Source organism: Macaca fascicularis, chromosome 14 (genome assembly GCF_037993035.2).
Source record: "Macaca fascicularis isolate 582-1 chromosome 14, T2T-MFA8v1.1".
Lineage (NCBI taxonomy): Eukaryota > Metazoa > Chordata > Mammalia > Primates > Cercopithecidae > Macaca > Macaca fascicularis.
This window is the reverse complement of record NC_088388.1, coordinates 106,932,536-108,085,968: the sequence shown is the minus strand read 5'-3', so window position 1 is coordinate 108,085,968 and position 1,153,433 is coordinate 106,932,536. Positions and strand designations below refer to the sequence as shown.

The following is a 1,153,433-nucleotide window of genomic DNA, read 5'->3' as shown; positions in this document are numbered from 1 at the left end:
CACAAAGCTCTATTTTCTCAGAGCTTGGGACTTAGTGAATATTTATTGAAATGATGAATAAATTCTCATCTCTAACTACCTACTATAGGCCAAATACAATGCTAGGAACTTAATGAAAAGGTACATTGATTGATGCTTTAAAATCCAGATAATTTGAGGTTAATTTTCTGATCCCTTCCAAGTTCCTTAATACTATACCACCTAAGGAGCTTTATAGAGACTTAAAAAAAAAATGTTTCCCCAGGCCTTAGACCTCCAGGTACAATGGGAGAAGATTTGGGTTCTTATGCCAGTTTCGCTGCTAACTTGCCTTGAGCCAAGTCTAAGTCACAAAAACACTCAAACTCTCAGCTTCCTCTTCTGTCCTGTGGACTTAATCTTTCCTCTTTCATGAGACGGTGGGAGGAGTCAATGAACTAACACCTGTGAAATCACTTTGAAATATAGTCTCAGTGGTGACAAGCCAGCACTCAGCCGAGAGGGGGATTTCATTGGAATCAGGGTTTCTGATTCAGTCTGGCTTCCTCAGCCATTTCTACATCAATCAGCTGTCACTGCTCCTTCTCCTCAAACCACGTGAATTTTAAAAGGCAGCACAAGCTCATCTGGAATTCATACACCCCACCTTCAAACAGACAAGGACACTGTGAAATTGGAAACATAGGAAGATGGCAGGTGGCACTGCTCTCTCTGAAAAATGAGCACTGTAGAAACAGCTCTGCTTCTTCCCAGCATGCCTGATGGTGTGGGTGATTTGTGATGCTTTCCCTGAAAAACCCTCATCCCCATGAACACAGTTTAAAGATAGAAATCAATCTTACAATATGACAGGGAGAGAAAAATCTGTCAGGAAAAATGAAGAGGAGAAAAACCACCTCATTCTAGAATCCTTTCTACTAAATAAATGGATTCCAGAGAAGTAAGACTGGACCTATATTTTTCCCTCTTGCTTGCCATTTACCGAGCAGCTGCAAGAAGTGAGATTGAAAAGAGAGACGGTCTGGCCAGCCCCACCAGCTTTTTCATCACAATAATTTAGGCAGGATGCCAACCCTGGCATTTTGCACTAGGTCAGAGTTTGCCTATATACAACAAAGAACTAAAAACCCTACAGGATCATTTACAACGACACACTATGAAACATTGCTCATTACTACACAAAGGATCAGCTGTCGCCACACCTTGGGGTATTTGTGAACTTTAAAATAAAGCAGCACCACACAAGGTTTAATTTAACCCCTAGACCAAGATAAATTCTGCTTCCCAGATCCTACGAACCTGGAGAATAGCATCGCTATGAGGCATACTGAAGCCCATAGCTGCAAATCATCATAGAACTCATTGCAGGGAGCACCCAGCCAGTGTCAGGTTAAGGTAAGTTATCCAATCAGGCAGAAATCAGGAAGGGGTACTACATAAAGCCAGCAAAGTGGAGGGAAGGAGACAAAAGGTGTATAGTAAGGGAGTTAGAAAGGCACTTTCATGAAGAAAAGTCTAAAGTTGATTTCCACCAGAGCAAGTTTACTCACTGAACAGTCCTCTTGCTCTTTGCTTGCTAGAATATCCATACCCTCTTACAGTGTCCCCTTGCATTATGGAAAGTTTCAGAAAAGTTTCAAAAGCTGCCTGAGGAACAGCTGTCATTCCAAAGAGTGTCCAGGACCAGCGTTGCCTTCCGCCCTATCCTCTCCTTAAATCTCATCTCTGGCCCACTCCTGAGGAATCAAGTGGGCAAATGAGCTGCACTCTTTCCCAGTGCCCTTCTGGCCCTATCTGTGTCTCAGGAGCTTCTCTCCCAAAAAAAATCAATCTGCAGTTGGCCCGGGAGGAAGAGATAATGTGAGAGCTCACAGTGGGTCAGTGATTCAGTAAAAAGCCAGAGAGCTGTTGGCTGGGAAATGCCGGAGACATCTGGGCAGGAGCTGGAAAGCAAGCACACTGGGCTGTCTTCTCCTGATACACCTGTCTTCTGATACCAGATAGAGCCTCGCCCTGGGGAGTTGCCCAGCCATGTGTCCTATGTACCAAGAAGCCAAGGTACTAAGACTTGGGATTTTCTTACAATGCAGTCATGAAAGAGGGAGGCAGCTGAGACTGGTTGTGAAGAAGGAGCACATTGATGCAATGCTGTGGTGACTTGAGAAAAATCAGAGACATTGTAGAAGCCTTTTGGGACTCCCTGGCAACCACAGACAAAGTGCATCAGGCTCACAAAGAGACAGAAAACATGACATAAATACCTTCAATCTAAGACAATACCTATCCTGGCAAACTCCATCCTGGCCCCTTTAAGCTCTGCATTTCAATTCTCTAACTTCCAAGGTCAAAAACAAGTCAAGATAGCACAAATTGACTGTCTTCACTATAGTGATCCGCATCCTGTGGTGGCTCAATGCATATTAAAAGAATTGAATGTATCACTGCAAATAGTAATTCAGAAACTGGAGAGAGAAGTTTTTACATATAAAAAAGAGAAACCACGATTTCAGTCACAACCACCTTTTCCAAGTGCCTCTCCTGGTAATATAAGCAGGAACTCCAAGTAGCAATTAAATGTGTTATCTACGAGCTTCCAAGTCAAGAAGTCTTTTCAATAAGGTATGAAAGCCTACTTGAAATAATTTGAGATCCATCTCTGACACCAGTAAGCTTTGCATTTTAAAATTATTCTTCCCACAGTCCGCAGATATTCTTTAACCAACCCAAAGTCAAGTATATTACATTGTACATTTATGGGAAGAATCAAGATGGCTGAATAAGAAAACAATACACTCCCCAGAAGCTAGCAAAGGCAGCCATTAGACTCAATCGGGATTGTAGTAAAAAGGTGTCTAAGTGGAGACATTCAGTCCTAAAGGCCTTACTATAGAGGATAAAGAAGAAAACATAGAGTCAGACCCAGGCTTGACTTTCTGCACACTGTTAACAGCAAGGGGCAGTAACTCCTCATACCAACCCAAAGCCCTTTAGTTCTTAGGCTCACGTGTAGCAGGTTGAAGCCAAGTTGCCTGGAAGAAAAAACATAAGCTTTGGACCTTGCTTCAAACTCCAGCTCCATCTGTGAATAAGTTGCTTCCCTCTCTGAATCCATTCCCTTCTTTCACTAACAGGGTCAATGGCACTATTTCAAGGGCTCGGATGATGAATCGATGAGGGAAGTAAGTGTAAATCCCTTAGCACGATGTTTAGCACCTGTTCTCTCCCACACTTCAGGGCCGTACATAGGGAATGTAGATAAAGTTGTTGATATTTAGTGGGAAGAGTACTGGGTTAAGAATTAGTGACCTTGCTCTCAACTGGCTCTGGAAACTTGAAGAAGTCACCTCACTTCCCATCACATGCAAAATAAACTAAAGAATCTCAGAGATTATCCTCTGGCAATAAGGGAATTCGAATTCAAAGATATGAATAGATGAAGATGCTAGAAGTCATTGTATCTAGGGTTATACAGAGGTATCAGCCTTGGGATCTTCCAGAATTGCTGGACAGGGTTAGAATTTCTGACCATCTCAGGATCTGAAGAAGCTAGATCAAACAGGACTGCCTTGTATCATATCCAAAGGTGACTGGGAAGCAAGGAAGGGAGAAGAGGAGAATAGAGAGAATCCTCCTTCTCTGAGATTATGGCTGCAAATTTCAGGTGGAAGCTCTCTTCCAACCAAGATAGACTTGAAAGCATTGAGTTACTTTGACTCTAACTAGCTAATCTATCAGACTTTGTAATGAAGCACCTAGGTGTTCCCCACATGCCGTAGATAGGCAGGGTAGGAGCATCAGAGAAGGAAAGTAAAAAGCGGCAGCCAGCCTTGGAGTTGTGGCTTCCCACTCACCTGCAACACACACACACTTCTATGCCGCTTATGCCTGGGCAGGGATCCATGACCCTGATTCAATTGTTATATGTTTCTCTTCCCCATCAACCAACCTAAACCCTATCTAAAGCAGCAGTGTCTCATTTAGGACCAATGAGAGTGCTTGAGCAACTCACGCAGGCATGGGCACATGGGCCTAGCTGGGCTGACGGTGTCACAGTTTGTTCTTCAAAGTGACTGACTGGACCTCAATAAATGTCCCACAAAGAAAATATATTTAACATCATGGCACAAAAGAGAGAACTGACTTTGCCCTACACTTTGCACCTCTCCACACATAAATGCACACAAACACCTACCCATTGATCAACAGAAATATCATACTGGAACTATTCCAAAGAGTATCTGAAAAGTATTTTGTAAAATACTCCACAAAGAGACAGTTCTCGCCAGTCATCCTTGATGATCTCTCTCCCTAAAATAACTTCAACCCCAGCAGTCTCCCAGGAGCTGGTAGGCAGAGAGTGCCACAGTCGGCTCGATTTCCCCGGAGGCCCAGCCCATTTGATGCTGCACATATTTGCACTGCCTTCACTTTCACCATCCTTCACACCTGCTCTACCCCATCCATGTCTCTGTCCGGCCAGTTCCTACTCATTCTTGAATGTCAACATAAATGTCTCTTCCTTCACAAAGCCCTTGGTGAGTCCCCAGGTTGGTTTCAGTACCCTTGCTATGTGTGTCTTCACCTACATTGGCATTAGTTGACACCATTGCAGTTGTGCATTGACTTGCCTATCTTCACTAAACTGTGGGCTCCTTGAAGACAGAGAATATGTCTCCAGCACTTAACACGGTGTTGGCATATAGAAGTGCTCAATAATTATTTGTTTAATGAATGAGTGAATCTAAACCAGATTAATGGTTGGGATAAAAAACTACTCAGGTCTACTCAGGAACAAACCAATAAACCTGGAGAAAGGGAAGTGGAACTACCCAGGTGCAAGAAACAGGTACTCTCCCTAGAGTTCACAACGAGCCAGCTAGGTGACTGCAAGACCCAGAGATCGGTTCTGCTGAATATGCAATATCAGAGGGTAGAGGAAAGAGCAACAAAGCCAAACTAGCTGCTCCCTGTAAGAAAAGAGAGAAGAAAATCGCCACTTAAAGAACACCTATGGGTACCCCTTTTAAGCCAGAAAAGAGCTTACAAGGTATTATCACCTTCTCACAGACAAGAAAAATCATGCTCAGAGAGGTTAATAACATGTCAAGTAAATAGCAAAGTTGGTATTGGAACTTGGACCTGCTGATGCCAGAGTTCACACTGTATTTTACTCGACCTTATTGTTTCCGAATTTTCCACAGATTTGGATGTCCATTTCTACATTCTGGGCAATGAGATGGTAGGTAGAAAGCTGGGCACCTTGGAAGCCGTGGCATTTGACATGGAGTAGTGGCACTGAATTAGTGAGCAGATGAACAGGCATTCACTATGGTCTGCAAAGGGCTTGCATTGCCAAAGATCTTCTTGTCTTTGAAAACAGCTTCAAAGAAAAGAATAAAGTTCAGAGAAGGGAATGCAAAGGATAATGAGAAGAGAGGGGAGAGTCAAGAAAGCCTCCTCCAGATGGATGACGTATGAAAAAAATTAAATGAAAACATCACAGTAAACACCCAATCTCTCACTGAAAATGTGCAGCAAGACCATCTTTAACTGTCATTATCAGAAGAGACATATCACATAGTCTGAACATATGTCCCCACCAAATCTCATGTTGAAATGTAATCCCCAGTGTTGGAGGTGGGACCTGGTGGGAAGTGATGGGATTTCTCATGAATGGTTTAACACCATCCCCTTAGTGCTGTCCTCGTGATAATGAGTTTCTTCTCATGAGATCTGGCTGTTTAAAAGTGTGTGGTGACTCCCCCACATAGTCCCAGGTCTTTCTCTTGCTCCCACTCACACCATGTGACATTCTGGCTTTTTCTTTGCCTTCTGCCATGATTGGAAGCTTCCTGAGACCTCACCAGAAGCAGATGCTGGTGCTATGCTTTCTGTACAGCCTGTAGAACTGTGAGCCAATTAAAGCTCTTTTCTTTATGAATTACCCAGTCCCAGGTATTTCTTTATAGCAATGTAAGAACAGCCTAACCCAACATGAATCAGCTACGGGGCCTCAGCCAACTATCAGCACATAGCCTCCTGCCTCCAAAGGCAAAGGTACTGAGAGTTAAGAGAAAAGCTTAAAGGAAATGAAAATGCATCCAATTCCCCGTCAAATGAAAATGCTATGGGCCCAAGGCCAAAGAATATTCTTGGCCTGGATGGTGCTCACCACGCTAAATTTAGCCGATTGGTGAGCTTTTTTTAAGAAGCATCTTATTCAACCTTTTGCATGCCAGAGATTTACCTCCTAATGCACAGCTTGCTTCCCCCTGAAGCTGGAACACATTGTCCTTGGCTTTGTCATCTGTGGGAGAAGCAATGCCAACAAAAGCTCTGCTGTTATCACCTAGCTCTGCTTGTCCAAGCAGCGCCTGGATGAGGTTCTTTAATGGCACTGCCAAAAGGCTCTCTATCCTCAGTAATCCAGCCCACCTCCCCTGACCCTACCATCCCCATAACTAACCCCATCTTAATTCTTCTCAACAGAAATCCATTCTTCTGTGTTTATCACTCTAGCTGCAGAAATCAGCTTTTAAAGTGAGAAAACTTTAGGGAGAGTTTGCATGCCCATGAACATAACCAAAACCTGTGCCGATTCTAACACTGCTTGCTTCATTTGCTCCTGATAACACAGTACGGACTGAGAGGCAGCACGCAAGGCTGAAAAAGCATGAGACTTTAGAGTCAGACCTAGATTGACAGCCTCACTCTTTTTATCCAATCTTCAGCTTGCCTCATATGAAAAGGATTATGATATCTAGTTTTGCCCAATAAATGTAAACTAATAATATTTTAGGTGGTTATTAATCTTAGGGATTTTAGGATCAGAAGAACCAAGAGGTTACATGCACAGAGAACAGGGACTGGAGACAGTTTGGGAGCATTGGTGACTAAAGGTGATGTCAAGAGACAAGTGAAGCTACTGTCAGACTTACGGGAGTCAGAGTCAGGAAGCACAGAGGCCAGCAAAGAAAGTGAGGACAGGATAAGAAGATGCAGGCCCATCCAACTCACCTAGGGCAGTGACATATGAATAGTCATGTTTCAGGTCATCACGTGGTCACCTCTGAGTCCCTGGTAACTAAAATTCATTTGGCAATTGATAAATATTTATTAAGTGCAATTGTCTGCCAAGTTATGATCAAGAGAATAGGTTTAGAGCACTTAGGGTTATAGTAAGTTCCTTCCACACTTTGGGATAAGACAGGAAAATAGTCTAAGGCAAAAACTATTAAAACTCAACACACAATGGGTGGTAGTGGTCATTTGCAAAAGCAACCCACCCTAGTAAACAGTTAGTAAGTAATCCCAGAAAGGGAGAACAGAGCAAACAGAAAGAGAAATCTCTCACACACACACACACACACACACACACACACACACATACACACACACATTTATAAATCAAAAGGGCCCATTCCATTGAGTGTTCAGCACAACGAAATAAAAGTAATCTAATCTTTGGTACATTTTCATGACATTTCAGAGTACTAGGGCTGAAGAGCATACTCTAACCATCCTTAAAGCTTCCAATGGGAAAAATGCAGCAGCGTCTTCAAGTGAGGAAAACTAATTTCCAACCAAGAATTCTATACCTACGCAACCTATGATCAAAATGTAGGACAGAGGAAAGGTATTGTCAGAAAATGATGACATGAGATTAGGGAGTGGGGAGTAGTTGCTGGTTAAATGTTTGGATTTTCTTCTCAGGAAAGGGAAGCTACTAGAGGATTCTCATCAGAGAAGTGGCATGATCTGAATTATAGTCGATCTTACAGTCTATTTATCTGATATTAGTATAGTCACTCCATATCTCTTATGGTTAATATTTGCATGGTATGTCTTTTTCCATTCTTTTATTTTCAACCTGTTTATATCTTTGAATCTAAAGTAACTCCTGGGTCATGTTTTGTTTTTATCAAATCTGATAATCTCTTTCTTTTGATTAGATTAATATATTTATATTTAATATTATTGATACGATTGGAGTGCCAATTACCACTTTTGGTTTATACTTTCTACATGTCTCATGGCTACATTGCATATATGTTTCTAGATGTTACAAACCTAACAATGCACTGTAATTACTGCTTTTTACATAGTATGTATTTTATGAAATCTAAGAGAAGAAATGAGAACATGAACATATTTCTAGTTTTTTAAAAATATATGTGAACTTTCTTATTTGCCAATTGTGGTTATGTTCACTTCTTGTGGGTTTTAATTATCACCTTGTCGATTTTAATTATCATCCACTTCTTGTGGATGTCATTTCCTAATGCCAATTAGTATCCTTCTCACTCCTTCCTTTGTGGTGTTGTTATCAAATATATTATTTCTGTATATTATAGTTCCAATAATACAATTTTAGATACTGTTTTAAGTCAGAATAATTAATTTGTAATAACACTGTCTTTTATCATCACCCCCAGAATTACTGTTATCAGAGCTCTTTGTTTTTTCATGGAGATTCAAATGACTGGTGTCACTTCCTTTCATCCTGAAGAATTTCCCTTAGTATTTCTTATAAGGCAGCTGCTCTGACAGCAATAAATTCTCTCAATTTCTGTTTATCTGAGATTTTATTTCATCTTCATTTCTAAAAAACAGTTTCGCTGGACATGGGATTCTTGATTGATAGTTTTTCATGACGTTATTTTCTTTCAGCACTTTGAAAACATTGTCACACTGCCTTTTGACCTCCATTGTTTCTGATGTGATGTTCACTGTTAAGGTTATTACGGTTTTCTTTTACAAGAGATTTTCGTGCTGCTTTCAAAATTTTTCTGTCTGGATCTTTCGTTTTCAACATTTTAACTATGATGCCTCTGGGTATGGATTTCTTTGCCTTTGTCCTGCCTGGAGTTCATTCGGTCCTTGGTTGTGTATATTAGTGTTTATCAAATTTGGAAAGTTTTCAACGATGATTTCTTTGAATATTTTTCTACTCCTGTCTCTCTCTCCTCTCCTGGTATTACATGTATATTGGTGCACTAAATGGTATTTTGTATTTCTCTGAAACTTTTTCTTTTTTTCACTTTCTCAGAATGCATAATCTCTACTTTCTCTGGTTCCTTCATCCACTCAGCTCTTGTGTTGAGTCCCTCTAGTAAACATTTATTTTTGTTATTTTATTTATTGAAATATTTTATTTCAATTGTTGTACTTTTCAACTCCAGAATTTACATTTGATTCTTTAAAATTTGTTTTTTATAGCCTCTACTTGATAAGCCATTGTTATCATACCTTCCTCTAGATCTTTAAACATAGTTTCTTTCAGTTCTTTCATCATTTTTATAGTGGTTTCCTTGAAGTCTTTGTTGACTAAGTTCATCATCCGGGCCCCTTCAAAGACAGTTCTATTATTAACTTTTTTTTTTTTTCCCTGTGTCTGCATCACACTTTCCTTTTATGTTGTTGTTGGGGGGTTTTTTGCATATCTCTAGTTTTCTGTTGAAGATTGTACTTTTAGATAATATATTGTAGTAACTGGATACTGATCCCCACCCCCACCTTGGGGTATGTTATTGTTTGATCATTTTTTCTTTTTTGCTTTTCTTTTTAATTACACTTTAAGTTCTAGGGTACATGTGCACAACATGCAGGTTTGTTACATATGTATATATGTGCCATGTTGGTGTGATGCACCCATTATTCATCATTTATATTAGGTATTTCTCCTATTGCTATCCCTCCCCACTCCACGCACCCCACAAGAGGCCCTGGTGGGTGATGTTCCCCTTCCTATGTCCAAGTGTTCTCATTGTTCAATTCCCACATGTAAGTGAGAACATGCGGTGTTTGGTTTTTTGTCCTTGTAATAGTTTGCTGAGAATGATGGTTTCCAGCTTCATCCATGTCCCTACAAAGGACATGAACTCATCCTTTTTTATGGCTGCGTAGTATTCCGTGGTGTATATGTGCCACATTTTCTTTATACAGTCTATCATTCATGGACATTTGGGTTGGTTCCAAGTCTTTGCTATTGTGAATATCGCCACAATAAACATATGTATGCCTGTGTCTTTATAGCAGCATGATTTATAATCCTTTGGGTATATACCCAGTAATGGGATGGCTGGGTCAAATGGTATTTCTAGTTCTAGATCCTTGAGGAATCGCCACACTGTCTTCCATAATGGTTGAACTAGTTTACAGTCCCACCAACAGTGTAAAAGTGTTCCTATTTCTCCACATCCTCTTCAGCACCTGTTGTTTCCTGACTTTTTAATGATCGCCATTCTAACTGGTGTGAGATGGTATCTCGTTGAGATTTTGATTTGCATTTCTCTGATGACCAGTGATGATGAGCATTTTTTCATGTGTCTGTTGGTTGCATAAATGTCTTCTTTTGAGAAGTATCTGTTCATATCCTTTGCCCACTTTTTGATGGGTTTTTCTTGTAAATCTGTTTGAGTTCTTTGTAGGTTCTGGATATTAGCTCTTTGTCAGATGAGTAGATTGCAAAAATTTTCTCCCATTTTGTAGGTTGCCTGCTCACTCTGATGGTAGTTTCTTTTGCTGTGCAGAAGCTCTTTAGTTTAATTAGATCCCATTTATCTATTTTGGCTTTTGTTGCCATTGCTTTTGGTGTTTTAGTCATGAAGTCCTTGCCCATGCCTATGTCCTGAATGGTATTGCCTAGGTTTTCTTCTAGGGTTTTTATGGTTTTAGGTCTAACATTTAAGTCTTTAATCCATTTTGAATTAATTTTTGTATAAGGTGTAAGGAAGGGATCCAAGTTCAGCTTTCTACATATTGCTAGCCAGTTTTCCCAGCACCATTTATTAAATAGGGAATCCTTTCCCCATTTCTTGTTTCTCTCAGGTTTGTCAAAGATCAGATGGTTGTAGATGTGTGGTATTATTTCTAAGGACTCTGTTCTGTTCCATTGGTCTATATCTCTGTTTTGGTACCAGTACTATGCTGTTTGGGTTACTGTAGCATTGTAGTATAGTTTGAAGTCAGGTAGCGTGATGCCTCCAGCTTTGTTCTTTTGGCTTAGGATTGTTTTGGCAATGCAGGCTCTTTTTTGATGCCATATGAACTTTAAAGTAGTTTTTTCCAATTCTGTGAAGAAAGTCATTGGTAGCCTGATGGGGATGGCACTGAATCTATAAATTACCTTGGGCAGTATGGCCATTTTCATGATATTGATTCTTCCTATCCATGAGCATGGAATGTTCTTCCATTTGTTTTTGTCCTCTTTTATTTCATGGAGCAGTGCTTTGCAGTTCTCCTTGAAGAGGTCCTTTACATCCCTTGTAAGTTGGATTCCTAGGTATTTTATTCTCTTTGAAGCAATTGTGAATGGGAGTTCATTCATGATTTGGCTCTCTGTTATTGGTGTATAAGAATGCTTGTGATTTTTGCACATTGATTTTTGTATCCTGAGACTTTGCTGAAGTCGCTTATCAGCTTAAGGAGACTTTGGGCTGAGATGATGGGGTTTTCTAAATATACGATCATGTCATCTGCAAACAGGGACAATTTGACTTCCTCTTTTCCTAATTGAATACCCTTTCTTTCTTTCTCCTGCCTGATTGCCCTGGCCAGAACTTCCAACACTATGTTGAATAGGAGTGGTGAGAGAGGGCACCCCTGTCTTGTGCCAGTTTTCAAAGGTAATGCTTCCAGTTTTTGCCCATTCAGAATGATATTGGCTGTGGGTTTGTCATAAATAGTTCTTATGATTTTGAGATACATCCCATCAATACCTAATTTATTGAGAGTTTTTAGCATGAAGGGCTGTTAAATTTCATCAAAGGCCTTTTCTGCATCTATTGAGGTAATCATGTGGTTTTTTTGTCTTTGGTTCTGTTTATATGCTAGATTACATTTATTGATTTGAGAATATTGAACCAGCCTTGCATCCCAGGGATGAAGCCCACTTGATCATGGTAGGTAAGCTTTTTGATGTGCTGCTGGATTTGGCTTGCCAGTATTTTACTGAGGATTTTTGCATCGATGTTCATCAGGGATATTTGTCTAAAACTCTCTTTTTTTGTTATTGTGTCTCTGCCAGGATTTGATATTAGGATGATGCTGGCCTCATAAAATGAGTTAGGGAGGATTCACTCTTTTTCTACTGGTTGGAATAGTTTCAAAAGGAATGGTACCAGCTCCTCCTTGTACCTCTGGTAGAATTCAGCTGTGAATCCGTCTGGTCCTGGACTTTTTTTGGTTGGTAGGCTATTAATTATTGCCTCAGTTTCAGAGCCTGTTATTGGTCTATTCAGAGATTCAACTTCTTCCTGGTTTAGTCTTGGGAGGGGGTATGTGTCCAGGAATTTATTAATTTCTTCTAGATTTTCCAGCTTATTTGCATAGAGGTGTTTATAGTATTCTCTGATGGTAGTTTGTATTTCTGTGGGGTCAGTGGTGATATCCCCATTATCATTTTTTATTGTGTCTATTTGATTCTTCCCTCTTTTCTTATTAGTCTTGCTAGCAGTCTATCCATTTTGTTGATCCTTGCAAAAAAACAGCTCCTGGATTTATTGATTTTTTTAAGGGTTTTTTGTGTCTCTATCTCCTTCAGTTCTGCTCTGATCTTAGTTATTTCTTGCCTTCTGCTAGCTTTTGAATATGTTTGCTCTTGCTTCTCTAGTTTTCATTGTGATGTTAGGGTGTCAATTTTAGATCTTTCCTGCTTTCTCTTGTGGGGATTTAGTGCTATAAACTTCCATCTACACACTGCTTTAAATGTGTTCCAGAGATTCTGGTTTGTTGTGTCTGTTCTCGTTGGTTTCAAAGAACGTCTTTATTTCTGCCTTGACTTCGTTATGTACCCAGTAGTCATTCAGGAGCAGGTTGTTCAGTTTCCATGTAGTTGAACGGTTTTGAGAGAGTTTCTTAATCCTGAGTTCTAGTGTGATTGCATTGTGGTCTGAGAGACAGTCTGTTATAATTTCTGTTCTTTTACATTTGCTGAGGAGTGCTTTACTTCCAACTATGTGGTCAATTTTGGAATAAGTGTGATGTGGTGCTGAGAAGAATGTATATTCTGTTCATTTGGGGTGGAGAGTTCTATAGATGTCTATTAGGTCCGCTTGGTGCAGAGCTGAGTTCAATTCCTGGATATCCTTAACTTTCTGTCTCATTGATCTGTCTACTGTTGACAGTGGGGTGTTAAAGTCTCTCATTATTATTGTGTGGGAGTCTAAGTCTCTTTGTAGGTCTCTAAGGACTTGCTTTATGAATCTGGGTGCTCCTGTATTGGGTGCACATATATTTAGGTTAGCTCTTCTTGTTGAATTGATCCCTTTACCATTATGTAACGGCCTTCTTTGTCTCTTTTAATCTTTGTTGGTTTAAAGTCTGTTTTATCAGAGACTAGGATTGTTACCTACTCAAGCCTCAGCAATGGCAGGCACCCCTCCCCCAGCCTCACTGCCACCTTGCAGTTTGATCTCAGACTGCTGTGCTAGTGATGAACGAGGCTCCATGGGCATGGGACCCTCTGAACCAGGCTTGGGATATAATCTCCTGGTGTGCCATTTGCTAAGACCGTTGGAAAAGTGCCATATTAGGGTGGGAGTGACCCGATTTTCCAGGTGCCATCTGTCACAGCTTCCCTTGGCTAGGAAAGGGAATTCCCTGACCCCTTGCGCTTCCCAGGTGAGGCGATGCCTCGCCCTCCTTTGGCTTATGTTGGGTGGGCTACACCCATTGTTCTGCACCCACTGTCTGACAAGCCCAGTGAGATGAACCTGGTACCTCAGTTGGAAATGCAGAAATCACCCGTCTTCTGTGTCGCTCACACCAAGAGCTGTAGACTGGAGCTGTTCCTATTCGGCCATCTTGGAACTGCCTCTTTTTTGTTTTTTAGTGACTTGCCCAGACTAATTCTTGAAGCTCATTCCCCACAACACACACAGTTGCAGCCTCTAAGCTCCCTGCTTGGATTATTTGCCTTGCTTTCAACTTTCTCCCATTTTTAGGTGTCACCCTTGGATCAGTATAAACCCACTTTTTCGTCAAAAGTTGAGCTTAAGTCCCCCTAGTAAGTTAGATATGTGCTCTTTACCATTAAAAGTGTATGTGGCTGACAGATTGTTTTCACAGTTCAGAAGTTTGCAGTTTTGTCCCATGTTCAGCCAGGGGCTAGCAGCCCAAAGTTCCTTCACCATTCCCTCCTGAGCAGTCACAGCTTTGGGTATGCAGGCAGTCTTTCAGACTACCAGGGAAGACTATAATTTTATTTTGAAGTGTAGATTCCTAGGAGTCACCCCTGGTTCAGAGTAGCTTATTACATAATCACTGCTGGTTATGGGTTATGTTTAAATCACTTAACCCAATCAGGCTCCCACATTTTGCTGATGGATCTGTGTATGGCTTGGGTAATGCTTTCAGGTCTACTCCATATTCCACTTTGATTGCTCCTCAGTGGGTACAGGCACATGTGCACAATATTTTGGACCTCCAGGGATGTGACCCAGGAGGGTTCTCCTCTGTTATCTCCTTCTCTGCTAGTAGTATCACAGAACTACCAACCGCTCTTAATTGCTCGCTACCAAGATATTGTTTTCCACAGAACTTTTATGGGTGAACTTCTCCATACTTTGCTCCAAATAAAGTTAGTCCCCTCAAGCAGAGTTGTGGGTTAGCTGTCCTTAAATCCTGCCTCTTTTCCTAGGCAGAACATCTGTACCACTTTAGTGGAGCTGGGGAGAGGACGGTACCTCACTTCTCCTGGAGTGACACCATTGCTCTAGGAGTGGTGCATAGAGGAGGAGGGGTGGAGGGGAGTAGTCCCTCATCTTATAGGCTTTCACCTGCTGGGACGAAGCCTTCCTCCTACAAGCAGACTGGGGTGGGGGCACTTGGGCCTCCCGTATTCTTGGCCTACATTGCCTAGAACATAGCCCCTGCCCTATAAGTGGCAGCTGGGTGAGAGATGGTAGCACCAATCCTCTCAGCAGCACCTGTCTAAAATAGTGCTATATGACATGGACTGGGGGGGTGGAAGGCATGTAAGAGACACTGGCAGCCCAAGAATGCACCAATGGCCCTAAACTGGGAGCTGCAGGGAGAAAGCCTCCGTCTTCTTGGCTGTATCTGCCCAAAGCAGAGCACCCATAGTGGAGTTTCTGTCACATGGGGCTGGGAGAGGGGAGGATGGGCATAAGTTCTAGATTAAACATCACAGACTCTCACTGGTCTTATTGATATTTGGTAGATTTGCTTGAATATTTCTTTATTCATTGTGTGTTCTAAGGACAATTTCCAGAGATTTTAAGTGGCTTTTTGATATATGTAATTTGTATCAGTTACATGGTTCTTTTGCTGGGGAAAGGGTCCACTGAGCCCCTCCATACCACCACCCTGGTAGTCCCAATCCTGACTCATGTTTTAAAACAGTAATTTTCCCTGTTTTCTGAAAAGGAAGAGTAGAAGCAGTAAAGTTACATATTAAAATACCTATCACTATTATTTATCTACACAATGTCTTTAATACAGTCTGAAGCACAGTCGTGCTCACAAATGTCAGCTTCCGTTTCCGTTTCCATGCACTGGGGTCCTTCAAGAGAAGGACTGTTCCCCAGTGAGGGGGACCTAGGTGTTCTGAGATAGCCCCCCAAAATTTTTTCTGTGTTTCAAAATCAACTTCCATTTTCAACCAAGGTTTTCCAACCCCAAGACAGCCACCTGCCAACGCTCCTCAAAGTACCCTACTCCTCCTGTTAAGAGAGGCCCTTGAACTTCCTGATCAGGTCCTGACCCAGATTCCCACCTTCCTTCCCAGCTCAGAGTTTTCCCTCTTTGCTTCAGATTTCTCAGTCTCAATGCTCATCCTGTTTGCAGAAGCACCTGCCAGTTCCAGCTTAGGTTTTCCCACCTTGATACCTGCAACCTCCTCCTGTGATTATTGCTGACTCCTATAATCCTCATCTCATTTGCCCCACCCGCTGGTTCCCACCTCCTAATATGATCCATTCAATCAGCTGCCTCTGGGCCTGTCATCGGCTTTACCCTTGTCTTTCTGTTTCCACTTATCTCTGGCTCTATTTTCCCCAAGACACCTGAGCTAGCTCTTGACCCTGGTGTTCACTGGCTTTTGCTGCTGACCCACACACCTGAATTGTATTCGTTATTTATTCCTTCCTCCAACTTCCCTGACAGATTCTGCCTCAGTAACTTCTTAATAAGCCTTGAGTATCAAGCCTCTGCCTTCTTCCACAACCCAATCAACTCTAGATGTCTCACTTGGTTTCAGCTACTAGTTCCTGGTGCTCAGGAACCTCAGATCTACCATCCTGTTATCCTGTGCTTTTAATCTGGTCTTATCCTACTTATTTTACATCCAGGCTCTTTGTCCCAGTTGCTTGTCCTGCTGTCTATATTCCAAAGCCAAAAATGTACCTCCATATCTGTTTGCCCTAGTGCTGTATAATTAACACTTTGCCACTCTACCTAGCATTAAGTACCGCATACAGAATAACCCAAAACAAAGAGATCCTTACATCATATTGCTTCAAAATAAAAATATCTGGAAAAATATAGAATCAGACTATAAGGAAAACTCTTATCTAAAACAGTGCAAGCTCCATGAGAACAAGGATTTTATTTATCACTGTATACCCAGCACCTAAATCACAGTACATTCTCACTAAATGTAGAATGAATGAATGAGTAAAAACTAAGTTCAATGGAATTCAGCTATAATGATTGGAAATACATTTTTGCATGTGTATTCCAATTAGTCAAGACTGTTTGATATACTGGTTATGTTCATGTGTTGTCACACGTTATATGTAAGACATTTCTGTGATCTTAGCACCTTGGGATAATGCATTCATTTATTCATTCTCCAGCATCTACCCCCACCCCAATCTTTAAGGTTTTTGTTTTTTGCTTTGAATTCTACTCAAATTGTTTGACATCATGAAATTTTGTTCACCATGATAGAGGTAGTCCAACCCTGATCTTCAGTTCCCTACTTAGAACACCATGACTTTGTTGAACCCAAAGGCAAGATAGGAGGGGTTTGGATGGAGGCCAATTTCCTGTGAAAATGCTGGCACAGATAACAGGGTGGTTTAGGTGTTGGTCAGGTCTGAGGTTTTTTTTTTGTTTTTCGTTGTTTTTTTTTTTTGAGACCGTCTTTTTCTGTCGCCCAGGCTGGAGTGCAGTGGCATGATCTCAACTCACTACAACCTCTGCCTCCTGGATTCAAGCTGTTCTCCTACCTCAGCCTCCCAAGTAGCTGGGGTTATAGGCATACACCACACCTGGTTAACTTTTTTTTTTTTTTTTTGAGATGGATTGTCACTCTGTCGCCAAGCTGGAGTGCAGTGACATGATCTTGGCTCATGGCAACCTCCACCACCGACAGTTCAAGAGATTCTCCTGCCTCAGCCTCCTGAGTAACTGGAATTACAGGCACCTGCCATCGGGCCTGGCTAATCTTTGTATTTTTAGTAGAGTCAGGGTTCTACCATGTTGGCCAGGCTGGTCTTGAACTCTGACCTTGTGATCCACCTGCCTCGGCCTCCCAAAGTGCTGGGATTACAGGTGTGAGCTACCACGCCCTGCCAGGTCTGAGTTTTCATGTAAAGTATTTGTCTTGCTCTATTATTAGCTCCAACAGGAACAGATGCTACCTACTATTACATATTCTTCCCTCTACAGCCATGAACACCTATGTCATGTTCTCTACGCTCCTCCTGATGTGAGCAGGAATCTGCTTGATATTTCTCTGAATTTGTGATGCTTTTCATCAATTTTCATTCAAATGCAGAGCTTAAAGAAATGTAGCAAGCCTGAAAAAGTGGCAGAAATGATCCACTCTGTGTAAACACCATTAAAGAAGAAGAAAATATATTGTAGCCATTTTCACTTATTTTTAATTTCTGACCACTAGTGTAAGTAACTTCTATTTTCTCTACCGAAGATGAACAAAAATTGATTTATTTTAGCCTGGTCTGGTGGGAGACCAAAGTGCATCTCTTTAATAGGTCATATTATCATAATTTAAATTAATGTTCTTTTATGGGTTTAAAAGTGACCATTTTTATCCCTGGTGATCTTTGCAGTAACTTTTAAAAGGCTGAAATTTAGGATTTAGAAATCCCTAAGGAAAAAGGGTGCTAAGTTTAATTAATTTAAGTCACGTTTTTGGGTGTATGACATTTTTCAATTTTATTTCGGCCAAGAAAGACACCAAAGTCACAGGCGCTACCACCACTCATCAGACACTCTTGGTCCTGGGGTCCCTTCAGGTCTTTTGAGAAACTTTTCTTTATAAAATAATCTAAACAATAACAAGCAATTCCCACCGAGAGTACTTTTTATCTCTGTATCACATCAAAATAGCTAACACTTCACAATAATATAAGTAACTCCATGCTCAAACACATGGTGGGGGTGAGGAGGCGGGAGCTGGTAACATTTCTCCCACCTATCACCCCCCCTTACCTGGCTCAGTCTCTTACTTGCATCCATACTGTATAGCTATGACCAGGTGGAATTCTGGGTTTAAGTCTGCCTTACCCTGCTGTCTATGAATTCAAGGGTACCGAATAGTGGCCTTCCTGCTTGGCTTTGAAATGCATATATCGAAAGAGTTGCAATCCAGGAGGCCACCTAATATAATCTTCTTCCTCAGGTTCAAATCCATTATACAATTCCCCCACATTAAGGGGTCTTATGCACAAAACTCCTCTAATCAAAGGTAATTCCTTAGTAGCATTACTTAAGAATCACATAAACAATAAAAAATCAGAATAGCTTCCTCAAGGCCATAGTTTAAAAGCTTAAGAGTAGATCCCTTAGAATTCATATAATCACTAAGATGACCTGAATGAGCAACAGCTGAGTCTTCACTGAACTACAACCGTATTAACCACCAGGATTAGGAAAAAAAAAAAAAAAAGAGTCCTGACTTAGACCTAGCCCCCAGATAGGACGCAGAAATAAAATAGAAATCCTCAGCAGTGCAGGAAGTTTATATCATGGACGGGAAAGTACTGGGGCTGGTGCATAAATACATGTTTAGGCAGATTGCTCCTGAGTGGCAGGAAACAAGATGGTGTCTAAGTTAGGAGAACAAGGATAGGAAGAAAAGGAATCAGGCCAGATGGCAGAAATCTATGCCAGCCAGTCTGCAGCTCGAGGATAGATGTCTGAGATGAAACGGATTTCATGCTGAATCACATTCTCAACTAATTTATTGAGATGCTTAAGGAACCTGCCCTTTGAAAACTCTTTTACTCAGTTTGTATTTCCTTTCATTTCACTTCATGTTTTTAAGATCCAGTCTCCTGAAATCACTCAATATCCTATCCTGACATTCAATTTCCTAAATCTAACATCTGAAATAAGAAACAGGTGGGCTTAGATGGAGTATTCCATTACACCCACCCCTCGGTATTTCACATACTTCAAAAAACAGCTAAGTAAACTTTGTGCACCCTTTGGTTTCATAAACAGGGACTACAAATGATGCAAGCTGAACAAGCTCACTCTGGAGGTCAAATACTCCTCCGGTGTCTTTATGAAAATGAGACTCAAGAATTAGAATAAATGGGAAAGAAAGGATTCCTGACAGAAAGTTTCCCTTAAATATCAGTATTGAGCCAGGCAGTAGTTCCCAATGTGTTACAACCATTTGTGCAAGAAGAACTTTCTGCATAACCCTCAATTATAAAAGAGATAAAGGTTTGGATGCTCCAGTTGAAGTGACCCTGAGGAACCCTCAACTTCAGAGTCTGTCTCCCTTCATCATCTTCTCCCCACGGTTTCTTCCTTAGTAGCTGCGTCTGAGGTGTATCTGCAGAACCCAAGGGCTATAAAAAAATATGATTTGAAAAATACTGGCTAGTAGTTAAAAGTACAGGCTTTAGAATCAAGAAATCCTAGTTCCAAATCCCAACTCTCCCATTTATCACCTGCATGAATTTGTGCAAATTAACCTAAGCTTCCATTCCTCATCTATGAAATGCAGATAGTAATAGCAACCTCTAGGGCTGTTTTGGAGGTTATATAACAGAACGCATGTGAAATATTTAGCATTGCCTGGTCTATAATAAGAATTCAATAAATGTCAGACATTATTAAGATGACACATTCTAAAGAACTTTAAGAATTCTAATACAGAAATTTTTTAAAGTAGAGGTAACAGTGTAAACTGTTGCCCTTGAAATCTTCTAGAATATTTCCCCAGTTGTGTTCAGCAGAACATTATCCCCATGAAATATTTCATGAATATAAAGCCTGTGGTCAAATCTGTTAGGAAGATCTTATGTCTAGTAAAGCCTCCCAGAAATTCACAATGCATAATAAAGGCCCAATGTCTGGGGCAGAAGCCCATTAGTCACATGATAAATTTTCATCTTAGAAAGATCCCTCTTGCTGGAGAGGGGAGAATGGAATAGAGCAGACAGGACTAATGACAAGGACACTAGTTACGAAGCCATTGCGGTAATCCAGGGGAGAGGTAATGGTGGCCTGAACCAGGGATGAGTAAAGAAAATTGATCAAATTCAAGAGGGAGTAGGGGAGAGGGCAAGGAATATGACAGAGTCCACGATGAAACCCAGGCATCTGGCCTGGAAAATGCGATCAGTGGTGGTGTCATCAATGCAAATGAAATACAAGCGCAGGGCCAGATTGGGGACAGATGAGTTTCATTTTGCACTAATGAGTTTGAGATGCATATATGACACATATTTTTCATTGCAAGTTACAGAAACCTCATTCAAACTTAAAAGGGGCTATATTAACCGTAACTGGGAAAGAGAGGGGTGACTTGATCTTGGGAATAACTGGCACTGGGGACTTGAGCTTCTCTCAGAGCCACTCTTCTCTGCCTATTCCCTTGTATCTGCCTGTGCATTGGTTTCATTCTCTCCTCCTGGGGATGGGCTACAGCAGCTCTGATTTAAAGCTGAACAATCAGAGACAAAAAATAACTCTTTTCCACCAACTTGTTAGTAGAATATCATGGGTAAGGTCTTGGATTGTCTGGCATGGGTTAACATTCCCTACCCTGCATGGTCAAGGGCTGTGATTGGCATGGGAAAGAAGCAGTTTTCTCAAAGAACTGGTTCTATATCCAGTAGGAGAAATGAATTTAGAAAACGAAGAAGGCATTCACTATAGGATACCTATACATCACCCAAATGATACTATATAATAAGCAATTGAATTATAAGTTAATATTTAAACTTTTTGAAGGATATTTATCAAAATACTATCATCAAACACTCTGATACATGGTTCTATATTCTTTTATTATAAAAATTTTGATAATATTAAGAGAGTTCCTTGCCATTTACAAAACCCTTTCTCTCTCCCTCCCTGTAACCTTCAAAACAATGCATGAAAGAGGTATTACCAACCCTATTTTACAGGTGACATGGAGCTAAGACACAGAGAGGTTAAGTGACTTGTGGAGCCAGTACTTTGGAGTCCGAGTCTTTGGATATTAAATTTCATGTGTAGTGTGGCTACAAATTTAATGCACATCTTAACTCTGAGGTACAGGTCTAGTCTTGCTAGTACCTAGTCACTTTTCAGGGGGCTGAGTGTGGAATGAATGAGGAGAGAAGTGTAAGTCCCATTTGGTTAAAACTTAGCCCACACATATAATTTAAATACTTCTTTTAGGTAGGCTCTGTCTGTGGGGAAAATTAAAGTGTTCACTAGCTCTTCCTCCCCCATAAAATGTCACTTTATTACATGGAATAAAGTATGTGGTTCATAGCAGTGTTTGATTAAGGGGAGGACAGTGTCCTCTGGCTCTACTGGACACTGGGGCAACGTCACTTGTCCACCCTATGGCTGGTGTCTTCTTCTTTCTGCTTGGCAAGAGCCCTGTACCAACCTGATTAAGTACAGAACCCCTCAGCCCTCCCTGAGGCTAGAGAAGCCTTGAAGATCTGACTGCTCCTCCCATCTGCCTCAACCCGGAAAATATGCTCTGCAACCTTTTCTCAAAACCACTATTCCCTTTGATAAAGTCACTCCTATGGATAAATTCCCTAGCTGGACCCTCAGCTAAGTCTGATACTTGTCTATACCACAAGGGACTTAAGGAAGGCTTAGACAAACTGAAAATTCGAAACTTCTCAGCCTGACCATACAGCAACACCAAATTCTTTTTAGGTTTGGTGACATCTTCAGCTGGTATAGGCCAGCTGAATGGATGAGTTCCAACTAAGGAACACAGGTGGAAGAGCCCCCTTCCTCTGGGTTGCCCTCACTCCTCTAAAACTCATCCCCTTCTTGGCTTAAGCTCAGAGAAGAGAAAAATAGGGACATACAGCGATCGTACCTCTTTCCTACTCTACCTCTCCCCCATCCTCCCATATGCCCTGCACTGCGAGGGGTGGGGTTTTCACTAGTGCTTTTCAAAGTTCAGTGAACATCAGAATCACCCAAAAGGACTTGTTAAAAAGAAAAAGAAAAAAAAATAGATTGCTGAGCCCTATCTCCAGGGTTTCTGCTCTAGTAAGTCCGATGTGAAACCGGGGAATTTGCATTTCTAACAAGTTCCCAAGCCATACTGATACTGCTGGTCTGGGGACAACACTGAGAAGCGGTGCCACAGGTCATTCTTCCCCTCCAACCTGTGGCTAACTCATTGCAAACAAAGGGATGTTTTCTACAGCTTGAAAAAACCCTATGCTTTAAATCCTCTTGATTAAGGGTGCTCTCTTTCTCTTACATATGAGGAGAACTTTAAGCTATGGATCTTACAGGCTTAGTCCTTGATTTGTTAAATAGAACCTAGCTTAATTTCATAAATCTTTTCTGAAACTAAAATGCCTGGTTTTACTGCATCCTATTAAATATTTCATGTATCAGAAGCTGAACATTACTCTGTACATTCCTGTACATCTTTGCATTCCCGTATGACAATCCTAGCATACCTACAGATAGATGGACATCCTTAGCTGAGTGAGGAGCAAGTCACAGTCAGAAAGAAAAAAAAAGAAAAAAAATCACATTATTTTCAAAAATCTACCCCTAAGGTATATTTTTTGCCACTGGAATTGTAGAAAAATCCTTTCTTTCCAAACAAATTTTCTTCCTTCAATTATAGCTACATACTCATGGTGCCTCCTCTCTGGACACAGAAGCTGAATACTTAACTGGAGGTTCCTTTTTGTTGTTTCTTTTAGCTGATATTTTCTAGATAACTGTTTCTCTTAACCAACTTTTTAGTCCTCTTTATTCCCGGATTCTTCTTCTTTTGCATGCTTATACAATTTTTAAGAAAAAAACAAACGAAAAATTGGAAGGTTCCTGTGTCTTTTGTTACCTATCAACACAAGCACTATGAAAGTTTGTTTTGAAAAAGTCATCCTTTCTCAGCTGCCCTGGAGGGAAGGGAAAAGGTTTGTGTCCAAGTTTTATGAGAAAGAAGCAGGGCCCTAACCCAGAATTAGGTGGTGTCCAGGATAACTAAAGGAGAAGCCCTGTTCTCAAGTGGGAGGATGCAAAAACAGAAAGGGGTGTTTGGGGACTAATTGGGCAACTATCCTTCTCCCGACTAAAGCTCACTAAGGAGAGGGAGCAGGGATGGTGATCCTAATTTGGATAGCTTGAGGATTTCCTCCGTAAGTCCCTCTGTTCCCAAAGTGCTTATACAATTTTTTTTTCAGGTTGTCATTGGTCTCCAGATGTGCCCTTACAAAGGCCTATCCTCCTAGTAGGTATGCCACATCCAGAACAAGAGCATTTGGACAGGACAAAGGAGTAAAGGCAAGCATGGCTCATGAGTGCTACCCAGAATAGGTGAACCCAGGTTTGGGGTCCCCTGGAAGCCAGAAAACAGCATGAGGCTGTGGGAGAGCGGGGAAGAGCTAGAGCTAAAACTCCAAAAAGAGCAGAGGCAGGTATGGTATCCTCTACACTGGTAAGGCTCAGAAGCTGCTAAAATGGCAGCATCTCAGACTCCATTCACATCTGAGGGTCATAACCCTGGAGTTGTGCAGTGCACAACCTGGGCAGCCACATGCAACAGCCCCTGTCCTTTGAAGGCCAAAATAAATCACTAAAAGGAGGAGAAATTGAGTGCTCGTGGGTCTCAATCTCTCTCATTCTGTACAAAATGAAGCCTCCCTGAGAAAATATTAAATCACAAGAATTGCCAAGTTGGACGAAAACTGGCATGGTTTTCTTGAAAAGCCTTAATTTATGAGGTTAACTGCCAGAACTGCACACAGCCTTCAGGCTGAACAAGGACAAAAACATCCAGCCTTCAACTGCTGGCCTTGCTTACCTAAAGCTTTTAAAGAGAATCAAATAATAAGAGCCAAAGACCAGCAGGGGGAAGAATGTTTTTCCACTGAATCCTAGAAAGGGCTACAGTAGGAGAAGACCCCAGTTAGAGGAAACTGACACACCCTAGTATGTATCTGAGACAGCCTCCCTCCAGAGAGTTCTACAGCACCTCCCTCTTCTCCAGGAGGCCACTGAGCTCCCATCTGGGACCTGGGTGTCCTACTGCACTCCTCCAGTTGACTATTCTCTGTCCATGGAAGAACATCTGTGATTTTTTCACTGTGTTCAAAAACAATGCAGCAAAATTGTCATTAGCAGTTTATAGAAAGACAACTGTGTCAACAGGTCAACTTTCCCGACTGTGCTGTAAACTAGTACTAATTAGCCAGGTGACCTTAGGCAAGTCGCTTCTCTCTGGCCTCAGGCTGTTTACCTAAAGAATTGGGGATCAGACTTTGTACTATCTATAGATAGTCCAGCTCTAGCACTGCATTCTATGTAAGATTAGTCCAGCTCTAACACTGCATTCTATGTAAGATTCTCTATCGTTCTTTCCACATTTTTCCCACGCCTATACAAAACTTACCATTGCTCTTATTTGATGAGGGCAAGAGTCTTTGCAAAGGCAAACATAAGAAGGAAATCAGACAACCACTTCTGACATAGTCTCCTGTAGAATTTCTTTGTAAAGTTCACCCTCAGTGTCTTTCATTAAACATCAGGCACAAAACTGCATGTATAAAATTAAAGCAATCTACTGTCCAGCAATCTGTAAGCATCTTTTGAGCTGAAGCAATTTGTTGTTCCCCTTTTCTGTGCACAGTGAGACCTCTCTGAGCCTCTCTCAAAAGGCAGGCAATCAAAAGGCAGAAGTCTTATCTCACCTCACCCCACCAGGCATTGTGGCAACCCCTCCACCCATCATGTTCAAGCAGGAGTTAGCAAAGCTCCATCTACTCTTCTTCACCAGCACTTCAACCTAGGGGCAGGGTCTACTGCAGCTTGCCAAGTGGAATATGGACCAAGCCAGAGCAGAAAGACATTGTGCTTTCAGGTTCTGAGAAGACATGATGAACAATGAGAAGCCCTTTTGAGCGTCTCGGGCCCTACCTTTTAAGTTTCCATTCAGCCCGGGATGAATTCGAGCTGCTCCAGGAAGATATCTGTTCTTTCCATCTTCCTTCCTGGGCTCTTGTTTTCCTGGGAGTTGCTAAGGATGCTCATGAAATTCCCACCCCATCCCTGCGTTTTTTTGTGACAGCATCACTCTAATTCATTGAATAAGCTCTGTCACAAAGAATAACAGACAGCAAAAAAACAGATAACACATATTGATCAATTCCTATGTATTTCAGGTGCGTGCCTGGTACCTTCTCAAGTTATTCTCACAATAACCCTATCAGGTCAGTACTGCCTTAACTCCACTTTACAGAAATAACACCAGAAGCCACAGAAATTAATTCTCCCTCTTTCACACAGCTAATAAGCAGAATTGGGATTTGTCTTAGTCTATTTTTGCTGCCATAACAAAATACCTGAAGCTGGGTGATGTATAAAGAACAGAAATTTATTTCTTACAGTTCTGGAGGCTGGAAAGTTCAAAATCAAGGCACCAGCAAGTTGGGCGTTCAGTGAAGTCTGCTGTCTGCTTGAAACACAGAGCCTTGTTGCTGTGTCCTCTGGAGGGAAGGAACTCCGTGTTCTTACAGAAGGCAAAGGGTAAGTGAAGTGAGCAGCCCGTGAATGCTCTTTATATGAATGCCTTAATCTCATTCACCTGGAAGGAGCCCTCGTGTCTCTTACCTCTTAAAGGCCCCACCTGTTAAAATCATCAAATCAGCCATTAAGTTTCAACACCTGAGTTTTGGAAGGAACACATGTAAACCATAGCAGAATTAGAACCCAGGAAGTCTGAGGACACAGCCTGCATGCTCTACTTCTCTGCTACGCTGCGTAAGCCAGACCTTTCCCATGTCCCGGCTTCAACAACCTTTCCCCATAATTGGGGTTGCCTAAGGTTTGCCTACGGGCTTCAAAGAATCCAGACCCAACCTTGATCTCAGGGGTAGGTAGTAAAGGAATTATTTGTATGGCTCTGTATATATACACATAGTACCAAGATACCTTTCCTTGTGGCTCCAGCCTTGATTACATGCTCTAAATACACAGCTAAGTTCCTTACTTATTCCTGGGCCAGAGTCCCTGTTGTAAATTATTTATTACTTACATAGCCCTTAACTCATTCATTGCACAAATATTTTTGATTACGTATTACGTGCCAATCATGAAAAAGAAAAAATACAACCCATTAACAAATATGTTATATCCATTTTACAGATTGGAAAACAGAAATTTCCTGCCACCCCACATCTAGTAAACAGCAGATCTAGCATTTAATTCCAGGTCTTCCTCTTTAAGAAATTTGGACCTTGACTTATTCTTGCCACTCTTCTCCTTGACGCTTATATTGTTTTCCAAACAACCAATTCTCTAATTTTCTGACAGCAAATGAGTGTCCAAGTCATTTCTGACACTGACCATCTAGAGTTGGTGCAAACTCCACAAGTCTCCGTTCCACGAGATGCCAGCTGCAAAAGGAGTCCCCAAGATACCTGCCTCGGACCAGTCAATTACAAGTTCCAGGGTTCCCATGACCTGTCCTCAGGTCCAAGGATTTGCTAAAATGACTCAGAGAACTCAGGAAAACTCTATACTTATTATTTCAGTTTTCTTATAAAAGCTACAACTCAGAAACGACCAAATGGAAGAGACACATAAGGAAAGGTATGGGTTATGAAGGGAACGTGCAGAGCTTCCACGCCCTTGGCAGGTGCACCACTCCCCCGACATAACAGTGTGTTCATAAACCAAGAAGATCCCCCCTAGCCTTGTTGTTCAAAAGTTTTTTTATAAAGCCTTCCTTATGCTGACATGATTGATTGAACCATGGCACTGATGATTAAACTTAATCTCCAGCCCCCCTTTCCTCCCTAGAGGTTGAAGAGTGAGGCTGAAAATTCCAATCCTCTAATTACAATGTGTGGCCAGCCTCTCCCTTGAAACTATCTGAGGTGCCACCTTGAGTCTTCTCATTAGCATAAACTCAGATATGGCAAAAAGGGGTTCCTTAAGAATAACAAAAGACTGGCCGGGTACTGTGGCTCACACTTGTAATCCCAGCACTTTGGCAGGCCAAGGCAGGCGGATCACCTGAGGTCAGCAGTCCGAGACCAGCCTGGCCAACATGGTGAAACCCTGTCTCTACTAAAAATACAAAAATTAGCCAGGCATGATGGCACACACCTGTAATCCCAGCTACTCAGGAGGCTGAGGGAAGAGACTCGCTTAAACCGGGAGGCAGAGGTTGCAGTGAGCTGAGATCATGCCACTATACTCCACCTTGGGCAACAGCCATTTCAAAATAATAATAATAATAATAATAATAATAATAATGACAAAAGACAGTCCAGTCAGTTAGGAAATTCTCATTTCTAAAGCTCTATGCCAGGAACTGAAGGCAAAGACCAAATTTATATATCCTTAATTGTACCATAACCCTCCAGGAACCATAGCTAAGGACTGAAACTCTGTTACCTGCCACCAGACTCCTTTGAAGAGAACGACCTGCCTAGTGTCTGTGAATGCTTCCTGGCCTCCCCATCAGTGTGTTCTGCACACCGTCAGGGGGCAGCCTGTCTGCTTACCTGGAAACTCTCCCTTCCACTTGGTTCTGTCTACTGGACTAGTCTTGCCCCAGAACCCACAGGCAGCTATGCCCCCTACCTCCCCACCCACCCAAGCCTGTCTCATTCCAGGGAACTTGTCTCCATCCAGGACTCCCCCACCCAGGTCTGTGCCTATAGGAGTTAACTGTGTCATATTTTGCCAGAGATGAATGTGATCCAGACATGCCCAAAGGGCATTTGACTTTGTCAATTATGAACATGGCAGACCACAGACTTTGGCAATGAAAAGGTTAGAGAAAGAATTGGGTCAGTATAAATCACAGCAAGAAAAAAAATCTATAGAGTATTAGATTTGGAGAATATTACTATCCAGTATTATTAGAACACCTATCTGGCCATGCTAGCTAGGGCTGTATCAGTGTTTCCATTATAAATCCTATTTTCAAGGGTTTATGACTTGCTGTAAAAATTCAATTGAAGCTGAGAAGCAACATACTGAGTTTGCAGTGCAAGAAGCAGTTTGATTCAAAGAAAAGATTAAAAATTGGGGAGAAATAAACAGAAAAGAGAAAAAGGAAACATGTTGTCTAAAAAAGAGGAAAGCTACACAGCTGCCCTGCTCTTGTGCCCTCATGTGAATTAAAGATGATTTTGCTTTTAGATTTGAGTTTTCACAGGTTATTAACTCTTATGTGAGAAGAGGCCTATACAGATACTAAAGCCAAATGCATTTAGCAGCATGATGTTTTCTAGTTGGGAAAGGCGTGATAGTAGCAAAGGTAAAACCTTGTTCCACAGGGGGTCCTGCAGGGAACAGTGCTCTCCCATCCCAGACTGTATTCATGAAAACCCTCGAAGGATATATATTGAATCTTTCCTGGTTTAGTAAAAGCCAGATGTGATGGTTTCATTGATGTCAACTTAACTAAGGGATACCCAGAGAGCTTGTAAAACATTATTTCTAGGTGTGTCTATGAGGGTGTTTCTGGAAGATATTAGCATTTAAGTTGGTAGACTGAGTAAAGAAGATCCACCCTCACCAGTATGGATGGGTTCCATCAATTGAGGTGATGAGAACCCAAACAGAATAAAAAAGCAGAGGAAAGGGGAATTCACTCTCTTTCCTGAAGCTGGGACATCCATCTTCTGCCCTTGGACATCAGAGCTCCAGGCTCACTCCCTTTACCCTCCCCACACTGTTCTCAAGCTTTTGGCTTTGGACTGAGAGCTATACTATCTATCAGCTCCCTGATTCTCAGGCTTTTTGACCCAGAAAGAATTACTCCACCAGCTTCCCTGGTTCTCCAGCTTGCAGACAGCATATGGCGGGACTTCTCAGCCTCCATAGTAGTATGAGCCAATTCCTACCATAAGTCCCCTCTTAAATATCTATATATACCTTGTTGCTTCTGTTCCCTGGAGAACCCTGACTAGTACAGTAGGGCACAGGAGATGCTCAGTAAGTTTATACTCTCTGATGAGGAAAACATTAGTTCCTGAAAATAAACCAGTCATCTATGTCTCTCTCTCTCTCTCTCTTTCTCCCCCGCCCCCCCCCCCGGAGAGTACATTTTGAGGCAGGTGCTACAATTTGTCTACATCTGTGACTATTTATCCAGTTATCATTTCATTATAAAATAGCCCAGAAGATACTTTACCAGCATTACCCCTAACCCATACTTCCCAAGGAGAGAATGCTTCCGTTAGTTCAGAAATAGCATCTCCCAAATGTTGGAAGTGCATGCTTAGAATACACAGTTCACCGAAGCCTACCTTGCATATTTGATGATGGGTCTTTGGCCCCCTACCCCAATTTTCAATAAATAAATCTTGGGTTAGTTCAGGAGAGTAAGAAGAAGACAACATCCAGTCTTTGGGTCCAGACTTTCTCCATGGGAGGGAGTCCAGGGATGGCAATCTAATTGAAAGAAGAAAATATAAAACTTGTTTTGAAGCTGTGATTACAGCTGCTTAGATCATTTGATTGCTTAGAGGAGCTTTAAGGGAAAGCTGATAGAAATAATTAGGGGGACATTAATGCCTGTCCAATCTTTGTTGCCATTGCACAAGTGAGATTCTGTATTCAGGAGGATGATCTATCTGAAACTCATGGTTTAATCTCAAGTAGAAGGGCTGAATGAAAGGGAGATAGAATTTGTTTTTAAGTATCAGTGCAGTGCCAGACAGTATTCCAGTTGCTTTCTATATGTTATATCTTGTAAGCCTTATAAAAACCCCATGATATAGACATTAATATTCATGTCCATTTAAACAATGAGGAAATTAAGACTAACTCACCCAAGGTTAAGCCACAAAGTGGCAGAGGTAAGATTGAATCCACACCTTTCTCACTTCATAGCCTTTGATCTTTTCACATCAACTCCCAGCAATACTTGGATAAATTACAGAATGGAAATGAATTGGAGATGGTCTGAAAATTTCAAGCTTGATGTTATCTGGGATAGGACCGAGGAGAGGCCTGGTAATCATCTGCCCATAGGAAGGCTGGCTTTAATTATGCAAATTCCTCAAACCTAGAAAAGTAAGGTTAAATTCAGAAAATAAAAAGCTCCTAGGATTGTTTAAATTAAAGCATTTAACCATCTTGCTAATTTTATATGTGAGCAGTCTTACTATGAACTCTCAAAGTTAAGAGCTTCCCACTTTCAAAGGCAGTGTTGGTAATTAAGCTATTGTCTCCCAGCTCCCCACCCACCCTGCTATACTCTGCTTTGCGATGTGACTGGGAGCCTGCAAAGGACATCTCTGCTTTGCCAGCCAGCACCCTGTTAGGCTTTGCCAACCAGAGGTGCTAGGAGGAAACTGGGAGACTGCAAGGGGCCTTCTGCCTCCTTCCTGCCTACTTTCTGTTCCTGCAGCAGTACTTGGTTCCAATTTCAAATGTTTCCCCCCTCCCAGAACCAGCCTTATTGTACTCCCTCTGAGATACCGGGACCAGCCAGCTGTCTGGGGCCCCTTCTCCTAAATTGTAGATTCTTTATGTATATATAAAATTTAAGTTCTGGGGTACACGTGCAGAACATGCAGGTTTGTTACATAGGTATACAGTGCCATGGTGGTGTGCTGCATCCATCAACCCGTCATCTGCATTAGGTATTTCCTCTAATGCTACCCTCCCCTAGCTCCCCAACCCCCAACAAGCCCCGGTGTGTGATGTTCCCCTTGCTGCGTCCATGTGTTCTCATTGTTCAACTCCCACTTATGAGTGAGAACATGCGGTGTCTGGTTTTCTGTTCTTGTGATAGTTTGCTGAGAATGATGGTTTCCAGTGTCATCCATGTCACTCCAAAGGACACGAACTCATCCTTTCTTATGACTGCATAGTATACCATGGTGTATATGTGCCACATTTTCTTTATTCTATGAACCTCAACCCGTTACCTCTGTCCTCCCAGCTCCAGAGTCACCTATGTGACTTCTGTGTCCTCTTTGCCTTTAACTATTTAAATATCTGTTTAATATATTTCTTTTATTAAATTCTCTCTTAAAATAACTGGTGTGGTTTACTTTCCCGAATGGGCCTGACTGATACAAAGTCCCCTGGAGGAAGCTTCTTTAACCTTTTTCTGAAGTTTCAGTCTCCTTGTTGTCTGAAAATTCTTTTTTATACTGTGTCATATTAAAAATTAACCTATTCTGTCCCCAGTATTTACTTATTATTTAACTCGGAGCATGATAACTTTTCTAAGGCTCAATTTCAGTATCTCTAAATCTGGGGTATAATACCTACCCTTAAGTTATCATAGGGATTAAATTAATCTATGTGTAAATATCCAGCACAATGGCTGGTACATATAGATGCTTGTGGTGAATATATTTATGAGCACCTGAATCAAACCTTCTTTGAAGTTGATAACTGGTGATCTTCTCAGTGAAAATATAAAAAATAAAAAATAAAAAACAGGCTGGGCACAGTGGCTCATGCCTGTAATCCCAGCACTTTGGGAGGCTTAGGCAGGTGGATCACCTGAGGTCAGGAGTTCAAGACCAGCCTGGCCAACATGGCAAAACCCCATCTCTACTAAAAATACAAAAATTAGCCGGGCGTGGTGATGCATGCCTGTAATCCCAGCTACTCAGGAGGCTGAGGCAGGAGAATCACTTGAACTCAGGAGGCGGAGGTTGCAGTGAGCCAAGATTGCACCATTGCACTCCAGCCTGGGTGACAAGAGTGAAAATCCATCTCAAAAAAAAAGAATAAATTCTTTTTTCACTTGATGAATTTTAAGTTGGGTTTCTCCCCTTTTCAACCAAGAATTCTGGATAACATTGCCCTCAAATTAATGTTAATTAATTTAAAATCCAAGACCCATTAAAATTTTAGTTTCAATCTGTTCTGGCTTTAGTAGAGGTAGGGTATAGCTTACCACTGCCTTAACTAGAAAAACCAGGCATGTCGCAGAAAACTCTCAAATACCCTTCAACTATCTCTTCTTCAAGCTCAGTAATCCTAGTTGTTTCAACTTTTTGAAACACTGTTTGAAAAGTTCTTTTTGACTGCTATCTAAACCAGAACAGCACATCATGTTTTTTAAAATTTCTTGATGTAAGTCAAAGATATGAGATATGTAACTCCCCTCTCATATCGACAAAAGAAATGGCCAATGTGTCTAACCAGTGACATTTTGCCATCTCATCCAGTGGAGAGTAATGCAGAATAAACAGTCTGAAAATGAATCTTCTTGCACTTCATATCTCCTCACTCCTCTCTCATGATCACCTTGATGTTTCTTATGCATTATTAGTGAAGGACTAATCGCATTTTAATGTTGTAGACTGGAGTTTAATTGTTAGTATAAAATTTAATGGTCCTAAGTACAGGGAACTAATTGCCTCCATGAAAATTTGATGTGACTCTGTCAGGTGTCCATCTGGATACAAGAATACCCCTACGGCCGGTGAGTTCATCAGTTTGCTAATTTTCTACAAGGGATTGGATTTTATTAACTTTTCTTGCCTCCATGGCAAGCTTAATCACACAGAGATTGGCGTGAGGCTTGGGGTAACATAAACTACACCAAATGGGTGGAGTCTTTAGATGTGCTGCAACTGGAGGAAACCTGACAAAATGCTGATAGTGGCAATAGTAACAGCAACAGCCACCCATACAGGCAAATAAAAATAGATTCTTACTTTATGAACAGGAACCCCAGGCAAGTCTTTTAATATCTGTCCTCGGGTTTTTCATCTGTAAAAGGAAGTGATTGGAATAGATGTCTGAGGTCTTTTTCAGGACCAAAGTTTTGAGCTCTACATCCCAGAATGAGATTGGTTATTAAGTGATTTCACTCTATAAAAAAACATGGGGCCAGGCATGGTGGCTTACTCTTGTTATCCTAGCACTTTGGGAGGCTGAGGCGGGTAGATCGCCTGAGGTCAGGAGTTTGAGACCACCCTGGACAACGTGGTAAAACCCCTTCTCTACCAAAAATACAAAAAATTAGCTGGGCATAGTGGCGCATACCTGTAGTCCCAGCTACTGGAGAGGCTAAGGTAGAAGAATCGCTTGAACCTGGGAGGTGGAGGTCGCAGTGAACTGAGATCACTCCGTTATACTCCAGCCTGGGTGACAAGAACGAAACTCTGTCTCAAAAAAAAAAAAAAAAGACAAAGAAAGAAACATGGTAGAAACCATTATTCCCATTTTATACATTTTATAGTTATGTACATTTCAGCAGCAGCTCAAGGCATGACAGCCCAAACAAAAGAAAGATTTTCTTTATAAACCAGATAGTGCTGTATTCATATATCTATTCAGTCAGTCAGACCATAGTTACCAGGACTACTTTAGTGGAGAATGGTGCAGAATGTAATTCTAGAAACTCCTTACTAGAGACATAAAACCTGGAGGAACATTTCAGAATCTCATAGTTAACAGATACCAGCTGCTACAACAACAAAACAAATACTACATACCAATAACTTGTAGTCATCAAAATTAATAATAACTCATATCAAGATTCATATTACATCTTCCTATGCAATAAGTGAAATTACACATTTATAGGATACTTTCTTAGGCCAGAATTCAAGAATCTCCCAAGCTACAAGATCTGATATAAGGCCAGTTTATTTTGCAATCAACACCCTATGGAAATACTAGGAGGACAGAATGAAAGGAGGAGTGAATTTTGTGTTTATTAATTGGTGATATGATAGAGCTAAATGCAGAGCAATATTAAGGTGATACCAGCTGGGGTGTCAATCAATCATGGATACTAAGACATCAGTAGAAATTTACTTTTTTTCCATAGGTTATTGGAGCACAGGTGGTGTTTGGTTACATGAGTAAGTTCTTTAGTGGTGATTTGTGAGATTTTGGTGCACCCGTTACCTGAGCTTTATACACTGTACCCTATTTGTAGCCTTTTATCCCTTGGCCCTCTCCCACCCTTCCCCAAAGTCCATTGTATCATTCTTACACCTTTGCAAAAGACATGATTAGAAATTTAATGAAATGGAAAAACATGTATTTATAAGAACTCTTTTCAGGGTTCTTTTCTATGTGGTTGGAAAAAATATTTTTAAACACCACTTAGGGTTGGAATAAACCCCTCACCTGCCCCAGGAATATATTCAAGTAACATGAGATGGTACATTAATGAGCTGCTTTCTAAGAAGGGTGATTGTGTTAATACAGAATTTCTTTCTTCTAAGTTAGGTACACAAGTTTGGCGGGCGAGGCGGGGGGTGCAATTATGAATTACTTAGAGCAATAAGTAGAGCTCTTCACTCAGCATCCTTTCCCCCATGAGATAGGTTTTCAGCCTCTGATGAGCAAATGTTTAATGAACATCGGATTGATGGGATATAAAATTACGAGCATATTCCTGGGATGCATCCATGTTATAACCCAGCTCTTCCCACACACACGCTCTTCTCGGGCTTGAGAGAAGCAGAGTACACAGAGAAGGAATCCTACAAAATCTGATCCCAGGAAGCCAGGGAGACTCTTCCTCCTCCCATCACAGTGTTGTGCCCATCACAGTGTTGGACACTGGAGATGCAAAAAAATGAGAGCACACAGGCCCTCTCTGAACCTCCCTGCAAAGCACTTTCAGTGCATTGGCTGCTCTTCAGTAACAAAAAAAAACTGAATATGAATAGGTGTCAGCAGCGGTCCTGGACCTTAGTTTTAATTTCTCCCAAGATCTGCCTTTTCCTCTACATAAAATGCTCTTTCAGAATATACCAGAAGATCCCCAGGCCAAATGATTCCATTGTTCAACACACATTTATCATGCATCACTCTGCACTGGATATGGTAGCAGGTGCTGGAGACAGGATGAATAAGATAAAGCGCTTGCCCACGGGGAGCTCAAAGCCAGGAGCATCCTCAGACAACTCAGCCTTAAGTGTTGTGATGGAGGTAACCACAGAGATCCAGAGAGAGCAAAGATAAACACTCACAATCTGATTGCATTCAGAGATGATGACGATAAACGACGCTGTGCTAAATCCTCTACGTTCATTATTTCCTTTCATCCTCTCAGCAACCCTATGAAGTATTAATAACCCCATTTTATGAGTAATAATATGGAGAAACGTTTATCTTCTTGTTCATAGCAGCTGGTCAGAGGATTCTTCTGTGAAGAGGAAGCTGTCGGATAAGCCCACTCATCCAAATCGAGAAGAATCAGCCTCCATGACAGGGTACTGGGCTGGGCACTAGATTTCCTTCAGAGGAGCAAAGAGAGCTGCTTTACATAATAAAGAGGAAACAGCGGCTGTCAAGAAAATGGGGAAGAATGACTGGGAGACGTGTCAGCAGAAAAACAGAACTCCTGGCTAAGGTGTAGGAGGGGAGGAGGAAACAGAAGAAAAGGCAAGACTAAGAAAGATTTTCCTCTCGCCTGTAATCCCAGCACTTTGTGAGGCCGAGACGGGCTAATCAACTGAGGCTGGGAGTTTGAGACCAGCCTGGCCAACATGGAGAAACCCTGTCTCTACTAAAGATACAAAACTAGCCGGGCATGGTGGCACATGCCTGTAATCCCAGCTACTCAGGAGGCTGAGGCAGGAGAATTGCTTGAACCCGGAAGATGGAGGTTTCGGTGAGCTGAGATCATCCCATTGTACTCCAGCCTGAGCAACAAGAGCAAAACTCCATCTCAAAACAAAAACAAAAACAAACAAACAAAAACAAACAGATTTTCCGAAAGAAATCCTGTGTGCTGTGTGAGGGAAGCTTGCCCTGGAACCTTACAGATATTCAGCAAATATACTTGAATTTCTTATGGAAGACAGTGAAGAAGATGTATTTTGGCTCAAAGTTGACGAAGTGCTGGAACAGAGTCTGAATACGCTGATGAGGCCAAGGGCTGGTGTCTGTTTTAGAATAAAAATGGGGAAACCAAGATGAAAAGCGATTATGCTAAAAGCCTAGGCTCTGTTGCTTTTTGAGGTACAAAAATGTCTGTCGAGAGGCTGGAGAATTCTGTCTGCTTCTTAGGAATGTTGAGAGATGAAGACATAGTCTCTGGTGGAGAGCTGAAATAACCACCCTTGCCAAAGCATACATGGAGATCCAAAAGTCCTGACTTTCCAAAAATGAAAGATTTGGGAGTCAGAGGGCTAAAGATCATAGAAACAGACCACATGAGCAAAGCGTTGTTAGAAAGGAAGTATTGCTGGGGCCTTGTAAAAAGAAAAAAGAAAGAATGAAGACTCATGAGCCCAACACACTGAGTCTCTCTGGAGCAGAAATGATGAATCAAATCACCATGGAAAAGTGAAAAAAAACAAGAAGAGGGAGAAACAATGAAAAAGTATGGGGACGGTGGGCCAAGAACCTGAAATGAGATGACAGCTGAAATTCAGGCTGGGAAACGACGCTATTGAGCAGTAGAAAAGGAACTGTAAGAACCTGTTCTGCACCAATAGCTTGAACAATATCTTTTGTAAAAATCTGTAGGAGTGAGTTTTACTTCCAGGAAAGGATGTGACTTTGTGGCTAAGAGAAAAGAGAATTGTAAAGGGATGGAGGAGTTGACCAGGAAACCCCTGGCCTCTGCTTTCCTAGAAGTAGAAACATTTTTGTGGCATTTATGCTGAGAAATGAGGTTAGAGGAATTTGTTCAGTTTTCCCTAAAAGAAGCTCTCCTGTCTCACTCACTTTGGAGCAAAAAGGAAAGAAATGGGACAAATGTGGCATGTGGTCCCTCCCCCACATTTCCGCTGGACACCTTCCACCTCCTGGCTCTCCTGTGGCTAGCCTTGTTCTGGGTGCTCAGAATACTTATTTTCATTCCTCACTAATAATCAGGGCTGCATCCGGGTACATTTTTTCCCATACAAATGTAGATGCCTTCTCAGGTTTTTACAGCTTAAATCTGCAGTCTCTTTGAATACGACCTTTTCACTTCAGAAAGATTTTATTAATTTGCAACTCAGTGATGGTCTCCAGACCCTACGTTGCAATTAAAAGCATCAACTGTGTAATTTTAGAACTGTTCTTCGGTGCTCCCAAGACTTCAATATTGAAATGGTAGTTCATTGAACTTGAAGAAAACAAAGGCTCCGGCAGCCACGGTGTCAACAAATAAGTAATGGCCCTAGCTCACCAGAGAACTGAAACCCAAAGTGTGATTTTGAAAGCAGTAACTGACAGTCATGAAACAGCTGAATTACTTTATACTATAAAATGAAGACAGTCTACTCGTGAATCTGAAGGGAGTAATAAAAGAGTAGGGTTTATAAGTAATACATTATGTAGATTCATTTTAGAATGTGAATAGCAGAGATTGTTACTATGACGCATGCTCCAAACCAAGGCTTTTGCCATTGAATGAAGTAATTATCATTCATTAATCTTTGCAAGGATTATGAAAACGTGTTTATGATCAGGCTCCCAAGTATCTGTAGCCATGATTATAAGGATAGATTTGTCATTCCAAATAAGCAGATAATCTTCCTGTTTAATAAGCCTCTCTTCTTAGAGATTGAAATGCATTGTGGGAATCTCAAGCAAACGATGCTCCAAACACCATTTGTTAGTTCTAGGTTTATTCAATGTGATTAAACTTTAAAAAAGAATCATAATAAAGCACCTCTTCTACTTCATCCTTTTCCTCTCTCCCTTTGAACTTCTCACTCATTAATTTATTTCAAGCAACTTCAATAATGCCAAATACAGATCACAGAGTTATTTTTCCTCCTCATCTTTTTCGATATGATGAACAAGACCATTCAGCCTGCCGTGGCACACCGAGGAAGCAGATGGTACCACTCAGCAGTAGAAAGAAACAAGAACTTTGTGCCTAACAATCGTGGGTTTGAATCTCTATTCTATCCATTATTCCAGGCAAGTTATTTAACGTCTATCAGCCACACCTTTCTCACCTGTCAATGGTGTAGTGTGGTTTAAATGATTCAATGGATGCAAAGTGTGGATGCTTAATAATGGGAGCACCACCAGTCCAGATCATCTTACCTCTGTGTCTCCTGAAAGGTGACTAGGAGCAGCAAATAATAGAATGGACCTGTCCCTAGACCCACCTGTACCCCCTTGACAGCTACCACTCACACTAGAAGTCTGGTATGGCAAATGTATGGCCAGTGACCCAGCAAAGCATGCAGGAAATCTTTCTTTGGTACCTAATTCACAGAATTCTTATAGCACTCAAAATCTGTACCACTCAAAGTCTCTACACTCTGTTTTATATTATGGGTTCATCACTTTGTACACAAGTCTGATTTTTCCAGTGGTACTCCTGTTTCTAACAAGCATGGATTGCATCTTGCACTGTTTAATTCCTTAAGAAAACTAACATCCTACCAGCAAATTCAACCCATAAATATACATTTTTTTAAATTTTGAGACGGAGTCTTGCTCTGTTGCCCAGGCTGGAGTGCAGTGGTGCGATCTCAGCTCACTGCAAGCTCCGCCTCCCAGGTTCACGCCATTCTCCTGCCTCAGCCTCCCGAGTAGCTGGGACTACAGGCGCCCACCACCATGCCCAGCTAATTTTTTTTGTATTTTTAGTAGAGACGGGGTTTCACCATGTTAGCCAGGATGGTCTCGATCTCCTGACCTCGTGATCCACCCGCCTCGGCCTTCCAAAGTGCTGGGATTACAGGCGTGAGCCACCGCACCCGGTCAAATATACATTTTTTTATATAAGGTGTTCCTTTGTTTTTTTTTTAATGAGAAATTTGTTGTTGATTATTTAAGGTATTGGTCCTTCTCCTTTATTACAGACCAAATAACAGTGGCTTAACTGAGATAGATACTTAATTCTTTTTCAGTAAAGATCTGGACTGGTAGGCAATCCAGGAGTGTGAGCAACTCTGCTCTTATCTTGTTGCTACCAGCTGTCCCTGAAAGTGATGACCCTATCCATGTGGTTGAAACAGGCTCACCACCAGTAAGAAGGGGAGAAAGAGAAAAGAAATCCAAGGAGCTTCTTTTTAAGGACATGACAATGAACTTGCACACAGCTCTCACCTTCAACCTCCACTGAACAATACTTGGCCAATGGCCACATCTTGCTGCAAGGGAAGTGGAAAAATTGAATATTTAGCTGTGGAGCATAGAGAGAAGGGGAGGGCACATGTCTCACTAAAACTTGAAGGATCCATTATAAAGAGAAAGAAGGAAAGAGTGGGTTCTGGGCAAGAGCAATCCCTGCCACAGTAGCCACATTTGAAATCAGTCCTAGAATACTGGCTTCTAAAAGAAAGAAAGAGAGAGAGAGAAAGAGAGAAAGAGAGAAAGAAAGAAGAGAGAAAGAAGGAAAGAAAGAAAGAAAGAAAGAAAGAAAGAAAGAAAGAAAGAAAGAAAGAAAGAAAGAAAGAAAGAAAGAAAGAAAGAAAGAAAGACACAAAGAGAGAAAGAAAGAAAGAAAGACACAAGGAGAGAAAGAAAGAAAGAAAGAAAGAAAGAAAGAAAGAAAGAAAGAAAGAAAGAAAGAAAGAAAGAAAGAAAGAAAGAAAGAAAGGAAGGAAGGAAGGAAGGAAGGAAGGAAGGAAGGAAGGAAGGAAGGAAGGAAGGAAGGAAGGAAGGAAGGAAGGAAGGAAAGAAAAGAAAAGAAAGAAAGATCTGATAGCACAGGGCTCAGATTCCAGTGAAATAACAAGTAGGTGACTCTGAAGAACAGTTGCAACCTTTCTTTTTTTTTTTTATTTTCCTGTAGTCCCCATCAGGCCCTGATACCCATCTTACACATGTAGTCTCTGTTATTTATTCACATCATTTGTCTAGTCCCTGTGGGCACTGAGTTTGCACCTAATGTATCCAACATGGTGCTGGGCACACCTACTGTGCACTCACTGTGTACTAAGCACTTTTCCCACATCATTGCATTTTATCCTCACAGCAATTTTGCAAGGCAGCTTTCTTTACTCTGTGGTATAGCTGAGCAAACTAAGGCTTACAGAGGTTGAATAACTGCTAAGTTTATCTAGAAAGTGACAGATACAAAAAAAAAAATGTTAAGCTTTCTCATCTGACTCAAATGTCCATGCTGGGAAGTGGGTGGGCAAGGGATATCCAGAGAGAAATCTGGCACAGTTCAATTTATCATTTTCATTTTCTTTAGTGAAACAACTTTCTTCTTTCTTGCCCATGACATCTTTAATATGGACTCTCTTAACAAAAGAACAACTGCAGTATGTAATTTGAGTCATTAGAAAAGCACATCTTAAGACTGCTAGACAGAGTGAGAGTGGACTGGCTTGGCGTGGAAGACCTGGGGGAATTTCTCACCCCCTTAAGGGTCCTGGGGTTTCCCATGAGAGTCCAATAGAGTGTGCATCCCTAGTAGTCCCCAACCACACCCTATGCTGCCCTCTCTGATGCCTCCCCTGTCTTAGAATCCTCTCTGTATTTTTTTTTTTTTTAAAGACAGAGTCTCACTCTGTCACCCAGGCTGGAGTACAGTGGCACCATCTCTGCTCACTGCAATCTCCGCCTGCCAGATCCAAACGATTCTCCTGCCTCAGCCTCCCAGTAGCTGGTAGTACAGGTCCAGGCATCTATGCCCAGCTAATTTTTGTACTTTTAGTAGAGCTCGGATTTCGTCATGTTGGCCAGGCCTGTCTCAAACTCCTGATCTCAAGTGATCCGCCTTCCTTGGCCTCCCAAAGTGCTGGGTTTACAGATGTGAGCCACCACCTGGCCTGCTTTATCACTTTCTAGAGGCTTCCCTCTGACCCTTTGAGGCCCAAGTTCAACTCAGCCTCTTCCATGAGGTCATCCCCAACTAGGCTACCTCCTGTGGCCACCCCTAGATCTTACAACCATCAGTGCTCACTGTTGACCCTGAGCAGTATGTTCACACACATTCTTCCAATCTCCCAAGCCAGACAGCAAGCCTGCAGCACTAAACTCACTGCCCAACACAGAGCACATCTATGGTGACTGATTAATGTCATAGTGGATGTTTCTCATTTCAAAAAAACCGAATGGAAAAAAATTTATATTCTTGGTTTAGCACTTCCCATGTATATCCTTGAAACTGGCCATTTCTCCTTTTCAGCTGATAGCGTTATGGTCACTGTGAGGCGGGAAACAGTGTAAAAGGAGTAAAGAAAAGTTGCCTGAGAACTTTTAAGGATCAAGTCTTTGGTCTTGGCTCTCTTTCCATTCATTCATTCATTCATTCTACAAACATTATTGGCCATGTACCATGTGCCCTTGAAATGGGCACTAGAAACACAAAAATGAACAAGATGGGATTTTACCACCAAGAAGATCTCATTCTGGTTGGAGAAAGACATAAGAAAACAATGATTACATTACACAGCAAGGACTCTGTCAGACGACTTGAGCATGGGGAAGGAATGTCAAAGCCAAGCCATGGGAAAATGACTCTATTCTTCTGTGCCTTAGTTATCTCACACAGCAAGACAGAAATAACTGTTCTACCTTTGCGAGGCTTAATGCAATCAAAGGAAGCAAAACATTGGATGTGTAAGGTATCGTTATGGAAACTCAGTTTTGTTCTTCCATTGGTCTTGACAACCTTCATTAATCTTCTCACCCTTGTTTACCCAAAAAATAGTGACTCACAGTTACATAACAATTACCCAAAAAATAGTGATTCATATTACATAACAATTAGTGATAAAGTTAATTAGAATCCAGATTTCTTAACTCTTGTTTTTCAGCAATTGCTCACTGTTTAACACGAAAGATCACTTCAAATGAGAGATAAATGGAAGCAAAAGCTCATTGGGAATAGACTAAAAAACATATACATATGAAGGTCATCTGTTTCTTTTTAGATACTGAATTTGGGATAAGAGCACCTTGAGTCTGGGGCATGGGAGATTGGTCAGCAGTGGTGGCCCCAGTCATGGCAGGTGGCTTCTCACAGGACTGTGAGTCCCATGGAAGACATGGCAGGAGAGTTGGCAGGTGGAGAAGGATGAATCCTGACTCCTCTGTCTTTCTCTAAGTCAAGACAGTGGAGCATGTGTGCTTTATATCATGTGTTTTGTCATTTATTCCTTACAACAACGCAGTGAAATATGTTCCACTATTATCCTCATTTTACAGAGAAGGGAACTAATGGCATCGCCTTTTTTTTTTTTTTGGAAACAGAGTCTTGCTCTGTAGCCTAGGTTGGAGTGCAGTAGCACTCAGCTCACTGCAACCTCTGCCTCCCAGGTTCAAACCAGGTTCAAGCGATTCTCGCACCTCAGCCTCCTGAGTAGCTGGGATTTCAGGCATGCACCACCACGTCTGGCTAATTTTTTTTGTATTTTTAGTAGAGATGGGGTTTTGCCATGTTGGCCAGGCTGGTCTCGAACTCCTGGCCTCAAGTGATCTGCCCACCATGGCCTCCCAACGTGCTGGGATTACAGGTGTGAGCCACCGCCCTCAGCCTCTAACAACATCTTGATTAGAGAAAATCTTGGGCTAACTAACATGGTCACTGTTTGAGTCAACCTTCCAGCAAAAAGGGAGGGCAGGAGGGAATTATTCAGAGCAAAATTTCCACTGATTTTCTCCTCAAAATGTGGAATAAGAAGAAAACCCGGAGAAGAATGCCCGAAGCAGATGTAGTAGAAGCTTCCTCTCCCAAACATCCTCGGCAGCCAGCACCTCAGAGAGCAATCCAGCAATAACCGCAATTACCCAGCATCGCACCAGACACGTCAGGAAAACAGAAGCACAGGCCTGCCTCCCACCGCTCACAACTGGATCAGGGGAAAAAGGAAAACCATGGGGCCTTCGGGTGCCAATTATGCATTGTTGAACACGGAACACTAACAATGGCATTCACTCAAAACTCCAAAAGGCCCGTGAGTCAGTTCTGACAAGCATAACAAGTCCTGACTAAATACTTTAAGAAACTTTCTGATTTAAAACAAAATTATCATTTAAATCAAACTCGAGTATGGTTAATTGTTCTGTGACTCACTCAAAGAGTGCTTTGGGTGAATTTTACTTTACTTCTTTTCCCCTTCAGTAAGCTAAGAACCTTGATTCTATCAGTTGGAGCTTGTCACAGAGAGGGGCTTGATGGGGAAGGAAAATTAAGAATAATGGAGTAGTCAGAAGGGAGATACCCCAGTCCTAATCCTCCTTTTTAGGGAGGAAAACTGAAGATTCAACAATGCCTCCAGGTGAATGGTCTGATCCATCTTCTCTGTAATAAAAATGAGCTATGAAGAATTTCCCACTGGAACTATTGAGGGATATATCAGTTACCATTCTTGTGGGCAGCAGGCTAATCCTTCCAACTCTGATCATATTGAAGAGGTCATGTGTCCACGGTAGCCCTGTCTTCTTGTCAAACCATCTATATTGATACATGTAGCTATGTAGGGTCCCCCTCATCTGACTTACAGCCTGGAAGAAACAGAGGCCTGTGACCTCTCTTTCCTCAAGAGCAGCTCTTTCAATCAACAGACTTTCACTGAGCACCTACCTTGCACCAACTATTCTGAATTCAGAGTCCATCTCTTCTCTCTGGGAATGTACAGACTACCGAGACAGAATCACGGAAACAAAACTGGAATGAAATATGATTACTATAATAGAGGTAGGTACATGGAACCACAGGAAATAGAGAAAAAAACAAAGGTAACACCAAACAACTTGTAAGAACTGGGGACAGAAAGAGGGTCAGGGAAGGGTTATCAAATGAGTGACATTTGAACTAGGCAGTAAAGGGTAAGTAAGAGTTTTCCATATACTTACGTTTCCTGCTCATCTGTAAGATCTCTGAGGTAGGATCAGGTTTTCTTCAGAGCTGTATTTCTAGGCTGAGCACAGCGGCTCAAGCCTGTAATTCTAGCACTTTGGGAAGCTGAGGTGGGAGAATTGTTTGAGGCCAAGAGTTCAAGACCAACCTGGCCAACATAACAAAACACTATCTCTATTTTATGTATGTATGTATGTAGGTATTTGAGACAGAGCTTTACTCTTGCTGCCAGGCTGGAGTGCAGTGGCACAATCTCATCTCACTGTAACCTCCGCCTCCGGGGTTCAAGCTATTCTCCTGCCTCAGCCTCCCGAGTAGCTGGGATTACAGGCATCTGCCACCAAGCTGGCTAATTTTTTGTATTTTTAGTAGAGACGGGGTTTCACCATGTTGGCCAAGCTGGTCCTGAACGCCTCACCACAGGTGATACACCCGCCTCGGCCTCCCAAAGTGCTGGGATTACAAGGCATGAGTCACCACGCCTGGCCTCCCCATCTCTATTTATTTATTTATTTATTTATTTAAAGCTGTATTACTAGCAACTAGGACTTTTCCTGAGACAGGAAGGAAGGAGGGAAGGAGGGAAGGTGGGAGGGAGGGAGGAAGGGAAGGAGGGAAAGATATTCATTTCACAGGCATGGAAAAGGGGTATAGCAGACATCCTTTGACTTGCTCCACCCCTGTTCTCTGGAATCTGCCCGTCTTGCCCATAGGCATTGTATTAACAATATGTTTCATTTCTTCTGCTTGAACCTGGCCCCTGAACATGGTTGACCGCTCCAGAAACGGTCTGTCAACATGAAATAAACCAGAGTGCCTTGAGAATTTGACAGTAGAACACACACAAAAAAAAACCTTAGCCTCTGGATCACTGAATCTATAGCTGATAAACCTGGGAGCTGTGGGGAGTCCATGTCTTCTACCATGTGAGCAGGGAGCAAAGGAAGCCAATTTACGAAGAGCAAAGAATGAAGTGCATGTGCAGAGATGAGAACCAAGGAGAAATGAGAGATAGGAAATACAAACAAATTTCTACTGCCTCCCAGGTCCTAGTTCCTGATACCAGGTTATATTCCTGTTCTTAGGTTATTTATGAGTCTCCCCATTTTCTCAGTAAATTTTCTCTTTTTTATTTAAGTCAACTTTACTTGTTTTTTGACATTTGGAACCAAAAGCATTTTATGCGTCAAAAGTGAAGTTTGGGGTAGAGAGGATTCTAGGCAGAGGCTTAACATGAACAAATGCCCTGAGGTCTGAAAGGGCTTGGTTGTTTGAAGAATAGGGAAGAATTTGGTTCTCCATTAATCAAGACAAAGGAATGGGTCCTGGGATGCCAGAAAATCCCAAATAAAAAGGGACCAGTCATGCTGGAAACATCCACCTTTCTCTGAAAATTCCTACATTTGGAATGTGCCTAGGAATCACAGTCAAAAAGTCTGAGAAAGGTGTTCAAGTTCCATCAGCAAATGAGTACAGATAAAAATCTTACAAGGGCCTGCACTACATAGGCTTTGGAGACTAATGAAGTTCTAAAATTTGAAAAGGGTCAGCAGGATCAGAGAATGGATATTAGACCTGAGAAGAGACTCACACACTTAAAATAGGACAAGGTTTTGCTCACTTATAGTGAGATGCAATGATCACAGGCCCACGAATGCTTGAAGTCTACCTGCATGAGACATTCCATCTTATCTGACCATAGGATCACAAAGTCCCTGTGAATACTAATTAGAATTTACCTATATGCGCTCCTCCATTCTCCACACAAATGTTAATTTTCCATCATGCTCTTCTGTACCTCCTGAATCATGTTGAAAGTCATTACAATAGTTCCTGACACATTTTCAGCCTTTCATCTGCTATTAGGCAGAATCCCATGCACCAAGGTGCATGGGAAAACAAGTATCCTAATGTCCTTCTATCCATTCGTATTATAGAAACACAGTGTGGGCCAAGGACTACCAAGGACTTCCAGAAACCCCAACTTAGCATATCACATGTTAAACAGGTATGTAGGGTAGAGCTTATTAGCATTACAAATGGCATTGCAACATGAGTTTTCTCTTTCAAAAGATTGGTTTTCAAGGTTACTTTAACTTGCCTGCTTCTCCAGCAGTTAAAATATCATGTGATTTTTTTTCCAAACAGCATTTACACACACTCTCCCAGGAATTCTATTATTGTTATGGGATGGGTTTGACCTATATTGAACTTAAGATCTTTGGCAAAAGTAATTCCAAATCACAGCTCTGGAAAGTTTTTCAAGGAAGTCAAGAGTAGAAGTTGCTTTTTGCTGCATCAACACAAGAGGAGACGTGAATGAAGTAAGTCCCTCTTGGTTTTAATAATTCACGCTTGATGTTATCTGTGTCCATGTGACCATAGGCTTGGGTATCGAGCATGCACTCAACAACATCCTAGGCACATAAATAAACCATCTTCTGCTCTGAGTTCAGGAAACAGTTATTGATCTTTTCCTACCTGACTTTTCTGGAGATTTCCAAAACAGCTTGTCTTAAGAGAATTAAAGACTCAAGTATATTTCTTTTGTTCTTTGACCAATATAAAATCACCAACACCTTGCAAAAGATGAATTCTGACAGAGAAACATTAGCATTTGCTTTTGATGGCCAAAGCAACTGTCCTGGTAACTTAGCCTGGAAGTTAAGATACAAAAGGAAAAATTCAATCTCCTGGCCACCAAGGCCATTTTGCTCTGTCAAGAATCAGACTCTGAATTACAGCTCTGGGACCCTGATCAGCCGAAAATCAGGCCATATGATCTCCATGGATCTAATAGGACAAAGAGATACTGTGGTGCAGAAATTCTCCCTCTCCACATACTCAGTTGCCCATTTTGGATACTCAACTGAAAATCTAGATGTTAGCCCTAGCTCCAACAGGCTACGTGATCTCAGAAAAATCCTGTTGTTCCTTGGAGCTCAGTTTCTCCATCAGTCAGATATCAATGGTTGGTCAGCCATCAGGCATTTCCTTCCCCTTTGATCATATCCCACTACAGAGGCTACAAATGCTGATTCACACTTTCCTAGCCATCTTTGAGGCCAAGGTTCTGTGATACGTGTGGACAAGTCATCTGGGGGGATTCTATATGCATATCATCCTTGGAAAACAGTGACATAAGAGGAAACTACTCTCTCACCACCCGCAGATACTCTCTTGATTTCTCCTTTACACCTTTTCATGGAAGATAATGAAGCTTGAATGTTGCCACACACACACAATAGAAAAGAAAGACCGGAAGAACCTGCATTGTTGAGGCGGTATCACTGAGCCAATGAACTAGACTATAACCTCCTCCAGACTTCTTGTTAAGTAAATAACTCCTGTCCTTAGGATGTAAAATATGATTGGTGGGTTTTCTGTTATTCACAGCCAAAGTATTTCAACTGACACATACATCTATAAAATACGAGGGTCAGACTGGAGTCTCTAGGGTTCTTTCTAGCTGTAAAAGTTATTAGGTAATTTTTGTGTCGCTCCTTAGCACCATCAAAGTCTCTTCCCTTGGCTGGCTTGCTCATGAAGAGCAAGTAAAACCATGCAGTTCCCAAAGGTTGTTCTTCAAAATGATAAATTAATAACAATTGTGTTGCTTCCCCTATAAGAAAATGGAGCCTCTGACTCACCAGTGGTAGAGTATGATTTTGGCAGAGCATGACTTGGGCGGAGCAGTGAGCATGCACACTAAGCATCTCCAACCTGGCACATGATCAAGTGCATTGTTAAGACAATGTCACTGATCTTTAGAAAACGCAAATCAAAACCAAAATGAGATACCATCTCACGCCAGTCAGAATGACTATTATTAAAAAGTCAAAAAATAGCAGATGCTGGTGAGGTTGTGGAGAACAAGGAAGGCTTATACACTGTTAACGTAGTGTATAAGGCTTATACACTGTTAAAGACAGTTCCTGTCTTTATAAAGAAAGAACAGTTACTGTTCTATTATAAAGAAAGTTCCTGTATGTTCATCACAGCACTATTTGCAAGAGCAAAAACATGGAACCAACCTAAATGTCCATCAATGATAGACTGGATAAAGAAAATGTGGTACACATACACCATGGAATACTGTGCAGCTATAAAAAAGAACAAGATCATGTTCTTTGCATGGACATGCATGGAGCTGGAGGCCATTATCCTCAGCAAACTAACATAGGAACAGAAAACCAAATACTGCATGTTCTCCCTCATAAATGGGAGCTAAACGATGAGAACACATGGACACATATACAGGAACAATACACAATGGGGCCTGCTGGAGGATGGAGAGTGGGAGAAGGGAGAGGATCAGGAAAAATAACTAATGGGTACTAAACTTAATACCTGGTGATGAAATAATCTGTACAACAAACACCCATGACACAAGTTTACCTATATAATAAACCCGCACATGTACCCCTGAACTTAAAATAAAAGTTAAAAAAGGAAACAATGGAAATACTTGGGAGATTGGCCCATGGCAATAGGAAAGTGAGTAAATGTCTATTGGAATGTGATCTGAGGAGCATTGATAAAAAGGTTTTCAATACCAAGTAACTCTCTCATCCCCAGGAATTTCCACGCAATTTTCAGCATTTCTGTTGCCAGAATCTTCTTGAGACAAATTGAGAGAAGTAACCCATAAGCCAGAGAACGTTTAAGCCTTGAGGAAATGGAAGGCAGACCAGATGGATTTGGGGAAATTATTTAGGGTAGCAAAAAGACTATAGACTATAGAGTTATGGAGCTATGCTTGAGTCCTTGTTCTACCACCTAATACCAGTATATCTTGAAAAAGGCACTTGAGCCCTCTAAAAGTCATTTATAAAATGTTCTGCCCTGACTTCCTTTTCTCTTTGGCTGTTACAGAAGGCCAATAAGCATATAAGGAAAAAGCCTTTGAAAAGTGGAGTGATGGCTAGGTGTGAGAGACCTAATTCTTAATTATAAGGAGTAGGCAAAGTGCAGAGGGATGTCCACTGGGCACAAGAACCTGGGGGTCAGAGGGGCACAATGGAAGGCCAACAGCCACGACTCCACGAGTCAATCTGAGGCAGGCATTTCCTGGGTTGATTTTTCTCAGTTTCTAGCCATCTACCCTAGGCAGGGGTTAACGCCAGTTCCTGGCTTAAGCAGTGCCTTTCTTCAAACTAAGTATCTGACCACCTAGTAGTTGCCTTAACAGCTGCAGGTATTGGAAGTACCCACATCTCAGAGCTGCTTCCTCCTCCTACCTGGTTTGGGCTGTTTCCAAGGCATTTAATCTCCTCTAAGGATGTTGAATGCTCTAATCTTTCTTGTAGTCCTATAAGGGAGATTGAACTGTGCAACTAGGCGGAACAGAGAAAGAGGGCCAGGGTATGAGTGGGTAGACATTGAACACTTGTTAGAAGCTCAACTCAGCTACAAACCCAGCGTGCACAACAAGGCTTGCCACCTATTGGCTCGGGGCCTCAGTTTCCACATCTGCCCTCATAATAGGACCAATTATTACCTGTCCTGCTGGCCTCCCGGGAACACTGTGAAGTTAAAGTGAACTAATGGAGGGAAAGATGGCTTGAATACTGGAAAGCAAACAGATATGTTTCTGGGGCAGTGTGCAGTTGTGGGTAAAAGGTTGAGCTTTGAAGTCAGACACATTCAGCTTGTGCCCTAGTTGGTCACCCTAGCTGTATGATTTTGAGCAAGTTGCTCCGTCTTTTCAAATCTCCATTTATTGTCTTTAAAATAAGACCCTAACATTTACCATATAATCTGAATTAGTGGTTAAATTGAACAATATATTCCTGTCACTCATTAAGCAAATGTTTAATCAATGTCAGTAATAGTAGTATTTGTTGTTGTTGTTGTTATTACTATTAATCCCATTCCCTTGTCAGATCACAGGATTGAAACCCAGAGACAGCCTCTGCCTATGCCACCTCTCAACCTTACCTCAGTGTTTGTTCTACAATGTCACACAGGCACTGAAACCTCTATTGAGACTTACAGATGTGAAGATAAGTCCAGAGCTTTACACTTGATAAGACCCGCATCTCAGAGCCCCTTTCTGACCACCACTGTCCTGTCGGATCCTTTGCTGAGTGAGGTTTTACAGCAAATGTCTGTGCTCTGATGCAGAATGCAACCAGACAAAGCTCAACATTGTTCTTGCTAGGCTCCCTGCCATGGAGAATCCACACTGCAGTGCTGACGCAGCCTGGCAGAAGCACCTGGCAAAGCCCATCCAAGCTAAGCTTCACCCCCTCTGGTTCCACAGCCCCCACAGGGCGCCTGGCTTGTCCTTTCTGAGACCTCAGTCCCTGCCTCCATGTAGGAAGCCAGCACGCCAGCCACATCCAGACTTGTGCCCTACACAGCACCCCTTCTTAAGTGAGAGGCAGAAGCTGAGCGTTCTTCCACCCATTGCCATTCCAATGTGGTGGGCCAACAGCTGAGTTGAGGCCAAGCCTTACTGGGGCACCCGCAACCCCAAAGATAAATGTCCTTATCTTTAGACTTACCACATTGTATTTTTTTCATGTAATTACTTGTCTGTCTCTCCCACTAGATTGTGAACTCCTGGAACACAAGAGCCCCTTCATATTTATTTTTATATTTCTAGGCACTGACACTGACCACAAAAACTCTCAGTTACCATTAATTTACCGAAACTGTTGAACTGTCAAATGCTAAAATGCATGAGCACATTTTGGGGGCATGTCGATATAAGGAGAGTCCAACAAACTGCCCCTAAGCACTTTCAGATATGTGTTAGCCTATCACTAGGCACACTTCACTCACCTCACCAGAGGCCCCAGTACAAAGAAACAGTAAAAGAGCAAAAATGTAAACAAAAAAGTCCTCAGAGCAACTATCCCTTCTATCACATTACAAGCTCCCTGCTCACAACTGGCAAAGCTACCCAAGAACAACTCAACTTCCACCTTCTCGTGTCCACCTCTGAGCTCTGGGGCTATTGGAAATCTGGGCCATCACCAGTCATGGCCTCTAGTCACAACCAGCCCCTCAAATAGCACAGCCAGCCTTGATTATTTCCCTAGTGAGAGAAAGCTCTTCTCCAGGACCACTTCCCCACCCTTCTAACCCTCAAGACGTTACCTCTTATTTCACCAAGAAAATATACGCCACTGATGAGCACTCTCTCAACTTCATGCCAACATACCAACATTCCTTCCTATATACACACATTTTCTTTTTTCCTTCCCTCAAATTATAACAGATAAAGAATCCTCTCTCCCATCCAAAAATAAGCATTTCTAATTATTTGTAATCTATCTTTGAAACTTCAGTTTCTTTTCTGATGGATCCTTCCCAGTGGCGTGCAACCTCCTCAAGTCTCTTTTATAATTAACAAAAAATAAATAACAACAAAGACAAACCAACAAAAATATCCTTATTCACAGCAAAATTGAGTGCAAAGTACAAACAACAACAAACTTGTCATTTTGTCTTTGTTGACAACAACTTCTATTCACACAAAACCTACACATGGATGTTTATAGTAGTAGCTTTATTCATAATTGCCCAAACTTGGAAGCATCCAGGATGTCCCTCGTGAATGATTAAATAAACTGTGGTGCATCCATACAATAGAGTATTATTCAGTGCCAAAAATAAGTAAGCTATCAAGTCATGAAAAGACACAGAGAAACCCTAAATGCATATTACTAAGTGAAAGAAGCCAATCTGAAAAGGCTTTATGCTGTAAGATTGCAACGACATAAAATTCTGGAAAAGGCAAAACTATGGAGAAAGTAAAATGACCAGTAATTGTCAGGAGTAGAGGAACATGAGAGATGAATAGGCAGAAAGCAAAGGATTTTTGGAGCAGTGAAAAGTATTTCATATGACAGTATAATGATGGATATATGTCATTATACTTTTGTGCAAAGCCACAGAATGTACACCAAATGTGAGCCCTAATATAAACTATGGGCTTTGGGTCACATGATGTGGCAATGTAGGTTCCTCAATTGTAATTGATGTAACTAGTGGGGGATGTTGATAATGGGAGAGGCTGTGCATATGTAGGGGCTGGGAGTATATGAGAACTCTTTGTACTTTCCACTCCATTTTTCTGTGAACCTAAAACTACTCTAAAAAAACTAAAAAGGCTTTTAAAGCTAAGCACACACCACACACACACACACACACACACACACACACACACCCCCCACATGTATAATCCTCATTCAACCCTCAGGTCCAATTACCAGATAAGTTGGCATTAAAATAATTACAAAATATTACAGGTTACCCTATAAAAGAATAATTAAGAAGGCATGTTCATCATTCAGCCTTCCAAGAGCCAGGGCTCTCTGACAGTTATCTTTCATTATAAATGAACTGCTGATATACAGACATGGATCTTAGGCCATTTGTATTCATTAATCTGAGCCAGTGTCATAAGTCTGATTATCTTTTGTCTCACCCAAGAGTGAGCTTCTGGACATCCAAAACATAAGACCAAATGGTCATATAATCTAGATTTAATAGATTTTCTCTTAACTAAGCTGTATTTACTGAGTTGACAGTGCTCCAGCCCTCCGTAAAACATACAGACTGATGGCCACAGCACACTGAATGCTGTGGTTAAGCTGGTATCACAGTCTCTATTAACATACATTTCTCCCAGCTGAACTATATGATTAAAATCTAAACAGTTTATTTTATTTTATTGAGACAGGGGCTCACCCTGTATCCCAGGTTAGATTGCAATGGTGTGATCATAGCTCACTGCACCATCAACTTCTTGGGTTAATTTTTAATTTTCTTTAGAGACAGCATCTCTCTATGTTGCCAAGGCTGGTCATGAACTCCTGGTCTCAAGTAATTTTCCCACCTCGGCCTTCTGAAGTGCTAGGATTACAGGCATGAGTCACTGTGCCCAGCCATTTAAACAGTTTTAAAAACTCTTTACCTATTATAATTATGTAATTTAATTAAATATTTATATACTGATATGTATTACTTTATATAATATGTAGGTATACTTGTATATTAGAAACTGATTAAATATAAATATGGAGAGATTTGATTCGTTATCAATATAATTTGTTACCTACAAGAAAATATGATTTTTATTGCTTACAAAATATTATTTGTTGCCTAAAACAAACACACTTCACCTGTAAAGACAAACAAAGACTGAAAATAAAGAGATGAAAAAAGATATTCCATGCCAATGGAAACCAAAAAAGTGCAGGAGTAGCTATACTTATATCAGACAAAATAGATTTCAAGAAAAAAACTATGAGAAGAGACAAAGAAGGCCATCATATAATGATAAAGTGGTCAATTCAGCAAGAGGATATAACAATTGTAAATATATATGCATCCAACACTGGAGCACACAGATATATGAAGCAAAATTATTAGAGTTAGAGAGATAGACCCCAATAAAATAATAGCTGGAGACTTCAACACCCCATTTTCAGCACTGGACAGATCTTTCAGACAGAAAATGACAAAGAAACATTGGACTTAATCTGCACTATAGACCAAATGGACATGTGAGATATTTACAAAACATTTCATCCAACAGCTGCAGAATACACATTCTTCTCCATAGCACGTAGATCATTCTCAAGGATAGACCATATGTTAGGTCACCGAACAAGTCTTGAAACATTCAAAAACACTAAAATAATACCAAGCATTTTCTCTGACCACAATGAAATAAAACTAGAAATCAATAACAAGAGAAATTTTAGAAAGTATGCAAATACTCAGAAACATTCTTTCTTTTTTTTTTTTTTTTTTTTTTTTTTTTTTTTTTTTTGAGACGGAGCACCCGGGCGCGGTGGCTCACGCCTGTAATCCCAGCACTTTGGGAGGCCGAGGCGGGCGGATCACGAGGTCAGGAGATCGAGACCATCCTGGCTAACACGGTGAAACCCCGTCTCTACTAAAAATGCAAAAAAATTAGCCGGGCGAGGCGGCGGGCGCCTGTAGTCCCAGCTACTCGGGAGGCTGAGGCAGGAGAATGGCGTGAACCCGGGAGGCGGAGCTTGCAGTGAGCCGAGATCGCGCCACTGCACTCCAGCCTGGGCGACTAAGCGAGACTCTGTCTCAAAAAAAAAAAAGAAAAAAAAAAAAAAAAAAAAGAAAGTATGCAAATACATGGAAAGTAAAAAATATGCTCCTGAATGTCCAGTGGGTTAATGAAGAAATTATGAAAAAAAATACTGAAACAAATCACAGTGGAAACATAACATACCAAACCCGTGAGACACAGTAAATGCAGTAGTAAGGAGGAAGTTTATAGCTATAAGTGCCCACATAATAAAAAAAGAAGACAAACTTCAAATAACTAATCAGATGTGCCCATCATTTTTATTTGAAAAGCTCCAAATAATAATGATGCTTCTTAAATAACTAGAAAAGCAAAAACAAACCAAACCCAAAATTAGTAGAAGAAAAGAAAAAATAAAGATTAGAGCAGAAATAAATGAAATTGAAACAAAGAAAAGTATACAAAAGATTAATGAAATGAAACTTGGTTTTTTGAAAAGATAAACAAAATTGACAAAAATTTAGCCAGACTAAGAACAAAAAAGAGAAAATACATTAAATAAAATGAGAAATGAAAAAGAAATTCAAATGATTATTAGTGGCTACTATGAGCAACTATATGGAAATAAATTGTAAAATCTAGAAGAAATGAATAAATTCCTAAACATGCACAACCTGGCAAGATTGAATCAGGAGGAAACCCAAAGACTGAAGAGACCTGTAAGAAGTCACAGGATTGAAGTTGTAATAACAAGTCTCCTGGCAAAGAAAACACTGGGACTCAATGTCTTCACAGCTGAAACATACCAGATATTTAAATAAGAACTAATAGCAATCCTACTCAAACTGTTCTGACAAATAGAGGAGAATACTTCCAAACTTATTCTATGGGGCCAGTATTAACCAGATACCAAAACCAGACAAAGACAAATGAAAAAAAAAAAAAAAAAAAAAAAAAAACTACAGGCCAATATCTCTGATGACGATGCAAATATCCTCAACTAAATGCTAGCAAACTGAATTCAACAACACCTTAAAAAGATTATTTATCATGACCAAGTGTGATTTATCCTTGGGATGCAAGGATGGTTCAACATATGCAGATTAATCAATGTAATACATCATATCAACGGAATGAAGGACAAAAAAACCATATGATCATTTCAATTGATGCTGAAAAACCTCTTGGTAAAATTTAACATCTCTTCATCATAAAAACCCTAAAGAAACTGGGTATGCAAAAAACATACCTCAACATAATAAAAGCCATAGAAGACAGACCCACAGTTAGTATCATACTAAATAGGGAAAAACTGAAACACTTTCCTCTAAGATCCAGAACACAATAAGGATGCTCACTTTCTCCACTGTTATCCAATACAGCACCCGAAATCCTAGCTAGAGCCATCAGACAAGACAACAAATTAAAGGGCATCCAAATCAGAAAGGAAGAAGTCAAATCATCCTTGTTTGCAGATAATGTGATCTTATATTTGGAAAAGCCTAAAGACTCCACCAAAAAACCCTTAGAACTGATAAACAAATTTAGTAGTTACAGGATGAAAAAATCAACATACAAAATTAGTAGCATTTCTATATACCAACAGGGAATAATCTGAAAAAGAAATATAAAAAGTGACCCCATTTACAATAGCCACAAATAAAATTTACTAAATCAAAGAAGTAAAACATATCTACAATGAAAACTATAAAACATTGATGCAAGGAATTGAAGAGAGGACATCAAAAAAAGTAAATATATTCCATATTCATAGATTGGAAAAATCAATATTGTTAAAATGTCCATACTACTCAAAGCAATCTACAGTGTAATCCCTATCAAAATACCAATGACAAGCCAGGCACAGTGGCTCATCACTGTAATCCTAGCACTTTAGGAGACTGAGGCAGGCAGATCACTTGAGGTCAGGAGTTTGAGACCAGCCTGGCCAACATGGTGAAAACCCGTCTCTACTAAAAATACAAAAAAAAATTAGCCACGCTTGGTGGTGTGCACCTGTAGTCCAAGCTACTAGGGATGCTGAGGCAGGAGAATCGTTGAACCTGGGAGGCAGAGGTTGCAGTGAGATTGCAGAGGTTGCACTGCAGTCTGAGTGACAAAGCAAGATACAGTCTCAAAAAAAGAAAAAAAATACCGATGACATTCTTCACAGAAATAGAAAAAACATCCCTAATATTTATATGGAACTGCAAAAGTTCCAGAAGAAGAGACACAACTATTCTGAGTAAAAAGAACAAAACCGGAGGAATTACATTACCTGACTTCAAATTATAGTACAGAGCTATAGTAAACAAAACAGCATGTCATAAAAAACAGACGTATAGACCAATGGAACAGAATAGAGAACCCAGAAACAAATCCATCCATCTACAGTGAACTCATTTTCAACAAAGGTGCCAGGAACATACACTGGGGAAAGAACAGGCTCTTCAATAAATGGTGCTAGGAAAACTGGATATCCATATGCAGAAGAATTAAACTAGAACCCTATCTCTTGCCATATACAAAAATCAAATCAAAGTGGACTAAGAACTTAAATCTAAGACCTCAAACTATTAATCTACTAAAAGAAAACTTTGGGAAAGCTCTCCAGGACATTGGAGTGGGCAAAGATTTCTTGAGTAATACCCCACAAGGTAACCAAAGCAAAAATGGACAAACGGACTCACATCAAGTGAAAAAGCTTCTGCACAGCAAAAGAAACAATCAACAAAGTGAAGAGACAACCCACGGAATGGGGGAAAATATTGGCAAACTACCCATCTGACAAGGAATCGATAACCAGAATATAAGAGGAGCTCAAACAACTCTTACAGGAAAAAAAAAAAAAAAATCTAATAATCTGATTGTTAAATGATCAAAAGATCTAAATAGGTGTTTCTCAAAAGAAGTCATACAAAAGGCAAACAGGCATATGAAGAGGTTCTCAACTTCATGATCATCAGAGAAATGAAAATTAAAACTGCAATGAGATATCATCTCACTCCAGTTAATATAGATTATATCCAAACAACAGGGAATAACAAATGCCAGCAAAGATATAGAGAAAAGGAAACCTAGTACACTGTTGGTGGTAATGTATATTAGTACAACCACTATAGAGAACAGTATGGAGGTTCCTCAATAAAACAAAAAATAGAGCTACCATACAATCCAGAAATTCAACTTCTAGGTATATACCCAAAATAAAGGAAATCAATATATCAAACAAATATCTGCCCTCCCATATTTATTGCAGCACTATTCACAATCACCAAGATTTGGAAACAACCTAAGCATCCATCAGCAGATGAGTAGATAAAGAAAATATGGTACTTAGACACAATGGAGTATTATTCAGCCTTAAAAAAGAATGGCATTCTGTCATTTGCCACAACACAGATGGAACTGGAGGACATTATGTTAAGTGAAATAAGCCAGGCACAGAAAGACAAGCATCTCATGTTCTCACTTATTTGTGGGATCTAAAAACTAAAACAATTTAACTCATGGAGAGAGAGAGCCACAGAATGATTACCAGTGGCCGCAAAGGGTAGTGGTTGTTGTGGGGGAGTCAGAATAGTTAATAGGTACCAAAAAATAGTTAGAAAGAATTATTAAGACCTAGTATTTGATAGCACAACAGGTTGACTATAGTCAACAATAATCTAATGGTACATTTATATATTATAACTAAAAGTATAATTGAATTGCTTGTAACACAAAGGATAATGCTTGAGGTGATGGACACCCCATTTACCCTAATGTAATTTATTATGTATTGCATGCCTGTATCAAAATAGCTCATGTGCCCCCAAATTTATGTACTCAACAATGCATCCAAAAAAATTAAAAATATAAAAAAGATTGGGGGAGGAGGGTGTTATACAAATCTTGAAGTGTTCTACACTCAGATTGCTTCCTAGTGTTAAATTCTAATTCCATTTTACAGAAACTGAAACTGGAAGTCACAGATGGTGTACTGTGGATATGGTTATGCAAGAAATACAGTGCTAAACTCCACAGTGACGTACCCATACTCAAAGGCCATGATTTTGTGTCAAAAGATCAGCACATAAAGGCACATTTATCCAGACTGAGTTAAAATAAGATGTCTAGGGAACCGATGAATCATGTTTTATGCTTCTTCATTTTACTCAGTTTTTTCAATTAACCAATCAACTGCTGGTGATGATCACGTAGAATCAAAGGGCTTTTAGTATAGTACGGTGCTGGATTCTGCCCAGCTGCAGAAGGCCTCCCTCAGATAACACTACCATCTTCTCCAAATTCCTTCAGCTAGGTCAAGAGGGTTCTCATATTTAGATCCAGGCCTTTGGTTATGCCACAGCAATTAAGCTGTGTCAATTATGACATCAAGCAAATGTTCAATAAATGATTGCTAGAAAAACAAATTAATGAAAAATAACAGAATAAAGATGTGGCGCTTCTTCCAAAGTCCATCTCATCTAATCCCATATCACTAGCCTAAACTAGTTTTTTTTTTTTTTTTTTTTTTTTTTTTTTTTTTTTTTTTAATGTTAGTTCTTTCTTCGTAAAAACCCACTAGAGAAGAAACTAGTTAAGTAACTCATCCTTGCTTTGGAAATATAAGGATCTGTTTCTCGTCCTCTTACCTAATCTAAGTCATCTGTTCTAAAAGTAAGTTTATTTCTTGTCTGCTCTAAAAGACATAACACTGCTTATTGCTGAACCTACCTTGGTTCCCCCAAATCTTCCTAAATTACTTATTTAACACTTACCAATACCCATCGGGTGCGGACAGTGTGCCAGGAGCTGTGCTCAGTGCTGGGGACAGGTCAGGGAACAAAACAGACACCATCCCATTTCTTAAATGTCCTAGTCACAAAAGCTTTTTTAAAAAAAGAAAGTTGTTTTAGGTTATAAAACAACCAGTCCACAGATTAGGGTGCAAAATTTACGGAGTCTTTGCCCACGAGTTCCATGCAGAAACCAGAAAGTAATGCATCCTTTAATTTTGCACCCTAGTCCCCTCCCTGTCAGTAGGTTCCTCATTCCTCCTTCTATGTTTTAGCTTTTCTATAGCCAAGCTTCCAGAATCTTGTTTCTTCAATTCATTCATAGCCCGCTATAAATCTCTGGGCCTTTTTTGCCACATATGTGTCTGGTATATTTTGACATGGTTTGCACCTGGGAATAGATCTTAAAGATTTGTTTAACCATAAATGTTTCAGCCTTACTACTCTTCAGTGAGAAAGAAATCACTGAGTATTTTATTTTTCAGCTAAAAAATTAGCAAGCAAACCTAAAAATAACAAATAATTGTGTCTTATTCTGAGAATAGACAGGTTTCAGAAAATGCCAAGACCTAAACTTGTGTGAGTTTAAAGGTACTAGGAAAAAAAAAATACCTTGCTGAAAAAACCTACTGAGAGACAGAATAAAGCAGTAGAAAGAGACTAGTAGTCAAGACCTGAGTTCAATTTCAAGTTTTAACATGTGCTGATTGGATTTAAAAATGAACAAAATATAATCCCTGCCATCAATAGGCAGACATCTAACAGGGATGATAAACAGATGATTACACACAGTGAGATAAGTGCACTGATGGATATACTCACAGGCTTAGGGAGCACAGAGGATGGGAGACTGAGGGGAAGAGAGAAAAGGGAAGTGCTATGGTCTGAATGTTTGTGTCTCTCCCAAATTCATGTGTTGAATTCTAACCCCCAAGTTATAGCATTAGGAGGTGGAGCCTTTGAGAGATGATTTGGTCATGAAGGCACTGTTCAAGGGTTAGTGCCCATACACAAAAAGACCCCAAAGAGCTAGCTTGCCCCTTCTACCATGTGAGGACAACCACAAGAAGGTGCCATCTGTGAGAAAGTGGGCTGTCATCAGACATTGAATCTGTTTGCACCTTGATCTTGGACTTCCCCGCCTCCAGAACCATGACAAATAAATTTCTGTTTTTTTCATAAGCAACCCAGTTTATGGTATTTTGTTATAGCAGCCCAAGCAGACAAACACAAGAAGAAATGAGGAGGAGGGGGTACCTGAACTGAGTTTTAAAGTAAGATTCTAAATTAGCCGTGGGTAGAAGGGGCAGAAGAGCAATCTCAGCAGAGGGGACTGTCTGAGATTTTTCCAGATTGAAAGACTAAAAAGTTGGTTCGGTTAATAGGAATTTAATATAAAGATACACAAGATACACAAGGAAATAAGAGACAAGAAGCCATCTCTATATCAGAATAGTCACATCTCCTTTGGGATATTCAGGAATCAACACAATTCTTAGCATTCAGTTATCCTGGGTTCTCCAAGAAGTAGGTATATTGTCCCTGATTCTAGTGATCTGTCACACTGCTGATTAGCATCTCTCTCTCTCTCTGTCTGTCTCTCTCATCCTCTCTCTTTCCTCTGCTTTGCTATTTCCATGTTTCCAGTAAAAGATCCTTTCTTTGTTTTTGGGTCTCATTCCCTCTAACTTCTGTTTATTCATGGTATTTATTGCCACTGCGCTTCTGCCTACCATCTTTTCCTGGTATGTCTTGGCTTCTTCCGTCCTACTGTCTGTTGATTCTGTTCATTGCATTTGAATTCACCAAGAGAGGGAATCCACTGGCAAGGTCCATCCCGTATAGAGAAGCCCTGCTGAGCAGAGAGCTCTCATGCCAGGCTACCTCAAGGATGCTGGTCAGCGGTGTCTGTGTCACTTGATTCCTCCTGGTTGAGTTATCAACACTCAGAGCAGCGACATCACACAGTTTGAAACACCATAACCTATATAGAAGTGGTTTTGTTTTAGGAGCATCTTCTCCAGCACCCCAAGCAAAGGTACCAAGGTAGAAAAGAAGTTCTGCTTGGAACTGCAAGCTGCTTGGCCATGCTGAAAAGTAAAGAAGGAACAGGGTGTGTCTAGGGATGAGACTGACCAAGACCCTGGAGGGTTTTGTATTCAGGTTTAAGATGTAGCAGGCTTGAATTTCAGTCTATAAACTGAGATATATATTAGTGCCATATTTCTGCATATACTTTAAATCAGCTTAAATCCAATGCAGAGGTACCCTTTAACATAGTGGCAGAAAATTCCATCTCAGTTGTTACAGGTGGTGTGGAGAGCTTATCCCTTGGGGTTGTGCAAAGATCCCAGGGTTTTCTGCAGAACCAGTGCATCAAGGAAGCTCCCTTGAACTCTGGTCATTTGTCCACACAGGAAACCACTTAAACACCCAGTGTTTGCCACTGCCACCATTGTATCTGTGCAATGTAAAGGGCACAGGAGCCTCTGCCAAGTCTGTGACCATCAGTGGTCTGGTCAAGCCTTCCGGAGGACACTGAGCAGCCATTTGCCTTTGAAGCAGGAGGGCAGCCTTAGAGAAAGACAGCAGGGGTGGAAGATAAACCTCCACTCTCTTTTTTGCTGAAGGCTGACCCAGACCCTTAACCACCCAGGGCTAATGGAGCAAAAAAGTAGCTCAGCTCCTAAGTCCATGCTCACTACCCTCTTGCATACAGGAAGCCTTGCTACACGGATGATCTCTGCCCCGAACCCCAGCTCAGAGTGTGCTACCTCCGTGACCCTCACTGTCAGCCACACGTGGTTACAAAACAGAACCGAGGATTTTATAGAATCTGTCTGTCCCTCTGTAGAATTCATTTATGAAACAGCCTGGCTAAACATAACGAATCACAAGATAACACATCTAAAATGAGAACGCTGGGGGTTGAGAGCTGGCTATTCAGAAGGAAACGTAAGCAATGACAGGACAAAGAACATCACTTTCCCAGGAAGGTGCCGTGGCTGAAATGAGAATCCATCACTGACAGAGATGACATGGGGAGAAACAGAGAGTGACTGGCCAGGGGTAGGCATGAGCAAACAATGAGGCAGGAGTGTCTTTCAGGATTGATTTGACAGAAAAGGAGACAGCAGTATTTCAACCGGAGCTTTAGAGCAAATAGAAAATCAGATCTCTGACTGAAACAGTAGCAGAAGAAAATTTGTATTCAGAATACATTTTCTCCTTAAAGAAGAAAAAATATAGGGCCACAGAAAAAGGCTTTGCAAAAACAGGACAACAGTAAGTCACCACAGCCTCCTCCTCTTCCCCCCAAGGAAGGCCACGATTGCTGGAAGGGGATCTGATAACCTAAGACAAGGCCATGCTCTCATACTTCACCTGCTGTGGGATCTCCAGTCAAGTACTTCCAATCTCAGAGCCTCAGCACCCTACTCTATTGAATAAGGATAATAAGACCTGCCTCATAGGGTTGCTATAGTTATGAAAGTCCTCTGCAAATTCTAAAAAAGGCTGCTACATATTATTAATATTATTCCAACTCTGTGACATTCTAGAAAGGGCCACACTATGGAGACAGTGAAAAGATCAGTACTTGCCAAGGGTTAGTAGGGAGAAAGGATGAAGAGGTGAAGCACAGAGGATTGTTAGAGAAGTGAAACTATTCTATATACTATCATGGTGGACACCTGCCATTGTACGTTTATCAAAACCTGTAGAATGCACAATGCCAATACCGGGCCCTAACATAAATGATGGATTCTGGGTGATAATGATGTGTCAATGGAGGTTCACTGATTATAACAAATGTGGTAGGGGATACTGGTAATGGGGGAGGCTGTACACATGTGGAGTAGGGAATGTAAAAGTATATGGGAAATCTCTGTATTTGTAGCTCAATATTGCTGTGAATCTAAACCAGCTCTAAAAAAATTAACTTCATTAATTTTTTACAATTAAGCCTATTTTTTAAAAAATTACGTCTAAGCCAGTATCATCAGACTCATTCGCATGTTAGTGTGTAATGCTCTCTATGTGAATGCATTCATGTCTGACAGTCCCAGGGCTATCCCCACTGGCCCCCATTCCAACACTGCACAGCACCTAACAGGCTACAGACCACTTTCACATTCCTCCTCTTGTGGCTTCCCCAAGGCACACAGCCCTTAGCTGATTTAGGTGGAAGAAGGCGGCCTCAGTCAATTCCTGGTCTTATGGACTCAGGCCCCTGCTCCTTCTACCATGTTGTGTTTACAGGTTTCTGAGAGATGGATTATATCTATACCCAGCCTGGTGCCCACCACCTCCCTCCCCAATGTCTTCCAGAGCTGCCAGGATGTGCTGGCCCTTCCTTTGCTAACATGTCACCCTTTCCTGCCTCCTAGCCCCTACAACTTGCCACAAAGACCATGTACCCCTCCCTCCTATTTCCTCTGCCTATGCTCACAAATGTGTCCAAATGGGTCACACTCTACCCCATTCATATCAACCCATGGATTTCTGCCTTCAGCTCTTCAGAACCATCATCCTGTTATAAATTTACCTTTGGGAAAATTACTAGTAGCATCATTATTAAATATTTATTACATACTATGCACTTATATACATTTTCACATAGAATTCTCACTGTAGCCTTTTGATGTTGCATAGGTAATAACCAGTATCCCCAAAGTGAGGCTCAGAAGACTGAATCTCCAGTTTGTATTTAGAGGAGTCGAATTCAAACCAGATCAGTCTGACGTCAGAGTCTGTGTTACACTGGCTCTGACACCCCATCCTCAGAACTCTCTTAAATGACACATTGATCTTCTGACTCAACGTTCCTCCTAACCTTGAGCAGTGAAAGTGACTTCTCCTCATGCCCATTCTTCATTCTGAGCTAATCTTTAATCACTTTCCCTCAACAGATGAAGTGCAGGCCATCGGGCCACAGCTTCCCTCTGGTTTTCATCACGGCCCTTTCTCTATGATGCCCTCTATCATCATACCCAAGATTTCCAACATCCCTTCTTAAAATGCTTTTCATTCCTTAGCCTCTGAGTTTCTCTGCAAAGCTAGTGACCCCAGTCTCTACTCAGCCACAGGAAACTGCAGAGTAACAGGAATTCCATAGGTGTCTTCATGGATCCAAACAGCCGCAAAGCATCACACCATGTCTATAAACTGTCAGTGTCTCCATTCCTGGACCTTTACTCCACCTCTCTAGCCTCTTGTGATCTCCATTTCCCCACCTGAGTTAGCCTCCCAGTCCATCACCCCCTCTCAGGGACCATTTTCCCACATCTCACTTTAACAATGCACTCATTGCCATCCTAGAACCTCATTTGCCACCCAAATGTGATCCTTCCACAGCTAAACAATGCCCTCTATTTCTCAAGACTTTCTCCAGAAAATCTAGGTATCTTAAAATGTGGAAATAGAATGATAAAATAACCCTGAGCACCTTTCAACGTAAGATCAAATACAAACTACTAAGATCAAATACTAATCCTAGCAGGGCCCTCCCTCTTGCTAGAACTCTTTCATTCAGCTCCCTTGGCACTGTCTGTGAATGGCACTGCCCATAGCAGCCACTCTGTTTTCTTAGCCTTAATTCCAAATGTGCCACCTCACTTTCCATAGGTAATTTTACTTTCACTGTGAAGATTACACAATTATTGCAAATTCCCTCAGCTTTCCTAGCTCTCTTTAAAATATCTCCAGAACTTCTTTCCCTGTCATATCTGAGAAGTGTCCTGTTTTTCTGTCAAGACTAATACTTCTACCTGTTCTTGATCCCATTCACTCTTATCCCCTCCAGCATCTCATTCTTATGCCCAGTGCCATCTCCTCTCCCCTCTATCTGTGACCTCCCCCTCTCCCATCTCCCCCCACCTCCCATCTTCCCCTCTATCTCCTATCTCTACCCCTATCTCCCACATCCCCCTCTATCTCCCACCTCCCCTTCTATCTCATATTTCTAACCCTATCTCTCACCTCCCCGCATCTCCCATTTCTCCCTTCTATCTCCTATCTCTACCCTATCTTCCATCTCTCCCCCATCTCCTATCTCTACCCCTATCTCCCACCTCCCCTTCTGTTTCCCGCCTCTCGCCTCTATCTCCCACCTACCTCTCTATCTCCCACCTACCCCTCTATCTCCCACCTCCCCATCTATCTCCCACATCCCCCGTGTATCTCATATCTCTCCCTCTATCTCCCACTCTCCCCACCATCTCCCATGTCTCCCTTCTACATCCCTTCTCCTCCTCTAATTCCCATCTTGCCTGTCTCCCATCTATTTCATCTGTCTCCGATCTATCCTGATGTCTTTCCTTCCTCTGGCTTCTTGCGCTATGTTCATAAACAATGTGATCTCCCCATGCTAAATCAGTGATTCTGGCAGGGCCATCTGTGTATTCAGGAGTCATTACTGAACGCTATGAAGCAGGCTTTCTGTTTGGTGCTGATGAGACAAAGAGAAATGCGGAAACTTCCACTCCCAAGGAGTTCACACTCCAGGGGAGAAACAGATGCGTGAAGAGTGGGACCAATTCTAGGTAAATAGTAAGTACAGGATTATCAGGACAACAGTTGAAAGAGGTCTCCTCAAGACAGGGAGTATGCTCTCTATCAGTGTCAAAGGACTAGAAGACGGGGAACCACATTTTCAAGATTCACTTGCCATTAAGGTTATGAGGTCATATCCTAATCAAGCTCCTCACCTCCTCATTTCCAGATTACGGCAACATTCTCCTGGATAGTCTCATAGCTTCAAATCATCTTCCAATCCAAACTTCACACTGCTTCAAGGGTAAACATCACTTCATAACAGACACTTCAATGCTAAATATTATTCACTAGCACCAGGATACAAAAATAGCTCACCTGAACTGCACAACAATGGAACAAGCTTCTTGCAAAGTAGACAACTCTCGCCATTACTATTGTTACTACTTATTTCGTATTTACTCCATTACCTCTCATTACTCGTTATATTTCCATTTGTATATGACTCATTTTCTTTACTAAGTTGTAATTTCCATGAGGGAAACCCTGCAGATGCAGGAGTTCTGAATCTTTTTCCATTGAGTCATGCCATGTTTCAATTTCTTAGTAGGCAAGAAAAATAAAAGAAAAAAGAGTAAATCAAGATAAATATTTGCAGCATATATGACAAAAACAGTTCTTATGTATATTATATATAAAGTGTTCTTAGAAATCTCAAAGAAAATAAATGAACATGCCAATTTAAAAATGGTCAATGAACATGAATAGGCGTTGAAAAATGCTCATCGTCACTGGCCATCAGAGAAATGCAAATCAAAACCACAATGAGATACCATCTCACACCAGTTAGAATGGCGATCATTAAAAAGTCAGGAAACAACAGGTGCTGGAGAGGATGTGGAGAAACAGGAACAGTTTTACACTGTTGGTGGGACTGTAAACTAGTTCAACCTTTGCGGAAGACAGTGTGGCAATTCCTCAAGAATCTAGAACTAGAAATACCATTTGACCCAGCCATCCCATTACTGGGGATATACCCAAAGGATTATAAGACATGCTGCTATAAAGACACATGCACAGGTATGTTTTCTGTGGCACTATTCACAATAGCAAAGACTTGGAATCAACCCAAATGTCCATCAATGACAGACTGGATTAAGAAAATGTGGCACACATACACCATGGAATGTTATACAGCCATAAAAAAGGATGAGTTTGTGTCCTTTGTAGGGACATAGATGCAGCTGGAAACCATCATTCTTAGCAAACTATGGCAAGAACAGAAAACCAAACACCACATGTTCTCACTCATAGGTGGGAATTGAACAATGAAATCACTTGGACACAGGAAGGGGAACATCACACACCGGGGCCTATTGTGGGAAGAGGGGGGAGGGATAGCATTAGGAGATATACCTAATGTAAATGACGAGTTAATGGGTGCAGCACACAAACATAGCATATGTACACATATATAACAAACCTGCACGTTGCACACATGTACCCTAGAACTTAAAGTATAATTTAAAAAAAAAAAAAAATTCATTTGGGAAAAAAAAAAGAAGTTGGATGGAGTATTGAGTGGGACACTAAGCATCTAAGTCAATAAGCTAATGATAATTGTAATTATTCATTGGGTACAGTGTATGCTGCTTGGGTAATGGGTATACTAAAATCTCAGAAATCACCATTAAAGAACTTATCCATGTAACCACATAGCACCTGTTCCCCAAAAACTATTGAAATAAAAAATCATTATCAAAATTTAAAAAAAGAAATGCAAGTAACTAATACACATAATTTCTAAAATTATGTAAACTTACTAGTAATCAAATAATGTAAAAATTAAGTGTATTTTAAAAATTATATATTTTCTAACAATAGCTAATTTTTATTGAGTCTTTGCAACAAGCCAGATTCTCTTCTAAGAACTTGACATGAATTCATTCATTAATCTTCCCAATAAGCCTGTGAGGAAGTTACCATCACTATTCTCTAAATTTTACAGGGAATGAGGTACAGAGAGGTTAACTGACCTACCAGGGTCACGCAACTAGTCAGTGCTGAAGACACAATTTTAATTCAGATACTTGGACTCCAAAACCATGTTCTTGGCCACTCACTCTTCTAGCTCCTCTAGATGACTAAACAATTATTGGATGTTTTGTATGTGCCAGGTACAGTGCTAAATGTTGTGAATAAATTATCTTCTTTGACCCTTACAATAATCCTAGAGAGGATTTATTTTTTCTTTACTTAGCAGACTAAGAAATGCTAAGAGAAGCTAAGAAATTTGGACAAATTAACAGCTATTACAGTAAATGGTAGAAATGGGTTTGTTTGCACAAAAGTCTATACAAGATGTTTGCAACGGTTTGGGGAAATAGGCACTTTCATAAACTTGATGGAAAAGGTAAACAGTATAACCATTTTGAGAGGTAATGTGGCAAACATCCTTGGCTTTTTTAGTTTACCATTGTCTCATGTAGTTTTTTAAGCATATTGTTTTCTTTAGAAATCACCATGTATGATGATTCTCTGATAAAGATGTCTAATTAATATTATTTATATTTGAGACTAGAGAAATAGCTAATAGTATATTCTTATAAAGAAACACAATATGTTCATTAAAATGATGCTGTAGTCGAATATCTTTATGATATAAAAAAATGTTAATGATATGTTGCAAAGGGAGAAAGGTTAGATCACCAAACAGCAAATACCATATGACTGCATTTTTATTAAGAAATCATATAATATAAAAAGAGTTGAGTAGATAGCTAGATAGGTAGATGTCTAGCTAGTTAGACATTTAGATACACAGAGCTACCTAAACAGACAGCTACAGGCTAAAAGCTTTTTAATAGTAAGAAAATATTTAAACTGGCTGTCTCCATATAGTAGAATTTCAGTTATTTTTTCTTCTTTGGATTTTTCTGTATATTTTCAATGTTCTGTTTTTCCAGTTGTGACAAGGGGAAAAATGACAATTTCTGTATGTGGTTCCACAGAATAAACTAAAGAAGGTGTCTTGGAGCTTATAAAAGTAATATTTCTACCTAAAGTTCACAGACAATGTCAGTGGTTGTTGTGCTAAGACAGACAAAAGCCAAGAATAATTGTTAATATTTCCCATAAGCCAGTCACACAAAAGATCAGTCCTTCCTTACAAACCCAGTTAGAAAACTCTCTAGACTCTGGATCCCTTCTCACCAGGGAAGCCTAGACAATTCTCTCTTGCCCTAAAATACCGGGTTTTCATTTGATAGCATTCCCCATAGACCCCTCTCCCAGTCCTAATGGACCTTCTTGTCAGATGAGCCAGTTGCCTTAGTTAGAAATCTTGATTTGCAGGTTACAGAAACCAAATACTGCAGCATATGTCAAAATGACTTTATTAAGAAGGTAAAGGGTCATCTCTCACAGAACTCAAGTACAGGACGAGAATAGCCATGGGCAGCTTCTTCCTGAACACCAGCTTCATTCCCCTGTGTCTCCATAAATTGGCTCTCTCTGTTCCTCTACTCCATGGTAGAAGATAGCACCCACACCTCCTGAGTCCACAGCCTCAGGATCAGTTCCACAGACTCGCTGGAAAAAAGCCAACTGGCTCAATTTTGCTCAGGCATTCCTCTTTGACACTGCTAGGGTCAGCACACGACTTCCAAGGTACACCTGTGGGGTCAGCTTGTGACCTTGTGGAGGGAGGGTGGTGGTTCCTAGGAACAAGGGGTGGCTGCAAGCAGCAGACTCTTCAAGAGGTGTCATCTGCCAGCCCTGCCAGCCCTCTTGGCTGCACTGCCCTTTCAGTTGCGGTTAGGATCACACAGGTAGCATCCTGCAGCTCTCTCATTATGTCCAATCAGTGAATCCTGTCAGCAAACTCAACTGTAAGGGCAGGAACCAACCTTACCTCCTGCTTCTTCGATATCTTCCTCTGCACAGCACATTGGAGGCTTTGGATACTTATCTGATTGCCTCCAGGATGTGTCACCCTGCAGCATGAGCTAAGCACATGGCATAAACACTCCCAAACTAACTTTTAGGTGATGAAGCCAAACAAACAATTCTGCTCCAGAATCAGAACCAAGGATGAGGGTTGAGTTTTGAAATCTGTGTGGTTTTAAAGAGATATTTACATGGATATCAATTCTCTCTCTCTCTCTCTTTCTCTGTGTGTGTGTGTGTGTGTGTGTGTGTGTGTGTGTGTGTGTACATTTTCTCCTTTACGGCCAAAGTGAAGAGAAGGTAAACTAGAAATTGCCTCCATTTTCACAGTCCACTGTTTTCCATGCTGGAAATCTATAAAAGAAATTTTGGTCTGTGAAATAAAGTAGCAATGTTCACATAAGAATGCAAACAGAATAGAATTTAGAGCCCATCTCCTCAGGCCTACCTGATATCAAGCTCAGACACATTAAGATAATGCCATTTGGGATCTTGTTTTAATTGGATTTTCTAATCTTCCGTATATTCTAATGAGCTTGGGGGAAGGAAATCTTCAGTGTTTAGGATACAGCCTCTATCAAGAGGATCCAAGAGTTTTCTCTTTGGGCTGCCCTGTGTCGAGGAGTGAAGGTGAAGAGGGACTTAAATGTGAATCTCAGCCACCTATGTGATCTCCCAGCCTTCAGCCTTCAAGAGGTGCCTGTTCACATCTTTTATTTCCATCTCTAAGGAGCCATAAGTTACAAAAGAATGACCCAAAAGTCTTCAGCAAAATGTCTTTCTCAGAGAGCTTACTGTAGTTAATATGCTGCATTTGATAATAATTTAATAAGGATCTATAAATCCAGTCACAGCCAGAGGTCAGTGGGCTGCAGCCCAGAAGGGGAGAGGGCTCTGTTGACCATGGCCACCCAACAAAGGGCAAAATGCCTGGCCCCTCAGCCCAGACCAGATGGCCGGAGATGCCCAGCTCATCAGCAATACCACCTAGAAAAACAGAAGTGGACACAACAGTGAACACCTCTGACTATCTGTTAGTGCTAGGGCTGCCGTAAGAGTACCACAGACTGAGGAGTTATTTTGTTTTGTGTTTTGTTTTGTTTTTGAGACGGAGTTTTGCTCTTGTTGCTCAGGCTGGAGTGCAATGGCATGATCTTGGCTCACTACAACCTCCACCTCCCGGGTTCAAGTGATTCTCTTGCCTCAGCCTCCCAAGTAGCTGGGATTAGAGGCATGCACAACCACGCCCAGCTAATTTTGTATTTTTAGTAGAGATGGGGTTTCTCCATGTTGGTTAGGCTGGTCTTGAACTCCCAACCTCAGGTGATCCGCCTGCCTCAGCCTCCCAAAGTGCTGGAAATACAGGCATAAGCCACTGCTCCTGGCCCAGACCGAGTAGTTTAAACAACAGAAATTTATTTTCTCACAGTTCTGGAGGCTGAGACCAAGCTCTCGTTGTTGGCAGGGTGGATTTCTCTGGAAGCCTCTCTCCTTGGCTTGTAGATGGACACCTTCTTGCTGTGTCCTCACAGAGTCTTTCCTCTGTACATGTCCATGTCCAAATTTCTTCTTCTTATAAGGACACCAGGGTAAGGTTGGTGCCTGCCCTTATAGTTGAATTTGCTGACAGGACTCATTAGGACCTGCCTCGTGACCTCATTTCAATGTAATTACCTATTTAAAAACTCTATCTCCAAATACTGTCACATTCTGGTAATCTGGAGGTTAGGACTTCAACATATAAATTTGTTCAAACAATTCAGTCCATGAAACCATTCAGAAGAACAAGCTGGGAATACACATACTTTCTCTAAACCTCTCCGACCCTGCTGGGAAACCAGACCAGCACTGTTGTGACATGAGCAAGCTCTAGACAGATGGCCTAGACCCCAATACTACATGTCCAGATACAAGCTGTGAGACCTTAGGCAAGTGACTTGTCCTCTCTGGGCCACAGTTTCTCAGATGCAAAATGAGGATGATTATAATAGTGCCTAAGTCCTATGACATAGGATTGCAGTGACAAGGAAATTAGTTCCACACTCGAAGGGCTTAGAACAGCCCCTGACACAAAGAAAATGCTTAATAAATATTGGTGACTTTTATTATCAGTTGAGCCACCAGGCACCCTAGCTAATTACTAGCCCAGCCAGGGTGGAGATTTGCTATATCTACATCCACTGTACTGTTGAAGGTGCCCCCAATGAACCGTAACTGAGGCTACCCATGAACCCATAGTGAGTCTAGCCAAAACCTATTAGCCACAAATTGGGAAGCAAATATCCATCCACCTTCCAGAAGCCTCAGCCAGCTTACTCTTTCAACTTAAGTCCCTGAGCACTTAAGGCTTCTGCTTCAGTGAATGAATATGCATCCACTTCTAAGCCCCTTCGTATAGGCTGAACGGACAGGTGATGAATTTCTCCCTTTGTTTTATGTTTGTTTGTTTGTTTGTTGTTGTTGTTGTTTTTTTTAATTTTCACTAAAGACTACAGAGAAAGGCTTAAACTAATCCTGGGAAGACAAAAGTCTTCTTTTCCTAGTCTATTTAGTCTTGCCTATAGCTAATCAGCTTGTTTGTCGGAGCGGACCCTAGCTCTGCTACAAAAACACGACAAGGAGGAATGTATAAGCCCTAGCGACATTTTCACTTTGATGTACTGGGTGTTTGTAATTTGAGGGTGCCAGGCGTTCAGCTTTACAGGCACTACACCAGTGTCAATGGAATCCCTCACTTCCATCTCAGAAGTGGAGTGCCATCACTTACATCAACAGACTTTTTAAATTTTTATTTTTATTTATTTATTTAGGGGTACAAATGCAGGTTTCTTACATGCATATATTGCATCATGGTGAAGTCTGAGCTTTGAGTGTACCTGTCACCTGAATAGTGAACATTATATTCAATAGGTAACTTTTCAACCTTCCTCCCTCTCCCATCCTCCCACCTTTTGTAGTCTCCAATGGCTATTATTCTATTCTGTATATCCATGGGTACCCATTGTTTAACTCCCACTTTTAAGTGTGAACATGTGGTATTTGACTTCCCGGTTTTGAGTTATTTCACTGAGGATAGTGGCCTCCAGTTCCATCTCTGTTGCTGCAAAAGAAATTTTGTTTGTTTTTATGGCTGAGTAGTATTCCATGATGTGTGTGTGATATATCAGAATCTTCTTGACAAATCCTATTCAACCATCAGCATAATATTTTCTCTTACTGAAATTTTACATCTCCTTGCTTGAAGATGTAAGTAAGAATGCTTCATTAGTCATTGCCTGAGTTTCTTGACTGTCTTCCAACGCCCAGATTTTAAGTGTGTGTGTGTGTGTGTGTGTCTGTGTGTGTAAAATAGTCTGCAAATATTTTTTCCCATTCTTTAGGCCAGGGGTCCTTAACCCCTGGGCCATGGACCAGTACTGGTCTGTAGCCTGATAGGAGCCAGGCTGCACAGAAGAAGGTGAGCAGTGAGTGGGCGAGCGAAGAAGCTTCATCTGTATTTACAGCTGCTCTCCATTGCTTGCATTACCGCCTAAGCTCCACCTACTGTCACATCAGTGGTAGCATTAGATTCTCATAGGAGTGTGAGCCCTATTGTCAACCGTGCATGTGAGGGGTCTAGGTTGTGGGTTCCTTATGTGAATCTAATGCCTGATGATCTGAGGTGGAGCCAGGCAGTGATGCTAGCACTGAAGAGTGGCTGCAAATACAGATTAACATTAGCAGAGAGGTTTCACTGCACAGAGACCAGAATAAATCAATTGCTTGCAGACTCATATCAAAACCCTATCAATGAGCAGCAAGTGACAATTAAGCTGGATCTCCCTATTGTTTAAAATCCAAATGAATGGCAGTGATAAACCCAAAATTCAAAAGAACAGTTACTTCAAGGTAGAGATGGAGGCTTGGGGTGAAGAAAAAGAACATAGATTAAACTATATATATATATACACACACACACACATATATACACACATACATATATATATACACATACACACATATAGATATGTGTTTTGTTTAGGTTTTATGTTTTTGAGATGGAGTCTCACTCTGTCACCCAGGCTGGAGTGCCGTGGCGAGATTTCAGCTTACTGCAAGCTCCACCTCCCGGGTTCACACCATTCTCCCGCCTCAGCCTCCCGAGTAGCTGGGACTACAGGCGCCCGCCACCACGCCTGGCTAATTTTTTGTTTTTGTATTTTTAGTAGAGATGGGGTTTCACCGTGTTAGCCAGAATGGTCTCGATTTCCTGACCTCGTGATCCACTCGCCTCGGCCTCCCAATATGAAACTGTATTTTTAATGTTCTAGTTTTATAAGCTGAGTGTTGGGTTTATGGTGTTTATTACTATGTTTTATAGCAAATGTGTTACATATTTTATGTATCAAATATTACAAAATATAAAATAATTATAATTTTTAAGACTGGATTTTGATGTTTTTTCAGTGACAATTTTAACCATTTCATTTTTTAACTTTTTATAACATTTTACTTTTTGCTGCATTTCACACATATTTCAACAACCACTTTTATTCTTTCAAAAGGGGAACAAAGAATGCTTTATTGAAGCATAATGGTAATGTGCTCAATCCCTTTACCCAGGTATAAGAAAATGGATGTCAGTTTCTATGTCAGATCCATTTAACATCTTCAAGAGATTGTTTTTGCATTCCAGCCCAGGTGGTCATGGTGGCCCTAAAGATAGCAACACCTTGTACCTAAAAGCACAAATCCTAACAGGGCAATATTGTTGCAAGGTAATACTTTTCTCCAAGAAAGCAATGAAAGGTAGCATGGGTGAGTTAAGGAGCAACACTGCTATTCTCCTCAACTCAGTGGCATCTACTTGGTACCTACTGTGTGCCCAGCATTGTCATGGGCACTGAGGATGTAGTGATCACTAAAACAAAAACACACAGCCACTGATGGCAGGGGACTCACCTTCATTTTTCTGTAAGTTTCACTTTTTCAAATTTCCAACTTTTATTTTAAGTTCAGGGGTACATGTGCAGGATGTGCAGGTTTGTTACATAGGTAAACGTGTGCCATGGTGGTTTGCTGTACAGATCATCCCATCACCTAGGTATTAAGCCCAGCATCTGTTAGCTATTCTTCCTGATGCTCTCCCTTCCCCCATCCCTGACTCTCCAATAGGCCCCAGTGTGTGTTGTTCCCACATGTCCACGTGTTCTCATCATTCAGATCCAATTTATAAGTGAGAATATATGGTATTTGGTTTTCTGCTCCTGCATTAGTTTGCTGAGGATAATGGCTTCCAGCTCCACTCACATCCCTGCAAAAGACATGATCTCATTTCTTTTTATGGCTGCATAGTATTCCATGGTGTATATGTACCATATTTTCCTTATCCAGTCTATCACTGATGGGCATTTACATTGATTTTATGTCTTCAATATTGTGAATAGTGCTGCAATGAACATACCTGTACATGTATCTTTATAACAGAATGATTTCTATTCCTGTGGGTCTATACCCAGTAATGGGATTGCTGAGTCAAATGGTATTTCTGCCTCTAGGTCTTTGAAAAATCACCACACTGTCTTCCACAACGGTTGAACTAACTTACATACCAGTGTAAAAATGTTCCTTTTTCTCCACAACCTTGCCAGCATCTGTTGCTTTTTTTACTTTTTAATAATAGCCACTCTGACTGGTGTGAGATGCCATCTCATTGTGGTTTTGATTTGCATTTCTCTTATGATCAGTGATGTTGAGGTTTTTTTCATATGTTTCTTGGCCACATGTATGTCTTCTTTTGAGAAGTGCCTGTTCATGTCCTTTGTCCACTTTTTATTTTTTGAAAAGGAGTTTTGCTCTTGTTGCCCAAGCCAGAGTGCAATGGCGCAGTCTTGGCTCACTGCAACCTCTGCTCCCAGGTTCAAGTGATTCTCCTCCCTCAGCCTCCCAAGTAGCTGGGATTACAGGCATGTGCCCGGCTAATTTTTTGTATGTTTAGTAGAAACAGGGTTTCATCACGTTAGCCAGGCTGGTCTTGAACTCCTGACCTCAGATGACCCACCTGCCCGGCCTTCCAAAGTGCTGAGATTGCAGGCATGAGCCACTGCACCCGGCCCCATTTGCCCACTTTTTACTGGGGTTGTTTTTTTTGGGGGGGGGGATATTTGTTTAAGTTTCTTGTAGATACTGGATATTAGACCTTTGTCAGATGGATAGATTGCAAAAATTTTCTCCTATTCTGTGGGTTATCTATTCACTCTGATGATAGTTTCTTTTGCCGTGCAGAAGCTTTATTTAATTCATCCAATTTGTCAATGTTTGCTTTTGTTGCAATTGCCTTTGGCATCTTTGTCATGAAATCTTTGCCTATGCCTATATTCTTTATGGTATTGCCTAGATTTTCTTCTAGGGTATTTATAGTTTTGCATTTTACATTTAAGTCTTTAATCCATCTTGAGTTGATTTTTGTATATGGTGTAAGGAAGGGGTCCAGTTTCAATTTTCTGCATATGGCTCGCCAGTTCTCCCAGCACCATTTGTTGAATAGGGAATTCTTTCTTTGCTGCTTGTTTTTGTCAGATTTGTCAAAGATCAAACGGTTGTAGGTGTGTTGTCTTATTTTAGAGTTGTCTATTCTCTTCCATTGGACTCCTCTTCTTTTTAAAAAAAAATATGAAATGCTTCACAAATTTGTGTGGCATCCTTGCACAGAGGCCGTGGTAATCTTCTCTGTAGCATTCCAATTTTAGTGTATGTGCTAACAAAGCAAGCAAAGAACTCACGGTCTGATGTGGACAGGCCAAGTAAACTGAAGTGCAACAGTGTTAAAGAAACATGAGTAGCCCAGGTATGGGAGAAGTTTACTATAAGTTGTGGGGAGGGGGGTTGATGGTGAATTAGAAAAAGCTTCTAAAGGTAAAGGAAAAAAACAATCCAGAGAGAGGAGACAACATAGGTGAAGACATAGGATCTAAATATAGTATTACTAAATGGTATATTAAGTAGGTGCATTTAATTTTTAAACAGCCCCTAAATCCCATTTAAATGACATTTATGTCAGCATGGAAACAACAAGGGTGCCACTGGTACACCAGGAATTTTGAGAAATTTGTGAGTGTACTCACCAATGCTTCATTATGGGCTTTGGGTTGCTAGAACTGGGGATGCACAGGTTATATTTCAGATGATTTAAAATTTGCTCTACAAGACTTAACATCTAATCATAGCTGACTAGAATCAATATTTAAAATTATTTTACATCTCTTGAGCTTTCTGCAAATTAAAGGGGGAAAAAATTGGCTCTGAATTATTGGGGAATAAACACAAGTTGGAAATTGTTTAAAAAAAGGAATACAAAAACCCAGATCATTAGGACAGTCTCTGCAATCAAATCATCAACTCCCTCCATTGGAAGAGATGGCTTTGCAAGATCTTTGCTGTGGCCTTCCTTGCCCAAGCCTCCTCCATAGGCATAACCATTCTCAATTTCTATGAATCCTTTCAAAGAACTAGAGAGCTGTTTCTGTCAGATAGAGGCACACAGTATTATTACTGCAACAACCCAGTCAGAAGAAGGCTTTATAAATTACTCACTAGGCTGTGGGTGGGTTAAGAACTGATAGTCTGAGTTCCTAGACTTTCCTAACAGAAAATGGTCAACTGCAATTACTTGATTCTCCTTTCAAATGACTAATTCTCCTCTGGTTTCTTTTGGGTCTCTCCCATTTCCATTCTGGGTAGCAATCCCTGCTGGCAGAGATGGTAATTAGGTGTGATTTAAGTGTTGCATAATTTGTACAATGCTATAAAATGCCAGTGCAAAATCAAGAGAGTTTGGTCAAGAGGAAAATTTATTTTGGAAAAAAAGAAGAGAGGGGGAGCAGGTGGCACTAGGCCATCTGCTTCAGAAGGAATAATTATTAGGATTCTTGTTTTGCTGAGAACATTTTTAGAAAAAGCATTTGCAAGGGTTGCTGAAAAGTAGCATCAATTCTGAGAAGGGAGTAGGAAGAGACACAAAAGCCAAGCAGGCCAAACTGTCCAGACAAATCCAGGGCCAACTAAGCCAACCCTGCAAATGAGAACTTCCCAGAAACATCCAGTAGGAAGGAAATCCTGAAAGTAAAAAGTCATCATCAAAGTAGAAAGGATGATTTCAGCTCTGATATTGTCTTTTCATCCATTGATACTATCCAATGCCTTACATCTCCAGGAAGCAGAGTAACATGAAAAGAATTGTGGACCACAACGTTTTAAGGATGTCAGACTTTCTTCTTTCTCAATCTCTACTCCCTGATCATGTGGCCATTTCTTCATGCCTATACCCCTGTCAAGACAAAGGGCTTGGACATATAACTCCTCAGGTGTAAATACCCATGGAGAAAGAGACAAACTCTTACAGGTATCAAGGAAAGAAAAGGGAAGAGAGAAAGAGAGGAAGGGAGGACAAAAGGGTGAAAGACAGTGAGAGGGAGGGAAGCAGGTGAACAGAAAAAAGTGCAAAGAAGAGTATGCTGCTGGGCTCTAACTTTTAGAAGGTATTGATTTGTGAACAAGTACCATGAATTTGGGTTGCTAAAGATGAGAAGTGGTTTCTATAAAATTACCAATTCAAAGGAATTTGTGCTCTGTGATTTTTAATAAATATTGCACACATAATTTAATGCTTTAGTTTTAACAGTTTCTGTAATGTGAACTAAATTAGTCCATTTATTGCAATATTTGCCAGCATCTATTATAATCACTATAATTACTTTCATCTGTCTATTAAAGGACACTTTCTATTTCATATCATTATCCTTACACTGAAATAGCACAATACAAATTAGAAATTATATACAGACAAATCATAATTTCCTCCCAGAATTTAAGTTTCTCATGTGAACACTTCAGTGATAGATTTCAAGTTTGGTCAAAAGAACTTAAACTTAACTCATAATTGGTATAAAATGAGGTTTAATGGATAATATTGAATAGAGTAAAACCTCATGAATTTGGGGTTTTATAAATATATCTTTGTTACATTCATAAAAACATAGTTTTCTAATAACTTATTATTAGTAATTATCTTGTACCAAGAAGAAGCTTCTTAATGCTGTCTCTGAGAGTCTTGAGTGTTTCAAAAGCACTTAAAATTTTCTTATATGCACTGCAGGTTATACTGTCACCAGAGCATTCACTGCTTACTGTCTTTTGGAACTGAAAATAGAGTATTATATCTACCCTATCTATTACACCTGGAAAAATATGCTATACTAAAGGCGGTGTAATCTCCCCTTCCCCTACTTGAAAATACTCTTCTGAAAAGGTTACAGAGAAGGGTTAATTGAAAGAAAAAATATAATCATATCACATATGGTCCTGGTTCTTTGTATGTGTAGATCCCCCAAAAAGGAAGACCACAGAGAAGAGGAGTGAGTGAGAAGGTTCCAAGAACCAACTCTCCCTCCAAACTCACCAACCAAGTACCTAAACCCACATCAGCATAGAATAAAAAAGATTCAGGTCATCTTCTCACAAGAAACTTAGCTTTGCTTCTGAAGGAAAGCCATCTACAAGAAACCCCCATCTAAGATCTTGACTCATTGTTTCCTTGAAGCTATTTAAGTAGATATAGAGACAAATGCCTGTGTTCCCATTTGAGTCATTCCTTGTCCTTTCCTCCACTAGAAATACTCAAGGGACTTGAGCTCAGGGGTCAGTTTTCCAGAAGGAAAAATACCTCATTATGCCTGCCCCAGGCAAGCCTACCTTGAGAAGGAAAGAAAGGAGCTAACCTGATTATGGTGAGACTACACTGAGTAGTTGAACAAGGTGATCCCTAAGGCCCTACCAAAAACAATCAATCTTTTAGTTCTAGTTCAGTCTGTGTCTGATTTTATTGATACTTCTATATGTAAATAATGATATTTTACTAAATGGAAAACACAAACAGAAGTGATGCTTGTGAACTCAGTGCTGCCCTGGTATAAAAGAAAACACAACCAAACTCAGCTGACAACTGTCCACAGAGGCAGCATTTAAATTAGCCTGAGGCAGAGGGGAATCACCAATCACAGTGGTCCAAACTTGAGTTCCTGCAAGCCTTGCCACTGAGAGCTACAGTGCTCTGGGTGTACAAATAAATTTTAAAGGCAGTCTAGGCCACAAGGACTGCAACCCCTAGACAAGTCCTTCTGCTGAATTGGACCCAGAGACAATGGACAGATGGGGCAGGTGACCTACTGAGACACCAGCCAAGGTGACTGAGTGCTGGTATCACCCCTCCCCTAGCCCCAGGCTGTGCAGCTCACAACTCCAAAAGAGACCCCATTCCTTCATTTGAGGAGAGGAGAGGGAAGAATGGGGAGGGCTTTGTCTTGCACCTTGGATACCAGCTGAGCCACAACAGGATAAGGTACCAGTCAGAGTCACAAGGCCCCTTTACTAGGCTCTAGCTCCCAGATAGCATTTCTAGACACACCCTGGACCACAAGGGAACCTGTTGCCTTGAACAGAAGGACCTAGTCCTGGCAGGATTTATCATCTACTAACCAAAGAGCCCTTGGGCCCTGAATAATCAGCAGTGATACCCATGTACCACGTCAAGGGCCTTAGGTGAGATTCTGAAACTTGCTGGCTTCAAGTGAGACTCATAATATTCCCAGGTGTTGTGGTTACAAGGGTAAGATGCCCTCCACTTGAGAAAAGTGGAAGGAAAAGCAAAGGAACTTTGACTTTCACCTTAGGTACCAGCTCAGCCACTAGGGAATAGAGCACCAAGTGGCCTCTTAAGGTCCCCAGTTCCAGGGCTTGGCCCTTAGTCAGCATTTCTGGACTTGCCCTGGGCCGGAGGGGAGCCCAATGTCCTAAACAGTGAGTCCCAGGCCAGGCAACATTCACCACAAGCTGACTGAAGAGCCCACGTAAGGGAACATCAGTGGTAGTTTGGCAGTACTTTCTATGAACCTTTGTTGGCCATTGCCACAGGATGAGGCTCTTCTGCCTTTGGTAAAAGATGGAAAGATGGAAAGAGAGGGAAGGACTGCATCTTGTGGTTTGAGTGCCAGCTCAGCTGCTATGCAATAGAACACCAGGTAGACTTTCAAGGTTTTTGACTCTAGTCTCTGGTCTCAGATGGCACCCCTAGACATGCACAGGGTCTCGGAGAACTTGCCACCCTGAAGGGAAGGAAGTAGGCCTGGCAGGCTCTGCCACCTGCTGATGGTAGAGCCCCAGGGTCTTGAGCAAACATAGGCCATAGCCAGGGAGGGTTCCACCAGGTCTTGGGTGAGACCCAATTCTGTACTGGCTTCAGGTCTGACTCAACACAGTCCTAGGGGTGATGACCCCAGAGGTGCTTTTGTCACATTATTCCCAGCTCCAGGGGGCTCAGAACAGAGGAAAAAGACTCCATTCATTTGGGAGAAAGTATGGGAAGAAAACAAGGGTCTCTACCTGGTAATCCAGAGAATTATTGCAGATCTTATTCAAGACCATCAAGGCAGTACCTCTATGAGTCTGCAAGAACCACAGTACTACTGGGCTTGGGATACCCTCTAAAGCAAATATAGCTTAGATCACAACACGCAAGTCCTTTTGAATATCTAGAAAGCCTTCCTAAGAAGGATAAGTACAAACACCACCAGACAATGAAGACTACCATAAATACCTAATTCTTCAATGTCCAGACACTAAAGAACATCTACCAGCATCAAAACCGTCCAGAAAAACATGACCTCACCAAATTAACTAAATAAGGCACAAGGGATCCATCCCAGAGAAACAGAGATATGTGACCTTTCAGGCAGATAATTCAAAATAGTTGTGTCAAGGACACTCAAATAAATTAAGAATAACACAGACAAAGAATTCAGAATTCTATCAGATAAATTTAACAAAGAGATTTAAATAATTTTTAAAAATCAAGAAGAAACTGAAAAATGCAATTGGCATTCTGAAGAATGCATCAGAGTCTTTTAATAGCAGAATTGATCATGCAAAAGAAAGAATTGGTGAGGCTAAAGACAGGCTATTTAAAAATACACAGTCAGAAGAGACAAAAGAAAAACGAATAAAAATTATGAAGCACATCTAAATGATCTAAAAATAGCTTCAAAAGGGCAAATCTAAGAGTTATTGGCCTTAAAGAGAAGGTGGAGAAAGAGATAGGGATAGAAAGTTTATTCAAAGTGACAGTAACAAAGAACTTCCCAAACCTAGAAAAAAATATCAATATCCAAGTACAAGAAGGTTATAGAACACCAAGCAGATTTAACCCAAAGAGGACTACCTCAAGGCATTTAATAATCAAGCTTCCAAAGAACAAGGATAAAGACAGGATTCTAAAAGCAGCAAGAGAAAAGAAACAAATAGTATACAATGGAGCTCCAAAATGTCTGGCAGTAGACTTTTCAGTGAAAACCTTAGAGGCCAGGAAAGAGTGGCATGACATATTTAAAGTGCTGCAGAAAAAAATATTCTACCCTAGAATGGTATATCTGGAAAAAATATCCTTCAAACATGAAGGAGCAATAAAGACTTTCCCAGACAAACTAAAGCTGAGGGATTTCATCAACACCAGACCTGTCCTACAAGAAATGGTAAAGGAGTACTTAATCAGAAAGAAAATGATGTTTATGAGCAATATTATATCATCGGAAGACATAAAACTCACTGGTAATAGTAAGTACACCAAAAAAAAAAAAAACACCACAGAATATTATAACACTGTAACACGAATGTGTAACCTACTCTCATCTTAAGTGGAAAGACCAAATGATGAACCAATCAAAAATAATAACTACAACAACTTTTCAAGACAGAGAGAGACAACAAAAAGTTAAAAAGCAGGGGGACAAAGTTAAGGCATAGAGTATTAGTTTTCTTTTCACTTGTTCATTTGTTTGCTTATGTAAACAGTGCTAAGTTGTTATCAGCTTAAATACTGTATTATAAGATAGTATTTGCAAGCCTCGTGGTAACCTCAAACCAAAACACATGCAACAGATACACAAAAAATTAAAACTGAGAAACTAAATCTTATCACAAAGAAAAACTCCTTTGCTCAAAGGAAGACAGGAAAGAACGAAAGAAGGAAGAGAAGACCACACAACAACCAGAAAACAAGTAACAAAATGGCAGGGGTCAGTCTTTATTTATCAATAATAATATTGAATGTAGATGGACTAAACTGTCCAAGCAAAAGACACAGAGTGGCTCAATGGTGGGGAAAAGACCAGATTCAACGATCTGTTGCTTACAAGAAACATACTTAACCTATAAAGACACACACAGACTGAAAATAAAGAAATGAAAAGGCCGGGCACAGTGGCTCACACCTATAATCCCAGCACTTTGGGAGGCCGAGGCAGGTGGATCGTGAGGTCAGGAGTTGGAGACTGATCTGGCCAACATGGTGAAACCCTGTCTCTACTAAAATTACAAAAATTAACTGGGCATGGTAGTAGCACCTGTAATCCCAGCTACTCAGGAGGCTGACGCAGGAGAATTGCTTGAACCCAGGAGGTGGAGTTTGCAGTGAGCCAAGATCGTGCCATTGCACTCTAGCCTGGGCAACACAGCGAGGCTCTGTCTCAAAAAAAAAAAAAAAGAAAAAAAAAAAAAGATATTCCATGCCAATGAAAGCCAAAAGAGCAGGAGTAGGTACATTTACATCAGACAAAATAGATTTTAAGACGAAAACTATAAGAAAAGACAAAGAAGGTCATCTTATAACAATAAAGGAGTCAATTCACCAAGAGAATATAACAATTATAAATATATATGCACCCAACACCAGAGAACCTAGATATAAAAAGCAAAAATTATTAGAGCTAAAGAGATAGAACCCAATACAATAATAGCTGGAGACCTCCAAAACCAACTTTCAGCATTAGGTAGATCTTCCAGACAGAAAATGACAAAGAAACATCAGACTTACTCTGCACTATAGACCAAATAAATCTAATAGACATTTACAGACCATCTTACCCAATGGTTGCAGAATACACATTCTTTTCAGCAAATAGATTATTATCAAGAATAGACCACATGTTAGGTCACAGAACACATCTTTTAAAAATTCAGAAAAATTAAAATAATATCCAGTGTCTTCTCTGACCACAGTGGAATAGAACTCTTACTCAATAACAAGAGGAATTTTAGAAACTATGTAAATACAGGAACATTTAAAAAAATATGCTCCTGAATGACCAGTGAGTCAATGGAGAAATTATGAAAAAAATCTTAAACAAGTAATAATGGAAACACAACATACCAAAATCTATGGGATACAGCAAAAGCACTACTAAGGAGGAAGTTTGTAAGTGCCTACATGTAACAAGAAGAAAAACTTCAAACAAATAAACAACCTAATGATGCATCTTAAAGAACTAGAAAAGCAAAAGCAAAACAATACCAAAATTAGAAGAAAAGAAATAATAAAGAGCAGAGCAGAAATAAATGAAATTGAAATGAAAAAAAATATAAAAGATCAATGAAACAAAAAATGGTCTTTTGAAAAGATAAAATTGACAAATATTTAGTCAGACAAGCTAAAAGAGAGAGAGAAGATCCAAATAAATAAAATCAGTGACTTCAAAAAAAAGGAGACATTATGCTGACACTGCAGAAATTCAAAGGATCACTAGTGGTTTCTATGAGCAACTATATGCCAATAAATTGGAAAATCTAGAAAAAATTGACAAATTCCTAGACACCTACAACACACCAAGATTGAACCAAGAAGAAATCCAAAACCTGAACAGACTATTAACAAGTAGCAAGATCAAAGCCATAATAAAAAGTCTCACAGCAAAGAAAAGCCTAGGCCCTAGGATACAAATTCTACTCAAACTATTCCAAAAAAAACTGAAGAGGTGAGGAGGAGGGAATATTTCCAAACTCTTTTATGGGGCCAGTATTATCCTGCTACCAAATCCAAAGACACATCCAAAAAGGAAAACTACAGGCCAATATTGCTAATGAATATTGATACCAAAATTCTCAACAAAATACTAGCAAATTGACTTCAAGAATACATTAGAAAGGTGATTTATCATGGCCAAGCAGGATTTATGCCTGGGATGCAAGGATGATTCAACATATGCAAATCAATCAACGTGATACATTATATTAACCAGATGAAGAACAAAAACCATATGATCATTTAAATTGATGCTAAAATAGCATTTGATAAAATTTAACATCACTTCATGATTTAAAAAAAAACTGAATATAGAAGGAACATACCTCAACATAATAAAAGTCATATATGACAGACCCACATCTAGTATCATACTAAATGGGGAAAATCTAAAAACCTTTCCTCTAAGATTTAGAACAGGACAAGAATGCCCACTTTCACCAACGTTATTCAACATAGTACTAGAAGTTCTAACTAGAACAATCAAACAAGACAAAGAAATAAAGAGCATCAAAATTGAAAAGAAACAAGTCAAATTAGCCTTGTTTGCAGATGATATGAGCTTATGTTTGGAAAAACGTGAAGACTCCATCAAAAAACTATTAGAACTGATAAACAAGTTCAGTAAAGTCACAGGATAAAAAAATCAACATACTGGCCGGGCACAGTGGCTCATGCCTATAATCCCAGCACTTTGGGAAGCCACGGCTGATGGATTACTAGAGGTCAGGAGTTCAAGACCAGCCTGGCCAGCATGGTGAAATCCTGTCTCTACTAAAAATGCAAAATTAGTTGGGTGTGGTGGCATGCACCTGTAATTAATCCCAGCTACTCGGGAGGCCGAGGAAGGAGAATTGCTTGAACCCAGGAGGCGGAGGTTGCAGTGAGCCGAGATCATGCTATTGTAGTCTAGCCTGGGCAAAAAGAGTGAAACTCCATCTAAAAAATAATAATAATAAACATACAAAAATCAGTAGTATTTCTATGCATCAACAAGTAATAATCTGAAAAAGAAATTAAAGAAGTAATCTCATTTACAACAGCCACAAATAAAATTAAATATCTAGGAACTGACTTAAGCAAAGAAGTGAAATATTTCTACAATGAAAACTACAAAACACCGATGAAATAAATTGAAGACATGCAAAAAAGTGGAAAGATATTCCATGTTCATGGATTGAAATAATCAATATTGTTAAAATGTCCAGACTGGCTGGGTGCGGTGGCTCACACCTGTAATCCCAGCACTCTGGGAGGCTGAGGTGGGCAGATCATGAGGTCAGGGGATCGAGACCATCCTGGCTAACATGGTGAAACCCAGTCTGTACTAAAAATACAAAAAATTAGTTGGGCATGGTGGCATGCACCTGTAGTCCCAGTTACTTGGTAGGCTGAGGCAGGAGAATCACTTGAACCGTGAAAGTGGAGGTTGAAGCAAGCCAAGATCATGCCACTGCACTCTAGCCTGGGCAACAGAGTGAGACTCCATCTCAAAAAAAGAAAAGAAAAAAAAAATGTCCATACCAGCCAAAGCAGTCTACGGATTCAATGCGATCTCTGTCAAAATACCAATGGTATTCTTTACAAAAATAGAAAACAACAATCCAAAAAGTTATATGGAAACACAACCCATCCTAAGCAAAAAAAACAAAACTAGAGGCATCATATTACCTGATTTCAAATTATACTATAGAGCTATAGTAACCGAAAAAGCATGGTACTGGCATAAAAACAGACACATAGACAAATGGAACAGAATAGAGAATGCCAAACCAAATTTATGCATTTACAATGAACTCATTTTTGACAAACGTGCCAAGAAGATGCACTGGAGAAAGGACGGTCTCTTCAAATGGTGCTGGGAAAACTGGATATCCATATGCAGAAGAATGAAACTAGACCTCTATTCCTTGTGGTATATAAAAATCAAATCAAAGTTGCTTAAAAACTTAAATATAAGACCTGAAACTATGAAGCTACTAGAAGAAAATATTGGGGAAACACTTCGGCATATTGGTTTAGGCAAAGATTTCTTGAGTAAAACCTCAAAAGTACAGGCAACCATAGCAAAAATGGAAAAATGGGGTCATACCAAGTTAAAAAGTTTTTGCACGGAGAATGGCGTGAACCCGGAAGGCGGAGCTTGCAGTGAGCCGAGATGGCACCACTGTACTCCAACCTGGGAGACAGCGAGACTCCGTCTCAAAAAAAAAAAAAAGTTCCTTCACAGCAAAGGAAGCAATCAACAAAGTGAAGAGACAACCCACAGAATAGGAGGAAAATATTGGTAAACTACCTATTTAAAAAAGGATTAATAACCAGAATATACAAGGTACTCAAACAACTCTATAGGAAAAAAATCTAATAATCTAATTAAAACTTTGGCAAAAGATTTGAATAGACAGCTCTCAAAAGAAGACATACAATGCTAAACAGGTATATGAAAAGGTGCTCAACATCACTGAACATCAGAGAAATGCAAATTGAACCTATAATAACATGTCATCTTACCCCAGTTAAAATGGCTTTTATCCAAAAGACAGGCAATAACATATGCTGGCAAGGGTGTGGAGAAAAGGGAAGCCTCATACACTGTTGGTGGAAATGTAAATTAATGCAACCACTGTGGAGAACAGTTTGGAGGTTCCTCAAAAAACTAAAATTAGAACTACCAAATGATTCGCAACCCTACTGCAGGGTATATACCCAAAAGAAAGGAAGTCACTATATCGGAGAGATATCTGCACTCTCATGTTTGTTGCAGTAGTGTTCACAATAGTCAAGATTTGGAAACAACCTAAGAGTCCATCAACAGATGAATGGATAAAGAAAATGTGATACATATACGCAATATACTATTCCGCCATAAAAGAAAAAAATGAGATTCTGTCATTTGTCACAACATGGATGGAACTGGATGTCATTATGTGAAGTGAAATAAGCCAGGCACAGAAAGACAAACATCGCATATGCTCACTTTTTTGTGGGATCTAAAAATCAAAACAATTGAACTAAAAGAGATAGAGAGTAGAAGGATGATTACCAGAGGCTGGACAGGGTAGTGGGAGGGTGGGGAGATGGGGATGGTTAATGGGTACAAAAAATAATTAAAAAGAATGAATAAGACCTAGTATTTGATAGCACAACAGGGTGACTACAGACAATAATAATTTAATTGTACATTTTTAAATAACTAAAAGACTATAATTGCATTGTTAATAACACAAAAGATAAACGTTTGAAGGGACAGAGAGCTCATTTTACATGATGTGATTATTATGTACTCTATGCCTATTCCAGGCACGGTGGCTCACGCCTCTAATCCCAGCACTTTGGGAGGCCGAAGCGGGCAGATCACAAGGTCAGGAGATCGAGAGCATCCTGGCTAACATGGTCAAACCCCGTCTCTACTAAAAATACAAAAAACTAGCCGGGCATGGGGGCGGGTACCTGTAGTCCCTGCTACTCAGGAGGCTGAGGCAGGAGAATGGTGTGAACCTGGGAGGCGGAGCTTGCAGCGAGCTGAGATCGCAGCACTGCCACTACAACCTGGATGACATGGATGACAGAGCGAGACTCCGTCTCAAAAAAAAAAAAAAAAAAAAAAACCTCATCTAGCCCCATAAATATATACACTTATTATGTGCCCACAAAAATTAAAAGTTAAAGAGAAAGAGGTGATGCTTATCAGGTCAAGCCATGGAGTCACTAGAAGACTGCACCAACAGGGCAGAGCCATCACAACCTCTAGCTGTACTGAAAACTGTGGTCTTCAAGGTAAGGAAGACAGTTGGCCAACGTGTTCTTCAGTGCAATATAGTCAAGTGGAAAGGGCACCAGGCAGTCAGGAAAGCCAGGTGTCAATCTTGCTGAACTTTTAACTACCTGTGGGGCCAATACAACCTCTCTGAACATTTTGTATATGTCTTGCCTATAAAATGAAGGGGATGAATATCATGACTGCTACGTCCCTTGCAGCTCTAGGACCCTGTGATGTTCATAAAATGCTCCCTCAATAGAGGTGATAAGAAGATAATGTTATTTTTTTAAGCAAGAACTATACACCTAAATGTGGCATAATTTACTCCCAATTTTTGAAAGAAACAAACTCAATTTTTTAAAAGTTTGTCAGAAAAGATGGAAATTTAATTAAGTAAAGCGATTTCTTTACATATTCCAAATTCAAAATAAATGGTGTTCAGTCTGTTATGAGTGATTTTGAGAAATCTTACATGAACAACAATTTGGCTCTCAGCTGAAAAATCCTGGTGGCTTGTATTTCTGACTTGTATGAGCAATTAACATGCCTCTCAATGGACACGTGAGCAACAACTTGGGGCCACAAGTAATCAAGGAGTTCATTTTCATTTCCTGGAGCATGAAAGACAGAAACCGGGCGTTTCAGCAGAAGCTAGAAAATGGCAGAAGAGATGCTGATTGTGGTTTTAACTTTCTAATTTCATCTTCAAGTGCAGAATGTGCCCAGAAGCAACACCCAGCACAGAAACCTACAGCAAATGTCCGTAATTACTTCTTTCCCAGCCTCCTTGAAACATTAGCAATCTGGAGGCCAGGTCCATAAAACTGGCCAGAAATCACTCCAAATCAATTTCCTAATCGTTGTCTTGAGAAGCAGGCAGACGTTATGCCATAATGTGACTCCCCTAAATAATTATTCAATGAAATAGGGCTCCTGCCTCTGAAATCCTCTAGGACCAATGGGATTTCAGAGGCAGCAATGAAGCAAATATTTTGTTTCCCTTGGAATTCAAATCATGTGGTTCGCTCTGTTTCCCTGTTCTATATACCTAGATAGATGCTTATTGCTTTCTTCTAAGTTCTGAGACAGCCAAAATATAGAACAGTCTGCCTTATTATAATACTTCCATGTTTACAAACATATTTGCCAGGCTATGTTCCCAATCTGTAGCCTGAAAAATTGGATATCCTGACTACTGGACCTGCCATAATTTATCCTCTATACATTCACAAGCTCTTTCTTGCTCTCACTCTTCTCCAGGCTGGTACCAATCAAACAGTCTTGGCATTTCTTCAAATAAAATTTTAAAACCCCAAACCCCAAGTTGGTTTTGGTCAAAAGATTCTTTCAAATCCTAATCAAAAGCATTCAGAAAAATAAGAATTTATTTTGTCTCCAGAGGTCCATCTGAGATGTCAATTACTAGTATAGACGTAAACATATGGAGATTTGTCAAACATTGCAGTGGAAGGACAGGGTGGGGAGGCTGGAACACAAGGATGCAAGATAAAGAAGGGACAGAGAGAACAGCATGATACAACTTATCTTGGACAGAAGGAATTTGTTTAACCCTTTCAGTTTTCATAAAACATCATCCTTGGAACAAGATGACCAAGTGGGGAGAAAATCCAGCCACCGTCTGTGCGGACATCATACTCAGCAGAAGTCAAGCAAGAAATCCTACCTTGAGGGAAGCCAGTGCCCTCCTCAGACAGATGGAGTCTGCTGAATACCTGCAGGAAGATGTCTAAGTGATGCCCATTCAGACATCTTCATGCCACTACCTCCTCTTAAAAGGCCAGAAAGACCATTTTGCAGCTGCAAATGTTCCCACCCTAGACTCCCGGCAAGCAGTCGAGTGCTGGGCCAATTCACTAACAATGGAAAAGAAGCCACTTGACCTCTCTTCAGGACTTCCCTCCATCCCAGCAGCCCCCACCACACCTGCCCTTCCTGTAATTGCTCAGGGCAGGCAGCAGGTCATTACTGGAAGGGCAGATGTGCCTCCCCTCCTGACTAATTCAGGCAACATTTTCACACTGCTGAGCAACAATTCACAGCATGAATAAAATAAAAGAGGCAAAGAGATGGATTCTTTTACTGCAAGTGAATATGGAAATCTGCTCTGGTACTCTAAAGTTATAAAGATGCAGTGGAGACACTGGGTTCCCCTGAATTCACCAAGAAAACCTTGGCATCATATAAGTAGAGGAATGCAAAGACTCTTAAAGTTAATAGTTGCACTGGAACAACTCAGGAGGGTGTCCTCTAGTCTAGGGCATAGAATGAGGGAACCTTTCTAGGCCTTTTTAGTTTTCATAAACAACATTGTCAGACCCACTGTATTGGTGCCTTGATTATTTTAAAAATGTAATACAGAGTCCTCTTGTGTGCCAATCTGGCCTACTCACATCTGGTATATCTAACTCCATCATTAGTTTTAAAGCTGACCCCAAAAGAGCGTATGGTTGTGGTCAAGTGGCTTATCTTGTATGATGGACAAAACTCAGTGATGTTGGTCAGGAGTTGCCATGAAGTTGCCATCTCAACCAACGTCAATTTGGTCTTCCAATGAGGCTAGACCTGCAGAGTCAATGGCAGCCCCATTCATTGGCTTTTTTTCTCCTCTATTTCTTCTTCCTTTCTTAAAATTTTATTTTTAAAATTCCTTATACATGTATAAACATTTGTAATCAAATGTACAAATAGACCATATCAGACATCTTGGTTTTTTGTGTTGTTTTGCTCCCCTGCTCCCATTCATTCTTAAAGCTCCACTCACATGATGGCCCTGTTCCCCAGCAAGGAATCTTCTGGTGACAACCTAGCATGTGTCCTTCCTTATTTTTCCTTGTGTTCATATAATAATAAATACAAAAATATATATAAAATATACATATATCCAAGATATGGCAATGTTTTACAAAAATGGAATGATATTTTAAGCGCTTTGCATCTTGCTTTTCTTACTATAAACCAGCTCATGGAAGTCCCTCCAAGTAAAGCAATGGAGTTACAGGTTTTCATTTGGTTTTGCTTTTGCTTTTGCTTTTTTAATGCCTGCATAAGACATTAGGGTGTGAATGAAAATATAATAATTGACAAAACCACTCCCCTCCTGATAAACATTCACTTTGTTTCCCGTGTGTGTGTGTGTGTGTGTGTGTTTTATGTATATATTTTATACACACATATAAAAATCAAGAGAGAGAGAAAGAGAGATATTTATTATGTAAAATTGGAGGCTGAAAATTCCCAAGATCTGCAATCAGCAGGCTGGAGCCCCAGGAGAGCTGATGGCTTAAGTTCCAGTCCAAAAGCCAGAAGGCTCAAGACTCAACAAGACCCAGTTGTTCCATTCATGGCAGAAGAAAAGAAAAGAGTAATGTCCCAGCTCAGGGAAGTCAAGCAGAAGGAGGCCCCTCTTACTGGAGGAAGGGTCAGCATTGTTGTTCTAGTCCGAGTTTCAGTTGATTAGATGAGCCCCACCCACACTGTGGAGGGCAGCCTGCTTTACTCACTCTACTGATTCAAATTTTAATCTCATCCAGAAACACCCTCACGGACACACTCAGCATAATGTTTGACCAAATGTCTGGGCACCCTTTGGCCCAGTCACATTGACACATAAAATTACCCATCACAGTATCTCCACATATTAGTATTTTTGTCCTTACAGGATAAAGTCTGTCATGCTTAGCTCAGGCTACTATAACAAAATACCTTAAACTGGATGGCTGACAAACAGAAATTTATTTCTCACATTTCTAGAGACTGGGAAGTCCGAATTCAAGGTACCAGCAGATTCAGTATCTGGTTCATAGATGGCACCTTTTCATTGTATGCTCACATGATGGAAGGGGCAAGGCATCTTTCTGGGGCCTTTTTTATGAGGCACTAAACCCATTCATGAGGATTCTACCCCTTGATCTAATCACCTCCCAAAAGGTCTCACCTTCTAATACCATCACATTGATGAATAAGTTTGAACATATAAATGTGGGGGCATGACAAAACACACAGACCATATCAAAGTCATAGCAGTGGAATAGCGAACAGAAAGGAATGTGCAGTGTTAATTTTAATGGTGTTTGACAGTTTGATTTTCACAAAGACAAACGATTTATATTTCCACCAGCATTGTAGACGAGGACTCTTCTCCCCAAATACATGGAACCAACCCAAATGTCCATCAATGATAGACTGGATAAAGAAGATGTGGTACATATATACCACAGAATACTATGTAGCCATGAAAAGGAATGAGATCATGTCCTTTGCAGGGACATGGATGAAGCTGGAAGCCATCATCCTCAGCAAACTAACACAGGAACAGAAAACCAAATACTACATGTTCTCACTCATAAGTGGGAGGTGAACATTGAGAACACATGGACACAGGGAGGGGAACAACACTCACCAGGGCCTGTTGGGTGTTGGGAGTTGATGGTAGGGAACTTAGAGGACAGGTCAATAGGTACAGCAAACCACCATGGCACATGTATACCTATGTAACAGACCTGCACATTCTGCATGTGTATCCCTGATTTTCTTTTTTAGAAGAAATAAAGGCAAAAAAAAGAAAAAAGCAGGACTCTTCTCCATATTCCCACCAGCGATGAAAATTAATGCTATCTTAAATTTTGGCCTTTGATTTTTTTTTTCATATCTCACTGTTACTTAAAATTGGATTCCCTGAACACAAGTGACTTTTAATAGCTTTTCATAAGGCTTTGGCCATCTGGAGTTCTTCTTCTGCAAATAGTCTCTGCATTCCATTTGTCCATTTTTCCACTGGGTGGTTTGTCCCTTTTTGACAGTTGTAGAAGTTGTTTGTAAATTATTAGATGTATGGCTATTAATCCTGCTTTCCATTGATTTTTTTTCTGTGACTATCACGTCCTTGGTTTTCTTTCATTTTGTTTGGTAAAATCTTTTCTTTGGTTATGACCTCCCCTGCCATCAGATTGTACAGGTTAAATCCCAATTTGTTTTGCAAGATTTGTATTACCGTATGCTTATGAAAATAATCCAATTTTGCTTTGATCCAGATGGAGAACTAGGAATCCCAAGACCATATTATTAAATCCAGCCTTTTCCTACTGCAACACATTAAATTCTCACACAAATCAAGCTTTATTTATGGATTATCTATTCTGTTCCACTAATCTCTTTATTTTTCTTAGTGCCAGTATCATGTTGATATTATCTCATTGACTTAAAAGTGGATCATAATATCTGGTAAGTGAAGTCTCCCCTTCAGTTTTGTTTTGCACATTTCTCTTTGTTAGTCTAAAAAAAACTCACTCTTCCAAACAGATAGAAAATTACAGCTAGATAGGAGGAGTAAGTTTCAGCTTTCTATAGCACTACAGAGTGAGTAATAAACAATTTATTATATATTTTCATATAGCTAGAAGAGTGCATTTTGAATGTTCCCAACACAGACAAATGATAAATGTTTGAGGTGATGGATATACTAATTACCCTGATTTGAGCATTACACATTGTATACATACATGTACGGAAATATCACACTCTACCTGATAAATATGTATAATTATGTGTCAATTAAAATATTGAAAATTTAAAACAAAATGCTTCCTCCACATTACACTGTAAGATTGTCTAATTTCTAAGATAAAAACTCTGTTGGGATATTCACAGAAATTACCTAAAGTTTGTACATAAATTTTTGAAGAAATTACTTTTGTACTAAATGTTTTCCTTTGGAAAAAGAAAGTCTTTCCAAATGGTTAGATATTGTTGTGTGTCCCTCAATAAGGTTGTATCGTTTTCCTCAAATAAGTCTATGTCTTTCTTAATATAGTCATTTAGTACTTAAAGTTATAAATGAATTTTTTCCGTTTCTGACTGCTTGCTTACTTACTAAAAAAGACAAGTTTTGGTATTTGTATATGAATCTCATTCCAGCTACCTTACAAAATTATTTTACTAACTTGAGTAGCCTTTTTTAATATCTAAAAGTAGAGCCTTGGAGGCTTTGAAAGGTTAAAAAAAAAAGCATACTTCTTTTCTTGACTTATTTCATTCACTAGAACTCCAACACAATATTGTACAATGACAGTGAGAATATTCCTTTTCAGTGCCTGATTTTGACAGAAATAGATGTAGTGTTTTGTCACTTAAGGTAATATTTGCTGGTAGGTAGCATGACTGATCTTTATTATATTTAGGTTGTTTACTTCTATTCCTATATTACTTCACTGTCTTTTATAAGAATTTTATAAAATGCCTTTTCAAAATCTACTAATGTAATTTTGTAATTTTTCTCTTTCAATTAGCTCTTTTAATCTCTTTCCGTTTGTTCATTAGAGTTATACTGATACAGATATTTATATCCATCTTTTCTTGCATTTCTGAAATAAATCTTATTAGGTCACAGCATTCTTTTAAAACTCCACTAGATTCTATCTGCTATTTAGTTTATTTTTTGCATCAGTGCTCTTAAGTTAGATTGATTTATAGTTTTTAAATTTTCAATTATACTTTATTAGAGCTGAGTATTAAAATAAGATGGACTCTATTAAGTGAATTAACATCTTCATTTTTTCATGATCTAGAAAAGTTTATTTAACATTGCAACTATCTTTCTTTAACTATTACAGAAATCTGAGTTAAGAACCCGTTTAGTTTTGCGGCCTATTTTCATTGGAAATTCTTTCACCAAGTGTTGTTCTCCTCTCTGCTCTCTACTCTTCCAGCTCCAGGGTTCAGCTCAGTGGTTCAGGGTCTACAGAGAGCAAAGTTCTTTGCTCAATACTGTTTCCTCTCCACTTCAATTTCTTCCCAGTCTAGTTCATTTGCTATTTGTTTTGAGTCCTTTTCAAGTATTTTGCTGAGATAGTGAATGGGAGTGAAATATACGCTGGAGGATTGCATGTCTTCAAATCATGGTAGTTTTTTTTGCTTGTTTGTTTTGGGGCTGTTTTTTTTTGTTTTGTTTTGTTTGGTTTTTTTTGTTTTGTTTTTTTGGCCTTGATGGGAGAATATCTTGGCTGGACATTGGATTCTTAGGTTGTGTAGTTTCCGTAGATTTTGCTCCAGTATCTTCTAGCTTCCAGATGAGAAGTCTGATGCTAATCTTCCTCTTATTTCCTTATGAGTAATCTTTCTTCCTGTCTAAAAACTTATAGGATTTTCTCATTATACTTAGAATTCAGGAATTTTTAGCGGAGTATGTCGGGTCTCACTTTTTTCATCAACCTGACCTGGAACTTGGCTAGACCCTTCAATATACTGACTCAAGTCTTTTCAGAAATTTTTCTTCTATATTTAATTATTACCTCTTCTTTAGCTGTTTCTTTGTATCCTATTGTAAATCCTATTCATTCCAAGTTGTCCCCTGGTTCTATCCTCCCAGTCTCTCTCTCCTTTTTTCTCATGATTTTATCTGCTTTTTTCTCATGATTTTCATCTGATTTTGCTCTGTGCTTTGATCCTCTAAGCCACCAACATGGGTGGCCCTCAACAGTGACCATTAACTCCTTCAGTTACATCTACTAAATTGGTGAGGACTTTTCTTTCCTTTAGAAAGTCCTTTCGTAATGCACTTACATTTCTTTGGGTTTTCTTACTGCTTTTTTACTCATTTCCTCCAACAGCTCTGTTTTGCTGAGATTGTGTTCTGTTGGTTGTGACTCATCTTTCTCCAGCTGGTAGGATCTTTCAGATGCATGTTCTTTTTCTCTGTTGGCTCTGTGTGATCAGGTCTGGTTGACAGCAAACAGGACAGTCTCTTTCTCCAAGGGCTGGTAATACAAAAGCAGGCAGGTTGCAGGTCCTGCCAAGGCTGCAGGAGGAAAGTGCCCGGCACCCCAGGAGCCTCAAAGAGAGAGGCAGTTGGACTACTGCTCAGCTCTTTATTGGCCTCTTAGGCACCAGGGGGACCAGAAGTGTCCACAAGACTGATGTCATCCTTCTTCCTGAGGTACTAAGATCTCTCTGGGCCAAGCCATTTGCAGGATCAACTGCTTGCCAATTTCCATAGAACTCTGATGGTTGTCCCCACACTCTTACTAAATCTGTGTCTAGTTCTGATATAAAATTCCTGTCTAAATTCTCCAGAGCCTCCAGCCCCACCTGGTCCCAGCACTCACAGCTCCAGCTGCCAGTTAGTCTCAGAGATGCAGATAAATTGGAATTGGGAGTGTGATGAAATTAACGTATTTCCCGGTTAATAAAACACACACACAAAAAAAAAAAAAAAAGAAAAAAAAAATACTCTGCATGTCTCTCCTCCCCACTCAGTCTATTTCTAACAAGAAAATCACATGGGTGCCTGGTACACAGGCCTGCTAGAAATAAAAATTAAAAAAAAAAAAAAGGAGCAATCCAAATTAAGAAACAGTTTAAATGATATTTTTCTTCATTTCTGCAAGGCCTGTCCTGGTTCTGTGGAGGCCCACAGCATGTGGGTCAATTCTTATGTTCGCCACTGTGTTAATTAAAAACAGGAAACTGGGCTGAGAAGGTAGATCAGAGGGGAGGAGTTCTTTCCTCCCAGCTCTCACTTGGTCTTCATTTAATTCAGCTACAATGCCAAGAAAACTAAATATTACAAAGTAATAATCCTTGTGTGAGCACTAAGTTAGGAAATGAAGAAGAATATCACTGGCTCATGCCCTAATAAAGCCAAGCTATTGAAAAGGCTGAGAATTTATAGCAAATTCCCTTCTGAGGTGCTTAACGACCATTCTGCTTCTCTGTTTCCTTTTTACCAATGCTTGAAGTATGTTTGTGCAGCCTGCAGCTGCCCTGGACTCTCAGCCTACCTCACTTCACATCAAGCCCATTGGAAAACTGCAGGCTCCAGAAGTCTTTGGGAAGCAACAGTGGGCTCCAAAGAACAAACATAAATGGCACAGGTCCCTCAGGGCCCAGAGCGGGGAGAAAGCTCTGGACCAGGAGTCTGCCTAGGTCTCCTCACCTGTAGGGTGGAGGCCAAAACTCCTGCCTTCCAGGACTCTTGGAAGGTTAAAGGAAAATGCTTCATAAAGAGCCATGCAAAAGCAAAGTGATGGAAGCTGTTACCGTCACATCCTCATCCCAAAGGCTTTTGTGGGTCTTGCTTTCCAGGCCCATGCTTCTGCTCCATTCAAGCCTGACAAGTTTCAGAAAACACATTGCTTCACACCTCTATTTTTACAATCCCCATTAGCAACAAGAGGCATCAGAGTGATTAAGCCAGTGCTACTATTAACAGTCTCTCATTGATTTATGACAATGCAAACAGAAGCATCATATGGGTGTAGTTTAACTGGATACATTAACTGTGCAATAAAAGGTGTTATTTATCATTAATAAACTTAAATCAATCCTGACTCTGATAAAAACATAAGAATAAAAGATCTTAACAGGTTCAAGTATCTAGAAGGAAAGCATTGTTTTTTGTTTTACTTTTCTTCTCTGCTTTTGTCTTTCCTAATAAGGGTCTTCTCTCTAGTTCTTTTGGCAGGGAAATAGCAAGATTTTTCTTCACTAGAGCGCTCAGCAATTATAGGATGTGTTTGCCTTGACTTACTGCCCTCCCACTAATAACAGAGGGAGGCATCTTATCTCCAAAGGGCAAAAAGCAACTGAGAAATTCTGGAAGCATCACTAATCCCATAAACTGGCAATCCAGGGTAGTGGCTCAGAGACAGGCTTCCTTTTAGAGTCAGAAACATTTCAGTTCTAACTATATTCCTCCACTTGATCGCCTGAACTAGTCATTCAAAGATTTCTTCAGCCTCTTTTAGTTTCCGTTTTCTTGGCTTTGGAATATGAAGATGCTCTATAACTTATCAGTGAGGATAACATTAAGTAAGATAAGCATTTGAAAAGAAGCTATCCCAATAGCAAGTATGCTGTGATTTGATATTAGTTTTTGTTAATAAACACCATTTACTTCTACCCTAAAATGCCCACGTATTATTCAAAGAAAATAAAATGCTGATTTATCCAAAGCTAGGGTTAAAAATCTGGAGACTGTGGCTCGGATGAGTGATTCCCAAACCTGCCTGCTCATCGGAATTTTCTGACGAACTTAAATTGCAGAGGCCACATCCCCAGTGAATCAGAACCCCCTGGGGGAGGGGGTCATGGCAAGAAGCTGTGTCTATTAAAAGCTTCCCAGGTGATCTTGGGGAGCAGTTGTGTATGGGAACCAGTGGCTGAGACAATCAAGGCTCCAGAAAAATTAGTCCTGTTACATAAAAAGCAAAAGCTAAAAAAAAGAAAAATTGCATCCCAATTTCATTTCCAAATATGTCGCTAAGTTGCCTTTTAAGACACTATCTTGGAGAATGCCTTGTATGTGTGATTAAATGTGATAAATATAAATACATAAAGAAACAATATTCACAGAAGTAAAACACCAATGGCAGCCACCAAAGGTACACATTGCCATAAATGAGCTTCATGAAGCACAGACACATTGTCTGATGAAAAACATGAACCAAACCATCTTTTAGCTTTTACGTTACAATTGGTTAAAATTCAGTAAAGGGTCCTGAGGGCCACTGAAAACTCTTCCCTGATGATGTGGTCCAGAAAAGCCTACAGGAATTTGTGTAACATCTCAAGAAAGGGTGGTATATGGGAAGCACACATGGATGCCAGCTTACTTTATATTTGCCCTTAAGGCTGGTCCCTTCCTGTGTATGCCGCCTACCCAGTGGCCCAAGGCAAAAACCTGGCAACACCCCGGACTCCCCCTTTCCCCCCACTTGCCTCTCCTGCGCAGTGACCAATGCGTCCTCTCTATTTCACCTTCTAATCATCTTTCCTCTTGTCCCCCTCTACTGGACCACCACTGGTCCCAAAGAGGCTGTTATTTTCCCATCCTAGCCATTCCAGTGCCCTTGAAAGACAGGAATCTGCTTGGGACCAAGGTCCTAACAAAAATGCACTCAGGAACTCATGGATGCTGAAAGTGGACAATGCAATAGATGGGACAGGCAGATACAAAATTCTCTGGGCCTGATTTGAGACCCCTCAGAGAAGTCTATGTAGAGTCTCCTGGTCTAGAGAGTCTTGTGTGTTTTTATTGGACAAGTCATGGAAAGGGAGGGCCACCAACCCCAGGATCAAGGTCTCTAGCCAGAAGCTCTAAAAATTTCTATCCACAGAATAAAGAAAACACATTATAGGGTAATATAAGACAACAGGCAAGATCCGGGTCAGAGCAGGTATGGATTTGAGCTGCATTGCTGCTGCGTCATCTTAGACAAATTCATCTCTCTGAACCCCAGCTTCCCTATTTGAAAATGAGAATGACAGTGCCCATTTTACAGAGCTACTCTGAGAATTAAAAATATTTAAAAGTGCCCAACATGCAGCAATCACTCAATAAATTCTAGCTATTACTCTTATCAATAACTGGATGTATATGTATGTAAGTTTGCCTATTAGAAAGAAACTGAAAAGATATATTCTAAAGAGAACTATTCTTTACGGTTGCATCATCCTCATTTTTAATTTTCGATATTTTACGAATTTCCCCACAGCTTAAAAATCTAAGATTCTTCATCCTTTAATGACACAGTCTAAATCTAATGCCACTTTGATGACAGTAAGGCCATCAAAATGTGGAAGGGTGAGGGATGAGAGTGGAGAACAGAAATGGGTGAGAAAGGTACTTAAAATGAATGACTTCTGAAGCCTTATTACAACAAAGCCAATCACCAATGGCCTTGACCAAAAGGATAAAAGAGTACACATTCAAATACAAGATGCTATCACACTCACCTGTACAATCTACCCAGAATTGGGACACCCATTTGCAGCATGTGAACAAAGTATAATCTTAAATAAACCATGCATTAGTCTGTTTTCTTGCTGCTGATAAAGACATACCTGAAATTGTAATTTATAAAGAAAACGAGGTTTAATGGACTCACAGTTCCACGTGGCTGGGGAGGCCTCACAATCATGGCGGAAGGTGAAAGGCTCGTCTTACATGGCGGTGGCAAGAGAGAATGAGAACCAAGTGAAAGGGGTTTCCCCTGATAAAACCATCAGATCTCGTGAGACTTATTCACTACCATGAGAACAGTATGGGGGAAACAACTCCCATGATTCAATTATCTCCCACAGGTCCCTCCCATAACACATGGGAATTATGGGAGCTTCAATTCAAGATGAGATTTGGGTGGGGACACAGCCAAGCCATATCAAACTGTATGAAGGTAAATAAAGCCAGCTGCTAGAATGACAACCCCCAAATCTCAGTGGTGCCATTCTCTTATGCTCTGTTTCTTACAAGACAGGATCATCATTTCACAAGACAAGAACACATGGTCATGCAAAGACCCAGATGCCTTGCATCCTAGGACCCCATCCTCTTTGGAATCCTCTCCAGCCCACTGGGAAACTGGAGGAGAGAGAGACGATCAGAAATGGTAAGTTCTTATGGATCAGGGCTGGAAATAGGCCTCATCTCCTCTTCCACTCATATTGTATTGGGCTGAACTCAGTTAAGTGCCTCCTCACCTACTCCCGTAATAGCAATGACAGTTGGAAAATATAGTCCAGCCACAGCCCAGCAAGAAAAAGAGAGCACAAATACTGGTGAACCTCATGAGTCTCTCAGATTTTCCTAAAGCAAATACTGCATTCAGAGGATTTATGCACTGTGCGTTTTTTCCCAAAGACTGGGAAACCTGTTTAATTCTTAAGATCGTTTACTGATTCCAGGAGCGATTGGCTAATCAAGTCCTAGGGTCACTACAGGTGGCGTCTGGCCCTTCTTAGACTACCCTGAGTTCACTTTACCTGTCAGATGTCATGCAGACCCTACCACTTGAGCCACAGGGACACCAGTCAGGGCACTGTCGAAATTAGCAACCAAGCAAGATTTCCAGGAATGCAAAGTAACCCAACCGGGTTACAGCCTGGAAGCTGGAAGTCTGAGAAGAGACAGGGGTAAAGTCTGTCTGAGGTTTCCAAGGTACAGCTGTGGAGAAGCCTTTATAGCTCCCAGCCAGAGAACACCAGGTAACCACTACCCCATAGGCCATCTCAGCATGGCTGGCCAATTGACTTGCTTCTCAGTCCCATCCTGAAACAGCACTGTCTTTTCAGCTAATTGCTAATGCAGGGTAGTAAGGAAAGCTCAGGAAGAAGCCCTTGAGGAGAACTCCACATATAGTAGATAATAATATAATAGCTGATGTACCTCATGCCAGTCAGAATGGCAATTATTAAAAAGTCAGGAAACAATAGATGCTGGTGAGACTGGAGAAACAGGAACGCTTTTACACTGTTGGTGGGAGTGTAAATTAGTTCAACCATTGTGAAAGACAGTGTGGTGATTCCTCAAGGATCTAGAGCCAGAAATACCATTTGACCCAGCCATCCCATTACTGGGTATATACCCAAAGGATTATAAATCATTCTACTATAAAGACCCAGCCATCCCATTACTGGGTGTATACCCAAAGGATTATAAATCATTCTACTATAAAGACACATGCACACGTATGTTTATTGTGGCACTATTTACAATAGCAAAGACTTGGAACCAACCCAAATGCCCTGGATAAAGAAAATGTGGCACATATACACCATGGAATACTATGCAGCCATAAAAAAGGATGAGTTCATGTCCTTTGCAGGAACATGGATGAAGCTGGAAGCCATCACTCTCAGCAAACTAACACAGGAACAGAAAACCAAACACTGCATGTTCTCACTGATAAGTGGGAGTTGAACAATGAGAACACATGGACACAGGGAGGGGAACAACACACACCAGGGCCTGTTGAGTGGTGGAGGGCAAGGGGAGGGAAAGCATTAGGACAAATACCTAATGCATGTGGGGCTTAAAACCTAGATGACGGGTTGATGGGTGCAGCAAACCACCATGGCACATGTATACCTATGTAACAAACATGCACATTCTGCACATGTATCCTGGAACTTAAAGTAAGAACAAAAAGAGAAAGTCTTAAATAATAACAATAATAATAGCTGATGTATCAAAATTGGATTTTGTTCCCAGGTCCTGTCATAAGCAGCTTTACCTTGGCTTTCCTGTGTAATTCTCATAATCACCTTCTGAGGTGCGTTCTACTATTATGCCCAGTTTGTAGAGGAGGGGACCGACACTTGGCAAGGTTCAGTCACTTCACCAAGGCCTTTCAGAAAATAGAGGCAAAGCTGGGATTCAGTCTCCAAAGCTGAAGAATGGAGCTGCTACAATCTGCCCTCTGCAAAACTTCTGATAGGGCTTCTGGTTCTTGCTCTGCATTTAGCATGGGCAAGAACTGACCCTAAAGAGTGATTCTCCTAAAATAGGATGCAGTCCCTTCGCTTCTCCTCAGATGCTTTTCATCGTGGTGGGGAAGAGGGTCGGAGAGGGGCTGTTGCCTAGCAACATTGCATTTGCTGCCACACCCTTCCAACTCCCTCCTTGCAGATTCACAAATAACCTCTCTCCTCACATTATGGCAATCCTTGCCCCCTGACCCCTCAACATCCAGGAGGCAGAGTAAATACATGGCCATCTTCCCCATAGACACCTCTAGGCTAGGAGAGGCTAGGCTGCAAATCATCTACCACTTCAGAGACGGAAGGTGTAGAGGGTGCAGAACCTTACTTTCCCCATTGCAACCCTCTTGGGATGCTTTATGTAAATGTCTTCTGATTATAAAAGAATGAGGAGGGGAAGGGCTGATTCGTAGCCAGCCAGGTCTTCACAAAGCCCTGGGGCAGCCTGTACAGCCCCAGGCTACAAAGACTATCCCTGAGACCACCAGAGGTAAGACAGGCTCCAGAGATGTGCATGTGGGGAGGGGGAATGGATGTGTAAGCTCTACCCACAGGAAATTCAGGACCAATCCCCACAGAGCAAATGCCCCAAAATCTATAATGCAGGTGCAAGAAACCTGCCGAATGCTTTTCGATCAGAATAAAACAGATTTCTTTTTCTGCTTTTTCTTACCAAGTGACTCCTAGAGTTGGGTCACGGTGTCCCCGTCCTCCCAGCAAGCACCACGTGGGTAAGCGCTTCCGCACGACCTTGTTAGGATCTGAATTGAACACGCTCTGTCCACGTAATACCTAATGCAGTGCTCAGCGCAGGCAGATGCTTAGAAATTACTTTCAAATGAGCATTTTACAGATGACCTCTCTTCTCTCTCTGCAAGCCATGTTGAAATAAAGAAGACAATGATAATGGTAATACGCAGGAACTTTGTTAGAGCACTATTTGTTCTCTTGAGGCTCTATCCTGGGTCCTTTTCAAAGGGATTTGGTTATTAAAATACCTCAAAGATGTATTACAAGGCAGTTTCACCAAAAAGACAGTGGGGATATATCAAAACTTTTTTAAAAACTAAATACCCTGCCGTACCTCCATCCTTCAGGAGTTAGAAGGGGGAGGCACTGGGATGAGGAGAGGAGGAGGCGGATCACACTTTATGACCTTCCCAATAGTTTACCTATGCATGGAAGAGGGACAGGGGAGGGAATCTGATTTCCTCAATTCACTGAAGCAGCTTCCTGTAGCTATATCAAGTCCCCCAAATTTCCAATCGTGATGGAGACATTGGGACTAAAACACAACCCTTTATTCTTTCAGTGTGAATTAAATGCCTTAACATACCAGATACTCTGCTGTGCAACAGGGATACAGTCATGAAAAAGACCAGCCTTCTTGGAGTTCCTAGTCCAATAGGGGAAGCAGACGAACAGGAGTCTCGTGGCGATGTGAGTAGGGGGTGAAGGAGCATCTCGCACACTCCCCAATATCAGATACCTCCTGGCCTCACCTCACATCCTCTAGGCTTAACTTTTACCCCAGCAGCTCTTCCACGGATGCATCCTGAAAGCCGCTCCACATGGCTCTCACTCTCTGTCCCGGAGATTCTCTGCAGTCACTTGGGATACCAGCAGGAGCCACTGGCTATTCACACGGGTGCAATCTGGAAGAGCAATACTCCTTGGTGCACTGACAATGGAGAGCAGGAGCCAATGCTTTTCTTTGAGGTACCTTAGGCAGACAGTTCTGAGGTCCATTTATACAGCTTGTTATGCATTGAATCATGTTCCCAAAAAAGATGCTGAAGCCCTAACTCCCATTACCTGTGAATGTGACCTTACATGGAAATAGGATCTTTGCAGATGATCAAGTTCAAGGTGGGTCCTATTCCAATATGACTGGTGTCGTTTTAGAAAGGGGAAATTTGAAGATAGACTTGCAGATAGGGAGAACATCAAGTCAAGATGAAGGCAGCAATCAGAGTGATGTGCCTGCAAGCCAGGGAACATCAAAGAGGGTCAGCAAACCTCCAGAAGCTAGGCAAGTAGCATAGAAGAGATTCTCCCTAACAGCCCTCAGAATGAACCAACCTTGCCAACACCTTGATCTGGGATTTTTAGAACCCTGAGACAATACACTTCTGTTGTTTCAGTCACCCAGTTTGTGGTACTTCGTTATAGCAGCCCTAGCAAACTCATACACAACTCCTCAGAATTCCCAGTGAGGTGCTTCCTCTGTTTCTCGCAATGAGGTCCAGCTTGGTAGCCCATGCTTGTGATGGCTTCACTTCAATCCCTGCTTCCATTTTCCCAGCAACCTTTGCATAGTCCCTTGGATCTCAAAATTAAGTCCTCTAATTAAAGCCCCTGCACCAAACCCTTGACTTTGCTTTCTAATGGGAAAAGCCAGGCTATGGCACCCACCTTTGGAAGACAGTCAGCCATCAATCTAGGTCCCTGAGTGGCTACATGGAGGAGAGACCTTGGACTGTTATGTGAGTGAGAAACAAGCTAATCTAGAGTTCACTCTAGATTAGCTTGATAGGGAGGAGCCGCTTAGCCTACTCTGAGTCACACAGGGTGAGCCCCCTCAGGGCCTGGCTCTGACAGACACATCCTCTCTAGTACAGGGGTGTAATCAAGCCCATGATGGTGCTATTAGGAGAAATTAACAAGGTGTTGGGGCAAAAAGTCACCAGTAACAATGCTCACTTCCACGTCTTCCCAATGCAGACCTTCTTCACTGCCTTTATTTAATCAAGTACAGGGGTAGAGTCTCTTTGTGGAGGCCCCCTTGTTGGCTTCCTGGAGAATCCCACCACCTGTCCTTCCCTTCCTCATCCTACCTCACCCCCACCCATCTATTCCTCCTGGGTCGGGGGCTGCTGGGTTAATCAGATACATTGCTTAACCACTCCAGCTACTTCCTAAGAGGTATTCCAGAAGAAATAAAAGAAAATCCTTTATATGCTAAAAAGGTGCTACTGGAAAGTATTTATTATATTATTAAAATGTCTATGTTTGTATCTTGACTCCTGCACTAGACTGTAAACTCTTAGTGTCACCAAATGTGGGGAAATCTTTCTTGCATTGTATAAAGTAGGAACTGAATAAATATTTTAAAACTGGGAAGGCACGGTGGCTCACACCTGTAATCCCAGCACTCTGGGATGCCCAGACAGGAGGATCACTTGAGGCCAGGAGTTCAAGACCAGCCCGGGCAACATAGCGAAACCCCATCTCTAAGTTAAAATGAATAAAAATAAATAAATATATAATTTGAAAAAGAATTTATTCTCCTCACACTTAAATTTAATATTCCCTAGTCACTCCCTTTTATCAAGTATTATCCCAAATATGGTAGTAAAAGAGCAAAATTCAGCATTTTTCCAAGATAATTTTTTTACATATTTACAAATGACTGGTTTTAATGCCATGGTTTGAAATGAGCATGTCTGTGTAGAGAACTGGGAAAGTCCTTCCCCGCGGCCTTGCCTCTGACCACGCGCACGAGTGGTGAGCTACTCCTGCTCACCTCCCAGAGCGCCCTGTATGCACACGATAATCAAGCTGCATTCGTCCATCTGGCACTCAAGGACTTGGAAAGGGAGCCAGAAAACATAAAGGCAAATCTCTTTCCACAAAGCTTCCCACCTGCAGAAGAGCTGTGATAACACTCCTATTTTTAGCACAGAATAATCACATCAGGTGCTTAGTGAGGGGCTGGGGGAAAGGGCTGGAATGAACCAGAAGTTCTGCACACACTCACTCTGCCTCTGTGCTGTGGACACCCTCCAAAATGTGCTTGCTGCCAGTGGCATTTAAAAATCATAGAGTAAGGCTGGGCACGGTGGCCCACGCCTGTAATCCCAGCACTTTGGGAGGCTGAGGTGGGTGGATCACGAGGTCAGGAGTTCAAGACTAGCCTGGCTAAGATGGTGAAATCCTGTCTCTACTAAAAATACAAAAAAATTTAGCCAGGCATGGTGGTGGGCACGTATAATCTCAGTTACACAGGAGGCTGAGGTAGAGAACTGCTTGAACCCAGGAGGCAAAGGTTGCAGTGAGCAGAGATTGCACCACTGTACTCCAGCCTGGGCAACAGAGTGAGACTCTGTCTGGAAAAAAAAAAAAATCATAGAGTGTGTTCGAGACACTAGCAGCACAGAATACTAAATACTACAAACAATTTAACTCTGTGGGCAATTATTTGCTCAGGATTTGTGTGTGCCTGCAAATATTTGGGCAAGGTCTGAATAGCAGAGGCATGGAGAGGTGAGGAGTGGTGGAGGGAAGCCAGCCTTACATTTCCCTACTAAGGCCTGGTGAGGTCTGTCAGCAGCATTTAGAAACCAGCCTCCAGGGGAAGTGGGTCTGCCCTAGTTTCCAGCATCCTGGAAAGCTCCAAGTCTTCCCAATGATACCAGGAAAGCAAATTAGGCAGAGAAAGTGGTGATTCAGTGGCTGGTACAACACTGGGTAGGTCCTGATGCCTAGGAAACTGGAACAGAGTCTAAGTCAGTGCAGTTCAGCTACAATAAACCAATCAGAGTTACAACTTACGAGCACCTAGTGGGTTTTCATTTGTTTGTTGTTTTGTCTTTTTTTTTTTTTCTTTTTGAGACAGGGTCTTGCTCTGCCACCCAGGCTGGAGCGCAGTGGCACAATCGTAGCTCACTGCAGCCTCTATCTCCTGGGCTTAAGTGATCCTCCAGGCTCAGCCTCCCAAGTAGCTAGGACCATAGGCTCAGGGCACCACACCCAGATAATTTTTTTAAAATTTTTTTTAAGAGATGAGATCTGTCTGCGTTGCTCAGGTTGGTCTTGAACTCCTGGCCTCAAGCAATCCTCCTGTCTCGGCCTCCCAGAGTGCTGAGATGACAGTACCTTTACAGTAAGGTGTTTACTGGGCCTTTCCAAACTTGTGGATGGAGGTGCCCATTCCCACGTGAACTGCACAGGAGCGTCACCGATCAGGAACTGTCTCCTTTGGATCCAAAGCCCAGAGGAGTTTTCCAGTTGTTACACAAGTCTCAGTTTTAACCACTTTTGAGAAATACCACACAAATTCTGCTCTGAACCTCTTGCCAATAAAAAAATAAATTATTATCCCCAGCAGCAATCCTGTGGCTATAAGCCACAATAAAATTATGAAATATATCAATGAAGGTGCTAACACACTATCCAATGAAGAATGCTCTCAGCTCATCAGATGCAGTAAAATCGATCCACTGGCATGATGTGAGCACTTGATCAATTTATTTCATTGACAAAGGGATCAATATGCCGATTTTTTACGGTATTAATCATTAGGTGAATTGTATTCGTTCTGCAAAAACCCTTTATACACTTAGTAAAAGGGTTTTCTCTCTCAAAACTGTCGCTGTGAGGCTTTTTTCTCTGCAGATTTGGCATTTCAGCACTCAGGCCCATCTATGGACTGAGGACCGCGAACACAAAGCAATCCCAGTCTCGGGTGGCAGGCATAAGAGGCAGAGGCTTTATTTTTCCAGGGGTGTGATGATCTCACGCAATGCTAAAAAAGCGGTGGAAATCTGGAGGCAGAACGAGCATTCACTGTCAAGCCCGGGACCAGACAGAAAACACGTGGCTTTCTTCCCCCACCCTCACTTTCCCCAACACTCTGGTACCCTGGTGTCTCCCGGTCTAGTGCCATAAAGCTCTCTTCTGAGTTTGGTAGGTGACTGAATGACCAGAGCCCCAGGAAGCAGGAAGCAGGGAAAGAGCAACAGAGATCGCACCTGAGAGCCTGAGGCCCTGCTAGGACAGGCAGGAATATCATTGCACCAGAGTCCTTCCAAGAGCAGACTGGTTTAAAGGAAAAGTTAACAGGTGAGCTGAGGTCTGAAGCATCCGTTTAAAAAAAAATACAATAAGCCACCAAAACTTGCAGTACCGAGTCAGCCCTAGGGAAATGGCTCAGAAGGAAAAAGCTACAAGTATTATCAGAGACTGTCATCAACTGGGAATTGACATTCCTCAACTCAGGAGGCACCTACTGCAGAGATGGCAGCTGACTCCCAGTGATGCCAGCAGGCTCTTCACATCTGCGCTGGCAATAAAAGGCAATGCAAGGAAAGCATGTGCGATCAAAGCATGGAAACACAAGAATATCTTTCTGATGTCTGTCCAGAGATTATTCTCCTGCCAAGGGCCATTTTTACCAAAAGGGAAGCACACCAGGGCCATCCTGATGTGTGTTTGTCATGGACACCTTGCTGGACACAGGATGTAGGACTCCAGGATAGGAAATCAGGGCAGGGTACGAGCAGAGTACGTTGTGCAACAGGGAGACAACAGTGAAAAAGACCAGCACAAACATCGTGTCTTGGAACTCAGTCCCAGGTGGACACAGCTGGGACCTCTTAACATGAAGTGGGAGCGATTCAGAGTGATTGGGGAAATGCAAGGCCAGAAGAAGCTAGTCCTAAAAGGAGGTGTCCTAAGTGAGGAACGGGCTCTTCTCAGAGGCCCTGGAATGATTGCTACTGAGGAGCAGGAGGAGGGTACGGAAGGACGACAGTCAATATTTTGTCAGTTACCCAGCGTTGTCCTGGTAAATTTAAATACCCACCTTCCTTCTCTGCTCCCACCTCCACCAGAGCTCCTAGTCCAGTTGCTCAGAACACTGACAGATGACCCAGTGGCACTGCTCCTCTGACACTGCAGACCCAGTGTGTGCAGGCACATGTCCACAACAGCTCTTTAGGGGGCAAAAATGTATATACATGTATATGTCCATTCATTTCTTATAAATGTAGATATAAAAGGCGTAAAACACACAAGTGACAACTAATAATAACATTTATAATACTCTCTATTGTACATTTCATATAACTGATTCTTCTAGAATGCTTTCGTCAACTTTGCCAAAGTCTTCTAATTGACTGAAGAGCTGTCTGAGGACCACCACCCGATGGGGCAACATTCAGACAAAGGAGCAGGTGGGCAGAAATTTCAGAGTTACCAAGAATTTGTCTGGCCAAGAATTACTTTGAATATGATAGTCAAAAGTTGCTGCTCCTACCCCAGCAGCGCTGCTCTTGCGCACATCTGTGTACAACACACACACACACACACACACACACACACACTCTCCCTGCCATCCGGAACAGCCTCACTTTTCTATTCTCCAGCCAGCAAATTCCTGAGCCATGGTGTTAAACGTGGAGTTACCATATGACCCAGCAATTCCACTCAAGGGAAATGAAAATGTAGGTCCACACAAAAACTTGTAGATGAATGTTTATAGCAGCATTATTTATAATAGCCAAAAAGTGGAAACAAGTCGAATGTCCATCAACTGAAAAACAAATAAACATGATGTGGTATATCCATATAATGGAATATAATTTGGAAATAAAACGGAATGAAGCACTGATACATGTTACAGCACGGATGAACTTGGAAAACCTTCTGCTAACTGAAAGAAACCAGACCCAGAAGGCCACATATTGAATAATTCCATTTATGGAAACCCAGAGACAGAAAGTAGACTAGTGTTTGCCTCAGGCTGGGAAGGTTGAAGGAGAAATGGGATGTAACTGCTAACAGATATGAGGTTTCTTTTGAAGATGATGAAAATGTTTGAAAATTGATTATGGTGATGTCTGCACAACTCCGTAATATACTAAAAACCACTGGGAAGGACACTTTAAAATGGTAAATTATATGATATGTTAATTATATCTCAATAAAGCTGTTTTTCAAAATTTCTAAGCCATGGCAAAAAAGCTGGTTGACGTCTTATTTCCTGTGAACGTACTTCCATTGCTAATGGTTGAAGAAGAGCTTTATGAAATGTCTTGACCTCATTTTCAGATTGGATTCCCACAACTACCCTGTGAGGCCAGCAGAGACGAGATTGTGTTTATTTATAAAAGGCTGAGGTTCAATCTGTTAGGTGACTTGCTTAGGGTCACACAGCAGATTTAGAATGGAAGTTGGTCTTAGCATTTTCTACAACTTATGCCGACACAGTTCAACTAACTGCAAACTAAAGAGAGGGTAATTACCCTACAAGTGAGTCACATGGTAAGGCTAGGAGTTCAGGCGGGTTACAGAACTAGACCAGGGGTGCGAAGGCCCTGCTGAAAGTCCTCCCTATAAGGCTGAAGAACAGGAGAGCTGAGGTGCTGATTCACAGAATGAGGCCCTAAGAGTGGGTGAGATCAGGGCTCCGTAGGCTGAACGTCAGGCACACCTAATTGATTCAGGTGTCCACCCAGTTAATACTTAATGGGCATCTACTGTGACCTAGGCCCCAGGGATTCAAAAGAGAACAAAGTCCTCACTGTCATGGCTTTCAGGGTAGAAAAGGACAGACGATCCTATGACCAACTAATTATGATTGTGATAAGGGCTCCAAGAGGGGAAACAAAAATGCCAAGAGTATATAACGGGACATGGCCTGCTTCAGACCAAAGACAAATTGGGAAGAGAAAATCCAATATTTTGCCAGATTCTATCTTACCAATTCTAAGTATGTCTTTTCCTTGCAAAGTCAAACCAAATAACCTGTTTCTGGTTTTTTGTTTTTGTTTTTGTTTTTTCACATTGAGCATATGATATTCACTCCTCTGCTCTCAGGTTTTCACAGAAGATGAAACATCTATAAACACTTCAAACCACTTAAGAAGTCCCAGGAAGGGAAATTTGATCTTTCTTTTTGCCTTTTTACTTGCTTTTTCCCAGAGAAAATCAGGTTTATCTGATTAGCAAAACTGGTGAAAGGCTGATACCCACTGGGCCCATTTACAGTGGGCAGGCCCACGCACTGTAACACAATTATGGGCCGATCACTCACCTCTCACTCTTATGGGCCCCTGGGCTCTAGAGGCCTGGGCTCTCCTTGTTAAGCAGAACCAGAGAGTGCCTGCCTATTATGCCAAGCCCAATCTCTACTCTGTGTTCCAGTTTCTTTATCTGAGGCTGGGTGAGTGTTCCAATTACCCATGAGTAATAAACTATGCTAAAGCTTAGTAGCTCACAAGAACAGTTATTTCATAACATATTACAATTTTGCAGGTCAAGAATCTGGGATGAACTCAACTGAGCAATTCTTCTGCACTGCATGACATTGACTGGTGTTACTTCATGGTGTTTGGCTAGTGGCTGGGTCAGGTTACAGGGGAGGTGGGTCAGACAGCTTCACTAGTATGCCTGGCACCATGGCAAGGACGGCTGGAAGGCTGGGCTCAGGTGGGCGCCTCTTCCTCTCCATGGAGTCTCAGGTCTACTGTGTGGTTTCCCAGCAGGGAAGTTGGACTTCTCACCTGCCCGTCTGAGTTCTAATAGTGAGTAGTCCAAAAAAACAGAAAAATAAGTCACTAGGAAACTGCCACAATGTTACTTCTACCCATATACTATTGATCAAAGCAGCCAAAGATCCCGTCCTGATCAAGAGTGGGGGACATAGACTACTTGCAATGGGAGGAGGGTAAAAGATATGAAGCTATCTTTATCTACCATAATGGGTAGGTCTGATTTTGAGGTGGGGGAAGATAGAGAAAGCTCTATTTGGCCTCGAGCCTACACAGTTTTCTGGAGAGCCCTTACTTTGGTAAATAAAGGTGCCCTGTTGGACCCCTGCTTAACTCAGTTCTTTGTGTTTACTTTCTATAAGTCAGAACCCTGGAGAGTAAAAGGAATGACTGTCCACCCAGACCTAGGATAGCCTGGGTTTACAGAAGCTAAAAATCCTAAGAAACCAGGGCAGGCTAATAGAGTGAGAACTCCAGAGAACACTTACAATTTCTTCTAACCTCTTTTTTTGCTGCCAGCATGAAACTCAGACTCAGACTTGGTGTGCTCAGCAGTTGCTATCCTGTGACCTGTGGGGTAGGCTGGGACTGGAAATGAAAGACTACAAATAATGCTTTTGGAGTTCTTCTCCAGTCGTTCCATTAGAAATGGGCCTTGTGGGGCCTAGAGGTGTAATTCCTGGGATCTAACAGCTGTGGCCTCTGCATTGCTTGGCATCTTGCACCACCTTTTCTGGAGCAAACAATCTCACAGCAGACCTGGTGTGCTGACCCTGGGGATCGTGTGCCATCGGAATCACAGATGGCTCTCAGGCAGCAGAACCCTGCACTGGCACATGCAAACCTGACGCTGAGATGCACATGCGTGTTTAATCAGCCTTGTGCCTCATCTCGGTAAGGAGCCCTGTAGCCCTCATCAAGGCCATGTTTCTGGGAGCATGGATGTGGAATGTTGCATAAACAATGCACAGAGGCAAGGGCACGCCTGATTAAAGCAGCAGGGATCGGTGCTGAAGATCTAGGACATCTTATTTCCCATCCCAAATCCAAGTGAATGATGCCACCAACAATAAAGGTAACAACAACCACTGCTCTAAATATTTAAGTATGTAAACTCACTTAATCCCCAAAATAATCCTGTGAGGTAGGATGCCCATTAACTGCATCATACAGGTAAGAAATCCAAGCACATAGCAATTGAATAATTTGCTCAAGGTCACCTAGAAAGTAGGTGGAGGAGGAGGGCTCTTGAAATCCAGAGCCCACGCCCTTAGTCACCCTGTCTTTATCCTGGTTAACCTCAACAACATAGCTGTGGACTGTGTCCTTAAAATCAGGAGAGTGAGGCCGGGCATGGTGGCCCACACCCATAATCCCAACACTGGGAGGCCGAGGCAGGTGGATCACCTGAGCTCAGGAGTTTGAGACCAGCTGGGCCAACATGGTGAAACCCTGTTTCTACTAAAAATACAAAAATTAGCCAGGCATGGTGGTGGGCACCTGTAATCCTAGCTACTTGGGAGGTTGAGGCATAAGAATTGCTTGAACTCGGGAGGCAGAGGTTGCAGTGAGCCAAGATCATGCCACTGCACCCCAGCCTGGGCAACAGAGTGAGACTTTGTTTCAAAAAAAAAAAAAAAGGCCAGGCATGGTGGCTCACGCCTGTAATCCCAGCACTTTGGGAGGTCGAGGTGGGCGGATCACGAGGTCAGGGGATCCAGACCATCCTGGCTAACTCGGTGAAACCCTGTCTCTACTAAAAACTTCAAAAAATTAGCCGGGCACGGTGGTGGACGCCTGTGGTCCCAGCTACTTGGGAGGCTGAGACAGGAGAATGGCGTGAACCCGGGAGGCGGAGTTTGCAGTGAGCTGAGATTGCGCCACTGCACTCCAGCCTGGGCAACAGAGCAAGACTCCATCTCAAAAAAAAAAAAAAAGAAAAAAGAAAAATCAGGAGAGTGAAGCAGGACTTCGACTTCTGGGTTTCTCAGCTCCTCTGGTGTGTTGGTTTGCTAGGGCTTCCATAATCAACTGCCACAGATGAGGTGACTTAAAATAGTAGAAACGTATCCCCTCCGGTTTCCAGCGGCTACACATCCAAGGCGAAGCATCAGCAGGGCCGGGCTCCCTCCGAAGGCTCTAAGGGAGGATTCCTTTTCGCCTCTTGCTAGTTCTGGTGATTGGCAGCAATCTTTGGCTTTCTTAGCTTGTAGAGGCATTGCTCCAATCGCGGCTTCCACCTTCACAGGACCATCTTCCCTGTGTCTGTGTCCTCTGTGTATGTCTCTGCTTCTCTTTTCCTCTTCCTGTAAGGAAAGCAGTCATTGGATTTGGGGCCCGCTCTATTCCAGAATTACCTCATCTTAACTAATTTACCAGAAGATTCTATTTCCAAATAAGGGCACACTCTGAGGTTCAGGGATGAGAAATTCTGGGGGATACAATTCGAACCAGTATATTTGGGGACAAAAATGGGGCCATTCCACTGCAAAGAGGCAAGGACATCTTGATTTGGACTCAACTCTACCTTCCCTGAAATTAAAACGGCTGGTCCATTTGCCCAGCTTATCTTTCTCTGCGGTCTCTAAGCTCTTTTAGAGTTTGTATGTCATCTGTGGTAAGAACCCCAGCATTTAGGTAAGAACCCTGGCTCACTTGTGAGGTCTGCTTGTCTCTACGCTTCCCATTGGTGGGGCAGTATCCCATGTTTTCTGCCTCTCATGACAGCTTGCATAGCCTGTATTCACACAGGTCACAAAATGGTCTTTCCAAAGCACAGTCTGAATGCATCATTTTCTAAAGGCTAAAATCTTTCCCAAACCCTCACCCCTCCGAGGAGCTCAGCCTGGCATGCAGTCTCCGTGACAATGTGGAATAGCCCCGTGCTCACAAGCATGAGCTCCGGAGTCAGACTGCCTTGGCTCAGAATCCTGGCTCTGCCACTTGTAAGCTGAGATTATATGGGCAATGCACTTAAGCAGTGCCTGGCACATAAGAAGTGCCTGCTAAATGTTGGCGATCATTATTATCATCACTGCTTTCCAGCCTGGGTTCCCGATCCACATTAGCTCCTCGCTACTGCCCAAACACACATTTTTCAAGCTCCCGTTCTTCACTTTTCTAGAATGCCCTTTTTCCTCTCTTTCCACTGGAAATTCAAATTTATTGTTTTAAGCCCAGTTCAAATTTGCCCTTTCAGTGATGCCTTCTCCCACCTGACCTGAGCAAACTGTTGCTTTCTCCTCTGTGCTCCCACACACCCTGACCTTTCCATCCTCCCTCTCTGTATCGCCTGCCCCTCTTGTCCCCAAAAGCATCCAGCACCGTGGCAGGCACATCGGTAAGCTGTCAGAAGCTATTTATTAAATGGATGTACAAAATGCTGAATATTGGACATTTTTTTCAGCCTTTCCGCTCTAGTCTCTCACCCTTACAGACTCACCACTGTCCTTCAGTCCGCCTCCCGACCCACAGCCCCTCCAGGCTCATTTATAAATAGGAAATGACATCTGCATACAAATATATCCCAGAGGCCAGGAATGCTCTGAAGACAAGGTCAGACACACTTGTTTTTTTCACCTTCTGAAACATCTGATTCCTACCTATTTTAGCTTCAGTATCTAAAACTCAGGCGTCTCCCTCAAGGTCAGTGAAGGTTTTGCCCACCTTTTCACACCCTTCATGGAAAGCCTCTCTCCTTTGGCTGGTAGCCCTTCCCCAGGATAACTCCCATCTGGTTCTAACGCGCACCATCTGAAATGATTACACCACGCCTGAAGAACCCAGTGCTTTATTTCTTCACCCATTCAACACAGACTCCAACAAGACAGACAGATTTGGAACCTCTGAGTTCTCTATTGTCAAATGAAGACGGTGTTATCCCATGAGGAGCTGCATGTTTTGTAGGCCTTATGAACATGCAAGGGGTATGGAAATGTACAGCACAGGTGTGTTCCCCAGTCTGAGGGGAGACAGGAAGTCCCCGTGTGGAAGTGATGTTTACTCAAATATCTTGAAGGATGAGGAGGAGTTATCCAGGAGAAGAGCTCGGGGAAGACTGCTCAAGGTAACCCCGAGGCAGGAGTGAAAGATTCTTTATACCCAAGAGCTGAGACAGCTAACATGGCTGGAGAACAGTAAGCCATCGGGCTGCTGAAGGAGGCAGAGGCCCTATTACAGAGGACAGCATGACTCGAGGGAAAGCTCTTCAACCTTATCCAAACAACAGAGAGCCTCTAAAGGGCTGGAAGCAGAGAAGGGAGCTGCTTCGATTTGGTTTAGAAGGTTCATCTGGCTGTGGACTGGATAATAGGTTGGGGATGGTGAGGTGATGAGTTAGGAGGCTGCCGCCGAAATCCAGGCTCCTCCTAATGATGTCGTATTAACTTGAACTCTGACACTCTTCCCTGAGTGGGAGAGAAAGTGGAGATGCCGGCACATCAGGAGTATGAACAGAAGTGCTCAGCCCACCAGCACATCATCCATCCATGCACTGGGGACCATCATCTGATGCATCAAACGGGTCTTCCTGGTTGAAAGTTGCTGAGAGTGGCTGCCATTCTTCACCTCCTCTCTCTGCTCTGCTTCCTCGTCCCACTGCTTGCTGTGTCTCCACTTGGCTCTTACAACACCAGCAGTGGAGGACACTGGTAGTCCACCAAAATCCGCTCTTCCCTTTTTCCATAGGAGTGGAATCAAAGTCAGGCTCAAAGTCAGGCATGAGGCTGCCCAGCCATGCTACATTTGCCAGCTTAGCTTCTGTTACAGTTAGGTGAGGTCGTGGATGAAGCTCTTACCAGTGGGATGTGTTGTAACCAGGACCACTTGCAGCCTGCAGCTCCAGCAGTGTGCCCTGACCTCCTCCATACTCTCTTCCCACATGTGGCTGTGACTCAGCCTTGGCCATCCAGGCAGTGAATGGCAGAGTGCTGGAGAAGGGCAGAGCCTTGAGATGGAAGCAATCTAGTCCTCTAGCAAGTGGACAATACTGCCCATGGTCCAGGAATGCTTATCTAAGACATGCAAGACAAACTCCTTTCCTCTTTATCCCACCAAATTTGGGGTCTTTTTGTAAGAGCAGCTTAGCTCACACTCATGTGCTGACCTCCCTTCTGTCCAACTCTTCTAACACAGGAACTCACACTTCTGGTCACAACACTTCTTGCTTTTCACAAATTATCACTAAGCAGTTTGGTTTTCTTTTCTCCCCTTTTTAAAAAGGAAAAACAAACAAAAACATTGTAGATACCAGAGGGAAGATACAAAATGCAGACAGGCAAGAAAAATGATGCATAATCTCATGAAAATATGCAATTATTTAATGGCTCATTCTGTGTTATTATATTTGTGATCTCTTTTAATGTAAGAATATAGTAAACATCTTCATGGGTTTTTTTTGAGACTGAGTCTCGCTCTGTTGCCCAGGCTGGAGTGCAGTGGTACGATCTCAGCTCACTGAAATATCCACCTCCTGGGGTCAAGTGATTCTCCTGCCTCAGCCTCCCAAGTAGCTGGGACTACAGGCATGCACCCCCACACCGAGCTAATTTTTGTATTTTTGGTAGAGACGGGGTTTCACCATGTTGGTCAAGATGGTCTCAATCTCTTGACCGCATGATCTGCCTGCCTCAGCCTCCCAAAGTGCTGGGATTACAGGCCTGAGCCACCAGGTCTGGCCAGTGAACATTTTTTCATATCAAGAAATACCTTTTTACAACAGAATTTTTCGTTTTTAATTTTTTTTTTTTTTTTTTTTTTTTTGAGACGGAGTCTTGCTCTGTCACCCAGGCTGGAGTGCAGTGGCCGGATCTCAGCTCACTGCAAGCTCCGCCTCCCGGGTTTACGCCGTTCTCCTGCCTCAGCCTCCCGAGTAGCTGGGACTACAGGCGCCGGCAACCTCGCCCGGCTAGTTTTTTTGCATTTTTTAGTAGAGACGGGGTTTCACCGTGTTAGCCGGGATCGTCTCTCGATCTCCTGGCCTCGTGATCCGCCCGTCTCGGCCTCCCAAAGTGCTGGGATTACAGGCTTGAGCCACCGCGCCCGGCCCGTTTTTAAATTTTTAAATTTTTTATTTTTAGATGTGACTTTTTAAAATTGAAAACGAAAAATGCCCTCAAATCTTTGAAGTCCTATTGGATTGGGATAAGTAGAGACAATGAACAAATATTTTGAGTAAAACAAACCTGATACAAGTCATGGCAAGTAAGGAATGTCCCAAAGAGGATTTTCCAGAGTTAAAATACATTCCAAGGCCAGCCATCTTGTCCTTCACTTAGACCCATGCTTCATCCTGGCCTTTGATTTGTAAATTTGCTTTGTTTCTGATTTACCATAAACTGGAAAAAAATAGAAATAAGTCTTTTAAATAATCTTTTTGTTATTTTCACTTTATTTTCTCCCTTTATATATATTTTTTTACCTTTTTAAATAATTTCAACTTTTATTTTAGATTCAGGGGACATCTGTGCAGGTTCATTACCTGGATATACTGTGTGATGCTGAGGTTTAGGGTACACATGACCCCATCACCCAGGTACTGAGCATAGCACTCAGTATTTGAGCCCTCTCCTCGGGCCCCCTCCCTTTTCTAGTGGTCCTCAGTTTCTATTGTTCCCATCTTTATGTCCGTAAGTACCCAGTGTTTAGCTTCCACTTATAAGTGAGGACTTGCAGTATTTGGTTTTCTGTTCCTGAGTTAATTCGCTTAAGACAATGGCCTCCAGCTGTATTCATGTTGCTGCAAAAGATATACTTTCATTCTTTCTCATGGCTGCATAGTATTACGTGGTGTATATGTACCATGTTTTTTAATCCAGTCCACTGTTGATGGACACCTAGGTTGATCCCATGTCTTTTTTTTTTTTTTTTTTTTTTTTTTTTTGAGATAGAGTCTTGTTCTGTCACCCAGGCTGGAGTACAGTGGCACGATCTTGGTTCACTGCAACCTCTACCTCCTGGGTCCAAGCAATTCTCCTGTGTCAGCTTCCTGAGTAGCTGGTATTACAGATGTGAGCCACTATACCCGACAGATTCCATGTGCTTGCTATTGTGAATAGCACTATGATGAACATACATGTGCATGTGTCTTTTGGTAGAATAATTTATTTTTCTTTGGGTACATATCCAGGAATGACATGCTTGTTCTGTCACCCAGGCTGGAGTACAGTGGCACGATCTTGGTTCACTGCAACCTCTACCTCCTGGGTCCAAGCAATTCTCCTGTGTCAGCTTCCTGAGTAGCTGGTATTACAGATGTGAGCCACTATACCCGACAGATTCCATGTGCTTGCTATTGTGAATAGCACTATGATGAACATACATGTGCATGTGTCTTTTGGTAGAATAATTTATTTTTCTTTGGGTACATATCCAGGAATGACATGGCTGGGTCAAATGGTAGCTCTGTTTTAACTTCTTTGAGAAATCTCCAAACTGCTATCCACGGCAGCTGAACTAATTTACTTTCTGGCAACAGTGCATAAGCATTCTCTTTTCTCTGCAGCCTCGCCAGCATCTGTTGTTTTTTTTTGGCTTTTTAGTAATAGCCATTCTGACTGCTGTGAGATGGTATCTGAGTGTGGTTTTCATTTGCATCACTCTGATGATTAGTAATGTGGAGTATTTTTTTATATGTTTGTTGGCTGCTTGTATTCTTCTTCCGAGAAGTGTCTGTTTATGTCCTTTTTTACAACAGAATTTTTAATGGATGCGTAGTATTCCACTGAGTCTACCATAATTGACTCATTCACTCTCCAACTGTTGGAAATGTATGTCATTTCCAGTTTGTTTGTTTGTTTTATTCTAAACAACTCTAAAATGAAGATCCTTCAATATCCTTTATTATTTCCTTAGCATAAATTGCTGAAAGTAAAATTGCTGTATAACAGAGACACAAAATTCACAGCTTTTGATGTATACTGCCAGCTTGTCCTCGAGAAACAGTAAACCAATTTAAGGCAGGTTGGTTTTCTAATGACTGCTATGTACTGTGTATTTGGGCAAACAGAAAACAAACAAGAAGTCCCTCAAGCCTCACACGCCCCTCCCTTGCACTTGTAACCATACCATCTTCTTGGGCAGGCGCTGAGCCTCCTGCCTCCCAGGTGCCCAGGCAGCAATTCTGCGAATGCAGCTTGCTGTCCCTCATATGGAATAAAGATTGGAGGCCAGGTGTGGTGGCTCACGCCTATAATCCCAGCACTTTGGGAGACCGAGGCGGGTGGATCACGAGGTCAGGAGTTTGACACCAGAGTGGCCAACATGGTGAAATCCCCGTCTCTACTAAAAATACAAAAGTTAACTGCGTATAGTGGCAGGTGTCTGTAATCCCAGCTATTCGGCAGGCTGAGGCAGGAGAATCCTTGAACCTGGGAAGCGAAAGTTGCAGTGAGCCGAGATCGTGCCATTGCACTCCAGCCTGGGTGACAGGGCGAGACTCTGTCTGAAACAAACAAACAAAAAAAGATATGTAAGGCAAGAAAAAAAACGTAATTTCTGCTATTTTTATTAAGGGCAGCTTCTTGAGGCTCTCCGAACAGGGCTAATTTCCATTTTCTGAGACCTCAATAACCCTCTCTCTCCACAGGAAAAAAAAAAATCAAAATATAAATTCCTTAGTGAACTCCTCTCTGATCTCCGCAAAGATTTAATGGCAGAGTGGAAGCAAAGTCTTAAGGTACTTCAACAGCTTAACCACATAGCATACCTATGCGTTTGCCGCACATGAGGCAGGGCTGCAACTGTGTCTGTCCAAGTAAACACAGCGGCGCCCCTTGATAATATCCCTTGTTGGCTTTCCTTTTCTCCAAAGTCACAAAGTCGAATCAAAACAACTCTACCAACGCCTTAAGATCCTAATGGGCTTCTTCATTTAGGATACCTTCGTGAAGATTTTCTGCACTTGCTTTTTCTTTGAGCGATCTAAGCCGCAAGCATTCTGAAGCCCGGAGATCAGGGTTTCGAATGTTAAGTCTATTCTTGACATCTTCTCCTCTTTCTTTTCCTACTCCTCTTTTTAATGATGGACCCACAGATTCTTAATATTTCTTCCAAGTTCCTTAGCCTCCCCAGAAGCCATGCTTAAGATCTTACAGTGGCTGTTATTTGGGAGATGGTCAGAGGAAGGGCTGCGGTACACTGACAGCGTGGTACATATGCTCACCTGGCCGACTTCATTTCCTTGCCTGTATATCGAAGGCATCCAGGCCTCCTTCTGTCCTGTGTGCCCATGGGTGTATCACAAAGACAGGCATTGCAGTGAGAGCCATTTCCAGCCGATCTTCACAGTTGCTTCAATAATGTTGAAAGGTGTTTACTTTATTCAGCTGGGGGCACAGCTAAGACTCGATCGTCATGGACCGTCATGGGCCCTGGAGAACATAGATGTTACACTGGGGGCAGCAGTTCTAGTATTTTTAGATTAGAAGGGGAAAACATGAAAGGGAAAATGTGATTCTTACAGTGTGAGGCTTTAGGTGAGATGCAATACTGAGCTGTGGCTTCTGTCTACCTCTAGCATGTGCGCGCTAGTGGTTCCTCAAAATCCCAGCTTAGATGTGGCCTGCTGCGGCAACTCTGGTGTCTCTTCAATGCCACAAACTTCTGGCTCTGACAGCCACTCCCAGCTCCGCTGCTGCGACTCTGCAGCACCTAATTTAAACTCCCTTGAATTTCAGTGAGCAGGAGACTCTCACCGACCCAGTTTATTTTTTGCTCTCTTGTGTATCAAGTCAGAGTTTGTCGGCTCAAGGTTGGGCCTCACCGTGGTCTGGTCAGCTGGGGCCATGAAGTATAAGGGAGAAGAGGTTCCTATTAGGCCAACCCTTGCATGTGGCAGGGAGGTGGGAGGGGTCTCCTTACTTAGAAGGTACTTGTGGTGCCAGAAAGGCCTCCATCTATGAATTCATATTCTAGCAGGCAGGAGAGGAAGAGAAATTTGAATAACGCAGACAGCCCATGCTGAAGCCGGATCCACCCCACACGAGTTCTCTTTGTCAGGTGTGGGAGGCACATGAAAGAAGAGGGGTAGAAGGAGATGCGTTTTAAAGAGACAAGAGCCTTCTCCAAGGCAGAGATTCCTCCCTGAGTCTCAGAAACCTTAACGGCGCCTGGACTATCTACACACTGAAGTGCCTGCTCAACTGAAAAGCCAGGAAGCAAACGCAGGCTCCCCACGGGGAATCTCCAGACACAAAGGGATCCCTCCTCTCACTCGTCCCTGCATTGTCTTCCAGAACATCCGGAGGTGTGTGCCTGGGAGGAGGGCAGAGCTGAACATGACTCACCTGAAGAGCTGGGTGGCAAGGCTTCTGTGCAGGCAGCAGTTTTCATTCCCATGGAGTGCTCACTCTTGAGGAGGCAACTGGAAACCCTCCTCCTCCTCTTCCTCATCCCTTTGGTGCCTTCTTTGCAGAGAAGCAGCTTACAGCTCCCTCTGAATGGTGGGGGCCAAGCTGATTTGCCCTTGTACTTATGGGAGCTCTGGGACAACGAGCTGGCTCCAAAGCTTAAGGAATCATCAGCAGTTGAGGCTCAAAATCCTTCCTGAGTAGCCAGACTGTCTGCTAGATGCCTCAGCACACTGGGAGTGATGCTGAGCTGCAGGCAGTTCTGAGGTTTAAGGCCCAGGTGGCTGTCTGGTCCTTGCGGACTCTTCCAGGCCATCCTTTTTTTCACCAAATAGTACACACTGGGCATGGTCTGTGTCATCATCAAGGGGAGCACACCCTCGCCCAATGGCTAGGAACCCTGCATTTCCATCATTACGCCTCCCAAGGTGAATCAAGGCCTGCAAACGTAGCTCTCAGAGTCCCACAGCTCCATGCCCCAAGCAGAGACCTTCCTGCACTGTGGTCAGCCATCGGTTGCTCCACCGACCACAGAGACCTTCAGCTGAGGCTGTGCAGGGAAGAGGCTGTGGTGAGGAGGCCAAGCTGTGGACTTAGCCCAGATTCAAATCCTGGCTCTGTGACTTACTTACCTCTGTGAAGTCACTTACCTCTCAGCCTGTTTCCTTACCTGTAGGATTGGGTAAAACACCATCCCTTCAGAATTAAAGGATTAAATTCTACCTAGATTAAAGGAGATAATGGGTGCAAATGGCTTCACACAGATAGTGCTTGGTGTAGTTAGGCAGAACCAGTAGCTCTCATTGATCATTCATTTATTCACACGCACACATTATCATAGGCACTTTCCATGTGGCAGGCACTGGGCTAGGTGCCAGAATGTGGAGAAATCAGACAAATAAACAGTTACTTTTACTGCAGCACACAGAAGCACTGAGTGTTGTGCAAATATATGGAAAAGAGTTCTAACTCAGGTTGGGGGAGGAAATCAAGGAATACTTCCAAGAGGAGGTGGCAGCAGTGAGCCAGGAAAAGAGGGGTGATGGGAGAAAAGGGTGTCCTTGGCAGAGGCAGCAGCACGTTCCAAAGCCCAGGGGGTTATGAGAGAGTCTCCTGTGCTGGGACCCACAAGGCCACAGTCGTGGCTGCTACCTAACACCACGGGAGTCAGTTGTTTTCTCTGTGAATTTGAAGGCCGGCAATGTATCTGTGCATATGATTTCTGATATCAACACACATATAATGCTATTAGGTTCAAATGCTTCCAAGCCAGTGCCTCACAGAGAAAACACTTGCTGACAGTGAACATCTGTGGCCTAGAGGAATCCAGTGCTGGTGATGGGGCTGTGGTTTTAAATTTAATAACATTTTTACTCACTCGAGGATAGTTTCTGTTCAGCCCTGCGGCCCTCAGAGCCAGGCTAATTTGCACACAGCAGAGACACCCAGATTTGTTTTTACCCGGAGCAGGAGATAATAAATAGGTGAGGACGAAAATTCTCATTGGATAAAGGTAGTTCTACTGCAGGTGAAAATAAAAGTAAAAATCCTCATGAACTACCCAGTCTCATGTGTTACCAAGTGGTACCTCCAGCTGGGGCATTCCAGTCATTCAGGATAACAGACAGGCTGATGTTTCAATGACTCATCTTTGCAACAGCAGGGTCAAGACCAGAGGTTAAGAGACACGTTTTAATTTAATAAACCATCTGTAGGAAATGCAAGGTTTTCAGTTTACTGTCTTTGGCTTCCCTATCTAAATACATTTACATTAAGGTCTAGCACATCTCTAATTAAAATCTAAATTGTATTCCAGACTCACCTCCAAAGAATGGCCTTGAGTTCTGCGAAGACCTGGCCCACGGACTTGTGAGTTCACATTTGAAAGCTCTTTAATTCTTCCCTCCCCTGTACACCATTTTCCATTTTTCACCTGGCTGGCAGTAACCTTGCTATGAATATAACTAGGGCTCATTTCTCCTCCCAGCAGATATAACTGCCACTTCATAAAAATAGTCAGAAATCTTCAAATGATTCATCTCATCAGCAGCATAACAATAGCTTAGAAATATACTAGATTTTCAGACATAGCTCTTACATGTCAGAGAACGGGGAGAGAAAAATGCACCGTAAAGCCAATTAAGTCTACTTATAGAATACTAACTCCAGGCTCCACGGTCCACCCAGCAGTTCTCAACCCCAGCTGCACATTAAGATCACCAAGGAAAGATTCAACTACACAAAAGAGATGGAATGACTAAAAACAATGAATTCTCCAGAATGATTTAGAACGATCCACCAAGTGCAACTGACACCGTTTGAATAAGGTCTGTAGATGAGTGAATGGTATTGTATCAATGTTAATATCCTGGCTTGGATAGCTGCGCTGTGGTTATGTAAGATGTTAACATTTGGAAAAACTGGGGGAAGGATACACAGGACTGCTTTGTACTATTTCACATCTTTTTTTGGAAGTCTGAAATTATTTCAAATGAAAAGTTAAAAAAAAATTTTAAAGAAAGTAACTGGGAAAAAAAAATACCCAGGAAGCCTTTAAAACATACCAGTGCCTAGGCCCCATCTCAGACCAATTAAATGGAATCATTGTGTACAGAGCCTGGGTTGCAGTATTTTTAAAACCTGTCCGGTGATTTTAATGTGTAGCTAGAATTGAAAACACAGTTAGGGGCGGGTGAAGTGATTCTGATTCCAGTTTTCCCAGTTGTGTCACCCCCTGCTCCATGACTTCAGGCAGGTCATTGAACCTTGCTAAGCCTCAGTGGTCTTATCTGTTAAATGGGGAGACTAAGCTGTAGCGGAGTATATTGACAGTGTGACAGTGGAGGGAAAGTGCAGATAGAAAAGGCTTTATACAGTTTCAAGAACTGTGGAAACGGAGGTGTCGGTGAGTCATTTCCTCTAAAGAGAAGCATCAATACTTAAGAGCCCCAGTACCTTTAGAATGCAATGACATGTGCCAGGTGCGGTGGCTCATGCCTGTAATCACAGCACTTTGGAAGGCCGAGGTGGGTGGATCACGAGGTCAAGAGATTGAGACCATCCTGGCCAACATGGTGAAACCCCATCTCTACTAAAAATGCAAAATTTAGCCAGGCATGGTGGCGCGTGCCTTAGTCCCAGCTACTCAAGAGGTTGAGGCGGGAGAATCACTTGAACCCGGGAGGCGGAGGTTGCAGTGAGCTGAGATTGTGCCATTACACTTCAGCCTGGTGACAGAGTGAGACGCCATCTAAAATAAAAAAAGAATGCAATGACATGCCAGTACATTAATAGGGGTAGCCTAGTGGTCAAAAAGCAGGCATTTCCATTATAACCAGGGCTTCCTTTCCATTGGTCACCTCAACCCAACCTTGCCTTGCATCTCTTTTTTTTTTTTGAGACAGAATTTCCCTCTTTTGCCCAGGCTGGAGTGCAATGGCGTGATCTCGGCTCACCACAACCTCCACCTCCTGGGTTCAAGCGATTCTCCTGCCTCAGCCTCCCAAGTAGCTGGGATTACAGGCATGCACCACCATGCCTGGCTAATTTTTGTATTTTTAGTAGAGACGGGGTTTCTCTATGTTGGTCAGGCTTGTCTCGAACTCTCGACCTCAGGTGATCCACTCACCACGGCCTCCCAAAATGTTGGGATTACAGGCGTAAGCCACCGTGCCTGGCCCTTGCCTTGCATCTCCACAGTGACAAGGACATTTGTGCTTGGACCACACACCATCAGATTTCACTACCTAGGTTTTTCATTTTCTATGTGGGCTTATGACCTAAAGGATAGGTGATGATCTCTATTTATTAAAAGAACTATCTTCTATTTGTTCTTGTAACCACTCCATCTATAATAACGGTTCTTAAATGGTAGCATGCACTAGAATCACCTGAAGGGTTGTGAAAATATATATTGCACAGAAATGTTCATAGCAGCAATATTCCTACTATGGTTTGAATGCCCCTCCAAAATTCATGTTGAAACTTAATCCTCAAGGTGGCAGTATTGAGAGGTGGGGCCTTGGAGAGGTGATTGAATCATAAAGGCCTCGCCCTCATGAATGTGTTAATCCATTCATGGATTAATGGTTTGATGAAATAATAGATTATCCAGGGAGGGAGACTGGTGGCTGTACAAGAAGAGGAAGGAAGACCTGAGATAGCAGTTAGCGTGCTCAGCCCCCTTGCCTGCACTATCTCAGGACTCTTCAAACTATCCCTAAGCACAAGAAGGCTCTCACCAGATGCGCCCCCCAACCCCAACCTTAGACTTTTCTGCCTCCATAACTGTAAGAAACAAATTCCTTTTCTTTATAAACTACCCAGTTTCAGGTATTCTGATAAAAGCAACAGAAAATGGACTAAGACAATTCCTAACAGACAAAAAGTAGAAAAACCCCAAGTGTCCACCAACTCATGAATATATAAACAAAGTGTGGTATATCCAAATAATGGAATATGATTTGGCCATAAAAAGGAATGAAGTACAAATGCCTCCTGTAACATGAATAAGCCTTGAAAACATTATGTTCAGTGAAAAAAGCCACACACAAAAGGTCTATAATATAGTTTTCTTTTCTTCTTCTTTTTTTCTATTTCTTCCTGGTTCAGTCTTGGGAGGTTATGTGAAAAGGAAATTTACCTATTTCCTCTAGATTTTCTTATTTATTTATTTTATTTTACTTTAAGTTCTGGGATACATGTGCAGAACGTGCAGGTTTGTTACACAGGTATACATGTGCCATGGTTGTTTGCTGCACCTATCAATCTTCATCTAGGTTTTAAGCCCCACATGCATTAGGTATTTGTCCTAATGCTATCCCTCCTCTTGCCCCCCAACCCCCGACAGGCCCCGGTGTGTGATGTTCCCCTCCCTGTGTCCATGTGTTCTTATTGTTCAGCTCCCACTTATGAGAACATGCAGTGCTTGGTTTTCTGTTCCTGTGTTGGTTTGCTGAGAATGATGGTTTCCAGCTTCATCCATATCCCCACAAAGGACATGAACTCATCCTTTTTTATGGCTGTGTAGTATTCCAGGGTGTATATGTGTCACAGTTTCTTTATCCAATCTACCATTGATGGGCATTCGGGTTGGTTCCATGACTTTGCTATTATAAATACTGCTGCCATAAACATACATGTGCATGTGTCTTTAGTAGAATGATTTATAATCCTTTGGGTATATACCCAGTAATGGAATGGCTGGGTCAAATGGTATTTCTGGTTCTAGATCCTTGAAGAATCACCACACTGTCTTCCACAATGGTTGAACTAATTTACACCCCCACTAAAAGTGTAAAAGCGTTCCCATTTCTCCACATCCTCTCCAGCATCTGTTGTTTCCTGACTTTTAAATGATCGCCATTCTAACTGGTGTGAGATGGTATCTCATTGTGGTTTTGATTTGCATTTCTCTAATGACCAGTGATGTTGAGCTTTTTTTCACATTTGTTGGCCACATAAATGTCTTCTTTTGAGAAGTATCTGTTCATATCCTTCACCCTCTTTTGATGGGGTTGGTTTTTTGGTCTAAATTTGTTTAAGTTCCTTGTAGATTCTGGATATTAGACCTTTGTCAGATGGATAGATTGCAAACATTTTCCCCATTCTGTAGGTTGTCTGTTCACTCTGATGATAGATTCTTTTGCTGTGCAGGTATTTTCCTATTTATACAAAATGTCCAGAATAGGTAAATCCACAGAGGCAGAAAGTACATTCGTGACTGCTAGGGCTAGGGAACATGGTGGGAGAGGAGGGGATACCTAAAGAGTACAGGGTTTCCTTATGAGGTAATGAAAATGTTTTAAAATGATTGTGTTGATAATTGCATGAATCTCTGAATACACTAAAAACCATTTAGCTATACACTTTAAATGAGTTCATTGTATGGTATGTGAATTACATATCAATAAACCTGCCAAAATATATTAAAAAGTGTATCCACTTCTCAAAAAGAAACCCCACACATTTCTGGGCCCTAACTCCAGAATTTCTGACACAAGCGTATCTAGGATAGAACCCACGAATTCACATTTCTAACAAGTTTCCAGGTGACACTGACGCTGCTGGTTCTGAGGCCCACACTACAAGAACCACGGATCTACAGTATTCTCAGTCTGATTGCCTAATAAAATGCAGGAGGGCTCTGTGCATGTCTTCTGGGTCTTTGGAGATCTGCATTCCCCTTTTTGTTTTCTTTTCTTTTCTTTTCTTTCTTATACTGGGATGGTCACAGCATGAGGAAGTGAAGTCTTCTGATTTATCTCTTGTAAGAGCAGTGGACGCCCAATGCAACACAGGTTGCAATATCCCTGAACACAGGTTCTACGCTGGTGAGTGGCTTTCTCAGGGTGTTGAAAATAATTCCTTGTGGCATTTGATGTGACTGGCTTGGATGCAAAAAGTATCCAAGAGTCTTTTCTAAACCTTCATCTTGACTGTAATTTAGAGTTAACTTATTCTTTAACTGAGGGGGCCTCATTAGGTATCTTGCCTCACAATCTTTAATACTGTTATAATATGCACATTTATTATCCCACAATTTCCCTTCTACAAATGTATTCTGAAGGAAGTAAGAAGGATGTGTGCAAAGATTTAACTGTAAGGACATTCATCATAAATGCATTCAATAGCAAAAATTTAGAAACCACCTAAATGTTCAATCATAAGAGATTAAATAAAATATGATGCATCTGTTGCATGTCATTTTCTGAATAAACCTTTTATTTTAGAACCACTTTAGATGCACAGAATCACTGTGAAGCCAGCATAGAGTTTCCATATACCCACACCCAATTCTCCTATTATTAACACCTTACACTAGTATGGTATATTTGGCACAATTAATGAACCAATACTGATTAAATTATGATGAACTAAAATGCATACTTTATTCAGATTTTCTTACTTTTTACCAAATGTCTTATTTGTCCCCTAAACTCCTCTTGACTGCGACCGTTTCTCAGATTTTCCTTGTTTTCAATGATCTTGAGAGTTTGCGAAAGCACCAGTCAGGGATTTTGTAGAATGTCTCTCCACTTGGATTTGTCCGATGTTTTTCTCATGATTAAACTGGGGTTATGTATTCTGGGAGAAAGACCACAGAGGGAAAGAGTCATTCTTTTCTTCTTTTCTTTTTTTGTTTTTTTGTTTTGTTTTGTATTTTTTGAGACGGAGTCTTGCTCTGTCCCCCAGGCTGTAGTGCAGTGGCGCGATCTCGGCTCACTGCAAGCTCCGCTTCCCGGGTTCACACCATTCTCCTGCCTCAGCCTCCCGAGTAGCTGGGACTGCAGGCGCCCACCACCACGCCCGGCTAATTTTTTGTGGTTTTAGTAGAGACGGGGTTTCACCGTGTTAGCCAGGATGGTCTCGATCTCCTGACCTCATGATCCGCCCGCCTCAGCCTCCCAAAGTGCTGGGATTACAGGCATGAACCACCGCACCTGGCCTAAAGTGCCATTCTTATCACCTCATATCAAAGATACACACTATCAATATGACTTTTCACTGCTAATGTCGACTTTGATCACTTGGCAGAGTTACTGTTTTTCAGGTGTTTCCACTGTAAATTTATTCTCTTTTTTGCTCTTTTCCTACTATATTCTTTGGAGGAAAGTCACTATGCACAGCCCACACTGTAGGAGTGGGAGTTTATGTTTCATCCCCTTAAGGACAAGACAACTACATGAATTATTGTGAATTCTTCTGCACAAGAGACTTGTCTCTACTCCCACAATTATTTATGTATTCAGTCATTTATATCAGCATGGACTCACGAAAACTTATTTTGCATGTTGGGTTATAAGTCAATACTACTTTATTTTGTTGCTCAAATTCTTTCATCTTTGGCCACTAGTTCTTTCACTTGGCTCCTGTACTCTTTGGCATATTCTCACACTGTGAGTTTTGTGTGTGTTTCATACTCTCTTACTTTTGGGCAATACAAGATGCTCCAGGCTCATCTTATATATTTCTTTTCTTTTCCTTTCTTTCTTTCTTTTTTTTTTTTTTTAAAGAGAGAGGGTCTTGCTCTGTTGCCCACGTTGGAGTGCAGCAGTGGCAAGATCATAGCTCACTGTTAACCTTGAACTCCTGGGCTCAAGAGATCCTCCCACCTCCGTTTCCTGAGTAGCTGGGACTACAGGTGTGCACCACCACAGCCGGAAAATTTATAAAAACTTTTTGTAGAGATGAGACTTCATTAGGTTGCTCAGGCTGGTCTCTAACTCCTGGCCTCAAACCATCCTCCCACCATAGCCTCCCAAAGTGCTGGGATTACAGGTATGAGCCACCATGCCCAGCCTCATCTTGTATATTTCTTCCCACAGTTATAGAATCGGCCGTTTCTCCAATTTTTTTCCTTTGTTTGGAGAATGGTATCAGATATTGGAAACCAAGATCTGGGCACTAGGTGTGCTCATTGCTTGTATGTCATATTCAGTGAAATTTTAGTATGTCATTGAAAATTGTGTTGTAAAAAGATACTTAATGTCTACCAAATATTTAGAGAAATATGTAATTTATAAAATAGTATAATCTCATAAATTATTTCATATATAGAGAAGAAAATACACGAAAATACTAACAATGGTTATCTGTAGACATTCAATGATAGGTAACTGTATTAGGTTGGTTTTGCATTGCTATAAAGCAATACCTGGCCAGGTGTGGTGGCTCATGGCTGTAATTCCAACACTTTGGGAGGCCAAGGTTGGAGAATCCCTTGAGCCCAGGAGTTTGAGACCAGCCTGGGCAACATGGCAAAACTCTGTCTCTAAATAACAACAACAACAATAATAATAAAAGAAATGCCTGATTGGATAATTTATAAGAAAAGGGGTTTTATTGGCTTATGGTTCTGCAGGATATACAGGAAGGGTAGCAGCATCTGCTTCTGGGCAGGCCTCAGGAAGCTTCCAATCATGATGGAAGGCAAAGTGGGAGCAGGCACATCGCACAGTGAAAGCACGAGCAAGAGAGAGAGAAAGTGCCACACACTTTGAAACAGCCAAATCTCAAGAGAATTCACTTACTATCGCGAGGACAGCACCAAGAGGTTGGTGCCAAACCATTCATGAGAAACTGCCCCCATGATCTAATCACCTCCCAACTGGCCCAACCTCCAACATTGGGGATTACATTTCAACATGAGATTTGGGTGGGGACACAGATCCCATCTATATCAGTAACTTATTTTCTTTGTTTTGCATAACTACAATTTTAAAGTTTCTAAAACATACATGCATTCATTAATAATATGAAAAGAAAATGAGCTTAGGAAGCTCCTGTGATTGACCCAAAGTCACAGAGGTTCTATTGGTAGAGCTAGGATCAGAGTCTGAAGTTGGAAGACTCCACTCCAGCCTTACTCCCACAGCACGAGGCCCATCATGTATCCCAAAGGGTGTCACTGGCACTCTGAGGGAGTTGGGTTAAGACCTCTGACATCCCTTACCACTGAGAAGATGATGGTATAATCCCCCCTCCCTAAATAAATAAAAACAGTACTAAATTATAAAACACAAAATGTATATGAATGTCAAAATTAAAAGATCTTTCCAAATTTTTTAAATTGCAAAATGCAAGCAACATCTATTGAACCTCAATCTTTCACACTTTTAAAAACTGTTGTGGCTTGGTTAGATAAGCATAATGAAGTAATCGTGCTGCCTGGGACACAGCAGTGCAGGGCTGGTCCCCCAGTTCTACCAGCCACGCTCCTGATTTCCACAGATGCCAGGGACCATGCACAGCACCTCCCACCTACAGAGAAAAGCTAGGCCCTAGGTAGTCAGACCAATACGAGTTGCATTATTTTTGGGAAGGGCTGGAGATAATCCAGTTTCCTGCAGAATTCAGATGGAAGGTCTCTAAAGATGCTTCTCCAAGGTCCATGACTGTAGGGTTCTTGTTAATGCAAAGAATGATAAAACCTTTTCATTAATTTTATAGCTAAAAATCACACTGGCTATTCCATTGTACCTATTAGACCAGTTAAAATGAATAAAGTAACATACCCCTACACTGGAGTAGAAGTAAGCCTTCTAGCTATTGATTCATTTATTGGCAATGTAGAGTAAGGTATCTTGCAAGAGTTTATGGAGTAGTTAATTTATATGCTTGTTTGTTTGTTTACAAATACATACATCCATACAAGAATGTATATGGCAGCTTTATTCGTAATAGCCCCAACCTGGAAACAATGCAAATGCCTGTCAACAGGAAAATGAAAAACAAATTGTGGTAGAACGATTCTCTTTTAGTTATCTATTGCTACATAATAAACTACAGTAAAATTTAAAGGCTTACATAATAATTTGCTTTTTCTCACAATTCTGTGGGCTTGGTTGTATTGAGCTGGGCAGTTTTTCTGTTCCACGTGGTGTTGACCATGGTTATGCATATGGCTACATTCAGCCAAGAGTTTGGCTGGGCCATGTCTGGCATCTCAGCTGGGTGACTGGAATGTCTGGTAGCTGGGTGAGCCGCTCCCTCCACATGGTCTTCCGTGGTTCTGTAGTCTAGCTGAATTTCAAGAGCAGCCAATGTCTTATTACCAATAACTTTTTCTTGAGCACTTACTATAACCCAGACACATCATTATATTGCTTTGTTTAATCTTCAAAAAAGTGACTGGAGGTGCACATAATTATTATGCTTTACGGTAGACTAATATGAAGCTCAGAAACAACAAATGTCAAATCTAAGTTCAACAGCTAATTAAGTGTCAGGGACCAATTAACCAGGAGTAAGAGATAGAGTTGGAGCTCCAATTTCTATCTGTCCCATTGCAACGGGAGTAACAATACTGCCAATATACAATTGGTCAGTGGCTTAGGGTAGCACTAATTTGATTTCCAAGCAAGACAGCAGCTCCCAAAACAAAGAGACAAATATGTCCTGGGTATCTTCATGCTCAGTAAACTCAACACATCCCCTAGGATTAGTTAGGGTCCTTGCTGCTCTATGGCTGTGCAAAGCCCATCTCAATGGGGCATTTGCCACTTTCTACACTCAGCCAAGGGCTTTACCTTCCAAGCTCAACCTTTTTCTTCCTCTAGCTGAGTATTAGGCAATGGCTGTCTTGGGTAAACTTTAGTGTGAATGACTAAAAGTCTCAGTCCTGCCAGGCTTATATGCTTTTTAAAAGAAAATCTTATGAACCCCAAATGGATGTATAATTAGTCAGATGTATCTGTTCATTCAAACAATGCTTGTTGTGTGTTCACTATGTGCCTTTTACTATTCTAGGAGCTGGGATACAGCCATGACAAAGATGATACTCTCTGGCCTCAATCAAGGAGCTTACTTTGTTTGGCAGGGGTAGGAGAGGAGAGTAGCATGAAGATGGACAAAAACAATGTCAGGCAGTGGTTAAGTGATAAGTACGTGGTTAGGATGGAGTATGCCTGGGTGGTTTAGAGGGTGCTATTTTCCATGGACTGGTCAGAGAAGGCATCTCATGAGGTGACACTTGAGCCATTCAGGCACCTGAGAGTCAAGAACTTCAGGCAGAAAAAATGCCAGAGTCCGATGGCTGGGTGCAGTGGCTCACACCTGTAATCCCAGCACTTTGGGAGACCGAGGTTCATGGATCACCTGAGGTCAGGAGTTCGAGATCAGCCTGGCCAACATGGTGAAACCCCATCTCTACTAAAAATACAAAAAGCTTATCCAACACGATCAAGTTGGCTTCATCTCTGGGATGCAAGGCTGGTTCAACATATGCAAATCAATAAACATAATCCACCACTTAAACAGAACCAATGACAAAAACCATATGATTGTCTCAATAGATGCAGAAAAGGCCTTCAACAAAATTCAACAGCCTTCATGCTAAAAACTCTCAATAAACTAGGTATTGATGGAACATATCTCAAAATAATAAGAGCTATTTATGACAAACCCACAGCCAATATCATATTGAATGGGCAAAAACTGGAAGCATTCCCTTTGAAAATTGGCACAAGACAAGGATGCCCTCTCTCAACACTCCTATTCAACACAGTACTGGAAGTTCTGGCTAAGGCAATCAGGCAACAGAAAGAAATAAAGGTATTCACATAGCAAGAGAGGAAGTCAAATCATCTCTGTTTGCAGATGCCATGATTGCATATTTAGAAAACCCCATCATCTCAGTCCAAAATCTCCTCAAGCTGATAAGCAACTTGAGCAAAGTCTCAGGATACAGAATCAATGTGCAAACATCACAAGCATTCCTTGTGACACCAGTAATACACCAATAATAGACAAACAGCCAAATCATGAGTGAACTCCCATTCACAATTGTTACCAGGAGAATAAAATACCTAGGAATACAACTTACAAAGGATGTGAAGGACCTCTTCAAGGAGAACTACAAACCACTGCTCGAGGAAATACGAGAGGACACAAACAAATGGAAAAATACTCCATGCTCATGGATAGGAAGATCAATATCATGAAAATGGCCAGACTCCCCAAAGTAATTTATAGATTCATTGCCATCCCCATGAAGCCATCATTGACTTTCTTCACAGAATTAGAAAAAAAGAACTTTAAATTTCATATGGAACCAAAAAAGAGCCCACATAGCCAAGACAATCCTAAGCAAAAAGAAAAAAGCTGGAGGCATCATGCTACCTGACTTCAATCTATAATGCAAGGCAAATACAAGTAACCAAAACAGCATGGTACTGGTACCAAAACAGAGATATAGACCAATGGAACAGAACAGAGGCCTCAGAAGTAACACCACACATCTACAACCATCTGGTCTTTGACAAACCTGACAAAAACAAGCAATGGGGAAAGGATTCCCTATTTAATAAATGGTGTTGGGAAAACTGGCTAGCCATATGCAGAAAACTGAAACTGGACCCCTTCCTTACACCTTATACAAAAATTAACTCAAGATGGATTAGAGACTTAAGCATAAGACCTAAAACAATAAAAACCCTAGAAGAAAACCTAGGCAATACCATTCAGGACACAGGCATGGGTGAAGACTTCATGACTAAAACATCAAAAGCAATGGCAACAAAAGCCAAAACTGACACAATTGGGATCTAATTAAACTAAAGAGCTTCTGCACAGCAAAATAAACTATAATCAGAGTGAACAGGCAACCTACAGAATAGGAGATAATTTTTGCAATTTATCCATCTGACAAAGGGCTAATATCCAGAATCTACAAAGAACTTAAACAAATTTACAAGAAAAAAAAATCTCATCAAAAAGTGGGCAGAGGATATGAACAGACACTTCTCAAAAGAAGACATTTATGTAGCCAACAAACATAAGAAAAAAAAAGTTCATCATCACTGGTCATCAGAGAAATGCAAATCAAGACCACAATGAGATACCATCTCACCCCAGTTTGAATGATGATCATTAAAAAGTCAGGAAACAACAGATGCTGGAGAGGATATGGAGAAATAGGAACACTTTTACACTGTTGGTGGGACTGTAAACTAGTTCAACCATTGTGGAAGACACTGTGGCAATTCCTCAAGATGTAGAAGATGAAATACCATTTGACCCAGCAATCCCATTACTGGGTATATACCCAAAGGAATGTAAACCATTCTCTGTAAAGACACATGCACATGTATGTTGATTGTGGCACTGTTCACAATAGCAAAGACTTGGAACCAACCCAAGTGCCCATCAGTGATAGACTGGATAAAGAAAATGTGGCACATATACACCATGGAATACTATGCAGCCATATAAAAGCATGAGTTCATGTCTTTGCAGGGACATGGATGAAGCTAGAAACCATCATTCTCAGCAAACTAACACAGGAACAGAAAAGCAAGCACTGCATGTTCTCACTCATAAGTGGGAGTTGAACAATGAGAACACATGGACACAGGGAGAGGGACCTGGGACCTGTTGTGGGGTGGGGGACTAGGGGAGGGATAGCATTAGGAGAAATACCTAATGTAGATGATGGGTTGATGGGTGCAGCAAACCACCATGGCACGTGTATACCTATGTAACAAACTTGCATGTTCTGCACATGTACCCCAGAACTTAAAATATAATAATAATAATAATAATAAGCACAAAAATTAGCTGGGTGTGGGGGTGGGCGCCTGTAATCCCAGCTACTCGGGAGGCTGAGGCAGAAGAATCGCTTGAACCCGGGAGGCAAATGTTGCGGTGAGCTAAGATCGTGCCACTGCACTCCAGCCTGGCCAACAAGAGTGGACTATGTCTCCAAAAAAAAGAAAAAAAAACAACAAAAAACAAACAACAACAACAACAAAAGCAGAGTCCAGTGTAACTAGAATGGTGTAAAAAAGTAGTAGATGAGGTTAGAGTTAAAACAAAATATATGGCCTTGTAGGTTATGGAAAAGGCACTCGATTTTACAATAGTCCCCACATATCCATAGGTGTATATGTTCCAAGACCCCCAGTGGATGCCTGAAACCACAGATAGTAACAAACCCAATTGCTGTCAATTGGAAAACATGTCTGTTCATGTCCTCCACCCATAAATGTAATGCCTTTCCATCTTAACTAAGCGCATATCACACACTGTGGCTGTAACTTGTGCAGTTTGAAATGTAACACCAAATCTAGCACGCATTTGTTTTTCCTTCTTCACAGTTTCACAAATAGAAGAATCACTGTTACTGTCCATCTTAGCCAACTTAGCATACTATTTTTTTCTCCTTCCTTATTAAGCCAAGAGCTTTCACCTTTTCACTTAAAGGTGGCTTCTCTTTGGCATATCCGAATTGGCAGCATCACGACTCTTCTGCTCTGGGGCCATTATACAGTAAAACAAGGTGACTTGAACACAAGCACTGTGATATCTTGACAGTAGATTTGATAACCGAGATGGGTGACTAATGGGTGAATAGTGCAGGAAGTGTGGATCCGCTAGACAAGGAATGATTCACATCACAGACAGAATGGGGCAGGAAGGGGCTAGATTTCATCACACTACTCAAAATGGTACACATTTAAAACTTCTGAATTTCTTACTTCTGAAATTTTCCATTTAATATTTTCAGACCACAGGTAACTGCAGGTAAGCAAAACCTTGGAAAGCAAAACTGCAGATAAAGAGGGACTACTGTATTTGAAGTGAGATAGGAAACCCATAGTTTTTAGCAGAGTCATCATACAATGCAGTTGATGATTTAAAAGGATCATTTTGACTGCTGTGTGAGGGAAAGGGTAGAAACAGGTAGACCAGTTAAGAGGTTATTGCAAAAGTCCAGGGAATCGTGGCGTGGAATAGAGTAGAAACTGCCATGGAAATGGTGTTAAAAAGTTGGCTTTTGAATGTATTTCAAAAGAAGAGCTGGTGGGATTTGCTAATAAATTGGATGGAAGATGGAAGAGACAAGTCAAGAATGTCTCCAAGTTTTTGGCCTGACAAACCAAAACGGTGGAGATGAAATTTACTGAGATGGGAAAGAAAAAGGAGGGGAAGACTGGGGGGTGAAATTAGGAGTTCATTTTGGAACATATTAAGTATGAGACGCCCACTAAACATCCAGGTAGACATGTTGAACATGAATCTGGAAAGCAAAGATGTTCATCTACAGACAGAAATTTGAGAGTGATCAGTGTATACATGCAATTTTATGCCATGAGACTAGATGAGATCATTCAGGGAGGGAATTTATTAGGTTGGTGCAAAAGGAATTGCGGTTTCTGTACTGTTGGAATTTGCCATTTGATACTGAAATAAATGTGGTTATGTTATACATCATTTTAATGGGCATTTCTTGTTTTTTTTGTTTTTTGTTTTTTGTTTTTTTTTTTTGCTAAGGACTTATTTCTTGCTGTTTATGTTTATTTTAGACTTTGGAAATGATGTTAGACAAAAGGCAAATGCAAGTGATTTTCTTATTCAAATTCAAAATGGGTCATAAAGGAGTAGAGACAACTTGCAACATCAACAATGCATTTGGCCCAGGAACTGCTAACAAACCTACAGTGCAATGGTGGTTCAATAAGTTTTGCAAAGCAGATGAGAGCCTTGAAATGAGGAGCATAGTAGCCAGCCGTCGGAAGTTAACAATGACTAATTGAGAGCAATCATCAAAGCTGATCCTCTTACATGAGAAGTTGCCAAAGAACTCAACACTGATCATTCTAAATTAAAAGCTCAACATTGACCATTCTAAATTTTAAAAAAAATCGCATCTTCTCTTATTCTACACACCAACAATAAACCATTTCTCAATCAGATTGTGACGTGCGACAAAAAGTGGATTTTATATGCCAACTGGCGACAACCAGCTCAATGGTTGGATGGAGAAGAAGCTCTAAAGCACTTCCCAAAGCCAAACTTGCACCAAAAAAGGTCTTGGTCACTGTTTGGTGGTCTGCTGCCAGTCTGATCCAATAGAGCTTTCTGAATCCCGGCAAAAATCATTATATCTGAGAAGTAAGTATGCTCAACAAATTGATGAGATACACCAAAAACTGCAATGCTTGCAGCCGGCATTGGTCAACAGAAAGGGCCCAGTTCTCCACGACAACACTGGACCGCACATCGCACAACCAATGCTTCAAAAATTGAACGAACTGGGCTATAAAGTTTTGCCTCATCCGCCACATTCACCTGACCTCTCATCAACCAACTACCACTTCTTCAAGCATATCGACAGCTTTTTGCAGAGAAAACCTTTTCACAACCAGCAGGATGCAGACAGTGCAATCAAAGAGTTCATTGAAGCCTTAGTACGGGTTTTACGCTATAGGAAAAAACAAACTTATTTCTCATTGGCAAAAATATGTTGATTTTAATTGTTCCTATTTTGATTAATAAAGATGTGTTTGAGCCTAGTTATAATGATGTAACATTCATGGTCTGAAAGTACAATTACTTCTGCACCAACCTGAAGGCCCCTAATGTTTAGAAGTCAAGAACATGAGGAACAACCAGAAAAGGAGAGTGAAAAGTAGTAGTAAGGACACACACACACACACAAACACATACACAGAGAGAGAGAAAGAGAGAGAGAGAGAGAGAGATCTGAAAGCTAAGCACAAAAGCATTTCGAGAAGGTAGGAACATCACTTGTACTGGAAGGTTGATTAGGATGAGCCCCAAGAACTGTTTTTGGATATAGCAAGATGGAAGCTGGTAGTGAGTTGACAAGAGTTGTTTCCGTGGAGTGACAGAAACAAAAATTTAATTAAAACACTTTAAAAGAGATGGGAGAGCTGCCAGCACCCATCTTCCCACTGCAACCTGAAGGTGTGACACTCAGAAATGCTCCAAGGACTCTTCGTGCTGGAGAAAACATCTAACGTCACAGGTGGGCTCTCCAAGGAGGAGCACTGGAAGACTTTCAGCATTCCAGTGATGAAGACCATCAATCACATTGAGGAAGAACAGATTGCTGGTGCTGGCCATGAGGCTTGCTTCAGTGAAAGCCCCACACAACGATGTGGGGTACGGTTTGGAGACCAAAGGAAGTGCTTCCTAGAGAAGTCAGCAGCACAGTATGGTTCACAAACACACCTGCTAAGGTGGCATCATGTCTAGCGGTGGCAGGCTACTCTGTGGGCACCCTGGCTGCATGCTCTATGCAGTGCCTGCCCGGTGCACAGTAGGTGCTGAGGGGATAAAGTCTATGAGGGACCCCACTCCCACAAACGACTTCACCTATTTATGCCCTACACCTCTCCTGTGCCAGTTTCTCCTGTCTTCTCCCACACACACTTTTCTACCTTGCGTTGTGTCCTGGAAGACTACAAATCACATCTACAGGCCACCTGCCCTCTGGTTTTGGGTCAAGTATGACCAATGCGGACCCCAGGCAGAAGTCTAGAAAGAAGGAAAGCGAGGTCAGGGTATGTATTCTGTGGTTTCTTCCCTGTGGTCACCTCAGCCTGACAGCTCATGTCAACTGAAGGTCATGAATCAGGTGTTTATGTTCTCTCTCCATCCGGATTCTGATAGCTAAACACTCTCTCTCATCCCCTCAGGGGCGAGGGATGGTAACACTTCTATTCCTAGCTTCAGGGCAGACAATGCTTTGTGGTTTCCTTACCCTGCCCTTCTTATGCAAATAATTATTTTATTAAACCCCCTTAGAAGTATCCTAATTTTTGTGTGCCATCTGTTTCCCGAACTCAGATAGAATCTGTATCTGTGAATAATGACATTAATAACTCTCTGAATTCCACTAGAACCTTGCTACTCAAATATGCCAGCAGCATCACCATCTCCTGGGAGTTTGTTAGAAATGCACAATCTCAGGCCCCACCCCAAAGTACCGAATCAGAGTGTGCATGCACTTTAAAAAGAGTAATGAGGCTGGCTGCGACGGCTCACACCTGTAATCCCAGCACTTTGGGAGGCTGAGGCGGGCAGATTGCCTGAGCTCAGGAGTTCGAGACCAGCCTGGGCAACATGGTGAAACCCCATCTCTACTAAAATACAAAAAAATTAGCTGGGTGTGGTAGCGGGAGCCTGTAGTCCCAGCTACTCAGGAGGCTGAGGCAGGAGAATTGTTTACACCCGGGAGGCGGAGGTTGCAGTGAGCTGAGATCGTGCCACTGTGCTCCAGGCTGGGTGACAGAGCGAGACGCCATCTCATAGATAGATAGATAGATAGATAGATAGATAGATAGATAGATAGATAATAGATAGATAGATAGATGATAGATAGATAGATAGATGATAGATAGATAGATAGATAGATAGATAGATAGATAGATAGATGATAGATAGATAGATGATAGATAGATGATAGATAGATGATAGATAGATAGATAGATGAGAGATAAATAGATGATAGATGATAGATAGATAGATAGATAGATAGATGATAGATAGATAGATGATAGATAGATAGATAGATGATAGATAGATAGATAGATGATAGATAGATAGATGATAGGTAGATGATAGATAGATGATAGACAGATAGATGATAGATAGATAGATGATAGATAGATAGATAGATAGATAGATAGGTAGATAGATAGATGATAGATAGATAGATGATAGATAGATGATAGATAGATAGATGATAGATAGATAGATAGATAGATAGATGATAGATAGATAGATGATAGATAGATAGATGATAGATAGATAGATAGATAGATAGATGATAGATAGATAGATGATAGATAGATAGATAGATGATAGATAGATAGATGATAGATAGATAGATAGATAGATGATAGATAGATAGATAGATGATAGATAATGATAGATGATAGATAGATAGATGATAGATAGTTAGATGATAGATAGATAGATGATAGATAGATGATAGATAGATGATAGATAGATAGATAGATGATAGATAGATGATAGATAGATGATAGATAGATAGATGATAGATAGATAGATAGATGATAGATAGATAGATGATAGATAGATAGATAGATAGATAGATAGATAGATAGATGATAGATAGATAGACAGATAGACAGATAGGGAGTAATGAGCCTTGCTTCAGTGAAAACCCCATCACCACGATGTGGGGGAATGGCCTGGAGGCCAAAGGAAGTGCTTCCTAGAGAAGTCAGCAACAAAGGACGGTTCACAAACACACCTGCTAAGTTTGGTGATTCCTGTACACGTTAAAATTTAAATAGATCCTGAAAGCTGAAGTTGAAGCACTGAGGTTGACACTCTGGGCTATACAGAGAAAGCAGTGTCAGATGGTGGTTAAGAACACCTTGTAGGCAGACTGCCAAGGTATAAGTCCTAACCTGGCCCTTACTCCAGCCAAAGTGCCTTACTTCTCTATGCCTCAGTCTCCTCAATTGTAAAATGAGTGAAATCAGAGTGGCTGGGAGAATTACATTAAATAGTGCAGGTAAAATAATTCAAAGAACAATGCACGCAGTCACGGACTCAATAAAGGTTAACTCTAAAAAAAAAAAAAAAAAAAAAAATCTAAGAAGCACGGCATTGAAGTATTCTGAGTGTTATTGAAGCTCTTTAGGTACAAAAAACCCAAAGACTCACTAAGCCTAGCTCAGGCAGGACAACGGGGTCTTACGCCTCAGGCAGAGGAGACAGACTTACACAGCAATCCAAGAAGAAGACCCATGAAAAGGTGAAGCCTCATGGAGACAAGAACCAGGGGGTCAGCTTGGATCTGGGAGTCTTCCCCAGACGGCCCTGACCAGGACTCACGACTCTGTGCATTGCTTCTGCTCCTATGACCAGTTGGGTCCCTCACCACTTGCTCTTGTCTTTTTGCCAGCTCTTTTTCACCTGTAGTTTTGTTGTTTTTTTTTTTTTTTTGTCTTTTTTTTTTTTTTTCCTTTTTGTGGAGAACGGCGTCTCGCTATATTACCCAGGCAGGTCTCGAACTCCTGGGCTCAAGCTATGCTCCCACCTCTGCCTCCCTGAGAGCTGGGATTACAGGCGTGAGCCACCACGCCTGGCCTCACCTGTAGTTTTAACTAACTTCTAATTTGAGTTCTTTTTGCCTATCACATGCTCCCTGGTCTGTCTCATAACCTTCCAATTTTGCTCACTACCTAAATTTCAGTTTCTGAGAGTAAAAGTCATTCACTCAATTCATCCCTGTTTGGGCAGAGCTTTTGGCACCAGCCTCCCTCACAGGCTAATGGGTTAGAATTTCTGAGTCAGCAGGCACTAGGTAATACAGTATAAAACATTTCTGCCCTGGGCTGTCGGCTCAGCAGGGGCTGTGGAAGAAAATCACACTGTGATTACATGTCTAGTTAAAATGGTCTTAAAAGACATGAAACAGGGTTTGAAATCTGGGTTGCAGGCTCTTTCCCCTTCACCTATACCACCATCTCCCATCCTCCCTCCTTCCCCCCACTTCCTACGAACACCTGCACCCTCTGGCAGTTGAGGTGACTTTTCATGTTCAGCATATTTCAAATGTTGTGTAACAAAATTAATTACATTTAATTAAACTTAACAATTTTGTACAGCCCCAAACAAATCTAAAATGCCATGTTAAGCTTATGAGATGGCAGCCCTCCAAAGGGTTCTGCTGCTGGGAGAATCCATCAGAGGCTTATGTAATTTTAGGGATCATTTTACATGAGTCTGATGAAAGGCCCCTTAGCCTTCATTAAGCATCAAACAAGAATTATTGTCTGGGTCCTAGACCAAGCAACTACCTATGTCCTCCCTCCTTCCTGCATTCCAGCAAGAATTCCCTCACTCAAACCACAATCTTCCTCTTTCCGTCTGCTCTTTTCAAGGTGCACTCAAATCATGAGATTGCTTCTCTCTTTCCCCCCACTACACAGCAGCAAGGGAGGGAACTGTATCTCTTACGAGCACAGGGCCTGGTATATGGGAGTTGCTGAATTTATTAACATTTGTCGAATGAATGACTGCTCTTGCTCATTGGTTATGTGTTTCTCCCACCTCGTGTATGAGTCAGGCTTTACTGTAATAAACCCCCAGGTCTCAGCGGATTTCTTGTTCTGCAGGATTGAAAGGTGGCTGTAGGTCTGCTTCACCTGCCTTCTCACCTTGGGCCCAGACTGAGGAGTGTCTTTTCTCTGGTTCATGCTGATCTGAAGGTGTAAGGCAGGACTGATGGAAACATCAATGCAGCTTCAAAGCTCTGCGTGTGACCAGCCCACAGTCACTTCTTCTGCGTACTATGGGCTAAAAGCAGGTCACATGACCAAGCCCAATATTGGTGGGCTGTTAAGAATATGTTCCCCAAGGGAGGGAGGGAGCCAGAGTGAGTATCTGCTGCACAAAATACAATCCATCATGCATTGTTACATGAGTTTTCTACCAGCGCTTCTCTGATGCATTAACTAGTTTTCAAAATTGGCAAAGTAAAAGCCCCTATGACACATATATTAGGATCCATTCAGTTCCAGGGACAGAAATACAAGCCAAAATATTTTATGCAAAAGAGAAATGTACTTATTCATGACATAACCGCGAAGTCCACGAAATAGATTCGGGTGAAGCCCAGGGGTTTGATGTCATCAGGGCTTTTTCTTCATCTCATTACTCTGCTCGCCTCAGTGTGTTGGTCTTATTCTCCCCACTCTCTCAGAGGCAGCCCGAGGCCTTATGTCTACATCCTTCCTTCATAGTAACTCCCCATGTGTACAGAATTTCTTCTCACTTGCAGGGAAGGAGTCTAATTGTCCCCACCTGGGTATTACAGCTGCACCAATCTCTGTCTCTAGGAGACGGGTTCTGATGGCTGGCCAGATTTTAACCAGGTACCCACCCCTGATGTCAGAGAAAACAGGGTCTATTACTAAACATTCACACATGGTACAAATGACAGGGAGCCAAAACAGTAGCTAATTTAGCCCACTTACAAACATATTTGTTACCCAAGTTTTCTATTAGCACTGTTCTGATCTTTAGAATTCGTTTTCAAAAATCTGCACACTAAAATCCCCTACAACGTACACATTTGTCAGGATCCATTCAGTTCCAGCGACAGAATACAACTCAAACTAGTCTATGAACCAAAGGCCTTGCAATATGTTTATTCAATGTTTATATATAGGGAGTAAACTGCCTTAATTCCTTACTTGGGTCAGGAAAAACAATCTGAAACCTTACAGGGTAAATTCAACAGTAAACCTTCAGTTTACATACTCTTACACTTTATGTCTTTTGAAAATATTTAAGGCCAAGAGATCCTGTATCAGAAACTTTTTTTTTTGAGACAGGGTCTCACTCTGTCACCCAGGCTGGAGCACAGTGATGCCATCACAGCTCACTGCAGCCTCGACCTCCTGGGCCCAAGCGATCCTCACAGCTCACTACAGCCTCCCAATTAGCTAAGGCCACAGGTATACACCACGACACCCAGCTAATTTGTTAATTATTTGTAGAGACAAGATCTCACAAAGTTGCCCAGGCATGTCTCAAACTCCTGGCCTCAAGCGATCCTCCTGCCTCAGCCTCCCAGAGATGGGATCCCAAAGGCTTGAACCACCATGCCCGGCCAGAAACTAATTTTAAAAATCTACCCAGGTTGTTGTCCACTGAATTCCTTTCCCATCTACTTTTCCCTTTCTTCTCTATACAGCCATTTCGTCCAGTTCTCATTTCTATCATTCTATATCCTTCCTACGAGAAGTGATAGGGGAATGTGCTACAAAAGATCTTTAAAAATTGAGCTGATTTTATGTCTGCTCATTAATTCACTAAGCAACCAGAGGGCAGTTGCTGTGTTTGGCTCTGGGGATGAAACATGGCCCTTTTGCTCTTTCAAGAAACTTGTCATTATAAAAGGGGCAACAGACATATAAACAAATGTCTGTAACATCGCACGATAGGCACTGTAATAGAAGGAACAGCTGGAGAGAAGTGTGCCGAGATCCACGTGCTGTGAAGAGAATTCTGAGCACCAGGGGAAGGCTGGGTGGGAGAAATGTGAGAGCAGAGGCAGTGGCCAGGCAGGAGATGTTGCAGGGGTCTCAGCAGCACATGATGGGAGAATGAACTCTGACTGAAGGCAGCAGCTGTGAGAATAGAGAAGAAACAATGGATAAGAAAGTTGTGGCCGGGCATGACGGCTCACGCCTGTAATCCCAGCACTTTGGGAGGCTGAGGCAGGCAGATCACCTGAGGTCAGGAGTTCAAGACTAGCCTGACCAACATGGTGAAACCCTGTCTCTGCTAAAAATACAAAAAATTAGCCAGGCATGGTGGTGGGCGCCTGTAATTCCAGCTACTCAGGAGGCTGAGGCAGGAGAATCGCTTCAACCCAGGAGGTAGAGGCTGCAGTGAGCTGAGATCACGCCATTGTACTCCAGCCTGGGCGACAAGAGCAGAACTCTGTCTCAACAACAACAAAAAGAAAGTTGTTACAGAAGAGGCATCAAAAGAACTAGTAAAGCAAAGAGTGGGAAGAGGGAGAAGATGAAGTGTCGCCTGATTTCATTGTGATAGTGAAATGATGTTGGTGCTGGCTCACAAGGATACCAAACAAAAAAAGAAAAGAAACTTTTCTGAGACAAACGCGGACTTAGGCTGAGTTGAAAAGGTTTGAGATATCCAGGTGTTAATGCCATCATTTCTCTTCCTTGTAATTTTATTTGCACCTGTTACTGAAAATATTTGTGCATGGAGTGGGAAAATAGGAAAGGGACGGAATCATGAGAAGGTAGCAGATCTATAAGATCAGTTTCATGTCAAGACTCATTTCTTTACCATATTCTTTCCCCTTGAAGAATCTGAGTTATCTGTAACAAAAAAGAGGCTCTGCCTTGTTTTGCATCGTACTCATTACCAGGAGCTGGGTCTGGGTGGGGCTCTGCGGTAGTGCTGACTGGAGCACTTGCAGAGGACCTGCAGCTACTACATGCGCAGTAAGAGGCCATGTTTTAGTCAGTCTTCGTATTTAGAACTTCTGTGAATTTTATAAACGATCACTAGCAAACCTGCAAGTGTTAAGTTAAATGATATCCTTGAGAAGGCTAACTTAAGAACATGACAAATTCACTGTTTCAGGAATTGGCCAAGCACTTTAACCTTAAGAACCTTCCTTTGAGAGTTCTCTTACGTTACTGGACATAATGTAAACATTAATACTTTCTTTTATAGGAAACATGTTTATTATTGATTATCTCAATTCAAAAATATTCTTTCTCAGGGCTGGTCCATCATGCTCAGTCTCTTTGCAAATATTAAATACACCGAAATCATGAGCAATTTTAACAGTAACATAGAAACTTCTGTACAGTAAGCAAGACAGGAATTTCCAACAATGACACAAGAGCTCCAGAACTTGCCAGTAAAACAAAGGCAGCATTTCCAATGACAAGGCATAGGAACCCATGGATAAAAATCTAACGGAACACATGCTGGAAACTGGGGTCAGGAAATGGTATCATCCACCCTCGATCTGAGTATGCTCAGTGATGGCACAAAGCTTATCCTGTGAGAGGCACTTGGAGATACGATCGCTTCTATCCAGAAATGTGCCCTTTGGGAATGGAGCATATGATACCTAAGTGCCCCCAAATCAACTGTGTTTCAACTTCTTGCCTATACAATCATAACCAAGGTTTCAAGGAGAAGGCAGGCGCAGGAAGTATTTAGCTTTGACTTCTTAGCAGATGTAACACCAGCTCTTCATCCTCCGCTAAAGACAGGCCAGTATCCAAAGGCTCTAACGTGTCCCACTTGGCCTTCTTTCGGTTACGACTTGATGGTCCCACGTCTTCCACGTCACTGTTGTTCCTCTTCTTCATTCCCTGCTGCTTCTTGGTATCACTGGTGAGAAGAAATCCAAAGATTTACTTTAGACTCAGTATGAAATCAAACATTTAAAATAGGACAAAATTACAGAGAGTTGGTAAAGTGATATTATTCAAGAATGAAGGAAACCATGGCAACATCAAGATATCTGTATAATTAGTAAGTACCTTCCCATCAGTAGATAGGTCCTACCATGCACCAAGCACGTGCAAGGTACTTTGTTCACACTGGGTATTCCAATCTTCACAATCATTCTAGGAAGTTACAGCTGTATCAGCGACAATTTGAGGACACGGAGAGGCACCACAGGTATGTCTGGCTCCAGTGTGTGCTTGTCCTGCCATGTCAAACTACCTCTACTGAAAGTCAGGTTATCTTTAGGTAACAGTGTGCAAGCTAACAGCTATCTGGACAACAGGTGCTGCTTCTAATATCTGTTGCATTAAGCTGTGATCTAGAGATCATGCATAAAATAGAACCTGAGATGTTAAACTACAGATTACTTAAGACGTCAAATAAATTTCCTCCATTTAAAAATCTGTATCAAAGACACACACATAGCCTTAAGAAAGCAAACATTATTGCAGTATTTTGTACATACCCAAGACATAGACTATAAAAACAAAGCTAATTTCTGAAAGTAGAGGAAATCACTTGATATGCTAAAAATAGAAGAAAAAGCAAAACATTCTCCTCCAAGCATTTTGAGATATTAGCTGTTCCAAGATGACCCAATTATTGGATATACGATTAAAACAAAATAAAAAGTCCATCTATTGGCAGTAGCAACCATGAATACAAGGCTTCCTCAGGGTCTGGCACTGCGCTACATACCTTACATAGATTATGTCATTGATATTCATGGTAACCCTCAGTGTGGAGTGCATGAGTCTCGTTCTGCAATGAGGTTAAGAGAGGTTAAATGACTGGACCAAGATTACACCCATGGGATTCAAACCCAGGTATGAATGATACTGAACCCAGCCCCAAAGGCAGGCTTTTGAAAGCAATTAGAGTTGACTCAATCAACATTTAAATACCAGGAACTGTGGAAAGAGCACTGGTTTGGCATCAACACAGTCAGACCTTTAATTAACACTTCTAACCCTCAGTTTTATTTGTAAAGACAGGTATTATGTAATTTATTTAAAATTGTGAGAATTAAATGAACTTATATAAATGAGAACACACAGTAGTGCTCAATACATGTTAACTTTCTGTCTATAAACTACTTCCTTTTAAATTCTCACATTCACTATATCTAATCAGCAAAAAAAAAAAAAAAAAAAAAAATCACAGAAATATTACATTATATCCCAAGCACATGACGTGTTCTGAAAGAGAACAAACTGCTCCACTTCCAATGGCCTGGATTACTCTTTAAGAAGACAGCCTGGATATCAAAGTGAATGCACCTAATCAGCACATCCATTTATGACCAGCTTGATGCAAACCTGGAAATCATTCCTCCATTTTCCTCCCAGAAGTGTCCAATGCTCTGACTCAGCCATTCTCTTTCACCATTGGAGGAAAGACAAACTAGATGGCACTATGAGGTTATTTAAAGCCACAAATTACTGTATTTTAAAAGAGTGCCTGGAGAGATGAACATGAAAGAGTTCCCTGTGATACAAATTCAGTCAGCAAATAATTAAAATAATTCTTAGTGAAAAGGGGCCTTAAAAAAAAGTATTGAGCCCTAATCTTATGAGTATGGCCAGTCCTGTGACAATACCACAGGGTTATAGTGCCAGGATTTATCTGGTTCAAGGGAATACTGATTTTTGCTCTACCTATACGTCAAGTGCATCTCAGGTCAGCTCATCAGAAATGGCCTGATTAGTGAGCTGTCTATTGCATCCTCTGTTAATGTGCTCCTGCACATTACATGCGCTGCAGGAAATAGGTGGTTTGGATAATAAAAGGTGGAAAATTATGTAGTCCAAGTATTTTCACAATAGGCAGCTTTGCTGCTTTGTGGATCACTTCAAATTCTAGGAAGGCCCTTTATACTACTTTCTATAGCAAATGAGCAGCAATCTGTATAATAAATTAATTATTAAACAACAGTATAGGTATTCTACAGATAAATTACCAAAAGGGGGATACTGTAATAAACCTAGAAAGTAATTAGGAAGCAGAAAGCAAACTATAGCCACTATCTGGTCTCTTCAGAAAAGGCCTCTTCCAAATGGAGTGGCACTAGAGGACTCCCTTTCATTTACAACCTAATGAATCAGGCAGGCAGTGGGGTTCTGACCCCATCTAGCTAATGTTCACCTGGAGCTCACTGGATCCAATTAGGGACAGGGACTTCTTTCTGATGGGTTAACAATCTAATATACGTAATAGAGAATTCTAGTTTCTTGATTTTTAAATATTTTCTGCAAGTTCTGGGAGGGGCTCTTGCATCTTTCTATCATGAGTTCTGTTAGGAGCCATGGTGGCAGCACATCATTGGTGCCATGTATCAAACAGATAGTAAAACATTCTGAAGATAACAGGTCCACTGAAATAATGAAAATGCAATAGAGGTTGAAAAAGGAGTGAAATCAGTGTTCTCCACTAAGCCGAGGGAGGTAAGGAGGTCCCTGAGATGACTGACAACGAGTGGGTGGCCTGCAAAACTGGGGCGAGTCCAAGTCTGAGCTCCACATTTTATCTTCATGTCAGCACTTCTGTGGGACTTAGACTCTTGCCACAATCTTTAAATGTTCAAGGCAAGGGTCAAAAGCAAACATATCACTGCTCAGCATTAAGACAGTGCAACATAATGGATAAAGCACATCTTAAAAAGCCAAAGCATCGCTTAACTCAGCACACCAAAAGCCCCACTACTGCTATAAAAATCAAAAGTAGAGTTAAAGAATTCAGAGATGTCAGTCTTTCAATAATCCAAATAACAAAGACTTTATTAGTAATGTCTGGTGTGCCATTTAAAGGACGTATCATACAACAGAGAAAAAAATCATCATATAATATGTAATCTGAACAGATGATGACAGGGAAATTTGATTTTGAAATTTTTGTGAAAATGGATACACAAAAGCTTGTCTGGATAACCAAAGTAACCATCTGAGCCAAACAACTCACTCATTGCTAATAATTAAGCAAACAAGATACAACATTGGAATGTGAATTCAATTTTAAAATCTTTATTTGTAATTGAGTTTTAAACGGAATATAACTTTCTGAATTTCTAAATTTTCTGAAACCAAACATCAGAATACTCGGAGAAAATGAACTTATTTTTCAATAGGGCTGATTTCCTGGTTTCAACATTTTAACTTTTTTAGACACTTGTAGGTTACATCATCACCCCGGAATAACAGGGTTAATTTCACAAGAAACAAAAGAGCTGGAAGAAAACCTGAAGTTAGCATGTTCAGGTCAGCTTTCCTCCCAGTCCCTCACTCCTCAGGCACGGCCCTCACTCGCGAGCTCGGCAGACACTTGGGCATTTCCACCAGTGTTTGCTGCAAATGTGGTGCCTCCCTCTTCTGGGTCTTCCTTTGTCCTTCAAGACCCATCTCCAATTCCTTATCTCCCATGAAAGGTACAAATCTGCCTATTAAAAGTGATCTCTTTCTTCTGAATTGGAAAAGCGCCAATTAACTATTAGTTAACTTTCAATAATCCAAATAATAAAGACTTTATTAGTAATGTCTGGTATGCCATTTAAAGGACGTATCATACAACAGAGAAAAAAAATCATCATGTAATATGTAATCTGAACAGATGATGACAGAGTAGGTATGCTACGTAATCTTTGTTCCTGTTGATAACCTGATCTCCAACTTAGGGTCCCTGTGTCTATGGGAAAAGGTGAGACTGCTTAGGTCAAGATATATGAATCATGGGTTATTTTCTATATATATATATATAATTATTTTTTTTTAATCTGAAATTGTGTGCCAAAGACTAAGTTGTGGGATTTGTTTGCTTTTGGCTAGAATTATATTAACTGGGCTTTGTAAATGCTCAATACTTCAGATACTTGGATGAACTGGAAATTACATCTTTGTTAATGAAACAAATGCGAAATATTAACTTTCTTGAGAGATAAAAATCTTTTAACACATGGGACCACTATGGTTGAAAACAGATGATGACAGGGAAATTCTATTTTGATGATTTTGAAATTTTTTGTGAAAATGGTTATACAAAAGCTTGTCTTGTGATGACGAAAAGGTTGGGAGTCATCATTCCAGGATAGAAAATGGTGCTCCATGGATCATATGGAGAAACCTGTGAGAATTCCTGATAATTTTACTTTTCAGTCTTACATATCAGCCTTCTTAGGAAGCCATTCAATAATGGTTTCCATGACCACTCTCCCCTCAGGACAATACAAAAAAATTAAGAACCAGTCATCTTAAATAAAAGTTCTTGCTGAAATATCATTTATAAAACCTTCATGTATAACATTTCTCTTTTGAGCCCATTGTAAGCACGCTTAGGGAAGCAGTCTCCGTCAAGCACAGCTTGGCTCTTGTCTTTTTCATAAAAATTTCAGTGGTTCTCTAGAAAGATTATTAGTATAATCTTTAAGGAGCCTCATGATCTGGTATATGCCTGCCTCTGTAAGCTGTTTGGCATTAGTCCCCCTTAATATAAAAGAGCCCCTGTTCTTTGGGGCTCCTTTCTATTCCCTGAATATGCCCTAGCTTCTCAGTTTCTTTTATCTCGATATGGAATTTCCTTTTCTGTTTTCTAACTATCTAAACCTCCCTTATCCTTCAAAAGCCAGTTCAAATAATACCTCTTCCTCAAGGATTCCACCTTGTGCATTGTAATTTGGTATAGATTTCTTCTTCTGCCTACTAAATGGGTAGCTTTTTGAGGTCTGGGGCTCCTTGTCTTCATTTCTGAAGATGACTTAAAGAATTCGTTCAGTAAAGGTCCATTCATCTGAACAGTAAAAATAATGACAGTTAGGGTTGTTCGAAGCCCCAAGGATTACCATCACTGCAACAAAAAAGGCAACATTTCAATGGATTTTGCTTCTAATTCAACTTCCAGCAGAGTTAACAGAGGAGAGTGTCACGTGTGGGAGCACCCCCCAGAACACTCAATCCAGTCTGTGGGTGCACAGGCTCCTGTCTGCTGACTAATCCTCCGTTTTTAATATCACAAGTTCCGGTGTTCTAAATTTTGGCTTTGCATGTTTTAAAAAATTATATAAGTGGCCAAATTATGGCTAAACCCAGTAACTTGTTTTTTCAAACACAACTTCTGCTGAGTTAACGCCCTGTCAATGGACAGTTTAAATTTTACCACTACTGCAACTTCCATGAGATGTAATCAGCAATCATCTAAATTTAAAGTACTTAAAGGTTGACTACAACCTCCCTGATTGTACCTTCCCAGTTTCCTCTTCCTCTATCCATTACATAAATGTTCATTTCCCCAGGTTCCATCCTTGGGCCTCAACTGTCCTCATCTTACATATTCATTCTGGGTATTCTCATGCAGTTCAGTGTTTCCACAGTCTTCCACAATGCTAATGACTTAAAAATGTGCATCTTTAGCTTAGGGTTTTTTCCAGACCACCAGATCAGCATATTCAACCAACTCCTGGATGTTTCTACCTGCACCTCAAACTAAACATACTTCATCACATGTTTTCCCCAAATCTGTTCTTCCTGTATTTATTTCCCTTCTAAGTGAAAAGGACTACTCCCCCACTGAAAACCTGGAAGTCATCCTTGAGCTACCTTCTCCTTTATAACCTTAATTTAATTGATCCTCTCTCAAATCCATCTATGTTTTCTAGGGCTTCTGCAACCATCCTCACTCATTGACCTCCTTCCAGCTCTGGGAAGCCTTCCCTGACCCACCCCCATGTGAGTTAAGTGCCTTCTTAGGGTTACCCTAACATTGTGATTACTTCCATCGCACCATCTGAAATGCCTTATGGCAACTGTCTATGTGTTTATCTTCTATTACATTACAAGTTCCCTAAGGACAAAAACTTTGTCTTGTTTTTTGCAGCCACACTGCCTTGGTACCCAAGGGCTTAATACATGTTTCTTGAAGAAAGGAATAAACCCCCTGGGCCGAGCTTCTGTCCTGCGTAGTATCTGACTGGCCCACTGTATGTCATATAGGGTCAGAAAGAATAATCCCCAACTAAAACCACATTCTTATCTTCTTTGCAGCATACATGATTCATTTTAAGCCAGTATGTAAGTAGACATTTAAATCTGCATTGTATTTTTTCTCTAAACACTGTATCATTAATTCCAAAGAAATTGAAGAGATCAAAGCCACAGTGAAAATTAACACACTAATGGTGGAAGGGAAATTATACTGTAAAAAAGTACCACCCAATAACTTCAGACTCACAATGAGAAATGAGACAATACTTTTAAGATTATAAAAAGATCAAAACTTGGCATGTCACTTCAACAAAAATGAGTAATTTTGATGTTCTTTGCAATAAAATCTAACTATTATCCTTTTAAAAATGTGTGATCACATCAAAATCTTAACCCTCAATGAAGTACTGACAAACACACTCTCTTTTGACCAAACTTGAGTCTGGCTCTTCTAAGTCCTCTTTCTGACTGGGCTTTGTCTTTAGTCCAGGTCTGCCAACTTAGTCCAGTTTAACAAGAATCCTGCTGAGTCAGTGTAACAAAAATCTCTCACCCTTAATATCTGGTCAAATTTCCCATCCCCCATGCTTGCCTTCAGTAACAATCCTGTGGAATCTGTTTAGCCAGAATCCTCCAAACCCTTGATGTTCCTTCTTAATAACTTTCCATGAATGATCCCTCCCTGTAAATCTCTGTAACTCTCACTCGTCCTAGTTGTACTCTCAGTTGAGCTCAGTCTCTCACCCCTACTAAAAAACCCCATTGCAGTGGCCCCTACCCCTTGAATAAAGTTTGACTTACTATTCTTTAGTAAGTGTCATGAATTTTTTTCTTTAACAGCATGTAGCACAGTCAACAAATGACTATGACTTCAAGACAAAGGTATCAGGTTCCATAAGACCTGCAATAACAGTGGGATCTCCCCTCACTTTCCTGGACGTTAGACTCAGGGTGGTTTGCCACCAGCAGATACAATATTTCAACAGAGTATAATAAGCAAATACAGCACTTGTCAAAAACATTAAAAGTTAAAATTGAAGTTGCTTTCATTTTTATCACAAGAGTACTACCTAATGTTGATGGGAAACTAGACCAAAAAGCAAATTCTCAACTTATATCTTTTGTTTTCTTTTGAAGAGAAAGACCTTTAGAAAAAAACAAACAAGAAACATTGGTATCCAGGAAAGAAACAAAGTGGATGAAGATTATATGAAGCCACTAGCTACTCTAAATGAAGTACTTCCCTGATTGTTGAGAACTACATACTGGGTTCTTAGAGAAAGTGGAAACCATCTTGTTCATTAGGGTCAATGGAGAATGGAAGAGGATCCTCAAAGACTGGAGACTGGCAAAATGGTTCCCATTTTATTATTATTTCTTTTTAGAGATGGGGGGTCTTGCTATGTCGCCCAAGCTAGCGTTGAACTGAGCTAACACAATCCTCCTGCCTCAACCTCCCTGGGACTAAAGGCGTATCCACCATGCTCAACCTGGTTCTCATTTTCAAAGAGAAGGAGAAGGTAAATTTTGCAAAGTATATAAAGCTTTCAACAGGACTTTAAAGTGGATTACCAACTTTAAAAAGGAAAGGCTGGTCAGCGAACTATACCTGTGGGCCAAATTTCACACAGTGCCTGTTTTATACATCAAGTTTTACTGATGATGCAGCCTCACCCACTTGTTTATGTATTGTCTACAGTTGCTTTACCACTGTACCGGCAGAGGTGAGTATCCCTCAAAGTGTAAAATGATTACTATCTGGCCCTTTACAGAAAAAAGGATAGATCCCTTTTTTATATTTTACACACTGATGACATATGTGCAAAACAAACAAAACCAAAAACCAGACTCCTGGTTCTAGTAGCTTTTGTTGGCTCACTAAAAACAATTCCTATAAGACTAACCTTACTGCTTTGAGAGGGTTATTTGACTGGTAAAGCAGGAAAATGAATGCTTTTAGGCTTCAGCAAGGCACAGAACACACCATAACCTTGTGGATAACATTGAGACACAGGATCTGAAGACAAAATTAAGAGGAAGCGTAACTAGGTGATTAAGAAGAATCTTTAGTTTCCTAAAAGGTTTATTGTTAAAGGTATTTTATAACATCTAGTTCATGGTGCCTGGATCTTACTGTAACTTCGTCCTATCAAGTTTAACTCAGTATATTTGGAAGACACTGTGACCATGGAACCTTTTTTCCCCTTAACTTTACAGGTAAGTTCTCTGAAATATACACATGGCATAATGTAAAAAATATCTACTTTTCCCCCTTCCTTGTTTAATGTTGTAACGACTGCTTTTACAAATCAGTTACTTAACAATGATTCAAGTACTGTTATTAAATACGTCATTTCCAAAATTCTGGCACAGAGGAAAAGAAAATGGCTTTGGAGACAGTCTGACCCAATTTAAACCCTAGCAGTTGCCTAAAACTTGGGAAAACTGCTGAACGTCACGCAGTGCCAATTTTTATGTTTGCAAATGTGACTAATATCTACCTCATAGAGAGATTAAATAAGTGATATATGTATAGTGAATGCATTATAAATGTTAACTATGGCTTCTCCAACTCCCCATGGTAGGCATGATCTTACTTTTCTGTTGATGTTAACTGGATTATATTGGTCTTTACCAGGTAAGGTGAGAAAGCCTTTTAACTTGAGATGTCCCCCCACCCCCTGAGACAGGGTCTTGCTTAGCCCAGGCTGGAGTACAGTGGCACTATCATGGCTCATGAGAGAACTCCTGGGGAGCTGGGACACTCAGGAAGGGATTCTGAATGGGGTAGGGGTCTGGGACAAATTCTAGGAGGGAAGAGAGGTCCTGGGTCCCTGTTAGGTTAAGGCCCTCAGCAAGCAACAATAGTCTTTGATGCGTTTATTAAAATTAAGTATATTATTATTAGCCTTATCTCAGGTAAATCTTCACTTTGAGAGGCTGAGAAGACAGTTCTTCAAAGGGCAAGCCTGTTCGTAAGGAAGGGCTACGCTAAGCTAGAATTTCATGTTTGGCAGAATAGTACTTAATCCAGCATATAACCAAAATCTGAAAAGACAAAGTCTATTATTACCACAGTCTACTATATTTTAAAAATTAAAAACAGCTTTAAACTACAGAAGTTATTATGAAATGGTTAAATTCCAAAAGACTGACAATACAAGATGCTGGTGGGGCTGTGGAGCAAAAAGAGCTCTCGTTCATTGCTGGTAGGAATGCAAAATGATGCAGCCACTTCGGAAGAGAGTTTAGCAGTTTCTTATAAAACTAAATATACTCCCTACCATGTGATCCAGCTGTCGTGCCCTTTGATATTTACCCAAAGGAGCTGAAAACTTATTACCACACAAAAACCTGCTCATGAATATTTATAGCAGCTTTATTCATAATTGCCAAAATGTGGAAGCAGCCAAGATGTCTTTCAATAGATGAACAAACTGCGATACATCCATACAATGGAATATTATTCAGTGATAAAAAGAAATGAGCTATCAAGCCACAAAAAGATATAGCGGAACCTTAAAAATATATTGCTAAGTGAAAGAAGCCAATCTGAAAAGGCTGCATATACGATTCCACCCATATGGCATTTCAGAAAAGGCAAAACTGTGAATACAATAAAAAGACCAGTGGTTGCAAGGGATTCGGAAAGAGAAGGATAAACAGGTGGAGCACAAGGGATTTTGAGAGCAATGAGCTATTCTGTGTGATACTATAATGATGGACACATGACATTATACATCTGTCAAAACCCATAAAATATACAACACCAAAAGTGAACTCTAATTTGAACTATAGACATTAGTTAATAATAATGTATCACTATTAGTTCATCCATTGTAACAAATACACCACACTAATGCAAGATGTTACTGATCGGGGAAACTGCAGAGGTAGTGAGGGGAAATATGAAAACTCTATTTTTTATTCCATGTTTACTGTAAAAACTAAAACAGCTAGGAAGAAAGTCAAGAAAAAAAAGTATAGTTTAAAATAGGTAGTATACCCCCCAATACATTATAACTTAATTAAATTAAGCATAAAAACACATCAGAGTTTTCTCTTTTTATCCCCAAAGAATTACATGTCCCTTAATACATCACCTGAGTTACCTTTCCCATCCTCATTTAGAGTACTCAGACCATCTCAATTTCACTTTTCTGTTCTTATGAGAATTTCAATGTTGGCTCACTCCTTTCTAATGAGTTGCCACTGTATGGACTAGAATAGCAACTGTTTCTTATACTCATCACCTTCCATGAAGTCAGTACCACAATCAGGACAGACACATGGGTAGAATGATGATGAGGTGAAAAGCAGCCAAGGAATCTCCTAACAGGAATACACAGAATTGTACAGTCATGATGATGCTATTAGGGTAAATATTTAAATAATAATTGTCTACGCAAACCATGATTAGAACACTAGGATAAATATGAATCATTCCTTCTTCCCAGAGGTAGCTTTCAATAATTAGTCAGGTCTCGCCTCAGAGAGGGTTCTTCCTAACCATCTTGGCTAAAGCGAACTCTCCCAATTCCTCCCTCACCGGTTATTGTTTTCAAGGCCCTGTCACCACCTCTTATCTGGTTTTTGCTTACTTCCTTATGGTCCACCTCTCCTGCTGGAGTGTACGCTCTATGAGGGGCTGGGGTCCAGTACCTCTTCTTTATTGCTCTCTGCCAGTCACATGGTAAACTAGCAGTTTATCAAATGCCTAAATCATGGGACTGTCGAAGGAGAACAGACAGGTAAGGACAGTCCTACACTCCAATTTGGTAACATGGACTCTCTATCCACATTTTGAATAGGCTATGTTACATGACATTATTGTCACTACATCATTAATTTCAACCAGGCTGTAGGATATTTTTGCAAACTGTTTTGAATATAGGGCCTAGTGCTATCTGGGGACTTAATAAACGACTTCAATGAGGAAGACAGTGAAAAGTAGATACCCTAGAGGGCATTAAGTTTTATTCCTATCAATGTATATACTCATGTACTAACTCCTACCAGTTTCGCTTTTAGTAATTAAAATAATTACTACATATTAATGACCCTATTCAATGTCATACTTCACTTTCTTTTTACCCTTGTTAGATCTTTACAGTAACTTTGCAAGGCAAAAAATATCTTCCTTTGACTGATGACAAAAGCTGGGTCACACAGGTTAAGTAACTTGTCAAAGGTCCACAACTTGTGAAAGAAAGATTCAAACTCAGGTCTCTCTGATCCCCAAACCTGCAGTTTTCCCCACAAAGCCAAGTAGCCTGCCTTTGTTCTAACAGTCTTAATTTCATAAAACTACTTTCCCTGTCACAAAGTTGATAATAATACTGCATGTAGATCAATATTCTAAAACTACAAGCAGTGGCGTATGTGGGCAAGGCATTCAGTCTCTTGGTGCACAGAACCTCACGTAATTCGTATCTCACACCTGCTAGAGCAACTATTTTTGTAAAATGGATGCTTCTGAGAACACTCTGCCAGGATCAGGCATAGTTTAAATTCCTATGTATTGACAGAGAAAGGCATAAGGAGAGAGACTGACTCACTGATATATTATTCCAAGTAGCGGAAACTCCTAGGGCTTGTTCCACTTGAATTTTAAATTCCCTTTCTGGCTCTTAGGACACTTTAGCTAATAAACTTACAAGTGTGGGAAAGAGTGGGGCAAATGACATATTATCACAAGAAGAGCAAGGTAATCATTGGTACCTGCCATGAATAGGAAGACCACTCACTGGTAAACAGCATACTTTAAATAAATGATGTGTGAATTAAATCCAAAGAAAACAAGTCAGAATGTCCTTTGTAACCCAGAAACCACACTTCCTGGGCTGCGAAGACACAGTAATCAGAACCACTACACCAAACTTCAAGAATGTTCCCGCCAGGTGCAGGGCTCACGCCTGTAATCCCAGCACTTTGGGAGGCCAAGGCAGGCAGATTGCCTGAGGTCAAGAGTTCAATACCGGCCTGGCTAGCATGGTGAAACCCTTTCTCTACTAAAAATACAAAAAAATTAGACGGGCTTGGTGTTGTGCACCTGTAGTCCCAGCTATCGGGAGGCTGAGGCAGGAGAATTGCTTCAACCCAGGAGACGGAGGTTGCAGTGAGCTGAGACCGCGCCACTGCACTCCAGCCTGGGCGACAGAGTGAGACTCCATCGGAAAAAAAAAAAAAAAAGTTCCAAGTGCTGTCCGATAGGCTATGGCCAAGGCAACATAGAAGAAAAACATCTTCTGGGAAAATCTGTCAACTTCTCTCCTACTGGATGCAATGCCTTATAGAAACCCAACGTAGTGGAGTGAGCACTAAACTTCCAAGGATGCTGGGGCAGACAGTTCCAATAATTAAGTTATAAAACGGCAACTGAAATTATGGGGGATTCTGTAAACCTGACTGGAAAAGAGACTGTGCAGCCAGAAAGTGGCATAAGACTCATTTTAGAGCTCATAACTTCTGTGGCAACTGCATTTCTTCATGTACAATTAGGGGTGCGCAAGTTCGTATGTGTTAAATTACAGAATAGGGGATTGACACCACTGTACAGCCTATTCAAAAATTTCACAAAAGCAAGGACAAGGGGCTGCTAGAAGAAAGCACACTCCTTTTATTAGACAGTCTGAGCAGCTTTTCAACTTCTTGCTTTTTCTTCTCTTTCTTTTGGAATGCAAACTTTATCAGGTGAAACCACAGACTGATACAGCTGCAAGGAAGCTGAGGGTGGGTGTCCAGAGGTGGAGAACAGTGAACATGCCCTTACACAGAAACCCTGGGTGTCCTTTTACAACATGCAGCTAAACTGGCTGTGCAAAGCTACTGGGAGAACCAAGAGTTTAGTGCCCGAGAGCCCAGTTTTGGACATTTAATTGTATAAAACTCTCCTTCTTGCATTCATATCCATAAATGTAGCTTGGATTTTTTTCCTAAATAATTTAAACCTAATAAATGAGCTTGTGATCATTTAAAACATACTCAGAAACCTTTATACCTATCCTAAAGTATTGGCACTTTGGTATTCAAAAATGTTGTGCCAGAGACTTTTCTCCTTACCATAAATTTTAATTTATGAGTCCATGCAACGGTCCTAATGAAGATTAATTATTGCAGTACATTCCATAAAATGTGCTCAGCTTTCTCCTGTCAGCAAAGGCTACCACATGTAGAATTGGTAGTGAAAATATATCACATCCTTAATGTCTCTTTTCTAGCTGCTCAGTACTAAAAACAAATTTGTAAAAACAATTTCATCTAAGAAAAGATTGATGGGCTCAGACTTCATTATAAACATAACTGCAAAAGGAGAGGAAAAAACTGGTCCTCTTGGATCAGAATTCTAATAATCAGAAAAGGCTGGGGGTGGTGAGGAAGAACGAGAAGGCAGAAGATTGCACATCACACCACTACTTCACATATGTGTTTCCATCTGTAAAATATCTACGACGCCATTTAGGACCGGCAAAAAGTTTTTGGCCCCACTCTATTGTTCTGGTCATAAATCCAGCAGTTAACTGCACAGGAGTGTCTATGCTACATGCACGCCCACGCCATCATTTCGCATGCAATCTCAAGATTTCCCCAAAGCTCATCCAGAGTCCAGGTTAAGAATCCCTGCTCCACAGCAGTTTAGAAGGTACAATTATGTCTCTTCTCCCAGATTAAAAAAAAATTAAACATCATACAAGTTGAGTTTATGCTATGCATTTTTCTCACGGCTAATCTGCATGTAGAACATTTTGTGCTCCCCAGAAACACATCTCATCTGCTTCTCTCTCAATCTACTTTCCCTGATTAGTTTTCAATATCCAAGATCATCACCTACCCAGGCATGTCCCTAACATTCCAGCTATCTGGCAAAATGAAGTTTTACAGTTTAGTCTCACTCTTCATCAGTCCTTCAAGTGACTTCAAAGGAGACAAAACCCAGTCTTCAACAAGGCTGCCCACTAAAACATTACTTATAATTACAAAATAAAATCAAATCACACAAGAACCCAAAACCTAAGCAACCTTTAAAAAATTTATTAACAATTTTAAAAAATTACTTACAATAACAAAAATTAAAACCCATTAAAATTACTTGTAATAACAAAATAAAACCAAACAAGAACCAAAAACCTAAGCATAGGTGAAATAAAATCAAACAAGAACCAAAAACCTAAGCATGGATACAATCTAAAAATTTTAAAAGGGAGGTGGGCAAGGAAATTATGGTGTAACCAAGGGATGGAAAGTTTGCAGTCATTAGGCACGAGTGCATTCTATGTGAATGCAATGTGAAATGACTAAAAGAAACATCCTAAGAAGTCATTCACAAAGGTTTTTTCGGTGAAAACAAAGTTGCAGCGCACCAGAGTTAGGGCACCTGCCAGAGAACCCTACTAGCAAGGGTGGTTCATCTTAGCCTCATGCCATCCTGAGCTATTCGTCCTTCTGAAAAAATGACAGGCTCCCAACTGTCCTGAATTATATAATGGTTGATTAAATGGTAGAGTAGAAAGCACAGGGCAAAAACAGTAACAGTAAAAGAGTAGCTTCTTAAACTCCCAATTTCTCACACTATGTCTTCCCCATCTTAACTCAGCCCTCACCCCAGAAAATAACATCCTCCTTGCCCAGTGTGTAGCAACCTTTCTCTAAAAGTCCGAAGACAAATATTGCCTTTCCCACCCCCACCCCAACAATCTGCCTCGGGAGTTTCTCCAAATAGTGTTCTTATTTTCAAATGTTTGACAAGTAAGAAATGATTAAGATTTTCTCTTGAAAGTTGCTCGGCATGTGAGAATGGGGCATATACTCCTGAAGTTGAAAAGAGTAAGAGGAAAGAATGGCAGGCACACAATAAATTCACTACATAATTAAGCTGAGCCAACTTCTTTCTACATCTGCTACACACAATGAGACTCAATCAAGTAGAGGTTCAAGTAATTGGAAACCGTAGTGAATAGTATTTTTTTAAACAATCATCTAGACTAAGAAAAAGCTCTTTTAGCTCCAGCCAAAAACAAGGAAATGAAAATGGCTTCTGAGAACTTTGTTTTCCAAGTGAAAAGCCTCCCACAAATTATGAAGCCGACTGTAAAATCTTAGAATAGGTACTGAGCAAAACTTATTTAAGAGATGTCACAGAACTCAATACTAGGAGAAACCACAGAGGTTAAAGTAGTTCATCTACTTCATGTAAGAGATCATTTTTAAAGACAGGCAATTTCACTCAAAAGATAGACAAATGAATATGGAACAGATTTTCAGAAACAAAACAAAAACCCAAATAAAAGAACAAACATGCAGACCAAAAACCTTGATTAGTCTTTTGATTCAGAGGTGTGTAAAAATAGGTTGAAAGAACCACCTAATTATATTTAGACGTGGAATCGTTTACTCTGTACAGGAAAAGGTATCAATCCATATAGAAGTTATCATATCTAAATGATGACAATGGCCTCAGTACAAACTACAGATGTAATTGGTCTTATGCTACCTAGAATAATCTACCAAATACCCTACACCATGTAAGAATTCTTGATAAAGCCACCTGCCTTAAAGAACGTAGGCTGCAAAGCAAAGATTGATATAAGGTACCAAGAGTCTAGTCACCACCTTTTCTTTTTCCTTTTTTTGTTTGAAAAAGGTTAAGATTATAAATATTAAAACCTTAATTTGACTGGATAATGAATATCTGGAACATCTAGCTGTTTCTTTTTCATTGTATTTAATACTTTGCAAATTTTCACACCATTAACAATTCACACGAAGATGGCCAAAAACCAAACATGATAAATGCTACTAGATATACAAAAATTAATCTTATATGTTCCGAGTCAAGTCTCTCAGCCTGTGAAGCACAGCTGTGAGAAGCAATTTTATTGAAAGAAGAGTTTTAAATGGAATATGATTCAAGACACTCATCTCACTTTAGAGGCCACACTTTTTAGAAGTGCAATTTACCCTCCCCTCTGCTCAGTTAACACTTACACCTAAGTCTGATTCAGTGTAGACATCACTGCCTTCAGGAAGCTCTTTCTGATCCACCAGGCCTAGACTGGACCCATCACTTATGTGGTCTCCATGTTCATTCCCTACCTACTCCATTCCCTCCGCCTCCCCCAGTGCACAAACCACAAACTAATCCATCACACTGCTGTGTAATTGCTTACTTAGCTACCTGTAACCTCCATGGAACAAAAAGCTTTGTGAAAGCAGGAAAGACACTTTTCCTGTTTAATGTTTTATCCTCTGTATCCATGCCTGGCCCATGACAGGCACTAAAACATTTTTAGTTGAAAGAATGGATGGAAGAAATGTTATAATCCAGAGACTAACAGATCAAGTGGGTATTCTTAACTCTTAAGTAAAATATGATTTAAATAATGCAGAAGATTCTTACTCTATTCCTTGGCACCCCATATAGAAGCTTTTAAAAATATTTTTATTTTGAACGTGATGTAACTTTATCGCATGGACAATTTGAAATGAAAAATCATTCACAAGCCCAAAGGCAATTACAGTATCTGAAGTCTTCGTTCCTAAAAAGGTACAAAACTCTTGCAAAACTTACTGGAGGAAAGAACACAGGATTCTGTGCAGTTCCCAGCAGACCAATAAATTCAATGAATGTCACAAAGCCCACTGAAACAGAAAGCTGGGTTTCCTACTAAGCTGTTTTGTCTACAACTGCAACAACAACAACAACAAATCCTAACATCTATTAATTCTACCTGTGTTAACTCCACATTTTCGAAGAAAGAATGAGAGGTGAAAGCCAGAGTAAAATGCAGCCTAGACCAATGTGTAAGACGGATAAAGATGAGCAAAAAAGCCAGAGAACATCAAAGCAAGCTCTCGCTTCTACACCTGTTGTCAAAAATAGCACATGAAAGCCTAGATCCTTAAATGGAGTTTGGACATCTGGCCCCAACTACTTCTGTACTACGGGTAGATTAGCTGGTCCCCTGTTTCACAGTTCTGTTTTTGAGGATAAATAAACTATTCATGGTAGCATTCTTAAAGCTCATCAAAAGAAACCCAAAGTCATATAATTTTCATTGTCCCTGAAACCCTATTATAAGCAAGATCTCTTTTGGTAATGCTAACTAAACTGAGTTGAATCCACATCAGAACTCTTTCGAAATCTCAGTGCTGGAGATAATAATTCTGATAATCCTAGAGGGTCGAAGGTAGTTTAAACTCTATTGCAGCTATGCACTGAACTGAGAAAGAAGGCAGAAGTACAAACTCTTTAAAATCCTGTCAGACCTCCCTGAGGGGGAACTATTGACCCCAGATTCTGTCATTCTCCACTAAATCTGGCTCCCCATTGCCTAGTTCCAACTGACAGTGTCTTTTCCACATGGAGCAACAAAAGTGTTACTCATGCTGAATAGTTCTGCGTGTCAATAAAGTGAAGGAAAAAGAAACACCCATAGAAAACTTTCAAAGAAACTAGCTCATGCTACTTAATTTGGGACTAATATCTACTTTCTAATTGGTCTATCTAGTCCCCTAAGAGTGAACTCATCTCTGAAAATGCTAAGTGTATGGCCAGAGAATAACCTACTGAGAGATGTGATGATGTCTAAGAGGTCAGAGTACTAGTCATTGCCTTAATTACTGAGTAGAGGGTTAGAGACTGCATAGCAAGTAAAACCTGTGAACCTATCAGGAGGACCCACTAAAGCTGACATCACAAGATCTTAGCACATAGTCATACAGCTTATGAGAAGCAAAGAAAAAGAAGGTGTAGCCAAACTAGAAGAATACAGAAAAACTGTACTGGTGCTACTATGCAAATAGTAATAGCAACAGCAATTACTACTGTCAAAATTCTAGTATATACAATCTTCCAAATACATTTTCTTTATCCAAAACAATTTTGGTTTTAGTTTACATACATCTTGATTCACTGCCATTGAGGTAAAGAAACCACAGAAAACAGAGAAAAATGGAAATTAAAGCATAAATAGAAATTACAGACATAGGTTACTACTTACAATTTATTCCAAATCCTGCCTGCTAGTACAGGAATGGCAAATAGGTTTTACCTTCTGTATCAGTTCCAATTGATTGATAGAGACTGTGCTGAGGACTGCTTAGGCCAAATGGAACTGAATAGAGAAATAGCCTACTCTGAATGAAGGACAGGGGAAATTAAGCACCAGTAATATGTATCTGCCATCTGGGGTCTAGTCCAGTTTCTCAACTGTGGGCAATTTTGCTTCCTCAGAGATACCTGACAATGTCTAAAGATATTTTTAGTTGTGCCAAATGGTATTGTTAGAGGCCAGGGATGATGCTAAACAGCCTATACCCTTCCCCAAACAAAAAATTATCTGAGCCGGAATATCAATAATGCTGAGGGTGGGAAACCATGGTTTAGTGAAGTCTATGTTATGGTTAGTCCATGGAACCAGGTCTTTAATCAAATGACATTATCCTGAGCTACTTCTCTCAACACCAGGATGATTCTATACACCTAACTGAGATTCTAGAACTAGGGAATCAGTTTAATTAACAAAGATCACATTGGTCTGTCCCTAAATTTTATTGTGACCACAGACAAGTTATTTTAGCCCTTAAAGCCTTGGTTTTTTCATCTAAAAGGAGGCTATAAGATTAGACAATGTCTGTGTTCACAGGCCAAAACAAAAAACCTGCTAGGAAGCCCTTATATACACTACAGGAATAAAATCCCTCATCAGTAATCAAGCCCTTGCTGATATCCTCCTCTTCAACAAAAGACAATTTTTTGTCAGCTTAAAACAAGTTAACCAATCCCAGTCTCCACTAATGCAGACTTGTTAGCTGTGCCTGAAATTAAAACTGCTGTAATTTTCATATAATGCTTAAATACTTTCCATCTGAACCCTTGTCTTTAAGTTAAGATGCTTTGTCATCTCTCAAGGTACTCCTACCTTCTTGTTCATCACCAGTACACTATATGAACTCGGCTTCTTCCAACTCTCCATCTATGTTCTGTCATCTCTTGTATCATTCAACCTATTAATATTAGGACCAATGATATAGCCTCTTACAACTACATTTCTTTTTTAACCCTGTAAATCTCCTTCATCAATCAATTAATCAATTCAAATATGTCAAGGCATTCTCTGTGCCATGACATTAATATTAGGGGTGGGAAGTGAGGCTAGAGCAGTTAAGTGTTGGTACAAAAAAAATATGTAAAGACAATTTCTAGGTACAAAACATTTACAGCTAATTAACAGGATGAAATACATAAGCTACTAGAGAACAAGTTATATTAACTAGGTGGTAGCACGGAAATGTCACTATAAGGGCAAGAAATGACAGAAGAATGAAAATGAAATGCCTGCTGTACACAGATGAAAGATGACCCAGAAACTATCATTAAAAATGTTAGGGAGAAAATCCATATAAGTCAAATGCAGAAGGATTGCTGACATCCTACCAAAGGTTTCAAAGGTTGACTCTATCTTTTAAAGGTATATTAGACAGATACGCAAAATACGGCTGCAGAACTGTAAGAACCAATTAATGCTCCTTCCAGAGAATCAAGTTACATGGAAACACTTGGAAGATAATGACTAAAAGTCATGTATGTTACATTAAATCACATCTACCAAAATACAGACCCAATAAACCCTTCTAAAAGAGGTACATTTATATAAGAACCCAAGGGGCAGCAAACCTGACCCCACTGGGGTTCATCTAGGTCTCAGACACATACACCAAGGAACTCAGTGTGTACATTTACTCTTAGAGGTCAATTTTCAATGATTAGGAATATGCCCAGAACCTAAATTATTTAATCCTTATGGCACAAACATTTATATATTTTTGTAAATTCTAATCAAATTCTTTTCATCTGTGGTGCCTCTTGTGGTAGTAAAGCAAACATGTCTACTACCTAGAGCCTACACATGCTGTATAAAGCTAATATGTTCAACCACCTAGTTGTCCAACAGCAAATGGAAGTTTCTGGCATCACCTCAGAAGACTGCATTTGGATAAGTGAATTTTCTCTATTAAAAAATAATTCATGTTTAAATATGCATGAGACTCAAATGAAGAGTAACTCTGTCTCCCCACAGCATTTTCACCTAAGAAAATCTTTAAGACTTTTTCATAATGTTCTTGTTTAAAACAAATTATAACTCCCTATGGTCTATTTCTCCAACTCCAAACTCCCTGTGCTAGCACTTCAAGGGTTCCATCAAGCTTCCTCTTTTCTTCCATCATATTAATTCTATCTGTTGTCATTAGTACCTCCCTTCCGTAAAGAAGCTCACTGGTTTAGATCGAGCATGAGGTTTAACATTCTCAACTTTTAAATCAATAGACTCTTAACGTAATCTAATACATAGTACTCTGAAAACAAATGCTAAGCAAGTCATACTATTATTCAATTCTTCACATTTCATTTGTTTCTGGCAATGGTAGCAAACAAATAATCCATAGATTTTAAAGTGAAGGAATTTGTCAAAGGTTGTTTCTGTACAGGTTTTCCATTATTTTATTTATTAAAAACCATTTTTTTTGGTAGATTCAGGGTCTCACTTTGTTGATTAGGCTGGTCTCAAACTCCTGGCTACAAGCAATCCTCCCACATCAGCCTCCCAAAGTGTTGGGATTACAGGCATAAGCCATGGTGCCCAGCCCCTCCAGTATTTTATTTGTTATTTAATTCCATATAAAAGAATATGGAAGAATGATGTCCCCTTCTTAAAATTCAAGGACAATTTTTAGCAGTATCTTTAATAGCGTTCTTTGACAATGAAAAAAAATAAAACCCTAACGCTTTTTGCAGAGAACATATCTTAGTGCATCAAATACTTAGGCATAAAGGACTCAGAGAAAGATAAGGAAAAAAAAAAAAGGAAAAACACAACTCATGTATCACACACATCCATTAATAAGGATTATAAAAATGATCAACAAGGCACTAACATGATCAGAAAAGCGTATTTCTAGAACAATCTGCAACAAAATGAGTAAAAAAATAGCAGCAGGATTTCCAGGAATATAAGTAAAGGTATATTTAAAAAAAAAAAGAAAAAAGAAAAAAAGCAACAAACATCTCGGAGTAGAACTCTTAGTAATGTCTTTTGGTGGATTCATTAGAAGACTCATGTGAGTATTGAGGATGCATTTCATACCAATGGTAAAAACATACCTAATTTTATTTTCCATATCTTCACTATCTGAATCTTCAGAGCTTCTGTACTTATCTGGATCTGGGAGCGTGCTTGGATCAAATCCATCATCATCATCATCACTCCAATCCAGAAAGGCTTCCTCTTCATCTTTGGCCTAAAAAATAATAATAACGGAAATTGTAGTTGAAGAAGTCAGTTGATAAATAATCAGGTTTTATTTCCAGACCCAAATGGATACCCCTCTAATTGACATCCTCAGATTAGAAGTTTTCTATTCTGGTGAAGGCAAGCGACTTTCAGAACCACAACCATTTGCAAAGAGAATGAAAATCCTTATCATTTCAAAAATAAAATAAAATAAGATTCAGAAAGCAAATCACTAATCAGTCCTTTAAATACAATACAGGAGAAAATTGTCTATTTTATTATTTCCATGTAATTCAACTCAATTATCAAAGAAATAAAAGCCAAGTGCTGTGGCGTGCTCCTGTCATCCCAGCTACTCAGGAGGAGGAGGCAAGGGCCTTGCTTGAGCCCAGGAGTTTGAGGCGGCAGTACACAATGATCACGCCTGTGAATAGTCACTGCACACAAGCCTGGAAAACATCTCTAAAATAAAATAAAAATAAACATAAAGAAACAGCATATAAAGTTGTTTTAGTGCTCCTGTCCACACATCTAAGTTTCAAAACTACCAAAAATATTAGGTGAAAATATAAAAGACCAGAAGCAAGAGTACAGTAACATTTGTCTGATTTTACGACCACAAAAGTATAAGTCTTAAAAAACTATCAGATCTATTAACTGGGCAGGGTAGCATGTGTCTGTAGTCCTAGCTACTCCAGGGGCTGAGGCGGGAAGATCTCATGTGCCAGATGGCTGAGGCTAGAGTGAGCCATGATTGCACCACCGCACGCCAGCTTGGGTGATGAGCGAGATCTCATCTCTTAAAAACAAAACAACAACAATCATCAGATGTGTACAAGTGTATTTATAGTGATGGGTCTTCTAAATTCAAATGCAAGTGCAAAGTCACTAAGAACAATGGGAAAAGGGGAGGAACACCAAGAAATGGGAAAAGCAATAGTGCATGGGAGGGAATGTATGGAAGTTGAGATCTTTTCAGTTTCATGCAAGCAGGTAGGTAAGGGGGCTTTTTTTGTTTTTAATTTTTGGTGGTTATTTTTGTCAAAAAACAAAATAATGCAAAATTAAATGTATTATACATTTATGTTATGAACATCACATAACAAATTTATTTCTGGTAGACTGGTTTTGTCAACTACTAGATAAACCAAAACTAGCAGTGGCACATGCATTTAACAGAAAATTTTAAGTAGGACTAAAAAAATTTCAGGGTTTCTTTCAGTTACCATCTTTACAATACTTCTTCATACCAAATGATACAAACTTCAATGATTCTTTGATTCCTTTGATTTCCAATGATTAATGCTCGTTCCCAGAAATTGAATAACAATTCAGAATAGCATAATAATACTAATTCAAAGTAATAAAAATTTACTTTCAAATGGACACAATGCTATTTTGGATTTTGTTTAATGTGTCTCTTGTAATTGACAACATCTAGGCCTTGCTATTTCCTGACCTACAAAATGATTGCAATGTTGATGCTATACCGTATTGTCTGCGCTGCATTACAGTCAATTCATGACAATGACCAATAAAATGTATAATACCTATATTATGGAAAGCATGATGTGACTAATACCTTTAATTTATTAACAAACAAACAAAACCACTATCATTTACAACACAAGTCACTAAGTTAAAAATATCACCATAATGAAAACATTCTGAAGTACAATGTCTTTTTAGCAAAGTCTAAAAGTATGTACTTTCTAGCCATATACGGTAAGTAAATGGACATTCTTAGCTGCTCTGTCTCTTTGATTTCATGAATCATTTAAGAGATAATTTACAAAAATGGGACTGTGAAAGGGAAACAGGGACGGCAAAGTCACTAAGCAAGAGGGAAGTCAAGCTAGGGACTGTGTCAGGCAAACCTGTCTCCCATTTTATTCCTAAATAAGATAGCTACAAAAGCTACATACCTCCCTTGCCATTTGCCCACAAGGATATTCCTTGTGAACAAAGGACAGACAGAACTCAGTCATCCCTCTGCTCATGTGAGACAAATGCTTCTCTGATTGCTTCCTCTGCCCTATTGTTTCACTGAGCCAGACTAAGGCGTGAATGATTCCTCTACCTCCGCCTCACATGTGATTTGTGTATTTAGTAAGAGGCTAACCAGAGACTCAAAAGAATGCAACTGTTTATCTCTTAGCTACCTATGACCTGGAAGTTCCTTCCCTGCTTCGAGTTGACCTGCCTTTCTAGACTGAACCGATGTACATCTTACAGATACTAATTGATGTCTCACGTCTCCCTAAAATGTACAAGCTGTGCCTCTACCACCTTGGCCGCATGTCCTCAGGACCTCCTGAGGCTGTGTCATGGGTGTGTCCTTTAATCTTGGCAAAATAAACTTTCTAAATTGGTTAAGATTTGTCTCAGATATTTTGGACTGACAGAACCATCCTCGTTTTTACCTCCTTTTGACTTATTTTCGTGAGTCAGACAAATATTCTCTGACATATCTATTACCTCACAACTGTCCAAAAGAGCGGGACAACTCGAAGCAGGGAGGGGGGTTTCAGGTCATAGGTAGATAAGAGACAAACGATTGCATTCTTTTGAGTCTCTGATTAGCCTCTTACTAAATACACAATTTACATGTGAGGTGGAGGTAGAGGAAAAGTCGCTTGTGCCTTAGTCTGGCTCAGTGAAACAACAGGGCAGAGGAAACACTCAGAGAAGCATTTGTCTCACATGAGCAGAGGGATGACTCTGAGTTCTGTCTGTCCTTTGTCCACAGGAATATCCTGTGGGCAAATTGTGAGGAGGGCATGTAGCTTTTTTAACTTTGTAGCTATCTAATATAGGAATCAAAGAGAAGACAAGTTTGCCTGACACAGTTCCCAGTCATGTCAGTGTGTTAGGACACCATGGCTGGAAACTCACTGCTGTAAGCAAGGGAAAACCATTTAAGTATTTTAGCAGGAAACTAAATTAGTACCTTAGAAATGCAGCAATAGAAAGGGTGGTTGGAAGGTATAACATTTGAAGGAAGGATATAAGTTTTAAAACTGTAATAATTAACAAAGGAAGTAGCAGTGGAGATGAAGGTGGAGGATCGGTATGAGAGATATTAATGAAGGAGAATCAACTAGACTCTGTGGATTACAGGGGTATTACAATGGACAATGTTTGCACCTCTCTTCATTCATATGTCCATACCCTAATCCCAATGCGATGGTCATGAGGGTGCAGCCCTCATGCATGGAATTAGCACCCTCAAAAGAAGGAACTAGAGCGCTAGCTAACTCCCCTTCCACCATGTGAGGACACAGTGGGAAGCCATCTACAAATCAGTAAACAGGCCCTCATGAGATACTAAATCTACTGGCACCTTGATACTGAACTTTCCAGCCTCTAGAACTCTGAGCAATGTGTGTTGCTTAAATTACTAGTCTATGGAATTTGCTACAGCAGCCCAAAGTGACTGAGACAGGTACATAATATATTTAAGAGAATTAGTATATACAGAAGCATAGTCGTACACATCAGACCTCTGTTAAATACAGAAACAAAGAAGACAGCAGTTTAATAAACACTGAGAGGATACCTTACAAAACATGCTATGGTCTGAAGTTTGTGTCCCCCGCAAAAATTCATGTGTTGAAACCTAACCCCCAAGGCAATAGTATTAACAGGCAAAGCTTTTTGGGAGGCCGGGACAGATGGATTGCTTGAGCTCAGAAGTTCTAGACCAGCCTGGACAACATGGTGAAACCCCATCTCTACAAAAAAATTAGCCAGGCATGGTGGCACGCTCCTATAGTTACCTGCTACTTGGGAGGCTGAGATGGGAGAACAGCTTGAGCCCAAGAGGCAAAGGCTGCAGTGAGCCAAGATAACGCCACTGCACTCCAGTGGGTGATAGGATGACAGAGCTAGCTAGCCCTGTCTTAGGAGGGAAAAAAAAAAAAAAAGTTGGAGGGCGGGGGAGCTTAGGTCCTAACAGTAGAGCCTATCTGAATGGGATTAGTGCCCTTATAAGAGGCCTGAGGAACCTTGCTCAGTCCCGCTATGAAGCAGAGAACAAGCCCTTACCAGACCCTGAATCTGTTGGCACCTTGATCTTTGACTTCCCACCTTCTAGAACTGTGAGCAGTTAATTTCTGTTGTTTATAAATTACCCCCAATCTAAGGTATTTTGCTATAACTGCACAAATGGATTAAGAGGGAGATGTCTTCATTCAACAAATCTTTATTAAGCACCTATTACCTATAGCAGACACACTTTTAGGTTCTGGAGATGCTGCAGTGAAGAAAATAATGTCCCTGACCTGATAACAAAATGAGCTGTTCTCAAACAGTTACCCACATAAGTATGAAAATGAAAGCCAGGTTCTGCTATTTCTGGGGAGCAGTCAATCAAGAGTGAATCAACTCCACAAAGCCCTGCTAAATGTCTAACATTTGATACAGACAGAAAGCAGTTTTCACCTTATGGATCCCCTAACATGTGGCTGACTGATTATGCATTCTGGCTGTCAACATGCTTCTTTTTCTTCATATTTCCAGGTTGAAAGTTGCCACCACTACCCCCTCACCGACTAGTTCTCCCATCTTTCTCCACCCTTCCAGCCTGCTCAAAACAAGAATCCCCTATCATCCTCAGACACAGACACACACACACTCCTCAAAGCCCTGGGCAGAGAGAGGGGGAGCATTTCACCCACATGAAGAGATCAGTGTCACCTCTATAACTGGCAGTTTCCGAAACACAGTTTAAGAACCCCTGAGGAAATTATTTCACCTAAAATAGGAATGACTTTTCTTAAAACAGTTAGTTGGAAAACTCATTTACAAGTAGGGCAGGTGAAAATGTCCCAAAACAGAAATGTTACCTGACTGGTTATTTTGGTTTTGGTTCTGATAATGGCAAGAAACACAAACAAGATGTGGCAGTCTCCTACAACAAACGTACAAAGTGCTTTAACACAGATTATCTTACTTGATCTTCAAAGCCTATGAAGTAGGTCAAAAAGATTTATTGTTCCCATTTTTGAAATTACAAAACTGTGCTTCAGATGACTAAATTACTTACTGAGGTCACACAAACCTGGACATACACAAGGAGTTTTCTCCTACATCACCCTGAATCTCAATTCTCACCATTAAAGCTTTGGATGTGCTTGCACAGTGTTTTTTTCAGTATCAAGCGTATTTTATAAGCTTTGTAAAACATGCAGGTGCTTCCTATGATACCTTACATGTGGTAATCTCCACTTTCCTTATCCTTGGCTCCCAAGCCTCCTTTTGGCTTTTGTTTTGCCTAGAATATTGCACCAGCTGCCTAATGGGTCTTCCTGCAAGTATTCTTTCCCCAATTCTGATCACTCCAATTCTGTGTTGTAATTAGAATTTTGAAATAGATTTCAAATCTGACATGTGATAATATAAGACACCGGTTTACACACATGTACTTTCAGGTCCTGGCACTAGTCAAGCCTCTTTCCACCTCCAGTCTTCGTGCATGCTACTTCTCTCCTGGAACACCCTCTGCTGCTTCTTGCCTGTTGTGGTGCCTTCTAACATCAAACGCATGGTGCCTCTTCACACCAATCCAACAGCTACCAACAGGTGCCCAAAAATACAACTCAATTCTGTCAGTAACCATGCAGAGTGTCTTAACACAGATCCCACAGGTCAAGGGTTCAGTCCCACAAGACTGTCCACACTTCAGACAACCGTGGCCAGTAGACTACAAATTCAGGGGTTCCCACAGGCCCATCTCAGGTTCCATAATTCTCTACAGCTTTTCACAGAACTCAGGAAAGTGTTTTACTTAATGATTGCCCATTTATTATGAAGGCCTAAACTCAGAAACAGCCAGAGGAAGAGGCACAGGACAAGGGAAGGGGTGGGAATGAGGCACAGGACAAGGGAAGGGGTGGGAGTGAGGCACAGGACAAGGGAAGGGGTGGGAGTGAGGCACAGGACAAGGGAAGGGGTAGGAGTGAGGCACAGGACAAGGGAAGGGGTGGGAGTGAGGCACAGGACAAGGGAAGGGGTAGGAGTGAGGCACAGGACAAGGGAAGGGGTGGGAGTGAGGCACAGGACAAGGGAGTGAGGCACAGGACAGGGGAAGGGGTATGAGTGAGACACAAAACTTCCATGCCCTTCCTGGGTGGGCCACCGTCCCAGCACATGAATGTGTCTGCCCATGCAGAAGCTCTCTGAACTCACTGTTCAAGGGCTTTTATAATTCAATCTCCAGCCACCCTTCCCTTCCGAGGAGGATGGGGAAATAGGGCTAAAAGCCCCAACCTCTAATCAACTGTTTGGTCTTTCTGGTAACCAGCCTGTACCCTGAAGCTATCTAGAGACACCACCCTAAGCCACCTCATTAGTATAAACGCCAAGTGCTGAAAGGACTTCTTAAGAATAACCAGAGACACTCCTGTCACTCAGGAAATCCCAGGGGCTTAAGGGAGTTCTATGCCAGGAACCAGGGACAAAGACCAAACATGCTTCTTTATACTATACCTGATAACACAAGTCATCAAGTATTTCTAAGCATCGCTTCTTCAGTAAAACTTGTAAAAAGCATCTGTTTCATAGGACGACTGTGCAGGTGAAATGAAACAACATAGGTAAAGCACTTAAGAGTACCTGGCACACAGTAAGACCCTAAAATATGCTACATAATAACACACTTTTCATTTCCATTCCCCCAGAACTCAGCAAAGTACGTGGTAATGTCTGTCGTCTGACGCCAAATATAAATGGGACACAGGAGTAAAAACATATTTAATGTATTAGAGACCCACTGCCTGATTTTTTAAACAAATTTCCTGATTAATCTGTTGCCCTAGTCATGCTAGGCTGTCAGTGATTATCAGTGAGAAAATGTATTAAAAGCCTAAATACAGAGAATTATCTTTATTACATTCCTACATGCCATACAGCATTTATAAAAACAAAATAACCTTTAAGAAATGAATTTAAATTTTAGTTATTTAATTCCATCTAGGACTTAAAGTCTTCCCATATTGTATGAATTAAAAGCAAAATGTCAACTTTGAAATTTCACAAAGAGGAAAAATTCCAAAATTTATTATAAACTATTTTTTATTCCAACGAGGAATGTAAAGATTAAAAAGAAAATTTTAGAGAAAAGTGAGGCAATCAAAACACACTTTGTTCCACTAAAAAAACTTCAAAACAACTTTCTAAGAATGCATTAACTCTTCACAGTTTTTAAATTTAAGATAAAAAATGATTGCTAGGGATAAATGACCATCCTCAGTAGTTAAAGAGAGACTGATTTTGAGATTTCCCCAAGCTATAAATCCTAGGCACTAAACTATTTACAGAAGAAATTAAAAATTTTTCTGAATTATGAACACAAAAAGGTTAGTGATGTTATTAAATGCATCACTGAAAGTGAGTATGTATTTACTAAGGCAGATGTGCAGAATAGGAAACATAAGAGCAACTGACAGTGCTGAGAAATTATGGTTCCCACACCATAATGTTAAATTTTAACACCCTGACCCCATTACCTTTTAATAATAATGTTGTAACACTAACAAAAATATTTCACAATAATTTCAGTTTATCTGCCTCCTAGAAATTTATTCTACAATGGTGATTTGGGTTACAGCATAATACTGATTTACATACTTCATCTTTGGTATATGACCAAATGTGTATGTACTGGGTGCACCTCTAATATATGCTGGCTTAATTGTACTTTAAAACCCCAACCTTGATCCCCTACAATTATGGGGATCTTGCTCAGAAACATCTCTGCCCTTCCTAACAGCCAGCATTAATGTATACAATTGACACAGCAAATGAGAGGAAGGCAACACATTTCAGATCTGGCCGCCTAACCATATAGAAATCTGAGGGGATGAGAGGCAATGGGAATTCGAGACCAGCCTGGCCAACATGGTGAAACCCTGTCTCTACTAAAAATACAAAAATTAGCCGGGCATGGTAGTGGACACCTGTAATCCCACCTATTCGGGAGACTGAGGCAGGAGAATCACTTGATCCTGAGAGGTGGAGGTTGCAGTGAGCTGAGATCGCGCCACTGTACTCCAACCTGGAGGACAGAGCGAGACATCGTCTCAAAAAAGGAAAAACAGGAAAAAAAAAAAAAAAAAAAAAAAAAGAGGCAATGGAGGATGCTGGGGAATGATAAAAGCCATATTGAGGAACAAGCAGGTAAATTCAGATAAATGCCACCTCAGTACAGAATTGGTCCCTTCAATAAAGTAGCACTTACACAATTTCCTCTCAATACTTTTATTTTTTTTCTCATCATTCTAAAACAATGGGAATATCTGACTGAAGGACTATGAGGAAGTGATATAAATAATGCATGCAGTGAATAAAGTTAAGAATGGCAGGCAAAGGGCTGGCACATGAATATGCAAAGCCCTAAAGAGCATATTCCAAAATTGGACGGCTCTTCAGAACTTGGAATATTCATTTAACAACTGTTTACTGCACACTTCCTGGGTGCTGAGCATTGGTATAAAAGAAGAATGTAATCTGAGACACAGCACGCCAGTAAAGGACTCTGATTCAGCATTTTAACCTTAAGACTTTTAGCAAAATGAGATTTTTTTCTAAGGCTGCTTTGCACAAAATTCATTCTTCTTCCTAAATTGCTTACTCACTTGCTATCTTAATATACGAATATTCTACTGAGCCCAACAGGATACTGATGATATTACAATTTCATAATGCCCTATTAAATAATGGTGCATCTTATTGATCATCTTTATTTCTTGTCTTTTCTGAGAAATGTTACACTAAATAAGATATTAAGTAAAAGAAAAATTGCAAGTCCAGTTCACTATTTTTCTTACAATAATAAACACTATAATAGGAGATGAGTCACAAAACACTAATTTGACTTCGGCTCCACTAATGGCTAGTTGTGTGTCCTTAGGCCATTAACTCAGGAAGCTTCTGCTTCCTCATCAGTTTAATCTGAACACTGACATCTACCATTCAAGGTTGTTATGAGCACTGGAAGAGAAATGCATGTGATGATGCCTATACTAACATTTACCATCAACCCACGTGTGCACACTGGGAAAAGACTTTCCAGCAGTTTGGCAGTCATATCCTTAAGGACCCTCCTGCTTTCTCTAAATTCTAAACATAAGCAGAAATGTGAAATATTTACATCATCTAAGGAAGCAGTGTATCATACTAGAAAAATATACAATACTATACACAAAAGAATATAATTGAAACTAAATAAATGATTAAGGCTCAAAGGAGTACCAATGTTAGAATGAACTACAGTTTTTTTTTGTTGTTGTTGTTGTTGTTGTTTTGAGATGGAGTCTAGTCTCATTCTGTTGCCCAGGCTGGAGTGCAGTGGCAAGATCTCGGCTCACTGCAAGCTCCGCCTCCTAGGTTCACACCATTCTCCTGCCTCAGCCTCCTGAGTAGCTGGGACTACAGGCACCTGCCATGATGCTGGGCTAATTTTTTTTTTTTTTTTGTATTTTTGGTAGAGACGGGGTTTCACTGTGTTAGCCAGGATGGTCTCGATCTCCTGACCTCGTGATCCGCCCGCCTCAGCCTCCCAAAGTGCTGGGATTACAGGCATGAGCCACTGCGTCCGGCCCAGAATGAACTACAGTTCTTGAGGAAGATAAATAAAAGTAATACATGCTAAACCAGGTATTAATAGTAAATAGTTTGATGACTAAAATATTACTCAATTAAAAAAAAGGAATATATACAAAACCATGGATGTTATGATTTGGATCTGTGTCCCCACTCAAATCTCATGTTGAATTGTAATCCCCGATGCTGGAGGTGGAGCCTGTGGGAGGTAATTGGATATCACAGGGTAGATTTCTCATGAATGGTTTAGTACCATCCCCTTGGTTCTGTCTTTGCAGTATCTCGTGGTTTAGAAGTTATGTGTCACTCCATCCCCCTTCTCTTACTTCTGCTCCATGCCTTCTGCCATGAGTGGAAGCTTCTTGAGACCTCCCCAGAAGCCTCTATGCTTCCTGTATAGCCTGCAGAACCATGGGACAATTACCCAGTCTCAGGTAATTCTTTATAGTAATGCAAGAACAGCCTAATATAGTGGATGAATCTCAAATGCACCTTGCTAAACCCAAAAAAGCCAGACCCCAAAGGCTACATATTAGATGACTCAATTGATAAGAAATTCCAGAAAAGGCACACTTATTGGTACAGAAAACAGATCAGTAGGAGGCAGCAAGAGGGCATTCTTGAGGTGATGAAACTACGTCGCATCTTTGATTATGATGGATACATCACTATGCATTTGTCAAAACCCATAGAAGTGAACCACAGTGAATTGTACTGCATGTAAATTAAAAAAAAAAAGGACTCCCCCACAGAATAATATTTTAATGACATTTAAGTGTTCACAGTGGGTTAGAATATAAAGAATGTACTATAAAAAACATATATAGAGGAAACTTCAGGTGGTGGGACTGGGTCACAGGATTTCCCCCTGCCTCCTTTTAAACAATCTAATAGTATCTTACAATAAATAACATTTTTGAAATTAAAGAGATGAAATTGTTTTAAAACTCTAAAAGATCTTGGTATAGAATATATTGTAACAGGTTCAGGAGAGCTTTAGATTAGAAGTTCTTCACCTGGGGTTCCTGGAAGCCACAAAACCACTGAAACAATATGAAAAATATATAGTAAATATACATAACACATTTTGTGGGGAGAGTAGAGCCATAACTTTCAGAGTTCATGGGCAGCCCGCAACTCCCAGTTACTACTGCCCGGGGCTGAACTGATAATAACAACATAGGTCTCAAATTAGACTATCTTGAACTTTAAAGGTCATTCATCACTGAAAGCCTTGAACATGTTTTAGGTTTCAGCTGCCTGGTGACACATGCCAATCTCAGGCTGCTCAGAAGCAGAAAAACAGAACAAAAGCATAAATGCTACATTTTTTAAAGGCAAGAGTTAATAACATTTCAATAATTCAGAAAATAGCCATGGAGTCAGTGGGCTCGTGTATCTCTCTGGCACATGGCTACATTTTCAATCTTTGGCCAAAACTGTCGTATCTCAGGGGAAAAGAAAAACCCTGACGGAGCTAGTTGAGATCTATTTTCACATAAATAAACAGAGGAGATGGATTTTCAGTCAAGTGCATGTTTGGTTTACTACATTCTTCATTGGTTGTTCCATCAATTTATCATCACTTCTCCAAGTCGGAACCCAGACCATTTCTCTCAGTGAGCTATTGAAAAACTACTCTTTGCAGGTACTAAAACTGACTTATATTTGGTGAAAAATAAATAGCAATTTGAAATCAGAAATGAATTGAATGAATTCAGGTTTTGACAAATGCATATGAATGAATCCAGCAGAATGTGAAAATCCATTAACCATGCGCATTCAAAAAGGCAGAAACACTAAATAGTGGGGAAAACATTCCTACAAATGTAAAAATTACCAACTATGACACACCATCTTGCCAAAAAAGTGTCACCTTGATACCCCTGAATGAAATGTCATGGAATGAACATTTCCAGCCAAAAACCATTGTTTTCCTTTAGCATTTTATAAAGAGGCCTCAGTCACTTCTGCTGAAACCACCCTGCTCTGACACCCTGCTCTAATACAGTAGGGTCATTTCCAACTCATTGGTTTTAAATAAAATGTCCATTTATAAAAAGAAAAATCAGAGAAAAAATATTTTTTTCTCTCCCAATTTCCAATATTATAACACCAATGACTCAAGGAAAGTGGAATCAAACAAGGAACTTAATTAAAGAGTACTTTGCTTTGGAAAACAGGAAATCTTCAAAAAGATAATCATAAAGTTATCATACAACACAGCAACTACAATCCTAGGTATATACCCAAGAGAACTTAATACATATCCACAGGAAAACTTGCACATAAATGTTCATAGCAACAACATTTATAACAGTCAGAAAGTGGAAACAATGTAAATGTCTTATAAATGGTAACTGGATAAATAAAATGTGGGCTACTCATAGGATGGAATAAAACTGTCTCTTGGTATCTGTGGGGGATTGGTTCCAGGACCCTTTATAGTCATTCCTCAGTATCCATGGTTGGTTAGAATCAAACAAAATCCATGGGTGCTGAAGTCCCTGATATGAAATGGTATAGTATTTGCATATAACCTATGCATATCCTCCCATACACTTTAAATCATCTCTAGATTACTAATACCTAATATAATGTATTATAAGTGCTATGTAAACAGTTCTTTTACTGTATTGTTTAGGAAATAATGACAAGAAAAAGTCTGTGCATGTTCAGTACAGATGCAATGTTTTTTCAACTATTTTTCATTCATGTTTGTTTGAATCCATGGATGAGGGACTCACAGATATGGAAAGCCAACTGTACTGTCAATGAAAGAAAGGAAGTCCTGGTATAGGCTACAACATGGATGAACCTTGAAATCATTATGATAGGTGAAAGAAGCCCATCGCAAAGGACGACATATTGCATTAATCCACTTATATGGAATGTCCAGAATAGACAGATCATGGAGACAGAAGGTAGTTTAGTAGTTGCCAAGGATGGGGGAAAAGGGAATGAAATGGAGCTAAAGGGTACTAGGTTCCTTTTGGGGGTGTCAAAATGTCTGAAATTAGATAGTGGTGCTGGTGGTTGCACAACATTACGAATATTAAAAGCCACAGTATTGTATTTCTTCAAAAGGGTCTGCAGGGCCAAGTTTTTCTGTGGACATGTATTCAATTCTCTTGGTATATAGCTGGGATTGTAGTTGCTGGGTTGTATGGTAACTACGACTAACTTTTTGAAGACTGCCTGTTTTCCAAAGCAATCTTTAATTTTATAGTACATAAATTATCACTATTTTAAAAATAAAAAAATTAAAGGTTATTTTGATTTTCAATGTAAAGGTGCAAAACTTTTTTACATTCTACTTAACAAATAGAAATGATTATTTAATAATGTAAAAATTCCCTTTAATTTCTCTAAAATGGTCAATCCAGTTATTCAATAAGAGTAAAATTAGAAAGGAAAGGAAGACGAAGAGATAGCATCTTAACGTCAGCTAAAAAACGCCAGCAGACTCAATACACTCAGGAACACTTTCTGATTTCAAATCCCATCGTTGCCAGAGAGGTTTAAACAGATTATACTCACTTAGAGTTCAAACAGTGAATATTCAATGAGAGAAAAAAAAAATCCTTAACTTTTTAGCTTAAAACAGGGTAAAGGCCACAACCATAGAAAGTGTTAATATTCCCATTACAGAAATTCAGATTTGAAAACTGAGATTTAAAGGGGCCAAATAACTTTCTCAATGACATAGTTTAGATTATAGAGTGGGAAAGAAATTCCAGTATGTTTGACTCCAAAGTCCACCCTCTTCTCATTAGGTCATGAAGAACCAACTTCACTCTTGAGAAATCCAAAGATATGTTAGCCCAGGATTCTGGGTCCAGTTATTGTTATGGCTCGAACATAGCTTGTAGGCATGAAGTTTTGTGCCCTACGCCTCTCGCCACAAGCATTACTGCACACATTGAACTCCTGATTTATGTTGCTGTTTAGATAAATTCTGTAGCCTCAAAAGAAATATTTCATGAGTTAGAGCCCTGTGTGCCAATCAACCTCCAGTAAATTCTTTGTTAGAGACTATTCCTGACGCCGGTGGTCTCATGAAAACTGGTCATGTAAGTAACAGAGCTTAAGAGAAGAATTAGGACACACTAAGAAATCTGACACTAAGAAAATCTGATGTTATGTCTGAGTAGCATCTTTCTACACAAAGAACAATACAGTCCTTTCATTATTCTGTCAAATATTAATGAAGTTATCCACAAGTTCTACTGGCTGTTTAAGATTATTATTTCATAAATGCCCACAGACAGTTTTGCTCTAGTTCTTTCAGAATCCAACATTACCTAGTATATTTTAAGACATTTAATACATTTCCATAATGACTTTTTTAATACCCTAGATATCGAAATCCCTGTAGATAAGATAGTTGGTAAAACATTTTGGTTATTCCTAATGAAATATTTGTGCCTTTCAGATATTTGTGCTGGCTGGCCTATCTTTCCTCTTGTTTATAATTCTGGTAAGAGCCACAGAGGAAAAATTTCTTATAGAGAAGTTGCTTATTAGCAAGTAAAATATTTAAGGCTACAGCATGTTTATGAGCTTGCAGTTTATTTGGAGCAAAGGGATGTTTTCTGAAGTCTTTATTTGTAGGCACATTCCAACATAACCCCAGAATGTCCACAAAACTAAAAATTCTGTACTCTAGGATGCAGGGTAAAACGTCTCAGAAGACATATGTAGGCTCATATATACTGCTTACAGTTTTAGTCCTGGTAATAAATTCTATAATGAAAAGTTAGCTACACATACGGAAGCTAAAGTTTAAATCATGTAAATATCTTTTAACATAAATTTTAACTCAGAAAGAACAATGTGCTTATTGTCTCACTTGGTTCAGAAATCTAGGACTACGATTAGCTTGTGCATTAAATTCATGCAACAAATATTTAGTGAGTGCTTACTATGCATGATGTACACATGGTAAGGGACTTTGGGGAATACAAAGAAAAACCAGATCTGTTCCATGCTCTGAAAGTGCTTCCAGACAAACACAGTCAACAACACAGGGGCATGTATTATTCTAAAATGAGGGAGGGAGTGATACACGAATTACAGGAGAAACTACATAATTACAGTGCTAGTAAGGCTAGGCCAACAGAAGGCTAGATCTGGCACTCGGACAAGGCGGTGGTGGTGGCAGATATTAAGGAAGACTTCATGAAGGAGATGCCATTTCAGTTATGCTCAGGATAAACGAGGAAGGGAACATGTAGAGGTGATGAGGAGGGCATTTAGGTGATGGTACAGTATAAACAAAGACACAGGACACGAACTGTGTAGACACATACAAGGTAGATACTAGAAACAATTAGTAGAGGTACCAAGTCCTCCTCCTTTCCAGCAGAGACAGTCCCTTGCCAGAGTACACAACTTGGGAAGCAGGATTTCAACCCCCACAGACTCTCTCCACAAGGTATAATTCCACTGCTAACCTGATGACCGTATGGGGCAAACCTGGGCATGTATGGGAAGAACATACAGGGCAGAGGTAGTTACTTCTGCTAAATCTTGGGTCTACCACTCCGGTTGTGCAACTTTAAGTAAATCAAGCTTACCGTACCAGAGATTCATTATTTGGAATAAAATGGTATTAATAACTAACTAATGACTCTAAAGCCTAATGAGAAAATAAATATAAAGTGTCTTATACTAAGCTTGGCTAATGCAGGCACTCAATCAGTGACAGCAGTAGCCACTGTTTGTGTTAGCAGAAGGAAAGCAGAGGACTTTAAGTATTCTAGAAAGGTGGACTGGACATAGAATTCTGAGCTGACGTATCTTTGGATTTCTTAGTAGTCAAAATATCTGTAGTAGGGAGCCATTATTTTAGCTAGGTGTGTTAGGCCATTCTTGTACTGCTATAAAGAAATACCTGAGACTGGGTAATTTATCAGAAAATAGGTTTAATTGGCTCACAGTTCTGCAGGCTATATAGGAAGCATCGCACTGGTATCTACTCAGCTTCTGGTGAGGCCTCAGGAAGCTTACTATCTCAGTGGAAGGTAAAGGGAGAGCCAGTATCTCACATGATAAGAACAGGAGCGAGGGGAGGAGGGAAATATCAAACTTTTTTTTTTTGAGATGGAGTTTCGCTCTTGCTGTGCAGGCTGGAGAGCAGTGCCACAACTTCAGCTGACTGCAATCTCTGCCTCCGGGGTTCAAGCGATTCTCTTGTCTCAGCCTCCCAAGTAACTGGGATTACAGGCATGTGTCATCACACCCAGCTAATTTTTTGTATTTAGTAGAGATGAGGTTTCACCATCTCAAGAGTTTCACATCTCGAACTCCTGACCTCAGGTGATCCACCCACCTCAGCATCCCAAAGTGCTGGGATTACAGGCGTGAGTCACAGCACCTGTCATGGTACCACACATTTTTAAACAGCCAGGTCCCATGAGAACTCACTCACTATTGCGAGGACAGCACCAAGCCATGAGGGATCTGCCTCTGCAACCCAAACACCTCCCACCAGCCCCCACCTCTAACATTGGGGATTACAATTCAATATGAGATGTGGTGGGGACAGACATTCAAACTATATCAACAGGTAAAGGGCAAGTTTAGGATGACAAAATAATTCTAACATTGTTGTGCATGTCTTTATGTTGATACAAAGGTACCAACATCATAGGAAAGGACTTCTGTGTATTCTATTGTCTTTTTCTATTTTATTTTCTTTTTACCAAAAAAAAAAAAAAAAAAAAAAAAGGTAGCTGTGCATGCTTTTAAGTGTTCCTAATGTGAAAATATAAACAGGTGGCAACACCACATATCTCCTTCTTTTTCTGTTTATTTTGAAATGCAAAAGTATGGGAACCAGCATATTCAACACACTCCTGAGATCTCTGTAATTGGTTTTAAAATCTTCAGGCATCATAAATTTCATCCCAAGATTATAATGTTAAGAAATACCACTTGGAAAAGTCAAAATAATTTATAACTTAACACGGGGGGCAAGGAGGTAAGAAAAAAGAAAAACCCAATAAAGATAGTTCCAGAACTACTGCAGAGAAAAGGGATTGACATAGACCAGTGCATTTGTATGATGAGAAACTAGAGGCAGTTGAAAAGTGAGAAAGAATAAAATAGAGATTGAGAGATACCCAGAGACAGGAAGTTGCAGTTGAAATTCTGAACTTTCTTGTGTTCAATGGGCATTTGAAAATACTAGGATTTCTGGTGCTTGCTTGAAGAGATTAATACACACAGTTCATATTTTGAATGACTCCCATGTAAATGTGTGTACATTAATAAACTGGCATGCCGTTTCTTCTAGTAATCTGCCTTTTGTCGGCTGACTTTCAGCAAACCTTCAGAAGGCAAAGGGGAAGTTCTCTATTTGCCCCTATGCTTTTGGCACCGCGAGCAGGATATCAAAGCCCCTCTGCTCTTCTGGAAGCCACATTCAGGGGAACCTAGAGCCTGACAAGCTAGCAAGAGTGTTAAGTATTCCTTACCAGTTAGGCTCCCAGTCTCTGTATATGGAATCTGGTTGAGTGGATGGGAAAAATCTCACTTGTCTTTTTTTTTTTTCCCCTCTGCAAAATTTTGATTAATGGGGGAAAATTATTGGTATGACTTGACTTAGGTGTAGAAATTCTGGTGTATTTTCAACATGAATATTCATATTGTCTGATCCTTTTCCTCCCAGAAATTACCTTTATTCTGCTGCCTCTGTCTTGCTGTGTCATTTGTTATAAAGGGTCCCTCTCATCTTATTTTACATCCTTGAGAGCTTGCTTTGGGACCAAACAGGAATACCTGCTCCTGGTTTCCACCATCTAGGGGACATGATTTTTGGGTCATGTCTGGTGGCCAGCCTGAAAAGACTGGGAACCCTGAGACATGTAACATATTAAGCAGCATAGTCTTTGTTCTGAATGTGCCAAGATCTCAGGGGAGTTTGTCTTAAGTCCCATCCATAGTGGCCTTTTGTCATCTTGATTCTTGATGTCTGGTTAGTCCTGGGAAAGTCCAATCCCAGGAGGGCCTACCCAGTGTCATGGATTAATGGGTCTGTGATGGGCAGCCCCTCACAAATTTGTGGGATACTGGAGGCATTCTATGTACAAATGCCATCCTTGACTTCTGTGGCAACAAGAGTTTTTTTCTTTCTTAACCTATTTCGGGGAATGAACTTTTTGAAGGATCATGGGAACTATCTCTTCTATACCCTCTCTAGGAACAGCTTTTGCTTATATGGTAAAATTTTATTCTAAACCTAGAAAATTACTTCGTAGGCTTTCCATGAAGACGCTTATTGGATTGAGTTGATACTAGAATAATACACCATCAGAAATCCTAATTGTCAGTGGCTAGAAGATGGTTCCTTTGAATCAGAAAGACTTTTGTATTTGAAAAAGACTTCGGATAACTCAAATTCTAAGCAGTTGCCTTATTTGTATTTATGGGAGGATCAAACTGAAAGAAAGACATACATTAGTGTCATGGTTAGCCTTAGATTGTCTCTTAAAAAAAAAAAAAAGCAGAAATCAGATTTAAAACAAAGTTAAAATCCTTTGTACGTTCAAACTGCCTGCCTCGGGTCCCCTGCGAGATTTGCAAAGAAGGCCCCTCCATCTTGTAGTCTAGTAGTTAAAATTCCACACTCTCACCTTGGCAGCCTAGAAGTTTGATTCCCTGCCAAGGAACCAGCCCCTTGGAGATGTAAATCCTTTAACACAAAAGGGGAAAGAAAAAAGAAACATTTATTTTTAAAATGGGTTTGATATTTGTATGACTCAACTTTTTGGGTACCCATTTGTTACTGATCCTTTTCCCTTCCGTGGACAGTTTTTGATTTCCTATCTCACTGTCTCCTTTAATCCTCCATCCATGGGGCACACAGTTGTCAGGCCTTTGTGTGTAGACAGTCAGCTGGGAAGCTGAGACCCTAGAGAATACTGCCAAGCAGAAACATGGGCTGTCCCCTGCTTGCAGCTAGTGAAACTTTGCTTTCTTTGAACTGTCTTTGGGAGTGGTCCTGGATCTTGTGAGGCCTGCTTTCCGCCTCTTTGGAGATAATTTGCACTTCCTTGGTTAAGTCATAAAAGGCTTATTGTTTTTGGTCTTCAATCACTTGGACGGTACCTTCAGTTTAAAGAAGTTAAAAAGCCAGGAATGTTAGCTGTTTCTCTCAGCTAAAGTCTAAAAAGAAATTTTTTAAAAAATTTAAAAATTTAAAAAGAAATTTTTTTAAAAGTTTTCGAAAGAGCTCTATGGTCAAAAGTCAGCTTAATTAAAAGCTGATATTTGGATTATCATTTTTTCTTCTTTAAAAAAAAAAAAAGTCTTTCTACTTTTTATCTGTTGGATCCTATTTCTCTACAGGGATTTTTTTTTTTCCCCAGTCAACTGAAACACTTAGTTTCTCAGTCTTCTAGTCAAGGTCAGACAATGTCACTATCATGTAAGGATTATACGTGTACCAAGCATTCCGTACAAGCAAGGCACTCAATAAAGATTACCTTTCCTTCCTATCAGAGAAGCAACTACGATATGAGGACAGATGTATGATACCAAACTGGCTTGAATTCCTCTAAATATGTATCAGTTACAGAAGGATTATGATTTCAAACAGAACTCAGTGAATATTCTGGTAAAAACCAGGAATGCTCTTGCTTTAACAATAAAATCTAGATTGTTTTCTACTACAGTACCAATCAGACAATTTCCCACTCTAAAACATGTATGGGTTAGCATCCTGAGCTAAAGGAGACTGGCAACTAAACAGATACCAGTATATGCATTTATTATCACTCATATTAACACACCACAATGTGCCTAAACCAATTCCTTCCACAATAAGCCCAGAGAGTACAGTTAAAACATGCATTGGCAGGAAGAAAAAAAATATGTATGTGAAGGACTACTGCTTTAAAAAAAAAATCACCAGTTCTAAATACCATCAAGGGGCTGCAGACATCTGTAACGCTGGATTCACAAGCATGCTTGTTCATTTGTTTCGTCTTTTAAATATACCAGTGTCCACTGTCAGTACTCTTTAGAATATATAAATAACTAACAAGAATTGCTCTATAACAATTCACAGTAGCTGTATGTAAGTAACAATTCTTAAGCCTATGATCTCAGATGGATAATATAGTCATGGCAAAGTGGAATATCCTACTAAAGTTACTTTCAATTAATTTGCATCTTAAAGTTCTGAGTCACTTCCTCTGAATGATTAAATTTGGGTGGCATGATGTATACAAACATTCCAGTCCTGCTCGGTAAATAGCAAATTGCCACAAAGAAGAAGTTGATATAACTTTCTTTTTGGCATAAATGGTTTATTTCAAATCACAAACTATCACCACAAAGGAAGAAAACAATTCAGTATTCTGGGCAGCAGGCTGATAACTTTTCATTAGTCTGAAAACACTTTCCTGAATTTTCTCAAAGCAGGACAATTGGAACAAAAGCCTCATATACGGTTGGTATCTGGGCATCTATGCTATGAAAATAGGATTTGTGATCTTTCCTCTGCTACTAGCTCTATATTAATCAGAACTACTGAACTTTGGGTTAAAATTCCCCAAATATTTTTGGTGACAATTACTAAAGACTAGTGCTGCAACATTATTATTAAGTAAACTTGTATTATTAGTTACATCTTTCAAAAATCCCAGGAAAGATAGAGAAGGTATTAATTTTATAAGATGTTAAAATCAATATTGACGTATTACTGAAATATAGAAATATAAGTCCTTTATGGTCTGAAAACTAAATTGGGCTCTAGTCATGATATAATATGCCACAAAAGGAAACCTAGTGACTCCTTAATATCTGCTAGGAAGTAACACTCAGATTTTAGGAAAAGATCACTTAATAAGAGACTAATGAGTTTTTTTTTTTTTACTGAGTTTATACCCAAAGGAGACCTGGATATAATACAAGGGAACTAATAACTCAGAAAAAACAAATCACACCTTAAGTACAAGCAAAAAAAGAAATCACTTATCCAGTGATGATATGTAATGCTCTGGCAAAGTTTCCTAAAGAATTTAAGAGAACATTTAAACCTTTTAAAACAGAGCTAATTTTACTGTCCAAGCATTTGTAAGATTGGTCCCAGTATGCGCTTTTGTTAATTACCCAGGTCAAAGCTTGTCTCTATAAATCACTGCAGATATTTCAAACCTGGCTGAACTTAAATTACAAGTTACCTAAAATTCCATCTTTTTATTTTGAAATTGTCCAAAGTAGTTATGATCTAAAATATAGGCCAGAGCAAATGCCAACTACAAATCCAATTTTCTACAAAAGTTTCTACTTAGGTTATGTGAGAAATTTCCATTTTAAAAAAAGGGAAGAAAGCAATCACTTGTAATATTCTTTCCAGCAGTAAAGGAAGCTTTTCCTCTTCAAAAATGAGAACGAATTACAAAATGCCCCTCAGTGCCCTCAAAATTTCATAATAACTATTTTATTGAAAAGTCACATAGTTGTCCTTTACTGAAGGCTTTAATTTTTTATGCCAAAGTGTTTTACAAAAGAGCATAAAAGAGTATGCCCATATGAGCAAAATACCATTTTTAAAGAAGTTTTGCATTTTGAATTCTATTGACTTTGTTATTTTCCCATGACACTTTGGCAACAGAAGAATTAAGTTTGTATTTACAAAAATTAAAGAAATGGCTCTAAGATACGCCATGATAATTTTCTTAAATCTGCTCCATTATTTACTTTAGGCTTCTACTTTCAAATTTAAATCATCCAAATTACACATTAAAATTAGTCGTGATCTGTAGCACATAATAAGCAATGGCTTATAATCAGGAAAAAGACTGATAACTCACTTTAAATTGTATAAATACATCTTTTAATACTCCACTGAAGAATCTCCATCTCAAGTGTATTAGAAAGGATGAACATTTTAGTATCAATTTCCTACATCTTTACCCACCTTCACCTTAAAGACAATGAGAATGCATGAAGATATTTCTTTTTCCTTTTTTTTTTTTTTTTTTTTTTTTTTTGAGACGGAGTCTCACTCTGTCACCCAGGCTGGAGTGCAGTGGCGCGATCTCGGCTCACTGCAAGCTCCGCCTCCTGGGTTCACGCCATTCTCCTGCCTCAGCCTCCCGAGTAGCTGGGACTACAGGCGCCCACAACCGCGCCCAGCTAATTTTTTGTATTTTTAGTAGAGACGGGGTTTCACCGTGGTCTCGATCTCCTGACCTTGTGATCCGCCCGCCTCGGCCTCCCAAAGTGCTGGGATTACAGGCGTGAGCCACCGCGCCCGGCCTGCATGAAGATATTTCAATTGCACTATTTCCTAATTCTTAGTCTTCCTGTTATCTGAAAACTAAGTGCCAATCTACTATCTCCACTGCTAAAACATGCCAAGTGTATTATTCTCATGCTCTCGCCTTTTTAAATCAAGAAAAGCAATTAACTAGTTCATAATTAACATCCGATCATTAGATTTTCATAAAATTCACTTGTGCAGTGAAAACCTTCAAGTGCTGAAATTCTCTATTCCATCTCTTTACAGTTTACTGCACAGTCATTTATAAGTGGACTTCAATAGGAGAACATTTAATATAATCAATTTTCCATTCAGCAAGACAAAATCAAAGAAAAATACTTTGTTTGCACAGGAGACATATACTTTGGGGAGATGAATACTTGGGAATCATAGCTAACTTATCCACTGCATACATTTGCATGAAATTTCTATTTTCTATTACTTTCCCTGGGGAAAAAAATAACCTAATCTTGCGTATCAATCTCTAATATTCTGTTTAGCAATCAATGCCCCCCTAGTAAGGGACTGACAAAAAGAATTTACATACATCATTGAGGTGCTGGACTAAGATTGAATCACCTATCCATATGTAATTATTTAAAGATAAATAGTTGAGACTACAATCTCTGGTGATGACATATTTGAAAGACGGTTTATTTTGTGCATTTTTAAAGGTACTTTTTCCCTCCAAAAAAATAAGGAAAATAAACTGCTAAAAGGAAAACAGAAACATGGTGCAAAATTATGAGAAGGAACAATATCATTATTTATGGGTTAACATTTAAAAGTTAACAATGTCTAGCACATTTTTAATGAATGAAAAAATGAATGAATGAAAATGTGTTAGAATTTCACATTTTACAGATAAGAAAATTATAGGATGAGTAGACAAATATGGTAGTAGAACTAGAACCCAAATCTTTTGGTTTTAATATAAAATTATTTTTTAATAAAATTAATACAAAATTATTTCCACAAAAGATAATTTATCCAAATATCCCTTACCATCCATAATCTGCACTACCAAGTCAATGATGTGAATAATCTTCAAATCAATCCTAAACTATCACTATATTAAGAAGCTACTATACATGTTAATGAACTCTCATGTGCACTTCATCTTTTCCTTCCTTTCTTCAACAAGTATTTATTGATCATCTGCTATATGTCAGTTTAGTAGATGAAAGACTTTCTATAGAGTAAAATATCTGTTAATAGAACTACTATATTAGCATACACATACACACAAAATAAATTAAGAGGAAAGTGAAGATTTCACATATAAGATTTTAAACAGTCTTAAGGATGAGTTGGAACTTATAGGGCAAAGGGAAAGATGGAGAGGCAGGAAGGAACAGGGAGTGTTCAGTACAGCAACACTGAAGGATAGGTGAGAATAGTGGTAAGGGCCAGTTGTACAGGTGCTAAGGAAATTTGCACTAAATTCTGAGTCCAAGGTTATTAACCTTTTAGAAGTAAGAACGTCCTTCGTCATTAAAAAAATGGTATAGATCCCTCAATCCCCATCTCATCCCAAATGATAATTGTACTTCTGTTATCTGAGAACATATACAGTGACAAAAACTATTATGAATTTAGAAACCCCTTTTTAAACTATAGTTTTCACTAGTTCTATTAATAACAGTACTCACATATTTTCAAATTAATAATATATATGTAGGCTAATTATTTGAGGTATGTCTTTAAAAAATGCTGATTGTATGGACATTACTACAGGATAATGCAAATGAAGAAAAACACCAACAAATGAGGTTAAAAATATTAATGGCAAAGAATATGAAATCACATGTCTCAGTCCATTTATGATGCTATAAACGAGTACTTCAGACTGGGTAACTTCTAAAGAAAAATGGTTTATTTGGTTCACAATTCTGTTGGCTGGAAGACTGGGCATCTAGTGAGAGCCTCAGACTGCTTCCAAAGGGGAAGGGGATCAAGCTTGTGCAGAGATCACATGGTAAGAGAAGAGGCAAGAGAAAGAGGGAGGGAGGTGCCAGCTCTTATCACCAGCTCTCTTGACAACTAATAGAGCAAGAACTCAGAACTCACTCGTTACCACAAGGATGGCACCAAGCCTTTCATGAGGGATCCACTCCCAAGACCCAAACACCTCTCATGAGGCCTCACTTCCAACACTGTGGGGATCAAATTTCAACATGAGGTTTGAAGGGTCAAATATCCAAACTACAGCAACATCTGTTCTGACTACTACAGAAAGCGTAAGACAATGCGGCATATTCCCAGACTCATGTGCAGGCTTCCCAGGTCTCTCTCAGCCTTCTGGTTGGAGACATTGAGAAGCTATTGATAATACTTGAACAAATTGAGGATATTTGCTGCTAGGTCTGAGAAACTCATCTTTGCTAATTTTAGGGGGATTTTTATACCACCCTGTTAGCTCTTCTCTCTTCTCGGTGCCCTCTCCACCAAGTGTTCTGGAGAATTCTGGCTCCATGCCTGCTGCTCACAAATTCAAGTAGCACAATCCTGACTGTAAATTATGACAACAATGGGTGATCAGACAGCCAATTTTATAGGTGTAGCATACTTTAGAGGACAGGGTTGGTGCTTACCTGAGATTCATTCCTGAACCACAGTATGTAATATAATGTTAACAGTAATGGCATTATGATGGGGACTGATTTACAACTATACTTTGAGGCAAGAAAGTGCAGAATTGCAACACTTTTCTGAGAAGTCTACTTTTTCTTTGGATATTGGTTATCCACAGAGTCATATGTAATTTGAGAAGGTCCACGATGGAAAGTTCCAATTATTAAAAGAATGTGTTGTTCATTCATAATGCTTTCTGCACATGCAAGAGTCAACTGGACAGACAGACTGACTTATCTGCCAGCCAATCATGATTTCATTGGCTAGGTTATAACCTCAGCCCTGCAGAGCGCCTGTGAAGGGCTCAGGACAGTGAAACATGATCTTTCAAGGGCCTGGAAGTAAGTTGGGAGCACAGGCACCATTGCAGGATGATGAGAATGAAGGAAAAACCAACAGATTAGTTTTTAAAAATGTAAAAATTCCTCAAAATGCTTAAAATCTTTTTGAGAATGCTGGCCTAAAATATAATTCCTGACTGTCACCAAAATGCTTAATGAAGACCCCACACTGCTGCACAATCGGTGTAACTGCTATAGGGGTCACAGGAGTTCCACAAGGGCTTCATAAAAGGCAGGACACAGATTTGAGACAAAATTTTAAAACTAAGTGGCAGATGGAAAGACAGTCAGTAGACACACACAGAAATGGCCTCGAACGCAGAGGAGAGCAGGGAGAAAGGCTGCATGCACTAGAGCAAGAGACTCTAGGAGGGGAAGTAGAAAATCAGGTCACATCTAGCAGTTCAGAGCTAAACTTTAACCTCAGCTGCTGCAGGCATGGCATGTACAGGTGGGATTTCCTCCTTAGTCTCAACCTTCAGCTCTTTATTTCAGTATTTCCACGGTTCCTCCCTCATTTCTAAATATATTTACCCATTATTTTATTATAAGTGTTCTCACATGCTCCCCCAATTCTCTGTGGAGTAGAACTCAGTGTAATAAACAGGTAAATTTCTGGCAGGATTGTAGGGTAAGGTCATATTATGTTGAAAAAAGTAGTTTAATGAATGAGGAGCTCTCCACGGGTTTCTGAGCCTACCCATAAACAGGGTAGAGGCTTTTTCTTTTTTAAGTGGCATTTGAAAAACTCATTCCAGCAGCAAGCAGCATGTTGAAGCAATGGGGGAAAAAGAGGGTGTTGCAGCACTATAGGAAGCAGGTGACACTCAGAGGACTTGAGAGCAAAGTAGCAGCTCTAGAATAGCTGAGGGCATCTGCAACATACCATTGATAAATCCTACTACACAGGCACCATTTGTTATTCCCAAGAAGTTACTAGGGGGCAGAAGTCTCTCTCTCAGCTACGATTGGGAGTTATGGTTTATCATAGATGAATTCTTCAACTAATAGCCTACTTACAGGCTATTACCATCTAGGCACAGAATGTGGGCTCCATATTACATATTTTTTCCTCATTTTTACAATTGATCATGAATATCCAAGACATTTCTGTGAAACTACATTTATCCTTATAGGAGACACCGTAAAACTACCAAATACTCAGAATAGTGAAATTCTCAGGTTTTGAAAGCCTTTGCCTAAGGCAATCCATGGATCTATACCATAACAAATACCCAAGATCTACTGGTTTATTCTGTATTATCTGGTCATATATCAAGTTCTATATGCTTTTTATCTTTATAAGGATATTCAACACACATTTTTTGAATCTCTGCTACAAAAGAAATGAAATTCCTTAACCTGTTTAAGTACTGAAAACTATTAAAGAATTGGTATGTTATGCGTTGCATTTTCTTTATAATGCTTCAAAGTGCCAGACCAATCATTTATACTTATCATGTGGCTACTCAAGCCAAACTTCAAAGTGAAAACATTTTCTCATTCTCATGCTTGTTTTTCATTCTTGGCTCTGTCTTCTAAAACTGTGAGTTTGCTTTATAATTCTGGTTTACTTGTCTCATAGCAACCATAAAAGCACACAGGTAAATGGCTATTCTATGATTAAATAACCTTTTTAAAGTTTCTCCATATATTGCTGTAATTCAACTTATAATGTGAGCTACAGAATTTGACATTTGTTATGGTCATCCGTACTTTGGCACAAGTTTTTTTCGGTAACATTTTGTTTATTTAATGAAAAGCAATCTGAAGCAAAACAAACTGCTGACTTTTGATATTAGTGGGAACACAGATGATAATTTTATTTTGTACCTTTTCAATTAGTTTTAAAGGTTTTATTTATTTTATTTATTTATTTATTTTGAGATGGCGTTTCACTCTTTTCACCCAGGCTGGAGTGCAATGGCGTGATCTCGGCTCACTGCAACCTATGCCTCCTGGGTTCAAGCGATTCTCGTGCCTCAGCCTCCCAAGTAGCTGGAATTATAGGTGCCCACCACCATGCCTGGCTAATTTTTTGTATTTTTAGTACAGACGGGGTTTCACCGTGTTAGCCAGGATGGTCTTGATCTCTTGACCTTGGGATCCGCCCACCTCAGCCTCCCAAAGTGCTGGGATTACAGGTGTGAGTCACTGCACCCAGCCTTTAAAGGTTTTATTATTTAAAATTTCAAAAACCTTAAATATCAACAAAAAAGAATAATGTTTAAAAGAATAATATCTTTCATCCATTGTGAGAATCCCTCACTAAAGTTTTATACAGTGACAGTACTTCTAGCTCATAAATAAAATAAAATTTCCATTATTCAAACACAATGAACTGGAATCTTCAATTAAGTTAAAATTTGGGGACATTAAAATTTTAGATGAAAGAAGCAATATGTGTTATGAATCACTACAGATTTCAGCTTTATTCTCTTCTGATTATGACATCTACAAATTATGTAATAATAAAAGCTGAAAAGGATAACCTGGAAACACTGTAAGATCCTGAAATAAGAATTCTGACACCTGTATAACCAATACAGTTTACAAAGCACTTTAACTAAATTGACTCTTAATTCTCAAACAAACCTATTTGATGGGCCTTTATTTCTATTTTATAGAAAAGGAAACTAGGGCTCAGATATTAAATACCTTGGCCATGCTGTTGGTAAATGGGCAAGGTCTGAACTAGAATCAAGTCTTCTAGCTACAAACTATGTTCTTATCACTCAATCATACCACTTTGTATCGCAGAAAACTAGATTTCAACCATGGAGATGAACACCAGGGTCTATTGGTTAGCTTTCAAAAAGTTTTGTTTTTTTTTTAAACAATGGAATTTGATAAATCTTGTCAGACACATCAATATGTATATCCCACGTCTAGTCTATTACCAGTGCAGCAGCACATCCACGCAGCATCCTTGGTAAAATGCTTTAGTTTAAGCCAACCTCATCAAATTAGGACAGGACATAGGAATTCTGCAGCATAATCCCTAGTCAAAAATACAAGTACAACTGTAGTCTTTCAGGGGTCTGTGTGTGCGGGGAAGTTAGGCAGGGAATATATAGAAATAGTCAAGACAAGTAACATTAACAACTATATCTGACTATAGGAAGCAAATGGCATATGACCTTTACAACCAGAAGAGAGTGTATTTTGCTTACTTAGATCATCACTGGGCTTCTGTATAGTAAAGAAAGAAGTTTAGAGGACTCTTTGGCCAACATAACTACAATGCTAATAGAAGGGGGGAATATATATTGAGTAAGTATAAGTATTAAGAGAATTGGAGCCACCCATGGTATGTGCAGACATGCTACCAATAAATTCATGTTAGAATACTACTGCCACCCCTTATTCAAATTTAGTTTGACATTCAATACAGAGAGGTTTTTTTTTTTTTTTTTTTTTTTAAGACGAAGTCTTGCTCTGTGGCCCACGTTGGAGTGCAGAGGCGTGATCTCAGATCACTGCAACCTCTGCCCCTCCAGGTTTAAGCAATTCTCTGCCTCAGCCTCTGGAGTAGCTGGGATTACAGGCGCGTGCCACCACGCCCAGCTAATTTTTTTGTATTTTTAGTAGAGACGGGGTTTCACCATCTTGACCAAGCTGGTCTACAGAGAGGTTTTTTTTTTTGTTTTTTTTTTACGGTTTATGGCCTACAGAAAAATAATATAAATGGTTTGATATCTTTATTATCTCAATCATTATTCCTCTCCTAAGAAGACTTGTCTATGAAGTGAATAGCAGGCTATTAAAATCCGTAAGTCATCGAACCTAAAAAATAAGGTTCATAAGCATTAAGAACACTACCTCAGACAAGTAATATCCATTTTCTCTGATTGAAAACACTATAAAAACCAAGGGCAATTTAGTAACTAGAAAGTTAAGGGGGAAAAAAAGCAGCTTTTTTTTTTTTTTTGACATAGAGTCTTGCTCTGTCACCCAGGCTGGAGCGTAGGGGTGTGATCGCGGCTCACCACAATCTCTACCTCGCACATTAAAGCGATTTTCCTGCCTCAGCCTTCCTGAGGACTAGCTGGGACTACAGGCACCCACTACCACGACCAGCTAATTTTTTGTATTTTTAGTGGAGAGGAAGTTTCACCGTGTTGGCCAGGCTGGTCTGGAACTCCTGTCATCAAGTGAACCACCCACCTCAGCCTCCCAAAGTGCTGGGATTATAGGAATGAGCCACTGCACCTGACCAAAAGCTGTATTTCTAACTAGTGGTGTTTTTTTATTTTTATTTATGTTTTACTTTTTAGCAGACTATGAGTTTCAGGTTAGTGCGGGTTTATTCTTACATCAAGAGAATTAACTAGCAATCTGCTCAGAGCATTAACAAACTTGCTGTACCACGGTTTTTTTTTTTTTTTTTTAAAAGGAAAAAAAAAATCAATGACAAAGCTAGAACAAAGGAAAAATAAAAACAACTCTTTCCCAAGCAACTAATTTTCTACATACAGACAAATATAAAAGAAAAATACACCTCTAAGATTTTTTTAAAAAAGAATGCTTAGTTTTCTGTTTGGGAAATAAGTACTTATTTCTAGATATCAATTAATTATCTCTATTCTATTATTCATTAATAGCCTTGACTATCACATTGGATAAAGGACAATATTACATGATACCTAAATGGGCTGTGTACAACATGGCAATAAATATTGCCATTCAGAAGACTGAAATTATAGATAAACACCCCAATTTTCCTTTTCTCTATTAAAAATATTCTAATTTGTAGGTATTTCCAAACTCTACAACATGGAAGTAATGAGCTAATTATTCCATTTCTAGTGTTTTCATATAATACGCCATTTTCCAAGAGTTACATATTTAGTTGCAGAAGAATACAGAAGGATGGTGACTAAGGCAGCCCAGAAGATAAAATACAGAAATGTTTCATTACAATAAAGCAATGGTCATAAAAGTAACAGATAATCTACAAATGTCCGGAACAGCACATGAATTTTCACCTGATGAAACCAGTTTTGAATGAGATTAGCAATGGGTGAGATCAGTCATGAACGAGATTAGTTTTATATGACTCATGGAATAACGTTTGCTGGAAAACGACACAAGAACACAGATTCAAACTTAACTTGGTGGTTAAATAACTGAAAAATGCTGTTTATCTTGAAGAAGCATCTTTCTTATCTGCTGCCTAGTGGTTTTGATTTGTTTCATTCCAAATAAATCAAAGCTACTTTGTTTCTGGTATCTCATATCCTGAATTTGACTGATAAGTAAAGCAATGTTATAGACAGCATTCAAATGAGGATGGATTTTCAACGGCAAAATGCAAAAGGACTTTCAGAGGAACTCAGATTTCCAGGGGGTACAGGAGGCTTTTTACATTCTATTATCCAAAAACCTGGTATAAAGAATGAATTTTCACAGGCCACTGACAATGACCTATGAAAAAAACAATGCATTTTCACATAATTTTTCAGAGGAAGAAGACAGACTGTAGAGCTAAAAGCTCTGAGTTTGAACCTTAGATCTGATACTTCTTTAAGTATTTTACCTAATCTTTCTGAGTCTATCTTCTCATCTACAAACGGGGATTTAACAACCTGCTTTTTAGAGTTTTGAAGCTTAAATATCTTTCACAGGGCCTGGCAAATACAAGAAATTAACAAATGCTACTTCCCACCTACAGAAGCCAACAAGTGATATGCACAGATATCAGAGGAGAATGAATCATATACCCTTCCTCTTATCCCCTCCCCTTCTCAAAATAAAATGCCAAAAACGTGGTATTACACATGAGTAAATTAATTTTTAGTTCACTGAAAGCTATTCCCAGTGCTGTATCTTCACTTGAATTTTGCCTTCTTCCCTTGACATGTCCAAATCCAATTATTCCTTTATGGATCAGCTCAAGTCTCAGTTTCCCAATAAAATCTTTTCCCTTAATTCTCTACATCTCTATGTGTAATAAATACAAGATTTTCTACCTCAAAGTGACTTATCTGAATGTCTGATTATTCATAAATTTTGGCCCCAGAGGTTGCCCTTGGGAGCATTACACTTGTTACCATGTACATCCCTAAATTTTTCCATGCTGTTAGTTTTAACTCAATTTAAAAGCATTTATCTTACTACCTGCAAAGCAGAGTATGGGAAAATGGGGGCAGAGGCAGGGGAAACTTAATAAGCCATTAAAATTGTGAAAATGGGCCGGATGCAGTGGCTCACACCTGTAATCCCACTTTGGGAGGCGGAAGAGGGTGGATCACCCGAGCTCAGGAATTCGAGACCAGCCTGGCCAACATGGTGAAATCCTGTCCCTACTAAAAATATAAAAATTAACCAGGCGCGGTGGCGGGCACCTGTAATCCCAGCTACTCGAGAGGCTGAGGCAGGAGAATTGCTTGAACCCAGGAGGCGGAGGTTGCAGTGAGTTGAGATCGTGCCACCACCCTCCAGCCTGGATGAGAGCACGAGACTCCATCTCAAAAAAAAAAAAAAAAAAAAGTGAAAATGGATGGAGATGGAATCATGGAAGGCCAATGATATCACACTGTGAGGTTACATGTATTGTATTTACTGTGCAATGAGGAGCTACTAGAGGTACCAGGAGAATAACAAGATTAAATATGAGTTTGAGAAAAAACTGGTAGTGACAAAGGGGACATTAAGATACACTGAAGGCCATTTGGAAGCTTACTGTCATTAGTCACATTAACAAACAAATGAAGAAATCAACAATAACAAAAACAATGTGACAAAGAGTATTAAACTAAAGCAGTGGAAATTAGAATGTCTGTAAATGGAATTTGGACATAAAAAAGGAGGGAGGGGGAAGACTCAAAAAAGCTTGATCCATGTTTTTGGTAATTTCATTAAATTTCACAAAATCATGGTGGAAAGACCACCTGTAAGGGAAAAATGAGTCATATTATAAATATGTTTAATGTGTGAAGCTTATCAAAACATGTTTGTGCAGAAGTTGAGAAAGACACTCGAAAGAAAGGTGGGGCTGCATTCGTAAGACTTGGAAGTCAGGTTTGAAGAGATCATAATTGAAGTTAAGGGGGGAAATCTTTTAAAAGTACAATAAGAAGTAAAGAAGTGTGATGGCAAATTTTGTTCAATTCTCAAGCAGCAAAAGAGAAAACAAAACATTACATAACTGAACCAGTAAGATCAATAATTCTGAAATGGGTGGGGATAGAGAGTTAGAGAAACTGAGGAAGAAGAGTTTCATAAAAGAGGAGAATGTAGAGTAGGATAAAAGCTGAGATACGATCCAGTGCTGTGATTTCTGAGTTACAGAAGAGCAGAAAGAGCAGAGACGAATGAAGACAGGGACCTACACCAAGGCTGGAAAAATATTAATTAGAAGGTAATTGGTAGGTAGCCATCAATAGTTATCGGGGGAGGGGAAGAGGTAGAAGGCAAGAAGCGAAGGAGGGACAAGGAGGGAAGTGGGCAGAGAGGACGGTCCATATGTAGACTGGGGGAGAACAAGCTTTCTAGAATAGGGATCATCAAGTGTGAAGGCCCAGAGGTAGCCAAGTACCTGGTATGTTAAAGGAAGGTGTGTGCCTAATCAACCCCTGGTGAGAAATGATGGTATATACCATGATGGAGAAGACTTGGAGAGGTACTGATTTAGCAGAAATCAGGATGAAGATATGTAAATAAAAAATTTGTCTAGTTGTGAAAAATTTGAAATGCCTAATAGACACCCAAGTGAAAATATTAAGTAGGCAGTTAAATGCATGAACCAGGGCTTAGGAGAGAGGTCACAGCTAGAGATATAAATTTAGGGTTCATCAACATTGGAAAGGTATTTAAAGGCTAAAAATGGATGAGATCATCCAGGAGCAAGTGAAGACAGAGAGCAAAAGAAGTCCAAGGACTAAACTCAGAAGCATTCCAACAACTGCGAGTCTGGAATTAGAAGAGAAGTTAGGAAACAAGACGGAAAAATAGTTCCCAGGGAGGTAAATGGAAAATCAGGAGAACTTTATATCCTCAAGTTTACTGAAGAAGGGCTTCAAGGAGAGAACGGACAACTGTGTCAAAGGCTGAGAGGTCCAGTAAAATAAAGACAGAATTGATCACTTTATTTGCTAAGACAGAAGTTGCTGCTGATTATGAAAAGACAGGTTTTGGTGAAGTGGAGGTATAACATGCTGAGTACGTAGCCTGATGAGAGATGAGGAAGTGGTAATAACAGCATACAGAATTCTGTGGCATTTGACTATAAAGGTAAATCAATGTGACACAACTGAGGATGAACGCAGACTCTAGAAAGAGACTTCCTCCCCTTATTAGATAACACGTTTGCATACTAATAAGAAGATCTGGTAAAGAGGGAGAAATTGCTAAAACAGAAAAGACGTGGTATAATCCTGCAACAAAGTCCCCAAGGAGAAACAAGAGGATGGGATCCAGCAACCAAGTAGAGAGGCTGGCCTTAAATTGGAGTTGGGACGATTCGTTCGTGGTAACAGATGGAAAGGCACAGATGCAGGAAAGAATATGATATAACAAAAAATAATATCTTGAATTACTACTGTTTTCTCAGTAGTAATTTCAGAGATTCTGTCAGTGATTGCTTCAAAGCAATCATCACAGGTAATACGGTCTACTGAAAATAGGACGAGCCAGGAAGTGGGTTCTAGATCTGGTTCTGCCAGTTTGCCACCTAGCACTTTGGGAGGCCGAGGCAGGTGGATCACGAGGTCAGGAGATCGAGACCATCCTGGCTAACACAGTGAAACACCGTCTCTACTAAAAAATACAAAAAGTTAGCCGGGCATGGTGACGGGCTCCTGTAGTCCCAGCTACTCGGGAGGCTGAGGCAGGAGAATCACCTGAAGCCGGGAGGCGGAGGTTGCAGTGAGCCGAGATTGCGCCACTGCACTCCAGCCTGGGTGACAGAGCCAGACTCTGTCTCAAAATAAATAAATAAATAAATAAATAAATAAATAAATAAATAAATAAATAACACCAGTCAAGTCTCTCAAGTTTTAGTGAAAATTAGTACACAGTGTCCTTAAGCAGAGAAAACATGTCAAGGGAGGGGAGAAAAAACTCATAACATATCCCTTTCCTGTTCCTTTAAAGCCAACACTTAATGATTTTAATGATAATGATTATTTGAAATGGCAGGAGCGAAAAAAGAGGAACGAATGGACAAAGACATTATTGAACAACAGAACTTTGGATACCGAAGCAACATTTTAAGAATAAATGAGGAAATGTTGATGACCCAGAGATTTTAAATGATTTGCTTAGGGTCATATCATTGGCCCCAAAAAAGCAAAAAAGCATAGTATGGTGTATAGTTTATGTCCTTTCTTCAAAGAGCATTTTCGCACATTACTGAAAAGCACTTCTCTGTAATTTCCTAAAGTACTAACAGAAATAGAAACAAAAGTTAACACAGACAAGAAACTCGTTAAGTCTCACTTCCCATCCATCAATGAAAAGAAATAAATTTGACTCTCTATGTACATATAATAACTTAAGAGCATGTTTCAAATTATCTTATTATCTACACAATAGAGGATTAACTGCTTACATTATAGATGTCACCATGAAATTGTTATGGGGTTTTAAAATATGTTTCTTCACAAGGTGGAATTAAACACACAAGTCTCCTTTAGTCAGACTGCTGAGCTCATTTCAGCCCAACATTCATTGATGAGGTGCTCAATCTTTTCTAACCACTGCCTCCATTTCTGAGACAGATGAGGAATTAAAGCATGAATAAAGCAGTCTGGGATCATAACATGAATGGAAGGCCCTGGCGTCGAGAGTTATCTTTTCAAATGAGCACAGAAAATGTGAATGCTTCTGCCTATTCCCATATGTAAAGGAGTGGGGGCATATTTTGAGCAAACACCATTTCATGTAGGTTTTATGGTATAGGAAAGCAAGAAAATGACTTCAGAGAATTCTTAAGTTACTTGGAGTGATTATTTAATCTATTTTATGGAGGATGGGATGCTTTTCTCATTTTCTTTTTTCCCCACAGTTCATAATTACTTCATGGTAAAGCAACTCTGATGCTATTCACTTCTCCAATAGGAAGTAAACAGAGTTTAAAAATACTAAAGTATTTAGACTTGACAATTCAACTATTTGTTAGTGAATCTCCTACTGGTTTGCTCTTGAAGGATATTCTACCATAGGATAAAACAACACTGGTCAGCACCATACAGAGTGGTGGCAAAAAAATTTTTTTTTAATTAAATAACATTTGGGAACTCTATGTAGACTATTTATCTAAAATATGTCCCTTATTATCAAAAAGGACTACTGTATACAGATACTCCTTGACTTACAAAGGGGTTGCATCCTGATAAACCTATCATAAGTTGAAAATGCATTTAACACACCTAACCTACCAAACATCATACTTAGCCCACCTTACCTTAAACATGTGTAGAATGCTTACATTAGCCTATCATTGAGCAAAATCATCTAACATAAAGCCTATTTTATAATAAAGTGTTGAATAGCTCATGTAATTCATTGAATACTGTACTGAAAGTGAAAAACAGAAGGGTTGTATGGGTACTCAAAGCATGGCTTTTACAGAATGTGGATCACTTTCACACCATCATAAAGTTAGAAAATTCTAAGTCAAACCATCTTTAAGTTGGGAACCATGTATATACTACTGAATTGAAAGGATTAACACTCCCCAAACCATAATCCTGTTATGAAATAGAGAGACCTTGTTTTGTAAGGCTTATTTTTCCAGATTGCTTTACCTCAAATAGCAGGCTTGCCATTATGATCACACTGTGCTTACGCATCTTTAATTTACATCCAGGACTTACACATCGCTAAGTTGATCTATGAGAAAAACTTGCACAAAGGCAATCATCCTATGGAGGGCAGTCATAAAACTTAACAGCCTCCCCATCTTGGGGGGGAAGGGGAATATTACCATTAAGCTACAAGCTTTTGACTATTTACAAAGGTTTCTAGAGGATAAAATACTGAATCCTTTTGATACTGTAAAATGTTGTGCTCACAATGCATGTGAAGCATTGAGAAACGGTTTAAAGAGTATTTTAAAAATGATTAAGTTTTAAACACAATACGTATGGTTTAGTTCAGAGAAAGCAAAAATATGCATAAGAGTCTGTCTATAAATATGTGGTACTCATAAAAATAAGGCTTTTTTCAGGCCAGTCAAAAGGGAGAACAACGTAAAAATGCCTTAAGCTACAAAATAAAAAATTCAATGTCAATAGCAGAAAGACTTCAAAACAGCACAGAAGAAAGCTTTTCTAGAAATACAGCTTTAAGTACCACTTGGTAATAATAGCTTTGATTACATAGTTAAGGAAATAGAAAATTCCACATCTGTCTAAAGTCTGGGCCAGATGACCCGGATTATGTTACTTTCCTGTTTAAAAGCTCCTTGAGGTTCCCTGTTAACTATAGAGCAACCCTGGGGTATATGATGTTACTTCCTTTTGCCAAAGTGCCTACGTTTTCCTTGTTCACATCAACTCCTACAATTTTTTTCAATACCCAGCTAAAATGAGACTGTCATTTGAATATATCTGCTATCATATTTACGAGATTATACTCTGATAATCTGTTTACAGAGTGGGCTTTAAGCACTAGAAAGTGGGCCCTTCAGAGATTAAGGTGATGTCTAATTGATTTTTACATATTCAACCATAATGCAACGCCGTTATGGATTAAATTTTCAGTACTCCACTCCCACCACCAAATTAACTTATTGAAACCCTAACCCCCAATGTGGCTGTATTTGGAGACAGGGCCTTTAAGGAGATAATAAGGTTATAAGGGTAGGACCCTAATCCTATAGGCTTAGTACACTTAGAAGAAGAGGAAGACACACCAGATCAGTATCATTCTCCCCCGCTCCCGCCCCTCACCCTGCAAGCACAAAGGAAAGGCCATGTCAGGACACAGCAAGAGGGTGACCAGGAAGACAGTCCTCCTCAGAAACCAACCTTGACAGCACCTTGAACTTGGACTTCTGGCTTACAAAACTGTGAGAAAATAAATGTGTTATTTAAGCCATCCAGTCTGAAGTATTTTGTTATGACAACCTGAACTGACCAATACAAATGCTAAGAAAGTATTTTGTCAAGTGGAGTGTTATTCAAAGCTAGTCTTCAAGAATCCACAAGTTAGGAAATTGCCTTCAGTTACTAGCAAAATTTTTTTAACATCATGTCTTAAAGCTGAAAAAATATGCAATTATATCTATAAAAACCTGGTCTTGATAGGTGTAAGAAGCAACAGAACATTTTGATATGGCCACCTTGTAAAAAGGGACATTCTGACAAGGCTCGTTTAAAGAAGCCATGTCACAATAACCCCATTAGAATGTAAAATTCATTTTTTTTATTAGTAAAATTTTGCGCACAGATAGCACTCTTATTCTATTTCTAATGTCACCTATCCAGAGCTGGTGAGAGTCATCCGATTAGGGCCAAGGTTACTTACTTTATTGAAGTAACTTGGTAACAACTACAGGTGAAATAAAGGACCTTTGTCTTTTTGGGCCTTCAGCATTGCCCCTGTATCAAAATAGCCAAGCCAAATACTATAACCATGTGTTACTAAGTGCTCCCAAATCTGCTACAAATCTTACCCATGATATTTTATCAGTGGGAGCAATGTAGAAATTAACATTTTAGGAAAATTATATTACTACTTATAGTAATTCCACTACAGAAATTTGAAGAAGGATCTAAACTACAGTATATGCTATTTATATAAAAAGGAAGCTACCTGTTTATCTTTGTAAGGATACAACTAATCTTATTCCTACAAGTAATGAATCCAAATGTTTAGAAGACAGAAAATTTCGGCTGGACGCGGCAGCTCACGCCTGTAATCTCAGCACATTGGGAGGCCGACGTGGGCGGATCACGAGGTCAGAAGATTGAGACCATCCTGGCTAACATGGTGAAAAACCCTGTCTCTACTAACATACAAAAAAAATTAGCCAGGTGTGGTGGCGTGCACCTGTAGTCCCAGCTACCTGGAATGCTGGGGCAGGGGAATCACTTTGATCCCGGGAGGCGAGGGTTGCAGTGAGCTGAGATCGCACCACTGCACTCTAGCCTAGCAACAAAGCAAGACTCCGTCTCCAAAAAAAAAAAAAAAGAGAGAGAGAGACTTAGAAAATTTTCACAGTAAAAAAAGCATTCTATCCTCAATTCTAGTTAGTGCCAAACATGGAACACTATGGAAGTTAACAAAAGCAAAAGTATTTCAGTTGCATTTAGCGGCTATTCACTACCATAGGTCACTAAATTACAGTTTAGCAGTTAAATAATTTTTGTAAGTTCACATACATAGTAAGTTTTCAAACTGAGATTAAAAAAAAAGAAAAACTATGTTCATCTCTAATGCACAAGTTCTTTGCACTAACATATAGCTTTGACAACCAAATGACAAAGGAAGGCAAGTATTTACCACAGCAGTTCATGTTGGAATAAATCTAAGAAGTCTTTAATATAGAGAATCCCATGATAACATGTCAAATAATGACCCTCATCAGAAAGAACCAAGTGAAACATTATAGGAAGTCTTTGTCACAAGACTTGATGGGTTATTGTGGCAGAAACAAGGAGAATTATTTTTAAATAATCATAATTTAATTTCAAAAGGAAAATTAAATTGCCACATTAGGGAAAGAAAACAAGAAAAGAAAACCAATACAAAAACTATAATTCAGTGGAAATAACAGTAGCTGGCCAAAAGAAATGAGTGAAAAAAGACATGAAAACTTTCTGTTGCTGTAGTGATGGTGTGGTATATACATCTATATTCACAAATAAACTTTTGACATGTAATCTCCAGTTCACTGAGGCAACTCGTTCTTCACAAGAGGATGCTTCAGTGCATCTCAGCTGAGTTGCCTTTTGTTCCAGGGAGAAACAGATGAACAAACAAAAATTTTGGTCCAATCTATCTTTTCTTTATAAAAACCTTTCCATATTTGGAAATGGAAAGTCATTACATTGAAACATCTTGTCCTGTATACAAATCCAATATGCCTATCTTTGTGTAACATTCAATGACAATCAAATATGGTATTTTGTCATGGAAAATATTTTCAAATAAGTAGATGAAAAAACAGCTTTCCTTTAAAGCTTCCTTCATCTGAAAGAAAAGGAAGGAGGGAGGGAAAAAGAAATCACTAAGGTACAAACAGAAGCAAGATAAAGAAAAGGAAAAAGACACATTTGCTAGCCCCATCCAGCTGTGCCTTAATAAGCCTTCTTGATGTAAACTTATTTTCCTCAGGCTAGACTGTTTCACTTCAAATGATGAGATAAACTCTGCCAGATTTGGAAAGCTACAACAAATGGCAAAGCAAATGGGAACTGTGCTTTTCTACCTACTCCTTACCAAGACAAAATTCTCCACGCCAGGGAGCTATACAAGTGTCTTCCACAGGATTCCCATAGTGAAGTCTGTATCTACTCAGGTCCACAAGTTTAGACTAGGAAATATATATCTTTTACACATCAAATGTAAACAATGCAAACTTATCTTCAAAAGGCACCCCCCATCCTCACAATAAGTCTCTAACAGAAGCTTGATTTGTACAAATATTTTAGAAATTCAATGAAGTTCTTTACAGCAACTATGCTGTAACAATAGGCTTCTAAGTGTGATTGAGATTTGGATATAACACTTCTGGAATCTCATTTGGTCATTAAAATGAAAAAGTAAAAATACTTTTTCTATAACCAAAAGTATTACATAAATTTAAAGAACTATAAATATACACAACTTACTAGGCTTTTTACTTTCCCAGAATAATGTCTACATCATGGAAAATAAAAGACAAACAGTGCTGATAACTTTCAAAGAATCATAAATATGAAGCAACCACAGATTTTATATTCAAGTTTGCACCAAGATTTAATCTGAAAACATTATTTTGAAAAGTTAAATATAGTATATAAAAACAGCCACAAGACAACCAGAACTTCATCCACTTACGCTTTTCACAATGGGGGCTATATATTCAGAGTTTTGAATTTTCCAGAATATTTATGATTGTTTATGAAGACAATATGCCAAGCTTTCGCCTTCTGTTCTCAGTGTTTACAGCCATCTCTTCAAAGAACCCAAGAATTAGCAAAGGTTCGGGAGGTCAACTGGACTAACCACTATCAAACCAAGAATTTCCTTTATAAGGGAGGTTTTCGACTTTTATTTGGACACAGCTAGTAGTGATGGCGAGACAACACTGAAATCTCTCTAAAAACTTCAAGGAAAGCTGCCACATTTTAACACCCATATGTTGGTCTTTGATATGACTTCTACAATAATCAAAAAAAGGATGCGATTTCTCTCTTCTAGAAAAGTGGGGTAAGAGAGGGAACTAATTTGTGGACAAGTCTGTAAGTGCCGTGTACTAACAGGTGCTGCACAAGTGTTATCTCACTTACTTTTTTTTTTTTTTTTTTTAGCAACTTTAGAGTTTAGGTACTAATATAGCTTGACTTTACAAAGGAAAAAACTTAGGCTCAGAGAGTTTAAGAAACTTGTTCAAGATCACACAGCTAGTAAATAAACTGGGTTTTAATCCAGGTCTGTGTGTCTCAAAAGTCAATGTTTTCCCTTCCTAAGTATTTTCTGGGCGAAACTAATTAAATATCCATAGTTCCTCTGTAACTGTGGATATAGTTATATACAGTATGTTCCTCATACCTCATGGCTCCAAAGGCCCCTCGCCATTTTGTCTGCTGATGTGGCATAGAGGGAAAAAAGGTATGAAGTCTGAGGTTTTTCGTGGTACGTAACTTATGTACAACTTCAGATGAGTCATTTAACCTGTCTGACCTTCAGGCTCCTCATTTGATGACAGAAAATAACAAATGTCAGATATAACATAGTAACAGGAAGGTACTCCCAATGGACCTAAAAATGAGTGAAAAAAAGACTATTGTGTAAGAGTCAAACCACAAAAATCAACATCAAATCAGGAATACACAAATAATTATTAGATTCAAACTATCATGTGATATTACTGTTTTTATCAAGAGTCAATTATCAGTATTTTTTTTAAAGATTCAACCTAATATTTTTTAAAGATTCAACCTACTACTTTTCAAAGATTCAACCTAACATTCTCGGAGAATATATAATATTCTCCAAGGTTCTATTTTCTTTACGTGCAAACCTGGAAGAACGTCACATGCTCTAGTGTACATAACAGCCTTAGTCACTCTAAGTTAGGTTCCCACGGTCTTATAAGGTAGGCAACATCTGTATGAAAATAAACAGTAAAACCCACAGATACTTCCCGGAGATTCATTATTTGGCCTTTCCAACCTCACTGACTATCTCCACTTCCTGCTAATACAACAGTAACCACCTCCTTGCAAACGGCAGCAGTAAGAAGCTAACCAATAGGACCGCAAAACGTGGAAGTGCTTCATGAACTGGGAAGCCAAAGCCGACGTTAGTTATTATATTGGATGATAGTTTTATATTCTTCCTGTGGAAACAAAGATCCTCTCTTTTTCTAACTGCTCTCCTGGACACCTGGTCATTTGTTGTGGATGAATATTAGTACATTACAGGCACTATTCTTCATCCGTGCACTTAACACATCAGCAGCCACAAAAGGCATTCTGATGAGAGCTTAAAAATTGCAACAACAAATCTCTTGCTGAGAGACCCTTCTAAGTTTACAACCCCTGAAACTGTTCTTCTATAATGACAGAAAAAAGGCTACAGGGAGTTCTAAAAATGGGATTAGAAGTACCTGCAATTTTTCACAAGCTTGTGACCCATCAAACCTGGTTTCTACCAGGATCTGCACTTTCAAATCATGACTCATTAAGTTCTCAATGTAGACAAAGGGCTAAGATACAAGAAGTCTAATTTTAAAAATACGTGTATTAGAACTTTGGAAATGTGTGTGTCAGACAACCAGCACAGATTGACTAAACTCAGCCAGTCTCTTTTCCTTTAAATCAGAATTAAAATGTCATACACAGTAATGCAGGCTCCATAGAAACTTTATGGTTCTATGGTTTCTTGGGTTAGGGTTATTTCTTCAAATAGGCAAAACCTCCTCCTGGCTCCATAATCCCATTTTATTGGTTGTTTAACTTTAGTTGTGGTAACTTTACATGCATTACTTCATTTAATTCCCCCAAACAGTGCTATGAAATAGGTACTATTTTTACCTTCATTATATAAATGGGGAAATTGCACAATGGGTTTAAATAACTTGCACAAGAATTCAAACCCAGACACTCTGATTCCAGAGCCTCTTTTTCGCCAATAAAGGAACTCAGCTGAAGTACTGCAGCATTTCACTAATTCAAACCCCGTTATTCTGGCATTGACAGTTTAAAAAAAAAACAAGTCTGGCTGAAATGAGCTTTTGAGATGTCAAGTAAGGCTGGATTTGTCAGGAGGTTAGAAAGGTTTTAGAGCTACTGAAGAGATAAAACTATTCTCAAGGACCTTCAAATATCTCAGAGCACCCACTCTAAAAGCAACTGTCACTTGTAATCCCAGCATTTTGGGAGACTGAGGTGGGAGGATGGTTTAAAGCCAAATGTTCAAGAACAGACTGGGCAACAAATCAAGACCCCCCATCTTAAAAAAAAAAATAAAATAAAAATGTTTAAAAAGCAACTGTCATGCTAACAGATAGCTCTCTGCTAAATAGTATGTTATTTTCTGCTTCTGATTACTTTCCAATGTAGAGTAATCAACAGAATTATGAGTTTCTGAGTGTCTTGAAAGGTCTTGGGATCTGTTTCATCCAAACTCCCACTAAGGGCAGAAATGCCTTGCTTCAATGAAAATGGCATCTAAAGAAGAGACAGTGTGCAGCACACTTCCCTCATGAGGGGGGCTCATTCTGTTTCTCAACAGCTCTAACTGTCATGCAGTTTTTCCACTAAGCAACTTTTAAAAAAAAAATTTATTTTAAGCAAATTTCAATCTTCATCACATACAGTCTTTTTTTTCCTATAAGTCCAGTCATCTTGGGTGAACCACTGATTTTACTGCATATCTTGAGCTATAAAACACTGCAGAGTTATTGTTTTTCCTGCTTTTATGAAAACATCACACAAAGCAATATACCCTCTGACTCTCAGCAATCTTGCAGATTAAATAGAATGCATCTTCTCTTAGGTCAAGTAGGTAGCTACTTGGTTAGCTACAACATCTAACAGAAATAGACCCTTTGCAATTATTTGAATGAAACAAGTTCATGTACTGTTTGATCCAATTTAGTCCAATACCTACAAGAATGGAAGATTAATAGAGTAATTTACTTGGGATTAGTGATTTACAGTCTGTGCTGTAATAAAACTATAATGATCTATAATCTATACTTTCTCATAAATAGCTTTGTATTGCAAATAAAACATTTGAGGGATGTTCTGGTTCAAGCAAAATGCCTAGACAGTGTACATGTATGTCGGAGGGCCTTAAGTCTGAATTCTCCTTCTTGGACAATCAGTCATTCAATCTCTCCGGGAAGAGGTTTTATGAAAGAAATTTGAGATTCTTTACAAGGAAAAAAGAGAAGATGCAAACCACAAAAGAATTTGTCCAAAAGAAGGTGTTCTCAGAAAGATAAAAGTTTTCTTGCTTGGGACAGGCAGGACAATGTTATAAGACAAAGATAACCATAGATTATCAGGGGAAAACAATCCTATAATGGCTTACTCCTATAATAAATGGGTTGTTTAGTCATTCAAAAACATCTTTCTCTGAACTATCAGGCATAACACATCTGTAGATCTAAAGCTGAGAGTGAAAAGGAAAAAAGAAAAATATTATAGTTTTTGTTCCCAAGGGGACAGAGGCAACATACTCATTTTTGATAAATATGCTACTCATGGACAACGTGTCAAGTTTTTCTCAAACTTGACCTTCAGACAATTAAGACATCCTTGTCTACCTACTTGGAAAAACAATATATCATGACTCAATTTTTTACTCTAACAAAAGGGTCACTTAGTCCATACTTAAATATCATATTACCCTAACACAAGATGACAATACAAAATTTGCTGATCTTGCACTGATTCATGTGAGAGTCATAAAGAATTGTGTGAGCACTCAGGATGATTTAAATATGAATTATGCCCATTATGTTTATTCCATAAACACTCACAGATTTTATTCCAGGCCTCCTCCTGAGCAGTGGCTCCTGATCTCAAGTCACAACACAGCCCATATTTAATGAGGGTAATTCCCAGTTTTCAGAAGCCTTTATAATATGAGAGCAGAAGAGGTGGGAGGAGTGGGAAAGTGAGAGAATGGAAGGGAAGGAGAATGACCATAAGAGAAAGGGAAATGGGAGGGAGGGGAAATGGAAATTAGCATCCGTATTTTTAAGAAAACATATTTGTATCTGCCCCAAAAAATACTGCTATAGAGAAATACTATCAAATATTTTCACAAATTCAAACACACACATCCCACTGGGTGCCACAATTAACTTACAAACTCTTCTAAAACAAACGATACTAGTGCCAGAAATAATAGAAGTCAGTTGAGAAGCTAGTACACTGAACCAAAATGGACTCCTATTTTTGCTGTTAAAACAAGTTTGTTTTGCAAACCAAAGCTGTCTAAATTTGGGGAGAATATTATCTCAAAGTATCCCTGATTTTGTGGAACTTAAAATACTTTTTATAAACTACGCCCGCATCCTTCCATCCCCTACACAAACTTATATAAGTGCTAATTTCAAGGGAATGAGGGCTGTTTTCTTAAGTATTTTATGCTTGTATCAATTTGCTTTTCTCTGAAATAGCCAAACACAGTAGAAAATGCTTGTTTTATAGACACGAAAATAGAACACAATGATCTTAAAGGATATTCAGTGCAAATAACCACTTAATGGAAAATTAATTATGTAAAATTGACTTTGAGTACAATCAGTCATCAATCTCTTTTATGCATTCGTGATTTATCTTGATATAATATTGTACCAGTGTTTGGTATCCACAGAAACATTTGAGAAGATGAGTTTAAAAACATACAGAACAAAAGTAAGAATCAAGATTACTGCAAGATCGTTAACTCTTAGGGCAAATTCAGAATGTTACAATGAATGTCATTTTAGTAAATTGCTACTAGCAATGCAATCATTTGTTAACTTAAATTTCTTAGTACCTCACTAAAACTCCTTTATACATAAACAAGGGGGAGACATTCACCCTATCAAAGCTTAATTATTATTATTATTTTTTTTTTTGAGGTGGCCCAGGCTGGAGTGCAATGGCATGAACTTGGCTCACCACAACCTCCGCCTCCCAGGTTCAAGCGATTCTCCTGCCTCAACCTCCCAAGTAGCTGGGATTACAGGCATGTGCCACCACGCCTGGCTAGTTTTGTATTTTTAGTAGAGATAGGGTTTGTCCATGTTGGTCAGACTGGTCTCAAACTCCCAACCTCAGGTGATCCGCCTGCCTCGGCCTCCCAAAATGCTGGGATTAGAGGTGTGAGCCACTGCACCCGGCCCAAAGCTCAATGTTTTAAATTAGTGGGACGGTTAAGGAGGAGGATGGAGTTGGGGTGTAGGCAAATGGATGGTACAGAGGAAGCAGAGCTAAAATTTGTTTTTAATTCTAGAGCAGTGGAAGGAAAAGATTTTTTTTTTCTCAGTGCTAGGGTGACCAGTAGAGTATGCTGGAAAGAAAGGGGGATGAATAAAATGCAAGGAGGCATTACATTATAATTCAAATTTTTCTACCAGCAGGAGTTTATGTGTTCTGGAGTTCCAAGCCCCCACCAGAGGGCAGGATGCCCGTTCCCATAGAAGCTGAAGGCATCTTTGAGTTACAATTAAGGTGATCACACCTGGGTTTGCCCAGGACAGTTATTTTGGTAGAATTAGTCACTGCAACCCCTTTCACTCACCAAAGTATCCTGTTGTATGATACTTTATATGGGCATCCTAAGTGATAACAGAAATCAACCACAGTATAGAACATCTTTTCTATGGGGGAAAAAATGTTCCAGTTTACATATGAACTCCGAGACAAAGTGTATAGTTAGAGATTGTCCATGTGTGCTAATATCTATCTGGGTCCAGTTAACACTGCTTTCTAGCCCTCCCCCTCTTTATTTTGTTTTACTGTTCTGCCTCTGAAAGGATTCTGAAACATCCCTAGAGTTATTATGCCTTTCAATAAACAGTATGCTATAATTCTTCAATTTTGACACTATTTTGGAAGTGTCACAATGAAAACAAGAAACTGTATTAAAGAGTTACTGCTTCTTTCACTCGATAAATACTCAGTACCTACTGTTTGCTCGTATCAGGCTAGGCACTGGTGATTCAGCAGTGAACAAAACAAAGTCCCTGTCCTGAGTTTCCTATTCTAGTGATGGTAAAAACAAGCAACAACAAACTAGTATGTATTTATATATTGCCTGGTAGAAAGGAGTACTATGGAGAAAAATAAATCAGGGTAAGAGAATACAGGATAAGAGGAGGTTGCTATTTTGCATCAGGAAATCAGTGAATGCTTCTCTAGTAAAGTTATGTTTTAGCAGAAATCTGGAGACAGTAAGGAAACAAATAACAAAGCTATCTGGTGACACCAAGAGCAAAGGCCAGAATCTGCTTGGTGCATTTGAGGAGTAATTAGACAGTCTGAAGTTACGCAAGTTAGTGACAGAACAATGGGAAATAAGACCAGAGAAGGAGCTGGAAGCTAGATCATATGTGAACTTTGTAGCTTTTGTGACAAATTAGACAGGGAAACTCTTAAAGGATGGGGTTCTGAGCAGAAGAATTATAAAATGCGACTTACTTTTAAAGGCTCATTCTGGCTACTATAATTAAGAATAAACTGGGGATAGGAGAGTGGGAGGATAAGAGAAAGAAGACTAGCAGACTAGTTAGAAGACTGCTACAATTAGTAATTCATGTTACAGATTATGGTGACTTGGATGATAGACATAGCAGGAGTGTTAAAAAGTGGTTAAACTCTGGATCTATTTTTAATAGTTTTTATTTTTAAATAATTGTAGATTTACAAGAAACTTTCAAAGGTAATACAGAATTCCCATATACCCCCTTATGCAGGTTTCTCCTATTGTAATTTTATAGTCTATTTCTCCCAACCAAGAAACTAACACTGGTATATTACTATTAACTAAACTCTAGATGCTATGTGGACTTCACCAAATTTTCTCATCTACTTTTAAGATACAGTCAAATAGGATTTGCAAATAAATTGTGGTGCAGTATAATAATGAAAGAAGTGAAGGCTATCTCTAGGGTTTCTCCTGAGCAAGTGAAAGAATGAAGTAAGTTCTTCAATTTCAGCCTTCTCCTAATTCATATTCACATTTTACCATAATTTTCTATAATGAAAGTAAAAATCTCTACTGCCAAAATTGCAGTTAAAATCTTAAAAAATGAACACATTGCAGAAAGCAATGAGTCAGTATTGATATACTGACTCATAAAATAAAAGTTTGAACATATCAAACTTTTCTTGTTAAAAAAACAAAAATTCTTTTGGCAAAATTATAGGACATCACAAAAGCACAAAAATAAGATTTTAAAGTTTACTTGTAAACATGAATAATCCACAGTCTGCTCAGACTGAAATTTACAGCAAGACTTACTCATTGAATGAATTTTAGAAGGGTAAGAAATTCCCCAAAAATAAAATGTTAAAGAAAACTTATCAATAAAATGCAGAACAATCTGCATCAAAATGGAAGACTCGGTCACATCTGTAACAATTCACACTTGACAAAAGACCTGCTGACATGTCTTATTCCAAATGATATGCTTCTAAAGTTCAAATATCAGTATTTTTAGATTTCAACGTTAAACAATGAAAAATGCTTTCTCAATTCAGCTTCTTTCAAAGAGAAGATGAGTGATGAAAACGATCATAGGCCATGACAGAGCATAATGGCAATTTTATGCCCTGGCCTTGCCGGGTAAATGGGCTGGAATTTTACAAGATAACTTTAAAAAAAAAAAAAAAAAAACTGGTTTAAAAATTAAAGAATCAGAGTTTAGAATGCATGTGCATGGCTTTTAATACACAAGAAAATTCATCAAGCAATTATTTGGGTTTTCCTTTAATTCTTCATCTAACTTCTCCCCCTTCCATGTCCATCCTTATCACTATTTCCTGCCCAGGTTTTTGAAAAGGAGAGTTTACCTTAGCTTTTTCTCCTACTCACTGTCAGGCAGTCACGGGAGAAAAAAAAGGAAAAAAAAGAGCTTAATTCTTAATTGTGGCTGGGGATTTACCTCTTTGACCCTCAGTTTTTTCATCTGTATAAATGCAATAGATAGTTCCTCTCACCTTCATCTCAAGATTATTATGGGTAATGAATTAAGTAACATATGTGAAAGTTATTTACAAACTGTTAAGGAGCTCTGCTAGGGTATTATTGACATATTACAGTACTGGCACAAAGACATAGTTATGTTAGCAACCTGACACAAATTCTTCAAGGACTTTTGTTGCCTAGATCAGAGAACATTGGCACTGGAGAACATTTGGAATATAACCACAACATACCCCTCTAGCTTTGCCTCTCCATAAAATAATCCACTTTCAACTAATATTAGACCAGCGTCATTAAACTCATTAGAGTATCAACTCAGTGTATCATGAAGCCATCAGCAGATTGTGACCATCATTTTATAAAAAGAAAATAGAATGAAATAGAAAATTTTGAGCACGTGGCACATAGTAAGGGTATGTTATCATTTTGTGAAATTTTTCTTTTAATGTTGTGTGTACATGTTACCAGGAAGTGATGAAAAATGTATTTCTTACTCTAAAGTGTAGCCCCTCCGCCCCCAAAATGTGGAAATCCCTACACTGAACTCCCTACTCTTCCACAGCCATACCTTCACGGTCTTCAATCGTCCAGCCATACTGATAACGTTCCTTGCACCCAGAATGCCCTTCTACCTAAGCTTTCTGGATCTCCTTTCCTTATCTGAAAAATGGAGGTAACACAAACAGCATTTCACAATGCTGCTATGAAAGTCCTTTGTTATTAGGTATTAAATGACATAAGGCCCCCCAAAATTTTTTTCTGCCCCTTCTTTCCTGACTGCAAATCTCCATGACAAGGTAAAGAAATATAGTCAGTAGTCTTAAGAACTGGAGGCAAAAGAAAAATGAATCTGGTTCAGTATATGCAAAGCTATAATATCTAGAAAACTAGGAGTTTCCTCAAGCTACCATTCAAATGAAAGAGATCTTTAAGTCAGAGATCTTAAGTCAGGAGGGCTGCCTGAAGACAGATCACTAACTTATTATTTCCTTGATGTCGGAGGAAAAGCATTATAATCATCAGTGTTATAACAAAGTAGTGCCCTCTGGGTCCAGAGAGATTTCTGGGGACTCTGTGCCCCTACTACTGTGTTGTAAAGTCATGATATCTATTTCGTTAATAATTTTCCTATACATTTTCCTTGCTGCCCGTTATCATGTTTCACTTTCTGATAAGGGACTGGCCTTTAACAGACTACATGTTCTAATTTGCTATTTATCTTCTGCAGTGTTATAACTCACAAAACCACGTATGTTAGGACCGACTAAAATGAAAATTAGTGTGTATGGGTGTGGGCCTTGCCTGGAGGCAGAATGAATGTACTCCATACACACAGGTGTCATCACTTCTATGTTGACTGACAGAGGCATTTTGTTCACTTCCAGGTTCTTGACTATGGTAGTTAATTTTCAAAACAGTGTTATATTTTATCATGGATGAGACTAGATCTCAGTTTTTAAAATTATTGGCCTAAATTGAACAACCAAAATTTCCCAAGGTAGAGTGTCAAATAAAGTTCTGGCTTGCTCTTCAAACTTCAAACTTTCTACTCAAACTAGTGAATAAATGCATATGTGCGTGAACATACATTCCTACTTCTCTCAAGTCTTCAGTGACTACTGCTTACTCCATATACCTCAAACTACTTACTATAATTCTTAATATTCAAAGCCCTCTATTTTAACTTGTACTGCTCCACTTTAAGAATCTCTACTTTTCAGGTAAAATTCTGCTGGTAATAACTTGTGACTTAATATTTCCTTTTGTTTGATGTTAACCTAGCACATTTGATCCCACTTATTGTTACTATAATATTTCCATGGTTCATTACTATGAAAGAACTTTCACGAACACTCATCTTGATTTATGCTTCAAGGCCTGACTCAAATGCCCTCCCTGGGATGCTTTCTTTTGTGAATCCTACAAGTCAAAAATAGTCTCTCCAATGTCTGAACTGTCTTTATACCAGTCACAAGTGGTGCTTCTATAACGATGTCCATTATTTTATCTTTTACTGACCTGCCTTACAGAACAGAAGCTAAATGTTAAGATTTTGGAGTCGGTCACTTACTAAATGTCAGTCCTTGAGTAAATTTAACTTACTTAAGCCTCAGGTCCCTCATCTGTCAAAATGTGTTGATAATACCTACATGTGAGGACTAAATGACATGCCTTAGCACAGTGTATGGTACGCAATAGTTCAATACTGGCAGCTATTAAAAATTGTCCTCTGTTATAGATCTTAGTTCTTCCTAAAGCATTCAGCACATGATAAGCGCCAAGTTTTGGAAACCTCATCTCTCCGAATATCTCCATGTTCCAGTCAGTTACTGATATTTTACAGGTATACTTATTGAATAAAATGCCCTTTCCACCTATTCACAGTCCTGCCCAGGACTTAACATCTCAACTACTGAAATGGTCTCCTATCTGACTTTCCCAGCTGCTCCAGCCCTCCCCATCAAATCACACAGTGCAAACAAAATTGATCTTATTAACATAAAAATAATACTCTCATTGCCAAATCCTATGTTTGTTTACAGTTCTCAACCTACTTCATCTCCTTGTGGCACTCCTGTCCAAGTCCTCCTTTAAATTCTCTTTTCATACTTCCCTGAAAAATATACCAGTTTTCCCAGCTGCTTTTCATCTGCCTGTTCCTTAACTGTTGCTATTCTCCAGGATTTGTGACCTGGCTCTTTCTCTCATTCACTCTCCAGAGTCCAACTACCAAACTGGAATTCGGAATCCACTACACACAAGGAGGTATGCAACCTTCTATACTAAAATTTCTTCTTCTGTTAAATGGGGATAACATTATTACCTATAACTTCAAGAGCTGAAGTTTGTACACTTAAAATACATTACTTAAACTCTCCCTGGAGTTAGCACTTAGAATACTACCCGACACAGGCCAGGCGTGGTGGCTCACACCTGTAATCCCTGCACTTTGGGAGGCCGACGCGGGTGGATCACAAGGTCAGGAGATCGAGACCATCCTGGCTAACACAGTGAAATCCTGTCTCTACTAAAATATACAAAAAATTAGCCGGGCATGGTGGCGGGTGCCTGTGGTCCCAGCTACTTGGGAGACTGAGGCAGGAGAATGGCATGAACCCAGGAGGTGGAGCTTTCAGTGAACCAAGATCGCACCACTGCACTCCAGCCTGGGTGACAGAGCAAGACTCTGTCTCCCAAAAAAAAAAAGAATGCTACGCAACACATGGAAAATACCAAAGAGATGTTTCATTATTTTTTTTCCTTTGGATTTAATCATTACATATGTAGACAATTCCCAAAACTTCTCTATCATAGTATTAATTACATTGCTCTACTTACAAATTTCCTCCATTAGACTGTGGGTTCCTTAGAGCAGGCTAATTCTATCGTGGCATTATGAGGGGTAACACATAGTAGGGTACTCAAGAAATGTGTGTATGTGTGTGGAGAAAACAAATGAATCCTTCTAGGGTCATCCTACCACTTATACTGCATTCCCCCACCAAAATCTCAATGCATCCCGCACACTCTCCTGAGTCAGCCCAAATCTTCAACTTGGTGTTCAAGATCCTCTATGATTCACCAATTTCTCTAGCTCCAGCTCCTGTTATTCCTCTTGAGTGCCAGTAAAAAAAAAAAAAATGATAAGACCCTCCCCAATCTTACACTTTCCAAAAGCCCCAAGGAGACCAATCAAATCCTTTCTACTGAAATGGTTAGTCTCCTGCTGTATTTCAACCACTGGTAAACATACTATTCAGAATAAGTGACACACCTCAAAAATATTACATGGGAAGGTTAGAAAGGATACAAAAATGATAGATCATCACCTCCTGAAAAACAGAAATCAGAATTGTAGAGCTGAAAGGATATATAGTCCTGAACACTTCAAGCAGCATAGTTAAGAGATTTTTCTTAAGACCACACAGTGATCTACTGCTACCACCAGGATTAGAAATCAGAGTCCCAGACTGTCCGACCCTCTATGTCAGCACTGGTTCCACCTAACGCACCAGGGCCACTCTCTCCCAGTGTGGTCACTTGAAGCATTCTCGCCTTCTTCCAACACTGAGCTAAACACAACAAGATTTACATGTATACCCACCAAGGAGAAACCAAATCCTGCTGCCCCTTGTGTTTTACAAGGCTCTTGGCAATGTATCTCTCATATTCTGATGCCCTTATATCCCAGCATTGGTTTTAGATGGTGTCGAAAAGAGTTCGGGCTAAGAACAACAGGTGCCAGACTGCCTGCAATCAGGCACACTGAAGGACAACTAGAGCCTGGTCATGCTGAGTTTGTAAATAATTTAAGAGACTGGGCTTACATTTACCCTCGTATCTTCTAGTAGACATTCTGCCATGGGGGTGTAGCCAAACCAAAAATGGAAAAGGTCTAGCACCTCAGGGTTGTAAGAAGTATACAAGTTGCCAGGCATGGTGGCTCACACCTGTAATCCCAGTACTTTGGAAGGCTGAGGCAAGAGGATCACTCAAGTCCAGCCTGGGCAAAACAGAGAGATCTCATCTCTACAAAAAAATAAACAAAATTAACCAGGTGTGGTGGCATGTATCTGTGGTTCCAGCTACTCAGGAGGCTGAGATAGGAGAATCACTTGAGCCCAGGAAGTGAAGGCTGCAGTGAGCCGAGATCACGCCACTGCACTCCAGCCTGGGCAACAAAGTAAGACCCTGTTACCAAAAAAAAAAAGTATAGAAGTTGATTCTATATATGAATATAGACCACTGGTTCTTAATGGGGTGGTAGTAGTATCTTAATTATACATATATACTGCATGAACACACGTAAATAAGTCCCCTACCCCAGTGATTCTGATGGGAGAAGGGTGAGGACAGAGGAAGCTAGATATGTGCATTGTGAGACATCTTTCAGTGATTCCCAGCCCTGATTGAACCACTGGTTCAGATCCTAAGTATCTGAGAATGAACCTGCCTAAAAAGGCAACATATACTAATGCTGATTAATCATGGCTCACATTTTTTAATGTGATTCATAGCTCACAAAGTTCTTACACATGTATTATCTTCACAAGAACCCTGGAAGGTTGGCAATGCAGGTAACACCACTACTGTTATTCTAAAGAGGAAACTGAGGCTCGGAGGGAACATGACTGCCTTGGATTCCAAAGCTTACTGGCAAGAACTGAATTTGGACCTCCTATGTCTCAAACCTAATGCTCTTTTAGGAGAGCTCTAACAACCTGGCAGTAAATGATAAAGGCTGAATGAATTGAAGCCCAAAATCTGATCTAGCATTACTGATGAACTCACAATATGGATTAGAGTCCCATTCATTCTCATTTTTCTCTTCTGCTTAGAGAGGACAATATTTTTTTTTTCCTTCTCTCACTTTCTGTTGTCCTCAAAGCACCAACCACAAAAACATCATGTACTACTAGCTCTACTGAGTGGGGCAAAAATCTTATGGTTGGATGGATGCCAGGAGGCTGGGATCAATAGCAGTCGAGTTTAGAATTCAGACATGTACGACTCATGTTAAAAGCAATTAAATGAGGCTGAAGCCTTCCAATAATATACTTTCCAAAGAAAGCTGTGCTAATATAAATAAATGGATGAGCTTGAGAATATATATCATTTTCAACTGAAGGAAGTGAGATAATTTTATGAAATAAAAATCAAATGTGTCTGTAGTAAGAGGGAAAACTAATGTACACAGCTGAAAATCAAGATAGGTAAAATAAAACAATTGGTCTTAATTCTAGCAGTAATCATCTTATAATCCAAAGACAGATAAGCAATAGAATTCTTGATAAAAGAACTTTTAGATCATGTATATACCATTTCTGCAGCATTTTCCAAGCTTAACATTTTATCTGGAATCTTATAAAAGATTTATTCCCTCAAGTAAAGACAAAAGTGAGCCTACATGAACAAAAAGTGCCTACTTCCCCCTTAATAATATCATAAACTCTTAGTACCAGACCAGACAGAGTCCAAGTACATTACAGATACTAAGTACCTTTACTCTGTAGATGGTGAAAGCAAAGAAATAAATATTTAATTCACATAAGATGTACATGGAAAAATAAATAAGGTACATTACAGATACTAAGTACCTTTAGCCTGTAGATGGTGAAAGGAAAGAAATAAACATTTAATTCACATAAGGTGCACATGGAAAAATAAAAAATAACCAGAATCTATGGTAAGAATGAGGTAAGTCAAATGACTATGCCTCCTCATGGGAAAATAGTCACTTCTTTATCAGATGATCTTTCAGGCTTTGTATGTTTCTGAATTTCTATGGTCAGTTACTATTCATCTATTTCAATTTATAAAGTTACAGTAGTCACATATAATGATCTCTCAGACCAATGTCCCTTTCATCACCCTTGTGTTCCTTTATTCTAAATAAATGCCAATTCAACAGCTCTTAGTGTCCTATCAGACAGCATGAAGAGTAGAGATCTCCAGAACATTCCAAGGCCACCACATCACCTCATAAGTTTAGAGCAAAAACTAAAACTCACTGGGATGTGGAGGAGGTTAAATGTCTCTGAACAGCATAATGATGACCACACTCCTCCTTATTTAAAAAATACAATTTTTTCATTTTAATTTACACCAGAGTCAAAATAAAGCTCATTTTCTCATTTAGGGGAAATTGTTTTTTAAGTTTTAGGAGGTCAAACACCACACTTCTTGGAACAAGGGGATTTTAAAAGAAATGTGTATTTGAAGAATATGAATTATTAATTGTCTTTCATAGCTTTCATAAAACATGAATGACTCCAGGGACTAACGCTCCTAATGCTTCTAGAATTACAAGAGTTATCCATAATATATTATTTTCCTGAATCTACAGATTAAAATATCTAGGCTGAAAGCATATAAAGAGATCTCATCTTCCCCTACCATTTTTAAAAAGTAATCTTTGCCCAGGCTCAGTGGCTCATGCCTATAATTCTAGCACATTGGGAGGCCAAGGTGGGAGGATCACTTGGTGTCAGGAGTTCATGACCAGCCTAGTCAACATAGAGATCCTGTTTCTACCAAAAATAAAAATAAAAAATTAGCCAGATTTGGTGGTACATTCTTGTAGTCCTCGCTACTCAGGAGGCTAAGGCGGGAGGATTGCTGGAGCCCAGGAGGTCAAGTTTACAGTGAGCTATGATAGTGCCACTATACCACAACCTGGGCGACAGAGTGAGAGCTTGTTGATTAGATTGATGAAAGAGAGAGTGAGAGAGAGAGACAGAGAGAGACAGAGAGAGACAGAGAGAGAGAGAGAGAGAGAGAGAGAGAGAGAGAGATGGGGTTTATTAGAGATGTGGTTTCACCATGTTGCCCAGGCTGGTCTCAAACTCCTGAGCTTTAATTGAAGTATGGCATACCTCCAAAAAAGTGCACAAACCATAGGCTTATAGCTTGCTGAATTTTCATAAAGTAAATATACCCCATGTAACTACCACCCAGATTAAGAAATTAGAACACTCTCAAGTTCTTTAGGAGCCCCCCTTCATGCTCCTTCCCAGTAATCACTCCCTCTTCTCCTCAAAGGTAAACTCTAACCCCAAATATTAGTTTTGCTTTTACAAAAAAACCTTTATGTAAATAGAGTATCATAGTATTTACTCTCCTGTCTGGCATCTTTTGCTCAATACCATGTTTCCGAAATTTGTCCGTTATTGGATGTAGCAGTAATTCCTTCATAGCTATATAACAATTCGTCATATGACTATGCCACAATTTATCTACCCTACAATTTAGGTTATTTCTAATCTTTGACAGTGATACTTAGTGCTGCTGTGAGAAACACACTCACCCGTCCAAACCCAAAGAATGGACTTAGAGGCACAAAGAATAGCAAAAGTGAGACTTTAATAATGGTCTTACAAGATCAGATGTCTGGTAGGCAGGCACGTCCTGGGCAGTCACAACAGGTAATTTATCTGGGTAGGAAGCATCCAGCAAGGGAGAAAGATGTAGCCTGAGAGACTAGGCCAGTCTCTCCTTTACACGTTTTTCTGCCTGCTTTATATTCGCTGGCAGCTGATTAGATTGCGCCCACGAGATTAAGGGTGGATCTGCCTTCCCTAGTCCACTGACTCAAACATTAATCTCTCTTGGTAACACCCTCACAGACACACCCAGGATCAGTACTTTGTATCCTTCAATCCAATCAAGTTGACAAGCAGTATCAACTAGCACAGTAGGAAACTTAGGTCTGTTCTTCTTCTGTGTTCCATCTCTGTTATTTCCTTTTCCTACTGACTTTTTTCTCCTTTAAGATATGGAAGAAATGGAGCCTTCCCTGCCATTTAAGAAATAGTGGTGGCCGGGCACAGTGGATGATGCCTGCAATCCCAGCACTCTGAGAGGCCAACGTGGGCAGATCACTTGAGGTCAGGAGTTCAAGACCACCCTGGCCATCACAGCAAAACCCCGTCTGTACTAAAAATAGAAAAAGTAGCTGGGCAAGGTGGCATGTGCCTGTAGTCCCAGCTACTTGGGACAGTAAGGCACAAGAATCACTCCAGCCTGGGAGGCGGAGGTGGCAGTAAGCTGAAGTCACGCCACTGCACTCCAGCCTGGGTGATGAAGTGAGACTCTGTCTCCCAAAAAAAAAGAAAAAAGAGAAAAAAAGTGGCATCCTCCTCCTCCTCCTCCTCCTCCTCTGCCCCATCTTCCCCCTCTTTTCTTCCTCCCTATGACTGACTGTCTTCAATTTTGACTAAGTGTTAAGAGTATGGTTGTTTCTGCTTACATACCATATGGCAGTGCTCTCAATCTTTTTCAGTAGAGGAAGACGTTTAACATCAAACTATTTACAAGATGATAATTCTACAGTGATATATGTCATTTAAGAAAACACAAGACAGAAAATTACTCTGAATTTAGCAAAACAAACAAGTTCATATTTTGTTAATCTTAATATAGCCTTTACATACTTTTAAGGAATGATAATATATATGTATGGTATAGATAACTTATTCACTGTAGAGTCAATGCTGAGAATTTTAGAAATTCCTAGTAATAACATGGAAAACCCACACAGATTCTTGTACCATAGGCTGAGAATTACTAAAAGCAAGTCTTACAATAGTTCTCTAGCCCTGCCTTTATTTCTTCACATAAGCAACAGGATTCTGAGTTATGAAGCAAAATATTAGGAAGAAGAAGAAAGGAGGAAAGAATCTACATGTTTTTTCCAACTTTGAGACTTTTGTGTACTATATCAGAAATTATGATGATATAATCTTACAACAGCCAGTAATGACTACTAACAGTCAAAAGAATTCCCATCATTTAGACCATTAATGAATGCTAATACATACAAAAATATAGGCAAATGATTGTAAGTATCAGTCTCCACAATCATGATGGTCACATCCACACATACCCACATACACAGTTCTCTACATAGTAGAGCATGTAACCAGTGGAATAACAGACTCAGCCACATAATGAAACTGACCACAATGATTCAAATACAGTTAATTTGTTCTGCTAGATGTGCCTATAAATCCCTAACTCAAGTATATAAATGTCAAATTATCTCTAACTTGACACAAGCTGAATAAACCATGATGAAGTATAAAGGGCATCACCTGGATTGATTTACTGTTTAGGCCGTTTCATTGGAAAGGATCTAAATGACCACCCAACTGAGCAGACTATTAATAATACAACTATTTTCTACAACATAAACAAAGGGATATATACACACATAGCCCTTTTTTTCTAACACCTTACTCAAATTTATTATGAATCTGTTTTCCTCAAGTTTTATCTGGTTAGTACATTTTGCAAGTTTAATAAAAGAAACAGTACTCTGACTCTAACACCAAACATTAGTTCTCTAAGAAGTATTAGAATAAACACATTCTGACAAAGTCATTAAAATTCTGCCTTAAATGAATCTCGTATAATACTCCAAGTGTAACAACAACAGGTTTGACTTGTTTCCTGAAAAATTTCCTCTTATTCTCAGAATTAATGGCTGCCCTGAACAGGTTTAAGATCATCCTTAACACCCACTGCACAGTCAAGGAGTGCAATCCGACCTGGATCTGAGTGCTAGCTCTCCTACAATCTAATTACATTTGAATAAGGTCACAATTATTCAGGCTACTCACGTTCAATGGCATCAAATGCAACATTCACCATGATACTGTCAACGAAGAAATTTTAGCAGGACCCACTTTTTCGGTCAATCAACAGATATTTATGAGCAAGGAATTGCATTACAGAGTGAAGTCACAACTTCCATGAACATTCAGTTCCAAAGTTGACAGGCAAGGTGAAAAATCAACATATCAAATTACCCTAGACTATCCCTTTTACCACCCAGAGTACATATGTATTGCATATGGAATATACTCAGTTTTCCATATGCAACTTGAGGAGTTCGAAGTTAGATAAAAGGAAGGAAGAAAGGCAAAATCAATATGCACGTCTTAGGACAACTCATCTTTTAAGAATTCATTAAATTCTTCGCAAATAGGACATGTGTAAAGTCTTCTAATGGAATTCTGATTGCCTATAGAGTTTACTACATTGTTTTAATATTAAGAATCTATCATCTTAATACAAATTCATGGATTTGTTTAACACAAGATGGGGTAGAAGGGAAGTAGCAACTTGGAAAGGGCTGAGTGTGTTAGATACATCCAGTCTGCAGAATGGGAATTTACTGTATAGCATTAACATGTAAAATGTTAACTTTAAGAATGAATATAGTTGCATTTCACTGCTTCAGATATCTACAGAGCATTTATTATGTGCCAACCATGAAAAAAATTCAGCTGCTGCTCTCAAGGAGTTTATAGCCTAGTGATGAGAGACAATCACCAAGTAACACAGCAGAATGATGTACACGAAGTCCGGTGGTCCGGAAAGGAAGAATTTCCCGAGTCGGCCTGAAGGAGGCAGAAAAGGCTTCAAAACGGAAACAGTTCAGAAGAAAAAGCAATGAAGGAGAAGATATCCTAGGCAGAGGGAAAATGCGTATACAATTTAAAAATCAATAAGATACGAGAATATGGTATGTTTAACTGGTCTTCATGGGCTGGAAGTAATGGTAAACGTTTCCTAATATTTCATCCGTAAGAAAAAAATTAAGCTGCTGGGATTCCAGTGAGATTTTATAGTAACTAATAGGAGATGCACAATAATCTGTATCTGCCTACGGTTCTGTTCTATTTCTTAATGTTCTGTTTCCTAATGTAGCCACTTGTAAAAGAGAACTAATTGTGGATAAGGAGAGCAATTTCAGGAGAAGAAATATTTACTTGCAACTTCTGCTTCAGCTTTTAAGACTCTCGAATGCGAATATTCTTGACTACCTCGGAAATGACCTATGGCCCTAATGCTTCAGAGTCAAGGCTTCAGAGTCATATAAAGCAGATTTGCATCCCGGCTCTGCCATTTCCTAGCTGGATATTCTTGGGAAAGTTACTTCAACTTCCTAAGCTTCAATTTCCTCATCTACAAAATAAAAGGTAAAACATGAGTGACCTCAGCCCTGTTTACGAGGAGATGGCCAACTATGAGCCAGAAAGCCTGCCCTCAGCCGACAAGCACTGTGATGAGCGATAGGAATACAAAGGAAAATAAGAGCCAGAGCCAGAGCCAAAGACAGAGAGAAGTGCAACCACATCAGCGCTGTAATGATTGGAGGTGCTCTACACAGGGGACCACGGGAGTAGTTCCAAAAGCAGGAGCCCGTAGGATGTGAGAGAGTCAGAAAAACCTTCATGAAAGGGGTAACCTTTTCCACATGCTGACAAGAGGCCCAGAAAGATAAATGGCATGTCCCCAGCCACCCAGAAACTGTAAGACATAGCCTGCTTTTTAGACCTCAGCCCAGAGTTCTTTCCTTACTAAAGGTATTTGCTATTAGTAATTTTCTACGACTAGTTGTTAGACCATGGATCATGGATGACATTTGTTTTTGCATAGAAAAAGAAAAAAAAAGCAACATACAGAAAGAGCATAGGACAATAAACAACAACAGGGAATGAAGATTCAGGAGACCTGAGGGCATATACCAGTTCTGCCACCAAAGAAGCTGTGACATCAGGCAAGTCATTCACTTGCTTTCAGCCCTTATTTGGGTACTTTAAAAGTATTAGCTATGTATGTATACATTTAAGGAAAACAGTATTTCAAACAAAATCTTCCCTGGAAGCTCAAAATGTAAAGAGGAAAACAAAGTTGAGCTGGTCTGGATGAGGACTAAATGGAACCCTAGAGCCCTGCCCAAATAACTCACGCGGGGGTGGTGGGGGGTGGAGAGCAGAGTCCATAGGTCTCTCAATATAATACTGAAAACCACTGGAGTAGATCAGTGGCTGCCACACTCGCTCTTCAATTTCATGGATCAGAAAAAGCTCAAAAAAGATTTTAAAGGGGTGAAATGGGTTTTTACTTTGCCAAATAATAAGACTTTTTAAAAATTATCAGTATTATTTCCTAAATGAAAGGATATTTTAACACCGAAAAAGTAGGAAGAACAAAATATCAAACGAATAAAGTTAGCTTTGCTTTATGAAACTACTGTTCGGTCAGAGAAAAAGTCATTGAAGACCAGTAGATTAGAGAGTCAATCCAGGGCATCTCTCAAGTCTATTAGAGTTTTTCAAGTTTTTTTTTTTTTTTTTTTTTGGTGTTTTGTGGGGTTTTTTTGGTCTGTTTGTTTGTTTTGTTTTGTTTGAGACAGCGTCTCACTCTGTCACCCAGGCTGGACTGCAGTGGCATGATCTCAGCTCACTGCAGCCTCCACCTCCCAGGTTAAAATGATTCTCCCACCTCAGCCTCCCAAGTATGCTGGGATTACAGACGCATACCACCACGCCCGGCTAATCTCTGTATTTTTAGTAGAGATAGGGTTTTGCCATGATGGCCAGGCTGGTCTTGAACCCCTCACCTCAGGTGATCCACCCGTCTCGGCCTCCCAAAGTGCTGGGATTACAGGCATGAGCCACTACACCCAGCCTAGAGTTTTAAAATTAAATAACTACTACTTCTTCAGACCTCCTATTCTGAGAGCTCTAACTTCAACACTACTTTTCTGTTAGTACAGAGATTACTTTAGGTATTCAAGAAACTGTTACCTAAAACCACTATTTGTTAAGTATAAATAAAAACACAATACAAACCAGAAAATAAAAACAAGTGAAAATGTACAACGTCTATAAAACTTCAACCTCGAAATGTATGGCATCATATTAATTTTCCCCACACCTAAAAACTACGAACTATAATCATCATTTTTAATACAGTCAAAGCAACTTTTAACTATTTTAAGTATTTTGAGTTCTTTCCTACTCTTTGCTCCTTCATAGTCAGTGTTCAATTTCATCAGACTCAGACTTTTGTTTAATAAATCACACTTTTGGCCAGGTGCGGTGGCTCATGTCTGTAATCCCGGCACTTTAGGAGGCCGAGGCGGGTGGATCACGGGGTCAGGTGATCAAGACCATCCTGGCTAACACGGTGAAACTCTGTCTCTACTAAAAATACAAAAACTTAGCTGGGCATGGTGGCGGGCGCCTGTAGTCCCAGCTACTCGGGAGGCTGAGGCAGGAGAATCGCTTGAACCTGGGAGGCGGAGGTTGCAGTGAGCCAAGATCGCACCACTGCACTCCAGCCTGGGTGACAGAGCAAGACTCCATCTTAATAAATAAACAAACAAACAAACAAACAAATAAAAATCACACTTTCTTTTCAAAAGTAGCACAGTACTGAGATATTTCTGAGGATCTATTTCCCCAAGTTTTGGCACTGTTGTTCCTTTTCCTTACATTTCTACAAAATCATTCCAGCGACCAAGGACTCCTACTGGCACTTGCGACCCTCAAAGCAAAAGGAAATTTAGCTAGATAATGAGGTAAAGCTGTATTCCAGGATTATGTAACCTCCCTGAACCCAAAAAGCAATGTGGTCTATTGATCACTGCTACAAGTATTTTTCTGGATCTTAGTTTAAAATCTCTAGGTCATAAGAATATACGACATCTTGTTAGCTAAAGTAAAAACAATTCTGTTGTGCAGTTCAAAGATTTCTCTGCTAAAGAAAGTTTTGATACCCAAAAGACCTATATTTCCCAAACCACTATTAGGTACCCAGCAAACCTTTGTAACAGTTTCAGCTCCGTATTTATCTTCCATTTCCAATTCTGCACATAACATAATCTAGGCAGAACTTAGGTCTATCTTTTAACAAAAAGTCGTATCAGATTCCTGAGAGGTCCATTCCAACTTTAGTTTATCCTACTCACACTTTAAAGCAATTTTTCTTAGAAATACTTTCAATATGCCAGAGAAGAGATTACCAGTAATCATCATTTCTAAAATTGAAAATTTACATTATCATTAAGTTTTCTCTTTTCTGAGAAATAAAGATAATTCCATTAAACTTCACTCAAACACTCCCCCCCACCACACACACACACACACACACACACACACACACACACAAATACTGTGTCCTTTATATCCTTCCTTGCATAATAAAATGATGTTTGCTGCACAAAACACAAAACAAGGTAGAAAGACAGCTATGTGAGTCCTCCCTTTCTTACACTTTCAGTTTCTACGCAGTGATTGCTTAAAATAGCTATAAACAGCTATGACTACATTTCCTGGTAAATTAAGTCTGCAAGTACCACCTTCTTTGACCATTAAAATACCTTCTGGATATCTTGTAGGTTCAGGGATCAAAGGGATGCTCTAGCTGGAATCTGACTGAAGTGATTCAGAAGGCAACATCCTAAGTAACACAATGATTAGGTTTACATAAGAGGATCAACGAGAAGACAAAGTTTACTCAAAAACTAAGTCACATCTGTCATTTGAAGCACACACACTGAGAGAAACCTGATAATTTACATCATATTTCTCCTTACATATCACAGAAATTTGTGCCATCGTCCCTTTACCAAATGTTTCCAAATAATATCTTCTGGGTCTGCTTCCAAAAGGCACCTCAAAAGCCATGAGAGCCTTCATCCCCTGTCACTTTCATTTGAAAGGAAGCTAGGTGCAAAAGGTTGGTTTGAGCTCATTCCTTGGGCTCTGTCAGTCAGCCTGAACCTGTCATTGCTGGCAGTCCTCAGTGTCTTAAGGAATGTTTGAGTCCTGGCTGCAAACCAGCCACTGATCCCTCTGGTAATATCACTCTTACAAAAGGGCTGCCATCTCTGAGCACTCAGACAAGTGCTGTGAAATGGAGGTAGCTAAACTATTCAGAGCAATAATAAAACACAGCCTCTGTCTATTTAAAGCTCCTGGCTGAGCTGTAAAGCCATGTCAGCTCTTCTTTCTGTTCTTAGTCCGATCCTTAGTGGTTATACAGAAATGAGACCTTCTCTTGACAAGAAAAATCTTCTTCCTTTTTTAGATGTCAGGAAATAAACACACAGGACAAACACGGAAGGGGAGTGGGAAATGGAAGGGAGAGTCTGGCGTAAGGAGTTCACTTCAGAGATCAGTCCCCAGTGAAAATGCCTGATTCTCACGACTTTACCATTTTTTCATTTCCCCAGCAGACACAGTATTAAAACCAAATATACACATCAATTTATGGGGGAATAAAAGAAGAGGTTTCCAGGAGGATAGCTCAAGGGTGAGAGCAATTTCTTACAGCTTAAACCACCATGGAAAAAAAAAAAATTGAGCATACACCATCAGTAAGTATAAAAAATAAACCATATTTAGTGATATATACAAATATGCATGAATAAAAACAAAGGAAATACAGTAACAGGGCTTTCTTTGGCTCTAGATTATATCTTTCATCGTACATTTATACATGCAGAAATGAGAGCTTCTTAGTGAAATAAAATAGGTTTATTTTTATGCTGAACATGCAATATTCATAGATATCAAATGCTTTTATTAGATTTAAGATTTTCTTCTTAAATTTCAATCCTTCCCACCACAGCCTCTGAGATCTAGTGTCCCTGCCATGGTGGTTCATGCCTGCACTTTAAAGCATACGCAGAAGCCACCACCTTAGTTAGCAGTCAGGCTGCACACACTGGAGCTCTCGTTTTCGGGCACCTTTGAAGACAGAGTGATATTTAATACTGAATATAAGCAGTCTTTTCATCTTACACTGTAGAATAATTGCTTCCCACTTCAGAACTATAGCATGAGTTATCATCTCTGACTTGCTCTCTAAGTGCTATGGCCAGCATGGAAAAAAAAAATGACAAAGAATATTAAGGGCCTCCTCAAGGGAGTTGGAGCTGTGCTAACTGCCAAGAGGAAATCATGGCTAGTCAGAAACTGCACAATGAGATACAGCATGAGAAATGACATACGTTTTTGGGCCCTAGTTCTAGGAAATCATTTCTACTAAATGTCCTCAGAATGCAGAAGCTGAACACTTCTCAGTGACAAACACATTATATAAAAATCATAGCTGCATGTGGACGGTGTTTATAATTATACATACATACTTGAGGAAAACTGTACATATGTATTTGCTGAAAAGTATCAGCTACAGACTATAGTAAAAGTGGGAGATACAGAATGCTTTTCTCCTAGATTCTAAGAGCTGAACTGATGCTTTCAGAGTTACCTGTTATCAGGTTGGGTTCACACGGGCTGTCTACCTGAACATGATACAGATGAAAATTCTATCAGGCCTGGCCCACAGAGTCAACTGCCTTTTGTATTTAATAGACACAAAATATAATGGGAAAAAGTGGTGGAGTAAACGAGGCAAACTCAGTAACAAATTATCTTAGGTATTTTTCAGCCTGCACCAGAGAGGAAACAGATGAATACAAGAAAGTGAATAGAAGGCCCCATGGGCTTGACTACAACTAGAATATCATGATATACAAATGATATATAAAATCCATACTGAAAAGAAGAGGATTTAAATTCCATTTTAACATTACAAGCATTGTTCTTGCCAAAATATAAAATGCTTTTATCAATTCTACCTTAATAGAGCTTGGAAAAACAAATGTATATAAACCCTTACCTTTGCTTGCCTCTTGTTGGCTTCTCTTCTGGCTTCCCTTTCTTTCAGTCTTTTCTCCTGGAGACAAGGAAGAGGAGAAAAATTAGCAGCATATAATTGGGTATAAAACAGAGTACATATTCATTACAGTTTTATTCCCTAAAGCTAACTAATATGTGACATTCATTTTTCAACAAATATTTACTGACTATGGGATTGGCACAGGTATTCATGAATCATTAAGAATGTGTCAGACAGATCTGAAATCAAATCCCAGTTCTATCACTTACTCTGGCTATGCAATGGTTAGTACTGACTTTCAAATAAAACACACACAAACAGGACAGGTAAAACATAATGTACGATTATACAAGAGACACATCCTAGTGATTACTTGGAGGTTCTAGAAACCAAGTTCAGTGGAAGGAAATGCAAAGGAGAAAAAATAAAAACTCAGAAAGCTTTTGGCTTGCTTATTATCAAAGAGCTTCTTTAGAAAATGACCGAACTCAAACCTGGGTCTTCATGTGCCAAATCTAGTGCTTTTTTGCGATACATTCTAATAAAAATAAAAATGTTAATATTTGGGGGTTAAACATTAACAGATGTGACTTTGAAAACAGAAGAAAATAATAACTAGTATTATTTTAGCAAGCAGCCAATTAATGCAATAGTGATTATCAAACTTTATCCCTGAATTGGTTCTCTAATGAGATTATAAGAGATGTTCTGCCACTAAATTAGAATAATCTCAATGCTTCCCCAAGTTGTGGGGAAAAATGATGGCAGTTTCTAAACAATTTGTTCCTAAATTAAGTTGGCACCAATCACAGGCTTTCTTTGAGCATTAGTAGACTACAAAATACATGAAAGAAGCAAAACAAGATTAAAGAAAAAATGTGATATAACTGATCATAATTAACACTTCATTTGAGCTGGCTTTAGCTTGTGGATACACGTATTTGTAACTTTATCTCCCTTCTCTTCCCACCCCACCCTCCATGCAGAGTTTTCCTGTGTTAGACATTCATGTTATTCTACGAAGACTGCACAGTGACTTGAGTGTTTTGCTGCTTACACTAATGTTAAGACTATAGCTCTATAAATTATCAAGTAACTGCAGAGAGGAATAAAATTGTACTTTCATAAAAATTTATTTGTCCATTAGCACATTACTATGCTATTTTCTTACCAACAGAAATAGCTCAGAATTATTAAGTATCAACAATGTGCTAGGCATTTCATATAATAATTTGATTTTTTTATCTTTTTAAACCTATGTAACAGAACTTATAAGGTATTACTATTCCCATTCTGTAGATGAAAAATGGAAGATCAAAGTAACTAAGTAACTTGACTGATGTCACACATAGTAAGTGATGGACTTGGGATTAAACTAGGCCTGCAGAGCCGAAGTTCTCACTCCCTCAAATCTAGCACATCACTACACTTCATACTCCTCCACTGGAATACTGACTTCACTTTGTAGGTTCGTACGTAGTATTTGTATCCGTATCAGCATGTTTTAGACAAATGTTGCCACTTCCTTTATCATTATAAATAGTCCGCTACCATACAGGTCTTTTCATCCTGATAGCATTTTTTATTTTCCTGACAGCATTTTATAGACATTAATTAATTTTTTTCAGTCTTCTGCGCAGAAGAAACAGGTAACTGATCACATTTAAAAGCCATACAAATTTTTGTTGTAATTATTCAACAACTAGTCTTCTTTCAACACATCAGCGTCTGAAAATGGCACTTCAAAGTTGCAAAGAATAAATTCGATATATTCACATCAGAAAAATCCTTTCTACTCAAGCAAACATAACCATGCTGAGGTTTTCCATTTAGTCATTTTAATCATAGCAGAAAAAAATGGACAATTTTCTACTTTTACTGAATTCCAATATTAATTCATTATAGTCACTAAAAGATATTTTAAATTTCAGCTTTAAATTGGCTATCAGAATTTATATGTGCATGCAAATAAGATAATTTTCCCTTTTAAATTTTCTACCAAAATTTTCAGACAGATGAGATATCCAAAGACTTTTACAATATGAAGCAAATGTTACCAAGATATGAAACAAATGCACTAATGACAAATTTTTAATACTGAGTAAAACTAAAAGAAAATAATTTGAAGTGAATCATTAGAAAATGTTTCTTTCTTATCTGAAAAAGCTTTATTAGTACCCTGTCTGAAAAGAGCCAAGAGTAAACATCGAGAGAGAAGCAAAAGAACTGAAAGTAGATATGTCATAATTCAAAACTTAGAAAATGAATATATTCTTTGTGGGGGTAAGAAAAAAATATTTTAAAGACAGTTTATGACATATGACAAAACATAAAGATAAAAGGCTGGAATACAGTCACTTCAAGAGAAAAGTATAAGTGAATTTCATTAGATTCGGTAACTGAAGTCCTCCTCCCCTTTTCATTAAGTGTGGCTCAAATGTTTTAAATCCTTTATTTTTCCTATTTTGTTTTTGAGGACATCCTGGTACCAAAAACTATTTTATGCTACAAAAAAGAAAGGCAAAATGTTATCTTTAGTTCTGCCATGCGACAAATGATTAAGTATAAGGGGAGCATGAAATTCAATAATGAAAATCAAATTCACAAGGGACAGAAAAACAGAAAATCAAATTTCAAGGTATAAAATACTCCCTTTATAGATATTATATTTCTTTTGGATTCTCACACACTATAGGTCCTTAGCTTCCAGAAAAGAAAGTACCATGAAATATGAATTTCATGAGCAGTCAGGACTACGAATTTAAACTTTTTCATTCTAGGGTGATACTTGAAAATTTGTAATTTGAAAGTAAGACTCATTTTTGGAGGTTATGGAAGTATAATCCATTTGCATGACTCTCGGGCAAGTGTCAGTTTGGTAAGGAACTGAGTCCCCAGCTACCACATAAGGAAGAAGGGGACATGTATCTTTACTTCAGTATTATAATAACCTATTTTTCAAAAAAGAAAACTGGCTTAACAAAAGTGAACAAAAGAAAGATCATGAGAATTGTTAAGTCCCAAAGATATCCCCTGCCTCTAAGAACAAAATTCCAGTAAACCTAAATCCTTGCCAGGAACTTAACACGACAAGGTTCTCTGATCTGTTACCTATTTTACAGAGTTTTGCTTGAACGACATTAAAAAGTGGACTTCTATGAATAAATCTGTAACAACTATAACAAGGATATGAAAACAGAATGAGAAAAACAAATTGATGTGGAAACACTGAATTCACTAGTTAAATCCTTTGAATATTTACCCAACCACATGGTAGGCTCTGGATACATATAATGGGCAAAACAGATATAGACCATTGCCCTTTGCAGTTTATAACTTAATCCTATCAGACTCCCTGATTCCACTGGCAGCAAACTGCTCCCTGCTCCTCAACCCCAATCTCTAACTACTCACCATCAACCTAATACCCAACCCACCTCTCCAACACCATATAGTTTAAAAAAAAAAAAAAAAAAAAAAAAAAACAAAGAAAGCATGAAAATAATCAGATTTATGTAATTCTGAATATTTGTCTCATTTTTGATGCTGGATATAGAGCCCAAACACCAAGATATTGAGCTAAATGTCACTAGATGGTATAAGCTTGTGAGAGTAAGAACAGAAACCTCCCCAGGCAGACATCTCCAAATGGTAGGCAAAGATTCTGTAGTAACAGGTTGGCTTCCATTTTAATAATAAACCTGGTTGTGACAGTAGAAGGGCTGAAACTAGAAGGAAAAAGGGTTGTAATGAAAAGGATCTTGTATTCTCTTCTATAAATAAGCTTCATTCACAACATCCATTTTAGAATTAGGCACCAGATGCTGAGTCCCTTGTCCTCAAGATGACACTTCTGATCTTAGTAAAATTTCGTAAGGACCATGTGAGCCAGACCAGTCTCTGGTTCTCTTTCTTTAGACTCTTAAATGGCCATAGCTATGGAAAAATGGATTCGGGCACTAGTGTATGTACACATACAGCTATACAATGAACATTCAGGAAAAAGTGGTATTAGTATAGAGTCTTAAACTATACTACTAACCACAACATTAATTTATTCTTATTCTTTTTTTTTTTTTGAGACGGAGTCTCGCTCTGTTTCCCAGGTTGGAGTGCAGTGGCAGGATCTCGACTCACTGCAAGCTCCGCCTCCTGGGTTTATGCCATTCTCCTGCCTCAGCCTCCTGAGTAGCTAGGATTACAGGTGCCTGCCACCATGCCCAGCTAATTTTTGTGTTTTTAGTAGAGACAGGGTTTCACCTTGTTAGCCAGGATGGTCCCAATCTCCTGACCTCGTGATCTACCCGCCTCGGCCTCCCAAAGTGCTGGGATTACAGGCGTGAGCCACCACGCTCAGCCTTAATTTATTTTTAATTTATTAGAGATCAATGACCTTGTTCTGGAAACATGAAAAATTTCCATTATTTGTCATTTCTTCTTCAATACCCTCTACTCTTATGATCATCCTCCACCTTTTACCTCATTGCTTCAGAGTTACTCTGCTATAAAAGAATGTCTGATGGCTTGACATAGGTAGCAACACAGCTGAACAGTTAAAAAGCATAAAGTCTGAACAGTAACAAAGACTTTGGTAAGAGTCCCAGGACTGCTGTTTGCAAGCTGCAGGGTTCTGGACACATTACCTGACCCTTCTAAGTCTTAGTTTTATAATCTGTAAAATGCTAGCTCACTGATTTCAGAAGTTAATTATTAGCATATAATATGATGGTACATGTAAACTTACTGCAGGGTCCAGTTAAGTAAGTGTTACTTGTTACTGTTAATATTCTTGTGGCTACTATTCCTCAGATGCCTGATTACAGTTTCCCTCTTTCTTGACTATCACACAAATTTATGGTTAAGTCAACTGGATTCCATGCCAACTTAATTATGTGTCAACAACAATAAAACAAGATAGATTTTCTAAAGTCTTCCTTTAATACTTTCCTAACTTTCTAACATTCAAGCTGGTAGTAAATGGAACATAGAGTAATGCTGTACCATCTCGGGAAGCAGTCCAGAGCCACATCTTGACATGTTTATGTTATCTAAATTCATAATCCGATATAGATAAAGCACTAGAATTTCAAGGGAATGAAAGAGCTTCATAATGAATTGTTTTTCTCTATTCTCAGCTGTGATAGCAAATATTATCACCTGAACTACAAGTCATCTTTCAGAACTAAGAATGATGACACAACACAGAGCAGGTTTTCACTCCATTAAAGTAAAAATCATTCAAAAATAGGATCCATGGCCTATCTTTCAACAGTTCAGACTCAATTATTAAAAAACACATTGGCCGGGCACGGTGGCTCACGCCTGTAATCCCAGCACTTTGAAAGGCCGAGTTGGGCGGATCATGAGGTCAGGAAATCGAGACCAGCCTGACTAACACAGTAAAACCCCGTCTCTACTAAAACTACAAAAAATTAGCCGGGCATGGTAGCGGGTGCCTGTAGTCCCAGCTACTCGGGAGGCTAAGGCAGGAGAATGGCATGAACCCGGGAGGCTGAGCTTGCAGTGAGCCAAGATCGTGCCACTGCACTACTGCCTGGGTGACAGAGCTAGACTCTGTCTCAAAAATAAAAAAGAAAAAGAAAAAAAAAAAAAACATTGCTTTCATGTGAGAGTAGCATTTTGTCTTTACAGTTTACTAGTTTACTAATGGTTTCATATGCAAAAGTTACAGCTTTTGCTATTTTTATTTCCAATGATTGGTTTCAAGAGGTTCTAAAGAGAAAATAAAAATAACAGACATATTTAAGCACAGCTACCTATAAGTGCCAGACAAAGCTGAATGGCGGGGTGGTCTCAGATGAAAGCAGTGCTTAAAGGCTAAAACGACAACTCATGAAGAGCAACTAAAGCTGCTAAATGACCCAAGGCAGTTACAGAAGGGTCCCTGAAGTCCAGAGTAGCCGCTGTGCATTTCGGCAAGCAGGCAGCTTGAATTCTACTCCCAGTGATGCCATGAAACTATATAGTTTGGTTTGATTTGTTTTGTACTTTAAACCAGTTAGGATCTTTAGATCTCTTATATACAAGGGAATTGAAATTCGTATGTCAAATAGATGTCTACACTCTCACATTTATTGCAACATTATTCACAATAGTCAAGGTATGGAAAAACTGAAGTGGCCATCAACAAACAATGGATTAAGTAAATGTGCTGTACAGATGTACAATGGAATACTATTCAGCCTTAAGGAAAACACAGAATTCTGTCATTTGCAACAAGAAGACTTTTAGAAAAGGGAAATAAGCCAGGCAGAGAGGTAAATATCGCACCATCTCACTTATCTGTGGAATCTAATTCATAGAAGTAGACTTCATAAGAGCTCACAGAAGTAGAGCGTAGAGTGGTGGTTACCAAAGGACTGGGTGGAAGGGGTGCAGGGGAGATGAGCAAAGGGAAGATGTTGGTTATAGTGTACAAAGTTTCCATCTGACAGGAGGAAAAAGTTCTGGTGATCTATTGCACAGCTTAGTGACCAAGTTAACAATAATGTATTGTGTATTTCAAAATAGCTAAAATAGTGGATTTTAAATGTTGTCACCACAAAGTAATGATAAATATTTGAAGTGATGGTTATGTTAATTAGCCTAATTTGATTACTGCACAATATATACCTGTAATGAAACATCTCATTGTACCCCATACATACAATTATGTGTCAATTAAAAATAACATAAAACTTTAAAATAAAAAATAGATGTAAAAAATCTTTATAACTCAGTTTTCTAAATCTTTAAAACAAAGATTTACTTGAATCATTAGAAATTATATAGCTTTCAGAATCTGGTAGATGAAAATATGATTCAAAGACAGGTGTAATAGTATGAGGGAAAAACAAGTAGGACAAAATGAGTAGCTGAGTCCTACTATACTAACACTGAGTGCATATGCAAAGCTGTGATTCAAGGCTGTTAACTTTTAAATGCAAGAGCAAACAACTACTTCCAAACAGAATCATTAAGACTAAATTCACTTACATATTAAATATCCTATACTTTAAACCAAAAATATAACATTTTGAACACACTGAAAAAAAATGCCAAGGCTTACAAAATCTTCTACAACTGATACACATTAAAAGAAATGTATTAAATACAGAAGCATGTGACAGGTTTTGTGAAGTTTTTTTCACATGCAAAATCCATTCAGGTACAACCCTTATTCGTAACTTTGGGTCAAAAGTTTCTTCACCTTCTTCTATCTTTCTGAAGTAAAGCTTCCCCTAGACCCTGTTGTTAGTATTGTCAATATTCTTTAGGGACATATAGTTCTTCTCAATATACTTTCACAAAAGTAAAAATTATGAGTGACAGCCTCAAAGGGAAATAGAATTATATTTGCCCAAGGCAAAATTCTACACTAAAAGAACTAAGAAGCGTTATTATAGTAGTAGTATACTCAGGAAAAAAATGTGACTTCAAAAACCAACAATATGTTCAAGTAAAGCAATTAATTAAAGCACAGTAATTTGTGCAGGATTAATAATATATTTAGTTTTTAAAGTTTTAATGGTTACTGGAAATATGTAAAGAAGAAAGTCTTTTTTTTTTTTTTTTTGAGACAGAGTCTCGTTCTGTCACCCAGGCGGGAGTGCAGTGGCGCGATCTTGGCTCACTGCGAGCTCCACCTACCAGGTTCACGCCATTCTCCTGCCTCAGCCTCCTGACTAGCTGGGACTACCGGTGCCCGCCACCACGCCTGGCTTTTTTTTTTTTTCTTCTGTATTTTTTAGTAGAGATGGTGTTTCACCGTGTTAGCCAGGATGGTCTAGATTCCTGACCTCATGATCCACCCGCCTCAGCCTCCCAAAACACTGGGATTACAGGCATGAGCCACCACGTCCGGCAAGAAGAAAGTCTTTTCATAAAGTAAAGCAAGCAACCTGACTTGTCAGGGAGAAAAAAATTACAAATTAAAATTCTATTTTCCAAACAGTAAAGGATGATTTTATTCCCACGTCTTAACTAGATCTACGGAGCCAGAGATCTCACTGACATCTGGCATTAAGTCCCACTCCTACTCCCTGATTTTTCAGATTAGGAAAGCAAAGTCCCAATCAGTGACTAGTAATCCAAGCTGGACTGGGTATAAACTGTAATTACTGCACCAACGTAGTCATTCCACACTCAAGTACAGGTTATTCCGCAATACAGCACAGTATTCTTCCCAAACATCACTGCTTCACTGTCCCAAATGTGAAGATGTGCCACTTAAGAAAATATTCCGTATTTCCCGGGTAGAAATCTACTCCATAACAGCTTGGTGCATAAATGATGGGAGTACCTATATTGTGTCTTATGTATGCTATTGCAGTAAACATGCTAATGCTACAGTACTCACAAATGCAAAGTTTTCTCTACTTTAATACACACAAATACATGTATGTGTTTGCCAATGAAAATACTACAAAATCAATCATGTGAGCATCAGGTAACATTTATATTAAAGTTGAAGAGAGAGAACTATTCTAGTTATTTCTTTGTGCTTTTTTTTCCAGGTAAGATTTTCAAAATCCTATTTGGAAGGCATGTCTTGTACAGAATACACATATTTTACATAAAATAGAACGTTGTCACTTTTTTAAAAAAATACTGTGACTCTTGTAGTCACAGAAGTATTGACTTCAAAACCAGCTGTATGTAAAGTTCAGGTGATTTCTCTCACAACTTTGTCAGCTCAAAACTGTTCTGTTCAGCCTTGCTATGAGATAGTCACGGAGACAGTCTAAAAAATCACATGCTATGTTCTAATAATGATGCAAAGAAAATGATTTACAAGCTCAAAACTAATTGAAAATGGAAAAGTGTATGATACACCTTTCACATAAGAAAAGAAAAAAATACGTATTCCTACTTATTTCTATTTGCATAAGGAAAGTGAAAGGACAAGTTTAAAATTAAAAGTAGTTAGCTATAAGGGTGTAGGTATGAATAAGATTAGGCAGAAGCATGAATTCTCAATGTGTGTGTGTGTGTGTATATATATATATGTATTTTTTTTTTGGAGATGAGTCTCACTCCTGTTGCCCAGGCTGAAGTGCAGTGGCACGACCTTGGCTCACTGCAACCTCCACCTCCCAGGTTCAAGCGATTCTCCTGCCTCAGCCTCCTGAGTAGCTGGGATTAGAGGTGTGTGCCACCATGCCCAGCTAATTTTTGTATTTTTAGTAGACGGGGTTTCATTATCTTGGTCAGGCTGGTCTTGAACTCCCGACCTCATGATCCACCCACCTTGGCCTCCCAAAGTGCTGGGATTACAGGCGTGAGCCACCACGCCCAGCAATGTGCAATTTTTTATCTTGATTTTTGAGTCATGTGATTATTCATGCCAAAACATTTTATGGAAAAAAAAAAAAAGGATGTGCAAGCAGCTTTTGTGAAGTAACAGCATGTCCACAGTTAACTAAGACTTAATTATAATCTTCCTGAAGATGGAGGGACCCATGTACATATGTTAGTTTTTTCTTATTTTTCTTTTTTAAAGAGACAGAGTCTTGCTATATTGCCTTTTATTAATGAGTGGCTATTCACAGGTGCAGTTATAGGACACAGCCTCAGGTTCCTGGGCTCAAGTTATCCTTCTGCCTCAGCCTCTTAAGTAGCCAGAACTACAGGTGTGAACTGCTGCACCCACTCAGCAGCACCGGGATATTTTAAATATTCTATGTTCACAGCCTATGGCAGAGCCTAGCAAACAAACACTGTATAAAACAAGTACAATCTGCCAATTTGAAATTAACTTTCTAAAGGTTTCCAGAACAATATTCAGTGATCTGGTATAGTAATAACTTCCACATGGGAGAAAAGAGATGGCAAGGAAGGGGAAGGGGGTGAACTTTATTTTATGTAAATCCTTCATATTTCTTTTACTGCTGGCTACAACTTAGAAATACAGTACATTCTTGCTCAGTTGTCCCCTGGATAAATAAGTAGACTGCAAGCTGAAACGTGACAAGCTCCTGATACTCTTAATAGTAAAGATTTTAACAAATTGCTAATAATGTCAAATTTCAATTTAAGTACTGCACTAAGAGTAGCAATGCAAGAAATGTTTAGTTCTCTCATTAACATAAATATCCAACAATTGTAACCAGTATATTTCAGGTTCATTTGTTCTCCATATTTTTGGAACGTTTTTCTCAACATTCATTTTCCATCCCTAAAGCTATCTCCAATATCTACTTTTTCATCAAATGCTACTCTGAAGCTACATCAAATATTAAAATAAAGAAATGAGAACTGCTGTTCTATTTTTATAAAAAAGTGTGTACTGGTCCATGAAAGGTCAAATAGGAGTGAAAAGCTCTAAGAATCCTTCTCAGAATGTACTTAACAATGTCCACATCCAAAGGTATTTTGTTCTTAATACAAAATTTAATATTATAGCAGTGCTTCTCGGGTGTTTCTCACTGCATTACCTTGAAATCACTGCGTCAAAAGGGTGCTAAAGAAAGTTCTTTTAAAAATGTAAATCTACTTTATTTCGTTAATTCATTTTTTATCTAGTGAAATGTTCACTTCCAGGGAATGAAGTAGTATAACGGCATAACAATATCATGTGTGACCACTACATCAAGGATGACAGAAAACTGCCAAGTTCAAGGCCACAAGGGCACATGCTAATTTTTATAGAAGTGTTACAAAGTCTCCAGTTTTAATACAATAAATTTAACATATTATCAAGTAATTGATATGGAAAGAAATTTATCAAGTTGAATCTGGAAACACCATCAGTCTTTTCCAATGGTTGAATGGTGAAACAAACCTCAGTACATCCATACCATGGGACACTACTTAGTAATAAAAGGAAGAAAGCATTGATGCACACGACTTGGCTGTATCTCCATAGAATAATGCTGAGTGAAAAAAGCCAATTCCAAAAAGCTACATACTGCATAGTTTTATATAAAACATTCTGGTAATGACAAAATTATTGAAATGGAGAGCTTGGGATATCTCTATCAACTACAAGTGAAACTACAATTATCTCAAAATAAAAACTGTAATAACAACAACAAATCCACTAATACTATTTAGATCACCTCAGACCGAAGACAGATTTAAGTGGCATTCTCAGAAACCAGTCAATATACAGACTCCCCCAGCAGAGGAACAAATGAACAGAAAAAAGAAGAGAGTAGCCACAGAAAAAAAAGTGTCAGAGAAAACAATGAAGAAAATAATATACTTATTAATGAATAGCTAATGAATATTTAGATATACTTAGGGACATTAAATTTCACTCAGTATGAATTCAAGATGGAAAGCTTACCCGATGCTTTGCCTTAATCTTCTTTCTATATTCTTCTTTGTCAAATTTGTCCTCTTCCTCAAGTCTTTCCTTTGCTTTATCTAAGTTGATACCACCGGTGTCATCATCTTCCTCAGCATCCTTGATGGCAGATTTCTGCATCTGTGGCCACTGCTGAACCAACTACAGGCAGAAAAAAGGTCAGTGTCAGCAAGAAGTAGGGGACACCCCAGAAAAGCACTTCATTTTGTCTGATGATTCCGAAAAGGTGCAGACACCCACTTTCTGCCTTACAATCTGTATTCTTAAATCTTTTAACCAACTTCAAGCCACAGAAGAGACCGCCCTAGTCAGAGTAAAGTAACACTGCCAAACCCAATGAGAACAGGATTAAAAGAAAATTTCACCAAATAATTTGGAGAAGACAGTCACAGACTAGTGATGCTCCAGCATCTTCCCAAACAGCATTCTTAGTATCCTATTCTCCACACAACTCAGCTCAAAATTATCTGCACACAGCAGGAGTCGGGCTGAGTAGTCAGGCTGTACCTCCTTTGGGCTTCCATGGCACCCAGTGTGTTACTCTCACACAAAGTTCATTGCACCGCATTGTTTTACGATCCTGTTTCTCTCACTAGCATTAATCTCCTTGAGGGCAGTTGTATGTGTTGTTTACTTATCCTTGGAGCCCAACATAGTATCTGGCACGTATTAAACAGGTGCTCAAAATGGATCAATGAATCACATATCAACTGACAATACATATAATGACTGAAATAACTAACTGAAAAGGAGAAAAACAGTTTGGGTTTCACAGGCTTGCTCAAACCCACATGATTTTACACAAACAGTTTAGGGTAAGGAACAAGGTGACCTAGAAGATGGGGCACTGATCTGGGAATGAGGGGACCTGGCTAAATGTCCTGGCTTTTTCATTACTACATAATGCTAAATAAATTAATCTCCAGATATCTATGTCCCTTCCGGAAAAATAGAGGTTTATTTAACTCAGTAATTTCTAAGTCTAACACCACAAAACTCTATAGACAATTCAGACAAAAATAACTCTTATTTTAACTAATAATTAGTTGCCCGAAAGATTTAAATAACTGCCATTGTTTTGAAAGACTGCTAATTAACCTGCCAACAAATGGAAACTGCAAGCACACACATCGCAGGTTTTATTGTCTCCTCTCTCCTCTGTGGCCACCATAACCATTCTTCAAGATGAGATTCCTACGGAGTCTCAACCTTTAGCAACCAATGGGATTGATAAATATCACTGAGCAGCCATGCTAGCAGTCACTGACCCTAAAGAGGCAATGTGAGGGATCAGTTGTAATAGTATGAATATCATGATACTTGGCTCCTCATCCCCACTGCAATCAGAGGGCAAAAAGTTTATCCTTCTATGAGCTAGAAAAAAAAAAAACAGTGGCATTTCTTTCAGAGCATTAAGTCAGAAGTTTCAGTATGGCTCACATCCACAAACATCTCCTATTAGCACTAAGCACACACTGAAACATTTTATACTTGAGGATTTACATTCGTTTTGGAGCTAAGTGGCATAATTTGTGCAGTTAAACTTAGTAGCATACTAAGGAACCTCATTACGCCAACAGCACTCATCTCATTTTACAGTGAACATCAGATGTCATATGACTATTCTAGTTTAGTCTGTTTCTCAGGTGCTGACCTCTTTTTCGTAATTTCATAAAGACTCATTATCTGTCATTTAGATAAGCTTCCTCTTCAACTTCCACCACCTTTGAATGACACACTATTTTGTTACTTTTCATGTGATTTATATGCCCCAAAATAACATCCAAAACTTTAACTTCAAAATTAAAAGGAAACATACTCCATTGGGGAGAGGTTGCTTAGCAGTCTTTATGTTAGTGACGATGAATATATAATGTGCTATATTAGTTAATATGAAAAGCTGTTCTTTTATTGAAATAGATGTTTCATTCAATCAATAAATTTTTCTGAGGGTTTATTACATTAGGTATCTTTCTAGGTGCTGGGGATAGACTAGTGAACAAAATCAACAAAATACCTTCCTCGCAAGAAGAAATGGAGTGGAAACTGACAATAGTCAAATATAGACTGAAGTCATAAAGTAAGTGCTGTGAAGAAAAGTGAGGCAAGGTGAGAGAAATGAGGTTATGATGGAGGTAGGGTGCTCTGTGCTACATGAGGATAGTCAGGAAAACCTGGGCTGGTGAGAATGAGGCCATGAGATGATATTCAAAAGACCCTACCTACTATAACCACTCCTCAGGTAAGTCACTTGACATACTGGCTCTATTTCATCATTTTAAAATGAAGACAACAGTTATGTAATAGCATGAACTTTCATGAGTAATCTGTGAGTGGTAGCCCCTTCCCTAGACTATGGGTATGTATTTACAATATGGCTTAGGGAAAGTTGAGATTAAACAAGGCACCTCTGTGTCTTAGGTTACTTTATAAAGCAAAGAATTCCCTCCCATAGCCAGCCCAGCAAGATATATACAAGTACAGCATTTAAAATGGAGGACGTGCAAAGCAGAGGCCTGAGTGAAGCAAAAGCAGCTGTGGTACGTAGCTGTATTAGTATTCTCATGTCTGTTCCATAGAACATAATGTTCAATACCATGAAGAGAAAACCTTAGCTTTAATAAAAACATAATTTAGAAAGTTCAAAATCAACTCTGTGTCAGTATTACCAAGAAGTATCTCGGTTCATTGCCAGTAAGGCATCCTTGTTCACAGCAGTAGAGCTGATGTACAGCCTACAGTAACAGTGAAAGGAACGGCCCAGCATGCTGTAGAGAAACATTTACTCTATCATTAATGAGTGGTAAGTAAGCAAGAGAGCCAATCTCTCCTAATACTCCAAATGTACCTCAGAAACGAAATACTTCTAAAATCTTACCTCCCCTTCATCAGTAAATGTTATCTTCTTATTCACTTTGAAATTTCTCTTCATTACTTTTTTTGCTTCTGCAACTTTGGTCACTTTTTTCTTGATGCTGGATTTAGAAGGTTCTTTCTTCTGTGTAAGAACATAACAAAAAACACAGATGATTAGGGAAATGGTTGCTCTACATTAACAATCCAACTCTGGCAATATACTTTTCAAAACTGGGTGCATTTATTACTCATTGGCTAATGAGAAGCGTTAAAAACACTGTCCAGGAATAACATTATTTGGCTTATTAACTATGAACTCCTCCTAAAACCTAAAAGTTTAAACACGAATAGGAGGGCTAGTAGACGAATAACATTTACATTTTCTCTATTACTAGAACTGTGCTATTTGATAATATTTAAGGACTAAAAATTACATAAAGTAATACATGAGCATAAGATAAATAAAGCTATCTTCCAGTCAAAATTTCATACATATCTTAAAATGTGAAGTTGCAAACTTAAGTTCTTAGAGTAGGAAAATGTATACTTGGAAAGCAAAATGATTGCAATACATTGTTTGCAACCAACATTCCTCCTCCAATTATAGTAATTTACCATAGGAACACAGTAAAATATCTGATGACAATTAAACTGTGTCCAGGCCGAGCATGGTGGCTCATGCCTGTAATCCCAGCACTTTGGGAGGTCGAGGCGAGTGGATCACCTGAGGTCATGAGTTCGAGACCAGCCTGGCCAACATGGTGAAACCCCACCTCTACTAAAAATACAAAAATTAGCTGGGCATAGTGGCGGGCACCTGTAATCCCAGCTACTCAGGAGGCTGAGGCAGGGGAATCACTTGAACCCAGGAGGCAGAGGCTGCAGTGAGCTAAGATCACACCATCGCATTCCAGCCTGGGGACAGAGCGAGACTTTGTCTCAAAGGAAAAAAAAAAAAAAGCTGTGTCCAAAGGTGAGATGGAGGCAACACTTAACAGGATGTGTTGATTAGGACCTAGCTTACAACCTAAAACCACTATAGCAAGATACTAAAAATTCAAAGCCACTGCTTACTTATGCTAAGTGAACGGTGAGCGGACCCTCTGAGACCCTTGGAGAGGTCATAGCATAACCTGCTTTGATGAGAAAGTGACAAGACACAACCCGTGTCTAAGGATTTGGATTATCCTCCTCAAATTAGAGCTAGTATTACTATTGGTGGTACTTAACCCAATGCAGCTTCCATTAGACAGAATAAGAAGTCTTTGGTGCAGTAGTTAAGAACGAAAATGTATTTGAGCTCAAGCTCTATCACTGATACGCTATATGAGAGTAAGTTACCATTACCGAACCTCTGGGTTTAGATGTAAGTTGAAGACAACAATAGCATCTATCTCATACGGTTATTGGGAGGATTGAAAAGTAAATGTAAAACATATGAAAAAGTATTCAATAAATCTCAAATACAACTTTTACATGTTGATTTTGTGCTACACAGAGAGATCACGCCAAGTGCATAAAGGCTGGCTTTGCAAAATACCAGACTTGCAGTCTCCCTAGTTGATTGATTTTTAACTCTGTACTATAGGGAATCACACAAGGAAAAAAGAGGAGGGACCAATCTAGAACATTATCTATAATTACCAGAAGTTTTGGGAAGCAGTGCATTGGTTACAACTGCTACATTATGGTAATAAGTACACACAAAAAAGGCAAATCTTTTAGTAGGAGATACTAACAATGATGAATACATAAATGCTTAAAAATAAACCACCAAGGCCGGGTGCAGTGAATCACACCTATAATCCCAGCACTTTGGCAGGCAGAGGTGGACAGATCACTTGAGGTCAGGAGTTCAAGACCAGCCCAGCCAACACAGCAAAACCCTGAGTCTACTAAAAATACAAAAAAAATTAGCTGGGCATGGTGGCACACCCCTGAAATCCCAGCTACTCAGGAGGCCGAAGCATGAGAATCACTTAAACCTGAGAGGTGGAGGTTGAAGCGAGCCGAGATTGTGCCAGTGCACTCCAGCCTAGGCAACAGAACAAGACTGTCTCAATAAATAAATAAGCAAAAAAAAAAACCCCATGCAATTAAAAATAACAAATCCACTAAAATAAAGGCCTGTGCCAAGTTATCAACGTATTATATTTTTAGATAATGGTCATAGTTATGAAAATCTGCTAGTGCATCTGCAAAAATATTATGATTTAACTACAAGAAAGTTGTTTTGACAATGATGGTTCTACTACATGGGTATTACTAAAACACTGACTTTGTATTTCCGGTTCAACATGAAAGTCATAGTATCTAGTTACATTTATTTCTCAGACTACAAATTACATCATTTTATAAGTTACCGCCATCTTCAACCCATATAAAGCTAATGAAAAGATCAATTGCCTCTGAGGTAGCTTTTATTATATCAGAGACACTTCGTATGCTATAATTGAGGCAGGAGAATAGGGTCTGGAGGCAGGAAACTTAAGGCTAATTCCTGCTGAATCAAGAAAAACACCAAGGTCTGGAGGCAGGGAACCTGAGGCCGGTTCTCCTACTTCCCATAGCTGGATCAAAAGGAAAACACCTGGGTCTGGGGGCAGGGACTGTAAGGCCAATTAACACAAACTTCCTAAAGCTAAACCAAAAGGAAAACCCCCATCTCCCAACATGGAGTAACAAAGGATCAAAGGCTACGCTCCCTACAATCCCCCCACCCCCATCACACCTCAGATGGAAAGGAAAATACCCTGGATCGGCCAACCAGGGACCATCCCTTCACCTGCACATGGTGCCAATTCACCTCAGCCTTTAATTAGGCTTGGACCAAATCCTTCATCCAGATAAGGGGTAACTGATAGGAACCTCAAAAGAAGTACTTAAAACTCAGAAAACTTTGTAACAGGACTTTGAGCCACTTGCTCAGGCCCACTTCCACCCCGTAGAGCGCTTTCTCGCCTTAATAAATTCCTGCTTTTGCTGCTTCTTTCCTGTGTTTCACTCCTTTGTTATTTTGTGCATTTTGTCCAATTTGTTCAAAATGCCAAGAACCTGGACAACTTACTCAAGGCCCTCCTTCCAGTAATATAATCACTATATACACATCACAAGACTTCTATGAAAACAGATTAAGTTTTAGATTTCTTCTTCCCACTGGATATTCTCCACTTCCTCCACCTCCCAGGGGTCCGTGACTCCACAAATATCACCAACTGGTGACAAAAGGCTCTAAATTGCTGTGCCTACCCTCTCTCCACCACTATGCTTATTCTAAGATGTGTGACTATTGTTCTTCCTCAGTTAATATAATCTTCATTTCCTTATCTCACTTCAGAGAGTAACTGAGTAAGTTGTGTGGTAGTAAAACATCTAATAAGCTTGTTCACCTAAAAAATAACCTGTAGGACCCCTGTGAACACAAGGGATTAATAAGACCCCCACTTCTGTCAGCCTAGTCAGTATTCCTACACCTCCTTTTCCTCACAAAGGCTTAGAGACCACCATCAACACAACCACCAGGGCTGGTGACTTTGTTACTGACTCCTACTGCATCTTCTTTGTTTTAGGGCTGGGACAATTCTTAAGGACCTTGGATCTCTCATCAGACCTCATCTAAAGACAGAGGCAATGCTGATCAAACAGTATAAACTTAAGGGATCATTGTAATATAAACATAACATAGTAAATTATAATCACATAAACCAGTAAACAAAAAGTACTAGGAAAGAACCTGAGTAAACTTTCTGGGGTGATGGCAATGGTCTAGATCTTGGTAAGTTTGAGTTACACAGGTGTATATATTTGTCAAAATTCATCAAATGTTACATGTAAGATTTGTGTATTTTATTGTATATACATTTCTATCTCAAAAAAGAGTACTGTAAACAATATTGAACTGTAGTTAATGCCATACAAGCTGAAGTATATGGAGGAAAGTGTAATGATGTTGGCAACTTACTCAAATGCACTAAATAAAAAAGGATGGATAGATAGATGGATAGTTATGTGATAAAGAAAATATGGTAGATAGGTGCCTAATGCCTGTAACCAGCATTTGGGGAGGCCAAGGCAGGAGAATCTCTTGAGCCCAGGAGTTCAGGACCAGTCTGGGCAACTTGGTGGCACTCTGTCTTTACTAAAAATTAAAAAAAAAAAAAAAAAAAAATTAGCCAGGGTTGGTGGCACAGGCCTGTAGTCTTAGCTACTCAAGAGGCTAAGGTAGGAGGATCACTTGAGCCCAGGAGGTCAAGACTACAGTGAGCTATGATCACCCCACTGCAATCTAGCTTGGATCAAAGAGCAAGGTACTGTTTCAAAAAAGCAAAGAAAGAGAGAAGTATGGTCAAAGGCTAACTGTAGAATATGAATGGTGGAATGCTGGGCGTTTGGATGTCCAAAAGTATTACTTCTTACAACTTTTCTGTACGTTTGAAAATGTTCATAAAACACAATAGCCCAGTCTAGAAACAACGGGGGAAAAAATCAGAAAAATGTTACCAAAAATTGTCAATGGAATAAAGGTCAGAAAAAACAATCCTGCAGAGTGGATCCTTAAGTGAGGTGGGTCAAGTTGAAGAGCTTTAGGGAAATCCATGAAACCACTAAAATTACATGACAAAATGTAGAAGCATTTGCATCTCTGCCTTCTATGGTTTACATTGGTTTCTGAAAGAGTTCTGTGTCCTGCCCCCTTGAAAAAGTAAAACTTTTAGTTTGTTTTAGGGAAGTCACTGGAAGAAGGAACAGAAATGCCCACGTGGGTGAGAAGAGGCTTGTTTATCATATTTTCCTGTTAGGCTCTGGCTTTGCTCTGATACTCTAGAATTATTCTTCACCCATTCAAAGATGCTGTGAATGTCAATGCCATCCAAGGCATCATAGTACATAGTGAGGATGCAGCAGTGCAAGAGGGGTGGACTCCCAGCCTTCACAGAGCCCAACTCTCTCTATGGAAAAAGATATTAAACAACTAGAACAAAACATTAATTACAAATATAAGATCTTAGAAAAAATATATGGAATAAATCAATATGACCACCCTAGGTAGTCACGGGTGATGAAAGCAGGTCAAGGAACTTCCTTTCAAGGAAGAGATGTTTGAATTGAGTGGCAAATACTAACACACTGTGGCAGTGCCAGCACATCAGTGATGTGCTAAACACCTGTGCTGTCCACTGATGGTGTATTTTACACATGGCTGACAAGACAGTCTTAGTTCCACGGCATTCTTTTTAATATTAACTTTAGCAGGTAATACATGCACATGTATTCTGTAAATTGTACTTAAGTTAAAAGGTTGTTTTTCATGTCCTCTTCAGCAACCTCAGTTTCTCTCCTAAGGATCAAGTGCTGTTAGCAGCTTCTGTATCCTTCCAGAGAGATTCCACTCACATTCAAGTACAAAGGAAAAACATGAAGTTACTAAAAGAATTACCTCCCGCAATTAAAAGCCTTGATTTTATCTATTCTTACACATGCTTTTATATATCCAGATTAAGTTTCTAAAAGTGAAAGTGCTCAAAGAGTATGTATAGTTAAATTCTGAAATACATTTCCAAATAACCCTCCCAAAGTTATACAAACTTACAATCCCACCAAAAATTTATAAGGAATTGATTTACCGCATCTGCAGCTAAGCATATTATTACACTTTATGTTGCCAGTCAACTAGGTGAAACAGAGTACCTCGGGGAAGTTTTAAGTTGCAGTTGTATTATTTTACGTATGACAGAACATCTTTTCAAAGGCATTATTTTTCTGTGCACCATTTGTATTATCTGCCAGTATTTCTAATGAATTCCTGGCATTTAATTTATCAAGTTGTGAAATCTCTTCATTCGTTAACAATGCTTCAGTAGTTTTCCACATCTCATCATTTATATTTAGACTTTTGCCATACAAGGTAATCTTGTTATTTTGCTATGATTTGGTTTTTGTGAAGGTGACGTGTTTAATTTTTTACATAATCAATTTTAGTAAATGTTTTCTGGGTGTGTACTAAACTTTATAGTTTTCCAACTAGAAGAATTTTTAAAAATAAATTTAACTTCTTAAAATGCAGATTTTACTTTTTTAGAATTTAAAAAAATGGCTCTTGGACAAGAAATAAAGTGTTAATACTTTTTATACTTCTATTCATTAAGAAAAATATAAAATATATCTACTGTTAGGTAGGAGTTATATTTTTTGACAAGATTTTGTATTATCGGTACAAGAACAAAATTTATAGCAGCCCTAAGAAATACAGTGAAACATTAGCTGACAATATGTAAAACATCAAAACATGACTTTCATTTATATTTGCACCTCTTCTACAACATGTATGCTAGACTTTAAACAGCTAAAAGGAAAGTATCATAAAATACAAAATTGATAGTTACTCTCAATGTCCTGTGATCGGTGTAGAAAGTTACTAGAAATAATCTGGAAGATAAAAGAACTACTGCCACCACCACCAGTCACAAAACCAATAATGGTTCTTATCATAAAGACCATGTTAGCTAACACTGGCTACAAGAAAATTCAAAATATAATCAATGAAAAAAAAGCTACTTTAATACAAGCATTACTACTACATATCCTACAAAAGAAAATAAAACTATTGTTAAAAAATGGTATTTTAAATGAAAAGCAAAAATCACAGGAAAATAAAAGTTAGAATTAAAGACAGTCCAAAGAAATGCAATTTTTATGTTTTCTTAAAGTTGCTCCCATTTGGGCCAACTAATAATTTATAATGAAAACCATTATATCTAAAAGTGAAGTAAACCAACAAAATAAATAACAGTCAACACTGGAGGAGACCTTTAAGATTACCTATTATAGCTGAAGCCACTCCTATGAAAGATAAGAGCATTTCTTTTTCTTTTTTCTTTTTCTTTTTTGAGACAGAGTCTCACTCTGACACCAGGCTGGGGTGCAGTGGGGTGATCTCAGCTCACTGCAACCCCCACTTCCCGGGCGATTCTCCTGCCTCAGCCTCACGAGTAGCTGGGACTACAGGCGCATGCCACCACGCCCGGCTAATTTTTTATTTTTTGTAGAGATCGGGTTTCACCATGTTGGCCAGGATGGTCTCAATCTCTTGACCTCGTGATCCGCCCACCTCGGCATCCCAAAGTGCTGGCATTACAGGCCTGAGCCACCATGCCCGGCCCGATAAGAGCATTTCTTAAGATTAATAAACACTGTTTCCCAAAAGTCCAAACATATTTAAGTATACACACTTCTATTGGCTAAATAACCAAACTCTAATAGAACTTGTTTATGATTTAAAAAAGAAAAAGCAAGCCCACCTGCTATCAAAGCATAATGCCTCAGTCATCCTAAATCAAATGAATTACAGTAATTCAAATATTCTCTAACTTTATGGTATAAATTAAGAACATACTATTTGATATTTTGTTTTAAAGTCATCTACAAAATCTTTTCTTAATAAACTATAAACAGAACCAAAAACAAAAATCACATGATTATCTCAATAGATGCAGAAAAAGCATTTGACAAAAATCCATCATCTCTTTATGATTAAAACCCTCAGCAAAGCCAGCATAGAAGGGACATACCTTAACATAATAAAAGCCGTCTACAACAAATCCACAGCCAACATTATACTAAACAGAGAAAGTTGAAAGCATTCCCCCTGAGAACTGGAACAAGACAAGGATGACCACTTTCACCACTTCTATTCAACATAGTACTGGAAGTCTTAGCCAGAGCAATGAGACGAGAGAAAGAAAGAAAGAGCATTCAAATCAGTAAGGAGTAAATCAAACTGTCGCTGTTTGCCGATGATATGATTGTATACCTAGAAAACCCTAAAGACTCATCCAAAAAGTTCCCAGAACTGGTAAATGAATTCAGCAAATTTTCAGGATACAAAATTAAAGTCCACAAATCAGTAGCACTGCTATACACCAACAGCGACCAAGCCAAGAATCAAATCAAAAACTCAACCTCTTTCACAATAGCTGCAAAAACATAAAATAAAATACTTAGAAATATACCTAACCAAGGATGTGAAAAACCACAAGGAAAACTACAAAACACTGCTGCTGAAAGAAATCACAGATGACACAAACAAATGGAAATACATTCCATGCTCATAAATGGGTAGAATCAATATTTTGAAAACGACCATACTGTCAAAAACAATCTACAAATTCAGTGCACTTCCCATCAAAATACTACCATAATTATTCATGGAGCTAGAAAAAAAAATCCTAAAATTAATACGGAACCAAAAAAGAGCCTGTGTGGCCAGAGCAAGACTAAGCAAAAAGAACAGGTCTGGAGGCATCACATTATTCAACTTCAAACTATACTATAAGGCCATATTCACCAAAATAGCATGGCACTGGTATAAAAATAGGCACATAGACCAATTAAACAGAATAGAGAACCCAGAAATAAAGCCAAGTACTTACAAAGGTAACAAACATAAAGCGAGGAAAGCACACCCTATTCGACAAATAGTGCTGGTAAAACTGGCAAGCCACATGTAGGAGAATGAAACTGGATTCTCATATGTCACCTTATACAAAAATCAACTCAAGATGGATCAGAGACTTTAACCTAAGACCTGAAACCATAAAGATTCTAGAACATCAGAAAAACCCTTCTAGACATGGCTTAGGTGAAGACTTTATGACCAACAAAAGCAAATGCAACAAAAACAAAGATAAATAGATAGGACTTAATTACACTAAAAAGCTTCTGCACAGCAAAAGAAATCAGCAGAGTTAAGAGACAACCCACAGAGTGGAAGGAAATCTTCACAATCTATATATCTGACAAAGACTAATATCCAGAATCTACAAAGAACTCAAACAAATCAGCAAGAAAAAAAAAATCCCATCAAAAAGTTAAGGACATGAATAGCTAATTCTCAAAAGAAGATATACAAATGGCCAATAAGCATGTGGAAAAATGCTCAGCATCACTAACTATCAGAGAAATCCAAATCAAAACCACAATGCAATACCACCTCACTCCTGCAACAATGGCCATAATCAAAAAATAAAAAATAATAGATGTTGGCATGGATGCAGTGAAAAGGGAATGCTTTTACAGGGCTGGTGGGAATGTAAACTAGTACAACCACTACAGAAAACAGTGTGGAGATTTCTTAAAGAACTAAAAGTAGATCCATTTGATGTACTTTTTATCCAGATGATTTTATCCAGCAATCCCACTACTAGGTATCTACCCAAAGGAAAAGAAGTCATTACACGAAAAAGATACTTGCACACGCATGCTTATAGCAGCACAATTTGCAACTGCAAAAACATGGAACCAACCCAAACACCCCCCAATCGATGAGTGGACAAAGAAGCCACTAAGCCAGGCACAGTGGCTCACGCCTGTAATCCCAGCACTTTGGGAGGCCAAGGCAGGTGGATCACCTGACGTCAGGAGTTCAAGACCAGCCTGACCAACAACATGAAACCTCGTCTCTACTAAAAATACAAAAATTAGCCAGGCATGGTGACAGGCACCTGTAGTCCCAGCTACTCAGAAGGCTGAGACAACAGAATTGCTTAAACCCAGAGGCGCAGGTTGCAGCGAGACAGGATCACACCACTGCACTCCAGCCTGGGCGACGGAGCTATAGTCTTAAAATTAAACTGTAGTCTTAAAATTAAGACCCACCTACAGAGTTTCGGATCTGAAAAATGAAAAGTTCTGAAGATTGGTTGTACATCAATGTGAATATACTTAACACAACTGAACTGTACATTTTAAAATGGTTAAAATAGTAAATTTTATGTTATGTGTCTTCTACCACAAATAAAAATGAAATTTTAAAATTAAGAGCCAATGAAAATACAGCAACTTAAAATGTTATTACAGAAAGAAAGTTTGTCTTTTCAGAATTCCTACACAAATATTAATTTGCTAAGACAAACATACCTGCTATAGCAATAGTCCTAAAATTACACAACACTAAAGGAGAAGAAGTTTTGGCTGGAGGATGGGGAGCAGGGTGGGCAATGCAAGGGAAGGGTAGCAAGGGAAGTTGAAAGCATTCCCCCTGAGGATTGGAACAAGATAAGGATGTCCACTTTCACCACTTCTATTCAACATAGTACTGGAAGTCTTAGCCAGAGCAATGAGATGAGAGAAAGAAATAAAGGGCATCCAAATCAGTAAAGAGTAAATCAAACTGTTGTTCCTTTGCTAGACACAAGGAGGATTAAAGGCCCACAATAGAAATCAACTAAAATTATATGAAACAAGAATACTTATAAATTATGAATTGTGGAAATAATTTATAATGGTTTAAGAAATCTCATAGGATTTTTCTTCTAAAAAAATCCATATTTATCAATCTTATGTTTTAAGATTTAATAGAAGGCACATATAGTAAACCTTGACCATATGCATAAGTTTGAGAATGTGGAAATTAAGAGAAAAATGAAAATCAGATCTGCCTCCACCACCCAACTGTTACTGTAATTTCTTGAGTGAACGGCTACTGCATTAGCCTGTCACACAGACTCTCTGCGTTCACTCTCACCCCCATTATAGTAAGCCCTGTGGTAATCACTTGTTTACTTCTGTGCTTTTTCCTAACAGATTGTAATTCCCAAGAGGGTTAAGACCATTTTTATTCTATTTATATCCCCAATGTATCACAGATAGGCCAGCATATAGGAAATATTCAATAACGACTGAAATAAGAATTAGTGAATAAACTACATATGGACTACTTCATTTACCGTTCAGAACAACTGTGAGTCACATCTTGTTCCTACAAATTTTTAATTAGAAAACTAAAGCTTAATTCAGCAATTTGTTCAAGGTTATATAACTTCAAAGTATTTGACTCTGTTCATATGCTACAATGCATAGTTTCATTTCTGTTCAAACTGCCTTAGAAGACTGTAGCATCATAATTTGACTCAATATTTGCCTTTCAAATTTCTATCAATTTAAGAATGTTTGAGAATTGCTAATTTGAGAAACTCCCATAGCTTTTTTCAACTTTAAATCCATGACCCACTATGAAAGATTTTCAGAGAGCAGAGCATGGCAGCTGAAAGCCAATGAGTTAGAACTTGAGTGTTCCGGATCAAGGGCCTCTCAATGACGTTGGAGGACACAAAATGGAAGATGCGTGTGGATGTGATCTCCTCCTTACAGAGCTTCCTCATCTATGCGGCCCTGCTGCAAGTCACCGCTTTTATCTTAAAGAAATTGGGCAGCATATGAAAATTGGGCATCACATGTGACTGCCAGATATGAAGAACTTGGTTAGAGTTTCTACTCCCACCTGCAAATAAAGAGGCCCAGAAAGGTGTAAGAGACTCTTCAATTCAATGGACATAAAAATTCTACTTGTTAAGAACAAGTTTGGCTCTGGTAACTGAGGTCCATAGCTAAAATATAAAACTATTTGGGAAGTACGAAAAGATGTCTCATGGTCATGGTGTGCCCTTAGGCCTGTGATATTCAGCCTTTTGTGAATGTTAGAATAATAGTAAACAATGTCACGCTCCATTTTCTGGCAAGTATTAATTATAAGGGAATTATGTCCCTATGACAGCTATGTCTGTTTACCCTTATACTTCTATCTACAGTGTATTTGTGAACAGTCCCTTAGTTACACTGTATGAAAGTCAGCACACAACCACAATGACATTTAAGCACAGGACCATTCATCTATGTTTTTAATAAATGTACCAATTAAAAAAAAAGATTTTCAGACTTTATACATAGCTTGATTAGTTTTAAAAATAATTGTTTTCACATCCAAAAACCTTTTTAAATACTAAATATACTATTTCAAACTATAAGACCCCAATCCTAATTCTCTTCTGATAAGAATCACAGCTATTATGAAATTAATTTATATGAAATACTTGACTCTTCATCTTGACACTTCATGAATTATATCTAGAAAATCATTTAGAAATGCTTCCAAATGTGTATATCCTATAGATAATTCATATTTACTCCAAAGTCCTACAGATGACTGCCTATATTTCCTATCAAAGTTACTCATTTGTCAAGGCTTGATTGGTCCTGATTATATTAAGACAAACTACCAGTAAATGTTAATCTTTTTTCTGCATGATTAATAAGGCCATGCACTACTATTTTCCTTGTGGTTTATAAATTGCAATTCTAATCTACAATGTGATGAAAGAATACAATGATATATTGAGCAACAATGACAACTATTTACTACTAAATATCCATGATTCATTTTTAAGTGATCTTAACAGGTGAACATGAATGAGAACAGATGATTATGTCTTGCTTGTTTCCTCCCCACCCCAGACCAATACTACATGGATATGCAGTGATCTTGGTTTTGTTCAAACTTCCTTCTGGTTAAGGAGGACCATAAGGCAAAACCTCTACTGATACTGCCAATATGAACATTCTATACAATGTTTTTTTGATTGCTACATTCCTCCTTCAGGATTTCTGGTGCCTCCTTCAGGTTTAACTTCGAATACTTTTCCAGAAACTGCTTTTTAACCTAACAAACTCTTCCCGAGCATGTGTACCTGTCACCTTAACTAATATCTTAAGGAAAAAAACTTTCAAATATATCCCCTATACAGTTTCTTTCCCCTCCACTGTTTCTCTCATTTTCCAGATATACATTCCCCAAAACCCCCATTCCAATGCCTACAACATACCTGTCTTCCTTTCCTCAATTTCTTGTTAGAATTAACATAAGTTTCTTAATTTTAAAACACCTCTTTATAGCATTTTGGCCTAATAATTATTTAAATTTTTCACTGTGCCTACAATTAGTCTAAATAACATGTAAATTTCTGTTCTTGACCCAAGCCCTATCTGACTTTCCTTTCATGCCATTTTCCTTACTTAAGCCTCATTCCCAACTAAGTCTCATTCCCAGTCAAGTTTTATGATCATGTTCATTTATTTACTGTCTTAAATGATTCCTTCTACCTCTTTGAACATTTACAGTGTTACAATATTTAAGGGAAAATCCCATAATTTCCTATTTACTACCTTAGGACATTTTCTTTGGTTTGTTTAAATTGTTCAGGCCATTTACTGTTCTGTTTTGCTGGCTGGGAAATATGTATTTGCTCTACACCATGACCCTTGAAAAAAAACAAAGCCACTATAGTGACAAAAAATCTCAGATATTTCCTGCTGTTTAACAAAATTATGAAACCACTCATATTTTGCTGTAGGAATCCAATTTTTAACCTGCCACTTTTAATAAATATTTCCATATTAGGAAGCAAGCAGCTGGAAGCAATTTAGAGAAACGGTGCCTGATACATTTTTCCCCTCTCCTTTTAGATTTCAAGAACGACAGTATTGATTTCATTTTTAATTTGTGTCCAAATTGGCTATATAAATTTCTCATCTCTCACAGCTTTTGGAATTCTTCTAGAACTCAGAAATTTTATAAGCCACATAGCAAAAAATAAAAATAAAAAATAAAAAGCAGTAACATTAAAAGGAAAGGTAACTTGTGTCACATGGTCATTTAGCTAACAGGGTTAAGGGAAACTGACCACATAGGGGAGGCAACAAGGCGATAATGAACTAAGTTAAAAGTCCCAGGACGGGACAGGTGCGGTGGCTCACGCCTGTAATCCCAGCACTTTGCAAGGCCAAGGCGGGTGGATCACTTGAGGTCAGGAGTTCGAGACCAGCCTGGCCAACACAGTGAAACCTCATCTCTACTAAAAACACAAAAATTAGTCATGCATGGTGGTGAGCACCTGCAATCCCAGCTACTGGGAAGGCTGAGGCAGGAGAATCACTTGAACCTGGCAGGCAGAGGTTGCAGTGAACCTAGTTGCACCATTGCACTCCAGCCTGGGACACTGAGAAGACCCTGTTTCAAAAAAGAGTCCTGGGACAGAAATCATGAAACTATTTCAAACAATATGACACTATGATATACTTCTCTTACGGGAGTGTCTCAGCTATCTACACTTCTACCACCTTCCTTCCAAGTGATACCAGAGACTCAGCAAGAATGTGCCAGTAGCTAATTTAATCAGAATTTGTTTGAACAAAATGGGAGAGCATCAAAATAACATTCAAGATGTTTCACTGTACATTTGACTGAGAATTCCACAATTGGCTCCAACACCTATAAGAAAAGCGTATTACTTGATGGTCTGGCTAGTGTGGCTTAAAGCAGAGTTTCTGTAAATTCATTCATCATTAAAGTCTAAACAAACAAATGCCATATAACACTAGCTATTCAGTGAACCATCAATTTTTACAAGTATACAAAAACACACACATGCATGTGCATCTATACTATCTATAACCCTGTTAGCCAAATCATAGAGAATCTCTCTATGATTTAAAGCCTTCACAAAGAACTACAATAATGGAAGAAAGATATATGCTAAATTCAAACTGGGTTTGGTACCTGGTTGCCATTTGTTGGTACCATTTTTAACACAGTATTTTAAGACATTTAAGAGATGTTAAAGCTGTCCTCTTGGCCGCCCAAAAGGAGATCATCACTGTTACGTCTGACATTTTTCTATAATGACTTATGTTATTAAATCCCAATACACACATGGGCTGTATGTTAACAGCAAGTGAAACAAGTATCACTGCCACAGCCAAGCTATGTTCACAACTACCATGTGCAGTAAAGTTTCCAAGTTCTACCTTGTATTGTATACAAATATTAGCTAAGCAGACAGTACCAAGTGAAAAGTCAAAGGCTAGCCTATGTGTACTATGTTTCAACAAAAAAGTGCCCGGATGATGTCCAATATTATTCAAAATTGGATATTCTTACACATACCGTTTGTAAAACTGTGGTGTGCAAAGCCACATAGTGGTGATTAAAAAAAAAAAATACTGGAATCATTACAGAACTTGGAAGGATAAAAGGACCCTCCAGGATCACCTAGAGAAACACCACCTACCCACTCCCAATCCCTGGAAAGTCAAGAGAGAAGAATTTCAAGATCACATAGACAGTATCAGCAAAGTCAGGGCTAGAACCCCAAACCCTCCAAAAACCTAGTCTGTGCTCCTACCCTGACACTGTATGTAAGAGTATCTTATATTTCATCTTAGCCAAATGGCCAAGAAGCAATATATAACAGTATCTCCAATGGAAACACCTTAGAGCTAGACCTTCCTCTGTGAATCACAGTTTTCCTAAGCAATACTGAGAGACCTCATAAAATAAGAAGAGTAGATTGACAGCAAATGTTCTCTTTAAAATGAAAAGAATCCTTGAAGGAATTCATTTTTAAAAGTGTAATTTTCAAGACAGCGGGACATTCCGCTTCACAGAGGGAACCTTCATAGTGCTAGTGATGGAAGAGAATTAAATATGGGTGATGTTGAGAAAGGCAAGAAGATTTTTGTTCAGAAGTGTGCCCAGGCCTACACGGTGGAAAAGAGAGGCCAGCACAAAACTGGGCCTAATCTCCATAGTCTCTTCGGGTGGAAGACAGGTGAAGCTGTTGGATTCTCTTACACAGACACCAATAAGAACAAAGGCATCACCTGGGGAAAGGATACACTGATGCACTATTTGGAGACTCCCAAGAACAACATCCCGGGAACAAAAATTATCTTTGCCGGCATTAAAGAAGAAGGCAGAAAGGGCAGACTTGATAACTAATCTCAAAAACGCTACTAATGAGTAATAATTGGCCACTGCCTTATTTATTACAAAACAGAAATGTCTCATGACTTTTTTATGTGTACCATAATTTAATAGATCTCATATACCAGAATTCAGATAATCAATGACAGAATATTTTGTTCGGCAGTCCTGATTTAAAACTAAGACTGGCTTGTGGTTAAATGAATATGTCTGGTTTTTTGAATTTTAATAGTAATTAATTCAGTAAATGCTAACACTATTTACCCATTCTAAAGATATGATTCGATTTCGTTAGTAATGTTCAACTTCTCACAAAGATGAATGCCATCTTAAAACTTAATAGAGATTGGTTTTATATTTAGATTTATATAATGGTTATGTGAATATATTGAAATACTGGGGAAATTCCTTCACACTGTCTCAGAACCAAGCAAGATTCATCTGTGTTTCATGTTCATTTGCCTCTTAAAGGCAAGAGTTGAAGATAAGGTAGCAATGTCTACTTTATATTTTTGGCCTTAACTATGCCAATCTAATTAGATTCCTTGTATCTAAAATGATTCTTTTTACTTATTGAAAGGCATTTTAGTGTGGTTTATGTGTAATATCAAATAAAGATAACTTAACACTTCTCACATTTTTTAAAAAGCGTTTTCTTTTGTTCCTAAAAGGACCATCAAAATGACTAAACCTGACCTCTAATTTCTTCTCTCTCAAAAGTAGAGCATATGACAGAAAGAAAAAATACTCTATCCCTCAATGCTCTGCACTACTTTACAATTTCCATCTGTCCCATTAGCAATTAATCATTAAAAAAAAGTTTGACAGCCATTTAAAGTTGTTAGCAGATTTTTGCTTATTAGTTTTTTTCCTATCTCCTACCTTAGAATGAGTCCCCGCTTATTCGTTAGTAAATCATCACACTAAAATGCAGTATTTTCAGAAATATAACCTCCAATAAAAACAAGTGTAAATCAATTCGCAAATACTAATTTTAATAAAATTTTTACTAGTCCCCAAACTCCATGCTGCATAATCAGCGTTTTAAAAATCATTCTCCTTCCTACCATCCCAGAGAGACTAGAAAATTTAAGACCTATCGGCCAGGCACGGTGGCTCACGCCTGTAAACCCAGCACCCTGGGAGGCCGAGGCGACCGGATCACAAGTTCAAGAGATCAAGACCATCCTGGCTAAGACGGTGAAACCCCGTCTCTACTAAAAATACAAAAAACTACCCGAGCGAGGTGGCGGGCACCTGTAGTCCCAAGCTACTCGGGAGGCTGAGGCAGGAGAATGGCGTAAACCCGGGAGGCGGAGCTTGCAGTGAGCTGAGATCTGGCCACTGCACTCCAGCCTGGGCGACAGAGCGAGACTCCGTCTCAAAAAAAAAAAAAAAAAAGAAAGAAAGAAAAGAAAAGAAAATTAAAACCTATCAATATGTTTGAAATTCTTCCCCTAACAGCAAATTTATGTGAAGATTCACCACTGAATATCTTAAGATATTTGAGACTTCTTATCACCTTCTATCCTCAGCCCTTTGTTGATGTTTCTCATGATATTTCTTACACTCTACTTGTGTTTTTAAAACCTTCTTTTACTTCATCCCTCTGAAACACCCAACTCCCTGAGGGAATGAGCTTTGTCATACTCATCTTGTAATGCCTTGAGCAAGCACACACACCACGCTTAAACAAATCAATAATTATTTCTGGAACTGAGTTGAGCTTGGGCTAATCAAGATCAATTTTCTTTGAGAATAACACTCAAAGACTCTGAAATGCATTCTACTGTTACCTATTCTGATACCAGTTTGCTTAAATAGCATAGAAATAAGCATATTTCACATTTAACTTGACATTTATTTGTTGAGAAAACGGATTCACAGGCTCTAGGCAATCAAGTCTGATGTGAGAAGCAGACCTGTCTGAAAACACCGGGAGTCACTGTGGGCAGCCTAGACCATGAGCTGGAATCACTCCATCCTCCTCTTTCCCAGCCAGTGAGGCTGCAACCACGCTCGACTTCTGACAGGACCATGGCTTCCTCCCTCAGCAAGGCAGACCCAACTTCCCATGAACCTCAAAGTCTCCACAAGCCTGACAGCTTAATTTCTCAGATGACTGCAGGCATCCACAAGTATAGTGTCTGGTTTGTAGGATTACACACTGATATGTTTGATCGGCCACTTATTCTAAAAGAAGGGAGAACAATAAGGGAAGGGATATCTCAAGTGGAACGAAAATCTATGCTGTGTCTAGCAGATTGGCAACACTCTGGGAACCTGCTATGTGGAATAAGAGGGAAACAGGGAAACCACCTCCTTCCCCTACTTCATCCTGGCTTTGTACACATTCCCTTTTCCCAACAAAGTGTATTCCTTAATCCATGCCATATGCCATTGTGGAATTTCTCCGGATTTATGATGACAAGTGCCAATCCAGATGGGACCTACCTGACAAATCTAAACCTTTCAGAGTTTAGTGAACAGTAGTTAATAACAGATGCCACGTGCCAAACACCATGCTAGAAGTTTCGTATTTCATTTACTCAGCACAACCATCCTTTTGAGGAACTGCCTGTATTTTACAGATGATGAAATAATTATTCAGCTAAAAAGACAGAAGCATGCTCTAAACTCAGGTTTATCAAACTTCAAAATTTATCTTCTTGAGCTTTGAAGCTGTACTCTTCTCAGGCCTCCACAATACCACTGACGGAAATAAACTTTAGGAACACTGCTTGTAGGAAGATTAAGTCTACTCCCTAAATGTTGAACCCTATAATCTCCCTCAGAAATAGGCGTACAGTTTCTACTTGAACAAACCCTTTGACAGAAAATCCACTAAATAAAACATGTTGTACTGGGACACCAATTCCTATTCTTCTTGTATATTTTTTTAAATAACTGTATCAACGGAAAACTACTGTTTTTACTTTTTTGAAAAAATGTGTCATTTCCAAATGAAACAGGCAATTTATATTGGTCAAAATGCCAATCTAAATGTTTTCTTCAAGTTCTAATATTACCCTCAAGAGGGCAATGCTGGTACTGAAAGCAAAGACTAATTGCATTTTCTTCTGTTACTCTAGGAATAAGACAATAGTAATTACAGGTAGAGGTAAAATAAAGCTGGGGGGAAAAAACAGGAAAGGTAATACGAGTTCTGTGACAAGCTTCAGTGATAACTATGGGCCAAAAGATAACATGTATAGAACAAAACAGATATGGAAAAGGACAGCTGTACAGAGCTAAGACAGTTATAGTGATTAAAAAGAGACAATGTGAAAACAAAGTCAGAAGAAAGGAAGGAACAAGGAAGAGCCAAAACTCTATGAAAACAATCTCCTCTCATGTGTTGCAAAAACATCGCACCATACTGCCAAGTCACTCTCCCCACCAACAGAACCCCAAACTATCAACTTTAAATTGGGAAAATAGAATAATTACACCAACAATGGTAAACTTTGAGAATTTCTTAAACAGATACTAACAAGATGCAAAAAATTGCCATCCATCTCCCAAATATATTCTCTTGTACACCAAAAGAATGTCTGAGATACAAAACTACAAGTGATAAGTCCCCCAAAAAGGGGCATACTGGAACATAAAATCAATCTTTGGCATTCACTGTGGTCATTTCCAAGTTAGTATGTTATTCCTAACCAGTACCGTTCACAGCATATTCTACACTGTTTCTTCTCCAAGCACTTTGGTTATTTGCACCATACAATAATTTAAAGGATTCAGCTGACTCACTAATAAATGAAACATTAAATAACTTAATGATGATCCTAATAAACGATTTTCCTCAACCAATTTTGAATACATTCAACTTCAATCAAATGAAGTAAACAGGTTGACTAAAATTTTCTAGTAAAATGCAATTAATACTCTACTATTAAGATTCCTGGAGTTACATTATGAAACTCACTCATAATTTGCCTCATTCCAAACCTAAGAGGTTAAATGTCAAAACTTCCTAATAAAGACCACAAACTACCAAATAAGAGCATGGTCACAATAGTTACTGTGGTCAGCTATTTGAGAACCTCCAGGAAGCCTCATTTGACTAAAGCACGCTATATAGTTAATTTTCAACTTGCTTTGGAATGAGCCTCACATTTTAGGAATAATTAATAAACTGCCTCTCACTGTTCTGTCACTAGAAAAAGACCTTCACCTTGATAATGGTGTTGAAATAAACTCTACCTTACTCAGAAGCATGCATGTCCATTGGTGAGGGTAGGGGACACTGACAGGAGGAAATAGGAATGTGTGTGAATATCTAATCAGTTTCCAGAGTTGCTTCCTTCAGTTTACTTTAAAGACAGGTATTAAAACACTGCTGTATAAAATTCACTATTTTGCATTTCACAGGACAGTTGTTGAAATAAGAAAAGCTGTGCCTCTCCAAAGTAGCAGAATGTTGTCTCCTTATAGACAAGATGTTCTTTTTGTTTTCACAGTCAAGACTTCAGAGGCAAATGCCTGATCCACATTTAAGAACTATGTAAAATCTTGTATGAGCTGCATATTAAGTTTCCCACCAGTCATTCCTATTCTATCTGTACTTTACATGCCCTGCTGTTTTCTATTTTAATACATTTTAAAGCACTTTATAAGCTACTTCAAATTCCTTGTAGGATTAGGAGGGATAAAATACGAACTACAAAGAATAAAGGAAGCTCGGTCATTTATTCAACGAACACTGGCTATCTACTCTACTCTAAGTACCATTCTAGGCACCTGGGGTACAGCAGAGTTTGCATTCTAGTGAGAAGACAGACAAATATGCACATATGTCAAGGAGTTTTTAAGTGTTAGAGACAACGGTAAGGCGCTAGGGAGTAACTGGGCAGAAGGTAACGATTTTAGAAATATAGGGAAGGCCTTTCTAAAGAAGGTGCAAAGATCTAAAAGAAATGAAAGATGAACTCATGCAATGATCTAGATAAAGAGTTCTAGGTGGAGAAAACAGTAATGCAAAGGCCCATAAATGGAAATTAGTTTGTTGTTTTCAAGAAACAAAAAATTCAGGATGACTGGACTAGAGTGAGCAGGGTGGAAGGCGTTAAGAGAAAAAGACACACAGGAAGATTCTGTATTATATAAGGCCTCATAAGACAGAGTCAGGAGGTAGATTTCACCCTGAATGTGAAAGAAAGAATACAGCAAGTCCTCACTTGACACTGTTTATGTTGATAAGTTCTTGGAAACTGCAAATTTAAGTGAAACAACTACTGTATAACAAAACCAATTTTGCCATATTGATACAAACCAGAGTTCATTTCCTAAGACATAAAGAATACCATTTTTCTTAAAGTCAGAGTTTCCAGTAACCCATTTATGACGTTAAGTGACGACTTTACTGTGCGCATTTTGACTGAGATACATGATATAATCTTGTTTATTTTGGAAGGTGGGGGTTGCCTGCTATGAAGATTTAATAGGACCAAGGAAAGTGAAAAAGAAAACCAATTAGAAGGTTATTTTATTGGCCAGACGTGGTGGCTCACGCCTGTAATCCCAGCACTTTAGGAGGCTGAGACGAGTGGATGACCTGAGGTCAGGAGTACGAGATCAGCCTGGCCAACATGGTGAAAACTTGTCTCTACTAAAAAATACAAAAATTAGCTGAGCCTGGTGGTGGGCGCCTGTAATCTCAGCTACCTGGGAGGCTAAGGCACGACAATCACTTGAGCTTAGGAGGCAGAGGTTGCAGTGAGCCAAGATCGTGCCACTGTACTCCAGCCTGGGTGACAGAGCGAGACGAAAGAAAAGAAAGGAAAGGAAGGAAAGGAAGGAAAGGAAGGAAAGGAAGGAAAGGAAGGAAAGGAAGGAAAGGAAGGAAAGGAAGGAAAGGAAGGAAGGAAGGAAGGAAGGAAGGAAGGAAGGAAGGAAGGAAGGAAAGAAAGAAAGAAAGAAAGAAAGAAAGAAAGAAAGAAAGAAAGAAAGAAAGAAAGAAAGAAAAACAAGGAAGGAAGGAAAGAAAGAAAGAAAGAAGGAAAGAAGGAAGGAAGGAAGGAAAGAAAGAAAGAAGGAAGGAAAGAAGGAAGGAAGGAAGGAAAGAAAGAAAGAAAAAGAAAGAAAGAGAGAAAGAGAGAAAGAGAGAAAGAAACAAGGAAGGAAGGAAGGAAGGAAGGAAGGAAAGAAGGAAGGAAGGAAAGAAGGAAGGAAAGAAGGAAAGAAAGAAAGAAAAAGAAAGAAAGAAAGAAAGAAAGAAAGAAAGAAAGAAAGAAAGAAAGAAAAGAAAAGAAAAGAAAGAGAGAGAGAGAAAGAAAGAAAGGTTATTTTATTGGTCTACACACAAGATAGAGTGTTTGAATTAGGGCAGTAAGTGAACGATGTGGTAGAGACTGGATATATTTTCAAGTACACTAGACTCCTTAAAGGGATAGATCTGGGAGATAAAAGACTTAGAGAAAACTCATGGGTTCTTGGTCTGAGTCTGAGTGAATGAATAAATGGTGTTAAACATCCAAGAGATATTAAATAACTGGTTAAAAGAAGTTTACAAAAGCAGAACAGGCTCAGGACATATACTTGGATTAGCATATGATTTTTAAAGAAAAGGTCTTACTAAATTTGCCTAGGAAGCATATGTAGATGGAGATTAGAATATAAGGCAAAGCTTTGGGGGTATTCCCCATCATTTAAAGATGGGAAAAGAAGGAGGAACCAGCAAATACAACCAAGAAAGAGCAACCAGTGAAAACTGGAACAAATTCAGGAAAAGTGTGATGTGCCAAAAGCTAAGGGAAGAGGGCAATTCCAAAAAAAAAAGAAAGTATGTTGCTAGGATGTTAAGATGAGTCCTAATAATTGATACTTGAGTTTAGCAAAATGCGAACTGTTCCAGACCATAGCAAGAAAAGTTTCAACAGACTGGCAGGGACAAAAACCTGATGTGAATAGATTCAAAAGAAAATGTAAGATAAGGTAGTGAAAACTATTTAAGCTACTCATTAAAGGAATTCTCTTCCTCATCCTCTGACTTTCATGATGAAGGTCCAGATTTCAATCTAGTGTTATTGAGTCTAAAATTTAGCTATATAATGGGTTACTTTAATATACTAGAATGAATATCTAGTCATCAATTTTTACATTTTCCAGAAAATTAAGGATTATAAAGAATTCTTATCACAGTATATATTAGGAAAAAAATCAAAAGGAATCCAAAAGCATTTTAATAAGCATTCTCTGAATAAAATGTTATATATCCATTCATACAATGGGACACACGACAGCATTAAATTTAAGCTCTTAAGTATGATATTATAGAAGTATACAGCTGACCCTTGAACCATATGGTTTTGACCTTCGAGGGTCCACTCAGACACAGATTGTTTCCAACCAAATCATACGGAATTTGCAGGATGTGAAACCTGTGTATACAGGTCAACCTTTCACTTACATCAGGTTCTCAGCGCTGACTGGACTGCGGAGCTTGAGTGTGCACAGATTTGGAACCAACCCCCTGCATATGCCAAGGGATAACTGTATTTACTCACTAGACAGCTTTCCCTAGTATTGATAATTTTTTTTTTAAAGGCCACAAATCATAATATCATGTCTGCTCTGTAACTTAAAATGTGTTGGGTAAAGGAGTATGTATGTTTGTATACATAGGGAAAAAAGACCCAGAAGTATATAAACTAAAAGGTAATGTTACATCAAAGTATATGAGAGGAATATGCTTGATTTTTGTTTTCTTTGTATTTATTTTTCAAATTTTCAGCAGAAGAGTAAATGAATGGCAACAATTACTATTCATAATAAGATTTGCTGATAAAAATGTTAAAAATAAAGAACATTCCTACTTATACTTCTAGATTAGCTCTAATGTCAATAAAATAAGACTTTCCTGATTCCACTTTTCTGCCTTATCTCTAACAAGCTGGGCAATGAGCCCTCGTCTATGCTCCCGAGACTGTATCATTAAACTGTCAGTTTCTTAGGATTTATAATCCACTAGATTATTTAATCAATGGCACTAAACATGAGTAATTTGTGGATATTCAGATAAATATTAGCTGATTTCACTTATTCCTATAACAAATATATTGATGTATTATAATCTTCCCCCTAATGATTATTAACTTAATTACAAAGGATCATTTTTCTTTTTAAACTGACATTTGAATATAGAGTCATTCCGAAAGTTTGACTGATTTTTTTTGTTACTCTAAGATTCAAGATTTTAAGCTCAAGATTGTATGAAGCAGAAAATCTCTGATGCTATATTAGTTTTTATATAATGCATTTTACATTTTTATTGCATTCAATCTCCTATGGTAATCTATGATACATAAAAAAGATACGGATACTGGTATGACGGCTTGTCATCCAAAACTGCTAGAGATCAGAGCTGAGAGTGAATTCTCTAAACCTGGGGCTTATCATGCTGTAAAGCTGTAAAATAATAATCACATTTGATTTAGGACCTAAAGTAAAAATCAACATTTCACAAATTATGTTAATTAAAAATGAAAAATGCCATGGTTACAAATAGAGACTAATAAAGGGGAAGAAAAATTCACCCTTTAGACTGCAAATAATCTTTATACAAAAAATTAAAACTGGACAAGGCCATGTTTCATTTACAATACAAAGACCTACCATCTCTTAGTCTATGCCTATACCATCTGACTAGCTAGAGAAATGTAACCTTTCTGGAACACATATTACTCTATACTTCCCGATAAAGCTTTGGGTGGAAGGTAAAGAATAGGGAGAAGGAGACGAAAAAACATCCAGAATCAACCCTTACGGTGGACTGCCCAAATTTACACCACCAGAAGTCTCCAAGTCAAGAAACAAACATAAAAACAGTTTAAGTTCAGAATTTCAGCAAACTCTGATGAGAAATAAGTATGAGTAACACTCTAATACATTTAAACATTATAAACAAACATATACAGATCAATGAAACAGAAAGACCAAAAACAGACCCAAAATACATAAGGTTTTCAGATAAAGTTGACAGGTTAAATCAGTAGAAAAGATTGACTAATGAGCAATATTGGAATAATTCGGTAGTTATATAGAAAAAAATAAAGCTGGATCCACACTTCACATCTTGCAACAGAATTTCAAATGAATCAAAAGCTTAGATGCAAAATATTAAACCATAAAAGTACTAGAATTCTCCCAGGGTTTATTCTTTTATAATATTAGAGTAGTGAAGGCGCTGTTCAACTTTAACATGAAATTTAGAACACACACAAGACAAAATTGGCAAATTCACCAACATAAAAAGTTTAAAAACATGACACAAAACAAATGACAATCTGAAAAACAAAACAAAATCAAGTAATTTGTATGTCCTCAGATTGGAAGCAAAAGATAAATTTTCACAATACAGAGAGCAAATAAAGAGTAAGAAAATTAAGATCGTCAGCCCAATTGGGTAAAAGATATGGACAGTTCCCAGAACAGTCAATATAAATAGCTCACTCATAAAATAAGACATGCAAAGGTAAACTTCACTAAGATAAGAATTCCTTCTTAACCAGAAAAGATAAAGTATTTGAAAAGATGCTGTGTTTGAAGAAAAAGTGGCATCAGATATTGAGTAGAAATGTGAATTAGTGCAACTAACAGTATCTACCGACATTCAAAATTTACATACCCTTTGACTTAGTCATTTCACTTCTAGGAATTTATTCTATAGGTATTTTTCTTAAACAAATATGTGCTCTTAATTTTTTTCAACATCAGAAAGAAAGTATATTTAGTATTTGTTTCCGTTTTCAAAAACATACATCATGAATTTTGTACCAATTTAGGAGCAACTTGGTACAAATCTGTTCATAAACAGTAAATGTTCGTGGCTTTTTTTCTTTTTGAGACGGAGTCACTCTGTCATCCAGGCTGGAGCGCAGTGGCATGATCTCTGCTCACTGCAACCTCCGCCTACTGGGTTCAAGAGACTCTCCTGCCTCAGCCTCCTGAGTAACTGGGATTACAGACATGAGCCACCACGCCCAGCTAATTCTTGTACTTTCAGTAAAGATGGGGTTTCACCATGTTGGCCAGGCTAGTCTCGAACTCTGGACTTCACGTGATCCACCCACCACAGCCTCCCAAAGAGCTGGCTTACAGGCGTGAGCCACCGCACCAAGCCGATGGCATTTTTTTTATGGCTGCTTTTTTACAATTTCAGAAATCTCCATTTTACATCTTTTAGCACATGCTAAAATCAATCTAGTCAACAGTTACGGAAGAACATATATAAGTTGATAAAGAGTAATAATATCTAAGAACTACAAAATTGCAATTCAGTGTTTACTACTATAGCTTAAATATATTAGTGCAGGCAGAGACGTGACATGTCTAATTGATCAGAAATCTATGAAATACTAATACTCTCCTTCAATTGCACGTTGTTGAGAGATATAATACCATAAAAAATACACAGAATGAAAAAAGTCAACTGAAAACAAAGGCAGTTAATTAACTGACTACATATGTCAATTGTAGCAAGATTCACTGGTGCTGTGTGGCAAAAATTAAGCTTATTTCAAAGGCATAGTATTCAGTGTATTCATGATTTAACAAATCCAAGGAGTTAACTAGATTTTCTAAAAATGTCTTAGTTATTGATTTTGTTGTCTATTCCACAAATAGCATTTAGTTTGCTGGGCAGAGTCTCTAACAACAGCTATATGGAAATTAATGAGCAGGCTGGCTGCAGGCTATCAAAGCAAAGTGATCTATACTTTTCCTAGAAGAAAATCAGGAACATAGTAACATGCTTATATCTAACTAGTACCAGGATTTAAAAAAAAAAAAAAAATTCAAGTGAACATTAACAAAAAAGATCAAGATCTTCTACATATGTATAATTGCAATACATATAAGAAAAATATAACAAGTGTCTAGCAATAATTAATGCCTATCATGCCTAACTACTCAGCTCTCTTCCCCCCCAATATTTATAATTAATTCCCCTTTCCTGTGTTTCCCTTTTATTATCATCCTTTGATCTATTTGTCCCAACTAACCAAAATTCAGTAGAATCACTTATCATTTCTAGAGTATAAAGCAATGGGAAACTGGTAGGCAGTTAATGACAAAATATTAATTGTACATAGAGTCACAGTCATAGTTTGGAAGATTCTTTCCTACTCTCTGAAAAGGCAAGCATGTTAGGTGATCACTTTTAAACAAATCTCTCTAAGGTTATATAACATTATGTTCAACAAGTTTTCTGAGTTTTTTTGTTTGTTTGTTTTGAGAAAAAGATACTATACAAATGGTTACATTAAAAAATATTATTTAAATTTAATTATGTGTGATATGCCAGATCACGGCAGAGGATGGTGAATAACTTTTTAATTTGTTTCCTTTTCAAAAATAAATCCTGAGAGATGGGAGTAAGATGAGAGAAAGTTCAGAGAAGAGGTATCATGAAGGCTGTTTTCCTGGAGTATCCTTCCTTACTTGTACCCCAATATCCTTTTACAAGTCCAGTTCAAGTTTCACCTATTTCATGAAGGCATTCTTTTGCCCATTCCAATATGCTGACCTTGGATCAATTCCTACCATATAATTTAGCCCTTAACTTTGCAGGTCTTATCACATTTCCTAATTTTTATACATACCATATATCTCCATAAGGTGACGACTGAATGTACATACAGCCGAAGTCATTACTGTCATCCCCAATATACACACACACTGTACTGGGTACACTGCTGAGTACAAAATGATGGTCAATGTATACTCATACCGTGTATCAAGTGGTCAGCTACGACTGATTCAACAAAATCTAGTGATCTCCTACAAGGGATCACTATGGAAGGTTAACAAAACAAACATCTCCCTTGGAGAGTTTATATTCCACTGGAGATAGGCAAGGAAAAATGGTAAGAATGTTTAAGTGCTATGACAGTAAGTATACAGCAGAGCAAAGAAGAATGGTGATTGTGTGGTGTGTGTCTAGGGGAGATGGAAAACGGGTTGGAGGTGAGGTTGGAAGATTCTTTCCTATTCACCGAAAAGGCAACATGCTGGGTGCTCACTTTTAAACAAATCTCTCTAAGGTAATAACATTACGTTCAATGAGTTTTCTGGGTTTTTCGGAGAAAAAGAGGGTTAAAATTCCTAGGATTTCTAGTTGTGTGTGTGTGTGTGTGTGTGCGCGCACGCGCGCGCGCGCGCGCACACACGCACTTATCACTGACATGTGGGACTAATCCAAAACAAATCACAGGTTCCATGGAACCATAAACATTTATATTTTTGATAAAGCTTGGCTATTTAATCCAGCACCCTCATTTTAGAGATGTGAACCCAATCAATAGGTTGTAAATAAATTTCGCACCACTTTCAACACTGTCACTACTTGTCAACCTCTTCCCCTCATCTTTCTCTCTCACACACACACCACCCCCCACCCCGAGTCCTCCAAACCAAATTTGTAATCTATAAATACAATTGGGTGAAGCATCTCCTATTCTTCTCCACACAGATTGTCATCACGGCTCTCATGAAACATAGTAAGATCAAATAACACCTAATTAAAAAAAAAAAAAAACAATAGGTTCAAAAGGAAGACTGTAAAAACGAACCATCTTTATCCACCCCTCCTGGGGCCCAGCATTCAGGCTAATATAATTTGCAAGTTCCACTGCATTACAAATACAACAGATGTATATAGATTAGGAAGGAAAACAAATAGCCAGTCCTAATTAACTTTCTCCTTCTCCATGCCCATACAACTTTGAACACTCATTATATTATATCTTGCAGTGAAATTGTGCATCTGTTCAGATGGAATTCAGCCTTAACTCATGCTCCCCAACAAGTACTTTCCACATTAAGAACACTCAAACATTTATGAATGACCTAAGAAACTATGTATTCTAAGCTGCAAAAACTTCTAACAGTAACCATACATAACAGAAGGGTTGCAGATAATGTTGATGGTAGCTTTTTAAAAAATCTTCATGTATTTTTTATATATTCTTCAAAGCTCATTATTGGTGTATAAAAACCTATCAATTTTTGACATGCCTGCTATACCAAAGATAAGACTAAACCAAAAGGGTAGAACAAATAGATGCAAAAGAGATTTGTTGATTCATTTTGTGAGTGACTACTATGTATGCCAAGCACCATGCCAGACACTGCTGCATATCCAGTGGCTCATAATACTGTGGAGGATACATGCATTAGAATGTGAGCTCCATGAAGGCAGACGTCATCAAGTCTGTGTCTCCAGCCCTTACACATTGCTTGGTATGAGCAGGTAGCTCAATATTTTCTGAATGAATCAAGCAAATTGAGAGACAGCTCCTCCACACCCCACTCTTACATTCTTACCTTCACCTTTACTGGTATTCACTCCTATTCTTTAATTTTGTTCCTTCCCTTCCCTTTCTTATCCGAAGACTATTAATACCACTGAAATTGAGAGTGTTTCACACGTGCAGAAAGGCTTTACAGAGCACAGCTTGTTCTCTGTTTCCTGTTTTCACTGTCAGGATACGTATGCTTAAAAAGTCAACCAACACACAAGGAGGGAAGGGGCAGAGTCCCTAACACCACATTCCCTTTATTACCTTATCATCCAAGCCAAACTACCTCTGAGAGTCTACCTAAAATGTCTCGCATTTTACCGTCTTATTCACCTCTCAATCCAGTGCGATATGGTTTCTGATCCCCACTACTCCACTGAATCAGTGTAATGGCCTACTAAATGTTTGAGTGAATGCATGAAGGACATTTGAACCGGGTGTTAACAGTTATATAAGAGCTTGCATTCTCCATTATTTTAATAGATCGACTAATATATCACTCAAAATTGCCCCAAATAATTATTTTAAGATCAGTGCTAGTAAAAACTAGCATTTCCTGAGGGAAAAAAAAAAGTTATTTTCCACTATTACAGTTAGAATGAAGTCAAAACCTTTGCCTTCCTTTTCAATTTGGACATCAAGAATACTACAGACAAATTTCTAAATACTATGTTCAATTATAAAAACTACATACATGCCCTAATTGCAAGCACATGAACGTTCTTTGTGTGTGTATACATTCTTGCCCTTGCCTTCATATTCAATGAAATGTATTTTCACTATACCAGATTTTCACTTTTCACATTTTTGCCATTTTGTTACTTTTTTTTTTTTTCTTCTTTTTTTTTTTAAGGTGGGCCACCTCAAATCCTTTGCTGGTGAGAGACATGAGCATGGCTGACAGGATGACTGGCTGGGTAGATGAGTAAATCTTTTTCAAAATGTAGCCTGTTGCTTTGCCAAATAGCACATTATCACTGGGATACCAAATGAAGATGGAAACAACCTTAAGGAGTACTGATCACTTATTTTCTGATTTGCAAAACTGGATTTACATACTCCCACGACAGGACATTTCACCCTTATTTCTACAATGTGGATAAAGGATCTCAAAGGCCAACATCTTTATGGTACTTAAAATTGCTCTGATCTGGTAGCCCAAACTATGTCTAATCATCCTAAAAGTAAGTATTATTCTATTATCAACAAATCCATAAATAAATGTATAAAAGCTACTATTATCCAATATTTGCCCCCCCCAAAACAAATCAATCCTAACCTGCTCAGCATTTTTTGACTTAGAAGTCCAATTACACAGGTAGTCTACATATTACATTCCCAAAGTATCCCCCAACACATGGTTTTCAACAATAGTCACTAGAAGAAAAATTTGTTAAGAAACTCTACATACTCCCATCATTGAAACATTTCTCTTGCTATGCTTTCTCCTTCCCACTTTAACTAAGCTTTTTGTAAAAATAGTCTTCTCCCCTCACTCAAACTAATTAAAATTTCTTCTCATCACTCTATGAAATTAGTCTTTGACCATACTCAAATACATGAGGATGTATCAGAAGGATATTTGTAACTAAAATTTTCTTACCTGACGTATCTACGGCTTCGCACTGTGCCTCAATGCTTCATCCATGGGTTTTCAGAACATGACTTTTGTAATTTACCTTTCACTTTGCCAGTAACTATGGATCCATTTCTTTTCCTTCATACTATTCCTACTAAAAACCCTGTATTTTGTATTTCAGAAGGTACTATTTCCAGCCTTCTCGCCCTACATTCTACTTTTGTAGAAGATATTTTTATATGACCTCACCTATTACCTACACAAATTACTCTCAAATCCCAAACTCTCTAGTGTTCCAGACCCAGAAAAGTCCAGCTGCCTAACAAGCATTTTCACCTAGATGCCTAGAAGGCATGTCAACCTTACCAAAATATGGAACTCATTATTTTCTCCATAAATATCCTGATATGATTTTTCCGTTCACCACAGTCTGCTACTTTCATTCACATGTTTATTAGACATCTATCACATATGAGGCATTGTCACCACATCTAGTCAATTCATTTTCTTATCTCTCAAAACTTCCCCTCACAACCCACCACCTAACATCAGTCTCAAATCAATCCTTCTTAACCAATACAAAAAGAGTCCTCCAGTACTCTCTAACCTGGTTTCCTCTTCCTCTCAAGTCTCTCTCACCTGGCTTCACATTGCTACCAGTCACAGCTTAAAATATAACTTTGAACATGTAACATCCTTCCTTATGTTTGCCTGTCACTAAGCAATAAAACCCAAGCTCTTCATAAGGTTTGACCCCAGCTTACGTTTTCCACTTCAATGACTTCCACTATACTCTACAAATCTTTAATTCTCAGACTCAGGTCCAAAACTTAGGAGGCATGCTGGATTCTTCTCTTTCCCTCATCATTTAATTCATTAGGAAATCCTATCAATTCTATCTCAGAAATGTATTTCTGTTACATCCCAGTATCCAGTACCCCAGTCCAAGCTACTGCTTGCCTAACCTAGGACACCTGCTTCTCTTATCCCCAACAGCAGCCAGGGTAAACAGACCAAGATCATATCTTTAACCTGTTCAGAATCCTTCAACTGCTTCCCAAATTAGAGTAAAACACAAACTCCTTACAATAGGCACACAGCCTCATCACTGCTTACCTCTCCAACCTCATCTGACGTATCTATTGCTTCGCACTGTGCCTCAGTGCTTCATCCATGGGGTTTTCAGAACATGACACTTTTCTAATTTACCTTTCACCTTGCCAGTAACTATGGATCCATTTCTTTTCCTTCATACTAGTCCTACTAAAAACCCTATTATTTTGTATTTCAGAAGGTACTATTTCCATACTCATCACTGTCTCTAATCTCTTCACATTGGCCTTCTATTGCTAGATCATACCAATTTGTCTCCCACTGTAAGGCCTTCCCACAGTCTTCCCTCTGTTTAGAATTCTTGCCCACCTCTTAGATGGCTAGCTCCTCCCTAGGCTTCAGTTGGTTCCTTCCCAGTCTTCAGGCCTCAGATCCAATGTGCCCTCTGAGAGAGGTCTTTGCTGGCCACCACATTTAAAGGATCCTCTCCACCACAGTTTGTCTTAGTTACAGCACTCTGTTTATTTCCTTCACACTGCTCACTGTACTGTGGTTTACCTGATTTACTTACTTATTTACTATTTGTGTGTATGCGGCTAACATGGAGCTGCCTTGACGACTACTGTGTGGATTACCCTCATTCTCTGGCTCTATAGCAGAGGGTGTGGCACATAATAAAAGCTCAATGTCGTTCACTACCTGAATGACTGTATGGATATCCTATGTACCAAACAGAATGCCATGAAGTTCGCCATACACACCACACTCTCATGTCTCTATCACAGTATCGAAAATACTTCTAAGGGAAAAGACGTATCTGTTAAAGTCCCTTCCATCCTACTTTTTGTTGTTTTTGTTGCTCTTAATAGAAAAGTTTAGGCCGGGCACGGTAGCTCACACCTGTAATCTCAGCACACTAGGAGGCCAAAGCGGGTAGATCACCTGAGGTCAGGAGTTCAAGACCAGCCTGGCCAACATGGAGAAACCACGTCTCTACCAAAAATAAAAAAATTAGCTGGGCGTGGTGGTGGACGCCTGTAATTCCAGCTACTTGGAAGGCTGAGGCAGGAGAATCGCTTGAACCTGGGAGGCAGAGGCTGTAGTGAGCCAAGATCACACCATTGTACTTCAGCCTGGGCAACAAGAACGAAATTCCGTCTCAAAAAAAAAAAAGGAAAAAAAAGTTTAAAATGTGTAAACAATTTTTAGGAAGATTATGGTTTCTTATAAAAACTTAACATTCGAAAAGATCTGAGTATCAAGGTTTTTCTTCCTTCATTATTAAATAAGTACATTTATTTCAGGAATATAAGTAAATTTAACCCAGAAGTATTTAAAATTAAAGCATCTGTCAACTGTTGTTCATACTGGCATCAACAAACCAAGGATGTAGACACAAGACCCCAAGAAATTTGATATCTCTGATTTTAACCTATATCCAAAATTAAAGGTCACTCCTTTAGGTTGTTAAATTTGTGGTATCAACTCACCAATGTAACACAAGGCCTAGTATTAAGTAGGGGAAAAAATAAAAAATGAAAATGTTCAATGGAAATAAGCAAATAGTCTTGACAAATTCAAGTTAAACTTATTGTGAAATTTAAAAATATCATGTTGCTAAGAATGTATAAATCTGAAAAAATAATTATCTTCTGTATATGCTTATTCTTTTATTGAGACTTTTATTCTAACCAGAAATTTATCTTTGTACCACTTGCTACTTTAAACAAAAGCAACGATATGAATAATTTTATGAAAATCTTAATGAATAGTGGTGAAGAAAGTTCTGGCTTCCACTGTGGAGGCTCAAACATGTGGTTCTGTCTCACAGAGTGGCAGGGCACAGAAACTGCTGAGTCTCATGAGATAGACCTCATTCTTGGCATGTACACAATCCAGTCAAAATAGCAGCCATGCTGTAACATACTGTTCAATCTAGTCCTCGCATGAACACAATATACAAGCAATAAAATATACCATTTGTAATCACTTGAAGTTTATCTACCATCCATTTATTTCCATCTTGCCTATGGGAGAATGACCCTGAGGTGATGCCCAGCCCCTAGGATCCTGTCTCCTTGTGCTAATGCCCTTGTGTAATCACCTCATCCTCGGTGTGGGCAGGACCTATAACTATCTTCTAATAAACAGAATATGGTCATGGTGACTGGATGTCACTCCCACAATTAAGTAACATTATATGGAAAGGTGATTAATATATAATACCTCCTCTTCTATATTCCAACACATTGAAGATTAGGGCTTCAACATAAGAATTGGTGCAGGGGGACATTCAGTCCATAGCAAGTGGCCTCCAGCCAACAGCCAGCAAAAAGTGAAGCCATCAGTCATACAGCTGTCAAAAACAAAAATGCATTCTGCCAATGATATGAATGAGCTTGAAAGCGGATTCTGCTCCAGTCAAGTTCCTAGATGAGAAAGCAAACTGGCCAACACTTAACTGCAGCCCTGTGAGACCCTCAGCAGAGGTCCCAGCTAAGCTGGGACCAGACTTCTGATCCAAAGAAAACAAGAGATAATAAACACGTGTTTTCAGTTGAAAATTTTATGGTAACTTTTTTTGGAGGGTTCTTTTGTTTTTTTGGTTTTTTTGTTTGTCTGTTTTGAGACAGGGTCTCACTCTGTCACCCAGACTGGAATGCAGTGGTGCAATCGGCTCACTGCAGCCTCAACCTCCCAAGCTCAAGAAATCATCTCATCTCAGCCTCCCAAAGTAGCTGGGAACACATGCAAACACCATCATACCTGGCTAATTTTTTTTTATTGTTTTGTACAGATGGGTTTCAATATGTTGACCAGGCTGACCGCAAACCACCCCTATGCTCAAGCAATCCTCCCACCTCAGCTTCTCAAAGTGCTAGTATTACAGGCACCAGCCAACATGCCTGGCCTTTTGGTAACTGTTTGCACAATAGGTTATTAGTAAGTTGACTAGGAACTGCTCTCTAGTTTGATTTGTTATTTTTTTGTTGGACTGATGTACAGTGCCCTCAATAAATGCTTATTGAATTAACTACAAGAACCAGGTCTTTCTAGCCACTTACTTACATTTCAAACCTATGATAACAAAACAAGCAAAACTAAAAATAAGAGAACAACTAGAAACTGCCCTGGAAACAGGCCTATTTCAGCAGTGCCTTACTCTAAAAGGGATGAGAGAACCCAAAAGTGAAGAAATGTCAAAGAAATGGGATTGTTTCATGTAACCCTCATAGGACAGCAAAAGGAAAACAGTCCAGAGGCAACCAAAGGTACTCATTTCCAACACATGAGCATTTGCTTTATTTTTCAGATTCCTTTACCTACAGATTACTTTATAAACAATAGATTAAAAAGTGTTTTCTGATAAAATACCAGAAATTGACTTATCTAAAAAAAAGAACAAAAATTACACATTAAGTATATTTTACATGAATTCAATTCAATTTATATAGATATGTCTCAGAGATATAATGAAGAAAAACAGCAATGATCAGGAAGAACAAAGGTTTTTTGTTGTTTTTTTTTAAACAGAGTTTCGCTCTTGTTGCCCAGGCTATAGTGCAATGGCACGATCTCGGCTCACTGCAACCTCTGCCTCCCAGGTTCAAGCGATTCTCCTGCCTCAGCCTCCTAAGTAGCTGGGATTATAGGCCACGCCCGGCTAATTTTTTGTATTTTTAGTAGAGACAGGGTTTCTCCATGTTGGTCAGGCTAGTCGCAAACTCTCAACCACAGGTGATCCAACCACCTCGGCCTCCCAAAGTGCTGGGGTTACAGGCGTGAGCCACTGCACCCAGCCTGAAAAAACAAAGATTAAGGTTCCAAGGTTCTAAAAAAAATACTGCTGTTAAGTAATATTGTTCACCTGGGTGGAAATGACCCTGAGTAACAAAGGTAGCAGCAAGCTTGCAATATTGAATAAAGTCTGATATATTGAAAGAATGCTGCTGGCAAAGGATCATTAATTTGAAAAGTATGAAAAAAAGAAATTGTGAAATAAGCAGCCAAAAAAACAAAACAAAACAAAACAAAAGCTGCTGGAGACAGCATGTATCTGTAATTGTAGAGTATAAGGTCTGCAGAATACATTCAACTCCAATTGCCTTCTCTGGGAACTATGCTTTTTCCTTGTTCCTACATTGGATTTAGAAAATGGTGACTGCAAACATTTAGCTTTATAGATTGCTTGGACTGATAGTTCTTCAGAGTTGTATCTACACCCAAGTCTGGGAGATTGGTATAATTAAATTTACTTTCTATATGTAAAATTGGTTCTGGTCAAATCTACAAAGATAAATTCATGAAACAGGTATCATGGGTTAGGATATTTTCATTCAGAAATTCACTATGTTAACAGGAGGGATGGCGGATTTTCACCAAAGCATACATAGGAAAAAAATAAGAGTACATACCTGTCTTTTTCCATGCAATGGAAACAACTCACTCTGGGAAACTTTTTTGTTTTGGGAGGGTTTGTTTGTTTTGGATAACTTAGTCTCAGAGAAAAGTTTCAGAAAATTACAAAAGAACAGCAACTTATTGTAAACATGACAGAGCCAGAAAAGAGAAATGATATACATCTGAGGGAAAATAATAGGCTGCTATTGTAACCATAAATTTTGTCAAAGATATCAGACGCCTCACCTTTCTTATGCATAAACGAAAGACTAATAAAAACATAAATGATTGCTTCAAAGAAAAATTCCAACCACCTGACATATTTTCAGTCAGTTTTTGTTGGATTTCATACATTTTCAGTTACATAAACTCACTCTTAAAGGTTAAGCATCCCAAATCCCAAATCCAAAAGTCTCCAAAACGTGCAGGATACTTGAAGGAAATGCTCATTGGTGCATTTCAGATTTCAGATTTTTGGATTCTGGATGGTGAACTGGTAAATATAATGGAAATATTCCAAAATCAAAAAATCCAAAACCCAAAGCACTTGTGGTCCCATGCACATTAGATAAGGTTTAATCAACCTGTACATCCTGTTCCAGACGTACTCCTGAGTTTTCTGGACAAAGTAGTGATGGATTCCACCTGATCAGCCACAAGACACACACACACACACACACACACACACACACACACACACACACACACACACAGACACCACTCACTTTCTCTCCCCCTCCCTCTTCCTCCCCCTTCTCCTCCTTTTTAAAAAAAAAAAAAAATTACAAATAGGCTTACTGGAACAGTGCTATGTTGAGAATTTCTATACTTTTCTTTTTCCAGTGTTGTATTTTAAAAAGGAGCTTCCTTTGAATTAATAGTTATCCCTAAAGAAGATACTCAAGATAATCATTCTATTAATTGTGGTGAAAGACAGTTAATAGCTGATAGTATATACCTCGATTAAGAGCATAGATTTTGGTGTTTAAAAAAAAAAAAAAATCTGGATTTGAATTCTAACTTTACTATTTACTAGTTTTTATTTAGCACAGTGTCTAGCACACAAAACCATCCCCAAATTCTTTATGAAGAACAGGGGAAGAGGTCACTGCTTTCTGGGGACAGATGCATTATAAAGTGGTGAAAAGAAAGGAGGAAGGAATTGGGGAGATACGAGGTTAGGAAATTTGCTTATGATCAGGATATAGCACATAGTGTAGTCAGGATTCACAGGTCTTCTGACCTCTCATCTTGCAGACTTTTCTTTACACACGACAAGCTACTTACAACCTTGGAACAGTTTAACATTTCACAAGTTCAGAACTTTGAAAACATGTTTCCAAAACATACTCAAAAGTACACAGATACCATCTCAAGCATTAAGGAGGAGAGAAAGACAAGCCAACAGAATAGAAAACTACTAGCTGATTCTATGACAGTTTACAAAATATCAAACCTGTTGTTTCTCTTCACAGGTTAGGCAGGTAAGGAGATATAATGATAAATTTTTTTGTTGTATTCTAATATTGTTAGAATACTACAGTCCAGCTAAGTATTTTCTTGACAAAACTGAAACAATCATATTCTTGCATTCGGAACACCCATTCTAACACTCCAAAGCACACACTCTAACTACAGGGCCTCTTCTATGAAGACAAGATACACTATCCTCATCCTCCCGAGTCTGAGAATGAGGAAATTGTATCTGAGTAGTCTGGTTCTGCCAATTTAAAGAGTCACCTCTTTGTGAATTTACGCATATATTAATACTTAACAAAATGGCAGATAACAAACAACAACCAATATGCATTTCCATCTCTACATACTGGAAAGATAGGAATACAAGAAGAATGGAGAAAATTCTTCATCACCTAGGCAAACAATCATTTGTAGATCAAACACTCAAAGGATAAGTGAAAATCATAATATATAGTGAAAATCATCAACTAAGAAAATGGAAATGGATATCTATAAAGGCAATAACATATTATTCAAATAAATAGTTCAACAATACGTGTGCCCAATGAAATTAAGCAAAAGCATCATCTCACACAGTTTCCCATATTGATTGTCAATTAATCAACGAGTTTGACTTACAAATGTGGCACTGGAGGTTCCAAAAGTTCATAGCAATAGGTTGTCATTAGGAGCTTTAACTCTGTTCTAGGCAGGTAAAGCACCTACACAGGTAACAAGAAACAAGTGCTGGAGTGTGATAGATACACAGCCAACTGGAGAACAAGGCAGTATATGTTAAGATGTTCATTTTAAGGAAGAACATAATGTAAAAATAAGTTAGGAAAGGAAATGAAGCTGGGAGCAGTGGCACGCACGCCTGTAATCCCAGCTGCTCGGGAGGCTGAAGTGGGAGAATCATGTAAGCCCAGGAAGTGGAGGCTGCAGTGAGCTTTGGAGGCTGCAGTGAGCTATGATGGTGCCACTGCAGTTCAGCCTGGGTAAGAGCGAGAGACAGACTCCATCTCTTAACAACAACAAAAAAAGGGAAATGAACAACTTGAACTATAGTCATGCTGAACTAGTTTTAGGAAGTCAGCATAATCTATTCCACTAATATTTACTGAACATCAACTCTGTTTCAGGCACGGTACTGAATCCTGGGATATAAGAATAAATGAGACAAAGTTCTACAGATGCCCAGTCTGATGGAAAAGTTGATACTACAAACAAATAGTTACAATAAAACAAATGTTCCAGAGGAGGATGAAATCTCTGCAAGGTCAAAAGAAGGAAACACTCAGACTAGACCTTTCTCAATGGGGAGTCTGCAAGAAAATGAACACTTAATGCCCTAAAGCATGCACTGAAGGTCATGAATTAACTTCTTTCACATCTAGAATGTTAATATTCATGTACCAACCTTGGGAAAACTAAGAAAATAGTCACTCAAATAATCATTGTCTGAGTGAGGTTCAGATGAAGAACCTGGCAGACAAAGGTTGCAATCAACTAGTCAGATTCCACTCAAAGAAACAAGAACATGGTATTCCAGGGAGAGAGAATATTTGTTACGTTAGGACAAGGCCAAAATATACATGCCACGTCTGGAAAATTATCGTCATTTGATGGGGATGCAGGGAGGGGTGAAAGTGAGTGAGGAGTCAATTAGAATCTGGTGAAAGAGAGAATAAGAAATTTAGTTTTCAATCAGATCATAAAGCACGCTAAGGACTTCGGAATTCACATTTAGGAAAAAGGAGAATACTCTGTGTATGTGAAGTGATCAGAGTTCTTCTAAAGAACTTCTTTGGATGGTTCAGATCACAAAAGCCAAGACCTAACCCCTTCAGGAGACTATCATATCTACCACTCAGGAAACAGAAAAATAAGTGTTCCATCCAAATTAGAGCCTCGATTTTATTACATTAAAAAAGCTTCATTAAATAATCAAAGTAAACTTTGTCATTCACATTTCTATCAATAATTAACAGAACTCCAAAAAAATACACATTTTTCATATTGACTGGTTTATCACGATTTCAAAAAATATTTACATTACAGTTTTAACAGGCTTTCGGTGAAAAGATAGATATCATGAAGACTGTAAAGAAAAAAAATGATTCCAAAAATAAGTTATTGAATCACCATGCAAAGTTAAAACTTAAGAAGCCCCAAAACCTTTTCTCCCCTACCCTACCTGCAACCTGCAGTAATCCTTCTCAGACACCAAATACACTAACATCCTCAACCCTCTTCCCTTAAAAACAAAAAGCAAAAGCAAACAAACAAAACCGCTCTTAAAAAGAGATTTGATATTCAACCTTAAAAAGGGAAGAAATTCCAATACATGCTACAACAGGGAGAATATGATGCTAAGCGAAACAAGCCAGTCACAAAAAGACAAATACTGTACGATTCCATTTTATATGTGGTATCTAGAGTAGCCAAATTCATAGCAACAGAAAGCAGAATAGTGGCTGCCAAGGACTGACAGGAGGAGAAAATCAGGAATTACAGAGTTACTGTTTAAAACGTACAGAGTTGCAGTTTTGCAAGATAAAAAAATTTCTGGAGATTGGTTGTACAACAATATGAATATATTTACCTATCGAACCACACACTTAAAGACAGTTAACATGGTAAATTTTACATTACATGTGTTTGACAAAACTTAAAAAGATCAGAAAACTTCATTGAAATTGAAATGATGAATAACTGAGGATGAGCACATGTCCCAAGAAGATAAAACCAAAAGAACGTTTATTGAAGACTAAGAGGTTAAAGTTCTTTCTTCTGTAAGCATTGAATGTTTAGGGGCAAAATGATACAATCAAAATGCTCATTAAGGAAGATTACTGTGAGAGCAATACATGAAAATAGATGGAAGTGAGAGCGGAAGACAGGGAGTCAAGTGACAGTTTTAGAAAAATGGAAAAACATAAGAGAATTAAAAGGTTGAGTTCAAAGAGGAGACTGCGGTTTCTAGCATGGGTAAGAGGAAGGATGCAGCCTGCACTCTGCTCCCTTGGGATCATTTTTGAGGAATGGCTGAACAAGCAGACAAAGGGGTAACAAACTGTACAAGGTGCAGAATGAGGCCCAGCTTACTGCTCTTCAGCCCCCAGGCCATTTGTCAGAAATCAAAGAATTGTTTTATTTATTTATACCTTTCCTCATCTGGGAAAGATTTGAAAAGGTCAGCAAATAACCACTTTTGTGTTACTTGCTGTTGGTCAAGCACAATAGAAGTATTTACACTCCCTGGAAATTTAGCTGCTGCGATAAAGACATGGCTCTCCTTACAAATTATATGATAGATGCAATTCTGAAAGATTTTAAAATGAAATTATAACTCTGGTCATATGCTGAAGGTACTAAGTAAGCCCTCTTTACTAGATAGAGCTCTATCTCCTAGAGTGAGTCTTTTTGTAATACAAATCATTTATTGGCCGGGCACAGTGGCTCATGCCTGTAATCCCAGCACTCTGGGAGGCCAAGATGGGCAGATCACGAGGTCAGGAAATCGAGACCATCCTAGCTATCACGGTGAAACTCTGTCTCTACTAAAAGTACAAAAAATTAGCCAGGTGTGGTGGTGGGTGCCTGTAGTCCCAGCTACTTGGGAGGCTGAGGCAGGAGAAAGCCGTGAACCCGGGAGGCAGAGCTTGCAGTGAGCCGAGATTGCGCCACTGCACTCCAGCCTGGGTGACAGAGCGACTCTGTCTCAAAAAAAAAAAAAAAAAAAAAAATCCATTTTGTTATATCTTAGGGTGGATTCCTCTGCATTCATCTCTACTGCAGCTTGGGAGAAAGATTTGGAGTAAGGCTAAAAGAATGCCCTAAATCAGATGAAAGTATTGTCTTACTCCATTTTACGCTGCCATAATTGAATACCACAGACTAATGTATAAAGAACAAAAGTTGAGGCTGGGCACGGTGGTTCATGCCTGCAATCCCAGCACTTTGGGAGGCCAAGGCGGATGGATCACAAGGTCAAGAGATCAAGACCATCCCCAACAATGGTGAAACCTCGTCTCTACTAAAAATACAAAAATTAGCTGGGTATGCTGGAACGCACCTGTAGTCCCAGCTACTCAGGAGGCTGAGGCAGGAGAATCACTTGAACCCGGGAGGCGGAGGCTGCAGTGAGCTGAGATTGTGCCACTGCACTCCAGCCTGGCAACAGGGCGAGACACTGTCTCAATTTAAAAAAAAAAAAAAAAGGAAAAAAGAAAAAAAAAGAAGAAGAGGAGGAAGAGGAGGAACAGGAAGAGGAGAAGGAGGAGGAGGGGGGAGGAGGAGGAGGTAGAAGAGGAAGAGGAGGAGGAAGAAGAGGGGCAGGAGGAAGAAGAGGAGGAGGAAGGGGGAGGAGGAGGAGGAAGAGGAGGAAGAACAACAACAACAACAAACAACAAGAACAACAACAGTAGTTTATTTCCTCACACTTCCAGAGACTGGGAAGTACAAGATTAAGGTGCCAATATCTGATGAGGGCCTTCTTGCTGCATTATAACATGGTGAAAGGCATCACACAGGTGAAAGAGAAAGCAAGAAGAGGCCAAACGTGTCCTTTTACAGGAAACCCACTCACACAATAGTAGCATTAATCCATTCATGTGGGCGGTGCTCCCATCACTGAAACACCTCTTAAAGGTCCCACCTCCAACCCTTCCCTCCACATCAGAGATCAAGTCTCCAACACAAGAACTTTGGAGGACACATTCAAACAAAAGCATGCATTAAAAAGGCTATGCTCTCTTTACATACCAAAGGAAATAAGACCAGAATTCACTTCAAGTATATTAAGAATGTGAATAAAGTTCAAATATTTATACAACATTATAAAGACAGCTTTTAGATTAAAAAGGCAAGATTTGTCATCCCAGATAATAAAAATCTTTCTGTGCCATTTTAGCTATCGAATTCTATAGGGGATAGACATAAGAATAAATCAACTTCTGGTAGTTTCTTACTGAGTACAATTTAATTCAAGACTCAGTGGAAGAAAAATAATAACAAATTTGTCCCCAAAAGCATATGTCTGCTGGAAGATGAAGGGATAAAACACAAGCATACAGTCAATTAGAACACAAGAGTTCTGTCATCACAGAACAAAAATGTAACACAGAAGACCAATGAAGCCACAATTGGCTCTGTGAAATGTCAGTAAACTGAGGTCTTTTCTTCTGAATCAGGAAAAAAGACAACAAAGACAATTAGCAATATCGGGGCGGGGGGGAGAGAGAGAGAATCACCACAGATCATACAGGCATTAAAAGCATATTATAGGAACACTATTAACAGCTTCATATCAACAAATTTGGTGATTTAGATGGAATGAACAAATTCATTGAAAGGTATAAACTACTGAATGTTGTTTAAAAAGAAACTGAACACTTCTATACTTATTAGAAAAAAATCAATTTGTTATTTAAAAACCCTCCTACAAGTGTTAACTAGTTCAATCATTGTGGAAGACAGTGTGGCAATTCCTCAAGGAACTACAACTAGAAATACCATTTGACCCAGCCATCCCATTACTGGGGATATTTACCCAAAGGATTACAAATCATGCTACTATAAAGACACATGCACACGTATGCTTATTGCAGCACAATTCACAATAGTAAAGATGTGAAACCAACCCAAATGTCCATCAATGATAGACTGGATTAAGAAAATGTGGCACATATACACCATGTAATATTATGCAGCCATAAAAAGGATGAGTTCATGTCCTTTGTAGGGACATGGATGAAGCTGGAAACCAACATTCTGAGCAAACTATCGCAAGCACAGAAAACCAAACACCGTATGTTCTCGCTAACAGGTGGGAAATGAACAATGAGAACACTTGGACACAGGGCAGGGAACATCACACACTGGGCCTGTTGTGGGGTGGGGGGTTGGGGGAGGGATAGCATTAAGAGAAATACCTAATGTAAATGATGAGTTAATGGGTGCAGCACACCAACATGGCACATGTATACATATGTAACAAACATGCACATTGTGCACATGTACCCTAGAACTTAAAGTATAATAAAAAAAAAAAAAAAGCAAAATAAAAATAAAAAACCCTCCCACAAAAAAAAAAAAAAAAAAAAAAAATCGGGCCCAGACAATTTGGAAAAAAAAAAAAAAGAATACCACTACACTAACTTTTGTAAAACACAGAAGCAGGAATACCTCCCAAATCATTCTGAGTCAAACATTACCAAGAACAAAACCAGACAAAGACATTACAAAAAAAGAGAAAACTAGGCCAGGTGCAGTGTGGCTCACACCTGTAAATCCTAGCACTTTGGGAGGCCAAGGTGCGCAGATCACTTGAGGCCAGGAGTTCAAGACCAGCCTGACCAACATGGTGAAATCCTACCTCTACTAAAAATACAAAAATTAATCAGACATGGTGGCACATGCCTGTAATCCCAGTTACTGGGGAGGCTAAGGCAGGAGAATCACTTGAACCCGGGAGGCGGAGGTTACAGTGAGCAGAGATGGTGCCACTGCACTCCAGCCTGGGCGACAGAGTAAGACCCTGTCTCAAAAAAAAAAGAGAAAACTATAAAGGAATGGTTTCACAAACATAGGTGTAGAAGTCCTTAAAATATCTGCGAAGTGAACCAAGCTACATATAAAAAGAATCATGGTCAAGAGGGGTACATGCCAGGAAAGAAAAGTTGGTTTAACATTCAAAAACCAGAAAACACCATTAACTACATTAACAAACTCCCCACTAAAAATAAAGGATTGTCTTAATAAATGTAAAAAAGGCATTTGACAAAATTCAACACCCATTCGTGATTTTAAAAAAACTGAACAGAAGGAAATGGAACTTACTCAACTTGATAAAGGACACCTCCAAAATTCTACATGTAACATCCTAGGTAACACTGAGATACTCAGTACTCTAAGATGAGAAAAAAGGCTGTTGCCATTTCTAGTCAACATTGTATTAGAGGTCTTAGTGCAATAGGGCAAGAAAAAGAAACAAAAGGCATAGAGATTGGTAAGGATGACCAAAAACTATCCTTATTCAAAGATTACATAACTGTCAATTTGAAAATTCTTTAAAAACCTACAAAAAAGCTACTAAAGCTAGTATGGAGATCTCTCCAAAAACACTAAAAATAGAACTGCTACATGATCCAGCAATCCCACTAGTAGGTATTCATCCAAAGAAAAAGAAATTAGTTTATCAAAGGGAAAAGTGCACTCCAGTGTTTATTGCAGCAAGCACTATTCACAATAGCAAAGATATGGACTCAATCTATGTGTCTATCAAGGGATGAATGGATGAAGAATATGCGGTATACACAATGGAATTATTAGTACTATCCAGTCATTTAAAAAATGAAATCATATCATTTGCAGAAACATGGATGGAACTGGAGGTCATTATGCTAAGTGGCATAAACTAGGCACAGAAAGACAAATATCCCATGTTCTCACTCGTGTGAGAGTAAAAAAAACACTTATCTCACGGAGGTAAAAAATAGAATGACAGTTATCAGAAGCAGCTGGGAAGGGTGTCTGTGAGGAGAGAGGGAGATAAAGAGAGGTTGGTTAATGGGTGCAAACATATGGTTAGACAGAAGGAATAAGATAAACGTACTGTTGGAAGAAATAAGTTCTAATGACTAGAAATACCATCTGACCCAGCCATCCCATTACTGGGTATATACCCAAAGGATTATAAATCATTCTGCTATAAAGACACATGCACACATATGTTTACTGCAGCACTATTCACAATAGCAAAGACTTGGAACTAACCTAAATGTCCATCAATGATAGACTGGATTAAGAAAATGTAGCACATATACACCATGGAATACTATGCAGCCATAAAAAAGGATGGGTTCATGTCCTTTGTAGGGACATGGATGCAGCTGGAAACCATCATTCTCAGCAAACTATCGCGAGAACAGAAAACCAAACACCACATGTTCTCACTCATAGGTGGGAACTGAACAATGAGATCACTTGGACACAGGAAGGGGAACATCACACACCGGGGCCTGTTGCGGGGAGTGGGGAGGGGGGAGGGAATGCATTAGGAGATATACCTAATGCAAATGACGAGCTAATGGGTGCAGCACACCAACATGGCACATGTATACATATGTAACAAACCTGCACGTTGTGCACATGTACCCTAGAACGTAAAGTATAATAAAAAAATAAAATAAAATAAATAAGTTCTAATGTTTGATAGCAGAGTAGGGTGATTATAGTTAACAAGAATGTATCGTGTATTTCAAAATAGGTCACAAGATACAAGGTTAGTATACACATATCATGTTTTTATTTCCATATAGAAGCAATACACAGTTGGAAACTTGTTTTGTTTTGTTTTGTTTTTGAGACAGTCTCACTCTGTCGCCCAGGCTGGAGTAAAGTGGCACGATCTCGGCTTATTACAAGCTCCACCTCCTGGGCTCACACCGTTCTCCTGCCTCAGCCTCCCAAGTAGCTGGGACTACAGGCGCCTGCCACCACGTCGGGCTAATTTTTTGTATTTTTAGTAGAGAAGGGGTTTTACCGTGTTAGCCAGGATGGTCTCAATCTCCTGACCTCGTGATCTGCCCACCTCGGCCTCCCAAAGTGCTGGGATTACAGGCATGAGCCACTGCGCCTGAACACCATTTATAACAGGATGAAAAATATGAGTTAATTCCAGCACACTTGAAATTTACCTGAAATGTTTTTGGTGAAGTAAAGGTGTACCTACTTGGCACTAGACCCCTGGGTCAAGTCGTGAAATATATTCCTTAATAGTGTTGCTTTGTACTAATATATCCAAGGCGAGTTTTAGGGCAGTTTGTACCAGCTTGTCAGCAACGTTTACCGATAAAAGTGAGGATTTGCTGATTTGCATCTGATCTCATTGAAATCTACCAGAGGGCTGTACCACTGGGACTCATTATGTGAAAGAATATGCCTATTTGGTCAACAGGGTATAATGAGTCCCAGCTTTGAATCCATTTTGCACTTCCAGGTTCTGTGCACATATCAGTGGATTGTCACCTGAGAGAAAAAGAGTGGCTGCATGGCCAACAAAGAGAATAATTAGAGGTCATGCTCAGTCCCTCTAGACCCCTTGCTATTAGGGAGCCTTTGCCTATGACGCATATCTTTAATGCTCTAATCCTGTTGCTGTATTGCATCCTTTTCCTATAATAAGCCATCGACTTCTAGACATGGTCATTTTGGATCTTTTGAGTTTTCTTTAGTAACTGAATCCCACTGGTTGCCAATTAAATTTAACAAACTCTGTACATGACACATACAATGAAAACAACTAAACACTGCTTTGAAAAACTTTTAAAACCACCCAAATGAATGGAAATATAGGATCAGCAAACAGTATTTTCAAGATGTCAGCAACTTGATCAATATTATTAATTCCCCAAGAATTCTAGCACTTTTCATAGTAAGTAAAGGTTTATTACAAAATGTATATGGAAGTGAAAAGAACCTAGAATAACCAGAACAACTTTGTAAAAAAAAAAAAAAGACCAAACGTTGAAGGACATACACTGATTTCAAGACTGATTATAAAGCTACAGTAATCAAGAGAGTATCAGCATAAGGATAGACAGATAATCAAATGAATAGGATATATACTCCAGGAAGAGAAGTGTATTCATATGAATATGAATATGAAGTGTGGGTGGGTGGGAAGTGCCTTAAGGTAAATTGTAAGAGTCAAAAAAAAAAAAAACTAACTAAAAACTAAAAGAGAGACTAAGTATGAGAGAAATGTCTTGGCCACAAATGCATGCATCTGAGTACACCTACATCCACTGGAACAAGGTGATACCATTAAATGAGACAAAGTTCAAGAGGGACAATAAATTCTTTTTGGCACATGTTAGTGAAGGGAGAATGCATCTGAAAACAGAAAACGAGAGAGGAGAAAGTCACAACAGAGAGCATATTTGATATAATTTGTGAAGAACGGAATCAATTTTGGTAAAGAGTTGGCTACAATCCACCTGAGACAAGGCAATATAGATTATATTTACCTTAAATATTATCATTTATCTGCACATAAAGTGACTGAAAAGTATGCTTTAATACCCCTGCTTCCTTCCTGCCCAAAATATTCTCTTTGTAGTTCATTGGGTTAATAAAACCACTTATCCAGAGATTTGCCTCTCAAGTGAGGGAGCAGAAACCATTTACATAGTTCTTTTTTAAGTAATAACAGTGAACATACGTGAAGTCAAAGAATAAGTGAAATTTTTTAAAACTTTACATCATCTGGAGTAGGGCAGATACTTTTGGTTGAATTTCTCTCCCTTATTTCTTGCTACAAGAACTGATTTATTTCGTTACCAAATGACCATGTGCTTTAGGGGGGCTAGGTTTATAATCCCCTGAGTGGCTCTTAGTTGATGTAACTCAGTGTTCTCAATCCTAGCTAGTTGCACAATAAAACCACCTGGGAACTTTGAAAAGACTAATGCCTGGTCCCCCTCCCCAGCTATTCTGATTTAATTGGTTTGGAGTTATAGGGTCTTTTAATCAAGAGGGGACAAGTCTGAGGACAAAAGCCAAATCAATGATGAACTAAGATTGTCAGAGCAGAAAGATGGATAAAACCTTGATCTTGACAATGTTATTGAGTTAACTGGCCCTAGAATTTCCTTTCATCCAGGTTTCTCATTATGTAAATAATAAAGTTTTCCTGGTTCTTTAAGCCACCTATGGTTGTTTTTTGTTACCTGCAGTGAAAAACATCCTACATGTTATCCCTGTCAATACAATTTTTGGGATATAAGTTTGGCTTTATAAACAAGTAGAATTTGAGTCATTCTGCTGACAAAGGACAAGCCAATTTTACATGAGCCAGCCAAGAATGATGTCACTTTACTGCATACGGAAATAATTTTCCACAGCTTATACAATATATCTAATTTTGAATATGGACAGATAGGCAGGTATCACGTACCTACTCAATTGCCTCTCAAGATAGCTGCAGACTTTTCTTTGAAACTGAATGATGCAGAGTATATACAATAATATCTTATGTGCACGTCTTTCAAAAGTTTTTAAAGATCTATTTCCTAGATAGATTAGTCCGAAATAAATAAGGACATTCCCAAAAACCAAAATGAAACAAATAGGTGACATCTCCTCCTTTGTCTCACTCATCAATTCTATACTTAAACATAGTAAAAGCCACTGCCACCAATCCTCTGCTGCCGGGGCACACTATTCATCTCTGGCTCTGATGGTGTGACAAGAACAGGAAGTACCTGATTTAAAGGATTCTGCACCCAGATTCAATTCTAAGTCAATTATTTAGAACTTCCTTTGGTCTCAAAGGAATGAGGACAGCTTGTCACATCAAAATCTAACCTCTGAGGGCCGGGCTCACAGACCGGCAGGGGAGTGGGGTGTGTCTCACTCAACAGGGCCAGCCCAGAAAGGGTACGCCTATCTGTCCCTGCCTGAGAGAGCCCCATGGACCAGAACATCTAATAAAGGAAATGCGGGCATGGAGCCAGTGATTGGACAGGACCCCTCCATGACCTAGAAGTGGACCAGGTGAAGGGGTCATCTCTCTCTCCCACCTCCAGACACTAACTGCCAACAGAACCAAAATACAAAAGAGCTGTAGGGCTAAGTAAGAGCCTATCTGCTGACCAACACTCTTAAGCACCACCTACTGGACTGCAGCCCAAAATATACCACCAAAACATTTTGCCAGTATACAACATCAGCGAAAACTTTTAAAAATCTAGCTACAGGGCAGGGCGCCCCAGCTCACGTCTGTAATCCCAGCACTTTGGGAGACCAAGGCGGGTGGATCACCTGAGGTCGGGAGTTCGAGACCAGCCTGACCAACATGGAGAAACCCCACCTCTACTAAAAATACAAAATTAGCCAGGCGTGGTGACACACACCTGTAATCCCAGCTACTCAGGAGGCTGAGGCAGGAGAAATGCTTGAACCTGGGAGGTGGAGGTTGCAGTGAGCTGAGATCGCACCACTGCACTCCAGCCTGGGCAACAAGAGCAAAACTCCATTTCAAAAAAAAAAAAAAAAAAATCTAGCTACAAATAAATATTCTCTACAGAGTCATGGCCCTCTGTAAACACCCAGAAACAAAGCCAACTACCTATACCCAACTTACATCACAGTTAAAGGAACACTAGCCCTCACACACAAGAAAGAATCAGCACAAGAACTCTGGCAACTCAAAAAGCCAGTGTGTTCCCTTATCTCCAAAAGAACACACTAGTCCCCCAGAAATGGTTCTTAACCACATTGAGATGAATGAAATAACAGACACAGAATTCAGAATCTGGATGGCAAGGAAGCTCATCAAGATGCAGGAGAAAGTTGAAACCCAATCCAAGGAATCCCGTAAAATAATCCAGAAGCTTGAAAGACAAAATAGCCATTTTAAGAACCAAACTGAACTTCTGGAAGGGAAAAATTTACTTCAAGAATTTCATAATACAATCAAAAGTATTAACAGCAGAATAGAACATGCCGAGGAAAGAATCTGAGCTTTAAGACCAATTTCTCAAATCAACTTAGACAAACATAAAAAGAATTAAAAAAAAAAACAAAACACCTCTGAGTAATATGGGATTATGTGAACAGACCATGTTTACAGCTCATTGGCATTCTTGAAAGAGAAGGAGAGAGTGTAAGCAACTTGGAAAACATATTTGAGAATATATTCTATGAAAATCTCCCCAATCCTGCTACAGAGGAAGACATACAAATTCACAAACAAACAGAGAACCCATGCGAGATACTATACAACATGATCATTCCAAGGCACACAGTCATCAGATTCTCCAAGGTCAATGCAAAAGAAAAAACCTTAAAGGCAGCTAGAGAGAAAGGTCAGGTCACCTGCAGAGGGAATGCCATCAGGTTAGCAGCAGACCTCTCAGAAGAAACCTTACAAGCCAGAAGAGATTGGAGGCCCATTTTCAGCATTCTTACAGAAAATAAATTACAACCAAGAACCTCATATCCCACCAATCTAAGCTCTCTAAGTTAAGGCGAAATAAAATGCTTCTCAGACAGGTAAGCACTAAGGGAATGCATTACCACACCAGCCTTACAAGAGGTCCTAAAGGGAGTGCTCAACATTCAAACAGAAGTTTAAAACCTGCTACCACTAAAACACACACAAGCACGTAGCTCACAGACAATATAAAGCAATTGCACAACCAACTCTACAAAACAAACAGCCAACAACATAAAGACAGGATCAAAATCTCATACATCGTACTAATCTTGAATGTAAATGTTCTAAATACCCCCACTTAAAAGGCACAGAATGGCAAGATGAATAAAAAGGCAAGACCCAACTGTCTGGTGCCTTCAACAGATGCATCTCACATGTAATGACACAAACAGGCTGAAAGTAAAAACAAAGACCTACCATGCAAATGGAAAACAAAGAGCAGGAGTAGCTAGTCCTGTATCAGATAAAACAGATTTTAAACCAACAACAATCAGGGAGAACAAAGAAGGGCATTACATAACGATAAAGGTTTCTATTCAACAAGACTTAACTATCCTAAACATATACACACCCAACACTGGAGCACCCAGATTCATAAAACAAGTTGTTCCTGACCTATGAAAAGATTTACACCGCCATTATTACATAACAGTAGTGGGAGAGTTCAACACCCCACTGACAGCATTAGACAGATCACTGAAGCAAAAAACTAACAAATTCTGGACTTAAACTCAATACTTGAACAACTGAACCTAACAGACATCTACAGAATACTCCACCTAACCACCATAGAATATACAGTGCTCTCATGTGCACACACAACATATTCAAAGATCAACCACATGCTGAGTCTTAAAGCAAGTCTCAGTAAATTTAAAAAAAAAAAAAATTGAAATAATTCCAAACACACTCTCAGACCACAGTGCAATAAAAACAGAAAACAATATCAAGAAAATTTCTAAAAAATAACACAAAAACATAGAAATTAAACAACTTGCTTCTGAATTAACAATTGTTCATTAGATTGTTTGGGTGAGGGAGAAAGGACAAGATGGAGGAAAGTGAACAAGGAGGCGCAATCCTTGTTGCTTCCGGGTTCTTCCTCACCAACTTTCCCGCTCGCAGGAAAATGCAGCCCGCGCCCAGGAAGATGCAGATCAACCGAGCATGCGCCAGGTGACATCAATCCGAAGAGATCGAAACTTACCTGGCCACGCCTACGGAGATGCCCCTATCACGCCCTTATCCCACCCACTGCCCTCCCCCTTCCAGTACCAATGCATAAAAGTCCGCCGGCTCAGCGGCGTGACTTCTTCGGCCCCCGCATTCGTGGACCGGAGAACCTCACCCGAGAGCGCAGGCGCGACTTCCCTGGCCCCTCACACCTGAGGACCAGAGTGTGACCACACTCACCCGAGAGTGTGCGCGTATTTGCAATAAAAGACTGCCACTTTCTTATGTACTTCGGCCTCATGTTTAATTATTTAGCTCTCCTAAATTAAATTAAACAAAACAAAACATAGATGAACAATGAAATCAGGACAGAAATCAAAATTCTTTGCAATTAACAAAAGCAGAGACACAACTTATGAAAATCTTTGGGAGGCAGCTGAAGTGATGTTAAGAGGAAAGTTTACAGCACTAAATGCCTTCATCAAGAGGTTGGAAAGATCTCAAGAATCTAACATCACACCTAGAGGAACTAAAAAACAAAACAAAACAAAACAAAAATTCAACTCTAAAGCTGGTAGAAGAAATAACTAAAATCAAGTAAGAATTGAATAAAATTGAGACCCAATTAACAAAAAAGAGAAGATCCAAATAAGCACAATCGGAAGTGACAAAGATGATATTACAACCTATCCCACAGAAATATAAAAGATCAGAGACGATTATGAACACCTTTATACACAGAGAAATTAGAAAATCTAGAGGAAATGGGTAAGTTTCTGGAAACACAAAACCTCAAGATTGAACCAGGAAGAAAGTACAGCTTTCAAGTTCAGAAATTGAATCACTGATTAAAAACCCACCAAGCCAAAAAAGCCCCAGACCAGATGGATTCACACCTGAATTCTATCAGACGTACAAAAAGGAAGTGACATCAGTCCTACAAAAAGGAAGTGACATCGGTCCTACTGAATTCCAAGAAAATCAAGGAGGAAGGGCTTCTCCTTAACTCATTCTACAAACCCAGCATCATCTTGATACCAAAATCTAGCAGACATACAACAACAATAATAACAAACTAAAAAATTTAAAAAAATTTTTAAAAAGCTTCAGGCCAATATTTCTGATGAACATAGAAGCAAAAATCCTCAAAATCATCAACAAAATACCAGCAAATCAAATCTAACAGCACATCAAAGAGTTCACTCACCACGATAAAATAGGCTTTATTCCTGGGAGGTAAGGCTGATTCAACATATACAAATCAATAAATGTGATTCACCATGTAAACAGAATCAAAAGCAAAAACCATAAGATCATTTCAATAGATGCAGAAACACCCTTTGATAAAATCCAACATCCATTTGTGATAACATTACTCAACTTCAAACTATACTATAAGGCTACAGTAGTCAAAACAGCATGGTACTGGTACAAAAGAGACACACAGACCAATGAAACAGAACAGAGAACCCAGAAATAAACCCACACACCTACAACCATCTGATTTTGAACAAAATTGACAAGAATAAACAATGGGGAAAGGGCTCCTTATTCAATAAATGGTACCAGAATAACTAGCTAGCCATATGCAGAAGAATGAAACTGGACCCCTCATCGTATACAAAAATTAACTCAAGATGGATTACAGATTTAAATGTAAGACCTCAAACTATAAAAATCCTAGACGATAACCTAGAAAATACCCTGCTTGACACTGGCTTTGGCAAAGAATTTGTGGCTAAGTCCCCAAAAGCAATTGTAACAAAAACAAAAATGGATAAATGGGACCTAATTAAACGAAAGAACTTCTGCACACCAAAAGAAATTCCCAACAGAGTAAACAGCCTACAGAATCGGAGAAAAAAATATTTGCAAATATTTTGACATTTGACAAAAGTCTAATATCCAGAATCTGCAACGAACTTAAAACAACAAGCAAAAAACAAACAATACAATTAAAATATGGGCAAAGACCTATTCTGGAGACTAAGGCAGGAGGATCACTTAAGCCTGGGATGTCAAGGTTGCAGTGAGCTGAGATCACACCACTGCACTCCAGCCTGGGCAACAAAGCAAGACCTTGTCTCAAAAACAAGCGGGTGTTCAGGAGGGCAAAGAAATTGTAAATCAAAACCACAATGAGATACCATCTCACACCAATCACAATGGAGGTTACTAAAAAGTCAAAAAAAATTAACAGATCTTGTAGAGATTTTCAAGGAAAGGGAATGCTGTTGGTAGGATGGCAAACTAGTTCAGCCACTTCGGAAAGCAGTTTGGATATTTCTCAAAGAACTTAGAACTACCACTCAACCCAGCAATCCTACTACTGAGTATATACTCAAAGGAAAATAATTTACAGTATCAAAAACATACATGTACTTGTATATTCACTGTGATGTTATTCACAATAGTAAAAACATGGAGTCAACCTAGATGCCCTTCAATGATGGACTGGATAAATAAAATGTGGAACATATACACTACAGAATATAATGCAGCCTTAAAAAAAAAAAAAGGTGGCCAGGCGCGGTGGCTCAAGCCTGTAATCCCAGCACTTTGGGAGGCCAAGACGGGCGGATCACTAGGTCAGGAAATCGAGACCATCCTGGCTAACACGGTGAAACCCTGTCTCTACTAAAAAATACAAAAAACTAGCCGGGCGTGGTGGTGGGCGCCTGTAGTCCCAGCTACTCGGGAGGCTGAGACAGGAGAATGGCGTAAACCCAGGAGGCGGAGCTTGCAGTGAGCCGAGATCCGGCCACTGCACTCCAGCCTGGGCGACCGAGCGAGGCTCCGTCTCAAAAAAAAAAAAAAAAAAAAAAAAAGTATGTCCTTTGCTGCAATGTGGATAGGCCGTTATCCTATGCGAATTAATGCAAGAACAGAAAACAAAATTCTGCATATTCTTACTTCTAAATGGGAATGAAAACGTTGAATACACATAGACATAAAGATGAGAACAACAGACACTGGGGACTACTAAATGGGGGGAGAGAGGAAAACAGGTGTGCACTTATTGGGTACTATGCTCACTATCTGACAGGATCATTTGTACCCCAAGCCTTAGTCATGCAATACATCCATGTAACAAACCTGCACATGTATCCTTTAATCTGTAACAAAAGTTGAAATTATAAAAAGTAAGAATAAGCATGATTGAGATTGCTATTAAAAAGCTCATCTCTGTCCCATACTCTGGATTTAACCCCTCCCACATCCTCCTGAACCCCACTCTCTTCAAGGGCTTCTTCCCTTAGGCTATATACATGTTCATATCTCCCAGTTCTTACATCCAGAATAAGACTGCACCATATATATATTCCTGTCCTGCCAGCTACAAGCCTCCACTATCCACCCTGCTGCCTTTTACAGCCAGCCTTCTTGAAGTGTGGCCCACTCATCCTCTCTTCTATTCCTTTATCAACCCTCTTCAATATGGCTCTCCACCTCTACCACTTGAATAAAACCTTCTGGTAAAGATCACCAATTATTCCCTCATTGCTAAAACTAATGGCCCATTTTAAGTCTTCATATTTCTTTCTTGATTACTGTTAAGATTCCATTAAAGCTAAATTCTACATTAGGCGCTTGATGTATAAAGATGATTAAAACAGTCTCAGATCTTTAAAAAGCTCACAGTCTAATAGGAGAAATAGTCACAGAAACAATTCTAATATTGTGGTAAGTTCAGAAACAGACACCTATACATGACAAAGAGAAATCATAGGGAGTGGGCACTAGGAAATGGTTTCAAAGAGGCGATGAATAATCTGAGTTTTACAGGTTTAACGGGAAGGCATAACATTGTAAGCAAAGAAAGAAAAGATACTCCAGACAAAGCATATATGGGTGAAGAATAGAGAAATGACCCAAACTCAGACCATGTCAGTGAGCACTGAGGGGAGGGGAGGGGATGGACTGCAGAGAAGTTAACCTGTCAAGCCTAACTTGATACAATTGACTACTCTTTCTTGATTCAGTCTCTGACTTTCCTCCTACTCTTCTTTCTTATTGGATTCTATTTATACTCCCAAGAGTCTTGCTCCCAATCCTCCTCACACTCTAAATACTCTTGATTTGACTGAAGCTTACTACTGGTTAGTAATATGGTAGACACTGCAAACATGGTCACTATAAAGGGAAGATAAAAAGGAACATACTCATTTGTAACTTTACTGATAGTACCTGTGAGCAAAAAGAAATATTTATTTCTCTCCACAGGACCTGCCAAGCTAATTGCTAAGTATTACACAAATTAACATTAAAAAACAGCCACTATAAGGATATGGTAGATGAGTATTGTCTAAGGTGCATTCCAACAGATTCTAAGGTGCATTCCAACAGATTACTAAAATGTATTTTAAGTGCAGCTTACAATGTGGTGACAGAAGCAAGCAGAAAGGGATCTGGAAGAAATGAGAATGCAGACTCTAAAGTGATGAAGAAATAGTCTAGAATTTAATTGCAGCTGAGGAAAACCTATCATAGGGATTCTAACCATACCCAGAGATATTCAAGGATGATAGCTAAATGAATTGATAGAAGAAACTGAGGCTGTGTTTTCTCTGAAGAATACAGGGTCCTCTATTTCCAAATTCAATTCTGAAAATACTCTGCAGAATTGCCTGTGGGAACTACAATTCATAAGCAGAAACCTAAGAAAAGAGATGGTTTCTAAGGCAACCAAGGCCTATAGCATATACAATCTGACATATCAAAGTCATCACCTGAGCATGTCAGAAATTAATTGGAAGAACAGATATGTTGTAACCGTGCCCTAGGGCTGCAAGCCTTTAAACAAATGAACACCATGCTCTGCATTAGCTGAATTTGCAAGCAGCCTTCTCAAGGAGAAAATTTACTTCTGTGGAGGTGAAAGGTGAATATCCCAGAAGAATCTCTTCCAACGGCTGTGCTCTTAACTCCCAATGGCCAAAGGAAACAAAGTCCTTACTTACAATGTTACAGAAGCATTTTTAACACTTTTAAAGTGAAATTCAAAATAGAGCAATTCAGTTGTCCTATTCATTATCTTGCTAATTTTATTTCTAGCAGAAAAACAAAACAAAACCAAAACTGCAAATTGTTCCTTCAAGAAAGGAAACAATGGGGGTGGGAGGGCGATTCTTTGGTTTACAGTTTTAACTACACTTTTTAGAACCTCTGATAACCAAAGCTCAGCCTTTTAGTTTCTTTTAAAAAGGCATTTCAACTATTAATTGGTAGAACCATTTTGAAAAACAAAACAAAACCTCTTTCTTCTTTGACCTTCTGTGGTTAAGAAGAGAGAAACGAAGGGGTTGATAGGAATGGAGCTAATCCCTTCGTATAGTTCAATATTATGAATACTATTTGGCATATATAACAAACAATTATGTTATAAAACTACTGTGTAAAAGCTACCATTCAACCCAGCAATCCCATTACTGGGTATATACCCGGAGGAAAATAGATCATCATCCCAAAAAGACACATGCACTGAAATATTCAATGCCAAGCTATTCATGATAGCATAGACATGAAATCAACCCAGGTCCCATCAATGGTATACCAGATAAAGAAAATATGGTACATATACACCATGAAATATGACACAACCATAAAAAAGAATGAAACATGTCCTTTATAGCGACATGGATGGAGCTGGAGGCCATAAACCTAAGTGAAATAACACAGCAACAAAAAACCAAATACCACATGTTCTCACTTATAAGTGGGAGCTAAACACTGAGCACACATGGACATAAATGGGAATAAGAGACACTGCAGATGACTAGAAAGCGGAAGGAAGGAAAAGGGTGTGGGCTGAAAAACCACCTCTTGGGTACTATGCTCACTAAAAGGTCCAATATATATCCATGTAGCAATCATATACGTGTATCCCCTGTATCTAAAATAAAAGCTGAAATTTAAAAAACTACTGCATAAAGTTTTTTTCATTTAGTCCAATTCCACTAAACGAGCTTGTAAGTAAATCAGCTGTCACCACATTGTAAGTTGCATTTAAGATTCATTCCTCTTGAGAATTTCACTTAATAGGCTTATGTAAATTAAGTACCTTTATTTACTACCCCATCCAAATAAAAAGAACAAGTTGTCAATAACAGAAACATTCTGCAACAATATAACCTAAGCATCTACATTAATAAAGTGCTTAAGTGGAATACTAAGAACCTATTATTTCAATGTGTTGTTATAAAATAGCATCCTTTAGGACACAAAGACAAGTATATTTATAGAGGATGTGGTACACTAGGAAAGTTACAATCCAATTAGCACTTGAAAAGGACCTCCAGTATAGAATTCTTCGAACTCTGGATTATTCAAATGATGGCTATACTGGAAACAAACTAGGCAAAGGTGTTTTCTGGCCTAAACAGACAGACTACACCTATACGGAAGCACAGAGAAGAAAAAAAGTCCAAAAACTACCCCTCTAAAGTCATCTCAAAAGGATTTCCTTTAGACGTGCAAACTCGATAATTAATAATAATTACAAACCTTTTGGAGCTCTGATCTGACTCAACAACTGATATGTAAATATTAAACTCTGTTCCTTCCTCTTTAACTTCAGTCAACCTATCCTGTGCTCTATTTGTAGCCATCTCCGTTTCATTAGTTATTCAGAAGATCTATTTAAAGAAAGCAACCCAACCATAAATTGGCATTTTACTTTTGGAAAGCAAGGTGGCAAAACACATCGATAGCTATGGTCCTTATCTTCATCTCCTCGTCTACCATTAAATGTCCATTTCTTTGCCAATGCTTTCTAAAAATTGTATAGTTTAATCCTTGATCAACCATGAAGGATAGATTTTCTTATCCTTTCCCATAAGGAGAAAATGGGGCTAAAATAGGTTAACTAACTTGCCACAGTCTCACGGACAGTTAAGTAGCATACCGGAAGGCAAAATACTAACACATCTCACTCCAAAGGCTTTGTTATTTTCTCTAATCCCTTTAACTCAGGAATTTTGTTCCAGTTTACCTCCAAGTAAATGAAACAAAAGAGCCAAAAAAAAAAAAAAACTTTCAAGGATCTCTCTGCAACTTTTTTGCAGCAAAATTCAGAAACAATCAAACAGCTAAGATTAGGAAAATGGTACTCCAAAACAATAAAATGTTACGCAACTAACATGAAGCTCACGTAAATAATTTCTAAGTGAAAAAGGAACCCTTGGCCAGGCATGAGTGGCTCACACCTGTAATCCCAGCACTTTGGAAGGCCCAGGTGGGTGGATCACCTGAAGTCAGGAGTTCGAGACCAGCTTGGCCAACATGGTGAAACCCCGTCTCCACTAAAAGTACAAAACTTAGCTGGATGTGGTGGCACGTGCCTGTAATCCCAGCTACTCGGGAGGCTGGAATTCGCTTGAATCCGGGAGGCAGAGGTTGCAATGAGCTGAGATGGTGTCACTGCAGTCCAGCCTGGGTGACAGAGCAAGACCACATCAAAAAAAGAAAGAAAGAAAAAGAAAAAGAAAAGAGGAAAAAGAAAAAAGAACCCTCAAATTACATGGAGACAGAGTTCTAGCTCCAGTAATGGCAGGATAATTTATATGAAACATTCTCATAGCAACAATTACAAATCCAACAAAGAATATATAAAACTACTATTTGAAGGACTAGAGAATAAGCAAAATCAGGCAGAAACTGAAGGACAGCCTTACGAAAGAAGAAAATCATGCTGCAGGAAATCCTTGTTATGTTAGTTTTCTGTTGCTGCATAACAAATTACCACAAGCCTAGCCACTTAATATCCATTTATTCACTCCCAATTCTCTAAGTCAGAAAGCTGGCATAGCATGGCCAAGTTCTGTGCTCAGGGTTATCACAAGTCTGAAATCAAAATGTCAGCTGAGCCAAGTCCTCTCCTGGAAGCTCTGGAGAACACTTGACTTCCAAGCTCATTCAGGCTGTTGGCAGAATCCACTTCCTTTCCAGTTTTAGGACTGAAGTCTCCATTTTCTTGCTGGCTGTCAGCCAGGGACCTCTCTCAGTTTCTTTAGACCACCTTCTCACAAAGTCCCCGGCAACAACACGCCAAATCTTCCTTGTGCCTCAAATTTGAGCTCCTCTTCTGCCACCAGCCACAGAAAACCCTCAGATTTTTTAAAGGATCTCATGTGAGTGTTGGGCCCAGCAAAATAATGCCCCATCTTAACGTCAACTAATTATTTAACATACTCATGGGAGTAATATTATATTTACTGGTGCCAAAGATTAGGATACAGAATCTTGGGGGGCCATTTTTGGAATTCTATGTACCGTACCCACTTTTTCCCTGAGGACACTCCCATGCTACCTGGTTTGGACTGCTAGCACTGAAACAGAAAGTCACTATCTATTAGTCTAAAGAGTCAGAACATGCACCACAGGCCCAGAGAATCTAGAAATTACGAATCCCAAAACAGAGTGAGCCACAGAAAGGGTAGCTCAGATATCTGTATAACCCGCCTCAAATTCTTGGCTGACAGCTGAAATGCACATACAAGTGGCAAAACTCCAAGGTGGCTCAGATAGAAATAATAGTTGGAAGAAAGAGCAGAAAAGAGATTTCGGCTGACCCTCACTGACAGGAAGACAAAGTTTGGAGTCTGAGTTCCACCAAATTAGAAGAGCTTTGATGGCACCTTGGATTTTCCACTGAAATCCCAGAAAGTTTCCAGGACTGATGAGTGTTCCTCAAAACTAATGGTGAAACCACAACACATCTGGAAATAACCCAAATGTCCATATACAAGTGAACAGCTAAACATACTGCTGTATATTCAAACGACAGGATACAACGCAGCATCAGAAATGAAGTACCTACTGATACATCCAACATAATGAATTTTTTAAACACTACGTTGAACTAAAAAAACCACACATAAAAATAATACATGTTGTATGATTATATGGAGTTATTAAACAGGCAAAGCTAAGCTATGGTCAATGAAATAATAGTCACATAGAAGGAGGACATGGGGCTGGAAAGGGCACAGAAACTTGCTTAAAATCTGTGGCTATGCTGCATGTAAAGTATGCTTTAAAATGTAAAAAATAAAAATTTAACTTATTGTACTAATAATATGCAGATTTATGCTGAGAAAGTAACAAAAAAATAGAGAAAAAGTATCTGAAGTAACTTTTTTTTTGATATCATAGTTATATCTAAATTTTAAATAGTATTGAGGAAGGAAAGTGAGAAAGTCCACGCATTCCCTGTTCTCACATGCTACCTGAGCTAACCAGCATAGTTAGGCATTGCTTTGAGATGATGCAATTAATCAAATAGACACTTAGGTTTCCATAACTTGACTCAGATACCAAGGCTTAGCATAAATTCTTCCTTTCTATTCTTTTCAGGTAGCTCGTCACCAGCTCCTGAATTGAACAGCCGGGTATGTCACTCATTTTTTTTTTTTTTTAATACATTCACTCAATTGTCAAATAACTGTGTGCTTTCTTGTGAAGGTCAAAGTCTTCATAGATCCTTCTGCCAATGTAAACCTGACACATTTAAAAGTCAGTATGCAGAGCAAAATCTATTTGAGATTAACATTTTTTCAATTCCATTTAATTTCCCATGACAAGTCATCCTGATATTCACAATGCTTCCTTCATTTCACTAATGAGCTAAAGACAGCTTTCACATTTATTTCACTTCTTTCAGAATAGGATGCATTTGGCAATACCAACCATTTAAACAAGCAAATGTCTAATTCTGAATGGGTTTTGAAAATGTTTCACCATGGCCTGTGTCACTCATAAACCTAGTTGGTGGTGATTCCTTTCAACAAGAGCACAGACTGGTAAGAAAAGTTGTTACAAATTACCAAAGGGCAATATGCTGCCAGCCACCCAGTCATATAAACTGATATGTCTTCTGGTTCCAGCAAGTTAGAAACTCATTAAAAGCAGAGACAGGAATTTCTTAACAATGAGCAGTATGTGATTTTTGCTGGAGAGGAGAGAGGCTGCATGTGTGCCCAAATCCATCCTCAACGCATACCAGAGAACGGTATGCAACAGCATATTTAACAGCCTGTATTTCTCCACCATACAGGCTATCAAAAGTAAAGCTGAAAAGTCCTCTTGGCTGGGGAAAACACAGAATACAGCATAAGAAAGACTATAGGGTTACAGGTTTGGAGGGGATAAAAGAAATGCCAAACAGTGTTCTCTAAAGTATTCTAGTACAGGTTCCAGGAATTGGAAGGAAAGAAAAAAAAGATACCTCAGGTATGTTTCAAAACCAAGGGCTAAATCAAGGCAGGTATTTCCAGCTAAAAATAGCGTACTGAGTATACCCAACTCTACTTCCTCCAGCAAGGGATAAATTTTAAACCATGCAAGAAATAATTTAAGTATAAGCCTCCAAGGACCAAAAGATAACAGCAAACAGATGTTAACAAAATGGTATACTGCATTAAGAGGATGAACAATGGTAAATAACTCAGCAGTGTAAAGAAAATTGCAACCTAAGTGCCTGCCAAGGGCAATGCCCACAAGATGCCAGCCTAGTCGCACTGCCAATGAACAAATGATTCTCACTTTCCAACGTACAATAAACCAAGGCAAAACTTACTTCCTTATTGTAAACAGAATACAGCAACAATTCAGTTACTCCACATTTCCTTACTGGAAAGTAAGACAACAAGCCTGATTTCTCTTTCTGGTTGTCTACTGCTTACACAGTACTAGTTTGGGAATAGTTCGCTTTTGTTGTTGAAGTTTGTCCCAAGAACACTTTGCTCTAGTCACCAAGTGATTTCATGTATGCAGCCTTGCAGCTATGACACACTTCCTAGCTCACCATTCTTCGTGTGTCTCTGGGAACCAGTATTTTCTATCTCATCTAATACAAGCAAGACATCTTTTATGTTTCTCTGGACCCAATATTCATCTTCCTACTAGCAGTTGAAGGGCTAGGTCTCCCTTCTCAGCACTATGGTACACTTCGAAGCAATTAAATGAGTTTTTTTAAAACATTAGTAAGTTTTACATTCCTTTTTATAGGGAACTCTAAGATACAAATTAAATGCCCTTACTATATTTTGTCCTCAATTTGGCTGTAGACTAATGCCAACCCTTAAATATCTGTGGAAATTAAAATTTATCAATACAGTTCTGCAATGATAGAATCCGATTCCAGGAAGAGCTGACAACTAGATAACTAAGTAAAAGGTGCATTTGAGTATGTTGCATGTGCCCACGTCTGTACACACAGTGGGAAGCAGAAAACGGACAGAAAAGGCTCATGGATTTCCTAGACATCATTTGGTAGAAGAATAGAACAATAAATAAAAAAATTTATTATTCTCAAGAGAGAATCATGGCAGTTAAAGAACACAGGTAGATAGGCAGACATCACCAAAAGACAAGACATCAACAGTAAGTGCAGCCACCTTGACAGGTAAATCTCTAAAATCAATAGCCAATTGGCTAAGTAAGCAGAAAACAAAGTTAAGGTTGAGTTTGCTTTCTGTCACTTAAAAGATCTACTCTTACATGTAGATTTTACTCGAATGATGAGAGAAACCATTCTTACTCCTCACTTATGCCAGTATCATAAGTTCATAACAATAAGTAACAAGCTCTAATTCAACAAATATCATATGTATTAACAAAAGGAACTCTGCTACATTTTATATCTGAGTTGGCAGTGAGAAAGTAGTTACTATATCCTGTATTCCAAAGAGTCTCAAAGAAGAAAGTTCATTTTCTATTCAGGTTCTTCAAATACCCTTTTAAGAAGTCTGCGTGGTCAAAACTATGTTCACAATAATACCAACGTTTTACCATACTGACATTTTCAATTATGATACAAAAGCAATCTTGGGTTAAACTGCTGGTACCTTAACAACAATCCCTAACCTTTTTGGCACCAGGGACTATTTTCGTGGAAGACAATGTCTCCACAGAGAGGGGATGGTCAGAGTCTCATAAGGATATACAACCTAGATCCCCCACATGTGTAGTTCACAACAGGGATCAAGCGCCTATGAGAATCTAATGCCACTGCTGATCTGACAAGAGGCAGAGCTCAGGCAGTAATGCTCGCTCACCCGTCTGCCGCTCACCTCCTGCTGTGTGGCCTGGTTCCTAACAGGCCACAGACCTGTAGGCTGCCATGAGAAATTCCCACAAACTTCATGGCTTTTCAACGGCATTTATTTTGAGTTCTAGAACCCAGAAGCCCAAAATCCAACTATCACTAGCAAAGCCACAGTCCTTGCCAAAGGCTATTAGGGGAGAACCAATTCCTTCCCTCTTTCAGCTTTTGGTGGCTCCAGACATTCCTTGGTTTGTACCCACATCACTTCAATCTCTGCCCCCATGATCGCACTGCCTCCTCTTCTTCTGTGTCTTCTCCCCTTCGGCCTCTGTGTCTTCCCTGTGTGTCTCTCTCCCATCATGACACTTGTCATTAGATTTAGAGCCTACCTAATATAATCCAAAATCACCTCCTCATCTCAAGATTTTTAATTATGTCTGCAACAACCCTTTTTCCAATTAAGGTAATATTCGTAGGTTGCGATGATTAGGGCATGGATGTATCTTTTGCGGGAGACATTATTCAACCCACCACTAGTCTTTTTAACACTCTGTGTGACCACCTGGCAACTACACATAAAGCACTTCTGCTGCATAGTGAAGTTTAATAGTTACCTTGAGGAAAAACACTTGAGGAAAAACAAGATCAACTACAATCTTTTTGCTGGGCACCATCTTTACATGCAAGAACAATGAACAAACTACAATGAAAAAAACAAAGCAGCCTAAAGGCTACAAAACCAGTTCCATTAGCAAAGCCCTGATGTTGCTAAGACCTGACCCTCACAGCAAAGACTTGATGTCCTCCTGTTAGAAGAACATCAACATCAGACAAGACTACTGACCATGATGGATCAAGACAAAAACAAGCAAACATGTCAACATTGCCCAAACCACAAAAATAACCAAATATCCACCTTTCCTAGCTAATAATAACGACCACAACTTCCGTACCAATTAAAGCTATAGCCTCCATTTATTCCTTTCTCCTGAAATACAAGACTCATTAAGATAAACAATAAGAGAACCATCCCACTGATTCCGTAACATCTAATCCAGAACAAACTCTCCTTCTCATAACCCTCCATCAAGTTAAAAAGTTTCTGCATGGCAAAGGAAACAATCAATAAAGAGACACCCCACAGAATGGGAGAAAACATCAGCAAACTGCCCATCTGACAAAGGATTAATAACCAGAATATAAAAGGAGCTCAAGAATGCTATAGGAAAAAAATCTAATAATCTGATCAAAATATGAGCAAAAGAGTTAAATAGACATTTCTCAAAAGAAGACATGCAAATGGAAAACAGGCATATGAAAAGGTGCTCAACATCACTAATCATCCGAGAAATACTAATCAAAACTACAATGAGCTATCATCTCACCCCAGTTAAAATGGCTTTTATCCAAACAACAGGCAATAGCAAATGCTGATTAGGATGTGGAGAAAAGGGAACCCTTGTACACTGTTGGTGGGAATGTAAATTAGCACAACCACTATGGACAACACTTTGGAAACTCCACAAAAAAAAACAAAAACAGAGCTACCATATGATCCAGCAATCCCACTGTTTTGGGTATACACCCCAAGGAAAGGAAATACATCAAAGAGATATCTGCACTCCCAATGGTTGTTGCAACACTGTTTACGATAGCTAAGATCTGGAAGCAACCTAAGTGCCCATTAACAGATGAATGGATTTTTTAAAAAATGAGGTACATATGCACAATGGAGTACTAGTGAGACATAAAAAAAAATGATATCCAGTCATTTGTCACAACATGGATGGAACCGGAAGATCATTATGTTAAGTGAAATAAGCCAGGCACAGAAAGACAAACATTGCATGTTCTCACTTATTTGCGGGATCTAAAACTCAAAACAATTGAACTCATGGACATAGAGACTAGAAGGATGGTTACCAGAGATTGGGAAGGGTGGGGGGGGGTGGTTGGTGCGGGGGTGGGAGGTGGGATGGTTAATGAATACAAAAAAAAAAGTAGTTAGAATGAGTAAGACTTACTATTTGATAGCATAATAGGGTAATTACAGTCAATAGTAATTGTACATTTTTAGATAACTTAAAGTATGTAATCAAATTGTCTGTAACTCAAAGGATAAATGCTTCAGGGACTAGATAGCCCATTCTCCATAATATGTCAATTTCACATTACATGCCTGTATCAAAACATCTCATGTACCCCACAAATATATGCACCTATGTACCACAAAAATTCAAATGAATGAATGAATAAATAAAAACACTCCTCCTTTTCCCACCACATATCTGTGTGAGGCCAGATTTTCTTAATACCTTTCAAAGAAACATGTTGCAACAGATTGAACTCTGAAGCTGTTATTAGAATCCTGCTGTTTTCAACTCTTCAGCCAGACGTTAAAGAGATTTGCAAAACTAATGCTGTAACTTTCTCACTAAATTTTTTTGAGACAGTTATTTTTCATTAACTGTTTTATGCTAGCATGTTATGAGTTCATTATTTAAATTAACAAATATTGAATAAACATCTCAATGTTAATGTCTAATATAGTAAATATCAATAGGTAAAACATACAGAAACAAAAGCTCTTTGGGACCCCTCAATAATTTGAGAGTTTACAGGGTTATTGAGACTAAAAAGTGTAAGCAAATGAAAAACAGGACCTGGAGGGACATGTTTTCAAACTAGACCACACAAAATTCCCACAGTGGGAAGCAGTCTAAGGATGAGTTCATAACCTAAAATTACACACAAAAAAACGTTAACAACCCATCATTGTGAAAGTCAAAACACAGGAGTTTATACTTCCAAGACATTTAGAAAACAGAATTATGTGACAGATACTACAAAATAAGTTTAACATTTACTAAACATATAAGAATAAATCAGAATCCAAAAATGAGATAGTACTTTTTTTTAAGAGCAGATTAGAAAAAGAATCAAATATAACTTACTGCAAGAAAAATGGGCGGCATTGAAATTTAAACACCAATGGTTGGGTTAAAACCATAAATCAGATACAGAAAAAGACATCAGAGATGAACTAGAAGAGGAATCTGAGCAATTAAACAGAAGAAAGCAGAGAAATAAAGGAATAAAAAATACGAAAAAGAGATTACACAACATCAACAAAATAAAAGGCAACATACCAAGTTCAAGTCGTGAAGGGAAAAAAAAAAGTTGATAATTTTCCAGTACTGATGAAAGAGGTGAATCCTCAGACACAAGAAATATGAATCCCAATCAGTGACTATGCATACAAAATTTTAAATGCAATCAGAAATTCAAATTACTTCAGGAGAATGACAATTAGACGAGTCCAAGCTACGGCATATGCCAGAAGACAATGGAATGATATTTTCAGATTAACAAAGATAACTGTCATACCCAATCAACATTTCAGAGCAAAACAAAAACAAAGCATACCCTCACTGAAGTAACTACTAAAATATGGTATTTTAAAATACCATATTAAAAATCAAAACGCCATTTTTAAAATGAGGCAAAAAAAGATGAGCAAATAGTAAATGTATAGCTGTATTTTTATAAAATATATATTTTATAAGCATTGCTATCTGAGGAGGAGGATAACAACTAATGTTGGAAGTACTTTAAAAAATGAAACCAAAATATTGAATGCAGTAACATTTGAGTTGGAAAAGTGAATAGTGTTCCAAGTGTCTTAAATTGTACTTGAGGTAGAAATATTGCTTAATCTTAGACTTTGTGACCTCAAGTATGCTCTTATTACATCAAAGATAACCACAAAATTTGGATGTTTAAGATAACCAGACCACAAGACAAAATACGCTGCAATATGCAGAAAGCCAACAAATAAGTCAGGATACCAATATAAACTCTTCTGTTTCACCAACTCCCACTCTTCCTCAGGATACTTCTCATATTGTATATAATAACAAATGTCCACTTGACATGACACAAGAGTGACAGTGTTAACCCAACTAATAAACAAGAGAAAACCTTTTCTCCTCTCAAGACAAATGTATAGATAGAAAAATCGAATTCTTTCTTTTATCCCAAAGGAACATCCTGCTCCTCGCTTTGGAAGCCACAGATACACAGCTGACCCTTTAACAACGCAGGGTTTAGAGGCGCTGACCACCATCATGGACAGGCAGTCAAAAATCCACATGTTGACTCTCCAGAAACTTAACCACTAATAGCTTACTGTTGACTGGAAGTCTTATCAATAACAAACAGATTAACACATATTTTGTTACATGTATTATATATCACATTCTTACCATAAAGTAAGCTAGAGAAAAGAAAATGTTATTAAGAAAGTCATATGGAAGAGAAAATATACTTACTATTCACCAAGTGGAAGTGGATCATTATAAAGGTCTTCATCCTGGTTGTCTTCACACTGAGTAGGCTGAACAGAAGGAGGAGGAAGAACAGGTCTGTCTCAGGGTAGGAGAGGCAGAAGAAGTGGAGGAGGTGGAAGGGGAGGCAGGAGAGGCAGGCACACTTGGGGTTACTTTTATTGGAAAAAAAAAAATCCACATTTAAGTGGACTCTCACGGTTCAAACCTATGTTATTCAAGAGTCAACTATATATGCCCAGGATTGTTTTTTTTTTTTTTTTTTTTTTTGAGACGGAGTCTTGCTCTGTCGCCCGGGCTGGAGTGCAGTGGCCGGATCTCAGCTCACTGCAAGCTCCGCCTCCCGGGTTTAGGCCATTCTCCTGCCTCAGCCTCCGGAGTAGCTGGGACTACAGGCGCCCGCCACCTCGCCCGGCTAGTTTTTTGTATTTTTAGTAGAGACGGGGTTTCACGGTGTTAGCCAGGATGGTCTCGATCTCCTGACCTCGTGATCCGCCCGTCTCGGCCTCCCAAAGTGCTAGGATTACAGGCTTGAGCCACCGCGCCCGGCCATTTGCCCAGGATTGTATAGGCAGTTCGTCATATAAAACAACTCTTAATGTACTAAATCATGAGTTAATTCAGCAAGGAAAAAGCTAAGTAAAGGGTATTTGTAACAGGATGAATAAAGGACAAGTGATAAAATAGCAGAGTTTAAGTAGGAAAACTAAAAACAGTTTGAAATTTGCAGTTGTGAACTGCTAGGGCATAAAGCACATCTCTCTGGGACTGACTCCTAAAAAGTAAGAGGAGACAACCTTTTTTTTTTTTTTTTTTTTTTTTTTGAGACGGAATCTCACTGTGTCTCCCAGGCTGGAGTGCAGTGGCGTGATCTCGGCTCACTGCAAGCTCTGCCTCCCGGGTTCACACCATTCTCCCGCCTCAGCCTCCCAAGTAGCTGGGACTACAGGCGCCGGCCACCACGCCCGGCTAGTTTTTTGTATTTTTAATAGAGACGGGGTTTCACCATGTTAGCCAGGATAGTCTCGATCTCCTGACCTCGTGATCCACCCGCCTCGGCCTCCCAAAGTGCTGGGATTACAGGTTTGAGCCACCGCGCCCGGCCAAGGAGACAACCTTATCTCCACTGTAGGTGCTAATGCTGCCAGTGGATCTCAGTGAAGGCAGTCTAATCTTTTCCACCTTCCTCTCCTCATAGTAATCAACGTCTTATACTCATTGCATGTTATCAAGTCTCCAATGCCTGAATACCTTTATTGGAATTGGAAAGGAGACAGGGTTTTATTGTTTGGTCCCAGAGGAACATGAAATCTGACTTCTACTTCATTGGAGAAAATGAATTTCCTTAGCACAGATGCACTTTTATACTGCCTTTTCTCCAAAAGCATCTCAGTATAAAACAAGTAATCCTGAACCTGACTTACAATAATCAGTAAGGTAAGTCCAGAGATGAATTGTTTACTGGCAGCTGAAATCATATGAAGATGCCAAAGATAACTGGCGATATGTATGATGAGACCCACATCGCTTAGTGCCTACTACTGCTTTTTCTTTTGATTCTCCAATATAAGAGCTGAAACAGCTGGTATCCCAAAAGTGGAAGAGTCCCTTGCCCCAACAACCACTTAAAAGACATCAATTAGCATCTATTACTTAATAAAAAGGGCTCTCAAAATAATTAAGTTTTCCATACTCTTAAAGCCAACCTGAAAGTTTTTAATCAACAAGCCACCTAAAGTCCTGATGGCTGCACACCAGTCCAGCCAGTTAATTACTCTACCAATCCTGTGTAACAGTACTCAGTCACTCAGTCAGCCCTTCAAATACTCAAGGCATGTTAACTATGTACCAGGCACTGTGCAGGAAATACTGTGACGAAATGATGATCCTTCCTAATATGACACAGCACTTTCCCGGCTTATTACAACTTAATCTCAAAAACCGCAACATTCATTAAACTACAATTTTTTCCATATCGTTTTGTTAAAAATTTTATGGATCACAAATAAAACTCACTCCCAAGTTACTACATCACAAGTTTACTCCAAAGCTAAATAGTAACAATGAGAAAACAAAACATGTCACATAGTGCGTGTTCCATAAATGTTTGCTAGTCATCAAGATAATAAAAGATCTAAAGAATACAGCATTTACAATGGTTTTCAAGCAAGAGTCTCCAAAGTCACCAGGGCAGAGAGTTTAAATACATAGGCATGCACTTGAGTGAAGTAAAGAATTTTAAAAATCCTTTGCTACCTTATTCTCATGATGACAAGACAGAAACAAAGTTACAGATAAGATACTACAAAGGAAGAACTGGGAATACCTAACAGTCGATATGACACAAAATGAATTGTATAACCACAGGTTAATTTAGTTCTTTCTGAGGAAAACTGCTGGATTCTGTGAGGGATATAAAAGCAAACAAAAAAATTATGCTTTCATTAGGGTATCATACAGTGAAGGAGAGAGAATACAAAAACAGAAACAGGCCGGGCGTGGTGGCTCACGCCTGTAATCCCAGCACTTTGGGAGGCCAAGGCGGGCGGATCACGAGGTCAGGAGATCGAGATCATAATGGTGAACACGGTCAAACCTCATCTCTACTAAAAATACAAAAAAATTAGCCGGGCGTGGTGGCGAGCACCTGTAGTCCCAGCTACCCGGGAGGCTGGAGAATGGCGTGAACCTGGGAGGCGGAGCTTGCAGTGAGCCGAGATTGCACCACTGCACTCCAGCCTGGGAAACAGAGCGAGACTCCGACTTCAAAAAAAAAAAAAAAAAAAAAAAAACAGAAACAAAGGAAAATATAATTAGAACTATAAATGTAGAAGCCTGTAGATAATACGGGAAATCTACCAAAATCAAAATCTTTTTTAGAAGTAAAACAGTATCAATAACATTTAAATAAGGCTTTGCAGAAATTAGGAACACAAGTGTGGATAACCTTGGTCACTGAATTTTGTAGGCAGCTATGATTCAATACTTCAAATGAATGAGAAACTATTTAAATTTCCTTAAAACATGTCCAAATTCAACAACAATTTAAGGTTCTTTACAGCAACATCTAACCTAATCTTCTATTTCATTTAATACTTTCTCACTTCACCAAGTAATATGCAAAACACACAGTGAAGAACTAAATGATTGTTGAATTGCTGCACTGGCTTAACAGAAAATCTCATTTATTTCAATGCAGATAAAAAAATCATTTTGTGATGGTCCTGTGATAAAAAGTGCATGAGCAAGTGTCAAACACCATGGTTAGCCACGTGTTTTTGCAAGGCAGAAGTAAAGTGACACATATTAAATACAGGCTAACTCTTGGATTTCATATGAGGTTGTCAAATTTCTCAAACTGCAGTCAAAATATTTTATTGCATTTTGGCAGCTGAAGTGAAACTAGGGCTACAAATATTTTTCTGGGCCAAATTTAAAGACGGAGCACCTAATTTACCTTAAAACTAATAGTCTCTTGTCATCTAGTCTTAAGTAATGTTTCTGAAAGAGCTGTAAGTAATCTTCTAAAACTACTATAGTACGTGAAATTTTAAGGTTAATGCTTTTTCTTATCCCTATTCAAATACTATGATTAATTTTATATAGGTTAAAGAATCCAAGGGAGGGACAGGATGGGGATTTAGAATAAACTGAAGGAGCCTACTTTTTAAATTTAGCCCCACTACCACTGCTGTGACACCTCCATCATATTTTAAGCAAATAATAGACTGTCGTATTTGTTCCCTCAGAGTTAGGGTACAAACCTGCTTTAGGGAATTGGCAAAATAATGTTACTGTAGATTACTCTGCCTCTCTCTGAGGTCTATAAAGAAATTTGGCTTCTTCAGTATATTATTTAATAGAAAGGTCTATTAAAATCTTGCACAAAAGTTAATATCTTAGTTAAAACAAAGAAATAAATTTTAAATTGCCATCAATGTAAATTTGTTTTCATTTGCATGACCTAGTAGTCTTATATAAGAGAACATACTTTTGAAGAACAGGTTTTTTCATTCCGAAGTTTTAATTTTATGTCATAATTTATTCTAGAATCAGTGCAGATGACAATTCAAGTCATTGTATTCAAATAGTTATTTTATGATCAGTTTTCAAATCTTTATAGATTTTTAAGAGACAAAATCGAAACACATTCCATGCTAAACCTCATTCCATCTCAAATTATACTGATTACTTATATTCACAGTATCAGGGTAGATATTTTGTTCTTCCCCGCCCTTGAGAAGGAGTTCTGCTCTTGTTGCCCAGGCTGGAGTGCAGTGACACCATCCCAGCTCACTGCAGCCTCCACCTCCTGGATTCAAGAGATTTCCCTGTCTCAGCCTCCCAAGTAGCTGGGATTACAGGCATCCACCACCACACTTCACTAAATTTTTGTATTTTTAGCAGAGACGGGGTTTCACCATGTTGGCCAGGCTGATCTCAAACTCCTGACCTTAGGTGATCCACCCGCCTCGGCCTCCCAAAGTGCTGGGATTATGGGCTAGAGTCACTGCACCCAGCTTGGTATTTTGTTCTTAAGTGTTTTTTTTTTGTTTATCCTTTAAAGGTCCTCCTAGTTTACAATGCCCAGTTGCAAACAGTGAAAGTGATGTGCCTCAGAGAGAATTTTATAAAAAATAACCTCAAGATGTTATTATCCCCAACATCAAAATTAACTAACAACATCTGTCACCATTTCTTTCACTCTTCATCATGTGCTCTATGTGGCTAAACCCAAAATTAACTGGAAGATGTTACATTCCTTTTATGTCATGTTTAATGACTCCATGCAAGGAAGCTTTTAAAAAAATAAAATAAAATTGAAGGAAGCAAACTTCATTTTGCTGCTATCTAACACAATATATACTGCCAGTAAAAGTAAGTTACAAAGATTTTCCATTCAGGTTTGCCTCAAAAAACAAATGGCCTATTTCTACAATTCTCATTATTTTATTCACTTGGCCAATCACATAATGAAAGCTCTATATTTGGAACAGCTAACCTCTGTCAATCTGTATTTTCTGTAAATAATTTGAAACCTGTTAGAACACAGCTTATTCTCTTTGAATATCAGCTATCCTTACATAAAAATTTTAAGCTTGAACTATTTAATGCATTATTATTAGATACGGAATGTTTATTAGGAATAAAAACTCTTTGCTTTTTGTTACACATAAATTTTGAGCAGAATCAAATTCTCTCCAACTTAACCCCCAATTAAAATAGCATCTATTACCCAATGAGTCACAATTCAATTTAAAGATTCAATTAAGAAAGTCCACTTTTCTTTCACCAAATGAGTTTAGTTATATCACAGTACAACTATAAAACGCTCCTGAAATAAAAAGCTTTCTAGCCCATTTTAAAAGGAAGCCCAGTAAATTCAACACTGGAAAAAGCCTGGTGCTAACTGATATAGTAAATAATATATATGCATTCTGAAATGTTAAGTATCCCCCCCACATCTCTGGCCACAGATCTCCTGTGGATTATTCAGACTTATTTGTTATTGGCATATTGTTTCTAGTAATAGAACGCCTTTTGGATAGGGTTTTTTAATGTTTATGTTACTATGGATTCTTATTAAACCAAGAGGAGAGAGACAGTAAAAATAAGCCCAAGTGAGGATGACCTTCAGGAAGGCTTATGAAATTAAGACAGCAATGGCATCCTCCTACATTAGAGGAGCTATCAGCTTCTCAATATTACTGCTACAGTGCACAGTCTGATCTGGCCACAGTGGAATGTGAAACCAGAGGAAGAAAATGCACCAGACCCTTCTCTGCCTCTATTAAGTGAGCATCTATTCTGCCAAGGACACCCAGCTTCCCCTCTGTGGGGAGGTATGTGCTGTAGTGAAGCCTGCTCGAGGATCAATGAGAACAGGGAGTAGCAACAAGTTACAAGAGAAGAGGATCTATATGTTCCATCATCACTTTGTGGCTGCAATTTCTTTAGGGCAAAATAGGGAAACTCAAAGACGCTCTGACTAAAGGGAATCAAAGAGTTCTACATAGAGCGAAGGAAAGCCAGCACAGCCTATGGGCAACATTTTAAGAAATGCTCAGAACAATATTATTGTTCAAGAAAGGAAAGAAGGAAAGGAGTATTCACTGTCAGCCAAATAGACAAGCACTCTCCATGGGGACGTGGAAGAAAAATATTGTAAGTGTGAGGGTAAAAATGTATATAATTTTTACATAGATGAAAAAACTTTGAGAGCGTGATCTAGACTTAACTTTTGCCTTCCCCTAACTTTAATCAGGATCATTTACTTAGCCCCAATGAGATCCACCTTGCCTACACAATTAAGATGTTTGGAGAACCTCTGTCTCACAGGATCTTCAATATCAAGTTCCCCCTTCAACTACAAGATAGCTTCTAGTTGCCTAGTAAGTTATGTTTGGCTTTCAGGAACTCCTTCTTAGGTTTTTGGTCTCTACTGCCTAGTTTTTAAACCTGGGTTGCTGATCTGTACTGATAATGCCCAATTACCATCATTTCAGAGCTATCAACAGTGGAAAAGGATTTATTTATTATCCTGTAATCCCTGGTTTGTGTGCTTTGTTTTCATAAGCAAAACACAAATGAGCCACACCATTTACCTGACAGTACACTGGTCCTAAATGGGAAAGTAACTCAAAGAGGAATAACTGCCTATTTCCTCAAATATGTTACCTACATAGGGGCCGCTTACCTGTTTCTGCCTCGCTAGTAGATGCCTGTTTTGTCAACGCTGTATTTGAGCATTTCATTCAATAACACAGGAATCATATCAATCCATAAAGAATAAAAATACCGCCAAGGCATCAGAATTTTAGAGCAAGGAAGGGAGTTAAGAGATCCTAGTTCAACCTCCTCCTGTCAGCTATCAGATCAAAATAGAAATTAAAAGTTTAGAAGCTTAAATAGCAATTTGATCAAGGTCTAAACAATAAATGTCAACTGTACTCATTTTTAATGAGGACAGTAACTCAAACTTTGATTTTTCATATTTATATTAGTGCAGGAATTATATAAATTTACTTAATGATTTATTATAACTATGCCTTATTTTCCAGTCTTAGTACATCTCCCATGGCAGTAATATATGTTCTTCCACATAATGTACACTACAGGAAATTAAGTATACAGTATAGCTCTCCATGCTACCAGTAAGTTTTACTTCTTATGATGACCCAAATGGCAGAGGCCAAAAGATATGTAAGTTGGAGTAGAAACACCATCATTAGGGATGCTGAAAAGTCTTACAAGGAAAACAAATTCAAATTTATAACTGACACTTTTTATGTAATCCTTGTGTCCGTAATACAGTGATCCCCACATGTTTTTCTGAGCTGCCCAGCTAACAAAGGAGTTCTAATCAGTAATCACTGAGGACAACACAATGATAGGAAAACCGTCTCACCAGGCCAGAAGCAACTGCATACTAAACCAAAGGAATGTCATAGTAGAGAAGATTTGAAGTGTAAAGTCTTTAAAAGCCATTTAGAAAGTCCTGAATCAAAGAGGACCACAAATAGTTACTGCCACACAAAACGAACTGTCTCATAGACGACAAGAAAAAAAATTGAGAGGCTCTGCCTCTAGACTGCTATTGTTCTCCAAAAGGAAAAACACAATCCTATAATTTCATAACATTTAAAACAGAGGCAGGCTTCCTGTACTTCCCAGCTTTGGTACTCAACCGAGTTGAAAAAGATCCGCTCGTGCCCTGGTTCTCATTTTTAATGGATGCTGCACTGTTGCTGTTAGGAAAAGAAAAGGCAGAACACTAACCAGGTCCTTGCAGGTTATAACACACTCCGTAATAAAAGCAGAAGTGAGGAGAACTCGAAAATTATTTTCATTTTATTCCTTATATTTGTACTATAATGTAGGCTGCAGTTACAGTATTATATGTTAGGTTAAATTTTGTTACACTGTTAGAATTCCAATAGGTGTGCTTAGTGACTGAATTACTGTATTTATTCAGTATTCTGAAACCTTTGAAAATTTTTTACATCACTTCAGTGAAGATATAAGTGAACAGCCCTGCCAATCAGAGAAAGAATACATGGTAATGACTAACATCAAACTCAGAACTCCTTTTTGAGAACAGCATAAACAGTTTTCCCATTTCTAAACTCCAGGCTTTTACTTCAACAGGTCACTCATCTCTAAGTTACTGAGATACAAAACAGGATAAGGTAACTGTCTTTCCTATACAGGCCCTGAAGCCCAATTTTTTGGGGAAAAAAAAAACGTGTTATGTTGTACATGAACGTTACATTCATGTGTACATAAAAACACATTAAATCCCAGTATGATCTTATATCTTTCCAAATAAAAACATATTTACATATATATTTAAAAACAAAATAGCAAGGAAATTATTCACCAAATGAGGCAGCTCCTAAGTTGCCCAAATAAAATTACCATACATAATTCTGAAGGATCAATGTTGAGAATGTTCCCGTAAGAACTAATATGAAAGCATGCATGAGTTTGAACAGGTTTGGGTTTTGTAAACATATCAGATGTAGAGGTAATTCTTAAAAATATAAAAAGTGGAAAAGAATTTAATATTTCCATGTCCTTCCGTGCCTCCTCCTTAGTCCTCATGTGGCCACCCATAACCATGCTACCTCATACACACACTAACCCACCAAGGAATCTAGGAAACTATGCCAATTTTCTGTAGAGATATATATTTTGTTAAGACAAATAACATTCATCAAAATTCAATCCAATATACAAAATAACACTCAAGCATACTGAATGCTAAGAGGTGGAGAAAATCAACCCACATACACCATACAGAAAACACTAACAAAAAGGAAAAGATGTAAGTGAATGTTCCAAATTCGAAGAAAATGAGAAACAGAGGAATTGATAGGAGTACCCTTCACTAACAAACACAATTTATGTCTAACTCTTATAGTGTGAGATTCTTCTTTTTTTTAAACATGGATCAATGCAGGCAATTTCTTAAGACATATCAAAACCGTTTCTTTCACAAATTCAACACAATGAAGTAGGTAAGAAAAACACATTCCACACAAAAATACCTCCTTTAGCAGAGCATGGATGGCCATAAAATTCCCTCTTTACTGGGTAATTTTATACTACTACTAAATATTCCTGATAAAATATACCTGGGGAGGCAGCATCTTAAAACAAAAATCTATTGCCACATCCTACTCTGAGTTATTGGATTAAAGGAATGCACAGCAAATCTAGTCGTGATATATTATCCATGAAAAAAAAGTGATGCAGCGCTATGAGACACAAAACCAAATTCTGCCATTTTAGCATTTGTCAAGTTCAGAGTCTTTAAAAGCCCTGGAACAGATGTAGTGTCAAGAAGTCTCAATAGTTGGCTATAAGAACTTCTTAATTTTGCATTTCTATGATAATCTTAAAATCCATATGCACATTCTAGATCAAGTAAATGACTATCTTACAACCATATCTACCACCTGAGCTCAGTGGAGCATTGAAAACTACACTAATACCAAGCAGCACCCCTGGAGCTGTATGAGCGACGATTAGCGCAAGTTCAAATGGAGGAGGAACACTGAATCGTCACACAAACCAGTGGAGTGCCCACATGGCCAGCTAAAAACAGCATCATCCATCTCATAAATAAATGCGATTTATTTGAAGTTTATTGGTATTTAGCTTTGTTATTTTGTTTTGGTCATATAGGTATATGAGAGCTGTAAGTAAAAGAAACTTAAGCACGGTTTTATGTTGTTATAATCAAATAATTAAAAATAATTAAATAGCATCTGAGATAAATGGGTTAATTATTAAATTATCCATTTCTAATTTCCCTTATTAGCCATACTAGTGCCAACTTCTACTAGTGCGGAACGCAGAATATCGATCATATGGATTGTACTATAATAGCACTGCTATAGGTGGTCTATTCATTGGCATAGATACAAAAGCAAATAACAAGGACTACTTCCCACTTTCCTTTTGGCCACCCTAAAGGCAGCTTAGAGGCATCATTATGACTTAACTAGAGCAACTGAATGGAGCTTTATCATCAGTTACTGTAGCAGCCAGAAAAATGACCCCAAAAAATGTGCACATGCGAATCCCGGCATCCTGTGAATATGTCAGGTTACATGGCAAAAAAGAATTAAGGCAGCTAATCAGCTAACCTTAAAGTAAGGAGACTGTCCTGGATCATCCAGATGAGTCCAATGAATCAAAAATCAAAAGGATCCTTAAAAGTGGAAACAGGAGGCAGAAGGGGGAGGTCACAGTGATGTGATGCAAGAACAACTTGGCACTTGACCCACTGTTGCTGGTTTTGAAGATACAGAAAGAGGCCAATGTGGGTGGTTTCTGGAAAAAGACAAGGAAAGGGTTATACCCCTAGAGCCGCCAAGAAAGGGACACAGCACTATTGACCCCTTGCTTTTACTCCAGAGAGATTCATCTGAGACTACTAACCTTCAGAACTCTAAGATAGCTTTGTGTTGCCTTAAGCCACTAAGTGTATTACAGCAGCCACAGAAAACTAATACAATTCCTCTATTATTCCATTTTCTCCATGATAGAGATCCCCTTGTCCTAACATTTTACCTAGGCCAGAAGTTTCCCTGTTAAGTTTATTTCACTATTTGGTATGTATTTCCTGTGAGCTACTTCAAATCTCGTATAGACTGAGATGGTAAAAATTCTAAAAATAAATGATAGAAGCATCTGTCAAACATCCTGAATACCCAATGAGCATGAACCTGTAGTAGAAGATGATGAGAATACAAAAAGTATAACCTATAGCTTCACCCCTCACTTATCACCATGAACCTAAGTCTCTGCCACAAATGTCTCTTGGAGGACATTTGAAAAAGCTGAGCAGGGGAATGACTAGTTAGGAGGGTTAAGAACAGTGAAGACAATGCTGCCACTACAGCGTAAAAGAAGCACCCAAATGAGGTTGCTGGAGCAGTAGGCAGCCCAATCATAAGCACAGGGAAGTTTGACAGTCAAATTAATTCTGGTTTAAAGTTTGCCAGGTTGATGAACTGGAAAGAAAGGAATGCAATTACATTCAAGGTAATGATAAAACCAAAACAAAAAAGGAAAAGGTTGAAGAGATAGATCACAGAGTCAATAGTAAAAACAGAAGGCAATAACTGAGATTGACAGATGGTAAGATGATGAACCGAAGGTCAAGGAAAAGCCAGAAAACAAGTACAGGGAGAATAACAGATTATAAGGGTCAGAAGATTAAGAAATTAGGGTCAGAGGGAACAAAAGTTTTCAAGAGGACAACCAACAAGTAGTTCTGGAAAAAGGTAGTCGAAGGGTTTGATCACATCTAAGCATAATCACAAGACTATGGAGAAATGCTTGATTATTAAGGTGGCTTAATTTTTAAGGCTGACACCAAGGAAGTTAACTGTGCTTTTATAGGAAATCCCTTGGGAACACTCCTGGCCACAGTGCTTCTAGCTATTGCAACCTAGGAACCTTGATAAGTATGGAAATTATAATAAATAAAAGTATGACATGTGCACACAACGGTCTCCAAATCCCATAAGTAGTCTCCAAAACTAGAAAAATATGGTTAACAGTAAATATTTTTAACTGGATAATTACGCAAAATTAAAATCAATAGGTGTAGCTTATGTTACACAGACAGATACACAAAAGTTGACAACAGAGTTTTCATAAGTCAGAAATTTTGAAACGCAACGTGAATCTTGGAAAAGAGAACAAACATTTCTTGTAGAGAGAGAGGAAATAAGGAAGAAGACCGAGGTGAAGGAGATTACAGACAGGTTGATGATTTGGTTTGAGGAATTATTTGTGGGGAGAGAAAGGAGACTTCTGCTGTGAATAGGTTGCTAAAATTGTGCCTGTGATACCCAATGAACCCCAGACCAAAGGCTCCAGAAGGTCATCCAGTTTCCCCATACAGCACCTTCCTCAGCAGCTTTGCCCTCTGTCCACTCCACAGCAAGAACCTATTAAACGGAAAAATTTAACACAGACTCAGACTACAATCATCTGTTCTGGGTTTACTGCATTTGTTTTTCAGATCTTTCCCAGGTCAGGAGAGATTGTGTGTCAGGATGTCTGAGGAATTATAAAAGAAATAATTCTACCCAAATAACTTTATAATGTATTAGCCTTCAATTAAAACCAAAAGGATGTGATAACAAGACATGACTCGATGTTGACTGTAATTTACTAAAACGTAAGAACTGTATTGTATTCACCATAGGACTAGCCAAAAGCCTAATGGGCATCATGAACCATCAAGGAACACAGACAGATGTTCTGAAACATGAGAATACTGCCTTATTTGCTTTAGTCAGGCAGCAATGAAGAGGACTTTTGAAAGAAGCCAACCTAAAATCTGCAGAAAATTATTCACAGCTCTAGCACACTTTCAGCTTTAACAGCTGACCCACAAAGACATTACAGAAACAAAGTTACTAACTAGTTTAGTACTATATAAACCAAAGGTTAGGTAAAGTCTATAATATCTTAAATCAACAGACAAATTCAACTACACGCAGCAACCTAAAAGCTAAATAAATAGCTAAGTGGAGTAAATTAATTTGAGTGAAAATAGAGGGTCAATTTAAATTTAGCTCTGATCTATTCAGTGGTCTTATTCTCTAGGCAACTATAAATTTAAACTCCATTACGTTTGCAATCTGAGTAAAGCCAAGAATGCCATTTGATCACAGTGAGCTTGACATCCAAATGTATGTGGTCTCGCAGCACTGGTAAATTCTTTTCCATATAAGACTCATACAGGACACCACAAGCAATCTAATGACAACCTCGAGCTGAATTTCACTAAATCAATGTATGAAAAATAAATACAAATATACCAGCAAAAATCACATTTGATAAAGTTTACTGCAAACTAACATTCCTATGGTTTGAACAAACATCTTTTAAAAAGAAAACTGTAAGAGCACTAACAAAATCAGTATAGCCAAAAGCTAAGCATAAGGAAAGATTCAGCTGCTGACATGACACATGACTTTGGAATAGTTCCTTTTACCTTTTCCTTTACAAAAAAAGAAAGAGAGAGAGAGAGAGAGAGAGAGAGAGAGAGAGAGAAAGGCTCAAGTGAAAACAGCCAATACTTAATTGTTGAGCATCTGTTATGTATTAAACACTTCACTTTAACTCTCAGAACAACTTTTTGGGCAAGTACTATTATTAGCCCTATTTTCCAGAAGAGGAAAACTAAAGTAAGAAGTAATATTTCCCAAGTTACACAGTTTACAAATGGCTGAGGCAAGGTTTGAACTCTAAGTTTTACTCCAGAGCCAATGTTGTGAACCATTTCACTATATTGTCTCATAAAAGCTTCTCCGTGTAATCATCTGAAAAGCATCTAACTGGGAAAAGAGAAAGAACCATCCATAAAATATCTGTAAGCTCAAAAGCCTCAGAGGTACACAATTCTTTTTCTATAAAGGGCTAGACGGTTCAATATTTTAGGCTTTATGGCCCACATGGTCTATCACAACTACTCGATCCTGTGGTTGTAGCCTGAAAGCAACCCCAAACAAATGACTATGTCTGTGTTCCAATAAAACTTTATTTACAACACAGGCAATAGGCCAGATTTGTCTCAGGGGCCTAGTTTGCCAAACCCCGGGCCACCTCATAACCAAAAAGATATTTTAAAAGTTTGAGTACACAATAAAATTCATGACTCTCATAAGTTAGAGAAAAAATCATGCAGCTATAAAAAGTAACTTCAAGGATTTTCTCCAGGGCAAATGCTTTTATTTGCAGGAAGCATTTGTGTTTTTGCTTATGTTATTAGAATGCACTGCTTTCGTGTTAACAGCACGTTCTCTCTTTGAGGCTCTCATGGACACCTCTAGGTTTTTCTAAGTCCCCAGGGAAAGCAACACCTCCCGCCAAGAACAAGCCTTACAAAACCACAGCAGTTTGCACCATAATTGCTACACAGCCTACATTCATTCCTGTCCCACATTTATTCCCCATTGACAGCATCTGTTGTGTCAGGGTCGGGGGCCATGACATTCAGTCAACAAAATCAGGTTTCCTCAAATAGTGAAGGCAGGAAATATAAGAGAGCTCACTTGAGTTAGCATATTCAAATTAAGCAGATGTAAATGTAACAGTCTGAAAATCCAACCTTTTCTGATGTTCTGACTTTCTGGTTTTAACTGTTATGCTCCTGGTCGCCCATCCAGTTAAGTACAAAGGATAGAACAGTGAAAAAGGTTTGCTCTCTGTTCTCATAGATTTCCCAGGCTAACCGAAGTTATGAACAAGAAAACAGAATCTTTGTTCCTTCTATTACCCATAGATGCTAAATGTGCAGTGTGTCTTGAATTACCATTCTTCCTCTCATATACCTAACGCTATACTCTAATTTTGACCCTTACCCATCTATTTCATTTCCAGGTGCTTTTAATCACTTATATCTTTTCGTAGGAACATTTTAAATATGCACCCAATGTATGCTTTTATTTATAATAAATGAATCTGAGTATACATAAAATCAAGTATACACAGAAAAATATGAAGGATTAAACAAAAACAAGTTCTAATATTTTCTTCCTATACCCCAATGGATTAAACTCATTCCACCTGAAAACTCTATTATGGCAGTAGGTTCTAAACGTGACACTACCAACATAAACCTTAAAAATTAAGTGCTGCCCTCAAACATATTAATGAATAAATACTATGAGGACACTGATGAGGAAATAATTCACGCTACTTAGACAACCCAGATGGAGGCCAAGCAAAGCTCATATTAAAGGCTAGGCCTTTGGAATCTATACTGTATACCAGAAACAGTAAATGACTCACTTAAATGAATCATTCAGCTAAACGATTCACTTCAGACAACACAGCAGTATCAAATCTGAACAGAAAACCAGGCCATTATAGAAAGCCTATTACTTTGTTGCAACATAAATCAGCATCAAAACTAACTGTCAGAAAAATTCTTTAATTATGAGGTGATATCAACACTAAATGCAAAAGATAAATCAGGAAATTATTACCTTGGATTCACTTTTTTAAAGAGAAAAGACAGCCAATAATAATAAATGTAATATATGTTACTTTATATATACACACTCAACCCTGTATTCAGCACTTCACATTCCTAAGGCATCTCAAGAAAAGCCTAAGAAATTTTAAATTGATGAAGCCTCTCAATACTACTAAAGCAAGTACCACGTGGCTCAGAATAGCACCAAATTAAAAATGAAACTCACTCATCTAATAAAATTTCACTAAAAATGTCTAGATCCATTTCAGAATACTTTTGCTTATTTGCCATTGTGTCCAATACTTGCAATTTTTCATGATGCTTTACAATTACCAAATGAAAATACACCACAAGAACTGTATGCCATAAATGCTTGCTTTAGTTTCCTATTTTGTTCTGAACCAGGAATTCGTGAAGAAAGAATCTTTTCCATTCATGATACATAAAATGTGTAACCCACGAAAACATGATGGACAGAGGGAGAATGGTCATTGGGGAGTACCTTTAATGCTTGTCAAAATTTTTTGTTTCATAAATTCTTGTAAACAACATACGTACATGATATGTACCATGCTGTTGCTTCTTTTCGTAAACATTTATCAACATTGGAATGGATGACTCCATTCTGTAGATTTGTCTGTATGTTTATAAACAACCTGTATTTTAGAAGGACTGTTATTTATTTTAATCTAAAGCTAAGCAAATGTGAAATCACAAAACAGTGGTTATTTTTAAAGTAGTTTTAATCCAACCAAGGATAAGCATTCAAGTAATTATGTAAGGTTTGCGCCTTAGGATTAAGACACAAGTTTTTAATGAGCACTCAGTCTTGCTGTTAGTTCATCTGTAGAAAACAATTAAACACACATTTGGTTTGCAGAAATTTTATGCATTATAGAGCTCACCCTTCTGAAATAAAGACTCCTACTAGTCACTGGTAATAGATACAAAGCACATTTCCAATTTATGATAAAGACTGGTACATTTTCCAACATTACAGCTTGGCTAGCAGAATTCAATTCAGCAAACATTTATTTAGCACATATTACATGCTAGGCTCCAAAGGAGAAGAATGAAGCTCAAATGACATTCACTGTCTAGTAGTGGCTCGAAATCTAGCATCAAATCTCCTAGAATATTAATCTCCTAAGAATATAAAATCGAATCACTTTATATTCCTTTATCCCCTAAGGTGTTAAAATCTAAGGTGTTCACAGTGGCAAAAATGGTAGGCTATGTTTATGGTTTGCTGTTGGAAAAATCCAACTTTAAAGGTATATGTAACATGAATATGACAAATACAAACCACCTCAAATAAATACCACTGTGATTATTCCACAATAAATCACTACCACATGGCATGTGGTAATCCAATCTGGCTGTTAGACCAGAACAACAAAATTGTTCCAACTGATTCATGACATTCATCAGCTACCTACTCAGAACAGACATCCATAAGTACACAAAGATGGATCCATAATAGTGATGCGAAACATGCATCACTGGTTATCAGATAAAACACTATTGCATGTTCTTGCTATTAGGTGACAGTTGCGAATTTAATCAAGGCTCTACCTGAATTACTTGGTGAACCACCTCCACCCAATTCATCCCACAGGAAAGAAAGTGAAAAGAACATCAAAAAATGCAAGTAGCAACCCAAAACACTGCATACACTGACAGAAGCACTAGGACACCATTTGTTTTCTCTATCTTGTGTTAAGCATCAGAAGCAAGAGGAGCCCGGTAGGTTTTACCTCAGATTAAACTTGGAGGACCCCTCACAAATGCTCTAACACCTCCACAGAAAAGCCAGTATCTATGGTCAAACTACCATGACCATCCTCAAGACATAACTTCACGACGTCAGTACCTTGTTCTTACCACATGCCCCATTCTTCACAATCCATATAATTCTGAGGCGTCTTCCTTCTCCACCTACCCCATGGAGAGAGAGCTCTAGAACCAAAAATGGATAACACTGATTGGAAACTTCACCATATATTAAGACCTGGCTGACATGGTGGAGAGAACTCTAGCTTTGGAGTAAAATATTGCTAATTCCCATCTTGGCTCAAAACTGTATTTTCACTGGTTTCTTAATCTCTTTAAAGCCTTCCGGTGGCCCCAGTAGCACCCACTACCAGCTTACTTAGTACTAAATAAGCAGGTGTGATTTAGACTGAAGGACAGTTATATAGCTGACTTAAACCAAATATTGACTTGCCAAATGTAGTAACAGAAAGATAATGGGAGATGTGAATCTCAAGTTTTCTACTAACCAGTTATCAGATTATTGAACTACTCACACAATTATGCTGTACATCAATTTCCCTTTTGTATGTACAGAGGTTTCCCCTAACTCACTATCTTTCACTCTCACCCTCTTCCTCTTGTCATAGGCCCCCTTCGGCAGTCTGATAATGCCTCTTCTCAGAGTAATGCTTCAAATGCATAAAATATACACTGGATTAGTTGGTACCACATTTATGGACCCCTCCCACTCGACTTTCATAATATATTAACTGCAGATTAAGAGCTTTTATCATGGAAGGAATTGAATTAGATGGACTCTTCTACTTAGTCTTTGATTCCAAACTCATGGAAAGTTTCATTTGATTGTAACGAAATCTTGCAAATAAAGTAAAAATTATTTGCTTTATAACTTATTGTGATTCTTTAGATACCTATACCTACTCTATCCCCAAACCCTTAATTTTTTATGTTAAAGTACATGGTCTGTGATAGGTTTACTTACATATTTACTTATAAATGTTGAGACATTTATACCAGGCAATGAATATGTTTAACTCTTCTGAGCATCTATGTGATCAAAATACAATGCTAGAGATACTAGGAATAAAAAGCAACAAAATAAAAAGTCCTGTCTTTTATGGAAATTTAAAACATAATTAGGGGCCAGGAGTTGAGACTCATGCTGTAATCCCAGCATTTTGGGAAGCCAAGGCAGGAGGGTCACTTGAGGCCAGCAGTTGGAGACTAGCATGGGCAACATGGTGAAAGCCTATCTCTTAAAAAAAAAAAAAAATTAACCAGGTGTGGTGATGCACATGTATTATAGTTCTAGCTACTCAGGAGGCTGAAGTGGAAGGACCACTTGAGCCCAGGAGCTTGAGGCTTCAGTGAACTATAACTGCACCACTGTACTCTAGCCTCCTAGGCAACAGTGAGACCCTGTCTCAAAAAAAGGAAAAAATTTAAACATATAATATACATATGAAATATATATGAAATTCATATATATAAGAAAAATCTATCTAATTCAATTCCTACCATAACAAAAGCTCTTAATCTGCAGTTAATATATTATGAAAGTTGAGTGGGAGAAGTTCATAAATGTGGTACCAACTAATCCAATGTATATATCACACATTAGAAACATTTCTCTGAGAAGGGCCCTATAGACATTATCAGACTGCTGAAGGGGGTCTGTGACAAGAGGAAGAGGGTGAGAGTAAAAGAGTTGGGGGAACCTCTGTACAAAAGGGAAATTGATTTATAGCGTAATTGTGTGAGTAGTTCAATGACCTAATAACTAGTTAGTAGATAACTTAAGATTCACATTTCCCATTATCTTTCTATTATTACATTTGGCAAGTGAATCTTCAGTTTAAGTCAACTATATAACTGTCTTTCCGTTTAGATCACACCTGCCTATTTAGTACTAAATAAGCTGGTAGTGGGTAATACAGCATCACTAACTGCTAAATATACTAAAATAAAAAATCTTTGATGTGAGCTTTCCTGATTGTTTCCCAAAGAAGAAAACAATGACACTCTCCAACAACCAGTTTCTCAAATGAAATCTTTCATAACAGAATCTTAATATGGCTTCTTATTTCCATCAACTACAACATTCATTTTGTTCCTTGCAGCTCCAGCTCAAAGGACAACCACGACATTCAAAGCAATAGCTGTACTTTATACAGATTTTGCAATTTAATTTTAGCTTTGATCATACTTGATTCTAATCATTTTCTTCCTTAGAAAAGGAGATTACAAACCCAAGACAAAAATCATTTTTACGGAGTACTTACAGGATTGCTCATCAAACTAGAAGTGCCAAAAAATTACATGTAAAATTTCAGTAAAATACAATTCTTAAACACTTGTTTTACCTAAGTTTCTTAAACAACAAAACAAAAAGCTTTGCAACAAGAGGATAAATGGCCATTTTAATAATGTTTGTAAATAATTCTACTTAAATCAAAATAAACAGCTAGTTAAAATTCTGCACTCTTTAAATGATCATTAAATACTTAATTTTGATATGACTTCTTTCATGACAAATTATTCAACTTCACTGACAAATTTTACACATTAAATGTGATTCATCCAACTTATGTCTTACAGATGCTATATTTATTGACATTTACAGAAAAACTCACAGCAATGACACCTCTAAGAAGCGTCAGGAGAGAAAGCCAAGCAATTAAAGGAAGTGTTTAATAGGAAAGTTGTATGACTTCTTTCAAGCATAACAAAAAAAGGATCAGCTCCTTGACCTTTAAGTATCGAAAGAACTTTAAATTTAGACCTGATAAAACATACCATCTTGTCAGTAAGCTAATAACCTTGAACAGTGAAATAAATGTTAGTACTATCCCACTCCTTGAAAAACATTCCCATCGATAACAGTGTAAACACCTATTTGGGAGAATTATAGTACCATGTACCAAATTCCTATTTCACAAATGGAGCATAATGATGAATTTTTATTTCCATCGCCACTCTACACTTCAAAAATAGAGATGCCTTCAAAAATCTAGACATGCGGCCGGGCACGGTGACTCATACCTGTAATCCCAGCACTTTGGGAGTCCGAGGCGGGCGGATAACAAGGTCAGGAGATTGAGATTATCAAAGAAAAAAATATATATATATAAAAATATATATATCTAGACATGGTCGTCTAGATATTTACGGCTGTCAGTAATTCATATCCAGCCCACTCTCTATTCTACTTCTCCAGTATTTAAAAATGAGTTTAGGCCAGGTGTGGTGGCTCATGCCTATAATCTTGGCACTTTGGGAGGCCAACGCAGGAGGATTTAAAAAAATAAAAGTTTTAAAATTTAAAAATAGTAAATTAAAACATTTAAAAAAACATTAGGCAGGCACGATAGTGTGTACCTATAGTCCCAGCTGCCTGGGAAGTTGAGGCAGGGGGATCACTTGAGCTCAGTTCATGGCTGCAGTGAGCTATGATTGTGCCACCATACTCTAGCCTAAGTGACAGCACAAGACTCCATTTCTTAAGAAAAAAAAATTAATGAGTATAAGAGCTGACCAAAAACAGGTAAGTGGCAAGAACACTATCTTCAGACCCTAATTTCCCAATATTTAGGGTCTCCCTAGATGTCTTACTGATTTCTATTTTAATTCGGTTGTAATCAGTACATTCTGTCTTCAACCCTTATTTCATGACCCAGTATATGGTGCATTATGAACATACCACGTGAACTAACGAATGAATATTCCGCAGTTGTTGGATATGGTGTTCTACAATAACATTTTGGCCAGGATGGTTGATAGTGTTGTCCAGATTTCCAATGTCTCTATGTCCACTGATTTTTTATCTAATTGTTCCATCATTTGCTGACAAAGGAGAGTTAAAGTCCCCTATAATAATTTGGAGCTACCCTTCTCTGGCACTTTCTCTCGTTCAGAAGCCTCCCCTCATTCTCTGATAGACGTGATCGCCCTAGCTTCCTATCTCTAGGGTCCCCATACCAGAAAGACTGCATACTTTCTGTAGCAGCTTTCCACCATGTGAAACTGTGGTCCATCCTTAGGACAGGTTGCTAAAACAGAAAATCCTCCCTGTGCCAATTTTTTCTTGTGAGTTTCAAGTTCCTTCTAAAATCTGCTTAGTTTTGCTCACACTCTAGAGTACTTAGATTTTATATTGTGTCCAAAGTTTGTAATTATTTTTTGCAGATACCTCAGTCTATTAGCTTATTTTAACATATCAAAAGTCCCTACACAGATAAATTTTTTTCCACTCTTACTGTATATGTGTGTGTCTGTCTCTATCTGACATACTGTACCTAGGAAGACAAGGATCTATAAAAAATTTGATAAACATGGTACCAACAAGAACAATTTCATGAATCGGTAACTTCAGGGTCATAATGTATCCAGCAAGAGGAAGGTCATTAATAGTAGTGGTTAAATGTTTATTTAAATAAGACTATTTCAGTAGCTATGCTGGAGGATGGATTTAAGAAAGAAGATCAGTTAGGGCACTAATTTAACAATCCAAAGGACAGACTAGGAATAGGAGGCATAAAAGAATGGGGATTAGGCCAGAGAAATCAGCAGTATACAGGTAAGTAAACAAGTTCCACGGAAATTAAGGGGACTGTCAAGGGAGAAGCCACATTTTGCTCCCACAATCTGCAGTCTGAAAATACTAAGGCATTAACTCTTCTCTCCATGTTTCTTACATTCACTGCTATCACCTCAGTCTACCCTACAGAAATGGAAAATAAGCAATGATCATGTCAAAACTCTTCCATCCCATGCTAAAATCACTGCAGTCTGGCCAATTGAGCCAAACTGAATGTCTCATTTAATAATATAAAAGTTCTACTTCTATATTATTAAATATCACTACCAACTGATCAGTTAAGCATATGGTAGGACAACTATCTGCTATCCCTAATTTACATATTGACCAAACTAATCTACCTTAATTTATTGCACATATCATCACACTAAACAAAAAAAATTTTAAGTGATCCCTGCTTATACTGTCAAGCTCAAATTCATATACTGGGACTCTTAATCTAGCACAACCCACATTCAAATTCAGCTATTCTCTTATATATATGTTCAGACCCCTTTACATATATGTTCACAATTCCACCCAGTCCCTTCTTACAATGTGACATATACATTTCTATCTGCAAGCCTTTGTTTACATTATCCCCTTGCTAAAAAGCCCTTATAACTACAATTCTTGGCTAAGTTCTTTTCTTCAAGATTCAAATCTTATCCTCATAGCCCCTTGCATTACCTTCCTCCAAAATATTTCTATAGCAAACCAAGCTAACAGATATTATCTTTAAGGCTGATGCTTTCTATACCCAACCAACCCACAAACAACATGAGAATAAAGCCCTTATTGATCAGTAGGGAAAGGCAAATCAGAAACATAAAGATACTATTTCCTATCTAGTGAGATGGCTGTAATCAAAGAGACGGATAATGAGTGACAGTGAGGATGTGGAAGAATTGGAACACTCATACCCTGCTAGTGGGAAATGTAAAATGGTACAGCCATTTTGGAAACAGTCTGATAGTTCTTCCAAAATATAGACATACAGTTCAAGTTTTACCATTTGACCCAGTAACTGCACTCCTAGGTATATATACTCAAAAGAAATGAATAATTATGTCCACTGAGGAATTTGTATATCAATATTTGTAGCAGTATTATTCAAAATTGCCAAAAAGATAGAAACAATCCAAATGTCCATCAACTGATGAATCGATAAACAGAAGTGATATATCCATACAATCGAATATTATTCAGCCATAAAAAGAAATGAAGGCCGGGCGCAGTGGCTCAAGCCTGTAATCCCAGCACTTTGGGAGGCCGAGACGGGCGGATCACGAGGTCAGGAGATCGAGACCATCCTGGCTAACACGGCGAAACCCCATCTCTACTAAAAAATACAAAAAACTAGTTGGGCAAGGTGGCAGGCGCCTGTAGTCCCAGCTACTCGGGAGACTGAGGCAGGAGAATGGCATAAACCCGGGAGGTGGAGCTTGCAGTGAGCTGAGATCCGGCCACTGCACTCCAGCCTGGGCGACAGAGTGAGACTCTGTCTCAAAAAAAAAAAAAAAAAAAAAGAAATGAAATACTGATACATGCAACAACATGACACTTAAAAAAAAAATGCTAAGTGAAAGAATCCAGTCACAAAAGACACTTATTGTGATTCCATATGAAGTCATTCCATATGAAATGTCCAGAATAAGTAAATCTATATAGAGAGAAAATAGATCAGTGGTTACTTATGTCTAAAGGGAATGGAAGAAAACAAGTGAATTTCCTTCACTTGTTTCATTAGCCCTCATTATTTACTTATGTCTAGAATAAGTAAATCTATAGAGACAGAAAATAGCAGTTATTTATGTCTGAAGGGAACGAAGGGTTGTGAGGTAATAGCTTAAAGGGTGTAGAGTTTCTTTTTGGAAGTGATAAAAAACATTCTAAAACTGATCATGGTAATGGCTGAACAAGTTTGTGAACATACTACAAACTATTAAATTACATACCTTAAATGACTAAATTGTATGATAGAAATTACATCTCAAGAAAGTTATTACCAAAAGGAACAAGACACACAAAAAGAAAAAAAATGGAATAACATGATGCATTCATTTTCAACATATCTAACCCTATGTCCTATCAGGTCCTCAAGGTCTAGAACACTTCAATATCTGAATAATTTACTTTCTTCTTGCCAATAAAAATTCAAACTATTAAGGCTAGTTAAAATGTTTAGTATCTAAGACTTCAGAGAATTAATTATAAAAAGGAAGACTCACTTTTAGAAGTCATGCTTTAAGATGGATCTGTATTAACTTTCATTTACTTAAGGTCATGATCAGATTTATATTTAAATGGCACTAAGTGGTCACAGTAGTAACACTGGATAATATTAAAATGTAAAATAGAAATTTTCCAGCCAGACGTGGTGGCTCATGCCTGTAATCTTAATACTTTGGAAGGCCAAGGCGAATTGCTTGATCCTAGGAGTTTGAGACCAGCCTGGGCAACATGGCAAAATCCCATCTCTGCCAAAAAATACAAAAATTAGCTGAGCAGGGTGGCAAGCACCTATAGTCCTAGCTACTTGGAAGGATCACCTGAGACTGAGGAGGTCGAGGCTGCAGTGAGCCATGATCGTGCCACTGCACTCCAGCCTGGGTGACAGAGTAAGACGTATGGAAAGGAAGAAAAGGAAGGAAAGAGAGGAAGGGAGGGAAAGGAAGGGAAGGGAGAAGGAAAGGAAGAAGGGAAGGAAGAAGGGAAGGGAAGGAAAAAGGGAAGGGAAGGAAGAAGGGAAGGAAGAAGGGAAGGGAAGGAAGAAGGGAAGGGAAGGAAAAAGGGAAGGGAAGGAAGGGAAGGGAAGGGAACAGGAAGGGGAAGGGAACGGGAAGGGAAGGGAAGGGAAGGGAAGGGAAGGGAAGGGAATGGGAAGGGGAACAGGAAGGGGAACGGGAAGAAAAGGAAAGGAAAAAAGAAATTTTCCTTCGCTTGTTTCACTAGCCCTTGCTATTTCCTACAGAGCTCTTCTACCCTTCCAAAATTGGCCACAACACACTTTGTGCTCTTATATCCTCTTTCCCTCTTTCTTCACCTATGACATCTAATACAGCCTTAGACACTTACTAAATCTCCACTACTCCAGAAAGATCTCCCAAGACTCTAGCCCCAAAGTTCAAACTTCTAGGCCAAATTAAAAATATTTCATTACTGCAGGTAAATAGTTTACATTGTCTTTCTTACACTGCTATCTTATATCATTTCACTTAACATTTCCACATAAATGTCCCGTGTCACTATGTAAGTTTATTGAAGGCTGACAAGTCTAACTTTTTCATATTTGGGACAGTAATATATCCATAATAAATGAGTAAAAGAACACTTGGTTAACTATTGGGGATTAAGAGGGGACATGGCAGAGGGTATTTAAGGTCAACCAACACTCCCAAATGCTCAGGCTAACCCACTCTGCATAAAGGCTTAATAGTATTTTTAATTCTTTCATCGATAGACTTTTGGGTGTCTACACTACGGACTTTTCACTGGAAGAATAAACGAGTCCCTGAACTGGCTATGGATTGTTGTTTTTTGTTTTTTAACAGAGATCTCAACAGACTATGAATAAAGTTGGTGCTCTAAGTAGTCCAGCAGAATCTTTCAACCTGAGAAACCAGGGACATAAATGGCCTCATTAAATAATCATTTTTAGGCATCTGCTAAGGTTTTACATTTCATACAACGTATGCAACTCAATATATGGATACCATGGAAGAAATGCTTCCTGTGACGAGACTACCCTCTCTCTCAACTTACAATGAGGGATTCCTAGAAAACTATATAAAGCCACTCATATTAACGATATTAATGGGAATATAAACATAAATGAGTTGTAGGTCTGAATTTGAAAAAGCTTATGAATCATTTTTCTCTGTTATACTGCTAAGTACACTGTTGGCAAGAACATATAAACCCAGCACAGATGTGAACACATAGGCCTGCCAAAAAGCCTACTTTCATTTCTAGTTAAAAATAACTATATAATTTTGATTACTAAATTTACTTAAACGTCTCAAAAGGAACACAAGTATTACCTGGCAGTTTTTATATTGCTTCTCCAAGATTCTCATTTATGGGGACAACAGGGCTCAAGTGGCATTGCGTGTGTGTAGGAGCACTTGTGCTGGCACTGAAAATGGGACACCTGCTTCCATTTGCCACTCCCTCTACCAAGGTTATTTTCAAGCTGAAGAAGTACACAGCCATAGAAAAAGGTCTTGCAAAGTCTTCTGGCAATGGTAATTAGCATGCACACCCTTTATCTTACCCTACGCAAAACCATATAAACACTTAGGTCCAAAATCTAAGTGTGGGACAGCACTGGGATCTCACTGATCTCTACAGTGAACTCACTCTAAAATAAAATTACTAATAGTTCAATACAGAAGTTAATTTTTCCAAGCATATTTAAAAGAAGGTGGAACTTCCAGTAGTATGTTGAATAGGAGTGGTGAGGGAGAGCATCCTTGTCTTACTCAAGTTTAAGGGGAACGCGTCCAGCCTTTGTCCATTCAGTATGGTATCAGTGGTGGGTTCTTCAAAGCTTGCTCTTATTATTTTGAAGTATGTTCCTTAAATGCCTAGTTTGAGGATTTTTAACATCAAGAGATGTTGAATTTTATTGAAAGCCTTTTCTGAATATATTGAGATAACCATGTGGTTTTTGCTTTTAGTTCTGATTATATGATGGGTAACATTTATTGATTAGCATATGTTGAACCAACCTTGCATCCCAGGGATAAAGCCTACTTGATAGTGGCAGATTTGCTTTTGGATGTGCCACTGGATTCAGTTTGCTAGTATATTGTTGAGGATTTTTACATCTACGTTCATCAAGGATATTGACTTGAGGTTTTCTTTTTGTTGTGTCTCAACCAGCTCTTGGTATCAGGATGATACTGGCCTCATGAATTAAGGAGGAAGTCTCTTCTCCTCCATTTTTTGGAATAGTTTCAGCAAGAATGGTAACAGCTTTTCTTCATACATCAAGTAGAATTTGGCTGTGAATTCATCGGGTACTGGGCTTTTTCTGGTTGGTAGGCTTTTTATTAGTGATTCAATTTCAGAACTCATTATTGGTCTCCTCAGGGATTCAATTTCTTCCTGGTTCGATACCAGGAGGATGTATGTTTCCAGGAATTTATCCATTTCTTCTAGGTTTTCTAGTTTGTGTGCACAGAGGTGTACATAATAGTCTAAGGGTTTTTTGAATCTCTGTAGGATCAGTGGTAACATTCTCCGTCATTGCTGATTGTGTTTATTTGTATCTTCTCTCTTTTTTATTAGTCTAACTAGTGGTCTATCAATCTAGTCAGTTCTTTCAAAAAAGCAACCCCTGGATTTACTGATCTTTTGCTTTTGTTGTTGTTGTTTTTTGAAACGGAATTTCACTCTGTCACCCAGGCTGGAGTGCAATGGTGCGATCTTAGCTCACTTTAACCTCCACCTCCTAAGTTCAAGTGATTCTTCTGCCTCAGCCTCCTGAGTAGCTGAGGTTACAGGTGCACATCACCACACCCAGCTAATTTTTGTATTTTTAGTAGAGACAGGGTTTCACCATGTTGGTCAGGCTGGTCTCGAACTCCTGACCTCATGATCCGCCTGTCTTGGCCTCCCAACGTGCTGGGATTACAGGCGTGAGCCACCGTGCTTGGCTTTTTTTTTTTTTTGGAAACAGAGTCTCACTTTGTTGCCCAGGCTGGAGTGCAGTGATGCAATCTCTGCTCACTGCAACCTCCACCTCCCAGGTTCAAGTAATTTTTCTGCCTCAGTCTCCCAAGTAGCTGAGATTACAGGCACGCACCACCACACCCAGCTAATGTTTTATATTTTTAGTAGAAACAGGATTTCACCACTTTTGGCCAGCCTAGTTTTGAACTCCTGATCTCAGGCAATCCACCCACCTCGGCCTCCCAAAGTGCTGGGATTACAGGCAGGAGCCACTGCACTCAGCCTGTATGGTTTTTTTGTGTCTCAATTTCCTTCAGTTCTGCTCTAATTTTATTTTTTGTCTTCTTCTTCTAGCTTTGGGGTTGGTTTGCTCTTGGTTTTGTTCCTCTAGTTGTGATGACTAGGTTACTAATTTGATATCTTTCCAGCTCTTTGAAGTCCTGGCCAGAGCAATCAGTCAAGAGAAAGAATAAAAGGTACCCAAATAGGAAGACAGGAAGTCAAACTATCCCTGTTTGCAGATGACATGATTCGATACCTAGAAAATCCCATAGTCTTTGTCCAAAAGCTCCTTGATCTGATTAACTTCCACAAAGTTTTGGGATACAAAAATCAATCTATAAAAACTAGTAGCATTCCTATACGCCAACAATAACCAAGCTGAGAATCAAATCAAGAATGCAAGCCCGTTCAAAACAGCCATAAAAATAAAATACCTAGGAATACAGCTAACCAGGGAGATGGAATATCTCCCCAAAGAGAAATACAAAACACTGGTCAAAGAAATCACAGAGGACACAAATAAATGGAAAAACATTCTATCCCCACAGATAGGAAGACTGAACATTAACATGGCCAGACTGCCCAAAACAATTTACAGATTCAATGCTATTCCTAACTAAACAACCATTAATATTCTTAACAGAATTAGAAAAAACTAATTTAAAATTCATATGGAACCAAAAAAATAACCCAAATAGACAAGGCAATCCTAAGCAAAAAGAATAAAGTAGGAGGCATCATCTAACATCAAACTATACTACAAGGCTACAGTGACCAAAACAGCATGGTACTAGTACCAAAACAGATGCATAGGCTCATGGAACAGAATACAGATCCCAAAAATAAGGCCACACACCTACAACCATCTGATCTTTGACAAAGTTGACAAAAACAATGAATGGGGAAAGGATTCTCTATTCAATAAATGGTACTGAGATAACTGACTAGCCATATGCAAAAGACTGAAACTGGACCCCCTTCCTTACACCATAAAGAGAAATCAACTCAAGATAGACTAATGACTTAAATGTAAAACCTGAAACTATGAAAACCCTGGAAGATAACCAAAACATTAACAAGCCATGCATCCAACAATTGTCTAATATTCAGAATTTATAAGGAATTTAAATCAACAAGCAAAAACCAACTCCGTTACAAAGTGGGCAAAGGACATGACCAGACATTTTTCAAAAAGACATAGTGTGGCCAAAAAGCATATGAAAAAATGCTCAACATCCCTAATCATTAGAGAAATGCAAATCAAAACCACAATAAGATAGCATCTCGCACAGTCTAAATGGAGATTAAAATGTCAAAAAAATAACAGTCACTGACAAAGTTGTGGTGAAAAGTTATATACTGCTGGTGGGAATGTAAATTACTTCAGCTACTGTGAAAAGCAGTTTGGCTATTTCTCAAAGAACTCAAGGCAAAATTACCATTCAACCCAGCAATCCCATTATTGGGTATATGCCCAAAGGAATATAAATATTATAGCCTAAAGACACATACATACATATGTTCACTGTGGCACTATTGACAACAGCAAAGACATGGAATCAATCTAAATGCTCATCAGTGGTAGACTGGATAAAGAACATGTGGTATATATACACAATGGAATACTATGTAGCCATAAAATAAGAAAGAAATCACGTCCCTTGTAGCAACATGGATGGAGCTAAAGGCCATTATCCTAAGCAAACTAACATAGGAACAGTAAACCAAATACCACATGTTCTCACTTTTAAGTGCAAGTTAAACATCACTGAGTACGTATGACCATGAAGGGAACAAGAGACACAGGGGCCTACTTGAGGGTAGAGACAGGAAGGTGGGTGAGGGTAAAAAAAAACAAAAAAACAAAAAAACTACCTATCGGGTACTATGCTTATCACCTGGTGATGAAATAATCTGTACACTAAACCCCCATAACATGCAATTTACCTATGTAACAAATCTGCACATATACCACTAAACTCAAATTTTTTCAAAAAAAGAAGGTGGGTAGCCAAAACTTCTCATGAAAACAAAACAAGACAAAACAAAAGAAAACCCTAAAACCTAAAATTTAAGATGACATAAGAGGACCATACAAAGAAAACAGGTCCTAGAGATCAAAGCAATCTGAAAAGAAAGGGATGGTGGGTGGATTAATTTAGGTTTAGGAATGATTTCACACAAGATACTTACTCGGCATCTGACCAGCTTTTCAAAACGAACACAGGAGTCTATCTAAGATTAACCCATTCAGAAAACTAATATTTACTAATCCTTTATATTCCTGATACTTTTTCTACCTGATGGTACAGACTCAAATTGGGGTAAGGAATCTGAATACGCAAAGATAAAAGAAGAACCAGACTTGCATTGAAAAACTTCTAATCATTTACTCGTTCATTACACTCAATGGCCAGCTACTAAGAAGGTATTATAATGACAGGCAAACCTGACAGATAACCCAAAAATTAATAATATATATTCCTTACCTTCATGAAGGTATATAGTATAGTGGGGAAAACAGGTATGACAGCAGTATGCTGAGTGCTTTAACAGCAGTGAGTGCTTTAACAGCAGTAAGCACAGATTGTTCAGAAAGCACACTTTGGAGTACTTAGCCCCAGAAAAGTTAACTGCCCACTAATTTAGGGTCTTATAAAACAAAAGCAATGACTTTCACATGGAGGAATCTGTGTCTCTCTGGAATTCATGTTGATCATTTCAAGTAACTTTTCTCATTTGGGAGAAGCCGATAAAAACAGAAAAATGGAAAGAGTTTTGCTACATTTTGCTACTACCTAGCTTTGAGAAGCCATCATCCATGGGCCCCTCATGTTTCTGTACATCTTGTGTCAGCAACTTTTCCACACTATTTTATGGATGTCTGGATAGCATACAGCCTTAGGAGAGACAAACAGTGTCTCCCTGTGGGGGGAGGTGGGCAGATTGTTTCCTGACCAGAATAAAGACAGCTTCTCCCTCAGGGGCCAAAGTTGTCCAGGTTTGCTAGCAGCCTTTTAGTAACAATAGGGGTCTCCTAAGCTTGAGCTTGTACACCTAGAACATAAACCCACTCTGTGGAGAGCACCAACCCAGGCCTGTCTCCATGTGGCCCCTGTGGGACTTGATGGGCAGGGGAACCAATGCAAACTTGAAGCTTATACTGCCTGCTGTGCCATGAGTTGTCCAGCAACATAAGAAAGTGTGGCAGGCTAATACGTGAACCTGCAAGTAGGGTAGAATCTCAGACTCTTCATAATTCTTGAAACCTAGAGAATCTCTTTCGTCAGTAAATAAATCAGAAAAGCCAAAGAAACCTGAAATTTCTGTCATAAAACAGAGGTGATGGGGCTTGAGGTAGGCAGGGAAAAGGAGTAACTTGGTATGCTATACCTAATCAATTAATTACAAACTCATTACAAGTCTGGTTAGTTAAGCTGGTGCTAGTAGACACGCTGGAAACTAGAGAGGTAGGCTCCAGGATATTGACAGCATATTCTTGCACAATAAAATACCTCTTCTTCCCTCCTTTTTATGAAAGAGAGAGGATTAGAAATAAGTATTTCTAAAAAGATTCAATAACCAATAGTTTATTCAAGCTATTAAATAAAATGGCTCAATAGCTACTAAAACATGTATTAGTAAGTACAGTAAAATTCAGCCAACCTAAAAAACCCTTAATAGGAAATAGTAAAAAGAAAATAAGACTCACTGAAAGCCAGATTTTCATAGATTCCTTTAAAAAAAAAAAAGAGTTCAGTCTCAGAAGATTTGAGTGAGGAGTACAAATACAGCGCTTTAATAGTAATTTACCTACTCTTCGACTTGCAAAATCCTACTTTATGAATATGTCAGCAAGTAAAAGACAGTTCAGATAGATGAAAAGATGCGATGAAAACAAAACAATGCTGATCCAAACCACAGGAGAGAGCATTATTTAGCAGGTTCGTGCTAAGTGTTTTTGGAATATGCAACCATTTCCTACATCAAACATTTTGAAATTAGTGTGCCTTCCAAAATTAGGTATCACAGCAAGGAAGAAAACATTCCTCTGCTTTGTTCCTTTCCATGACAAAAATCAGTACATATGAAAATGCATGCAGGTAGAAGAATTATGCTAATCATGATCATCCAAAGATATAATAGGAAATATGTCTTTTTAATTTTAAAAACAAACTTGGATGAGAATTATTAGGTGTAGGCATGCCTTATGGTTGTCACTGAGAAACTGATTCACTGAGTCTAGCAATGAGAGAGGTAGAGAGAGAACAGACCAACAGGAAGGAAAATGGCACGAAGACAGATCATCCCTGAAAATATTAGCTTCGTCCTAATTTACGTATGTTTCCAAAAGTTGCAATAAGTGATATCTATTTCATGCACATTAATGCCAGGAAATTTCTTCTTAGATAGTCCAGGGACATTTACAGTGCCCAGTTTACTAAGGCACTTGTTTCTAGAGCCTAGAATTTATGCACCATAAGAATCACCACCATGTTGGCCTTATTAGAACTGTAACAAAATATCACTGTTTTCAATCATTTGTTATGCCAAATAAAAACGAGCAGATTCTCTGCCCAACAGTATATCAAGACCGTCTGTCACCTCTATTCTAACAGCCAGCAGGCAAGCTAAAAGAAGAAGTCAAAAACAGCAACAGCCTTCTGGAGGGGAAAAAATGTCCAGAGATTGATGATCTGCTACCTGCTTAATAGAGAGAAACTTTTTTGTCCTATGGCAAAACACTCCTAGCTTGAAAAATAAGTTTTAAAAATTTGGTTTATTAAAACAAAAACCATAGATGTTTCTGATCATAATGTGTTGAGGAAGAACTACATTTTATTATTTTGATACTAGGGATGAAAGTGCTGCCAATGAATGCTGTGGAAGAGGCTCAACTGAAGAAAAGGACTCTATGCTACAAACAAGCATTAAGTGCCTAACATGTGAAAGATGCTGCAGCGAATGCTGAAAAAAAGCAAGAAATGCTACCTGATTCAAAGAGATTACTTACTTCATACTTCATTACACACTTCATTATATCTTACTACACACTTCATTATATAGACAATGTGTCTACAGATGCCTATATATTAATTCTTCTTCTTAATCTTCCTTCCCTTTAGGGGTAGAAGGTGGACAATTCAACTAGAGAACCTGCCTTAGTCTGCTTTGTGCTGCTACAACAAAATACCTGCAACAGTGTAATTTATAAAAAAGAGAGATTTCTCAAAGTTCTGGAGGCCGGGAAGTCCAAGACCAGGGCACCAGCATTTGGCATCTGGTAGGAGCCTTCTTGCTGCATCCTCACATGGCAGAAGGCAGAGGATAAGAGGGAAATACACACCTCACACATGCACAAACACCCCACAACACTGTATAATTTTAGGGCAATACAAACAGAAGAAACAAACAAAAGAATACAGAATGAGGTTTTATTATTAAAACATAAAAATAAAACAATCTGACCTAGAGGGAGACAAAGGAAGAAGCAAAAAGGGGAAAAGAAGAAGAAGAATAAGAAGAAGAGGAAGAAGAGGAAGAAGAAGAAAAAGGAGGAGGAGGAGGAGGAGGAGGACGGCAGCAGCAGCAGCAGCAGCAGCAGCAGCAACAACAAGGGAAGCAAAGGGGTTCATTTTTCATTATTCTCATAATTTAACTTTAATATATTTTACAAAGTCATAGATCTGTGATTGCTTCAAAATTAAAACATTAACCCTTCAGCAAAGATGGCTTGAGAAACACTGCCCTAAAGACTTAAGATTTAGATCATGAAATCTGTATGCTAATCTTATACTTATTTTATAAGTAAGTTTATATTTATACTTCACTTTCACTAAACAATAGGCATTTCTTAATATATAGACATCCCTGTTCCAATTAACGTGCTAACACCAGGTTCAAAGAAGGTCTGAATTATCTTCACATTCCCCCTAGAGTGCCTAGCTCTCAGTGTTCAGTTAACCAAGTGGCAGCTTACACATATGCTCAGAGAACCAGTAAAGCTGGAATATCTTTTTTTTTAATGTTCTTGAAATAATTTATTTCAACAAAAGCAGTGAAGTAGCCATCATGGAGAAAAGAACTTCAGGACTTTCTTACTGTTTTCAAGTTTCATACTGTTTTCATTTCAAATTACCTATGGGGGAGGAGGAACAATAATCTTTTCAATGCTTAAAACCTCTACAGGTCATGATCCAGCAATGATGGAAGAGTGCCTTATACACCCTCCATGGTGACTACCTCTGACCATTCTATTTGAAATTGCAGCGTGCCACCTGCCTTCCCTCATCTCTTCATCTTGCCCCTACCATAGCACACATATTCATTTTTTGCCCATCCCACCTGTTAATGCACAGGGAATACTGTTTGTCTTGCCAACAGCTCTCAATGCCTAGCACACAGCAGGTGTTCAAATATTTGCTGAATAAATTTTTCTAAAAACTTCATGAAGCCTTCACTTAATAAGCCAGCATTTCACCTAAAATGTACACTTTTATAGTAAAGAACAAAGCTTCGCATCAAAGCAAAAGTGATTTAATTCTACCTGTCACCAACAGATGGCACTAGCCTCAGATGTTGCCTTGGACTTGAAGCTGTGTTTCAAGATATGCATCGAAAAGAACAAAGTCAAAACAAAAATGCTTTGACAATTTAAAAATGTTGAAAAGAAACGTGAAAGTTGAATGCAGTGCCATCACAAAGATAGTCCTCCCATTAACAAGTTCAGGTACAGATACACACACTGACTGCTTAGAGACTTAAAAAGTGGTCTTATGAACAGCATTTCTGGAAACTAATCTGCCATATTAGCAGTGTTGTACAGTTATATTTATGAGAGCCATATAAACAAGCAATTGTTTATGAATTTGAAAACTCCTTATTTCTAATCATTTAACAATCAAGTTCAAGGGCAATTCACATGACCTTCAAGAACAACCTGTGTCCTATTTCACATTTCTTTCATTACCTGTATGACTACCTTAAAATAAAGATAAATACGTCCTGTAAAAGTAGCTGTTGAAACTTCAACCACAAAAGTAGATTCAAAAATTCAGGGTCAGCAGATGCTATGAATATTGAGTATTGTATAAAAGGAGGAGATAAAGGAAAACAAGTCAATATTTGATATAATGATCCAGCATGTTACAGAATAAACATCAAGCCAAAACCAGCTTTAAGCTTTTCACTGAAAATTTACATCCTCAGGAAGTCATCTGCATACCAAACTCAAATAGGAAAAAAAATATATAAAGCAACTCAATATATGCATCTAAGCTTCATGTTACACAATAACTACTCCTTTTGAATTGGAACAAAGCTTAGAATACAAAAAAAAGAATTAAGCACAGGATGCAAAAAAAAACAGAAAGACACCTATAAGACAAATGAGCATGTATACCAAACTATCTCAGCTGGCAACATTTGAGATCATCCTACCATTGTTTCACTTCATGGTAGCAAAAACTCGGGGTACAGTAGTCTTGACTTTAGAGTTCTTCCTTCTGTTTAAGTCAACTGAACATTATATAAGGCCCCTGAACATAAATCACCAGGTATGGAAGAGAGAGAAATTAAGAGTCATGTGGCTACATTATGAAATGCCACGAAAAAAAAAAAAAAATACTAGCAAAATAGACAATTGGAATCCAGAGGTCAGTGTGTTGAAGAAGTAAAGGATGGTTTCAAAGAAGCGACAAGATAAGCACTGAATCTTGAAAGATGTGAAATGCTGGAGTGGGAAGAAAATAATCCAGGAAGGAATCCTTCACTGTTTAAGTGGAAACTGGGAAGAATGGTCTCACAGGACAATAGGATAGGGGCTAGCTTACAAAACCCAACTGCAAGCGTGAACTAAAGGGTAGCACGGAAGGTAAACCACTTGAAAAAAATACTAATTTGACCAAGGTTCACAGGAAGATGACTCAGAAAACACTGAGAACGAATTATGAAGCTTATACCCCCCAGCCAAGAATGAGGTAATAAGAATCTGGGGGCAGAATGGCAGTGCAAGTAGGAAGTGAAAATGGAACACTAAAAGCCACCACTAAATGTAGAAATGACAGGAATCAAAGCAAGCACAATTATACTGAGGCAAGTCAGAGGGGCCTAAGTACAGACTCCAGTTCTAGCACTTCACTAACTATGGAACATTAGGCAAGGAAGTAAGTGAACCTGTCAAAGCCTGCGTCTGAACTTGTAAAATGACAACACTACACACAAAGCTGTGGTAAGAATTTAAATAAATGAGATATGATAGTCAAAGTGCATGGTAAGTTATAAAAAAAATTGATAGACGTTAATCTTTTTCCAGCACTTATTTTACAAATACATAGTCTAAGCTCCTAAAAGTCACTAAGTACCTAACACAGTCCCTGGCATCTATTAGGTAATTGCTGCTGAAAGGAGAAAAAAAGAAAAATGGGAAAAAGAGAAAAAGTGAAGAGACAAGAGGCAGAAAAATCCTAGCTCCCACATAGCAGAAGCTTGATTTGGAACTTGGAATCTTTTTCTAAGAGTATACTTACAAGCTTCAAAGTTAGCTAATCTGTGTTTTAACACCAACAGTGAGTTCTTACGGTACTAAAAAAAGAAAAAGCTACTTAAAAAAAAAGTAGGATTAAATCAATGTAAACAGGATCTGGAATCAACTCTAAGGCACAAAGTATAATCTATGGGTATCATTCAAATCTTAATTAAAACTGACCTATGTTTACTGTTAAGAAAGCTTTAAAAGGACATTTGTTGAGCTAAAATGGAATCTACCCAGTCTCATTTCTAAAAAGGTTTAAATTGAAAAAGAAAAGAAAGCATATGCTTAGAGATTTCATGTTCACATTTAAGGAAATAAATGTTCCAAAAATAAATTTTAATTTAATCATTTTAGTTATATGTTCATGCTCTTCTCTAACACTGTCTCCCTGGAGGTCAACTTTCTAACACACAACAAGACAATCGGCCAAAACAAGGCTCTTCCCTATGGCGGGAGGTCAGTCAGCCGTCTCTTACCGCCTTTGTGCCTGATCACTCCACCTGCACTCTCTCCTGCACATGTCTTATTGCTTCATCACTCGTGGCACCCTCTCCACGGCTAAGAAAATCTTATTGTCCTTCACTGCATTGATCTCATCAAACAGAAAAGGATTGTGACAAGGCAGCACCTGGCACTCAATGCCTCTCGTCTCCATTCACACCAAAGTCTAAAGGCAAACATTCATTTTATACTCCAAGTGTGTGCACACAATGAGTAGCCCAAAATTATTTACAATACTGTCAATTACACTGACATTACCCAATTACAGAAGGCAAACTACACACAAATAATGGTAGGCATGATAGGAGAGAAAGAAAATGTGACTTGGCATCACAAACAGGTTTCACTGCTAACTTCACCACTGTGACCTTGGACAAGTCACTTAAAAGCTTTCCTTTCCTCCCCCGAAATTTTAAATAATAGCTACCTTTCTTGTCATGAGGAAAAATGAGAACTTATGCAGAAAGTGTTCAGTATATGGTAAAATGCCAAATAAATAATTATGGTTTTAATTATAATGATATGATTATTAGACATATTCCATACAATCTACAATTCAATGGGTTCCTACTGGCTCCAAGTTTCAATGTGGTTCTTGTACAAATCTCCTTTTTCCAGAAAGATAAGAAAGGAAGAAAAAGATAATCAAGATAAAGAGAATAAGTTATAAGTAACAAAGCCAGTTCACTCCTGTGTCTGGTATGGTGTCTACAAAGACAATTCTAAAACATGAGCAACAAAAATTTCAACAAAGTCAGCAGTGTCTGGAAAAGTGCTTAGTCTTCCCACAGGGAATATAGTTAGTTATATGTGCAAATGATAGTATTATTCCCACTTTATGTATAGTTTGATTTCTCTGTATCTGGTATATCCTTAAAAACAGGTAATAAAGGAAAAAAGTAGCCTCCAGTGACTGATGGACGCATATAACACTAAAACATAAAATGCAAAAGTAAAGGATAAAATGGAAAGCCAGGCTGGGTGCAGTGACTTATACCTATAATCCCACAACTTTGAGAGGCTGGGGCAGGAGGATGGTTTGAGTCCAGGAATTCAGGATCACTTGAGCCCATAAGGTCGAGGCTGCAGCAAGCCATGATGACACCATTGCACTCTCCAGTCTGGGTGACAGAGAGAGACTCTGTCTCAAAAAAAAAAAAAGGAAATCCAATTGAGATCATGGATGCAGAGTCACATTTAAAACCAGTTGCTTAAAAACATGGAGAAGAATCAAAAGATATTAATATGAGTGAAAATAAGTATTAATTTTTAAAATTCAAAAGTAGGTAGCAGGTGAAGTTAAGGCTAGGAGAGGTAGTTCAAAAAAGGGCTGGGTGCGGTGGCTCACGCCTGTAATCCTAGCATTTTGAGAAGCTGAGACAGGTGGATCACCTGAGATCAGGAGTTTGAGGCCAGTCTAGCCAACATGGTGAAACCCTGTCTCAACTAAAAATACAAAAATTAGCCACCTGTAATCTCAGCTACTCCAGAGGCTGAGGCAGGAGAATCACTTGAGCCTGGGAGGCGGAGTTTGCAGTGAGCCAAGATGGACCACTGCACTCCAGCCTGGGTGACACAGCGAGACTCCATCTCAAAGAAAGAAAGAAAAGGCAATTAGCCTTTCTATTTCAACTGGAGAACCACGAACTTCAACTCTACTGTTTGTGCACAGTACTAGGGAATGCACAGGAAGAAACAGCAAAACATTCCTGGTTTAGCATCAAAAATCCTATCAACTGCCCCAAAATGTTCCTCATATTCAACAGACATGACATAATACTTTAAATTTATTACAGTAAAAAAAAAAAAACATGCAAGTACATGTGTACTTTAAAGATAGAACTTCTTACAGTATAATGCAAATGTAGTCTTAGTAAACAGAATTTTACAACACTATAATTAGATACTACCACTTACTATCTAAATTAAATTATAAAGCTCGGCCTACATAAGTATATCGTTTAGAGTCAAGTTTTTTATGCTCACATTTATAGAAAGTTCAACAATACCTTTTGAACCATTGTAAGTCAATGAGGTGAACTTCACAAAATACAGGTTTTCCAAAAATAAACCCTAACTATGAGTTCTATATAAGTCACAGCAAACAAAACCAAAGTGAAGGAATAAGAAATTCAGTAAATTCACTCCCTCATTCACAAAGTATTTGTGAAATTTGCACTAGTCATTGTACCAGGCCCTGGACACACACTGATCAGTAAGACAGTATTTTCCTTTTGTTTGACTGCCCTGGATTATGTTTTCCCAGGAAGACAACTCCCTACCACTGAGACATATGTTAGGGGAGCACGAGTTGTCACTTTTCTACAAGCCTCTCAGTTATAAGGGAAAATCTGTCTAGGTCGTCCTCGTTGAGAAATCTCTAAGATGTGAAGCTGAACCCAGAGCTACACATACAGCTAATCTTATCAAAATGTTTAGAAGTAAAGCAATCTGAAGGAAATTCAGGACCACAGAATTTACTGACTGAAATACATCCTACTGTTCATACCAAGAATAAGAGTGGAGAACGACTATTGTTTTCCTGGTAAAATTATAATGGAGGCAGAAGAGCATTAGCCATGGAAGACAAGCTTTTACTCTGAATTGCCAAAGTGGAACTTTCATGCCCACTTGAATTGATCCATTAGTTCTAATACCATGAAGAAGTTCTTCATGGTAACAAGTTCTTCTTCTCCATGAAGAAGTTCTTCATGGTATTAGAACTAATGGATCCAGAATCTAGATCTTACAATCCACTATTAGAGGAAACTGTGATTGACAGGGGAAAGAAACAGACTTTAGAAGAATGTTTCCAGATGTTCAGAATAATTCATCAGCTTACTAGTAGTTGGGAAGGTATTTTAATGGTCACAAGAGATATTAAAGAATGTGCAGACCAAATCTTCTCTCTGGTGTACATTAATGCTGTGCCTTGTGTTGTTTTAGAGACAGGGTCTCTCTCTGTTGCTCAGGCTGGAGTGTTGTGACTCAATCGTGACTTGCTGTAGCCCTGGACTCCTGGGCTCAAGCGGTCCTCCTACCTCGGGGAGATTACAGGTGTGAGCCACTATGCGTGGCCTGATGTACAGTATTAACAAGTGAGTTATTCTTAATTACAAAGTGGAAAATCCAGTCAGGTATTACCTGTTTAATGCAGGGGAAAAAAAAGGCCTGCAATAATTTCTTTTGTTCTTCCTTGTTTCGTTTTTTTCACTCTGAGAAAAGGATATTTGCTCTGTCGAGCTGCACTGTCACAAGCAGAGACTGATTACTGCTCCCCCCATCAAGGGCACTTGTGAGACAATGGTACTAGGTGGATGCAGAATCATATTTTATGGTAGTTACTGAAATGTGGGTTATTCAATCACTCCTCAGGGACTGACAGTTTATCAGGCCAGGAGCAAGCTGTGATGTGGCAAAACCTCTCTGGATGGAGATGAACAGATCTGATTATGGTCTGGAGGAATCTGTGACCCTCCTTCATTGAGAGCGGCATCAGGAGGTACTATGTAGTGTCACTGGGGCCCTCTTAGAATCTTGTTGGTAACCCAAAGAGACCTAGGTCATCTTGTGCCCTAATATGTGTAAGCTCGGTAATCATTTGGGGGTAAAATTTTTGAAACAATTATTGTAAAGTAAGTGTTTACATGAGATAAGGAGAAGACTCCTATCTTGTATTTTTGAACTGTAGAATCAGTTCCATGTTATGCTGGTGACAGTAGTGAAAGTGAAGGAGAGAAGAAACCTGTCAATTAGAAGAACTCTTTAAACAGAGATTCAAAGAAAGGATATTAACCTAAGTATCCAACAGCAGGGGAATGGTTAAATAAAGGTTAATGGCATATTAGACAACCATTAAAAATATTTGTGAAGAAAACTTTAATGACATGGGGAAATATATATACCTAGAAGCATCTTTTATTTAAAAATGGATATATGAGCAGGGCACAGTGGCTTACTGCCTGTAATCTCACACTATGGGAGGCCAAGGTGAGAGGATCACTTGAGGCCAAGAGTTTGAGACCATCCTGGGCAACACAGCAAGATCCCATCTCTATTAAAAAATTTTTAAAACTTATCCAGGTATGGTAACATACACCTGTAGTCCCAGCTCCTCACAAGGCTAGGGCAGAAGGATTGCTTGGGCCCAGGAGTTTGTGGTTACAGTGAACCACGATCATGCCACTGCCTTCCAGCCTGTGTGACAGAGTGAGACCCTATTTCTTAAAAAAAAAAAAAAAAAATGAACAAATGTGTATATGTACACTTAAAAAAGCAAAGACAGTTGTTATCTCTAGGTGGTGAAATTACAGGTTATTTTTATTTGTAATTTACTGTGTTTTACTAGAGATTTTTCACCAAAAGTAAGCATTTTATAATCTGGGTAAAAGGGTATTTTATAGGAAATTTTTCTTGAAACCACTCTTGCAGAGTCCCCCGCCCTGCCCCTCGAGAACAGGGCACTCAACCTTGGAAGAACATCATCTCTGGTGCCCTGGATGTGAGAAATACTAAGTCTGAGCAGGATTGAGAGGAAAGGAACCTAAGTTAGGAAAAGGGCTTGTTGTTTTCTAAGAATGAGCATTTGAAATTTTTAGAGCAATTTTCCAAAGTAATTTCATGTCTCTTGAATTTAAAAATATTTTTCAAATGGGCTTGTATACTGTGTGTGCTTTTAGGGTTTTTTTTTTTTTTTTTTTCATTTTTCTAGGACTTTTTCCCCCCAATTTAATAAAATTTGCATTTACTAAAATGTACCCATAAGGGTCATGATTTCACTCATCTTTAACCATGCCCTTGTCACAGCATAAAATGAAAATGTAGTTGTTCAAATAGGAACGCTAAAGTTGAAGGATGAAATAGTTGATCTCTTCACATATATTTTCTATGTGTCCTTTCTAGGAATGACTAAAAAGACTTAATGTGGAAACTATACTTGAAAGTATAAAACAGTGCAAACAAGAAAACTTAGACACTGACGTTAGGTAAGGAGACTGTACCTTAGTTAACATTTAAAAGAAACCAGAATGAATTGTTACTGTTTTGATCATGGATGTAATGGATATTTTAAAATTAGCTATTAATTGATTTCTAAAATAAAATCAAGAACCCTCCTGTTTAAAGTGAGAATACAATTCTGAATTTATTCATATGGCAATAAAATTCTGAGTATTTTTACTTGAGTAAAAAAAAAGACAATATTTCAAGGAATTTGGAACAAAGTAGAGAAGGCAGGCAAATGAACAACTGTGTGTGACAGGGGACACAAAGGAAAGTTAAAAGCCAGAGGCAGTAACTTTACCATTTGAGGGCATCTTACAAATCAACAGGAAACAGACTAATATCGTAACAGGGAAAAATATGTATGAACTATATATACACAAATTAAGAAAGAAATTTTAACTGTCTAAATAATTGTTAATATTAATATAAATTATTCATATACATATTAGAATCAAAAAGAGATTCAAACAATACAGACACTAGTAGGACAACGATCAACATGACCTCTATGCTGGCAAAATATACAAAAAGCTTTCAAAATGTGTCATATTCCCAGTCATCACAAAAAAAGAAAACTGCAAACCAGTATCCCTCACAACAACAGAAAGATCCTTAACAAAAATACTAGCAAATAGAATCCTATAATATAAAGAAATATTGCTTAAATGGAGTTTTCAAAGGAATTTAAATTTGATTCAACATGTAGCAGGGGAAATCAATATACCATAATCAAAAGGCTAAAAACCACCACGTCATCACCTTAATGTTTACAAAAAAAGCATCTGGCACAAGTCACAATTCATTTTATCATAAAAACACTAAGTCAGCTAGGAATAGATGGAAGCTTCTTAACCTCATAGGTATTTACAAAAAAACCCACAGCTAACATCAGATGTAATGGTAAAAGACTGAATGCTTCCCCCTCAGTAAGATCAGGAACAACACAGCAATATCTACTTTTACCACTTCTATTCTACAGATCCTACACTCGGTATAATCAAGCAAAAGGAAAAGAAATAAGAAATACAAGGCGCACAGATGATAAAGGAAGAAATGAAACCATCTTTATTCACAAATCTCATCATCAGCTACACAAAAAAATCCAAAGAAACTCCCAAAAAGCCACAGAAACTAATAGGTCAGTTTAGAATGATCAGTCTACAAAAACAAACTATTTCTATATACTGGCAACATATAATTGGAAATTGAAATTTTTAAAATACCATTTATAATAGCATTAAAAAATATCAAATAGTAAGAGATGACTCTAACAAAATATGTGCACATTACATGTGCTTAAAGTTATAAAGCAATGCTAAAAAGACACTAAAGAAGGCCTAAATAAAAAGGTATTGTTACAACGTCAATTCTCTCCAGTTAGATTTACAGATTCAATGCAACCTCAGTGAAGTCATTGGCAAGCTTTTTATATGAAGTAACTAGCTAATCCAAAAACTTATATGAAAATGCAATGGTCCAAAAATAACCAAAGCAATTTTAAGAAAATATATATCAGTTGACAGACTCACAGATCTAAGACTTACTATAAAACTACACTAATCAAGATTGGTGTTATTGGTCAAAGGACAGACCTATAGAATAGGAGTCCACAAAGAGACCCACACATATATGGTCAACTGACTTTCAAAGAGTCAAGGTAGTTCAACAGAAAAAGCATAGTTTTTTCCAAACAAATGGTACTGAATCAGTTGGATACCCACACGCAAAAGAAGTGTACCTTGACCCTTACTTAGCATTATATACAAAAATTAAGGCAAAGTGGATCCTAGCCCTAAATATAAGTGCTAAAACTGTAAAACCTCTAGATGAAAACACAGGAGAAAATCTGTGACTTTAGGTCAATCACAGATTTATCAGATATGATGCTATATAAATTACCTAAAATGTGATAAATCAGACTTCAAAATTTAAGATACCTGCTCTTTGCCAGACACTTAAAATAAAAACAAGCCATAGATTGGGAGAAAGTATTAGCAAAATATATCTGATTAAGGATATGTATTCAGAATATATAGACAACTCTTAGAATTTACTAAGGCAACACTATTTCAAAAGAGAGACAAAAGACTTGAAGACATTTCACCAAAGAAGATATATGAATGGCAAATAAGCACATGTAGAGATGTTCAGTCATTAGGGAAATGCAAATTAAAACTGCAGTAAGGTATCACTACATGTCTACTAGAATGGCTAAAATTAAAAAGACTGACAATACCATGTGCTGGCACGATGGGAGGCAACTCGAACTCCTATCCACTGCTGGCAGGAACATAAACTGGAAGAGCTGATTTGGAAAACAACTGGGGAGTTTCTCAAAGTTAAATATACACTTAACATATGTTCCCAGTAACTCTATTCCTGGAAAATAACCCCACTTGTTTTCCCGAGAAATGAGAAAATTATTTACATAAAAATATATATTTTTATAATGACTTTTGTCATAATCACCAAAAACTGGAAACAACCAATGCCAATTTAAAGCTGAAGAAAACCTATCGTACATCCATACAATGAAATACTCAGCAAGTAAAAGGAACAAACTACTGATACATGCAGTAACATTAAGCTAAATGAAAAAAGCCAGACACAAAAGGCTAAATACTGTATTATCCTATTTATATATCGTTCTGAAAAATGCAACACTACAGGGGTAGAAATCAGATCAGTGGTTGCCAGAGGCTGAGTGAAGGGTAAAGTAATTGCAATGGGAATAAGAAATATTTTGGAGTGATGACGCTGTTCTATTCTTAATTGTGGTAATTACACAACACCATACATTTGCCAAAACTCAAACTGTAAATATTAAAGAGTTAGGATAATTTAGATAAGTGATATACAGTAAAACTTTTTTAAAAGTTTAAAAAGTTATTTTGCTATATACATTTTTCAAATGCCAGATGAGCTATTAGTACTTAGACACATGTCCTACTTATGTGAACTCATGGTATTATAAAATTATATCATTCCTTCTCATCTTAACTTGATGCTTTGGTTATGTTCATGATTCTTAGAAAGTGGTATACATAATAGTTAATACAGTGGCTAAATTATTTAAAACAAAAATCTAATTTCTTGTATTTAACTTTGCTGATACTTATTACAGACTTAAAATGATCTAATTTAAAGCAGGATGAGACAGTACAGGATTATTGGACGACAGCAATGAGAATTAAAGTCAAAATACCTATGTTCGAATTCCAGCTTTGCCATTTACTACTTGTGTGCCTCACTACTGTATATTGTTTCTGTGCCACAGTTTTTTTTTTCCGTCACCTGTATAATGAGATAGTAGTAACGACCTCTGCAGTTATTTCAAGCACTAAATGAGGTAATGCTTAGAAAATGACTAACACATAACACATATAAAGTGTTCAATAAGTACATTTTCTAGGTTTTTAATTTTTAGTTACTTAAACACTTTTCTAAGTTTCAGTCAAAATCTATTATGTATTTCCTACTGTGAGTCTTGAAATTTTATTCAACATTGTATAAAGAGTAAGAATCAAGCTCATTTTTTACTCAATTCCCTTTTAAAAAGATGATCAAGACTAAAGGCATAGAAAGTAGAAAGGGGAATAAGAGAGAAGGGGAAACCCATTTACTGTGCACCTACAAAAGCATCCTAAAAAACAAGTGCTTTATCTAAATGGATTATTTCTTTTGTTCCTCCTAGAATACGGCTACAGAGAAACAAAGGATTTACATGAAAATTTTTCATAAACATTCATAACTAGCCTTTAAAAAAGAACTGTTCAATTTCTATTTAAGATACTGGCTTGGTTCCCATAAACAAATGTCACATTAAGAGTAAAACTTATGTTTAGAAAGATTTAAATAATTACAACTGTTCCTTATAATTTACTCAGAAAGTAGTATCTTAAGAATTATAACGAAGGATCCTCATGCCATAAACCAAGAAACTTCATTGCCTTCCTTTGAGACGTAATCGGGACTTTGGCAGCTTTTAAAACACAGCATCAGAAAACCAGTAAATAAGATTAAAGTTGTTAACCTCTTAGAGCTCCCAAAGTTATGAAAAATATGAAAAATTCACTGGCACTTACTCTGTGCTTAAATATGGGGGAAAGGAGGAAGAGTTCATTGCAAAGAAACCCGGCCTCAGTTTCTCTTAGTTTTCACTTTCTCTCAGTCCCCAAAAGGCAACAATAAGCACACAGTAAGACAATGTAATAGAAGACCCTCCATTGGGAATAAACTTACCTGTAATGTTTTCTCCTCTTTAAGGTCCAATCCAAACACATTGTGCCGTTTCACCTTCAAGAAATCAGCATCTTCTTCCTCCTCATCTCTGTCCAGGAACTGCGTAGGAACTTCCTTGATCTTCTGTGCTTCACTGGTGTTAGGAAGAGATGGAGCTTGAGATCCTTTTGCTTTTGCCAGCTTCTCTTCCATTTCTTCTTCATTGTCTTCCTCTTCGTCCTGTTCTTCATCATCAGTATCATTATCCAGTCTGTGCTCTGTCCCTTCGAGTCTTTTTCCACCTTTCTGAAGGATGGACATTTTCTCATTGAAGTAGGCTCTAAATTCTTCCACTTCGTCATTGGTGAGGGAGGGAGCCCTTGGCTCCATTACTTTATCAGCTTGGCTCATTACCAATTCTTTGGTGGGTTGTTTCTGCATTTTCTGAAGAAATCTTATGCGTGGTGCCACAGCAAGACCAAGAGACCTTAAATATGGAAAAATGTGAAAACAGTCATCTCAACACTGATGATATGTTTATAGGTATCATAGAAGAGTTTCTCAAGAGCAGAGATTTCTAGAGCTTTTTTAAAGAAAATGTTCCTGTGAGATACAAGTCAATACTAACAGGTTAGTTGATACAAAAAGTAAGGCAAAATACACTGAACACCTGTCAGAAAACATTTTAGACACTGTTTTTTCTTTAAGAGGGTAACATGGAATAAGACAAAGAGCACTGAACCAGAAACAAGATAACAGTTCAAGTACTAGACCCGCCAATTTCCAATTCAACTCTCTTAGCTTCAACTTCCTTATAACATGGAAATAACAGTACCTGCCAGGCCTAACTCACATTTGCTGTAAAGATCCAATTAACTAACTACATGAAAGTACCTCATAAAATGTTAAGCACTAAATAAACCAGAGAAGACATGACCATGAAAGGACAAAACACAATTCTCTACAGAGAAAGAACTAGAGTGTGGTCCCCATCTCCCTTCCTGAAACAGAATATGGCACAATCATTGCTATAAAAATGGATTTTATAAACCAAACACCAAAAAAAGAAATTAAAAAATCTTGTTTTCTCCATCAATGATCAATATTCAATTTAATATCATGTCTTTCCCAGCTTGGATCAAAGCTAATAGCTTTCATTAAGTTCTCACTGATCGATGAAAAACAAAATCTTAGATTTTATCAAGGATTGCTCTGAATAAACAGTAACATCATAACATGAATCCACTGCTCTTTTCCTATCTGACATGGTTCAAAGAAACTGAGAGATGTAATGTTGAGAAGCATGGATTCAAAAATAAGACTGCTGAGGTTCAAAATCTGGCTTCCACTTACTAGCTGTGAGATCTCAGGAATATGATTTAATCTTTCTATACCAGAGCTTTCCCATTTGCAAAACAGGATGCTAAGAGTACCTACCTCACAGGGTTGTTGTAAGAATAAATTAGTTGACAGATGTGATGCACTTAAAACTAGTGCCTGGCATATAGGCAACTAATGAAAACTTGATGTCATCACCGTCACCACTGTTAGGGTTAGGATCATGAACTCATCCAGATAATTTCTCTCAATGTATTGCACTTACATTTTTATGTCTCTCTCAGCTACTAAAACAGAGTTTCTTGAAGGTAGCAGTACCTCTTACACATCTACAATTCTACAATTTAACATCTAGTACAATGATTTGCACATATTAGGTATTCAAAACATGTTTCTTTAGTAAAACTTTAAAACCTTTAACATATCTTAAATAGCACTGCTTTAGGTATCAAAGGCTTCTAAAGGAAATTACACACCTCAAGGAAACTACACAGCTAACTATCTACAAAAAGTAAAATACCAAATTCAACTATACTAAAATCTGTTCTCAAAGTTAATTTTCTGCCTTCTCTAAGCACCACAAAAAGCAAAAGTCATCAACTACCAATAGATAAAATTTACTGGAATCTATTCCAACAAACGGTCCCCTAAATATGGCCTACACTATTAAAGACCTGTGCCTTTCCTATCTGCTAATATCCCAGGTAGGTCAAGTCAGAAAACCAGGACAAAAATTCACAGGGAGCCAAAAGTCAGCTAATAACCTAAGCTACAGATCATATTCAGAAATAATAAAACTAGGAACTGGTATATAAACATGAGCAAACAACAACATGTTATCCATGGCACGTGGTTTTCCATCTATCACTTAAATGGAAAGCTGGCAGCCCTACACTGCTATAAAGCAATTTAAAAGGTTCAAAAATGTAATAACTGACATATTACCTGTTATGGTAAACATACAGTCTAACAAAGAATAGAAAACAGCAGCTCACTCAGATATATGTTGTAGTTAGACTCAGTTTAAAGGTAAAGACACTCAAATTCCTAAGAGCAAGTCAAACATACAGACCTTGCCTTGTAATCACATATTTCACCATAGTCTGTGAAATTTCATGCTGATATTCAAAGTATGATTATCTCAAAGGTGCTTCCGTAAGATTATGTCAATGTTTTTACCACTCCCACAGGTAGGAGCCCACTGAAGAATAAACATTCCTCCTTTATAGGTCAAAAGGTTAAAACAAAACAAAACAAAACAAAAAACCTGGCCAGGCGCAGTGGCTCATACCTGTAATGCCAGCACTTTGGAAGGCTGAGGTGGGGGGATCACTTGAGCCCAGGAGTTTGAAACCAGCCTGGGCAACATGGCGAAACCCTGTCTCTACGAAAAATACAAAAAGACTACCCAGACATGGTAGTATACACCTGTAATCCCAGCTACTCAGGAGGCTGAGATGAGAGGATCCCCCAAGCCTGGGATGTCAAGGATACAGTGAGCCATGATCACACCACTGCACTACGGCCTGGGTGACAGAGTAAGACCTTGTCTCATCCCCCAAAAAAAGCCCTCAAATACTAAGCCAAAACAAAACCAACCATTCTGTTTCATACAATAGTGACCTCAGTTACCAAAAAAGGGGCATCTTGCCATAGTAACCGTTAGTACCTGTAAGAAACACCAAGATAGGAGGAATATTCAGGTAGTAAGCAATAGAGGAAAATAACCTAACTTAAGAAGAATCAGCAAAGAGACTCACATCCAAAGCACAAAATGTCTATGGTAATCCAGGCAAGGGTTTCACAGAACAAGAGAACTACAGAAGACACAAAGATTTCAAAGAATGCTTATTGGTTGCTCTCCATCTCCTTTGAGATCAAACTATAGGAAAGAGCCAATGTCACTTTAAGGAACTGATACTTACAAATAACAAACTGCTCCCTGATAATAAGAACTGAACGCTGAACTAATTTTCTGCCAAGCTGATTTGTTCTTTTCCACTGCGAATCTTTAACAAACAGATTCGTTTAACATAAGGCAGAGTGGTTTAAACTAAGAATCTCAGAGAACCAGGTTTCAAACAAATTCTTTCTGGCCGGGTGTGGTGCCTTACGCCTGTAATCCTAGCACTTCAAGAAGTTGAGGTGGGTGGATTGCTTGAGCCCAGGAGTTTGAGACCAGCCTGGGCAACATAGTAAGATCCCATCTCTAAATTAATTAATTAATTAATTCCCTCTAACTTTGAGGATTCACTATTACAACTATATTATGAATACTTACAGGGCATATTCAGGTATAGGTAACTTGCTCACATCAAATACTTCTTTATCCTTCATTAGATATACCGATCGTATATAGGAGACAAAACACTGTAAATTAAGAGTTTGAAAAGTACAATATAATAGCAATTAAAAATGAGTTTAGACTAAAATATAAGAAAATTAACCAATGGGATAAATTCAGTAGTACTGAAAAACCACAAAACAGTTCAGTATATCTCCATTCCATACACACATGAAAACCTACTTTTTAGAATTGTAATATTAGAAAAAAACTTTGCATTTGGTTTCATAAAGCCAACCTAACCCAGAATATCTTCTTTCCAAAAAGCTACTCTAAAAGTTAGTATAATTCCATTACAATAAGGTCCACCATTGGGAAAATATAGGCTTTGGAATAATATAGATTTGGAATCTATTCAGAGCTCAAATTCTTACTGAGCAAATTTCTTGTTTCTCTCCATGTCAGTATCCTCATCTATCAAAAAAGAGATACATTACCTTCTACTTAGAGTGTTATGAGGATAAAATTAGAAAAATGCACGTAGATACCTAGCATATCTTCTAGAATATAGTAACAAGTGCTAGTTATGGATAATTTTTTTATTGTTGTGTCAAAGGTAAGTTTTTCAATGAAATAAAATTTTACATATTGAGATTTAATAAAACCATGTCAGGAAAAACTTTATTGCTAAAGCTTTTCCTTTTTATGATTTCAAGTAATTCATCTTAACTTGGAATATTTTCTTCTGTTCCTGTTTAAAAAAAAAAAAAAAAAAAAAACTATCTTCATACTAGAGTTACAAAACCAGAATATAAACAGGGTCCTGATCCTTTATCAGTTCGTCAAATAAACAGGTAACAAAACACAACTAGGTAATATTTTATTTTTAAGTTGACTTTAGTAAAGTATATTTAGTTCCTGTTTGCATACTTCCTAAACTTCACATTTTACCTAGCTTTACAATAATCCTTTCTACCCAACTAATCTCCAAACCATTTTCTATCTCCATGGGCATAAAAAACAATGAATGACACCAGTTTAAAAATAATTTTTCCCCTACAATCATCTACAAGCAACCACCTCAGTTGCTTATCACTTTTATTCTATCCAGATTATAATCAAAACCTAGAAAATCACTTCTATGAAACTAGATAGCTTGCTGCTGCTGGCAACACAGTTAGCCATTCTGTTAAACCATGCGTGACAACCAATAAACTACATCATTTATTTCAACGTGCTTTTCTATAATCAGTGTTCTGGAAGACTCATCTATTGTATGCACAAACCAGTGAAAAAACATCTTTCCAATGTTTCATATTTTCTGATAGATAACTGAATGACCTCCTAGGCCTGCAGTAAGTCATGACATACCAAAATTAATCTAATATTTTTAAATGTGTGTACTACTTCCAAAGCTCCTAGAAGATTTTAACTGCAAGTTTGAAGAATGTTTGCTAGAAAAAACATGCACACGTTTGCATGCCCAAAATTTTTAAGAAAAATGAATATTAACAATTTGTTCGAAGATCCTTTAATGAAAAGGTTCTCAGGTAAAGTAAGCTTACAGAAGTCTAACTTGGTATAGCTTACAATTGATGCTCTCATATTTTGGAATGAATTTCTACTGATATAACACAGTAGGTCTCAAGAAAGCTAGAAGAGACCTGGATTTTGGTCTGTTACCCTAGACAATTTTTTTTTTTTTTTTAAGACAGAAACTCACTCTGTAGCCCAGGCTGCAGTGCAATGGCACAATCTCGGCTCACTACAACCTCTGCTTCCAGGGTTCAAGCAATTGTCATGCCTCAGCCACCCAAGTAGCTGGGATTACAGGCCTTCACCACTACACCCAGCTAATTTTCTTGTTGTTTTTTTTAGTAGAGACAGGGTTTCACCATGTTGGCCTGGCTGGTCTCAAACTCCTGGCCTCAAGTGATCCACCCATCTCAGCCTCCCAAAGTGCTGGGATTATAGGCGTGAGCCACCGCACCTAGTCATCCTAGACATTTTTTAATTTTCAAGCTAGCATTTATCCATCTGTACAGTCAAATCAATACCACCTACCTCATTGGTTGTCAGAAAGACTAGGTAACAATGCATGTAAAACAGTTTTGTCATAACTAAGTACCTGGCACACAGTAAGCACTCAAATTTTAGCCTCATCATTAATGTTATTCTAAGCACACCAATGATAATTTGCTAAAATATAAAATAAGTTAGCAAAAAATTTAAGATCTCTTCTTTAAATAAAACTTACTTCTGGCTGGGCGCAGTGGCTCATGCTTGTAATACCAGCACTTTGGGAGGCCAAGGCAGGCAGATCACTTGAGGCCAAGAGTTTTGAGACCAGCCTGGCCAACACGGTGAAACCCCGTCTCTACTAAAAATACAAAAAATTAGCCAGGCATGGTGGCAGGTGCCTGTAATCCCAGCTACTCAGGAGGCTGAGGCAGGAGAATCACCTGAACCCAGGAGGCGGAGGTTGCAGTGAGCCGAAATCGTGCCATTGCACTCCAGCCTGGGCAACAAAAGCAAAACTCTGTATCAAACACAAACAAACTTACTTCTTTGCCAGGAATAACAAGTTTCAAAACCATCACATAAAAGCCTAACTATTGAACGTTTTTCTGCTCAGGCTACTCTATCAACTTAGGGTGAGCTTTCTATAACTCTTCTTTATTTTCTTCCTCCCACCTCATCTATCTGCTGAAATAGAATCCAACCTCTGAGTTCCTACTCTCTGGCTCATTGTTGATATGCTATGGGAGATGCAAAGATCTTGTAAATGCAATAAATAGCAGTAAACGACAGGTAAAAATGATAGGGACTCAAATATCTGTTAATTCAAAGATTAGATAGATTGGAAAGCACAATGAAAAGTAACTTCACATCTTCCTTTACCAAAGAATCTACTGTGGGATATTCTAAAAAACTTTAAAAAAAAACAAAAAAAAAGTTTAACTAAAATAGATTTCTCACCACAAGTATGTGAGGTAATACCTACTCTAGTTAGCTTCATTTAGCAATTACACAATGTATATTTGTTTCAAAATATGTTACATACCAGAAATATGATTTATCAATTAAGAAAAATAAAACTAAATATTGACTTCTTTATGTATCTGCTAATCAAGATCTTTAAGTCCAGAGACGTAATTGGGGAACATAAGTCATATTCATAGGTTAAAATCTCATTCCTAAAGATAATTTCGCTAGAGTTCTATGCTTTCTAGAAATTCAGTCTAATGTAGGAAGATATTAATCTCACAGTCAAGAAAGTACAATCAGGAGTTACAGCAATTTTACAAAAGAAATAAAACTTAATAATGTTATCAAGTATTAGAAATCAGGCCACTGTGCATCCAAAAAATCACATTTGAGAGGATTTTCCATATGTCTTTGACAAAACTAAAGATGATTTTTCCCAATCTATACATAAAAAATATTTTTCAAAATTCTGAAGAATAAGCTAGACTGGCCAGGCATAGTGGCTCATGCCTGTAATCCTAGCACTTTGGGAGGCCGAGGCGGGTGGATCACCTGAGTTCAGAAATTCCAGATCACTCTGGGCAACATGGAGAAACCCTGTCTCTACTAAAATACAAAAAAGTAGCCAGGTGTGGTGGTGGCACACACCTGTAGTCCCAGCTACTCAGGAGGCTGAGGCACAAGAATCACTTGAGCCTAGGAGGCAGAGGTTGTAGTGAGCTGAGATCATGCCACTGCACTCCAGCTTGGGCTACAGAGTGAGACTAAGTCTCCAAAAAAAAACAAAAAAATTATATATATATATATATATATAAAAGCTAGACTTATCTATCAGCAAATTACACTGCTTGAATATCTGAAGCATAAACATGCAACCTAGAAGTAGCAGAAAATGATAAACTTCATGGTTTTTCCATTCAATGAAAGTATCCAATTGAAAAATGACTTACCCGTTGAGCTCTTTCTTTTAAATCTTGATCTTGAGCTAGAAAAGACTCCAATTTTTTCTGGACATCTATAAGTTTTTCTGGATTGATTCTTTGTAACAAAAAGATAAAGATTAAAATAAGACATCTATAAGTTTTTCTGGATTGATTCTTTGTAACAAAAAGATGAAAGTTAAAATAAGATATCTCAAAGTTGGAGACTAAAAACAGTAGGCAGCATTTTCCTATTTTCCTCAGTATTTTTAAATGTATAACTATTTCTCATCTATGAATCAGATTAGATGGAAATTAAACTAGACACAAGTTTGACACTCTTAACTACTATGAGTAACACAGGAGAAAAGAAATGACATGTCAGACAGTTTCTCTAAACATCCCATGCTGAGTGAGATACTTGGATTAACAACACAGTTAGCATTGGCTACTTAACAGATAGAAAGTAGTCTCCCATGAGAGATCCATTCTATATGAAATGGAATAAATGAAATCTAATTTTTTTAAGAGGTCTCACTCTGTTCCCTCAGTGAGGGTGGAGTGTAGTGGTGAAATCATAGCTCACTGTAATCTTGAACTCCTGGACTCAAATGACCCTCCCCCATCTCAGCTTCTCAAGTAGCTGGACTATAGGCTTGCACCAACATGCCTGGCTAGTCTGTTTGTTTGTTTTTTCTTTTGTAGAGACAGGGTCTCACTGTTTTGCCCTGGCTGGTCTAGAACTCCCGGCCTCAAGCAATCCTTCTGCCTTGGATTCCCAAAGTGCTGAGTTACAGGTGTGAGCCACCATGCCTAGCCCTAATGTCATTTTTATAAATATTTCTGTTTCAGTCAAATATCATAAAATCAATTTCAAGTAATAAACAAGTAGCCAAAGACTGCAGTGATTTCCTTATTTAGAAATTAGGCATACTATAACAGAGATGATATTTAACTCTGCCCAGAGAAGCTACAGGAAAAGGAAAAAAAATGTTACAGAGGTCTAGGCTTCACAAGAGACCTCACTGTTTCCCTGATTTTAGGCTGAACCACATTGTTCAGGCCAGGATGGTGATAGGTGGTGGTAGGTAAGATTGTGTATGGTTTTTTTTGTTGTTTTCTTTTGTTTTTTGAGACAGAGTCTGGCTCTGTTGCCCAGGCTGGAGTGCAGTGGTGCCATCTCAGCTCACTGCAAGCTCCGCCTCCCAGATTCACACCATTCTTCAGCCTCCCGGGTAGCTGGGACTACAGGCACCCGCCACCACGCCCAGCTAATTTTTTTGTATTTTTAGTAGAGACGAGGTTTGACCGTGTTCACCAGGATGGTCTCGATCTCCTGACCTCGTGATCCACCCGCCTCAGCCTCCCAAAGTGCTGGGATTACAGGCGTGAGCCACCGTGCCCAGCCATGACTGTTTTTACTTATTTTTATTATAAAAAATTTCAAAATACACAAAAGAAAAGGTAGAGACTTTCACTCAGCTTCAACAATTACCAAGTCACAGTCAATTTTGTCTCTTCTACATCCTCAACACTCCTCCCTGAATCTAACCGCTCTCCAAATTATTTTTAGGCAAATCAAGCCAGGGTGTTTCAACAGCCCCAATACAAGTAAGATTCTGATGGATTCCACTGATGCTGAATGTACACATCCTTAGACACAGGACAGCACAACTCTCTGAGATGGATAGACAACCCCAAAAGTAATTCCATACAAGAGGTTTAATTCTTTCAATCAGCAGTGCTCCTGAAGTTAACAAGTTCTCCATCTCATTTTCTCCACTAATAGTCTTCAGAAAAGGCCATTTAAGACTTAAAAAAAAAAAAAGAGTCAGACTTCTGATATTCAGTACCCTATGGATGGAGCTTGGAAGTCATCACTCTATCATAACAACAAGTAAAAAGTTGAACAGACTGGAAAAAAAAGAAATCAACAACTCTTCTTTTATCCATGATAAAGATGGAGGACACAGGACAAACCAGAGTCCCCTACACAGGAAAGAGAGAGGTGAGTACAGGGAGTCACCGCTTACCTCAGCTGAGTCATGAGCAGAAACAACAGGGGGAGCCAGTGCCTGGGTGGGAGACCCTCAACTGTAATTGATAAAACCTGCTGGAGGCTCGGTGTGGACAAGTCTGAGAAGTAAAAACTCCAGGAGGACCCATTCATAGGGCAGCCCCACACACATGAGTTTTACCCCAGGAGCTCAACCAAGTTCTCATGGTAAATGTCAGAAAAATTCCCTCATGCTTTCAGCAAAACAAGGGGAAAACGAACCACTTTGAAATATGCCTGAGCACTCTGCTCTTAACTAGTTTCTCCTGAGGGTGGGCCTTGTTAACGAGAGCCAAGCTTCCTAGGGTTTTATCTGAGCCTAACTGACCTTGGGGGAGGGAAATGCCCAACTCTAGCCATCCTTTCCCACTTAAGTTGGGGCAGTGGGAAGGCAGAGACTGAAAAGAATTTGTAAAGTTCACAGTCCTGAGGCATAGGCTCACTAAAAGACTGAGACCTACTATAGGTCTTAGGAATGCTTCCCCCACAGTCCCCACCACCTCACACCTTACCACCACAGCACTAACATCACTAAAGGCCTATTTACAGCAATTCTTTTTATAATACCTGGTACATCATATCTATCATGAAAAAAATTACAAGGCATACTAAAAGCAAGAAACATAATTTGAAGAGACAGAGGAAGCATCATAACCAGACATGGCAGGGATGTTGGAAGTATTAGGCCAGAAATGTAATTTAAAATAACAGTGACTCATATGCTAAGGATTCTAACAGATAAAACAGGCAGCATGCACAGATGAGAAACATAATCAGAGAGATGGAAATCCTAAGAAAGAACCAAAAAGAAATGCGAGAGAACAAAAAGAACTGCAACAGAAATGACTAATACCTTTGATAGGTTTATTACTAGATTGGACACAGCTGAGGAAAGAATCTCTGAACTTGATAAAAACCTCCAAACCTGACTGAAAACAACACAACAGAACTTCAAGGACTATGGAACAACCACAAAAAGTGAACATATGCATGATGGGAATATCAGAAAGAGAAGAGAAACAGAAGCAATGCTTCAAACAGTAATGACTCAGAATTTCCCCCAAATTAATGTCAGACACCAAACCACAGATCCAAGAGCTCAGAAAGCTCCAAGCAGGATAAATGCCCAAGTGAGAGGGGGAGAGACAGAGGGAAAAAGAGAGAGACTGAGACTATACCTAGGCATATCATTGTCAAACTACAGAAAATTAAGTATGTTTTTAATCCTGAAAGAAGTGGGCGGGGGGCACCTTACCTATAGAGGAACAAAGACAAGAATTACACCTGATTTCTCAGATACCATGCAAGCAAGGAGAGAGTAGAATGAAATATTTAAAGTGCTGAGAGAGAAAAACCACCAGCCTAGAACTCTGTACCCCAAAAAATTATCCTTCAAAAGTGAAAGAGAAACACTTTTTCAGACAAACAAAATTTGACAAAATTTATTTCCAGTAGAATTGCCTTGCAAAATATGTTTAAAAGTTATTTAGAGAGAAAAAAAATAACGTAAGTCAGAAACTCAGATCTTCATAACAAAGGAAGAGCACATCAAAGGAGTAAATGATGGTAAAAAAAAAATTTTCTTATTCTTAATCTAAGTTTTTTCAAATTAATAGCCCCAGCATGTTTAATTATGTATATTTACATGTATACGCTTATGTATGCTTTACATAAGTGAAATGAATGACATCAATGATACAAGGGACAGGAGGGATAAATCAGAATTATAAGGTACTCACACTACCTGTGAAGTGCTGTAGCATTATGTCATTATTTCAAAATGGGCTTGGATTACTTGTAAACATATATTGCAAAAACATTAGAGCAATCACTAAAAAAAAAGTGAAAACGAAAAAACACAAACTGGTATGCTAAGGAGAAAAAACAATCATTAAAATGCTCAGAATCACAAGAGGCAGAAAGAGAGGAGACGAAAGAATAACAGGGCAACAAACAAAAAACAGTAACAGATACATTAGATATTCATCCAACTATATCAATAATCACTTTCAACATCAATAGCCTAAATGCATCAGTTAAAAGAGATGTTGTCAGAGTGGATCAAAAAACAACACCCAACTATATGTCGTCTACAATAAACCAACTTTCACTATAAAGACACATAAATTAATAAAAGTGGTTTGATAAAAATATCTCATGCTAACACTAATCAAAAGAAAGCAAAAACAGCTATATTAATGTCAGAGCAGACTTCCAAGCAAGAAACTTCTCAGGGAAAAATGGCATGACATAATGATAAAGAAGTCAATTCTCCAAAAAGGCTACAATCCTTAATGTACAGGCTCCTAACAATAGAGCATCAAACTATGTGAGACAAATACTGATAAAATTGCAACCAGAAAGATGAATCCACTGTTATAATTAGAGACTTCAACACCCTTCTATCAGGAATAGACAAATCCAGCAGGCAGAAAGTGTCAGTAAGAACACAGCTGAACTCAACAATACCATCAATCAACTGGACACAACAGACATCTAGAGACTACTTTATCCAACAACATAATACACATCTTCTCAAGCTCACAGGGAACATTCATCAAAATAAAACACATTCTGGGCCATAAAACATATCTTAACAAAATTAAAAGAATATAAATCATACAATATCTGCTTTCACATCACAATGGAATTAAACTAGAAATAACAGAGGCCAGAGGCAATGGCTCACACCTGTATTCTCAGTACTTTGGGAGGCTGAAGTGGGCAGATCACCTGGGGTCAGGAGTTCGAAACCAGCCTGGCCAACATGGCGAAACCCCATCTCTACTAAAAATACAAAAATTAGCTGGGCGTGGTGGCCCATGTCTGTAATCCCAGCTACACGGGAGGCTGAGGCAGGAGAACCACTTGAACCCAGGAAGTGGAGGTTGCAGTGAGCCAAGATTGTGCCACTGCACTCCAGCCTGGGTGACACAGCCAGATTCTGTCATAACATAACATAACATAACATAACATAACATAACATAACATAACATAGAAATAGCAGAAAGGTAACTGGAAAATTCTAAAATACATGGAGATTAAACATACCTCTAAATAACACAAGTCAAAACAAAGTATTTTAAAATTTCTCTTGAATTAAATAAAAATGAAAATAACTTAGCAAAATTTGTGGAATGCAACAAGAGCAGTACTTAAGAGGGAAATTTATAGCACTGAATGCATATACAGTCATGGGCCACATGATGTGTCAGTCAGTGATGGACTGCATATACAACAGTGGTCTCTTAAGACTGTAATGATGGCCAGAAGCAATGGCTCACACCTGTAATTCTAGCACTTTGGGAGGCCGAGGCAGGAAGACTGCTTGAGCTCAGGAGTTCGAGATCTGCCTCAGCAACATAGGGAGACCTTGTCTCTACTAACAATAAAACAAATTAGCCAGGCATGGTGGCACAGGCTACTCAGGAGGCTCACTTAAGCCTGGGAGACTGAGGCTGCAGTGTGCCAGTGAAGCTGAAAAATTTCTATCACCTAGTGATGTCACAGCCATCCTAACACTATGGGGCAATACATTATTCACATGTTTATGGTGATGCTGGTGTAGGCAAACACACTGCACTGCCAGATATATAAAAGTATGGCACTTACAATTACACATGGTACATAATACTTGAAAATGATAACACAACTATTACTGATTTATTCACTATACTTTTTACTATTTTACAGTATTTTCCTTCTACTTATAAAAACACCCTCAGGCAGGTCCTTCAGGAAGTACTGCAGAAGGAGGCATTGTTATCATAAATGATGACAGCTCCATGTGTGTTATTGGCCCTGAAAGCCTTCTAGTGGGGCGATGTGAAAATGCAAGACAGTGATATGAATGATCCTGACCCTGTGTAGGCCTAGGCTCATGTGTCTGTGTCTCCATTTTTAACAAAATGTTTTAAGGCAAAACAAATATTTTTAACCAAAAAAAAGCTTGTAGAGTAAGGATATAAAGAAAATATTTTTGTATAGCTGTATAATGTGGGCTTTTAAGCTAAGTGTAATTACAAAAGAATCAAGAAGCTAAAAGTTTGTAAAATAAAAAAAGTTACAGCAAGCTAAGGTTACTGAAGAAAAAAAGTTTAGTGTAGCCTACGTGTACGGTGTTTACCAAGTCTACAGTTGTATACAGTAATGTGCTAACTCTTCACATTCACGCACCACTCACTGACACCCAGAGCAACTTCCAGTCCTGCAAGCACTGTGGTAAGTGCCCTATGCAGGTATGCTTTTTATCTTTTAAACTGTATTTTTACTGTGCCTTTTCTATGTTTAGACATGCTTAGATACACACCTACCATTGTGTTAAATTGCCCACAGTATTCAGTGTACAGCATGTACAGTATTAATGCTGTACAGGTTTGTAGCCTAAATGCAATAGGCTATACCATATAGCCTAGGTATGTAGTAAGCTATACCATCTAGGTTTGTGTAAGTGTAGTCTATGATGTTTATACAAGGATAAAATTAATGATCCCTTTCTCAAACTTATTCCCATAATTAAGCAACATATGACTATATTAGAAAGAAAGTACCTAAAAATAAATCATCTACAGTTCCAACTTGGGAAACAGAAAAGGGGTAAATTAAATCAAAAGCAAGCAGAAGAAATAAGAACTAGAGTAGAAATGACTGAAATTAAAAACAGGAAATCAATAGGGGGGAAAAAATTAAATCACGAGCTTGTCCTTTAAAAAGAATAAACAACTAAAAGAAGTCATAAGCCTATAACCATACTAAGAAAACAAAAGGACACAAGTTATTATTGGAAATGAGAAGGAATAGCATTACAAATCCCATGGACATTAAAAGCATAAAAAGATTATGAACACCTCTATGCCCACATATTTGATAACCTAGATGAAATGGACCAATTCCTTGAATGACAAAATCTTACAAGAAGTAAACTCTCTCAATAGGCTACTATCTATTAAAGAAATTGTATCAATAATTTATAACCTTCCAAAACAGAAATCACCAAGCCCAGATGGGCTCACCCATAAATTCTACCAAACATTTAAGAAAGAAATACCAATTTCCTATAATCTCTTTCAGAAGACAGAGTCAAAGGGAATACTTCCTAACTCATTCTATGAGGCCAATATCACTTTAATACCAAAACCAGACACAGACATTACAGGGGAGAAAAAACTACAGACCAGTATCACTCATAATGATAGATGCAAAAGTCCTCAACAAATACAAAAAAACCTACTGCTAATATCATACTTCATGGTGAGAAACTGGAAGCTCTCCTGCTAAGATCAAGATGTCCCCTCTCACCACTGCTGTCCAACATCATTCTAGAAGTCCTAATTAATGCAATAAGACAAGAAAACGAAATAAAAGGCATACTGATTAGGAAAGAAATAAAACTGGCTTTGTTCACAGATGCATGATCATCTACGTAGGAAATCGAAAAGAATGGACAAAGAAACTAGACTAATAAGCAATTATAGCAAGACTACAAGATTGAAGATTAATATACAAAAGTTAATTACTTTCCTGTTTTTATCACAAATGAAAAAGGGAACATCACTACTAATCCCACAGACATCAAAAGGATAAAAAGACTACTATGAACAAATTTGGGAGGCCAAGACAGGCAGATTGCTTGAGGCCAGGAGTTCAAGACCAGTCTGGCCAACATGGCAAGACCCCATTTCTACTAAAAATACAAAATTTAGCCAGGCATGGTGGCACACGCCTGTAGTTCTAGCTTCTTGGGAGGCTGAGGCATGAGAATTGCCTGAACACAGGAGGTAGCGGTTGCAGTGAGCCAAGATTGCAAGACTGCACTCCAGCCTGAGCAACAGAGCAAGACTCTGTCAAAAAAAAAAAAAAAGAAAGAAAGAAAAGAAAGAAACTATGAACACCAATTTACCAGCAATAAATAAGTGGAATTTGAAACCAAAAGCAATACTATTTACATTATTAGCACTCCCAAAAATGAAACACTTAGGTATAAATCTAACAAAATATTAGCAAATTGAATCCAACAAGGTACAGAAATAATTATACATCATAACCAAGTGACATTTATCCCAGGAATGCAAGGCTAGTTTAACATTTAAAAAAAAAAAAAAGACCTTAATGTACTCCATCACATCACCAGGCTAAAAAAGAAGAAAAAAAAAAATCGCATGATCTCATCAGATTAAAATTTTCTTTTTTTTTTTTTTTTTTTTTTAAACAAAATCCAATATCCACTCATGATCTTTTTTTTTTTTTTAACTCAGTAAACTAGGAATAGAGGACAATTTCCTCACCTTGATAAAGAATTCATCTACAAATGCTGGCAAGAATGTGGAGCAACAGGAACTCTCATTCATCGCTGGCAGGAATTCAAAATGGTGTCACCACTTTGGAAGACAGTTTGGCAGTTTCTTAGAAAACGAAACATATTCTTACCATCTGGCCCAGCAATCATGCTCCTTGGTAATATCTATCCAAAGGAATTGAAAACTTATGTCTACACAAAAACCTTCACATGGATGTTTATAGCAGCTTTACTCATAACTGCCAGAACTTGGAAGCAATTATGATGTCCTTCAGGGTCGGGCATGGTGGCTCACGCCTGTAATCCCAATACTTTGGGAGGCCAAGGAGGGTGGATCACGAGGTCAGGAGATCGAGACCATCCTGGCTGACATGGTGAGACCTCATCTCTACTAAAAATACTAAAAATTAGCCAGGCGTGGTGGTGGGCGCCTATAGTCCCAGCTACTCGGGAGGCTGAGGCAGGAGAATGGTGTGAACCCGGGCGGTGGAGCTTGCAGTGAGCCGAGATCATGCCACTGCACTCCAGTCTGGGCGTCTCAAAAAAAAAAAAAAAAGATGTCCTTCAGACCTTTGAAAGTTGAACGTTAATCCAATATCCACTAGCTATAAGACTTAAGCAGGATTAAGGGAACTGCTGACAAGAATCTAATTGTGGCTTTTTGGTTTTAATATTACTGATGTGATCTTACATATTTTTATTAAGGGAATGAAAAGATCTTTTCTCTTCCTGATCTATCTTTAACCCTGTATTTAGTAACCTATAAATGACATTCTTTATATAGCACCTTATTCTCCCTGACCCATCAGAATTCAGACAACTTACTAGCTTTTATGGCAATCTGGTTATCTGCATAAAATCAATACAAATCTGTCCTTTTTATAACCAGGCTATAGTTGGTTATATAAACAAGGTCAAAACAAAACAACCTTAAATGCATACTACTAAGTGAAAGAAGCCAATATGAAAAGGCTAGGTACCGTATAATTCCAACTATAATATATGACATTCTGGAAAGAAACCTATGGAGACACTAAAAAGATCAGTAGTTGTCAGAGGTTCAGGGGGAGGGGAGAGGAATAAACAGGTAGAGCACAGGATTTTTAGAGCAGTGAAAATGCCGTATGATATTAAAATGGCAGATATGCATCATTACACATTTGTGCAAGCACACAGAGTGGACACCACCAAGAATGAACCCTAGTGTAAACTATGGACTTTGGTGAAAAACGTCAACATAGGTTCATCAATTGTAGCAGGTGTACTCTGGTGGGGGATGTTGATAATGGCAGAGGCTGTGCATGTTCGGGGAATGGGCTATATGAGAACTCTATCTTCCTCTCAATTTTCCTGTGAACCTAAAACTGTTCTAAAAAGAGCCTTTTGATAAAAGTCAAACCAGGCAGTTGAATAAATTAGGGGGAGGAGGGAATTAGGTGCACATAATTAAGCATAACAATTTCATGCCTTCATTTTCCTAAAAACATAAAGACAACAAGTAGGTCTTACTTGATTTCCTTCACAGGTACTTTCTTCTGAAGAAGCTGCTGCACCATAGCTTTTTCTGAGGGAAGCAAAATTAATAAAGCTTCACCATCCTCTTTGTACCTAAACAAAAAGAAACAAAAACTTTAACACATCAATGTAATCTGCATTTTACATTGTAACAGTGTGATGAATAGATAAACATGGAAACCAGTTCATCTAATCATTAAATATCAGAGACTGGCTTTTAATCTCTAATAAGAGAAAACTAGGACTCTCAACACCTCATATCATTTTCATCACTAGTTATCATTCCTAATGACTTTCAGGCTGTTCCATAGAAGATGATCTAAATTCTAAGAAATAAATCAATTAAAGAGATTTTCTTAAATAGCTCTCTATCCACGTAACAAGGAGACAATTTCTCACTCAAGCCACTAGAGGATCACAATAAAGTTAATCTCTGAATAAATATGGCACCCAATATATACTTTAAAAAAAAAATCAATTCCTTTTCCTGGGGGTTTTATTTACACCTTGGAAGTAAAATTGTCCTGAAGCATTAGTTATAAGAAATAGATCTGTTCGGCCAGGCGCGGTGGCTCGTGCATGTAATTCCAGCACTTTTGGGAAGCCGAGGCAGGTAGATAACCCAAGGTCAGGAGTTTGAGATCAGCATGGCCAACGTGGTGAAACCCCGTGTCTACTAAAAATGCAAAAATTGGCTGGGCGTGGTGGCGGGTGCCTGTAATCCCAGCTACTAGGGAGGCTGAGGTAGGAGAATTGCTTGAACCCAGGAGATGCAGGTTGCAGTGTGCTGAGATGACGCCACTGCACTCCAGCCTGGGCAACAGAGCAAGACTCCGTCTCAAAAAAAAAAAAGAGAGAAAGAGAGAAAGAGAGAGAGAAAGAGAGAAAGCAAGAAAGTGAGGAAGGAAGGAAGGAAGGAAGGAAGGAAGGAAGGAAGGAGGGAGGGAGGGAGGGAGGGAGGGAGGGAGGGAGGGAGGGAGGGAGGGAGGGAGGGAGGGAAGGAAGGAAGGAAGGAAGGAAGGAAGGAAGGAAGGAAGGAAGGAAGGAAGGAAGGAAGGAAGGAAGGAAGGAAGGAAGGAAGGGTTCTGTTCAAGTAAAACACTTGGCTCCAATCCATGTTACTTCTCTTCCCTCACCTAGTAAAATCTTATTCCACGCTGCATCTTCAGAAATTTGTACTGACATGGGCCACAAAACATCCTGTAGTTACTAAGCTTCTTGTGCTACTTGCATACAGATTTTCCCAATACCTTCATGTCAGCCATTACATACAAGCAGTAAAACACAGAACACAATTGGATACTTGGAGAAATTTTTTAAATAAAAAGAAGAAAAAATCTCAAAACACTCTCACCAGGATTCATACTGTACAATGTGAGGAGCAAATAAACCTTTTACTGAGAAACTTTGTTGTGGGCATAAACTGTAAAGAACATAAAGAAACAGAAGATGAAAATCCCTGTCTCCAGTGATCTAATGTTCCTGTTAACTATAAAAAACAAACACACAGGCAAGAGAATCAAGAGAACAGTCACAAAACAGTAAATAAGTAGGTGCAAAAGGACAACCATAGGCAATAAACCACCAACTCAGAAAGGAAAAGAGGCCACTCGGGGTTAGCCAGAGAAAAACAAAAATATGTCACAGAATATGAAATGAAATTTCAGGTGGGCCTTGAAGATGGAAAAGAATTTAAAGCTGTCCCCCTAGGCAGTACTGGACTAAACCATCCATGCAGCCAGAAGTCATTAGCATCTAAAGTAGTGAAGAGAATAAGGTACAGCAAAGGAGGAGAATGGCATAAACAAGGGAGTGGAAGCCAGAAAATACAAGGAAAATGTATTCCACTGAAGCCCAGGGTACACAAACAGCAGGAAGGACTGCTAGAAAGGTACATTAGAGCCTGTTTTTAGAGGCCCCAGAATGTGTCTGCATACAGAGACTGAATACCACCAATATGTAAGTAGAATTTTATCATCAAATTCTGGAAGGAAAAACTGGCTTTGACATACTGAGAGGTGGCACTGCCTGGAGAAACTAACATCTAAACTGAGACCTAAAGAATAATTAGGAATTAATCCGACATGAGGGGAAGGGATATAGATGGGGTAATCGAGTTTTCCATGGGCTAAGGCACCATTTGAGAGCCCATTGGATACTTTCATCTTCTTCATGTCTACTTGCTTTTCTAGTCAACAGAGGGGACAGAGTGACGCTGAACATACAATTTACTACTTTCACCAATTATCTGTTTAGAACTGAAAGACTAGTACCAAATACCTTCCTCATAGTATTTTAACACAGAATAATATGACTCACTTCATCTTTGTTCACTAAAAAAAATTATGAATTTAAAGCAGATCCCTAAGCAGTATGGGACCAGACCATGTGTGAAGGCAGCATTTATTACTACATAAAGCAGTGAGGTGACACACTGAGCAGACAAGATAACGGACAGACATCATGTCTGAAGCTCCCAGACTCCACCAAGGAAAGATTACAGGTCCAAAGAGGACAGGAATCAGTTAATGCTGACTCCTAAGCAGTATACTTCCAAAATGCCCTTGAGGCAGCCAGACTCTTGAGGTTAAGCGAATTACCTCCAGAAGTAGAAAGGCTTATTCTGTCTGGAACCATTAGGAAGGAGGAGAACAGTGGGTTGAGGGCTACGCAACAGTCAACCCTTTTAATACTCTATATTCAAGTTCAGGGATGGCAAGATGAAATAAAAAGGCCCACAAATCTACATAGGGCAAGAACTGTGGCAAAGAGGTAAGAGAACCTAGGAGATCAAAAAGGCATTCACTCAATGTTCTCTCATGTTCCAACTGACTCCTAGAAAGGAATAATAAGGCTAGTCATACCTCTGTTCATCTCATCTACTCATTCCCAGGGAGAACCGGGGAAGATGAGTCAGGACTAAAGTCACAAAGGGCCCATGATCAAACCTTTTAAAGCCTCAGCTAACAGAATATATGTAGAAGGCTACACAAGGTTAAGACAAATAGCAACAGCAGAATTTTAGAAGAAAAAGACTCCCAATGGAAAATGGAAAATACCCAAAGTCAAATCCATAAGGCAAGCACCCATTAAAAAGATCATTGGCCATTTTACCTATTTTACATTACACACATCTTTTCCCTGAAACAACATAAACCACAAGTTATCTCCCACATGCTAATACCAAAAGTTCCCCAGTAAGCTTTTATTCTAGAATAAAAGCACTTTTTAAAAGAAGGCATAAGTACATTTCACTTTTTAAAAAATGCTTGCTAGAATACAGTCTATTTACCCATGAGCGAGCTTTTAGATTTCAAAAGCAATATTCAAGGCCCAAGGCTAAATACATAAGAAATAAGTGTTCTTCACAAGATCTACACTTTACGACAGGCGCGGTGGCTCACGCCTGTAATCCAGCATTTTGGGCAGCTGAGGCAGGTAGATCACAAGGCCAAGAGATCGAGATCATCCTGGCCAACATGGTGAAACCTCGACTCTACTAAAAATACAAAAATTAGCTGCACATGGTGGCACACGCCTGTAGTCCCAGCTACTGGAGAGGCTGAGGCAGGAGAATCATTTGCACCCAGGAGGCAGAGGTTGCAGTGAGCAGAGATCACGCCACTACACTCCAGCCTGCAAACAGAGCGAGACTCCGTTTCAAAAAAAAAAAAAAAAAAAGATCTACACTTCAAAACTACATTTAGACGTATTTGTTTTCAAAACATATTTATTTCAAATTGATAAATTGTATTTATCATGTACAACATGATGTCTTAGAGTATATACACATTGTGGAATAGTTAAGTCTAGCTAATTAAAATATGTATCACCTCACAGTTATCATTTTTGTGTCGAGAACATTTAACACCCACTGTCAGCATTTTTCAAGAATACAATACAGTATTATTAACTAGTCACCATGACAAATTATTTTAAGAGACAGTCTAGCCACCTGATAAAAAGCATCTGAAACAAAATTTCATTTTCGCCATCAGTATCAATACTATACTGAATTTATGCAGCTCTTCCAAATTTATGAATTTTTTTGGATTAATATATAAACTTGCAGGTCTTAAAAGCAAGCAACCAGCAGGAAGTTGCAACACAAAATAGTATTCCTGAGAGCCCAGGAGGTTGGCCTAAAATCAGCTACTTACTAAATATCAGAGACTTTAAACTTCTAAATCCACCACTTTTTCAGTTACATCAGGATTCCCTCCAGAAACAAGAATACTCAACAGATTGGTCATGATTGTCTAGCTGATATCAGGAAGCTTTTCTCCACATCCTGCAGCTCACTAGTATTTCTAGTTAAAACAGGAATCCAGACCATCGGTTTGGGTGTACAAGGTAATTCTTCCACTGAAATAACCTTCAAACAAACTAGAGCCAGAGGCAGGAAAAAAGCCCTGCCATTCTGGCAATAATTTGCCTTCTACCCATGAACCAATAATCTTTAACTACTCAAATTCAGATTCTCCAACACATCAACTCCATTCCAGTTGGGTCTTTAATTGTCCCTTAAACTTTGCTCATTCATCCTTTCCACTATCGTCCTACCATGGTCTGTGATATGCCATTCACAGCTGCCTAGCCACCCTCAGTTCTCTTAGCCTGGTTCTCCATGTTACAAGTCAGGTTACAGAAAGTTTATTTATAACAATCCCATTTTTGTAACTAGAAAAAATATACACACACGTACAAGAAAAAAACATTTCTAAGTAGTCAATTTAGGTGACTTTGTTTTGTCATTATAGTCTAGAATCTGTTTAGTGAATAAGCATTATTTTTGTAATACAAGTTATTAAAAATAAGTTTTTTAAAAAACAATGCTTTTAAGACCTACATCTTTTGTTTCACTCTTACCTCATTTAACATACATCCTAGTACTACCAATATTAGTATATTTCCTTATCTTGATTATTAAATTTGAGGACATGTATACATTTGTCATGTGTCCCTAACACATGCACAACAAATATTTGGTGAGTGAACACTAAAAGCTTTATCAGCAGATAAAACTCTAGACTTGGCCAGGCACGGTGGCTCATGCCTGTAACCCTAGCACTTTGGGATATCAGGCAGATGGATCACTGGTCAGGAGTTTAAGTCCAACCTGGCCAACATGGTAAAACCCCATCTCTACTAAAAGTACAAAAATTAGCCAGGTGTGGTGGTGTACCCTGTAGTTCTAGCTACTCGGGAGGCTGAGACAAGAGAATCACTTGAACCCAGGAGGCGGAGGTTGCAGTGAGCCGAGATCACGCCACTGCACTCCAGCCTGGGCAACAGAGCGAGACTCAGTCACCAAAAAAAAAAAAAAAAACACCAGATTTAGTCAAAAGAACTGGGTTCTAGTCCTGTTATACTATTAGCTGTGTAACTTCAGATAAAATAAATTACTATTTACTACATTTTCTTATTTCTACATTATACAGTTGACTGATTTATGTCCCTTTAGGATCTAAAATTACAACTCTGACTACTGATTTGCTAGCTACTGCTCACAATACAATCATCAAGAGGTGGAGAAAGGGAGACATTTGTTGGTTACACTCTACTATTGCAGAGTCCTCTCTTTTTCCTGCCCTGTATCTCCTTCTATTCTCCCTGTACCTCAGCCTTACCTGTGACAACCATTCCCAAGATTTCATGTCACTGGGGGAGAACAGTACAGTCTGTTATGCACATGCAGAAAGACAGCCATAAGGGATCTGAGTCCAACTGTTCTGTTCCTCCTGCACAACATGGTACAAAGGAGAGCTTATTCCAGGAAAAAGGTTATCTCTGACTTACAGAATGTCTGAAGATTCTACACTAGATTTAAAAAAGGAAAAAAGAACAGGTTTGGAAATATTCTGGGGAAAAGAAAGTCATCTGCACCTTAAGATCTCAAATAACACACAGGTATACCATGTCAGGCCCAACAGTGACAAATGAAGTTCACCGTAAGTAATTAGAAAGAAACCAAGCTGGCTAATACATATTGCATGGAAAGCTTCTAGCAAACTGATTAAGAACAAGGATTTATGGGGTTCACAGAGAAAGGGTAGAAATCATTAAATTCTATCAACTTTGTCTCCAGAAAAGATTTTTTTTTTTTTTTTACAAAAAAAGGCTAAATTGTAACAGATTAAGAATAAAAAGAAACCTCAAATGAAAGTGGTACTGATACTACCTAAAATTATCCTTCCAGGAAATAACAGAGTTAGATACGATTAACCCCATTTTACCAGAGAACAAGCCTCGGCTTAGAGAAGTTAAAGACTTGTCCAAGGGAACATGGTCAATAGGTGACAAAGTCAAATTCAAACCTCAGATTCCTGATTTTCTAAAGGCAGTGATGGAACAACTAACTACAGGATGTCTATCTCTCATAGTCCAAAGAAAGAAAACGCATACACTCTTAGTTTGTCTTCATGACCGCGAATGTCAACAAATTTCAAGACATCTACCTTTCTTCTCCCAGTAACTGGCTCCCATGCATTCTAGAAGCCCCGCATGGGAGCAGCAGGGCTGCTCCATTAGACATAATCCATTAGATGTAAACAGCTGGATCAGGGCACAACTGGCAAGAATGAGTTCTAGAGTCAGAAAGACCTAAGCATAAATCCCAGGCCTGGTACTTACTAAACTGAGAAATCGTAGACATAATCTACCTTAAAGTCTCTGAGAAAGAGTTTCCTAATACGAGAACCTCCTTCATGAGTTGTTCGATGAGCTAAATGAGTTCATTCATACAAATATGTATTGAGTTTGGGAAGTAAAAGGCTAAACCACAGTCTACTCGTTCTCTGTGTAGTACAGGGGTGGGAGGTAGGAAAGAGGATGCCCTGCGCTCTCTACACCCCAATAAAAGTGATATGGTCAAATCTCCTAGAAAACATATTAATGACAGATCTCCAGGGAAACAAACATTTGCTAGGTGAGAGTTCTCACCTATGAGAGGCTTTTAATAGGATGTACCATGGTTGTTCACAATTTATGGATTTGAAAGTATGCTTCTCTGGTGGGCTTTGTAAACAAGTATACAAATAGTCCATCTATGCAAGTGTCCATCTAAGCTACACATTATTTAGAGTCTTCTATGTTAACATGGGCCACAGCTTGCCCTAATTTGGCAAGAAAATAACCAGGGAGCTATAATAGAGATCCCACACCTCTTCCTATTTCACCTCTACCTCAGGATTGCTTTTATCCTTGTAATCAGTGGTAAAATTCAATGTTGGGTGTGGTAGGCAGCTTATAGAACAACTCCCAATAATCTGCACCTCCTGGTACTGACACCCTTGTGTAGTTCCCCAACAAGGAACAGAACTGACATGCAACCACCAGGATGTTACATGAAAGACGGACTGCGACTTCCAAGTCTAGGTCATGAAAGACATTACTGCTTTATCTTCCTCTCCCTCAGCTATCATCTGCCCTCTCTGATGAGGTCAGTTACCATGCTGTGGCTATCCTGTGAAGAAGACCACATGAAAAGGAACTGAGAGATGCCTCTGACCAACAGCCAAGGAGGAAATGAATCTGGAAACAACTATGTGAATAAATCTGAGAATGAATGCAACCCTAGTTGAACCTTAAACGACCATGTGACACCTTCATTACAGCCTTGTGATAGACTGAGAGCCAGAGGACCCAGACGAACCACACTGGCTGGGTTCCTGACCCACAGAAGCTGCAAGATAATAAATGGTTATTGCAATAATAAATGGTTACTGCTTTAAGTCACCAAGCCATGGGTCAATTTGTTACACAACAATAAATTAACATATTAGGATAATTAACATATTAGGTAAGATGTGATTCGTGAGTCTGAATCACTATCTCAAATGTCTAACTACATGTCAGGTCCTGTTCTAAGCACTTAGGGTATATCAGTACACTAGACAAACATTGCTGCCTTTATGGTACTTACAATCAAGGTGAAAAGCAATGTAAAAATATACTAAGTAAATACTCTAGTATATTTGAAGGTGATAAAGGACTTTGGAAAAAGGAATGTCGAGCAGGGTGAAAAGGAGTGGTAGGGGAGGGTAAGGAAGACAGGCATGTGGATATTGAGGAAAATGCATTCCAGCAGAAAAGACAGAGCACCAGTATAAAGGCCCTACCGGCAAAAGCATGCCTGGCACATACAAGAAACAGCAAGACCAGTATGGAGCACAGAGAACAAGGGGAGAATACCAGGAAACTGGAGGGAAAGGGATTACTAGTTTAGGCCCGGGGGTCATTGGCTTTCACTCTGAGTGAAATGGTATGCCATCAGAGGAGTGATATAATCCGACTTATGTTTTAGAAGGAACACTCTGCCTGCTGTATTGAGTAGACAGGAGAATAAAGTGGGGGCACCCCTACTCCCAAGGGGTACCTGGGAAATAGACTCCTAAGAAATATTCCCAAGGGATGCCTGGGAAACAGGCTCCTAAGAAATATAAGCCCTCCTTATCTACTGCTACAGCCATACTGGCTATACTCTCCCCCAGCTCCTCACTGCTTCCAGATGCAAAATAAATTTGCTGTGACCTTTTATGTAACCTTTAAATCTTAGATACCAACAAAGGTAGAAGGTCATGTAAAGAAGCATCAGCCACTATCTACGAGGAGCAGACTGTAGACCTTCACAAATGTAAGCTAAAGGAATGAAAGAAATCATTTTCACTAACAAAGATTGCTTCTATCTTATATCTAAGGTACACATGGTAACCCTTGGAAAGTAAATGCTCATGAAAACTGTCTTTTTACCTTTATTATTTCAATTCACAAACCAATTAAAGAGCCTATTAAAAAAATTATCATTAGCTATTCCATAAAGTACCAGTATTCTCCCACAACCAGCCATGAACTCTTCACAAGTTATTACAGATTTTAACTAGTGGCCATCTTCCTCTTTTCTAAGATCTAAGCTGCTACTGGTGAGTGTGCAATGCTAAGGTCTGGCCTCTGCTGTCCCCTAGTGGAATCACATTCTGCTCCTTATGTTACAAAATTTCTGAGCACCACAAAACCTAGCCAGGCAAATAAGGCTAAATTAGAATATTGCTGAAATTATTTTATCTTCCACTATTCTGGGGAAAAAAAAAAATAGTTATATATGAATGCCCATCTTCTACCCACAACCCTTCCCCACCCTCCCCAAATAAAAACATTTTTTTTAATTGAGAATACCTGATGCCTATTTTCCGTTTCCAAATATTTTCTACTTTCAACTGGACATTTTTATAAAAACTGGAATAGCTTGGTTTTGTACCAAAAAAACTATAAGCCCTAAAGAGAATTGCTTTTTAAAGTGGTAGAATGTATCACAGGATACAGCATTATAAAACTATATTCATATATCTGGGTTCACTTATCTCTAAAGGAGACCATTTTGTTAAAAGGGGTGTGATGGTTAAGGAAAATGCAGGGAAATTTCTCAACTGCTACAGATCAAAAGGAATTTAGAAAGGTAAAATTAATTAATACAGAATTAGGTACTTCAAGGCAAAAGTACCCAAATCACTTTTTTAGCTAAAATAAGAAAAAGAAAACAAAAGATTCCCCAAATCTCAGCTATTTTGCTAATGATTTTGTTTTCCTATGTCGATATATTATAGTTCAATTCCAAAAGCAAACACTATCTGGCAACTTGGTTTTAATTACAGCCAAATACACAGGATTTTAATAAGATTCAAATTTTAATTTAGCCTTTATTCAATTCAATTATTCAGTCTCATGGCCCACAAAACTTTCTAATTATCTTTAAGCCCATTATTGGCAACTTTTAAACTGCCAGGAAAAAAAAAAAAAAAAAAGCATTATATATGCTAAACCTTTCCACTAACTATACATCTAAAATAGTCAAGTAAAAATATTTTTAATTGGTTACAAAAGGTCAAACAGGCTTGTGCTTTAAAAGTTAATGACCACATTAAAAATTACATTACAACATTTTTTTCAGATTAGTATTCTCTCTCTTCAGACACAATAATGTGATGTTGTTCTAACTCCTCTTCATCTCCACAGTCATTAAGACCCAATTTAATGTTCACCACGGCATGTTCAACTACATAAAATTTTCATCAACTTCTCTAGGTACCAAGAACCTTGAAATATTCTCCCCTCTAGAATCTTTTCCTGATTTATATTGACATATCCAATAATCTTCATATAGGGAGAATTTTACTGCTAAATGTATTCTATTTAGGAATCAGTCTGCCCTGTCCCCAACAATACCACTGGGACATCTAAAAAGTATGTAATACATATCAAAATAATCACATTAAAGAATATATTATATTAAAGATATCAAAAAGGAAAAGAAAATATAAAAATAAAAAGCTCCCACACCCCTGGCCCAATGCACTTGTGAGACACCATATCCAACCTTGCCTATCCAGAGGCCCACAGGAGCACAGAATGCAGATATGTGCACAGGTACACGTACCAATTTACACAACTACACATTTACTGAGGAGAATTACACTGTGGAGAAGGTCATTCCACCGACCACCACTGATGACTTCCCAAAATACTCACTATGAATGACAATCAAAACATGTACTCGCCAGGCACAGTGGCTCACACCTGTAATCCCAACACTTTGGGAGGCTGAGGCGGGCAGATCACTTGAGGTCAGGAGTTCAAGACCAACCTGGCCAACATGGTGAAACGCCATCTCCACTAAAAATACAAAAATTAGGCAGGTGTGGTGGCAGGTGCCTACAGTCCCAGCTACTTGGGAGGAGGCTGAGGCAGGAGAATCACTTGAACCCTGGAGGCGGAGGTTGCAGTGAGCTGAGATCGCACCACTGCACTCCAGCCTGGGTGACAGAGCGAGACTCTGTCTCAAAAAAACAAAACAAAAACGATGTACTTAATACATTAAAGATCAATGAGGCACCAACTACCCCCTCATAAAAATGGAGAAGAGAACAGGCAACTATTCTACCCATGTCCCATTTTACTTAGTTCCAATAAGAAAAAAAATTCTAAAAGCAAGTTTGTCCAAATGTACAATGACATCATATACAAAATCCAATCCTAACTGTATTGCTTGTTTAAAACTACATCATCAATTGCAATTAAGACTTACTTTTGAACCCGCTAATACATAAATCCTATTTTTCTCAGCAAACTATTGCAAGAACAGAAAACCAAACACCGCATGTTCTCACTCATAGGTGGGAATTGAACAATGAGATCACTTGGACACAGGGAGGGGAGCATCACACACTGGGGCCTGTTGTGGGGAGCAGGGAGGGGGGAGGGATAGCATTAGGAGATATACCTAATGTAAATGACGAGTTAATGGGTGCAGCACACCAACATGGCACATGTATACATATGTAACAAACCTGCACGTTGTGCACATGTACCCTAGAACCTAAAGTATTAAAAAAAAAAAATCCTATTTTTAAATAGTCTTTCACTATTATACTGTTCTCTCCCTTCTTTCATGCTGGTGAAAAGAAGCACATTTAATTTGAGTGCATTTTTATTATAAACCATGTTTAAAGATGGCCCACAGAATAAACATGAATAAATAAAAAAATAAAAAATAAAAAAAACAAATACTCAAACATTCAAACACCTTATGAAAATTAAATCGAATTTTAAAAAGATCTATTTCTTGCTAGGCTATAAAAAGACATAAAAAACCTTCACTTCAGCTGAAACAAAATGTGACCACATAAAAACAAAAAAATTGTTTCTTCAAAGCTTCAAAAAATATAAATGCATAGAAATCTAAAAGAACTAAACTCCAAGGGGACTTCCTAGGTAAACAAGGGATACAGCACACTTTCATACCTGGGGCCACTTGCTGAAGTGGGCACGGGGCAGGTGGTAAAGCAAGCCTGCCAGACAGGACAGTCTGTGCTAGGGCCTAAAGATCCTGACATCCCTGGGAAAGCTTTGAGAAGAGTTTGTGGCTTGAAATTGGAAGCAACCGTTGGTCTAGTTAGACCAATCCTGGAATCCATATGATAAACACCCAATCATCCAGTTTTGATAAGAAAACAGAACAAAAATGTAAAACCGAAGAAACAGTCCATCTGTGGCTAACCACAATTAATCATAATCTAAACAGCATAATAAAGTAAATTCCAATTCTTAAACACTACAAACATCAACAAGACAAATGTATATTGAAGCTTTATTCATCTCTATTGTCTTAAGATCCATTTCTGGATGTGGAACTACTAAGACAAAAAGAACAACTCTAAGGTTGTTGGTAAGTATTACCATATGCTATCTAGAAAAATGTTAACCATTTACAATTCTACCAAGAACATATACCTCCCAGCTTCGCTGCTACAGCTTAATAGCAATGACAGATTGTGTAATCCTTTTTGATTCATTCAGATCCCTTTCTATGCCACTTAATTCCAAATGACTGACTTTACTATGTTTTGTTGTTTTTGAGACAGAGCATCACTCTGTCGCCCAGCCTGGAAAGCAGTGGTGCGATCTCAGCTCACTGCAACCTCCGCCTCCCGGGTTCAAGTGATTCTCCTGCCTCAGTCTCCCGAGTAGCTGGGACTACAGGCGCGCACAACCACTCCCGGCTGATTTTTTTGCATTTTTAGTAGAGACAGGGTTTCACCATGTTTCTCAGGCTAGTCTTGAACTCCTGACCTCATGATCTGCCCACCTCGGCCTCCCAAAGGACTGGGATTACAGGTGTGAGCCACAGTGCCCAGCCTACTAAGTTCTTTTCTAGACAGTTCCTCATACCCTTGAGCAAACATAGGATATTTTGGGGGGAAAGTGGGGAGTATAGGAAAGAGGACAGAGAGGGAGTGGTCTTCAGCAATGTCTCTATTTCCAGAACTAGGAAGAAAGGAAAAAGAGGTATCTATGATTCCAAACCACTTAGCCTCTTCTTAGCCTATACTTTAGAAGGTAAGAGCACAAGATCTAGACTAGATGAGCCAGACTGCCTGGGTTCAAATCTCGGCTCTGTGGATCTTTGAACAAATTGTTTAACTGCTCAAAGATCCAGTTTCCTCATCTGAAAATAGGGATTTAATAATACAGTAAGTAGTCCCCCCCAACCCCGTATCTGTGGTTTTGCTTTCTATGGTTTCAGTTACCCACAGTTAACCAGGCCCAAAAAATATTAAATGGAAAATTCAAGAAATAAACAATTCATAAGTTTTAAATTGCTCACCCTTCTGAGTAGCCTGATAAAATGTCACACCATCCACTATGTCCTGCCTATGATGTGAATCATCCCTTTGTCCAGCATATGCACGCTCAAGACCCCGCTTGTTAGTTACTTAACTGTCTCAGTTACTAGATTGAAAAAACATAGCATATATTGGGCTTGGTACTGAGTTTTCAGGCATACACTGGGACCTTGGAACACAACCCCTGAGGATAAGTGAAGACTACTGCAGTCCTAGACCTAACTGACAGGTCATTAGGATTCAATGAGATGACTTTCAGTGAGCAGTTTTGCTGAAAAGTAAAGTACAAGAAAGTTAAAACAAACTAAAATAAGATTTTTATGGATTTTTTGCAGCACTAATCAAGTCTTAGTCATTAAGATTTACAGTAGCTATCAAGTTGCTATCAACTCACACCATGAAATGCCAAATCAGCACTTACTTACCTGAACTGCTTTCTTCGTTTATCTGCAGTTGGGAAAGCAGTTTTGTTATTTAGATAGCAGCAAAAGAAAAGAAATTAGTCAGTACACCTACCTGGCAGTTCTACCTGCTCTGTGAATATATGTGTTGGCATCCTCAGGACAATCAAACTGAAGAACCCAATTCACGGCTGGGAAATCTATAGAGAAGGGATGTGAAGTTAAGAAACTGGTTACAAGATCTGCCCTGCTGCACTATTTTTATTTTACAATATTGCTTGCCAGGACTTTTCATCACATCAAACTGATGGATATCATCTATGAACTCTATTAAAAGTAAAATTAATTGCATGAACCAAGAGATAGTAAACATTTCTCTTGACAAAATGAACTAAAATTAATGACCGTTTGAATATGTAGATTACTTCGTATCTGACACAGAAGAGACAGATTGCTTTGTGTCGGACAAATAGTGAAATACCCTAATATTTAATAACCTGAAAGCACGACTTCTCATGGGGACATGGACAAAGCTGGAAACCATCATTCTCAGCAAACTAACAGGAACAGAAACCCAAACACCGCACGTTCTCACTCATAAGTGGGAGCTGAACAATGGACACAGGGAGAGGAACATCACATATCAGGGCCTGTCGGGAGGTAGGAGATTAGAGGAGGGACAGCATTAGGAGAAATACCTAATGTAGATGATGGGTTGATGGATGCAGCAAACCACCATGGCACATGTATACCTATGTAACAAACCTGCACGTTCTGTACATATACCCCACAACTTAAAGTACAATAAAAAATAAAGTAAAATAAAAACTAATCAGGCATGGTGGTACATGCCTGTAGTCCCAGCTGCTGGAGAAGCTGAGGTGGGAGTATCACTTGAGCCTGGTAGATCAAGGTTGCAGTGAGCTATGATCATGCTACTGTACTCCAGCCTAAACTAATAAACATGACATCTGACATACGCTTTAGAGAACTCCAAGAGGGACAGGAGGAGGATTATGAAAAAGATAATTGTTAAAGTTGGGTATATGAGGGTAGATTAAACATATTCAGCTTTTGTGTATGCTTCAAATTTGCTATAATTAACAATACAATAAAATTAAGTGACTGAAGGATGCGAATTATCACCTATTTATTCTCACGCTTTGTTCCTATGTCTAGTTTCCCTCTCTAATTACGTCCATCCCCATCCATTCCCACAAAGCCAGGAGTTGTATAATCAACAAAGCAGCTTTTTGAAAATAAATTTAAATGCATTAAATGTAGTGATTTATCAGGTAAAAATTAGAATGGTGAAAACATGGATTTCACTGATTTTTCTTGTTGAATGAGTTCAGTATCTATAAACAAGTTTCCAATTTTCAAAGAAACAAGAATTGTTTTCATATCTTTAAACTTTTAATCTCTTCGATTTTGTAGGTTCCTCAGTATTCTATGGTGTGATTATCATGAAACAGTAAGAGTAAAAAAGATACAAATACTATGGAAATTTTCACTGATACATCCTTAATGTTAGTCAATTGCTACCAATTTACTACTTACTTTTCTCTTACAAAATAAGAAAAGAAACTCAAGTATTTGAGTCTATCAGATTTCCCAAAATACACTTTATAAGCAAATTACATTTCCCATGATCACAGAAATTTCATGGTAGGAAGTTTTCTTACCCAACCCCCTGGCTGCAATATCAGTAGCAAAGAGTACCGCAGCTCTCTTACGGACAAACTCATTATAGACTTCCATTCTTCTCATTTGCTGCTGTCGACCATGGAGGGCAAGGATAGAAATACCAGGACGTAGCCGGCAAAACACTCGGTACAGATATTGGACCTGGGGCATCAACAGAAGAATAAGTTTGCTTATGGCAGATGACAGCAATAAAGCTTAGAAGACGGACAGCAAAAATGTATTAAGCAGCACGAATTTTACCAATTAAAAAAATGTTCAAATATAGAGCAGAAAAAGAGAAATGTAGTTTAGAGTTGTGGTCTGCAAAGATTTTTGCTCATGTATTTCCTTTGATTTTCAAAAAAATGCTCTTCTTATATTTTTGTATTGGTATCTGAAATCTTTCAAAATTTCAATCATAGCAAAGAACACAATTTCTGGTAAATACTGATGTTTTAAAATAAACACTTATCTCTTATGAATGTATCCCACAGATTCTCATCAGCAGAGCAATGTGATACCCAATTTCAACCAAGTAAAAAATGTGAACTCTTCTTTAATTTTAAGAAATTTGATTTCCTTCCCTCCTTTAATTCACATTTCTATTCCCTAACGTCACAGAATTGCATCTTAAGTTTGAAGCTTGAAAGCCTTTTATTGATCATGTTATCATACCTCATTTCCTACAAAAGAAAAAGCTTATTTTAATTTCCTGTGGCCATAGGCTGACTGAACTTTCCTCTCAGACTCAGCAATTATTAAAATAATCAATAGTACAGAACTGATCAAACCAAGAAATATGTTGGGATTTGATTTAAAAAACTGTTAGACATAAATAAAAACACTGTAAATATATCTCAATGTATGGGACTATATAGAGTTAATTGTTTTGGTTCTCTTTATGTACCCATAAACAGATACTATGGATTGTTAGACTGAAAAGAGTTCAACATTATTTTATTTTCTCTAACATGGGGGTTAAAATCTGTTCACATAAATAAAACTCAAAGGAAGTTTAATTCTGAGCTCCTAGAAAACAGGCCAAAACTCATAATGCATTATTCCAAATAATTTTTGGCGATCTATTCGCTCAGTTAAAGAGAAAGATAAAGTCTCTCTTCAATTTTGCTGAAAATAAAGAATGGGAAACCAAGTGAATTGCAAAATGACTTGTTACCCAATCACTAGTCATTTACTTTCTCAAATGCAATTCACTACTTGCCAGGGAGGTTCTGATTCTGGGACAGTATCAGGCAAGGATTAGAGACAGCTGGACTTAGGCCTTTCTTTTGTCAAGATGTAAAAACAGCTTCTCCAAGAAGACACCAAATGGCAGATGATGCTGGTGCAGCAGAAGGGTCCACAGGACCGGGAATGGGAAACCACAGAGGCCTCGGCAGAGGCTTCAGCAACAGCACCTGCAACCAAGGCCACTGGCAAAGCCAAGGAAGGGATGCCAGTCACTAAGCTGTGCTGTCTGGTCAAGGACATGAAGACCAAGTCCCTGGAGGAGATCTCTCTCTTCTCCTGCCCATCAAGGAGTCTTAGGTCATTGACATTTTCCTGGGGGCATCTCTCAAGAATGAGGTTTCAAAGATTATATGGTGCAAACGCGACCCACACTGGCCAATGCACTGGGTTCAAGGCATGTTGCCATTGGGGACTACAATGGCCACACTGATATGGGTATCAGGTGCTCCAAGGAGGTAGCCACTGCCATTTGAGAGGCCATCATCCTGGCCAAGCTCTCCACTGTCCTTGTGCCGAGAGGTTACTGGAGGAAGAAAATCAGCAAGCCCACCAGCCCTTGCAAAGTGACAGACCTCTGTGGCTCTATACTGGTGAGCCTTGTCCCCACCTCAGGAGGCACTGGCATCATCGCGGCCCCTTGCCCAAGAAGCCACTGCTGATGGTGGGTACTGACAATTGCTATACCTCGACCAGGGGCTGCAGTGCCACCTTGGGCAACTATGCCAAGGCTACCTTTGATGCCATCTCCTAAAGAGTAGAAACTTTAAACAGAACTTTAAATAGAACTTTCAGAATCATTTCCTAGTATCTAGATACAAAAACCAACTAAGTCTTCTTTAAGAGATGTGAAGTTTATGATTTTGTGGTTGGCTACTGCTCAGGACACACTTCCAAGTTACCTTGAGGAATGCTCCCAGGATCTGGGAAGCTTTGAAAATCTAAGATAGGTCCTTAAAAAACTGAAGTCTTTTTTTTTTTTTTTAAGACAGGGTCTTGCCATCTTGCCCAGGCTAGTCTTCAACTTCTAGACTCAAGCAGTCCTCCCACCTCAGCCTCTTAAAGTGCTGGGATTACAGGCGTGAGCCACCGCACCAAGGCTAAAGTCATCCTTTACATGTTAAAATAAGGTTCAGTAGACAACAGCATCAGATCACCACTTAATTTCCCATAAGCTAGAGAGAAACTCATCTACATATTTATTATGGAAAATTATTGCAAAAGCTGTAAATTTAGAATTGATCTACTACATTCCCTAGAAGTCATCTGGAATCTGAAATATAGTACAGGAGAAGTGGCACACGCACGCACGCACGCATGCACGCATGCACGAAGATGGTGGTCCCTTCTCCTCAAGAGAGGAGACGAAGTTCTCTTAGACATCTCTGAAATCCTCATTCTTTATTCCTAGCACAGGGCTAGTGTTCAAGCAAGAAGTGTTTATTAACTAAGATATAAACAAAACACTTCAGAAGGTTAGAGGAGGGAGCAACTGATTCTTTCAAAAGGGAGTGTCAGAAAGGGACTTTCAGGTATGACATTTGAACTTAGCCTCAAAATAATTATTTCCCCAGATTTAGGTGAAGGGATGCAGGGAGGCCATTCCAGACAGATCAGCATAAACAAAGATATAAGGCATGGAAATAAATGATATATTCATTCCCATATTCCTGGAGGGTAAGGGAGGTATCAGATTATAAAGACCTCTGCTTAGCCTGGCTAACAACTATTCATTCTACTAATATTTATTGAGGACTACATTTCCAGTATTGTTAGCACTTAACAGAATGCCTAAGAAAAGACACAGTTTCTGCCGTTGTGGAGTTGAAAGTCTCAACCACAGATTCCTTTACCACAAGGACACTAAAGATCCCTCACCACACCTAGCACTGTACTTCTCGTACAATACAATAATTTGTCTAATTGATTTGCCATTTCAAAAGTGACATTCAACATACGTTCAGAAAGAAAACTGAACAGCCAATACCTCTTTGCAACTGGAAAAAAATACAATGCTCTTCTTCTTCAGATGGCTTCTCAAAAAGGAATACAGCACACTTATTTTTTGCTGCAGCTCACAGACTATGTAGTTCTGTTCCAAAGTGGCAGGGGTGCTTGTGGAATTAAGGAAAAGAAAGACATTAAAATATGTCATGTAGGTAACTGAAATCCAGACCAAAAAAGGAAACAAGTTTTAATAGTGGCACATCTCTCAAGCAAATTTCCTACACACATACACTAAAAAAACAGTAATTTTTCTCTATTGTCCCTTGGGATATGAATTCAACACATCACTTTAAAACACATTCAAAATCCCTTGTAAATCAATGTCAAACAAAGCACAACACGAACAGTGATTACCTCTAAAAATGCGGGGTCAAGGATTAACTAAGAAGAGGCTTAAGAGAACTTGCTGGGCTGATTAGTATTCCACATCTCATTAGGGCTTTAGATTACTGAGATATACACATTCATCAAAGTCAACTGTATACTTAAAATTTTCATATTTCATTGTATACAAATTTTATACCAAAAGAAAGAAATCTGTACAAATATTAAATTCTCATTAGTAATAGGTGTGAAGTATTTAGAGAGAATACAGATATCTGCAATTTACCCTGAAATCCATCAAAACTAAAATGGGTTAATACAGAGTTAGAAGGGATGGATGAAAGCAAGTAAATGGATGCTATCATTAGGTAGTATCTAGGTGTTTGTTATAAGGTATTTATTGTAAAAGTCTTTCAATTTACCATATGTTTGAAATTTCATTATAAAATCTTGGAGAAAAATATACATGCATTTACTCTTTGAACTAATAAATCTACTTTATTCCAACATTACTCTGGCTTTAAACACACACACATATATACACACATACAAACATATGGCATTATTTATAAAGCAAAAAATGATCAAAATCAACCTAAATGTCCATCAGTAGGGACTTGCAGTATGAACGATTACACAGCCACATTAATTATAATGTAACTGTAAAAAAGGAACGAAGAAACTATCCATATATTGCTGTGGAGTGATGTCTAGGATACACTGTTAAGGAAAGAGGCAAGTGGCGGAATAGTACAGATAGTTTGGTACCATTTATCAGGGGGCTATACATTATATATGCATATTCATGCCCACCCATGTGTGTGTTTACAGTGAAAGAAAAAAGGAGGGGGGACAGACAAACCAAAAAATACAAGTCAATTGGTTTTAGATATGACAAAGTTATGATCCATAAAGGGAAGAATTGATAAGCTGGACTTCATTAAAATTAAATGTTTCTGATCTGTGAAACACACTATCAAAAGAATCAGAAGATAAGCCACAGAATGGGAGAAAAATATTTGCAAAAAAATCTGATAAAGGACTGTTCTCCAAAATATACAAAGAACTCTTAAAATTCAACAATAAGAACAGAAACACCCAATTTTAAAAGGGGGAAGGAGGTCAAAGATCTTAACAGACACCTCTCCAAAGAGGATATGTAAATAAAAAATAAGCATATGAAAAGATACCATACCAACTTGGGCAAAATGGCGAAACCCCGGCTCTACAAAAGAATACAAAAGTTAGCTGGACAGGGTGGCATGCGCCTATAGTCCCAGCTACCTGAGAGGCTGAAGCAGCAGGATCATTTCAGCCCAGGAGTCTGAGGCTGCAGAGGGCCATGATCATGCTACACTGCACTCTAGCCTGGGTGACAGAGTAAGACCCTGTCTCCAAAAAAAAAAAAATTTAAAGATGATCCACATCATATGTCAACAGGGAAAAGTTAATTAAAATAATGATATGTCACTTCACACTTATTAGATGGCCAAAATCCAGAACAGTGACAACACCAAATGCTGGCAAGGATGTGGAGCCACAGGAACTGTCCTTCATTGCTGGTGGAAATGCAAAACGATACTGCCATTTTGGAAGACAGTATAGCAGTCTCTTAAAACCAAACATACTTTTAATACCTGGCCCAACAATCATGTTCCTTGGTATTTACCGAAAAGAGTTGAAAACATATGTCTATACAAAGATCTGCAAAAGGATGTTTATTGCAGCTTTATTCATAATCGCCAAAACTTGAAGGCCATCAAGATGTCCTTCAAAGTGAATAGAAAAATAAACTGTGGTACATCCAGACAATGGAATATTATTCAGTGCTAAAATGAAATGAGCTATCACTCCATGAAAAGACATGGAGGAACCTTAAATGCATAATATTAAGTGAAAGCAACCAATACGAAAAGGCTACATACTGTATGGTTCCAACTATATGACATTCTGAAAAGACGACACTATGGAGACAGTAAAAAGATCAGCAGCTGTCAGGGGAGATGAATAAATAAACAGGCAAAACACCAAGGATTTTCAGGGCAGAGAATATACTGTGAAATATTGTAACAGTAGATACATGTTTTTATAAATTTGTCCAAATTAATGGGATGTACCACACCAAGAGTGAACCCTAAAGTAATAGACTTTGGGTGATAAGGATGCATCAACATAGGTTCATCCATCGTAGCAAATGCACCACCATTCTAGCGAGAGTGTTGATAATGGCAGAGGCTGCATGGGGACAGCAGGTATATGGCAAATCCCTGTATCTTCCTCTCATTGTTGAGGTTAACCTAAAACTGCTCTAAAAAAACAGTCTTTAAATAAGAAATAGGCCATATCTATAGGGAATTATGGGAAACAGAATGCAGTTATACAAAAGAGCAAAATGAAACAAGCCCAAATATATATCAAGTTGACGACTTAATGACAAAGGAATTATTTCAAAGGAAATGCCTTTGAAGGAATGTGATTCCCACATCTTTTCTGGGATATCTAAGGAAAAAAAGAGAAATGCAAAGGAATCTTAAACTTTTATAAGTAATCATATTGTCAGTAATAATATTGGTATTAGCCTGAAACTATTTTAGATATACTGACTTACAGATGAAACAAAAGTCTTTAGGAATTAATGTTTGGCAGAAGAGAAAAGAGACACATATTTTTTAAATGAGGCTTAATAAAAACCTTGTAATCCTAAATTTAATTTGTAATTATCAGCTGAACTCTTTTAAAAAGGCCTGTCCACTGTAAGGCTTAACACAATGACCATGCCCATTAGCACTCAGACTATGGTCTTTATATACTGGATCCTGCTAGAAGGATTTTATAAGAACTGGAAATATATAAGATAAACTTAGAACACCAGAAAGCAAAAAGTTCACCAAAGATTACTAAAATGTATCTACAGAATCGAGATATTAACTTGAAGCAACTACTAGCGAAGTTTGGGATGACACAAGATGAATATTAAATATAAAAATTTTTATTGATTCAAGGACATAAAAAGATGTTTAAATCTGAGTTAAGTATCATTAATTCATCATTAATTACTAAAATTTTTTTAGTACATTTAGTTCATTTTTAGTACACACAACCCCCACCCCCAACCAAAAAACAAACACTGCTTACCTTCAGAAAATACTAGGGAACCAACTCACTGGTGTTAAAGCAGATAAAGGGAGTAAAGCATACATTCTAATATTCTGGCTTTCCTGTAAGAACTGTACCTCAGATAATCACACAGTTCATGTGAAAGCTGTTTGATATGAAATTATTTAAACTAATGAAGAAATAATACAATTAAAATATCACAATTTTGCAAACCCTGATGAAATAACGGAGCTAGGCAATAATTTCTATCAGCTGCTAAACTTACAAGACTAAGAAGCTGCTGGTATCAGATTAACCCTTTGGTCTAGAATAGCAACTATAAAAGCATGAATAAATACAAAACAAAACAAAAAGACTGACAGCACCTGAGAGCAACCAAGGCAGGTAGGACTTGAGGTGCTAAAGGAGAAAATGGAAATGCCCTGAGCCAAGCCCTCTGTTAACAACCTCACTTTTCTCCCCAAAAGCATCTGCTGATTGCAAGACAGGAAACAAGGTAGCAGCCTTAAGTCTAAACATGTCAGTCCCAGGTCCCAGAGAGAATGAAAACTGAATCTAAAATTTTTCATACAATTTACCCTTGAGGAGCATGCTAACCCCTAAACTGAGTGTACATAAGGCATGATGAGGAAAAACAAGCAAAAAGCAACCAACTGGGAAACTATAGAACTGAGCAGACATTCCGGCAGGGTCACAATGCTATGAGGTTCACAACTTGCCAAGACAGACGGGCCCTGGTAGATACCTCAGTCTTTTGGTTGAGACCCTAAGAAAGGCTATTCCCCATCTGTGAGGGTTATACCCCAAGTCTCAGGACAAACCAGAAACAGGATAACCCCAGAGTCTAATTGCCAGGCTAGACCAGATCAAGACAGCCTGACCTTAAGACATTTGCTAGCCGAAAAAAAGAAAAAATTACCTTCAAAAGAACAAGAGAACTGTCAGATGACTTTAACAGAAATAATGGAACCGGGAGTACAACAAAGATGTCTTTGAAGAGGGAAAAAAAAAATGCCAAGATAGGCTTCAAAAAAAATGAAGATGAAATAAAGAGGTTTTCAGAAAGGTCAAAACGCTGTTCACTAACAAGTATGCACTAAAGGAAATTATTTGAGCAAAACAAAAATTCTCAGGTGGAAGTATGACAATACAAGAAGAAGAATCAGGTAAGTCTAAATAAATACTGATGTTGCAAACTGATAATAGTGGCTTATGGGGCTTAAGATACATGTGGAATTAAAATACTTAACAATGAAGACACAAAGGTAGGAAGAAGTAAAGGGACCTAAATAATAATTAAATTAACTGTCAAAAGCAATTATCATACCAGATTAAAAATATGCTACTCACAAAGACAAACCTAAAAACATAGGGTGTAAACAATGTAGAAAGTAAAAGGATGGGAAAGGATTCGCCATGCAAATGTTAACTAAAAGAAAATTGCTATATATAGACTAATATCAAACTAGACTTAAAGTTGGCCAGGCGCAGTAGCTGGGAAGCCGAAGCAAGTGGATCACCCGGGGTTAGGAGTTCGAGACCAGCCTGGCCAACATGGTTAAACCCTGACTCTACTCAAAATATAAAAATTAGGTGGGCACGGTGGTGAGCACCTGTAATCCCAGCTGTTTGGGAAGCTGAGGCAGGAAAATTGCTTGAACCTGAGAGGCAGAGGCTGCAGTGACCCAAGATCACGCCACTGCACTCCAGCCTGGGCAACAGAGAGAGACTCCATCAAAAGAGGGAGGGAGGGAGGGAGGGAGGGAGGGAGAGAGGGAGGGAGGGAGGGAAGGAGGAAGGAAGGAAGGAAGGAAGGAAGGAAGGAAGGAAGGAAGGAAGGAAGGAAGGAAGGAAGGAGAAAAAAAATAGACTTAAAGGCAAAAAAGAATTAGTAAAGATAAAAAGAAACATTTTATAAAATAAAAAAAACACTGGGAGTAGGGAAGTGTTTTGCTACTCATATTACAAATAAATAATTTATTTAAAGGGCTCCTCCAAGCCAATAAGAAAAAGGCAAAAAAACAAATCCAAAAAAGACACACTGTACACAGAAAATAAGCACACACACACAAAAAAAAAAGAAGCATTTCATAATGATTAATGTTTCAAATTGACAATGCAATACTTAATTTGTATATACCTAATAACATAAACTCATGATAGATCTCAAATTTGAAGATTTTCATAATCCACCATAGAATTCAACTGGTCACTGAAAAACAGCAAATCGCTATGGCCCAAAGGCATATTCTCTCAAAAATAAGATCATTGGACATACCAGTTGTCTATATATAACAACATAATGAAAACACTAGTATACTTTTTCTAAAGTATGCTCTGGCTTACAACTTCGGAAAGATCTGATTTTTCTTTAGTTGTTGGGTCCTTCACAATTTGAGAGTAGATACTCTCTAACAATTTAAAATGTTCTGGAATATAATCTCTCATGGTGTATGAACCACACTGATAAGCTACTAAAGGGGAAAAGCTAACATTGATATTAGACAAAATTCCTAAGAGCATCTGCTTTTTTGTTTCCTATAAATTTGGAATATTAGAAAACCACAGCCATTATCATATAATCTGAGGTTTTATAAATTATGTCAATACGTGTCTGCCTTCCAAAATTTTTTCTGAAAATTTTGTCTACCACACTTTTATAAGTGATGGGACTGGGTTTCAAAAATCATTTGTGAAATAATATCAAAGTCTTTGTTGTTTTTTTCTAAAACTTTATAATTTACAGAAAATAACCAACTCTTACCTACAGAAATTGGCAATAGGAAATAATAGGTACAAATTAACTTGCATAAATTATGAAAGGTCTTAGAGACATCTAATGATTAAAAAATTTGTCTGATGAATATTAAAAATAAGCTGGAGGCAAATAGCAAAAAAAGAAAAGTGAAAAATCCTAGACAGGCAGTCTTTATATTTTCAAGTTAATTGTTAATTGTCACAAAAATTTTCATAGCTATCTCAACACTTTAGGAGATCAATGTCTACTCGAAAGTAAGCCAAGGGAAAAAGCTATACCTCACGTATCTTACTATTCCATTCCCAAGTTCTTGAAAGTCAAAGATACCAGTACTCAGATTCCCCAAGATAACCTAGAAGCAAAGAATCTGGCTTCTCTCTTCTCAGGCTTTTAAAATCCTAGACATCTATTACACAAGGTCAAGATGGGCCTGAATACTCATATTTTCTCTATTTAAGGAATTTCCAGATAACACAATTCATTTTCCAAACCTATTTCTTTTTAGGCTAACATTTCAGAGCAAGAAGAAATAAAAAATTTAAGATATAAATAATAGTAGTTGAATTTACATTGCTATCTTCAACAAAGAATCCAACTTATATTCACTGGAAAACATTTCTCCTGGAAGTCTGCAGTGATTCATACCAAATACATATGCTTCCAATTGTCATATAAAAATACAACTTAAAACATATTCCAGCTGGGCACAGTGGCTCATGCCTGAGTGTAATCTCAACACTTTGGGAGGTCAAAGTGGGATGATTGCTTGAACTCAGGAATTTGCTCAGCCTGGGCAATGTAGTAAGACTTCAACTCTACAAAAAATTTTAAAATTAGCCAGGCATGGTGGTATGCCCCACTTGTCCCAGCTACTCAGGAAGCTGAAGCAGGAGGATCATTTGAGCCCAGGAGGTCAAGGTTACAGTGAGCTACAATCAAACAACTGCACTCCAGCCTGGGCGACAGAATGAGCAAGACCCTGTCTCAAAAAAATAGATAAATAAAAATTTCCCCAACTACCTGTATATCACAAACATACCTACTTTACATATTTCACTGTAACACACATACTTTACGCTCTATTTTTTAGTGAGACCAAGACAAAAACAATAGTTGCTAGAATTTTAGACAGAACGGTATTTTGCTAAATACTAATGTGCTTGATAAAATGTGTTCCATAACACATTAGTACTGCATAATCCTGCTAAAAAGGATGATTCCGTACGCAAATAATTTTGGTAAATGTAGCAAGCTACAACCACCTTCCACTGCTTTGAACAATCACAATGTCCATGAAAATATTAAAGGTTCTGAGAAATAGAAACAAAACCGTTTCACTTTGACTCACCATTTGCTATCTCATCCCTTCTCTGTTTATGGAGAGGTAGTGTTGGTAAACGGTAAAATACCTCTTAACATCTATGGAAAAACATTTGTTCCCCTCCCAGACCACATTTTGGGAAATGCTACATTCGAGTACCCTGACATTTAAAGATATATCAAGAATTTGGGTAATTTTAACTGGTATATTTACTATGCTTTGCATAACCAATAACGCATAGAATGTCTTAATTCCCAGAAAACAGATATTTAAAAAATCAAATCCCTAAACTAAAAAAGAAAAAAACATTTATCTTGATTGAATCAAAGAGTACATACCTATATTTTGCTTTTTCATGAACCCAGACATACTCAGGGTCTTTCAAACTCAAGCGTGCAAGGTCCTTTACAGATTTAGTTTGTGTTGCTGAGAAAAGTAAAGTCTGACGTTTCTTGGGGAGATTTTCAATAATGGCATTCATGGTATCAGCAAAGCCCATGTCCAAGATTCTATCTGCTTCGTCAAGAACTGAAAAAGGAAAATGCAAGTTGAATTATCATATTTAAAATACACATTAGGCTAAACACAATGGGGTATCCTGGATTGGATCCTAAAACAGAAAAAGAACATTAGCAGAAAAACTGGTAAAACGTGAATAAAGTCTGGAATTTATATGATGTATCAATATTAGCCTTAGTTTTGATCAAAGTACCATGTCACATAAGACATTAACACAAAGGGAAGGCCGGGCACAGTGGCTCAGGCCTGTAATCCCAGCACTTTGGGAGGCCAAGGTAGGTGGATTATGAAGTCAAGAGATCGAGACCATCCTGGCCAACATTGTGAAACCTAGTCTCTACTAAAAATACAAAAATTAGCTGGGCGTTGTGGTGCACACCTGTAGTCCCAGCTATCAGGAGGCTGAGGCAGGACAATCACTTGAACCCGTGAGCCGAGATCGTGCCACTGTACTCCAGTCTGGCAACAGAGCGAGACTCTGTCTCAAAACAAACAAACAAACAAACAAACAAACAAAAACATTAGGGGAAACCAGGGGAAGGATAATGCAGGAACTCTCCACTGCAACTTTCCTATAAATCAAAAACATTCAAAGATAAAGTTGATTTAAAAATACACATTAGGTAGTATTCCCAAGCCAAAAAGAAAAAGTTCATTTAAAAAAATGCCAACTTGCCGGGCGCGGTGGCTCACGCCTGTAATCCCAGCACTTTGGGAGGCCGAGGCGGGCGGATCACAAGGTCAGGAGATCGAGACCACGGTGAAACCCCGTCTATACTAAAAATACAAAAAATTAGCCGGGCGCGGTGGCGGGCGCCTGTAGTCCCAGCTACTCCGGAGGCTGAGGCAGGAGAATGGCATGAACCCGGGAGGCGGAGCTTGCAGTGAGCCGAGATCGCGCCACTGCACTCCAGCCTGGGCGACAGAGCGAGACTCCGTCTCAAAAAAAAAAAAATGCCAACTTGACCTTTCAAGTTATTAGAAGCAGGTGTTAAAAATCTTGGCACGGTCTAATACTAATGTGCCTAATTTCACATATAAAAGTACATATATTCTTCTGATTTTTTTAAATCTAGTTATACTTTCTGGGTTTAGAGCCCAAATGCCAAAATGTGTCAGTAATTTTTAAGTTTGTTTTGAATCATAACATTTATCCAACATAAAATTTCTATCATTAAAATGTATAAGGGCTCTCTCCTAAGTCTGAGCCTTTTTTTTAAATCAGAAATTCATTTGACTCACCTAACATTTGGAGATCAGTAGCATGAAAAGATACTGTTTCATCCATGTGTTGAAGAAGTCGACCTGGTGTGCACACGAGTATATTTATGTTGTTGATCCTCTCAGCTTCGTGTTTCAGATCCTGAAAGCAGTTATTTATTTTGATTACAGAGACACATCACTCTCAGCAGCCTCTGTACCAAAGCTATAAAAGCCACCTGCATGTGCCATTTCATCACAGCATTTTAGATACTCTTGGAAATAAACTAACTTTTCCCTTGTATTTCTGCAGCATATCCACATTTCTGGGCTAAATTAAAAAAAAGTCTTTACGGGAAGACATAAGGAGCTCAGAGTTCTAAATTCTTATTCATACCCAGGATTTTGAGGCTAAGAAAAAAAATAATCAAATGAATACTCCAAATCAGGATTTCCTATTTGGATCAGCACTGACATAAACTGGAATCACTCTCATTCTTTAATTCAGGACCCAGGGACACTGAACAGACTCTGACACCACTCCAGGACTGGACTTTGTGAACTGAAAAAGGCCGAGGTTCTCTCCTTGATACAAGAACCACTTCTCACAGTCCTGAAGGCTGGGGGAAAAAACAGAATGTTGCCCATTGTTAAACTTGGGCAACAGGTACATGAGGGTTTGTGATGCTATTCTTTCTTCTTTTGTGCACATTTGCATAAAAACTCAAGTATTTATCCCCACAGTCTAGAGGAGATTCTAGCAGATACAGGCATTCTAGATGTGCTGTACAAAAGAACAAAAGTGAGCAGCAGGTCTTAAATATTCCTCCAAACAATCTACCTTCCTTTCTTCTGCTGCTGGTGTAGCAATGCTCTGAATTATTCAACCTCTTAGATAGATACCTTATTAAAAGGTACTAGTTCATATATGGAAATATCTTTCCCAATGAATATCAACAATTAACTTTACAGGATTAGAGTAAATATGTCTTAGACAGGCTAATCAATTCAGATTCCCCGACAAAAAAAATGGACTTTCTGGGCCTGCAAAATTGGCAACCAGATCGCAGATAGCAGTGACCATACCAAGGTGCTACTACCCCATGAGGCCCTGGTCTAGGAGGTCAGTCTGTTTAGAGGAAGTCTCTGCTGCCTCCCTGTCAACAGTCACAGTACTTCAGTATAAGTTACAGAAGGAAAGGAAGGACATAGACAAAAGGACGAACCTTTCCACCAATGATGAGACCAGCTGAGAAGTCATGATTCTTTCCTACTTTTCGGAGAACCTCAAAGGTCTGATAGGCCAGTTCTCTCGTAGGTGATATTATGAGAACTCCCAGCCCATCGGTTGAGGTCCACTGCAGACGATATAAGGCTTCCAGCACCTCAAAAAGACAGCAAATTGATGTTCAGTAAGTCATCAGAAGTCAGCTTTTTGGCCTGCATCTCAACCTTGCCCCTCCAAATCAAAGGGATCTTCCAAGCAGAAGGCATACCACTCCAGTTTTATCCAGCCCAAAGTAAATGATTTTGTTTATCTTCCATCAGAACCATCCACCCCCAACTCAGACAAAAGGGAAAAGAAACCCCATGGTAGCTCAGCTGCTGCCAGAGCCACGCCATCAGGAAACTGGCTATCAGTGAAAGGTATGTGCAACCCACAGACCTTTACAACACACTTAAGAATATATTTATCATTTTCAAAATAACCACACTAAAACTTTTGGATGGGCGCAGTGGCTCCCGCCCATAATCCTAGCACTTTGGAGGTCGAGGTGGGTACATCACTTGAGGTCAGTTCAAGACCAGCCTGGCCAACATCATGAAACCCCATATCCACTAAAAATACAAAAATCAGCTTGGCGTGGTAGTCCGCATCTGTAATCCCAGCTACTTGGGAGGCTGAGGCAGAAAGAATCACATGAACCTGGGAGGCAGAGGTTGCAGTGAGCCGAGATTGCACCACTGCACTCCAGCCTGGGCAACACGGCATGACTTCATCTCAAAAAATAAAAATAAAAATAAGTAAATAAATTTTCATCCATGCAGCTGCTGTAGTTATACAGTAACTGAATTCTCTAGCTATAGACAGACACTAGGATTTAAGAGAAAAGTGGTTTTTGCAATATTTGGAACAAAAACTAAAATGAGATTTTTCTGGGTCATTTTATAGGAATGAAAGATTAGGAGACCAACATAACAGAGATGGAAGTGAATGCCTAAGAAGCTCTACTGTTTTGCTGCCATAAAAGACCGATAGCAATGTCCCAGAAAATTCTCAACAAACGCCTAAAGCTCCTTAAACTGAGCATACTTGAGCTTTATCCTAAACAAAGTGGCAAGTATAAATGCCACTGGCAGGCTCACAACGGTGAGAGCAGAAACTGTCTTCCGAGAGTCCTACTGCAGCGCAGAACCACTCTAACCTGCCATACTGGAGCACCCCACTTCCATCAAGAATGTAATGACTTGTCAAAGCACAATAGTTCATTCATTAAGTTATTGAGTGCCTGCCGCATGCAAGGTACTGTGCTAGGACCTGGGGAAAATGGGGAGAACAAGACACACATGGCTCCTGTTTGATGAAGCTTGCATTCTAGCCAATCTATTATGAAATCTAACATACAAATCTCTTTATATAATTCGCATCTGGGCACAGAATGTTATAAAATTGTGTAACAGACAGTCTAACCCAATGACAATGTACTTACTGGAACAAGGAAAGCCAAAGTCTTGCCAGATCCAGTTTTGGCTGCTCCAAGTACATCTTTACCTTGCAAAGCCAATCCAATGGTCTGCTTCTGTATCTCAGTTACCAAACGGTACTGAGCTTCTTGCAAACCTGGCAACATGGAGGGAAGGATTATACTTTAGAAAATCCCTGTAGAATGGTGTTATAGGCTAAGTGAATTGTGTCCCCCAAAATTCCTATGTTGAAGCCCTAATGCCCCATACCTCAGAACATGACTATATTTGGAGACAGGGCCTTTAAAGAGGTGATTAAGTTAGAGCCTCATGGGGTGGACTCTGATCCAATATAAACGGTGTCTTTATGGGAAGAAGCTTGAACAGAGACATGAAGAGTCCACATGCACAGAGGGAAAACCAAGCGAAGAGGAGACAAGTTATTCTATGATCCACCTGTTCCACTTCTGGGTATAATCCAAAGGATATATTAATAAAACCAGTACTTTGAAAAGTATTTGTGCTCCCTAGCTCATTGCAGCATTATTCACAGAACCCAAGATATGAAATCAACCTAAGTGTCCATGAATGAGTAAAGAAAATGTGATATATGCTATATACATACACACACACACATACACACACACAAATGGAGTATGACTCAGCCTTTAAAAAGGAAATCCTGTTATTTACAACATGGATGAACCTGGAGGACCTTATGCTAACTGAAATAAACCAGGCACAGCAATAAAGATACCATATAATCTCACTTATATGTAGAATCTAAAAAAGACAAATTCATAAGAGCAGAGGGTAGAATGGTAGCTACCAGAAGCTGGTAAGGAGAGTGGGAAGATGTTCATCATAGGATACAAAATTTCAGTTAGGAGGAAGAAGTTCAAGAGATCTATCGTAGGCTGGGGGTGGTGGCTCACGCCTATAATCCCAGCACTTTGGGAGGCCAAGGCAGGCAGATTGCTTAAAGCTCAGGAGTTTAAGACCAGCCTGGGCAACATGGCAAAACCCTATCTCTACAAAAAATTTTTAAATATTAGCCAGGCATGGTGGCACGTGCCTGTGGTCCCAATTACTCATGAGGCTGAGGTGGGAGGATCACTTGAGCCCAGAAGGCTGAGGCTGCAGTGAGCTAAGATCACACAACTGCACTGCACCCTGGGTGACAGCGCAAGACCCTGTCTTCAAAAAAAAAAGAGAGAGAGAGATTATATATCATGGTGGCTATAATTACAACATACTGAAAAAAGAAAAATTACTAAGTAGATTTTAAGAGTTCTAACCACAAAAGGATGAGGTAATATTAGCACATACATAATTGGCTTGATTTAGCCATTCCACGTATGTATATGTATATGAAATATACATATTTCAAAGCATGTCAGACACTGTGAATATATATAATTTTTTTTTGAGACAGTCTCTCACTCTGTCGCCCAGGCTGGAGTACAGTGGCACAAACCTGCCTCCCAGGTTCAAGCAATTCCCCTGCCTCAGCCTGTAGCTGGGATTACAGGTGCCCGCCACCACACCCAGCTAATTTTTGTATTTTTAGTAGAGATGGGTTTCCCCATGTTGGCCAGGATGGTCTCGAACTCCTGACCCTGTGATCCACCCGCCTCGGCCTTCCAAAGTGCTGGAATTACAGGCATGAGCCACCGCACCTGGCCAAATATATACAATTTTTATTTATCCAAAAATAAAAAGGCAGCAAGAGCGCAGCCATCCGCAAGCCAAGGAGGCCTGGAACAAATCCTTCCCTTATTTTGCCTTAAGAGGAAACCAATGCTGCCAACACCTTGATCCCCAACTTCCAACTTCCAGAACTGTGAGAAAATCAGTCTCTGTTAAGACACCCAGTCTGATACTTTGTCATCTCAGCCCTAGCAAACAGATACAAAGGGTGTCCCGTCTTGGTTTGTTCCCTTGCTTATTTTAACTAACACAATTAGATTTCATTTTATTCAGAGGCTGCTGGAATCTCGTTTTTCTTTTCATCAGTCCAGAAAGAAAGAGAATAACATAGTGTTAAAACTTGAATATTGCTTATTTTCATTGATTTTCATGGTATCAAAATTTGCCAAAATAAGATTTTTCAAGCTAAACTCTCTAAATCTTCTCCCATTTATCAAAAATGCCAAGAAATCCAATAACACATCCCACGATCACCATATACCTACCTTTCAGTGTTTTTTTGGACAAGGGAAAATCTGAAAATCTTGTAATTTCATTTACATTTATCTGGAAAAAAAAGAAAAAGGAATCTGGGTAATTCATTTGTTTCATAACACAGCCATTTTTTCTCCACATTGTACTGCCTAGCTCATCCTTGGTAATGCAGGGTTGAATTCAATCATCACTTCTAATTAAAAGCCATCATTCCTTCTGAAAGGAAATATGACCTGAAGAGGCTATCCCTGAATCGAATATACATTTGTAAGCATTTCAATTGGTAAGGAAAAAAAGGTCACCCAATACACACAGACGCACACACAGCACACATATTACTACCCAACCTCCAAAATGTTGAACATAGTAAAGCATCAACCACATCAATTTTAGGAAGAAAATATACTTCCTATCATCCCTCAAGGGATATCAATTTAAGAAATAAGGACAAAATTACTACAAACCACAGATCACAATGAAAATAGTTCTATACACACAATTTGGAAAAAAGAGTGAAATAAGTTGGAGAAATATTTCTTGTTAGCACAATCCTTTCAAAGTTTTAACCATAAATCAGTGGACTATGAAATCCAACCTGATAACTATTCATTTTGGGGTTATTGAAGGAGTATTATTTTAAAATAATCGGGGGAAATGTCTGTCATGCTTTGAAGCCACAATAAGTAACATTTTGCTCTCTAACTTTACATTATTCAAATATTCATTACTGACGTTCTTTATTAGCACAAACCCAATTTTCTGAATTTCAGCTGCGCAGGAGAATTATTTTATTACAGATGCTGAAGGCAGGAACTACTGCTCATTTCTGGAAATATGCTGCCAAATTATTCATGATTTGCAAAAGGAAAAAGCTGCATTTATATGGTTAATTTATTTAAATTACACTCTAGGCAGTAAAGGGATGACAGTTGTATTTCATTTTACAATCTACACATCTTTTCTATGATTCTTAACATAGCCCAAGCAGGATTTACTATGTGCCCTCAAATGCTGAAAATACAAATATTAAAACATTGTCTTAATCCCTACAAATCATTTCAGATATCACTGGAAAGGAGGCAGAATCAGTGTACCAGCATTACAAGAATGGTTTACTCAAATAACATACTGTCCCAGCAAGGAACCTCAATTAGAAGATAATCTTCCAAACAAGGCATTAAAAGTAGGTGTGGTCCACCCTTGCATTCGTGGTATTGTCAGCTAAAAAACTGTTTTCAAAGGGAATGGAATGCCTACAGAAGGAGGCAGGCTGCCAACACACTCTTCAATCCCCAGCAAGAGACACAGTACGGGCAAAGTGAGCTCCTCAAACAAAACATTGCACAGCACATCTGTCTTCCTAAAGTCAGTTAACCTCCTGGAGGGAATGAAACTTCTCCAGCACTCTTCCATCAAGCATTACAATAGAAAACTATATAACTTGTTTGTTTGTTTGTTTGTTTGTTTTTCAGATGGAGTCTCGCTCTGTCGCCCAGGCTGGAGTGCAGTGGCGCAAACTTGGCTCACTGCAAGCTCCGCCTCACGGGTTCACGCCATTCTCCTGCCTCAGCCTCCAGAGTAGCTGGGACTACAGGCGCCCGCCACCACACCCGGCTAATTTTTTTGTATTTTTAGTACAGTCGGGGTTTCACCGTGTTAGCCAGGATGGTCTTGATTTCCTGACCTCATGATCCGCTCGCCTCGGCCTCCCAAAGTGCTGGGATTTCAGGCGCCATATTCTTTAAAAGAAGACAAAGAAAAGGAAATTTTGATTCTGCTGATGTTCTAAAATAGGGCCCAGCAAACTACAGCCTACAGGCCAAATCCAATTTGCTGCCTATTTTAGTAAGTAAAGTTTTATTGGAGCACAGCTACAATAATTCATTTACTTATTGTCTATGTAGTTGTTGCAGAGACTGTATGGACCACAAAGCCTAACACAGACTATCCAGCCCTTTACAGAAAAAGAGTTTGCTGACCCTGCTCTAGATATTGTTATATTCCAAGGACTACATAGCAGCCACAGCAGGAGATGGCTATGGTTCCTACAAACAAAATAACCCAGCCTGGCACGGTGGCTCACACCTGTAATCCCAACACTTTGGGAGGCTAAGGCAGGCGGATCACCTGGGGTCAGGAGTTCAAGACCAGCCTGGCCAACATGGCAAAACCCTAAAAATATCTCTAAATTTTTAAACGTCTCTACTAAAATTACAAAAATTAGCCAGGCGCAGTAGTGCACGCCTGTAATCCCAGCTACTTGGGAGACTGAGGCAGGAGAATCGCTTGAACCTGAGAGGCGGAGGTTGCGGTGAGCAGAGACAGTGCCACTGTATGCCTGGGCCACAGAGCGAGACTCCACCTCAGAAAAATAACTCTTTTCCCCTTGCCTCTATCCCTTTCTTAGGGGGGAAAAAAATCCCTTCCATCTCCATAATACTCATACTCAGTCTACAAATCTGTCTCGCTATTCTTCTGAATTCAGTGAAGAGATATTTCAGGGATGGTCTTTATTAAAGGCTTCCCACGGCTATTGGAAAAGTTGGAAAGGGGAGAAGGAGAAAAGGGTGACATCTGACCATCCTCTTATACTTCTCACAACTCTCTAGTAATGCCTATTTCTCGCTAAAGTGAATAATGCCTGATGAAAAAAGCATTGAAACTTCCTAGAATGCGCCACCTACTGCAGTCAAGAACAGCAAACTGCCTCAACTACACCAGACAAAATTCTGATTAAAAAAAAAATCAGGATTTGAACGCAGTTTCTATACAGTACAGCTGATTAGTCTAAATGAATCCCAGGTGCAAAGAGTCCTCCAGCAATAGTGAAAACAGCTGCTGAACTAACACAGCTAGCTCAACATTTCTGAGCTTCAATCCCTAGTTTTCCAGCAGCCCCTCCAATACACACTACCCCTTAGAAATACACCACCCTCCTGCTGTGAGAAGTATAGATGACTGACAATGCCAGCTGGGCCTCCTCTAGACTCACCATGAAAAAGCCATGCTTCCCCCCGGGCTGCTCCTAGTCAATGGCGGGGCTCAGCAGTGCTACTGCAGGCCCAGGGATTCCTCTGATGGACAACTTTGGATCAGTGACTCCCCATCAGACTGGCTGAAGGTTTACTTGGAACTGTGCTGCAGTCTGAGACTCTTCCTACCTGCTTCTCCTTCCATCCTTCTCTCCTTTCCCTCCCTCCTCCTGTTCCCTCTCCCTCAGCCTTCACAGACATTCCCCCTCCTGCACCTGCAACCCTTAAAGCTCCAGTTCACCCAGTCCCATTTTGTCATCTGCCTCTCAAAGGACCCAAGACCTAGACTCTACCAATAGTCTCCAACCTGATCTCTTACCCTCCAACCTTTACAGCTCGGATATATTCTCTATACAGAGTCCCGCAACATACTTCCCATGGCTTCCAGATTGAGCGTGGCCTCTGTATAAAGTTCCTACTGTTACTGTAATAAATTACCACAAACAGTGGCTTAAACCAACGCAAAGAGATTACCTTCGAGCTCTGGAGGTCAAAAGTCCACAATGGGTTTCGCTTGGCTAAAATCAAGGTGTCAGCAGGGTTGCATTTATTTTCTGATGACTCTAGGGGAGAGTCCATTTCCCCGCCTTTTCCAGCTTCTAGAGGCTGCCCACATTCCTAGGTGGTGACCCTCTTCTGTCTTTAAAGTCAGCAACAGACTCCAAGTCTTTTTCACATCACGTCACTCCGACACTGACTCTTCTGCCTCCCTCTTCCACACCTAAGGACACCTGTGATTACCTTGGGCCCACCCAATCCAGGATAATCACCCTACTTTCAGGTCAGCTGATTAGCAACCTTAATTACCCCTTGCCATCTAACATATTCACAGGTGCCAGGTATTAGGATGTGAACACTTTCGGAAGCCATTATACTGCCTGCTGCAGCCTCCAATGTCATCACAGTCCAACCTCCTTCTCGAACCCATCTGAAGCCAACTCAGGAATGCATGCAACACTCCAAGGAGCATTTCCTCCCTCAAAGAATGCCACGCATTTTCACCTCTCTGTATTTCCCCGTGTTCCCTCCACCTAGAACATCCTTGCCCATCTTTTCTATCTGATGAACTCTGATTTTTAAAAAAGCTTAGCTCCATTCTTGGCAACTGTAAATCACTGGACAGTTTGTACACTGCACAATGAAATCTGCTACGAATAAGATGCAGGGCTTGAAATCCAGACCACACCAGCTCCCCAAGCCAGGCCTGAGGTTGCAACCACTAGGAAGAAGGGTAGCATACCCAGAGGAAGCCTGTTTTTTGTAATGCATCTGACCAGCAGGAGCTCAGTACAGGATAACTCAACTTCCCCTAATTACACCATCCTCTAACTCCACAGCACTGAGGTACACGTTACAAAGGATTATAACATTTTATACATACTAATATAACATGTGTCACACTATATCAACCCCTCACACTATAGCAAACCCAGGTTCCCTAGGGACTTGGGCATGTATTTTTTACCTATATACTCACACCCGCCTAGACAAGTGCCTGTCAAATTGTTTCAAAAGGTTTCAGAATCAAATTGTTCAGTAGTTCACCAGTGAGGCTACTGAGCACCACCTGTGTACCATGGCCATGTAGTAAGTTTTATGTACAATGCTACCACCGGAGGAGCCACAGAGTGAAGGCCTGCACCTTGGTTACCTAGAGAATGATAAACCTGCTATTCAAATAATTATATCCTAGTATTGCTAACCTTGACAATTGATTTCACACTGCATTTATTTCTCAACCAAATCTTGAGAAAATATTTCTAAAATTAAAGAAGTAAAACAGAACAATGCTTAGTTGGGGGGAAAGCTGCTCCTTCAACAGTGAAATAAATGGGATTTAAATAAATGCAACACAGTAAAGCATAGTGGTTTGCTGCACTGGTATCAGACGACCTGGGTTAGAACGCCTTTTTCACTTCTCAGCTGTTTAACCTTACACAAATCATTTAACCTTGCTGTGCCTTAAAGTTGTCTCACCTGTATAATGGGAACAATTTCACAGGGTTATTTGTGGTTAGTATACGGAAAGCCAGCACGCATAAGTTTGATGAATGTTCACAATTACTACTGAAACAAGAAACAAAAAAAGAATAATCCAATGCTGCCAACCAGAGCAAAGCTGCCTGGGAAAGGTCTAGTCTTACAGCAAACAACATCTAAACACTGACTGAGCACCTACTCAAGGACAAACACTGTGCTTTCAGACTCTGGGGAGTGCAAAGATGAGCACATCACTGGTTGCTGATCTTGAAAGGTTCATGGTCTAGTAAGAGAGTTTTTTTTAAAAAGTTAATGAAGTTATTGCAAAGGCGGTGCAATGTCATTCTTCTGTATTCACAGACAGAAGTGAAACATTCTCCTACTGACCCCGAAGTAAGTTGACATGTTGTGATGTTGTAAGTCTATGGCAAAACCTATGTGGCAAAGGACTCTCAAAAGCTGGAAGTGTCCCCAAGCCAATGACCAGTAAGAAAACAGAAACCTAAATCCTATAACCACATGACGAGGAATTCTGCTAACAACCTATGGTATCTGGAATTAGATCTTTCCCTGGTTATGCCTTTGATGAGAACACAGCTCAGCCAATCTTAATCTTAATTGCAGCCTTGTCAAGCTGTGAACAGAGGACCCAGCTAAGCCATGCCCATACCCCTGACACACATAAACTGTGAGATAATATGTGTATGTTGTTTTAAGCCACTAAGCTTGTGATAATTTGTTACATAGTAATAGTAAATTAATTCTGAAATAATAGACACAAAATTTGGAGTAATTAATACCTCTGGGGGAAGGAGATGTAATTAATGGCATCACAGTGTGGACTTCAAAGTTGTTGTTAATATGTGCTTTCTTCTTTTTATATCTTCATATTTTCTCTTGCAAAGAATATGTTGTTAGATATTTTAAATAAAATCTTAGAGTCTCTCACTTTAATTGGCCAGATTAATCCATTTATATTTATTGCAATTTCTATTATTTTAGGACCTAACACTACTATCATTTAAAAGTATTTTTTCATTTTTTATACTTTCCTTGCATTTCTTTTCTTCATTTATACTTTCTACTGTATATATTTAGTGTTCTTATTCTGTTTATATAACATTTTTCTCCATTTGCTCTTATAATAGACTTAAGACCCATTTAAATTGCTTTGCCTAATTAACAAGTACTATAGCATTCTGGCGTATTCCTATGTACTCCCCTTGTCTATTACATTAATTTTGTCTGTAATTTTATTTTGAGTTCTAAAATTTCCCCAGAGCTGAGGCAGGAATCCAGCTGCCTATGCTGGTTTGCCATTTTGTTGGGATAAGAAACATTTCATTGTAATATTTAGTTGTCTATTTCTTCAGCTATTTGACAGGCACATAATTGTTTTATCAGCCTTTAAGTGTCACATGTATATCATAGTATTTTGTATGAATCATTTATTTCATTAATATTTTAAATAAAAAAGTATCTGGCAAAAAAAAAAAAAAGTTAAAGAAGCCAATCATCGCAGACAGTTGATAAATGTTGTCATAAAGGTTTCTACAAAATGCTACAGATGCACAGTAGCCCTAACTCAGCCAGGGGAGGTGATGAAGACGGGTTTGCACTAAATCTTGAAGGAGGAGTACCTGTCCTTAGAGTGGGCAGACGCGTCCGCTCACTGCACGCAGTGGAAACGTCAAGTACCAGGATGAGAAGCACAAGAAGCATGGACAACTCACAAAACTGCAAGCTGTTCCTTCATATATGCCTATCATGTACCGCTTGGTGTATACACATTATCTCATTTGGGCCTTACAACACTCTGGGTGGCTAATAACTTCTGTTTTTTGAAAGAAGAAACTGAGACTTAGAGGGGTGAAGAAACCTGACTAGCCAATACTCGAAGAGAGTGAGATTTAAACCAGGTCAGCCTGACCACAAATAACTTACTCTTCAGCAGACTAAAGAGTTGTATTTCTTGTTGACACACTGAATTTGACAATTTTTCTAAAAGTAACTGTGAACCAAGGAAGGGTTCTAATCAGGAGTAAAATGATTAGATCTTCATCTTGGAAGGAATCATTCTGGCAGAAGTATAGAGGATAAATCAGAAAGGTTTAAGGCCCAGGGGCCAAATCCTATCAGCCACCTGTTTCACTAATTAAAGTTTTACTGAAAAACAACACCCATTCATTTAAGTATTTCTATGACAGCTTTTGTATTACAAGGGCACAATTGAGTAAGTAGTTCTACCCTTATGATTACAAAGCTGAAAACATTCACTATCATTTACAGACAAAGCTTGCTGATCCCTGTCGAAAGCAAAATTTACTATAGTAATCCAGACAAGAGATGATGGGGGCTGAAGACAAGGCAGTAGGGATGAAGCAGCATTTGAAAAATTTAAGCAGAACAAATCACCAGTGTGACGGACTGGTTATAAGAGTAGGTAAGAGAGAAGTACCTAAGACTGCTCCTAGGTTTCTAGCTCTATGGTCTGCTGAGATGGTGGAGCTAGGATATGATAGGCTAAAAATGATCCCAATTTATGTCCATGTATTAACCTCTGGAAGGTATGAATGTTACCTTATATGGCAAAAGTGACTTTTCAGATGTGATTAAAGATCTTGAGATGGGGTGATTATCCTGGATTATGTGTGTAGGCCCTAAACGCAATCACAAGCGTCCTTATAACAGAGGAACACAGGTAGACTGACACAGGAGAAGGCAGAGACTGGAATTATGCAGCCACAAGCCAAGGAATGCCAGCATCCACCAGAAACTACAAGAGGCAAGAAACAGAGTCTCCCCTAGAACCTCTGGAGGGAGCATGTCCCAGCTGACACCCTGATTTTGGCCCAGTGAAACTGACTTCAGATGTGTGGCCTCTGGAACTGTGATACAGTAAGTCTCTGTTGTTGTTGGGTTTTGTTTTTTTTTGGTTTTGAGACAGAGTCTCACTCATGTCACCCCAGCTGGAGTGTAATGGCGCGATCTCAGCTCACTGCAACCTCCACTTCTCGGGTTCAAGCGATTCTCTTGCCTCAGCCTCCTGAGTAGCTAGGATTACAGGCGCCTGCCACTACGCCTGGCTAATTTTTTTGTATTTTTAGTAGAGACGGGGTTTCACCATGTTGGTCAGGCTGGTCTCGAACTCCTGACCTCAAGATCTCTGTTGTTTTAAGCCACCAAGTTTGCGGTAATTTGTTACAATGGCAACTTTAATTCCAAGAATGTTCCATCTATTAAATCCCTGATTGTACTGCACTAGAAAGGGGCTGAGAAGCTGAATGATGTGGGTGAAGGCCAACAAACATGGGATTTAGAGAAAGGGAAAAAAGGAATTGACAGACCTGTGGAGCCTGGAGTTTGGGGAAGAAGTCAGGAGGTCAAAGTGATCGTTACAGGTATACTCATCTGGGAACAACAGCTACAATATGAGGATGATATGTGACAGAAACATACCAGTGATCCAGCTTTTCTAGGCCAATTCTTGGATACGGACATGAAGCCTGTGGAGAAATGAGGTGGGCACAGGAAGGAGCATAGATGATGTTGAGGCATGCAGTCTGGCTTCATGGTTAAAAGCAAAGGCTTTGGGATTAGAAAGACATGGATCTAGCTTCCAATTCCACACCACCTACTAAGCGTGAGAGATTCGGACAAGTTTCATTCCTCTTAGAACCTCAATTCTCCTACCTATTAAGTAGGATTATTAATATCCATACCTCAGATCAAGTCAAACAATTACTGTAAGCACATGGTGACTGCTTTAAAATGCAGGTGTCATTATTACCATTATTGTCATCAGTATTATTACTATGGATATGACTGTAGCTATTACAGGATTAGTCTCCCTACCCTTAGGTACCGCCGCATTTCTATCATTTTTTTAGGAACAGTGTGGCAAGCAGAAGAGTGGCCAGGACGGTGCAGAGGTTTGAGCTGTGGCACCCGGCGTGACCTCCCATTCCCGGCAGGGTCCCGGTGACAGATCCGCCGCCTCCATTCTGCAACCCCTCGCCGCAGTGACACGCCGCCCAGCTGCTGGCCGGCCCGAGCCCCCTCCCCAGCGCCGGCCTCACCTTGTCATAGTTCTGCATGAGGCGGCTGATACCCTCGCGCTCGACTTGCCATTCGGGTTTCTTCAGTTGCTTCCTCAACTGCTTCTTTTTGTTCTGCCTGTGGCTGTGTTTTTTCTTCCAGCGATTGAAGCTCCGCACCGGGTCGGGTCGGGCTCCCGAACCCGGAGAGTCGGCAGTTTTCCCCATTGCGGCGGTGGCGGCAAAATCTCGGTTCACCCGCAGACACGAGACACCTAGGACCAGGATCGCGGAAACAGCATGGGGAAAATGCACAGAGGCGCATGCGCGAACCCAAAAGCCCGCCCCCGAGCTTTTGAAACCGGGGCACGCGCCAACGACGTCAATGAAAAGGAGGGTTGTGACTGGCGAATTGGCTCCTGCAGGGAGGAGCAGTCTGGGGAAAACGGGGCGGACTGAGCGACGCCGGGAGCACGCAGGCTCTTTAAAAAGACGCATGCGCACTGTTGTTGTTACTATGGTGACGTCATACGCTGACCCTTTAAGGGGTGTTCACACATTTACTCCAGGTTCAACTTTGCGAAGCGTTCCTGAGTGTGTGTGTACCCACGTACAAACTGAATGAAAATTTTGACCCTCGTTTTGCACATTTCGGACCAACGAGTCAAAAGATTTGCCCAAAAGTAAACAGCTAATAACCTCTGATTTCCATCCACGGCGTTTGTACTTCCTCAGGAATAAAAATAAATATTCTACATTCTTCTAATGCCCCTCTAGGTTTTCCTTTTCCTCTGGACCCCTCAGACTCTAGCTGCAACAGCAAGGAAACTGGAACGGAATCAAACTGAATTTACCTTAAAATGCTATTATGGAGACAAAATGATAACTAACGTAAAGAAGTAGGTAATAGAGGCCGGGCACAGTGGCTCACACCTGTAATTCCAGCAATTTGGGAGGTCGAGATGAGTGGATCACCTGAGGTCAGGAGTTCGAGACTAGCCTGGCCAATATGGTGAAACCTTGTCTCTACTAAAAATATAAAAATTAGCCAGGCATCGTGGCACACACCTATAATCCCAGCTGCTCTGGAGACTGAGGCAGGAGAATCGCTTGAACCCTGGGGCGGAGGTTATAGTGAGCCAGGATCACCCCACTTCACTACAGCCTGGGCCAAAGAGTGAAACTCCATCAAAAAAAAAAAAAAGGAGGTAATAGAAAAGTTATTGCAAGTTGGCCATTTAAGTGAACTGGCTTTCAATGAATTGAGTTTTTTTGACACATTTACCTACAGCCTCCAGGAAAACACCAGATGGGGTGGGAGAGCTCAGTTGTGGCAAAGGAAATTGGAAAATTGAGTTCAAAGTTCACAGGCAGAATTTTGGGCCCTCAAATTCCCTTTCCAACCCCACATATCCAGATCACTACTCTCAACTCTATGTCCATCCTCCAAACAGGGCATGGCTTACCGGAAGGGAGTGAGGACAGGAGGTGAACTAGTGAATTTCCACACTCAGGGACACTAGATGTGGTAGACAGTAAAGCTCAATAAGGAGCGATTATATAAAAGTATATATACATCCTCAAAAAATTAAAAACAGAACTCTACACCAGCATTTTCACTTCTGGGTGTGTGTAGCCAAAATAAAAGAAAGCAGGGTCTCAGATATTTGCACACCGTGTTCACCACAGCACTATTCACAATCGCTAAAAGATGGAAGCAGCCCAAGTGTCTGTCAACTGATAAATGAGTAAACAAAACATAATAAATACATAAAATGGAATATTATTCAGCCTTCAAAAAGAAGGAATTTCTGACACATGCCACAACGTGGATAAACCTTAAGAATATTAAGCTAAGTGAAATAAGCCAGTCACAAAAGGACAAATACTATATATGGTTCTATTTACGTGAGGTACTTAGAGTTGTCAAAATGATAGAGAAAGTAAAATGGTGGTTGCCAGGGACTCAGGGAGAGGCCAATGCGGGGGTTACTGTTTAATCAGTACAGAGTTCCAGTTTGGCAAGATGAAAAGAGTTCTGCCAATTGGTTGCACAACAATGAGAATGTATTTAATGCAACTGAATTGTATACTTACAAATGGCTAAAGTGATAAATTTTATGTAATGCGTACTTTACTACATATGTATACCACATATGCATACTCACAGAACAATAAGGTCCTCAGCTATAACTCACTTTTTTCCTAAAACTGTAGGAATCAGGCATGTATGCACCCCAGGCAAGAAACTGGAAGGTTCAACTCTAGGAAAACTGAATGCCCAAGAGAAAGATCTCAATATAATAACCTCTAGGAAGCAGGCATGGTGGCTCACAGCTATAATATCAGCACTTTCCAAGGCCAAGGTGGGAGGATTGCTTGAGCCTGGAAGTTCAAGACCAGCCTGGGCAACATAGTGAGACCTTGTCGGTACCAAAATTCAAAAAAATTAGCGAAGCTCGGTGGCACACACCTTAGTCCCAGAAACTAGGGGGCCGAGGCAGGAAGATCACCTGAGCCTACAGAAGTCAAGGCCGCAGTGAGTCCTGATACTGCCACTGCACTCCAGCCTGGGTGACAGAGCCAGACTCTGTCTCAAAAAAAAAAAAAAAAAAAAAGAGTAAAAGAAAAAAGACATTTTGGCAGTTGTCAAATAAATGGCAAGTCACTAACCACCCCCTTGCTCTTTAGTGAAACTTATCAGTTAATAAGCCCTCCATTCACTCATTTCTAATCAGCCTTATTCTTAAATGCAAGAGAATAACCAAAGACCAACAAATATTTTAGGAAATCCTTTAACTTAAAAGTTTTAAGCCAAAACTAGTAAATAATGCAGAAAGCAAAATAAGCCTTCAAAAAAATCGTTATCAATATTCTTAGCAAAATAAAGCCTCATATCCAAGAAATAAGAACAGGGAATACTCAGAGAACAAAACAAAATTCTTCATAGAAGTCATTTTGTGTGTTACATAAATCAAATTGTTAACATAAAATAGTGGAAAATGCAAATTTTAGTCACAAGAACTCAATATCACATTCCAAAGTCATTAGGATTTAATAATTTGTGATGAAAATAGTTAATATATTGATCACTTAAAATGACAGCTTTATGATGGTTTCTATGCTTAGTTGCTCCAATACCTTGTTTTCTGTAGAAATGACTCCTAGATAGGCTTCCAATTGTGATACTGAGGACATTAAATATGTTTTAACACGTTTTAAGACTCTATATTCTCCACTGCCAACCAATATTCACAAAGATCCTAAAGAACTTAAAAAAAAAAAATTTGGAAATGTGCCTGGTAACTACTGCTATTAATACAAATAGAGGCAATACTCCAGTAGCGGAGGGAGAGTCCATACTAAAATTTAGGGAGAAAATGTAATATTTGGCCAGGCGTAGTGAGTTATGCTTGTAATCCCAGCACTTTGGGAGGCGAAGGCAGGTGGATCACCTGAGGTCAGGAGTTCAAGACCACCAGCCTGGCCAACATAGTGAAACCCCGTCTCTACTAAAAATACAAAAATTAGCCACGTGTGATGGCACGTGCCTGTAATCCTAGCTACACAGGAGGCTGAGGCAAGAAAATCGCTTGAACCCGAGAAGTGGAGGTTGCAGTGAGCCGAGATCGCACCATTGCACTCCAGCCTGGGCGACAAGAGACTCCATCTCAAAAAAAAAAAAAAAAGTAATACTTGTAGTTCATCATACATTGATACCCCATCTAATATTATCCATCGCTTAGTTTCTATTTGTAAGTTTGCAACAGTTTATCATCATAATTATTCAAATTGCATGTCTCAAAAACTCTGAAAAGATCATTACATTCTTTCAGTACTTTAAAACTTTTTTAAAAGATTATCTGATTTAGCAAGATAATAATGGTAGTGATGAGCACAATCATTGCCCGGATCTCAGTTTATAAAGACCATTTTTTTCCACTCAAATGATCTAGAGCTCTTTGAAGAAACAGCTAATTCCAGGGCTGACACAAAGAAAGTACAAGATAAGCTGGAATATCTTGAAGTGCCAGAAAATAAAGAAATGCTCAAAGAATTATGGAATGGAAGGCACAGTTCTATTTCTTGACCTAGGTGATAGGTATGAGGATATATGCCTAATAATAGTTCAGTAGATTCTACACTTGTTTTACGTAGCTTTTTATAGTGGAAAAAACAAAACAGAATATGTAACCCCAAAATATGCCTCTTTGATAAAAAATTATTTTTTAGCTAAAGACAATTAAGAAGCAACAAACACAGGAAGAGCTCTTCCTATCCTCCCACTTTGCTTAAACAGAGGATATAAATTGCCCTTTACTGGAAACAATTCTAGTTGTCATAGCAGCCCAGAGACAGCACCAGAGGAATCTGCAAACTAATCTTACTCCATTAGTTTCTTTGCATACATTTACCTTCCACGGTTTCCCACATTTGGAAGCCCAAAACTGTTTTCCTTTTTCCTGTCATTTCTCTACAAGTGCATTGTCCTTTGTTGAAGCTGTTATATAAGCCAGAGTTCTCAGCCACTGCTTTGAGTTACTTTCCATTAAAGTTACTCTCATGTGATGTACACTGCACACATTAATAAACTTGTTCATTTTGCTCTTTTTAATCTGTCTTTTGTCACTGGGTTCTGTTCTAACTACAATTTTATGAGGTTCAAGGAAAAATCATATTCCCCCCCCCCCCCGCCAATAATAGGAAAATAAGGCCTCATATCCAAGAAGTAAGAACAGGGAATACTCAGAGAACAAAACAAAATTCTTCATAAAAGTCATTTTGTTTGCTATATAAATCAAATTGTTAATATAAAATAGTGGAAAATTCAAATTTTAGTCACAAGAACTCTATATCACATTCCAAAGTCATTAGGTGTATTTTTTTTAATAAAAATGATTTAAAATATAAAATGTTTACAACAAAAAGTCATGCCAAATTGGTACTGAGCAAATACATTTAAATATTGATGTTTTCAAAAATATAACTTTGACTAGCATTTTACATATTATCTAGACAATTTATCTGTTAAAATATCAATAATTTATAAAAGAACATTGTTTACTGCCTCTAATTGAGTATTAGTAGCAGGATAGCCTCAACTGGACTTCTATATCATGTATTTTACAAGGGTTTCAAAATTAACCTGAGTAAATGTCCGTTTCAATGTTTCAACAATGTTCCAACAGCTAAAAGGTAATTGTATAATTCTTGGATTATACAAAATTTTCAATAGTTTAAAAACTGTCAGGCGGTGCTCACACCTGTAATCCCAACACTTTGGGAGGCTAAGGCAGAAGGATTGTTCAGGCCAGGAGTTCAAGAGCTGCCTGAGCTCTTGAACTCCTGGCCTGAACCCATCTCTACAAAAAAAATTTAAAAATTAGGCCAGGCGTGGTGGCTCACACCTGTAATCCCAGCAGTTTGGGAGGCCAAGGCAGGTGGATCATCTGAGGTCGGGAGTTCGAGAACAGCCTGACCAACATGGAGAAACCCCGTCTCTACTAAAAATACAAAATTAGCTGGGCATGATGGCACATGCCTGTAATCCCAGCTACTTGTGAGGCTGAGGCAGGAGAATAGCTTGAACTCGGGAGGCGGAGGTTGCGTTGAGCCATGATTGCGCCATTCTACTCCAGGCTGGGCAACAGGAGTGAAACTCCATCTCAAAAACAAAAAAGAATTTTAAAAAATTTGCCAGGTGTGGTGATGCACACCTGTAGTCTTAGCTACTCAGGAGGCTAAGGTGAGAGGATCACTTGAGCTGAGAAGTTCAAGGTTATAGTGAGCTATGATAGAACTACTGCACTCCAGCCTGGGTGACAGAGGGAAACGCTGTCTCAAAAGAAAGTTTACAAAAAGAGTTTCACCTTTTTTTTTTTTTTTTTTACCATGAAGTTTAAAGAATGCACAACGAGTATGGAGTGCTCTGTAATACTTGTTGGAAATCTTCCTGTCGAAATCAATGTTTTCTTTATGTACATAAATTGTGGTACTGTCATATCTCTGACCTTCACATTTTTAATAGTAATTATATTATTATTATTACCAGAACCAGATTTCAGTTTCCTAGATATCAATGAACAAGAAGGGACTTTATTTTTTTAAGGGAAGATTATTTTCAGTTTGCCATAACATCCTTTACCTCAAAACTGTAGCATTTCAAACTTCAGTCAGGTTATTTCTTTTCACTGTCACAATTTTTACGCTGCTATAAGAAACTTTTTTGGCATTTACTTTGAATTCAGGCTTTGGTTAATCTCTTACTGCTTTTACTTTTATGGAGAAGTAACTGAACCAAGATGGTGGTGACATGCTTTCAAGACGTTACAAGAACAGAAATACATGGTACCAGATCAAAAGATCTCCTTCCCCTCACATTATTTTGGTTTCTAGTCTGTGTTTATAAGTAATCTATTAAATATGCAGATCAGATGATTCCACAGTTATGTCATCTGCTAGCAAAATCTATATTCACATATAGAAACACAGGATTTTAGAAGTCTATAAATCTAACACAATTGTTATTTGTTCTATCTGGGATCTATACATGTTGTAACTAAAGTAACTGGACAATATTTAGAATTCTTGCTTTATTTAAATAATAAAATGATTTTATTCAATATGATAGTGTTAACTATTTGGTTTTATATTTTATCTTCTAAATATAAACTCTATTTCACAGCACCAATAACTACACATACTATACTTTTCAAATCAGCTTTTATCTTTGAATACTTAACACTTTGCTGATGTGCTTTTTCATTTTCTTTATGGTTTCTAAGAAGAGGTAATATATGCCAGTCTTTTCATCCATTTGCATAATAGCGTTGATATTTTTCATCTCCAGACAGTTTTTAATAAAGGCAGACTCCTTCAAGGTACAATCAAGTAACCAGAATCTAGTAACTTTTTCCTGTTTGAAATAGTTTGTGTTTAAAAGCTTCCAAAAGCTTCCACCTGTGCTCTTCTTTTTAAAGAGTTTTCTTTTTTCTTTTTCTTTTCTTTTTTTTTGCTTGTGATAGTTTCCAACAAGAATGACCCATGTTTTAACATTCAGGTTACCTGGCCATATACCCAAACTGAGAAAATGTTATACAAATGTATATCCTATTTATTTCTCTTCTAATTTTTGTTTAAATTAATCTCTTGTGGTTGACATGAAGGTAAAAAGTAAATTCCCATCCTGCTCTCAATTCTATGTTCTAATGAAACTAGTATCTTTCTCTTTTTTTCCTCAGCATTATCTACATTTGTGTTGAAAAAAATATATTCAATTATCTCAAGAATATTATTTTGTTCCTCTATAATGGCTTGCTTTTTTCTGTTTTCTGATTCTATTAATGTTTAAATTTTTTTCTGATGTCTAGTAAGAAATTATATAATAGCTTAGTATTTTATCTCAGAATTTATACAGATTTAAAGCACTATAAATGAAAAAAAGCTGTCAAATTTTAACAGTGTTTTTCACTGCTTCACTGTGAGCATAGAAAGCTTTTAAAAAATAGTACTTCCCGAACCTTAGCCAAAAATATTCCAATTCTGTAAGTACGAAATAAGAACCAGGCAATTCTGTTTCATAGGGACCTCTAGTCTAGTAAATTATAATTAATCATAATAATTGAAGCTGATTATAATTAATTATGTAATTTGAATCAGTTCAAGATGAATACCACCAAAATTAAGCCATAATAAAACTATGAAAATTAACATCCAGAGGGAAAATAGCAATAAATAAAGTTTCCACATGCCATTGATTCATCGTTGCTGTTGTTGTTGTTGTTGTTTGAGATAGGGCCTCACCCAGGCAGGAGTGCAGTGACACAATCAGGGCTCACTGAAGCCTTGAACTCCTGGGCTCAGGCCATCCTCCCGCCTCAGTCCCCCGAGGAGCTGGGACCACGGGCACATGCCACCATGCGTGGCTAATTTTTTATATTTTTAGTAGAGACAGAGTTTTGCCATGGTACCCAGGCTGGTCTCGAACTCCTGGACTCACGCGATCTGCCTACTTCAGCCTTCCAAAGTTCTGGGATTACAGGTGTCAGCCACTGCACCCTGCCTGCCCTTGATTCATATTTGAACCCTAGATAATTATAAGATGCTTAATAAAATCAGCTCTACTCATCAATGTTATCAATACAACTTACTGTGGCACTCACACATAAGGATTACTGAGATGCTTAACAAAACCATCTCTACTCATCAATGTTGTCAATAAAAATTACTGTGGTTATCACACATAAGGATTCTCATACTGTGGTTCACTAGTAAAAATCCTTGAAGACTCATGCCCTAATCACTTGTCTAAGATAAACTTAATTTCTACCACTATTTACACTTAGTGAGAAATTGGAACTTCTAGATAGTTATTTTTGGTCTGTCACGGGCCAGCAGGTGGCAGGGTAGGATTAAGTGCTAGCTTTCCCTTGGGATTGGACTGAATTTGGCCTGGGTTTTTATAGTCACTCAGTAATTTGGTGTACTGGTAAGTTTGTCTGCCTTATTAAAACACTGAGTTTTCAAGACATGCTTTATTTACAATTAATACTCCCAAAATTCTATTTTTAATTCATTCTTCCAACGATTCTTTTTAATTAACAGGAAGTAATTGCTAACATTTGTTGAGCACCTAATAAGTGCTATTTCTAACTTCATTACATACATTCTCTCTAAACCTCACACAACTCATTTTCCAGATGAGAAAACTGAAGGCAAGAAAGATTAAATAATATGCCCAGGGTCATATGTGACCTAATACTTGGTATCATTGGTATTCTCTCCCAGTTTGTGGCACCGCAAAACATGTAATTTTGATTTATTTCATCATGGAAAGACTTCCAACTCTCCTGTTCTAAAAAGAATTAGGATCTTCATAAATAGCAGTTTATTGTCTACTAAGGCCAATCTTACAGAGTTCAGTTATTCGAGTTAACCTTGAATCTAATTGTTCACTGCCTATGTACAATTTCCATATATTTCTCTGTCTTACACAGTGTTAAAGCAAACTAAATATGGCCTGAGAAGGACTCTGTATTTCGATATTTGAGTTCTTGTGGATGAACTGTAACCTAGTTTTATAGGTAGACAAGATCGAAAATCTAATTTAGGAGTATGCACCTGTAACAGTAACTGAGTCTTGGCCAATCACGCATAGACTCCTAAGTGTTCAAACTGTGTTCAAATAAGGCAAACACCAACCTGTAACCAATTCAGCTGTTTCTGTACCCCACTTCTGATTTCTGTATGTCACTTCCCTTTTTTAAATCTATAAATTTGTTCTGACCACGAGGCATCCCCGGAGTCTCTCTGAATCTGCTGTGATTCTGGGGGCTGCCCAACTTGCAAAGCATTCATTGCTCAATTAAACTCCTTTCAATTTAATTCAGCTGAAGTTTTTCTTTTTCTTTTTCATTCTTTCTTTCTTTTTTTTTTTTTTTTTTTTTTGAGACAAAGTCGCTCTGCTCACTCTGTCGCCCAGGCTGGAGTGCAGTGGCACGATCTTGGTTCACTGCAACATCTGCCTCCCGGGTCCAAGCAATTTTCCTCCCTCAGTCTCCCCAGTAGCTGGGATTACAGGTGCCCGCCACCAATCACAGCTAAGTTTTGTATTTTTAGTAGAGACAGGGTTTTGCTATGTTGGCCAGGCTGGTCTCAAATTCCTGACCTCAAGTGATCTGCCCACCTCGGCCTCCCGAAGTGCTGGGATTACACGCATGAGCCACCGTGCCTGACCAAGTTTTTCTTTTAACCAATTGATTCAATAAGAAAATCTTTACTAAAAGATTTCCAGTTTCAGCTCTAACAAGTAAAGAGCTTGAATGTTGTCACTCCCATTTTTACAATAAGAAAAATCTGGACAAAGTGAAAATCAATGACTTTTCTTGAACCCACCAGAGAACTGAGTTTTCAGGGCAAACTGCTACACTGAAGTCTGGAGGGAAAGGTTAACTTAGAGACTTACAGCTGGAATCTGCCCTTCAAGAGAAGAAGTTGCTGAAACCATAAACTGGTAGGAACACTTACATGGTGCTTTTGATGAATTGCTGGAGGCTGAGTACAGACTAGCATGAGAGTGGGGGCCTGTCCCACCAAATTCTCAAGGTAAAGATCTAAGAAAGTTGCTCTTATGGCTCTGGTAGGGATGAAGGGTAAAGTAATTGTGAAATAGGCCCAAAGCACTCTCCATATCAAAGGAAGTCCTGCTCTCCAGGGAAAGCAACTTCACCAGAGCCTTGTGCCAGAGTCACAAGGAAAGGGCTTTCTTCTCACTCCAGCCCCTGTCTTCCCATCTCACCTATGGCAGAGGGAAAGTTACATAAGAAGAAATACTTATGAAGGTCACAGGCCAGACACGTAGACCCAGTGAAAGATAGAGATTGGGAAGATTATAAACAGCTCCCTCTCCTCTATGTCTCACCACCACTCCAGCAAGGCTCCACTATACTCATATATTATAATAAAATAATATTATATATATTAGTACTAATTTTCTTTAGAGACAGAATCTTACTCTGTCACCCAGGCTGGAGTGCAGTGGCCCAATCTCAGCTCACTGCAACCTCCACTTCCCGGGTTCAAACGATTTTCATGCCTCAGCCTCCCTAGCAGCTGGGGATTACAGATACATGCCACCATGCCCAGCTTTTTTGTTTTGTTTTGTTTTGTATTTTTAATAGAGACAGGGTTTTACCATGTTGGCCAGGCTGGTCTCGAACTCCTTGCCTCAAGTGATCTGCCCACGTTGACCTCCCAAAGTGCTGGGATTACAAGCATGAGCCACCATGCTCCAACTTACTGTACTATAATAGTAGTGAAGTATAACTTAAAAAGCTGCAAGACGCAGACCTTTTCTAAAGAGAAGAACTTAGGGAAGCCCAAAATCAACAGAAGAGACAAAGCTGAGAACACTAGAGGAATTTGAAGCCTCTGGAATCTACAGCTACAGCAAACATTAAACAAAGCTCAACTCCAGCAAGATTAACATCAATCCTCACACATTTACTGTAGAGCTTTCCACAAAAAAATTCAAGGCATGTCAAAAGATATTACAAGAAATGTCTGAAGAGATAAGACAAGCATCAGAACCAGACTCAGATGTGAAAAAAATGTTGGAATTATGAGACAGGGACTTTAAAATAACTATGGCCAATATGTTAAAGACTTTAATGGGGGAAAAAAAGACAATATGCAAGAACAGGTGAAGAAGATAAGCAGAGAAATTGAAATGTCAGATACCAAAAATACTGTAACAGAAATAAAGAAAGCCTTTGTTGGGCTTGCCAGTGTACTTGACACTGTCAAGTCAAGTTAAGAATGTATTAACTTGAAGACAGATCAATACAAACTTCCCAAGCTGGACTGAATAGAGAAAAAAAGAGGAAAATCTGCAGAGGCCAAGTACTGTCAAAAATATAACTTATGTATAATTGGAAAACCAGAAAGAGAAGAAAGAGAGAAGGGAACGGAAGCAATATTTGAAGCAATAATGACTACAAACTTTCCAAAATTAATGACAGACTCCAAACTACACATCATGGAAGTCCAGAGAACACCAAGCAGAATAAATACCAAAAACCAACAAAGCAAACAAACACACTACATGTAGGTACATGATATTTAAACTACAGAAAATTACAGACAAATTAAATCTCGAAAGAGGTCAGAGGAAATATTAAAACGTACCTATTGAGGAACAAGGCTAAGAATGACAGCTTCTCATCAGAGACCTGACAAGCACAAAGAAAATGGAGTGAAATACTTAAAATGTGATATTAAAAACGCGCGTGCACACGCACACACATACACCTCTTAAAACTCAGTGATAAGAAACCAAACCCAATATGAAAATGGGCAAATCAGGAGTTTGAGAGACCAGCTTGGGCAACAATCGAGACCCCATCTCTACTAAAAAGTAAAATTTAAAAATTAGCCCAGTGTGGTGATACGTGCCTATAGTCCCGACTACTCAAGAGGTTGAGGCTGGAGGATTCCTTGAGCCCAGGAAGTCAAAGCTACAGTGAGCCATGATGACATCACTGCACTCCAGCCTGGGCTACAGAGCAAGACCCTGTTTCAAAAGTAAAAATAAAATAAAAATAATAAATAAAATTAAAATGAGCAAAAGGTGTTCACAGACACCTCATGAAAGGAGACATACAGATACCAAAAAGCATATGAAAAGATGCCCAAACTATTAATCATTAAGGAATTGCGAATTAAAACAACAATGAGATTCTACAGTACACCTATTAGAATGGCCAAAATTCAGAACACTGACACCACCAAAGACTTCATATTGGGTGAGATGTTTAAGTTTGCCCTCATTTTTCTGTTTTATAGCAAAAGGTACATTTCTTTTTTAAACTTTTCTTCAACATCTTTATTCTTTCTTTTTTTTTTTTCTTTCTTTTTTTTTTTTTAGACTTTAAATTCTGGGATACATGTGCAGAACATGCAGGTTTATTACACAGGTATACACGTGCCATGGTGGTTTGCTGCACTCATCGACCCGTCACCTACATTAGGTATTTCTCCTAATGCTATCCCTCCACTAGCCCCCAACCCACCGACAGGCTCCAGCAAAAGGTACATTTCTAACATTCAAGTGAATTGGTGCAATGTGTATATTAAGCTTTTTTGTTTGTTTTTGGTTTTTGGTAGAGACGAGAGTCTCCTCACGTTGCCCAGGCTGGTCACAAACAATCCTCCCACCTCAGCCTCACAAAGTACTAGAATTACAGGCATGAGCAATGACTTCTGGCCTAAATCAAGATATTAATATTATCAATTAAAACTGTCATTTATGCAGCTTATATATATATATATATTTTTTTTTTTTTTTAATAAAGACAAGGTCTCACTCTGTTGCCCAGACTGGAGTGGAGTAGTGCAATCATGGCTCACTGCAGCCTCGATCTCCTGGGCTCAAGTGATCCTCCCACCTCAGCCTCCTGAGCTGCTAGGACCACAGGTGTGCATTACCATGCATGTCTAATTTAAAAAAAAAAAATTGTAAATACAGGGTCTCACTATGTTGCCTAAGCTTGTCTCTTTTTTTCTTTTTCTTTTCCTTTTTTTTGTAGAGACAGGGTCTCTCTATGTTGCCTGGGCTGGTCTTAAACTCGTGACCTCAAACAATCCTTCCACCTCAGCCTCCCAAAGTGCTGGGATTGCAGGCATGAGCCACCATGCCTGGCTTTTATTTTATTTGGTAAAAAGAAGCCAGTGTAGCTGATGCATTGGTTCAGGGCCTATAGGCTGTGAGATGCCTACACACCTGTGTCTAGGTAGGAGGTTGCCAGCAAAGGTTTTTCAACTATCTCCTTTTCTCAGTGCTTCTCCTCCCTTCAAGACTGCATTCCCAGAAAAGAGGGAACTGAAAAAAGGAGATGGGAAGCATAGACAGGGAAAAGAAAGCAAGGGAAGAGTCAAGTTGGTAGAGCTGCATGCTCTCTTCAAACTCTTGTGTATTATCCTGTCTACGATGGAGGAGGCGCAAACTCAACTCCTCAGCTGCCTTGGTTCTAAGGAAGGTCCTAAGGTAGCATTCAGGGCAAGGGAAACAGCTGTGTATGGAAGCATCAGCTTTCTATTGCTTCTGTATTCTCAATCTCAGCAGAGAGAGGAAAGTTGCCCTTTCACATTCCCCTCCTCTCTCAACGAAGCAAAGCAAAACAAAACTTTTTTTTTTTTTTTTGAGACAGAGTCTCACTCTGTGGCCCAGGCTGGAGTGCAGTGGCGTGATCTCCGCTCACTGCAAGCTCCGCCTCCCGGGTTCATGCACTTCTCCTGCCTCAGCCTCCCGAGTAGCTGGGACTACAGGCACCCGCCACCACACCTGGTTAATTTTTTTCTATTTTCAGTAGAGACGGCGTTTCACCGTGTCAGCCAGGATGGTCTCGATCTCCTGACCTCGTGATCCGCCCGCCTTGGGGTCCCAAAGTGTTGGGATTACAGGCGTGAGCCACAGAGCCCCGCCAATTCTTTGTAACTTAATCAGGATCACGTGGGTCCGGGAGGTTGCGGTTGCAGTGAGTTATGATGGTGCCACTGCACTACAGCCTGGGTGACCAAGCAAAAACCTGGATCATGTCAGTGCACTGCAGCCTGGGCGACAGAGAGAGACTCTGTCTAAAAAAAAAAAAAAAAAAATCTGAGTATGTACCACCTGTAGTACAAGTGTACAGAATGGCTCCCACTCATGTATACTTTGTCACCACAAGGAATAGTAGAATAGTCTAGAGGATGAACTAGCTTCTGCCACTAGAAATCTATACCCAAGATACTCTCATTGGTGGAAGAGATCAACCACAGGAAATGTTAAGAGTGTATCCAAGGTGCTTTCCTAGGAGTTAGAGACTAGTATAATTTCATTTGACAGTTGACCTGAGTTAATGTTCTGCTCTTTTGTTCAATGTTTGCAAGACCTTGGCTAAGCACTTAACTTCTTTGTATCTCATAGGAATCAAAGAAATTACTGAGCAGTGCAGACATGCAAACTTATGCCATCATGCATCTTTGCATTTGGAATGAGTCCTTTTCCTATGCAGATTATAAAACATTTAGTCTCAGAGATCCTATGAGAGTATTATTATCTTGAGGCATTTAGTGTAATTTACTGATGTACATGCAAATTCTCATACAGATGTTTAAAATAAATGTTTCATTTTAGAAGAGTTTTAGTTATACAGAATTTTTGTAAAGATAGCACACACAGTTCCTATATGCCCCACAGTTTCCTGTATTATTAATATCTAATGGTATATTTGTCACAATTACTGAATCCGTATTGATGTCTTATTATTAACTGAAGCGAGGACTTGATTTGAATTTCTTCGATGTATGCCTAATGCCTAATGTTGCAGAATCCCATCTAGCATATCACATTTTATTCAGTTGTCATGTCTTCCTATGTTCCTTTGTCTATAACAGTATCTCACTATTTTTTTTTTTTTTTTTTTTTTGAGTCAGTGTCTTGCTTTGTCACCCAGGCTGGAGTATAGTGTGTAATCACTCCAGCCTTGACCACCTGTGCTCAAGAGATACTGCCACCTCAGCCTCTTGAGTTTCTGGAAACACAGGTGTATGCCACCATGCCTGGCTAATTCTTTTATATTTTATTTGTACAGACAGGATTTCCCTATGTTGTCAAGGCCGGCCTCAAACTCCTAGGCTCAAGCAATCCTCCCACCTTGGCCTCTCAAAGTGCTGGAATCACAGGCGTGAACCACTGTGCCCAGCCCTTTCCTTGTTTTTGATGACCTTGGCAGTTTTGAGGAGTACTGGTTAAATATTTAGTAGACTATCCTTTGATTAAGATTTTTCTGGGCCAGGCACGGTGGCTCACGCCTGTAATCCTAGCACTTTGGGAGGCCAAGGCGGGCGGATCACGAGGTCAGGAGATCAAGACCATCCTGGCTAACACGGTGAAACCCCGTCTCTACTAAAAATGCAAAAAATTAACCGGGCGTGGCGGTGGGCGCCTGTAGTCCCAGCTACTTGGGAGGCTGAGGCAGGAGAATGGTGTGAACCCTGGAGGTGGAGCCTGCAGTGAGTGGAGATCACGCCACTGTACTCCAACCTGGGCGACAGAGGGAGACTCCATCTCAAAAAAAAAAAAAAAAAAGATTTTTCTGCCATTTTCTCATGATTGGACTGGGATAATGTGGTTTGGGGAGAAAGATCAAAGAGGTAAAGTCATTTTTATCACATCATTTCAAGTCATTTTCACATCATCATATCAGCGTGACTTATCACGGTTGATATTGATCTGGGCTCCTTGGCTGAGGTAGCCTTTATTAGGTTTCTTCACTGTAAAGTAACTCTTTTTTTCTTTCTTTCCGTACTGTACTCTTTGCAAGGAAGTTACTATATTCAGCCCAGATTTAAGGAGCAGAGAGTTACACCCCATCTCATTAAGGGTGTCTATATAAATTATTTAAAATTCTGCTGCCATTTATTTATATCAGAATGGATCCATGGATATTTATTTTTGTCCTTTGAGTTACTAGCCAATAATAGTGATTGATTTTGTTACTCAAGTTTTTTCCAGCTCTAATTATTGGGAGCTCCTTCAGTTGACTCTTTCAGTTGAACCCCATCATTATGGGGTTTTTTCTTTTGCATTTCAAGAACTTACTTCCTGACCCTACAAGATGTTCCAGGGTCATTTTCCTGGTGCACTCCTATGTAACTGTCAATGAAATATAGGCCCTGGGGGAAGAAGAATCCATGTAGATCAAAAAGAGCTTGTCAAATTTAGGAAGCAAGATATGAAATTATTTAAGGATTAAAAATTAACAGAAAGGTAACCTTCCTATGATCACTTTAACTGATAAAGCCTTTGCTACGAACTGCCTCAGCCTGGACACAAACCGTTTATGACTGGAATCGAGCTAATATGTTCAAGTTAGAAAGTCAACAATTCCAAAGTGGAATTGGAACACTCTAATTCCACTATTTTAGTTATTTTAAAATATACAATATATTATTATTAACTATAGTCATCCTATTGTGCTACAAAATACTAGATCTTATGCATTTTATCTAACATATTTTTGTATCCATTAAACATCCCCACTTTATCTCCCTCTCCCTATTAGTCTTCCCAGCCTCTGGAACCCATCATTCTATTCACTGCCTTCATGTGATCAAATTTTTTATCTCCCATATATGAGTGAGAACATGTGATATTTGTATTTTTGTGCCTGGCTTGTTTCTCTTAACAAAAATAGCCTCCAGTTCCATCCATGTTGTTGCAAATGACAAGATTTTATTCTTTTTTATGGATGAATAATATTCCATTGTGTATTTATACCAGATTTTCTTTATCTATTCATCTATTGATGGACACTTAAGCTGATTCCATACCTTGGTTATTTTGAATAGTGCTGCAAATAAACACAGAAGTGTAGATATCTCTTTGATATACTGATTTCCTTTCTTTTAGATATATACGCAGCAGTGAGATTGCTGGATCATATGGTAGCTCCATTTTAGTTTTTTGAGGAGCCTCCTGCTGTTCCCCACAGTGCCTGTACTACATTCCCACCAATAGTGTATAAGTGTTCCCCTTTCTCCACATCCTTGCCAGCATCCGTTATTGCCTATCTTTTGGATAAAAGCCATCTTAACTGGGTGAGGTGATATCTCATTGTGGTTTTAAATTTGCATTTCTCTGATGATCGATGATGTTGAGCATTTTTCATATACCCATATACCTGTTGGCCATTCATATGTCTTCTTTAGAGAAATGTCTGTTCAGATCTTTTGCCCATTTTTCAATCAGATTATTTGATTATTTATTGTTGAGTTCTTTGAGCTCCTTATATATTCTGATTACTAATCTCTTGTCAGATGGGTAATTTGCAAACATTTTTTCAATTCAATGGGTTGTCTCTTCATTTTGTTGATTGTTTTCTTTGCTCTACAGAAGCTTTTTAGCTTGATGTGATCTCATCTGTTCATTTTTGCTTTGGTTGCCTGTGGTCTTTGAGGTCTTTGAGGTCTTACTCAAAAAATGTTTGCCCATACCAATATCCTGAAGTGTTTACCCAATATTTTCTTCTAGTAGCTTCATAGTTTCAGGTCTTACATTTAAGTTTTGAATTCATTTGGATTTGATTTTTGTATATGGCAAGAGATCAGGGTCTAGTTTCATTTTTCTGCATGTGGATATCCAGTTTTCCCAGTACCATTTATTAAAGAGACTGTCCCTTCTCCAGTGGATGTTCTTGGTACCTTCGTCAGAAATGAGTTCACTGTAAATGCACGAATTTATTTCAGGGTTCTCTATTCTGTCCCATTGGTCTATGTGTCTGTTTTGATGCCAGTACTGTGCTCTTTTGGTTACTATAGCTTTGTAGTATAATCTGTAGTCAGGTAATGTAATGCCTCCAATTTTGTTCTTTTTGCTCAGGATTGCTTTGACCATTCTGAGTCTTTTATCGTTCCATATGAGTTTTAGGATTATTTTTTCTATTTCTGTGAAGCATGTCATTAATATTTTTATAGAGATTATATTTTTATAATGATTGAATCTGTGGATTTCTTTGGGTAGTATGGGTATTTTAACAATATTAATTCTTCCAATCCATGAACATGGATATCTTTTCAGTTTTTTGAGTCCTCTTTATTTCATCAATTTTTTTTGTTTTGTTTTGTTTTTGTGTTTTGTTTTGTTTTGAGACAGAGTCTCGCTCAGTCACCGAGGCTGGAGTGCAATGGCATGATCTCAGCTCGCTGCAACCTCCACCTCCCAGGTCCAAGCAATTCTCCTGCCTCAGACTCCCAAGCAGCTGGGATTACATACGCCTGCCACCGCTAATTTTTTGTATTTTTAGTAGAGAAGGGGTTTCACCATGTTGGCCAGGCTGATCTCGAACTCCTGACTTCAGGTGACCCACCAGCCTCAGCCTTCCAAAGCGTTGGGATTACAGGCATGAGCCACCACACCCAGCCTCATCAATGTTTTATAGTTTCATTGTAGAGAGCTTTCAGTTCCTTGGTTAAGTTATTTCCTAGGTATTTTATATTCTTTGTAGGTGTTGTAAATGGGATTTTTTTTTTTTTGGTTTCTTTTTCATATTGTTCACAGTTGACATACAGAAATGCTACTGATTTTTCTATGTTGATTTTGTATCCTGCAACCTTACTGAATTTATCAGTTCTAATAGCTTTTTGGCAGAGTCTTTAGATTTTTCTAAATATAAGATAATATCACTTGCAAACAAGCATAATTTGGCTTCTTCCTTTCCAATTTCAATGCCTTTTATTCCTTTCTCTTGTCTAATTGCTCCAGCTAGGACTTCCAGTGCTAGGTTGAATAACAGTAGTCAACATGGGCATCCTTGTTTTGTTCCAGCTCTTAGAGGAAAGGCTTGCTGCTTTTCCCCATTCAGTATGATACTAACTTTGGTTATGTCACATACAGCTTTTATCATGTTGAGATATGTTCCTTCTAGGCCCGGTTTTTTGAGATTTTATCACAAAAGAATGTTGAATTTTATTGAATGCTTTTTCATCACCAACTGAAAATGACCGTATGTTTTTGTCCTTCATTCTATTGCTGTAATGTATCAAGTTTATGGATTTGCATAGGTTGACCCATTTTTGCATTTCTACAATGATTCCCACTTGATTATGATTAATTATCTTTTCATTTTTTATTTTTTTTTGAGACAGGGTCTCACTCTGTCACCCAGGCTAGAGTGCAGTAGCATGATCTCAGCTTACTGCAGCCTCAACTTGTCAGGCTCAAGCTATCCTCCCACCTCATCCTCCTGAGTAGCTGGAACTACAAGTGCCTACCATCACTCCTGGCTAATTTTTTGTATTTTTAGTGGAGAATGGGTTTCACCAAGTTGCCCAGGCTAGTCTTGAAAGCCTGGGCCTGAACAATATACCCACCTTAGCTCCCCAAAGTGCTGGGATTACAGGCGAGACCCACCGCACCTGGCCCAAATTATCTTCTTAATGCGTTGTTGAGTTTGGTTTGCCAGTTTTTTTGTTGAGGGTTTTTGCATCTATGTTTATCAGAAATGTTGGCCTATAGTTTTATTTAATTTTTTTTTTAGAGATAAGATCTCACTCTGTTACCAAGCTGGAGTGTGGTGATGCAATCATAGCTCACCGCATCCTTGAAGTCCTGGGCTCAAGTGATTGATCTGATTTTTATTGTCTTCTACTAATGTTGGGTTTGTTTTGCTGTTGCTTTTCTAGTTTTTTAAGATGCATCATTGGTTGTTTATTTGAAGTTTTTCTACTTTTCTGATATAGAACTTTATTGCTATAAACTTCCCTCTTAGTACTACAATACTTTTGCATATCCCATAGGTTTTGGTATATTATGTTTCTGTTTTTATTTGTTTCAAGAAATTTTTAAATTTCTTTCTTAATTTCTTCATTGACTCAATGGTCACTCAGGAGCATATTTTTTAATTTCCATGTGTTTGTATCGTTTCCAAAGTTCTTCTGCTTATTAATTCCTAGTTCTATTCCATTGTGATCAGAAAAGATACTCAATATGATTTCAATATTTTTGAATTTTTAAAGACTTGTTTTGTGGCCTAATATATGTTCTATACCTGAGAATGTTCCATGTGCTGAGGAGAATGTGTATTCTTTAGCTGTTGGATGGAATGTCCTGTAAATGTCTATTAGCTCCATTTGGTCTGTACTGCAGACTAAGTTCAATGTTTCTTCATGGATTTTCTGTCTAAAAGACCTGTCCAATGCTGAAAATGTGATGTTGAGGCCTCCAACTACTATTGTATTGGGTTCTATCTCTCTCTTTAACTCTAATAATATTTGCATTATATATCTAGGTGCTTCAGTGTTGGATGTAGGTATATTTACAATAGTTATAGTCTCTTGCAGAACTGACCCCTTTATCACAATATAATGACCTTCTTTGTCTCTTTTTACAGTTTTTATCTTGAAATCCATTTTTTATCTGATATAAGTATAGCTACTCCTGCCTCCTGCTCCTTTTTTGTTTTGTTTTGTTTTGTTTTGTTTTGTTTTTGGATACAGGGTCTCCCTCTGTTACCCAGGCTGGGGTGCAGCGATGTGATCATAGCTCACTGTAATCTCAAATCTCAAACTCCTGAACTCAAGTGATCTTCTTACCTCAGCCTCCCAAGTAGCTAGGACTGCAGGTGCATGCCACCACACTCAGCTAATTTTTAAATTTTTGTAGAGATGAGGATCTTGCTATGTTGCCCAACTGGTCTTGAACTCCTGGCCTCAAGCAATTCTCCTACCTCAGCTTCCCAAAGTGCTGGGATTACAGGTTTGAGTCACCATGCCTGGCTCTTGCTCTTTTTTTGTTTTCATTTGCATGGAATATCTTTTTCCATTTCTTTATTTTCAGTCTATGTGTGTCTTTATAGGTGACATAGGTTTCTTGTAGGCAGCATAAACTTGGATCCTTTTTTTTTTTTAAATCCATTTAGCCACTGTGTCTTTCGACTGGAGAATTTAGTCCAATTACGTTAAATGTTATTACTCACGGATAAGATTTACTACTGCCATTTTGTTATTTGTTTGCTGGTTGTTTTGTTGGTCCTCTCTTTCTTCCTTCATTCCTTCCCATTTTCCTTTGTATAAAAGTGGTTTTCTCTGAAGTATGTTTCAATTTCTTTTGAAAAAAATTTTGGGTATCTGTTGTAGATTTTTGATCTGTAGTTACCATAAAGCTTGCAAATAACATCTTGTAATCAATTATTTTAAACTGATGACAACTCTATTTACAAAAAAAAGAAAAATCTAAAAATCTCTACCTTTTAACTCCATCCTTTTCCCTTTTTGACTTTTTGTTTTTTCTATTTGTATATTTTAATACTATGTATCTATCAAAAAGTTGTTGTAGTTATTATTTTTGATAGGTCTTTTAGTCTTCCTACTCAAGATATGAGTGGTTTACACACCACAATTACAATGTTAGAGCACTCTGTGTCTGTCTGTGTACTTACTACTAGTAGTGAGTTTTACACCTTTAGGTAGTTTCTTATTATTCATTAATGTCCTTTTCTTTCAGACTGAGAAACTCTTTGGCATTTCTTGTAGGACAGGTCTGGTGTTGACCAAATTCCCCAGTTTTTGTTTGTCTGGAAAAGTCTTTATTTCTCCTTCATGTTTGAAGGACATTTTTGCTGGATATAATAGTCTATGATGGAATTTTTTTTTTCCTTCAGTACTTTGAATATGTCATTTCACTTTCTCCAGGCCTGAAAACTTTCCACTGAGAAATATGCTGTCAGACATATTGGAGTTCCTATATAAATTATTTGTTATTTTTCTCTTGCTGCTTTTTAGAATCCTTTTCTTATCCTTTACCTTTGAGAGTTTACTAAATGCCTTGAGATAGTCTTATTTAGATTGAATCTTCTCTCTGTTCTATGACCTTCCTGTACCTGGATATTGGTATTTCTCTAGGTTTAAAAGGTTTTCTGTTATTATTTGTTTGAATACACTTTCTACCTCGGTATCTCTCTTTACTTCCACTAAGACCAATAACTCTTAGATTTGCCTTTTTGAGGCCGTGTTCTAGATCTTGAAGGTGTGCTTCATTCTTTTTTATTTTTTTCTCCTCTATGTGTTTTCATATAGCCTGTTTCAAGCTCACCAATTCTTCCTGATCAATTCTGCTGTTGAGAGACTCTCATGCATTTTTCAGTTTGTCAACTGAATTTTTCAGCTCCTGAATTTCTGCTTGATTTTTTAAATTATTTCATTCTCTTTGTTAAATTTGTTCAATGGAATTCTGAATTCCTTATATGTGTTATCTTGAAGTTCACTGAGCTTTGTCAAGACAGCTATTTTGAATTCTGTTTGAAAGATCACATACCTCTATCATGCCAGTATTGGTGACTGGTGGCTTATTTAGTTCATTTGGTGAAGTCATGTTTTCCTGGATGTTCTTGATGCTTGTAAATGTTCATTAATGTCTGGCCATTGAAGAGTTAGGTATTTATTCCAGTCTTAGCAGCCTAGGCTTATCTGTGCCTGTTCTTGGGAAGGCTTTCCACATATTCAAAAGGAATTTATTATTGTGATCTAAGCCTGTGGTCACTGCAGCCATATCAGCACCAGGAGGCGCCTTAAGCACAGTAGCACTGCAACTGCTGCAGACTCCTAGAAGCACTGCCTTGATGGGCTTGGGTAAAATAAGGTATAATCCCTGGTTTACCAGGCAAAGATTTTTGCTTTCTTTCCTCTTTTTCCCCAATCAGGAATCTCTCTTTGCACTGTGCTGCCTGGATTTGGGGAGAGGTGACACAAGCATTCCCTTGGCCACCACAGCTGGCACTGTATTGGGTGACACCTGAAGCCAGTACAGTGCTGGGTCTCACCCAAGGCCCTTGGGACTACTGCCTGGCAAATGCTGATGTTTGTTTTTCAAGGTCCTAGGGCTCTTTAGTCAGCAGGTGGTGGATTCTGCCAGGATTCTTCCTTTTCTGGCCCAGGCTGGGTCTAAAAATGCCATCACGTCATCGTAGCTAAGGTTTCAAACTAGGGGCCTCAGGAATCTGCACCATGCTTCATTTTACTGTGGCTGAGCTGGAACCCAAGTTGCAAGACAAAGTCCTCTATACTCTTTCCTCTCCTTTCTCCAAGTAGAGGAACCTCTCCTCAAGCCGCACCATCTGGAGTAAGGGGAGGGATAAGGCAGGCACTACCTTGGCCACCACAACTGTTGTCTCACTGGGTCACATGAATCCCAAGTCTATTGGCTCTGAGCCTAGCCCAGCACTGTGGTTTGCCCAAGGGCTACAGTCCTTGTGACCTGACTGCCTCCCAAATTTATTCTGGGCCTCAGCCACCGGTGGTGGAGCTGGACGGGAACTCAGGATACTACAGCTGGGGCAGAGGACTCCCCTTTGGTCTAGAAAATCTCTCCTTGGGTGCCAGCGGAATTCTTCTCTGTGTTGTTTTCCACTGTGACAGGCAGCAAAGTCCCACACTCACTTTGCTCTCCCTCCCACAAGAGCACAAGTTCTCTCCCCATGCTCAGTGTAGTACTGCCAGGGGATCGAGGAGGGTAGTATAGGTAATGCGAGGCTGTCCCTCCTATCCTCTTCAATTCCTCTTTCCTTGATATAATGTTAAAACCAGGTACTGCCTTATGAAGGTGCTTTCTTACATGAATAGTTGTTCATTTGCTGGAGGGTTCTATCTGACCACCTTGCTCTGCCTCCTCCCCCCATATTCACCTTTAGAAATAATTGACTTTTTGCCGGGCGCGGTGGCTCAAGCCTGTAATCCCAGCATTTTGGGAGGCCGAGACGGGCGGATCACGAGGTCAGGAGATCGAGACCATCCTGGCTAACACGGTGAAACCTCGTCTCTACTAAAAAATACAAAAAACTAGTTGGGCGAGGTGGCGGGCGCCTGTAGTCCCAACTACTCGGGAGACTGAGGCAGGAGAATGGTGTAAACCCGGGAGGCGGAGCTTGCAGTGAGCTGAGATCCGGCCACTGCACTCCAGCCTCGGCGACAGAGCGAGACTGCGTCTCAAAAAAATAAATAAATAAAAATAAATAAATAAATAAATAAAAATAATTGACTTTTTAACACACTTTTGGAACAAATATTTTGGTAAGGAAAGCGTCTTTAATAAATTGATAGTGTAATACATTCGGTGTCACCGTGAAACTTCCTGGAGTATGTTACAGATTAAAAACACGGCAGAATTATAACCAGATATAGTGATTGAATGAATGCAAAATGATAATGGTTTTATATTTCCATATTATCAAGTGAAAAAGATGAATGTCCAGTCATACCTTCATTAATTGTTAAAATATTTGGAGTAATGTATATTTAGAAGAACAAATGAAAAGAAAGCTAGGTAGTTCCCACTAGGTTATTTAGGTAGATACATTATTCTTCAAAAATATAGCAAGTAAATTGAAAGCATTTCTTGCTTGGTTATCTATATATATATGTGTAGTGCTTCTGCCAGACCATTTAGCTGGCAAAGTCTTGTTCAGCACAAACACAAATCATTCATGGAAAAAACAAGCCAATTTGTTTGTATGCTAGAAGCCACTATCTCCCATGCTGATCTGGAAACAGAAAATGGTTTCAAAATTCTATCAGCAATAACAATCTAGTGTGTAATAACAAACATTCAGTAGATAGCAGAAGATACGGTTAATTGCTATCACATTTTGTTTTTGTTGGTTGGTTGGTTGGTTGGTTGGTTGGTTGGTTGGTTGGTTGGTTGGTTGGTTTTAGAGACTGGGTCTCACTCTGTCATCCAGGCTGGAGAACAACGGCATGATCATAGCTTACTTGAACTCCTGGGCTCAAGCGATCCTCCCATCTCAGTTTCCCAAGTAGCTGGGACTACAGACACATGCCACTACAGCCAGCTAATTTTTTAATTTATTTTTGTAGAGTCAGGGTCTTGCTATGTTGCCCAGGTTGGTCTCAAACTCCTGGCTTCAAGCAGTCCTCCCACCTTGACCTCCCAAAGTACTGGGAGGAATAGGCATGAGCCACCATGCCCAGCTGTTAATGCTATATTTGAAATTCTACTTGTACTTCTTATTATGTTCAAATTATGTCTTGAATTTAAAAATTTAAGTAACTAGAAACCTTGTAGTCATCAAGGAAAGCAATGCAGTAACAGAGGAGAAAATGATTTCTGGAAGCATGTGGTTTTCTAAATATGCAGATATTTACCACTGCAGGCCATAATACAGCTATGCATATTTTATTATTAACAAAGTATGCAGTGTATGCCTATAAACATTCACTTGGTATTTCCCAAGCATCTTGTTCATGATACCATTTGGTATTGTTATGGGATTCTTTCCATGCTTTTTCTTTCTAGAGAGATCATCCCTCCCCTCTGTGGAAACATAAGGGGTGGAGGAAAAGTCAAGTCCCCTGGCACTCTTCAGTTTAATAATTACAGCTTTGGCCATCCATGAGTGTAACTACCTCCCTCCAAGAAATAAGTCAGCACTCTATTGGGACAGCCTTGGGTCCAGCTGCAAGAAGTCACTGTTGAAGACATTATGCTATGTGAAAAAATAGCCAGTCACAAAAGACCACAAAGTGTATGATTCCATTCATATGAAATAACCAGAATATTCAAATGTACAGAAAACAGAAGGTGGATGAGTGGTTGCCTAGGGTGGTGGGAGAGGGTAGGGAGGCAGTGGAGAAAATGACTGCTAATGGGCGTGGGGTTTCTTTTGAGGATGAAAATGTCCTAAAACCATGGTGATGGTTCCATAGCTTTCTTTTTTTTAAATATTTTATTATTATTATTTTGCATAGCCTTTAAAATATACTGAAAACCATTGAATTGTACTGTTTTGTTTTGTTTTGTTTTGTTTTGTTTTGAGATAGGGTTTCACTTTGTTGCCCAGGCTGGAGTGCAGTGGCATGAACATGGCTCACTGCAGCCTCAACCTCCTGGGCTCAAGTGATCTGCCTGCCTCAGCCTCCCGAGTTCCTAGGACTACAAGTGTGCACCACCATGCCTAGATAATTTATAAATCTTCTGTAGAGGCAGGGTTTTGCCATGTTGCCCAGGCTGGTCTTGAACTCCTGGGCTCAAGCCACCCACCCACCTCGGCCTCACAAAGTGTTGGGATTACAGGTATGAGCCACAGTGCCTGGCCAAACTGTATATTTTTAAATGGGTAAATTGTTTGGTATGTGAATTGTATCTCAATAAAGCTGTTAAAAAAGAAACCATTGTCCCTACATCAGCCACTACCCTCAGAGTCACCCTATGTGTATATGTACTACAAATCTCCGTAATTATCAGGCTGTCCTCACAGGGTTAACAAGAATTCTGGACAGATATATAGTTACAATTAAGCAGCTATAATTAATCAGGCTGTGCTTTGCCCTCTTTCTTGTAACTGAAAGTAACATTAGATGCTGACTATTTGCATTCTCACTGTTCCTACAGTTAGGATCTCTGATGTTAGAATAATATGGCTTTTGCTTATGAATTGCTTAAGGTGTTTTTTAGATCCCAAATCCCAGGGAAACAGCTGATGCCAACCAGTTTAAAGACCCCCACAGAGGGACCAAATCAGCATGAGGAAACAGTTTCCTTATCTTCCTGTCCCATCACTTCACTCTGCGCTTTTCAACCAATCAACAATCTCCATGCTTTGGCCCACTCCAAAACCCTTGAAAACTCTTATCCCCAAACTCCAAGAGAGACAGAGAGGTTTCCTCCCATTTGCTCGTTCAGTGGCCCTATGTTACATCTCTTTCTCTGCTGCAACCTGGTATCTTGGTGCCAGTAGGTAAAGGACGCTGTAGGTAAAGGACCTACAGTTATAATCAGATACAATGACATTTTGTACTTTGAATTTCCTTGTGGGACCTCTGGTGGGCTATTCATCTTATGCTTGAAAAAACCTCTGAAATGGGTCATGGCCATACTATGTATTAGCCAAAATATTGCTCCCTAACCTTTTTCCTACCACCTCAGCTAGAGTTTGGACTTTGGCATTTATAAAACAAACTGGCACAATTTTGAGAGTGGAAGGGAGAGCTGTCAATAATTACTCTGACAAATAAACCATAAACTAGGACTGTCCTAAGAAAAATATTAGGACATAACTAGAGTTCAACAACAGTGGGTATACAATGAGCCTAGTAGCATGATGCCAAATAAGAAAATGTCAACAATATTTAAAAACCTAAAATTTGAACAATACAAATTCCCCTTCATTATCAAATTCCCAGCGTGACATTTAAATACAAAGAATGGCCAGGGGTGCAGTGGCTCACACTGTAATCCCAGCACTTTGGGAGGCTAAGGCAGGCAAATCACTTGAGGACAGGAGTTCGAGACCAACCTGGCCAATGTGGCGAAACCCTGTCTCTACTAAAAACAGAAAAGTCAGCTGGTCATGGTGGTGCATGCCTGTAATCCCAGCTACTCAAGAGGCAATTCACAAGAATTGCTTGAACCCAGGAGGCAGAGGTTGCAGTGATCTGAGATCACGCCACTACACTCCCGCCTGGGCAACTTTTTTGGAGACTCTGTCTCCAAAAAACCCCCAAATACAAATAATGAATCTCCTTCATCCTTTTAGCTAATGTACAAGATAGTAAAGCCCCCACAGTCTTAAAATTAAATCAAAATCCCAAAGCCCACTCTTTTCCAATTTTGTTTTACACGGGTTCCTATGGATGAACTGAACACAATTCTGTCCTAGGACAGCCCTAAAATGAATGCATCAGATGCCATCCCTTCTAGGCTACTCAAGGATCTCAATGCAGCCCAATAATTGTACACTTTCTCTCCTCCATCCCAATTTTATTTTATTATTTTATTTTATTTTTTGAGACAGGGTCTTGCTCTCTTGTCCAGGCTGGAGTGCAGTGGCACCATCTCGACTCACCACAACCTCCATCTCTTCAGCTCAAGCAATCCACCCATCTCAGCCTCCCAAGTAGCTGGGACCAAAGGTGTGCCTCACTACACCTGTCAAATTTTTGTATTTTCAGAAGAGATGAGGTTTTGACATGTTATCCTCATGTGATTCACCCACCTAAGCCTCCCAAAGTGCTAGGATTACAGGTGTAAGCCAGGATGCCCAGCACTTTTTTTTAATAGAAAAGAAAAACCAGAAACAAAAACTTCTCTTGATGAGCTATTATGCCATCTCTCTCCTCTCTGTCAATACAAAGAGTCAAACGCTGAAATATTTGATAAGATTTATTCTGAGCCAAACATGAATGACCAATGGCTTGTGATACAGCCCCAGGAGATCCTGAGAACATGTGCCCAGGGGTGGTATGGCTACAGCTTGATTTTATATATTTTAGGGAGACATAAGACATCAATCAATACATGTAAGAAGATGTACATTGGTTTGGTCCAGAAAGGCAGGACAACTTGAAGTAGGCAGGGGTTCCTGGTCATTCATAGGTGGATTCAAAGATTTCCTGATTGGCAATTGGTTAAAGGAGTTATTATCTAAAGACCTGGAATCAATAGAAAAGAACATCTGGGTTAAGATAAAGGGTTTTGGAGACCAAGGTTTTATCATGTAGATGAGGCCTCTAGGTAGCAGGTTTCAGAGCTCTTATCAGATCTAAAAAGGTGCCCGACTCTTAGTTGTCTCCTGGATCAGGGAAAAGACCTGGAAAGGAATGGAGTTTCTCCACAGAGTGTAGAGTTTTTCATTTTGGGGTAAAATGCTTCAATATTTATTTTTTTTTTTTTTTAATTTAATATTTTTTCTTTTTCCTTTTTTTTTTTTTTTTTGATACAGAATCTCACTCTGTCAACCAGGCCAGAGTACAGTGGCACCATCTCTGCTCACTGTAACCTCTGCCTCTGGGGTTCAAGCAATTCTCATGCCTCAGCCTCCCAAGTAGCTGGGATTACAGGCATGCACCACCACACCTGGCTAATTTTTGTATTTTTGGGTAGAGGCAGGGTTTCACCATGTTGCCTAGGCTGGTCTTGACCTCCTGACCTCAAGTGGTCTGCCTGCCTCAGCCTACCAAATTGCTGGGATTACAGGCATGAGCCACCACACCCAGCTAATGCTTCAATTTCTTCAAGGCCTGCTGTCTGTCACACGATGCTACACTAGAGTCAGGCTGGAATTTGGTGCCTCATTTCTACAAAAAGTCTATTTTTGTCATTCTTAAGAGCTCTGTTGTAATGTTAATGCTGGTGAGCTGTGTCTGAATTCCAAAGGGAGGAAGGTATAATGAGGCATGTCCAACCCCCACTTCCCATCATGGCCTGAACTAGCTTTTTAGGTTAACTTTGGAATGCCCTTGACTGGGAGGAGGGGTCCATTTGGTTGGTTGGGGAGGCTTAGAATTTTATTTTTGGTTTACGTCTTTACAGCAAACGTCCTTGAAAGTTCAGTCTGTACTTGGTGTCTTTAGTATCTCTTCCTGTTAGCTCTTGAATCCACTCTAATCAGGTTTTTGCTTCACCAATCCATCTAAATTGTTCTATCAAGGTTGTTTTAATGTCAAATTCAGGTGTCAATCCTAGCAGCATTATTTGACACTGTTGCTTTCTCTCTTCTCCTCCACTCTTTTCATTTGGCTCCAGGACACCACAATTGTTGGATTTTTTTTTTTTTTTAATCTCTCTTGCCACTCCTGAGTTTCCTTTTCTGGTTCCCTCTCAGGTCTGACCCCTGAATTTTGGAGTGATCCAAGTTTTTAGATCTTTCTTTCTTCTGTAGGGGCCAAGGAAAACTTTCATTTTGCCCTCTAGAGTTTCACTGAAAATTCCCGACACGAGGCAGAATAATAGGAGAAGCAGCATACAAATTTATTTAATGTGTATACATAAGAGCTTTCAGAATGAAGATCCAACCTCCCTGTCAGGTGCAGAAGCTTATACACTGAGGAAAGAAAAGAACTTTCATGAGAAGAACGAATGTGAGCTCTTTCAAATTATTAGGCCAATGGAAGCATTAAAATGAGACAGAAATCACACGCTACTCCCCTGTATGAGCTCCCTGTATTCATCTCTTGAAACTGCTTGCTATTGCCACAAATAGCTATCAATTAACCTAACAATGCCACACCAAATGCTATAATATAACCCACACCCTACAGCTTAACCACGTATAGCCTATCACTAATCAATACTATTTCTGAAAACCAATGAGAATTCCTGACAAACAACTTTACACCAGCTCACTCCCTGTCCCCATTTTTTGCCTTTAAAAATCACCTTGTAACTGCTATATAACTTATATACTGCTAGAGTGTATATTCAGGGCAACTTATGATCCTGGTTGGAATCTTCCACCTTGGCCCAAATAAATGCTCTACTTATATTAATTTTGCTTCAGCTTCTTCCTTTTACATCAACAATACCATCTTGAGGTTGCAGAAAGAATCAGGGCTTGGATCCTGGTAAAACAGGTTATGGGGTCGGGGAGGAAGAGAAAGTCTGTTGAGGAGCAATAAATTATTACCAGGGAGAATGAATGGATGTGAAACAGAGATTAGCTGGTAAATAATGGTCTCTTTGGAATCTGAATGAGTCTGAGAAACAGACATTATCTTGTGAAAGGGTGTGTTGAGGTGTGGTTACATTCTTGGTCTTTTTTCTGTAATAGATAACTAGAGATAGCAGGGAGGGGAAGAAAAAATAATCATTCTTCTTGTTGGGTCTGGATATTAGGCAGATAAACCATGTTTTGTTTATGCATTCATCATAAACATTCTGGTATAATGCTGGTATAAACATTCATGTACAAGTTTTTCTGGGGGCAAATGTTTTCATTTCTCTTGCATATTCTCTTAGCATCACAGTTTTTTGGAAACAAATGGAATAAGGTCATTCTCCTGCCTGAAATCTCCAGCTGGCTTCCTGTTGCAGTTATGAGAGTCCAAACTCTTTACCAAACCTTTCCAGATCTTTGTATTCTGGTCCTAGCTACATCTCCCATCTGATCTCCTAAGTCTCCCTGCTCACAATACTTCGCCACACTCTGATTTCTGCAAACAGCCAAGCTTGTTCTTGCCAGTGCAGTTTTGAACTTTCCCTTTCCCAAGATCTTCACGCGGCTGACTTGTTCTGATCAAACAGATCTCAGCCCAAAGATCACCACCTCCTTACTGTGGCCTTCCCTGACCTATGCATCTAATGTTGTCTGGTTACTCTTGGTAGTTAGAACACCTTTAATTATCTCAAATTATCTTTAGTATAGATTTTCTGCTTTTTTTTTTTATACCTTCTTGACTAAAATGTACGATCTGTGAGATGAGAAGTCTAGTTTTTCATCACTCCATTCCCAATACCTGTCTCAGTGTCTACCAAATCACTGTGGAGAAGGGGATAAATTACCTTGGCATTCATGTGACATTCTGTAAAGGTTATATAATGTCTATAATGCCTTCTCTTGTATTCATCTTTGTTTCAAAACATTATTCTAAACTTCTTGAGCCAGTCCTTCTTTTGTACTTCTTTTTTTTTTTTTTTTTTTTTTTTTTGAGATGGAGTCTCGCTCTGCCGCCCAGGCTGGAGTACAGTGGCTAGATCTCAGCTCACTGCAAGCCCCGCCTCCTGGGTTTAAGCCATTCTCCTGCCTCAGCCTCCCGAGTAGCTGGGACTACAGGCGCCCGCCACCGTGCCCGGCTAATTTATTGTATTTTTTAGTAGAGACGGGGTTTCACTGGGTTAGCCAGGATGGTCTCTATCTCCTGACCTCGTGATCCGCCCGTCTCGGCCTCCCAAAGTGCTGGGATTAAAGTCTTGAGCCACAGCGCCTGGCCCTCTTTTGTACTTCTTAATAATCCTCATTACCAAGCAGAAGAGGCACTCAATAGATTTCTTATGATTTCAGCATGTAGAAGTTGTTTATTCAATGTAAAGAAGCAGTTATTAGAAGTTTATGAAGTTCTAGTGAAATTTTATTGGTTTAATGCCTATATTTGTATAACCAATACTAATATTCAAAATTAGGGAACCTATTCTGGTTTCCTTGAAGCCATGTAAAGATTCATAGGTGAGGTGGAGAATCTTTTGACTTAACCTAGTTTGTATTATTATATTTATAAATACACCTTGACTTATTTGGGGCTTATTTACTCAATGAATGTTCCTACCATTTACGGAATAAAGGAGAAAGTCCTACCTGACTTTCTGTGATATTGTTCAAATATCTAAGCAGTCATACTTGGAATGCTCATGAAATGCAGTACACTGGCTGACAAATGGAGGTAGATGTAATGTGCAAGCATTTCCAGTAGCATCAAGATATCTGCTTTCATCTTTCATCATTAATTTATTCTTTTCTTTTCTTTTCTTCCTTTTTTTTCTCATAGAGATAGAGCCTTTCCCTGTCACCCAGACTGGAATGCAGTGTGCAATCGTAGCTCACTGTAACCTTGAGCTCCTGGGCTCAAGCAGTCCTCCCACCTTGGCCTCTCGAATAGCTAGCATTACAGGTGCATGCCAGCCACCACACCCAGCTAATTTTTTTTTTCTTTTTCTAAAGACGAGAGTTTCCCTACATTGCCCAGGCTGTTCTCAAACTCCTGGCCTCAAGTCATCCTCCGCCTTGGCCTCTCAAAGTGTTGTGGTTACAGGCATGAGAGATTGCTCCCAGCCCATCATTAGTTTCATTATGATAAAAACATCCACTAAAAATAACATTGTCCCAAGTAATTTTGTTATAGTTCCTCCTTTATTGTCAACATTAAATTAAATATATCTTGGATATTACTATTAATATACAAAATATCACAAAGTGTTTTCCTTTCAGTGAGTGAAAAATGAAAGGGAACATTGAAATAGGCTAGTCTTTGCCCAATCTTAGGGGTATTGTATTTGGTTATTAGATTTGCCTCAGTGACATTTGGAGGATTCCTGGGAGAGAGATGGCCCTACTCAAAGGCATACTGATTAGACAACAATAAATGCCATTTCAGCTTAATATAAGCCTGTGGAACACTTGATTGTTGTGGATAATCCAGCTCCTTTCATGAACAACTTCCACAATGTGTATTTTCAGTCATATTTTTGGAGAAAGCATTGTTTTTTTTTGTCACTTTCAGCTTCAGATTCTATCAAATTGGACAATGTCAGGTATTTTAGAACAATAAAAACTCTCGTGCACTATGTACCATATAAAATATACACCTTAATTGAATGCTGTAAACCTTTGTTGTCATCTGCATTCTTGTTAACATTTATCCCTGACCAGAATAAGTGAATGTAACCAACCAAATGCAGCAATACTTGTCTCTGTTTCTGAGACATAAATGATGTGATTTATTTACACTGGCTATCCTAACTGGCAACTAAATTCTGGTAGTTGAATATGGCCCTTTCATAAAAGATCAATTGAAAAAAAAACGAGATACCAGTGGTTAGATCTACCAGGGCCACTGTGGTCAAGAATCCTTATTTCCAACTCTGTTCTTCAGGTGGACAAGGAAGTAAGAGAGAGTGGAAACCAGTCTATCCATCAAGGCAAGTTGAATTAAGCACGCCCATCCCTATGTTTGGCAAAACTCTGAGCAACACCAATAGAATGTGCTTGAGAACTATGAGATGTTTAATTTAGGAGAGGTATCCAAGAAACAAATTATTGACTGGTTTCTTCAAGAAATATCAGTGGATCTTGAAATGCTGCTTGTCAGCATTCCATTCACATGCCTTCTTCTGGCATGAAAATATAGAAACTGAATTAGAGCTGCTAATCATTTCTGACTGGAGATGGAGGAAAAGTGTACAGGAGAAATCACTTATAATAAAAAGTCCATGATGTGCTAGGACTTGACAACTTGTGTAGTTCAGAATAGGCATGAACCAAGTTCCCATGAACATCTGAGCATTAAAAAAAAACACAGATAATGAGCAATGGTGGTTTTTTGAAGTATATTGTTTCTTCTATGTGCAGTTTCAATACTGGATTTGAATTACTGAACCTTAACTTTGATAGCATGTTATGAGTAAGGCTAGGAAAAGGGAAGCTTATTAAGATATCTGCGGGGCCGGGCGCGGTGGCTCAAGCCTGTAATCCCAGCACTTTGGGAGGCCGAGACGGGCGGATCACGAGGTCAGGAGATCGAGACCATCCTGGCTAACACAATGAAACCCCGTCTCCACTAAAAATACAAAAAAAATTAGCCGGGCGTGGTGGCGGCGCCTGTAGTCCCAGCTACTCGGGAGGCTGAGGCAGGAGAATGGCGGGAACCCGGGAGGCGGAGCTTGCAGTGAGCCGAGATCGCGCCACTGCACTCCAGCCTGGGCGACAGAGCGAGACTCTGCCTCAAAAAAAAAAAAAAAAAAAAAAGATATCTGCAAAAACAGATGGAACAAGCTTCTTGGACAAAATAGAAATGAGAGGCTCAAAAGCAAGTCTAATGGGTGAAAGGAAAACAGAACATAAAGCAATACCAGACAGGAGAATAGCTAAAGTAAAGCCTGAGTCAACTCACCAATAAGATCAAGTCAACAGGAAAAATTCAGCACTTTGATTGACCGGGATGTAAGTAAGTTTGGAGGGAGACTTAGTATCCATTTTTGTGGACTGTGTTGTGAAGAAAGTTGAAGTATCAATAACCTAGTTAAATGACTAATAAGTTAATGATAAAATATGTGAATTTAAGCCAAGATTCCTAAAATAGGGATTGGCCACATGGCATCACCCTCTCCAGGCGATCCTTTGCGGCTTTCCTGGAGGCTGGAACACATTGGCAGAAAACTGTAACAGGGGAAGAGAGAGTTATTAGTACAGGGACAACAGCCTATCCAAAGATCTGGTGGCTCAGGAAGGTGTGGCTCTGGGTCCTTTCCTAGTTTTCAATGGAAAGGACCATCCACCCCATAAGAAAAGGATTTGTCCTCTTTATCATACATACAAGTGGGTCTATTCTTAGAACGAGAAGCATAAAGCATACTTCTTGATTATTCACTCTCATTAAATCCCTCCCAAGTCCAACAGCCATGTCAAACATTACTGCATGTTGAATTTTACTTTTTTTTTTAAACAATTTGTCGCTCTGTCACCCAGGCTGGAGTGCAGTGGCACGATCACAGCTCACTGAAGCCTTGGCCTCCAGGGCTCAAGCAATCCTCCCACCTCCGCCTCCTGAGTAGCTGGGACTACAGGTGCATGCCACCACATCTGGCTGATTTTTGTGTTTTTTTGTGGAGATGGGGTTTTGCCATGTTGCCAGGCTGGTCTCAAACTCCTGAGCTCAAGCGATCTACCCTCCTCAGCCTCCCAAAGTGCTGGGATTACAGGCTTGGGCCACCACACCTGGCCTGAATTTCAATTTTAACTTTGTATTAATTGAGCAACTACTATATGCCAGATTTGTCCTACACACTGGGAATATAAAACTACAAAACAAAATCTCTGTCCATAAGGAGCTTGGTCTATAGGTTGAAAACTACATTAAATAATTTTAAAACTACATATTAAGGAATAAGCACAAGGGAACATAGAGGAGGAAAATCTAAATTATACTTGGAGGTTGATTATCAGAATGGGTCATGATAGAGCGGAATCTTAAAGTAGGAGATATCCTCCAAACTAACTAACGAAAAGAAGAAAAGACTAAGGAAATGGCATGTTCAAAACCATGGTAACAGGAAAGAAGGTGGTGAAAGAATTCTACTTCTTGCTATAATGAAGTTGCCTGAACATTCCAACCACTTCGACTTGAAAACAACCAGGGAAGTTGGGAGAGGGAAGATGAATATAGATAGATATAAATATAGGACAGCCTCCAACATAGTGAGATCTATATGAGGGGCTAAGACAAAAGTGAGAAGAGAAGCTCATTGATGTGAGCTCATTATTATATGTGCCATTATTTCCCTTGGGGCATGTGCTGATTTTTCAGCTTTTCAGGAGAGAGACTGAGAAGCTGGGCAGAAGGCTGCTACTAAGAGACAGAGAAACTAGCAGAGCTTCAAGCAATTTCATAAGGCTGAAGAGATAAAAACTGGAGTTCAGGCTTGCCAAAGCAGTCAGGACTTTAAGGGACCAACATCTCAGACAAAAGGAGAAGTGTGGAGAAGTGATGTTGACACTCAGCAAGAGGATCCCTTATGAATATCTTGCAATACGCCAAGAAACTAAGCAAAAAAACAGCTAAAAACTTTCAGCTGTCTGGGGGTAACTCTGAAGATTTCTGAAAGTACCAGCATGCGGAGTTTGAGTGCTACACAGCCAGGAACCATCCAGATGGGGACAAAAGTAGCAAAGGAAAATGACCAACCATAACACAGAACTATTCTAATGGAAAAATACTGCCACCAATGCCTGGCATTTTGACACTCATGATACAAAGACCACATGCCAGAAAATACACCGCAGCTGTTACCAGAAGAACCAGATGCTTTTGACACATTGTTTCAATAAGAACCAAACGCCTTGCCCAAGGTCACTTACCTCCTATTTCATGGGGGTGCATCTGGGAAAGGGAATGTATCCACATGTGGATATATGGGTGGATATGGTATCATATGTGGATCCCTTACTTCAGGGAAATCTGAGAAATGTTATTTTAGCTTTCTAACCTCTATAACATCCAAATGCAAACCAGAAGGGGATTGGCATGGATGTTGAGTGAGCTAAATTCCAGTACATCTCCAAAGCTCCAAACCATTAGAAGGCATAAAAGGGGTTCAAGAAAATCCAATCAAAAAATAGAATGCAGGAAATAAGGGAGGAAAGGTTTATAAGAAGAAAGGTAGGTTTCATTTTCCAGCATCATGGTCAAATACATGCCTAGAATAACCCTCCCACTGAAAACCAATAAAAAATAAGATATACGAAATATTTTTTTCAAAATGTATTTCAAAAGAAAATGAGGGAAATCTCCAAAAGCCAAAAATATATTGAAAGCAGGTATCTAGAAAGATAAGTTAATACTGATTTCTTTGAAAAAAGAACGCCCTGAGAACATCTATACATACCTGATAACCATCAACTTGCATTTTTATGACAATTTCAGTGGCTAACTCATTTTTAAAAAGTGATAATTACAAACTTTTAGTACTTAACTCCATAGTCTCAAATATATAAAGCAAATATTGAGAAGGAAAATTTAATGAATCCATGAACAAAATGGGAAATTTTATTTAACACAACACCCTTTCTAATTTATAGATCACTTAGGAAGAATAATAAGTACATACAAGATCTGAACAACACAATTAAGTACCTAAGACATAAATGTATAACATATTCCATATAACAATTGGACAATACTCATTATTTTCAAGCACAGAGAGAACACATATAGATGCTAAATATATGTCAAGTAAAAAAGTGAATTACAACAAATGCCAAATTATTTAGCATCATATATAACCTCTCCACAATGCAGCTGAATGAGAAATCAATGACGAACTAGGAAAGCTCCACAGGATTGAAAATTTTTAATGCACATTTTTAAAACAATCATGGGCTAAAAAGAAACCAAAATGGAATTACCTAAAAGATGATAAAGAAAACACTTGTATGACTCAGTTATAGAAATATTTAGAGGGACATTTATAGCCTTAAAATGCCTATATTTTAAATAAAGGTAGGAAAATTCATGACCAAAACATCCAAGTTAAAAAAAAAAAAAAGCTAGAAAATGAACAAAATAATAAATCCAAAGAAGGTGAAAAGAAGCAAGTAATAAGATGAAATTCAGTTAAACATAAATCAATGCTACATTATATAGAAGGTCAAAATAAAAGTCAAAAGTTGGTTAAGCCTTGTATCACAATGTAATATTCTTTATTTCTGAGAATGATTATTGCTTTTGTTGTTGTTGTTGTTGTTGTTTGTTTAGGGTTTATTTTTCCATCCTATTATTTCTAAACTTTCTGTGCCCTTATATTTTTGGTGTGTTTATTAGAAACTACACATAGCTAGAATTTGTTTATCAGTGCAACAATCTCTGTCTTATAACTGGAGAGTTTGGTTCATTTATGTTTACTTAATTATTAATTCACTTATTCCTTGTCTTCTTTGGGATTTTTATTTTCTTTTGGCCATTTTATTTTTCCCTTCAATAGTTTATGAGCTATACTTTCTATAATTATTCTCTTTCTAGATAACACTATCCTTACCCTCCTTTTTAAAAATATAAGGATCTTAAAATACCTGAGCCCTAATCATTCACCCCCCGACTTACATGCTATTATTGCCCAGGATGTTCATTTACATATAAAGTTATATATATATAATTATATCAATATATAAATTTTTTTTATATATAGTTATATATGTAAAGTTATATATATATAATTAATTAGACATTAAGTTTTTGTGTGATTAATGTTGGTTTACATTTCTTCATATATTTATCAGTATCTCTATTCACCACTTCTTCTTACTTCTCAGGCTTATTTCTGGCATCATTTTCTTTGACTTAAAAGACATCTTGCCAGGCTCAGTGGCTCACACCTATAATCCCAGCACTTTAGGAGGCCAAGGTGGGCGGATCACATGGTCAGGAGTTCGAGAACAGCCTGGCCAACATGGTGAAACCCTGTCTCTACTAAAACTACAAAAATTAGCCGGGTGTGGGGTGGGCGCCTGTACTCTCAGCTACTCGGCAGGCTGAGGCAGGAGAATCGCTTGAACCTGGGAGGTGGAGGTTGCAGTGAGCAGAGATTGTGCCACTGCACTCCAGCCTGGGCAATAAAGCGAGACTCAGTCTCAAAAAAAAAAAAAGACATCCTTTAGAATTTCTTCTGATTTCTAAACTCTGAGTGGTAAGCTCTCTATTTTGTTTGCCTGAAATATTTTAATTTGTTCTTGAAAAATAGTTTGGTGGATATGGAATTCTAGGTTGAAGGTAATTTTCTCTTATCACATTGAGAATATTATGCCATTGTTTTCTAGCTTTTCTTGTTGCTGACATTTTAACAGTCTTCTTTTGCAAGTCATCTGGCTTTTTTCCAGCTGCTTTTAGGATTTTCTAATTTTTTTTCTGTTATTTCACTCTCCGGTGTACAGTTGTGGGGAATTTTGGTATGCCCTGCTTTGGGTTAGCCAGCTTTCCTGGATCTGAGGTTTAGTATCTTTAAATAATTCTGGAAAATTGGCTGGGCACAATGGCTTATGACTGTAGTCCCAGCGCTTTGGAAGGCAGAATGATTGCTCAATCCCAGGAGTTCGAGACCAGTCTGAGCAATGTGGAGAGACTCTACTTCCACAAAAAACCTTTTAAAGTAGCTAGGTGTGGTGGTGATGGTAGGATCGGCCCATCTGAAGCATATGCTGTGAAGATGCCGGCTGCAGCGTGGGGTTGCATGGAGCCGGTGGGAACCCTGCCTGCTTCCAGTTGGTTGCAGCCTCCCAGTCATAGCTGCCCACCTGGGCATCCCTGCTCTCTCAGGGGCCTAGGAAGCTTCCCCTGCCCCCACAGGCTTGGAAGTGCCTGCTCCGGCTGCCTGGCCTCTCCCTGCTCCCACCACCCACTCCAATTTCAGAGCAAAGTTGAGGCCAAGCCCAGGTGCTGTCACGACCCAGCTGGGCATGCACACGCTCTGGGAGTGCTCACATGCCAGCCCCCTGCTGCCTCAGCCCCCTCCGGAATTTGGGCACTGAGGAGCATGGAAGGGAGCCCTAGGCAGTGCGGAGGGAGGCTTGGTGTGGCCCTGCAGGCGCCCCTCCACACAAACAGCCTGGGTGCCATGGAAGACATGATTGATGGTGGCAGGAGGCAGGCAGGCTCCTGGGCAGAAAGGGGTGGGTCCTGGTGAAGCACCACCTTCAAGTCAGGGACAGCCTGAGGCATGGGGGCCAGGCTGTCAGTTCTGGGTGGAGTCTACAGCCTGGAGTGAGAACTTATAGTGGTTTTTCTAGGCCCGCCCATGGCCACCCGTGGACCAATCAGCATGCACTTCCTCCCTTCTGAAGCCAATTAAAAACCCTACTCAGCCAGACTCACAGAGATGTTGGGCTGACCAGCTGTGAGAAGGAGCTACCCAATTCGTGTCTCCTCGACGGGTGGGACAACCTGCCTGCAGAAGGAAGCTACCCACGCTGGGTCTCCTTCCCACTGAGAGCTGGACACTGGTCAGGACAGCTTGCCAGAGCTGTTGTGTTGCTCAATGAAGTCCCTCTCTGCCTTGCTCACCCTCTAGTTGTCCACCCACCTCATTCTTCCTGGACACAGGACAAGAACCTGGGATGTGCCAAATGGCAGGATGGAAAGAGCTGTATGTAACACAAACAGGGCTGAACATGCCACTGCCACTCACCACTTTGTGGGTGATGAGAAGGAGAGAAGAGCTGTGGTCCTTCAGGGAGGCCAGACTTATGGGCTACCCAAGCCAGGGCTGTGACACCCTCTTTGGGGCTCTGTGCTTCCTGGTGTCTCCAAGCTTCCATGTACCACCACGTTCCCCTCATCCGAATGCAGGTTCCCATAGTGGAAGTTAGGTGCGGTACCTCTGGTCCAACCACAGCCTTGCATGGAGCCAGCATCTGTGCCAGCTCCTGAACCTGCCTGCCCTACTGCAGCAGCCTGTGTGCCTGGCGGTGCACAGTGGTTGGACTCCACGCTTGCTTGCCCTGGGCAGGAGTGAGACCTCGGCCAGTAGCATGAGCCAAACGCAGCCAGACCAAGTGGGCACAACGAGCCCAGAAGGCGTGAGCAATACTCAGGCAGACGGTGTCACCCACCACAGAGGTTTCTGGCTGGCTAAGTGAAACCCTCAGGGTCCTATGGCAGCGGTGTACACCTGTGGTCCCAGTTACTCAGGAGGTTGAGGCAGGAGAATCACTTGAGCCTGGGAGATCGAGGCTGCAGTGAGTCGTGTTTGTACCACTGCACTCCAGCCTGGGCCACAGAGTGAGACTCTGTCTCAAAAACATAATGATAACAATTCTAGAAAATTATCAGCCATTATCTTGGAATATTTGTGTTTTTTAAATGTATTATTATATCCTTTGAGAACTCTGGTTACATATATGCCAGACCTGGCTGTTCTGAAATGTCTTCATCACAATCTCACGCTTCTTTGGTTTTCTGGCTAGGCACAGAATTCTAGGTTGAAAATCACTTTCCTCAGAGATTTGAACGTATTGCTCAAATACATTCAACTCCATAGCATTTTACTTTCCAGTGTTGCCCTTAAGAAATATGATGTCATTTTATTCCCAATCCATTGTATATGATGTATTTCTCTTTATCTCTGTTTATTTACTTACTTATTTTATCCTAATCACCAAATTGGAAACATTCACAATAACGTGCCTTCATATGAATCTTCTGCATCAGTTGTGGTCACCCCCTTTAGTCAAGAAACTGTTGTCTTTCACTTGCAGAAAATTTTCTTATTTTGTTCCTTTGATCATTTCTTCACCTTCATTTGTATCTGTTCTCTTGTTCTGAAACTTTTATTGTTGAGTTTTGGATTGCAACATATCCTATGTATTTTTTTTAAATCTCTCCAGTTTTCTATCTGTTTGACTTTTTGTTCTAGCTTGTGAACAATTACTTCAACTTGACATTTCAAACCCCCTCCCCCAACACACACACACACACACACACACCAACCCTCTTCATGAACCCAGGTTTCACTCAGTCACCCAGGCTGGAGTGCAGTGGTGTGATCATAGCTCACTGCAACCTCGAACTCCTAAGCTCAAGCAGATCCTCCCGCTTCAGTCTTTCAAGTAGCTAGGACTACAGACATGTACCACCAAGCTCGGCTAATATATACATTTTTGTAGAGATGGGAGTCTTGCATATTGCCCAGGCTGGTCTCCAACTCCTAGTCTCAAGCAATCCTTCTGCCTCAGCCTCCCTAGTCTCTGGGATTATAGGAATGAGTCACCACACCTGGCTTCAACGCTTTATAGAATTGATTTTACATATCATTTTCCTAGGATTCTGTTTCTTCTGTTCTATACATATTTCTTTTTGTAGCCTCTTATTCCTGCTTCTTGGATGTACTTTGAAGATTTTTAAAGAGGATTTAATGTATACATCTATGCATATGTATATTTACATATATAAAACACAACATGTATATTTTATCCTTCTTCATTACATTTCCCTTTTTTGTCTATGATTGTTAAGATTTCTGTCTTTCTGGGCTGGGCACGAGGGCTCATGCCTGTCATCCCAGCACTTTGGGAGACTGAGGCGGGCAGATCACTTGAGGTCAGGAGTTTGAGACCAGCCTGGTCCCAACATGGTGAAACCCCATCTCTACTAAAAATACAGAAATTAGCACCTGTAACCCAAGCTATTCGAAAGGCTGAGGCAGGAGAAATTGCTTGAGCCCGGGAGACAGAGGTTGCAGTCAGCTGAGATCACGCCACTGCACTCCAGCCTGAGCAACAAAGCAAGACTCTGTCTCAAAAAAAAAAAAAAAAAAAAAGCTTTGGTTACAAGGTTTTCTCAAATTCAAAGTGTTTAGTGTTCTTTGGCTGTTTCTTCAGTTTTAAGAATAAGGCATCGAAAAGCTGATGTGATCCTGTGAGTCGTGGCTGTGATTTTCAACCAGTGGATTTTGCTATAGAGCAGAGTTGCTCAATAGAGGCGCTGTTGATGTTATGAACTAGATAACTCTTCGTTGTGGGAGGCTATCCAGTGCACTGTAAGATGTTTAGCAGTATCCCTGACCCCCACCCCTTAGATGATAGTAGCATCCCTCCTTTATTTGTAACTAAAAAATGTCACTAGGCATTGTCAGATGCCTAGTGGGAAGGAAGACCAAGTCGTCCCTATTGAGAACCACCATTCTAGTGTGATCTGGCTAAGATTTTGTTGGTGCTCCAAACAAGCATTTCAAACTGATCTTTTTTTTCTCATGGGGTCAATTTTCACTGCAAAAAATTATCCAGTGGCCTGCCTGGAGGTTATCATCTGGCCACCAGCATTCCCAGAGCAAGCTGGGAGTCTCGCCATTAGGTGTGAGGCTTTACACTTAGTTCCACCATCACCTTGCTCATTTTCTTTTTGTTCTTCTTTTTTGTTTTGAGAGACAGGGTCTTGCTCTGTCATCCAGGCTGGAGTGGAGTGGTATGATCATAACTCACCGCAGCCTGGAACTCCTGGGCTCAAGCAATCCTCCTGCCTTGGTCTCTCTCAAAGTGCTGGGATTACTGGGATGAGCCACTGCATGGGACCTCCTTGCTCATTTTCATTGCAGCTCATAACCCCACCCTCAGTCATGCCTGGTGCCATTCAGCCCAAAGTCTGGTTCTACTCCTGGAGAGCAATACAATTCCAGTCTTATGTCAGGATGGAGAAAACCATCTGATTCTAGCTCTGAAGAGTCAGAGAGTTGACCTAGTGATCTAATTGCTTCTTACATAGGCTTTCAACTAATCTTGTATGAACCTTATTTACATCATGATCTTAGTGATGCCCAGCACCTCCAATGCTAGGCTTTCTGAGGGTGGGGTTAGGAGATTACAGTAAGATGAACTTAGCAGAACCCAGAGAAAAGTAAGTTTTACTTTACTTTTAAGTAAAACTTACTTTTCTCTGGGTTCTGCTAAGTTCATCTACACTAGCTCATTTGCTTTCCAGCTTCCAAAGGTTTTTCTCCCCCATTTATTTTTTCTGTTTAATTTGTCCTTGTGGATTTTTGCCATGTTAAAGTCCTTACTGTAATCTTAGTGGTGTTTTAGAAGCAAGTAAAGGTAAAAGCATGTATTCAACCCACTCTTCAATAAGAACTCCTTTGCTGCGTGTTTTTGTTTGTTTGTTTGTTTGTTTGTTTTTGAGACGGAGTCTCACTCTGTCGCCCAGGCTGGAGTGCAGTGGTGCGATCTCAGCTCACTGCAAGCTCCGCCTCAAGGGTTCATGCCATTCTCTTGCCTCAGCCTCCCGAGTAGCTGGGACTACAGGCGCCTGCCACCACGCCCAGCTAATTTTTTGTATTTTTGGTAGAGACAGGGTTTCACCGTGTTAGCCAGGATGGTCTCGATCTCCTGACCTCGTGATCTGCCCACCTCGGCCTCCCAAAGTGCTGGGATTACAGGCATGAGCCACCAAGCCCAACCTGCTGCATGTTTTAATAAGACCCCTTGTAAGTTACTTTCTCTTGACTTTACCCCATTTACCCCCTAAGCAGGGCCATTGGAGAAGAAATTGTGGGCCTGGGATCTTTCTGATTACCTATAATACAGATGGTGATGACTTATCATCTCAATGCTATTGCTGCCGCTAATTTCTCCTACTTGTCTTCCTTTTTGTAAGAGAGAAACCATGACATTTATCTCACTGAATGTGTTTTATCAGATCAGGCCAGGAAGTCTCTGCTACGTCATAAAAAGTGGCCTTTTTAGGAAAAAAGCCCCTATAGAAACACTAAAGTATGCTCAATTGAGTAACCTACCTTTGAAAGCTTATCTAGATTCGGAGTGTTTCCAGTTCTACATACCGACAGAAGCATCCCATTACTCACTCTGAGTTAAAGTGAATCGCCAATTCCCCACCCAGTGTATCAAAACAAAAGTGACTTAACAAGAGAAGACAAGGAAAGGACAGAGAATAGACTGAAACCACAGAATCCACAGAATCTTACATGTAATTTAAATTGAAGTCTATGTCCTCTCTTGTTTAATGGAGGCAGAGATCTGGAAGTTGAGGTCCTTCCTTCCCAAACTGCTCAGATGAATCTAAAAGAATCAATCATTAAAAAGTGAGAGTTTCTGTTTAGCCAGGCAATAACTTCCCTACTGCTTAAGCACTGGTGTTTACAACATGATTGAACAGGGAGGACCTGGTAAATGAGCTCTCTGTGGGTGTGCATGCCAATATCAATGCTGCACCCAGAAAGCATGCTAGACGGAGTTATGTTGATTCTTGGAGAAGTTTGCCTTTAATAATAATGCCAATTGCACCACAGACACATCATCAACACACAAGCCCCACCTCAAATGAAAAAACTTTTTTTACAAAACAATGAACACATGTTGGCCTGTTTGATTGGGAAAAGCCTACACCCATGATGAAAAATGAGCCTGGTGCTAAGAAGAAATTAGAACAACCATGAGAGAAGAGGCCAAATGTTATTGAGCAGGTCTTTCAAATTGGTGGCCTTGAACCATTGGACACAGGACTTTAAAATTTTATATTTTTATTGCAGTGATAATCTAATGATATAATCATTACATCAAAAATATTTTGAAAATATTCATCAGGCTATTTCTTATTCCCTTCATTTACTATGTTTCACAGTACCCTACTATAATTCATGCTGAACCCGATGGTGCCCAGGGAAGAAGATACAAACCAGAAGGAAATTCCACAGAATGAAGAAGAGATGATAGAGGGCAAGTAACCATAAGAATAGAAAGGGACAGGCCAGGTGCAATGGCTCACGCCTGTCATCTCAGCACTTTGGGAGGTGGGAGAATTGCTTGAGCCCAGGAGTTTGAGACCAGCCTGGGCAACATCGTAAGATCCTGTCTCTACAAAAAAAAAAAAAAATTAAAAATAGAAAAAAATAAGAATAGAAGGGAACATAGAATCCCTTCTGGAATGGGGAAGAAATGAGGCAAGAAGTCAAAACCAGTGTCTTCCTTCTCCTTGATCACTTAACCCCTCTTTGCCTTCATCCTTCCCTTTCTGTTCAAATTGTTTCTGCCTAAAGCAAATCCTTCTGGAGCTCTTTTAGCAAGGAAATGTGAGTCATAAATCTTCTCTGTTTTGTCTTAAAATATTTTTATTTTGCCTTATTTTATTTCAACAATTGAATAATTTAGTTGGGGATAGAATTCTAAGTTGACAGTTTTGCAACTTTTACTCCATTGACTCTGAATTTGATAATTTCCGTTGAAAAGTCTATTGTCATTTTAACTAATGTTCTATTTTAGTTTAAATTTTAAAAATCTTTGGGTGTCTTAATATTTTCCTTTCATTTGAGGTATTCCATCATTAGTTATCCTGAAGATTCATGTCTTTCATTAATTTAAGAAAATTCTCAGACATTATCTTTTGAAATACTGCCTCTCCCACTCTTCATTCTCTCCTTTGGAAATTCCTATTAGATAGGCACTGGACATTTTTCTTCTTTCTTCCATATCTCTTAAACTATCTTTCATATTTTCCATTTCTCATGCTTTTGAGAGTCACATTTGTGTATATTTTCTTAGATCTGTATTTCAGGTCATGAATTGTCTATTTAAGGATTAGTGTAGCTATATTTTTTAATTTTAATTTTTAGACATTTCTTTTTTTAAAAAATAGGACTTTGATCTTATTTTCCTGTAATTCCTATTCTGTCTTATCTCTTGTTTTAAACATACTTATTTTATAGTGCTATAAGCTGAAGTGCTTGGGAGGGAGTATATAACTGCTGTTTGTTGAATCTGATAACTTCAACACATGGCAGATTATTTCCTCCTGTATTTTGTCATTTCACTGGGGATCATTTTTTCTATGTAGCCTTCGGTTTTGAAGTACCCTATAAAGTATCTTATTTGTTTGTTTATTTATTTATGTATATGGTTTGGCTGTGTCCCCACCCAAATCTCATCTTGAATTACAATACCCATTATCCCCACGTGTTGTGGGAGGGACCCAGTGGGAAGTGATTGGATCGTGGGGGCAGTTTCCCCCTTGCTGTTCTCATGATAGTGAGTTCTCACAAGATCTGATGGTTTTATAAGTGCCTGGCATTTTCCCCCTGCTAGCACTTCTCCCTCTTGCTGCCCTGTGAAGAAGATTCTTTCCTTTCCCTTTGCCTTCAGCCATGATTGTAAGTTTCCTGAGGCCTCCCAGGCAATGCAGAACTGGAAGTCAATTAAACCTCTTTCCTTTATAAATTACCCGGTCTTGGGCAGTTCTTTATAGCAGCATGAGAACAGAGTAATACATTTATTTTTTAATTTTTTACTTATTTATTGAGACAGAGTCTCACTCTGTCACCCAGACTGGAGTGCAGTAGTGCAATCTTGGCTCACTGCAACCTCTGCCTCCCAGGTTCAAGTGATTCTCATGCCTCAGCCGCCTGAGTAGCTGGGACTACAGACACACACCACCATGCCTGGCTAATTTTTTTTTATTTTATGCAGACAGGGTTTTGTCATGTTGGCCAGGTTGGTCTCAAACTCTTGGCTTCAAGCAATCCACCTGCCTTAGCCTCTGTCAGTGCTGGGATTACAGGCATGAGCCACCATGCCTGGCTTATTTGTTTATTTAATTTTTGCTTCTGGCAGACTGTCAGGTTGAGGTTTACATTAACTTTGTGACTTGGGGAGTTTCTGGACAATACAGGAAATTCCGAATCTGTCCATGGAGTACCTGGGGTTTTAATTTCTTGAAAGAGCTTATGTTGTTTTCTGCCCAAAGACCTAGGCATTGACATGTTTCCTTTGAGTCTCCCTGGGACAATGGAGAAGAGTTCTAGTCGTTTTTTCACACAGGTACATCTCTCTCAGTGTCCCTGCATAGGCTTAAGACCTATGGTCTTAAATAGCATTGTTAATTTCTAAGTCTAAAATCGCAGGGTCAGCCTGTGTGCTTACCACAAGGCTTTCACATCTTTTTTTTTCCGTTTCTGGTAGGGGAGTCTCCTTTCTCTATGTAGTTACATATAATTATACTGTATCTCTAAATAGTTACATTGCAGCCAGCATTTTGAGGTTTACAGGAGAAGATTCTGTGTTATCTTAGTCCTCTCTGTTGTTAGAACTACATGTTTAGCATTGAATCTTTAATTTCTTGGCAAGCATCTGTGGTTGCTTTTATGTCTTAATTTTAAAATGACAGTTACCTGTGTTCAAAGTAGTACTGGTGTTTAATTCTTTTACCAAAGTCAAACTTATTTCATTGAAGTGAAAATTCAAAATTAAAGGCAATTTCACAGGAAAAAACCTTTAGTTTTATAGAAAAGTTAACCCATTGAGACTTCCATTTGCTTGTATGAAAATGATATGATACAGTGGAATCATGAACTACTTTGATTGTTATAAATCAATGAGAAAAAATACAAGAAGAAAACGTAATGTATGAATGATGAGTTCAATCCAAGTGGAGGCATTAAGTGAGTGAAAGTTTTACAAGTAGGCAATAGAGATAACTGGTAGAAGAACTGAGTCATCACACAGCAAATACTATAAAAGGCATATTGTCATAAATGAGTAGATGGTTTACATAAATTTCACTTCTGTACACAGAAGTTCAACAGTTCATGACCATTACGTATAGTAGTAAGTATGCAATTTAAAAAATTCTGAAAACAGTGTGTTTTGTTCATTAGTGTTGCGTCAGGAGGATACAGTATTAAATTAAATATTTCATTAAAGTAAGCGATTGCTGATTTTTAAAAAAAAAACCTAGTTCAGGCCGGGCGCGGTGGCTCACGCCTGTAATCCCAGCACTTTGGGAGGCCGAGGCGGGCGGATCACGAGGTCAGGAGATCGAGACCATCCTGGTGAACATGGTGAAACCCCGTCTCTACTAAAAATGCAAAAAATTAGCCGGGCGAGGCGGCGGGCACCTGTACTCCCAGCTACTTGGGAGGCTGAGGCAGGAGAATGGCGTGAACCCGGGAGGCGGAGCTTGCAGTGAGCCGAGATCGCGCCACTGCACTCCAGCCTGGGCGACTAAGCGAGACTCTGTCTCAAAAAAAAAAAAAAAAAAAAAAACCTAGTTCATTGTTTTCTTTCAGCAACACTATACCCTCTATTTCATGACATACATATTGGTAAATAGATTTTCAGGTTATTTAGTTTTTTTTAAGTTTAAAAAAATTGTTGCTCATATAGTTTAATAAAAGCTACATGAATCAGAAGTCTGTACCTAATTTTTTGCTTGCACATATTAAGCAACATTTAAATTAAAACAATTCAAGTCATCATTAAAGATCCAAGTAAGAAACAGTGGTATATAAGGATTAAAAGGAAACTTCAGACAAGTTAAATTTGATGGAGTTTAATTGAGAAAAAAAAAAAAGGAAACAATTTGTGAATAGGGTAGCCTTCAGAATTACAGGAGATTCAGAGAGACTCCAGGGGTACATCGTAGTCAGAATAAATTTATAGATTAAAAAAAGTAAAGTGATGTACAAAGATTGGAAGTGAGGTACAGAAACAGTGAGATTGGTTACAGTTCGGTATTTGCCATATTTGAACACAGTTTGAACACTCAGCAGTCTATGAATGGTTGAAGTATGGCTGCTGGGATTGACCAACACTCAGCTATTGTTACAGGTGCATACTCCTAAGTTTAGTTTTCAATTTTTGTCTGCCTGTTAAGCTAGGTTATGGTTCTCCACAAGGACTCAAATATAGAAGGATGGAATCCTTCTCAGGCCATATTTAGTTCGCTTCAACATAAGATAAGACTCTAGGGCGGGAGACAGAATCCATGCACTGCAGCCCTGGATTTTCTATTAGGTTGAATGACATGAAATTGTCATATAACCTTTTTCAATTTTACCTACAAAAATTGCAATAATACATAATAGCTATGTAACCTTAAGTAAGAAATTTAACTTCTTTGAGTCTACCCTTTCTCATCTGTAAAATAGAGAAAAATAGTTCTGACCTATTAGAAAATGGTTGTTTATATATTAGAACAGGATTTATTTTACTTATCTAATAGATAGAGTTATTTTTTTTCCCCATGAGGATATGTTCCACAGAATCTGGTCTTTTATAATAAAAAAAATTACTCCATTTCCCCTGGGGGAGAAGAGGTGTCCTGCTTCCCCCAACCACTGGCAAGAGGGGAGAGGGGAACTAGCTGAAATAATTTTCCCAAGAAGAGTAGAAACTCCACCTCCTCCCCATCCTACCAGAAATCTCAAAGATGACCTTGCTGTGTTTGGAAACTTCCAATTTCCATTCCTATTCTTGACCCAATGTTAGACTAAAAGCTTCCAGCAAGGCCATAAATAACATAAATGAAGCCAAGATGGTTTCATGTTACAAGGTGCAAGAAGAGCAAGACATATTTCTACACAGAAAGGCTATAAAGATCCGGGACACTTTTGTCAAAATCCACATACAGTTGCCCCTTCAACAACAGGGGTTTGAACTACACTGATCCATTTATATGAGATTATTTTCAACCAAGAACAGACTGAAAATACAGTATTCCTGGGATGGGAAATCCTGATATACGCAAGGTAAACTTTTCATCTACGGGGGTTCTACAGGCTGGACTGCTAAACTTGAGTATGTGGGGATTAGGGATTTGCAGGGGTTCTGGGGCCAGTCCTCTGAGTATACAGAGGGATGGCAGTATTATTTTGGGTTGAAGAGAGTGAAGCTCATGATTGCAGTCACAAGACCAAATTAATTTTCAATAACAATGACTGTTAAACAATTCATCTATTTGTAGGATATTAATTTGGTGGACAAAAGGAAGACAACCAGTCTATACTCAATGAAAAACAAATATGTACAGATAAACAATAAGCCATCAGATTTGATTCCTAAAGAATGGATATAAAATGCCAGAATTTGAGGCAAAAAAAAAATCATAGATCTGCATAGATATGTAGACACAGAAGAGTTATACATAAATACATGGACATATATGTATAAAATGTATATAGCCTTTGACTTAGCAGACAGAGACAAAGAAAACGTTCGCAGACACACAATGATAGGAACAGTAAGGATTATCTTACAGATCATAAAAGCCATGTGAGGTTGACCAGTCATTTTTGGACAGCATCAGTATACATTTATATTAGTGGCCAGAGTGATACCAGATTTAATCTAACATTCCATGTATAAGGATAATCATCTCTCAACCACCAGCCTCAGGCAGTCATGAGAATTAGATAGTACGACATGACATTTCACAAGGGGCTGCTATAGACATGACTCATATTTACCAAAAGAATGACTACTGTTTGGGATGTTATCAATTTTATTTATATGGAGGGAGGGGGAAGGGAATAGGGGAAATAACGCAATATAGTTAGTTTTTTAAATTCATGTTTCTTTGTAAGGTTTCTGTATTTGATTCTGGGTAAAACTTGAGTTGTAGAAGTGAGATTTTCGGCTTTTCCAGAAACTCCAGTGAAAACTGGATGTGATTATTTTTCAGGCAGGGGACTATGCAATGTGAATCTTTTCTGTTCAGGATTTGTGTGTTTCAGGTGCTAAGTGGAAGCAGACCAAAATATTCTCAGAATGTTCTCCTAAGAACACTCTAGGAAAACAAATGTGTCTGGCAGAAATATTTCTTAATGGTTACCAGGACTCTTCCTCCTCAAAAATGCATCACAAATTCCACAAATGAGTATATGGGGGCATACACACCCCCATCCACCTAACTCTAATTCCTAAACAAATGCCTCTTTTTTTGTCTATTCAAACGTATCTGAATTTTTAAAAAAATGTTCTCTTGTGATTTCTTATTTTATTAGTAACTCTAACAAATATATACACTAAAATAAAAATGAAGTCTCATTATGCCACAGAAACTTACAAGAGGTAAGGAAAGGGATGGAGTGGTGTACACCTTGTGTACACCTAACGGTTTAGACTGTCTTTAAGCATCCCACATAAGTGGCTTAGGAAGCTTATGCTGCAGCTGACTTTCTTTTTTAATTCACTCAGAATTTTGCCACAAATTCATTCACTCTTTACTAATCAGATACAATTGCAAGCCACTTTTAACCTGCCTAGAACATCACTGGTGTGCATCTGGCGTTAACAGAAAATACAGAAAGGACATAGGAAGAAAAAAGTCTTGCCTCATGTGCACCTTTGCAAAAGATGACTAAGCTTTTCATGCCCACAAACAGCATCTGCATCTAGTAGGCTAACAAGGCAGTAGCCAACAGGTAAATCTTCCGCCTCTTTCTGAACCGATGCAGTACCCTTAGTCATCCTCCTTCCCTTCCCCTTCCTTCCCTCTTCCCTTCACCTCCCCTTGTACCCAGACATGATGTTCCATTAACAAATAATGCTCTTAGAGCATTGAGGGGAAGGCACTGGACAAGGAGAACAAGACTTTGCCTTCTTTCTCATTCACGGTTTTAGTGGAATCTGTTTGTTACCACACTAAGCCCTGCTTATAAAGGAAAACATTGTGCATCATGAAAAATTTGAGGGATGTAGACTGGATCTTGGGTCTCAGCTCTGTTGCCCAGGCTGGAGTGCAGGGGCTCCCAGTCATAGTTCACAGCAGCCTCGAACTCCTGGGCTCAAACAGTTCCACCCTCCCTCCTTATCCTCTCACTCTCCACAACACACACTGTTAGCTGAGACTACAGGCTCTGGCAGCCACCACACTTGGCTAATTACACCAGATCTTAGCGTTCAGAAACTCCAAAGTAGCTCTTGGTGATAGCCTCAGGCCCTGGGAACTGTCTTAGGATTTCCTATCTCAAAAAGAGAAAATAATTGGGTTTAGTTCAGTTCTTGTCTCTATTTAAGAGGGGCTTGATTAACACTAAAAACCTGAAGATTAAACCTTTTATCCTGGCCCATTTTTTCAGCTGTTCCCTTACATTTTCTACTCCTCTGCCAGGTTGCAAAGTTTTAAAAGACCATGGACTACTATACTGAGCATTACACTGAGTAGCTGCTCATCTAATATTTAAGGAATAGGATGGAATTACGCTGTCCCTAATTCAGGCTCCTGGCTCAGTACACCATCCACTGCTCCGGAATGTGATCACCCTATTGCAGTGTCATGGTGATGTTGACCACAACAAAAAGGAAGCAATGTCTCAGGAGAAACCAGGAGGCTCTTTCTAGTTAGTCAACGCACGGAAGACAAGGTGATTCACGTAATTCCAATGAGGTAATCATAAGACAATAGGATTTGAAATCAAGCAGGAATTATGAGTCATAACAGTCACGTTTTCAATTGGAATATCCAGTTTATTTTACTTCTCAGGGCAGCATACCTACGTATAGACAAAAGCAAAGGGCCCAAATTATTTGCTTTTTGTTTATTTGTTTGTTTTGAGACGGAATCTCACTCCATCGCCCAGGCTGGAATGCGATGGCTCGATCTCAGCTCACTGCAACCTCTGCCACCCTGGTTCAAGGGATTCTCCTGCCTCAGCCTCCCCAGTAGCTGGGATTACAGGCTCCTGCCACCGTGCTTGGCTAATTTTTGTATTTTTAGTAAGGACAGCGTTTCACTGTCTTGGCCAGGCTAGTCTTGAACTCCTGACCTCATGATCCACCCGCCTTGGACTCCCAAAGTGCTGGGATTACAAGCGTGAGCCACCACGCCTGGCCTGTTTGTTTGTTTTTTGGGGTTTTGTTTTTTGAGACAGGGTCTCACTCTGTCACCCAAGCTGGAGTGCAGCGGCCTGATTTTGGCTCACTGCAACCTCTGCCTCCCAGGTTCAAGCTGTCCTCCCACCTTATCCTCCCAAGTAACTGGGACCACAGGTGTGCACCACCACGCCTGGTTAATTTTCATATTTTTAGTAGAGATGGGGTTTCGCCATATTGCCCAGACTGGTCTTGAACTCCTGGGCTCAAGGGATCCACCCGTCTTGGTCTCCAAAAGTGCTGGGATTACCGGTGTAAGCCGCCAAGCCCGGCTATTTGCTTTTTAAAATTTATGTACTCTTGGGCCGGGAGCGGTTGCTCACGCCTGTAATCCCAGTACTTTGGGAGGCCGAGGCAGGTGGATCATGAGGGCAGGAGATCGAGACCATCCTGGCTAACACGGTGAAACCTCGTCTCTACTAAAAATACAAAAAATTAGTCGGGCGTGGTGGCGGGCACCTGTAGTCCCAGCTACTCGGGAGGCTGAGGCCGGAGAATGGCGTGCACCCGGGAGGCGGAGCTTGCAGTGAGCTGAGATCCGGCCACTGCACTCCAGCCTGGGCGACTGAGAGAGACTCTGTCTCAAAAAAAAAAAAACAAAACAAAACAAAACAAAAAAACCAAAAAAATTAGCCAGGCGTGGTGGCGGGCACCTGTAGTCCCAGCTACTCGGGAGGCTGAGGCAGGAGAATGGCATGAATGCAGGAGGCGGAGCTTGCAGTGAGCCGAGATCCCGCCACTGCACTCCAGCCTGGGCGACAGAGCGAGACTCTGTCTCAAAAAAAAAAAAAAAAAAAAAAAAAATTAAATACTCTTTATGCACAAATATATTTTAGTTTTATGACCATGGAAGAAATGTCATAAGTATTTTCTCTCACTTCATACATATTTTGTATACATTACTAGGAGTTATATTTATTCCCAAATTAAATATTCTCTCAAATAACTTGTCCTAAATTATTGTGAATAGCTATTGGAAGTGAGGATGAGAGAAAAAAGTTTTCCCCTGGGAAAGCCTCTCCTAACACAATCAGCATGACAGTTGCTCTTGAGATAACGTAAATTCTGTTATCTCGTAAGCAATATAATTGACTAGATAGTAGCAACAAGGAAAAACCCGTTTAAATTTTTTAGAAAAGATAAAAAGAAAAAAAAGAGCTTCAAATCACGGGAAAAAAAAAAAACAAAAAACTTCAGTGTTTTGTTTTTTGTTTTTTGTTTTTGAGGCAGAGTCTCACTCTGTCACCCAGGCTGGAGTGCAGTGGGGTGATCTCGGCTCACTGCAACCTCTGCCTCCTGGGTTCAAGCAATTCTCTGCCTCAGCTTCCCGAGTAGCAGGGATTACAGATGCCCGCCACCACACCTGGCTGATTTTTTGTATTTTTATTAGAGACGGAGTTTCACCATCTTGTCCAGGATGGTCTTGAACTCCTGACCTCATGATCCACCCGCCTTGGCCTCCCAAAGTGCTGAGATTACAGACGTGAACCACCGCACCTGGCTTAGTTTTTTTAAAAAAGAAAAGCTTAAAACCTTATTAATATGGCACTGTGATTGATAAGCAAAGCATTTTGCCTGGACTTTGGTAAGAAAGAAATAGGGCACTTGTCCATTTCAGTCCTTTTCAACCTTTTTATGTAGAGAGTAGCACAACTAAGTTTTCTCTACTAGCTAATATCTTTAGCAATTTTGGCTTCCCACAAGGTGTCTTCCACACAAGGGATGTCCAGGATATAGTTGACGCATGAATAAGTGAATGAAGTAATGCATTTCTCAACTTTGACATGCTGGGCTAAGGGGAGGCCCTTCACATAAACTTCTTGAACTGCCTTGACACTATCCTTAATACTTCTTTCAGGAGCACCTTCTTCTCATGCCACTTGTTGACCTGGAGAGTTACCAAATAACCAATACTTGTATATACATCTCTATAAGTGTGGCCCAGACTAGACTATTGGATGGTACTCTGGCCATTTTTTTCAGAGCTTCCTGCTCTGTAATGATCTGAGTAGAGTAAGAATAGAGCATAAAACATAATTTCTTCCCCCATTATTAACGGCTATAATGTCTTTTACCAATTTTAATTTAGTCATCACATAGTGACTGATTGATACGCATTATAAGCGGAAACTTAAAAATCATGACTCATCAGCACAAGTAGGCTCTACATGTTCTGCCTGTTCAGTACAATAATAATTCATTTGGCGTGTCTCACTGAGCATTAACACAATAATGAAATCTGACTGTATAACAGCTTCTTAAATTTTACTACTTATATAAGTAAACTGTGTATGATCATCTTAATCTTGTTATTTGTGTACTTTTTTTTAAAGTTTGTTTTGTTTTGTTTTGAGACAGGGTCTCGCTGTGTCACCTAGCCTTGACCTCCCAGACTTAAGTGATCCTCCTGTCACAGCCTCATGAGTAGCTGGGAGTAGCTGGTACAACAGGCACACACCATCATGCCCAGCTAATTTTTAAAAATTTCTTGTAGAGACAGGGTCTCCCTGTGTTGCCTACGCTGGTCTTAAACTCTCAGGCTCAACGGATCCTCCTGCCTCAGACTTCCAAAGTGCTGGGATTACAGGCGTGAGCCACCATGCCCAACCTAAAAGTACTTCCCAATCTAGAAGTACAAAGGATTTTGAAGTTTAATCTGATAATAACTTATACAAGAATGAATAGCTTGACTTCTCTGAAATAGAAACTCACAAACACTTCTGACTTCTCTAAAATATGAACTCACCTGCTGCTATGTGACCCTGGGGTTAGGAACCCTGCTTTAAAGGTTCAGTGGACATCTCCAATGCTTCTAATCAGAGCACAGCGTGAAATTGCTCCTTTGTCAATGGAAGCAGGGATACTGAGAAACCTAATGCAGCATTAATACTCACATAAGGCCAGGCACAGTGGCTCATGCCTGTAATCCTAGCACTCTGGAGGCTGAAGTGGGCAGATTGCCTGAGCCCAGTAGTTTGAGACCAGCCTGAGCAACATCGCGAAACCCCGTCTCTACTAAAAATACAAAAAATTAACCAAGCGTGGTGGCGTGCACCTGTAATCCCAGCTACACAGGAGGGCACTAGAATCACCTGAACCCGAGAGGCGGAGGTTGCAGTAAGCCGAGATTGCACTACTGCACTCCAGCCTGGGTGACAGAGCGAGACTGTCTCCAAAAAATAAAAGTTAAAAAAAAACAAAAACAAAAACAACTCACATGAGTATCACTGTGGAGTTAGTAACAGGATAATTTTATGTCTGGCTGTGGTTGCCTGAGAAGAACCTGCCATGCTATTTAACACCAAACACTACAACATAAAATAAGTATATGTATAGGAAAAAAATTTGCATTTAATTCTTCCTTGCCAGACACATGTAACTTTGGTTCAGTAGCATTTAATAATGATAAGTTAATACATTTTATTGCTTTTGCATATTGGGGAGGTAAATCCACACTGACAGTCAAAAGAACTGTGTCCCAGTTTTGCCACTTACTGGCAGTTGTCCTTAGATGAATTATCTAAATACTGTGACTCTGTTTCCTCGTGTGTGTGTGTGTGTGTGTGTGTTTTGAGACGGAGTCTTGCTCTGTCACCCAGGCTGGAGTGCAATGGCGCCATCTCGGCTCACTGCGACCTCTGCCTCCTGCGTTCAAGAGGTTCTCCTGCCTCAGCCTCCCTAGTAACTGGGATTACAGGCGCACACCACCATGGCCAGCTAATTTTTGCATTTTTAGTAGAGACGGGATTTCGCCATGTTAGCCAGACAGGTCTCAAACTTCTGACCTCAAGTGATCCATCCACCTCGGCCTCCCAACGTACTGAGATTCCAGGCATGAGCCACCATGCCTGGCCTAACTGAAGCTTAGTAAATGTTGATTCCTTCTTTCAAATTTCAAAATGTTTGGACGAGCTCCCGTAAAATAGAAACAAAGAGTTAAATTTTGCTTCCACAAAGTCAAAAGTCTTATTAATAAATTTAGGCCGGGCGTGGTGGCTCAAGCCTGTAATCCCAGCACTTTGGGAGGCCGAGACGGGTGGATCACGAGGTCAGGAGATCGAGACCATCCTGGCTAACATGGTGAAACCCCATCTCTACTAAAAAATACAAAAAACTAGCCGGGCGAGGTGGCAGGCGCCTGTAGTCCCAGCTACTCGGGAGGCTGAGGCAGGAGAATGGCGTGAACCCGGGAGGCGGAGCTTGCAGTGAGCCAAGATCCGGCCACTGCACTCCAGCCTGGGCGACAGAGGGAGACTCCGTCTCAAAAAAAATATAAATAAATAAATAAATTTATTGAGTTCATGTATCACATTGTAAAAGAACTTAGGAAGATTAAAACAACATTAGTTAGTTCTCATTCTAGATCCACAAAATGTTAGTGAAAATAAACAGAGTAGTCTGTGATTTTTAATAAAAATTCAGTAGAGGCTCAATACAATGCAGTGGAAAATAAGCACAGGTTTTGGAGTATGGGAGACATAGGGTCACATCCTAGTTCTGCCACTTCATAGTTTTGTGACCTTGCACAAGATTATATCGTTAAGGCTCATTTTCTTTATGGACAGGAAGGGGAGAATACCATATTTCAATGAATCTAATAATCCATATATTGTAAGACTCATTGTTCTTTCATGTACAAGTAAAAAAACACTGCCATTAAGACACAATGCTTTCTTGTAATGTAGAATTTTCATTTCATACTTATTGAAAGAGCTCTTTCAATACATTTAGACAGGTTTTAATCATATGTCACCCTAATGCAGAGATAAAAATAAAAATCTTAGCAAAATAAATTACTTAATGTATTATTCCTCAAATACAACATAGTAAGACTCTTTTCTTTTATTTTAAAACAGAGTCTCGCTCTGTCGCCCAAGCTGGAGTGCAGTGGCGCCATCTCAGTTCACTGCAACCTCTGCCTCCTGGGTTCAAGCAGTTCTCCTGCCTCAGCCTCCCCAGGTAGCTGGGACTACAGGCGCACGCCACCACACCTGGCTAATTTTTGTATTTTTAGTAGAGACGGAGTTTCACCATGTTGGCCAGGCTGGTCTCGAACTCCTGACCTCAGGTGATCTGCCCGGTAAGACTTTTCTGAATTGCTGTTGACTCACGGTCACCGATGTACCCACTTTTCTATATAATATTGGCTTCTATGCTATCAATAACATTTATGATGCTTAGTTCCTACAAGACAACCCTACAATTGCCTCCAAGATTTTCCTCCAAGCCATACTTCGATGCTGCTACTTTCATGCCACAAAAAGTGACAACCAAATTTGCTGATGAGCGGGCAGTGACAATCAGTGTATAGCTGCTGTCTTGTGGACAGTGACTATGGGACATTATATGATCCGTCTTAGTTTCAGAGACATTCAGTGGTGGGAAAATGTGCTTCTTAGAGCTGTGAAATGTGGGTAATAATCTTCACAGAATATCTGCAGAGATTAATAAGAAAATACATTAAAAGGATTAATAATATAATTAATATAATAAATTGTAGCTATTATATTACAGGAAAGTGGGAGAATGCAGCACTTTTGATCTGTGACTCCTCACCATGTTCCTAGGATGGGCATAAATACTGAATTAAATTATTCAAAATCCTGGGTAGTCTGCTGTCCTGTTTGAGGCTTGGCATTTTGCACATGATGGATTTTTCAAGTCCGAAGCAAACATTGTCAAATAGAATATTCATTTTAGTTTCTTATCCCCTCACTCCAAAGAAAAAAAAAATGAAACAAAATGTTGTGGCTATTGTGGTAATCCATATCTTATAAAAGCATGGCGTGATCACCAGAGTATGACACTCTTTTCCTTTCTTCCCCTCCAATTCTGCGTTCTCCTGGGTACTTCCTGTCCACCACCACCATAGGGTCTGCAGATCCATTCCAAATAGCTACATTTAGAAAGGCAGGTCAGGCAAATGTTTGGCAGAGAAGTGTATCAATAAAAATATCAAAATCACTTTCAAGGGTAAATAAAAAATAGCTATAAGAATTACCTGGAATTTTATTATTTTACTCAGTTCTTCAATGAGGTCTGAAAATCAGCTTATCTAAAAAAGGGGCCGTGGCGGCTCACCTCCCTAATCCTAGCACTTTGTGAGGCCAAGGGCGGATTGCTTGAGTTCAGGAGTTCAAGACCAGCCTAGACAACATGGCAAAGCACCCTCTCTAAAAATAAAAAATAAAAAATAATTCGCTGGGCATGGTGGCACATGCCTGCCTGTAGTTCCAGCTTCTTGGGGGGCCAAGGTGGGAGAATCACTTGAGCCCAGGAGATTGAGGCTGCGGTGAACCTTGACTGTGCCACTGCACTCCAGCCTGGGTGACAGAGCAAGACCTTATCTAAAAAATCAATTAATTAATCAACTTAAAAAATTAAAAAGGAAGAAAATGGAGAGAAATAACCTTTTCTGCAGGGGAGCTTTTCTGTAGGGGAACCTGCAGAAAAAAAAGAGGCTGAGCCTCTTTTTTACCCTAGCTGCTCATGAGCCCACAGGCAATAGGTCCCCTTTATCTAAGACAGCACTTTCTGCAACTGCGGTCCGAAAATATAAAATGGAAACTTCGAGAAATAAACAATTCCTAAGTGTTAAATTGCACACTTTTCTGAGTAGCGTGATGAAATCTCACACCATCCTGCTCCATCCCACGCAGGATATGGATCCTCCCTTTGTCCAGTATATCCATCCTGTCTACATTCCCTGCACCTTAGTCACTTACCAGCTATCTTGATTATCAGAATGACGGTTGAGGCCTCACAGTGCTCGTGTTCAAGTCACCCTTGTTTTATTTCATAATGGCCCCAAAGTGCAACAGTACTGATGCTGGAAATTCAGACATGCCAAAGAGAAGTTGTAAAGTGCTTCCTTTAAGTGAAAGGGTGAGAGTTCTCAACTTAATAAGGAAAGAAAAAAATTCATCCAATGAGAGGGGTTGCTAAGATCAATGATAAAAACGAATCTTCTATCAGTGAAATTTTGAAGGAGAAAATAGAAATGTGTGCTAGTCTTGCTCTTACACCTCAGACTGCAAAAGTTATGGCCACAGTGCATAATAAATGCTGAATTAAGATGGAAAGGGCATTACATCTGTGGGTGGAAGACGTAAACAGAAACATGTTCCAGTTGATAGCAAAGGGAATGGGATGGGAGGTAGGGAATGACCAGGGTCACATATCAGGCTGATCAGGCAGAACAATATCAAATAGAACAAAGTTGCTCAACCTTACACCATTGACCTTTTGGACTGAATGATTCCTTATCTTCAGGGGCCATCCTGAGCATTGAAGGAGGTTTAGCAGGATCTCTGTTTTCTAAGAACTAGATGCCTGTAGTCACCCACCCCCTCTACCACCAATCCCTCCCCACCCCACCCCTGGAGTTGTGACAATCAAAAATGTCTAGGTCATGACCGAATGTCCCTACTGGGGTGGGTGTGAAGAGAAACTGCCCCTGCTTAAGAGCCACATACATAAGATAATATCGGCAAAGTTCATGTATCGTTGTGAGATACCAAGATCTCAAAAGGAGTTTGAGTATAGAGGACTAATTCAGGCAGGAATAATTCTCAAGGACGGTGGTTGCTGGAATCAGCCTTCAGCCCTGGGCTTGCTTCCTCTTCTTTCTTTCTCTTCTTTTTCCCTTCCTCTTTCTCCTCCTTTCTCTCTCTTCTTCCTCCCTCTCCTCCTCTTTCCTCTCTTTCTCCTCCCTCTCCTTTTCCTCCTTTTCTCCTCCCCCTTCTCTGTTCCCCCCACCGCCTCACAGGGAGAATTTGACTTTGTCTTTTGTTTTGTTTTGTTTTTTGAGACAGGATCTTGCTCTGTCACCCGGACATGATCATGGCTCACTGTAACCTCCAATTCCTAGGCTCATGTGATCCTCCTGCCTCAGCCTCCCAACTAGCTGGGTTTACAGGTGCAAGGCACCGCACTGGGCCCGAGGATGTGACTTTGTCTTGCGGAGAGCAGCTCTCTAAGACAGAAGTCTTTGCAATCTCTGCTTGAGCAATTTTCTTTTTTCTTTTCTTTTTCTTTTTTTTTTGAGACGGAGTTTCGCTCTGTGGCCCAGGCTGGAGTGCAGTGGCGCGGTCTCGGCTCACTGCAAGCTCCGCCTCCTGGGTTCACGCCATTCTCCTGCCTCAGCCTCCTGAGTAGCTGGGATTACAGGCGCCCGCCACGGCGCGCCCGGCTAATTTTTTGTATTTTTAGTAGAGACGGGGTTTCACCGTGGTCTCCATCTCCTGACCTTGTGATCCGCCCTCCTCGGCCTCCCAAAGTGCTGGGATTACAGGCATGAGCCACCGCGCCCGGCCTTGCTTGAGTAATTTTCTACACCACCAAATAGGTATTAGCCCAATTCCCTTAGCTTCTGGGAAGGAGCTGCAGAGAGGCATGGAAAACTTCCTTCCTATACTCAGCAAATACACATTCAACAACACATGGAGGAACATTTAGGGAGAGCTAAGTTTAATAGTTGTGGGTGGCTATTTAAAAATAGAGACAGGTTCTCACTCTGTTGCTCAGGCTGGAGCACAGTGGTGCGATCATAGCTCACTGTTACCTCGAACTCCTGGTTTCAAGCGATCCTCCCTCCTAAGCTTCCCAAAGCACTGGAACTGCAGTTCCAGTGGTGGAACTGGAATGGTGGCTCATGCCTGTAATCCCAGCACTTTGGAAGGGCAAGGCAGGCAGATCGCTAGAGCCCAGGAGTTCAAGACCAGCCTGGGTAACATGGTGAAATCCTGTCTCTACTAAAAATACAAAACTTAGCCTGGTGTGGTGGCACATGCCTGTAATCCCAGCACTAGGGAGGCTGAGGCAGGAGAATTGCTTGAACCGGGGAGGCAGAGGTTGCAGTGAGCTGAGATCACACCACTGCACTCCAGCCTGGGCGACAGAGCGAGGCTCCATCTTAAAAAAAAAAAAAAAAAAAAAATTAGTTGTGTATTTAAAGCTTCTTCTATTTCCAGAATATTCGCTTGTCCTGAATGTCCATTTTGACAATTTGGTAATCACAAAAACACCTTTATTTTGTACTATACTATTGTGAGGTAATGAGCCTCAAATCTTTAGGAAAGTAAAATTTGAAAACCAAAAAACTTGTGTCTACAAACCTTCTCATGCATATGCATTGTCAGACAGTACTTGTTGAAAATGCAGATTCCTGGTACTACTAATGAGTTTGATTCAGTAGGTCTGGGTGGACCCAGGAATTTGCATTTTTAACAAGCAACCCAGGTGATTCTGATCCTCAGATAATCTTTTGAGAAATACTAGTGTTCAAAGGATATACAATGTAAGGATATACTGAGATTAGTTAGAAATGTATGATTTAGTCTAAGAGAAGGCATTTGGCAGGTACTTGGGCCCTTGTTTGATGCAACTCCGGGTGGAGGTTTGAAAGATTAGTGAAGGGGAGGGATTCCTGCATGTATAAATCACTGTGTGAGGAAAGTGGATAATTGCTTGGCGTTTAGGCAATTATACATGCAGATTAGAAAAGCACATATATATAAGCCAGACAAAACAAAGACAATGGTTAGTACATCGTAGAGCCACCATGCCAGTCACATCATCATTTCCAACCACCCAGATGTAAGTACTAGCAATGACATGGTTTCTAATTGTTTGATGCTCTGATAGTTATGTATTGATGCAAAAATGTTTTGTTTGGAGGATATTTTTACCTTGAATGAGGAAAAATTATGATTAATTCTTTTCTAGTTGACTCCATATGCATCCCACACTAAAAATAATAAGACGTTTAATAAACATAGGCCTAAGTCAGTTTGAAAAATAATTCTTATTCTCGATGTTAATATTGCGTACTCCCAGTATTGTATTCTAGAATTATTTCTGTCTTTCAGCTACTTCAGCTTTTCAAGGCATGAGTGAAAAGCAGAAAGAGAAATGAAGCTCTTCTTCTCTTTTTCTAACAGATACTAGCTAGTGATATTTTTCATTAGTGATTTTTATGTGTATGTTGTATCAGTCTATTGCCTGGAACAGCTGATGTACTTCTGTTTGTTCTCGGATTCATATTTCAAAAGATTTCCTGAGACAGAGGTTCTTAGACCTCCTACTTCTCTTGAGTCTTGGTTTGAGGACTCTTAGGTGGTCACAATGAAAAGTCCATCGTTTAAGATCTTTGTAGTCTGAGAAGGTAAATGGAAATGTTTTCAATGGTTTACAAATTTTTAAAAATCTGTAAGTGGTATGACAAAATTGAACCTGGACCAGAGTGTAATTAAGATATGGTTCCTTGGTTCCTGCTTTAGAGTTTTTGCTTAGCTAGTGGGAAAAGGTATGTAAACAAAAAGTGCCATAAAGAGTTCTAGGTGCTATGAAAAAAGCCTGTATGAGGAGAGGAGGCTTGAGGGAAGGTGTCGTCAGGCAGGGGTGAATCATAAGGGGAAGGGTTGGGAAAAGCTTCTTGCACAAAGTGAGACTTGAGCCGAGTCCTCAGTATGAACCTGTCTTTAAAGGGCTTATTATAAAATCAAGGAGTTTGCAAGCTCATTAGAGAACCCAAATTTAAAATCCATTTTTTTAAAAAAGGTGAGTAAGTTGATATTAAATTGTGTGGGGCTGGTTAGTAGGTGAAAAACTTTCGGAAAAGTAAGGCAGGGGGGTTGGAGCAGGTACAGAGGGCTTTGTAAGGGAAGTAAAGCTGAGTCAAGCCTTAGAATGGGTAAGAAAGAGATAAGTGGAGTGGAGATTGGGGAGCAGAAGGTGGGGAAAGAGTCTGAGCAAAGACAGGGTTCACGAGGAGGAAACCAGCTGTCTGAGCAAGCATGCCTGACAGGGACTGGTGTGGGAGGTTTAACAAGGTCACACCATGACTGGCTTTAGAGCCAGGCAGTTTGGAGATGTGATGTAGAAAGGTGTTGGTGAGGCTGGGCGCAGTGGCTCACACCTGCAGTTCCAGTGCTTTGGGAAGCTTAGGAGGGAGGATCGCTTGAAACCAGGAGTTCGAGGTAACAGTGAGCTATGATCGCACCACTGTGCTCCAGCCTGAGCAACAGAGTGAGAACCTGTCTCTATTTTTAAAAAAAGAAGAAGATGATGGTGAGATCTCACAAATTCCTGATTAGGGAAGTCATATAGCAGAACATAGGCTGAAAGAAATATTTCCGAAAAACAAGTCTGCTTTCCATTTCAAACAATGGACTAGGGAGGCCGAGATGGGCGGATCACAAGGTCAGGAGATCGAGACCATCCTGGCTAACACGGTGAAACCCCGTCTCTACTAAAAAATACAAAAAACTAGCCGGGCGAGGTAGCGGGCGCCTGTAGTCCCAGCTACTCAGGAGGCTGAGGCAGGAGAATGGCGTGAACCCGGGAGGCGGAGCTTGCAGTGAGCTGAGATCCGGCCACTGCACTCCAGACTGGGCAACAGAGCGAGACTCCGTCTCAAAAAAAAAAAACAAAAAACAAAAAACCAAAAAAACAATGGACTAAAAAGGGCTGAGACTGGAGGCTGGAGGCCAGCACAGAGGCTGCTGCAATCCTGCCTCACAGAATTGGCAGGGAGGTTCTGCAGTCCTGCCTCTGCTGCTGAATTATTACATTTGTATTTCTCGTCATCCTTTTCAGAATGATTCATCATATATGCCCACTATACAGTAGGCATGGCAAGCACATTAAGCATCAGAGTAGCTTTTCAAAGGATGCAGAGTTAGCAATGAGTTGAGTACATCCCACAACCTAGGTTCTCTGAATCCAAACTGCTCTAACGCAAAGTTTCTTGGCCTCAGCACTGCTGACATTTTGGACCACATAATTCTTTGCTGGGCATAGGAGGGGGGCTGTCCTGTACAACGTAGGATGTTTAGCAGCATCTCTGCCCTCTACCCTATAGATGCTGGTATCACTTCTCTTCCCACAGGTAACAGTGAAAAATGTCTCTAGACATTGGCAAATGACCCCAAGGGACAAAATCAGCCTCAGTTGAGAACAACTACTCTATTATATCAACAGTATAATTTTTATAAGAATCACATCTCCTATGTTGGACCTAGGCAGCTATTTTCCGTGGCTTTCACTTGTAACCCCAAGCCAGCACTGCTCAGACACTCAGTCTTTGGAGGATGAGAAGAGCCCCAGCAGCAGGGTCACTGCTTTTGTGATCAATTCTTTCTGGAAATGATGGGCTAAAATCCAATAGCAGGGAAAGGGTCTGCACCTTGAGGCACCCTTTCAAGGTGCTGCACCATCACACCCCGTTTCTACCTAGAACTTTGGGGATCATTGGTTTGATACTCTTGTCCCAGAATTTTTTTTCTATTGGCTAAGAACGCATCCCAATCCCAGTGATCTTGTTCTTAGAGAATCTCCCTCCTGTCCACTCATCTCTTTTTTTTTTTTTTTTTGAGGCGGAGTCTCGCTCTGTCACCCAGGCTGGAGTGCAGTGGCCGGATCTCAGCTCACTGCAAGCTCCGCCTCCCGGGTTTACACCATTCTCCTGCCTCAGTCTCCCGAGTAGTTGGGACTACAGGCGCCTGCCACCTTGCCCAGCTAGTTTTTTTGTATTTTTTAGTAGAGACGGGGTTTCACCGTGTTAGCCAGGATGGTCTCCATCTCCTGACCTCGTGATCCACCCACCTTGGCCTCCCAAAGTGCTGGGATTACAGGCTTGAGCCACCGCACCCAGCCTTCCACTCACCTCTTACTTCTCTTACTTAGTCTCAGTCCCTTCTAAGTTAATCCCATCCGATTCATCTCCACCCAACCAAGCCTATTTCTCTATTTACCTATTTTATGGTGACTGAAACACTTATTAATTTAACTAAAATTTCCTGTACACTTACAGACCTTTATGTGAGTGTTCCTTTCCCGTTTAACCTAAAACTGATTTCATCCTCATAACCTGAATTTCCTTCTTGACCACAGGTAGTAGCCACTTCTTGTGTTGCCTTCTTCCCTTTGACCCTGGGGTCTCAGGACCCTCAGGCATTGGCATTCTCCTTGGCCTTAACACCTACTTCCGTACCACTTTTCTGCCTGTCTTAGTGTCATATTCGTTAAAAGTCATCTCCACATTCCCCTTGACATCCCATCTTGTCATCTATAAACCAGAACACTTACTTACAGAAAAGGAGTAAGACTCAGGCCTCCTAACTGTGAACATCTTCTCTCTGAGTTCTAATTTGCAATAATAATACACATAAAACAAATGCAGACATTACCAAGAGGCTGAGTAGGGTAATCAGGGTAGGATGAAATAAAAGGAAATAGTTTTCTTTTAATTGGTAAAAATACTCAGCCTTCCTCCCCCGCCCCAGCCCCCACCGCCGCCTTTCTTTTGAGACAGGGTCTTGCTGTGTAACCCAGGCTGGAATGCAGTGGCACAATCTTGGCTCACTGCAGCCTTTGACTGCCTGGGCTCCAGTGATCCTCCACCTCAGCCACCTGAGTAGCTGGGACTACAGGCACACACTGCCACGCCCAGCTAATTTTTTTTTTTTTTTTTTCTGTAGAGATGGGGTTTCACCATGGTGCCCAGGCTGGTCTCAAACTCCTGGGCTCAAGTAATTCTCCCACCTCGGCCTCTCAAAGATTATAGGCGGGAACCACTGCACAAGGCCTATTCAGCCCTTTCTTCAATTAAATGTAGCAAAACCAACTGTCTGCCCTTAAAAAATATGAAACAGATCTACTACCATCAGATCTTCTTTTCTGACCTGACCACTAGATCCATTTCTAACAAATATCAACTCGTGAGTAACAGCCTGTTCTACTTCCTCATCATTCCAGAATCCCAGCCATCTTTTCCTGGAGATCTCTGAAATCTGTTTGCTCCTCCTGGAAACAGCCTTTCTCTCCTCCAGGTCAATCCATAAGGAAGTCTTGCACCTTAGCATTGTTAGGTAGTTGTTAGGAACTGCTCTCTGCCCACAGGTGGAGGCCATATGCATTCCAGCATTCAGAGTCACATGGAGCAAATGGGCTCTCCCATACAGAACAGAGTCATGTGGAGCAAATGGGCTATCCCACACAGAACAGAGGGGTTGTATCTTGCCAGTGTTTACAGCCTCTTTGGCTTAATGCTGTCCTACTAAATTTAACTTCACATTTTGAGAAGCTTGAGTTAATAACGGCATTAAGCTTAATGCACTGAGCTTATATTTGGACTATCCCCTAGCTTACTGCAGTGAGGATGGGGAGGTTCACAATGTTATCAACATGGATAAAAGTAGTGAAATATGATTTAAAAAAAATTTTTTTAAGAAACAGATTCTCACTATGTTGCTCAGGCTGGCCTCCAACTCCTGGCCTCAAGCAATTCTCCTGCCTCAGTCTCCTGAGTCGCTAGGATTACAGATATAAGCCACCATGCCTGCTGTGAAATATGATTTAAAAATTGTTTTTATTAAAGTGAAGTTCACGTAACATAAAATTAATCATTTTAAAATGAACAAACCAACGGCATTTAGCACATTCACAGTGTTGTACAACTAGCACCTCTATCTAGTTCCAAAATATTTTCAGCAATCCGAAAGGCAACCCTATTGTAGTAGTCTGTTCTCACACTGCTATAAAGAACTACCCGAGACTGGGTAATTTATAAAGGAAAGAGGTTTAATTGACTCACCGTTCCACATGGCTGGGGAGGCCTCAGGAAACTCACAGTCATGGCAGAAGACAAAGCGAAAAGAGAGGTGTTTTTCACATGGTGGCAGGAGAGAGAAGAGCAAGCAGGGGAAATGCCAGGCGCTTTTAAAACCATCACATCTTGCGAGAATTCACTCACTATCACGAGAACAGTATGGAGGAAATCTCCCCCGTGATCCAATCACCTCCCACCGGGTCTTGCCCTTAATACGTGGGGATTATGGGGATTACGATTCGCGACAAGATTTGGGTTGGGACACAGAGCCACACTATATCACCTGTATCTATTGAAATATGATTTTTAAACCAACCTGAGAAAGTATTATGATTTGCATAGTATTTGCAGTAAGGATTGGGTTTCTATTTTCCTTTCTCATCCTACTGACCCCTTATAATCTGCTTTATGTTAAAGACAGTTTTAGATGGGTGCAGTGATGGCTCATGCCAGTAGTCCCAGTCACTTGGGGGCTAGCATGGCAGACTCGCTTGAGCCCCTGGAGTCAAGGCTGCAGTGAGCTGCCATCTGGCCACTGTACTGCAGCCTGGAAAACAGAATGAGACCTCATCTCCAAAAAAAAAAAAAAAAAAGACAATTTTAGTGGGAGTCCCAGGCGGACAGTGAGTTACATGGGAGAAACCCCTCTGGCCCAAGTTATTTGCCTTTCTGGAAAATTGCTGGATAACATAAATCTACATTGGATACACCCCTCAAAAAGAGGGGTGTAGGAGATGGGGGCAAATAACCACTGAAAGCTATCAAAGAAGGAATTTGGAGGCAATTAAACTGAAAAGAGAAATTAGAATAGAGAGGTAAAGAACAGCTGTAGAACAGTCTCTGGCACACAGCAGGTGCCTAATAAATATCTGTTGAATGATGGAATGAACAAAAATAACCCTAAATGAAGTAGTGAAAATAACCCAGAATAAATGAATGGATGGCTGCATTGCAAATGGATGCAGGATACAGTAGTGTTTCAAGGGAACAATTTGATAAGCCATGAGGGGAAGCACATTAAATTGTTCCCATGTCATTGCAGTTGGACCAGTCTTAAAAGCAAATAGGAAAGAGATGTAAAGAGTCTATCATTTCAGGGCAGGCACGGTGGCTCTTGCCTATTATCATAGTATTTTGGGAGGCTGAGGTGGGTGGATTGCTTCACCCAGGAGTTCAAGACCAGCCTGGCCAACATGGTGAAACCCATTCTCTACAAAAAATATGAAAATTAGCCGAGCCTGGTGGCTCACACCTGTAGACCCAGTTACTCGGGAGTCTGAGGTGGGAGGATAGCTTGAGCCCAAGAAGTGGAGGTTGCAGTGAGCTGAAATTGCACCACTGCACTCCAGCCTGGATGAGAGAGTCAGACCCTGTAGAAAAAAATAAAAATGAAAAAAGAAAGAAGGAAGGAAAGAAGGAAGGAAGGAAGGAAGGAAGGAAGGAAGGAAGGAAGGAAGGAAGGAAGGAAGGAAGGAGAGAGAGAAGGAAAGAAAGAAAGAAAGAAAGAAAGAAAGAAAGAAAGAAAGAAAGAAAGAAAGAAAGAAAGAAAGAAAGGAAGAAAGAGAAAAGAAAGAAAGAAAGGGAGTCTATCATTTCATATTCAAATATTTACAATATAGGGGAAATGATCAAAGTTTTCATAGATTTTACTATTTGTTATATTTAAATACTTAACTTTGAAACTACACCTTGAAAGGAAAAATATTGATTGGATTCCAGTACTTAAGGTTTTAACAAAAAGGCCAGAAGTAGAAGGGCATCTATTATTATATAAATTATTGTTTACAAGCTTGGATTGTACCTAGTGTGGTTGTAAATTTATGTGACCATTTCTTAGTCAGTCTTGGAAATACTATTTCTATTTGTATTTCTTTATATGTTAAGTGCATTTTCTCTCCTCTGACTATTAACTGAAGTATGCTATTAATTTGAAAGTTTATCTAGTCAGCTCCTTAATCAGGAGAATGTCTAATATGATACATACCATCATGTGACTATGGGTATTAAAACATAGAGTTAATTAAAGCACTGGCATATTTTGATCTACACAATAATTAGTTTAATAGGATTTAGCAAGACCCAGATATTACTCTATTCCAAGAGGGTTGACATTTCTGCTCAATTAGTACTCAAGTTAGACATTCTAACTCAGGACCACAAGCATATATGGCAAATTTCACTCCAGTGGGAATATTCTATTACCCGCAGGAAGTCCCTGTATGGTGAACAATTCTTGTTGATCCATGGGCTCTGCTGCAGGACTCAGCCTGCTTCTTAAGGCATGGCAACAACTTCTTTGTGTTCTTTCAACAGCTTGTATTTAGAAACTTACGTGTCATTATCCTGTTTGAAGGCATTGAATAACATTGTACTTGTCATTGAACTTGTCACTTGACAATAAACACTTGACCATGTGAGACAACAAAGATAACCAGGAAAACAATTGTGTGTGGTGGAAAAAGGGATGGCTAGAATCCTAAAATCTGTGTGGTTAATGTATTGTTTGAAGTGTGCCCCATATATGAGAACAAATGACTAGTACAGGAAATGAAGAACCAAAAAGTACTTAAAATACATTTAAATTAAAATTAAGGTTAATTTCTGAAGGCCTTCATTGGTTAGTTAACTCAGTTAGCTCTGCTTAAAGTCTTCCACCCAGACACTAGTAGGTCCTGATAATGAATTTAAAAACAAGAAATGAAATTATCAAATTCTATTTAGTGGAAATTTGCCTTTTTAAATCACAATACGAGTTTTGGAGAACTATCATCCCCATGCTGTGCCAGTCACATTAAACTGTTAACAATTTTGTTTCTAGTTTAAAACCCAGGTACTTGAATCAAAATGAGAAAAAAATCCAAATATATTAATAAACGTTTTAAAATGCACGGAGACAAAAAAGAAACTTCAGATTTAGTTGGAGCCACCATTTGATTAGATGTGAGTGGTATATTAAGCAATTGCAATGATCCATCTAATAAAAGGTTGCAAAGAGACTGCAGCATACCAGTATTTAGGCTGTTGATGGAGAAAGGAAAACTTAACTTTCAATCTCACTCCTTTCATTCCAAGTGGACATTTCTTTGAAGTTTAGAAGATGCTGGGTTCAGTCTCCCATATTTGAATTTTCTTCCACTCTCTGTCCCCTTTTCCCCCATCTCCATGCAATATAGAAGGGAAAGTATAGGAAAGGGCCCTCTCTTCTCACCTTCCTTGTAGATTCCAAGTTACCCAGATTGCAATCTCCTGGACTTAAAGAGTAAAATCAAGTTCAATGGATTAGTATTACAGAAGCAAACAAATGTAGGTCTTTGCTTATGAAGAAGTGAGTTACTGAAAACTTTTAAAAATCTATTGAGAGCAGGCATGGCGTTCCTTCTCTCGGGTCACAGTAGTTATTCAAGGCTGCACGCCATCAGCATTGTCAGTGCTCTCGCTTACCCTGCTTTCTTTACTGAAGAGAAGCCTCCCCAACAACCAAAAAAACAGGTTTCTTTTCCAGGTGTCACTTGATGTCTGCACAAGGATTGTTATTGAAAGGGCACTTCTTCTAAACAGAAAGGCAACCACATGGAAGTACGTAGAATTGCTATAAGGAAAAATATTCAAAGAGTGAATACCATAAAATGCCGGAACTGGTTATTGAGGTAACATAAAAACAGTCAACAATCTTATTTCTGTAAAGCAAAAGTTCTCAAAGAACCTTCAGAACTGAAGGTTCTTTTTTTTAAATCCAGTTAGGTTGTGAAATCTACAGAGGTCTTTCATAATAATATTAAAAGCCTTCATCAAAATATGCACACTGTGATTACAACTGTGCTATGAGTAAGCATTTGTATATATGTGTATACACAATTGTGATTTATAGCTATAGCTTTATACACACACACACACGTGAGAAAGAACTTTAGAATGATATTCAAATATGGAAGCAGTCCTTGAATTAGGATGGTTGGATTACAAAATATCTTTTGTTTTTCTTTTAGCATGTTGGTGTCATCGTGCTACATTTTCAATTTAAAACAATTTAATCCTTATGTCATATACAATGTGAGGTGAGTTCTGCCCAGAGAAAAGAGTTCCTCTAGTTTGGAGGCAGGGAGAGAAGAGATGACATCTGGAAATTTATTTTATTATCCCAGAAGCCAGCCAGGTGTGAGGTAGAAACTGGGCAGAATCCCACTGACCACCTAGCTGGGAAGATCTCTCTCTCTCTCTCTCCATCTCTCTTTTTCCGGAGGGCTTACCATATGCTACACACTTCCCAGACACTAGCACATTTAATTGCACAACGTTATGAGGTGGAAGGAGGTGAGATGGCTACCCAAGGTCACACATCTAATAAATAGTGTAGCCAGAACTTGAACCAAGGACTACTGACTCCAAGCCCACGTCCTTTGGATGGAATCTAACCTCCCTTGCTTGGCCTAGCTCCCTTATGTTATCAGGCCCACACTTACTTCTCCAACCTCGTTTTTTATGTCCCTCTTCCGGGCCTTTACCATGGTCCGGAGACATTAGCCCAGAGCCTGCAAATCTCTCTCCTGCCTCAGTATCTTGGCACTCGCCTCTGCTTGGAAAGCCCTTCTCCTGTGTCTTAGCAAAGCTGGATCCTTGACATGCTTCAGGTCACCGCTTATGTGTCACCTCAGGGTAGCCTTCCCAACCACCCCATGTAAGAGTATCCCCTCCTCTTCAAACTTACTCGCCACCGTATCACTCTGTTAATTTCCTTCGTAGCGTTTATCACACTTGGTAAATCCTTTTATTTATTTACTAATGTATTATCTGTCTCTTTCCAAGGGAGTGCAAACTCCCTGAAGACAGAGACCTGTTTACCTTGATGCCTGTGTGTTTCCAGCACCCGGCACAGGGCCTGAGATACAGCAGGTTAAACAAACACTGCATGCCCATAACCACCAAGCCCACTATCTGGGGCAAGGAGCCCTGTGGAGTATTTCTTAGATGAAGATGAAATAAGTTCAAAAGAACTTAGAAATAGCACGCACATCTACTTTCTACCCACATTTTATTCAACCAATTTGAGGACATTTGTACCCGTAAGTTCTTCACATGTCTGGCTTCTTACCCTTCAGGTTTTAGCTCATATGACATCTCATCATGCGGGTCAGTCTCCAGACTGACCACTCTGGCTGGAGCCCTCCCTGCATCCCTCCCATCCTCCACCCTGTTTACTTGGTTCACAGCACTTATCACACTCTAAATTTATGTTTGTTTATTTATTTATTTATTTACTTCTATCCATTAGAAGGTAATGTTTTGAGCGCATGAACATCTTGTCTACACAGTTCCTAGAACATTTCCCAACAGATAGTAGACATTCCGTAAATAGTTGTCGAATGAAGCCACACATGGCCACTAATTTGTACTCCCTTTTTAGTTCTAATAATTTTTTTTAACAGATTTCTTTGGTCTTTTTCCTAAGTAGATAATTATCACCTATGATCAATTTTCTCTTTTCTAAGAGTTACATCACATTGTTTTTTTTTCTTCCCTATTGTATCAACTAGAACTACCAGAACAATATTAGACAATATAGGGAATAGCAGGTGCCTTTGATGATTGTTACTTCAGAGACTCACCATTAATTGTAATACTGGTGTTGTCTGGGACAGACATTCCTTGCCACATCAAGGAAAAATCCTTTCTAAAGAATTACCAAGTAATTTTAAATTTAGCTCAATTTAGTTTAGTCCTAACGAAAAGCAACCTTGAATGTTATCAGAGAACTTTTGATAATAATGTGTTATTACTTTGATCTAATAATAAAGCAAACTATGTTAATATTTAAATCACCTGAGGTCAGGAGTTCAAGATCAGGCTGTAAAACACATGGTAAAACACATTCTTTAATAAAAATACAAAAATTAGCTGGGTGTGGTGGTGTGTGCCTGTAATCCCAACTAATTGGGAGGCTGAGGAAGGAGAATCATTTGAACCCCAGAGGCAGAGGTTGCAGTGAGCTGAGATTGAGCCACAGCACTCCAGCCTGGCCAACAGAGTGAGACTCCATCTCAAGAAAAATAAAAATAAAAATAAAAAATCAGACATTCAAGCAAGTGATGTGATCAGCGTGTCTCTTGGCTTGGTGATTGTCAAGGAAGGAAAAAACTAAGCCCTCTGGCGGGGATTTGGCCAACAGACTAGAGAGGGTAGGAGACTATGGGAGATTTCTAAAGATTATTGCTTTCTATCCAGCTGTGACTATTAAAAACCAAACTGATGAGTATCTATTTAGCTGAGAGCCTGGGCAAAAGGTTGCCAGGATTACAGATACTAAGATTGAAAATGGCTGCTTGCCACTGGCTAAATAAGCCCATAAAACAAACCTTTGGAGAATTCTTTTAATTGTAAGAGCATTGTGTTTAAAACTCCACAAAAACAATTCTGTATGGTTTCCAGGCCAGTCCCCAATGCCTTGTAAATTTCTCAATATAAAAGTTTCTCAATGGTATGCCCCATTGTGCCACAACCCAGGGCTGAAGCATGTTTTGGTGCTGATGTCTGATGAGGTTGGACATTCAAAGTTCTCAACTCAGCTTCTGCTCCTCATCCTTCCTTTGCTATCTCAGGGTTTTGGCAACCATTTTTAAGCAGATAACTTCCCAATCTACTTCTCCATCCCTGTTTCAAGAATTCGAGTCCCACATTTCTCATTTTAAATTGCCATGTGGATGAATTGTAGATACCTCAAACTGCTTGTGTCAAAAACTGAAAAACTGATTTCTGGACAAACCTTGTGCTTCTCATACTATCAAATAGACTAGTCTCCTTTTAGACACCTCTCTTGAGATCTTGCGTCATCTTTGTGTCTCTTTCTTAATCCTCTTGTTTAATGAGTTACCAAATCCAGCCAATATTTTTGGAATTCCACCCTTTTTCTACTCTCACTTACATTGCCTTTGATTGGGTCCTCTTTCCCTTTCTCCTGCATCAGCATTCCAACACAATGGTTTCCTTGATGCCATCTTCACTCTACTCTTCTTGTCTATTGCTATCAGAGTAATATGCCCAAAGTTCAATTTTTTTTTTCTTTTTTTTGAGACAGAGTCTTACTATGTTGCCCAGGCTGGAGTGCATTGGTGCAATCTCAGCTCACTGCAACCTCTTCCTCCCGAGTTCAAGCGATTCTCCTGCCTCAGCATCCCGAGTAGCTGGGACTACAGGCGTGCATGCCGGGCTAATTTTTTGTATTTTCAGTAGAGGCGGGGTTTCACTATGTTAGCCAGGATGGTCTCGATCTCCTGACCTTGTGATCTGCCTGCCTCTGCCTCCCAAAGTGCTGGGACTACAGATGTGAGCCACCGCGCCCGGCCCTGAGTTCAATTTTAACTGCATCATTGTCACCCTCAAAACCTGTATGAGCTCCTCAGTGCTTACACAATGAAGTCTAGAATTGCATGGCATTCATAGTCAGAGCTCAGCCTGACTACATTTCAGCTCACTGTGCTCTGAGCACTAGCCCAGTGTTTCTAAACCCCTTTCTCATTACTCTCCCCACAATGAACCTTTTTAGACCTTTTTTCACAATCACCTCCCTTGTGCAATGTTAATACTACAGATACACTGTATATCTGTGTATTATGTGTAGATTTGTGCTTTCTACATAAAAAGAGGAAGATTTTACCCCCGTGGAGACTACATGCTCTGCCAAAACAGATCATGTACCAATCCCAGAACATGCTCCAGTATTTTCTAGCTTCCAAGCTTTTGTTCAGTCTGGCCATTAGAGAGGTTGAGGGAATATGAGAAAATTCCTAGACTGTACTTCTGCTATTCAGCATGCTAATCCCCTTGCCTAGAATAGACTCACACATCTCCTCCCACCACCCCCTATTTCTTCCTCTTGAAATCTGACTCTTCATGCAGCAACCTAAATACTGTATCCTCTCTCCATCCACTCAGTTGCCACTTACTTTTCTGTGTGCTCATGGAATTTTCTTTATTCCTCTGTTATGTTCTTTGTTACATAGTCATCTTTCTATTTGTGTTTCTCTCCCACTGGATTACAAACTTTCTAAAGACAAGAACTGTGTTGTTCACAGTGTATGATGCCTTCATGTAATAGGCACCAGGATATGTTGGTTGAAATCAGTTCACTGATATACTGGAAACAGTGTAAAATCCCACCAGTGACCATATGGAAAAGTCCCACGTGTATGCTAAATAAATGAACACACTAGAAAAATTGGGAGCCATATACAAGACATACTCCCAAAACATGATCACTAATACAGACACTGTTTATAAAGGAGTTCTGTGTTGTGTACACCATAGGTGAACAAAATTGGTTCCTGGTTCACACAAATAACAGACACCCACAGAAAGTTGTCTGAATGGCTAGCTGCCTAGGCATGTTTTAAATAATGATGATCAAGTGGGGGTAACCCAGAGACCAAAACACAAGTGGCAATTTTTGATATCATGTTCTTATAAAGATACAGAATTTTAATTGGGTTTATGTGCCATGAAAAGAAATGATACATGCAGATGTACATTTTATATGTTAGTAATCATCACCGTCTTCAAAATGACCAAATTAAGGCTATGGGACAGAAAAGTCAATCTGACAGTTATTTTTGTGTAGGAAGTGAAGCCAAGATAAAAACATGTTTTCTGTAAAAGCCTTGATAATTTAAAAAAATGTATATATGTGAATATCTTTATAAATTTCCATTATTCTTCATTGTATTGTGGAACAACTGACTTTCTAGGAAAGCTATTTCCGTGGCTTCATAGGATTACCAGAGGATTAGGTATTTTTAAATGGCACGTGCATTACTTCTCTGAGTTTATTAAGATGGTAATAAAATCTTACAGAAAACTTCTAACAGGTGTTTTCTACCGTCCTTTGCTTCTGGGCTGTCTTCTCCTAAAATACCATAAACTGTTTTGTTTGTTTGTTTGTTTCTAAAGTCTGAGAATGACTTTTGTGGGACAGTGGAGGTGGGGGGTGTCTACGGGATGAGAAGCTTGGCAAATAATTCGTTTCCAAGGATACATAATTTCCGCCCTTCAGCCAGGTTCATCCACAGTCAGTAGTGTAATTGAGTTTAGTTCTTCCTGGTCTTTCAAACGAAGTAACCCTTTTGCCAGTTACAAACCCTACTTGCAATTCTATTTTCTATGGGCTCTTAATTATTGAAAGAGAGGATTAGTCATGAATCTCCTTCTTTTTCACTCCTTTGCTAGTCAAGCTCAAGTTCTGCGAGCAAACAGCAACAGCAAAAGCAAACACTTTGGCGCCAACACTTAGCCTTGCCTCACTTTAGAGGCAGAATTATATAGGCTTGTTTGCTTAACAACTCAGATAGGGGGCGGGGAGGGTGACGGGAGGGAACGAGGGAGGGATCGAAGGAGGGGACGAGGGAGGGGACGAGGGAGGGGACGAGGGAGGGGACGAGGGAGGGCCCGCCCCCCTTGGAACAGGATTGGTTCCCTCACTCCCTTTAGACGTTCACTTTGCATCTCGGTTGGACAGGTTGAGAAACATGTCATTAAGGTGTTGTCAATATGAGCCCTTTAGGTGTGGGCGTTCCCTAGGTTTGTGGTTTTAGACTTTCAAAGGGACGGACTTATTATTGGCTGTGGGATCAAGTTAGTGAAACTGGTCTTGTATATGTTGAAAAATGCCTTCCTAACAGGAGGCGCCAAGGAGCTTAAGTGTAACTCACACACAGTAAAGAAAATGACGAAAGTTCCTCCGGGGTTTGATTTCAGTTTCTTAAATGACGAAGAGGCCAGGAAGATCCTTCAGGTGCTGGAAAGAAATGAGGAGCTACGGAGGGCCGAGAAGGACAGGATCAGGTACAGAGCAAATTCATTTCTCTTGTGCTGGGCCTGGGTCCAGCAGGGGCCAGGGATCCGCGGGGAAGGCGCGGAGCTCGCGCGGGGCACCTGCCCGGGGGTGCTTCGGGCGGCTGCTGCGGAGGCTGCGGAGGCTGCGGGTTGGGAAGAGAAAACCGCGCCGAGTTGCCCTCTAAAGGACTTTGGGATGACTAGTTGGTACCCTCTCCATCCATCGCATACCAGACGGGCTCGGCTGCGGGTCTGGGGTCGCGCAGGGTGGGGGTCCGTGCGCTGCGGGGGCCGCGCAGCCACGCTGTGGTGTGCCGGGTGTCTGCTGGGCCATCGCGGGGCGTGGGCCGTTCCAGGCAATGAAATGCGGCGGGGGCGCGATCTGGAGCGGAATCCTGGCTGCTGCTCACTCCGCGGCCTGCGCGCACCCACGTGCTCCCACGGGTCCGACAGAACTTCCACCCTCGCCTAACACAGTTTTCCCTCGGCACCAGAGGCGAATCTCCCCACCCCACGGGGGCAGTCAGCGAAGCCTGGGAGAGCCGGCACCTCACGGGAGGCGAAAGGTCCCCACCCCAAGGGTAGGAACTCGAGGAATTTGTCAAATAGAGACTTATGTGGGCGAATGGGACTTGGACACACGGGGTTGGCTGGAATGGTTGGGTCTCCTTGTGCGTGGTGCCGTGGGGAGGGAGATTCTGCGAAATTTCATCCTTGACCTTACTATGCACTGTTGTAGGTGAGGGATTGGTTACTAAAGAATGAAATCCAGAGACACAGATAATGACCTGGGATGTAAATTAACCAGTTTTTCTGCTGGGGAATGTAAAGGGACTCTCGCCAATGTTGGAATATACCCATGTAAGTCTTTCTCTAGATAACTGTGGAAGGGAATTCAGGACATCACTCTCAGGTCACACTGTGTGCCATTGATTGGAATTTAGCAAGTCGTTTTGTTTTATGATCAACTGCTTGCTAATGTGAGTTCCAGGTTCCCAATTATTTCTAGATATCCCCACCTGCCTGTCCCCCACAGCTGACAAAAGAAACCCTCCAAGGACCCTCTTCAAATTGGAAAATCTAGTTAGTCTTTATAGAAATACCTAGAATATACTAAGCCCCATGCCCTAACTTCACCCTTCTCCCCTAAACATGACTCTTTGGGGGATGAAGGAATATTTGAAGTTGGTGAATGTGGATTTCATACCATCAATCTCTGCCTTGAGAAAAAGTGGCTTTATCATTCCCCTCCCCTGAACAGTGTAGAAAGTGTGTCTTCATGAGAACAGTATGCCGCACCACACACCCCCACGTGCATGTACCTACTCATGTGCACATGCACCGCACACAGGCACACCCAACTCTCGGAAGAAGAACTTCTGAACTGCACGGAATTTCAATGCATACTCCAAAGGCACTAAGAAACTGCGGTTATTCTCAGTGTGTCTTACTGGAAGTGTTTCTTGTCTCTGAAGAGGATGGGGCTTCTTAAGTGATCCATTGTGTATTGGGGGAAATTGAGGGGAGAATTAGAAAATAAGGAGAGAAGCTTTCATTTAAGATGTTATCTTGGCTTTTTATTTTTGACCTGATGCTTGCCTTTGTTGTGTTTTCTCTATTGCAACTCATGACGCCCACTTCGGTTGACTTTAGAGGCAACTGGATCTCCACATAGATCTATTCAAAGCACATGTATCTACACAAAGCCATTGGGCTGGGCATTAGAAGGAAAGTCAAAACACACTTTCTAATTTCATGGCACTCATATCCTAATGGAAGCATCAACAGAAAAAGCCATAATGCTAAGACAAAATCAATACTGTATTATACTAATTATTAAAAATATTTAATTGCCCAAACAATTTGAAAAATGTCACCATTAAAATACAAAAATCATTTAAGGAAAGTAGATGTGTGGACCAAATACCCAAGGCAATGATTTCTAGTACTGTCTTTTCCTTTGATTAATTCCCCACTACCACTATCAAATACCCGTGTCTGGCTTGCGGTCTCCATGGGATTGTTCTGCTTACCCACTTCAGGCTCACATGTATTAATTTCAGTAGCAGATATTGGCATTCAGAAAGTTCCTGAGACAACATGTCAACTTGGCTGCCTCTTCTGCTCATTTTCTTGATACGTGTGATCATATTTCCAAATCAAAAATCAGGACACATGACTTACAACTCAAGAGTATAATTTCATTCTGTTCTGGCTTGGCATATAGGAACAACAACAAAAAAGGAATGCTTCGACAGGCCTGTCTGAGAGACTCAGGGAAGCCTTTTTACTATATTGAGAAAGAGCTTCAAGACCTCTTGACTAGAACAATAAGGGTCCAAATGGGGAAGTTTAGAAAGTTAGCAGGTTGGGGAATGGCTGATGAGTTCATTCATATCTATGATAGGCTTGAGGTATCTACAAGACAACTAAGAAGAAATACAGGTACCCTATAGTTAGCAATATAGAACTACAGTGTTGGGGCTGGGCCCGGTGGCTCATGCCTGTAATCTCAGTGCTTTGGGAGACTGAGGCAAAAGGATCGCTTGAGGCCAAGAGTTTGAGACCAGCCTGGCCAACACAGCCAGACCCTGTCTCTGCAACAAAAATTAAAAATAAATTTAGCCTGACATTGCTGCACATACTTGTAGTCCTAGCTACTCAGGAGGCTGAGGTGGGAGGATCCCTTGAGCCCAAGAGTTCAAGGCTGCAGTGAGCTATGATCGTTCCACTCCAACCACAGTGACACAGTGGAGACTCTGTCTTTAAAAATAAAATAAATAAAACAATTAAAAAAAAAAAAAAAAAAAGAACTACAGTGTCATGCAGGGCCAGAGATATTCTGAGATGGATGTGAGGGTAGTTGAGTTCATCATGCAGAAGGCAGCAGCCTCACCCACAGAGAAATCCCTGAACACATAGAACTTTTTCCTGATCTGCCTCATCTGTACCAGACCTCTATGGCTCCAACTTACCAGGAAAGTATTTGCATTAAGTAGAACAGTTAATGTTCTAATATATAGTTTATTCAAATTTTTAAGAAAAACACCAAGATTCAAACTGATAAATAGGCAAAAGATAGAAATAAATCATTCACACCAGAAGATATCCAAACAGTAAACATAACAGATGGGAAAATGTCCACCCTCACAGTAGTAAATGAAAATTGAAGTAACCTTGAGATAGCATGCTGCCCCTTTAAAAATAACAGAAAAAAAAGTCTGTGAGGGTTAGAATGAAATTGATAGATTCTTCACATTGTTAGTGACATTGTAAGTTGGGTTACAAGCCTTTTGGTGAGCATTATGGCAATATCTATCAAGATATGTCTTATGCTTGACCCAATGGTCCAATTCTTGGATATTTCTCATTAGTAGGAGATTAAGCTGGAGGAGATGGCCACACCAATATATATTAAGTGCTGCCTTTTTATGTAATAATAGTAATTATTGTGGTAATAATGACAGCTAACATTTATTAGGCCCTTACTGTATACTAGACACTGTACTAAACATGTTATACAGATTTAATTAATCCTCTCAATAACCTCATCAGGTATACACTTTAATTCTCATTTCACAGAGAAGGAAACAATTGAAAAAGATTGAGTATTTTGTCCAACTTAAGCAGCAAAGCCAGAATTTAAAATCCAGATCTATCTCAAAACTACTTTACCCATCAAGATTAGATAATCCTCACAACCATTTCTTGGGGTATTATTAATGGCTTTTTAAAGAAGAAAAACTGAAATTTAGCAACGTTAAGGAACTTGCCTAAGGTCACACAGCTCATAAATGTCAGAGACAGAATTTGAACCTAAATGTATCTGGCATCAGAACCAGATGTTACAGTGCCTGGTGTAATCAAGTTTTTAAATGGCATGTTTAGATTTAGATCATTTTTTGCTCTGTGGCAAGATTGCAGCCCGGGAGGGTTTTCCAGAATTTAGTTATTTCTGATTGATTTACAGTAATATCCTTGAGCTGTGGCACAGTTCTGAACGGGGCTGTATATGTCAAAGTCATGAAGTGTTCTATAGCTGGTGGCAGCTGCCACATCAGGCAGACATTAAAAGCCAGATACACAAGCCTCCTGCCTCCCCTACACATTCTGCCTGCCCCCTCCTCTCCCAGCCTGTGAAATCTGCCTCTGGCTAAGGGGCAGAGTTTCTAGAGACATTGGATGTCTACTGATTGGGCTTTTACTGTGTGCCGGACACTGGGTTGGCCCTGAGAATACAGTGGAAAATAAAACACAGATTCTGCCCCAAATGACATCAGTCTACGAAAGGTTTCCATTGGTGATAGAATGTGTCAGATGAAGTGTTCATATAACTGTAGCTCATCCTTAAGCAGTCCTATGTGGCCTGGAAAAGGGACAAGAACAATGCCTGGAAGTCACAAGTGTGCTCAAGAGGCTTGAGCAAGTTCTGATACATAACAAGGTATCAGATTAACACACTGCGGATCTCTGAGCTGTCTGCACTTTCCAGTGGCATCCAATTTAGTTAATTGCTTTAAACTGAAGGAGAACTTTCTCTCAGATACATTCTCCTGTCTAGTTACTCCCGTGGATTTGTCCCCATAGGCAACACACACAGAACTACTATAATAATATCGTTCCATATCCCAATGCCAAGGAGCAGGGTTTTTTTTTAAGCTCAGTGATATTATCACTCCTTTAGCTTATACAGTCTTTCATATTTGTTTTTTTATCCTCATCCTCAACCTGATAAAGCAAATACTATTATCTTCTTTTTCAAAAGCTAATAAAACAACTGTAATAATAGCTAACATTTGTTGAGTACTGACCCATGCAAGCTCTTTGTGTGCACTATCTCATTTAATTCTTACAACAACTGATGAGTTCAGGGATATCTTTATCTCCATTCGACAGAGGAAGCTTAGAGAGGATAAAGGGAGTGTCCGATCTGGGAACTCCATCTGTACATAATCACTGTGCCGTGCTGCCTCCTACAGTACCAAAAAGTTGAAGCAGCTTTCCTCACCTGGCACATCTAGCTCATAACAGAACCAAGACTGGCATCTATCCACTTTAAAACTCTTGCTATTTTATCTCCACTCACCATAAAAATAAAAAACACACAATTCTATGCCCAGCTAAAAGTTGGAGATGTTATTACTAAGGAAAACGGCATAATGGATATGGGAGGATAACTAGTACCATCTGCTTATATAGAAAAATTGCTGGCAACCGTTTATGTTAAAAAATGCATATATGTGTTCTGTAAGGACGGACTTTATACTGTTAAAATGATTATCTTTGGGGAATGACATTTAAAGGGACTTTCACCCTTTTACTACTGTTTTATTTTTGAGTTATCATATGTTATTTAAAATAGGCCAGGCACTGTGGCCTGTAATCCCAGCACTTTGGGAGGCCGAGGTGGGTGGATCGACTGAGGTCAGGAGTTCAAGACCAGCCTAGCGAACACGGTGAAACCCCATCTTTACTAAAAATACACAAATTAGCCTGGCGTGGTGGCTGGCACCTGTAAGCCCAGCTACCTCGGAGGCTGAGAGAGAAGAATCGCTTGAACTCGGGAGGTGGAGGTTGCGGTGAGCCAAGACTGCGCCGTTGTACTCCAGCTTGGGTAACGAGCAAAACTCTGTCTCAAAATAAATAAATAAATAGAACTGTTTCTTTGGATAATAAATATGGAATGTTTGACTATTTTTTACTTTCATACATGTTTTTTTATGAAGGTAAAATAGTTTTTTAAAATGTCTTTTAAAAAATAAATAACTTTTACTGGTAAATTTCTTTTTTAAAATGTCTAAATGTTTTTCTGCCCTTGTCCTTTTCTTTACAATGTTAATGTGTGAACAGGTAAGTTGGTATATGGTAAGTTGTACATCAACCTTGATTCCTTGTGGTCAAGGATTATTTCAGGGATGGAGAGCCTCACACACTTAGGTACTCAATACCTAGTCAGATGGAACTTAACTTACTGCTATAGGAAATACAAACTAAGGGAAAGAAAGATCTGAGGAAACCAGGTGAAGGGCGAAAGAAGGTCAGGTGAAGGTTAGTCAGAAAATACTTTCATTCCTCATTAGCACAGATGGTCTTAAACCTAAGAACCACATGAAGGTCAAAAGGAGGTCAGGTTAGGTTCAGTAAGAAAATGCTTTCCTTCCCGGTTAGCATAGCAGTGTCTTAAAACTGAGAAGAAGGTGGCTAAGAACTAAGGAGGGCTAGCTAGGGCATGATCTGTCATAAACGTGGGTGGATTCTCTCCTTCACCTTCATTCAGGTCGGTTTTTCTGTAGTGAGTTATTCCCCAGGCTGTGAGATTTGAGAGCTATAGGCTCATCGCCCTCTCCTTCTCAGGATGTTTCTTTATTGACATTGCCAATGGCCCTATTAAAAGGCCATACTTCAAATATTAACAGATCACAGGAGCCAGCTTCCTCATTCCATGGTGTGTTAGGCTTTCTAGATGAAAGAGGAAATGGGAGATGACAGTGACCAAATTCCCTGCACCCCAACATAGACTTGTGTTTTTTTATATTGATCAAGCTTGCCTTGGTTTTAACTTTGAGACGATGCATTTAACAGCAATTGAGGGAGGAAAGGGGTGGGGGAGGGAGTAACTTATCCTGGCAACCACTATTTTGTTCTTCATCACTACAGTTTTATTTTTTAAAGAACGTTATATAAATGGAAGCACAGAATACGTAACCTTTTGAGAATGGCTTCTTTAACTCATTAAAATGAGGGTCACACAGGTTGTTGTATGTATAAATGATTCATTCTCGTCAGGCAAGTTCGCTCACGCCTGTAATCCCAGCACTTCGGGAGGCCGAGGTAGGAGGTTTCGCCGTGCTGGCCAGGTCGAGACTAGCCTGGCCAACATGGCAAAACTCTGTCTCTACTAAAAATACAAAAATTAGCCAGGCATGGTGGCGCGCATCTGTGGTCCCAGCTACTCGGGAAGCTGAGGCAAGAGAATCACTTCAGCCCAGGAGGTGGAGGTTGCAGTGAACCAAGATTGTGGCACTGCACTCCAGTCTGGGTGACAGAGCAAGACTTCATCTCAAAATAAATAAATGAACAAATAAATAAATAATTCATTCCTTTATATTGCTGAGTAGTATTTAGTATTTCATTACATAGATTACTACAGTTCGTTTATCCTTTCACCCACCGAAGAACACTTGTATTGTTTACACATTTTAATGATAATGAATAATGCTGCTATCAACATCCATGTGCAGGCTTTTGTGTAAACATGATTTTTATTAGTAGTGGAACTGCTGGATCATATTCTTGAATTTGCAAGAAACTGCCAAACTGTTTTCTCCACAGCTGTACCATTCTGCATTCCTACCAACAGTATATGAGTTCCAATCTCTGTCTTTGTCATTCAGGCTACTACAACAAAATACCTTAGACAAGGTAATTTATAAACAGCAGAAATCTATTGCTCATAGTTCTAGACCCTGGGAAATCCAAGATCAAGGCACTGGTAGATTCTGTGTTTGGTGAAGTCCCCCTCCTCATAGAGGGTGCCTTCTCTGTGTCCTCACATGGTAGAAGGGGCAAAAAGGCTTTTTCTCAGGCCTCGTGTAAAAGGGCACTGATCCAGTCATGAGAGAGGAGCCCTTTCAACCTAATCACCTCCCAAAGGCCCCATCCCTTACTACCATCACCTTGAGGGGTAGGGTTCAACATGTGAATTTTGGGGGGACACATACTTTCAGACAAGAGCACAGTAGTTCTTCAGTCTTGCCAGCATTTGGTATTTTCAATTTTTTTTTTATTTTAACCATTCTAATAGGTATCTCCTCATGGATCTCCTCATGTTTCAATTTGCATTTCCCTAGTGACTAATGATGGTAAACATCTTTTTAAGTGCTTACTTGCCTTCCATATATTCTCTTTGGTGAAGTATCTGTTAAAGTCTTTTGAAGAGTTTTTAATTGGGTTATTTGTTTTCTGATTGATAAATTTTGAGAATTCTTTGTATATTCTAGACACAGGTCTCCTGTTGAACACCAAGTTTGTAAACATTTTCTTCCCATCTGTAGCTTGTCTGAACTTTCTTCCTGTGTCTTTGCAGAGTACAAGTTACCCAGTTTGATGAAATCCAACGTATCAAACTTTTTTCTTTTATGAATCATGCTTTTCGTAGCATTCTAAGAATACTCTGCCTCAGCCCAGATTACAGACATTTTCTCCTATGATTTCTTTTTGAAGTTTTATAGTCTTATGTCTTACACTGACGCATTTTGAAATAAGATTTATGTAGAGTGTGAGGCTTAGATTGAGGCTTATTTTTGCATATTAATGCCCAATTATCCCAACACCATTGTTGAAAGACTGTCCTTCATTAAATTGCCTTTGCACCTTTGTAAAAAATTTGCTATATTTTTGGAGTCCCTTTCTGGATCTGCTCTTTTCCATTGATCTCTATGTCTTTTCCTTCACAAATACTATGGTATCTTGATTACTGTGGCTTTATAGTAGGTCTTAACATCAAGCAGTATGCTTCCTCCATTTTTTTTGTTTTTTTGTTTTGTTTTGTTTTTGTTTTTGTTCTTTTGAGACAGGGTCTCTCTTTTTCACCCAAGCTGGAGTGCAGTGGCACAATCTCGGCTCAATGCAACCTGTACCTCCTGGGTTCAAACTATTCTCATGCCTCAACCTCCTGAGTAGTTGGGATTACAGGCGTGTGCCACCACACCTAGCTAATTTTTTTATTTTTATTTTTAGTAGAGACAAGGTTTCGCCATGTTGGCCAGGCTGGTGTCAAACTCCTGACCTCAGGTGATCGTGCCCATCTTGGTCTCCCAAAGTGCTGGGATTACAGGCGTGAGCCACTATGCCCAGTCAGAATGAATTATTTACACATACAACAACCGTGTGACTCTCAAAGGTGTTTTACTGAGTTAAAGAAGCCATTCAATTTATTCTTTGTTTTTAAAACTATTTTGTCTATATCGTTCCTTTGCTTTTCCATATAAATTTTTATATTTAAATTTAAAATTGTTCATTGCTAGTATAGAGAAACACAATTGATGTTTGGTATTGATCTTGTACCCTACCACTTAGCTAAGCTTACTTATTGGCTCTAGGATGTTCTTTTTTGCGGGGGAGTTTTTTTGGTGATTCTTTACATGGCCAATCATGTTACCTGTAAATGGAGATGGTTTTATTTCTTCCTTTCCAATACGTATGCCTTTTATTTCTTTTTCTTGCCTAATATTGACTGGGACTTCAAGCATGATGTTGAACAGGAGTATTGAGATTGTACTTCCTTGCTTTGTTGCTGAGCACTGCCTTTCACTATGAATTATGATGTTAGCTATGATTTTTTTTGTAGATGACTATTTTATTTTGTTGTTGTTGTTAATTTTTTTTTTTTTTTTTAATAGAGACGGGGTTTTGCTATGTTGGCCATAGTAGTTTCTATCTCCTGGGCTCAAGTGATCCACCCGCCTCGGCCTCCCAAAGTGTTGGGATTACAGGCATAAGCCACCATGCCCAGCCTGTAGATGACTTTTATCTGGTTCTGTTTCTTGCTTGCTGAGAGTTTTTATCATGAACGTATCTTTAATTTTATTAAATGCTTTTTCTGCATCAACTTATATGACCATGTGGCTTTTTCTTCTATAGACTATTGATATACTTATTTATTTTATTATTATTTTTTTGAGACGGAGTCTCACTCTGTCACCCAGGCTGGAGTGCAGTGGCACAATCTCGGCTCATTGCACTTGGGTTCACGCCATTCTCCTGCCTCAGCCTCCCAAGTAGTTGGGACTATAGGCGCCCGCCACCACACCCGGCTAATTTTTTGTATTTTTAGTAGAGACGGGGTTTCACCGTGTTAGCCAGGATGGTTTCCATCTCCTGACCTCGTGATCTGCCCGCCTCAGCCTCCCAAAGTGCTGGGATCACAGGTGTGAGCCACTGCGCCCGACGATATACTTATTAACAGTAATTGATTTTAGAATATCAAACCAGCCTTACTGTTGTGGGTTGAACTGTCCTCCAAAAAATTTAAAAAAAAAAAAAGGAAAAAAAACTATGTTAGAGTCCTAATTGCCAATACTCAGAATGTGATCTTACTTAGAAATAGCGTCTTTACAGAGATAATCAAGTTAAAATGAGGTGATTAGGATGGGCCCTATTCTAATATGAATGATGTGCTTATACAAAGTGGAAAATTTGGACGCAAAGACAGACAAGCATGCAGGGAGAATGCTTTGTGCAGACAGGAGTTAGGCTGCCACAAGGCAAGGAACTACTTCAGAAGCTAGGAGAGACGCCTGGAACAAACCCTTCCTTAGTGCCCCCAGAGGGAGCATGGCCCTGCCAGCACCTTGATCTCTAGCCTCCAGGACTGTGACACGTGTCGTGCAAGTCGCTCAATGTACCGTACTTTATTATGGTAGCCCAAGAAAACGAATCCACTTATATTCTCAAGAAAATCCCACTTGGTCATCATGTGCTATTGTTTTTATATGATTTCACTACATTTGCTAATATTGAGGGTTTTTAAAAATCTGGGTTCATGAGAGATACTGATATATAGTTTTCTGGGTTTTTATCCTTTTTCTTTTTTTTTTTTCTTTGGAACAGGGTCTCATTCTGTCACCCAGGCTGGAGTGCAGTGGCGTGATCTCAGCCCACTGCAACCTCCACCTTCCAGACCTGAGTAATCCTCCCACCCCAGCCTCCCTAAGTAGCTGGGACTACAGGCATGTGCCACCACGCCCAGCTAACTATTTTGTATTTTTAGTGGAGACAGGGTTTCACCACGTTGTCCAGGCTGATCTTGAATTCTTGGGTTCAAGCGATTCCCCTGCCTCAGCCTCTCAAAGTGTAATCCCAAAGTGCTGGGATTACAGCCATAAGCCACCATGCTCAGCCTTTATACTATTTTGTGTGGTTTTGGTGTCAGTAATTCTAGCCTTATAAAATGACTTAGGAAATGTTTTCTATTTTCTGGAAGAGATTATATAGCCTTGGCATTGCTTCTTCCTTAAAAGTTTGGTAAAATGAAACAATGAACCATCTGGAATGGGAAGTTTCTTTTTTGAAAGGTTTTAAACTATGAATTCAATTTCTTTGACAGATATAGAGCTTTTTCAGCTATTTCATCATGAGTGAGTTTGACAGTGTGTGTTTTTTGAGAAATTGATCTATTCTAAGTTGTCAGGTTTATATGCATAAAGTTATTTATAATATTCATTTATTATCCTCTTAATGTGTGAAGATTATGTAGGAATAGCCCCTCTTTCATTCCTGATATTGATAATTTGTGTCCTTTTCCTATTTTTCTTTTTTAGTCACAATAAAAGTTTATCAAATTTATTGATCTTTTCAGAGGACCTGCTTTTTGTCTTACTTTGATTTTTCTTTATTGTTTTTCTGTTTCAATTTAATTGTTTTCTGCTCTGATACCATTGCCTGCTTTATGTTTATTTTGCTATTTTTTTTCTCATTTCTTACGGTGAAAACTTAGATTATTGATTGAAGACCTTTCTTCTCTTCTAGTATAAGCATTTTTTGGTTTTTACATGGTTTTTGGGTTTTACATTATTTTAATTTTAATTAACAAATAATAATTGTACATATTCATGAAGTATATGGTGATCTTTTGATACGTATACTAGATAGTGATTAGATCTGGATAACTAGCATATTCATAATCTCAAACATTTATCATTTCCTTGTGTTGGGGGCATTCAATATCCTCTCTTCTAGCTATTTGAAACTATATATATGTATGTGTATATATATACACGTATATACATATATATATATATATATATTTTTTTTTTTTTTTTAAGATAGAATCTTGCTCTGTTGCCCAGGCTGGAGTGCAGTGGCACAATCTGGGCTCACTGCAACCTCCACCTCCTGGCCTCAAGCAATCCTTCTACCTCAGCCTCCCTAGTAGCTGGGACTACAGGCACTCACCACCACGCCTGGCTAATTGTTCTATTTTTTGTAAAGACAAGGTTTCGCCATGTTGCCTAGGCTCTCAAACTCCTGAGCTCAACTGATCTGCCTCAGCCTCCCAAAGTGCTGGGATGACAGGCATGAGCTACCATGCCCAGCCATATTAATGTTTTTAAATACCTATAGTAATCCTACAGTGCTATAGAACAGTAAAACTTATTCCTCCTGTCTAGCTGGAATTTTATATCCTTCAACAAATCTCTCTCTCTCCTTCCTTTCCCCATTCCCAGCCTCTAATATCTTCTATTCTACTTTTTACTTCTATGACGTCAACTCTTTTTAGCCTCCACTTATGAGTGAGAATGTGTGGTGTTTAACTTTGTGTTCTTGGTTTATTTCACTTAACATGTATACATGTATATACACACATATATGTATATATTATATACATATATACACGTATATATCTATGTACACCTATATAATATATACATATGTGTGTATATTATATGTATATATTATATATATACAGATATGTTATATATATATAATTTTTTGAGACAGTCTCACTCTGTCATCCAGGCAGGAGTGTTGTGGTGAGATCTCAGCTCACTGCAACCTCCACCTCCTGGGTTCAAGCAATTCTCATGCCTCAGCCTCCTGGGTAGCTGGGATTACAGGTGTATGCCACCACGCCCATCTAATTTTTATATTTTTGGTAGAGATGGGATTTCACCATGTTGGCCACGATGGTCTTGAACTCCTGACCTCAGGTGGCCTTGGCTTCCCAAAGTGCTGGAATTATAGGCATGAGCCACCATGCCCTGCCTGCTTCTTGTATTTTGAAGCTTTGTTGTTAAGCGCATTTATATTTAGGATTGATATGTCTTCTTGGTGAATTGACACTCATCATTATGTAATGTTCCTCTTTATACCTTGTAATATGCTTTGCTTTGAGGTCTACTTTGTCTGGTATTAGTATAACTATTCCATCTTTCTTTTGATTAGCATTTGCATGAAACACTTTTTCTCATCATTTTTACTTTTAACATACCTATATTACTATATATACCTATATTACTTATTTGAATTTAACTTATGGTAGGCTGCATTTAGTTGGGTCATTTTAAAAATTCATTCTGAGTGGGGCCCAGTGGATCATGCCTGTATTTCCAGCACTCTGGGAGGCTGAGGCAGACTGATCACTTGAGGTCAGGAGTTCAAGACCAGCCTGGGGAACATGGTGAAACCCCGTCTCCACCAAAAAATACAAAAATTAGCCAGGCATGGTATCAGGTGCCTGTATCCCCAGCTATCGGGAGGCTGAGGCAAGAGAATTGCTTCAACCCAGGAGGCGGAGGTTGCAGTGAGCCAAGATCATGCCACCATACTCCAGCCTGGTCAACAGAGCCAGACTCCATTTACAAAAAAAAAAAAAAAATTATTCTGATAATTTCCACCTGTTTCATGTGTTTATTTGAATCACTTTTATTTAATGTAATTATTGATATGTTTGGGGTTAAATCTACCATTTTATTTGTTTTCTGTTTGTTTCCTCTTTTTCCATTATACTCTCTCTCCCTTTTCTGCCTTCTTTTTGGTTATTTGCAACATTTTCAATATTCTATTTTAATATACGTATTGTAATTTTTATTATCTAAACTTCTCTCTTTTTTGTGGTTATGCTAGGGATACGTACATATCTCTTCATAGGCTACTTAGAATCACTATTTTACCCTTTAAGTGAAATGTAGAAGACTTACCACCACATAAGCCACTTTCCCTCTCTGCTTTATATTGTAGTTGTTTTATGTGTTAGAACTACATACATTGAAAAATCCCATCAAATAATGTTACAATTTTTGCTTTTAATCATCAGACATATTTTAAAGAACTCAAGAAGAGAGCAGTCTATTATATTTACTCAGTTTTACCATTTCTATTGCTCTTTTTCCATTCCAGATGATCCAAGTTTCCTTCTTGTATAATTTCCCCTCCATCTGAAGAACTTCCTTTAGCAATTATTTTATACCAAGTCTGCTGGCAATAAAGTCTCTATTTTCCTTTATCTGACAATATCTTTTTTTCATCTTCATTCCTGAATAATATTTTCATCGAATATAGAATCTAGGGTTGATGGCTCTTTTCTTTTAGCACTGTGTGGCATTGCTTTCATGTGTTCCTCTATCTGCGCAATTTTCCCAGTACTTTCTGGTTCCCTGGAGCTCCCCCTTTCAGTCATCTGTCCTCTACTGGAAGGGCAGAAAGAGAAAAAAAAAGCAAAAGACCTTTGCCACATCCCCTTGGGACCACAGCTATTCTAATTTGAAGGGAAGATTCCCTTCCCTGAGAGTTTTAGTGTGTATGGGCCCCAGCTACCACTGCTGTTGCTGCCAGAAAATCCTTTTCCTCCTCCTCAAGCCTGAACTAGAGGGCTTTTCCTAGAACTCTCTCCATTCACACCAATGCTCTCCTTCTGGTTTTGCACTACCCTGAGTCCAAACTAGGGTATAGTGGAGGAGAGGGAAAAAAGTAAATTCACAGCAGGTTCAGTGGTATTTTGCATTCTGTCACAATTTGCCTACTACTATTTACTTATCAGATATCTGTTCTGTGCCTTGTGACCAGGTTCTATGGCTACATCTGCTAGGAGAGACAGGGTGAAAGCACTTACTCTATCGTACCTGGAAGCAGAACTCCCCATATTCACTTTTTTTTTTTTACTTCCAAACTAATTGTATAAGGCCAACATTACCCTCATACCAAAACCAGACAAAGACACAGTGAAGAAAGAAAACTATAAGCCAATAACTAATAAATATCAATGCAAAAATAACAAAATACTAGCAAACTGAATTCAACAACACGTTAGACTGCTCATTCATTATGATCAGGTGGGATACTTCCCTGGGATGCAAAGATAGTTCAACATATGCAAGTTAATAAACATGATGTATCACATTAGTAGAATCAAGGGCATCAACCATATGATCATTTAAATAGATGTCAAAAAAGCATTCATTAAAATTCAACATCCTTTCATTACAAAAAAAAAAAAGAACTCTCAACAAACTGCATGTAGAAGGAGCATACCTCAAAACAATCAAAGCAATATAGGACAGACCCACAGCTAGCATCATACTGAGTGGGAGAAAACTGAAAGCCTTTCCTCTAAGATCTGGAACAAGACAAGGATACCCCTTTCACTACTTTTAGTTCAACAGAATACTGGAAGTCCGAGCTAGAGCAAGTAGGCAAGAGAAAGAAAGAAAGGGCATCCAAATTGGAAAGAAAGAAATCATTGTTCTTGTTTTCAGACAAGACAATCTTATATTTAACACAAAAAACCTAAAGACTCTGCAAAACTGTTAGAACTGATAAATGAATTCAGTCAAGTTACAGGACACAAAATCACCGTACAAAAATCATTTCTATATGCCAACATTAAACAATCTTAAAAGAATCTCATTTACAATAACTAGAAATAAAGGAATTTTTACTTAACCAAAGAACTGAAAGATCTCTACAATAAAAACCATAAAACGCTGATGCTAGAAAGTGAAGAGGACATAAACAAATGGAAAGGCTACCTATGCTCATGGATTGGAAGAATTAAGATTGTTTAAATATCCATACTACCCAAAGTGATCTATAGAATCAATGCAATCCCTATTAAAATATCAATGAAATTCTTCACAGAAATAGAAAAACAACCCTAAAATGTAGATGGAACCACAAAAGACCCAGAATAGACAAATCAATCCTGAGCAAAAAGAGCGAAGCTGACTTCAAAATATACTACAAAGGAGCGGTAACTAAAATAACATGATACTGGCATGAAAACAGACACGTAGACCAATGGAACAGAATAGAAAATTCAGAAATAAATCCACATTGGCCAGGCGCGGTGGCTCACGCCTGTAATCCCAACACTTTGGGAGGCCGAGACGGGCGGATGACGAGGTCAGGAGATCAAGGGTGAAACTCCGTCTCTACGAAAAATAAAAAATACTAGCCGGGCGTGGTGGCGGGCGCCTGTAGTCCCAGCTACTGGGAGGCTGAGGCAGGAGAATGGCGTGAACCCGGGAGGCGGAGCTTGCAGTGAGCTGAGATCCGGCCACTGCACTCCAGCCTGGGTGACAGAGCCAGATTCCGTCTCAAAAAAAAGAAAGAGAGAGAGAGAGAGAGAGAGAGAAAGAAATGCACATTTACAGCCAACTCATTTTCAACAAAGGTGCTGAGAATATACAATGGGGAAAGGACCCCTCTTCAATGAATGGTGCTGGGAAGGAAAACTGAATATCCATATGCGGAAGAATGAAAGTAGACCCCTATTTCTCACTATATACAAAAATCAAATCAAAGTGGATTAAAGACTTAAATCTAAGACTTCAAACTATGAAACTACTAGAAGAAAACATAGGAGAGATGCTCCAGGACATTGGTCTGGGCAAATATTGAGTAACACGTCAAAAGGACAGGCAACCAAAGCAAAAATTGACAAATGTGATTATATCAAACTAAAAAGCTTCTCCACAGCAAAGAAACAATCAACATCATGAAGAGACAACCTACAGAATAGGAGAAAATATTTGCAAACTATTCATCCAACAGAGGTTAATAACCAGAATATGCAAGGAACTCAAGCAACTCAATAGCAAAAAAAAAAAAAAAAAAAATCAAATTTTAAAATGGACGAAAGATCTGAATAGACACTTCTCAAAAAAATACATACAAGTGGCCAATAGGTATACGAAAAAATGCTAAACATCACTAATCATCAGGGAAATGCAAATCAAAACTGCAATGAAATATCATTTCACCCGTTAAAATGGCTATTATCAAAAAGACAGAAAAGAACAAGATGGTGATGAGAATGTAAATTAGTACAACCACTATGGATAACAGTTTGGAGGTTCCTCAAAAAACTACGAATAGAACTACCATATAATCCAGCAATCCCATTGCTAGGTATATATTCAAAAGAAAAGAAATCAGTGTATCAAAGAGATCTCTACACTTCCATGTTTATTGCAGCACTATTCACAATAGCCAAGATACAGATCAACCCTACGTGTTCATGAATGGATGAATGGATGAGGAAAATGCAGTGTATATATACATAATGGAATATTATTCAGCCATAGAAAAGGAGTTAAATTCTATAATTTGCAACAACATAGATGGAACTGGAAGATATTATATTAAGTGAAATAAACCTAGTACAGAAATACAAATATCACATATTCTTACCTATATGCGAGAGCTAAAAGAATTAGTCATATGGAGGTATTGAATAGAAGGATGATTACAAGAAGCTGGGAAAGGTAGTGGAGAAGGGAGGATGAAGAGGACTTGGCTACAAAATACAGTTAAATACAAAAAACTTGGCACAAAAATACAGTTAAATACAAAGAATAATATCTAGTGTTAACTAGAGTTAATAATTTCTTGTACATTTCAAAATAACTAGAAGTAAAGATCTGGAATGTTTCTAACACAAAGAAATGATGAATGCTTGAGGCGATGGATATCTTACTCATATTTGATCATTACACATTGTATTCTTATATTAAATATCACATGTATCCCATAAATATGTACAACTACTATATATCCATAAAAATTAGAAACAAATTCAAAAAAGAATGAAAAATAAAATTTTATTGAAGTTAAATTAATATAACATAAAACTATCCACTTTAAAGCTAACAATTCTTTGGCATTTTGTGCATTAACGATGTTGTACAATCACCCCCTCTACCTAGTACCAAAACATTTTCATCACCCCAAAATAGAACCCATTAAACAATTACTCTTCATTCCCACCTCCCCTCAACTGCTAGCAACCATGGATTTACCTATCCTGGATATTTCATGTGAATGGAATTATATAATTTTTATCTGTCTTCTTTTACTTAGCGTTAATGTTTTTGAGGTTCATCCACCTTATAACATATATCAATACTTTATTCCTTTTCTTGATTGAATAATAGTCTATTGTATGCATATGCCACAATTTATTTATCTGTTCATCCATTGATAGACATTTGAGTTGTTTCCATATTTTGGTTGTGGTGAATAATGCTGCTATGAACAATTGTCTTAGAAGTATTTGTTTGAGTACCTGTTCTCAGTTCTTCAGAGTATATAGCTAGGAATGGAATTACTGGAACATATGGTAATTCTATGTTTATCTTTTTGAGGAACTGTCAAACTGTTATCCCCACATCATTTTATTTTATTTTATTTTATTTTATTTTATTGATTGATTGATATGGAGTCTCACTCTGTCACCCAGACTGGAGTGCAGTGGCATGATCTCGGCTCACTGCAACCTCTGCCTCCCATGTTCAAACAATTCTCCTGTCTCAGCCTCCCGAGTAGCTGGAACTACAGGCATGTGCCACCACACCTGGCTAATTTTTGTATTTTTAGTAGAAATGGGGTTTTGCCATGTTGGTCAGGCTGTTCTTGAACTCCTGACCTAAAGTGATCTGTCCGCCTCGGCCTCCCAAAGTGCTGGGATTACAGGTGTGAGCTACTGCGCCCAGCCTTCCCCTACATCATTTTTAACACAGTTGTGGTCTTATGTATTTTTGTTATTTATGAACATCATAACATAAAAATAACCCTTTCATATTAAAGACTCCGAGTCAACATAACTTTTGTGGTTGTATGCTATTCTACTGAATATATTCTATAATTTAGTTAACATTCCAATGTTTTAGTCACTTTAGTGTTTTCTTATTCTATTTGTTTCTTATTGCTACATTAAGTAACACTGGCAAGCCTTTATGCTTACATTCTTAATTCAATTTAAATCATCTCAAGGGAAAATTCCAAAAAGTAGCATAGATGTTTTCTAAGTTCTCATTACATGTTACCAAACTGCTTTCCAAAGTGTTCTACCAAATTGCACCTTCACTGGCAGTGCACGAAGGCCTTTGTTTTAACGTATCCTTTCTATCCCTGGATGGTGGTATTACTTTTTAAAAATCTTTGCCAATTTTGTGGAAAAAAAATTATGCTTCATCTAATTTCTAATGCTGTGACTATAATGAACTTAAACTGTTTTCATATGTTTACTATTCACATTTCTTGATTTGTGAATTGTCTCTTCACATCACTGCCCATTTATATATCAAGATCTGTATCCAGAATGCTTCTGCTCACAAATAATAGAAAATCTAACCATGACTTTAACAAATTGGGGGTACATTTTTCTGACATAACAGTACATCTGGAAGTAGGCAGCTGCTAGCTGGTTTAGTGGTTTAAGGATGTCAGGATGGCGTCTTTGTAACGCAGAATGGCTGCAACTGCTCCAGGCATCACATTCATATTCAAGGCAGAAAGGAAAAGGAAAGAGTGGAAACAACTGCTTCTTTTGGGTATATATCCAAGAAAAGAGTCCTTTTTATCATGGAAGCAAAGGCCTTCTCTGATGCCTTCGAGTGAATTTCTACCTTATATTTCCTTGACCAGAACCATGTCGTATGGCCATCCTTAGCTGCAAGGAAATTAGGAAAGCAAGAAATGGGATTGAAATATTAGAGTTTGACCAATCATGATCCATCCCCTGGGACTGAACACTCTGATGTTGACAACAAAATCAGAAAGGAGGGGAGTTGAGGGAAATGCATTCTAGAAGGCACTCAACACTGTTTAACATGGCTTGGTGTGATTTGAGTCTTATTGATTTATATATTTCACTAGACATTAAAGAAACTGACTTGTCCCATGTATTTCCCAGGTTTCAATTTGCGGGTAGCTTCTCTTTATCTGAAAATAGATTTTTTCTCAGTTTTATGTAACCAAATGTACCTCTTCTCTTTTTAAATTTCTTTTTTTTTTTTTTTTTTTTTGAGACGGTCTTGCTCTGTCACCCAGGTTGCAGTGCAGTGGTTCAACGTGCCCTGTAACTCCTAGACTCAAGTGATCTCCCACCTCAACCTCCTGAGTAGCTGGGACTATGAACGTGCACCACCACACTCAGCTAATTTTTTAAAAATCTTTTTGTAAAGACAGGGTCTCACTATGTTGCCTACATTGATCTCAAACTCCTGGTCTCAAGTGATCTTCCTGCCTCACCTTTTGCTTTTAAGATGAGAATACTCTTCTCATCTAGAGATTAGAGTAATATTCACTTCTAGTCTTAATTTTTTAATGTAATTTTTAAATTTACCTGACATATATTTTGTCTATAAGGTAGGATTATATAAATTTATTTTTTCCAAATAGTTGGCAAATTGTCATAGTACCATTGATTTCCATCTCCTTCTGAGGCCCTTGATAATTCCCTTTAGGGAAAAGACTGTAGCAACCAAATAACAACGACAAATAGTTGATGAAGTGAAATGCTATAGCACCAGGTTCTGTAAAATCTAAGAAGGAAATCATAGGGAAAAACACAGCTTTTATACAGAGAAGTGTGATTGTTGTTATACCTCTACCACGTACATAGTTAATTACTTCTGTTTCAGTTTTTTCCTCTTCCCATTTTCTATGTCAGATGGCAAACCCAACCAAGGGTAGACCATTCATCATGAGGTCTCCATCAAGTGGCCTGATTGCCATTTAGATCTGGTTGTTTTGCTGGTCAAATCAGTACCCTGGTAGGGTGGTATACTCTTTCTTTCTTTCTTCCTTCCTTTCTTTCTTTTTCTTTTTCTTTCTTTTCTTTCTTTTTCTTTCTTTCTCTTTCTTTCTTTCTCTCTCTGTCTCTCTTTCTTTTTCTTTTTTTCAAAAATTTTTTGAGACAAGTTCTCTCTATATTATTCAGACTGGTCTCAAACTCCTGGGCTCAAGCAATCCTTCCTCGTCCTCCCAGATTGCTAGGATTACAGATGCGAGCAGCCCATTTTTTAAGTTATAACAAAATTAATTTACTTCAAAAATTACTTAATCGCAAAGATAAATGACTAACAGAATTACTAGACAAAGGCCTGGGGGCGGTGGCTCATGCCTGTCATCCCAGCACTTTGGGAGGCCGAAGCGAGTGGATCACCTGAGGTCAGGAGTTCAAGACCAGCCTGGCCAACATGGTGAAATCCCGTCTCTACTAAAAATACAAAAATTATCTGGGCATAGCAGCGGGTGCCTGTAACCCCAGGTATTCAGGAGGCTGAGGCAGGAGAATCACTTAAACCGGGGAGGCGAAGGTTGCAGTGAGCTGAGATCACGCCATTGCACTGCAGCCTGGGCAACAAGGAGTGAAACTCTGTCTCAAAATAAATAAGTCAATAAATAAAAATAAAAATTGCTAGATAAGAAAGCAAACAAAATAAGAACCTCACATGTTGTGAATCTAATGTTTCCACTCACGGGGGCACTGGTAAGGATCCTTAGGAGATCATTATCTGCACATCAGTCAGGATCCAACTAGGAAAACAGAAAGTAGTGTGCTCACTTGGTTCCACAGAGATAAAAAGAAGCAGAGAAACCAATCAGGGGACAGTGAGTAAACGTGTGGAGTACTTTGCCGCTTTAAAACTGCTTGGCAGGATCAAAGGGTTCTTCTGCCCCTGGAGCTATCTAGGCAACTGTAAAGAATCACTTTTTACTTTTAGTTGCTTTGGTTTTGCTTCACTGCCCACGTGGTGTGGGTTATGCATAAACACAAATGCGGTCGTGCCCACAAGCTGGTTAGATCCTGGCCTGGTGAACGGCTTATTTGAACCCCACTGTAGTTGGTCACATTGGCTCTACTTGAGCAGTTATGTTCAATGCCTGTTGTAAACATTGCTGTCAGGTATTTTATGTGTGGGTCCCTTCTTCAGATGTCAAAAAGGTATAGGAAAATGACTTTTGGGATTGTACGTATTTGAGGGGAGGTCTCGGTTGCTGACTGAATTACTACATTTGCACTCAAGCTTGCCCTTGGGAGCTCCCCTTCAGCATTACCGGGGCCAAGTGAGAGCTCTGTTTGCTCAAAGTTGTCCTCTAAGTAGTAGGTATTAAGGGCTTCCTGCCTCAGAGTAGAAAAAGCTCTTCACTCCTCAGAGCAGAAAAAGCAGGGGGATTCTGACAATGGCCTTCTCCATGGGGAGTACATCAGGGAGGGTCTGTACCCTTCTCTGCACTCTCTGGTCTGTTTCTCAGTGTCTCTTCCTCCTTAAGGACATCAGTTTCTCCCCTATTCTCAGCAACCCCCCCTCCTCACCCCACCAAAATTCATTCTTAGTTGTAGGTTATGGTATAGCACTGGCTCCACAGTAGGTAACTGGAAAGGCCAATAAATTAGGTCATGTCTATCCGGTTGTGTAATTGCTTTGCCTCTGCCATCCAGGCAAGTCTTTAAAAGGTTTATGAGTAACACACTCCCTCCAGGGTAGCTGTCTCCACCTTCAAAGCCACACCAGGCCTCACCCTCAGCCAGCTCTACCCAGCTCTTTGTACTCCCGGTTCCACTGAGCTCAGGCTCCAGCTTCTTCCTTAGACTTCCTTTCGTTTTCCCCATGTGTCAACTTATAACACCTTATCCTGGGCCTTCTAGAGCCTTAAGGAGAGTTCACAGTCACAAAACAATATAGAAATGTAAATTTTTTCTTAAAAACAACTTGCACGTGTCTAAAACCCACCTCACAAATATTGTAAATGCCACAACTTCCAAAAAGTTCTCCAAAACAACAATGACAGTTTTATCATTAAAGTGATAATACTTTTTAGTGGCTCATGCCAGTGATCTCAACACTTTGGGAGGTCAAGCTAGGAGGATCACTTGAAGCCAGGAGTTCAAGACCAGCCTGAGCAATGTAGTGAGACCCCATCTCTGCAGAATAATTTAGAAATTAGCCAGGCATGGTGGCACATGCCTATAGTCCCAGCTATTTGAGAGGCTGAGGTGGGAGAATCGCTTGAGCACGGGAGTTTGAAATTGCAGTGAGCTGACCACGCCACTGCACTGCAGCCTGGGCAACAGAGTGAGATCTTATCTCTAAAAAATAAAAAAATAGTCTGGGCACAGTGGCTCACACCTGTAATCTCAGCACTTTAGGAGGCCGAAGCTGGAAACTCACTTAAGGTCAGGAGTTTGAGAGCAGCCTGGCCAACATAATGAAACCCCATCTCTACTAAAAATACAAAACTTAGCCGGGCATAGTGGCGTGTGCCTGTGATCCCAGCTACTCGTGATGCTGAGGCAGGAGAATCGCTTGAACCCAGGAGGCGGAGGTTGCAGTGAGCCACGATTGCACCACTGCACTCCAGCCTGGGAGACAGAGTGAGACTCCATCTTAAGAAAAATGAAAATAAAAAATGCTATTCTGTTCTCAGCTTACCTGAACTTCATCTCTGAGGTGCTGCAGACACTCACAGGTGGCAGTCTCCTAAAGCTGGAAGATCCCACACCTCCAGGGGCCTGGGCCATTTCGGGAGGCAGGCCAGGCCCTGGTTAGTCTCTTGGCTCAGACCTGCTTTCCTTTCTGGAAGGTGGACAGTCATCTGGAGGTTTTGACTGTAGATCAACCATCAGCATTAAGCATTGGGAGTAGCGCAATTTTGCCTTTTTTCTTGGATCTGCCAGGTATGATAAACTCCTCCATTTGCAGCATTGAGGCAGTTGTCTTTGGAACCTGTCACTGTCCCAAGACCCTCCTGCCAGTGCCTCACAGCATCAGGAGCCAGAGGTCGAGGGACCTCCGTTTTCCTCCATAAAATGACAGCCCCATAGATTGTTTTTCCATGTCGTGATTCAGTGACACTTCTGTTCAACAGCACTAATTTACTTAGCGGATATATTTGAGATCCTACTGTGAACCTGGTACCGGAGATATATAAATGTTCTCTGTAACCTTTCAATGCCGTGAAGGAGGTGGGTTTAAAAACACTACTTGCAGGCCAGGCGCAGTGGCTCACACCTATAATCGCAGCATTTTGGGAGGCCGAAGTGGGTGGATCACGAGGTCAGGAGTTTGAGACTAGCGTGGCCAACGTGGTGAAACCCCCGTCTCTACTCAAAATACAAAAATTAGCCAGGCATAGTGGCATGTGCCTGCAATCCCAGCTACTCGGGAGGCTGAAGAAGGAGAATCACTTGAACCCAGGAGATGGAGGTTGCAGTGAGCGAGATCACACCATTGCGCTCCAACTTGGGTGACAGAGAGAGGCTCCATCTTCAAAAAATAAAAAATAAGAAAATAATAAATAAATAAATAAATAAAAACAGTACATCCACTATAACGTGACAAATGATAAGATAGTCACACAGAGGGCCGCAGAGGTCATTTAACCTCATGGGAAGTCTCAGAGAAGACTTGCTGGAGGAGGTGATGCCTGAACTGAGTCTTGAAGGAGATGAGAGGTGAATAAATGTGAAGTGAACAGCACGTGGAGTGAACAACATTAGGCAAGCCCATAAAGATGTGAAAGACTACAGGGAGATGCAGACACCATCAGCAGTGAATGTCACCAGAATGCAACGTGAGAGGCAGCCACAGGCAAGAGAGTGAGCTGGGGGCGGCAGGGTGGAACGTGGACCCGTGTGCCGAGCCAAGGCCCCTGAGCTTGACAAAACTGGAGGGGAAGAGGAGCCACTGAAATGTTTAGAGCCACTGAATAACAAGGTCAAATTAGGTGGATAGCTATGGGTGGCAAGTGAAGCCTGGATTAGGGGAGAATTGTGTTTAGGGGCCTCCATTAGGGACGAAGAGAAGGCAAGTGATTTAAGAAATACTGGGAAAGTGGAATTAGCAGGGCGTGGTGGCTGACTGGCCGCAGGAGGAAGGAGGAAGGAGAGTTCATATGAACTCAGGTTTCTGGCTTTGACGAGTTGATGGCATTTGACCTACTGCTGAAACGAGTGGGTCCAAATGGATTCTATACTTTGTGATTCCAGGGTAAGGTAATATATCTGAATACTAAAGGACATCAATTCTTCAATCAACTCTGAAATATTTAAAGCCATATCTCTTGTTATACATTATTTCTCAGCGATTGAGGTCAAATTTTAGGCCTGTGACCAACATTGGGGGTTGAGGGGAGGTGTGGACAGATTTCAAAGCAGAATTCTGGCCAAGGGAGCTTGGAACTTGTGCCTCGGCTCCAGATGGCCCAGTGAAGGACTTCTGGGAGAGAAGCTGAGAGCAGCCACCTGACAGGAGAGGAGGGAACCAATTGGCTCTCAGGAGCCACCACACCAGTCAGCCACGGTGAGCAGCCTGCCAGGCAGCAGGTGCCTAGCACGCCAGAGGAACCCGCGCGCGCGGTCATTTCCTCCCCTGCAGCTTTGGACTTCAGTCAGGAGCTTTCTCTCTCCTATTCTAAGCAAAAATGGTTAAGGCCAACTGATTATTGAGACCCCCTCCCCCCGCTCAAAAAAAAGTAAGACACTTTATTTCAGTAACTGCTTCTCCTCCCTGAAGCAGCGACAAGCTGGCTTTCAACGGCGCTCTCCCCTTTGGTATGGGGTCAGCAGAAGGGTGTTTCGTCTTCAGCGAGTGGGAAACCCCCTGTCTTCAGTGTGTTCTGCCCACGGGGATGGGGCACTGTGGATTTTGGTTTTGAAGCTTGTCCAGAGTCACTCAAGAGAGACAAAGCTGCCATTCTACTGTGTGCTACCCAACACCCACCAGGTAAGCTACTGAGCAACAGGATGAAGCCCCTGGAAGATTGCTTGGCTTTGGTATTCCAGAATTTGCTTAAATGTGTGGAACACACACCCCTGAGTTTAAAGCAGTGAGGCTGAGAAGAATATCTTCAGCAGGCACAAGGATAAAGGAAAGAGATACCCGTTCCCAGTTTATCATGATGTTTGTTTGCTTAACTAAGTCCCATTTAACATTTGGGGGATCGAGATTTGTGATGTTTTCATTTTTCTTGGAGAAATCCTTGACGAATATTTTGAAGGCCTAATATTTATGTGGGCTATGAAATCTGCTACGGTAAATGCAAAGTGTGGGACTCAAGAAATGTATAATCTGTTTGGGAGGACAGAACACAAGAATTCAAACAAGAATATAAGGCTACGCATGACTAAGTACTTAATGGGCGGCATGGACAGCAGTGAGGTAGGGTTTTGGAGAAGAGAAAGATGGATGGGAGCTAACATTATTAGGCAAAACTTCAAAGAGGCTGGCCTTGAAGTGGCAGGTGGATAAGTGGGAGATAGATAAAGGAGAATGACTCCCAATTATGGCTTAATACTTCCATTAAACCAATTCTACATAACATATTTATTGAGCTATAATCAGGAGTTGGAATACGTAAATCTTCAATTCAGAAACACTGTTCATATCAATATTGGAAATTAAAGTCCGAAAGAAGAAGGCTGATGTTTATTTACTCAGAGTAACCGCAGGCTTGTCAGATTTCGTCACACCTGACTTCTTTCTCTTCCCCTCCTTAGCAATCTGTTCACCATCAGTAACTTCTACTAAAGGTTCACTAATTTTTAACAACCTTGCACATAGAGTGAGATTTAAGTTAATTGTTTTTGTTTTAAAATTCTGTAAATGTCAAATAGAAGAGAAGCACGAAATCATTTCTGATAAAAATAGAAGTTAAATCTGTGTTAAAGGGTTTTGTGGTCCCTTTCTCCCTAGCTGTGGCTCTCGGCTGAATAGGTTGCATCAGGCAGTGATCACGCAGTGTGTTGGTGCTGTCTGTGTTGAGTGACTGGCAAAAGACCACAAAAAGAAATCTTTAGTTTTCCCTCCAAGTCTCATTCTTTACGTGGGAGCATGGGAAGCCTCCAGAAGACTTGCATGATCCTAGTCTTGAGTCTTCTTCTGTGCATCTATCAAGGAAAATGAGAGAATTTCAGAGCAGCTGGAATTATTTATTTATTTATTTTGGAGATGGGGTTTTGCCATGTTGCCCAGGCTATTCTTGAACTCCTGGGCTCAGGCAAGCCTCCCACCTCGGCCTCCCAAAGTGCTAGAATTATAGGCATGAGCCACCATGCTCAGCCTGAAATTCTTATTTATAAGCCAGTGACACAAGACTGTAATAAAACTATTAATAGATAATAATCGACCTCATCATTTGGTCATTTTCTCTTGATGCAAGGCCAGCAAATAAAAATTTTTGTATCCACTTAAAACAAATAAAACAAAAACAAAGCTTCCTTCGCTCAAAAGGTCACTCAGAAGGAAAGTCTGCGATGAAAGCCTTCACCCATTGATTCCCGCCCACCCCCTTCCATGCACACCTTACCTACTTTCCATATTATTCACTCATTCACCGGGGAATGAGCATCACTCTTGATGAACAATAATGGATTCAGACCCAGCCTTAGTGGAGTTTATTCCCCAGCAAGTCTAGTTCCGATTGTCTTTTAAGGCCTGTCTTCGTGAATGCTTTCCCAGCCCTTAGCTAGAATTAATCTTACCCTTCTTCATAACGCTAAAGCAAGAATCTTGATTTTCTATTAATATTATATTATCAACCATGTCCTGTGTTATATCATAGCTACTTTGTACATATCTTTTTCCACCAATAGATCTTGAATTTCCTAATGTCTTCACATCATCCTTACACATTTAAAGCTCATTATGGTTGAACAGGATCTTTTTTCCTCACTTGAAAAAGCATTTTTCAACCCTTTAGCTAAGTGCCAGCACAAGTTAGACTGTGTGACAAAGATATGTAGAAAGGGCATTGTAAACAAAAGAAAAAGTTGGAAAATTGCCCAGAGAGCATGGCAAAGTGCTTGGAATGGTTGGCACCCAGGGTTTACATGACGGAGTAATGGGAAACAAGTCCGGATAGGTAAGCATGAGGCTGGTAATAAAGAACTGAGCTTTACAGATGAGGAAGATGAGACACATAGATGTTATTTGATCAGCCCAAATAATGAAGGAATTAGAACCCCTCACCTGATTATCCTCACCATCCAGGCCCAGCACCCTCATGTAAGCTCGGACAGTAATTTTATGCTACCATGCCAATCCAGGGCAATTGGCTGGGAAAAGATGAAGGTAGTGACAGAGAGTGTCTATGACACTAATGTCTGTGTGGTTGGGCCACATTATTCCTCTCTTTGTAGTGATCATGCCACTTGAAGAAAGGCAGAACAATAGGAAGCAAACAACCGAGAAGCTTAGGTGTATTGAAGACAACATTCAGCACTGATCTGTGGCATGCTGTAGTGGCCAGTCTGAGTCCCAAGTTAGTGTGATATAGACCTGGCCTATAAATTACACTCTGAAGCAAATGCCAAGAGTTGCCAATTTTGCCATTTGCTTGTCTCTTTACCTTGAATTTCATAGAACCAATATTTTAAATGGTACCTGGGCCAAAATAATCAGCAAAGGTGTTGAGCAGATAAGTTATCAAAAACTACAGGCCGGGCGTAGTGGCTTGTGCTTGTAATCCCGGCATTTTTGGAGGCTGAGGTGGATGGATCACTTGAGGTCAGGAGATCGAGATCAGCCTGGCCAACATGGTGAAACCCTGACTCTACTAAAAATACAAAAAAATTAGCTGGACATGGTGGTAGGTGCCTGTGATCCCAGCTACTCGGGAGGCCGAGGCAGAATAGCTTCAACTGGGGAGGTGGAGGTTGCAGTGAGCCAAGATCTCGCCACTGCACTCCAGCCTGGGTGAGACAGAGCGGGAAAAAAAAAAAAAAAAAGCTACACATATCCTATAAACAAAATTAATGTTCAACCTCTCTAGTAATCAAAGAAATAGGAAAAAAGAAAAAAAAAGAAAAATTTTTTTGGCCTATCAAAAAGAATAGACATAACTAATATTGGGAAAGACATGGGGAAATGGACATTCATACACGGGAAAATTTGATACAACCTCTCTCCAGGGTAATTCGGTGTGATATATTTCATAAGTCATTAAAACATGTTCATCCTTTGGCCTGGCAATTCCACATCAAGGAAATTAATTCTACGGAATTAATCAGGGATGGACACAATGCTAGTTTTGAACTGGGTTTATTTCAACATTATGACTCTAAAAACTTAGAAATAACTCCAATGAGAGGGAAGTAGGATCATAGGTTGCAGGATAGATATGCAGTGGTAGAATATTGACACAGCACAGCATTCTTAATGTAATGCTAAGTGGCAAACAGACTACACAACAGCATGCATAGGGTAAAAGCATTTTTTGAAAATGCAGGCATACATAACTGACATGTGAAGCAAGTAGGAATCATGGAATATAACCAGAAAGCATCTTTAGTTTTGCCTCCTACTATCCCTTTATTTATTTTTTATTTTTTTAGACAGAGTCTTGCTCTGTCATCCAGACTGGAGCATAGTGGCACCATCTCAGCTCACTGCAACCTCTGCCTCCTGGGTTCAAGCGATTCTCCTGCCTCAGCCTCCTGAGTAGCTGCGATTATAGATGCACACCACCATGCCCAGCTAATTTTTTTGTATTTTTAGTAGAGACAGGGTTTCACCATATTGGCCAGGCCTATCTCAAACTCCTGACCTCAAGTGATCCATCCGCCTCAGCTCAAAGTTCTAGGATTACAGGTGTGAGCCACCGTGTGCAGCCGTCTCCTACTGTCCCTTTGAATGCCACTGGATAAAAACAAAGGCAGTCCCTTGACTTTTCCGGTCACTTTAAGACACAAACACAGTCACAATTCAATGATAATTAGAACATCTGGTCCTAGATTAATCCCAGTTTTATTCAGAGGAGCAGCCCTTCACACAGCCACCGCTTTCTGCAGAGCAACGCCTAGGACAGTGAAGAGGATTTGATCCTTTTCCCTTTCCCTATCAGCCTCTGCCTCTCCACCCTTTCAATAGTTTTTGTGTGTTTGTGTGTGTTTTTGTTTTTGTTTTTTTTCTGTTCCAGGGTTGAAGCGGAGGGTGGCTGGGAGGCAGGTTTGAGTTTGAATGGAAGGCACATGCAGAAAAGCTGTTACTTGACTAGAATGGTTGTGAGGTGGCATCACACTCTCTGGGTAGGGCAGATGTTTAAATCTGCCTCTTCTCTTGTGTGCTCATCTGGGGTTTGCTGAGATGGCCCGTGGGCCGGCGCTGTTCCCCAGTAGCTCTTTCCTTGCAGATGATGTGCTCTCCCCTGCTCTGTGCTAAGAATCCAGGGATTCACCCACAACCTCTTTCTACTCAGGTTTCTTCACCCCTGGAGCCAACTCTAGCAGACATGAACTAAGAGAACCCCATGCCTCCTCAGCCTCTCCTGGGGCCCACATTTTCTCCATGGGACACACTCACACCGTGGTTGCCTGAGAAACCCTGGAAATGAGGACTGATTGACAGCTGAGCTATGCACTTCATTCTGCAGTCAAAGCAACTGGCAGGCCCCAGTTTCTCCAACTCAGACTTCTCAGGCAGGAGGCAGATACCAGTTTACCTCTTCTCCAAACCACAAGGGACATAATTAAGCTCTTCCAGTCGTACCGTTTAAGCTCCCTGGCTCTAGAGAAAGCCTCCTCACAAATCCTCTCTCTGTCTTCACTCTTCCAAGTCAATGCATGTAAGGGGACTTAAAACCCTAGGTAGAGAGATATGGCTTTTGTTTGTTTTTAAAAATCCCACAAAGCAAGTTCTCCTGATTGGTCTTCTCACAGCTCCCTTAGATGTCTTGAATCTCTTGCTTTCATGCTTTAGCTAAAACTGAGAGAGTCCTAGTCCTGTTACCACTGCTTTAAAACACATGGATGAACATATGTACACACACAGCAGTACATCTGACTGTGGTAAATAAATGAGTGATTTCTTTTATTCAAGTTTTTGTTTGTTTGTTTATTTGTTTGTTTGTTTTAATGGAGACAGGATCTCGCCATGTTGCCCAGGCTGGCCTTGAACTCCTGGGCTCACTTGATTCTCCTGCCTCGGCCTCCCAAAGTGTTGGGATTAAAGGTGTGAGCCACCATGCCCGGCCTCTTCAAGTTTTTTCTTTAATTTCCAAGTCTTTTGCATTGAATGTAATTTTACTTTCTTTTTTTGAAAGAGTCTTGCTCTGCCACCAAGGCTGGAGTGCGGTGGTGCGATCTCAGCTCACTACAACCTCTCCCTCCCAGATTCAAGCAATTCTCCCACCTCAGCCTCCCTAGTAGCTGGGACTACAGGTATACACCACCATACCCAGCTAATTTTTGTGTGTGTGTATATATATATATATATATATATATATATATATATTTTTTTTTTTTTTTAGTAGAGAACGGGTTTCTCCATGTTGGCTAGGCTGGTCTCAAACTCCTGACCTCAAGTGATTCACCGCCTCGACCTCCTAAAGTGCTGCAATTATAGGCATACGCCACCCAGCCCAGCCTGATGTAATTTTACTTTCATAATTACAAACAAACAAACAAAAATCAACATAGAAAAAATTGTATAATGTCAAAGCAAAGTCAGTTTTATTGGCATTTGAAATTTCCTGTCCCAATCAATGCTGGAGAATTCCTCTGTGAACAAATTCCTACATGCTGCTTATGGCTGGATGTTTTCATTATGTTCTTTCAGGTGACAAGGAACATAGAGCAGTTTCCTCAAGGGATGGGTGGCACTTTATTGTCAGGATCTAATGGAGAAGTAAGGAAACACAGGAAGTGGCCTCAGCCCTGCACGGCCAGTCCTCAGGAACTGGAATGTTGATCAGAATACTGCAGCACTCTGGTGCCCATCAATCAACCAGGCTGGTAACCACAGGCTTGTGGCCCGGCTTCTCTGTGCTGCTTCTCCCTACTCACTTCCATTGCCAGGGCTGATTTCCTTCTTGCAAGTTTCCTCTCTGCCCCAAAGCTTCTTCCTGTTCAAGACTCTGGTGCCTCATGGTTTCTATTCATGGTACTGCTCAACACCTTCTCACTACGTGTCTCTCAGCCACGTCACTTTGGTTTCTCTTTCTTGTCGTTATGATTTTAAGACATGCCAAGAGGAAAGACGTTATTAAGTTGTTAATCACTCTCCAAAATAGAGCAAATAGAATTTTCTGGGCAGCATTCTTGCTCATGTTTAGCTTGTGGGTCAAGCATGAATCTCTGGTTCAGGTGATTCGGGCAGGAATGCAAAAAATGTTGGATCCCATGAGGCGAAGCACAGGAACCACCCATGACTGCTTTACTACGAGTGGGACAGAATCCCAACACGTCATGGGATACCCGTATGCTAGAAAAGTGGTCCACATCTTTCAGACAGATCTACCACCGTGCTTAATTCATTACTTTGGTGGCTTGATTGACTGCTATTTTTGGGTGTTGCAAAGAGAATAGAGATGCCAGAATGATTTAAAACAAAACAAAACAAGACGGAGGGAATCAGATATCCAGATTTCTTTTTCTACGCCAATAACATCAAAGGGATTCAAAGCTAAATAGATGATGTATTTTTAAATCTAAGGTCATTATTAATAAATAATAGGCTACACCCATATATATATATACCAAATAAACAGTTCTTTTCTTCTATAAAGCACACCTGGCACTACTGCTTCTTTGCGTTGACATGTCTTTTCATTTTTGTGAAATAAGTTGATTGTTTACAGACTGAGTTCAATTATTTTGTACCTATTCTTGATGCACTGAGACACATTTATTTAAAGTACATAATGTCCACCAATGTTAGTTGTATTATCATTGATATTATGTAACAAAGCTTCTTTTAGGCCTTTTCTCCAAAGACTCATTGAGATTTCATGATAAATTATTTAATACATGATAGGGAATGATCACAAACTTTATTATTGAGATTGAGAAAGAGGAATTTAGATACTAGAATTTGAGAGTTAAAATGATAGTGAATAATAAGAATATGTAACAATGACGTTACCAGAAAAATATCTTTTACACAAAATCAAACTTCCGTAAATAAGTTACATAATTTGGAGTAGTCACATGCATTTGTACTGCTAGCCGTATTTCATTTTACCCCCAAGTACAGATTTTGTTACAGAATTATTCCAGGAGTGGTTCGCAGGAGTATGTCTTGGTAAATAAATGTAACTACATCTACAGACAAAACGAGGTCTTCTGGATGAGATAATACCATATGAAAACAATATGTGTGTTTTGAATCACCGAGGCAGAATAATCATTCTAATGATAACATTTAGTGCAAGGATTCAAGAGGAAACGCTCAAAGTTAACGCCCTTTGGCGTGTAATTCTGCAGTAATTTCTGATGAGGTGGCGTGGTTTGTCAGGTCAGTTGGTTTATCAGTAGATGGATAAAAAGGGTTTAAATGCCACACTCATCTTTGTAAGGCGGGGTTTATTTGCCAGAGAGGACTTGGAAAAGGCAGCAACCATGTGGAAAAGGGTTATTTCAAAAGTTAACTCTTTTTGAAAATAAGTACACTGCAATCCAAACCAATGAGCTTTAACTGATGTCAGCAACAAGCTTCCTTTGACCCAGTGAGTGAATCCTGAAGCAGATGTGGTTTGCGAGTCATGGACTCTCCGAACCTCCACTATCCCTAATGGGAACCAAGAGCTGTAGATTCATGGTGCTGACATTTAGGAAACCTCCAGGCATTTCCTCTGAATTCTGCATCTTAACACAAAGACTGAATAGCTATTTGAGATCTATCGTTCTTTCGTCTGATTTGCATATTTGACCAGTGTGTGTGGGTGGGGTGGGAAGGAGGATAGTGAGAGTCTCATATTGCAACATTAAATTCCTTAAAGCAAGGTCCAGAATGTGGGATTTGAGCTGGTTTCCCAACACCCTTAAAACTGCGCGATACAAAGGGTGAATTCAGTTGAATGCAATAATAGTGGATTTTAATTACAGTATGAGAAGTGAAAGTAATGTCATCTTGTCACCTTTTTGCTTAGACACAGAAGGAATCTATAGGAGCATCACTTTCCTTCAACTTTATGAAAGAGCGTAGGCTGCTCTTTCTGTCTTCTATTCCTGGCAAGACAGATTCCAAGAATAAGAATTAAATTGCCTGAATATGAGGGGGAAAAAAACATGCTCTGCATTCTTATTAATGAAAATGAAGGAGAGATGCATATTCATGTGTACCATTCTATCTTGTTACCTAACTCTACATAACTAGCAGTGCAGAGGATGTGGTCAGAATTTAGGATGTAGTTGTCTTTGGAAAGAAGCCATGAACAATATAATGAACAAATTCAAGACGTTGAGATCATACACTCTGTCTATGGATGAAAACCTTCATGGTTCTAACGTGCCTTGCAGCTGTGCTAGCATACCAGACTTGCGAGAGGCATTTATGTCCCCATTCTGCAGCTCTGAACAGCTTCCTTGCACTTTCAGAATCCTGACACTCAACTTGCCATTAACCCTTGCCCTACAAGTTTCAGTGGAAGATGTCTGAGCATCTTTATAAAGGGGAATAAGACGGATGTAAAAGCTAGTTTTTCATTCTCTAGTATTCATTTTTTCGGTTATTCAACAAATATTTCTTCCCTGCTTGCTGTGTGTTCAGGAAATCGACACGACTTGGGGAGCTGACAATACAGTGATGAGACAACCAACACACACACAAAAAAGTACAGACACTTAACAGAGGAGGTTTATTCTAGGCATGGGTTGAATAAATCAGGCTCCTGGAAATAACTGTTCTTACTCAATGATTATCGTCATGCTGGTGGGGTGAGGGGGGTCTGAGCTGGGTAGAAGCTTAATTCTTTCACTCACCACTTTACAACCTCTGGCAAGTGTTTTCACCTTTCATGGTTTCAGCTCCTTTTACTGTAAAATGAGTAATACCCGCTTCATCAGATTCCTGTGGTGATTACATGAAATAATCTAGGTGGAAGCGCCCAGCATCATAGCCGTCACATAAAGTGTGTTTACCAATGTAAACTTTCCGTCTCAGGAAACAATATGCATTTACGGTGTGCAGGTTCCCATCACCTTCAGCAGCAGCATGAAGGTACTGGAAATGACACCAAATATTGCCTTCATTTTCCATAAAGTTATTGTCAGTTGGGATCTGGAATCATGTGTCCTTTTCTGGTCGTTTCATTTTAATCACGTAATGCATCCAGACAGGAATAGCAGAAAGTTCAAAGGAAGTGAAAGAAAGGACAGTAGATGCAAGAGGACAATATACCAGACTGGGACTTCCCAGGCTGAAATACAGAGGCCCAAGGGAGACAGAGTTAGAAACTATGAGATCTGAGCCAAACACGGACTTGTTGACCACATTCTTAAATAGTGGAGCATACCCTTTGCAACCATAGCAAAAGTGTACTTAGAATCACAAAAAGTGGGAAGTCTGGTGCAGTGGCGTGTGCCTGTAGTCCCAGCTACTTGGGAGGCTGAGGCAGAAGGATAGCCTGACCTTGGAGGTTCAAGGTCAGCCAGGGCAACAGAGGCACTGTCTCTAAAAAAACAAAGTTTAAAAAGTGGGGGCTGGGCACAGTGGCTCACACCCATAATCCAAGCACTCTGAGAGTCTGAGGCAGGGGGATCTCTTGAGGTCAGGAGTTCAAGACCAGCCTGGACAACATGATGAAACCCCATCTCTATTAAAAATACAAAAATTAGCTGGATGTGGTGGTGGGCACCTGTAATCCCAGCTACTCAGGAGGCCAAAGCAGGAGAATTGCTTGAGCCTGGGAGGCAGAGGTTGCAGTGAGCTGAGATTATGCCACTGCACCCCAGCCTGGGTGACAGAGTGAGACTCCATCTTAAAAAATAAAAAAATTATAAGTGAGAAGGCATCCTTGATAGCCTCTAGTTCAACCCCCTAATTTTGTGGGTGAAGAAATGCAGGTCCAGGGAAAAGAGAGTTTCCAAAACTCATATTCATTCACTAGTTCACCAACGGCTGAGTCCCTACCCTATGTCCGACATCTTTCCAGAAAACAAGGCAGGCAAGGTCCTCATGCTTGTAGATTATATTTTAATGGGGTACAAGAGATATAATCAATAAGAAAGTAAATAAGTGAAGAAGATAATTTCAAAAGAAGATTAACAAGATTAAGAAAAGTAAACAAGGGCCAGGTGCAGCGGCTCATGCCTGTAATCCCAGCACTTTGGGAGGCTGAGGAGAATGAATCACTTGAGGTCAGGAGTTCAAGACCAGCCTGGCCAACATGACAAAACCTCATCTCCACTAAAATTACAAAATAATTAGCCTGACATGGTGGCAGGCACCTGTAATCCCAGCTATGCTAGGGAGGCTGAGACACGAGAATTTCCTGAACCCAGGAGGCAGAGGTTGCAGTGAGCCGAGATCTTGATTTAGTTTTCTTTTCTTAATCTTGTTAATCTTCTTTTGAGTTTTCTTCACTTATTTACTTTCTTATTGATTATATCTCGTGTACCCCATTAAAATATAATCTACAAGCATGTCTCGTTTTCTGGAAACACTCCAGCCTGGGCGACAGAGCAAGACTCCATCTTAAAACAAGCAAACAAACAAACAAACAAAAGAAAAGTAAAGTAAACCAAGTAACTTGATAGAAAGCAGCTGAATATGGGAGAAGGAATAATCTATTTTGGAGAGCCAGGGAGGCCTCTGTAAAGATGTGACATTTTAGCTAAGACCTAAATGGCACAAAGGCATAGCCACGTCACAAACTAGGGAAGAGCATTTCAGGTAGAGGGAACAAGTCTGAAGCCCAGTGGGAGCCAGCTTGGCCTGTTAGAGGGAAAAAGGAAGCCAAATGCTGAGTGGAGAGGAAAGAGGAGTGATTAAAAGTGGTAGAAAAGGCAGAAGGTCAGACACTATGTAGCCTTGAAGACCACAGAGTTTAACATTGTATTCTAAGCGTGATGAGAAGCTGCTGGAGGGATTTAAGCAGGGGATGGCATGACATATCTTACATTTACAAAACATCATGTTCAATAACATTGATGGGGGCCAGGCCTGATGGCTCATGCCTGTAATCCCAGCACTTTGGGAGGCCAAGGCAGGCAGATCACTTGAGGCCAGGAGTTCGAGACCAGCCTGGTCAACATGGCAAAACCCCATCTCTAATAAAAATATAAAATTAGCTGGGCTTGGTTGCGCATGCCTACTGTAATCCCAGCTACTCGGGAGGCTGAGGGAGGAGAATCGCTTGAACCTGGGAGGCAGAGGTTGCAGTGAGCCAAGATTGTGCCACTGCATTCCAGTCTAGGTGACAGAGCAAGACTCCATCTCAAAACAAACAAACAAAAACAAAACAAAACAAAAATAAAATTGATGGGATGCCACTGATTTGTACTGACCTTCTCCCGTACTGGGTCCCAGGAGATCAAACCAAAATGGAAACACTCTTAAGTGCCACATGATCAAACTGAAACTTAAAAAACAAAAACAGGCAAATCCCCAAATAGTCCAGATTTTCCAAAAAAAAAAAAAAAAGAACACCAGCAGATTCACAACTAATCACAAAGGGCCCACCCAACGCCCACATGATAAGGAAGGTTTCCCTGCTTTAACCCTTACAAGGAAAGTAATCTGAAGTAGCCTGATGTTAATCAGTCCACTTTTTTGTATTATGCTGTTGTATTGTTCCTGTTCAAGCTGTCTTGTAAAAACCCATTGTTCTTCCAGGCAAGATGCTACTCAATTCATGAATCACTAATAAATGCCAATTAGATCTTTAAAACTCATTTTGTTGAAATTTTGTTCTTTGGCCATCGCTCTTGCTCCTGCATGGAGCCTGGATGGAAGGGGAGCCACAGTGGAAGCAAGGAGACAGATTGGGGCTTGTATTAGTCCCTTCTCATGCTGCTATGAAGGCATACCAGAGACTGGGTGATTTATAAAGGAAAGAGATTTGATTGACTCACAGTTACGCATGGCTGGGGAGGCCTCAGGAAACTTACAAATATAGCGGAAGGGAAAGCAAACACATCCTTTTTCACATGGCGGCAGGAGAGAGAAGTGCCCAGTGAAGTGGGGTAAACCCCTTATAAAACCATAAGGTCTCCTGAGAACTCATTCACTATCGTGAGAACAGCATAGGGGAACCGCCCCCATGATCTAATCACCTCCCACAAGGTCCCTCCCCCAATACGTGGGGATTAGAATTCAGAATACAATTCAAGATGAGATTTTGGGTGGGGACACAACCAAACCATATCAGGGCTCCTGCAGACATCCAGGTGAAAGATGGTGGTGGCTTGGCCAGGGAGGTGGCTATGGAGATACTTGCTAGACTGCAGGCTCCAGAAAGGTGAGAATCTTTGTCTCTTTGGACACTAATGTATTCCAAGCTGCTCGAACAGTGTATGATATATAGTAAATGCTCAATAAATTTTAGTTGAATCAATAGATGGTTATTTTCTGAAATTAGAGTCCAGGTTTAAGATAAATAAAAGTATAAGCTGTTCACGTATGCTCGAATAGTATGCCTTATTCAGATGTGGAATAGTATGTGCTTTTAGACATTTTAATAAAGTACATGCAATATTCTTGCAGTTGTGTGGCCCAAACCGTGGCATCAGACAATGCATTCAGTGCAGTGTGAGAGTGAGCCTGGTGACAACAGGCAGTGAGCCTTGCCCAGTGCACTCCTCTTGTCTTGAGCTTGCCATCTAAGCTGTGTTTATGAACATCTGCACTGCAGTTTGTTTTCTCATGATCATGCGTTGATTTAAGTACAACATAGAAAACTGGGAGTAGATCTGTTGGGCCTTTGCCAAATAGCTGATGTTTTTGAGTTTCTTTACAGGATAAGGAAACCTGAGGATGATTCCCTCTCTTTTTTGTGGGGGGAGACAGGGTCTCACTCTGTCACCCAAGGCTGGAGTGCAGTGGCATGATCTTGGCTCACTGCAACCTCTGCCTCTTGGCTTCAAGTGATTCTCCTGCCTCAGCCAGCCAAGTACCAGGGACTACAGGAGCGTGCTACCACACCTGGCTAATTTTTTTGTATCTTTAGTAGATACGGGGTTTCACCATGTTGGCCAAGCTGGTCTCAAACTCCTGACATCAAGTGATCCACCCACTTTGGCCTCCCTAAGTGCTGGGATTACAGGCCTGAGCCACTGTGCCCAGCCATGATTCTCTTTACTACCATAGACCTCATTAGTGTTGGGAGTGGTGATACATAATTCCCACCCTCCAACCCCATTATCCCTCCACCATCTTTACCACCCATCCTGCATATTTCACAGGTCACAATGACAGTGTTTCATTTGTTCCAGGCACAGCTGTACGGGCCTTACATACATTAACTCCAGTAATCCTCACACAAGCTCCAGGAGATATTACTCTTATCCCCACTTTACAAATGTGCAAACTGAGGCACAGAGAGGTTAAAATCACACCCAGTTAATAAAGATCAGGGTGGCTGGGCATGGTGGCTCACATCTGTAATCCCAGCACTTTGGGAGGCTGAGGTGGGAGGACCACTTGAGGTCAGGAGTTCAAGACCAGCCTGGCCAACATGGCAAAACACCATCTCTACAAAAATTAACTGGGCGTGCATGCCTGTAATCCCAGCTACTCAGGAGGCTGAGGCAGGAGAATCACTTGAACCCAGGAGGCAGAGGTTGCAGTGAGCTGAGATCATACCACTGCATTCTAGCCTGTGCAACAGAGTGAGACCCTGTCTCAAAAAAAAAAAAAAAAAAAAAGTCAGGAGCCACATTCATCCCAGGAAGTCTGATTTCAATTTAGCCTCTCAGTATTTTAATTTCTTCACTGGTAAAATAGGGATATTATCTACCTTCACAAGGGTTCTTGTGAAGTTTAAATTAGTTAGTATGTGTAACATGCCTGGCCCAGGGCAAGCACTGTGTGACTGCTAGCTATGATTAGCTTTCCAGTATTATTCCTATGGAAAAATTGCTTTTTACGTACACGATTTTATGTATAGGATCACATCTTGCACTTATGTCAAATATCAAGTGAACTGGTTCACAATGATGGCAAAATAAGTTGGTAGAACTCATTTATTATCCCCTAGATGGAGCAAATATATATTGATCTACCAGGAGTCTGGGACCATGCTAGGCCCTGGGGATACCAAAACAAATGAGACACAACACCTGTCCTCAAGGAGCTGATGGCCTGGTGACACAACCAAATAGGCACATGACAAGTAATTAAATGTGATTTGGTAAATACAGAAGTGACAGTGGGTGATTTCCTAGCTGGCTCAGGTAAAAGGTATAAATTCAAAAAGGGATCACGTAAACCTAGGAAGACAGAAGAGCTCTGATGAGCTACAAGAGGGACTGTCACTTAAACCCTAAGTCTGACCTCAGGGTGGACAGCTAGTCCTTTCTACAGCGCCTTCTTGAGGGTGACTGTTGGTCAAGGGCGACTATTGGTGAGAGACTAATCACTGTGCTCTGAACCAGAAAGGAATTACACATCCTTATTGCTACTTAGATAACTTATCTTTTCTTTCTGTTGTGAGTTTCTAGATGTTTTGTAAAAAGAAACATCCGGCCGGGCGCGGTGGCTGAAGCCTGTAATCCCAGCACTTTGGGAGGCCGAGACGGGCGGATCATGAGGTTAGGAGACTGAGACCATCCTGGCTAACACAGTGAAACCCCGTCTCTACTAAAAAAAAATACAAAAAACTAGCCGGGCGAGGTGGCGGGCACCTGTAGTCCCAGCTACTCGGGAGGCTGAGGCAGGAGAATGGCGCAAACCCGGGAGGCGGAGCTTGCAGTGAGCTGAGATCCGGCCACTGCACTCCAGCCTGGGTGACAAAGCGAGACTCCGTCTCAACAAAAAAAAAAAAAAAAAAAAAAAAAAAAAAAAAAGAAAGAAAGAAAGAAACATCCAGAAAGATTGCAATGGTCAATTTATTGTATTTTTTTTTTTTTTTTTTTTTTAGATAGAGTCTCACTCTGTCGCCCAAGCTGGAGTGCAGTGGCACAATCTCAGCTCACTGCAACCTCTGCCTCCCCAGTTCAAGCAATTTTCCTGCCTCAGCCTCCCCAGGTAGCTGGGATTACAGGCACCCGCCATTACACTGGCTAATTTTTTTGTATGTTTTATAGAGACGGGGTTTCACCATGTTGGCCAGGCTGATTTCAAACTCCTGTCCTCAAGTGATCTGCTCACCTCGGCCTCCCAAAGTGCTGGGATTACAGGCATGAGCCACTCACTGCACCTGGCCTTTTTTGTTCTTTTCTTTCACCCAGGCTGGAGTGCAGTGGCACGATCTCAGCTCACTGCAGCCTTGACCTCCTGAGCTCAGATTCTTCCACCTCAGTCTCTTGAATAGCAGGGATTACAGGCACGCACTAGCATGCCCAGCTAGTTTTGTTCGTTTGTTTGGGGTTTTTTGTAGAGACAGAGTCTCAGTACCTTGCTGGTCTCAAACTCCTGGGCTCAAGCAGTCCTCCCGCCTTGGGTTCCCAAAGGCGCTGGAATTACAGACATGAGCTACCATACAATGGTCAATTTTTGAAATACAGAAAATATTGCTTTTTATCCTAGAGTAGGCAGTCTCTATCACAGCCATTCATGGAGTTGAAGTGGGCTTTATTATCCAGCCTGGCTTAAAAGCTGGTGCCATTATTTCGTTGCCTCTCTTTGAGTCCTAAAGGCTGCTGCTGTTACTGTTGTTACTGCTTGCTTGCTTTATAAAGTTGACCACTTTTCCTTATCTGAGCTTCCCTTCCTTCAGACTTCCGTGTATGATTTAACTTTACACTTATGAAAAGAACAATTTGCTTGCTTGCTTTTTCTAATTCTTGCCCCTCCCTGAGTCTTGGCCATGGGCTGAACCAAAGAACAGGTTCTGATGTCAGGGACAAAGGCTCTCAAATAACAATCTTTTCAGAAGATCAACAGGGAGAGAGACCAGGCCCCGGATGATGAAGCTGCTGGTGCAGCCACTGAGCCACAAGGCTTTCTCTTCCTTCACTCTGCCTCTTTCTGACAGGGACTGCACAACAGTTGTTCTAAAGCTTTCCCTGGAGGGTGAGCGGTAAGAAACCTGTTACCTAGAGGTATCACCTTTCTGAAGTAGGAGAACAGAAAGCCACACTCTCCCCAGGTGGTGAGTCTCTTGGGGCTTCAGGGTTTTGAAAAGGCTCTTGCTTGGACATCCTGATCCATCCTCCATGATGACGCTGGCCCGACGTTTAAGCTCTGACTCGGGATACAGTTCCTGCCCCATCCTCTCCATTTGTGCTTTTCTGTGTGTCATGGTTGCTGGGCAATAGGACAAAATTATGTTTGGATTCCTGCGTGGGAGGAAAACTTTAAAGCTGCTTTGATCTGCAAATCAAGGGACAAATTCACTTTCACAGGATTTGGTGTAATTGGAAACTTTATTCTGGGGTTGGCTGATGGCTGAACTTGTAGGAGATCAAGGGACTATTTGGCAAGACGTCCTTGAAGGCTGGAGTGGAGGGTTGATAGAGATTGGGGTGCTTAGCTGCCTGGAAGGAAAACAAGGTGTAACAAGATGGTCAGGTCAGCGAAGATCAGCGAAGATGTAAAAGAAAAAAAAAGATGTGTGTACGGAAGCAAGGGAGTAAGAAAAGTGAAAGAGAAATGTCGGAGATGTCAGAGAAGAGATAAAAACAGAAGTGAGAACATCAAAAAGAGGAATGGATGCCCTTGGCAAGAGGAGCTGATAAAGGGAACTATTTTGAGAAACATTTGAGATTTTTCTGACAAGAAAATGGAAGCTATTCCTGGCTCAGGGAATTGTTTGTTTTCAAAACTTGCATAACTGCTCTCTCTTCAGTCATATCTGAATTCTCGTTACTGCCTGTTTAATTGGCAAAGTCACTGTAAGTTTATATCAATTACATTGTTTATTAGTGGGATTAATAATGCCCACAGACAACGAGATACACGGTTAGGAGAACATGGGTTTTAGACTCAGAGGCGTGTGGGTTCACGTCTCAGTTCGGCAGCTCCAGCAGAACTGCCACGTTCTCTCTGTAAATGAGGATGATGCTGGAGCCGTGTTAGGGTGAGGACTGGCAATAAGGACTGCAAAATCCAGCAGGTGGCAAGAGCTCAATTCGTATCATCGGTTATTATTTTTTATTGGTATTATTTCACCCGAAGACAGGGTGTTTGGCCAGATTATATCTGGAGACCTCTTTCGGCTTTATGAGATTTCTCAATGATTTGGATGTGATATAGGAATGTTGAGGTTTTTCTGATCATAGATTTTAGAATGGGAGATATCTTCAAGATAACCTCATCTGTATGCATGTTTTTTTCAATTTATACATAACGAACCGCCCCAAAATTTATTTTTATTTTCATTTATTTGTTTTTTTGAGATGAACTCTCACTCTGTTCCCCAGGCTGGAGTGCAGTTGCACAGTCTTGGCTCACTGCAACCTCACCTCCCGGGTTCAAGCAATTCTCCTGCCTCAGCCTCCCGAGGAGCTGGGATTACAAGAGTGCAACACCACGCCCGGCTAATTTCTGTATTTTTAGTAGAGACAGGGTTTCTCCATGTTAGCTAGGTTGGTCTCAAACTCCTGGCCTCAAGTCATCTGCCTGTCTCGGCCTCCCAAAGTAGTGCTGGTATTTCAGGTGTGAGCCACCGCTCCCGGTCTCACCCCAAAATTTAAAGGCTTAAAACTACTTCTGTTTATTAGCTTAGCATTCTATGGGCTAGCCATTTGGGCTGGACTCAGCTAGGTGGGTTGCCCGGGATCACACATTGGGCACCACTATGACAGCCTGGCTGGATCCGGATGGTCTAAGATGACTTCACCCACGTGTTGGGTAGTTAGCAATGGCTCTCTGCTGGGCCTTTTTCTGTGCACGGTCTCATCTTCAAGGAGACCAACCCAAGCTTCCTTATACAGAAGTCTCAAGGTCTCAAGAGGAAGAGAGCAGAAGCTGTAAGATACATGGAGGCCTGGATTCAGAAATCTCAGTTTCACTTCCACCATGTTCTATTGGTTTTAGCAAGTGCGAGTCTGGCCCAGATTCCAGGAGGAGGTGAAGGGAGGTGCCTCTTAACAGCAGTTGTCCTGGGTCAGTCTCACTTCAAAGGCCAGAACTCTTTCTGTTTTGCTTCCTTGGTAATAGTAAACACAATGCCATCACTGACTACCCGAACCTTGAATTTTCTGGCTGTTGACTGTACCTGTTCATCCACTTTCCTGACAACGACTAAGAAAGAGGTTAAAGAGACCTTGCCTCAGCCGGGTGCAGTGGCTCACGCCTGTAATCCCAGCACTTTGGGAGGCCGAGGCGGGTGGATCATGAGGTCAGGAGATCGAGACCATCCTGGCTAACACGGTGAAACCACGTCTCTACTAAAAATACAAAAATTAACCAGGCGAGGTGGTGGGGCCTGTAGTCTCAGCTACTCGGGAAGCTGAGGCAGGAGAATGGCGTGAACCCAGGAGGCAGAGCTTGCAGTGAGCCGAGATTGCGCCACTGCACAACAGCCTGGGCGACAAAGCGAGACTCCATTGCCAAGGAGTGTACCTCCAGGAATGATAGGAATTGTGGAGGAATTCTTTGCAAACAATCTACCCATCATTTATTCCTCTTCAACAAGTGGGGAAAGAAAAACCAAGAAAGTTAAATATTTGGCCAAGATCACCCAGCTAGAATCTGACACTACTCGTGGGCTCTGTCTCCTATCTGACAGTAACTCAAGAATGGGCCAGGGAGGGTTTCATTAACAAGGAGCAGACAAGAGGGGCCAACGAATTACTTAAAACAACGACTGGGAGATAAACGGACAGCTATCATTTACTGAGCATGTTCTAAATGGTTAGTACACAATTAATTTGTCATGGAGAAAAGATGGGCACAAACCCTTGCTCAGAATAAAGACTAACAAAAGTGACAAGCAAATGTCAGCAAGGACTAAGCTGGGAAAGACAGAGAGGAGGGGGAGGTGGGTGTCATAACTCAAGGCTGGAAATAAAGGAAAAATAAGTTTAACTCAGGAATAGGAATATAAGAGGAGTGGCGTATTCATGAGGTGCTAAGGTGAAATCCAAGGCAGCATTTCGCAGACAGATTCATGTGAATGAAGAAAGGACATTTTGACTTGGAGCAGAGGGCTGGGCCTCTGGCCCAGCAAGAAAAGACCTGATTTAATTTAATCAAGTTGATCAGCCTCAGGGTAAAACAAATTAGAAGTGTAGACAACAGTTCCTTGTGATATGTTGAGTCAAGCTGGACTAATTAAGCAGGCAAGCTGTGTATTAGTAATTTCACTGTATGTATGTCATTCTCAACCCTGAGGTTCTCATTGGCATAAAGTGGACTGTACGTCCCAATTGGCGCTGAATATATAACAAGCCCACATGGAAGAGGAAGAGCCTTGTGCAGGCTGGTTATGAAGTTGGTTGAATTCTGTTTAGAAACAAATGTTATCTTTGTCAAACTGGGACTAGCGGGAATGGAAAGTACGGTCCTCAAGATTCATGTCACCGCATTTCCACTTTATGTTTAGATTTTTTTCTTACTTGCTAATGTCGAGCTTATTTGATGGTTTTTTTAAGTAAATGAACGAATCTAGACCACTGATTTTATAATTGTTGTGCTCTTTTTAGTACCAGAAGCTCAGTAAACCATTGTAAATGTACAAACTATACTTCCTGGGGATCTTGGGTGCGTAGGGTTAAGAAGATGAATTACAGGTACCCAGAGAGTTTGAGTTTAGACTTTTATGTCATATTTTCTCTTCCTGGGTCACCCTTACATCAAAGGCCAAAACTATTTCTGTGTTGCTTCCTTGGTAATAGTAAACATGATGCCATTATTGACTACCTGAACCTTGAATATCCTGGCTGACGACTGTACCTGTTAATCACTTTCCTGACAGCCATCCCTAGAGTCATCCTTGAAATATTTCTGCTTCAAAAATATTTGAATTTCTTCAAAATCTTGCCCCTTTCATGTATCTGCATGCCACTACTGTCTGAATTTCATTTCTCACTATCTTCAGGAAACAAATACTAGCATAAACGTATCTACGGATTATTTATATTTTACTTCCAACAGCCCTAACCAGAGTAGGGTTTGTATAGCTCAACATTCAAAATTTAATCAAAATGAAAGTCAATCTCATTACAATAAGACGATGATCAAAAACAGGAAAAGAAAGTCAAAAACTTTCTTATTTAAAACACATAAGAAAAATGAGCTTTTTAAAATTAAACATTTCTTATTCCAATAAAGAACTCTGAGACACTGAGCTTTTTTCTTTTTTTAGAAGATGGAGTCTCACTCTGTCACCCAGGCTGGAGTGCAGTGGTGCAATCTTGGCTCACTGCAACCTCCCTCTCCTGTGTTTAAGTGATTCTCCTGCCTCAGCCTCCTGAGTAGCTGGGATTACAGGCGCCCACCACCAAGCCTGGCTAATTTTGTATTTTTAGTAGAGACGGGGTTTTGCCATGTTGGCCAGGCTGGTCTTGAACTCCTGACCTCAGTGATCCACCTGCCTCAGCCTCCCAAAGTGCTGGGATTACAGGCGTGAGCCACCACACCCGGCTAAGACACTGATTTATAAATTGACAAAATATACAATTGCCAAATCACAAAGTATAATTACTAAACAGACCTAAAGGAAGAGTTCAAGCCTTCCTATTATCAAAGAAATGTAACATATTTTATTAAACAAAGAAAAGAAAGATTCTTAAAAAGAAAAATAATTACTAACAATTATAAATAGTACCACCAAAATATTAAATTAGAAAAATAAAAATACTTGAAATAGTACCTTGTCTTCTAAGGATGCCTAGTGGCAGACTTGTACTTTGCTGGCATAAATGATATTGGTGTAGCTATTTTGGTAGTATGTATAAAGAATGACAAAAAGGGCTGGGGTCTGTTGTTCATGCCTGTAATCCCAGCACTTTGGGATGCCAAGGTGGGAGGATCAATTGAGGCCAAGAGTGAGAGACCAGCCTGGGCAACAGAGTGAGAGCTCTATCTCTACAAAAAACTATAATATTAGCTGGGCATAGCAGCGTGCACCTGTAGTCCTAGTTACTCAAGAGGTTGAGGCAAGAGAGTCATTTGAGCCCAGGAGTTCGAGGTTGCAGTGAGCTGTGATGGCACCACTGCACTCCAGCCAGGACAACAGAGTGAGACCCTGTCTCTAGAAAAAATAAAATTTAACTTTAAAAAAAAATCACAAAAATGTTTTGACTCTTTGGCCCAATCATTCTACTTTCGTGTCTGACAGACACTATACAAATAGAAAATGCACAATAATATTTATTACAGCAATATTTATAAAGAAAATTCTCAATGTCCTGGATGAGGAGAATAATAAATAAAGGATGGAAAACACACTAGCTTGAATATTATGCAAATACTTAATGATTGCTCTGAAGATGAGTGATGTTAAAGGTGTTATTTAGGTTTCGGTAATGTTAAGTTTTTGCAGTGTTAACTTTTGGGTTTTTAAAGATTATATATGCATGATATCTGTAAGTGGCATCTTCTTTTTTTTTTTTTTGAGACAGAGTCTTATTCTGTCATCCAGGCTGGAGTGCAGTGGTGCGATCTCAGCTCACTGCAAGCTCCACCTCCTGGGTTCACGCCATTCTCCTGCCTCAGCCTCCCAAGTAGCTGGGACTACAGGTGCCTGCCACCACATCCAGCTAATTTTTTTCTTTTTTTTTTTTTTTTTTTTTTTTTTTTAGTAGAGATGGGGTTTCACCATGTTAGCCAGGCTGGTCTCGATCTCCTGACCTCGTGATCCACCCGCTTCGGTCTCCCAAAGTGCTGGGATTACAGGCGTGAGCCACCGTGCCTGGCTTGTGAGTGGCATCTTCTATGCACTTCTGTAAATCAGAAGTCTAGGACTCTTCCTTGATGTGTCTCTACCCCTACTCCCCAAAACGCCATTACTTGGGAATCACTTTTCACCTTAAGTCACCCTGAACACAAAGTCTCCAGCTTCCCCACTACCATCCTGGTCCAAGCAAGCACCTCTTTCTTTTAGATCCTACAAGTATCCCGACTGGTCTCCTGCCCTCCACTGGAATCTACTCTCTACCTGCAGCTAGGATGATCTTTCAAAAATGCAAATCCAATGTGTCTTGCCCCTGCTGAGCCATCAATCATTGTTGCATGACCAAACACCAAACCGCAGAACCTTACCCCTAATGCTATGTTATCTAACAGCTGCCTGTCTTTCTGTTTACTTGGGCTTCCTCTCTGTCCCCGCACTCCAGCTACACAGGCCTTACTTCAATTCCTTACTTCTTCTCTGGGTGCACTTGTTGCTCTACAGAGTCTACCCCTCTGCCTGGAAAGCTCTCTCCCAGACCCTTCTGCCATGACCCTTTGGCCTCATCCTTCGTCCTTCATTCTTCCAGCCCGATGTCATCTCAGGGAAATCTTCACTGGTGGTGCCTTAGCCCAGGTCCTTGTTATGTGCTCTCTTAGCAACTATTTACTGGTTTTTGTTTTGTTTTGTTTTGTTTTTTCAAGGCAGAGTCTCGCTGTGTCACCCAGGCTGGAGTGCAGTAGTACGATCTCGGCTCACTGCATCCTCCACCTCCCGAGTTCAAGCGATTCTCCTGCCTCACCCTCCTGAGTAGCTGAGACTACAGGCGTGTGCCACCACACCCAGCTCACTTTTTGTATTTTTAGTAAAGATGGGGTTTCACCATGTTAGCCAGGATGGTCTCAATCTTCTAACCTCATGATCCACCTGCCTTGGCCTCCCAATGTACTGGGATTACAGGCGTAAGCCACTGTGCCCGGCCTATTTACTATTTTTTTAGACCAGATCTCACTCTTTTGCCCAGGCTGAGTGCAGTGGTGTGATCCTAGGTCACTGAGCCTCCAGCTCCTGGGTTCAAGGGATCATCCTGCCTCCGCCTCCTGAACAGCTGAGACTACAGGAGCACACCACTACACCTGGCTAATTTTTAAATTTTTTGTAGAAATGGGTTTCCGCTATGTTGGCCAGGCTGGTCTCTCACTCCTGGCCTCAAGTGATCCTCCCACCTTATTTCCCAAAGCACTGGGATTACAGACAAGAGCAACCACACCCACCCCTATTTACTTTTTTATTGTTTCCCCCTGACACACACCCCCACTCCAGCAGAATTTAAATCCCATGAAGGCAGGGACTTGTTCACTGTTCTTTGCCCAGGGTTCAAATGTGTGTTGAGTGAATAAGTCATATTTACCACTATTTGTTACCTTATGTCAATATTGTTATTGGATTCATATCTGTCTCTCCCACTAGACTGTAATCTCTCTAGGGTGGGAGCTCACCACTGTATGCCACCATTGTATGCCAGCATTTGCACCATAGGAGGCCTTCCACAAACCTATATTGAATATTATATATATATCTCAGCATCCCAAGTAGCTGGGACCACAGGTGCAAGCAACCACACCTGGCTAACTTTTAAACTTTTTGTAGAGACAGAGTCTCACCATGTTGCCCAGGCTGGTCTTGAATTCCTGGACTCAAGCAATCCACCTCCCTTGGCCTCCCAAAGTGCTGGGATTACTGGTGTGAGCTACCGCGCCCAGCCTGGATATATTTTATCTCAATTGTGTTAGAAATGCAGCAGAAAAATCACACCGAAAAAGTAATATTGACTGTGTTCAGATTATGACAATATTACTGATTTCTTTCTGTCTCCAGAAAAAAAAATTGATGGAAAAGTGAAAACACAAATAAAAGTTCACAATTAAACAAAAAGAAGAAATAGCTCCATATATTGTAGATATTGTATAATAAAAAAATAAAATGAAAAATAATAAGCTAAAAATAGAAATGATACCTATAATTAATCTACTCTAAAACATCAGGTGTTTTCAACTTTTTTTTTTCAGTGTGCCCAAAAGGGGAATCATTTTTACATAGCTATAATCATAGATAAATGTTGTATTTTCATTTTCCTGCTTCATGTTATGTCATGTGCATTTTCCCAGGATTCTATGTTGTCTACATAATTATTGTTAACAACTCAGTTGCTCAGTTAAATTAATGTTCTTGGGGTGGGGTTATTGCTGTAAGATAAATTTCCTGGTGTGGATTTCAAAGTGTATGAGTACTTTCAGGGAAATACAGATTTCTGGCTTCACTGGCCAGAAGACAGAAAAGAAGCAGGCAGTGGTGGGTATGTACACAACCGTGGAAGGAAAGCTTGAGGTACGATTAAGTGAACTGTGATTACTTTTAAAAGAGAGTCAGGGCTCGGCATGGTGGCTCATGCTTGTAATCTCAACAGTTTGAGAGGCTGAAGCGGGAGGATCGCTTGAGGCCAGGAGTTCAAGGCAAGCCTGGGCAACAGAGTGAGATTCTGTCTCTACAAAAATCAGTCAGGGACGGTGGTCCCAGCTAAGGAAGGAGACCGCTACTACTCCTGCTGCCCTCCTCCCCCCACCTTGCCTAGTTCACAAGACAGGAGGAAAGAGAGAAAGCAAAAAGTTAGAAAGAAACAAAAGTAAGATAAATAGCCAGACAACCTTGGCACCACCATCCGGCCCTAGGAGTTAAAAAAAAGTAATAATAATAACATCAACCCCGACCTAAACTACTTGTGTTATCTGTAAATTCCAGACACTGTATGAAAAAAACCTTGTAAAACTTTTTCTGTTAGCTGATGCATGTAGCCCCCAGTCACGTTTCCCACACTTGCTCGATTTATCACGACCCTTTCACATGGACCCCTTAAAGTTGTAAGCCTTTAAAAAGGCCAAGAATTTCTTTTTCGGGGAGCTCGGCTCTTAAGACGCGAGTCTGCCGACACTCCCGGCAGAATAAAAACCTCTTCTTTCTTTAATCCGGTGTCTGAGGAGTTTTGTCTGCAGCTCGTCCTGCTACACAGCTACTGGGGAGGTTGAGGCCAGAGGATCACTTGAGCCTAGGAGGTCAAGGCTTCAGTGATCTATATCGCACCACTGCACTCCAGCCTGGGCAACAGAGTGAGACGTTGTCTCTAGAAATAAATGCAGAAATAAAGAAAATGTGTAAAAAGAAAGTCAATATTACACCAAGCCCGTATGGGGGAAAATGTTGTTTATATGAAACATTTCTAAGTCAAGTAGCTTGACTGTCTCCTGAAATGAGACCGATGTTTTCAGAAACAGAGAAAGGTGGTGCCAGCTTTTGGGGAACTGACAATTAGGGAGGGCTCCAAGGAAGGAGAGGTCGGGTACAAATGTGGGTCATTAGTAAGTGAGGTGTTCATAAGTTAGAGGCAGCCAATATTGGTTAGAAGCAGATACTTAGGATCTCTTAGTCTGCTCTGTTAGTAAATGAAGTAGCAATAGAGACAGGAGTACCAGGCATCAGAGGGAGGAAATGGCAAAAAATTTGCATTGAGGCACCAATGCAAATTCTGTAAGTTGAACATGTTGATTGCTGTCTAGTGCTTTGCAAAATGCAAGTCTGGGCAGGGTGACCTCTGGCTCCTTTCTCGAATATTTTATAAAATAGCAGTATCATAGCCCCAAGCAGGAGCCTGAGTTGCAGCCATCTCAGTTCATTGCCTTTTAACTCCAGATTTGCCACGTCGCAAATATCTTGCTCTTCAGTTCCTTAGCAATACAAAGACCCTAACACTGTGCTTTACAGCAGACCCTGGATAAAGGATAACAGCTGCTGAGCCACACGGAATACTTTTCAAAGCAGCAGAATCTCCCAAGGTTGGAACCCAACAACTTGCCTAACTTTTTCATTAGTGCTATCTAAAAGCAACCACTCTATAAGTCTTGTCATCATGTTCTTCAGACTCCACTTTCTGTTCATTTTGCCTCCGTCCAGGAACATCTCCCTCTGAATTAGGGACCTCTCATTTCCAAACAGTTCTAGAGTCTTCCTTAAATAGAGCAAAATGATCTACTTTGAAAAAAGTATTAATAAATCACAACAACTGGTGATTTAATTAAGAACTTAAAGCAGCATTTTCATTTGAAAGAGAATTGGGCAGGAAAGGGGAGGAGAGAAGAAAAAAAAGTAATAGGATTTCAGGCCACATGTTCTGACAATATGGGGCAGACATATTTGTGTGCCGCATGGCTTTTCTGTCCATCTCAAATTACCCCACTACCTTTGCATTAGACTTGTGCTCACTCATGGGCTTTTGTGTTTTTGTGTGTAAAGAACTTCATTATCTAAGACCATTATATTCGGCAGGGTGCGGTGGTTCACGCCTGTAATCCCAGCACTTTGGGAGGCAGAGGCAGGGGTGATCATTTGTGGTCAGGAGTTCAAGACCAGCCTGGTCAACATGGCAAAACCCCGTCTCTACTAAAAATACAGAAATTAGCCAGGCGTGGTGGCGGGCGCCTGTAATCCCAGCTATTCAGGAGTCTGAGGCAGGAGAATCACTTGAACCCGGGAGGCAGAGGTTGCAGTGAGCCAAGATTACACCACTGCGCTCCAGCCTGGGTGACAGAGAGAGACTCTGTCTCAAAAAATAATAATCATAATAACAAGAGTGTTACATTCAATAATTTCTTTTCTGCATGTTAGCTTTTATCTTTGACCACTGGATGGACAAGCAAGTATCCTATTTGTTACATTCACTGTTGAATCCATTGCCTACCTGGGGCCTCATAAACACTAAATTGATTAACATTGCTCAATAAACATTTAATGAATTAACAAGTGAATGAATGAGTAATCAAAATGAGAATATTCTAGTTTCTGCATGTCATTAGAACATCTATCATTCAATTGCATTATTAGGTCAGGTTTTAGCACATTGCTTAATCCAGGTTGTCCTCATCAGCCTGATGATTAGTTTAACTACTGGCAAAAACTTTTACTTTGCCATCATGTTTACAAAGAATACTAAAAAAGAAAAAAAAAGAATATACCTAAAATACATTCAGTGTTGAAAGGGAAATTCTGATTAGAGCCATTTTTTTTCTAGACTCATAGATTATGCTGCTCCTCCATTAGGTAAAGTTTAGCCCATCACATGAATTGGCATTAGATGTGAATGAATTTAAAGAGTGCATTGAGGCTGGACCAGGTGGCTCACTCCTGTAATCCCAGCACTTTGGGAGGCTGAGGCATGCAGATCACTTGAGCTCAGGAGTTCGAGACCAGCCTGGGCAACATGGTGAAACCCTATGTCTACTAAAAATAGAAAAAATTAGCTGGTCATGGTGGTATGCGTCTGTGGTCTCAGCTACTTGGGAAGCTGAGGTGAGAGGATCACTTGAGCCCAGGAGGTGGAGGTTGCAGTGAGATGAGGTTGTGCCACTGTACTCCAGCCTGGTGACAGAGTGAGACCCCCATCTCAAAAAAAAAAAGTACATTGATTTAAGGATGAGCTTGATGTTAAGAAAATAAATAAAGACTGCGCTAATGTTTTTATTTTATTTCAGCAAACTTCAGAAGACAAAGAGGGATATCAGATGGCTTCAGGGAGTGACTGGTGAATGGTTTGAAGAAATTCAAAGAAAAAAGTTTTGCAACGAAACAGATGTTAGCCAGATGTTAAAACAACCACTTACATACAGGCTAAGGAAGGAGATGGCAAAAAATGGTAAGAAAAAGACTTTAGATTTAAAGTTGGTTTCTTTTTTTCTGTGGCATAGTATTGTAGATAATGGCCCAGTGGATCTCCAATGTAACCAATCCATGTTTAGAAATATTTTAAAGTCGTAAGCCACAAAAGTTTATAATACAATATACACTTAAAAAAAAGTGAACTGAAATTTTACTGTAATAATGTCTTGGGGTTTTTTGTTTTTTGTTTTTGTTTTTTTGAATCGGACAAGATAGCATAGTGGGTAGGAATATAGACTGTGATGTCAACAGAGGCCTGGATTCCAATCTACTCTGTCTCTATTCATGTGAGTCTGTTCAAGTCATTTACTCTCTGTAAACCTCAGTTTCCTCATCTTTAAATGGATACAATGATACCTACACCTCATAAGGTGGTTATGAGAATTAAGTAAAATTATGTGTATAGTGTATTAAGCTGGGCGGGGGCAGTGGCTCACAATTGCAATCCCAGCACTTTGGGAGGCTGAGGCAGGAGGTGGCAGGTGCCTGGAGTTTGAGACCAGCCCGGGCCACATGGTGAAACCTCATTTCTACAGAAAAATACAAAAATTAGCTGGACGTAGTGGTGCCCACCTATAGCCCCAGCTACTCTGGAGGCTGAGGCGGGAGGATTAGTTAAGCCTAGGAGGCAGAGGTTGCAGTGAGCTGAGATCATGCCACTGCACTCCGGCCTAGGCAACAGAGTAAGACTGCACCTCAAAAAATAAATAAATAAATAATAAAATACTAAGCTGGAACAGGGTAAGCACTTAAATAAATGGGATGACTATGATGAAGGGGGAGGAAGAAAAAGCGGAGGGGTGGAGGAAAGGAGAATCAGAGATCAGAGAAGGGAGGGAAGGTGGTGGAGGAGCTGCCACACTTCTGGAACTTTGGTAAACTCTATGAATGAGTTCTAATAAATGCCTTCTATATAGAAAAAAAGAACACTTGCTTTCACAGGGCTATTGCGAAGATAACCAAAGTGCACTAGAAACTATAAAATACTAAAATAAAGTATCTTTTTACTGGCGCAGAGTCACATTGACTACTTTTTTGCATGTTATTAACATTAGTAACATCATGAAACATGTAAAAATAATTCTAAACTTCTATATTGATAATATCTTGCAACTCTCATAATAAACATATCTGTGTTTATTACATATCTGAACTCACAGTTCAGATTTTTTAGATCACCCCCATACATACCCTCTTGACTTTTCCCTTGTCCTAAATTCTCCTAATATTTATAAAGTCAGCATGTCCAAAATCATTATAATATCATGGATTTTTTAAAATTTTATTTATTTATTTATTTTGAGATGGAGTCTCACTCTGTCACCCAGGCTGGAGTGTAGTGGCGCCATCTTGGCTCATTGCAACCTCCACCTCCCAGGTTCAAGCGATTCTCCTACTCAGCTTCCTGAGTAGCTGGGATTATAGGTGTGCGCCACAACGCCTGGCTAATTTTTTTGTATTTTTAGTAGAGATGGGGTTTCTCCATGTTGGCCAGGCTGGTCTCGAACTCTTGACCTCAGGTGATCCGCCCATCTCAGCCTCCCAAAGTACTGGGATTACAGGCGTGAGCCACTGTGCCTGGCCAATATTATGGATTTTGTATATGTTGATGTTGCCTTTGAATTTGTAATACCCGTATATTATCTATACATATATATTATACATAAACAGGTTGAATATCCGTTATCTGACATGTTTGGGACCAGAAGTATTTCTGATTTCAGATCTTTTTGGATTTTGAAATATTTGCATTATATAAACTGAAAAGTTGAGCATCCCAAATCCAAAAATCCCTAATCTGAAAGGCTCCAGTGAGCATTTTCTTTGAGCATCATGTTGGTGCTCAAATTCTTTTGGATTTTGGAGGAATTTTGGATTTCAAGTTTTTTGGGTTTAGGATGCTCACCCTGTATATGTTACATGCAAACACATATATAAACCATGTATGTAGCAAATACATATCCACAGAGATAGATTTTGGAAACGAATGAAGAACAATCTAAATGACTTAATTTCCTTTTCCTCTACTTTCTTCAGTATAAGAAGTTACGTAGTATGTGTCTATCACCATTGTTATAAGGTACTGAAATAAAAACTTCTGAAGGACAGCATGGTTAAGCAACATGAGAATTGAATGGGGTCCCTGACTTCCTAGCTTGGGTGAGAGGAAGAACACTGCAGGGAATTTGATTCACAGTACACGTGGAAACGTTCCCTACTATTTGAGTTTTCTGTACGCGGCAGAACCATCAGAGGGGCAGGAGAGAGGTGGTTCTGACTCCCTTAGTCCCTGAGGTCTTCATGTGAGGTTGCCTGCCCTGTCTCTAGTCTGCATAGAGGGAGAAAGTGACGTAAGAGCAGAGGCTTCATTCTTTCAAGTATATTTACTTGGAAATAATTGATGTAAAATTTTTACAATTTTTTTTTTTTTTTAGATCCAATAGAATTACCTACATCAAGATCTAAAAATGTAACTAATCAAAAGAAGCCAACACCTTTTTCTTCCCGGATGAGCTTCAGGTCGTCATTTGCTTCCCTGTTCTCATTCAGGAAATCTGGAAAGGAGACTTCAAAGCTTCCATCGCTGGGACAGAAAGGGTGAGTTAAACTCAGGTCATGTTACGGCCCATTTGTTATCCGATATCAGAGGCCAGCAGCCTGTTTTGTGTTCAAAGTGTTTAATGTTTGTTCTTAGAATTTCAATTCAATTGGTATTCATAACAAAGGAAATGGGACTTAGCTTGCATAGTGATGAAGTTCTTAGGAAACCATGAAATTTGGCTCACCTGAAATCCAACTTCTAACGAACTACAGCGTGCATTGGTGGTGCATTTGGTGAGTGATGGGTTAAATATTGGGAAATAGTGATTGCCAGTTTTTCCACTGCTCCAAGAGTCTGGCCTATGCCCTGGCCAGGAAGATATATTTAAATAAAAACTATTCCTTCTTTGCAGAGTATGTGTCCTGGTCACGTCCTGGTCATAAGGAGAGTTGGGGTATAAAGACTAGGTGAGCGAAAATGTGAGACAAAGAGACTAGAGATAAACAGAATTCTAAAGCAGAGGGAGGAAATGTGATTACTGTTACTAGAAATACTGTTCCCATGTGTTTGCTCAGAATGTATAAGGTGAGGGAAGAGAAGCTTTTGGAGCAGCGGAAACTTAGTTCCAGATGGTTCCCAGTTTAGAACTGTGCAAATCAGTTCACTTGACTCAGTATGTTGTTGGATTACTTTGTGAAAAACAAGCAAGGCTATGCTTAAGTGCAATCGAGCTGACTGCTAAATATTTTCGGCATGTCTTCCTGGTTGCAAAGCTTCCCACCCTCTTAAGGTGTTGGCTTGGCACGTGATGTGTTCCGTGTGCCGTCAAATCACACGGTGTGTTGCAGCACTAAATAAAAGGTGTTGGAGGTCACTGTTGCTGAGAAACAAGAGGCAGCAAGCAGCTGGTGGGTCGTGTGATGAGGCTGCTGGATTTAGCAGACCACTGTCCTCCCCTCTTGGGTGAATGGAGGGTTTTTCACTTCCAGCTTTCACCCGAGGCTGTTTTTGTCTGATGAAAAAAAGAGCTGACCACAATGTAGATTTATGTGACTGTAGCTACCAGAGTCACTAGCAAGGAAATACTCTTCAAATAGGTGAGTCGTTTCTCTTTGTAAAAATTTTTGAGAGACTAGTGATTCTCGCATTTGGGGGATTTAAAATTGAGAAAATGTTTCTTGCACAGTAAATATTTCTTTGAGGGAGAAAAAAATATTTCCACTGCACGGTATAGCTAGGATTTGTGATATCATTTGTATCTTAGGTGATTTTCTTTAAGGCAGAATGTTGTATAGCTGAACCATCTAATATTAGTAAACCGGGAAAAGTTGAGGAACCTGTTAATTCTATGGGCAAGTTATTTCCAAGCTCATATTGCAAATCATTGCAAAGGTGGATCAAAGAAGATATGGATCTATAATCTTCATTCTGGGTATCATGTTTTTTGGCTATAGACCAAACTGGAAAACATTAAAACTCTTGCAACATTCTGTTTAGCAAATGTTCTTCTTAGATATCGAAATACTTGCAGCTGTCTTTTAACAGGGAGAATTGAAACATAGACACAACATGCAGAAATAAAATAAATATGATCATTTAAGTATATTTATGTATGTTTAGTAGTTTTCAGAATTTGTCATCTTCAAATGCATTTTACTTTCAAAACATAAATGGAATATTTAACATTTATCTTATTGTTATTGATATTGATAAGTATTTATTATTTCTGCTGGTGCAGAATATAATTAAAGGCACTGGATTTTGCTCCTAAGAGGTTTCAGAAGATGAAATATAAAATCATGTTGTTTTTATTTTTAAATTTGAATGTGACCTAAATATTTGGATATGAATCCTATATGTGGGAGAAGAAGTGTTTATTAAAGGGGGCATTGTATTATGAGGAGGTAATATAAATCAGGTCATACATTATGAAGGGCTTATAATCTCAGGTAGAACCTAACTTTCTTTGGCAGTGTTGATCTGAAATAGAAAATCAATCTGCAAAATGGACTGTGATTCAGGAGCTCCTCCTTACCTACAAGCACCCTGGGAGGGACTGACAAATGGCCCAGGGACACACAGTCATCCTCTGCAGGCAGCAGTCAGGTTTCTACTTGCTGAAGCCATCAAGGGCTTGACTGGCACACTCAGTGCTCTGGAAAACAAATCAGTAAAGCAATTTAGAGGATCTTTTGCAAATCGGAGAAAAAGAATCAACACAAGGTGAAAGATAGCCTTCTGATCAGCACTTTAAAACGTGCTTATCAGAGACTTTTTTTTTCTCTTTTTTAAGCTTTGGTTCTAACTGAGAAATGCACTGGGTAATAGGCAGCCCTCCCCAGAAGAACATGGACTTCATCATTTCACCAGATTCACTTGTTCCCTTTAAGGCCTAGCCAATAATAGGATATGATATCTTCAAGCTCTGATTTCCTAATATCAGAGATAAAAAGCCATAGGAACACAGCGACTTGGTGAATTTGTAAAAAATGTAAAAAGAAAGGCCTGTCATGGCGGCTTATGCCTGTAATCCCGGCACTTGGGGAGGGCAAGGCGGAAGGATCACTTGAGCCCAGGAATTTTGAGACCAGCTTGAGCAACATGCTGAAACCCCATCTCTACCAAAAAGATAAATTATCTGGGCATGGTGGCGCAAGCCTGTAGTTCCAGCAACTTGGGAAGGTGAGGTAGGAGGATCACTTGAGCCTGGGAGGTGGAGGATACAGTGAGGCATAATCATGCCGCTGCACTCCTGCCTGCGTGACAGAGTAAAACTCTGTTTCAAAAAAAAAAAAAAGCAAAAAGATTGACCACTTCTGCCTCAGATACGATTTGCTCCTCTTCTCAAACATATACACTTCCCAAATTATCCCATTATGATTTTAATCCTATTCATAAATGATTGACCCCACTCCAACCCCAGGAAAAAAGAAAAATACTTTCCATTTCTGTTTTAATATATACATTCCTAGCCAATAAATCCAAGAAAAGTATACATATATACATGTAGCTTTCCCTCAACATCTTCCTGCAAGTCATGTTTCCACGGGTCTTGTTCTGGGGTATCTAGTGCATGTAACATGTGCTCAGCCCCTACCATAGAATTTCAGTAACTTTGTCATCTCACAAATGCCTTCCACAGGGCATCCAATGGTGTAAGTCATACATGCAGTCTTCTCAGCTGCCAAGCAGAATCTATAGTTGTTCCTTTCTTGTTCCAGACCCCCAATTATTCCAGTGATGCCCTCCCTACTACGAATAAGTGATGTGCATTGCCCTTCGGATGCAAAGAGCTTTGGGGGATCCACCTAGCTACTCTCAGGCATGTCCAAATTTTCCTGACCCATAGGGCGTACACAGCTCAGACAGTCCAGCTGCAAACTCTAGGTTACATAAGTAAAAAGGTCAAATTCTATTTTGGAAAACTAAAAGGGCAGATCATTTTTTTTTCCTGGTCTCTCTGTCTCTTGATCTCTCTCTCTGTTACCCCCCTTCTCTCCTCCTCCCTCCCTCCTCCTTCCAAATGCCCTACTGTGTACTCTTGCTTGTTGCTAGTTGAGTGCCTATGTCTGAGTTGGAAGACACAGGAATCTAAGACACCTAGATTGCAGGAGAAGTCAGAGAAAGCAAGCTCCTTCTTTGGAAATGCTCCTTCTGTGATTCCAGGCATGGTGTCCACAGATAAATGGCAGCATTGTGTGGCAAGAGGGAGAAACAAGACAAGGGCAGTGGTTTTGAGTGTTATCCCGGGTGGCTTATGGTTCCCAGCTGGTCTGATCGATCATTATTAGAATCTCATCAGCAATTGTTAAATGAAGACAGACAATCAGGCTCCAACCTGGTGCTTTTGAAGTAAGGCACAGGGAGCTTTACTTATTTATTTTTAATTCTCCAGAATATTTGGGTACTCATTCAAGTTCAGGAAGTGCTGCAGCTTAGCTTCCTCTCACTCTGGTAAGGGCTGTCAGAATTTTTGGCATGGGGGATAAAAGCCAGGTAATAGCTTCCCTTTCATGTATTTATCAAGCTTCTGTCCCCCTCTGGATCAGACCCTATGTTAAGTGCTGGAAATCAAACAGTGAAATGAAAGCAAAGTCCCGCCTGGAGGATTTTATATTCTAGTGGGGAACACCATATTGCTGCATAGGTCAGGCAGGCAGCATGCCACAGAACTTTAGGATGTGCCACTTGCATCATGACCGTCATGGATTTGTACATGTCTTATGGCAATTTCCAGCAAATGACAGGAAGGGGTCTTGAGAAAGGGGTGCCCTGTAGAATTCACACAGGGATGCCATGTGGCCTAGCTGCCTAAGTAACAGCTGGGTACAGTGACAATGACAGTAGAAGGTGGTGAGTGCTATGGTGACGCATGATGTTCCTGCCAGGAAACAATGTAGAAGTACTTAGCTCAGACTAGAGGATCAAGATCCCTTCCTGGAAGAGGACAGCTAATTTTTGAAAAACAAATAAGACTAAGCCAGGCAATTAAGAATCCAGACGCTGCACTTGGCCAAAGAAATGACATAAACCAAAGTGCAGAGAGTGGAGAAGGCAGGAATTCATCCAGGTCACTGAGGTTCAGTGACCCAGTACAAGGTGAGGGCTGATAAGCGATGGGGGAGGAGAGGTTGGCAGACGCCACAACACAGGGGCCTTATATGTGCACTGCCCCTAAGGAGCTTGGACTCATTCCTGCGGGCAGTGGGGAGAGCCATTAATACTTTTAAAATAATACCACTCTTCTCCTTGTTGTATACATATGACGGATAAAATTACCCAAAGCCAGCTCATCTGGACAAACCCTAACCTTTTGGCATATTTCCATGTGTGTACATGCATCCATTGACAGTTTTTAAACAGAGAAGTGACATAATTGGGTCTTCATTTTAGAGAGATTACTGTAGCCCAGTGGTTTTCAACCAAGCGTGATTTTGTCACCCAAAGGAATTTTGGCAATGTTTGAAAACATTTTTGGGTCAGAGGTGGTGGCTGCCTCTAATCTCAGCGCTTTGGGAGGCTGAGGCAGGAGGCTCACTTGAGGCCAGGAGTTTGAAATTAGCCTGGCCAACACAGTCAGGCTGCATCTCTACAAAACATTAAAAAATTAGCCAGGCATGGTGGCACACACCTGTAGTCCTAGCTACTTAGGAGGCTGAGGCAGCAGGATTGCTTAAGCCCAGAAGGTCAAGCTTCAGTGAACTTTGATTGTGCTGCTGCACTCCAGCCTGGGCAACAGAGCAAGACCCTATCTCAATAAAAAGAAAACATTTTTGTTTTCCACAACTGAAGAGGGGAGGGTGCAATTGGGATCCAGTGGGTAGAGGCCAGGGATGCTGCTAAACATCCTACAGTGCTCACAACAGATCACCACAACAAAGAAACGTCAACAGTGTAGAGACTGAAAATCTTTCTTCTAGCCGTATGCAAAGAATAGATTTGAGGGGGCAAAATTAGGGTCAGGGAGACCAAGTAGAGATTGCTGAGATAATGGTGGCCTAAACTAAGGTAGAGGCAAGAAGGAAAACAAAAGAATAGGCAGATTTATACAAGATTTAGAATGTAGGCCAGGCGAGGTGGCTCACGTCCGTAATCCCAGCACTTTGGGAAGCCGAGGCAGGTGGATCATGAGGTCAGGAGTTCACGACTAGTCTGGCCAACATGGTGAAACCCCGTCTCTACTAAAAATTAGACAAATTAGCCAGGTATGGTGGCGGGTGCCTGTAATCCCAGATACTTGGGAGGCTGAGGCAGGAGAATCGCTCGAACCCGGGAGGCAGAGGTTGCAGGGAGCTGAGATCGCACCACTGCACTCCAGCCTGAACGACAGAGCGAGACTCCATCTCAAAAAAAAAAAAAAATGTAGACTCATGAGAACCTAAGAAATGAATGTGGTGGGTAAGGAAGAGAGAGAAGTAGAGATGAACTGTCCACTCTGACTGAGGAAACTCCCTATGGCAGAACGGATCTAGGAAGGTGAGTTATGAGGCTGGAAAGTATGCAGGAACTAGATCATACAGGGCTTTATGAATGCAGAAAAAAATTTCAACTTTCACCTGAGAGCAAATGGAAGTCTGCAGAGAAGTGGCATGATTCAGTTTATATGGATCACTCTGAATAAAGCGTAGAGGATTGGTTGGATTGGGACAAAAACCTGGACACAAAGGACAGTTAAGAGGCTATTACAGCAAAAAAGCCAAAAGATGATAAATGTCTTAACTAGGGTAAAGTCAGGGAGATGTTAGAGATGTGGATGGGTTTGAGAGGGATTTCTGAGTTTGAATCAACAGAGTTTGTTGATTAGGTGGATAGGAAGGACTGCAATGGAAGGAGGACATAGATTCTGTTTTGGACAAGTAGGACAGTGGGTAAAGTGTGCCCCACCAACACTTGGGGGGAAATCACCCAGGGTTCCAGTTAGAAAAGGATATTCTTGAGCCCCACCCTACTCTATTGAGTGAGAATTTCTGAATGGTGTCTGTAAAGGTGTGGAAATGAGAGAATATTTAATGAAGGTGGAATTAATTTGACAAATCTAGAGTACAGGTACCTGTGGAAGAGTGGAATGTGAGCAGATGAGACTTGAAGGGCACTGGATTATCCAGGAGTGTTTGCCAGATTAAAGAAAAGCCTTATGTCATGTTAAGATTTTGATTTTTAAAATTTTCTTAATTTTTTGTATTTTTAGTAGAGACAGAGTTTCACCACGTTGGCCAGGCTGGTCTCAAACATCCGACCTCAAATGATTTGCCCACCTCAGCTGGGATTACAGGTGTGAGCCACTGCGCCTGGCCTCATGTTGAGATTTTGGATAATACTTTATTGTAAGATTTTTAGGCAGGGGATTGATAAGATCAAATTTGCATTTTAGACAGATCTTTCTATTGGTGGTGTGAAGGATGGAGAGGAGTCCAGAAGAAAAACTGTGAAAGTTGACGCTCAGGCAGAATGACTGGAGATGGAGAAATGGGGATATATGTGAAATATCTCAGGTACAGCATCAATAGGACTTGTGGGTAAATGCAGAAGACGAGGTAACTTAGTATCCCTTGAAATGACCAAGTCCAGGGGGCTTTTACCAGCATAGTTTTAATGATACCACTGTTGCTTTTATTGACTCTCCAAGTGGAAACTCTTCACATCAGAAACATAAATTAACTTGTGGGAAGGCCTGGGAGTGGGTGCAGAGACTCTGGGCCCCGAAAACTGCTGAGTCCTATACTCTTCTCCGCAAGTCCACAGGAGCACACGCAACCATGGCACTCTTAGGCAAGCATGTGTCCTTCCACTCGCTGCATGCCCTCACACTTGGTGGTAGCATCCCAACTGTGCTCCAGGCACCCTGTGGTCCTTTAGCTGCATCTCCCTCACACCTGCCATTCTCAGAAACCTGCTCCTGCTGCCCTCACTCCAAAGACTGTGGGGAAGCACCGTAAGGGCTGTAGCCCAGCAGGATTCCAGAAAGAACCTTCACAGTCTGGCATGTAGTCCTGGCTCCAGGCATATTGGATTACTTGCCAGTCCCCGACCTCCCTTGCAGTGCCCCCATCTCCAAGCTTTTGCTCAGGCTATTCTTTAGCCTCTTGTACTGCTTCCACTGCCATCTTCCTATTGCCTTCCCTGTTTGTCCCAGGAAGTGCTTGCTGGCTGGCCCCTCTGCATTTCCCATACATTTTACTTACACCTCTTCATCGTCCTTATCAAGTCTTGACTTAGGGTTTGGCTCTTTACACATCTGCTGTTTCCTAAAAGCTCTCAGAGAACAGGGTCCCTATCTGAGCCATATTTGTTTCCTCCAAAGAGCTCAACATAGTATGCAGAGTGTAGGAGGAAAACAGGCTCAATAAATGAGTATGGAAAAGAAGAATAAAAATAAAAGCAGTATTTAACTCCTAGATATTATTAGTAGATCCAGTATTTCAGAGTTATATGGAAAAATCCATAGTTTTCATTTCAATTTCTGCAAGACTCTGAGCTGAACTATAAAATGCATGTGGTTATCTTAAGGATATAAAATTATTTCGTCTCCCAGGTTTTATGTTCAACTTTTATGAACCATGAAGCAGCTAGAAGTTTGAATGGACAACTGTGCCTTGCCACTTTTAACTGATCTGGACCTAGAGACCCAGTTTCTTTAACTCTTGATCCCCATTACTGTTCTGTCAGTGGAGGAAAGGGCCTGATTTCATACGGAGCACTCAGTCATTATAGTCTATTAAATCTTTTTTTTTTTTTAAGACAGAGTTTTGCTCTTTTCACCCAGGCTGGAGTGCAATGGCGCAATCTCAGCTCACTGCAACCTCTGCCTCCCGGGTTCAAGCAATTCTCCTGCCTCAGCCTCCTGTGTAGCTGGGATTACAGGCATCTGCCACTACACCTGGCTAATTTTGTATTTTTAGTAGAGACAGGGTTTCTCCATGTTGGTCAGGCTGGTCTCGAACTCCTGGCCTCAAGTGATCCACCCACCTTGGCCTCCCAAAGTGCTCGATTATAGGCGGGAGCCACCACACCTAGACAGTCTATTAAATCTTGAATTCAGACAGAGAACCCCTTGGCATAAGACTATAGATTTAAAAGATTATGCCAGACACAGTGGCTCATGCCTGTAATCCCAGCACGTTGGGAGGCTGAGGTAGGAGGATGACCTGAGCCCAGGAGGTTGAGGCCGCAGTGTACTGAGATCACACCACTGCACTCCAGCCTGGGTGTCAGAGTGAGATCCTATCTCAAATAAATAAATAAAAGATTAAAATTTATCTCAGTTCTGGGCCTAGGTCTTAAATTTGTCACCTTCTCATTGAATTTGAGAAAGCAACACAAATATTAAAAGAATACTTGTTCACAATGAGAACACCTGGACACAGGAAGGGGAACATCACACACTGGGGCCTGTCGTGGGGTAGGGGGAGCTGGGAGGGATAGCATTAGGAGATATACCTAATGTAAATGATGAGTTAATGGGTGCAGCACACGAACATGGCACATGTATACATATGTAACAAACCTGCACGTTGTGCATGTGTACCCTAGAACTTAAAGTATAACAAAAAAAAGAAAAAAAAAAAAGAATACTTGTTCACTTCCAAAATGGTTTCCTAGTAAGTCAGGCATCTTTATAGAAGTCAACATCCTAAAGCAATGTTCATTGTTGTGGTGGTGGTTTTTTTCTCTTTTTTAGAAACAAAATTATCTTATGTACTGTTAAATCTGGTCATTACTTAATTGCTCTTTAAAATAAAAATGCAAAGAAACAGAAAATGTGTTTCCCATTAGGAAAAAAAGTCATCATGCTGTGCTGGGTAAGAAAGAGGGCTCTGACCAGGCACCATGGCTCATACCTCTAATCCCAGCACTTTGGGAGGCCGAGGCGGGCGGATCACCTGAGGTCAGGAGTTCGAGACCAGCCTGGCCAACATGATAAAACCCCATCTCTACTAAAAATACAAAAATTAGCCAGGCGTGGTGGTGGGCGCCTGTAATCCCAGCCACTCGGGAGGCTGAGGCAGGAGAATTGCTTGAACCCAGGAGGCAAAGGTTGCAGTGAGCCGAGATTGTGCCACTGCACTCCAGCCTGGGCGACAAAGAGCAAAACTACGTCTCAAAAAAGAAAAGGAAAGAAAGAGGGCTCTGGATCCAGACAGCCTTTGCCCAACTCCTAGCTCAGCAACTAACTGTGTATTCTGACTTCTCTGTACCTCCATCTTCTCATCTGTAAAATGGGAGTAGCCATAATGTCCATCTCAGGAGAGTGAAGTATCTAAATGAATTAACATGCACAAAGATCGAGCCTGACACAGAATAAACAGTGCAACAAACATAGCTATTATATTTTATGTGTTATGTTGTGCTCAAATGCAAATCCACTAATACGTAATTTTTTCTAGGCTACCTGAGGGACGAAGATGTAAAGCATTGATTCTATGTAATCATAGAAAACGGTTTCTATTTTTCTTCAATAATGCACTAACGAAGAAACGTCTTTCTATGGTGAATTAGAAATAGATCTTCTCAAGATATCAAAATCTAATGGCAAATGTGCTGTTGATTTTTCCTCCTGGTAAAAGTTAGGCCCTTCTTCAAAGAAATAATTTCAAATTATTTCCACAGATGCGACGGCCACGCAGGACCTCCCGTGCCTGTGAGGGGAGCTGCTGTGGTAAGTAACCAGATAACTACCGGTTACCCTAAGAAATTCAGAATTTATGTCATCCCAGGGTGGCTACCTATTTAAGTAGTATTCCCTTCGGCTCAGTTTTAAATTTATTTTAGAAGCTTGGATTTCTCCTCAAGAGTTCAAATTTTCCGAATTATATTTGGCTTCCAGTTGACTTTGGTACTGGAATTCCCCAGGAAGGAGTGAGGCCATCATGTTTCCACTCACGCCATCAGTGGCATCTCTGATATTTTTCCACGTGTTGCTCCCGTACAGCCCTAAGGGGTTGGGCAGAGGAGGCGGCCAGAGGAGGAGCCACAGCCACTTTTGCCAGCCAGGATGGGTCTGGACCAGACCCTTTCTGAGTGTGGTTATCATTTGTACTCAAAGAGGAAACCACTCATAGGTGAGATGCAGGAGCAAGTTTGCATGAGGGTTGACCCAGCAAGACGCTTCCTCAGAGGCTAAAATTTAAATTTGTCACCGTGTTCAGATGCTGATAAGATAAAGAAGCTTAAGAGTTCTGTTTCTGCTTTTTCATGGTCATAACTTTTGGTCTACACATGCCTGTGTCTTCCTGTGTAACTTGTATGGTTTGGAGCTAAAAGAAATGGAGAGTTTTGGAAGGCACCTTTAGGAAGGTTTTGAAAGTGTGCAGGAGGAAAGCAAATATATTTATCAGTGGATCAAAGCCTTAGTACTGGGACCTCCCTTTTTCTTTCTCTCTGTCTCTCTTTCTGCTCTCTCTCTGTCTCCCTCTCTCTTTGCAAAAAGCGTGAGGTAAAATTCTGGTGAGGAGGAGTGCATTAAACAGAGGTTTTTTTTTTTTTTTTTTTTTTTTTTTTTTGGAGACAGTTTCTTACTCTGTCACCCAGACTGGAGTGCAGTGGTACAATCTTGGCTCACTGTAACCTCTACCTCCAGGGTTCAAGCAATTCCCCTGCCTTAGCTTCCCAATTAGCTGGGATTGCAGGGCCACACCACCATGCCCAGCTATATTTTTAGTAGAGACAGCGTTTCACCATATTGGCCAGGCTGGTCTTGAACTCCTGGCCTCAAGTGATCCTCCTGCCTCAACCTCCCAAAGTGCTGGGATTACAGATGTGAGTCACTGTGCCCGTCTGGAAACAGAGGTTCTTTACACTACTTCTTTCTGGATAACACTGATCCCTATTTTTCTCCTGTATGTGCCTCAGCCCTAACCATGACACCAGCATTAAAAATTGCTACACTCTAATGGAGAACTTGCTGTCCTCCAGGCACTTGACATAGATCATTTCATTTAATCCCCAGAGAAACTCTATAAAATAGGTACTATTATTCTCCCCCATTTAAAGATGAGGAAATTGAGGTTTAAAGAGTTAAAGATCACACTCCAGGTCACCCTGGTAATAGACTCAGGATTAGAAAGCCTGGGTTTCTGGAACTCCACAGCGGGAAGTCAGTAATGCCAGCAGCTCCTCAGCTCTGATGCCCTATTTGCACATGGACCCCAGTTGCTCCCCACCTGCAGAGACTCTGCTTTAACTGAGCAGTGGACTGAAGTGGCGTGACCCCCCCATCCAGCTCTGCCCTCTGAGAGGACAGAGCCCTGCCCCAGGATGCTTCTGTACAGAATGCTTCTGTACTCTCGGTTCTCCTAGGGCAAGTGTTCAGATTGACCATCCTCTGCCGTTTGAGAGCCATGGGGTCTGAAGCAGAAAAGGCATGTAAAAGGAAAGGCAAACGCCTGGAAGAAGTGGAGCTAATTTGAAGTTTTGGTGACTTGAAAATCCAGTCTAGGGATTAATAGACATCTTACTTTGACAGTCCTGATTCCCACTTGCACGTAACCATTTCACTGCTTGGAGCATGTCAATCTAAAAGGCAAGAGCTAGGTGAATAAGTGAAATGGAACCCAGTGATTGTTGCTCCCCATGAATAGCTATTATGAAAAGGAAGAGAGAGGCTGGGAAGAGTGGCTCATGCCTATAATCCCAACACTTCGGGAGGCCAGGGTGGGAGGACTGCTTGAAGCCAGGAGTTTGAGATCAGCTTGGGCAACATAGTGAGACCCTGTCTCTACAAAAAAAAAAAAAAAAAAAAAGCTTTTAATTAGCTAGGTGTGGTGGCACACACTTGTAGTACCAGCTAATCAGGAAGCTGAGGTGGAAGGATCACTTGAGCCCAGGAGTTGGAGGCTGCAGTGAGCTACGGTTGCATCACTGTACTACAGCCTGGGCAACAGAGAGAGACCCTGTCTAAGGAAGAAAGAAAGAAGGAAAGAAGGAAAGAAGGAAGGAAGGAAGGAAGGAAGGAAGGAAAGAAAGAAAGAAAGAAAGAAAGAAAGAAAGAAAGAAAGAAAGAAAGAAAGAAAGAAAAGAGGGAGGGAGGGAGGGAAGGAAGGAAGGAGAGAGAGAAAATAATAAAAGGAAAAAATAATAAAAGTACTATCTCTAAATTTTTTAAGTACTATCTAAAATAAGGCTTCTACATGACATGTAGATTTCTCTTACTTACTCAAGGAAGTTCTAGCCCCTCAACCCCACAGAGAGCCGGAAATTGACCACTGATGCCATAGCAATTCTCCCCAAGATGTGAGGTGATGAGCATCTCATCACTTGGTTGGCAGCCTGGCAGTAGTGGTACAAGCAGATTCCACCATTTCATGGGAAGTTGTACTATATTATTAGATGATCTTCCACTTAAAAAAGAAGCTGCTACTTAAACATTTGCATAAGCTTAAAAGAAGCAAAAGAAACACAGAAATTTCAGAAAACATAGAAATTTTAGAGCTAGAGAAACACTTAGGGATCATCTAGCCCAGGGTTTCTCTCAACCTCAGCACCACTGACATTTTGGACTCCTGTGTATTGCAGGATGTTTAGGAGCATGCCTGGGCCACTTGACTACTCCTTATCCCTGAACAAACTCTGGCTACTGTCCAGTGATACTGCCAGCTCTGTACCCTTAGGAACACACCTCCAATGTGGCACTTCTTACACTGGGCTCTTTGTCCAGATTGGTGTGAGCTCCTCAGGCAGGGCCTGTGTATTAGTTTGAATTTATGCTGCTGATAAAGAGATATCCGAGACTGGGTAATTTAAAGAAAAAGGGGCTTAATGGACTCACAGTCCCATGTGGCTGGGGAGGCCTCACAATCATGGTGGAAGGTAAAAGTCACATGTTACATGGTGGCAGACAAGAGAGAATGAGAGCCAAGCTAAAGGGGAAGCCCCTTATAAAACCATCAGATCTCGTGAGACTTATTCACTACCACGAGAACAGTATGGGGGAAACCGCCCCCGTGATTCAGTCATCTCCCCCTGGGTCCCTCCCACAACACGTGGGAATTATAGGAGCTACAATTCAAGACAAGATTTGGTTGGTGACACAGCCAAACCATATCAGCCTGTGTATCCCCACTGCCTGGCGCAAACTGAGCACTCAGTAACTGAAAGAAGAAATGAATGAGTGGTTTTAAGCTGCAGCTACGTTGGTGGATATGACCTGTGCAGGAAAACAGACATGGAACAAATTCAGGAACACCTTGAAAAATTAATTTGTTGATTTTACCAAGGCATTTGATAGTATCAGTGAGTTTAGGCTTCAGCTCTGACAGCTGTTCCACAGGTTTGGCTGCCCTAAGAAGTTCTCAGGTACTCTAAGGCTACTCTATGACAGAGGTTTGTTTGTCCAGTCAGGTCAGAATGGCAGACAATATCAGTAGAGTGAATTGGAGTTGTGTAAAAGGCCTCATTTTGTTCAGCCTATTTTATGTACCATGTAACTGAGATCCTGAAAGCCAGCATTTTGTAACTGGTCTCTCATCCTGTGGGGTACTTTTCTACCTCATTTGGCTGCCAGCATCAACAGGAGTCCTCCAGGAAATTCTCTATAACCACAAAAGAATAGTAGCAGCAACAGTGAGGATTATTAAGTGCTAGACCTCGTTCTAAATGCATCACAGCTATTAATATTAATTCACCCAATTCTTACAGCAACCCTATGCAATGGGTATTGTTACTGTTGCTGTTATTTTCCTTTTACCAAGAAAGAAACGAAGGTACAATGGGATTAGATAACTTGCCCAAAGTCGTATAAATATTAATGGGCAGAGCCAGGACTGGAACCTATGTAGAGCTCATGTGCTTAACCACTATGCTGTCCTGCCTCCAACATGCTTTTCTGAAGCCTAATATTACAATTCTTCAGTGTCTCAATTTCTGTAATAATATATACTAGTCATCTTATATAATTAGTTTTCTTTATTTTTTGAGATGGAGTCTCACTCTGTCACCTAGGCTGGAGTGCAGTGCCACAATCTTAGCTTGCTGCAACATCTGCCCCCAGGGCTTAAGCGATCCTCCCACCTCAGCCTCCCAAGTAGCTGAGACCATAGACATGTGCCATCAAGCCTGCTAAGTTTTTGTATTTTTGGTAGAGACAGGGTTTCACCATGTTGCCCAGGATGGTCTTGAACTCTGGAGCTCAAGCGATCTGCCCACCTTGGCCTCCCAAAATGCTGAGATTACAGGCGTGAGCCACCACACCCAGCCTTATATAGTTAGTTTTCTACCTTGGTATATCATAAATCAGTTCATAACTATGTGCAAAGTATCATGCCATATACAATGAAAGGCATGGAATGTCTCAGACAAGGTTCCTTTCTTCAGAGAGTTTACCATCTAACTGAAGATATATACATTAGTGAAATAACAGCAAAAAAAAAAAAAAAAATGGAAAGAAGAGGCCTTGGGATCAGATCATATGAGTATGAGTAGCCAGTGCCACCATATAGATTATTAATGTGACTTCAGTAAGGCACTTACATGAGATACAGTTTCCTCATCTGAAAAAATGGGAATGATAATTCCTAGTTAATTCACAAATTTGTTATAAGGATTCAGTGAGAGAGGATAGTTTTAAGTATATTAAAAATAAATGAGTAATTTTGTTCAAATACAAGAAAGTTGGAGGCTGGGCTTGGTGGCTCATGCCTGTAATCCCAGCACTTTAGGATGCCAAGGTGAGAGAGGGTTGCTTGAGCCCAGGAATTTGAGACCAGCCTGGGCAACATAGCAACCCCATTTCTACAAAAAATTAAAAAATTAGTCAGGCGTGGTGGCACACATGTGTAGCCCCAGCTACTCAAGAGGCTGAAGTGGGAGGATTGCTTGAGCGGGGAGTTCGGGGTTACAGTGAGCTGTGATTGCACCACTGCACTCCACCCTGGGAGATGGAGCAAGTCCCTGTCTAAAAAAAAAAAAAAAAAAAAAAAAAAAATTGGAAAGGATTTTGACACAGTTGTGCTACAAAGAGGTGTTTGAACCTCCTCATCTTCTAGGCCAGGGATGGGAAATAGGCTTCACCTTTTATGACAACTCCAAAGCGTGGAGCATTATTTTGAGGGGGCTTCTAAGTCCAAAACTGAGCCCTGAGGAGGATCAGTCAGTGTCTGCTCTGGGCCCTGGAGAGATGTACTTCTCTTCTAGGTCATAAGAAACTTCAGGAGCCTCCCAGCAGCTCTATGGTCTGTGTTTGGCTTCAGAGAATGCGAGAATGCCTGCTACAGGGATGTAATGCCCTAATAAGCCAAGAGCTGCAAAACTTGATCATGAGTAGAATGAGGTATTTCAGCATTGGCTCTGGAATCTGACAGACTGGAAATGAACCTCCTCCCCCAACCAGTGTGACCAAAGGCAAATGACCTGACCTCTTGAAACCTCAGTTTTCTCAAAGTAGGAATAATAAGAATACCAACTCCACAGGGTAGTTAAAACTAAATGAACTGAAGTAACTCACATAAAGTCCTTAACACATTGCCTAGAATAATCAATGTTCAGTTGCTGCTGCTAACAACACATAGCTTAAATAAAAATTAGGAGTCTATAGGGTAGTGATAGTTTTCAATCTTTATGTCTGATACCTACTATTGACTAACAGTTCCTTTTGTTTTTTTTTAATCACTAACGTCACCCTTGCAGAGTTACAGTTGAGTGTAAATGAAACCTCAGTATTTTCTCTTGTTAGCTGTATAATTTACATCTCTGTGTGTTGAAAGCATCCTGAACATGTTGTTTGAGTAGGGTAGGTCTTGAAGTAGAGGGTCTGGGCGAAATAAAACCAGAGGAAATTACACTCAGGGTCTCTAGAAGGTAATAATTCTTCCCAACCTAGAGAGGGTCATCTCTTCACATGACCCCTCAGTTCATGTACTTTTCATTTCACTGTAAATTATCATTACAAAGGCATGTGATCCTGGGGGCCACAAGGAATGTACTGGTCTATATACACAGAGAAAAGATTGTTTGGATGTTAAATGGTCGAGAATGCCTGCTGTTCTCGTAATCAGATATATCTACTTTGCACCAACTACCAAAACTGAAGATTTGAGAAGAATGGATTTATAAGATCTGTAATGAATTGTTATATCACTAACAACAATTAGTGATGTAGGGTAACCTCTGAGTTGGACAGACAAAAGGGAACAATTTGATGTAGGGTAAAAAGAATTAACTTTAACTGATCTGATTTCTCAAATGATTAGTTTGAGGTTTTATTACCTCCAATCAGTATCCCATTATAATTGTGTTTTGCTTTTAACATTTGTTTACTTCCGAATTTTATGTAAGTATGCTAAATCATATTCAGTGACCAATAAGTTATCATGGGAGCACTCCTTTCTTATTAATAAATCTCCTTTGTGAGTGGTCAACCGTGGCTTGCTCATAGAACTGAAAACCATAGGTCAATGAAATTTGGGCAGGTTTCTGTAGGAAATAACTGACCTAGACCTTGAGAAAGAAAACAAGCAGGAGTGAAAACACAAGGTCGTGAGAAATGTAGGGGTTAAGAGAACCGGCACCGTGGAATCGGACAGACCTGTTATGGAGAAATTAAGAAGTTGGAGCTTTGGAAAGGATGGGCGTGTGGTCTTAGGCTTGAAAGATGAGATGAAATGATGAAATGTAGTGGTGAAGGTCAAATAGAAAGGGAAATTTTGAGGTGGGGGAGAGGGATTCAAGAGGCAAGGACTGGGTAGCAGAGTGAGCTGAAAATAAAGACTGTAAAGGGAAGTGGGTGAGTGTAGGATGAGTTAAAGTGCAGTCATGAGTGACAGAGCCAGTTTGACAAAGGAAATGCAAATGGAGTTTTGGCACAAGAAAGTGAAGGCTTGGGAGTGGATAATGTTCGCAAGGTTCTGAAGACAAAAGCTTGAAAGTAGGGCAGTGATTAGATTTTATGAAATTAAGATGAACATTTGTTAGTAAAAATAATAATAATAATAATAATAGCTGGGCGAGGTGGCTTACGCCTGTAATCCCAGCACTTTGCAGGGCTGAGGCAGGAGGATTGCCTGAGGTCAGGAGTTCAAGACCAGTCTGGCCAATATGGTGAAACCCCATCTCTACTAAAAATACCAAAAAATTAGCCAGGTGTAGTGGCGGGCGCCTGCAATCCAGCTACTCGGGAGGCTGAGGCAGGGGAATTGCTTGAACCAGGGAGGTGGAGGTTGCAGTGAGCCGAGGTTGCACCACTGCACTCCAGCCTGGGCGACAGAGCTAGACTCCACCTCGAAAAAAATAAATAAAATAAAAAATAATAATAAAGGAAAACAAATTTAGTTCTATATCATTCTCCTAAATCCTTTCATTGAAAACTAGCAATAGGTTTTCTTTTAAGCCATTTATTATTTATACAGTCATACCCTTGAGTGCCTTCGTTTCAGAACTACCAAATCAGCTCCTTATGGCCGTCTGAGGGATTCTACCATTCTAGATAGGCAGTCCACAACCTTTTTGGCACCAGGGACCCACTTCATGGAAAACAACTTTTCCACGGAAAGGGCTGGTAGATGGTTTGGGAATGAAACTTCCACCTCTGATCATCAGGCATTAGATTCTCATAAGGAGAGCACAACCTACATCCTTCACATGCGCAGTTCATAGTAGGGTTCGCCCTCCTGTGAGAATCTAAGGCCTAATCCCGGGGCTAAGCTGACTGGAAGTGGAGCTCAGGAGGTAATGCTCGCCCCTTACCCCACACTGTGCAGCCTGATTCCTAACAGGCCACAGATCAGTACCAGTCTGCGGCCCAGGGGTCAGGGACCTCTATTCTAGATGACCTCTAATGGAAACACATTTTTCCCCCTAAATCCTCAGGTTCACAATTTATTTTTATTTTTTATTTATTTTATTTTATTTCATATATTTTTTTGAGACAGAGTCTCCCTCTGTCTCTCAGCTTGGAGTACAGTGGTGTCATCTTAGCTCACTACAACCTCCACCTGCCCGGTTCAAGCGATTCTCCTGCCTCAGCCTCCCAGGTAGCTGGGATTACAGGCATCTGCCACCACGTCCAGCTAATTTTTGTATTTTTGTTTTCTTGTGGGGTTTCTTTTTTATTGTTTTTTGAGATGGAGTCTTGCTCTGTTGCCCAGGCTGGTGTGCAGTGGCGTGATTTTAGCTCACTACAACTTCCGCCTTCCAAGTTCAAGTGATTCTCCTGGCCCAGCTTCCGGAGTAGCTGGGATTATAGGCACTGGCCACCACATCCAGCTAATTTTTGTATTTTTAGTAGAGACAGGGGTTTCACCATGTTGGCCAGGCTGGTTTCGAACTCCTGGCCTCAAGTGATCTGCCCACCTTGGCCTCTCAAAGTGCTGGGATTACAGGCATGAGCCACCGCACGCGGCCAAGTTCACAAATCTTAAGGTCCACCAAGAGTTCTAGCTAACAGAGTCTTGAAAAAAACGTACATCGTTAGGAAATCCAAAATCCAAGCCATTGGAGCCATGGAGACAGCACTCCAAACTCGAGAGGGGTCAATTTCTTTCCTCTCTGCAAGAAACCCCCACTAAGATCTATGTAATGCTGTTACCGCACCCCACCACTTACCCAAAGTTAGCCTTTGGTTGGAAGGTTTCCTTAGTATTGTTCCTTCCGTGGTGGCCAGGAAGATGTTACCAGAAAAAGGTCTGGATCCAGAACCCCAAGAGAGGGTTCTTGGATCTCGCACAAGAAGGAATTCAGGGCGAGTCTGTAAAGTGAAAGCAAGTTTATTAAGAAAGTAAAGGAATAAAAGAATGGCTATCTCATAGACAGAGCAGCCCCGAGGGCTGCTGGTTGCCCATTTTTATGATTATTTCTTGATGATATTATGCTAAACAAGGGGTGGCTTATTCATTCCTCCCCTTTTTAGCCCATATAGGGTAACTTCCTGACATTGCCATGCCATTTGAAACTGTCATGGCGCTGGCGGGAGTGTAGCAGTGAGGACAACAGGAGAGGTCCCTCTTGTTGCCATCTTGGTATTTGGTGGGTTTTAGCCGGCTTCTTTAGTGCAACCTGTTTTATCAGCAAGATCTTTATGACCTGTACCTTGTGCCAACCTCCAGTCTCATCCTGTGACTTAGAATGCCTTAACCGGCTGGGAATGCAGCCCAGTAGGTCTCAGCCTTATTTTACCCAGCCCCTATTCGAAATGGAGTTGCCCTGATTCAAACACCTCTGACAGTGCTGTGTCAAGTTTGTAGGAAACTTTGGCAGAGAGAGGCTCAGTACCTTGCCTGAAGTCTCATCATTGAAAGAATTAATGTAGGTATAGAGAAGTTGCAGGTCAGTTACAAATGGCAAAAACAACACATTGTAAATTGAGAAATAAATATTAGAAAAATGGATTTGTAGTCCTTAGACTAATATTTTTAAGCTTGGGACAGTTTTGTGGGAGCGTGTGAGTATTTTGACTGGTGAAGGCTCAGAAATAATATTGTGTTCTCTACTTTAAAATTAGCAGACAAAAATATACAGTTCACCTCTGGAAAATCAACTAGTTGACAGTGCATTTGTCCCAAAGCCAGCAGTCATGAGGGAGGAGAGTGGCATGCCTCCGCCGTGGGATGCTTCACTGCTGGAGAATGAGTTTTTCCAAGGTAAGTTCATGCATTAAATTGCCTTTGCAACTACTGGTACTAAAGGAAGTAAACAATAACTAGTTTGTATTAAACTACTCAAAACATATCAAACGCTGTACTTTAATTTTTATGTCCTCCTGTTTAGCTTATTTGAAGAGGATGCTGACATGTTATTAACACAAGTATTAAGAACTTATGATTAAATATAATCTGAGCAAATATTCTCAAATCAAGGACTGATAAATATATGGAGTAGTAATAATGTTTAATATTTAACCACAGGGGTCAGGAGTTCGAGACCCCATCTCTACTGAAAATAATACAAAAATTAGCTAGGCATGGTGGCATGCACCTGTAATCTCAGCTACTCGGGAGGCTGAGGCAGGAGAATTGCTTGAACCTGGGAGGCAGAAGTTGCAGTGAACTGAGATCGTGCCACTGCATTCCAGCCTGGGTGAGAGAGCAAAACTCCATCTTGGAAAAAAAAAAAATTAACCTCAGGTAAAAAGGAAATATGTCTTTAGGAAATACATCTACAAAGTTTGCTGTTTAATAGACTTTTATTGTTCCAGATTAGGACCGAAATACACTGTGATAAAATCTAATTCATTAGACAATTAACCTTGTATGATGATAAAAACTGAAACAGGTTCCAAAAGCAGTGGCATTCCAAATGCACGTGTACCTTATCACTATCTGATCATAGTTCACTTTTACAAAGGTTATTCTGTATAAGCCTAACCATTTGAAAAGTTAACTCTGAACTCGCCACCAGCTTCACCTTGAGGAACTACATTTAGTTTGCAAAGGCAGTACCATCGCCTGGCCCCTATCGTGTGGTACAGCAGTCAGGAAGACAGTCAGCTGGACAGTCAACATAGGGGCTTTCTTCAGTCAGATGCATCCTGGCAGAGAACAGAGGAAAATCTTTGTTCCAAAAGAATGTTTTTTTGGAAGAGGAGAGCTACTGTTTATGGAATGAAAAAAGTAATAATAATGTGGCCTTTCTGAAAATAATGTAGAGAAGCAGAACAGGAATTGTTCTGATGTCAGGAGTGGTGAGTAAATAGCATTGTTAATCTGGGATTCTAAGTGGCTTTAATTTAAAATCCTGTCATGGGAATGTTAAGAGTGGTTACCTCTAGGTAGAATTCCTGGTGATTTACCTATATTGTTATACTTTTCTGTATTTTCTGTTGTAAATACATTCTGCTCTTGTAGTCAGCCAAGACTTTAAGGGGAAAGAAAAACATAAACAGCTTGAAAGGGAGAATGGACATCAAAGAGATTTTCATTATAATTTGTTTTAAAGATAGATTTTTATTCATTATGCAGTTTTGTTTTGTTTTGTTTTGTTTGCCCCACCTTATACCTCAGCATTGCTTATTTTATTGTGGCTATAGGGAACAAATTATTTCAGGTCCTAGGGAAAAATAAATATTTTTCACTAAAACATTGACAGATTTATTCCCTAAAGAATTCCTTAATTACATAACCTTAACGTTCAAGATCAGTTTTTCTTTTGGTTGTACAAACTTAATAACACCAACTTGCAAATAAAATAGGATAGGGAAAAATCCAGAACAGATTTTTTTAAATCCCTTTGGCATCTGCCCTAACATAATTGGCATGTTGTATGTACATTTCACCTATGTGTTCTCAGACACTTACATTTCCTGTCATTATACAGTTGAAATAAAATTTGTAATTTCTTCATATTTATTGAACATGAATATACTAAACTATAGCTATTATAGAGTAGGTCTTAGAGAGTCTACAAACCTCAAAAGATTATGATTCTATTCAAAGTCTAATGGGTTTTTATTGAGGAAAACATGTCAAGTACAATTAAATTGATACAATTCAAAGAAAAGCCAACTGTGTCACCAAAAGGTAACACAGGCTTGTCTGAGATCACAGAGGCTGTGGTCCTAGAGAGCAAGAGCCCTGGGTCTGGGCTTGGTCTAGGTCTTCAGTTATCATAAGGAGGCCCCTGGGCACTGACTTTGACATCACCCCCAACTTTGCTCCTGAGAGAAAAGTAATCATTATTTGACAACAGCAGCTTCACGTCTTTGTAAAACTATGAGCTCATCTCACAATAAAATCATCTGTATGGTTCATAAAGAGCAAAATATGAAAAGTGAGGGTTTTTTCCCTGGGTTTTTTTTTTTTTTTTTTTTTTGAGACAGAGTCTCGCTCTGTCGCCCAGGCTAGAGTGCAGTGGCACCATCTCGGTTCACTGCAAGCTCTGCCTCCCAGGTTCACACCATTCTCCTGCCTCAGCAGGAGAATTCTCAGCCTCCCAAGTAGCTGGGACTACAGGCGCCTGCCACCACACCCGGCTAATTTTTTGTATTTTTAGTAGAGACGGGGTTTCACCGTGTTAGCCAGGATGGTCTCGATCTCCTGACCTCGTGATCTGCCCGCTTTGGCCTCCCAAAGGGCTGGGATTACAGGCGTCAGCCACTGTGCCCGGCTAAAAAGTGAGCTTTTATGGCACAGAGGTTGCATTGCACAGTGGTCGTATGCATGGACACAGAGGTTGCATTGCACAGTGGTCTTATGCATGGACTCAGGAAACAGACGGTCTGGGTTCAAATCCCAGCGCTGTGTGATCTTAAGAATTTGCTTAATCTCTTCTTGCTTCCGTTTCCTCATTATAGAATAATAATAGTAATAGGACCAACCTTCTAAGGTGGTGTGAGGATTTAATGAGTTAATATATTAAGTGTTTAGGACTCTGCCTGACACGCAGAAAGTGCTGTTTTATAGGAGTGTTAACAGGTATTAATTTTTCCAGAAAAAAAAAAATCTACCATTGGTATATCATTTAATAATATTATCTGGCACTTTTAATTATATATATTGCTCGAATCCCCCATCCACCTAAGTATGTTCATAAATTAGGTGCTAAGCTTTTGGTGGTAATACTGTTTTACAGTACAACCTAGAAATCATATGCTACTTACAGAGGCTCGTTTCTATTATGATCCCAGGAGGTATACACAGCTGGAAATATTGTAGCAACCTAGTGACATGAAAGAAATGAAAAGACAAGGCTTAACAACACTAACAATTGTCTAGTTATTCAATGTCTGCATTATTAGTTCCCTTTTATTACTAGCCCATATCTTAGAAAAACTCAGTACGCTTTAGATACACTAAAAAAAACCATGATTAAAATTCATTGTTACAAGAATATAGTTCTATTTCCTTAGGGCGTTATGGAAAGTTCACTTTGAAAAAAAGTGATTTGAAAAAACAGGAAATAAATTTTCACTATAGTCTTGTAAAAGTCAGACTATCTTAAAAATATAATCAAAATTCATGTTATAACATTTATGATAATATGATAAAAAATAAAATTATAAATGATTATGTTTCTTGAAAAGGAGCCTTCAATAACTCAAATTATTATTACACTGTAAAAACATATACAAAAAAGTTGATTCACATTCTCTTTTCAGTTTTAGATGACCTGGATAGCAAATTGGCTCAGGAACAGTCTGCAAGCTCAGTGAATACCAGAACACCCCTCAACTATGGATCAAGGACACAGTTCAGTCACTTTTATTCCAGTGGTAGCAGACATGGTAATATCACAGAAAGGCACAAAAAACACTATAATGAAACTTCCAATATGTCTATCTATGATATCCTAAGACCAGGAACTCCTAGGGAAGGTTATAAAACCTTTTCTCCTAGGACAAGGACAATTTATGATATGTACAGGACAAGGGAGCCCAGAGTCTTTAAAGAAGATTATGTGCAAAAGAATACTTTTGGAAGTACTTCGCTGTGTTTTGACAGCAGACAACGGTCGGCCTTACCAGCCACAGGGCATTTCACAGCAAGAAGCTTACATTTTCCAGCCACAGCTCAGAACAAGAGTGGGTTTATACCACCAAGGCACCAGCAGAGTCCAAAGAGAACTCCTTTATCATCCATCATATGGAACAGATCGGATTCCTCTAGAGATAGGGAGAACCAGGAAGAGTTCCTGAGGGCACCATCACCAATGGAAATTGATCCTGCTGACAAGTATGTGTATCCCAGGGGTTTTCAGGAGAATAGGAGATATGAATCGTACCATTCACAGAATGTTTACCAACGTGTTAGTTTAAATGTTCCCATGGAGAATGCAATGAGTCCTGACACTTTTGAGAACTCAGAGAATATGCCATTCTACCATCAAAGCAACCCATTTGCCAGGTCTTTCTTCAGCAATACCTTTGGACGAAGCGGAGAACAGAGGAGATTTGGACAAAGTCCTTTTTGGAGCCAACAGAAAGGACATTCTTTCTGGTCTGACTTTCATCAAAGCAGGCAATCATTCAGTTCTTCTGACAGAGACTTTGAAATGATTTCCATGGAAGCAAATAGTGCATCAGCCATTCATGGCCATAGTGTTTCTTCTGAACACTGGGAATCATTTTCTTCTGGTTATGGAACAGATGTTTCCAGAGTCCCAGAAGAGCCACATCCCTGGCAGTTTGATTTTCAGACATCCACACTGGAGAGCATGGCGGTATCACATGGTAATGAGACCAAATTGACTTCTCATTTTGGCACACCAAATGTTTGCTCCATGACTGGTTCAAGCTATCACGTCAAATCCGGTGAGTTGGTAAGCCAACAGGACAGTTCTCCCGTAGAAGTACATATAAACAAAGAAGCTTCCTCATTTGGAATTGCTCAGCCTCTAGCATCCTCATTCAAAACTTCCTTTCCCCAGACTTCTGATGACAGAAGGAATCCTCAGAGTCCCAACTTGCAGAATCCCACAGTCACTTTGCAGAAAATTATTCCTAATAAGCCTGCATCTCATCCAATGAGAAGCCATACAGAAGTCACTGTGACCAACAGCAATTCAATTGACTCTCTGCCTCTTGCCAAAAGCCAGCCCATTATCTTGGTCACAGAAGTGAATAATGAGAAAGACTTAAATGAATCTATTTCAGAAGAAGACAAACAGCTAAGCAAGATGGACCAGACAAACAAGGTAGGTGAAGTACCCCAACCTGTTTCACAGAGAGGGATCTTAAACTCTTTACCTGATTTTCAAAATCCTTTCTCCCAGGACTCAGCCAAGAGCAACAGATTTGGTTTTAGTGCATCTACCACAATAAGTTCAAAAAAGTCACCCAGAGTCTTTTCCAGGAAAGATACCTCCAAAATGTATACACCACACAAAGATAAATCCAATGACATTAAACAAGATAAGAGGTTTACTGAGAACAGAAAACTTGGCTCAACGGCTTCCCTTCCTTTCATTCAGGAACACAGAACACCACCATCTTTCCCCAGGACAGACCAAGGTTGTCACCAGGAATTAACTGTAAGTAATGAAGATATTTCAAGCATTATTACAACCAACCACTGGAGCTCTGCACCAACTGATATTCAAAATGCACAGTCTCCAGAAAAGCCTGTTATTTTAGATACTGAGGGAGAACAGTGTGCCACAATTCATTCTACCAACTGCGGCAAGTTGACTGCTGGCCACAAGACCTTGTGTGATTCTTTAGATCTGTCATCAGCTGCACTACCAGATTCCTCACCATCAAATAATTCTTCCCTTGATGCTCCTGTGGTTCCATCTACTACAGTGTTCTCCAGGAGAAGTCCTTCAGACAAAGATCCATCGCTAGGAGAAAGAGAAGAAAAAGACAATGCTGGGAAGAACCAAAAGAATCAGTTTATTTTAAGCCACTCAGAAAACCAAGAGAGAAATGATAGTCATGTGCCTACACATGATGAAGTGGTTGATGTCAAATGCCATTCACACTCTCCTTTTAGGAATGAAAGAGGAAAAGGAAAAATAAGGCATCATATATCCTGTATTGAAAAGTTAAGCAAAACAGAAAGTATATCAGTACCCACCAGTGATCACAGGAGCCTCATTGAAGCAAATCAAAGCAATTCCAAAGTTTCTGAGCTTGACACAATTTATTGTACCTTGCCAAGAAAATCAAACAGTTTTCTCGTACATGGCAGGCAGTCAGGAAGTAAAATAATGGCTGCTTCACTGAGGAATGGGCCACCTCCCTTCCAAATCAAAAATAATGTGGAAGATGCAATGGGGAACCATACATTAAACAAATTTAGTCCCAGTTCTCCTGAGTCAGCGAATGAATGTTCCAAAGTCATTTCAGACGCAGCCCTGGAAGCACCTGAAGCCACAGAGAGAATGACAAATGTAAAAAGCAGTGGCTCTACTTCTATTAGAAAAGGACCCCTTCCATTCCTCATTAACAGGGCTACGTCGTCTCCCTCAGGGGAGCCACATGCCTCAACTGGAAGAGAAGAAAGAAAAAAGCCATTGACCTCAGGCACGGATGCTTCTGAGCTAATGCCAAGGGCTTGGGAGAGAATCATTAGCCCTGTGGAAAGTGACTCATCTGTTAGAGATTGTTCTTTAACCAAACAACACCACCGAAAGGAAAACTCCCAAGAATGCACTGAGAAAGAGGGTAAAATGGCTGCCTCCAGGAGAAGTGTACTTGCCCTTTCAAATGAAGACCCTTTACCTTTTTGTTCAGACTTGTCAGGTAAAGAACGTGGGAAAACATTACATAAAGTTAAGACAACTAGTACATTTTCTGTTTCTGGTGATGACGACAATGTAAAATGTCTGGAAGTGGTCTCAATATATTATACTCTACCGAGGAAACCCAGCAAAAAATTCTGTAACCTCCTTCAACAGTATGCACAAAATACTAATTCACTTACAGAATCACCTCAAGTGGAGACTGAAACATTTCCTAATGCTTTAGAAAAAGACGAACAGAATTATTTTACACGAGAGCAGTCAGGAACACCGTCATGTGAAAATCTAAAGATGTCAGTCAACTCTGATCAGACGCTCACCTCTGAAAATATGACTGCCTTCCGATTATCAAATAGGGGGCCCCTAGTGCCTACATTACAGGAAATGGCTTCTGTTGAGGCAGCTGTTTCTCTTCCTGAAGAGGAATCTAAAGCTAGAGAGATTTTTTCAGATAATTTAGCTAAAGCACCTCTAGGTGATTCAGAAAACAAGAAAGAAAAAGGTAAAAAACTGCAAAGTGAAACCCTGCATACTTTATTGATGCCTCAGAGAAAAAATGTTTCCGAAGAAAAATCTGAAAATTGTCAACAATCCATTAATTCAAGTAACAGTGGTCCCTCTAGTCTTCCAGCTCTTTCAGAAGTTAATATTGGAAATTCCCAAGCCAGAAGAAATTCTTGGGAGTGTACAGGGAGTGGTAGAGCCATTCCTTTTACTGGAAGTGGGAAGTGTCCTCAGAAAGATCACACATCCACAACTGTAGGTGATGGCTCCAGTGGATCACAGCCTAGGGAAGGCAGAGGGGACATCGGAACCAACTGCCAAAAAATGACTAATAAAACACTTTCTCACTCAGAGAGTCAAGTCTTTGCTCTTACTCCAGCATTGCATAAACTACAGCTTGGTGAGGAGACTCAGTCAGATGAACTAAATTTAGAGAGTCTGCAGTCTGAACCCAGAGAATTACCTCAAAGAAGTCAGGAGGCAAATATGACAGAGAGCAGGAAGGCTGAAGATGAAATGCAGAAATCAGCTTGGGATCAACCTTCACTTCCTGAAGGAAACAATAAAAATAAAACCAACTCTGATGACCTAGTAAAGGGGGAAAATAGATCTTCAGTTAAACACAGATTGGCAGTCATGTCTAAAGCAAACAGAAAATTCCCAGCTAAAGATGTAAGCCCCAGAAGACATGTAGCTACTATCTTCCCCCAAAGTGGAAGCAGATCTGGCTTTGACCATTTATCTCTTGGCACAGTGGAGTGCAACCCACTGTTCCCTGAGCCTACTCCAAAATCTGCAGAGTCCATAGGCGAAAGCAGGTTGAGTGAGGATGGAAAGCATGTGAAGAAATCTGAGAACCCTATCCCCATTACTGTACTACCCAACAGAGAACCCTCTACACATATCAGCAACCAGAAGTCTAACAGCATTTCACAACGACATCAGAACGAGTTTAAAAATGTCTCAGAATCACCATCAAAGCATGAGATTTCTAAAGATGTCACAGTAGCTGAGAATTTAGAAAGAGAATCAGGAGCCCCATCCCCCATCACATTCACCAGCCTCAGGGAAGCAGAATTCTCTGACGATCAGAGGAGGCTGAGCCCTCCTTTTCCACTGGAGCCTGCACAGAAATCTAGAGTAAGCATCCCACTGGCCAGTTTGCGGCGGCAACAAAGGAGTGCTTCATCTCTGGAGTGGGAACCTGAGCCACACCTCTATCGTTCAAAGAGTTTAAAAAGCATTAATGTGCATGGCGATCTACTACGAAAAAGTCATCCTCCAAAAGTCAGAGAGCGCCATTTTTCTGAAAGCACGTCTATTGACAATGCCCTGAGTCGACTGACACTTGGAAATGAATTCTCTGTCAACAATGGGTACAGTCGAAGATTCAGATCTTTTTCTGAACTCCCCTCCTACGATGGAAATGAAAGTTGGGCTTATCGCAGCGGTACAAAAACAGGTCCCAGGTCTGCAACATCTATATACAGACCTATCGACTATGGGATCTTTGGGAAAGAACAACAATTAGCTTTCTTAGAGAATGTAAAGAGGTCACTTACACAAGGAAGATTATGGAAACCAAGTTTTCTTAAGAACCCTGGCTTCCTAAAAGATGATTTGAGGAACCCTCCCAACCCCTCAGAGTCGTCAAGCTCAAATTCTCCCAGTAGTCAGATGCCAGAAGATGGCTTATCTCCAAGTGAACCGCTTAATATCTATGAGGATGACCCAGTGGACTCAGATTGTGACACAGACACAACCACAGATGATGAATACTACCTGGATGAAAATGACAAAGAGTCAGAACTGTGAGGCTTTTTCATTAAAATGCTTTACCTTTTTCACCAAAAGCTTATAATGGAACTGAGGTGTATGTGTGCATGTACATGGGAGGATAAAAGATCTAGTCTGGGCAGTGTCTGCTCTGAAATGTCCCACATCTCCTTTTTTTCCTCCACACCCTATATAGATACTTCCTGAATGTTAGAACAATGAATTCTTGTTTTGGGATAGTCTCTGCTATTTTCTCTCTCTGTAAATGTTCTTAGCCTGCCTTTCTACCACTCCCACTTAATCCCTAATTCACTGTCTGATTTGGGCTTTCTGCTTTACTTCCCTCCTAACATTTTTCATCTTTAATTGTGATTTACAACCCTAATATCCCAGGCACACATACAAAACTTACTAATTACCCCGCAGAACTGTGAAACTCTGTATGGCTTCTTCCAGTCCACACCCTATACTCATGACATTAAATAAAAGGTAGGGATGATAACAGTGGGGTAAATATTATCATCCTGTTTGACTCATGAACATTTATGAAGTTTAAGGTGATGATCTTCTCTTTCAAACAAAGATAAAGGAATTTTTTTTTTAACCTGAGAAACTGCAAAAAGGAAAAAAAAAAAAAGATAAAAGAATTTTCCAAATACATCCTGTTATATCCGTAGTGGAGCCTGGGAGGCACATGGTCAAAGCATATGTTGAGGTTATAGATGAAGATCTGAATCCCTACCCTAGTAAGCCAATAGAAGGTTAGCACTTCTAGAAATTCCTCTGAAACTGTGGGGCACTGGCTGGATTATTAAGGGCTTTTAGTCAAGCCAAGGACTTAGGCCAGGCAACCTGGCCATACAGAGAGTTGCCTGGTCACAGAATTTCTGCATATGAAGAGAACATAGCTGAGGAGCAGAGAGAGGAAACAGGCATCCCTTCATGGGACCGACTTGTCTTTACTGCAGCTCTCTCAGCAACTGGCTTTTTCCATTTCCTCAGAACTATCCATTTTCACATTTTCTTTTGTTGCTGTTCTTGTTTTGTTTTGTTTTGTTTTTGTTTTTGTTTTTTGGAGATGGAGACTTGCTCTGTTACCCAGGCTGGAGTGCAGTGGCATGATCTCGGCTCACTGCAACCTCCGCCTCCTGGGTTCAAGCGATTCTCCTGCCTCAGCCTCCTGGGTAGCTGGAATCACAGGCACACCCAGGCGCATGCCACCACGCCCAGCTAATATTTTTGTGTTTTAGTAGAGATGGGGTTTCACCGTGTTGCCCAGGCTGGTCTCGAACTCCTGAGCTCAGGCAATCTGCCTGCCTCAGCCTCCCAAAGTGCTAGGATTAGAGATGTGAACCACCATGCCCAGGTTTGGTTTTTTTGTTTGTTTGTTTATTTTTTGAGATGGAATCTTGTTCTTGTTGCTCAGGCTAGAGTGCAATGGTATGATCTCAGCTCACTGCAACCTCCTCCTCCCAAGTTCAAGCAATTATCCTGCTTCAGCCTCCTGAGTAGCTGGGACTACAGGCACCTGCCACCACACCTGGCTAATTTTTTTTTTTTTTGGTATTTTTAGTAGAGATGGAGTTTCACCGTGTTGACCAGGCTGGTCTCAAATCCTGACCTCGGGTGATCTGCCCACCTCGGCCTCCCAGAGTGCTGGGATTATGGCCATGAGCCACCGTGCCTGGCCCACATTTTCTTTAATTGCAAGGTAGACCACTTCTTTTCAGGTGGGACATTTTAGTCCCAAATATCAAGTGGGAACCTTGGCCAAGTCCCTCAAATGCCATCAAGTCAGATCTGATACCCTGGAATTCAGTCTTCACTGCAGGATCATTTACCAAACCCTTGGGAAATTCTAAGGCAGGGCTCCTAAGGGCCTGTCACTATGATTCTCTCAATAATTTATCTAGAGTAAACCACTTATGATACCCACTGATATTTTGACTTTCCTAACTCTTTAGTTGCCACGCAGAACCTTGGGGAATTTTTCTTCTAATTCAGGATAAAAACCAATAGATGGCAGTGAAGATAATCTGCTTTAACTACAGAGAGCATGCATTCCTGGATCTCAATACTATGATAGTCAACATGAATGGATTTTATCTTGTTTGGTTTATATTTGCTTCGTGACCTAATCTCATTTTCCATTTTTTATACCTAGTCCGTTTCTTCGTTATAAACTAAGAATAATGATAGGTGTTGGTGAAGTGTATAGAGATCTGGAACTGATAGAGATTTAAGAAAGAACTATATTATTATTATCCTTCTAACCATTCCCTTACCTAGACACAAAATGCCTGGGTTAGTTTACATGGTTCCCATGCAACTCAAAGCTAATGAGCATGAGGTAACTGACATGAAAGCTATTCCCTAAATCTGTCAACTATTTTAAACTTCAAGGTCTGACCAATCCTGAGCTCAAAAAGCTCAAAAATCAAATATTGTGAACTTTTCAATGCAAATTTGTATGGCAAAGAATAAATAACACTTTATTTCTTGTTTAATATATGTTTGTAAATTCTGCCTTTCCTCTTTTTCTATTTATCTGATTATTATTATTATTATTTTCTTTGAAATGGAGTCTCATTCTGTCACACAGGCTGGGGTGCAATGGTACGATCTCGGCTCACTGCAACCTCCACCTCCTGGGTTCAAGTGATTCTCCTGCCTCAGCCTCCCGAGTAGCTGGGATTACAGGCGCCCACCATCGCGCCTGGCTAATTTTTGCATTTTTAGTAGAGACAGGGTTTCGCCATGTTGGCCGGGCTGGTTTCGAACTCCTGACCTCAGGTGATCTGCCCGACTCAGCCTCCCAAGCTGCTGGGATTACAGGCATGAGCCACCTTGCCCAGCCTATTTATCTGATTATGTAAATAAAATGTTTATAAACCATGACCTACATTTTCTATGCAATTTTAAGATACTCAGAGTTAGTATTTTAATATTGAGTTTCTTGATTTTTTTAATGATCAGCTTTCAAATTATATTTCAGTATACACTCTGAGTCTACGTGTATGCTACAAAAGGTGAAATGAAGTTAGCTTATTTTTCAGTGAGTTTAGGCTATATTAAGAGTTAGGTTAGTTAGGTAAGGGTGAAACTGCTTTGGGGCCCAGACTGCACTGGAATCTACTATTTAAATTTAAAGGTAATTGATGGCCAGTGTTCAGTTGCACTATTTGTAACGTTTGCATGTTGGTCTGGCTCAAGTATCAGAAAAACACAAAATTCATGAAAATAGCACCTTTTATAATTTTATGCTTTTATAAAGCACTTCGTTAAAGAAGTATAGCAAATTTCTATGTATTTTAACATATAAGTCGCTGCATTTTAATGTTCATTTTTGGTATAGCTATGGTAACTTATAATAGTCATTTTTATATTCATAACTTGTTTTCTGAAAGATATAATCATTGTTAAAAGATACATTCATGTAAATGGAGTAAATCATGGGGGAATCAATCCTAATAAGTACCTTATAAATTATAAACTTATTTATATACTAGATTTCTATAACCATAAATTTTATACTGTAAAGTCCATTTAAAATAGGGTTTAATTAGGTTATTTTAATTTTTAGAGACTCCCCTCTAAATAATTTACTCTTACATTGTAAATAGATTGATGCCAACAAAATTCCTAGAGACTCCCCTCTAAATAATTTACTCTTACATTGTAAATACATTGATGCCAACAAAATTCCAATTGCTACTAACAAAGGTTTGGTTGGTGATAAGCTAATAAAAGCTACTTTGTATAGGAGGTAAATATGTGTACTGGAGGGGGTAAAAATCCACTTAGGTTATGGCAAAGATGGGAATCAAACTGGAAAACTCATAGCTCCATAAAATTAATATTCTTTGTTAAGTGCCAGAGGGTTTAAGAGAACTTCTTGCTAAGAGTTTATTGATAATAATAATGCTTCAGAATATCCCATTTAAATGTACAGTGTAAATATGTAAAATATTTTACTTCCCAGGCAAGTTTGTGAATGTATTGCCACTTAGTGGCTCTTTGTGACTGGTGATTCTGTATATCTGAAACAAATAAGCTGCAAGCACTTTTGTTAAAACTTTGTCAAATAATCCTATTATGTACTTGTTCTCAGACCTGTTCTCTGGGTATGAAATGTGTTACAAGACAAGGTGCAAATTTGAAACAATGCCTGTATTGAAATAAATGATTTAAACAGATGCACTATTTGATTTGGTTTTTATTCACATCCTCAAATGAGTATTAATTTTTTTTTTTTCCCCGAGATGGAGTCTCGCTCTGTCACCCAGGCTGGATGTGGTGCATGCCACCATGCCCGGCTAATTTTTGTATTTTAGTAGAGGCGGGGTTTCACCATGTTGGCCAGGCTAGGCTGGTCTCAAACTCCTGAGCTCAGGTGATTTACCCACCTCGGTCTCCCAAAGTGCTGGGATTACAGGTGTGAGCCATAACACCCGGCCCCTCTTCCTTTATAAATGTGAGAATCTCCAGAAAGAAGCCTCAGACTTTCTTCATTCCTCTCCTATTATGCAACAAGGCAAAATCAGTGCAGTGGCCTGATTTTGGCTCACTGCAACCTCCGCCTCCGAGTTCGAGCAATTCTCCTGCCTAAACTTCCTGAGTAGCTGAGATTACAGACATGCACCACCATTCCCAGCTAATTTTTGGATTTTTAGTAGAGATGGAGTTTCACCATGTTGGTCAGGCTGGTCTTGAACTCCTGACCTTGTGATCCACCCACCTTGGCCTCCCAAAGTGCTGGGATTACAGGCATGAGCCACCACACCTGGCCCAAATGATTATTTTTAAGTGTGAAAGTTTCAGGAAAAATATAAAAGGTGGGGGGCTTGAGGGAGGCATGTTTTCAAACCAGTCTTTCTTATGGCTATTGAATGAGATCTGCCATATAGGTAGTTCTTAAAAAACAGTGGCTTGCTTCTTTCTTATTTGTACCCAAAAAGTAACAACCAACAGCAGGAAATCAATGTGCCTTGTTGCATAATAGGAGAGGAATGAAGAAAGTCTGAGGTTGCTTTCTGGAGATTCTCACATTTATAAAGGAAGAGGGGCCGGGTGTTATGGCTCACACCTGTAATCCCAGCACTTTGGGAGACCGAGGTGGGTAAATCACCTGAGCTCAGGAGTTTGAGACCAGCCTAGCCTGGCCAACATGGTGAAACCCCGCCTCTACTAAAATACAAAAATTAGCCGGGCATGGTGGCATGCACCTGTAGTCCCAGCTACTCAGAGGCCGACGCAGGAGAATCACTTGAACCTGTATGGCGGAGGTTGCAGTAAGCCAAGATCGCGTGGCTGCACTCCAGCCTAGGCAACAGAACAAGACTCTGTCTCGGGAAGAGGGAGCTACGTGGAGTTGGGTCATCCACTGTCCAGTAGCACTGATGAAAGATAAGCAGGTCTCTCTAGTTGATATAAGTCATGCAATGTGAATTCCTCCCGAGCAAATTAATAAATTTGTACTAATCTTTTACCTTTTCTGGAAAAGCAACCCAAAACCCTTTTTCTATCAGGGACAGGAGAGTGTCATCATCTTGAATATGGACAGCATTTTATTCAAAAAATTTTTGCTGTCTTTTATTAAAATTTAAAATACACTGGATCAGCTAGGACTTTTAGTGATAGACAATAGAATCCTCTCTAGCTGGTTCAAATAGAAAAACATCTATTGGAGGCTGGGCGCAGTGGCTCATGCCTGTAATCCCAGCACTTTCAGAGGCCAACGCAGGCAGATCACTCGAGGTTAGGAGTTCAAGACCAGGGACTGGCCAACACGGCAAAACCCCATCTCTACTAAAAATACAAAAATTAACCAGGTGTGGTAGTGGGTACCTGTAGTCCCAGCTACTGGGGAAGTTGAGGTACGAGAATGGCTTGAAACCAGGAGGCAGAGGCTGCAGTGAGCAGAGATCACGCCACTGCACTCCAGCCTGGATGACAGAGTGAGACTCCATCTCAAAAAAAAAAAAAAAAAAGCAAGAAAGAAAAGGAAAAGTTCTATTAAATTGTAAATTTTGCTCACAAACTCATTAATAGAGATAAGGAGATAGATTTTGAGCGGAAATTCCAGGACCAATTCTAAAATCCATGCCACAGAATTGGACCTGCCAAGGGAGCTGCTGTCTCTGTTATGACCAGGAAGACGCCGAATCAGGACATCGAGTGGGCCAATGTCCTGAATCACCACCTTCATTTGGTCCAGAAATTGCTCCTATAGAAATAAAAACACCAGTATGTATAGACTTGCATGTAGGATTTTTATTGCTACAAGGTTTGTTGTGGCAAAACCTGGAAACAAAGTTAATACCTGATTGAGAAATGACTGACGTAGAACACTTACATATGTAATATTGTAAAACCATTGAAAATTCCTCTCTGACTTTAGAAACTGTCTAATTTTCAATGTCACTAAGTTGACTTAGAAGAATTTCCATGAGGTACTGTTGAGGGAGAAAAGTAAAATTCCATGTTTGTAAAGCATTTACCAAGAAACCTGCATATGCATGTGTACACATGGAGGGACACACTGGTTATTAACATTGGTTGTTTTGTAGACAGGTGTTGGGGGAGAGGACGTTCAAGAACAGGAGAAAAGAGAGAGAAGTTTCTTTCCTCCAAAGAAGAAACTGTAAATATACACACATATATGAATATATATAGAGTATATAAATAAATGAGAATAGTTATTATTCATGTACTTAAGTGCAATGATTTATCGGGGGTATACAGATTGAAAACTAAGCATAAGTTTTTAAAGGATTTCTGTACAGGAGAGTATTTAATAAATTACTTTTCTTTCTTAAAAAAAGTGATCATCAGCTAGGCACAGAGGCTCATGCCCGTAATCCCAGCATTTTGGAAGCCCAAGGCAGGTGGATCACTTGAGGTCAGGAGTTCGAGACCAGCCTAGCCAACATGGTGAAAACCCATCTCTACTAAAAATAAAAAATTACGTGGCATCATGGCACACGCTTATAGTCCCAGCTACTCGGGAGAGGCTGAGGCAGGAGAATTGCTTGAACTCAGAAGGCGTTAAACCCAGGAGGCGGAGGTTGCAGTGAGCTGAGATTGTGCCACTGCACTCTAACCTGGGTTACAGGGTGAGACTCTGTCTCAAAAAAAAAAAAAAAAAAAAAAAAATCGATGATCATACTCGATTCTACAAAACATTGTGTTTTAATAATATAAATGCTAGCACTAAGTTTCCCTCTAGGCCCATGTTCTTCTCCCCAATCATCCTTTCTAGATTATGTCATCTTTCCGGTCTGGGAATTACAATTCCATTCTAGAAATGTTTTGGAGAGATGTGGTAGTACTAATATGATTGCCCAGTAGATCCTTTTTCTTTGCTCTGGAAACTGACATCCCCTCCCTTCAGGCCATATGTTGACTGTGGAAGACTCAATGTTCTTATTCAACCCTAAGAATCTGGGCACAATTGACTGTTTCAAGGTGGAATGTTTTGAAGGAAATTGGTTCTGGATGGAAGTTAATATTTAAACCAATTGTCTCACCATCTAAAATGTACCCTATAGACTGTAATACATGGAAGGGCAGGGACTGAGTTTATATCCCTAGCACCTTGCATAATGCATGACATAAAGTCATGATATAAAGTGTGTGTTGAATAAATATTGTTGATATTGTTAAAGTTTTGTGCATTTTATGGGATCTAATCTTGTCTAACCCTATGTAAGTTTTTTTATTCATTAGTGACATTGAAAATTAGACAATTTCCACAAAAATTAGCCAGGCTTGGTGGCTTGCACCTGTAGGCCCAGCTACTCAGGAGGCTGAGGCAGGAGAATCGCTTGAACCTGGGAGACAGAAGTTCAATGAGCCAAGATCGCACCATTGTACTCCAGCCTGCGTGACAGAGCGACAGTCTGTCAAAATACAATAAATGAATAAATAAAAATTAAAGGAAGAAAATCACACAATTTCTAAAGTGAAAGAGGAATTTATTATAAAGATGCAAGGATGTCTCAGAAACCAGAAACAGAGACGCTACTCATGAACTGTACCAGACTCTAGTGCACCACACATAATCCAGAAAGCTTTCTGTATTTCTCTTCTGTTTTCAGAATACGAGGGAAAAAAGTAGCAAAGGTTATAATGCTTCTGTTGGAGAGCAGTCAGTATATTAAAAATCTCCTAACCTTGATTTTAAACTCTCAGGGAAAGGGGATTAGTTCAGCATGAGTCAGTTTCCAAACGAGGAGCCAATGAACTGTAGCCATAGTTAAAGTTATGCTGTTACAAAGCCTCACTGTTAACCAGGTAGACTGTGGAGTAAAGAAAGAGGAGTTACCAGAAAAGGTGGAAATGTTATAAACTGAGTCGACAATAATTAGCTGTGAATTTTATGTGACATTAATGTAAAGATTCCAGGGGCCAGTGCAATTCACAGAAGTGTATTGAATCTAGACCTTCCAGAGTTACACACTGACTGTAATTCTATGTGTTTGAGATTAGAGTTCAATATGGAGATGAATGTGAAAGGGAATGAAAAACTTCTCGGAGTGTATCATTTACTTCAAAGTTTTATACATGATGTTCCTCCTATCCAGAATGCTCTCCTCCTTCTCTTTATGTGGCTGATTCCTATTTGACCTTCAAGGTTTGGCATAGATGTCATCTCTTTCAGAAGCCTCTCTTGGTTCTCCCAAGACTAGGCTAGCTGGCCTTCATATGTAGTGTATAAGTACACTGTACTATATTGGAAAAGGCTGTCTGCCGTGGCACTTGAACTTTTCTGATCATTCTTGCTTGGTATGCCAGGCTTTCTGCATGGACCTTGAACTTCTCTGGTCATTCTTGCTGGTCTGCCACTCTAATGTCCAGCTCTTTATCAGGCCATTTCTCTGGGCAGTGTTTGTAGCAAGCAACTTTGAGGGATGAGATGACATCTCCCCACCCACAAAGAGCAGGCTTAATTCCGTGTAGCCTAAAAGAGGCAAATTCCTTTAGCTCAGTGCTCCTGTCCTGTAATGCAGCCCACTTTAGGCATCCATCAGAGTCTGTGTGCATTGTCCCCACAAGGCTTGGGAGGCTTAGGAACAAAACGCAAACCGACATAAAGCTCTGGCTACTGCTTTTGCAGTGAATAATAAAGTTCTTTGATACAGGAGTGTTGTATCTTTTGACAGCATCCATGAAACAGTAACAGGCCAACTTGTTAGTTTTTAAGTGGGATAAAATCCTAGACCATGCAGTTCTTGAGGCCCATATTTTAGCACCTATAGGCTATTTACATTGCCTCTTTGCCTTTCTTCTCCACTAAACTACAGGCACTTTGAAGTCAAAATACAATATCTAAAATACGGTAGGCATTTAATAAATATGTGTTGAATGAATGAAATTTGATTAATGATAAAGAGTCTGGTCAAGGCACTGGTTGCTCTGAAGAGATATACTCTTTGGAGACAGGTTAAGATGAGAAAGCAAACAGGTTGGTGCAGGCTTAGTATTGCTAAACACGAGTGTGTTCAGGTACAATTATATGGCTTCCCTGACGTGTTCTCAAAAAAAAAAACAAAAAAAAAAAACAAAAAAAACACTAGGTGTTAACGCAAGTGTTATGTAATTTATTAGGCCATGTTTTACTATCATCCAGTACCAGCAAACCTCAGATTATTTCTCTGGAAACTGTTTTAAGTCAGATTTTGAAAGAGTGTGAGCAAAATGTGTTCCATACAATTTTTTTAAGTGATAGCTGGAACAGAGCAAAGCTATTTAAAGCAAGCAGACACCCCCACAAAATAAAATTTATCAATGAAAGTAATACCGAGTGTTGTTACACTTTAGCCCTAAAATTTATCAGCAACTGACTACCAGTTCCTGAAAATCTTTCCAAAGTACAAAGAACACCATCCACAACCACTGCTTAGCATTACTAAAATAGGTCAAGAGAACTGTGAAAATGTGGGAAAGATTTTGCCCTGGTAAAACTTGGTCATACCAAGAATGCTGAGTAGCACAATTAAAGCTGTGAGGTGGACAAAGGCTTGCCTAGTGCCTGGCTCTGATGTTTTGGGGATTAAGGACCCCCAAGAGGGTGCAGAAACCCTGTGTCCATTCTGGGGTGTGAGTTCCTTCTGGCTCATTCATCCAGAGGAAAATCTTTATTGTCTTTAAATAGATTCAGACCATAAGCGGGCAAAAAGGAGGAAAAATCGTTAACAAATTGGATCAAATGATCAAAAAAGAGAGGCAGACAGTGGCCTTGACAATCTCTTCCTGGATCCAGCGTTCATCTTCTGAGGAGTGGTGGAGGTGGCTGAGACCACCACCCCTTCTCCCACGTGGATTACAGAGGAACAGGAGGTTTCTGGCTTTGAGGTAAAGCTCACACACAGGCTCAAGGCAAGGCCTGGTCTTCTGCCACCCCAATGGCCAGCTCCTCACTCTGGGCTTGGCCCAAACTCCGTGGATGTTATGTAAACACCTGCTGGAAGAAGGGGAGTGCGGGAGGAAGCGGGGAAAGGGAGGAGTGGTGGGGATCACAGTTCTGTGAGGAAGGCTGCTGAGCAGAAAAGCAACAAAACAGGCCACAAGAGAACGGTGCTGCTGTGAACAGACGGCTGTGAGGGAGGGCGGAGCGGGGGGATCTGACCTTGGCTCTCATCTTGTAAACTCATTCCTTGGGAAAAGGCATTTCCCTAAACTACATCGATCTCGGGGCGGGACCCTTTCATCGTCCCACAACAATCACCACCGGGTCCTTTAAAAACACCAGAGCGGCGGACCCGGTGGCTCAGACCTGTAATCCCGGTACTTTGGGCGGCCGAGGCGGGCGGATTGCTTGAAACCAGGAGTTCAAGACCACCTGGGCAACATAGTGAGACCCCCGTCTCTACCCATAATAGTAATAGTAATAATAATAATAATAATAATAATAAATTAAATTAGCCAGCGTGGTGTCGTGTGCCTATAGTTGGTCCCAGCTACCCGGGAGGCTGAGGCGGGAGAATCTCTTGAGCCCAGAAGTTCCAGGCTGCAGTGAGCTGTGATCGCGCCACTGCACTCCAGCCTAGGCGACAGAGCCAGCCCGCTTGTCTGTACAAAAACAAAGAAAGAAAAGAGAAGGAAAAGAAGGAAGAAAAATAAGGAGAAAGACCACCGGAGGTCGAGGCCAGGCGTGCCCGAGGCCTTGGCAATCAACAGCGCACACTCGCAGCTCGGTCTCTGTGCGGGCCTCTCCACCCCTTTCCTCCACCGGGCCTATGGGGCTGCGGGGAGGAAGGGGCGCGCCCATCGCCGACCCCTGCAGGGCGCGCAGTGGGTGATTGGAGCCGGGGCCGGACAGAGGGCGGGAAAGGGAGCCTGCGCCGCAATCTTTCCCGCCCGAAAGACCCGCCCCTCGGTGGGCCCCAGTCCCCGCCCGGCCCGCGGCCCTCCCGGCCCCTCCTCGCCGCCGCGGAGCTGGACCACAGTTGTGCCCCGCCGACCATGCGCAGCCTCCCTTGGGCCCTGCTGCTGCAGCTGCGCCTCGCCCTGCTGGTGGCCGCGGGGGCCCCGGAGGTGCTGGTCAGCGCGCCGCGGAGCCTGGTGTGGGGGCCCGGGCTGCAGGCGGCCGTCGTCCTGCCGGTCCGCTATTTCTACCTGCAGGCGGTCAACTCGGAGGGCCAGAACCTCACTCGCTCGCCCCCAGGTAGTGTCCGGCCGCCGGCCTCCCTCGTCCCGCGGCCGGGTCCCCGCGCGTCCCCGCCGCCCGGGAGTCCGCCCGCGGCCTGCGTGGCGTCCCTCCTCGGCGTGTGTCGCTCCTTTTTGGGTCTGGTCAGCTCCTCTTCCCTTCTCCCGCCCGTAATCAAAGCGGGCAAAAATCACCACAAAAGTTTATGGAATGAATGAATGAACTTCAAGGGCGCTTCCGCATTTGATGTGCAGGGGTTGATGTTGCGAATGGACGGCGCCCGGGCGTTACGAGGAGTGTGCCGTGAGTCACACGTTGGCTTTCATCTCTGACTTAGCTGTCTGAACTGTGAGGGATTGCAGGGAGCGCTTTCCAGTGGTGAGTCATCAAGCCCACGGATCGCGTCGGATTACACGGTTTAGGCCTGATGGGTTTGGAGCAACGAACTCTTACGCAGAGGAAATGTCAGAGCCGTAGGAAGGAGGAGGGGTTTAAGTGTTAGTTTTTTGTTTCCTTTTTAGTTCTGAGTTCTTGAAAGCAGATTACAGAAACTAGGGAAACTCAGTAGAAATCATTCGGTTTTCCCTCCACCGAGGGTGAGATGGATCTCGTCCTGATTCCCTTTCTGCCCGGTCCTCCTCCCATGTTGTCCTTCACGTCTTACCTTTGCAACTTCTTAAAACTTGTCCTGCTGGTTTCACGCTGTTGCCAGTCAGGATTTGCTAATGTATGCCTAAGTTTAGGGCTCTGGCCAACTAGCTCCTTGTTTTATCAGCGAAGAGACAATTAGAATAACCCAGTGCCTCTGCCCCTGCTAGTCCTGCTGGGAACACAGCTGCCAGAAGTGTGTCCCAGCTTGTGAAAGGGGTAAGGGGGTCTTGACAGTTGGGCAAAGCAGAGAATTTAGGAGCCAAACATAATTCACTTTTAGATTTAATGATTTTTAAAATTTCATTCATTCAAGAAATACTTCTTTGATGTCTACTTCTGCGTTTGGTAATTCCACTGGGGATTTAAGGATGAAAATGCCTGCCCATCAGGGAACTTACAGTCTGTTGGTAAAAGACATGCAAATAACTGATCACTGTACAAGATAATTGAAGGTATGTACAGAGTGCAGGGGCAACATTGAAGCACTGCCAGAGACTGGAGAAGTCCAGGAAGGTTTCAGGAGCAGAGACTTGAAGGATGAGAAGGTTTGCTGTGGGCAGGCATGTGGGTGGACGCCCCGGCATGTGCAAAAGCACACAGGCGTAAGAGACCGTGGTGTTCGGGAAAATAAGGACTGTAATTTAATGATACTGAGCAGAAAAGGCTAGTTCATTGTAGCCACTGGTCTTCAAGCGTCTTGAATGCCAAGCAAATGACTTTATAACTGGATAAAAGAGAGCCACTGGAGAAATCTGCGCCGAGGCGAGAATCTGCCTCTCCCTTAACCAACTCAGGGGCTTGTGTTCTACATTTGATTCAGAACACCACTCCTGAAGTTGTCTTTGAGCATTGCTTTGATAACGTGTCTACCAGTTAGACCCTAAAGACTCAGACATCTGGTTTCATATGCATGATACGCATTTAGGGAAAATAATTCCGACTGTATTGACTGAAACGCATGTGTGTATATCAGGGTTTCGCAAACTTTTTCTTTAAAGGGCCAAATAGTAAATAATTTAGGCTTTGTAGGTGATATCATCTCTCACATTTATTCAGCTCTGCTTTGTAGCCATGGACCTATAACAAACCCGTTTATGTTACAATAAAACTTTTTATGGCTACTGAAATTTCAATTTCATATAATTTTCCATAAGTTACAGAATATTATTCTTTTGATTTTTCTCCAACCCTCCCCCTGCCGTTTTTTTTTTTTTTTTTTTTTTTTTTGGAGATGAAGTCTCGCTCTATCGCCCAGGCTGGAGTGCAGTGGCGTGATCTCTGCTCACTGCAAGCTCCGCCTCCTGGATTCATGCCATTCTCCTGCCTCAGCCTCCCCAGTAGCTGGGACTACAGGCGCCCGCCACCACACCTGGCTAATTTTTTGTATTTTTAGTAAAGACGGGGTTTCACCGTGTTAGCCAGGATGGTCTCAACCTGACCTCATGATCCACCCGCCTCAGCCTCCCAAAGTGCTGGGATTACAGGAGTGAGCCACCACACCCACCCCCCCCCCTTTTTTTTTTAAGAGATAGGGTCTCTGTCACCCAGGATGGAGTGCAGTGGTACAGTCATAGCTACTGCAGCCTCAAATTCCTGGGCTCAAGGGATCCTCTTGCCTCAGTCTCCCCAGATGCTGGGATTACAGGCATAATCCACCGTGCCCGTCCCCATTTTAAAAACATAAGAATCATTGTCAGCTTACAGGATTTACAAAAACAGGCAGTGAGCTGGATTAGCTATAGTTTGCCAACCTCTGATATATATTAAAGACTCTCAATTAAGATCCAAATGATACATGACTTAAAAGTTGTGTGTACATTTATATATACATATATATTATATATACACATAAATATATTATTTAAACAAATGAAAAACAGTTTACAAACAGTTTCTATTAAATATCTTAACAGAAGGAAAGTTACATTTATGTTTCTGCTTGGTTTACCCCTGCGATCTATGACTTTTCCTTTTTTTAGTCTTAGAAAGACTTCCCAGCCAGGGCAACATAGCAAGATTCCATCTCTACTGAAAATAAAAATTTAAGAAATTACCTACTTGGGAGGCTGAGGCAGGAGAATCAGTTGAGCCCAGGAGCTCAAGGTTTCAGAGCATTATGATTGTGCTGCTGCACTCCAGCCTGGGCGACAGAGCAAGACCCTTTCTCTAAATAAATAAATAAAATGAAGACTTTTCGGACAACCTTACTTTCATTCCTTTGGATTCCCTTTGTTTCCTTTCAGGCCTCTTGATTTCTGGCTTCCAATTAAAAAGCTGCCCTATAGTTTTGAAAACTCACCCAACTAGTTTCTTACATTTCTGCCACCAACATTCACTTCCAATTCCTGAGGTCTTTCCCTCTTCAAGAACCAATTGAATGCCTTGTAATCTCAGCACTTTGGGAGGCCAAGGCAGGTAGATTGCCTGAACTCAGAAGTTTGAGACCAGCCTGGGCAACCAAAAACATCCAAAATATCAGCCAGGCGTGGTGGTGCCCAGCTGTGGTCCCAGCTACTGGGGAGGCTGAGGTGGGAGGATGTCTTGAGCCTGGGAGGCCGAGGTTGCATTGAGCTGAGATTGCACCACTGCACTCCAACCTGGGTGACGGAGTGAGACCCCATCTCTCTCTCTCTCTCTCTCTCTCTCTGTCACACACACACACACACACACACACACAAACACACAAAAGAACTAAAAAGAATGAATTGGAAAAGAGGAAAATCTTCTCAAGCTATAGCCTGTTGTACACAACTAGAGAGTTTTCCTTATTATCACTCCCATTCAAAGTGTAGAATTTATCTGAATGCCACTATTATGCTACATATATCCAAGTACCCAGATAACAAAAATATTGTGAACTTCAGTGATCTCAAGCAGGACATCTCAAACTGGGGTTCACAGACTGAAATTACAAGGTCTTTGCCCTTGGATGGGGGAAGAAAAAAACCTGTATCTTTATTTTCAGTAAACTCTTACTTAAATTGAACATTTCCTTCAATTATGAATGTAGGCAGTACCTGTTGATACTGTTATATTCCCAGCCTCTAGCACAATGCCTGGCAGAGATGCTGAGTATTATAGATGAAAAGAAGGAAGGGGTGGAGGGAGGAATGATTGAAATATGTCAAGATGGAAGGATATAAATAGTTATTTTCTACTCAGTCTTCTGTCTTCATCAGTAATAATATCGTCATAAAACAATCTTACCTCCTGGTTGTGTAGCACTTTAGTGTTTTGTACTATGCCTTGCTTAATTTGTCCTCTAAAATAGTCTTGTAAGGTAGGAAGGATAGATATTACTGTCTTTACACATAAGAAACTGGGCTCAGTGAAGCTAAAATGCCTTGCCTGGTGGGCTCCACAGCGAATGTGTCAGAGCCAACGGAGGAACAGCCCTTTGAACTTCTACTTCATTGCTTTTTCTGTTTTATCACATCATCCTTAATATGATTGTCGTGCGTCAGTTTACAATAAGATGTTGGAGGGTGTTCATCGTTGGCAGCTAGCCAGATATTTTAGGAGGATTTCCATTTAGCCTCATTGTACAATACCTTGGCCTTCTGGGATTTTGTTTCCCTTGACCATGTGGGGTCAACAGTTTTGTTGCAGCTGTAGAGAGCCTTAATGAACTTCCTAAACAACAGAGGAGGAGATGACTCCAATGTATCCAAAGTGCCAGAAGTATTCCTCCAACTGTGACTGCTGCAAAGCTACATTCAAATATTGGCTCCTCTGCTCATTATGTATGTGACCTTGGGCAAGTTACTTTACTTCTTGGAGCATTGGTTTCTTGATTTATAAAATGGGAGTGACAGATACCTACCTCAAATTTCTTGTAGGAAATAAATGACACAGAAAATACGTATGAAAGTCTCAAGCCCATAAAAATACTAAGTTAATTTCTAAATATGCATTTGATTTCTTACCAAATCAAACATGTTCAAGATTTCGGATTCTAATGATGTAACACTTTGATACTACCAGCCTCCTTTTGTCTACATAGTCACTGCATTCTCATCCAGTCAGCTATTTTTCTTAAGTTTGAATTTATTGAGTAGAAAACTCAAGCTGAGCCTCAATTCTTTTTTTTTTTTTGAGACAGAGTCTAGCTCTGTTGTCCAGGCTGGAGTGCCATGGTGCAATCTCGGCTCACTGCAACCTCCGCCTCCTGGGTTCAAGTGAGTCTCCTGCCTCAGCCTCCTGAGTAGCTGGGATTACAGGTGTGTGCCACCATGCCCGCCTAATTTTTGCATTTTTAGTAGAGAAGGGGTTTCACCATGTTGGTAAGGCTGGTCTCAAACTCCTGACCTCGTGATCTGCCCACTTTGGCCTCCCAAAGTGCTGGAATTACAGGCGTGAGCCACCACGCCCAGCCACTGAGCCTCAATTCTATCCCACTATATTAGTCCCCAGAGCTAATGAGAATTTTCATTCCTTCCATTTGAAGCAATTAGAAATTTCACTCTTCTCATTTTCTCTTTTGTGAGGTTAGGATTCCTTATTTCTATTTCAGTCCTGATCAGTATTATCTTGCATTAATTCTAACATTAATTTCGTGTCAACAATGACACAGGCATGAAAGATTACTATAAAAAATAACTGAATATTTAAAATATATATTTCCAATGGCTATATTATAGTTGTATACATACATTTTGAAATGTGACTTTTAAATGGTATTTCAGCGACAAAAAATATTACAACTGGAAGCGACCATAATTATTTATCTAATACTTTCAATTTACAAATAATTGATGCATTTTGGAGCTAGTTGTTTTTTTCTGTATGTCTTTCCCAAAAGTCACAGTCAATAATATTCTTGTCTTATATCTGTTTTGTTTATTTAAAATAATAATGTATGGCGAATAAGACTGTTTGATCAGGAAATAAGAAAACCTTTTTGTACATTTCCAGTTTGGGGAGGGAGCAATGGAAATGGCTTTCCAATTCCCAGACTTTCCTGTCCAGATTTCAATCTGCTGCGCCATGTTGCCTTTCTGAAACCATGTGGGAAATAATGCAAAGCAATAATTTATGTGTTTCATTTATTCAGTTCAGGTAATTGGCCAACATTTCTAATAATTTCATATTAAATTATTACCACTTTATAGCATCTTCCATGTTTATTATACTTCATTTAGGTTAGCAGATTTCTTTCATAATTTTATCATACTTGTTTCATGGATCCTAAAATGTTTATGTTTGGTACTCAATTATTAATATTTAATAGCAAGATGTCAGATACCACATTGTTATTACTAAATTGAAGAGACTGAGAAACATTTCTGCGAACTCACAAGAAAAACCCTTAAAGATCAAAAGAAAGTAGATCTTATACTTACTAGATTTAGAAACTAAGAATTTCACAAACTTGTTTAGTAATCTCAAAAGATATATTTTAAATATTCTAAATTTTATAATATGATAGATGTGAAGTGAAAAACAACTTTGGTCACAATTTTCTGTTTGCTAGGACTGGGGATTTCAGAGGATTCATTACTTTTTTTAGCATTTCCCTTTGATATGGTGATCTAAATGGTATATCCACTGCACTCTCTGAAGGAAGAAGTTTCAAAGTTTATTCCTGGCCACAATAGCATTAATCACAGCAGTATCATTTCAAAGCCAAAATGTCAGCAAATAGGAAAGGGAAAGTTTGTTAAATAGGTATTATTTACCTAGAACAGAAACCCCACAAAACTTTAAAGGTGGAATGGATTATTACAGTGTAGCTGTTTCATTTCAAGCTGAGCAAACAGACTCAGAAGTAATCTCTAGTATTTGCAAAGATGTGTATGTGTGTGTTTGTGTGTGTGTATGTGTGTGAACTTGTACAAGAGTCTGGTAACTAGCTATAATCTCTCTCTACCTAAGGAAATGGGCTTAGAAGTACCACTTGAAATTTGGGCTTAATAAATGGGGAAATTTTCACAGAAATGAAGGTTATTAGACACTGAAATGGTATACAAAGAAAGCTTGTGTTTATTTTACAAGGAGAAAGTTCGATTACTATAGAAATCTGTCATGCTTAGAGTCCATGGGTTTTTAATTATCTGGGCTTTAATCCTACCCAAAGGAGGAAAGACTAAACAAGCAAAAAGTTTATTTTTTATTTGCTTTCAAAAAATGAATTGCTTTTGTTCATGCAGTAAATCAATGTTGAGTCTGATCCGTGGTTTGAATACATGAACCAGACCAAGCACTGTGGCTCGAGCCTGTAATCCCAACACTTTGGGAGGCTGAGGCAGTGGGAATTGCTTGAGGTCAGGAGTTTGAGATCAGCCTGGGCAACATAGCAAGACCCCCTCCAACCCATCCCGCCCCCCACCATCTCTACAAAAAATTAAACAAATTAGCTAGGCATGGTGGCACACTCCTGTAGTCCCACCTATGCATGGGGCTGGTGCAGGTTGAGGCAGGAGGTTCATGAGCCCAGGAGGCTGGAGCTGTAATGAGCTAGGATTGCACCTCTGCACTCCAGCCTGGGTGACAGAGCAAGACCCTGTCTCAAAAAAGAAAAAAAAAAAAAAAAAAAAAGAATGCATGAACCAGACATGATAGTTCCTGGCCTCAAAGATCTTCCAAAAGTAAATGATTTTTTTTAAACCACCAATGCTGCAGGAATAAGCAACATATTTAAGTTATCCAATAACACCTATCCAATAAAATTGTAAATCATAATCATGACATGGTAGAGTGGTTTATATTTCTTTTCCTTTTAGGTCAAACACCATTCAAAGTAGTAGTCAAATCTCTTTCACCCAAAGAGTTGGTCCGGATACATGTCCCTAAACCTTTGGACAGGAACGATGGAACATTTTTGATGAGATATCGGATGTATGAAACTGTCAATGAAGGGCTGAAGATAGAGGTTCTTTATGGTGATGAACATGTGGCTCAGTCTCCCTATATTTTGAAAGGTAAGGATTATTATATACTGCAAAGTCAGCCTTATGTATAGGTCCCATGCCTTTCAGAATGGCCTAAACCTGATGACCTCAAAGTCATGTGCATTGGAGTAAACATTGTATCCATACCTCCTGGAGCTCAATTTAAATTTTAAGGGAAAGAAAATTAAGTAAAGAGATTTAAATGATAAGAAATCTTGTGTATTAACACCCACGTAGTTACTATTTGCAAAACTCTTCATTCCGTTGTGTAGATCCGTATTTCCATCTAGTAACATTTGCCTTCTGCCTAAAGAATTTTTATTAATACTTATTTTACTGTGAGAATGCTGGTGATGAATTCTTCTGGCTTTTGAATGTCTAAAAAAACTTTATTTTGCCTTTTGTTTGTTTGATTTGTTTTTTGTTTACTTTGAGACAGGGTCTTGCTCTATGGCACAGGCTGGAGTACAGTGGCACAGTCAAAGCTCACTGCAGGCTGGGCGCAGTGGCTCCCACCTGTAATCCCAACACTTTGGGAGGCAGAGGCGGGTGGATGGCTTGAGCTTAGGAGTTCAAGACCAGCCTGGGCAACATGGTGAAACCCCGTCTCTACCGAAAATACAAAAATTAGCCAGGCATAATGGTGGCAGATGCTGAAGTCCCAGCTACTCGGGAGGCTGAGGCTGGAGAATCGCTTGAACCTGGGAGGTGGAGGTTGCAGTGAGCCAAGATCACGTCATTGCACTCCAGCCTGGGCAACAGAGCGAGACTCCCATCTCAAAAAAAAGCTCACTGCAACCTCAGACTGCTGGGCTAGGCTATGTGCAGTGGCTCACACCTATAATCCCAGCACTTTAGGAGGCCAAGGCCAGGGGATCACTTGAGCCCAGGAATTCAAGACCAGGCTAGGCCACATGGCAAAAACCTGTCTCTACAAAAAATTAGCTGGGTGTGGTGGTACATACCTGTAGTCCCAGCTACTCAAGGGGGCTGAGGTAAGAGGATCACCGGAGCCCAGGGAGGTTGAGGCTGCGGTAAGCTGTGATCGTGCCACTGCACTCCCGCCTGGGGGACAGAGTGAGACCCCCTGTCTCAAAAAAATATAAAACAGAAACAAAAACTGCTTAAAGCATACCTCCTACCTCAGCCTCTCGAGTAGCTAGGACTGCAGACACACACCACCATGCCCAGCTAATTAAAAAAATATTTTTTTGTTTCTCCAAAACATTTTTTTGTTTCTGCAGGGTCTTGTTATGTTACCTAGGCTGATCTCCAACTCCTGTGCTCAAGTGATCCTCCTGCCTCAGCTCCCCAAAGTGCTGGGATTACAGGCATGAGCCACCATGCCCGGCCTAGTTTGCCTTTGTTTTTGAAAGACATTGTCTCTAGTTATAGTTATAGGTTGAGGGGTTTTTTTTCTTTTGAGACTTTAAAGATGCGGTTCCACTGTCTTCTCACTTGCATTGCTTCTAACAATAAATCTAGCATTTTCCTTATCTTTGTTCATCTGTGTTGCTTTTAAGGTTTTTTCTTTATCAGTTCTTTTGAGAAGTTTGATTATTATGTGCCTTGGTGCAGTTTCCTTAATGTTTCCTGTGTTTTGGATTTGTGGAACTTCTTGGAATTTAAGTCATCCAAGTGATTTAAATTTCATCAAATTTAGAAAAATTATGGCCATGATTGCTTCAAATATGTTTTCTGTTCCATTCCACCTTACCTTCAAGGATACTAATTACCCATATATTGGGCTTGAAACTATCCTATGTTTCATCGATACTCTTTTCATTTTTTAAATTATTTTTTCTCTTTGTTTCATTTTGTATAGTTTCTATTACTGTCTCTAAATTCTATTATATTCTCTTCTGCAATGTACAATCTGTTGTCAATCCTATACAGTCTAGTTTTCACCTCTTGATGCTTTTTCATCTTCTTGAACTCGTTTCTGGGGTGCAGTTACATTACTGGGAAATAATTTAATCCTTCCAAGCTTTGCTTTTACAATTTGTTAGGTGGTGCTATTGCCATGTTTAGTCTAGGGCTAATTATTCCCGGCTACTGAGGCAATACCCTTCTGCATACTTTACCCAAGCCCTATGAATTAGAAGGCTTTCCAGTCTGGCTGGTACCCACTGGTAAGTACTGTTCCCTCTGATCATTTTGGATGGGTTCTTCCCCTGTCTTCCCCAAGAACATATGAACACTCAGGTGGCAAATATCTTAGATGTCCATTTCTCAGCCTGAAATCTGTTTTCATCCTTTGTCATTATCATTCTAAACGTTTAGATGTTATACCTAAATAATTAAACTGTATTATTTTTGGAACCAGTACAGGGGAAGAACTCATCCAACATGCACTGATCATATGCACTGATCATATGTTCTGCTTAATATGTGAAGAGGACCTCCTATAGATCTCTAATGTTCTCTCTGTGCAGTGCTTCCTTTTTAGATACTCTGTCCTACAAAGTCTAGAGCTGCCTTGGTCTTCCTGGACTGTCAGCACTGTCTCTTCAACTCCGTGAGGCTGCCTGCCTTTGCCTACAGGCCCCCTCCCTGCACTACAACCTCAAAGCTCCCTTAAGCAGTAGGCTGTAGGAATTATAGGGCTTACCTTATTTGTTCCCCATCTCTCAGACTCACTGTCCTTCATTGCCTAATACCTAGTGCCTTAAAAACTATTGTTTAAGGCCAAGTGTGGTGACTCACACCTGTAATCCCAGCACTTTGGGAGGCCGAGGCAGGCAGATCACTTGATATCAGGAGTTCAAGACCAACCTGGCCAATATGGCAAAACCCCATCTCTACTAAAAATACAAAAAATTAGCTGGGTGTGTTGGTGAGTGCTTGTAGTCCTAGCTATTCAGGAGGCCGAGGCAGGAGAATTACTTGAACCCAGGAGGCAGAGGTTACAGTGAGCCGAGATCACACCACGGCACTCCAGCCTAGGCACCACAGTGAGACTCCATCTCAAAAAAACAATAACAAAAACAACAAAAAATTATTGTTTCATATGTTTTGTGGGGGTATTTTCTGGTTGTTTCAGGTGGGATGGTACATCAGTCCCTGTTACTTGTTGTCAATGCAAAGAGTCAAATTTATGGCCAGGCACGGTGGCTCATGCCTGTAATCCCAGCACTTTGGGAGGCTGAGGCAGGTGGATCACTTGAGGTCAGAAGTTTGAGACCAGCCTGGCCAACATGGTGAAACCCTATCTCTAGTAAAAATACAAAAAGTAGCCAAACATGGTGGTGTGCACCTGTAATCCCAGTTACTCGGGAGGCTGAGGCAGGAGAATCGCTTGAGCCTGGGAGGTGGAGGTTGCAGTGAGCTGAGATCACACCACTACACTCCAGCCTGGGTGACTCTGCCAGTCTCAGCCAGAGTGGACTGTGTCCCCCTGCCACAAAAAAAAGAAAAAGAAAGAAAGAGAGGGAGGGAGGGAGGGAGAGAGAGAGAAAGAAAGAAAGGAGGGAGGAAGGAGGGGAGGAAGAAAAGAAAGAAAGGAAGAAAGAAAGAGAGAAAGAAAAGAGTCCAACTCTAAAATATTTGAAGAGATTTATTTTGAGCCAAATATTCAACTCAGTGAGACTACCTGGTTTTGCCTACAGTCTCCCACCCTGCACTACAGCCTCGAAGCTCCCTTAAGCAATAGGCTGTAGGAACTGTAGGGCTTACCTTATTGTTCCCCACCTCTCAGACTCAGTGACCAATGGCCCATGACACAACCCTCAGGACATCCTGAGAACATGTGCTTAAGGTGGTCAGGCTACAACTTGGTTTTATACATTTTAGGGAGACATAAGACATTAATCAATACATGTAAGATGTACATTGGTTTGGTCTGGAAAGGAGAGACAACTGGAAGGGGTGTGTGTGGTTGGGAGTGGTTGACGGTAGCTTCCAGGTCACAGGTAGATTCAAAGGTTTTCTGATTGGCAGTTGGTTGAAAAAATTAAGTTATTGTCTAAAGACTTAGAATCAATAGAAAGGAATGTCTGGGCTTATGATAAGGGTTTGTGGAAACCAAGATTTTATCATGCAGATGAGGCTTCCAGGTAGCAGGCTACAGAGAAGAGATTGCAAATGTTTCTTATTAGACTTAAAGAGTCAGTTCACCAAGGTCTGTGTTGATGTTAATGCTGGTCAGCTGGGCCTGAATTCCAAAAGGGAGGAGGGTATAATGAGGCATGCCTGTCTCCCCTTTCCCTTCATGGCCGAACTAGTTTTTCAGGTTAACTTTGGAATGCCCTTGGCCAAAAGGAGGGATCCATTTGGATGATCTAGGAGGCTTAGAATTTTATTTTTGGTCTACATAATGTCTAAAAATTAATACATTCTTTTTCTCCTTCCTAAAAGGTAAGTTGTTTTATGTTTGCCAGCCATTTATACCTTACTAGAAATGAATTTATCAGCTAAGTGACTGAGAGTAGGTTAGATTGGGAGAGGGCATATACTAAATTGTGTTATCCAAGGTGGTGTGAAAAGGAAAGTAAAAGTATAGGACTCTAACATAATCACGTACACCACTGATTTGACTAGGGCAGATTATCTCTGGATATTCTTAGAATTCACCAAGAAGCAGAGACAGAAGCGACTCCCTGTGCTGTGGTGCTTGCTAATGGAGTGCGGCCTTGTTCATGTTTTCCTTCCCTAGGACCAGTGTACCATGAGTACTGTGAGTGTCCGGAAGATCCTCAGGCCTGGCAGAAAACTCTTTCTTGTCCAACTAAGGAACCACAGATCGCAAAAGATTTTGCTTCCTTTCCCAGCATCAATCTCCAGCAAATGCTAAACGAAGTCCCCAAAAGGTTTGGGGATGAGAGAGGTGCCATTGTTCATTATACAATTCTTGATAACCATATTTACCGGAGATCTTTAGGGAAATACACAGACTTCAAGATGTTCTCTGATGAGATTTTGTTATCATTGACAAGAAAGGTAGGAGAATGAATGAATTGATAATACAGTTTAATTATTTGGGTATACACATTTAAATGTTTAGAATTATAATGACAAAGGATGAAACAGATTTTAGGCTGAGAAATGGGCATCTAAGATATTTGCAACCTGAGTGTTCGTATGTTCTCCACCTTTGTGGATCTCACTTTCCTGTAAGATTTAAAATTAAGTGGCTCGAGGCTGGACATGGTGGCTCATACCTGCAATCACAGCACTTTGGGAGGCTGAGGCGGGTGGATCACTGGAGGTCAGGAGTTCAAGACCAGCCTGGCCAACATGGCAAAACCCCATCTCTACTAAAAATACAAAAATTAGCTGGGCGTGGTGGTGGGCACCTGTAATCCCGGCTACTCAGGAGGCTGAGGTAGGAGAATCATTTGAACCTAGGAGGTGGAGGCTGCAGTGGGTCAAGATTGCGCCACAGCACTCCCACCTGCGTGACAGAGTGAGACTCCATCTCGAATAAATAAATATAATATAATAAACTAAAGTGGCTTGAGCCCCCATTCCAGGTAGGTATGCCGTACAGGACACTCCCAAGGTTTCTTTGAGCTTCCAGACATTTATAAAAAGGTTACTTCTTCTTCTTTTTTTTAATAGTCTATATTTACAGTATCCAAACAGAACTGTCTCTTATTTATTTATTTATTTTTTAAAATAGGGATGGGGTCTTGCTGTGTTGTGCAGGCTGGTCTCAAATTCTTGGGCTGAAGCCATCCTCCTGCCTCAGCCTTGGTCCTAGCTGGGACTATAGGCATGTACAACCATACCGAGAGGTCGCTTTAAATTCTCTGTTCCTGCTGAATACCACTCCTGTTTAGATTTCACCTTCTGCAGCTGTTTTCTTCTCTTCACCTCAAAATGACTTGAACGTAGAACACGTTTTCCTGGCTTTACCCTAAGCATACCTAGAAGATAGCGTGCATGGAACATTGTGTCAAAGCTTGGGGTACCAGCAACAGGTTGTTTTTTTTTCCACCAGTACATACTAAAAAACAAACAAAAATCCTGATATTTAAAAACAGACATCTCTGTACTCATCAGACTCTCAGTCATGCTTGCCTCTGGGAATTTCTCGTGGCTGTCCTTGACCTTAAGGTCTTAGCCTCTCACTAATGTGGTTAGGCCCCCTGTCTTTCAGGCTCTCCACATCCCCCAATAGCACCCCCTTATCTTACTATTCAACCTCTCTTTCCACATTTGCAGAACTCTAAATTCCTCTTAAGCAGAGCAACTTAAACTACCTTTTGTCCTTGTTTCTGATCATACAGGGTGAGGGATGGAGGTGGGCAATATTTATCTTTCTTACTCAGAGAGACCATCAAGGGAGCTTGTTTGTTTGTTTGTTTTGAGACGGAGTCTCTCTCTGTCACCCAGGCTGGAGTGCAGTGGCATGATCTCGGCTCACTGCAACCTCTGCCTCCTGGATTCAAGCAATTCTCCTGCCTCAGCCTCCCGAGTAGCTGGGATTATAGGCGTGCACCACCACTCCTGGCTAATTTTTGTATTTTTAGTAAAGGTGGGGTTTCACCATGTTGGTCAGGCTGGTCTCGAACTCTTGACCTCGTGGTCCGCCCACCTTGGCCTCCCAAAGTGCTAGGCGTGAGCCACTGCGCCCGGCCAAGGGATTTTTATAAACCAAAAACCAAAGCACAGTTTTCCTGATATGTTATACAGTTCCCCAAGTATGCTGACTGTGTGCCTGCAGTCAGTTCTTACTTTAAATAGCAGTCCCCAACCCCTCTGCCACCAGCCCACAATGTGAGGATACAAGCATATGATGGGCATCTGCTCCTAAAGGTAGTGCTCTCTTCCTGGGCTACAACTAGTCAACTGTGCCCTGTATTCTTGCCTCTTTAACCCATGTTGCTGGTTTCATAGCAGTAGATTTTAACCAGGGATGATTTTGCCCCTCAGAGGACATTTGCCAATGTCTAGAGACATTTTTGGTTGTCACAGCTCAGGGATTGCTATTATCATCTAGTGGATAAGCATCCTACAATGCAAAGGATAGCACCCCCCAACTCCATAGCAAAGAATCATCTAACCCCAAATGTCAATAATGTGAACTTGAGAAACCCTACTCCACAGTGAGTACTTCCAATGTGGAGTTTATTAATGAGTTTGTAAATAATAGCAGGGAGGCTGGGCACGGTGGCTCACACCTGTCATCCTAGCACTCTGGGAGGCCGAGGCAGGTAAATCATTTGAGGTCAGGAGTTTGAGACCAGCCTGGCCAACATGGTGAAACGCCATCTCTACTAAAAATACAAAAATTAGCCAGGCGTGGTGGCGCATGCCTATAATCCCAGCTACTCCGGAGGCTGAGGCACGAGAATCACTTGAACCTGAGAGGCAGAGGTTGTGGTGAGCCGAGATCGCACCACTGCACTCCAGCCTGGGTGGCAGAGCGAAACCCTGTCTCAAAATAATAATAATAATAATAATAATAATAATAATAATGATGATGATGACAGGGAAGCAAGAGGGTGAATATTCACATCTCTCACCCTTTCCTTTTGTTCTTTGCCCAGTGGCTGGGGAAGACATAAATCTAAGATAAATGAGACTCAGTCCTAGTCTTTGAGTAGCCCACTCTAGTGGAAATTTTTTGTTGTTGTTTGGAAGTGGGAGTGGGATGTGAATACAAACAAATGATCATATCCCAATATGATGATAGGCCTCAAGAAAAGTAAGTACCTCGGGTTTAAGTGCCGGAGGAGGGTGAGTCTTAGAAGAGGTGGTGTTAGATCTGGGCTTGAAGGATTAGAAAGGAGACTGCCAAGTTAAATAAGTAAAACATTCCAAATGAAGGGAATTACATGTTGAGGTGGATGGCATTTTCAGAGAGTAGCCTGAGGTTTCCTGGTATGTGGGCAGATGAAACATGAGGCTTATAGCCAAGCTGGAACAAGATAGTGAGGCCTTGAATGCCAGCCAGAGAGTTGAGATCTCGTGCCATAGGCTTAAGGTTCTGTTGAGCTTGGTAGTGACATTAACCAAGTTATTTTAGAAATGTTAGTTTTGGAATTAATTTTAGTTCTGGAAATCTGAGCAGCCCTGTGGAGAGCAGATTACAGTATGAAGAGGCCAGAATCAGAACACCTAGTAAGGAAGCTGTTGCAACGATCTAGGTAGGCAAGAAATGAGGGCCTAAACTGAGACATTGATCGTGGAGATGGAAACGGAGTGGCAGGTTCCAGAGGCAAGCGCATATGAGGTAAAGAGGGAGAACAGTGAAGGAAAACAAGGGTTTGGTTATAACTTTGTAGATTCTCTTAGGCAACTGGAAAAAAAGGTTCTCAAAGCTACTCATTCATACCTTTCTACACAATTTCCACTTCTCTAATACTACATTTTATTTTATTTCATTTTTTTGTTTGTTGTTTTTTTGTTGTTGTTTTTGTTGTCATTTTGAGAGGGAGTCTCACTCTGTTGCCAAGGCTGGAGTGCGGTGACATGATCTCGACTCACTGCAACCTCTACCTCCCAGGTTCAAGCGATTCTCCTGCCTCAGCCTCCCAAGTAGCTGGGATTACAGGTGTCTGCCACCAGTCTGGCTAATTTTTGTAATTTTAGTAGAGATGGGATTTCACCATGTTGGCCAGACTGTTCTCAGACTGCTGATCTCAAGTGATCCACCTGCCTCGACCTCCCAAAGTGCTGGGATTGCAGATGTGAGCCACCACGCCTGGCCTCAAACACCGAATTTTAAATACACCTCTGGACAGAGGTAGCTGACTCCTGGTTAAGTGAATTTGCCATGTAGGATCCTCACAGATGACAAATTGACAGGCATTCTTCTCTCTTCTCTTGCTGTTTTTGAATGGTTAGCCTGGTCAGAATATGTAAGAAAACCAAAGAACTATTGTATTTAGTACCAAAGACTGAGATCTTCCCAGCACTGATGTTTGTTTATATATTTATTTAGGTCCTTCTCCCAGATTTAGAATTTTATGTTAATCTTGGAGATTGGCCCTTGGAGCATCGAAAAGTCAATGGAACCCCCAGCCCCATACCTATCATTTCATGGTGTGGCTCTCTGGATTCAAGAGATGTTGTCCTCCCAACCTATGACATCACCCACTCCACGCTTGAAGCCATGCGGGGTGTTACAAATGATCTCCTCTCTATTCAGGGAAATACAGGTATTCAGGGAAATGCAAGGCTAATTAATGAAGAAAAAGCTTAGAGAGTGGGTTATACATATATGTTTGCATTCAGTAGCATATTAGAAAAAGTCTTTCTTGTATTCAAAATTCTGACCAACCTAGGGATTAAAGATTTGTGGATGTTACTCAGTTATTTAGTTTTTTCTGGTTACCCTATGTAAGAACAAAGACCTAGCTCACGTTTTATTGTGAAACACAGAAAATGGAAGAAACTAATGCCTTTGTGAGTGGGCCAAGTCACTGAATCTCTTTTTGCTTTGAACATGGTCCGACATTATTTCAGGTATTTCCTAGTATTATATAACAGAATATACCAATACTTGCATGAGCTTTCACTAGCAGACAAATAGATGAAATTAGAGCCTTCTTTTATATAATACAGCAAATAAAAGGACTATTTTTTTGAAAATCTAAACTTGAAAGTTCTTCTGGCAAATTGAGACTCAATCCCATATTTTATTTGAAATAGCATCTACTTTAGAAGATGAGTTGATGATAAAAGAGCTTTAACATCTTAAATGACAACAGTAGATTAAAGAGGATTATGCTTACCGTATTAAAATGTCAAATTCATAATCATAATTTTTTAATGGCTTCAAACTTGTAGGGCCTTCCTGGATCAACAAAACAGAGAGAGCTTTCTTCAGAGGTAGAGACAGCCGAGAGGAGAGGCTTCAGTTGGTACAGCTGTCCAAAGAAAATCCTCAGCTACTAGATGCAGGAATTACAGGATATTTCTTTTTCCAAGAGAAAGAAAAGGAGCTTGGAAAAGCCAAGTTGATGGGTTTCTTTGATTTCTTTAAGGTATGCATTTGAGTCTTCTTCTATGGATATGAAGTGATAAAATTTTGTATTAAAAGTCTACCAAAATAGGTGAGCTTCAGCAAATTTCTCCTGTCTTGTGAACTGACACACATGTTCACACTTTCTTAATAGATATCAGGAATTACAAAATTCATTGTGGTTTCCTTCTTTCATTGTTAAGTTTACCAAATAACTCAGAACTGTACTTAATTCTCAAAATATAGTACAAGGATTAACCTGGGATTTTGGTGTATTTATGTCATTTTTTTTCTTTTTTTCTTTTTTTTGTATTTGCTTTAATAAACTGGGAATTTATATACCTTTTACATAAAGTGATCTCAAATGTCTTTTGTAAATAGAAAAAGTATAAATTCCATATATGTAAAGTGGGAGTTGGGATTAGGGTTCAAGGCCTGCTTCTATCCTGCCTCTGCTACCAACTATGGGACCTTCCTGTCTTGGCACCTTGGTCTTTAAACCCATGTGATGCCTACCTACTCCTTCAGAACATTATCACGAGGCCCAGAGGAGAGATGTGAACAATGTGACAAAACCTGATGGGCTCAAAAACTCCTTGTACCAATTATCTGAGAAAAAATTATTTACCAAATCTGGGAGTGTGTCCTCTTCATCCCAGATAATGAGTAGAACAGGGGATTTGGACTCAGAGAATGAGGTTTATACATGTCTCTGAATACCAGTTTTCTCAATTGTAAAAACAAAAAGAAGGGGTTAATAATACCTGCTTCAGATTATTATAATTGAATGAGGTTTAATGCCTATGAAAACTGCATTTGAAATGGAAAACAAAGTATATTAACCCAACAAATATGCAGACAGCTTTCCTACTGTGTTGCCAGCATTGCCCAAGTCCTTAAACATCTCCAAGTTTCTGTCTCCTCAGCTCTGAAACTGTAAAGTAAAGACAATGCCTGCCTGTTTCACAGACTGCATATAAGGAACAGATGAAATAATGAATAAATGAAAGTGTTCGTTGTTATCAGTATTCAGCTTTAAAAATTTTGTAAATAGTTTTCCCGGCTGGGCGTAGTGGCTCATGGCTATAATCCCAGCACTTTGGGATGCTGAGGTGGGCAGATCATCTGAGGTCACGAGTTTGAGACCAGCCTGGCCAACATGGTGAAACCCTGTCTCTACTAAAAATAGGAAAAAAATTAGCTGGCTGCAATGGTGGGTGCCTGTAATCCCAGCTACTCAGGAGGCTGAGGCGCCAGAATTGTGTAAACCCAGGAGGCGGAGGTTGCAGTGAGCCAAGATCACACCACTACAGTCCAGCCTGGGTGACAGAGCAATACACTGTCTCAAAAAAAAAAAAAAAAAAAAACCTAATTAATTAAAATTTAAAAAGAAAAAATAGTTTTCCTACCTGAAATCCGGAAATCTGGATTCCATATTACAGAGACATGATTGAAATAGGTCTTCACTCCTTTTCCAAAAATTTTGCATCTTAGCTTTAAACAATATATTTCTTAAAATTAATCTGAGAAAGACTGCTTGTGATTTTTATACAAAGAGAAGATGTAAGTTATAAAATAAAACTTTTAAACACCAAAGTTGGAAAATAATTCCTCTGTAGTTGGTATTACGGTGTTGATGAGAAGCAGAAGTGAAGCAAATGACTACTGAAAGTTTGTTTATGTTTGTTTTTCATCTTCCAGTACAAGTATCAAGTAAATGTGGATGGGACCGTGGCTGCTTACAGATATCCGTATCTCATGCTGGGCGACAGTCTGGTTTTAAAGCAGGACTCGCCATATTATGAACATTTCTACATGGCACTAGAACCTTGGAAGCATTACGTTCCAATTAAAAGAAATCTGAGTGATTTATTAGAGAAAGTTAAATGGGCTAAGGTATGCTTCCAGCAATTTTTATTTCTTTAAGCAATAACAAATTTACCAGTGTTAGTTAGATGAGTTCCATCACAACACAATTTGATTTGACATAATGGAATGAAAAGAAATATTATTTTCTGAAATTGCTGTTCCCTTGAAATATCTAAAGAATCAGCATCAGAATCATTTTGCATACCCTCTATCAACATTTTTGAAGATTTTCAGAAGATTTGAAGTCCAGCCTTATATAAAATACAGATTTTCTAAATGCTATGTTTACACATACAAACAAGAGCATACAAAATGCAAATTACTGATTGAAAGACCAGAGTTAAGGTGCTTTATGAACAAGAAAACATCTCAGGCAATTACAGTACTCTTTTCTTATCCCCAGTTAGAAAAAAGGCACAAATTCTTAATGAATGTGTGTTATATAACGCAAAAATCACGTTTCCCATAAAATAGGAATTCCTTTTTTAAAAGTAAAAGTATTAAAAAAACTGTTGCATTTTATTATAAAACTACAAAAATGTACCCTTCCATTATGAGATTTTATACTAAGTTTCTAAGAAACAATATATGGTTATGGAAATAATCGGATGCCTGAGGCAGAATCACTTTTGTGACCCTTCGTAAAAGCCTCAGTTGCTCGCAAATGGCTTACCTGCAGACAGCATGGTAGAAGATTAACCATTTTCCAAAAGTATAATTAGGAATGCTGACTATTTCTGGTACTGAATGAACAGCCTGTGGGTACTAATGACTGAATTTTTTGGTTACAAAAGCAATACAGTCTTTTATAGCTACCATTTTATAACACAACTTTTTGGCTTTGACTGCATATTTGCATGGAGCTTTTAAAAGGTATTATAACATGAAAACGTATTCATTCTACTATCATGCAGAGAGGAAATAGGCTGGTGGGACAGATGAGGAAGCTGAAGAGTACTTCCTGGGTGGCCAGGAAAGTACCAAGATGGTCACAATAGGGGCTGCACGTGGGTTGTTGCACTGTGGGGAGGAGTGGTTTCCTCGTACTGTGGAAAAGGGGCCAAACATGTGATCATTTCTTTTAACAGAGATGTCTAGGAAAATACTCTCTTCCCGTAGCCTCATTATTTATTTATTTGTTAGTTTGTTTATTTATTTTTGAGACAGAGTCTCACTCTGTCACCCAGACTGGTATGCAGTGGCACGATCTCCACTCACTGCAACCTCCGCCTCCCGGGTTCAAGGAATCTCGTGCCTCAGCCTCCTAAGTAGCTAGGATTACAGGTGCCTGCCACCACACCCAGCTAATTTTTGTATTTTTAGTAGAGATGGGGTTTCACCATGTTGGCCAGACTGATCTTGAACTCCTGACTTTAAGTGATCCTCTAGCTTTGGGCCCCCAAAGTACTGGGATTACAGGCGTGAGCCACCGCACCTGGCCCCTGTAGCCTCATTCTTAAGTTATAATTCCATTATGTTCTGTCTTTCCCATGCTGTTCACTTTCAACCCCACATCTGTCCCACCTCACACTTAACCCTCTCTTTGTGGGTCTTAGTAGTAATTTTCATTCATTTTTTTTTTTTTTTTAACCTTTCAGGAAAATGATGAAGAAGCCAACAAGATTGCAAAAGAAGGACAGTTGATGGCTAGGGACCTACTACAGCCACACAGGCTTTACTGCTACTATTACCAAGTACTGCAGGTCAGTTCAGAGTGTCCGTCCACACTGCTGGGTCAGGTGTCCTCAGACTACCCGCTTGGCCTGTACACTTCCTGCCTGGCTTCCTGAAGGGCTCAGAGTCAGCCTATGGACCGGCTGGCTAAGCCAAGTCTCTTGCCTAGGGAAAGATAGTGCTAAGTCTTCATTTGGTGGCCCCCTTTTTTTGTTTTTTGTTTATATATTTTTTGGTTTTTTTGAGACAAAGTCTCACTCTGTCACCCAGGCTGGAGTGCGGTGTCTCAATCTCAGCTCACTGCAGCCTCTGCCTTCCAGGTTCAAGCAATTCTTGGGAGCCTCAGACTCCCAAGTAGCTGGAATTACAGGCACGCGATACCATGCCCAGCTAATTTTTGTATTTTTAGTAGAAACGGAGTTTCACCATGTTGACCAGGCTGGTCTTGAACTCCTGACCTCAGGTGATCTGCCTGTCTTGGCCTCCTGAAGTGCTGGGATACAGGTGTGAGCCACCATGCCCAGATGTGGCCTCCATATTTTCATCTTTATTCCATATTATGAAAAATGATGCTGGGAGCCCTCACAAATATAGATTAAATGCTTTATTGAATTCCTAGTGTAGGTGTTCTGGAACCTCAGAGAAAAACATTTTTCTTTATCTGGAAAACAAGACGGTTGGACTGGAGATCATTAACATCCCTTTTTAGTTAAAATGTGGCCTCCTTATTCTCCGTGATACTTAAGATTCATGCCTTTACAGTACAAGGCAGAATGCAAATATTTAGCTTGCTATAGCAAACAAACTAATGAAAAATATGTATAACAGTTCTAACACCTTAGGGCTGAATCCTGAATTACAGTGTTTACTGGGAATCCGAGGATTGGTCTTTTGAGTAACTACCTTAAGTTTTACTCAGAAAAATCTAGACAGGAAGGATTAAAAAAAGGAAATTATGTTCTTGTTTTTAACCTAAATTTATTTTCCTGTAGGCATAATAAAAGTAAATTTCCCTAGATGCTTGTGGATACTACCCTCTCATATTTTCATTTTCATAGAAAAATAAAAATGATAAGTTACACTATTTACTAGAAGCAGCCCTTCCTTCCCTTAAATTGGTCTGTCCCCTCTGTTGGTCTAGCTTTAATTGTTTTTTTTTTTTTTTTTTGAGACGGAGTCCCGCTCTGTCGCCCAGGCTGGAGTGCAGTGGCCGGATCTCAGCTCACTGCAAGCTCCGCTTCCCGGGTTCACGACATTCTCCGGCCTCAGCCTCCCGAGTAGCTGGGACTACAGGCGCCCGCCACCTCGCCCGGCTAGTTTTTTGTATTTCTTAATAGAGACGGGGTTTCACCGGGTTAGCCAGGATGGTCTCGATCTCCTGACCTCGTGATCCGCCCGTCTCGGCCTCCCAAAGTGCTGGGATTACAGGCTTGAGCCACCGTGCCCCGCCGACGGTGTCTCAAAAAACAAAACAAAACAAAACAAAACACCCAACTTCATTTATAGAAATATTTCACTCAGGGCCACAGTGGAGGAACACTCCACAGACCTGTTGCCATTCAAAAATGTGTGTGACTATAGGCCTAAAGGAAAGGATGTGTGAGACTGCCAACTTTTCAGATGGTTATCTTGTTTGTTTGCTGGCTTGAGTATTCAACAAAGTTAATTATTCATTAACAAGTGTAAGATAAATGCAAGCTGCTGTTTGTTTCAGGCCTTTTATAAGGTCTGTTGTTAAGCCCTTTTGTAGAGGCTTCCAACCAACACATGAAATTGTGGACTGGGGTTTCTTGCTAGATTATGAATTATCACTAGTGCCTGTGATAGCTAAAGTTAAAATGTAACTTTAGGACTGGAATAAACCAGACCTTTGGTTTTAGTCTGAAGACACAGAGCAACTAGAAAAGATGGCGTGACTGCGGATGGGAGTGGGTGGGGGAGTCAACAGAATGAAGTGTGAACTAACCTTTCAGTTCCCTTTAAACCCACATTTCAGAAATATGCCGAGCGCCAGTCCAGCAAACCCGAAGTACGTGATGGAATGGAACTTGTTCCTCAGCCAGAAGATAACACAGCCATCTGCCAGTGCCACAGGAAAAAGCCTTCGAAAGAAGAGCTTTGAGTCAGCCCAGATTCACACTCCTGTGTATCCTGGGTACATCTTTAAGGAAAGATCGAATCTAAGCTGTGAAGGACAGTACAGAAGACTTTACCAAATGGACTGGTTCTCCTGGTGGCTTTGTATATATAGATGGATGTAGCACTACTGGTTGAGTATCCCTTATCTGAAATGCTTAGGACCAGGAGTGTTCCAGGTTTCAGATTTTTTCAGATTTGGGGATATTTGCATATACATAATGAGATATCTTGGGGATGAGATCCAAGTCTAAACACAAAAGGCATTTATGTTTCATATATACCTTGTTCACATACCCTGAAGGGAATTTTATATAATATTTTTAACAATTTGTGCATGAAACAAAGTTTGTATACATTGAACTGTCAGAAAGCAAAGGTGTCACTATCTTAGCGACCCATGTGGTGTTGTCAGCACTCAAAAAGTTTTGGATTTTGGAGTATTTCAGATTTTGGATTTTTGAATGAGGGATGTTTGACCTGTATTTGAACAAGCATTACCAAATATCATTGGATATTAATATCTTGTGAGTAAAAACTGGTATTATCAGCATTATAGTTTCTCTGAAAAGAAAACTTGGGGATCATAGCAAATAGAGAGGCTTGCTAAAATATAAATCAGCCTCTGCAAAACTGTTTACATATTTATTAGTTTACATATTTTATTGGTTTATTTCTATCCCCGTTCACTTTTTCTCTTCCACTTCCAATTATGAAGAGAAAATATTTGTTCAGGGATTTTTCCCCCCGTCACTGCATAATTTCTCCTCTTACAAGCTGCTTTTCGCTTTCATTAATAACAGCTTCCTTTTAGAAGGTCTGATAAGGATATTTAAGGAAGAAGAGAATGACTCTGTTATTAAAGGTGGCATGGAGACTGTGGAGGGAATATTTTTTAAAGCACTACTCATATCCTTTAAACTAAATTTTGCCAAAGCCTGAGACAACATTAAGGAGAAATTGTGCCTTAAGGTAGTAATTCCAAATCTATCTGAGTTGTATACCCATCAAAGACAATAGAGTTATTAACATAGATGAATGTATGCTTTAGGCATCATTCATGATCTCTATATCGAATAGGTAAAAGATAACTGTAGTCAGGTGAAGGGTGTTCATTATTTTCAAGCTGAAAAGGGGATCCTTGAAAACACTGAAAACCTCTACAACAATCTTCAGGAAGCCTGCTATCTTGGGATTCACTAATAACAGGCCAACAACAAAGGCAAGCATCCATTCCTCGCTCCACCACTTTTCTATTTCAGTGGGTGTCATTGCTAAGATAAAGACTTTGGAAATTCCCTCTTTCTTTTAGGACAGGGTCAGGATTTAGGACTCATAGCCTGAAAGTTCATTACATACTCCTTGTAACCATCAGTCCAAGGTTCAGTTCACTAAAGCACATGCTCTAAAACAAGAGTTATCCTCATTCCCAATTTAAAAATATGTACTCATATCCCAATTTAAAAATATGCCAGTTGCAGTGGCTCATGCCTGTAATCCCAGCACTTTGGCAGGCCGAGGTGGATGGATCTTTTGAGGTCAGGAGTTTGAGACCAGCCTGGCCAACATGGTGAAACCCCATCTCTACTAAAAATACAAAAATTAGCTGGGCATGGTGGCATTTGCCTGTAATCCCAGCTACTCGGGAGGCTGAGGCAGGAGAATCGCTTGAACCTGGGAGGCGGAGATTGCAGTGAGCCGACATCACACCACTGCACTCCAGCCTGGGCGACAGTGAGACTCCATCTCAAAAACTACAACTAAAAATAAAATTATGTACTCTCCTAATTGAGATATTTACTTAATCTGGAAAACAATGTAACTATTTTTAAAGTGGTTACATCTATTCTTGCTGAAGAACAATAAACAGAATTTTTTGACTAAGCATAACCAAATTTCAGAACAATCTAATCAACACCAAGTATCCAAGGCAAACTCTAGTACCCATCCATTGTGCAAAACCACAAGCGCACAAGTATTAAATAAGAGCAGGCTGTCCTGAGACCATACCTAATGAATTTGTGTCTCAAATATTGTACACAGTGTTTTTGAGGCTTGTCAAAACTGGGATTGTGGCAAGAAAGGCTGCCTGCCTCATGCCGTTCTGCCTCGAATTCCAGGTGCTAATGGCTAATGGCATTTTAAACATCTTAAATTTTTAAAAATGTATATTGCCTCTGCCAAACAGGCCTAATAGTTAAAAGCAAGATGAGATAAATGGGGCAGCTTCAGTGAGTGGAACAGGAAGGATGTGCTTTAAAAAAAAGTGGAATCCCTCAAAAAATTCTACAGGAAGACAGCAGCCTTAATCTACATAATTCTTCATCTCACCAACTCAGCTGCAGCCTTTAAAGAGTTAGTGTTAATGGCTTTCTGGTTTGTAAACAAAAATGTATCTATGTGGTTGAAAGTTTGAGAGGAGATTCACCAATATCTGAGGAGAAGATGGAGTGAAGGGAATTTTTACTTTTTGCTTTATACCTTTCTATAATATTTAAATTTTTTTTACTTTAAGTATGGATCAAATTGCAAAACAAAGAAAAATACCAACCTTAGAAAAGACAATAAATGCACAAAAGATATAAATAGGAACAGAAAATATTTATATTTTTTTCCATTATGCTCTTTTAAAATCTATGTTTAGAACTTTTTATCTTGGGACTTATATGTATACTTTTTAAATAAAATAAATTTTCTAAATAAAAATTTGAAAAGGATACCTTCTGCTTTTTAAGAAAGAGGTTGTAACCACTTATAGCCCTGGTATTTCTATAACTGCATTGGTCTAATTTTGATTCTATTATGTCTTCATGAATAAATGAACCAAAATCACCACTCAGTCCCTAGAGGGCAGAAATCTGTAATAACATTAGAAGAAAGAAAAGGCCAGTCACAGTGGCTCATACCTCAGCACTTTGGGAGGCTAAGGCAGGAGGATCATTTGAACCCGGGAGTTTAAGACTAGCCCTGGCAACACAGTGAGACCTTCAACTCTACAAAAGAAAAAATTTAAAAATTAGTTGGACACGGTAGTGAACACCTGTAGTCCCAGCTACTTGGGAGGCTGGGGTGGGATGACTGCTTGAGCCCAGGAGTTTGAGATTACAGTGAGCTATGATCATGCCACTGCATTCCAGCCTGGGCAACAGAGCAAGATCCTGTCTTGAAACCACCTCTGCAAAAATTTTAAAGAGAAAATCATTGCAGTGAAAGAGATCTAACCTAACCAACTCCATCTTGCTTCTAACCTCCAAGCTGTCCTTGTTTATTCCTGGGCATAGGCCAATCTAACCTTGGGAGGACCTTAGTTTATAGTTTAACTTTGAAACAAAGATGATAACAGCACTTTCCCAAAAGAATCCCCCTTCATGCCTGGGGATTCGACTGCCTTTGCAGGACTAACAAATTAGCTACAACATAGAAATCATGATTTAGGAGTCATGCATCTGAAGGCTGCCAGATTCTGAACCTCCTCAAATTGCTCCTGGGGATAACATCACTATTGTAAAACCTAAAATCAGTGCTTGAGATATTTTGCAGACCCTGTACTCGATGATTCCACTAGCATCACTCAGATCAATAAACTGGCTCATCTGGTCTTGTGGCCCCAACCCAGGAACTGACAGCATAGGAGGACAGCTTCGACTCCCTTTGATTTCAACTCTAACCGAACTAATCAGCACCTCCCCACTTTCTGATCCTCTACCCACCAAATAATCCTTAAAAACCACACTCCCTGACATTTCGGGGAAACTGATTCGAGTAATAAAACTCTGGTCTCCCACACAGCCAACTCTGCAAGAATTAAACTCTCTATTGCAATTCCCCTGTCTTGATAAATTGGCTCTGTCTAGGCAGCAGGCAAGGAGAACTCATTGGATGGTTACAGTCTCAAAAAAAAAAAAAAAAAAAAGAAAAGAAAAAACATTTAAGCTTAGCACCATTATTTTTGTTGATGGCGAAAATACAACAAGGGGCAGGGCACGGTGGCTCACGCCTGTAATCCCAGCACTTGGGGAGGCTGAGGCGGGCGGATCACGAGGTCAGGAGATCAAGACCATACTGACTAACACAGTGAAACCCCGTCTCTGCTAAAAATACAAAAAAATTAGCCAGGCATCATGGAGGACACCGGTAGTCCCTGCTACTTGGGAGGCTGGGGCAGGCGAAGGGCGTAAACCCGGGAGGCGGAGCGTACAGTGAGCCGAGATCCCGCCACCATACTTCAGCCTGGGCAACAGAACCAGACGCCGTCCCAAAAAAATAAAAGAAAGAAAAAGAAAATACAACAAGGGTACACAGAAGACAAACAGTCCCCTGGCATAACAAGAGTCATTGTAGTGAAGAGGACAGATTTCTCAGCCAATAATTCGCTAAAGGTGCCAACTCCCTTCCCCTAGCCTCTTCAAACTGCTAAGCCTCAACAAAAGGATGGATGCCTGTTTGGAGGTCCCTCTGGCCTCCTTTAGGACCACTGCAGGACCTGTGCCTGCACCCACTCCTCATGTGTGACATTGTGGTTTTCTACTACATGACGTATTTTCCACAATTATAAAAGATTCCATGCTCACACCCAGGGGACAGCCTTGGAGTCCCCTGTTGTTGGAGTTTGTTCCAGTGCCAAAGCAGACAGGAAAGAAATGGCATATAATTGTGACTCTTCTCCCTCGGCACTACAAATATTTCCCCTTTCCTCATGCCAATTCATTTTTGTTTCTTTATCTCTTGTCTTTGCATAGTTTATAAAGAAAAATCTTTGCCTTGTAAGTGGAAAGCAAGAATATGAATTTCATAAATATGATATATTGTATAATAGTAGTAAGACAGAGAGAAAAAGAAGAGGAAGAGAATGAGTGGAGTGCAGAAGAGAGAAGGAAGGAAGGAACGATTTCTGTGATACCACCCAGAAGTTCTTCTGAATTCTGCTTCTTAGTAAACTGTTCCTAGATTTAAGCAGGTACATATAAATGAATAAACCTTACATTTGAGAGTTTCTAGTCTTAATGATCCCTTGTGGCTACTTTAAAGAAAGATACTTTTAAAGAACTGAACAATTTTTACATGTATTAGAGCAATAAGAAAATGTTCGACCCTATTACCTAGAAATTGCTGAATTCTTCTGGATCAGGTTAGAGGTAACGTAAGTATTCGATAGTAACTACTGTAAACACTTTTTAAAATAATTCAGATAAGCACTACATTAAAAATATGTAGAGTTTATTAGGTTGATGCCAAAGTAATCACGGTTTTCGCCATTATGTTTAATTATGTATGTTTAATGGCAAAAATCGCAATTACTTTTGCACCCACCTAATAAAAATAATATATAAACAGCAGTATACCTTAAATTTATTTTTATATTTCATCCTGTACATTTAGGAATTTTTGTTCTAAATTATCTACTGGCTTAGTTTTGTAGTTTTTTAATTGAAAATTTTTAAATTGTGGTAAAATATAAATTTATCATTCTAACTACTTTTAATTGTACAACTCAGTGGCCTTAAGTATATTCACATTGTTGTGTAATTTTGAATTTAATTTTCTTTTTTTTTTTTTAAGAGGGAATCTTGCTCTTGCCCAGGCTGAAGTGCAATGGCGCCATCTCTGCTCATTGCAACCTCCGCCTCCGGGGTTCTATCGATTCTCTTGCCTCAGCTTCCTGAGTAGCTGGGACTACAGGCGGCGCGCCAGCATGCCTGGCTAATTTTTGTATTTTTAGTAGAGAGGGGGTTTCACCATGTTGTCCAGGCTAGTCTCGAACTCCGGACCTCAAGTGATTCGCCCACCTCAGCCTCCCAAAGTGCTGGGATTACAGGTGTAAGCCACCGCACCTGGCCTGAATTTAAAAATTTTAACCCAGTTTCTATTAGATTGAAAATTAAGATATACTTAATGTTTCCATGACTATATTTTTACAGTTTATTGTTCATAACTACTGTGTATTAGTGCATCAAGGTAACTACATGAAGGGGAACTGAAGCTCACCCCTTGCTTATGATTGTGATTATTTTAAAGAACTCTGGAAGCTCGGTGAGTCACTGAATTAACCTACCAAGAATTTTTTCTGTACAAATGTTTTCATAATACAGGGAAATTTCTCTTCAGGTGTTTCTTTTCCCCCTTAAAAGTTTATCTTCCTTGGCCAGGCGCGGTGGCTCACGCCTGTAATCCCAGCACTTTGGGAGGCCGAGGAGGGTGGATCACGAGGTCAGGAGATCGAGACCATCCTGGCTAACACAGTGAAACCCCGTCTCTACTAAAAATACAAAAAATTAGCCTGGCGTGCCAGCGGGCGCCTGTAGTCCCAGCTACTTGGGAGGCTGAGGCAGGAGAAGAATGGCGTAAACCCGGGAGGTGGAGCTTGCAGTTAGCCGAGATGGCGCCACTGCACTCCAGCCTGGGAGACAGCGAGACTCTGTCTCAAAAAAAAAAAAAAAAAAGTTTATCTTCCTTACAAACTAATTATATTCCATGCCTGAACATAGGAGGAACGTAGCAAAACTGGGCAGTTCTGAACAAGATTTTTTTCACATTGCAATAATCTGTGACCAAGTAAAGCACTGCCAGAGTGTCAGAATCCGAATTCAAGCAAGTCAGACTTGCTTTAGATAAGCAGTGCTTGCATTATTTAAGGTCATTTGAAAACTCATTCAAGAGGTCGTCTGTTTTCACTTAAAACCAGTTTAGCTTCACCAGCTGAAGAGCTTACATTTAGAAATAACATTGGACTGCAAGTCACGTATTCTTTGACCTTGAGCAAGACCTTAAATAGGCTAATTAAATAGGCCGGGCGCGGTGGTTCACACCTGCAATCCCAGCACTTTGGGAGGCCAAGGCGGGAGGTGGGGTTGGGAGGATCGCTTGAGCTCAGGAGTTCAAGACTAGCCTGGGCAACATGGAGAAACCCTGTCGCCACTATTAATAAAAATAGAAAAAATGAGCCTGGCGTGGTGGTGCACTCCTGTGGTCCCAGCTACTCGGGAGGCCGACGTGGGAGAATCACCTGAGCCCAAGGAGTTCCAGGCTGCAGTGAGCCGAGATCACGCCACTGCACTCCAGCCTCGGCCACAGATTGGGACCCTATCTCAAAAAAAATTTTACAAAAATTAATTAAATAGAAAATATTTCATTATATTTCTCAACATCTTTAAGGTTCTTGGTTGAAATGACTGGGCTTCATTATATACCAAGCCCAACTTCGTAGACAATCACTTTGCTTTCCCTTGCAAAATCCTTTGCCTGAAAGCCATTGACAATCGAAAGTAGGCTTCTAATAGAACCAGCAGTCTTCATAGGCTTTTGGTCTAGATCCCCCGGACTTGGTCAGAGAGCCAGTAGAGGAAAGGCCGGGGAGGAGTGGCTGGGCCTAGAAGGCGGGGCTAGGAGGGCAATGGGGCGGGATAGAACGGATTGAGTTACGTCATTTCCGTCTGCGACGTTACCTAGGAGTCCAGCGGCTCCAGGGCCAGCAGCGATTGGTAGGTCAAGGGAAGTGTCCCTTCCCTCTCAGCCTGTACTACTATTCCGCTAGCCTTTGTGGCTTTTGTTTTGAGCCTTCGTTGTTTCAAGGCCCTAAAGAATCCACACCCTTGATATCCCTTCCCCACCCGCCTCCCTTAAGGATGTTTCATGCCTCTAAAGCCCCTCAGCGAGGCCTTCAGCTAGTTTACATCCTGCCTGGGAGTAACCCCTTCCTCAGAGCTTCCTTTCCTCGTCCTCGGTGAAGTTGCGTCGGGCTGGTTGACCAGCCCTTACCGCTCATTCTGCGCGTTCACAGACCCCCCACACCCCAATCCGCCGCAAAGATACTGCTCGGTCCACCTTCCCGCTGCCCGGGAAGTACACGTTAATCTTCCTTAGATTTTTCCTCATTTCTTTCCCTTCCCCCCTCCCATTGGTTTTACGTCTTTTCATTTTTTTTTAGAGATGGAAAAGGGATACGCGTTTTTAAAGAAGAGGTTAGTTGTTTTTCTTCTGCCCCCGGTATCAAGGACCACATGTGAAAAGGAAAAGCGAAATTACGAAACTTATAAAGGCCACGAGAATCATTTGTGTATTCAATAAATTTAGTAGAGGAAACAAAATAGGAAGTATATAGGTTCGAATCCAAGCAAAGTGAAGATTGTTTGCTGCTTTAAAAGTAAAACTAAGAATCCAAACACATCTTGTGGGCTTTTATCCGTGAAGCGTAAAAATAAATAAGTGAAAACATCTATTATGATAAAAATTTGTATTGATTAGGGATATAATAAGCTTGGAAGATCTTTATCTCTGAATCTACAAGTGCTACGTGGGTGTAATAAAATACTTCATTGCCTGAGCAGTTGTTTGATAGTACATTTTATTTGGTTAGGTTTTTTTGGTTGTTTCTGTTTTTGAGAAGGCATGCTGCTCTGTTGCCCAGGCTGAGTGCAGTGGCACAATCTGAGTTCACTGCAACCTCTGCCTCCCGGTTCAGGCTATTCTCCTGCCTCAGCCTCCCAAGTAGCTGTGACTACAGGCGTGCGCCACCACACCCGGCTAATTTTTGTATTTTTAGTAGAGACAGGGTTTCACCATATTGGCCAGGCTGGTCTCGAACCCCGTACTTTAGGTGATCCGCCCACCTCGGCCTCCCAAAGTGTTAGGATTACAGGCGTGAGCCACCAGACCCAGCCTGGTAGTACATTTTAGTATCTTGAAACTTACGAAGGGTTTTCACAATGGTTAATTTATTTGGAGCATCATAATAGCCATATAAAGTCGATCTTATTTCTTATCTAAAGCCAGCAACGGTCCCACCCTCCTTTCTGCTCCAGATGGTGTCCTCTTACACCTACTGAAAGGTTTTACCCTTTAACTTATCCCTTTCTTTGCCCCTTTAAGTTCTCCGTCCCTAACTACTGGATGGTACATTTTAACATGCTTTAGAATCTCTCGTGGTTTTTTTGTTTGTTTTATTTTTTTGTTTTGTTTTGTTTTGTTTTTAGAGCGAGTTGCACTCTTGTTGCCCAGGCTGGAAGAGTGGCATGATCTCGACTCACCACAACCTCCGCCTCCGGGGTTCAAGCGATTCTCCTGCCTAAGCCTTCCTGAGTAGCTGGGATTACAGGCATGCGCCACCATGCCCAGCTAATTTTGTATTTTTAATAGAGACGGGGTTTCTCCATGTTGGTCAGGCTGGTCTCAAACTCCCGACCTCAGATGATCCGCCGGCCTCGGCCTCCCAAAGTGCTGGGATTACAGGCATGAGTCACCGTGCCCGGCCTTTTTATTTTTCTTTTTTTTTAAAAAAAAAGCTTTAATCCATTCTCACTCTCTAGCTACACCCCATTTTTCTGCTCCCTTACAGCACCCCAAAGAATTACTACTGTACTTACTGTCTCAACTTTCCCACTTCCTCAACCCACCCCAAACTTCATTCCCTGCTTACTCTACTGAAACAGTGCCTGTACTGTCACTAGTGACTTTATCTGGCCAAATCTCCCTTTCTTTCCTCTGTATTTACTTGTCCTTGCAACAATATTTGACACAATTGAATATTTTCTTTCTGGAAATTGTGGAACTTCATTGTTAATTTCTGAATCATAATTTTGAATGCTGGAATATATTTTCTCAATATTTTGTGTATTCATAAACATATAATGGTGGCATTTATGACATAGTTTTTTTGGCAGCCTCTAAACACCTTTTAGCCTATGTCACTAGAGAAGCAGGAAGCAGGTGTATGCAGAAAGCCTGTGTGAAATTATTTAGATCAAAGTGTTCAATAAACTGGGTCAGAATTTTTAAGATCCAGTGTTAAATTTTCACCTACAAAATTGAGAATGTATTTGGGAAAATGACAAAATTGTGATGGATTAATGCTAATGCTATCATGTTAAATAACACACTACATTGATGACAGGTAAAAATCATACAATTTAGTTCTTGGAAAGAATATTAAAAGACCTGTTATCGTCCTAATATCTAATTTACGTTTAGTTTTTTACTTTTCTAAAATTTAGAGTCAAGCGTTCCCGTGGAATGTTTATGGGTATAAATTGGACACCATTTTTGAGGACAGTTTGGCAGTGTTAGGTTTTAATATGCATACTGTTTTATTTTTTATGAAGTTATATTGTGTATCTCTGAACTAAATGCACATTGTGGGAAAAAAACAACAGTGTAAAAGAGTATACTGGAACAAAAACATCTCTTCCCTTTCTGAACCCAGGCTGCTCAGTCCACAGGTCCCTTCCTAGAGACAGTCATTCTTAGTAATTTCTCATATCCCCTTCCAGAGACAGTCAATTCAAATGTATATGTGTGCCAGGCGCAGTGGCTCACACCTGTAATCCCAGCACTTTGGGAGGTGGGTGGATCATGAGGTCAAGAGATCGAGACCATTCTGGCCAACATGGTGAAACCCCATCTCTACTTAAAATACAAAAATTAACTGGGCACGGTGGCACACACCTGTAGTGCCAGGTACTCCAGAGGCTAAGGCGGGAGAATCACGTGACCCCGGGAGGCGGAGGTTGCAGGGAGCCAAAATCGCACCACTGCATTCCAGCCTGGCAACAGAGCGAGACTCCGTCTCAGAAAACAAACAAACAAAAAACAGAAATATATATGTGCCTACCTTTTGTCATAGCAATTCCACTTGTAAAAACTATCCTACAAAAATTGTTGCTGCTGAGTGCAATGGCTTATGCCTGTAATCCCAGCACTTTGGGAGGCCAAGGCGGGTGGATTGCCTGAGGCCAGCATTTCGAGACCAGCCTGGCCAACAGGGTGAAACTCTTGTCTCTACTAAAAATACAAACATTAGCTGGGCATGGTGGCACATACCTATAATCCCAGCTACTCAGGAGGCTAAGACATGAGAATCACTTGAACCCGGGAGGTGGAGGTTGCAGTGAGCTGAGATGATGTCTCTGCACTCCAGCCTGTGTGACAGAGCAAGACTCTGTCTCAAAAAAAAAAAAAAAAATTAACAAATCTTTTAGGCGTGAAATTTCCTTAATTTCATTTATGCCAACAGTTATTTGTCAATTAAGAGAATAATTGTACTTAAAATGCTATCTCAGTTTTCTAACTGGAATACTGCACATGAATAGTTTTTATTCTGGAAAAGTTTGTTATAATAATAGATATGATTTATTGTGATGGGTCAGAAACTATATTAAATGCTTTACCTGTGTTACCTGACTTAATCCTGACCATTCTATGAGTTAGGTACAATGAGTCCCCATATTTTACAGATGAGTAACTTGAAGTTTGAGTGAGTTAAGTAACTTTTGCAAAATCACACAGCTAAGGATGAGGTAGAATTTGTTAAGATTTAAACCCTGGTCTATCTTGCCTCAGAGCCCAAAGACTTAACCTCTCTTCCCCTTGCCTCCTATATTGTTAAGGCTATTTGTAGGGAAAGCAAAAAAGACATAAGTTTTTTTCATAGAGAACCTTCTCCTAACTCTTAAAAATGTCAATTTAAAAAACAATTTACCAAATTAGGAAGAAAACACCGTTAGTTTTAAGCATCTGAATAACTTTAAACATCAAAAGGGAAAAATGACAAATTGAGAAATATATAAATATATTTTTCTTTCATTTTTCTTATGAATGGCATATCCTTTTTAACAGTTTTCTGTTTAGCCTCTGTCTTTCTAAACATATTAGTAGATGTATGTTATGTGTTTAAATAGGTCCGGGCTTTGGGATTTGTAAATCCTTACATGTTTTGCATTTTACATGCACCAATTCAGAATTTAAATTTTTATTATTTTTAGAGACATGTTCTCATTTTGTGGCCCAGGCTGGCATGCAGTGGTGCAGTCATAGCTCACTGCAGCTTTGAACTCCTGGGCTCAAGCCATCCTCCTGTTTCAGCCTCCCAAGTAGCTAGGACTACAGTATGTGCCACCCTACCCAGCTTTTTGTTGTTGTTGTAGAGACAGGGGTCTTGCTATATTGCCCAGGCTGGTGTTAAACTCCTAGCCTCAAGCAATCCTCCTGCCTTGGCCTCCTAAAACCATGGAATTACAGGCATGAGTCACTGTATTCAGCCCAGAATTTTAAGCTTTTAAGCAAAATTTATTCACTTTGGACTATGATAAAGCATCTCAGAACTATATTGCTACTGTAAATGTAACGAGTGACATTATTCTGTGAAGTGTAATAACACTAAGTAAAAATCCATGTTTCTCCCTGTATTCAGTGCATAACCTTTTTTTTCCTTTTATATTTGACCATATTTTAGGTTAGGGACCTGTACAATTTTGTGGATGCAACTCTGTCTCTATGCACTTTAAGAAAGGTTTATTTGAAGTCATACAACAGTGCATGTAAAAGTCATGGACTTTGAAGATAAACTTGAATTCAGTAACTGGCTTAGTTATTCACTATTTGACCTTAGGCCTTAAAGCTTAGGCTCCTCATCTCTAACACAAGCATATTAGTGAAATCTGCTATGCAGGATTATTGCTGGAATTAGAAAAAATATACAAATTAGAACATATTAAATCACCAATAATTGCTGACCACTTTTGGCTGGGCGCAGTGGCTCATGCCTGTAATCCAAGCACTTTCAGAGGCAGAGGTGGGAGGATCACTTGAGTACAAGAATTCAAGACCAGCCTGGGAAACATAGCAAGAACCTGTCTCTACAAAAAATTTTAAAAATTAGCTAGGCATTGTAGTATGTGCCTGTAGTCCCAGCTACTCAGGACAGTGAGGCAGGAGGAGCGATTGAGCCTAAGAGATCAAGGCTACAGTGACCTATGATCCTGCCATGGCATTCTAGCCGAGGCAATAGAGAAAGACTCTGTCTCTTAAAAAATAAAAAGGTGACTATTTTTATTTTTATTATTTTGATATGAAATCTTAATTGTTTTATTTGTACAACTCTTTAATTTTCATTGAGTTCTAGTGGTAGTTTTATAATGGAGCATATAAAATAATTTTAGGCTGGGCACAGTGGCTCACACTTACAATCGCAACACTTTGGGAGGCCAAGCCAGGAGGTGTTTGACACCAGCCTGGACAACATAGCAAGACCCCATCTCTACAAAAACATAATAATTAAAAAAAGAAGGCCAGGTGTGGTGGTGCACGCCTACAGTCCCAGCTACTTAGGAAGTTAAGGTGAGAGGATCACTGAGCCCACCAGTTTGAGGCTGCAGTGAGCTATCGTCACAGCACTGCACTCCAGCCTGGGTGACAGAACAAGAATCTAAAATAGATAAATAAATAAAAATGTCTCTAAAAAAAAAACAAATAAAAATGAAAATAAATTAAAATTATTTTAAATGTACCCTTTTTGTTTTGCTCCTTTTCTTTTAGGAATTTCAAATGCCTTGGGAAGAGGAATTAGAAGTTTTAAAGCAGGATAAAGCTGCCAGAGTCATTCAGCAGGCCTGGAAAAGTTTCCTTGTGAGTTTATTTAGAAGTTTTATTGAGATATAATTTTTATGTCATGAAATTCAAAATGTACAGTTCGATACTTTTTTTTTTTTGAGACAGAATCTCACTCTGTTGCCTAGGCTGGAGTGCAGTGGCATGATCTCGGCTCACTGCAGCTTCTACCTCCCAGGTTCAAGCAATTCTCCCACCTCAGCCTCCCCAGTAGCTGGGATTATAGGCGCACCACCATGCCCGGCTAATTTTTGTATTTTTAGTAGAGATGGGGTTTCACCATGTTGGCCAGGCTGGTCCTGAACTCCTGACTTCAGGTGATCCACCCTTCTCGGCCTCCCAAAGTGCTGGGATTACAGGCATGCGCCACTGCATCCGGCCAGTTCAATGTTCAATACTTTTTATATAAAGTGTACAATTCAGTAGCTTTTAGAATACTTGCAGAATTGTGTGCCACTCTTCACTTTAAAAAGCAGACTTTTTGACTGGGCGTGGTGGCTCACACCTATAATCCCAGCACTTTGAGAGGCTGAGGCGGGTGGATCATCAGAGGTCAGGAGTTCGAGACCAGCCTGACCAACATGGAGATACCCTGTCTCAGCTAAAAATACAAAATTAGCTGGGCATGGTGGCGCATGCCTGTAATCCCAACTACTCGGGAGGCTGAGGCAGGAGAATCGCTTGAACCTGGGAGGTGGAGGTTGTGGTGAGCCTAGATCATGCCATCGCACTTCAGCCTGGGCAACAAAAACAACAAAAAAGCAGACTTTTTTTAACGTTTCAAAAAGTTACAATTATTTCATTAGCTGCACAAATGTTTATTGAGTTCCTGATCTGGGCTAGGCACTTTTATAATGGTTATCAATGAAAGTATCATTAAGAAGATTATTTGCCTTTCACCTCTAAACACTTTATTTCTTGACTGAGGAACCAGCATTGTGAGCAGATGTTAGGAATATAGCCACTCATTAAATATTTATTGAGTACTTATTCTCGAGGAGCTTAAAGTTTGTTAATAATACACTATATCCGGGTTAATGTTGTGGTCACTTGTTGTGCTTTTGTAAGGGTAGAGCTGGTCTTATAGGTGTAAGGAATATTCCAAGTTGAATTATCTGGTTGAGTGAGAGCCAAGAACTAGAATGACCTCACTCTTTTCTCTCTGATAGCAGCAAGACTCTGTGCCTGGTAATTTTATTTTTTTGAGACAGAGTCTGACTCTGTTGCCCAGGCTGGAGTGCAGTGGCCGGATCTCAGCTCACTGCAAGCTCCGCCTCACGGGTTCACGCCATTCTCCTGCCTCAGCCTCCCGAGTAGCTGGGACTACAGGCTCCCACCACCTCGCCCAGCTAGTGTTTTTGTATTTTTTTGGTAGAGACGGGGTTTCAGCGTGTTAACCAGGATGGTCTCGATCTCCTGATCTCGTGATCCGCCTGTCTTGGCCTCCTAAAGTGCTGGAATTACAGGCTTGAGCCACCGCGCCCGGCCTGTGCCTGGTAATTTTAACTGAAGAAATATGGCTCTGTTTGTAACACACACTGATACAAAGGTTTTATGGCTTACAAGACCACCTTTGTATCAGTTAATCACATTTTGTAAAGTTGCTTCATTATTTGCCTATACCAAGGCCATAAAACCTATGCTGGGGTGTAACTATGTTGATTTCTAACACTAAAATAATATGTATTTTTTAAAGATACAGGAATCTCACTACATTGCCCAGGATGGTCTCAAACTCCCGGGCTCAAGTGATCCTCCCACCTCAGCTTCCCAAGTAACTTGCCCTATAGCCGAGCACCATTATACCCAGCTAATCTTCTTTTAAAACTTATTCTTCCTTAGTTGGTTTTGATTGACATATACATCATCTAGGCTTAAGCTTTTCTATTGTTTGCAGCTATTTTCTCTCACATTCAACCAGCCACACACCTTTGACTAACTGTTGTGTTCCTGACATTGTGCTAGGCATTTTACAATATATCCTTGCCCTTAAAGGAGCTTTGGCAGAGAAGCCATGTAAATAGGTGTGTGTGTGTGTGTGTATAGACTGAGGACACATTTCACCTTGTGTCCCTCCAGAACCCCATTGAAATGACACTGTATAGAAGGTTAATCCATAACAAAGAGAGGGGGTTCATGAGCACAGAAAAATTTTATCTAATTTTTGGAAAACTAAAAATAGATGATAGCATCCTTTGGAAAAACTGTAGAAACACTTGCCTAGACACATTTCATAGGGGTTCCAATGAGGGAATTGGTTTGCCATTGGAACCCCAGAGAGGATATGAATTTGGAGTTAACAATTTAAAAGAGCTGGAAGGAGAAGGACTGAAGACAGGGGGTTTAATTGAAGGTCTGTACATGGAGCAGCTGTGCCAGTTGTCTCCAGTCTTTTGTAGACCAAGAGCTGCAGGTAGGTGGATGTTTACTGCTAGTCACAAATCTGCTTGTAGACAGATATATACTATTAGGCAAAAAAGACACAAACCCTGGAGGCTTATCTCTTTTTTAAAAAAAAAAAGAAAAATGAAAAATCAAATGAACTATCTGGAAAAGCTAGTTCTAGCATGGATTTGGCATTCCTCAGTGAAACCCTCTTAATTATGCCCTGTTGCCTGTTAATTTTGGTATTTGAGAGACACCCTGCTTAATAGCTGGCTACCCATTAAAGAAAGCCTGCTAATTGCTTATTCCACTCACATCATGAAGCCCCCAGGCAATTTTCCCACTCCTGAGTGAGAACACTGGGGAGACAGAATACTAACAAAAGATACTCGTACTAGCTCCTAGAAAAATTGACACAGACCTTCATTCTTAAGTATTAATGGACAACCAAGGTTCACTTTTAAGGAAAACCAATAATATCAAAACAGAAAGAAAGAAAAAAGAGATAGAACCCAAAAAAAATAAAAATAGTAATAAATTTAAGTTAGATCAGGATATTGAATGCCTCTAAGAGGGTTATATCCGGGAGGAAAATGGTACCCCATGCAATAGAAAGTATGACAGAGTCTGGATTTAGAAAAAAGAGATTAGAAACTCTGAAAAAGAGCTAACCGTGAAAGTCATGGTTCAGATATGACAGATTAAAATTGTTCTAAGATGTGAAGAGAATACATTTGCTTTTGATTCTAGACACAGCATCTTGATTCTAGATAGAGTCAAGTGGGTGACTTCTAAAAAAGGATGCATAGTTTTAGCACGTTGCTTGGCCGTAGAAGTGAATTATTTGCATAGTTATAGTAATGTAAATGTAGGAATTTTAAAAAATTAAATATTTTAATCTAACATGTACTTCTTTAATAAGTAATATAGAAGAATTTATGATGAAAAATAAATATTTAACCCCATTCTACTTTCTTTCACCCTCATACCCTAAAAGCAACCATTTTTAACTTTTTTTTTTTTTTTTTTGAGATGGAGTCTTGCTCTGCTGCCCAGGCTGGAGTGCAGTGGCTCAATCTTGGCTCACTGCAACCTCCGCCTACTGGGTTCAATCAGTTCTCTGCCTCAGCCTACTGAGTACCTGGGATTACAGGTGCCCACTACCATGCCCAGCTAATTTTTTGTATTTTTAATAGAGATGAGGTTTCACCATCTTGACCAGGCTGGTCTTGAACTCCTGACCTCATGATCCACCCACCTCAGCCTCCCAAAGTGCTGGGATTACAGGCATGAGCCACCTCACCTGGCCCATTTTTAACTATTTTTATTGTAGATCTTCTAGTAGTTACTTCCATGCTTCTAAATAATACGCATGTACAATTATCTTTTATTAACTTTAGAAGTAATCCGTTGGCTTTCTGCAAAGATAATTGAGAACTTAGGTTACTTACCCTCCACAGCCCTGCTTATCTCCCCTCCCAATATCATAATGTTATTTTTTAAATTCCTCTATTTTATTACCTTATTGGTTTAAAGAATATTTAAGTCTTAGTTATCTTGTTCCATCAGGCTGACATAGGCTCTCTTCACTCCACATTATATATGATGAGAACATAAGTATCCCTACCCTTTTCTTTACCTCTCCTCTCCATCTTCAAACCGCCAAGATCTATTACCTGTACTATTACGTTATAAGTATTCTCTGGAGGAGTTCGTATATCCTCAATGCAAGTCCTTTGTTAAATACTATATGTGTTGAATATCTTCTCCCAGGCTTGCCTCATTCCTCTAAGAAGTTCTTAATGAAAAGAAGTCTTTAATTTTAATAAAGTCCAGTTTGCGACTTTTTCTCTTTCTTTCCTTCTTTTCTTTCTTTTTTTTTCTTTCTTTGACAGGGTTTAACTCTTTTGCCCATGCTAGAGTGCAGTCGCGTGATCACAGGTCACTGTAACCTTGAACTCCTGGGCTCAAGCAATCCTCCCGCCTCAGCCTCCTGTTTGGACTACAGGTGTGCACTACCACGCCTGGCTAATTTTTAAATTTTCTGTAGAGACAGGGTCTCTCTATGTTGCCAAGGCTGGTGTTGAACTCCTGGCCTCAAGCAATCCTCCCACCTTGGCCTCCCAAAGTGCTGAAATTACAGATGTCAGCCACCATGTCCAGCCACCACTTTTTCTTCATGGTTAGTGCTTTCTGCATCCTGTTTAAGAAATGTTGTCTAACCTAGTCAGAAGATATTTTCCTTATGTTTGTCCTAGAGGCTTAATTGCTTTAGTTTCAGATTGAGATCTAGTATCCATCTCAAATTAATTTTTGTGTATACTCAGAGGTACAAAGTTCGTTTTTTTCTTATGGATATCCAACAGATCAAATACCTTTGATTGAAAATACCATCCTTTTCACAATAAATTGCTGTGGTGCCATTGTTTAAATCATGTAATCATATATGTAAAGTGTTTCTGTAGTGTCTATTCTGTTGCATTGGTCTATTTGTGTATATTTATTTATTTATTTTTTAAGACGGAGTCTCACCCTGTTGCCTAGGCTGGAGTATAGTGGCACAATCTCGGCTCACTGAAATCTCCATCTCTCAGGTTCAAGCAATTCTCCTGCCTCAGCCTCCCAAGTAGCTGGGACTACAGGCATGCGTCACCATGCCTGGGTACTTTCCGTACTTTTTGTAGATGGGATGTCTTGCCGTGTTGCCCAGGCTGGTCTCTAAGTCCTGAGCTCAAGTGATCTACCTGCCTTGGCCTCCCAAAGTGCTGGTATTACAGGCATGAGCCACCATACCTGGCCCATGTCTTTGGATCTTAAATTTCTCTCCATGAGGTTCTTTTTTTTTCTTTTTTTTTTTTTGAGCCGGAGTCTTGCTTTGTCACCCAGGCTGGAGTGCAGGGGCATGATCTTAGCTCACTGCAACCACTGCCTCCCAGGTTCAAGCAATTCTCCTGCCTCAGCCTCCCGAGTAGCTGGGATTACAGGCATGTGCCACCACACCTGGCTAATTTTTGTATTTTTAGTGGAGATGGGGTTTCACTATGTTGGTCAGGCTGGTCTTGAACTCCTAACCTCATGATCTGCCTGCCTTGACCTCCCAAAGTGCTGGGATTACAGGCATGAGCCACTGTGCCTGGCCTCTAATTGCTTTTTTATAAATTCCTTTGGATTTTCTTAGTCATGTTATCTTTGAATGATGACAGTTTTACTTTTCTTTTGTGAACATTATACCTTTGGTTTATAGAAACACCACTGATTTTTGTATGTTGAGTTTGTAACTTTACTAAATTTGCTTATCATTTTTAACAGTTTTTTGATAGAGTCTTTAAGGTCTTCTATATATAAGATCATGTGATCTGCAAGCAGAGACAATTTAACATCTTCCTTTTCCATTTGTATGTCATTTCTTTCTCTTGCCTAATTTCTCTGGCTGAGATTTCCAGTGCCATGTTGAGTACAAGTAGTAAGCAGAGGCATCCTTGTTCCTGATCTTAGAGAAGAAACTTTTAACTTTTCACCGTTGAGTATGATGTTAACTGTGGACTTGTCATATGTGACCTTTAAAGGTAAATTAAGGAATATATTGAGACAAACAAACTGGAGACATACCAAAACTTATGGGATGCAGCAAAGGCAATTCTAAAAGGCAATTTCATAGCAATAAATGCCTACATCACAAAACAAGAAAGATCTCAAACAACCTAATGTTACACTTCAAGGAACTAGAAACAGAAGAACAAACTAAGACCAAAGTTAGCAGAAGGAAGGAAATAAAGATTAGAGCAGAAATAATTGAAATAAAAACTTGAAAAACAATAGGAAAGATCAACAAAACTAAGAGTTGGGTTTTTGAAAAGATAAACAAAATTGGCAAATCTTTAACTAGACTAACTAATTTAAAAAAAGAAAATCAGGTGTGGTGGCACACGTCTGTAGTCCCAGCTACTTGGGAGGCTGAGGTAGAAAGATCACTTTAGCCCAAGAGTTTGAGTCCAGCCTTGGCAGCACAGTGAGACTACATCTCTAAAAATAAATAAATAAATAAAAATGTAAAAGTAGGCCTGGTGCAGTGGCTCACGCCTGTAATCCCAGCACTTTGGGAGGCTGAGTTGGGCAGATCACCTGAGGTCGGGAGTTTGAGACCAGCCTGACCAATATGGAGAAACCTCGTCTCAATTAAAAACACAAAATTAGCTGGGTGTGGTGGCACATGCCTGTCATGCCAACTACTCGGGAGGCTGAGGCAGGAGAATCGCTTGAACCTGGGAGGCGGAGGTTGCAGTGAGCTGAGATTGTGCCATTGCACCCCAGCCTGGGCAACAAGAGTGAATCTGTCTTAAAAACAAACAAACAAACAAAAACAAAAAAAGGAAAAGTTAAAAAAAAAAAAAGACTCAAAATCAGAAATGAAAGATGAGACATTACAACTGATACTACAGAAATACAAAGGATAGTAAGAAACTACTATGAACAATTATAAGCCAATAAATAGGATAACTTAGAAGAAATGGGAAAATTCTTAGATACATATAACCTCCCAAGATGGAATCATGAAGAAATAGAAAATATGAACAGACCAATAATGAGTAAGGAGATTGGATCAGTAATAAAAAACCTCCCATCAAAGAAAAGCCCAGGATGGCTTCACTGTTGAATTCACTGATGGCCTTACTATTGAATTCTACTAAACATTTAAAGAAGAAATAATAACCTGCCCTTTTCAAACTCTTTCAAAAAATTGAAGAGGAGAGCATACTTCTAACCTTATTTACAAAGCCAACATGACTTGGCTACTGAGGCCAGACAAGGATGCTATAATAAAATTACAGGCTAATACCCCTGATGAACATGGATGAATAGGATCTTTAACAAAATACTAGCAAACTGAATTTAACGGCACATTAAAATAATGATCAAGTGAGATTTATTCTTTGTGTGCAAGGTGGTTCAACATATACAAATCAATAAATGCGATGACCATATTAACAAAATAAAGGACAAAAACCATATGATCACTTCAATAGATATTTCGTATATTTTACAACACTTCTTGTCTGAAAGAACATTTTATTTTATATTGATATAGCTACCCTAGTGTCCTTTTGGTGAGTACATGACATCTTTTCTTATTCTTTTACTTTTCAGCTTTTTGTGCCCTTATATTTAAATTGTGTCTCTTGTAAACAAAATACAGTTGGATTTAATTTTCCATAATTCTAAATAATCTTTGTCTTTTAATTAGCATGTTTAGACCATTTGTATTTATTGTAATTACTGTATTCATTGGGCTTAAGGCTGCCATCTTGCTGTTTGTTTTCTACTTGTCTGATCTGTTCTTCCTGTATTTCCCCCTCCCTTTTCCCTTTCTTTGTAGTAATTAAATATTGTTAGTTTGTCATTATTTTCTTCTCTATTAACTTTGTAGTTATTTTGATTAAAGATGCCATAAGTTGTTTTCTATTTCTCCTATTGACAGCAGGTGGCAATATTTTCCTTTTCTTTTTTTAAATTATTTTATTTAAAAAAATTTTTTTTAAATTATACTTTAAGTTCTAGGGTCCTTATGCACAAAGTACAGGTTTTTGTTACATATGTGTACATGTGCCATATTGGTGTGCTGCACCCATTAAGTCGTAATTTACGTTAGGTATGTCTCCTAATGCTCTCCCTCCCCTCTCCCCCTACCCCATGACAGGCCCTGGTGTGTGATGTTCCCCACCCTGTGTCCAAGTGTTCTCATTGTTCAATTCCCACCTGTGAGTGAGAACATACAGTGTTTGGTTTCCTGTCCTTGCGATAGTTTGCTCAGAATGATGGTTTCCAGCTTCATCCATGTCCCTACAAAGGACATGAACTCATCCTTTCTTATGGCTGCATAGTATTCCATGGTGTATATGTGCCACATTTTCCTAATCCAGTCTACCATTCATGGACATTTGGATTGCTTCCAAGTCTTTGCTACTGTGAATAGTGCCACAGTAAACATAAGTGTGCATGTGTCTTTTTTTTTTTTTTTTTTTTTTTTTGAGATGGAGTCTTGCTCTGTCGCCCGGGCTGGAGTGCAGTGGCCGAATCTCAGCTCACTACAAGCTCTGCCTCCCAGATTTACGCCATTCTCCTGCCTCAGCCTCCCGAGTAGCTGGGACTACAGGCGCCTGCCACCTCGCCCGGCTAGTTTTTTGTATTTTTTAGTAGAGACGGGGTTTCACCGTGCTAGCCAGGATGGTCTCGATCTCCTGACCTCGTGATCCCTCCTGACCTCGTGATCCGCCCGTCTCGGCCTCCCAAAGTGCTGGGATTACAGGCTTGAGCCACCGCGCCCGGCCGCATGTGTCTTTATAGCAGCATGATTTATAATCCTTTGAGTAAATATACCCAGTAGTGGGATTGCTGGGTCAAATGGTATTTCTAGTTCTAGATCCTTGAGGAATCGCCACACTGTCTTCCACAATGGTTGAACTAGTTTACAGTCCCACCAACAGTGTAAAAGTGTTCCTATTTCTCCACATTCTTTCCAGCACCTATTTTCTGACTTTTTAATGATCGCCATTCTAACTGGTGTGAGATGGTATCTCATTGTGGTTTTGATTTGCATTTCTCTGATGGCCAGTGATGATGAGCATTTTTTCATGTGTCTGTTGGCTGCATAAATGTCTTCTTTTGATAAGTATCTGTTCATATCCTCCACCCACTTTTTGATGGGGTTGTTTGATTTTTTTTCTTGTAAATTTGTTTAAGTTCTTTGTGTAAGCCTTTGTCAGATGGGTAGATTGTAAAAATTTTCTCCCATTCTGTAGGTTGCCTGTTCGCTCTGATGGTAGTTTCTTTTGCTCTGCAGAAGCTCTTTAGTTTAATCCCATTTGTCAATTTTGGCTTCTGTTGCCATTGCTTTTGATGTTTTAGTCATGAAGTCTTTGCCCATGCCTATGTCCTGAATGGTATTGCCTAGGTTTTCTTCTAGGGTTTTTATGGTTTTAGGTCTAACATTTAAGTCTCTAATCCATCTTGAATTAATTTTTGTATAAGGTGTAAGGAAGGGATCCAATTTCAGCTTTCTACATATGGCTAGCCAGTTTTCCCAACACCATTTATTAAATAGGGAATCCTTTCCCCATTTCTTGTTTTTGTCAGGTTTGTCAAAGGTCAGATGGTTGTAGATATGTGGTATTATTTCTGAGGACTCTGTTCTTTTCCATTGGTCTATATCTCTGTTTTGGTATCAGTACTATGCTGTTTTGATTACTGTAGCCTTGTAGTATAGTTTGAAGTCAGGTAGCATGATGCCTCCAGCTTTATTCTTTTGGCTTAGGATTGTCTTGGCTATGTGGGCTCTTTTTTGGTTCCATGTGAACGTTAAAGTAGTTTTTTCCAATTCTGTGAAGAAAGTCTTTGGAAGCTTAATGGGGATGGCATTGAATCTATAAATTACCTTGGGCAGTATGATCATTTTCACGATATTGATTCTTCCTATCCATGAGCATGGAATGTTCTTCTATTTGTTTGTGTCCTCTTTTATTTAGTTGAACAGTGGTTTGTAGTTCTCCTTGAAGAGGTCCTTCACATCCCTTGTAAGTTGGATTCCTAGGTATTTTATTCTCTTTGAAGCAGTTGTGAATGGGAGATCACTCATGATTTGGCTGTTTGTCTGTTATTGGTGTATAGGACTGCTTGTGATTTTTGCACATTGATTTTGTATCCTGAGACTTTGCTGAAGTTGCTTATCAGCTTAAGGAGATTTGAGGCTGAGACAATGGGGTTTTCTAAATATACAATCATGTCATCTGCAAACAGAGACAATGTGACTTCCTCTCTTCCTGATCGAATACCCTTTATTTCTTTCTCCTGCTGATTGCCCTGGCCAGAACTTCTAATACTTTGTTGAATAGGAGTGGTGAGAGAGGGCATCCCTGTCTTGTGCCAGTTTTCATAGGGAATGCTTCCAGTTTTTGCCCATTCAGTATGATATTGGCTGTGGGTTTGTCATAAATAGCTCTTATTATTTTGAAATACGTCCCATCAATACCTAGTTTATTGAGAGTTGTTAGCATGAAGGGCTGTTGAATTTTGTCGAAGGCCTTTTCTGCATCTATTGAGATAATCATGTAGTTTTTGTCTTTGGTTCTGTTTATATGATGGATTACGTTTATTGATTTATGTGTATTGAACTAGCCTTGCATCCCAGGGATGAAGCCGACTTGATCGTGGTGGATAAGCTTTTTGATGTACTGTTGGATTCCGTTTGCCCGTATTTTATTGAGGATTTTTGCATCAATGTTCATCAGGGATATTGGTCTAAAATTCTCTTTTTTTGTTGTGTCTCTGCCAGGCTTTGGAATCAGAATGATGCTGGCCTCATAAAAATGAGTTAGAGAGGATTCCCTCTTTTTCTATTGATTGGAATAGTTTCAGAAGGAATGGTACCAGCTCTTTGTACCTCTGGTAGAATTTGGCTGTGCATCCATCTGGTCCTGGACTTTTTTTGGTTGGTAGGCTATTAATTATTGCCTCAAATTCAGAGCCTGTTATTGATCTATTCAGGGATTCATCTTCTTCATGGTTTAGTCTTGGGAGGGTATATGTGTCCTGGCATTTATCTGTTTCTTCTAGGTTTTCTAGTTTATTTGCATAGAGGTGTTTATAGTATTCTCTGATGGTAGTCTGTATTTCTGTGGGATCGGTGGTGATATCCCCTTTATCATTTTTTATTGCATCTATTTAATTCTTCTCTCTTTTCTTCTTTATTAGTCTTGCTAGCAGTCTATCAATTTTGTTGATCATTTCAAAAAACCAGCTCCTGGCTTCATTGATTTCTTTGAAGGGTTTTTTTTGTGTCTCTGTCTCCTTCAGTTCTGCTCCAATCTTGGTTATTTCTTGCCTTCTGCTAGCTTTTGAATGTGTTTGCTCTTGCTTCTCTAGTTCTTTTAATTGTGATGTTAGGATGTCAATTTTAGATCTTTCCTGCTTTCTCTTATGGGCACTTAGTGCTATAAATTTCCCTCTACACACTGCTTTAAATGTGTCCCAGAAATTCTGGTATGTTGTGTCTTTGTTCTCACTGGTTTCGAAGAACATCTTTATTTCTGCCTTCATTTTGTTATGTACCCAGTAGTCATTCAGGAGCAAGTTGTTCAGTTTCCATGTGGTTGAGCGGTTTTGAGGGAATTTCTTAATCCTGAGTTCTACTTTGATTGCACTGTGGTCTGAGAGACAGTTTGTTATAATTTCTGTTCTTTTACATTTGCTGAGGAGTGCTTTACTTCCAACTATGTGATCAGTTTTGGAATAAGTGTGATGTGGTGCTGAGAAGAATGTATATTCTGTTGATTTGGGGTGGAGAGTTCTGTAGATGTCTATTAGGTCCACTTGGTGCAGAGGTAAGTTCAGTTCCTGGATATCCTTGTTAACTTTCTGTCTTATTGATCTGTCTAATGTTGACAGTGGGGTGTTAAAGCCTCCCATTATGATTGTGTGGGAGTCTAGTCTCTGTAGGTCTCTAAGGACTTGCTTTATGAATCTGGGTGCTCCTGTATTGGGTGCATATATATTTAGGATAGTTAGCTCTTCTTGTTGAATTGATCCCTTTACCATTATGTAATGGCCTTCTTTGTCTGTTTTGACCTTTGTTGGTTTAAAGTCTGTTTTATCAGAGACTAGGATTGCAACCCCTGCTGTTTTTTGTTTGTTTGTTTGTTTGTTTGTTTTCCATTTGCTTGGTAGATCTTCCTTCAACCCTTTATTTTGAGCCTGTGTGTGTCTCTGCAGGTGAGATGGGTCTCCCGAATACGGCACACTGATGGGTCTTGACTCTTCATCCAATTTGCCAGTCTTGTCTTTTAATTGTAGCATTTAGCTCATTTACATTTAAGGTTAGTATTGTTATGTGTGAATTTGATCCTGTCATTATGATGTTAGCTGGTTATTTTGATCCTTAGTTGATGCACTTTCTTCCTAGCATTGATGGTCTTTACAATTTGGCTTGTTTTTGCAGTGGCTGGTACCGGTTGTTCTTTCCATGTTTAGTGCTTCCTTCAGGAGCTCTTGTAAGGCAGGCCTGGTGGTGACAAAATCTCTTAGCATTTGCTTGTCTGTAAAGGATTTTATTTCTCCTTTGGTTATGAAGCTTAGTTTGACTGGATATGAAATTCTGGGTGGAAAATTCTTTTCTTTAAGAATGTTGAATATTGGCCCCCACTCTCTTCTGGCTTGTAGAGTTTCTGCCGAGAGATCTGTTGTTAGTCTGATGGGTTTCCCTTAGTGGGTAACCTGACCTTTCTCTCTGGTTGCCCTTAATATTTTTTCCTGCCTTTCGACTTTGATGAATCTGACAATTATGCGTTTTAGAGTTGCTCTTCTCGAGGAGTATCTTTGTGACTTTCCTGAATTCGAATGTTAGCCTGTCTTGCTAGGTTGGGGAAGTTCTCCTGGATAATATTCTGACGAGTGTTTTCCAACTTGACTCCATTCTCCCCTTCACTTTCAGGTACACCAGTCAGACGTAGATTTGGTCTTTTCACATAGTCCCATATTTCTTGGAGGCTTTATTCATTTCTTTTTACTCTTTTTTCTCTAAACTTCTCTTCTTGCTTCATTTCATTCATTTGATCTTCAATCACTGATACCCTTTCTTCCACTTGATCAAATCGGCTACTGATGCATGTGCATGTGTCATGTAGTTCTCGTGCCATGGTTTTCAGCTCCATCAAGTCATTTAAGGTCTTCTCTACACTGTTTATTCTAGTTAGTCATTCGTCTCATCTTTTTTCAAGGTTTTTAGCTTCTTTGCAATGGGCTCAAACATCCTCCCTTAGCTCAGAGAAGTTTGTTATTACTGATCATCTGAAGCCTCCTTCTCTCAACTCATCAAAGTCATTCTCCATCCAGCTTTGTTCCATTGCTGGCAAGAAGCTGCGTTCCTTTGGAGGAGAAGAGGCATTCTGATTTTTAGAATTTTCAGCTTTTCTCCTCTAGTTTCTCCCCATCTTTGGTCTTTGATGATGGTGATGTACAGATGGGGTTTTGGTGTGGATGTCCCTTCTGTTTGTTAGTTTTCCTTCTAACAGTCAGGACCCTCAGCTGCAGGTCTGTTGGAGTTTGCTGGAAGTCCACTCCAGACCTTGTTTTCCTGGGTATCCCCAGCAGAGGCTGCAGAACAGCAAATATTGCAGAACGACAAATGTTGCTGCCTGATCCTTCCTCTAGAAGCTTCGTCTCAGAGGGGTACCTGGCTGTATGAGGTGTCAGTGGGCTCCTACTGGGAGGTGCCTCCCAATTAGGCTCCTCAGGGGTCAAGGACCCACTTGAGGAGGCAGTCTGTCCGTTCTCAGATCTCAAACTCCGTGCTGAGAGAACCACTACTCTCTTCAAAGCTGTCAGACAAGGACGTTTAAGTCTGCAGAAGTTTCTGCTGCCTTTTGTTCAGCCATGCCCTGCCCCCAGAGGTGGAGTCTAAAAAGGCAGGCAGGCCTCCTTGAGCTGTGATGGGCTCCACCCAGTTTAAGCTTCCCGCCACTTTGTTTACCTACTCAAGCCTCAGCAATGGCAGATTCCCCTCCCCCAGCCTCACTGCCGCCTTGCAGTTCAATCTCAGACTGCTGTGCTAGCAGTGAGTGAGGCTCCGTGGGTGTGTGACCCTCCGAGCCAGGTGCAGGATATAACCTCCTGGTGTGCCGTTTGCTAAGACTGTTGGAACAGCGCAGTATTAGGGTGGGAGTGTCCCAATTTTCCAGGTACCGTCTGTCATGGCTTCCCTTGGCTAGGAAAGGGAATTCCCTGACCCCTTGTGCTTCCCGGGTGAGGCGATGCCCTGCCCTCATGAGCTTTGGCTCATGCTCTGTGGGCTGCACCCACTCTCCGACAAGCCCCAGTGAGATGAACCCAGTACCTTAGTTGGAAATGGAGATATCACCTGTCTTCTGCATCGCTCACGCTGGGAGCTGTAGACTGTAGCTGTTCCTATTTGGCCATCTTGGAACCTCCTCTTCCTATCAGTCAATATTTTCCCTTTCATCTAGGCTATTTTAGTAGCTTGCTTTACCATTAAAACCAATAAAATAGGACATCACATTCTGGGACCTCTTAGTCTAGGTCATAAAACGCATTGCATTGTCCATGTCTGTGTCCTGAAATGTTCATTCTGAGTGAGAACAGCCACCATGTAATATTCCAGCCCACTTAACCAGATACATAAGTGAAAAGGCTGTTTTTTATATTCCATCCTCAATAAATGTAATAAGAGACCTAGCTGACAGCTAGAATTGAGGTCTCTGACATTGGGCCCCAGTTGAGCCATCTCAGCCATTTCTACTATTCAAGTCATCCCAGCTGAAGCCTCAGTCATTGTGGAGATGAGAAAAGACTTCTCTGCTATTCCTTACCAGAATTCATAACCCATAATTGTGAGCATAATAAAATGGTGGTTTTACTAAGTTTTGAGGTACTTTAATGCACAATAGTAGATGATTAGAACAGCTACATTTTCTTTTAGAGGGTTAAGCTAGAAAGGGCAAAGTTACAATATTTGCCCTTGATTAGTTAGTCTCTACCTTAAGTTGGTACTTTTACCCTTTTCAGAACAATGTAAGAATCTTGTAACATGTTAACTCACGTTAGCCCTTTCACCTTTTTCCTATTATTTCCAGATATTTAACTTACACTTCTGTTTTAAATACCAGAAGACATTATCATTCTTGTTTTAAACAGCCAGTATTCACTTTTTTATTGTAGTAAAATGTTAATAACATAAAATTTACCAGTTTAACTGTTTTTAGGTGTATAACTCAGTTACATTAAATACATTCATAATGTTGTGCACCCATCACCACTATCCATTTCCACAGCTTTTTCATAATCCCAAACAAAACCTCGTGTACCCATTAACCAAAAACTTCCTAACCACCAGACCCCATTTATCTCTATTCTACTTTGTGTCTCTGTGTCTTGTGTCCTATTTTAGGTACCTCATTTAAGTGGATTTGTTTTTTTGTACTGGCTTATTTTACTCAACATAACATTTTCAAGGTTCATCCAACTTATAGCATGTATCAGAATTTCATTCCTTCCTAAGGATGGATCATATTCCATTATATATCTATATGCTACATTGTATTTATCCATTCATCTGTTAATGGACATTTGGGTTATTTCCACTTTTTGGTTACTGTGAATAATGCTGCTAAGAAATTGATGTAGCCGGGTACGGTGGCTCACACCTGTAATCCCAGCACTTTGGGAGGCTGAGGCGGGTGGATCACAAGGTCAGAAGATCGAGACCATCCTGGCTAACATGCTGAAACCCTGTCTCTACCGAAAATACAAAAAATTAGCCGGGCATGGTGGTGGGCGCCTCGGGAGACTGAGGCAGGAGAATGGCGTGAATCCGGGAGGCAGAGCTTGCAGTGAGCTGAGATCACGCCACTGCACTCCATCCTGGGTGACAGAGGAAGACTCCGTCTCAAAAAAAAAATAGAAATTGATGTAAAGGTATCTGTTTGAGCCATTGCTTTCTTTTGGATATATGTCTGGAAGTGGAATTGCTGGATTATGTTGTAATTCTACGTTTGACTTTGTGAGGAACTGCCAAAGTTTACTACAGTGGCTGTACCATTTTACATTCCCACCAGCAATGCACAAGGTTTCCAATTTCTCTATATCCTTGCCAATACTTGTTATTTTCAAGTTTTTTGAAACTTGACACTAGCCATCCTAATGGATGTTAAGTGATATCTCATTGTGGTTTTGATTTACATTTCTCTTATGACTAGTGATATTGAGCATCTTTTCTGTCCTTATTGACCACTCGTAAGTCTTCTTTGGAGAAATATATATTCAAGACCTTTGCCCATTTTTACATTGAGTTGTTCTTTTGTTGTTGAGATGTAGGAGTTCTTTATTTTTCAAAGATCTGCTTTGCAAATATTTTCTCCCATTTTTGTGGATTGCCCTTTTACTGTCTTGATAGTGTCCTTTGATGAACAAAAAGTTTTAATTTTTTTTTGTTTTGTTTTTTTAGATGGAGTCTCACTCTGTCACCCAGGCTGGAGTGCAGTGGCACAGTCTCAGTTCACTGCAACTTCTGCTCCCTGGGTTCAAATGATTCTTCTGCCTCAGCCTCCCAAGTAGCTGTGACTACAGGCAACCACCACCATGCCTGACTAATTTTTGTATTTTAGTAGAAACAGGTTTCAGTATGTTGGCCAGACTGGTCTCAAACTCCTGACCTCAAGTGATCTGCCCACCTTGGCCTCCCAAAGTGCTGGGATTACAAGTGTGAGCCACTGCACCCAGTCTAATTTTTATATGGTCCATTTTATCTTTTTGTTCATTTTGTTTATTGTTTTGGTGTTATATCCAAGAAATCGTTACCAAATCCAATGTCAAGAAGCTTTTCCCCCACATTTTCTTCTAGGAGTTTTATGACTTTAACTCTTATATTTGGATCTTTGTGTTTTTTTTTTTTTTTTCCCAGACAGAGTCTTGCTTTGTTGCCCAAGCTGGAGTGCAATTGCTCAATCTCAGCTCAGTGCAAACTCCGCCTCCCAGGTTCAAGGGGTTATTTTGCCTCAGCCTACCGAGTAGCCAGTACTACAGGCATGCGCCACATGCCTGGCTAATTTTTGTATTTTTAGTGGAGACGGGGTTTCACCATTTTGGCCAGGCTGGTCTCAAACTACTGACCTTGAGTGATCTGCCCATCTCGGCCTCCCAAAGTGCTGAAATTATAGGTGTGAGCCACTGCGTGCCACCTAGATCTTTGATCCATTTTGACTTAATGTTGCATATGGTGTAAATTAAGGACCCAATTTCATTATTTTTCATGTGGGTATATAATTTTCGCAGATACATTTGTTGAAAATACTGTCCTCCTCATTTGATGGTTTTGAAACCCTTGTCAAAAATGAGTTGATGACATATATATGAGTCTATTTGGAGGCTCTCTGTGCTATTCCGTTGGCCTATATATCTGTCCTTATGCCAGTACCAAACTGTTTTGATTATTGTAGCTTTAGTAAGTTTTGAAATCAGAAAGTATGCCTCTTCCAACTCACACTTTTTCACTTATTTTATTCTTTTTCAAGACTGTTTGGCTATTCAGGGTCCCTTGCATTCCACATAGATTTTAGGATGGGCTTTTCTATTTTTTAAAAAAATGCCATTGGGATTTTGGACAGTGATAACATTGAATCTGTACATTGCTTTGGGTAATACTGTCATCTTAACAATACTAAGGTTTCCAATCCATGAATGTGGGGAGTCTTTCCATTTATTTTTATTTATATTTTCTTTAATTTCAATATCCCTTTTTTTTTTTAAGACTGAGTCTCGCTGTGTCACCAGGCTGGAGTACAGTGGTGCAATCTCAGCTCACTACAACCTCTGCCTCTGCCTCCCAGATTCAAGCAATTCTCCTGCCTCAGCTTCCCAAGTAGCTGGGATTACAGACACGTGCCATCATGCCCTGCTAATTTTTGTATGTTTAGTAGGGATGTGGTTTCACCATGTTGGCCAGGATGGTTTCAATCTTTTGACCTCATGATCTGCCCGCCTCAGCCTCCCAAAGTGCTGGGATTACAGGCGTGAGCCACTGCGCCCGGCCTTCAGTATCTATTTTTATCTATCCAGATACAAACCATTTCCAGAGCCCTTCATTTCTTCCTACAGCCTTCTTTGCTTCCTTATGGTATTAATTTTCTGCCAACTCAAGAATTCTCTGTAGTTTGTTTTTGTTTTTGAGAGGCAGGTTCTTGCTCTGTCACCCAGGCTGGAGTGCACTGGGGCAATCATAGCTCACTGCAGCCTTGAATTCATGAGCTCAAGTGATCCTCCTGCCTCAACCTACTGAGTAGCTAGGACTTCAGGTGTGCATCACCACACCTAGATAATTTTTAAAATTTTGTCCCCCTCCCCCCACTTTTTTTTTTTTTTTTTTTGGTAGTAATGGTTTCTTGCTATTTTGACCTGGTGGGTCTCAAACTCCTGGCCTCAAGTGATCTTCCCATGTCAGCCTCCCAAAGTTCTGGAATTATAGATGTGAGCCACCTATACACTCTGTAGTATTTCTTAGAAGATTTCTTAGATACCAGACCTCTTGTGAAAAATCCCTTCAGCTTTTGTTTGTCTAAAAACATATTTATTTCCTTTTTATTTTCAAAGAATATTATCACATTTCATAGAAATCTAGACTGGCATGTTACTGGGATTTTTTCCCCCCCTCAGCATTCAGATGGTATTCCATTCTATTCTGTCTCCCATAGTTTCTATTAATAAGTCAATAAATAGTGTTACTGTTTCTACTCTGAAAGTAATGTGGTATTTATTTTCTGGCTGCTTTTAAATTGCCTCTTTGTCTTTGGTTTTTAGCCGTTTGATTATGGTGTGTCTGTATGTCATTTTCTTTACATTTGTCCTTGTTTGGTCAAGTTGACAATAGAATAACCCAGCAGAGTCTACTCCTTGTCACGTTGGCATCCATACACATCCTTTTTAACCATATTTAACTTCCAAATAGAATCAAAACCGTGCTTCCACCTAACATTCCTCATATGGTCCAAAACATCTTCACAACCTTCCCAAAAGTACCTTTATCCATTTTTGGATCATTTTTATTCCTCTTTTTGCTGAACCATACTCTACCTATGATATCTTATACTTTAAATACCAGATGGAAGGTTAAGTACTTGTATTAATTTCCTAATGCTGCTGTAAAAATTGCCAAAAAGTTAGTCTTTAAACCACAAAAATGTATTACCTTACAGTTCTGGAGGTCAGAAGTCTGAAATGGGCTTCACTGGGCTAAAATCAAGGGTCAGCAGGGCTTGTGTTCTCTCTGGAGGCTCTAGGGAAGAATTTCCTGCCTTTTCCTCCTTCTAGAAGTTGCCCGTGTCCTTGGCTCATGGCGTCCTCCCTCCCTCCCTCCCTCCCTCTCTCCCTCCCTCCCTTCCTTTCCTTCCTTCCTTCCTTCCTTCCTTCCTTCCTTCCTTCCTTCCTTCCTTCCTTTCTTTCTTTCTCTTTCTTTCTTTCTCTTTCTTTCTTCTTTCTTTCTTTCTTTCTTTCTTTCTTTCTTTCTTTCTTTTCTTTCTTTCTTTCTTTCTTTCTTTCTTTCTTTCTTTCTTTCTTTCTTTCTTTCTTTCTTTCTTTCTTCCTTTCTTCCTTTCTTTCTCTCTTTCTCTCTCTCTTTCTCTCTCTCTTTCTCTCTCTCTCTTTTTTTTCATTTCTTTCTTTCCTTCCTTTCTTTTTTTTTCCTCCTAAAATCCTTTCCTGGAGCAACCCCTATTTTCAAAGCCAGCAATGACCTGTCAAGTCTTTCTCACATCACACCACTCTGTCGCTGACTCTTACATGTCCTTTATATGGACCCTTGCAATTACCTTGGGCCAATCAGGATAATTTCCCTGTGTCAAAGTCAGCTGATTAGCAACCTTAGTTCTATCTACAATCTTAATTCACCCTCTCCATGTAACAGCATATTTACAGTTCCAGATTACAGGGATTAGGTGTGAACATCTTTTGTTGGGGGGCATTATGCTGCCTACCACACTAATTAACACACTTTACATTTGTTTTAGGGGAATGGGAGCAGGAGAAAACAAAAGAAAAAAAAGGCTAATATTTATATGCAGATATATAGAAGAAATACTCATAGATACTACCTGTTTCTGCAACTAATTATGGGATTATAGCTGGTATTTTTAACTTTTTTCTTCCACTAGCTATTTCATATTCTCTCTTTTTTTCAGCAAGCACTTCAGCTGGTTGTGGTTCTTTGCTCAGGGGTGGAGGAAGGGAATGATGCAAAACTTCATTCCTAAAGGGGCTAGACCTATAATAATTCTGCCTGTGTGGGGTTGTTATAATTTTCCAATTAACTTTTCTTACGGAATATGGTATTACTAAAAAGCACCCCAAAAGTTCTCCTGAATTCTAGACATCTTCATACTATGAAGAAGCTCAAACTGAAGGTCTGTGTGGAAAGAGAGGCCCAGCTATCCTAGATATTCCAACAATTTCAGCTTAAGACCCTGATATGTGTGTGAGGCCATATTGATTAAATCACCCAACTCCAGCTGATCTGGCAGCTGACTAAGGCCACATGTATGAGTCCAACCAAGACCAGCAGAACTCCCCTGTCAACCCACAGAAAGAGAGAAATAAGAAATGGTTTTTGCTTTAAGCCACTAAGTTTTAGGGTGGTTTGTTATGTATTAGTAGACAACTGATATAGTAACCACCTATTTAGAAGATACTGTTCAGATTTTAAACCATAATAAATATTTCTTGATACCCAATTTGGAGTTTTATTTGGGGAAAATTATATCTTCCTTTCAGAAAGAATACTATTAGTATAGACATGGGCTGTACCATCTTCCATAGGCAGTTGTAGTGGGGCTTTAGATTGTTATATTGGTACTGTGGATTACTTAAATTTGAATTTATTTTATTTGATTTAACACAAACAAACTGGGAGTGGGGTATTTACCAAGGGTTATTAAAGCATTTTTAGGGAGCTAGGGTTTGAGGGGAGGGTTACCAAAGAAATAATTTTCCAAGATGGACTAATTGGTAGGGATTGTTTAGCTAAATTTGCACTAATGTGAAAAATAGATAAACACTCAATAAATATTAGTCGCTGTTACCATTACAGAATCCAGTAATAAATCAGTGGAATTACTATAGGAATAAGGAGGATTCTGCAATGGTAACAATGGCTAATATTTATTGAGTGTTTTCTTGTGTCAGAAAGCTTTAAGTGCTCTACAACTATTAATTCATTTATTTCTCACCAAAGCTGTATGAGATGGCTACTATGATTCCCACTTTATAGTTGAAGAAACTGAGTACAAAGAGGTTAAGCAACTTGTTGAGAGTCACAGCTGCTAAATACTAACAGCTGAACCCAGACAAGAGTATCCCATACTCAGTGTTCTTAATCCATAGTCCGTATTTTGTTTTTTTTCTAGATTACTCTGGAGAGTACACTGAGATGACTTTACCAAAGTTTGGGACATTACATTTATAGGTGGTAGTGATTCTATTACAAATTTAAGAATAAAACTCTGTGAGAATTATACTAATATTACTAGGGTTATCAAAGCAAACCCTGAGTGCATAATATTTCTAAAATCTGGTATGCATACATAAAATCTATTTTATGGTACTTTATTCATTTTTGCCCTAATTAGACAAAAAGCTAAGTAGAAATAGAAAATCCAGTTTTGATCATAAAATCTTATGTTTGAACCTTTAGAATGTTGCTATATTTCAACACTTTAAAAGTATGATTGATTTAAGAAGACAAGGAGAACCACGTCAGATTGTGAAATATATTAATCCCAAAGAGGTAAGGACATTACTTGTTGATACTGCATCCTATATTTTTCCTTAAAATGTGATTACTTTATCAATTCAGTGTGCTCATCGTATTTGTTTCTTTTTAAAACTGTTTTTAATAAGTATTACACATATGTTGAAAGTTCATAAAACATAAATATATAGCTCAATGAATCATCACAAAGCAAACACCTATGTAACCATCACCCAGATCAATGTTTTCATACTCCAAATCACTCCCTTCAGGTACCCTACAAATCACTGCCAACTCCCTTCTTCCTAAAGGTAACCACTATTTTATATTCTAACATAATACTTTAATTTTCTGTTTTTGAACTGTATATAAATAGAATCCTATACTATGCTTGGGGTATATATTTGTTCATCCAACAATACATTTACATAGCTAAAATTCATTCATTTTTAATTAATAGGCATTATTCACTTTTATGAATATATTGCTATTCATTCTACAGTTGATTGACCTTTGTATTTTTTCTAGTTTGGGGCTATTATAATAACTGTTTCTGGGAATTTTCATGTCTCCTCATGGATAAGTGTACACATTTTTTTTTTGTTTGTTTATACTACACCTAGAAATGGAATTGCTGAGCTACAAATTATGCTTATCACAACTCTGGGAGATAATGCCAGATTATTTCCCAAAGCTATTGTACTAATTTATATTTGCACTAGCAATCTTTGGTATTCTTAGTGCTTTACATTCTCACCAATACATAATATTGTCTGTTTGTAATTTGTATTTCCCTGATACTTTTGTGATGTGGAAAGTGCTTATTCAAGTCTCCTCTGTGTTGTGTGTGTGTGTGTGTGTGTGTGTGTGTGTGTGTGTGTGTGTATTCCCTATCCTTATGAGTTTTGGGGTTTTTTGTTTGTTTGTTTGTTTGTTTGTTTTTTAAGACAGGGTCTCACTCTGTCACCCAGGCTGGAGTGCAGTGGCACGATCAGGGCTCACTGCAGCCTCAACCTCCTGGACTCAAGCAATCCTCCTGCTTCAGCCCCATGAATAACTGGGACTATAGGCGCATGCCACCGTGTCCAGCTAATTTTTTGTATTTTCAGTAGAGACAGGGTTTTGCCATGTTGCTCAAGCTGGTCTCGAACTCCTGGACTCAAGTGATCTGCCCACCTTGGCCTCCCAAAGTGCTGGGATTACAGGCGTAAGCCACTGTACCCCTTATTGGTCTTTTAAAAATCAGTTCTTTGTATTTTTTTTTTAACTACTTCTTTTTTCTCAACTTATTTTTTGTGGTAAAGTACACATAATATAAAATTTACTATCTTAACCATTTTTAAGAATACAGTTCAGTGGTACTAAACACATTTATAATGTGTGTAACCATCACTAACCATCACCACCACCCATCTCCATAAATCTTTTCATCTTATAAAACAAAACTCTATCTTCATTAAACAGTAACTCCTAATTTTCCCTTCCACCTATCTCCCAGCAACTACCATTCTACCTTCTGTCGCTATGAATTTGACTAATTATCTTATAGGAGTAGAATTATGCAGTACTTGTCTTTTTGTGATTGGCTTATGTCACTTAGCACAGTGTCAAGATTCACCCATGTAATAGTTTATTGCAGGATTTCTTTCTTTTCTTAAGGCTGAATAATATTCCATTGTGTGTATATACTACATTGTACTCGTCCACTGATGGACACTTGGGTTGCTTCCATGTTTTAGCTATTATGAATAATGCTTCTATGAATGGTTATACAATTATCTCTTTGAGACCCTTCTTTTAATTCGTTTGTGTATATATCCAGAAGTGGAATTGCTGGATCATATGATAATTCCATTTTTAAGTTTTTTAGGAGCAACCTAAAAAGTTTTTTAGGAGTAACTGTTTTCCACAGTGGCTGTACCATTTTGTACTCTCACCAATAATGCACAAGGATTATATATTCTTTATAGAAGCCCTTTGTCCGTTATCTGTGTTACATGCATCTTTTTTTCACTCTATGACTTGTCACTCTCTTAATGGAGTCTTTCCTTTGATTTTTTATTATTAAAAATGTCAAATACATGCAAAAGGAGAAAGAGTAAAGTCAAAAGCCACCATGTACCCTGTACCCATCATCTAGCTTCAACAATTAGCGATTCATTGGCCGGGTGCAGTGGCTCAAGCCTGTAATCCCAGCACTTTGGGAGGCTGAGACGGGCGGATCACGAGGTCAGGAGATCGAGACCATCCTGGCTAACACGGTGAAACCCCGTCTCTACTAAAAAATACAAAAAATTAGCCGGGTGAGGTGGCGGGCGCCTATAGTCCCAGCTACTCGGGAGGCTGAGGCAGGAGAATGGCCTAAACCCGGGAGGCGGAGCTTGCAGTGAGCTGAGATCCGGCCACTGCACTCCAGCCTGGGGACAGAGCGAGACTCCGTCTCAAAAAAACAAAACAAAACAAAACAAAACAAAAAACAATTAGCGATTCATAACCAATCTTGTTTCATCTATACCTCTACCCACTTTCTACAACCTCTAGGTTATTTTGAAGCAGTGGTGTCTTTTGATGAACAAAGTTCTCAATTTTAATGTAGTTCAGTTTATCAATATTTTCCTATATGGTTGGTGCCTTTTTAATTTGTTTTTTTTTTTCTTTTTTCTTTTTCTTTTTTTGAGACAGGGTCTCGTTCTGTCTCCCAGGCTGGAGCACAGTGATGTGATCACAGTTCACTGCAGCCTCAACCTCCTGGGCCCAAGCGATCCTCCCACCTCAGCCTCACAAGTAGCTGGAGCAACAGGCATATGCCACCATGCCCAGCTAATTTTTTTCATTTTTTGTAGAGATGGGGTCTCCCTAGGATGCGCAGGCTGGTCTCAAACTCCGGGGCTCAAGCAATCCTTATGCCTTGGCCTCCCAATGTGCTGGGATAACAGGTGTGAACCACTACAGCAAGCTGGTGTTTTTTGTTTTGTTTTGTTTTTTGGTTTTTTGTTTGTTCATTTTTTAGTACTTTAAGTTCTGGGATACATGTGCAGAATGTGCAGGTTTGTTACATAGGTATACATGTATCATGGTGATTTGCTGCACCCATCAACCCGTCATCTACATTAGGTTTTCTCCTAATGCTATCCCTCCTCTAGCCCCCAACCCCTCTACAGGCCCTAGTATGTGATGTTCCCCTCCCTGTGTCCATGTGTTCTCATTGTTCAACTCCCACTTATGAGTGAGAACATGCGGTGTCTGGTTTTCTGCTCCTGTGTTAGTTTGCTGAGAATGATGGTTTCCAGCTTCATCCATGTCCCTGCAAAGGACATGAACACATCCTTTTTTATGGCTGCATGTATTCCATGGTGTATATGTGGCACATTTTCTTTATTCAGCCTATCACTGATGGGCACTTGAGTTGGTTCCAAGTTTTTGCTATTGTGAACAGTGCTCCAGTAAACATACGTGTGCATGTGTCTTTATAGTAGAATGATTTCTAATCCTTTGGGTATATTCCCAGTAATGGGATTGCTGGGTCAAATGGTACTTCTGGTTCTAGATCCTTGAGGAATTGTCACACTGTCTTCCACAATAGTAGAACTAATTTATACTCCCATCAACAGTGTAAAAGTGTTCCTGTTTCTCCACATCCTCTCCAGCATCTATTCTTTCCTGACTTTTTAATGATTGCCATTCTAACTGGTGTGAGATGGTATCTCATTTTGGGTTTGATTTGCATTTCTGTAATGAGCAGTGATGCTGAGCTTTTTAAAATATGTTTGTTGACCACATAATTGTCTTCTTTTGAGAAGCATCTGTTTATATCCTTCATCCCCTTTTTGATGAGGTTGTTTTTTTCTTGTAAATTTGTTTAAGTTCCTTATAGATTCTGGATATTAGCCCTTTGTCAGATGGATAGATTGCAAAAATTTTCTCCCATTCTGTAGGTTGCCTGTTCATTCTGACGGTAGTTTCTTTTGCTGTGCAGAAGCTCTTTAGTTTGATTAGATCCCATTTGTCACTTTCGGGTTTTGTTGCCATTGCTTTTAGTGTTTTAATCATGAAGTCTTTGCCCATGCCTAGGTCCTGATGGTATTGCCTAGGTTTTCTTCTAGGATTTTTATGGTTTTAGGTCTTAACGTTTAAGTCTTTAATCCATCTAGAGTTAATTTTTGTATAAGGTGTAAGGAAGGGGTCCAGTTTTAGTTTTCTGCATATGGCTAGCCATTTTTCCCAGCACTATTTGTTAAATAGGAAATCTTTTCCCCGTTGCTTGTTTTTGTCAGGTTTGTGAAAGATGAGATGGTGTCAAAGGTGTGCTTGTTTTGGTCAGGTTTGTCAAGGATGAGATGTGTGGTGGTATTTCTGAGGCCTCTGTTCTGTTCCATTGGTCTATATATCTGTTTTGGTACCAGTACCATGCTGTTTTGGTTACTGTAGCCTTGTAGTATAGTTTGAAGTCAGGTAGCATGATGCCTCTAACTTTATTCTTTTTGCTTAGGATTGTCTTGGCTATATGGGCTCTTTTTTGGTTCCATATGAAATTTAAAGTAGTTTTTTCTAATTCTGTGAAGAAAGTCAATGGTAGCTTGATGGGGATAGCATAGAATCTATAAATTACCTTGGGCAGTATGGCCATTTTCATGATATTGATTCTTCCTATCCATGAACATGGGATGTTTTTCCATTTGTTTGTGTCTTCTCTTATTTCCTTGAGCAGTGATTTGTAGTTCTCCTTGAAGAGGTCCTTCACATCCCTTGTGAGTTGTATTCCTAGGTATTTTATTCTTTTTGTAGCAGTTGTGAATGGGAGTTCACTCATGATTTGGGTCTCTGTTTGGCTATTATTGGTGTATAGGAGTGCACATTGATTTTGTATACTAAGACTTTGCTTAAGTTGCTTATCAGCTTAAGGAGATTTGGGGCTGAGACAATGGGGTTTTCTTAATATACAGTCATGTCATCTGCAAACAGAGACAATTTGACTTCCTCTCTACCTATTTGAATACCCTTTATTTTTTTCTCTTGCCTGATTGCTCTGGCCAGAACTTCCAATACTGTGTTGAAAAGGAGTGGTGAGAGAGGGCATCCTTATCTTATACCGGTTTTCAAAGGGAATACATCCAGATTTTGCCCATTCAGTATGATATTGGCTGTGGGTTTGTCATAAATAGCTCTTATTATTTTGAGATATGTTCCAAGAATACCTAGTTTATTGAAAGTTTTTAGCATGAAGGGGTGTTGAATTTTATCAAAGGCCTTTTCTGCATCTATTGAGATAATCACGTGGTTTTTGTCATTGGTTCTGTTTATGTGATGGATTACATTTATTCATTTGTGTATGTTGAACCAGCCTTGCATCCCAGGGATGAAGCCGACTTGATTGTGATGGATAATCTTTTTGATGTGCTGCTGGATTCGGTTTGCCAGTATTTTATGGAGGATTTTTGCATCGATGTTCATCAGGGATATTGGCCTGAAATTTTCTTTTTTTGTTGTGTCTTTGCCAGGTTTTGTTATCAGGATGATGCTGGCCTCATAAAATGAGTTAGGGAGTAGTCCTTTTTCTATTGTTTGGAATAATTTCAGAAGGAGTGGTACCAGCTCCTCTTTGTATCTCTGGTTGAATTCAGCTGTGAATCCATCTGGTCCTGTGATTTTTTTGGTTGGTAGCCTATTAATTACTGCCTCAATTTCAGAACTTGTTTTTGGTCTATTCAAGGATTCAACTTCTTCCTGGTTTAGTCTTGGGAGGGTGTATGTGTCCAGGAATTTATCCATTTCTTCTAGATTTTCTAGTTTATTTGCAAAGAGGTGTGTATAGTATTCTCTGATGGTAGTTTGTATTTCTCTGGGATCAGTGGTGATATCACCTTTTTTCATTTTTTATTGTATCTATTTGATTCTTCTCTCTTCTTTATTAGTCTGGCTAATGGTCTATTTTGTTAATCTTTTAAAAAAAAAAAAAAACAGCTCCTGGATTCACTGATTGTTTGAAGTCTTGTGTCTCTATCTCCTTCAGTTCTGCTCTGATCTTAGTTATTTCTTGTCTTCTGCTAGCTTTTGAATATGTTTGCTCTTGCTTCTCTAGTACTTTTAATTGCGATGTTAGGGTGTCGATTTTAGATCTTTCCCGCTTTCTCCTGTGGCTGTTTAGTGCTATAAATTTCCCTCTAAACACTGCTTTAGCTGTGTCCCAGGGATTCTGGTATGTTGTGTCTTTGTTCTCATTGGTTTCAAATAACTTATTTATTTCTGCCTTTGTTTCATTATTTATCCAGTAGTCATTCAGGAGCAGGTTGTTCAGTTTCCATGTAGTTGTGCAGTTTTGAGTGAGTTTTAAAATCCTGAGGTCTAATTTGATTGCAGTGTGGTCTGAGAGACTGTTAGGATTTCCGTTCTTTTGCGTTTGCTGAGGAGTGTTTTGCTTCCAATTAGGTGGTCGATTTAGAATAAGTGCGACGTGATGCTGAAAAGAATGTATCTTTTGTTGCTTTGGGGTGGAGAGTTCTGTAGATGTCTATTACGTCTGCTTGGTCTAGAGCTGAGTTCAAGTCCTGAATATCCTTGTTAATTTTCTGTCTCGTTGATCTGTCTAATATTGACAGTGGGGTGTTAAAGTCTCCCACTATTATTGTGTGGGAGTCTAAGTCTCTTTGTAGGTCTCTAAGAACTTGCTTTATGAATCTGAGTGCTCTTGTATTGGGTGCATATGTATTTAGGATAGTTAGCTGTTCTTGTTGCATTGATCCCTTTACCATTATGTAATGCCTTTCTTTGTCTTTTTTGATCTTTGTTGGTTTAAAGTCTGTTTTATCACAGACTAGGATTGCAACCTCTGCTTTTTTTTTTTTTTTTGGTTTCCATTTCCTTGGTAAATATTCCTCCATCCCTTTATTTTGAGCCTACCTGTGTCTTTGCATGTGAGATGGGTCTTCTGAATACAGCACGCCAGTGGGTTTTGACTCTCTCCAATTTGCGAGTCTGTGTCTTTTAATTGGAGCATTTAGCCCATTTACATTTAAGGTTAATATTGTTACTGTGTGAATTTGATCCTGTCATTATGATGCTAGCTGGTTATTTTGCCCATTAGTTGATGCAGTTTCTTCATAGTGTTGATGGTCTTTACAATTTGGTATGTTTTTGCAGTGGCTGGTACCAGCTTTTCCTTTCCATATTTAGTGCTTCCTTCAGGAGCTCTTGTAAGGCAGGCCTGATGGTGACAAAATCTCTCAGCATTTGCTTATCTATAAAGGATTTTATTTCTCCTGTGGTTATGAAGCTTAGTTTGGCTGGATATGAAATTCTGGGTGGAAAATTCTTTTCTTTAAGAGTGTTGAATATTGGCCCCCACTCTCTTCTGGTTTGTAAGGTTTCTGCAGAGTGATCTGCTGTTAGTCTGATGAACTTCCCTTTTTAGGTAACCCGACCTTTCTCTCTGGCTGCCCTTAACATTTTTTCCTTCATTTCAACCTTGGTGAATCTGATGTTTATATGTTTGGGGTTGCTCTTCCTGAGGAGTATCTTTGTGGTGTTCTCTGTATTTCCTGAATTTGAATGTTGGCCTGTCTTGCTAAGTTGGGGAAGTTCTCCTGAATAATACCCTGAAGAGTGTTTTCCAGCTTGGTTCCATTTTCCCCGTCACTTTCAGGTACATCAATCAAATGTAGGTTTGGTCTTTTCACATAGTCCCATATTTCTTGGAGGCTTTATTCATTCCTTTTCATTCTTTTTTCTCTAATCTTGTCTTCATGCTTTATTTCATTAAGTTGATCTTCAATCTCTGATACCGTTTCTTCCGCTTGATCAAGTCAGCTATTGATACTTGTGTATGCTTCATGAAGTTCTCGTGCTGTGTTTTTCAGCTCCATCAGGTCATTTATGTTCTTCTCTAAACTGGTTATTCTAGAGAGCAATTCCTATAACCTTTTTTAAAATGCTTAGCTTCCTTGCATGGGTTAGAACATGCTCCATTAGCTTGGAGGAGTTTGTTATTATCCACCTTCCAAAGCCTACTTCTGTCAATTCGTCAAAATCATTCTCCATCCAGTTTTGTTCCCTTGCTGGCGAGGAGTTGTGATACTTTGAAGGAGAAGAGGTGTTCTGGTTTTTGAAATTTTCAGCCATTTTGTGCTGGTTTTTCCTCATCTTTGTGGATTTATCTACCTCTGGTCTTTGATGTTGGTGACCTTCGAATGGGGTTTCTGTGTGGACATCCTTTTTGTTGGTGTTGATGCTGTTCCTTTCTGTTTGTTAGTTTTCCTTCTAACAGGCCTCTCTGCTGCAGGTCTGCTGGAGTTTGCTGGAGGTCCACTCCAGACCCTGTTTACCTGGGTATCACCAGTGGAGGCTGCAGAACAGCAAAGATTGCTGCCTGTTCCTTCCTCTGGAAGCTTTGTCCCAGAGGGGCACCTGCCAGATGCCATCCAGAGCTCTCCTGTATGAGGTGTCCGTCAACCCCTGCAAGGAGGTGTCTCCCAGTCAGGAGGCACGGCGGTCAGGGACCCACTTGAGGAGGCAGTCTGTCCTTTAGCAGAGCTTGAGCACTGTGCCGGGAGATCCTCTGCTCTCGTCAGAGCTGGCAGGCAGGGACGTTTAAGTCTGCTGAAGCTATACCAACAGCCATCCCTTTCCCCAGGTGCTCTGTCACAGAGAGATGGGAGTTTTATCTATAAGCCCCTGACTGGGACTGCTGCGTATCTTTCAGAGATGTCCTTCCCAGAGAGGAGGAATCTAGAGGCAGTCTGGCTACAGTGGCTTTTTGGCACTGTAGTGTGAGCTCTGCCCAATTCAGACTTCCTGGCAGCTTTGTTTACACTGTGAGGGGAAAACCACCTACTCAAGCATCAGTAATGGCAGACACCCCTCCCTCACCAAGCTTGAGCATCCCAGGTCGACTTCAGACTGCTGGACTGGCAGCGAGAATTTCAAGCCAGTGGATCTTAGTTTGCTAGGCTGTGTCTGGGTGGGATCCGCTGAGCTAGAGCGCTTGGCTCTGTGGCTTCAACCCCCTTTCCTGGGGACTGAATGGTTCTGTCTTGCTGGCATTCCAGGCACCACTGGGGTATGAAAAAAACTACAGCTAGCTTGGTGTCTGCCCAAAGGGCTGCCCAATTTTGTGCTTGAAACCCAGGGTCCTGTTGGCATAGGCACCCTAGGGAATCTCCTGGTATGCGGGTTGGGAGTATCGTGCGAAAAGCATAGTATCTGGCCAGAATGCACAGCTGCTGCTTTTTATAACCTTTTCCAACTCAAAGGTTATAAAAATATTCTATTATACAAGATTTATTGATTTGCCGTTTATACTTAGATCTACAGTCCACCTGGGATTGACTTTTGTGTATGGTGTGAGGTACAGGTCAACATTTTTTTTTTTTTTTGAGACAGAGTCTTGCTGTGTTGCCCAGGGTGGAGTCCCGTGGTGCTATCTCGGCTCACTGCAACCTCCACCTCCCACGTTCAGTGATTCTCCTGCCTCAGCCTCTCTAGTAGCTGGAACCACAGGTGCCCGGCACCACACCCGGCTAATTTTTTGTATTTTTAGTAAAGACAGGGTTTCACTGTGTTAGCCAGGATGGTCTCCATCTCCTGACCTTATGATCTGCCCACCTTGGCCTCCGAAAGTGCTGGGATTACAGGTGTGAGCCACCATGCCCGGCCCAGGTCAACATTCTCATTCTTCCATGCAGATATCCAAGTGATTAAACACTATTTATTGAAAATGCTATCCTGTCCCTACTGTTCTGCAGTGCCACCTTTAAAATAATTAAATCAGGTGGCCATTTATGTATTAGTCTGTTCCATTGGTCTATTTTTCTACTATTGTCGTAACTATTACAGCTTTATAGCAGTCCTATTAAATGATAGAGAAGACACCCAGTCTTACAATTCTTCTTCAAGAAAACACTCCAGGCTATTCTTGAATGCTTTTTATTTCCACATAAATCTTTGAATTAGCTTGTCTATTTCCACACCAAAATAAATCTGTTGGAGAAATGAAAATTGTAGAGTAAGGAGTTCTAAGAATAACTGTCGGCCGGTGCCATGGTTCACGCCTGTAATCCCAGCACTTTGGGCGGCTGAGTCGGGTGGATCACGAGGCCAGGAGTTCGACACCAGCCTGGCCAACATAGTGAACCATTTCTCTACTAAAAATACAAAAATTAGCCGGGCATGGTGGCATGTGCCTGTAGTCCCAGCTGCTCGGGAGGTTGAGGCAGGAGAATCGCTTGAACCAGGGAGGCAGATGTTGCAGCGAGCCGAGATTGTGCCACTGCACACCAACCTGGGTGACAGTGTGAGACTTCATCTCAAAAAAAAAAAAAAAAGAATAACTGTCAGAATCAACTTTATTGTAACTCTGGAGTCTAATTAAAAACTTAGAGCAACCGGAGGAGTGCTTTTAATGAAGAAAAAGGCTACTAAACTTTAAGAAAGCAGGGTGGTGTTTTTGCCTACCCATGAAACATCCCTTGTTCTCCAGCTTGGCAGCAGCCATAGAAACAAAGGCCCCTATTCCTGGTGTGGCTTACTGGGGCCAGAGTGCAAAATACAGAACGTGTTCTCAAAAATTGTGGTTATGTTTTTTTGTTTGTGTGTTTGTTTGTGTGTGTGTGTGTGTGTGTGTGTGTGTCTTTGTTTTTGAGATGGAGTCTTGCTCTGTCACCCAGACTGGAGTGCAGTGTTGCGATCTCGGCTCACTGCAACCTTCGCCTCCCAGATTCAAGCGATTCTCCTGCCTTAGCCTCCCAAGTAGCTGGGATTACAGGCGCCACCACCACACTCAGCTAATTTTTTTTGTATTTTTAGTAGAGACAGGGTTTCACCATGTTGGCCAGGCTGGTCTCGAACTCCTGACCTCAGGTGATCCACTCACCTCAGCCTCCCAAAGTTCTGGGATTACAGGTGTGAGCTATTGCACCTGGCCTGGTTGTGCATTTTGATCTGTCTGGCAGTTCCCTGAGGAACCTGCACAGAGGCTTGCCTTTATTTCACCCCTCTCCATGCCATCACAGGGATGGGCCAGCTTATGGGATTTAAAATCGTTTACAACCTGCAGCCACCTCAGGCAATAGATGGCAGACAAGGCAAGGACTGGCAAACCTAAAAATCTAGGTAGAATGAAGCTGAGGAGAAAGATACATGGGGATATCTGAACAAATAGAGATTATCAAAAAAGAGAAAGATGACTAGTGCTTGCCAGGTGTTGGGGGTAGAGTGAAGGAAGTGACTGCTTGATAGATATGGGGTTTCCTTTTGCAGTGATGAAAATATTGTGGAAGTAGTGGCTGTACAATAAGAAAGTACTAAATGTCACCATTGGTTAATTTATGTTGTGTGGATTTTTACCAAAATAAAACATATTTTTAAAGTCTGTTGGAATTTTGACCAGGTGCGGCGGCTCACACCTGTAATCCCAGCACTTTGGGAGGCTGAGACAGGAGGATCACTTGAGCTCAGAAGTTTGAGACCAGGGCAACATAGTGAGACCCCATCTCTACAAAAAAATAAAAAATTAAATTAAAAGTCTATTGAAATGTTGATTGGGATTGTATTGAATATTTAGCTCATTTTGAGGAAAACTGATACGACAATACTGAGAGCTCTAATTCATGAACATTTGTGGGAAATAGGGATAGGCTGCTTAGATCCCTCTTTAAGAAGGATTTACTACCCAATCTCAGGGACTGCAGTCCACAGACAGCCTCCAGCTGTGAGAATCTTCAGTGTCTACCCTAACTGCAAAGAACTGCCTGATGCTAGGTCAACCCTTTCCAGGGAATCCCACATCCAGTGACTGAGCAGAGGGTGGTGGGTGAGGAGATGGGTCTAGAAGCCATTGTGATGTGCATCAACTCTTTTGGCAGTATTCACTTTAGAGGTCCCAGCAGGATTGGCCCAGGCTTTGTGTGGCTTACATTGCAGTTCAAACTCTTTTTCTGCCTAGTTCTTCTTCCCTCCCCTTTCTTCCATAGGTATTGAGCCCTAATAAACCTGTGGCACTCAAACTTCATATAAGCATCTTCTTTTGGAAAACCTAATTTAAAATATTATTTAGTTCTTCTAAATTTTCTCTCAACAAATGCTTTATAGTTTTCTATAGAGAGGCCTTGCATCTCTTTTGTTAGGTTTATAACTTGCTTTTTAATGCTCCTATAAATGGTAATTACAAAATTTTTGTTTTCTTATTTTTGATGCTATTATGTAGAAAGACAATCAATTTTTGTATATTAGCTTTGTTCCCAACAACTTTGCAATCCTCATTTATTAATTCTAATAATGTGTACATTGATTATTTTGGATTTTCAATATAAACAATCATGACATCCTCAATGAGTTTGTTTTTCCCTTTTCAAGCACAATACATTTTATTTCTTTTGCTTGCCAATATACACTGGCTGGAGTCTTCAGTAATGGTGAATAGAAGTTATAACCACTGTCTTATTCTGGATTTCAGAGGGAAGGATCAATATTTCATCATTAAGTATGAGGTGTGCTATTTTTGTTTGTTTGTTATAGAATCCTTTTATCTGATTAAGGAAGTTTCCTTGTATTCCTGTTGAGCTAAAATAATTTTTTAATTTTGTTTTTAGAGGCCAGGTCTCACTCTGTTACCCAGACTGGAGTGCAGTGGTGCCATCATAGCTCACTACAGCCTCAACCTCGTGGGCTCAAGTGGTCCTTCCACCTCAGCCTCCCAGGTAACTGGGACCCCAGGTGTGGGCCACCATGCCCAACTAATTTTTTAAAAGTTTTTTTGTAGGGACAGAGTCTTCTTATGTTGCCCAGACTGGTCTCAAATTCTTGTCCTCAAGCAATCCTCCTGCCTTGCTTGGCCTTTGAAAGTGCTAGCATTATAGACGTGAGCCACCGTGCCCAGACAAGAGTTTTTTTAGAAATCCAAGAACAGATGCTAAATTTTATGAGACCTTTTTTGCTTTAATTAAGATACTATTTTTCTTTTGTTCTTATTTTTTGTTTGAATGTTAAATCTTCTTAGCATTCCTAGAATAGGTACATTTTGGTTATAATTATCTTATCCCTTTGAAATATCACTGAATTTAGGTTGCTAATATTTGGTATAAATATTTGCACCTGTGTTTCTGCAGCACATGTAATTTACTGTCTTTGTCAGATTTTGGTATCACATTTAACTGGCCTCCTAAGACAAACTGGGAATGTTTTTACTCTTTTTACTTTCTGAATTTCTTTTTCACATTGTTATTTTGTCCTTAAATGTACTTTGTAAGGATTTACTAATAAAGCCATCTGTGCCAGGAGTTTTCTCCATGAAAAGATTTTAAATTACAATTTAGAATTATAGTTCTATTTCTATTTTGTATTTCTTCTTGTGCTAGCTTTCATAAGTTATATTTTTCTAGGAAGTTTTCATATAAATTTTCAAATTTATTAGCTTAAAATTATTCATAATACCTCTTATGATCTTTCTAATGTCTTAGAATCTGTAATAGTTATCTTTATTTTATTCCTAGTATTGGTTATTTGCGTCTCCTCTTTTTATTCTTGAGCAGTCTCTTTGGAGTTTATTACTTTTGTTAGTCTTTTCCAAAAACAATTTTTAGCTTTGTTGTTTCTTTGTATTGTTCATTTGTGTCCTACCTCATCATTTTCTGCTGTTTATTATTTCCTTCTTTATATTTTCTTTGAATCTTGTTTGCTGTTGTTTTTCCAACTTTTTGAAATGGATGCTGAATTTACTGATTTGTAGCCTTTTCTGGTATATGTATTTAAGGACATAAATTTTTATCTAAGAATGGTTTTAGTTGCAGCTTACAAGTTTTGATATGTCATATTTTCATATCAAATTCAATTTAAAATATTTTAAAATTTCTACTTTATTTCAGTTATTTAGAATTGTACTTTTAAATTCCTGGACATTTGGAAATTAGCCAGTTATCTTTTTGTCCTCAGCCCTTATCTTGATTATGCTGTACTTTCAATCCTCTGTTAATTGTCTATTTTTAATAAATTTTTATCTGTACTTGAAAAGAATATATGTTTTCTAGTTATTGAGCATAGTATTGCATGGATGTCAGTTAGATCAAGTTTTTCAGTTATGTTGATCAAATCTTCTATAGCCTTACTGAATATTTTTGTCTAGTTATACTATCAGTTACTGAGAGATATGTATTAAAAGCTTGCACTATGACTGAATATATGTCTATTTTTCTGGTAGTTTATATATATTTGAGACCATGTTATTAAGTGAATACTTAAGGTTATCATATCTTTCTTGAATTGAACTTTTTATCATTATAAAGTGTATCCCTTAAGGTCTCAAATTTCTGGTATTAATACAACCACACCAACTGTCTCTTTTTTTTTTTTTAACAAATCAGAAAGTTTTATTGGCTGTAATATTGTGTTTCCTTTTTTTATTACCATACTTTAAGTTTTGGAATACATGTGCAGAATGTGCATGTTTGTTACATAGGTATACACATGCCATGGTGGTTTGCTGCACTCATCAACCTGTCATCTACATTAGGTATTTCTCCTAATGCTATCCCTCCCCTAGTCCTCCACCCCCCGACAGGCCCCGGAGTGTGATTTTCCCCTCCCTGTGTCCATGTGTTCGTTCTCACTGTTCAACTCCCATTATGAGTGAGAACATGTGCATACCAGCTGTCTCTTACTTGCATGGTATATCTTTCCTGTTATTTTACTTCCAACATTCTGAATATTTACATTTTTGCTGTGTCTTTTTGTAGGCAGCAGGGGTTTTGTTTGTTTGTTTGAGACAGAGTCTCATTCTGTTGCCCAGGTTAGAGTGAAGTGGCAGTATGTATCTCAGCTCACTGCAACCTCCACCTCCCGGGTTCAAGCATTTTTGTGCCCCAGCCTCCCCAGCAGTTGGAATTACAGGCATGCGCCACCACGCCCAGCTAATTTTTTGTATTTTTAGTAGAGATGGGGTTTTGCCATACTGCCCAGGCTGGTCTCAAACTCCTGAACTCAGGCAGTCCTCCCACCTCAGCCTCCCAAAGTGCTAGGATCACAGGCGTGAGCCTCTGTACCTGGCCTGGCAGCAGGTTGTTAGCTAACATTTTTTATCCAGTAAGATACTCTTTGTCTTTTGTCATAACATTTACTTCATTCACATGTAATGTAATTACTGATATTTGGGAATTTAAATCTACCCTGTTACTATTTACTCTCTTTATGTCTCAGACGTTCTACATTCTTTTTCAACATGTTATGGCCTTCTATGGGAATGAGTTTTTTTGTTTTATATTTTTCTCTATATATTATCATTCTTTTACACTTATTCAAGAGATTGCAACATGCATATTTGACTTATGAAATCATATATAGTTTTGCATTTTTATCTTCTCCCAGACAATGCACTTATTTCTCATTATCCCCTTTGACTTATATACTCTGGCTGTTATACTTTTAAATTCGCTATTGATGGATCTTATGGTAAGAGTACATTTAATTCAATAAGAAGCTGCCAAACTTTTTCCAAAGTTGCTGTGCCATTTTGCATTCCCACCAGCAAAGAATTACCGCTCCACATCCTTGCTAGCATCTAGTGTTGTCAGTATTTGAATTTGGTCCTTCTAACAGGTGTATAGAGGTATCTCATTGTTTTTGTTTTGTTGTTGTTGTTGTTTTGAGATGGAGTCTCTGTCTCCCAGGCTGGAGTGCAGTGGCACAATCTCGGCTCATTGCAACCTCTGCCTCCCAGATTCAAGTGATTCTCCTGCCTCAGTGTCCTGAGTAGCTGGTATTCACACCCCATCACACCCGTCTAATTTTTCATTTTTAGTAGAGACAGGGTTTCACCTGTTAGCCATGGCTGGTCTCAAACTCCTGACCTCAAGTGATCCACCTGCCTCAGCCTCTCAAAGTGCTGTGATTGCAGGCTTGAGCCACTATGCCAGGGCCCTCATTGTTGTTTTAATTTGTAATTCCCTAATGACATACAACGCTGACCATCTTTTCATATGCTTATGTGTCGTCTGTATATCTTCTCTAGTAAGATAGCTTTACAGGTCCTTTGCCCATTTTTAATTCAGATTGTTTGTTTTCTTATAGTGAAGGTTAAAGAGTTCTTTGTATATTTTAAATACCAGCCCTTTATCAGATATGTGTTTTGCAAGTATTTTCTTTCCAGTTTATGACTTGTCTTTTCATTATCTTAATGCCCTTCATTGAGTACAACTTTTTAATGAAGTCCATCCTATCTATTATGCTTTTGGTGTTATATCTAAAAAGTCATTACCAAAGCCAAGCTCACCTAGATTTCCTCCTGTGTTATCTTCTAAGAGTTATACAGTTTTGCATTTGATATTTAAGTTTTCATCCATTTTCAGTTACTGTTTTGTGAAAGGTGTAAGATCTTTGTCTAGATTTTTTTTTTTCTTGAACGTGGATTCCCACAATGTCCAAATGGTGTTCCAGCACCATTTGTTGAAGACTATTCTTTCTCCACTAAATTGCCTTTGCTCCTTTGTCGGAGAATAGTTAACTATGTTTGTGTGGGTCTGTTTCTGGGCTCTCTGTTCTGTTCCGTTGATTTATTTGTCTATTCTTTTACCAGTACCACACTGTCTTGATTATTGTTGTTTCATGGTAGGTCTTGAAGTTGGGTAGTGTCAATTCTCCAACTTTGTTGTTCACCTTCAATATTGTAGTGGCTATTCTGGGTCTTTTGCCTTTCCACTTAAAATTTATAATCAGTTTGTCCTTATACATAAAATAAGTTCCTGGGATTTTGATTGAGATTGCATCGAATCTATAGATCAAGAAAGAAGGGAAGAGCAGACATCTCGACAATATTGAGTCTTCCTATTCGGGTGTATGGAATCTCTCTCCATTCATTTAAATCTTTGATTTCCTTTATCACAGTCTTGTAGTTTCCCTCATATTGATTTTTATATATTTTGTTAGATTTATACCTAAGTATTTTACTTTTTTGGGTGCTGATATAAATGACATTGTGTTTTAAAATTTCAAATTCCGGTTGCTTATTGCTGGTTTATAATAAAGCCGTTGATTAGTGTATTAACCTTGTGATTCATTGGGATTTTTTAACATAGACGATCATGTCATCTGTGAACAAAGACAGTTCTTTTTCCCCCTTCTCAATCTGTATACTTTTCATTTTCCTTTCTTGTTTTATTGCATTAGCTAGGACTTCCAGTGTGATGTTGAATAGAAAAGGTGAGGGGACATCTTTGTAGGAAAACATTTAGTTTCTCACCATTAAGTATGATGTCAAGTGTATATTTCTTATAGATATTATTAAGTAGAGGAGGTTCCCCTCTAGTCGTAGTTTGCTAAAGTTTTTATCATGAATGGGTGTTGAATTTGTGCGAAAATTTGTTTATTATCCTTTTTAGTGTCCATGCAATCAGTAGTGATGACCTGTATTTTTCTTCTTTTTTTTCTTCACCATTTTCATTCTTGCCAAATTTTATTCCAAAAAAAAGGGGATGTGTGTGGAAGATTAAGATGTCCATGAAGAGTAACCCATCATCATGACAATAAAGTATTCAATTAGACAGAAATGACAAGGACCATTTCTGATGTTAGTAATGTGTAATATCTGTCTTTTTTTCTTAGTTACCCTAGCCAGGAGCTTACCAATTTTATTGATCTTTTCAAACCAGCTTTTTGTTTCTCTTCTCTCTAGATTTCTTGTTATCAATTTCATTGATTTCTGCTCTAATCTTTATTATTTATTTTCTTCTGCTTGCTTTGAATTTAATTTGCCTTGCTTTTCTAGTCCCTCAAGGCAGAACATTAGATTATTTCATTCAGATCTTTTTTGTTTTCTAATACACACATTCAGTACTATAAATTTTCCTGTAAGCTCTGTTTTTGCTGAATCCCTTAAATTTTAGTCAGTTATATTTTCATTTTCATTTATTTCAAAGTATTTTTAACTTCTCTTCAGGCTCTTTATTTGACCTACTTGTTATTTAGAAATGTGTTATTTAATTTTCAAGTTTTGGAGTTTTCCAGCTATCTCTCTGTTACTGATTTCTAGTTTAATACTATTGAGGTATGAGAGTATATTTTGTATGATTTCTATTCCTTTTAAATTTGTTAAGATAGGCCCATATATGACAAATCCACAGCTAATATTGGAACAGGGAAAAGTTGAAAGCACTTCCTGTAAGAACTAGAAAAAGACAAGGATGCTCATTATTACCACTCCTATTCAGGACAGTATTGAAGTCCTAGCCAGAGCAATCAGGCAAGAGAAGGAAATAAAAGGCATTCAAATGGGAAAATAAGAAGTCAGAGTCTCTTTTTTTTTACTGATGACATGATCTTATATATATATCAAATGTTCTGACATAGAAGTGGGTGCTAAAAATGTATACACATGAATGTAGAGAGTGGAGTGATAGACAATGGAGAGTTGGAATGATGAGCTGGTTGGAGGGAAGTGGAGGATGAGAAATTAGTTAATGGATACAATGTACATTAATTGGGTGATGGATACTCTAAAAGTCCTGACTTGACCACTCTGCATTCTATGTTTGTAACAAAATTGCACATGTACTGCATAAATTTGTACAAATAAAAAAATGTGTTAAGGTGTGTTTTATGGCCCAAAACGTGGTCTGTCTTGCCAAATAATTTGTCTGTGCTTGAGAAGAATATGTATTCTGTTGTTCGAAGAAGTGTTTTATAAATGTCAATTGGATCCAGTTAATTTATGCTGCTGTTCAGTTCAATTATGGCCTTACTGGTTTTCTGCCTTGCTGAATCTGTCAATTACCGATAGAGGGTTATTGAAATCTCCAATTATAATAGTAAATTACTATATTTTTTCTTGCAGTTTTATCAGTTTTTGCTTCACATATTTTGCTGCTTTGTTGTTAAGTACTTACATTATCATCATGTAATGCTCCATTTAGTCCTGACAATTTTCCTTGATCTGAATTTGGCCTTGCCTGAAATTAGTATAGCAGTTTGGTTTTCATTCTATTAGTATCATATGTCTTTCTTCTTTCTTCTTTCTTCCTCTTCGATAAAGCCTCACTCTGTTGTCCAGGTTGGAGTGCGGTGGTGTCATAATGGGTCACTGCAGCCCTTGACCTCCCAGGCTCAAGTGATCCTCCCGCCCCAGCCTCTGAAGTAGCTGGGACTACTAGTGCATGCCACCACACCCAGCTAATTTTAAATTTTTTTGTGTGGAGTCAGAGTCTCACTATATTGCCCAGGTTGGTCTTTGTTCTTTTCTTTGTTATTAATCTGTGTCTTTATATTTAAAGTGGGTTGCTTGTGGATAACATATAGTTGGGTCTTGATTTTTTATTCACTCTGACAGTCTCTGATATGCCCTTTTTAATTGGTATAGGTAGATCATTGACATTTAAAGTTGTTGATATAGTTCAATTGATATTTATTCTATTTGTAATTGTTTCCTGTTTGTTGCCATTTTTTTTTCTATATTCCTTTCTTTTTCTGCCTTCTCTGGTTTTAAGTGAGCATTTTATATGATTTCATGTGTATGTTTTACATGTAAATAGACTAAAGAACCCAAATGAAAGCAAAGGTTGTCAGACTGACAAAAACCCTATCTATTTATTATTTTTCAGGCATACTTTAAACAATAAGAATAGAAAACAATAAGAATAAGACAATGGAAAAATATACATCATGCAAACTTTAATTAAAAGAAAGTCAGACCAGGCACGGTGGCTCACGCCTATAATCCCAACACTTTGGGAGGTCGAGGTGGGTGGATAACTTGAGGTCAGGCATTCGAGACCAGCTTGGCCAACATGGTGAAACCCCGTTTCTACTAAAAATACAAAATTTAGTCAGGCAAAAGTTAGTCCCAGCTACTCGGGAAGCTGAGGCAGGAAAATCACTTGAACCCGGGAGGGGGAGGTTGCAGTGAGCTGAGATCACACCACTGCACTCCAGCCTGGATGACAGAGTGAGACTCCATCTCAAAAAAAAAAAAAAAGAAAGAAAATCAGTGTCATTATGTTAGTATTGGACAAATTAAGCTTTAAGGAATAAAGTTTGTGAGCTATAAAGAGGGCAGTTTCATAATGATAGAGTAAGTTCAACAGAAAAATATAAAAATTCTGTACTTATAAGACAAAAATTTACATAATTACCAGAAGAAATATAGTAATCATCAAGCATAGTCAAAGATTTTAACACAACTCTCTTGGTAACTGATAGAAACAAGCATGCAAAAAAATTTAGTACAGATATTGTAGATTTTAAATTCTTTACCTGATTGATATAGAGAGAGAACACTGTTACTACTTTTGCAACACTGCAAAATGTCTGAAGTTCTGCAAAAGTAATGTTGTTTTTAAGTGCATAGAAAATGTTTCCCATAATAGATCACATGCTTGGATTTAATGAAAGTGTCAACAAATTTCCAAGGTTTGAAATCACAGAGAATGTTTTCTAGTCTCAGTGGAATTAAACAAAAAATTAATGAGAGTACAGAAGTAGAAAACCACCACATTTTTGCGAATTAAGCACATGAGATTAAATAATCTATGGATTAAAAGAGAAAATTAGAATATATTTTATACTAAGTCATAATGAAAATATGACATCAAAACTTGTGGAATGTATCTAAAGTAGAGCTCAGACAGAAATTTATGCCTCTAAATGCAAATATTAGAAAATAAGAAAAATTAAAAATCAGTTTACCAAGTTTATACTTCAAGCTAGAAAAAGATAACCAAATTAATCCCAAAGAAAGTAAAAGGAAGGGGGCCGGGCATGGTGGCTCATGCCAGTAATCCCAGCAGTTTGGGAGGCTGAAGCAGGGGGATCACGAGGTTAGGAGTTTGAGACCAGCCTGACCAACATGGTGAAGCCCCGTCTCTACTAAAACTACAAAAAAATTAGTCGTGGTCGTGCGCGCTTCTGATCCCACCTACTCAGGAGGCTGAGGTAGGAGAATCGCTTGAACTCAGGAGGCAGAGGTTGTAGTGAGCCAAGATCGGGCCACTGCACCCCAGACTGGGCGACAGAGCAAGACTCTGTCTCAAAAAAAAAAAACAAAAAAACAGTGAAAGGAAGGAAATAGTGAAGATAAAATCAGGTATCAATGAATAGAAAGTAGAAGTGGCTGGCAGGGTGGTTTACACCTGTAATCCCAGCACTTTGGGAAGCCAAGGTGCACAGATCGCTTGAGCCCAGGAGTTTGAGACCAGCCTGGGCAACATGGAGAAACCCCTTACCTACAAAAAATAAAAAAAAAATTAGCCTGTCACGGTGGTGCATGCCTGTAGTCCCAGCTACTTGGAATGGTTAGGTAGAAGGATCAGTTGAACTGGGGAGGTTGAGGCTGCATTTAACCATGATGGTGCCACTATGCAAGTAAAAGCCAGTTGGTTCACTGAATAGGTTAATAAAATTGATAAACCGCTAGCATGACTGATAGATCCATATGGCCAATAAGCATATGCAAGGTGCTCAGCATGGTTAGTCATACGAAAATACAAATAAAAACTACAGTGAGCTACCATTATAACCCCACCAGAATGGCTAAAATTAGAAGGATTGACAGTACCAAATGTTGATAAGGAGACGGAGCAACCAGAACTCTCATATATTGCTGGTACGAGGTTGTTCACAAAAATTTGGAAAACTCTTTGGTAGTCACTAGTACAGCAAATTACAGATGTTCCTTGGCTTATGGCAGTGTTATGTTAAGATAAACTCATCGTAAAGTGAAAATATCATAAGTAAAAACTGCATTAAATACACCTAACCTGCCAAACATAACTTACCAGTTTAACTTAGTCTATACTGTAGAGCAGCAGTCCTAACTTTTTGGTGCCAGGGACTGGTTTAGTGGAAGATAATTTTACCACAGACTTGGGATATGGAGGATGGTTTTGGGATGAAATTGTTCTACTGCAGATCACCAGGCATTAGATTCTCATAAGGCGTGTGCAACCTAGATCCTGTGCATGTGCAGTTCACAAGCGGGTTTGTGTGCCTGTGAGAATCTGATGCTGCTGCTGATCTGACAGGATGGGGAGCTCAGGCAGTAATGCTCCTGACGCTCACCTCCTGCTGTGCGGCTCAGTCCTAACAGGCCACGGACTGGTACCAGTCCATGGCCTGGGGGTTGGGGACCCCTGTTGTAGAGTATCAGTTGTTTACCCTCATGATCATGTGACTGACTGGAAGCTGTGGCTTACTGCCACTGCCCAGCATCACAACAAGAGCATCATACCACATATTGCTGGCCTGGGAAAAGATCAAAATTCAAAATTTGAAGTGTGATTTCTACTGAATGCATATCACTTTCACACCATTGTAGTCAAAATTGTAAGTTGAACCACTGTAAGTCAGGGCCATCTATATACTTACGTACCATATATACCTCATGACCTCTCATATTTCATTTCTGGGTATGTAACAAAGAGAAATGATTGCTATAACCCACAGAAGACATAAAAATGAATGTTCACAGTAGTTTTATTCATTTTAACCCAAAACTAGAGACATATCAAATGTCCAACAATAATATAAATTGTCATATATTCTATTATATGATGGAATGGTAGATAGCAGTGAAAAAGAACTAACTGCTGCTATCTACAACTACATACATGAATCTTAGAGATTTATCACAGATGCATGTTGAGCAAAAGAAGCCAAGCACAAGAGAGTACAATACATATGTAAAAATTCATGGAGCTGTACACTTAAGATCTGTCCACCTTAGTGAAAAAATGTATATATGTATATTATTACAGTTCAAATACAGAAAATAGGTTTTACAATAGGATCTCACACTTCTTATTTGAATTCATAAAATTTTTAGTCAAGAGAAGATTATTTGGCAAAATTAATGTTGTCTTTAAGATTCTACAGTTTGAATAGCATCTGTTTTCTGATCTAACCTAATATGATCAGGAGACCAGATTGAACTGCCTTCTGATAAAGGACCAAGAATTTTTTTCTCTACTTTCCATTTGGTGCAGCATACCAAACTAAAATCTAGAAAACCTATTATATACAATTCTTACATTATTTTATTTTATTTTATATATTTATTTATTGAGACGGAGTCTCTGTCACCCAGGCTGGAGTGCAGTGGTGCAATCTCTGCTCACTGCAGCCTCCACCTCCCCGGTTCAAGCGATTCTCCTGCCTCAGCCTCGAGAGTAGCTGGAATTAACAGACACCCAATACCACACCCAGCTAAATTTTGTATTTTTAGTAGAGACGAGGTTTTACCATGTTGGCCAGGCTGGCTTCAGAACTCCTTACCTTAAACAATCCACCCTCCTCAGCCTCCCAAAGTGTTGGGATTACAGGTATGAACCACCACGCCTAGCCGAGAATTTTAAACATGGCTTTTTAAATTTAACAATAGCTAATTAGAAAAGGTCATCTACTGTTGAATTTAGGTTGCTCAGTCATAATTTTTTCTTTGAATTTACCTATAAGATAATATTTTATATGTAATATTTGACGACTTATTTAAAAGTTAAATTTTATGAGTAAAAAATTACTTGGCTTTTATGTTTATATATTGTATAAAGAGGAAACAGTTTGGTATCATTTTTTCATTTAACATAGAAGCTGTATTAGTTATTGATGTCCATAAGAAATTAAGTACTTAGCTTATAAAATATTTACTAATTACAAAAAAATTTTTTAAATGGCTGAGCACCTTGGCTCATGCCTGTAATCTCAGCACTTTGGGAGGCCAAGACAGGAGTATCAGTTGAGGCCAAGAATTCGAGACCAACCTGGCAACATAGACTCTTGTCTCTACATGAAAAAAAATAAATAAATACAGAATTAACCAGGCATGGTGGTGCATACCTGTAGTCTCAGCTATTTGGGAGGCCAAGATGGGAGCATTGCTTGAGCCCAAGAGGTTAAGGCTGCAGTGAGCTGAGATTGTGCCACCACACTCCAGCCTGGGCAACAAAGTGAAATTCCATCTCAAAAAAATTTTTTAAACAATTTTTCTAATTTAAAATTGATTGTCTGAGGTTGGTTCACTTGACCTATTTCCTAAATAGTCAATATTTAGCAATTATTTAAAATAATAGAATGAGAAGTAGTGAATTGATACATACAGAATCCTGAAGAATAATATATAAGAATGATATATTTTCTTATAGGCAGAGCTTCTAGATGCTGCTGCTGGCATTCATGTGCGATTCAGATTAGGTGGAGTAAGTATGGATGAATGCTTATTTGGTAGTTTTAAGGCACATTTTTATGAAATTAAAACAATGTAATTTTTTAAATGTAAAACATTTTTGTAGTTAACATTACAATGGTTCTTTGAACTTTTCCATCTACAGGTTAAATTTCCACCTGATATATACTATAAGATTTTTACTCACAGACCTATTGAAGATCTGTGTGCTAACAGCCCTAGAAATTATGCAAAACTTCCAGCAAAGCATACATCTCATAATAAAAATGATCATCTTCAGGAAGAGGATCATAGTGGCTGGTATCATCGTATAGAAAACAATGGCTGGAGGCCAGTTTCTGATACAGTAAGAAAAATGTTAATTTTTAATCTTATGTATTTAGAAACCCATTTGTATTTTTGTATTTAATTTTAAAATTAATTTTAAAATTATTTTTTAAAATAATAAATCCTAGTAATTTAATTGATACATTTTGCTTAAGTTAGCTACTCGGGGGTTGCTAATAATACTTCAAGGCACAGCAATTTATCTTTTTATTACATTTAATTTTACTTTTAATTATCCACTTTGAATCTAGGCCATCTTTAGATACCCTCTGGTACTCAGCAGATTATATACTCAATATGCGGATTGTAGAATGTGGTTGTTGAATATATTAACACTAAGTATGACCAGGCACTGTGGCTCATGCCTGTAATCCCAGCACTTTGAGCTGAGATGGCACCACTGCACTCCAGCCTGGGCAACAGAGTGAGACTCTGTCTCAAAAAAAAACAAACAACAACAACAAAAACAAACAAAAGAATATACCAAGTATGAAAAGTAAAAATGATCAAGGTATGAATTCATTCATTTGTTTAATAAACTATTGCATATCAACCATATACCAGACATTGTTCTGGATGCAGGGGATAGACTTAAATAGTTTGCCTTTCAATTAGGGAGACAGTCAAGTAAACAGGATATTTCAGTACAGTGTAGTAAATATGTTAAGTGGTTTAATAAGGGCAAATATATAGTGTTTGGAAGGATTAACAAACTCTCCTTATTATCTAGGGTATGTGTGATAGAGCAGGGGGAATGAGCTGGAGGGTGAATATAGACAACCAGTTAGGAGAAAGTGTCATAACGGGGAAACCACAAAGTCTTAGGACATGGTACAGGGACTTCTGCATTCCTAAAGGGTGGCTGTACTCCTTGAGAATTAGAGTCATCAAAAGCCATCAGCACTAAGAGTAGGTCAGGTCTATTCATAAGAGAAGATGAGACACTCTTAGAATATATCTGTTTATCCATTCAACAAATACTTATTAAGTACCTCAGTACACTAGTACTTTGTTGGTCTATCTGTAGCATGTGCTTCTGAAGGCTGAGTGTACTCCTCACCCGTCACTTAATTAGAAATACCTTGAAAGTATCTATCCTTTCCTCTGTTTCTATCTTGGCATATTCCTACTGAACACACAGAAGTTCTTTTCTATTGCCAGATAACCTCACAATCAATATTTCAACATTTTGTATATTCATTTTTGTTTCTCAATAGTTTTGGCTATCTACTGACAGTATAGTGGTAGAAGACAAAAAGGAAAGTGAATTCCATTTCTCTAAACTGAAGAGAAGGCAAGACTTGGAAAAGAAAAGAAAACTTAGAAAAATAGAGTGGATGAGGCAAATGTAAGTTGATGAAACACTTACTAAGGAAATATGTAGTATTTGGGGGAAAAAACAAATTTGAAATGAGGTATTGCTCCTCACAAGAGGGCATTAGCTGCAGGGGGTCTGCCTGCAGACCCTGACTCAAACGACGAATGAATAAAATGCACACTGACACACAGATACTCTGTTTTGCCCATCCTGCTGAGTGTCCGACCGCCTACACACCAAGAGAGGCTTGTCACTGCGGCTGGCCCCTGTCAGCTAGGGAGACTCATATTTATTCATTAAGATTAGTTAACAAAAGCTTGAGTCAACGCCATTAGAGGGTAACTGACATTGTGGACTTCCCCAGTAAAAAGCACACATCAAAGGCTTGTCTTAAGACCACATGAGTAAACAAGCTAACTAGATAAAACTTCCCCACATCCCGTTGTTTACTACTTTAAACTTTTTAACTAAAGGTAATGGGACCAGGCCGCCTTCGGCCCGGTCTATTACCGAAGTCATGTGAAAACCCTTAGGCCTTCCAAAAAGGTTTTGTGGCCATCATAACTAATATTTTTCCCAGCAGCCTGATTGAATCCCAACATTGGAGAACTATACCGCCTGATTTCAAGACTTACAAAGCTACTGTAATCATGATATTGTAGTATTGGCATATAGACAGACATATAGGTCAATGGAGCAGAATATGGAATTGTGAAATAAACCCCCATGTGGCTGGGCATGGTGGCTCACGTCTGTAACCCCAGCACTTTAGGAGGCCGAGGTGGGCGGATCGCGAGGTCGGGAGATCGAGACCATCCTGGCTAACACGGTGAAACCCCGTCTCTAGTTAAAAGGAAAAAAAAAAAAAAATTAACCGGGAGTAGTGGCGGGCGCCTGTAGTCCCAGCTACTCGGGAGGCTGAGGCAGGAGAATGGCGTGAACCTGGGAGGCGGAGCTTTCAGTGAACCGAGATCACGCCACTGCACTCCAGCCTGGGCGACAGAGCGAGACTCCCTCTCAGAACAAACAAACAAAAGTATCAAAGACAGAAAGTGGAAGTTACAAGGCTTTTTAAGGCCTTATCTTGGAAGTCACAGCAACATTTATTCTGCATTCCGTTGGTCAAACTCAAGTCCTAACAGTCCTAAGGGGGTCAAGTAAAAGGTGGGACTCACAGGAAGTTCCATATACATTACAGCTTCACTTGCAGTACAGAGGGGAAGGGAAGTCCTTCCGCCGGGATAGAACCTCAAGTAGCATACCTGGTTGTATATTGTGCCTGGAAGAAAAGATGGCCAGAAGTACAGATCTATAGATGGATGGTGACTGATGGTTTGCCTGGATGGTCAGGGATTTGGAAAGAACATGGGTTAGAAAATTGGTGACAAGTGGTCTGGGGAAGAGGTATGTGCAGACTTCTCCAAATGGGCACCAAGTGAGAAGATGCTTGTGTCCTATGTGAATGCTCACCAAAGAACAATCTCAGCAGAGGAGAATCTTAATAGTCAGGTGAGCAAGATGACTCATTCCTTGGAATCAGTCTTTCCCCGCAGCCACTGCTATCCTTTCACTATCCAGCCTGGATGACAGAGTGAGACTCTGTCTCAAAATAAATAAATAAATAAACCCCATGTATAGTGTTAATTAATTTTCAACAGAGGTGCCAAGGGAACTTAATTGGGAAAAAATGGTCTTTTCAACAAATTGAATATTCAAATGCAGAAAAATGAAACTTGAGTGTTATCTTACAGTATGTGTAAAATTAACTGAAAGGAGATCATAGATCTAAATATAAGAACAAAAACCATAAAGCATCTAAAAGTAATTGATGGAGAAAATCTTAGTGTCTTTTGTTCTGGCCAAGATTTTTTAAAGAGGAAACAGAAGCTAGGAACTATAAAAGAAACAATTTTAAATTTTACTTCATCAAAATTAAAAGCTTTTGTTCTTTGACGTGTTACAAAAATAAAAATACAAGCCACAGACAGGGATAAAACATTTGCAAAATATATATCTGACAAAGGTCTTGAATCAAGAATATGTTAAAAAAAAAAAACACCTCTCAGTCACATTTTAAAGTGGGCAAAAAATTTGAATAAACACTCCATCAGTGAAGATATATACATAGCAAATTAGCATAACTCAACCAGTGACTGTCATTAATCATTAGAGAAGTGCTAACTAAAACGATAATGAGATACCACTACACACCCACTAGAATGACTGAAATAGTCTGTCATGCCAATTGTTGGCAAGGATATGGAGCAAATGCCAATTAGTGTGTGTACTTCAGAAAACAGTTTGGCAGGTTTTTTTAAACAAGTAAACACACCAACTATTCTACCTAGTCATTCCACCCCTACATATTTACCCAATTGAAATAAAAACATGTCCACAGAAAGATTGTATGTGAATATTCATAGCTGGTTTATTTGTCATTGTAATAGTGAAAAACCAGAAACAGCACAAATGTGCATCAGCAGGTGAATGGATAAATAAGTGGTAGGATATCTGCACAAAGGAATACTACTCAGCAGTGCAACAGAATGAACTACTGATACACAGAACGACATGGACAAACCTCAAAATAATGCTGAATGAAATAAATCTGTCAAAAAAGAGTACATACTCTATGATTTCATATACATACAGTTCTAGAAGACATAAATCTGAAGTGACATAAAGCAGATCAGTAGTTGTCTGGAGATAGAAAAGAGGAAAGAGAGAGGGATTCCAAAGGAGTACGAGGAAACTTTGGAGGGTGATGGATAGATTCATTTTTTATGGTAGTGATGGATTTACAGGTATAATGGACATATCAAAACTGTACATTGTACAATTTAAATATGTGTAGTTTATTGTACATCAACCATACCTCAATAAAATAGTAAAATAAAAAAATGTAAAAATCTGTGCAGAAAATCAGAAGACTTCCCTGGCAGCTCTGGAGCGGTCCTTTATCTCATAGCCGCAGCATGGGTTGAGGGCAACCCTGGGTTCCATTGCAAGGGTCACAGGATTACAATGCCTACAGTACTACCAAATGCTTAACCCTGCCAGGTCTTTTGCACTAAGATAAGGGGAGAAGAAGTAGAACCCTGAGCCCTGGGATTAGGACATTTGGGCAAACATACACAAGGCTAAGAATCTTGAACTTCCAAAGTGCCTTGTTGGTGTAGGGAACCCTTGCTCTCCCTTTTGAGGGAAGCAGCGCAGCCCTTTTCTGCATAAAAGCCTTTCAGTGACTGCAGTGGCACAGTTGCCACACACACGTATGCTGATTCTCCTCAGGATTCCTCCTCCACTATTTCTCATTGCCTTTAGCTCACAAGGAGATTTGTATTTCAGGACAGCCCAGACAAAGGTACAGGGTCCACTCCAAGAGGAGATCGTTTATAAACCAGAAGAGTTACAAGAAATTACTAATCTATATTGCCAGGAGTCTCAGAAGCATTGTGTGAGGGTGGATTCTAAGGCTGTTAGATCAAGAGTTGGCTGAGCCAAATTTACTGATATGGCCATACTCACCTGGGATTGTGGATTTAATATTTTGGCCAGAAATTATGTTAATGGTCTGTTAAGTTAGCTAATCAAAGCCTGATTTAGGTAGAGCCAACCAAAGCTCAACCTTTGCAAAATGCTGGAACTTCTCTGGTATACTATAGTGTAGCAGGATTGATAAGGAATCAGAGAGACCGATGGGATTGAGGAGGATATTTATTATTTTAGGTGTACCAGCCCAGTCAGATTAACATCCAAAGGACTGAGCCCTGAACAGAGTTAAGTTACCTTTTAAGCACTTCATGGAGTTGGGGGAGATCTGTGCAGGGGGAAGCATGTTACAGAAGCGAGAAATCATAGTTAATTCAATTAATTGAGACATGCATTACATCATTTCTTACTTTTCAAGGAAAACATGTTTTATGACTTGAGTTTATTTGTCTAGTGACCTTGCAGCTGCACAGCTAGAGAAACAGGGTCTTTACAATGCCTAGGAAAGGAGGAGAGATAAGGCTCACTAGCCACAGAAAAACAGGCAGTTAATTTTTAAAGCACTTCAGCTCTTACTCCTTCTCAGAGGGAATTGGGTTTTCTTATGTACAGCTGAGTTTCTGTTTACACATTCTTTAATTTTTTTAAATTCCTGTTCCATTAGAAAAAAGATTTCTAAAAGTTCAGGGAATTGTGTGTTTGTTTCTGTTATGTGCAATCTACTTACCCACCATCTAGCCATCACCTCAGGAAGTCCCAGGAGATACCTTTTTCATCAAGCTATGAAGTAATAGCTTGGTGAAGGGAGCAGCATATTTCTTTCTCTCTCTCTCTTTTTTTTTCTTTGAGACGGAGTCTGTCACCCAGACTGGAGTGCAGTGGCGCAATCTCGGCTCACTGCAACCTCTGCCTCCTGGGTTCAAGCAATTCTCCTGCCTCAGCCTCCCGAGAAGCTGGGATAACAGGCATGCACCACCATGCCTGGCTAATTTTTTTGTATTTTTAGTAGAGACAGGGTTTCACCATATTGGCCAGGCTGGTCTCGAACTCCTGACCTTGTGATCTGCCTGCCTGGGCCTCCCAAAGTGCTGGGATTACAGGCGTGAGCCACCATGTCTGGCCCAGGAGCAGCATATTTCTTGATGAACTCTGTGGTGGCTGTCCTTTACAAGGCTGGAGATGACAGTGGGGAAAGCTATGATGGAACTGGTCCCTTTAGTTCACTGGGACTAATGGAACTTTGAAGTGGTAGAGGTCAGGTGATGACACAATTGCAGTGAGGCTTCCAGATATGGCTTCTTCAACAGAGCAAATCAACACAGCGCCAGGTACCTGGTATGCTGCAGCTGACCTGGCAAATGTGTTCTTTCCCATCCTGATCACTAAGCAATAGGAGATGCAGTCTGCATTTTCATGGAAAGAACAGAGTGTTTTTACATCTTGCTCCCGAAAATATATCAGCTTTCCTGCTCTTGTCCCCAGGGGCTTGTACATCTGTTTCCATAGAACATTATGGCTGTCCATTACATTGATGACCTTACCTTGATTGGATGTGGTGAGCAGAAAATAACAGCTCCTTGGTGGCTTAGTAGGACAAATGCACACTAAAAGGAGGCAGATAAACTTTGCAAAAAGTTAAGGATCTGGCATATAATTGAAGCTTAAAGACATTTGAGCTATTCTTTCAAAAATGAGAGACAAGTTACTGTACCTTATACTGTCCATCTTGAAGAAGCACAACGCTTAGAGGCCCTCTCTCGATTTGAGAGCTAACGTATGACATATTTTGGGGATGCTGCTCCAACCTCTTTACTAGGTGATCTAATAAAGCAGACTGGCTCCAGTGGGACATGGAGCAAGAAAGAGGTGTGTAGCAGATCCACAATGTGGTCAAGCTGCCCTACAACTTGGGCTTTATGGCCCAGCAGTCCCAACAGCATTAAAAATGTCCTTGGTAGTGAAAAACTGTAGAGTCTCTAAAGAGACCTAATGGGAGAATCACAGCACAGACCTCTAGGGTTTAGGAAGAAGGTAATGAATTCCTTCCTCTGCCAGAAGCTATATTCCATTTGAAAATCTGTTCCAGATTTGCAGCTGGGTCCTGGTAGAGACTGGATGCTTGATAATAGGGTACCAAGTGCTATGATCATGAACTGACCTGGGATTTATCTAATCAATTAAACCATAAAATTGAGAGTATGTAGCACTGTTTCAGTATAAAATAATGCGGTCTATATGGGAATGAGTCTGAGAAGGTCCAAAAGGCCCAAGTAAGCTGCATGTGCAGGTGGCTCAGACTCCTGCAACTACTACTTAAGCTGCATTACCTCCACATCGTCTCCATACCTTTGGCTTCACAGAGAGTCCCCATGACAAGTTAACAGGGAGGAATATGTTGGAGAAAATAAGTTGGATCTGTACAGGATGCTGCACCATCTAAAAATGGAGAGTTACTGATTTCAATTCCTCAGTTGGCCCAGAAAATGATCAAAAGATATCCTTCCAGTGAGCACAACTTCAGGTGGTATGTTTGGTTTTCCACTTCATTTGAAGAGGAAACAGCCTGAGGTAGGCATCTCATTGACTGTGCTGACCAACATTTGTAGTTTCCCAGCTGATCAACATTTGCAAAGAATAAAATTGGAAAATTGGTGAGTATAGGTCAGGGTAGAGGTATACTCAGAATGGATACAAAGTATATTTCTGTCCATGTGAATGCTCTCCAAAGGGCTTATATGAGGCAGACAGCTCTCAGTATCAGATGGACAAGATGAACCATCTTGTGAATGTCAGCTTTTCCCCCTGGCACCTCAGTGGTTGCACTGTGGAGTCTTGTCCAAAGTGACCAGGATTACAGGGATGGAGGCTTTATATAGACTCAACAACATGGTCTTTCCCTCACCAAAGTTGTTCTGGCTACAGTCACCACTGACTATATATCAAAGGCTATTGTTTTGCTCCCAGTAATGAGATATGCTGGCTAGTTGGTGACAGGATGATTATATTAGACCATTCCCATAATAGAGGAGGCATCCATTTGTCCTCACAATGATAGACAAATATTCTGGATATTAATTTTATTTATCTGCCTGCATTACTTCTGGCAATAATACCTCTCATAACATAATGCATTATCCGTCATTATTTTATTTCATACAACATTGCCTCTAATGGGGACCCATTAACAGCAAAGGAAGTGTGGTTATGGGCTGAGAGCAACAAAATTCCCCTACCATATGTGCCATCACCTAGAAACAGCTGGCTTTGACAGAGTGGTGGTATGACTTGCTGAAGTGCCATTACAGTACCAGCTGCGAGACAGCATCTGGGTAAATAAACACAGGAAAGAAGAAGTAAAATGCATATTGTTCTTCAATGCGCATGAAAAATAATATGCATTTTACTTCTTTCCTGTGTTTGTTTACCTTAACACAATCCACATCTGTAGCTGAGCTCTGTATTTCTAATTATATGGGCATTTCTGTATCAAACTCAACAGTTCCAAAACTGAATTTCTGATCTTCCCCATCATAAAAGTTGCTTATTCTCAGTATTCCTTCTGGTCTCGGCTTATGACACCACCATTTAGCCAGTCATCCAAGCCAGAAACAGAGGGCTTACCCTAGATTTCTCACTCTTATTAGTGCCTACATGTAATCTGTCATCAAGTCCTATTAATTCCACTTCCAAAGTATCTCCCAAATCTGATCTTTTCTTTCATTCTCCACTGTAACATCTCATTTTTCATCTAACTTCTGATTAGTTTCCTAGTCTCTAGTCTCTTCGTCTTCTCTGTATAAACACTGAACTCTATAGAAACACTGTTTCTTTTTTTTTTTTTTTTTTTGAGACGGAGTCTCCCTCTGCTGCCCAGGCTGGAGGGCAGTGGCCGGATCTCAGCTCACTGTAAGCTCCGCCTCCCGGGTTCACGCCGTTCTCCTGCCTCAGCCTCCCGAGTAGCTGGGACTACAGGCGCCGCCACCACGCTCAGCTAGTTTTTTGTATTTTTTTTTTTTTAGTAGAGACGGGATTTCACCGTGTTAGCCAGGATGGCCTCGATCTCCTGACCTCGTGATCCGCCCCATCTCGGCCTCCCAAAGTGCTGGGATTACAGGCTTGAGCCACGGCACCCGGCCGAAACACTGTTTCTAAAAAATAATTTCCTTACTTAAAACATGTTAAGGACTCCCCATTACCTACACCCCCCATGATATTTCCTCTCCCTAGAGTGCTCAGCTGCATGACAACGACATCTTCATCTTTTGATACTTGGCCCAAGTATCTCCTTCTGAAACCTTCCCTTACCCACCTAGACACAATTAGGTACTTCCTTTTGATGTGCCCCATGGATGTTTTATATACTCATTGGTCACATTTTTGCAATTAACTGTGTATTTGTCTGCCACCTTCACTAGACTTTGAGTCCCTACAGAGCAGAGACTCTGTTCCATTTATTAGCACAGGATCTCAGACATAGTTCATGTTTAATGAATATATGTTGCTTATAGAATAAATAAATGAATGAATGATTTTTTTGACAGGATGTTCCATTTCCTTTTCATAGAGTTGCAGGGAGTGAATAAGAAATTTACTTTGTGTGCTTTGTTCATTTATGGCATTTAAGCACTCTTCATTCTGACTGTTGCTGAGAATCAGTAATGAACAAAATCAACAAAATTTTGATTTTTTTCCCCCTATCTTACTAAAAGAATTCTGGCTTTTAAATCTTGTCCCTTCCTGTGTCCTATAGATCTTAGCTTTCCTCAACCTCCTTTGCAACTTAAGCTTTGATTCTTCCTAGGTCTTTGTTGTTTTAACTTCTCTCTCTGTCGTGACATTTAGACAAACATTTCTTATAATGTTTTTTCCCTCTAAATTTCCTAGTTTGGAAAGAATATAAGATCGTGTTAAAGTAAATACAACTAAAAATATATTGCAAAATTACCCATGAAGACAAAGTTTATGTCTTTTTTTTTTTTTCCAGAAAGAGTCTTGCTCTGTTGCCTAGGCTGGAGTACACTGGCACCATGCCATCTCACTGCAACCTCCACCTCCGGGTTCAAGCATTCTCCTGCCTCAGCCTCCTGAGGACCTGGGGCTACAGCTACATGCCACCACACCCAGCTAACTTTTGTAGTTTTAGTAGAGCCTGGGTTTCACCATGTTGGCCAGGCCAGCCTCAAACTCCTGACCTCAAGTGATCTGCCCACCTTGGGCTCTCAAAGTTCTGGGATTACAGGCATGAGCCACCACACTAGCCAATTTTGTGTCTTTTAAAAAAATCACTAGTTTGTTTATAAAACAAATTATGTTTATAAAGTGATCTTTTATTTCTGATCACTCTATTTGAAACACTGTTGCTGCTTGCAAACCTGTTATTTTATCAATATACCATTTAATTATAATAGTAACTAATTTTAGAAGAGTTCAAAATCTGAGAATTAAATTATTTGAACAATTATTATGAATCTCTTGAAAACAGAGTGCATTTTATTCTTCCCTAATAAGAGAAAAAAGATATCTGAATTGTTATATATCACTGTTGAAAAAAGAAAAATAAGAGGCCAGGCACAGTGGCTCACGCCTGTAATCCTAGCACTTTTGGGAGGCAGAGGCGGGCAGATCACTGGAAGTCAGGAGTTTGAGACCAGCCTGGCTAACATGGTGAAACCCCTCTCTATGAAAAATACAAAAATTAGCCAGGCATGGTGGTGCGCTCCTGTGATCCCAGCTACTTGGAAGGCTGAGGCAGGAGAACTGCTTGAACCCAGGAGGCAGAAACAGTGAGCTAAGATCTTGCCACTGCACTCCAGCCTGAGCAACAGAGCATTTGCTGTCATGGATCATTATCCATTTAAAATCTGATGAAGTCGAAATTTCATGAGGGCAAGGATGTATCTTCTCACTGTTAATAGCCCTACCACCCAATACAATGTCAACCTATGGTACACAGCTTACTGTGTACCAGTCATTGTTCTAAATGCTTTACATAGATTTACACTTCTTTTTTTTTATTATTTTAAAAAATTTGGGGGGTTGGGCTCAGTGACTCACACCTGTAATCACAGCACTTTGGGAGGCTGAGGTGGGCAGATCACAAGGTCAGGAGTTCGAGACCAGCCTGGCCAATATGGTAAAACCCTGTCTCTACTAAAAATACAAAAATTAGCTGGGCGTGGTGGCACACACCTGTAGTCCCAGCTACTTGGGAGCCTGACGCAGGAGAATTGCTTGAACCCAGGAGGCGGAGGTTGCAGTGAGCTGAGATCACATCACTGCACTCCAGCCTGGGTAACAGAGTGAGACTCCATCTCAAAAAAAAAAAAAAAAAAAAAAAAAAATTGTAGAGATAGGTTGTCCCTATTTTGCCCAGGTTGGTCTTGAACTCCTGGGCTCAAGGGAGTGTCCTGCTTTGGTCTCCTGAAGTGCTGGGATTGCGGCCATAAGCCACCATCCGTGCCCATCCCATATGGATTTATACTCCTAAACCTCTCAAGAATGCTAGGAGGAAGTAGTGTTATGATTACTTTTTTTTTTTTTTTTTTTAAGAGATAAGGCCTCGCTCTGTTACCCAGCTGGAGTGCAGTAGTGCAATCATAGCTGACTGCAGCCTTGAACTTCGGGGCTCAAACAATTCTCCCACCTAAGCCTCCCCAGTAGCTGGGACTACAGGCATGTGCCACTGTGCCTGGCTAATTTTTTTATTGTTTGTAGAGATGGGGTCTCACTATGTTGTCCAGGATATTCTTAAACTTCTGGCTTCAAGTGATCCTTCCGCCTTACCCTCCCAAAGTGCTGGGATTATAGGCATGAGCCACCACACCTGGTCCTGATTACCATTTTAAGGAAGAGGTCAGTGAGGCCCAGAAAGGCTAGGTTATTTAGCAAAGATTATATAACACAGAACCAAGATTCACATCCAGATAATTTGATACCAGAGTCTTACTCCATATCACCACTATGCTGTTTCCTAATCAATGAGTGTTTAATTAATACACAAATACAACTTCATAATAGGTGACCCTTTAAAATGGCTACCAATGTAGATCTTAAACACCAAAAAAATGTTTTGATGATCTCGGTAAGGACTACTAACTTCTGTCTAGTTACTCAGCTCATTATCAGTGAATATGTTATTTTATGTGTTCAGCTCTTTTAAGACAGGCAGTGCTGCAGAAGGAGGCTGAACTTAAGACTAAGGGTCTGAATACTGGCTCTCACAAGTATTTACTGCTACATGATCTTGAAAATTTCTTTACACATTTTTTAAATTATTAATCAAGATGAGGGTCTCTCTGTAGCCCAGGCTGGTCTCAAACTCCTGGCCTCAAATGATCCTCCTGCCTCAGTCTCCCAAAATGTTGGAATTACAGGCTTGAGCCACTGTACCCGGCCTTGAACAATATTTTAACTTCTTCAGGTCTCAGTTTCTTTATCTCTAAAAGGGGACTAAAAATAGCTGCCACAAATGGCTGTGTCTTTTCTTCTTTCTTTTTTTTTTTTTTTTTTTTTTTTGAGACTGAGTCTTGCTCTTGTCGCCCAGGGTGGAGTGCAATGGCACGATCTCAGCTCACTGCAACCTCTGCCTTTGAGGTTCAAGCGATTCTCCTGCTTCAGCCTCCCAAGTAGCTGGCATTACAGGGGCCAGTCACCACACCCGGCTAATTTTTGTATTTTTGGTAGAGACGGGGTTTTGCCATGTTGGCCAGGCTGATCTCGAACTGCTGACTTCGTGATCCACCTGCCTCGGCCTCCCAAAGTTCTGGGATTATAGGTGTGAGCCACTGCGCCGGGCCTGGCTGTGTCTTTTTAAAGAGAATTAAGTAAGAATGTACGAAAAGTACCTGGCACAAATAAAATAGTATATGTTTTCCCTTTACCTCTTCCTCTCTTTCCTTTTTTCACTTTCCTTCCTTCTTTATCTGCTATTAGCCCCTTGATTTTGTAAAATTTCCTTAACTCCTCTAAGATTTATTTCCTCACCTATAAACTGAGTAGGTTAGTTATTTAGTTTCTAAGACCCTTTCCACTCTATAATTCTAATATTCAACAATTTAATAATTTAGTTTTTCCTTGTATCATAAAAATGCAACTTATTGAGGGGTGCTTTGAAGTTAGTGTGGTTGATTAAGTTGTGTTTTTTCCCCCAAAAGATCCCATCACATAGATCTTGGTTTAGATGCATCTGAATTATATAGGATGAAAACTTTATTCAGTATGCAAATAGTTTTAATATGTAAATAACAACAATATATATCTCCTGTATCTACTTGTTATCTCCTATTTCAGAAGATTTATGTCTCTTTCCCTTTCCTCTGTGTAGGTACTACTCAGGAAGTCTGGAGGCTAAGTCAACACATCGTGAAACTCTAGGACTAATTCACACTGCAACAAAGGGGCTGATAAGAGCTTTTGAAGATGGTGGGATAGATTCTGTGATGGAATGGGAAGTGGATGAAGTGCTGAACTGGACAAACACACTGAACTTTGATGAGTAAGTACATGTTGCTATTCTTGGGGAACAAGGGCAGTCATCATATATTTTTCTAACATTTCCTATTTCCGTGTTGAATCTTGGGGCCACAAACAATCTTCAAAGAAAAAAATCCGGAGTATAATTTGTCTAGAAAGAACAGAAGAAAAAATGAGGGGTAAAAAATGACTGATACAAAAATAGTAAACAAAAAATTAGACTTAGGGCTCTTTATTCCTAGACTTTATTCTTATGCCTTAGTCTGCTTTGCTTCTTACTTTGGGATTTAGAAAAAAGGCTAAGAGCATGAAATTAATAATACAAAGGTTTTCTTTCATCTGTATTCCCTAACCTTTCTGTATGAGACACTAAAACGTTATAATTTTTCAGCGATGTACTGTGGCCCTTGGAAAACATTTTAAAGATTTCTTTTGTAGTGGAAATATTTAATGTAGCCCATTAAGGAAATGCAATCAAAACCATAATGAGATACCACTTCATACCTACTAGGAGAGCTATAATTAAAAAGACAGATAATAAAACGTGTTTGCAAGAATGTGGAGAAATTGGAACTCTTATACACTGTTAATGGGAATGTGCAATGGTGCAGCCACTTTGGAAAACAATCTGGCAGTTCCTCAAATGGTTAAACACAGAGCTGCCATGTGATCCAGCAGCTCCACTCCTAGATATATACCCAAGAGAAGGGGAAATACACGTCCACACAAAAACCTGTGCATGAATGTTCATAGCAGCATTAGTCATAAATAGCAAAAAAGCAGAAATACTCCAAATGTCCATCACCTGATGAATGGCTAAATGAAATATGGTAGATCTACACAGTAGAATATTATTCCACAAAAAAAATAAGTGGCCTGGGCGTGGTGGCTCATGCCTGTAATCCCAGCACTTTGGGAGACCATGGTGGGCAGATTGCTTGAGCCCAGCATTTGAGACTAGCCTGGGTAACATAGCAAGACTCCATCTCTACAAAAAATAAATAATTATCCAGGCCTGGTGGTGCACAACTGTAGTCCCAACTACTCAGGAGGCTGAGGTGGGAGGATCTCTTGAGCCAGGAGATAGATGCTGCAGTGAGTCATGATCACAATACTGCACTCCAGTCTGGGTGACAGAGTGAGACCCTGTCAAAAAAAAAAAAGAAAAGGCCAAGTGTAATGGCTCACGCCTGTAATCCCAGCACTTTTGGAGGCCAAGATGGGAGGATTGATTGAACCCAGGAGTTTGAGACCAGCCTGGGAAACATGGTGAAACCGCGCCTCTATTAATAACAGAAAAAAGAAATTAAGTTCTGATATCTGCCATAACATTGATGAGTCTGCTAAGTAAAAGAAGCCAATCACAAAGGGTCACACGTTATTTTATTTATATGAAATGTCCAGAACGGGCAAATCTGTAGAGACAGAAAGTAGATTAGTGGTTTCCTGGGGCTGGAGAATTAACTAGGGGGAAGGGGAGGTGGTGGCTATGGGGTGCAGGGTTTCTTTTTGAGGCAATGAAAATGATTGAAAATTCATTGTGGGCCAGGCATGGTAGCTCACGCCTGTAATCCCAGCACTTTGGGAGGCCGAGGCGGGTGGATAATTTGAGGTCAGGAGTTCAAGACCAGCCTGACCAACATGGTGAACTGCTGTCTCTACTAAAAATACAAAAATTGGTCAGGCGTGGTGGTGGGCGCCTGTAATCCCAGCTACTCGGGAGGCTGAGGCAGGAGAATCGCTTGAACCTGGGAGGCGGGGGTGGCAGTGAGCTGAGATCGCTCCATTGCCCTCCAGCCTAGGCAACAAGAGTGAAACTCCATCTCAAAAAAAAAAAAGAAAAGAAAAGAAAGAAAAGACAAGAAAAGAAAATTAAGAAAATTCATTGTGGTGGTGGATGCACAACTCTGCAAATATTATACTAAAAGCCACTGGATATTATACTTCAAATGGGGGAATTGTATGGTATATGAATTATACCTCAATAAAGCTACTTAAAATGTTCAATATTTACTCAACTACAGTAAAGAATGTGGATACTGCATGAATGAAGAGGCAGAAAAATTTAAATGGAGATGGTGTAAATAAAGAAATGTCAGAAAACAGAAATCAGTAAAAATGAGATAGGAAAATGGGGTAGGGAAAATCAAGGTAATGGTCATTGAACAATAGAACATGAAAAAAAGAAGCCAGAGGAAGCAGAGGAGAGAATAATGATGCAAGGAAAGATAAATAAAGAAAAAGGGGGAAGAATGATAAAGGACAAAGGAAAATCAAAACAAGAATAATAGAAAAAAGAAGATACTGATGAGAAGGATAGATCAGAAAATAATAAGGACAAGATAAAAAATAAAGGACTAAGTATCCATAGTAGATGCTTTAAAATATTTTTAAATAAGAAGAAATTGCTATGATTCAATAACCCCAATATTTTGTGCAGACCTGAGTCTTGAGATTCCCTACAGACAGCACGTCTGTAGTTTCTGGGACACTGAACAAATTGCAGATGGTAATAATGATGGAAGAAATGACAGCCAAATAAAGGACCTGGAATGCCTTGCTTTTACCTTTCTTCCTAAGAGTAAAAATTGCTGGATGGAGAAGAGAGGGAAGAAAGGGAAAGAGAGGTAGGGGAGGTCCATTTTGAATGAGTTTCCCAGGACTGGATAGAGAATTTTCTCAGGTGAGCTTTTGAAATCCTGCTCTGCCTTTCCCTTGGCTGATTCAAGCTAAGGGCCGGCAAACAAGTACAAAAAATTCATACCAGATATTCTATATTCTGTCATTACTGTAATATAAAAAGAATAAAACCACTGAGTTCAAAGGAAAGAAAAAATAGGCATCTGGGTCCACGTAAGACTTTCCCCGTCATCATTGCTAAGTGATAATAGGTGAAGTCTTAATGGCTTCCCTTTAAAAAACGAAAAACTGCTGGGCGTGGTGGCACACACCTGTAATCCCAGCACTTTGGGAAGCCGAAGCGGGTGGATCATGAGGTCAGGAGATCGAGACCATCCTGGCTAACACAGTGAAACCCCGTTTCTACTAAAAATACAAAAAATTAGCCGGGCAAGGTGGTGGTCGCCTGTAGTCCCAGCTACTCGGGAGGCTGAGGCAGGAGAATGGCATGAACCCAGGAGGCGGAGCTTGCAGTGAGCCGAGTTCGCGCCACTGCACTAAAGCCTGGGGATCTCAGAGCGAGACTCCGTCTCAAAAACAAAAACAAAAAACAAAACAAACAAAAAACAGAATAAACCAGTAAGACTTGAAGCGATTTCTTCATAGCATGTAGGAGTGGGATGGATATACCTAGCTTTCAGATGATAAGAGCAACTGAAAATTTCCATTTAAAAAAATGCAAATACCTTGTTTCCAAGTTATGTATAACTTCTATCAGTTTATTTTCTAAGCTGAGGATACTTGTAATTTTGTACCATCAATGTGAACCTTAGCAAAGTTTTACATTGAGCCTTGAACAACAAACATTTCAGATGAAATTTCAAGTGTGATTATCTGGGTATATTTCAGTAGCACTACTTGGCCACAAACACTGATTATCTCAGTAAGACTAAACTTTGCAAAGGCCTTCCCCTAGCTAACTGCAGACATTAGGCATTAGCCCCTTCTTTCCAGCACATTTATGGTCTCCACAGTCTACTTCCCCGTTTGACCTTTGTAGACCTCTAGATAGTTGTAACTGGCTTGGGGTGACATCTTGTTTGATGAAAATTTAAAAGTCTGACATTTGTCCCTTCTAGAGAATTGGTAACCCCTAATTCCTTGGAAAGTATCCTTTAAAGTCTATGGACATTTTTCTATAGTTGGACAATTAGAATGGCATAGATGCCTTGAACACTGATATTTAGTGATAACAGCCAGTTTCTCCCCAAAGGCTTTTGTGCTAGTGTGTTACGACAGACCGATGCTCTCCTGAGATGAAGCCATGTCCATCTTCAGATGTGTACTGCAACTATTAACCGAACATTATTATTATCATTTGGAAGAATGGATAGAGCCAGTTTCACTTGTGGACTCAAACACACTAATGAGTACTGTTGCAAATTCCTGTATCCAGAGCTATGTTACTGCAGATGTTTAGAAACTAGAACAGTCCTCACATCACCATCACGGAGTTATGCACAATGCCATAGGACAGCTACCGTGGCTCTTGCTGGCATTCATGCATTCATCCTAATGGATATTCAGATGTTCCTCTTCCAGGATCATCATGTTTTTCAAACAGCAAGTGAATTGTGACATACCTATTAAGCAATCACCAGCTAGAAAATACTAAGTAATTTCCTGATAGTCTGTTGGTGAGAGCTCTGTGCCTATGTCTGTTATGGATAGTATCTATATCTGAAGCTGCTCCTTTGATTTCTAAGATATGTAGTTTTGTGACCTCTCTGGCTAGGGACTTTTTCTGAGCTCTTAAAGTGTTAAATTTGTAATTTAACAAAGGGATTCATTGTAGAGTTCACACACACTTGATTCTGTAACTATTTTCTAAAAATTTCTACAAATTTCTTAGAAAGATCAGCTGTGTGATATAAACAGCGTGGTAATGCTATCATCAGACTTGCTTCTCTGTCTGTAAAACTTAGATTTTTGTAAAACTTAGATTTCTTATCAATTACTGCTGGTATGTTCTTTATGTGAAGTTCTTTTTAAAATAATGGAATAAAAGTCATGTGCTAATCTTGAATAAAGCAGGGACAGTGATGGGCCTAGCTATGGTATGGTTTGTGCCCCAGATTGTCAGGGCTCAGCATACTATCGATCAAGGTCTTTTATCTTGGTTTCTTGAAGGTGGTGGCATGAAAGTCTTTTCTGTGTATAAATCCAAGCAAGCAGGGTGAGTCTTTATAGTGCTCCTGAGCAACCACTGAAAGCTCAAAGTCTGCTAAAATTTAAGGTCAAACCAAACTGAATTGCCTACTGAGAGATTGTGGAAGGAGTTTATACCACCTGCTCTTGTCCTGCATCCTTTCATTTAAGTCACCCGGCAGTATCCTATTTAAGGCCATTGAAGGAAGTTCGCAGAGCACCAAGGGGTAGCAGTAGTGAGAAGGAGCCAAATTCAGACACATCTGATTGTAATTAAATACTGTTGGACAGGCCAGGTGCAGTGGCTCACGTCTATAATCCCAGCACATTGAGAGGCCAAGGTAGGTGGATCACTTGAGCCCAAGAGTTCAAGACCAGCCTGGTCAAAATACTGAGACCCCATCTCTACAAAAAATTAAAAAGTTAGCCAGGTGTGGTGGCATGCACCTGTGGTCCCATCTATTCAGGAGGCTGAAGCAGGAGGATCACTTGAGCCCATGAGTTTAAGACTGCAGTGACCCATGATGGCACCAGTGCACTGCAGCCTGGGAGACAGAGTGAGACCTTGTGTCTATAAAAAGAAGTATTAAATACTGTTGGAAGTATATACCTTCCTACTGCAAAAAACTTCAGGAGCCCAGGGTTGACAGAAGTAAAAAGAATTCAAATGGAATAAATAATTAGAAAATCACAGTGTCACTTTGGGAGGCCAAGGCAGGTAGATCACCGGAGGTCAGGAGTTCGAGACCACCCTGGCCAACATGTTGAAAACCGGTCTCTACTAAAAATACAAAAATTAGCCGGGCGTGGTGGCAGGCGCCTGTAATCCCAGCTATTGGGAGGCTGAGGCAGGAGAATTGCTTGAACCCGGGAGGCGGAGGTTGCAGTGAGCCGAGATCACGCCATCGCACTCGAGCCTAGGGGACAAGAGCGAGATTTCATCTCAAAAAAAAAAAAAAAAAAAAACAAAGAAAAAGAAAAGAAAATCACAGTGTTTTCTGAATTACATGACAACTTTTTTTGCTTCTTTTTTTGAGATCTCGCTCTGTCACCCAGGCTGGAGTGCAGTGGCGCCATCTCAGCTCACTGCAAGTTCCACCTTCCAGGTTTTAGGCCGTTCTCCTGCCTCAGCCTCCCGAGTAGCTGAAACTACAGGCGTGCACTACCATGCCTGGCTAATTTTTTGTATTTTTAGTAGAGATGGGGTTTTACCATGTTAGCCAGGGTGGTCTCAATATCCTGACTTCGTGATCCACCTGCCTCGGCCTCCCAGAGTGCTGGGATTACAGGCGTGAGTCACCGCACTGGGCCAATTACATGACGATTCTAATTCTCCACCTCTCTGTGCTAGCTCCTTTTCAGCACCTCCTGTAACCAAATCCTGACCTGATTTTTTGATTAAAGTGGGTGCAGTTGTAAAGGCAGCTTAGGAAAGTGGAATATGGAGCCTAAGGTGAAGTAAGTCTTAGGAAACCTGCCTCTTGGTGCTTTCCATCATCCTCACAGAAGGTCGTACCTTGTTCTTCCCTATTCCACCTCTTCTCAGGCAACCCTGTTCTCTCTATTTTCAGTCTCTGTTCAGGAGCTAAGGTGACAGCTGCATTTACCCTACCTGAATGTATCTCTTACGTGTTCTGGACACTGAAAAGACAGCACTGCTGTTCTAATGAGCTCAGAAACTAGACACTTTAAATTTCCCTTCATATATCAGAGACAGTGGATCTGGCAATCCAGAACCAAGGAGAAAGTTTTTGTTGTTGTCTCCAGGAGAGTCTTCTGCCCATGCTTTAAATTTAGATGTTATTAACTAACATCTTAGTAAACACTCAGCTGAGGACATGATTTTGCAGGAATTCATAGGATAAAATGAGGAGGCATGCTAGAGGGAGGTGAAAGAACACTAAGTATGGCAGATGGTGGGCACCATTTTTATACCTCCTTCAACTCCTTGTCCTGAAGGTTCTTAGCTGGATGTGAGCTACTAGGAGGTGGGAAAGTCATGAGAATTACACATGGAGGCTAGTGAACATGCCATCATTAATCTAAGATTTCTCAAAAGAAAGTGGAATTTTAGACGTAGTCTAAGTATGTACTAATGAATCGGTTTAATTTAATGAATGCTCACATAATGTGCTTAGGTACATTGCCAGCTGGAAGGAAATTGCTACAAGCAACTCTTCGGCTAATTTCAAAGGTAGGTGATTTTTAGCAGTACCTTATAGGAAATTCTCGTGAACAAAAAATGCATTCCACACACGTATTTCTAGGCATTTAACCTTTCAGTAATCTGCATAGTATATAAATTTAGATGCATTTGTTAAGTCATTTTTACCTTTGTATGTAAGATTGCTATTTGGGAATAGAGGGAAATGTCCTATATTATTTAAGGTTGAATAAAATGATTTTAAAAATATGAATCCTTTTTTTTTTTTGAGATGGAGTCTCACTCTGTCGCCGAGGCTGGAGTGCAGTGGTGCAATCTCGGCTCACTGCAAGCTCCGCCTCCCGGGTTCATGCCATTCTCCTGCCTCAGCCTGACTGCAGGTGCCCACCATCACGCCCAGCTAATTTTTTGTATTTTTAGTAGAGATGGGGTTTCACCATGTTAGCTAGAACAGTCTTGATCTCCTGACCTTGTGATCTGACTGCCTCGGCCTCCCAAAGTGCTGGGATTACAGGCGAGAGCCACTGCACCTGGCCAAAATATGAATACTATTTTAAAAGTTACTAGTCAGGCACGGTGGCTCACACCTGTAATCCCAGCACTTTGGGAGGCTGAGGCAGACGACTCACTTGAGGTCAGGAGTTCGAGACCAGCCTGGCCAACATGGTGAAACCCTGACTCTACTAAAAATACAAAAATTAGCTGGGCATGGTGGCAGATGCCTGTAATCTCAGATACTCTGGAGGCTGTGGTAAGAGAATTGTTTGAACAGGGAGGTGGAGGTTGCGGTGAGCCAAGATTGCACCACTAAACTCCAGCCTGGGTAACAGAGTGAAAAAAAAAAAAAACAGTTACTTATAGTTTTAGTAATGATTTTTCATGAGCAGACTTCATTTGGTAAAATAAATGCCTCAAAATGTTGAAAATAGTTTTTAGATTCTAGGCCACTATTGTTCTGCCAGTAGTTAGTAGTACTGAAATGCTGAAAGGGAAAGCCAGCATGTTGAAGAAGAGTGTCATCAGACCCCAGAAACGCCAATAATTTTAACATAGCCAAAGCCTAATGATGGTGTATGAGTTCTGTCCCAGTAGCAGATAGGAGAAGCAGTAAAGCAAAGAGGTTAGGATTGTGGAGTTTTTTGTTTGTTTGTTTTTGTTTTTGTTTTGAGACAGGGTCTCACTCTGTTGCCCAGGCTGGAGTGCAGTGGCCCAGATCTCAGTTCACTGCAGCCTCTGCCTCCCAGGCTCAAACGATTCTCCCACTGCAGCCTGCTGGGTAGCTGGGACCATAGGCACACACCACCATGCCCAGCTAATTTTTGTATTTTTGTCAAGATGGGATTTTGCCATGTTGCCCAGGCTGGTCTTGAACTCTTGGACTCATGTGATCTGCTCATCTTGGCTTCCCAAAGGATTGTGGAGTCTTGATTCAGAGTGCCTGGGTTTGATTTTTGGCTCCACTCTTTACTGGCTATATGATCTTGGGCAAGTTACTAGCTCAGTTTCCTCATCAGTAAAATAATAACAGTAGTACCTGGCACATAGGTTGTGAGAAAATGAGATAATCATGCTCAGAGCTTAGAATAGTCCCTATCTCATAATGCATACTCCATAACTATGAGCTATCCTTAGTATTTACCAGTCCACCTATTTCCAGCTCATTGCCACCCACTCAGCCCAAGTTGCCTTCATCCCTCTACAGGCTTCTGCAATAGCCTCCAAACCAGTGCCTCTCCATTCCCTTCCTGCACAGTAGATAGTGATCCTTTACATATTTAAATCAGCACAGAGACCCAGCACAGTGGCTCATGCCTATAATCCCAGCACTTTGGGAGGCCAGGTTTGGAGGATTGCTTGAGGCAAAGAGTTCAAGACCAGCCTGGGCAACAGAGAGAGACTCTCACGCTACAAAAACTAGAATGTCAGCAGGGCATGGTGGCATGCATCTGTAGTCCTTGCTACTTGGGAAGCTGAGGCGGGAGAATTGTTTGAGCCCAGGAGGTGGAGGCTGTGTGATTGTGCCACTGCACTCCAGCCTAGACAACAGAGTGAGACCCTGTCTCAAAAAAAAAAAAAAAAAAAAAAACAGGAAACAATATAAATTACTGAGTTAAAAGAAATTACTGTGAAAAGAAGGAAAGATATAGGATGGTAGTTGAAAGGAGCACAAGAGCAAGTGAAAATTATTTTAAGTAGTGGAGATTTACATAACTGCAGTCAGTGAAGGTGATACATTGAAGATGTTGGCATTAGAGAAGAGGAGAATGTGTGTCACTTCTTCAAGAAGCAAGAGAAGATTTAGAAACATGAGCTCTTGAGAGGAAAAGGGCATCTCTCCCTTTGTGAATAAAGAAGTTAGCTAATAGTTAATTACAGAGCACCAACTAAATGCCAGATGCTCTAAGTTCTTTACATGCACTGTCACATTTAATTCTTGCAGGAATATGATGAAGCAGGTGCAGTTATTATCCCCATTTTACAGATGAGAACACTAAGACTTAGGTTAAATAATTTGTCCCAAATTACACAGTTAGTTACTAGTAGATCAGACCTAAAACCCAGGTCCTGCAGAGCCTTTTGTAGGGATGGACAGTGATATGTGGGAGTGAAAGTGGGATGAACTCAGAAATTTGGAGCATTTCTGGTTTCAGGTGAAGATATTTGCTTTAAGAGTGATGAAAAGGAATGTGAAACAGACTGACACACAGTAGCATTTTGAATGAACATCTTATTATATCTGGTATCTTTCTAATCATTTGTCACTTCTCTTTAGGATTCAGGTTTGATGAAGCACAGAAAAACATATATGACTATGGAGGAGATATATCAAAAATGCAAATGGGAACACCAGATCATACTTATTGTGAAAATGTTTATCAAGAACCAAATGTAACTAGATTAACACCTGATTCTACTTATGGACTATAAAGTACTTTATTTCTATTCTGAGTTATAGACCTTTGAGCCCTCCATCCATCAGTTATAGTCAAGGGATAGTGTATTCTGACTGGAATAACTTGTGTATATATTCTGGGCACAGAATCTAGCTCAGTTAAGTAAGGAAAATTGAGCAGAAATAGAACACTGGACTGACTACAATGATCATGGCAAATATAGAAATTGTTCCTAGTATTCTGAGAAACTGTAGTATTCTAACAGTTACACTTAAGTAAAGAGACTACATTTAGATGCAAGAAGCTTCAGACTGATTATTTTGCATGTTTACTTGAGGCATTTAGTGCAATCACGGAAGGCAGAGCTTTCGGTCCCTTTATCCCATATCCAAGTGTGCCTTGCTTCTTCCCCCATCTCCCACTTTTATCCTCTCATTACTCCGTTTTTTTCCTTCACTGAACTTTTTTCTTTCTTCCTCTTGATTCTGTCTGCTTACTCATTATAGTTGTCTTTGCAATTCTGTTTCTCTCATACTTAGTTACTGCCTGTTTTATGTCATAGTTATTTCTTTCGTTTCTTTTGTAATGTTGTTTATCTTTCCTTGTTTACATTTTTCTCTTTACTTGCTTTCATCAATGTTGCGCTTTCCTTTTTTCATTTTCCTTTCTAGATCATTCCCCTAATCTCAGTTTTTTGGGGCCTACGATTTGCCTTCACTACTCTGCATGCAATACAATTCTTTGGATTCCCGTTCCCTTTCTTCCAGGTTAGAGCAATGAATTAGTTTTTTATCACTGCATAATAAATTACCCCAAGACAGCAGCTTAAAGCACTAAAAGTTTTTATCTCGTTCAGTTTCTGAGGGTTAGGAAACTGGGAGTGGTTTAGTTGGGTGGCTCTGGCTTGAAGTCTCTCAGGAGGTTGCAATAAAGATTTTGGCCAGGGCTGCAGTCAGCTGAAAGCTTGACTGGGTTGGAGAGTCTGCCTACAAGATGGCACACGTGAACAGTTGTTGGCAGGAGGCCTCAATTCCTTGATACATAGACCTCCCCATAGGATAGCTTGAGTGCCCTCATAACATGGCTGAGCAAGCAACCTGAGAGAGAGAGAGAGAGAGCAAGGAGGAAGCCACAATGCCTTTTAAGACCTAGACTCAGAGGCCACACACCATCCCTTCTGCCCTATTCTATTAATTAGAAATGCATCAAGTCCAGCCTATACTTATGGAGAGGGGAATTAAGCTCTATCTCTTAAAAGGAAAACTATCACAAAATTTGTGAATACATTTAAAATCAACACAAAGAGAAAAGGAACAATCTTAGTGGTTCCTTTCAAAGGAAACCATAAGACATTGGTACAGATAGTTTATTTAGGAGATGATCCCAGAAAACACAAATTAGAAATTAGAGAAATTAGAAATTAGAGAAACGGAAGGGAGAAAAGCCAAAAAACATTTGTGTTAAGAATGGGTTATTGCTGTGGGTATCCAGGCCTCAGTTTGCTAGGAATGCTCTGAGGAACCATACAGAATGCACTTCAGAATTGTCCTGCTAGTGGATGGAGAAACCAGGTATTTATCTACCAGCATGAGGAGCCAAACATGACCAGGCAGCAATCATAGCTTTAGGTTCAGTGGAATCCTTATTGTTACCTCCAGGGGAGCCATTCCCTCACTGGATACAGGGAGGATAACATGTAACCAGTGGCTACATGGACTCAGTTCTGCTGAGTCTCAACTTGTAGGAACAAGAAGCACAAATTCCCAAGGGATCACTGAGAGTAGTGGTGAGAGGGGCCAACCTTATTTCCATCCCTTGGTTCTTGGACCCGTATGTCATAACCCTATTTAAGTTATTTAGACAGAGCACCATATAATGGCCCTTGGTTCAATGTATATATCACATCCTGGAGGAAAATGCTTCAACCTAGCTGCATGTCCTACTCAAGCTAGAACCTTAGGTTACTCTTTAACAGGCCAATTTAACACTCTAATAGTTTCTGGATTGTGTGGCATATGATAGGACTAGTGTTTTCCATGGTCATATACTCATTTTAAAAATTTCTTTACTGTAAAATTGGTCCCTTGGTCAGAAAGCCCATAATAGTAAATCATGCATTTTATAGGTCCTTAGATAGTGGTTCTGATAGAGCCACCATGGTCAAGAAAGGCAAATCCATACCTGGACCAAGTAGCAATCCCTGTTAGGAATGAATTGCTACAATGTCCAAATAAGAATGGGTCTGTTATAATCATGTTGCCACCAAATAACTGATTGGTCTTTTCAAATGATGGTGCCATATCAAGGCCAAGTGTCATTCAGCAGTGGAAGCAGCTAGATTAGTTTTTCTGAGAAAAGGCCCATGATTTTGGGCCCTTGGCTTCCATCCATGCCATCATGACTCCTCTGTACATGAGCTAATTGCATAAGGACTAGGGTGGCCAAGAGCATGTTGGCTGGCCCTCAGTGCCAAAGTCACCTTATCCATCTGGTGGTTCAGTGTGTCTTCTGTAGTGGATGCTCTCTGGTAAGCATAAAAGTGATAACTGAAGATCCACACCTTATAAGTCAATCGTTATGACATTTCCCAGATTTCCTTGTCTCTGATCTGATTTTGCCCTTTCCGAGTTAAGTACCTGACCAATGAGTCAAACTATTGGCCACTGCCCAAGAATCCATGTATATCTCTCCTTAAGGCTACTTCTTGCTCAATAAGAAGTGAATGACCAAGTATAGTGCTCAAAGCTTTGCCCACTAGGATTTTCCCTTACCACTATTCTTTTTTTTTTTTTTTGAGACGGAGTCTCGCTCTGTCGCCCAGGCTGGAGTGCAGTGGCCTGATCTCAGCTCACTGCAAGCTCCACCTCATGGGTTCACGCCATTCTCCTGCCTCAGCCTCCTGAGTAGCTGGGACTACAGGCGCCCGCCACCTCGCCCAGCTAGTTTTTTGTATTTTTAGTAGAGACGGGGTTTCACCGTGTTAGCCAGGATGGTCTCGATCTTCTGACCTCGTGATCCACCCGTCTCGGCCTCCCAAAGTGCTGGGATTACAGGCTTGAGCCACCGCGCCCGGCCACCACTGTTCTTTAGGGCTATACCTAAGTGGGGCTGTAGTAAGGCATCAATCCAGTTTTAGCTTGAGCCAACTCATTCATGAACAAGGCCCAAGTTCATAGGGAACTTCTCTACCTTGAGTGACGTACCATAGTATACCATAGTCAGTATCATCAGTGTGGGCTGAGAGAGAAGCATTTGGGCAACTGAATTAGGTGACGTTGAGATGAGGGCTCTTGCTGTGTAACTTACTTGTGCTTTTCAAATCTGCTGGAGATAATTCCCAAATGTCTCATGTAATGGGTATCTACTGTGTCTGCTAGATCTGACCATTCACAGCAAATAAGCTTCCCCCATGAAATCTGTCAGATATTATCCCTTTTTGAGAAACTATATCCATGACTATTTACTCTCCAAGACATTCCATGTAACATTTATCACCAAGCCCTGCTTAAGGAGTAAGAAAGTAAAGCAGCTGGCCTGTGCTCCCTTCACCTTGTCAAGGGAACTTCTAGGTATATCTAATGTTATTTGTCCTTGTATAGAAGTTCCTTAGCAGGCTGACCCTGAGTAAGGGTTACTTAAATAAACCCAGGAGCTATGGATTTCTGAGGCATGGCTTCCTGAAGAATGTTATTTAACCTATACGATTCCATGGGGTATCAAATTGAGACGTTTTGTGATTTAAATATCCCTGCTCTGTGTAATGCAAACCCACAAAACCTTTACTGGAGACCTAATCTGTTATTCTAGGCCAGATAACCCATGTTCAGTGTGGCTGAAGCTCCACAGTCCAGCTGTCCCAGACCTTTCTCTGCCTTTTCTGAGCCTCGATTCCCTGTATCATTGAAATTATTTGTAAAACTTCATACTGAATGAAATCTTTATGTGAATCTGACATGACAATCCAATCTTTTGTTAGTTCACATACTAATATCATCACGTAAATACCTGCTGAATTCATGTATTTCATCTGTGCTGTCACAAACATAGACCATGCTACCATCATCTTTTGCTAACTGGTTTCTTTGACTCAGGTCTTGTTTTCCACACCACAGCCAAAGTGATCTTTCTAAATACAAATGTATTTAATTTTCTTCACTTAAAACACTTCAGTGCCACCTCATGGCAGCCAGGTTAAATCCAAACTTTTAAATATAGTTACAATGTCCTTGATGAGTGATATGGTTTGGATTTGTGTCCCCGCCCAAATCTCATGTAATTGTAATCCCCAGTGTTGGAGGAGGGGTCTGGTGGGAGGTGATTGGATCATGGGGGTGGGTTTCCCCCTTCCTGTTTTCATGATAGTGAGTTCTCACGAGATCTGGTTGTTTAAAAGTGTGTAGCGTGTCCCCTTTGCCCTCTTCCTCCTGCTCCAGCCATGTAGGACTTGCCTGTTTCCCCTTCACCTTCTGTCATGATTGTAAGTTTCCTGAGGCCACTCAGCCATGCTTCCTGTGCAGCCTATGGAACCAGACCCAACTTAATCTCTTTTCTTTATAGATTACCCAGTCTCAGGTAGTTCTTTATAAGCAATGAGAGAACAGACTAATACAATGATCTTGCCCCTCTTTACCTCTCCAGACTCACCTTTCTCCACTTTCCATCCCCATACTATTAATATTCCATCATCTTCATTTGCACTCTATAACCCAGCCATATTGAAGTTTTCAGTTTTGTAAATGCACGATTCTGTCTTCCCACCAGCTGATTGCCCTGTATGAAATGCTCCCTCATCAGTTCCTCCAATACCATTTTTCCGATATTCTATGGAATATTGGTGAGTGTGGTTGTCCCTTGGCATCCCCAGGGGATTTGTTCCGGGCTCGCACAGACACCAAAATCTGCGGATGCTCAAGTCCCTTACATAAAACAGTGTCATGTTTACATATAACCTATACACATCCTCCTATATTAGTTTAAGGCATCTCCAGATGACTTGTAATACCTGATACAATGTAAATGCTATATAAATAGTTGTTATACTATATTGCTTTAAAATCTGTGTTATTTTAATTGTTATATTGGTATTTTTTATGTTTCAGATATTTTTTATATGCAGTTGGTTGAGTCTGTGAAGGCAGAACCCTCAGATATGAGGGCCAACCATGTTTATTTGGCTGGAATTAACACAAAAAAAATCTGATTAATAGTGATTTAAACAAAGAGGACTGTTTTCCTCAAATAGGCTATTCCACAAGTCACGTTTGTTCAGCTATTTAACGATGCCATCACATAGCAAGGCTCTTTCTACCTTTTTGCTCTACCATCTTTAATATGTGGCTTGTTGTGTTTGAGCATGTTCTCTTATGGTTGTAAGATGGCTGTGAAAACTCCAGACATCATGTCCATGATAGACAGAAAAGGGGCACCATAGCAAGTTCTCCTTTTATCAGAAAAGCAAAAGCCTTACTAGAAGCCCCTGCCTAAGTCACCTTAGGCGTCGCTGAACAAAACCGGGTCACAGGGGCACCCTTGGCTAAAAGAAGCTAGAAAAGCAAAAATCTGTCTTTCAGCCTCCACAGTGGAAGGAATAAAGGACTGGAGATGACTGCTGGGTCAAAGGAACAGAGTTCACCACACTCTCCAGTCTGAATTACTATATGTTCCCCAAAGCACCTTGTACTTTTACCCATCATGACACTTAGCACATTGTATCTTTAAAAAACTGTCCATAATCCTAACAGACCAATGTTTATACCTCAAGTATAAAAACAAATCAGCCAGAAAATCTATTATTTAATAATAGATTTAATTTAAAAATCTGATTTATTGAGATAAAATTTACATATAGTTTACCCATTTTGAGTGTTCAGCTTGATGAGTTTTGACAAATATATGCATTACGGTAATTTCCACAATATGTAAAACATTTCCATGACCCCCAAATTGTGCATCTTTGTAGTTAATTGACTCACTTCAACTTAAGCCCCTGTCAATCACTAATCTCTCCATCACTAAAATTCTGCCTTTTCTAGAATGTTATATAAATGAAATCATATAGTATGTGGTATTTTTTTGTCCCACTTCTTTCATTTAGCATAATGCTTTTGAGATTCATCCATGTTGTATCAGTAATTCATTCCTTGTTTAATGACTAGTGTTCCATATCACAATATGTTTATTCATTCACCAGCTGATAGACATTTGGTTGTTTCCAGGTTGGGGCCATTTAAAAAAGCCGCTATCGACATTCATACACAAGTTTTTGTTTGTTTGTTTTTGAGACACAGTTTCACTTTGTTGCCCTGGCTGGAGTGCAGTGGCACAGTCTCGGCTCACTGCAACTGTGGGGTTCAAGCGATTCTCATGCCTCAGTCTCCCAAGGAGTTGGCATTACAGGCACCTGCCAACACGCTCAGCTAATTTTTTTTTTGAGACGGAGTTTTGCTCTTCTTGCCAGGCTGGACTGCAATGGCGCAATCGTGGCTCACCACAACCTCCGCCTCCTGGGTTCAAGCAATTCTCCTGCTTCAGCCTCCCAAGTAGCTGAGATTACAGGCACCTGCCACCATGCCCGGCTATTTTTTTTTTTTTTTTGGTATTTTTAGTAAAGACAGGGTTTCTTCATGTTGGTCAGGTTGGTCTCGAACTCCTGACCTCAGGTGATCTACCCACCTCGGCCTCCCAAAGTGCTGGGATTACAGGTGTGAGCCATAACGCCCAGCCTCATGCACAAGTCTTTATGGGGACATGTTTTAATTTCTCTTGGGAAATACCTGAGAGTGGGATTGCTCTGATGAACAATAAGTATATGTTTAACTGTTTGTTTTATTTTACTTTGGGTTCCAGGATACATGTGCAGAACGTGCAGTTTTGTTATATAGGTATACATGTGCCATAGTGGTTTGCTGTACCTATCAACCCATCATCTAGGTTTTAAACCCTGCGGCATTAGGTATTTGTCCTACTGCTCTCCCTCCCCTTGCCATCCACCTGCCCACGGCCCCAGTGTGTGTTGTTTGCCTCCCTGTGTCCACGTGTTCTCACTGTTCACCTCCCACTTATGAGTGAGATGTGGTGTTTAGTTTTCTGTTCCTGTGTTAGTTTGCTGAGGATGATGGCTTCAAGCTTCATCCATGTCCCTTGTAAAGGACATGATCTTGTTCTTTTTTCTGGCTGCAAAGTATTCCATGGTGTATATGTGCCACATTTTCTTTATCCAGTTTATCGTCGATGGGCATTTGGGTTGGTTCCAAGTCTTAGCTATTGTAAATAGTGCTGCAATAAACATATGTGTGTGTGTCTTTATAGTTGAACAATTTATATCCCTTTGGGTATATACCCAGTAGTAGGATTGCTGGGTCAAATGGTATTTCTGGTTCTAGCTTCTTGAGGAATTGCCACACTGTCTTCCACCATGGTTGAACTAATTTACATTCCCACCAATAGTGTAAAAGCATTCCTATTTCTCCACAGCCTCAGCAGCATCTATTGTTTCTTGACTTTTTAATAATCGCCATTCTGAGATGGTATCATTGTGGTTTTGATTTACATTTCTCTAATCATCAGTGATGTTGAGCTTTTCTTCATACATTTGTTGGCTGCATAAATGTCTTGTTTTGAGAAGTGTCTGTTCATATCCTTTGCCCACTTTTTGATGGGGTTGTTTTTGTCTTGTAAATTTAAGTTCCTTGTAGATTCTGGATATTAGAAGCTGGAGGCATCACACTACCTGACTTCAAACTGTGCTACAATGCTAGAGTAGCCAAAACAGCATGGTACTGGTACCAAAACAGACATATAGACCCATGGATCAGAACAGAGACCTCAGAAATAACACCACACATGTACAACCATCTGATCTTCGACAAACCTGACAAAAGCAATGGGGAAAAGATTCCCTATTAAATAAATGGTGCTGGGAAAACTGGCTAGCCATATGCAGAAAAATGAAACTGGACCCTTTCCTCACGCCTTACACAAAAATTAACTCAAGATGGATTAAAGACTTAAATGTGGCTGGGCGCGGTAGCTCATACCTGTAATCCTAGCACTTTGGGAGGCTGAGGTGGGTGGATCACCTGAGGTCAGGAGTTCAAGACCAGCCTGGCCAACATGGCGAAACCCTGTCTCTACTAAAAATACAAAAATTAGCCAGGCATGGTGGTGGGGGCCTGTAATCCCAACTACTCACGAGGCTGAGGCAGGACAGTCGCTTGAACCTGTGGGGTGGAGGTTGCAGTGAGCCGAGATCTCGCCACTTTACTCCAGCCTGGGCGTAAGAGCGAAACTCCATCTTGGTTGGGGGGAGAAAAAGACTTAAATATAAAACCCCAAACCATAAAAACCCTAGGAGAAAACCTAGGCAGTACCATTCAGGACATAGGCATGGGCAAGGACTTCATAACAAAAACACCAAAAGCAATTGCAACAAAAGCCAACATTGACAAATGGTATCTAATTAAACTAAAGAGCTTTTGCAAAGCAAAAGAAACTAGCATCAGAGTGAACAGGCAACCTACAGAATGGGAGACAATTTTTGCAATCTATGCATCAGTTTATTTTATAATCTGCTTTCTAAGGTGGCTATACTATTTTGCATTTCCACCAGAAGTAAATAACTTTCAGTTGCTCCACTTGGTTTTTATAAACTGATATTGTCTGATGTTTTAATTTTGCTTTTCTAGAGGATGTATAACAGTGAATGACATCTTTTTGTGATTTTAATTTGCATTTCCCCAATGACTAGTGATGATGAGGATTTCTAACTTGCCATTTTTAATATCTTCTTCACCAAAGTGTCTGTTCAAATCTTTGGGCAATTTTTAATTAGGTGTGTATCTCCTTATTTTTGTGTTGAAAGATTTAAAAAATATATTCTAAAACCAAATCCTTTATCACATACTGTTTTGCCAGTTTGTGGCTTGTGTTTTCATTTTCTTAACAATGTCTTTTGATGAGAAAGAGATTTTAATAATGCCCAAGTTACCATTTTTTCTTCACCGGTTCCTGCTTTTAGTGTCTTATCTAGGAAATCTTTGCCTAAACCAAGGTCATAAAGTTCTTCTGCAAAATTTAGCTCTCACATTTAAATATATGATCCATTTCTAGTTAATTATTGTATGTAGTGAGGGAAGGTTTGAGATTCATTTTCTTGAATATGGATATGCACCATTTATTGGAAAGACATCTTTTCTCTGTTACCTTGAAGCCTTTGCTGAAAATCAGTAATCACTATGTAGGTCTCTTTCTAGACTCCCTGTCCTGCTCCATTAATCTGTGTGTCTATCTTTATGGCAGTATCACCTTGTATTTCTTTTTTGTTTGTTTATTTATTTATTTATTTATTTATTTATTGAGATGAAGTCTCTCTCTGTCACCCAGGTTGGAGTGCAGTGGTATAGTCTCAGCTCACTGCAACCTCCACCTCCCGGGTTCAAGTGATTCTCTTGCCTCAGCCTTCTGAGTAGCTGGGATTACAGGTATGCACCACCACCCCTGGCTAATTTTTGTACTTTGGTAATACACGTATTTTATATGCCCAATCGTTTCATATTTTTGATGCTATTTTTTAAAAATTTCAACTTCAGACTGGTATTGATGCTATATAGAAATATTGTTGATGTCTTGTATATTGACATTTACCATGTGACACTGTTAATTCTAGAATTAAAAAAATACAGAATCTTTAGGATTTTCTACATATAGATGTTTATCTTGTGCAAAGGAAGATAACTGTACTTCTTCCTTTCCAAACGGTATGTCTTTTATTGCTTTCTATTTACATTACTGCATGGCTAGAAACTCCAGCGCAATGTGGAATAGAAGTGGTAAGAGTGGCATCCTTGCCTCGTTCCTGATCTTTGGAGATAACCGAGGTTTTCCTCATTAAATATGATGTGAGCTGTTTTTTACAGATGTCCTTTGTCACATGTCTTTTATTCCTAGTTTGATGAGTTTTATCATGAATAAGTGTTGAATTTTCTCACAAGCTTTTTCTGCACTACTGGCATGATCATATGGCTTAGTTACATTGATTGAGTCAATCTGGAATAATGCCATTTGGTCATGATTTACCTCTTACATTGATAGAATTGATTTGCTAATATTTTGTGAGGAATTTTATATAAGTGTTCATGGAGGATATTGATCTTTAGTTTTCTTTCTTGTAATTCTTTTTTTTTTTTTTTTTTTTGAGACAGAATCTCACTCTGTCACCCAGGCTGGAGTTCAGTGGCACGTCTCGGCCCACTGCAACCTCTGCCTCCTGGGTTCAAGCGATTCTTGTGCCTCAGCCACCTAAGTAGCTGGGATTACAGGCATGCACCACCACACCTGGCAAATATATGTATTTTTAAATCTTTGGTAGAGATGAGGACTCACCATGTTGGCCAGGCGGGTCTTGAACTCCTGACTTAAAGTGATCTGCTGCCTTGACCTCCCAAAGTGCTGGGATTACAGGTATAATCCTGGCATCTTTCTTGTAATTCTCTGTCTAGTTTTGATATGAGTATGCTGGCTTCATAAAATGGGTTATTCTAATATTATGAGGAGTTTTTGCAGAATTGATATTATTTTGTAGATGGCACTGACTTACCAATTATTTTCTGTGTTTTTGTCCTTTTCATGTTTGAAATGCCTATGAGGTCCACTTGTCCATGATGCTTTACACTGCAGTGATTTAAAATAAATCTGGCAAGCAGCTATTTTCCTTTTTCTCTCTTAAAACCTTTGCAACTCTGATAATCATGGAAATCTAAAAACATTTTTTAAGAAATAAGAATTATTGGCCAGGCACAGTGGCTCACGCCTGTAATCCCAGCACTTTGGGGTGCTGAGGCGGGCAGATCACTTGAGGTCAAGAGTTTGAGACCAGCCTGGCCAACATGGTGAAACCCTGTCTCTATGAAAAATACAAAAATTAGCTGGACATGGTGGTGGGCACCCGTAGTCCCAGCTACTCGGAGGCTGAGGCAGGAGAATTACTTGAACCTGGGAGGCAGAGGTTGCAGTGAGCTGAGACAGTGGTGCTGCACTCCAGCCTAGGCAACAAAGCGGGACTCCATCTAGGAATGAATGAATGAATGAACGAACGAATAAGGTTTAGTAGTATTTACGAAGGACTAGAAGTTTATATTAAATATTCAAACACTACAGTAGGGAACATTTTGGGTAGCTTTCAAGTAACCTAACATTACCATCTCCTAACAAGGCTAACAATACACAGAATCAGGTTTTGGAACCGTCAATTGAAGGACATCTTCTGTTTCCAAAACTTCTTAGAATACCATTTATAGGATTGGTGTAAAATATACAATGCTTTTACTTTTAAGAGTCACCCACACCCATTATGTTTGCTACTCAGACATAAAAACAGAAAATAACAAGTATTGATAAGGATGTTGAGAAATTGGAATCCTTGTGCACTGATGGTGGAGTTGTAAAATGGTTCGGCCACTGTGGAAAAACTATGGTGGTTCCTTAAAAAGTTAAAAATAGAATGACTATATGATCCAACAATTCCATTTCTGGGTATAAAGAAAAAAGAGTTCTGAAGACATATTTGTATACCTATGTAAATAGTGACAATATTCACGATAGTCAAAGGGCAGAGACAACTCTGGTATCCATTGATGGATGAATGGATAAACAAAATATATACAGTATATACACACACACAATGGAATATTATTCAACCTTAAAAAGAAAGGAAATTCTGCAATATATTACAACATAGATGAACCTTGAGGACATTATGCTAAGTGAAATAAGCTAGTCACAAAGAGACAAACATTGCATGATTCTACTTATAAAAGGTACAGTACCTGGAATGTCAAATTCAGAGACAGAAGGTAGAACAGTGGTTCCCAGAGGCTGGATGAATAGAGGAATGGGGAGTTGTTGAATGGGTATAGAATTTGTTTTGTAAGGTTAAAGGAGTGCTGGAGGTTGGTTGCACAACCACCACTGTATCATTATATCGCTACTGAACTGTATACTTAAAAATGAGATGGTATATTTTGTTCTGTGTGTGTTTTTTAAGTGACTCACCATTAGTAGTATACCAGCTATGAACACACACTTATATCAGGGCAAGAACTATACGCAAGATCATGACCACTTCTCTCCTATATGTTTCTGTCCCAGTATGGGAATACTGACCTTAACCTTTAATACTGTGTCTCAGTGTTCAGTGCTCTTTGTGTCACTGCATTCCTTCAAATCAGCAATGTGTCTTATGTTGATTGCTAAGCTTTAATTCTCACGGGAGAATTATAATATCTTTCCTATTTTCCTGATTTTGTTACTGATTTTTCTTGGGATTCAAAATTTGGAAAAACAAAATTTCTCAAGAAATGCTGGAAAGGAAATCCCACTTGGAAACACTAACCAAAATGTTTGCAAACAAAATAAAGCAATAGATAAAATGGATCAGCTGAGGTTATACTAGGAGTATAAGATGATTTAACCTTAGAAAATCAAACAGTGTAGTTTACATTAACATTCAAGGAAAATAATCATCATCAGTAAACACAGATAAACTGTATAAATTCACCATCTGTAATAAAACCTCACAGCAACCTAGGGACAGAAAAGAACTTATTTAATCTGATAAGGGAAATATACACATTAAAGAAAAAAATCAAACCCTGCAGCAAACAGTAAATTTAAAGGTAAACACTAACATTTTTATCTTTGACACGAGGCGTAGGACAGAATGTCCCAACATTCTACCGATGATTGTGCTAAAGAGAGGTCCTAGCCAGTAAAGGAAAAAAATAAAAAGCAAACAGTATGGGATTGGAATATGACCCAACAATTCCATTTCCAACATTACTCATAGATGATATGATTATATACATAGAAAATCCAAACATTACTCCTAGATGATATGATTATATACATAGAAAATCCAAGAGAATCCAGATATATTTCTAGAAAGAATTAAAAGAGGTTACTGTGGTTACTGGATAGAAAAATCAATATGTAAAAACTAATTTTAATTCTAACAGTAATAATTAGGAAAAACTTATGGAAAAAAAAAGTCCTTTATAAGAACATTAAAAAAATAAAGTGCTTAGGAATCAACGTAGTAAAACTATGCAAGATCTCTGCAAGGAAAACTAAAACTTAGCTGAGTGACATTAGGAACGGGGGGAAAATCCCTACCTGAAAGATTTAACCATAAATGAAAACACTAATAAAAATGTCTGTCAACCAAAAAAACTCCATTAAGAGAATGAAGAGACAAGCCACAGAATCAGAAAAGATGTTAGCTAAGATGTTATGTAATCCAACAAAGGATCAGTAGAAATATCAGCAAAGAATATGTACAGGCAATTCATCAAAGAGAAAATCATACTGACTAACAAGCATATACTAAAAAGTTTAATCTCCCTAATAATTAGTGAGGTACAAATTAAAATGAGACATACCATTTTAATCCCATCAAAATAACTATTTTATTTTGAAAATATCAAGTGAGGCAGCAAAATCACCCCTGGTTTTAAGAACCACTGCTTTTGGATCATACACAATGAAAGTATATATTTCTATAAACTGTTGTACATAAAACTATGTATGCTGTACTTTTAATGGCAAAGGGATTTTTCAGAGGATAAATGTCTATTATGAGATCTCCTTACTTACCAAATTCTGAGTCATTATAATCTTTGTGGAAACTGACTCCACTATATTCATGCAAAATTCAGTTTGTTAAAATCTAGGCAAAAGAGCCTAAAACTCTGAAGAGGACTGAATTTATTTTAAAAATATGATAAACAAGTAAAAAACCTTTGCATTTAGGATACCAGGATCTTTGCACTTCTCATATTCTAGTACAGATCTTTTAGGCTAGAAATGTCAACTAGATCACTTTCTAGACCCAAAGAAAGAACACTGATATTTGCCTTTTTGTCAGGAGGCGATTAAGAAACACTACTAGGATACTTAAACTGAGATGCAACATTATCAGACTGGCTGTGCAGTAGGCTCCCTGGTTCACACTGCATCGTCAGTTGTCTATCCTCCTCAGATTGGGAGCTTTAGATAGGCAGATATGGCTGCCTTGCTCACTGCTTTCTCCTTAGGAACGAGTCCCATGCCTGGCACACAGAACACACAAATATTTGAATAAAGTGAATGAGTCTTAGTATATGCTTTTAGAATTATTTATTCAAAAACACTATAATAGATTCAGGTAACAGTAAAGTAATACAATCAATAGTACTAAAATAAATCTATAGAAAATAGATAATTTCATTAAGGTGCAATTAAAATACTTGAAATTGGGACACATCTCTATATTTCAAACCAATATACTGGCTTTCTACTTTTTAAAAGACTATTCTAGTCTTTAAGATGTCCAAAGTTTTTCCTCTTTGCTTTTATTTGCTTTGGACCATATTTAAATTTTTAACATTCCTAAGTGCATACATACATTTTAGGCATATACTATAACGACCAAGAGTTTTTTGTGAACCTACTGATTAGGTAGACACTTTGGGGAGGTATGACCTGCACAAAGTAGGGTGGGAGGGCTATTATCTCCCTTAATCTGGACACAACTGTTCAAGCAGTCTATAATTTATTAGCTTCTCTAATAGCTTCACTATTTGGTTTTCATTGACCTTTTGAGCAACTGACTGGCAAACCCCAGATTTTTTTCACCTGAAATCTTTTCATGTTAGATATTGTCCATATTACACTTGTACTTATTTACTATCTTCTTGCCTTGGACAACTTATTTCTCCAAATTTTGATTTCTACAGCAGTAAACTGGGATATCACTAATCTTGCAAGGCAAAGATCAGAGATGCTGCATATAATATGTGTCAGTGACTTAGCATACAACAAATATTCTATGATTAATATTTTCAAAATCTAACTACTCATTTTTCCTTGGCAGTTTTCTAAGTCATTTGCAGAAAGTGTTCCAGCTTGCCAAACCTTTTTTTTTGAGACAGAGTCTCGCTCTGTTGCCCAGGCTGGAATGCAATGGCAACCCCGTCTCTACTAAAAATACAAAAAAAAATCTTTTATAATCTTAATTCTGTCATCTGTGAATTAGTTATTTCTCCTACGTCTGTGATCTGTATGTAAATTTGATAAACTTTTCAAAGCCATTGATTAGAATACTTGAACAGAATAGGAGCCTTATGGCATACCACGCAAGGCTAAAGAGCGGATTAATGATGTTATTCAAAGCTCTCTGGATGCATCAACTAGCAAGAATTAGCTACAAATTCATTTAACTATACTATTATCTAGTTGATAATTTCTAATTCCACCCATGAAGACTTCAGGGCTTTCTTAAAGACATTCTAAATTTACTGTGTTTCCTTGATTTACTATAGTAGTAAAAACTACCAATATATACCAAATATTCATTTAGGCAGCTTATAAGAAAAAGATACACCAAGGTAAGTTTGTAATTTGAAATGCAAAGTAATATTCTGAACAGTTCTCCAGAAATCAAACCAACAAATTTATAGTCCAAAAAGTTCTGGAGATTGGTTTTAGGGGAGGGGAATGTGAGGAGATCAAATATGAATGAGTGCCTGCCATTGGCAGTAAAAAGAAATGCCAACTCTTCCTAAGAAAAAAATTTATATAACCTTCAAGGTCCAAATACGAGGAGAAAGCTCAACCACCCATTTGTTAATCTCTGCAGCTGGGATGAACATTTTCCTAAGGATGGAGAAGAGATTATACTCACTAATACATGAGTCAGTAGTTTTACTTTCAGGTGGCTTTTTATCTGATGTTTATCTGATATGATGACAGTTGGGGGACAGAGAAATGTTCCACTTCTAGCTGTGTATCAAACTAGATACCTAAGCCCTTCCCTTCCAACAGAATACAGAGAAATGCTAGATAAAATGTAGAAAACATTCTTTTAAATACATACCAGAACTTACAAGAAAGTAAGGGGAAATCGTTATGGTCACAAATGAGGGGAATGAGGCCGGGTGTGGTGACTCACACCTGTAATCCCAGCACTTTGGGAGGCAGAGGCAGGTGGATCACGAGGTCAGGTGATCGAGACCATCCTGGCTAACACAGTGAAACTCCATCTCTACTAAAAATTCCAAAACTCAGTCAGGCATGTTGGCACACGTCTATAGTCCCAGCTACTCAGGAGGCTGAGGCAGGAGAATCGCTTGAACCCAGGAGGTGGAAGTTGCAGTGAGCTGAGACTCCAGCCTGGGCAACAGAGCAAGACTCTGTCTCAAAAATAAATGAAGGGAATGAAAAACCAGAGAGGTAAATATGTGAGCTGATGCTATAGCTGTCTTAGAACAATTTGCCAGTTCATTAACCCATGGCTTTTAGCTTCGACATCTATATGGGGACTAAAGAACCCAGGACTTGTCAAAGGCAGGCAGTGGGAATTAAATGTACCTCCTTCCACCCCTACCATAAAGGTGGGACACATGGAAGCGTATACTCTCAGTGAAAAAGGCATCAATCAAATATTCTGCCCACTAGCACAGGGAGATGAGGAAGTATGTCTGCCTTGGCCTGAGAAATCTCCTATCAGTAAGTTATGCTACACTTCAGGTATGGAAACCCTAAAGCCAAGAAATTTAAAATAAGAATGGGCATGTGTCAGCAACAGCCCTGGGAATATGACATAAACAGAGACTCACGATTCCCATAGATAAAGCCTTGCTGAAAATAAACTCAATTTTTTTTTTTTTTTTTTTTTTTTTTTTTTGAGACGGAGTCTCGCTGTGTCTCCCAGGCTGGAGTGCAGTGGCGTGATCTCGGCTCACTGCAAGCTCCGCCTCCCGGGTTCACGCCATTCTCCCGCCTCAGCCTCCCAGGTGCTGAGACTACAGGCGCCCGCCACCACGCCCGGCTAGTTTTTTTTTTTTTTTGTATTTTTAGTAGAGATGGGGTTTCACCATGTTAGCCAGGTAAACTCAATTTTCAAAAAGACAAAAATGGATAAAGTCTATCAAATACAAAAATCAACAGATATAAACAGCAGGAACTAAATTTAATAGAACTATTAGAGTGACTATCAAGTACAGACATTTAAAATAATTAGTGACATAAAAAGAAAACATTAAAAAATGACATCAAGAAACAGAGATCTGAAAAAATGATGCATAATTAGAAATGAAAAACAATTTCTGAAAGAAGAAGCCCAAGGGATAGGGTAAAAGAGATTATATACAGCTGACAAGAGAATTCATGAACTAGAAGGCAATATATGAAGGTATCACAGAAAGATAACATATATGGACAATACAGAAGGGCTTAAAAGATAAAGAGAATAGAATGAGAAGTTTCAATACACACTTAAAAAAAATAGTAACTACACTGTGTTTTTGAAATTTGTTCTCCATAACAGCTTCATTATTTAGTAACACAGTGATCTTACTAGGAAAAATCCAAATCCATTTTTTTTTTTTTTTGAGACAGTTTTTTGCTCTTGTCACCCAGGCTACAGTGCAATGGCATGATTTTGGCTCATAGCAACCTCCACCTCCCAGGTTCAAGAGATTCTCCTGCCTCTGCCTTTCGAGTGGCTGGGATTATGGGTGCCCACCACCATGCCCGGCTAATTTTTGTATTTTTAGTAGAGATGGGGTTTCACCATACTGGCCAGGCTGGTCTCGAACTCCCGACCTTGTGATCCGCCCACCTCAGCCTCCCGAAGTGCCGGGATTACAGGCGTGAGCTGCTGTATCCAGCCCGAATAACCATTATTTCTAAAGAGTGAGAGCAGAGATGTTTCTTAAGACCATCAAAACATTTTTGAGTGGTGTGATTAAATCAAGTATTAAAACCAACATTCAAAAAAAACCCACAATAGTTCTCTTAGTTAAATATGAATCCCTATTTAAAGTATGTTGGCAGGTTAAAAATAAAGGCTAAAATATAATTTCTAAAGGCTGAATACAAGGGTAATTCATATGCTGAAGATCACACCCAAGCTTTCCATCCGGGGAAAAGTCGGCTGAGATTTTTGGGGTCCATGGCCTGCTGTATGAGCAGATTCACTTGTCCACCAACACTGAGCACAGTGCCTTCTTCCACTCCTTTCAGTTTCTCTTGTAGTCTCATTAAGACACGTTCAGCTACTTTGTTGAAACTCTGGTCAATATCACTAAGGACAAAAACACAAAGGTTTCAGTGAGGTGAACAGTTTAAAGGCCTTGGGAATAAGAAAATCTGAACAACTGACAGGACCTTCTTAAAATACTGCTCACCTGAGATTTCGTTTGCATTCTTGGTCATCTGCATTCACAGTAGGGTGAAGCTCAGTTTCATCTTCTGGCCTCTGCTGTAAATACAAAGCTTTCAAAGGATTCATGGTCCAGTCAAAGAGTGGATCATACAGAAGGACCTAAACAGAGAGAACATATGTATTAAAAGAACAATGTACATTTTAATCACATACTTAGAAACAGTAGAACCAGTATCATACAAATAACAGAGGCCAGTCACGTGGTAGATGATGGGGGAGGGGAACAAACATCATGCACGCTTCATGTTTCCTTGTGGAGGAAACTATCCTAGCATAATGCTCAAGCTTCTCATTCAACCCTGAATTCATTCTTCTTCCATGGTTAGGGGTGACATCCCTTGACCCATGTTTCCCGACTGGATGAAACTAATCTATTAAAAGGAGATAAGCATTAGTCACTTTCTTTCCTTCTCTCTCTACTCTTAACCCTGGGTTAGGGTATTTGCTTTGTAGGGCCCAATTCTTCCTCAGCCAGGCTGTCTCAATATATAGATTGGGTTGTGGGGACTGGAGAGCATGAGCAAGCCTATTTGGACCTCACTCCTAAGCCATCTTCTCCAATAGTTTTATCAGTAACAAACCTAAAATTCTGATCTCTACCCTATTCCTATGGCTCTTTTTCTCTCAGTTCTAAATCTGGGTGGATCCAAAAAGGTATAATTTATTGAAACCTCCTCAAAACCCAAGGTTTGGTGCTGTGTTTAGAATCTTGAGATATATATTAGGTGTAGAATTAGGATACCAAAACAACTGACATGGCTAGAGCAAGTGGCTTTAGGTCTTAAATTTTAGAAAGTGAGGTCATGAGGAATCTGATATTGGCAGGTCAGAACAGCTAACTGCTCTGGTATTTATAAACACAGAACTTAAAAAAAAATAGGCTTTGGCAAATGCTTACAAATCTTAGTAGTAAGTGGAGACAATACAAAGACTGATTCTACAGGGCATTCCAGTATTACAAGGTTGACACACTTTTTTGCTGCTACCTGTACACAGTTTCTCAGTAAATCTGCAGGTTGGGACTATAAAATGTCTTTAGTAGATTTAGTTTCAGGACATGTACTATATTAGCAGAACCAAAATCTCTCTATTTTTTAATGCTGTTTTGAGTGTCCTCCAGGACCATTAAATACTGTGGAGAAACTGAGCTTGATTACATGTGGCTTGTTCGTAAGTTCAAGGGTTCCTATGTGACTTCAAGTTGGGCATTGACATGGCTTTAGATTTCAGAGATCCAAACCAGTTTCACCCACAAAAGGAAAATATTAATATATTTTATTAATGAACTAATGAAAAGGAATGAAGGCCTCTAATATAGACTAGATGGTTTTCTTGGGTTGAAGTAGAAGAAAAATCCAAATTACTTCAAAACCAAGGGCTTGTGTCACAAGTCACACTTGGAAATATTAGAATTAAGGAGGAACTGGAATAAGTAAAAAATTATGCTTCAGTCTGACAATCAAGACAGAAGTGGCTGGAAACAGTAAAGGAATAGAGACTGATTAAGCGAGAGCAGGGTTTCTCTCAGCACTACTGTCATTTTGGATGGGATATTTCTTTGCTGTGGGGGCTAACTTGTACATTCTGGGGTGTTCACCAGCATCCCTGGCCTCTACCCAGTAGATGCCAATACTGTCCTCATCTCCCATCCCCAATTGTGACAACCAAAAATGCCTCCAGACATTGCCAACTGTCCTCTAGGGGACAAAATTGCTCTTGGCTAAGCATCATTGAGCTAGAGGGAGAGAGATATTTCCTTAGCAGAACATATAAAATCTTAAGAGGACAGAATGGTCCATTGGGAAGAAAATGAAATCTTGAAGGCCAGGAGAGACAAATACACTGAGAGGAAAAGGGAAATACACCCAGGTCAAAGTGCTCTGAAGGAGGGGCTTAGGAAGCAGGGAGATCAGAACAGAAATAGTGACTGTGTCTCAATGAAATCTAAGAGAAGAAAAAAAATGAATCCAAGAGAGGAGAGAAATGATGTCCCAGAGGACTGGGAACCTGGATGCTATTGAGAAGCACTTCCTAAAGCTGAAGGCAGAAAGTGGTCTTACTGTGGTAAGATCACTGGGGAAGTTATTATTGAGGATTGGGACAATCACACCAAATGATTTTGGGAAATTCAGACAGATTTACAGAGGGAAGATCAGGTAGATGAGTGTAAAATACACAAAGCATTGGAGGGTGTGTTTAAAGGTGAGAGTTATTGTAGGTGGAGATGCAAATCACTTTTCAGACTCAAAACCCTCAGGAAATCCAAAGTCCTTACAATGGCAAAGGATCTGGCCACTGTCACTTCTCTAATTTGATCTCCTACCACTCTAAAAAGTGAAGTCCATAAGCAGTTTGCCATTAAACTAGTAAGATTTTTGAGGCCCTAAAAGAACTACCGTCTTCTGGTGAGTGTTAGGTAGGATAAAACTACTGGAAGAAACTCCCAACTCCACCTTAGCATAAAAATCCCTTCTGACTGAGACTAGGTAGAGTAAAATACTAAAGAATATGTTAAGCTGCTTTGACTCTTTAATTTGAGAAGTTTGGGTTTTTTTTTTTTTTTATTGGTTTTTTTTTTTAAAGACAGAGTCTTGCTCTTGTCGCCCAGGTTGGAGGGCAATGGCACGATTTCGGCTCACTATAACCTCCGCCTCCTGGGTTCAAGAGATTCTCCTGCCTCAGCCTCCTGAGAATTTGGGATTACAGGTGCCTGCCACCACACCCAGCTAATTTTTGTATTTTTATTAGAGATGGGGTTTCACCATGTTGGCCAAACTGGTCTCGAACTCCTAACCTCAGGTGATCCACCCGCCTCGGCCTCTCAAAATGCCGGGATTACAGGCGTGAGCCACCGCACCTGGCCTGGGCGGCTGCTTCTTACATGACCAAGTGCAAGATAATATAACTTTAGAGTTTAATTTCGACATTATTGAGGAATCCATGTTATCATGTATTCTTTTTTAAAAATGTTACACATCATGCTTATTTTCTGTATCATGTATTCTTACTGCAGAACCAATGGCAAACTGTAACAAATGACAACATGTATGAACAGAATTTGAAATGGGTGAAAGAAAAAAGAAATGTATTTTTAACCTTGGGAATAGCACAGCCTTGTATTTAATTTTACCAACATATTACTGGGACCTATTTCAGCAAACTCTTCGTAGCAAAATCTGTATTACCATCTGAGGTCCAAAGGAGATCTATAAAGATGCCTCGGTTCATAAAGGTGCACACAGGACCACCCTGATGGACCATTACTCATCTTCCAAGGGATAAAGCCCCACCCTTACTGACCACAGGCTTAATGGTTAACGCCAATGAACTAAGACAGTTTTCATATCCTAGTTGTACAGTAGGAGAGATTTTTTAAAATACATATATTCCTGCCCCATCCCTAGAAACCTGGTTTGGATTTGATCAGCATCAATGTTTTTTAAAAGCAGTACAAGTAATACTAACATGCGGCAAGTCCAACATTATCAGGTTAAAGGAAGAAAAGCTGAGGAGTGGAAGAGGCAAGCCCATGCTGCACTCTAACTGCCATGTTTCCCTGGGGAGGCCACACTCCTGATTTCTTGTCTCATATACCCTTACCAGGTTGGTGAATGACTGGCATAGGTACTAACAGCACAGACACTGAAATTTGTCTGACTTCCTTTTTTTCTGCCCTGGATCAAGACAAGGCAGTGATCCTGATTACATGTGTTTGCTCTTGCAGGCCCAAACCCTATTCAGGTTCCTGAGAGTCCCAAGGCTAAGACAGCAGAGAGGTACTGAGGTAGCACCAGCAGTAAACTAGTTTGGCCCTCATTCCTAAGCCATGTTCCTCTAGTAACGATGCTGACAATTTGATCTCCGTTTGTCTGACTAATTAGTTCTGAACCTGGGCAGGGAAAAAGGAGATACCGATTTCCCTTAAGCCCTAACGGAAACCATTCTGAAAATAATACCACCACATGGAATATCTAAATGTCAAAGAGTTGATTTACGAATTGAAAACTAGAGACTACTTAACTTACAATGCTATAACATTCCAAGCAGCTCGAGGGGGCTGAAGGCATTTCTAAACCAGTATTTTTGGATGTGTGAAAAGGCTAAGTGTGCAATCTCCTCCCTTCTGCTGCCCAGCCACATCCCCCTATGTTAAAATTAAGCAGTGCTCTTCACATCAGTGGCTTCCCGATGAGGTACAGTCTACCTGGTAAAAAAAAAAAAAAGTCTTCCTTATAAAATACTTTACCTCTACAATGGTTAACAGAGTTTCCTGAGAGTTTCTCATCACTTCTATGGTTTTCTCACAGCATCTAGAGTCAAACACATTATAAATACAGATTTTGTTACACACCAATGTTTTCAACATATCTTTATCTGTATACTCTCATGTGTAGTATGCTGAGCCTATGCTTGTTAATAATCTACAAATTTGTATCTCAAAATAGCATAATACCTGGCAGAGTGGGCTTTCATTAGATACCTGAAATGAATACAAGTATGTATTTGACTATTTCGCAAGCTTGGCATTTACAAGAATAACACAACACTACTACGAAAGATTTATTTCCGTCTTTGATTTTCTTTCCTTTTTCTTTTTTCTTTGCAACGGGATCTTGCTACATTGCCCTGGCTGGTCTCAAACTCCTGGGGCCAAGTCATCCTCCTGCCTCAGCCTCCCAAGTAGCTGGGATTACAGTCATGCACCACTGTGCTCAGCTCTCAGTCTTTGATTATTGTGGCAATTATTAGTTTACACTGACTTCAATCTGCCCCAATCTGAGTACACAGTCCTATGCTGAGAAAACTACAAGGAATTGCAAAGTTTTTTTTGTAGCACAATGTTACACTGGAACACAAGCTCCTATAAATAAAAATGTAGTCTCTTCTATATCCCCAGTGATGAACATCCAATAGTAGTTCTGATCACTAAAAAGGAGTCAGCCAGGACAGAGGTGTTAAAAGTAAAGGTGGGATGCTTCCAGAGGAGGTCTGGAATAACAGTATGTATGTTACATGGGCTTAGGTCCCAGGTGGGTAGAAGGAAGGGGAACTATTATTGCTTTTACCCAGGGTCTTTTCCTTAGTATTGATAAAGCACTGGGCTATGATTCCAGCATTAAATTCTATAATCTGTACAAATCTCTAACCCGTGGGTGTATATGTATGTGTATATATATACACACACACACACACACACACATACACACACACAAATTTTTTTTTAGAGACTGGGTCTCGCTGTATTGCCTAGGCTGGACTCAAACTCCTGGGCTCAAACAATCCTCCCACTTCAGCCTCCTGAGTAGCTGGGATTACAGGTGCAAAGAACCATGCCCAGCCCATGTAATTTTGACATCAAAAATTATTTCCCTCCTTTACTTTATATCACTTACCTTCTGAAGACACCTTCAACACCAGTAATGCCCATGCCATCCACAATATCTCTGGTGAGTCTAAAAGGAACTGTCTCAGGAGTAGGAAGGATTTTGCCCTGTTCAAAAGCAACACCTAAAGTAAAGAATACAGTGAAGTTAGGAGGTTTGGCAGCTAATTTACTTTCTTTCCAGTTAGAATGTGAACTTTACAAAGGCAACAAACCATTTGTTACCTATATTCTATGAATACTAGTACATACAATAGTTTATTTCTACTCTGGCTGCCTTCCTCATCTTCTTCTCTATGAGATCCACCTCAAATCCAAATAACATAACAACTTCTTGATGTAACTAGAGAAATCTAGGTTAAAGGGTGATTTTTAAAAATGAAGTAACTACTGGTATAATTTAAAATGGAGACGACATACTTATATTTAAAAAATTTTTTAGGCTGGGCGCCGTGGCTCACACCTGTAATCCCAGCACCTTGAGAGGCCGAGAAGGCCTGATCACCTGAGGTCGGGAGTTAAGAGACCAGCCTGGCCAACAAGGTGAAACCATGTCTCTACTAAAAATACAAAAATTAGCTGGGCATGGTGGCAGGCGCCTGTAATCCCAGTTACTCAGGAGGCTGATACAGGAGAATCACTTGAACCTGGGAGGTGGAGGATACAGTGAACTGAGATGGTGCCATTACACTCCAGCCTGGGCAACAAGAGTGAAATTCCATCTCAAAAAAAAAAAAAAAAAAAATTCATGAGACTTTATAATTATATGTTCACTTGGAGTTATAAGAAATCATACAGGAAAGATCATCCCATATGCCTTTTACCCATTTCACCCCAACTGTAATATTGTGCAAAACTATACTACTACTGACATCGATGAAGTCAAGATATACAATATTCCTATCATAAGGATCCTTCATACTGCCCTTTACGGCCACACCTATTTCCTTCCCATAGCCTATCACCCGGCCCCCTAACCCCCTATTTTTCTAGCAACCACTAATCTGTTCTCCATTTTTATAATTTTGTCATTTCAAGTATGTTATACAAATGCAAGTGGAATAATCATACAGTACGTAACCTTTTGGGAATAGCTTTTCACACTCTGCCTAATGCTCTGGAGATTCATCCAAATTGTTATGTTTATTAATAGTTCTGTTTCTTTTCATTGCTGAGTAGTATTTCAGGGCATGGATGTAACACAGTTTGTTTAAGCATTTGCCCACTGTAGGACATCTGGATTTTTCCGGTTCTTGGCTATTATGAATAAAGCTGCTATATACATTTGTAGTACATGGCCATTTTATGAGTAGATTTTGTTGTTAAGTTTTGCAAGTTCTTAAAGATTGTTCTTCTAGTATCAAGTCTAGGAACTCTGATTTGCCCTAGATGCTAAAGATTTCCTCTTAATTTTCTTCCTCTGTCGCTCAGCTTGAGTAATTTCTACTGCTCTGTCTTCTGTTCACTGATCACTTCTTCTGTCTCCTCATTCTGCAGTTGAAATTTATTTTATTTACTATATTTTTCTGTTCTAAAATTTCCATCTGGTTCTCCTTTATATCTATTTCTATACTGAGACTAATTATTTCTGTGCTGAGACTTACTATATTTTCATTTGTTTCAAGCATGTTTATAATTGCTCCTTCAAGCGTTTTTATGATGGCTGCTTTAAAATCTTAGATAATTCAAACATCATTGTCATCTCAGTGTTGGCACCTACAGGTGGTCATTTTTCATTAAAGTTGAGACTTTCCTTGTTCCTGGTATGACTAATGATTTTCAATCGATGCCTACACCTTTTAGTTATTATGAGACTCAGGATCTTCCTTAAACTTCTGCTTTTGATGCCTTTGGGAGTCACCACCTTGTTACCGCTAGGTAAGGGCAAAAGACTAGATTCCCCAATTGGCCTCCACTGACACTCAACAGGGAAAGAGTTTGCTATAGCTGAGTAGGACTGAAAGTCCAGGTTCCCCGGATACGTCCACGGACACCAAGGAATGAGTCAGAAAAAAGGAAAAAAAGGTTGGAAAATATAGACTAGCACGTAACAGTATAGAGTGAGAAGGCCTAACATAGGGTTACTGGAGTCCCAGAAACAGGAAGGAACCTGGATGGACCCTATGGCATGACTATGACTAACAGAATGTGATGGCAGTGATACTGTGCAAGCTGCGGGCCTAGCCCTTAACTTCCACTTCCTCCCCCTTGGAGCCCCAAGATGCTGAATAGGTCCAGGACACTATTGTGGACAGAGAGGCCACATAGGAGTGCTGAAGCATCAGACATGTAAGTGAAGAAGCCATCATGAACTCTGGCCCCGCTGAGTCTTAAGATAACTCCAACCCCAGATGCTAACTGCATCTGCATGAGAGATCCTAAGTGAAAACTGCCCAGCTGAGCCCAGTCAACAGACTATGAGAGATAATAAATAAATAAATAAATAAATAAATAAATAGTGATTTTAAGCTACTAAATTCTGGGGTGGTTTGTTATGCAGCAACAGGTAACCAAACAGATATACACAGAATAGTATACAAATCACCCAAGTGTGTGACTGAGATTTTTGCAAAGTAACAAATCCACATTAACAGAATGCACCAGCATTCCAGAGGCCCCCCTTCAGCCCCTTCTACCAGTCACTAACCACCTCTTTCAAAGAGTCACCACTAGCCTGATTTCTAATACTGTACATTAATTTTATCAGCCTTTGAATTTTATATAAATGGAATTATTATATGGACTCTTTTGTGTTGGAATCTTTCACTTAGCATTATATTTGTGAGAGTCTTCCATATTGTGTGTTATTGTTCATTCAATCTCATTATATACAAAGAGAATATAAATATATAATTTGTTCATCCATTCTACCTATAAGGGATATCTGGATTATTTCTAGTTAGGGGCTATTATGAATAGTGCTACTATAAACATTTTTAAACATATGTGTGCATTTCTGTTGGAGTGGAATTGGTGGGTCACAGGATATACATAAAGTCAGCTTTAGTGGATAATGCCAAACAATATTCCAAAGGGGTTGTACCAATTTACCCTTCTCATTTATAGATGCTTTTAGCACGACCTGAATGGACACAGGTTGGCATACTCCTACCTCTAATTTGCATCTTCCAGACCACTGCCCTTTCATTCTCAGATAAAGTCTCACTCCCCTGTTGAGATCCCCACCTTCTGGCTCTAACAAATCCCTCCCATCTTCATGTTTACTATGTAAACCTGTAAGGTTTTCTCTCACATTCACTGAATGTTGGCATGGACCTAGCTCACAATCTTCTCCTCTGTCCCAACTCTAGAATTCATTCTGGGGACAACCATATAATATCCATGACCATCTCTGTTCTAATGGAATTCAATTTCATTCTCTCTTAGCGAACCACTCATATGGGTTGCACTCCAGAAATGAGTCTCCTAAGACTGCACCCTCTTAGACATTGTAAATTGTACATTCCAATCAAAACCTCTTCTCCTTTGACCCCTTATTCTTACTAAACAGTCTCTGAATTTGACTGAGATTTCTAGTTTATTAGCCCTCTTCCTTCCCTAACTCAGCCCATGGGTAGAGAATAAGCTTGATTACTCTCATCAGTGCTTCAAATCTGTTTGTCCCCTTGTCCCTCCGCCACATCTACCATTTTAAAGTACAACTTAAGCTCCAAGGATGTTGAGGACTGCTGGAAAATCATACAACAACCCTACTGGCTCCACTACAAATTTAGGATTGAAAGTGTCCCTTAAACTGCTTGGCATGTCTTATTTATTTATCCCTTTCTAGTCAGGTCTTGGTCTCATTTCCATGGTAAATTTTAGAATTTTATTGTTCTTTTAAGGCCAGTTAACATCCCTCCAATTTTTAGCAAATGAGCATGCTTTCTATTTCTCAGCGAAAACAGAATAGCAAATATAATTCCTTCATACTCCTTCCCCTCCAGCTTAAGACTTTCCTATTGGCATCACTTTTCCTCCTCTCTCAGCAGAAAAGCTAACATGCCTCCAATCTAAAGCCAATGCTACCAGACTTACGTACTTTATGATATCGCTTGCTATTTCAATTATCTTTTGTTTTTCTCCTGTATCTTCAATACCTAACATGTTTACACCTCTCCTATCTTAAAAAAGCAAGGACCAAAGGTGTCTCTCATCCCTGCAGCAAACTTCTCTGCCATCCTTCCCTTCTAAACTTCTTACAGGAATATTCCACATTCTTTTTTTTTTGAGACGGAGTCTTGCTCTATCGGCAGGCTGCAGTGCAGTGGCTTGATCTTGGCTCACTGCAACCTCTGCCTCCGAGGTTCAAGCAATTCTCCTGCCTCAGCCTCTCAAGTAGCTGGGACTACAGGCGCCCACCACCACACCAGGCTAATTTTTTGTATTTTAGTAGAGACGGGGTTTCACCATGTTGGCCAGGATGGTCTTGATCTTCTGACCTTGTGATCTGTGCCTGGCAGATTTCACATTCTTAATCTACACATCCCTAACTTCCATTCAGTCCTTGCCTTTTTACAGTATGGTTTCCTCCATTCTATCCAAAGGCGACTTCCAAGGCCTCTAAGATTGATTACTTGTTAAATTCAGAGGTCTATTTTCAGCATTCATCCTCTCTGACCTTTCTGTATCAGATACTATTGAGCACTATTTCTTTCATAAAATACTTTCCCCTCTTGCCTTCCAAGATCCTGACTTCCTAGTTTTCAAGACTTGCGTACTTCTCAATTTTTTTCTGGCTCAGCCCTTCCAAGGCTCACTTTCCTTATGAGTTCATCTTTAGGTCTCTTTATCGAGGATGATGTGTAAGATCAGAACCTCCTCTAGCCCAACGACTTCAACAGAAATCTATTTGCTGAAGATTCTGGATCTCCGTCATTACATTCACACTCCTTTCTTTCTTATATATTAAACTGTCCATTCCACCTATAAATCCCATTAATACTTCAAAATAATGCGCAAAACCAAATTCATCGCTTTCTTATTATTTACAAAACTTGATATACTCCTTAGCTAGAAGCTTCAATTATCCGGGAGCCTCACTCTCCCACTATTTCCTCATTTAGTATCACTGGTACAGTTTACTACAAAAATGTCCCTCAAATCCAATCTTCTGGTTTCTACAACTTTAGTAAAAATCTTCATCATTTCTCTGCTAACCTATTATAATATCCCTTAATTTTTCTTCCTGTTGCCAATACCACTCCCCAAAGTGCTCCTAAAATTATCTTTCTGAAAATAAAATATGATTATGTCCTTCATTTATTTCCTATGGGTTAATGCACTGAAGCTGAAACTCCTCAGCCTGACTTTTTACAGTCCAGTACCAATCTCTCGCTCAAGCGACTCAACTACAAGCATACTTCACTCCAGACACATTTAATGTCTCACCACTCCCACAACATGCTACATCTTAAAATTACTCCTTGTTTTGGTGGAATAGCCCTGATTCCTTCTTCTGAATCTGCTCTATCTTCTGTCTGAATTATGCTTCCTTTCTTTCTTGAAGACCAGGCTCAAACGTCACCTAATCTATTAAGTTTCACTCAGTATCCCAGGCAGAGTTAACTGTTTCTTCCAGCACAACTGTTTATGCTGAAAACAAAAAACACCAATATTTACTGCTTTGATGTATCTGTCTCTCTTATATTTGTAATATCTTGGTAGGCAAACAACATTCCATTATGACCAAATATTTATTAAAAAGAATAAAGATACATAGATTTGATTACTTACCCAAATCTATATGTACAAGTTCTGCTGACTGCTCATTTATCAAGATATTCTGTACATGTCTATCACCAAGTCCAAGTATGTAACCAACTAGAAAAAAAACAAAAAACAAAAACGAACAATCTGAAATCACTGATTCCATCTCTTTCTAATATACAGCCATAATTTCAATTAAGACCACTGACTTGGTATAATCTTTAAGTAGTTTAGGATTTTTAGCCTACTTAAATGATGTGCATAACTGGCCATATTGAGTTTAACTCAAATCTTACCAGCTATTTTAATGCATACTGCATTTTACAAATCCTAGATGATTTGCTAAAAAAATTTGCTTACTAATAGGCACACATTTTAAAATATTAGTATTTAACAAATTATTGTGGCTAAAGTTGAGACCCATTATTTACCTGGGCCAAAACAGTGCATTATATGTACTCAAATTTTTACTGAACATACTTATAAGAAGTCTATGGATAAACTCTTCACTCTTCAGTGAAACTTTCTTCTCCTTGATGAATTATATTTAACACAAATTAACCATTAATTCATTTCGTTTCACCAGGTATATATCCCCCCAAAAAACTGCATTTCTGTATTTCAGACAGATGATGACATCTGATGGGAGAGAAATCACATGGCATTACAAAAAAAAACATTGGGTAGGGAGTCGGAATGATTGGATATCTGGCTCACTCTGTCATTAACTAGGCCTACTTTCTTGTTTATAAACTAGTTGTATCTGATTAGTGATTCTCTGTGTAGAAGAGAGTTTCACAATTACCTGGGAACTCTTTCAAAACATACAAGCCCTGCCTTCCTGGGATATAGTACATAAGTGATGAATCATCTTTAGTTTTAAAAAAAAGAAACAATAGATTAAATGATCTCTAATGTTTCCATTAGTTCTCATGCTCTGGGATTTTGTTAACCATACTATCTACCTATTCTAATTTCTTAGGGGAAAAAAGTCAAAATATATATTGTATACAAAATATTTAAATATATCTCATGATTTCTATTCTGAAAACAAAATTCTATTAATATTAATCACTAGGTGATAATATTTAGAGTTATTTTAGAGGTTATATGCAAAAGAAGAAAAATAATTAAAGGAAGTAAGTTATCACAGGTTTTATTATTTTCCAAAGAAAGTCTCAGAAAATAATACATTGAGGAGAGAAAATACGCCACATTAACTATAAAACGAAGAAGAAAACCCTGTCTTTTTATTATTTATCAAAGTACGAGAATTCTCTTCACATAAGTTATAAAAAGGTAGATGCTAAGAATCAGGATGAACAAGAAACATAGTGATTTAATAATGAAGATGGTTTGGTTACTAACTACATCATCGCTATCATCCCCCTGCAACTCAGAATGTAAAAAAAGTGCTGAATCAAACAAAAATAAAACCTGCCAAACAACGAAGTGCTGAATCTACTGTATGTACAAGATTACCAATAGAAGACGTGGCTACACTGCGCGTATAAGCCAATCGCTTCTCAAACCAAATAGCTGGATCCAAGAATTTTTCCATGCAGAAGTAACGGAAAACTGGTTGAAAATTTTGGCAAACATCCATGAAGACTTCATATTTATCTTCAAAAGACTTTTTTTGCACCTCCTTTAAATAGAGCATATATATAATTATTTTTCAATATTGTGTTCGATTAAACTAATATCCACATTTTTATATAAAAATATGACAGATATAGGGGCAATAAAGATGAACAGGATACATTACCTACAAGAAGCTAACAGTCTGGACAGGGAACCAATCAATTACAAGTGATAATCCCTTTAGGATTTCCGTTATTAATCGCTGGGGAAGGAAGCACACCTACGGTGACTGTTATTTGTTTTGATTAAATTCTAATTTGAATAATCCTGTAATCTTAAGCAGAAGCAAAGACAGAAACACCTCAGTAGTTCCAGTAGCTCAGATGGCATCACAACATTGGGTTGCAACAGAAAACAGGAAAAGGGAGAGAACAGAGGAATCCCTCATGGATGGCAGGTGACATGACTCAGATCTCTATTCTCCAACATATTCTTGCTGTAAAATACTACCTGAAGCAAAGCTTACCGACTTCAACTCCCTCCCATCTATATGCTGATGATTTCTAAATCTATATGTTTGGCCCAGATATCGTTATTAAGCTTTAGCTTAATGTGCTTCTCCAGCTGCCCATCCAACATCTTCACTTGGATCACTTCCAAATCCAAACAAATACTTCTTCATCTCTGGCAAACTTTAGTCACCTCTTCTATTCTTCAATTCAGTAAAGAGCTTCACCATCTACCCAGCTGCCCCAACCAGAAAACTGGGAGGCACTGGCTACTCCTTTTCTCCAACATTTTTTATTTTTTTTATTTTTTATTTTTATTTTTTTGAGACAGGGTGACAGGGTCTCTGTCACCTGGACTGGAGTGCAGGGGTGTGATCACAGCTCATTGCAACTTTGGCCCCTGGGCTGAAGCAATCCTTCCACCTCAGCCTCTTGAGTAGCTGGGATTACAGGCACGTGCCACCACTACCTGGCTGACTTTTTATTTTTTGTAGAGATGGGGTCTAACTATATTTCCCAGGCTAGTCTTACACTCCTGGGCTCAAGCAATCCTCCTGCCTTGGTCTCCTTAAGTGCTGGGATTACAGGCATGCGCTACCACACCTGCCCCCCAACCTTATTTTTAATCAGCAGTCAAATCCTGTGAATTCTGTCTCCTTCATATTTCTCATCTCTACCCACGATTCTCCCTTCCTACTGCTATTCATCTCAGTTCAGACCATCTCATGCCTCCAGTCTGCATTCTCAAAAATAGAACCCACAGTGCTGTCGGAGTTTCTTTCTAAAATGCAAGTCTGATATTACTATCCTTTAGGGTCTCATAAGACCTATAGCATAAATTGCAAACTCCTTTGCATTTCATAAAGCAACACTCTATCTTTTGACCAACAACTACTGCTCTAATCTCATCTTTTCTTCCTCAAACACTAAGCCTATGCTTATGTTGTCTGTGCCTGCTCATGCCTCTTCTCCTTTGCTTATATGCTCCTTCTGCCTGAAAAACAACTCATTTACAAAACTTGGTTCACACACACTTTCCTCTGTGAAGCATTTCTTGGATCTACTTATCTCTATTCTCCCCACCCCAGGCAGAACTAAGCACTTCCTTCTCCATACCTACACTGTACCCTGTGTGCCAGGTACAGATTTCCATCACAACACCTATAGCACTTACCACATATTTTTAAAAACATGTCACAGAAAGCACAATAAAATGAAAAGTAAATGGATTTTGGATTTAGACAAGGCTCAAATCCTTGCTCTGTTTATTAGCTCACTGGCTTTGGGAAAGTTCTCTGAACTTCTCATTTTAAAATGGGGATAAGGATCATGATGATTAGTCATACTATTTGTGAAGTCTGAAGTCAGCACAGTACCTGGTAGATAGAAAGCATACAATAAATGTTTCTGATTCTGTGAATGAGTATCAGACTAGATGGCCAATGTGACACTGTAAATGTCTTAGAAGGTTTTCTATTTCAATTTCATAAAAAATTACTTCATACTCTTGTTGTTGTTGTTTTAGTGTGTGTCTGTTTTTTAGAGATGGGGTCTTGCTCTGTTGCCAAGGCTGGCCTCAAAATCCTGGGCTCAAGTGATCCCACAGACTCAGCCTCTCAAGTGGCTGGGATTACAGGTGCATGCCATCGTGCCTGGCATTTTAGTGTTTTGTTTGTTAAGAATTAGTTTATTCCCAAATTGAAAACAAATCAGCACACATTGAATAACCTTTACATTTCTTATCTGACAAGGGATGACATACGTAGTTTATAAAATCCTTCCTTTTTCACTCACACACTTTCATTCTGATGAGTTTACTTTCTTTTACTTATTATCTTTGACAATTACCTGATGAAATTTAAGTTTTTTTGTATTCTACAATATCTGATAGCTGTCAGCTTTAATAAGCCATTAAATAATCTTGCAATAAGCTTTAATTTTGGGTGTCACTCACCATCATTTTCTTTTGGCACTGAAAGGCACTGAAATCATTTGGCCTGTATCTTTTATGAGCACCATCTTCATTGTTAACAAGAAATTCACCAATAGGGATAGTTCCTGTACACCATTCAAGAACACCACTTCGCTGAGAGAGGGGAACCACCTGGAGTTACAGATTAAATACCTTTTAATTTTAAAAGGCCATTAAAGAGCATTTGATGATCATTCAACTATCAGTCAGTGCAAAGCATTTTTTTCAAGTTGTATTAATATTTCTCTGTCCATAGAAGACAAAGCTCCTTGGAGGAAACCAACCGGAAATAAACTTAAGCTCAAAGAATGTAATTTTCCAGTCAGCTGCCTAGATGTTTGAGAGCCTGCCCATCACTCAATCCCCACGATTCTCTGAGAGGTCGCTAGTAATTATACTCACCATCATCTGTCATTAATCCATACTTAGTTTGTCCAGTTAGGAGAGGAATTAACTGCTTTCCTTACAATTTTAATATCAATTAAAGTTGGGGAGCTTCACTTGGAAATTATTACCCCTGAATGTGATCTCAATTTTAGTGTAACTTCATTACTGAAATTACATGTACTCTTGCTTTACAGTGTTATTATCTTCACAGAGAGAAAATGTACTCCTAAATATAAAATAAGCAATTTTACAAGGAAATTTTTAAAAATTATAAGCATACATAAAGTGTAGAAAATGATATTAACAGATACACTTTTATCCATTAAACAGCCATATCAAATCTAGGATTTTCTGACATTTGCTGGGGAAGAGATGAAGCTCCCCGTTGTGTGCTTCACTGACCCCAAGTCCCTCCCCACCGTCAAGACGACATTAGCTGGTTTATCATGGTCATGTATTTTTTGGTATACTTTTATTTCAAAGCTATATGTACACAAATAGTTGTAAGTATTAAGTGAAATTATGATACTATATGTAAACTTCTATAATTTGGTTTTTTATTCAATACTATTTTATCCTAACTATGTGAGCATATTTAACTCTATATTATTCAACAGCTATATACTACATAAATACACCACAATTATCCAATCTGCATTTACATTGTTTCCACATTTCCATGAAATACTGCTGCAATGAAATAAACTACTCCTGAACATATTTCATTTTCTCTAGGCAGCAGTGTCCAATCTTTTGGATTCCCTGAGACACACTGAAAGAATTGTCTTGGGCCATACATAAAATATGCCAACACCAACGATTGCTGATGAGCTAAAAAAGAAAAAAAAAAATGCAAAAGAAAATCTCATGATCCTTTTTGTTCTAATTAACATTATTATATTCATTTCCTCAGCTGGTCACTCGTCTTTATGGTGTCTTTAATTCTATACATTTTTTAATTTTAATTTTCTCACATACGTTGAACTGTTTTGTGTCTTAAGGGAGCATTTGATTAATTTATTAACATATATTTGTTGGGGGTGTATTATGTGTTACACACAGGGCTAGGGCACTGAAAACAGACTGGCAAAAAGGCAGATGAAGACTATGCCCTCATAAAGTTTCATTCTGGTGAGGAACATATATCCTAATAAACATTTCATGATATTAGATAATAAGTATAAGAGAACAAAACATAAGTTTAAAAAAGAGAGAAAGTGGGTAATGGCAACATGCTTGGAGGCCTTTCTGAGGGTAACACTGGAGCAGAAGCCTGAATGAAGGGAGTGACTGGTGTGAAGATGTGAGGGAAAAGCATTCCAGGCAGAAGCAGAAAAGCCCTGAGGCAGAAACAAATTGGTGTGTCTAAGCTATTGCAAAAGACCAGGTAAGTCAAGTGGAGATGACTCATCTATACAAGCAGAAAGTGAGAGGAGTGTGAGGAGACTGGCAGATAAGGCTGGAGGGAGAACAGCAGAGGCAGATGACTTAGAGAGCTGTCATTCAGGGACAGTGTGAACTCATCTGGGGTTCTGAACAGGAAAATGGAATACGGCTGGCCCTCTGCATCCGCAGATTCAACCAACTGTGGATCAAAAATATTCACCAAAAAACCCTCAATAAAAACAATACAATAAAACACAGATTTTAAAAACCAATACAGTACAACTATGTATATAGCATTTACACTATATAAGGTATTTTAAGTAACCCTGAGATGATTTACAGTACATGGGAGAAGGTGCATAGGTTACAGGCAAATGCTACATACACCACTGTATATAAGGGACTTGATTTTAGTATCCATAGGGGGCTCTGGAAACAATCCCCCACAGACACCGAATGCTAACAGTACTCTGTCTTAGATACTTTTAAAAGGATCACTCTAACAGTTATGAATAAAACTAGCTTTTGAAAATCAAGAGCAGAAGTAAACTGTTGGTTTGAACGCTAGTATCTACAGAGATGTGACTGTAGAAGTAGGGTGGTAATAGCAGGGGTGGTAAAAAGTGACCTGCCTGGAAGTTGACCAATAGGACTTGCTGATGGAATAGACGAGACTTGAGAGAAACAAGAGTTTAAAATGACTCCCATTACTTGGTGACATTTAGGAATTTTTGTGAATTGTTTTAGGAGTGATGACAGTATTGTGATAATGGTTTTTTAAAACAGACATTATCTTATAGATCTACACACTGAAATGCTTACAGATGAAATGATATGACATCTTGCTTTAAAATAATATTGGAAGGAAGTTGGTGGAAGGAGAAATGGAACAAAATTGCCCATGAGTTGGTAACTGCTGAAGCTGAGTGACGAGTACAAGGGGGTTCATGATGTCTCCTTTTGTATGTTTGAAATTTTCCATAATAATAAAAAAAGAAAATAAAGCCTCTAGGTTTCAGTCTGAGCAACCAAGTGAAGGTGGTGCCATCTCTAACAATACACTTTGCATTTTAATTATGTTTATCTTCCCTATTAGAATGTGAACACCTTAAGGACCAGGGCGATGTTTTACTGCTTCTATAGACCTAGCACTCACTAGAGTATCTAACCCAACACAGGCATATAAATTCACATTTATTGAACAAACGAATGATCTCATGGCCTTTCTGACTTCCCTTCCTGCCTGAGTATTCTACATTGCCCTCTCCCCTGCTCTTTGACTTTGAGTTAGCTGTGACCCTTGATGCTTGATCACATTAACATTCTTGCAGTGTAGTGTACTCTGTCTAAAGTCTCTTTTACATTGATTACTCTCTATCAATATCTAGTTCGGAGGGGGGGAATCAAACCCTTATTTTTTGTTGAGAGATTGATGTAGAAAGGAATAGGTTAGCTTTTTTCTGCCTCAGCTTAGAGTCTCAACTGTGATGTTGGTTGTTGGAGAAAGAGCTGAATTTGAATTTCAAAAAGCAAATGACAGTGTTTTCTCTGGTACTAAAGATTCTCCGTAAGATTTCAATTGGGTATCTGGGTATTTTGTATAAATGCCACAAAAAAGGATTGATGACTATTTCCTCAGTTCTCTCAAAATACACAGCTGATACCATCCTAGATACACAGAAATGAAGTTAATTCATTATATTCAGTGAATGCCTTAAGATATTATGACTTCTCTCCCCAGAACCATGACTGAGATGGAGGCTCTGAAATATGCATGACAAGGAATAAAAATTATTTATTGGCACAAGGCAGGATGATCAGGTTAAGTACAAAGCTCCTTTCAGCACTTACATATTGGAGACTTGCCTTTTAGAAAACAAATCCTCTGACACCTAAGATTTTAGGCTTGTTCGGTATACTTTGTAACAATGCATAGTTTTGGTGGAGAAAAATGGGGTCAGCCACCCTAATTCTGGTTATGTTAAGGGTATGTATGTCTGAGTTATCAACATATACAATAAGAACTGTCTTCATTTCCATCTGATTCTCTGACAAGAGATATCTGGCATGCCTCAATATACAAGTCTCTCCTTTTGAGGTTGCACAATAGCACAAGGTTTGTATACCAAGATTTAGTTCCAGGTAGTCAATGTTTGCTCTTGGTGACACAATGACCACAGAAGACCTGAATCTCAGGATTGGGAATGACTCTACAGATGACTGGACGGGGTAGACTACTTTGCTGTAGTCTAGGGAACCTCAACTAAAGGCAAGGACAGTTAGTTTAACATAATGATGACACAACTTTCACATTCTTGGAGTAATCTCAGAATAACATAATTGGCTTATTGTCGTAATTCTAAGAAATAGTGAAACCTAAACTGTTGTGTTTAGAGGTTATACTTTTAACATTGAGATGTATAACATTAAATACTCAATTAATTATCTGGGTTACTGCCCCCCGCTTTTTTGGTTAAGACAAGGTCTTGCTCTGCTGCCCAGACTGAACTGCAGTGGCATGATCACAGCTCATGTACAGCCCCAAACTCCTGATTTCAAGCAATCCTTCCGCTTTAGCTTCTTGAGTAGCTAGGACTATAGGTGCATGCTACCATGGCCAGCTACATTTTTAATTTTTTGTAGAGATGAGGTCTTGCTATGTTGCCCAGGTTGGTTTCAAACTACTGGCCTCAAGTGATCCTACTGCCTTGGCCTCTCAAAGTGCTGAGATTACAGGCGTGAGCCATTGCATCTGGCCTCTAGACATTTTTCTTTTCTTGAGACGAAGTCTCGGTCTGTCACCTAGGCTGGAGTGCAGTGGTACAACCTCGGGTCACTGCAACCTCTGCCGTCTGGTTGAAGTGATTCTCTCACCTCAGCCTCCCGAGTAGCTGAGACTAGAGGCATGTGCCACCATGCCTGGCTAATTTTTTTGTATTTTTAGTAGAGATGGGGTTTGGCCATGTTCACCAGGCTGGTCTCAAACTCCTGGCCTGAAGTGATCCACCCACCTTGGCCTCCTGAAGTACTGGGATTACAGGTGTGGGCCACCATGCCCGGCTAGAAATCTTAATGGAATAATTTATATGGTAAAATAGTTTTGTGTGAAAACTAGCTGCTGAAAAAGTCATAAGGTAGAGATGAAAGTTTAGTAATTTCTGCCTTCAAGATATTCTAGGTCAGGCATTGGCTTTTTTGTACTTTACAGCAATGAACTTTGGAGGTTCAATTGTGTACCTGATTGGAAATCTTAGCTACTTTCTGAGAGTTCAGGAGGTGCTCCTATAGCCCGTACTTTTGTAACCCAATTCTTCAGTCATTATCTTTGCAATCTAAAAGTCTGGCATTTAGAGCATAAAAAAATTTCCTTTCATTCACATTACAGGAAAATCTACTCTCTAAAAATTTCTTAGCAATCTCTACATTATCTGTCAGATAGGAGATAGCTAATACATCATCAGCTTTGTTCAAAAATTAGGTCAGGTCAATAGATGGCAGAACAACTAGACTGGTGGGTCTTGAAGTGTTGTCCCTGGACCAGTGCAGCATCAACATCACTGGTATCTTGCTAGAAATGCACATTCACAGGTTCCACCCTAATCTTGCTGAATTAGAAATTCTAAGAATGGGGCTCAGGAATCTGTGTTTTAACAAACTCTCCAAGTGACTATGATGTCTGCTAAAGCTCGAGTACCGGTGATCTTAACCACATCAAAGAATTCCTGTACAGGCCGGGTGCGGTGGCTCAAGCCTGTAATCCCAGCGCTTTGGGAAGCCAAGACGCTGGGATCACGAGGTCAGGAGATCGAGACCATCCTGGCTAACACGGTGAAACCCCGTCTCTACTAAAAAAATACAAAAAAACTAGCCTGACAAGGTGGTGGGCGCCTGTAGTCCCAGCTACTCGGGAGGCTGAGGCAGGAGAATGGCGTGAACCGGGGAGACGGAGCTTGCAGTGAGCTGAGATCCGGCCACTGCACTCCAGCCTGGGCGACAGAGCGAGACTCCGTCTCAAAAAAAAACAGAATCCCTGTACAGAGTAGCTTTTATAGAGCAACTTTTGCTTTCTGCATTCATCGAGGATTAATTAGCTTTTTAAACTGCTAATGGAAAGCATCTATTATGTTAGTTATTATTACAGAAAGTTCCATGTCACAAATTTCTCACAAACTTGAAGGCTAAGGAAAAAAGTTGTGCTTTCCTTAATGAACAGTATGCCCCTCTCCCAACCAGTAAGTTTTATATTTGTCTCTGAAAGCAGTTAAGAAGCTCAAAACCAAGTTCTGCTTTTTATTACAATAGCCTAGCTCAAGCAGAATTTTGGAGGGTAGATCTAATTTATTCTTCTCCACTCCCCTATTTAGGGCTTTTAATTTAGCCATTATTTAAAAAATAAAACACATTCATAGTAGAAAACTAGAAATATATAAAAAAGCAGGTGTCACCCATAGTCCCTGTTACAACATTTATAGAAGTAGAAAGTTTTAAAATGAGGCACATGAATGAAATCACAAAAGACAAACCTGTGGAAAATAGGCCCTTTAAATTAAGGATTTATTGTTATTTCTAAACAGTTAACTGAATAATCAATATTACTCAAAGATGATCAGCTAATAGAATGTGACTGAGGACTGTCTTCTCAGGCAAATAGCTAGAGGAAATGTAAGTGGGTACACCCTCACTGAGAGTAATTTGGCAATATGTACCAGATTACAGGTGCATGTATCCTCTAACCCAGCAATCCAACTTTTGGAAATCCATGCTACTGATTTGCCTGCACATGTATGAAATTTGTATGTTCAAGGTTATTACTCTAATACAGCATTGTTTGTACCAGCAAAAGACTGAAAACCCAAATGCCCATTGATAAGGACTTGTATAAAAAACTACATACATACACACAATGCAGCTGTTAAAAAAGGAGAAAGATTTCTGTGACATATTGTTGAGTAGAAAAAAAAGGAAAAAATACCTGACTATAAGAAACACCTAACTATAATTAACAGTAATAAAGACTTTTTAAAAGAAAATAAATCTTTATTATTTGGTCCTTCACAGAAAACATTTGTAGACTCCTGGTCCAAATAATGGCCCCTGCCCCTGCCCCTTCCCCTTCCCCTTCTCCTTTTTTAAACAGGATCTTGCTGTGTTGCTCAAGCTGGGGGCTCACTGCCAAGCCTGAGCTCACTGCAGCCTCAAACTCCTGGACTCAAGTGATCCTCCCACCTCAGCCTCCCAAGTAGCTAAGGGACTACAAGCACATGCCATCATGCCTGGCTTTTTTTTTTTTTTTTTTAACTTTTTGTCAAGATGGGGTCTCACTATGTTGCCGAGGCTGGTCTCGAACTCCTGGCCTCAAGCGATCCTCCCACCTTGGCCTCCCAAAGCATTAGGAATATAGGCATGAGCCACTTCACCCAGCCAAATGGCATCTTTTATATGTTTCTAGTGAAATAACAGAAGTACAAATAGTTACCTTATAAGTACAGATAGTTAATTTCCTCTTCCTAGTTTCAGTGTTTCTCTGCAGTAATGTATTACACATCTGGAAGACCTGTTGCATGACAGCATCTTGTCTCAGGTCATCACGGCCCTTCAGAATAATTAAACATGAATAAACAAGTACAGTTTATTTTATTATAAAAACACAGAGCCATCTGAGAATAGCAAAGGGCACTCAGAAACAAATCTGAGCATCTGTGCACCTCTTGACAGTCTCCCAAATAATTAAAGATCTACTGCCATTCTTTCATTTAGAATAAGCTACAACATTTACCCTCGCTACTTCTGTAATTAGATTAACTGGAAGTCCCCCATAGGAAGGCATACTGCAAACACCTGAGTAAAACAGCACTGTGTCTTTCCACCACTCCCCAGTAGGACCCAAAGAGCTCATGAGCAAATGGCAAAGGAAGAATGCTCTCCCTTTTTGGTACATTAAATAGCCCTTGGAACAGTACCAGACCCAGTATACTGACACAAAGGACGTCAACTTGTACTATTCAAGGAGATAAGAGACAGACACCAAAGTATTTTTTTCACAAGAAGCAAGCTCACTGTACATGTCTGTACATCTTAATGGTAATCTTTTACTTGAATCAACCATATAATAATGATGGTCTTTCAGAGAGACACACACACACAAAAAAAAAATGGAGAAAAGCCTTGTTCTAGAAAGTAATGCATTTCTACTCTACAAATCTTCCTCATTTGCAATTATTCAAAATAAAGACAAAAACCCAAATAAATCAGAAAGAAGTAATCAACTAAAATTTTTCATCATTAAAACTCTAAGGGCTAAGCCAGAGAAGGGATGGCTCACCTTAACAAGCTGTCTCCTCTCCTTGCCATCAGAACCTACACAATCTATTATTTTTGGTAAATTTACACCTCCTGCTAAGCGAAATTCTGCTTTAAATGACTGTATAGTCACGAGATTTCCGTATTCTCCTGTGTGGTCCACCTAATAAAAGCATAAACATGATTGATAATAAGTCAGATACACTATTTGCACTTAAAGAAAAATACATTATAAATGGCAATTTTAATATTAAACAGAGGAACAAATGACAATGTGATATTGGTTAAGAACTGCAACTATAGGATGGGTATGGTGGCTCTCGCCTGTAACTTTAACTACTGTTTAATCAGAGATTCACTAATATACCTAAAGTCATCTGAGAAATAACTCATCACAAAAACATAAAGTAAATTTTGGAAAAGAGTAGGAGTTTTCTGGGTTGTAACTGCTAAATCTGGCATTTTAAGGAAATATTCAGCTAAATCACTTAGCTGATATAGCTAGAAAAATAGCAGTCAATCCACATGATACAGCTACATTTCAAATCAAGTAACTAGATACTAAGCACTAAACTGCAAAATGAAAAGACAATGTATTTAAGATGATCATTTTCTAAACTTATAACACTTATTATTACATATATCCCTGCCCACATGAAATTACTTCCATTATTTCTTGCAATGAAAGAACATCAGAACACAGCTAAGTGTATTATGCATATGAAGTCAACTTAATATTATAATAATAGGTACTATATTACTTAATACTGTGATATATCACAGCCAATACATTTTATTGCACATAGAATTTTTAAGAACAATATATGACAATTGGAACCTTCCTTGCCAAGTCAAAAATTAATCTTGGCATAAGCACACAGAAACTCTCCTTCTGGCCAATGAAAGTAACAGTCTATAGACCTTCATAAGAAAGATGGGAGGTGCAGAACTGAAGGCAACGGAAAAGAAAGCAAGAGAAGCTTTTGAGTATTTTAGGGCTTGGGCAAAGGAAATTATAATACTAAGAAATTATAGGTTGAAACACATGAAATTTGCCAATATTTAACCAATTCTGACTTACATAAAAATACTATTTCAAATGGTTCAATCTAATAAAAAAAAATTTAGTTTAAAAAAAAATCAAGAGTTAATTATAAATTACCTTAATTTCCATAGTAGGGACAACAACATCTTCTAAATTCTTAAGTTTAGTAATTGGCTGGTCTGCTGGAATATTTATGCCTTCTGTATTGAAAAATGGAGAGATTTTAGTAATAAACTGAGGAACAGCACTGAAGGTCAAGCAGGAATAGTCAGCAGATACCACTGGCCCCAACTTGTTGCTAATCTGTGGTTCAGGCTGTGATTGAGAAATGAAGACTCTAGGCTTTGGCCACTGTGCGGCTCAGGGTCAAAGCTCAACAGTGGCTAATGTAGCTTTAAGTAAATTTGCAGGTTACCTGACAGGAGTAACTAGACCAGATTCCACCTGAGGAACCAGACTAAGCATCTTAAAATACTTACGTAATAGTTTGCATAGTACATAGATAACATACTCCTGTCACATCACTATTAAATGCAACTAAAAGACATGTCAATACTTTTTGTTTGCTTAGAGAAACAGTATGTGAAGCCCCATTCGTGTTTTAAAGTAATAAGAATTTAAACTTGAAGATATGATTCTGAATAGAAAAAAAAATGCAATTATTAAAGTATGGGGAGATACTTAGAAGCATACTTAGAGACTAGTCACAAAACCAAAGATTATAGCAGCTTATAATTATCTGAACTGACACAGTAAGAAGAATAATTAAATAATAGCATTTTAGCACCTATGGTAGAAATGGTAAAGGCTTTTTGTTTTTAAGTCCTAGGGCACAGTTTTAGTAACCACATCATTTAAAAAAACTTTTGACTCTAGAAATGTTCAGTTATTCAATTATTTGAATAGACTTGCCTCTATGCAATTCTCCGTAATAAGTATGCCAGAAGATTATCAGAAGAAATCAAATAATTAATTTAGTGTAGTCACCTATTATCAGTTCTACCAAGAGATATTAAGTGAAAAAGCAACCAGGGAATGTTGAAGCTATCAGATATAAATTAAGCTTTTGGATTACGTTTGTGATTTTAAGCAGATTTACTTATTAGGCTCTATAATTAATATATGTCTACAGAGAGTAACATAGCAAGAAAGTAATGTTCCTTCTTTGAAACACATACTTCTCTGAGTCTTCCACTGAGTGGCATCTAAGTTTGCTAATATAATATAAGCATCACAAAGTGCCTCAACACTTCTGACCATCTGAGGTCTCCTACTTCTGATAGTACATATTATTCTGTTTGCAGCCTCTGTTCGATCCTATTAATAAAAAACAAACAAAAAACATTACATAAGGAACTACCCAACATTTAAACTTCTCAGAGTTAGAAAAACAAAAACAGAATTTATGCACAAATCTAGACAATGGAATGATTATAATTCCTCAGATACAAACAAAACAGTCATAAATGAAATACATCAAAAATACATACTCCCATCAATGACTTAGGTGCCTTTCAAAAATCTATTGTTTCCCTTTGCCAGCTGCTGTGAGGAAAAAAGTAAAGTACTACTGGTATCTCCTATGCTTTGACAAACATTAAGGAATTTTGAACCAATTTTAATTAATTCACGCTTGTTGCCCAGGCTGGAGTGCAATGGCGCAATCTTGGCTCACTGCAACCTCTGCCTCCCGAGTTCAAGCTATTCTCCTGTCTCAGCCTCCCGAGTAGCTGGGATTACAGGTGCCCACCATCATGCCCAGCTAATTTTTGTATTTTTAGTAGAGACAGGGTTTCGCCATGTCCGTCAGCCAGGATGGTCTCGAACTCCTGACCTCAAGTGATCGACCCGCCTCAGCCTCCCAAAGTGCTGGGATTACAGGTGTGAGCCACCGTGCCAGCCTTGAACCAATTTTAGATGGCATCATAATAACACAAGACTTTAAAAATAAATATTCTAGGAAAGACTGAATATCACACTTCTAAAAGGTATGTATGTTTAATCCAAATACCTCATCAAGCTGAGAGCTTTGTTTAGGCGCATTTTTAGTTATTCTACTTCTTCTTGCTACCTCTGGTTTAGTCAGAAATTCATCTCTGTTTGCATTTGCTAAGGCCAGTATAATAAATAAAGTATGATGGGGGTGATCCATTGAAATTCTAGAGATTAGCTGTAAGAAAATTAAGAACTATTAGATTTATGCAAATAGACAAATTATAATCCATATTTTTCATTTTGGTTAACATTAAAATGTGTATTACTGTCTAGATACTGCAGTGGGTAGAGCATGTATGTCTGCATGTGTGAGAAAGAGGCAGAGGCCTATGAGGAATTAGAGAAAATGAGTAACTTATGTGATGTGAGAAGAGACAAAATATAACATTTTGTATTTCCATTTCTTAGAGGGAATGGTATACATACTTTATATAATATATACTAATAATAGAAAATAATTATTGTGGTTTGATTTTCAGGTTTACTTACATTATTGAGGACTTCATGAAATCCTAGGCCTCCCATCATCTTGGTCCCCATTCTAGCAGCCAGTTGGTACATAAGAGGCAAAAATTTATATGATGGAATCTTCATTCCATCTCTCTACCATTAAAAAAAAGACACAAAATTAATAAACAAGGTATTTCAAATATTCTCACATCTAAGCAAATAAATTATTTTAAGACAGTGCTCCTCTATTAGTACAAGCAAGTGGTTAACAAAACTTCATTAACTGTATTTTTTTCCTTTATTTCTTATCTTATCTGAAGGTCTTTCTAATGAGTACTCTAGATAATGGGTACAATGCACTGGTAAATCAAAATATTTAGTCCTAAATTAAACTGCATTCGGAACTGGAATACTTGGTACTGCTTATATTCCAAAAAATCTAAGGAAGACAAATGTGATCTGAGTGTGACTATGATCTTGATTCCTGACAAGTCAGTGTACAATAAAATGAAGTAATTGCTTTTCCCCATAGGCCAAAAGTAATATTTAGTGTATACTACAGCAGAGATTGATTGTATCTATTATGAGTCTTATTCTTTTACTGCAGGAGAAACATTTGATCTCTAACCTTCAAATTGACTAACAATATATATCTTGTCAACATAAATTTAATATTAGGTGTCATCACTATAATCTAAGGTTTTCAAAGACAAACTTATACAATACTGCTGTCTTGACATTTTCTTAAAAATGTATTTTCTCTACTTACAAAAGTAATTTATTGTAAAAATCCCAGATTTTTGCAGCAGGGGGAAAACCCGCCTGTGATCACATCATCTTTAATTGCTTTCTAAATCCTCCAATCTAATGCCCCATTCTAGACACTCTCCTATGGTAACTGCAAAGACATAGGACCAAGCTAAATTCTCTCACCTCCACACAAACTTGCATCATTTAGAGCTTGTAAGCTTATATAATATTATAATAATACAAAGGAACTTTTGCAGAAACAAGGCTAGAACTTGTAAATAATTCTAAATACGGATCAAAGTTTAGAAAACTACAAAATGCTACTCATGTGAAGAGCACTGGATCAAGTGGTAGGAATACAAAGAGGTATACAAAATCCCTGACATCAAGGGGCTAACGTCTAAGTTTTTCAAGCACAGGGTAGAATATTGGGCTGAATAACACTTGCCTTCATCATGCCATTGACTTCAGAAACTCCAGAATTTTCAAGCCAGAGGGAACAAAGTCGGAATACCCACATATCATGTTCTTCTCCACTTAATAAGCAGTTGATGTAATTTTCAACTGCTTTACATAAGAAGCGTTTACGATCCTCTTTCAGTGCATGCAGGGCAAGTTCATCCAACTCCAGCTCTCGCTGAACCTTTACTGTGTATCTTGCATAGAATAATTAAGGTAAAACACAAAGGCCATAAACTTTAACAGAACTACAAAATCACACACATGATATACAACATAAATGAAAAAAAAATGGGTTTTTATCCCAGGGAAAAAAGCAAACTTCTAAGAATTATAAAGGTAATAAACTTACTTTTGTCTTAACTGTGCAATTCACACACCTAGGCATCGAAGGACAAAGGGGACTCTCCCCAAGCTATTTAGCTAACTTAAACATCTACTTACACTAAAATATACAGATTCAAGACAGGCTTAAATAAAGGGATTTAATTACATCAAAATAGGTAACTTTTGTAATTAATTTCAATATCAATCTCATTTTCCACTACAATACCAACAAACCAAACAAGCAAAACAGAAAGCTAATATCTATATTCTCCACAATGAACTTAGAAGCAGAGCATGAATTATTTACGAAAGAACACATGTCAATGTCTTACATACTAATTTGTGATTAACTACAGTAGGACCAAGGCAGACAGGGCACCATGCCTCACACCTGTAATCCCAGAACTTTGGGAGGCCAAGGTGGGCAGATCGTTTGAGCCCAGGAGTTTGAGACCAGCCGGGGCAACATGGCAAAACCCCATCTCTGCAAAAAATACAAAAATTAGCCAGGTATGGCGTGCACCTATAGCCCCAGCTACTTGCCGGGCTGATGGGGAGAATCATTTGAGCCCAGGAGGTCGAGGCTGTAGTGAGCTGGAGGACAGTGATCACACCACTGTACTCCAGCCTGGGTGACAGAGTGAGACCTTGTCTCAAAAAAAACCCAAAAAACAAAAAATGAAAAGAACCCAGAAGACCAAGATAATCTGTATATAGTTAAGCCAACCTTTAGTGCTAACAACTATATCACATAAAAAGACCAAGTCACTCTTTCTATGCAAAAACATTCACTCAGTTAACTGGTGAACATAAAATTGTCACTTGTAGAAACCTAGTTACCTGTTTGTCTGAATTTTATGTTCCCTAAGGAGACCTACTTCCTCTTTGGCTCTTTTCAGGAGAGCTTGCTTGTTTTCAAATTCTGACGATTTCATGTAGTTTTCAATTCTTTGGTACTGAGTATCTGAAAACCGGGCTAATGACAGAAATGCCTTCATTTTTCCATTTCTTAGCTCATCATTACTTTCTCCATCATAATTTCCAGCAACTTCTACTGCCTTCAAGAAAACACAACCAATTTAAACTATATTTACAAATACTAAATACATCTAAAGAATCACTCGAATTAAGGTAATACACTAAAGTTTAACTTATATACATGTAAAAGCTAGCTAAATTATATGAACTATTGCAAGCTTGTCCAAGCCATGGCCCATGGGCCACATGTGGCCTAACACAAATTCGTACATTTTCTTAAAACATTATGAGATTTCTTTTGTGATTTTTTTTAAAGCTCATTAGCTATCATTAATGTTAGCATATTTTATGTGTAGCCCAAGGCAATTCTTTTTGCAATGTGGCCCAGGGAAGCCAAAAGATTGGACAGCCCTGAACTATAGTATTTTCTTGACTTTTCAAAACAACTGTGACAGTGTAGAAATAACCCAAACAGCTAATACTCATAAAGAACTCTGCAAAAACAAATAACTTTATAAAACTTAAAGACAATCAGGCTGGGTGTGGTGGTGGCTCACACCTGTAATGCCAGCAGTTTGGGAGGCCGAGGAGGGTGGATCACTTGAGGTCAGGAGTTCGAGACCAGCCTGGCCAACATGGAGAAACACTGTCTCTACTAAAAATACAAAAAATCAGCCGGGTGTGGTGGCACACTCCTACAGTCCCAGCTACTTGGGAAGTTGAGGCAGGAGAATCGCTTGAACCTGGGAGGTGGAGGTTGCAGTGAGCCAAGATTGCGCCACTGTACTCCAGCCGGGGCGACAGAGCAAGACTTCATCTCAAAAAAAATAAAAAATAAAAAATAAAGACAATCACATCATGTGTTTCATGTTACACTTATTTAGTGAGGTAACTATTTCCAAAATTAGTGAATCTAAAGGAATGAGGGAGAAACAGGAAAGTCAAAGGAGGCTAGTGTACTAAAGCCTTTACCTGTGGGTGGCTGGACTAATGAAGAGCAAAGGCTGACTTGCCTATTCCTTAATCAGTTATTTTTGTAGATGAATAAATGAAGAAATTATCAGAAACAACCTGCTGAAAGGGTAGGTGGTAGTGGAGGCAGGAAGGAGGAAGAAGAGATACTATACTTGGGCCTACTTTCAAAATCGGCTGCTTCATTTTGTTTCACTCCACTCTGGAGACTATACAGAGCTACAACAGTAATAATATATAGAAAAATAAAACCATACTTTTATTTGCTTTTGAAATATATTGATCTTGATGAAAAGATGAAGCATATTCATGCTAAGTAACTATCTTAAGGGTTGCTCCAAAAATCTTACCTTTTCTAGATAGGTCTGCATGATGACCGCAGGATTTTCTAAGCAAGTTTCTGCTAACCAGTTGCCACAAACCCTTAGACATTCTGTGTATATAAGTTTTAGGCTGGGATTGTTCTGTACAAGAAAGGCAAAATCTTAAAATACATTACCATGACTGTACCCAACTGTCCTTCATGTAAGGGGAAAAAAGCAGGTTAAAAATGTTTTTCCTCAGTGGGTGGGGGAAGAAAAAGTTTTTCCTCATCTGCTTTTGCCATACAACTATTTTCATAATCCCATGTAGGAAACGATCATCCTCTCTTTATTATTGCTATTATTGGAGCAAGTCACATTTACTGAGTACTTACATATGCCCGACACTTTGTAAAGGCTTTATATATATTAACTCATTTAATTATCACAAGAATCCTATTAAATAAGTACTACTATTACCCCCAATTTGCGGATTAGAAAACTGAGGTACGAGGAAGTTGGGTAACTCCAGACAGCACATACTTCAGGGCAAATACTATTAAGCAATATTTACACATATCATATTGGCATTCAGTGCTTTGGTATAATGATTTCTCTAATAACAGAAGATGCAATACAATGAGTGCCCAACATCAAAAAGTACAGTAAAGGCCAGGTGTGGTGGCTCACGTCTGTAATCCCAGCACTTTGGGAGGCCAAGGCAGGTAGACTGCCTGAGCTCAGTTCAGACCAGTCTGGCCAATGTGGTGAAACCCCATCTCTACTAAAAATATGAAAAAATTAGCTGGGCGTGGTGGCGTGTACCTGTATTCCCAGTTACTCGGGAGGCTGAGGCAGGGGAATTGCTTGAACCAGGGAGGTAGAAATTGCAGTGAGCCGAGGTCATGCCACTGCATTCCAGCCTGGGTGACAGAGCAAGACTCCGTCTCAAATATAAATAAATAAATAAATAATAAAGCACAGTAAGCTGATATTCACTAAGCAGGAACATGTCTGTGGGACACCACTGTAGACAAACGTTGGGGACACCAATGTCTCTATCCGTGTGTATGCTGGGTTTATAGCTGAAGTAGCAACGTAAGTTTGCAAAAACTAACAGGTAATGTTAGATAAAATATTACATGTGATATTTTCAAAGCATTTGGATTGACAACCTAACTGTCCCAACTTGCTTTTATTTTCTAATTTAGTTCTCTCATTCATTTCCTCTTCCCTTTTTTCATTTGCCATTTCGAATTCAGGTAGCTATTTCATTCATTTCCCACATACCTTTCTTGAATTCTGTAGGAAGTTAAAGGCTTAATACTGGGATGCATTAAATGAATCTACCACATGACAGACTGATAGAATTGTTATATATAGGAAAAAGTTTCTAAACTTCTTTTACAAATTAATTTTCAAGACTAGTTTTACAATATCTTGTTCATAAATTAGTAATTTCAAGGCTCTAATAAAATTGTTATTAAAACTATTTTAAATAAAGCACATTTGTGTTTTTTAAATAACAGTAAAACACTAATCCAGCCAATAAAAAAACAAACCGCTGCACAGCTGGCATCCAACTTCTTGATCATTTGCTTGAGAATACTCAGGGCAAGACTCTGCTCCTTTTTTGCCCAGAATACTTGTGCTTCTTCCAGCTGCCACTCAGAGACTCCACAGCTAACTGAATTATACTGTTTAATTTGAAATATTGCCCTTTCAGGGAGCTGAAATGAAAATGACATATGGGAATAAATACTTCTACTATTACTACTACCACCATCAATAATAATAATGAAAGCAGTAACTACCATTCATTGAGGACTTAAACCACTTGTCAGGGGTTATCTTAAGTACCTCTCTGTCTGCATGAATTTCCCCAACCCCACGTATGCCTATCTGTCCGTCTCTCTCTCTCTACATATATGTATGTGTATCTGTGTGTCTATACACACAGTATATAAAATCACCGAATTGTTATCAATATAGTATGTTAGGTATCTTCTCATTTTATAACCAGGAAATTGATGCTGAGAAAAGATTAAGTACCTTGCCCAAGGCTTAAAGTCAGATCTAATTCCAAAATGGGAACTCTTAAACAACTATCTTTACTATATATTAATAGAGATCACTATCTCTTAATGACATTTCTTTTTCATTCAGGCTTTCTGTTTTTTAAGTAATAAAAGGAAGGTCAAGAGGTAAGATGACATAGTTTTAAATTATATTTACCTGAGTGTTCTTGAAAGTTCTGGCCAGTATAGAGAGTTCTACAAGGTGTTTGGTGAGAATCTCCTTAATACATTCTCTTTGTGAGTTGTCTATTTCCTTTTCCATCAGGATCTCCAAAATGACTGTGCGTAGAGCCATGATAGGCTCCTGAAAACTAAAATCACTGTCCTTGAGAAGCTGGGAGTGTTTCTGCCACTTAATATATACTTCAGAGAGTTGTCTATGTGTGACTGATCTGAATGCCACATCATAGAGTTCATGTAAGCAAGATAAATGAAAAAAAAAAAAAAAAAAAAAAAACTATGTAAGTTCTGAAACTTAAGACATAATACAATAATACAAATAAACTTTTGTAGTGACAACACTAGAACTTATAAATAATCCTAAATATGGATCAAAATTTAGAAAACTACAAAATGCTATGTGGTCAGAGCTCATAAGAGGTTATTAGCAGAGAGGCCACAGATGAGAAACATTAAAAAAAATTTTTTTAATACTCTGACATTACAAAAAGCAGCCCTTCTAAATACTCTTCTGAAACAAGAACATATTCATCAGACCTATCATAAAGAATGCCTACATCTTTAGTCCTGCTTCAATACTGCTTGTAGTAATGAGGACATGTCAGCAAGGAAATGAGGGATCCCCTACTGGGGGCGACTTGAAACATAATTATAGATGTCAAAAAAAAAATCACAATCCAGTGAAGGAAAAGCTGGCATCTGGCAAAGGTTTCATTTACCAACATTATTAAAGGAACAGAAAAGGCATATTGTACAATTAGTTTATATGAATAGTATGCTTCCCAAATAACTGAACTATGAAATACTACCCAATCCTTCAGGGACATTTACTGATAGAAATAAGAAAGAAGAAGCAGGGAGAGTAAGATGACAAAGTGATGACTTAGAAATGAAAGCTCTTTTAAGTTGGTTGATAGGGAAGGAATAGTAAGAAAAATGCTAGGAACCAAAACTTCAATTCCTCTCTAAATGACCCTACCACAGCAGGTCTCAAACTTTTTGAGGAACTCCTTTACAATCAAACAGATTATTGAAGACCCCAAAGAACTTTCAATTGTTGGACCATATCTACTGATATTAGATATGATATCACATTAGAAAGACTGAGAAAAATCTAAAATGTATTAATTTATTCAAAAATAATAAATCTACTATATATCATAAATAACATTTTTTAGGAAAAATAACTGCAGTAGTTTCTCTGTATCTACAGAAAATTGGCTCCAAGACACCTTGATAATGCTGATGTTCAAAGTCCCTTACTTAAAACGGCAGGGTATTTTCCTATTACACGTAACCTCTAGATTACGTGTAATAGGAGAATGTGCATAGGTTATACACAAATCTCTAATTACATATAATACCTACTATAATGTAAATACTATGTAAATAAGTGTTATATCCTATTCTTTAACATTTTTTTCAAATATTTTTTATCACATTTGGTTTAATCTATACATCGAAACCTGTACATAAAGAATTTCAACTGTATACTTCCCAAAACAAAACAAAACAAAACTTAGTGAGAATGGCACTGTTTTGCATTTTTGCAAATCTCTTTAATGTCCGGATTAACAGAACTAGATGAATTCTCATCTCTGCTTCTGCATTTAGTTTGTTATGATTTGATGTTTTGGTTGAAGTACACGAATGAAATCTAATCTGAGAGCATAAGCATTTGTTCACCAGTTCATCCAACTTTCCCTCTGCTTCTCTTCTTCCTATTTCTCTACCAAAGAAAGAGCCAGATTATTCTTTAGGCGTTTCTTCTTTTTAAAATTTATTTTTAATTTTTATGGATATATAATAGTTATACATATTTATTAGGTACGCGTGATACTTTGATACAAGCATAAAATGTGTAAAGATCAAATTTGGGTAATTGGGATGTCCATGATCCCAAACATTTATCATTTCTTTATGTTGGAAACATTCCAAACCTTCTTTTGTAGCTATTTAAAAATATACAGTAAATTACTGTTAACTACAGTTGCCCTATTGTGCTATCAAACACTACATCTTATTCCTTCTATTTACCTGTATTTTTTTACCCATTAACCAGCCACTCTTCATCCTCTCCCTCCACAACACCCTTCCCTGCCTCTGGTTACTATCATTCTATTCACTGCTTCTTAAAGAATTCTATACTCTTTTTAGCAGGAGAAATCTTTCATTCAGAGGAAAAATCTCTCATTTCTGGCAGTAAGAACTGCCAAGGTACTTACTAATGAAAGCAGAAAAGAGTTTTGTTCCTTTATTTTCTCCCTAAGAAAAGCCACATTAATATGTATGTCTTCTGCTATGTCATTTTGAAAAAGCTATTATTCTTTTCTTCTGACTCTAAAATTTCCTTCTCTTTTCTACTTCCAAAACATATTCCAAATTTTATTTTTGCATAAAGGTAGGGTGACCTTAGTCATTTATATCCTCTTTCTTTCCTCTTATAATAATAATAGTGACTCAAAATAGCACGGCTAAAAGGGGCTTTAGAGACCATCAAATATAAATCCCTGACTTTAGAAATGAGGAAACTGAGGACACAAAACACTTTACTTTGTCATCCTGACAGACTCAAGGCTGCCCTTACATAACTCTTCCACTTCTTTTACTCTAGCAGCAAGGCAGAGATAAAATGACAGTAATGCAATGTAGTGCTAAAACTGAATGGAGTGTAACATGCTGCGCAAAAACATGAGGAAACAATTTTATCTGGGTAGGCCAGGGAAAAAGTTATAAAAGAAAAGCACATTCAAGCTGAATTTTTAAAAGTTAATTTTTACAATGACTATTTTGGAAAATGTTTAATAATAGCACAATTCACTAGGGCTAATCAACTTACATCTTGATAAAAGGAAAGAAACACACACATCTGGTCTCTACATAGTTTTTTGTTTGTTTGTTTGTTTTTTGAGACAGAGTCTCGCTCTGTTGCCCAGGCTGGAATCCATAGCACAATCTCGGCTCACCACAACCTCTGCCTGCTGTGCTGGGTTCAAGCAATTCTCCTGCTTCAGTCTCCTGAACAGCTGAGATTACAGGCGCCTACCACCATACCCGGCTAATTTTTGTATTTTTAGTAGAGATAGGGTTTCACCATGTTGACCAGGCTGGTCTTGAACTCCTGACCTCAAGTGATCCACCCACCTCAGCCTCCTATAAAGTGCTAGGATTACAGGCATGAGCTACTGCGCCCGGCCTATAGTTTTTTTTAAAGTCACTACTGGTAACAGAAAAGCTGCACTTTAGGATAACAAAGTCATATGAATTACATACTTTGAGAAAAGCTCCCCAATGCTTTCCAGCTCTCCAATGGCCTGCAACCTGCTGAGTGTGGGGTAGAGCGAATACACAGACTCAAGGCTGCGCTTACACAACTCTTCCACTTCTTTTACTCTAGTTGCAAAAAAGAAAAGACACTCTGAAAACAAAGAAAAGGTTTTCAGGGAAATAAAAGTTCAAATTTGTTGTTAAAAAGTTCTCATCATAGGCTTTGCTACTGATCTAGCAATACTAACAAGCAACAGTGAATACGAAATAGCAGCGGAAACAAAATACAACTGATCCTTGAACAACACAAATTTAAATGCGTGGTCCACTTATACTCAGTTTCTTCCATCTTTGCCACCCCTGAGATAGCAAGACCAACCCTTCCTCCTTATCCTACTTAACATGAAGGTGGCAAGGATGAAGACCTTTATGATAACCCACTTCCACTTAATTAATAGTAAATATATGTTCTCTTCCTTATAATTTTCAATAACATTTTCTTTTCTCTAGCTTACTTTATTGTAAGAATATGGTATTATAATCCTTTATACAAACTATGTGTTAATCTTTTGTTTAAGTTATTGGTAAGGCTTCTGGTTAACAGTAAGCTATTAGTAGTTAAGCTTTTGAGGAGTCAAAGTAATACTCACATTTTCAAATGTGTGAGGAGGAGGGGCTCAGCACTCCTAACCTCCAAGTGGTTCAAGGATCAACTGTAAATCTTGGAATCACACAGACCAAGATCTAAATTGCAGTTCTGTCACTTAGAACCGTGTAACTTTGGGCATGTTACTGGACTTCTCTAAGCCTTTTTTCGCATCCATAGTTATTGTCATGATTAGAGAATACATATGAAAGGAGTCTAACAGTGGCTAGCATATCATAGGCACTTAAATGATAGTAAATTTTATTTCTGTGATAAACATAGGATTTATTAAGTCACTACTGTTATAAAAACGCTGTATTTGTTTTGTTTAGCCCATTATAATTATTTCCTCATGCCTCATCACATTTGTGCCTCAAAACAAGTTTGTAAGTATTAACCATGAGTTACAATTTTATAAATTAGAACACTAAATGCCATACAATTACTAAATGAGACAAGACGAAACTCTCAGGATACTTGTACTGGAAGAGAACAAAGAAGAGGGAATCACCAAAACTTTCTTGAAGGGTCAGGGTAAAGAATGAACCTGCAATCCCAGAAACAATTTGTTTTGAAGGAGTGTAGAGAATTACACGGAAACATCTGATCACAGCCACCAAGTCTTTATCTCTTCATCAATGCAAATCCTTACATTAAAATTGTTTTTCAAGTTTTCAGAAAAGAAGTCATGACATTAAATGTTAAAATACAGTAACTTTGTCTTTTTATAATACCTTGCATATTTGAGACTTTCATAAAATGTAGAGAATTCTCTGTCTCTTAGAGATTGTAGAGCATTGTACAATGATTCATGGTAACTGGTTCCTTCTATTTCTTTGCTGTGAGATAATAAGTCAAAGAAAAAAATATATTTAAAAACAGAACCCTAAGATATACATATACAACTAGCTTCACCAAAGGACAAAATTTTTAAATTAAAATTTCTCCATTCTAAAAAATGCATTTCTAGAATTTTTGGTAAGAAATACAAATTTTATGAGTCATTTAAATTCTTTAAGCAGAAAAAAAGGAAATTACTCAGATACTTTGCCTGGTTCTAAATATGCTCTACTTTTATTTATTCAATAAACACCTATTATGTGCCAGGCACTAGGCACAAGGGGGATTTACAAGTTGACAAGTCAGATCAGCTCTCTACTCTCATGGAATTTATGTGCTGGTTTGGAGGAATACACAATAAATAAGTATTGGAGAGTAACAAGGGACATGCAGAGAATTAAAACAGGGTAACAAAACAAAATGGCCAGATGGCTATTATAGAATAGGTAGTCAAGAAAAGTCTCTCTGACAGAGATACAATATTATTTAACGAGGGTCAATGAAAAGAAGCCACCGGCATGGTAACTGGTGGAAAAGGAGAAGATACATCTAAGGCCCTTCGATAGAAACAGCTTGGCCTGATAAGAAAACACAAGAGAGGCCTGTGTGGCTGAAATACAAGGGGAAGGGGAAGAATAGTATATATTGATTTACAGAGACAAGCAAGAATCAACTCACACAGGAAAGTTTTTAAAATATGAGGGTATATCTCTAACGTTATAGCAGTCTTACAGTTTGAAATATTTGAAAGGCACTCCAATAATTATTATTTTTTGAGACAGTCTCACTCTGTTGCCCAGGATGGAGTGCAGTGATGTGATCTCGCTTACTGCAACCTCAGCCTCCTGGGCTCAAGGGATCCCCTCACCTCAGCCTCCCAAGCAGCTGGGACTACAAATGCATGCCACCGTGCCCAGCTAACTTTTGTATTTTTTGTAGAGATGGGGTTTCACCATGTTGCCCAAGCTTGTCTTGAATTCCTAACTTCAAGTGATCTGCCCTCCTCGGTCTCCCAAAGTGCTGGGATTACAGGCATGAGCCACCATGCTTGGCCAATACTTTTTTTTTCTACGAAGGCAACAAAACATACTTAAACATAATTTATTTTTTAGTGTTTATATTATCAAAAAACTTTACATAAATATGAAATCCTTTATTAGATTAGGTGCTTGGCTTTTCATTCAGAAAACATGGTGACCTTAAATACAGATTATAAATGTTATCTTCCTGGGTAACTGAGTGGTTTTTTTTTTTTTTTTGAGATAGAGTCTCACTCTGTCGCCCGAGGCTGGATCTTGGCGATCGACAAGTGGTGCGATCTTGGCTTACTGCAACCTCTGCTTCCCAAGTTCAAGCACTCTCCTGCCTCAGTCTCCTGAGTAGCTTGGATTATAGGCGCGCAGCACCATACCCGGCTAATTTTCGCATTTTTAGTAGAGATGGAGTTTCACCCTGTTGGCCAGGCTGGTCTCAAACTCCTGATCTCAAGTGATCCATCTGCCCCAGCTCTCAAAGTGCTGGGATTCCAGGTGTGAGCCACCACACTGTGCCCAGCCCTGAGTAGGTATTATTTATTTATTTATTTATTTTTTTTTATTTTTATTTTTTTAAGAGATGGAGTCTTGATCTGTCGTCCGGACTGGAGTGCAGTGGCGCTATGTCAGCTCACTGCAACCTCTGCCTCCCGTGTTCTAGCAATTCTCCTGCCTCAGGCTCCCAAGCAGCTGGGACTACAGGCGCACGCCACCACGCCTAGCTACTTTTTTGTACTTTAGTAGAGACATTGCCCAGGCTGGTCTCAAACTCCTGAGCTCAGGCAATCCACCCACCTCGGCCTCCCAAAGTGCTAGGATTATAGGCGTGAGTCACCATGCCCAGCCATATTATTTTTTAATAAAAGAAAATATTTCATAAATAAAGATAAGCGGTCCTTTGTGGATCCTCCAGTCAATATAAGTGTTATCTTACTGACTAAAATGTTTGTAGCAGGCAGTAGAAAGAGGAATGCCTATACCTTGCTTGACACGCCTCAGTCCAACAAACAGTATGTGAGATGATTCTCATAAGAAAACCCTTTTCATATTTCTGTTTTTAGAAATACTTAGGGGTGGGGTGAAGTTGTCCTAATGGAAGAAGAGAGTAAAATTCAAGCCTAGGTGCATTAACTGCTTATTGCTATCTTACTGAAGGATTTAGGACTATCTATAGCTTGCAACATCTACTATATGTGTGTGTGTGTGTGTGTGTGTATATATATATATATAAACTCCTGTTATATTCATAGAACAAGAGTAAAACAGTTGTTGTTTAGAACTAGGAGAGAGGCAAAAAAAAAGAAAAAAATCAAGTCAAATTTCTTCTTACCTGACATTAGTGCAATAGTCCCACTGCATATTCCTCCATGCTGCTTGGTAATGAAGTTCCTGTAGTTCAGGACACCAGTCTTTATTTTCATAATCTAATCCTTTTAAATACACAGAAAGAATATGGCAGAGTCCCAAATTCTGCAAGGCCTAAACAGGAGTTATTTTTGTTTTTAAGTAATCAAAGATATCAACAGAAAACCAGAGAAAAAAACAGCAAACATACAAATAAACAAATTTTAGTTCACAATATCGCTTAAAATCCCAAAATATCAGCTGGGTGTGGTGGCTTATGCCTGTAATCTCAGCACTTTGGGAGGCTGAGGCAGGAGGATCACTCGAGCCCAGGAGTTTGAGACCAGCCTGGGCAACAAAGCAAGACCCTGTCTCCACAATTTTTTTTTTTTTTTAAATTAGCTAGGTATGGTAGTGTGTACCTATAGCCCCAGCTACTTGGGTGGCTGAAGCAAGAGGTGCCCTTGAGCCCAGGAGGTCAAGACTGCAGTGAGCTATGATCGCGCTAATGCACTCCAGCCTCAGTAACAGGGTGACAATTTATCTCTAAAAAAAAATTTTTTTTTTTTGAGATGGAGTCTCACTCTGTCGCCCAGGCTGGAGTGCAGTGGCATAATCTCGGCTCACTGCAAGCTCCGCCTCCCGGGTTCACGCCATTCTCCTGCCTCAGCCTCCCAGGTAGCTGGGACTACAGGTGCCCGCCACCATGCCCGGCTAGTTTTTTTTTTTTTGTATTTTTAGTAGAGACAGGGTTTCACCGTGTTAGCCAGGATGGTCTCGATCTCCTGACCTCGTGATCCGCCCGCCTCAGCCTCCCAAAGTGTTGGGATTACAGGCGTGAGCCACCGCACCTGGCCAAAAATTTTTTTTTAATCCCAAAATATCGTTTAATGTTTCCCAAAAAACACAAAGATGGAGCTCAAAGGGCTCTAATATGGAAGAATGGCTAAGGAGTATTAGCCAGTAATAGAAACAACAGGTTCTGGGACCAACTCTATTGCAAACTATGAGAAATAGTTCACATGAGATTTTCCATGTGAAGCAGTAAGTACATTACCTGGCATACTGTATATGCTCAACCAATGTCTTCTATTGTTATCCAACAACACTGTGATCAGGAAATCTACACTATATTTTAGGTTAATGACCTGTCTGACTTTCCTGTGTCTCCCTGAATTTTTTCTCTTTTTTTTCCTGCATCCCTCTGCTTCAGGAGTATCCCTGAATGTTTAGCCTAATCCTCTGAAAAACAGATAACTTCTAGTCTTATCTCTAGAGTTTATCTGGCTGTGTAAATTTCCACCAACATAGTGAAATAACCTCAGCACTACACTAGTGATGACTTTACCAAATTTGGGAAAAAATGTACCTGAATGATTCCTGCCTGGCGGGTTGATGAGGAGATTGCTGTTTCAAGGTCATATGTTACTAGGGCTTTGCCCCACATTGCTTCGTGTTCATATGTTCGTAGTCTGTAAGAAAAGATTGTAAAAATAGCTTTGGGTTTTACACACACGTAACTCCTTCATAAACAGAATTGCTATACCATTGTTCAGAAAAATGCAATTTACCTAGTAATGGGTTGTAACATCTTCCCTCCACCACAGCCATACAAACTATCTGGCTCTCCTATACTTCTGTAGATTTCTAAGAGAAGATCCTGAAAACATGAAAGCAACAAAAAATTGAAGAAGGAAAAAAAATCAGTCTATACATTTAGCAAGTTTTAAATTGTATCATTACCAATATGTAACTCCCAACTCTAAATGTTATGTTATATAAATAAAATGTAATGATTTTGAAATACAGTTGATCCTTAAACAACACAAGTTTGAACTGTGCAGGACAACTTATATGTGGATTTTTTTTTCAATAAATATAATGAAAACTTTTTGGAGGTTTGCAACAATTTGAAAAAACTCACAAACCACACAGTTTAGAACTACTGAAAAATTTTTTAAAAGTAAGTTATATCATGAATGCATAAAATAACTGTATATACTAGTCTATACATTCTATCATTTGTATACATTTGAAATGATACATTTTATCATTTACTACCATAAAATATATACGAATCTATTACAAAAAGTTAAAATATATCAAAACTTACACACACACACTGTACACAGCATTATTTGCGGTTAAGACAAATGTAAACCAATGTAAAGATGCAGTATTAAATCATAATTGCATAAGATTAACTACAGTACATATTGTACTACTGTAATAATTTTGCAGCTACCTCAGTTGCTATTGTGGTAAGCATTATTGTGTTGTGAGTATCCACTTAAAATGCCATGTGACACTAATAATTTCTGCATGAGCAGTTTATTTCTCTAGCAAATTGTATATAGCAATAAAAAGTAATCTCTCCAGGTTCTCATGTATTTTTTCACTATGTTTACTGCAATACTATAAGCCTTGATTAACACCACGGGTAGCTGGAGGTGCTCCCAAGATGCAGAGAAAAGTCATGCCATTACAGGAAAAAAATGAATTGTTTGATATGTACTGTAGATTGAGGCCTAAAGTACATATCAACCAGCGGTGGTTGCCTAAAATTTCAGACAGATGATTAACTGTAAAGAGATGATGTAAACTTACGGTATTGATAAATACGGTACAGTTCTGTAAATGCATTTTCTCTTCCTTATGATTTTCTCAATAACATTTTCTTTTCTCAAGCTACTTTATTTAAGAATACAGTATATAACACATATACAAAATATGTGTTGTTTATATCATCAGTAGGGCTTCTGCTCAACAGTAGACTATTAGTAGTTAACTTCTGACTACAAATTTAGTTTTACCCTGATATTTAATAGCACAGGGGGTTAGCACCTCTAACCCCCACATTGTTCAAGGGTCAACTGTATATACCAATGATCTGGATCAGCAGCAACACAGCAGACTGGTCCTAGACAACAGGAGGATTGTAGTCTACCTGAGAAGAACTGCCTACAATTGCATGAATTAGATAAGAAATAAGTATCAACCTACCAGGCTTTTATCACATGGAAAACTAATCACACAAATAAAACCAAACAATCTTGTCAACACCTAAAACTGTACATGGGCTGGGCGCAGTGGCTCACACCTTTAATCCCAGTACTTTGGGTAGCTCAGGCAGACTGAGCTCAGGAATTCAAGATCAGCCTGGGCAACATGGCTAAACCTGTCTCTGCAAAAATTAGCTGGAGACGGTGGGGCATGCCTGTAGTCCCAGCTACTTGTGAGGCGGAGGTGGGAAGATGGCTTGAGCCTGGGAGGCAGAGGCTGCAGTGTGTTATGATTGCACCACTGCACTCCAGCCTGGGCAACAGAGCCAGACCCTGTCTGAAAAACAAAAAACAAACAAAAAAACTGTACATCAGAAAATACAGTCCTACAAAGTCTGACTCTTGAAAACTGATTTGGTAGGAATAAAGGTCATGGATTTTTCTTTGAAAAACAGCACAAAACTGTATTGGAATTGGTAAAATTTGATATGGATAAAGTAGTTTGGTTACTGAAATCTTTGCTGTAAAATTTACATAGAAAAGATAGATTTTGTTTAAAACAATCTCCATTAAATAAAAATGAAAACATAAAAAAACATAAAATAGAAAAAATTAGGAACTATACTGCATAGAAAATTGACCAAGCAATTGAACTGCAAGGAAAAGGAGGAATGAAAGGTGACCAGACTTAGCAACATGAATTTTATGAGAGACATTAGCAAGTGCTATTTTACTGGAATAAATGGAAGGGGGGGAAAGCAGACAGCGAATAAAGACAACTCTTTCACAAAGTTTGTCTATGAGAGGAAGGAAGAGAGAGGGTGATACCTAAAAGAGAACATAGGGAAGAGGGAAATTATTTTGTATTTGTGAGAAAGGGAATTTTTAAACAGGAGAGGTTTTAAAATGTTCAGAACATAGTTCAGAGGGAGAACCGCATATTAAAAAATAAAGTAGCTGAGAAAGAGCAGATAAAAAAACAAAGCACAGGAAGAGTTAGTCTCAAATAGAAGGATAAACTGTTTCTGTAACGTGAGGGAAGGTTATTAAAGGAGCAGATGCCAGGAGATTTCAATGTTTGATAGTGGGATGTGGCGAGATTTCCTCTCTATGCCTTCTATTTTCTCCAACTAGGAGGCAGGCTGAAAGCAATAGAGTAGAAGAGAAGATGAAAAGTTTAAGCAGAATGGAGAAGCCGAAATTGTCATTGAGAAGGAATGAGTTGACCAAAGAAATTCGGTAAGCATCCCAGACAGTAACATGAGCCAATTTAAGAATGGATATCAAGAAATGTATAGAAGAGGCAATCTGCTTCTTCTGTGACATACAATAAACGAGCAAATAAATATATAATTATAAACCCTAAGTGCTATAAAGGAAATGAACAGGGTGCTATGGCAGAAAATGCATGGTATAAACTCTGAGACAAGTGGTTTTACTTTCGTCTTTCAGGTAAGGGAACTCAACTAGTGGCAGAGTCAGTATTAGAATTCAAGTCTGTCTACTCCAAGGCTTAAGCTTCGGACCATAAATTTATATATATGGTGCTTAATCCAATAAGTAAATTCAGTTTAAAAATCACACGGCATCTGTACAGTGTCTATAACAACCCAAAGTATGAGATAAATATTGTCATAAATAATAGAACCTCTAATATTTACCTGTAAACTTATTCCAGTTTCTTCTTTACTTTTTTCACTCAAGCTAGAAATAGTTGTACTTTGGCTTCCTTCTTCAAATGCAAGACTTCTGTTTGTCACAAGAACACCTCTTTTAATGAGAACATACTATTTGGAAGCTCCTGAATACATACACTATAGACTTTGACAGAAAAAAACTAATGAAGGTTGCAAACAAAACAGAATAAATCACTTATACTTTAAAACTTAATACCATTTATACCTAGGATGGAAAAGGAATTTGTGAATGAAAATTATATTTTAAGAATAATCTTCTACATATAGAAAGCCCATATGCAAAAATATGATTATTTATAAAGAGACAGGATTGTTTAAAAATAGAGCAGATGCCCTCCAGTTCAGGTACTATATACTCTGTCAGTGGTTTTACCTGAAATTCAACTCAACCAATAATTACAGGCACACAAATAAAGACCACAATAAGAATTTAATACCTAATAGATATAAATTAAGACATCTGATATCAACTATTGAAAAGGAAGTAGATCAGCAGGATCCACTTAAACCAAGATTATAAAACTAGAAAGTGACAGTCAGGATGAGAACTCAGATTTGTCTACTTCAAGGCCTTAACTTTATGTATTTTATACATATGACATTCTATTCTAAATTTTCAATTCTAAAATTTAGATTTTCAATTCTAAAATTGAAAATTTAGATTTTCAATTCTAAAACCATGACAGTTATGGTGTCTATAACAGTAATAATCTAATACATAAAATAAATACTATTATAAGTGATACTGCCTCTAATATTTACCTATATACTTACTCCAGTTTCTTTTTTTTTTTTTTTTTTTTTGCGATAAGGTCTCGATCTGTCGCCTAGGCTGGAGTGCAGTGGCACAATCATGGTTCACTGCAGCCTCTCCCTCCTGGGCTCAAGTGATCCTCCTCCCTCAGCCTCCTGAGTTGCTGGGACTACATGTGCAAGCCACTATGTCCAGCTAATTTATTTTTATTTTTAGTAGAGCTGAGGTCTCACTGTGTTGCCCAGGCTGGTCTCGATCTCCTGGTCACAAGCAATCCTCTCACTTTGGCCTCCCAAAGTGCTGGGATTACATGCGTGAGCCACTATGCCCAGCCTAGAAATAGTTATACTTTGGCTCCCTTCTTCAAATATAAGGCTTCCTACTGATCCACTTCCTTACCAACTACATATCTGTACAAAAATGGGTATAACTGCTTTAAAAAACAATTTGGGACCAGGTGCAGTGGCTCATTCTTATAATCCCAGCACTTTGAAAGGCTGAGGTGGGAGGACTGCTTGAGCGCAGGAGCTAGGGACCAGCCTGAGCAACATAGCAAGATCTTGTTTCTACGAAAAATAAAAATAAAAATAAATGAGCTGGATGCAGTGATGTGTGCCTATAGTCCCAACTACTTGGAGGCTGAGGCAGGAGGATCACTTGAGCCTGGAAGATCAAGGCTACAGTGAGCTATGATCGCACCTCTGCACCGTAGCCTGGGCAAAATAATGAGACCCAGGCCATTTCAAACGAACAAAGATTTGAAGAGGGCAGTTGGGATAATAAAGTGTTTTACTTTATTTTTTACTCTTACTTTCTTATTTTTTGTTTTTCACCATGATCTAGGGGTATATTTATTAGATTCTTATGACAGTGCAAACTCAGTCAGAGGAAAGCGAATTAAATTCACTAGAAATACAGGTAGATAAAGAAATGAAACTTAGTCACAGAAAGAAATCAGTCACATTACTTTATAGCCATTTTAGATTATAATTTTGGGTATTTTATATCCAAAATGAATCTTGAATAGTTTAGGAATTAGTGGTAAATCTAATCTGATTGAAGTTAGGAAATAATTTAATCATTTGAAAAATATTTATCACCCTTAAATTAAGTTCTCAATGCTAGGGCTGTTATGAGGAATATACAGAAAATTAAGTATGGACTCTGTCCTACAGGAATTTGCTATCTGTTAAATTTTTATAATACCTAAGTATAAACATTCCTATTGTTTCAGAGCAGGAATTACATATACCTTTTTAAAAATTTATTATAATTTCACTTTAAAACAAAATTTCTATCTAAATAATGTCTTTTAAACGGGGAACAGGAGGCAAAGTAAATCTTTACTGTATACCCTTAATGGGACAATGCCAACATTAATTTTAAAAACCAAAAATTCTAAATTCCATTACCTTTTCTCTTGATCATCCATGCTTTTCTTATCTGCATAGATTTCTGCATAGAGTAAAGCTGTAAAGTGAGCAGCACAAGACTGAGCTACCTTGGCAACTTCTAGATAATTTAAATCCAGCCAGAAAGCATCATCAAAAATTGTTCCTGAAGAAGGTCTAAAGAAAAATTAGATATAATATCACTCATTTTTTTAAACTTCAATATCAAAAAAAACGCATGTTGATATTGAATACAATGGTAGTAACTGCTTAACAGAAAATTACAAATTCCCAAAAACCACATTTCCCCAATATATACCTATAAACATTATAACATGGCTCAAGAGTCCTATTTAATAATCTTTTTGGTTTTTCTTTTTTCCCTCAAACCGATCAGACAATCTGATAAAACCTATAGACTATCACTTGATATAAAACTGGGGTTCATATCTGTTCTCTACCAAGAAATCCATGTACCACAGGCTAAGAATAGGATACACAGAGTAGCTAATACAAATGCACACAAGCACCCCCCAACACACACTTTAAAGTAGTCAATTTAATAAAAATATTGTTTCATCTAAGACACAAATACATGTCTTTCCTATTGTGACTTACTTTCTCCTTAATGTATTGCCTAGGTTGAGTTACTTAATAAAAACCTTCCACTATGTTAACAGGTAGGTCAAGATTGAAAGGGACCATAGACAGTATCTTTTTCAAAACTAGCGTTATAGAGATGGGACATGGTAGTGGTTAAGAGCACTGGTGTTGAAGTACAATACAGGTAGGTTCAAATCTAGCTATATTACCTACTGCCATCTGTGTGATCTTAGCAACTTAACTTCTTAAACCTCAGTTTCCTAGTTTCCTTACTTGTAAATGCTGGAACAACATGGACCTTGGAGAATGGGTGCAACAATTAAATAATGCCAGCAAAGCTGATGAATAAGGCACACCCTACTACATAGCAAGCACTCAACTAAAGTTAATTTTCTGAGGAACTTGAAGTTCAGAGAAGTGAAATAATTTCCCCATGGAAAGGAAGACACTGCAGACATTATTCTGATTTTGAAAGATGATAAGACTAGGTTCAAAGACACCAAGCAATTTTTTGTTGTTGTTTTATTGTTGTTCTTTGTTTTTGCCCAACATACTGTACAGAATAACAAGTAATTTTTACACAGCACAAGCTTGGACTTGAATGCATGTCTTTACCCCCTTTTCTATATCCCATTCATACTTTCTCAAGGAATCTTCTTTAGGATCTTATTCAGAATTAAAATGGAATATGAAGAATTTTTATCTTCTCCAAATCCTGCTAATGTCAACACCATTCTACTCCAATGGTAAATCTGAAATGAATGACTCAAAGGTAAAACTGCCTCCCAACACCAAGAAAACAAATGCTTTCAACTACGTTAAAGCTTCTGATTGGCCTTCTCAGAAGATAATCTGGTATAAAACTATAAGGTAAAATAACCAGAAGCAAAGACACTGAAAAGCATAAAACTTCTTTTTCTACTAGAGAAGAAGAATGGTTTAAGAATACATAGAATTTTTTAATTAATTTTTTAATTTTTTAAATTAATCACCTCTCCCTCTCATTCTTTACCAACCACTGCCACCACCACCATACACACTTATGAGATATCAATTCCTACCTATTCAAATTATAGGCCTACTACACTATTTCTTCAGAGTTCTGGTCAACTCTCAAGCAGTACTGATCAGTCAGACCATCCATTCTAGCAATTCCTGTATGCATTGTTAAAAATCTCATGAGAAATAACAGGAACAAAGATACTATACTATAAAACAATTTACCAGAAACAAGAAAATAAACATTGTCACAGCACAGTGCTGCCACAGATTTTGAGACCACTGCACACAGTAAAGAAACTTACATCTTAAAATAAAGATACATAAGGAAGACATTTTCACAACTCTATTTACTTCTTAGAACTAAAGCAAAGAGAAAAGTAAAAAGAGTGATAATACAGCTAAATGTAACTTGGAAAAACACTTGCTCCTATCCCGAACATAGATGAAATAAATTGGAGCCAAGAAGGCTGTATAATTTAACAAAGGTAACACTGTTACTGGTACAGCTGGTACTAGAATTGAGAGTTCTTGACACTGATTTAACTGAAGTGCTATCCTGAATATGGATTACTGCAAGGAGATATAAATATCACACAAATTAAATATAGCACTTTGCAACAGCTTCACCTAAAATAATCTTTTTTTTTTTTTTTTTTTTTGAGACGGAGTCTAGCTCTGTTGCCCAGGCTGGAGTGCAATGGCCGGATCTCAGCTCACTGCAAGCCCCGCCTCCCGGGTTCACACCATTCTCCTGCCTCAGCCTCCCGAGTAGCTGGGACTACAGGCGCCCGCCACCTCGCCCGGCTAATTTTTTTTTTTTTTTTTGTATTTTAGTAGAGACGGGGTTTCACCGTGTTAGCCAGGATGGTCTCGATCTCCTGAACTCGTGATCCGCCTGTCTCGGCCTCCCAAAGTGCTGGGATTACAGGCTTGAGCCACCGCGCCCGGCCTAAAATAATCATGTTAAAATTCAGCCAATAGTTAACAAGTTACACTCTAGATCCTAAACATAAGAAGCAACACTCATTACATTACCTCTTTTGTCTTCTCATGTAGTCCACAACAGCAAGCATTGTTCTTTGTGATTTTTTATCCAAACAGCATCGGAAAAAGTGCTCTGACTCTGACAAACAAAAATATCTCCCCTCAGTCCCAGGCATTCTTGCTTACACACTTTCTTCCTTCTTGTTTATGTGTCTGTCTCCCACTATGCTATAAGGTTCTAGCGGGCAGTACCTAACACAAAATTGGTTCTGAGGGAATTTAATAGCATTTCTTTTGCTTTTAAAAGAAACTGTTATCTTAATAAAAGTGAGAACTTACATTGTAATTTATATTTTATTTCTGAGGAGGACTAATTGATTGATTCAATAAGATTTTTTATGTGCTAGGTCCTCAGTATATAACCATGAACAAGACAGACCATGTCAGACCACACAGAACTCACTGACTAGCCTGGGAGATTACAACACAATATGATTAAGTGTTATAATAGGAAAGTTTAAAATGCTATAGAACCTTAGCAGAGGGAACCTCACCTAGACAAGAAAAGTTTCATAGAAAAAGTGATACTGGCCAAATGCGATGGCTCACGCCTGTAATCCCAGCACCTTGGGAGGTCGAGGCAGGTGGATCACTTGAGGCCAAGAGTTTGAGACCAGCCTGGCTAACATGGTGAAACCCTATCTCTATTAAATATACAAAAATTAGCAGGGCATGCTGGCACACATCTGTAATCCCAGCTATTCAGGAGGCTGAGGCACAAGAATTGCTTGAACCTGAGGGGCAGAGGTTGCAGTGAGCCGAGATCACACCACTGCACTTCAGCCTGGGTTACATAGTGAGACTCTTGTCTCAAGAAAAAAAAAAAAAGAAAAAAGAAAAAGTGATACCTGAAAGAAGAGTAATAGTCACAAGAGCAGGAAAGGATAGTGCTACAGGCAATAATAACAATGTCTGAGATGGTTGGAAGCAAGAAATAACTTGGAAATTTTAATGAAAGAATTTCAACTGTGCTAAGTCATAGAGCTAGAAAGCAGTAAGGATGCTAAGGGCAGAGAGAAACAAATGGACTAAGTTATTCATAATATGGAATTGGCAAGGTTTGGTAATTAGATGAAATACGTGAGAGAGGTTTCTAGAGTAAGCAACTGAGTGCCATTTGTCAAAGAGGTACACATTTAAAAAAGTAGGTCGGGGGAAGAGATGAAGAAGATGACACATTTGCTTTTGGGAGATGCACATGGGATGTTTAGTGAAGGCAATGAGGCTTATAGCCATCAGAAAAAATACACCATTTAAATTTTATAAAAATATGCATTTACTTTCCTTTTCAATAACAGAATTTTATATGTGAAGTTTAAATTTTCACTTAAGGTAATAAAAATATTGGCACTGTACACAGATATAATAAAACAATTACTTTACCTTCCAATGGTTGTGGCATAAATACATAACTGATAAACATGAAAAAAGTCTTGGCCATGTTCATGATAACAAATTACCAGATTATCATAAACAATGATTACCTTAAACTATGTAATAAAAATTTTTAATAGTACTGTAAATTACATATTAAAGTTTTAAACACTTAAATCACTTATACCTGTATATTCCCAATTAAAGATAAGAGATACATTTTAGATAGTTTACAAAGCCTCTATGAAAATGTTTATTTTAGGATTTTCATTTCAGTGGCCTAAAGAACATTCATATAAGCACATTCTAGATCATTTAGAGAACAGCTTATAATCTAGTAGGATCACAGGATGGGCATCTATGTCTATGTTTATAATTTATATTTTTCCAAATAGTAGATTTGTAATTGCTGTTAGCCAACAGAAAAGAAAATACATAAAATATAAAGCATAGCAAACTGAAGTCTAAATGACATTAGAGTCATGTCAAATGAAGGTTGTAGCAGTAAAACTAGAAGAAACAACTGGAAGAACTGAGTAATCACAACCTTTGCTGAAGTGAATGGAAAGATTGGGAGGAACAGACTAGTTGTGGCAAAATATCACATTAAATCAACATTTACATTAGAATTGATTGGTCTTTAAGTACAACAAGTGAATTTGTACCTAGCTTTATGTTTGCATATAAAACACATTACTAATATATAATAGAGTTAATAATCTGTGAATTTTGTATCCTTTTATAAAATTTAGGTTTTAAAAACTGACCCATAATGAGCCCTCAAGTATGCATATATGTAATATACATACCCAACCCTGGTGGAATTTCTTTTGCTATTATGCTCTTGGCATGAGAAACACTCGTTATATGTCACAGAAGGAAAGAAGGTTATAAGAGTAAATAAAGTGCAATTCAATTTTTGTTTTAAAAAAATTAGAAGGATATATACCAAATGTTAATTATAGTTATACAAAGGTTTTTTTTCCTTCTTTTTTTTTTAGACAGAGTCTCACTGTGTTGTTCAGTCTGGAATGCAGTGGTGTCATCTTGGCTCACTGCAACCCTCTACCTCCTGGGTTCAAGTGATTCTCCTGCCTCAGTCTCCCAAGTAGCTACAATTACAGATGGCTGCCACCACGCCCGGGTAATTTTTGTATTTTTAGCAGGGACGGGGTTTCACCATGTTGGCCAGGTTGGTCTTGAACTCCTGACCTCAAGTGATCCACCAACCTTGGCCTCCCAAAGTGCTGGGATTACAGGCGTGAGCCACTGTGCCCAACCAAAGGCTGCTTTTTAAATTGAGTTGGTCAGAGCTCTGAAAACATGAAAATTCTATCATATCTGCACCACAGTACCTAAAATATCTGATAGTGTTTGTTTTTTCCATTGCTAGAATGTGGGTATTTCTTTTTCACATTAATATTGCCGGTGCAAGCACAGTGCCTGCCACATACTGAAAGCTCAATTAGTTGACCCATTATCAATAGCCAAAATGTAGTGAGGGAATACTATACATCAAGTATTATCCTACGCACTTTACACACATTATTTCATTGAAAACTTGTTGCAACTATTGTAACTTTTACCTCCATTCCACAGATAAAGAAACAAATTTAGAGGTTACAGATTTAATCCTGTAAAGTGCTTTTAGCGGGATTCCACCTTAAATCCATCTTTCTCTAGAACTGAGACGTTTACAGTATTAATGTTAAAAATTTAATAAAATACCTGAATCCAAGTTTGCAGGGGTTGTGGATCGGCTCGTTTGTGAGAAGTGTCGAAGACAGCTGGTGAAAAATCCCTGAACATGTGTAGAAAGCAGATTTCTCCATGATTCATTTGTATCTTGGAGCAAAATATCATGAATCAAGTATGGAAGTACAGTCTGACAAAAGTCAGTTTTCACCTAGAATATACCAACAAATCCACCCAATAGTTTGAGTAAAAATGAGTAAAAGTAATACATTTTACTTAAAATTTTCATGCCCTGTTGACATATTAAATTTCTAAAAGATTATAGATTAATCTGCCATAAACTCAACATACTGCTAAAAAAAACAAACAAAAAACATGTATTAGGTGGTGTTTTAAAAAACCACACTAGGCTAGTATATCAATATCAAATGTATATGTTAGTGACATTGTAACTGTTTATTTTCAGTCTAGGCCATTAGCATAATGAAATAGACTATTGCTTACAAATGAAATTATATCACCACTTTAAATACAATTTCAGAGTTGAAAAGTGTTAGTAGCAGAAGGAGTTTTCTGATTTGATAGAAGAGAGAAAAAGGTATCAAAAGTTTAAGACAAAAGTTGAAAATCTGATTTTTATGCATTTTCTGTCCTCAGTGAAGAACTACAACAGTCATGTTAAAAATGTTTATGTTTTAATAAGCCCAACTTTGGGTATAAAATTTGGGTAATTATTTGTGGTATATTCCAAAGAGCAGAAAAGTGCTCTAATACATCTGGCACATTAAAACAGTATTCAGCTTTACTTTTGCTATTCATCGCACTCCATGTTTAACATATGAATGAATCATTACACTCCATATCCATCATATTCATCAGACTTCACACATATAAGACAGGTTATAGATTACTAATTGCACCCTTTTTCTTTTTCAAACCAAAGACAAGGCAAAACACCACTTTTAGAGCCAGAGAATTTAAAGTACCAGAAATGGGGTGTGTACATACGTATATTTGGAACATTTTATCTTCTGGCTCAAAGTTAAAACTTTATAAAAATCTTAGCTTTGTTCACTAATGAGAAATAAGCTGTATGTGTGTTCGGGGTACCACTCTGCTGAACTGGTATGAGTGCAGTGTAGTATTGCAGAGAAGGTGATGTTTTATTCATTGTCATTACTTTCTCTGTAGAAAATAAGAACTGCTTTTTACATTGCTTTCAATGTGAGTACATTATGAAAACACCTCCCTATCAGTTATCTGTAATTGGCAGATGTTTAACCTAGTCAGATGTTGTATTTTCACATTTCTGTTGAATCACATTTGACAGTGCTATAAATTAACTCTGGAAATCTTAGAGCATCAGGTTTTGCTATTTTAGATTACACATTTGATGGAAGAATATAAACCTTCTGTTTCATTTGGTATGCACTTTCACTCTTTCTTGAGATAAATACTATATCCTCAAAAATAAAAAAGCTACGCTGATTGCTGCCCCACTCCTTTTTCTTATTCAAGAAAGCATATCAGGGAAAATAAATGTGCTCTTATCAGAAGACGTAAACAAAGTTAGAATAGGCTTTTGGTTAATACAAATAATTTATAATCAGCAGTATTTTAACTATCATTAGTATTAGTAACAAATTATTCAAGGCACCCCCTTAGAACTCCTCTAGCATGTTGCTATCCTGAAGCTGAAACCTAATGCATAAAGTTATGACTAAATACGGATGCTCACTTTAATAAATGTACAACAGTTTGAGTGGGGGTGATATTATGTGAAGATGATGTGCAGTATCACAGAACTCTTTAGATAAACAGGTCATAAACAAGGAATTAAATCAGGCTAATTAATCTTCTTACTTCACACATTGGCTTTAGTAATTGAAGAATTTCACATTTTGTGCCTCCACTGTCCAAAAAAGCACAAGTCAGTGTCTTTATCCAAATGTCATGATTTTCACTTAGAGGAATCCACAGATTTATGTCATCCAGGCCTTCAAAAGGGTTTTCTTTGTCAAATCTGGGTACTTCTAAAAACTAGAAAGAAAGGGATTAGAAAATGTAAATAAGAGAACTGGCAATCATTGTACCCTTCCTATCTAAAATGAGTACAACAAATCTGTTTCTGAGTAAAGCTAAATACAGGTAAAACTAAATCTGGAGGCAATGTTTACCTTTTAAAAGTAAAACATTTATGTTTATACGAGAGAGTGGTATGGTAAAAACTGCTGCTTTAGGTAGCAGAAAAACTGGGTCCTACTCTCAGCTCTGTCACTCATTAGTAGCATATTACACAAACCACAAACTCTGACTCATCTGTCTCTTGAACAAAACCAGACCATATCTACCACATAGACTTGATTTCAAAATGAAATGAGATTTTAAAATGTTAAAATTATAATGCCTTCCAGGTTATATTATTAGTTTCATTAACAGTTTATATTACTAGTAATTTTACTAAGACCAAAATTAAATTTGTGATGCATTGAAAGTACTGCTTCAATGTTGGGTTTCTGCCCTGAAATTAAATTGGTGAAAACTAAACTGTGTATTTCTCAGTCACTTTATGAAAAGAAGATAGTAAAGAGGAATGCTTAGACTAAGGAAGGAACAAGTGTTCTTAAACATGCCTCACAGAGTACTTACAGTGGAACCCTATTATGATACCAACATGGAAAAAGGGAGAAATCTATGGGTCATCCTGTATTTCACCAGGGGATTGTGATACATTAACTTGCCATGGAAATAAACACTTGTGGATCACAATAACTATAAATCATACCCAGAGCTAACAGCTTTCATGGGAGCAAAGTAGGGTTTTCTATTTCTAAAAAAATAAGGTCTGTCTTTAAGAATTTCCCCTCCCCCGAAATCAACTACTATTTCCTCAGATTACCTATCTCAGCTTTTCCACACTGCCATGATAAATAAAAAATAGCAAATTCCCTGGATTTATGAAATATGGTTTAAATTACTTACAGGAAAGGTTAATTGTTAGTACAATACTATTTCAAGCAAGTTAACAGTCACAACCCACAGCAAACAGAACTGTTTTAGATATGGTGGGTATTCGATAAACATTTATTACTTAAGAGACCTTTTTTCTCGATGTTCTAAAAGGCTGTAGATAGGCCAGCATTGGATCTGTTGTCATCTTATAAATCTCCCAGAAACTATGTCCAGTCTTTGTGGCTAAAATGTTTTTCAAACAAGTAACAGCTGCTGATCGAACTTTGACACTGAAAAAACAAACAATTCAAATGTCTATCAAGTACACCAGTTATTAATCTTGATGAATGTTAACCTCCACTGAAAAAATTTCAAAACTAAAATATAAAATTTGTATTAGGAAACTTTACATTCACAAAATTCTCCAATATCAAACAAAATTATCAAACGACTTTCACTAGTCATTCAGTAAACTTGAATTACTAATCATTGTAACAGCAATTCCCTTCATTCAATACAGTTTAATTGTGAATACTATAAATTAAAAAGACTCACAAAAAGAAATACTTGAAAATATGTTCTAATACATGTAAGCAATAAAAATTCTGGGAATCCTTTGGTCCACATCTTCATATGCTAAAATCCCTTGAATATCTAAAGTTTTTCCCTGTTAAAGAAAAATACAAAAAACTTCTACCTGCTTCCTAGTATTCTTAAGTTTAAGTCACACTAATATTTCTGTGCATCTGTTTCAGAAAAGCCAATTTCGAATTACTGTGAAACAAATGAAACATCTAATGCTTGCAAATTTTCTGTGGCACTCTCTTCAAAAACTGTGCTTGATATACCTTTAAATACATTTAAAAAATGAGATGAACTGGCTGGGTGTGGTGTGGCTCAACCACATAAACCTTGCACATTAGGAGGTTGAGGCAGGAGGATTGCTTGAGCCCAAGAATTTGGGGTTACAGTAAGCATGATCTATGATGTATGATCATGCCACTGCACTCCAGTCTGGGTGATAGAGCAAGACCCTGTCTCAAAAAAAGAAAAAAGAAAAAAAGAGAGAGATGAATTAATACATGTTAATACAAGGATAGATTGATGGCTAGAAGTGATTAAGCAAGGATAGCAGTAAAATATAGAAACTATGTGATAAGCATATGGGTGTTTACTATAAAATAACTCCCATTTTGCTATATGTTTAAAGCTTTTTATAATAAAATGTTCGGAAAGAAACCACGAAATTTGTTTAATGAAACAAAAACAACAAAAGAAAGAAATATATAGGTACATTAAATCAATAATGGAAACAGGGCAGTTAGACATTGTTGCCAATCATTTATTCCTCAAGAGAAGGAGAAAGGGAAGTACAGAAAAAAAATCAAAACATGTATTTATCTTAGAAAGGTGCCTGGTTGTGAGGAAAACCCTTTGAGCCTACCACCAAATATGGTAGTGATGGAATACTCAAAGACACCAATCAATCCATCAACAAATGAGAGAAAGAGCAGGCACACAAAAGTAATCTCAACCAACCAGTTGAAATTTTGATATGCGGTGCAATTGTGTTTTGCATACAGAATAAATAAGCAATAGAAAACCCTGTCTGATTAGCTTAAGACTTCTAGGGTTATAAAACAACCTCTCTGCTTTATGGCTTATTTTAAAAGGATCAAAATAAGGCCTCACTTAGAGAAGAGTGGCACCTCTGATATTGACAAGAGCCTAAAACATCTCCCTTTATACTCCCCTATCTTAATTTTCTGTGTAGAACCATCTGGCATTTTTCTTATTTATTGTTTATTTGTCTAGTCCCACTAAAATTTTAACAAGGACCTTGTCTGGAACGTTCACCATTATATCAAGTGTCTGGCACATAGTAGGGTCAATAATTATGTGAATTAATAAAAATACAAGAATTTTCATAAAGACACTGAGATTAAAAAAAGGACAAAGCTTTAGTCACTGAGAGTATCAATTTGTGTGAAGTATCATTCTCCATGAATGTCATATTAAGTGGGATTACATATAAGGTATCAATAAATACTCACCAATCTTCTACCAGTGTGTTATTCAGGTAGGTCAGCATTATGAAGGTCCACTGAAGTTCTTTACCTTCAAATAACTTAAGGGCCTTGGTATAAGATGCATCTTTACTATGTTGTATAGCTATCGTAGAGAAATCTATAGGACCCACTTCTCCCAAGCAGCTTCCAACAGCCTCTACATATAGAAATTCTATTTCAGTAGAGTCATAGGTAAGAGATCATACATAAAACTGAAATTTTCTAATTTCAAAACTACGGTGCTGTTTTGCTGTACTTCAAGAATTAGCCTTAAGGCCGAGTGCGGTGGCTCACACCTGTTAATCCCAGCACTTTGGGGGACAGAGGCGGGTGGATCACCTGAGGTCAGGAGTTCGAGACTAGCCTGGCCAACATGGTAAAGCCCCATCTTTACTAAAAATACAAAATTAGCCAGGCGTGGTGGCGCAGGCCTGTAATCCCAGCTACTCAGGAGGCTGAGGCAGGAGAATCACTTGAACCCAGGAGGCGGAGGCTGCAGTGAGCCGAGATTGCACCACTGCACTCTAGCCTGGGTGAAAAAAAAAAAAAAAGAGAGAGAGAGAATCAACCTTAAAACTGTTAAAATTTTTGTTGTGATATCACACAAATTCCATAATCTTAAACACACAGTTCAATGAAAATTTATACATACAAATATACATTTTTTCTGCCTGTGTTTTCCCTAACCAGATGAAGATAGGACATTTTCAGTAACCCAGAGGGCTCTTCGTGCTCTTTCCATCATGATGGTATTTACTAAAATAAGTTCACAAATTTTTTGAGAGTCCTTCTTTCAAAGGGTAGAACCTTATTTCCCTCCCGTTGAGTGTGGGCTGTACTTAGTGATTCACTTCTAACAAACAGAATGTATATAAGTCTTTCACCTCTTTGATTAAATTTATTCCTGGGTATTTATTTCTTTTAGATGCTATCATAAATGGAATTGCTTTTCTAATTCTTTCTGGATTGTCCACTGCTAGTATATACAAACACCACTAATTATGTGTTGATCTTGTACCCTGCAATTTTGCTAAATTCATTTATTAGTTCTACAGTAGCTTTCTTGTGGATTCTCTGGGATTTTCTCTACCATATCATCTGCAAATACAGATAGTTTTACTTCCTTTCTAATTGGCATGCTATTAATTTCTTTTTCTTGTTTAATTGCTCTGGCTAGAACTTCCAGTACAATGTTGAACAGCAGTAGTGAAAGTGAACAGCCTTGTCTCATTCCTGATCTTAGGGGGAAAGCTGTGAGTACAAACCACATTAATTTTATGCCACACAGGAAAGCCACTTAGGGCTTCAGTTATAAATCAGGTCTGTCCCTAAAAGCAGTGCCACTATGGCAAGGAGGTAAATACGTTGGTTAAAGAAAACTTCTACAGTTCTGGTAAGATTCTGTTTCTTAGTCTGGGTGCTACATGTACAAACAAGTGTACTCTGCGAACGTTCTTCAAGCTAGGTATTTTTGATCTGTATACTTTTCTATATATAGGATATATCTCAATTTTAAAAATCTAAAAAAAAGGAAGTACTCTAGATATTAGGCTCCTACCGAGAAGTTAAGACTGTTGAAGAAAGATAGTAGAATCTGTGAAACACTACTTATTCCTCCTATTTTTCTAATTTGAAGCAAAACCATCATGAGAGCTTCAAGCTGACTTTAATCAGGTGATTTCTCCATCCAGTGGTCACTAAATCTAAACACATAAACTAAACATGATGTTGGCTTCTTATCTTACATTAGGTTTCCCCTCAAATGGCTATAGGAAAGGACTTGAATGGTTTTTAATTATTTAAGTTTAATCTAGCCCTCCAAGTCTTCATTCTTATGTCTGTTACATAACAAAAGACACTGAGTACCTGTCAGTTATATTTATAAAATATATTGGCAGTCAATTTATTTGCAACTGAACTCTAAAAATAGGTATTTCTGACTTTCTGAAATATTTACAAGGCATTTTCAAATTAAGTTATACACATATGTAAATCTATTAACTTTTCATTTTATATGAATATTTAAGGAAGAAAAGTACAAAAGGGGGCTTTTTAGGGACACTTTAATTAAATAGGCATGTAACTTAGCTAGCATCTCATATTTCCCAATATCCCAAATGACAAACCCTCACTTATTTTGAAGATATAATAAAGATGACCACTCATATAATAAAGACCACCACATAACTCACATTCAGCCAATACAATCATGCTTTGCTTAATGACACAGATATGTTCTGAGAAATGTGTCACTGGGCAATTCTGTCATTGTGCGACCATCAAATATACTTACACAAACCTAGATGGTATAGCCTACTACATACCTAGGCTATATGGTATAGCTTATTGCATCTAGGCTACAAACCTGTATAGCATGTTACTATACTGAATACTACAGGCAGTTGTAACACAATAGTAAGTATTTGTATATCTAAACAGAAAACATACAGTAAAAATACAGTATTATAATCACATATAATCCTATATGTGATCCACGGTTGACTGAAATGTTGTCATGCAGCACATGACTGTAGTTTACCTAGAACTTCTTTTTCACCAGTGTGGTTTATTGCCATCTTGGATAACTGCAACAAATTGACAACTAGCTTCACCATAATCCCATCTTGTGGATTATCTAGAAATAGTTTTTTAAAAATTAGTTTCAACTAGCACAAAGACAACACTTTTGTTTACAATAACATATATATTAAATTATCTGACTAGAAAATGTCTATAAAGTTTAAAGAAAATTTTAAGTCATGAGTAGCTCAAAAAATACGTAGGGAATGAATCTGAACTTAATACCACAGATTCTTTTGAAAGTGATTAGCAATATTTGACAACAGAGAAAATAAAATATCTTAAACAAATTGTGCAGATAAGTCAACACTTTAGCAAAATCACAAACAGAAGCACAAGAATCATTCAACATTAAAGCTAGAAGGGACTTTGGGAGCTTGCTTGGCTTTTTAACATCTAACATTTACAGTTTAGACCAGCCCTGTCCCACAGAACTTTCTGCAATGATGGAAATGTCTATAATCTACACTGTCCAATGATCACTACTGACCAAATGTACTACAGAGAACTTCATATGTGTTCAATACAATGAAAAAACTGAACTTCAAATTTCATTTAATTTTACTTCACTTAAATAGCCAAATGGCTAGTGGCTGTAATGCACAAGGCAGATCTAGCCCATAAAATACTCAAGAACACAAGAACAAGAAATAATGGTATTTCTATTTACATACATTTTATACATCTCAAAAGTACTAGAAACTCTGCTCAGTCAAAACTAAAATTCATTTTAAAAAGTACAGAGGGTAAAAACAACACAAGAGAAATACAAAATTAGACCAGGCGTGGTGGCTCACGCCTGTAATCCCAGAACTTTGGGAGACCAAGGTGGGCGGGATCACCTGAGGTCAGGAGTTCGAGACCAGCCTGGACAACATGTGAAACCCCATCTCTACTAAAGATATAAAAAATCAGCTGGGCATGGTGGCACACAACTGTAATCCCTGCTACTCGGGAGGCTGGGGCAGGAGAATCATCTGAGCCCGGGAGGTGGAGGCTGCAGTGAGCGGAGATCATGTCACTGTACTCCAGCCTGGGTGACAGAGCGACACTCTGTCTCAGAAAAAAAAAAGAAAGAGAAAGTTTCCCAAATACTGTAATAATGCACATTTCAAATCAAATTAACATAAATAATAGATGTTTCGTAAGTAAAAAGCAAGCTAGAAAAACTTACAAATACATATATACATATATATACACACACATAACACACATGGCTAAAGTATTAAAATGAGACATATTTCTTTCATTCAGGTAAATTGGACTAGAAGACAAGACTAGCTTGTATGTCTGGCTCTAAGGAATTAAAATTTTCTTTTACATGGTCAGAAGGTGTTAAAATGTTTAAGCATGGGCCGGGCACAATGGCTCACGCCTGTAATCCCAGCACTTTGGGAGGCTGAGGTGGGCGGATCGCCTGAGCTCAGGAGTTCAAGACCAGCCTGGCCAACGTGGTGAAACCCTGTCTCTACTAAAAAAAGTACAAAAAATTAGCCAGGCATAGTGGCAGGTGCCTGTAATCCCAGCTACTAGGGAGGCTGAGGCTCGAGAATCTGAGCTTGGGAAGTGGAGGTTGCAGTGAGCCAAGATAGCGCCACTGCACTCCAGCCTGGGCAACAAGAGCGAAACTCTATCTTAAAAGAAAAAAAGAAGAAGTTAAAAATGTTTAAGCATGGCTAGACGCCATGGCTCATGCCTCTAATCCCAATGCTTTGTGAAGCTAAGGCAGGAGGATCGCTTGAGGCCAGGAATTCGAGACCAACCTAGGCAACATAGTGGGACCCCTGTCCCTACAAAAAATAAAAAAAATTTTTAAAAAGTAGCTATGTGTAGTGGTGTGTGCCTATAGTCCCAGTTATTCAGAAGGCTGAGACAGGAGAATTCCTTGAACCCAGGAATTCAACATCACAGTAAGTTACGATGGTGCCACTGCACTCCAGCATGGGTGACAGAGTGAGACTCTTAAAAAATAAAAATAAAAAAATTCTGTCTCTTAAAAAAAAAAATTTAGGCAGTAGAAAAACATGATCATATTTGGGTTTAGAGAAATCGTTATGGCAGAGGATGAATAAAATAGGAAGAGTTCAGGGTGAGGAGACCAGTTAGGACCAGTTTTACACTTAGATGAGAAATGAGGGTCTGAACTAAATGATGAGAGCCTGAACTAAGTCTCTGACAGTGAAACCAAGAGCAAGACTTTACAAAATATTCTTTCAAAAAGAAACAAGTAGAAATAACCCATGTCATTAAAATTAGTACCCTGAGATGCTCTCATAATGTCCATCATCTGATCTTTATGTAGTTCCAGTTGTCTTCGAAGATCCTTTAGTCCTTCAAGTCTTGTCAATGGAAGTGCATCATAAACACTTACTGAGAGAAAATGGTTAATTTCCTAAAAGAGAAAATTAATTAAAATGTAACTTGCTTTTAACATGTATTGGTTAAGCCTGTGAAATAAAACTTAAAAGAAAAAAATTAGTTAAGTGCCATTTATAGACACTGACTCATGTCTCTATTACAACTAAACAAGGAAGAAATAAATGACTTCTTCCACTGCAAACCTTACAATGTTTTAATTCTTTCTTTTAGACAGAGTCTCGCTCTGTCATTAAGGCTAGAGTGCAGTGGCACTATTGAGGCTCACTGCTACCTCTGCCTCCCGGGTTCAAGTGATTCTAATGTCTCAGCCTCCCGAATAGCTGGCATTTACAGGAATGTGCCACCACGCCTAGCTAATTTTGTATTTTTAGTAGAGACGGGGTTTTGCCATGTTGGCCAGGCTGGTCTCAAACTCCTGACCTCACATGATCTGCCCGCCTCAGCCTTCCAAAGTGCTGGGATTACAGGCGTGAGCCACTGCACCCGGCCTAACCCTTTAAATTCTAATAGACTCTCTCATGGTAACACAGATTTCAAGATTATTATAGCATACTCAACTGGAGGGAAATGCTTAAATTTCTCTTTAGTAGTATAACTCTACTTCTTAACATATTTAAATATGTTTTTATATTTACACAGTCAAATACAGACTATCATTTAAAAATTATAATTAAGATCTGTATGGAAGAATATACCTAAACATAATTTTGAGGTTTATAAAGATTAAAACTTGAAATATGCTTTCAAAAGTTAAACATTATCTCTTACACAAACATTAAATTGACATTGAAAAGATCCAATGGTAGTTTTGAGCTATTAGTGGACCTTAGGATCTTATGTGTTAAAATCAAAACTATTTTATGTCACATTCCTTGAAAACTTAAATTTGGATCTTTACCAGGAAGTTTTGATATTTATACTTTGACTTCAACACAAAGAGATACATTAAGATTCATTTTTTTATTTGTTAAGTAGGTAGATCTCATGTTATACACACATACACACACAGGTATGTGTGTATATACATATATACACATATATATCTATGTATATATATCTATGTATATATATCTATATGTATCTATGAATATATATACAGTAATCAAGACTATATATACATAGATATATATATGTATTTTTTTGAGACTGGGTCTCACTCTGTCACCCAGGCTGGAGTGCAGTGGCACAATCTTGGCTTATTGCAGCCTTGACCTCCAGGGCTCAGGTGATCCTTCCACCTGAGCTACCTCAGTAGCTGATTCTACAAGCACACATCACCATGCGACTAATTTTTCATAGAGATGGGGTTTCGTCATGTTGCCCAGGCTGGTCTTGAACTCCTGGGCTCAGGCAATCCTCCTGCCTCAGCCTCCCAAAAGTGCTGAGGTTTTAGGCATAAGCCAATGTGCCTGGCCTACGTATATATTTTTAATCACAATTTTAAAAAAGATTCCATTTTTTACTGCTAGAGCACTACAGATTTTTAAAAAGTACTATGGTCTATGTTCTTTAATAAAAAATAGTAGATCATGAAATTTTTATTACCTCCAAGAGTGAAAAGGGTCCTCTACTATATTTGATTTTTTGCTGAGCAATACGCAAATCCTTAAAAACAACATGGTCAGGAAAAGGATCTAAAAGCTTAATCGTGAGATAGAGGTTTTCATTATCCTTGTTATCTATCACTAAGTATTTCAACAAGTCCAATACCTAAATATAATTTAAAAAGAAAAAATTATGAGAAAAATAATTTTAAAGTAAGCCAACAAAACTTACTGTAATAAATGATAAAATCTATTAACCTAGATCAGATTAAATGTTCTAATTACGTGTAAGATACCCAGTTTTTAGTTTCCGTGTTTTCAAATAATTCAGTAACTATGTAAGGTACTACTACAAGGTGGGTACTGAGGTTAAAAAAAAAAGCCAGTATTAATGAAACAGTTTATATAAGTAGTAACTCGAACACCACCATAATGTTGTGAACTGCTATCTCTAGTTTTGACTACCTCTATACTTCAGCATAGTAGATGAAACTATCAGGTTATTTATTAGATCAAAAGTACCAAGTACTCTGTAATTGATTACAAAAGTTAATTCATTAAGCATATTGTTCCAATCATTTTACAAAAAAATTCTCAATAAACTCACCAATTATATCAAGTAAACAAAAAACACTCAAATCCTTCTAACAATACTTTATAAATATATTTTAAATACCATTCTGAAGATGATTCAGAAAATTACCTGTTTCTGAACTTCCACCTGCTCATCCACAAGGGGTATAAGTGTACCAACAATAACATGAAGATGGTTTTCTAGAGCATCCTTACAGTAAGTCACTGCTGTCTGGCAAACTTGACTTAATAAGTCACAACAAAGGGAGAAGCTACGTAATGACACATCCATGATACGAGAAGGCCTAATAGAGGGAGAAAACAACAACCAGTAAGTTCTGGAAAATTACTCTGAAATAAATTCATTCAGAAGTCACTTTTGTTCAGCATCTCTTAATTCTTATATGCCTTGACATAAATATTTTAATGTCTTATAAGCTAAAATGAGAAGTGACATCAGCAAAATGCAGAATAGACAGCTCTAAGCTTCCATCCATTAACAGAAACATTGAAAAACAGGCAAACTTGTCAGAACTAATTTTGTTAGAATTCTGTAAAATAGTCAAAGGTTTACAGTAATCAAGAAAATATTGAATCAAGAAAAATGCAACTGAAAAGCAGTAGGAAAGCTTTGTGGTGACTTTACTTGTCCTTGCCCACCCCTACCCCAGGTTGGCAACAATCACAAAAGCAGCGGCCTATATCCTTGGTGTGAGACGCTGGCTCATGATCGTTCATGGAGCTAAGTAGATTAGTTGCAAACTATTGTATATGTCTATTCTAACCTGTCTGGAGCCAAGGACTGATGTAAAGTGCATGGCTCTGTTTTGTTTAACCTCACACAAGCTACAAAAGATATGGGTGTTGCTTGAAACTTTGTAAGGCTGACCAACAACCTGCAGGTGCACAGGGCAAAAGATTACTGTTGAGACATACAAGAGGCTGCCTAAAGCCTAGGAGTAGCTGGAGAGAGTATTTCTTTGGGAAATTAGTGTAGTCAAAAGCACCCACAGATTAGGGGGAATTTAGAAAGCCACACACATGCTCAAGATAAGACTCTTGCTCAGAAAAGACCAGAGAAGACCCTAAGCTTGTATTTGGGGCTGATCCCAAGCAATGTAAGCATGGCTAAGTGTTGAAGAAGAATCCTAGCATAAAGCCAATCTGCAAACACTAGGAAAAGTTTTCTCCTCTCATACTTCCTCATCCCAACACTCTTGACTTCCAAGGAAATCTCTATCTAAACTTACAAGCTAAGGTACAAAGTTTTCAGTGACCACACAAGGCAAGACACAAAAGGATATATATTGTACAACTCTAGATTAAAATATCTACAATAGGCAAATTCATTGAGACAGAAAATAGATGAGTTTCTCAATGGCCAGGAAGGGGGAAGGGGGAATGTGGAGTCATTGTGGAATGAGTAGAGAGGTTCAGTTTGAGATAATGAAAGTTTTAGATAGTGGTGATGGTTGCACAACAATGGAAATGTAATTGATGCCACTGAACTGGCCATTTAATAGCAAAAATAAAAAATTTTGTTACATATTTTACCACAATAAGAAAGACATTAACAAATAGAAATCTCATTAAAACCTATGGAAAAGATCAGAGATGCTAAATCGAACAATCCCAATTCTTGTTTTGTTCTTTTTTTTTTTTTTTTTGAGACGGAGTCTTACTCTGTCGCCCAGGCTGGAGTGCAGTGGCGCAAGCTCGACTCACTGCAAGCTCCGCCTCCCAGGTTCACGCCATTCTCCTGCCTCAGCCTCCCGAGTAGCTGGGACTACAGGCGCCCGCCACCATGCCCAGCTAATTTTTTTGTATTTTTAGTAGAGACGTGGTTTCACTGTGTTAGCCAGGATGGTCTCGATCTCCTGACCTCGTGATCCACCCGCCTTGGCCTCCCAAAGTGCTGGGATTCTAGGTGTGAGCCACCGCGCCCAGCTGAATAACCCCAATTCTATAGTAACGTTTATTTGAGGCCATCGATAGCTAGAATATTAGTATTAAAATGTTGAAGATCCTTCTTAAGATTTCTAGAATTGGAGAAGTAACCCATTTTTTTTTTTTAATTGAATGAAAGTCTCAATCTGTTGCCCAGGCAGGAATGCAGTGGTGCAATCAAGGCTCACTGGCAGCCTCAAGCTCATGAGCTCAAGTCATCCTCCTACTTCAGCCTCCTAAGTAGCTAGAACTACAGGCGCATATCATCATACCCGGATAATTTTCTTTCTTTTTCTTTTTGAAACAAGAGTCTCACTCTGTCTCCCAGGCTGGAGTGTAGTGGCACAATCTTTGCTCACTGTAACCTGCAACCTCTGCCTCCCGAGCTCAAGCAATCCTCCCACCTCAGGCTCCAGAGTAGCTGAGACTACAGGTACATGCCACAATCCCTGGCTAATTTTTTAAAAAATTTTTTGTAGAGATGGGGTTTCACATCATGTTGCCCAGACTGGTCTCTAACTCCTGGGTTCAAGCAATCCACCTACCCCAACCTCCCAAAGTGCTGGGATTATAGGTGTGAGCTACCACACCTAGTACTAATTTTCTTTTTTAAAAAATTTTTAGTAGAAACGAGGTCTGCTATGTTTCCCAGGCAAGTAGTGCAATCTTTAAAAAGTAATAGGTAAATACAATAGACATCTTAAAAAGCAAAATTCAGAAAGCAACACTCTGGTATCTACCTCTTAGAAGCATATAAACTTTCAATTAAAAGAACAGGATAGGCTGGGCATAGTAGCTCATGCCTGTAATCCTAGCACGTTGGGAGGCTGAAGCTGACAGTTCGCTTGAGCACAGGAGTTTGAGACCACCCTGGGCAATATGGTGAAACCCCACTTCTACAAAACACACAAAAAATTAATCGGGCATGGTGGTATGCTCCTGTAGTCCCAGCTACTCAGGAAGCTGAGGAGGAAGGATAATCTGAACCCAGGAGGTTGAGGATGCAGTGAGCCATGATTGCACCCAGCCTGGGCGGACAGAGTGAGTCTTTGTCTCAAAACAAAACAAAGCAAAAAAAAACAGGAAGAGGAGGATAGAAAGACTGCTTATATATTGGTCCGAATATGTTACTTACCTTTGGTTGATATAGTGAATCAAAGTATAAATAACATCTCGAAGAACAAACGCCCAAGCTCCTCCTAAGCCACTTTTTATATCTTTCAGTAATAAACTAACGAACAGGTGGTATATTTTAAGAATTCTGTGCTTCTTATAAACATTATTTGTTTCAGCTGCTTGCTCACATATGGCAAGAAGAATTTTCTGATAGGAATCCTAGAAAATAAATAGATTTAGTAAAAACTTGTTTAATTAGATACTCGGCTATAATAAATACATTTTATATTTTTTCTTCAAATATTTGAATACATACACATTTTATATTTAAAATAACTAACAGAATTTAGATTTGGGTTCGATACCAAGTGCAAAATGTTACATTAAGAAAATTACTATCTTCAACTATTGCTAATTTATTTAATTTTCAGAAAGTAAACTATAATTAAATAGTATATTCCTATGAAAAAGTAAATACATTCCCTGAGCTAATATATGACTAAAGTGTCACAAGATTCTGTTCTCATATGCAACATATTTGAATTAAAGCTGACAAGTAAAATACCATTTAAACTTGTAAATGAATGTTTTCCTTTTTAATTATGAGATAAATTTTTTATTTGTTTACTTTTCCTCTTTAAGATGTACTTACAAAGATTTTTTTAGCTAAAAAAGAAGGAATGCTCTATTATTAAACTCATCATGTATACTTACAGGGCTTTTGGAAAGAATTTCTAAAATGCTCTTTAGCTTGGTTTTATGACAATTGCTGATATAGGCAAATGTTGCTTTAATCACATGCGATGGAAAATGAGGTGGATTAGGAGCAGGATCCAAATCTCTAACAGAGTTAAGGGAAAAAATACAGTCATCATTTTAAAAAGTTTTGTTCATAGACCAGTGAACTTCCAAAATGAAAATTTAGATTTTAATAACCCCCAAATTCAAAAACTATTTTTCTACTGGAAAACTACCTTTAATAAAATCACAAATAAATATCAGAGTCCAGATATATAAATCAGATTATCTAAATACCTTTCACCCTCAATAACTTAAATAACCTTAAATGATCTTATAATGATTTTCTTAAAAAATCTTTTAAGGCAGTTCCGCAAATGAGCCTCAGTATTATTTCAGATCAGAATCAAAGCTCTATGCCAGTACTGAAAAAGCAGTATTTTAAGACATGGCAATCGATACTTATTTAGACAGCGTGAAATTACATATGTAAAAGTACTTTCTCAGATATTATTACTATTTTATATGCCCAGCACGGTAGGGCACATGAAAAAAAAAAAAAAAAGAAAGAAACTAAAGCATATTTTCAGGTAACTTACAATCACACCAGGAAAATAACTCTAATGTGCATATACAACTCAGAGACATTCACATCCAAATTAAATTGTACAGATAATAAAGCACAATAAAGAAAAGGTGAGGCTGGGCACAGTGGCTCATGCCTGTAATCCCAGGACTTTGATTGGCCAACACGGGGGAATCACTTGAGGCCAGGAGTTCGAGACCAGCCTGGGCAATATGGTGAAACCCCGTCTCTACCAAAAACATAAAAAATTAGCCAGGTGTAGTGGTGCACATCTGTTGTCCCAGCTACTCGAGAGGCTGAGGTGGAAGGAAGGATCGCTTGAGCCTGGGAGGTGGAGGTGGCAGTGGGCTGAGATTATGCCACCACACTCCAGCCTGAGCAAAAGAGTGAGACTCCATCTCAAAAAAAAAAAAAAAAGAAAAAAGAAAAAAAAAGAAAACGTAATCAAGAAAGGCAAGACCTAGATAAAGAGAACTAGGAATAATGTGCATGAAGAAAAAAATTTCAAGGGACAACAGATGGCACAATGTTCAAATATTACAGAAAGACTAAGAAAAGGTTATTGGGTTGGCCAACCAAGTGGTCAATTTAGAAAGAGTAATCACTGTGGGGAGACTACGGTAAAAGAGGATAGGTAATTACTTCAATTCAAAGGTGGCTATTTTTAAAGAAACAAACTTTTAAAAAAGAGTGATGTCTATAAATTGAAATAGACATTGAAGGTGTCAACTAATAAACTTCTTTAAGAACTTGTGAAGCTACAGCTAGTTCTCTAAGTTTAAAATGTACATACCCTGAAAAGTCACAGAGGTCAGTGCTCTGACTGGCACTAGAATTTGCTGGCTCATGTAACGTCATCAATAACTCCACCACAATCTCTGGTAAGTTACTAATGAATAAATGATCGATCTGCAAGGGCACAAAATTAAAATACATCTAATATTTTATATCTTTGAACCTCAAGACAGCTCAAAAGGCATATATTACCTTATTTCCAAAATTATTCAATGATTGCAAAAGAAAATAGATGACTCAAAGTCCAAAATCTACAAGATTATAACTAACTCCACCTTTTTCTTCTATGCAGTGAACCTGTAGACTAAGACGAAAAAGTAGGAAAATCAGGCCAAACAAGGCTCCTTTAATCCAATTCTTCAATTTTACAGAATCATTTTAAATAAGACTTCAGGCCTATCATTAAGTTATGTGACCTGGTAATTTTTCTGCCAACCAAATTTCCCACTGTTCTGTAACTGCCCCTCTAACTGAATTTTACTCTTGGCTTTTTATTTGGGAATTCTTTCTCAATTACAGAACTTTACCGTTAAGAATTCCCAGTGACTGGGAATAATCTCATCTTTGTTCCCTGCATAACTTCTTCCCAGACTTCTACTTGAGTGCCATCCCAAATTCTAAGGCTAGCTGATATCCACATCCCCTTTCATCAATAGTAGAATAAAACCCTCCCCAACAGATTTGGACTTTTCATCAATCTACTTCCCACTATAGACAGGTAGCTTCACAAAAGACACAAATTCTCTAAATACAAAGAATAAGTCTGCTATGTTACATGTTAGTTAAATGAATGAGATTTGTGAAGTCTTAAGGATGAATTTAACAACTTTCCAAATAAGGAATTACAGTGATCTAAACCAAAAGGCAAATGGCTACTTTACTTAATGCATAAGGAAGTTCAAAAACATACTTCCTAATAAAAAATATTTTAGAAGGTGACAAGGAAGAAACCTAACGTAAATGAGGCAGGGCAATAAGGTCTGGAGGAAGGGAACCTAGGGCCAATCCACGCTGACTTCCTAGAACGAAATCAAAAGGAAAACCCCAACTTTCCACGCTCTAGTAACGAAAGGACAAGAGGCTACTCCCCTTTGCAACCCCCTCCCTTTTACTGTGGCAGATAAGAAATTGAAAGTACCTCTGATTGGTCCCCTCCTATAACTAATCAGACTGATTATGAGCCACTACTTTATTTACATAGGACGTATACCAAGTAACCAATGGGAAACCTCTAAAGGGTATTTAAACCCCAGATTATTCTGTAACCAGGCCCTTGAGCCACTTGCTTGGGGCCAACTCCCACGCTGTGGAGTATAATTTCATTTTTGATAAATTTCTGCCCTTGTTGCTTCATTCTTTCCTTGCTTTGTGTGTTTTATACAATTTTTTTTTTTGAGACAAAGTCTCCCTCTGTTGCCCAGGCTGGAGTGCAGTGGCACCATCTTGGCTCACTGTAACCTCCGCCTCCTGGGTTCAAGTGATTCTCCTGATTCAGCTTCCCAAACAGCTGGGATTACAGGCACGCATCACCATACCCAGTAGAGATGGGGTTTCACCATGTTGGCCAGGTTGGTCTCGAATTCCTGTTATTTAATTTTTGCTGTTCTTCATTCTTGAGGCAAGTGTTTCAGTCAAGATTGAGCATAATTACTTTTCCCTCCAAAACCTATTCAGGCTCTAAAAATTGCTGTCTTTTGGTTTGAATATATTAAAAAAGAATAGTAAGATTAAGAATGCTCAGAAGACTAAGCTGGGAGATTGAATGAGAGTGGCTAGAGGCTGTCTCTCTCAAATCCCATAACCTCTGGAGTGCCTATTTCTGTTCCAGCTGTCTTTGGGAAAGGAGTCCTCAGCTCACCAATTCCCTTCAGACGGCAGACTTACAACCAGTTCTGAATAGGTCCACCTAAGCAACTGAGGAAATGCTATTCCATTTCTTGGTTCAATATAGATAACTAGGAAACTAAAAAAAAAGGTCTCTTGAAGTTTACCTAATATTGACCAAGTTTGGTTAGTTATCCCTTACTTATATCCAAAATAAATAAACACATAAATAAATTTGGGGTGACCACAGCTTTTTTATCTTAAAAAATTTATATGTATGTTTTAATATAAGTTGCTTCAAAAAAATTTGGAATGTATATAATTATAAAACAAACGAAGCTTGTTAAATCCTTCTTTACTTGACTCCTTCTTTTGACAAAGATTTAATGAATACCCAAAATATATTATGTGGTTGAGATACATCAGCCAAAAAAAAAAAAAAAGAGAGAGAGAAATGTATACCGGAGAAGACTGGTAAATAATTAACATAATTCAAAAGTAAATTATGGTCCAGCAAGGTGGCTTACACCTGTAATCCCAGCACTTTGGGAGGCTGAGGTGGGAAGATCACCTGAGGTCAAGAGTTCAAGACCAGCCTGGCCAACATGGCAAAACCCCGTCTCTACTAAAAATACAAAAATTAGCTGGGTGTAGTGGCACACACCTGTAGTCCCAGCTACTTGGATGGCTTAGGCAGGAAAATTGCTTGAATCCAGGAGACAGAGGCTTCAGTGAACTGCGATCGTGCCACTGTACTCCAGTCTAGGCAGCAGAGTGAGACTCTGCCTCAAAAACAAAAGCAAAGACAAAACAAAAAAAAAAGTAAATTGTATCATATGTTAGAAGGTAATAAGTGTCATGAAAAAACAAACAGCAGGGTATGAGAACTATAGGAATGAGGGATGGTTCTTTTTCTTGAAAAGTGGAAAGTTTGGTGAGACTGAAGAGAGAGTGAAGGTTTTCTGTACACTGTTTAGTATTCCTTGACTTTAACAACCAGCTTGCATTCGTGTACTACTGCTTTAACTGCACAAAAATGTATTTTAACTATACATTTTTAAATGGCAGAAGAAAATTATTCAGATGGTTTTTGGGTTATTTCTAATTCGAAACATTTCTACTTAGTTAAAACCCAATCAGAGGGAGAGAACACAACATAACCAAAAAAATTCATGGGTTGGCTATGCTAGATAATGATTACCACAAGCTAAGTTTCAATATATAAATAAGAATAAATAGCCTTAAAACTTAAAGGTTATATCTCAGATCATTCAGGGAATGAAAAGTAGATAAAAATTGAAGCCATACCTGTTTTCCCAGTAAGTTTTCACTTTTAAGCATATCATAGACCTTGGTAGCAGTCTCTCTTTGCTGTGCCATCCCACTGTCTCCTGTACCCTCATAGGCAAAATAAGGAAGAATATTTACAAGAATCTTTGGAAAGCAGTCTGTCAGAAGACTTTTCCAGTCCTCTTGAATCTGATTAGCAATGGACTTCACCTCATCAAAATGACTTCTAATCACCAGATGTGGAACCAAAACCTTATAACAAGATCTAAAAATATAAAAATTTAAAATATAGGTTATATGTAACTTTTCCAAGTAAAATTTTATAAAATAGTTCTTAAAATACTGTTTTAATACCATCAGCATTAAAGTATCACAGTTTATCCACATTATTAAACTTTCTTTAATTTTATAAATGGAAAAATTAACTAAATTCTAAATAGTCACATTAAAAAAATAAGAAAGCTTAGAACATACCACCACCACAATTATGGGATTTAAAAATGGGGACCTTGTTCAGTAGCACCCTTAGCATAAAGAAAAAACAAAACAATAAATAAATAAAAATGGAGACTTGAATTTATATTTATTTCTTCTGCATAATCAACTAATGTAAATGAAGTTGACCCTTGAAAAACATGGGTTTGTTATACTTGCATATTTTTCAACCAAATGCAGATAGAAAAACAGTATTCACGGGATGTGAAAGTCTGTATATACAGAGGACTGACTTTTCATATACGTGAGTTCTGCAGGGCCGACTTGGGGACTTGAGTATGTGCAGATTTAGGCATACATTGGGAATCCTGGAATGAATCCCTCGCATATACAGAGAGATGACTATATTGTTCTTGCCAAAATGAATGAACCATAAGGACCACTAAATTTACTTCTGTAGGAATATCCTTCTTAAAGGAAGTTACCTACATACAACTCATAATCTATTAGAAAGCTCTATTAGGATGGGCCTGAAACTCAGTCTGTGATCTACTACATGTAAAATGCATAGCAAAGTCCATAACGCAGAGCATGCTCAACAAATATGAGATGCCTTCCCATCATCCTGATACCTAAACATTACTTTTTGGTTGTTTCAAACCTCTCCATTTTCAAATTTTTCTTCTATGGAGTTAAAGTTAGCAAAATAAAAGTTTTACATTAAGTTTCTAACTCTCATAGAAGTAATGACTCAACGGCCTATAGTCAAGCAACAGAAAAGAAAAACAGGCAGAAATAATCAGCTACTAGTAATCTATCTTCAATCTTTTCCAAAGGAAAGATGATCAAATATTAAAGCTGAAAGGGAACTGAAAGATCTCCTTGTGTAACTTCCTTACTTTACATATTAAAAAACCAAGGCATAGAGGGTCTTTATGTGGTTTGACCAAAGTCACATAGCTGGTTGTTGGCACAGCTAGGACCGGATGTGAAGTCCAGTGACTCCCTTCAATACATTCTTATTAAAAGAAGCTGTCCCGCTTCTCATACGATGTAGCCTCCCACACATACGTGTGTATGGGTATGGTATGTGTGGTGCTGGTGATAGGGACTTGCTAAATATTGTTAACTAATTTTAAATTAAACAAATTTCACATATGTCATGTATAAACTTACCTATAGAAATCCTCAATATTTGTATAGTTTAATAAAATAAAAGGAAAAGAAGATAAGTTGTATTCAGTATCTTGAAGATTTAGCCATTCCAAAACCAGATAATCTAAATGAGATGCCATAAAGTCTTCTAAACATCTATATCCAAAAGTTTCAGAAACTTTCTCTAAAACCTGCATGAACCAAAACATCAATGTGTTAAGAAAAATGAAAAAAATAAATCATTTAAATGCTTGTTAATATTATTTAGAGTAAGACCTAGAAACAACGTTCATTTAACTTTTCTTCATTTCCTCATCTATGAGATGGGAATAATAATTAAGAAAATGTACTCAACTGGCACAGTATCTGACACATAGCAAACCCTTAATAAATGTTAAGTAAATAAAAACATAAAAATATGCATAAAAACATAAAAAGAGTTTCCAACATTTGGTTATACTTAAAGGAAGATTTAATGTAAGATTATTGGCCAGGCATGGTGGTTCACACCTGTAATCCCAATGCTTTGGGAGTCTGAGGAGGGAGGGTTGCTTAAGCCCAAGAGTTTAAGACCAGCTTGGACAACACAGCAAGAGCCTGTCTGTACAAAAAATTAGCCAGGTGCCTGTAGTCCCAGCTACTCAGGAGGCTGAGGCAGGAGAATGGCATGAACCCGGGAGGCAGAGCTTGCAGTGAGCAGAGATCGCACCACTGCACTCCAGCCTGGGCAACAGAGCAAGACTCTGTCTCAAAAAAAAAATAAAAATAAAAAAATAAAAAAATTAGCCAGGTGTGGTGGTACATGCCTGTAGTCCCATCTACTCAGGAGGCTTGGGAGGACTGCTTGAGCCCAGGAAGTCAAGACTGCAGTGAGCCATGATTGCATCACTGCACTCCAGCCTGGGTGACAGAGTGAGACCCTGTCTTTCAAAATAAATAAATAAATAAATAAATAAATAAATAAAAAGAAATAAATAAAAATAAAATAAAATTATTCCTCTCAGGCTTAAATCCAAATAAGGAAAATCCAAACAATACATACCACTTATGATTATTAGGTAATGTACTTGTATACTTTTAAGAAACACCAAACAAGTCTTATACTGAGAGGTAAAAGGCTAACTGATTATAGGTTGGCTTACTACAAAGCACCACGGAAACTATGCTGGTAGAATGTTAACTGGCATATCAGTCCACTGACCTACCACTGATTTATCGCATAAAAATTTGCAATGGAAAGGTCTGGAACTTCCTAAACCATAAATGCTGAGGGGATGGAAAAGAGAGGCGGCCAACATTCTATAATACTGTGCTGATGTAGTAATTACAAGGCTTGGACCCTAGTCCTTCTCCCCTGATAATTGAACTTAAAAGCCTGATCGTTCTAAAATTTGACTTCTGGCCCTGCCAGATCCCAATGTGCTGCCCCAGAATCTACCTGGCAAAACACCTATATTGCTCTTGTCTCCATGTGTTTCCCTCAATAAATACTATTTCCAAAAGCTGGTCAGTCTGGTGGACAAGTCATTCACTCTTGTTAGTTCAATGAAAGCCTTGTGAAACGCTCTTAAATGGAATGTAAGAAACAACACAGCATACACATAAATACACTATTTGAATAGTTTTTATATAACTGCTTTCCAATATTCCCAACCTGAAAAATAAAACTGTTTCCTAGTCTCAAATAAGTGCCACTTAGAAAATCTACCTTTAACTTTTTAAATTATTTCACAGTGACCTAAGGAAGCTTATAATAAAATATTCATCCACATATACCTTTTTCACAAGGTGAGGTTCTAATCCATTCTCCTTCACAGATTTACATAGGGCAAACAAAGCCTGTTTTTCACAGATAGGGCTACAGGATAAAACCACAGCTATCAACATCAGTAAAACAGATTTTCTATTATAAATTTCATCCAAAGGTTCAGGGTTCTCAGCACTATGGGACTTAAAAAGAAATTAAAAAAAAAAAAGTAATGTAAAATGTAAATGCTTAACAATCAATTATAAAATCCCAACTGAACTCCAGATTTTTTGACTAGCTATACATATTTAAAAAACCTCCTACTCACTAATCCTAGTTCTGTCTTTTGGTACAAGAAGGAGTAAGGACCAATACCTTTGCTAAATCACAAGCACTGACATGTTTAACAACAATTATGAGCTTTCCACTAAGTCAATTCCTTCACCCATTTTTTATAAGACACAGATCTATAATATCCTGGCTAAAAATCTTTTACTTTACTCAGAACCAAAGCAAACATTATAGTTATCCTCTAAAAAATACAGAAACATTTAATAACTGAAACAGCATAATTGGATTGCTTGTAACACAAAGGATATTTGTTTGGGGGATGGATACCCCATTCTCCATGATGTGATTATTTCACATTGTATACTTGTATCAAAACATCTCATGTACTCCCCAAATACATACATATATACACCATGCACCCATAAAAATTAAAAAATCTAAAAATAAAGCAAAAAGTATAAAAGATCCAAGTTCTTGTATCAACTTTGTTCATGAAAATATGCTTCTGTTAATGCAGTATAAGACAGAGTTAGCCTTTTTTGATAACTGTAATACAATGTTGATTCATACTATAATCTCAAGATAAAAAACTTCTTAGGTCTTTTTCTAAATGAATTGCTGTGAGATCAGTATTTTCCCATTTTGCAGATGACAGGCTGCTTTAAAATGTATAATATACATTATCTCATTAGATTTTATGTTATTTACACTTATCTTTCTAATCTATTGAAATTCTTTTCTAAACTCACATTCTTTCAATTGTCCCTTTCAATTTCCTGCTATCACAGATTTGACAGTTATTTCACTACCTTAAATACTTGTAAGAAACAAATCAGGGCATAAATAAATGAAAAAATTTGAACCCTAAGATAATCATTACCATAGTAAGTATATTATTCTACAGAAATGTGAAATATCACAAGTTTCACTGTAAACACCACAATGATTTGATCTGGTGTGAGATTCTTCTCCTCAATCCATTTCTTCCCATTGTCACCTGTTCCCTTAATTAGCTTTTAATCAGATCACATACGAAAGGATTTTTAAAATAAAAAAGGAAGTCATTTATACTCCCATAAAAACTCAGTTAAATTTTGGGTTTCTCCATAAAAATGCTAAACCAAAAGAAATATATTAAGTTAAACCAAAAGAAATTTCTATGATTTGACCCATTGTGACCTAGAAATAATGCAGTTTCATTCAATTCATACACTTGTTTTAGAGCAGCTTTACACTGTAAACTACTGCATTATAAACTCTCTTATGCCAAACTTGGTAAAGTAATTTATGGGATATTCATAGCAAGCATATGATAACAGCAAATACATGTTACTTAAAATTACCATTTCTCTCATTCCTTCCTGAGCTTTCAGGTATGCATTTTCAAAAGCTGTTTGCTGAAGCCTCAAAGGAAGTGCTTTCAGTGATGTGGAAGAATCTCCCTTCGTGTCCTGGAACAATCTTAAAACAAGCAAACCAACAAACAAAAAGTGAAATAATTTTTAAATTTCAAACCCTACTTGACAAAACATATTCCAGAATAAAAATAAATCACTCTGTGAGACATAATAACATACCAGCTCTTTCTTAAAGACTAATAAAACCTGAGTTTATTTAAAGAGGTTCAGACTAGCAGCTTAGTATTAAGGTCTTGAATACAAAATCTATTTTCTCCTAGAATTGAAGAGGGTCTCAAAATATATTTTAACTATTGCTCAAATTTGAGCGCACTGAACTCAAACTAGCCAGAAAAGATCAACTGTTCTCTGGCCAAACACCAATTAGTTGAGTCCACAGATTCCATTGTCAACCTGCTCTAATATTTAATCACTCTGAAAGTGGGTAAGTTAATGTTTTCATGTACCATCTAAATTTTGTTTTATGTGATGGAAAAAAGTTGATCAGTACACCTTTTGTGTAATAGCCACATATTTAAGGATAACTCTTTAATCAACTTTGTCTTTTATCCTTTTTTAGTAATCGAAGCTTTTATAATTGTTTATGTTCCTGTGATTCTTCTAGTTTCTCTCACTGCTCTTAAAATAGCTGAACATTAGGTATCTGCTATCATCTGAATGTTTAACCCCTCCAAATGTCACGTTGAAATCTGATCCCCATTAGGTTATGCCTAATGGGAAGTGTCTGAGTCATGGGGGCAGATCCCTCACAAACAGATTAAGGCCTGAGGGTAAGGAATGAGAGAGTTCTCACTATTCAGTTCCCATAAGAGCTGGTTATTTTAAAAAAAAAAAAAAAAAAAAAAAAAAGAGCCTGGCACGGCCTTCCCTGCCTCCACCCTTGCTTCCTCTCTCACCATGTGATCTCTGCACACACTGATTCCTCTTTGCCTTCTGCCATGAGTCTGAGGCCCTTACCAGATGTAGATGTCATATGCCAAATAAACCTCTTTTCTTTATAAATACCCAGCCTCAGGTATTCCTTTATAGCAACACAAAGGGACTAAGACAAAATCTAACAAGTGTAAAAAAAAAAAAAAAAAAAAAAAAAAAAAAAAAAAAAGACTGCTACTTGCATGTCATTCTTGAATTTATACTTTTTGAATCTTCAATTTTTCTCAATGCCACCACTACACTGCTGCCTTATTACATTCAACTCAGTCTTATGTTACCTCAGTCCTTAAAGTTCAGCATACATTTGCTATCTTTTATCTGTGAAATTCAATAAGGACTTGAACTACTAAACATACTCATGAGAAATCCTTACAATGCATTATGGTCTTACTAAAAAGAGTTCCAAACCTGAGGAGCTAGACACAAAATCTAGTTTATGAAAACATTACTGTCAGCATATTCAAATACTGAAATATTAGTTTTAATACTTTACGTGACTGCTGAACAATATAGTGATCTTTTATTATTGATCACTTACATTTGAACAGTAAAGTTACTCAAATGATTTTCAGCTTTTTTTCAAGTACATTCATTTATTTTAAAAGTTATTGGATACCTATCACATGCCAAGTATTGTTTTAGGTGCTAAAAATACAACAATGAACAGAACAGACAAAAACCAGTGCCTTTTAGGAACATATATACTAGTGGAATAGGGAGAAGTAAATATATTAAAATATGTTTCAAGTTATCATAAATGCTAAAGAAAAATAAAACAAGAGAATAGCAAGATGGCAAAATAGGAACAGCTCTGGTCTGCAGCTCCCAGCGAGATCAGCGCAGAAGGTGGTGATTTCTGCATTTCCAACTGAGGTACCTGGCTCATCTCATTGGAACTGGTTAGACAGTGGGTGCAGCCCATGGAGGGAGAGCCGAAGCAGGGTGGGGTGTAGCCTCACCCAGGAAGCGCAAGGGGTCGGGGAACTCCCTCCCCTAGCCAAGGGAAGCCGTGAGAGGCTATGCTGTGAGGAACTGTGGATCCCGGCCCAGATACTATGCTTTTCCCATGGTCTTTGCAACCAGCAGACCAGGAGATTCCCTTGAGTGCTTACACCACCAGGGCCCTGGGTTTCAAGCGCAAAGCTGGGCAGCCATTTGGGCAGACACTGAGCTAGCTGGAGGAGTTTTTTTTCATATCCTGGTGGCACCTGGAACGCCAGCAAGACAGACCCATTCACTCCCCTGGAAAAGAGGCTGAAGCCAGGGAGCGGAGTGGTCTAGACCAGCGGATCCCACCTCCATGGAGCCCAAGAAGTTAAGATTCACTGGCTTGAAATTCTCGCTGCCAGCACAACAGTCTGAAATCGACCTAGGATGCTGAAGCTTGGTGGGGGGAGGGGCATCTGCAATTACTGAGGCTTTAGTAGGATGTCTTCCCCTCACAGTATAAACAAAGCCACTAGGAAGTTCGAACTGGGCGGAGCCCACGATAATGCCACAAAGCCACTGTAGCCAGACTGCCTCTCTAGATTCCTCCTCTCAGGGCAGGGTATCTCTGAAAGACAGGCAGCAGCCCCAGTCAGGGGCTTATAGATAAAACTCCCATCTCCCTGACACAGAGCACCGGGGGAAGGGGCGGATGTGGGCGCAGCTTCAGCAGACTTAAACATCCCTGCCTGCCAGCTCTGAAGAGAGCAGCAGATCTCCCAGCACAGCGCTCGAGCTCTGCTAAGGGACAGGCTGCCTCCTCAAGTGGGTCCCTGACGCCCGTGCCTCCTGACTAGGAGACACCTCCCAGCAGGGGTCGACAGACACCTCATACAGGAGAGCTCCGGATGCCATCTGGCAGGTGCCCCTCTGGGACAAACTTTCCCGGAGGAAGAAACAGGCAGCAATCTTTGCTGTTCTGCAGCCTCCACTGGTGATACCCAGGCAAACAGGGTCTGGACTAGACCTCCAGCAAACTCCAGCATACCTGCAGCAGAGGGGCCTGACTGTAAAAAGGAAAACTAATAAACAGAAAGGAATAGCATCAACATCAACAAAACGGACATCCACACAGAAACGCCATCCAAAGGTCACCAACATCAAAGACCAAAGGTAGATAAATCCACAAAGATGAGGAAAAACCAGCGCAAAAAGGCTGAAAATTCCAAAAACCAGAATGCCTCTTCTGCTTCAAAGGATCACAACTCCTTGCCAGCAAGGGAACAAAACTGGACGGAAAATGGGTTTGATGAACTGACAGAAGTAGGCTTCGGAAGGTGGGTAATAACAAACTCCTCCAAGCTAAAGGAGCATGTTCTAACCCAATGCAAGGAAGCTAAGAACCTTGAAAAAAGGTTAGAGGAATGGCTAACTAAAATAACCAGTTTAGAAAAGAACATAACTGACCTGATGGAGCTGACAAACACAGCACGAGAACTTCATGAAGCATTCACAAGTATCAATAGCTGAATCAATCAAGGAGAATAAAGGATATCAGAGACTGAAGATCCACTTACTGAAATAAAGCATGAAGACAAGATTAGAGAAAAAAGAATGAAAAGGAATGAACAAAGCCTCCAAGAAATATGGGAGTATGTGAAAAGACCAAACCTACGTTTGAGCGGTGTACCTGAAAGTGATGGGGAGAACAGAATCAAGTTGGAAAACACTCTTTAGGATATTATCAGAACTTCCCCAACCTAGCGAGACAGGCCAACATTCAAATTCAAGAAATACACAGACCACCACAAAGACACTCCTCGAGAAGAGCAATCCCAAGACACATACTCATCATATTCACCAAGGTTGAAATGAAGGAAAAAATGTTAAGGGCAGGCAGAGAGAAAGGTCGAGTTACCCATGAAGGGAAGCCCATCAGACTAACAGTGGATCTCTCAGCAGAAACTTTACAAGCCAGAAAAGAGTGGGGGCCAATATTCAACACTCTTAAAGAAAAGAATTTTCCACCCAGAATTTCACATCCTGCCAAACTAAGCTTCATAACCAAAGGAGAAATAAAATCCTTTACAGACAAGCAAACGCTGAGAGATTCTGTCACCACCAGGCCTGCCTTACAAGAGCTCCTGAAGGAAGAACTAAATATGGAAAGGAAAAACCGGTACTGGCCACTAGAAAAACATACCAAACTGTAAAGACCATCGACACTATGAAGAAACTGCATCAACTAATGGGCAAAATAACCAGCTAGCATCATAATGACAGGATCAAATTCACACATAACAATATTAACCTTAAATGTAAATGGGCTAAATGTCCCAGTTAAAAGACACAGACTGGCAAATTGGATCGAGTCAAGACCTATCAGTTTGCTGTATTCAGGAGACCCATCTCATATGCAAAGACACACATAGGCTCGAAATAAAGGGATGGAGGAATATTTACCAAGCAAATGGAAAGAAAAAAAAGCAAGGGTTGCAATCCTAGTCTCTGATAAAACAAACATCCAACAAAGATCAAAAATGACAAAGAAGGGCATTAGATAATGGTACAGGGATCAATGCAACAAGAAGTACTAACCATTCTAAATATATATGCACCCAATACAGGAGCACCCAGATGCATAAAGCAAGTTCTTAGAGACATACAAACAGACTTAGACTCCCACACAATAATAGCAGGAGACTTTAACACCCCACTGTCAATATTAGACAGATCAATGAGACAGAAAATGAACAAGGATATTCAGGACTTGAACTGAGCTCTGGACCAAGCAGACCTAAGAGACATCTACAGAACTCTCCACTCCAAATCAACAGAGTAATATACATTCTTCTCAGCACCACATCACACTTATTCTAAAATTGACCACATAATTGAAAGCAAAACACTCCTTAGCAAATGCAAAAGAAAGGAAATCATAACAAACAGTCTCTCAGATCACAGTGCAATCAAATTAGAACTCAGGATTAAGAAACACTCAAAATCGCACAACTACATGGAAGCTGAACAACCTGCTCCTGAATGACTACTGGATAAATAACGAAATGAAGGCAGAAATAAGTAAGTTCTTTGAAACCAATGAAAACAAAGACATAATGTACCAGAATCTCTGGGACACAGCTAAAGCAGTGTTTAGAGGGAAATTTATAGCCCTACATGCCCACAGGACAAAGTGGGAAAGATCTAAAATTGACACCCTAACATCACAATTAAAAGAACTAGAGAAGCAAGAGCAAACAAATTCAAAAGCTAGCAGGAAACGAGAAATAACTAAGATCAGAGCTGAAGTGAAGGAGATAGAGACAAAAAAAACCTTTCGAAAAAATCAATCCAGGAGCTGGTTTTTTGAAAAGATTAACAAAATAGACCGCCAGCAAGACTAATAAAGAAGAGAGAAGAATCAAATAGACACAATAAAAAATGATAAAGGGGATAATACCACTGATCCCACAGAAATACAAACTACCAGAGAATACTATACATGCCTCTACGCAAATAAACTAGAAAATCTAGAAGAAACTGATAAATTCCTACACACATACAACCTCCCAAGACTAAACCAGGAGAAGTCGAATCCCTGAATGACCAATAACAAGTTCTGAAATTGAGGCAATAATTAATAGCCTATCAACCAAAAAAACCGCAGGACCAGATGGATTCACAGCTGATTTCTACCAGAGGTACAAAAAGGAGCTGGTACCATTCCTTTTGAAACTATTCCAAACAACAGAAAAAGAGGGACTCTTCCCTAACTCATTTTATGATGCCAGTATCATCCTGATACCAAAACCTGGCAGAGACACAACAAAAAAAGAAAATTTCAGGCCAATATCCGTGATGAACATCCATGCGAAAATCCTCAATAAAATACTGGCAAACTGAATCCAGCACATCAAAATGCTTATCCACCACTATCAAGTCAGCTTCATCCCTGGGATATAAGGCTGATTCAACATATGCAAATCAATAAACATAAGCCATCTCATAAACAGAACCAATTACAAAAACTACATGATTAAAGGCTCATGCCTGTAATCCCAGCACTTTGGGAGGCCGAGGCAGGTGGATCACCTGAGTTCAGGAGTTCGAGACCAGCCTGGCCAACATGGCGAAACCCCATCTCTACTAAAAATAAAAAAATTAGCTGGGTGTGGTGGCAGGCACCTATAATCCCAGCTACTCAGGAGGCTGAGGCAGGACAATTGCTTGAAATGAGGAAGTGGAGGCTGCAGTGAGCCGAGATCGCGCCATTGCACTCCAGCCTGGGAGATACGAGCAAAACTCCACCTCAAAAAAAAAAAAAAAAAAAGAATGAAGTTATTATATGTTTATTGCAGTACTCAAATATAAAAGATCCTCATGATAGAATCCTTCTAGTGCTTTACTGGATGTTCACTCAAGTAAATATAATTGTAATTAGCACAATGTAAAATGTGCTAATTATCATTTTATAAACTCACATAAAATCACAGTAATTTCCAAACAGTCCGTATCTCCTGTACGTGGTAGTAGACACACATCACTCAAGTCAACCACTTGTTAGCTCTGTGGCATAAGCAAGTTACTTTACCTCACTAAGTCACAGTTTTCATTTATAAATTGAAGGAAATAATAGAATCTAAGTTACAGAAGTGTAAGAATTAAGAATAAACATAAATGCCAGGCACACTGTATATACTCAACAAGTGTTAGCTATTTTTAATATCTCAACTGTGAGCTGTTCCTATGTAAGACATTCTACTGCTATCTGCAGCATTCCAAATACTTCATGAATATCTGACCCATTACCTATTGATTGACTCTGCAGCCAACATTCGAACTCGGTGATGATTATCAGCAAGAAATTGTGTAAATACTTCGTTTACAGGAAAGTCTTTTCCCATTACATTAAGAATGGCCCATTTTGAATAAGGATCGGCCTATGGGAAAAGAACTGAGGTTAAATACGAAATAGAGAAAAATTACTCATTAACAAACAAAAACTGCTTTAAATTTTTCAATGAAGATCTTACTAATAAAATGTAAAAACTCACCTCAAGCAAAGTTTTAAGGCAGTTTACTAGGGCCATTCTTACAGAGAATGTACATTTCCTCTCCTTTGTTAGATGCCTGAAATCAAGTAAGTTTTCCAAAGTTAAATAATCATTCTGGTAAAAGTACTCAGAAAACTCAATGAATATGAAGATTATTATAAATTGCTTCCAATATGTCTTTCTGTGCTAAACTTATTTGTCATTATGTGGAATATACCAACATACTCACCCTCCCAAAAATTCAAGCTAAAAGAAATTAGTTTGAAAGAATTCATTTTAGTGTATATTATTCATTTTATACTATTATGTCTCTTTTTCGGGGGCTACCATAGAATGGCTAACCACATTATAGTAAACTTACTTTAGAAAGAAATTTCTTTGTTCAAGTTTTGTTTGGTATATTGAAGATTTCAAAATCACATTCAGGCCAGGTGCGCTGGCTCACGCCTGTAATCCCAACACTTTGGGAGGCCGAGGTGGGCAGATCACTTGAGATCAGGAGTTTGGGACCAGCCTGGCCAACATGTTGAAACCCCATCTCTACTAAAAATACAAAAAAATTAGCCAGGCGTTGTGGCGGGAGCCTGTAATCATAGCTGCCTAGGAGGCTGAGGCAGGAGAACTGCTTGAACCTAGTAGGTGGAGGGTGCAGTGAGCAGATATAGCACCACTGCACTCCAGCCTGGGTGATGGAGTGAGACTCTGTCTAAAAAAAACACAAAAACAAAAAACATTCTATTGATTTAGAATTACTCATCAATCAAATAGTACAAGGGTTCTAAATTATATGTGCTCCTCTGTAAGTATCATGGTGTTATCTCGGAATGTGAAAATATGCATAATAACCAGATAAGAACAAGGCCAATTTGTTCACTCTGGGAACATGAACAATTCAACTGATTTTGGCTTGCTGTCCTTTCTTTATTCACTATACATGTCAAATTATTAAGTGATTCAAACTTTGCAGAGAAAGCAGTTAAACAGTTTAGAAAGCCAAGCCTTAAACAAAAAGCAATGTAGTTATTCAAGCAACTAAGGGAAACACAAATTACATTCTGCTATTCTTAAAAGATGTATTAGCTATGTAGGAAGATCAGAAGAAATCACTGATGTGGATACAAAATTTGCATTCGTATCCACAGATAGCAAAAGAAAAATAAGACCACAAAGTAGACTGTACCTACCAAAATGCTCCAATTACTGTAAGAAACTGTCCTTGAGCATCCCTTGTGTTCTCAGAGTCCATATTGCTTTGACCTAGGTTTTTCACTATATGAAGGACATGGTTTAAAATAGTTTTACAAACATCTTGGTCACGACGATACAAAGAACACACATTGCTGTGGTAAAAAAAAGTTTAACTTTATAAGCTTAACAGAACACATCAGTTATTTTATAAATTTAAAGTGAACATAACATAAGGTTTTAATTTCTTACGATAGTGGTTTCAGAAGTTCAACAACATCTTCCATTGGCAAGGGGTACTCTTCTCCAGGAAGCTCCTTTAAAAGCATTAGATACTAAGATGGTAGGAGGGAAAAAAATCAGGTTTATTCACAAATCATTTACTTTAAAAAGTATATAAACACAGGGCGCAGTGACTCACACCTGTAATCCTAGCACTTTGGGAGGCTGAAGCGGGCGGATCACAGGTCAGGAGTTTGAGACCAGTCTGGCCAATATGGCGAAACCCCATCTCTACTAAAAACACAAAAATTAGCCGGGGGTGGTGGTGGGCGCCTATAATCCCAGCTACTCAGGAGGCTGAGGCAAGAGAATCACTTGAACCCGGGAGGCAGAGGTTGCAGTGAGCCGAGATCGTGCCACTGCACTCCAGCCTGGGCAACAGAGCGAGATTCTGTTTCAAAAAAAAATTTTTTTAAGTATATAAACATAAATTCACACATGCACACACATGCACACACACACAGAGCTGTAAATTTTTAAAAGGTGTATAGTAAAAACAGAAGGCTTTGAAGTTAAATAGCAGAATTCAAATCCCAGTACCACAGCCTTAACTTTTCTGGTTAAAAAACTTGCCTTATGTCATCTAGGGCCTTCGTACCCTCATCTGTAGAGTAGAGATATATCACTTACCTGGCCAGATAACTGTGAGGATTAGATAAAATAAACGTAAAAGTCTAGCTTCTATTGTGGGAGTCAATAAATGATCATTATTACCACTGCTGCAGTTAAGAGCTTGAGCAAGATTCTGAAACTGTAAGTCTCCATTCTCCCAAATAATGCTTGGGGATAATAGACCAGTGGTTGAAAACTATTCTATTAATGAATTTTGGAAAGCAGAAATAATCATGGGCAGGGAAGAAGTCAAACACCTTGACCTATCTTCCCATAAGGCAATCTTGTAAGGCTCTTTATGGTACTATGGACAGAAAGGGTTGTTGCAACGACCAGTTATAATGGTAGTTATTATCTAGGCAGCCAGTTTCCGAGAACTACCAAATAATTTTCTAGCTATACTGAAATAATAAGGGATTTTTTTCCTATTTAAATATAGAATAATATATTTCTTATTCCTTTTCAGATATTAACAAAGGAAATTAAATGATCCTTTTCATTATTTGACATGAGAGTCATGTACATGAGGTTACTGAATGTTTTGAAGAGACTTGAAACACCAATACTTTAAGAAAAGCATATAACTTCCTCTTGGTCAGGGATAGAGACTTAACTGTAGTATCTGCCAGGACCTAAACCAGGGGCCCGAACAGGGCACAACCAAACTTGTTTTCTTACTCTAAGGCATTTTCACCAAGGGTGGGAAACATGACCAGGGATTCCACCAATGACTCAGCCTAAAATTTACTGTGATCATAGGTTCTAATGTTTGACAATTTGCTGGAACTGGGGACATGACCTAGGACCCAACTTGCTACTTGCTAGGCCAGGGGCTCTACCTCCATATACACTGGGGCTAGGGCTAAGAAAATGGCTCACATGGTCAGATTAGTGATATACAAGGTTGCTGAGCACATAAGTAAATGAGCAAATAAATAAAGGTTGAGTGGATAGCCAGGTTTTGGGGTGTTTTTTTAACTGCTAGTAAAGAAATTTATAAATTTAGACAGAAAAAAAGATAAACTGTGTGATGTTGGCTTGGATTTGAAGGTATCTATCAACAGATAGACAAATGGCAAGGGTGAAGGCAGAAGAGGAATTACTTTTGGAACATTCTCATCAAAGTATAAATCTAATCATAACAAAACATCAGACAAACTCAGAGCAATGGACCTGTACTATTCAAATATATGAAGGTCATGATAAAGAACTGTTTCAGATTGAAGGAGACTAAACAGACTACACACCTAAATGCAATGACAAAATGTTAACTTCCTGATTTTGATGATTATACTCTGGCTAAACAGAAGTGTATCCTTGTTTTTAGGAAATATACACTGAAGTATAAGGAGCATCACGTTTGCAACTTCATCTCAAAATGGTTCAGAGAAAATGATGTGTGTATCTGTGTATGAGTGTGTGTGTGGAGAGAGGGAATGATTAGGTAAATATGGTAAAATGTTAACTGTAGTATTCTTGTAACTTCACTATCATTTTGAAATCAAATCCAAAAAACTGGAAATATTTAAACTAAGGTCAAAGGCAAGATTCCAACTTCAAACACATGTTATGTAATATTTTTACACTCAGGGTCTATGTTTCTTAGCCTAATCAAAATAATTTATAAGAATTAAACCTAAAGAGAATAAATCTATCCAAAACCCATCTAAGTTTTAATATTTCAGCATCCACTTAAATTTGTTCATAGCACATTAAAAGAAAAAGTGTTATTTTCCAACTAGTCTCAGGTTCATTCCTCAAGAAAGCAATTTCAATTCTTCAAAGATACCATGTGATTCTTACATGTCAACTCATTACATTTAGTCAGCAACATCAGATAAAACCCAAGAGCTTCTTCATTTAACGTAACTCACCATATGCAGGTGGAGGGATTTGGTAGGGTCTAGCGTGCTAGAATCAATTAACATTAACAATTTCCTCCGAATATCAGCTGCCCTGAAGGACACAGTATTGGTCTGAGCAGTAGTTACACACAAACACAAGAACTTGAGCATGTCTAAGAAGAGTAGATCTTGCTTTGACAGATATTCTTCAGCTAAAGGATTAATGGCACCTAAAAATAAAAAGCACTCATTAACACAAAGAGAGGGGCACAACAGCCACATATATTCATATTAACTCAAATTCCCTCCTCTTCACAAAAAAAAGTACATGAAAAGCAAAATTATAGTGAAATTAATTATACACTAAAAGCATCAAAAGTCTTTTTGAAAAATTATCCAGTATTCTTTTGTCAAGAAATAATTTAAAATATGGGGGAAAAAACCCTTTAGACAAACGATCATTGCAATAATGTTTATTATAGGAAAACAGAAAAAAATTTAAATTTCTAACAATAAAAAATGTCAAGTAAATTATGGGACTTATATAAGATTGAACAATGGTGAAGCCATTAAAAAGTATGACTATCAAGAAAAGCAACTACATGGAAAAATACTTATAATTAAACAGGCATTCATAACATATGTGAATGTTGATGTTGATTACAATTTTGAAAGTTTCTACAGAGGAATAATAGAAAAAGGTTAACAGCAATGGCATTACGGATGTGTTTTCATTTCCTGCTATTGCCCAAATAACCTATCATATGGTTTTATTTATTTTTTTTTTGAGACGGAGTCTCGCTCTGTCGCCCAGGCTGGAATGCAGTTGCGCAATCTCAGCTCACTGCAACCTCCACCTTTCCAGGTTCATGCCATTCTCCATCCTCAGCGTCCCGAGTAGCTGGGACTACAGGCACCCGCCACCAGGCCCGGCTAATTTTTGTGTTTTTAGTAGAGACGGGGTTTCACCATGTTAGCTAGGGTGGTCTTGATCTCCTGACCTCCTGATCCGCCTGCCTCAGCCTCCCAAAGTGCTGAGATTACAAGCGTGAGCCCCCACGCCTGGCCTGGTTTTATTTCTTTAACAGTTATCTTAAGTTCCTTTTATGAAGAATAAAATATGAAACTAATAAAATATGAAACTAATAAATTCAAGTAAAAATCAGAAAAATATAAAGTATATAGGAAAGGAACAATTCTAAAAGGCTATACTAAGGGAAAATAAAATAAGCATAAAATTGATATCAATGAGGCCTCTTATACTGCCAAATCAATATAAATAGGTAAAAGAAATACCAAGTAGTAAACAGGTATTTACCTATGGTACTTTGGCTCTCTCCAGGTTCATTTGCATCACTAACACTACTATCAGGGTAATCGTTAAATAGATTCATGGATGACTGATCCTCCACCTCCATTAGATTTCCATTAGTATCCTCTTCCCTTGATTCTACTTCTCCACGGTCAAATGGCTTTTTGATTAAGGATGCCTTCAAGGAAGAGAAACAAAGATGTTCAAGATGGCTTCTTGCAGGAGCATGTTGTAGTAAAAATTTACCTAATCAGGCCAGGCACAGAGGCTCACGTCTGTAATCCCAGCTATTTGGGAGGCCGAGGCAGGCGGATCACCCGAGGTCAGGAGTTCGAAATCAGCCTGGCCAACATGGTGAAACCTTGTCTCTATTCAAAATACAAAAATTAGCTGGGTGTGTTGGTGGACACCTGTAATCCCAGCTACTCAGTAAGCTGAGGCAGGAGAATCACTTGAACTCAGGAGGCAGAGGTTGCAGTGAGCCGAGATCATGCCACTGCACTCTAGCCTGGGTTTGACAAAGCAAGACTGTCTCAAAAAAAAAAAAAAAAAAAAAAAAAATTACCTCATCAAACAATTCAAGGTTCATGTGTAAATATGAACACTACAGTACTTTTTTCTACTAAATCTAAATGTCCAATAACAGTAAAATGGATATATAACCTACAATATGTCTACATAACAAAATAATATGCAAACTTTAAAAATTATTTCTTATACTAAGAAGTTCTGTAACACCCAAAGTGTTACCCAAAGAAGGGGTAGGAAAATGTCTAAATTGGTATGACTATTTTGGAGGACAATGACAATATCCATCAAAAAGTAAAATTTACATTCCTTTTGAACAAGCAAGTCTACTGCTAGAAATTATCCTACCTCCATCATATACACAAATACAAACAGACAAAATAAAAGTACAATAATCTGTACCACAGAAGTCGTTGTAACCCAAAAAACTAGAAACCACTTAAAATGTTAATTAAGAGCAGATGGTCTTTTTGGCCCAGTGCAGTGGCTCACACCGGTAATCCAAGCACTTTGGGAGGCCAAGGTGGGCAGATCATTTGAGGTCAGGAGTTCTAGACCAGACTGGCCAACATGGTGAAATCTGGTCTGTACTAAAAATATAAAAATTAGCCGATTGTGGTGGCACACATCTGTATCCTAGCTTCTCAGGAGGCTGAGGCAGGAGACTCTCTTGAAGCTGGGAGGTGGAGGCTGCAGTGAGCCGAGACTGTGCCACTGAACTCCAGCCCGGGCAATGGAGCAAGACTTCATCTCAAAAAAACAAAAATAAAAAAAATTAAAAATAAAAAATAAAAAAAAGGAGCAGATAAGCTTTCATATACATATATACTATTCACTATTCCCGCACGATAGAATACCATGCACTGCTAAATAAATAAAGTGTAACAGCAGATAGCTTATAAGTACAGTGACATGGAAAATGATTAAGATGTGTCATAAAATGGAAATATTCAAGTTATAGAATATGTTTTCACTCAATAGCTATTTCAATGTCTACTTTGTATGCCCGGCAGTGTTCCAGAAAAAAGAATGTATGTGGCATAAGCCCAAAGCCCATTTGTATGGAAGAAAAATAAATACTACAATATGTTGCTTGCCTGGCAAGATTTTTGGTCACTTTTAAAGAACAAAGAATTATTTTAAATTTTGGTACAATGTTGCATAGAAACAGGTGTGAGCCTGGATGATTCCTTCCCAATTTTTTAGTGTATTATTTATTGAGAAACTAAAGGCAGGCACTCACTATGCTAGGTATTGATATTAAGAAGCAATCAGGTGTATTTCCCCACAAGACAAAGTAACTTTAATTTCCACATTTTATTTTTAAAATTTTTTTTATTTTTGAGACAGAGTCTCACTCTGTCGCCTAGGCTAGAGTGCAGTGGCATGATCTCAGCTCACTGCAATCTCTGCCTCCCAGGTTTAAGTGATTCTCCTGCCTCAGCCGCCTGAGTAGCTGGGACTACAGGCACATGTCAGCATGCCCAGCTAATTTTTTAGTATTTTTAGTAGAGACAGGGTTTCAACATGTTGGCCAGGATGGTCTCATTCTCCTGACCTTGTGATACACCCACCTCGGCCTCCCAACGTGCTAGGATTACAGGCGTGAGCCACCACGTCCGGCCTTAATTTCCACATTTATAAAAATGTAAGATGCTATATGTTGTGAGATGCATCCTTATTTACAAAGATATTTCAACAAAAAAATTATGCCTATTAGAATCAAAATATGGTAAGAAAAAAAGGAAGCATACTTACGAAACTTTTACAAATATCTGCAATGTCATTCATTAGCTTTGATGTTAACAATCGCAGGAAAAAGCCAGATGCAATCTTATTTAGACTCTTCTGCAATTAAGACAAACAAAGAACCAAGCAACAAAGAAATAAAAACAATTATTCTTGGCAGATAGTGTTTTCTCTATCTTGAATGAAATGTAGATAAATAGTTTACTATCAGGGCCAAGATATACAATGCTTCAAAAATACATCTTTTCTTAGAGTAATAATAACTATACTGTGCATCTTTCATTGTGCTTTAACAACATTAAAGTAACAGCTATTGACCCTAAACATAAGTAAGCTACAATTATAGGTTAGAGTTTATTCTTCTACTTTTCTCCTTCCCCACTTACACCAAAAGGGAGGAAAAACACATTACAAAACCAAGAAATACATTGATAATATTGATATATGGCCATGTACCTAATACTGGGTTTCAAATATATTTCCAATTATTATGAATACTCTGGGGCCTGGCTTAGCTACCCCACAGGCTGCTGCAGATAAAAATAAAGATTACACACAGTAGCACTCTTTCTACCAAATGTTATGTAAGATGATCTGAGCAAAAGAAAGTAAAGTATGTGCTGGAGTTATTGTTGTGCTGCTCACTAGCCCTGCTATGCATACCACATAGTTCGGGTCAAAAAATTTTTATAAAAGGAATGAAAATATCCTAGGAATAGAAGAGTCATCTTTATTGTTGTATATAAAAGTTGTAAGACAATCTCAGAAAACTTCCTGAAATGATAAAATTAGTTTCATGAGAAACTCAGATTCCTATTGCTTATTCGTCTGGATATTACCTTTATGTACCATTCAATTTAATTTTAAATCGGTTTGTGTAACTTATGAATGTGACCAGATATGGTAGCTCAAACCTGTAATCACAGCACTTTGAGACGCCATGGTGGAAGGATCACTTGAGCCCAGGGTTTGAGACTAGCCGGGGCAATGTGTAAAACCCCATCAATACAAAAAAATACAAAAATACAAAAATCAACCAGGCATGGTGGTATACACTTGTAATCCCAGCTACTAAGGAGGCTGAGGTGGGAGGATCACTTGAGCCCATGAGGTCAAAGCTGCTGTGAGTTGTGATCACATCACTGCGATCCACACAGTGATGTGATCACTCGCTCTGGGTAAAAGAGCGAGAGACTGTATCAAAAAAAAAAAAATAAACAGAATAAACATAAAAGTAAAAAATAAACTTATGAGTGGACACCAGAACAGTAACACCAACCAGTAATCAGTCCCCTGCATAGGCTACAATTTCAAGTAAAAAGAAAATTTTAGCTAGGTGGTACATGACTGTAGTCCCAATTACTTGGGAGGTTGAGGCAGGAGAATTGCTGGAAACCAGGAGGTCAAGGCTACAGTGAGTTGTGACAGTCTCACTGCACTGCAGCCTGGGTGACAGAGAAAGATCCTATCTCACAAAACAAAACGAGAAGAAGAAAATCTTACCTTGGTACAGTTGCTCAAGCAACGTGTAAATAAATGCATCATATTTCTCAAGGAACCAATTCTGAATTCCTCATTTGTCTTATTTTTAAACAGAGTGACACTTTCTCCTGCACACTGCATTAGAGACTATTATGAATAGAAGGAAAAAATGCAAATTCCAGTTAAAATTATAGTTTAGTATTGCTTTTTAAAGTGTACTTTGATCTTGGACATACTATAAAATAAAAAACAAAGTGCACTTAAGAGAAAAAATGAAATGTTCTTAGAAGTTCCACGTAGTCATACAGCATAAGCAAAAATCATTAACAATTTTTTAAAACGGCAAATCTTATACTCTGTTCCTGCAAATCATACCAGTGACAGAGTACTACCAAGAGATAAAAGTTTCATTCTTACAGCCTACTTGATTAACACCCTTAATCAAAGATTCTTCAATATAACTGATCAAAGGGAAAACTTTTAAAAAGACAGACAAAAATCAATTTTTTTTTTTTTTTTTTTTGAGACGAAGTCTCGCTCTGCCGCCCAGGCTGGAGTGCAATGGCCGGATCTCAGCTCACTGCAAGCTCCGCCTCCTGGGTTCACGCCATTCTCCTGCCTCAGCCTACCGAGTAGTTGGGACTACAGGCGCCCGCCACCGCGCCCGGCTAGTTTTTTGTATTTTTTAGTAGAGACGGGGTTTCACCGTGTTAGCCAGGATGGTCTCGATCTCCTGACCTCGTGATCCGCCCGTCTCAGCCTCCCAAAGTGCTGGGATTACAGGCTTGAGCCACCGCGCCCGGCCAAAAAATCAATATTTTAATGAGATTAAATTTTAATGTGATATTACTTCACTTACTATTATTTATAGTTGGCTTACAGTAATTTCAAATTTTAAGAATACGTAGGCTGGGCGTGGTGGCTCGTGACTGTAATCCCAGCACTTTGGGAGGCCAAGGCAGGCAGATCACGAAGTCAGGAGATCAAGATCAACCTGACCAACATGGTGAAACCCCATCTCTACTAAAAATACAAAAATTAGCTGGGCATGGTGGTGTGCACCTGTAATCCCAGCTACTTGGGAGGCTGAGGCAGGAGAATCGCTTGAACCAGGGAGTCAGAGGTTGCAGTGAGCAGAGATCGTGCCACTGCACTCCAGTCTGGAAGCAGAGCAAGACTCTGTCTCAAGTTTCCTGACTTTTTAATGGCGATCATTAAAAAGTCAGGAAACAACAGATGCTGGAGAGGATGAGGAGAAACAGGAATGCTTTTACACTGTTGGTGGGAGTGTAAATTATTTCAACCATTGTGGAGGACAGTGTGGCGATTCCTCAAGGATCTAGAACTAGAAATATCATTTGACTCAGCAATCCCATTACTGGGTATATACCCAAAGGATTATAAATCATTTTACTATAAAGACACATGCACACATATGTTTATTGCGGCACTGTTCACAATAGCAAAAACTTGGAAGCAACCCAAATGCCCATCAATGACAGACCGGATAAAGATAATGTGGCACATATACACCATGGAATACTATGCAGCCATAAAAAAGGATGAGTTCATGTCCTTTGCAGGGACATGGATGAAGCTGGAAACCATCATTCTCAGCAAACTAACACAAGAACAGAAAAACAAACACCGCATGTTCTCACTCATAAGTGGGAGCTGAACAATGAGAACACATGGACACAGGGAGGGGAACATCACATACTGGGGCCTGTCAGGGGGTGGGGGCCTAGGGGAGGGATAGCATTAGGAGAAATACCTAATGTAGATGACGGTTGATAGGTGCAGCAAACCACCATGGCACTGTATACCTATGTAACAAACCTGCATGTTCTGTATCATGCACCCCAGAGCTTAAAGTATAATAATAATTAAAAATTAAAACAATTAAAAAATACATAGTATAATTTCTTCTCATATTACATAAATAAAAGAGAAAGGGTTAACCTGCACAAAATTTAATGTCTTCCAAACAAATGTAATAATTTTCTCAGGAATACATTTCATTTAAATTTAATCTGAAACTTTATTAGTATAAATTCTCCTACCTTGGCTTTCTGGAATAATTCTGACTTACATGCTTCCTCTTCAGCTATTACACCCATATAACAGTAGCAGCCAAGGACACCCACCAAAAGACTTGAACACCGGACAAGCGTTTCTGAATTTGTAATCTTAAAGTAAACCACAAATAAAAATATATATATTTCATAAATAATTTAGTATATTCTACAACTATCTTTAGCAAGAACAAATTCTACATATATATTAAAAAACAAAAGTTCAGTTAACTGACTTCAAGGTGGCATATTCTGAATATCTCTAAAAACAGCTAGGAGATCACTGTAGAATTATAACCAGGATTCTCCAGAAAAATAGCCTAAGTATCTCCTAATGGCCAAGCAGGTTCGGGTGGAGCGTGTACCGTACATGCAGGCCCTTAAGTATTTGAGGTAGGGATGAAAGAAAAGAAAAAAAGCTTCACAGGCAAATAAATGACTATAAGTCTTAGATCACAAGTAGAAATTAGTGTCATATAAAGAGACAATAAAATGAAATTTTAAGCTTCTGAATAACAGGAACTTTGACTTATTCAGCTTTTTAGACTCCACAGACTAGCATAAAACATTTTTTCTAGTAGATAAAGTTTAGACAGCTGGCCGGGCATGGTGGCTCACGCCTGTAACTCCAATACTTTGGGAGGCCGAGGCAGGCGGATCACCTGAGGTCAGGAGTTTGAGACCAACCTGGCTAACGTGGTGAAACCTTGTCTCTACCAAAAATACAAAAATTAGCTGGGCGTGATGGCAGGCACCTATAATCCCAGCTATTCAGGAGGCTGAGGCAGGAAAATTGCTTGAACCCAGGAGGCGAAGGTTGCAATGAGCCGAGACCACACCACTGCACTCCAGCCTGGGCAACACAGCAAGACTCCATCTCAAAAAAAAAAAAAAAAAAAAAGTTTAGACAAGTTTATAGAACGATGTAAGAATCTGCTAAGTTACAAACAAGATGTTCAGATTTTTTTTTGCTCCTACAGGGTAGGAAATGGCATTTTAGGAGAAAATATACAAAACTAAATTACTTTGTAATGAAAGTGGTTACAATTGTGGTACAGAAGAATGTCAGTAAAAGATCATAAAGAGGTACACCGTCCCTTCTCAGGTCCTCAAGTCATTTTCCCTGGTTATTGAATTCACTCCTTTCAACAGATTGTAGGCTTTATTTCATTTAATCATTTACTACGTAATAAGGCACTGTGGAGGATACAAAGAATAATAAAAGTATGTATGCCCTTTTAAGAGTTTATGTTTAAGAGTTATAGTTCAAGAGATATTTGTATACAAACCATATGTAAATATCCATGGTATAAAGAAGATGCTAACTGCCATTAAAAATGTGAAACATTAAGTACTATGAAATTAAAAGATGAAAAATGATTAGGCCAGGCACAGTGGCTCATGCCTGTAATCCTAGCACTTTGGGATGCTGAGGTGGGTCCATCACCTGAGGTCAGGAGTTCAAGACCAGCCTGGCCAACATGGCAAAACCCCATCTCTACTAAAAATACAAAAATTAGCTGGGCGTGATAGCACGTGCCTGTCCCAGCTACTTGGAAGACTGAGGCAGGAGAATTGCTTGAGCTGGAAGACGGAGGTTGCAGTGAGCCAAGATCATGTCACTGCAATCCAGCCTGGGCAACAGAGCGAGGCTCCATGTCAAAAAGAAAAATTCTTAGAATCTTACCTTCTGAGATTCTAAGAAAGGCGTTAGCAAGGATTTTCACATGTGGATGATTTGAATACACAGAAATAGGTAGAAAGACATTGCACATTTTAAAAAATGGAAGTTTTGGCAAGAGAATAGTATACATGAAGAGAACTCGTGATTTTATGAGGCCAAAGGAAATTCCTAGATGACGTCTAAAATAATTGCTAGTCCATTTATTGTATTTACTAATCACTCGTCTCTCTTCAAATGCCACCAAAATCTATTAGATTTGTTTAAATTGTGTTCTTTTCTATTACTGTAACATCTCCCTCCTTTGTATTTAGAGGTTTTTTCCATCATATAATCCCCATGCTCAAACTCTTACTATTCCTCACTAACCTACACAAGGAATTCTTTTACGTCTACCGTAATTTCCAGTACAGAGAAAGTACTCAAATTATCATTCTTGAGTTTTCCTTTAATGATGCTAAGTTGTCCCAATTTGTAGCCCTTTACTGCCACTTTGCTTTTAAAATTAAGCCTCCCACCATCCTTGGTGTTTTTCCTGCCCCTATTTCTCCTTCCTAACAGTTTACCAAAGCTGAATCATATATAAACTTAGTTCTTTTTTTAAAAAAATCTCACCTCAGATGAGTAATTATTTAGAAGCTGTTCTGACAAGCCCAGAAGATAGCAATCCAGTGATTCCTTGAGATTCTGGTGGACAGAGAAGCCAATACTGGACTGGTGCTTTTCTATACCACATTCTCTCACAATGGTTAAAAAGTCCATCTTGTCAAAAGTTGTCTGAAGAAATAGTTCTTCTACTTCTGAGAATGAAAGTTCTTCTTTATCTTTTCGGTGGTGTTCACTTCAAGAAAGTAAAATCTTTAATTTATAAACAAAGTACCTAATGCTTTGCTTATATGTATTCGCAATATATTACAAAGGGAAACATTAACCTAGTATCTACATCATTCAAAGACTACTTACATAATTAATAGATTATTCTTTTAAATGCTTCTCTCCTTTGGACTTTGATACCTACTTGTATCAAATTTCATTATTCAGTAGCAAAATTTACCAATAGACAGAGAAAAAAATATGTTACAATTTCAAAGGCAAATTCAGAAAGTATTTTTATAATTACCAGATATCAATGTTAAGCATAACACTGTCTGCAAACACAACCCTTTTTTCACCAAGCAGAAGGAGTAACAAGCATAGATTTAAAAACCTTTAATATCTGGTATGGTTAAGCAGTTACGCATCCTTTGGGTTAGAAAAGTAACGATCTTGCTACCAAAGTTTCATTATTGTTGTTGGTATTTATTTGTTTTTCACTATTAATTTCTCCAAAAAGTAGGAATTTTTTTCATCTTTTGCCCTCTTGAGGGAGATAAGGAATCTTTGTGCCAGTGAGTCGTTTTCAGTCACAGTAATACAATCTAAGTCTCTTGAGTCAATCAACTAAAATCAGGTTTAGATTTATTTTTGTTTTCAATTATCCTTAGTTTTTAAAGCTAACAAATAGTCAAATCATAGTTGATGTACAGAAATGGGTAATATCTTTAAGAACTTATTTCATATAAATTATATATTCTTAATTTCCCAGCATAACCACTCAACTTTTCTCATTGGCACTTGCCACATATTGTACTATACAGCATTAAAAAATAGTAACCTTGGTCTAATGTTATATAACACAGATTACAACCACTGAATTAAAACAACCTCTTCCCTGGGTAACAGTTGCAATTTGTTTTGGACCAATTTAGTTTACAATTATTAAGATACAGCTACTACACAACTAAAATTATCATCTTCGTAATTAAAGCTATAGCTTAAAATGACAAAGAACATTACTAGATAACATACCATTCTGGCACACTTTGGAAAAAATTCATTGCAGCTTTACAGTTTTTCATAGTGAGACTCACAAGAATTTTCTCCAGTACAAGATGAGGAAAATTACTATAAAGAAAAACCAAAAGCTTCACTTAGAAGACCAAAAGCCACATAAAGAATACTTTAAACTTTAACATCCACGTTTAGCTATAAATCTTGACTTCTAAAATTTGGATCCTAGATTAAAATTGCTTTCATCTATACTGAATTTCTTAATATCTAAAAGGATAATTTAAGGAGGACAACCATTGTTACTATCATTTCCAATACTGTTTAGAAATAGGATGTCTGATTAACAGTATTTCTGAAGTAAATAAAAGGTTGTAAAATTAAAGCAAAAGTTCTTTAATTGGATCCATTCAGAGGTCTGCTCTCCAATCATTTGGTTCCAATTACCATCTGTGCAAAGGTTAAGTGGACAAGTGACTCCATTCCTTTATCCTAGTGCTTACATCCTGTTTTGTCTTCCTCGTTTCCTCACCTCATCCATAAAACATATTTTACCCAAAAGACACTCCCATTATGAGAAAGGATCCAGGATCTACAAAACTGAGATATATGGACTTATTTATTTAAAAAATCAGAAAGGAACACATAAATGCTCAAAGAATTATATGTGCATTCTTCATGCACATCTCCCATATTCTCACAGTGAGACAACTCTTTATTTCAGAAGCAATCAGGTATAAAGACACAGACTGTAAAAACAAATGTAATATTTAATAATTAAGTTTAGATCTGGGAGATTCTGCATTACTATTATAAAATAAAGCCAAGTGGCATCAAGTAAGTGGAGAGAGCCTGACAAAACAAAAAAACCAGCAGCATGCTAACGAACTTAAATTACCTGTGAAGAATTGGAGGCACTTCTGTACTATTTTCTAAGTCACCCTCTAGCTGATAGAATAAGAGCCATTTCATTATTGATTCCTTTAAAGAAAAGCTTCTATTTACTTCACACATATTTTGCTCTATTCCCATTTTTACTGTTCCAGGAACTACACTGGTGGTCAGTGCCAAAGTCAAACAGCATACTGCAGGACTATAACAAAACAAAGGACAATTATGAAAAGCAAGCTCTTGAAGGGGCAAAGACTTTATCTATCAGGACAGTGCCTGGCACAAACATTTAGTTAAGTTGACTAAATGAACATAAAAATTGTTAAAAGTCTGATTACATTTGGGAAGATTCTTGATTAAAAAATAGTTCTTTTATTAACAGTGGATAGTACTACAATTTTAACAAGGCTATTGAATAAATAATGATAAATTGCACATAAAAGAAATTTAAACTCTTGGTAATTCTTTAAAGAAAGTCTTTTGGATACACATATACAATTAGAAGGAATAAGACCTGGTGTCTGATACATCAGTAGGATGACTACGGTTAACATTAATCTACTGTACATTTCAAAATAGCAAGAAGAGAATAATTCAAATGTTCCTGGCATGAAGAAAAGATATGTAGGGTGATGATATCCCATCACTCTACATGAGTGTGTCATATGAGTGCGTCAAATTATCACATGTACCTTGAAAATATATAACTCTATCATAGATCAATTAAAAATTTTTTAATTAAAAAAAGAAATTCCTTAACATTAGGCTTTAATAATTTGTCGACATTTATGCATTTATTAAGTCTTCTTGGCCAAACAAGAAAAGCACCTGAAATAGAATTTGACATCTTTAACTGAAGTAACAAACTATGAAAATGATCAGGGATATGTGAGTGTGTGTCTGTGTGTGTTTATATGTAAAGTCAGACATAATGCATGCTAAACTTACCATGAAGGTCTGCAGGCTGACCCAGTAAATAACTTCCAGAATTCTCTGTCAACCTCAACTAAACTACTCTGAATTATGGCTCCAAGTAAGCCAAAGTTTTCAGCTTGTATTTGCTCAGAACTTATACCACGAAAGGTAATACACCAAATTTTATTCCAGAGTTTTAATAAATCTGACTTTTGTGAGCTTTCTAGGTTTGACCTCTTGTCTTGGCACAGTGCAACTTCCGTAAGGCATCGTAACACATACGGTGTACGTTCCCCATGTCGCTGTTGGGGTAGAAGCTGAGAGAGTATCATCAGTAATGGAGACAGCTCACAGTTAGGTAAACTTGCAGGATACTTTGATATTAATTGGGTTGCAATCTGTAGCCTAAAAAAAAAGGGGGGGGTTAATTTGAAAACTATTCAATCACATTAACAAACTAAGAGGAAATATACAGACATGGTACTCTTAACAATATCCTAATTAGAGAATCACCATCATCATTTCCATAGTACTCTAAAAATAAACTGGCTCTTAATAGTTACTATGTCCTACTTCCTAAATTGCCAGGAAAACTGTCAACGTTTTGGCTAGCTGGGTAAGTTGTTAAGTTTCCCTTAAACAAACATTTTAAAAGATGTTAAATTAGCAATATTTGGGCCAGGTGTGGCGGCTCACAACTGTAATCCCACCACTTTGGGAGGCCAAGGCAGGTGGCTCACGAGGTTAGGCATTCGAGACCAGCTGGCCAACATGGTGAAACCCAATCTCTATTAAAAATACAAAAATTAGCCAGTCATGGTGGCACATGCCTGGAATCCCAGCTAGTCAGAAGGCTGAGGCAGGATAACCACTTGGACCCAGAAGGCGGAGGTTGCAGTCAGCAACCTCTAGGTTGTATTCTCTAGAATGTGTGATACTTAAGAATGGGAATCTTATGTTATTCGTCTCTGTATCCCTAACACTTGGCCCACAGCAGGTGTTCGATAAATAACTCCTGACTAAATGGACAAATTAAGAATCTTAAACAGCTACTCTTAAATATAAAAATGAGCTTAAGCAATAGGTATTTAAATCAATATGCTTTTCCCCCTGAAGTCACTTACATTTAAACATTCCATCAACATGGTAATCAAAAGAGCACTGATCACGAGTTTGACTATAATCTATAAATCTCTGTCCTTACAAAAGTTGCTTAACCTCTCTGGGTTTCAGTTTCTTTTCAGGAAAGCAAACAGGCTGAACTAGATAAATTCTAAACATCCTTACCAGACCTAATATTTTGGGATTCCAAAGTATTCCATAATTTATTTGCTTACTTAAATATATGTGAACATTATATGAGAATAAAGAAGATAGAAAATAAGAGAAGATAACTTTTTATCATAACATCAAAATTATTGTGATTTCTTAAGGTTATCTTTAACTTCTTCCTAATTCTATTAGAAAGTGCTATATATGCTAAAATCTTTTGAAGTGTACAATTCAGTGAATTCCATGAGGCACACACTTCTAGTTGCCTATCATACAGCCAGTCCTCCTTCTTAACTTGCTATGACAATATGATTAGAAAAGTTGGCCTGCCCTTGGCCCCAGCAAATGAGCCATTAATGATTGATCTCATTTGTCATGGCAATCACATATCCCTTTGCTAGTAATAGGTTTGGGGGTAGACAAAAGACTTAGTTCTGGTTGAGATGAAAGGATTCCACTGAAAGTTTTCTGAAAAATAACATAAAAGAGACTAAAATGACACTGAACGAGAAAATGATAACATTTTACCAAGGCACAAGATCGAAATCATTCTGTGACTTCTGAAGGTGATCTTTTATTACTTCCCAGCCTAGTTCTATTTTCTTCCTTTTGCAAGGTACACTGTAATCACCAGATTCTCTTTGTGTAGTAGTATAAGATTGAGAAATCTCCAAGGATCTGGTATCTTCATTAAAAACCTGTAAAATAAAAATAAATCCACTTTTTTTTTTTTCTTTGAGATGGAGTTTCGCTGTTGTTGCCCAGGCTGGAGTGGAATGGCACGATCTCAGATCACCACAACCTCTGCCTCCCAGGTTCAAGCGATTCTCCTGCCTCAGCCTCCTGAGTAGCTGGGATTACAGGCATGCATCACCATGCCCAGTTAACTTTTTATTTTTAGTAGAGACAGAGTTTCTCCATGTTAGTCAGACTGGTCTTGAACTCCCAACCTCAGGTGATCCGCCCACCTCGATCTCCCAAAGTGCTGGGATTATAGGCGTGAGCCACCGCGCCTGGCCAAATCCACTTTTTTCATTGCTATTGTCTTCTAATATTTCATTAGGGGGAAAAAAAAAAACATCCTTTCTGAAATGAAGATACAGGGAACTCATAAAGCAAGAGTAATACATTACAGAAACATATAAATCTGATAACATAGTAAGAAACAAACATTTTGCATGACAGTAATGGCACTCATAGAAAGCAAGTATTACCAAGTAATGCATTAGTTTTATTTCCTGGGAACATTTACTAAAAGCACTAAGAAATCTAAAAGTAAAGCAAAAACCTTTACTTTCAAAGGGACTCAATTTTTTAAATTTAAGAAATTTAAGAAATTTTAAGAAATATTAAGAAAATATTTGACAGAGTGAAATTACTACTCAGGATGTTAACCAAACCTCTGGGGAAAAGAGTTTTATTTAAGAAACATTAGGCCACCAGGTGATGAATAGGTAAGTAAAATGGAGTATATCCATACAACCGAATATTATTCCATAATAAAAATGAAGCACTGATTCATGGTAAAACATGGATGAACTCTGAAAACATTATGCTAAGTGAAAGAAACCAGACACAGGCCGGGCGCGGTGGCTCACGCCTGTAATCCCAGCACTTTGGGAGGCCGAGGCGGGCGGATCACAAGGTCAGGAGATCGAGACCACGGTGAAACCCCGTCTCTACTAAAAAAAATTACAAAAAATTAGCCGGGCGCGGTTGTGGACGCCTGTAGTCCCAGCTACTCGGGAAGCTGAGGCAGGAGAATGGCGTGAACCCGGGAGGCGGAGCTTGCAGTGAGCCGAGATCGCGCCACTGCACTCCAGCCTGGGCTGGGCGACAGAGCGAGACTCCGTCTCAAAAAAAAAAAAAAAAAAAAAGAAACCAGACACAAAAGATGCACATATTGTATGATTCCATTTAAACGAACTGTCCCAAACAGGAAAATCCACAAAAACCAAGACTGATTAGTGGCTGGTTGCCAGGATCTAGGAGATGCAGGGAATGGGGACTGAATGCTAGGAAGGGATGAGGTTTCTATTGGGATGATAAAAAAGTTCTGGGCTGGGTACGGTGGCTCACGCCTGTAATCCCAGCACTTTGGGAGACCGAGGTGGACGGATCACAAGGTCAGGAGTCCAGGAGACCAGACTGGCCAATATGGTGAAACCCTGTCTCTACTAAAAATACAAAAATTAGCTGGGTGTGGTGGCAGGCACCTGTAGTCCCAGCTACTTGGGAGGCTGAGGCAGGAGAATCACTTGAACCTGGGAAGGTGAGGCTGCAGTGAGCCAAGACTGCGCCACTGCACTCCAGCCTGGGTGACAGAGTGAGACTCCATCTCAAAAAAAAAAAAAGTTTCTGGAATTAGTGATGATGGTTGTACAACATAGTAAAAATACTAAAAACTACTGAAATGTACAATGCAAAATCATGAATTTTATGCTACGTGAACTCTAGCTTAATTGCAAAAAAAGAAACAGACTGGGCTTGGTGGCTCATGCCTGTAATTCCAGCACTTTGTAAAATAGAGTCAAATCGAATCGAATCATTAGGGTTAGGGTCACCTTATTTCCTAGAGACAATCATTTAAGAATGAAAAAGTTCATTGTTAGTTTTCAATAAGTCTATATCTGCAAATGCATTAACTTTTAAGTTAAAAGGGTAATTCCAAATATTTCTGATATTTTGGAAGGAATAATTGCATGTACAGTCATTTTATAGGCTTTTTGTGAAAACACAGGTTTTAAAAGTCCAAAATGCCCAGTTTTTAAAAAAAATTAACATGAAATTTCTAAATGTGACATGACCTACTTACTGTACCTGGTGACAAATATCTGCCATCAATTCAATCAAATTTTCTTTGACGGCAATATTACGAAATCCTGAAGAATACTTTCCTCTACTTCCTATATGACTTATCTCATTCACTAGCAGATCATATAAGTTGTATAAAATACTTTTCCATTTTGTTGATTCATAAGCACCTGTAAACCAAAAAATTAAAATGTAATTTATTTATGTACTCTGCTTACACTGCTAGCTCCCACAAAATTATTCAGCTGTCAAGCTGCATCAGCGTTAGAAGACTTCTGGTCCAACCTTCCATCCAGTACTAATGCCTCTTCTGACAAGATCCTTGACAAACTCTAATTCATAACTGTCCATTTTACATTTACGTAACTGTATTTCTTATAAATTTCTTCCATATTCTGACCTAAAATCTGCCTTTCTCCAATTTATTCTCCCACCTGAGGCAAACAGAATTAATATGTTCCGTCTTTCATATGAGGACCAAGTTCTCCATATGCCTTTTTCTGGCCTACGAGAAAAATATTACCAGTTCCTTCAACTAGTGTACAAACGACATAGTATTCAGACTTCTCACCACTTCAGTCATATTTCCCAAGACACGTTCCAGTCAACTTAAAATGCTGACTGTACAAAATCTGGTGAACATGATAATCCAACTGTGGTCTGACCAGTATGTGGAACAAAAGGTCTATTATTTCCCACAAACAAGGTACTATAAAATCTATTAATGTAGTCTGAAACTACATTAGCTTTTCTGGCATCCTCATCATCCTGCCAATTTTAAATTCATCCTAAATACGCAGTTAACTAAATCCCTAAACATATCATATCACCTCCTAATAAGCCTGATCTTCATCCTGGTGAGAGAAGGTGAGTAAAAGATGAAAAACTATGAAAAGTCACTATTCTTTCACTTATGGTAGTTTCATGGGCTACATATTATCTAGATATACTTATTAGAAGAGCCCATAAAACAAATACACAGCTACTTTTGTGTAGCCACACGGCCAGGCGCAGTGGCTCATGCCTATAATCCCAGCACTTTGGGAGGCTGAGGCAGGTGAATGGCTTGAGGTTGGGAGCTCAAGACCAGCTTGGCCAACATGGTAAGATCCCAACTCTATTAAAATACAAAAATTAGCCAGGCATGGTGGCGGACACCTGTAATCCCAGCTAATCAGAAGGCTGAGGCAGGAGAACTGCTTGAACCCAGGAGGCGGAGGTTGCAGTGAGCTGACATTGTGTCACTGCACTTCAGCCTGAGCGACAGAGTGAGACTCCAAAAAAAAAAAAAAAAAAAAAAAAAAATGGCTACAAGACATTTCCTCCATTATAGCTGCTATTACTCAGTATTACTCAGTGTGGTATGCTGTCTTAAGAAAGTCACTATACTAGCCATGATGAGTTGGTCCAAAGGCTAGTACAAGCCCAAAGGCAATCATAGACAGAGCAAGAGGAAACTCTAGTTCTAGCCAATAAAGTTCCTAACTACAGAAAAGCACTATACCTTCTGGGCAATACTCTCTTGGTATAGGATATAGATGAAGGAATTGAGGAGAATAAGTGATTCTCCTTAATAAGTGATACTCTAGGGCAAACAGGCCCTAGAGTAACTATGAGGCTTAAGGAAGCAATTTCCCTGTTTCTGCCTCACATTCCTATTAAAGTAATATGTATGTATTCTTCTCAGGAGCTGAATAATCTGACTGGTTTTAGTCCAATTTACGTATTTTATCTTCTAATAAAAGCAATAGGTAGATAAACAAGATCCTGCTTTCTTTAAATTTTTTTGCCCTATAGTCTGTGTCAGACCCCTAAGTACCTAAGTAATGATGCATAATTAGCTCCTAGAGGGAACAATGTCTCAGATTTGTTTGTATTTCCCATAATACCTAACATTGTATTGAACAAACAGAAAGGCATAACAGAATCTGCCACCACTGCTTCAAATTCTAAAAACTCTATGAAAAACATTCTCATGGCAAATTAATATTATCAACCGGAGCAATCCAGAGGAAAGTCATATCCTCCTAAAGAACACTAATTTTATACTTAAACCTCTACATTTGAATGAAGAAGCCAATTCAAAACAGTAAACATTTCCTTTATACCTTTTTCTCGGGTTTTGGCTCCTTTTGGATGATGGATATAAATTTGCAGTTGAAATAATTCAATAATGACTTCTTTTAAAGAATCATTAAGTCTATGTTGAGTCCAAATATAAAGCAAAGTGGGAAGAATTTCATCTCCTAATTCACACACTCGAATTCGAAAGTTGACAGCCAAAGTCTTGAGGAAGATAGTAAGTGCTGCTAAGATATGATTTAGACCTGGAGAGCTCTTTTCTTGTCTGTGAGGAAACAAACAAACTCAACTGGGTGTAACAGGGGGAATAAACTGCACAAATTGAAGACAGTTATGAAGTGGCATGCTGGAAGAAAAGAAAAAAAGAACTCTAATTTTCAAACAAGTGTCTTAATTTCAAAACCATTTAAAAAATAATAACAGCTACTTCACACTAACAAAAAATTAGTTCTTATTTGGTGTTAAGAGACCACTTCTGTTAGCTCTCCCTGCTGCTAAAACATTATCTAAAAATAAACAAAACTGATTTATAACACCATTTATAAAATGTCTTACATTATAAATTGAGTACTGCCACACATATGTACAATGTAATACTTCCAAAATATTTTCCTATTTTATTTTCTCAGTATATTACAACCATCCTCAAAAATGGGGGAAATGCAACGACTTAGAGGATATTTAACTTTCCTGGTCAACAGAATATCAGCAAGACACATCTCCCACTTGAAAACATCATGCAGTGTTCTGTATATTGGATATTCAGAAAGTGTCAGACTTGGTTGTCTCTTCAGGAATCCACTAGTTGTTATGATGGATCAATGTTTTATTTAAAGGTAGAATTTTTAGTTATTGAGTCAAAAACATGGTCTTGCAAGAAGGTCAAAAGTATTTCAACACAAAACAAAAGAAAAAGAGATTAGATTACCTTGCACACTGAATAGCCTTGGAAAAAAAGTCCAAAAATTTGGAATTTAATCCGTCAGTCTGAGAACAGCATCCTTTGGTAACAGCATGAATTATTCTAGCCACTAAAACTCTATGAACATCTTGTGAAGGTTTCAGATAAAGCCTGAAGTACACAGAGAACAATTCTTAAAAAAAAGAAAAAAAATTATTAGTCATGATTTTTAAAAAATCGAAATGTATTAAATGTTACAACTTAAATATTCCATAATCCCATACAGAAAAATGATTTTAAAACAGCACTAATTTATTTTTAACATAGTAAAAGTACTCCATTAGTATTTAATTTTATCTTATATAAAATGCCTTTAAGACAGAAACAACTATAAACTGCTGTGAGGGCACCAGCTTAAGAGCCACATTGCAGAACCATTACTTCTCTAAGCCTCTGTTCCATCATCTAGGCCCAACAAAGCACTTACAGTACATACTCCATGGGTTTTTTGGTTTTTTTTTTTTCTTTTTTTTGAGACACAGTCTTGCTCTGTCGTCCATGCTGGAATGCAATGGTGCAATCTTGGCTCACTGCAACCTCTGCCTCCTGGGTTCAAGCGATTCTCATGACTCAGCCTCCCAAGTAGCTGGGACCACAGGCGCACAAAACCATGCCTGGCTAATTTTTGTATTGTTAGTAAAGATGGGGTTTCACCATGTTGGTCAGGCTACTCTCAAACTCCTGGCCTCAAGTAATCTACCCACCTTGGCCTCCCAAAGTGCTGGGATTATGGGCGTGAGTCACTGGGCCTGGCCTCCGCAGTTTTTTAAAATAATAATACTGTTTGATTATTAATATGCACAAAATGTGCTGAGACCGATGAAAGGTATGAAATTTTACTCTGCTTGGTTTGTTTCTTATTTATTTGAGGTGGAGTCTTAGTCTGTCACCCAAACTGGAGTGTGGTGGTAAGATCGCGGCTCACTGTAGCTTCAGTCTCCCCAGACTCAGGTAATCCTCCACCTTAGCCTCCCAAGTAGCTGGGTCTAGAGGTACACACAACCACACCCAACTGATTTGTATTTTAGGTAGAGACAGGGTTTCACCATGTTGCGCAGGCTGGTCTTGAACTCCTGGGCTCAAGTGATCCACCTGCTCTGGCCTCCCAAAGTGCTAGGATTACACACATAAGCCACTGTGCCTGGCTGAGATTTTACCCTACTTGTAACCTAACAAATTGGCATGACAGTTTCCTGAGTGCTGGAAGAAGACCTGAGATTCCTGATAAGACAAAAAGGACAGTTTATTTCTCCCAGCAATGATAGTAGCCAGACTACCTTCATTTTTGCATCAGTTCCCCAGTACCAAAGGCAAGATGAAATGGGACACTTGACACTGTGAGAACAGTGGACTGAGTTATAACAGAGAAACTTCAAGCTTTTTATAATGAAGAGGCTATAGGTAAATCTGTCCTGTTTTAGAGGAAGCCATCATCTGACCTCAGATGATCCACCTGCCTCAGCCTCTGAAAGTGCTGAGATTACAGGTGTGAGCCACTGCATCCAGCCACCAAATAACATGATTACACAATGTTATACTTGTGTATATTGGGATTTTAAATATAGACAATCACGTCATCTACAAAAGGGAAGTGTTATTTCTTCCTTTCCAATCTGTATGCCTTTTATTTTTCTTGTCTAACTACTCTGGCTAGAACCTCCAATATAATGTTGAAAAGGAGTGGTGAGAGTGCATATCCTTATCTTGTTCCCAATTTGTCTTATGAAATGCTTTAAATTATAGATTCAATTTCTTTAATTCAATCTATTCTAATAGTTATGGGACTAGTCAAATTATTTTATATTGGATAACTTTTGATAATGTATGTTTTTGAGGAACTGACCCATTTAAATTAAGAGATGTTCATAGTATTTCCTTATTATCCTTTCAATATCTATAGGATCTGCAATTAGATCTCATTTCATTTCTAGTATCAGTAACTTTGGTCTTTTTTTGTTTTTTTTAAGAGACGGAAGTCTCACTATGCTTCCCAGGCTGGATTTGGACTCCTGGGTTCAAGTGATCCTCCCACCTCAGCCTATCAAGCCATAAAAAGACATAGAGGAGCTGAGAACGGTGGCTCACACCTGTAATCCCAACACTTTGGGAGGCTGAGTTCAAGTTGCTGGCCTGAGCAACATAATAAGACTTTATCTCTACTGAAAATGAAAAATTAGCAGGGTGTGATAGCTTGTGTCTGTGGTCCCAGCTACTTGGAAGGGGGTGGGAGGATCATTTGAGCTCAGGAGGCTGAAGCTGCAGTGAGCCATGATCTCACCACCACACTCCAGCCTGGGTGACAGAGTGAGGCCCTATCTCAAAAATAAAAAAAAAAGAAAAAAGAAAGAAAGAAAAAGACATGAAGGAAACTTAAATGCATATTACTAAATGAAAGAAGGCAATCTGAAAAAGATACATACTGTTATGATTCCAACCACAGTCACATACTATATAACAACATTCTGTTCAATGACAAATGGCAATATGAAAAGGTGGTACCATAAGATTATATTAGAACTGAAAATTTCCTATTTAAATACTTAGTGATGTCATAGCACAAGAAATCACTCACAAGCATTTGTGGTGATACTTGTGTAAAAAAACCCCACTGCACTCTCAGTCATATAAAAGTATAACACATACAATCATGTACAGTACATAAACTTTGAAAACGATAATAAATGACTAAGTTACTGGTAAATGACTATGTTAGGTTCATGTACTTACTCTACTATGCTTTTTATCACTATTTTATACTATATTCCTCCTTCTTAAAAAAAAAAAAAACAGTAAAACAGTCTCACGTAGGTGCTTTAGGAGGTATTTCAGAATAAAGCACCATTATCACAGGAGATGAAAGCTCCATGTATGTCCCTGAAGTTCTACCAAGGGGACAAGATGCAGAGACGGGAGACAGTGATACTGATGATCCCGACCTTATGTAGGCCTAAGCTCATGTGTGTGTTTGTCTTTGTTTTAAACAAAAAAGTTTAAAGGAAAAAATAGAATAATAATAATTTCATTTAAAAAGCTTATAGAACAAAAGAAAAAACATCTATAACTATATAAAGAAAAAACATTTTTGTACAGCTGTACAATGCATTTGTATTTTAAGCTAAGTGTTAATTACAAAAGAATCAAAAAGTTTAAAAAAGTTTTAACTTTATAAAGTAAAAGTTACAGTAGTTAATGTTAACTTAGTATTGAAGAAAGAAAAACATATAGTTTTAAATTTAGTACAGACTAAGTGTTTATAAATTCTACAGCAGTATATAGTATCCCAGGCCTTCACATTACCACACATTTACATACCCAGAGCAACTTCCAGTCCTACAAGTTCCATTCAAGTGCCCTAGACAAGTGCACCATGTTTTATCCTTTATACCATACTGTTACTGTACCTTCTCTATGTTTATATATGTTTAGATACACAAATACTTGCCATTGTGTTACAACTGCCTACAGTATTCAGTACCGTAACATGCTGCACAGGTTTGTAGTGCAGGAGCAGTAATACCATATAGCCTAGGTGTGTAGTGTTATACCATCTAAGTTTGTATAAATACACCCTATGACGTTCACACAACAAAGAAATTGCCTAATGATGTATTTCTCAGAACATATCCACATTGGTAAGAGACACATGACTATATATGCTGGAAAAGGCCAAACCATGAAGATAGCAAAAAGATCCGTGGTTCCCACAGTTTGCAAGGAGGAAGAGATGAACAGGTGAAGCACAGAGGATTTTTCTGGCAGTGAAACTATTCTTTATGATACTATAATAGTGAATAATTGTTACCATTCTCTCCCAGAGGAAAAAAAAATATGACCAACTCACTAGATACAGTAAAAGATCTTTTAAAATGTCAATACACTTGTCAAAATCCATAGCATATGTACCACCAAAAGTGAATCTTGGACTCTGGATAATAAGGATGTGTCCCAGCATAGGTCTACTGATGATAACAAATGTACCACTGGTGCAAGATGTTGACAGTAGGGCATGCTGTGTGTGTCCAGTGGACCTTCCACTCAGTTTTGCTGTAAACTTAAAACTCCTCTAAAAGATAAAAGTCTATTTAAAAAAATGGAAACCACTAGGTTTGAGAAACTGAATAATTGCCAGTGTAGCTTAAACACAGAAATTAGAAGCGCTTTAGTTAAGTTAGACAGGTAGGAAGAAGCACAATTACGCAGTGCTTTCAAGGCCTGGAAGAAGAATCCTCATTTTCTACTAGTTGTTCTAGGGAGAATGTAGAGAAACTGGAACCCTCGTGTGCTGCTGGTGAGAATGTAAAATGGTGTAGCTCCTGTGTAAAACAGGATGTTGGTTCCTTAAAAAATTAAATATAGAATTACCACATGATCTAGCAATTCTACTTCTGGGTATATAATCAAAAGAACTGAAAGCAGGAAACTCAGGAGATATTTGTATACTTATGTTCATGGCAGCATTATTCACAATAATCAGAAGATAGAAACAACCCATGTCCACCAACTGATGAATGAACAAAATGTGGCATATACACACAACAGAATAGTGTTCAGTTTTTAAAAAGAACGAAATTCTGATACAAGCTCTAACACTGATGAGCCTCAAAGACATTTTGGTAAGTGTAATAAACAGGTTGCAAAACGACAAATACTTGTAGGAGTCCTTTACTCCAGGCTGCTATAACAAAGTATCATAGATGAGGTGGCTTAGAAACCACAGAAATTTATTTATCTCAATTTTGGAGGCTGAAAGCAGATCCGGATGCCAGCATTGTGGGTTTCCAATGAGGGCCCTCTTTGGGGCTGCAGACTACTGACTTTGAACTGTATCTTCGCATGGCAGAAAGACAGCAAGTTAGCTCTCCGGCCTCTTTTTACAGGGGCATTAATCCCATCCATGAAGGCTCAACCTGCATGACCTAATTACCTCCTAAATCCCACACTTCCAAATACCATCCCTTTGGGAATCAGATTTCAACATAATTGGTGGGACATAAACATTCAATCCATAAAAATGAAGCACCCAAAATAGCCAAATTCATAGTGACAGAAAGTAGAATGATAGCTGCCAGGGGCCAGGGGAGGGGAAATGGTAAATTATTGTTTACTGAGTATAGAAAAAAAAGTTCTGGAGATGGATGGTGGAGATAATTATACAACAATATGAATGCACTTAATACTACACAACTGTACACTTAAAAACAGTTAAAATTATAAATATTATATATATTTTACCACAATAAAAAAAATCTCATTGGAGGTCCTAGCCAATGTAATAAGGCACAAAAACAAAATAAAAGCCACATGGCTCAGAAAGAAAGAAAAAAAAAATTACTGCTTACAGAAGACATGTTTGTCTACAAAGAAAATCCCAAAGAACATTCAAAGAAAGCTACTAGATTTAATAAGTGTTCTTTAGCAAGGTCCCAAAATACAAGGTCACTATACAAAACTCAGCTGTACTTCTGCATATTTTTGTGCATTGAACAATTTGAAAATCAAAATGTTAAAAACAATGCAATTTACAAACTACTGCAGTACAAATCTAACAAAACATATACAAAATCTTTATGTTTATACTATTATAAATTAATGTCAATTTGCAGCTGGGCATGGTGGCTCATGCCTATAATCCCAACACTTTGGGAGATCAAGGGAGGGGGATCACTTGAGCCCAGGAATTTGAGACCAGCCTAAGCAACACAGTGAGATCCTGTGTCTATTTTTTTAAATATATAAAATTAAAGAAAAAAATTGTCAATTTACAATAAAAAATCTATATGCTGACAATTATAAAACACTAATGAAAGAAATCAAAAAAGACATCAGTGGCGAGGTGCGGTGGCTCAAGTCTATAATCCCAGCATTTTGGGAGGCCGGGGCAGGCAGATCACCTGAGGTCAGGAATTTGAGACCAGCCTGGCCAACATGAGGAAACCCTGTCTCTACTAAAAATATAAAAATTAGCCCGGTATGGTGGCACATGCCTGTAATCCCAGCTACTCAGGAGGCTGAGGCAGGAGAATGGCTTGAACCTAGGAGGTGGAGGTTGCAGTGAGATCATGCCACTGCACTCCAGCCTGAGCAACAGAGGGAGACTCTATCTCAAAAAACAAACAAGCAAACAAAAAACCTAAGTAAATGGAGAGATATACAGTGTTCATGGATTTGAAAACTCCACATTGTTAAGATTTCTATTCTTCCCAAATTGTTCAACAGATTCAATGCAATTAGTATCAAAATCCCAGCAAGATCTTTTGTAGAAATCAGTAAGCTGATTCCAAAATTTATATGGAAATGCTGCCTCAGTCTTAGGCCATTCTTCTCATTTCACACTAAATTCTATATACAAATCTCATCCATAGTCATGGCTTCAATCACCACCTGTACCAAATATATATTTTGAGCACAGACCTCACTTCTTCCACAGAGGCCTCATCTAAGCAAGTTTTAGAAAAGGAAAACTAAGTAAAAAAATATTTTGACAAAAAGGCTAATTATAAGGACATCCAGGAAGAAGTGGCGAAGGTTAGCTTTAAAAAAGAAAAAAAAGAAGTAGTAAGAGTAGTTAGTCTAAAAATAAAAAGAGGGTTTCAGAGAACACACTAGATGACAGAATTTAGTAAGGAGACCAGGGGAAAGACTGCCTTTGTTTCAGTGACAGCCATGGTTACAAGTGATAATGTAAAATGCTCTAAATATGAACAGCCATACTGGGGAAAGATCTGGCTAAGTAACCCAGATACCACCAGCCTATTCCCCAAAGGCTGTCTCTAAGCTTGTTGAGGGCCCTGTACAGACACAGCCTATCTTGTGTTCAGAGTAACATAAAGGCTCCGAATGACTCATAAGAAATTAGTACAACAGCTGAGAAGGTGTTTATTCTCATGGGAACAGTAGAGTGTAATGCGGGAGTGAGGGTACTGATTAGGTAGTAGTTTTGTGGTTCACATGTATCTCATTTCGAAATAATAAAATGGCAATAAAGAATATGGATAGCCGGGCACAGTGGCTCAAGCCTGTAATCCCAGCACTTTGGGAGGCCGAGACGGGCAGATCACGAGGTCAGGAGATCGAGACCATCCTGGCTAACATGGTGAAACCCCGTCTCTACTAAAAATATACAAAAAAACTAGCCGGGCGAGGTGGCGGGCGCCTGTAGTCCCAGCTACTCGGTAGGCTGAGGCAGGAGAATGGCGTGAACCCGGGAGGCGGAGCTTGCAGTGAGCCAAGATCCGGCCACTGCACTCCAGCCTGGGCAACAGAGTGAGACTACATCTCAAAAAAAAAAAAAAGAAAAAGAATATGGACAAACGTCTTTTAGTTAGCAAAATTTAGCTTAAATGCTTTTCCATGAAAAAAAAAGCTTCTAAACTTTTAGAGTCCGTGTATTAGAAGACTTTGACATCTGACTTAAAATCATCTTGCTAATGTCAAATCCTACTTTCACTTATTCTCAAACCCAGAAATGCTCCATCTTTGAAATCAACAAACTGAAATATTTCAATTTCTGACCATAATTTCCTTCCTTTGTGGTCTCTTAGTACCTCCCAACTATAAACAGGTAACACCACAGATTCCTCCCTAGCACACACTTTACACATCTAGTGAGTCACTGGGTCCCGTACATTGTCTTACTAATGCATTCTATTCTAATATATTTGATTTCCATTACCTTAGAAGTAGCGTGCTAATTGCCTAATCCAATAGATAATTCTGTGTTTTATCCTTTCTACAACAACTTAAAATGTTGGCCACACCCCTTTGAACTTTAAACTTTCTTGCTTTCACTTTTTTTTTTTTTTAATGGAAACAGGGTCTCACTCTATCACCCAGGCCAGAGTGCAGTGTGATCACAGCTCACTGCAGCCTCAACCTCCAGGGCTCAAGTGATCCTCCTGCCTCAGCCTCCGGAGTAGCTGGGACTACAAGCATGAGCCATTACCCCCGCTATTTTTTGTAAAGACAGTTTCACCATGTTGCCCAGACTGGTCTTGAACTCCTGAGCTCAAGCAAACCACCTGCCTTGGCCTCCCAACTTACTAGGATTACAGGCGTGAGCCACCGCACTCTGCCCGCTTTCACTTTTATGGTACTTCTCTTAGTTTTCTCCCTTTCTACTTAAATCATGGTTGAGTTTAGGTGTCATTGTTTTGTATACCTACTGAAACCAAGTATATCTGTATCACAGCACATTATGATCTCTGGTTTATTTGGGTTTTATTCTGCCACTGTCAACTCCTTGACGATAGAGATGGTATCTTTCAACTGTAATTCCAGCTCTGATATCAGGCACCTGATATATTATTCATGACTTTATTCAGAAGCTACATAATAAATAAAAATTAAGGGTCAGGTTCGATAACCACACAATTTTACTAAAGTACTGTTAAACTGTCAGGTCACTTGGAGGATACAGACAGATATAGATGAAGTGCTTTCTTTGGTGAGGTTTCATTTCATGAGGAAAAATTCACAAATAACAACCTTCAAAACATACCTAACCACTGTTGCTGAGATATTTCACACCAGTATTTTCTCACAGAAAGAATGTCTTTGAGTAGTATGTTGCTATAATCAGCTCCGTAAACAGCACCACTAGATGAATCTTTCACTGTATCCATGATATAATTCAAGAGTTCTTGACATTTTAGCCTAGGTGCTCCTATTTAAAAATAAACAAATAAAGAAAAACATAAATTTAAACAAAAATAAAAGACACTTGGAATGGCAACTATTTAAATAATTCCATTTGGGAAATTACTATTAACTAACCTTCTTCTGTAGAGAAGAAATTGGCAAATTATGGCCCCAAGCAAAATTCAGCCAGTTGGCTGTTTTTGCAAATAACATTTCATTGGCACATAGTCACATCCATTCATTTACTTATCGTCTATGGCTCCTTTTGTAATTAAGACAGAGATGACTACTACATGGCCTATAAAGTCAAGAACATTTACTATCTGGCCTCTTTACACAGTAAGTTTGCCAATGCCTCTTTTATAGGAATATATAGCAAAAACAATCTTTTTTTTTTTTGAGATGAAATCTTGGTCTGTCGCAATGGCACAATCTCAGCGCACTGCAGCCTCCACCTCCCGGGTTCAAGTGATTCTCCCACCCCAGCCTCCCAAGTAGCTGAGACTACAGGCGTGCACCACCACGCTCAGCTAATTTTTGTATTTTTAGTAGAGACAGGGTTTCACCATGTTGGCCAGGCTGGTCTTGAACTACTGACCTCGAGTGATCTGCCCACCTTGAAAAGCAATCATTCTTAAACAACTAAAACCTTAATAATTCACAATTTCTGGTGTTAGACCAAAAATGATCCCAAGGTTTTTGGCACTCTTTATGAAGAATGAATTTATTAGAATAACATAAGATTACAAGGAGAATATTTACTTTGGAAAGCAAAATTAGTTCTAAGTCCTATAATAGCATTTATGGCATACAAATACCTCAGGTTGTAATTTTTTTTTTTTAAAGACAGGGTCTCGCTCTATCACCCAGGCTGGTGTGCAGTGGCATGGTCACACCCAACAGCAGCCTCAACCTCTCAGGCTCAAGGGATCCTCCCACCTCAGCCTCCTGAGTACCTGGGACTATCGATGTTGTGCCACCATGCCCAGCTAATTTCACAAATTTTTCATAGAGACAGAATCTCTCACAATGTTCCCCAGGCTGGTCTTGAACTCCTGAGCTCAAGGGATTCTCCTGTCTTGGCCTCCCAAAGTGCTGAGACTATATGTATGAGCCACTGTGCCTGACCCCCGTTGTCATTTTTAACAGCATATTATTTACTTATTAGAGATTCTGAAAACTCAGCGTTACTAGACACATATTCTTGAAGGCAACAAAATTACATTTAAAAATAATTCTCATTTTCAGTAAATTATATTTATGTCACAGCAGAAATGCCATTTTTCAATACTGACAATCTTAAAATTGAATATATTTATTGCTATAACTATGAGCAGAACACAACTCATGTAAATATGAATATATTCTGGATTAGGGTTTTCGTATGATGAAACTAGTTATATTCACAAGTATCAGACTATGGTAAATAAATATACAGTGATATAACTGCAAAACCATCTTCACTTATGGCTCATTTCATAATTTTAGGCACTGTCCAGTTATGAAATGTACAACCATGTGATCCTTCTTTCTAGTACCCTGTGCATCTCTCTTACAGTCCTTGTAACATTTTTCTAATCTAAAACATCCATTGCATTATTAGATCCTTAAGGAAAGGAATTAATCTCTATATTCTGACATAAAAGCCCAGTGACTGCTCTAATAGCAAATGCTCAATAAAAATTAATTTGTGTTGAATAACTACAGAAATATTATAATAAAATCTTATTTTTCTATGTCCTTTATCCCAATATGTCTCCCTCCCCTACCAAATATGAGAAGTATTTCAAGTAATGTATTGACATTTTTTCATTGTTTTGCTTGTTTTTGAGACAGAGTCTTGCTCTGGCACCCATGCTGGAATGCAGTGGCCCCATCACGACTCACTGCAGCCTTGATCTCCTGGACTTAAGGGATCCACCCACTACAGGCAAGCATCACTGCACCCAGCTAATTTTTTAAGTTTTTGTAGAGATGGGGTCTCCCTATGTTGCCCAGGTTGGTCTCAAACTTCGGGGATCAAATCTTTCTTAAGCGTACAACTAAGTTGCCTGCAGACTTTTTTCCCTTTTTTTGGGCACAGGATCTCACTCTGTCACCCAGGTTGGAGTGTGGTAGCATGATCTTGGCTCACTGCAACCACTGCCTCCTGGGCTCAAGCGATCTTCTTCCGTAAGCCTCCTAAGGAGCTGGGACTATAAGTAGTCACCACCACACCTGGCTAATTTTTGTGTTTTTGTAGAGACGAGGTCTCACCATGTTACCCAGATTGGTCTCAAAATCCTGTGCTCAAGCAATCTGCTTGCCTCGGCCTCACAAAGTACTAGGAGTAGAGGCATGAGCCACTGTGCCCAGCCTACCTGCAGAGACTTTCAGGAATCTTAGGGAACTTAACATTTTTCACAGCTGAGTTTTACATTATCTAGACTCTATTTAAGCTTTGTACAAAAGCAGACAAATGCTAACATAAAGAAATGAACAGGCTGGGCACAGTGGCTCACGCCAATAATCCCAGCATCCCCCTGGGACAACAAGGTAGGTGGATCACTTGAGGTCAGGAGTTCGAGACAAGCCTGACCAACATGGTGAAACCCCATCTCTACTAAAAATAAAAAAATTAGCTGGGCATGGTGGGGCATGCCTGTAATCCCAGCTACTTGGGAGGCTGAGGCGGGAAAATCGCTTGAGCCCAGGAGGTGGAGGTTGCAGTGATCCGAGATGGTGCCCTTGCACTCTAGCCTGAGCAACAAGAGCAAAACTCTGTCTCAAAAAAAAGATAAGAAAAGAAATGAACAACAGGCTGGGTGTGGTGGCTCACACCTATAATCCCAGCATTTTGGGAGGCAGAGGCAGGCAGATCACTTGAGGCCAGGAGTTTGAGACCACCTTGGCCAACATGGCAAAACCCTCACCTCTACTAAAAATACAAAAATTACCCGGGCCTGGCAGCGTGTGCCTATAGTCCCAGCTACTCTAGAGGCTGACGCAGGAGAATCGCTTGCGCCCAGGAGGAAGAAGCTGCAGAGAGCCAAGATTGCACCACTGCACTCCAGCCTGGGCAACAAAGCAAGACTCTGTCTCAAAAAAAAAAAAAAAAAGGAGAGAAATCATATTTGCTTACTTGTTTCTTCTCAGCTGCCTTTTACTTCTTTTTTTCTAATCTCTATTTCTTTCATCATACCTTGGATACCAATACTAAGCAAGAGTGCCAAAGTCTAGACATATGTTAAATTTCCATCAACCCTCCAATCTTTTGGGGAAAAAAAAACAAAAACTGAGGTGGGGTGAGGGAATAGTAACTCCCTGGTTTTGCCCCAAGATTAAAAAGGTTTAAGTTACAAAGTCAAATTTGAAAGAAAAGGAAGCTGTAAATAAAAACACATTTTCAACTACCTGCATTGATAATTTCACCATCTCTTTCTTATAAACAACATGCTGATGCATTTTCAAATGTAATCTCCTTTGTTAATTTTGCAATTAAAAGGTTTGTTCACTGCAAGGCAAAACTACTGTACACGCTGCAAACTTTTCTGGTGGGTTACAAAATTGACGTGTTATCTTTCTCTCACATTCACTCTTTCAGTAAGTACCTACTACATCCCAGCGTTACTAGCAAATACAATATTTTACTGGATACAAAGTTACCACACAGAGCAAAGTGGGTGCAGAATATTTCGGTGTAGTTTTCCTTTGTCTCTGCTGGAGTCTCTGACAAGGGGTTGAAGTTATCCACACAAGCTGGCATCTCAGAGGAGGTGGAAAATTGACTAAACAATTATACTTTGGACTCAAGTCTCATACCACTATTCTGAAATATCATTCACTAATAATCTGCATACTTGTACTAAATATTTACCAATTTGGACGCTCTCCTGATTTTTTTTTTTTTGAGACAGAGTTTTGCTCTTGTTGCCCAGGCTGGAGTGCAATGGCACGATCTCAGCTCACTGCAACCTCCACCTCCCGGGTTCAAGCAATTCTCCTGCCTCAGCCTCCAGAGTAGCTGGGATTACAGGCACCTGCCACCACACCCAGCTATTTTTTGTATTTTCAGTAGACATGGGGTTTCGCTATATTGGCCAGGCTGGTCTCGAACTCCTGATCTCAGGTAATCTGCCTGCCTCAGCTTCCCAAAGTGCCGGGATTATAGGTGTGAGCAACCATGCCCCACCCTCCTGATTCCTAAGAGTTGGTATCACAAAACAACATCCTTATCTATGAAGAGCCCAGGAGTCCCGGAACACACATTTCTGCCTCTAGCTTTTCAGTATGTATAAAGCCCATTTCCTTACAAAAGCTTACCAGGATCCTGCATTTTGGTTCCAAAAAATCAACTCTTCACAATATTAATTGTACAAGTTAAAGATGGGAACTATCTGGCTCATCAGGAGAAAAAAAATCTTTTTTGTGGTTGTTTTTTTCCTCAAATCATAGTAAGTACAATGTCAATTAAGTGTTGGTTCTGACAGCCAAGGAAGCTCACATGATCTTAGAATGAATCAGTAAAAGTACAGAATGAAAGATAAACAAGACTTGCTTCTCTCTGTACTAATCAGAATATACCTAAAAGATTGAGTCCTGGGCCAGGTGCAATGGCTCATGCCTATAATCCCAGCATTTCAGGAGGCCAAGGTGGGAAAATTACTTGAGGTCAGGAGTTTGAGACCAGCCTGGCCAACACAGTGATACCCTGTCTCTACTAAAAATACAAAAATTAGCCAGACATGGTGGCCCGTGCCTATAGTCCCAGCTACTTGGGAGGCTGAGGCAGGAGGATCACCTGAGCCTGGGAGACGGGGATTGCAGTGAGCCAAGATCACACCACGGCACTCCAGCCTGGGCTACAGAGCAAGATCTTGTATTTAAAACAATGAGTCCCACACTTTCTGTTTGTTTTTCTGGCCTCTTCCCTGTACGTAGAGGCCCACACTTCAAGACAGATAATTAAACTGAAGAATATTCAGAGAGTGGCATAAAACCTAGGTCACATGAGCTAAAGAGAGTGAGTTTATGAAATTTAGAGATGAGGACTCAGGAAATATTGTGGCTACCTTCAAACATCTCTAAGGATGTCACATGAAAAAAATAAACAGGAGTTTTTGATATACTCTCAGAAGGGAGAAGCAGTAACAAAAGACAGGTTTTTAATACTTTTTTTTTTGAGAGTCTCGCTCTGTCGCCCAGGATGGAGTATAGTGGCGTAATCTCAGCTCACTGCAACTTCTGCCTCCTGGGTTCAAGCAATTCTAGTGCCTCAGCCTCCCAAGTAGCTGGAATTACAGGCATGCGCCACCATGCCCAGTTAATTTTTGTAATTTTAGTAGAGACGGGGTTTCGCCATGTTGGTCAGGCTGGTCTCGATCTCCTGACCTCAGGTGATCTGCCTGCCTTGGCCTCCCAAAGTGCTGGGATTACAGGAGTGAGCCACTGCATCCGGCCAGTTTTTAATACTCTTAATACTATTTAAAGATGGAAAAGAAAGCCTTGAAAGTATATTCAATCATTAAGACTGCACTTCTACCTAAAGGCTAGGGACGTATAGAGGGCATCCAAGACTGGGTAGTTAAAACAGTAATTTTTCATTCCTTCACTGGGCATGGCAGCTCACATCTGCAATACCAATAACTAGGGAGGCTGAGCAGGGGGAAGACTGCTTGAGGTCAGGAGTTCAAGATCAGCCTGGGCAAAACAGTGAAATAACATCAACTAAAAAAAAAAAAAAATTAGCCTGGCATGGTGATGCACATCTGTAGTCCTAGCTACAAGGAGGCCAAGACAGGAGGATCACTTAGGAACTGAGAAGCTTGAGCCTGCAGTGAGCTATCATCACACCACTACACTCTAGCCTGGGTAACAGAGCAACGCCCTATCTCTTAAATAAATAAATCCCTTCAATCCTCAGATTTCTGTCATTCTTTGCTTGAATAAATTTCCCCAAATATTTGAACCAGTAATATTAAAAATCAGGCTGGCCTAAGTGCAGTGGTCTTTACAACTAATTGATCACAACCAGTTACAGATTGCTTTGTTACTTCTCCACTCCCACTGCTTCACTTGACTAGCCTTAAAAAAAAAAACAAAAAACAACCTTTTTTTTTTTTTTTTTTTTTTTTGAGACGGAGTCTTGCTCTGCCGCCCAGGCTGGAGTGCAATGGCCGGATCTCAGCTCACTGCAAGCTCCACCTCCCGGGTTCACGCCATTCTCCTGCCTCAGCCTCCTGAGTAGTTGGGACTACAGGCGCCCGCCACCGCACCCGGCTAGTTTTTTGTATTTTTTAGTAGAGACGGGGTTTCACCGTGTTAGCCAGGATGGTCTCGATCCCCTGACCTCGTGATCCGCCCGTCTCGGCCTCCCAAAGTGCTGGGATTACAGGCTTGAGCCACCGTGCCCGGCCAAAAAAACCTTTTAATAAAAATAAAAATCATTATATGTATTTGCACTCAATTTTTAATCTTATTATATTTAGAACAAACTTATGCAACAGTTAAGTCCTTAAAATGATCTGAAAAAAAAAAAAACTCATGCAACAGTAATCTGTTAAGCCATTTATTTATAATTTATAACATCACTTACTTCTGTTTGCACATTTGATGAAGTATTTGACCAAACTACTGATTTCCTGCATCTTTTTCTGCCTGGAAGCTTGTGTTGAGGCTGATACATTTGGTTTTGCTATTCTCAGACATTCTGTTTCTTTCTGAATATATTTCTGTAAAAATCTTCAAGAAAACAAAATACAATTTCAGAAACTCGTTGAATCCTTAAATTATAATAATTTCGAAAGCTGTTCATGCCATCAAAAAGAGCAACTTTTAAACTACCTTGCTTAGATTACTATACCAGCTGAATAAAACAAATAAAACAATTAAATCTCTCTTTCAAGGCCTAACGCCTGTAAGACCAATTTAATGTCTGGTTTGCAAAGCCCTTAATCTTCTATGACTTACTACTGCTTTACTGCCTGCTTTCTAAATTTATCATTAAAAGCTCACAGTGCTAGTAAGGACCCTCTCAATCCTCTCTCAACTCCTTCTGTTATTCTGTACTGGATCTACTTCTTTCTTAGGCAGTTGGTAATGTTGCTAGCCATTAAATGATGCCTGCCTAGAAGATATTCATAACTAGCCAGGAGTGCCAGGTACATATTTGACCTACCAGATCAGCTTATACAAAATAGTATTCATCTTCAGGTTATATTTGTTGTATTTAAAATAAACTAGAAAGCCAGAGGAAAAAGGGCATGTATGTTTCATTTTATATGCATTCAAATCTGCAACAATCTAATACCAAATAGGAGCTAAAAATAAAACAGAATCTGTTGTAAACACTGAAGGACAACTAAATACATACTCCCTCGTGACAACAAATGTTATTTCTAGTTTATTTAATACTCTCAGTATTTAAAATACTTTATTCATCTTTCCTAATTCTTACAATCTGTTTCTAGTTATAAATGGATTTCATGATTGAAAATGATGTCTCAATGTAAAAATGCATCAACCCTGTTGGTTTAACTGATTGTTGTGTTTTTTCATTGTTTGAGGTTTTCTTTGTTTTTAACCAAATTCATATACAATCTTCCTTTTACTTGTTTTATTACAATTTAACACGTGGCATTTACTTATAATCAGAGCAATATTTAAAGGTGTGAAAGTAATATCCAAACATTATAATTTTTTTCTCTAATCTGAAGTCTTGTGAACTAATTAAAATGAGAGAAATTCTCTATCAATTTTGAGTGAGATATGTCTAAAACATTTTATTTAAGAAATAATTTATAATTTTTAAGTTTCTATATGAACAAGCTTTAAAAATTATGTTTTGGATAAATATTAAATGCCAAATTCATATGCAAGGCATAATAATATATAGGAAACAAAGACAAATGTTAAGACACACAAAAATAATATCACAACAGAAATAAATATGAAAGAGAAAAATGAAGACAGTAAAATAAATTTGAATAGAATACCTAAAAACAGCATCCCAATTCAAATATTTTCCTTGTTTGGAATCTGAATGCCGATCTAGATGTATAATTGTTTCAGGATCTCGAATCAGGCGCTTAAATTTCTCAACTTCTTTCTGAAAATAAAAAGGAAATAATAATGGGTTACTAATCACACTTATTTCAAGGAAAAATTGAATTTAAGTAATTTACTACCTTTCGTTCTGTAGCTCTCTCATGTTCTAGTTGACGGCAGCAAATAAGCAGATCATTAAGTGCTAGACTCATGGTTCACAATTTCAGAATACACATCACTGCAAAAAAAAATATAGGTATATATATGTATATGTATATATATGCGTATATACAGAGAGAGGTGTGAAAAAATGTGTATATATAATTATTTTATACTGCAATATTTATAGATTTAACCATACAATTAGAAGCATATTCTCATCAAAGACACAATAATTTTTCTTAACATTTCCATATTTAAAATGAGATTTTCTTAAAATCTATACAAGCAATGCTATAACACAAAAATGTTTGCCTTGCTTGCAGTGGTAGCAGGATTGAAATAAAAGTATAATTTACACTGGGTGCGGTGGCTCACGCCTGTAATCTCAGCACTTTGGAAGGCCAAGGTGGGAGGATCACAAGGTCAGGAGTTCAACCAGCCTGGCCAACATGTTGAAACCCTGTCTCTACTAAAAATACAAAAATTAGCCGGGCTTGTTGTCACGCGCCTGTTATCCCAGCTACTCAGGAGGCTGAGGCAGGAGAATCGCTCGAACCCTGGAGGCAGAGCTTTCAGTGAGCAAAGATCGAGCCACAGTACTCCAGCCTGGGCGACAGAGGAAGACTCCATTGGGGTGGGAGACGGGGGAAGTATATTTACTTTTTATTACTCTGAGACCAAAGAAACATGACATTTAAATTCAGACATGAAAGATAAATAGAAAACAGCCAGGCAAATAAGGAAATGAGTACTCAAGAATTTAACATTGACAATGAATTATTTAAAAGCACTCTTGGCTGGGCATGGTGGTGCATGCTTGTAGTCCCAGCTACTCAGGAGGCTGAGGCAGAATAATCACTTGTACCCGGGAGGCGGAGGTTGCAGTGAGCAGAGATCGCACTACTGCACTCCAGCCTGGTGACAGAGCAAGACTACGTCTCAAAGAAAAAAAAAAAGAAAAAAGCACTCTTGCTCATCTGGAGAGATGTGTCATTTTGCTGAGCCAAAGGCTTAAAACATGCTTTGGAACTGATAAGTAGGAGGCTATCAGAGCTAGTAAGCTTTGCCTACCACTTCCATCTCGACTGGTAATTAAGGCTCTTATTTAACACATAACGATAGGAGTAAAATATTTCTGTTTTAAAAGGAAATTCTATGCTATGGTGGTATCCTTTGCAAATGTCAAGGATCAACTATATTTTACTATGTCTTGATTCCACTGTAGTAGCTCTCTTCTTTTGGGGGCTTCTGATATAATCAAACTCTCTTTTGATGTCCTTCAAAATAATCTAATAAGAACAGTATTTCAACATGGACACAAAGATGGGAAAAACTGACACTGGGGACTGTTTGAGGGACAGAAAGAGAGAGAGGTATGGCTTGAAGCGCTACTTATCAGGTACTATGCTCACTACCTGAGTGACAGAATCATTCGTACACCAAGCCTCAAAAACATGCAATTTACCCATGTAACAAACCCGCACATCTACCCCCAGAACCTAAAATAGAAAAGAAAAAAGAAACAGCATTCTGTTTTACTAGTTCTGATCTAAACCTTTATATGATACAAAGAAGTTTTTTTATTAGACTATGAATGTCTGTAAACAGAAAAAATACATATATTTATGTATATTATACCTACACATACTTACAACTCAAGATGTAAAAAGGTAAAGTCCTTCTCCTATCCATACATCTAAATTCTACTTAATCTTTCAAGATCAAGTATGTTTTTCTGTCCCGATTCAATCTCACAAAATCTCAAAATTGGGAGGAAATAAGAGAACAGGTCCAATCTTCCTATAAAGGAAGGAATGTCTCCTACAAAATGAATGCCCTGTCTTTGAATATTCTCAGTAAGAGCTGACTACCCGGGCCTGGCGCAGTGGCTCATGCCTGTAATCCCAGCATTCTGGGAGGCCGAGGTGAGCATTTCACGAAGTCAGAAGTTCAAGATCAGCCAGCCTGGCCAACATGGTGAAACTCCGTCTCTACGAAAAATACAAAAATTAGCCAGGTGTGGTAGCACATGCCTGTAATCCTAGCCATTGGGGAGACTGAGGCAGGAGACTCACTTGAACCCAAGAGGCAGAAGTTGCAGTTAGCTGAGATCACACAATTGCACTCAGCCTGGGCAACAGAGAAAAACTCTGTCTCAAAAAAAAAAAAAAAAAGAGCTGACTACTCATTTTATTAGCAGACGGCTCTGATTCTCTTCTCCTTTTGTATTCACTGGTGGTTCTTCTGACCTCCCCATCCCCCAACACTATGACAACCTCCACTTTACTCTGCTATAGATTACAGATTGTTATTTGAGTCCTTTTCATTTGATTATATACTTCCTGTGGACAAGTATTATCATTTTTGATTTTCTATTCCTTATGGTTTTATCTAGGAATTTTCTTACTTCTTCAATTTCAGTTTAAAGCCCTCTTGAAGTCAATAAGGAAAATGAAGCTGGTAACGTAACCAATGAAAATACCTTAGCAATATCCAAAGAACCATAAGGGCTAGCACCTTTATTCCTAAATATACTAAAGATTTGACACTTCCCGGAAGAGGCAGCCCTAAACTTGACTTTTTTTTCCCCCATGGTGTGACTTCTTTGAACTTGTTTTTCTTACCTTCAGTTTCTTAATGATTACTTTGAAGAAAACAAAACAGTTCAGTATTATCTACATAAACAGAAGATGTTCATTCACTGATAGATGCAAACAATATTTACTAAGTATAGCTAGACAAATAATGAACTAAACAGATACAAATCCTACCCTCATGGAGTCATATCTGGGCAGCAGAGTGTCAGTAAACAAGTAAACTGATAAATCAATGCATAATTCCAAATTGTGATGTATGCCTCTGAGGAAACAAAAATACAGTGATAGAAAATAACTGTAGAGAGGATCATTTTAGATAAATTGTCAGGGAACATATCTCAGAGGAGTTTATAATAAAGCCAAGATCTGAACTAACTGGTGCCAAACCAAAAAAGGGCTAGAGGACCAACACTTCAGGGAAGGAAACTAGCACAGCCAAAGGGTTCTACAATGTAAAAGCACACAGTATGTTGGCGGAACTGAAAGAAGGCAGAGGAACTATTAGGTAATCAACTAGAGTATGAATGTCACCACATAAAGATGAACTTCATTTATACATTAATCCAGAATATCTAGGTTCCACTCAAGGTTCAAATGAAAAGATACAGATTTCCCACCTCCTACGAGCCTCTGAATTGACGAATTCAGTGTTCCTTTTTAGATCTCAACCAAGTTGACCCCTTTGCAGAACTTGTCAATGACGCTTATATCCCATCTTCCTAGAAATAACTCTGCCCTTGGCATGTCATTCTTTTCTAGTGCTAAGGAGTGTGGCCTCTGTAGTCAGATTGTATTAGTTCAAATACTGGTTCAGCCACTTACAAACCGTATAATCTAGAGCAAGTTCACTAATCTCTTCAAACCTCAGCTTCTCAATGAGAAAAGGAAAAACAATACTAGTACCTACCTCTATGAGTTCCTGTAAGGACCCATATACATGCTTACAGTGCCTGAAACACAGCAAATGTTAGCGATGATCATATTCTCTTCCTTTATGACTGTTTCGAAAGTCTCCTGATAGCTCTTCTTCCGCTCACACCTCAAAGAACAGTTTTGTTTTCTTGGTCTCATCCATTCCTACGACTTCAGCAGTTGAAAACCCACAAAATATATTTCATTCAATACCAGACCTCACTCTGGAGCTTCAGGGTCCTTCTACACTTTGTGCCTTTACACGCATTTTTCCTTCCATCTGGAAGGCTTCTACCATCTGCCAAGGTAACGCTGCGAGGTCTCACCACAAACTGAATTGATAGTCTCAGGCTGAGTTTGCAGAGAACCAAAGTCACTCCTCTACCATCAGAGTACTCCCCTATCACATACATTATCATCTATTGTAGTTGTCTTTTTACTTATCTGTACCTGGTAACAACAGTAGCTAACGCTCACGAGTGCTCACCGCAGGTCAAGATTATCTCACTTATCTTCACAAGACAGTAGAGCGAGGTCACACGAGTGACAGTCAGAATTCCAACTCCAGCCGTATGCTTCCAGAGCCCAAGCTCTTAACCGCGAGGCTGCAGTTGAAATATCAATCAATGCTCGCTGACTAAAAGTACTAAATACGAAAGAGAGATCAAAAGATGACTAGTCAAGTCGCGTAGTTAAATCTGAACCCTAAGGTGACACGAAAAGAGGATGAGCAGGAGGGAGGGTTCAATTCAGGGCGTTTAAAAGGATGAGGTTATTGGCCAAGTCCGCTAGGAACCCGAAGAGAGGCCGGGAAAGATGGAGTGAGGAAAGGAGTCAAGGGAAAGATGGAGTGAGGAGAGGAGTCAAGGGCCGCTCTGGAGGGGTGCATGAGATTGGGGGTCTAGGGAGAGGACAAACTGGATCTCATGCGACTGAATTTTCCAACGCAGGAGCCTCTGCGTTGCCTCTGCGCCCCTACCGTTGTATTCGGAAGGTCAAAGTGGTATCAACCACGGCGATGGCTGCAGCGCAGATCCCGGCTCTTTTCGCCTCCTCCCGCGGCGACGGCTTCTTTTCTCCGTTAGCCACGCAGGTACCTACTCCCGCTTCCGGTTCAAACCCTGCATGACTGCACAGCGCCCACCTCTGGAAGAAGAAGCAGGGCCGAGCAGCGGCAGAGCACGGTGTGCCCATGCGCGCCAAGCATCACGCGGTCTCCGCGCTCAAAACACTCCCCCAAAACATCCGGCCCGTCGGAGCAAATGCGCCTGCGCCTCGTCCACCAATGGCCAGCGACCTAGCGTTTGCGGCTCGCCCTTCGGCTCGGGCTCCGGGGTTCTCACCCGCCGTCCTCACCCTCCTCATCCCCGCCCCTCCAAGTCTGAGGACGGAAGTGACGACAGTTCCAAAGGCGAACGGAGGCGGGTTTCATTTCGGCGCCTTTCTTTCTCTGGCAGAAGCGATTGGCTGGCGTAAAGCGAAAGAGGCGGGACAAATTGCCGCGGGTTCAGTACCGCCACTGGAACCGGGAGATGCGGCGCAGGAGCTGTCGCTGTGTTTGCTTTAACCTGAGTCTTGTTTCTTATTGTGGTTCCTGCTGCGGTTTTGATCATGTTGTTACCCTCGGACGTAGCCCGGCTTGTATTGGGTAAGCGCGGGCTCGGGAAGGAGGGTTATTGGACCCGGCTATGCCGGACACAAGGACCTTTGAGGCCAAAGGTTTTCCCTGGGTGGGGAAGCTTTAGGGTTTTGCCTCCCAGCTTACGAGTTGAGACTGGCGGTGATTCTTCGTCACTCTGAGGTTCTAGGCAGTTTAAGCTTCTTTGTATGTAGATGCTTCTCTCTTCAGAGGCTGCGTGGCGAGGGGAAGGCCGAGGGGAAGCTCGAGGTGCAACACCTGGAGCCGGATTCGGAGGGAAAGTCAGGCCTCCACAGTTAATTAGGACCCCTGAAAGAGCGTATGTCTGCATGACGGACGGGTTGCGTGTGCTTTAACCTTGGGCGCACTTTCCGTGGTTCATTGCTGGGACCACAATAGGGCAAAGAGGGACTTCCCCGGCCCCCCATCTTTGTAGGGAGACCTTCCTGGCGCCCTTTTAATTACCCGCCCTTATAGCTACGAATTTGGGAGTAAGGGTGATCTTCCTTCTCCATCCTCCACGCAATACGTCGTCCAGTGTAGAGGTGTGAAATGCCACTTGCATATTTTAAAACAGCAATTCCTGTACCTTTGATCAGCAAAAAATTTCAGAGGGTTAATTGCCTTAAATTAGTTGAATGTTTTCTAGCCCTAGTTTTACCTTCATTTGAGGAGGGGTGGTTTGTGGGTCACTTGTCTGTCAGGGTGTATTGTCTGAGTGAGAGACGGGTTTTGTTGTTTGTCCCTTGAAAGAATAAAGAGGATTGTACTACAGGGGACGAGAGTCACGTAAAGCTCAAAACCCGAGCCAGTGATTTACAGACGTCGTATGCGACGTCCTTAAAAGTAAATGGCAAGCATCTGTGATGAAACCTCCCGTAGTATTCGCAGCCATTACTACCATTATTTTATTGTTCGGAAAACCCATTTGTCTTGTGCCTCTTTTAAATGCCCAGCGCTGTCCACAAAAATGTTATTTGCGCAGGGCTCTTGATAAGCACATTTTGCAGGAAACGTTAAACGGAAATGGTTCCACCATCCATTTTTGAAGAAACTAATGACAAGTTTAAACTAATGTTTTGTTAATATCTGGTTAATCTTTTGCTTAAGAATTCTGAGTTTTGGCAGTTTGGTAATCTAGTTGAGTTTCGTTAACTGTAGTCTTAGACATGATTTCTCAGCCTCAGTACTGTTAACATTTTGGGCCTAATAATTCTTTATTGTGGGGAGCTATCCTGTGCTCAAACATTGTAGGATGTTTAGCAGCATTCCTGGCTTCTATTCACTAGATTACAGTAGGACACCCATTCCCCACCCTGCCCTTACCCAGTTGTGATTAGGGAAAATGTCTGTAGGTGTTGCTAGTATGTCCCCTGGAGGGCAGAATCATCCCTAGTTAAGAAAGTCCTAAGAAAGCAGTATCATTTTCTAATTGAAATAATTCGCATCAATTTGTGAGTATTCTTTCTCCACAAACCGGCTACTCTGCTGACTTCCTGCTTTTCATTTAATGGACAAAAAACGCCAGCCATGGTTTTCTTACCTTAAAAATCTTTGTCATTCACATTCCATTTTCACTGCCACCAGTCCCGCAATGTGCCTGCCATTACTTCTCGTTTGGACTTCTGTCATGGCTTCCTAGATAGTTGTCCTTACAATTCATTTTATTTACTGCTGTCACAAATCTACCTGAAGCGTTCGCACTATACCTTTTATTCTGAAAGTTGATATAATTCTGTTCTTACTAAAAATTTCAAATGTGCAGGAGTATACAATACAAAAAAAAAGCCTCCCCATGCCTAATGCTCTTACTTTTGTTATTTATCGTTATACATCTTAAATATATATATATCGTGTATATCTTTCTCATATCAGGTTTATTATTTACTCATGATTCTTCTATCAGTACCCCCTCCCCATCTTCAGCTCTTCTTGTTATTGGCCCCTTCATAGTGTTTTTTCCAGCAAATCTTTGGGTGCTTAATGTGTTCCAAACACTGCCAATTGCTGAACATAGAGAAGTAAGTTTTCTCCCCTTAGTGTTGAGATAATTATGGTTTTTTTTACTGTTACACACACACAAAAAAAACACTTTTCTAGACCCCAGTAGACATTAGACACAAACAGGACGTTCTGTCTGATGTTCTGTGTCACCCTTTCACAAGTCAAATGTATTCAAAGAACAAAGAATTCCGTTAGTTGCTATTCTTCACCTACTTTTTATCCTTCAGGATACTGCACTCTGACTTTTGCATCTCACTACTCCACTTAAGTAGCCCTTGTTGCCTTGTTGGGATTTTACAAAATGTATGGGCCAGAATACATCAAAGTGTTGTTTATTGCCTCTGGGCCATCAGTTCAGTTTTTATCCGTTTATTCAAGGTGATCTGTGGAACTGATCCTACTTACCTCTCCAGCTTGATCTCAACTTCTTAACATCTACTTTATGCTACAGACGTGCCAAACAAATTGAAGTTTCTTTGGATATTCTTATATGTATTCTACTTCTCTTTGTCTTCCCAGTACATTTGCATTCAAGGTTCAGGTCACACCTGATCTCTGAAACTTCATTCATCAAGTACAGTTAGTACTTTCTTAAATGTTGCCACAGCATTGTACTTCTGTTGCAACCTTATCATGTCTTATTGTAGCTGTGTGTTTACTTTTTTTGATAAAATATACATAACAAAATTCACCATTTTAAAATGTGTAGTTCTTAAAGCCCAAAACAATGAGTTTGTTGTTGTTGTTGTTTTTGTTTTTAGTGTACAGATCAGTAGTGTTAACTGTATTGATATTGTTCTGCAACCATCACTACCATCAGTTTCTGGAACTTTTTCATCTTCCCAATTTGAAACTTGCTTTTTTGTTTTATTAGTAGTCTTAGTCATGGATGAATGGACAAGCTTCAGGAGTTCTGGGAGTCCCCAAAATTATCATCTGTAAAGGTTTTCTTAAATAGATTTGTTACCTTCTGTATGAGACAGTATGCATTAAAAAAAATAGAAACCACTCTGAGTATTTAACATGGAAAGATTTAATGAGAGAATTGGTTACACTGGTGAGAGAAAAACTAAGACGCCCAGCAGCTTATAACTAAGGCATCTCAGTGGTTAGTGACAGTAGGAAGCCACTATGCTAATGATAAGAGGCGGAGTTGACTGTGTGGAACATGGAAGACTTGCCTGATGAGGGGATAGTAGTCATAGAGGAGACTACTGAGGCAGAAAGGGAATGGGGGGAAAATGTGGCTGCTTCCTCCTGCCCTCCAGCCTCCCACCAGTGCTTCCTATTTACTGAGCCCAGTCAGTAGCAGGCTGACAGAAGAGCTTGGGGAACATTGCCTATATAGAGTCAAGCTTTATGTCATAGAGTCGAGAGCAACAGAAGAGTCAAGAACATATTTGAAGTCAAACAGGACCAGAACTGACACACCCCTAACAGGTCAAGAGCTGCTGGTTCTATTCACCTTTATATCACCAAAACATAGATATTTAATAAAACATTTGCAAAAGTATGGCTGTAATTATGACACTCCCCTTTGTTTATTGAATAATATATGTACTCCTTGCTGTCTAAAACTTTTCATGATCCTTACCCGTTTTGTCTTTTCTGTTGTATCTCCAACTCTTCCCCTTCATAAACTTTGTGCTGCATCCAAACTGGACATGTTCCCCAAATATGCTTGCATATATGCTTTCTGTCAGCTTCTTTGGGATTCCCAGCCATCCTTCAGAACTCATCTGCACCTTCAAACGTCACATAATTTCCAAGCTTAGTAGTGGTTTCTCCAGCCCCTCCCTTCTCATGAAGTAAATCAGCTCTATTTTCTTACCATTTTTGCTTTGCATCACAGTTATTTGTGTATATATCTTCTATCTCCAAGTAAGTTGTAACTTTATAGACAGAAACCTTGTCCCTGTTATTTGTGGATCTAGTAATATAAGGCACCATAAGATAAGGCTTCCTAAGAATTATTTGCATGCTTAAAGGACGTTAAATTACTAATCTTTCTAGGGAAATAGTAGAATATGTGAAGGAGATGTTTTCACATAGCGTGCTTTACTATCTCTTGTTTGCTTTAAACCTCTCTTTTTATCTTTCCCTCTCTACAAGTAGGAAGAAAAAATACTCTTCATATAGTTAGGATTTTATCCTTTCTTCTCTTTTTCAGTTGTGTTTCCACTTCAATTTATTTAGTTACTCATTACCACCTCCACTTATAATAAAAGTGGGCTGAAGATAGTATTATGTTAAGAAAGAAACTCAGGCATGCTTTCTTACCTATTCAGGCACCTTTGTCAGTAAGTTTACACACAAAAAAAATACATTTCTTTTATTCTTAAGTTGTTTTTAGGAATAAAAGGAAAAAAAGGTAATAACTAATATTAGTTATAGGATAACCATTTGTATTATACTGATAAGAGATGATTAGTGCCTAGTTTGTACTTTCTGTTTTATTAATTTATTTATTGAGGTGGAGTTTCACTCTTGTCATCCAGGCTGGAGTTCAGCAGCGAGATCTCGGCTCACTGCGACCTCTGCCTCCCGGGTTCAAGTAATTCTCCTGCCTCAGCCTCCTAAGTAGCTGGGATTACAGGCGCTCGCCACCACGCCCAGCTAATTTTTGTATTTTTAGTAGAGATGAGGGTTCACCGTGTTGGCCAGGCTGGTCTGGAACTCCTCACTTCAGGTGATCCGCTCGCCTTGGCCTCCCAAATGCTGGGATTACAGCCATGAGCCACTGTGCCAGGCCTGTATTTTCATCATGTTTGGATTTTCACTCATCTAACATCTGAGATTTAGAATTAATTTGTGCCTAAATTTCCCGTTACCTGACTGAGAATTGGTTATAGTCAGATACTTAATGATGATAAATAAACATTTTGTAGGCAGATATTAATCATATATATATAGTAAGGCCTAATTTAATAGGTTTAATAGGTTCAATAGGATCTTGAAAACTGCAACTTTAAGCAAAATGATATATAATCTAACTAATTTTACCATAGGCTAACTGATACATACAAGAATTTCTTCAGCATATTTTTGGTCACAAAAATATCACCACACTTGTAAATAAAGTCCAAAACACTTCTAATATTAAACATTGAAATAAATGTAAGCTATACATACATTTAAGAAGGATTAATAAAAACAAGATAATTACTTACCCAATTAGTCCAGTTCAAGGTTGCAGGTAGCTAGAGCCTATCCCAGCAGCTTAGGGTGCAAGACAGGAACTAACCCTGGGCAGGATGTCATTCTGTTGAAGGGAGCACTCCCACACCCACATACATTCACTCATGCTCACACTGTAATAATTTAGACACACCAGTTAACAACATACACATCTTTGGAGTGTGGGAAGAAACTGGTGTACCTGGAGAAAACCCATGCAGGCATGGGGAAAATGTGTAAACTCCATATATAACAGTGTCCTCGGCCAGAAATTGATTTTTTTTCCTCATCAGCAATATAACAAAAACATTGAACAAAATGATGGTATTTGAGGACTTGGTATATGATGATCAATGAACATGAGAGTAGTCAACTATGTACTACATTATTTTGGAACTTTTGGGACACAGCTAAACCAGAATACATCAAGTCTAATCTAAAATGAGAACTAAAGATTGCCAAAGTTGAGTATATTTTTAAGAGCAGAAGATAATGTATCCTAGATGTTACTATTTTGAGATGCATTATAACTTAAACACTTATTATAGAAGTAATCTATCCTTTAACAGTCTCATCTCGTGTGTGCTATACAGAGGTATAATGTTTTATGAAATGCCATGAATTATCTGTGATGATTCCTTTCCAGGTTACGCTAGCACAAATGACAGTATTTTTCTGAAAAAAGTTAACTGTATCGCTGTATTCTGTCTAGGGCATTGTTTCTCAACGTTTATTTCATTACACAGCTTTAAGGAACCTTCTTAGGCTTTTTTTTTCCCTGACCCTCCTCCCCACATGAAATTTTAATGTTTTAGTGTCATGAATATATTGTATATGTTTATATATCGTGTATATCTGTGATTATGCATAAAAAGAGGGAGGGAGATTTTCTTCATTGCTCCCTGTCCCAGAACCAATTTTCACCCTCTTAGGGCAGTATCACTCCTTTTGAGAATGCATGGTCTAGGGGACAGCAAATCTACTTTAAGGTAGATACAAATCTACTGCAAATCTATAGTGTATTTTAATACCACCATCTATCAGAAGTCCCCAAGTGACTGAATGCATCTAGGGTGATAAGTGCTTGAAACTCCACCACGAAAGGGAAGTATATTTGAGATCTTCAATTTAAATCTTGAAGCATATGAGGAAAAAGCTCCAACTGTCCTAATTTCAAGGTGATTCTAATAGTTCATAGATGTTTTAAATTTTTGTGTTTACAAAAAGCTAGTAACAGCTAACTCACCTATTCCAAATATTATAATTGTCAGAAAGCCAGCCATCATAAAAATTACTTTTCAGCCAGCTGTAGTTTTCACAAAAAGGGAAGAAAACGTTGCAGTGTATCTTTGATCTAATTAATTTCACATCTGTGGGTTGATGTTCAATGACAGAAAGATTGAAGTCATGTTATCTGAGATAAAGCTTTCTTCAGATATCCAAATGTTTTCTCCAAAACACAATGCCGTCGGGTTTTGATGTGTATATTTGTTTGTTTCTTCTTATTAGCAAGAGGTTGGAAAACAAATTCATCCACTACAAGTAGAGAGTGGTGAGTTGATTCCCAAATCACAGCTAGGGCGTTGCCTGTAATGAGATGACCATATTCTTGCCCTTTCCTTTTTAAAACCTTGGTGTAGAATGACTTCGTAGGCCATCTTACTAGTTTTTTCACCTGTTGGACCTGGTTAAAGATACAGTTCCAGGTGAAGAGAGTAGAACCTTATAAAGTTGGAAGAGATCTTAGAAATAATTTCCTTTTTTATCTTTTAAGTTCAGGGGTACATGTGCAGGTTTGTTATATAGGTAAACTTATGTCATAGGGGTTTGTTGTATGTGTTATTTCATCACCCAGGTGTTAAGCCTAGAACCCATTAGTTATTTTTCCTGATCCTCTGCCTCCCACCCTTCACCATCCAGTAGGCCCCAGTGTGTGTTCTTCCCTCTATGTGCACATGCGTTCCTATCATTTAGTTCCCACTTACAGTTTTAGTAGCTAACAAATACTTATTGACAATTATGCCAGCACTGAGATAAGTGTACTTCAAAGGAAAGTGTAAGGGAATACTTATAAATATTAAGTAATACCTGTAAGGGAATATTTAGTAGTGGGGAATAGGGAGTAATTTTACTAAACTGTGAAGAATGAGTTGAAGATAGCTAGGCTGAGAAAAGATTAGCTGCCCAAGCAAAGGAAATAGAATATACAGTGGCCTTGAAACACAGTCAATGGTATATCTGTGGGACTGAAAGACCAGTTTGGCTGGAAGCAATAGAATGGCAAAACATAGGCTGAAGAGGAAAGTAGGGTATGAAGCAAGTAGAACCTCATACGATACGTTAAAAATTTGGAATCATAGGCCGGGTGCAGTGGTTCACGCGTGTAATCCCAGCACTTTGGGAGGCCTAGGCAGGCAAATCACCTAAGGTCAGGAGTTCCAGACCAGCCTGGCCAACATGACAAAACCCTGTCTCTACTAAAAATATAAAAATTAGCCAGGCATGGTGGCAGGCGTCTGTAATCCCAGCTACTTGGGAGGCTGAGGCAGGAGAATCACTTGAACCTGGGAGGCAGAGGTTGCAGTGAGCCAGGATCGCACCATTGTGCTCCAGCGTGGGTGACAAGAGCAGGACTCCAACTAAAAAAAAGAATTGGAATCATATTTTTTTCATCGAGATACAATGCACATACTACAAAATATAAAATTGGTTGGTTTTCAGGGTATAAAAATCCAGGATATTTGTGGATTCATAATGTGCAGATATCACCACTTATTTCAACATTTCCATCACTCCAAAGAGAATCCTTATACTGTTAAGTCACTTCCAATTCCCCCTTCTCCTGTCCTCTGCCAACCACAAATCTACTTTCTGTATCTATACATTTGCCTTGCCTGGACATTGCACATTAATAAAATAGAATGTTTGGCTTTTTGTGTCTGACTTTCACATAGCATAATGTTTTCAGCATTATTCCATGTTGTAGCTTTTTATAGCTGAATATTTCATTATATGAATATGCCATATTTTGTTTGTCCATTCATTAATGGACACTGTTATGAAGAATGCAGGCCAGGTGTAATGGCTCACCCTGTAATCCCAACGCTTGGGAGGCCAAGGCAGGAGAATTGCTGGAAGCCAGGAGAGCGAGACCAGCCTGGGCAGCATACTGAGACACCCCATCTCTACCAATAAATAAGTAATTAGCTGGGCATTTGTTTGGTGGTACATGCCTCTAGTCCTAGCTACTGGGGCGGCTGAAGTGGGAGGATCAACCCAGGAGTTCAAGATTATAGTGAGCTATGATTGTGCCACTCTGCTCCAGCCTGGGTGACAGAGTAAGACTCCGTCTGTGAAAAAAAATAAACTGACCATAAATGTTTGGATTCTATGCTTCAGAATTGACTAGATAAATAAGAAAAGAAAGGTCTGGATTTTTTATTTTGTTCCACTAATTTATGTGTCTTAACCTCATGCCAGTATATCGTCTTGATTACTGTAGCTTTATAGTAAGTTTTGAAATAGATAAGTGTAAGTGCTTCAACTTTTTCTTCATTTTCAAGAATTATTTTGGCTATTCCAGCCCCCTTGTATTACCTTATGAGTTTTAGGATCAGTTTGTCAATTTCTGCACAAAAGGCAGTTGAGATTATTATAGGAATTGTGGTGAATGTATAGGTGAATTTTGGGAGTATTGAATTTTTAACAGTATTGAACCTTTCGGTCCATGAACACAGTAGGTCTTTGCATGGATGTAGGTCTTTACATTCCTCCATTGATGTTTTCCAGTTTTTAGTATGCAAGTCCTTTACTTTTGTTAAACTTATTCCTAAGTATTTTATTTCTTTTGATGCTATTGTAACTAGCATTGCACTCTTAATTTTTGGTTGTTCATTGCGATTGATTGACTTTTATATATTCATTGTGTGTTCTGCAACCTTGTTGAAGTCATTTATTAGCTCTAATAGTTTTTGTTTTGTTTTGTTTTGTTTTTGAGACAGAGTTTAGCTCTTGTTGCCCAGGCTGGAGTGTAATGGCTCAATCTCGACTCACCACAACCTCTGCTTCCCGGGTTCAAGTGATTCTCCTGCCTCGGCCTCCGGAATAGCTGGGATTACAGGCATGCGTCACCTTGCCCAGCTAATTTTGTATTTTTAGTAGATCCAGGGTTTCTCCGTGTTGGTCAGGCTGGTCTTGAACTCCCGACCTCAGGTGATTTGCCGGCCTCGGGCTCCCAAAGTGCTGGATTACAGGCATGAGCCACCATGCCTGGCCTAGGGAGGTTTCTTCTCTTTTTTGAAACAGAGTCTCGCTCTGTTGCCCAGACTGGAGTGAGGTGGCACCATCTCGGGTCATTGCAACCTCCACCTCTCTGGTTAAAGTGATTCCCCTGCCTCAGCCTCTGTAGTAGCTGGGATTAAGGTGGACGACACCATACCCGACTCATTTTTTTGTATTTTTAGTAGAGACGGGGTTTCACCATGTTGCCCAGACTGGTCTTGAACTCCTGACCTCAGGCAATCTGCCTGCCTTGGCCTCCCAAAGTGCTGGGATTATAGGCACAAGCCATGGTGCCCAGCCTCTAATAGTTTTTTTTATGGCTTCCCTAGGATTTTCTATATAAGACATGTCATCTGCAAATAGGGGTAATCTGACTTTTTCCTTTCCAATCTGGATGCTCTTTTTTTTTTTTTTTTTGAGATGGAGTCTTGCTCTGTTGCCCAGGCTGGAGTGGAGTGGCACTGTCTCAGCTCGCTGCAACCTCTGCCTCCCAGATTCAAGCGATTCTCCTGCTTCTGCCTCCTGAGTAGTTGGCATTACAGGCATGCGACACCACACTGGTTAATTTTTATATTTTTAGTAGAGATGGGGTTTCACCATGTTGGGCAGTCTGGTCCGGAACTCCTGACCTCAGGTGATCTGCCCACCTTGGCCTCCCAAATTGCTGGAATTACAAGTGTGAGCCACTGGACCCATCCTGGATGCTTTTTATTTCAAGTTTTTTCCTAATTGCCCTGGCTAGAGGATATATGCGATGTTGAATAGAAATGACAAGAACAGACATTCTTACCTTTTCCCTGATCTTATGGGGAAAGCTTTGAATTTTAAACCACTGAAGATGATGTTACTTGGCTTTTTTTTTTTTTTTTTTTAAGATACCTCTATCAGGTTGAGGAAATTTCCTTTTATTTCTAGTGTTTTTATCATGAAAGGGTGTTGGAATTTGTCTTTTTTGGTTTCTTTGGTAGTGTTTTGTTTTGTTTTGCTTTTGAAACACATTCTTACTCTATCATCCAGGCTGGACTACAGTGGCATGATTATGGTCCACTGCAGCCTCAGCCTCCCAGGCTAAAACTATCCTTCTACCTCACCCTCCCAAGTAACTGGAACTATAGGCATGTGCCACCATGCCCAACTAAATTTTTAATTTTTTGTAGAGATGGGGGTCTCACTATATTGTCCAGATTGGTTGGATTTTGTTCAGTTGCTCTTTTTCCATGATAATGTGACTTTTGTGTTTTACGCTGTGAATATAGTATATTACACTGATTTATTTTTATTCAACCAACCTTGCATTACTGCATTAAATCCCACTTGGTCATGGTGCATCACTGTTTTCATATGTTGCTGGATTTGAATTGCTAGTGTTTTGTTAAGGATTTTTTTTTTCCTGGAGACAGGGTCTCACTCTGTCACCTATTCTGGAGTGCAGTGGCACAATCACGGCTCACTGCAGCCTTTACTTCCCAGGCTTAAATGATCCTCCCATTTCGGCCTCCTGAGTAGCTGGGACCACAAGTGCATACCACCATGCCCAGCTGACTTTTGTATTTTTTGTAGAGATGGTGTTTTGCCATGGTGCCCAGGCTGGTCTGGAACTCCCGAGCTCAAGCAGTCCTCCTGCCTTGGCCTCCCACAGTGCTGGGATTACAGGTGAGAGCCACTGTGCCCACCCTGTTGAGGACTTTTATGTTCACTTTGTGTGTGTGTGTTTTTTTTTTTTTTAGACAGAGTCTTGCTCTGTTGCCAAGCTGGAATGCAGTGGCGTGATCTCGGCTCACTGCAACCTCTGACTCCCTGGTTCAAGCAATTCTCCTGTCCCAGCCTCCCAAGTAGTTGGGATTACAGGCACACCCCACCAGACCCAGCTAATTTTTGTATTTGTAGTAGAGATGGGTTTTTACCATGTTGGCCAGGATAGTCTGGATCTCCTGATCTCGTGATCCGCCTGCCTCGGCCTCCCAAAGTGCTGGGATTATAGGCATGAGCCACTGACCCTGGCCCCTGTGTCCACTTTCATAAGGAATATCGGCGTGTAGTTTTGTGATGTCTTTCTCTGGTTTTGGTATCAGTAATATTGGTCTAAAAGAATGAGTTGAGAAGTCCTCTCCTACGATTTCAAAAAGAGTTTGTAAAGGATTGGTGTTTCATTCTGTGTTTTGTAGAATTCACCAGTGAGGGCATTTGATTCCAGCTCGGCTTTTCCTTGTGAGAAGTTTCTTTATTACAAATTCCGTTTCTGTACTTGTTATAGATCTATTCAGATTTTCTGTTTCTTGAGTCCTCGTAGTTTGGGTCTATTAGTCTGTTCTTGTGTTTCTATGAAGAAATACCTGAGAGTGGGTAACTTATAAAGAAAAGAGATTTAATTGGCTCACAGTTCTTTAGGTTTTGCAGGAAGCATGGTGCTGGCATCTGCTTGCCTTCTGGAGGCCTTGGGAAGCTTAACAGTCATGGCAGAAGGTGAAGGGAGAAGCTGGCCTCTCACATGGCAAGAGTGAGAGCAAGAGAGAAAGAGGTGTCACACACTTTTAAATGACCAGGTCTTGTGAGAACTCACTATCTCAAGGATAGCACCAAGGCATGAGGAATCTGCCCCTGTGACCAAAACACCTCCCACCAGGCTCCACCTCCAACATTGGGGATTACAATTCAAGGTGAGATTTAGCAGGAGCAACATCTAAACTAGATGAGGGTCTTTCTAAGAATTACTCATTTCTTTTAGGTTCTCTAAATTGTTGAGATAACAACTGTTTACACTATTCCTTTACATTCCCATTTATTTCTATAATACTGATAGTAATATCCCGTCTTACTTTTCTGATCTAGTATAATTTGAGTATTCTCTTTTTTTTTTTGGTTGGTCTAGCTACAGAATTGTCAACATTGTTGACCTTTTCAGAGAACTAGCTTTTGTTTTTATTCATTTTTCTCTATTTTTATTTGTTTCATTTATTTATACTCTGCTTATTTCCTTCTGCTTTGCTCTTTTTCTAGTTTCTTAAGGTAGATGATGCAGTTATTGAATTTTTTTTTTTTTTTTTTTTTTTTTGAGATGGAGTCTCACTCTGTCACCCAGGCTGGAGTACAGTGGCGTGATCTCCGCTCACTGCAAGCTCCGCCTCCCAGGTTCATGCCATTCTCCTGCCTCAGCCTCCCGAGTACCTGGCACTACAGGCGCCTGCCACCACACCCAGCTAATTTTTTGTATTTTTAGTAGAAACAGGGTTTCACCGTGTTAGCCCGGATGGTCTCGATCTCCTGACCTCGTGATCCACCTGCCTTGGCCTCTCAAAGTGCTGGGATTACAGGCGTGAGCCACCGCGCCTGACCCAATGTGGTTATTGATTTTAAATTTTAAAATTTTTGTTTGTTTGTTTGTTTTGAGACAAGATCTCAGTCTGTCGCCGTGCTATAATGCAGTGGCATGATCATAGTTCACTACAACCTTGAACTGAACTACTGGGACTATAGGCATATGCCAGCACACCTACCTAATTTAAAGAGACTTTTTTAGACACAGGCTCTTGAACTCCTCACCTCATGGTACCCTCCTGCCTCAGCCTGCCAAATAGCTTGGATTATAGGTGTATGCCACCATGCTTGGCTTATATTTTATTTATTTATTTTATTTATTTTTGACATGGAGTCTTGCCCTGTCACCCAGGCTGGAGTGCAGTGGCACGGTCTCAGCTCACTGCAGCCTCTACCTCTCAGGATCACCCAATTCTCCTGCCTCAGTCTCCTGAGTATCTGGGATTACAGGCGCCTGCCACCACACCTAGTTAATTTTTTATATTGTTAGTAGAGACAGAGTTTACCATGTTGGCCAGGCTCATCTCGAACCTCCTGATCTCAGGTGATCTTCCTGCCTCAGCCTCCCAAAGTGCTGGGATTACAGACATGAGCCACCGTACCTGGCATCTCTTTTTTAAACACAAGTGTTTATAGCTGTAAATTTTCCAGTGTGCACTGCTTTAGTTGCATCTCATAAATTTATTGACACTTATTTCATATCCTAATATATGGTTGGCCCTGGAAAATGTTCCATTTACAGTTGAGAAAAATACGTATTATGCTGTTTTTTACTGGAGTGTTCTATAGATATCTGGTAGGTCTAGTTGCTTTACAGTTTAAATTTTCTGTTTATTAATCTTCTGCCTAGTTGTTCTATGTATTACTGAAAGTGTGGTATAGAAACCTTCAACTTTTATTGTTGAATTATCTGTTTCTCCCTTCCCGTCCATGAGTTTGCTTCATACTTGGGCTCAGTTAGGTGTATTTGTGTTTGTAAGTGTTATTTCTCTTTTTTTTTTTGAAGACAGGGTCTCACCCGGTTGCCCAGGCTGGAGTACAGTGGTGCAGTCATGGCTCACTGCAGCCTTGACCTCCTGGGCTTAAGCTGTCCTCCCACCTCCACCTCTAGAGCAGCTGGAACTACAGGTGCACACCACCAAGTCCAGCTGATTTTTAAAAACCATAGAGGTGGGTTCTCACTAGGTTTCCCAGGATAGTCTTGAACTCCGAGGCTCAAGCGATTCTGCCGCCTCAGCCATTGTTATCTTTTTGTGGATTGACCTTTTTTGTCGTTATCTTTGTCTCTAGTAACAATATTTGTCTTAATATCTACTTTGATACAGGTTGAGTATCCCTAATTCAAAAATTCAAAATGCTTCAAAACCAAAACTGTTTGAATACCAACATGACCCTCAAAGGAAATGTTCATTGGAGCATTTCAGATTTTCAGATTATCAGTGCTCAACTTAAGTATAATGCAAATGTTCCAAAATCTGAAACACTTCTGGTCCCAAGCATTTCAGATAAGGGATACTCAACTTGTATTAATACAACAACTTTAAGTCTTACTTGATTACTGGATGGTATAATCCAGTAATCTTTACTATCCTTTTACTTTCACCCTGTTTGTGTCTTTGAATCAGTCTGGAGCAGCTGGTGCCAAGACGCCGGCTGCAGCGCTGGAGGTGTGGCCAGGGCTGTGTGCTCCACAACGGCAGCGGGAGCTGGAAACAGATGGGTGCCCTGTCCCGTTCCAGGTTGGATGGGCAGGAGCCCTGCCCTCCCAGGTGCAGCTGCAGCTGTGGAGCAGGCATCCCTGCACTCTCGGGGGCCCAGGAAGCCCCCCTTTCCCCGCAGGCTTGGAAGTGCCTACTCCCACTGCCTGGCCTCTCCCCGCTCCCAGTGTCCACTCCGATTTCAGAGTAAAGTTGAGGCTGAGCCTGCTGCTGTCAGGACCTGGCCGGGTGTGTGCACACTAGGGACAGCACCAACACACCAGCCTCATGCTGCCTTGGTCCCCCTCCGTACTTTCAGCTCTGATGAGCATGTGAGGGAGGCCGAGGGTGAGGCTGAAGGCAGCTCGGCATGGACCTGCCCCTTGGCATGAACAGCCTAAGCACTGTGAGCACCTTAGATGTCAGGTTGATGGTGGCAGAAGGCAGATGGTCACCTAGGCGGAAAGGGGTGGGTCCCCGGTGAAGCTACACCTTCAAGCCAGAAACATCTAAAGCCTGGAGGCCAGACTGCAGATCCAATGCCCAGAGTAAGAATTTATGGTGCTTTTTCTGGGCCCACCCGTGGCTGCCCATGGACCCATCAGCACATACTTCCTTCCATATGAGGCCTGTAAAAACCCCAGACTCAACCAGACTCACAGAGATGTTGGGACTACCAGCTGTGAGAAGGAACTACTCACTATGCGTCTCCTCTCCACTGAGAACTGGTCACTTATTGGGACAACCTGCCTGCAGAAAGGAGCTACCCACTGCAGGTCTCTTCTCCACTGAGGGTTAGACACTCGTCAGGATGACCTGCCTGCAGAAAGGAGCTACCCACTGCAGGTCTCTTCTCCACTGAGGGTTAGACACTCGTCAGGATGACCTGCCTGCAGAAAGGAGCTTCCCACTGCGGGTCTCCTCTCTGTTGAGAGCTGGACACTCGTCAGGATGACCTGCCTATACAGAAAGGCACTGCGGAAAGGAGCTTCCCACTGTGGGTCTCCTGAGGACTGTTCTGTCACTCAGTAAAGCTCCTGTCTGCCTTGCTCACCTTCCAGTTGACCGTGAACCTCATTCTTTCTGGACGCAGGATAATAATGTGGGACCCACTGAAAGGCGGCACTGAAAGATCTGTAAAACAAACAGGGCTGAAACATGCCCCCTCGCTCACCACATTGCAGACAATGAGAAGGAAAGAAGAGCTGAGGCCCTTTGGGGAGCCCAGACCTAAGAGCTCCCCAAACCCGGGCTGTGACACCCTCTTTGGGGCTCTGGGGTTCCTGATGTCTCCAAGCTTCAGGGTGCCACTACGTTCCCCAGTGCCCACAGTGGAAGCCACAGTGGTGTGCCTGATCCAGATGCAACCTCACAGGGAGCTATTTCCTGGATGTGCCCGCCCACTGTATCCAGCATGCCTGGCTATGCTCAGTGGCTGGACCCCACGCTCACTCATACACCCCCTCACTGCTTCATGCCTGGCTCACCCCTAGCAGGCATGGGATTAGGCCCAGTAGCATGAGCTGAACACAGCCTGTTGGGCCAAGTGAGTGGAACAAGCCCAGCAGGCCCTAGCAAAACTCAGGCAAAGGCACCACCAGCCGCAGAAGTTTCAAACTGGAAAAGCGACTCTCTGAGGATCCTGTAACAACAGCATATAGTTGGATCATGTTTTTAAGGTCATATAAATTACACCTTCATACATTGTATGCCCATATTGTTGTGTACAGTTATCTTTTTAAGCAGAGATGGGGAAGAAAGTTTACATACAACAAATGCTTGTACTCTTTTATTTTTATTTATTTATGTATGTATTTATTTTTGAGACAGTCTCGCTCTGTCGCCCAGGCTGGAATGCAGTGGCATGATCTCGCCTCACTGCAGCCTCTGCCTCCCCAGTTCAAGAGGTTCTCATGCCTCAGCTTCCCAAGTAGCTGAGATTACAGGCGAGTCCCACCACGCCTGGCTAATTTTTTTGTATTTTTAGTAGAGATGGGATTTTGCTATGTTGGCCTCAAACTCCTGGCCTCAAGTGATCCACCCGCCTGAACTTCCCAAAGTGCTGGGATTACAGGCATGAGCCACTGCACCTAGCCTATACTGCTTTATATTATGTTGTTATCAAGTTACTCTCCAATATCATCTCATTTTAGCCTGAAGGAGTCCCCCTTTAGTATTTCTAACAGGGAAAATCTGCTAGCAACTAATTCTTTTAGTTGTTTATCTGATAACATAATTTTTAAGTTTTAATTTGGAGTCTTGCTAGATATAGAATTCTTCCTTGAGGCTGGATGTGGTGGCTTACTCCTGTAATCCTAGCACTTTGTGGGGGCCAAGTTGGGAGGATTGCTTGAGGCTAGGAGTTCAAGACCTACCTAGGCAACATACAGTGAGACACCATCTCTATTAAAAATTTTTTTCTCTTAATTAGCCAGGCATAGTTGTGAGTTCCTGTTATCCCAGCTACCTGGGAGACTGAGGTGGGAGTATCGCTTGAGCCCCAGCATTCAAAGCTACAGTGAGCTATAATGGTGCCACTGCTCTTCAGCCTGGGCAACAGAGACCCTGTCTCAAAAAGAAAAAAAAATTCTTGGTTGACCTTTTTTTGCTATCAGTTTTTTATCTTTTATCTTCAACAATCAAAGTAAACATCAGGTCTTTGAATATCATCTCACTACTTCTGGTTTCTGATGAGAAATCAGCTGTGAGTCTTAGAAACCCTTGTTATGTGTTGAGTTGTTTCTCGCTGCTTTCACGATTTTGTTTGTCTTCATATTTTTAGTTTTATTATGGTCTAGGTATGGATCACTTAGTTTATCCTACTTGGATACTGGAGCTACCTTCATGTGTAGATTTAAGTTTTTTCTCAAATTTGCACATTTTTGGAAATTCTTCAAATATTCTTTCTGGCATTTCTATCGTTCTAGGATTTCCATTATGCTTATGTTGGTACACTTGATGGTGTCCCTTAGGTTTCTGAGGCTCTGTTCACTTTTCATCATTCTGGATTTGTTTCCATTCCTCAGATCAAAGGACTGTTACAACTCTGTCTCCTTCGTGCCATCCACAAGGCAGCGAATGATAGGGGGCTGTGTTTCAGCTCATTTGTGTTATAGCTCGTTCAGTCCCACTGCCCTGCTCTGGCTTGTGGCTCCTGGGCCTGCTTGACCCTGCCACTGCTTCCTGTCATGTGGGGCGGCTATCCAGTCCTGGCAAAGGCAGTGAGGGCTACAGTGTTACAGCCCCTTTCCCACCGGCAGGTTCCGGGGTCTTGTCCCACGTCCAAGAAGAGTGAGGTTACACAGACATGAGAGACTGAGCAAAGTGGAAAACGGTTTTTGTTGAGCAACAGAACAGCTCTCAACATGAGAGGGGACCCAAAGTGGATAACCCTCTGTGTGATAGGGGGCCCAGAGGTAGGTAGCCCCCACATGTGGCTGAGTCTGGCATTTTTATGGGCTCAGAATGTGGGAGTGCATGTTGAATGGTCTATGGTCAGGCCTGGAAAAAGCATAATTGGATTGGCCTTAGGCATCAAGGAAGTTCTCATTCTAGTTGTGGACTCTGCCTGGAACTGGCATCCAGTTTTCAGGTTTCAGGCTGTCTTTGACTTGAGTTTTGGGTTTCACCATGTACCTGCCCCTGTCTGCCTGGGAATTTGTCTCTTGCTGCTATCAATCCTCCCTCTGAAGAATATGTCTAACTGCCATTAGGATAAGGACAATGACCACAATTGCTGCTTTCTGTTGACAGGGGTGCCGTTTTGCAAAAATGGCAGTCCGATCTCTCTCAGAGGCCTATCTAAGAGTTCCTAGTAAAAGGGAGCCATCATCTGAGGCTCCATTGGCACGACCATATGGAGTTTGATGATCTCTAATTGAGAAGAAACAAATTTTACAAGGAGGTTAAATATATATGGACCAAATAGTATATTATACAAAAAGGAGCTGGAAGAGAGAAATGTAGTCCCAAAATAACAGAAATAAGGAGCAAAACAGACTAAACATGCTGAAACAATGTTATGGCAAGGGCTGTTTCACCCTGGTGAAAGAAATTAAATCTTGTATGGGGGCAGTTAAACTTTAGAAGAAAAATAACTTTTTAGGGGAGTATATAATCCCTTGGGAGTTCAGGATTAAGGGATCCTTGGCAAAGATGCCTTGTGGGGAACAGAACTAGGGTGAGAAGAGCAAGCATAGGAGAGACTATAAAGAGGATGTCCATGATAGGTTAATGACACTTAACCTTTTGTCATATTTAGCTTGAGGTCTCTGATTTTTTTCACAGTGGTACTTCGGGTACTGTTCCGGGTCAAGAGAGGTAATTCCGTCAGTTTTCCTAGGCCTTTAGTCATATAATGAATATATATAATGAATCTAATGTATATATATACACACATATATACGTATATATACACACATATATATTCATTATATAATGAATATATAATATATATTCAATATATATTCATATAATGAATATATAATGAATATATATGTGTGTATATATACGTATATGAATCTAAGATACATATAGATGTGTATATATAATGAATATATATATAATGAATCTAAGAATCTTTTCCGGTGACATTTACTGGCGTAGGAGTAGAAAGGAGTATGGTGTAAGGTCTCTCCCAGTGTGGACCTAGAGAGGGAGAGAGGATAGGAAGTGCCTTTACCCAGTACTGTGCCCCCTGGGTTGAATAGAGATGGCCCTAGTTCCCAGAATTGGGCTTCTGACAGTTGTTTCAGTTCCTATTGGAAGTGGACCAAAGATGTTATACATGTAATCTAATCAGAGGTTTCTTGGTCTAGCAAGAAATCATTGGTGAGAAAAGGTCATCTGTATATCATTTCGAAGGGAATTAAACCCAGCTTTGTAGGGGTGTTTCTAACATGTAGTAGGGCTATGGGAAGAAGGGTAATCCAGGGCAGATGAGTCTCTCAAGACAGTTTTCTGTGGTACCTTTTGATAATGTCATTTGTCTTTTCTACCTTTCCTGAAGATTGTGGTCTCCAAGCACAATGAAGATAGTATTGTATGCCTACTGCCTTTGAGACCCCCTGGGTGACAGCTGCCTTGACGGAAGGGCCATTATTACTCTGGAGGTGTTTAGGAAGTCTAAAGCAAGGAATTACATCATTAATTAGTACTTTTATCACCTCAGAAGCTTTCTCTGTCCAACATGGAAATGCTTCTACTCAGTTAGTGAAGATATCTACCCACACTAGGAGGTATTGGATGCCTCTTGTCTTCCGCATGAGGTGAAATCTGTCTGCCAGTCTTCCCCTGGGTAACCTCCCATTATTTGGGTTCCGGAAGGGAGAAGATGTTGCTTGAGGGGATTACTTCTAATATTAACAAGTATTTCTAATACTTCTAAGGCAAGTCTCACAAGCATTAGTGACCGGTTTGACCATTTTTAGCAGATTTTTACCTGAAAACATTTGGGCCAATTGATAGGTTTTATGCTTACCTAGGTGGAGGGCTTGCTGAAGGATTTTAAGAACTTTTAAGAACTACCTGGCCGGTAGCTGGTATATAAAGTTTGCTGTCCTCTGATTTTAGCCATCCCGAAGGCCAAAAGGTGTGTCCCTGAGAGGTGGCCCATTCTATTTCTGCAGGAGAATATTGAGGTTTTATTTCTCTTGGAGCCCTTCCAGATCAGAGGGGCCTCAAGTGGATCAGAAATCTGGGGCCCTCTTGCTGCCAATTTAGCTGCTCAGTCTGCCAACTTAGTTCCTCAGCTATTTCATCTGTTCGCTTTTAGTGGCCTGTACAATGTATTATTACCACTTCCCATGGAAGGAAAACTGAGGATAATGATCTCTTAATTTCCTGGTGGTATGAGAGACCTATTAGCTGTGAGGAAGTCCCTTTCTTTCCATATAGTGGCATGGGCAGGGAGAACTAGGAAAGTATACGCAGAATGAGTATAAATGTTAACTGCTTTCCGTTTGCTTAATTCACCCTCGTGAGGGCAGTTACCTCAGCTAGTTGATCACTTGTGTCTGAGGAGAGAGGCATGCTGTCAATAATATCATTTAGGGTGACTGTTGCATATCCTGCTTTATTGATCCCTTATTCCACAAAAGAACTTCCATCTGTGAAGAGAATCCAGTCTGGGTTCTCTAAGGGAGTTTCTTCGAGGTCCTCTCTGGCCACATAGGTTTCCCCTCACTATCTGTTCGCAGTCATGTTCAAGCTCCCCAGCTTTCTCTGGGAGGAAAGTTGCTGGGTTTAGGGAGGGACAGGTTCTTAACTGGGCTGCAGATCTCTCTAATAGCACTGCTTAATATTTGAGGAGACGATTGTCCTCTACCCAGAGCCTCCCCTTAGAAGACAGCAGTCCTGCCATATTATGTGGGGTATAAATGGTTACGTTGTACCTCATGGTTACCTTAGTGGCCTCTGGTACTGACAAGGTTAGTGCTGTGACTGCCCGGAGGCAGACTGGCCATCCTTTAGCTACCAAATTAAGCTCCTTGCTTAGGTAACCTACAGGTTTCTGGGCTGGATCTTGGGCCTGAGTTGGAACTCCCTGGGCCATTCTCTTCCTTTCTGATACGTAAAGATTGAATGTCTTCCCTATGGGAAGACTAAGGGCTGGTGCCTCAAGCAAGGCTTGTTTCAGTTGGTCAAAGGTCCTTTTAGCCTCTGGTTCCCAAATTAGGGAGTGAGTCTTAGTCACCTGAGTCTCCTTTATTGTGTGACATAAGGGACAAACTATTTCACCATACCTGGGTATCCATAGTCCTGTAATCCCCAAGAATCCTCTCAGTTACTTGAGGGTTTTGGGGAGAGGAAAAGAGGAGATGGACTTAATCCTTTCTTCACGTAGTTCGCTGGTCCCCTCTGACAAGACTAGACCTAGGTACTTCACTGAAGTCTGATAGAGCTGAGCCTTAGATTTTGAGACCTTATATCCTCTGTTAGCCAGAAAATTAAGACAAGCCTTACGCTCGTCCTGAGACTTCCTTAATTGGAGCGCAAAGGAGAATATCATCATCTACATATTGTAAACCGGAGGATAAAGGAACTCAGATCTTTTGACAACACCTGCCCAAACAGCTGGGGGCTGTCTTAGAATCTCTGTGGTAACACCATCCAGATTAGCTATGTAGTCTGGTTGGATGGATCCTTGAATGCAAACAAATACTGGCAGTTGGGGTGTAATGGTATGCAGAAAAAAGACGTCCTTTAGGTTCAGGACTGTGAACCATTTAGTTCTCCCAAGTATTTGAGTTAGGGTATAGGGATTGGGAACCACCATATGGATTGGAACCACATCCTCATTAATGAGGCAGAGGTCTTGGACCAGTCTCCTTCCTTTATTGCGTTTTTGTAAATCCAATATTAGAGTATTACAAGAGCCGTTGCAGGGTATAAGGAAGCCCTGCATCCTGGAGTTATCAGTGATGGCTTCTAGCCCTTTCCTAACTTCTGGTTTTAGGGGATATTGTCTCTGGTTAGAGAAGCTGGGATCCTTAAGGTGGACCCAGACCAGTATGGCAATTATGGCTGCACCAATTTTCCTTTGAGTTGCCCAGACTTCTGGGTTAATTAATATCAGTCTGCACTAAGGTGAGACAAAGAGTCTGTCCTGGAGCCATAAGGATGGTGGGTCCCATACCAGCTAAAATAGCCCTGCCTAGCAGAGGAGTTGAGCTTCCAGGCATGATTTAAAAGTCATGGATAAACAAAAGGTCACCTCAACTATAACTAAGGGGTTGCGAAAAACATCATGTTAAAGGCTTTCCTGAGACATCCCTAACAGTCATACTAAGAAAGGAAGGGAGGACTGGCCTAATAAGTTGCCTCCCAAGAGGGAAAAAAAATCAGTCCCTTACACAGCAAAGCTCCCTGTAGTCACAGGACTATGCTGACTCCTGACAAGGTTGGGGCGGGGGAGGGGAGGGCGGGAACAACTTAAATGCAGGGAAGGGAAGTTGCCTGAGGGAAATAGCCTCTTGCCCGATGCAAATGAGTTCCTTCAACAGGGGAAAGAAAACTCTCAATCATTACATCCTTCTTCTAAGAACAGACAAAAACCAAGTTGTTCTGAATTACACTGCTGATGACTAAGCAAAATGCTCATTCCACTCAGTAATATTGTCACTGTGGTTTGCAACAACACCCTTAATGTTGTATATGAAGACGAGATAGGAGCCAGGAAAGAGAGAAAGAAAATGCTATAGGAAAGACTGGAGGTCTTGACTGACACCCGAACGGGCTCTTGGGGATTGAGGCCAGTCCAGGAGCCTTCAGGTAACACTGAGGTGTAGCCTCAGCCAGATGCCTTCACTTGCCGGAGGACCTTATTCTGACCCTATGCAATGGCTAGACCTCTGTGAAGGCAGACTGGATTGAAACAAAGCCAACATTCCCAGTACCTGAGGGTGATGGCAGAGGCTTGGCAAAGTCTTCCCCAGCAAGCCTGTCCTTTGCAACTGTGCCATTCGCTCTTAACTGGCTGACAGAGGTCCAGTGCTTCATCCATTTTTGGAAAAAAAATGTGAAGGCAAGAAGCCTCAGAAATGAAAGTGTAAGAGGTCCACTCTTACCCTTCCACAGATCCCAGACAAGCCTCCAGAAATGACACAGGATTCATTCATTGCCACTGTGCTGGAAGCATCTCCGTGTCCTGTGGCACACCTGTCTGGGCCTCACTCACCTCTAGGCTCACTGCTGGGCCCTCTGCCCACTCGACCCAGCAGACTGCTTCTGGCCCGGATTCCATGCCCACTGCAGCTCTGCATTCAGCCCACAACTGGTCCAATTGTGCCATGATTGTCTTCTACCTTGGGAGCCGGCATCTGGATGAGGGTGACATAGCGGGACCCAAAAACTTGGAGATACCAACAACCACAGAGCCCCAGCTGTTGCCCAGGGAGTCCCCAAGGACCATTACAACTCTCTCTCCTTCCCCCCGCCCACAGCATGGCAAACGGAGGTGGCAGGGGAACGCACGTTTCAGCTTGTTTGTGTTACAGCTCGTTCCATCCCCCTACCCTGCTTCAGTCTGCGGTTCCTGGGCTGGCCCAGCCCCACTGCTGCTTTCTATCGGGTAGCTGCCCAGTGCCAGCAGAGGACTGGAGGGCTACAGTGTTAGAGTTCCTTTCATACCCACCGTTCAGCAGGTTCTGGGATCTTGTCCTGCGTGTAAGAAGAATGAGATTATGCGGACAATGGAGAGAGAGCAAGGCAACAGCTCTCGACACGAGAGAGGACCCGACATGAGTAGACCTCCATGTGAGAGGGGATTCCAAAGGCGGGTAGTCCCCATGTGTGGCTGAGTCTGAGGTTTTTATGGGCTCAGAATGGGAGAGTGCAGGCTGATTGCTCCATAGGTGAACCTGGAAAAAGCACCATTTGATTGGCTAAAAGGCATCGAGGAAGTTCGCATTCTGGTCATGGACTCTACACAGAACTGGCAGTCCAGTTTTCAGGCTTCAGGCTGTCTTTGGCTTGAAGGTTGTCAGGTTTCACCGGGTACCCTACCCCTGTCTGCTTGGGAGTTTGTCTCCTGCTCTTATCAACTGTATTATTTCTTTATTCATATTTTCTATTTGGTGAGAGATTATTCTCATAATTTTCTAGACATGGATTCCTGTAGCTTTTCCAGCTTATTTAAAAATAGCTCATTTATAGTCTCAAGTCTAATGTCTGGATTTCTCTGGGCAGACTTTTGGTTTTTTGACTCTATGAGCCATACTTTCTTATTTCTCTGTGTATCATAATATTTTGTGAAAAAATTGGATGTTTTAAATAATATAATGCGACAACTCTTGGAGTTAGATTTTTCATCTTCCGTGTTTTTTGTTGTCTTAGATGTTGCTGTTTGTCTAGTGAGTTTGCTGAACTAATTTTATGCAGTCTATATTCTGTGAAGAGTTGGTATTCTATGATTGGATGATGATTTCCTTAACTACTGGGAGCAAATAAATATCCCATGGTTTGCCAAGGGGGTCTGTGTGTGCATTGGGACATGCTTTAGTTCAGCCAAGCAGTTGACCCACTCTGCCTTAGCCTTCCTTCACTAAAGTTAAGGTTCTTCTTGGAATTGGTAATGCTTTGATTCCCAAAAGGCATAAATTAAGAATTAAGGGAGTTCCTGTCTCACTTTTCATGCAGAGTAGGTCTTCTGTTCATTCCTTTTTTTTTTTTTTTTTTTGAGACGGAATCTCACTCTGTTGCCCAGGCTGGAGTGCAGTGGCGCGATGTTGGTTCACTGCAAGCTCCGCCCCCCAGGTTCACGCCATTCTCCTGCCTCAGCCTCCCATGTAGCTGGGACTACAGGCGCCCGTCAACACGCCCGGCTAATTTTTTTTTTTTTTTTTTTTTTTTTGTATTTTTAGTAGAGACGGGGTTTCACCGTGTTAGCCAGGATGGTCTCGATCTCTTGACCTTGTGATCTGCCCGTCTCGGCCTCCCAAAGTGCTGGGATTACAGGCGTGAGCCACTGCGCCCGGCTGTTCATTCTTTTTATAAATCGTTTGGCAAATAAATGAAGTATACAAATACACAGCATTGTTGTGAGAACATAGTTTTCTGATAACCCAGTAAGTGAATTTATACCATCAATTGACCTGGTCATTATGGAAGTTACGCAGTAGAGGAACATAGTTATTTATCATTAATTTATTGGTCCTCCTGTAAGTACTGTGAAATAATTATACTTGGTTAAACACTTTATTTTACTAATTTAGCTAGAATTGTTTCCTGTGAAAGGGCCATCTGTTCTATGAATTATACTTTGTATTGCAGCACAACCTGGTGTTTCTGTTCAAGGCTGCCAAACACTAGAGCATTCCACCTAAGGTTTAAATTGTGATATCAGTACATGCTATAGCATTTTCAATAGCAGTTTTAACCAGAAGTACAGAATTCAATGTAAGTACTTAAACTTTTATTTTTTATTTAGGTTACTTACAGCAAGAAAACCTCATTTCTACCTGCCAGACTTTTATTTTGGAAAGTTCAGATTTAAAAGAATATGCAGAACACTGTACAGATGAAGGGTTTATTCCAGCCTGCTTACTGGTGAGTTATTTATTCCTTAAGGGAAATACTTCATCAACACAAGAGACTACATAGTCATAAAATCAGCTTATCAGAAAAAATACTGAAATTGGCAGAAATTTAATGGTTTATATTCATGCATGACTGGTAAGACCCAAAGACGACCAGCTGTTCTTTTTACAAATTTATGCCAAAACTATTAAATGAATTACAACTTTGACTCTGAGAATTAGTTTCAAAATGACACCCTCGTTTATGATTAGTTTCGCTGCTGCTGTCTCCAAGCCTTTTTTTTTTTCCCTTCCTGACCTGTATCTGGCTGCTCCTTTCAGACAAATACAAAACAGATATTTTGATTTATTATTGTCATTTCTTTTGTTAAATATCACTAGACCAACAAACCATCATTTGGCACGTAGTGGATACCTTCCAGAACTACATTATTTCACATGGTGTTTACTATTTTATTTTAAACATGGCTCCTTGAAGACTATCACAGATAACATCAATGTCTGCTTAGGAAACTGAAAATGACGCAAAACTAAAGTTAAGCAAGGTCATAGAATACAGAGTATACACAAATCCATTGTATTCTGCATGCCTGCAGTGAACAATTGAAATTTGAAAAATTTTTGAAAGTACGCATTTATAATAGCAACAAACAAACAAAATGCTTAGAGATAATCTAACAAAATATGTGTGAAATCCAAATGCTCCAAATTGCCTGAAATCTAAGGCCTGAATAAAAGGAGAATTGTACGGTGTGCACAGATCGAGAGACTCAATATTGTTAAGGTGTTATTCCCCCCAATTTAATTATAGATTTTTTACAGTCAAAATGCCTGCAAGCATTTTTATAGGTAACACGGAGCTGAATTCTAAATGTTAAATGGAAAAGAAACTAGAATAGCCTAAAGAGTTTCTGAAAAAGAACAATTTGGAGGACTCACATTACCAGATTTCAAAACTTACTAAAAAATATAATCAAGATTAAGGGACATTTTTGATAGTTTAGGCACGTAGATCAGTGGAACCAAATACAAAGTCCATATAGAGACCCATACATCTGATTTTGACAAAGGCTTAAAGGCAATTCATTGCAGAAAGGATGGTCTTATCAACAAATGTTGCTGGAACACTCAGACATCCATATGTAGAAAAAGAACCTCTACAAATACCTCGTACCTTATGCAAAAATTAACCATAAAATGGTTCAGAATGTAAAACACAAGACTCTAAGACTTCTAAATGAAAACATAAGAAAAAAATTGTGCAAAGTTGGATTTGACAATGAGTTTTTTATATGACACCAAAAGCATGGGCTATAAAGGCAAAACTTAGCCCAATTTATAAAAAATTAAAAACTTGCTCTACAAGAGGCATGTTAAAAGAAATGGGCTGGGCCAGACACAATGGCTCATGCCTGTAATCCCAGCACTTTGGGAGGCCCAGGCAAGAGGATTGCTTGAATTCAGGAGTTCTATACCAGCCTGGGCAGCATAGTGAGACTTCATCACTAGAAAACAATTTTTAAAAATTAGCCAGGTGCGGTGGTGCACTTAGTCCCAGCTGCTTGGGAGGATGAGGCTGGAGGATCGCTTGAGCCCGGGAGGTGAAGGCTGCAGTGAGCCACAATTGCACCGCTGCAATTTAGCCTGGATGACAGAGTAAAACCCTGTCTCAAAAAAAAAAAAAAAGGTTGGGTGCAAATTTGTATCTTACATGTCTGAAAAAGGGTTTATACCCAGAACATATGTATAGAACTCTTAAAACTTAACAACAAAAACCAAACAATTTTTTTAAGTGGATAAGAGAACTGAAGATACTTTTACCAAAGAAAATATACAAATGGCAATAAGCGTATGAAAAAATCTTCCAAATCATTAGTCACTAGGAAAATGCAAATTAATACCCCACTGAGATACGAATATCTATTAGAATGGCTAATATAAGAAAACAGGTTTAAAAACTGGCAAGTCCTTGACCACAAATATGCAGAGCAGCAGGAACTCTTGTTTGTTACTGGTAAGAATTAAAGATCATACAGTTGCTTTTGAAAACAGTTTGCATTCCCCATGTGAACCAACACTCACATTACCCAAATCAGTTGAAAAACTTGTGTTCACACAAAAACCTAGACACTGGTGTTTGCTAATAGTGCCTAAAAACTGAAAACAGGCCAAGTGTGGTGGCTCACACCTGTAATCCCAGCACTTTGGGAGGCCAAGGCAAGCGGATAGCGAGATCAAGAGTTCGAGACCATCCTGGCCAACATAGTGAAACCCCATCTCTACTAAAAATACAAAACTTAGCCAGGTATGATGGTGCGTGCCTGTAGTCCCAGCTACTCAGGAGGCTGAGGCAGGAGAATCGCTTGAACCTGGGAGACGGAGGTTGTGGTGAGCCGAGACTGTGCCATGGCACTCCAGCCTGAGCAACAGAGCAAGACTCCATCTCAAAAAAAAAAAAAAAAACTGAAAACAGGCTAGGCGTGATGGCTCACACCTTTAATCCCAGCACTTTGGAAGGCTGAGGCAGGAACATGGCTTGAAGCCAGGAGTTCGAGGCTATAGTGAGCTGTGAGCAGCCATTGTACTCTAGCCTGTGTGTCAGAGCAAGACCCTGTCTCTAAAAAAAAAAAAAAAAAAAAAATTAAAAACTAGTGACAATCGGCCGGGCGCGGTGGCTCAAGCCTGTAATCCCAGCACTTTGGGAGGCCGAGACGGGCGGATCACTAGGTCAGGAGATCGAGACCATCCTGGCGAACACGGTGAAACCCCGTCTCTACTAAAAAATACAAAAAACTAGCCGGGCGAGGCGGCGGGCGCCTGTAGTCCCAGCTACTCGGGAGGCTGAGGCAGGAGAATGGCGTAAACCCGGGGGGCGGAGCTTGCAGTGAGCTGAGATCTGGCCACTGCACTCCAGCCCGGGCGACAGAGCCAGACTCCGTCTCAAAAAAAAAAAAAAAAAAAAAAAAACTAGTGACAACCAAGATGTCTTTCAAAAAGTGACAGACTCTGATGTGTTCATAACAAAGCAATACTACTACTCAGCAATAAAAAGCAACATGCTATTCACACAATAACATGGATGAATATTAAATAAATGCTTCTAATTTCTTCTAAATTAACAGTTCGGAACAAATAACAAATTGTAGATAGTGGGAGCCAAATTCCTCACTGTGTGAGAAAGAAGATATAAATAAGCATAATAATGAAACCAGTGGTGTTGGGTTATAATCTGAGATATTAGTATGACACTGTGGTTATTTTAATATATATACAGATAGATGCAGAAATACAAATGCTTGTGTATATGCATTTGTACGTGTATGTGTAGCTGTCTGCTGAGAGGGTCTAGAAGCAGTAATACCCAAGTAGCTATAATGTCCTAGTCAAACGGGCAAGATTCTTTAGAAGCTTGGATGCAAACCCTAATGTCAGTGGCTATTTTCATTTTCGATTACCTGCTTCTTTACCCTTTCCTCATCAGCTACTCTGCAGTTAGATCTTTTATTAACTTGAATGGTGGAATCTTTTCTTGTGAGAAATTATTGGTAGTATTATACACTTTTGGTAATATTTGATCTTTTTCTTTTCAGTCCTTATTTGGAAAAAACTTGACAACAATTTTAAATGAGTATGTAGCTATGAAAACAAAAGGTAAGAGTTCTGATTTGGAGTTTTTTTGCTGATGTGTACAATATTTATCTGCTTGATTTAGTTAAAAATAATTTTTAAAGGTGTCTCATAAAAGCCTTGAGAAAACTTGTCTCCGTTGTGATGACATAAATTTTTCTGGGACACATCTAATTTGTTTGTGGGTTTTGTTTTTTGTTTGTTTGTTTTTGTTTTTTGTTTTTGAGACAGAGTTTCACTCTTGTTCAGGCTGGAGTGCAATGGCATGATCTCGGCTCACTGCAACCTCCAGCTCCTGGATTCAAGCTATTCTCCTCCATCAGCCTCCCAAGTAGCTGAGATTACAGGCCTGCACCACCATGCCCGGCTAATTTTGTATTTTTAGTAGAGGTGGGGTTTCTCCATGTTGGTCAGGTTGGTCTCAAACTCCTGACCTCAGGTGATCCACCACCTCAGCCTCCCAGAGTGTTGGGATTACAGGTATGAGCCACTGCCCCCGGTCATTTGTTTGTGTTTATATTGAGTGATACATAAATTGCAACAATCTTTATATTAGCAAAAATAACCCAAAAATTACCTTTAAAAAATATATAAAATAAAACTCTTACCTCTATGTTATCTATACTGATAAACAGACATCACTATGTGTTAAAAAGTTTTAAACTGACATTTTAATTTTAATTCTATGTAGTCTAAGTCTGAACATAGAAGCCAGTCATAAACTGGCTTATACTTACCAGCATATAAAATTCTACTTGCCTTAATTAAGGATGTTTTAGAGAAAAAGTTTTGACTACTTATTCTCTAATATTGATTATTTTCAATAGCTTATAATATTAACAAAACAATTAGCATTAAACAATTTGCATAAGATAACATAAAAAGAAGCTTGACTTTTGACGTTGTCACTGTGTATAAGCATTGTGCTATGTGCTTTCATATGGTTTTTTTCATCATTTAATATTTTGTGGTTTTTGTTTGTTTGTTTTTTTGAGACGGGGGTATCTCTCTGTTGCCCAAGCTGGAGTGCAGTGGCGCGATCTCGGCTCACCACAACCTTCTTCTCCTGGGTTCGAGCAATTCTCCTGTCTCAGTCTCCCGAGTAGCTGGGACTATAGGCGCACACCACCATGCCTAGCTAATTTTTGTGATTTTAGGAGAGACAGGGTTTCACTGTGTTGGCCAGGCTGGTCTCGAACTCCTGACCTCATCATCTGCCCACCTTGACCTCCCAAAGTGCTGGTATTACAGGCGTGAGCCATCATGCCCAGCCTCTCATTTACTTTTTAGAATAACCCAGTGAGAGAGATTGTTTAAAGCCATTTTTAAATATGAGAAAATTGAGGATTAAATTTCCACACTTACAAAGAATTTGCATAACCTTTATGGTAATTATTATAAGACAAATTTTTTTTTTTTTTTTGAGATGGAGTCTTGCTCTGTCGCCGAGACTGGAGTGCAGTGGCCGGATCTCGGCTCACTGCAAGCTCCGCCTCCCGGGTTTACGCCATTCTTCTGCCTCAGCCTCCCGAGTAGCTGGGACTACAGGCACCCGCCACCTCGCCCGGCTATTTTTTTGTATTTTTTACTAGAGACGGGGTTTCACCGGGTTAGCCAGGATGGTCTCGATCTCCTGACCTCGTGATCCGCCCGTCTCGGCCTCCCAAAGTGCTGGGATTACAGGCTTGAGCCACCGCACCCGGCCAAGACAAATTTTTTAAATTCACTTTCATATGTCATATGATATCAGATAGAACAAAGACCAGAAAAAGTGTTTCTCCCTTTTTTAATAAAATGAAGGTGTAAAATTATTGGCCAAAAAATGCTCAAGAGATTTTACAGATGTCCTTTTCTACTCATATTTGTATCTGATACTCAGTGACTTTAGAAGAGAAAGCAACCTTATTATAGCTTTGCAAGCTATTTTACAAAGTAGATGGATTTCTCATTTTCCAACATACTGTCAATAATCGAGAGACAAGGTTTTTTTGTGTGTCTTTGTTCAAAATGAATGATGAAATTTCTTCACCTGGGTTTATTAAGAACTTTTTCCTCCTGTGATTTAGAAACATCAAATAATGTCCCAGCAATAATGTCATCTTTATGGAAGAAATTGGACCATACACTTTCTCAGATCAGGTAATAAGCTATTAGAATGTGCCTAATGATTTTGGAATTCAAATACACTTTGGGTTTAAATCTTCTTGAGACCTACACAGTATACTTATGTAACACTTATGCAGTTTTGAAATTACTCTAGAGGTTGCTGGTACTGTGGAGGCTACTGACTGACATAATTTAAAATAAATAGCATATTTTTAATAAAATACTTAGAAAACTAAGCTATGTAGTAGTTTAATGACATTTCCAAGTTTCCATAGCAATTTAGAGGCAGATATATTGTTAGAATACAAATCACCGTGAATTCCCTTAGGCAGCTGTCTCTTTATTACATATTCACAGAATTGATGCATTGAACCCATGCCCACTTGATTTCTTAACTTGAAATAAGCTTGAAGAATAATGCTAATTCTGAAATCTTCTGGTATCAATTTTATGAAAATCTCCTATTTGACAATAGAATTTGTTATGAAAACCATAGTCTCTTAACCTTTCTTTCAGAGATATAAGTGACTACCCCACCTAACTTCAGCATGGGTTTCATTTTCTTTCTCTGCTTAAACTTCTAAAATGGCTCCAAATGCTTTCTACTTAACTCTGGACACATCTTACTTGGTAGTCTTATCTTTATATTTCTTTTTCCTGACTCGAGTTTTATGGATCTTGTTGGAGACTTACTTGACATATTTTTTATGATAATGGCACGGTGTCTGTGACTTTATCGAATAAAGGGATGGGCCACTCTGATTCATACTAAAATAATTAACTTGTACTGTGAATTTTTCCATGTTTGTTTGCATCTTCTTTAGGGGTTCAATAAAATAATTTCATAGCCATAAATTTAATAAAAGCTGGATGTCCTCTGACATTAACTTGGGGATTCCGAAGTATTTATATATGGAGTCATGGAAAATCAGAATTTCTCTATGGGAAGGCATCTCTGTAATTGTGAAAGATAATAAAAAATGTATACTTTGTATATTCTTACTTAAAAATGTAATATGCAGAGTTTCTAAAGTTAAATTATATTCTTTTTATTTTTTCAAGAGGTAGGGTCTCGCTCTGTTACCTAAGCTGGAGTGCAGTGGTGTGATCATAGCTCTCATAGCCTTGAACGCCTCAGCTCAAAAGTTTCTCCCACCTCAGCCTCCCAAGTACCTAGGACTACGGGCGCATGCCACCTGGCTAATTTTTATTTCGTTTCATAGAGACAGTCTTGCTATGTTGCTCAGGCTGGTCATGAACTCTCAGCCTCGAGTGATCCTCTCACCTCAGCCCCCCAGCGTGCTGGGATTACAGGCATGAACCACCGTACCCAGCCCAGATTGCATTCTTTTTTTTTTTTGAGACGGAGTCTCGCTCTGTCGCCCAGGCTGGAGTGCAGTGGCCAGATCTCAGCTCACTGCAAGCTCCGCCTCCCGGGTTCCCGCCATTCTCCTGCCTCAGCCTCCCGAGTAGCTGGGACCACAGGCGCCACCACCTTGCCCGGCTAATTTTTTGTGTTTTTAGTAGAGATGGGGTTTCGCCGTGTTAGCCAGGATGGTCTCAATCTCCTGACCTTGTGATCCGCCCGTCTCGGCCTCCCAAAGTGCTGGGATTACAGGCTTGAGCCACCGCGCCCGGCCCCAGATTGCATTCTTAATGTAATGTCAAGGCACTCTAACGCATATTACGTTGGATAGAAACTTGTTAATTAAAATTATGTGTGTTGTGAGTGTGTCTACATGCCACTATTTTTCTCCTAAAGCAAATCAGAGTTGCTTACCCAAAAAATGTGTTTGTCTTTTTTGTCTGAGAGAGATTTTTTGCTTTTTACCTCATAACTAACTTCTGGTCTGACTGTAACTAAATCATAGTGGATGTCGGCAACAAAAATTTTTTGATGGATAACTACTTTGTTTTCTTTGTTAGGAGCATGCAAAGTTCCCCAAGGTTTGCTGGCAGTCAGAGAGGTTGGTATCCAACTTTAAACAATGTTCACAATTACTTCAAACTTACACTGTCAGATGAACATTTTAATTCATTGTACATATGTGCTAAGTGTATATTTTGCTTAAACTACTGTTTTTCTTTGTGGTGTTTTGTTTGTTTGTTTTTGTTTCTGTTTTTGTTTTTTGAAGTGGTGTCTCGCTCTGTTGCCCAGGCTGGAGTGCCATGACACGATCTCAGCTCACCGCAACCTCCACCTCCTGGGTTCAAGTGATTCTCCTGCCTCAGCCTCCCAAGTAGCTGGGACTACAAGCGTGTGCCACCACACCCAGCTAATTTTTTGTTTATTTTTAATAATTATTTTTTGTATTTTTGTATTTTTTTTATTTTTGTAATTTTTTTTTTGTATTTTGCCATGTTAGCCAGGATGGTCTCAATCTCCTTACCTCATGATCTGCCTGCCTCAGCCTCCCACAGTGCTGGGATTACAGGCGTGAGCCACCGCACCTGGCCAAACCACCGTTTTTTATGTACAGTTATGTTAATATTTTCATTTATCATAAAAATATTTTGTAAATACTCCCTACATTTCACATAGACTCATGTAGAATGTTTTAATTCTCATGAGTTTAGTTTTATTAATTCATGGGGGTATTATCAATATGAATTATTGCAGAACAAATACAATCTTGGATTTATAAAGCTTGAGTGTATTCATTTTAGTTTCTTCTGAAAGTCACATAAATTTAGTTGATATATTTAGGGGTCATTCTTCAATCTGTTGATGTAACATGTTATATAATAGGATGCATCATATTGACTTCTTATAATTCCCAAACTACCCTGACATTGAATTTGTTTTTTAAATGCTTATATGTTTCAGCCCGAACAAGAACTGGAATTGCAGAAATCAAACGGCAGAGAAAGCTTGCATCTCAAACAGTTCCAGCCAGTGCAGAGTTGCTCACTTTACCTTACCTTTCAGGACAGTTTACCACTTCTTCCACAGGTACACAAGTTGCTCGACCAAGTGGCCAAATTTCAGATCCATCAAGGTCATATTTTGTAGTGGTCAACCATTCACAGTCACAAGATACTGTAACCAGTAAGTTTACATTTTGTTCTCTTAAATTTTGTTGTTAATGAAATCGTATGAATGAGATAATATACTAATGTCTTTATACTCAGTGTAAAAATATGGACCGCCCCCCAAAAAAAAGATGAGAGAGACTAAAAGTGGAACAGACTTCTAGATTTGCTATAAGCATATAAAATCTTTAAGGCATTTTAATCTAGGATTCTTCCTATTTCTACTCTAACTGAAGTCCACCTTGAACTCTCTAATTCTCCATTTTTGGCATTAAGAGAAAAGGACCTTGTTGCATTTTATTTTAAATGGAATGTACATTATATTTTCTACCTCCTTGCCTTTGTTGATGTCAGTCTATCCTCCTGGAATGAGGAATGCCTTTCCACTTCTCCTGTATCTTTACATGTTAGAAATCCTACATATGCCTGGCTGAACCTTAGAGTTAGGAATATCCTTAGAGAGCGTGTGGTATATCTTATTTGTTGCATACTTGAAACTTTTGAAAACACATGATAGTAAGCGATAAGAAGCTAGTTAATAACAGAGTTGGGATTAGAATTCAGGAGTTAGCAGTCTCAGTTCACAAACCAGTTATCTTTCTGTGCAGCTAAAATTTATTGCCATCAAGATCTCCCCCATTTTCACCTTTTCCAAATCCTTTTCTATACCCAGAATGCTTAGTTTATACTTCTTAGACTTTTTCCATTCTACCATATTATTTTTTGTTGAGACTATACTGTACTTTGGATTTTATTGTAAAACCTTAAGGCATAAAGACTATATTTTATTGATCTTAATATCATTTACCGTGCTTTATACATGGTAGGCACTCAGTACTTGTTAATTGAATTTAATATAAAATAGTAATCACTATTTAAAGCTTTTTATCCCATTACAAGTTTAGAAAATTATTCCATTTCTTTGGCTTACTGTTATGTTTTCTTGAAATACAGCTGGAGAAGCTTTAAACGTCATTTCTGGTGCTCCGGAAAAGAAAGCACATGCCAGTTTAATGTCTCCCGGTAGACGCAAAAGGTAAATGCTTTTTAAAAGAGACAAGTTACCTGTATCCATTAAAAAAAAAAAATTACATCAGGAGATTTACATTGTGAATAATAAGACCAGGTTATGTTCTGATCTGTTATTAGAACTATTCCAAAATTTTGTCTTTCTTCACATTCTAACCCGCCTGAAATTGGGTTGCATCTCTCAATTAATGGCATATCACTGTTTCATGGAAAATATGTTTATTCTGTATTGGTATATAAAATAATGGTATATCTTACAAATGATGTTATCCCAGGTTTTTTGAAGTCCATGTTTTTTAACCGAATGTAAATAATACCATTATGTTCTATGCTGCACACACATTTAAAGTCCTAAGATCAATTGATGGAATTTTTCCAGGCACAATCTTTGAGAAAAATGTTTTTCTGTCTTACTTACTCTGTGTGTCTTTGTTTGAAGAATATTTTTAAAAAGAAATAGTAGTTTTAAAATGTTTCTTCTAGTTTCTTAGCTGCCAAGCCCTGGGTATTTTTGTTAGAGTTTTTACTTTTGGTTGTCTTTCATTCAAGACTGACCTCAGCCTCCTTTATTGGAGCCTTTCTCACTTCACCATATAAAATAGTAAACAGTAATATCGATTTATTTAATTTTAGAGATAGGGCCTTGCTCTCCTGGCCACGCTGGAGTATAGTGGTGCAATCATAACTCATTGCAGCCTTGAACTTGTGGGCTCAGAAGATCCTCCCACCTTAGCCTCCCCAGTAGCCAGCACCACAGGCACATGCCACCACACCCAGCTAATTTTTTTATTTTTTGTAGAGATAGGGGTCTCATTTTGTTGCCCAGGCTAGTCTCAAACTCCTGGCTTCAAGTGATCTTCCCACCTTGGCCTCCCAAATTGCTGGGATTACAGATGTGAGCCACCACACGCAGCCATAAAAGAGCAATATTAATATTTAACATTTATAGGAACCTTGACTTTTTAAATAAAGTATATATACTTTATTTCATTCCATTCTTTAGTAAACCCAGTAATGCAGTTGGTCATTATAAAGTGGGTTAGAGAGTCAGAGCTTGCTGTGCTTCAGACCACATAGGTAGTAAGTGGTAAAGCTAGACTTCAAACTCATTTTTTTGAATCCAAGACTAATACTTTTTGTATTTCCCTTTGTTCCTACCACAAATAGAGAATATACAGTTGACCTTGAACAACACGGGTTTGAACTGCATGGGTTCATTTATACTCAAGTTTTTTTCAACCAAACACAGATTGAAAATTTAGTAGTAAAACCTACCTAGATGCAGTGTGCTGACTTTTTGAGTACATGGGCTTCCTAGTGCAGACTGTAGGACTTGAGTACATGTGGATTTTGATATCCTTGGGGGTCCTGAAACCAGCCCCCTGCAGATACAGGGACAACCGTATCTGTTCTGCTATGGTGATCTTAAAATTTATGTCTGTATATGTATTTATCTTTAAATCTGTTAAACATAGTGGTTAAAAGAAAAGTTTTTAAAATGTGTTTCAGTGAATCTCAGAGAAAAAGTACCACTTTGTCTGGCCCTCATTCAACAATACGGAATTTCCAAGATCCAAACGCATTTGCAGTAGAAAAAGTAAGTGACTCTGCCAAACTTTGCAACTTAAAATATTCCTGAGTTAAAAAATACAGATATATACACAAATGTATGTATATATGTATCAAATAAAGAAACAGGGGTAAGTTTATAGATATCTATAAATACTTTGTTGTTGTTGAATCATTTAATAAAATACCGGCCAGGTGCTGTGGCAAATGCCTGTAATCCCAGCACTTTGGGAAGCTGAGGCGGGCAGATTGCTTGAGCTCAGGAGTTCAAGACCAACCTGGGCAACATGGTAAAACCCCGTCTCTACAAAAAATACAAAAATTGGCCAGGCGTGGTAGCACATGTCTGTAGTTCTTGCTGCTTAGGAGGCTGAGATGGGAGGATTGCTTGAGCCTGGGAGATCGAGGCTGCAGCGAGCCATGATCATTCCACAACACTCAAGCCTGGGTGACAGAGTGAGACCCTGTCTCAAAAAAAAAAAAAAAAATCTGTCTAATGAGTAGTGGCTTATACCTGTAATAAGAGGTATTGAGAGGCCAAGAGGAGCAGATCTCTTGAGGCCAGGAATTCAAGACCAGCCTGGCCAACTATCTCTACTAAAAATACAAAAATTAGCTAGGTGTGATGGCGCACGCCCATAATCCCAGCTACTATTCAGGAGGCTGAGGCACAAGAATTGCTTGAACTGGGAGGTGGAGGTTGCAGTGAACTGAGATCGTGCCACTGCACTCCAGCCTGGGCTACAGAGCGACACTGTAAAAATAGGGCATTTACTGGGGTTTGATGATGAGTGTGGAAGTGTGTAAGAAAGAGTTGTTGAAAGATCTGTGAAAACATTTGCAAATTACAGTGTTGTATTCAGGGATTAATATGGAGGGAGCTGCCACAACTTCTGAGTTTCCATTTAGGTTTATTAAAACTATCCAGCTCTTATCGGTTTGTTATTTTCTAATAAATATTAAATAGCAGAATACTCTTTATTGTCCTTTTGCTAACAGTGGCTTTCTTTTCCAGCAAATGGTTATTGAAAATGCACGAGAAAAAATACTAAGCAACAAATCTCTTCAAGAAAAGCTAGCAGAAAACATAAATAAATTTTTAACTAGGTAAGCTATATATGTTTAAAATGCCTAATTGTTTTTGCCTAATTGCATAACTATAATAAAGATTTTTCTTTCTTTGTTAACAGTGATAATAATATTGCCCAAGTACCTAAGCAAACAGATAACAACCCTACGGAGCCAGAGACTTCAATTGATGAATTCTTAGGACTTCCGGTATGGGTGGTTGGGGTGCGCATGTGTGCGTGTGTGTTACTTATAGTTAAGATTGATGGTATTTTGGTTTCATTTCAAAACCATTGCCAACATAAGATGTTATGATTTGCCATCTAATTAGATAAAATGATTTACAATAGTAAGATCAAACTTTTCTTCATTCATTGAATGTAATCTGTTCCTGAAAAACACATCGGATGACGACTTAAAATAGAATCTATATTGCATCCACAGTCATGGATTCCTAAGTATTTAATACTTAAAAATTTGTTAGGGTATATTTGTGTGTAATAAACAGTAATACAGTGTTTATATAAATTACATTTCTTCTGCACTGCTACAAACTGTATAATACTTTAGAGAAACAATGAAATGATATATTAAAGATATGTAATGGGGCCAGGCATGGTAGCTCAATGCCTGTTATCCCAGCACTTTGGGAGGCCAAGGAGGGCAGATCACTTAAGGCCAGGAATTCGAGACCAGCCTGGTCAACATTGGCGAAATCTCATCTCTACCAAAAATACAAAAATTAGATGGGCATCATGACATGTGCTTGTTATCCCAGCAGTTGAGGTGGCTGAAGCAGGAGAATCCTTGAATCCGGGAGGTGGAGGTTGCAGTGAGCGGAGATCGCACCACTGCTCTCCAGCCTGGGTGAAAGAGTGAGACCTTGTCTCAAAAAAATAAGAAAAAAAGATATCTAATGAATCCAAGTAATAGTTAACTAAATAAAATGAACAAAACTTTTTTTTTTTTTTGAGACGGAGTCTCTGTTTCCCAGGTTGGAGTGCAGTGGCACAGTGTCAGCTCACTGCAAGCTCTGCCTCCTGGGTTCACACCATTCTCCTGCCTCAGCCTCCTGAGTAGCTGGGCTACAGGCACCCGCCACCACGCCTGGCCAATTTTTTGTATTTTTAGTAGAGACAAGGTTTCACTGTGTTAGCCAGGATGGTCTCCATCTCCTGACCTCGTGATCTACCCACCTCGGCCTTCCAAAGTGCTGGGATTACAGGCGTGAGCCACCATGCCCAGCCAATAAAATGAACAAGACCTTTTTAAAAAGAAAGATTGCTAACCAAATGACAGTTTGCCTGTGAGGCTTAATACTAAGAGAAGAAAGATGGGGACAATGGTCACTGTTGCTATTCATTGGTAGTAAATACAAAGGAGAGTGAGCTAGTAAGGGAGAAATATAACAGTCTGTGTTTTAAGATTTGTCGATGTGCAACTATCCTTTAATATACTTTTTTCTTTTTTTTTTTTTTTTTTTTTTTTTGACAGGGGTCTCACTCTGTTGCCCAGGCTTGAGTGCAGTGGCTCAATCATGGCTCACAGTAGCCTTGATCTCCCTGAGCTCAAGTGATAACTCCCACCTCAGCCTTCTCAGTAGCTGGGACTACAGGCACATGCCACCATGCTCAGATAATTTTTGGGTTTTGTTTGATTTTGTTTTTTGAGATGGAGTATCACTGGGTCGCCCAGGCTGGAGTGCAGTGGCACAATCTCTGCTCACTACAACCTCTGCCTCCCGAGTTCAAATGATTCTCCTGCCTCAGCCTCCCAAGTAGCTGGGATTATAGGCATGTGCCTCCACGCTTGGCTAATCTTTGTATTTTTAGTAGAGACTAGGTTTCACCATGTTGACCAGAATGGTCTTGAACTCCTGGCCTCAGGTGATCTGCCTTCCTCGGCCTCCCAAAGTGCTGGGATTATAGGTGTGAGCTACCTCACCTGACCCAAATATCCTTTTTGAAGAGCAGCTGCAATTGTGATTTTAGGACATCTTTTTACTTGGACCATTGGACAATGGAAATATTTTTATTGGCCTGCCCATGTGAGTGTATTAGAGCAGGTTTTCTTTCAGTTGAATTCTGAGAAAGCCATTGAGCCCTTGAATTGTTTTTCTCTCTGTCAGTTCTACCAGTACTTCTTTTAAAAACCTCTCTTATCTTACCATTTAATAAATATGGGCCAGGCACAGTGGCTCATAGCTTTAATCCCAGCACTTTGAGAGGCCAAGGCAGGAGGATGCTTGAGCCCAGAGGTTCAAGACCAGCCTGGACAACATAATGAGACCTCATCTATACAAAAAATTTTTTTAAAAATTAGCCAGGTGTTGTTGCATGCACCTGTTGTCCCAACTACTTGGGAGGCTGAAATGGGAAGATCACTTGAGCCTGGGTGCTTGAGGCTGCAGTAAGTTGTGATTTCACCACTACACTCCAGCCTGGGCAACAGAGCAAGACGCTGTCTCAAAACCAAAAAACAAATATGTATGCTCTGTTTTAAGTTTTTGTATCCTCTAACTTTTTGCTTATTGTTTCTCTACAAATACATCAGATGCTTACCATAATCAGGGTACTTGGTTAAATACTGTGAAGGATTGTAAGAAAGTAAAGGCACAACCTACTGTTCTTGGTTGTTCATAATACTGTATTTGTAGAAAGTTAAGAATTAAGATTTAGCTGGGTGCGGTGGCTCACGCCTGTAATCCCAGCAGTTTGGGAGGCTGAGGCAGGTGGATCACCTGAGTTCAGGAGTTCGAGACCAGCCTGGCCAACATGGTGAAACCCCACCTCTACCAAAAATTAGCTAGATGTGGTGGCACACACCTGTAATCCCAGCTACTCAGAAGGCTGAGGCCAGAGAATTGCTTGAACCCGGGAGGCGGAGTTGCAGTGAGACGAGATCGCGCCACTGCACTCCAGCTTAGGCGACAGAGTGAGACTCCATCTCAAAGCTAAAAAAAAAAAAAAAGAATTAAGATTTAAATAACAGTTTTTAAGACAGTATAGGGAATTTTGTAACACAGAAATCCCAAAAGGCTCAAGAAGTAGCACCAGGACGTCTGAAAGTGACTCTTAAAGCTGAGGCTACAAACAGGATAATAAGGTGCAAAATTAAGGAAGGAGTTAAACCCTGTATCTACTCCCTATTTCTCATGCTCCCCCAGAAACACTGTTGTCAGTCATGAGCCCTCACAGCAAGAAATCTGACTAACTCAAAAGAAAAGAACTAAAAATACAAATGGTTCTACAACATTATTCCATAGCTTAGCTTGTAGTTGACAAGCTCACCCCTGCCATTGGTACAGGGCTTTTGAGGTAGGTTTTGGCATGTTAGTTTTAAAGCTGAATAGATAAGAATTGGCAACATTCAAGGAAAGCATTTTACATGAAGAACCCATAGCAGACAGATAAAAGGGATAAAATAGATATATATTGAAGGACCTATAAAGCAGTCTACAATAGAGTAATGTAAAGAAAGTAGATTATAGAACTTTATAGTGTGGGCCAGGCACAGTAACTCATGGCTATAGTCCCAGCAGTTTGGGAGGCTGAGGTGAGCGGATCGCTTGAGCCCAGGAGTTCAAGACCAGCCTGGGCAACATGGCGAAACCCCATCTCTACCAAAAATACAAAAACTAGCTGGGTGTGGTGGCACATGTGTAGTTTCAGCTACTCAGAAGGCTGAGGTGAGAGGATCACCTGAGCCTGGGAGGTCAAGGCTGCAGTGAACTGTGTGCCACTGCATTCCACTCCAGCTTGGGTGACAAAGTGACACTGTGTCTCAAAAAAAAAAAAAACTTTATAGTATAATATTATTTCCATTTATATACATATATTCATTTTATATCATTTTAATGTTTAGGAATATATTCACCAAAGCTCTTACCTCTAAGAAGTAGGATTAGGAAACCCTCACCTTCTGTCTAGTTTTGTTTTAATTTGTTTTAAATGAGCATATCATTGGAAATTGTCTTGGAGTGGAGGAATGCTACTACATAAAAAGTCAAAAATAGTCAAGTGTCTGCTAATTATTTTGCTGGTATTAAATCATATTATTCAAACTGGGCACAGTGGCCCACGTCTATAATCCCAGTGCTCTGGGAGGCTGAGGCAAGAAGATCACTTGAGCCCAAGAGTTCAGGACTAGCCTGGGCAATTTAGCAACCCCATCTCTACCAAAAATAAAATAAAATAAAATAAGCTGGGCATAATGGTGCACCTGTAGTCCCAGCTACTCAAGAGGCTGAGGCAGGAGCATCAGTTGAGCCCAGGAATTTCAGGTTATAGTGAGCTACAGTGACTATATCACTGTACCACTACTCTCCAGCCTGGGCGAAAGAGTGAGACCTTGTCTCATATATACATATAGTATGTAAATATATATAAATTCAGCTAGAATCATGCCTTCACCCTACTCCTTTCTTGCAGAGTGAAATTCACATGTCTGAAGAAGCTATACAGGACATATTGGAACAGACAGAATCAGACCCAGCATTTCAGGCACTCTTTGATCTCTTTGACTATGGTAAGGAGACTATTTCAAGACAAAAAAGGCTTCTCCAGTTTCTTTGGTAACTTAACTGTAGTGAATCAGCATTCTCCAGAGTATCTAAAAAAGTTCTTGTTTTCATTTCATCAGATATATGGATATGTTAAAGGAGTTTTTGTTGTTTTGTTTGTTTTTACCTGAGAAACTTCAGCTATTAAAGTGGAGAGTAGTTTTGTTTTTTATTTTTGTGGCATTTTTGCCAGCCAACAGGGAATGTGTTGATGTCGACCGCTCTACAGATGTACTGAACACAATTGAATGGTACAAAGGGAATACAAAAAACTGGCCATTGTCCTCAATCTTATGATTTAGTGCAGTAGTTCTCAAAGTATACTCCCCCAAACCAACAATCTCAGCATTATCTGAGAACTCGTTAGAAAATGCAAATTACTGGTTTAAAGTTTAAGAAACACCTATTTGGTGTAAAAATCTTTGTACTTGTAAATGATATTAAAAGCAACATTTTTTAATAAAACCCTAAATCAAAGTTTAACATTTGCTTAATCCCCACAAGCTGTATTCATTGATGTTTATTTTTTGTTTTGGTCATTTAATTATTTCCCTATTCGCTTTTTAACAGGTAAAACAAAGAATAATAAAAATATATCACAAAGTATTTCCAGTCAACCTATGGAATCCAATCCCAGTATAGTCTTAGCAGATGAAACTAATCTAGCAGTTAAAGGTTCTTTTGAAACAGAAGAATCTGGTAAGCATTTGGTTTTGTTAATATCATCAATCCAAATCTTAATATTCGTCTCAAAATTCAAAGGCAGAAAATACTAATTTGGAAGTAGAAGTTGTTCAGATTGTTACAAATCATTTTTGTATTTTTCTCTCCGTTAAAAACAATTATAAATCTTTGGTAGTTTGATTAAAAAGAAAATTTAGGGTATTCATTCTTTTACTGTAAGCTTTTTTTGTTGGTGTGTTTTTGTTTCTTGAGACAAGGTCTCCCTCTTGTCATCCAGGCTGGAGTGCAGTGGCACAATCATAGCTCACTGCATGCAGCCTCAAACGATCCTCCCAACACTTTAGAAGCAGAGGTAGCATTACAGGTGTGAGCCACCACACTTAACCTCATTCCTTTATAATTCAGTCTATTCTTGACATGTGCAATTTAGTATTAATGTTGTTCAGTTGCTCAAAAGTCTGTAACATTTATTTTTATTAAGGCACATCTTTTCTGCTCACCTGTTTTTAAATGTTATCATTGCTCCCACCACTAGAAAATCTGATGGCTTCCAATGTTCATTCACATCCTGTCCTTCAAGAATCTCAGACTACGTGTCTCCTTTAATTCCTCTGCCAACAATCAAGTCCAATTCTCCATTTCTTCTTAGGCTGAATTATAGTGGGTTTTGTTTTTGCAGTATATATTATGTCTAGAAGGTTGTGTTCTACCCTGTACAAAGTGAAACTTGAAATTCTGTTTTCTGAGAAAGTCTTCCTACTTCACTGAGGAACTACTTATCCTGAATTTATGTGGCCTGTATACAATTTCCACTGTTTTCCCCACAATAAGGATTCCGATGTGCTCTGTACTCAACAGCAGGTGTCACATTTAACAGAATTAGAGTAGTCCCCCCTTATCTGTGGGGGATATATTCCAAGCCCCACAGCGGGTGCCTGAATTGGGTGGTACCAAAACTTACCAGTATTTACTGTTTTTTCCGATTCAGGCATACCTATGGTAAAGTTTAATTTAAAATTAGGCACAGCAAGAAATTAACAATAACTAATAAAATGGAACAGTTATAACAGTATATTGTAATAAAAGTTATGTGAATGTAGTCTTCCTCAATATCTTATTGTACTATACTCACCTATTTTTAGACTGTGGTTGACTGTAGGTAACTGAAACCACACGAAGCAAAACTGCAGATAATGGGAGACTGCTGTATATGCTAGTTGACATAAATTTTCTGGTTTTTTAAAAAATATTTTTCATACTGATTCAAGTTAATGTTTTCTGTCCTAAATTGTGAATGCTGTATTGTTTTCTGAAACACTTTTTCCAGGCCGGGCACGGTGGCTCATGCCCGTAATCCCAGCACTTTGGGAGGCCAAGAAGGACAGATTACTTGAGGTCAGGAGTTCAGGACCAGCCTAGCCAACATGGTGAAACCCCGTCTCTACTAAAAATATAAAAATTAGCCAGGTGTAGTGGCGTGCGCCTGTGATCCCAGCTACTCAAGAGGCTGAGGCAGGAGAATCACATGAACCCGAGAGGCAGAGGCTGCAGTGAGCTGAGAATGGTACCACTGCACTCTGGCCTGGGCGACAGAGCGAGACTGTCTCAAAAGAAAAAAAGGAAATACTCTTTCCTCTTACTCATGTCATACTCTCTTTATTTTTTAAGATCTTCTCATACAGTGCCTCCTTTATAATGCTTTCTCGTGGTGCGTTTTGTTGCTATGCTATTACAGTTTTTACCATGCTTTGTTATATGACTTTCTGTTCTATAGTTGGTTCCTTGACTAACCTCTCCAAGATTAGAGATTGGATCATTCATCTTTGTATCCCAGTAACAAAGCATGGTTGGTCTTCAGTAAATATGTGTTTAATGTTAAAGAGTACACAATGAGATCGAGTGTCAATCATGCAAAATATACTTGGCCCCATCTCACCTTTAAGAATATGTCAGATAAGTCAGGTGTGGTGGCTCATGCCTGTGATCCCAACACTTTGGGAGGCCAAGGCAGTAGATAAATTAAGGTCAGAAGAAATGTTAGAAGTTGAAAAGTTAAGTGTCTCAAAATTTCATGTTTGGAGCCAGTATGTTTTTTACCTATTGAAATACTAGATTTTTTTAAACCTCTTTACTTTTTCCTTCTTTGTGTCATCTGTCTTCCAAGAAGCTTAGAAAACAAATTGACACTTGTGTAAAAAAGTCATCAGTCACTAGCGAGTACCTGTAAATTTTTTGATACTCAGTTAATGGGAAGCACAGCATATAGACTTCCACTTACTGGTATGCAAAGATAAGTTATTTCCTTGGCAAAGTATGTTTTATGGCAAAGATGACTACCATAGAAGCTGAACATATTTACCTTATCTGTCTACCTGCCTGATATTTTGCAGATGGTCAGTCTGGTCAGCCCCCATTCTGTACATCCTATCAGAATGACGACCCATTAAATGCTTTGAAGAATAGCAACAACCATGATGTGCTTAGACAGGAAGACCAGGAAAATTTTTCCCAAATAAGCGCCAGCGTACAGAAAAAGGCCTTTAAAACAGCTGTACCCACTGAACAGAAATGTGACATTGACATTACCTTTGAGTCCGTGCCTAATTTGAATGACTTTAACCAAAGAGGGAATTCTAATGCTGCATGTAATCCACATTGTGCTGAATTATACACCAATCAGATGACCACTGAAACTGAAATGGCTATAGAGATTGAAAAGAACTCTTTGTCTTCAAATGTACCGAGTGAATCTCAATTACAGCCTGATCAGCCTGATATACCAATAACTTCATTTGTTTCACTTGGTTGTGAAGCTAACAATGAAAACTTAATTCTCTCTGGGAAAAGTTCTCAACTTTTATCCCAAGATACTTCATTAACTGGAAAGCCATCTAAAAAAAGTCAATTTTGTGAAAATTCTAACGATACAATAAAACTTAAAACTACTTTTCATGGTTCCAAGTCACCAGATTCTAGTGAAATTCACAAGAGTAAAATAGAAATTAATGTGTTAGAACCAGTTATGTCACAGCTGTCAAACTGCCAAGATAATTCTTGTCTTCAAAGTGAAATACTACCTGTGTCTGTTGAAAGTTCACATTTAAATGTATCTGAACAACAAGTAGAAATTCATCTTCGAGATTCGCTATCTTCTGCTAAACAACCATCTAATGATTCAACATCTGCTGAGTTAAATCATACAGAAAATGAAGCTCAGCCATCCAAGTCTGAGAATTCACAAGAGCCTTCATCTTCTGTAAAAGAAGAGAATACTATTTTTCTGTCTTTAGGTGGAAATGATAACTGTGAGAAAGTTGCAGTGATGCCTCCAGAAGGCACTCCTATAGAAAACAGTCACTCTCTTCCTCCAGAATCTGTGTGTTCTTCAGTGGGAGATTCTCACCCTGAGTCCCAAAATACTGATGATAAACCTTCTAGCAACAACTCAGCAGAGATAGATGCATCAAATATCGTCTCGCTCAAAGTTATCATTAGTGATGATCCATTTGTTTCCTCAGATACTGAACTTACCAGTGCTGTTTCTAGTATTAATGGAGAAAACCTGCCAACTATAATCTTGTCTTCTCCTACTAAATCACCTGCTAAAAATGCAGAATTAGTTAAATGCCTGTCTTCAGAAGAAACTGTAGGTGCTGTTGTATATGCTGAAGTAGGGGATTCAGCCTCAATGGAACAGAGTCTTTTAGCATTCAAATCTGAAGACTCTGCAGTAAACAGCACCCAGAATGAAGATGGCATTGCTTTTTCAGCTAATGTTACACCGTGTGTTTCCAAGGATGGAGGATATATACAGTTGATGCCGGCCACAAGCACAACTTTTGGCAATTCAAATAACATTCTGATAGCTACCTGTGTGACTGATCCAACAGCCTTAGGAACATCTGTGAGTCAGTCTAATGTAGTGGTGTTGCCTGGAAATTCTGCACCTATGACTGCCCAACCTCTGCCACCTCAGTTACAGACACCACCAAGGTCAAACAGTGTATTTGCTGTCAACCAAGCTGTGTCACCAAACTTTTCACAAGGTAACTTTAATAACATAGTTGAAATTCGTTTCTCTGGGTTGGGATCTAATTTCTTTTGTATGTGTTATTATTGACTAGGAAGTAATAACTCATGGGTAGATGGTATGAGAAAAGATTCTGAAATTTGTGATTATGCTGCTTCTTTATGCTAGCTAATTCAAACTTTTTTTTTTCTTAATCTAGTAAGCTGTGGGTTTTAGTGGGTTTTTTTCTTTTTTCTGTTCACAAATACTTCTCAATCTATGTGCTAATAAGTTACAAGAAACAGAAAAGACAGACTAATTCATCACATAGCTGTATAAAACCCAGTGGTGTGGGGGAATTGTTAAAAATAGCTCTTATAGGCCGGGCGTGGTGGCTCAAGCCTGTAATCCCAGCACTTTGGGAGGCCGAGGCGGGTGGATCACGAGGTCAGGAGATCGAGACTATCCTGGCTAACATGGTGAAACCCCGTCTCTACTAAAAATACAAAAAACTAGCCGGGCGTGGTGGGGGGCGCCTGTAGTCTCAGCTACTTGGGAGGCTGAGGCGGGAGAATGGTGTGAACCCGGGAGGCGGAGCTTGCAGTGAGCCGAGTTCGCGCCACTGCACTCCAGCCTGGGAGACACAGCGAGACTCCGTCTCAAAAAAAAAAAAAAAATAGCTCTTATAGTCATGGTCTTCAGGGAACTTATCTATTTGGAGAAACTTTCCAGAAAAACTTGAATTTCGGCCTGGTGTGGTGGCTCACGCCTGTAATCCCAGCACTTTGGGAGGCCGAGGTGGGGCGATCACCTGAGGTCAGGAGTTTGAGACCAGCCTCACCAACATGGTAAAACCCCATTTCTACTAAAAATACTAAAAAATGAGCCAGGCATGGTGGCAGGCGCCTCTAATCCCAGCTACTCGGAGGCTGAGGCAGGAGAATCTCTTGAACCTAGGTGAACCCAGGAAACAGGTTTCAGTGAGCCAAGATCATGCCATTGCACTTCAGCCTGGGCAACAAGAGTGAGACTCTGTCTCAAAAAAAAACAAAACTTGAATTTCTTCTTTTATAAAATCCTAATTTTTCACTGCCTTTCACCTTCTAGAATTGATCTCTGTCTTTAAAATCCTTTGTTTATGGCTGGGCGCAGTGGCTCATGCCCGTAATCCCAGCACTTTGGGAGGCCGAGGTGGGCAGATCACCGGAGGTCAGGAGTTCGAGACCAGCCTGGCCAACATGGTGAAACCCCGTATCTACTAAAAATATAAAAATTAGCTGGGCATGGTGGCGGGCACCTGTAATCCCAGCTACTTGGGAGGCTGAGACAGAAGAATCGCTTGAAGCTGGGAGGCAGAGATTGCAGTGAGCCAAGACCGAGCCACTGCGCTTCAGCCTGGGCAACAGAGTAAGACTCTGTCTCAAAAAAAAAAAAAAAAAATCCTTTATTCATAGGGGCTCTTGTGGCATTTATTGCCTGCTGTGTTATATGTAGTTAGTGATTGATATGCCTGTCATATTGATAATTTTTTGTTGTATATTCTTCAGGGATAGCGCTTATGGCACATTTATTTACATTTCCTTATGTGTTGGTTCCCAAGCTTCTCTCCTTTCCCTTTTTGTTACATTATAGACATACAATAAAATTTCATTAAATATCAACAATTAGTATTAAACCTAATGGGTCTGTTTTAAGTGCCGTTACAAATTACATAAAGGAGAGGTTGGAATTAGTGGAGAATGTGGGGCTTGAGCTAAAGCTTAAAGAATGAAGGTAGGATTTGGAGTTAAAGCAAGGAGGTTTTTATAACTTACAAAATCTATAAGGTATAAAGAGAAGCAGTACAAGCATAGATAGACCATAGTGGGTTGCATGAAAATGAGGGGATCAACCTGGCAGTAATGTATTAGGCAAAAGTTTGTTTATGGGACGGGACTAAATTACGGTAGCCACAAACTATGTTGTTGACTTCTAAGGACCATATAGACATTGTAATTTTCCCTCCATAGTTTTGTCCAGTTACGTGCTTACCTTACTTTTGATCAATACCATTGAGATATGTAATAGGTTGGGGTTATGAGCATAGTCCTGGCTATAAATATTCAGTTGGGGTTCTAATTTTCTGGCCTAAGGTTCAGACTTGAAACATTCACCACTCATTTTCTAACTAGTTTCAGTATTTCTAGAGGAATCCAGATATGATTGTAATGTGTCTTGGCTGTAGAGTCTTATGCTTGATCAACGTGGTTCACTGACTGAATAACATAAGACCACCTTAATATTTGGATTGACTTTTTCTTAATTTGTTAGCCTTGCTGTTTTTCCTAAAACTGTTTCAGTTTTGTTTTTTGTTTTGTTTTTGGAGAGTGGATTGTAAGGAAGAGGGATTGTTGATAGAATTTATTTCAAAGCAGTAATTAATTTGTGCCAAACATTTGTTTGTTTTGTGCCAAAGTATTTGAGAGGAAATCTTATTTTAACAGTAACTGTTTTTTTAGGATCTGCCATAATAATTGCCTCTCCAGTCCAGCCTGTACTCCAGGGAATGGTAGGGATGATCCCAGTATCTGTGGTTGGACAGAATGGAAATAACTTTTCTACTCCTCCTCGGCAGGTAAGATTTATGAACTGAAAATGGTGTGGTGATGCTTTTCAAGCTTAGTGTAATTAATGACTTTTTCTCTTCTAGGTTCTTCATATGCCTTTGGCAGCACCTGTATGCAATAGAAGTATCCCTCAATTCCCCGTCCCTCCAAAATCTCAGAAGGCTCAGGGACTAAGAAACAAGCCTTGTATAGGTACCATTTTTAAATTCATTAATGTCAACTTTGTTTGTATGTTCATTTGTTTGCAGCAACACCTAAATGTTTTCTTTTTGAATACCTAAACCGTTTTACCAACAAGTGATCACCCTACATTTGCTAGTAACAGATGTCATAATGCAGCCAACTGTCTACTGAACAGCTTTGGTTCTGAGAAAATTGTTTCGTTTGTTGAATCTGTTAGGTTTTGCCCAGTAGTCCTTGGTTTGTTCTTTGCAGCTTCCCTAAGTTAAGTATAATCCCTATTTTTCCCAACAACTTTCAGGTGTTTAGTGAATGCCTCATATAATTGTTTGAGACTTTAGAGCAGTTCTTCTTGTATTTTAGAGTGTATATGAACTACTTGGGGATTTTGTTAAATGCAGGTACTGAATTAATAGGACTGGTACAGCGCCTGAAATTCCTCGTTTCTAACAGCTTCTAAGCAATGCCAGTGCTACTGGTACTGGACCACACTTGAAGCAAGGCTTTAAAGTTTGCAAATTACCTTCCTGTGTTTCCTGTTTTAGCCATTGTCCCAACCACCTGTTTACTTATTTGAAAAACCTGGTAGTCACTCTTAAAACACATTTTTCCTCTCCTTCTTAGTTCAAGTATTTGTCATTTTTCATCTAAGTTGTATCAATAGTGTCTTGTAGTCTCCCTTTTAGTCTTTGTTGTTTCGGTTCACCTTATGTCTGCTGGCTGAGTGACTTTTTTTTCCCCTAAAATACAAATCTGAATATGTTGCTTCCCTGCCTAAAAACTTTCAGCAACTCCCCTTTGCCCACAGGATAAAATTGAAATTTCTCAGGGTGACATATATGCATACATTTATCATCTAGTCACTTCGACCTCTCCATTCTCATCTCTTACCACTTCTCAGCATGGACCCTTTGTACAGACTATAGTTGCTGCTTACCTTATACTTGGTGATCTTTCTTGTCCCTCTACCTTTACCAATGCTATCTCTTCTACCTAGAATTCCCCCTTCTTACCCAGCTCTTACCCTCAATCTGGTTCTTATTTATCCTTCAAACTTAACTTAAATGTGACTTTATCCTAGGAAGCGTTTTTAACCAGCAGTGGCTAAGGTGGATATTCCGGTTTTATTTTTTTCTTTAATTCTTATTGATACCTATGCTATAGCACTTAACACATTACATTGTATTTCTTCTCAGTAGTGTGTCTCAAATGCGCTCATTATACAGAGAACTCACTAAATGCTATCATCAAATCAGCCTTTCCTTAAGCTAAACAGTATATATCTATTGATGTAGGCTTAAGTTGCATTTTGACTTATTGAGGCACCCTCTTAGACTTATGTCATGTTATAGCTACTCTATATGATCTCTATGTTCTTTCTCATAACTAGTTCATTCCTTTTAATGGCCATTTGATAGCTATCACATAAATGTATTTTATGTATCTCCTATCAGTGGACTTTTCAGATGTTTTCAAGGTTTTTGATCTGACATGCAATGATAGGAGGAACACCTTTGTAAATGCCTCTGTGTGAACCCATATGAGAGTTTCTTTGGGGGCTTATTCCCAGAAATATTTGGATACACTGGATATTCATAGAGAAGAAAGTTTATACTTCTACCATTATTTTCCCTGCTTCCCTCACAACACTACCAATATTTGATACCATGTGATATTTTTAACTTTTGCCACTTGATGGATGTAAAATGGTAGTATCTCATATCATTCTTTTGCTCTATTCTCATTACTAATAAAATTTGGAATCCTCTCTTATAACTATAAATAATATTTTCCCTTCTGTGAATTGCTTATTCATATCCTTTTCCTACTTCTCTATTAAATTTCCTGTCGAGGTGTTATACTTTTATTAGTAACATATCACAGATGTCTTCACAGTCTGACTTGTTTTTATCCCTTACAAAGTTAATACCAGAAAAAAACATTGGTGAAGTTAAGCATCCACTTATGATAAAAGCTCTTAAAGGCTATCTATAGTAAACATCATGGGTTCCCTTTAAAGCTGTGACTAACACAAGGATACTGATTCCCATACTGTATGTAATAGGCCAGTGTTTCCAACACCAGTAAATTAATTATTAAGTAATCAATCTTTTCCCCCAGACATCTGATTATACTTCCACCATAAACAAGGTCCCATACATATGTGGTTCCAGACAGTACAGTAAGAAAATGGAACTGGGCCTTGTGGCTTATTCCCATAATCCCGCACCTTGGAAGGCCGAGGCAGGAGGATTGCTTGAGTCTAGGAGTTTGAGACCAGCCTGGGCAATATAGTGAGACCATGTCTCTAGAAAATAATTTTTTTAAAAGTAGCCAGCTGTGGTGGCAGATAGTAGTCCCAACTATTCGGGAGGGTGAGGCAGAAGGATTGCTTAAGTCCAGGAGGTTGAGGCTCTAAATGAGCCATGATCGTGCCACTACACTCCAGTCTGGGCAACAGTGAGACCCTGTCTTAGAAAAGAAAAGAGATAGGTGTAAAGATTTGAAGAGAGGGAATTAAACTGTTACGGCAAATGAAGTGATTTTTATACAATAAAGCCACAGGGAGTTAATAGAAAAATTAATAGAACTAATAATTCAGTAAGGTTGCCAGGTATGATTAATTTATTAAAATTGTGTTTTTAGTTGCCAGCAATAAACACCTATTAAATGTAATAGAAAATAAGATACTGTTTATAATGACCACAAAAATGATAAAGTATAAAGGAAGTAACTTAACCAAAAATGTTAGAAATCGGGAATATTTGAAATTTTTCATAAAGGATATGTAAATAGAACCATGTTCATAGGTTTGAAAATTTAACAGTGTAAAGATTGCAGTTCTTCCAAGTTGAATCAAAAATTCAATATAATTTTCCTTTAAAATCCCAGTAGAATATTTTGGGAGGTGGGAAAAACTATAAAATCTATGAGAAAGAATAAAAGTCCATGACTAGCCAAGATAGAAGAGCAGAGGACAGACTCATTCTACCAAATAATAAAATGTTGCAAAGCCACAGTAATTAAAAGAAAAAGACAAATGGAACAAGATAATTTAGAAAGAGACCTTGTACATGGTAATGTTAACATCAGAAGTCAGAGCAAGATGGATGGTATAATACATGAAATGTATTGATCATTAAATATATAATATATAGAGAAGAAAGTAGATCCCTTCCTCATACAAAGATGAAGTCCAAGATGATTAAAGACCTAAAAGTAAAAAGTCAAACAATTAAATGATAGAAGAATGTATGAGAGAATATTTTTATGACATTGGGATAAAGGATTTCTTTCTTTTTTTTTTTTTTTCTTGAGATGGGAGTCTTGCTCTGTCACCCAGGCTAGAATGCAGTGGCATGATCTTGGCTCACTGCTACCTTCGCCTCCCAGGTTCAAGCAATTCTCCTGTCTCAGCCTCCTGAGTAGCTGGGATTACAGGCGCATGCCACTACACTCAGCTAATTTTTGTATCTTCAGTAGAGATGGAAAGGTTTCACTATCTTGGCCAGGCTGGTCTTGAACTCCTGACCTCTTGATCCCCCAACCTTGGCCTCCCAAAGTGCTGGGATTACAGGCATGAGCCACCGCTCCTGGCCTGGGATTTCTTTTTTTAAAATGAGAAAACTTCAGGCACAATGGCTCACTCCTGTAAATTCCAGCACTTTGAGAGGCCAAGACAGGTGGATCACTTAAGTCCAGGAGTTTGGGACCAGCCTATGCAACAAAATGAGACTCTGTCTTTACAGAAATTTTTTTTTTTTTAATTAACCAAGTGTGGACCGGGCGCGGTGGCTCACGCCTGTAATCCCAGCACTTTGGGAGGCCGAGGCAGGCGGCTCACGAGGTCAGGAGATCGAGACCATCCTGGCTGACACGGTGAAACCACATCTCTACTAAAAATACAAAAAATTAGCCGGGCATGGTGGTGGGCGCCTGTAGTCCCAGCTACTCAGGAGGCTGAGGCAGGAGAGTGGCGTGAACCCAGGAGGCGGAGCTTGCAGTGAGCTGAGATCGTGCCACTGCGCTCCAGCCTGGGCGACAGAGTGAGACTGCACCTCAAAAGAAGAAAAAAAAATTAGCCAGGTGTGGTGGCGTGAACTTGTAGTCTCAGCTACTTGAGACGCTGAGGTTGGAGGATCACTTGAGCCCAGGAATTTGAGAGTGCAGTGAGCTGTCCTCATGCCACTGCACTCCAGCCTAGGCAATAGAGCAAGACCCTGTCACAACAACAACTAATATATATATATAAATATGTGCATGTGTATATTAATAGAAGAAAAGAAAAGAAACTGGGTGCGGTGGCATGTATCTGCAGTCCTAGCCATTGAGAGGCTGAGGCAGGAGGATCGTGAGCCCAGGAGTTTGAGACCAGCCTGGGCAACACATAGTGAGACCCGTCTCAAATAAAATTTTAAAATGAGAAATACATAACTTATAAATGGAAAAAATTGATAGAGTGAACTACTCCAGAATTTAAAGTTTCTGTTTAACAAAAGACACCATACACAAAATAACAGCAGATTTTTACTCAGAACCTTGATGACTATGCTACCTGGTTCTCAGACTTTTCTCCCTACATTTTTTCATCATCATGAATGACAAAATGCCCATGTTGTAAATCTACTCACCACCCTAACCCTCAGAGGTTTTTTATCCTTTCCGCTCCTTATTTACTTTATTATTTATTTGTTTATTTTTGAGGTGGAGTCTTGCTCTTGTCGCCCAGGCTGGAATGCAGTGGCACAATCTCGGCTCACTGCAACCTCCACCTCCTGGGTTCAAGCAGTTCTTCTGCCTCAGCCTCCTGAGTAGCTGGGGCTACTGGCACTCACCACCATTCCCAGCTAGTTTTTGTATTTTTAGTAGAGATGGGGTTTCTCCATGTTGGCCAGGCTGGTCTCGAACTCCTGACCTCAGGTGATCTGCCTTCCTCCGCCTCCCAAAGTGCTGGGATTACAGGCATGAGCCACTGCGCCCAGCCCGTGCCTTTCCACTCCTAAGACTTATTTTTGCTTCAACCAACCTCTCCCATAGCCACATCTTGAATTTTTCACCTTTTTGTTAGACTTACAAGATTTTTAAAGGCCAGTGATGTGTCTCAAAACACACTCGTTTCCATATACCTATTGAATTCCTCTTCAACCAGTGATAGCTTTTCTTACTTAAATCTTCACCTTTCACCTGAGCTTGTATCTTCTTTCTGGATTCACTTCCTTTACAAAACAGCCTAGAGCCCAGAAGCCACCACATCAGCTACTTTTGCCAGTACTTTTGATAACCTGCATATACACATTCTTCTACATATGCACTGGCTACTCTACAGCCCTTGATCTGTCCAGCCAACCATCTCAGCTTTTATACCTGGGCTTCCTAGTATTGCCTTAGAAGTGCTACCATTCCCTACCACTTAAAAATGCATTTCTCACACACCTTCCACTTAGCAATCAATTTAAATGTCTGCCTGTCTGCTTTCTCTTCTGTTCCTCCTTCAAACTATTCCAGTCTTGCACAGCACATCTCAAATCTAGTCCTGCTCCTCCTCGCTCTTAGCTCCTGGTTTTATTTTCCATCTTAACCAGTATTAAACTTCACTTTCTGATCATCACTTTCATTCAGTACATACCTATTCTGCTTCCAAAATCATCCTTTCTTAAATAACTGTCTTTCATTCTTTCTAAGGTTAATGCAGTCTACATGTGCTCCAGATTCTTCTATATATCTTTCATCTTTTCCTGTTGGGCTTCTCTCCCTAGCTATAAACATAGGTTTGTCCCACCTGCTGACCTTTTATCTTAATCTCTTAACCTCTCTTAATCTTCCATTTCTTCATTCAAATTATTGTCTTTTCTCATGTATTTACTGAAACTGTCTACACAAAGGTCACCAGTAGCCTCCTAATATTGCATTATGCATTGAAACTTTTCCATTCTTACCTTACTTTGCTTTCCCTATACTGTTGATACTGCAGTGGCTTCTGGAGCCATAACTAAACTATTCTCCTCCCTTGCTAATTTTGTGTAACTCAGGGCCTTCAAACTCTACATATTTCTCACCTCTCTTCCTTAAAGACTTCTGCCTAGTGTTTTTCCCCTTGGTTAATGTCACAATTTATTTTTTTCCTTTACTTTTTGTAATGCAAATGCCCATTATTGTCTCTCAGACCCTCATCATCTCTTACCTGAAATATAACCATCTACACAGAGTTTCTATTTCCAGTTTTCTGTCTTCTCAATTCCATCTTCCACATTATTGCCAGATTGATCTTCCAAAAACATAAACCTATTCATGCATCTTCACTATTTAACACTCTTAAAGGGGCCGGGCATGGTGGCTCACTCCTGTAATCCCAGCACTTTGGGAAGCCGAAGAGGGTAGATCACCTGAGGTCAGGAGTTTGAGACTAGCCTGGCCTACATAGTGAAACCCCTTCTCTACTAAAAATACAAAAATTAGCCAGGCGTGGCAGTGTGCACCTGTAATCCCAGCTACTCGTGAGACTGAGGCACTAGAATTGCTTGAACCCAGGAGGTGGAGGTTGCAGTGAGCCAAGATCATGCCATTGCACACCATCCTGGGCAACAGAGAGAGACTCTGTTTCAAAAATAAATAAATACATAAATAAATAAATCTCTTAAAGGATTGCCTCTGAAACCTTTTGCATAATACATAAGATTCTTCATAATCTCATCTTTGCTCTTCTTTTTAGTTTTGATATCTTGCTGCTCTCACACATAAACGCTGAAGCTTGTGGAAATTAAAATATGGCTATTGAAACTCCAGAGCATGTGCTCTGAGTGACATAGGCTTGTAAACATGATAGGTACTTGGACAGAATTTTAAAATAGATATAATCTGTTGTTTTCTTAAAGTGACTACCTGGATGTAAGTAGTACGTTATATGCTGTATTGAGCATTGTAATTTGTAGATCCAAAGACTGGATTTATAATATTTGCCTGAACCAGGCGTGGTGGTTCACGCTTATAATCCAGCCATTTGGGAGGCCCAGATGAGCAGATCACTTGAGGCCAGGAGTTTGAAACTAGTCTGGCCAACATGGCAAAACCCCATCTCTACTAAAAACACAAAAAATTAACTGGGCGTGGTGGTGGGCGCCTGTAATCCCGGCTACTTGGGAGGCGGAGGCAGGAGAATCGCTTGAACCCGGGAGGCAGAGGTTGCAGTGAGCTGAGATCGTGCCACTGCACTCCAGTCTGGGTGACAGGGCATGACTCTGTCTCAAAAAAAAAAAACAGACAGACAAACATAATGTTTGCCTGAAGTTGACGCATGTCATTTGTTCCATATCTGGATTTCCTCTGTAGCAGTGGGGAAATAGCCATCTTGTACTTATTTCAAAACTACTTTTTAAAAGCTACTTTGTCAACATGTTCTATTTGCACGTTAGCTGTCATTTATTATATGTGATAATTGTCATCTGTTCCATCCTCTTTCAGAGGAGTGTATTCTTTTTCTCAGGAATGTTCATTTATAATTTCAGGAAAACAAGTAAATAATTCGGTGGATTCATCAGGTCATTCAGTTGGATGTCATGCCCAAAGGTGAGTATAAAGTAGTTTCTATCATAGATTATTTGAATGCTCAGATTTAAAACATAAAGGATTTCTTTATGCTGCTAGAAATAGTTTTGTTTTGTTTTGTTTTAGAACTGAAGTTTCTGACAAGACTATTGCCACAGATCTTGGGAAGAAATCAGAAGAAACCACAGTTCCCTTCCCAGAAGAGAGTATAGTTCCAGCTGCTAAACCATGCCACAGACGTGTGCTCTGTTTTGACAGTACTGCTGCTCCCGTGGCAAATACACAGGGGCCAAATCATAAGATGGTGTCCCAAAACAAAGAAAGGAATGCAGTCTCTTTTCCTAATCTTGACTCACCCAATGTATCCTCCACCTTAAAACCCCCTTCTAATAATGCTATCAAAAGAGAGAAAGAGAAGCCTCCTCTGCCTAAGATTTTATCTAAGTCGGAAAGTGCCATTAGCCGGCATACCACCATAAGAGAAACTCAATCAGAAAAGAAGGTGTCACCAACAGAAATTGTGCTTGAATCTTTCCATAAAGCAACAGCTAATAAGGAGAATGAATTATGCAGCGATGTAGAAAGGCAGAAAAATCCAGAAAATTCGAAACTATCTGTTGGGCAGCAAAATGGGGGTTTGCGAAGTGAGAAATCTATAGCTTCACTGCAAGAAATGACCAAAAAACAAGGCACATCTTCAAACAATAAAAATGTCCTTTCAGTAGGTACAGCTGTGAAGGATCTAAAACAAGAACAAACTAAATCCACCAGTTCTTTGATTACCACAGAAATGTTACAGGATATACAGAGGCACAGCTCAGTAAGTAGGCTTGCTGAGAGTAGTGATTTACCTGTACCCCGGACACCTGGCTCAGGGGCAGGGGAAAAACATAAAGAAGAACCTATAGATATTATCAAGGCCCCCTCTAGTAGGCGTTTCAGTGAAGACAGTAGCACATCAAAAGTAATGGTCCCTCCTGTCACCCCAGACCTCCCTGCTTGCAGCCCTGCCAGTGAAACAGGCAGTGAAAACAGTGTAAATATGGCTGCCCACACATTAATGATTCTCTCCAGGGCAGCCATTTCTAGGACTACTTCAGCAACTCCTCTGAAAGATAACACACAACAGTTTAGAGCATCTTCAAGGAGCACCACAAAAAAGCGGAAAATTGAGGAATTAGATGAACGTGAGCGAAACTCTCGTACTTCTAGTAAAAATCTTACAAATTCATCAGTACCAGTGAAAAAGAAGAAAATTAAGGCAAGTTTAAAAGTTTTAATTTCCAAACCACACTTTTTTTCCCCTTTAATAATTAGAGAATTCAGCAGTTCTTGCCACAACTTAACTGAATGTTATGGCTAAGACAGCTTTTAGATTTCATTGACAAAGTACATTGTCCAGCAGTGTTAATGTGGTATGCGCAGGGTGTCCAGGTTAAACAGCATTTTCAGAACAACTGCTGAGGCATTTGTTTATAAACATCTTTCCAGGGGAAAAAAAATATAGTTTTTGTTTCTTGGTAGAACTCAAGTTTTTTCATGAGCATGACATAGTCATGAAAGATTGGGAAACACTATTAAACACTTGTGTGGAATTACCAAGTAATAAAGGACTTCGTTCTTAGATCTTCAGTTTTTCCCCGCCCCCCCCCCCACATCTTGTAATCTCTTCTATAGGCCCTTAAAAATGTTAGCATATGGCTGGGCGTGGTGGCTCATGCCTGTAATCCCAGCACTTTGGGAGGCCAAGGCAGGTGGATCACAAGGTCAGAAGATTGAGACCATCCTGGCTAACACAGTGAAACCCCGTCTCTATTAAAAATACAAAAAATTAGCCAGGCATGGTGGCAGGCACCTGTAGTCCCAGCTAATCCGGAGGCTGAGGCAGGAGAATGGCGTGAACCTGGGAGGCAGAGCTTGCAGTGAGCCAAGTTCGCGCCGCTGTGCTCCAGCCTGGGTGACAGAACGAGACTCCTCAAAAAAAAGAAAAAAATTAGAGCACTGGAAAAATTAAATTTACCTATGTTTTTCTTTTTTTTCTTTATTTTGAGACAGGGTTTCACTTCCGTCACCCAGGCTGGAGTGCAATGGTGTGATCTCAGCTCACTGCAGCCTCCACCTCCCAGGCTCAAGCGATTCTCCTACCTCAGCCTCCCAAGTAGCTGGGGCTATAGGCATGTGCCACTGCGCCTGGCTAATACTTTTTCCCTTTTTTTTTTTTTTTTTTTTTTTTTTGAGATGGAGTCTTGCGCTATTACCCACTGGAGTACAGTGGCACGATCTCGCCTCACTGCAACTTCCGCCTGAGTTCAAGCAATTCCCTGCCTCAGCCCCCGGAGTAGCTAGGATTACAGGTGTCTGCCACCACACCAGGCTAATTTTTGTATTTTTAGTAGAGATGGGGTTTCACCATGTTGACCAGGCTGGTCTTGAACTCCTGACCTTGTGATCCACCCGCCTTGGCCTTTCAGGGTGCTGGGATTCAGGCGTAAGCCACCACGCCTGGACATTTTTTCTATTCTTTTAATTTTTTTTATAGAGTCAGGGTTTTGCCATGTTGCCCAGGCTGGTCTTGAAGTCCTGAGCTCAGGTGATCTGCATGCCTTGGCCTCCCAAAGTGCTGGGATTACAGGCATGAGCCATTGCACCTGGCCTTACATATGTTTCTTCTTTAAGCATGGTTGTCTCTAGGAAGGCAATGCAGGGATAGCATTGATAAATGAAATCCATTTATTTTCAATTTGGTTAGCTATTTAGTAAGTGAATTGAATAGAAAGTGTTTAAAATATCATAGAGGAAGTATGGTATCAGGGAAATAATGTAGGCTTTGTTGCCCTACAAGTCTGGATTTGAATCCTGCATCTACTGTTTTTTGGTCCTGTGATCATGATTAAGTCTGTAGCCTCTCTGAGTTTCAGCCTCATCACTTGACATGATATTACCAGATTATCTTAGGCTGTGAAGTCTAAATGTAGTATATACATAAAGTATCTGATGTATATTAAGTTTTGGAACTGACAAGTAGTACCTGTTACTCGAAACATCTATTAGTAAAGCTTTCTTAGCAGTAATAACCACCTAACATAGAAAGCATGTTCTATCTTGTCTCATTCAACATTCAGATACTCTGGATTTGTATAATGTCTTTTGCCGTAAACTAACATTCAGGTGCTATAGAAGTATATTTAATTAACTTTGGGTTTATAAAACTTGTCTCTACTTCTCTATAGAAGTAAAATTCTACTAGACTAAAAAAGTTTGACAATTTCAGTAGTATGTGAAAGAACCCAATACGCTGTTTTAGGTGACTTACTAAGAAAGCATTTTGGCTTTGTTTGAGTTTATTTTTTCTTTCTCTTTTTCAACAGAAAAAGAAGCTTCCCAGTTCATTTCCAGCAGGAATGGATGTAGACAAATTTTTATTATCATTGCATTATGATGAGTAAACATTCTGGGCACATAAGAACAGTAGGTGTTCAAAACTCGTATCCCTTAAACTGAGTGTAGGGAATGGGATATTGACAGAATTTGAAAGCGTGACCTGCACTTTGATTGTACTGAAATTTCACTTTATATCTAAATCATGCTGTTTCTAAAACAGCTTCCTAGTTTGTAAATAGACTTACTTGGTTTATTTTTATTTTGGGAAAAACATTTGCAGAAATGTAAGTAAAGCCAATCTGCAAAACTGTATAGCTTTGACAATTCCATATTGTAATGTAAATACTGTGTAAATCTTGTTGAAATAGAGGTTAAATCAACCTAATGTGTTTTTTGACTTCTTATCATCCCTAATTCTAAAACTTATCTGCAATAGTTTCTCACTTATTTTGGAGGAAAATGATGCTTACTCTTATAAATTACCTTCAGTAACTGTTCAACAAGACATTTAAATACACAACCACTAAGTACTACAAAATGATAACCACCTCAACTGATAGCAAAATATCTAATTAGAAATCAATAGTTTGATGAGTTTTTTCCTAGAGTGAATACTACCCCTTTCTTATAATTGCTGTAAGTATTATATTTCTGGAATTTTACACTTTACCTATTTCTTCTGATCCCTCTGTTCTCTGTTTTAAAGAGAGAATTTTGTAAACCATTTATTGAATGTTCTGATCTTTCATTTATAACTTTTAAGATTTTTACAGTACTTTAAGTGGTTAGACTATTGAGCCATAAAAAGTTTGGTTTGTAGTAGAGATTTCTCGGTATGTACTTTTCCCCTAAATGCTGGGGATTTAAAGAATTGCACTAATTCATAGAACTCTTTACATTGTAGTGACCAATGCACATATAATTTAAATCTTGTATTCTATGTGAAAGTTTATGTGGAGGATTATCTTCTGGTGTTGTGTCCATCATAAGATGTAAAAAGAGAAATCATAGTTTTATATTTTAGTTTCTCCTACAATGGGGTATGTTAAATAACTATATCTATACTTAGATACAGTGTATTGTCTGTGTCCCTTAAAGTGTTAAAAAGAGTTTCTCTCAAAAGGTCCTTAAGGAGAGTGAGAGATGAGAGAGGTGCCTTCTCTGTATTAGACTCACACACATCAGTCAAGTTGACGAATTGGTTTAAACTTTTAAATGAGAACAGAAATTATAATTAGTACCTGACCAATTGTGCCTAGATATTAAAGTATGTTCTCTTTAGTACTTTCCGTTCAATTAAATGTCAGTATATTAGAGATTTTTTTCTACAGGTATATATTTTGTTAAAGAGTCACTTTCCTCAACCATTTTTTTGTACTGGGCCTTAAAAAAAATCCATCCAACCTTAACACAACATTTCTCAGTGTAGAAATCATGTCTTCTTAATTGCTGAACCTTACTGCAAAAACTTGTAATGTAAGAAATTTTTTGATGTGGCAGTGGTCTATTCCTGAGGAACTAAATATCATATAGTTAATGTTTATTTAACTCAGCTTGAGATTGTACTACAGTTAGGTTTGAATAAATATTTTCATTAACTTCAAAAGTTTGAATTACTTTACATTGGCAGTCTTGTTTAGAAACTGATTAAATTCCTTTGCAAGTCAATTCTTCCTCTTTTTTGGGAGTTTGTACAATGCTGAAAATCACATTTTCTTATTCAATTCATACTTGGGTATGCTAAGTACTGAAAATTCATATGCAAATAAAATAAGTTGAGTTTCTTCAAGATTCATAATTAACTAACCAGGAACCGCTAAATAAAGTCAAAAGATAACTTGCATTTGGAGCTTTTATGTTCAAAGGCAAGATCATATCCCCATTTTACCTTAAAAGTCCACAGGTCCTGGACTTCATTATACTATTGTACCTGGTAACCTATTTGAATACTTAAATGCCCAGTGGCTGCGTTTCAGGGTTGATGTATACTACAACAATCCATAGCCATAGCTGTTTTTATAATTACATGTAAGGATCCAGTCTATTGTTTGGATATTACTTAGAGGTTAATGCAGTCAGTGTATGCCAAATCTGAGAAGTGTTTTTAAGTAAAATCTTGTTACAGATTTAGCCCTGGATATTATTAGAACTATAGTATGTTGAAATTGCACATGGAGCATCCATCAGCATTTGTGCAAAGGCTACATGTCATGAATATTAGGAGTAATTTCAAAAGCATATTACTATATATTCTGCATTCATCCTTTCTCTGGTCATCTTTCAGGCTCAGGCCCAGCTTTCTGAAATTACATAAGTTTTGACTTTATTATTATTTATTTTGCTGCTTCCTTTAAACAATGGACTCATTGTGTAGTTTTTTTCTTTTTATAAATGTTACCATTTTGTCATACTTTTGTCTTTTTTCGTAAATTTGTATCTACATTGTTGAATTCATGATACATATAGTTTCCTAATGCTTTTTGTTTTTTTGAGAGAGGGCCTCACTCTGTTGCCCAGGCTGAAGTACAGTGGCAAAATCATGGCTCACTGCAGCCTCGACCTCCCAGGCTCAAGTGATCCTCCTACCTCAGCCTCCCGAGTAGCTGGGACTACAAGCATATTCCATCGTACCCAGTATTTTTGTTTTTTGTTTTTTTGTCTTTCGGAGAGATGGTGTCTCACTATGTTGCCCAGGCTAATCTCAAACTCTTGGACTCAAGCAGCCCTCCTGTCTCAGCCTCCCAAGTGTTGGAATTACAGGCATGTGAGCCACCTCATCCAGCTGCTACTTTTACTTCCAATAATATAAAGCTTTTTCCTTTTTTCAGCTATTACAAACAAAAACAGCAGTGAGCATTTTTGTAAATAAACATTTGTTAGGCCGGGCGCGGTGGCTCAAGCCTGTAATCCCAGCACTTTGGGAGGCCGAGACGGGCGGATCACGAGGTCAGGAGATCAAGACCATCCTGGCTAACACGGTGAAACCCCGTCTCTACTAAAAAATACAAAAAACTAGCCGGGCGAGGTGGCAGCGCCTGTAGTCCCAGCTACTCGGGAGGCTGAGGCAGGAGAATGGCGTAAACTCGGGCGGCAGAGCTTGCAGTGAGCTGAGATCCGGCCACTGCACTCCAGCTTGGGCGACAGAGCGAGACTCCGTCTCAAAAAAATAAAAAAATTAAAAAAATAAACATTTGTTTATGTTAACTATTTCCTTAGAAATTTTAGAGAGTAGAATTACCAAATCAAGAAGTTAGTGTACCTTTTTTTAAGGATCTCAGTATATTTTGCCATATGCTGCTATTAAACTTGCATCAATTTACATTTCTACCAGCAAATTGTCATTTTTTTGCATAGCATATGCTTATCCATTTCCAGAGGCATATTCAACTATATCATCACCTGTTTCTAGGTTTGTATTTCCTGATTTGGTAAAATTAGGAGTTAGCTCGTAATCTATTTGTTACTTGTTTTGGTACCTGATAGGAAAAAAGGGTCAATGTACATTTTTTCCCTAAATATTTAACTGCTTGATAATTTGTTCACTTGACAATTTAACCACTGCACAGTTTGTTCAGATAAGCTTTCCTTTCCCCTGCTCATTTATTTAAGATGTCTGTCTTATCCTACACTGATTAACAATCTCTTATTCACAATTCTGAAACCCAAAAGGTTCTGGCAACCAGTTTTTTTCCCCTAGATTTAACATCAGAACTCATTCTGTGGCAAACCTGACCTGAAATGACACGAGGCCACTTAACAGTCTTTATCTCATTTATAGTAATGTTGATTAGTCTGCTGTTCCAGACTCAACTGGGGGGGCATATGGCACATACATTTAGTTTTTAGAAATCCAGAGTATTCTGGTTTATGAACCCCAGCTAACCCCAAAGGTGTATGATCAAAGATTTTGGACTTGTATTAAATGTATACACACATATACACACTATATGGTATGTGTATAGTCTATTCTGTGCCACTGATTAAATCATAACTTTTGTGTCCACTGTTACTGTTTTTGTTTTTTCAAGTACTCACCCTTTTATGCTTCCTGATGAACTTTAGAATTACTTGTGTTATTTCAAATTAAAATTTCTATTGGAATATTTGAACTACATTAATGTCATAAGCTAATTCATAAAGAAGCAAAGGGTAAAGATCATATGGTATGTATCAAAGTGTTATACAGTTACCCCTATCAGAAATGTCTTGCTAAACTGGGTGTTTTTGTTTGTTACTATTTTTAGAAAGCTCTTCTTTTCATAGTTTTAACTGGTTATTGCTGTTATGTAGGGATGGTCCTGCTTTATTAATATAAAATTTTTATGGAGACATATAAAGAGAAAAGTGCACCACTATAAATTCATGCCCTTCAGTGAATTTTCTTTAAGTAAATACATCCACATAATCACTATGAACATTACCAGTACCCTAGAATAGTCATTATTGTGACTTCTAGCACCAGAGATTAATTTAGCTTTGTTTTCCTTAACGATATCAATGGATACATGGAATATATAATCTGTGAGAAACACTCATGTTTTGTATAATTCAGCTCAGTCATCCTCAATGCTGTGTATATATTCATTGTATTATATTACGGTTAATCCATTTTATAGATGGAAACAGTTTATTATGAACAGACTGCTGTGAATGTTCTTGCACATTTTTTTGTGAATGCATTACACTTCTCAGTTGGATAGATACTTAGGAATAGGGTTGCTGGAACACAGCTGCATATATTCAGACATTCAGATTTTTTCATTTTCTATAATGGTTATAACAATTTATGCTATACTCACAGTATAGTAAGTTCTCGATACTCCGTGTTATTTCCAATGTTAGATATTTTCATTTTAGCGGTGTGTATTGGTATGTGTTGTAGTTTTAATTTGGTGTTGGTTTTTTGGGGTTTTATTTTTTTTTAATGAAGTTGAACACCTTTTCAAATACTATTTGGGCATCTTTTGTGGACAGTACAAGGTTTTTGCTCATTTTAGTATTGGGTTGTCTTCCTTTTTCTTACTGATTTTTAGTTGTTCTTTCTGTATTCTGGATACAGGTCCTTTTTCGGATGGATATTAGGTATCTGAGTATTTTCCCTTGTTATTCTTCTAAAAGCTTTATGGTTCAACCTATTTCATTTTGATTTGACCATCTATCTGGAATTGATTTTCCACATTGATGTACAATTAACCCACACTATTTATTACCAAAGATTATCCTTTGCCAACTACATTGCACACTTTTCTCATAAGCTGGGAAATGTGTAGGTTTGTTTCTGGACTGTATTCTGTTCCATTGGTCTGCTTTAAGATGTGCTAATAACACACTGTCTTAATTACTGTAGGAAATCTTTTTTTTTTTTCTTTTTTTTGAGACACAGTCTCACTCTGTCGCCCAGGCTGGAGGGCATCGGTGTGATCTCTGGTGACTGTAACCTCCACCTCCCAGGTTCAAGCAATTCTCCTTCCTGAGCCTCCCAAGTAGCTGGGATTAGAGTTGTGCTCCACCACACTCAGTTAATTTTTGTATTTTTAGTAGAGACAGGGTTTCACCATGTTGTCCAGGCTGGTCTTGAACTCCTGACCTCAGGTGATCCACCCACCTCAGCCTCCCCAGGTGCTGGGATTACAGGCGTGAGCCACCATGCCAGGCCCAAAATCTTTTATATTTTAATTGCTATTTATTTTCTATACTGAGTGAAGTCTGTTAGTACTAATGGATTTACCAGTGCTACTTTTTAATTTACGAAGTATTATCTAAATAATTATTTTCCAATTTTATTTGTTTTTACTACACTGATATTTGCACTTCCAGTGCAACTAAAAATGATCAAAGTCTGCTTCATGGTCTTGTTCCTCATTTTAATGGCAATGTTAAGTATGTTTGCTTTTGTTAAGTATGTTTGCTTTTGTTTGTAGAATTTTACGTCAGAAGTACCTGTTCAACTTAATTGCCATGTTTAAGCATCAATTAAAATATTTTCATTGAACTCATGAATTTATTTTTATATTAGTGATTATTTTAAGTAAATTTGTTTTGTGAACATTTTATTTAAATGTTTTTGGTTTTTGTTTTTGAGACAAGGTCTTGCTATATTGCCCGGCTAGAGTGCAGTGGCTGTTCATGGGCGCAGTCATAGCCCACTATAGCCTTGAACTACTGGGCTCAAAGGATCCTCCTGCCTCAACTTCCTGAGTAGCTGGGACTACAGGTGCACACCAACACACCCAGTGAAAAGTTTACTTTTAATGAGATTGGTTTCAAACTTATGCCAGTTTTTAAAATGAATTTTAAACCTTTCCTTCTTTTTCTAGTTTATTTGAATATTGAGGATAATAAATAGTACCAGTGCTAAAATATGAAGTTTAAATTTTACATATATGTAAAAACACTTAGATTAATGCCTGGAACATAATAAGCACTTTAAGAACTAGTTGCTATTATAGCTGATGCTGTTTTTTATTTCTTTTTTCTGCAACAGTTTATTTAGAATGGGAAATAACTGTTCCTTGAGACTAAATCACTACTAAATTATCTAGGCCTGGAGGCTTTTGCTTAAACAGTTTTCCATTTTTTTTTTTTCTCCTAAATTTCTTCCTAGCTGATTTATTATCTATTGAGGCTTTGAGCTTTTTTTTCCTGAGTCAAATATCACATTTTTTTCTAAATTTTGCTTTTGTTCTCTTTTAAATTAGATGCGATTTCTTTTTTTCTGTCAAAAACACTTCTTAGATTCAACAGTTATATAGGAGTCTACTTTATTCTTTGTGCTTCCTACTTTCTCAGGGTCCTTTTTGCATGTTTATTTAACTTAAATTGAATAAACAGTTATCTGATTTTTTTCCCCCCCTTAAACCATGTAAGCATTTAAGGCTATGAATTTGCCTCTGATTTCAGCTTTCAGCAAAATTTGGAAGATGGGGTAAGTACTTTAATATTCATACATAATTATTTGTTAATAATGTAATAAATGATACCAGGCTCTTTTTTGCCTAAAATTTTTTTTATTGTGGTCAGGGTAAGTTGCAGGTTTTATAAATGTTGCATGGGTGCTTAGAAACAGGTATTCTTGGCTGAGCATGGTGGCTCACACCTGTAATCCCAGCACTTTGGGAGGCCAAGGCAAGCAGATCACTTGAACCCAGGAGTTCAAGACCAGCCTAGGCAACATGATGAAACCACATCTCTATAAAAAATTAGCTGGGCGTGGTAGTGCGCATCTGTGGTCCTAGCTACCAGGGAGGCTGAGGTGGGTGTATCACTTGAGCCCAGGAAGTCAAGGCTGCAGTGAGATGAGACCATGCCACTGCACTACAACCTGGGCAACGGAGCGAGACCCAATCTCAAAAAAAAAGTTTTGAAAAAGAGAAATAGGTATTGTTTATAAAGGTAAAATTTGATATTTATTCAGTCTTATACTATTTGAATCCTGTCTTTCATACTTTTTTCACAAATGTTTAATCCATGAAACATTATTATCTTGATCATAGCTTTGGCTTTGTTTTCTGCATGGTCTATAGCCATCATAAAAAGTAGTTCTTTCCCGATTTTAACAGTTTCTGCCTTCTCATAATTTATGATACATGCCAACCCTTTTTATCTTTTTGTTTGTTTGTTTGTTTTTGAGACAGAGTTTCGCTCTTGTTGCCCAGGCTGGAGTGCAGTGGCGTGATCTCAGCTCACTGCAACCTCCACTTCCCTGGCCCAAACGATTCTCCTGCCTCAGCCTCCCATGTAGCTGGGATTACAGGTATGTGCCACCACGCCTGGCTAATTTTGTATTTTTAGTAGAGATGGGGTTTCTCCATGTTTGCCAGGCTGGTCTTCAAACTCCTGACCTCAGGTGATCCACCCACCTCGACCTCCCAAAGTGCTGGGATTACAGGCGTGAGCCACCACGCCCAGCCTCTTTTTACTTTATAATTGGATTTTTAAGCTTTTGTCTTACAGTAACTTAAGATGTGGAACTGTAACAGTAACAGTCCATTGTGCGTGACAAGTCAGTGTGCAAGACCCTGGGCTGCAGCAAAGAAAGATGTTTAATTGCAGGGCCACCGAATGAGGAGACTAGAGGAAACTTCAGATCTGTCTCCCTGAGGCTTTAGGAAGTGGGCCAAGGTACAGCCTGTTTATTGCCTAGTTATAACTATATTTCTGTCCAGGACACAGCATGCAATTCTTATAAGTCCTGTGAGGGCAGTCTCAGAACTTGTCCTACTGGCATTTACCTTTATTTAGCAGATAAAGATACACGTTACCGATATTTCACCATGTGAACCAAGGGGAACCAGGAGCTAGGTAAAATACGAGAAAAAAAGGAAAATACAAGGAAAAAAGGAAACTTAACACGTTTTAGAATACTTCACTGAAGGTAAGCAGTGCCTCCAAAGGTCAATGATCTGGAAAACATTTGAAAAGTGCTCTTGACAATTCTGGGGAAAAAATGGAAAGGAAGAGAGAAAACACAGAGAACCAGAAAGTAAATGGTATTTCTTTTCTTTGTTTAAGAGACAAGGTCTCCCTCTGTTCCCCAGGCTGGAGTACAGTGGCAAGATAATTTCACTGTAACCTTGAAGATCCCCCTTGGCCCTCTGAAGTTTCGCTGGAAAATAAAATTGTTTGCAAAAGGCAGATTAATTGGAGAAAAGGAATATACATTTATTTAATGTGTATACATGGGGGCCTTCAAAGACCTGACCCCGCCCCCAATGGGGTGTAGAAACTTTTCTTTTTTTTTTTTTTTTTTGAGATGAAGTCTTGCTCTGTCGCCCAGGCTGGAGTGCAATGGTGTGATCTTGGCTCACTGCAACCTCCGCCTCCTTGGTTGAAGCGATTCTTCTACCTCAGCCTCCCGAGTTGCTGGGATTACAGGCATGCGCCACCACGACCGGCTAATTTTTGTTTTTGTAGTAGAGACGGGGTTTCACCATGTTGGCCAGACTGCTGTCGAACTTCTTACCTCAGGTGATCCGCCCATCTCAGCCTCTCAAAAGTGCCGGGATTACAGAAATGAGTCACTGTGGCTGGCTGGGTGTAGGAACTTTATACCATCTTCAGGTTACAGAAGTAATGTGAGCTCCCAGCATGGCCAAAAACATGTTCTTTTGGTAAATCAGGTTTTAGTGGCAAGACAGCTTAAGGGGAGGGAAAGGGGACCTGACTAGGAAAGGTGGTCTTGTTAGTAGCTTTCTCAGAGAATGGATGTTAAATGTTTAAGACCTTTAAAGGTGTCAGACAGGCTCTCATTTACCCTTTTCTAGATTCCAGACAAGGGAAGTCCTGGCTGCATTAATGGAGATTCTCCATAGATGCAAATTTCTTCCACAAAAGAAAGCTTTGCAGCACCACTTCTGTTTGCTGGGCCTCTGACAGCCATCTCAAAATATGTCAAATAAATATAATTTGAGGTAAAATATTTTTATTTCCTTCAACCACTACCTCTCCTTCTTCCCCAGCCAGTCCTTAAGCAGTCATTTAAAAAATGAAAAACTTTCACCTAACTGAATTCTTAATTCTTCATTCCGGCCGGGCACGGTGGCTCAAGCCTGTAATCCCAGCACTTTGGGAGGCCGAGGCGGGCGGATCACTAGGTCAGGAGATCGAGACCATCCTGGCTAACACGGTGAAACCCCGTCTCTACTAAAAAATACAAAAAACTAGCCGGGCGAGGTGGCGGGCGCCTGTAGTCCCAGCTACTCAGGAGGCTGAGACAGGAGAATGGCCCGAACCCGGGAGGCGAAGCTTGCAGTGAGCTGAGATCCGGCCACTGCACTCCAGCCTGGGCGACAGAGCGAGACTCCGTCTCAAAAAAAAAAAAAAAAAAAAATTCTTCATTCCATGGGCTTGCCTAAACCTTTGTCATTTTTGGAGGAAACATCAGAGTACTTTATTTTCTAAACTCTTCCGTGTTTGAGACACACCTTTTAGTATCTTATTTTGTTTCATTAAAAACAGTTAGCTGTTCTGTCACTTGTTTTCTTGGATTGAATGTAATAGAAATAAGAACTACGGCTACCTATTTTTCTAACTAGATATTAGAGGAATTTAATACATTTTCTCCAGAATGTCTTAGTATGATTTTCTGCTAATTAATTTTGCCAATAAAATACGCTCTATAGGGCCGGGCGTGGTGGCTCATGCCTGTAATCCCAGCACTTTGGGAGGCCGAGGCAGAAGGATCACCTGAAGTCAGGAGTTCGAGACCAGCCTGGCCTACGTGGCAAAATTCTTGTCTCTATTGAAAATACAAAAATTAGCTAGGTGTGGTGGTGTATGCCTGTATACTCAGGAGGCTCAGGCACGAGAATCACTTGAACCCGGGGAATGGAGGTTGCAGTGAGCCAAGATCGAGCCACTGCATTCCAGCCTGAGCTACAGAGCGAAACTCTGTCTCAAAAAAGAAAAAAAAAAGAAATACGCTCTTTAAAATCTTCCCCCTTAGGACTTAAAAATCTGAGTTTTTCTATTATCTTTATGTTTTCTGTTATGTTAGATTATTGCTTCAGAGTACCTTTTTTTTTTTTTTTTTTTTTTTTTTTTTTTAAAGAAACACCATTTAAGCTGGGCATGGTAGCATGTGCCTATAGTCCTAACTACTTAGGAGGCTGAGGCAGGCAGATCACTTGAGAACCCAGGAGTTCAAGGTTACAGTGAGCTATGGTCATGCCACTGCACTCCAGCCTAAGTGACACAGCAATACCTTATCTCTTACAAACAAACAAAAAAATCTTACTTGTTGGTTCTCTGTTTCTTCTCTTTTTCCATTTTTTCCCAGAATTTTCAGAGCACTTCTCAGATGTTTTCCAGATCAATGACCTTTGGACGCAATGTTAGTTTCTGCTTATCTTTAATGAAGTATTCTCATGTTTTGGATTTCCTTTTCTCATCTTATCCAGCTCCTGCTTCAGTTATAAGTTTTTGTAAGTCGGGGCAGATAATTATTGAAAGGCATTTAACTAAAGTATAGGAAGTTAAGAACGTGGGCTCTGGAACTCGACTAACTTGGAGTTGAACCCTAGCCAGCTTTTTGCCCTTGGAATTTATTTAGCTACTCTATGTCTCAATTTCCTTATTTATAAGGGAGGGATAATAATGGTACCGACTCTTAGAAGTTTTTGCCACAATTAAATGAGTTTATACATACAAAGCACATAACAAGCCTCAAAAGTTGTTGATGATTACAGATGTTTTTGAAAATACTTTTCCTCTGAATCTTAAGAGCAGTTGATTTTTCCCATATATTGTCATTTTGCTCCTTCAAAGGATCTACAATACATTATTTGCCAACAGATAATGTGTACACAATGACCTTTACTGCCCCCTCCTCTTCCTGAGGGGGAGTTTTCCCTCTTCAGAGCTGCAGTTGAGGTTGGTGTGCATAGCCCCTGCCTGTAGTGTTTTAATTTTTTCCCAGATAAAATGCAATGCAAGATACTTGTGCTACAGTCTGTCCTGCTTAAGAAAAGGCATTATGGTTTATTGGAAGTGGTGATCTGTTCCCTTTTTTATAAATCCATTCAGTTTATCAGTTTCTACCTCCTTTCCCACTCTTTATGCTGCTGTAGTAATTCAGAGCCCAAACTGCAGGGTTTTCTATTTGACCTCCCCCAACCCTGAATGTTGAGGTTACAAGAAATTGCCCCCACTTTAGACCCTGAGCACATGGGCTTCTGTCTTGTTTTGTAGTACTGTTGCACACACTGTGGTTTGAGTGATTATATGAAGCACTGTTAGTTTGTCCAGAATAGCCAACTCTTACTGTAAAGAAAAGTAATTTACTAAATGTAAATTACCTACAGAGAACATTCACTTGACCTTTAACAATCCTCAAAAATATAAATTTGTTCTCACAAATGGAAGCTTCTAGCTGCTTACATAAGTCACTAATATTACACATTGGTATTTCTACTATATTTCGATTATAAGTATAGACTCAGAATGCAAAGATGTATCAGACTTTTCAAGGTTACCAAAAAGCAGAAGAAAAAATTTAATTTCAAAAGGTTTTGGGATTTTATTTTGATTTTTAAAAGTTAACATAGAAAATAATATAAATGAAACAGCTTATCTGAATATAAGCTAACCCACAGTAGTCACACTGATTACAGCAGGCCTTCTGGTCACATAGGGTTGTCTCCTTAAATAGCAGGTTGTCTACAGCTTCTGAATTAGCATGGCAGAAGCACCTCCTCCTCCATTGCAAATACTGGCAAGACCGTATTCTCCTTGCTTCAAGGCATGAGTCAAATGACCAACAATCCTGGCTCCAGACATTCTAAAATTTAAAAAGCATTTACTTCTTTAATGAAGTACAGAATTTATGAGTAACCAAAATGTTTCTGTTCCAATTTAACTTCATGAAAACCTTACTAGCCACTACTTCTTGCTGAATTAACTACTACTATTCTAAAACTAAAACTTGGAGGACTTGTTTCAGGAAGGGTCACAGATCTTAGATCTTTCATTTATTTATTTTTTTTTATTTATTTTTTATTTTTTTTTATTTATTTTTTTTTTTTGAGATGGAGTCTTGCTCTGTCGCCAGGCTGGAGTGCAGTGGTGCATCTCAGCTCACTGCAACTTCCGCCTCCCGGGTTCAAGCCATTCTCCTGCCTCAGCCTCCCAAGTAGCTGGGACTACAGGCGTGCACCACCACACCCAGCTAATTTTCGTATCTTAAAGTACAGAAGAGTATAATGGAAGATGGAAGGGGGATATGGAATAAACTACATATTGGGTACAATGCACACATTTGGGTGACAGGTGCACTGAAATCAGCCCCCACCACTATAAATTCATCCATGTAACCAAAACCCACAGTACCCTAAAGCTAATGAAATAAATAGGAAGGAGAAAGAAAAAGGGGGGGGAAAGTCTAAATGTACACTTTATTTTTCTTCTTCAACATAAAAGGTTATTAGGTTTCAAGTAACAGATGTGACAGGTCTCTGTTCAGTATTGGATACCATCTATCAGAAATGATTTTTGCCTTATGAAAGATGGGTAGGAAGGAAAACTTAAGAGCAATAGGAATTATGAGTTTTAAGTTTAGCTAGAAACACAAAGGCAGCTATTAACCTAGATATAGTTATTATTTTTACCTACCCAATTGGATGCCCCAGAGAAACAGCTCCTCCATTGATATTCACTTTTTGGGGATCAATCTCCAACATTTTAATGTTTGCTAGTACAACCAGACTAAAGGCTTCATTTACTTCCCACATTGCAATATCTTCTTTTTTTAATCCCACATCTTTAAGAACCTAAGATTTTTTTAAAAGACAGATGATGTTCAAATAATTAGCAATCACAACTTACTGTCATTTCCTTGAAATACTACAATTGGAAGTTCTTGGTTTCAGATGGAAGGATCTCTATTTTCAGATTTTTTTTTTTTTTTTTTTTTTTTAGACAGAGTCTTGCTCTGCCTCCCAGGCTGGAGTGCAATGGCGCCATCTCGGCTCACTACAACCTCTGCCTCCCAGGTTCAAGCAATTCTCCTGTCTCAGCCTCCTGAGTAGCTGGGATTACAGACGCCCACCACCATGCCCAGCTAATTTTTGTATTTTTAGTAGAGATGGGGTTTCACCATGTTGGCCAGGCTGGTCTCAAAACTCCTGACCTCAGTTGATCCGCTCACTTCAACCTCCCAAAGTGCTGGGATTATAGGCATGAGTCACCATGCCCGGCCTATTTTCAGATTTTTAGTTGCTTATCCTATTCCATTATATCAAAGAATTTTGTTTGCATTATGTCTATTTGGACATAGAGGACAGAAAATTTGGTTTTCTTTCCACAGATGTTTGAAAAGGTGCATTTTCTATTTAGGGGTACATAATGCTTTATATATTCTTAAGCTCTGCTTTACTGATTGTGTGTTGCTTAGTTCTACATTCTTTGTTGTTGTTGTTGTTGTTGTTGTTGTTGATTTGTTTTGAGACAGGGTCTTGCTTTGTTGCCCAGGCTGAAGTGGAATGGCAGAGTCATGGCCCACTGCAGCCTTGATCTCCCAGGCTCAAGCGATCTGCCTGCCTCGGCCTCCCAAAGTGCTGGGATTACAGGCGAGAGCCACTGCACCCAGCCAGTTCTATGTTCTTGACTGTTAATGAAAGAGGTGTATTCGTTTCTACTATAAGTAATATTAATGCATCCCCCGCAGTTTCTGCTTTATAAAAGTTACTGTAGGGTTATCCGGGCCACAGATACTTACACCTGTTGCAGTTTCATTGTAAGTCATTTATTTAAAATCTTACACTATATGATGTGTTTTGTTTTGGTAGTTCCTCAGCTATGCAGGAAGGTGTATTTGTGCCAGTATTATCCCTATGCTAATACTTTTTAAAACATTACTAGTGAGTGCCCTTTTTCTTTAGAGAAGAAATTTGATTGTTGTGAGCAATAATAAAATTAACATGGAACTCTTCCTCCACCTTCCTCTCTTCAACTAGTGGACTAAGGTAGCTTTCTAGCCTATACAGCTCAAACAGCTTCCACTGTTCCAACAACACAAAACAAAATATGGTGCCCATATATAGCCACATCTGTAGCTCTCAGAAGTTATTCTACCTTCAGAATCCAGAATTGTGTAGTACCCTTGCTTTCCGATGTGATGCGCTCACTTTCAGAAGCTACATGTTCCTGTCATTTTCTGAGATCTGCCAGCTCTGAGCAGATCATTACTCCACTGGCCCCTTGTTTCTGATCCTTCTCTATTCTTGTTTCCTACTGAGTATGCAGTTTTTTTCATTGTGGGGGTTGGGGGCAGTGGGGAGAATCTCGATTTTACTAAAATTCTGCCATTTTTTTTTTTATCTGGGTGCTTACAGAAGTTTACTGTCAGGGTGAGGCCCTCTCAAAAGGAAATATTTACTTAAGATTTCTAAGAACCTGAACCCCTAAAAACTTTCTTTTCCTGTGACTGCTTAGCAATTTCCCACTGAGACTTGTTATTTCTCCTTTGATAGCACTTACTGACAATTTGGAATATGTAGGTTCTCTGTCTCTAGTTTCACTATTTACTCTGAAGACCTGCTGCCAGCTGTTCCCTTTCAGAATGGAGTCCTCTCCTGGGGAGTGACTAGTTGCTTTCCGTTCTAGATTTGGAACTACCAGCCAGCATTCCCTTTTCTTTGCCAAACCAACCTCCCCTTTGTGGTTACCACACCAGGTGTGTGAGTTCTGTGTGATACTTACAAATAATTCAGATGTGTAGTTTTACCTGTTCTACTGAAGATGTAGTTTGTGGGCTGTTCTTTATTTATTTTTTTGTTATCCTTGTTGCTCTTACTCTTTTCAGGAGAGGACATGGGAAGATTTGAAACCAAGCTATCTCTCTGCTTTGGCAGATAAACAACATTTAAATTCTAAAAACTGCAGCATGGGTATAAGCAAACTGGAAGTTGGCATAATGGAGTATCATCCCTCACTTTGTTCTCACCATAGATACAGCATGTACAGGAGCAATTGGAAAATCAATAGGTTCTACAGCAGCGTCAGCAAATGCTGTTTAAAAAAAGGGGGAGGGTGAGTTGTTAAAATCTTTTTTTTACTACATAGAATATGCAAAAGTCAAGTTTAACCCATTAAATGCACATTTCCTAACCCCTTTAATATATGTAAATACATTTCTTCCTTTTCTAAGATTCTACATTTTATAAAATTACTCCAGTAATCTAAGACACTGATTTTCATTGGGAGGGAGTTTGGGAGTATTTGCCTCTAGGAACATTGGCACCATCTAGAGATGTTTTTGGTTGTCAGAATAGTTCAGATGCCACTGTGTAGAGACTAAGGATTCTGCTTAACATCTACAATGCATAGAAGAGTCCCTACGACAAAGAATTATTTAGTGCAAAAGTCAATAGTGCTGAGGTTAAGAAACCATGATCTAAGCTAAGAAAAAAATGAAGTTATAAGGCTTTTTATAAATAACAAAACAGCATCTGTTTAAGTCCTTAGGAAGAAGGCAAGACAGATTTTTGCAGCTAAAAATCAGCTTAAGGACATTGAGAACTTACCCAGGGCCACAGTGTTAATATTAAAATGCCACACATCTACATTTTGTATTTCTGGACTCCTAATCCCATATTCTTTTTTTCCTACATAGCTGCCTCTCTAGGAAAATGCATGTACTTTATTTTCTTCTATTTATCATAAAGGACAGGAAGGTTTTTAAAGCTTAATCTTTAAAAAAAAAAAAAAAAAAAAAAAGAGACAAGATCTTGCTCTGTTGCCTAGGCTGGAGTGCAGTGGTGCTGCAGCTTTGATATCTTGGGCTCAAATGATTGTCAGCCTTAGCCTCCTAGGTAACTGGGACTACAGGCATGCCACCACACCTGGCTAATTTTTTTCTTTCAGAAATGGGGTCTCACTGTGTTGCCCAGGCTGGTCTCAAATTCCTGGCCTCAAGCAGTCCTGCCTTAGCCTCCCAAAATGCTGGGGTTACAGGCGTGAGCCACTGTGCCTAGCCCTTAAAGCTTAATCTTATATAAAGTATAATGAAAATATTAAAGGAGCTTCTATCTCAATTGAAATATGTATTAAATTCTGCCACAAGTACAACCTATAGATAGTAATACTTAATATTGGAGTTGGCTATATCTAACAAGTAAACTTAATTTCAGGAAGAGCTTATAGATGTTTAAAAACCTTTTTTTTTTTTTTTTAAAGACAGGGTCTTACTCTGTCACCCAGGCTGGAGTGCAGTGGCACAATCTCAGCTCACTGCAACCTCAAACTCAGGAGGGCCCAAGGCATCCTCCCACCTCAGCTTCCCAAGTAGATGGTAGTACAGGCACATGTCACCATGCTCAGCTAATTTTTTAACTTTTTGTAGAGATGAAGTCTCACTATATTGCCCAGGCTGATTTTGAACTCTGGAGCTCAAGCAATCCTCCCGCCTCCACCTCTGAAAGTGCTAGGATTACAAGTGTGAGCCACCTCGCCTGGCCTTACCTACTATTCTTGCCAGTGGTGTAACATTGAGCCTCTTGGCTGCACCTGCCGTCATCAGAACCAGAGCAGCTGCTCCATCATTCAGTGTACTGGCATTGGCAGCTGTTATTGTACCTGAAAGCAAAAATAAGCATGAAGTCAAAACATTACTTCACAATGAACGCATTTGATTCAATTTAACAAATACTGCCTGGGCTGCTAAATGTTTAAAGAAATTACAAATATGGGTGGAGACAATTCCTGCCCTCAGGAAACACATACATATAACTACAAGACAATTTAAGAATACCTTTTTGTGTTCATAAAACTAAGTTTTCTCAAAGATCAGAAACATGCATGATGGCACTGGGTAAATGCTGGTCTACAACTCTTGAACGATAGGGACCAGTTAATATTTTTGTATCCAGGGTCTAACTTTCCTTATTCAATATATAGCAGATACTCACTACATATTTTTCAAATCAGATATTTCTTCTTATCTAGAATCACCTGAAGTTAAGTATCAATGAATGCTAAAAACTACCAAACCACTTTAAATAGGAGAATGTTATCATATATAAATTATATCAATAAATCTGTTTTTTTCAGTGCCAGTGAAGACCCTATCATAGACTGCTACATATGAAAAACTGAATTCTATAGCCATGTTATACATCTCTTCCCTTAGATTTATATATTGAAGGTATAAACTAACAGTTTTATACTTTCAATTAATCTTACATGAGCCTGATATATTGAAAATGTTAAATAACATCTAGATGTTTTCTAGAATTACTTTTTAAAAATCCTTAGGCAGTTCTAAGAATTAGATATGGTATACTGGCTCAATTTTTTCTTATGCTTCATTTCTTAACACTAACCATTTTCTTTCTGGAAAACTGTCTTCAGCTTTGGAACTTTGCTAAAATCAACACGTTTATATTCTTCATCTTCTTTCACCACTACATCTGGTTGACCTAAAATAAAAATATTTTAAGTGAAATCGCTCAAAACAAGTAGTCATTCAGCAAGCAACTGTTGTACAAGATGCCCAGTGGTCTGTGCCTGCCTTTGTATCCCTGCCTCCCTTAAACCATCCCAAATAAACACTAATCTAGAATTTATTATCTATAATCTCTATTATGTTAGCATCTTAAAGAGAAACTTATAAAGTAGCTTCACAAATTTTTTTTTTTTTTGAGGCAGGCTTTTCCTCTGTTGCTTAGGCTAGCATGATCACAGTTTACCTCACTCTCTCCAGGCCCACGTGATCCTCCCACCTCAGCCTCCCAAGTAGCTGGGACTACAGGTGTGAGCCACCACAGCCAGCTAATTTTGCTTGTTTGCTTGCTTGCTTGTTTGAAATGGTCTTGTACAGTCTCCCAATAGAGTACAATGCTGCACTCCTAGCTCACTGCACCCTTGAACTCCTGGGCTCAATTGATCCTCCTCCCTTGGATTCCCTAGTAGCCGGGACTACAGGCATGTGTTGCTACACCCAGTTAATTTTTAATTTTTTTGTGTGAAGGCCAAGTCTCACTTTGTTGCCCAGGCTGGTCTCAAACTCCTGGGCTCAAGCAGTCCTCCCACCTCGGCCTCCCAAAGTGTTGGGATTACAGGTGTGACCCACTGCACCCAGCCACAAAATTTAAATCTACACCTCCACATCCCATTCTCTTCTTCCTCAACTCCCTTCTATGATCACAGACTCCACTCTCCTGACCCCAGAGGTAGCTATCTGACCTATACTAGATAAGTTCCAGTATTCTATCTAGAGCACAGTAATCATTCCTGGAATAGAACTGTAACCTAAAGCAAGTTAATGAGTCTTTATTGTGGATTTATTCTGCTGGAACTGGTGAGAAAGTCTCTTTCCTTTTTGAGAATCGCATATATGTGACCCTAGAGGTAGAGACAGCAACTTTAGAAAGGCTGACAGAATAAAGCACAAAAGCCTGCAGGTGTGAGAAGCCAGGAGTGCATGCCTTAGTAGTAGTGAACACCCAGTTCCAATCCCTGAAGTTCCCAGAGCTGAATGGTTGCTACTGTTCATCCTTCAGTTCTTGGAGGCACTCCCAGTAACCTTCTAGTAAATCCCTTTTCAATTTAAAATACCGTGTTGACTGTCACTTACAGGAAAAAGAGTTCTAATAAATTTCTCAAAATAATACTCTTAGGGATCTTATAAATGGATTGAAACCTGACATTAAGTTGGGTGGATTTATGTTCTCTCTGAACTGGCAACTCTTCACTTTTTATTAACCATAAGCAGTGTCCTCAGTTGAAATGAACAAAGATAATGTCCTAATTTAAAACTTAAGCATAAAACATTCAGCAACATGAAAAGTCTATTCATCCTTTTTGGAACTTTTACCTTTTACTGTAACTGTGACAGGAATAACTTCATTTCCAAATTTCCCAGCTTCCCATGCTGCTTTACTTCTGGTATAAGAATTAATAGCATAAGCGTCCTGTTCATCTCGTGCAATATTCAGCTTCTTTGCTGTATTCTCAGCACAGCTGCCCTGATGAAAAGTTGAAATAGTTTAAAGTTAGTTAACTTTGCGTAATTTAGAAAATATCTTTAACTTTGCATAGCTTATAAAATAGTGTTTAGTAGTTACATTTCTTAAAATATATTTCTTAGGCCGGATGTAGTGCTCATGCCTGTAATCCCAGCACTTTGGGAGGTCGAGGCAGGCAGATCATGAGGTCAGGAGACCAAGACCATCCTGGCCAACATGGTAAAACCCTGTCTCTACTAAAAATTAGCCGGGCATGGAGGCACGCACCTGTAGTCCCAGCTACTCGGGAGCCTGAAGCAGGAGAATTGCTTGAGCCCAGGAGGCGGAGGCTGCAGTGAGCCAAGATTGTGCCACTGCATTCCAGCCTGGGCAACAGAGCAAGACTCCATTTCAAAAAATAAAAATAACAGCATATACACACACACACATTTCTTTCTGTACCAGGTCACTTTTCACTCATGTCTTGTTTTGAGATGGAGTTTCACTCTTGTCACCCAGGCTGGAGTGCAGTGGTGCAATCTTGGCTCAATGCAACCTCTGCCTCCTGGGTTACAGCAATTCTCCTGCCTCAGCCTCCCGAGTAGCTGGGATTACAAACACCACCACCATGCCTGGCTAATTTTTTATATTTTTAATAAAGACAGGGTCTCACCACATTGGCCAAGCTGGTCTCAAACTCCTGACCTCAGGTGATCTGCCTACCTCGGCCTCCCAAAGTGCTGGGATTACAGGCCAGAGCCACCGCACCCGGCCCACTCATGTCTTATCTTCAAATACTTGAATTAGCCAAGCAGTTGCTAGCTGAGCGTCAGAAAATACTGTATTTAAATGTGGGACAATTTCTTTAATGACTGAGCCATGCCAATGCAATAGGCATACAAAAATATTTTCCGAAAGTACATGGCTAAAATCAACATTTATAGAGCCCATCTTTCAGTTCAGTTTGTAAAGTACATACAGTAAGAAAAATCAAACAGTATTGGACACTAGATAGCATTTATCCACTAAAAATCACATTTACCATATGAATTTTATTGTAGACATCAGTTAGCCCGTCTTTAACGATCAAATCTTCAAGCTTTACCCCGCCGTATGGTGTTGATCCTCTGTTCATTACATATGGAACATTGGACATGCTCTCCATCCCACCTGCCACCATCACATCCTGTGCAGCAACACCAGAAAAACGCAATGTTAATTCAAACAGTTGCAAACCCATGACATCCTTTATACAGCTGCCACCAAACAAGTATTCTACATGCATTTATTAAACATTTGTTACACAGTGAATACAGGAAGTACCCTCTTTACCACTTCACCCTGATGAAAAGAAGTGGTGTAAAATAACATAATGAGAAGTAAGTTGGCTGTGTGCAGTGGCTCACACCTGTAATCCCAGCACTTTAGGAGGCTGAGGCAGGTGGATCACTTGAGGTCAGGAGTTCAGGATCAGCCTGGCCAACATGGTAAAACCCCATCTCTACTAAAAATACAAAAATTAGGTGGGTGTGATGGTGGGCGCCTGTAATCCCAGCTACTCAGGAGGGCAAGGCAGGAGGATTGCTTGAACCTGGGAGGCAGAGGTTGCTGTGAGCTGAGATTGTGCCACTGCACTCCAGCCTGGGGGGCAGAGCAAGACTCCTCAAAAAAAAAAAAAAAAAAAAATTGGAGGCGGAGGTTGCAGTGAGCTGAGATCGTGGCACTGCACTCCAGCCTGGGCGACAGAGTAAGACTGTCAAAAGAAGTTCACAACCAGACATTAATAAGAATACCAGAAATCTGGCCGGGTGCGGTGTCTCATGCCTGTAATCCCAGCACTTTGGGAGGCCGAGACGGGTGGATCACGAGGTCAGGAGATCGAGACCATCCTAGCTAATTGAGTAAACCCCATCTCTACTCAAAATACAAAAAATTAGTCAGGTGTGGTGACACGCCTGTAGTCCCAGCTACTTGGGAGGCTGAGGCAGGAGAATGGCGTGAACCCAGGAGGCAGAGCTTGCAATGAGCCAAGATTGCACCACTGCACTCCAGCCTGGGTGACAAAGCAAGACTGTCTTAAAAAAAAAAAAAAAACAGAAATCTTTCATGTAAAGCCATCTTCTGAAATTCTTAAGTTTTCTTTTAGACAGGGTCTCGCTCTTGCCCAGGCTGGAGTGCAATGGCATGATCTCAGCTCACTGCAATCTCCGCATTTTGGGCTCAAGTGATCCTCCCACCTCAGCCTCCCAAGTAGCTGGGACTACAGGCATGCACCATCACACCCAGCTAATTTTTGTATAATATTTTTAGTAGAGATGGGGTTTCGCTATGTCACCCAGGCTGGTCTCAAACTCCCAGACTGAAGCGATCTGCCCACCTCGGCCTCCCAAAGTGCTGGGATAACAGGCGTGAGCTACCGTGCCTAACCTGAAATTCTTACCTTCTAACCCTTCATTTCATTCATGCTGCTAAAAACTTAATGTGCTCTAGAAGATTAGAAGTAATCTCAGTTCATGAAAATAATCCTACTTCCTTGACTGAGATCCTCATCATCTCTTTCTGGACAGCTGAAATAATTTTCCACTTGATCTTCTGACATGCAGCCTTTCCACCAAAGCATCATCGACACTCATCTGACTCATTTTGGCTAGAATGTAAGTCTGATCATTTCACACTTTAGAGAACTCAGCATAATATATAAAGCCTTTACAGTATCCCTTCGCTCCCCTTTTTCAGTTTCACGGCCTAACCTATACCCCAGGTCACATGGAACTAGTTAAAGCTCTCCAGAGACACCATGCACATTTCACACACACACCTCTGCACTTTCCCCATCCACCAACATGTAAAACATCTGCGTTTCCTTTAAAACTATTCAGAACACTACTTCATGTCTGCCTTGACCATTTATTTCTATCCTTTCTTGAAACCGTTTCTCTTCCTTTGTGTTCCCCAATTACTATGCAATGCTTTTAATATTATTATATGTTTATATGTCAAGTCTTCCCACTAGACTATGCTCCTTTGAGGCCAGACACCCTGTCATATTTTTACATCCTTGGCAACTGACATATAGAGGTTTAATAAATATTAATCAACTTACTACTTTTACAAGTCAACAAAAAAATCACTTGCAATATAAGGACTAGTTAAAAACACAGTTTAATATAAAACATTAATGTAAACATAAAGCCAATAATATCTTCTTACAGTCTTTAATCAGGCATACAGACAAGCAAGCTCTATACCAAAGAAACCTAAATATTTTGCCTATTCCGAAATATAGAAATTCTTAACCAGTTCTCATCTAAGTTTTATTCACTTGTACTTTTTACTGGGGTTGATGGCAGTAATAAGTGACAGAAAATAAGGTATCAATTCTTCATTATAAAGCAAAACTGACCGTTTTCCAAGGTCATAAATATTCAAAACAAAGCACTTGCAAGTATGCCTGTAAGTCACTCTATATATTCACAAATGAATAAAATAATATTAAAGTATTTCCATATAGTACAAATGGCATTTGCTAGAGAACCGCAATACATCGATTAAGACAAAATTTTCCATGACAAAGAGTTTTGAAACTAAATCTCGTGACCATTTTTCACCCACTGGTTTGACGAGGGTTTGGTACCACCCAGTGGTGGTGCAGATCCAGACAAGTCACACAACTTTTGGAAAGTATAACTGGTACAACTTTTATGGAAAGCATTTGCAGATGCCAAAATGTTCAAATCCTGACTCAGCATTTCTTTTAGGCATTTTTCCAACAGAGACCTGCACATGTACAGATTTTTTTTAAATGTTTTGTTTACCACTCTATTTCCAGTGACTGTCACATGGTAGATGCTCAGCCCTGTAACTCTGTGGCTGTCTCAGACACACTGAAAAAAAATCTTCATCTGAAAAATGAAGGGCTCAGATCTGTGAGAATCTTGGTTCTTCTGTGTGTCCAGGTCTCACCTCCTGATATGACAGCATATATTTGCTAAGGAGCCTGTCTCTTGCTTGATCTCAAGTAAAGACAAGATACAGATCAGCAAGGCCAATTAGAAAGCCTGTAGAACTTAAATGAGTTCAGGCATTGTAGAAACTACAAATTAGTCATCAAGCCTGGGCTCAAACAATGATTTGATTCCCAGGGTTAAGCACCTTGTTCTCCTTTATAATGAAAACATTTATAATAAATTCTGGCAAATATAGTATTTATGAATTTTTAGTCACCCAGCCTCAGAAAAAGACCCAAATGCCTGGGCTAAAAACTATTTTTTTTTTTTGAGAGTCTTGCTTTGTCTCCCAGGCTGGAGTGCAGTGGTACAATCTCAGCTCACTGCAACCTCTGCCTCCCAGATGCAAGTGACTCTTGTGCCTCAGCTTCCCGAGTAGCTGAGATTACAGGCGCCTGCCACCATGTCCAGCTAATTTTTGTATTTTTCATAGAGATGTGGTTTCACCATGTTGGCCAGGCTGGTCTTGAACCCTGGGCCTCAAGTGATCTGCCCCCAGCCTCCGCCTCCCAAAGTGCTGGGATTACAGGAGTGAGCCACTGCACCCAGGCCTAAAAACAACTTTTTAACACAAGACACTCAGGCTATCTTTTTCTTTTTTAAAGAACAGGGTCTCGCTTGCTATGTTGCCTACACTGGTCTCAAACTCCTGGGATCCTCCTGCCTTGACCTTCCAAAGTGCTGAATTACGGGCATGATACCCAGCCTATGCTATCATTTTGACCATACTTCAGATGGACTTAGCAAATCCAGACACTCTTGAGCGTGTGAGAAAACATAGTAACTTATGAGAAAGAATCTCATTTCTAAAGCATGAATATGCCTAGATTTTTGTGTCTTTTAGCCATAGGTATTACTCTGATTAATAAATGGAAAGGATGGTGTTTCTTACCTGATGTCCACACATAAGACTTTGAGAGGCCATCATGATGGCTTTCATTCCTGAAGCACAAACTTTGTTTATGGTGGTACATGGAGTAGAAATAGGTAAGCCTAAAACCAATATAAGTCACTTTTGAAAAACAGATACTCAAACACAACTGCAGAACTTAATAGAGCATGTTACTATAAACTACAGCATTTCTTCTGCCAATATAACTACAAATTATATAATGCATTTAATATTTAAGCTTCAATAACCTTCATTTTGCCATTTTATACTTTTTTTTTTTGAGACGGAGTCTCACTCTGTCGCCCAGGTTGGAGTGTAATGGTGCAATCTTGGCTCACTGCAACCTCCGCCTTCTGGGTTCAAGCAATTCTCCTGCCTCAGCCTCCCAAGTAGCTGGGATTACAGGCATGCACCACCACACCTGGCTAATTTTTGTATTTTTACTAGAGATGGGGTTTCACCATGTTGGCCAGGATGGTCTCAAACTCTTGACCTCATAATCCACCCACCTCGGCCTCCCAAAGTGCTGGGATTACAGGCGTGAGCCACTGCACCCGACCCCTTTTACACATTTTAAGTATAAAAGCAAAAATGTCTTCCAAGTACCTGCACCCAATACTGCCTGCCTTGCAGGAGCTTGTCCTTCACCTCCTTGTAGAACATTACCCATGTATGCTTCTTTCACTTCTTCTTTTGGAATCCCTTTATTTAAAAAAAAAAAAAAAAAAAAAAGACAAAAAGGCATTTAATGATTAGTGGTTACCTAATAAGGTATGTGACATTACACAATAGGAATGGTTTCTTTTTTTGTTTTTTTTTTTGTCAGTTTTGAGTTTCAATCTAAACTGTATAGTAGAAAGACTTCTTTGCAAAGGAAAGCAGAAATTGAGGCATTAAGTCATTTCTAAGTGTTACATACATAGTTAATGCAAAATAAATCTTTTCCATGAAATATTTTTGCTCCCTTAACACGAAAAGCAAAGCAACTACTGACCTGCCTTTTCAATGGCTCCCTGAATTGCAATGGAACCAAGCTTAGTGGCTGGCAGCAAGGAAAGGCTGCCTAAAAAAGATCCAATGGGTGTTCTTGTAGCACTTACTATGACCACTTCCTGGCAAGACACAAGATGGTAAAAATTATAGGTATTTTACCCAAATCGTATTTCATTAAACATAATTCATAAATATATTATCAAAAAAACACTTCTATGAATGAGTAGTCATCAAAAATTAAAATAATCTCAATAGTTGAACAGCTGTAAAGATAATCAGTTCAATGCTAGTGCTTTATGATTTAAAACCTTATAGAAACCAACTCTAAAACAGATGTAGATCCTCCCAGTTCTCTACAGGAAGTTTGAGGACAGAAGCTTAAGTTTCCTTTCTATTCCTCAGTCAAAACTCAAGAAATGGTCACTGTACCTTGTTTTTTTGTTTTTGTGTGTTTGTTTTTGAGACAGGGTCTTGCTCAGCTGCCCAGGCTGGAATGCAGTGGCACGATCATAGCTCATTGCAGCCTCAAACTCCCCGGCTCAAACAATCCTTCTGCCTCAGCCTACCAAAGTACTAGGATTAAGGGTATAAGCCACCACACTCAGCCACTTTACTCTTGTTAACTGCATAATAAACAACTCTAACGAAGAGGGTCCCTTACTGAAAGGAACTCTGGCTAGGAATCAAGACCTGTATCCTAGATGGGGCTATACCACTTAACTAGGACACAGCAAGGGCCAGAATTTCTTTTTTTATATATAATTTAAGATGGAGTCTCACTGTGTCACCCAGGCTGGAGTGCAGTAGTATGATCTTGGCTCACTGCAACCTCTGCCTCCTGGGTTCAAGCGATTCTCCTGCCTCAGCCTCCTGAGTAGCTGGGATTACAGGCATCTGCCACCACACCCAGCTAATTTTTGTATTTTTAATAGATACGGGGTTTTGCCATGTTGGCCAGACTGGTCTTGAACTCCTAACTTCAGGTGATCCACCCGCCTTGGCCTCCCAAAGTGCTGGGATCACAGGCATGAGCCACTGTGCCCAGCCAGAACCATAATTTCTTTTTTTTTTAAGACAGAGTTCCGCTCTGTTGCCCAGGCAGGAGTGGGCAGTGAGGCGCCCGAACTCAACTCACCTCCCGGGTTCACATCATTCTCCTGCCTCCGCCTCCTGAGTAGCTGGGACTACAGGTGCCCGCCACCGCGCCCGGCTAATTTTTTATATTTTTAGTAGAGATGGGGTTTCACCATGTAGGATGGTCTCAATCTCCTGACCTCGTGATCCACCCACCTTGGCCTCCCAAACTGCTGGGATTACAGGCGTGAGCCACCCCACCCAGCCCAGAGCCATAATTTCTTAAACAGTAAAACAATAATATGAACATTAAGCAAAAGAAGATAAAAGCTCTCTTGAATACTGTAGAACAGCACTGTGACAGTTCTCTCCTCACACTTGTCTCCCATAGTCTCCTATTAAGTTTAGAGATAAATAACAGAATGGTTGCCTAGATTTTGGTAGAAGATCTTAACTAAGTCACTTTAGTGACCCTTACAGAACAGAGAGGACTCCTCAGAAGGTCCTAGGAGATGTTGTAATGGCCCTCCTTGTCTAATTCCCAGCTGGTCCACTCCCTCTCTTCTAGGATCTTCTATATGGTCTCTGCTTGTACCACACACAATACAATGGGAGTCCCTGTGAGTAACGGAAGAACACTGCCCAGTTCTAGAGGGAATGTTGTTTTGCAGCAGAGTATGAGGAAGCAGCAAACATTGGCAGAGACTAACTGAAATGTTTTTCTATTATAGTCATCTACTTTAACTGAATATTTGAATAGTTAGCTATTCCTAACTGTTGGATAATCCTGCTTTGACTTTCACATATACCCAAATCATAAGTATATGCATTTTTATTGACATTTCCTTTAAATTCTGGAACTTTTAAAGCACAATTTACTTACCTTCAAAGTGGGTTTTGAGACATAACTCCGTTCCACATATCTTATTTCCTGTAATATAAATATAATGTTATAATGTAAAAATTATTAAACTATGTCATTTTATATTTCTCAGTGATAAAGTTATAGTGATTTCTTCCTATATCTTTATGCTTTTATTTCCAAGTTTTCTGCAGTCAGAATATATCACTTTTAACAATTAGAAAAAAATGACTGCTTTATAAATAAACTTCTGATTATTCATTGGAAATGTACGTTTTAACTCTTAAGTTTACTATCTTAAAATTTCTAAGTCTTGGCCAGGCGTAGTGGCTCACGCCTGTAATCCTAGCACTTTGGGAGGCCAGGGTGGGTGTGAGTCACCTGAGGTCAGGAGTTCAAGACCAGCCTGGACAACATGGTGAGACCCAGTCTCTACTAAAAATACAAAAGTTAGCCCAGCGTTGTGGCACATGCCTGTAATCCCAGCTACTCCGGAGGCTGAGGCAGGAGAATAGCTTGAACCCAGGAGGCAGAGGCTGCAGTGAGCCAAGATGCCGGCACTGCACTCCAGCCTCAGCAACAGAGCAAGACTCCATCTCAAAAAAAAAAAATTCCAAGTCTTTCTTAAATATAGCTTTCTAAAATGTAGTTTTGAGTTAAAGCTAGGTTCTAAATTATTTAGTCTTAGAATCTAACAAGACATTCTCATTTCTTTAAGACTGTTTTCAAGTAAAACTTGCTGTTTCTCCCCATCCACTTCCAACAATTGTCTTTGATTTATATGAGGCAAACACATCTCATATAAATATGACCTATAATAGCAGATAAATTATTTCTTAAAAAAGGAAAGAGTAAACATCTTGCCCCTACTACTTCTCAGTTCTTTCCACACTTCTTACAAACAAATGTCAACAGTAGGCTGGGAGAGTGGCTCACGCCTATAATCCCAACACTTTGGAAGGCTGAGGTGGGCGTATGACTTGAGGTCAGGAGTTAGAGATCAGCCTGGCCAACTTGGCGAAAAAACCCCGTCTCTACTAAAAATACAAAAATTCGGGCGGATCACAAGGTCAGGAGATCAAGACCATCCTGGCTAACACGGTGAAACCCCGTCTCTACTAAAAAATACAAAAAAAAAAAAAAAAACTAGCCGGGCAAGGTGGCGGGCGCCTGTGGTCCCAGCTACTCCGGAGGCTGAGGCAGGAGAATGGCGTAAACCCGGGAGGCGGAGCTTGCAGTGAGCTGAGATCCGGCCACTGCACTCCAGCCTGGGCGACAGAGCCAGACTCAGTCTCAAAAAAAAAAAAAAAAAAAAATACAAAAATTAGCCAGGCATGGTAGCGGGCGCCTGTAATCCCCGCCACTCGGGAGGCTGAGGCAGGAGAATCGCTTGAACCCAGGAGGCGGAGGTTGCAGCAAGCCAAGATCACACCACTGCACTCCAGCCTAGGAGACAAGAGTGAAACTCCATAATAAATCAATTCTGACAACGCAGGACATAATTCAAAGACCTAACTGATCTGAAATTAGACTATCAGTAACTGGGTGAGATGGCTCATGCCTGTAATCCCAGCACTTTGGGAGGCCAAGAGGAGTGGATCACAAGGACAGCAGTTCAAGACCAATCTGACCAACATGGTGAAACCCCGTCTCTATTAGAAATACAAAAGTTAGCTGGGTGTGGTGGTCCATGCCCATAAGCCCAGCTAATCAGGAGTCTGAGGCAGGAGAATCACTTGAACCTGGGAGGCAGAGGCAGTAGTGAGCTGAGATCACGCCACTGTACACCAGCCTGGGCGACAGAGTGAGACTCCATCTCAAAAAATGATAATAAATTTTTAAAATAATAATTTAAAGACTTAAAAAAAAAGTTCCTAATTGTAGTAAACATGCCGGTCACTGCCTCTCCAAACACATGTCTTTCTCAAAGGGCAAGCCTAAGTACTTACAGGGTGACTCCCCTGCCTCTGGCCAGAGCTGATGGGATCAGGAATGGAATAGACGCACCCAAGCTAGCACCCTGAGAGACTGGGTCAGTTGGATGACGGTGGGGACTGGGACTGAAAAGTCAAAAGGGCTGGAGCTCACCAGCCAATGCCACAGAAAAGCAGCGGTTAGAACAAAGAGAAAAGCCATGAATATGCTGAGAAGCAAAACAATGGAACATATATACTCAGAGACAGGAGAAATAGACCATGGCACACCACAAGAGGCAAAAGATGGCTTGGTTAGTGATTTTCTGGCTTGGGTTCTGGCAGGGTCAGTTGCACTTTATTTTGTTTAAAAATTTTCATATATAGGCCGGGCGTGGTGGCTCAAGCCTGTAATCCCAGCACTATGGGAGGCCGAGACGGGCAGATCACAAGGTCAGGAGATCGAGGCCATCCTGGCTAACGGTGAAACCCCGTCTCTACTAAAAAATACAAAAAAAAACTAGCCGGGCGAGGTGGCGGGCACCTGTAGTCCCAGCTACTCGGGAGGCTGAGGCAGGAGAATGGCGTAAACCCGGGAGGCGGAGCTTGCAGTGAGCTGAGATCCGGCCACTGCACTCCAGCCTGGGGGACAGAGTGAGACTCCGTCTCAAAAAATAAAAAATTCATATATAGAAGTAAAAAATAAACCAGAACTCCTGGACTCAAGTACTACTCCTGCCTCAGCCTCCCAAGTATCTGCGACTACAGGCATGTGTCCCTGCACCCGGCCAGCTGCACTTTATTTCCTATCCTTGGATGTCCTAGTGCTTGCTCACTGTATCTCTTCAGAAAGTTCCCTTTCTGGAGATTCCTTAAAGAACTAAAACTAGAACTACCATCTGGTCCAGCAATCCCACTACTGGGTATCTACCCAGAGGAAAAGAAGTCATTACACGAAGGCCAGCCTTTACGCAGCGGCTCACGCCTTTAATCCCAGCACTTTGGGAGGCCAAGGCAGGTGGATAATGAGGTCTGGAGTTCAAGACCAGCCTGGCCAACATGGTGAAACCCCATCTCTACTAAAAATACAAAAATTAGCTGGGCGTGGTGGCGCACGTCTGTAATCCCAGCTACTCATGAAGCTGAAGCAGGAGAATCGCTTGAACCTGAGAGGCAGAGGTTGTAGTGAGCTGAGATCAGGCCACTGCATTCCAGCCTGGGTGACAGAGCAAGACTCCATCTCAAAAATAAAGTCATTATATGAAAAAGACACTTGCACACGCATGTTCATAGCAGCACAATTCGCAATTGCAAAAATATGGAACCAGCCCAAATGCCCATCAATCAACAAGTGGATAAAGCAAATGTGGTATATATACCATGGAATACTACTCAGCCATAACAAGGAATGAAATAATGGCATTCACTGCAACCTGGATGGAATTGGAGACTATTATTCTAAGTGAACTAACTCAGGAATGGAAAAACCAAACAGCATATGTTCTCACTCATAAGTGGGAGCTGCGCTATGAGGACACAAAGGCATAAGAATGATACAGTGGACTTAGTGTCTCAGAGGAAAGGGTGGGGATGAGGAATAAAAGACTATACATTGGGGACAGTGTATACTGCTCGGGTGATGGGTGCACCAAAATCTCAGATATCACCACTAAAGAACATATTCATATAATCCAACACCACCTGTTCCCAAAAGCCTATTGAAATAAAAATTAAATTTTAAAAGTCCCCTTTCTACTTAGCTAGTTTGTTCCTTGTTTACTAAGCCACTTATTTCAAGCTTCTGGTCCAGTTTAATGGAAGCTTCCGTGGTTCTCTCCACTTTGCTCTGGATCCCATTTCCAGTTGCCTTTTCAAAGACAGCACAGTTATCCTTTCCCTCTCCTCTACATCATCCATCCCTTTTACCTCTGGATAATTCCATAAGCATACAAACAGGCTCTGATTCCCCCGACCTAAAAAACAAAGTAAAACCAAATAAATGTCTCCTCACCCACATTCCCACTGAGCTTTCACCTCATTTCTTTTTTTCTTTTTGAAAAAAGGCTGGAGTACAGTGGCGCGATCTCAGCTCACTGCAACCTCCACTTGCCAGGTTCAAGCAATTCTTCTGCCTCAGCCTCCCGAGTACCTGGCATTACAGGCATGCACCACCACGCCTGGCTAATTTTTGTGTTTTTAGTAGAGATGGAGTTGCACCATGTTGGCCAGACTGGTCTTGAACTCCTGACCTCAAGTGATCCGCCTGCCTCAGCCTCCCAAAGTGCTGGGATTACAGGCGTGAGCCACCACGCCTGGCCTCACCTCACATTAGTTCTCTTTGGCAAGAAAGGTTCTCCAGGTTACCTACAATGTCTGTTTGCTTGTCCTCACTTCCTCTTTACAGTTCAACCCACTCAGATCCGGATTTTATTTCTGCCAGTTTACCACGGTTGGTTCTAAGCGACATCAACAATGTCTCTGAGTAGCAAAATCCAACTCACTTTAATTGTCTCACTTAACCTTTTAACACATCAGCAAGACTGGGCTCACCTTTCTTTGAGAAATATGCTGAGCAGTTAAGAGCCTGGGCTTACCAGCTCAGTGTTCTTTGTTTTGTAGAGACAGAGTCCCACTATCTTACCCAGCTGGCCTCAAACTCCTGAGCTCAAGCAATCCTCCTGCGTTGGCCTTCCAAAGTGCTGGGATTACAGGCGTGAGCCACTGTGCCCTGCAAGCTGAGTATTCTTGAGCAAGTTACTCAGACACACTTACCTTGGTTTTCTCAAATACCCTCCACGGGCTGTTATGAGAATAAAATGAGGTAATATGTATAATCTACTGCAGAAACCCTTCCTTGTCTTGGTTTCCATTACAAACGTGGACTCCTACCTCATTAGTCATATTTACCTCAGTCTCCTTTACTATTTCATCTTCCCCTTTCAACCTCCAAGTGCTCAGTGTCCCAGGGCTTTGTTCCAGGCCTCTTTTAATTTAACTTCACTATCTCCTTAGATAATCATATCCAGTCCCATGGCTTTAAAAAGCATTTATGAGGCCGGGCGTGGTGGCTGGCTCACGCCTGTAATCCCAACACTTTGGGAGGCTGAGGCAGGCGGATCACGAGGTTGGGAGATCGAGACCATCCTCTGGCTAACACAGTGAAACCCCGTCTCTACTAATAATACAAAAACAAAATTAGCCGGGCGTGGGGGCAGGCACCTGTAGTCCCAGCTACTCGGGAGGCTGAGGCAGGAGAATTGCATGAACCCGGGAGGCGGAGCTTGCAGTGAAACAAGATTGCGCCACTGCACTCCAGCCTGGGCGACAGAGCAAGACTCTGTCTCAAAAAACAAAAGCATTTATGTGCTGATGATTTTCCAAATTCCTATCTCCAACCCTGACCTTTCAATTGACCACCAGACTCACACCCAAGCGCCAACCTGGCTGCAGGTGAATGTCTAAATCATAGCTCTCAATTTCCAACACTACAAAACCTGTTGGTGGCCGGGTGCAGTGGCTCACCCCCATAATCCCAGCACTTTGGGAGGCCGAGGGGGGCAGATCACGACGTCAGGAGTTCCAGACGAGCCTGGCCAACATGGTAAAACCCCGTCTCTACCAAAAATACAAAATAATAGTAATAATAATAATAATTTTAAAAAAATAAATTAGCAGGGCATGGTGGCACACATCTGTAATCCCAGCTACTCCAGAGGCTGAGGAAAGAGAACTGCTTAAACCCGGGAGGCAGAGGTTGCAGTGAGCCGAGATTGCGCCATTGCACTCCAGCCTGGGTGACAAAGCAAGACTCCATCTCAAAAAAAAAAAAAAGAAAAGAAAAATAAAACCTGTTTGTTCCTGGTATTCTTAGGTGCTCAAGCCAAAATCACCTTCATCCTTCCCTTTATCACAATCCCGAAAGCCCAGATCTGTCAACAGCGTCCAAAACATAACTACATTAGTCCACTGCCTCATCTCCACCGCTGCCACCTAGTCCAAGCCACCATCTCCTGTTCGTATTAATGGCCTTCTACCTAGTTCCCTGCCTCCCCTGACACCTCTCTACAGACCATCCACTTTTGAAAATGTAAATCAGATCATATCACTCTACTGCTTAAAATAATTTAATGGCTTTTCATTGCTCTTGGAATTATATCCAAACTCTTTACCTCATCCTACAAGGCCCTGCATGATCTGGCTCTTGGTTTTCTCTCCAAATTTACATCACTCTTGCTCTGTGCCAGCCACTGGCATGTCTTTGTCCTAAACCCTATCCTGATACCTCAGGGTCTCTGCAGTGTGCCTCTGCCAGTCATAGCCTCCTCAGGCTGGGCACGGTGGCTCATACCTGTAATCCCAGCACTTTGGGGAGGCCGAGGCAGGTGGATCACTTGAGATTAGAAGTTTGAGACCAGCCTGGCCAACATGGTGAAACCCCGTGTCTACTAAAAATACAAAAATTAGCTGGGTGTGGGGGTGGGCACCTGTAGTCCCAGCTACTTGGGAGGTTGAGGTGGGAGAATCGCTTGAATCCAGGAGGCAGATGTTGTAGTGAGCCGAGATCGTGCCACTGCACTCTAGCCCGGGCAACAGAGTGCGATCCTGTCTCCAAAAAAATCAAAAACAAAACAAAAAACTTCCCCAGCAATCCATGGCTGGCTCATTTTTATTCTTCATGTCTTTTCTAATGACACATTCCCAGAGTGGTCCACGCTAACTACTCTATCTAAAGTTACCCTCTACTTTTTCCTCTCTTTAATATGAATATCTTTATTTCCTTCAAAGCACCTCTCACACTGTAAGTATGTGGTTCACATCTTTGTTTTATTATCCACCCCTCCAACATAATGCAGGCTTCCTGATGGCAGGACGGTGTCTCTTGTTCACTGCTACATCCCTATGACTTAGCGCAGTGCCTAGTACTCATTAAATATCAGAAATGAATGACAAAATTATAGTATGGTCAGGACACTGAACCATACAGTGTACAATAAATACATGCTGAATGAACACTACCCATTAAGTTTTATCTACATAACACAATTATCTTTCAGGGAGGGTTCTAGTTTGTATTAATGGCCTTCTACCTAGTTCCCTGCCTCCTCTGACACCTCTCTACAGTCCATCCAGTTTTGAAAATGTAAATCCTCTGCCATGCCAGGCAGAGGTCAGCACTCCTACTGCAACTTCCATAACGCCCATGCACATTCTAACTGTTCCAGAACATATAATTTTGTAACTTTCAGGTGCCTTGATTGTCTCCCTACTAGACTGTGAATTCCAAGAAGAGACTGATTTTATTTATTTTCTATCCCAGTGATGGCAAACAGACTGATTTTATTTATTTTCTATCCCAGTGATGGCAAACAGACTGATTTTATTTATTTTCTATCCCAGTGATGGCAGCAGACATGAAACAAATATTTGAAGACAGTCTGAAACTTACCAATTACTCAGAGAAACAAAATTTCAGCTACAATAAATATGTTATGAAACCAGCAAAACTGATCATGAACTAAAGAGTAACTGAGGGCCTACTTTACATGGGAGAGTCAGAAAAGGCCTTCTAGCAATGTTAGTGGAGCTGAGAAATGAATGTTAAAGAGTCATCCTTGGAAAGATCCAGGAAAAGCACATTTGAGGCATTAGGAACAAGTAGGACAAAGGCCATGAATTAGGAACAAACTTGGCACACATACTAAGTATAGAAAGAAGGGTCCTGTGGCAAAAGCAGAGTGAGCACAGCAACAGCTGAGGTCACAGAGTAAGTAGGGCCCAGCAGATCATGATAAGGGTCTAGATTCTGGCCTGAGGGCAATGACAAGCCACTGAAAGCTTTTATGTTATAAAAAGACCACTCTGGCTGCAGTGTAGAGAACTGAGAGTACTAGGGTAAGATTAGAAAAAGGAAAGGGGGCCGGGTGTGGTGGCTCACACCTGTAATCCCAGCACTTTAGGAGGCTGCGGTGGGCAGATCATCAGAGGTGGATCACCTGGTGGGCTGGTCAGGAGTTCGAGACCATCCTGGCTAACATGGTGAAACTCTGTCTCTACTAAAAATACAAAAATTAGCAGGCATGATGGCAGGTGCCTGTAATCCCAGCCACTCAGGAGGCTGAGGCAGGAGAACTGCTTGAACCTAGGAGGCTGAGGCAGGAGAACTGCTTGAACCTGGGAGGCAGAGGTTGCAATGAGCCAAGATTGCGCCCACGGCACTCTAGCCTGGGCAACAAGAGCGATAGTTGATCTCAAAAAATGAAAAAAAGAAAGAAATTAGCAACAGGAAGGAACTAGCATACAGGCTGGTAGGTCAAAGGGAAGAAGCAAGGTTACCAAAGCCAAGGGGTCAGGAACCCAGCAGAAGCAGGAACCACAAGAGAGACAGACACTGCCAGAGACAGACAGACAGACAGACAGAGAAATTATTCTGCCTTCTCCCTTCCTCCTATCTTCCAATCTTCCACCGGTGCCTCACACCGGTGCCTCACACTGGCTACACCCAGCCAGAAGCCAGCTGACATTGGTCAGCCTACAGTCATGCAGACAGAATAGGGGAGGGGAGAGAAATGAATCTGGGAGCAAATAGGCCCAAGACTGGCACAAGATAGGAAATTTTTTTTAAGTCTGAGTATTAAAAGAAGCTGAAAACTGGATCAAAACACAAAACAGGAGTTTCAAGGAGGGAGTGGTCAATAGTGTCAAATATAGGATAAAGGTCAAGAAGAAAAAACATGGGCCGAGCACAATGGCTCACACCAGTATGGGAGGCCAGGAGTCCAAGACCAGCGTGCGCAACAGAACCAGACTCTGTGTCTACAAAAACTAAAATAAACATAGATTTTAAAAAATAATTTAAAACCACAGAAAAAGGAAATCACTGGTAATTTTCAGCTTGAGTGGCACAGAAATTTAACTGCAGAGAGTTAAGGAGAAATGGATGCAGAATAAATGGGAGGTAATGAGTAAAGACCACTCCTTTGACTAGAGAGAGAAAAGTGATTCAAGCTAGAAAGGCAACACGCTCCAATAAAGTCCATAAAGATTTGTTGAACATAAAAGAGACCTGATAAGCAAAGGGAAAAGAGCCAATGTAATGAGAGGTCAAATTCTATTCTACAAAATAGCACAGAAAACTGAAAATCCTGTTTATTGATTCAATAAATGACCATTTAATTCAAGTATCCAATACAACTGCTTCCTAGAGTTCAGTAACATGAATGTCACATATCATACATGAGAGCATGTACAGGCATTTTTTTCATGAGGAGTATTTGTTTTTGATTGTACGAGTATTTGTGTTTCATTTTAAGATTTTTTTTTAAGATGGAGTCTCACTCTGTTGCCCAGGCTGGAGTGCAGTGGCACGATCTCAGCTCACTGCAACCTTCCCCTCCCGGGTTCAAGCGATTCTCCTGCCTCAGCCTCCCAAGTAGCTGGGATTACAGGCACCCACCACCACGCCTGGCTTTTTTTTTTTTTTTTTTTTTTTTTTTGTATTTTTAATAGAGGTCGGGTTTCACCATGTTGGTCAAGCTGGTCTTGAACTCCTGACTTCAAATGATCTACCCACCTCAGCCTCCCAAAGTGCTGGGATTACTGGCATAAGCCACCTCAACCAGCCTGATTGTAAGATCTTAATTAAACCATAAATTAAGAAGGTTCTGAACTTTTTTTTTTTTACATCTCTAGAGTACCTAGTTCACCTACCTCACTTAGTCAATACTGACTGAAACCCAAGATAACCTAATTACATTCTTGTGATTTCTCCACTCATCCCATGAGACTAACAAATGGCTAAAAACTATTCTTCCTTGGAAACCTACGCATTTTGACTTTTCTATTATCTCAGTCACCCAGGATCAGTTTTAGACTTTCTTTTCCCTTGGCTTCGCACCCTCACTCCATAATTGTAAAGTCCTACACTGGTTCTTCACAATCTCTTGCACAGCTCCTACCGCCAGCACCCTTGTGCAAGTGATGTTACTCTACGCCCAGACATAAGAACTAGAGTCATCTCCCACTGCAACAAAAACAAACACATCAATAATCCCTACTTAACTAGGGTCAAATCCATACACTCACAACATAACTGGATCCCCAAGCTTATTGCCCCAATCGACCTGGAAAACTCAAGTTTCACTAACCACACCCTGAAGGTCTCTACCTATTCCTGAGGCTTTGCCTGACAATCTGCGGTGCGTACTCCCTTGCTTACGCATGTGGAGAATAAATTCTTTGAGACTCCGCCCCTGTTGTGTTCTCTAAACACAATAATAAGAAGAGAGACATCCCTTGGAACACCCTCAGTATGTGAGCTTGCTTGATATATATCAAGTATATATATATATATTTGATATATATCCAGTATAATTTATTGTTTTTTTTTTTTTTTTTTTTGAGACGGAGTCTCGCTCTGTCGCCCAGGCTGGAGTGCAGTGGCCGGATCTCAGCTCACTGCAAGCTCCGCCTCCCGGGTTCACGCCATTCTCCTGCCTCAGCCTCCCGAGTAGCTGGGACTACAGGCGCCCGCCACCTCGCCCGGCTAGTTTTTTTGTATTTTTTAGTAGAGACGGGGTTTCACCGTGTTAGCCAGGATGGTCTCGATCTCCTGACCTCGTGATCCGCCCGTCTCGGCCTCCCAAAGTGCTGGGATTACAGGCTTGAGCCACCGCGCCCGGCTAATTTATTGTATTATCTGAGTAGTCATTAGCTTTCCCTGATAAATTTTAGGCTGCTCCAAAAAACGTCTGTTATGATCACATGGTGCCCTCTCCCCTTGTACGCCCAATGATTATCTATTGTATTAAAAAAGAAAAGGAACCTCTCCTGACAATAAAGCACACGAACATCTTTTAAAGAAAATCTCGGGAGCAGCTGCACAGGCCTGCAAAGAGGCTCTCCCCGATCCCACCGCTCAGGCCGGGCCAGCGCCAATCCCGGCCGTCCTGTCCGCCCAGACGCGTGCCCTCGTGTTTGACACCAGACACCTGCCCTGGTGTTTAACACGTACTGGTTAAACACACCAGTAACGCTCATTAAGATGATTACGCCGAGACCTCGGAAGTAGAAAAGTGCTGTAAAAATACGCGAGTCCCTGGGTGTTATGGGAGCACTTCGGCGGTTTTTGGACAAGACCCAGTCGCCTGCCTGTCCTGGGGCCTACGCCGCGCGCCCGGGCCGCCGGAGCTGCAACGGCCGCGGGCTGGAAGCTTTCGAGGCGGGGGACTCCTCGCTTCCCAGGTCTGAGCGCTGTGGGGACGAACCCCGCTCACCTGCACCAGCCTCCGGAGCAGGGGGCTGCGGCTGCGGGCGCCGCCGCGCAGAAGTGCCGCCAGCACAGCCATGATTGCAGAACGCGGAGGGGCTGCTGCACAGGCAGAGAACACCTCGGCGTCCTCCCCAACCCCGCACCCACAGCGACCCGGAGCGGGCACCGCCCATCCCGCCTCCTCCAATAGTAACCCCGGACCGTCACAGTCGGCAGCGATTGGCCGGCAGCCAAGGGTGGGGCGGAGCGTGGCGCTGGGACCCCGCAGCCTGGGCGAGGAAAGGTTGACAAGTGAATGACGTGGATGGAGACGCTGGCACCGGGGTCAACGAATACCTGACACGCTGCTGAATCCCGTGTCTACCACTTCTAACCCGCCGGGGCCGGTAGTTTATGTGTAATCCGAGATTTTTCGATTCACTGAGCATGTTTCCCTTAGGCCTACTCAGCACAAACTCATGAAAATATTTTAGGATTTTTTTTTTTTTTTTTTTTTTTTTTGAGACAGGATCTCACTCTGTCACCCAGGCTGGAGTGCACTGACGCGATCACAGCTCACTGCAATCTCGACCTCCAGGGCTCAAGCGATCCTCCCTCCCCAGCCACCCAAGTAGCTGGGACTACAGGCGCAAGCCTCCACAACCGGATAATTTTTGTATTTTTTGTGGAGACGGCGTTTCACCATGTTGGCCAGACTGGTCTTGAACTCCTGGACTCAAGTGAGCCTTCCTCCTCGGCCTCCCAAAGTGCGGGGATTACAGGCGCAGGCGACCACGCCCGGGTAATTTTTGTATTTTTTTGTAAAGACTAAGTCTCCCTATGTTGCCTAGGCTGGTTGCTAACTTCTGGGTTCAAGCAATCGACCAGCCTCGGCCTCTCAAAGTGCTGGGATTACAGCCGTGAGCCATCCCATCCAGCTGTGAAAATATTTTGAAGCAATCAAATTCCAGGCTCAGTCCAGATACAAATATGGGTAAAAGGCTTCAGGTGATTCCAGTCCCCAACCTTCAACCACTCCAGCTGAGACCCCAGACATCATGGAGCAGAGACAAGCCATCCCCACCATGTTGTCTGAATTCATGATCCACAGAAATGAGGGAAAACAAATGGTTGTTATTTTAAGCCATTATGTTTTGGAGTAATTTTTTTTTTTTTTTTAAGATAGGGTCTCACTCTGTCACCCAGGCTGGAGTACAGTGGTGCAATCATAGCTCAGTGCAGCCTCAAACTCCTGGTCTCAGGGGATCCTCCTTGTCTCTGCCTCCTGTAGCTAGGGGATCCTCCTGTCTCTGCTTCCCAAGTAGCTAGGACTACAGGCAGGTTCCACAATGCTAATTTTTTTTATTTGTATTTTATGTGGAGAAGGGGTCTTGTTGCCCAGGCTGGTCTCAAACTCCTGACCTTAAGACATCTTCTGGCGTTGGCCTCCCAAAGCACAGAGATTATAGGCATAAGCCGCCTTAACAGGTCTGTTCGGGGGTAATTTTTTTTTTTTTTTTTTTTTTTTTTTTTGAGACAATGTCTCGCTCTTGTCACCCAGGCTGGAGTGCAGTGGCGTGATCTTGGCTCATTGCAACCTCTGCCTCCTGAGTTCCAGCAATTCTCCAGCCTCAGTCTCCCAAGTAGCTGGGATTACAGGTGCACGCTGCCACGCCTGGCTAATCTTTTGTATTTTAGTCGAGACGGGATTTCACCATGTTGCCCAGAGGCTGGTCTCAAACTCCTGAGCTCAGGAAATCCGCCCCCCTCAGCCTCTCAAAGTACTGGGATTACAGGCGTCAGCCACCATGCCTGGCTGGAGTAATTTTTTAATATAGCTATAAATATAGCACCCTGTCTTTAATTTCCCCGTCACTCCAGGTTTGTCCCTTAAAGTCCTCTGTGATTCCTGCACCGACACGAACCTCTCTATTCAACAGCTCACCAAGGCCTACCTCCTTCCTTGGAATGTCACACTGACACCTTCCCCTTCTACCAAAGGCCAAATATTTTTCATACTGGGCTGCTTTGAGAATTATTGAAAGGAAGTCATTACATTGTATGTCAGTGTTTAAGCTGCGTGTGTGTGTGTGTGTGTGAAACCGATAATATTTCTAACTGAAAAAGCTGAATTTTTAAAGAAATGAATCAGAAAACTAAAGGTCTGGCCTCATAGAGATAACCAGTTGTGAGAGGCCAAGCTCATGAGTGGGGCATCACACTGTAAAAAATGACTGGTTAGGCTGGGCGTGGTGGCTCACACCTGTAATCACAGCACTTTGGGAGGCCCAGGTGAGTGGATAATTTGAAGTCAGGAGTTCAAAACCAGCCTGGCCAACACAGCAAAACCCCATCTCTACTAAAAATACACAAATTAGCTGGGCATGGTGGTGGGCACCTGTGATCCCAGCTACTCAGGAGGCTGAGGCAGGATAATTGCTTGAACCTGGGAGGTGGAGATTGCAGTGAACTGAGATCACGCCACTGCACTCCAGCCTGGACAACAGAATGAGACTGTGTCTCAAAAAAAGAAGAAGAAGAAAAAATAAAGACTGGTTATATAGCTATGTATATAGTTCTTAATATGAACCAGTTCATTCACAGTTTAATTAATTTAATCCTCACAAAAATCCACTGAATTAGGAAGTAGCATTATCCACATTTTCCAGAAGTTTGTCCAAGGGCACAAAGCTTGTAGTTAGTGACACAGTTGCAATTGGAATCTAGGCAGTCTGGTTGCTAGGGCTAAGCTTCTAGGCACTCACTACACTAGTTGTATCTTAGGAGAGACCTGCCCTAGGAGAAACCTAACTAGGAACATAGAAGTCAGCTCTAATTGGACAATTCTGCCATCAGAGGCACTACCAGGAAATATTGCCACCATGTTCATCAGGACAGCTTCTAGAGAAGTTCAGAGAGATTTAGGAGCATTGAGGGGAGAAGAACAGTACATTCACTTCTGGAGCTACAGCAGGCAAGCTGCTCTTTAAAACTGAACTTCAAAAAAAACAAGAGTAGCTTTATCACCAATATGAGCACCAGGCAAAATGTAGCTAATAATTTCACTTAAGAATCTAGGACTCGACCGGGCGCAGTGGCTCAAGCCTGTAATCCCAGCACTTTGGGAGGCCGAGGCGGGTGGATCACGAGGTCAGGAGATCGAGACTATCCTGGCTAACATGGTGAAACCCCGTCTCTACTAAAAATACAAAAAACTAGCCGGGCGTGGTGGCGGGCGCCTGTAGTCTCAGCTACTTGGGAGGCTGAGGCGGGAGAATGGCGTGAACCCGGGAGGCGGAGCTTGCAGTGAGCCGAGATCACGCCACTGCACTCCAGCCTGGGAGACACAGCGAGACTCCGTCTCAAAAAAAAAAAAAAAAAAAAAAAAGAATCTAGGACTCGACCGGGCGCAGTGGCTCACACCTGTAATCCCAGCACTTCGGGAGGCCGAGGCAGGCGGATCACGAGGTCAGGAGATTGAGACCATCCTGGCTAACACGGTGAAACCCCATCTCCACTAAAAATACAAAAAATTAGCCGGGCGCGGTGGTGGGCACGTGTAGTCCCAGCTACTTGGGAGGCTGAGGCGGGAGAACCCGGGAGGCGGAGCTTGCAGTGAGCCGAGATCCCGCCACTGCACTCCAGCCTGGGCGACAGAGAGAGACTCCGCCTCAAAAAAAAAAAAAAGAAAAGAAAAAGAAAAAAAAAGCAAGTGACTAGATTAACATTTCTTCTGTGAAATAGAAATGGAGTGTTGAAATGAAAATTAAGTACAATTAAGAGAGAATTATTTTTATTTTATTTGTATTTTAAAATTTGTTATTATTATTATTGGTAGTAGTAGTAGTAGTAGTAGTAGTAGTATTTTGGTAGACACAGGGTCTCACTATGTTGCCCAGGCTGGTCTCCAACTCCTGGGCCCAAGCAATCCTCCCTCCTCAGCTTCCCAAAGTGCTGGGATTATAGGTGTGAGCCACCACATCCGGCCAAATAATTTAAAAACATTTTTTGCATATCTGAATTTGTGGCTTTGGATTATCATCCCTGTCATAGCAGGTAATACAGCATCTGGACAGATATATTGATGAAGAGCTACTTAAAAAGTAGTTTATCTGGGATGCTGTTTATTACATTTGTCAAGGAGCTCTAGTCAATACCTCCATCTAGTGGCAAACTTGTAAGTGGAAACTTACGTCTTACAAAGTATATTAAGTCTTGATAAAATAAAGCCCTCTTTCTCTCTGAAATGTCCATAAGACCCAGAGTGGCTTTCTAGAAGCAGAAGTTAGTTTTAGGAATATTAGAACAATATTTTCACAGCAGGAAACAAGTGGAAAAATAAAAACATTTAAGGAAAAACTTGTGGGTATTATATTTATAATACAAAGATGTTTGATATTCACTTCCAAGTAAGTTCTTCTGCAATAAACAACTTCTGTCAAACTTAGCCTACTGGAATAACACATTGTACTAGGTTAAACAGTATCCTCCCAAAAGATGTTTGTTTAAGAGACGGTCTCTGGCCAGGTGCGGTGGTTCATGCCTACAATCCCAGAACTTTGGGAGGCCAAGGAGGGCAGATCACCTGAGGTCAGGAGTTCGAGACCAGCCTGGCCAACATGGTGAAACCCTGTCTCTAGTAAAAATACAAAAACATTAGCGGGTGTGGTGGTGGGCTCCTGTAATCCCAGCTACTCAGGAGGCTGAAGCAGGAGAATTGCTTGAACCCAGGAGGTGGGTTCAACTCACTGCAACCTGAGTTGAGATCGTGCCACTGCACTCCAGCCTGAGCAACAGAACAAAACTCTGTCTCAAAAAAAGAAAAAAAGAAAAAAAAAAAAAAAGCGAGACAGAGCCTTGCTCTAGTCACCCAGGCTGGAGTGCAATCATAACTCACTGCAGCCTCCTAGGCTCAAGTAATCCTCCTGCCTCAGCCTTCCAAGTAGCTAGGACTACATGTGTGTGTCACCATGCCCACCTAATTTTTAATTTTTGTAGAGATGGGGTGCGCACATTTCCACCAATTGTCTCTTCAAGGCAATCTAGGCTATCTATCATGTGCCTCAAAATTCTTCCTCTGCCCATCACCCCAATCTATCAATAAAGGCATTTCCATGTTTGTGTGTATTAATATGGCAGCACCCCACTTTTCAGTACCAAAATCTGTATTTGTTTCCTAAGGTTGCAGTAGCAAATTACCACTAACTGGGTGGCTTAAAACAACAGAAATGTATTTTCTCACAGTTCTGGAGGCTGGAGTCCACGATCCAGGTGCTGGCAGGATGAGTTCCTTCTGCGGGTTCTGAGGGACAGTCTGTTCCATGCCTCCCTCCGAGATCGTGGTTGTTGTTGGAAGTCCCTGGTGTTCCTGGCTTTGTAGAGGCATCAGTGTAATCCCTGCCTTCTCCCCTGTGTGTGGCTTTTCTCCACTCTTGCTATAAGGACATCAGTCATTGGATTTAGGGCCCATCCCAATCCAATATGATCTCATCTTAATTTGATTACACCTGCAAGTTCTCTATTTCCAAATAGTCACATTCATAGGTACTGCGAGTTCAGACTCTAATATATCTGTTAGGGGCCAGGTGTGGTGGGTCAGGCCTGTAATCCCAGCACTTTGGGGGGCCAAGGCGGGAGGACGACTTGAGACTAGGGGTTTGACACCAGCTTGGGCAATACAGTGAGACCACCATCTCTATGAAAAAAAAAAAAATTAGCCAAGGCCAGGCATGGTGGCTCAGACCTGTAATCCCAGCACTTTGGGAGGCCAAGGCGGGAGGATGACTTGAAGCCAGGAGTTGGAAACCAGCCTGCTTCCATTAAAATGCAAGTGGAGGGAGATAAATTGAGGTAGGAATTGTTAGCGGACGGAATGTCTTAACTATGAGTTGTCCAAGTTCTTGGTGTATTGGACAAAAATTGAACAAAATGCACTAACAAAGCAACAAAAGAACAGGCTAACGAAGGCACAGATTTATTGAAGCAGCAGTACAATTCAGAGGGTGGGAGCGGGCTTGAGCAAGCAGCTCAACAGCCTCTTCAATTGGGGTTTTTATTAAGCTAAAGGAACCAAGCAACATCCCTCGGTGCCCTTTAGAGGACTCCAATAGGCCGCACCCCATGAAGGATTGGCCTGCGACCACAGGCTGACGTGGAGCCTTGGCACACGATCAGAGGCAGATGTGGAAACTTCTGTCTCATTATCACAGGAACGAGGAGGTGGCCTGTGTGCTGTCCAATTTTGCCTAGAACTGGCTGCACCTGCTGTTCTTTTGCTTCTGCCTTAACCCTTGATTGCCCGAATTCCCTATTCTCCTGCCTCAGAATTGTTAAGCAAAAAGGAACCAGGACTTGATTATTTGGAAAATTCTCAGCCTAACTATACTGCTGCCAAGGATGAGAAGGTCTGGCCTGAAGAGTGTGTCTGGACAATACTTTGCTAAAGAGAGTTGTGTGTTGGCCGGGAGCGGTGGCTCACGCCTGTAATCCCAGCACTTTGGGAGGCCAAGACGGGCGGATCACGAGGTCAGGAGATCAAGACCATCCTGGCTAACACAGTGAAACTCTGTCTCTACTAAAAATACAAAAAATTAGCTGGGCATAGTGGCGGGCGCCTGTAGTCCCAGCTACTTGGGAGGCTGAGGCAGGAGAATGGCGTGAACTGGGGAGGCAGAGCTTGCTGTGAGCCGAGATTGCGCCACTGCACTCCAGTCTGGGAGACACAGCGAGACTCTGTCTCAAAAGAAAAAAAAAAAGAGAGTTGTGTGACTTATGGATCCACTCAGCCGTGTCAGCAGAAGCCAGGAATAGAGCTGGGGTTGTCCAGGAAAGATCTGTGGAGAACTTGAAAGTTCTAATGGTGTGGATCCCCTTGACATCCACAGAAAACAAGATTTTTGAGAATTTTATACCAGCAGAAATACTCCCAGCCTTGATGGAAAGGGACAGAGACAGAACAAATTGAAGGGAAAATGACTGACTCCCAGGGCAGAGCCATGGATGCAGAGGCCAGAGAGAGGATGGAGCTATAGGTCCAGAGGCCAAGGCCAACTGCACCCTCTGGACGCAGAGGCTGGATCGAGTCAGAGGGTCATTAAGGCCTTGAAAACCAATGTAGTTTTCCCTTTTGTGTTACAAACCTGTGTGAGACAGTGACCCCTTTAATTCCATGAAAATTCTGCCTTTCATAATGGAAATGTCTGTCCTATGCTTGCCTCATCTCAGTCCCTTTGTGCTGTTGTAATAGACATCTGATTATTACTGGGTAATTTATAAGTAATAGAAATTTACTACTCACAGTTCTGGAGGCTTGGAAGTCCATGATGCTGGCATTAGGTGTCTGGTGAGGGCCTTCTTGCTACATCCTCATGTAGCAGAAGAGCAGATGGGCAAAAGGGCACCTAAGCAGGTTCCTTCCAGCCCTTTTGTAAGGTGCCAATCCAATCATGAGGGCACAGCCCTCATGGCCTCATCATCTCCAAGGGGCCCACCTCTTAATACCACAGCAATGTGATTACGTTTCAACATGAACTTTGGAGGGCACACATTCAAACCACTGCACCCACCATTGTACTTTGGAAGCAGATAACTTGTTTCCTAGTTGCCCATGTCCACAGTTACGAGAGGAATTTTGCCCTAGAATGTATCATATCATACCTAGAGTCTCAGTGATACCTGGTTTGCATGATTTAGATAATGAGATGTGCAATGTTTTGAGCTGATGATACTTAGATGAGATTTTGGATTTACAGTTAATGCTGAAACAAGTTGAGATTTTTGAGGATGCTGGGATTAGGTGAATGTATTTTGCATGTGGGATGAATGTGAATTTTACGGGGCTAGAGGATTGACTGTACTGGGTTGAAGTGTTGCCCCCAAATTCACCACCACCAAAACGTCGGAATATGACCTTGTTTGGAAACAGCATCTTTGAAGATGTGATTAGTTAAGATGACATCACACTGGTGTACACTAGGCTGTAAATCCAATATGACTGGTGGTGTCCTTATAAGAAGATGGACGAAAAGATGGCCTTGGGAAAGTGGAGGTAGGAACTAGTGCGATGCAGCAATGAGTTAAGGAATGCCACAGATGCGAGCGACCCCCAGATGCTAGAAAAGGCCAAAAAAGGGCCCTTCCCTGGATTCTTCAGAGAGAGAGAGAGAACAGCATGGTCCCAGCAACACCTTGATTTCAGACCTCCAGCCTCTAGAACTGTGCAACAATAAATCTGTTGTTTTAGGTCACGCAATCTGTGGTAACTTTGTTACAGCAACTCTAGAAAACTAATACACTCATCCTGGAGGGATGCCCATAGCTTTTCCTTGTGTTTACTAGCTTATGTGCCGTAAGACACTTCATTCACTGAAATCCTGAGACAGGTACAAAGTGTCAACAGAGCTTCTTTAGTGGGCACATGGAAATATTTGTACCCTCTGTATCAGAATAAGAAAATGATTACGATATAAACAGAAAGACGAAAGACAACAGTAGAGTGTTCCTAAAAACCTTCATATGATTTATCTTGGGACTGTGAAAGTGGCAGATACCAGAATAAAGTCACTTTTGCTGGACCCAGACAAAACAGGGCCGGGAAGGAGGCACACGCATGCATGTCTGAGGTAAGAACGGCTTCCAAGGACTTACTAAAAACTGCTTCACGTGCTTCATGCATCTCCTGCTCTGATAAGGTTTTTCATTAAACATTCTTTAGGACTGCAATAATTCAAACAAGACATTCTCCAGAGAATACCTGCCCAGTAGCAGCATCTGCATCAATGAACTGGTAACAGCTCTGGCTTTGAACCTACGGAACCCACGGACTCTGCTTCTAAGCAGCTTATGAAAATCTTTTTTTTTTTTTTTTGGCTAATAAAAGCTCCCCTTACACAGAACACACTTGCCATTAATGCATTACAGATTGTAATTTTTCTTTTATCCCAAAGTAAACGCAACATATTTAGAGAGAATTTTCTCTAGTGTTTTTTTTTTTTTTTTCTTTTTGAGACAGAGTCTCGCTCTGTTACCCAGGCTGGAGTGCAGTGGCGCCATCTCCGCTCACTGCAACCTCTGCCTCCCAGGTACAAGCAATTATCCTGCCTCAGCCTCCAGAGTAGCTGGGAATACAGGCACGTGCCACCACGCCTGGCTAATTTTTTGGTTTTTTTCGTTTTGTTTTGTTTTGTTTTGTTTTGAGGTGGAGGCTTCTTCTGTCACCCGGGCTGGAATGCAGTGGCGCGATCTCGGCTCACTGCAAGCTCTGCCTCCCGGGTTCACGCCATTCTCCTGCCTCAGCCTCCCCAGCAGCTGGGACTACAGGCGCCCACCACCACGCCTGGCTACTTTTTTTGTATTTTTAGTAGAGACGGGGTTTCACCGTGTTAGCCAGGATGGTCTCGATCTTCTGATCTCGTGATCCACCCGCCTTGGTCTCCCAAACTGCTGGGATTACAGGCATGAGCCACTGCACCTAGCCTAGTGTCTTTTTAAAAAATGTTGACAGGATCTCTTAGAACAAAACAAAACAAAAACAAAGATCCAAGAGGGTATTTTAGAAAGTTGATTGTTTTTTGTTTTTTGGTTTTTTTTTGAGACAGGGTCTCACTCTGTCACCCAGGCAGGAGTACAGTGGCACGATCACTGCTCTCTGCAGCCTCAACCTCTCCCGCCCAGGTGATCCTCCCACCTCAGACTTCTGAGTAGCTGGGACTACAGGCGCACGCCAACACACCTGGCTACTTTTTGTATTTTTTGTAGAGACGAGTTTTCGCCATGTCGGCTCAAACTCCTCAGCTCAAGTGAGCCTCCCACCTCGGCCTCCCAAAGTGCAGGGATTACAGGCGTGAGCCACCACAGCAGGCTAGGAAGTTCTTCATTTCTTCAGTGTAAGACATTAGTCCTACTTGCCCAGATAATGCCTTCGGGCTTGTTACACGTTCCTCTATTTTAGAGGATGATGTGGTCTATTCAACAGTGATTCCCAAACCTATCAATTCAATTTCACAAATAGCGGGCTCATAATTAAGCAGAGAATTGTACTAGAAAGAGTGAGGGATTTATAAATGATAAAAGTTCGTGCCCTGCTTTTCTGTTTTAGATTTAGAGTGATCTCTCAGCCACAGGCTAAACAGAAATACTCCATTCACACCTTCTGGGGTCTTGGGACTCAGGCACAATTATAAGCTCAATTAAAGAGAAAATTTGAGATTAGGTCAATGGCTCAAAAATGTCAAAAGCAAACAATCTTACTGACCACAGCTTAACCCTCTGTACATTTAGGTAATCCACTGCAAAAATGTAGGCCCGCCCAGAACAGAGAAGCATGCAAAAGAAAAAATGAAAATAATAATAATAATAGCCGGGCGCGGTGGCTCAAGCCTGTAATCCCAGCACTTTGGGAGGCCGAGACGGGCGGATCACGAGGTCAGGAGTTCGAGACCATCCTGGCTAACAAGGTGAAACCCCGTCTCTACTAAAAAATACAAAAAACTAGCCGGGCGAGGTGGCGGGCGCCTGTAGTCCCGGCTACTCGGGAGGCTGAGGCAGGAGAATGGCGTAAAAACCCGGGAGGCGGAGCTTGCAGTGAGCTGAGATCCGGCCACTGCACTCCAGCCTGGGCGACACAGCGAGACTCCGTCTCAAAATAAATAAATAAATAAAATAATAATAATAATAATGTAAGCCAGAAGTAACCCAGCAGCTGGTAAAGGTGCATCATTCTCTACCTCAGATGGTATAAGCGTGTTACAGAGTGTGTGTATTCAGTGAACACAGGAGAAGCAGAGGTTTAAAAAAGGCCAGCTTCTGGAGATAAGACAGAAGTGGAATCAAGTGTGGTGTGGGCAGGGGAGCAATAGGGAATTACATCAAGGTTACTAACCTGGGCGACTGAGATAGTATTAATCAGAGCAAGTGACAGATGATATGTTCAAGAAGTAGCTAGAAATACATGCTGACTTTAGAAGAGAAACCTGGGCTGGAGACAGTCTGAAGCATCCCCATGCAGACAGTGTCAAAGCCAGGGAAGTAGATGACATCACCCAGGAAGAGTATGTAGCTTACCAAGAGTGGAGAGTTACGAGATGAAATCATGGGATGTGCAGGCAGAAGAGCCAGAGAATGAGACAAAGCTGAGAGAGAGAGAGGAATGACACCAAGACAGAATAGTGTCTTTGAAGCCAAGGAATGAAACAATAAACTTTTTTTTTTTTTTTTTTTATAGACGGGGTCTGGCTCTGTTGCCTAGGTTCTTCTCAAGCCACCTTCCCACTTTGGCCTCCCAAAGTGTTGGGATTACAGGCATGAGCCACTGCACCTTGCCAGAAACGAACTTATAATAACACTAATAAGGTCACTGATGACCTCGGCAAGAGGAATTGGCTCATGTCATGAAGACATGAGCCAATTCCTACCATATTGAAGATACGAAGGCCAACGTGGTAGCTCATGCCTAATAATCCCAGCACTTTGGGAGGCAGAGATGGGAGGACCCTTTGAGGCCAGGAGTTTGAGATTAGCCTGAGCAACATAGCAAGACCCCACCTCTGCAAAAATTTAAAAAAAAAAAGAAAAAGAAAAAGAGCCAGGCACAGTGGCATGTACCTGTGGTCCCAGCTACTTGGGGAGGCTGAGGCGAGAGCATTGTTTGAGCCCAGATGCTAGAGGTTGCAGTGAGCTGTGATCACAAAACTATGCTCTAGTCTGGCCTGGGTGACAGAGCAAGACCGTATCTCAAAAAGATATAGAGACAGTAAGACTGTGGAATGCTCTTCCAACACGTTTAGCAGAGAAGGGAAGGGGGAAAATAAGGCCATAGCATGACCGAGGTAAGACGAGGGAATTTTTTGAAGGATGGTGGGTACTTCAATATGTATATAGGCCAATGATTTTCAAAATTGACTGTCATCAGCATCACCTAGAGGGCTTGTTAAAATTCAGATTGTGGGGCTTGACCTGAACAAGTTTCTGATTGAGTAGGTCTAGGGTAGAACTCAAGAACTTACATTTCCAACAAGCTCCCAAGTGACAATGCTGCTGGTCTGTGGACCAAAATGGAGAACCACTGGAGTAGGCGAAGAAAAAAATATCCAAAAGAACAATGTTTGAAATATTTAGGCAATGGAGATATTTATAGGGTAAAACACAGCGGAAGGAGAGGATGGAATTCAGAAAAAGGTAAAATAGTTGGTCTTGAGCAACAAGTGAGGTCATCTCTTCCTCTGAGACAGGCAGGCAGATGAAGATGTACATGATTAGAGGTAAAGTTCACAGGTGGAGAAAAGGCAAGTTAAGAGTTCATGCCTGAAGGCCTTATTTTCTCCGCTTATTTTTTCAAAGCAGTATCATCTACTGAGAATTTAGGAGATAAGGTAGAGTAGGGGAGAATATTAATAATTATACATTTAACAGCTATGGGAAAAAACATGTTAAAGTATTCCCAAGTTCCACTTATTTTTAAGACAGAGTCTCATTCTGTTGCCTAGACTAGAGGGCAGTGGCACAATCACAGCTCACTGGAGTGGAGCCTCAGCCTCCTGAGTAGCTGAGACTACAAGTGTGTGCAACCAACCACCCCTGGCTAATTTTTACATTTTTGTGGAAATGGGGGCCTCACTATGTTGCCCAGGCTGGTCTTGAACCTGGCTTCAAGTGATCCTCCTGCTTCAGTCTCCTGAAGTGCTGGGATTAGAGGTGTGAACCACACCTGGACCATCAACCACTGCTGAAGAAAAATCTAAACAGTATCAGCCTGCCTCAGTAATTACAGCATAATTAAAGAAAAAAGGAAATACTCTATTTCCTTTATTATTAAGTAAAATAGCAAGAAGCCATTAACACTCAGAGAAGTCTTCCGTTCTCCTCTAGGTAAGTAGAGCAGACAAAGTTTGGATCAGCACTCCTGAGATTAGGTCATGACCAATCCACAAAGGAAGCTGTTACTCATTTTACTCACTCTAGGACATCACTATTAAAGTTTTTTTTTTTTTTTTTTTTTGAGACAGAGTCTTGCTGCATCACCCAGGCTGTAGGGCAGTGGCGCGATCTCGGCTCACTGCAAGCTCCGCCTCCTGGGTTCATGCCATTCTCCTGCCTCAGCCCCCCGAGTAGCTGGGACTACAGGTGCCCGCCACCTCGCCCAGCTAATTGTTTTGTATTTTTAGTAGAGACGGGGTTTCACTGTGTTAGCCAGGATGGTCTCTATCTCCTGACCTCGTGACCCGCCCACCTCGGACTCCCAAAGTGCTGGGATTACAGGCGTAGGCCACCGTGCCCGGCCTCACTATTAAAAGATTTTTAAGCTTGGGTGTGTTAAGTCTTAATATTTACATATGGAATTGTTTATATTTTTATATGCATGTATTTTGCCTTAATCAGATGTTCACAAAAGTCTAGAACTCTTCAACTCTCACCATCAACTGTTAATCTCAACTGTCACCCTGCTCTGGATTGTCCACTGTCAAAACAGGAGTTCAGTGACATGAAAAGTCCATATTCAATTGTGTAGCCCAGAACGGGGAATGGGAAATGGTCTCCACACTTAAAATGTAAAATATTGGCTGAGTGCAGTGGCTCATGTCTGTAATCCTGGCACTCCTGGATGCCAAGGGAGGATTGCTTGAACCCAGAAGTTTAAAACCAATCTGGGCAACATAGTGAGACCTCCTCTCTGCAAATAAAAAAACAAAAATTACCTGGGCATGGTGGCGTGTGCCTGTGTTCCCAGCTACTCAGGAGGCTAAAGTGGGAGGATCACTGGAGTCCAGGAGCTCAAGGCTGCAATAGGCTGCGATTGTGCCACTGCACTCCAGTCTAGGCGACAGAGAGAAACTCTATCTCCAAAAAAAAAAAAAACCTAAAATATTGAACTATGTTCTCAGGCACATGTGCTATCATTCATTCAATCCTACTATGTGCCCTTTTTACATTCGGGTTTAACAGGGATGAATCCAACTTGATATTTTGGGGACCCTCTTTAAGAAAAGTAATACAAAATTAAAAATACAAAACTCCAAGGGCACCCCCTCCCAGGGCCTTGTACAAGTAAGGGGCCCAAAACCTTAGGCTTAGTTTCTTGGTTTAAATGAAATCTGTTTCTTGGTTCAGACGAAATTTTACACTGAAAAAATACTTCTTCTAGCTTCATTTCTGAGTCAACTCCTCCCTCAACCCCAACCTCCCAAATGCCAGTGTAAGTTCAAGGTTGAGTTTAGAGTCATTATGAAGTCAAATGTGTTCCTCCATCCAGCTGTCCAAAACATTTATTGACTACTACAGTAGGAAAGAGATATGATCCCTCAATGTAAAGGAGCTCTATAACATTTATTTATGAACGAATGAATGAATGAATGAATGAGAACCAGGCCCTGTTGCCCAGGCTGGAGCACAGTGGTGCCATCTCGGCTCGCTGCAACCTCCACCTCCCAGGCCCAAGCGATTCTCATGCCTCAGTCTCCTAAGTAGCTGGGATTACAGGTATGTATTTTTAGTAGAAATGGGGTATTGCCATGTTGGTCAGGGTGGTCTTGAACTCCTGACCTCAAGTGATCTGTCCGCCTCAGCTTCTCGAAGTGCTGGGATTACAGGTGTCAGCCACTGTGCCCGGCCCAAAATTTCTTTTAAATTTTTAATTTCTCTAAAACTTTAAAATAAGTTTTAAATTTTAAAATCTTTTAAATTTAAATTTAGTTCCTCTGTGTAATTAAGTCCCTGGATGCAATTCAAGTTTCTTACAGAGTTTATTATTATTAAATTGTTCACTTGATCAGTAACTAATCGCTATTATCTGTCCTTATTGCTAAACTATTTCTAGTTTAAAAATAAGTATTTCACAAATTTTCAAATATATCCAAAATGTGAAATACTTTTTTTTTTTTTTTTTTCGAGACAGAGTCTCATTCTGTCACCCAGGCTGGAGTGCAGTGGCACAATCTCGGCTCACGGCAAGCTCCGCCTCCCAGGTTCAAGTGATTCTACCTTAGCCTTCCCAGGCGTGCGCTACTATGCCTGGCTAATTTTTGTATTTTTAGTAGAGACGGGGTTTCACCATGTTTGCCAGGCTGGTCTCGAACTCCTGACTTCAGGTGATCCATCCACCTTGGCCTCCCTAAGTGCTGGGATTAGAGGCGTGAGTCACGGTGCCTGGCCCATTTTTTACTTTTATCTGCTATAAAATTTGAATTTTGTTATGACAAAGCCTATCTAAGTTGATGAATATATTAATCATTTTCAGGTTGGAGTATTTTTTTTTTTTTTAACCTCTTCCAGGCATACGGCCACATGCTATCATCAGTGGAAAAGCTACATTCCTGACTGCTCTCATTTTGAATTAGGATTTGAAGTCTAATATAAATAAGTGGATTACTTTTCATATTTCTGATTAAAATAAGGCTGGCTGAGATTTATTAATTTACCTTGAAATTTAAAAATATACCTACTATAAAAATTTTAATTAAACTCTTTGAAACTATTTTACAGTAGAACATCAACATTTTCTGGATAGGTAAAAGCTTTTATATTACATTTTTATTTTGCAAGAAAATAAATTATACAACTTAAAAAATAAAATCCAAAAATTAAGCAGTTCATCAAAATATTTCAGCCTACTGCATACAGAAACTGCTACTACTTAAAATTGTACAGCATTATCATCTCAGTATGTAGTGGCACACATTCAAAATCGTATAGACCATATGAGGATAGATTACAACTTAGAAACTAAAATAAATTTGTTCAACACTCCAGACAACATATAGTGTAGATGACAGGAAAGCTCTCATGTAATGTTTATTTCACAAACATGACCTTGGAAGAATTTATAAGACAGCATCCCAGTCATTTACATGAGAATAGAAAAACCAGCTTGAGTTTAAGATAGCAAATCTTTCTGTAAAACTAGCAAATCTTTCACCCAGACTGAAGTGTTAAAATTTGCCCTTTGAGCAGTGCTAGAGATATCTTACTGCAAATAATGCAAAATACTTTTTAAACTACTCAGGTCATATTTTCTATTAAATTTAATAAAAAGTAAAACAAAGAAAGCTAACATTTCATTTTTGGAAGGTTTAACATTTATGCACAAAATAAGAGTGAGAGACTTAAATAAAAAAGTTGACAGAACTCAGGGACCCCCTCCAATAAATGTAAAAATTGGAAGACTTCAGAATTTATTTCAAGATCCTCATTTAATCATTGGAATAGTAATATTCTAATATTTATCTCATTGTGACCATCACAATTGTTCTATATTTTCACTACCTAAACTTTGTCTTATGTCTACTGTGGCAATGAGATGGCAACACAAGTTAACATTTCCCAGATGGAATGTCTCTGTCTTTGAACTAGAAGATGGGTATTCAGAGCTTAAGATAGCCTCCGAAGTGTCTTATTGCCATACCACTAATTTTTAAAAATTAAATGTATTTTTTTTTTTTGGAGAGGGAGGCTGGATTTTCTTTTCCCTTAACTGCAGGTTTTATCCCTGCTCGGCACCACTTTTAAGTGCACACTGGAGAGAAGAGACCTGAATAAAGGATGCCAACTGTGATTCCAGACCTTTACAAACTGCTGGTAAGATTTTTTTTTCTTTTTTTTTTTTTAATTTGCAAATCTGTTGTTAAAGAAAACTGAACAATGGCATAGGCACCTGGTCAACTAAATGGTTTTCATGAACACCAAAAAGTAGTTAAACTTTTGTATACATAACCCCCCCAAAAAAAAACTGCACGTTTACAGTATTTGCTGCTGTTCATTCCCCAAAATACAATTAGGACATAATTGGCTATTAAAAATTTATAAAAATTAAAAACTTTGCTATGAATTTAGTGTTACCCACTTTTGCATTAAATTCGCCTTCATAAATCAAAACATCATGACTCTCATTCTTAAATTAAATGACCCAAAATTAGAAGTTCCAAAAAAGTTCTGAGAACAATTATGGTTTAAAACAACAAACCTAAATTTTTTAAATGGACTACAATTTTTCCTCCTATTGTTTCCTCCTTTGGCATTCTTGTATTGGGACAAGCAAATACGCCAATGCTGAATTATCTGTTAAACATAAGGGCCACAATTACTACAAAATTATTTCTTCTAAATTTCAAATATACCCATTATGAACAGTCACCTAATTAGAGAAAACTCTGAGCACTAATTTTAATTCTTCACAATATGCTCAGTCTAATAATTGACATTTGCTCCCTTAAAGATGAAGTGTAAAATTTTAAACAAAATTCCAATTTCCTATGAGTTTCAGAACAGGCATTTGACTATACTCAGCAAAACTCTAAATGTTTTCAATTGCTTTCCTTCCATTCGGCAGGCAGTTCACAAAGCCTCTTGCGATGGGGACAGATCCCATGAAATGCTCTTGAAAGCACTCCACTGTAACATAACACTGTATGTCTTTCTGTACTCCATTTCCTACTATCTTCAAAAACCATACTCTAAAAATATTACTTAACATCAAACAAGATATAAAATAATTTGCAAGAAAATTTGAAACGTGCACCACAATGAATAAAAACCCAAGTTGAGCCATTCTTTCCCCAAGGGGGATAATTTTCTCTTTTAAGTTGTTCACGTCCTCAAGTCCTAAAATTTCCACTACTCTGGATATTCAGTTGCCAGCAACTAGTTAAGTTGCTACTTTGGATAGACTGAAAGGAACATGGTAAATGTTGCCTTCTGATGATTTAAAAAATGTTTATTTTTAAAATATATAAATATATATGTACATATATTTGGCAAGTTTACTGCTCGTATTAAGAGTGCAACAATTTTGCTTCTGTTTTTCAGGTCTTATGTTGTGGTTTTTCTCTTACCCCTAGGTGACTGATTCAAACCTGAGGCTACAAATCCCTAATCATGAGACCTTAAAATACCAAAATACTTCTATGCTACAGATTAAGAGATCAGTTACATAACTATATCAGAGCAGAAGATTTCTGTGGTGTTTTTAATAAATTCAGATATGGCATAATAAATATTAGGTATATAAATATTAAGTGTGTTAGTAAACACACAGTATGTTTAGTAAACACACTTAATATTTTTGTTTTGCTATTTTGACTCTGCAATCATAATGACCTACCTATCTCCATAAATTTTTTTAAACAATTGAAGCAACAATTAATATAAGCTTCACTTTTCAAAACAAGCTCTCCAGCCATATTAAAAAAACAAAACAAAACAAAAAAACAACTCCTTATCATTGAACAACAACTAAAATAGCAGTCTCCTGTTTAAAGAAAACCAACATTTGAAAGTTGAAAATATTTAATACCATTTTTAGGTCACCATTAAAATCCAGTTATTATACTGAGCAATGTTTGAACAATTTGATACTATTAAATACTTAACTTCTCACCTACATCTGCCCTTTCCCAATGTTGCATTGACCAGCTCACTCTTTTCATCAAAAGAAACCAAGAGTGCTATTTCTAGTTTTAATTGCATTTTTTAAAAACAAAAGATAACAGCATTTTTCAGTGCATGAATATCTGAAGATCCTTCCTTGTGCAAGTACATTTTTTAAGAGAGGAAAAAAGAGAAAAAAGCAACAAGAACCCCGCCCTCACCCTTCCCAACTGTATTTCTCCTGGTGGGTACAAATCAAATTCACTTTTAAAAGTTGATAATGGGCTCTTCATGAATGCAAGTTTCTCCACAAAACAGCATGCTGTTAGAGTGTGCAACATGAAGGGAATGCCATCATGCTAACTAATGTGATTGGCAAAATATAGTTGTTTCTGTAAGGTAAGGCAGAGATTTTAATATTTATGTAATCAAAGTCCAAATAAACCTTTCTCCAGCACAAACTTTACAACTTTCTGCCCAAGCACTCCAAAATTTGGGTTCTAAATATTGTCCATGATATTCAAACTTATGCCATATATATGAAAGTGTTGATATCAGATTCATCTCTTCTGATGTATTTGTGCTCTATTAGCCACTCTATTTGCTCTTTTATCATTTTCTTTTGTGGCAAGAACATGTTTTTCAAAATTTCTACTAATTCAGTCTGCAGCTGAGCATTACTAATTTTCTTTCTCATTTTCATTATTTGTATGATAGCTTCCTAAAAGAAAAAATAAAAATAAAAGTGCATTAATATATGAAATTTATTTTAAGTACAACAAACTGAAAAATGACTTTTTATGCATATTAATCCTCTATCCAACATCTACCCAAATGGATAACAATCACTAGGGGATTAATCTTGAGACCAGTATCTTTTACTTCACAAATAAAAACATCTTTTGTTTTTTCATTCCCCATAAAAGAGAATCTGCTTACTGGGGTGGGGGGCTAGGGGAGGGACAGCATTGGGAGAAATACCTCATGTAGATGACAGGTTGATAGGTGCAGCAAACCACTATGACACGTGTATACCCATGTAACAAAGCTGCACATTCTGCACGTGTATCCCAGAACGTAAAGTATGTATTTTTTAAAAATCTGATTATAGACATTTTGAAAAATAAGGAAAAGCAAAATTACTTCTGCTGCAAGAAAACTGCACCTAATGTTTTAATATTATTTCCTTCAATTTCTTTTTTCCCCATACCATTCACATTCTTTTTTTTTTTTTTTTTTTTTTGAGACGGAGTCTCGCTCTGCCGCCCAGGCTGGAGTGCAGTGGCCGGATCTCAGCCCACTGCAGGCTCCGCCTCCCGGGTTCACGCAATTCTCCTGCCTCAGCCTCCCCAGTAGCTGGGACTACAGGCGCCCGCCACCTCGCCCGGCTAGTTTTTTGTATTTTTTAGTAGAGACGGGGTTTCACCGTGTCAGCCAGGATGGTCTCGATCTCCTGACCTCGTGATCCGCCCGTCTCGGCCTCCCAAAGTGCTGGGATTACAGGCGTGAGCCACCGCGCCCGGCCTTACCATTCACATTCTTAAAAGTCATCTTACCTGTGAAAACAATACGTATATAACCTGGTATCATGTTAAACGTTAATTAAAATATAACAAACTCCTTACACCAAATTTTTCCCTTGTATTCAGTTATTTCTTTGTGTAGTAGTACAGGTCAGTTGGGGTCTGTTTTCAAAGTCATTAAGTAGCATTCTTTATATATATTTACCAGATTAATTAATTATATTTGCTACAAATATTATCTTCAGTTTATATTGACTCAATTAAATGTTTTTAAGGTTTTTTTTCTTTTTTCCCCCTTCTCTTTAAATACAGAGACAAAGTTTTGCTATGTTGGCCAGGTTAGTCTTGAACCCCCAGCCTCAAATAATCCCCTGCCCTGGTCTCCCAAAGTGCTAGGATTACAGGTGTTAGCCACAATGCCCAGTAGTTTTTAAGTTTCTAAAGAAATAATCTTTTTCATCTAGGTCATTTTATCAAAATTTTTCTTGATGATTTCCTTAATTACTGTTAAGTTTATAATAAGAGTTATTAGAAAATCATTAAATATTCTTTTCTCTTTTAATTTTCCAGCACAAGCTCTCTCTTTACCCAACAAAAGGCATCTGTATGCTGGGTGTGGTGGCTTATGTGTGTAATCCTAGCACTTTGGGAGGTTGCTGTGGGTGGATTGCTTGAGTCCAGGAGTTTGAGACCAGCCTGGGCAACATGGCAAAACCCCATCTCTATAAAAAATGCAAAAGTTAGCCGGGCCTGGTGGCATGTGTCTGTGGTCCCAGCTATTCAGGAGGCTGAAGAAAGAGGATTGCTTGAGCCTGGGAGGTGGAGGTTGCAGTAAGCTGAGATCGCACCACTGCACTCCAGCCTGAGACCCTGTCTCCAAAACAAAAGGCATCTATCTCTTAGCACAGATTAGAGTTTGCTGTAAAAGAAATGTCAAAATAGAAAAAGAAGTAACATTTGCTTTTAACATTTAAAAACATAATTTTGCTGCAAATCAACAGACTTGGGAGTCAGGCACTATTCAGTAAGAGAAAAAATTCCTTCAACTTCCCCTGTACAGATACGATAACCAGCCGGGGAGGGTGGCTCATGCCTGTAATCCCAGCAATTTGGGAAGTTGAGGGGGGCGGATTGTTTGAGTTGTGGAGTTTGAGACCAGCCTGGGCAACATGGTGAAACCCCATCTCTACAAAATATACAAAAAACATTAGCCGGGCATGGTGGCATGTACCTGTGGGCCCAGCTACTCAGGGGGCTGAGGCAGGATCGTTTGAGCCTGGAAGGCAGAGATTGCAGTGAGCTGAGATTGCACCACTGCACTCCAGCCTGGGTGACAGAGTGAGACCCTGTCTCAAAAAAAACAGAAAAACAGGCCAGGCGCGGTGGCTCATTCCTGTAATCCCAGCACTTTAGGAGGCCAAGGCGAGTGGATCACAAAGTCAGGAGTTCGAGACCAGCCTGGCCAACATGGTGAAACCCGTCTCTACTAAAAATACAAAAAATAGCTTGGCGTGGTGTCGAGCACCTCTAATCCCAGCTACTTGGGAGTCTGAGGCAGGAGAATTGTTTGAACCTGGGAGGCGGAGGTTGTAGTGAGCCAAGATCGTGCCATTCCACTCCAGCCTGGGCAACAGGGCGAGACCCCATCTCAAAAAATAAAACAAAAATAAATAAAAGATATGATGACCCCCTTCACTGACACCAGAAGGTCAAGTGAATTCCTCTCACCCTGGATGGTATTCAGATACCAGGCTCCTGATCATCATAAATTGGGGTTTATGTCAGGGGTTCAGAGAAGAAGAAGGAAGAAGGAAAGTCTGTTCCTTCAGGCACTTGAAGATTACAGGAACCCGGAGGAAAAGCAGAGGCATTTGTAAACATCCCAATTTCTCCTTAGGTAGAGGTGAAGGTGGTAGTTAGATAACCTAAGGGGAAAACAGAGCAGAGGGACACTGGCCCTGGTCCCCATTTGATATGCTGGAGGTCACTTAAAGAGTAGCATAGTATGATGGAAATAATCTGCACTTCTGACTCTCCCTCAGTTCCCACATGTGACAGCAAGAGTTTCGAGCTAATGGACCTGCCACAAGGCCTTTAATGACAGGGCAAGGTGATCCTGCCATTATTCTGCAGAGAATAATGACACTGTGCCATGTAGGCCAAGGAGCCACACAGAAGATGTAGTGGAGTCTCAGAGCCTTCAAGAGCTCAGTAAGAGCAGGGGAAAGACAGCAAGGAAGAGGCCATAGGGTCCTTAATAACTAGAAAAAGAATGAACCAGGCCGGGCGCGGTGGCTCAAGCCTGTAATCCCAGCACTTTGGGAGGCCGAGACGGGTGGATCACGAGGTCAGGAGATCGAGACCATCCTGGCTAACACGGTGAAACTCCGTCTCTACTAAAAAATACAGAAAACTAGCCGGGCGCGGTGGCGGGCGCCTGTAGTCCCAACTACTCGGGAGGCTGAGGCAGGAGAATGGCGTGAACCCGGGAGGCGGAGCTTGCAGTGAGCTGAGATCTGGCCACTGCACTCCAGCCTGGGCGACAGAGCAAGACTCCGTCTCAAAAAAAAAAAAAAAAAAAAAAAAGAATGAACCATAAATTCATCTGCTATAGACAACAGCAGCAGTTACCAACAGAAAGCCAAATTCCCAAAGATGATAAACTACTTCACAGCTGCCAAAACCAACAATCCAGGACACTGTCCTAACTGCAAAGATATGACGCTCCCTTCACTGTCATTACCAGTCAAGCAAATCCCTCTCAACCTCAATATATCCAGATGCCACCTATGCAAATAACAATCAATGGGGATGAGTGGAGTAGGATCAGGAGGAAATAAAGTCTGAGCATTACCTAAAGACAGCTTAGATTATTGGATTGTACATAATTATGGGTCACATTAAGACAAAAGGACCTCAATTTCTCTGTACATCTTATAGTATCATTACATCTGCTTATACATTTCAACTCTTTTTTATTTTATTTTTTTAGATGGAGTCTTGCTCTGTCGCCTGGTTGGAGTGCAGCGGTGCGATCTCGGCTCACTGCAACCTCCGCCTCCCGGGTTCAGGAGATTCCACTCCCTCAGCCTCCTGGGCAGCTGGGACTACAGGCATACACCACCATGCCCGGCTAATTTTTTGTATTTTAGTAGAGACGGGGTTTCATCATGTTGGTCAGGATGGTCTCGATCTCCTGGCCTGGTGATCCGCCCGCCTCAGCCTCCCAAAGCATTGGGATTACAGGCGTGAGCCACTGCGCCTGGCCTATTTTTCTATTTTTTTGAGACAAGGTCTCACTCTGTCACCCAGGCTGGAGTGCAGTGGTGCAATCTCAGCTCACTGCAACCTCTGCCTTCCAGGCTCAAGCGATCCTCCTGCCTCAGCTCCCTGAGTAGCTGGGACCACAGGCACGTGCCACCATGCCTGGCTATGTTCACACCATGCCTGGTTATGTTCACACAGGTATAATTTATCACAACTCACTGAAAATTATACTTTGAAAGATACATTTCATTGTGTCTAAATTACAACTAAAAATTGTAGCAACAAAAAAGAGCTCAACCTTTCTATTTATTCAACTCTCCTAAATTTCCCAGTAAAGGGCCACTCTCTTCATACAGCTCCTACACAGTAGTTTTTAAAAAATGTGTATGAATTTTTCTTATTTTCCTTTTATTTACTGCTACATAGAAATGCAAGTGGTTTTTATTCATCTTTTCTCTGCTACATCATCGTATTACATGATCTATAGGTAATAAGCATTTTTAATCTTTTCGTCTTGTTACATATTTTAAAAAGTACAGTGGGCTGGGCACAGTGGCTCACACCTGTAATCCTAGCACTTTGGGAGGCCAAGGCAGGCATATCGCTTGAGCCTAGGAGTTCAAGACCAGCCTGGGCAACATAGCGAAACCCTGTCTCCACTAAAAATACAAACTAGCTGAGTGTGGTGGCGTATGCCTGTGGTCCCAGCTAATCAGGAGGCAGAGGTGGGAAACTCCTTCGAGCCCAGGGAGTTGAGGCTGCAGTGGGTTGAGATGGTGCCACTGCACTCTAGCCTGGGCAACAGACTGAGACCCTGTCTCAAAAAACAAACAAACAAACAAACAAACAAACAAAAAAACAGAAAAAAAAAAAGGACACTGGCCAAAAGTTTCAAACAGTATTAAATGAAAATAGTAAACGTTGAAAGATTTGGTTTTAAAAGGACTATTTCTAAAGTTAAAACAATCTTACATAGGTGTTACTTATTACATTCAGATCTTAATCCTAGTTTTAAACTATTTTTAAAAGAATAAATGAATATTAGAGAACGTTTTTGGTTCTAAGTTTCCCAATTTCACATTATAATGCAATATGAAACTGGAATTCATATTCCAACTGGAATGGAAATTTTTAATATATTTTAAAAAAACTGATTGAGAAAAGATCTCACTGTGTTGCCCAAGAGATCCTCCTGTCTCAGCCTCCCAAAGTGTTGGGATTACATGCGTGAGCCACCGCACTTGGCCCCTACATGCTTTTAAATTCAAAATTTAAAAAACAAAAAAAAACTAAGTTTTTTTTTAAACTTCAGACATTCTGTCAATATTACAAACCTGGGTTCTTAGTATTCGTAGTTGAACTATTCCTTCATTCTCTTCTTCTCTCATCCTTTCTGTAGTGAGCTGCAAACGTCCAATCAAGTTGATTTTGCCCCTTTTCTGAACCTTTGCATTTTTTCTACAAAAAGAATTGAATCAAATATTTTATGGAAAAAACACTTTAAAAATCCTATTATAGCAACAATGTCTGAGAGAAAAGATTTTAAAATATTCAAAAATATCAGAACTGTTTAAAGGAAATATGACAAGCTACATATTGCTTTAAAACAAACTATTTTCCTTAAACATGATAACCTGTTAATAAAATGAGTGATTATGTTCTCTGTAAAAACAAGGTTAATATTTCATATTGCCATGAAAGTGACTAGCTATTGAAGACATATGGGTTATGATTCAGTGTTATTGCTTAACCGGGTCTTTTTTTTTTTTTTTTTGAGACGGAGTCTTGCTCTGTCGCCCAGGCTGGAGTGCAGTGGCCGGATCTCAGCTCACTGCAAGCTCCGCCTCCCGGGTTCACGCCATTCTCCTGCCTCAGCCTCCCGAGTAGCTGGTACTACAGGCGCCCACCACCTTGCCCGGCTAGATTTTTGTATTTTTTAGTAGAGACGGGGTTTCACCGTGTTAGCCAGGATGGTCTCGATCTCCTGACCTTGTGATCCACCCATCTCGGCCTCCCAAAGTGCTGGGATTACAGGCTTGAGCCACCGCGCCTGGCCCTAACCGGGTCTTAACAAAAACAAACAAATAAACAAAAAGCTTTGTCTGAATAAAGTTGCTTTATAGCACAAAAGGATATCAACCTGAAAGACGAAATGCAACACAGTATAATGTCAGAGACCAAAAATGTATCAATGAAAAATATAGTAAAGTAGTAAACATCTGATTAATATTTTCCATAAACAACTAAATGACGTAAGTTTAAAGTGATGACAGTATATAGTTATGTTTTAAATATAATGTAAGGAAAGTAATTATTTTGCAAAAAACAAAGTGCTAAAATTCAAACAAGGTGTTATTTTAGATCAACTAACAAGCTTACATTAAACTGAACTCCTGGTTCACTGAGAAGAGGGTACCTTCTGTAAAGTCTTTGGGTGAGTTGACTTGAGGTTCATACAATAAAACTTGCCGTTTGAGTTTTGGGAAAGCTACTAAAGACTAGGAAGAATAAGGAGAAAACAATTAGCATCTATAAACAGTATGGAATACTAAGATCAATTCTCCCACATAATCAATATAGGCAAGAAAAAGATTACAAACACAAACTTAAAATGTTTGGTACTTCCATGAGTATAACATTTGAATGCATAATGAGGAAAGAGAGGAGGTGAAAAGAGTTGGTTATGAGAAAGCAATAAATGCTCTCTTTACAATAAGACAAGAAACTGGGATTGGTCACGCAGGACCATAGTAGACACCATCTGCCAGTTATATACCAGCTATTTCCTCCATAGGTAATAATTAATTTTGGAACTTCAGGCCAAGTGCAGTGGCTCACGCCTGTAATTCCAGCACTTTGGGAAGCTGAGGCAGGCAGATTACTTGAGCTCAGGAGTTTGAAACCAGCCTGGGCAACCTGTCTCTACTGAAAATACAAAAATTAGCCAGGCATGGGCCATGCCCCTGTAGTCCCAGCTACTAGGGGGACTGAGGTGGGAGGATCGCTTGAACCTGGGAGGTGAAGGTTGTAGTGAGCTGAGATTGCGCCACTGAACTCCAACCTGGATGACAAAGCAAGCCTGTCTCAAAAAAAAAAATTGGAACTTTAAGAAGTTTATGGAGTAGGAATAAAATGTAGTTGTGAGCAGGGGGATAATGAGTACAATCTACAAGTCCTCAAACAGACCAAAGTTTGCTTTTAGATTTTTGGTCATCATAAAACCTCTGAACACATTCTCAGTATAAAAATTAAGTATATATCTGAGGTACGGTGGCTCAGGCCTTTAATCCCAGCACTTTGGGAGGCTGAGGCGGGCAAATTACCTGAGGTCAGGAGTTTGAGACTAGCCTGACCAACATGGTGAAACCCCATCTCTACTAAAAATATATAATTAGCTGGATGTAGGGGCACATCCCTGTAATTCCAGCTACTTGGGAGGCTGATACAGGAGAGTTGCTTAAACCTGGGAGGCGGAGGTTGCAGTGAGCTGACATTGTGCCATTGCACTCCAGCCTGAGTGACAAGAGCGAAACTGTCTCAAAAAGAAAAAAAAAACAAACCAAAAGTACATAGCTGGTCACAGTCCTCACAGGTAAAACTTAAATACCAACTCAATCTTTCTCTTTTTAAAAAAAAATTTTTTTGAGATGGGTCTCACCATGTTGCCCAGGCTGGAGTGCAGTGGCATGATTGCGGCTCACTGCATCCTCCTGGGCTCAAGCAATCCTCCCACTTCAGCCTTCCAAGTGGCTGGGGATACAGCCACCAAGCTGGCTAATTTTTGTTTGTTTGTTTTTAGAGATGGGATTGCACTATGTTGCCTAGCTAGTTGCAAACTCCTCAGTTCAAGCAATCCTCTCCTCCTACCTTGGCCTCCCAAAGTGCTGGGATCACAGCCATGAGCCACTGCTCCTGGCCTCTCCTTTTTTTTGAAGCACTTTTTTCTGCCTTGTTAACCCGCCTATTGGCAATTTATTTTTTTCATAAATATCTCACTAGTATGTGGGGATGTATATATATAATAATATACATAATTATATATATACATATTTTTATATATATATATATATATATTTTTTTTTTTTTTTCCAGACGGAGTCTGACTCTGTCGCCTGGGCTAGAGTGTAGTGGCGCAATCTCGGCTCACTGCAACTTCCGCCTCCTGAATTCAAGCGATTCTCCTGCCTCAGCCTCCCAAGTAGCTGGGATTATAGGCGCGTGCCACCACACCCAGCTAATTTTTGTATTTTTAGTAGAGATGGGGTTTCACTAGTCTGGTCTTGAACTCCTGACCTCAAGTGATCTGCCCACCTCAGCCTCCCAAAGTGCTGGGATTACAGGCATGATCCACTGTGCCCGGCCTCTATTTTTCATGATAAGACCTTTTGAAACTGTTATGAATTTAATAATATATTACAAGCCAATCATATATTTCCTGCTACTTGAGAGGATACAATCTTAAAAACAAAAAAACATAAACCAACCCATAAAGTCCTTCTAAGTTCAGCATCAGGGAGTTCAGTTGCAAGTTTAAGATTTTCAAAGCTGATTTTCTCTCTGGGTCTTTGGTTCCATGCAAACAACACAGCGAGCTGAAACGTGGTTACCTCCAAATCATACTGACCAACTTCATTCTTAAATGTTATCTACAATAGATAAAATAGATTTTTAATAAATAAGAATCTATGACATGAATTTATATATGAAAAAGGCTGCTGTCTTCCAATATCCACTCTTGCTTTCACAGTAATAAACATTTTAGAAGACGTTAATGACTGCCCAGAATACATGCTTATCTCCCAGCTTTCCATGTAACAAAATGTGGCCATGAGACTGAGTACTGGCCAATGTGATGCAAATGGAAATAACAGAGGAAACTTCTAGAAGTTGTCCCTAATGAAAGGTATAAGCTACCCTCACCTTTTGCTTTTTGTTGCCAGGAAGACTGAGATAGCTGGGATCATGTTGAATCCTGAGGACAAGGGCAGAAGCCTATGTCCCTAACAACTTCATGAAAAAATTTCACTATTTCTGCTCAAACTTTTACACATGAGAGAGGCGAAATCTATTTTGTTTAAGCAATTCTTCTGTGGAGTCCTGCTAATTTCATCCAAACTGAAAGCTGAAGTAACACACACACTATCTACTTACAATTCCATTTGACATGAGATGATGCCAATGTAATTTTCTACCACTATGATTTTTTTTGTAGAATTCTTCTACTTCTGGTATCAGGTCCTCCAGTTCAGTAGGAAGTGAGACAAAGACTTTCTCAGAACTTCTTGACCAGGCACCAGCATTCAGAATTTTTATATTAACTGAATCAGCTATAGAGAACAATATCAGGAATATAAAGTAAATTATCTTAACAATGGATAAAATTCAAAATAAATACAGGGTAACTTAGGGTGAAAAATCAGTAAGACTATAAAGATTTTGTTAAAAGTGTCCTTTTGTTTTGAAATAAAGATCTGTAAATCTAACACACTGCTTTGATAGCTGTCTCCAAGGAAATGGACTTCATAACATCTTTCGATCTATTACTGCTGAGGTTTATTTTTAATGTACTGGAAAACAAAGATATTCTTTTTTCTAAGTTTAAAAAATATATATGTAATTATAAAATAATACCTGGTAATGCCAATTTATTATTTTTGTGCATTTCCTTAAAAGCTTGGTTCAAATCTTCAGATACTTTTATGTCCTGAAACATTCTAGCAAGCTTGTTTACATAATCCGCTGGCATACCAACTTCCTATAAAAATCAAAGACGGAAGAGGTAATAAATACATAATCTGATATACCACTGGGAAAAATTTTAATGAAAAAACCAAGTCTTAGATGTTTGAATACAAAATTTTTCTTATTTATTAGAATTTTATTGTCTAATACCTATGAAATTTGCTCTTAGAAACAAAATACGGTATTACAAGGGGTCCCTGCTTTGTGCAATTTTAGTATGTATGAATTTCAGTTACCACAGTGCAGTTACATAATACCAATTCTCCAAGAACAAAGCTCAACTTTCAGTTGACACCATATAATAAATGTGTAACTGCATAAAGTAAAAACTTTATTTCTAGTTCTTCGATCCACAAATCATGACAAAAATAACAGTGACTAATCATAATACGTCTTTCAAAATCAATTAGTTGGCATGGTGTGTAATCCTAGCACTTTGGGAGGCTGAGGCAGGAGGATCACTTGAAGCCAGGATTTTAAGACCAGCCTGGGCAACACAGTGAGACCCCATCACTACAAAAAATTTTTAAAAGTTAGCGGGATATGGTAGCATACTGCCAATAGTCCCAGCTACTCAGAAAGCTGAGGTGGGTGGACTGCTTGAGCCCAGGAGTTTGAGCTCTGATTGTGTTACTGCACTCCAGCCTGGCCAACAGAAGAAGATCCTGTTTGTTAAAAAAAATAAAATAAATACATTAAAAAAAATGTAAATACAATTTATCAGTCATTTGTTTATTCAGTTAAACCACATTCAGTTAAACCACAGAGAGCAAAGTGTGCAGTTTTATTGTATCCTTGGCTTCCAGTAATAAACCTACATGACAACTTACAAAAAAGAATAATCAAACAAGAAAATTGGCACACAAAGATGACAAAAGTAAACTGAGGAAATGAAAAGTGATAATGCTGGAAATGGAAGTAAAATAGAACAAAAATGGAGTTACAGAAGAAAGCTGACTGTGGTTGTCAGGCTGATAATGCCAGTGTTGAGGAACTTAGTGAAGGCAAATTATCAACATAAAAGATAAAAGTGGTGAGTGACAAAAAAGATAAGATACCCTAGAGGAAGTGATCCTGGCAAAAAAGCTATAAAGGAATTTGCAGTATTTCATGCCACTGAAAGCCCAAAAGATAAAATGCTAGATGATCTAAATTACAGGGGGTATGACAACTCCCCAAGGCAAAGAAAAGATGCTTACTCTGTCAAGTTACACAAGAAGGCAAGAGCTATTCAAACTATTCTTTTTTTCTTTTTTTTTGAGGCAGAGTCTTGCTCTGTCGCCCAGGCTGGAGTGCAGTGGCGCGATCTTGGCTCACTGTTTAAGTTCCGCCTCCTGGGTTCACGCCATTCTCCTGCCTCAGTCTCCTGAGTAGCTGGGACTACAGGCGCCCGCCACTACGCTGGGCTAATTTTTTAATATTTTTAGTAGAGACGGGGTTTCACTGGGTTAGCCAGGATGGTCTCGATCTCCTGATCTCGTGATCCACCCGCCTTGGCCTCCCAAAGTGCTGGGATTACAGGCATGAGCCACCACGCCCGGTCTCAGACTACTCTTTATTTAACAGCTTTACTGAGTCAGATAATTTACCATAAAATTTACCCTTTTAAAGTATACAATTTGGTCGGGTTCACACCTGTAATCCCAGCACTCTGGGAGGCCGAGGTGGGTGGATCACCTGAGGTCAGGAGGTTGAGACCAGTCTGGCCAACACGCTGAAACCCATCTTTACTAAAAATAGAAAAATTAGCCGGGCTTGGTGGCACACGCCTGTAATCCCAGCTACTCAGGAAGCTGAGGTAGGAAAATTGCTTGAACCCAGATGGCCAAAGTTGCAGTGGGCCGATATCGCACCATTGCACTCCAGCCTGGGCAACAAAGTGAGACTCTGTCTCAAAAAAAATAAAAATAAAAATAAGATAAAGTACACGATTTAATAAAGTTTAGCATATTCCCAGAGGTGTGCAACTATCACCACTATCTAATTTTAGAACATTTCCATCACCCGAAAAAGAAACCCCATACTATTTACAGTCACTCCTCATTTCCCCTCCTGGCCCCAACTCCTGCAAGTCACTAATTTACTGTATGTGTCTGTGGATTTGCCTATTCTGGACACTTCATATTACTGGAATCATATGATATGGTCTTTGGGATTGGCTTCTTTCGCTTAGCATTATGTTTTCAAAGTTCATCTAATATTGTAGCATGTATTGGTACTTCATTCCTTTTTATCACAAAAAATACTCTATTCTATGGACAAATCACATTTTATTCATTAGCTCACTGACATTTTGGGATGTTTCCACTTTCTGACTATTATTAGTAATCTTGCCATGAACATTTGTTTACAAGTTTTCACATGAAACACATGTTTTCATTTCTCTTCAAATGAATTACCTAAGAGCGAAATTGCTGGGTCAACTCTGTTTAACATTTTAAGGAACTGCCCAACAGTTTTCCAAAGTGGCTGCACCATCTTATATCCCCACTAGCAACTTATGAAGGTTCCAATTTCTCCTCTTCCTTACTAACATTTGTTATTGTCTGTCTTTATTTTAGCTACCCCAGTGGGAATAAAGTAGTACCTCTTTGTGCTTTTTTGTTTGTTTGTTTTTGAGAAAGGGTTTCACTCTGTTGCCCAGGCTGCAGTGCAGTGGCACGATCTCAGCTCATTACAACTTTGAACTTCTGGGCTCAAGCGATCATCCCATCTCGGCCTCCCGAGTAGCTAGAACTACAGGCACACATCACCATGCCTAGCTAATTTCTGTAGAGATTCGGTATTGTTACGTTGCCCAGGGTGGTTTCTAACTCCTGGCTTCATGCGATCCTCCCACCCCAGCCTTCCAAAGTATTTGGGATAAGCGGGAGCCACCAAGTCCAGCCTCTCCTTGCATTTCACTAATGACTAATGATGTTGAGTATCTTTGCTTGCACTTATTGGCCATTTGTGTATCTTCTGTGAAGAGACGTCAATTCCAAACCTTTGCCTGCTTTTAATTATTTGTCTTGTGTGTGTGTGTGAGGGAGACAGGACCTGACCCTGTTGCTCAGGCAGGAGTACAGTGGTATGATCTCTGTTCACTGTAACCTCCACCTCACAGGCTCAGGCGATCCTCCCACCTCAGCCTCCCAAGCACCTGGGACTAAGGTGCATGTCACCATGCCCAGCTAATTTTTGTATTTTTTGTAGAGATGGGGTTTCACCACGTTGCTCAGGCTCGTCTCCAACTCCAAGCACAAGCCATCTGCCCCCCCACCCCAGCCTCCCAAAGTGCTGGGATTACAGGTGTGAGCCACCATGGCTGGCCTTATTTGTCATTTTACTGTTGGGTCTTCGTATTTTTTTTTTTTAACAAAGAAATAACGTAGGCCAGGTGTGGTGGCTCATGTCTATAATCTCAGTACTTTGGGAGGCTGAGGCAGGAGGATCACCTGAGCCCAGGAGTTCAAGACCAGCCTGGCCAAAACGCAAAACCCCGTCTCTACTAAAAATACAAAAATTAGCCAGGTGTCATGGTGCAAGCCTGTAGTCCCAGCTACTTAGGAGGCTGAGACAGGAGAATTGCTTGAATCTGGGAGATGGAGGTTTCAGTGAGTCAAGATCGCACCACTGCAATCCAGCCTGGGCAACACAGCAAGACTCTGTCTCCAAATAAAAAAAAAAAGAAAGAAAGAAAAAAGTAATTTAACTCTAAAGGTTTCTCGTAGTAAATACGTATTAGTTTTGCTATTTTTCCCTTTTTCCTATATATTTATAAGTGACAGTAAGAGTTTTGAGTCTTTTGACAGTAGTTTTTAAAAGTCACAGAATAATCATTCATTTTCCTACTAAGCAGTTTCAGTTAGCACAGTAATTTTTACTATCCTACAGTGCCATGCAAAGGGCTATCTATAAGTTAAAATATCTGTAGGTCTCTCTTGTGTGTGCTCGCTTGCACTCTCTCTCTCTCTCCATATATGTATATATGGAGAGAGATACATACACAGAAATGAAAGACATTTACTTTAATAATTAAAACAAAAAAAACTCAAAAATTTTTATATTGGAATTTAGTTATAATCAGCATTGATTCCCTAAATAGGCCATCATTTAAAAGTTCTTTTTGCTATACAGATTTGTTACTATTTATAAACATCTCTAAAGTTAAGCATTCATTCCTGAAAATACCTTAAAGATATAATAGTCTACTTATTTATTTATTTATTTATTTATTTATTGAGATGGAGTCTCACTCTGTCACCCAGGCTGGGGTGCAGTGGCACAATCTCGGCTCACTGAAAGCTCCGCCCCCTGGGTTCACACCATTGTCCTGCCTCAGCCTCCCAAGTAGCTGGGACTACAGGCACCCACCACCACGCCTGGTTAATTTTTTTGTATTTTTAGTAGAGATGGGGTTTCACCATGTTAGCCAGGATCGTCTCGATCTCCTGACCTCATGATCCGCCCGTCTCGGCCTCCCAAAGTGCTGGGATTACAGGCGTGAGCCACCACGCCTGGCCCCTGTAGTCTATTTATTAATAAGGTCAGTTTAAACAAGAGTTGAGGTACAAATGAGAGTGAAACAGTAGAAACAACTCAAGAACAAAGACACTTTTACTAAAAGTATTAAGAACATTTATTATATATCACTTTATTTTACATAATTGATGCTATATTCTTTTTTTTTTGAAATGCAGTCTTGCTCTGTCACCCAAGCTGGAGTGCAATGGCGTGATCTCAGCTCACTGCAACCTCCATCTCCTGGGTTCCAGCGATTCTCCTGCCTCAGTCTCCCAAGCAGCTGGAATTACAGGAGTGCACCAGCACATCCAGCTAATTTTTGCATTTTTAGTAGAGACAGGGTTTTGCCATGTTGGCCAGGCTGTTCTTGAACTCTTGACTTCAGGTGATCCACCTGCCTCGGCCTCCCAAAGTACTGGGATTACAGGTACGAGCCACTGTGTCTGGCCTAATTGATGCTATATTCTTATAAAATGTTTCCTACTTCTTTTACATTAACAATATCTCCGAAATGTATTACTTAAGCACATATATAAATGATGCAATATATTAGAAAACCAAATATTTTTAAAATTTACTTACTCTTAGCCACTCTACCATGTTTTCTTCAATTTCACTATCGGCAGAGATGTCTAATATAAGACGTCGTGTCAAATGAGCTTTATGATACCTCATAAAAACATCTTTGTTCTGTACATACTTAAGTACCAAGAGCTGTATGAAAAACAAAGTTACTTTCAGTTCTTATATACTCTTAGTCATCTCTCGAATTTAGACCTTCCTATATCCACCAATTGTCACAAGTCAGAAATTTTTATAAGCATATAGAGGCCTACTAAATTATCCATCTCTGAGAAACACCCAGTCTTGATATACTACTTTAAAAGTTAGCAAAATTAAGACTATAACCAAATAAAATTGTAGTTGCTCTAAATATCAGTTTTTTAGATTTTATAGAAAATGCAACGATATACTTTACATGAAAAAAATCAATGTTTTTTTCTCCCCCCGCAAGTGTCTCTTCTACTTATCTTTTCCACATTTTTTTCTGACACTAATTATCTCTCTGGGCCTTTCTGTCTACACTTGCCCAATATCTTATTTTTTTTTCTTGTTTGTATTCCTGGGCTTATATCATTACACTAACAACTGGGTGACAAAGATGAAAGCAGCTACTTAATCTCCTCTCGCTCATCCCTTGCTATCTATCTTGGACTCTCACCAAAAGGAAGGAGTGAAAAATTCCCAATCTCTCAACTATCATTCCAAATTTGTTGGAAAGATATGTCTTGTATTAGTAGCCAGAACTTAATTTCTAAAAATAATCAAGAAAGGAGAGGAATTAAATGGTATTCCCTTCAAGAAGCTGTAGAATAAACATTTTCGGAAAGAAAAATAACCCCCCTTAGAGGTCTTCCACTGTAAAACTTCATAACACTAGTTCTTTACACATAATACATTTTTAAATTGATACTATCACAGGAAGTCCTGTAAGCAAAACACAAATTCAAAGTAAGGTAGTTTTAAAAGTTGAAATACAAAACATTATGTACCACTTCTTTAAGCTTTGCTTCAATCTCTTCGGAGGTTAGTTTTTTGCTTAATGGTGTTTTTCTTAGCAACATGTCACAGTAATTGGCAAGCAGCTCAGGGCATTTTGATTCAGGCTGAGTTTTTAATCCCACCCTAAAAAACAAATTAAAAGCAGTTGATGGAAAAATGATTGATGTTTGCAATTATTTTTTTCTAAAGCCAATTATTCACATGCGAATTTCTTATGTTAAATAATCTAGTGACCAGGTTTGGAACTAGGATGAGCAAGCATCCTAGGGTGCCTAATTTAGGGAGGCACTCACTGTTAGGTACCCCTAAGTGCTGATGCTGCACTTGCAGAACCCTGAGAGTAAGAATCTCCTTCAATTTTGCACACTAGGTGCCTTCTTGCCTCACCCTAGTGCTGACCTTGGCAATGATAATTAAAATATTTTGTTCAGAAATCTGTTAAAATACTTTTGAAAAACTGTTAAGTTCTTGGAAACTTATGTTAACATTTAAAACTTTTATGATTAATATATTAAAACGGTTATTTCACTCTTTAAAATGTATCCAATATAACCTACATTCCATAATGATGATATATATACCATCATGCATTTAAAAAAAACTATACATGAATTCTTCCTAAGCAGTAAAGAATTTGTATCTCGATTTCATTTTCCTGATACAAATTTTTCTTTAGTTTGAGATGGAGTTTTGGTCTTGTCCCCCAGGCTGGAGTGTAATGGTGCCATCCTGGCTCACTGCAAACTCCGCCTCTCGGGTTCAAGCCATTCTCCTGCCTCAGCCTCCTGAGCAGCCAGGATTACAGGTGCCCACCACCATGCCCGGCTAATTTTTGCATTTTTAGCAGAGATGGGGTTTCGCCATGTTGGCCAGGCTGGTCTCAAACTTCTGACCTCAGGTGATCCACGTGCCTCGGCCTCCCAAAAAAGTGCTAGGATTATATGCATAAGCCACCGCACCTAGCTCCTGATAACAATGTAAACACAGCATACTGTTGTTTTTTAAAAAATAACTGAGACAGAAACACACACAAATTAAAAAATTTTAAAAATTGAGACAAGGTCTCACCATCTATATTGTCCAGGCTGGACTCCTCCTGAGTAGCTGGGACTATAGGTGCATGCCAGTGCACCCAGCAGTACATTGTATTTTTATGCTTGAAAGTCTTACATTTATTTTTTATCCTACTTCTCTAAAAATATACGTAAATAAATTTAAATTCGGGATTTTGAAATTTCTTGTGCTTATAAAATGCAAGTATTGTTTTCCAAGGATTGAGCTATCCAAATGTTAAGTATACAAATAATCCAAACAATTATATTGTGCATACACATACATAAAATATATGTATGTGTAGAATTTTACTGAATGTATCAACTCGTAGTGGAGTGGATGAAACTTTTTTCCTCCCAATTATAAATCCAGGAATCAGCATAGATTAATTTCTTTTATTTGTATAAATTTATGTCTTTGCCCTGAGAAATCTTATTCACATAAGTAGACGAGACTAGAATAAGTTTGTCTTCTTATATCAATTATTTGAGCACCTCCTGAGCCATATGCAAAACAAAAAATATCCATACTGATCTAATATTAAAAATTATTTTTAATGATGCATATTTAAAGAACGGCTAACATCTATCAGTGAGGTGACAAATGAAGAAAATACAATCCATCCATCTCTCCTTGCAATGCCTGGCTCAGGTGTAAACTACTGTAACAATCGAAGTGATCTACCTCCCTCCTTCATTCAACCTATTGAGAGGTCAGCTATCAGTTTTTATTTTTGTTTTGACATGGACATCTAGATACGTTGCTCAGGCTGGTCTTGAACTCCTGGGCTCGAGCAATCTTCACTCCTCAGCCTCCCAACTAGCTGGGATTACAAGCTAGCTATTAGTTTTATATTGTTTCTTTGAAGACAGGGTGTTATTTTTCCCCCTGTGACTGTTTTAAAAGTTTTATTATTGTTTTCAGTTTTAAGCTGTTTTACTATGATGTACCTAGGAATGGTTTAATTTGTATTTATCCCACTTGGGATTCAGAGACACCCTTAAATCTTTAATCAATTTTGGAAAATTTTAGTCAATACCATTTCAAATATTGGTTAATATCCTCTTTTCTATGATCTATGACTCCAATTATATATGGTTTTAGACACTTTCTTTCCTCAGATAACAATTTCCATCTAATTGTCCATTAATACGTATTATTTCTTCATTGCTATTATCTAAGCTTTTTTTTTTTTTTTTTTTTTTTTTTTTTTTTTTTTTTTTTTTTGAGATGGAGTCTCGCTCTGTAGCCCGGGCTGGAGTGCAGTGGCCGGATCTCAGCTCACTGCAAGCTCCGCCTCCCAGGTTTACGCCATTCTCCTGCCTCAGCCTCCCGAGTAGCTGGGACTACAGGCGCCCGCCACCTCGCCCGGCTAGTTTTTTTGTATTTTTTAGTAGAGACGGGGTTTCACGGTGTTCGCCAGGATGGTCTCGATCTCCTGACCTCGTGATCCACCCATCTCGGCCTCCCAAAGTGCTGGGATTACAGGCTTGAGCCACCGCGCCCGGCTATTATCTAAGCTTATTAATAATTACTGATACATAATTTGCAAATCATACAAATCACTCACTTAAAATGTACAATTCAGTGCTTTTAAAGTATATTCAGAAGGTTGTGTAATTATCACAATAATATTTTAGAACATTTTCATTACCCCAAAAAGAAACCCCATACCTGCTAGCAGTCAAATCCCATTCTCTAGCTATCCTACTCTTGCCTCCCAGGCCTGGGCAACAACTAGTCTACTCTATGGATGTGCTGATTCTGGATATCTCAGATAAATGTTTTCATACAATAAGTGGTATTTTGTGACCCGCTTCTTTTACTTAGCATCAAGTTTTCAAGATTCATCCATGTGTCACAGCATGTACCAGTAGTTCATCCCCTTTTTTTTTTTAACATGTATCTTTTATTGAGAGTAAAAAAGATTTATTATTTTCAAGTGTAAAATTCAGTGGCATTAAGTACATTTCACAATGCTGTACAAACATCACTGATATCTATTTTCAGAGCTTCTTCATTATCCCAAACAGAAGTCTTGTATACATGGAACAGTAACTTCCCATCCCCTGGTAACTTTTATTCTACTTTTTGTCTCAATGGATCTGTCTGTTCTTGATACCTCATACAACTGTATTTGTGCAAAATTTGTCCTTATGTGTCTGGCTTATTTGAATCACCATAATGTTTTCAAGGTTCATCTACCTTGTGGCATATAGCAGAATAATAATTCATTTCTTATGACTGAATAATATTCCACTGTATGGATATAGCACATTTTGCTTATCTATGCAACTAATGGACATTTGGGTTGTTTACACTTTTTGGCTATTAAGAGTAATACCACTCTACTATGAACATGTATGAGCATGTTTCTGAATGAAAGTATGTTTTCATTTCTCTTTGGTATACACCTCAGAGTAGAACAGTTGGGCCATACAGCAACTGTGTTGAACTTCTTTTCTTTGTTTTCAAAGACTAGTCAAGTGAAGCAGTGGGAGTGGAGAAGGAACAACTAAATCTGTAACTGGTTGTGATCAATTAGTTGTAAACACCACTGCACTTGGACCAGCCTATGTTGAACTTCTTGAGGAACTACCAAACTCTTTTCACAGCAGCTGTGCCACCAACAGTATGATTCCAATTTTTCCATATCCTAACAACACTTGTTATATCTGTCTTTTTTATTTTAGTCATCCTACTGGGTATGAAGTGGTAGCTCATTGTAGTTAAGCTATTAATCTTTTTTAAAATTTATTATTTTTTATTACACTTTAAGTTCTAGGGTACATGTGCACAACGTGCAGGTTTGTTACATATGTATACATGTGCCATGTTGGTGTGCTGCACCCATTAACTCGTCATTTACATTAAGTATATCTCCTAATGCTATCCCTCCCCCTCCCCCCTCCCCACAACACGCCCCGGTGTGTGATGTTTCCCTTCCTGTGTCCAAGTATTCTCATTGTTCAATTCCCTAATTAAAGTCCTTATGTGCTAACTCCAACATCAGGATCACCTGAGAATCTGCTTCTAAAATGATTATTTTAGTTAAGTCATTAATTTCTCTGTCTTCACAGGACTAGTAATGCTGTATCGAATACTGAACACTGCATATAAAAGAATCACACAGGCACAAAATGATGTTATCTTGCATTAAGAATGGGTTCACCCTTTGTTCTGCTATGAAGGGGAATCAGTCCCTCTCCAGGGTTAGCCACTGAATCGAAGATATGTCCCTCCTGGACTTTCAGTTCAGTGTCCAATGGGTTTTGTTACTCCAGTCCTGTGTGACCCCCAAAACATCTACTGCCCCCCAGCTGTATTGCTTAGCCTAGGCCAAAACTGCATTCTCAGCTGCAGCTTCTCCTTAGGGAAACACAGTTACAAATCCTCAAGTAACCTCTGAAAGGTTTATCTGGCATTTCTGTACATTTCAATCCTTTGCCATAGCTGTTTCTATAGCTCTTAAATAACATAAAATTACTATTTTCTATATTTACCCGATTTTCTAGCTGTTCTCAACAGCAGCATTGGTCTACCACAAATTACTACACTCCTCCTCAGAAGCAAGTCTTCCAAATAACTTGGATGCTACCACCAGTTTATTCTTCTAAAACGGGTGTCCAATCTTTTGGCCTCCCTGGGCCACACTGGAAGAAGGACTGTCTTGGGTCATACGTAAAATACACTAACACTAATGACAGATGATGAGCTAAAGAAAAAAAAAATTGCCAAAAAATCTCATAATGTTTCATGGAAGTTTACGAATGTGTGTGTTGGGCCACATTCAAAGCCGTCCTGGGGAGCATAAGACCCGCGGGGTTGGACAAACTTGTTCTAGAACATCACCTCCTCCACACCTCCAACAGCCACAACACCAATAGGTGCTGCCTGGATCAGCTAATGATACTTATTCTACTCCACAGAAATTTTCTACTTTGAGACAGGGTATCACTCTGTTGCCCAGACTGGAGTGCAGTGGTGCCATCATAGCTCACTGCAGCCTTGACCTCCTGGGTTCAAACGATCCTCCTGAATAGCCAGGACTACAAGTGTGCGCCATCATGCTCATCTAATTTTTTAAACATTTTGTAGAGATGGGTCTCACTATGTTGCCCTGATTGGTCTTAAACTCCTGGCCTCAAACAATCCTCCCACCTTGGCTCACCAAAGTGCTGAGATTACAAGCATGAGCCATGGCACCCAGCCTAGAAATGTTCTACTTTAATGTGGAGCTAAAAGTAGGACACAGTCACCTTAGAATCAGAAAACTAATAGAAACCCAGCAATCCTCACTTCTGGAAATCTATCCTGTAGATAAAGATTCACAAATATTAAATGTACAATATTATCCTCTGTAGCCCTAACAGTAATAGCAACACATCAGAAACTACTTAATGCAGCAGTAAAGGACCAGTTAAATAAGCTATAGTACATCTACCAGACAGAGTGCCATGCTGCTATTCAGCATAGGAGGTTATGAAAAACCAACATAAAACAATAGAATGGCAAAAGACTGAGAGCAAGCACCCTAAATCAGAAATAAGACAAGGATGCCTGAATTCACCCCTGCCATTTGTTACTATAATAGATGTTCCAGTCAGAGCAATTAGGCAGAGCAAAGAAAATAGAACCAAACTGGAAAGGAAGAAGTAAAAGTATATATTTGCAGACGTCATGACCTTATATACAGAAAAGATGAAAGAATCCATAAAAAAGCTATCTGAGCTAATAAATAAATTGAGGAAAGCTGCAAAGTACAAAATCAACACATAAAAATCGTTTGTGGTTGGGCACGGTAGCTCATGCCTGTAATTCTGCCACTTTGAGAGGCAGAAGCAGGAGGCTCACTTGAACCCAGGAGTTCAAGACCAGACTGGGCAACACAGCAAGATGCTGTCTCAAAAAAAAAATTAGCGGGCATGGTGGTATGGCCCTTAGTCCCAGGTACTCAGAAGGTGGAGGCTTGACCCCAGGAGGCGAAGGCTGCAGTGAGCTGTGATCATGCCATTGCACTCCAGCCTAGGTGACAGAGCGAAACCCTGCCTGAAAAAAAAGAAACAGGAAAAAAAAATCATTTTTTTTTTATACACCAGCAATGAACAATCCAGAAGGAAATTAAGAAAACAATTCCAGGTTCGGCACGGTGGCTCCTGTCCATAATCCTAGCACTTTGAGGGGCTGAGGTGGGAGAACCACTTGAGCCCAGGAGTTCAAGACCAGCCTGGGCAACACAGTGAGAGACTATCTCTACCAAAAATAATTAGCCAGGTGTGGTGGCCTGAACCTGTGGTCCTAGCTACTCAGAAGGCTGAGGTGGGAGGATCACTTGAGCCCAGGAGAGCAATACTGCAGTGAGCCATGACTGCGCCACTGCACTCCAGCCTTGGTGACACAATGGATCTTGCCTTAAAAAAAAAAAAAAAAAAGAAGATGGATGGGAAAGGGAAGAGGGAAGGGGAAGGGAAGGGAAGGGAAGGGAAGGAAAGGAAGGAGGGAGGAAGGAAGAGCAATTCAATTTACAACGGCATCCAAAGAAAATATCAAGGAATAAATTTAACCAAGAATGTGGAAGACTTGTACACTGAAAGCTATAAAACATTGCTGAAAGAAATATAAAAAACAAACAAAAAGAAATTCCATTTTCATAATTGGGAGACATAACATTAATACAATTCAATGCATTTCCTATCAAAATTCCAAAAGTCTTTTTCACAGAAACGGAAAAGCTGATTCTCAAATTCATACAGAATTAGAAGGGAACCCAAATAGCCAAAATGATCTTGAAAAAGAACAAAGTTGAAACATGCACACGTGTTGCTTTCAAAGCTTATTGCAAGGCTACAGTAAATCACAACAATGTGGCACCAGCATAAGGACAAATATATAGACCAATGGAACTGAACTAAGCATCCAAAAATTATCACATACATCCATGGCCAACTGATTTTTTTTTTTTTTTTTTTGAGACAGAGTCTCGCACTCTCGCCCAGGCTGGAGTGCAGTGGCGCCATCTCAGCTCACTGCAAGCTCTGCCTCCCAGGTTCACGCCATTTTCCTGCCTCAGACTCCCGAGTAGCTGGGACTACAGGCACCCGCCACCAAGCCCGGCTAATTCTTTGTATACTACATACGCCTGCCACCATGCCCGGATAATTTTTGGTATTTTAGAGATGGGGTTTCCCTGTATTAGCCAGGATGGTCTTGATCTCCTGACCTGTGATCTGCCCACCTTGGCCTCCCAAAGTGCTGGGATTACAGGTGTGAGCCACTGAGCCCAGCTGTCAACTGATTTTTGATAATGGAGCAAAGACTGTTCAATGAGTGCTGGAACAACTGGATATCCACATGCAAAAATATGAAGTTGGATCTATATCTCACAACATATACAAAAACTAACTCAAAATGGATCAATGACTGAAATATAAAAGCCAAAACTATAAAACCCTTTTTTGTTGTTGTTGAGATGAAGTCTCATTCTGTCACCCAGGGTGGAGTGTAATGGCATGATCTCAGCTCACTGCAAACTCTGCCTCCCAGAGTCCGACGATTCTCCTGTCTCAGCCTCCCAAGTAGCTGGGATTACAGGCATGAGCTACCACACCTGGCTAATTTTTTGTATTTTTAGTAGAGACAGGGTTTCACCATCTTGGCCAGGCTGGTCTTGAATTCCTGACCTCAAGTGATCCACCTGCTTTGGCCTCCCAAAGTTCTGGGATTACAGGTGTGAGCCACTGTGCCCGGCCCTACAAAGCTCTTTTTTTTTTTTTTTTGAGACAGAGTCTCGCTCTGCCGCCCAGGCTGGAGTGCAGTGGCGCAATCTCGGCTCACTGCAAGCTCCGCCTCCTGGGTTCACGCCATTCTCCTGCCTCAGCCTCCTGAGTAGCTGGGACTACAGGCGCCCGCCACCGCGCCCGGCTAATTTTTTGTATTTTTAGTAGAAACGGGGTTTCACCGTGGTCTCGATCTCCTGACCTTGTGATCCGCCCGCCTCGGCCTCCCAAAGTGCTGGGATTACAGGCGTGAGCCACCGCGCCCGGCATCAAAAAAAAAAAAAAAAAGTAACAACAAATCTTCATGATCTAAATATGAAACCAAAAGCAAAAATAACAAAAGAAAAAACATAGGTAAACTGAACTTAATCAAAATTAAAAGCTTTTGTGCATCAAAGGACAGTATCAAGAAAATGAAAAGACAACTTACAGAATGGGAGAAAATATTAGCAAATCATATATCTGATACAGATCTAGTACCAGAATATATAAAGAACTCTTACAACTCAGCAACAAAGACAAAGAATCCAATTAAAAATGGGCAAAAGGGCCAGGCACAGTGGCTCATGCCTGTAATCCCAGCACTTTGGGATGCCGAGGTGGGCAAATCACAAGGTCAAGAAATCGAGAGCATCCTGGCCAACATGGTGAAATTCCATCTCTACTAAAAATACAAAAATTAGCTGGGCATGGTGGCACACGCCTGTAGTCCCAGCTACTCGGGAGGCTGAGGCAAGAGAATCACTTGAACCCAGGAGGCGGAGGTTGCAGTGAGACAAGATCACACCACTGCACTCCAGTCTGGCGACAGAACAAGCATCCATCTCAAACAACCAAAAAAAAAAGGGCAAAAGGCCTGGGCATGGTAGCTCATGCCTGTAAGCTCAACACTTTGGGAGGCTGAGGCAGGAGGATCTCTTGAGGCCAGGAGTTCGAGACCAGCCTGAGCAACATAGCAAGACCTCATCTCTGAAAGAAATTAGTCAAGTATGGTGGTGTGTGCCTGTAGTCCCAGCTACTCAGGAGGCTGAACCAGGAGGACTGCTTAGGCCCAGGAGGTGGAGGCTGCAGTGAGCTATGATGACCCTTCATAAGGGAAAATATAGGAATGCCTCCTACCAAAAAAAAGATGAAAAATTGCTGAACATCAAGTCATGAGGGAGATGGGAATTAAAACATTAAGAATACTACTACATACATCCCAGATGACTAAAGTTAAAAGAACATGAAACATTGGTGAGAATGAGGATCAGCTGGTACTCTCATACTCTATTGGTGGAAGAATAAAACAGAATAACCACTTCGGAAAGCAAACTACTGTTACATGCCAAAACATAAAAGAATTTCAAAAACACAATGCTGAATGAAAGAAGCTTTACACAAAAAATACACAGTGTATGACCCCATTTATACAAAGTCCTAGATTAGGCAAAACTAATCTATATTGAGGGAATTAATCAGGACAGCAGATGCCTCTGGAAGGAGGTAGGGTGGGACTGACTGGGGATAGACATGAGGTAATTTTGTATGATGATAAAGACATCATACACATTAATAGGGGTATAGGCATTTGTCAAATCTGACTCAAATGTACACTTTAGATTTATGCATGGGACTGTATGTAAATTTTACCTAAAAACATAAACATCAAATTCAATAAATGACTGCATGCTGAAGTATTTAGGGACTAAAGGTTACTGATGCTTGCAACCTCTTTAGAAACACACTTAAGTTGACTGATGGTTGTATACAGGGAGATACATACTTGATAAAGCAACTACAGTAACTCTATTGTAAGTCTGAACATTTTCATTAAAAAAAGTGCTTGGGACTTGGTGCGGTGGCTCATGCCTGTAATCCCAGCACTTTGGGAGGCTGAGGTGGGAGGATCACTTGAGGTCAGGAGTTTGAGACCAGCCTGGCCAATATGGCGAAACCCTGTCTCCACTAAAAATAACAAAAAAATCAGCCGGACATGGTGGTGTGTGCCTATAATCCCAGCTACTCGGGAGTCGGAGGCAGAAGAATTGCTTGAATCCAGGAGGTAAAGGTTGCAGTGAGCTGAGGTTGCACCACTGCACTCCAGCCTGGGTGACAGAGTGAGACCCTGCCTCAAATAAATAAATAAAATAAATAAATAAATAAATAATACAAAAAATGGGTGAAAGAGAATGAAGAAGATCTATCTACTCATGTGAAGAGATGGTCAAGACGCAGTGCTATGTTTCACATATTTCACAGTTTATAAAAGAGAACATAATATATGCCCTTTTAAAATATGTCAGTATTATAATATGGTATGACTCAGATGTCTTTCACTGTAATATTACTCAAGCAACATACACTGCTCAAAAAAGACAAAATGAAAACACTAAATGAAAAATATCTGATTACTTTTCCTTCTTAAGAAACGCTATTTTTCAGTATTTTTCAAATATTTTAGCATTATATGTAAAATTTCTTTAAATTGGTAATTCTCAGAGGTACATCAAAAGATTTTTTTCGATTAACCTTTATTGCTATTTAGTACTACTCTGAAAGTGCTATAACTAGCTCAGATTTCAGTTGTCAGATTTTCTATAAGCTAGCTTAGCACAGGCATATTCATCTTACCAATTACAGAACAATTTTTTTAAATGGTAATAGGAAAATTTACATTAAAACTGAGTTCTTTTTATATCATTATGGTAAATTGAGTCATTTTCTATGCTTCCATGGGTAACAGAATACTTTTAGTGACTAATGAGGGAAAAACAAATAGATATCCTAAAAGATTAGGAATATTTTTTTTCTACTTGAAAAAATAGTCAATTTTTGTATTGTAAAATAATTTAATAAAAAATTATAAATGAACTTTAACAGCCAAAAGCAGCAAAAGTTATAAAACTAACAATAACAAAAACAAACCTAACAAGGTACTTTGCATACCTAGTTAATCCCTCTTACACTAAAGAAAATTTAAGTATTTTTAAAGTATGATTTTAAAAAACTTACCCCTTCTGCTTCAAAGGTAATTCAAGCTTAAATATGGTAGCATCATTAACAACTGCTTTATATGCCTGCAAAAAATAATTTGGAATAAAATATTTTTAATATTTAAAATATACAGATAAATTTTTATACATCCCAAAACACATAAAAATATGTTAGTTTTTATTTCTAATGGTATATCTGACCAAATAATTTGCCTAGTCAAAGACTTTAGCAAGTTCTCTGTCGTATCATAATTATCAATATTCTCAAGTGAGGCTTTTTTTTTTTTTTTTTCTGAGATGAAGTCTCACCCTGTCGACCAGGCTGGAGTACAGTGGCTGGAGTGCAGTGGCACGATCTCCACTCACTGCAACCTCCGCCTCCTGGATTCAAGCGATTCTCCTGCCTCAGCCTCCCGAGTAGCTGGGATTACAGGTGCCCACCACTACGCCTGGCTAACTTGTATTTTTAGTAGAGATGGAGTTTCACCATGTTGGCCAGGCTGGTCTCAAACTCCTGACCTCAGGTGATCTGCCTGCCTTGGCCTCCCAAAGTGCTGGGATTACAGGGGTGAGCCACCATGCCTAGCCTCAAGTGAGATCTTCTTCTCCTTTTTTTTTTTTTGGAGACAGAGTTTCACTCCTGTTGCCCAGGGTGGAGTGCAGTGGCACTGATCTCAGCTCACTGCAACCACCGCCTCCCGGGTTCAAGTGATTCTCCTGTCTCAGCCTCCTGAGTAGCTGGAATTACAGGTGCGCACCACTGTGCCCGGCTAATTTTTGTATTTTTAGTACAGACAGGGTTTCACCATGTTGGCTAGGCTGGTCTTGAACTCCTGACCTAAAGTGATTCACCCGTCTCAGCCTCTCAAAGTGCTGGATTACAGGCGTGAGCCACCACACCCAGCCTACACACAAGGTTCTTGTTAAAGTCACTTGCAATTCCATGTTGATGAAGACAACGGTTAATCTCCATCTTATTTGATTTATTACCAGCATTTTAACACAGCGGATCACACCCTCCCCCTGAAAGTACTTTTTTTCACTTGCCTTCTAGCACATAACATTCTCCTGGTCATTCCTCCCTTCTCATGAAAGATGACTCCTCATTTTTCTAACAATGAAATATCAGAATGCCCTAGGCCAATCCTTGGACCTGTCCTCTTTTCTATCTCCACTCATTATTTTGGTGATTACAGCCTGTGTCAGTGCTTTAAAAGCCATTTATATGCTGAAGCTGCCAAACATATTTTTCCAGCTCCATTCTCTCTCTTAAGCTCCAGACTCAACATTACCACATGGATGTTTAACAGATATTTCAAAGTTAACTTATTCAAAACTGAGTTTCTGATCTCTCTGCAACAATCTCTCCAAAACCTATTTCTCTTAGTCTTATTGCAGTGAACATATCCTTCTAATTGATCAGAACATGAATCTGAGTGTCATCCCTGACTAGTCTCTATCACATTCTACATCTGATTTAATAGCAAATCCTGAATAGTCTATCTTCATAACGTAATCATAATCCCAGCAATTCCTCTTCTAGGCATATACCCAAAGGAAATGAAATCACCACTTCACAAAGATAACTGCACTCCCACATTCACTGCATTATTCACAATAGCCAAAATATGGACACAACCTTAGTGTCCATCAGTGGATAAAGAAACTGGTACATATATACTACGGAAGACTGGAAGACCTTATGCTAAGTGAAATAAGCCAGACACAGGAAGAAAAATACTGCATGATCTCACTTATATGTAGAACCTAAAAAAAATTCAAATACACAGTGAGAGGAACAAAAGAGTAGTACCAGAGGTAAAATGGGTGGGAAAGAAACAAGGAAATGTAGGTCAAATGATACAAAGTAGCAGATACACAGGATGAAAAAAGTCTAGAGAGCTGATGTACAGCATGAGAACTATAGGTAGTAAAATTATACTGGGCTGGGCATGGTGGCTCATGCTTGTAATCCTAGCACTTTAGGAGGCTGTGGTGGATGGATCACTTGAGCCCAGGAGTTCAAGACCAGCCTGGACAACATAATGAGAACTCATCTCCACAAAAAAAATTACAAATTAGCCAAACATAGTGGTGCATGCCTGTAGTCCCAGCTACCCGGGAGGCTGAGGTGGGAAGATCACCTGATCCCAGAGGGGTCGAAGCTCAGTGAGCCATGTGATGCCACTGCACTCTCTCCAGCCTGGGTGACAGAGCAAGACTGTCTCAAAATAAATAAATAAAACAAAACAAATTAAAATTATATTGTATACTGGATTCATGCTAAGTAGACTTTGGGTGCTCTTGCCACAAAAACAAAACAAAACAAAACAAGAAAATGGGTAACTATGTGAGATGATGGATATGTTTATTTCCTTCACCAGTGAGATGACAGGACTGAGACAGCATCAGTGTGGGTGAAGAGTTCTCAAAGAACATGATTTAAAGGGAAAGCGGGCCAGGGTGATGGCTCACGTCTATAATCCCAGAACTCTGGAAGGCCAATGCAGGAGTTCAAGACCAGCCCGAACAACATAGCTAGATGTTGTCTCTACAGAAAAACTCTAAACACCTAGCCAGGTGTGGTTGTGTGTGCTCACAGTCCCAGAAACTCAGATGGCTAAGGCGGGAGGATTGTTTGAGCCCAGGAGCTCAAGGCTGCGGTCAGCTATGATTGCACCACTGCACTCCAGCCTGGGCGACAGAGCGAACCTCCCTGACAAGTCAATTCTAAAGCCTGCTGTCATTTTTATTTTCCAATTCCAAGCCACATACCTGGTGTAGCAGATGCTGTCAAACCTCCCCACATCCCTTAGACTTTTCCCACTATTAGTATCTGCACATGCACCCAAAGGTGTTTTTTGTAAAAGTGCAGAAATATGTGTTGCCTATGCAAATGACAGGCAGGAAATTTCAAGAACTCAACACTTGATAGGTGAGGTAATTTTGAGCAGTGTTTTTAGTAAGTTTCCTTGCAGAATTAAGTTCAAGTAGCTCACTGTACAACTGACTTAATAGTATGCCACACTATCATCCCTGCATTTCCCAAATAAGCTACTTGCATTTAAAAAAAAAAAAAAAGAGAGAATTATCAAACTACTTTTGACCACCTCTACCATCACTCTGGGACAAGCCTCCATCATCATTTAATTGAATTATTTAAATAAGTTCTTAACTGGTGTTCTTCCTTCTTTCTTCCCTTCAGTCTATTTTTTGCAACAGTCAGAGCGATCCTGTTAATACATAAATCACATCCTACCATTCTGTTTAAAATTTTTAAATGACTTCCCATCCTACTCACAGTAAAAACTAACTCCTTACCATGGCTCAGAGTCTTATATGATCTGGCTTCCCATGAAGCCTTTGCAGGCTACTCAATTTAAGACTTCACACCACCCCACCATTTCTATACTCCCTTAACTCCTTTCCTACTTTATCTACTTATATATTTGTTTTATTTTATTTATTTTTTGAGATGGAGTTTTGCTCTTGTTGCCCAGGCTGGAGTGCAATGGCACAATCTCAGCTCACCACAACTTCCACCTCCAGGGTTCAAGCAATTCTCCTGCCTCAGCCTCCTGAGTAGCTGGAATTACAGGCATGTGCCACCATGCCCAGCTAATTTTTCTTTCTTTTTTTTTTTTTTTTGAGACGGAGTCTCGCTCTGTCGCCCAGGCTGGAGTGCAGTGGCCGGATCTCAGCTCACTGCAAGCTCCGCCTCCCGGGTTTACGCCATTCTCCTGCCTCAGCCTCCCGAGTAGCTGGGACTACAGGCGCCCGCCACCTCGCCCGGCTAAGTTTTTGTATTTTTTAGTAGAGACGGGGTTTCACCGTGTCAGCCAGGATGGTCTCGATCTCCTGACCTCGTGATCCGCCCGTCTCGGCCTCCCAAAGTGCTGGGATTACAGGCTTGAGCCACCGCGCCCGGCCTTAATTTTTCATATTTTTAGTAGAGATGGGGTTTCTCCATGTTGTTCAGGCTGATCTCGAACTCCTCACCTCTGGTGATCTGCCCACCTTGGCCTCCCAAAGTGCTGGGATTACAGGCGTGAGCCACTGCGCCCAGCCTATTTGTTTGTTTTAAAATAGACAAAAAGAGGCTGGGCACGGTGGCTCAGGCCTGTAATCCCAGCACTTTGGGATGCCGAGGTGGGCCGATACCTGAGGTCAGGAGTTCGAGACCAGCCTGGCCAACATGGTGAAACCCCGCCTCTAGTAAATATACAAAAATTAGCCTGGCATGGTGGTGGGTGCCTGTAATCCCAGCTACACAAGAGGCTGAGGCAGGAGAATCGCTTGAACCCAGGAGGTGGAAGTTGCAGTGAACCAAGATTACGCCATTGCACTCAAGCCTGGGCAACAAGAGTGAAACTCAATCTCAAAAAAAAATAAAATAAAAATAGACAAAAAGAGTGAGAAAAAAATCCTACTGGAGAAAGTTGTCTTTTTAGAATCATTCAGACTTGGGAAGTAATGAAAGGTAGTCAAAGAAGAGAAAAAACTAGCTGCAATTTCTTGTTATAGGTTTATTACACTGAGAAAGATAAAATGCTAAGGACAGTATGGTGTTTCATTATCATTATCCTATACTAGTGAGGATGGAAAAAGATGGTATGCAATACAAATGCTTCCCTGGGAAACAAGGATAAGTATAACATAACTCTCGAAGGAGCCCCATGAAAGGATGGAGGATAGAGGAATCAGCTCTGCTTGTGATGAGCTGTGGAGTGAGGCAGGCTATCAAGGAAGCTCCAGGGGAAGTATTCTTTGAGCTGGGTCTTAATGGAAGGATGAATAGGAATTCAATAGATCAGTAATATTCAAAAACAGAAAAACATTATTGGAAAAATGAGAAAAAAGCAACTTTCTAATAAATTCTAATTCACAAGGCTATCAAATGCTTAACGAATGCTTACAAACAAAACAAATACAGTTGTTCTCCACTGATGAAAAATAACAGTTGCTAGATTTTTAAGTTTATAATAGCAAAATAATACAAATTGATTATTAGAAGTAAATTATGAGGGTAAAACTTTTAAAACAGTATTTTATATATATATAGGAATATATACCTTATCTCTTGCAGTAAGAAATCGTGGATCATCTTGAAAAGCTTCTTTGACGAGTTTACTAAATCTATTAAATAGTGTAAGTAACTGCTCAACATATTTCTCAGAGTCCTAGAAACAAAAGGTTTTATATTAAGTTTTTAAAAGAAAAAGAACACACAAAAAAATGAGAAAATATAAACATAATTTTTAATAAAACTCATTTAAAACTGGGGATATTTTTTCTTAAAAATAAAACTAAAAGGTGGTCCAATATTACTGTTTTGCCACTTCTTTTTTTTTCTTTCTTCCTTTGTGTTTTTTTTGAGACACAGTCTGCTCTGTCGCCCAGGCTGGAGTGCAGTGGTGCCATCTGGGCTCACTGCAAGCTCTGCCTCCAGGGTTCACGCCATTATCCTACCTCAGCCTCCCGAGTAGCTAGGGCTACAGGCACCCAGCCACCACGCCTGGCTATTTTTTTGTATTTTTAGTAGAGACGGGGTTTCACCATGTTAGCCAGGATGGTCTTGATCTCCTGACCTTGTGATCTGCCTGCCTCGGCCTCCCAAAGTGCTGGGATTACAGGCGTGAGCCACCGCGCCCGGCCCCCGGTTTTACTGAGAAAATAGTATCACTTTTCAATTCTGCATTTTTAAAAAGTTAATGTTCTTATTTGTAATCAACACATAACTGTACATATGAGGTACAATGTTATATTTCAATGCATGTATACACAGTATAATGATCAAATTGGGGTAACTACTATATCCATCATTTCAAACATTTATAATTTCTTTGTGGTAACAACATAAAAATCTCTTCTAACTTTCTTGAAATATACACTACATTCTTACTTGCTACAGCTGCCCTGCTGGGTCACAGAACACCAAAACTTATTCTTCCTATTGAACTATAACTTTATACCCCACTAACCAACCTCTTCTGGTCCCCCAACCCCCAGCCTCTGGTAACCACTCACTATTCAATCCTGCATTTAAAAAATAGCCTTGACATATCTCTATCATTGCCATTAAAAATAAACTTACAGTAGTAATAGTTTCAGCAGCTGCTACCATATCTGCCAGGCCAGCACTAATGATATGTTCCTCCAAGTCTTTCAACATTGGCTCTATACCATTAGGAACTTTGTCCATCAATGAAAACATTAAATGTAACTCTGGAAGGACAGAACACATTCATGTAATCATTTCATTTACTAGAATAAGAATTTAGAGAAACATTAGTTAAAAGTTTGTAATGTTAATAGTATTCTGTGGATACAATGTAATTAGGAGTAGTTTTTTTTTGTTGTTGCTGTTTTTCTGTTTTTGAGACAGGGTCCCACTCTGTCACCCAAGCTGGGTACAGTGGCTTGATCATGGCTCACTGCGGCCTTGACCTCTTGGGCACAAGCAATCCTCCCACCTCAGCCTCCTGAGTACCTGGGACCACTGGCTAATGTTTTTTGTAATTTTGTAGAGACAGCATCTGCCAATGTTGTCCAAGCTGGTCTCAAACTTCGGGGCTCACACAATCCTCTCGCCTTGGTCTCTCAAAGTGCTGGGATCATAGGTGTGAGCCAGTGCACTCGGTCTAAAAATTATGTTTAAAAAAAATCAAATTAAAAGTGATCAGGCTGGGTGTGGTGGTTCACACTTTTAATTCCAGCACTTTGGGAAGCCAAGGTGGGAAGATCATTTGAGCCCAGGAGTTAAAAAGACCAGCCAGGGCAACATGGCAAAACCCATCGCTACACACACACACACACACACACACACACACACACACACACACACAAAACAAACAAACAAACAAACAAATATTAGCTGGGTGTGGTGGTGCATGTCTTTGATCCCAGATACTTGGGAGGCTGAAGTGTGAGGACTGCCTGAGCCCAGGAGGCTGTGGCTGCAGTGAGCCATGATTGCACCATTGCACTCAGACTGGGTGACAGGGCAAGATAGTCTCAAAAAATAAAAATAAAAAAAGTGATCAAATACTGCAAAACCCAACTCCTTTCTTTAAAAGCTCAGTCATTTAGCCAGACGCAGGGGACATCAGCCTGGGCAACATGGTGAGGCTCTGACTCTACAAAAAACACAAAAATTAGCCAGGCATGGTGGTACACGGCTGTAGTCCCAGTTACTCAGGAGGCTGGAAGGTGGGAGGATCACTTGAGTCCAGGAGGTCAAGGCTATAGCGAGTTGTGATTGTGCCACAGCATTCCAGCTTGGGCAACATGGTGAGACCCAGTCTCAAAAGAAAAGGTGAGTCGGCCGGGCACGGTGGCTCAAGCCTGTAATCCCAGCACTTTGGGAGGCCGAGACGGGCGGATCACGAGGTCAGGAGATCGAGACCATCCTGGCTAACACGGTGAAACTCCGTCTCTACTAAAAAATACAAAAAACTAGCCAGGCGAGGTGGCGGGCGTCTGTAGTCCCAGCTACTTCAGAGGCTGAGGCAGGAGAATGGCGTGAACCCGGGAGGCGGAGCTTGCAGTGGGCTGAGATCCGGCCACTGCACTCCAGCCTGGGCAACAGAGCGAGACTCCGTCTCCAAAAAAAAAAAAAAAAAAAGGTGAGTCATTCGATTTTCAATGCAAAGGAATATTTATTTACACACAAGATTAGTATATTTCATAAGGTAGATGTAATATTAAATATACAGCCACATCATCAAAAGGTAAAAAATAACATGAGTAATAATTATGAAAGCAACTGTATTAGAGATTAGAATATAAAACTGTATCCATAAAGAATTTTTCAATTTACAAAGCACTTTTTCATGTTATGCCATTTTATTGACCTTCACAAAAACCCTAACTCACAGTACTGATTACCACTAAAAAAAACCTTTCAAAAAAAGTGCAACATAGATCAGACATAACTCTAACTAGACTGGCACAAAGAATACAAGTATTTTGTTTATGCCAATAAAGCAGCTTGCTTTTTACTACTGAATTACTCCTAAAAAGTGTATGAACTTAAGTGAATTGAAATACGCACTTTAAATGTAACTAGAGATTAAATAGGAGGACCTTGCAGTTAAATACAACAAAATCTGGAAACTTAGCAGAAGTTATTTTAAAAACAAAAGTAAAAAAACGTTAAAAGCAGTTTTACTGGGGTTGTAGGTATATGTGCAATTTTTGTTTTTTTTAGTTTGTTATATACTTGCTACCTCTCAAAACACATCTTTTTAAGAAAACATTGAAGCAATAAAAAAATCCTTTAGAAATCGTAAAAGTATTTTTGGGGATAGAGATGAAGACTATTAACATGGAGTGTTTTATTACTTTCTAAAAAGATTCATCACAAGGTTCCACACAAAAGTCAAATACCTGGTTCTAATCTATAACATATGTTTCCAGTTTAAATTGGCCTTTAAAAGCAGTGTCTTGTTTTTCAGAAAAAAGTAGAAATTCACCATACACATACACAGATGTCGATAGCTAAGAGGGAAAATGTTTAAAATTTAAGTTTATATACTCTTTAGCAGTTGCCTCTGTGTTAAATATTTTATCTATTTCCTTAAGTATAGTTCACTCTAACAGTTCCACATATACCTATGTGGAAAAGAATTATCTAAGAGCAACTTACTAAGTGATTTGTTTCAAAGATACCCTCTTAGAAGATTATGATAACTTTATGTGATGTTTTACCTACTTTCAGTTTCATTTCTCTTGATCATGCCTTGGCACTCAGCTAAGATAGTCTCTTTAAATGATGTCACCAGGGCATTTACACAGCATTCCATGAGCTGAAATACATCAAAAATTAGTCAAGGCTACTATATGGGCTGTATAGCACAAATCTATTCCAACTCACAAAATAAAACAATATTGTCCAATAGAAAAAAATAATTATACTGAAAGTAGATTTCACTTACCTTTACTATAGGATTATTGAAGATGGATATGCTACACTAGTTTACCAAAGTATATTTTCCCCTAAAGAAAAAAACTACAGAACTAGACTCTCTTTAGACATTTTAACAAAAGTCCTCAAGGAGAGGAGAGAAAAATATACAAAATAAAAATATACAAAACCAAACTTTGATTAACTCTTCCTGTCTGGAGAGAACTTGTTTTAGAATTAGGTTATAAAATTCTAGAAGTGTGAATACATTCATTCAACAAACCATTATTGGATGCCTACTACATGCAGGCACCAAAGAAGTATTTAGGAGACAAGAATAAGATACAATTCCTGCTCTCGAAGAGATCACTGTCTAACTGAGAGTGAGGAGGGCAGTAAACCTACACTGCTAACTAAGTATAACTCAGTTAAGTGGCATCACACATATACACAAACACACATAAAATAAAAACAAACTTAGAAACTACTTTTTTCTAGGGTAGTTAAAACGGCCTCATCCACAAGTTGATATCTAAAATGGGATCCTGTAAAGTAAGTACAAGCCCTAAAATGGGTTACATATTCTAGGAATACCAGGAAGCTTAAAATAGTAGAGAAGAGATAGACAGTGGAAGAGAAGGCTAGAAAGATAGGCTGTAACCAGATTATGAATGAAAACCTATGATTTGGGGTTTTATTTTATAGGTAGGGAAGGAAGAACAAAGGAAGGTTTTTTTGTTTAAGAGAAAGGATGTTGCTCTGTTGCCCAAGCTGGAGTACAGTGGCATTACTACATAGCTACTATCATACCTCACTACAGCCTTGAACTCCTGGGCTCAAGTGATCCTCCTACCTCAGCCTCTCAAGTAGCTAGGACTACCGGGATATACTATCATGTCTGGTTAACTTTTTAAACTTTTTTGTAGAGATGATGTATTGCTATGTTCCCCAAGCTGGTCACAAACTCCTGTTCTCAAATGATCCCCCTGTCAGCCTCCCAAAGTGTGGGATTACAGGTGTGAACCATCAGGCCTGGCCCCAAGGAAGTTTTAAACAGAGGATAAACACAATGAGATTCTCGTCTCCTCAAGTCATTATTAAAGATCAGTGTAATGGTAGCAAAAGGCAGGTGGTAAGGAGTGGGTGGTTGGGATATGGTAACGAGCCTGCTGAACTATTTCAGGTAAGACAGCCAGGGTCTAGTGCTCTAGGAGGCCATCAGGAAAATCTAAATGAGGCAGAAGAAATCATGTTCATCCCTGCTCCCTCATGTCATGTAATTATTTACTTCTCTTTTGGGGATGAGATGAAATTAATAGGTTGTGAGGACTAAAGCTAAGTACAATAAGGCTGCTATATCTCTTCTGAAAAACAGAGATCATCTATCTGTAAATTACGGGAGGGAATTATGTGTCCCTTAAAAATTTTTTATTAAAAATTCCTTTGGAATTGACACAATGTTGATAGCTACTGAAGTTGAATTTAGGTAATGGGGATTCATTATACTGTTCTTCCTACATTGTAAAAATGCTTAAAATTTTCCAAATACAGAATTTTCTGTGGTCCCTGCGAGTTGGGGGGCTAAGGAGGGAGGATCACTTAAGCCTGGGAGGTCAAGGCTGCAGTGAGCCTTGATCGTGTCACTGCAGTGTAGTCTGGGCGACAGAGCAAGACTGTCACAAAAAATAATAATAATAAAATAAAATAAAATAAAAAAGGTTTTTTTCAGGCTCCTCTACAAGAATGATGCTGATGACTTTTAAATGCACATATCCATGTATATTTCTGTACGAAGAAAGTAACACACATGGTTGGGAGTGGTGGCTCTCGGCCTATAATCCCAGCACTTTGGGAGGCCAAGCCGGGCAGATCACCTGAGGTCAGGAGTTCAAGACCAGCCTGACCAATATGGAGAAACCCCATCTCTACTAAAAATTAGCCAGGCATGGTGGGCGCCTGTAATCCCAGCTACTCAGGAGGCTGAGGCAGGAGAACTGCTTGAACCTGGGAGGTGGAGATTGCAGTGAGCTGAGATCGTGCCACTGCACTCCAGCCTGGGCAACAAGAGCGAAACTCCGTCTCAAAAAAAAAAAAAAAAAAAGAATACACATATAAAGTGGTAAAGAAACTCTTGCCTTGCAAGGTGGAAATCTCTGCCCCAACTGCTGAGTATCATATTCTATAACATCGCTGGAATAGGCCCAACTAAACACTTCCACCTTCAGCAGTGAAACCAGATTGAGCACAGGTAAATCTAACTATATAACTAACAGAGAACAAAGACAAAGTGGAATCTTAGTAAACTCTAAGCTCTGCGTTTTCTATTTCATTGAAAACTTTCACTTGAACATTACTCTGTTCAGCGGTAGTTGAAATTTTGCAGATTCTAAAAATCCCCAGTGTGTTTCAGACTATATGTTGTGAAATCAGTTTTAATGACTGTGACCAGGTTTTTCTTTTTTAAAAAAGTACACAGGATAGAACAAAAAATATCAGTGTATCACACATTGTAACAATGAATATTATTTCATAAGACTTTTGTTTCAGATATGTACAAATAAACAGTATATTCTAAGCCACAATATAAAATGTATTTCTTATTGTGAGTTACAACTAGGATTAAAAGGAGAAGCTAAATTGACAACATAATTAAACTGAGAAAAATTTGGTAAATGCTTAAATGAAAGGGATTAGGGAAATCAAAGGTTGTTGAATCCGTTTCTAGCTTGAGAGGTTAAACAAATTATTATAACAGGTATCTTTTAATGAGCACTTACTTTATACCAGGCATTATGCTAAATGCTTTACATATAGATCTTATTTAACCCACACGGCAACCTCATGAGGCAGATACTTACTTTATGAGGACATAGAGTAGCTACATAACTTGCAAAGGTTGCACAGTTGGCTCATAAGGTCTTGAGTTATAATTTAAGGCCAGGTATGTATCTCCCTAGCCTCCAACTTTTCTTACTACAGAAGTAGAGCATGTACATACTTAGTAATGGCCACATGCTCAGAACTGAGTTATGTGTTTTAAGGAATAGAGAAGTATAAAACATGGTTCATGCCCTCTATGATCTTACAATCCAGTTGGAAACCCATAAACTATATACCTAAAAACGTGTGTGTAGTTCATATGTACAGACGTGTATGAAAAGAAAATCAACTTCACTAATAAGCAAATAACTGGAAAACGCATCATTACTATACTATAAACTTAAGGACAAAGACTGTGCTCTGTCCACAGTTATACAGACTGTGCTGTGTCCTGGCATACAGCTGGTACTTGATAAAAAATACAAGGCAGTCTGTAATTTGCTACTAAACCTAGTGGTAGAAACAATAGTTACTGTGGGAATTCAAATAGGAAGAAACTGATGAAGGCTAGATGATCTGAGCTACTTTATTACAATTTTATTACAAGATGAGTTAAAAGAATCCTTATAAGATTTTGAGTAGGCAGAAGAAAACACTGCTAAAATGAATTCAAGAAAAAAAAGTAACAGAATGAGTTATATGAGTAAGAAAATATTTCTTACTGGAGTAGAGTGACTCTTGCTGAACCATATTAAGTTAGAAAAATAGGTTAGGGTCAAATTATGAAGGGTCTTAAAACTCAGGGGTATGAAATAATGATACTCTGGGTTTTTTTTTGTTTTGTTTTTGAGAAGGAGTCTCACTCTGCCACCCAGGCTGGAGTGCAGTGGCATGATCTTGGTTCATTGCAAGCTCCGTCTCCCAGGTTCACGCCACTCTTCCATCTCAGCCTCCGGAGAAGCTGAGACAACAGGTGCCTGTCACCACACCCGGTTAAATCTCTTTTTGTATTTTTAATAGAGACGGGGTTTCATCGTGTTAGCCAGGATAGTCTCGATCTCCTGACCTTGTCATCAGCCTGCCTCAGCCTCCCAAAGTGCTGGGATTACAGGAGTGAGCCACCATGCCCGACCAGTACTCCAGTTTTTGAATAGAAAAGTAAAACAATGAAAGTGATATTTACAAAAGATTATCCTGAATTCACAAAAGAATAAATACAAATGGTCAGTAATAAGAATAAATATGGGCAACATAGTGAGACCCTGTTTCTAAAAAAAAAATAGTAAAACATAGAGGAGTGGAGCAAGATGGCCAAATAGAAGCCTCCACCGATCATTCCTCTTGCAGGAACACCAAATTTAACAACTATCTACACACACAAAAACACCTTCATAAGAACCAAAAATCAGGTGAGCACTCACAGCACGTGGTTTTAACTTCATACCACTGAAAGAGGCACTGAAGAGGGTAGGAAAGATAGTCTTGAATCGCCAATGCTACTCCTCCCTCATCCCCCAGCAGCATCCGTATGGCAGCGAGAATCTGTGTGCTTGGGAGAGGGAGAGAGCAGTGACTGTGAGATACTGCATTGAACTCACTGCCACCCTTTCACAGCAGAAAGCAAAAGCAGGCTGAACTCAACTGACACATGCCCATGGAGGGAGCATTTAGACCAGCCCTAGACAGAGGGGAATCGCCCATTCCAGCGGTGAGGACTTGAGTTCTAGCAAGCCTCACAGTGTAGGCTAAAGGGCTCTGGGGCTCCAAATAAACTTGAAAGGCAGTCTAGGCCACAAGGACTGTACCTTCTAGGCAAACCCTAGGGCTGAGATGGGCTCAGATGCAAACAACTTACTGAGACACCAGCCAGCACAGCTAAGGGAGTGCTTGTACCACCCCTCCCCCAACCCCAGGCAGCACAGCTCGCAACTTCAAAAGAGACCCCTTCCTTCTGCTTGAGGAGAGGAGAGGGAAGAGTAAAGAGAATTTTGTCTTACATCTTGGATACCAGCTCAGCCATAGTAGGATAGGGTACTGGTCAGAATCATTCCAGGTCCTAGCTCCCAGACAACATTTCTAGACACACCCTGGGACAGAAGGGGGAACCTGCTGGCTTGAAGGGGACAATCTAATCCTGGTAGGATCTATCACCACTGACTAAGGAGCCCTTGGGACCTAAATAACCAGCAGCAACAACCAGGTAGTATGCCATGGGCCTTGGGTGAACCTCTGAGACATGCTGGCTTCAGGTGAGACCTAGCACATTCCCAGTTGTGATGGCTATGGTGACACACTCCTTTTGCTTGAGAAAAGCAGAGGGAAAAATAAAGGGGACTTTGTCTTGCATCTTAGGTAACAGCTCAGCCACAGGAGTGTAGAGCACCAGGTGGGCTCTCGGGCTTCCTGATTCCAGGTCTTGGCTCTTGGATGGCATTTCTGGACCTGCCCTGGACCAGGGAGGAGCCACTGCCCTGAAGGGTTAGTCCCAGGCCAGGCAGCATCTATCACAAGCTGACTGAAGAGCAGTACTAACAGCAAAGTTGACAGCTATAAGCACTTACATCAAAAAAGGAGAAAAACTTTAGGTCAACAATCTAATGATTAATCTTAAAGAACTAAAACAGTAAGAGGAAACCAAACCCAAAAGTAGTAGGAGAAATAATGAAGACCAGACAATAAATAAATGAAATTAAAATAAAGAATATAAAAGATCAACAAAACAAAAAGTTGGTTTCTTGAAAAGATAAACAAAAATCAACAAATCTTTAGCCAGACTCACTAAGAAAGAGAGAAGATCCAAATAAATAAAATCAGAGATGAAAAAGGAGACATTACAACTGATACTACAGAAATTCAAGGGATCACTAGTGTCTACTATGAGGAACGGTATGACAATAAATTGGAAGATGTAGAAGAAATGAGTGAATTCCTAGACATACCCAACCTACCAAGACTGAACCATGAAGAAATCCAAAACTTGAATAGATCAATAATAATGAGATAGAAGCCATAATAAAATTTCTCCCAACAAAAAAAAGCCTGGCACTTGATGGCCTCACTGCTGAATCCTACCAAATATTTAAAGTAGAACTAATATCAATTCTACTCAAACTGTTCTGAAAATAGAGGGAATACTTCCAAACTCATTCTATGAGGCCAGTATTGCCCTGATACCAAAAGCAGACAAAGACACATTTTAAAAAGAAAACTACAGGCCAATATCACTGATGAATATTGATGCAAAAATCCTCAACAAAATACTAGCAAACCAAATTTTTGTTTTTGTTTTTGTTTTGAGACAGACTATCACTCTGTTGCCCAGGCTAGAGTGCAGTGGCATTATCTTGGCTCACTGCAAGCTCCACCTCCCAAGTTCAAGTGACTCTCCTGCCTTAGCCTCCGAGTGGCTGGGATTACAGGCACCTGACACCTTGCCTGCTAATTTTTGTATTTTTTTAGTAGAGATGGGGTTTCACCATGTTGGCCAGGCTGGTCTCGAACTTCTGACCTCAAGTGATCCACCTTCCTTGGCCTCCCAGTGTGCTGGGATTACAGGCATGAGCCACTGAGCCCAGCCTAGCGAACCAAATTTAGTAACACATTAAAAAAATCATTCATCATGACCAAGTGGGATTTATCCCTGGATGCAAGGATGATTCAACATACACAAATTGATCAATGTGATACATCATATCAACAGAATGGCAGACAAAAACCATATGTTCATTTCAATTGATGCTGAAAAAGCATCTGATAAAATTCAACATTCCTGCATGATACAAACCCTCAAAACACTGGGTATAGAATGAACATACCTCAGCATAATAAAAGCCACATATGAGAGACCCATAGGTAGTATCATACTGAATGGAGAAAAACTAAAAACCTTTCCTCTAAGATCTGAAACATGACAAGGATGCCCACTATCACCAATTTTATTCAAAATAATACTGGAAGTTGTAGCTAGAGGAATCAGACAAGAGAAAGAAAGAGCATCCAAACTGGAAAGGAAGATGTCAAACTACCCTTGTTTGCAGATGATATAACCTACGATGAGATCTCATCTCATCCCAGTTAAAGTAGCTTTTTTTTTTTTTTTTTTTTTTTTTTTTTGTGAGACGGAGTCTCGCTGTGTCTCCCAGGCTGGAGTGCAGTGGCGTGATCTCGGCTCACTGCAAGCTCCGCCTCCCGGGTTCACGCCATTCTCCCGCCTCAGCCTCCCAAGTAGCTGAGACTACAGGCGCCCGCCACCACGCCCGGCTAGTTTTTTTGTATTTTTAGTAGAGACGGGGTTTCACCATGTTAGCCAGGATAGTCTCGATCTCCTGACCTCATGATCCACCTGCCTCGGCCTCCCAAAGTGCTGGGATTACAGGCTTGAGCCACCGCGCCCGGCCTAAAGTAGCTTTTATCTATAACATAGGCAATAACAAATATTGGTGAGGATGTGGAAAAAAGGGAACCCTCGTATAATGATGGTGGGAATGTAAATTAGTACAAGCACTATGGAGCAGTTTGGAGGTTCCTCAAAAAACTAATACAGAGCTACCTTATGATCCAGCAATCCCACTGCTGGCTATATACCAAAAAGAAAGGAAATGAGCATATGGAAGAGATATGGGCACTCCCACGTTTATTGCGGCACTATTTATAATCAAGATCTGGAAGCAACCTTACTGTCCATCAACAAATGAATGGAGAATGAAAATGTAAATAAACACAATGGAGTACTATTCAGCCATAAAAAAAGAATGAGATCTTGTCATTTGCAACAACACGGATGAAACTGGAGAACACTGTGTTAGGTGAAATAAACCAGGCACAGAAAGACACATTTCACACAATCTCACTCATTTGTGGTAGCTAAAAATTAAAACAATTGAACTCATGGAGATAGAGAGTAAAGGATAGTTACCAGATGCTGGGTAGGGTAGTGAGGTGGTGGGGGGGAAATAGGGATGGTTAATGGGTACAAAAAAAACCCAGAATGAATAGTCGGGCGCAGCAGCTCACACCTGTAATCCCAGCACCTTGGGAGGCTGAGCCAGGTGGATCGCCTGAGGTCAGGAGTTCGAGACCAGCCTGACCAACACGGAGAAACCCCATCTCTACTAAAAATACAAAATTAGCCAGGCGTGGTGGTGCATGCCTGCAGTCCCAGCTACTCGGGAGGCTGAGGCAGGAGAATCACTTGAACCTGGGAGGCGGAGGTTGTGGTGAGGCGAGATCACACCACAGCACTCCAGCCTGGGTGGGCAACAAGAGCAAAACTCTGTCTCAAAAAAAAAACAAAAACAAAAACAAACAAAAAAAAAAACAGGATGAATAACACATAGTATTTGATAACATAACAGGGTGACTCTAGTAAAAAATAATTTAATTGTACATTTAAAAATAATTAAAAGAATTGGACTGTCTATAACACAAGGATAAATGCTTGAGGTGATGGATACCATTTACCCTGATGTGATTATCATGTGTTGCATGCCTGTAACAAAATGTCTCATGTAACCCATAAATACATACAACTACATACACCATGTACGTATGCACAAAATAAAAAATTATTTTATATTTATAAAATAATTATTTATAATTTTATGTATTTATATTTATAGTTATACATATAATTAATGTTTAATATTTATAATTTTTAATATTAATTTTTAAATGCACACAAAAAATATTGTAAAATCTATGATACCAGGAGATTGGTAAAAATCAATAGACAAAACTCAGATCAGTGATGATATGGATAAACAAGCACAAAGTTGATGGGACTACATTCCTAAAAGTCAGTTTGGTATTTATTGTGTAGCAATTTGTAAAAGGTTCAGGGACTTTTACTTCAGCTATCTAATTTCCAGGAGATTCGATTCCAAGAGGAAGCCAAGTGTGAGAAAAGATGTGTACACAAGGATGTTAAAAAGATAGAGGTATTTAAGGATATTCTAGAAAGCACTATTTATAAGAAACTATAAACAATGAAATGGTCATCACTAGAGAACCAGTTAGTAATACTACAGTGTATATAGGTTATGTTACAATATAGATTGTAATATGCTTTGGCTCTGTATCCCCACCCAAATTTCATCTCGAATTGTAATCCCCACATGTTGAGAGAGGGACCTGGTGGGAGGTGACTGGATCAGCATGGTTTTCCCTCATGTTATTCTTGTGATAGAGAGGGAATTCTCAAAATCTGATGGTTTTAAAAGTGGCAGTTTCCCCTGCACACACACACACTCTCTCTCTCTCTCTCTCCTGCCGCCATGTAAGATGTGCTCTGCCTCCCCTTCGCCTTCCGCCATGATTTAAGTTTCCTGAGGACTCCCAGGCCGTGCGGAACTGTGAGTCAACTAAACCTCTTTCCTTTATAAATTACCCAGTCTCAGGTAGTATCTTTACAGCAGTGTGAAAATGGACTAATACAATGTAAGCGGAGTAAAAATGAGCAACATCATAAATTTATTTTTAAACGTAGGAATGCAGGAAGGAAGGGAGGCAAAATGGGGAGGGAAATAGGGAGGAATGGAAAAGAAAGGAAAAAAGAAAAAGAAGGATCAACAAAACAAGTATGACAAAATAATGATAATTGTTGAATCTGGAGGACTGGGTATGGCGGTAGGGTTCATTATAGTATTTTCTCTACTTGTGTAAATATTTTAAAACTTTCATTACAAAGCTCTTTTTAAAAATAAAGAGAACAATTATGGTATAGATTTCTATATATTAAAAAATCCTTCAGAAAATTATTTTACCTAGGCAAAAAGAAGGGAGATCGCTAGATAGAATTCTCTCCTTATTTCAAATGAGTCTTGTCCTAACAAGAGTCAGTTTCTTGAGGACAGAAATCATGTTATTCCTCTTTTGTATTTCTTCCCATTTACCAAATTACTATATACATAGTCGATCCTAAATATATAACTTGTTATTTGAAAATACATCTTGAATGGAAAGTATAGTGATAAGCCATCTCTCTCACCTTGTATTCCCTTTCTGTCTCCTTTTGCTAGATTCCGTGAAGAAAAAAACTTTTTGCCATATGCCATCAACTCCTGTATGTTTGCCTGAGATGAGCACAACTTCTAAATCCATAGCAATCTCTCCCCAGAGGTCTGCAAGGTGAAACACTTTAACTATCAATGTGCTTGATGTTTTAACCTCCTCTATAGCAAGACTATAAACTCTTCAAAAATAATGCCTGCCATAAAACACAGCAGGCACTCCAATAAGTACCTGTTGAATGAATGAATTCACAGGTCTGGAAGATGAAAGGTGAGACAGGTAGGCTACGAGACGTGGTAGATTCTTCTTCTTTTTTTTTTTTTTTTTTTGAGACAGTTTCGCTCTTGTTGCCCAAGCTGGAGTGCAATGGTGCCATCTCACTGCAACCTCCGCCTCCCGGGTTCAAGCGATTCTCCTGCCTCAGCCTCCCAAGTAGCTGGGAATACAGGAACGCGCCACCACGTCCGGCTAATTTTTTGTATTTTTAGTAGAAACGGGGCTTCACCATGTTCGCCAGGCTGGTCTTGAACTCCTGACCTCAGGTGATCCACCTGCCTCGGCCTCCCAAAATGCTGGGATTACAGGCGTGGGCCACCGCGCACAGCCAGATTCTTCTTTTAGTGGTATTCAATTTGCATAATTATTTCTACCTCGTTGAAATTTCATTTAAAAAAAAAAAGCATTTCTGATTTTCATTAGTTATATAGCTCTGTATAAGGAATAGTTTGCTTTGCCTCAGCTATGAAGTAAGAGTTGAAATAAAAATTATCTTGAGCTCCCCCACTTTATGATTCTACTCTATCATTACCAGGCCCTTAACCATACAAGGATATCTGTAATGTATTCAATCACTAATTTCCTGGCCTTTCTAGTTTGACTAAGATTCTTTCTGTACTATTATGATTAGTGGCACTACAAAAGTCTGGATCACCTTGCCTTTTTGAACACCAAGCTTAATTTTTTTTTAATTTTTGACCTCCTCTGTGGAGAGGATACTATGCCTGACATACTGAAATACTGAAGGTTAATAAGTGCTTATTTTAATGTTAATAATTTGTAACCTGTGACCTAGTTATCTACTCGGCTTTTTAAATCAGTTTTGCACAGATGGTAAAACAGTTTTTACTTGTCTTAGAATTAGTAAGTAGTTTTCTCTGAACCAGTGCCTAACAGTAAAAGCTATCATGCCAGGCACAGTGCTTAAATGCTTAATATATCATATTTCATTTAATTCTGCTAATACAAAAGGGTATTATTCAATTTTTTTTTTTTTTTTAGACGGAGTCTCGCTCTGTCGCCCAGGCTGGAGTGCTATGGCGTGATCTCTCCTCACTGCAACCTCCACCTCCTGGGTTCAAGCGATTCTCTTGCCTCAGCCTCCTGAGTAGCTGAGATTATAGATGCATGTCACCACGCCCAACTAATTTTTTTGTATTTTTTTTTAGTAGAGACAGGGTTTCACCATGTTGACCAGACTGGTCTCGAACTCCTGACCTCATGATCCACCCATCTCGGCCTCCCTAAGTGCTGAGATTGCAGGCATGAGCCACCGCGCCTGGCCTATTCCATTTTATAGTTAGGAAAAGAGAGACTACAAAGGATGAATAACTCGACAAAATGCAGACAGCTGGTAAAATAACATCTGTGGGATTCAAATTTTCATCTAATACCAACATGTATGACCCTAACCACTGTAATACACTCCCTCCCTATCGGTGCCCTGGTCATTCTGAAGTGATCAAGACTTACACTACCAATTCACTTTTCTATTCCTCTATTGTATAAACAATCCATTTTATTCTAGTGTCATCCTGAGGATAGGGACTAAGTCTATCTTATCCCCAACTAGCATACTGCCTTACACACTGTGGGTATGTAGTAAATACTACCTTAATTTCCCCAGGAAATACTAAGGTATGCAGGACTATCACCTAAAAACCAAACACAAATTTTAAGTCATTTTGGCTTAAAGCTGGGTGTGGTTGCATGCGCCTACAGCCCCAGCAACTCAGGAGGCTGAGGTGGGAAGATTACTGAAGGCCAGGAATTCGAGGATGCAGTGCACTCTGATCAAACCTGTGAATAGCCACTGCACTGCAGCCTGGGCAACATAGCGAGGCTCTGTCTCTTAAAACAAAAAAGGCATTTTGGCTCAATTTTTTTTTCTTGCTCTTTTCTTATGGTTGTGTTATTTTTTGCTGTCAACATGCCTGTTCAGCAGCACAGCCTGGAAGCCTATTACCTTGCTTTACTAATACATTCCTGTTCATCTGCTATAGGCCCACCCAGTGATAATCAAGCTTATTAGAATTGTATGTAAAATCAGATCTAAGTAGGGTCTAAGTGGCTCTCCTATAAGTAAAAATAAAACTGTAAGAGTAGGGCTTCAGACATCTAATGCAACACTTAACTGCTCAGAGCTCTTGGACTAATTTTTTTTTTTTTTTTGAGACTGAGTCTTGCTCTGTCACCCAGGCTGGAGTGCAGTGGCATGATCTCGGCTCACTGCAACCTCTGCCTCCTGGATTCAAAGAATTCTCCTGCTTCAGCCTCCTGAGTAGCTGGGATTACAGGTACATGCCACCAGGCCCAACTAATTTTTTTTTTTTTTTTTTTTTTTTTTTTTTTTTTTTTTTAGTAAAGACAGGGTTTCACCATGTTGACCAGACTGGTCTCAAACTCCTGACCTTGTCATCCACCCACTTCAGCCTCCCAAAGTGCTGGGATTACAGGCGTGAGCCCCCATGCACAGCCTAATTTACTTTCTAGATTTCTCCCCTGAATTGCAAATAGTTAAAATTTCTGAAACGGCTGTCCTCTGGATGAGTACTACTATATTATGCATACTACAAATACATGTATTTTGGCACTTAAACATGCTTACACACATGTGCAAAGAAACACACAGCAGTTGATCCAAGTTTGGGCCCCTGATCCAAGCCGGACCAATTAAAGTAGGGTCAATTAAAACCAGTGGAGGAAGACTCTTATCACCTCTTAGGTCACAAACTGGAAGGATAAGCTGGCAGCTCTCATGGTCTCCACTTCAAGCAAATGCCTATCAACTCTAAATGATAATAAAGCACACCAGAAGAAAAATTTCTCCAAATATATCATATTTATGGTATCACATCACATACCTAGAAAGTTCTCGCAGAGTCACGAGTTTCTGAATCCACATTTACTTCCTTTTAGTCTTACCCTAGCATTGTCCACGAGGAATTTTACATGAACCCATAGATCCACCTGTTTTTTTTGAGATAGGTTTTGTCCCTTGCAACCAAGAGTGCTAATTATATACATATATGTGCAATACATATACCCAAATAATTTGCCAAACTGTATGTCTCTTCTTCATATATTCTAAAGTGCTTAATAGTATCTTTAAGAACTCAGGATCTAGATTAGACTTAAATTGAAACCCAGCTTCACCATTTCCTATCTGTGTGAGGGCAACCTTCTGTACATTTCTGAATTTGTTTCCTCATTTGTAAAACAGGAACAACCTATTAGATATACCTCCCAAATATACTTTGAATCCATCTTCTTATATATCCATCTCTACTGCCACCAATACCTCTCATCTAGATTGTTAAATACCATACTGCAGACCAAACGCTATTTTGTAATATGGAAATCGAATAAGCTCTCTGCTTAAAATCTTTGATTGGCTTCTGATTGCACTGAACTCTGCTTTCTTGTCTATCCTTATCTTGCATCACTCTCCATCCCTCACCTGTGATGCTCTAGCCACACTAACCTTTTTCTGTTCCTAAAATATGTTAAGCTCCTTCCCCCTTCAAAGCTTTTACACTTGCTCTTCCTTCGGCCTGAAATGCTTTTGTCTCAGATCTTCACAAGGCTAGTTCCCTATCACTCAGGTCTTAACTCCAATATCATTCCCTCAAAGAGACCTTTTCTGACCATATTCCATAAAGTAAAAGCAGCAGCAGAAGCATTACCACCACCAATACACTCTATAGCATTACTCTTACTTCATTTAAAAAAAAAAAATCACTTTTGGCTGGGTGTGGTGGTTCACACCTGTAATCCCAGCACTTTGGGAGGCAGAGGTGGGTGGATCACGAAGTCAGGAGATCGAGACCATTCTGGCTAACATGGTGAAACCTTGTCTCTACTAAAAATACAAAAAATTAGCCGGGCGTGGTGGTGAGCACCTGTAGTCCCAGCTACTCAGGAGGCTGAGGCATGAGAATCACATGAACCCGGGAGGCAGAGGTTGCAGTGAGCAGAGATTACGCCTCTGCACTGTAGCCTGGGTGACACATCAAGGCTATGTTTCAAAAAAAAAAAAGGCACTCTTCATAATATTCCTTTTTTTTTTTTTTTTTTTTTGAGACAGAGTCTTGCTCTGTCGCCTAGGCTGGAGTATAGTGGCGCAATCTCGGCTCACTGTAACCTCTGCCTCCCAGGTTCAAGAGATTCTCCTGCCTCAGCCTCCTGAGTAGCTGGGATTACAGATGCATGCCACCATGCCCGGCTAATTTTTATATTTTTAATAGAGACAGGGTTTCACCGTATTGATCAGGCTGGTCTTGAACTCCTGACCAGGTGATGTGCCCACCTCGGCCTCCCAGAGTGCTGGGATTACAGGTGTGAGCCACTGCGCCCAGCCAATATTCTTTTTCAACTTCTTTGATTGATGATTACAGAAAAGTTAGCAGAAAAATAGCACCTCACTTCTCCCAACATTAACATCTTACATAACTACAGTACCACTATCGAAACCAGGAAAATAGTATTGATGCAATACTATCAATTTAACTCTAGCTCTTATTCATTTCACCAGTTTTTCCACTAATGTCCTTCCATTCCAGGATCCTATCCACAAGCCCATGTTGCATTTAGTTATTTCTCCTACTCTCATCCAATCTGTGGCAGTTCCTTTATCCTTCAGTCTGTTACAGTCTTGACACCTTAAAGAATATTAGCCATTTTGTAGGCTATCAATCAATTTGGAATTGTTTAATCTTTCCTCATTATTACAGTAAGATTATACATTTTTGGCAAGAATAAAACAGAAATAATATTGTATTCTTCTTAGTGCATATCATGGGGTATATCAGCATGTCCTACTACTGGTGATGCTCACCTTGATCACTTAATTAAGATGGCATCTTCAGGCTTCTCCTTTAGTAAACATCTTGGGGAAGATACTTTGAAACTATGCAAATACCCTATTTCATTTCAAACTTTTGACCATTATTGCCAAGTGCCGTGGCTCGTGCCTGTAATCCCAGCACTCTGGGAGGTCGAGGTGGGAGAACTGCTCGAGTCCAGGAGTTTAAAAGAAGCCTTAGCAACACAGTGAGATGTAATCTCAAAAAATAAAAAATTAGCCAGTCGTAGTGGCATGCACCTGTAGTCCCAGCTACTCTGGACTCATTCTTTTAGTTGGCCCTTTATAGTTGAAAATTCGTAAGTTTAATGTGGCTATGATATAACCAACTTATATAAATTGCAGTAGGAGATCAGAACAATTTCACCTTATAAAACTCTAACATCCCCATCCAGGTGCTACAGGTACATCAATCTACAACAAATACCCAAATCCTCCAAGATGAACTCATCCTTTCTACCTCACTAAGACTTATTTTTATACCTAATCTCTCAGTAGCAGCACAGCTCTCCATGGCTGAAACCTCAGAAATATTATTGGCTTGATTATGTGTGATATGTAGCCCCATCCATGTGAACAATGTTCCACCTCTAAGAAGTTTCTCTCTCTCCTTGTCTTTTCCATTCCCACTACTGTAACTCTACTTGGTCTGCCTAATACCTTGCCTGAATTACTGCAAACGCTTTCTACTTCTTATTCCCAGCTCTTCCCCATTCCAGTCTTCCATCTTTCCTGTCACCAGATTAATCTTCCTAAGGGACAACTCTGTGGCCCACCTGTTTTCAAAAAAAAGTCAATAGCCTTCCTGGCCTTCTGAATGTAGCCCAAGCCTGGATTTACATATCTATAAAGAACTTCTATAAATAACCACTAAATTATCCTTCCTTTTGCCAATATCAAAACTATTTCAACCGCTCAAAGAGGATGCATACTGCAAATCAAGGACAAGCAAAACAAAAACTAAAAGAACCAAAGAGAAAAGACATCCAGCTCAGCATGATTTCTGAACAAAGAATAAAATAAACACAACTACCACTTAAGATGGACAAAGCCAAAGAAAAGTCAAAAGTAAAAAAAAATTTTGAATCCCATTCATAGTTGAAAAATATTTGATTATGGGCAAGCTAGAATGTTATTCCTGAGAATGCAAATCTAAATCAAGTTCCTAGGCTCCAAAGACTGAAAGGAACCAGAGGAAATACTATTGTTGTGTTTCAACAATTCCAAGACTGTCCCAACTAGATTCTAACTTTACTTATACTAAAGCACCCTAAGGTCAGTCCTCCATGTAAAAGAAAACACCTACCATGGTACTATCACTGACCAGTTTTTTGTTTTTTAAAATATGCATTTTATCATACAACATGAAGTAAATAAAACAATATAAAAAGCTGATGCTTTCATCAAATTATTAATATTTTGAGGCCAGGTATGGTGGCTCATGCCCATAATCCCAGCATTTTGGGAGGCTGAGGAGGAAGGATTGCTTGAGGCCAGGAGTTCAAAACCAGCCTGGGCTACATAGCAAGACCTGCTCTCGATGAAAAAAAAAAAAAAAGAAAAACACATTAGCCAGGTGGCCGGGCGCAGTCGCTCACGCCTGTAATTCCAACACTCTGGGAGGCCAAGGCGGGTGGATCACCTGAGCTTAGGAGTTCAAGACCAGCCTGGGCAGCATGGTGAAACCCCATCTCTACTAAAAATAAAAAAATTAGGCATGGTGGCACGCGCTCATAGTCCCAGCACTTGGGAGGCTGAGGCAGGAGAACTGCTTGAGCCTGAAAGGCAGAGGTTGCAGTGAGCCAAGATTGTACCACTGCACTCCAGCCTGGGCAACAGAGACAGAGAGAGCCCTTGTCTCAAAAAAAAGATAAAGTATATATATTAGTCAGGCATGGTGACGTATGCCTGTAGTCCCAGCTACTTAGGAGGCTGAGGCAGGTGGGGCCCTTATGCCCAGGAGTTACAGTGAGGTATAACTGTACCACTGTACTCCAGCCTGGGCAACAGAGCAAGACTTTGTTTCTAAAAATAATAATAATTAATATTTTACCTCATGACAAATGAAGTTTGAAACATCTTCCCAAAAGGAGAAGAAATATCCCCTAGGAATAAATGATTCATTATTCACTAATTTGGTGTTTGCAGCCACTTCAGAGAACATAACTGGCACAAAAAAAGAGAGTCAATTGTATCTCTAAGGGAGCACATATTACTTGCAACATGAAAATCACAAAAATGGTTAACTTTAGATATCCATAAAACATAATAAAAGAAAACTTACCAAAAGTTAATTATATTAAATAACCTCTAGAACAGGTATGGCAAATAGATTTGATCTTGCATACCAGCTCCAAAGGACAACGTGTTCTGAATAAGATACCTCCTATGAAGCTGTGCTATGGTTCATAGGCAAAAAGAACTAAAATCAATTAACAATGTTGGCTGTTAAATAACGTTATTTGTGTTGTTTATTTGCCATTCCTATGCTTCTGTATTTCAAATAATCCCACAAAATGTACAATTACAACATTACTTACTGCTTCAACAGAGTTACATTCTCGTCTTGTTTCTAAATAACGTAGTGCTCGTTTTTCTTCTTCTTTTAATTTAGCATCTGCCTGTCCAGAAGCAAAATAGCAATCATTTTAAGAATATCAAGAGAATTGCTCAAATTATCACATATGCTAAGTTCTAACTTACATATTTCATATAATTCTGTACACCATTTTGTTGTAAATACGAGGGTGCTTGTGTTCTATAAAATCTCTCTGTTGAATCCAAGTATGCCTTCTCAAAATTGTCCCTATAAATTTGAAGCTTATCTTCAGGATTAGAACAAAGGTTAACTGAAAAACAGAAAATAAAGTATTACTCCAATTATGATTAAAATCAATATTTTGAGTATAATAAATGAAATAAATATCGAGGACTCACTATGTGCAAGGTAATAATGCTCAAGAGAACATATAATTATATAAGACAAAATCCTTCTCCATAAGATGATGATGACAGCACAAAGCAGTAAAGTAACAAATAAATAATACAAATATAGACTATTTTATTTTTGAATAGGTAAGAGACTGACTTCTAACTGAAAAATCAAGAAAACATTCACAGAAGCAATGGGATTTAAACTGAATCTTAAAGAATCAACTAGAATTTGCATAAATGGAGATTAGTAAGGTAAGTAAATATTCAGAAGCAGAAAAGCACAAGAAAATATGACTAGGTTGTCTAAGTGGATTGCAAGTTTAATAGAAGGTAAGGTAGAATGGTAAATTACAAATGGTTGTGAAGATGTCCTGGGCAACATAGTAAAATCATGTGTCTACAGAAAAATTAAGGCCGTGCACAAAGGCTCACACCTGTAATCCCAGCACTATGGGAGGCCAAGATGGGCAGACTACTTGAGGTCAGGAGTTTAAGACCAGCCTGGCCACTATGGTGAAACCCCGTCTCTACTAAAAATACAAAAATTAGCTGGGCATGATGGCACACACCTGTAATCTCAGCTATTCTGGAGGCTGAGGTATGAAAACTGCTTGGACCCGGGAAGTGGAGGTTGCAGTGAGCTGAGAGCATGTCACTGCACTTCAACCTGGGTGACAGGGTGAGATTGTCTCAAAAAAAGAAAAAAAAAAAAAAAAGAAAAACATTAGCCAGGTGTGGGGTACATGCCTACAGTCCCAGCTACTCAGGAGGCTGAAATAGGAGGACTGTTTGAGCCCTGAGAGGTGGAGGTTCAATGAGCCATGATCACGTCACTGCACTCCAGCTTGGGCAACAGAGCAAAACCCCATCTCTTTAAAAAAAAAAAAAAAAGCATGGTGTAGCACTTAAGGGGTAAGTAGAAAAAATACCAATAAAATAGTGCTTAAACATTTATGAACAGCATATGGGTTAAACAACAGCAATAAGATCATTATAAGAGGACTGTTTCAAAACTCTGCATGTAAAGTTTAATGTCTGGTGGCAGTTCAAATAAAAACAAATGAATTTCAGGAGCACTGCTAATGAAAATCTAAAGGCTTGATAACTAAAGGATTATGGCGCAATGAAGAAAAGCCAGTCAAAAATAACTCTATAGGTTCATTAACTCAATAAATACTTATCTAGAGTGATTTTGTGCCATGCATTCTATGTTCACTAAAGACACAGTGCTAACAACACTATTAAACAAAAGTACTACGCCAAGGAGGCACAGGTACTGTGAAGCACTAAATGACAGAACTTAACTTAGACTGGGAATGAAGAAAGGCCTCCAGGAGGAGGATGAAGCGTGGGGAAGAGGCATACTCTAAGTAACAGGAAACAGATTAGAAGTCAGAGGGAATGTGCTCCTACATGCTCTCCTTTTCATTACCTTTCATGGAAGTAACCTGCTTTCTGAAAGATGAATACCTAACCTTTTAATGAACTAGTTACCTTTTATAAGCTATACATTCAAATTTATATATCTAATTTACTTCACTAAAAAGACTTGCCAAGAAATTAATGGCATGAAGAAAATATTAACCACATTAATATGAATTTTTATACACTTTTAAGCAGAATTAATATCATTTGTGTACTCTTAAAAAAAAATCTAGTACAAAAAGTAGATGTAACTTTGTATGCTAATAAACACAACTTTGTGCTATTCCGTAATTGTTCTACAATTTCCATGAAACAGAAATTATGATCATAAAAGTTCAGAACATACCATACGATTCTCTTACTCCAATAACCAGCTGAGAATCAAAAGCTTCTCCCAATCTTTCAGCATGTACCAGCTTCATTGCACTATCTTGGAGTCTGTTTTTTATATTTGAAAAGATTGACTCATTCCATGTATCAAGCATAAGCTAGGAAAACAAGAACAAATTGTAACATAATTTTCAATTATTAATATACAAAGTATCATGTACAAACACTAAAAAAGGAAATCAAATTCGTAGGCCTGGGCCAGGTGCAGTGGCTCATGCCTGTAGTCCCACCAATTTGGGAGGCCGAGGCAGGTGGATTGCTGGAGTCCATGAGTTCGAGACCAGCCTGGGCAACAGGACAAACTCCTGTCTCTATAAAAAAAATACAAAAAAAAATAGCCAGGTGTGGTGGTACACACCTGTAGTCCCAATGAGCCGAGACCATGCCACTGCACTCCAGCCTGGGTGACAGAGTAAGACCCTGTCTCAAAATAACTTAGGTTGCATTCACTCAAATACTTCAGGGAAGCAGTATATTTAGCATAATGGTAAACAAGGGTCGACTAAGTGTGGTCTAATCCCAAAACCTTGGGAGGCCAACGTGGGATGATCACTTGAGGCCAGGAGTTTGAGAGCAGCCTTGGCAACACAGTAAGACCCATCTCAACGACAACAAAAAATACAAAAATTTGCTAGGCATGCTGGCATGCGCTTGTACTCCCGGCTACTTGGGAGGCTGAGGTGGGAGGATCACTTAAGTCCAAGAGGGCAAGGCTGCAGCAAGCCCAGAACACACCATTCCACTCTAGCCTGGGCAACACAGCAAGACCCCATTTCAAACAAAACAAAAGTAAATAAAGAACAAATGTTTCAGAATCCAACATAAGTGGAATTCAATCCCAGCTGTTACTTATCTGCTTTCTTATGTGTAAAATGGTCAAAATAATACTGCAAATTTCAGTGGTTGTAAAAATTAACTATGATAATACATGGAAAATGTTTATTCTCCTGTAGTTCCATTTCAGATATACTGGTGGTTGAATTTCAGATATACTGGTGGTTTGAAATAGACATATGCACATGTTTGTAAAGACACATAAAAAATGCAAAAAGGACCAACTGAAAATCTGATACTGGACCTTATAAAAGAGTATGCAAATCTACTGTTTAGATGTTCCATTAAATGATAAAAATGGTATCTAAACATTGGTGATTATACCAGTACTCCAAGAAACTTGGCCAGATGTAGGAGATACATTAATAACAGCAACAATAACAAGAGTTAACAGTTTTCTAACACTCATTCTGCACCTGGGACTGCTCTATGTATTGTCCGCATATAACTCATTTAATCCTCATAATCTTGATATAGGTACCATGATTATCCCCCCTTTAGATATGTGAAACCTGGGGTACAGATAGCAAAGCTAACTTTCCACATTTATGCATCTCATCAGTGGCAACACTGAGATGTGAATCCAAAAACTGTGGTCCCAGAATCGATACACTTAATCAGTAAGTGGATGTTGCTTCCCACAACCAATAGAGAATGTCAAAACTTCCCACAACCAACAGAGAATGGCCAAAAAAAGAGGATAAGATTATGAGACTACAAATTAAATAGCAGCCAGAAGTGTTTTTCACTTTTATTTTTTTCTCGGCACTACTTTCCCATATTGCAGTGATTTCTAACACTGAAGAACCACTGGGTATCTAAATTTACAGAATCCCTGTCAACATCAGAGCAAATTTTAAGGCTAGGATGGGGCAACAATGCCCAGGTTACACTATTGTAATGCCGGAGTGTGTTACTATAACCATCACAGCAAACAGCAAATTGACTAAAGTTCAAATGGCATTTTTTACTTTTCAAATCTATGGTTCCATTTGATTCTTACAAGTGGAAAGATACATGGAAAATGAGGACAGAGTTTGAAGAGTTGAAAGGGAAACCTAGGACCCTTCATATTCAGCACTGAGTTCTTTCCATTAAATCATGACTGGTTACTTGACACAAATTTTGAATAGAAAATAGGCACAGTACACACTGAATTTATAATAGAAGAATTAAGTAAAAGGGAAATTATAAAGATAGCAGTTTAGCCACAATTAAATATAAAGATATCAGAAGGTAACCTAATAAAAGGAGATTTTTGAGAGAGGAGAAAAGTAATTTAATTTCTAGTAAGGGTATAGGCTGGGTGTGGTGGCTCATGCCTGTAATTCCAACAGTTTCGGAGGCCGAGACAGGCGGATCACCTGAAGGCAGGAGTTCAAGACCAGCCTGGCCAACATGGTGAAACCAGGTCTCTACTAAAAATACAAAAAATAGCCAGGTGTGGTGGCGCATGCCTGTAGTCCCAGCTACTCATGAGGTTGAGGCAGGAGAACTGCTTGAACCCAGGAGGTGGAGGCTGCAATGAGCAGAGACTGCGCCACTGCACACTCCAGCCTAGGCGACAGAGTGATGCTCCAGTTCTTTAAAAAAAAAAAAAAAAAAAGTATAAAGAAAGAATAGAGACATAAAATACTGAAGATAATACCAGGAAAAGGAGAAAGTTAAAAGGGAAAGTAAAGGAGAAAATGGTTGAAGACACAGATCTACAGCTTAAGACCACATAAAAAGATGAAAGAAGATTGAAGCTAAAGACATAAATAAGAGTATTATTCAATAAAATCTAAGAAGAGCTGAAAAGCAATTTACATGTGAAGTAGAAAAACCCACTTAAAAGTTTAAATTACTTTCAAATGCTTCCAAATCACCCTCTTTCTGAAGAATATTAGGAAAACAATGAGAAAAACAGTCTTACCTTTCGAACAATACTGTCTTCCACATTTGATTTTTTATTGCTGCCCTGTTTACCCATTAAAGTAATCTCTAGTTGACAAAAAGGTTTTGGTAAAATATCACATTGTGTAAAGAACTTTCTCCATTCAACAATATATGCTTTTAGCAAAGCCGTATCATCTTGATGGCTCAGTACTCGCTGAAAAAAAGAGACGTACCAATTTGAAATAAATGCAGTTGCTTTGAAAAATTAAGAACAAAACATATCCATGCCAAAATTTAAATTGTACATAATTTTTAAATTATTGTACAAGCTCTTATATCCAAAAGAAATTAAAACATGTTCACACAAAAAACTTGTATACGAATGTTCATGGCGGCATTATTCAAAATAGATAAAAAGTAGAAACAACCCAAATATCCACTAGCTGAAATATGGATAAACAATATAGGGGCCAGGCATGGTGGCTCATACCTGTAGTCCCAGCACTTTGGGAGGCTGAGGCAGGAGGATTGCTTGAGCTCAGGAATTTGAGACCAACCTGGGCAACACAGCAAGACCACATCTCCACAAATAAAACAAAAAATTAGCTGGGTGTGGTGGTGCGTGCCTGTGGTCCCAGCCACTTAGGAGGTTGAGGATTGCTTCAGAGGCTACAGCAAGCTGTGATTTTGCCACTGCACTCTGGCCTGGGCGACAGAACAATATACTGTCTCAAAAAGAAAAAAAAAAAAACTAAACAAATGAAAAAAGAAACCAAAAACACCCACAATACATAGTATATCCAAACAACAGATACTATTCGGCCATAAAGAGAAACAAATATTGTGAAAGAAACTACTCACAAAAGGCCATACATTATTATTCTAATTATAGAAAATGTCAAATATAGACATATCCATAGGGACAACAGATCAGTGATTTAGTGGGTTGGGAGAAGGGACTGACTGTTCATAGGTATAGGATTTCTTTTTAGGGTGATGAAAATATTCTGGGATTACTGGGTGATGGTTGCACAACTTTATGAAATATACTACAACTCACTGAATCATATCCTTTAAGAGAGTAAATTTTATGGTATGTTAATTATATCTCAATTTTTTTAAAGGTGGTGGAGTCATGCCAGGTACAGTGGCTCATGCCTGTAATCCCAGCACTTTGGGAGGCTGAGGCAGGTAGACTACGAGGTCATGAGTTCGAGACCAGCCTGACCAACATGGTGAAATCCTGCCTCTACTAGAAATACAAAAATTAGCCAGACATGGTGGCATGCACCTGTAATCTCAGCTGCTTGGGAGGCTGAGGCGGGAGAATCACTTGAATCCGGGAGGCGGAGGTTGTAGTGAGCCAAGATCACGCTAGGCGACAGAATGAGAATCCATCTCAAAAAAAAAAAAAAAAAAAGGTGGTGGAGTCTATTTCTCCACTATTAGAGTTTGGGGTGGTCCTGTGATTTACTTTGACCAACAGAACACCACCGATGTAACACTGTGAGATTTCTCAGCCTATCCATGAACAGGTATTGTAGATTCTACTTTCATCTCAAAGGCTGGTTTCCTTGAGAATGAGAAACCACAGAGGGAAGAGAAAGCCGCAGCAAAAACCATGTATGTGTTTCAATGCTTTCTTAGACCACCTTGTCCAACAACTCACTGCTGCTGCATTAATAAGCTTAGGCAAAATCAGCTGAGACGGCCCAAACTGCTAAGCCACACAATTGTGAACAAATAAAATAGTTGTATTAATCTAGGTTAAAAAAAAAAAAAAAAAGACTCCACCTATGTTTATTATTTTTACTTCTTTTTTTTTTGTTCTTTAAAAAATGTTATAAACATTTCAATGAATATTGCCTTTCAACCATTTGGAAGATCTGGTCCTTCCTAACAAGGTACGTTCAATTGAAGATTACCTAGTAAAATGATTCACAATTAAAAAAAAAAATTCTTAAGCATTTAAAAATCTCTTTAAGATGGGTCTTTTTAAGACCCATGTCTGGCATTGCTATTCCTATTAACTGCTCAGAATCAGTGGTGCTAAATCCCATTCCTGGATTCTTGCTGATGTCTACATTTCTAGACTTTATTCAGTCATGTTACAGTGAAACCCTTCCCTACTTTTTTTTGCCAGTGTTCAGTATATTTTTTAACATCTGTTAATAACATCTAAGGTAATTCTTTATAAGTTTATTTCCAGACACTGAAGAATAAAGCTCTATCGATCTGAAATAAACATAATTTATCTTTATCAATAAAAAGAAAACATTGTACATTTCCCAATGCAAGTAGAAACTGTATCTCTAAATTAGTTCTAAGAAAATAGTTTTAAATTGTGACACTGAAACATTTAATTTTCTAAGTGCTTGAAAATAGAATTTATTTTCATTAAAAGGTAACTTCCTATAAAACTACAATTTAAAAAATTTGTCAAGAAATTATCAATAAAACACTTAATTTCTTAAGTAATATCCAATACATTAGTCTTACTCCATCATGGTAGTAGCTACTAGCAAAATTAAAATATATGCCAATCATATACTTGATTTCAGTATCTTTTTTTTTTTTTTGAGATGGAGTCTCGCTTTGTCACCCAGGCTGGAGTACAGTGGCCGGATCTCAGCTCACTGCAAGCTCCGCCTCCCAGGTTCATGCCATTCTCCTGCCTCAGCCTCCCAAGTAGCTGGGACTACAGGCGCCCGCCGCCTCGCCAGGCTAGTTTTTTGTATTTTTTAGTAGAGACGGCGTTTCACCGGGTTAGCCAGGATGGTCTCGATCTCCTGACCTCGTGATCCGCCCGTCTCGGCCTCCCAAAGTGCTGGGATTACAGGCTTGAGCCACCGCGCCCGGCGATTTCAGTATCTTAAGTCATATATAGAAAAAACTCATTTTTAATTTTCAGCTGCTAAGCACCTTTTAGTATTTAATAACACAATTTAACAAACAACTTTTACTAATGTTGTACAAGACATTAATGGAATGATCCAACTAAAGAATAAGAAATTCTAGCCTGGACTTCTAGCCATCAGATCAGACTTTTTTTTTCTTTTTCAGCCTCACCCTTCTGGGTTCACGCAATTCTCCTGCCTCAGCCTCCAGAGTGGCTGCAACCACAGGTGTGCATCATCATGCTTGGGTAATTTTTTATTTTGTATAGAGACGAGGTCTCACTACGTTTCCCAGGCTGGTCTCAAACTCTTCAACTCAAGCGATTTCCCTGCCTCAGCCTCCCAAAGTGCTGGGATTACAGTCCTGAGCTACTGTGCCCTGCCCCACACCTCATGTTATAGAAAGGAAAATAATCTCATGTCCTTAGGGTCCTCCTCAAAAAGGTAAGGGATTTATTCATAAGAAAGACTGTGGCTGATTTGAAACATTACAAGGTGTCAAAAAAAAAAAAAAAAAAAACACTAACTCTTGAATAACTGATCTAATGCCTCAATGAGCTTTGTCTTCCTTTTGATATTATTAGCCATTTATACATAATAGCAATACAAGAGTGCTGAATTTTGCCTCAGTACTAGCAATACAAAGGACCGTCTAAAGAATTTACAACTGGAGAAGGATCTGGAATTGAAATTACTGTCAACTTGAGAAGAGGTATTAGTAATGAGAGGAAAAAAACAGATTTGTGTGGACTGATGTGTAGCCAAAAAATAATGATGGTGGGGACTTCTAAAAAAATAAAAAATTGAATTCGCTATAGCATCTTTTAATTAAATATAATATGTACTCTCTTGACAGAAGTATCACTGTGGGAAAAAAATAATCCAACTAATGACGATCATTTCTTTAATAAATTTATTTAACAAATGTGTCAAAAGTCAATGCAATATTTTTAAATTACTTCAAGAAGTTCTACTTTCAAAATTATAAAATATGATATTATCTGAGAAGTTTTAAAACAAGTCTAAAATAAGCACGTAGAACTTACTGCCTGTGCTTGCTTAATAAACTCAAGAATATCTTCTTTTAAAGCCTGATGAATTTTTGCTGGGCCTTTATCATCCCAAAGACAGACTGCATGCACATCCCTGTGAATATAAAGCAAGTAAACAAACAATGACAAAACAAGAACTGAACAAAACATCTTAAATTCTATTTCAGTACAGTTTCCACGGACCATATTAGAACCAAGCTAATATTGTCTGAATTCATTCATATAAACCAAGCACGTTTGTAAATTGCCTAATATATACATGTGTTTCTATTTTTATTTTCTTTTGCCATTGTTTTCCTCTTTAATTCTCTGCTACTTACCACATAAAATTTACTTATGAAAGCATGTCTCCATCTCCCAATGTCACTGCCCAAAGTTAACTGCTAGTAATATTTTCCTGTGCAAAAACAACTACAAATCCTTTTAATTCTTTAACACGATAGTTGTATACTATTTTGTCCTTTTATTTCAATTATTTTAAAAATTTTTTTAATTTTTATTTTTTAGAGACAGGGTCTTACTCTGTTGCCCAGGCTAGTGTGCAGTGGCACGATCATGGCTCACTGTAGCCTTGACCTCCTGGGTTGAGGAGATCCTCCCACCTAAGGCTCCCAAGAGCTGGGACTATAGGAGCATGCCACCATGCCTAATTTTTTAAAAATTTTTTTGTAGAGACAGTCTTGCTATGTTGTCCAGGCTGGTCTTGAACTCCTGGTTTCAAGGGATCCTCCTGCCTCAGTCTCCAAAGTGCTGGAATTAAAAGTGTGAGCCACCATGCCCAGCCTTGTTATATACTCTGTCACCCAGGCTGGAGTGCAGTGCCACAACCATAGCTCACTGCAGTCTCAAACTCCTATGCTCAAGGGATACCCCCGCCTCAGCCTCCTGAGTAGCTGGGATTACAAGCACGCACCTGTCTAGTTTTTCTAATTTTTGATAGAGATGGGGTTTTGCTATGTTGCCCAGTCTGGGCTTGAACTCAAATCCTCAAGCAATTCTCCTGCCTCAGCCTCCCAAAATGGTGGGATGGTGGGAATGTGGGCCTATTTTGTCTTTTTAAAAGTATTAGTCACTTAAATCACAATAAAGCAAATCTCCTAGCTTCCCTATGTATTACCCATTTACACATCAATTACTGTTTCTCCTTTAAACAAAAAAAACAAAAACAAAAGTTATCATAAACTGATATACAAAAACTCAGAACTTACAAAGCTGACATAGTTTACAAAAAGGTCCTTCATTATAGAAATATATTTAATACTAGTACAGCATGTTCAGAAAATTTCTCATAACCTAGTTGTAGGCCAGGTGTGGTGGCTCAAGCCTGTAATCCAAGCACTTGGGGAGGCTGAGGTAGGCAGATCACTTGAGGTCAGGAGTTCAAGACCAGCCTGGCCAACATGGTGAAACCCCCATCTCTACTAATAATACAAAAATTAGCCAGGCATGGTGGTGCACACCTGTAATCCCAGCTACTTGGGAGGCTGAGGCATGAGAATCACTTGAACCCGCGAGGCAGAGGTTGCAGTGAGCCAAGATGGCACCACTGAACTCCAGCCTGGGCGACAGAGTGAAACTGTGTCACAAAAAAAAAATAAATTAATTAAAATTAAAAAAAAAAGTAAAAAAATTACCAAGTTGTAAGTGAAATTACCACACTGTAAATCAGAGAAACTTACAACAAAAGGACAGGGTCACAATGAAGAATCATTCATTCAAAAAATGTTCCCCACTGATTCATTCAATTCATAATGGAGCCTCTACCATTAAAAAAAAGTCAAAGAAATCCAAATAAAGCATCTCCAGAATTATAACATGTCAATAATCAAATTGTTTTATATTCTAACTATTCTGTTCTTTTTTTTTTTTTTTTTTGAGATAGTGTCTCACTCTGTTGCCCAGTCTGAGGTGTAGTAGCATGAACACAGCTCACTGCAGCCTCAACCTCCTGGGCTCAACCCTGCCTCAGCCTCCCAACCAGCTGGGACCACAGGTGTGTGCCACCATGCCTGGCTAATTTTTTATTTTTTGTAGAGACACGGTCTCCCTACGTTGTCTGGACTGATCACGAACTCCTGAACTCAAACAATCCTGCCACCTCAGCCTCCCAAAGGGCCAGGATATAGGCATGAACCACTGGGCTTGGCCTATATTCCAATTTTTAGAGACATTATTAGAGCCCAAAGTTTTGTCTCCATATTACTTCGAATGCTTTTTTCACTTGTTCAATTCAGCTTGATAATGGTATCTGGTCCAGTGCCTAGGATGCTATAAGCACACAAATATTTGTTAAATAACAATATAAAAGCATACCTAAAAGGTATGCATACCTAAAAGGTAACACCTGACTACTTATTATGTGCCAGATATTATTCACTCATTCATTCATTAATTCATTTATTTGTTTGTTTGTTTGTTTATTTTGAGATGGAGTTTCGCTCTTGTTGCCCAGGCTGAAGAGCAATGGCGTGATCTTGGCTCACTGCAACCTCCGCCTGCTGGGTTCAAGCGATTCTCGGGCCTCAGCCTCCAAAGTAGCTGGGATTACAAGCATGCGACACCGGCTAATTTTTGTATTTTTAGTAGAGATGGACTTTTACCATGTTGGTCAGGCTGGTGTCGAACTCCTGACCTCAGGTGATCCACCTGCCTTGGCCTCCCAAAGTGCTGGATTACAGGCGTGAGGCACCAGTCATATACTATTCTAAATTATTTTAACCTACTTTATCTTCATAGCAAGTCTTAAGTACTCCTATTTTATCCTTATTTTACAGATGGGGAAATTGAAGGAAAACAATCCTAGATTACACAGTATATGGTGGAGCCAGGAAATCAGGCTCCAGAACTCACACGAAACCAAATCTACTCTTGAAACTCTCCAATCTATTAAACAAGAAGCTAAAGTGATCTTTACAAAACTCAAGTCACATCATATTACCCTATACTTAAATCCTCTAATGGTTGCCCAACACTCTTAGAATAAATTACAAAATGATTAAATGACTCCTGCATACCTAATCAGTCTCACCTAATGACTAAAGGAATCTAGAGTCTAAAAGAAGAGACTGGCCGGGCATATTGGTTCATGCCTGTAATCCCAGCACTCTTGGAGGGCAAGGCAGGAGGATCATTTGAGGCCAGAAGTTCAAGACCAGCCTAGGCTGCATGGCAAGACCTCATCTATACAAAAATAAAATAAAATAATTAGTTGCGCATGGTGGCACATGCCTGTAGTCCTAGCTTTTCAGGAGGCTGATGAGGGAAGATCACCTGAACTCAGAAGTTCAAGGTTACAGTGAGCTACGATTGTGCCACTGCACTCCAGCCTGAGCGACAGAGTAATGCTCTGCCTCTAAAAACAATTTTTTTTTTAAAGAAATAGGTCGGGCATGGTGGCTCATGCCTTTAACCCTAGCACTTTGGGAGGCCAAGGTGCACAGATCACTTGAGGCCAGGAGTTTGCAACCAGCCTGGCCAACATGGTGAAACCCCATCTTTATTAAAAATACAAAAGTTAGCCAGGCGTGATGGTGCGCGCCTGTAGTCCCAGCTACTTGGGAGGCTGAGGCAAGGGAATTGCTTGAACCCAGGAAGCAGAGGTTGCAGTGAGCCAAGATTGCACCTCTGCACTCCAGCCTGGCCAACAGGGCAAGACTCTGTCTCAAAAAAGAAAAAAAAAAGAAACTGATAGAAAATTGATTGACTATAACTTAGTATGTTATAACTATTTTATGCATATAAACAAAAGATGGTTTAGGAACTCAGGGACAGGGTAAGGGTGAGTGAGAGGCAGAGAAAGAAAGGCTTTCTGGAATAGTTGGTTCCTGAGCTTAATCTCCAAAAATAGGACTTTGCCAGGCAAAGGTGTACAAAGATAGAAGAGAGGATATTTTATGAAATAAACGACAGTATAAAGAATTGTGGGCCAGGTGTGGTGGCTCACACTTGTAATCCCAGCTCTAAGGGATGCCAAAGTTGGTGGATCACTTGAGGCCAGGTGTTCAGGACCAGCCTAGACAACATGGTGAAACCCCATCTCTACTAAAAAAAAATACAAAAATTAGCCTGGTGTGGTGGTGCACACCTGTAGTCCCAGCTATTTGGGAGGCTGAGGCATGAGAATTGCTTGAACCCAGGAGATGGAGGTTGTAGTGAGCCGAGATTGTGCCACTGCACTGCAGCCCAGGCAACAGAGCAAGACTCTGTCTCAAAAAAAAAAAAAAAAAAAAAAAAGAATTGTGGATGACTATGGTAACTGCAGTGAACTATAAGCACATCAGTGTGGCTACCCTGTAAAGTGAAATGCGAAGTGATAAGTGATAAGAAATTGAGCAACCCAACCCCCTTTTATCCCTTATATTCAATCATAGTCCTATTATATCCATCATGCAAATGTCTCTCTAATATGGACATTTCCCTCCCATTACCATAATGAGAGTCACCATCATCTTTTATTTAGTTTACTATACCAAAACTAACATGTATTAACAGCTTACTACGTGCCAGACACTCCACATTGACTCGTGTTAGTTTAAGAAGCCTTTTAAGAAGCTGACAGCCGGGCGCGGTGGCTCAAGCCTGTAATCCCAGCACTTTGGGAGGCCGAGACGGGCGGATCACGAGGTCAGGAGATCGAGACCATCCTGGCTAACACGGTGAAACCCCGTCTCTACTAAAAAATACAAAAAACTAGCCGGGCGAGGTGGCGGGCGCCTGTACTCCCAGCTACTCGGGAGGCTGAGGCAGGAGAATGGCGTAAACCCGGGAGGCGGAGCTTGCAGTGAGCCGAGATCGCGCCACTGCACTCCAGCCTGGGTGACAGAACCAGACTCCGTCTCAAAAAAAAAAAAAAAAAAAAAAAAAGAAGCTGACGGGGCCTGGCGCAGTGGCTCATGTCTATAATCCCAGAACTTTGGGAGGCCAAGGCAGGTGGATCACCTGAGGTCAGGAGTTCAAGACCAGCCTGGCCAACATGATGAAACTCCGTCTCCACTAAAAATACAAAAAATTAGCCAGGCGTGGCGGCAGGCGCCTGTAATCCCAGCTACTTGGGAGGCTGAGGCAGGAGAATCGTTTGAATCCAGGAGGCGGAGGTTGCAGTGAGCCGAGATCACGCCACTGCACTCCAACCTAGGCAACAAAAGCAAAACTTTGTCTTAAAAAAAAAAAAAAAACACCAGGCCAGGTGTGGGCATGGTGGCTCACGCCTGTAATCCCAGCATTTGGGAAGCTGAGCCTTTTAAGAAGCTGATGGGGCCTGGCACGGTGGCTCACGCCTATAATTCCAGCACTTTGGGAGGCCAAGGCGGGTGGATCACCTGAGGTCAGGAGTTCGCGACCAGCCTGGATAACACAGTGAAACCCCGTCTCTACTAAAAATACAAAATTTAACCAGCGCGGTGGTGGGTGCCTATAATCCCAGATACTTGGGAAGCTGAGGCAGGAGAAACGCTTGAGCCCGGGAGGCAGAGGTTGCGATGAGCCGAGATCGTGCCACTGCACTCCAGCCTGGGCGACAGAGATTCCGTCTCAAAAAATACAAAAGAAAAAAAAAAAAAAGATGAAGAAGCTGATGAGATTATCAACGTAAGAGATCTACTAAGGGAACACCTGTGAAGGAAAATGGAAAATGGGCTAGAGAAAGCTGGGTGTAGGTCTGATCCCTGTAGAGGAGATAAGAAAGGAAGTTTGAAAAGTAAAAATCAGTGTAGTTCTAAGAAAGGTTGGTAAGGCTGTTGAAGAATTCTGGAGCCAAAGTCACCCATCAGAGGAGACCTGTGCATCCCTAAAACAAACCTACCCTTGTAACCCTGCCGTACTCAAATCTCTTCTGCATATATGTCAGAAAGGTTCAAACAGGACTTGAGTCTCATAGGACAACAGGGAATGGTGTGGTAAAGGGGGTGGAGTTAGATAGTTCCCTAGAAATCTTATCCAAAGAAGAGTCAAACTTAGAAGGGATTTGGTACATCTTCTCCAGTTCTCTTTTCTCAATTGCCAGTTACTTCTCTGCATTGCTATCCCAGGGAAGAATGTTCTCAACGTACTTTTCTTTGTTGAGACAGGGTCTCTCCCTGTCACCCTGCCTGGAGTGCAGTGGCATGATCAGCTCATCATAACTTAAAACTCCTGTGCTCAAGGATCCTTCTGCCTCAGCCTCCTGAGTAGCTGGGACTACAGGCATGTGCCACCATGACTGGCTAATTTTTGTTTTTTTTTGAGACGGAGTCTCACTCTGTCAGCCAGGCTGGAGTGCAGTGGCACAATCGCAGCTCACTGCAACCTCCGCTTCCCAAGTTCAAGCAATTCTCGTGCCTCAGCCGGCCAAGTAGCTGGGATCACAGTTGTGCAACACCACACCCAGCCAATTTTTGTATTTTTAGTAAAGACGGGGTTTCGCCATGTTGACCAGGGTGGTATCGAACTCCTGACCTCAGGTGATCACCTGCCTTCACCTCCCAAAGTGCTGGGATTACAGGCATGAGCCACTACACTCAGCCTTGGCTAATTTTTTGTAGAGATAGAATCTCGCTGTTTCTCAGGCTGGTCTCGAACTCTGGCCTCAAGCAATCCTCCAGTCTCGACCTCCCAAAGTGTTGGGATTACAAACATGAGCCATCACACCCAGCCCCAAAGTGCTTTTAAAAGGGAACATGATATAAGGTAAATCTTTTTAAAAATTTAACTATACTAGAAAAATCTAGGAGTTGGGAAATAGGAGAGAGAAGAAATAGAAGCTTCTCAAGTCTTAAGGAGGCAGACAGAAGTGACAGGAAAAGAAGCAAGAAGTAAAAACTATTCCACACGTTTTGACTTCCTTGTGTAGAAGATAAGAAGAAATAGTGTGACCTTGGTGTGGTAAAATGGCATGTATTTTGTTTCCAAGTAGGAGGACTATCACATGCTTCTAACTAAGAGCAAGAAACATGAAGGCAACCACTAATGAAATAAACTTTAAAATTAATAAAAACAAAGAAAGGAAAATGAAGAAACAACAACATCAGATCCATGATAAAAAGTTATAGAAGCAATAAAAGCAGGAATATCAGTCATAACATTAAACCTGAACTGAATAACCAAGCCCATTAAAAAACAGTATGCCTTTTAAAAGGACAAATACTGTATGATTCCATTTATGTGAGTTACCTAGATAAGCAAATTCATAGATGGAAAGTAAAATGGAGCTGGGGGAAGGAAGAATGAGGAATTATTGTTTAATGGGTACAAAGCTTCTGTTTCAGATGATGAAGAGGTTTGGGGAATGGACTGTGTTGATGTTTGCGTAACATTGTGAATACAATTAATGCCACTGAATTGTACACTTAAAAATGGCTAAAATTGTACATGAATCTAGAGCAGCAGTTCTCAATTGAGGAAGGTATTATTCCCCTAGAAGGGTATCTGGAAACATGAGAATTTTTGTTTTTATAATGCAGGGTGGGGAGAAAGACACAGAAGGAGTGTTCATGACTGGAGTTGATAAGCATGGACAGGCTGGGCGCAGTGGCTCACACCTGTAATCCCAGCACTTTGGGAGGCCAAGGTGGGTGGATCACCTGAGGTCGGCAGTTCAAGACCAGTCTGACCAACATGACAAAATTCCATCTCTACTAAACACAAAAAATTTGCCAGGTGTGGTGGCGCATGCCTGTAATCCCAGCTACTTGGGAGGCTGAGACAGGAGAATTGCTTGAACTTGGGAGGCAGAGGTTGCAGTGAGCCAAGATCGTACCATTGCATTCCAGCCTGGGCAACAAGAATGAAACTCTATCTCAATTAAAAAAAAAGAAAAAAAAAAAGAGAGAAGGATGAAAGTGATATTGTACAATATGCAGAACAATCTCTTATACCACCCAAAATACCAAGAGTACTTCAATTGAGAAAGAATATAGATCATGAGAAAAGGGGGGAAAATCTCAGATAGTCAATGTACGTTAACATCAATACATTATTTAGTAACTGAGATTTAGAAAGATATAATCATTAAACCTAAATGTTAATGATTAACATGATCTAAATAGGGCTAAAATTTACAAGGGTGTTAATTATTGTCAGTCTTGGTGATAAACAGGAATCCCTTTACCTAAAAGGACTATATATTGAACTGCTTTAGGTACTCCAAGGAGATGAAAGAACTTTTTTTTTGTGTGTGTGTGAGATGGAGTTTTGCTCTTGTTTCCCAGGCTGGAGTGGAATGGCACAATCTTGGCTCACTGCAACCTCCGCCTCCCGGGTCCAAGTGATTCTCCTGCCTCAGCCTCCCGAGGAGCTGGGATTACTGGGGCCCACCACCACACTCAGGTAATTTTTGTATTTTTAGTAGACATGTTGGCCAGGCTGGTCTGGAACTCCTGACCACAGGTTATCTACCCACCTCGGCCTCCCAAAGTGCTGGGATTACAGGTGTGAGCCACCACACCCAGCCAAAAGATCTTTAAAAACAATGTGTTAGGCCGGGCGCGGTGGCTCAAGCCTGTAATCCCAGCACTTTGGGAGGCCGAGACGGGCGGATCACGAGGTCAGGAGATCAAGACCATCCTGGCTGACACGGTGAAACCCCGTCTCTACTAAAAAATACAAAAAACTAGCCAGGCGAGATGGCGGGCGCCTATAGTCCCAGCTACTTGGGAGGCTGAGGCAGGAAAATGGCTTGAACCCGGGAGGCGGAGCTTGCAGTGAGCTGAGATCCAGCCACTGTACTCCAGCCCGGGTGACAGAGCGAGACTCCGTCTCAAAAAAAAAAAAACAAACAAACAAAAGAAAAACAATGTGTTGAGGCCTCTAACTTAGCAAGTATAAGGTTATTGACAATTTCTACTTTGAAGTCCACTTTAATAGGGAACACCATCAAACTATGCTCCTTTTCTAAGAGTACTCAGAGAACAAGCACTATTCTCAATAATAAATCTTATCAACACAGACTGGCAAAAACAACATAACAACAAAAAACCTCACCACACCCAATATATCATTCATAAAATAGTTTACTATTGAATGATTTACAAAAAACATATGTATACATGAATGTAATAAAACTTTAAAATGCCTCAGCTGTTTCTTACTGAACTTTAATTTCCCAAAGGCCAGAAGTATAAGTTAATTGATAGTATGCAACAAGGTTCTATATCATTTAGGAAATCAGAGCATTTTAAGTGATAAAGAGAGAAAATGATTACAATAGCTCAATGTGTACAGCTTATGCAATTACACATCTATAATTCATTGATACTGCATTTTAATAGTGTGTCTGAGACTGCTAGCCTAAGAAACACCTATGTGCAAGGCTGGCCTTTGGCTAGGATGTAGCAATCTGGATTTCTGGGAGGATTCCCATCATTCCTTAATGAGAACGTTTTACGTGCCTAAACTATTTACACAGTGTGACTTACGTTGAACACTTTCTTTTCTTCTGCCAGTCTCAAATTTTGGTATGTGCCAGGCATAAGTTGCTTACATGACCAGCCCCCAGTAGAAAGTTTGGGTGCTGAGTCTCTAATTAGCTTCCCTGGTAGACAATATTTTATATGTGTTGTCACTGTCAGTTGCTGGAGGAATTAAGCTTATTGTGTGACTCCTCTGCGAGAAGACATTTGGAAGTTTGTATTTCATTTCCCCTGGACTTTGGCACATGCACTTTTTCTTTGTTGATTTTGCTTTGCTTCCTTCACTGTAATAAATCATAGCCATGAATACAACTACATAGTGAGTCCTATGAATACTCCCGGCAATCACTGAGCCTAGGGGTGACCTTGGGATTGCCAACACAGCTGGTGTCAGAAGTTGGACTCGTGAAGAGAGAAGCAGTAGGATGACAAACATTTGCTGCTTCAGTGGCTATAAAATCATTCATAGTATGAAACAGCAGTTGAGTTTCTGTGTTTTGTGACAGGTAAAAATTACCTATAAAATTTGAAAATGATAGCTCTAACACCAGAATTGGCTACCTCATTCCCCTGGCAGTTTCTGGCCATGCCTACTAAAGTGAAGGGAGGAAAAAACAGAGCCTGGATGATGTCTCTGTTGGATTTTTTTTTTTCTTGCCTCCAGGTGGGAAGAGGCCCAAAAGTTTCCAAAGGTGAGTTTGGGTGGACCAAAAATGTTAAAAGTTTGTATGCTCTCTCCTCCAAATAGGAAAAAAATAATAGCGAAATCAGAGCCCAGTGCTGGAGCAAAGCTTTAGATAAACTATGGGAGAAACAGGAGTGGGGAGAGTGACAGCTGTCTCTTCAGCCTAGCTGCTACTGCTGCAGTCCCTCCCTACACCTTGCATGCCAGTCAGGATCTCCCAGCAGCTGTAAGGTTACTCTTATAAACACTGAATTTACTGCTGATGGTTGATTAAATTTAAAATAAGGAATAAGGATGGCCAGGCATGGTGGCTCACGCCTGTAATCCCAACACTTTGGGAGGCTGAGGTAGTCAGGTAACTTTGAGGTCAAGAGTTCGAGACTATCCTGGCCAACATGGTGAAACCCTGTCTCTACTAAAAAGACAAAAATTAGCCTTGTGGGTACCTGTAGCCCCAGCTACTCAAGAGGCAAGGCAGGAGTATCACTTGAACCTGGGAGTTGGAGGTTGCAGTGAGCTGAGATTGTGCCACTGCAATCCAGCCTGGGAAACAGAGCAAGACTCCGTCTCAATAAATAAATACATAAATTTAAAATAAGGGAAAAATGTGGTGGGGGGGTTAAGAGATGACTTTGTACTTTGCAGCTACTGCATCTAGATGTATAATCAAAACTGACATAAGATGTAATATGCTGCTAGTCATTTCACAAATGCTAAAGGGACTGTCCCAATCAGGAAAAATTAGTGAGACAAAACTTCTTGCTTTTTTCTGCTGAAGGGACTGGAATTTAAACTCTGTGAGTATTGGGAACAGAATAAGTTTCCACAACGGATGATATTTACTATGACTTTTTGAACTACTGATGCCCGGGGAAAAAGAGAGACAACATGAAAACAAAGGAAATCTCCAGATGAAGGAAATACACTTTTGGAATTTTAAATGCAGTTTTTCATTGTTATTGAATTCTTGTAAAATTAGATGTCTGACCCTTAGAAGCTGATGATTTTCCAGCCGTATGTGCGTATTTTTGGGCAGATCAAGTTGGATCCTAAGACAAGGTAAAAAGGACTTAGGATAGTCTTGCTGATCACTTGGACTTGAAATATGACTGCGAGCCTGCAGTATCTTGGCTTTGCTCCTGCCAAAGACAAGACACTAACTGTTTTGGAATCCTGAAATCACAGATCTCAACTACCTGGATCTGACGCTAGGCTGAAACCTGACACTGCTACCAGGCTATTTGAACCTCAACACGAGCTGTGCTGAACCAAAAGCAGGCATATACTCAATAAACAGGACTTTGCCTCAATTTTTTTTTTTTTTTTGAGACAAGGTCTCACTCTGTCACCCAGCCTGGAGTGCAGTGGCACAGTCACAGCTTGCTGCAGCCTCAATGCAGCAAGCAATCTGCCTGAAGACTCAAGCAATCCTCCCACCTCAGCTCTCAATTAGATGGGACTACAGGCGTGTGCCACCACACCCAGATAATTTTTTTTTTTTTTAAGAGACAGGGTCTCACTATGTTGCCCAGGCTGGTCTTGAACTCCTGGGCTCAAGTGATCATCCTGTCTCGGCCTCCCAAAGTTCTGGGATTATAGGTGTAAGCCACTTTGGCCGCCAAAGATTACTGAAGACTTAAAAGATATCCTCTTGTGGAGCCAGAAACCATGAAAACATCATGGATTCTGGCTGGACCACCTCAACCACTCACAGACACCCAAAGAAAAAGGCTTATTCTCTGATGGGACTATCCAAGATGAAGCTGCTGATTGGTCTTATATATCTGATATGGAGACTAACAGTATTCCCAACTGGTGGTTCCTACCAAAAGCTGTAGCTGGGAGAGGGCACATCACAAGAGTGTAGCCCCTTCGCCCACTTCTTACAGATTAGATTTTGACCCCTTCTTGAGATGTCTCACTGCTATTGACTTCTGTTTGCCTTTCCGGATTGGTTGCAGTTTGCAGCAACAGATTTAATAACCTGACTCTATTTCTCTCTTTCCTGTCACCCCTCCTGGTACACACACACCTTAGTAAGTCAGTCTGGTTACTAAATGCAGCTGTCCCCAGAAAGGAACTGCTATTTTCTAGGCTACCCACTAGATACATAATCACGACAAAAGGGAGATAACATAAGCCCATTTTGAAAAGTTTTAAAAATCCAGGATTTCATCCTGACCATTTCCTAAATATTATATGTCTTTTTAATTAAGTTGTATACAAATGTTTTTAGTAAAAAAAACTTTTGTCCCTCATGCAGATCTGGATGATGGAGAAGACACGAAATTTTCATTACTGAAAGGGATACACTGATTTTATAAGGAAGAAAAAACAAAACCTAGCATTTGGGAAGGGACAGTGGAGGAGGAGGAGATTAATGATTTTTGCTTCTCACAACTATTCCTGAAAGCTTTCCCCCTTTTCCTAAAGGAAATCTCTCAGGGTTGCCTTTCCAAGCTGCCACGAGTCCTTTTAATTCAAACTGGTGAACTTACAATCACACCTAACAGCACCAACTATGAGATGGCAAAGAACAGCCTCAAGCTTCTGCACTTTCCATGTAGAACACCTCCTGTTTGGAACTAACTGCCTTCAGGCAGTCCATCTGAAACCAAGGCCTGAACTGAATTATAAATCAACTACACTGAATTGGGAACCCCAGAATATAAGGTCCCACGGTGGGAGGCCATGGGGGGGCCTTGTTAACCTGTACTACCTGACTAATATCTTGCTTGGGGTATCTTAACAATTTTAATCTTTTTGTTTCTAGGAGAACTACATGTGCTCTCTGGGATTATATTTGTTAGTGTATGTACCCTAGCATGGCACTGTCTCAATCCTGGAAGGCTTTCAGGTCCGCTTCAACTTAATGCCCTGAGTTATACTGTGCCTGAGTTGACAATTGTGCCTGAGTTGACCATGTTAAAAAAAAGGCCTATACAGAACTGAAAGAGAAAGCCACATGGTTTTTTAAGATAAACTTTATGATTAATGGAGTTTAACTGGCTAAATCCAGGACCCCTAAAAAGGGATAACTCGCCAGGCGTGGTAGCTCATGCCTGTAATCCCAGCACTTTGGGAGGCCAAGGCGGGCAGATCACCTGAGGTCAGGAGTTTAAGATTAGCCTGGACAACATGGAGAAACCTTGACTCTACTAAAAATACAAAAATTGGGCAGGCATGGTGGCGCACACTTGTAATCCCAGCTACTCAGGACGCGGAGGCACGAGAATCACTTGAACCTGGGAGGCAGAAGTTGCAGTAAGCCAAGATGGCGCCCCTGCAATCCAGCCTGGGCAACAGAGCAAGACTCCATCTCAAAAAAAAAAAAAAAGGGTTAGAGGCAACTGAGACCAATACTACAGGTTGGTCTTGCCCTGCTACATGGGGGAATGCTGACATAATTCTGCTGTAAAGACAATTTGGCCAATGGCAAAAAGTTAAACCAGCACCCGAGACTGCATCCCCTAGAAATGCCTGCTTGTAAGATTAGCCCTTGGCTGGCATCTGAGAATTTGAATGGTCAACAGTTTCCTACACTTAAATAAAACTTTCCTGAAATAACAGTGGCTTACTGTACTTAAACTGTTTATATAAACAATATGGTTTACACTGATTTTGGTACATGTTGAAAGAGACTGCCTATGTGACCACCCCTATAAAAACCCTGAGTACCAAGTCTCCAATAAGCTTCTCTGGTAGACAACATATCACACGCTGTCCATCACTGCTGGAAAAATTAAGTGTGTCCTGTGTGACTCCCCTGGGAAAAGACTCTTCTTGGAAGCTTGTGCTTGTTTTTTCCTGCACTTCACCCCATGTACTTTTTCCCTTTGCTGATTTTGCTTTGGATCCTTTCACTGTAATGACTCATAGTTGTGAGTATGATTGTATGTTTGGTCCTGCGAGCCCCCTAGCAAATCATCATACCTGGGAGAGGTTTTGGAGACCCTCAGCATAACTAGTAATACTATTTAATAGGTAAACAGAACAACCTAGAGTTACACATTCCATTTGGGTATGGAAAGACATCACCAAAATTTACTTTATGTTAGCAAACTGGGTACTTACGAAAACAGATCAAACCACTGCTGTTTTGTAACAGATTCCTGGCGTAAAAGCTTCAAAACAATCGGGCGCATAAAATCCCATTTGTCTTCAAACTGAAGAGAACCTTTATTCTTGGGGGGGAAAAAAAAGATAAAAGGGAGTTTAATTTAAATGCAGTTAAATAAAAAGTATCCTGTAATTTTTATGAGACAGCTAGAGAAATGAAGGGCTCAAATTTAAATGAACCAGTTTTCCGTAATGGAATCCCTACAGGCTTAATCTGTTATTGAGGAATCACAGGAAGACAATCATAAAAGAGAAAAATTAATTGTACAAATGTGTCTAGTGAAGAATTTGGCCTTGTCCAAAGAGACAGTCTGGTCTTTCCTCTTGGCTTCTAGTAGATAATCTCTGGACACTTAGAAAGTTACGTCTAAAAAGTGTGTCTTTGTCTGGGAGGCCTTGGGTCATACTGGATAGGCTAATAATGCAATTCAGGGAGGGGACTGTCCACACCTATATAATCCTAGGTGGAGGCTGACCAATCGGAAAGACGAACAATGTAACTTGAGATAGGGGTCTGGGGTCACATAGGGTCAGTCAACATGGAGACTGAAATCCCTGTGAGCAATTAATCAATCACACCTATGTGAATAACCTCTACAAAAACTCGACAGTAAAGGTTGGGTAAGCTTCCCTATTTGGTGGTACTCATGCATACTGTCACACATTGATGCCGGGAGAGAAATGTGTCCTGACCACATGGGAACAGAGCAAGATAAGCTCTGTATTTGGACCCCTCCTAAACTCTGCCCTATGAGTCTCTTCCTTTGGCTGATCTTATCCAAATCCTTTCCCTATAACAAATCATAACTATGGGTACAACAGCTTTCACTAAACGCTATGAGCCTTTCTAATGAATTATCAAACCTGAGAGTGGTTTTGGGAATCCCCCAAACTAACAGTTGGTGTCAGAAGTGAGAGTGGTCTTATATGGAGTCTGTATGGTCTATTTTTGTAGTTGTCCTAAACTCCTCCCAAAAAGTATATTGGAAATCTATATAAACTCTGAAAACTGAGGAGAAAAAGAAAACAGAAAAATCCCCATCTCCTTTGATAATGCTAACAAAAAACCCTGACACTGAACTGTTGAGAAAAGCGTAAGAAATGGAAAGTCTAGGCCAATCTTACCAGAGAAGAAAGATGCAAAAATCTAAATAAATATTATCAAATCAAACAAGTGTCATATCAAAACAATCAGACCTCATAATCATACAGTTTATCTCTGGAATGTAAAACTAGGGCAATATTAGGAAAAAAATAATCAATTACATTACCAAAAACAAAGGGAGAGAGAGACCCCATATGTGTTAGTCATTAGTTTAATACTCCTTTTCAAGTTAAGTGTGACCATGTGATTTGTTTTTTGTTTGTTTTTGAGACAGGGTCTTGCTCTGTCACCCAGGCTGGAGTGCAGTGGAGTGATCATAGCTAACTGTAGCCTTGACCCCCTTGGCTCAAGCAATTCTCCTGCCTCAGCCTCCCAAGTAGCTGGGACTACACGTGCGCACTCACCTCGGTCTCCCAAAATGCTGAGGTTATAGGAGTGAGCCACTGAACTAGGACCATCTGATTTATTTTGGCCAATAAATTTCAACAAAAGTCATTAATTTTCTTTTTTTTTTTTTAACTTTTAAGTTTAGGGGTACATGTGTAGGATTTGCAGGTTTGTTACAAAGGTAAACTTGTGTCATGGGGATTTGTTGTACAGATTATTTCATTACCTAGGATTAACTGATTATTTTTCCTGATCCTCTCCCTCCTCCCACCCTTCACCCTCTGGTAGGCCCTAGTGTGTGTTGTTTCCTCTATGTATCCATGTGTTCTCATCATTTAGCTCCCACTTATAAGCAAGAACATGCAGTATTTAGTCTTCTGTTCCTGCATTAGTTTGGTAAGGAAAATGGCCTCCAGCTCCATCCATGTCCCTGCAAAGGACATGATCTCGTTTTTTTTAATGGCTGTATACTATTCCATGGTGTGTATGTACCACATTTTCTTTATCTAGTCTATCACTGATGGGCATTGGGGGTGATTTCACATCTTTGTTAGAATGAATAGTACTGTGATGAACATATGTGTACATGTGTCTTTATACTACAGCACTGCAGTAACCAAGAAACAGCATGGTACTGATACAAGAACATATACATAGACCAATGGAACAGAATAGAGCCCAGAAATAAGACCACACACCTACAACTAACTGATCTTCAACAAACCTGGCACAAGCAACGGAGAAAGGACTCCCTATTCAATAAATGGTGCTGGGATAACTGGCTAGCCATATGCAGAAAAGTAAAACCAGACACCTTTCTTACACCATATGCAAAAATTAACTCAAGATGGATTAAAGACTTAAATGTAAAACCTAATTTTCTAGTACACCAGCACCAAACACCCTACGAAACTCATGACTGTCCTTTTTTTTTTTTTTTTTTTTTGAGACAGAGTCTCGTTCTGTTGCCCAGGCTGGAGTGCAGTGGCATAATCTTGGCTCACTATAGCCTCTGCCTCCCAAGGTCAGGTGATTTTGATGCCTCAGCCTCCGAGCAGCTGGGATTAGACATGCACCATCACACCTGGCTAATTTTGGTATTTTTAGTAGAGACGAGGTTTCGCCATGTTGGCCAGGCTGGTCTCGAACTCCTGGATTCATGTGATCCGCCCTCCTCAGCCTTCCAAAGCGCTAGAATTACAGGCATGAGCCACTAGGCCTGGACTCATGATTATTTTTCAATTATACAAATCTGTTGAGGATATTGCTCAGGTTAAGAACCTGAAATGCATATAGTGATTGTGTGGAATATGCAAACTCCCTGAAATTATAACACTGAAACAGTTTCTCAACGTATGATCTGACAACAACCTACATGAAAATCATCTGAGGTGGTGATTACACATATAGATTCCTAAAACCTACCTCAGGCCTATTGGATCAGAATCTCTTGAAGTTGGTCCACAATCTGCATGTTTATCAAATTCATGATAAAAATGTTAGATGGACTATGACCCAAACTAGCTTAAGAACCACACATTTACATCATACTCTTACGAATGCTGCTTATATTCGCAAACATAGTTCATTCTGAAAGTTAATACACTGTCTTGTTCCAGGTGCCTGCTTCTATCACACTGTATTCTTTTTTTTTTTTTTTTTGAGACAGAGTTTTGCTCTTGTTGCCCAGGCTGGAGCGCAGTGGCGTGATCTAAACTCACTGCAACCTCCGCTTCCCGGGTTCAAGCGATTCTCCTCCTCAGCCTCCCAAGTAATTTTACAGGCATGCACCACCACGCCTGGCTAATTTTGTATTTTTAGTAGAGACAGGGTTTCTCCATGTTGATCAGGCTGGTCTCAAACTCTCAACCTCAGGTGATCCACCCATGTTGGCTTCCCAAAGTGCTAGGATTACAGGTGTGAGCCACCGCACCCAGACACTGTATTCTTATTATAAGGACCCATGGGAGATATCCACTAAAAACTTAGTACTGGTATTAGCTATGCTTCTTTCCTGAACAACTAGTTTCTTTTTACCTTATGGACTTAAATGAATCATGTAAGTAACTTCACTCTCCTCTTAGTATTGGCTACTGGGAAATTCAGAGTCAGAATTACGATCCTGTGGCATATACTTTGTATACTAACTCTATGCCTGGCCTCACATTACTTTTTCTACTTTTTATTATTTTCCTGTAACCCTCATTTTCTTCTTTTATTCTTCCCTACGAGGAAAAGGTGTGCAAATGAACAAACATGAAAGAACCATGGAAAGAACTCACTTTTCTTGACTGACATGGAGAAACAGAATACTCTCTTCATAAGAGGATACTTTCTAATTTCAACTAAGTCTACTTCTACAAGCACTTTTGTTAATTTTAATTATAAAATTAAACATAGTGTAAGTCCTGCAATTAAAATAAAAAAAGATGCAGAGGACCACAGTAGAGAGATACTAGAGATAAATTAAACCCTGGTTAGGCTCTGAAATCGCCTAACAGACATTGTTAAGTACCAGGGAACATATTTTTGCTCTCCCTTTTGATGGAACACATAATAAACTCTTTCCTCTAATACTCAATTTTAAAAGGAATTTAATAATTAAATGTTTTCTATTAAACTTTTATAATAGATTCCAAAAATGATGCTCAAGTAGTTCTTTGACCTATTCTCTATTAATCTGAAGAGCATATCATTAAATCATAACTAAGCGGCGGGACACCAAATCCAGTATCTACAAAAGAGAATGCCTTATTAATATGAAAGGAATCTTCAGACTATGAACCTTGATTTACATACATTTTCACTGACTGACTGAAGGCTGCCTCATCTCTATTAACTTGCTACAAAGTTTCTTGAATTCCTTCATTATTATTCAGAATAACAAATAGGCTGGACTCAACAGTCGCTAGTAAGTCTAGAATTCTCTCATTCACTGGCTCTTTAGAGAACTTCAACATTTGCCATACTCCTGCCCCTCTATCCTTCACTCCTTACAGCACAACTAATCCCCTCATAAGCACTCTTCTCACACAGATGGGCCGCAGGAAGTCAACAGGGAGTTGGCAATGGGGGAATATCTGGAAAAAAGAGTATTCTAGGCAGAGAAAGCAGCCAATGCAAAGAACATTAAGGTAGAAGCATGCTTAATATATTCAAGGTAGAGCAAAGTAAAGAAAGCGGAGAGAGCAGATAAGGTCATAGAAGTAACTTAGCTTACTGGATATTACTGAGCAGAATCTTGTAGGACCCTGAAGGCCATTATAAAGCCTTTGGTTTCTACTATAAGTGAGATGAAGAGCCATTAAAAGACCCTGGGCAAGAAGCGTCATAATCTCTTTTTTTTTTTTTTTTTTTTTTTTTTGAGACGGAGTCTTACTCTATTGCCCAGGCTGGAGTGCAATGGCACGATCTCGGCTCACTGCAACCTCTGCCTACTGGGTTCGAGCAATTCTCCTGCCTCAGCCTCCTGAGTAGCTGGGATTACAGATGCGCACCACCACGCTCAGTTAATTTTTGTATTTTAGTAGAGACAGGGTTTCACCACGTTGGCCAGGCTGGTCTTGAACTCCTGACCTCGTGATCCGCCCACCTCAGCCTCTCAAAGTGCTGGGATTACATGCGTGATCCACCACGCCTGGCCTGAAGTGTCATAATATTATTTACATTTTAAAATCTACCTCATTACTATGTTGAGAATGCACTATAAGGTGCAAGGGTTAAAACTGGGTGTAGGATTAGAAAGCACTGATGGTGACCTGGACTGAGGTGATAGCAATGGAGGTACGAGAAGTGGTTCGATTTCAGATGCCCAAGAGGTGGTACTAACAGGACTTGCTGACAGTAAGCATCTGAGATATGAGAAAATGGAGTAAAGCATGACTTTAAGGCTTTTGTTCAGTAAGTGTGGCACTACCATCAACTAGAATAAAAGAAGATTTGACAGGCTTATGATGGAAAGCTTGTGAGACTGGTTTTAGATGTATTACATTTAACGTATCTATTAGATATTCATGTGAAAATGTTGAATAGGCAGTTCAATATGGAAATCTAGAATTTAAAAGGCCTATCAGAAAATAAAAACTTGAAGTCATCAGAATACAAATGGGTTTTAAAACCTGTTATTGGATGAGATCACTGTGAGAGAAGTGATAAATAAAGACAGAGACCCAAGCGTGAGGTCTTAGGTATCCAACATCAAGAGGTGGAGAGAGGGGTAAGAACTAGCAAAGGAGACAGAAAGAGCAACCACAGCACAGGTGGCAAGAAAACCAAAAGTATGGTATTCTGGACAAAAAGTGAATAAAGTATATCGGAAAGACAGAATAATCAATTTTAAGAAATTCTCCTGACAGATTAGGTAAGATAACCACTGAAACAGCAATATGGAAATCACTGAAAGTTTGTCCACAGAAGTTTTTGCAGAGTAGTAAGGACAAAACCCAGGTTAGAGTGGAATAGAGTGGAATTAAGAGAGAACGAGGAGCCAGGCACAATGGTTCACGCCTGTAATTCCCAAAACTGGGAGGCCGAGGCGGGCAGATCACTTGAGCCCAGGAGTTCGAGACCAGCCTGGGCAACATGGCAAAACCCTGTCTCTACCAAAAATACAAAAAATTTGGCCGGAAACGGTGGCTCGCACCTGTAATCCCAGCTCTTTGGGAGGCCGGGGGTGGGTGGATGACTTGAGGTTAGGAGTTCAAGACCAGCTTGACCTACATGGTGAAACCGTGTCTCTACTGAAAATACAAAAACCAGCCAGGTGTGATGGTTAGCCCCAGTAATTCCAGCTACTTGGGAGGCTGAGGCAGGAGAATTGCTTGAACCTGGGAGGCGGAGGTTGCAGTGAACCGAGATTGTGCCACTGTACTCCAGCCTGGGCAGCAGAGGGAGACTGTCCCAAAGGAAAAAAAAAAAAAATTAGCCAGGCATGGTGGCACCTATAATCTCAGCTACTAAGGCTTGGAGGTGGAGGTTGCAGTGAGCCATGATGGTGCCACTGCACTCCAGCCTGGGCGACGGTGAGACCTTATCTCAGAAAATAAATAAGTAAATAAAAACAAAAATAAATAGAGAAGAGGAAAACTGGAAAGAGTACAGACAACTTCCTTCACAATTTTTTCTATGTAAGAGAGCAAAGAATTGGCGTGGTAATTGATAGGGCGAGAGGAAGTAAAAAAATAATAATTTCTTTTTTGTTTTTTTGAGACAGAGTCTCGCTCTGTCCTTCAGGCTGGAGTGCAGTGGCATGATCTCCACTCATTGCAACCTCCGCCTCCTGAGTTCAAGTGATTTTCCTGCCTCAGTCTCCCGAGTAGCTGGGGCTATAGGCGCCCGCCACCACACCCAACCAATTTTTGTATTTTTAGTAGAGACAGGGTTTCATCATATTGGCCAGGCTGGTCTTGAACTCCTGACCTCGTGATCCACCCGCCTCAGCCTCCCAAAGTGCTGGGATTACAAACATGAGCCACCACGCCTGGCCAAAATAATAATTTTTTAAAGCTAGGATACAGTATGATTGTATGCTGATAGGAACGTTCCAGGATATAATGAAATGTTAATGATGTGGGGAAAGGGAGAGAAACTGCTAGTGAATTTAAATTACACTGGGTAGGCAAGAGGGAATGGGATCTAGTGCGTACGTGGAGGAAGTGACTACAGGCTAAGAGGAGAAGGCAAAAGAATGTCCATGTAGGGGCTGGTACGAGGATAGATGTCATATGACTGAGAAGTTCATATTTTATTGCTTTAATTTCCCAGTGATGTGGAAATAAGGACAATGCCTGAGAAGATGGGGGAGGAAATGCCAGAATGTTGATAGAAAAGATGTGAAAAATACATCTAGGAAAGTGGAAGAACAAGTGACTCTGGAAATGCAGTATGACTGGCCTCACTGTGGTCATGAATTTAAGGTGCAAACAGCATGGCTGTGTCTTTTTGTCCAGTGACATTCAGCTGTGAGGTACTGGCACTGAAAAGTGGAGACAGATTTGACCAGGGCTGAACACTTTTCCCAAGCAGAGTAAGACAGGGGCAAGGAAGTGAAAGGTGTATTGAAGAGAATGATTATAATGATTGAGAAGAGAATTTTTGTTGGGTAAGGGGGAGAAAATGGACTTCAAGATGAAAAGAGAAAGAGACTTCTGCTTCCAATCATGACAGAATAACAGGAACCAGATTTTCCCTCCTGCCTAAACAACTAGAAAACCAAAAGGCAGGGCAGGACAGTGCTTCCTGAGAAAAGAAAAACAAATGAGGTGAGTGCTACAAATGTCCAAACATACTGCCTAGAAGAGTGTCTCCAGGCCTCATCTCAAGGAGGGTAAACCCAAACAGCGGCTGGTGGTTTCACTACGTTTAAGAGACAGAGTTCAGAGTTTGAAAAGGCTGAGGTGACTAGAATTCGTGGCACCAAGGGAGCTCTGGATATTTATAGAGAAGGCCCTTGCAGCCTGTGGCTGAGTACTAACCTGTACCTGGGTGTGAGAAGACTATATGAGATGGGGGAAGAACCATTAGGAAGGGACGGGCAGAACAATCAGCAGAGCACACACAGGGCCAGAAACAGTTAGTGTTGCCACCAGCCAGAGTGGAAACACTCCTTAAAGTGCCAGGTATTGGGTAGAGTCCACAGAAAGTTACTGAGTCTACAGTGGAGCCAAAGTAGCCCTACTCTGAGTGATATTCTGGACACACTCTAACAAAACTTAAAGGTAAGCTTCAAAAGGATCAAACTGATTCCAAGCTACCTAACTGAATCACAGCCAAATCCAAAACTATTTAGAGAAAATGTTTAAAATCAGGCCCCTAAAACATATACTCACAGTGTCTGACATCCAGTTAAAAACTACCAAGCATGCAAAGAAACAGGAAAATATAACCTATCACCAAGAGGAAAAAAAAAACATCAAAAGAAGCTGACCCAGAATGACACAGGTGTTACATTCAGTAAACAAGGACATTAAGTCAGCTATTATACATATTCCATATGACCAAAAAGGTAGGGGAAGGCATGAACATCACAGAAATAAAATATTTTTTAAATGAATATCAGTAAGCTGTGGAACATCAAATGACCTAACCTACACATAATTGGAATCTTGATGTAAGGGTATAGCGAATATTTGAAGAAAAATGCAAAAATGTTGTCTAATTTGATGAAAACTATAAACCACAGATATAAGACATTAAACAATAAGTTGGTAGAGTCAGTGAGCTGAAGGCTTTAGTAATGGAGGTGGACTGTGGGAACAAAAGCACTAGAGAGAGTCAGAAAGACAGCGTGGTACCAGGTACATCAAGTAGGATGCTTGAAACAGATTATGGAAAGATGGAATTTAGCAAAAATCTATCATTTCTATTGTCTTTGTTTAATCATTTCACTGCAAGATTTTCTACTATTTTTTTCACTGCAAATATATGGCATTTCACTAATTGGGGATCATAAAGGCCAACAAATTTTGTACGTGTGGTATTTGTTGTATAAAATACTTCTTTTGATTTTCCTTACATTTCCATGAACACGAATGGTTTGAATATCTGACATCTGTAAATACATTTTAGTTCAGCATTTGTATCTTCTATTATTTAGCTTCACAATAATCTTCAGTGTAGATGTGTAAACCACTGCATTGCTGTGATTATTTTACTTTATAATATCTGACTGCTAATTATGTGTTAGGTGCTGTACTGTTCCAAATAGTTTACAAGTATGAATTAATCTTTATAACTATCCTATGTGTTCAGTGATATTATTCCTTTATTATTATTATTTTTGAGACAGGATTTTGCTCTGTTGCCTAGGCTAGAGTGCAGTGGCATAATCACAGCTCACTGCATGTTCAAACTCTTGGCCTCAAATGATCAAGTAGCCCTCCTGCCTCAGCTTCCCAAACTGCTGGGATTACAGGCATGATCACTGTGCCTGGCCTATTCACATTTTATGCACACTGTACAACCTGAGATTAAGTTAGATTATTTGTCTAAAATTACAGGCAAAACAAGTGGCAGGGCAGGAAATCAAATCCAAGAAATTTAGCTCGATTAAAGCCACATTCTTAATTAACTATTCTCTGGTCCTTTCCTGGATAAGGAATGAATGGGCTTCTTTTTTTTTTTTTTTTTTTTTTTTTTTGAGACGGAGTCTCGCTCTGTCGCCCAGGCTGGAGTGCAGTGGCCGGATCTCAGCTCACTGCAAGCTCCGCCTCCCGGGTTCCCGCCATTCTCCTGCCTCAGCCTCCCGAGTAGCTGGGACCACAGGCGCCGCCACCTCGCCCGGCTAATTTTTTGTGTTTTTAGTAGAGACGGGGTTTCGCCGTGTTAGCCAGGATGGTCTCGATCTCCTGACCTTGTGATCCGCCCGTCTCGGCCTCCCAAAGTGCTGGGATTACAGGCTTGAGCCACCGCGCCCGGCCTTGAATGGGCTTCTCTAATCCATGGGCCAGATCCAGTCCTTGGCTTAATTTCGTCAGGCTTATAGAGTAAACTGCAAAGACCTATGATTATAAAATTTAGTGACAATTATCTAGAAACCATATGGTGGAAACATCACTACATAAGATACATTTCTTTCCAAACATGGTGTAGGAGGAGGAGGAGGACACTGTTTTCCAAGAAGTTAAATATCTCTTTCCACTGAAATAAAACATTTCATACCACATTCCCTTTAAACTTTTCAGTTCCTTTTATAAAGGAAAAAAATTTCAAACAAATTCTAGCAATACTTGTATTTTTTGAAACCCAAACAAATAATTTTAAGGAAAAAGCAAAAATAATAAAACTGATAAAAGAGTTTATTTTGGGGAGCTTGTCATTTATTACATTTATTCATTGAACAAACATCTGAGACTCTACTGTGCACCAGCGCACATAAATGAAAAGTCCTCAAGCAACTCGCATTCTAGTATAGTGTTCCTTTAACTGTAGTACACGGACTCCCGAAGGGTCCCAGTACATATTCTTTGTTTTTTTCTTTTTTCAAACACTAAGTTGAACCAGACACCCAAGATATATTCTTAAGACTCAATCTGTAAAAAGAATTTTAAAATTTTGTTTTTGCTTTTAAAAATCTAATAAAATATTAATACAAGTAGAAATCTGAACTTGTTCATATGACCTTAAAACCAAGCACTAACCATAAACGGAAAAAAATTTATAAACTGCACTATATTAAAATTAACTTTAGCCATTAAAAGACACCATTAAGGTAGTGAAAAGGCAGCCCACAGAGTGGAGGAGATATTGCCTTTTTTTTTTTCCTTTAATACAGAGTTTTGTTCGTTGCCCAGGCTGGAGTGCAATGGCAAGATCTTGGCTCACCACAACCTCTGCCTCCCTGGTTCAATGATTCTCATTCTCCTGCCTCAGCTTCCTAAGTAGCTGGGATTACAGGCATGCGTCGCCATGCCCGGCTAATTTTGTATTTTTAGTAGAGGTGGGGTTTCACCATGTTGGTTAGGCTGGTCTTGAACTCCTGACCTCAGGTGATCCACCTGCCTTGGCCTCCCAAAGTGCTAGGATTACAGGCGTGAGCCACCACACCAGGCTAGGAAAGGATATTTCTAATATGTATATCCAAAAAAGGCTCTCATCCAGAATATGTAAAGAACCAAAAAATCCATAAGAAAAGCAAAACAACTCAATTTTATAATTGACTTTTTTTTAGAAATGGGGTCTTGCTGTCACCTAGGCTGGAGTGCAGTGGCACCATCATTGCTCACTGTAGTCTTGAACCACTGGCTCAGAGAAAGTTAGAAAATTTATATCTCAAAAGCACAGAGCTAAGGCTTCAGGCCTAAATACTGTACCATCATTTGCCCAAACCAAGGAGGGAGGGTGGATTACAGAAGAATAACTTAATTTTTAAAAATGTGTTTGGGTCCTGTGTTAATTGGCTTAGAAAAAAAAAAAGTGTTTGGGGTGGGGGTAAGTGTTATCAGCCAGAAATATAAGATGTTATACAGATCTTTCTAGAACATATTATTGCTTACAAAAATGCACATCTCCCATTGAAATTTAAGAGTGCATTTTCAAGCAATTAGTGCATCTGTAACAATCCCACTTTACCAGGTTATGAGTAAAAGAGCAGATATATAATGGTGTAGAAATATAATATTTGGTATCATGTTAAAAATTAAGAATGTTTAAACACAAGAATGTAAACAAAAATAGAAAAATCCACTGGCTTGCAAAATGATTCAAATGGAATCATTTTTAAATAATTCACTTACTCTACAACAAAATAATACAAATGTTGACCGATTGGTTTGCCCTGAAAACACCCAGAAATCCCTACATAACTCATGGGACAAAAACATACCACATCAAATCATAGAAGCAATATTATGGCAATATTTTAATGACGTCAAATGTTTAAAAGAAAACATTTAGGCTGGGCGCAGTGGCTCAAGCCTGTAATCACAGCACTTTGGGAGGCTGAGACCGGCGGATCACGAGGTCAGGAGATGGAGACCATCCTGGCTAACACGGTGAAACCCCGTCTCTACTAAAAAATACAAAAAACTAGCCAGGCAAGGTGGCGGGCGCCTGTAGTCCCAGCTACTCGGGAGGCTGAGGCAGAAGAATGGCGTGAACCCGGGAGGCGGAGCTTGCAGTGAGCTGAGATCCGGCCACTGCACTCCAGCCTGGGCGACAGAGCAAGACTCTGTCTCAAAAAAAAAAAAAAAAAAAGAAAACGTTTAAAAGAAAACAGAGGGGGCTCATGCATATAATCTCAGCATTTTGGGAGACCAAGGTGGGAGGATCACTTGAGGCCAGGATTTCAAGACCAGCCTGGGCATCATAGCAAGACCCCATCTCTAAGAATGGATGGGTGAATGGATGGATGGATGGATGGATGGATAGACAGACAGCAGACAGATGGATAGACAGACAGACAGACAGATATAGGTAGAGAGAGAGAGCGCGCGATAGATAGATAGAAGGATGGAAGGGCATGGTGGGGCGCACCTGCAGTCATAGCTACTCCAGAGGCTGAGGCGTGACAACTGCTTGGGCCCAGGAGTTGGAGGCTGCAGTGAGCTATGATCATGCCACTGCATTTCAGACTGAGGAACAAAAGTGAGACCCTATCTCTGAAAAATAAATAAATAACTGGGTGGCGTGGCTCATGCCTGTAATCCCATTACTGTGGGTGGTCAAGGTGGGAGAATCACTTGAGTCTAGGAGTTTGAAACCAGCCTGGGCAACATGGTGAGAACCCATCTCTACAAAAATAACATAATGTAACATAACATAACATAACATAACATAACATAACATAACATAACATAACAACGTAACATAAAATAAAATATTAGCTGGGTGTAGTGGCGGACTACTACTCCAGAGGCTGAGGCAAGAGCACTGCTTAAGTTCAGGAATTCAACGCTGCAGTGAGCTATGATCATGCCACTGCACTCCAGCCTGAGTGACAGAGTAAGAAAAATAAAATTTAAAATAAAAATAAAATTTAAAAACAAAACAAGGAAACAAAGAATGTTATTATTGCTGTATATCTTGCTACATCTTGCTTATGACAAAGGTTTAAGAAAAGCTAAGGTGAAAACACAAGCTGAAGGAAAAGCAAGAAATAATGGCATCCATAGAATTAATGGCATTTTTAAAATCACCTTACTTTTACATGCCCATAACATTTTGAACACCACACAACCACAGTTTAGTTGTTTTAAGATTTGTGGCCGGGCGCGGTGGCTCATGCCTGTAATCCCAGCACTTTGGGAGGCCGAGGCGGGCAGATCACGAGGTCAGGAGATCGAGACCAGCCTGACTAACACAGTGAAACCCTGTCTCTACTTTAAAATACAAAAAACTAGCCAGGCGAGGTGGCGGCGCCTGTAGTCCCAGCTACTAGGGAGGCTGAGGCAGGAGAATGGCGTGAACCCGGGAGGCGGAGCTTGCAGTGAGCTGAGATCTGGCCACTGCGCTCCAGCCTGGGCGACAGAGCGAGACTCCGTCTCAAAAAAAAAAAAAAAAAAAAAAAAAAAAAAAGATTTGTGAAGTTCCCACCACACTGATTGTGGATTACAGCCATGCGTCACTTAATGACGTTCTGAGAAATGCATCATTAAGCAATTTCATTGTTGTGTGAAAATAACAGCATGTACTTAAACAAATCTAATGGTAGAGCCTACTACACACTTAAGCTATATGGTATAGTCTATTATCCTAGGCTACCAACCTATACAGCATGTAACTGTACTGAAGCTGGAGGCAATTAGAACAAAATGGTAAGTATTTGTGTATCTAAACATAGAAAAGGTACAGCAAAAATACAGTATGAAAAATAAAAAGTGGTACACCTAAATCGGGCACTCACCATGAATGGAGCCTGCAGGACTGGAAGATGCTCCAGGTGAGTCAGTGAGTGAGTGGTGAGTGCATGTGAAGGCCTAGGACATTACCATATATTACTGTACACTTCATAAACACTTAGGCTATGCTAAATTATACCAAAATATTTTTCTTCAATAATAAATTAATTTAAGCTTATTGTAACTTTTTAACTTTAAAAAACCTTTCCTCTTTTTGGAAAACTTTTTGACTTTTTTGTAAGTAACACTTATCTTGAAACACAAACACATGGCCAGGCACCGTGGCTCACACCTCTAATCCTAGCCCTTTGGGAGGCTGAGGTGCAAGGATCACTTGAGCTCAGGAGTTTGAGACCAGCCTGGGCAACATGGTGAGACCCTGTCTCTATTTTAAGAAAAAAAAACCAAAAACAATCACAAACACATTATACAGCTGCACAAACATATTTACTTTCTTTATACCCTTATTCTATAAACTTTTCTATTAAAAAAAGGTTTTTTATTTTTAAACTTTTTCATTAAAAACTAAGACAGACACACACACTAGCCTAGGACTCCACAGCGTCAGGATCATCACCACCATTGTCTTCAACCTTCACATCTTGTCCCACTAGAAAGTCTTCAGGAACACTATCCTGAATGGCGCTGTCATCTATGATAACAAAGCCTTCTTCTGGAATGCCTCCTAAATGACCTGACTGAGGCTATTTTACAGTTAACTTTTAAATTTGTTAGAGGGTACACACTCTGAAAAAACAATAACAAGTATACAACCGTAAATGGACTGCTACAGTTTGGATGTTTGCCCACCAAGCCTTATGTTGAAATTTGATCCCCAATATTGTAAGCGGGCCTAACGAAAAGTGTTGGGTCATGGTGGTGGATCCCTCATGAACAGATTAATGCCAGCGGGGGTGGGAGCAGGGTGGTGAGCAGTGAGTGAGTTCTCACTCTGCTAGTTCCCTGAGAGCTGGTTATTAAAAAGAGTCTGGTACCTCTCCCCGCTCTCCTGCTTCCTTTCTTGCTGTGTGATCTCTACACACACAGGATCCCCTTCACCTTCTGCCATGAGTAGAAGCAGGCTGAAGACCTCACCAGCCTACAGAACTGTGGGCCAAATAAATCTTTTCTTTATAAATTACCCAGTCTCAATGGACTAAGATATACAAAAACCAGTAACACAGTCATTTGTTATTATTAGGAGAACAATAATTTTATTATCCTATTATCTAAAGATTATGTACTATATACAATTATATGTGCTCGACTTTTATAAGAGTGGCAGCACAATAGGTTCAAGTACATCAGCATCGCCACAGACACAAGTGATATGTTACTGCGCTACTACATTATAAGGGCTACAATAAAGATTTCCAGACAATAGGAAGTTTTTAGCTCCCCCTCCTATAATCCTATAAGACCACCATTATGTATGTGATCCGTTGTTGACCAAAACATCAATATGCAGTAAATGACTGTATATCCAATTAATAGCACTCTAATAACTTTACCAAAGGAAGCCAATTGGCATGTTTTAGATAATTCATGTAAATTATGAGGTTAGCTATTTGAATGTGTGGGTTCCCTTACTGTTTATGAAGCCACTATTGCTCCCAGTTATGTGATTTTAAACCCCCATTTGCCAATCCCCACTATTCAAAAGAATCAAACTACTGTACAGTTGTCCCTTGGTATATGTGGGGAAATGATTCTAGGACCCACCTCATCACACCCCACCCCTCAGGACACCAAAACCCATAGATGTTCAAGTCCCTGATATAAAATGTCACAGCATTTGCTTATTACCCATGCACATCCTCCCATATACTTTATATCATCTCTAAATTACTTATAATACCTACTATAGTGTAAATGCTATGAAAATAGCTGCTATACTTTATTGTTTAGGGAATTATAAGAAAAAAGATCTGTACATATTCAATACAGATGCAATTTTTTTCCTGAGGTTTTTTTTTTAGATTACTGTTATTTATAGATACAGAAACTGAGGCATAGAGATGTTAAGTAACTTGCCCAATATCACACAGCTAGCAAATGGCAGAACGTGGAGACCAACCTAAGCAGTGTGGCTCCAGAGGCTGAGCTCATAACCACTGTTATATTGCAAGTACACTACTTGCATCTATTAGGGATTCATAAAACCTTTCTTATATCAACAAAAGTGAGGTGGCTTAATAAAAATAAATGTGTGCAGGTGCCATACTAAGTGCATATATGTGATATTTCTCGTTTGCTTTTTTTTTTTTTTTTGAGATATAGTCTCACTCTGTCACCCAGGCTGGAGTGCAATGGAGTGATCTCGGCTCACTGCAACCTCTGCCTCCTGGGTTCACATGATTCTCCTGCCTCAGCCTCCCGAGTAGCTGCGACTACAGGCGTGTGCCATCACGCTCAGCTAATTTTTGTGTTTTTTTTAATAGAGATGGGGTTTCACCATGTTGGCCAGGCTGGCCTTGAACTCCTGACCTCAGGTGATCTGCCTGCCTCAGCCTCCCAAAGTGCTGAGATTATAGGCATGAGCCACTGCGCCTGGCCTTTTCTGAGTATCTTTAATCTTTGGTTGGTTGAATCCATAGACATGGAACTCATGAATACTGAGGGCTGATTATATATATTTGAATACCAGTAATTCTCACTACGTTCCAGCCACAGCAACTTTTTTTTTTTTTTTTTTTGAGGCGGAGTCTCACTCTGTCGTCCAGGCTGAAGGGCAGTGATGCAATCTCGGCTCACTGCAAGCTCCGCCTCCTGGGTTCACGCCATTCTCCTGCCTCAGCCTCCGAGTAGCTGGGACTACAGGCGCCCGCCACCGTGCCCCGCTAATTTTTTGTATTTTTAGTAGAGACGGGGTTTCACCGTGGTCTCGATCTCCTGACCTCGTGATCCGCCCGCCTCGGCCTCCCAAAGTGCTGGGATTACAGGCGTGAGCCACCGCGACCGGCCCACAGCAACCTTTTAAAGGTGTTCCTCAAACAGGCCAAGCTCATCACTGCACCTTAAGACCTTTGCCTTAGAATGTAGATCATTCAGGTCTCAGTTCCAATGTCACCTCAGAGAGGCCTCCCAAACCAATCTAAGAAAAATGCCCTTCCTCCATTCCTCTCTGCACAACCAGAGACAAAGTCTTCAGATGGTAGAAGAGACACTCTGATTGGCTATGCAACTGTAATTTTAATTTGGAATAAACAGACTTTTAAGAAAAGCGCAGGAAAGCTATGGGAATTTGGCTGAAATGTCAACATGTGGCAGAGAAAGAACATTCAACAAAAAAAAGTCAAACGCAGTTTTTTGGGGAAAATTATTTTCTGTTGTAAATAAGTGAGTAAAATAGTGGCTCCACCTTCCAAACACTTTTTTTTTTGAGACAAGTGTCTCACTCTGTCGCCCAGGCTAGAGGGCAGTAGCATGAACATTGCTTACTGCAGCCTTGATCTTCTGTGCTCAAGCAATCCTCCTCCTCAGCCTCCCATGCAGCTGAGACTATAGGCATGTACCAACATGCCTGGATAATTCTTAAATATTTTGTAGAGACGAGCTCTTACTATGTTGCCCAGACTGGTCTTGAACTCCTGGGCTCATGCGATCTTCCCACCTGGGCTCCTCAAAATGCTGGAATTACAGGCGTGAGCCTCCGCATCTGGCCTTGAACATCTTATCATGTTGTTCTCGCTACTACCCTAATTACCAGCAAAAACTATGCAAGTGTATTCTTTATGTCTTTAGTGTCAGTATTCATCCAACAGGATATAAGCTCCAAAGTCTAAGAACTTTGTCATATTCACTGATAGTTTTTTTTTTTTTTTTTTTTTTGGAGACAGGGTCTTGCTTTGTCGCCCAGTCTGGAGTGCAGTGGTGCAATCTCAATTCACTGCAGCCTCAATCTCCTGGGCTCAAGCAAGTCTCCCAACTCAGCCTCCTGAGTAGCTAGAACTACAACTGTACACCACCACCCCCAGGTATTTTTTTTATTGTTTTGTAGAGACGAGTTTCACCATGTTGTTCAGGGTGGTCTAAAACTCCTGGGCTCAGGTAATCCACCCACCTCAACTCCCAAAGTGCTTGGATTACAGGTGTGAGCCACTGTGCCCAGCCTAACTGACATTTAAAATGGTATCCAGTCCACCATAAATGCTCAGATTTTTATGGAATGAACAAACTCCAGTTACACAGATCAATTACCTTTGATACTATTTGTATGTACTCCATGGATATGACCAACTTTTTTTTTAATTTTTATTTTTGTAGAGATGGTAGGTCTTGCTATGCTGCCCAGTCTAGTCTCCAACTCCTGGCCTCAAGTGATCCTCCTGCCTCAGCTTCCCAAAGTGTTGGGCATGAGCCACACTGCATCCAGCCTCTGACCAAAGTTTTAACCTGAGCTGTATCCTGCTTTTTTTTGTTGTTGTTGTTGTTTGTTTTTTGTACAAATGGGGTTGCCCAGGCTGGTATCAAACTCCTGGCCTCAAGGAATATTCTCACCTTGGCCTCCCAAATCACTGGGATTACAGGCGTGAGTTACTGCACCCAGCCCTGCTTTCTTTACAGAGTGTATCAGGCATCTATTTCCTCCACCTACTAACCAAGGCAGGAGGCAAATGGCTTTTAATGACACCTGGGTTCACCAGGACACTAGGCAAAATATTTATTAAGAGAAACCTCAGGTAGGCATGGTACCTCATGACTGTAATCCCAGCACTTTGGGAGAACGGGATAGATTGCTTGAGCCCAGGAAATCCAGATCTGGGCAACATGGCAAAACCCTGTCTCTAAAAATTTTTTTGAATGAGCTGGGCATGATGGTGTTGCACCTGTGGGAGGATGAGGTGGGAGGAACACCTGAGCCTGAGGAGGTCAAGGCTGCAGGGAGCTGATTGCACCACTGTACTCCAGACTGGGGGACAGAGTCAGACCCTGTCTCAACAGAAAAGGAAAAGAAAAAGAAAAAGAAAAGAGAAAAGGAAAGAAAAACCTCTCTGGCTGACTGGCTCTTTTGCTCATACCTGTAATCCCAGCACTTTGGGAGGCCTACACAGGAAGATCCCTGGAGCTCAGGAGTAGAGACCAGTCTGGGCAATATGGTGAGATCCCATCCCTATAAAAAATTAGCCAGGCCTAGTGTGGTATATGCCCGTAGTTTCAGCCACTCAGGAGGCTGAAGTGGGAGGATCGCTTGAGCCTGTGAGATGAAGACTGAAGCGAGCCATGATCATGCCACTGCACTCCAGCTTGTGTGAGAGTTAAACCTCCTCTCAAAACAAACAAAAACAAAAACAAAACCTCTCTTTTTACTAGAAAGATGCCTAGTATCCTCTTTCTACCTTCCAGCAGTCTAACATTCCCCTCCTCTAATCCACTGAAAAATGACTGATCAAAATTTATCCTGAGCTGCCACTTCCTTTTAGAAGTTTTATGTAACATACATTACCTCCAGATTATGGTAATTGTTCAATCATTTATTTTCATAGAACATGAAAGATTCTACCATTTACATGTATCATAAAGTTTTATAGTTACTGATTAGTCCATTATTCCCTCTCCCATTCCTTCCCATGACCAACAGAGACACCGCTGAAATTCGTTTGCTCCCTAGGCTGTGTCAAATGCAACCACCTCTCTAGAACAGTACACTGAAGTAGGGGAAGGCCGCTCTAAGGTTCATGTCCCTCTTAGATGTGCCTTTCAAGAGGGCAATTTCTATCAACCCAATGAAAAATTGACAAGTTCTTAATGAGGTTCTCATTTGTACTTAACTAGACATATTAAAAAGAATTCTCTCGTTATGTATCTTAACCACATTCACCAACAATATTCAAATCTTTGTATCACATCCATATTCCTTGCCAAGCACATCCTGACTCTGTGCTTTCACACTGGCTGTTCCCTCTAGAAGGAACAGCCTTCTAAATATTACATGACTTGCTCCCTTGCTTCATTCTGGTCTTACCTCAAATACCATCTCCTCAGAGGCATTCCCTCACTATCTTATCAAAAATAAGCCAGGTGCAGTGGCTCACGTCTAATCCCAGCACTTTGGGAGGCTGAGGCAGGCAGATCACTTAAGGTCAGGTGTTCGAAACTAGCCTGGCCAATATGGTGAAACCCCGTTTCTAATAAAACTGCAAAAATTAGCCGAGCTTGGTGGTGGGCACCTGTAATCACAGCTATTTGGGAGGCTGAGACAGGAAAATTGCCTGAACCCAGTAGGTGGAGGTTGCAGTGAGCCAAGATCATGCCATTGCACTCCAGCCTGGGCAAGAGAGTAAGACCCTGTCTCAAAATAAATGAATAAATAAATAAAATAATAATCATAATCATAGTACTGAGCACTCTACTCTCTCCTTTACCCTGGTTGTTTTTCTTCATAGTACCTATCACAACTTGAGCTACAGTATGTATTTAACTGTTTATGTTTATTGTCTCTCTTCCCAACAAAAATGTAAATTACACAAGGGCAGGAGCTGTCTGCCTAGTTCATCATTATCTAGTTAGAATTAGGAAATATTAAATTCTTGTTCAATGAATAAATTTATTTCCCATAGACTTAATTATTCCTGTTATGGTTATGGTTTCAATGAACAAGATGTTACTGGCACAAATGCCCCTCATCTATGGCCATCTCACAAGCAGAGTATAAATATACAGAAAATAGAAGTAATAACTTTTATGTGTAAAAGCCAAAAATAGATTGACGGCTTGAGAGTACCTCTGCTCACATATTTTTCAAATATTCCTCAGTAACTACAGAACTTTATTTCAAACCCCCTTGCCTAGCACTGAAGGCCCTTTGTAATCTGACCCGACTTCCCTTTTACTTCTATCCCTCTTGTTGTTTCCCTGTATTCTGGGTTTCTACGCTGCAACAATCCCAAGGAACACTATCCATACAGAATATCTAACACAGCATGCAGCCCTCCTTACACTGCAGCCAAACTGATCTAGCCTAGATTCCTACCAAATTTTCTCCTAATTACCACCTACAAAAGGTTTACCCATTATTCAAAATCCAGCTCCAACACTTTCTCCATAAAATTTTCACTGATCATCCCAAGAGAAATTATTTCCTCAATCTGTGAGGGAGCATAGAGCAATTGGTAACACATGTGAAACCTTTGCCTTACAGTAAATCATTAGTAACTTTTAATCTCCTTTAGTATATGGCAAATTCCCAAAGAGCATGGACATTGTTCTATATATCTTTGCATTCTCCATGGTGCCTTGCACACGGGTGTCAATAAAGTTATTTTAATAATGAATAAATTCTACAGGCACTTTTTATTGTTGTTGTTTTATAGAAACAGGGTCTTGCTATATTGCCTAGGTTGGCCTCAAGTAATCCTCTCACCTCATCCTCCCAAGGTGCTGGGATTACAGGCATAAGCCACCACGCCCGGCCTCTATACACACTCTGAATCACTGCTTTACATTTCCATTTTCTTTCCTCTTAAAGGATAAACAAAATTTCCACTCAGAGAGGAGAAGTAGTATGAATCATATTTCAGTTTAATGTTTGATTTCTCTTGTGGTTCAGTTATACACTACTGCCTTCTTGTGACTCCATCTCACTAGATCCAATTAGAAGGAGACAGAGTGAGAGTTAAGAGTTAGTTATTAGGCAGAAAATGACCTCTGGCATGCTAGTTAGCTAACAAGTAACCAGCCAGGTAGGGGTGTGTGCACACACATGTATGAGAGAGAGACAAGAGACAAAGAGAGAGGATACTAGTTGTTATCAGGAGAAGACCCAGCTGGAAAGATCTCAAATAATTTAAATCATCAAAGGTATCTGAACAGGAAAGTGATATGGTGAGAACTGCATTTTGATCTAGAGCTCAGATCAGAGCTAAGAGATAAAAATAGTGAAATCATGGGAGTTAAGACTGTCCCAGAAAAAAACATACAAAGATAGAAAAGGGCTGAAGATAAAATCCTAGGATATAATTCTACTGGGGGCAGGGGAGGGAAGTCAGTGAAAAAACAAAGGTGATTTGAGAGACAGCAGACCAAGAAGGGAATGTCATAAAAACCAAAAGAGAAGCAGAGGAAAGAGCAATAATGCCAGAAAAGAGGATAAATATTATCAGAGAAGAATCTCATTTGATAATCAGGACGTTGCTAATGCTTTTACGACTGACAGGTTCTATACAATTGAGTAGGAGAGAAGAGTGAGCCATATTACAGTAAGTTAAGGGGCTAAGAATTATAAAGGCAGCAAATGGGGGCTGCTTTTCCAAGAACTGTGACAGTGAGAAATGGACAAAAGTTTTAGGCAGAGGCAGAGTACAAGTTTATATGATGAGGAGGCAGAGTGCAGGGGCTCATGCCTGTAATCCCAATACTTTGGGTGGCCGAGGCAGGTGGATCACTTGAGGTCAGGAGTTTGAGACCACCCTGGCCAACATGGTAAAATCATGTCTCTACTAAAAATACAAAAATTAGCTGAGTGTGCTGCTGTGTGCCTGTAATTCCAGCTACTCAGGAGGCTGAGGCAGGAGAATTGTTTGAACCTGGGAGGCGGAGGTTGCAGGGAGTGGAGATCCCACCACTGTACTCCAGGCTGGGCAACAAGAGTAAAACTCTGTCTCTAAAAAAAAAAAAAGTTTATATGAGGCGACACATGGACTTTCTTATAGGCATAGGAGTGAGAAAAACGGGAAACTGGAAAAAAAAAAAAAAAAAAAGAGGGGACATACCACCAAGTCCTGGGGGGAAGACGGGGACTGAACAAGAACAAGCAGAAGGAGACAATTTAGGAGGTAGCATGGAACAGAGGAGAATATGGGAGAAACAAGAAAAATGTGTGGTATCGACCAAGGAAGTTAAGGGCACTTCAAATAGCTGGGTAAAGTAACGTGCTAAGAATTAAGAGGAGAGCCGGGTGCGGTGGCTCACGCCTGTAATCCCAACACTTTGGGAGGTCGAGGCGGGCGGATCATGAGGTCAGGAGATCGAGACCATCCTGGCTAACACGGTGAAACCCCGTCTCTACTAAAAATACAAAAATTAGTCAGGCGTGGTGGCGGGTGCCTGTAGTTTCAGCTACTCGGGAGGCTGAGGCAGGAGAATGGCATGAACCCGGGAGGCTGCAGTGAGCCGAGACAGTGCCACTGCACTCTAGCCTGGGCGACAAAGCGAGACTCTGTCTCAAAAAACAAAAAGGGGGGGGGGAGGGGTGGTGAGGCTCAGCAAAAAAAGGTTTAAACAGTTGCTGTTTGGAGTACAACAATGAACTGGAAACAAAAAAAATGAGCACTAAGGGCCAAGATGGTAATTGCAAAAGAAAAGGAACAATCACAATTACATGTTCAAAGTAATCTGAAACAGAAGATAAAATTATAATATCAGATCCCTACGAACGTTCTACAGACACACTTTCTAAGGAAAAACAACAAAGATAAAGTAGTTACATGGAAAGGTTTTCAGAGATATAAACCCCTAAGCAGTTGATAACTGTATATGTCAAAATGTGCTACACAAATCTTTACATAGCTGAAAGACTTCTAAGATCCAGCAATAGTCCGCTTGCTTTAAACAGACAATAAAATTATTAGAGTCAAATTCCAATATTAAAAAAGAAAAGCAGCCGGACATGATAGCTCACGCCAATAATCCCAGCACTTTGGAAGATAGAGGCGGGTGGATCATAAGGTCAAGAGATGGAGACCATCCTGGCCAACATGGTGAAACCGTCTCTACTAAAAATACAAAAATTAGCTGGACGTGGTGGCGGGCGCCTGTAGTCCCAGCTACTTGGGAGGCTGAGGTAGGAGAATCACTTGAACCCGGGAGGTGGAGGTTGCAGTGAACCAAGATCGCGCCACTGAACTCCAACCTGGCAACAGAGCAAGACTCCATCTTAAAAAAAAAAAAAAAAAAAAAATTAAAAAGAAAGAAAAGCCGGTGATTTTTATGACATTGGCTTCTAATTTCTAAGTTACACATCAAGAAAGTTTTGAGTTATGTGTGATGGCTCAAGCCTGTAATCCCAGCACTTTGGGAAGCCAAGGCTGGCAGATGGCTTGAGCCCAGGAGTTCAAGACCAGCCTGGACAACACGGGGAAACCTCGTTTCCATAAAAAATTAGCCAGGCATGCTGGTACACACTAGGACATGCTGGTCCCAGCTAGGAGGCTGAGGTGGGAGAATCACCTGAGCCCGGGAAGTTGAGGCTGCAGTGAACCGTCATTGTGCCATTGCACTCCAGCCTTGGCATCGGAGTAAGACCCTGCCCCCTGTCTCCAAGAAAAAAAAAAAAAAAGGAAGTTTTGAATCTTTCAAAACATATTAGCTATCCCTTTGAACTCTGTGTCCTCCACAAATTCAATAAACTTAACTTTATTCAGCTTACTGATACAGTAAGTAAGGACATATACTTTCAGCACAACACTAAAGGCCTCCTTCAAGGACTGATTTATTATCCTTATCATTCATGACCTGAATTATACCTTCAGGTATAGTTGTCTGACTGATAATGAATCAAATTCTAATAGTAGTCTCATCAAGCCCACACTTCTCCATTTTGACCATGGGACCTAATTTTGTCAAAAATGCTCTGGTGAAATCTAACTGTACAATGTCAAAGGCATTTTTCTAATGAACCAAGTTATTAATCCCATCAAAAATGGGTATGAGGCTAATTTAGCCACTCTCCAGCCAGTTCTGTCTCTATTCAAGGTAGCACCAGCCTTGAATTTAAATAATCCTACAAATTATGTTACAGAACTACCCTGCAGAGGTCTCACTACATTTCTCCCAAAGACAAACTTCAGTCTTCCCACTTGATGATTAGTTACTTTTTAATGTACAAATAGTCATCCATCCTCATCCTCGGTCTCACTTTCCAGTTTCAGTGACACGTGGTAAACCACGATCTGAAAATATTAGACAAAAAAAATTCCAGAAAGAAACAACGGGTTTTAAATTGCACATTCTGAGCACTGTGTTGAAATCTCCCACAGTCTGGCTCCATCCAGTATATCCATGTTGTATACCTTACTCTCCCATTAGTCACTTAGCAGCCCTCTTGGTAATCAGATCAGAAAAAACAGTATATATAGGATTTGGTACTGTCCACAGTTTCAAGTATCCACACGGGTCTTGGAATATATTCCCTGGGGGTAAGTGGGGGATGGTGGGTAGCGGGTGGCAGGGGCTACTATGTAAGGCAATCCCTCATCACCTCCCAATGAGGATAGAAAAAGATTTTCTAGCCCACTTGAATACATAAACTTTTGGATATATATAGATAAAAGAACCAAATGTTCATTTATAATGTCTATTACTTTAAACATCTTTAAAATCATCTACTATATAAAATAATATTCATTTAGAAATTCAGCATTTTCCCTTAATGAACATTTCATAAGACAATGTTATTGAATTTTTCTCAATGTATCATTGGCATCTGTCTTCATGTTCACCAGAGTGAGTCACTTACTAGTTTTTTTTTCCCCCTTTATTTGTAAATGTTCGAGTTAAAACACTGTTTAAATTCTTGTGAGCTTTTAAACCTAAACCCTAAGTACCCATTTTCCGTATATTCAGGCAGTTTTTCCATTCACAGGTCTGTGCTGTGGCTGTAGATTCAGAATTTCCACAAGGTAAGTACTTAACTAATCTGAAGCAAAGTCGCCTCCACAGGTAAGTACTTAACTAATATGGACCAAAGTAGCTTCTCCTCCAAACAATCGTTTGTGAGGTTTTGTAAGGAGTAGAGAGCAGTGACTTACTTTTTTCTGAGAGTTATTTTTGGGGAGAAAAAGACCTTGCTTTATATCCAGGTAATCAACAAGTCAAAATTTTGCAGAATCAGGGACAAAATTACTTCTTAAACACATTTCAATGAATAGCATAGATACTGTTTATGTCACCATACAGATGCAACAGGAGTCTTCAGAAATTAAACATATTCTTTCCTTTTTTTTTTTTTTCCATTCAGTCTCACACCAGCAGTGGCGCGATCATAGTTAACTATAACCTCTAACTCAGAATTATCAATAGCACCTATATTGTAGGAACACTGTGAAGATTAATGTATCTAAAACAATCCTCCCACCTTGGCCTCTCAAAGAGCTGAGATTACAGGAGTGAGTGATCACTGGGCCCAGTCCACAAATTTTCTTTCTGAAGTAAAGCATGGGAATTTTGCTATACCATTATAAAAGAGAAAAGCAGAGTGGGATGGGTTACTCAATTCCCCTGAATTAGTTTTCTTAAAGAAAGAGGGAGAGTAGTTCTAGTAATTTATTGTATTATACTAATTAAGTGCCAGGCACGGTTTTAAGCATTATAGATACATTAACTAATTTAATCTTCACAAAGGTCCTATGATACAGGTGCTACTGATAATGTTGTCCTACTCATAAGGAAACTTGCCCAAAGTCATACCGCTTTTAAGTGGTGGCTATTCAGGGAGTCTAATTCTAGGGCCCCTCTCCCTTTCAAAAGGTGATATATACAGTACTCCCACCTCTTAGTAAAATTTGTTCTTCATTTTATGAGGCAGTCCCATCTGTTAGACAATCAAATATCAGTGGTCTAAAGAAGATATGATGGTTAGGTTCCCGTACATTTTCTTTTGTATTATTTTCTAGTATTCATCCACATTGCCTGAAGGCATGAGAGGTCTGAGGAAGAGGTGGTTCATCCTTTGTATTAGGCTGGTGCAAAAGTAACTGCGGTTTTTGCCATTAATATTATGTTCCCTGAGCTAATCAACACCCCCATTTCTGTCGTACTTTAAGGCAAATGATTAACTACTACAGACACATACACAGAACAGACTAGTTCCAAGTCTTCCTCATTCTTCTCCAAACTTTTTAACTGGTGGAGAATCTGCCCCTGTGGGCCTAGATCTCCCTTGCTATATAAAACTAACTTTAAATATTGTCTTTGACAAGGTAACTTTCCTGCGCCCTAAAACGATGGCATCGCTTCATCAGTTGTCATCTGGTTGCGCCCTGTAACGGGGGTGGGGGTTAGGAAGCAGTTTCCTAAGAAAAAGGAAAAAGATGAACTCAAGAATGGGAGAATTAGGAGGGAAGGTGTAACACGCAGAAAAGGGAGGAAGGGGGGTGGAGTGGGAGGCACTGCTGGTCTGACTTGGAATTTCGTGCAGACAGAACGAGAACAGAAATGGAAGAAGTGGGGGGTCGAGTCACTGAAACCTGTTAGGCAGCATTTTCTTGGCTTTTCCTTTGATGCGTCTTAGACACTGCTTTACAAGAAACTGAGACCTAACAGTACTAACGGCCCACCTGGTCAGGACACCGCACGACCATTCATCTCCCGCTCCCGGCCAGAGCTGGTCCCTTGAAAGCACCGCTCCCCGCCAGCGCTCAGTCAGGCTTTTCTCCCAGCGGCCAGTCGGCAGGAGGGACCACCAGAGCCTGTCGACCCCAAGGCCACAGACCCGCGTTCCGGTCCTCGCCGGCTGCCACCGCGGCTTCCCTGCCAGTGGACAACCCCTGAACACTCCCACATTTCGCAGCTGAACCTGAACCATGCCTTTCCCGAAGAGCCGAACCCAGCCGCCACACAGTAAAACCCAAGCTGGAGTGAGGGTCTTACCTTTAACAGATTAGACGTCGCCATGTTCCTTCAACTTGGACTCTCGCGAGAGGACGCGAGAATTCGTGGCGCTCCCGGCCAGGCCTTGACCGGAGGCCGGAGTTCCCACCAGGGCCCAGGGCCCGCCGGCCCGCACCGGGGTGTGGCGGGCGCTGGGGCAGCGTGCCGACAGCGCTGACCTCGTCCCAAGCACCAGGAGCTTCCTCACTCTTGTCCCCTACATGGTCACCAGAGCTTCCCCACGCGAAAGACCTCATGCACGCGCTCAGGAAGACGGGAAAGGCGAATGCTGCCGAGAAGGTAACGGGAGCCGACCTGACTTGGAAGAGGAAGCATCGACTCCACGAGCCTCCCCGACTCCTTCGGCTTAGCTTTTGTGGTTGCACCTTCCGCGGCCACCCGCAACGAATTTAGCTCGGCTTAGGCCCGCAGCTCAGGTTCCGCGGCCGCGTCACGTGACGCGAGGGCGGGGACGCGCTCGGGAGCGAGCGTGGGAGCCTGGAAGCCTCGGTGGGTCCCAAGGCCGCAACGAGGCCAGGACCGCGCCCTCTGCTGGCGGGACCTGGCGTTTTCCCGCACCCCTCCCCACATCCCGGACTCGGTGTTAGGGGAGTTGCATTGCCGTGAAGTGCTTAAAACAGCTGTCTTCAATAATTGGTGCATAGAATGCGCCCAGTAAATATGTGTTGAGTGCACAAGCGTATTGACTCTTAATATTTATATTCAAGAATGCCTGGCACTTAGATAAAATATTGTTCAGCGCTTTGGGAAGCCGAAGGGGGAGGATCACTTGAGGCCAGTTCAAGACCCTCATCTTTACAAAAAAGTTTGGGAAAAAAGAAAAGATTGTTTAGGTAATGAATATTAATCTTCGATTTTCTGAAGGCACAGTATCCTAGAAGATCCTAAACTATAAGCCCCCAGGTTTTACCCCTTCAGACCACAAACCACTGGCCAAGGAGAGAATATAATTTACGTGTAGAACCTACAGGATACCTGGTATTGTATTATGCAAGTTTACAAACAGCCTTCATACGGCCATAAAGCATAGAAATAAGTAAGAGCTCTGGACTAAAAGCAGAGAAGAGGGATGCACCTACTTAAAGAATCCAGTCAAGTAGTTAATACTTGTTTGAGCACTTGTATATACTAGGCACAGGAAATACAGGATTAAATAAAAGAGAAGACCTCTGCCCTCTTGGAGTTTATGGCCTAATAAAGTAGCCAAATGTTAAGCATGGTTACACAAGTCAAATATCACTTAGTGGGAGTTGTGATAAATACTGCGAAGAGGCCGGGCGCAGTGGCTCACGCCTATAATCCCAGCACTTTGGGAGGCCGAGGCAAACTCCTGAACGAGGTCAGGAGTTCGAGACCAGCCTGGCCAACATGGTGAAAGCCTGTCTCTACTAAAAATACAAAAATTAGCTGGGCGTGGTGGCGAGCACCCGTAATCCCAGCTACTCGGGAGACTGAGGCAGGAGAATCGCTTGAACCCTGAAGGTGGAAATTGCAGTGAGCCAAGATCGTGCTATTGCACTCCAGCCTGGGCGACAGAGCGAGATTCCGTCTCAAAAAAAAAAAACCAAGAACACAAAAAACTGCAAACAAAAAAATACAGTGTGCATTTGAGAGCGTAGGAGGAGAAAGGAAACTAGTATCTTAATCTCCACCCTTTGCTTATGAAAGGAACTTTATAACTGAACCTTAAGACACTTTTGAGAGTCTGATTTGAACATCCCACTGTCAACCGAAGCATTCCAATTTTCCTAACTCACTTGTTCTGGAAACGCCACTGCTACAACTCTGGCTTCAATAAGTTCTCCGTTCCATTGACCCCACCACTTGTTATCTGCCATCTCCTTCTGTTGTCACTCTTTCTCATCCAATTTAGAATCGGCCCACTGTTATAAAAATGTTTAAATATTTAAAATGCTTAAATATTTATTTCTTAAAAATAGCGCAGGCACATAATACAAAATTCAGAAGGTGCTGAAAATAATACAATCAAAAGTAGGCCTTTCACTTTCTGGGGTGATGTAATGTTCTATATTGTGGTAGGAACTTCAGTTATTCAGGTGTATGCACTTGTCAAAACTCAGCCAGTATACCCTTAAAATTTATGCATTTTAGCCAGGCACAGTGGCCCAGGCCTGTAATCCCAGCACTTTGGGAGGCGAAGGCAGGCAGATCACTTGAGCCCAGGGGTTCGAGACCAGCCTGTGCAACATAGCTGTCTCTAAAAAAAAAAAAAAAAAAAATTAAAAAAAACTTATGCGTTTAATTCAAAAGAGAAAATAGTAAGCAAAATTTCAGTTTAATGCTATCCATACTGAAGAATTTAGGAGTAAGTGAATCTATATTTATAATTTACTTGGAAATGTATCAAAAAATAAGATGAACTGATGCTTGGGTAGAAACATTGATAAAGCGGGCTGGGTGCGGTGGCTCATACCTGTAATCCCAGCGCTTTGGGAGGCCAAGGCCAGTGGATCACCTGAGATCAAGAGTTCAAGACCAGCCTGGCCAACATGGTGAAATCTCGTCTTTACTAAAAATACAAACAATTAGCTGGGCATGGTGGCAGATGCCTATAATCCCAGCTACTTGGGAGGCTGAGGCAGAAGAATCACTTGAACCCAGGAGGCAGAGGTTGCAGTGAGCCAAGATCACGCCACTGCACTTCAGCCTGGGCAACAAGAGCGAAACTCTGTCTCAAAATATATATATATACACCTATATAGATAGATAGATACAGCAAGTATAATAAAATGTTAATGATAGAGTCTAGGTGGTGGATATGCTAGTGGTCCCTGTGTAAAACCAGCTCATTTATATGTTTAAAATTTTTCATAATTAAATATTTGGGGACAATTTTTTAAAAATAGGCCTGTCTTCCTCCACAGTCCCCCAGGCATCCGTTCTTTCTTCTCATAGACAACGGTTACATTTCTTGTGAATTCCTAGGACATGCTGTGCATGTATCAGCATTCATATATGTATTATTTTTTCTCTCCCCACAAATCGTGGTGTACTACTTATATTCTTTAATATACTTGTTTTCACTCAGCAGTATGATATAAATTACTGAAAAAAATTTTTGTGCCTATTTTTTTCACACTTTCTTTTCTTCTTCTTTTTGAGACAGAGTCTTGCTCTGTCGCCCAGGCTAGAGTGAGGTGGCATGATCTCCACTCACTCTAGCAGGTGGGGGTGCAACCCCCACCTCCCAGGTTCAAGCGATTCTCACGCCTCAGCGGCCTGAATAGCTGGAATTACAGACATGAGCCACCACACCCAGCTAATTTTTGTGTAGAAACGGGGTTTTACCATATTGGCCAGGCTGGTCTTGAATTCCTGGCCTCAAGCAATCCTCCCACCTCAGCCTCCTAAAGTGCTGGGATTACAGTTGTGAGCCACCATACCTCACCTTTGACCTTAAAAGTCAAAGCTTTTAAGTTGTAAGAGGGGCTTTGTGAAATTATGTTGGCAAGTAGAAATGAGCATATGTTTCTTCTTATATTTGTATAAGACATATAAAAAGCAACCGTTCCTTCTTATATTTCATAGCTTCTTACGTGATTAATTACATGGGAAAATGCTCAGAATATAATAGGTAAAAATATAGGATGCAAAATTGCACATATGTGCCGTAATTCCAACTTTGTCAAGAAAGCTACAGTATTATTTCCTACTCTGAACAGTTGATAAACTGGAAAAAATATTCAAAATGTTACCAGTGTTTGTGAGTAGTAGAAAATGGGATAATTTTACTTTTATTTATTTAAAATCTTTTTAAAAATCACCTGCTGACTGGGCATGGTGGCTCACAGCTATAATCCCAGCACTTTGGGAGGCCAAGGTGGGAGGATCACCTGAGGTCGGGAGTTCGAGACCAGCCCGACCAACAGGGAGAAACCCCTTCTCCACTAAAAATACAAAATTAGCCAGGCGTGGTGGTGCATGTCTGTAATCCCGGCTACTCAGGAGGCGGAGGCAAGAGAATCACTTGAACCCAGGAGGGGAGGTTGTGGTCAGCCGAGATCATGCCATTGCATTCAGGCTGGGCAATAAAGAGCAAAATTCTGTCTATAAAAAAAAACAAAAAATCTGCTAATTTAAGAAAATTTAGCCATCATGTTAAACCAGAATAACTTACAAAATGAAAATTCTCTATAATCTTTTCTCTCCCACCTCCTAAAATATCTGCTTTTAACCATTTGTTTTATTCTTCTCATTTGTTTTCTGTGTATGCAGTAAAACATACATAAGGGAGTTTCTCAAATGTGTTTGATCATTTACATCAAAATAACCTGGGGTGCTTATTTTAAAAGCAGATTTCTAAGCTCTGCCCTCTGAAGATTCTGAGTCTACAGGTCAGGAGTGAGGCCCCAAATCTACCTTTTCCCTAAGCATCCCAGGTGACTTTTCTTGTGCACCAATGGCCAAAAATTCTTGTGCATCAATGGCCCAGAATTTATCATAGAATGCTTAAGAATGTGTGCTCTAGAACCAAACAGATCCTGCCATTTATGAGCTACGAGACATTGGGTACATTACTTAACCCCTGCTGAGTCACAGTTTCCTTGTCTGTATCTGTAATATAATGTATTACAGTGGCTTGCACCTGTAATCCCAGCACTTTGGGAGGCCAAGGCAGGCAGATCCCCTGAGGTCAGGAGTTCAAGACCAGCCTGGCCAACACGGTGGAACTCCATCTCTACTAAAAATACAAAAATTATCTGGGCGTGGTGGTGGGCACCTGTAATCCCAGCTACTGGGGAGGCTGAGGCAGGAGAATTGCTTGAACCCGGGAGTCGGAGGTTGCAGTGAGCTGAGATTGTACCACTGCACTCCAGCCTGGGTGAGAGGGCAGGACTCCATCTCAAAAAGAAAAAGAAAAAGAAAAAAAAAATGTATTATACATGTAAGCACCCAGTAAATGTAGTAATAAGAAGACCTAACACATACAATGCTTTTGATCATATGTCAGGCACAGTTCTATGCAGTTTACATAGATAAATACATTTGATGTAGGAATTTAATTCCTCCTTATGGAGACTTTAAGTATGTTTTGTTTGTTTGTTTGTTTCTTTTGAGACAGTGTTTTGCTCTTGTTGCCCAGGCTGGAGTGTAATGGCGTGATCTTGCCTCACCGCAACCTCACAGGGAGAGGTGCACCTCTGCCTCCTGGGTTCAAGCGATTCTCCTGCCTCAGCCTCCTGAGAAGCTGGGATTATAGGCATTTGTCACCACGCCAGGTTACTTTTGTATTTTTAGTAGAGATGGGGTTTCTCCATGTTGGTCAGGCTGGTCTCAAACGAGCTCAGATGATCCACCCGCCTCAGCCTCCCTGAGTGCTGAGATTACAGGCATGAGCCACGACACCCAGCCTTAAGTATCTTTTAAACTTCACACCCGAGAAAAGGAAGAGTCAGGTAGCTGACGTGAATGATCCATCATTTAGAAGGGGAAAAATGATGATGGAAAGGATACAAAGGAGAAAATTTGCCCGAACCATGTTCTTGGTAAGGAAAGAGGATAGCACTTAGGGCACTCACAGGGAGAGGTGCACCTTGCTTAGCACCATGGACAGTCACACCTACTAGTAGGATAGACACGAGACAGTAGATGGGCTCTTGGAAGTGAAGGTTCCCTTCTGATTGCTTCTCTTCTCTAATTGGAGTTGGAAGCCAGGTCATCAGCTGATAGTGAGGATGATGTGAGGTTTAAGAAGAAAGAAGAGGAGAAGATGGGAAATTATTATATGATGGTGGGAGAGGAAAGAGAAATGTATAATGATTTCTGGGCAGTCGTAAGTGCCAACTTGAGACTAGTTATCCCAAATTTTAATTGAGATCTCTCAGCATAGCTAAGGAAACTAACATTCACCAGGGTTAATTAATGTGCCCAAGGTCTCACAGCTCCTAAGTGGCAGGACTTGTTTGATTCAAAAGACATATTCAGCCACTCGGGTGCAGGCATAGAATTGGATGTAACCAAAGTTGGGGTTTTGCTGAGAGAGAATGATGGAGGGCATTGAGCATATATACAAGAGAGTGAGCATGATGATCGACCCTTGGATTTAAGCTGAATTAGGAGGGCAAAGAACAGTGAAAAGACAGTAGGGTCAAAGTACCATACATTCACATTGGAGTCTAAGGATTGTCAGAGTCAAGATACAAGAGGCACTAGGCTGAAAATATAGGAGGTGATAGTTGGAGAATGAAATTGAGTTTAGGTTATTGGGAGTGTTACAGGTAGTGACAAGGGCTACGCTCTGATTGAGAGGGAAAGAGTAGTTGGCTGGGCGCAGTGGCTCGTGCCTGTAATCTCAGCACTTTGGGAGGGCAAGGAGGGCGGATCACTGGAGGCCAGGAGTTGGAGACCAGCCTGGCCATCATGGTGAAACCCTGTCTCTACTAAAAATACAAAAATTAGCTGGGCATGGTGGTGCAAACCTGTAATCCCAGCTACTCAGGAGGCTGAGGCAGGAGAATCACTTGAAACCAGGAGGTGGGGGTTGCAGTGAGCTGAGATCGCACCATTGCCCACTGACTGGGAAATAGAGTGAGACTCTGTCTCAAAAAAAAAAAAAAAAAAAAAGAGAGAGAGAGAGAGAGTAGTTGAGGTGGAGAACAGAATCATTGGAAGAGTGGAGGTTAAGAAATGTAGAAGCCAGGCCGGGCGCAGTGGCTCACGTCTGTAATCCCAGCACTTTGGGAGGCTGAGGCGGGTGGATCACAAGGTCAGGAGATCGAGACCATCCTGGCTAAAACGGTGAAACCCCGTCTCTACTAAAAATACAAAAAATTAGCCGGGCGCGGAGGCGGGCGCCTGTGGTCCCAGCTACTCGGGAGGCTGAGGCAGGAGAATGGCGTCGGCCCGGGAGGCGGAGCTTGCAGTGAGCCGAGATCGCGCCACTGCACTCCAGCCTGGGCGACAGATCGAGACTCCGTCTCAAAAAAAAAAAAAAAAGAAAAAAGAAATGTAGAAGCCAGGCATACCTGATGCTTTTGGCGTTCAGTCACATCCTCTTGACCTATTTCTGATTTCTTTCTTTTTTTTTTTTTTTTTTTTTTTGAGACGGAGTCTCGCTCTGTCACCCAGGCTGGAGTGCGGTGGCCGGATCTCTGCTCACTGCAAGCTCCGCCTCCCGGGTTTACGCCATTCTCCTGGCTCAGCCTCCCGAGTAGCTGGGACTACAGGCGCTCGCCACCTCGCCCGGCTAGTTTTTTGTACTTTTTAGTAGAGACGGGGTTTCACCGTGTTAGCCAGGATGGTCTCGATCTCCTGACCTCGTGATCCGCCCGTCTCGGCCTCCCAAAGTGCTGGGATTACAGGCTTGAGCCACCGCGCCCGGCCCTATTTCTGATTTCATCAGTGGCTATGAAAGTTCTATGTGAGCTCAGATGCCCCCGATACTTTCCCACATGAAAAGAGCAGCTCTCCTTTCTGCTTGCACCTCGAGGTCTTCTCTGAAGGTCCAGAAGCCTGCTAGGTCCACAGACAACTGCAGCAAAGCACAAGGAAGACAATGCTTCCAGGAGCAACTGCCAACCAGGAGAGTCAGCAGCCACTGGGTGTGTGTCCCAACCTCTGTTCCGTTGGTGGACAATTTTATGGGGCACTCAGGATGTTTCCCAGAGGTCTCAGTGGACTTCAGTCCCCTTTGTTCATGGTGGTGACCTTGATGGCACACTTTACAGAGGTTTTTCCTCCTTCTTTGTCTCACTCTCTGTACTTTTTCCTTCTTGCTTCTTGGGTTATCTCCCAAAGAAATCACTTGTATCCCAAGTCCTTGTTTCAGACTTGCTTTCAGGAGAAACCTTACTAAACACCAGGGTACTAATAATCTTTTTTTTTTTTTTTTTTTTTTTTTTTTGAGACAGGGTCTTGCTCTGTCGCCCAGGCTGGAATGCAGAGGCGCAATCCTGGCTCACTGCAACCTCTGCCTCCCAGGTTCAAGCAATTCTCTTGCCTCACCCTCCCAAGTAACTAATAATGTTTTATATAGATGTTGAAATCACTAAGAATGACCACAGGAATAATGCTGGAGAGAATGATATTGGAGTCAAGATCTAAATTCATTAAGGAATGAGGGTATATGACCTGGGAAGTCAGTACATGACGGAAAAGGAGCGTTAATGCATGAGTAGCTGACTGACACAAGACTCAGACCTGAGTGTTTTTGGGGAATGGAGAGAATGATCTAGAAGTGGCAGTGGGAGCAAAGAGGACCCATGCGTGAACTGCAGGCCCAGTGGTACATCAGCCATCTTGTGAGAGAGATGCAGAAAAATCAGTGACTTCAGGAGGGAACCAAGTTTCACTTCGAATAAAAAAGTAAATGGACTCCTTTGCTGCAGTTGTAAGTGAAGAAGGTGGGGAGGGACACTTTTACCCCAAGTCCACAGGATTCTTGGGAATTCTCCTAATCCTTGCTGGAAGGGGCAGGGAACCCAGGGAGAGCATGGGTTTATTTGGGGTACTGAAAATTCTGGGGAACAAATTGTAGTGACTAATTTGGAGCGATTCTCTAACTGTTGTATAGTCTCTTAACCTTTCAAGATTCATCTGTTAACCAATCGTTAACTAGGGCCGAAAGCTTATGCCTCGATTACATTTGGTATAGATATTTTCTATAAATAATGATATATTATTTAATTTAAAGATGAATTAAATAATATGGGGCTTGGCTGGGCTTGGCTTATGCCTGTAATTCCAACACATTAGAAGGCCAAGAAAGGAGGATCGCTTGAGTTTGGGAATTCGAGACCAGCCTGAGCAACATGGTGAAACCTATCTCTACAAAAAACACAAAAATTAGCCAGGCATGGTGGTGCATGCCTGTAGTCTCAGCTACTGAGGAGGCTGAGGTGGGAGGATCACTTAAATCCAGGAGGTTGAGGATGCAGTAAGCCGAGATTGTGCCACTGCACTCCAGCCTGGGTGACATAGCCAGATCCTATCCCAAAATAAAAATAAAAATAAAAATAAAATATGGGGCTTATACTATTCTATTTATATAACAACCCCAATTACTGAAAAATAGCAAAAATGTCTAAAAAATTTAAATATTGCAAAACCACATCCTCATGCACCACCAGAGTTAATCAATTCTTGAAAAAAACAGTGCTTAGGTATATGGTTTTTGGAAAAAATGGATTTTTTTTTTTTTTTGAGACGGAGTTTCACTCTTGTTGCCCAGGCTGGAGTGCAATGGCGCAATCTTGGCTCACTGCAACCTCCGCCTCCCGGGTTCAAGCGATTCTCCAGCCTCAGCCTCCCAAGTAGCTGGGATTACAGGCGTGTGCCACCATGCCTGGCTAATTTTATATTTTTAGTACAGATGGGGTTTCGCCACGTTGGCCAGGCGATCTCAGGTGATTGCCCGCCTCCGTCTCCCAAAGTGCTGGGATTATAGGCAGGAGCCACCACAGCTGACCACAAATGGATACTTTAACCAACCTGATGGGCTGACCAACTTGCATGCTGTGGATTTGCTTAGGGTCCAGTTATCTTCCACTGTATTAGCTAGTGTTGTTGATGGATGTAACTGGGACTAGATGCAGGTCTTCCAAATTGTGATCCAAGGCTCTTCCTGCCTGAAGGATGGTTTCAGAGAATAACATCAAAGAAAACAGAGACAAAAATGCTCAGGGCATGTTTCTCTTGTCCTGTGAGGTGGAACCTTCACTTCTGAACCTTCACCTTTCCTGAGGCTGCCTCCGACCCTGGTTCCTCTGTGCCCCTGTCTACAACTGTGGACTCGCTCCCACGATGTACCCTGACTCTTCACGTGGGACAGGTGGTTAACCTGAGATGGTTCTAGGTTTTCTGATGTTTTTACTGGACTTGTTTGCTTATCCTCTAGACCTGTTTGCTCCAGTGACCAAGTCAAGCTCACCTCTTCTCCTTTCGTCAGCCAGTAAATAGATTCTTCAGCCGCTGGAAACTCTCCTTGGAAAGAATGCAAGTCTGAGGTTTTCAACTCCACGCTCCCTAACCTCCCACTTTGGTGCCCCCTCAGTGGCCATTGTTGGGTTTGCAGCAGCTGGGATGGGGAGCGCTCAAAACTCTATTTCAAGAGCTACCCCCAGTGGAATGTCAGTTAACTACAGTGGCAAGAGCTACCTGAGATCAGGTCGACTTGGCTTAAGGAGAATTTCAGACAGACCCTCAAAGAAACACACGTACACAACACACATACACCAACACTTCTGATATTTGTTTCAGTATCTATAATTGTTCACTTTTTAAATACCAGAAAAGACAATGTATCTTATCTAAGTGTCACTAAGTAGAAGAAACAAAAATGAGCAGCTGTTGGAGAATTATGACACTTTTTATTAATGCTATCATTTGGGAGATTTCATCTAACTAGAAATTTATTTTTAAATTCTATAATAATACTTTTTATTCACACTACTATTACTTAAAAGCCTTATCTAACTTATTTTTATTTTTTCATTTTATTTTATTTATTTATTTAGTTTGAGATGGAGTCTCACTCTGTCGCCCAGACTGGATTGCAATGGTTCAATTTCCGTTTACTGCAACCTCTGCCTCCTGGGTTCAAGTGATTCTCCTGCCCCAGCCTCCTGAGTAGCTGGGATTACAGGTGCGCCACCACTCCCAGCTGATTTTTGTATTTTTCGTAGAGATGGGGTTTCACCATGTTGGTCAGGCTGGTCTCGAGCTCCTGACCTCGTGATCTGCCCACCTCAGCCTCCCAAAGTGCTGGGATTACAGGCATGAGCCATCGCACCTGGCATAACTTATTTTTAAATATACTCAGTTCAGACAATTAACAAGATAAAAATGAACCATATGAAAATAAGATCTTATAAATACAATTTACAGATTTACTTTAAGTGAAATTCAATTTCTTAATTGATTCATATCTGAAGTAAATTGTCAGAGTATTTTTGCTGTGCCAAAGCAATCTAATAGTTACAAAGGATGTACCGTGCTATATTTTTGCTTAGTAAACTACTTATTACTCATAAAATTAAAGTACTGCAAAACTTCACAAGTCTAGGCAATGAGGTCACATCAACTTTTTTTTTTTTTTTTTTTTGAGATAGAGTCTTGGTCTGTTGCCCAGGCTGGAAGGCAGCCGCGCAATCTCAGCTCACTGCAACCTCTGCCTCCAGGGTTCAAGCGATTCTTGTGCCTCACCTCCCGAGCAGCTGGGATTACAGGCGTGTGCCACCACGCCCAGCTAATTTTTGTGTTTTTAGTAGAGATGGGGTTCCACCATGTTGGCCTGGCTGGTCTTGAACTCCTGACCTCAAGTGATCCACCGCCTCGGCCTCCTAAACTGCTGGGATTACAGGTGTGAGCCACTGTTCCTGGCCCACATCAACATTAATACCTAAATTTTGCTGCTCCTTTCACTAGCTTCCACTTCCCCCATCACTTTTAAATTTTTTTTATTCTGTTAGCCTCCAAGGCATCCTTCAAAATGCTCAGGATCAGTTCCGCTTATGTTCTTCCGCTCCATTGAGCTCCATAATTCAGTCAGCTATCTAAAATATGTTGGTGATGGCCGGGCGCGGTGGCTCACGCCTGTAATCCCAGCGCTTTGGGAGGCCGAGGCGGGCGGATCACAAGGTCAGGAGATCGAGACCACGGTGAAACCCCGTCTCTACTAAAAATACAAAAAATTAGCCGGGCGCGGTTGTGGGCGCCTGTAGTCCCAGCTACTCGGGAGGCTGAGGCAGGAGAATGGCGTGAACCCGCGAGGCGGAGCTTGCAGTGAGCCGTGATCGTGCCACTGCACTCCAGCCTGGGCGACAGAGCGAGACTCCGTCTCAAAAAAAAAAAAAAAAAAAAAAATATGTTGGTGATTTCAGAGAATATAATTAGAAATGCTGGCTGGGTGCGGGTTTCACCATGTGGCCCAGGCTTGTCTCAAACTCCTGGACTCAAGTTATCCACCACCTTTGATTCCCGAAATGCTGAGATTACAGGAGTGAGCCACTACACCAGGCCCCAGGTGGTCATTTCCCCCTCTCTTCTGTTTGAATAGAACTTGTGCATTCTGTCATAGGTGGGGTGACTGGAGAACCACAGACTTCCCTTCAATTCCTGAAACTTAGAAGGGACGATAGCCTGAATCTTCCCACTAGGTATACACAATCAGCTCAGACTAACAGGAACAGCCTATTACATTCACCTCTAATATGAAATTAATTCTGCCAAATTAATCTGCATATTCAGTAAAATTTCAATAAAATACTTCATTTTTTAAACAGAAACTTGACAAAACAATCGAAAAGGTGTTAGGGAGATAAAATGTGGAAGAACATACTAATACATGGGCTTGAAAAAATGTTGAAGAAGGCCGGGCTTGATGGCTTATGCCTGTAATCCCAGCACTTTGGTAGGCCAAGGCAGGAGGATCACTTGAGACGAGCCTGGGCAATGTGGTGAAACCCCATCTATACAAAAAATACAAAAAATTTAGCCAGACATGGTGGGTGCCTGTGGTCCCAGCTACTTGGAGGGCTGAGGCCAGAGGATTACTGGAGCCCAGGAGGTGGAGGTTGCGGTGAGCTTGGATCACGCCTCTCTGTACTCCAACCTGAGTGACAGGGCAAGATCCTGTTTCCAAAATAAATAAATAAATAAATAATATATTTAGTGACTTAAAACAATACAAACTTATTCTTTTATAGTTCTGGAGGTCAGAAGACTAAAATTAAGGTGTCAGCAGGACTGCACTCTTTCTTTTTTTTTTTTTTTTTTTTTTTTTTTTGAGACGGAGTCTCGCTCTGTCGCCCAGCCCAGGCTGGAGCGCAGTGGCCGGATCTCGGCTCACTGCAAGCTCCGCCTCCCGGGTTCACGCCATTCTCCTGCCTCAGCCTCCCGAGTAGCTGGGACTACAGGCGCCCACAACCGCGCCCGGCTAATTTTTTGTAATTTTTAGTAGAGACGGGGTTTCACCGTGGTCTCGATCTCCTGACCTTGTGATCCGCCCGCCTCGGCCTCCCAAAGTGCTGGGATTACAGGCGTGAGCCACCGCGCCCGGCCAGGACTGCACTCTTTGTGAAGGTTTCAGGAAAGAATGTGTTCCTGGCCTGGTCCAGCTTCTGGAAGCTGCCCAAATTCCTTGGCTGGTGACTCCTTTCTCCATCTTCAGAGCCAGCAGTGTAGCGTCTTCTGTCTTTGACTCTGCTCCCCTTTACTTCCATTCACACATGGCCTTTTTTTTTTTTTTTTTTTTTTTTTTTTTACTTTAACCTTCATGCCTTCCTCTTATAAGGACCCTTGTGATTATATTGTGGCCATCTGGAAAAGGTTAAACTCCCCATCCCAAGATCCTTAACTTGATCACATCTGCAAAGTCTCTTTTGCTACGTAAGGTAACATGTTCACAAATTCTGGAAATTAGGATGCGGTCATCTTTAGGGGGCCATTGTTTGTCTTCAACACATACCAGCAACTCGTAGTCACTCTTATTTCATGTACACTCCAACCCACTTGTAATCTATAGCATAGCATTTCATTCATAAACATTTTAATATGTATTTCTAAAGGATAAGAGCTCTGTAGAAAAATAATACCATTATGACACCTAAAAACTAACAACAATTTTTTTTTTTTTTTTTTTGAGACGGAGTCTCGCTCTGTCGCCCAGGCTGGAGTGCAATGGCCGGATCTCAGCTCACTGCAAGCTCCACCTCCTGGGTTTATGCCATTCTCCTGCCTCAGCCTCCCGAGTAGCTGGGACTACAGGCGCCCGCCACCTTGCCCGGCTAGTTTTTTGTATTTGTTTAGTAGAGACGGGGTTTCACTGTGTTAGCCAGGATGGTCTCGATCTCCTGACCTCGTGATCCGCCCATCTCGGCCTCCCAAAGTGCTGGGATTACAGGCTTGAGCCACCGCGCCCAGCCACAAAAATGTTTTACTATCATTGTTTAATATTCCAGTTTCCCTGACTGTCACATCATTCCTCTTTTTTTTTTTTTTTTTTTTGGAGATAGAGTCTTGCTCGGCTGCCCAGGCTGGAGTGGAGTGGTTTGATCATAGCTCACTGCAGCCCCAACTTCCTAGGCTCAAGTGATCCACTTGCCTCAGCCTCCTAAGTAGCTAGGACTACAGGCACATTCCACCACTCCCAGTTAATTTTTGTATTTTTTGTGGAGATGGGGGTCTCACTACATTGCTCAGGCTGAACTCCTGGACTCAAGCAACGTTCCCACCTTGGCCTCCCAAAGTGCTGGGATTACAGGCGTGAGCCACCATGCCCAGCCACATAAATATTTTTTATGGTTGAATCAGGAACATATGATCAACACAATATATGTGGTTGATGTATCCGTTAAGTCTTTCTAATTCATAATCTTCTAAGATGGATGCTGAGATACCCCACCCCGATCATCCCTCTGTCAAAGACTTATTGCCCCAGATTCTGGGAGAGCTGTTGACAGGCAACATTCAGCTAGCAGTTTCCTCAGGGATTGCCTCAGTGGCAGAGAGCCACGTTACCCAAGGCCACACCCTTTCTGTGTGATAAGAAAGCCGAACAGCCTTATTGCTGATATGGAGGAAGTTTTAGAGGTCTGGATATAAGATCGAAGCAACCACAACATTCCCTTAAGCCAAAGCCTAATCCAGAGCAAGGCCCTAACACTCTTCAATTTTATGAAGGCTGAGAGGAAGCTGCAAAAAAAAAAGTTTGAAGCCAGCATAGTTGGGTTCATGAGGTTTAAGGAAAGAAGCTGTCTCCATTTACATAAAAGTGCAGGGTGAAGTGGCAAGTGCTGATGTAGAAGCTGCAGCAAGTTATCTAGAAGATCTAGCTAAGATGACTAATGAAGGTGACTGTGATAAACAATAGAGTTTCAATGTAGACAAAACAGCCTTCTTTTGGAAGAAGTTGCCATTTAGAACTTTCATAGCTAGAGAGAAATCAATGCCTGGCTTCAAAGCTTCAAAGGACAGACTGACTTTCCTGTTAGAAGCTAACATTGCTGGTGATTTTAAGTTGAAATCAGTACTTATTTACCATTCAGAAAATCCAAGCACCCTTAAGAATTATGTTAAATTGGCTGGGCGCGGTGGCTCACACCTATAATCCCAGCACTTTGGTGAAGTTGCAGTGAGCCGAGATCGCGTCACTGCACTCCAGCCTAGGCCACAGAGCGAGACTCCATCTCAAAAAAAAAAAAAAAAAAAAAATTATGTTAAATCTACTCTGCCTGTGCTCTCGAAATGGAACAATAAAGCCTAGATGAAGCACATCTGTTTATGGCATTCTTTACTCTTTTAAGCCCATTGTCGAGACCCACTGCTCAGAAAAAATGATTTCTTTCAAAATGCTACGGTTCATCAAAAATGCTTCAAGAACTCTGACAGAGATGAACAAAGACATGAATGTTGTTTTCATGCCTGCTAGCTCACATCCATTCTGCAGCCCATGGATCAAGGAGTCATTTTGACTTTCAAGTCTTATTATTTAAGAAATACATTTCCTAAAGCTGTAACTGCCATAGATGACAATTCCTCTGATGGATCTTGGCAGAATAAATCAAAAACCTTCTGGAAAGGATTCACCAATCTAGATGCCGTTAAGGACATTTGTGATTCATGGCAGGAGGTCAAAATAGCAACATTAACAGGAGTTTGAAAGAGGTTGATTCCAGCCCTCATGGATGACTTTGAGGGGTTCAAACCTTCAGTGGAGGAAGTAACTGCGGATGTGGTGGAAAAAACAAGAGAACTACAATTAGAAGTGGAGCCTGAAGATGGGACTGAATTGCTGCAATCTCATGATCAAACTTGAATGCGTGAGTTGCTTCTTATGGATAAGCAGAGAAAAGTGGTTTCTTGAGATGGAATCTACTCCTGGTGAAGATGCTGAATCCTTCATTATTGAAATGACAATGAAGGATTTAGAATATCATATAAACTTAGTTAATAAAGCAGCAGCAGGGTTTGAGAGGATTGACTCTGATTTTGAAAGAAGTTCAACGGTGGATAAAATGCTATCAAACAACATAGCATGCTACAGAGAACTCTTTCATGAAAGGAAGAGTCAATTGATGCAGGAAACTTCTTTATTGTCTTATTTTAAGAAATTGCCACAGCCACCCCAACCTTCAACAATCACCACCGTGATCAGTCAGCAGCCATCAACTTCCAGGCAAGACCCTCCACCAACAAAAAGACTATGATTTGCTGAAGGGTTAGTTTCATTAGCATTTTTTTCACAATAAAGTATTTGAGATTAAGGTATGTACACTATTTTTTCAAACATAGTGCTATTGCACACTCCATAGACTACAGTATAGTATAAAGATAACTTTTATATATATAGTAGGAAACAAACAAAAAATTCTGTTACAGAAGGCGCAGGATTGGAAAACAAAAAACAAAAAAAGGCTGGACTCAGTGGCTCACGCTATAATTCTAGCACTTTGGGAGGAAAGGTGGGCAGAGCACTTGAGCCCAGGAGTTCGAGACTAGCCTGGGTAATTTTACAAAACTTTACCTCTACAAAAAATACAAAAATTAGCCAGGCTTGGTGGCACATGCCTGTAGTCCCAGCTACTTGGTAGGCTGAGGTGGGAGGATCGCTTGAGCCTGAGAGGTTGAGGCTGCAGTGAGCCAAGTCTAGCACCACTGCATTCTAGCCTGGGTAACAGCTCGAGACCCTGCCTCAAAAGCAAAAACAAAGACAAAAAAAAGAAAAAAAGGCCAGGTGCGGTGGCTCACACCTTTAATCCCAGCACTTTGGGAGGCCAAGGCAGGCAGACCACTTGAGGTCAGGAGTTCTAAACCAGTCTGGCCAACATGGTGAAACTCCATCTCTACTAAATATACAAAAATTAGCCAGTAGTCCCAGCTATTCTGGAGGCTGAGATAGGAGAATTGCTTGAACGCGGGAAGTAGAGGTTGCAGTGAGCCGAGACTGTGCCATTGCATTCCAGCCTGGGCAACAGAGCGAGACTTCATCTAAAAAAAAAAAAAAATTGTGACCCACTTTATTGCAACAATCTTGAACTGAACCTACAATATCTCTGAGGTGTGCCTGTATAACCCAGTTAAGAATGTGCTGGGCTTGGTAAGGGAGGAAAGAGACTGTATTCCAAAAAGAGCTATAAGACTGCCAATATGTGCTGGGGTATTGTGCATGCTTTTGGTCTCTGAAGGTGTTTGATCAGCAGGCCAGAATATAAGGTTGAATGAGGAAAATGTTATTGATTTCGGAGCTCTCTCGCAGAATATTGGATTTAGTGCTTTGGCAAGAACCCGAGGAGGTAGTGCTAACTTTCTCTGTTGATGCCTTCTAGAAACATAGAAAAGATGATGTCCACAGTAATTGAAGTTAGATGCCAGATGGCAGAACAGAGTTGTTGTGACAGGTAGGTATTTTTTGTTTTTTTTTTAGATGGAGTTTGGCTGTTGTTGCTCAGACTGGAGTGCAATGGCACGATGTCGGCTCACTGCAACCTCTGCCTCCCGGGTTCAAGTGATTCTCCTGCCTTAGCCTCCTGAGTAGCTGGAATTACAGGTGTGCATCACCAAGGCTGGCTAATTTTTTTGTATTTTTAGTAGAGACATGGTTTCATCATGTTGGTCAGGCTGGTCTCAAACTCCTGACCTCAAGTGATCCTCCGACCTCGACCTCACAAAGTGCTGGGATTACAGGTGTGAGTTACCATGCCCGGCCTTTTTTTTTTTTTTTTTTTTTTTTTAAAAAAAAAAACCCTTGCTATGAACTAAGGCAAGAGCCCCCCAGCTTTTTTGGCACTAGGGACCAGTTTTGCGGAAGGCAATTTTTCCATGGATGGTGGGGAGGGGAGTTGGTTTTGGGATGAAACTCCCACCTCAGATCATCAAGCATGAGTTAGACTCTCATAGGGAGCACATAACCTAGATCCCTGGCATGCACAGTTCACAATAGGGTTCATGCTTTTATGAGAATCTAATGACACTGCTGATCTGACAGAAGGCAGAGCTCAGGCAGCAATGCTCGCTCGCCCACTCACCTCCTGCTGTGCAGCCCGGTTCCTAACAGGCCATGAACCAGTACCCGTCCACGGCCCAGGGGTTGGGCACCCCTGGACTAAGGGACATGACAGGTAGTAGAAGAAAGGGTTAAATGGCTCTGAGAAGTGGGCATGCTGAAATGAATATTCTAGAAAAGTAGAAAAATCCTCCAGATGATTCTGTACCACAGAAGGGCCCAGAGGATACATCATTTACCAAGCCAATAAGGAATGTCCTGGTAAGAGGGGCATCTGTGTCACTCACTAAGAAGGTCAACTGTGGCTCTCCTCCGGAGGATAGAGCTGATGGCAGGAGAGGTCCTTACAGAACTAGACTCCTTGTTAGGATTGGAGACGATATGACTCTGAAACAGAGTCTAGATGGCGACACTTCATCATTAGAAACCATACGGACACAATGATCATAAAGTATGACAAGGTCAAAGGGGCAGTCAGGGGAATCTTATTTGCAGAGATTTATGGAGATAGTTATAGAACGTGGTGTCTGTGATGGCTAATTTTTTCTTTCTTTTTTTTTTTTTTGAGACGGAGTCTCGCTCTGTGGCCCAGGCTGGAGTGCAGTGGCCGGATCTCAGCTCACTGCAAGCCCCGCCTCCCGGGTTCATGCCGTTCTCCTGCCTCAGCCTCCCGAGTAGCTGGGACTACAGGCGCCCGCCACCTCACCCGGCTAGTTTTTTGTATTTTTTAGTAGAGACAGGGTTTCACCGTGTTAGCCAGGATGGTCTCGATCTTCTGACCTCGTGATCCGCCCATCTCGGCCTCCCAAAGTGCTGGGATTACAGGCTTGAGCCACCGCGCCCGGCCTGTGATGGCTAATTTTATGTGTCAACTTGGCTGGGCCAAGGAGTACACACAAATACTATTCCCAATGTTTCTGTGAGGGTGTTTTTAGATGAGATTAACATTTAAATCAATGGAATTTGAGTAAAGCAGGTTACTCATGACAGTGTGGATGGTCCTCATTCAACCAATTCAAAACCTGAATAGGAGAGAGAAACCAGCCTCTCCTGAGTTAGAGGGAATTCTCCAGCAGACAGCCTTTGGACTTAATTTGCAACATCAGCTCTTCCTGGCTCTACAGCCATAGGCTTTGGGCTTGAACTGCAGCATAAGCTCGTCCGGGTCTCCAGCTTGCCAGCCCACCCTGCAGATTTTGGACTTGATAGTCTGTGTAATTGTGTGAGCCAATTCCTTATAATAAATCTGTTTCTTTGTATGTAAACATCCTATTAGTTCTGCTTTTCTAGAGAACCCTAACTAATACATGTCCCTGTTATAAAAATAGATGGGCCACCAAGGCCGGGTGTGGTGGCTCATAACCGTAAACCCAGCACTTTGGGAGGCCGAGGTGGGTGGATCACCTGATGTCAGGAGTTCCAGACCAGCCTGGCTAAAATGGCGAAACTCTGTCTCTACTAAAAAGACAACAATTAGCCAGGTGTGGTGGCCTGCACCTGTAATCCTAGGTACTCAGGAGGCTGAGGCAGGAGAATCGCTTGAAACTGGGAGGTGGAGGTTGCAGTGAACCGAGATCACGCCAGTGCACTCCAGCCTGGGCGACAGAGCAAGACTCTGTCTCAAAAATAAATAAATAAATAAATAAATAAAATTTTAAAAATGAAACAAAAAATAAAAATGAAACAGATGGGCCACCAAACTGGTGTATTCAATCTATATGATCAAAAGAAATCAAGGATGTATGATCAGGAGGTTAAGAACAGTCACCTCAATAAAGAGTCATAATCCCTTGCCCAGTTTTTGGAACTGATCCAGTTTTCGGATCCAGAGTCTATTGACTTTCGAAGAGGTTGGGTCTCCAGAAGGGAAGACCCTGCAACACCTCAGCAAGTGTACATATTATAGTAATGTTTGCCTCCATCCTTTTCCAAAGAGAATTATAGCCATTTACTTGGCTAACATGGATAACTATGCACAAGGACCATTGGACTTAAGGTCCAAGTTGACTCTGATGACATTCAGAGACCTGAAGTGTCATCATGGTTCCACTGCTAGAATAGAGGCATACAGGGATCAGGTAATAAATGATCCCCTGCTTAGGGACAGCTTACAGCTCACATTGCGTTCACTGCATCTAGAGACTCATCCAGTGGCCATTTCCTCAGTCCTCAAATGTATAATCGAAATAGACATACAGTATGTGCCACATAGCAATACTTTAGTCAGCAATGAACTGCTTATATAACAGTGGTCCCATAAAATTATGATGGAGGTAAAAAATTCCTGTTACCTGTGACGGCACAGTTGTCATAATGTCATAGCATAACATTATTCACGTGTTTGTGGTGTTGCTGGTATAAACAAACCTACTCCACTGCCAGTTGTATAAAAGGATAGCACATACAATTATGTACAGTACGTAACACTTGATAATGACAATACTGGCTTATGTATTTACTATACCATACTTTAAGTGGTTATTTTAAAGTGTACTCAGGTCTGGCATGGTGGCTTATATCTGTAATTCTAGAATTTTGGGAGGCTAAGGCAAATGAATCCCTTGAGGTCAGGAGTTCAAGACCAGCCTGGCCAACATGGTGAAACCCATCTCTACTAAAAATACAAAAATTAGTCAGGCATGGTGGTGCCTGCCTGTAATCCCAGCTACTCAGGCAGCTGAGACAGGAGAATCACTTGAACCCGGGAGGCAGATGTTGCAGTGAGCCGAGATTGCACCACTGCACTCTGCCCTGGGTGACAAAGCAAAACTCTATCTCAACAACAACAAAAAATAATAAAATAAAGTGTACTTCTTCTATTTATATAAAAAGAAGTTAACTGTAAAGTAGCCTCAGGTGGGTTCTGTCCATCATGATTTATTCCAGAAGAAGGCATTGTCATCCTAAGAGATGATAGCTCCATATGTGTTATTGATCCTGAAGACCTTCCTGTGGGACCAGATGTGGAGGAGGAAGACAGTGATATTGACGATCCTGATCCTGTGTAGGCCTAGGTTCGTGCGTATTTGTGTCTTCGTTTTTTGATTTTTGTTTTTGTTTTTTTGTTGTGACGGAGTCTCGCACTGTCGCCTGGGCTGGAGTGCAGTGATGCGATCTTGGCTCACTGCAACCTCTGCCTCCCGGGTTTATGCCGTTCTCCTGCCTCAGCCTCCCAGTAGGTGGGACTGCAGGCGCCTGCCACAACTCCCGGCTAATTTTTTGTATTTTTTAGTAGAGATGGCATTTCACTGTGTTGGCCAGACTGGTCTTGAATGCCTGACCTCGTGATCCACCCGCCTCAGCCTCCCAAAGTGCTGGGATTACAGGCGTGAGCCACTGCGCCCGGCCATGTCTTCGTTTTTCACAAAAACGTTTAAAAAATAAAAATAAAGGCCGTTGCGGTGGATCACACCTGCAATCCCAGCACTTTGGGGGGCCGAGGCGGGCGGATCATGAGGTCAGGAGATCGAGACCATCCTGGCTAACACAGTGAAACCTCGTCTCTACTAAAAATACAAAAAATTAGCCGGGCATGGTAGCACGTGCCTGTTGTCCAGCTACTCAGGAGGCTGAGGCAGGAGAATCGCTTGAACTCGGGAGGCGGAGGTTGCAGTGAGCCGAGATCATGCCACTGCACCCCAGCCTGGGTGACAGAGAAGACTCCATCTCAAAATAAATAAAATAAAATAAAATAAAATAAAAATGTTTTAAAATAGAAAAAGCTTATAGAATAAGGATATAAAGAAAGAAAATGTTTTTGTTCAGCTGTACGATGTATTTTATATTTTAAGTTAAGTGTTATTACGAGAGTCAAAAAGTTTTAAAAAATGAAAAAGTTTACAAAATAAAAAAGTTACAGTAAGCTAACGCTAATTTATTATTGAAGAAAAAGTTTTTAAAACAAGTGTAGTTGGGTGCGGTGGCTCAATCCTGTAATCCCAGCACTTTGGGAGGCCGAGGCATGTGGATCCTGAGGTCAGGAGACCGAGACCATCCTGGCTAACACGGTGAAACCCCGTCTCTACTAAAAAATACAAAAAATTAGCCAGGCGTGGTGGTGGGCACCTGTATTCCCAGCTACTTGGGAGGCTAAGGCAGGAGAATGGCGTGACCCCAGGAGGTGGAGCTTGCAGTGAGCTGAGATCGTGCCACTGCACTCCAGCCTGGGCAAGAGTGAGACTCCGTCTCAAAAAAAAAAAAAAAAAAAAAAAAACCAGTGTAGTATAGCCTAAGCATATAGGGTTTATAAAGTCTACAGTAGGTACAGTAATATCCTGGGCTGACACATGTACTCACCACTCACTTATTGACTCACCCAGAGCAACTTCCAGTCCACAAACTCCACTCATGGTAAGTGCCCTATACAGGGATATCATTATTTATATTTTATATCATATTTTTATAGTACTTTTTTTGTTTAGATACACAAATCCTTACCATTATGTTCCAGTTGCCTACAGTATTCAGTAGTGATATGCTGTACAGGTTTGTAGCTTTGGAGCAATAGGCTCTACCACACAGCCTGGGTGTGTAGTAGGCTATACCATCTAGGTTTGTTAAGTACACTCTATGATGTTCACATGATGACAAAATTGCCTAATGACACATTTCCTGGAACATATCCCATTGTTAAGCAACATATGACTGTGCTCCGTAATTGGCACATACTGGATCATTAGCCTGTTTCTCCTCCCACCCTCCACTCTCTGAAAGGCCCCAGTGTGTGTTGTTCCCCTTTTCATGGTCGTGTAAAAACTAGCATAGTGGGGAAGGCGAAGTAGTAGGTTCCAGAAGTGCACGTGTTCCCTGGCCAAGATAATAAACACGTACTGGAGGAGATGGTGAAAATTAGGACTATTGTTAGACATTTTAAGAGTCAGAGTTGGTAATCCTCATATAGCTTCATTTAATTTACCAGTCCTCCCCCTGCAAACACTAAACGGATATTGTAGAATGGCAGTAGACTCTCAAACTCAACCAACTGTGGCACCAATAGCATCAACTGTAGCACTGTCCCAGATGAGGTATCTTTGCTAGAGTAGATTAACATGGTCCTAGGTACCTGGCTTATGGCTTTTGATTTGGTGACTACAATCTTTCCTATCCCTATAAGAAAATAGGATCAGAAACAGTTTGCATTCATGTGGAATAGACCATAGCAAAAATGTACAGTTTTGCCCTACGGCTATGTTAACTCTCCTGTCCTCTGTCATCCTACAGTCCAAAGAGATCTGGACTATGTCAACATCCTGTTCAACATCATTTTGATGAACGGCATCATGCTATCGGGTGGAATGAGCAAGATGTGGCTATAATGCTGGAAGCTCTTATGATGCTGGAAGCTACATTCACTTCAGAGATGTGAAATAAACCCTGTAAAGACTCAGGAACTTGATGCAAGAGTGAAAAGTGATCAGGGGCATGCTGGGATATTTCACCTGAAGTAAATAATAAATTGCTCCTGGGCACAGTGGCCCATACCTATAATCCCAGCACTTTGGGAGGCCAAGGCGGTGGATCACTTGAGGTCAGGAGTTCGAGGCCAGCCTGGCGAACATGGTGAAACCCGGTCTCTACTAAAAATACAAAAATTAGCCGGGTGTGATTGTGGGCACCTGTAACCCCAGCTACTGGGAGGCTGAGACAGGAGAATCCCTTGAACCCCGGAGGTGGAGGTTGCAGCGAGCTGAGATTGCACCACTGCACTCCAGCCTGGGTGACAAAGCAAAACTCTGTCAAAAAAAAAAAAAAAAAAAAAAAAAAAGAACACATTGCTGCATCTTACATCTCCTGTCTTGAAGAAGAAAGAAGGAAGAACAAATCTTAGGTCTCTTCAGATTCTGAAGGCAAGTTAGTCCAATCAGGCAATGCTGCTTTACCCATGTACCAGGTTTCTAGAAAAGGAAAGGGCTCTGAAGCAGGTCTGTGTTGTTGTGCAAGTGGCCTTGCTGCTTGAACCAAACAACCAGCAGATCCTATAGCATTAAACATGTCAGCGGTAGGGAAAGACACCCAATGGAGTTTATGGCAAGACCGAATGGGAGAATCATAAGCAGCCCTGGGTTTCTGGATCATAGTCATTCTATCCATAGTAGAGAATTATATGCCTTAAGAAAAGCTATTAGCATGATACTGGGCACTGAGAGAGGTGAAAAGCCTGACCATGAAACGACCATAGGGCTACACCTGCCTTTCATCAGTTGGTTTCCATCAGAGCCACCAAGCACAGCAACTCTATTTCAGGAGATAGAAGTGGTACATCCAGGATCAAGCACAAGCTAGACTGTAGGCACAAGCAAGCTGTATAGGCAAGAAGCTTCGAACCCTGTGTCATTCAACACTTTTTTTTTTTTTTAACTTTTAAGTTCAGGGTTACACGTGCAGGTTTGTTACTTAGGTGTCATGAGGGTTTGTCATACAGATTATTTCATCACCCAAGTATTAAGGTCACAATTATGCCCAACATAATACAACTATCCTTCGTACAACTGTAAATGCAACAATTCCCAACTCAAATACTATTACATAAAGTTAACAATACTTAAAAGCTGATATGAAGTCAATAAATTTTGTCACATGATAAAGGAAAAGGAAATAAAATAAAGATTTTTAAAAATATATACATGCACAAACATGTTTTTAGCAAAAGAAGGAGGAAATGGCTGGGCATGATGGCTCAAGCCTGTAATCGCAGCACTTTGGGAGGCAAGGTGTGCATATCACCTGAGGTCAGGAGTTCGAGACCAGCCTGACCAACATGGTGAAACCCCATCTCTACTAAAAATACAAAATTAGCCTGGCATGATGGCACATATCTGTAACCCCAGCTACTTGGGAGGCTGAGGCAGGAGAATCTCTTGAACCCAGGAGGCGGAGGTTGCAGTGAGCTGAGATTGCACCATTGCACTCCAGCCTGGGCAACAGAGCAAGATTCCATCTCAAAAAAAAGGAGGAAATATTTATGACAATTTCAGTCCCCATTTCCACAGTTGGTCACATGGTCACAGCTCGTATTGATGACTACCTTCTTATACTACTCATTCTGTAATCCCTTTGCCTTCAGCAAGCACCTCAGCAGGTTGTGTTTTTTTCCCTGGTGGAGTGACCCAAACCTTCATTCCTGAGGGGTCTAGGCCATTTGCAGTCCTCCCTGGATTGGGCTGTTGTAGTTTCTCATTGACCTTAATCACAGGGCATGGTAATACTAAGAGATGCCCTAATGGATTTCCCATATTCCATGCATACTCTTCCTCACCACTATTGCAGAGTAGTAGACTGATTTCATCTTGATGAAAAATGTTCACCGGGTCAATCACCCCAACCAACACTGTAACTCCCTTCTTAACCTGTGGACTTAAAGGTAGAAGCCCAAAGTGTCCAGGTGGCAATCTTAACTTCCAATTTAATGGAATCATTGTTGTGTCTCGTAGTTCCTCCCTCTGGAACTAAGACCTCTAGGCCAGCAGAACGTAATGTTGCAGGAACAGGAAGCAAAAATTTTGCTAGTGAATCACTAGGGGTGATGGTGAGTGGTGCCACTTCCACTTCCACCCTTTGATTCCTGGACCCGTGAATCCTGGCTATAAGAGAAACAGTACCATATATTGGATGCTGATTCAGAGCACACGTGGCCTTCTAGAGAACTTTGCCCCAGCCCTGCAAAGTATTGTCACCTGGTTGGCATTGTAGTTGTGACTTCAAAAGGCTATTCCACCATTCTGTCAATCCAGCTGCTTCAGGACAATAGGGAACATGGTAAGACCAGCGAATTCCATGAGCATGAGCCCATTGCTGCACTTCTTTAGCCATAAAGTGAGTGCCCTGGTCAGAGGCAATGCTGTGTGATATACCATGATGGTGGATAAGGCATTCCATGAGTCCATGGATGGTAGTCTTGGCAGAAGCATTGCGTGCAGGATAGGCAAACCTATATCTGGAGTGTCTATTCCAGTGAGGACAGACCTCTGCCCTTTCCATGATGCAAGAGGTCCAATATAATCATCATGCCACCAGGTAGCTGGCTGATCATCCCGAGGAATGGTGCCATATCGAGGGCTCAGTGTTGGTCTCTGCTGGGGGCAAATTGGGCACTCAGCAGTGGCCATAGCCAGGTCAGCCTTAGTGAGTGGAAGTCCATGTTGCTGAGCCCATGCGTAACCTCCATCTCTGCCACCATGGCCGCTTTTTCATGGGCCCAATGGGCGATGACAGGGGTGGCTGGGGAAAGATACTGAGTGGTGTCCACAGAATGGGTCATCCTATCCACTGGATTATTAAAATACCTCCTCTGCTGAGGTCACCTGTTGGTGAGCACTCACATGGGATACAAATATCTTCATGGTTTTGACCACTCAGAGAGGTCCATTCACATACCCCTTCCCCAAGTTTCTTTGCCACCAATTTTCCAGTCATGCTTCTTCCGAGTCCCTGACCATCGAGCCAAACCGTTGGCTACAGCCCATGTATCAGTATGTAATCACACACCGGGCCATTTCTCCTTCCATGCAAAGTGTGCAACCAGGTGCACTGCTCAAAGTTCCGCCCACTGGGAAGATTTCCCTTCACTGCTGTCCTTCAGGGATGTCCTAGAAAGGGGCTGTAGTGCTGCAGCTGTCCACTTCCGGGTGGTGCCTGCATATCATGCAGAGCCATCTGTGAACCAGGCCCTAGTCTTCTCTTCCTCTATCAACTGATCATAGGGAAGTCCCCATGAAGCCATCGGTGCAGGCTGGGGGAGAGAAGGGAGGGTGGCAGGAGTGAAGACCCATGGGCATTTGAGCCACTTCTGCATGTAACTTACTTGTGCCTTCAGGACCTGCTCGAACCGGATCACGTATGTACCACTTCCATTTGATGATGGAATGCTGCTGTGCACAACGTACTTTATAGTTAGACGGGTCAGAAAGCAACCAATTAATGAGAGGCAGTTCAGGTCGCATGGTGACTTGATGACCCATAGTCAAATATTCAGTTTCCACCAAAGCCCAGCAATAGGCCAAAAGGAGAGTAGTTATCTGCAGAAGATAGCAGAGCTTTGCTATAAAATCCTAGAGGCCTCCACTGTGATTCACCTATGGGTGCCTGCCAAAGGCTCCAAACAGCATCCCTATCTGCCACTGATGCCTCAAGCACCATTGGATCTGCTGGGTCATATGATCCAAGTGGCAGAGCAGCTTGCACAGCAGCCTGGACCTGTTGCAGAGCCTTCTCCTGACCCCACTCAAAACTGGAAGCCTTTCAGGTTACTCGATAAATGGGCTGGAGTAACACACCCAAATGAGGAATGTGTTGCCTACAAAATACAAATAGGCCCACTAAGCATTGTGCCTCTTTCTTAGTTGTAGGAGGGGCCAAATGCTGCAACTTATCCTTCCCCTTAGAAGGAATATCTCGATAGGCTCCACACCACTGGACCCCTAGAAATTTTACTGAGGTAGAAAGTCCCTGAATTTTAGTCAGATTTATTTCCCATCCTCTGGCACGCAAATGTCTCACCAATAGGTCCAGTGGGCTTGCTACTTCTTATTCATTGGATCCAAGCAGCATAATATCATCAATGTAATGGACCAGTGTAATATCTTGTGGAAGTGAAAAGTGATCAAGGTCTCTCCAAATAAGATTATGACACAACGCTGGAGAGTTGATATATCCCTGAGGTGGGACAGTAAAGGCATATTGCTGACCTTGCCAGCTGAAAGCAAATTGTTTCTGGTGAGCCTTATAGACAGGAATGGAGAAAAAGGGATTTGCCAAGTCAATGGCTGCATACCAGATATCAGGAATTAATTTTCTCAAGTAATGAAACCACATCTGGTACAGCAGCTGCAATTGGAGTCACCACTTGGTTAAGCTTATGATAATCCTGTGTCATTCTCCAAGATCCATCTGTCTTCTTCAAGGCCAAATGGGAGAGCTGAATGGGGACGTGGTGGGAATCACCACCCCTGCATCTTTCAAGTTCTTGATGGTGGCGCTAATCTCCGCAGTCCCTCCAGGGATGCCATATTGTTTTTGATTTGCTATTTTTCTTGGTAGAGGCAACTCTAATGGTTTCCATTTGGCCTTTCCCACTGTAGTAGTCCTCACCCTACCAGTCAGGGAGCCAATGTGGGGGTTCTGCCAGCTGCTAAGTGTGTCTATGCCAATTATGCATTCTGGCACTGGGAAAATGACAATAGGATGAGTCTGGGGATTCACTGGGCCCGCTGTAAGTTGGACCTGAGCTAAAATTCTATTAATTACCTGACCTCCATAAGCCCCTACTTTAACACAATGACATTTTGGGTCCCCTGGAATCAACGTCAGCTCAGAGCCAGTGTCCGGTAGTCCCTGAAATGTCTGATCATTTCCCTTTCCCCAGTGCAGTTACCCTGGTAAAAGGCTGGAGATCTCCTTGGGGAAGGATTGGAGAAAGATTCACTGCATAAATTGTTGATAATGTAGTGGGGTCCTTCCTCAAGGGGACCCGGCCTCCCTTTCATTCGAGGGATTCTGGGCCTGTAAACTGGCTCAAGTCTGGGAATTGATTGAGAGGCCATGATTCTCTGTTTTTATAATTCAACCTAGTCTTTTGTCTATTCGACCTAGAAGTTTTCTGCTTGTATAAATTAAATAGCAATGTAGTAGGCTTCCTATCAATTTCACTTCTAGAAACACCACGATTAATTAGCCAATGCCAGAGCTCTACATGAGTCAGACTATTCTGATTGCCACTTTGCCTCTGCTGTCCATTATGGCAGACATGCCCATCTTGCCTTTGGTGGTTGAGTGGTGCCACTTGGTCCCTGCCCCCTTGGGATCCAATTATGCCCATTGTATTTAAATTTTGTGGTTGAGTAACTGCAATTCTCACCATTAGATCTGACATATAGGGAAGAGCAATTGCGGAGCTTTTCAAAGATGCCGGTGCTGCCCTCCCAAGTCTATTTCACAAGTCATTGGTCAAGGGTATATCTTCTGGACCCTCCCAGCTGCGATGAGCAGGTTTAAAGTGACTAATCCATTCCACCATCCCAATCTCCCTAAGCCTTTGGATCCCTTTCTCTACATTAAACCAAGGGAGGTCAGGCATTTCCGGCTCACTCACAGTGGGCCATCTGTTAATCCATATTTCAGCTAATCAAGCAAATAAATTATTAGAACTCTTTCCAACTCTCCAAGCTGCAACCTTAAAAGCAGAGTCCCTACTTAGTGGGCCCGAATCAATAAATTCAGCCTGATCCAACTCTATGTTCCTTCCACCATAATTCCATACCCTTAATATCCATTCCATGCCTGTTCTCCACTTTTCTGTTTATATAAGTTAGAGAACTCAAAAATTCTTTTCGAATGTAGCACGCCTCCTCATGGGTCACACTCTCAACCTCACCTTGAGGGGCTTGCCAGGACTTTAGTCTAGTTATAGGTCTAGAAACAAACAGGGGTGTTGGGGGTGACTCCTGAGGAGAATCAACATTATTTTGCCTGGCAACTGCCTCAGGGGAGGCCATCACTCTTGCTTGGGCAGCACAGGGTTTATCTCCTTAGACAAGGGTGGAAAGGCTGATGGCAGTATGGGTTGGGGAGGGGATGTTGCCACTACTGGAGATGGAGAAGCTGTTCCTTCTGGCAAAAAAGTTTCATCAGCGTTTACAAACTCAGTGTCCCCAGTTTCACCATGGTCCCCCCATACATCCCCATTCCAAGTTTCAAGGTTCCATTATTTTCCAATCAATGCTCTCACTTTAACAGTAGATACCTGGTGAGACTGTGCATGTATCTTTCATTGCAGGTCAGCCACTTGCGTGATAAGAGCTTGTGTCTGTTTTTCCACAATTGCAGTTCTTTCTTTACAGGAGATAAGACTCACACTCAGGGCAATCTTAGTAGATTAGAGGCTTAGTATCTGCTTCAGAAACTGGGAGACAGGATCCCTAAGTTCGTCATTTTCTTTCATCACTTTGTCCACTGAACTTAGGAGCAACCAATTAGCTTCATTATGTTCCTTGGTTCTCCACATATGGTCAAAGATATCAAGTCCTTGACTCTCACGAGCAGTGAATCAGGAGTGTCAAATGCATTTATTTTGCATAACTCTCTAAACAGTTCACGCCAAGGGCTATCAGTGTTCTTCATGCTATTAGAAGTAGAGTCCGTAGCATTTTTGGATCTAATCATATTAAGCAGCTAACTCCAGAAACCCCTCCAAAACAACAAAAGAACTTCATCTTTAATATTCTGTTCCTCTAAAACCACGTATGGTACCAAAATCTGTATTAGTCAGGGTTCTCTAGAGGGACAGAACTAATAGTATATACAGATATAGCCTAATATATATATATACAGAGGAGAGTTTATTAAGTATTAACTTACATGATTACAAGGTCCCACAATAGGCTGTCTGCAAGCTGAGGAGCAGGGAGAGCCAGTCCAAGTCCTAAAAGTGAAGAACTTGCAGTTGAAGATTCGAGGGCAGGAAGCATCCAGCACTGGAGAAAGATGTAGGCTGGGAGGCTAGGGCGATCTCTCCTTTTCACACTTATCTGCCTGCTTTATATTTGCTGGCAGCTGATTAGATCGTGCTCACGCAGATCATCAGATCTGCCTTCCCCAGCCCACTGACTCAAATGTTAATCTCTTTTGGCAATGCCCTCATGGACACACCCAGGATCAATACTTTGTATCCTTCAATCCGATCAAGTTGACACTTAGTATTAAACATCACAGTTGCCCAGTCTGGTCTCAAACTCCTGAACTCAAGCAATCCCCCTACCTTGGCCTCCCAAAGTGCTAGGATTGCAAGCAGGAGTCACTGAGCCTAGCCAAATTGAGTCCAGTTCTATACCGAAGTCCCTTTCCCCCTATTGTAATAGTTACTGAGTAAAATCTGTTTTTATCACTTTAACTAATGTCCGGATCTGTTTTTTCTTTGATACCTCGGTCACTCAGTTTGTTTGGAAAGATAAATGGCTTGAAGTAGAATAGACAGACTCCTGGGCAGTGGGAAAGGCATGTCTCTCTGATCAGGGCATGAGAGGATGATGACTGAGGGCAAAGAAGTCAAGGATAGAGGCAGAGAGTGAATATACAGAAGCAGGTACTGAATATGAAGGTCTTCGTTTCACATGTTAACACTGATGAGAGCATCTGCCTCAGAAGAGGCACTAAACAACCAAGAAGACAAAATTACTCTCCCAGTTGGCATCAACCAGCCTCTGTCATTGCCCATTCAGTTCTGGAATAAAGGGCATGTGAGCAAAGTAGCCATGATGGCAGGGAGGAAGGCTGTACATAGACCCAACAGTATGGGCCCTCACTTATCCAGGTTGAATGTTTGCCATTGTATGTCCAACCTGCCTGCAGCAGAGACCAACACGGGGTCATTGACAAAGTACCATCCCTCAAAGTAACTAACTGGCAACTTGGTGGCAAGTAGACTACATTGAAAGGTCAATTGTTAATTCTGGCAGGAATAGACACATATACTAGGTATGATTCTGCCTTTCTTGCTTGCATTGACTCAGCAAAGCATGCAGTATGTCATCACACCAGACGAGGGACCCACTTTGCATTAAAGGATGTGCAGGGGTGGGCCATGACCATGAATGAGATCCATGGTTATATCGTATACTGCATCACCCAGAAGCTGCTGACCTGATGGAGCATTAGAATGGCCTGTTGAAGGCAGAGCTGATGTGCCTGCTCAGTGAAGATACTTTGCAAGGATGGGCACTATCCTCCATGATGCAGAGTTTACCTTGAATAGGAGACCTATGTATAGCACTGTGTCCCCAACAGGAAGAATACATGGATCCAGGAACTAAGGGGTGAAAGCAGAAGTGGACTCACCATCACTCACAGTGAGCTACTTGAGACTTCACAATTGTGTTTCTCTATCTCTGCAATCCTGGACTCTGCAGGTTAAGAGGTCTCGATCTCCAAAGGGGAACATTTTTTCCAGAGGCCACAGTAAGAGTCCTGTTAATTATAAGCTATGCCTGCACTGGGCACTTTGTATTGTATGGCAAGGGATCAGCTGAGAAGAAAGGGAGTCTTCATTCTGGTAAGGGTAATTGAATTTTATCAGGAGAGGGTAAGGATACTGTTATGCAACGGGGTAGGGAAAAATACGTGCATCACTTGGGTGCCTTGTGGGACTCCCTTGTCCAGTTTGATTGTAAATGGAGAAGTGCAGTAACCTCAGGCTGAGAAGGGCATATTCTGTTAGTTTCCCATTGCTGATGTAAAAATTTGCCACAAGCTCAGTGGCTTAAAACAACACAAATTTGTTATCTTGCAGGTCTCGAAGTCAGAAGTCCAAAAACGGGTCTTATGGGCTAAAATCAAGATGTCAGGAGGTGGAAGGATTGCTTGAAGTTACAGTGAGCCATGATTGTGCCACTGCACTCCAGCCTGGGTGAGAGAGCTAGATCCAGTCTCTCTCTCTCTCCCTCTCTCTCTCTTTTTTTTTTTCTTTTTTAAGACAGGGTCTCACTCTGTCATCCAGGCTGGAGGGCAGTGGTGTGATGATAGCTCACCACAACCACCTTGACCTCCCAGGCTCAAGCGATCCTCTCACCTTAGCCTCCTGAGTAGCTGAGACTACAGATACATGCTACCATGCCCAGCTAATTTTTTATATTTTTTTGCAGAGATGGGGTTTCACCATGTTGCCCAAGCTGGTCTTGAACTCCTGGGCTCAAGTAACCTGTCTGACTGGGCCTTCCAAAATGCTGGGATTACAGATGTAAGCAACTGCATGTGGCCTAAGACCCTGTTTCATTACAAAAATAAAAATAAAAAAGTCAGCAGGTTGCATTATTCTGGAAGCTCTAAAGGAGAATTGGTTCCTTGCATTTTCCAGCTCCTAGAGGGCACCTGCATCCCTTGGCACATAGCCCTGTTCCAACAATGGCATCACTCCTCTTCTTCCATCATCATAGCTTCTCTGACTCTGACTCTCCTGCCTCCCTCTTTCCCTTGTAATTCCCTTGGACCTACCTGGATATTCCAGAATAATCTTCCTGTCTTGCAAACCTTAACTCAATCACATATTTGCCTGGGGACCCTGCAAAGTCTCTCTCTCTCAATTTTTTTTTTTTTTTTTGAGATGGAGTCTTGCTCTGTAACCCAGGCTGGAGTGCAGTGGTGTGATCTAGGCTCACTGCAGCCTCTGCCTCCCAGGTTCAAGTTCTCCTACCTCAGCCTACCAAGTAGCTGGGACTACAGGCATGAGCCACCACACCTGGCTAATTTTTTGTATTTTTAGTAGAGATGGGGTTTCACCACGCTGCCCAGGCTGGTCTTGAACTCCTGAGCTCAAGCAACCTACCCTGGGCCTTCCAAAGTGCTAGGATTATAGGCCTGAGCCACCGCACCTGGCTACAAAGTCTTTGTGCCGTGTAAGCTAACACAGTCACTGGTCCTGGGATTAAGGTGCTTGCGGCATCAGGAATGAGGGTCTGTATCACATGACCAGGCAAATCCTTGTAACCAGCAGAGATGCTAGATGAGGGTGAGGGGAATCCAGAATGGGTTGTAGAGGAGAAGATGATGAGTGTCAGTTGTGGCCTCGAGACTTGTTGCCGAGGAAGCTCCTTGTATTTTGTTCCACTAACCTTCCTCTTCTTCTAAAGTGTCCCTGTAAGGAGAGGTCCACTGGAATCCTGGAGGGTTGCTCCCAAACAAAAATGAAGTAGATTGCAACAGCTTTGAGAGTTGTCATTTGACGGCTTCTGGCACCAAATTTAACTTCCTTTGCCTTGCTTTGTGCTTGAACTCAACAGCATGGGCCCCAACTTGCTGTGTGACCTAGCTATTGCCCCCACTGAATGTCCAATAGAAGAGACCAACATGGGGCCCCTGACTTGTTATTACTCCCCAGGGGGAACAGGCAGAAAAGAGTTAACATAGCAGGCCTGATTGTTATACTTTGAAAGGTCTGCTTACAAGCTCGGCCCTTGGCTGGCATCTAGGAACTTGGATTTCAAGAGGGTTCTCACCATTCCCAGAATGGATAAAAATGGTATCTCATGCCTGAACGGTCCATATAAATCATATAGTTTATGCTGAATTCCCACTTTCCTTCAGGGGGTCTGGAATTTTGGCATATTCCAGGAAGAAGCTGCCTGTGTGACCAGCCCTCAGTAAAAACCCTGGGCACTGAGTCTCTTAACAAACCTCTCTGGCAGACACCATTTCACACATATTGTCACAACAGCTGAGGGGGAGATTGAGTACATCCTGTGTGACTCTACCCAGAGAGGATCCTTGGAAGCAGGTGCCTTTTCCTCAGACTTCATCCCATGCACCTTTTCCCTTGGGTGATTTGCTTTGTATCCTTGGTGGTAACAAGTCACAACTGTGAGTGCAACTATATGCTGCAACCTGTGAATCCTCCTGGTGAATCACTGAACCTCGGCATGGTCTTAGGAATCCTCCATACAGGAATCAACCAGCCGTCCTTTGCAGATTAATTACACTGGACCTTTTCCATCATGGGGGTGGGGACAGAAATCTGTTCTTACTGGAATAGATACAGATTCTGGATGTGGTTTGACCTTTGCTGTCCACAATCATTTTGGCAGCAGTACCATCCTTGAACTTGCAGAATGCCTTATCGAGGTAATGCCATCATCCACAACATTGTGTCTGATCAAGGAACTCCTTTCGTGGTAAAGGAACTGCAGCAGTGGGGTCATGCCTATGGAATTATTTGGTCTTACCACATATCTCATCGCCCAGAAGTAGCTGACCTAATTGAAAGGTAAAATGGCTTACTGAAGACTCAGTTATACAGCCATTTAGGAGATAAAAATCTGAAAGGATGGGGTTCTGTCTCTTAGGATGCAGTACTGTATAGTCTTTGAATCAGAGGCCATTATATGCTAAAGTCTCCCCATGGGTCTGGGGATCATGGAATAGAAGTGTAAGTGGCTCCTTTCACTACACAATTATTATTTTTTTTAGTGTCATTTTGAACTCATAGATTTATAAGTACTTAATGTTCTTTTACTCCACTATTATTCATTTTGATCTTCATATTGTCTCAGCTTTGGCCTCTTCAGGTTTGCTTCTAAGTGCTTTGGCAAGTTCTTAATATTCTTTTGTAGTTTCCTTATTTTCTGGTGTGACAAGATGCCCAGACTCATTTTATACATTTCCTGCCTCAGACTAGGAATCAGCCATTTCACCAAAAAACTTTGGTTCTTTTTAGTGGGAAATAGTATTTAGGGACCATTGTCTGGTTGCTGGTGGGCATGGGGGTGCTTATAGCAACTGGGATGGTCCTCATCAAACCATATTTTAAAGTTTTAGTAAATGACAGTGTGGTATTAACTCAACATTGAACCAATAATCAGTGGCTCTGAATAGTCTGGAAACAGATTCAGTATAGATACAGATAGAGCTAAAATATAGATATGTAAATATAGATAGAGTATATATAAAAACCGCAATCCAAATGTTTGGAGAGAGGAATAAATGACATTGGAATAACAAATTACTTACTCAGAAAAAAATCCCAGCTGGGCACGGTGGCTCACGCCTGTAATCCCAGCACTTTGGGAGGCGGAGGCAGGTGGGTCACCTGAGGTCAGGCATTCGAGACCACCCTGGTCAACATGGTGAAACCCCATCTCCACTAAAAATACAAAAATTAGCTGGATGTGGTGGTGTATGCATGTAGTCCTAGCTACTCAGGAGGCTGAGGCAGGAGAATTGCTTGAACCTGGGAGGCGGAGGTTGCAGCGAGTCAAGATTATGCCACTGCACTCCAGCCTAGGCAACAGAGACTCCAGCTGAAAAACAAAAACAAACAAACAAACAAACAAACAAACACCCCTCTATATTATACCACATATAAATAAGTTCTGGGCCAATCACAGTAGCTCACCCCTGTAATCCCAGCACTTTGGGAGACCAAGGCGGGTGGGTCGTTTCAGCCCAAGTGTTTGAGACCAGCCTGGCCAACATGGCAAAACCCTGTCTCTTCAAAAAATTAAGGAAAATTATCTGGGCATGGTGGCGTGCGCCTGTAGTCCCAGCTACTCAGTAGGCCAAGGTGGGAGAATTGCTTGAGCCCAGGTTGGCTGTGGTGAGCCAAGATCACGCCACTGCACTCCAGCCTCGATGACAGAGCAAGACCCTGTCTCAAAAATAAATATATAAAAAATTAAAAACTAAAAAAAGTTCGCTATATAAAAGTATAAATATAAAAAACAAGATATAGGACAGTATTTTGTAATTTGGGGCTGGGGAAGAAGGTCCTAATGAAGACACAAGTCCTTGAAGACACAAGGAAAAAAATAGACTTGAGATGCCTGAAAATTAAAACTTCACAACAAAAGATAGCATAAACCAGTCCTAACAGACTGGAAGAGAATACTTTCAACACACAAAACAAAGTATTTCTGTCCATAGTATAGAGAGTATTCCTAAAAAATCAATAAGAAAAATTCTAACAATCCAATAGAAAATTGGAAAAGGATGCAATTAGGCAATTCATCAAAGGAATACAAACAATCAATAAATTTTATGAAAGCTAATGTACTCAGAAGAACAGAAAAATGTAAATTAAATGGGAATTTTTTTGCCCATCATTTGTCAATATATCAGGTTTTGCCATTATTAAGTATTAATGAGGATCTGAGGGAAACAAATGTTCTTATAATTTTTTTTTAAGACAGTTTCTCATCGTGGCCCAGGCTGGAGTGCAGTGGTGCAATATCGGCTCACTACAGCCTCAACCTCCCAGACTCCAATGATCCTCCCACCTCAGCCTTCCAAGCATCTGGGACCACAGGTGTGTGCCACTGTGCCCTGCTAATTTTTTTTTTTTCAGAGACGGGGTCTCACTATGTTGCCAGAACTCCTGGGCTCAAGCAATTCCCCTCCCTTGGCGTCCCAAAGTGCTGGGATTATAAGCGTGAGCAACCACGCCTGGCTCTGGAAACAATCTTAATGTCTATTATTGGAAGTAAATAAATGGTTTTCCGGGCCAGGCGTGGTGGTTCATGTCTATTCACAGCACTTTGGGAGGCTGAAGTGGGGGGATTGCTTGAACCCATGAGTTCCAGACCAGCCTGAGCGACATAGATAGGGAGACCCCATCTCTACAAAAAAATTATTAACTGGCCCTAGTCTAATGAGGATTTCTCTCTATCTTTCTATGTTTCTGTATTTTCCAAATGTTGTACAATGAACTAGTATCTATTACATAATGGGAAAATTTTTATTAAAATGATGTTACTACTTTGACTTATTTATTTGTTTGTTTGTTTGTTTTTGAAATGGAGTCTTGCTCTGTCGCCCAGGCTGGAGTGCAATGGTGTGATCTCGGCTCACTACAACTTCTGCCTCCAGGGTTCAAGTGATTCTCTTGCCTCAGCCTCCCAAGTAGTTGGGATTACAGGCATGCGCCACCATGCCCAGCTAATTTTGTGTTTTTAGTAGAGACAAGGTTTCGCAATGTTGGCCAGGCTGGTCTCAAACTCCTGACCTCAGATGATCCACCCTCCTCGGCCTCCCAAAGTGTTGGGATTACAGGCATGAGCCACCATGCCCAGTCAGGTGCTACTACTTTGAAAACATTAAGCTAATTGAAAGAAGCTGGTCACAAAAGGCCACACACTATATGACTCTATCTGATGTAGGAGCCGCAAGCCCCCAAATTGGGGCTTAGTCCAGGCAGTTTCTTGGCTTCACTCAGGAAAAGAATTCAAGGGCGAGTGAGGGCATTAGACAGTAACTTATATTGAAGCAGTGGTGGACTGCAGCAGCAAAAGTACTGCTTTTTGCAGAGCAGGGCTACCTCATAGGCAAATGTGCCCAGAGAAGCAGCTCAGAGGCAGGTCTGCAGTCATATTTATACTCACTTTTAATTACATGCAAATTAAGGGGCAGATTATACAGAAATTTCTAGGAAAAGGGAGGTAACTTCCCAGTTGTTGCAATGGAAAGGGACAGTAACTTCCAGTGTTGCCACGGCAATGGTAAACTGACATGGCACACTGGTGGGTTTGTCTTATGGAAAGCTGCTTCTACCCAGTCCCTGTTTGAACTAGTCCTCAATTTGGTCCAGTGTTCGAGCCCCACATCCAAGTTGAGTCCCACCTCCTACCTGACATCTATGTGAAATATCCAGTATAGGCAAGTATATAGATTAATGGTTGTTTAGGACTCTGGCGCTGGGTAGGGTACAGTGGGGGGATGAAGACTGTTAGGGTAATAGCTAAAGGTACAGGGATTTCTTTTTGAGGTCATGAAAATGTTTTAAAATAGATTATGTTGATGGTTGCACAACTGAATATACTAAAAACCACTGTGATATGGTTTGGATGTTTCATCCCCTCCAAATTTCATGTTGAAATGTAATCTAAATGTTGGAGGTTGGGCTTGGTGGGTTCCAGCCTCCCAAGGAGCTGGGACCAGAGGTGTGTGCCACTATGCCCAGCTAATTTATTTAAAAACATTTTGTAGAGATGGGATCTCAGTATGCTGCCCAGGCTTGTCTTGAACTCCTGGCTTCAAGTGATCCTTTTGCCTCAACCTCCCAAAGTGCTGGGATTACAGGCATGAGCCACTGTGCTCAGCCTGGCATTTCTTTAAAGCAATGCAAAAGTGGACACACACACACACTGAATTGTACATTTTAAATGATTTAATTGTATGGCATGTAAATTGTCTGTCAAAGCTGTTACCAAAAAAAAAAAAATCTTTTAGAAGATTTTTTATCTTTGGTGATAATCATTTTACACAAACTAAAAGCCTAATCCTCTGACCCACAGTCCTTACCACACTGGGCGCATGCACTAACTCTTTCTGCTGGTGAATTTGCAGTGCTGCTGTTGGGACACTCCTTCAAGCCCTTGGCCATCTGGCCAGATGCTATTGTTGATGACCAGCAATCCCCAGGAGCTCTATGTCCTTTAGGGCACTACTGAAGCATTCTCTAAGAATTAGGCCATTTCAGGGAGTCATGACCACTTAAAATGAACTAACCAGAGAGCCATTATCAACAGTTTCTAGCCAACAATAGGGATTAAGATTGGCTTCTTGACAACTTGGTGATTATAATAAGAACGATACTAAAAATAAAACAGGGCTGGGAGGAGCGGCTCACGCCTGTAATCCCAGCACTTTGGGAGGCCAAGGCGGGCGGATCACTTTAGGTCAGGAGTTCAAGATCACCCTGGTCAACATGGTGAAACACTGTCTCTACTAAAAATACAAAAAATTAGCTGGATGTGGTGGCGGGCACCTGTAATCCCAGCTACTCAGAAGGCTGAGGCAGGAGAATCACTTGAACCCGGGAGGCAGAGGTTGCAGTGAGCCGAGATCATGCCACTGCACTCCAGCCTGGGCAACAAGTGCAAAACTCTGTCTCAAAAATAGTAATTATAATAATATAATTATGTGCCAAGCACTGTTATAAACATTTTACATAGTTAACTGCTTATGTAGAAGGTATAAATATTTTGTGTGATTTAACAGCTCAATTCAAAATTTCATAAGCTCCCACTACGTGCAAGGCTGAAGCATGACAAATATGAGCCAAGTAGAGAAAAGTTACACATTTTGAAACATGTGTTAAAGCATAGTACAAGACATAGTACATAGTACACGACCCTTTTCTGCAATTCTGAAATCCAAAAAGCTCTGAAAAATCGAAGATTCTTTTTATAACCCATTTGGCAACAAAAATCTGACCTGGACTGATGACAGATTATTTACAGATCGTATCTCTTATGGCGTGAATATTCATATATTTGCTGTACAAATATTAATGTCTGATTATGGGGTTCTACCCTACATTCCATCATGGTATAATGTAATATGTAAAGCATTGTTGATCTCGAATTGATTATTTTTTGCCCTTCATTTGTGAATACATACACACAAAATTGTAGTTAAATAGTTGTTTCTATTTTAAAAGCACCACCAAAGATGGCTAGTTAAAGATAGATACCGTGAGGCAACCCACTCGGGTCCCCTTTCACGCTGTGGAAGCTTTGTTCTTTTGCTCTTCACAATAAACCTTGCTACCTCTCAAAAAAGAAAAAAAAAAAAGATGGATATGATGATAATTATATGACAATCATAGTTCTCATTCTCATTCTTTTATTCATTATTTAAAATCAAATAACATTAATAACATACTTCAAAAAGTTTACACTTATCCTACTTCCATTGTCTGTCATCCTGAAAAAAAAATGCTGAGAGATGATGATAATAAAACATGTTTATTCTTCCATGGAATGTATAAATTGAAACCAAATATGTGGAACCCACATTTAATAGGAGTAATTCAACACAATAACCATCAATTAGTAGTCACTGAATGTCACATAGATAAGACAATGTTTTAGGCACTATTTTTTAAAAAGACAAAAAAATTACCCAGAAATAATAACGAGGTACACTAATTTTTTTATACCTTAAAATTTTGTTTTCATTTATTTTCTACCATGATTATGTGCAGTAAGTGAACTAGATTGTGTAATGATTGAAATAGATTGTCACAGCTCATCACTCATGTGTCTACTTGCATCAGTCATTAGCAGTATAGAAACACCAGGTCATGCAGCAGTCCATTAAGGTTCAGGAGATTAGTCTGTTATTTTAAGATCAAGTGAAGATCAGTAGCTCAGGAAGATTTGGTGAAAACGTTCAGAGTTGAGAAAGATTCTGAAGCAGAGATGGCTATTTATCAGCTGTGAAATTTCCAAGAGTTAGCTTCTGGTTGGGATTGTATCCTACCATTTTAAAATACAAAGAATCTAAGATTAAAGCCTTTATAGGCTGGGCGCAGGGTGACTCATGCCTGTCATCCGAGCACCTTGGGAGACTGGGGTGGGAGGATGGCTTGAGGCCAGGAGTTTGAGGCTCCTATGACCTATCACTGTGCCACTGCACTCCAGCCTAGGAGAGGGAACAAGACCCTGTCTCTAAAAAGCAAACAAACAAACAAACAAATAAACAGTAAAACCTTTATAGTCTTTCAGTTTTTTCTTTTTTCAGCTCCCCATGCTGAAAGAGGATCTTTCTGTTTTTTTCTTAAAGAAAGATTACATGTTTCTTTTGCATTTCCAAGTTTCTTTTGCATTTCCAAGTGAAATCTTTTAGGTAGTTACCGAGAAGCAAATAAGTTAGTTTTTGAATGGGTCTTTAGTCTTGCGAGTTCTTCTGTGTGAGACCTAAGGAAATTATTCTTTCTTTCTTTCTTTTTTTTTTTTTTGAGACAGTCTTGCTCTGTCACCCAGGCTGTAGCGCAGTGGCTTGATCTCGGCTCACTGCAAGCTCCGCCTCCCGGGTTCACGTCATTCTCCTGCCTCAGTCTCCCGAGTAGCTGGGACTACAGGTGCCTGCCACCACGCCCAGCTAATTTTTTTTCTTTTTCTTTTTTTTTCTGTATTTTTGGTAGAGATGGCGTTTCACTGTGTTAGCCAGGATGGTCTCGATCTCCTGACCTCGTGATCCGCCCGCCTTGGCCTCCCAAAGTTCTGGGATTACAGGTGTGAGCCACCGCACCCGGCCAGGAAATTATTCAAATACAGTGCACTCTTTAAAGCTGCTTTGAAAGCTTTGTTCTTAACTGAACCAAGGGCAGTATAAAATCTGACAAAAATACTCTTAAAATGATTTTATTAATCCATAGATTCATTTTTTTTAATGACGTAAAGTTGGATAAAAAGACTTTGTTCTGATAAAGTTATCTTAACAATAATATAAAAGACTGTTTTGGTTGCTACACACAAAAAATACGGAATGCTTGAGGTTTTTGGAAATCTAGAATAAACTCTCAAGTTTCCAGGCTCAGGAAATCTTGTTTGCCACTATTATGCATATAAAGGCCACATTAAAAAACATTCTGATTAAACATTTTGGCTTATACTTACTATCACATCACTACATGAACTGGGAGTGTGAATGCAGCTCAAGATGAGCAGTTTCCATCAGGGACAAGTTTACGATAAGAATTGGACTGTTTTCATTTCTTTAAAAAAAAAATCACATTTACTGCTAGGCGCCGGTGGCTCACGTCTGTAATCCCAGCACTTTGGGAGGCCGAGGCAGGTGGATCACTTGAGGTCAGGAGTTGGAGACCAGCTTGGCCAACATGGTGAAACCCTGCCTCTACTCAAAATACAAAAATTAGGCCGGGCGCAGTGGCTCACACCTGTAATCCCAGCACTTTGGGAGGCTGAGGCAGGTGGATCACTTAAGGTCTGGAGTTCGCGACCAGCCTGACCAACATGGAGAAACCCCATCTCTACAAAAAAAAAAAAAAAAAAAAAAAAAAAAGAAAAAAAAAATTAGTCTGGCATGGTGGCGCATGCCTGTAATCTGAGCTACTTGGTAGGCTGAGGCGGGAGAATTGCTTGAACCCGGTAGGCAAATGTTGCGGTGAGCCAAGATCGCACTATTGTACTCCAGCCTGAGCAACAAGAGTGAAACTCCGTCTCAAAAATAATAATAATAATAATCAGCTGGATGTGGTGGTGCACGCCTGTAATCCTAGCTGCTCAGGAGGCTGAGGCAGGAGAATTGTTTGAACCCAGGAGGCGGAGGTTGCAGTGAGCTGAGTTCACGCCACTGCATTCCAGCCTGGGAGACAGAACCAGACTCTGTCTCAAAAAATCAAAACCCACATTTACTTAAACTATTTAGTAATTAGCTACATCATTTACTGGTTTTAAATTTTAAATAAAGTAACTTTAATATAAAATAAAGGATATTTGATTTCTAAGAAACTTGGTAAAAGCATTTTGCCTGGAGCAAATATTTTTACTATTTTGGCATTGTTATCCATATTCTCTATAACGATGTGTAAGAAAATAGGTCAGCTATTATATATATATATAAATAAATGGATAAAGATAACTGGCTAAGGTTAGACAGATGTTTGGCAATCTTGTACAAGCACTCAGAGTTTTGCAGTGATCGTTGTTCACTTTACTATTGTTTTACCATAAATAGCTCCTCTATAATATGAAAATTATTTAACCCTATTTTAGTATTTTGTGGATTCAGTTAGAACACATTTCCCCTTTTCTTGACATCCTCTCCCTCCCTCTCCCTCCCTCCACTCAATACACACACACTAAGCACAGCGTGGTGAATAAGGTGCTAGGAGATGAGTTCTAGGCTTCCTTCTGTTCACGCCTTGAATTTTGGACCCTGCCTTCCTGTTTTTATTCTAGTTCTTTAGTTCTGTTTTAAATCTTGGAACACATGATATCCTTCAGCCCAAATATTAGTCCCTCCCGACATTAGAATTATAAAGGGCGTCCACTGAAATTTAAATCACATTTTATGTTTTAGCTATTTAACTTTAGAAGTAGGCACAGGTGACTGTACTTTCAGCTGCTGTTAGATTTTCAGTGTTTGGGTTTATGCCATTTTGGACCGATGGGAAATTGTCATATAAGATTGAAAACTGTAATAGTAAAATGGACTACTTCACATTTTGGGGGACAAGTATTTTCTCATTTGGTTAATTATGGTTTGAAGTCATGTGAAATTAACTTAAGGATATCAAGAAAATGCTGACAATATAAATAGTGATACCGTATATAGTTATAATTTATATTCTCTCCATAAGCACAATTAAAAATACATGAACTCAGAAAAGGTACAAGTATTTGAAACTACAATTAAACATCTATTTCAAAGATGCACAAAAAGTACAAACGTGACTTTTGATTGGGTTAAGACTGCAGGAACGTCCCTCTCTATTATTTCCACTTCGCGGGAACAATAGCTCAAGGGTAAAAAAAAACAGAGGAAGCTGGCGCGGGGGCTCATGCCTGTAATTCCAGCACTTTGTGAAGCCGAGGTGGAGGGATCGCTTGTGCCCTGGAGTACGAGACCTATACTCTGGGCAACACAGGGAGACCCTTCTCTACAAAAAATAAAAAATTAGCCAGGCGTGGTGGCGTGTACCTGTGGTCCCAGCTAGCAGGAGGCTAAAGTGGGAGGCTCGCTAGAGACTGGGAGGTCCAGGATGCAGTGAGCTGATCATGCCACTGCACTCCACCCTGGTCAACAGAACGAGATCCCTCCCTCTCCTCCCCCGCCCCCACAAAATAAGCTAGAGGATATGCATCAATCAAGAATTCCTACGGGTCCACGAAAACACACATCTTTTTCTACTCCCTCTGTATAGGAATGAAAGGAAAAATTATGAGAAAACAAAATTCTCACCCGTTGCAAATATAATAGTATGCCCATGAGCAGCATATCATTCTCAAATCTGTAAAATGCTTACTCTATTTACAAAGCGTTTGTTGCATGATTCACTAGATTCTCAAAATAATTTTCCATGAAACACACTAATGGGTTATTAGCCTAATTTTACAAATAAGAAAAATGGTTCTTAGAGAGGTCAAGTGACTTACTCATGGTTAGATATTGGTAACCAAGTTTTCTGGTTTCTTATCAAATATTCTTTCTACTATGCCCCTTTGGTTTTCAAACAAATGAAGCAATTAAAGGTTAAGAGTAAAAACTTTATGACTCCAAAAAACTTCACTTGGTACTCTTTTGTGATTAAGAAGTGTACAGGACAGAATAGAAATGTACATTATAAAATATTTGACACTATGATCAAAATATCCCTTCCAGGAGAGTTTAATCAATAAGTTAAAAGTTAGGAAACTCAAAAGTCATTTTACTGTCTTAATTGATTATTCTATCTTCACTTGTACTGATGAGATTGTAAAATGCAATATGAAGGCTAAATATATCAAACATCTAACCAATATTCCTTGCACAGAAAAATCTTTTCTGCATTCTTTTCATATTGGAAATGAGGAAATTTGGAAATTTACTTGGACAAAAATGCTATTATTAAAAACATTCTATGTTTACCTATATTAATAATTTTGACAATAGTTCAAGGCAAATTGCATTTACTTTCTTTGAAAATGTCAATACATAAATAAATTTAGTTTTTCTTGTCTAAATATGAACAGTACACTGTAACAGCAAAACATTTGCTGCTGATAGGCCGGGCACAGCAGCACTTTGGAGGCTGAGGTGGGCGAATTGCTTGAGGCCAGGAGTTGGAGACCAGCCTGGGGAACATGGAAAAATCCCGTGTCTACTAAAAATACAAAAATTAGCCGGGCATGGTGGTGCACATCTGCAGTTCCAGCTACTCAGGAGGCTGAGGTAAGGTACTGACAATCACCTGAACCCAGGAAGCAGAGGTTGCAGGGAGCCAAGATTGCCCCACTGCACTCCAGCTTGGGTGACAAAACAAGATCCTGTCTCAAAAAAAAAAAAAAAAAAAAAAATCAACATTTCAAACATTTGGTGAGCGGTCCTCTGTTTTTAATTTTACAAATATTTGCTTAAAATAGTGTGCTTGGATCCTTTAGATATATTTGTAAAACATAATGCATTTTTAGAAGCAATAAATTAGAGAACAAAAATGAACATAAAACTTATTTTCTTGTGTTGAGGCAAAATTAAGGGAGGGCAAACATTTCCAGACAATGGGGAGAAAACCTGGTACCTTATACAAGGAACTGCTATTTACGTCCTAGTCGATACTTCTGAGATTGTTTATTCTGCAGGTGAACAGTACATATTTAAATGCATTTTGCTATTCAATATTAATTAACTCAAGAGAATGTAATTCCTAATAAAATCTTTTCAATTGATTATATATTCACAAAAATCCATTTGAACTGTCAAGAAAAATGAGTAATATTGACATAGCTGGACACTAAGGTCAGCATATGCTAACGAAGTGAGAATGGAGGTACTTTCAAGAAAAAGGTTGTCTGCTTTGCTTGACAATTTAGCAAAATACCCAGTCTAGTAGTGTAACAAGTAAGCATAGCGCTCTGAATCAAATACCTTACAAAATAGTATTGGTGTGGGTTTGTAACCTTTTTAAATGCTTTTATTGCATCATTCTGCTGTTAATGTTGGTATTTATCCTGAAATGACAGCCAATCTGTTCCTGTGAGTTCTTTGGCACGTTTGAAGTCAGCAGAAGCACTCTTTCCTGGGCTTTACTGCTTCCTCAGAAGAATGCACAGTATTTGGAACAAAACCACTTTTAACCCCTTCCCAGCCATCCTGAATACAAATTTCTCCCTTTTTAATAAGTTCATATATGTCTCTTGTCAAGATTGTGAAGGATTCTTCAACATTTGTAGCATCCTTTGCTGAGGTTTCTATATACTTCATTCCACAGTCTGCTGACAGTTTTTCAGCTTCTTCCCTTGTAACTTGACGTTGTGAAGCTAAATCACATTTATGTCCCACTAGCAGAAATACAATCCGAAACGGCTGTACATACATTTTTGCTTCTTCTAGCCAATCTTTCACATGTTCAAAAGATCGCCGGTTGGTAATGTCAAATACTAAAAATCCACCAACTGAGTTGCGGTAATAAGATCGGGTTATTGATCTGAAAAATAAACAGAAAAAAGGTTGTATAAGGACAACTTGTTCTTTTTCTTCTCCTTCCAACAATCTAGCACCATAATAACATTTGAAGATATCTTAATATGATTTAACTAGAATTTATAAATAAAATATGAGGTATCTCAAGTGAACAAAAATATTCTACAAGACTAATATGCAAGTTTCATACACTGACAGAACACGAAAGTAGCAGTTATTTTTAGATAGACAAATAAGCACTTACATGCTATGTCATCTCGTACTGTCTGATTGTTTTTGCTTTTAAAAATCTGATAGATTATTACATAGCTGTGGTTAAAAATAAGCATATTGAAAGATTGAGTGAAGGGCACAGGTTGCACAACAAACCAGATCTTAAGCATCTCATTCGTCATAAAATTTAATGAACTCGTCTTTCTATCAGTTTAGGAAAAAGCAACAAGGGCTGTAGTATGGATAGAACGTCTGTGTCCCTCCCAAATTCTTATGTTGAAATGCTAACCTTAATGTGGTTGTATTAGGATTAGGAGGTGAGGCCTTTGGGATGTAATTTAGGTCATGAGGGTGGAACCCTCATGAATGGGATTCAGTGCCCTTAAAAAAAGATACCCCAGAGAAGGCCGGATGCGGTGGCTCACGCCTGTAATCCCAGCACTTTGGGAGGCCGAGGTGGGCGGATCATGAGGTCAGGAGATCGAGACCATCCTGACTAATACGTGAAACCCCGTCGCTACTAAAAATACACACACACAAAAAAAATTAGCCGGGCGATGTGGCGGGCGCCTGTAGTCCCAGCTACTCTGGAGGCTGAGGCAGGAGAATGGCGTGAACCCGGGAGGCGGAGCTTGCAGTGAGCCGAGATCGTGCCACTGCACTCCAGCCTGGGCGACAGAGAGAGACTCCGTCTCAAAAAAAAAAAAAAAAAAAAAAGGATACCCCAGAGAGCGCTCTAGTCCTCTTTCTTTCTACCATGTGAGGATACAAGATGGCTGTCTGCAACCCAGAAGAGGGCCCTCACTGGAACCTGACCATGCTGGCACCGTAATCTCCCTGATCATCCACTTCCAGCCTCCAAAATTGTGAGAACTAAATTTCTGTTGCTTAAATCCCCATTCTGTGGTAATTTGTTATAACAGCCCAAACTCACTAAGACAGCAGACTTGTCACAGTATTAGTTACAGGTACAGTCTTGTGTTACACCTATTCAAGAAACAGGAGACTGTATGGACCTGGGATATGAATCCGAGGTGTGCTAGTGATTCTCTGTATGCCTCTCCAGATCTGGTCTCCATCCTTCTCTATGCCTGAGGAAGCTGTCCTCCACAGAAAGCTTTCCCAAAGCCCCTTGCCCTCTGGCTTGCAGGGGGGTTCAGCCAATGGGAGGTGTCGGCTGGAGATGGAAGGAAAGAGAAGTCAGAGTATTTAACCCTCTCTTTGCTTCTGCTGGGCTGTGGTTTAGCGGTGGTGGTATTCCTCTGCTTCTAGTCAGGGTTTCTGTTGGGTAGACCCTTTCGCATGGCTACAGCAGTCACCATGTTCTGGTAATACCATTCTCTGTCCTCTCCTCTTCCAACCAGGTGGCTAATGGCTTCCCACTGTTGCTATCTCTGAGTGCTTCACCATCCTTTATTAGTGTCCTCGATGCTGACTCTATCTCTGGAAATAGTCACTTCATTAAACTCTTCTCGGTTAACCTACAATTGTGCCATCTGTTCCCTGGCTGAATCATGAGGCAAGGTGGCAAGGCTATACTGTTTTATGTTTTTTGCCCCTCCACATGTTGTTTTATCTATCTGGAATGTCTTCTACCCCCTTTTCTGTCTAAGAAACTCCTATTTCTGCTTCAGTAGTCAGCTCAATAATCATACCATCTGAGCAGCCTTCCCTGCCACTCACCTCTCTCTTAGGTACTCTTCTTATGGTTCCTCTGAACCACTGGCATACTGCCATTATGATATGTTAATTTTCTCGATATGCTGACTGGATTTGCTGTTATGTCAATCATATTGCATGGCAAATGACAGATGTCATAAAATGTTTGTTATATTGGAGTTTTCTTTTTTCTTTTTTTTTTTTTTTTTGAGACGGAGTCTCACTTTTTCACCCAGGCTGGAGTGCCGTGGTGCGATCTCGGCTCACTGCAACCTCCACCTCCCGGGTTCAAGCGATTCTTCTGCCTCAGCCTCCCGAGTAGCTGGGACTACAGGCGCACGCCACCACCCCCAGCTAATGTTTGTATTTTCAGTAGAGAAGGGGTTTCACCATGTTGGCCAGGATGGTCTCGATCTCTTGACCTCGTGATCCACCTGCCTCAGCCTCCCAAAGTGCTGGGATTACAGGTGTGAGCCACTGCGCTTGGCCAATATTGGATTAATTCACCTAATTGGAGAGGGAAAGTGCTAAATATTGTATAAGCCAGAGATCCCATGCGACTGTTTCCAGTTTGTCAATGGTCTTTTAGCAAACTCATCTGACTACATGCCTGAGGCACCAAGATCTTTGTGAATGGCCAGTGGGTTATTTGGTACTGTCATACTTTCCTACTTGTCCTCATTGCTGAAATCACAGCTCAGTTCAGTGACCTGATGCCATAAATAGCTTTGTTGTGGGAGTGCAAACCATTTTACCTCCTCTTTTTTTCTATTTCTCCTGCTTCCCTGTTTCTCCTCAGAATTCTTAGTAGAGAGATTCCCAAGTGGCTATTTTTGAAAAACTTTTGTCAAGGACTATAGTATTATAGAGAAATTGAATTTTTCACCAACCCGATGCTTAGACTCTAAAAATAAAAAAAAGAAAAGAACTTGACAATAAGAAAAAATCTCCCACCATCTTTGGCAGGCTATGAATAATGCAGTTGCTATATTTTAACTTTGAGGCATAACTAATTTGTTATTGTTTTGTCACTCATCTTTATATGTGTGAATTTAGGCAGATGTGCAGTGTCTTAAGAGAAATCTAATTATGGCTATGTTCTTAGACTGAAAGCTTGAATTTACTCAGCACCAAGTCTGCATAACTTTTTTCCCTCCTATCCATTTAATTTACCATTACTAGAATATTTAAAAAATGCTTTTTGTGGCTGAAAACTCAATGCTGAAATGCTTATATGTTACACAGAGGCATGTTTTACACTGTAGGAAATACTATGTTTTCTTTTCTTTTCTTTTTTTTTTTTTTTTTGAGACAGAGTTTTTGTTCTGTTGCCCAGGCTGGAATGCAATGGCATGATCTCGGCTCACTGCAACCTCTGCCTCCTAGGTTCAAGCAATTCTCCTGCCTCAGCCTCCCGAGTAGCTGGAATAACAGGTGTCCGCCACCTTGCCCAGCTAATTTTTGTATTTTTAGTAGAGATGAGTTTTCACCATGTTGGCCAGACTGGTCTCGAACTCCTGACCTCAGGTGATCCACCAGCCTCAGCCTCCCAAAGTGCTAGGATTACAGGCATGAGCCACCACACCCGGCCAGGAAGTACTATCTTTTCAAAAACTTATCTTTATTTTCTTTTTAAAATAGGCAACCCTATTAACTGATTGTATTTAATTTTGAAAACACATTTAGAATACACTCGGCAAATCATCCTACAGAATAAAATTATAGCAAAGTATATGTAATACACATGATAAAACAAAACTTATTAATAATTAGTTGGGAATAAAAGGACTCAGTGTAACACCTGTCATTTCTACGCAGTAACCTGATTTCTAGTTTCTGTGTGTGGGTCTGTGGGGCTTCAGATTCGAATATAGTTGTTCTGCAGGTAGTGCTTTTCCTAAAACAATTGCGCGCTGCTGCTATCAATCATCTGGGGGAAGAAGCAGGCCTTCAGATGGAAAACTTGAACTGAAAGGCAGGTCTTTTAGAGGTGTGGAGGGAGCAGCTATCTTTCTCTTGACCTTCCTCCCGTAAGTTGAGGCACTTAGGTCTCTAGAAGTTCTTTTTTTTTTTTTTTTTGTTGAGACAGAGTCTTGCTTTGTCGCCCAGACTGCAGTGCAGTGGCCGGATCTCAGCTCACTGCAAGCTCCGCCTCCCGGGTTCACGCCATTCTCCTGCCTCAGCCTCCTGAGTAGCTGGGACTACAGATGCCCGCCACCTCGCCCGGCTAGGTTTTTGTATTTTTTAGTAGAGACGGGGTTTCACCGTGTTAGCCAGGATGGTCTCGATCTCCTGACCTTGTGATCCACCCGTCTTGGTCTCCCAAAGTGCTGGGATTACAGGCTTGAGCCACCACGCCTGGCCTCTAGAAGTTCTTGAAGGAATTATGAGAAGGTAGGGAACAGACACTAAAAGCACTAGGTCGGGAGGCCTCCCTGTAAGGAACTCAAGAGTCGATGATGAATAACAATTCTTTTTAAGCAACAATATCTTGTAGTATGATTCTTTATATCTATTTCCCTCTAGGATTTGAAAGTCTCCCTGAATGGGCCTGGTGCAGTGGCTTTCACTTGAGTAATCCCAGCACTTTGGGAGGCCGAGGTCAGGAATTCGAGACCAACGTGGCGAACATAGTGAAACCCCGTCACTACCAAAAATACAAAAATTAGCCAGTGTGGTGGCATGCTACCAAAAATACAACAATTAGCCAGGCGTGGTGGCGTGCTACCAAAAATACAAAAATTAGCCAGCATGGTGGCGTGCTACCAAAAATACAAAAATTAGCCAGGCGTGGTGGTGTGCTACCAAAAATACAAAAATTAGCCAGGTGTGGTGGCGCGTGCTTGTAGTCCCAGCTACTCGGGAGGCTGAGGCAGGACAATTGCATGAACCCAGGAGGTGGAAGTTGCAGTGAGCTGAGATCACACCACTGCACTCCAGCCTGGGCAACAGAGACTCTGTCTCAAAAAAAAAAAAAAGAAAGAAAAAGAAAAAAAAAAGTCTCCCTGAATTAATGGATGATTTAAGGGAAGGCAAAAAATTGTGGGGTTGGGGAATGGAGGGAAGAAAAGAACAGAAGCAAGGAAGGAAGAGAGAAATAAATGGCATGGATTCTAATCTGGTCTCGCGTTATGAGGGAATGAAGAGGTGAGACTATTCTCTGGCAAGAATGATAAAGCAGACACAAAACCCCTAAATACAGTGTGAGGGTGATGTGATGATGGGGAAGGTGAATTTTGGAGGAGAGGGATTGGGGTTATAAGCTCCTAGCAGTCCCTTGTCCCTCTCAAGTGGAAGATCTGGTTTTAATTATAAAAGAAAGCTGCTGGTTCTTTCATACTTTGAAGGCTACACTATCAGCAAATCTTATCCCATTGCCAGAGGAGCAGTCTCCTCTGCTTGCCTTAAGTGAAAACTGCTGGTCCCTGAGAACACTGCTTCCCCTGCAGCACACTCACATTGCCCATTCTCTAGGATCAGGAGGAGACGGCTCCTGTTTCCCCAGTGCAACTTCCTGATAATTATTCTTTTCCAACCCCTGTTGTAAAAAAAATCCCTGCTCCTTTGAGGCTTATGCCATCTGGCTCTATCATCTGCTGTCATCTGCCAACTGCTTGGTCATTCTCCATGTACTAAAGATTTTAGCACTTTGTTTTTCTTTCTGTTTCAATTCCTGTCATTCTGCTTACTGATTTCAACATCCATTTGGATGAGCTGCCTGGTGTCACTTCTCAAATTCCTGGACTTCCTCATCTCTAATAAACCTTTCTCTCTATTCTTCCTTTCTTATCTATTTCTTTTTCATCAGAAATATTAATTACTTCCAAAATTGGAAATTTACACAGTCCACTAAAAATATCAAGACCTCAGAGCCTGCCAGCCTGTCTATTCTTTTTGACTGTGGTGATTCTTTGGTTTCATCAAGATTTGTAATCCACTGACCAACTCTGTCACTTTCTACCCACTAATACTCTCCTATCTTTGCCTTCTTCCATATCTTGAGTTCAATGAGACATCATTATAATTGTTCTCTTGGAAATATCTCAATTTCCAAGCCCCTATCCCTCTGTCATATTCATCTGGGAAACCTCTATCTCGGGATCAGTCCAGCCTGCAGCTGAATGTTTCTGGGGAAAATCACTCAACCAGGCAGGCTGGTGTCACTATGAATTAATTATAACCAATCCCAAGTGGGCACTCAACAGTGGCAAGGAATACTGCTAATATCAGGAGAAACTCTTCCTTTTTCCTCACATTTATGCTTCTGCTATAGGAAGAAATGGAAGTTCCATTCAATCTTCCTCTCCCCATAAATGAGAACTGGAGGCACACTTTAACCCTCTTCCTAATCACTCCATAGAAGGACAAATGGCTGCTATGTTTGGCTAGAGTCTGTTTCTTAGGCTGTGGGCAGGATCATTGTGTGTTCAAGGTCAGTACTCTTGTATAGCATCCTTTTCCCTCCTTTCCTCTTTCTGGATCCATGCTACTGGCTTGCTGATTATCAGAGGCATGCAGGTGCCATGTCAATACTGCTCACTGTTGAATATCAATGGTTTTCAAGTACCTAGCACATAGTGGGCACCCAGTGCACCTTAGTGAATGAATGAATGGTTGATTGGGTCTAAGCCACATACATAGCTGTTGTGAAAACAGGAGAAATATCAGAGAGAGTGAGGAAGTTTGAGGGCAAGAGATACTAGCAGTGCAAAAAAAGAAAGGTGCCCAACATTATGTCTATTACTAGTGTGGTCTTATGTTCTCACACTGAGGTCACTTGAGTTGCTGTGAGCATTATCAGTGTTCCAGGGGGTGGATAAATTATATATTCAGAAATACGTGTATCCTAAAGATATATCCAATGAAAATACAGTAGCCAGCAATCTCTGTGAAGCTTCTTGGGGGAAGGGAGCCCTTTAATCAGGGGTATGTTGATGAAACCTCTCCAAAGAAGAAAAGTTACCGTATCTTATACCCCCTACTGAGAAAAAAAAAAGCCTAATACTTGGTGAACCATTTTTATTTTTAAATTTTTTTATTGTTTTTTTCTGAGATGGAGTTTCACTCTTGTTGCCCAGGCTGGAGTGCAATGGTGTGATCTTGGCACCCCACAACCTCTGCCTCCCAGGCTCAAGCGATTCTCCTGCCTCAGCCTCCCGAGTAGCAGGGATTATAGGTATGTACCACCACACCTGGCTAATTTTGTATTTTTAGTAGAGATGGGGTTTCTCCATGTTGGTCAGGCTGGTCTCGACCTCCCAACCTCTGGTGATCCGCCTGCGTTGGCCTCCCAAAGTGCTAGGATTACAGGTGTGAGCCACCTTGTCCAGCAAGTAAACCTTTTTTAATTTCAGAGGAAACATTATCAGTATAATGTGCTTCTCTGATCCATTAAGTGGGAAACCCCAAAGCCTGCTAGCTTTGATAGAGCTGAAAGCAAGAGAAGTCCCTTCGGCTGGTCCAAGCTACAATGCAAGCAACATTGCCATTTGGCCCATGGCCCATCAGATCTAATGGTACCTGCCTAAAGTACCTCTAGTAGCCTGGAATGCTCCATCAGGCCCAGGAAGCCTCCACTGGACAATTACAGAAGTGGCATGCTTTCGGCCAGGCACGGTGGCTCACGCCTATAATCCTAGCACTTTGGGAGGCTGAGGCAGGTGGATCATGAGGTCAGGAGATCAAGACCATCCTGGCTAACATGGTGAAACCCCGTCTCTACTGAAAATACAAAAAAATTAGCCAGGCATGGTGGATCATAAGGTCAGGAGATAGAGACCATCCTGGCTAACATGGTGAAACGCCGTCTCTACTAAAAATATAAAAAAATTAGCCGGGTGTGGTGGCAGGCACCTGTAGTCCCAGCTACTCGGGAGGCTGAGGCAGGAGAATGGCATGAACCCAGGAGGCGGAGCTTGCAGTGAGCCTAGATCGCGCCATTGTACTCCAGCCTGGGCAACAGAACGAGACTCCATCTCAAAAAAAAAAAAAAAAAAAAAAAAAAGGCATGCTTTCTTTGTCATATACTATTATACTTTTGAAAAATAATTCTTGGCTTATAACTTGGCTTTGATAGAGACTAAATGCCTGACGGTGGAACACCAAGTGACTGTGCAATCTGAATGTCCATCATGAGCTGGGTGTTCTGATTCACCAGGCTGGAGCTTTATCACCAAAGAGAGGTCGCATATATAGGAAGGAATATCGAGTGGGACCTGAATGGACCTGGAATAACAAAGTCCACAGACTCAGCACATCTATTCTTACAGCACACTCTCAACTCATGGCCTTGTCTGGATTTCCCTATAATAATAGAGGAAAAAAAATTCAAGTCTGCCTTACAAATGGCTCTAAACAATATGCTAGCATCAGTAAGCCCCACTCAATGGAGAACTTGAAGGTCAGTGAAAAAGTTCCATTTGTGGAACCTCTAGTGCTACATCTCACTGTCTGCTTTTTCCAGAGGAAGAGATGGAGAGATGTAGGTAAAGATCCACACCAATTCATGAGCAGACATGAAGGGTTTGGCATGTTGGGTAAAAAACAAGATCAGGGGGCTGGTAATTAGGAGGTTTGAGGAAGAGGTCTGTTGATGAGTCTAGAGTATGCGCATACTTGTATCTTATGTGAATGGCCACCAAAAGTCCCCTCCATGAAAAAATTTTCATAACCAATGGAACAAAATGTTCTGTCCTACAATTATCAATCAGTATTTTTATCCTACTTTGAACTCATGGTAGGGAGATGGAGGCTGTACCTGGGCTCAGTAGACTTAATCTTACCTAGGTTGGCCTGAACTGTTATTGCTTATTGCTTACCACCCAGTTTTCCAGCAGCTACCGACATCCTGAATATGGTACCATACTCTGGGGGACCATCATGGAGGGGACACAGATATGTCCTCATTGTAATATATTTAATCTGGATTTAGGCCATGCTAGTACCACCATCCATGAACATACAGAATGTCTTATACATAGTCATGCTATCCTACACATTGCCACAGATCAAGTAATTCACTTAACAGTGGTGGAGATAGGGAAATGGAATGACGCCATGGGATTCATTGATCATATCACACCACTATCACCTAGAGGCGTCTGGCCCTATAAAACTGTGAAATGGGTTATTAACAGGTAGGTATGCCCATTTCCAGGAGATGACACCTTGTAAGATTTTAGCATAATCATTCAGGATGTCTATGTTCTAAATTAGTGAGCAAGATAGTAGGTGGTATTTTTTCCCCATAAACAGAAGCTGTGGTATGGGAAGCAAAGGGTGAAAATAGGGTGATGGTGCCTCTCACAATTCCACTTAATGAGTCACTAAAATTTTTTGTTGTATCTAATCCCTGTGACTCTGAACTTTGCTGATATAAAGGTTTTAGTATTCAAGGGAGAAATGCTTTCACTAGAAAACCCCATGATGCTTCTACTGAATTAACAGCTGAAGCTGCCGACTGGCCATTTGGAGCTTCTTATGGCAGGGGGTGAGCAGGCAGAAAGGGGGCAACAGCATCATGGGGACCACACTGGCTTCCTGCAGTTCTTACTGCCCGGACTCCCGGGATCTTCTGATTCATTCCAAGCCTGGTTCTCCACCTTCCCATCAAGTCTCTGCACCTCAAACATGCTTCTACTAACTCCCTTTTCTGAATAAGGTTCTCAAGCTGGTTTTGTTGCAGGCAACCAAGGACCTGACCGATAGAGTCAACATCGACTTTGTAAGAAAAAAATGGTACAAAACAAGCTCACAAATCTCTTATATCTTTCAACATAGTTTTATAAGACTGAAGTTCAGTTTTTAAAAAAAACTCTAGTGAAGGACACATAGCATGAGATCTAGCCTCTTAACAATTTGTAAGTGTACAGTGAAGTGTACAGCATTGTTAATTATATGTGCCACGGTGTACGGTAGATCTTTAGAAATTTCTCATCTTGCATGACTAAAATCCTATCCCTAAGAACAGCAACTCTCCATTTCCCTAGCCCACAGCCTCCAAGAACCATCATTCCACTTTCTGCTTTTGTGAGTTTTGACTATTTTAGATACCTCATGTATAGGTGGAATCACACAGAATTTGTCCTCTGACTGGCTTGTTTTATTTTTTATTTTTATTTATTTTTTTGAGACAGAGTCTCGCTCTGTCGCCAGGCTGGAGTGCAATGGCGCGATCTCGGCTCACTGCAACATGCACCTCCCAGGTTCAAGTGATTCTCCTGCCTCAGCCTCCTGAGTAGCTGGGACTACAGGCACGCACCACCACGCCCAGCTAATTTTTTTGTAGTTTTAGTAGAGATGGGGTTTCACCATATTGGCCAGGATGGTCTTGATCTCTTGACCTCATGATCTGCCCGCCTCAGCCTCCCAAAGTGCTGAGATTACAGGCGTGAGTCACAGCACCTGGTCTTTTTTATTTTTATTTTTGAGACGGAGTTTCACTCTTGTTGTTCAGGCTGGAATGCAATAGCGCGGTCTCAGTTTACTGCAACCTCCACCTCCTGGGTTCAAGTGATCCTCCTGCCTCAGCCTCCCAAGCAGCTGGGACTACAGGCATGCGCCACTGTATCCAGCTAATTTCTGTATTTTTTGTAGAGACGGAGTTTCGCATGTTGGCCAGGCTGGTCTCAAACTCTTGACCTCAGGTGATCTGCCCACCTCGGCTTCCCAAAGTGCTGGGATTATAGGCATGAGCCACCACGCCCAGCCTGACTGGCTTATTTTACTTAGCACAGTGTCCTCAAGGTCCATCCATGTTGTAGCCTATGACAGAATTTCCTTCTACTCAATGGAATAATGTTCCATCGTATGTATATGCCATACTTGCTTTATTCATCCACAAGGTTCATTCTTACACATATTTGCTTTAGCATAATGAGACAAAGTGGTTGCTTTGTTTATATAAACATTTTTAACTGCTTGATTTTCCTCTATTTAATTATTTTTCCTAAAATAATAAATAGACAAGGGATTATTTGACAGCACTGGAGTTTGCAAACATTTACAAAGAATTACTTAATATATGATTAATGCAATCAAGTGTGAATTATACATTGGGGAATTTGGAATTTTACACAAATGACATGATTGCTGAGGTTCTAAAAAATGTAAATGATATCTCAGAGTAAACAGTTGTCTAGTTTCCTAAAAGGCACTGAAGATAAGATGCTGTTGTTAAATGAAGGACAAAACTCCAGAGGCCCTGGACTGCTCAAGATTACTTTTAGTAGATGCCAGGCACAGTGGCTCACACCTATAATCCCAGTGCTTTGGGAGTCCGAGGTGGGAGGATAGCTTGAACTCAGGAGTCCAAGTTTGCAGTGAACTATGACTGCGCCCCTGCACTTCAGCCTGGGTGACAGATTGAGACCCTATCTCAAAAAAAAAAAAAAAAAAAAAAAATGTGAAAATGGCAACATTATATAGATCTTATGTGTTATTATCATGAACTTTGTTGGATATGCACAGGCCTCTTAAAAAAGCAACAAAATAGTAAGCACTTGCTGACTTACTTAGGTAAAATGAACCAGATGTTCCCACCCTGGAAATGCCCTTCTTGTGGCTTTGCCAATTGTAAAATAGGCATTTAGAGGACAAAAGTACTTTGATGCCAGAGTCTCTTGGCATCAAGTAGCCTGTGAATGCATTAGCCTTGTGGGTGCCTGTTTTTCAGCATGACATTACATTCCTACTGCCCTTCTGGGAACAGTCGTTGTGTTGATGCTTTATTTTATTTGCTTCACTTGCCTTGTGGCCCTCAGCACTGTTTTCAAGAGGCTAAAACACAAGCCTCCCTACTCCTTTGATTATTATTGACTCTTTCCCTGCTCTCGTCTAAGATTCTGAAACTTGGCACTTGTAACTTAGAATATTCTTTCTTCATACAAACAATCTTAAGATTCTTTTTCTTTGTGTAATGCCAGGGTCTTTCCATCAAAAATCAAGTCTGTGGTTGTAGAGGCCATATATATACTGACAAGACGTAATGGGTCATATTTCCCCTTTGAATATATGAATCAATTCCCCTATGGATACTTTTTATTTTTCTATCATGACAGATAATCATTTTATGATAGTGATGCTTTCTTACTGTCCCTAGGACTCTCTGTTCAGCATTTACACTCTGTTTTCCTCTGTAGCAATTAATACATTCTGACATCCTATATAAATTTTACAGTGTATTTGGTTATAACCCGATTAGAAGATAAGCTCTATGAGAGCAAGGATTTTGTCTTTTTTTTTTTTTTTTTGAGACAGGGTCTTGCTCTGTGGCCCAGTCTGGAGTGCAGTGGTACGATCTTGGCTCACTGCAACCTTTGCCTCCCAGGCTCAACTGATCCTCCCACTTCAGCATCCCAGGAGCTGGGATTATAGGCGCCTGCCACCTTGCCTAGCTAATTTTTGTATTTTTTTGTAGAAATGAAGTTTCGCCATGTTGCCCAGGCTGGTCTTGAACTCCTGAGCTCAAGTGATCTGCCCGCCTTGGCCTCCCAAAGTGCTGGGATTACAGGCATGAGCCACCACGCCTAGTCTTTTTTTCTTTTTTAAACGTTGTATCCCTAGTGTTTAAAACTGAACTGGGCATGCATGAGTCCTACCAGTATTTGTAAATGAACAAATAAACAACTGAATACATTCATACCTCATTAGCTTGTGCCCAGGCAGCATTCAAATGCTGAGGAAATGGGAGAATAAAAGATAAATATAAAAAAAGTTTATTTCTTTTCAATACTTAGAGTAGAGATTTGTAAAGTCAAAAGGGGAGAAATGGGCTGAAAATTGCACACTCTATACACATATAGGTGAAATCGTCCACATTTTCTAAAGAACTAATGCATTTAAATGGGTAGTAATTCAAATTGTACTTTGCAGTGGATTCTGGAAGGCAGAACAAGTTATGTGTGAAAATGGAAATAATTTATTTGGAAATTAAAGAGAAATGTTTCTAGCTTCACTAATTGTCTTCAAGGTGTTAATGAAAGGATGCTTATTTTCTATTTGATACGGTACCAGAAAGTGTATAAAAGACTTCGGCACTTATTCCAGTGCTTTCTGGTATCCTTTTGCAGAACAATAATGAGACAATGACCAGCTTCTCAAGATTATTTTATATTCCATATAACACAGTGGATTACGTGATCTAACATAACGAAAGGATATGTTTTCTTGGGTTGTAATTCTCCCACCATTTCTATGACTGCTGTTTGTTTCCATATGACTTTTTCTATATGGCTTTTTTTCATATGGTTTCATGTATCTTTCTACATCCTGGAATTTGTAACTGATGTGAATCCTTTTCTCATTTCATTTTACTTCTGAAATTATTCAGCTTTTATTTTCAAGTCATTTACACTCATTCTGTTCATTCTTTTGTCTATTTTTTTTTTTTTTTAGATGGAGTCTCGCTCTGTCACCAGGCTGGAGTATAGTGACACGATCTCAGCTCACTGCAACCTCCACCTCCCAGGTTCAAGCAATTCTCCTGCCTCAGCCTCCTGAGTAGCTGGGATTACAGGCATGTGCCACCACACCCAGCTAATTTTTGTATTTCTTTGTAGAGATGGAGTTTCACCATGTTGCCCAGGCTAGTCTCAAACTCCTGGGCTCAAGCAATTGGCCTGCCTCGGCCTCCCAAAGTGCTAGGATTACAGGCGTGAGCCATCGGCCTGGCCCCAAATTCTTTAATGTTCTTCCTATTGAGAATTGGGTTGTTTGTTACTGTAGCATAACCTGGCCCATCTTGACTAATATGCAAGATAATTAACTGGAAGGAAAAGTTGTGCAGGAAAGGAAAAGAAAGTCATAGCGTATTCCAGGGCTCAACAATGAAAAGTATCTACATGGTCAGAGTAACCTAAGTGCTAAGAAATGACCTTACTAAAATTATGGTGTAACAATATTGACAAGTTGGGGGAATGGGAAAAGTGAGGATATATGGTAAGTGTACAGATAACATAAAAACACAAACTTTAGCTGGGCACAGTGGCTCATGCCTATAATCCCAGCACTTTGGGAGGCTGAGGCAGGAGGATCATGAGGTCAAGAGATCAAGACCATCCTGGCCAACATGTAGTCCCAGCTACCTGTAGTCCCACCTACTTGGGAGGCTGAGGTGGGAAAATCACCTGAGCCCGGAAAGGTTGAGGCTGCAGTGAGCTGAGATCACACCACTGCACTCCGGCCTGGGGGATGGGCAACAGACTGAGAATCCCTTTAGGCTGGGGGTGGTGGGTGTGGGGGGCGGTGCGGGGTGAAGGCTGTGCTTTAAAACCACCACATGCAACTTCTGCTCAAATTCCCTGGCCAGAACTACTCACATGACTCTGCCTAAGTGCAATAGAGAAGGGAAATATAATCCTCCCATGTGTCCAGAAAAAAAAGAAGCATTAGCTATGAATGAACACTAAATGTCCCTACCACATCGTCTTTTTCTTGTTTTCTGCTTTTTGCTAAATTGTCCATGTACTTCTCAATAATTCAATCTCAAACTCTGCCAGTTGCCTTATTGTAAGAAGTTTATTTCCATTAGCTTTTCTATCAATTTCATCTTCCTGAGGTCTCTCCTACAACCTTCTGCCCTGCTCCAATCTGGCATGGCTGTCCTTGGTATCTGCAGCACATATGTGATCCTAAGATCTCCCTTCACCATCTTCCTGGGGAGTTCCCTTGCCTTTCTTCAGAGGTGGAGCTGTTCCTTGTACCCCATGTCCTCTTCACCCCTGGTTTACTTGTGTGTGTGAATGTGTGTGTGTAGCACATCTTCAAGTAGCTTCCTTAAAAAAAGTTGCATGAGGTAATATTTTGAAATCTTGCATATTGATTTATTCTGCTCTCACAGTTGAGTGATAACATGGCAAGACAGAGAATTCGCTCAGATTTTTATTCTTTTTTTTTTTTTTCCAGTTGATGCTATTTCTTTCTCAAAAATTTGAAGTCATTTCTCCACTGCCTTTCAGTTTCCACTGTTGTTTTTGGAAAGTCTCAAGCCAATCTGATTCCGGATCGATCTTTTTTTTTAATGTGTCCTGTTTTTTCTCTCTGGAGGTTTGTAGGAACTTCTCTGTGGTTCCAGTGCTCCGAAATTTCCTAATGACTGCCTTAGTGTTTCTACTTTCATCTATTGTGTTGGGCCATTCTAATCTGAAAACTCAGGTCCCTACATTTTAGAAAACTTTCTTGAATTGCTTTACTAATTCTTTCTCTCCTCTGTTTTTTCTCTTCTATCTTTCCAGAATGCCTAATATTTGCATATTGAACTTTTTGGATTATAGTCCTTTATTGTTTTTTTTTTTTTTGAGACGGAGTCTCACGCTGTTGCCCAGGCTGGAGTGCAGTGGCGCGATCTCGGCTCACTGCAAGCTCCGCCTCCCGGGTTCCCGCCATTCTCCTGCCTCAGCCTCCTGAGTAGCTGGGACTACAGGCGCCCGCCACCGCGCCCGGCTAATTTTTTTGTATTTTTAGTAGAGACGGGGTTTCACTGTGGTCTCGATCTCCTGACCTTGTGATCCGCCCGCCTCGGCCTCCCAAAGTGCTGGGATTACAGGCTTGAGCCACCGCGCCCGGCCTATTGTTTTTTTAAAAAAAAATCATCTTGGTGGGGTGCAGTGGCTCACGCCTGTAATCCCAGCACGTTGGGAGGCCGGGCCAAGGTGGGTGGATCACGAGGTCAGGAGATCAAGACCCTCTTGGCTAACATGGTGAAACCCCGTCTCCACTAAAAAAATTACAAAAAATTAGCCAGGCGTGGTGGTGGGCGCCTGTAATCCCAGCTACTTGGGAGGCTGAAGCAGGAGAATGACGTGGGCCTGGGAGGAGGAGCTTGCAGTGAGCTGAGATGGCGCCACTGCACTCCAGCCTGCATGACAGAGCAAGACTCCAACTCAAAAAAAAAAATACACACACACACACACACACACACACACACACACACACACACACACACATATATATAGTATCCTGTTCCTTTATGGTTGCAATTTTTTCCTTATTATCTCTTAGAGAAAATTAAGGACAGGTTTTGTTTTTGTATTTTAACATTCTCGTTTTCCCTTATTAAGTTTCTGTTTCTCCAGTTGCTGTTTCCTGTTTGTTTGTTTGTTTTGGTCCCTAGGTTTCACATTACAAATTTCCTAATATTTCTTGTCATCTTTCATGAAGACTAAATGCTTCACTGTAAGATGATCATGCTGGACCATTTAATTCAGCAAACTCAAATGTTGGTATCTTTAATTCTTTCCTCTTGGCTTGGTCAGAATCCCCAGAAATAATTTTACCAGGGTTTTGCTTGAAGGGTGAAGGCTTGACTGCCAGCACTTTGAGGAGCTGAGTGGGGAAAGGGGGCTAGACAGTTTTAGCATCCAACATGACAATATTCACTTAAAGCCCTTACTTTCAATAAGGAACCCCAACCTCAAAATGCCTGGTGCTTCCAGCCAAAGACCCTATTTTTGATTCTTTTCAAAGAATAAGTTTCCAGTTTTTTTGCCAATGTGGTTGGCGGGGGAGAGAAAATTGTTTGATATATGGAATGGGGGAAGAAATGGCAGAATCCCATCCTTCTTAAATAGACTGACACTCAATGATCCTTATTTTAGTACTGCCACTTCCAGAAGTATCTGGTGCCACCATTTCCCAAGTCTTTGGAGGGAGGGATTCAAGAGTATACATTGGGTTGGGTTTTAGATTTTTTTTTTTTACCATTAGCTCAGAAATCAGTTTTCTTGAATCTGCGAATTCATTTACCATTCCCCATTTGCTTTCCTGCTTCCAAAATTTTGTGGCTCTTGGCTGCTACCTGTTTTCCTTGTTCAAGGATTTATGGTTGGAAAAAATACTATTGTCATTTTAGTAAGGTTTCAGGGAAAAAAAAAAAAAGCTAAAATAGACACAGATGTTCCATCTGCTATCTTCACAAGAAACCCCCCCTTTTTTTTTTTTTTTGTAGAGATGGGGTTTTGCTGTGTTGCCAGGCGGTCTTAAACTCATGAGCTCAGGCGATCTGCTGACCTCAGTCTCCCAGAGTGCTGGGATTACAGGCATGAGCCACCATGGCTGGCTGGCTTCTTTTTTGTTGTTGTTGTTTTTTTTTTTTGAGATGGAGTCTGACTCTGTCACCCAGGCTGGATTGTAGTGGGACAATCTCGGCTCACTGCAACCTCCGCCCCCCGGGTTCAAGCAATTCTCCTGCCTCAGCCTCCCAAGTAGCTGGGATTACAGGCGCCTGCCACCACGCCTGGCTAATTTTTGTATTTTTGGTAGAGACGTCGTTTCACCATCTTGGCCAGACTGGTCTTGAACTCCTTACCTTGTGATCCACCTGCCTCAGCCTCCCAAAGTGCTGGGATTACAGGTGTGAGCCACCATGCCTGGCCTGGCTGGCTTCTTTTTCTATTGTTATTGTTTCCTACTGTCCTCTTACTACTGATAAATCCAGCATGTCCCAGAATCAAGCATCACCTCCTTTGGGATACATCCCCTGAAACTGGTCATCACCCTAGGCACAGATGACAATTCCTCCTCCTGTTCTGTCACTGAAACTTAATTAAGTACTCACCAGCTCTTTCTGCAATTGTTTGATTATTTTCTTTCTGGGCTGGTGCAGTGGCTCATGCCTGTAATCCCAGCACTTTAGGAGGCTGAGGCGGGCAGATCATGAGGTCAGGAGTTTGAGACCAGCCTGGCTAACACAGTGAAACCCTGTTTCTACTAAAAATACAAAAGTTAGCCAGGCGTGGTGGCATGCGCCTGTAATCCCAGCTACTTGGGAGGCTGAGGCAGGAGAATCTGGGAGGTAGAGGTTGCCTTGAGCTGAGATTATTTTCTTTCTTTGCTATAAGTCTGTGAGAAAAACGTCTGACTAGTCTCCAGTATCTATTAACAGAACTCCAGGAGTTTTAGCTGACACATAGCAACCCATCGAGAGACTATATTCCCCAGCTTCTCTTGCAGCTAATTGTGGTGGCCATGACACTAAATTTGGATCAACGGGATATAAGAAGGATTGTATGCAGTCTGACATTCATCTACATGAAGAAGTCAATTGCCCACACTTCCTCTTTTTCCTTCCTGCTTGCTAAGAAATGAAAATGACCAGAGAACCCTAGAAACTGATGTTGAGGCAGAGCCCCCTGATTATCCAGGACCGCTCATTCTGGACTACTACTTTTTTTTTTTTTTTTTTGAGATGGAGTCTCTGTTACCCAGGATGGAGTGCAGTAGCATGATCTCAGCTCACTGCAACCTCTGCCTCCTGAGTTCAAGCAATTCTCCTGCCTCAGCCTCCTGAGTAGCTGGGACTACAGGCAACTGCCACCATGTCCAGCTAATTTTTGTATTTTTAGTAGAGATAGGGTTTCACTATGTTGGCCAGGCTGGTCTCAAACTCCTGACCTCAAGTAATCTATCCGCCTCAGCCTCCCAAAGGGCTGGGATTACAGGCATGAGCCACCACACTCAGCCTCTGGACTACTATTATAAGAGAGAAATAAAGCTCTACCTTATTTAAGTTGCCATATCTTGGCAGTCTATTATAACAGTGTAGCCTGGATTCTACCCAGTACAGAGACTGTATGGACCTTGATGTGAGATTATAACTTATTTATTTTATCTTTAGTGCCTGGCATATATTTAAGGTAAATAAATGCATGGATTTCCACAAGTAAATCCTTGTCTTGATTAATTTCATCTTCTCCAGGAAAAAAAAAATGGGACAGCATTTAAGGTTTGGAAAGTTATTTCATAGTACTTATGAAGCTTTAGGACATCACATTCAGTATGTGCCCAGCTTTGCCCAATACCCAGCACTTCTTATCTAACAAGGCTAGCCATTTCACAGAAGTTTCTCCACTTCAGTGTTAAAGTTCATTGCTGTTACTAAGTGTAGCAGTGTAGTCACTGAGTATTGCACAGAGGGGAGGGTTATTTGTTACTGATGCCACGGGTGTTTGCTGACAGTTATCTGTATTGCTACTATTGTGTAAAGCTATTTCTCCTTTTGTTTTCAGAATATAGCAATAAAATAATGGTTTGGGTGAACATAATAATTAACTTGGGTGGATGGGAAGTTGAGTTGTATGCAAACCAAAATACTTCTCAGGACAGAAATCATACAAAATTCTAGCTTGCCCTCTGGAGACATACACACACACACACACCCCACCCCCCACACACACCCATACATCATGCCATTAAAACTTGTTTCAACCATGACAAGAAGATGGGCGTAGCAGAAGGAGCATTGAAAATGTTCATAGAACTGGGTTATTGTGCAAACCAATAATAAACTATAAGTCCTTGGGCAAGTAACAGCCTCTATGGACATTAATTATATTATATAAGAAATGAGGCTGAGTGTTGGTGGCTCATCCTTGTAATCCCAAAAGGCCGAGGCAGGAGGATCGTTTGAAGCCAAGAGTTACAGCCTAGGCAACAAAGCAAGACCCCATCTCTAAACAAGCAAACAAACAAACAAATAACAAAAATTAGCCCAGGAATTCCAGGATGCAGTGAGCTATGATCATGCCACTGCACTTCAGCCTGAGTGACAGAGCAAGAACCCCTCTCAAAAAACAAATAAACCAAGAGACTATTGTTTTAGATTGTCTCTCTGCTCCTTCCCAGTCCGATGGCTGTCGTTACTTACCTATCAAAATGTCCAAAATGTTCACCACAGTGTGGTTGACCTCTGTAGTTTTTTCATGTGTCCTTTCTTCTTCACTTGGACTTTGTTTTCAATTTACCTCTTACTCTTTTTCCTCTCTTCCAAAAGTTCTCTGCTATACAATAATTATACTTTCTATTCCATTTTTGATTATCTTTTTAGCATCTACCCATCTGTTCTATCAAATGTCAGTCTCTTTTTTTTTTTTTTTTTTGAGATGGAATCTCTCTCCGTTGCCCAGGCTGCAGTGCAGCAGTGCGATCTCGGCTCGCTGCAACCTTCCCCTCCCAGGTTCAAGCAATTCTCCTGCCTCAGCTTCCTCAGTAGCTGGGATTACAGGTGTCTGCCATCACACCCAGCTACTTTTTGTATTTTCAGTAGAGACAAGCTTTCACCATGCCAGGCTCGTCTCCAACTCTTGACCACTAGTGATCTGCCTGCCTCAGCCTCCCAAAGTGCTGGGATTATAGGCATGAGCCACTGCGACTGGCCCAAATCTGTCTTAAATTTCCCCTCCTATTAGCTTCATTAAATTTTGCTTTCTTAATGCCATTGCCTTTCTACAGTCTTTTACATCTAAGAAATCTAAAATTATGATCATTTGTCCATTTGCTCCTTTATCTTTCATCCAGATTTACTAGTGATTCTCATCAGAAGGCTTTGTGCTTAAAACAAGTGCTAATAGTTTATATGATCTGTGTAAAAATATGACAAGTGGCTAGAAGTCAGGCAAGAAGATAAATCTTTTAATTTTGAATGAGTGGACAAAAAGTAGGGACTCTCAAGAGCTATTAGATCTCTACCTAAAATATAGTAATCAAGTATTTAAAAAAGGAGAGTTGAGGAAATCATCCAGAAGCATCACTAACACATAGAGTATCATATGAGAGAATAAACTGCAAAGGTCCTCAAATATATTCCTAAAATTTAAGGAATTGCCTACACTTTTTCTTTAAAGTATCAGTTCCTAAAGTGTGTTTTGCAGAACACTAGTACTGCAAAACACTGTGTAATAGGACTGTGGGTTGGGAAACACCATATTTGCCTTGGGGGTTCACAATGTGTATTAGTATATTAAAAGTCCTCTGAGAAGTCCTTCAATGACCCAGCATTTTCAAAACTATTTGATCAAGAAACCCTTTTCTCAAATTACATCTATTAATATCACGTTGAAAAATGCTACTGTAAAGAAAAATGATAGGCAATGCCTATAATTTTTTTTTTTTTTTTTTTTTTTGAGACGGAGTCTCGCTTTGTCGCCCAGGCTGGAGTGCAGTGGCCGGATCTCAGCTCACTGCAAGCTCTGCCTCCCGGGTTTACGCCATTCTCCTGCCTCAGCCTCCCGAGTAGCTGGGACTACAGGCGCCCACCACCTCGCCCGGCTAGTTTTTTGTATTTTTTTAGTAGAGACGGGGTTTCACCATATTAGCCAGGATGGTCTCGATCTCCTGACCTCGTGATCCGCCCGTCTCGGCCTCCCAAAGTGCTGGGATTACAGGCTTGAGCCACCGCGCCCGGCCAGCAATGCCTATAATTTGAGAACATATACTCTGTCTTCATAATGCCTTCTCTTATAGCTAGGAACTTCTTAGTATCTACCTAACTTAGGTAGATTGTGTGAGGTGGAATTTTTTTTTTTTTTCTGAGATGGGGTCTTGCTCTCTCGCCTGGCTGGAAGGCAGTGGCGCGATCTTGGCTCACTGCAACCTCTGCCTCCCAGGTTCGAGCGATTCTCCTTCCTCAGCCTCCTGAGTAGCTGGGATTATAGGCACTTGTCACCACGCCCGGCTAATTTTTTGTATTTTAGTAGAGACAGGGTTTCACCATGTTGGCCAGGATGGTCCCGATCTCCAGACCTCGTGATCCAACCACCTCGGCCTCCCAAAATGCTAGGATTACAGGCATGAGTTACTGAGCCCAGCCGAGGTGGTCATTTTTATTTTTTATTTTTTATTTTTTTTTTGAGACGGAGTCTCGCTCTGTCCCCCAGGCTGGAGTGCAGTGGCCGGATCTCAGCTCACTGCAAGCTCCGCCTCCCGGGTTCACGCCATTCTCCTGCCTCAGCCTCCCGAGTAGCTGGGACTACAGGCGCCCGCCACCTCGCCTGGCTAGTTTTTTTGTATTTTGTAATAGAGACGGGGTTTCACCGTGTTAGCCAGGATGGTCTCGATCTCCTGACCTCGTGATCCGCCCGTCTCGGCCTCCCAAAGTGCTGGGATTACAGGCTTGAGCCACCGCGCCCGGCCGAGGTGGTCATTTTTAAAGCAAACTTCCCTGAATCATATATTACCAGAATTGATTAACAGTTACTGACATTTAGAGGCAGATTTATTAAAATCATGAAGTATAAGCTTGTAGCAATTTTGCTTTAGAAATAATTAAAATAGGCGGGGCACGGTGGCTCATGCCTGTAATCCTAGTACTTTGGGAGGCTGAGGCAGATGGATCATTTGAGGTCAGGAGTTTAAGACCAGCCAGGCCAACACAGTGAAACCCCATCTCTATTAAAAATACAAAAATTAGCCAGGCGTGGTGGCGTGCACCTGCAGTCCCAGCTACTTGGGAGGCTGAGGTGGTAGGATTGCTTGAACCGGGAGGCAGAGGTTGCAGGGAGCCGAGATCGTGCCACTGTACTAGAACCTAGGTGACAGAGTGTGACTCATCTAAAAAAATAAACTAATAATAATAATAACGTTGCTTAAATTATATTTGATGATGTTCCCTGGTGTGTGTGTGTGTGTGTACCTCAATATCACTTAAGGGGCTTACCTTTCTTTGCCACTGCTTGACAGAGCAGGCCAGAAGAAAGCAAATTCCCTCTAAATCAGTCAGGATACAAATAACTGGCTCTTTATATATTAAAATAAATATTTTTGGACAATTTTGAGAAATTCCTCTTCAAACTTTTAAGTCACATTGCTATGGAAGGTAAATTATCGAAAAATCATTGCATGCTAGCCAAATTGACTGACAACGCCTGGAAATTTCCTCTCTCTCGGACTGAGTAAAGCACTTTTCTTCCCACAAATCTTCACTGTGGTGATCCATGGACTCACAACCATATCTCTAACTTTTTCTAGACCTTGTTTTGAAAGCTCAACATGAAGCCAGTGAGTCAGAATAGGTGGTCACTGCCGTGGCATGATGAGAGAAAATGCCAACACCCATCGGCCACATATGAATACTTCTGCAACAGGGAAATGTTATTTCGAGATGAAATAAATACTCTAGGCAGGTCTGTCATTACATTCTTTTCTTTTCTTTTTTTTTTTTTTTTGAGATGGAGTCTCGCTGTGTTGCCCAGGCTGGAATGCAGTGGTGCAATCTCGGCTCACTGCAAGCTCCGCCGCCTGGGTTCATGCCATTCTCCTGCCTCAGTCTCCAGCTGGGACTACAGACAGGCACCTGCCACCACGCCCGGCTAATTTTTTTTTTTTTTTTTTTTTGGTATTTTTTGTAGAGACGGGGTTTCACCGTGTTAGCCAGGATGGTCTCGATCTCCTGACCTTGTGATCTGCCTGCCTCGGCCTCCCAAAGTGCTGGGATTACAGGCATGAGCCACCACGGCCGGCCACATTATTTTCAACTATTAATAATTTTGTATGTCTTGGTTGTTCAGCTACTTCTCTCTCTCTCTCTCTTTTTTTTTTTTTTTTGACAGAGTCTCACTCTGCCGCCCAGGCTGGAGTACAGTGGCACCATCTTGGCTCACTGCAACCTCCACTTCCCGGGTTCAAGTGATTCCCCTGCGTCAGCCTCCGAAGTAGCTGGGATTACAGGTGGACGCCACCATGCCTGGCTAACTTTTTTCTATTTTCAATTTCACCACGTTGGCCAGACTGGTCTTGAACTCCTGACCTCAGGCAATCTGCCTGCCTCGGCCTCCCAAAGTGCTGGGATTATAGGCATGAATCACCCATGTCCAGCCACTTCTCTCTCTTAAGCTAAGATAGAACATTAAGGAATGGGGCTGGGCTTGGTGGTTCATGCCTGTAATCCGAGTACTTTGGGAGGCCGAGGTGGGTGGATTGCTTGAGCTCGGGTGTTTGAGATCAGCCTGGGCAACACAGCGAGATCCCATCTCTACCAAAAATACAAAAAAAAAAAAAAAAAAAAAAATAGCCAGGTGTGGTGGTGTGTATCTGTGGTCCTAGCTACTTGGGAGGCTGAGGGGGAAGAATCAGTTGAGCCTGGGAGGCAGAGGCTGCAGTATGTTGGGGGTTGGGGGAAACAACATTAAGAAATGGCTTTTCTATTGAGATGTAGGGAGAGTAAAAGGGGAGGATAAGTCAAGGTTTTACTATCCAAAAACATAAAGAAAGGTGGGAAGGTCCCACATGCCCCAAGAGTGAGCTTTACCTATTTTACAATTTTGCCTGTGGCTGGCCCAGGGCCCTCAGACATTTGGTGTACAATATTTAGTTTACTTCAGGGTGTATTAATCACCTACACAGACTAATGCAACACTGAGGTTGTGGCTATATACATGCTAAACCAATTAATTTATTGGAGAAGAAAAGAAAGAAAAATAATCACAGGTTTTCAAATGTCTGGCTAGTTTCTAGACTAAACTGATGATACAACCACACAAAATGTTCTGAGTAGACACTGAAAATAATCTTTTTCTCCTTTTTTTTTTTTTTTTTTTTTTGGGGACAGGGCCTCTCTCTGTTGCCCAGGCTGGAGTGCAGTAGCGCAGTCATGGCTCACTGCAGCCTCGGCCTTCAGGACTCAAGCGATACTCTTACCTCAGACTCCCAAGTAGCTGGGATTACAGGGGCACACCACCATGCCCGCCTAATTTTTTTATTTTTTTGTACAGACGAGGTCTCACTATGTTGCCCAGACTGGTCTCAGACTCCTGGGCTTAAGAGATCCACTCGCTTTGGCCTCTCAAAGTGTTGGGATTACAGGCATGAGCCACTGTGCCCAAAAATGTCTGGCTACGCAGATTATCTTTTGGCACTCTGGTGCACTTGTTAGAAATGATGCTGTCTCATTCTTTTCTTTTCTTTTCTTTTCTTTTTTGAGACGGAGTCTTGTTCTGTTGCTTAGATTGTAGTGCAGTGGCGTGATCTCGGCTCACTGCAACCTGCCCCTTCTGGGTTCAAGCAATTCTCCTGCCTCTGCCTCTCGAATAGCTGGGATTACAGGTGTGCCCCATGCCCAGCTAATTTTTGTAGTTTTAGTAGAGATGGGGTTTCACCATGTTGACCAGGCTGGTCTCGAACTCCTGACCTCAGGTGATCTGCCCGGCTCGGCCTCCCAAAGTGCTGGGATGACAGGTGTGAGCCACCACGCCCGGCCATCTCATTCTCATATACCATTTTACTCTCAAACACCATAAAATAGACACTTTGGAGGTGACTGCTCATTTCCCTTGTCTGTGAATTTCTCTTTCCAAAAAAGTGGACCTGTACAGATACATTTACATTACCTGACCCATAATACCTACTTAGCATATTTATGTTATAATACATTTGTATTATATGTATGTGTAACTCAATAACCTGACTGCAGGGGAGCTGATTCACTAGCTAGATAAGTAGTCAATGAGATATTTTTTCTTTCAAGAGTTTGAATAAGAGGCTCAGAGACTGAAAGTTGAGAGCCAACAGAGTTGGAGAATGGAAATAGACTAGAGGGGAAGTCCACAAACTCTTGTTTTAAAATTTTCCATACTTCCTAGCCGGGCGTGGTAGCAGGTGCTTGTAATCCCAGCTACTCGAGAGGCTGAGGCAGGAGAATCACTTGAACCCAGGAGGCAGGGCTTGCAGTGAGCCGAGATTGCGCCACTGCACTCCAGCCTGGGCGACAGAGCAAGACTCTGTCTCAAAAAAAAAAAAATAATAATAATAATAATTCTGTACTTCCAACAACCTGGATGTTCAGTGAGCTTTTGCTTTCACGAAATCTGTATCGTTTATAATTCGTATAATTTATTCCCTATTACTTAAACTAATTTGGGCCAGGTGCAGTGGTTCATGGCTATAATCCCAACACTTTGGGAGACCAAGGAGGGAGAATCACTTGAAGCAAGAAGTTCAAAACCAGCCTGGGCAATATAGTGAGACCCTGTCTCTACAAATTTTTTTTTTTTTTTTTTTAATTAGCTGGGTGCCGTAGCATGTGCTTGTAGTCCTAGCTACTCAGGAGGCTAAGGTAAGAGGATCACTGGAGCCGAAGAGTTTGAGCTGCAGTGAGCTGTGACTGTGCCACTGCACTTCAGCCTGGGCCACACAGCAAAATTGTCTCTAAAAAATAAATAAATAAACGAATTTGGCTAGATTTCTACTACTTACTACACAATTTTAACTAAGACATTATATTACCTGATAACACAATTATAGCTTACCTTTCTATTAATAACTTGGAACTACAGTAGACTGCAGTGATTATGGTAATCTCTGCTCTGTTACCTATGCAATTATGAACCCACCAATCATTTTCTTCATTTTTTTTTTTTTTTTGAGATGGAGTCTTTCTCTGTCACCCAGGCTGGAGAGCAGTGGCGCAATCTCAGCTCACTGCAACCTTGCAAGCTCCACCTTCTGGGTTCAAGGGATTTTCCTGCCTGAGCCTCCAAGTAGTGGGGATTATAGGCATGCACCACCATGCCCAGCTAATTTTTTTTTGTATTTTTAGTAGAGATGGGGTTTCACCATGTTGGCCAGACTGGTACCAATCATTTTCTACTGAAGGAAGAAAAAATCGTTTTCTGTTGAAGGCCATGAACCACAGTGAGGGAGCTAAGAATCAAATGAGAGCCTTTTTAAAAAGAAACAAAACCAAAAACAACTAATTTAGTTTAGAGATTTAAAAAAGTATCTTAGGGGCCGGGCGCGGTGGCTCAAGCCTGTAATCCCAGCACTTTGGGAGGCCGAGACGGGCGGATCACGAGGTCAGGAGATCGAGACCATCCTGGTTAACACAGTGAAACCCCGTCTCTACTAAAAATACAAAAAACTAGCTGGGCGAGGTGGCGGGCGCCTGTAGTCCCAGCTACTCCGGAGGCTGAGGCAGGAGAATGGCCTAAACCCGGGAGGCGGAGCTTGCAGTGAGCTGAGATCCGGCCACTGCACTCCAGCCCGGGCTACAGAGCAAGACTCCGTCTCAAAAAAAAAAAAAAAAAAAAAAAGTATCTTAGGAAGAAATTTAAAATGTTAGTATTGCTTGCTTTTAAGATTAAGAACAGAGTACATAAATGAAATCGCTTTGAAACATTAACTTTATATGGATGTTTTGAAGAGGCAGAAGAGAAAACAGACACATGCGGGAGCCAGGGGGAGAAAAGAAGATAAGCCACTGGGATAAGGGAAGATAAGCTAAAAGGAAATGGAAGAGTAAGAGACACATTAAAATAAAAATGAGGGGGAGGAACAGAGGATGAGAGTAAACTATGAGTATGGAGAGATGAGGAAAGGGGTAAAGAAAAAATAAAAATAAGCTGGAGGAGGGCTAATGTCAGAGGCGTTGGAACCAGAGTGACTCATTTTGAGCGAGGGCTAGGAAAACGAGGCCGTGGCCGGGTGCAGTGGCTCGTGCCTGTAATCCCAGCACTTTGGGAGGCTGAGGTGGGCGGGTCACTTGAGGTCAGGAATTCCAGACCAGCCTGGCCAACATGGTGAAATCCTGTCTCTTCTAAAAATACAAAAACTAGCTGAGTATGGTGGCACACACCTGTAATCTCAGCTACTTGGGAGACTGAGGCAGGAGAATTGCTTGAATCCAGGAGGCAGAGGTTGCAGTAAGCCAGGATGACACCACTGTACTCCAGCCTGGGTAACAGCTAAACTGTCTCAAAAAAAAAAAAAAAAAAAAAAAAAAAAAGAGGCCAGGACTTGCTGGGCTGCATTCCCAGAAAGTTAGGCATTCCTAGCCTCTAGATGTTTGTGGCTAAGGGAATAAATTAATAATGTTTGCTAAACAGACCCAGACTTGGGAGTGTCCAAATATTCCAATATCTGGAGAACAAAGGCATTCCTAATTTTGCTTTAAAGATAATAATATCGATTCTTGCAAAATATAGTAATTAAGAAAATTAATCCTTTATCACAAACCCTTGTAGCAGAGGATATCTCCTCATATATATACAAGCATTGTACCTAGGGTGCATGCGTTCCTCCTCCTACTTTCAGGCACATCCTACTCTGTCTATGTAGTAGCTGTTCTTTTACCACTTTACTTTCTTAATAAACTTGTTTTTATTTTGCACTGCAGACTCGCCCTGAATTCCTTCTTGTGCGAGATCCAAGAACCCTCTCTTGGGGTCTGGATTGGGACCCCTTTCCTGTAACAGTAAGACACCTGGCAAGGAGAAAGATACATAGCATAAGAGGAGCTAGGGGAAAAAACATGGAGAGGCAGGCAGAGGCTGGGTAGATTTAGCGGTAATAGTTAGGGGTCGCTCCCAATTTTGTGGGGGAAGGGGAAGGGAGAGGAGGGAGGCTGTTTTTTTTTTGAGATGAAGTCTCGCTCTTGTTCCCCAGACTGGAGTGCAATGGCATATTCTTGGCTCACTGTAACCTCCGCCTCCCAGGTTCAAGCGATGCTCCTGCCTCAGCCTCCCGAGTAGCTGGGATTACAGGCGCCTGCCACCACACCTGGCTAATTTTTGTGTTTTTAGTAGAGACGGAGTTTCACCATGTTGGCCAGGCTTGTCTCGAACTCCTGACCTCAGGTGATCCACCCACCTCAGTCTCCCAAAGTGCTGGGATTACAGGTGTGAGCCCCCATGCCTGGCCTGAGGCTGTCTCTTATAGCACTTACTGTTTACAGCCCTTAACCAAGTTAATTAATTGGTTAAGTTTGTCTGTAGGTCTTCTATTGCTACAAACCTCAAGTATTTAGTGGTTCTGCTCAAAGAATATGCTAAGGCAACTTATCAAGGGAGCTATTCCCAAATTATACTCCTTAGAGCACCGGTTACCATAGATTTTCTTTTTCTTCTTTTTAGAGACAGGGTCTAGCTCTGTCACCCAGGCTGGAGTACAGTGGCATGATCATAGCTCACTGAACCTCGACCTCCTGGGCTCAAACCACCTTCCTGCTTCGGGCTCCTGAGCAGCTGGGGCTGCAGGTCCATGCCACCATGCCCAGTTAATTAAAAAAAAATTTTTTTTTGGTTAGAGACAGAGTCTTGATATGTTCTCTATGCTGGACTTGAACTCCTGGCCTCAAGTGATCCTCCTGCCTCAGCTTCCCAAAGTGTTGGGATTACAGACGTTGAGTCACCGCACCCAGCCTAGATTTTCATATTTTAAAAATAGCCTCTAAAATAAGTTGGGAAATACTAGGTTAATCAAAGTTAAACAGGTTTCTTTGCTGCAGTACTTCTTTGAGCCTTTCATATGAATTTTAAGAGAGTGCCATATGGAATACAGGGATTTCCAAACTTACTTGATCACAGAATGCATCTTTTAAAAAGAATCACAGGCTGGGTGCGGTGGCTTACGCTTGTAATCCCAGCACTTTGGGAGGCTGAGGCTGGTGGATCACTTGAGGTCAGGAGTTCGAGACCAGCCTGGCCAACATGGTGAACCCTCGTCTCTACTACAAGTACAAAAATTAGTTGAGCATCGTGGTGGGCACCTGTAATCCCAGCTACTCAGGAGGCTGAGGCAGGAGAATTGCTTGAACCTGGGAGGCAGAGGTTGCAGTAAGCCGAGATTGTGCCATTGCACTCCAGCCTAGGCGACAAGAGCAAGACTCCGTCTCAAAAAAAACAAAACAAAACAAAATAAAAAAGAATCACAGGTGAGGCACAGTAGCTCATGCCTGTAATCCCATCACTTTGGGAAGCTGAGGCGGGCAGATCACTTGAGACCAGGAGTTTGAGACCAGCTTGATGAAACCCCCATCTCTACTAAAAATACAAAAATTGGCCGGGTGCTGTGGCGCATGCCTGTGATCCTAGCTACTCGGGAGGCTGAGGGAAGAGAATCGCTTGAACCTGGGAGGCGGGGGTTGCAGTGAGCCGAGATCGTTCCACTGCACTCCAGCCTCAGGTGACAAAGTGAGACTCCGTCTCAAAAGAAAGAAAAATGTATATATATAATCACAGGAATGAGTTTTCTGCAGAGCACTCCTTGAGAACACTGCACGACGAGGACATTAACACCCCAAAGGCCAGGCAACGTCAGATAAAAGGCCAAACCTGGTTCAAAGCCTAGAGGTTTCCTATTCCTATAGCTAACATCGCTATGTATTTATCTCATATTATAGTCATATAACTTTAAATGCTTTTTATGGGAAAAGTTCAAAATTTCTATTCTTACCTTTAATGCTCTCCGTACACCTAGCTCTTCCAATATATTTATCCTTATTAACACTGTATTAAATAATATTCTCGTTTCCTCTACTGCTAACCTAATCCCAGCACTTTGGGAGGCTGAGGTAAGAAGATCACATGAGCCCAGCAGCTCGAGACCAGCCCGGCCACCATGGTGAAACCCCATCTCCACTAAAATTACAAAAAGTAGCTGGGCGTGGTGGCACACACCTGTAGTCCTAGCTACTCGGGAAACTGAGGCATAATAATTGCTTGAACCTGGGAGGCATAGGTTGCAGTGAGCTGAGATCTGGCCACTACACCCAGTCTGGATGACAGAGCAAGATTGTCTCAAAAAACAAAACAAAACCAAAAATTATAAAAACATGATTACTAGCTTCCCCCAACACCCACAATGCCAAAGGCATCTTTCCTACATCCTAGGCACATAGTGGCCCAGTCTAAGTGTCTCCTTGTAACTAAGTTCTCCCCAGTCAATTGAGAGCCGAAAGAATCTATACCGTGTTGGCCTCACTTGCTTAAAAGAAACTTTGCTTGGTTTAGAGCTGCTCTTTCTTCTTCCCCTGACACACAGTGTGCTTACAACCCAGCTTTGCTCCCGTAGATGATGGTAACATCCTAGGCATGGCAGAAAATGAAGGGAGAAGGAACCTAATGATGGCCTGGTGCAGAACCACTCCACCAACTGGGACCACTCTATACACAAGAGAAAAATAAACTTTCATCTTTAATGAAGGCACTGTAATTCTAAATTTCCTTAATATACAAATCTACAGATATGCTCACATATACATTCTTTTTCTAAACCTTTTTCACTTTGATTTTGTCCCTTTTTATTTCAGGCAAGTAGTTATCCTCTATTCGCATGTTACTCTGAACATTGAAAACTAAGGCTGGCCAGGCGCGGTGGTTCAGGCTTGAAATCCCAGCATTTTGGGAGGCCGAGGTAGGCGGATTGCTTCAGCCCAGGAGTTTCAGACCAGCCTCGGCAACATGGCCAAACCTTGTCTCCACAAAAAAACATACAACAATTAGCTGGGTGTGGTGGCGTGTGCCTGTAGTCTCAACCACTTGGGAGGCTGAGGCAGGAGAATTGCTTGAGCCTGGGAGGTGTAGGTTGCAGTGAGCCAACATTGTGCCACTGCATTCCAGCCGGAGTGACAGACCCTGTTTAAAAAAAAAAAAAAAAAGAAAGAAACAAAGAAAGAAAACACAGGCTAATCATGATCATAATCATAAACTCACTATCCTATTGTTCTGTAACAGATTTACTATGCTCTCAAGCTACCTCATGAGCTGTCTAAGTAGGTTCCTTTTTGTAGGTTTATATCCAATCACCAATAAACCTTCAAATATGACATTTCCCACAAATTCTTCATGATATGATTATGACTAATGACAGGAATACATCTTCATGATATACAGTACCTTTCTACAAAATAAAGTATGCAACGGTATCTATTATTCAAAATTAGAATCTGTAATTTCTTGACGAAAGATACAGAATGATTTAATAGTAATTGTTTTAAATGCAATCTTATGGAAAACATTCTGGTAAATGAGAGAAAAGCAAGTATTTGGAGGTAGCTACTGAAATATGTATGTATTTACAAACAGAACTTTGGTAAAGAGCCAAACAAAATAAAGTATGACTCACTGTCAGTAAACATTCCCTAAATGTCGTTGTATTATAATGCGAGAGTTACTGTTGGGTTTTAATAATGTATATAAAATGAATTATTATTTACATTCTTCTTCAAGGCATTAAAAAACAATCATTTAGGCCAGGCAAGGTGGCTCACACGCCTGAAATCTCAGCACTTTGGGAGGCTGAGGCGGGTGGATCACCTGAGGTCGGGAGTTCAAGACCAGCCTGACCAACATGGGGAAACTCCTGTCTCTATTAAAAATACAAAATAAGCCGGGTGTGGTGGTGCACACCTGTAATCCCAGCTATCCAGGAGGCTAAGGCAGGAGAATTGCTGGAACCTGGGAGGCGGAGTTTGCAGTGAGCCAAGATCGCGCCATTGCACTCCAGCCTGGGCAACAAGAGCGAAACTCCGTCTCAAAAAAAAAAAAAAAAGAAAAAAAGTTAAAAAACAATCATCTATATCATCTATTTAGCATACAGGTCTTTAAAGTCTAACAAATTAATTATCCTTTAATTTCTTGTCAATAAGTTGACCTACTTTTTTTTTTTTTTTTTTTTTTGAGACCAAGTCTGGCTCTGTCACCCAGGCTGGAGTGCAGCGGCATGATCTCGGCTCACTGCAAACTCTGCCTCCCAGGTTCAAGCGATTCTCCTGCCTCAGCCTCCTGAGTAGCTGGGATTACAGGCGCGCATCACCATGCCCAGCTAATTTTTGTATTTTTGGTGCAGACGAGGTTTCACCTTCTTGGCCAGGCTGGTCTCGAACTCTTGACCTCGTGATCCACCAGCAGTGGTCTCCCAAAGTGTTGGAATTACAGGCGTGAGCCACCCTACCCAGCCAAGTTGAGATACTTTTTTTTTTTTTTTTTTTTTTTTTTTTGAGACAGAGTCTCGCTCTGTCGCCCAGGCTGGAGTGCAGTGGCCGGATCTCAGCTCACTGCAAGCTCCGCCTCCCGGGTTTACGCCATTCTCCTGCCTCAGCCTCCCGAGTAGCTGGAACTACAGGCGCCCGCCACCTCGCCCAGCTAGTTTTTTGTATTTTTTAGTAGAGACGGGGTTTCACCGTGTTAGCCAGGATGGTCTCGATCTCCTGACCTCGTGATCCGCCCGTCTCGGCCTCCCAAAGTGCTGGGATTACAGGTTTGAGCCACCGCGCCCGGCCAGTTGAGCTACTTTTAAGGAAATAATTAAACACCAAGATTTTACTACCCACGTTTCTTGTAGTTGCAACTCAAAGTAGCTGTTAGAAGTTTAAGACATAAAGGTTTATATTGTATTCACTTCAGAGGGTGGGTCGAGAGCTAACAGTAAATGCTTTTATTCTGAGCCTGATGTATTGCAAAGTTTACCTCTGATTGAGATCACATGTCAAGGAATTGGCAATCAACTTTAGAATGGTAAAACTGGAAGGAATGTTAGAGATCATAATGACTTTCATTTTACAGATGAGGAATCAAACCTTTGAAAAAGTATTTTAATAAAAGGAGGCTTCTTGAAAAGGAAAAACATTTTTCATGGAATTCTAAATGTTGTACAAATCCAATCAATAATCTTTTAACACCTCTCTGAAGGGCTGGCCTTACCATCTTTCCACTTCACACACAGGAAAACTAAGGTATAAGCAAGCTAAGCAGTTCACTCATTATCTCTATGAATCAGCATCATTGCTGGGAACGGAAGCCAAAACTTTGAATGTTGGACCATTCTCACAGATGTAGGCTGATCTCATTCGCAGTGATGCTGGCTGGGGGCGAGGGGAAGCCATGTTTGGGAAGTCCCCTCATGGAACACTGCATTTCACAGAGTACTTGCTGACTAATGCAAAATGCTTCCTTAAATGAGTTCCAATGGATAATGCAGTCTTTAAGAAACAAAACAGTGCAACATGATTTCACCATCTTCCTCTAAAACGAAGTGCCTTTGAATCCTAGACATTTAAAATTTGCTTTAAACCTGCTTCCATCTCAAATATTCAGGAAACGCATATAATTTTATTTACTTTTTATTTACACGAGTCGCCTTTGTGAAGCCCTTCATGTCCCCAGTGAATATTTAGGAGAAGACTATTCATTTGGATCCCTCCTTCTGTCTTTAGAAATATTATCACCCTGGAACGTTAAGTACTGATCATAAGCAAAATAAAAGTTCCTGGCAAATCTCAATATATGTCTTTTTCCCACCGAACATTACAAACTTCTAAAGACAACTCAACCCTTCACACACACACACCCTCTGCCGTGCCAGTGTCCCTGATGTTGCATCTAGTTAACCTACAAGACCCATTCCCACGGGTCATGACCCAGTATTTCTGATGACCACATTCAGTGCTGTGAGGTGCCCAAACCATTACCGCATACACCTCTCTGTGAACCATGCCCAGTGAGCTCATGCAGGAACCTGGCTTGGAGCGCTCCTTGCAAAAGGATCCATCACGAATCTGGGAACCCTCCCTCTCGGTTCTCCCCGGCCACACAGCGTGGGAGCCTCTGGGTTAGGGCAGGAAAAGGGGCGCCTGCTTGGAGGAGGGTGGTCGGGTCAGGCTGTGCGCAGCCAGGGAAGCCGAGTTTGGGGAGGAGGCAGCCGGGGAGTCGAAGGGGATCAAAATACCCACAGGGGCAGAAAGATTTGGGGAAGAGGGGGCGGCGAGGAAGACCCCAGTTCAGGCGGGAAAGGAAAGATGGAAAGGGGGCGCAGGAAATGGGCGCCAAAGAAAGAAGTGAGAAATTGCGGAGGAGGAAGTCGTCCCTGGAAGAGGAGGGGCAAAGGGGAAGCGAGAATGGAGTGTTTGCACTTTCGAGAGGGAAGGGCCAGAGCCTCCCTCGACCAGGGCCGGCGGGGCGGGCGCCTGGGGAAGAGGCGTCTGGGCGGGCCGAGGGGGCGGCGCGGTGCCCGAGGTCCCCGGGGTCCCTACCTGAACCGCTCCTGTCCCGCCGTGTCCCAGAGCTGCAGCTTGATCCTCTTGCCCGGCTCGATCTCCAGCAGGCGGGAGAAGAAGTCCACGCCGACGGTGGGGTCGCAGGCGGGGGAGCGCAGCCCGGGGAAGCGGCCCTGGGTGAAGCGGTGCAGGAGGCAGGACTTGCCCACGGTGGAGTCCCCGATCACGATGAGGCGGAACTGGTAGATCCAGATGGTCTCCATCGCTCACGTGCCCCGCTGGCTCCTGGGCTGCCCCACCCGCGGGGTAAGTTCGGCGGCGGGAACTGTCCCTTCAGCACCTCGCGGGCGCCTGCCCGCCGCCTTCCAGCATATTCCTGCGGCTGTGGCCGCCGCCTGGTGCCCGCCCTCTCGGGAGAGAGAGGCGGGGCCAGGCCCGGCTAGGGGCGGGGCCTCAGGACGGGGGCGGGGCGGGGGCGGGGGCGCGTGGGAGGGGGAAGCAGGTTTGCTGCCGCGAACTCCCGCCCCTGACCGGCTGCAAATCATTCTCCCTCAACGCTCACTGGGCACCGGGAGGAAAGTGGGCGCGGCGAGAAGACGTGACGGCAGCAACAACCAAGGAAAATGAAGCAAGGTCTCAACTCCGGGAGGGTCAGCCAATGAAAAGTGAGAGTCGTTTTCTTACAGTCGTCAGGGCGGGTTCGTCAGATTAGGGCTCTGATTTTGGAAGTCCCTGAGGCCATAACTTGGGTCATTGCTTTGCTTCCTCCTTTTTTTTTTTTTTTTTTTTTTTTTGTCCCCCAGGCTGGAGTGCAGTGGTGAGATCTCGGCTCATTGCAGCCTCAAGAGATCTGCCCACCTCAGCCTCCCAAGCAGCTGGGACCACGGGTGTGCGCCACCATACCTGGCTAATTTTTTCCTGAGTTAAAAAACAATTTTTTTTTTGTAGGCGTGGTCTCGCTATGTTGCTTAGGCTGGTCTCGAACTCCTGGGCTCAAGCAATCCATCCACCTCAGCCTCCTGAGTAGCTGGGACTACAGGCGGTGGCCACCACAACCCACTAATTTTTTAAACTTTTGTAGAGATGGGGACTTGCTGTGTTGCCCAGGCTGGTCTCAAACTCCTGACCACAAGCGATCCTCCTGGCTCGGCCTCCCAGTGCTGGGATTACAGGTATGAGCCACCGCACCCTGCTTTCTTGTCTTGATGAGAGCCATCTCCAAGGCTTTTTAAGGTGAAGGAGTTTTGGGCAGGATTGAAATAAATTTGCACAGCTAGTTCTGGGTGCTTCTAGCAAGGGCTCTGGCTGTTGCTGCCTGCTCCCACTGTCTGTTCTTCACTGCTATGAGAAGAGTGAGAAACTCGAAGTATCATCCGCATACCCTCTGGGGCCCTCCAACCCTGGGGACAGTGGCAAGAGAAAAAAAAAAGCGGGGGAAATGTTGAGATGCTCATGAAAGTTTCAGCTCTCCTTAGTCTCCATTGTTTAAGTCAGAAGGCGAACAGGTGGTTTCTTAGCTCATGTCTGATCAATGATGTAAGCAAACAAAGCAGAACTTAAAAATCTGGTGAGATCTTACTACTTTCTTGTGCCTTTCCTCAAACTGAGTAATAGTGATGTCAAGGTTTATCTTTAAAAAGTTAAACAGTTTAAAAGTGTGTGTTTAGGCCGAGCGCGGTGGCTCACGCCTGTAATCCCAGCGCTTTGGGAGGTTGAGGTGGGCGGATCGCCTGAGGTCAGGAGTTCGAGACCAGCCTGGCCAACATGGCGAAACCTCGTCTTTATTAAAACTACAGAACTGGCCGGGCGCAGTGGTTCACGCCTGTGATCCCAGCACTTTGGGAAGCCGAGGTGTGTGGATCAGGAGGTCAGGAGTTCAAGACCAGCCTGGCCAAGATGGTGAAACCTCGTCTCGACTAAAAATACAAAAATTAGCGGGGCGCGGTGGCAGGCCCCTGTAATCCCAGCTACTTGGGAGGCTGAGACAGAAGAATCGCTTGAACCTAGGGTGCAGAGGTTGCAATGAGCTGAGATCGCGCCACTGCACTCCAGCCTGGGCGACAAAGCATGACTACCCGTCTCAAAAAAAAAAAAAAAAAAAAAAAAAAAAAAAC

The 1,153,433-nt window shown here is 39.9% G+C and overlaps 9 protein-coding genes, 1 long non-coding RNA gene, 1 other non-coding gene and 1 pseudogene across 53 annotated transcripts; 4 read left to right on the top strand and 8 right to left on the bottom strand.

Moving 5' to 3' along the window:
• Positions 1–75,967: 75,967 nt before the first annotated feature.
• On the bottom strand, positions 75,968–76,070 carry LOC123568877 (U6 spliceosomal RNA). The gene has a single exon (XR_006692437.1). It is a non-coding gene; the product is annotated as a U6 spliceosomal RNA (small nuclear RNA).
• Positions 76,071–146,356: 70,286 nt separating this feature from the next.
• DDX10 (DEAD-box helicase 10) lies at positions 146,357–420,649 on the bottom strand. 5 transcript variants are annotated; one of them, XM_005579553.4, is made up of 18 exons: positions 420,390–420,649; positions 411,310–411,370; positions 409,141–409,271; positions 407,656–407,814; positions 406,472–406,592; positions 405,049–405,238; positions 397,171–397,297; positions 393,935–394,097; positions 392,365–392,449; positions 378,665–378,763; positions 368,835–368,922; positions 364,894–364,982; positions 361,296–361,761; positions 247,751–247,870; positions 244,852–245,013; positions 233,562–233,618; positions 168,287–168,423; positions 146,357–147,040 (listed from the first exon to the last, which is right to left on the bottom strand). In XM_005579553.4, the coding sequence occupies exons 1-18, from the start codon at positions 420,573–420,575 to the stop codon at positions 146,863–146,865; spliced, it is 2,619 nt and encodes an 872-aa protein (XP_005579610.4). In that variant the 5' UTR covers positions 420,576–420,649; the 3' UTR covers positions 146,357–146,862. The 5 variants fall into 5 exon arrangements, 2 of the variants coding, with proteins under 2 accessions (XP_005579610.4, XP_065385030.1); XM_065528958.1 differs by lacking the exon at positions 420,390–420,649 and adding an exon at positions 414,703–415,069; XR_012423678.1 differs by lacking the exons at positions 146,357–147,040; positions 168,287–168,423; positions 233,562–233,618 and adding an exon at positions 353,047–353,190 and having other exon boundaries at positions 244,888–245,013.
• Positions 420,650–448,544: 27,895 nt separating this feature from the next.
• LOC135967281 (uncharacterized) lies at positions 448,545–488,218 on the bottom strand. Of its 2 annotated transcripts, none has more exons than XR_010581265.2 (3): positions 488,118–488,218; positions 464,845–464,938; positions 448,545–448,826 (listed from the first exon to the last, which is right to left on the bottom strand). It is a non-coding gene; the product is annotated as an uncharacterized lncRNA (long non-coding RNA). The 2 variants fall into 2 exon arrangements; XR_012423677.1 differs by lacking the exon at positions 448,545–448,826 and adding an exon at positions 449,680–450,217.
• A 9,476-nt stretch (positions 488,219–497,694) lies between these two features.
• EXPH5 (exophilin 5) lies at positions 497,695–583,220 on the top strand. 20 transcript variants are annotated; one of them, XM_074015167.1, is made up of 8 exons: positions 497,695–497,960; positions 550,970–551,130; positions 553,589–553,751; positions 560,567–560,687; positions 563,803–563,851; positions 573,626–573,761; positions 577,214–578,748; positions 578,827–583,220. In XM_074015167.1, exons 4-8 carry the CDS (start codon positions 560,644–560,646, stop codon positions 582,613–582,615), a joined length of 5,553 nt encoding a protein of 1,850 aa, XP_073871268.1. In that variant the 5' UTR covers positions 497,695–497,960; positions 550,970–551,130; positions 553,589–553,751; positions 560,567–560,643; the 3' UTR covers positions 582,616–583,220. The 20 variants fall into 20 exon arrangements, with proteins under 20 accessions (XP_073871268.1, XP_073871262.1, XP_015291160.3 ...); XM_074015161.1 differs by lacking the exon at positions 560,567–560,687 and having other exon boundaries at positions 579,025–583,220; XM_015435674.4 differs by lacking the exon at positions 560,567–560,687 and having other exon boundaries at positions 573,623–573,761; positions 579,025–583,220.
• A 10,745-nt stretch (positions 583,221–593,965) lies between these two features.
• On the top strand, positions 593,966–620,065 carry POGLUT3 (protein O-glucosyltransferase 3). 4 transcript variants are annotated; one of them, XM_005579549.5, is made up of 8 exons: positions 593,966–594,244; positions 601,600–601,797; positions 606,422–606,705; positions 610,658–610,874; positions 611,506–611,702; positions 613,382–613,576; positions 615,148–615,252; positions 617,220–620,065. In XM_005579549.5, the coding sequence occupies exons 1-8, from the start codon at positions 594,043–594,045 to the stop codon at positions 617,343–617,345; spliced, it is 1,524 nt and encodes a 507-aa protein (XP_005579606.2). In that variant the 5' UTR covers positions 593,966–594,042; the 3' UTR covers positions 617,346–620,065. The 4 variants fall into 4 exon arrangements, with proteins under 4 accessions (XP_005579606.2, XP_005579607.2, XP_015291156.2 ...); XM_005579550.5 differs by having other exon boundaries at positions 593,966–594,529; XM_015435670.4 differs by having other exon boundaries at positions 593,966–594,604.
• Positions 620,066–624,778: 4,713 nt separating this feature from the next.
• Positions 624,779–700,221, top strand: C14H11orf65 (chromosome 14 C11orf65 homolog). Its single transcript, XM_005579535.4, has 9 exons — positions 624,779–624,837; positions 630,665–630,754; positions 652,362–652,454; positions 676,523–676,576; positions 676,709–676,909; positions 678,108–678,238; positions 690,024–690,194; positions 697,138–697,193; positions 699,937–700,221. Exons 2-9 carry the CDS (start codon positions 630,674–630,676, stop codon positions 700,089–700,091), a joined length of 942 nt encoding a protein of 313 aa, XP_005579592.2. The 5' UTR covers positions 624,779–624,837; positions 630,665–630,673; the 3' UTR covers positions 700,092–700,221.
• Positions 700,222–717,040: 16,819 nt separating this feature from the next.
• Positions 717,041–848,062, bottom strand: ATM (ATM serine/threonine kinase). Of its 12 annotated transcripts, XM_005579543.5 has the most exons (63): positions 847,953–848,062; positions 843,443–843,540; positions 843,251–843,363; positions 841,852–841,997; positions 835,138–835,302; positions 826,608–826,773; positions 825,706–825,944; positions 823,604–823,767; positions 821,312–821,481; positions 819,545–819,916; positions 818,604–818,798; positions 817,727–817,822; positions 816,494–816,719; positions 814,186–814,311; positions 812,144–812,269; positions 810,650–810,739; positions 808,370–808,541; positions 807,082–807,281; positions 804,566–804,648; positions 804,313–804,468; positions 803,129–803,204; positions 802,884–803,014; positions 796,140–796,257; positions 794,535–794,708; positions 792,780–792,949; positions 791,187–791,433; positions 788,053–788,168; positions 786,650–786,776; positions 785,955–786,154; positions 783,003–783,177; positions 782,301–782,465; positions 780,636–780,768; positions 778,336–778,431; positions 775,782–775,953; positions 773,876–774,017; positions 772,639–772,815; positions 770,809–770,986; positions 767,698–767,785; positions 765,079–765,234; positions 762,877–762,964; positions 759,785–759,873; positions 759,583–759,685; positions 758,200–758,348; positions 755,730–755,834; positions 754,356–754,475; positions 751,060–751,294; positions 750,387–750,554; positions 748,873–748,986; positions 747,413–747,630; positions 746,235–746,442; positions 745,076–745,189; positions 744,603–744,761; positions 743,770–743,908; positions 742,709–742,791; positions 741,569–741,709; positions 740,723–740,839; positions 733,456–733,605; positions 730,891–731,056; positions 729,436–729,522; positions 723,710–723,824; positions 722,563–722,626; positions 718,279–718,415; positions 717,041–718,175 (listed from the first exon to the last, which is right to left on the bottom strand). In XM_005579543.5, the coding sequence occupies exons 2-63, from the start codon at positions 843,512–843,514 to the stop codon at positions 717,992–717,994; spliced, it is 9,171 nt and encodes a 3,056-aa protein (XP_005579600.3). In that variant the 5' UTR covers positions 843,515–843,540; positions 847,953–848,062; the 3' UTR covers positions 717,041–717,991. The 12 variants fall into 12 exon arrangements, 10 of the variants coding, with proteins under 10 accessions (XP_005579600.3, XP_065385019.1, XP_065385020.1 ...); XM_065528947.2 differs by lacking the exons at positions 717,041–718,175; positions 718,279–718,415; positions 722,563–722,626; ... (8 more) ...; positions 744,603–744,761; positions 745,076–745,189 and adding exons at positions 846,236–846,323; positions 846,969–847,011; positions 847,461–847,578 and having other exon boundaries at positions 745,331–746,442; XM_065528948.2 differs by lacking the exons at positions 717,041–718,175; positions 718,279–718,415; positions 722,563–722,626; ... (8 more) ...; positions 744,603–744,761; positions 745,076–745,189 and adding exons at positions 846,969–847,011; positions 847,424–847,578 and having other exon boundaries at positions 745,331–746,442.
• Positions 848,063–848,461: 399 nt separating this feature from the next.
• On the top strand, positions 848,462–911,185 carry NPAT (nuclear protein, coactivator of histone transcription). 4 transcript variants are annotated; one of them, XM_074015160.1, is made up of 19 exons: positions 848,462–848,621; positions 860,455–860,731; positions 874,014–874,132; positions 877,713–877,773; positions 879,816–879,888; positions 881,782–881,822; positions 882,683–882,904; positions 883,843–883,924; positions 885,427–885,514; positions 886,502–886,593; positions 886,677–886,764; positions 890,985–891,081; positions 891,686–891,814; positions 894,190–895,845; positions 898,307–898,422; positions 898,498–898,606; positions 906,097–906,157; positions 906,263–907,397; positions 909,505–911,185. In XM_074015160.1, the coding sequence occupies exons 4-19, from the start codon at positions 877,761–877,763 to the stop codon at positions 909,580–909,582; spliced, it is 4,080 nt and encodes a 1,359-aa protein (XP_073871261.1). In that variant the 5' UTR covers positions 848,462–848,621; positions 860,455–860,731; positions 874,014–874,132; positions 877,713–877,760; the 3' UTR covers positions 909,583–911,185. The 4 variants fall into 4 exon arrangements, with proteins under 4 accessions (XP_073871261.1, XP_045227023.2, XP_005579589.3 ...); XM_045371088.3 differs by having other exon boundaries at positions 906,242–907,397; XM_005579532.5 differs by lacking the exon at positions 860,455–860,731.
• Positions 911,186–921,508: 10,323 nt separating this feature from the next.
• ACAT1 (acetyl-CoA acetyltransferase 1) lies at positions 921,509–948,086 on the bottom strand. 2 transcript variants are annotated; one of them, XM_045371089.1, is made up of 12 exons: positions 947,970–948,086; positions 936,806–936,853; positions 934,850–934,967; positions 934,462–934,557; positions 933,856–933,956; positions 929,999–930,142; positions 928,827–928,977; positions 927,334–927,429; positions 926,474–926,587; positions 924,957–925,021; positions 922,625–922,782; positions 921,509–921,794 (listed from the first exon to the last, which is right to left on the bottom strand). In XM_045371089.1, the coding sequence occupies exons 1-12, from the start codon at positions 948,039–948,041 to the stop codon at positions 921,674–921,676; spliced, it is 1,284 nt and encodes a 427-aa protein (XP_045227024.1). In that variant the 5' UTR covers positions 948,042–948,086; the 3' UTR covers positions 921,509–921,673. The 2 variants fall into 2 exon arrangements, with proteins under 2 accessions (XP_045227024.1, XP_065385026.1); XM_065528954.1 differs by lacking the exon at positions 936,806–936,853.
• Positions 948,087–964,516: 16,430 nt separating this feature from the next.
• CUL5 (cullin 5) lies at positions 964,517–1,071,065 on the bottom strand. Its single transcript, XM_005579530.5, is given in 20 exon segments — positions 964,517–967,019; positions 972,423–972,546; positions 973,468–973,586; positions 975,573–975,734; positions 976,240–976,415; positions 976,720–976,843; positions 981,919–982,050; positions 982,890–983,022; positions 993,723–993,787; positions 998,776–998,883; positions 999,798–999,928; positions 1,002,417–1,002,510; positions 1,020,117–1,020,197; positions 1,020,280–1,020,425; positions 1,022,282–1,022,423; positions 1,025,075–1,025,251; positions 1,028,981–1,029,080; positions 1,043,129–1,043,238; positions 1,070,588–1,070,614; positions 1,070,617–1,071,065. Coding segments are annotated over 20 exon segments (2,574 nt in total). The 5' UTR covers positions 1,070,845–1,071,065; the 3' UTR covers positions 964,517–966,824.
• Positions 1,071,066–1,095,388: 24,323 nt separating this feature from the next.
• Positions 1,095,389–1,105,249, bottom strand: LOC141408560 (uncharacterized; annotated as a pseudogene).
• Positions 1,105,250–1,110,654: 5,405 nt separating this feature from the next.
• On the bottom strand, positions 1,110,655–1,151,703 carry RAB39A (RAB39A, member RAS oncogene family). Its single transcript, XM_005579529.5, has 2 exons — positions 1,151,356–1,151,703; positions 1,110,655–1,116,975 (listed from the first exon to the last, which is right to left on the bottom strand). The coding sequence occupies exons 1-2, from the start codon at positions 1,151,580–1,151,582 to the stop codon at positions 1,116,549–1,116,551; spliced, it is 654 nt and encodes a 217-aa protein (XP_005579586.1). The 5' UTR covers positions 1,151,583–1,151,703; the 3' UTR covers positions 1,110,655–1,116,548.
• Between the last annotated feature and the right edge of the window lie 1,730 nt (positions 1,151,704–1,153,433).

Bases quoted from the DNA above. Each gene is read 5' to 3' on its own strand.
- ATM (XM_005579543.5), bottom strand. From the start codon at position 843,514: ATGAGTCTAGCACTTAATGATCTGCTTATTTGCTGCCGTCAACTAGAA. The intron at 821,482-823,603 runs GTACAGTAAGTA...TTTATTTTACAG, and splicing joins TGGCAGATATTTGTCACCAG to GTTTTTAATGAAGATACCAG. The intron at 767,786-770,808 runs GTATTTTATTAA...TTTGTTTGTCAG, and splicing joins CCCTGCAAACTTGGATTCAG to AGTCAGAGCACTTTTTCCGA.
- POGLUT3 (XM_005579549.5), top strand. From the start codon at position 594,043: ATGCGCAGCCTCCCTTGGGCCCTGCTGCTGCAGCTGCGCCTCGCCCTG. The intron at 594,245-601,599 runs GTAGTGTCCGGC...TTTTCCTTTTAG, and splicing joins CCTCACTCGCTCGCCCCCAG to GTCAAACACCATTCAAAGTA. The intron at 606,706-610,657 runs GTAGGAGAATGA...ATATTTATTTAG, and splicing joins TGTTATCATTGACAAGAAAG to GTCCTTCTCCCAGATTTAGA.
- EXPH5 (XM_015435671.4), top strand. From the start codon at position 497,773: ATGTTGAAAAATGCCTTCCTAACAGGAGGCGCCAAGGAGCTTAAGTGT. The intron at 497,961-550,969 runs GTACAGAGCAAA...ATTTTATTTCAG, and splicing joins GCCGAGAAGGACAGGATCAG to CAAACTTCAGAAGACAAAGA. The intron at 563,852-573,622 runs GTAAGTAACCAG...CTTTAAAATTAG, and splicing joins CTGTGAGGGGAGCTGCTGTG to CAGACAAAAATATACAGTTC.
- RAB39A (XM_005579529.5), bottom strand. From the start codon at position 1,151,582: ATGGAGACCATCTGGATCTACCAGTTCCGCCTCATCGTGATCGGGGAC. The intron at 1,116,976-1,151,355 runs GTAGGGACCCCG...TTTATTTTTCAG, and splicing joins GCGGGACAGGAGCGGTTCAG to ATCAATAACCCGATCTTATT.
- DDX10 (XM_065528958.1), bottom strand. From the start codon at position 414,909: ATGGACTCTCCCCTAGAGTCATCAGAAAATAAATGCAACCCTGCTGAC. The intron at 394,098-397,170 runs GTATTGGCTGTT...TTGATGCCCCAG, and splicing joins TTTTTTCCAGTTGCAAAGAG to GTCCAATATCTGTACCGAGT. The intron at 233,619-244,851 runs GTAAGCTTTCCA...CCTTGTCTCCAG, and splicing joins AGATTAAGGCAAAGCATCGG to GAGAAAAGACTGAAAGAAAG.
- C14H11orf65 (XM_005579535.4), top strand. From the start codon at position 630,674: ATGCCTTGGGAAGAGGAATTAGAAGTTTTAAAGCAGGATAAAGCTGCC. The intron at 652,455-676,522 runs GTAAGGACATTA...ATTTTCTTATAG, and splicing joins AATATATTAATCCCAAAGAG to GCAGAGCTTCTAGATGCTGC. The intron at 697,194-699,936 runs GTAGGTGATTTT...ACTTCTCTTTAG, and splicing joins CTCTTCGGCTAATTTCAAAG to GATTCAGGTTTGATGAAGCA.
- NPAT (XM_015435666.4), top strand. From the start codon at position 848,585: ATGTTGTTACCCTCGGACGTAGCCCGGCTTGTATTGG. The intron at 885,515-886,501 runs GTAAGTGACTCT...TTTCTTTTCCAG, and splicing joins ACGCATTTGCAGTAGAAAAA to CAAATGGTTATTGAAAATGC. The intron at 895,846-898,306 runs GTAACTTTAATA...CTGTTTTTTTAG, and splicing joins GTCACCAAACTTTTCACAAG to GATCTGCCATAATAATTGCC.
- ACAT1 (XM_045371089.1), bottom strand. From the start codon at position 948,041: ATGGCTGTGCTGGCGGCACTTCTGCGCGGCGGCGCCCGCAGCCGCAGC. The intron at 934,558-934,849 runs GTCAGTAGTTGC...TTTTAAATAAAG, and splicing joins GGGAGCCATTGAAAAGGCAG to GGATTCCAAAAGAAGAAGTG. The intron at 930,143-933,855 runs GTAAGAAACACC...GTTGCTGCACAG, and splicing joins GTCTTATGTGTGGACATCAG to GATGTGATGGTGGCAGGTGG.